Source organism: Canis lupus, chromosome 36, assembly GCF_003254725.2.
Source record: "Canis lupus dingo isolate Sandy chromosome 36, ASM325472v2, whole genome shotgun sequence".
NCBI lineage: Eukaryota > Metazoa > Chordata > Mammalia > Carnivora > Canidae > Canis > Canis lupus.
Window position 1 is genome coordinate 508937 of NC_064278.1, and position 1153433 is coordinate 1662369.

At 37.4% G+C, this 1153433-nt stretch overlaps 5 protein-coding genes, 9 long non-coding RNA genes, 1 other non-coding gene and 1 pseudogene across 29 annotated transcripts; 6 read left to right on the forward strand and 10 right to left on the reverse strand.

Moving 5' to 3' along the window:
* Nucleotides 1-138378: 138378 nt before the first annotated feature.
* LOC112674766 (U1 spliceosomal RNA) lies at nucleotides 138379-138542 on the forward strand. The gene has a single exon (XR_003145574.1). It is a non-coding gene; the product is annotated as a U1 spliceosomal RNA (small nuclear RNA).
* Nucleotides 138543-163499: 24957 nt separating this feature from the next.
* On the forward strand, nucleotides 163500-704862 carry GALNT13 (polypeptide N-acetylgalactosaminyltransferase 13). 5 transcript variants are annotated; one of them, XM_035698790.2, is made up of 14 exons: nucleotides 163500-163598; nucleotides 166753-166940; nucleotides 232910-232980; nucleotides 275226-275471; nucleotides 416030-416198; nucleotides 507195-507361; nucleotides 508007-508214; nucleotides 510840-511010; nucleotides 523956-524073; nucleotides 551832-552012; nucleotides 653308-653447; nucleotides 667857-667955; nucleotides 691737-691871; nucleotides 699781-700070. In XM_035698790.2, the coding sequence occupies exons 4-14, from the start codon at nucleotides 275330-275332 to the stop codon at nucleotides 699964-699966; spliced, it is 1716 nt and encodes a 571-aa protein (XP_035554683.1). In that variant the 5' UTR covers nucleotides 163500-163598; nucleotides 166753-166940; nucleotides 232910-232980; nucleotides 275226-275329; the 3' UTR covers nucleotides 699967-700070. The 5 variants fall into 5 exon arrangements, with proteins under 5 accessions (XP_035554683.1, XP_048962129.1, XP_035554681.1 ...); XM_049106172.1 differs by lacking the exons at nucleotides 163500-163598; nucleotides 166753-166940 and adding an exon at nucleotides 193050-193068; XM_035698788.2 differs by lacking the exons at nucleotides 163500-163598; nucleotides 166753-166940 and adding an exon at nucleotides 193445-193574.
* LOC112674635 (collagen alpha-1(I) chain-like) lies at nucleotides 192281-199256 on the reverse strand. Its single transcript, XM_049106122.1, has 3 exons — nucleotides 199106-199256; nucleotides 193414-194771; nucleotides 192281-192916 (listed from the first exon to the last, which is right to left on the reverse strand). The coding sequence occupies exons 1-3, from the start codon at nucleotides 199254-199256 to the stop codon at nucleotides 192281-192283; spliced, it is 2145 nt and encodes a 714-aa protein (XP_048962079.1).
* Nucleotides 248872-251375, reverse strand: LOC112674634 (60 kDa heat shock protein, mitochondrial-like; annotated as a pseudogene).
* Nucleotides 501030-503816, reverse strand: LOC125754414 (uncharacterized). The gene is made up of 2 exons (XR_007408527.1): nucleotides 503540-503816; nucleotides 501030-503436 (listed from the first exon to the last, which is right to left on the reverse strand). It is a non-coding gene; the product is annotated as an uncharacterized LOC125754414 (long non-coding RNA).
* On the reverse strand, nucleotides 549437-590190 carry LOC112674750 (uncharacterized). Its single transcript, XR_003145564.3, has 6 exons — nucleotides 590026-590190; nucleotides 556129-556281; nucleotides 555414-555485; nucleotides 553131-553479; nucleotides 551768-552038; nucleotides 549437-549574 (listed from the first exon to the last, which is right to left on the reverse strand). It is a non-coding gene; the product is annotated as an uncharacterized LOC112674750 (long non-coding RNA).
* On the reverse strand, nucleotides 625497-630815 carry LOC112674748 (uncharacterized). Of its 2 annotated transcripts, XR_003145561.3 has the most exons (5): nucleotides 630519-630815; nucleotides 629517-630398; nucleotides 627722-627826; nucleotides 626781-626827; nucleotides 625497-626610 (listed from the first exon to the last, which is right to left on the reverse strand). It is a non-coding gene; the product is annotated as an uncharacterized LOC112674748 (long non-coding RNA). The 2 variants fall into 2 exon arrangements; XR_003145562.3 differs by lacking the exon at nucleotides 626781-626827.
* On the reverse strand, nucleotides 698572-699645 carry LOC118350696 (uncharacterized). Its single transcript, XR_004804968.2, has 3 exons — nucleotides 699506-699645; nucleotides 699173-699289; nucleotides 698572-699078 (listed from the first exon to the last, which is right to left on the reverse strand). It is a non-coding gene; the product is annotated as an uncharacterized LOC118350696 (long non-coding RNA).
* A 53243-nt stretch (nucleotides 704863-758105) lies between the features above and the next one.
* On the reverse strand, nucleotides 758106-776354 carry LOC112674648 (uncharacterized). Its single transcript, XR_004804973.2, has 4 exons — nucleotides 776033-776354; nucleotides 762355-762456; nucleotides 760814-760964; nucleotides 758106-758236 (listed from the first exon to the last, which is right to left on the reverse strand). It is a non-coding gene; the product is annotated as an uncharacterized LOC112674648 (long non-coding RNA).
* Nucleotides 776355-905594: 129240 nt separating this feature from the next.
* Nucleotides 905595-1046741, forward strand: KCNJ3 (potassium inwardly rectifying channel subfamily J member 3). Of its 4 annotated transcripts, none has more exons than XM_049106269.1 (3): nucleotides 905596-906406; nucleotides 916333-916549; nucleotides 974621-975087. In XM_049106269.1, the coding sequence occupies exons 1-3, from the start codon at nucleotides 905705-905707 to the stop codon at nucleotides 974695-974697; spliced, it is 996 nt and encodes a 331-aa protein (XP_048962226.1). In that variant the 5' UTR covers nucleotides 905596-905704; the 3' UTR covers nucleotides 974698-975087. The 4 variants fall into 4 exon arrangements, with proteins under 4 accessions (XP_048962227.1, XP_048962226.1, XP_025326948.1 ...); XM_025471162.3 differs by lacking the exon at nucleotides 974621-975087 and adding an exon at nucleotides 1043451-1046741 and having other exon boundaries at nucleotides 905602-906406; XM_049106270.1 differs by lacking the exons at nucleotides 916333-916549; nucleotides 974621-975087 and adding an exon at nucleotides 908214-909002 and having other exon boundaries at nucleotides 905595-906406.
* LOC112674743 (uncharacterized) lies at nucleotides 946107-954375 on the reverse strand. The gene is made up of 4 exons (XR_003145557.3): nucleotides 954216-954375; nucleotides 953430-953588; nucleotides 947972-948116; nucleotides 946107-946420 (listed from the first exon to the last, which is right to left on the reverse strand). It is a non-coding gene; the product is annotated as an uncharacterized LOC112674743 (long non-coding RNA).
* On the reverse strand, nucleotides 991993-995027 carry LOC112674744 (uncharacterized). The gene is made up of 3 exons (XR_003145558.3): nucleotides 994900-995027; nucleotides 994432-994513; nucleotides 991993-993845 (listed from the first exon to the last, which is right to left on the reverse strand). It is a non-coding gene; the product is annotated as an uncharacterized LOC112674744 (long non-coding RNA).
* On the forward strand, nucleotides 995315-999937 carry LOC112674745 (uncharacterized). The gene is made up of 2 exons (XR_003145559.3): nucleotides 995315-995580; nucleotides 998807-999937. It is a non-coding gene; the product is annotated as an uncharacterized LOC112674745 (long non-coding RNA).
* A 49164-nt stretch (nucleotides 1046742-1095905) lies between the features above and the next one.
* LOC112674647 (ral guanine nucleotide dissociation stimulator-like) lies at nucleotides 1095906-1098409 on the reverse strand. Of its 7 annotated transcripts, none has more exons than XM_049106268.1 (5): nucleotides 1097836-1098409; nucleotides 1097341-1097415; nucleotides 1096765-1096797; nucleotides 1096322-1096443; nucleotides 1095906-1096131 (listed from the first exon to the last, which is right to left on the reverse strand). In XM_049106268.1, exons 2-5 carry the CDS (start codon nucleotides 1097356-1097358, stop codon nucleotides 1096053-1096055), a joined length of 252 nt encoding a protein of 83 aa, XP_048962225.1. In that variant the 5' UTR covers nucleotides 1097359-1097415; nucleotides 1097836-1098409; the 3' UTR covers nucleotides 1095906-1096052. The 7 variants fall into 7 exon arrangements, with proteins under 7 accessions (XP_048962225.1, XP_048962222.1, XP_048962224.1 ...); XM_049106265.1 differs by having other exon boundaries at nucleotides 1096322-1096477; XM_049106267.1 differs by having other exon boundaries at nucleotides 1097833-1098409.
* A 25425-nt stretch (nucleotides 1098410-1123834) lies between these two features.
* On the forward strand, nucleotides 1123835-1143560 carry LOC125754424 (uncharacterized). Its single transcript, XR_007408597.1, has 3 exons — nucleotides 1123835-1123960; nucleotides 1130734-1130974; nucleotides 1142793-1143560. It is a non-coding gene; the product is annotated as an uncharacterized LOC125754424 (long non-coding RNA).
* On the forward strand, nucleotides 1142168-1142606 carry LOC112674740 (40S ribosomal protein S17-like). The gene is given in 2 exon segments (XM_035698192.2): nucleotides 1142168-1142203; nucleotides 1142206-1142606. Coding segments are annotated over 2 exon segments (384 nt in total). The 5' UTR covers nucleotides 1142168-1142178; the 3' UTR covers nucleotides 1142565-1142606.
* Nucleotides 1143561-1153433: the final 9873 nt, after the last annotated feature.

A 1153433-nucleotide genomic window follows, 5' to 3' on the forward strand; every position in this document is an offset into this window, starting at 1 on the left:
TTAAATTGTTTCCTCTCATTTTGACCAGGTGATATATACTATTTCTGCTATTTGCATTTCTAACTCCACTGAAGGAAATTCTCAAATAATAAAACTTTAAACTTCAAATGTTGGGAGGCCTGGGTGGCTCAGCGGTTGGGCACCTGCTTTCGGCTCAGGGTGTGATCCCAGAGACCCTGGGTTGGAGTCCCACATCGGGCTCCCCATGGGGGAGCCTGCTTCTCCCTCTGCCTGTGTCTCTGCCTCTGTGTGTCTCTCATGAATAAATAAATAAATCTTAAAAAATAAATAATAAATAAATAAACTTCAGCTGTTAAGCATAGGTTAATTTATATCATGAGGCCAATGTATCATTATTTCTTTGAGTCTGCTATTCTGTATATTAAAATTTAAATATTTTATCAAGGTTTCTATTAACAACAGACTCTAAAACTGTTACTTGGACACATGGCTATTGAGTGTACTAGATTCCTAGACTATAAAAGAATGTTTTTAAAAATTCATATCTCTTTCACAACAGTGCATTTTTTTTTTTTTGCTTTGGTGAATAGAAGTACGATCTTTTAAATGAAAACTCACTTTTGCAAGGACATTATTCTACTAATTGAATTGTTGTATACATGGCTGAAGGTGCACATATCACAGATGTACAGCTCAATAAATTTCCAAGAAGCTGAGCATACCCACGTAACCAGAGCTCACATGGGGGGTGGGGGAACCGTACCAAACAATACTATCCCTAGGCAGTACACTGTTCCTCCAAAGTGACCACTATCTACCTTGTACCATCATGGATTAATTAGATTATGGGTGAGGTTATCTTGTTGTTACTGTTGTGAGACAAATTTCGCAATTTCATAATCTAATATCATATAATCAAGAATAAATATTAAGAATATGTTAATAAAGAATATATTTATTCTTTATAATATATTTATTATACTGTATATCAATAGAATAAATATTCCTTATTAACAAATGTATTCCTTGAGTCTAAATGTTCTTTCAACATGCTTTGGAATTCATCTCTATATTTAAGGAGGCTTATAGTCATTTAATTCTCATTGTTGTATTTCATTTGATGAATATACCACAATTCATTTCTCCTGATGAACATTTGGGTAATTTCTGACTTAGGGCTATTTCGAATATTACTGCTATAAATAAAAAAAAATAATCTTTTGGAAAATATATGTATGTTATTCCTGTTGGGTGGAGCAGAATTCTAGTCTATAGGTCATGCTTATGTTCAATTTTAGTGGAAGCTGCCAAATTAGTAATACTTGAGAATTTGAGTTTTTCTATATCTTTGTCAACACTTATTTTCAGTTTTTCTCATTTTAACCATCCTGGAGTCTGTGTACTAATGTTTCTTTGGGTTTTAACTTTTATTTCTCTGATAACTGGAAAGATGCATAGCTTTTTATATCTTTATTGAATAATTGGATGTACTCTTTTTAAAACTGCCTGCTCAAGCATTTTGTGTGTCTTTTCATTTGGTTGCCTTTTAAAAAGTGATTTTGAGTTTTTTATGTAATTTTTTAAAAGGATTTTATTTATTTATTTGTGAAAAAGAGCAATCACCAGCAGGGGGGAGTGGCAGAGGGAGAGGGAGAAGCCGACTCCCCGCAAAGCAGGGGGCCTGACTTGGGGCTCCATCCCAGCACCCCGAGATCCTGACCTGAGCCGAAGGCTTAACTGAATGAGTCACCCAGGCACCTCAGTGTTTTTATGTAATTTTATACAAGTCCTTTGTTGAATATATGTGGCATAAATGTCTTCTCTAGTACAGTTGGTATCATTAGATCATGGGGAAGTCAAATTACCCTTAGTAAAAGATGATGCATCATTTGTTAAGTCAAACCTCTTCTCTGTGCTGAGAATTCGCAGAAGGAAAATGAAGCCTATGAAGAGGACTGGCAGCAGCCTTGACTGTCAAAGAGTGGAAATGAAGACCTTAAGATTCTGAAGGCACAAATCAATAGCTTTAGCTGTTTAAGTCTAGAAAGCACAGAATGAGAAAGTTGACTGCGGTTTGTCTCAGAGAATGAGAATCATTTTGCCTGTGGGGTAAGAGATCTAGGGACTGCAGGAGAGCTGAGCAGGATGAGTGCTGCGGGGTCTATAGGAATAGTCAGTAAGCAGTATTTGGGGGGGTTAATTTCACAAATACTAGGATTGATCAAGTGTGTGAAGCTCATTGGTGAGCTCCTGGGATTGTTAGCAGTCACCTGCAATTTACAATGGATTTATACAGGGGAGTATAAAAAGGACATAAGTACTATGAGCACTCACATAATACAGCTTTCATTGCTAACATGATAAATCAGACAATGAGCAAAAAGTCTTTTTGGCTTGGGCTAGTTGTCTGGCTAATAAATTCTGGTCAATCTCAAGCACCAACCTTAAACTTACAAAGGATCTATGTTTCCTAAGGTCTCTTAGGCATATTGGTTTTTTTTTGGGGGGGGGAGGGGAGGACAAGGGAAACCTCCAGCTTTCCCAGAATATAACCTCATAGCCTGAGAAAACCTAAAATCTTTCTTGTTAGGTGATGGATTTTTGTGCCACTCTCTCCACTTTAGGAATTAAGATCTATCCTAGGTATTCTCAATTCCAGATTTATCGGAAGATCTTACCAGGACATCAAGGGGTCTTTGCCCAGGAGCCATGTGGCTTAAAGAAAAAAAAAAAAAAAAAAAAAAAGGAAGATTTGTAGCAGAATATCCCAAATTTTCATCTGCTTGCAAATCATACAGCTTTCTGATGATTATAAAGCATGTTGTTAGGCCATCAATAGAAGTAAAGTCAGTCAGATGGAGAAAGTCACGTGTGTTTCAGCGAGGCACTTTTGGGGAAGGAATGTGCTACTGTTCTTTATTTTTGTAATGGTATTTGGAATCATTTTTAAATTTTTTATTTATAAAGTAACCCATATGTCAAAAATGATATGTAAGGCATAATACAAAGATGATGAATATAATTTGAGAGCTGGGTAGAATGGTAGGTATCAATGTTTCCTGTTTATTCCTTATGGATTTTTACACAATTCATTGGCTTGAATATGGTGAATTATAAACTGCTTCCTTCCTTGTGATTTCATGGCATAGAGAAAGCATCCCATCACGAGCACCCAGGAAAGGCTTCCATGAGATTTAGTTTAGCTGGCGCTCAAGTTTAATTTTTGGTATTTTCTTATTTCCTCAGGGAAACAGCATCATAGTTACATAAACACAGAATGGGAGGTAAAATGAATCATTTGTGAGGCCCCTAACAGTTTTCTGCGAAGTAAGGCATCTCTCACACACCTGAGTCCTCTGTAAGTTGTTTCATTCTATAGAAAATTTCATGGTCATAGAGCAATTTCTAGAATAGCCAACTTGAACAAGTGCTTTCTAACAGCACAAAATCCATTTGACCAAAAATATTGCTGCTAGAGATAAACCACACCATCGTGTTTCTGGTTGTCTTTGGAGAATTGAGTGAATAAACAATAGGCCCACCTAGACCTCAGTTTTATCTGAGGGACTCTAGAACATCTGCTTACACCAAGAAATACATTATGGGAAGTGAGGTTTTTGCTCAAAAAATCTATACTCAAGTGGACAATTGGTGTGAGGGGACATAAGAGACTGTGATTTTATTTTATTATTATTTTTTTAAGATTTATTTGAGAATGAGAGAAAGAGCATGAGCAGGGAGGGAGGGGGAAGAGGCCGAGGGAGACGCAGACTCCCAGCTGAGCAGGGAGCCCTACATGGGGCTCAGTCCCAGGACCTGAAATCAGGACCTGAGCCGAAGGAAGACCCTTAACAGACTGAGCCAGCCAGGTACCCCGAGATTGTGTTTTTAAAAAGACAGCTTTAAAAAGAAGGGAATGAAATTTATTTTTTTTTCTGTTTTTATTGAGATACAATCAACATATAATATCATAGTAAAGTTGTACAACATACGAGCCCCTGGGCGGCTCAGTCAGTTAAAGGTCTGCCTTCAGCTCAAGTCATGATCCCGGGGTCCTGGGATCCATCTCCTCTTGGTGGGCAGCCTGCTTCTCCCTCTGCCTCTGCCTCTGCCTGCTGCTCCCCCTGCTTGTGCTCTTTCTCACTCTGTCAAATGAATAAACAAGATATTGAAAAAAAAATAAAGTTGTCCAACATGATATTTTGGTATATATATATATATATATATATATATATATATATCGCTAAATGATTACCACAATAAGTTTTGTTAACTGTCATCACCTCACACAGTTACAATTTTTTTCTAGTACAGAGAACTTTTAAGATCCAATCTTAAGGGACCCCTGGGGGGCTCAGTGGTTGAGCCTCTACCTCGGGCTTGGGGCGTGACCCTGCGGTCCTGGATGGAGTCCTGCATCAGACTCCTCTGAGGGAGCCTGCTCCTCCCTCTGCCCATGTCTCTGACTCTCTCTGTGTCTCTCATGAATAAATAAATAAAATCTTTGAAAAAGGGGAAAAAAGATCCAATCTTAAAAACTTCCCAACAGGGACGCCTGGGTGGCCCAGCGGTTGGGCATCTGCCTTCAGTTCAGGGTGTGATCCTGGGGTTCCGGGATCTAGTCCCACATCAGGCTCCCTGCATGGAGCCTGCTTCTCCCTCTGCCTGTGTCTCTGCCCCCCTCTTTCTCTCTCTGTGTGCCTGTCATGAATAAATAAATAAAATCTTAAAAAAAAAAAAAAACTTCCCAACACACAATATAGTATTGTTAATGATGGTCACCATGGCATACATTGTATCTCCAGAACTTATTTATCTGATAACTGGATTTTGTGCGTTTGGACAACCTTCACCCATTTCCTCCTCCTCCCCCCGCCCCCCACCTTACCTCTGGCAACCGCCAAACTGTTGTTCCTAGGAGTCTAGTTTTTGAGATTGCATGCATAAGTGAGACCATACCATATTTGTTTTTTTCTGGCTGACTTCTTTCACTTACCATAATGCCCCCAAGGGTCTATCTATGCTGTTGCAAATGATGGATTCCTTTTCTTTATGGCTGAATAATATTCTATCATATATTAATATACTGCATTTTTTTCCATTCGTCTGTGTATTTAGGTTAAAAGTAACTTGTCCCCATGCCTTGACTATTGCAAATAATGCTGCAGTGAACATGGGAGAGCAGAAGTTTCTTTGAGACAGTAGTTTTGCTTCCTTTGGATAAATACCCAGTCGTGGAATTGCTGTTCTTATGGAAGTTCTATTTTCAGATTTAAAGAACCTCTGTAGTGATTTTCATACTGGCTGGATCAATTTCTATTCCCGTAAGTGGTACAGAAAGGTTTCCATTTCTCCACATCCCCACACCTACCTCTTGTCTCGGTGATGGCAGCCATTCTTACAGGCATGAGCTACTATGTCATTATGGTTTTGACTTGCATTTCCTTGATGATTAGTGATGCTGAACACCTTTTCATGTACCTATGTTTTATTTTTGTGTCATCTTTGGAAAGCTGTCCATTAGTTCCTCTGTTCAGTTTTTAAATTAGATTGGATTTTTTTTTCTATTAAGTTGTAGGAGTTCCTTGTATATTTTGGATATTAACCCCATATTAGAAATATGACTTGCAAATATTTTTCCCATTCCAAAGATTGCCTTTTTATTTTGTTGGTGGTTTCCTTTGCTATGTAGAAGCTTTTTAGTTTGATGTCTCATATGCTTGTTTTTGCTTTTATTGTCTTTGCTTTTGGTATCCAAAAAAAAGTCATTGCCAAGACCAATATCAAGGAACTTACTCCCTATATTTTCTTCAAGAGTTTTATGGTTTCTGCCCTTATACTTAAGCTTCTAATTTATTTTAATTTGATTTTTTTGTGTATGGCGTAAGAGAGTGGTCCAGATTTGGTTTATTTTTTGTTTGCTTGTTTGTTTGTTTTTGCATGTGGCTATTCAGTTTTCCCGATACCCTTTACTGAAAAGAATATCTTTTCCCTGTTATGTATTCTTGGCTCCTTTGTCCAAAATTAATTGATCATATATGTGTGGATTTATCTCTATTCTGTTCTATTGATCCATGTCTGCTTTTATCCAAGATCATACTATTTTGATTACTATAGCTTTGTAATATGGTTTGAAACCAGAAAGTGTGATGCCTCCAGCTTTGTTCTTCTTTCTCTAGCTAGCCTTGCTATTTGAGGTGTTTTATGGTTCTATGAAAGTTTTAAGATTGTCTCCTCTAGCTGTGAAAAATGCCACTGCAATTCAACTCAGTGAATTCAATGCAATTTAATTGCATTGAATATGTAGATTGCTTTTGTTAGTATGGGCACTTTGACAGTATTATTTTTTACAGTCCATGAATAAGAGCTACCTTTCCATTTATCTATGTTATCTTCAACTTCTTTTACTAATGTCTTATGGTTCTCAGTGAACAGATCTGTCACTTCTTTGGTTAAATTTATTTCCAGATATTTTTGATGCAATTGAAAATGGAATTATTTTCTTTTGTGATAGTTTTTTTTTTGTTTGTGTATAGAAGCATAACTCAGTTTTGTATATCAATTTTGTATCCTGCAACTTTCTGAATTTATTTGTTGCAACAGGTTTTTGGTAGACTCTTTAAGGTTTTCTATCTGTAGAATCATGTTATCTGCAAATAGAGACAGTTTACTTTTTCCATTCCATTCCAATGTGGATGCCTTTTATTTCTTTTTCTTGCCTAATTGCTCTGCCTAGGAATTCCAATACTATGTTGAATAAAGTGGTGACAGTACCATCCTTGTTTTGTTCCTTTTCTTAGAGGAAAAGCCTTTAATTTTTCACCATTGAGAATGATGTTAGCTGTAGATTTGTCATCTATGGCTTGTATTATGTTGAAATATGTTCCCTATATACCCAACTTGAGAGTTTTTACATGAATGGATGTTGAATTTTGTTAAATATTTATTCCTCATCTACTGAGATGATCATATGATAGTTATCTTTTATTTTCCTATTGTGATATCTCACACTGACTGATTTGCAGATGTTAAATTATTACATTCTGGAATAAATCCCACTTGGTCATTGTGTATGATTCTTTTGATGTGCTGTTGAATTCAGTTTGCTAATATTTTGTTGAATATTTTGCATCTATGTTCATCAGGGGTATTGGCCTGTGATTTTCTTCTCTTATAGCATCCTTTTCTGGTTTGGTATCAGAGTAATGCTGGCTTCATAAAATGAATTTGGAAGCATTCCCTCCTCTTCTATTTTTTGGAAGACTTTGACAAGAATTGGAATCCATGCTTTTTTAGATGTTTGGTAGTATTCGCCAATGAAGCCTCCTGGTCCTGGACTTTTCTTTGTGAGTGGTTTTGATTATTCATTCTATCTCCTTGCTAGTAATTGGTATTTTCAGATTTTGTATTATTACTTCATAATTCAATCTTGGTAGGTTATATGTTTTTAGGAATTTATCCATTTCTTCTATGTATCCAGTTTGTTGGTGTATGATTATCATAGTAGTAGTGTTTTATGATTTATTTCTGTGGTATCAGATGTAATGACTTTTTAATTTCTAATTTTGTTTTAGTGCTCTCTCTTTTGCTCTCTTTGGTGGGTCTAGGTAAAGGTTTGTCTATCTTTAAAAACAACAACAGCAACACCTGTTTCATTAATCTTTTCTATTGTCTTTTTAGTCTCTTTTTCATTTCTTTTTACTTTTTATTATTTACTTCCTTATGCCAACATTGGGTTTTTAAAAATTCTTTTTCTAGTCTTTGAGATATAAGTTAGGTTCTTTGAGGTCTTCCTTTTTTCTCGATGTAGGCATTTATTGCTATAAATTTTCCTTTTACAACTTTTCAGTGAATCCTATGTTTTTTGGCATATTGTGTTGTCTAAAGATTTTTTTACTTTCTCTTTTGATTTCCTTTTTGACTTATTGGTTGTTCATAGCATGTTGCTTAGTCCCATGTATTGTGAATTTTCCAGTTTTCTTCTTGTAATTGATTTCTAGTTTCATACCATTGTGGTTGTACAAGATGCTTGATATGAATTCAATCTTCTTAAATTTATCAAAACATCTTTTGTGGCCTAACATATGATATATCATGGAGAATGTTCCAAATGTGCTTGAGAAGATTGTGTATACTGCTGTTGTTGGATGGAATATAGCTATCGATAAGTGCATCTAGTCTAATGTGTAGTTTAAGTCTAATGTTTTCTTATTATTTCCATCTGGATTATCTACCCATTATTGAAAATAGGATATTGAAGTTCCCTAGTATTACTGTATTGCTGTCTATTTCTTCCTTTAGGTCTGTTAGTATTTGCTTTGTATTTTTAGGTTCTCCTATGTTGGGTGAATAAATATTTATAAATGTTATATTGTCTAGTTGGATTGATCCCTTTATCATTATATAATGACTTTCTTTTTGCCTCATATTTGTTTTTGGCTTAATGTCTATTTTGTTTGATATAAATATAGCTACCCTTGCTTCCTTTTGATTTCCATTTGGAGGAATATGGTTTTCTTAATCCCTTCAATTTCAGTCTGGGTATGTCCGTAAAGTGAAGTGAGTCACTTGTAGGCAGTATATAGTTGGGTCTTTTTTTTTTTTTTTTCAATCCATTTGCAGTTCTATGTCTTTTGATTGGAGAATATAGTCCATTTACATTTAAAGTAATTATCAATAAAGTCAGTATTAATAGGTATGCACTTATTGCCATTTTGTTCATTGTTTTCTGGCTGTTTTTATTTCCTTTGTTCCTTTCTTTTTCTTTTGTTCTCTTCCTTTGTGATTTGATGATTTTCTGTAGTGGTATGCTTAGATTTCTTTCTCTTGTGTGTATCTACTATAGATTTTTGCTTTGTGCTTACCATGAAGCCTATAGTAAAGATATTTATAACAGTCTATTTCAAACTGCTAACAACTTTGAGCACATACACAAGGTCTACATTTTTACCTTTCCCCTGCACATTTCATGTGTTTTGCTTGTTTGTTTAATGGAGTATTCATTTTGTTTCATCTTGATTACAAAACAGCAACTCTAATAGCAGAGTGCCAAATATCAACAGGCCAAGACATTGATAATAAATCTCAAAGTTTACACCAACAAATCAATCAGACACCGGACTCTACTAATATCCAAAACATTGAAGTTCAGAATGTAGATCTGATAAAGATCTCTTAAACTAGCATGTGTCTTGTCAACTTTGGCTTAATTCTTAAACATGTTTCATGTTTTAATGTCACAATTTATATCTTTTTATCTTATGAATTAATTGACAAATTATTGTAGGTATAGTTATTTGTAGTACTTTTGTCTTTTAACCTTTTACTAGATTTAGAATTGATTTACCCATCATCATTTCATTAGAGTTTTTTTTTTTTTCTTAAGTCTACTACAAATCTACCTCTACCAGAGATTTATAGTTTCATATGTTTTCCTGTTACTCCTTACCCTCATTTTGTTTCAGCTTAAAGAAGTTCCTTAAGTATTTTTTGTAGGGCTGGTCCAATGGTGATGAACTCCTTCAGCTTTTGCTTGTCCTGACAAATTTTATTTCTTTTCTTTTTCAATTATGTAGGACAGCTTTGCTGGGTAAAGTCATCTTGGGTGCCAGATATTTTTTCCTGCTTTTTGAATATATTGTGACATTCTATTCTGGCTTAAAAATTAGCTGATTATCTTTTTTGTTTGTTTTTGTATATAACAAGTTGTTTTTCTCTCATCTTTAACTTTTGACAATCCTAGTATGTTTTGGGGTGGTTCTTTTTGGATTCTTTTTGTTTGGAATTCTGGGATTCCTGAATCTGGATGTTTGTTTTTTTCCCCCTGGTTAGGGTCTGTTATTTTTTTGGATAAGTTATCTGCCCCTTTCTTTCTCTTTTCTTCTGTGATCACCATGACACAAATATATGGTCCACTTGATGTTGTACCATATATTTTGTAAGTTATCTTCTCACTTTTTTCTTTTTGCTCTTCTGGATAAATTCCACTGCCCTGTTAGCTTTCACTAATCATTTTTTCTACTTCATCTACTTGATCTACTTTTTCTACTAGATCCATTTGATCTATTATTGAACTCCTGTATTGAATTTTTCAATTTAGTTATAATTTTCTTCAGCTTTGTTATTTTGTTTGGTATATTCTTATATTTTCTATATGTTGAAATACTCATTTTTTCATGCATTGTTTTCCTGACTTCCGTGAGCATTTTTTAATGACCATTTTTTATAACTCTTTATCAAGTAAATTACTTATCTCCAGTTAATTAAGGTCTGTTTGCTAGAATTTTATCTTGTCCTTTTGTTTGGAACATATTCCTCTGTTTCTTCACCTTGTTTGTCTGTGATGGTTTCTGCACATTAGATAGAATAGTCACTTCTTTCAGTCTTAACAGAGTGGTTGTGTAGGAGATGAAACTTTTAGCCCAGTTTAAGTTCCTCATTGTCTCTCAAACTTTGTGATTGTACAAGCTGCTTTTGTTCTCAGTGGCTCTCAGTAATTGGGGGTGTGTCAAGACCTATCAATGTGTGGGCATTATCTCAGTGAGCACCTAGATGTAGGATGACTGGAGCTGGATGCTCAGGAGCAGCTCTTAAACTATGCAAACAGGCCTATTTTGGGGAAAAACTGGAAAATGGGCCTTCCTATATACCTCCTATGTACTGAGCCCTGGGGAAATGGTTAAGAACTCTTTCATTTGCTAGAGTTGTGTAGGATTTGTGAACCCTGCTGGTTACCAGAACCAGGCAATCAAGGGTATGCTTCCTGGTGGCAGCTGCAAAAAATGGGGTGCCAGATATGTGCACAAGCTCCCTCTAGGGAGACACTGGTGTCCAACTGTGGACCAGAGAGAGAACATGGAGATGGCACTCCCTGGGCTCCCCAGTTTCTGGGAGGATCACAGCCTCTAGGTGCATTAAATTTGAAGCCTGACCTTTTGAAGCAACTTTTGAAGTTTGCATATAGGCTTCTTCCAGGGAAAGACTGGGAGATTAATGTTTCTATCTGTTCTCCCTGTGCTGTATCCTGGGGGATAGATTGAGTGAAGTCTAGTGAACCCATCAAGAATTATTTCTTTGTTTGCTATGCTCTTGTGGGTCTCATTGATGCAAGCCCTGTTGCCTTTCAGAGCTAGGTATTCTGAAGACCCATCTTTCAGGTAGAAGTTTTAAAAGTTGAGGCACCAGATATGTTGGGTCCAAACCCTTAATTCCTCAGGGAGAAGCTAGAGAGTTGGGAATTTCCTCCTAATTGCATGTTGCACAGCAACATGAATGTTTTTTATGGTGAGTGTGTTTCAGCCTCTTTTGCCCTTTTCCATGTGGATATTGTTCATTTGATATGTTGAAATCTCTTAGCTAGTTTCTGGATTTCTCTTTCAGAGGGAATGTTCCATGTATAGATTTAGTGTGTACGTGGTGGGAGGTAAGTTCAGGAGTCTCCTATGGTACCATATGTGACTAGAACTCTGAAAATTTAGGGAAATCAAAGAAAGCAGTTTTATTGGATCTATGAGAGAAATAAAAATGGAAATATAACCTTTCAGTAAAAATCCTTTTATTTTCTTTTTTTAAGATTTTATTTATTTATTCATGAGAGGCACAAGCAGAGGGAGAAGCAGGGTCCATGCAGGAAGCCCATTGTGGGACCCAGCCCATCCCAGGACCCCAGGATCACACTGTGGGCTGAAGGCAGATGCTAAACCGCTGAGCCACCCAGGCATCCCAAAATCCTATTAAAACTAAATCCAATATATAGGCCATTTGTGACAAATGCTTAAAAAGAAATAACTATGGGCACAGAATTACCATTCACAGAAGGACTAAGAGCCAAGCATAGTAGTACATTATAGTAGTAATCGTAGTTACAGCAGTAGGGTATACTCCAGTTATCCCTGCTTAGGTACACAGATGTGTAGAAAGAATTATTTTAGTTATCTTTTTATTTCTTGTAGTATATTAGATATTGCTGTTCAGTGTAAAATTTCTATTCATTCTCCAAAGCTAATTCCAAAGGAAACCTCTTCTCTTGCCTTCATTTATCTAATTCAGATCCTCCTCTCTTAAAGCTCCTTATGCATTCTTTATTACAGCATTTGACTTTTTGTGTTAATGATAATTTATCATATGTCTTTGTCTTCATATCTTATGTTTATGTCATGTTATCAGATGTCCTCATGCGTTGTTTGTATCTTCAGTATTTGGACATTGCATAGGACATTGCATAGGACATTGAGTTGCCCAATAAATGTTTATTGTATTTCTAAATATTTTGGGAAAGGACTCTTCTCTAGAGTGGCACTTAGTTCTTTTTTTTTTTTTTAAGATTTATTTATTTATGTATTTGAGAGAGAGAGAGAGAGAGACTGACAGACAGAGAGTGATTGAGGAGAGGGCCAGAGGGAGAGAATCTTCAAGCAGACTCCCTGCTGAGTTCAGAGCCTGATGGGGGGAATCAATGAGATCATGATCTGAACTGAAATCGAGTCAGATGCTTAATGAACCGAGTCACCCAGGTGTCTCCAGTGGCATTTAAATTTTAAAATAATTCTTTTTTTTTTTTGAGTCAGCCATTTAATCAATGAATAAATATAAAGTACCTAGAATTTAAAAAATAAGTATTAGTACCTAAAATTTTCTTACTGTTACCTTCTCTCTGTGTGTATGTGTCCATTTGTGTTTATTTGGCTATTTTATCCTATTTTATGGTATTCATAAGGATTGAATCTGCAATAATCAGATGTCAGATTCTGGATCTTCTTTGGATAAGAGAGAAGCTTGGTTTATAAGAAAAAAAGATACATAGCCGTTAATTCATTCATTAATTCACTCACTTGGGATCCCTGGGTGGCGCAGCGGTTTGGCGCCTGCCTTTGGCCCAGGGCGCGATCCTGGAGACCCGGGATCGAATCCCACGTCGGGCCCCCGGTGCATGGAGCCTGCTTCTCCCTCTGCCTATGTCTCTGCCTCTCTCTCTGTGACTATCATAAATAAAAAAAAAAAAAAAAAATTCACTCACTTAACAAAGATATGCCTTGCTATTTGTAAGAGACTGCAAACATGTAAAAGACCTCGGTTTTGCCCTCAGGGATCACTTTGATTCCAAGCCTCTCCCATTTTTTGCAATAGTGGAATATACAATAATTCTGGTTACTTTTACTTCTCATTCTATTGGCCTTCACCAATCTCTTCATAAATAGAAAATATTTAGATTTTATTGTTTCTAAAAATGAGTTCTGGAAAGAACTTTTAGTCTTCTTTTCAGTTGTCATTAAGTACAAGGCAGAGCTTCTAATTCCTATAAGAAGAGGGAAATTCATATTCTATATACTTTTTAGTATCTGTAGTCTGTTTGGGGTACACCCCTAGAATATCTGGGAAAGTAGTCACAGTTTCCTGGATATTTGCCCAAATATTTCCAATTTCACTGCATGCTTATCATGCAATACAAAATCAGCCATTTTTCAGTTTAGTCAAGAGAATATTTATAGTTCCTAAGCCGTTAATTGCATTAAATTTTCACTTGGCTTGATTAATGTTCTACAGTGATGACCATCTCAGGAGTAAATACTGACTTGCCTGGTCTGGCACATAGTGATTTCTAAGGGACTTTATTTATCCATGTAAATAATTATGCTGTTACATATGTTATTGGATTTTGAATCATTTGACTACCTGTGCAGAATGTTTTTAAATTAGTCTATTAGAATTGATTATAACTTAATAATAGTAAAACTCTGGTTATACAGACATTCAGTAACTTCTGGTACTAAAAATTGTTTAAAATTTTTGGCCAAAAGAAATATATTTATCCTATCAAAAAGAAATCAAAATCTTACTTTAAGAACTAAAATTCTATTAAAATATTCTTAGGAGTCACTTTTTACCATTTTAGTTACTTGAAAATTTAAAAATACATTGTTGTAGCTTTAAAAATTATATTCGTAGAATTGCAGTCTTTGGTAACAGGATCCCTAATTCACTTACTGTTCTTTAAATTAGTTAGATTCACTCTACATATTCTTGAAATAGAGTAATGGACCAGAGAAATAAACATCCATTTCTCAAGTACTAAGATATTTGAGTGTATAAGGTATATATGTACTATATAAATAAATATATTATATATATTTTATATAAAGTATATATAAAATCGTAAAATTGTAGCTGTGACACCTGTTATAAAGGAAATGTGTATGAGTGTCCATGGTAGAGAGATTTAACTTAGTATGGAGATTGCTATGGTCTGTACATTTGTGTTCCCTCAGAATTCATATGCTAAAAATGAATCCTCAGTGTGACGATAATTTTGAGGTGGGGCCTTTAGGAGGTGAAAGGTCATGAGGTTAGAGCCCTCATAAATGGGATTAGTACCCTTACAAAAGAGGTCCCAGCAAGCTGCCTCTGTGAGGACACAGAAAGAAGGTGGGTGCTAATGAGGCAGCAGGCTCTCATAGGTGCTGAATGTGCTGGTGCCATGAAGTTGAACTTCCCAGGATCCAGAATGGTGAGAAATAAATGTTGTTGTTTATCAGCCACCCAGTTTATGATATTTTTGTTATAGCAGCCTGGAACAATGAAGAGGTCCAGGGAGGCTTCTAAAAGGAAGAATCACACAGAGATCCCAAGAATAGGCTCTATGTGATGAAGAAGGCAGAAGGAGAGCTGCAGACTGAGGAATCAATGCTGCCAAGTGTGTGATGAGAATCATGGGAATGAAATTATAATTGCTTATTCATGAATCACATGAATTTACTGAGATTTGACCTTTTTTTGACACAGGAAATGGCAATTCCATATTTGAAATGACCAATTTCATATTTGATCTAATGTTAATGTAATAAGTATGGAAGAATTAACAATACAAAACATCGCATATCACATATCCATATTTAGGCTACAGTAAATTATACTACAATAAAAATAGAGGTACATCTATCTTTTCAACTTAGTGTGTAAGTTTTCTTTGAGTAAATATGTGGAAGTGGAATTGCTGAACCAAATGGCATTTCTCTTTTTTAAGATATTTATTTATTTGAGGAGGGGAGAGGGAGAGGGAGAGAATCTCAAGCAGACTCCCTGCTAAGTTCAGAGCCTCACGTGGGACTTGATCCTGTGACCACGAGATCATGACCTGAGTATGAAACCAAGAGTCAGACGCCCAACCCAGGCACCCCTAGATTTTCTTTTTAGATTATAGAACCAACCAACCAAAAATTGTCTGAACTACTCAAGGTGGGTATAGTTCAGATATAAGCAAGAAGTGCCTTTAGGAATCTAACTACAAAATTTACAGAAGTTGGAAACTTAAACTAGAAAGATAAATGTTTCAATTAGATTTTAAAAAGTCACTCAGGAGGCTGGGGGATGGACTGTTGAATCATGTGATGAGATTATCCTTTCTGCTTATTGTCTTAACAGTGTCATTTCTCTTCTCCAAAACGTTTATAGCCCTGTTGTTTTTGTTTAGGTTCTTTGCCAAATGCTTCCTGTCTCAAGCGAAGGTTATTTGCCATCCTTGTAAACAATTTCTACCTGGTGGAGTGAAGTGGGGAGTGAATGTGAGGGTAGGGGAGATGGTGGCAGGGTGGTGGGGAAGACATGGGAAGTTTATATCCTTTTTTATTCACACCACAGAGTCCTAGAATAATTATGCATCGGTGACTTAATGTGCAATGTTCCACACTAAATATTACACTAGAATGTAACATAAAATACTATCACTGGATTTGATAAATCATTGATCCAATCTTTTGTGCAATAAGAACTCTTCCAAGAGCTGCTAGCCTTTCCTTTTCTTCACAATCATGTACAGAATAATGTTCCACAAATTCATGAACACTGAAGCTTCATGAAATGGGCTTAGTTTTTGCCAAATAACTTTCCACAAAATAATCAGACTCATATTAACAATATGCATTATAGGGATCCCTGGGTGGCGTAGCAGTTTGGCGCCTGCCTTTGGCCCAGGGCGTGATCCTGGAGATCCGGGATCGAATCCCACGTCGGGCTCCCGGTGCATGGGGCCTGCTTCTCCCTCTGCCTGTGTCTCTGCCTCTCTCTCTCTCTCTGTGTGACTATCATAAATAAATTAAAAAATTAAAAAAAAAACAATATGCATTATAGATACTCTGTATTTGGCAATTCTCTGCCAACGATAAGCAATTCACATTAATGAGGGTAACTAATATTCAATACAGCCAAACCAAACTTTTAGTTTACCTTTTCTTTGCTAATTACTTGGAATTTAAAAGTCAAGTGAATGTGGAAAAAAAAATTCCCCAAGGTTTATACAGTTCAGTTCTCTTGCACTCTCCCTTGGTCTCTCATACACAATTTACTGGATAATAATTCCAGTTACAGAAGCTGTTACAATCAGATTTTTGCCCACAGCACTCTACTAAATCTGTTGTAATGAGGATTACCAATGACTAAAGGTAAACAATGAAGGTTTAACTTTTTATTAAAAATTCTAGAACTTACTATCAGACTTATCCTAGAAGTATACTATTTGCCCTGGGTGATCATACCTTGCTTTTAGCAACATTTTCTTCTACTAGACTTCCATGACACTGATTTCTTCTGGATTTCTTCTACCTTTGACTGTTTTTTAATCTTCTCACTTAAATTCTTCCTTTTTAAGTGATCACATTACACAGAAATTTATCAATTATTTCCATGGTCATCTTTGGTATCCTATATTTTCTGATAAATTCAGCTTCTCCCTATATGGTAACAACTCTAATACCTTCACCTTCCAAGTCTGATCTTTCTACTGAACTATGTAGATCTATATTTCCTATTGAAAATATCAACTGTGTGCTCTAGATAAAAATATTTGATCAAAATGTATTTTTTCCTCAAACCTTCTTCCTATTATTCTAAATATACATTTTAAACAAATAGGTTTTTCTTGAAGTGTGGTTGACACACAGTGTTACATTAGTTTCAGGTGTACAGCTTAGTGATTTCACAAGTCTTTACATTATGCTATGCTGACCTCAAATGTAGATAACATCTATCAACATACAAGGCTATTAAATACCATTGATTATATTCCCCATGCTGTACCTTTACCCTCATGATTTATTCATTCCTTTACTGGAAGTCTGTATCTCCTGTTTTCTTTCATCCATTTTGCCCATCCTCCTACTCCCTCCCCTCTGGCAGCCATAGATCTATGTATTTATGGATTTGTTTCCTGCTGCTTGCTGATTCATTTGTTTTGTTTTTTAGATTTCACATATAAGTGAAATCATACAGCATTTGTCTTTCTCTGTCTGACTTATTTCATTTAGCATAATATCTTGTCACAAATTGCAAGAGCCCATTCTTTTTTATGGCTGAGTAATATTTCATTGTATATATTTACCACATTTTCTTTATTCATGTATGGATGGACACTTGGGTTGCCACAATGAAAATTGTGGTGGGGGCATGCATTTTTTGAAGTAATGTATTTATTTTCTTTGGGTAAATACCCAGTAGTAGAATTACTGGATCATATGGTTTTAACTTCCAATTTTTTGAAGAACCTCCATACTGTTTTCCACAGTGGCTGCATGAGTTTTCTTTCCTACTGACAGTGAACAAAGGTTTATTTTTCTCTACATCCTCACCAACACTTGTTATTTCTTGTCTTATTGCTTGCAGCCATTCTGACAGGTTTAAGTGATATCTCATTATGGTTTTGATTGGCATTTTCCCGTTGGTTATTGATATTGAGCGTCTTTTCATACAAACACAATAGCTTCATAAGCTAGAAGCATTAGGGAATCCTTGATTACCCTTCTTGCTAATCATCTAGCTCTTGCTCTGATCCAGCTAAGAACAAATATATTCTCAAGCATTCAAAATCTCAGGTTAAAGCACCCATGAGTTCTTGAAAAATAAAACTACCTCATTACAAACTCAACCAATCAAGAGGCAAATTGAAATTAAGGTCTCTGGAAAGATGAGGCTGAAAGAAAGCATACTAAAATTCTATCTAAGACTGAATAATAATATAAATAAGTTTTAGGTCTATAAGAAATATAAATGTCAAAAAAAAATATAAATGTCATAAGCCTAGACAAAATATCAAATGCTAATCTAACATCTGGGGGATGAAGTGAGGATGAGAAATTCAAGAAAATATAAATGCATATTTTCTACTTTTATAGTTTTATGTTTAAAGATTTTTTTAGAATTGCTAAATTAAGAAATGTGTAATTACATAATTTAAAATATTATAGTATTTATTAGAAAATTAAGAGCAGACTGTAAATCTATGTAATTTGATTGGAAAAAAATCACACTCTAAAGAGATAATAAAGGGGAACTTGGATGGCTCTGTCAGTGTCTGTCTTGGGATCAGGTCATGATCTTAGGATCCTGGAATCAAGTCCTGGTCTAGACTTCCTGCTTACTGAGAAGTCTGCTTCTTCCTCTCTCTTTGCCACTCCCCCTGCTTGTGCTCTTTCAGTATCTCTTTCTGTCAAATAAATAAAATCTTTAAAAAAAAAGAAATAATACATACCAAATATTAAGAAATATGTACCAAATATTAGGAAAAACAATATTAAAAATGTAAAACACAAAATGATTAAATTCAACCATTTTTATGACATTAAATGTAAATAAGAGAAGTCATCTATTTAGCAAAAAGGCTTTCAGATTTTATAATAAAGCAAACCCAATTATATGTTATAGAAAATAATTCATCAAGAAATATTATTCCAGAATGACTAAGCAAGATGCTTTGAAAATTTGATAAACCTGAATAGCTATTCCTGATATTTTAAAAAGCCATTTGAAAACTCTAAGTAAAGATAGAGGGAAATTTTCCTACGGTGATTTTGTTTAAATCCAGATAAGACACCTAGAAGCATTTTCATTAAAATCAGCAATAAAACATGAGCCCAATATTACCACTGTAATTTCACTTTTTTCTAAATATACTGACCAATACAATTAGAGATGCAAATAAAATAAGTAGTATAAAAGTAGGTTGCAGATGATATGAATTTACATATAAAAAGACAAAAAAGTAACTTTAAATCCATTAGAAACATGAAAATTCAACACTATGGCTGCTTAAAATTTTAATATATAAAATAAATATGAATACCCACAAAATAATATACAAAAGTAGCCTTCTCATACAAATAAGTGAGCAAATAACATGGAAGGGGAAAAATGGAAAATATTGTTTACGCTAGCAATGAAAAGACAAATACTTAGTGTGCCAGTTATCCATTGCTGCCTAATCAAAACTTAGTGGGCTAAAAAAACATATATTTTTTTTTTATCTTTCACGAGTTTCTGTCTGACTGTGCTTAGCTGGGTAGTTTTAATTTGCTTCTAAATAATGGCTTTTTAAGTAGCACCTTCAGTGGCCCTTAGGAAGTTGTTTTTTTGTGCTCTTAGTACTTGACATTGAGATGTGAGTCAATACAACTATAATAGTAATTTTAACAAATAGCAGTTGATATTGTAAGTGTGCCCGGCATTGTGTTAAGTCTCCAACTATTAAAATCTTATTGAGTCATTTTGTATAGGGAAAGTGCTACCTTCTCCTTTCCCCAATTGGCCCAAGGGTACACGTTTAGTTAATGATAGAGTTGGGATTTGAACCTAAAGCTAGACCTCTTCACTACTGCTCTCTGAGGCCCCATGACTGTTTTATCATATTCTTGACCACATTTTGAGACATAAAGATCAAGATGTGAAGGGGAGGATTTGAGGATGGCTGGATCACCTACTATGATGGACTGGATTTACATGATTGTGACTCTTTTCTTTCTAGTTCCTAAACTGGTACAGCCAAGAAAGGGTAATTTTATCTCCTGATTTTATTCTCATTTCACAAATTACTTGTAAACAGGTTCTTGAATAGATCATTTTTCCCCTCTTCTCAGAGCTGTTGCTAAAACACCAATGCCGCATTAACAACTTTGCATTATAGGAGCGGCTACAGGGCTCATCTGTACAAGTCTTAATGAGGTGGCACAACTGAACTTATCCCCCACCCCCACCTCCACATCACTATGCATCCCAAACCCTTTAGGCACAGAGGACTGGATAAATTCTGCCCCAGTCATCAGAAAGTATGTTTCTCCTTCTCTGGTGAATCAAAAAGAGGAGGCAAATGTTTTATGCACTTGCTTAGGGTATGCCATAAACACAGAGCCTCTGCGTTTCTCTTTCCCAATTTCTTGTCTATTTCTGATAGACTGTGGAGTAGAACATTTTTCTGTTTCACACTATCTAAAAGTAACACATTATAATTGAAATATAAAATACAATTTCATTTTCTTCCAAAGTCCAACTGAAATACATAAATGTATTAACCTGAACTTCTGTTGCAAGTATCAGAAAATCTATCTCAAATGGGTGTAAACTAAAAGGAAGTGTTTGGTTTGTACAACTGAATGTTATCGGTGTGGTGCTAGATGCAAATATGACATGATGTATGTGTTCATGCAACTGGTTTTTGTTTTTTTGTTTTTTCTAACTCCTGGCTCTGTTATTGTATGTATTGCTTCCTTTTCAACTCTATGGACTCCTTAGTTGCTCCAGCTTTATATTCTTCCAGTCTTACATTTCCCAATAAGGGGGACTTTCTTGACTGGGACTTTTTTTTTTTTTAAGATTTTATTTATTTGAGAGAGAAAGAGATTGAGATGGAGTGAGGAAACTGGTGGGGTAGGGTGGGGGGAGGAGGCAGAGGGAGAGGGAGAATCGATCCCAGGACCCTGAGATCATGACATGAGCTGAACACAGGCGCTCAACCGACTGAGCTACCCAGGTACCCCTTGACTGGAATTTAAATAGGAGAGATTTAAATCCTGATGGCTTAATATATTCACTGTTTCAAGACAATGAATGCATCCTACACAAACAACTAACTTTTATCCTTGGTATCTTGGATGGTAGTAGTGGGATATTATCTTTGACATAATTGAGGATATAGTTATTGAAATCATTTTCTGTGTTGTGAGTCAGGTGAGTTACCCCAGATGAGACAGGCTGAGGGAATTCTAAAAATATCTAGATCTGAGTCTTAATAGTTTGAGTTATGCCACATAATCAGCCATAATTCAGTTAGTATGGCTAGAAGGATGAAATACAGAGATTGGCCACGCCTACCTAATAAATATACATGAAGTTCTGTGAAGACTTGGGTGGCCTAAAGTAGAGAAATGTATTTCCTCATAGTTCTGGAGGTTTAAAGTCTGAGATCTGGGTGTCAGTATGGTAGTGTTCTGGTGAGAGCTCTTTTCCTTTAGACAGCCACCTTTTCTCTGTGTTTTCACATGGGAGAGAGAGAGATCTTTTTCTCCTTCCTCTTGTAAGGACAAAATCCCATAAGGAAGAGCCCACCCTCATGACCTTATGTAAACTTAATTTTGTCCCAAAGGATCTACTTCCAAATACCATTATAATAGGGTTTAGGTCTTCAACATGTGAATTTTGGGAGCACAAACATTATCTATAAGAATCAGGGAAGGAGTCAAATCTAGCCATCATACACATCTAGATTGTGGATGGAGAATTGATGGTACAGGGGAAGAAACACAAGGCATTGTTAACCAGAGAAAGGATGTTGAAGGCTAAATAGAATAATAAGTCTTTACTGCACCAGTTTAAACACACAGTCTTTAAATTTACTTCTTTTGTAACTTTTTTTGTTCTGCCAATCTATAGTGCAGTATTGGTTAGAAATCTACTTCTAAATCAAGAGCTATTTTAAGTGCCTTGCCCACTGATGAGTTTTCCTGCCATGATTTTAATATTATATGTTCCTGAAGCAGTTTACAGTAGTAATGATGGAAAAATATTGTCTTTAGTGATTTGAGGCTATTCAACATAATAAACTAATAAGTAAACTATATTAAGAAATAACTTGCAAATGATGCTGACACTTTTAATTGTTAAAAAACATGATATATATTTTTAAACTGAGGAGAGGAGCAAAGAATGGCATTTTTTCCCATGACAAATTTCACTGATTTTTTTTTTTTTCTTTTTTGGTTTCAACTTTCCCACATATTTCCTTTCACTTGGTGTCAGATGCAATTTCTCAAGCTGAACAGGAGTAAACTCTTTTCATTTCCACATTGTCACTCCTGTTCAGTTTGGTTATAGATGAAATGAAAGCATACTGTACAATAGACTTATGTGTGTTATACTGTAGAAAATGATTTCAATGCACAGAAGCAAATGTTATGTGTATTTAGGCCTTATATGATGTTTTAATCTCATATGGGCACACACAAGACATACCTCATTCTAAGGAAAAATGCAAAAGGGACCAAACAGGAGACAGAATATAAATGGAAACAGACTGTACATCAAATAATCTTAAATATCTAGGCAAAGAAGAGTGTCAGAAAGCTGCATTATTTCTGTGTAACCAAAAGGGATTTAATCATGGTGAATCATTTGGTTCATTCAGCCACGTGCAATAGGTCACTTAATCTGTGTACATTGGCAAATTCTCAAAAGAGCAAATGTTTAGTCTGATGAGAATCTGTATCCAACTGATCTGTTGCTATTACATAAATAAAACAAAAATAAGGAAAGGCAAAGATTATACAATGAAGATTCATAGATGAGCAAATTTCCATTAACTATCAATCTGGCTTAGCAAACAGAATAGTAGATATGAGGAGCTTACACAAGTCATGTTTTATGCTTTTTAAGCAAAAATATGTTATTAATTTCTTTGTGAAATGCCTATTATGGATCTTCTGTATTATAAGTACTATTCTAGGCACAAAAGATGTGGTGAGCAGAAGCCCTAAATCATTGCTCTCATAGTGCTTAATTCTGGTTTGGGGAGGCTGAAAATAAACCAAATGGGCCAACAGAAGTTGGTTAAAGAGCTTAGCAGAAAAGTCAGGAAAAGGATATTTAGACTTTTGGGTGGGTAAGGGGTTAATTTTAAAAAAGAGGTCATAAAATACCCTACTTGGAAGGTGACATTGGAGAAAACCATGAAAAAAGAGGGTTAGCCATGTGGCCACATGAGGCAAGAAGTTTGAAGAACAGATAACAAGTAAAAATCCTTGAGGGAAGAACATTCTTGACATGAATAAGGAATAGCAAGTAAACCGTTGTGGCTGGCATGAGTGAAGAAGCAGAGAGTACTAAGAAATGATTACACAAGGCATTGGAGATCATAGTAGAGACTCATTCTGAGGTGACTTTTTTTTTTTTTTTTTTTTTAAGAGGCATCTCCAACATAGGACTGACATGATCTGATTTGTTTTAATAAGACCACTCTAGGGGATGCCAGGGTGGCTCAGTGGTTGAGCATCTGCCTTTGGCTCGGGCACTGACCCCAGGGTCCCTGGATCGAGTCCTGCATTGGGCTCCCTGCAGGGAGCCTGCCTCTCCCTTTGCTTGTGTCTCTGCCTCTTTCTGTGTCTCTCATGAATATATAAATAAGATATTTTTTTAAAAAAGGCACTCTGACTGCCATGTAGAGATAGATTACAGGGGCAATGAGAGAGAAATAGGGAAAGGAAAAAAGCAGCCATGGTACTTAAAGATCATCAGGAATCTCTTAACTTTGCAATAAGCCAGGCTAGAGATGATAGTAACTTGGAAGACGGTGATAGCAGGCAGCCAGTGAGAGGTGTTTTTTGGTTAGGTGGGGAACCCAAGTAATTTGCTAGTGGATTGGATATAGGAGTGGAGAAAAGAGGAGTCAAGGATGACTCCAAGGTTTTTTGGCCTGAGGTACTGAAAGATGGACTTGCCCATTCATACAAATTGAAGATTATAAGAGAAGTAGCCTGGGAGGAGGAGAACTGGGAGTCTGCATTGGACGTGCAGGTACGAGATGCTCATCTGATAGCCAATAGAGCTGTTGAGAAGGCAACTGGATATTTAGGTCTGGAATTTGGGGGAGAGTTAGGTTGCAGATAATTGTTTTGGAGACACATAGTAAAGCCAGCAAAAGAAAGAAAGAGAGAGAGACCAGTAAGCAATGACTGGGAGAATATAGCATCCCAGAAAACGAGTGAAGAGTGTTTCTAGAGAGAAAGAATAATCAGTTCTATAAAATGCTACTGATATACCATGCTGCGATAAAACTTGACATATATTGCCCTTTTGAATACAATGTACTTACTGGTTCTTTGTTAGAAGAATATTAATTTTGAAATACTTGGCTTTGTGGTTGTGCTAAACTTGAAATTCTGACCTGGTTTCCTTTATGATTAATGGAATGCATTTTTAAGGTGGGTTTTGGGGAATTTTTTCTGTTGGAAATAGAACCAAAGACACTCATCCTTAAGAAGCATGATGCCTGGGTATTAGCATAATTAATACCTCCTTCCATTCAAGGAACTTAAGAATGGGTTCAAATGTTGATGAATAAAAGATGGGTCTGTATTCAACACAATTTTGCTGCCATATGAGGTTATTATGTCTTGGGTAGCCTTAATAACAGATTCATTGGCCCCCAAAAGTGTTTTATTATTCTAGTTTTCTCCCTTATTCTACATATTTACAAGGACATATGGCTGCTTACAGTAAGACTGCTTTTTCCACCTATACTTGCTGTCAGATGTGATCTTATAGTTTAATTCTGGCCAACAAAACATAAGAAGTATTTCTAAGTACTGGGAAGTATCTTCTGGGAGGAGACATATCATCTTTCTATCCCACCTAGATGTAATGCCTAGAGCAAAAGAAGTCATTTTGGCACACTGAGTAAACTCAGGAGTGGCAGCCACTCATGACCTGGAAGCAAGAGGAGAAAAGCTAGGATCTTGAGGAATTTATGAGTCAGAGCAGCCGTATACCTCAGGAGTGATTCCAATCGAATCAGATCCATTCTGGAGTGGATACCCAGATGTCCCCATATGTTTTTGTATATAATGTGTTTAGAAAATAAACCGTGATTTGACTCAAGTTGATAATAACCCTATTCTTTTTATGCTGGTATACATAGGCCATAGTGTTATCTACAGACTACAAATGCTCAATATTTCTTTCATTTTTCAGCCTCTTTTGGTAAAAGCAACTGTAGGCTTTACTGTAAAAATAATTACTCCTCAACTTTTCCTATGAGCAAAGAGAATAGTATGTCCCTTGTTATATTTTATTGAATCTCTACAAACCAAATCCCCTCTCAGGCTATTTTAATATTTAAAATATTAAAAATATTTAAAAAACAAAAGCTTGATGGGAGATTATACATGATGTAGAAATGGTAAAATTCCACGTAAAATAGTCTCAGGCTCAGGTCTCAAAGTCATCATGTTGTTTAGAGTTTTGTTTCAACTTGTAGACCCACATTTAAAACTCTGAATAGAGGAAAATTTAAAGGAGATCTTCTGTGTACCCTTCATTGTCTCTTGTATCTTTGTTAGGAGAGCTTCCTCTTCCCCACAGACACCTTTTACGTTTGTCTTGAATAATTCCTTTTATTGGTAAAATGGTTGTATCACCTTAACCATCAAGTGAGCTATTTTTGATGTAAGGATTGTCAGAAGTCAAGATATTATTAACCACAGAAAGCAGTTAGAGAAGCTGCATTTCCAAAGGCTTTCCCTTTCCTTCTGTCATTGTTTCCCCTGCCAAATTGTGTTCTGGGGTCATCACCCTACATCTGTAGTCTTTTGGTTGCATTAAGTGTCATAAATTACTTAGCACCATACCCCATCTCTTTGAAAGGGGCATCAGTGTAACCTGAAAGTTCATGGAACATAAATGGCATGGTTATTATAGGCATGTGGAAATTTTATGCAAATAAAATTTACATTTTACCAATCCTTCTCCCTCTTTCATATTCAGATGGGACTTTCAGAAAAAAAGAATTGTAGTTAGACTTCATTGCAACCAATGACTTGGTTTCATCCTTCAGTTATTTGGCTTGGACCATTTTTATAATTAAAATCTGAGCAGAAACAAGTGTAACCTTCTGAACAAGACAACTATGTTAACTGATATCCAGATAAGTCTGTTAGAAAATATTGCTCACACTTATTAGTTGGATTTTATGTCAAAGTGCTATCTATCTCTATTAAGTTTAATATTTCAAATTATGTGTGTCTCCTTCAGTTATGTAACTTGTCATTCTAATCAATGTATATTTTTATGAATTACTTTAATCTCTCTGCATATACATGTACAAATATGATGTTCTTCTATTAAGAGAAATCTAACAATTAATTTGTCTATTCACACAGGACCATTTATTAGATAACTACTGTGTACCAGGCTCATTACTAATGCAAAGAAGAAATGCATAGTTTTTATTTTCCTGAAGCTCATACACTAGAGCTCAGAGACTATCTAGCTTAATTATTCATTTTTATGGGTGAGGAATACAGGGTTCAGGTAAGTTAAGTGACTTTCTTAGGATCATGTATTTAGAATCCAAGACAAGACCAGAAGTCAGGTCTCCTGACTGTCCAGTGTGACCTCTACTACAACATTCTGATACCCTTTGTCCAACCTGGGTGCTTTAAAAGCACAGGAAAAGAAAAACTCTATGTGCTCAGTCCATTTTTCTCCGTTCTTGAAATTCCAAATAGCTTTCTGGCAGCTCTCTATTCTGCTCATTCTAAATCTCATTCCTTCCACTCTCAGGTAGCAGTAATAGATAGACTTTTTTTACACAAGCTAGTAATCGCTTCTTGATTGACTCCATACCAAAATTAAACTCTTGCTAAGCAAGCTCATCTGGCTTTATGGATAGAGGCTTTTCAATTATCTAAGACCATCATACCTGCTCCTAAAATTGTCTCATTTTCTTTATTATTATATACTGCTTCAGCATACTGCAATGAGCTATTAGGGCTCAGGGGAAAAAAATGACTTTTTTTTTTTTTAACTTCTTATATGTAAGGATGTTCTTTGAGAGATCATGGCATATTTGATAAAAGTTTTTAGTAGAACTTTTCCCTTGACTGATCCAGATTTAAACACTCTAAAATCAATTCCTCTGGAGCCACTTGTCATTTCTTGTCTTCATTTTAGCAATGTGGGTGAACTTGTGTCAGACTTCACTTTTACCCACAGTTAAAAAAAATGGTTATCAGTTCTTGGCCTTGCTTCTACTGCTATATAAAAATAAACTGACTTTTTCCAGACATTTAAGCAAAACTGTCTCCAAGGGAGGTTGGTCAGAGTTTTGAGGATAGGTAAGCAAATATTATTGCTATGTTTGAAAAATTGTTCTGAATCAAACCACTCTGAAAGATTAAGCTCAGGCATGAAGGGGGAGCCAAGTTTGCACTCATGCTGAGATTTCATGCAGTGCCTTTTTTTCATGCACATCATGAATTCTGGCCCTAGAGGGTCTTGGGATGATGTGAGGGTGCTCATAATTAGAGCAATAGTGAGGAGGAAGTCAGAAGGCCAAATTCTAAACAAGGCAATATTCTCAGCCCTCTTCCCGCCCCCGTATTTATACTCTTATATCCATCTGTGGAAGGCAATAATAGTGAGGGAGCTTTATGCAAGAACAGTGAGCACCCATTAGATCCAAAGCAGGGCTGGGTTAACTAGTATATATCATCAAGTATATATATGGCTCCACATACAGTTGAAGCCTTGGGAGTCTGTTGAGGGTATTGTTTCTATAGGTTACTTCTGACTGTTAGAAGCACGGACTTCAAGAGAACTCTGTAGCATCAGTCAATACACCCTAATCGGACACAATGTTATAGAGACAAAGAAGACCTAACCTTGAACTCTCAGGACAAATCAAATGTGCCTAATGAGTTTCTCATTGTGAAATCTGGATTAGTGACCAATGAAGTGTTATTACTGGTCACATGGCCCAGAGTCAAGTCTTTTATTTCTTCCTCAAGTTGGGGATGTGCCCCTGCTTACCTCTGTTGTGTCTCCTCTCACTTCTGTCCTCCTCACATTCTGTTCTTCAGATTTATTGAACTTCTTACAGTTCTCTAAAAATTCTGTGATCTCTTTCTCTGGGTTTTTTTCACACATTGCTTCTTTTGCCTGATGTGTTCTATCTCCATGCCCTCCATCAACAATTTCTATTCTCCATCTCTCTCTGCTTAAGTAATACTTACTTATGCTTCAAATTTCAGTATATACACCCATTTTCTCTCACCAGCCTGTGTGAGATGCCCCTCAAGAGGCCTCTGTAGCACTCAGTACTGTATCTGTATGAGCAATAATCAGAGTTGCTTGTCAAACTTTCACCCACTACAACCCTATCACTGAAAAGGCACCATGACTTCTTTACCAATAGAGTCTCAGAATTAAGAAATGGTAGGTGTCCAGTATTTACTTGATGTGTGACATCAAAGGTTAGACAAGCTATTCAGAGTAATTTAAGGGTGGCTCCATTTCTTCATTCCTTCATCATTGAGTAATATTTATTGCTACTTTCTACACACAAAGAACCATTCTAGGACCTAGGAAACAATGATAAATAAAAGATAATGTCAGATAGACAGTAGGCTTCCTTCATGGTATGTATAGTCTTGTTTTCTAAATATTTTATCAGAGAAAATTCATATTAAATGGATTATTCTGAGGTTGAAGCCAATAATGAGAAAAAATGTACTGCAAATTTTCAAGTATGACTGACGGCAAAAATGTATCCAATTAAGTATCTTTTTTCAATTAAGTATCTTTTGTAATCATAACTCTTAGCACCACTGAAGGAAGACTAGCAAAATTATCATTATCTTTCATTTCAACTGAAATAATATGTGATAAATGTTATATAAATTTTTAAAAGCACATATTTTCCTAGGAAGTACAAAATTGGACACAGAGCCTAAGTTGAATGTAAGTATAAATTTGCTTTGAAATAGGCAAGACTCTGTTTTCTCTTTTTTTCTTGTAATTTAACAAACTCAACTATAAGGTATTTTTAGTAGGAAAAGGTGATGTTTGCTATTAATAAAACTATCGAACAATTATTTGTAACTTTTGTATCTATGGTGTCCATAGTTCTTAGACATACCCCCAAATTTTCTTGGAAATCTTTATAGAAATTTCCATCATAATTTAGAAAATTATATTGCAGAGTGAGAAAACATGCATATGAAACAAATGTACATATGAGGGTCTTCTAGAAGTCATGAACATTACCAGAAAGGAGATAATGCTATTGCCTAATTTTAATCAAGCTAAGACAGAATTTTTCTTTTCTTTTTTTTTTTTAAAGATTTTATTTATTCATGAGAGACACACAGAGAGAGAGCCAGAGACACAGGCAGAGGGAATGAGAAGCAGGCTCCACCCAGGGAGCCCGACGTGGGACTTGATCCCAGGACCCCAGGATCACAACCTGAGCCTAAGGCAGATGCTCAACCACTGAGCCACCCAAGTATCCCTAAGACAGGGTTTTTCAACACATAGACATATGAGTTATTGTTTAAATTTAAAATGCTAAGAACTTCACTAGAGCAAATAGCTAGGGGTACTTTAAAGCATAGCTGTTATTTAAAGGAATAGCCACATGTATTTAGCTAGATTCCCTAAACCTTTTTTTGTATGTTTTCTCTTTTATATTTTTTCTCTTCTAAAAGTATTTCCTTCAGAAACCCACCATCAACTTTCTTTCTTTTCTTGAAGTGGAGAGGCAGCCACTGGGAGAATTAGGGACTTTTTTGAACAACCATCAGGGACTTTAATCTGAAATGTTTACAGCGGAGGTGTCAGATTCTGAAAGCCTTCTAGACTGTTCCCTGTTTGGGGACAACATGCTGGAAAGGAGGTTAAGAAACTAATAGCAGATGAATCACATTTTAAGTATCTGGTAACAAACTGTATTTAAGCTTGTATCTGGTTCTGTAACCTATTTAAAGATATTTCATTTCTCTGAAGGCTTAATAAAAGTCCTAAAGACAAGTGTTAGTTTTTATATCTCAGCTTTTCTGTCCTATATCCCACCAATAGCAGGAGACTGTACTGAGCACAGATTGAGAAAGAAAGAACATTATGTGGCAATATCAAAACAGGTAGAGGACTAACGGAAAATATTTTGTTGATTTTCCTTTTAAAGACATATTCACACACATGCTTGGTTTCATTGCTTCTGAAATTCTAAAATGGCACCTGAGTACCCATCACAATGATAGGGCTTTATGCTTTAACAGCAACAATTGTATGACAAGAATGAAGGGATTTAATGATGATTATTTTAGTGCTCAAAATATAAAGGTTTATATAGAATATATAGGAGTATATATATATGTGTGTGTGTGTATATATATATATATATATAAATATACATATAAAATCTGAGAATCCCAGAGGTAATCATACACACACACACACACGTATATAAAATCTGAGAAACCCATAGGTAATTACACGTGTAATAAAATGTTCTTTAAGCCATACTAATTTCTGGTCTTAGGTCACTCCTCCTCACAAGGGAGAAGTGCTAGGGTGAAGGAGGTGATGATTTAACTAATAACCAGACATAGTGCTGTCCGTCCTACAGCAGTAGGAAAACGGAAAGCTGTTCCGTCCTACAGTTTGGGAACAAAGTCAAATTTCTGGTCTGCTGTCTGTTATTTACTGCTGGAAGTGGGGTAAAAGTCCCAGAGAATATGTTCATAGCTCATTATTTGTAGTAAAAGTTGCTAATATTACCAAAGTTGGTGAATAAATAACATTTTAAGCATATTATATAAATTTAGCAGTGTAGCTAGTAGAACTGAAACCAGTTGGGAAACCATGCAAAGTCTCCTTCTAAACATACACATCCAAATACACGCTGGAAAAAAAAAAAGGCTTTATTTATTAAGAAGGAAAATGAAGGACTAGAAATGCAAATCATGACATAAAAGAAAATGTTTTAATATTTGCAAATAGATAAACCTTTCCAATGAGAAAAAGAGGAAAAGAAATTTATAAGAGATTACAATTCACATTGAGGCGCAAGTATTTTTTTTTTTTTTTGGTACCAAGAAGCACAGTATTAAAATAATGAAAAAATTACAGGAAACACAAGGAAATGTGACAAAATAGCTCAGAAATTGAATAAGTTAGATAAGGAATGTAATTATGATAAAGGTCAAATTTCAAATCAGAAAAAGAATTATTCAAATTAAATGGTTTTTCAGAAAACTGGTTAACCACTAAAAATATAAAGTTAACTCCCTAAGTTGTACTATGTACCAAATTAATTCAAAAACAATTGAAAGTTCATCTATAAAATATATAATAAAAATACTAAAAGAGTAACCAAATATTGGTGGTTCTAAGTGATTTAACTTCTTTTTGACAATACATATGACTGAATTGCACAATGGAATACACCTAATACGTAGCTAATTGGGGTTTGAACCTCAGCAAACGAGTGCCAGGTTCAGAGCATTTAATGTATGACTTGGTAAAAAACAGAAAGAAACTGTATATAAATCTAGGATGGGAAGTGCATTTTAAGAGTATCATAGAAGATAGGTCTACACAAAACAGTTGATAAATTTGACTCCCTGAAAATTACAATCCTTTCTATGTGAAAAACTGCAAACATAACAAAAATCAAAAGTCTACTGAGAAAATAGTTGCAATATATATGATAAAAAGTAATATTATTCATAGTTCATTAGAGGTCTTGCATCGACAAGTAAACAAATAGTACAGCATAGGGAATATAGGCAATTATGTAATATATTTATCATAGCAAGCATTTTGTAATATAGATAGCTGTTGAATTCACTATTGGCCACATGAAACTAATTTACTGTTTCAATTATAGTTCAATTAAAAAGTCTTAAAAATATTAAAAATGAAATGTAATATAAATACCGTGGAAAAATAAATGAAGAAAAACAGGCAAAGAACTCACATAAAAATATACAAATGGTTAATTTTGGTAGTCACAAAATTAATTGTCATTCAGTCATTCAGTGAATAAAAATGATCTTGTAAGAGTCTATTGGAAAGAACAATTTATTGATGAAGAAAAATGGCAGAAACAATATTTTTTTCACCCACAACATAGATTTATTTAGGTATTTATAAGTCATATTATGTACAAATAAAGTCATAAATCATATATATTTAAAACACATGAAAAACAATTGAAAACAGTTTAAAATAACAATTCTTAGAGTGTATTAGCAGTATAAAGCATCTTACTGTATTAATAATCACATGTTATGGTGAAATCAGTATGATTGAATATAGTTGATTATTTTTGAAACTTCTAATTCAACACCATTATTCTGTTTTGGCTTATTTGGGTACTTCATTTATATGGCTATTTTCTTTTAATCTAAATTCAATTAATTAATGTATAGTTTATTATTAGTCTCAGAGGTAGAGATTCGTGATTCATCAGTCTTAGATAACACCCAGTGCTCATTACATCCTTAATGTCCATCACCCAGTTACCCCATCCCTCCATGCCCCTCATCTCCAGCGACCTTCAGTTTGTTTCCTATCATTAAAAGTCTCTTATGGTTTTTCTCCCTCTCTGATTTCATCTTGTTTTATTTTTCCCTCTCCTCCCCTATGATCCTCTGTTTTGTTTCTTAAATTCCACATATGAGTAAAATCATATTATGGTACTTGTCTTTCTCTTATTGACTTATTTCACTTAGCATAATACCCTCTAGTTTCATACACATTGTTGCAAATGGCAAGATTTCACTTTTTGATGGCTCAATAGTATTCCATATTTGTGTGTGTGTGTGTGTGTGTGTGTGTGTGTGTGTGTTTATACTATGTCCACGTAGTTTGGCTATTGTGGACATTACTGCTATGAACATGTGGGATGTAGCTGTCCCTTTAGATCACTACATTTGTGTCTTTGGGGTAAATACCCAGTAGTGCAATTGCTGGGTCATAGGGTAGCTCTATTTTCAACTTATTGAGGAAACCCACACTGTTTTCCAGAGTGGATGTACCAGCTGGCATTCCCACCAAGAGTATATGAGAGTTCCCTTTTCCCTTCATCCTCTTCAACACCTATTGTTTCCTGACTTGTTAATTTTAGCCATTCTGACTGGTGTGAGGTGATATCTCATCTCATTGTGGTTTTGATTCATGTTTCCCTGAAGCCAAGTGATGTTGAGCATTTTTTCATGTGTCTGTTGGCCATTTGTTATGTATTCTTTGGAGAAATGTCTGTTTGTATCTTCTGCCCATTTCTTGATTGGGTTATTTGTCCTTTGGGTGTTGAGTTTGTTTGTTTTTTTTTTTTTTTCTTTTTTATAGATTTTGGATACTAGCCCTTTATCTGATAAGACATTTGCAAATATCTTCTCTCATTCTTTTGGTTGTCTTTTGGTTTTGTCACCTGTTTCCTTTGTTGTACAAAAGCTTTTTATCTTGATGAAGTCCTAATAGTTCATTTTTGCCTTTTTTCCCCTTGCTTTTGGAGACATGTCTAGCAAGAAGTTGCTGCAGATAAGGTCACAGAGGTTGCTGCCTGTATTCTACTCTAGGATTTTAATGGACTCCTTCTCACCTTTAGGTCTTTAATCCATTTTGAGTCTATTTTTGCAAATGGTGTAAGAAAATAGTCCATTTTCATTCTCCTGCAGATGGCTGTCCAATTTTCCCAACACCATTTGTTGAAGAGATTGTCTTTTGTCCATTGGACATTCTTTATTGCTTTGTCAAACATTAGTTGACCATAGAGTTGAGGACCCATTTCTGGGTTCTCTATTCTGTTCCATGATCTATGTGTCTATTTTTGTGCCAGTACCACCCTGTCTTGATGATCACAGCTTTGTAATATAGCTTGAAGTCCGGAATTGTGATGCCACTAGCTTTCATTTTCTTTTTCAACATTCCTTTGGCTATTCAGTGTCTTTTCTGGTTCCATGCACAATATATTTTTGCATTAACATTTTCCACGATGTATATGTATGTGTGGCATAGAAAATTTAATGTATAGTTACTTGTAACTTTATCTCTTCTTGTCCTTTTATAGATGATTTTGTTTGCTTACTGGGTTTTTTGTAGGTCTAAATGGGAATAATGCAGTAGAATAATACTGCAAGAGTGAGAGAGAAGATAAATAGAAAGGGTAGAAAATAGCTACTGTTGGATTCCTTCTCAAAATTATGCCTCTTCTTTGTAAACAAATCAACATTTTGTTAGATACTTTATGGACTCCTCTCCAATGTTGTGATTTGAGTCTTGATTAGATCAGCTAATCCTAGTTCTTGCCTGTGAGTAATCTATACAGAGTCACATGCCAAAATGCTAACCAATGAGACATTAGAATATCAGTTGGTGTTTCTGAGAAAATGTTCTTCATTCTTAAAAAGGAGCATGAGTAAGGATCTTACTTTTCCTGCTTTGGATGTTTTATGGTTAGGATGTGATATTTGGAGTTGTTGCAACTGTCTCATTGCCATAAAAAGAGAAGAAAAATTGCAGAACAATCAAACTAAAGGCCTCACATGGTTGCAAGTAACTGCCAAGGCAACTCATTTGCCTCTATTTTTCTAATGTAGGAGGATACATTTCTTATTATCCATGTGACTTTTGTTTGACTATATATTTGTTTACTGCAGTTAAAAGTATGCTGATACACAGAGGGAGATATGTCTGAAAAGAATTAATTTGGAATCTGACAGGAAGGAGAAATAGAAGAAGAAGGAAATATAATCAGTTCAGATTTGAAATTTTTCTGTAGCACTTTGAAGACAAGAAAGCCATAGATTTTTTAGCAGATAGCGTGAGGATTTGGCAGAGTGTCCTAACAGGGTGTGGAGGTGTTACAGAAGCTATGCTGTATGTAAATTCAATGCACTTATCCCTGTGCTATCTATTTTAGAGAGTTCCATAAAGATGTGCATTTCTTTCTGAATATTAAGTTTGGATTTGTCTTTCTATTGGATGTAACATCATGTAAAGAATCGCACCGGACTTCCAAGGGCTTTAGATTAGATGGGGAAGTCTTTACCTTTGAATAATAAGCCTCAAATATTGTGAGGAAGACTGATTTCATGACCAAATTAGTTCAGGAAAATATATATACTATTAACTTCTTATAACTTTAAAACACCCATATTTTATATAAAAAAAAGTGAAACCTTGATATAAGACAAGTGTTTAAGCATTTCTGAAACTGAAAAATGGTTAAGTCACTGAAGGAATTCCAGGAACTATCTGAATACCTTCTAGGTGGGGCCGAAGGATAGATGAAGGGATATTTATTCCTTGACAGTGAATTATAAAAATATTTCTTGTCTAGGGCCACTCAACAGATGACCAATACCAAATCAATAACAGCATTTGAGTGAAGTCCCATCTCATCCTTGAAGACATTATGTTTAAAATGGAACTCATATAATACCTACTTTATGGGATTGTTCTGAGAATTAGATTATTGTAAAGTTAATTAAAGGAAATATTCCATTTAGAAAGTACTTGGCTCATTAAAAATACACATTATCATCATTATTAATATGATTACCACTATTGTAATTATCATTTTATGAAAAGAATAGTAGAATATGGGAATCTCCAGAGCTTTGGGAAAAGTAGTTTAGAGTCCTCTAGTGGAATGGAGTTTGATGACTCGAGTCAGTGGTCAGCTTCCCACCTAGAGCTAAAGCATAGGCGCAAGTACTTAAATGGTGACTAGTATGTCAAGGACTATCTGGAACTCTCTTTCTACTTACTTTTATACTAATTATATTGCTATTTTCTCAAAATATTTTTTGAATTTCTATTTTGGGATTACTATCTATCCTTGAACATTTTGATTGTGGATGGTATTAGAGTGAAGTATGCAGGGTAGCCTCAATTTTTGGAAACAGCTTAGCATTATTTAGAAGTTAGTCTGGCAAAATGTGAATGATACATTGGATTACAACATTTTTATTAAAAGTCAGTGTAACTATAAAGGAAAGCTAACACTGGTTAATATTTACACTGATATCTGTGGTGTTTTGAAATAGATAACATCATTGGAATTCACTTAAAGTGTTCAAGAGGACAATATTTATTTATTTATTTATTTATTTATTTATTTATTATTTTTTATTTTTTATTTTTCAGTTATGCTATTTTAGGCCAGGAATGGAGAAAGGACTAACCTGAGCAGTTAAATCTCTGATCAACATCAACATGGGGTCTTTGGCAGCTGGAGATGGAAGACTTTCTTCCAAAATGGCTGTTTCATGCAGATATCTGGCTCCTTGAGGCTCCTTGGTCTTTCTATCTATTGGGATTCACATTCTAAGAGGACAGCTTTGAAGAACAGCATTTCATAAATATGTAAGTCCTAGTATATTACTTATAAGTAAATACTATTTTATAGTTCTCTTCTCCACCCCCCATGAACACGCTGTGGATTTTATATTAATAATAGGTATAAAATATATGATTTAAATTTCACAGAAAAGGAATTATTTACAAAGATTTTAAGTGATTTTGACAGGGAAGTGAGTCATATAAATTTATACCCAAGAGGTAAGAATAAGGTCATATTTTAAGACATTCCTGAGATCTGCAAGAGTAGTTGCTTGAATCCTGAAGCATTAAAATAGCCACAAAAGCACATTTTATGACATTTCTTCAGAAATTGAGTGTGCATGCCATCTCAAGGTTGAGGTGAAGCAAACATGATTTGTGTATTTAATTTATGGTCTAGCCAGAGGGTCAAGGCACTAGATTATTGATGCCAAAGGTACACATAATAGATATGGAAATGGATATTCCATAAATTTTCCTAGAAAAGGAGTCCAAATATCTCAGGAAAATGCAAGCATATCACCCTGTATCACCCTGCTGATAATCATATTCACTATCTATTATGTGTGCCCAGAATTTTTCACAAAATAAAAATGTTCTTACAAATGAAAGTTCTATCTTTAATAGGTAGTACCTGGAGGTACTCATCCATCACAATTTTCCACAATGACTTCGTGACAAACTACATTCTGCTTTTATCCCCAATATTAAATTTATATCAAATGACAGACCAGGAGCAATGGAATTTTTAATAATTATATATATATATATATATATATATATATATATTTATATTTATATACATACACTCTGGACTAAGAATGACTTCTTGGTGAATAAATGAATGATGTGGCTACCCCTGTTGTCAATAGAGGAGCTTAGGGGATTCCTGTAAGTTCTGTGATCACATACATTTTCAAGATGCATTGAAGTGATGTGGGTAATATAAGTATTCTTTATTAGTTTTGATTCTCAGTGTCTTAAATTCATCTTCCCCATTGAAACAGGTTCTTATGACAGAGGCTATCTACTACTGCAGTAGAAATGCTGCAATATGAGTGAGTGTTTTGTAATTTCTATAATTCTCCTTTTTTTCATTGTCTCTTAGTAGGGCCCTAGTCCAAGATCTGCATCTGACTCCTTTGACATTGGGCAAATTACATTGAGCAAATTACTTTATACTCTTCCTGAACCTTGCTTTCCCTCATCTGTAGAATAAGAGTACTTAGTTCTACTTATCTCAACAGGAAATGTTTTTTTATTAAAGACCTATTAGCTTCTTGAAGTATAAAATTGTAGTTTGGGTGGAATTTGCTTTACTATGGAACTTGGCATCAAATCTTTTCAAATCTTTATAAACACATCTCCGTATAAATGTGCTTTCCAAGGACAAATGAAAAGTAGTTCATTCTGCTACAAAAGAGGACACTGCCTTTATTCTAACAATAGCTGAGCAGGTTTCTTCCAAATAATGGCAAATATTTTCTAGGTCTTTAAAAGAAGAAGAGGACTAAATATAATGTAATTATTATGGAAATATATGGCTGTAATAAAGAATAATATACTTCAGTTTATTTATTAAAGATTTTATTTGTTTATTCATGAGAGACACAGAGAGAGGCAGAGACACAGGCAAAGGGAGAAGCAGGCTCCATGCAGGGAACCTGATGTGGGACGGGATCCTGGGTCTCCGGGATGACGCCTTGAGCTGAAGGCGTCCCCTCTACCGCTGAGCCACCCAGGTGTCCCTACTTCAGTTTATTTAAATATTGTTTAACTTGGAGAAATCCTATAAATGAGAAACACTTGAATTTCTAGGACAAGGTAAATACAAGGGATGATTTAAACATCAGAGATAAGAGTTTATATATCATTAAAAATTATTTTCCTGCTTGCTTTTTAAAATATTTTTACCAGCATAATTATTACTTAGGAACCAGTAAGCCTAATATTTGTTTTAAAAGTGAGGAATTATAGGAAGTTTTTAGGGATGGTACACTCCAAGGAGCCAATAAACAGATTGGCTTAATCATAACACCTGCCAAATATGATGTGGCAGTCATTTAGAAAAGCTTTTTCCTATCACAGGTCTCAAAATTTCTGTTTTAATAATGAAAATGCTTCTACCTCTTCCAAACAAGATAGTATAGAAAGGCTGGGTGAGGGAGTTGATTTGGAGAGTAGAAGAAGAAATTGATACCTAACTTATTTCAGGCTCTATGTTGATTATTTGAATGCATTATCCCTAAGGGTTCCGAAGTTAAATGAAAACGTAGGGACTTACTACGATTCTTTCTACCTTAAATAAGGGCTTTTTTGTGATCCAAGGAATAACTCATTCATGAAATGTAATCTCAGAAGGAGCCTCCTGCTATACAGCATTTGTCTTAAACTATATTACTGGTGTACTCCCTCTCTCCCTTTCCTCTCTACCCATTTCCTGCGACCTGATGCTCCCTCTGCTCCCTGCCCTTTTATTTTGATCAATGGATATGAGCAAATGTGATACATGCTTTAAAAGAGATTCCATAATTCATCTCGGCCTCTTGCTTTTGCCCTCTGCCATAAAAATAGCATGTCCCAGACAGGGCCTGCCCCTCCACATTGAGTCCAAGAATGAGAAGATTCACAGCAGAGCCAAGCGCTTTTGAACACTCACACAACAGTCATAGCCAAACCACAGTTTGCATGTAATGTGAGGGAAATAAAATGCTTTTTGAGGTAATCTACTGAGCTATGGGGTTATTTGCTACAGCAGCAAAAATGTCCAGTTGAGAAACAGCTGTTAAATCTTGTGGGTTGCTGTAACAAAAATGCCAAATATATGTGACAAAGATTCTGTTGGACACCAGGAAGAAGAGAAATGGTTCTTGGAAATTGGAAAAATGTTATATGGTGGCAAAATGTTTTGTAGCATTTTTGTTTAAGACAGTTTGGAAGGCAGTTGATGTATAATAAAGGGTCATGGCCTTGGGCAAATGGTTTCAAAACAGTACATTACTAGCATAAGTTGGTTGTTATTAGGTGCATTTGAGAAGCTGCCATAAGAAAGCTGAGGTCAAAAAGGAATTGGTGTATCTGAAGGTAGAGATAAAAGGATCAAGAGATCCCAGCAATTCTGGAACTTGCAGAATTGGAAAAAGGAATGGTTTCTCAATTCCAGACATCAGAACATAAAATTAGGAAATCTTTTGTCTAGTCTCAGGATAAATACTAAACATGGCCATACCAAATTCCACATTAAGATTTCTGTGGACTCACATGGTCTTTCCATTGGACAAAAATGCAGTGAAGAGAAAGACATAATTCCACAAAAACCTGATAGGCTCAAATAGCCTGAGATTAAGTCAGGAGAAAGTGCTACTTTCAAAAGGAATTGTGGGGCTAGTGATTGCTTATGGTACTGACTATAATAAAACTGAATTTTAAATAATACTGCTTTTGAGAAATTTATATCAGTAAAAGTAAGAAGAGCCTAGAACAAAGATATTGTGGCTGTTCAAGGTATTAGGAAACAATTGATACTCCAACTTTTACTTCTACCTCAGGAAGCAGGCTGAGAAACTTCTTTACCTTGGAAAATCTGAAGTCACAGTCACAGCAGTTCTGAAATTTGGAAAAACATTGTGAAAAGCTCTTCACCTCTTCGACTAGATTGGGCAATGGTCTTTCATTGGGCCTCTGTTCCGCAACCCTGTTCACTATCCTCCGTGGATTTTGGCTCTATGGTCTGGGAAGTTCATTTTCTCTTATCCTACTTGGCTGAAGAGAGCCATGGAGAATCTTTAAATACAGTTGCTTGATTCATGTTGGTCTTTTCTTATGCCATGAAAACAAAATGTCCTCAGCTATAATTTGTTCAAATAAACTTTCTGCCCCTCCCCCCACACTCTTTTCTGAGACTCCTATGATACAGATATTATTTCACTTTATGGAATTGCTAAGTCTATATTTGTGATCTCATAGTTTTCTCTCCCTCTTTTAAATTTCATTGTTTTCCATAATTTTATCTTCTTTTTTCTCTAGTTTTTAAAAAGATTTTATTTATTTATTTTAGAGAGAGAGAGTATGTGAGTGAGCAGTGGGGAGGAACAGAGGGACAGGGAGAGAGAATTCAAAGTAGACTGCACCCAGTGCAAGCCGGACATGAGACTTGAACTCACAACTGCAAGATCACCACCTGAGCCAAAGCCAAGAGTCTGACACTTAGCTGGCTGTACCACCTGGGTGCCCCCATAATTTTATCTTCTATGTCACCTGTTCTCTACTCTGATTCTTCAGTCTTCATTTTGATTTATATCCAGTCTGTTTTGCATCTCAGTTTATAGCATTTCTTATTTCAACCTAACTAGTTTTTAGAGTTTTATATTTGTAGCAAAAGAAGTCATACACCGTCCAAGGCCTGGCACCTTGGGAAGTGCTTCTGGCGTACACTGTGTGCACTGTGCCGGGGGTCTGGGCCCTTCCCACTAGTCCACCCTCTGCAGAGCTCCTCCTGGCCGGCGGTGGGGAGTGCTTTGATTTGTTTGTTGAAAAAAAGCCTGGAAAGAAAAGAGAAAGAAATGGGGGTGGGGGGGAGCGTCATCTAAAAAGAGAGAGAAAGAGAGAGAGAGAAGGAAAATGAATGTAAAAAAAAAAAAAAACAAAAAACAGCAAGCCTGATTCTAAAGAAGAAGAAAGGAAAAAAATAAAGAAAAAGGGGAATAAAAAGCCTGATCAAAAAAAGAGAGCGAGAGAAAAGGAAATGAAAAAACGAACAAACAAAAAACTGTAGGCGTGATTCCAAGGGAAAAAAAGACAATGATCACGCTGGCCGATTGCGGGCCTGGGGAGCGCGGGCCCCAGGGGTGGCAGGTGCGGGGGGAGGCGGGGGGACCAGGGACGCCAGGTGTGAGCCGGGGGGGGGGGGGGGGGGGGACCAGGGACGCCAGGTGCGGGCCAGGGGGGCGCACCAGGGGTGGTCGCCCCGGGCCTTCCAGGTCCCCGAAGCCCTCCCAGAGGCCCCGGGGCAGCGGCGCGTGAGGATGCGGGCAGGCCAGGCTCCCCTCCTCCTGGCATTTCGCCTCCCTCCCCCCCTCCACCCGCTGCCCCAGGCTGCGGCGGATGCAGAGGGTGCAGTTGCGGAAGAGCGCGCCCCGTGAGCCCGCACCCGCCCGGCCACCCCGCCGCCCACGACCGCCCACCCAGCGTCTGCGGGCACAGGGCACCGAGTGTCTGCGGACACAGGACACCGAGCGTCTGCGGGCACAGGGCACCGAGCGTCTGCGGGCACAGGGCACCGAGCGTCAGCGGGCACAGGACACCGAGCGTCAGCGGGCACAGGACACCGAACGTCAGCGGGTACAGGGCACCGAGCGTCTGCGGGCACAGGGCACCGAGCGCCTGCGGGCACAGGGCACCGAGCGTCAGCGGGCACAGGACACCGAACGTCAGCGGGCACAGGGCACCGAGCGCCTGCGGGCACAGGGCACCGAGCGTCAGCGGGCACAGGACACCGAACGTCAGCGGGCACAGGGCACCGAGCGCCTGCGGGCACAGGGCACCGAGCGTCTGCGGGCACAGGACACCGAGCGTCTGCGGGCACAGGGCACCGAGCGTCTGCGGGCACAGGACACCGAGCGTCTGCAGGCACAGGGCACCGAGCGTCTGCGGGCACAGGACACCGAGCGCCTGCGGGCACAGGGCACCGAGCGCCTGTCCGTGGGCCCGTTTGTCACCTGCTCGCCCTCGTGCCAGGTGCTGGCCCAGGCTGCAGCCGCGCTCCCTGAGGCGCGCTGTGCCGGAGCCAGGCCGCGGCCCCGCGCAGCCCCCATCGCGCGTGCTTTGCCCCCGGGGCCTTTGTTGCTGAGCTTCAGCGGGAGGGGAGACCTACTCTGGGAACAAGGCAGGTGTCCCAAAAGCAACCAAAACTGAGACATTATGAAAGAGCAATTAGAATTAGTAGTGAAGGAGGAAGGGTGTTTTCGAACATTAAGTGGCATTAAGATTTGTTACAGATCCTAATAAGCAAACCTAAAAACATCTCATTTCATTACTTCCACGTTTCCAGTGGGGATCCGCCACCGTCCTTTCCAGGTGTCGGCTTCATGCTAACGACACTCCTCACGAGGCTTTCGGGTCTCTCATTAATAGTGCTCCCCACACCGAATCCTTACAGGATTGCAAGAAAACCAGCAGGGAATAGAAAAGCTGCGCAGACTCGAGAGTGGCCGTGCCTTTTGCTTCTTTCTCATCAAGCTGTCCAGCGAAATTCCAAGGAAATTGCTAAAGACACTTTTAATCTCTAACATAGAGAAAAAAGGAAATATAAGCTGTGTCTTCCCCACAAGGTTGAAATGGTATGTAGTTAGATTCATACTTGTAAGTTGCACAGCTGAGAATATAAAATTTTCTTCTTAGGAGAAATATGCTTAAGCTAGAAGAAAATGAGACATTGTCTCAACAAGTGGTCTTAAGAAACTCAATTTACTTCTTTTCTTCATGGCAGATTATAATAAACTTGAGTAAATATTAGGTCTTCCTCCCTTCAAGATTTTAAGAATGTTCCAATTATAGAGAGACTAGAAATATATTTGGAGACTTTCTGTTAGTTTTAGATGCTCTAAAACCATAGTCTCTTGCAAGAAATCTCTTTTCTTTGTTTGCATACTACAGTGCCCCCCCCCCACCCCCCTTGCCGGGAAACACCCATCATCTGGTGATGAATTATCTGCTGCGTTCTCTTAAGAAGTTGGTTCCCTTTAAGGAGTCTTAAAGAGTGTTTACGGAGTGGCTAACGAATGAGTCCAAAGGGTAATCTATTTCTTTTTTTTTTTTTTAACTTTTTTAAAAGATATTTATTTGTTTGTTTATTTATTTATGATAGAGAGAGAGAGGCAGAGACACAGGAGGAGGGAGAAGCAGGCTCACGCGGGGAGCCCGACGTGGGACTCGATCCCGGGGCTCCAGGATTACGCCCTGGGCCAAAGGCAGGTGCTAAACCCTGAGCCACCCAGGGATCCCCCAGCGGGTACCATCTCTAAGTGTGGTGTTCATACCTTATTTTCAGAACACTCTGATCTTTGGAATTCTGATGCTGATGTTCTAGGAAAGCCTTTAGTATTTCTTTGGCATCCTACATAACCGCCCCTGGATTTTTCATAGCAAAATATTTATAGTACTTTTTTTGCTCTGATGTTGTGGTTTTATAAATATCATATTGTAATCAATAAAGTCTGTGGACAGAACCGTCAATCTTTCTTTTTAATAATTCCTGATGTCTTTTAAATCTTACATACCCTAAAGACTTAAAAATCTGATTAGCTACCTTTTGAATGCTGTTGACTAAAAGATCATGATTTTCCATCATGTCATTGAAAGATGTCAGATGCAATGTAGAAGAATTTCCGTTACTTTGTGTGGTATATCGACAAATTGTCAGGAAAATAAACAGAAGTTATACAGGGACTCAGTAGCCCAGAACCACTGGCAAAGTTCTTCAATAAAAGAGTCCTACATAATTTTGAGTTTTATGATTTTACCTAGAAGAAACAAATGTTGAGCTTAAATAAGTAAATAAGGATAAATAATCAAACTAGAATTGTTACCTTGTCAGCTACCTCGAATTATATATTCAGAAGAGCATTTTTGTTGAAAGTAGCGTAAATGTGTTGAAAGTAGTAGAATGTAGTAACTATCCACTCAGCTCAGACTGTCCTCCGATAATACACTGTTGGGATATTTTATAATTATTCTTTAGGATATTCACTCCGAGAAGGGGATACATGAACCCACTACTCTTAGAGACTCTCTTCTTCATCTATACGTCTTTGGGAGAAGCAACACATTATGTTACTAACTTATGAGTATGAATTAGTGACTGAGGAACAAAAATAAAGGTCTTTGTGGGCATAAATTACAACTTTAGCACCAGTTTACAAATGTGAAAATGAAAGTCAGGAAGTATTGATGCTAAAAAGTAATGATTTAAAAAAGCAGATTTCCTAGGAAGCATGGGACACTTTAGAGGAAAATGGGTGTTGAAAGAGAGGAAAATGAACTTTCCAAGAAAAGGAATGGAGGTAAGATTTTAGAATAAAACTTGTGCTTTATTATTTTTCCTTGCCTAGTTCTTTTAGTGGACCCATTTCTGAGTACCTACCAAGACAAAACTTACTTTTTTTCTGAGAATTTTTACCACTTCTCAAGTGCGGGTCATAAGAGGAAGCACAGTGTCTATCACAATATGCCCTGTGGTCAGGGTCCTTGGGTGGCGCAGGGGTTTAGCCTTTGGCCCAGGGCGCGATCCTGGAGACCCGGGATCGAGTCCCACGTCGGGCTCCCGGTGCGTGGAGCCTGCTTCTCCCTCTGCCTGTGTCTCTGCCTCTCTCTCTGTGTGTGTGTGTGTGTGTGTGACTATCATAAATGAATATAATAATAATAATAATATAAAAAAATATATATATATATACCCCTGTGGCCTCCGGTAGTCGGAAGGGAGTTCCTGGTGTTCCAAAGAAGTGTTTACAGAGGAATTTGTCTGTCTCTGGCCGCCTACCCCCAGGACAGTGGAAGTTTTGTTTGTTTTGTTTTCAATTACCTTCTCGATCTTGGCGATTAAAGGAAACTTACTTGGTTGACTGTAAGAAATGCCATGTCACTAAAAGTAACCTAGGGCAAGAAGTTGAACACGTACATATTTAAAAATATGTACCAAGGTATTTAACCAAAGGATGAGTTTTGCGGAGATGCAGGGGTGCTTCTCCCTACGCGTCATTGTATCTGCAGCATGGAAGGGTGGTTGGTCCCGTGTTCCAGGCCAGTCCTACCCCAGATCCTACTAATTTTACGTACTGACTAGAGATCTGTGGAGACTGCTTTTGTGGTTTCTGTGTGGTGTAAGTCAGTCAACTTCGAAGGCCTCGAAAATCGTTTGGGGGCTTTGCTTCTAGTATCAGATTTTTGTGCAGGTTTTAGAAAATAGGTTTTTAAATTTCAGATGTTTTAAGTCAGGGAGAAAAAAGACATGGGAAAATGCTTCATTTGATAACATTAAGAGAAACAATGTGTAAACACGAGAGGGTGTGTGCGCGGGGTGCGGGTGTGCGCGGGGTGTGGGTGGGTATGAGCAGGGTGTGGGTGCGGGTGTGCGCGGGGTGCGGGTGTGCGCGGGGTGTGGGTGGGTGTGCGCGAGGTGCGCGGGGTGTGGGTGCGGGTGTACGCGGGGTGCGGGTGTGCTCGGGGTGTGGGGGTGTGCGGGGTGTGGGTGGGTGTGCGCGGGGTGTGGGTGCGGGTGTGCGCGGGGTGCGGGGGTGCGCGGGGTGTGGGTGGGTATGAGCAGGGTGTGGGTGCGGGTGTGCGCGGGGTGCGGGTGTGCGCGGGGTGTGGGTGGGTGTGCGCGGGGTGCGCGGGGTGTGGGTGGGTGTGCGCGGGGTGCGCGGGTGCGCGGGGTGTGGGTGCGGGTGTGCGCGGGGTGCGGGTGTGCTCGGGGTGTGGGGGTGTGCGGGGTGTGGGTGGGTGTGCGCGGGGTGTGGGTGCGGGTGTGCGCGGGGTGCGGGGGTGCGCGGGGTGTGGGTGGGTATGAGCAGGGTGTGGGTGGGTGTGCGCGGGGTGCGCGGGGTGTGGGTGGGTGTGCGCGGGGTGCGGGTGTGCGCGGGGTGTGGGTGGGTGTGCGCGGGGTGCGCGGGGTGTGGGTGGGTGTGCGCGGGGTGCCGGGCGCGCGGCGCGGGCTGCGGATGGCTGCGGAGGGCAAGTCCCGGGCTCCAGGCCCCCGCGGCGCGCAGGCGGGGACGCAGTTGGCTCGGAAGGAAATCAGGCACCAAACACCGGTTCCGCGAGGAGACTGTTTCCCGCCCGATACCCCGTGCACCCCGCCGGATATACCCGGTTCGGGTTAATTTCACAGAGTTGAAACTCGGTAACATTTTGAACCCGAAGAGTTTAAACCAAGACAAGCAGTTACCTAGTCATTTTTTTACTGTCTTCCTCTGCTCCCCATTACTTTATCTGATAAAGACGTGAATAGCACAATATACATTTAAAAAGATGCCCTGGTAAACAGGCTCAAAAATCATATTTAATAGTTTTCAACTCTCCTAAAAAAAAAAAAGCAGAAATTCGGCGTCCTGCAATGACATTAGTGTGTAAAAAAATCTTGTAGCTTTTCTTTAGTGGAGAAAATTTCCTTTTAGTCTGGTTGACAGGACATAAATAGTTACAAAACGCTTTATATTTTGTGATGCATTCTCCTACCCCAGTCAAAGACCCCATTAGGTAAAGTGGTATATTTCCCTGGTTTTTAAAATTTGGAGAAATTAAGGCTCAGGGTGGTAAATCCTTTCTCCAAGGCGACTCTGGTGGGTAATTAAGAAGGCACCAGAATCCAGGCTTTTCATTTCTTAGGTCAGAGCTCTTGCTGCTTTTCTGTAATATTGTGCACCATTTAAGCCCTCTGAAATAAATGTGTCCCATTATTGGATGCTAAATTTCTAGGCATTTAAGAAAGAAAGAAATAGTAGGGAGGACTTATAAAAATTACTACAGTAGAGAGCAAAATCTGTGAAGGGAAGATAAAACAGTTGACATAGTTTAGCTTGGAGAAGACAAGGTTGAAAGGTGACTTGATACATGTTTTTGAGTAAAATGTTCCCGTGAAAGAGTATTCTGTGTCTTTGACAAGGAGACAGACGGGGTAAGTTACAGTGCTGAACTGCTGGGTCACATATTAGGTAACATGTATGGGTGAGGGGTACATTAAATTCAAGAAAAGGCAACAAAATGAGGGAAACTTCTTTTTTACATTGAAGTAAATAAAATAAACTCTTAGGATCCTTTCTGCATGTTTATATTACAACATCATTTGTGGTTATTCAAGCTTGTAATATTTTTCTGGTCGTATACCAAATTGCTGAATTTCTAAAATGCTCAAATCTTATGTTTAATCTATATGATGTGTTAATTCCCTTTGAAGTCCACATTGCCTCATCCCAATTGAATTAAATATTCTAACTGGAAGGAAGCTCAAGATATTGCTATTACCTGATGTTTAATTAAACAACAGTACCCCAGGGCAAACCCAAAAGATTTGCTCATGCAGTAGGAATTCCAATTCTGGCTTCCCCTCTTCTGCCTTTTTGCTCCTTTCACTTCACTAAGGCTTCTTTTGCATAGGACACAGGAGAACTGAGAAGTGAAGATTCCCAATGTGATTATTTCTTAGCTGTGTTAAAAAAAAAATTGCAGAAGGAGAAAGGGAAATATCAGCAAATCTATTACATTTTGGGGGGAGCTTTTAGATCCATGTTATCAATGAGTATTTTAATCTATAGACAAGATTTTATGAGCACCTGCCAGTATTTGAGAAGTAATTCAAGTACTGTGGCAAATGTAAGAGAAACTTAAAATATGGTTTCTGCATATGAGTTTAAACTGGTAACCATCGACAAAAAACTTTATAATTAGCTTCTAACTGACATGATACAGACTTTAAGTGCTATAGAAACTTACAAGAGAACAGGATTGATTGCATCATTCAATAATAATTGGACATATACTATGTTCATTCATTTATTCATGAATTCAGTTATCTTTCATAGAGTGCCTACTAATTGTCATACACAGAGGACGGATCCATGAATTCTCACTGTCATGGAGCAATAGTTTTAATGAAGGTTGGAGTGAGAAGACATATAATAAATAAACATGAAATAAGCAGATCAATTGGTGAGTGTCATGAAGGACACTAAAGCAAATTAAGGGAGCATGGAAAAAGGGTGCCACTTTATGTAGGTAGCCAGGGACGCCACTGTAATTCCTTGAAGAAGGTAAAGGAATAACTTTTTCAGGTACCTTGGCAGGGTCATTCCAAGAAGAAGGAGGTCAAAGGCAAAGGCTAGAGATGTTTGGGGTGATTGAAATAGAATGAATTTGGGTCAGAATCATAGGAGAGATTTGAGGGGTAGAATGATAGGCAGATCATCTGGGACCCATAGCTTAGATATATTGGGGAATCTGCCAACAATGGAGCCTGAGAAGAAGAACCGAGTAAGGTAGGGTGAAAACCGGAAGAGTGTGTCACCCAAGTGGAGAAAGTATTTTGGGGAATAAGAGTGATTGATTATTTAAAATGTTGCTGATAAGTAAATAAGATAGACTGATCATTGGATTTAGCACTATTAAGTTCATTGGTTATTTTATTTTTTTGAAAAAGATTTCTTTATCTTAGAGGGAGAGGGAGAGATAAAGTGCACACACATGCTTGAGTTGGGGGAGGGACAGAGAGAGAGCACTTTCAGGTGGACTGCCCACTGAGTGTGGAGCCCTACTGTGGGATCCATCTCATGACCCATGAGATCATGACCTGAGGCAAAACCAAGAGTTGGAGCCTTAACCAACTGAGCCACCCAACCCTCATTGGTTATGTTATTTTATATTATATTATTTTAAATTCAGGATTAATGCTTGCTTTATGTTTACTTGTGATAAGAGCCACAGTATATTAACAGCTCTCAGACCAATCCTGATAGTTTATGTGAGTTTCCTTTATGATTATCTGCTTTTGTTGCTCTGCTTAGAAAATACTCATATTTTCTTCTACTTATATTATTTTCTTAATTGTTATTTTTGGCACTTTGACCTAAAATCTATTTGGGAATATAGCATGGGAAAAAGTACAAATCAAATTGTGTGCTTTTTACCCAATTATTTAACCAATTTTTTCTATTAGTGTATTCCAACTATTGTTTATAATATCCTAATTATATAAGTCATCTAATAAAATTCTATTTAGCAATATTTTCGAAGGGCTTAACCTTTCACTTCAATCACATATCAAACTTTTATACTTGTTCAGATGTTTTGGATATATTTCTTTGGATTCTTCTTTTTTCTTCAGTTAACTATGTTGTTTATTCTGGTGGGGGTACTAAGCTATTTAAATTATCTTCATGCTTTACTTTAAAGCTTGGATTTCTTTTTGAAGATTTTATTTATTTATTCATGAGAATAAATACACAGAGAAAGAGAGAGAGGCAGAGACACAGGAGAGAAGAAGCAGACTCCATGCAGGGAGCCCAACGCGGGACTCGATTCCGGGTCTCCAGGATCAGGCCCTGGGCCAAAGGCGGGACTAAGCCGCCGCGCCACTCAGACTGCCCTAAAGCCCAGATTTTCAAGCTCTCGCTATAATTACAGTAGTCCTCCCTCATCTGAAGTCTTCCTTTCCTTAGTTTCAATTACTGGCAGTCAACCAAGGAAACAGATATCATCCTGACATATCAGAAGATAGTACCCTAACGCTACGACATGGTGCCCACATATTCACATCACTTGGGTTCATCATGTAGGCATTTTATCATCTCATCTCATCACAAAAAGGGTGAATATAGTACAATAAGATATTTTGAGCAAGGCCACATTCACATAGCTCTTATAATGGTAGAGTGTTATAATTGTTCTAGTATTACTTACTGTTAAGGCCTTATCATGCCTAATTTATAAATTAACCTTTATCATAGGTATGTATATATAGGAAAAACATAGTATATATAGGATTTGGTACTAACTGCAGTTTCAGACATCCACGGGGGAGGGGGAAGCCTGGAATTTGTCTTCCTCAGATAAAGGGGACTACTGTATTTTCTAATATTTTCTTGGCTATTCTAGGGGATATATTTCTAGGCTTGTTGCCTTTTATTAATTTTTAATCTTCAATGTTTTTCAAGTTTGTATTAAATTTTTGGGACACCTAGGTGGCTCGGCAGTTGAGTGAGTATCTTCAGCTCTTCGCCTCCGGGTGTGATCCTGGAGCCCCGGGATCAAGTCCCACATCAGGCTTCCTGCATGGAGCCTGCTTCTCCCTCTGTTTATGTCTCTGCCTCTCTCTCTCTCTCTCTCTCTGTGTGTGTGTTTCTCATGAATAAATGAATAAAATCTTAAAAAAAATTATATTGTATAACTGAAACTTTTAACAAATTTCCCATTACCTTGATAATAAAGTGATTTTCAACAAAATTCAAATGCAGATCTGATCACACCAGTTCTCCATTCAAATGCATTTATATTAGAACTTGAAAACATATATAGAAGTAATATATTTGTAAGGAACACACACCTAAATAATTGATAGGCCAAGAAATTTAGCAATTAAAATTAAAAATTATTAGAATTCGCTAGTAATTTAAATACTACCTATTGTAATTTGTGGGGTGAAGGAGTCCTAAATTCTCAAATGTTAAATTGTATGCTTAAAAAGAAAATTTGAATAGAGAAGTTAGGAAAATTGTAAGGAAATGAGCACAAAGCAATTGGAAGTAAGGATATGCAAAAGTTAAGAGAAGGAATTAACAAATTAGAAAATAAAATATGGAAAGGACTCAGGAAGAAAAAAACTTATTTCTCTGTAAAACCTGGTAAAATAGATCAATCTCTAATAAGACTGATCTGGAAAAAGGTAGAAAAGACAAAAATAAGCAAAACAGTAGGGTCTTTAAAGGAGTCAAACTACAGATATAGCAGCAGTAAAGAGTGAGAGGAATATCATAAACAGCTATAAAGCAATGAATATTAAAACTTTTAATAACTGGAAAAATTTTGAAGAAAATATAATTTAACATAAAGCTGATAAAAGGTCAAAGAGAATGTCAAGGCAAGGTAGTTCTATAAACATTAAATAAATTGAATTTATATTCAAAACCTTAGCCCAAAGAAACCACTAGATCCATATTTTATCAAATATTTTTAAAAGATTTTTTATTTATTCATTGAGAGAGAGAGAGAGAGACAGAGACAGAGATAGAGACAGAACACAAACAGGGAGAGGCAAAGGGAGAGGGAGAAGCAGACTCCCCACTGAGTAGGGAGCCAGACACAGGGCTTGATCCCAGGACCTGGAAATCATGACCTGAGCTGAAGGCAGACCTTAACCATCTGAGCCACCCAGGTGCCCCATATTTTTTGAAATTTTTGAAGAAAAAGCAATTTCAGTCTTATGCAAAATTTCTGAATTATAGAAGAAGAGTAAAATTCTAAAAATTTTTCTTAGGTACTTACATAACCTAACAGTGGTTAGAAAAAAAAATAATAAAGTGGAAATTTTAATCTCACCAGTAATGTAGATAAAAACACTCAAAAATATTAGCAAACTGTATGTAGAGCATATCAAAGATAAATACATCTAAACTGATGTTGATTTATCCCAAAAATGGAATGGCAGTTTGATATCATAAAATCATTTAATGTCATTTATATTAGCATATCATCTCAGTAGATGAAAAAAAATGACAAAATTCAATAGCCACTCACTATAAAAGATTTTGGCAAACTGCAATAGAATTTTTTTTTTACCTTCATAAAGAATGTCTAACATAAACCTAGAACAATTATTCTCTTTTTTAGAACAACTATTCTTAAATCATTTTAAAATTCTCTTTCATCAGAAGGTAATATCTATTGTCACAATTTCAACATTGTTCAAGAAATCTTAGCCAGTATTGTAAGACTAATAAAACCTGTGAGGATTGGAAATAAACTAGGACACTGTCATTATTTGTAGATAATATAACTGTTTAAATAGCAAAGAAAATCATCAACAAATAAATTATGAAGATAAATGGAAAACTTTAATAACTTTGGATATAAGAATAGTATATAAAATAAAATTCATTTTATATGTAAGTAATATAAATATTTTGTTAACGCTGATAGCATTCTAATATATGCAAAATACAGGAAATAAATGTATTCTGAATGAGAGTTCCTTAACTTTTTCCTCTCCTGAATAAGAATTCATTCTTCTTTGATCCTTTCACCGTTCAATTAGATCTTGTTTAGATCTCATTAAATCCCATCCTTATCTCTGAAGGGTGGGATAATTGTAAGAGCAGTTCAGTTTTCATTCAGGTGGAGGTAAATGGAAAGGAAATATGGAGCTGTGAGCAGCACTAGTAGGAGGATCTCTAGATTTTTGTTTTTCTTCTCTGATTGATATCCAGGCTCCAGGGAAATTGTATGTAATGTATTATGTGTCATGGCCTCCGCTCCAAGCTGAAAGGTATAAAAATGACAACCCCTTCCTCACAGCCCTATCACCGTCACTACCACCACCACCACCACCACCAAACCTGGGCCTACTTCTTGACTCACTGGCTATACCCTCACCCTTTATTAGTCCTGTAGATCCTTCCTGCATTGAAATCCAACATTGTATATAATTGTGTTTTCAAGATTAGGCAAAGAATATAAAAATTCTGCATTCAGGGCAGCCCCGGTGGCTCAGCAGTTTAGTGCTGCCTGCAGCCCGGGGTGTGATCCTGGAGACCCAGGATCGAGTCCCACATCTGGCTCCTGGCGTGGAGCCTGCTTCTCCCTCTGCCTGTGTCTCTGCCTCTCTCTCTCTCATGAATAAATAAATAAAATCCTTTTAAAAATAAAATAAAATTCATGTAAGAGAAAACTCTATCTGCATATGGCAAGTGCCCAGCTCCTCACTGTAGTGAAACATTTTCCGTAATTAAAAACATTTATAAAAATTAACTGTAAAGAGTTAGAGGCAAGGTTAGCTCAGATTACATCTTATAAGAATATGAAGAAAAATGTGTGCTTCATGGTAGAATACTCTCTGCTGAGCAAGAGTCTGGATGTGTCTTTGCTCAAATCTTGAGTTATATACTTAATTTTACACATTAAAATTTAACAGCCTTTTAAATATAATGTGCTTTTACCAAATATACTTTTTTCTTTTTTAATAGTATAATTTTATAGTATTGTAATAATAATATTCGGAGCATAGTTGACAGGTTTTTTTCCCCTAGTATACAATTAACTGTTTTTCATTGATTTTCAGAAGCTTTTTCTCTAATAGCACTAAAATTTCTTTTAAGTTCTGACAAGATTCTGAGATAAAATGATTTAAAACAGAATAGTATGCTTCTTTTAACTTAGAGAAAAATTAAAATTAGGTAAGTATAAACCTTTCATCGACTTAAGTCTATGATCATATGTACATATTGAACTGTTTTTTATTCATCAGGATTTATAGGTTTTCTAAATTAAGATAATCTTAGTTTGGAGAAGGAATATTTTGAAAAAAAAAAAATGTCTCCAGGTGTTTTCAGAGACAACTAGACTAGGGAAAGCATTTTTATAGGTGAGATAAATGCTTGTTTCACAGTACACTTATTTCCAAATGTTTCTGGCAAGACTTACACAGCATCTTAATTTTACATTTCTTTCTCATGTGTACATTTTTATTTCCAGCCCAAAAATGAAGTAGTGAAAAGACATTATAGAGTGACAGGGAGATCTGTTGTTATACCAGATATCTAGCCAACCAGCACCCATTCTAATGTTTTACACAAAATGCTATTAAAAATCTTAAATTTGTGGAGAGAGTTTTATACTTTGCAAAATGAGTTCACATTTACATGATCACATTTGACTCCAGCCTTATGAAATATGCAGAAAAATATTATCATTATTTGTTTTGTGGATAAAAATACCAAATATGGATGGAGTAGATTGAGGCTCTTTTGGATATCATAATAAATGATGAAGATAACATTTAACTCAGGAATTCTGATGCCATATCTGTTCTTCCTCTGCTATACACAGTGAACTACCAAAAATAGGTGTTGACTGACTGACTGAATAAAAATAAAATAATATTTTCTCACAGCTTAAAAGCATATATATGTACTTTTAAGAAAAATTTAATAGCCTCTGAAAAATATTATTCGCTAGAAGGCTATAATTTTAAGATTTTTTAAGCATCTGTATTTCTAATGAAATTGCTATTTATTCAGCAACTAAGAGAAAAAAATCTACAAAATGAAATAATTTAGAACCCTGAAGAAGTATTAAGGTAACACACTTTCTTGACTAATGAACTGATGTGCTGTGTTTGAACTATTTTAAACAAAGTGCATTTCCCACCCAGGTTGAAGAATTATAAAATGGAAGCTTGGGTATGGTGCACATTCGCATCTCCTGTAGTCAGATTTGTACAGTCGAGACTGCTTGAACTAATGGCTAATGTACAGAGTGAGAGTATTTAACCGATTAGGGGTAACAAAGGATTTCAGGGAATTAAAAAAAAGACAAATGCTGATATAGGAAGATAAAAGAAGCGTTCCCAAGAATTGGTAAGGGATCAGAAGTGAGAATCAGATTTGTGGGATGGAATCTGTTTTCAGAGTGAGAAAAAAGATTTAATGAACATGAGTAAGGACAACCTAGGTGAAAGAAGCCAGGGATCATATCACATTACATGGAACAACTGTTGGCATTTGTAACAGGGCCATGGTGAGTGAATGAAAAGATACTTTAGGGGCCCTGGGTGGCTCAGTCTATTACGAATCCGACTTTTGTTTCAGGTCAGGTCATGACTCCAGGTTGTGAGATTCAGCCTTGAGTTGAATCTCACGTCAGGCTCCTGTACTGGGCTTGGAGGCTGCTTAAGATTCTCTCTCTTCCTCTCTCTCTCTGTCCCTTGTGCATGTGCACATGCTTCTCTCTTTCTCTCTATCTCTCTCAAAAAGAAAAAAAAAAATCCTTTAATGGCTCAGTACAGAAGAGACAATCCCTTGTCTGTCGTTCCCCTAATATGCCATTTTCTTCCCCAGGTGGAGAATATTCTGAGTTCACCTGCACACAGCCCTTAAATACTTTCTTTCATCTTTATGTCTTTATGTTGATTATACTCTTGAAGTGGAAAGCATTTTATCCATGAGAAGAACAATAACTGTGTATAGTAATAAGTACTGGGGCTGACCATGGTGCTGGTGAAACATACCGTTTCTACTAATGTTTGTATTCTATTTCTTTATGATAATGGATTTAGGCAAGTGTTGAGAAATGGAGTGTGAGGAAGGTAAGATCCTCATAAAGTGAGCAGAGTAGATAAATCCCATTAGGTTGATGGCATTCATTACCTAAAATGTATTAGGTGGTAATCACACAGTTATTATCAAGGGAGAAGATATGGTACCTGTATCTGTTATTTGTATATTTGCTTCTGGTTACCAACTTCAAAATAACATTTGCATAATTTTTTTGCACTAGTGGATATCTTTCTGCGTGAATGACCTTTAAGCTTCCCAGATATTATTAGCTGATGGGGTTCCAAATGGTGAAAGAAGACTGTGAGAACCAAAGACAGAAGCAAGTAGAAAAAAAAAAAAAAAAAAGAAGCAAGTAGAATCATCATCCTTTCAAAATCTTTTCCTTCCTTTTGATCTATTTTATTCTAGTTTACATATAAATAAAAATTTTGTTGTATGGGTCTCATAGGTCATGTATAAAGGTAGATTTTCTAAATTTTTAATTTTGGTGATATCTCTGAGGGTTTAAACACATATGTTATATTATAATATGGTAACTTCAAGTACCTGAACCTCTTATCAAAGGTCTAAAAGCATTTTTCAGGGGATCCCTGGGTGACTCAGCGATTTGGCACCTACCTTTGACCCAGGGTGTGATCCTGGGGTCCCTGGATCGGTTCCTGCGTGGGCTCCCGGCATGGAGCCTGCTTCTCCCTCTGCCTGTGTCTCTGCCTCTCTCTCTCTATGTCTATCGTGAATAAATAAATAAAATCCTTTAAAAATAAAATAAATAAAAGCATTTTTCATTTAACTTGAACTTGATAATAATTTTATAAGACAAATAGATTTATCAATTTACAGGCAGAAATGCCAATACCTATGATTGACATGTGTTCCTTTCCATTCTTGCCATTAGTTAAAAAAAATGCAAAATGTCACCAGTTACTCCAAATGTAATTAGTACCATATGCATTTAGAAATCCCTTCTAGTTTCTTTACCACTTAAAGCAGAAATTCTGATGTTATTCTAAAATTTGAAACAGCTCTATTAATAATATGTCAAAGAATTCATGATAACACAGTAGAAAATTCATATGTTCATTTATTTTTTTGTAACTGGGTTAGTCAAGTAATTTGAGGTCCAAATTCATAGAATATTTGTGCCATAGGTTGGATTCCTTGGTAGCAGCTGCTGAAAATAACAATTGAGATGAAACATATTTATTAGTAATCAACTACATTTGAAGAATGAGAGGGAGAAGCAGGACTGGATAGAGGAAAAACTGATTTAGGTTCAACAAAATCTCCCTCAATCTTCTGGGGAGTTTTGAAGACAGAATTTCCCTGTAAAGAGTCCCACACAGAGACAAAATGCCTGGACTTTTGTAAACCTCTTTTGGTCAAGTGTTGGCTTTCCTGGGAAAGGCATGACCTTGGGTAAAAAGTTATTGTGAAATTACTTGGTTTTAATAAGCACATTATTTGTGCTTAGGTCTGAAAAAGTATTTTTTAAACTTTTGTTTATTGAAATATTTGTTAATACAATTCTATGTTGTATGAAATGAAGATAAAATGGAAAGAACAAGAGAAGATCCAATTTCAAGTAGTTTCTAATGATTAAAGAGGGGATAGTTTGAACATGCCTCTCCCATAAAAGACCACAAGATATCAAAACACTTAAAATACATATACATGTGTTCATAATAATATTTTAAAGTAGCATCATATTAAGAAGTTAATTGGACACTTTATTATTTTGAAAAATAAATAAGGGAAAAAACCTAGCACTTTTTCTGACTTTTTTTGTGTAAATATTTCAGAGTAACCAAGTATTTGAGAAAAAGTTCTTTATAAGAGACTCTCAGATAATAAACATTTGAAAGAAAGAATGATAGAATGGAAAATTATAATGTAGCAACACTTAGTGAAATAATGAATTTAGACAATGATCATCAAAGACTGCTCAAATATTAGGCAAAAGATAGATGGAGAAGACAGGTTGAAACAGATGAACCAACTGTTCAGTTTTGTCCGGTTGGACATTTATATATTATATACCTCATGATAAGATGCACTAAGATGTATATGCCATCTCCTATGCTGTATTGCCACTAATAGTTAAACCTACATCTGATTAAGTCTGTAGTTCTGAGATTACAGGAAATATGATAGATGGAGAAACAATATAAAATTTAAAACCTAAAGCACAAATGTGGGAAATATTATAAGTCCCAGTTTTTTCAGCAATAATTGATAAGAAAAAGAATGGAAAGAACTATTAAAATTTTAAGATAGATCTCGTTTGGATCTTGATTTGAAAAAAAAAACAACTATGTAGAGAAATTTTATTATAGATTAAGTATTAGATTAACAAAATATTATTAACTTCATATGTATGTCATCATGGTTATTTTAATAAGGCCTTATTAGAAATGTATACTGAGTTATTTTCCATGTTTATTGAAATATTATACAAATTATACAAATATTACATGAGTTATTTATAGGTGGAATGGTAGATGGTGATGAGTAGGGGAAGAAATTAAATGAAATTAGCAAAAGGTGAAAATTGTTAAAACTGAGTTACAGGTGACAAGTATATGGAACTGTATTATACCATTTTCTTTTATATATGGTTGAGAATTTCTATAGCTAACTGTTAAGATATTAAATTGTTTGCATGGACACATAGAAAACATTTTTATCAAACCAGTGTACCAAATAATGTCATAAATGACAGAAAATATGTTGAACAGCAAATCTAGATTCAAAGGCATCTTGACAGTCATCATTATAGGTGAATCCCTCAAGATAAAATTTAACACAGATGCTATTGCAAATTGTCAGAATGAAGGTAAGCTTACTTAATTGAAATTTGTGAGGAAGAGCCCACAGTATTTATATGAAATGGATGACACTGTGTCTATGAAGATTTTTTTTAAAGATCTTGTTTTGCTTTTAGAGAGAGTGAGTGCACACCTCAGGTGGGGAGGGACAGAGGGAGAGCAAGAAAGAGAGAGAGAGAGAGAGAGTCCCAAGCAGACTCCATGCTCGGCATGGAACCCAACATGGAGCTGGGTCTCCTGACCCTAAGATCATGAGCTGAACCAAAACCAAGAGTCACTGCTTAATTGACTGAGCCACCCAGGCACCACTGAAGATTTTTTTTTTAACAGTGGAAGCACAGAAGTGATTTATGTTCTTCCATTTCAAAATAATAGGGTAATTGAGTTTGCTTAGTTATGCAATTTTAGTTACGCAATTAATGAGGTTGAAAATTCTTTTGCTTTCCTATCATCTTAAATCAACTATATTGAGCATAATTTGTGTCTTGTCTTGATGCCTTATGTCACTATTGTTCATCAGAAGTACTAGCTGTGGTATACATGATGATCTCTTGGATGCTGAGTTGGGGAGAAGAATTTGCTTTACAGTAGTAGTTCTGCAATTCTTACAGGCTCTGTAACTTATTGCTAAAGCTCTCAGTTGTCAGTATTTCAGCTATTTCAGCCTCCTGAGAGCATACTCCCTTCATGAATGCCCAAATAATGCAGCTATGCTGCTCTACTTTTCCAAACCATAGTATAGTTTGAGGCTAGATCTGTTTCATCAGGGTAGTTAGATTAGGTTTTCTTTGGGAGGGCTCTATTTTTTCAGGTTTCCCACTATTAAAATAATTGCCTTCCACACCAAATTCCCTGAATTCTATATTGGCCAGTACAACTCTGATTTCTCTGGAGGACTAGCACAGATTTAGCCTGTATAGAGTTGACTTATTTATTACACGTAATTCACCCATACCCCAAAACTTGAGGTAGTAAACATTGTTTTGTGTTTGTTAGTTGATAGAATTTTTTAAAGATTTATTTATTTATTTATTCATGAGAGACACAAAGAGAGGCAGAGACAGAGGCAGAGGGAGAAGCAGGCTCCATGCAGGGAGCCCGATGTGGGACTTGATCCCGGGACTGTGGGATCATGCCCTGGGCCAAAGGCAGATGCTCAACTCCTGAGCCACCCAGGCATCCCAGTTGATAGAATTTAAGAGGCAGAAAGCAGATAATTTTCTCATTATTGAAAGTGTTCAATTGACATTTAACCAAATATGATTCCACAGGTGCATTTTCCCTGTATAAATTATATTTTTAGATTTTGGTCTCCCCTAACAGTCATTTTTGATCCTTTGATTCAAGAGATTTTCATGTGCGTGTGTATGTGTGTGTATTTTGCTGCCAACATGATGCTGAAATGCTCTAAAAGGAGATGGAGATTTTGATAACTACCATTAAATAGATCCAAATCATGAACATAAGAATTGTGCATAGCTATGGTTTTGAAAACTGCTACCCTAATTGTCAAGAAAAATGGATCAAGTGAAGAAAGAACAGCACACACAAGCCCATTTGGTATTATTGGTGCCTCAAAGATCTGGGAATAGGGTATTTTTATATTTATGTCCAGGAGGAAGTTGAAATCCAACATTTTATAGAAGTTAGGATGTGGTAGAAACCGGTAGCTCCTAAATCTTCATTACTTCATATAAGAAAAAAATCTCACTATTATTAGTAGAATATTTAAGGAATGCTCATTTACCTGTAGTATTATTTGTGTGATTGAGAGAAGGCACTAAAAATCAGGAGGTGAGAGTAAGGTAGATGCCATAAAGTAAGCAAATTTATAGCCAAGGGTATACAATTCAAGAGGTATCTAAAAGTAAGTCCCTTGAGTGGTTTGGCATCTTCACATATAAACATTTCATATCAGTATTTCATTTAATCTTTATCATTAGAAGACATTGCCTACCATGTTAAATAAAATGTAAATGATTAAGTCTCACCAATTAAACCTTTTAAATTGCTTATGAATTAAATTTGAAATGTCTTAGTGATAAAGAGCTAATTTTAAAATCCTGCCAACAAGTTTATTAATTCTGCATGTATTTATTTAGCACCTACTCTACAGAAGATGCTTTGCCAAATCCTAAAGAATAAGATGAAAACCGTAACTAGACAATGTGCACACGTTTCAATTATAGCAACTGTCATAGCACAATGTAAGTGATTTTTGCATGTTTGTCTGACCATCTGTGCTACTATTATATATGTGTGGTCATCATGTAAAGAAAATATTCTAAACAGGGATAATCAAAAATGTTTGAAAAATACTTCACTTGAGTATGATTTGCCTGAGAAAGAGAACTGTGGGCTATGAAAGAACAGAGACTATTTGACCTATTTTTTTCTGCAACCCACACGATAGCTAGAATGTGGTAGACACTCAATGTTTGTTGAATCTTAGGCAAGAGAAAAAAATAGAGATATTGTTAAAATAGTGATAGAATTCTTCTAACCATTAAGCCTCAAGACAAATGATTCCATAAGCAATAAGGCTGAATTATTTTTTGTATTTGTTGTAAATGTCACCTAGGTAATTCTAAGACTACTAGTCGGGGGAAATGTCAAGGAAAAAATTATGTCATGGTGGAGAATGTTTTTTGAATATACTATTGCAACTTTCTAGCTGATCATCTCAGAGTTGCGAAGGAAAAGAGGTATGTCAAAGCTTAGGTCTAAATTTCTTGAAATGGGCAACATCAGACTTTGGGATAAGGTTTAAGACGTGAGGTTAAGGCCTGAGGGTGCCGACAGAATAGGAAGCACAATTCCAGTTTTAATAGGGGCTTGGGACTTGTAGCAATGGGAAAGAAAAATAAGAAGGTGATGGCAATAGCCCAGATCCTCAGCTAAATAATGAGCAGATAATGATGAATAACGTGGAGAGAAAAATGAAAAAGGGATGAATGAAACTTGCAGTAGGGTTGTAGGTAATAGTGACCCTTCAGAAGTTTTCAGCTCTACCATAGCAAACACAGAGCATATTGAGGAAATGGAAAATATGCTCAGTTTGGTAATATGAGGATGCTCTAGGAAAATACACAGCAGACACAGGTTTCAGATAGAAAGTCCAGAGCAAAGAAGGGAGGGTAATATTTTTAGGTACTGAAGGAATTATTACAGTTTTGAAGGGGAGAGTTAGAAGTGTGCATCATGGCAGTGTTCAGAATTAACAGAAGAGGGAAGAGAATTAAGAAGGGCCTGGTAGGGAGCTACTGCAACAGAAGTAGAAAAAAAATCACCTTTGCTAGGTGACAAGCATGGTAAGAAGCATTTTATATGCATTGCTCCTATTTAATTCCACAATAACCTTATGAAGTAGATACTAATTTTATCATCCATTTCACAGTTGAGGGATGTGAAATAGAGAGAGACTGCATGACATGTTAAAGTCAAAGTGCTAGGAGATGGGAGGTTACAGTCAGGAAGCAATGTTTGAGTGTAAAGGCCGAACTCTCAATTACTAAGCCATGTTACTTCCACAGATAGCATTCTACATCTGGAATTACATTCATTACACATTTTAGAATAAAATAGCTCTGTGAACCAAGTTTCTCAAGTTTAAGTTAACTTCTTTTTTAATCTCCAATTAGCCTCTTATAGCATAAACCAATTAAGCATATGGTTGAGACCAACTTGGCAGATTTCACTCTAGTATAACAAGCCTAGGCTCTTATTATCCTTCCATGTGTACCGTTCAGAGCCTCACACACAGCCTCTGGCTAGCTTTGGGTATTGATTCCATTTTGCTGCCAACATCCTTCGATTGATGTAGAAAATCCAGGCTGATCTATTAATATACCTAAGTCTACCTTCTGCAGCATAGGCTTGAGGTGAGTTTTTAAAGAACATGCTTTTAGGCAACTAACTGTATTTCTAGACCTTTCACATGTAATTATATATATATATATATATATATATATATATATATATATATATAGACATAGACACTGTCTCATTCAAGACCCCTTTAAAATACTGTCTTATAACATTTTTCTACCCATATCTTTTCTGTTATTTTATGTAAACCTTTCATTCTGTCATTTGACCTGACTACTCTCTGTTCTTTCAAAGCATCCCTTTTAATATAGTCATGCTTATCTGAATCCCACTCATTCCTTCAAAATCAAGATCATATCCCACCTCTGCTGGTGGCCGATTACCTAGGCCCTGGTGTTGTCTCCTTGCACTTCCATAGCACTGATTGGAAGTAGTACTTATTAGTAAATTCACTCTCTCTCATGTGGTTAATCATGTCTTTATGTGGCCATGAGTCTTAGTGCAGTAGATTATAGGCACTCCTCTGTCCTAACTAGAGCAGGGTCTTGGCCATAACATTTATTTATATCTTCAAAAACCATACACCACAGTGTTTTTTCCCATAAACCTCCAATAAGTATTTTTATTTGATTGGCATCTTTAAAAGTTATCAAATAATCCTTATTTTGTTATTATTAGATATAATAGTGTGCATTATATATGTATTATTGGAATCCCAAGCTCAGGGACAAGATAGATAAAAGTTTAGCAAGTCATTTGGAAATTACATGCCTTATCTAAAATGGAAAAGATGCTTTAGTGGCAAATTATGGCAGTGTAGGAATGCATGTTCGGTGTTAGCAGACCTCGTTTATTTTTCAAGGCAATCCAGAAATCCATGCTTGTGAAATTCCTTCAGTTGTGAATATTTGCTGAAACAGGTTTTAAGCACTATGCAAGGGAAAATAAACCCATATGTTGGTCCATGTTTGTGTCTTAAATTGTACGTTTATCTGTCATTTCAATATATTTAGATTGCTGTACTCACAGCATGATCATCATGATTTTATGAATTAACATTTATAATTTTTTCCTATAGACCACGATATAACAAAAAAATAGAAAAGGACCTAGCCCTATTGCAAAATTTCATTTCATAATACATTTCTAAGACTTGATGAACAATTTCCTATTGCACAGAAATGCAATTGTGATGGGAAATGCAACCATCAATTGTAGCAGGAATTGCTATAGCATTTATATAAGTATCGGTTTATACATTTGCCGGGACCTAACACCAGTCACCAGAGTCTGTATCTGCAAAAATCAGACATTTCTGTGAAAAATCCAAGGAATTATAATTATTGCTCTCTGCTTTTTTTTTTTTAATTTTTATTTATTTATGATAGTCAAAGAGAGAGAAAGAGAGAGAGGCAGAGACACAGGCAGAGGGAGAAGCAGGCTCCATGCACCGGGAGCCCAATGTGGGACTCGATCCCAGGTCTCCAGGATCGCGCCCTGGGCCAAAGGCAGGCGCCAAACCGCTGCGCCACCCAGGGATCCCTGCTCTCTGCTTTTTTAAAAAAATCTGGGTTTAGGTTTCAGTTCAGTTCAACCAACATGTACCTCATAGTAAATGCTGTAGAGAACACAAAAATAAGTAAAATGCTCTACCCTCTCCAACCTCTATTTACATCTTCTTTGCCTATCTAAATTCTGCTTATTCCCACAAAGCCCCAATCTTATCCAGCCTCTCTTGAGTCTAGTTGAGGGGCAAGACACATACTCAAACAAGTATAGTACAAAAGACACTACAGTAAGTTCTTTAAGGACTTAACAAAAAGTGATCTGAGTGCATAAACATTTTAATATATGAAAATAAAATAGTATAAGAGTAAACGACCAATGAGAACTGAAAGCAACATTACTTAGGTTGGTCATACAAACTATTTGATGAAATGATTTGAGCAGAGACCTATTAGTAAGGAGTTAACCAGAAATATGGCCAGCGGGGAGTGAGGCAGAGGGCACAAGCTTGGCATATTCTATGAAGAGAAAGAAGACAAACGGACGAGGACTAGCATGAGTAAGGAGGAAAGTAGTGGGAAGTGAAGGCAAATCACACAGGGTTTTGTGGACCAGGAGAAGGACTTAGGAAGTCATCTGAAGTGTAATATGCAGCCATGGGAGAGTTTTAAGTAAGGAACTAATACTATATAATTTACATACTTGAAAGATCACTTTGGCTTAAGTGTGTTGAGGCATCCATTTGTTGAGATAGAAAAGGTTGCGGAAGCAGCAGGTGTACGATATATTAGCTCTTCTATGGTAACAGACCCTCAAGTGGCTATGGTTTACAAAACCATTTCTCATTTATGTTACCTGCCGGTTACTGTAGTTCAACAATGTGGATCTATTCTGTGTGCCTTTTTATTATGTCGCCAGGTTAAGGGAGCAGACCCTCTTTGGGACATGTTATTCTCAAAGCTGAGAGAAAAGAGCAAGAGTTAGAGCTTAATTTTGAAATTGTTCTTAAAGTTTCTGCCCAGATGGGGGCATAGTCATATTTACTCCCATTGGCTAACGTAAGCCATGTGGCCAAGTGTGACCCTGGCATGGAGAAGCATTCTTCATAGGGAGGCCTGTAGGTCAACCAGCAATACATGAACGTATGCAATCATTTTACAGAGGAGGGAGTGAATACCTGGGAGCAGTAATGTAATCCATCACAAGAAATTAAGGGGCCAGGTTTATATGGAAAAATATAAAAACGTTCAGGGGAATGTCTTTAGAAGAATACAGATCTTTAGCACTGGATTCATGTGACAGGAGAAAGAGCTACCTGGGATCTAACCTGGCTTTGCCAGTAACAAACCTGTGACCCTTAGCAATTCACTTAACCTATCTGAGCTACAGTTTCTTCAATGATAAAACAAAAAAAGCTATACTGGAATTGGGGAAGATTAACTCTGTTTTTGAGAGGTCCAAGTTCCCTAATATTGTAATTATACAGATACTTATGTTTATCTGACATTTGACTATGTATATTTTCTGGAGAAGGGATGCTCAGCTGCTCAAAGCCAGTAGGATGTGAAGAAGGTTACAAACACTAGGAAAAAAATAATTTATTTGATTCAGAGTCCGTTTTAAAATTCTTTGCATGTACCTTCTGAGGCACATAGAATCCCTAAGTTTAATCTCTTTTTCCACTTCCATGTTTTTTTCAGTGAAAGCATACTCATTGTAACAAGAAAAACAATATAAAGGAACAATTAGTCTTCTCCAAACAACGCTGTAAATAATTATTAACTCCCTAGTATGAATTCATCCATGCTATCTTCCATGGACGTAAAACTTATATGGCCACTTGAATAATGCCTAATTTAAATCTTGCTCACTCTACAAAAAGAATAATGCAAATAAATTTGGACCAAACATACTTCTGCAACTTTTTTTCTTTTACATAATATATTGTGAAGATCCTTTCGGAGTAGTGTATATAGATCTAATTTACCTTCAGTGGCTTTATAATTGTTCACAGTGTGGATATACTGTAATGCATTTAACCATTCACATTTTTAAGCATACTAATGTCTCTTTATAAAATTCGCATTATAAAAATATTGATATGGGATACTTGAGTGGCTTAATCTGTTAAGTGTCCAGCTCTTGGTTTCGGCTCATGTCATGATCTCAGGGTCCTGAGATTGGCGCCATGTTGGGCTCTGAGTAGCATGGGATCTGCTTGAGATTCTCTCTTTCCCTCTGCCCTTCTTCTTCCTCTCTCTCTCAAATAATAAAATCTTAAAACATACATTTTTGATATAATTTTTTTACGTAGAATTCCTTACATATTACTCCATTTTTTTTTTTTTTTGTGATAGATTCTTCCAAGTAAGATTGCTGTGCCAAGGATATGCATACTCAGTTTTGTTGAAATAGTGGATGTTGTGATTCGTTGCACAGATCTCCACTCCAGAACTATGGTACTCATTTCCCAGCTCCTGGGAGTGTTGATGGCCAACTTCTCTTAGCTGAGTTTCTGAATAAAAAGAGTTGAATAACTCAAAGTTTCTTGAATTATGATGCTAGGGTTATTGGGTTATGAAAGGCATGGCCCATAAGCATTTCAAGAAGGCATTCCAAAGTGTAATGATTGGTTGATGCAGGGATGCGAGGTCTAGTCTCTCTGCTCCAAACTGGGTCAAGTCTAAAGGGCCATCCTAGTTCCAGACTTCTCATTATGATTGGCTGAGACTTTGTTGCAACTGCATCAAAGTTCAACCACTCCTCTGCCCAGTTCAGCTTTCTTCATTTCCCCACAGATGCTTATATTAGGAGTATTCTCCACTAAACTGCTGCACATTAATCCCACCAATCTGCTTCCCAGGGAACTCAGCCTGGGACGGTGACAGACTGATTTCTGAAATGACTATTTAGACCTCTCTGATAATCGGGAAGCCAAGCCTAACAACATTGCTCTGTAGACTTAACAAAGTATAGCTTCCATAAGATCAAGCAGCCTATCATTCAAATTTCCTCAGTAACAATTTGTTTATCTGATTTTAATGAGTATTCTCTAATGAACATACACTGCAGTGAATGATTTGTTCATTTTATCCAAATAATAATCATCTTCTATAATCAAAGTGCCTTGCTCTATTTACATAAATCATTTATTTGAGATGAATTTTCTTCAGGGAGCTGAGTTCACTACTTAAAATAAATGAAGCAAATGTTTACAAAGGATTCACAAAGCCAGAATTATGCTTATTAGATAGATGAAAGCTGAAGACAAAGTTTTTAGGATTACCCTCATTTTCTGTGCAGAGCTAGTTTTCTACCATTTTGTCTGCAACCTCAATACTATTTCTGAGAGTGAGACTATTCAGTAGGAATTTTCAAGCAATCCATTCCCATAGCAACACTTTTGAGGTGCCCCCAGCTTGCCCATCAGTGTTATCAGATCCACACAGGGAGACTTGGGAAGGAAGGTGCAAGGACAAGAGCAAGGGTGGGGAGAAGGAACTCTTTAAAGGCAACAATAAAAGTAAACCCCAGGATTGCTTTTTCTGTAAGAAATTGAATATCTAATGATAATTTTGTCAGTAGACATACTTGATTTGAGATTCTATAGGCATTCAATTTTACCTTTAAAAGTATAAAGAGGGACGCCTGGGTAGCTCAGTGGTTAAGCATCAACCTTTGGTTCAGGGCGTGATCCCAGAGTTCTGGGATCAAGTCCCACGTCGGGCTCCCTGCATGGAGCCTGCTTCTCCTCCCTCTGCCTGTGTCTCTGCCTCTCTCTCTATGTGTTGCTCATAAATAAATAAATAAATAAATAAATAAATAAATAAATAAAATCTTTATAAATTAAAAAATAAGCGTATGTATGTATGTATGTATGTATAAAGATAATACAAAATAAGTGTATTCCGAAGCAGATAAATTGTGCTCCTTAAAATCAGCAAAGGGTATGATAACCACAATGTTATAAAATTGGACTTTTCAAGGTTTCCTTTGGGTGGATGAGAAGAGGCCAATTGGAAATAATATACTTTAAGTTGGTAAACTTCCCTGTAATGTTCTGACAATAAATCACTATTTAATTTTGGCCATGTCAGAAAAAAAGTGAAAAAAAAAATGTTTACCGAGCTTTAAGCTATTCTGTGTGCTGCACAGAAATACAATAGATCGATTTCATTACCTGAAAGTAACTGATTGACATTTTGAGTGTCAGTTTGAAATATGGCTGCAACAAATCTCATCCAATTAAAGAATTCCCCCAAAGAACAATCTTCTGCAGCTCTATACTGAGGGACAGTGTTATGCTTAGGGTAATAAAGTAAATGGCCGCAGCTGACAATAAGAGTGCTCCCCCTTCACTGTGGACATCCTGCCCTGCTAATGAGCTCACTTCACCCTGGGGAGAGCCGTCTGTTCCGGGTAAGGGAAGTTGTTCTTTCTCATTGCCAGTTTGCTTCTAATTCCTTCCTGAAAAGAAAGTGTCAGTCATGCTTAATTGCATTAAATTAGGTGTGATAGTTTAAAACAGCACAAGGTCTTAATCACTCAAATTCTCACTTCTTTCTTGAGCCCTAGCTTGGGGTTTTAAGTCATGTCTAAGAAGTGTCCCTCTAGGGAATTAAATGACGTGAGTCCAAGGTCACCCAACTTCATTTTCTGACTGCGTGTCATAATCGTCATTAAGAGGAATCAAACGTCTTCATGTGTATGGAGCTCTCCTAGGAACAAGCCAGAACAACAGGGGCCTGGCATGGCTGGCTGTGTAGTAGAATTCTGAATCAGACAATATGGTTCATCACACACACACAACTGTAGTGATGAATATAAAGTCATTATTAATTTGAATTTGACTCACCTGGAATCACTAATTATTCATGCCATAGACTATCTCATCTTTGAAGAAAGAATTTCTAAGGAAAGTAAAACACAAAGATTTCACAAAGTAAGTTTGTCTACCTAAAGAAATGTTTTCCAAACATGCATATACTTATTTGTGCATTCATTCATCCTTGATTCTCTGTGTTTATTGAATACCTTCAATGATCATTTAGAGATGTTCTAGGGTCTGAAATGATAATACACTACAGGTGACACAATTGCAGTCTTCAGGAACACGGTCATTTGGGAGGATCCCGGGTGGCTCAGTGGTTGGGCATCTGCCTTCAGCCCAGGGTGTGATCCTGGAGTCCCAGGATCGAGTCCCCCGTCGGGCTCCCTGCGTGGAGCCTGCTTCTCCCTCTGCCTGTGTCTCTGCCTCTCTCTCTCTCTCTGTGTCTCTTGTGAATAAATAAATAAAATCTTGAAAAAAAATTGGAGTTGATATACCATTTCCTTGAAATAGGTCAGTCTGGTGATTGCTTTGACCAACAGAAGACAGTGGAATCAAGAATACAGGCAACTTCCCAAGCCAGGTCATAAAAGACCAGGCAGCTTCTTTCTGATTCTATTAGGATGTTCACTCTGGTAGATGCCAGCTGCCATGTAAAAAATACTGCCTCCCACTGAGACTGCTGTGGTAAGATGGCCATGGATGGTCATTGTGGTTGATAGGCCCCTTGAATTGCAGCATCACCTGCCATCCCTAATAGCAGACCCTTTTTTACAACTGGCTCCTTGCCAACACCTGGCTGCAACCAGATGAGGATTTTCCTAGTAGGCCCTTCCCAACTTCCTGACCACATATGGCATGCAAAGCAAAATAGTTGTTATTATTTTACACCCCTGAGTTGTGGTGCAATTTTATAGGTAGCAGTAGTAACTACAAGAGAAATATGATACCAAAAATAGGATTCAGACTCACACAAATGTTGAATAGCTGAACAGTTTGGATTTCTCATGCCAACGAATCAATAGTCAAGGAAGAGGTTTACTCTGCTGGCTAGGTTGATGGATCCTGATTCTAAGGAAAAACCTGAATGCTTTACACAAAGGAAGTTAGGAGGACAATGTCTGGAATGGAGACGCTCCCCTGAAGTGTCTTCTTGTACATCCTGTTGTAAAAGTCAAAAAATCTACAACAACACAATATAGGCAACACTTTTAATGTCTCAAATCTTTAAGAAATGAAGATTTGGGTCATCCCATCTGGCAAAGAACTACGCTCACTGCAAGTGCTTACTGAAGGCAAAGAAAACATAGAATGGGTGAAGAAAATTATAAATACTGGCTCAACCACATGATCAGTTGCAAAAAGCCAGAATCTGCAGTATTTGTAAGTATTCCTTATTTTATATGGCCATATAGGTGTAATGTGAATCAGTTGTCTTCCTCTCCCACATCCCACTATTCACATATGTATTAATAGTAACTAATGTTATATCTCATTATTTAAATTATAAAATACCAAAGGGGAGAGTGACTCAACCAGAAGAAGAATTGCATATCCAAAGATGGAGTAACGGAATTGATACAGGTGATAAACTTTTTGTTGTTAGAGAGGGAAGGTGGGGAGCACCAAAGAGAGAGAGGGAACGAGAGAATCTTAAGCAGGCTACATGCCCACGGTGGAGCCCGACATTGGGCTCCATCTCAGGACCCTGAGATCATGACCTGAGCTGAAATCAAGAGTTGGATGCTTAACTGACTGAGCCACCCAGGTGCCCCAAGGAGTTGATACACTTTTTGGGGAGAGGCCAGCATATTTTTGGTTGTAGTTGGCATATTTACATCATATTAAATAGAAGCACTATTTTGCCATTGTATTTATTGAGAAGTGTTAGGTATGATTAGAAGAACATGGTTTAGGATGATTCAAATATGGTGTTAAGTTGCCAAGCGATAGAATATGGGGGCTTTGTATTATGTCAACTTGGCTAAATTGAAACTACATTTCCCAGTCCCCTTTCTCAATCCTTCTCTGTAAGCCACAAAATAAATTAACTCAGTTTTTGGAGAGTAGAAGTTAAGGAGCAGCCATCTCCTTATGCTCTGTAGGTCAGGACAGAGCCAGGCACCGTTGAAGCTCATGCACATGGTTGATCATCTATTGGTTCACCTTGTTTGTGTGGGGCAATTGTTGTTTTTGCAGCTTCCCAGTTCCTGTTGGATCTCTTTCTTTAGCTTCTCTAAATTCTGGGCCAGATGCATGACCAGTTGTGGAGGGAAGAGTGTCAGCTTATCATGTGTACCACCTGCATCGTCACTATGATTAGAAGTTGTGAGAGATAGGCATGGAAACCAGTTATCTCTGGGGTTTCCTGATGTCCTCACAGATTCCAGCTTTTCCTTCCTTCCTCTACATAAATTTACATATCCTTCCCAAATTCCATCCCTACTGACTTTAGGAAAACAAAATATGCAGAGGCAACAGCATTACTCTTGATTGCCTAAGCAGCTCTCACGACTGCATGAAGTCTAATTCCTGTAATTTCTTATTGTTTATAATACTCCTAGTGATTTTGCTTCTCTGATCAAATCCTGACTGTTACAGCTTCAGAGACTTATAAAAGTAGTTTGGTGAAGAAAATTCTGTACTTGTGTTTTTCTCTTGTCTGTACCACTGACCCACTAAATATATCATGGTATATCTCTTTGTCTCAATTTCTTCATTTGGAAAATAACGATAAACACAATTCATCTTAGAAATGTACACTTTTTATGCATAGTGCATAACTTGCATTTTTGTATCTTAAAATTTTGACAAATCTGTCCAGTTCTGGTTCTTTTCTGAGATTGTCTTTACCTGGTTATCCTTCCCACAACTTTTTTTTTTTAAAGATGTATGTATGTATGTATGTATGTATATATGCATGCATGTATTTAAGAGAGAGTACACACAAGCAGAGGGAGGAGCAGAGGAAAAGGGAGAGACTCTCAAGCAGATTCCTCCCCTGAGTGCAGAGTCCTGATGTGGAGCTCAGTCTCACGACCCTGAAATCATGACCTGAGCTGAAACCAAAAGTTGGAAGCATAACTGACTTGAACTACCCAGGTGCCCTCCCTTCCCACAACTTGAACATAGAATATCCAAAATTAAATTTAAAGTCTTCCTTCCATAAATCTTCTCTTTTGCCTTTTATAATACTACTACTAATACTACTGTTTTACCAGTAATCCAGACCTCAGTAGATCAGTTTAATTCTGCAAATTATTATGTGCATCCTTTGAATTTGGGATCTAATGTGGCAAAGCCTGTCATGTGCATTCTCTCCCCATTATCTCCCTCTCCCAGACAACATTACTCAATCGCAGTCCAAATTCAATTTCTCTCATGAATCTTGCTTAAACTTTCCTTGATATATACTCTCATGCTTGTAAAGCAAATCCACTCCAGTATAATCCTTTGTTATTTGATCTCCACACCATAGTTTTTATCTTATGTAGAATTTATTATCTACCCTAGATTTTATTGTTTTGTATATTTATCAACTGATTTTCTACCTCCATCCCACAAGACTATGGGCAGAGACCATGTTTCATCTTCCATAAAGAAAATACTAAATAGACATTTGTTGAATGGTTGGATGAATGAATAAATAAATATAAGAAAGGATAAGGGAAGAGAAGTTTTAAAATAGGATAAGTAGAGTACATTGTGAGGTGAGTAAATGTGTCATGCCATGGGATAAATGAGGACTGGAAAGATAGCAGCTGTTTTATCTCTTGTCCTATAGAGACAGAATATAAATATGCCATTTCTACTACCTCAAAGAAAATTTTAAAAAGTTTTCACCTCCTACCTGGAGAAAAAAAAAGATGAGAATTTTTCAAAGTAGACAATAAACAGCAGATATCAATGTACAAGTATACGTTGTTCATATATGTGTACATATATATGTGATCAGATTAGAATTTGTATAAAAGAGTGAAAATATGTTCAATGTGCAAGTGGTGAGAATACAAAATTATGGATTCCTCTCTGTACATGAACTTCACAAACATATACCCACTTTCAAAGAATTACAGAATGTCCATGAGCTCTCTTAAACTTGATCACCTCTGATTTAAACATGAGTAAACGCATTTCTGGACCACTGAATGCATTTCTACAGTCGGTAAGAATGACCATGAAAAATTTTAGTTGTCTTTATGAGCTGTTTTATTTTTGCTTCTCTGTCCACATGACCCACATGCAGTATGTTCCTAGTCCAACCCCTTTCTCTCACTCAGGAGTATAATATTGCCTATTCTATGAGAGATGGTTATATATGAATAATTTGCCAGATTGCTGTTTTCATCATGAGTCCATACCATTAAAATGATTAGAGAGGTACACTATACATAAAACCCAGATACAGTTAGTGTTAGTTTTCCATGAATAGCCATTAGTGAAGCTAAATAGCTTCTGCTTTTCTATCTTAAAGGACTCAAGACAAGCCCCTCTCTATGATTCTGAGAAGACAAGGTTATAGAGACAAGTCCTCAACAAAAGGGCACAACCCCACCAAATTCCCTAAGGACATACACACTGTAGTGAATCCTTGATTAAGCTAGAAGACATGTTCCAACCTGATGTGGATGGAGAAACTTTGTAAAGGGGAAATAGGATAAAATCTTAGTCCTTCAGGAAATGCACTGGCATAAAATGGTAAAATTTCCTTGATAAATGGTACCTTTCAGAGACAAATCAAGTAGATATTGGATTCTATGCTGAAAAGACCTCATTGTGACCTTAGATTATGTCATTATAACATTAAAGATATCTGGGAGACTAAATTACTTCTCCTCCTCTGCAGTTTTCTTGTTACTATTTCTTTAATCTTTGAATATTCTTTAATCTATTATTTCTCCTTTTTAATATTCTCCTCTTCACTACTGACTGTACCCCTTGAATCTGCAAATATGCCCATCTCTTTACTTCTCGCTATTAAAAAAGACAAAAAACAAACACAAAAGACTAGCTTTCTTCCTTAGGCTATCACACCATTTTCAGCTTCCCTTCTGTGTCCCTCCTCTGAGAATTCCGCATTTACTACCTCTGTTTCTTCATTCTGCTCCTCCATGACCTACTCTGTGACATTCTGCATTGTTTTCTGTTCTCCACATCTGACTAAAAGTGCTTTTTATTAGTCAGCACAATCTTCCCCACTGTGAAATCTAGTGGCCTTGTGCTGCAATCTAAACCTTATCCCAAAGTGCCGTCCTTCAGGAGATACACTCCAAAGGCATGGTGTCATGTCTTCCTTCACGAGAAAAATGGCCTGGACTTAAAATGCTGCAGAACGTGAAGTCCCTACACAGATAAGCACAGGTAAGTTTCTACCCCTCAGTCTTTAGTTTTAGAAGGTAACCTCTGATGCAATTTTCAAGCTGTTTCTCCTATGCACTAGGCTTGGATGGTGTGACCACTTTCTCTTGAGTAAGGTTATTATACGTTCCTGCCCTAGCAACTAAGCATCATCCTGCATATTCACTGTTATGACATGTACAATATTTGCACTGTGTACAATTTCTGTTTGGAGAATTATGTTGAGATGATCAAAGCATATGGTGACTTAGCTGTGGATGCCCCATAAATGCCTCCTTATCTCTATTTATTCTGTTTTCCTGCCATATTCATGGCATTTATTTAACAGTGGAAGGTGTTAATGTCACTGTCTTTGAGTATCCAATTTCTTTTCTTTAAATTTATCTCATTACTTCTGATTACCCAGATTTCTATAATACTCTGTTAACATTTACCTCTCATTTTATACTCCCTTCCTCTACTATTCTGTAATTCAGCTTTTCCCTTTATACACATTCCGCAATCAATATCTAACAAAGGTCTTCCCTCCTGAATTCCAGCTCAGAATTCAAACTGTACTTGACTTGTTCTCATCTACCAGTGGAAACTATGTGTGCTTTTCTATCCTCAAAAGACAGTCAAAACACCTGCTCTCAAATAAATATTGATACAAATTGATAATGTAGTACCTTAGAAATTTTATTCAACATTCATCAATGGTTTGTTGAGACCCCAAGTGACTTTCTCATGCAATTTGCAGATTACTAGTTACTATGACATGTGTTAAGTGCAGTTGGGTTGTGATCTTGAAATATTTGATGTGCATAATAATACGAAGTGTAATTGTGAAAAAGTTCAGTCCTATTCTTGGTTTTATACATACACCTCTACAAAAATGTTTCCATGGCTGAAGGACATGGCTTAAATTGTTCTATAGTAACAAGGCTCAAGGATGTTATGAGAGCTAGGCAAATGCTTAGGAGAAAAAAACAAACTGAGAAAACTTGAGGAAAAATCACGAAAGCTCCATTGATTGATTTCAGATATTTCAAAGGTTTTTATGTAGATTGAAATGTGCAGCATACTAAGTGATGCCCAAGTTCCGATAACAAACAAGCCTGGCTTCAAATTTTGGCTATGAAATTCCATCACTGTGTGAAATTTGAGAAAGTGCTTTAACTCTCCAATCTTCAGTTTCTACAACTTCATTAAGTGATTGAAAGAATTATATAAAATACAGGTGAAGTCCTAGGCACAGTGTCTAACACATACAGAGTAAGTGGTCAGGACAATCAGTGGAAATTGGAAAAGCCAATATTAATTTAAAAAGTTTTCATCGAGACACCTGGGTGACTCAGCGGTTGAGCGTCCACCTTCGGCCCAGGGCCTGATTCCGGGATCTGGGATGGAGTCCCACGTCGGGCTCCCCACATGGAGCCTGCTTCTCCCTCTGCCTGTGTCTCTGCCTCTCCTTTTCCGTGTCTCTCATGAATGAATGAATGAATGAATAAATAAAATCTTTAAAAATAAACAAAAAGTTTTCAGCCAAAGTACAGTTTGTGTGTACATAATTGGATAGGTTAACTTTGAGAAATTTCTCTTGGTAAAGTTCAAAATGATCTTCATTTCAACAACTTTCAGTGTTTGGAGGGGATTAAGTAATTGTACTATACATTGTCTAATGTCTGTTATAATTTTAATCTGTCTTGATTCTCCAAGGCTACTTATCTAAGAGAGCATTTTATTGAAAGGAATAAGTACAACAGTGAGGCCAGAGAGAGAAATGTCCTGTCCTTGGCCTTTAGATGCCTCTCAACTTGTACCACTGTTCCAAGGAGACTCTCTGCCTCCAGGCACAATCTGCTTATGCTGGCTTTGAAATAAATGGTAAAAATATCTCTTGCCACTTTCCATCATTTCTAATCTTTTCCGAGTAACTACTTTTTCTAGGAGCTGTTTATCTTCAATGGTAAATGCTTTGATATCTCTTGGGAGCTTCTGTATTTTCATTTCAAACTAGTGATGGTAGAATGAAGGAAATAAATGGCATAACAAGAAACACTTACCCTTCACATTCAACTACCACCGTCCTTCAGAAACCAGAAGTCAGTATTTTAAAAAAAAATCAAGCGATAGGAGTTTTTGATGAAATCGACAGCTTGCTCTGAAGTCTTATCTCAATATTTTCTCTTAAGGATGAGAATACATGCATATCTCAGGCCAGTAAAATAGTTAAAGCACTTATTTGAAAAGTCAAACATCAATTTGCAGGTTTCCTGGGAGAAGTTAAAATTTGATACAGATAATACACAAGAACAAATGATATTCATGGGAGCAATACGATGAACTTTATTATGGTAAATATTAGTGTGAATTTATACATAAGTTTTCTGCATATTGTTTTCACATAGTTCATTGCCCCTAGCCTATTTCCCTAACAGTTGCGGGTCACTGCCTGTATTGTGCAATTTCTGACTATCATTACACAATGAACTCTTCGTTGCTTTATAGGGTAAAGCAGAGTATTTTATTCCAACTAAGGGCTACAATAGGGTAATTAACCTATTTTTTTCCTGCTTGAGAATCACATCGCATTACATATTATAATATTTAACTTGGGTATCAGGGAGCTCTATTAAGCATTTCAACCATGCAGAATGGTGACAAGTGGTGTGAAACATCGTTAGAACACACATTTAGTTCGGCCCCACTAATTCTCTCAAATTATTTGTTTATTCTCGATTGACTTTATTGTTGGTGGTGTCAGAAGAAGAAATATCCACCTCTTCTTCAGAATTCATTTTATTTATCTTCCACCTTAAAACTTTTTATGTAGCTTGGCATCCACCCATATCAGTACTGTTTTTTGTCTGCATAACAATTAAGAGTAACTTACTGAATCTTTGATCCTGATGGAGCTTCAGTAACTCTCTAGTGCAATAACTTGGATTCATGTGGAAAACACCAAATCCATCAAAACCAAATTATGACTTAGATATATAGAAGAGTCTATCAGCTTCCAAGAGTAAGTACCTTCAGATATTGCCTGAAAGTAAAAATTGCCTTTAAAAGTTATAAGAAATAGGAAGTAGGAAGAAAAGTAAGCTTTCAATATGTTCCTTAGATATATCCTTTTATATTCCATCTCATGAAAATTATTTCTCAAAATTTTATATTTACAAAATGAAAGGTGAATAATATTTTTACCTCCAAATGTTTAATATATACCAAAGTAACTGCCCAGTTGTTTTGTTGCTTTTAATTTCCATGAAATTCTCAAATTCTTTTCAAACTATTATTTTAACTTAGAGTAAAAGTCAGCAAATCATGGCCTACCACCTGTTTTTGTAAATAAAGTTTTATTGGAACATAGCCATATTCATTCATTTCCATGATTTCCATGTTGTCCATGGCTGCTGTCAGGCTTCGGTGGCAGATTTGAGTAGTTACAAGAGACTGTACAGACTACAAAACCTAAAATATTTACTGTCTCGCCCTGTACAAAAGAAGTTTGCTCCTGATGGGAGAAAATTCTCCTAGAATATGATTATCTTGAGGGACTGTCATGCTCTCAGATCTTAACAAGTTGGTAGATTCCCAATATCACTAAACCTTTTAACTCATTTTTTTTAAGTGAAAATTTTTAGTGAACTTTTTATTGAAATATGGTACGTATACAAGAAGAGCTATAAATGAAATTGATTGAAAATAAGTGTTAGTGAAGATACAGAACAGCTAGAAATCCCATACAATGATGATGATAGTAAAAATGAGCACAGCCACTTTGGGAAAAAAATGTTCGGCAATGTCTAATAAATTTGAATATATACATGCCCTATAAGCCAGAAATTCCATTTCTAGGAATATACTCAACAGAATTGTATACTGTTATCCTCCAAAGACATATATCAGAATGTGCACAGTGATGCTATTTGAATTAGCCAAAACCAGGTACTAGTCAAACACCTATTAATATTAGATCAATTAAATAATGTGTAATATAGTTACATGAGAGAATACTGTACAACAGTGGAAATTACGGATGCATAACTCCACACAGCAGTGTGGATCAATCTCACAAATACAGTATGGAGCAAAATACAAAGGCGTACATAGTATAGTATTCCTTTATATATGAATTATATAAACAGGAAATGAATCTGTTTTCTTAGAAGTGAGGATAATGGTTACCTGTGGGATTGGTAGTGACTAGAAGGGAGCACTAGGTGGGTTTTGGAGGTACTAGTACTGTTCTGTTCATCTGGCAGCTGGTTATATGATGACTTCTTAAAAATTTATCAAGACGTATACTTAAGGCATTGTAGTTCCGTATCTTATAATTTTTAAAAAGAAAAAAATAGTACATCTCTGGAAATACTATAGATCCCATCTTCAAAGACTTGAAAGCTATGTATGTGATGACTCTTTTTGTCCAGTACAGCAATAAAATGGTTTCTTGGAGAATGAAAATATATTATCATAAACATGGTTCAGTCTTGATTTAAGCTACTGCTACTATTTCAGATATTGTTTCTATAGTTGGATTAAATCAACCCAGGCTCTAGGTCCTGGTATATAGCTATTGATCTGGCACAAAAAAAAAAAAAAAAAAAAAAAAAAACTGTTTTCTCTCTATTGATTAGCAAAGACCACCAGAAGCAATCTGCTTTCATTTAGCAGGACAGCAGCCTACCTTCATCATCTTAATTTAGTTTCCAGCAATGTTGATCCACTTGCTATTCCACATTTGGGGACACATGTGTGGTCTACTACATTGGTGTTATTTTACTGTTTGAAAGTGATGAATGGGTTTCTTGGGTGCTTTTATACGACATGCGTGCTAGAGGGTGGGGAACAGTAAGTCTCATGAAACTTTTATGCCACTACCTCAGAAATTTCTAGAGGCCCACTGGTGAGGTTAATGTTGTAATATTACCTTCAAGTGAAGGACAATTTGCACATTATATTCCCAAAACTATAATCTTGGTGGGACTTTTTTGTTTTTTTAATTTTAATTTTATTATTTTTTTTTTAAGAGAGAGAGTGCAAATGGAGGGAGAGGGGCCGAAGGAGAAGGAAAGGAAAAACTCCAAGTTCTCAGGGCTCCATTCAAAGACTCTGAGATCATGCATGACCTGAGCTGAAATCATGAGTGGGTCACTCAACTGACTGAGCCACCCTAGTGAGGTTGGATATTTTTTTAATATTGGAAGCAATATATGGCGTATTTGAGTGTGCTCTACAGTCCATTCAATATTTAATCCAGCTTTGAGAAAATTTCAGAGCAAGAAAAAACTCTGAAGCTGGTCCAGGATACATATAAGCTGCCATGCATTGGAATTTTCTGACCCAGCAGATCCAATGATAATTGATATTTTTGTAATATTCGGAAATGCTGTCATCTCTTGTAAAGTCCAATAGTAGAATCACAACCCAGACCCTTTGAATTTGGTAAAAATCCATGCCTTCTTCTTCAAATAATTCTGTTTTTGTGAAACATATTTAGGTTTACTCCTGAGCTCTGAATGGTCTGGGAAGTCCATCATCAATGAGTATTATCTTGCTTATCATGTCATAAAACTAGGCATATATAGCAGCCCAAGATCAAATGCATCTTAAATAGGGCCCAGGATCTCCTAAATTTACAAAAAAGTTGCTTGTGTAGGTGATTCTAGGATCCCATGCATCTATGTCTGCTGTGCTGCCTATTTTCAAACTAGGTATATGACCAAGAAGAATTTCTTAAGATCTTTTGACAGAAATTTAAAAACTAGTGCTACATATGATTCTATCAATGAATCTCACAGATATAATGAGGAACAAAAAGATACATCCTATATGAATTCATTTATATGACGTTTTTTAAAGATGTATTTATTTTAGAGAGAGAGAGAGAGACAGAGTAAGGTAGGGGCGAGGGGAGGGGAGGAGGGAGGGGGAGAGAAAATCTCAAGCAGAATCCCTGCTGAGCATGGAGCCCAACATGGGGCTTGATCCCATGACCCTGAGATCATGACCTGAGCCAAAATCAAGAGTTGTTTGCTTAACTGCCTAAGCCACTCCAGTTCTCACATTTAAATGACTTTTAAGAACAGATACAAATGATCGATCTATGGTATCAGAAGCTTAAATAGTGTTTATTTTTGAAGAATATCGATAGGATGGTATACAGGGGTGTGTGTTAGAAATATTTATTATCTTGATACAGGTGAGTTACACATATATAGATGGACCCTGACTCACAATGGTTTGACTTAGATTTTTTTGACGTTATGATGGTGCAAGAGTGATATGAATTCAGTAGAATCCATATTTTGAATTTCGATCATTTCTGGAGGCAGTGGTATGCAGTATGGCATGCAGTGGTATGCAGGGATTTTCTCTCATGATGCTGGGCAGTGACAGACAGCTTTAGCTCCCAGTCAACCACAGGATCAAAGGGTAACCAACAGATGCACTCACAATCATTCTGTGCCTATACAACCACTCTGCTCTTTTCTTTTTGGTATAGTATTCATTACATGAGATATTAGGCACTATTATAAAATAGGTTTTGTGTTAGAAGATTTCACCCAACCGTAGGCTAACATACATATGTGTTCTTAGCACATTTAAGTTAGGCTGGGCTAGACTATGATGTTCAGTAGGTTAGGTGTATTAAAAGTATTAAATGCATTTTTGACTTACGCTGGATTTATCGAGACATAACTACATTGTAAATCAAGAAAGATCTGTATTGTAAAAGTCATTGAGTTAAACACTTAAAATTTGATTTGCTCAAATAAAAACAAACATAATAATAGATGAGAAAATTTTCACAAATCTGCTAATTTCTATTTAAGAGGACTATGTAAGAAACTATGATTGGACAATAAGCTTTAAGTATATATATTTTTTAAATTGTGAAAGATTATAGCATCGTGGTAGGGGAACCCAAGACAACCTCCATGTTCAATGATTCATGAGGACACACATGACACAGCATATATTTGTACTCACAGATGTGATTTATTACAGCAAAAGGATATGAAGAAAAATCAACAAAGAGCAAAGACATATGGAATGAAGTCCAGAGGAAATCAGGCATAAGTTTATAAGAATCTTGTCCCAGTAGGGTCAGACAGGATACCCTTAATTTCTTCAGCAATGAGTTGTGACAACACAACACAAATGAAATATTGCCTACCAGAGGAAATCAACAGAGACTCAGTGCCCAGAGTATCTATTGGAGGCTTATAGCTTATATACCTTCTAGACGTGTAACAAAATAGCAGATTTCCACAAAGAAATCAGGTACTCAGAATAAAACACATTGTACAAAAAGTTTAAGTGAGCCATTCTTGTCAAAGAATGGTTGGAACCTTCCCCCAGATCCAAGTTTCCAGACACCAGATGACCAACATTGCAAACAGGCCTTTCTAAGGATAATAGTTCCAGGCCTGAAGATTAGCTGTTCCCCTCACAGCAACCAAGTATGGGTAGATCCACTATGATGACCAATACTTTAGGGATGAGTACTTGATTTAGTAAAAGTCAGGACCAGCTGAATTAATGAGATATCAGGCAGAAAAATATCTGACCTATTCAAGAACTAATGAGGGTGCCAATGGACAGAGGGAGAATAGTGGGGATCAAGTAGAGGTATCAGTGGGTCAGCTCACAGTGAATCAGAAGTCCTAATAAGGATTTTAGCTTTTAATCTGAATAACATGTAGATGTACTGGAGAGTTTTAAATGTAGGAATGACATAATTTGACTTGTATTTTAAAATTGACTTGCACTTGTCAGTCTAGCAAGGAGATAAGCAGTTGGAAGTTATTGCCATAATAAGATGAAAGATAATAATGGCTTAGGCCAGGGTGGTAGCAGTGGGAGTAGTGAAAAGTGATGAGTTTCTGTATATATTTTAAGTAAGTAGTCAACGGGAGGAAGTGATGGACTGAATGTCGTGTATAAGAAAAAGAATGAATGAAGGATCCCTTCAAATTTTTGGCCTCAATAACAGCAAGAAGAGAGTTGCTATTAACTGGGATGACATAATCTTCGAAGGAAACAATTTGGGAGGATACTGGGAACTTGGCTTTAGACATATTGAGATGGTAATTATAAATAATAAGAATAATATATGAAACAATGAGTTGAACTAAGATCTATTTTAAAGAGGTATATTTTGGAATCATCAAATATTAGATAATGATCAAAGACATGAAACCAGGTATCACCTGGAAGAGTGAGCACAGATAGGAAAAAGTAAGAGTGAGGACTAAGCTCTAAGACACAGCAACATGAGGAAGTTGAGGAGGAACCAGCAAAGACACGGAGGAGTAGAGGCCGGTGAAATCAGAGACTGGTAAGGCTTCGGGGGGTCCTGGAAGCCAAAAAGGGAGAGGATTCAGTGGAGAGAATGAAGAGATTGAATTCAATGATCCTAATAGAGAACAAGAGGCTTAGAGACGGACTTTTGGCCTCAACAATGTGAAATGTTTTGCTAATAGTTTCTCTGAGATAGTTTGAGTTAAAGCATGATGTCTGTTTTCCATACCTATTTTATGCTTTTGAAATACTTTCCCATCTTTCTCTTTCTCCTCCTCATTAAAAACAAAAACAAGAATAAAAACACTGAATTCTTTTTTTAGTTTACTGACTCCGTTCTTTACTGTATCTCATTTATTTATTATTTATTAATGGGGTAAATGTTTTCATTGTGTTATTCTTTCATTATCACTTTGCATTCTTTAGATTCTTTTTCAGTCCTAAGGGATATAAACTTAATTTGCATACATTTTTCTTCTTCTTAAGGGCACAGTTTTTTAGAACAGAGTTTTTATGTTTCCTTTTTTCTTTTGCTTCCTTCTTTCTTCCTTTCCTTCCTTGCTGTCATTCTATCTTCTTAGTATCTTTGAAGAGTTGCTTTTCATTTTCATTTAGCTTATTCATGAACATCTCTAGTTAGAATTTCTGTTTGCCTAAGTATAGGGTGATTAAATGGTCCTTGAAATCTTATTCCTCTTTGCGCATCTTGTCTGGCCCTTATTTATGTTAATCCTTATCACTCCACATTGAAAGTAGAATTGCATTAATTGCATCTTGCACTTTCTCTTGTACCAACTATCAGGCAAACAGCTCGTAGATAACAGTATATACTCTGTTTAGAGACAGTATCAAAGAGTAGTGAGAACATGGATTATATTACCATCATTAGCAGCAGTCAGGTCACCTGAAACACTTTGGCACAGCTACTTTGGGGTGAAATAAGGTATTTGATCTTCCTTCTCCCTCCCTCCCTCCCTCCCTCCCTCCCTCCCTCCCTCCCTCCCTTCCTTCCTTCCTTCCTTCCTTCCTTCCTTCCTTCCTTCCTTCCTTCCTTCCTTCCTTCCTTCCTTTCTTCCTTCCAGTATCAAATGCCTAAGTGGTTTGTTTTAGTTTAAAACTTAACCCACTGGGGGTTAAAGCCCACAGGATCTTCTGTTAGAAGAGGCCTGGAAGAGATGCACGTGAGCCCCTGTCCTTCCCCCACTCCTAAGCCCCAGCCAACCCTATTTGTCAAATTGAAGCTATGCAAAAAGATAAAATGTATATAGTGTTAGCACTAGGAATTTAAATTATCTCCATCATGGTGTAGTCTCGGCATGAAAACTGTTTTGAATTTGGCTTTTCAACAAAGAGTTTTTACAAGTCATTGATATTTCAGAGGCTAAGTGGGAGTCAAGAACCCGGTTTGGGATGCTGGCAGACTCGGATGCCAGAACTGCCACATACTCCCTGTGTGACCTGAGCCTCTGTTTTCTCATTTACGGAATAGAAGCTACTTCAGGATGGTTGAAAGACGAGTGACAAGCAAGCTTCTTAGCACAGAGCGTGGCATATACTAAGACTTATTAGCTATAAACTATTATTATTTATAGTTACTGTTAGAGTGATTATTATTGCATAAGCAAATGGATTAATGAATGAGTTAAAAGTATATTTAATTTTCCTTTGTTGCCTAGGTTTAGACTAGCTATTAGTGATTTTCAGCTCTGGCTGTATATTAGAATCACCCAGGGCGATTTAAAAATTACTTAGTCCCTACCTAAGAACAGTTGAATCCCAGCTTCTGGAGGGTGACACCTGGGTATCATATTTTTTAAAACCTTTCCAGGTGATTCTAATGTGCAGCCAGAGTTGAGAGTTATTTTGCTGTATCAAAATGAGGACCGTACCCTGGTGTTAGCTAAGCTAATAGACAAAACCTCCAGGATGGGCAGGCCTTTACTGCTTTCTTCCCACCCGTCGGAAAAGGAAGAGAAAGACAATTAGGACCACCAGGCATCCATTTGCCTTTGACCCTGATATGTTCCTACACTTTTGTTTTACCTTTGGTTTTAACTGACTCTTGTCCAAATCTGACCCCTTTTGTTGGCTTTCCCCAGGCTGGCTCAGTTAGTAGATTTGATTATTTCTAAAGATCATTCCAGATGGGAATTTCTATGTTTCTAATTACTAAAGCATATTCCCTGGAATATTAACATAGAACGGAATATGCCATTTTTCCTATTCCACAAATATTTCATTACATTTTTCAACATATTAGGTCTTAAGGATAGATTTCTTAGAATCATAGGAAGTGACTTTTACATCCAAAACTTATTTTTAATTACCAAAACATCAAAACACATATATGACTCAATAGTTTGACTCATAGAGATAATTTTTTGGCCCAATCATAAAAACTCATGATTTAAGGCTAAACTATTTATAGGCATACTAAATGGGATATTTTTTTTACTTCTTAAAAATTATAGTTAAGAAAAAGAAGCCATTCATCGATTGACACTAAACACAACTGTATTATTTGAGCATCATATTGTTTTCCTTAAATGCCTTCAAAAGCTTCCTCTAATTTTATTCTAATTTTCAACTCACAGTGAGTGGCATGAGTATAATTTTCTCATTGAAAATACAATGCACTTCCCTTTCAATGTACAAATGCACCTCAGTTTTCAATATAGGAGCGAAAAATGTCTCTTAAAGCTTTGGAGCTTATTGAAATTATAATAAAATAGGCAAAGTGGCTTTTGTTTGAGTATGCATGTGACTTTGGAGAACTGTTTTAGAATGAATAGTATTTTCATTTTTCTGCTTCTTAACAGCAGCCACCTTCTTCCTGGGATATAAATGCCATCTGAGCCAATGACTTATTTCTAATCAGATAGCAAATATAGGCTGATGTCTTGCAGCTAGGTTAATAGAAACCCAAATATTTTCACACAGATTAACAATACACAGGGTTTATTGCAGCATGAGAATAGAGCTTTATCTTTCTAATATATATTTTTAAATGTAATAAACATATCCCAGAGGACTGCCACCAAATTAGTTCTTGGATGCACTCACAAGTCATATGATAAACTCTAACAGTAAAGTTGGGGTTGTGGTGGAAATTCAATAATCTCATTTATACTGATCGAGTGAATTTTGGAATGGTTATGTCAACCACTGAACATTGCACACCTCAGCATTCTTTAAGGCAGCCAAGTAGACTGTACCAAATATTTTGCTGTATGTGTAGATTTAGCAGCTGATGTTGATTTTGGTGCAGAAATTTGTTCTTGCACCATATTTCTAACACAAATATTGCCAAAATCAGGATTTGGAAGAGTGTACAGAATTGGGAGTAAAAGTTGTTTTTGAATTCTGACTCCTCTACTGATTAGTCTTGGAACAGTCACTTGACTTTCTTCAGTCTCTGTTTTCTCCCTGTAAAATAAAGGTTGTAATCCTATCTGCCTTAATGGGTCAGTAGATTTTTTTATGAAAGCCATGGCAGCATTTCCAGGATTTTATAAGAAATTTCTGTTCTTTGATGGAGGTCCCACTACTAAACAAGGTAATGAAGCTATTGTCACTGATAATAATCTACCACAAAACGCAGTGGTATGCAAAAATATCCATTGTTCCTTACTCTTATGTCTGCAGTCAGTTGCAGCTCAGCTGATCTAGGCTTGGTTTGTTGGACTTGGCTCCAAACTAGGTTAAGGCCAGGCCCATTCCACAGGTTTCTTATTCTTCTTGGACCAACAGCTATCTGAAACCTATTCTTCTTAAGGGGAAAGAATACCAGAAGCATACCAGAAGGCAAACCCAACAGCACAAATACATTTCAATTATTTGATCCTAGCACAACTGCTAACATTACATGGTCAAAACAAATCACATGGCCCAGGCAAAACATCAACAGGGCTAGGAAAATGTCCTCTGATTCTTATGGGAGGAAATGCAGAGCAGCATGGCAAAGTGGGTAGATAAAGAAAGGATGAAAGAATTGAGAACAATACGTAGGGGCAGCAGCAGTAAGATTTTTTTCCTGAGCACTATTTCTTTTCTACTGAAAAATCCACTTAAAATAGCATCTGTCATAGTTATTTTCCTCTTCAATTAGCTTTTGCAAAATATATATGCTTCTTCTTATAGGATATATCTTTTACTGTGATTATTTAAATATATTTCAAAAAGTTACTGTCCCAGTGCTGGGACAACTATGAAGAATAATCTTGAAAAATTAAAACCCTAAAACTCACTACAGAATTGCCTTGAAATTGAAACTGTGAGAATAATATTTCAACTAGAGATCAATGAATTAGATGATTTAAATATTATCAAATAACCTTAACATTTAATGACCTAGTGAGATGGGCAGAGCAGGGTCTCATTCCTGAATCATTTCCATTAAATCATATGTGTGTGCACATAAATACATGTGGGAAGAGATTCAATTGATTGCATCATGAAATAGACCTTCATATTCTTAAACATATACTGATATTTCTCTAGCGTAATGAACCTTTTTCTTTGCTCCTTTTCCCATCATTTTTACTGTCCTTATTTTTTACTTCCCTTCTAGAATATAATTTCTGCTGCAATTTTTGTTCTTTCCCTATATAGCATAGAAGAAAAGAGGATGGATTGTAGAATGAAGTCCTCTGGCATTTACTATTTACTCGATCCTGAATGAACTATCTAGACATTCTGTATGAACATTTCTTGACTCTTTAAATTGAAATATGATTGACATAACATTGTGTAACTTTAAGGCATAGGACCTGTTGATTTGATACATTTATATATGGCAATATGATTCCCACTGTAGCATCAGCTAACACCTCTGTCATGCCATATAATTATCATTTCTTTTTGTAGTGGGAACTTTGAAGATCTAGTCTCTTAGCAACTTTGAAATAGACAATATGGTATTGTTGACTATAATTACTATGCTATGCCTTAGATATCAGAAACGTATTCATCTTCTAACTGCAAATTTGTACCCTTTGACCTACATCGCCTCGGTTCCTCTACCCTCAGCCCCTAGTAATCTCCATTCTGTTCTCTGTTTCTACAAGTTTGGCTTTTTTAGACTCCACATATAAGTGATATCATACAGTATTTGTCTTTCTTTGTCTGACTTATCTCAACATAATGCCTTGAGGTCCACCTACATTGTGGCAAATAGCAGGATCTTCCTTTTTTCTCATGACTGAGTAATGTTCCATTATGTGTAAACACCCAGAAGTGAAGTTGCTGAATCATATGGTAGGTCTATTTTTAATTTTTTGAGGAACATCCATATGGTTTTCCATAGCGGATGAACAAATTTTCATTCCTACTAATAGTGCACAAGGTTCCCTTTTCTCTACACGCTTCCCATTTGTTATCTTTTGTCTTCTTTTTTTTTTTTTTTTTTTTTTTTTTTTTTTTTAATTTTTATTTATTTATGATAGTCACATACAGAGAGAGAGAGAGAGGCAGAGACACAGGCAGAGGGAGAAGCAGGCTCCATGCACCGGGAGCCCGACGTGGGATTCGATCCCGGGTCTCCAGGATCGCGCCCTGGGCCAAAGGCAGGCGCTAAACCGCTGCGCCACCCAGGGATCCCTATCTTTTGTCTTCTTGATTACAGCCATTCTAACAGATGTGAGATGATATCTCGTTGTGGTTTTGGTTTGCATTTTTCTGATGACAGTGATGTTGAGCATCTTTTCATGTACCTGTTGGCCATTTGGATGTCTTCTTTGGAAAAATTTCTATTCAGTTCCTCTGCCCATTTTTTAATTGGATTGTTTATGGGCTTTTCCATTACAGATTTATATGAATTCTTTTTAATTTTTAGATATTAAACACCTATAAAGGGTTTGCAAATATTTTCTTCTATATAGTAGATTGCCTTTTCATTTTGTTGATTGTTTCTTTTGCTTTGCAGAAGCTTTTAAGTTTGATGTAGTCCTACTTGCTAATTTATGCTTTTTGTTGCTTGTACTTTTGGTGTTAGATTTAAAAAATCATTGCCCAGACTTTCTGATTTTTTTTTTATCTTTAAAGTGATGTTGGAAAAATAGAATCTGAATTGTGGAGTTTAAGAATAAATGCCTTGATTTCTATAACATTGCCGTTGATTAGAATCAAAAAGCCATATGTTTTATCTTTATCATCACATACATCCTTCCTCATAATACTGAAGAAATAAAACCAATTTATGAGGATCTTCATAATATTTGCAGTTCTTATCCACCATCCAAATTTGGAGAAACACTCACCATTTTAAAAAAAAATTATTTATTCATGAGCGACACAGAGAGAGATTGAGAAAGAGAGAGAGGCAGAGACATAGGCAGAGGAAGAAGCAGGCTCCATGCAGGGAGTCTCCAGGATCAGCCCTGGGCTGAAGGCGGCGCTAAACCACTGAGCCACCCGGGCTGCCCGAAACACCTTTCAAATTCATATTTCCTGAAATAGAAGCCAGAATTTTATTTCCCAGCTTCCTTTGAACCTGGATGCAGACATGTGACCTAAGTTCTCCCTATCACAAAAATAGTACAGGACCCTCCTGTATGTGCTATTACATCTGAGCCTCCTTTGTTCTCCCTCCTTTGCTGTCTTGCTTGAGGACAAGCTTACTTGAGATAGTTAACTTTCAGTGGGAAGCCAGTTCTCTTCATGCTGCTCCTCTACTACCTCACATTATTGCCACACCTATAACTAGAGTCCTATCCTATCATGTTCTTTGTGACTAATCATAAATTCAAACTTGAGAGGTGGATATATGCATGAACAAAAACATGGGTTATGTGTGTTAGTTATGGAAACCATGGATATGAACAGGAGGAGCATAACTTTGTATGAGGCCAAGATTATTGATTTGAATGTAGTAGCAGAGGAGTACAGGATTGAATTTGAACTCAAGCAAATGGAGGTTTTTACATATTTTCTTCTTGGTTGAATAGTCTAACAACTGATGGTTGGTGATCCATTGCCTACATTAAATGACATCAAGATGCTGGAAGTTTTTTGGTATAAAGAAGGGAAGATGGGACACCTGGGTGGCTCAGTGGTTGGGCGTCTGCCTTTGGGTGTGAACCTGGAGTCCCAGGATCGAGTCCCGCATCGGACTCCCTGCGTGGAGCCTGCTTCTCCCTCTGCCTGTGCCTCTGCCTCTCTCCCTCTGTGTGTGTCTGTCATGAATAAATAAATAAAATCTTTAAAAAAAAAAAAAGGGAAGATAATCCACAGATATACAAAGAAATCAATATTAGATTCAGCATGTTGAAACAGTTCTCTCCATTCTCATTCTCTTCTTTCATGGTGGGAGCTCTAGTTAACTTTAATTTCCATATTTCCCAATTTCTATATTCTGGGTGAAGACCTTCTTGGACAAACTTTATTTTTAAATTAAAGTGATTTCCATTAGAAGAGAGGTGTGGAGTAGAGGACAAAGGGCTTCCTGCGACAAATGGCATATGTCTGTTCAGTGTAGAATAAAGAAAAAGCATGGATAATAACAGAGTATGGGGATCCCTGGGTGGCGCAGTGGTTTGGCACCTGCCTTTGGCCCAGGGCGCGATCCTGGAGACCCGGGATCGAATCCCACGTCGGGCTCCCGGTGCATGGAGCCTGCTTCTCCCTCTGCCTGTGTCTCTGCCTCTCTCTCTCTCTCTCTCTCTCTCTGTGTGTGTGACTGTCATAAAAATTTTAAAAAAAAGAAAAAGAAATCAGAGTATGAATTTCACTGGCCTCCCAGTGACCTCAAAGCAACTTTCTTCTCTCATACAATCCTACCTTTGTAGAGTATGTATGTATATATGCTTTTGTGACTGAATGTAAAATAAAACTACCATCCATTCCTAACTGCTCTACAGCACAGAACAATTGTCCATCTCATTAGATATATGTCCATTAGCTTTATTTTGTGTGTAAACAATTCAAACCTATCATTCATTCACTCTTCCAATTTCATTAGATGGTATGTATAATAATAATCTGTTAATAAATAACATTAAAAATAGGACTATAGCTCTAATGTAAATCAGTAGTTCTCCAAATCACCTTGCACTCCTAAATTTTTTTAGAGGACCCAAAGAACTCTTATAGGTTTATCTATTCATATTTACTGATTAGAAATTAAAACTGAGAACTTTTTAGAATACAAAAATATAATTTACACATTCCATTGGCTGTCACAGAGATGGTATCATCACTCCTTATGAAGCCTCTAGAAATTCCACATACACTCAGGATGAAAGTAAAACAAAATAATATCTGGTTATTATTATGAACATACTTTTGACCTTGTGGATCCCTTGAAAGGTCTCAATGACCATTAGGAGTTCCTGTAACACATTTTAAGAACAATTGGTCTAAATCATTTTCTCTCTTCTGAACCCTAGTACAATTATCATCTGAACTGCACACATTAACCTTTGAAGGAGAAGGAATATATATTTTTATTTTTGAATTATGGCTCCTAGAGGGCCTATTTTTGTTTTATGCTTTTTCTCTACTGGATATTAGTAGATATCCAGTGATCCACCAATTTTGGTTCATTTTTTCCATGTGTAGTTCTTTTAATACAATTATCAATTTTTTTTTTTTTTAGGTTCGAGAGTGCTTTAATGGGGAGTGCTCCTGGGCGAGGTTCCATGACTCGGAGAGGTGGCCTGAGTCAGGGAAGTCGCCTACAATTATCAATTTGTTGATAAAATGATCATCATAGACATTGGGAACTATTTAAGTGAACTTGTTATGGCAAATGAATATACGTCACATTGACAAATTCATATATTTCATTTCTTATTTGCCACTGTGAATTTGATTATTTTTAAGAATCAAGTGTCTTCAAGAGTACAGATTTCCAAGAGTAATGAGATCACATGCTGCCAAAGATCACTATTTTCCAGTCTCTTTATATTTAAGCTATTTCCTTTAAGAATAGGAATCTAGGATATAAGATTTGATGTTATTGAAAAAATAAGCAAGAAATACTTATACCACAAGTGAAAAGACCTGTCTTGAAAACACTGTATCAAGGCCCTGTTTTCCGAGCTTTGCCACAGGAACTTTGTTGTACAATTATTCAGGTCTAAGCTCAGCTCTCTGAACCATTTTCCGTCACTACTAAAGCCAACTTTTTGAAGGAATCATTTATCAAAATTACTAAGCTCAGGATGCTGAAATGGATTCATAAAAATTGCTATTATAATTTGGCCTAAATCTGTAGCTTTATAACACTCAGAGTGTGCATGGTGTTACATTAGTGGAAACATTAAAAAAAATCTGGCCTCAAGTTAGAACTTGATGTCATCATAAGTAACCTGAAATAGCTGAATCTATAGTCTTCTCTAGGAGATAATTATTGTAAAAGCTGCTGTATATTGTGTAGCTCAATATGACATGCTAGAAACTCTGTCCAATCCTCTACATCTCTTCATTGTAATTCATGTAGCCATCCTGTGAGTAGTTATCATAATACCCATTTCACAGATGAGTAAATGGAAGTTCAGAAAAGTTGAGAATCTTAACAATGCCACCTGACTAAATAGTGGTAGAACTACTATTTCAATTCCAGTTTGTCTGACACTAAAGCTATATTTTCTAATAAATAGTACCATTTCTTTAACAAAAAAGTAATTATACCCATCAAAAGAAGTTCAGTCAGTAATAGCAAATAAACCCAAATTCATGATCGGTATAATGCAATCAGTGTTTGTTGCTGACTTGTGCTATGTGTCCATCATTAGGTCGGCTGTGGACTCTGCTCCATGTTTGATTTACTTAGCAATGCAAGTTAAACGGGGTCCATCCTTTGGATTGCCACTGGTTTCTGTGACGGGGAAAGGGACACATAATTGTACACTAGCTCTAATGGGCTTTAATTTTATTCATATTTTATTTGCCAAGGCAAATGTACACAACTTCAAGGGGATGAGGATGTTCAGTCGGCTTGCGTATGGAGAAGAAAGCAAGTATTTTTGAAAGCTTGAGTAAAAAACCTAAAATTCTCTAAACATCAGTTCTTTTGATACCACTAGAAATAAAATAGGTGATTTGTGATTATTTTTGAGGTGATTATTATACTTGAAATTGTCTTTTTTTCCTTCTTTAGAAACCTCAGATGAAAATAAAATATCTAGAAAATATCATAAAATATCCAGAGAATAATAATTCTTATGCCTCCAATTATTATCAACTATTTTAAAAATGTACTTTGATTATATACCATGTTTATATTATTTCAATATGAGAGTTTTGCTATTGGATATGATATTCTTAGAAATTATGGAAGCTGCCAATTTATTTGTCTTTCAAAAAATAAGCTCACTGGGATTTAACTCTTTCTTCAACTTTTAACCAATATCATTCCAGTTTGTCTCTAGTCTACCCCACAATTCTTATCAAAGCTTGAATGTCACTATAACAGGATAAGTCTTTCGTCTACAAAAGTAAATAAATTGAAAATGGGAATCTCATTATATCCTTGGAGTTGTGGCTATGTTTTTAAGTTTATTGTCATTAGAGAATAGTTATTGGGTTGAAGAGAATAGACAGGACATTGTAGTAGCATAGAAAAGTCTTGGGCTTTTTACCTGGTGAGTTGTGTTAAAACCTGTTCTCTTCCACCCACAGGGGTGAGAGGGACAGAGGCCTGCCACCCCATTGCAAGATTATTTCTGAGTGCCTTCACATGTAACATTGAAGTGCACTATGTGGAAATAATCTTTTATAAGTGGCACAAAGACTGCTCTCATGCATGACCATCTCTTCTATCATCACTTCTAAAAACCATTATCAGTGATACGTAGTCAGTATCTACTCACTGGAGATGACACTTGAGAGTCAGACCAGGCAAAGACCATTGTCCCCAGGGGTCAAAACATGTTGGTCTACCATTTTGAAAAGCTGTCACATTCTGCCCCATAGGGGGATGATAAATAAATAGATTCACTTTAGTCTTCTTGTAAAAGAATGGATGGAGGCCAACAAAATAAATAGGCTGTGCTGTGCGAACTTGTTATTCAACTATATAGAAACTACTACCGAGGTCAACATAGAGATGAGTCACTGCAGGCACTCTATTGATGGCACAAGCCAAGATCTATGGTGAATATGGAATTTAAATCAGAGAGATATATAGGTCAAAGATTAGTTGGTTAAATAATATCATTCCTGAAACTGGAACAAGTACCACACTGAGATACTTTTAGATAAAAGATAAAATATATTTTAACATTCTGCTTTATTTGAAATAGATGCTACTCTTATTTATTTCCCTTGGACAGATTGGCTTGAGAACCAACAAAGACTGAGCAACCGTCACTGTGCTACTGATCTCCACCATCCACTCAGGAATATTGTAGAAGCTGCAAACGTCCTGATTCCCAGGCTCCCCCCTCCTTACTGATAGCTCGGTGTCTCTCACACTGACATTTGCCTGAAGTCCGTTCTTTTCTGCTAGTTACTATCTGTCTCTTGTGGCTCTGTGCTCTTCTGTAGAGAGGCTCCACCCTTCAATGACCACAGCCAAGAGGAGCAAAATCAAATATTAACCCCAAACTGCCAGCACCCTGACGACTATCCCACCATCACTTACACCCTCAACTTTCTTCCCAAAATATATTGTTTGCTGCCACTTCTGTTCTCGGGCCAACAACATCTCTGAAGTTCTTAGACTGCCTCCTCTTCTCTAGCTATGAATACTGCTCTAAATAACTTGTTTTCTCTCCTCTATGCCACCTCTCTGAATTTTTAGGACCCTCTCCCAAAGTCTCGGGGGAAGTTCCTAGGCCCGAGGCAGAGGCATTGAATGACGCCAGTGTTGAACTGGAACATTGCTTCTTCCTGCAGTTTCTGTATCCCAGAAAAATTCCTTACATCTGTCCTACATTGTGGTGAATTCTTGATGACCTGGGACTTTCCTCTGAAGATTTAGACACATTTTTTTTTTTTGTCTTCTTCATTTAGAATTGATATTTCCAGTGAGGTAGAACACACTTCTCATTACTAAAATTTCTATCACTTGTTTACCTGGGAGGGCCTTCACAGGCCAATAAAAAATCTGGAGATCTGTTCCATATCACATATCTCAGTTATGTAATTACATGAAATACTTTATAGGCATATATGTGGCTATCATGTTTTTATTTTTTTAAGCTTTTTTTTTTTTCATGAGAGACACAATGAGAGGCAAAGATGCAGGCAGAGGGAGAAGCAGGCTCCATGCAGGGAGCCCGATGCGGGACTCGATCTCAGGACTCCAGGACCCTCACAACCTGAGCAGAAAGCAAACGCTCAACTGCTGAGTCCTCCAGGTGCCCGGCTATCATGTTTTTAAATCACATGGCCATAGACCTTTTTCTATGGATGGTGAAACATTGGAACTGTTACACTTAAACAATTTGCAGGTGTAATTAAGGAAGGGGAAACTAGGCAATGATCAAGTGCTATATAAAAGGCACTACATGTGTCTATTCGATCTTCCCAAGAGCCCCACCAGCTCAAATGAAGCAATGCAGTGAAGATGACAAAATCCTGTGTCCCCAAATTTGAGTTGTAAGGCTTACTTATTCATCTTACCATTTAGTCTGAATCTAGATCATCAAACAAACAGGGTAATGCCACCTTATACATACCCTTACCTCCTCCTTTTCACTCACTTCAAGTCTCCTTTATACCTTTTCTAAAATGCCAGTAGCAGGAAATATTACGATTAGTTGTTAATTGAGAGCTAATTAAAATTTCAAATGCCAATTGGAGACTTCACATTCCTTATTCCTTTAGTTCATCCATGAATATAAAAGATAGGTCTGACAAGGTGACTTTCTCTGTCGGTGTCTAACGTCTGTCCTTCTGCACTACCATGGCTCTGGGGGCCTGGCTCTGAGTGAACCCTCAGCCTGCAGGGACAGGAGAGCTCGGGATTTCATACTGGTTTCACCGTACAGTCCCTTTGCTGGGCTCATGCGGCTCAGTAGTTCATTCATTTCACTGGGGGGTGTGCAGTTTTCATTTAAAATAATCTAGAAGGGCTCATTGTAATCAAGGGTATTTAGTGTGTGCCTACGAAGTGTTAATCGCTACCGATGGGTTTGGAGGTGATTAGATCTGGGGATGAAGTCTAGAACAAACTGGCAGTTTTAGAGCCAGGGCCTGGCTGCTGTGCGGCTCTGCAGTGTCCTTAGCTCCCCCGGGGGGCGGGGGGGGGGGCGGCTTGGGCTCCTCAGGAGTCAGCAGCTCTCTGGGCTGTGGCAGGTGCACCGCCCTTAACAGCTTTAAATGGTGGAGGCCAAGGGCTTTGCCGCCTGCAGTCCTCCCAGCAGGTTTCGGGGCTTTGTATTACTTTAAACACAACGTGCTCTGAAAACGTACATGAATTAAGGCTGCGATTCCATCTCCAGTCTTTGGCATGTGTTACTTGTCAACCTTTTAAGAAGCAAATGGCTGATGTAAGGGCACCCCAGCAGGCTTGGGCCGGAATACTTCCTCCTACTTCCGGCGATGTCCAGACCTTCACCTTTAATCTACCTGTTGCTCTTTCCTTGTCCTACCTTAACGCTCTCAGCCCTGAATTCACCATCTCTTTTGGTTTGCCTCTTAGCTTCCTCTTCTATTTCTCATTGTTTTATCTGATTCATGGATTGGCTTATCAGAGCTGAAAGTGGCCACAGTTTCAAACTGGTGTTTTTTCATTTTATACACATATAGGGGAAGGGGTCAAGGGAGGGTTTTCTGACTAAGGGACTTTGGGATACTAAGTATTCCTTTTGTTCTCATACCGTGGAAAGGGCAGTGCTGAGCCTCTCATTTCTAACTAAGAACTGAGGATTGAGAAGCGCTGGGGGAGAGGCACAGAAAACACGGTGCTCTGTGGAGTGTCCGGTCGCTTTCTCACCCGTGGCAGGACCTAGAGAAGTGAATGGGAGCCAGAGGAACAATGGGACAGAACCTCATTGCGTGGAGGAACTCTGTGCCCATGGACTATCCAAGACCTCTAGAGCACACTCGATGGGGAAGGATAGTTCCCAGGCAGCAAGGCCAGCCAATCATGACACCTCATTCTGAGGTTCAAAAACTTTTGGTTTCCTACTTTTGTGAGTAGGAAATATTCTGAATTGCACACAGCTCAGATTAAAATTTTTAAGTGAGGTGTTGCAGTATTGGGCACTGCTGTCCACTAAAATACCTGGATGGTATAATGACTGAACTTGGGGGTCATTACAATGACCGCCAGAGACCTTCTAATGGCTCACTAATGACTTACTCAGTTTTGAATAGTATCCACTTAACACTGGAAAAGAATTGCTATGTCTAATTAGCAGACCTCTAGGTACAAAATTAATTCTAATGCTATAGAAAGTAAGCTAAAAAACAAATAGCTTCAGGTTTTTTTGTTCCCACACCAGCCAAATGGGAAAGCCTCTTACTCAAACATAATAGACGGTAATATTTTCAGGTTCTTCATAAAGAGATTCTATTCCTGTCAAGATGAATCCTGAATCATAATAAAAACACTGATTCCGTATAACATTGGTTTACCTACATCTAACCTGGCGTACTCTGAACCACGCCCTTGTCACTTCAGGAGTGAAGATGAAGGGGTAAGAACTGCTTGAATAGCTTTGTTCAGCATCGCTGGGGCACTTCGGAAGCAATGAAGCTCCCCTGCCTGGGTAGCAGTGTTCATTCCCCCGACACAAAAGCGTTCCCTGAGGAACCTCTCAAAAAATAAACATTCTGCTTTGCCTTTTTCCCTTCTGCTGGTTGTTTGTTGTTCCTAATTGCTAGCAATGTTGCCACGTAGGGGAAATAAAAGTGCATATTAACAAGTTCTACTTCCATTCTGCGGGGATTCCACTCCACTGCAGTATTCTTTTAGACAGTAAGTGAAGCATACTACTGTGGCATTCTTAGCACAGATTTAAGATTGTACAGAAGAGCAAACTTCCAAACTATTTCAGGGCACCAATTTATGCATTTTTAGGTAGGATATTTTCTCAGGAATTGCTCCTAAATTATTTGGAATTTTCTTTTCTGGAAAAAAACTTGAACATGGTATGATACAGAGAAAGAACCCAACTTGAAGAATTATTTCAGTATTATCACTTACATAAAATAACATAATTTGAGTGCCTATATCTAATATTTACAGCTAATTGTTCTGCTCTAATAGAACGTTTCATAGCAAGAAAAAAAAGGAAGAAGCACAAATGTTTAATATTTTAATAATGTGTCGAATTTTTAAAGACCAAGGATTTTGTAATGACTGTTAATTTAATATAATAGTCTGGTAACTGGCTTACCTTGAGTAAAAATTGAACAGATTGTATAGCAACCAGCAGAAGTCTTATTTAAGTGTTGAGTCAAAACTTTCCATACTGTTTAGTGATTAGTAATCAATTAATTAGGACTAGATTTACTTACAAAGTTATCAAACCTTGTAGAGAGAAGAAATAAAAATACCTAAAAATTAGTAAATTTTTCACTGAAAGCCACATGATGTCTATAAACTCTCCCCTTTGGCATTGCTCTGGACTCATTTGAAATTCTGAGAATACTGTTTACCTCTCCTTTTCCTCTAACCATGTTAGTAAAATTCACTTTAAAAAATGATGAAGTCTATAAATTTTGGGAAATGATTTTGAAAACAAATACAGTTTAATTATTATGACTATCACAATGCAAACCTAAAATAGATGCTTACAAAATAAGGTAGGAGATCATTTGAGAGACGAAGAGGTCAAACTAGTTGTTAAGAGTCAAATACAAAATGAACCAGAACAAAAAGAGACAAAAACAGAACTAAGAATCATCAAAAGCTTGTACCGGGACATAAAAAATAAGATAGGGAAATTTGTCTTGAGTGTCCTTCAATGTCTCCTACTAATGCTCTCTCTGCTGAAAGATATTCTGGTATAGGTTAAAGGTTTTTAGTTTTTAGTTTCTTTAATTGTACAAGCTATTCTTTAAAAGTTAGAAAACTTTTTAACTCCACAAGAATAAATCCTTATTCTGGAGTCTGAGGCCCACAAAACTCATGGAGGTGACGTCTGCCTGTATAGGCTTACCAGGTGTCCTTCAAATCTTGCCCTCTGCACATTCTTATACCTCCATGGCATGAAGAGGTAGCCAAGTGTGGCCAGGACTGGGCATGAGAAGAAATCCTGGGTGGAAGATTTGTTTCCATTCCTCATTAGTTGTGAGAACCTATAGTTCTTTCACCTCTGTGAACCCTAGCTTTCTCATCTGCATATTGTTAATAATAACTCCTATTCTGCTGACTTCACAGTCTTGTGAGGGTCAGGATTAGAATGCACTTTGAAAGCAGAAGGCACTATACAAGCATCATGTGCTGCTACTGAACAGGACATTTGAAATCTGTATCTAAACCATATGCTTTTACACTAGATGTCTCATTAAGCTCAAGGATTCCATGTCTTACGTAGGAAGGGATGACACGAGATTACTCTTGAGTTCCAGAGAAGGATTGTCTGTTGGTTGTAATGAACTAGATGAGGTTAACTCCCACTGGAACCCTGGCTTTGTTTTTATTCTAGTGACTCTGTGACGATGATGATGTCGGGGAGCCTAAGCCTTAGTTTTCTGTTTTTTTACAGTCGGTGCTGATATTATCAGAAAAATTGCAACCACCATCTGATCAGTAGTAGCTTAAAGAAACTTAAAATGTTTGGTTTGAAAAGAGAAAACCAGAATGAGAAGTTGAGATAATAATTATGGCTTAGATGTTGTATTATTCAGGGTTCTCCAGAAGAACAAAACCAACTGGATATTTAAAGATATAAGAGATTTGTTTATTATAGGAATTGAGTCATAAAGTTTTGGAGGCTGAGGAGTCTGCTGTTTGCAAGCTGGAGAACCAGGAAAGCTGGTGATATGATTCAGTTGAGTAAGGCCTGAGAATGAGGGGGTGTGGGGCAAAGCAGGGTGGGGAGGGGAGGTGGGGCAGGTATAAGTCCCACGGTCCAAAGTCCTGAGAACTAGGATCTCTAATATCCAAGGGCAGGAGAAGATGGATATCCCAGCTCAAAGAGAATTAGCTCTTCCTCTGCCTTTTTGTTCTATTTGGGCTCTCAGATTGGATGCGTGCCTGTCCGCGTGGGTTGAAAAGGGACTTCCTTTATTGAGTCTACTGATCCAAAGGCTAATCTCTAATCTTTTCAGGAAACATCCTTGCAGACACACCCAGAAATGATGTTTTACCAGCTATCCGGACATTTCTTTTTGTTTTTGTTTTTGGACATTTCTTAGCCGAGTCAAGTTAGTGCCTAAAAGTAACCACCACAGATGTTATCAAATGTTTGAATTTCTGTCACATGAAAAGACTGGATTTATCTGTAGTCCCCTTCAACTCACTGGACGCTGCTATGTTCATGTGGCTAGCTTGCAAGAAACCTTTTTCTGGGGGCTTAACTAGCGTTGGCAGAAAGTTACTGCCTTACTATACAATCAATGATGAAGAGGTATCTGCTTCTGTATTTGTCCAAAGACCCTTTAAAAAAGCTAATATAACCAAGATGCAGTTGTTCTTCCTTTAAATTCCAAGATAATATAAAACCATGGGAAGTTTAAAAAAAAAATGAATAGGGGTAGGTTGAGAAAAGTTCAAGGAGACTAAAAAAAAAAAAACAAAAAAACCATACAGCTTATGATATTCTAACCCATAGTATCCAAAAATCTACTCCTGTGCTGCCAACGTCACAGATGTTACTTTTGAGGAAGATGGATGCCACTGACCGTTAGTTCCAAAAACATAATTTAAAATTTTAATTGGCATTCCTAATGTGCCACACCGTTTAATCATATGAAAAAAGGGGTGCTCCTTGAATTTCCACTCTATAGAGTATTCACATTATGCTGAATGTTTAAAAGGGTTTTCTTCCTCCTTTGTTTGGAGTAAATCATAAAACATTTTTTGTACTTTCTTTTGTGTGTAAATATGGTAATCTTAATTAGTAAGAATTTTTTAAAGTATTACTAGGAAATGCATAGAGCCTCTATTTTTTCTTTAACAATGACTTTTTGCTTTGATATGGAGTTATTATTCTGTTGAGGAAGATTTTAATTACAACACAATCTTAAAATGAGGACTTCTGAGGAAAATGTTAACAAATTTCATGTATGTTTGGAATAGTTTGTGTGGTCCTTTACTTGAAGCACACGCACAAACATGCACTCACCTACCTAAGTGGGAAAATTACTCAAATGTAGTACAGCTATCCATGTACATGGACTTCATACATTAGTTACTCTAAATTATAACTTGAGCCATTTGGGAAAGTTCAATGAAAGTGATTGATTGGAATCGATGCAAGTCAACGCATTGTAACTCTCTAGTAACTCTCATAGACACGATTTCTGTAGTTTTAAAAAACTGCAAATTTACTCTTTTTTTCCATAGGGAATAAATATTTTAGGTTAATTTTTTTGGTGCAGACATAATTTGAGTGTAAATAAATATAGTTGAGCAAGCCACACTTTAATGAAATTCCTGCAAAATAACTTTGATAAAGGTTACTCCAACCTGGGTGTTTTCAGGCCAAATAAACTCATTCAGAAAATGAAGGCCCAAACTGCTATCTCTTCTATTTTCCATATAAGAAATGTCTTTGTCTTAAAGTCATATATAAAGCACATCATTTAGCTCACATACTTTTTTTTGCCTTTTTTTTAAAGATTTTATTTATTTATTCATGAGAGACAGAGAGAGAGAGAGACAGAGACAGAGAGAGAGACAGAGAGAGAGGCAGAGACACAGGCAGAGGGAGAAGCAAAGTCCCTGCAGGGAGCCTGACTTGGGACTCAATCCCTGGTCTCCAGGATCACACCCTGGGCTACTGAGCCACCCGGACTGCCCCACTTTTTTTTTTTTACCTTTATTTTCATATTAAGGAAACAAATATTAAGTAGCTTGCTTCCTCTTCAAAATGATTATTAGCGGGATCCCTGGGTGGCGCAGCGGTTTAGCGCCTGCCTTTGGCCCGGGGCGCGATCCTGGAGACCCGGGATCGAATCCCACGTCGGGCTCCCGGTGCATGGAGCCTGCTTCTCCCTCTGCCTGTGTCTCTGCCTCTCTCTCTCTCTCTGTGTGACTATCATAAATAAATAAAATTTTTAAAAAATGATTATTAGCAACTCATGGGGTCCCAGGTACTCACCTGAAATCACACAATTAGAGCTTCTACACAGCAATATTGAGACCTATATGACGTTAGTTAATCATCATGAATTCCAGTTATTTGATAGATTCTAAAGCTTACTTTTCTCAGAAACCCATTGGCAAAAAGACCACACTTAGGGTTATACTGAAGTAATCTATTTCTCTTGAATTATCTTAATCTTGCTACTTTGACATTACTAACTTAGCCATGGGTAAATACTACTCTGATCTCTAACAGAATTGATTGTTTTTGTCTGTTTAGAAACTCTTCATAAACAGATTGATAAGGTATCATTTTTGGTTTCTTTTGCTTAATAGATTTGTGGTATTTACCCATAGTTTTCTGCATAGTTATGTACATCATTCATTCTAATTATTGTATTATTATTCCATGGCACGAATAGGCCACAATTTATCCATTCTACTGTTGAAGGGTATTTGGGAGTTCCTTTTCTTTTCGGCTATTACAAATTGTGCTGCTATGAACATTCAACATTAATTTCTGTTAGGATTGGAGTGGAATGGGGTTGCTGGATAATAGTGTAGACACATGTTGAGCTTTATTAGATAGTGTCAGAGTTTTGTAAAGTGGCTTTATCAATTTTCATTTGTACATAGTCTATGAGAAATTTAATTTCTCCAAGCCTAATACTGGGTATTTTCTGTATTTTTTTTATTTCAGCCCATCTGGTAGGTGCGTAATAGTACCATATTGCAGTTTTACCTTACATTTCCTATTGTCTAATGTAATTGAGCACTTTTTTTGTGCAATAAACATATAAAGTTATTTGGACACTTTCCTGTATGGAGTGCCTGTAAAAATCCACCCCCTTTTTTTTCTATTGGATTTTCTGACTTTTTCTTACTGATTTATGAGTTATTTAAGATATTTTAGATATTAATATTTCACCAGATGTACGTATTATGAACATCTTTTCCTTTTGATGGATTGACTTTCCATTCTCTCAATATTAATAAACATAAGTTCTTGATTTTAATATAGTCTAATTTATTATTTTTAATTTTGTAGTTCCTGCTTATTGTGTCCTGTTTCAGAGACATTTGCCTAATGCGGTACAGAATTATTGTGCTGTGTTTGTCACTAACAGCTTTATAATATCACCTTTCATATTTAGATCTCTGTCCCTCTGGAGTTAATTTTCATATAGTGGGGAGTCAAGATTTACTTTTCTCCAGTGGATTGTACTTGACCCAGCACCATTTATTGAGAATACTATCCTTCTTCCATGTACTGTGTTGTATCTTTGTCGTAACTCAGATGAATATATTAACACTGCGAGATATATACGTGTGTATATACATATGTATATACATATACTTACACATATATATGTGTCACATATTCAAATAATAAAATTTTAAAAATAATAAAATTTTAAAAATATTATGGGCTGTGTTTTCTTCTATTGGTCAATTTTCTGTCTATGCCAATAAAATTCTTTGTTTCTTTTTGTTATTTCATTTTTAATTTTAATTCTACTTGGTTAATACATAGTGTAATATTGGTTTCAGGAGTAGAATTTAGTGATTCATCACTAACATATAACACCCAGTGCTCATGAGAACAAGCATCTTCCTTAATACCCATCGCCCATTTAGCCCATCCCCCACCTACCTCCCTTCCAGTAACCCTTAGTTTGTTCTTTATAAGAGTCTCTTATAGTTTACTTCCCTTCCCTCTCTCTCTCTTTCTTTTCCCGTCCCCTGTGTTCATCTGTTTTGTTTCTTAAATTCTATATATGAGTGAAATCATATGGTATTTGTCTTTCTCTGTATTCACTTAACATAATACACTCTAGCTCCATCCATGTCATTGCAAATGGGAAGATTTCATGTTTTATGAAATGAAAACTTGGCTGACTTTTTTATGGCTCAGTAATATTCCACTGTACATATACCACTCCTTCTTTATCCATTTGTAAATCAGTGGACATTTGGGCTCTTTCCATCATTTGGCTATTGTTGATAATGCTGCTATGAACATCAGGCTGCATGTGCCCCTTTGAATCAGTATTTTTGTATTCTTTGTGTGAATACCTACTAGTACCTTTGAATCCTTTGAGTAAATACCTACTAGTACAACTGCTGGATTGTAGGTCAACTAAATTTTCCAGAGTGGCTGTACTGGTTTGCATTCCTACCAACAGTGTAAGAGGGTTCTTCTCTCTCCAAATCCTTGAAAATGTCTGTTTCCTATATATTAACTTCAGTCATTTTAACTCATGTGAGGTGGTATCTCATTGTAATTTTGATTTGCGTTTCTCTGATGCTGAGTGATGTTGAGCATCTTTTCATGATGGTTAAATCTATGATGTTGAACATCATGAAAAAATGCCTATGACATACTTTCTTAGCTACATCTTATAAAAGTTTTTGCTCTCTGTTAGATAAATCATCCAGCTTTGTTCTTTAAATTTGTCTTGGCTATTTTTGACAACTACTTTTCCATACAAATTTTAGAATCAGATTTTTAATTTCTACAAATAAAATCTCACGAGGATATTAGTATGCATTGAATGTAAAGATCACTTAACTATTTTAATATTGAGACAGCCAATTATGAACATGTTATACTTCCATTATTTGTTCTCTTTAGTTTCTCTCCTGTTTTGTAATTTTAAGCATATGAATTTGATTGACTTTCAAGCATATTTTCAATGCATATAAGATCCCCCAAATGATAATTACCCCTTTATGAATTGAATTTTGTGTTGTAAAGAAAAATAAAAAACAAAAACAAGCTATGATCTATAAGAATTGAATTTTAGTTTTAGCTTTGCTCTCAAAATGCAAGTAAGTCATGTTGCCCTCAGTGTCCTCAATTATAAAAGTAGTTCAAATCTCAAATCTTGTCCAGCTGTATTTTAAATCTATATATTTGGAAGGTTTATATGAAGCTGGGAGGATGTGGATATATGTTGTTTAAAGAAGTATGGAAATGCTGCAAATATCTTTTATTAGGTAGAGGAGGAATATATTTGATACACACCATTGCAGGTATCTAAGTTGTTTATTCATGTCTAAACATGGTAGAAGCAGATTAAGATCTAAGTTTAATATTAAAATAACATGTAGTCTCAGTGGTCCCATTAGCTTATTCATTTACCAGGTCTACACCTGACTAACAGTGGAGCTTGGCATTACTGAAACATATTAGTGTGATACAGAGTGATATAAATACAAGATCCAAAGTTCACCATGTAGAAGACTAAATCTAAATCACTTTTGGTGGTAAAATCTATTTTTAAACATAATTATTAATCTTTACAATGAAACTAAGATTTCCAGCTAAGAATTAAATTAATTAAGAAATTGTTTATATTTGTCAGTTTCATGTTTTGACATAACTCTGTCTCCAATATGTAGGTACTGTAATCTACTATGAGAAAGATACCTGGTAAATAAAACCGGAGAACAAATTCCTTAGCCAGTGATGATACTAAATGCACACAACCATTTTATGTTGTTTTGTTTTAAGTAATATGTTTTACTGCTGTATGTATCAGCAGCCATTGACAGTCCCAGTGCTAATAAATAGTGATATAGTCCAGTGCTTCTTTTTGAAATGAATAGAATGTTCTTTTTTTTTTTTTTCATTTTAGAAAAAAAGATATATTATTTAGAGTCCTTGGCTTACCTGATACTCTACGGGGAAAACACAATGAGTAGAAAATTCAATATTCTAGAAGTTTTGCTGGAGTGAAAATATCGCTGGATTTTATGTGAATTTAGATAGATTCATTTATGCTAAACCCAGAGCAGATCACTAAGTGGGGTTCAAGGTTCATCCCTGTGTTTTTGAGACAGATATTACAATACCCTCTTGTAACATCTTTTGATTTCATGTTTACTAGCTTTGAATCATTTGCCTAACTCATGTGAGCATGTGGATGGGTACATTATATTGAATGAAAAGAAACAGAATTTTATACATTACAATCTTGTTTGGCAGCAGTTATCGTAGTTGATTATCATAAAGGGTTAATGTGGCAGAAATCATGGATTTAATTTTTGGATAGAGCAGTTTTTATGTTGTAATGTAATTAAAAACTCTACCCCAGCATCTTCTAGACTTGAAAATATATGCAATGGCTGAATCACATTTTTCTATCAGCAAATGAACAGGAACATATTCATGTAAGAAAAAAACCACACCATCGAAGAGTCTGCAAATGGGTATGAAACATGTGCAGAAACTCGGTTGCTTGTTTACGTATTTCCTCTACCTTCAGTAACAGAGCAATTATTCTTTAGGTAATAGGATGGAGGACTCTGAGCTTCAAGCAAGGTGGTTTTGGATTCCGTTCTGTGATCTGATACTAGCCAACGAAATATAAGGGTATATTTGTCAGTTGGGAACTTCTGGAATGTTTGGTTCCCTAATAAAAGCATACAGACAGAGGATAAGTGCCTTCTCAGCTGTGGTCACCCTCCTACCCTTTCTGCCTTTTAACGTGTTGTGTTATGGAGTTGTAGTAGCCACATTGCCACCCTGAGCAGTGAGCCTAACGATAGGAATTTGACGTGTAGACATGGCAAAGTGAAAAAGCAGAAAGATGTTGGGATCCTGAGTCATTGGGGAGATGGACCAACATTAGCTACTGTTCACCTTTAATATCTTGTAACACGAGGAAAAACAAACCCTTGTTTGATTAGCCTTGTGTTATTATGCATGAAAGCACTCCTAGCAAACAAAATATATATGTTATTGGGTTGTAGATAATCTATCCTATTCACCCATCATATTTTCATTGATAGAGATTAGACTCTGCAGTAAATTGAGCTAGTGAGGTTAGCCTGCCACTTAAGTCATTCTGTAAAATTCAAAAGGACAGGATCTGCATTTCTTTGTTCGTATGCTGTTCCCTAATGGTAAAAACATTTTAATATTTGTAAAATGACTTTCTTTAGGCCGCCGTGATAAGATTAGTTGGGTACTACTCTTCTTTACCTAATTATTTCTCTCGTACCCAATACCCACATGCATACACATTTGCACATTCATGCTACTATGTTTCCTAATGGCCTTAATATCATTTTAAGGAAACTGTTTTCTGTTATCTATAAAAGGGCTAATTCCAGCAACAGTGCCAGTCAGCCTTTTTCAGTGAAGACTTTGAGAATAAGTATTATTAAATCTCAAAAGTGGCTTTATCTCTACGTAAGGTACTTACAGCTGCTATTGAGCAAGTGGTTATTGGCAATAATGCGGTGGTCTAAAGTGAAGCCACTGCAGGCATGTAGTGGCAAAGTATTCATTTCATAGCAGGCAAACGTGTGGAGTGAGACTTACTGTAAGTTAAATCATTCTGAATAACACAGGAGTGTGCACTTTCCAGCAAACTGTCCATTTAAGACATCTAAACCCCTCTACTCTGCATTCAGCAGCATTCTCTTTGAGAATGTACAATTCATCTTAGAGTCTTCCTTTTCCATTCTTCGGTGTTTCTGCTTTCTCCCTTCTCAAGAAAGTCAATGTGCGTGCTTATCTCAGACACGCACATTGCTCAGGACCAAGTTGGGTATCTATTTTATTGTGTAGGTAGCTATTGTTTAAGAGACTAAGTCTTGTCACTGCCTTAAGTCACGTGTGTCAGTGACTATATTGCAAGTACCATAAATTAGTCTGCTAGCCTCTGACGAACTCCATGTACATCCCAAAAATGTGCTTGTTTTTGTTTTGTATTTAGGAGGTCTTCTCCTCTAGCCTGTAAAACAATTACCAGGAAGAGAATTTGCTTTTTGGTTTCATAACAGGTTATAATGAGCATGCCTTCACACAAACATTGGTTTGCCCATTCCTCGTGTGTGTGGACCCCGGGTGTGTCACTAGAAAAATCAGAAGTTCTAGTGGGTAAACAAAAACAATCACCTGAATTGTAACTGTTTTGACTTAACTTGTCAAAACACAGTTCTGACAAGTCTGGGCTCTTGAATTTACAGTAGGTACAAACAAGATTAGAGAGGAATCTGAAGGGGCATGAGCAAGGGCTCAGGCATAAGTCTGCACCGTTAAACTGTGAACAGTTGATGTCATGCACATGCACTAAGACTGGTAAGTTTTGATTGGCTGCAAAAGGGATGGATCCTGCCTGGTAACTTGGCTTGCATTTCTTTTGAGGTGCAACCAGGGGGCTGAAAATGTAGCATTCATCGCTCTCTAGGCTGTGACTCCAGATAAAATTGTATTCTGTGCTACTTTTGAGGTTGAAAATTATACTGTGGTCGAGCAAGTAGTTTTCACCTAAATCATAGTTAAATGTTTTGGGACCATTAGTTTTATTTTTAATTTTTCCATACATGTTGGCATTTTGTTTTTAAGCTTTTGAATTTTGGAGGATAAATTACTAGAGGGCCACAATCAAGACCAGATCAGTCTTGTCTTTTGCCTCTCCTTGCGTATCTAGTGATGCAAACTTGAACCCCGAAGCTCCATCAATATCTGTTGCTCCCTGGCTGCTTTGCACAGTGACAAAAATCACTGCTTGATATTGCCTAAAAGACAAAACATGAGAGTCACAGCTGCAGGGATTCTTTACAGTATGTTCTGTTGTCATATTTGGAACTGTATTTTCAGGGAGTTAATTAATATCCATAGGCATGCCCTACCTGCTTTTATTTATGACAGCAAGTCTTGCTTAATGGAATTTTTTAAGATAAAAGAACTTTGATTTTGGTCTCTGGAGCCCACTGTTTTATTATGTGTTTTTTTTTAATAAATTATTTTATGTTGTTCTATAGAGAGAACAGACTTTTTTCCTCCAAGCTCTCATGCATCTAAAGTATTAAGCTGTCATACACATACAATGTTACTGAGTGACACACAAAGTAAAATGCCTTTTTAAGAAGTTGCAATTTAAAACTAGGTAAAATTATGTTACTGGAAAAAATTCTAAATATAGGTGTTTGTTATTGTTATGTGTATGTGTTTATGTTGTGATGATGCCAGTAGTCTTGATCATGTCCTTGATGAGGAGAGGCATTGACTTTGGTTTATAATAACTATGGTAGGACAGCTGTTGCAACTGTACCCTCTGCGGACCTGATCAAGCCTCACCAATTGTCCTACCACTATTCTTTACACATAAAGGATCCAATCCAGAATTATGTGCCACATTCTGTTGTCATGTGTCCTCAGGTTTCCATATAGAAGAATTTCCCAGTTCCTCGCTGGGAACTTTTTTTCTTTTTTAAGATTACAGGGCAGTAATTTTGTATAATGTGCCTCAATTGAGTCGTCTGATGTTCTCCTAAGATTAGATTCAGGTCATGAATTTTTGGGAGAAATATCACAGAAGTGATACTGTGATCATTTTATTGCTTTCTAGCAGCACTACATGATTTTGATTTGTCCCATTATGCACAATGTTCCCTGTGATCACTTGATTTAAGTTGATGGTTGACAGTTTTCTTCATTGTAAATTACTCTTTTTTGCATTTGGAATTAAAAAGTATTTTGTGGGGAAGTGCTTTGAGATCATGTAAACATTCTATTCCTTGTCAACCTTTTACCCACCAGTTCAAGAATCTAGTGGTGTTCTGGGTTTTCAAATGATGACTTTTCATTTCCCCTATCATTTCTTCTACATTTGTTAGTCGACAATCCATCACAAGTGTTTTCTTCTCCCCATTCATTTATCCATCTATGCATTTAAATCAGTGTGAACTCATGGATTCACACTCTACTCGCTGGGCTTTAAACGATTGCTCTCACTATTTATTTTTATATCTAAATTACCTCAGAATTGCTCAGTGGGGGGAATCCCTTTAAGGTAGTGCTTGTGTCCTTTTGACATACCCTCTCAATCTTTAAGATGTTGCAGGATCACATTATTCTTTCCTTTCTCAAACCCTGGAATCAGATAATTCTTTGGAACTTTGGTTCTGTTCAATGTTGAGTTGTGTTTAGAAACCAAGATCTAGGAACTAGGTGTGTTTATTGCCATGAGGATATTACTGCCTCTGTGCCCTATCAGCAGACAGAATTTAGAATTACATGTACATGTCCACAATGTCTATTCCAAATATAAATTCCAATATATATTCTAAATATAAATCCACAATATATATTCCATACCCAAATTCTCATATTTTCTTCATTTTCTTTTTCTTTTGTTTTTAAAAAAGATTTTATGTATAAGTAATTGCCACACTTAATGCAGGGTTCAAAATCACAGTCCCAAGATCAAGAATTCCATGCTCCACCCACTGAGCCAGCCAGGAGTCCCCAAATACCCACATTTTCAAGTGTATTTCAATCTATCCATCATCTATTTTTAAAATTAGTTTCACATTAATACATCTGATTTTTTTAAAGATTGACATTTATTTTAGAGTGAGAGAAAGCATGAGCAAGCAGTGGGAGGGGCAGAGGGAGAGGGAGAGAGAATCCTCAAGCAGACTCCCTGCTGAGTGCAGAGCCCAATGTGGGGCTCAATCCCAGAACCTGGAGATCATGACCTGAGCTGAGCCCAAGAGTCCCACGCTCAACCACCTGAGCCACCCAGATGCCCCACTACACCCAACTTCAATCCAGCATTGTAGGACTCATTTTATATTTCACTTTTCCAATACTGGTATTTGTCCCTCCCTTTTTTTTGACAATGAGAAATCCATTTCCATTATTTTAAATCTCTTGGAATGCAATTTAGCACTTGTCATTGCTGCCATTGATGCCACTTGCTGCCATGCAGTTGTCCTCCTCAACACATTCAGCCTAGCCCCAGGGCTGCAGTTACTGCTACATCCCTAACTATGCAGATCCTTCTTTACTCCCACCGCCTCTGACAACGTATCCTGGGCTGCTGCTAGGACTCCCACAATTGCCGTCACCCTCCCATTGGGAAAGCTCTCCTTGAACCCATTTGGGATCTGCTATTCCATGCTAGGATTCCTTCAACCACAGATGTTCTCTTCATCCCGCTCAGCTCCATCACCTCACAACAGAGAAGGGCTCCACCCTGAGCCTGCACTCTAAGTAGCTTATAGATTTGCTCAGGGAAGAAGGCAAGCAGGTAAGCAGGAAGAGAATGATTTTCAAGAGTCAGGAAAGTCAGGACATAAAAGTGGTTTAGGAAAATGCTTTTTGCATTTTTAATCATTCATTTTTTGGGGGATTTCCATTTTTACTTTTGCTACTCAATATCTTTGTTTAAATATTTTTTCATTATGATTTCTACATATTTGTTGGAGACTTAGAAAAATATATCAAAATTTTATGTAGTAGTTCTATTGCAATTCCAGTTTCTTTATACTGAGGCAGTTGTGTTTATATATTATAAAACAATATTACTTAACACATAAAGATCTATGAGAATTTACCTACTATATTATTTAAATGATATAGTTTACTCATTTGCAAAATAGAGATAATTATTAGTCCCTCATAGTTTGTTTGCATTCAATTGCTGTAAAGTTTTTAGACTGTTGTTTAGTTTCTAATACAAGCTACATAAATATTTGTTATAGAAATAAATATAAGTAATATGTTTATGGATATTATATTTCATAAGTATAACCAAACTATCTTAATCATTATTGTCCTACGTAATAACTTTCATCTTGAGTTTATCTGATGTTACTGTTTCTATCTCTTTTGCTTTGGCTTAGGGTTTTATTTTTCCAGTGTTTCTTTGTTAATATTTTAATTAATTTTATTTGCATGAATCTTTTTTCTCTTTAAAAATATTTTTATTTTTAAGTAGGCTCTACATCTAATGTGGGGTTTGAATTCAGACCCTGAGATCAAGAGTCACATGTTCTGGGGCACCTGGGTGGCTCAGTGGCTGAGCATCTGCCTTTAACTCAGGTCATGATCCCAGAGTCCCAGGATCGAGTCCCACGAAGGGCTCCCTGCATGGAGCCTGCTTCTCCCTCTGCCTGTGTCTCTGCCTCTGTGTGTGTGTGTGTGTGTCTCTCATGAGTAAATAAATAACTTGTTTGTTTGCTTGTTCATTCATTCATTCATTCATTCATTCATTCATTCATTCATTCGAGACACACAGAGGAGGGAGAGGCAGAGACACAGGCAGAAGGAGGAGCAGGCTCCATGCAGGGAGCCCAACATGGGTCTCCAGGATCACGCCCTGGGCCGAAGGCGGCGTTAAACCGCTGAGCCACCCGGGCTGCCCCAAATCTTAAAAAAAACAAAACAAAACAAAACAAAAAAACCCTACAGTTTTAGATTTTTACATTTAAGAGAATGACCCATCGTGACTATTCTTCTGTATACAGTGTGAATTATTATTGTTTTATTAATGTTATCACTTAAACTTACTTGAGATAAAGTCTATATGATCATAGTAAATTATCATTCATATATGTTGCTGGCTTTGATTTATTAATATTTTGCTAAATATTTTTGCATCCATAGTCATGAGGGATACTGGTGTCAATTTTGTTGTTGTTGAGGAGCAATGTCTTGGTCAGATTGTGATAGTAGGTTTATGCCAGTCTCTATTTTCTGATAGAGTTTGCATAATGTTGGTGTTTTTCACTTATTAAATGTTTAATAGAATTCACTAGTGAAATCATCTATGCCTGGAGTTTTATTTATTGGAAAGATTTTTGATAACAAGTTGAAAATTTAATTTCTTTAATAGATATAGGAATATTCAGAATTTTTGTTTCATCTTCTGTCAGTTCTGATAAATTCTATTTTACAAAGAATTGTCTACTTTATCTAAATTTTATAATTTTTTTGCCTGGGATTCTTTTTTTATGATTTTATTTATTCATTTGAGAGAGAGAGAGAGATAGAGCATGAGCAGGGAGGAGAGGAGAGGAGAGCAGGAGACCTGCTCTATCGCAGCCGGATCCCAACTTGATCCCAGCTTGATCCCAGGCCCCTGGAATCATGACCTGAGCTGAAGGCAGCCACTGAACTTCTGAGCCACCCAGGTGCCCCTGGCTTGAGATTCTTTAAGGCTTTTGTCTCTTTAAATTTGCCTTTTTATTGTACTTGTGAAACTATTTTCAATACATTTTCTGCCTTATTATTTATCTTTTATCTCACTGGGGTCTGAGGTGCACTGACTTGTTTATATCTCCAGTCTGCTGTTAAACCCACCTCATGTATTTTTAATAACAGATACTATATTTTTATCTCCAGAATCTTTATTATGTCTATCTCTATTTCTACACTGTAATTTCTTAACTTTTTGTTTTTGTTGTTAGCATGTTTTTCTTTACTTAATTGCTGCTTTTAACTCTTTCTCTACTAATTCTAAACTCTGAATCATTTTGGCATTGGTCTTTTCCTTCCAGATTTATTAAAAATTTCCAGGATTATTTATGATGAGTAATTTGGTATTACATCCTAGATACTGCAAATGTTTTGCTGTGCGGAATTTCATTTTGGTAATATTCCTTGAGAGGGAGATTTTGGGTTCAAATCTTTGGAGAGATTTTGTGTTCATTCAGGTTATTAATTTCATTGAACTCAAACTGCAACCATTGTTTGTCTCTCAAGTGACAGCTCACATCTCAGATGGGCTGCTTTGTGAAAGCTCTACACATGCATGGTTCAGGTTCAGCCAGAGACTTGAGCAGAGGTTATGCATAGGACTGGGGATAGTCCCTTTCTAGCTCTTTCCTTGCTAAGATTTCACTTTGACTCTCCAGTGGCTCTGTTTCAAAGACCCGAAAGACAGTGGGGTTTTTTTGCCAGAGTTTTAACCTTCCTACACAGTGCCTGCACTTCAGCTAAAAGTGTTAAAAGTGGAAATATTACTCACACTAGAAGCAAAACCCAATTGATTGTATTTTGTCATTTAATACTGAATAACAGAAGTCTGCAAATATCCTATATTTTTCCTATGTGTTGAGCTGGTTATCTAGATTTCTTTTTTTTTGGTGATTACTTCTTTTTTTATAATAATAAATTTATTTTTTATTGGTGTTCAATTTACCAACATATAGAATAACACCCAGTGCTCATCCCGTCAAGTGCCCACCTCAGTGCCCATCACCCAGTCACCCCCACCCCCACCCCTCCTCCCTTTCCACCACCCCTAGTTCATTTCCCAGAGTTAGGAGTCTTTATGTTCTGTCTCCCTTTCTGATATTTCCCACACATTTCTTCTCCCTTCCCTTATATTCCCTTTCACTATTATTTATATTCCCCAAATGAATGAGAACATATAGTGTTTGTCCTTCTCCTATTGACTTACTTCACTCAGCGTAATACCCTCCAGTTCCATCCACGTTGAAGCAAATGGTGGGTATTTGTCATTTCTAATAGCTGAGGAATATTCCATTGTATACATAAACCACATCTTCTTTATCCATTCATCTTTCGATGGACACCGAGGCTCCTTCCACAGTTTGGCTATTGTGGCCATTGCTGCTAGAAACATCGGGGTGCAGGTGTCCTGGTGTTTCATTGCATCTGAATCTTTGGGGTAAATTCCCAACAGTGCAATTGCTGGGTCATAGGGCAGGTCTATTTTTAACTCTTTGAGGAACCTCCACACAGTGTTCCAGGGTGGCTGCACCAGTTCACATTCCCACCAACAGTGCAGGAGGGTTCCCTTTTCTCCGCATCCTCTTCAACATTTGTGGCTTCCTGCCTTGTTAATTTTCCCCATTCTCACTGGTGTGAGGTGGGATCTCATTGTGGTTTTGATTTGTATTTCCCTGATGGCAAGTGATGCAGAGCATTTTCTCATGTCAATCCCATTTACAATTGCACCCAAAAGCATAAGATACCTAGGAATAAACCTAACCAAAGAGGTAAAGGATCTATACCCTAAAAACTATAGAACACTTCTGAAAAAAATTGAGGAAGACACAAAGAGATGGAAAAATATTCCATGCTCATAGATTGGCAGAATTAATATTGTGAAAATGTCAATGTTACCCAGGGCAATCCCTATCAAAATACCATGGACTTTCTTCAGAGAGTTGGAACAAATTATTTTAAGATTTGTGTGGAATCAGAAAAGACCCTGAATAGCCAGGGGAATTTCAAAAAAGAAAACCATAGCTGGGGGCATCACAATGCCAGATTTCAGGTTGTCCTACAAAGCTGTGGTCATCAAGACAGTGTGGTACTGGCACAAAAACAGACACATAGATCAATGGAACAGAATAGAGAACCCAGAAGCGGACCCTGAACTTTATGGTCAACTAATATTCGATAAAGGAGGAAAGACTATCCACTGGAAGAAAGACAGTCTCTTCAATAAATGGTGCTGGGAAAATTGGACATTCACATGCAGAAGAATGAAACTAGACCACTCTCTTGCACCAGACACAAAGATAAACTCAAAATGGACGAAGGATCTAAATGTGAGACAAGAGTCCATCAAAATCCTAGAGGAGAACACAGGCAACACCCTTTTTGAACTCGGCCACAGTAACTTCTTGCAGGATACGTCCACGAAGGCAAAAGAAACAAAAGCAAAAATGAACTATTGGGACTTCATCAAGATAAGAAGCTTCTGCACAGCAAAGGATACAGTCAACAAAACTAAAAGACAACCTGCAGAATGGGAGAAGATATTTGCAAATGACATATCAGATAAAGGGCTAGTTTCCAAGATCTCTGAAGAACTTATTAAACTCAACACCAAAGAAACAAACAATCCAATCATGAAATGGGCAAAAGACATGAACAGAAATCTCACAGAGGAAGACATAGACATGGTTATCTAGATTTCTTAAGATTACTTATTTGAATTTGAAGTTTATGTCTCAGTATCATATTTTGTTATTTTTCTGGATTACAGTGAGTCAATCGTTATTCAGTCAGGAGAGTTATCTTGTATTTTATGTCTGAATATTTTCCTAATTTAGTATTTCAGTTTTATTCTCCAATCATATCAGTTATCCCTATGTTAACTATGTTAATCTACTTTGCCTTTCCATTGTATCTATCAGTTCCTATCCAATATCTATGATATCTTTGTCTTTTGCTCTCCTCTTTGAGAGATTTTCCTTCAACAACTGTTATATATAATTTTACTATGATTCTCCTAGGGGTTTGCAAGCCCATCTTCTACAAAACAGTTTTGTGTAAGATCTCTGTTTATTTCCTTCATTCTTCATTCTTCATACCTTCTAGTCCCCAGATAGCATGTGGGGTGCTTAATACATTTTTGTTTTGAATAAATTATCCAAATTGAAATATAACTGGCTAATATTTCTTATTTTATAACCTGACGCTAGAACCATTGCCTGGTTTCAGTGTTGATGTTGTATTTTTCTTTTTCTTTCTTTCTTTCTTTCTTTCTTTCTTTCTTTCTTTCTTTCTTTCTTTTTCTTTCTTTCTCTTCATTTCAAACTATTTTATAAAGGGGAATTATGAATCTGCACATACCTCACAATTTTCCCCAGAAATGGGCTTGTGAACTTTTCATAGAGCATCCTAATTTGGATAGTTAACAATTTAGGTTTGATGAATATTCAAACTTTATTTCTTTATTTAACTAGGCTACATTTATTGTGGGTGGTTATTTTAAAAATGTATCCTGACAAGTTATTTATCAGTATTCTTTAAATATAATTACAATAAATGCCCAAATCCCCATCTCCCACTTACCCTTTCCACCAGAGCATAAAGCAATGGATACTTTCTGTAGCCTTAAGTGACTATTCCCGATAAATTATTATACCATATTGATTTTGCAAGAAGTTACTTCCACATTTCCAACAGAGAAGGCTTGTTATTCAGGGATTTTGGAAAAAGTGATTTCCTACAAAAATTTTTTATCTAAGAACCAAAAGAATAAGATTATACAGTAAAGTTGGAGGAGTCTGATAAGCATATATTTTATCTTTCTTAAGTACTTAGAGTTGATTGAGAACTAGACAGGATTTAAGGTTGAATTGCAAAACATTGTCTTTAGAGGCTAATTATATAAATAATATATTTATATAAATATTTTATATATATAATATATATAATTTTATATATATAAAATATTCACATACATGAATAATTTACTAGTATCAATTTAACATCTTTTTGGAAAAGCCAATTATTGAAATAAATATTTTGCCTTATTTAGACCAAAAAGAGAAAAATGGTTGGTGACAAAATGTATTTATAAGCCATGCAACTAAAAATGGTGATTTACGTGCTTGAATGCTGTGCTTTGCTTTGTTAAATGAATCATTTAAAGGTGACACATTTGGTTGCAATATTTGTCTCATAAAGTCAAATACAGATTTCAGTTTACTTTTCTTTCCTTGTAGTAGAATTTAGTAAGACCTATAACTCAGATTTTATCAGTTCAACTTATTTAAACTTGGTTTTGCTTTTAAGTAACATATGAAGATTACCCTTAAAACTATACAAACAAACAAAACTTGCTTCCAGCACCTTATTTCTATACGTATTGGACATGTGAGTCTTTATTTCCTAACTAGAAAGAACATTTTCTATATATGTCCATATTCTTTCCTCCTTTCCAGACATGCCATTTTAGAACTCACTATTGACTAGATCTTCCATTTTAGGTCAGTATCTTCAAAATGCTTAGTGAATTTATCATTTTTTTTATGTAATCTCTCTGGGGCCTATAGTTGGACCTGTCTTGGCAAAAATATAAAATATGTGCTCAAGTGCTTTAGACTTCATTTCTATTGTATTTTTATTTTTCTCAGATGCTTTTTTCTTCTTACCTAGCTCCTGTATCTCTCACTCATTAAACACTCATGTCACAATCAAATCTGTTCTTATTACATCATTGGAAATCAAATTAGTCATTTACCACTTTATGTAATATAGCTCAATGAGTTATTTTTACATTAACTGTATTTGTATATAACTTTTATGTGGTACAGAATATCAGGCTCCCTTACTGAAGTAATTTTGGTGTCAAGGAGAAAATATTTCTCTTCTTTGTCTTGCTCTTTCCTTTCAAGAGAAGGCCACTCTGAACCTCTCTGAGGTCATGCCATGTAGGAGGCCACCTCAATATTTAAAAATTTTAGTTATCTAAAAAGCCAAACCAGATAAAAGTAAGATGAGAGATTATTTTAATTTAAGCTATCTGGAGAAAGTATTGCTATTTTCACACTTCAGTGAGAGTGTCTAATCAAGTTTGTAGAGTGAGTGGCACCGTAACAGGCTGCTGAAGAAAAAGTAGAGTGAAGATTTCTGAAAACTTCAAGTCACACCTTCCTGATAGTTTAACAATTTTGTTTATGGTCTACTTCTTTCCACTAATCTTAACCCTTACCCTATCCTGAAACTTAACACTTATACACTTTTTAGAAACCATATTTAGCTAGAAAACCTAAATCTAATAAAAATCTAAAAGCAGATTCTAATAACAAACCATGTATAACACTAATTATAAATTTGACCCTAACTTTAACTTTAACCATGTGTTAATGTTAATGTATATCTAAATCTAAATGTAATGTAGGATACCTAGAGCCAGGAATACCAAATATTCATTCACTCTTTCTTTCATTTATAATTGATATTAGTTGACATAATTAATGAAGTTGTTGAAATACCTACTAATGCCTATTATGTTATATAGACAAACATGTATTTACAGCCTTAATATACATAGAATTTTAATAATGTAGAGAGTAATCATAATAAATCATTACTACATATAAATACAATAAATGTTATCTTGAAAAAATCAAGAAAAAATTCTGAAATATAAAACTTGTTTAATAGGTATCACTGGATGGTGAGCTTATAGGTGGTTTCTTTTTTTTCTTTTTCCTTTCTCCTTTTCCAAATTTTCTCTGATATATAAAATTAATTTCATAATCAGAAAAAATATTATTTAAGAGGAGAATTATTGCAATTACTATTGCAATAATTATTGATATTGCTAATGCAATTATCAAGAAAAATAGAGAATAGGATATAGATTTGATTATGTCTTACATAAAAGGAGTTTAAGTGCTTTTCAGGTGAATGCAGAGTTTACTTGGTTCAGCAAACCATTCATCAATCTATACTTACATGTTTCCATGATCCCTTTGACAGGAAAATCCCTTTCTTCTTCCTTTTACACATATCCATGTAAAAATTGACCAAAAAAACAAAACAAAACAAAACAAAAATAATTTCTCATTCTGTACTTCTGATCAAATTATGCAAATGTTCTAGTATATTATCTGAAAGGAGAAAACATCTGAATCGTGTTCCTTTATTACTGAAATAGTTAATCCAGAGCATTTTTACAAAGGAATATTGGCTTAATGAGTCAAATAAGAAGTAATACAAAATTATTTTCTTTTTTATAAGTAAATAGAGGAGGATGGGGAGGGTAGAGGCAGTGGAGGAAGAAGCTCCTGTACTCTTTAGAGCACCTCATATATTACTAATGTTATATAGACATAAAAATAGATCACAATGCTTTCACTTTTAAAAATTAATTTAGGACATTAATTTGGATACAATATATTGATAGAAATGAAATCAAGTCAAATATTGACACTGAACATAATATCATTAATTATTAATTTTATTTATTAAGGTAACTTTGCAATTTAGTTTTGCAGTATATTGTCAGAATCAATAAGGAGGTTGCATAGTAACCCTACACTGCCTCATTCATATGTTGATATTGTCTACTCTCTTTTCAGATTTCAACTTAAGGGTGAAATTGCAAGTTATTATATGGAAAGCACTCATATAATCACACAAACTATTCACTTAACTAATAATAAGTTCCCTTTTACCTGTAAACTTTCTTCATTCTTTTCCCAAACGTGAACCTAATCTGGACCAAAATATATAATTTCCAAGTAAGGTTAAGGACACTAATTCTAACATTTTTTTTTGTCATCATGTAGTCAGCACATATAATACTACTTATATTTAATTTTATGCTGCCTTAAAAATATTTAAAAGCTGTATACTTGATCTCTCTAAGGCTAGGAATTCTATTGCCTTTCTATGGCCTTTGTCAAACATAAAGCAATGCATTGAATAATATGGAATGAATAAGTTCTGTACAGTTATCAGAAATTGTTCACCTTAAATATACTCCTGAAAGATCTGTTTTTTTCTTTCCTTTTTTAATCCAGCCTGCTTGTAACCTTTAGTAAAACCCTAGGATTATTGATTAGAAAATTTGTTCATAGTAAATTATGAAAACACCCTTCAAATGAGGATGGTGACCCCATAATTGAAAAAAAAAGTAAAAGAGTAGGAAACAAGAGAAGAATAATTTTGGTACAGATGCTAATATTAAAATAAGGAAAAATCTATTGTGTCTATCCACTTTTAACACAGAATTTTGACATAGCTGAAAATACCATTGTGGAATCAAGCAAAAGGCAAGTAACTAACTCTATTTCCATTGATGTGTCCTTGAAGAAAGTGGTGTAGATACTTTTGAAGTTTATATCCAGAAATTTTTAAGAATTAAGGTGCCAAAGGGTAGAGTTTTTCAGAGTTGGTTGTGCGCATTTTCTGAAAACATCTGTATAAGATTGGAGTTTTGAGAATCTCTGAAGTTTTCCCTTAAAATGTATGCAGAGAGCACCAACCCTGGGTTTCCCCTGGTTAGCCCCCCATAGCACCCTGTTACCTTTCTCCGAGGACAAAACATCCTTGGTGCTTACCGCAACTATTAAATGACTTTTTGTAGCTCCAAAATGTCAATTCCAGCAAAGCATTAACATCCAAGAGAAGCTTCTTTCAATTTCTCAATTGCTCATGGCTTTCATTCCTGATGCTATCTATTGCAAAGATTTCTGAACTAACTACCTCTGAAGCACACGCTTACTGAAAACATTTGTAAAGTGAATGTTTAAAAAAAAAAAAAAAAAAGCCTGTCACCCTCCATAAGAACCTCTGTACCTTCTCTTTGCTGCGCAGCCCTGACATTTCAGTAATTGCTTCAACCTTCGTGCAGCCAGGCTTTGTGCCTCCCCTGGATGAAACACTTCCTGGAGTCTCTATTTTAGAAGTTCTCTGCTTTGATTACTAAGGCAGTAAGTTTCTCCTCTGACCAGCCAAGGCTGCTTTTAGCCTGTCAACATGTCTGAATCAAGTTTTTCCTCAGTGAAAATGGAGTACCCACAGTGAAAAGTGGTTTTATCATTTCCTGTCTTCTTTAAACTCTTTCTGAGTGAACTAAATTTACTTGTGGGAGTTTTGCTTTGTTTTGCCTTTTTTTTTTTTGCTTTATTTTATTATTTTTTAAATGAAACTGATCGATATTTTGCAATAACTCCAAACCACTGAGAAGAGATGTTTATAGGAAGTACCTCTGTGAGCTTAGGGCTTTTAAATAGGATTTGTTGGCAATCAAGATTGCTTCAAATTGAAATAAAACTCTGCAAGGAATTATAAATGCATGAAGAAGAAATAATCCAAAATTAATGGAAAGAATAAGAAGTCATTTCTGTCATCTTTGTTCAGTGCACCCAACACTTCCCAGTGTTTCTGTGTTCCCTGTTTGAATGAGAGGCAGTGGCAGGAGTGGGTAGCGTAGAGGACTTAGAAGCTGTGCCTTTCAAAGAGTTCACCGCTGGAATTGTAAACTGGTACATTTTCTAGGGAGAGCTAATGCAGCCCTCTAATAAGTGTGAGGAGGGTGTGTGAGGAGGGTAAGAGAGGATCCAGATACCTAGTTTTGTTTTGTTTTTTTAAGAGTTTATTTGTTTATTTGTGAGAGACACAGAGAGAGAGAGAGAGAGAGGAGAGAGGCAGAGACACAGGCAGAGGGAGAAGCGGGCTCCAGGCAGGAAGCCCAATGTGGGACTCCATCCCGGGTCTCCAGGATCAGGCCCTGGGCCAAAGGTAGGCGCTAAACCGCCGAGCCACCCAGGGATCCCCTCCAGATACCTAGTTAAGCAACTATAAAGGGCGTGGTTGTAGAACTGCTAAGCACAACAGTGATTGGTTTAGAAATTTTCAAACTTTGAAAATCATTTGAACATTTTATTCATACTTCTTGGTTAGGAAATAAATCTAGAATGTTGTCAGTGGTGTTGGACAAGACAGTATTGTGATTAATACTCCCAATGTGTTTCCTCCCCTAGTTTCTTTTTATTTGTCACCATCTTCACATGCAATCAGCTAAGCATTGTGCACCTTGCCTCAGGGAAGGAATAGTATCATAAAAGGAAGAGGAAACAAGCCAAGTCCGTTCTTGGGTTTTGAGTTTCACAACCTAGGCCACAGATAAATGAACATTTAAACTATGAACAATAGTTTTGAGGTATCGTGATGAATCTTGCAATATTTCCCTGCTAGAACCTCTATTCCTATTTCTACCCTGTACTGGATATTTTAACTGACTGTTATGGGGGAAACAGAATGAGCATAGTAAAAGTAGACAAAGGGCTTAGATGTTAAGCTTAGTGACTCTATTTACCAAGCTTACATGCTAAGGCATGTGCCCAGAAATTATTACATAATACTTCTAGGTTAAAGGGTTTTTTTGAGATAGGCCCTCAGAATTTCTCCATAAGATGGCAGTGCCCAGGATCAGTAGGTCTAGTCTCGTGTACTTTGGGCAGCCCTGCCCTGTTTCTTTAGACTTTAAAGGAATGGAAACATAAAACAGAAAAAGGAGTGGATCCCAACATGGCTTAAGATCCAAATTAGAAACAAGTCAGCATGCACTTTGTGGATTGGGTTTCACTGGATGCCCCTGAGAACAGATACCGAGGTAGACCAGTCATATCCCCACATTTTGTACCACCTACTCTACCTCTTCACCTGAAATCCCAGGGATATGGGTAAATGGTCAAGGGTAATCATTCTAAAATGGCTTAAATAAGAATCCTCAATCCTCAATCCAGTTAGAATGAGAGCTCATACTCAAAATTAAGCAGTACAACAGAAAAATAAAGTTATATTTTCCTCTGAGTTAGTGAACTAAGATTATAATAATTTACATCACTTGTTTATATAGTTGCAAGCCGAATTCCTTTGTGTATGTCTACTATAGAACCTTAATTTCAAATTATATCTAAAACCAGAACAGAGAGACTGTAATCTTAATATCAGAAGGAAAAAAAAAAAACAAAAACTTTACAGTAATTGTCAGAAGTATCATGCCAGTAACTTAGAATCACTGTTAGTCATAGTCTAAACAAAGAGAAGATGGCATCTATTTTTTTAAATTTGGCAAATATTTTGAATTCATAATACATGAAAAAGTCAGAAATCATGTTCTTCTTTGTATGAAATCTACTACCTTTATTTCTATCTCTATGTGGCTCTGGGAAAATGCTGCAATAAAGGATTGTTGTCATGGTTTTCTGTTTCTTACTTTATCACTGCTTTCTATTTTTTTTTTAAGATTTTGTTTATTTATTCATGAGAGACACAGAGGCAAGAGACATGGGCAGAGAGAGAAGCAGGCTCCCTGTGGGGAGCCCGATGTGGGACTTGATGCCGGAACCCCAGGCATCCCTATCACTGCTCTCCTTTCTTCCTTAGTTGTTTTTATTTCTCTTATACTTTTATATCATCTTCATCTTACCTTATGTTCACTCAGTTTCTCCATTTCTCTTTTCTCCCTCCTCAGAAATCAATAGTATATACATAAAAATATAGCACAGAACAAAACTGATTTAGATACAAATTCACTGATGTTTTTGATAAATTAAATAAACCTTTCCACTAGCATTAATTACTTTAAATAATGATTAAAATATTATGAACAAATTTTTTCCAAAAACTTAAAAAGCCAAAAAATATTAAAGACACTTGATCTCATTCATAATTTAAAAGCAAAGAAAGATATAACCTTTTCTATATAAGACTTGAAAATTTTTAAAGTTGATGAAGTTGTATACCTTAACATTTTATCTGTCAATTACACTCCATAAGAGTTGAAAACAATTAGATGATGAGACCCAGTTCAAGTTAAGAAATGGATCAGGAGGGGATCCCTGGGTGGCTCAGCAGTTTGGCGCCTGCCTTTGGCCCAGGGCGCGATCCTGGAGTCCCGGGATCGAGTCCCGGGATCGAGTCCCGCATCGGGCTCCCGGCGTGGAGCCTGCTTCTCCCTCCTCCTGTGTCTCTGCCTCTCTCTCTCTCTCGCTCTCTCTCTGTCTATCATAAATAAATAAATAAATAAATAAATAAATAAATAAATCTATCTTAAAAAAAAAAAAAGAAATGGATCAGGAAACAGACACATGCACACACTGTTGGTGAAAGTGCAAACTGATGCAATAGTTTTGACAATGTCTATCCAAATTATTAAAAATGTACAAATTCCTAGATTTAGTAACTCCAGGTCTAAGAATTTACCTCTAAGATGTATTTGCAGATTAATGACAAGATATATGAAAAATATTATATTATTTTTACAGCTAGGGACAACTCCATTGTCCTCCAGTAGGGTCTGGGTTGAATAAAATACTTGGTGACTATTATAAAGATTAGGTATGTGTTGATATTTACACCTTTCCATAGTCATTATTAGGTATTTGCATGATGTGACACTTTTGAATAATACAAAGAATACATCTATATCCTAAAATTGAATAAATTAGAAACCTAAGTCATATGAAGATAGACATGAAGAATGAGATGCTGATGACACTAGATGCTATTATAGGAGAATAATCTTTTGAAAATATATATAAAAATTGGTTAACTTTGATGAAAGAGAAGGCTGGGATGAAGGAGGTCTGACTTTAATTTTGTAATTTTATAAGATAGTTAAACTTTCTTAACATGTGTACATATTTCTTTTTCCTATCAAATTGGTTATCTGGGCTGGGACATTAAAAGACACTCATTTTTGTTTTATATTTCTCTATATCAAAAGAGACCACACAAGGAGCACCTGGGCACCTGGATGGCTTAGTCAGTTACGTGCTTGCCTCTTGGTCTCAGCTCAGGCTTGATCTCAGATCTCAGCCATGGGTTCAAGCCCCATGTTGAAAAAAAAAAAAAAGAGGGAGAGAGAGAGAGAGACCACATGAAATGTTATATAAAAATGAAAAAAATAAAAAACCATCTCACCTAATTTCTCTCATGTACTTTAAAGCATAAGATTTTAAACAGTAAAATCTGTAATACAATCTCCTTTGGGGGCCCTGCCTTTTACTTAGCATGGCACTGAAACTAACTTTTTATGGTTTTCAATGCTCTCCTTTTATCACTCTCCTAGATTCTTTTATTATCAGCTATTTTATGGACTCTCCCTGTCCTTGTTCTGACTTGGAGTTGCCCACTTATATCAAATGCATGCCTAATATTTACACAGAATTATTGTTAGCTAGAACTATCTAATATGCCTTGAAACATTGGTGATTGATAAACTTTTATGTGTCATCCTTCCAAAAGTGTTTGCACTTTACAGACGAAAATTATTAAGAGTGCATGTCCTCCATTATGGTAGAATTACTAGTATGATTTATATATTAAAAGGATACATGTGTAGTAGAGAAAGTTCATATTTTCCCTGAAATGGGTTCATATGAGAGTGGCCTCATCTGGTTAGAAGGAGTAATATCTGTATCAGTCAGGATAGGGTAGGATTTGCTAGGGTAACAGTACGTGAACATGTCAGCAGCTTAATTACAAAAATACATATCATATTAGTTCCCTTGATAGTTGTGGCAGGGACAAGTGGACTGGAAAATTGAGCAAAGACAATTCACTGTGTTCATGCACAGAACTGACACCTTTTTCTCCCACTCACATTTCAGTGGCCAACACAGCCATGTGGCAAACCTGACTTTAAGAGGCCTGGGAGCACAGTTCTCCCTCCAGAACCAAAAAGTGATGAGTGCCTGGCTGGCTCTGTCACTGGAGTATATGACTCTTAATCTCAGGGTTCAAACTCCACACTGAGGATAGAGTATACTAAAAAAAACATGGGGGAGGAGAGAACAGGACATCGGGAACAGTGGAAATGTCTGTTAAAATGGTCTCTTTTCTAACCTATTGAACTCCATTTCCAAGTATTTGATGACTGATGAAAGATGAAACTTAGTACAAAAGTAATCATATTAAATGACTTTTTAGTCCTATTTTCTTTGCTAAATAATCCTAGCTCTTCTCCATCTCTATTATAAATTCTATTTCTAAACTTTTAATTAATTTTTAAATCTGTTTCTTCCCTCTTCTTTGAACACCAGAAGTTAATCCATACAGCAAGTGAGAACATAGAAAGGAATAGAAATAAGAAAGCAAGTATTTGAAGCAGATCTAGCCTCAAATCCCAGCTCTAAAATGGACTAGATGTGTGCTCTTGGACTCATTACTTAACCTCTCTAAACTTGGCTTTCTCAGATGAAATTTGGGATGACCTACTGTTAAGGTTTTACAAAGGCCAAACAATGTGAGTTCTTGATCTGGTGCCTGGTGGATAGTAAATACACAATAAATGAACTGACTTGCAGAATGGGCACATACCTAGGGTGATGAAATTGTTTTCTCCTGTTTTCTTTGTAAAGAATTTTATGCATAGAGATGAAGAATACAAGTTCATTTGTGCTGTTTATTCAAAACTTGACTTCTGTTCTGAGCCTGTGAAAAGATGCTGTTTAGTAGTTAAAATGTAAGAAGTGTGTTGTCTTTCATTGAAAATTGAGCCAGTGGCACTGATGCAATTTTTAACTTATTTAAAAATTAAATATTTAGGTTAAGAGACACTGCAGCTGAATCTCTACATCTGTTTTTAAAATGCAGTGTTGGGGATCCCTGGGTGGCACAGCGGTTTGGTGCCTGCCTTTGGCCCAGGGCGCAATCCTGGAGACCCGGGATCGAATCCCACATCAGGCTCCTGGTGCATGGAGCCTGCTTCTCCCTCTGCCTGTGTCTCTGCCTCTCTCTCTCTCTCTCTCTCTCTCTGTGTGTGACTATCATAAATAAATAAAAATTAAAAAATAAAAAAAATAAAATGCAGTGTTGTGGCTTATTTCTTAAAGTGCACATACCATATTATTAGTACTCAGACTTCAGAACTTTGGTAACATTAAATGTATGATGCAATTCAAAAAAAGTATATTTTAACTTCAACTACTGTGATATATAAGAAAGATTTTTAAAATAGTACATTTAATATTTCAATATATTGTTATGAGCAGGGCTGTCAATGTTAGTCCCAAATGCATTGCTGTGTTCCATTTTTATATTATAAAAATAATCTGGAAGGCAAAGCTGGCCTGTATATTTTCACATTCACAATAAAAAAGAAAAAGTGTAATTTCTCAAGAGTGATAGTTTTACTAGAGACCGCACACAGTTTTCATAAAATATCTGGATTACGATAGCTAAGTTGGTCCTGGTTTTTCTTGGATGTAAAAGTAATTTCATACATAGTACAACAAGAAGATTTTCACTTTTTTCTTTTTGTCAGCCCCTGTAGTCTCTGAATAAATCAAGAACTGTTTATGTTTTGTTCACCGTCAGCTTCATTTCCATCTAGTGTAACATGTGTGGTGAATATAATGTATTCATTTTTCAAAAAAATTCTTTATTCTTCTGACACCATGCATGATTCAGCAAGACACCATCAGAGTCAATGATAGCTTTGACGAACTGCTCGCTATCTGCCTGACCACCAGAAGATAGTTTTTCTCTTCCTTGCCAATGATCCATTCTATGATGGCTCTGTGTAACACATATCTTAAATCATGCCATCCTTCGTAATACAATCTTCTTTTGGACAGACTTTTAAGATTTATATATTTGAAGCTATCTTTCTGCACATTTGACCTTAATCTACTTCTCTTACACCGCACTTTAGCCTACTTCTTGAACCATTAAAGTCATTTAAACTATCAAGGTGAGCTACCGATCTCTCTCAGTGCTGTTCACTGTAATCACACCGGGCAGTCCTCGCCTACGCTTAACCTCTTATTGCTACAAATTTTAGCTACCTTCAAACTCTTGGTTCTTGTCCCCAGTTTCAATCACATTTCTGGTCCTTAGGATTAAGTGTAAGTCTTTGCTTTTACTAACAGACTCTTATATAAAAAAAATCGTTTGCTCTCCCTACAATCTTTTTGATGCTTACAAGTCCTAATGCCAACAATTAGGTAATATCTTATAGATACTGATAAGAAAAAGAATTCAGGGCAGGACTAGGGGACACACAATCAGTGTTCCTTTGGGGGATTTTTAAAGTTATATGTTCAAAAGTATACGTTCCACTCAAATTTGAGAGCAGTAAGATATTGCCTACTCCCTTATGGTAGTAGTTTGAATCCTTGTCATGTGCCAAACACTGGATTAAGTGCCAGGAATACGGTGATGGCTAAGAGGCACATTACTCCTGTCTCCTCAGAGCTTGTGGTTTAATAGTGAAGATGGATAAACCTGAGATTATAATACAGTGGGATAAAACATGTGATAGTTTGTTAGTGAACATTTGGAATGGTCGGATGGATATAACAATAGGACAGTCATGTAAACTGAGACCTGAGAGACAGTGGATGTTAGCTCAGTGAAATGAGAGTGGTGTGGACATTCCTGGCAGAACAAGCATCATGTGCAAAGGGACTGAGGAATTGTGTGCATTTGCTTCAGCAAATTGGAGTTTTGTTGCATAAAATGTTAGAATCATCATACAGCCTTAATATTACATTTTGCCACTTTGGAGTGCAGCACACTGGACCAAAACACTCGTGGTGTCAGAAACTGTAAAGTTGTCACACTAGCTTTGTCACTGAGCTGGTTCTAGAATGTGACATGACTTTCTTTTGCCTCATTTTCTCCCTCCTCACCCTGCCATCTCATATGGTTGCAAAAGAGTGCACTTTCAGACTTTGTGGTGTCACCAAATTAGAATGAACACACCTGTAGAGAATTGATTAGTTTTTTCTCTAGTCGAGATAATACAGCATGTACTGGAGGATGAAGCTTTGGTGTGCATGCCAGGCTACAGCAAGTAGCCAGTTACTCCCCAGAGCATGGATTACCCCTCTGTGACTAGGAAACGTCTGCCATTTGACAGGGAGATTTTAGTTTAGCCAACACATGAAGTCAAATATTCTTGATTTTCACGTATCTCAGAAAGAGTGCCAAAGATGGGGCAACTATTTTTCTAGAAGAATTGCCTTGAAATAAAAAAACAACAGTATGATCTAAATATAATAGGATCCAGATGCAACATTTTTTATTGTCCTAGAATTAGTAATAATCAAGGATGAGACAAAGAGGTAACAATTACAGAGAATTACAAACAAATGGGGACAGAAATCACTTCTAATGAATATGGCAAAAGTAACAGGGTGTCACTTCTAAGATTAAGTTACAGAAAGACTCTGGCTTCTGTTTTGCTTACTTTCCCTAGACCCTTATTTTGCTCACTCTGGGGAAGCCAGCTACCATTTGTGAGGTACCCTGTGGACAGGACGATACTACAAGGAACTGACATGGTCAACAGCTAGTAGGAACCTGAGGCCTCCTACTATGGGCTGAATTATGTTCCTATCTGCTGTATTCATATGCTGAAGTGCTATCCCCCGGGACCTCAATGTGATTGTAGTTAGAGATAGGGACTTTTCAGAGTTAGTTAAGTTAAAATAAGGTCAATAGAGCCCAATATGAATCCAGTATGAACAGAATCCTTATAAGAAAAAAATATGAACCTCAGGTACAGAGGGAAGACAAGGTGAAGACACAGGTAGAAGGCAGCTATCTCCAAGCCAAGAATAGAGGCCTAGAACAGATTCTGCTGCACAGCTCCCAGAAGGAAACAACCCTGCCAACAGCTTGATCTCAGACTTCTAGCCTCCAGAAGTGTGAAAAAATATAGTCTGTTGTATAAGCCACCCAGTCTGTGGTACTTTGTTAGGGCAGCCCTAGCAAACTCCAACAACCACCTGAGCTAGCTGGTTAAGAAATCTTTTGAGGTCTGTCAACAGCCAGGTCAATGAGTTTGAAAGAAGAACCTCCCCTCTATTGAGCTTTGAGAAATGCTTACAGAAGCACTCAAAATAGACAAGTCAGGAAGGGAAATTTGGTGTGTGGTGAGAAATGATTAATTTGTTGGGTTTAATATAAAGATGGAAGTAAATTCATCCAAAGAGATCCTGAAGTTGAAGAGTGAGTCTACTTCATACTGATATAAAACTCTGTATCCCAAGACTACGTTACATTTCTGAGGTAGAAAATGCATGGCAAAAATATCAACATGGCAAGAATAAAACTGCAGAAAATAAGACTGGAGTGAGAAGGAGAATCCAGTAGAAAAGCCAAGGAAAGAAATATCTAGAAGTTGGCCAGCTATAAATGTATCTTGAAGCTGAGAAGAGATGGTCTAATCTTAAAGTTAATAAAATAAAAGAAAGAACTCCTGAGAGTAGATTTTTGTTTCTTTTCATAGATGAGAATATATACTAGAAAAATCTTTTACACTCCTTATTTTCCTCACTTCCCTTTTTTTCATCAGTCACCTTCATAGGCTCCTTATTGCATTGAGGGTCCATTTTAATTTCAGTCTGGTTTCTCCTTCTCCTATCAGCTGGCAAGGCCCAGCCTTGCATCTACTGAATGGATAGCATCTTCTCAGGGGAATCCTTCTTCTCTGGCTCATCATGTTTCCTTATTACCCCTTCTCTATACAGTTTACTATTTCTAATTCTATAACTCAAAAACTTAATATATACTAAATTTGAAAGGTGTGCCATTCGTATTGTTTTCTCTACATTTGTTTTCAAAATATTTCATAATTCGTAAACTATATCAATGAAAGAATATTTGGAAGCTATGGAAAATTTTTTATAAAATAGAAATTTTATTTAAAAATTTATTTATAAAAATTATTTATAAATAAATTTTATAAATTTATTTTATAAATTTATACAATTTATAAAATAAAATTCTACTGTCTGTTGGTAATCACTATAAAATTTTGGTACATACCTTTAGTGGATTTTTTCTATGTATGTCTATATGTAATTACTTATTTGAGTATTTTAATTATATTGAGGTGACATTTGATGCTATACTGTAACCTATCTTTATCACTTAAAATTCATGCATAAAAGTTTTAAACAGCTTTAAATATTTTTCCATGCAGGACTTTTGAAGACTACATACTAAAGCTTTTTATACTCTGTGTGATGATCAGTCTGTTACTCTTGGTCATGAAAGTGACTTTCCTGTCATGTAGAAATGCTTCTTTGTGTTATGCTATGTCTTTGAGATAAATGTCTACAAGAAGATAAGCATGTTCTTAAGGCATTTGATTTATAGTGTCAAATAGTTTTTCAGCAAAGTAGTATAATCAATCTAAGAATTGGCATTTTTACAATAAATACACTATTCCTAGTAGAAACACAGTTGATCTCTCCATTTATTTAATATGGCTTTGGTGTTCTGAGGTAATGTTTTATAGATTTTTAAAATATAGGTTCTACAGAATTTTGAAAAATATATGCATTTTTTTAATTTTTATTTATTTACGATAGTCACACAGAGAGAGAGAGAGAGAGAGGCAGAGACACAGGCAGAGGGAGAAGCAGGCTCCATGCACCGGGAGCCCGACGTGGGATTCGATCCCGGGTCTCCAGGATCGCGCCCTGGGCCAAAGGCAGGCGCCAAACCGCTGTGCCACCCAGGGATCCCAAATATATGCATTTTTAACATTGTTCTTTGAGACAAAATTGTTCTACTAATTTTTCTCTGCAGTCCAGACCCACAACATCTTTCAGAAATTGAGCATAATATTCAGCAATCTAAAACTTAGCTTCTTAACCCTTTACTTGTACAGTAGAATGTTTCTCAACTGATACTTCTTCAAATGACATGGCCAAATTTACTACTTCCTACCGCTCTTTCTGTTTTCTCACTTTTGTAATCAAAATTACAAAACTGAAACATTATTATTATTTTTAGAGAATACTCTTTCAAAACTGGATAATGGTAGTGTTAATTTTCTTGGTTCTTTTCTACACAATAAAATAGCCTTCCTGCCTTACATGTTATGTACCAAAGGGAAATTCACATCTTTGGATTTAAGGACTAATAATCTAATCCAGAAGGTAAAACGAATGGCTGAGAGCATTTCTTTATATTTTATCCCAACAATATTGCATGCATCTGTATAACACCTGAAATGCAAACAAAATAAAAACACATGTTAGGGCAGCCAGGGTGGCTCAGCGGTTTAGCGCTGCCTTTGGCCCAGGGTGTGATCCTGGAGTCCTGGGATCGAGGCCCACGTCAGGCTCCCTGCGTGGAGCCCGCTTCTCCCTCTGCCTGTGTCTCTGCCTCTCTCTCTCTCTCTCTCTCTCATAAATAAATTAAATCTTAAAAAAACCCCACACATATTAAACAGATGAGTGAATACTCTAGAAATGTGGCAGTCGCAGGAATTTAATTTCCCACGGTATATGTGGATTTTCTCTTATAAGAAAGTTGAGTCTATTAATGCTATATATATATATACATATATATATATATATACACACACATTAATGCCATAGATAGATAGATAGGTAGATAGATAGATAGTGATACCAATTAGTTAGATTACTTTGAATTTTCAGAAGGTAGAAAAATTGTCCTTTTTACTACAAAGGATCTTTTTTAGTAGTCAGTATCAAAAAATTGGGTTCCGTTTCAGTCTGGAAGCCAAGAAATAAACATGGACAGCTCTAATACTGAAATTAAAATATATTTGTCAAAAAGGACTTATTTCTCTTTCTTAAGTTCTAGGCTAATCAATTTTTTAAAAAAATTTTTTTTATTCATGAGAGACGCCGAAAGAGAGAGAGAGAGAGAGAGAGAGAGGCAAAGACACAGGCAGAGGGAGAAGCAGGCTCCCTATGGGGAGCCTGATGCAGGACTCAATCCCAGGACCCCAGGATCACACCCTGGGCCAAAGGCAGATGCTCAACTGCTGAGCCACCTAGGCATCTCTAGGCTAATCAACTTTTAAATTAAATCTCACTTTAAATTCAAAAACATGCAAAATTTTTATTTTAAAAAAATCTTAACTTTAAATTATTAGGTAATAATTTAGCTTCTTACCTTTTTTGTTGTTAATTTCACTGGTGATTTCCATAAATGTCTCTCCCTTCTAAATCATTTCTCTTTTATAATTAGCTTATCATCAGTTATTCAAAAAGAACTCTAGCACCATAAACAGTAATTTAATATAGTAACCTGAAGCCAAACAACTGTGTTTAAAATTTTGAAAACCAATGAGTAGTGGCTGAATATCTGAGAATATACTCTGTTATGTATAGGATAACTTATTAAAGTGATATTTCAGAAATCTTTTGAAGCAGAAAGAAGACAAATTTAAGCAATGGTAACATAGTAAAAGATTCATCCTTCCTATTTTTGGTAAGGAAATACTTTACTTATAGATAAAATAATGATTTACCATAGTTTGTTCTATGTGTTCCTTACCACAGTTTCAAAACACAGGCAACAGTTATATTAAAAATAGAAAGAGAAGTCTACACAGACCTAGCAGATTTGACTTTTATGTGAGGGTGCTGGTGAGTAGCCTAAATGTGTTGATTTGCCTTTTCTCACCTCGCTGTATTAGTTTGTATTCATTTCTCTTTAAGAGAGTTGCTCTAGCAGTATCTTGCTATTGATTGGCAATCCATTTATAATATTATAATTTTATAGACAAAATAATGTTCCTGCATTAATCTGTTCAGTTTGGTTGGAAAATTGGCTGAAATTGGAATCGATTTGGGAAAATTCTAGCACATTAGCCAATTTTGTAGATATGTTCCTTGACTAAGGTAGTAGAAAATGATCTCTCTGTTTATTGACATCAAAGCTAAAAGGATTATTCTCAATGGAGGAAACAGTGAGCTGAATAACCTGGCCTCAGACCTGATACATACCTGCCAATGATCATAGTAACTACCTGATGACCTACTGGACCCAAAACAAGTGACATATTCAGAAAAACAAATTCAGCAAGGCACCTATTTCCTCTATTTTTTTGGTGGGCAGAAGCATCTTATAAAAATAACCTGTGAAAGTTTGCTTTATGACTTCTACATAAAATATGCATAATTTCCTCTTAGATTACACCCAGTTTCAGGTTGTAATTGATTCCTCCAAGAGAGCCTTTCATGGATATTCACTATTGGAAAAGATTATTTCACATATTATCATTAGGTCTGTTTGTTTTTTCCAGTTGATAAAAGGTTATTCTCGAAGTCCTAAGCTTCTTAAATTTACCTACTATATCAAGGGCAAGAGACCTATGCCCACAGGCAGTTAATTCACAATTATTTACTTAAAACAAACCACACCTGGGCATTCTATGCTCCTGATAGCTATGTAGGCTGGAGTGCTCTATTATAAACACGGGTTCTTTCCTCTGCTCGTGCCCTTGGCTGGCACGCAATGACAGATCAGTTCTACTGGAGGACTAGGAGAAGAGCTTCCATCCTTGTTCCCCATGGAGTGTTCTTATTCCAGATCAAACAGTACAAATCATCACTTCAATTCCTTTCCTACACATTTGCAACTTACCAATGAAGGCATTTCTGTGCAGATAGAGACTTCCTATACATAAAATATTTAATGCAAGAAGTGGCTCATTACAATGCATAGCATCAATATTGTCCCCGTGACCCATTACGGCCCATGGTCAGGCTTCTGGTGTGCTACAGATTGAGGGGGGGGGAGGGGTTATTGTGTAACAGAGGAGAGACGGTAGAGAACATTTATTCTCTAATACAAGGTGTTACACGGACACGTACACAAAGCAAAAGGTTACCTGTGCTGTGATCCTGCATTATGAATTATTTAATAAATCGCATTATATCTGTCATAACTCAACAAAGTCTCATATTTCTATTCCACGAACAATCAAGTGACACTGAAATTGCTAATGTTTAAATAGCTAATATGAAGCTCTAGCTGTTTAATTGCCATGGCAAATGATTGCTTATAAAAATAATCAGTTAATAAAACTTATATTATTAATTTACATTGAAATTTAAAGAAAATGTTCTGCATAGTATAAAATGTTTAAATTCAATACATATTTCCAAATAAATATAGAAGTCATTGACATAAAATACAGTTTTTTGGTCAAAATTTTCTGTTTCTAATGTAATGAGGTATATAGTATAGATATTTGTGTAGTATCTCATGAGGGTGAAAGTGGCCTTGTCAATATTTTCTTTGGTGCCATAATTTAAAAAATAAATAATGGCAGGCTGTCTTCTCCTGCCTAGTTAGAGTTAGTCAGCCCTTCCATTTTGAACAAAAACTATATATTATAATTTCAGCAAATAAATGTAAATCTTAAAGGGAGAAGAAGTCTCTTCCTTTACATATTTGATGCACTAAGTTGAAGAGTATATTTCTAAAATTTCCTTTTAGTCACAATTTTTGATGAATGGAAAGAAATATTTTAAGCTTTAATTTTGTATGATCCGTGTTATCAAAGGAAGAGTTAATAAATGCATTTAATGAGCATTAACATGAAAGCTAGCACTTGAACCACAATTAATGCTTACCTTGTCAGCAGACCCGCAAGAGAGGTGAATAACAGCCTAGTGGCAAGTCTGTTAGATGTGCCATGGACAGAAGACTTTTTTTCTTTTAAACAATCAAAGCATCTAGCACCCAGCTTCCATCTGAGTGAGAAAAATGCCCAGAAGCATTGCCATTAGGCTATAAATCACTATTGGAAAGAGGTAAGCTATGTTTCCATAAGTGGTTAGAAAAAACGATCAGCGATATTCCTGGTCTTTTGAAATGTGTTGTCATCTGACCAAGGGTCCTTTTTGAATGACTCTCTGGACTGACAAAATAACATTCACTTTATGCAGGTTACGGGAGATCAACCGTCCTAAAAATTAATCACATTGGCTCAACACGTTGAATCTCACGGGATGACTCTAGGACGTTTCCTATGACTCTGCTTCCTATTGCACCTCCAGTCAGCCTGGGTAGAGATCAGAGGCTCCAAGTATTTCTCTGAAGAGCCCATCAGCTACATTATTTTTGGTCACTGCAAGTGCCTTATAAAAGAATTGAAAACCTTCCCTTGTGGACAGAAGCTAGTACTCCTGTGGGATTCAGTTACACCTTCAGACAATCTTTGAAATGAAGTAAAAATAAAATCACAATAAAGACAAGCAGTACATAATTGATTGTATAATTTAGTTTAGTAATAAAAATGTGAACAAAAAGTAACAAATGCTATTTGCAAACAGAAGCTCTCTCTTTTCTCACCATGGGAGTGGCATGTACCGTATAGGGACTGTTCCTTTGACCTATGTTGTACATAATGTGAGGGAAAAATAAGCATGCTTTAAAAATGTAGGTTGTTTGTTACTGCTGTATAATCAATCTCGCCTCGCCTGTTAAGGTGATTTACCATTCTCTATCACTGCCAACTAATTTCTCTTCCATTTAGTGCTCCTTCTCTCTCCCTCCCCTCACCCATATATATGGTTTTTCCTTACTCATTGTGTTTGCATACTATCAATTGCTTCCTCTTCTTCTATAGTGACAAAGTTGTTTTTTTTTTGTTTTTTTTTTTTTTTTTTTGCCTCCTATGTCTTTTCTGTCTTTAACACTAACCGACTAACAACCCTCTAAGATTCTCATTAAAATTCTTAGGAGCATGGATGCCTGGATGGCTCAGTTAAGCAACCCACTGGTGATTTCAGCTCAGGTGGGATGGGCCCCACATTGGGTCTGCTTAAGATTTTCTCCCTCTGCCCCTCCCCCCCGACACTTGCTCTTTCTCTAAAATACATAAATCTTTAAAAAAATTCTCGAGTCTCAAGGAAATAAACAAGGGGTAGTGGAAGGGGAGGTGGGCGGGGGAGATGGGGTGATGGGCACTGAGGGGGCACTTGACGGGATGAACACTGGGTGTTATACTATATCTTGGCAAACTGAACTCCAATAAAAAAATATACAAAAAAATTCTCAAAAGCATAAGTCATTTTGGTGATCCTTATTGAGCAGAATGTTCATGTATAGTTAATTTACCACTAGTCAGCCTTTATATTGATACATATGAGGACTCTGCTAAGGCAGAGTATTACATTACATTTTCTATGTAGATAATATTTTTGTTATAAATTTCCATGATTGAAAAAATGTCACATGCCCTCAAGTTTTATTAGAAGTAATGAATAGTTATTAGGGTTTCTGTCTTCAAGGCTTTTTCTAAACACTAGCATCTATTAATGGAGTAGTGGTACTATTACCATGGAGTTCATTCAAGAAATCAGCTATAATCAGATGCCATATTAAAACTGAAAAAAAAATCCTGAATGTTCCTACTCTGCTTTTTCTATATTAGCCAGAAAATACACATTTTAATGAAAATCACATTAATCTCTTATTTTAGGATATTTGGTTTCCTCTATTATTAGTCACTCTAGTATTAGTTGCAAGAGATGAATGATGTCATTTGATTCAATCACTGTATTCCAAATTTTATAAGAGAGAAAAAGAGTTCTATATCATGTCCAGGCACTGCTCACTCTGCTGTGCTTATGAGTTCATCTAATCCTTACAACCACATTTCTGGTTGACAATTCTTAAGCATCAGTGTATATGAACGTCAATTTCATGAAATATCCCTGGAATAATACATCCTGAGTTATTTTTTATAACTTAGAGTATTCATCCTTCAGAGGAGAAATAGCTTCAACGTTCCTTCAGTTTTCACAAATTCGTATTCCTATGCTGGCCTATTTCATTTAGTCACAGCATTACAGAAACCAAAGTTCGAAATATTTGTAGAACTAGTGAATGGAATTCAGTCAAAATAGAACTTCAGGCTCATGGCTTAGCATCCACCATCAGAAAAAAAATGTGAGGTTTATAATGGCAACAGAGGGAGAGAGAGAATGCATTAGAAATAACACTGGTGTTGACCTACAATATTTCTAGAGGGAGTCCTGATTCTCCTACTTTCTGGGTATATGATCTTCATTCTCCTCAGTTTCAGTGTTTTCAACCATAACACAAATTAGATTCAATGTTCATTATAGCCAATTGGAGATTCTTATTTTGCTGACGTCTTGTTTTCCCCTACTTCAGTGTCTGTAATTTCAGGGTGCCCCTGGAAGCTTAGATTCTTCCTCAGGAACAACATTACCCTATTAGACTAAGCAGTACCTTGTACTTTTCATCATTTTCCAAACTCACCTTTCTCCATCTTCCAAATTCAAATGGATATTTTCATTGTTTTATTTCAGATCATTAATTTATTTCATGTCATTGATGCTGTGGATGGAATTGTGTCCCTATAAAACTCATAGGTTAACCCTCAAAGTGGCAGTCTAGGGGACAGAGCTGAAAGGGGATAATCGTGGTGAAATGAGGTCAAAGGGTGGAGTGGTAATCCGATGGCATTGGTGGCCTCATAGGAGGAGGAAGAGAAAGAGATTTCTCTCTCCCTGTGCTTGCAAAGATGTCTTGTGAGGACACCCTGCAAAGCAAGAGAAGAAGTCTCAGAATGAAGCCTAGCTTACTGGCACCTTCATCTTGGGCTGCACAGCCTCCAGAACAATGAGAAATCAGTTTCTGTTGTTCAAGCTACCTAGTTGTAGTACTTTTAATGGCAGCCTGAGTTGACTAATACAATTAACCACTACCCTACTTTCCATCCCCCAAACCCACAACTTGCTGGAGTAACTCCAGCTGCATTTGTCAAGAGCCTCTTTAGACATTCTTTTTTTTTTTTTTAATTTTTATTTATTTATGATAGTCACACACACACAGAGAGAGAGAGAGAGAGAGGCAGAGACACAGGCAGAGGGAGAAGCAGGCTCCATGCACCGGGAGCCCGATGTGGGATTCGATCCCGGGTCTCCAGGATCGCGCCCTGGGCCAAGGCAGGCGCCAAACCGCTGCGCCACCCAGGGATCCCCTCTTTAGACATTCTTAAACCAATGAAATAGCATCGGTAGTAGGAATGGAATGTCTGGCTTGGAACATGGCAATTGGAGTAGAAATTAGGTTACTCTGAAGAAAATCAAGGGGCAGATATAAATAAGATTCTGCTAACAAAGGGAATGGTGGGAGGTGACAAGGGTTAGAAATGAAAATCCAGTATCTGATGGTTCTGTTTTTCTTCCCACTAGGTTTTCAAAAAAACATAGTGACTAGTTAAAAGGAGAGAGAATGTATTTGTGTTCTACTTATTTATTTAAAAAAATGCTTTAAATTTTTTTTCCTCTGAAGAAGTTCTGAGTAAATGATTTAGTAATTATTAGAAGAAAAAATGTAGCTGATGCCTTGCAAAAGAGCGAAAGAATGACCAGAAAGTATAAGGTCAATCTCATACATGATATTATAATAAAAAAGAAAGTTAAAGAGCAGAATGATATCTGCAGAGAACAAAATCCTACCAGAAAGATATGTTCATATAAAATATGAAAAATTTTACAATTTATTTCTCAATAAGCTGGAAGACGTGAAAAGTGTTACACAATGAAGGGAATAACTTTAATAAGAATTAGAAAATCTTAAAACAAGCACTTTGGAGAAAATAGTAAATATTTAGAACTTAAATTAGAGAAAATTAAACAGGGATCCCTGGGTGGCGCAGTGGTTTAGCGCCTGCCTTTGGCCCAGGGCGTGATCCTGGAGACCCGGGATCGAATCCCACATCGGGCTCCCGGTGCATGGAGCCTGCTTCTCCCTCTGCCTGTGTCTCTGCGCCTCTCTCTGTGTGACTATCATAAATAAATAAAAATTTTAACAAAAAAAAAAAAAAAGAGAGAGAGAAAATTAAACATAAGAGCAAATGAACAATACTTACCTGGCAGGGGAGATACCATGATCACGAAGGTGGTTTTCCCAAGGCGAGGCTTATCCACTGTACTCCGGATGTGCTGACCCCTGTGATTTCCCCAAATGTGGGAAACTCGACTGCATAATTTGTGGTAGTGGGGGACTGCGTTCGCGCTTTCCCCCTAAAAAAGAAAAAAAAAAGAGCAAATGAACATAATAAAAATATATATAAAGTAAAATATGTATCAAAGCATAGGAAATATGGTTTATAATACATATTAACATACAAATTATGAAATAGAAGATTAAAATAAAAATAAAAAATCAGGGTGCCTGGGTGGTTCAGTGGGTTAAACATCTGCTTTCAATTCAGGTCATGATCCTGGGGTCCTGGGACGAAGTCCTGAGTCAGGCTCCCTGCTCAGTGGGGAGTCTGCTTCTCCCTCTCCTTCTGCCCCTCACCCCTGCTCATGCTCTCTCCCTCTCTGTCTCTCTCTATAAATAAGTGAATAAAATCTTTTTAAAAAATCAAAAAAGAACAGGGAAAAGATAAAAAAGATTAAATTAGGAAATGAGTAGTTCTATTAATAGTCAAAGAAATGCCAGCATATGGATAATGGGAATCTTTGGGGAAAAAATCAAAGGAAGAGTGCACTAAATGTCCTTGCATTTAATATTGTAAGTTGTACCTTATATTTAATGTTATAAATAGTAAATTAAGCAACTGACTTATAAGGAAAACTATATTGTTATCAAATTTTTCCACACTGGTGATTTATACCAAAAGAAAATTGAATAAGAACTCAAGAAATGAAAATGTTGGGCAGCCCGAATGGCTCAGCATTGAGTACCTGCCTTCAGTCCAGGGCGTGATCCTGGAGACCCAGGATCGAGTCCCACGTAGGGCTCCCTGCATGGAGCCTGCTTCTCCTTCTGCCTCCCATGAATAAATAAATAAAATCTTAAAAAAAAAAATGAAAATGTTACCCACAAATTTTACATCTAGCAAAACTGACTTTTTCACACAAAGTTTACAAACTGTTGTTGAAATGTATAAACTGAGGAAATATGGTTCCCTTTTCTGAGGAATCTAGTAGAGGGCAACCATTTAGACAATCAAGATAACAAGGGAGACATTGACATAAGAACTAGTGATGAATGTTAAATATAGTTGCTTGCAGAATTAATTCTAAATGAGAATTAAAGAGTATTTAAAAAAAAGAGTATAGTATACCCAGACCATGTGGATATACCACATCTCCATCAAGAATGGTGAGAAAGTGTGGGAAATATGGATAGATAGATAGATAGATAGATTGATAGATATTGATATAGCTCAGAAATATTTTTTGAGAGTTTTCAGTGGATGTGCTGACATTATTATTGTTATTCTAAAACTATGTGTAATGTGTGGGAAATGAGTAATTATGGAGTTTGCTAATTCTATGATTGCTGGTGGAATTAAAACCAGGATTCTGATTTATTGTGAGGAAGAAAGATGTAATACAAATAGTTAATTAATTTTTTTAAATTTTATTTCAATTCAATTTGCCAACATATAGTACAACACCCAGTGCTCATTCCATCAAGTGCCCTCCTCACCCAGTTACCCTACATCGCCCCCCACCTCCCCTTCTGCAACCCTTTGTTTCCCAGAGTTAGGAGTTTTTCATAGTTTGTCTCCCTGTCTAATTTTTCCCACTCAGTTCCCCTCCTTTCCCCTATAATCCCTTTCACATTTCTTATATTCCACACATGAGTGAAACCATATGATAATTGTCTTTCTCTGATTGACTTATTTTACTCAGCATAATACCCTCCAGTTCCATCCGCGTCATTGTAAATGGTAGGTATTCATACCAAATAGTTAATTTTTAAATTGTATAATACTAAACTTGAAATTGAAATTTAATTATGAAAATCAAGAGTATCTATCCTGAGAAAGATATATATATCTGAAATATGTATTTATAGTATATGCATATATATTGTATGTATATGTCTGTATATTGTATTGTGTATGTATACACATTTTTATATCTAGTTTCACCACCAAAGTTCAGATACAGCGATCATCTCAGGAAAAATTAGAATCTCACACTGAGCACCCAAGCTGTAGTCTTGAAATACCACTTACCATCAAAAGATACTAGGGCGGGGGATCCCTGGGTGGCTCAGTGGTTTGGCGCCTGCCTTGGCCCAGGGCGCCATCCTGGAGTCCAGGGATGAGTCCTGCGTCGGGCTCCCTGCATGGAGCCTGCTTTACCTCCTCCTGTGTCTCTGCCTCTCTCTCTGTGTCTCTCATGAATAAGTAAATAAAATCTTAAAAAAAAAAAAAAAAAGATACTAGGGCTGCTTGGAAAAATATCTGATGGAAGATCTGGGGCGGAAATGTTAAAATCAGAAAACTTTGTTATAAAAATTGGTGATGAAGCTATCAAAGATTACTTGGGTCTGGTCAAAAGGAGCCAATTTAAAGAAGTTCCCATGACTGGAGGGACAAGATAATTCATACTTTAATTAGGATAATTAAAATTCATTTCAATCCATCAGTATGTTCTCTTAAAAAACAGATAATTCAAGGGAAACAAGCATTTATCTTGAAACAAAGATAAATAAATAATAAATGAGAAGACTATCTCTTTATAATAATGTTTCAACTTTAAAAAAAAAGCAATAAATGATAGAATTGGAATGTCACTAGTTTTCGATCCCAAGGAATTAATGGATCTAGGCATGGAGTATCAACAGCTACCAACATCTCACACACACACACACACACACACACACACACACGGAAACCATGTGGCATAGGCCTAAGACTATATGCCTATATAGTCTTCTCAAAGGGATTGAACAGGAGGCATGTTAAACCTCGGGATTTCATGATACTCTACATAGAAAACCCAAAAGTCTCCACCCCAAGATTGCTAGAACTCATACAGCAATTCGGTAGCGTGGCAGGATACAAAATCAATGCCCAGAAGTCAGTGGCATTTCTATACACTAACAATGAGACTGAAGAAAGAGAAATTAAGGAGTCAATCCCATTTACAATTGCACCCAAAAGCATAAGATACCTAGGAATAAACCTAACCAAAGAGGTAAAGGATCTATACCCTCAAAACTATAGAACACTTCTGAAAGAAATTGAGGAAGACACAAAGAGATGGAAAAATATTCCATGCTCATAGATTGGCAGAATTAATATTGTGAAAATGTCAATGTTACCCAGGGCAATATACACGTTTAATGCAATCCCTATCAAAATACCATGGACTTTCTTCAGAGAGTTAGAACAAATTATTTTAAGATTTGTGTGGAATCAGAAAAGACCCCGAATAGCCAGGGGAATTTTAAAAAAAGAAAACCATATCTGGGGGCATCACAATGCCAGATTTCAGGTTGTACTACAAAGCTGTGGTCATCAAGACAGTGTGGTACTGGCACAAAAACAGACACATAGATCAATGGAACAGAATAGAGAACCCAGAAGTGGACCCTGAACTTTATGGTCAACTAATATTCGATAAAGGAGGAAAGACTATCCATTGGAAGAAAGACAGTCTCTTCAATAAACGGTGCTGGGAAAATTGGACATCCACATGCAGAAGAATGAAACTAGACCACTCTCTTGCACCAGACACAAAGATAAACTCAAAATGGATGAAAGATCTAAATGTGAGACAAGATTCCATCAAAATCCTAGAGGAGAACACAGGCAACACCCTTTTTGAACTCGGCCATAGTAACTTCTTGCAAGATACATCCATGAAGGCAAAAGAAACAAAAGCAAAAATGAACTATTGGGACTTCATCAAGATAAGAAGCTTTTGCACAGCAAAGGATACAGTCAACAAAACTCAAAGACAACCTACAGAATGGGAGAGATATTTGCAAATGACATATCAGATAAAGGGCTAGTTTCCAAGATCTATAAAGAACTTATTAAACTCAACACCAAAGAAACAAACAATCCAATCATGAAATGGGCAAAAGACATGAAGAGAAATCTCACAGAGGAAGACATAGTCATGGCCAACATGCATATGAGAAAATGCTCTGCATCACTTGCCATCAGGGAAATACAAATCAAAACCACAATGAGATACCACCTCACACCGGTGAGAATGGGGCAAATTAACAAGGCAGGAAACCAAAAATGTTGGAGAAGATGTGGAGAAAAGGGAACCCTCTTACACTGTTGGTGGGAATGTGAACTGGTGCAGCCACTCTGGAAAACTGTGTGGAGGTTCCTCAAAGAGTTAAAAATAGACCTGCCCTACGACCCAGCAATTGCACTATTGGGGATTTACCCCAAAGATACAGATGCAGTGAAATGCCGGGACACCTGCACCCCGATGTTTATAGCAGCAATGGCCACGATAGCCAAACTGTGGAAGGAGCCTCGGTGTCCATCGAAAGATGAATGGATAAAGAAGATGTGGTTTATGTATACAATGGAATATTACTCAGCTATTAGAAATGACAAATACCCACCATTTGCTTCAATGTGGATGGAACTGGAGGGTATTATGCTGAGTGAAGTAAGTCAGTCGGAGAAGGACAAACATTATATGTTCTCATTCATTTGGGGAATATAAATAATAGTGAAAGGGAATATAAGGGAAGGGGGAAGAAATGTGTGGGAAATATCAGAAAGGGAGACAGAACATAAAGACTGCTAACTCTGGGAAACGAACTAGGGGTGGTAGAAGGGGAGGAGGGCGGGGGGTGGGAGTGAATGGGTGACGGGCACTGGGGGTTATTCTGTATGTTAGTAACTTGAACACCAATAAAAAATTTAAAAAAAAAAACAAAAAAAACCTCGGGATTTACCTGTCCATTTGGAGAAAATAGAGGAACATAGAGATCTTTCAAATCCATCTGAAATCAGCGAATTCTAGCCTGTGTGAAATGCCATAGGTCAAATAGATTCTTCAACTATAAATCGTAAAGGCAAAGGAAAGGAGGGGAAACTTATAGACTAAAGGATTGAAAATCATACCAATTTTTTTTTTTTTTTTTTTTTTTAGATTTTATTTATTCATTCAGAGACACAGAGAGAGAGTGAGAGGCAGGGACACAGGCAGAGGGAGAAGCAGGCTCCATGCAGAGAGTCCGACGTGGGACTGGATCCAGGGTCTCCAGGATCATGCCCTGGGCTGCAGGCGGTGCTAAACTGGGGTGCCACTGGGGCTGCCCCCAAATTTTGTTTTGACGTTGGGCAAATCTACGATGCTTAGGGATATACACTCTGGTGATGAAACTAGAAAGAAACAAAAATGGCTATCAGGGAAGTTAAGACCGTGGATATTTTGTGGGGAGAGAGAAGGATGTAATTGGGACTGGAAGTCTTGGTGGCTGGCAAAATTCTTGGCCAGTGGTGGTTACGAAGTCTTCATCTTCATTATTTAAGTGTGCGCAATCTGTGTTCACCACCACAAAGTAAAGTGGATTTCTTCTCTTAGCACCGTCCTGTCTTCTCTCTCAATAAGCTATTCCTTGTAACACACAGGTGTATATCCTACCAGAGATTTTTCTGACCCTTCATATGTGTGCCAGACAGATAGAAGGATGGGCAGAAATACCTAGGCATATAGACACATATGTAGTAGTAACCATAAACATAAACTTATTGAAGTTTTTGTGTATTTATAGAAATGCAATCAGGGTATACCTATAACCCACTGACTACTTTTTCTCACTGAAAAAAATATGTCTGTGATATATTTTCCATTTCTACTTTAACTGCATCCTCTTGAATGGCTATGCAATATTTTTTAGAGTAGCCTAAAATTATTTAACGTGTTTATTAATTATTGTGTATTTACAAATATCTATAAAAATATGAAAGATATGAACAACAGTGGTACAATGAAGACTCATGTCCCCATCACCAAGTTTAAAAAGGAGCCAATAACTTTGAAATTGTCTGTATCTTAGATATTGTCTTATTCCTTTTCATAGGTTATTTTACAAATGAACTTGGTATTGTCAAAGTTTCTTGTTCTGTGTTCCTATCTTCAAGATTTTACTACATTTCTTTAAATATATTATAAATAGTTATTTTAGTCTGTGTCTGATAATTCCAATATCCAGTTTTGAGATCTGGAGATTATAGTGTCTAGTATTTCCATATGTCATGGCATCTTATCTTCTTGTACATTTTGTGATTTTTTTTTACATGAGTTTATAATTTTTGGATCTTTATTTATGGAAATCAGGTTGAAGCTTGGATTAGAGGTGAGTGTTTTTTTCCTAGTGAAAATTTGCATATGCTTTTGATATATGCCTGGCTGCACTAGTAATTGGGAACCATTTTCAAATGAATTCTCAACCTGAGGTTTTGAAGGCTACCACACAAAGGTGAAATTTCTCATCACTGGCTCTTCAGTGTCTACTTATGAGCGCATGGAACAAAGTAAAAAGTCAATACAAATAGCCAAGAGAGCTATATTTAACACTGTGGTAGGCACTTTAAAATGTGAGTTACAGGGATATGACTGTTTTTTGTTCTATTTATAATGCTGACAGCTTTCTTGTGTTTTATGTGTTATCTCATTTTATCCTCAAACTACTCTAGAAAGTCAATATTAGCAACATTCTATAGTTAAGGAAACTGAAGTTCATAAAATTCATCTTTTTCCTACAACACTCTCCATTTGTGCCTATTTTGCTGCCATGTGCCGCTACCATGGGGCCTGGCAGGGGTGCAACTGTCCGTCCTATTTCTCATTACTGCTTGCAGCCCATTTCTCCTTTCCTTTTGGAGTGCCTGATTTCAGGCTGATTTTCTGCTAGTTTTCCTGTCATCTAGAGTTTGCAAGGCTCTTCTTTTAGTTGTTAAATATCTTAGTACCCACCTCATTCCCTTTCTAACTTTATTATTATTCCATGTAACTATAACCTCCACTTTACTGGTGTGTTCAATACTTGGCCTCTCAAAATGCTCTTTCTCTTTTAGCTTCTTCTCTCCAATTCTTGCTCCTGTTGAAACATCCAATCCTTTGACTCAACCTATTCTTCACTGTCCCATCTGCCTTATCTTATTCTCAATTTTCTCTTTCCTCATGCAGGCCTCCATGATTAATCACTTTAATCATTCCCCTGTAGAGGCCCTTGACTCCTTTGCCTTCCTCTAGCGCTTTCACAAGGTGCCTGGCAAAGTGTCAAGCCTGATTAAGCTCGTCCTTCTGCTTACTCTGTGCTGCCCCTGGACATCCGAACACGCCTGAAGAAACAACAGACCATGCTAACCATTCTGCACTTCGAATTTATGGTCCCTGATCCTCAGCGGGCACTCAGGGGTGCGAAGCAGTCTTAGATTTTCGTAGTAGCCATACTTGCCTACTCATCAGAAGGACTGCTTCATATTTCCCTTCTTTCAAATATCATAAACCCTGTCGCTTTCTTCACTGACAGTAAAAGCTATTTTTGCTTCACTGATAACCTAGAAGCCACTAGGAGAGAAGTCTTCTTATGATCACATCTTTCAATCTCCGTTTACATATACTCATTGCTCATGAACCAGTTACACTTTTGCCAGCAAGCAGCAAAATACACTACTAAAATTGGTTTTCTTTTCTTTTAAGATTTTATTTATTTATTCATGAGAGACACACAGAGAGAGGCAGAGACACAGGCAGAGGGAGAAGCAGGCTCCCTGCAGGGAGCCTGACGTGGGACTCGATCCCGGGTCTCCAGGATCACACCCTGGGCTGAAGGTGGACACTCAACCACTGAGCCATCCAGGTGCCCCCTAAACTGGTTTTAAAATAGAATTTTAAACATCACTTTAGTTTTTTAAAAGACATTATTTATTCATGAGAGACAGAGAGAGAGAGGCAGAGACACAGGCAGAGGGAGAAGCAGGCTCCACGCAGGGAGCCCGACGGGGGACTCCATCCCGGGACTCTAGGATCAGACCCTGGGCTGAAGGAGGCGCTAAACTGCTGAGCCACCTGGGCTGCCCCAAAATATCACTCTAGAGAAAACCAGAGATATGTGGTTTCAAGGCTAATTGATTCTGTAGTTCAAAAACATTAGGGCTCTGGGTGGTTTCACTATGATCTTCTTGATTGTAAGATAGCTGTCACAATTCCAACATCATGGCCCAATATACCCGAACATAGATAGCAGGAGTTTTCCTTTGAATATCTCTTCTTTTTAATCAAGGAGGAGAAAAGTTCCCCATATCTTCAATAAACTCTCTCTGATGTCTCTTTGAGTATATTGGATCATGTACCTACCCCTAAACCAATTGTTACCCAAAGGAAATATGGTTGGTTAGTCTATTGAAGTGGGTCCATTGATTGTAGGCCTATCTTACCATAATTTGAATTATGTTAGAAAGGATGAGGAGGATACAGCAGTTTTGGAGACAACCTGCATTATGTATTGCTCCTTTGTATTTTTCTTTCCCCACTGTTACAGTGGATGGCCTGTCTCTATGCCTATTAAAGATCAGTCCCTCCATTTATGTACCGGATCCCATTTCCTCTTGTTGCATAAGGATGTTGTGTCAAATAACTTCTATTTCCTTTGCATCAACAATTTCTCTCTTTCTAATCAATTATTCCCATTAACTTACAAATGTGCTATAATATTTCTTAGCTGAAAAATTCCTCTTTGTGACCTGAAGTCCTCTCTCCAATTACATCGGAGAAACAAAAATTATTTAAAGCATTGTGTATAATTGTCTTGTTTTTATCTATTATCTCTAGTTCGATTAAATTATTGGTAACCTGTGTTGCATTTTAAGACTAATTAAAGTTATTATAATTATTGTTGTTGGGGAACCTGGGTGGCTCAGTGGTTGAGCATCTGCTTTTGGCTCAGGTCATGATCCCGAGGTTCTGGGATCGAGTTCCACATCGGCTCCCCGCAGGGAGTCTGCTTCCCTCTGCCTGTGTTTCTGCCTCTCTCTGTGTCTCTCATTAATAAATAAATAAAACCTTAAAAAATTATTATACTTTACCCTCACCACAAGTGCGCTCTTTCTCTCTCTCTCTCTTTTTTTCTTTTTGCTTATATCTCTGTCATTTTACAGTTGTATTCTTTATTTCAATTAATGCTAAGTAGAATAAGGAGGGCTGGGGAGTGAGAATTGAAGAATAAGAAGGAGATAATGAGGCTGTGGAAAATATCAGCAGAATGATTGGAAAAGCATGGAAATAGATGGAGTCAAGGGATGACATTCTTGTATGAGGGGCTGTCATGGCCAAAGCCTTTAGAGAGTGGTGATCCTTTATTAAAGCAAGGCAGAAGACAATTTACATCTTTGTGGACTCCAATTTGTCTAGTATCTTGTCTAGTAAATTCGTCTAGCAAAATGCTTTGCTTAAAAATAGGTACAAAATAGTTATTTGTGAATTTAAATTTAAATTTTTTTAAATTTTAAAATAATTTTTAAAATTAAATTTTTCACTCTGCAGAATATTTTCAGAAAGACTCACCAAGCATCACATGTAATTTGCAAAACCGCTTAGCAAATTAGGTTAAACAAGAATTGATTATCTTTGTTCTACTACGTGTTGATTTGGAGCCACTTAACCTCTGTGAACCCCAGTAAAATGGGTATAAAGGCCATCGTTAATAAGGCTTTAGCGAGGCTTGAATTAACTCAGCACCCAGCACATAGCAAGCATATCCGTGTGACGTGACCTGTTAATATTATTAACATTACCATTTTAAACATAGAGAAGCTGAGGTTCATAAAGGTTACAAGTACCCAACTGGAGCGTGATGAGTTCTTGACCAAATCCTGGTCCTTTCATTTCAATTCAATGATCTTTCTACTTTACCATCTTGTTGGATTCAGTGGATGATTTAGACATAAATTTGATTCCAGACAAACTTTTATTTCCTTTGGGAGAGTGATATTTGTCTTCTTTCCTGACAATGAGAATTAAAAAACTGATTAGCTATACCTCTGTTCCCTGGCTGCTGAGCAGCTGAATCAAATTTAAAGTGTAATCATAGCAATTATCTGCCTTTATTGCCTTTATCTTCATTGCCTTTATCCCTGTCTTATTTGTATTCTGCTTTTTCCTGGTAATTACTTTTTACATATATTTTCTTAGTAGCTGTTCTCCTGAATTTCGTAGAAGAATTACTCACCATTGCTGAACAAATAAATCTCGGCAACTACCATTGTTGGATGTTGCAACATAGAGTTGCCCACATGAGAAGTAGATGGATTGCAAGCCAAAGCCCACAGTTTGGAGCTTCCACCCTTGTGGCTCTTTATTTAGGGCTCATAATTTAAACCACTATTTGTTTTCCCTGCCTGTGATGTCTTAATATATGCAGGACGGTTCTTCCAATTGTCAGTTGCACAAGCCTCCTTTTGTTTCTCAGGCTCAGCTGCTCTGGGGAACAACAGTCTTTCTTTTGAAGTGCTCACACCAGAGTTCTTCAGAATCAACACATTTGCCACAGAGCCTCTACATATTTTCAACCTCGACCTCTTTTAAGTTGAGATATAATATACGTAATAGTGTGTAAAGTACATTACTCTTAGTTATGCAGCGTAACAATTATTTGTTCATGTTTACATTATTTTAACCACCACCCAGGCCAAGATCTAGAACATGTCTTGTATTCTATAAGATTCCTTTGTGCCCCTTCTTATCTACTCCACCACCTTCAAGAGGCAACCACTATTCTGGCTTCTAGTATCATCAGCTAGTTTTACCTGTTCTTGAACTTTCTCTAAATGAAATTATATAGAATGAACTCTTTTGTGTGTGTTTTTCTTCCACTCGATATATCTTTGAGATTCATCCATGTTTTTTCTTGTGCCTGTATTTGGTTAGTGTTGTTGTTTGCTATACCTGTAAATGGCTATATTTTGCTAATACAATAGGTCATTCTTTTTTATTGTTATGTCATATCCCATTGTATATATGGGATACAATGGGATGTATATATGGCATATATATATATATATGCCTATCAAAGAGGCATTTGAGTTGTATTAAGTGTGGAACTACCACGAGTAAAGCCATTTTGAACATTCTATATTGAGTTTAAATCCATCTAGGTATTTATGTGATTCAAAAGAGGCAAAATCATAGAACATAAGATATTTTAGTTTCCTTCATTACTCTTTTTCTTGCGAATATCCTCAATTTTTTATAAAAAATATGATAATGATAGAAGTTTTACAAAGAAGGAAAAATGAAACTAAAAGTCCCAAAATACCAGTTAGAAGGCTAGGATAGCCTAACTTGTTATTAAAAATGTTTCTCTCGGGGATCCCTGGGTGGCTCAGCGGTTTGGTGCCTGCCTTTGGCCTAGGACATGATCCTGGGGTCCCGGGATCATATAAAATAATATATAAAATATATTTTTAAAAAATACATTTAAAAAAATGTTTCTCTCTACCGTTTCTTTGTGATAACAAAACAAAACTTTTCGGTTTTTTATCCCCCTCCAAAAAAATTTTCGTTTTTACACATCATTCTAACCCTATTTACTTTGTACCCACAACAGGAAAGACTTGTTTTTCTGTGGCTATTGCCTACAGATTATTTTCCTCCTCAGTTCTAATTTATATTCCTTTCCCTTTAATACTGTGCTTTTATTTCTTTGCTTATCTGAGGTAGAAGCAAGGGAAACCCAGTGCTTTTTCTACTCTGATATAATCGGAAGCTCACTGGCAATGTCTCTCTACGTTTATATACTGCTTTCCCTGTGCTCACAAAGTATTCCCTTTTTTATCTTATGTAACCAGTAATATCTTATAGGAATGTTGATTTTAAAAGATCCTCCAGCTTTTCTTCATCCTTACAAAAGTTCTGAACCATTTTACATACAGACATACAATTTTTGTGTCATCTTATTCACCAATATTGTTGATAGATTGAAATATATTAAAAATTTCAGAATGGCTTTCTCCTTTATCTCATCTTTTTCTTATTATCTGTATGCTTCATTTCTTATCAACTTTTTACAGAGATCTGATTTCTTATTGGGTTCATCATTGCATTATCATTTCTTACTTATGTTAGAGCATGTTTTGAACTCTTATCTATATTTTTTCCAGGGATTCAAAATCTAAGTATACATTTCTCTGTTACAAATGAATGGAATAATATTACTGAAATAGAGGTAGGAAAGTATGGGCAAGTGTAACACACAGCTGACTTCTGGCTATGTTTCTACATGGCCTTTCTTCAAGGCACACACACACTAAACCACACCACACCACACCACACCAAAGGGAAAAAACGGAAAGGGAGAGAGGAATATTTTTTACTCTTATAAGGCCACTAATCTCATCATTAAGACCCCACCCTCATGACCCAATCTAATCTTAATTCCCTCTCAAAAGACATCTCCAAATACCATCACATTAAGAGTTAGGGCTTCAACAAATGAATTTGGGGGGGACCCAAACTGTCAGTCTGTAATATCCTCATTACTCTTATAGGAGAAAACACACTTTATCTCATTTTTTTTTCCCCTAAAAGCAGAGGACCTGGAAGGAAGTTCCTATAGTATCTAAGTCTCAAATCTAATCCAACCTTACCTATCCTGTGCATAAGCTATTTTGAATATCACCAGTGGTTGGAAATTTCAGCCTGGGGCAGCCCTGGTGGCCCAGCGGTTTGGCGCCGCCTGCAGCCTGGGGTGTGATCCTGGAGACCCGGGATCGAGTCCCACATCGGGCTCCCTGCATGGAGCCTGCTTCTCCCTCTGCCTGTGTCTCTGCCTCTCTCTCTGTCTATGAATAAATAAATAAAATCTTAAAAAATAAAATAAAACCTTTAAAAAAAAAAAAGAAATCTCAGCCTGATACAAAAACGTTTGCTGATCTTAAACACCTAGTGTTTCAAGTATCCATAGATGTAGAATAAATAATCCCTCAATTTGAGGGCTTTCAACAACAATAATTTCTCATTTCTTATAATTCTGTAGGTTAGGAATTTGGGTGAGAATTAGCAGGGCTGTTGCTCTAATCTACATATTGTCAATGGGGTCACTCACTCAATTACATTCATCTGGCGGCTGGGCTGGGCCTAAAAGTTTCAAGAAGGTTTCCTACCTGGCACTTTGATGCTTCCTCACATCAACTCTCTCTTTCCTGTGGTGTCTCATCCTTTGGGCTCTACATAGCCCTTTCTGCAGCAGGCTAATCTGGAATTACTTATAGCATGGTAGCTGCCTTTCAAGAGAAAAGACAGAGGCTACCAGGCATCTTAAAGTCTAGACTCAGAACAGACACATCATTGCTTCTTCTCATTTTACTTATTAAAACAAGACACGGGCAGCCCGGGTGGCTCAGTGGTTTAGCACCTGCCTTTGGCCCAGGGCGTGATCCTGGAGACCCGGGACCCGGGATCGAGGCCCATGTCGGGCTCCCTGCATGGAGCCTGCTTCTCCCTCTGCCTGTGTCTCTGCCTCTCTCTCTCTCTCTCTGTGTGTGTGTGTCTCTCATGAATAAATACATTTAAAAATAAATAAATAAAAAATAAAACAAGACAGAAGCCTAGTTTCAAAGGATGGGGTGGGGAGAAACAGAAATAGATCCTGTATCTTTGATTGCCAAAGTTGTAGGACTAGAGACACTCCAGCCACATTTCAAATCTCTTCACCATGTTCAAAACAAGCCAGGATAAAATCAGCCAGGATAATGTCTTCTCCTTTACCCTCTGCCAATCAGTATTCTTGGTTGTTTTCACTCCTATGTTCTCTCCACCCAGTCCAGAGACCTTTTGACTCAGGCTTTATGAATGCTAATCTTTATCCCTAATTCTGGCCCAACTGAATTACTATGTATATATATGTGTGTGTGTGTGTATATATATACACACACACACACATATATATACAGTATACCTTTTTTTAAAGCAGTTTTAAGTTCTTAACAACACTGAGCGGAAGGTACAGTGGTTGCCCATATACTTCTGCTCTTCACTCATGCATACCTTTCCCTATTAACAACATTCTCCACCAGAGTGCTACCTTTGTTACAACTGATGAACTTGCCTTTAAACATCATTATGTTTGGACCTAAAGTCCATAGTTTACATGAGGGCTCCCTCCTGATGTTGTACATTCTCAGGAATATATTTATATTATGTGTGTGTGTGTGTATAATTTATATCTTCCATTATAGTGTCAAATGGCCCAATGAATTTCTTAAATATAGTTTTTCATTCTTTTCATTGTCTGAGGTAGAAAATTCAATGTCATAAAAGGGGGTAGGGAGGAGTTGAACAGTGTGCTTCATATCATGTTAAGACACCTCTACTTGTCAGAAAGAGTCTCCACAGAATGAACTAAATAAAATCCAACTCTCTGTAAATATTATTAATTGTTCTTAGTTCTGTATATGCACTCTCTTTAAGTACTAAAGACAGCTACCATGCTTCCTCACAAGCTTTTGCCTACTGTTTGCACTACATGCTCCCTCTTCTGTCATTGTTTCCAAATCTTTCACTAGCCTGACAGCTCTCTTACATAGAAGCTACATTTGGCTGATATATCTTTTAATGGAAATACAGTTCATTTGGAGAGTCTGAGCAATATAAAACATTATCTGTGTCCTAGTTCTGGATACTATAAATCTATTGATAGTGTCGTCTTCTAATGAGCTTGTGAACAAACAAAATTAAGTTTTGTACACACTTTCTGTTCAGTCATCTTTCCCTCCTCCTAGAGTTCGTACACCCATCTTGTTGTGTATAAACCTGTTGTGTATAAATTTAGGTGCAGTATCTGGGGACATTTGGGGAAACTGTTGACAACGTACATTTATTTCATTCTATTCAGATAGAGCCCCACAACTACATTAACCATTATATATATAACCACATATATATCCCTTAATGTGGTTCCAATAAAGCTTCCAAATGAGAAAATCATAATTTTTTAATACCTGTAAGATTTACTCCTTCAGACGCATTATTCTCCCAAAACCCTGAATACTTTTAGGTAATAGCTGTAAGCGAGATGTGCAGATCTGGTTAAGTAAGGTCAAAAACTCTGCATGCCGTAAATTAAGAATGTTCCCATTCTTAATATTTTTTTCTACACATAATGGCATTTAGAAAAATGTCTTCAAATAGTTACTTGTCATAAAATCCTGAGGCAAGATTTTGTTATAGGTCTCAACTCCTATTATCGTGTTCCATCAAAATGTGCTGAAGGTTTATTCTTTTGTATTTTTTGTGAAATACTTCACACCTGAGATTCTTTATTCTAAAACCAACCCAAGTTTTTAATCCTACACACTAGGATACATTTATTTATTCGGTTAAAATGTCAGTTTCTTTTTTCTATAAAATTACTATCCATGACAACTCCTCTATTTTCTTCATTCACTCATTCAGCAAGTATGCTACATGGAAAGTATATACCAGGGAGCCAGGCAGACAAGTTCCGTGCTTCTGTAAAATGTACATTCTTATGGAATGCAATAAATAAATGAATGAATAAATATGTGCTATAATTCCAAATATATTTTCTATAAAGAAATGAAATAGAATTAGAATGAAAAAGAATTCAAAGCAAGGAGTGCATGGAGGGAAGAACTAATTCATAGGCAGTCAGGGAAGGGCTCTCTGAACCTGATATGGAGGTGTTTGAACAGAAACATGACTCCTGGACATGACTGCAATCTGAGGAGATGTATTGGCACAGCATTCTGGTTAGAGGCACAGAATATGCAAAGGCCTGAAGATGGGTCAAATAAGATGGGTCAAATTTGGCATGTTCTAGAAGCAGTGATAAAGTCATGGTAAGCAAAAGGGGTGGGTAGAGCTAAGGTGGAAGTCAGTGATGAAAGGCAGCTCATGAAGTGATTTGCATGCCATGCCACATTGTTTGGCTTTTAGTTTTAAATACAATAAAAACTAGCAGGCACTGCTGGAGTCACACATAAGAGTATGTCTCTGATCCATTTATCAGGCTACTTAGAAGGATGCAAGTTTTGATAGGATCTAGAGCCAAAGACAATTTTGTGACAAGTTTGGATTGTGGTACAAGCAGTCCTGTTGCTTGGTCCATGTGATCTGGCAAATTCCAGAGTTCTAGAAGTGTCTGTGGTAAATAAGGGCAATATGTTTGTTGAGTCTCAGGCAAGCTCCAGTAGAAGATTGTCCAAGCAGATTCTTTGGGTTCTGGAGCAAGGTCATACATTTTGCAGAAGATAAATCTTCACTGTTCAAAGAACATTTCCTGCTATGGTATTAGGCCCTGGGAGAGAGAGTGCTTTAAATGTCTATGCAACTGTCTAGTTTATTATGGTTCCATGATAAACTAGTCGGTTCATCCACTAAGATATAAGATCTGGCAGGAACAGCAACAATCCACTATACAAGAGAACTGCTACATTTGGGATCAATTCTAAGCAGATGGCTCAGAGCTCTGGGGCATCTGTTGTACCAATGACTCTCCCTCGATGTAATCACATATAGGGTTTCATGGGATGTTTATTGGGACCATCTGATGGAGGAGGAAAATCCTGGCTGGATTCCAAGGTGTATTGACCCATATGAAAATTGTACCTGAATGTTCATAGAACCATTATTCATTGTAGCCAAACAGTGGAAACAACCCAAAGGCCAGCAACTGATGAGTAGGGGGGAAAAAAAAGTAGTATACCTATAAATGGAATATTATTAAATCTTAAAAAGAAATTAAGTACTGATACAAGTTACAACATAGATAAACTTTAAAAATCATTATGCTGAGTAAAAGAAACCAGTCACAAAACCCACATATTTTACAATTCCATTTATATAAAGTGCCCAGGGTAGGCAAATCTATAGACACAGAGAGCAGATTAGTGATTGCCTAGGGCTGGAGGAGCTGGAGGTTTTGAGGATGATGGATAAGGGCTTTTCTTTTTGGGGTAATGAAAATGTTGTAAAATGGATTGTAATGATAAATGCACAGCTTCGAGAACATACTAAAAGCCTTGCATTGTATACTTTAAATGGGTGAATCGTATGGTACATACTTTATATCTCAAAAAAAGCTGTTTTGAAAAAAGATGGATTGACTTATAACGATACTGAAAGCTTAAAACAGATCACTTATATACTATGGCTCCAGGTCGTAGCAGTCCTGAAAGACAGTGGTAAGGGGGGCATCCTCTTAATTGGCAGAACTTTGAGCAGGAAACCTAGTTATCAATTCAGAAGGAAAAGAGAAGTGGTTGAAATTAAGGTATACACAGATTCCTAACCAGTTGAAAATAGTTTGGTTGAACGGTCAGGAACCCAGAAGGGAAAAGCCTTAAGAATCCAGTCAAATGAGATCTAGGAAAGAAGTATGTGGATGGATCTATAGGAAATGAGCACAAAATATGTAGATCTCTTTGTCTCACAGTAATGACCACCAGGAGCATCCACCATACTGGATAGTTGGTGGTAGGGTGTTTATGCCCTGAGATTGGCCAGCGTCTACCCTGAATCACCCCACTGCTTGCAATATAGATCTAAAATGGAAAGGCCCTGGGAAGAAAGATGGAACATATGAATGTGTCCAAGGCTGATATAACTACTGCTGCTGCTGAACACACAACCAGCCTCAGAGAAAAACTCCAAGACCCCATTCTTCCAGATTAAGAGTAAATTGGCACAAACTGTTTATATCAGACCATGTCTACCCATGGTGGGCCATCAATTTATGTTGTTTAGACGGATACATGTTATAGGTATGGGCTTCTCTTTCATGCCAACACTGACTCAACTAGCACTATTATTCAAAAGTTCAGAGAGTCTTTGATTTATCAAGATGGGAATCCAGTATAATACATTCTTGGACCAAGGAATCTACCTCTTTTTGAAAAAGGTGTGACAGTAGGCATATGGCAATAGTACCCAGTGCTTCTGCCTTATTCCATATCATGTAGAAGCTGGCAGACTGACAGTGCCCTGAAGTAGAAGTCTAAGATGGCTCTCCAAGACTCCAAGCCCCTGGTATGCACACACCTTCTCCCAGTTAGGCAACCAAGCACTGATCTAGGTCTTGCTGTAAAGAGATTTTGTATATGTAATTCATATTCCAAAAAATCAGTTGATTTTAAGATAGGGTGACTATCTGAGCAGAGTCAATCATGTGAGCCTTAAAGGCAATTTTCTCAGGCTGGTGACAGAAGGGGAAGTCAGACATGTAAAGTACCAGAACAATTTGATGTACTGTTCCTGCCCCTTGGCAAGGAATGTGAGCCCTGTTGACAAGCTGAATGTGGCACCGGATAACATTCAACAAGGAAACAGGGGATTTTAGTCCTAAAACCACAAGGAACTAAACTCTGCCAATGACCTGAATGAGTCTGGCAGTGGACTGTTCCCCCAGAGCCTCCACATAAGAACTCAGCCCAGGTAACACTTGGATTTCAGTCTGGTGAAACCCTGAACCTACAGAACCATGAGCTAATAAATGGGAATTGTCTGCAACTACTAGGTTCATCAAAACTTGTTAATCAGTTATAGAAAACTGATACAGATGGCCTCTGAGAGGATATCTAGAGATGCAAACCTTACGGAGGTAGGGCATTCTCTTTCAAGTTACAGTATATATTTTGAAACAGTGGCTAATATATGGTATTGTTCCCAACAAGTAGAATAATTGGGCCTTGGAACAGAGAAATAAAAGTAGGAATGAACTATCTCACTTCACTTTATACTATTTATACTTTATACTATTGTCATTTCCACAGCTTTAGGTTGTCTTGGACCAGAGTTCTTGGTTCAAGGCATGGGATGATGGGACTTCCATCAGATTCCACTAACCTAAATTCTGGTGGCCACCTGGTAGTTTACAGATGCCTCCTACCAGTAGACCTGCTGATAAAGAAAGAAATTACTAGCAAGAAGAATTGAGTCTGATTTTCTTTTTTTATATAAATGTTTTATTTATTTATTAATGAGAGACCGAGAGAAAGAGGCAGAGACATAGGCAGAGAGAGAAGCAGGCTCCATGCGAGGAGCCCAATGCAGGACTTGATCCCAGGACCCCGGGATCATGCCCTGAGCTGAAGGCAGACGGTCAACTGCTGAGCCACCCAGGCATCCTGAATCTGATTTGCATGAGAAGATACGGCTGCTTTTATATAATGGAGTTAGATATGCTTATGCCTGAAACGTAGGGGATTCACTGGGTCTTTTTTCTCTTATTCCTGGTAATAGCCACGATTTGGCAGTTGCAACAGCCGTAGCCTGACAGTGACCACAGGTTCAGGCCCCTAAGGATTGATGGTAATGATGACCCAGGAGGCTCTTCACCCAGTGGTTCTTAATGAATGTGGGGGTAGGCCCCCCAGCTCCTGCTCCAGGAATCTTTGGGAATATCTGGAAAAGACATTTTTGTGATCACAACTTGGGAAAAGGTGTGTTACTGGCATTAGTCAGTTAAGGCCTGGGCTTAACCTCCTACAATGGACAAAACATCCCCAGAGCAAAGAATTATCTGTCCCAAATATTAATAAGTGCTTGGGGCTGACTTAGAGCAACAGAAATGCAGACCAAAATAAAAAGGAATACGGAAGCAGTGATAGAGGAAGGAAATGATAATATATCGGTTTTAGCTTGGGATCAATTATGTTACTGTTGTATGTCTCTATGTACGGAAAGAATATAACAAGCCGTTTTCTTGGGATTAAGTAAGAGATGAATGGATAAGACTGATATAAAAGTTGCACTTGCCTTTAGCTCCCAGTGTTTCATCTCTAATTCTTTGGTGCTTAACATATCCGGGCACCCACGGGTGACTTCCCATCACCAATGTCTATGCTTCTTTGCCTGAATGCTCGTTCGCTCACTCTCTGTCCATCTAGCCTGCTCCACCAGAAAGAATAGTGCACCATAATGCCAGAGAATCAATGCCTACAGCATCCATCCTTAAAGGAACAGCCTCAGAAAATGAGTTGCTACTTGCTAGACCTGGAATCTTGGGCCTTCAGCAGGATACCTTGAAGGACATCTTATGGTCTACACTGGCTTTTGGAATTCCCTATGGAATTCACCCCCACTTGCTTATAGTGGCAGCTTGCTCGATAATGCACTATGTATGACTTCCTCGCTTTTTCTATCTTATATCCTCAGTCTCCTACTGGTATTTTTTTTTTTTTTTTTTGACATTACGTGTCCCATAAGCTCTTTGTATTTGGATCTTTATCTGCTTCATCTGCTTGATGAAGGAAGGTCTGCTTCCGAGGAAACCCAAAATGAGACAAACTTTTGGATATTTTTTTTTCCAGGAAATGACACTACCTGTTATTTTATTTATGTTTATTTTTTAAATTTTTAAAAAGATTTCTTTATTTGAGAGAGAGAGAGAGGAGAGGGGGAAGGGGCACGGAGAGGGAGAGAAGAATCTCAAGGCGACTTCTTGCTGAGCTTGGAGCATGAGGCAGGGCTGGGTCTCCTGAGCCTGAGATCACTGACCGGAGCCAAATTGAAGAGGCTTAACTGAGCCACTCAGGGGTCCCGTAGAAAGCCGTGATAGCTGCTTGGTGACAAATGGGCAGTTGGGAGGGTGAGCAATAGTGTCAGCAGGGGGACTGGATAGGAGGGGGCGCTTGCACCCAGGTAGCACGGGGTAGGCTGGAAGCGGCGGGTCACACGCGGACCTGGGGGGGGGGGGAGGCTCCGGCAGGAGTAACTGGATGCATCCTGGAAACCGGAGGCGGGCGGTGCTGGGGGGGCGAGCCGACAGCCGGGGCGCGGAGAAGAAAAAGGTCTTTTTTCGCTTGTGAGTGTGGATGCTGGAGAGACGGTGAAGGCAGCTCCGATGGGCCGCGCTCACCCCCGTTCCCGGCCCCGCTGTCCTCCGCGGCCCCCCGAGTCCCGCAGCGCCCCCTGCCCGGCGCCCTGGGGCGCCGCCTCCCTCGCGCCGCCCGCAGGACCCCAGGGCCCCACCCTCAGCCCCGGCCCGCGCAGGCCCCGAGCCTCCGCCGCAGGTCGCCGCGTCCTCTCCCTGACGGCCCCGCGCCCCAGCGCCTGCCCTGCGGCCCCAGCCCCGCCAACTGTCCCCCCGGCCGTCCCCCCCGACCGTCCCCCCACCCCGGCCGTCCCCCCGGCAGTCCCTCCAGACCGTCCCCCCCACCCCGGCCGTTCCCCCCGGCCGTCCCCCCACCCCGGCCGTCCCCCCCTAGCCGTCCCCCCCTAGCCGTCCCCCCCACCCCGGCCGTCCCCCCGGCCGTACCCCCCGACCGTCCCCCCCACCCCGACCGTCCCCCCACCCCGGCCGTCCCCCCCACCGTCCCCCACACCCCGGCCGCCCCCCCGGCCATACCCCCCGACCGTCCCCCCCACCCCGGCCGTCCCCCCCTAGCCGTCCCCCCCACCCCGGCCGTCCCCCCGGCCGTACCCCCCGACCGTCCCCCCCACCCCGACCGTCCCCCCACCCCGGCCGCCCCCCCTAGCCGTCCCCCCCCACCCCGGCCGTCCCCCCGGTCGTCCCCCCCACCCCGGCCGTCCCCCCCACCGTCCCCCACACCCCGGCCGCCCCCCCGGCCATACCCCCCGACCGTCCCCCCCACCCCGGCCGTCCCCCCCACCGTCCCCCACACCCTGGCCGCCCCCCCGGCCGTGCCCCCCGACCGTCCCCCCTACCCCGGCCGTCCCCCCGGCCGTACCCCCCGACCGTCCCCCCCACCCCGGCCGTCCCCCCCACCGTCCCCCACACCCTGGCCGCCCCCCCGGCCGTGCCCCCCGACCGTCCCCCCCACCTCGGCCGTCCCCCCCTAGCCGTCCCCCCACCCCGGCCGTGCCCCCCGACCGTCCCCCCCACCCCGGCCGTCCCCCCGGCCGTCCTCCCCGACCGTCCCCCCCACCCCGACCGTCCCCCCCTAGCCGTCCCCCCCACCCCGGCCGTCCCCCCGGCCGTGCCCCCCGACCGTCCCCCCCACCCCGGCCGTCCCCCCGGCCGTACCCCCCGACCGTCCCCCCCACCCCGACCGTCCCCCCGGCCGTCCCCCCACCTCGGCCGTCCCCCCCTAGCCGTCCCCCACACCCCGGCCGCCCCCCCTAGCCGTCCCCCCCACCCCGGCCGTTCCCCCCGGCCGTCCCCCCCACCCCGGCCTGCCCCCCCCCCCCCCCCGGGCTGAGGGTCTCAGCGAGGGGACCGCGACGCAGCAGCCCTCCCGGGTGTGCCCCTCCGGAGTCAGGGCCGCGGAGTCCACAGCAGGTGCCCTGACCTGTCGCCTACCCGGCTGCGGGCACAGACCCCCCAGACGTGCGGCCGAGTCAGCAGGCGGCCCGGGAGCCCCGCGGGTTCCTTACAAGGTGCAGAGGCCCCGAAGCCCGGCGCCGGGGCCGCCCCCGTGAGGAGCTGAGGGGCTGGGACCCGAGCACCCTGAGCGCAGCTCGAGCCCCTGGGTCAGAGGGGAGCGCCCCGCCTGGGGGTGACCACCCGCCCCCCTGCTCTGCCCAGCCCCTCTACCGGCTGGATGAGGCCCATCCACACCTGGGGGGCAATCCCCGTACTCAGCCCATTTCAAAGTTAATCTCCTCCAAAGCCAATCCTACACAAACACCCAGAACAATGTTGGCCAACTATCGGGGCGCTCCATGGCCCAGTCAAATTGACAGATAAAAATGACCATCATACCTCCATTTATTCACTTCTTTTAAGTTTTTAAGAATTTTATAGTTCTATTTCTGCGCTCAAGTTACACATTTCTACTTAATTATGAAATATTTTATACTTTGCTGTTTGTATGCAGGGGGTGACTTTCCAATATGCTTTCTAGCTAGTTATTGCTGGAATAAAAGGAAATTTTATTTCTATTTTCATTTTAAGCAATTATTTTTTCCTGAGGTTAATGAAAGAAGAGAATTATATATTTGGGGGGATAATCATTGCAGGTGTTTCCAACAGAGTACATATTAAAAGCCTACGCTAGCATAAATTGAACCTACCTATACCATCAAGAACAACCTACAACAACCTAACTATCTGGGCAAATGTCTGTATCATAATGTGTATTTACTGGGAAAAACTGGGAAAGGCAGAGTGGAGACTATTAAGACAAGAAATCTCACAGCAGACGTTGCTAAAAAAGGCAAGAACTGCTTAAAAATACTATTTATAGAGAATTACAAGTGTTATCGATGATGTGATCTGTAAAGGTATAAAAGAAATTTCATTTTTTCAGTATGGGAGTCTGGATAGGTCAATTTCGTCATCGAAAGAAGTTTGGAAACAAATGGAGTTTTTAATGGGACTTAAGTTTTTCAGGGAATGAGGTATGTAGCTGATAAAGGTCTTTATTTTGATTCAAATGGTTTATGCGGGGACTGTGATTAGCAGAAAATCAAAGCCTGGGGTTTCAGTTAAAGGCAGAGTTGATTGTTTGCTAACAGATTTCGATGTGAGTCAATGTTACTGACCATACCCTGTCGCATTTCTTCATTTCCACCAACGTCAGAATGAGGGAGTTAAATTGAGCTCACGCAGAATTTATATTCTACGTTCGGCAGAGGGGAATTTGCAATCTAAGGGCAACTTCGTAATGTGTTTTGGGAACCTATCTATGACTTTCTTTAGAACAGGGATAGGCCAACATTTTTTGTGAAGTGTCAGATAGTAAATATCTTAGGCTCTGTGGGCCCCACAGTCTCTGTCACAGTCCCTCATGGACTCTCTGTAGGACAAAACAGCCTTGGACAAGAGGGAACAAATGGCTGTGACTAGGTTCCAACACAACTCTGTTCACACAGCGGACGGCAGGCCAGATTTGGGCCATGGGTTGTAGTTTACCAAACCCCGCTTTACAAGATCAGAAGCAGAGACTGTAAAATCAATTTTCCAAGGAGAAACATTTTGGGGGGATTTCATTTAGCAGCTCCCACAATACGACGGGAGCCCAAGGGTTCCTGTGCAGGGAACCCTTCTACTCCATCCCCTTCTGGGGATCCTGTCGGGTGGCTACACCCTTTAGGCTTCAGAGTGACCATGCTGAGAAGCGGTGTAGGATTTCTAAGCCATGTTACTGATGGAAGTTGTTGAATCTTCTGATGGAATCCTTTAGTTCGTTTTTAAACACATTCAAGTGTGTTTTCATTATAATAAAAAGGTTCATATACTGGCCCGCACATCCTCATCCCCTTGCGAGGGCGGTTGCATCCCCTGTAGCTCCCGTTAATTAGGTGGCGGTATTTTTGGTTTTAAAGTTGCCCTTTCCGGATCGGCGGGTTGTGCTTTATCCGAGGGAAGCCCAGTCACAGGCTGCCCACTCTTCTAGAATGTAGTTGGTTGTTCTAGAATGTAGTGCTAAAACGGGACCGACCAGGGAGAGCAAACTGGGCCGCTCCCAGAGGTCAGGCGGGAAACGTGGGCCTGGAAAGGTCCCGCGGCGAGCACTGTCCCCGCGACCAGCTGCCTCCAGGCCCGGGGCGGGGGAGGGAGGGGAGGGGGCGCAGGGCCTCCGCCGGGGCGGGGGGCGCAGGGGCTCCGCTGTGCAGGGCTGGTTACATTGGGAGAGCCTCTGGGTTGGATGGTTGGTTGGTTGGTTGGTTGGTTGGTTGGTTGGTTGGTTGCAAGAGATGACAAGACATTGATATATATTTTTTCCTTTCGGTAAAGATTTCTCAATTTTTAAATGTTCAGAATTAATCATTGAAGATCTGCGGGGGGGGGCGGGGGGCGGCCAATGTACGCGCTTGAGACAAAACAGATCCGAATGCTTAAAATGAACTTTGAGCCATAATTTACAACTTCTGCGGCAGAGGGCAGGTTTCTTTTTGAAGAACTTCGATTTGAAAGACAAAGAGGCATACACAGGCTCTGTAAGAGGCAGAATAGGCGAAGATAATCGGACAGAAGACGAGACAGAGTCGGAGCTACGGCAAAATGAAGTCATCCATACCTAGAACATAGTCTGTGCCTAGTAAATATTTGCTTTTCAGATTGGATAAATTGAATAAATAAATCTTCCAGTTAAATATTTGAACTACCATAAAGTATGAGTAAGCAGAGTAGGTTGGCAGTAAATCAGTTGAGAGCAAAGCAGAAAAGACATACAAAGGAAAGTAGAAACTCAGATGAAGATTATTTAGACCATGAACGAGAAGGGGGAAGAATGTGGTCCCTCGAGTTCCTTTTTGCATTCTAGTTCTAGACCTTTGTCACCTATAAGCTCATAATCATGTCTTCTTATCCTTAGCTAGCCTGAGTAGACTTCTTTTCTGCTAATTAAGAGAATCTTAACCAAGCATATAACATCACTGAATAATCTAGTTGTTGCAGAGTCAGTGACTACAGGGACATGACGGTCAGTCTTACCTGTGGGGTCCCAAGGAAACTCACATACAAAATATATACAATTCCAAAATATAAGAATTGTTTTATCATTCAATGATGTTCATTGTTGTCAGTTAATTTGAGATTATAAAGGTCATTACCTATCATTCAAAGGCTCTGATACAATCTTTGCTGCAAGTGATTCTTTGAGCAATTGGAAAGTACTTTGGGATGCCTGGGTGGTTCCATGGTTGAGCACCTTCAGCTCAGGGCGTGATCCCAGGGTCCTGGGATCGAGTCCCACATCAGGCTCCCCAGAGGGAGCCTGCTCTCTCTCATCTATGTCTCTGCCTTTCTCTTTGTGTCTCTCGTGAATAAATAAATAAAATCTTTAAAAAAAAATTGGAAAGTAATTCAAAGAATAAAGTTCTAAAAAAGTTATAATTTAGTGAATGGGGTTTGGGTTGTATGCTATACAAAATAAATATAGTTTCTGGTAAACTGGGATCTTGAAGTTTTTCCCATTTAAAATTATACTTTTTTTTACATTGAAATTTCATAAATCGGAATCTTGCTTTTCAAAATTCATAAATGTTTGTTAAAGCCAATGAGTCTATGCTTCATGATATAAAAGAATAAAGTTTATCCACCTACCACATATATTTACATGATTATTTTAGTGCTCTCTTTGATGGCATATTAAAATATTTTAAATGAAAATCTTATGAACAAGTTTTAGATTTATGAAAACCAACCTATTAACTCTTAGGTTTGGATGGGTAATGAGGCCACTTGCCCACACAGCTTGAGGCAGTTTGGCCACTCCAAAATTTATTATTAGGTTAATCTGCTTTAAGTAACACATGTCCATTTTAGCCATGCCTCTTTTCAGAGTAGTGAACTTAGCAGGAGCATTGAATTTGCCTATTGTACTCAATAAAATTAAGCAATACGGACTGATCATTTCTACTGATCCTGGGGTAAGATAAAGGAATTTTAAAGATTTTAATCCTAGATTTTCTTTTCCATTTGGCAAATATCTAATGATATCTGAAAACAACATGCTACTTTAGGTATGGCTTCAATAGCTGGATTCAAAAAAAGGTAAAATAACACATGGAGAATTTATTGACGTGACAAGGAAAAATATTATAATTAATTATCTAAACCATTTTGCAGTATTTCTGAACTTAAAGTCCATATATTACTCATAATTTGTGGCTTCATTGGATGCTGAACTTTCCTGAACTGTTTTGGAGTATTTATTATTTTTTTTATCATTGATAAATTTATTTTTTATCATTGGTAACATTAGACCCTAGAAAATCTGGGCCTATGCTAGACTGCCTCTCTTTTATAAACCACTAATGAAGTCATTGTGGTTCATGAACTAAAAAATAATTTCAAAATGGGGAGTAAACAAAACACTATCTTAAATGTTCTGGTAAATATACTGTAACAATCATGACAAAAGAACATTATAACCAGTTAAATGACCACCAGAGGATGACAAAATAATGGGGAGAACCTAACTTAAAACATTTCTTTTAGAAAGTGGTGGGAGGGGATCCCTGGGTGGCGCAGCGGTTTGGCGCCTGCCTTTGGCCCAGGGCGCGATCCTGGAGACCCGGGATCGAATCCCACGTTGGGCTCCCGGTGCATGGAGCCTGCTTCTGTCTCTGCCTCTCTCTCTCTGTGTGTCTGTGACTATCATAAATAAAAATTAAAAGAAAAAAAAGAAAGTGGTGGGAATTGGGACGCCTGGGTGGCTCAATGTTTGAGCGTCTGCCTTTGGCTCAGAGTGTGATCCTGATCCAGGGATCGAGTCCCACATCGGGCTACCTGTGAGGAGCCTGCTTTTCCTTCTATGTCTCTGTGTCTCCCATGAATTAAAAAAAAAAAAAAAAAAGGAAGTGGTGGGAATCAAGAACAGGGGAAGGTTCTCCTGGTAGGTGATTATACTTATTTTCTCTACTGCCAGTTAATGTTATTGGCACATAGTAGCTATTATTTGTTTATTTTTAAAGATTTATTTATTTATTAGAAAGAGAGGAAGAGTGTGTCTTTGAGAGCAGGGGAAGGAGCAGAAGGAGACAGAGAAGGGAGAGAATCTCAGACAGACTCCCTGCTGAGCATGGAACTCCATGTGAGGCTCTATCTCAGGAGCCTGAGATGAGGGCCTGAGCTGAGACCAAGAGTTGGATGCTTACCAAACTAAGCCACCATGTGCCCCTCTATTAGTTGCTTATCAACTTGCATTTTTCTATGTAAATTTGCCCCAATACATTGAGGAACTTTGATTATAAATGGAAAAATAAACACACAAATGAACAAATAATTTAATATAAATCCACTGGCAATAGCATTTCATTGAACTGTTCTGGATAGATTATTTTTCTGAATTTTTGAAATGTTTGGTACTGTGTTGTTATTATCCTAAGAGTAAAAAAAATATTATTTTTTATTTTTATTTTTTTAAAGATTTTATGTATTTATTTATGAGAGAGAGGCAGAGACATAGGGAGAGAAAAGCAGGCTCCCTGTGGGGAGCCTGATGCAGGACTCCATCCAAGGACCTCGGAATCATGGTCATGACCTGAGCCAAAGACAGATGCTCTACCACTGAGCCACCCAGGTACCCCTATCCTAGTTTTCTTACACGTAAATTTACTTTTACAATAGAAACTACATTTTAAGGAACAAAAATAGGAATAAACAATATTATGTGAGAATGATTGGCCTTGAGAACATATTTGTGAATTGGGTCATTCTATATAATTTGTGTACTAAAACAACAGCTTTCCTAGCAGCAATAATCTGATCACCATGTTGAAAAGGAGAAAATGTTAACTAATGAAACACAAAATTCTAAGCTCCCAGTTAAAGATATGGTTTCTGTATGCATCAAGATCCAAACAGGAAGAAAATAAAAATTAAAAAAAAATGGTGCATGCAATAGGGTAATTTGAGGAATGCTTACTTAATAAAAGGCAGCGCCACAGGTAAACCATAGGTATAATGAAATATCCTGAGGCTCTGTAACAATTGCTTTAACAGCGATGTCTTGAAGACTGACTGGCAGAAAATACAACCTTAAACAAGAAATAGAGTCAGCCCAGAATTACCCTGGAAGAAGCAGTGGGGGGACTATATACCCTGACCTCACTCTCCTGCTTCCCTCTAAGCTGTTGATAGTGTTGCCCATTGGATGAAGTCAACCGGACGCCCGGTGCAGAGTTCATCTCACCGCCCTGAGATCCCTGAGATCGTGACCTGAGCAAAAATCAAGTCTGCTCCTCAAACACCCGAGCCACCCAGGTGCCCCGCGGGCCATAGCACAGGATGCAGAAGGACGGAGAATGCAATTCAAAAGGTAAATAAAGGTATTCAGTATAGATTCTGATCTTAGATTTTCTCAAGACTTCTTTTGTGTGTAACCTTGGAAACTTAACCTTTCTACATCTGATAATTCTTATTTTTTATTTTTTTTTTAAAGATTTTGTTGTGCCCAAGATCTCGAATCCGAGAAACCACCGAGGGGCCCGGCCCCGATGCAACCACACGAGGGTTGATTTACAAGCTCGAGCGTGGGTCCAAGTGCACCCGACAGAGCGGAGCAGGGACTGGGACCCCGAGGGGGGTTTCAGCTTAGTTTTAAGGGATAGTCTCGGGGACCTCCAGAAGGGCTGGAGCAATTCCTCAAGTTCTGTTTACATTTTGATATGGGGCATTCAAGGGCATTGAGCTCTGTTCTCATTCTAATAGGGGCTTCCAGCCCTTGGCTTGGGCTCAGTTTTGATTCTATTGTGGGGCTTTCTAGGACATTAAGCTGTAAACTTTTGTTTTTTTCCTGTAACTGAAGTAATGTAAATTTCAGCTCTTCTTCACAGGGGTCTGGGATGCCTGGACGTGTGCTAACGCTGAACTTAAAGTGGAATGGCCTTAATTTTCTCGGCCTCCACAGATTTTACTTATTTATTCATGAGAGGCAGAGAGAGGCAGAGACACAGGCAGAGGGAGAAGCAGGCTCCATGCGGGAGCCCGACGTGAGGCTCGATCCTGGGACTTCGGGATCAGGCCCGGAGCCGAAGGCAGAAGCTCAGCCACTGAGCCACTCAGGCCTCCGGATAATTCTTATCTTTAAAATAAGATCCCTTACAATTCTAAACTGGCCATGATTCTCTGAAAACAACTTCAGAATCAGAAAACAACTTCAACTGTCCTTAAATGTGCAGGGCTTTATACTACTAAATGAAATGTATTTTAAAGTCTCATAACAATTTAAAGGTTTACTTTCAATTACTTCTAATTTTTAGGTGGTTTTATGACACTATTACTTACTCTTGGCAATTAACCTTTTAAGTACAAAGGCTCTACAGTAAAAACTTTAGCTATTTAATATTTTCCTTCCTATGAAATAATTCTTTTGAGCCTCTCTGCTATAATTCATTTTGTTTTATACATGAAAATTTTGACCTTTAAAATATATATAGGGCAGCTCTGGTGGCTCAGTGGTTTAGCGCTGCCTTCAGCCCAGGGCCTGATCCTGGAGATCCAGGATCGAGTCCCACGTCGGGCTCCCTGCATGGAGCCTGCTTCTCCCTCTGCCTGTGTCTCTGCCTCTCTCTGTGTGTCTCTCATGAATAAATAAATAAAATCTTAAAAAAATAAAAATAAATAAAATAAAATAAAATATATATAGATATTTAATTTAAAATAATCTGTTCTTTTGTAATATTAAAACATAAAATACCAGCATAATTCTAATTTATTTCTAGATACTTTTACTTAGCATGGGAAATTGTTTTCAAAAAATATGAATAATATTTATTGAGTCAAGATTTATTTTTATTTTTATTTTTGAGTCAAGGAGATTTTGAATTAGATATTTATACATATTTCATTTAAATTTGCACACTCCTCATATTATATAAATATTAGAGACTGATTTTACAGAAGAGGAAACTGAGGAGTAGAAAATATGAAGTCCTAGGTTACATAGGTAATAAATGGTCAGGTCAGGATTTGAGCACATATCTATCTCATCCCAAACTGAGACATTTCCTGAAATATACAACATGGTATTTATACTCTCCCCCACTTTCTCTAATAATTTTTTACTACACAGTAATCGCCTGTGTTTTGAGAAAATCACATGAGCATCTGTGTTATGGTTAGATTTCAAGTTTGAAGCAGAACATCTGTAAATACAGAATTCTAATGAGGTTCTTGTTTAGTAAGTGGTCTGTGTCTATAACAATGTATTTTTGAGATCTAGAAAGTTGAAGTTAACACTCATAACAAAGTACACAAAAGATGGTGTTTACATTTATGATTTTCATTGTTGACATGTTTCAGGTTTAAAATTTAAGCTTGTTGATTCAAGGGAAGACAAATGAGGCAAGAATTGAAATCTTAGGGGATGTGCTTTCCTACACAAAAGAAAATACAGCAGATGTGGAAAAAGAGAGTGGAGATTTCGAGAGATTCTATTTCCAATAATGGTAAAATAGCTAGCTGTGGCACAACTTTGTCACTGGGAACAACCAGAAAAGATGGAAAAAAAAAAGCCCCAAATCTGACCTACAACATCAGAGAACTAGCAAGGTGGCCATGGTGAGAAGGAAGGGAAGTAAATAGAAATAAGCCTGACGTTCCTTATCCCTTTTCCTTTTAAAATTATTTGCCAATTCATATCATGCATAGCTAAAGGGCCAATAAGTTTTTTAAAAAGGAGCACTTAATGGATAAGGAACTGAGCAGATTTTTGACAGTCTTAGGGGCTGGTGAGACAAATATTGGAAATCAGGTAGTATCAAAGCGCAGATGTCCTAGAAAATACTCAAGATATACATTTAGGAACCTAGAACTATCACAACCTAAGAGGACGTGTAAACTGGAAATATACTCACTCTCACAAAGGACTGAAAAACAACTTCAAACCAACTTGATCCTAAACCAAATAGTCATCTTTTCTTACTCAGACTGCTTGCCATGAAGCAGAAATATGTATTTTATTTGTTTTGTTTTTCTGGAGAGATATTATATTAGCCAGAACCTCAGTTAATCTTGCATTTTTTTTAATATTAAAGACTGGCATATAATGAAAAATAAAAATATCAAGAATTCCAAAAGAAGGGCAAATGACAAAAAATATTTAAAAAAAAAGAAAAACATGGGATCCCTGGGTGGCACAGCGGTTTAGCGCCTGCCTTTGGGCCAGGGATAAATAAATAAAAATTAAAAAAAATTAAAAAATAGAAAAACAGTGTACCAGGTAATCCAAATATTGGAATAACCATACATGGACTTTAAATAACTGAGATTAGTGCCTGGATGACACACTCAGTTAAGCATTTGACTCTTTGTTTTGGTTCAGGTATTGAACTCAGGGTGGTAAGATCAAGCTCTGCATTAGAGTCTGCTTAGGACTCTCTCTCTCTCTCCCCCTCTGCCCCTACCCTCTGCTCGCTCGCTCTCTCTCTCTCTCTCTCTCTCTGAAATAAATAAATCTTTTTTTTTTAAATTTTTTTTATTTATTTATGATAGTCACACAGAGAGAGAGAGAGAGAAAGGCAGAGACACAGGCAGAGGGAGAAGCAGGCTCCATGCACCGGGAGCCCGATGTGGGATTCGATCCCAGGTCTCCAGGATCGTGCCCTGGGCCAAAGGCAGGTGCCAAACTGCTGCGCCACCCAGGGATCCCCTGAAATAAATAAATCTTTAAAAAAATAAAATAATTTAGATTAAAATGTCCAAGAAAATATATGACAGAATTGAAAAAGTCACCAAGAACTGAAATATATAAAATAGAATATATTGAACATTCTGGAACTGAAACAAAAATGAATAGCTTTAATTAAGGTTTTCATACATGTATTTAAGCATACATGTATGAAATGCATATTAAGCATAGTGGAAAAGATGATTAGTGAACTGGAAAATATGTCAATAGGAAATAGCTATATTGAAGCTTAGAGTAAAAAGGATGGAAAATATATAAAAAGGGTTTATGAGACATGATAAAAAGACAAAAATTTGGTATTTTAGGGGTCTTCAGAAGGAGAGGAAAGAGAATGGGCAAAATAAATTTTGAATAAATAGTGGTGAATATTTTCCAAAATTCTCAATAGATATTGCTATGGTTAATCTTGTGTGTCAACTTGACTAGGTTCCAGAGTTCCCCAAAATAGCCAATAATTAAAGTCAAATTGTATTCTGGATGTGTATCTGTAAGGGCATTCCTGGAGGTTATTAACATTTGAGTCAGTAGACTGAGTAAAGCAGATTGTCTCTCTAATGTAGGCAATCAATTAACGGCCTGAATAGAGCAAAAATGCTTAGTAAGAGGGATCTTCTGCCTGACTGCTTGAGCTAGAACCTTGGTCTTTTCTGGTTTTTAGACTGGGACTGAAACATTGGTTCTTTTTGGGTCTTGAATTGGCCAGCTTTCAGACTAGAACTTACACTACCAGTTCCCCTAGTTCTTGGGCCTTTGAACTTAGAGTGGAACTATACATTGTCTTTCCTGGGTCTCAGCTTGCCAACTACAAATCCTTGGACTACTCAGCCTTCAAATCACTACATGAGTCAAATCTATCACACACACACACACACACACATGCACACCCCGTGCATGCACAATACATACATCTTATTTGTTCTGTAGAATTCTTATTAATACAGATATTAAGCCACAAATCCAAGAAATTTCATTAAAACCCATTCAGGATAAATATAGAATATCATACTTGTACACCTCACTGTCAAATGATTATAAACCAAACACAAATCTTCAAAGCAGCCAGGGTGAAAGCATACTATTATCAAAGAAGAAACAAGATGGAGAACTGATTTTTCAACGGAAATAAATGAAAAGATAAAAGTGAAATGATATCTTTAAAGTACTGAGAAGAGGGAAGCCCAGGTGGCTCAGTGGTTTAGCGTTGTCGTTAGCCCAGGGTGTGATCCTGGAGACCAAGGATTGAGTCCCACGTTGGGCTCCTTGCATGGAGTCTGCTTTTCCCTCTAACTGTGTCTCTGCCTCTTTCTCTCTGTGTGTCTTTCATGAATAAATAAAATCTTAAAAAAAATAAAGTACTGAGAAGAATCATCAACCTACAGTTCTATATCCAGTAAAAACACCCTTCAAGAATAAAGGCAAAGTAAGTAAAGTCTCTGGACTAACAACACTTTAGAAAGTTTTTTTTTTCAACAAATAGGAACTAAAAAATACTAAAGAAAGTTCTTCAAACAGAAGCAAAATGATCCTTGTGAAAACATAGGACTACAGCAGTAAATTATGATGTATAAAAAAGATAAACACATGGAGAAATGTATAATTAACAAGTGAGTGAGAGTTTTAAAAATGAGGAAAATAACTGATTAATCAAAAAAGGAAAATGAAGGGATTACTAGAAAACATCTGTAGGGTGTTAGATTTAAAATTAAGCAAAAAATACATTAAATGCAAATATTTTAAATAATTTCATTTGAAGATCATGATAATTTTCATAACAAATTAATTCACAATTTTTATACAGAAATAAAACAAACACATATTAAAGAGTTTATTTAACTCATAATCATGAGTAAACCTGGCATATATTATAGCCAATTGAAAAGAGAAACCCTAAGAACAGGTACATTTATAAATCAGGAATAATGAAATGAATATGTATACATGGACAAACTTTTTTTCCATAGGATAGGAGGGAACGCAATTGAATTTCCACCAAACCAGACATAATTTGCATATCTACAAATTTATAGGCTCAAAGATAATGAAGGGTTAGAATGATATAACATGGGTAGGTGTCCACGTTATGGCACTTTTCTCCTCAATAAAGACTTCTAGAATGAAAATAAAAACAAAACACAATTCATGCTCTTTGTAAGAGAAACATCTTAAATACAAGGATTCATGAAAGTTTAAAGTAGAGAATAGGAAAATATAATACATTTAAAAACTAATGAAAAATTCAGTGTAGTCAAATAATCATCAAAGATTTCATGATAAATCACATATTTCACAATGATAAAGGGATCCATTGGGATAGATTATTTATATTGCAATTATACATTTTAATGCATCTATTACTGCTTTCTCCTCAAATTGTATAGAAAAAATGGACAGATTTGAGTAAATAGACAAATATATAAGCATCATGAACTATTTTTTTTCATAAACTATTTTGAACACAAATTTTTAATAACTCATACAAGCAGGCAAAAAAATCAGTAATATAGAAGATTTGAATATCATCTTTAACAAGTATATGTGCTCTTATACATACACAACACACATAATATTGCACTCTAAAGTGAACAAGAAGTACATATGGAGTGTATACTAAAATCTCAACGAATTCCAGAAGAATGAAATCATACAGAATATGTTTTCTGATCATAGTGGAAATAAGCTGAAGATCAATGGCAAAAAGAACATGAGAATTCCTAGGTATTTGGAAATACAAGCAGGATACTTTTAAATAATCCAAGGGTAAAGACGTAATTATAATGAAAATTAGAAAATATTTTTAGCTAAGTGGTAATGAAAATAAGATACATGTCAAATTAGTGTTATCCAGTTAAACCAGCACTTATAGTAAAATGTATAGTATGCCTTAAGTTTGTTTCTCACAGAAGCACTTCTTAAATCAAGAATTTATTGGGAAATGCTCCAGAGATAAACTGATTAGGTAGTGGAGAAATCGGGTTGCTAAAATGTAAAAACCCAAGAAATGTGTGATTTCACCTAAAGACTCAGCCTGTCTGATCCTGTGGAGACCTCCCAAGGTAAAAGTGCACCTCATTGTGAGTCTTTTCTAGGAGCAAGAGAGCTAGCTTTTCAACCTCTGAATCAGTGTGTAACTGACTGTGGTCTGTTCCAGGAAGATGTAAATTCCTAGGTACTTCAAATTCTCCAAATAATCAAGGCTGCTCAAGTAATCCAAAGGCAATTTTCTGAGAAAGGTCTCAATGACAAGTCAGAAACTAGGTGATTTGGAGGCACTGATACAAGATAGCTGAGGAAATCTATTTAAATTCCCAGGCACTTAGAAATCTCCATATAGGTGAGGTAGTTTCAGTACCTGATGGTAATTCTCTGAAGAAGGTTATAGTACACATTAATAGCGACAAAGAACATAGAAACAGGGAGAAAAGGGCACAGCACTGGGGGTTACAAGAGGGTTTCAGCAAGTCTTCATGATGTCCATTATTGTTTTAAGCTGAAATTTAATCTTTAAGATTCCATCTCAAGAAGCCAGAAAAGTAAAAGAATGTTAAATACAAACAATGCAGAAATACAAAAATAATAAATATGAGAGTAGAAATTAATGACTAGAAGGCAAATATAAAACAGAGAAAACCAAAAAAGCCAAATGTTTCTTCTTAGAAAATACTAATGAAATTAATCTGGTAATATCTATCAAAATGTTAAAAGACACACAAAGTACCAAAATTAGGAATTTTAGAAAGGGTGAAAACCGCCACAGATCTTATGGGTAATAAAAACATATATTTCTTATATGAGAAAATAATGAAAAAATAATTATGCCATAAATATGAAAACTTAGGGAAATAAATTCTTAGGTCAAAAATAAACTAACCCCATGTGGAAATAATATGCAATAGAAAATAGGAGGTTTTTATAGTTACTGAAGTAATTGAATCTGTACTTCAAAACCTTTCCAAATAAATTGTAGGCCCAGATGGTTTAATTGGTAAATTCCACAATATATGTAAGGAAGATATTGTACTAAGATTACTAAGATGAAAACTCTTTCAGAGAGAATAGGAAAATTTATTTTCCAAGGCTAGCAAATCTTGACCCCAAAACCTGACCAGAACAGTATAAGAAAAGAAAATTACAGGTTCTCTCATATTAGTTTAGCTGTAATAATATTTAAATATAATATTAACAATCAAAGCCAATTAAACATGAAGGAATGCTATGTCAGAGCAAATTGGATATATTCCAGGAATGTATGATCCTTTTAACATTCAACAGTCAATGTAATTCACCACACTAACATACTAAGAAAGTAAAGACTATATTATCATCTCAATAGAGAAAAAGTATTTGAGAAAAGTTAAAATTCATTCATGATAAAACTAGGAATAGAAGAAACTAACTTAAACTGAAAAAGAGCATCACAGAATTATACAAAAAAAATCATAATAGTGAAATATCTAAAGCTTTCCCTTAGAGAATAGGAATAAGACTACAATGTCTGCTCTTAAACCTCAATAATGACCTGAATCTAATATTGTATTCTCACTGAGCAGTGAAATGACATAGGAAAAGGGAATACAAATAAAAATATTTGAATTCTGCTTCTAGCAAAATATATCAAACAATAGTTTTCAGGCAATCGTAAACCGTGATCTCTGAGAAAGGAGAAACTAACAAGGTGAGTCCCACCATTGCCACAGTTTATGACTTTAAGAATGCTGGGAGGGGTAGCCCTGGCAGATCACAGCAGTCTACCTGAGTTGAAGGAGCAGAACTGGGAGGTCAGGGAGGCAGAGGTTAAGTTTACAAGGTAAAGATCTGGAGAGGACAGAGCTTCACAGAGAACTCTAGAGATCAGCAATGGCCTCTTGAATATTCAGCAGAAAATTGATGAGTATATGTGAATAAGAAACTACCTGAGGCCAGCCCCAGCAGAGAGAGCATATCCTTGGAGTTAACGGAGGTCTGAGAATAGTTTCTGTTCCTACTAGTAGGATACAGATAGAATAATCAGAAAGGTATCATCTCAGTGATGGTGGAAAAAAAGCCCTAAGTAAAAGCTGCCTGGTCCTGCCTAACAAAGCTCAAAACCTAGCCTTAAACAAATCAAACCATTTACCGAAGGAATGAGCTGTTTTTTCAGAACAAAGCCTGTAGATATTTATAGAAATACAAACATTTCCAGCAGTCTGAAAATTCGCTGTGTTTGTCAACCAACCAAAAATTACCAGGAAAGAAGCAGGAAAATATGGTTCAGAAGGTGGCAAAAAAAATCAGCCAGTAGGAACAGATGTGGAAAACACATGTATGGTAATTAGTAGACACGGGCACTGAAAAAATTCCTGAGATGAGAAATGTGTAGGATGAGATTAAATGCAGATAAGACATTGTAGAAGAAAGGTTAGTAAACTTGTAGAATAATAACCAAAACTGAATTAATGATACAGGAGATATTAAAAAAAGAAGAAAAAGAAAAAGAAAGAACATTAGGATCTGTGGGACATTTTCAAGAAGCCTTGGTATAACTAGAGACCCTAATTAAGTTTGGAGAGAAGTAATAGAGAAAATGTTAATGACAGATTAACCAAATTTTATGGAAACTACACACTCATAGTTCTAAGAATCTCAACAATCCCAAGCATAAGAAACAAGAAAACCACCTGTGGATTATCATAATTGAATTACTTAAAATAACTAATAAAGAAAATCTGAGAATTAGCAAGAGAAACAAGACATAATTTTTAGAAGATAAAAATGAGAATATAATTCTTGGAAAAAATTCAAACTGTAAGAGAGTGCCGCAGTACCTTTAAAATACTGAAAGAAAAACACAATCTCGAAATCTATATCCTCATCATATATAAGGAAGCGTATCTTTGAAAGTAGCTAAAATAAGGAATATTAAGGACAGAATAGGTGAAAGAATTGGTTGCCAGCACATCTCCACTATAGCAAAAGGCAATGAAATTCTTTAAGCAGAAGGAAAATGATGCCAGGTAAAAATCTGCATCTACACAAATGAATGAGAAGCATCAAATTTGTGAATACCTAGATAAATATAAAATACCATTTTTCTTAGTTTAAAAATCTATTTTTAAGATAAGGAATTATTTAAAGCAAAAGTAATAACAATACCTTGGGACATTTTAACATATGAAGAAATAAAATGTATGACAAGAATAGTACAAAGGATAGAAGAGGGGAAATGAAGCACATTGTTGTAAAGGTCTCTACTCCATGTGAAGTGATCTAATATTATTTGAAGTTGGACTGTGATAACTTAAAGAGGTACACTGTTAACCTTAAGCCATTTGCCAAAACAATACCACAAAGAGTTATAACTAGTAATAATAAAACAAAGAAAGCTATGATGGAATCATAAATTTACTCAGTCTAAAAAGAGGCAGAAATAGAGGAAAAAGGAAATAATATATGGAATAAGTGGAAAACAAAAAGCAAGATGGTAGATTTAAATCCAGCCATATCAACAGTCATATAAAATGTCAGTGATCTAAGCACAATGAAAAGGCAGAGATTGACAAATTGAGTAAATTAAAACAAATAACAACAAAAGACCCAAGCATTTACTGCCTTCATAAAAGACACTTTAAGGGATCCCTGGGTGGCTCAGCGGTTGAGCCCCTGCCTTCGGCCCAGGGCCTGATCCTGGAGTCCCGGGATCGAGTCCCACATCGGGCTCCCGGTACATGGAGCCTGCTTCTCCCTCATAAATAAATAAAATCTTAAGAAAAAAAGAAGATCTATAATTTAAAAAAATAAATAAAAGACACTTTAAATATACACTACACAAATATTAATCAAAAGAACATTGCAGTGGTTATATTCATATTAGATAAAGTAAATAACTCCATCAAGATTTTCAGAGGTTCAAAATATATAAAGCAAAAATGCATAGAACTGAAAGGAAAAACGGGTAAAATTACAAATAGTTGGAGATTTCAACAAACCTCTCTGAACAATTGATAGAAGTGGGCAGCCCGGTGGCTCAGCGGTTTGGCGCCGCCTTTAGCCCAGGGTCTGATCCTGGAGACCCGGGATCGAGTCCGGCGTCGGGCTCCCTGCATGGAAACTGCTTATGTCTCTGCCTCTCTCTCTCTTCCTGTGTCTCTCATGAATAATAAATAAAATTTAAAAAAATAATTGATAGAAGTATATGGAAAATGAGTAAATATGTAAAAGACTTGACGAACACTATCAACTGACTTGGCTTAATTAAAATTTATGGAACTCTACATGAAACAACAGCAGAATGCACAATGTAAGATGATATAATTACTGAGGAAAAGAGTATGGTGATTTTTTAAAATAGTAAACATATACCAACTATACAATCTAGCCACTTAACTAAAGTAAGAAAGAAAAAAAGAATATATCCACCCAAATACCTGTACACAAATGTTCATAGCACCTTTATTTGTAGAAGCCAAAATCTGAAAACAGCCTAGCTATCCACAACAAACAAATGGATAAACAAATTGTGATAGGTATATGGAATATTTCTTAGCAATATATACAGTGTGATTCATTTATATTAAATTCTAAAAAACACAAACTAATCTGTAGTGACATAAAGCAGAATAACTGGTGCGTAGGAATGGGAAGGGGGTTGGTGTGAGATTCATGAAGGAGTGGTTACAAAAACACACGAAGAAATTTTGTGGACTGATGGATATATTCATTATTTATTGTGATGATAGTTTTAAGAGTATATACATATGTCAGAATTAATCAAATTGTACATTTAAAGCTGTGAATTCATTGTATGTTAACTACACCCCAATAAATCTCTCTATATAAATAAATATCGGAAAGAAAGAAATACAATTGTCATTATTGTAGATAGCATAACTAAGAATCTAGAAAATCAAAAAGTAATGGCAGATATACAAATACAATTGGAAATAATGGGTTCCTAGATATAATATTGCTGGATATAAAATCAATAATATATAAATATGTTTCTATATATAAGAAATGATTTTAAAAATAAATATAAAAATACAATTTATATTATCAAATAAAACCTCTTAGAATGTAATGAAAAATGTATAAGATATTTACAAAGACAACTTCAAATACAATTGAAGGAAAGCAAACTGAACATGATAAATGGGAACATATAACATTAATAAATAGGGACAATCAATATTTTAAAGATTCAATTATCTACAAAGTAATGTTGGTTTTCATATAACTCAAAGAAAACCAAATAAATTTTTTGGGGAAATTGACACAATGATTCTAAAATTTATATAGCAATGCAAAGGACCAAGAATAATTGGATCAATCTTGAAGAAGAATGGGAAGAAAAATGGCCAACTTCCATTACAGAAATCAAAATGTTGTCATAAAAAAAAAAAAACAAAAAAAAAACGTTGTCATAGTACATTAGTTTTGACAATTTGATATTGCTATGAAATCGATTTTCTATTAGTACAGACATTGGGAACATTCCTACGTCTATGTAAACAGTAAATTTGTGACAAATTTGTAAGAACAGTGGAAAATAGATTGTTTCTCCAATAAATGATGTTGAATTGATCACATGCTCACATGGAAAGATTTAATCTTGACCTCCACCATTACATAAAAATTAGTGCCAACATATTACAGATCCAGATGTCAAAGGTAAATCAGTAATGAATCTAGAATTTAAAATCGGAGAATATCTTCATGACCTAGGAGTAGGGAGAGGATTCTTAAACAGAATGCTTTAAACATTAAATTTCCTTCATGAACTCTTAGAACTCAATAATAAAAAGAACAATAATCTGATTCAAATGGACAAAGGAAAAATAAACAATAAATGGACAAGGGCCCTTAACAGACATTCCTTCAATGAAGATTACAAATGCCAATAAATACATGAAAAACTGTTCAACGTCATTAGTCACCAGAGAAATGCAAATCAAAGACACAGAAAGATACCACTTCACACCCACTATGATGGCTATAATCAAAAGAACATAATAACTCGTATTGTCAAGGATATGGAGAAACTGTAACCCTCATACATTGCTGGTGGGACTGTAAAATGATGCAGCTGCTTTGGAAAACAGTCTGGCAATTCCTCAAAATGTTAAACATGAAGTTACTATATGGCTCAGCATTTTCACTTCTAGGTATATACACAAGAGAAAGGAAACCATATGTCCACATGAAAACTTGTATGTGAATATTCCTAGCAGCATTATTCATAATAGTCAAAAAGTGGAAACAAACACAAATGTTGAATGAATGAATGAATAAAAAAGTAGCATATCTACTTTTGAATATCATTCAGCTTTAAAAAAGAATAAAGCACTGATTCAAAATACCACTTGGATGAACCTTGAAAACATTATGGTAAATGAAATAAACCTGCCACAAAAGACCATTCAGTTTATATGTAAAATGAAGAATATGGAGGGAGAGAAAGAAGATAAGTTATCTAAGGCTGGTGAGAATTGGTGGAAAATGGGAGTCACTGAAAAAAAAATATGGGGTTTATTTGGATGGTGATGAAATGTTCTAGAATTTGTCATGATGATAGTTCCACAACTCCATCAATATACTAAAAACCATTGAGTTACACACTTTAAATGAGTTAATTGAAAGGTGTGTGAATTGTATCTCAAAGCTGTGGTGGATGGATAGGTAGTTAGAAAGCTAGGTAGATGACATATATATATACATTAGATATATTAGATTATTTTAAAATAAAGGACTTCTCATTATTAAAGAATGCCATTAAGAGCATTAAAATGTAAGCCCCTGATATTTTTAGTACCTGTACTCAACAAAGGTCTGGCACTTGGAATATATAAAGAACTACAAATCAACCATGTAACCTAAAGAAAAATAAACCTAAGACTTAAACTGACCACTTCACAAAAGGGAATGTCCAAATGGTTCACTAAACATATAAAAATGTGCTCAATCTCAACCCTCTGGGAAATAGATTTAAATCCAAATGACGTATATCCACCAGAATGCATAAATTTAAAAACACTGAAAATCCCTTGCCTAGAAGAAGATGTGGAGAAACTAGAATTTCCACAGTGGTGGAAACTAGAATTTAAACAGTGGTGTAAATTCATTCCATCACTTTGGACCATTTTTGGCAGTTTCTAATAAACCTGATATATCTATCCTCTGATCTAAGAATTCTTCTCCTAGGAAGAAGGTATGATGAGTACTACATGGCAAAAATGCATACACATGTTCACCAAAGGACATGCATGAGAATTTTCATGGCAATACTATAACCAATGATTACAGTAATCAAATAAAAATGATTACAAACAAACCAAATGTTTGCTAACTCTAAAGAAGAGATAAATTATACCATAATATAGAATACTATACTGCACTGAAAATGAATGATTTACCACTACTTGCAACACATGGATATCTTTCATAAACACAAAGTTGAGAAAAAGAAACCATATGCAAAGGAGTGTGCATTTCTCCTTTATATTAAGTTCAAAAATAGATGTTGGGAGTCAGGATACTGGTTACTTGAGGTGAAGAGGGAAATAGCAATTAGGTAGAAAACGTGATACGGTGCCTTGAGTTTTAGTGATATGCTGAAGCTGGCTTTCATCAGGTTGCAAGAATTGATTGTTAAATGTTTAAGTTTGCAAGCTGTTTGATATCAAGTTGGTAGCTTGAAACTGGCCATGCTGGGGGGTATTTATGCCATGGAAATTATGTTTTTTTCAAGGTGCTTTTTGTTTGGTTTTGAGGTGGGGCAGCTGATTGTTATATACTTACCTGTACAACACTGGTACAGGATATATTCACTTTGTTAAATTCACAGAGCTATGTACATGTAATTTTTGAACTTTAAGTTATGCTTCAAAAGGTATTCATATTTCAAAGGAGGAAAAATAGAAGTCGCTGCAATTTCAGACAAATATCCCTGTAGTACTGACTAACTCAAATCCAGGGGAAATAGAGCAGGACGGCTAGGTGGGCAGTTGTGAGAAAAACAATAGGGCCAAAATACAACTAAAAACACTGGTTTGTTCTCTATTTTCACTACTTAAATCAAGGGTCACGATCTCTTATTTTTACAGAGGTCAGACAGATAATACCAAAAAATAAAGATAGAACTAGCATATTTATTCACATAGCAACATTCTGTACCTCCACACACAAAAATTTTTTTTTCTGCTTCTTTGAAAAGCACATACCTCTTTTTGATATTGCAACCTGAAGATTTAGGATATTGAGTCTTGGTATCAAAGTGCCAAGGTTTGAATATTGGCTTTTTATTTTTTTAGGTGTGATCTTAGACAAGTTATATATGTCTAACTTCTAGTTTCCTCATTAGCAAAGTAGGGTAAATCATACACCATCACTTATTCATTAAAAGCAATTTATAGAGTATGGGCTATGTGTAAGGTATGGTTCTTAGGTCAGGGAATATAGCAAGAAGTAAAATATACGTGATCTAATGTTGCTGATGTTATAAGAGGAACACAGCATAATATATGTAAGTAAAATTTATATGTGGTGTTAACCATGGAGGAAAGTCAACTAGGCAGGGAGAAAAGGGTGTCAGTGGTACAGGTGGTTAGTTTTCACGGAAAACATGACATTTAAGTCAAAACTTGAAGGAAGCAAGAGAGCAAGATGGAACTCTCAGCGGGTAAAGTCATTATAGGCAGAGGGGACAGGAAATGTAAAGGCCCTGGAGTATAATCATGCCTGAACTATAAAAATAGGAAAAAAGAACCATTATGACTAGAGCAGAATGGTAAAGGGTCAGAAAGACAGGCCACCATAAGGACTCTGCACTGCATGAGCTGTGAAGGTGGACAGAGTTTTGAGCAGAATAGTGATGTGGGGTCTAATTTGGGTTAAAAGCAGTTTAACTGCATCATTGAGAATAGATTTGAGGAAAACAAGGCTAGAGAAAGGAGGCTATTCTAATATCCATGTGAGAAATAATAGCTGCTTGGTCCAGTGAATTAGCTCCATTTTGCATTTAATAGGTGGGTTCAATTTTTTCTCTCTTCTAATTTTTAAGATAAGCCAGATATCAAGGTTTTGTTAATGATAAATAACCTGATTTTCAGGATCAGTTTGGATATATTGGATCAGTTTCTTTTGTTGGGCTTTGTTGTTTGTCATGTGAAGACACACATATAAAAAATTTATATTCACAGACTTTTTTTACTAGAGTCATTATGTCACTAGAATACTGCTACTAACCCTCATGACTGTTCTTTGTAGCTATGTCTATTTTTCATAATCTGACAAGTCTCCAGCTAGATTCTGGCTTGATGTCTCTCCTTACTTATTCTACATCTTTTGGTATCAGTTTTCATTTTCCTGTACCAAGTCTTAAAATATGACAAATTGAGAAACAGAAGAAACAAACAGGAAACTGACTAGCGCTCTTTTATCCCCCAATGAGCTATTTTTGACAACATTTTTCTTTGATACTTATCTCAAAATATGAGAGGTTAGTACTTGACAGAAGAAATAGGTAAACAAAACACTGTCCAGCTTTTGCTAAACACTAAGATAGAAGAAGAGAAGCAACATAGATTGGTTCTGGACCACGGATAGTGACTATACAATGCAAATTTGGGAACATTTTCTAAATGTTATTGAAATATCTATATAAATTTCTATTTAAAGAGTATATATTTATTTTTAAATCTAGAATTCATCACTTTACTTTCTAATGGAAGACCTTGCAAAAGCCTTGTAGTAAATGTGGCAATACTGTTCAGTATTAATAGAATAATTGGCTTAGAATTCTATTTAGATAGTTCTGTAGATGGTATATTACAGATGAAGTTCATAATTTGTATGTATAAAACTAGTTCCTTTTTCCATTGGCACTGATAATAAAAACTCAATAGTTTGAAGGTAGATAAAAAGGTAGGAAGAAAAGTCCTAGATTATCTACTTCTCAATAATGGGTAGTAAATTACATGCCAGTACATTAATTTATTCAGGGATTTTTTACTTTCTTCTGAAACTCTGGAAATTGGACTGGCAAAAGGCAAAATATTGTGGTAAAATGGAAATTATCTCCTATTATGTTTTATAGGGAAATGTTCTGAATTTGAAAATGTTGGAGTTATTATCAAAGTGTTTTTGAGTCCTGAGAAACAGATCATACTTCTATACCTGTTTCTTTCTTAAGAGCTTCCTACATTTGTCACATCTTAGGCAGTTTAGGACATCTTCGTAGCTGCTAGAGTTGGCTAAGCAAAGTTCAGGCCAAACTAGGAATATAGGATTGAGCTACTTTGTTGAACAACCGGTTGTTCTATCCTCTTCTCCTTTATGCAAAGTTTACGGAGGATTCAGCAGGTGGTTGTTGGCAAGATGATCTTCACAGAAAATAGCATTCATTGCCTATTTAGAGAGAAGGCTATTTAAAAGGCTGGTCACGAAGAGACTGATAAAAAGCCATTTTTCCCCATATGTAGGGATAATTGAGAGAAGAATAAGATGATCCATGCTATTTATTTGGTCCTTATTAAGTGGCAGGCACTTAGTTCTGTCAACTGGGATAATTCTATGGCTAAAGCAGGCAAAGCTCATGGAACTTACATTTCAACGTGGGAATCTGTGTGCTTATGTGAGCATGCATGGCTGTGCCTATGATGGGGAGTAATTAGGTCTAGGAGACTATTCTTAGTACAAATGCTTATTTTGATTATAAGTTAGGACTATCATTGAGTTTAGAGATTTTGGGAGGGGGAAAACAGTGAGACACTTTTTGATATATAGCCAAATGGTGTTGATCACCTTGATTCCTTTTTCTAAGTTGTCCCCATTGCAGAGGAAATGAAATCTTCCTGGGTTCACCTTAAAGCCCAGTTGTCTTTAAAAATTAGCAATAGCATTCACAGTACAGGGAACACAAAAATAGTATCACTTATTGAGTGTCTAGGATGAGTCAAGTATATGTATTGCGTCGTTTATTTCTCAAAAATTCTATTACTGTACTAATATGAATACTTATTTACCACAAATGTGACTACTTCTCAAAGAGGTACATTCCTAAGGTTACATAGCTGCTAAGTGACAGAACTGGCCATTTAATCCATGTTTGTTTTGGTTCAAAGCCTGCAAACTGTTTGGGCCTCCTGAGTCTAACAAGGATGATAATATGTAGATGAAAAACACACACGACTTTGTCTGGATCAATGAGTAAATATGAGTGTGACTTTACACTTACTAATAGTATAATTTGTAATGAAAACGGAAGCAGAAATACCCACCACTTTTGAAAAGCTGATTCTAATATAGTTAACTTTTGCTGTGCTTTCCTTGCTTTAATAAGTGCCTAGAGGCATGGCACTAGGTTTACTATCAAAATTTTAAATCTAATTACTGGAAATTGACATATTTTGCAGATTTGTGTTTGTGAGGGAAATATTATTTTAAAATTTTAATCACTCTGAAAATCACTCACCATGGATTACTGAGGAATCCTTGAAAGTCAATATAACACCTCTATGCCAAATGCATAGAATCCCATTGTATGTTTAATGAGAGGTAGCTATAAAAATTAATTTTTCACATTCAAGAAACTTAAAACAATTACAGATAACTCTGGGAATTCACTTCATGAAAAAGAATTGTATTACAGTTCATATTTTCTTTTTTTTTTTAATTTTTATTTATTTATGATAGTCACAGAGAGAGAGAGAGAGAGAGAGGCAGAGACACAGGCAGAGGGAGAAGCAGGCTCCATGCACCGGGAGCCCGACATGGGATTTGATCCTGGGTCTCCAGGATCGCGCCCTGGGCCAAAGGCAGGTGCCAAACCGCTGCGCCACCCAGGGATCCCTACAGTTCATATTTTCACACAAATACACACATGCATATACTCACATATATAGACATATATACATACACACACATGTATATATATAGTGGCCTCTGTTCAGAGAAGCAATACAAAGATGTCAGCCAAATTGATATAACAGGAAGTCTGGAAAGACATTTGAGAATTGTTTCTTTGTATATTCCTTGGGAAAAGATATGCTTAAGTACTTTTAATTCTGTTTTCTTTACAAAATTGAGTAATTGCTAAAATCTTAGAATATAAATTATGAAAAGCCAATTTCCATGTTTATGGAATTCTTCTCAGAGTATATATCATTAATGTCTTTACGGGTAATAAACTTGATTGCTTTTATATGATACTAATGACTCTTCTAAGGCAATATTACTTCAAAACACTGCTACATAGTCTAACGAGTCTTCCTTAATACTGTCTATTGAGTTTAGAATTATGAGGCCTCTTGTTTCATCATTTTTCTTGTTTTTAATAATCTGCTAAGTTTTACTTCTACACTTGTTATTATTATACTTTACATTTATAAAATGTTTTCTACTTTTCAAAGGAATTATGTAGATATAATATGTATATATGTTATATGTGTTTCTTTTGTATATATCATAATATAATTATTACTTATTTCTGATTTAATGATTTGTTATGCATTTCAGACTAATGAATGAATCTTAATAGCATGTTCATTTCAGGCTAATGAAAAATCTTCATAGCATGTTCTCTTTTTATATTTAATCTTTAGTATAATATCAGCTTCTATTCTTTCAAAATAAAAATATCTTCTTTTTATTTACTTAAATTTTGAAAAATCCTATAAGTTGTAGACATCTTTTCCTATTAAGTGATAGTCATACTTCTATCCTTTGATGTTGAGGCAATTGCCTTTTCACATCAATTTGGCAATGGAGATGGATTTAAAGTGAAACAGATTCTTTCCTTTTCATCCAGATTCTAATGAGATATTTAGTTAAACGCCAAAATTTGTGACACTCCACTTAATTTCTACTTCCTGTTCCTTGTTAAACATTGAATAATTATGAGTTTGCCTTTTTAAAATTGTCTTGTCCAGTACACACAAATTTTGTACATTGTTTGACAACATAAATAATTTTCTTTGAATTGGATAAGACTGAGTAAGAAAATTTAATATGAATCTGGGAGTCTTTTTCAATGTTAGAATTTAAAAAGTGGCTTTGATATATTTCTTTGTTCCTTATATCTTACTTCCTCTGACTCTATGAGACAATGACTTTTACATTTGTGCATTGATGGGGAGAGGGCTCTAGTAGCTATTTGTTGACTAAAGGATTTATGGTTATTATATTTTTTAGTGCGTTGAAGTTATGAGTAAACCTTCAAACAAGTAATTAAAACACACTGGAAAATCCTTCATTACAAGAAGGTGATATTTTAAATATAGTTTTAAAACATGAAAACCAATAAAGTTTACCTACTGTGTAAATATTTTTGATAAACATTTATATTCAAATTTTAAGTGAAAATTATTAGATTCTGAAGTGTGTACATAGTTTTGCCAATATAATAGATTATTCATGAACTTTAATATGCAAGTGAAATGTTATTTACTGGATGATGTAGTTTAATGTATATATTTAATAAATAAATGACTATTATGTGCCAAATGTTATATTGAGCCATGGGAATCAGTGATGCAGCTCCTGCTTTCCAGGAATCTATCTTCTAAAAAGAAATATATATCCATATGGTATACATAAGTAAAAAACTTTTGAGGTAGTGGCTATGTTGTTGCTTTATGGTTTGAACTCCGATGGTGTTCAACATTTGCTTCATATTTGCGTCTTGATTTAATGGAGATATAGAGATGCTAAGTGACAGGAAAACCACCTTCCTTTATGTGAATGACAGCGCTTTTCCACATTGTTCTGTTGTCCATTTATTTACATATCTTTGTTTATGAATGCTGAATAGTAGCATAGTTTTTTACATATTGTCCTACTTTCTACCTATTTATTCATGCTTGTCAATGTATGCTATATAGGCTGGCATGGAGGCAAAGTTGGCTTGGAGGGGGCGCGTGTGTCGCTCTCCGTGGTGCTGAAGATTGTCGTGGGCTGAAATTAGTTGTTTCCTTTCTTTTTTCTTTTCCTTTTTTTTTTGAAAGAGAGAGAGAGAGCGCGGGCAGGGGGAGGAGCAAGCAGACTGTGCTGAGTGTGGGGCCCTATGAGGGGCTGGAGCTCACGACTTCGAGATCAGGACCTGAGCAAAACCAAGAGTCTGGGACTTAACTGACTTAGCCATCCAGTCACCCCATTTCCTCTAATGATTATTGCCCAACAAAGAATTCAGAACAAAGAAAAAAAGCTAGTGGGGAAAGGAAAAATGAAAAAGAGGAAGGTTTACACATGAGATTCAGCCATTGGTTAATAAATGATTGGATTAATTGATTTATTTAACTGAAGTTTACAATAGGTACTATGCTTAGAGTGAAGCTACAATTTTGCACCTCCATTGCTGCCATATAAACCTATACTTTACTCTGGTGCATCCCATTGTATATTGGAGAAAACGGACAAATCACACAAATATGGAAAAATGTAAATTTAAAACTGTTAGATGCTAAGAAAGATCCAGGGCTTTCTGAATCATGAGATAAACTAGAGCAAATGTGAGTATAGAAGTATGGAGCTTGGTTAAAAATTAATTACCTTTCCCACATATTAAATTATTATAAAAGTAATATATTAAAGAAGATAAGGTCTAGAGAATCATGTAAGACTTCCAAATAAAATCTTAAAAAATATTTTAATGAGATCTTACCTCCATGAAATGAACTTTTTAATAACAGGTTTTATATTTGAAATAGCTATTTTTCCTGATTATGACATTTTAAATGATGATATAATAATTATCATCAAGGGTGAGAAAATGTTTGCATAAAGTAGGTATAAAAGATTTTATACCTTTATTTTTATGACAAAATATTTGTCAGTTAGTTACATGGTATTTGAAAAATACTCAGGCTTTATGAGAGCAGTCAATCTGCAGCTGACATGGCTATCACAAAAATAACAAATCAGCATATGGTACAGAATTATTGTATATTTGTGTTGCTAGAACTTTGGTCATTAACTAAAGCTACGCTCACTGGAATCTCCTGCCCAGGCTCCTTGCTCCCCTTTCTGCAATGGGCTATATTTTAAACTACATGCAGTGTCTCTTGGCCACTAAAATAAATATCTTCAAACCATTTCATGAGTCCTTGCAGGCCACTGGGTCTGTAGCTGAATGCTGAGGCAGATGTTCAGACTTAGAAACTTTTTTCTATGTCACCTTCAAGAAGAATGGGACACACTCAGATTCCACTTGTTCAGGCCATCCTACAAAGAGCCCTAAATAAGCTTCTTCTGACCAGAGGCTACCTGTCTATGAACTCTGGCAACTCGAAGCCACCTTACTTGAACACTTCTGATGGTTGAAGTGGTCAGTATATCATGGGCTATCTGTTAACCATTTGTGGTACACTAGCTGGAAAGCTCAGCTCTTAGCCTGTTTCAATTTTCTTCTGAGAATTTATTATCATCTGACATAAGTACATATTTGCTTTTTGTTTAGGACATATTATACTAAAATGTAGCATTCACGAAGGTAGAGTCTTTATCTTTTTGCTCACCATTGTATTCCCAGAGCATGGTGAATATTCAACATATTCACTAGATAAAGGGCTAGACTCTTTAAGTTTCATGAGGGCATTCTTTATGTTCCTCCTTACCTTTCAGTACCTACCCCAGTGCTTAAGTCATTGTATCACACCGAGGAGATAATCAGGATACATACAGATCAGAGAGATTCTTGTAAGACTTGTTAGGGCTTTTAGACTATTTCCTAAAAACAATGAGAGTCCACTGATGTATTATAATTTGTAAGAAGTATTTTTAGATTTTTGTTTTAGAAAACAGAATTGTTGCTTCCTGCATTTCTTATTAATGGCATCTCCATTCTCCTAGTCAACCTATTTTAAACTCTCACAGTAATGTAACACTTCTGTCCTTCACTTTCATTGCTAATAATTTTTCAAGACCTAACAATTTGGGATCCCTGGGTGGCGCAGTGGTTTAGCGCCTGCCTTTGGCCCAGGGCGCGATCCTGGAGACCCGGGATCGAATCCCACGTCGGGCTCCTGGTGCATGGAGTCTGCTTCTCCCTCTGCCTGTGTCTCTGCCTCTCTCTCTCTCTCTCTCTCTCTGTGACTACCATAAATAAATAAAAATTAAAAAAAAAAAAAAAAGACCTAACAATTTAACTTCAGCAATGTCTCTCTCCTCTTCCCTCCCTCCTTCCCTCCCTCCCTCCATCTATCTATATATTTAGATAATATACTTTTTGCTTTCCATTTGGGCCTCAGTTAATCACATGTTGATCAATTGTACCTGCTGAATTTCTGTCTTTAGTATATTCTCCATTTAAATGACTTTATGCTTTATAGATGATTACTTAGGCAATATTGGTCATCCCATTTATCTAAAAAAATATCTTCAATAACTCTTCACTGATTAAAGATAAATTTCTAGCTTTCTAATTGAAAAAAGTACAATATAAATTTTTATTACTTTCAATACTCAGTCACATAAATAATTGCATTTATTTTTCTTGTAAGATAAGCAAATATCGTTTCTCCTCTCATTTTTTATTTTATTTTTAAAAAGATTTTATTTATTCATGAGAGACACACAGAGAGAGGCAAAGACACAGGCAGAGGGAGAAGCAGGCTCCATGCAGGGAGCCCGATATGGGACCTGATCCCAGGACTCCCGGATCACGCCCTGGGCCGAAGGCAGATGCTCAACCACTGAGCCACTCAGGTGTCCCTCTCCTCTCATTTTTTAAATAAAATTAATTCAAAATTTTAAAATGTTGCAAAATTGCCACAAAAAAATTCCCTGGTACTATTTTTCCAAATTTACCAACCGTTAAAATTTGGTTCCATATCCTTAATCATTCTCTCTATAGCTTTACCGAATGATTCTGAATAAAATGTAGCTACCATCTCCTTCTTACCCTTCTTACTTATTACAGTAGCTATAGTAAAATTCTTAAAATTAGAACATTTAATGTTGATTTAAAATAAAATGTAATTTAACATAAATAAGATCTATAGATTGGATATTATGGACTTTATTCATATCTTGCCAATTGTCCCAATAATCTATTTTTTTCCAGTTCAATATCCAATTCTGGATTAGGACTCCAATATCCAATTGCTTCGGACTCACATCTCTTTAATCCCTTGTAGTGTGGGATAGCTCTCCAGCCTTTGACTTTCATCACAATCATATTTTTGAAAGGTACAGACAAGATGTTTTGTTGCATTTTCTTCAATTTGTATTTATTTTTTGCTTTCTTCATGGTTAAAATCGATTCTGCTTTTTTTTTTTTTTGTCTGAAATACTAAGCAAATTACATTGTGTACTTTTCTGTGCATCACATCATAAGGCTCATGATGTCATTGGTGATTTTAACCCTGATCACTTGGTTAAGATGATGTCTACTACTAGATTCATTGCCTACAAGGATTTTTTTAATCCCCTGGTAATTATGAATCTCTGGCAGATTACAAAAATGGCTTCAAGTGCTTCCCGTTTGTGTATGTATTCTTCTTTGCAGTATGATTTTGTAGTTCTTCCCATGAAAACATGGAATGTGTTACTCGATCCTTTGAATCTGGGCTTGTACACATAATATCCTTGAGCTAATGGGACATTGACAGATTTCTGTCAGCATTATCTTGGGAAGTGCTCTACCTTGGAGTTTGCACTCCATTGTTGCTTTTTGGAACTCTGAAAGTACCTTTACTCAAGAAAACAAGGCTAGCCTACTGAAGGATGACAGCAGATTGAACAAAGATGAGCCATCCCAGCCAAGCCCTGCCCCCAATCAACTTGACAACCAGCAGACAAGTGAGTGAGGCCCTCCTAGACTATCCAGCCCAAACTAAGCCAGCCAGAGCAGAAAATTACAAAGATAACCCATAGAATCTTGAGAAATTACAGATGTTTTATTATTTTAAACCATGAAGTTTGGCAATGGTTTGTTATAAAGCAAAAGCTAAGAATTCCCAGGGAGAGGGGTGCCTGGGTGGCTCAATTGGTTAAGTATTGGACTCTTGGTTTCAGCTGAGGTCATGGTCTCAGGGTCATGAGATCAACCCCTGCCTCGGGCTCTGTGCTCAGAGGAGTCTGCAGGAGATTCCCTCTGCCCCTCCCCTGGTGTTCCCCCCTCCCCAGTCAATTAACCAATCAATAAAATCAATCTTTAAAAAAAATAATTCCCAGGGAGATACTTTGGGACTACATAAATATCTTGTTCAACATATAATCTTAACCAACTAGAATTATTATTCTTGCTTGAGTTAAATATTAGCACAAAAGTTGCAAAATGGGGGCAACCTGGGTGGCTCAGCGGTTTAGCGCCGCCTTCAGGCCCAAGTTGTGATCCCGGGGACTCAGGCTCGGGTCCCACGTCGGGCTCCCTGCATGGAGCCTGCTTCTCCCTCCACCTGTGTCTCTGCCTCTCTCTCTCTCTCCCCCTCTCTCTCTGTTTCTCACGAATGAATAAATAAAATCTTAAAAAAAAAATTGCAAAATGGCATTGCTACCTTTTTAAGAGATGAAAAATGTAAGGATGGGAGATTATATGTCTTGAGAGGATATGTGTCTGGTAAGTGGCTATGCCAGCATTAGAACTTCAACCTTTTACTTGCTGGCCCATAGCTTTGTTTTCAGTGTGCCCTGCAGAGGTGAGTAGCCTGATAGTAGAACTGGAACTCACAAGAGGGAGCAATAGAGAGAAATTCCAGAGTGTCCCTGATATTATGAGTGGCATCCTGTGTCCTCACACGTACGCACAGAATCACCTCCGCTAGATGCTTCGTGATCGATAGTTGGAAGGGTGGCGGGATAGACAATATAAGACAAGACAGTAAGTATAGTCATCACATCAACTGAGTAATGATTGATTCACGAAAAGATAACATTTCTAGAAATTTCCTTTTGAGTATAGTTAGTCCAGAATGTCACTGGCATACTAGATAAGAATAGTATGTTTGCACGACACGAATCTTAACAGCTTTATTTTTAAAAATATTTTTATATGTATACTTTTACTGAAGTTTGGTTTGCCAACACATAGTATGACACCCAGTGCTCGTCCCGTCAAGGGCCCCCTCCGTGCCCGACACTGACAGTTCTAAAGTAGCTGTTAGAGCTTCCCCTCGTTTTGCCAAATAAACTGAGAAGAGGCCGCGGAGGCGGCGCAGGGGCACTGGACGGGCGCGGCGGGAAAGGACCCTTGTTCCACCCTCGCGGGCACGAAAACCGAGGCCACAGGAGGCAGCGGCGGCTCGAGGGCAAAGCAGAGGGCTGGGCTCGTGGCGCGCCGACCCGGAGGGAGCCTCCCCCGCCGCGGAGGCAGGAGCGAGCGCTGCGCCCCCGCCGCCCCCGGCCAGCTGCGCCCCCCGCGGGCCGGTCCGTTCCCGTCCTTCTCCCGAAAACATTGCGGGGCGCAGGGGCGCGTGCGCCTCCCGTCCTCGTCCTCGTCCCCGTGCGGGCGGCGCCGGGTCAGGACGCATCCGTGAGGGGCGAGCGCTCGGCCCGGTCCTTGTCCCCGCGGCGCTCCCCGCAGAGACCCCGCACCCCGCACCCCGCGCCCCGCACCCCGCAGGGGCTCGCTGCTGCGCCCCCCACCTCGCCCCTGCCGGCCGGCTTCCGCTCGGCGCCCCGCGGGGGGGGACCCGGGGCTGGGGGGGGCTGGGGGGGGCCGGGGCGCCTGCAAGTACCGCTCGGCGCCCCGCGGGGGGGACCCGGGGCTGGGGGGGCCTGCAAGTATCGCGGGACTTGTGCACAGCGCTGGAGCCGCAGCTCCCGGAGCAGAACAGCCGGAGCGCGCTCGGTGCGCAGCGCCCCAGCCCGGGGAGCAGCGGGAGCGGAGGGGGGAGGAGGGAGGAGGGAGGAGGAGGGAGGAGGGAGGAGGGAGGAGGGAGGAGAAGGAGGGGGAGCAGGGGGGAGGGAGAAGGAGGGGGAGCAGGGGGGAGGGAGAAGGAGGGGGAGCAGGGGGGAGGGAGGAGGAGGGGGAAGAGCGGGGCGGAGGGGAGGGGCGGGGCCGGGGCGCTGCTGACGTCACGCGCCCTAGCCCAGTGAGAGCCCGCGGGCTGGGGCGGCGGGAGGGGCGGCGGCGGGGGCGGGGCCGGGGGCGCGGGGACCGGCGGCGGCGGCGGCGGCGGCGGCGGCGGCGAGCCGGGGTGACGAGGTGCCGGAGCCCCGCCGCCTCCTGCGCCTGGTCGGCCGCTGGCGGAGCGGCGTGCGGGCGCCGCGCTATGAGGGCGGCCCTGCGGCGCGGGCCGAGGCCGGAGGCGGCGCGCTGCGCCCGCGGGCAGGTGTAGGGAGGCGCGGCGGCAGGTGAGCGCGGGCTGCGCGGCGGGGCGGCCCCTGGGCGGGCGGAGGGCTGCAGCCGCGCGGAGCGCCGTTCCGTCCTCGCGGGGCCCGCGGCCACGACAGCAGGTCTCCGTCGCCCTCTTGCTCCCCGTCTCCCGCGGGGCCTCCGTGGTCGGGGCGCGGCTGGGGGCCGCAAAGTCCCGCAGCGAGTGCCGGGCTGGGGGTGGGCCCCCGCGACCCCGGCCCCCCGGCCCCCCGGCCCCCGGGCGCGCGTCGGCCGCCGCAGGTGCAGGTGCGGAGGGGGGAGCGGAGGCGCGGAACTTTGTGCCGCCGCCCGCCCTCCGCCCGCCTTTGCCGCTACTCGGCGGAGCTGCGGGCGCGGGGGCCCGGGGGCACCTCCTCCCCGCGCGGCGGCTGCCCTGGGGCGCGGGCGGTCCCCCGAGGGCCCGCACACCTCCGCGCCGGCGTCTCCCCGACGGCCGCCCCTGTCCTGCCGCGTCTCCGCTGGGCGCCCCGCGGCCTCGCGTTCTGCCCGCGCCGGTGCCTCTGACTCAGTTTCCCCGTCAGACTCGGTCTCCGGCCGCGGCTCCCGCGCCCGCCGGCCCGCCCCTTCGCCCCCCCGGCCCCCCGGGTCTCTCGGGACGCCTCCGCCCCTGCTGCCCCGGCTCGCGGCGTCCGTGGGGCTGCGCTGCCCGCCGCCCGTCTGTCCCTCCCGCACCCGACCGCGAGCACACGGGCCGGCAGGAGGCTCGGTGAGCTGCGCGTGCGGTCGCCCGGGGCGGGGGGCGGGGGGCGGGGGGCGGGGGCCCGGGCAGGGGGGCTTCCCGGCGGCGGAGGAGAGCGCGGGGCCCCGGGCGGCGAGCGCGGACGCGGACTTGCGGGGTGGAGACGCCCGGCTGCCCTGGACGCGGGCGGCTCGGGGCTTCGGGGCCCAGGTCCCGGGGTCGCGCGTGGGCTGCCTCGCCCGGGTCGCCGGCCTCCCCGCCGTGTGGGTGCGCGCGTGTGCCCCGCCCTGCGCGCGCCCTCCGGGGTCCCACCCTGGCTGCTCTGAGAACACTGAGAAGTCAGGTCGCCCTGTTGGTGACCTGTTTCGGCCCTTTCCCTTTCGGGGACTGTGCCCCTTGCCTTCACCCAACCTTCCCTTTTCTTCATCTTGACTTGTACGTGGCCTTGCTAATTGTTTCCTTCCCCGATCTCTATGAATTCCTCCCCCTCTGCAGACTTAGCGCCCTAACATTAAAGCCCTGCCGGAGTGACTTCGCAGATGGATACTTTTGGAGAATCCTCGTAGCCTAAGGAAGGCCTCGAACAGGAGAACAGTGCATTTCTCTGCCCCGTTTGCCAGAGGCCAGGACTGCACATTCCTTCCTATGCCCCTGCCCACCCTCAGCTCCGCTGAGGATTTTCTCTGGCTGCTCCTGCTTGTTTGAGTAAAAGCCCTTAATTCTCTGTTCGTGTGATGCTCATCCCATTCCAGGGCTTAAGCTGCTGCCTTCAGTAGAGGCACTGTGTCTGGGATTAGGTTTGGGGAGGAAGAAAAGGAAGCTTTTGCAAAGCAGGTTCAGTGCTGCTGGTGTAGACGGATTCCGGACCTCGGAGTGGCGCGTGGACGGCCGCGGTCCCGCTGTGCAGACCCCGGCACGGGGGGGGGGGGGGGGGGGGCGGCGCCTGGTGAGCGCGGGAAGGCCGCGGTGCGGCGGGATGAGCGCAGGCTCTGCCCAGGGGCCCGCGCACAGGAGGTTGGATTCTGCGGCCTTTTCTTTCCTTTTCTGTTTCCTTTAGTCTTTTTATGAATGGGATTGAGGACTAGCAGAAGGGACGTTGAAACAAGACTCTTCGGTGCCTTTTTGGTTCCTTCACCGCTTGCATTCGCCCCCTCGCAAGTCTGTAGCTTGGCTGATGCTCTCTAACAAGTCACTGCGGAATTGAAGAGATGACTTTAGGGACTCTTAGGCGTAGCATCCCCTAATCCTCCTACCTGAGAGTAAACCGGAACGTGACATCGTTTGTTAGTGAAACTTTTATGTGGTCTTTCACGTGTGAGAAGTTCCCTTAATGTAAACAGATCTGTCAGCTGAAAATACTTGGGGGCTATAAATTGATCTGCAAACTGAATCATTTGCCTTAAATAATGTATAGGCTTCCGTACTGCTTCAAATATGTATGAGAGGTGTGATACTACGTGCATATGAAAATTTGCCCAAGTACCTGAAAATGTAGAGCCTCCTGATACAAGGTACCGGTAGGAATTCAGAGGCTGTACCTGTTGTTGTTCTTTTGTTTTATTCAGTGCTGCTTTTTTATGATAGGGCAGTCACTTCTTAAAACATTTGGGGATTTGCCATGAGTATCGTACAGGAGCATATTCAAGGCCATTTTGTTTTAAAAATATCATTCACAGATCACCTGACATCGTATCCAATGTTTTATATTTAAAAAATAGCAAAGACAGAGCAAAGGTGGAAATTCTGATACTGGTTGAAATGTATTCTGATTTCTTACTGATAATGTGGAGACGTTTTTAACTTTTTAACTTCATGTGCATTCACTTCAGGCTAAACAATTTTATCAGAGTGAAATACAATGTTTCTGTTTTGCTTACTTGGTTTTTAGAAGTGGTAGTTCGTTTTTTGTTTGTTTGTTTTTTTGTTTTGTTTTGTTTTGTTTTTTCCCCCAGAGAAGTGGTAGTTCTAACAGGAACATTTCTATGCAATAGAGGTTGTGCAGCTTTTAAAACTTGTCATTTTAGGGAGAGGGTGACAGAAAGCAATAAATGAGTATTTTTATTCTTTCTGGTTGGACGAATGAAGAGAACATTGGTGTTTCTGAATAACACCACGTATAAGTAAGGGATATGATTGAAAATAAAGTATGAATAAAGTCCACTGAGTGAAATAAATAACAGTAGTATATGACTTTGATAAGGGTTCATTGTTCTTTATGAAAATGAACAGTCCCTATAGTTTTATCCTTTATCGGCTTTGTTAGATATCGCAATCTCAAGCGGCACCTCTTGCCTCTTGAATAAACAAGAAATTCTTGACTGGGAGTTTTAATTTATCATCTTCTTGGGTTTGCACTGCCATCAGTAGTAGGAAATGTACACATCTTAAATCTAACGAGGCCTTACAGGATCACTACTTTAAAGTCTGAGTGACCATATGCCTAATTATTCAAAGAATTTTAACTGGGTTTTGGTTCTCAGTCCTTCCGTCTGCTCGTGTCATCAGAATAAACACATGTGAAATATCAAATCAAGACTCCTATTGACTTTGACAGTCTATCTGATGGCCTTTCTTACTATCACCTCCCTACCCACTCACCCACACAGACATACTAAGTATATGTTCAAACACATATATCACATTTAAATATCTGCTGTAATAAATCTTTTGTCATTTTAACAGATCAGGCTTTTTTGAAAGATGACTATATCTTTAAGTAATCTCTGTGCCCAACATGGGGTTCAAAATCACAACCCTGAAATGACCAGTCACATGCTCTAGTGACTGAGTCAGCCAGGTTCCCCAGGTTATACTTCAATTTACAATTTCTGTCTTAAAGCACATTGTTTAATTAAGGGTATCTGCTATTCAATTACAGGCATATGTGTTTTTTGAAGAGTCCAGCTTTCTACTGTGAAATTTAATACGGAAAAAATTCAAAGAAATTTGTGAAAATGAATGCATACATTAATTCAGTAGCAGTTGGTCATCCATTTGGGGTGTTATAAAGCGATTATCTTCTAGAGCAAAACGGAAATCAGTTGGACTTTATTCATTTGATATTGTTTCTCCTAGATTCAGATTTCAACCTATGTGTATGCTTTCAATGCAGTATATTATAAAAATATTTTTAATGAGTCTTTGCTTGATTACCAAGAAATAATTACAGGTGGCTAAAGATACCTGTGATGAATGTATGTTCCCATTCCCTTGTAAATGAACTAGCTAAAATTCATTTTTAGCTAAGAGTTTTCTAATTTTCTTTTCCTTATATGAGTCAGGACCTGTTTGTTTAAGCTAAAATTCTTAATTTAGAAAAATTTTAACTGCAGATTATTAAGAGATTTCTGGGGCCCAGCGTTTAAAATGTAAGTGAAAGTAGGGAGATGTGCCTTTCCTCTAGGGGCCCAACTTCACTCAAGTGTGCACATGTAATTATTGTCTTTATGAACTCCTGGATTCTCTCTTATGTTTACTACATAAACAGTAGACCTAAAGCAAGATACAGAATATCACTGGTTAAAAATTGTTCTATTTTAACGGTTAATCCTCCCATTATAGCTTGAGAGGGATGTAGAGAAAATTGTGACTGTTACCATCATAGATAAGAACACTTGTGATCATATTTTCTGTGATGTGAGAAAATTAAAACGCTGCTCATATTAAATATTCAGACTTCCTTTGTATTTTTTTTTTTTTTAAAGAACTGCTTACTGTTAAGATAGATGGGAACTGTCCAAGATCTAGCATAGCAGGGTTTTAACATGATGTGGAATTAATTAGGGCTCTGCTTGATACATTAAACTACATTGATGTCACTTAAATCTTAATTTAAGCTCTCATAGAACATTATAGGAAGTGTGATTAAACTGTTAGTTGGCATTTTGGTGTTCATAATACAAGTGCTGAGTAGCCACTCTAAACAGAAGAATTTAAAGCAAACCCTGCATATTCAAAATATTCTAAATTACACCTCAGAGATAGTAGTAAATGTCAACTTAATCTCTTGCCTAATATTAATTGCCTTGATATTATAAGCACAGCACCTCTTTTTTTGTTAAAAAAAATGGATTTTGACATATGGGGAGGATTATGTTCTCATAGATCAGAAGCATAATAACTGACTTAATTTCCTCTTGAGGTTTTTATTATATAATTAGTTTCAGATGGAGAAAATGAGATTTATATGACTATCAGGACCCCTATGCAATACTGTCATTAATCTAAGGAAAGAAAAATGGGAACAAATACTTGGAAATGAATCTACGTGAAGGTATAGCCATTTAAAAATGGCAAATTGAGTTACACACGGAGAAAGTAACTAAAATCTGTTGGATTCTTATTTTGTCCTTGTACTGTGGATAAATGCCTAATAAGTCGTACCACATCTTATCCTCATAACCATATGAGTGGTAAGTAGTGTGACTGTCCCCACTGTATAAGTGAGGACTCACTCACTCAGAATCACAGAGCTACTATATATTAGTGTGAGGGGTCACACCAGGTCTCTGTCTCTGATGCCAAGGCTCTAATAGTTCTTAGGCTGACATTTTCACTGATTAATAAATTTTTTTAAAACTTGACTGCCAGCCTCCATGTGAACATTTTCTTTTGCATGGTAAGAATGATTTAAAAAGTCTACTTATATCACCGCTGTGTTATAAAGAGTAGACACTTGTACACCAGCTAAGAGGGCAGAACTGAATATCAAAATATAGTTCTTAAAATGGAATAAATTTAGCTTTCTCTGCGTTTTTCTACATTGCATTTATTTTTCTAATTTAGCAAAGACTGATGAAAATTGTATCACAGTCTGGTAATTTATTTCACCGCATTCTGTAGTGTGTGCTGGGAAAGCCCTCTTAGTCTGAGCCACTGCAGCATCCTGTCCTCCGCGCAGCCCGTGCCCATGGAAGCGCAGACGAGCGTGGTGGTCACATCGTGACATAATGAGACGTACACGACCCTTACAGCTATCCATTCTCTGACGAGTCGCCAGCCTGGGCAATGGAGTTTGGATCCAGGAGAGAAACTAGTCATTGGTCTCGCCGCAGTTTCCTCTGGCGATGTTTGTGGAAGGATTGGAGAACTGGAGGGGACTCGATCCTTCCTGGTAGTTAAACTGCAAATCACTGTCGCTGAGACCATGCCAGTCTGTGTCCTGGGACGGGAGGGGAATGCTGGGCCGAAATAAAGGAGCGTGTCTCAAGAGCTTACTCCTCTGTCCTTCCTCCGAACTGGAACTGGTGCATTCGGGCCTTTGGGGGTCATCTTGTTCCTTTGTCACTTCTTTGTTTGCCTTGGTGAGAACAAATCAGTTTTGCTTTAGGTAAGAAAGACCATTGCAAAGGTAAACTTCTAACTGCTTTTCTAAGACTGACCGATGCTGTCAAAAGCTAGCTTACTTTGGATAGTGACCATTGGGGCCATTGAAGAGGGAAAAAATGCCGGTGAGGGTATGTGAAATGTAGCTAAATTGACCTAAGGCATCATTTAATGTCCTTGCTAACAAACCAGTCTGACATTGAAATTACCTAAAGCGGTTTGTGTGCGTGTGCATGTGTGCGTGTGTTTATTTTAATAGAGATTGTCAGATCCCACCGATACAGGTTCTCATTTGCCTGGGATGGGTTTACAGAATCTATTTTTAGTGTCAGATAGTTCATCATTTTTCAAATTTACTGATTTTTATTTATTAAAAAAAAAGATAGAAATTACTATGTTCTGGACACTAAGTGCTTTACAAATACCAATTCATTTCATCATAACCCTCCAAAGTACATTTTATTAGTACCTCCATTTTACACACAAGGAAATTGTGACCCAGAAAGGTTAAGTGAATTGTTCCAGACTAAGCTGATGAGCGACAGGGCAGGGACTATACTATTTTGATGACATGATTAACAAAACAGTTTGCTTTACGCCATAACACTCAAAGTAGCAGCATTGAGAATGGAACCGAGATTCCTAGGTCTTGTTTCCTATAGGAGTAAGTTTTGCCTTTAAAAATGAACGAAGAGAAGCACCTGGGTGGCTCAGTCGGTTAAGCGTCGGCCTTCTGCTCAGGTCACGACCTCAGGGTCCTGGGATCCAGCCCCACTTTGGGCTTCCAGCCCAGCAGGGGGAGTTTACTTCTCCCTCTCCCTCTGCCTCTGCTGCTGTGCTCTCTTTCACTCACTGTGTCTCTCAAATAAATAAATAAATAAATAAATAAATAAATAAATAATCTTCAAAAAATAATGAAGAAAGAAAACCTGACCAACAAATCAGATTTCTAGAGTGGGAAACTAAAAAAATGTTTATGTTATAGAAGTCATAGCACTGGATTAAGAAAGATGGTTAATTATGAAGGAGACAATGTGGAAAAATCGGAGTAGATTTCTTCAGTAACATTGTTGTCTCTATTTAGATGCAGACAACCCCCAAATCCCTCATCCCCAAAATAGGAAGAAATTAAGATATAGCAAGAGACGGGAAGAAAAAATTTAAATCCTTAAGTCATTAAGATTTCTCCATATAGACTTCAATCTGTGAGATTTGTAACTGACCTAATAAGAAATAGCTTATTTTCCTGTGATATTGCTGATAAAATGTTTAAATTACATTAAGTCTTTATGAAAGGATTGAGGAAATCCTGCTGAAATCTCTGGCTTTTCTTTTTTTTTTTCCTCAAGTGTTTTAAGTTTTTTTTTTTTTGTATGGCGGCATATCTTTACTAATTTGTAATCACTAGTAATTTTTAAGAACTGATGTATTAATATTTGATACAATAAATTTTCTCCTTTCTATTGTTTACTATTTTCGTTTAATGCATTAGGACAGTGTTTTAACGATTTTTCTTTAGTCTTTAAAAAAATAAGTACTATTTAAAACTGACAATTGATTAGATTATATAAATTATTTCAATTAGATACTCTCAATCATGAGTCATTCCATGTGCCTGGTTTTTTTAAAACTAAAATTTGCACTTAAAAACAGGACTCTATTCTCAGAGTCTATAAATGAAATGAAGGTTTATGGGGTTACTAACTAGCCTAGTATCAAAAGTTAGTACAGTTTTCCTCCTTTTCTCAGAGCAATTTTCAGCTCTTTTTTTCTGAATCCACAAGGCTTGTCTTTCTTTGATTCTCTTGACAGTTCAGTGTTAGATGGGACTATATGTCATTTGTGCTGAAAAAAAAAAATGTTAGAAGTCAGACTGTCCAGGAATATGGTTCAGATCTTGCACATCTCCTGTAGGTTGTCCATGTGCCTCTGTATTTTCTTCTTAAGTAAATAATGTGCTTATTTCCCAATACTCTTTTTCTTTTCCCATATCTTTCCCTTTGTCCTCCGTCCATTCCTTTCTTCCTTCTTCATGGTGCTCTCTACTCTAAACAATGTTTGTTCTATGGCTTAATAAATCCACATGTAGCAGGGCTAGACTATTAGTGCCCTTGATTTGTTAAAAAAATTAAAAAAGAAAAAGCTACTATCCATTTCATCAGTTAGTTCTGAGCAGGTAAGAGACAGACGTTCTGGCTTTTGCATCTGGGTCATTTAGCAGGAGGCTGGGGATGTTAAATTCACATCTCATTACCTTTGTCTACTTTTAGAATTGTGTGCTTGGGCCCTGTGGTCAGTTGGCAGTTGGCTGGCCCGTGGCTCCAAGGGAATGCTGTGTTATTTGAGGGGATGCCAATTTCAGTCGCCACATGGTTTCTGCATTTCTTGGTCAGACTTTCTGTATAAAACACCCAGTATGTGTTTTATTACTAACCCTCGGCTATGGACTTTGTGTCAAAATTTATTATGTTATTAACTGATAGATTGTGAGAGCAGTTTTAATGATTTATTTTCTGTGGCTCCCACTCCCTGATTTTGGATAGTGTTTCCTCTATTTGATAAATGTAGAGAAGACATTTTGTCACAGATTTTTTAAGAGTTTTATTGTTGTGCACTAAGTTGAGATGAATCGTAGGTAATTGGATGGTGCAGCTGAATTAACACATTGAATTGCTAGTTATGAGACACTTCATTTACTCTTGCAGACAACAATAGGCCCATTTTGCTTCTACAATGCACAAATTCTTATTATCTATATAAAATTCTAATTCAAGTGGGATAACGTGTATGCATCATTTCCATTCCTTTTGTAAGGAAAAATAACCTTCACAAATGTAAGATACTTGCAACTATCTCATTAAATAATTTTGAACGTCAATAAATTTTTCTTTCTGAGAATGTTAATCAGTTGTCTCGTTCTCCACAAAAAGGATAGAGTATAAGGCATTTCATAAACATGAAATCAGTAGTATTGCTTTTACTTTGTGTACCTTAAGACCTGTGCAGTGCGCAGTTTGCATTTTTTCAACAGAGAGCCTTGTTTGAATCGTTAAGGACAACGTTGCCATCATGACTATGCTGATATTCAATAGTGTAATAATTTTGTCGGTTCTTGGGTTCTTTCATTTAAAGCGTTTTAAGCGTAGCTTCTCTAGGTCAGTGGACTTGCTTTTAAACAGGTGAGTATACATTTTAAGAGGAAGGATTGATACGTATTTTTATTTTATTTACTATATATCCTCTTGAAACCTCATTAATTTAAGCATTAAAGAGTCAAAAAGATATAAGACTGTTAAAAATTGGATGGAGTAAAGCAAGGCAGAGGAAACAAAGATATAGGAGAGTGGCCTGAAATTGTGGAGGGAGCCACTGTGCTCTAAACAAGTCCCCAAAGACTTCAAGCTCTACAATGCCAAGAAAATAAAGGACAGAAGTGAGACACTGGGGCTGACACAGAATAATTAATCAACTGTATAGTTGGAATAATCAACCTACTATGTACCAATTCTGTTTCATCCCTATAAGAAGTGTTTTTTACTAACCGTCTCATTTATACCCCTTAGTACATACTAGTGAAATTACTTAAATGGCTGAGGGACAGTAAGGGCAACTAGGGTTACATCCTAGAATAAAGTCCCTTTTATTTTGGCACTTAGGTTCTTCAAGCCTAGTGATCATCAACTTATTTATCCCACAGCAAAGTCTTTTAATCAATAGGACCCACTCAAGTACAGAGGACTCAGTATTTTCTATTCCTTCTTTCTTAATTATAAAATAACAACCATGGATTACCAGACTTTTAATAAATAATTTAAGAAAAAAATGTTAAGAGAAGTCTGCAACATGAAAAAGACCAAAATAACTGAAAAAATGATTAAAAATAAAATGACCTTGCACGGTACAGATAATTAAAAGATCATAAGAGAGCTAAAAAACATTAGAATTCTTGAAGAGGTGCAAGAAATATTGCATTCATAAAACAAGGGTTGATATGCAAGAGACACAATAAACGAACAAGAAAAATTATGGAAATTAAAGCTTTTGAAATCAGTAGTTTAAGGGAAATTTTGTAATTTCTAATAAAATAACAATGCAAATGAAAAGAAAAACAATGCAAAATGTAAGAGTTGTGGTGAATGTCCCGGAAGTGTGACTTCCTAGTAGAGTTCTGTAAGAGAATAAAAAATATAGTAGAACAAATATTAAAGAATTAATATGAGAATTCTACACCATGGTGGTGAAGGAAGACTCTGAATGCACCTTTTTGCCTGGACACACCATATCTTCAGCTACGTAAGAATCATTTCCCTCTAAAAAGGTTCTGAAAACTACATGAACCCCTCTACATTGGAGGATAAAAAGACCACTTTGAGAAGGTAGGAGAGGCAGTGACATACGTAGCCAAAACCACACCCTCGCATGGCCACACCCAATAGGGAGGGATCTTACCAGTGCAGTACTTCTCCTGAAGGATCAGGGGGTTGATGCCTCACATCAGATACCCCAACTCCCCATGATCCATGCCAGAGAGATGAGTCCACAAAATGAGAGTGAGGCCAATGTACAAAGGAGCCAAAGTACTGTAGGAAACTGAGACTCCCCTTTTAAATGGCTCATGTGTAGTCTCACTCACCTCAGACCCAGTGAAAAAACAGCAATTAGAAAAGCACGTAGACTGCATGTGAAGATTTAATTGCTGATCTGAAAGCCTCTGTTGGAGGAACAAAGGACAGTTGAAACTCTCCCCAGAGATGAAGGTGCTGGCAAATGCTGTTTTGCACTTTCCAAACTACCCTGCCAGCAGGTGGGTGAGCTCACACATTGCACCCTCCCACTGCCTTGCTAAGTCAGCCAAGGGCTAGCAGTCATGGCGCTATCTGCCTTGTGAAGCCAGAGAGCAGGAGTGGTTGCAGCACTTCCCCTCCCTGGCTGGGTCAGGTGTGTATGAATTGTTGTGGCATTCTCCTGTTCCGTAGCTAACGTTGGTTAGCTGGATGGTTGCGACACTCCCTTGCTCCTTGGCTAAGTTTCGCAAGTATGAGTGATCATGGCATTCTCCTACTACTAGCTTGAAGGCAGTGGCAGTGCTCAGGCAAAAAGCGCTGTCCCACTATTCCTAAAGCCTATGGGCATGCATACAGACATTTTCATGCTGCCTTTTTGAAGTCAGCAAGTGTGCGCTACCCTATACTCTCCAGCTGCCCATAAGCCAGTGGATGCATGCAGTCTCTAAAAGGGGAGGCCTCTTACTTGCCTGGCCCTAGTGGCCAAGGGGGCTGGCATTCCTGAGCTCCATGGGAATGTAACATTTGGAAAGGCAGTTCTTGGCAGGCTACCACCTTCAGAGCACTGCACAAAGAGCAGACTGAAACATAAATGCAGTCTTTCTGTGAAAAAGGCCGATTAGTCTGGAGCTTCAGCTAGAGGGACATGTTTCTGTTTCTGGTTTTATGCATGTTTATAGATTTAAAGAGTGCTCCCAGGGAATGAGAACAGGGAAAAACCATCCTTCTATTCTTTCTTGGCCTTGTTACATCATCCTAGAAAGGAACTTATAAACTTATCTGGAGTCCTGGTTTTTGGAACTATTATCCAGGGACACCTGCAGATCTGGCCTAGAGACATCAGGGATTACAATTGTGGCACCATAGGACTATATATATTTGCATACTTTGAAAGCTACTGAGTGAGCATCTGACTTGCAGTCAGTCTGAATGAAACTAGGTGTTAAAGGAGATTACTTCCCTTGGAAAACTGACAGCTCCTTCCATACTCTCAAAAATGGGAGCATATCAAGAAAAAATTGAGTAGTTTAGATAGTTTTGAGAGACCAGCAAAAGCTAGGGAAAGGTTGAATGAGAAGTTTCATCACCTACATAAGGACACACATTCAAGACCTAGAGAGGTAGCTGTTTCACCTAATATATATATATAAACAAACAAAGAGAGTCAAGGAAAATGAGGAAACAAAGAAATATGTTCCAAACAAAAGAATAAGTGAAAACCTCAGAAAAAGACCTTCGTGATATGAAGATAAGTATTTTACCTGATAAAGAATTCAAAGTAAGGTTGTAAAGATACTTACCAAACTCTAGAGAAGAATGAGTGAACACAGGACATAACAAAGAACAAAGAGATAGAAAATGTAAGAACTAAATATAAATCACAGAGCTGAAGAATATAGTAACTGAACTGAAAAATTACACCAGAAATGTTCCGTGCTAGATTGGTTAAGCAGAACAGACCAGTCAACTGGAAGACAGGACAGTAGAACTCACCCAGACAAAGCAGCAAAGAGAAAAAAAGGAGTAGGAAATAAAGATGACCCAAGGGACCAGTGGGGCCTCAAGTGGAATAATATTCACTTTGTAGGGGCCCCAGACGTAGAAGAGAGAAAGAGGGAGAAAACTTATTGGAAGAAATAATGTCTGAAAACTTCCCTATTTGGCAAGATTAGTATTCAGAACTGAAGGAGAGAGAAAAGTTTTCCAGATGAGCAAAAGTCAAAGGAGTTCATCACTATTAAATCATTCTTCTAAGAAATATTAAGGAGGCTTCTTTAAGCTGAAAAAAGATGGCATTAATTAACAATAAGAAAACATCAAGTAAAAATCTCACGGGAAAATGTAAAAATATATGAAGGAAAATGGATTAAATACTTATTAAGCTAGTGTGAGGGTTAAAAGATAAAAATAGTAAAATGAAAGCCACAGTAATTAGTTAAAGGCTACATAAAATACAAAGATGTAAAATGTGACATCAAAAACATAAAATGTACTGGGGGGTGGTGGTGGTAGAAATGTGGTTTTGGAATGTGTTCAAATTCATGTTACCATTAATTTAAAATATAGTATTATATACAGAGAATGATATATGTGAACCTCTTGGTAATCACAAAAGAACTTCTAATAAATACACAAAAGAGAATGCAAAAGGAAATGCAAACATAACACCAAGAGTCATCAAACCACAAAAGATGAAAGAAAAAGAGACTAAATTAAAAGACACAGAATGGACTAAAAAAAAACATCTATGTGCTGCTTACAAGAGACTCAATTCAGAAATAAGTACACACAGAGATTGAAAGTGAAAGGAAGGAAAAAAGATTCACTGCAAATGGAAACAAAAAGAAAGCTGGTGTAGCTACATGCTTATCAGACAAAGTATACCCTGAAACATACCAAAAACCAAAGAGGGGTGTTGCATAATGATAGAGGGGTCAGTCTAGCAAAAGATATAATATTTATAAATATGTATGCACCCCAACATAGGAAGACCAAAAATATATAAAGCAAATATCAACAGACCTAATGGGAAAAATTGAGAGCAATACAATAATAGTAGATTACATCCCCACTTATATCAGTGACTACATCATTCACACAGAAAATCAGTAAGGAAACCTTAGCCTTAAAGGGCCCATTAGAACAGATAGACTTAATTTATACAAAACATCTCCTCAAAAAACAGCAGAATATACATTCTTCTCGAGTGCGCATGGAATATTCTCCAGGCTGTATCACTTGTTAGGCCATAAAACAAGTCTCAATAAATTCAAGAAGTTGGAAATCATCAAGCATCTTTTCTGACCACAGTGGTATGAAATGAGAAATTAATTACAAGAAGAGAACTAGAAAAACTATAAATATACATGGAGAGGGCAGCCCCGGTGGCGCAGCAGTTTAGCGCCGCCTGCAGCCCAGGGCGTGATCCTGGAGTCCCGGGATTGAGGCCCACGTCGGGCTCCCTGCATGGAGCCTGCTTCTCCCTCTGCCTGTGTCTCTGCCTCTCTCTCTCTGTCTCTATGAATAAATAAATTTTAAAAAATCTTTAAAAAAAAGTTTTAAAAAAATAAGTAAATATATGTGGAGATTAAACAACTTGTTACTGAACAACTGCTAGGTCATAAAAGAAATAAAAGGAGAAGAAATGCTGAGTGACAAATGAAAACAGAAATCTGACATACCAAAATCTATAGGATGCAGCAAAAGCAGTTCTAAGAGGGAAGTTCATAGCAACAGGCTTATCTCAAGAAACAAGAGAGATATCAAATAAACATTTTGACTTTATACTTTTATGAACTAGAAAATGAGGAACAAAGCCAAAGTTTAGTAGAAGTAAGGAAGTAATAAAGTTAGAACAGAAGTAAATGGAATAGACACTAAAAGACAATAGAAATGATAAAACTAAGAGCTGATTCTCTGAAAGATAAATAAAATTGGTGAGGCTTTAACTAGACTCATCAAGAATAAGAGAGGACTCAAAGTCAGAAATGAAAGAGAAGTTACAACTGGTATCACAGAAATATGCAGGATCATAAGAGACTACTATGACCAATTATATGCTAACAAATTAGACACCTAGAAGAAATGCATACATTTTTAGAAACTTACAACCTTCTAAAAAGGAATCATGAGGAAATAGAAAATCTCAATAGACCAATTACTAAGAAGAAGATTTTGAATAGTAATAAAAGCCTCAATAAACAAAAGTCAAGGACCAGGCTGCCTCAGAGGTGAATTATACCAAACATTTCAAATATTTAATGCCTATCTTCTTAAACTCTTCCAAGAAATTAAAGAGAAGGGAAAACTCCTGAACTCATTTTACCAGTCCAACATAACCCTGATACCCAAACCAGACAAGAATACCATAAAAAAAGAAAATTGTAGACCAACAGTCCTGATGAACGTAAATGCAAAAGTCCTCAGTAAAATATTAGCAAACCAAATTGGGTTTAGTGATGATTAGTATTATCATGCACCATGATCAAGTGAGATTTGTTCCAGGGATTCAAGGATATTTCAACATCCACTAATCAAAGTGATTCACCATTTAACAAATGAAAGATATAAACTATATAATCATCTTGATAGATGTGGATGAAATATTTGGTAAAATGCATCATCCATTTATGATAAAAACTCTCAAAAAAGTAAGTATAAAGGGAACATATCTCAACATAGTAAAGACGATAGCTGACGAACCCATAGCTAATATACTCAATAGTGAATATCTGAAAGCTCTTCCTTTAAGGTCAGGAACAAGACAAGGATGCCCAATCTCCTGACTTTTATTCAACATGGTATTAAAAGCCCTAGCCAGAGCAATTACGCAACAAAAAGAAGTAAGATGCCTCCAAGTTGGAAAGGAATTAGTCAGACTGTCACTATAGATGATGTGATACTATATATGAAAAACCCGGGACGCCTGGATGGCTCAGAGGTTTAGCGCCTGCCTTCGGCCCAGGACGTGATCCTGGAGTCCCAGGATTGAGTCCCACGTCGGGCTCCCTGCATGGAGCCTGCTTCTCCCTCTGTCTCTCTTTCTCTCTGTCTCTCTCTCTTTCTGTCTCTCATGAATGAATAAAATCTTTAAAACAAACAAACAAACCCTAAAACCTCCACCAAAAAAAAACCTGTTAGAACTAATAAGTGAATTCAGTAAAACTGAAGGAATGAAAATCAATATACAAAATCTGTTGTGTTCTTTATACATTAATCATGCACTAACAGAATGAGAAATCAAGAAAATAATTCCTTTTATGGTTACACTAGAAAGAATAAAATGCATAGGAATACATTTAAACAAAGAGGTAAAAACACACTGAAAAGCATATAAGACATTGATGAAAGAAATTGAAGAAGATACAAATAAATGGAAAGATAATCTATGCCCATATATTGGAAGAATCAATACTAATATTAAAATGACCATACTACCCATAGCAGTGTCTAGATTCAGTGCCATTCCTGTGAAAACCTAATGGCATTTTTTGCAACTTGAACAAATAATTCTAAAATCTGTATGAGGGCAGCCCGGGGTGGTTCAGCGGTTTAGTGCCCCCTTCGACCCAGGGCCTGATGCTGGAGACCCAGAATTGAATTCCATGTCCGGCTCCCTGTGTGGGGCCTGCTTCTCCCTCTGCCTGTCTGGCTGTCTCTCTTTCTCTCTCTCTCTCTCTCCCCCCTCTGTTTCTCATGAATAAATAAAATCTTAAAAAAATAAAATAAAATCTGTATGAAAGCACAGAAGACTCTGAATAGCCAAATACAATCTTGAGAAAGAGGAAAGAAGGCCAGAAGCATCATGCTCCCTGATTTCAAAATATACTGCAAAGCTATGTAATCAAACAGTATGGTGTGGGCATATAAACAGACACATAGATCAATAGAACAGAATAGAAAGCCCAGAAATAAACCCACCTATATATGGTGAATTAATTTATGATAAAATGGACAAGAATATATACTGGGGATAGCATAGTCTCCTCAATAAATGATGTTGGGAAAACTGTACAGCTACATGCAAAAGAATGAAATTGGATCACTCTCCTCTCCTATATACCAAAATTAACTCAAAATGGATTAAAGACTTCAGTGTAAGACCTGAAACCATAAAGCTCGTAGAAGAAAACATTGGTTTTAGCAATTTTTAAAAATGATCTGACTCCAAAGGAAAGGGAAACAAAAATAAAAATAAGCAAATAAGACTATATCAAACTAAAAAGCTTCTGCACAGTTAAGGAAACAAGCAACAAAACAAAAAGGGACAAAAAGCCTACAGAATGGGAGAAGGTATTTACAATTCATATATCTGATAAGGAGTTAACATTTTAAAAATGTAAAGAGGGGATCCCTGGGTGGCGCAGCGGTTTAGCGCCTGCCTTTGGCCCAGGGCGCGATCCTGGAGACCCGGGATCGAATCCCACGTCAGGCTCCCGGTGCATGGAGCCTGCTTCTCCCTCTGCCTGTGTCTCTGCCTCTTTCTCTCTGTGACTATTATAAATAAATAAAAATTAAAAAAAAATGTAAAGAATTTATAACCCAATAACAAAAAGAAATCTGATTTAAAAATTGGCAGAGGATCTGAATAGATAGTTTTCCAAATAAGATGAGTACAAGCACATGGAGGAATGCTTAACATCACTATTCATCAGGGAAATGCAAATCAAAACCCTACTGAGATATCACCTTCCATCTATCAGAATGGCTATTATCAGAAAGACAAGAAATAACAAATGTTGGTGAGGATGTGGACAAAAGGGAACCTTGGTGCACTGCTGGTGGGAATGTAAAAGATGCTGCTGCTGTGGAAAGCTATAGTATAGAGGATTCTCAAAATAATAAAAATAGAAATGCAATTCAGTCCAGCAATTCCAAGTCTAGTTATGTACCCAAGAAAACATAAACACTAATTTGAGAAGATATATGCACCTTTGTTTTTATTGCAGTATAATTTACAGTAGACTAAATATGGATATGGAAATAACCTAAGTGTCTATTGATGGATGAAGGAGAAATGGTGTGTGTGTGTATATATATATATATATATATAAAATAGAATACTACTCAGACCAAAAAAAGAGTGAAATTTTGCCATTTGAAACAATATGGATGGACCTTGAAGGTATTCTGTTACGTGAGAGAAGTTAGACAAAGAAAGATAAATGCCACATAATTTCTCTTCTATATGGAATCTAAGAAATAAAACAAAATGCAGACTCATAGATACAGAGAGCAGATTGGTGGTTGCCAGAGGAGAAGGGGATTGGAAAAGCCAACTGGGTGCAGGGGCTCGAGAGCTATGAAGTTCCAGTTATAAATAAATCATGGGGGGATCCCTGGGTGGCGCAGCGGTTTGGCGCCTGCCTTAGGCCCAGGGCGCGATCCTGGAGACCCGGGATCGAATCCCACGTCGGGCTCCTGGTGCATGGAGCCTGCTTCTCCCTCTGCCTGTGTCTCTGCCTCTCTCTTCTCTGTGACTATCATAAATAAATAAAAATTAAAAAAAAATAAATCATGGGGATACAATGTGCAACATGGGGAATATAGTCAATAATATTGTGTTAACCTTGGCAGGTGACAGATGGTAACTAGACTTATTATGGTCGTCATTTCATAGCATATACAAAATATTGTGTCCCTGTGTTGTACACCTGAAACCAGATGTTGGTTGAGATATATCAATTATTTCTCAATAAAAAACAAGGATTAGTAGAATAATTTTCAAATTTCTGGAGAAAGATGATTTGCAACTCAAAATTCCATATCCACTCAACATATCAATCATGTGCAAGGTTAGAATAAAGACATTTCAGACATACAAAGGCTAAATATATTTTCCACAAATATAACCTTTCTTAAAAAATTACTGGAAATCCAATTCCAGCAAAGTCTAGTTAAGAGAAAGAAAAAGACATGTGGCATGATAGTTACGAAGAAGTCCTGCCGGGTGAGCAGTTCAGGTTGTTCCAGTGCCTTGCAGGGCCCAGGTCAATGAGAGTCTCTGACAAGAGGCGACATGCACGACATTTCATGTTCAAGATGTGTTTGAAAAGAAAAAGAAAAATAGTGCCGGGAGAAAAAGAGTAGAAACTCCAGGGAAAAGAAAAGAATCTGCGAGAAAGTAATCATAGAATTTTAGTTGGCTCTTAAACGGACATGATTTTAGGGCCCCTGGGCGGCCTTGTTGGTTAGGTGTCTGCTCAGCCCACGGTTCTGGAGTCCTGGATGGTGTTCTGAATCGGGCTCCCTGGCCCATGGGGCATCTGCCTCTCCCTCTCCCCCTGCTCCTTCCCCCCTGCTCATGTTCACTCTCTCTCTCTCAAATAGTAAATTAAAAAAAAAAATGAACATAGTTTATGTTAATTAAATATAAATCATATTTACTGATTTTCTAGTTTTAGTATCAATCTTTAGGTAAAATGTCAAAGATAATCATGACAGTAGCACAGAATGCAAACATTGTCAGCACTGATAATGTTACAGGAAACACAAAGATGGTAGGGCCCCAAGTTTGGTAGGAGTTTTGGAGTAGCAGGAAATTAGAAGATTAGCATATTACAGAGTGGGGTCAAGAGAGAGTGTCTACAGTTGAGGACAATAAATAGCAGTGATGACGTATTCCTTAAAGTTAGGAAGATAACCAAGAGGAGGAATAATGGATATATTAAGAGGAAGCGTATGGGGAAGTGGGGAATGTGGCAAGTGGGATAATTTGGATAATGTCTAAAATACTTTGGGTCCATACGTGGGGTCAAAGTATGCCTCAGTTTGATTTTTTTTTTTTTTTAATGTGGCTGCATTTAGGTGCTTATATACTCTCTAGATTTTTACAAATTCTAATTACTCTGTTAAATCAACGTGATCCATGAAGACATTTGAATTTAAGGCGTCTGTTGTGGAAGTCATAAACAATTAAATATGTTTTTCCCTCTGGGAAGTGGAACTGCTTGGATTTGGCGCAGGGGGCCGCACTGCATAAAGAAATCTAAATACCGAGCTGAACACTAGCACAGTGGCGGTCGCCCACTGAATTATAAAGATCATGAGGCTAAGAGGAGAATTGTATTCTAGTCCAGAAAAAGCCGCTTACAAGTCTGTAGCATGTCATTTAACTTTTCTGGAGCTGAGTTTCCTCATCTTTAAAAGTAAGCAATTGGTGGGTGGGTGGATGGGTTAAATGAGTGATAGGTACTGAGGAGGGGAGGACACTGGCCATTTTGTGATGAATCACAAAATTCCACTACTGGAACTAATGTTACACTACGTGTTAGCTCACTGGAATATAAATAAAAACGTAAAAAATAAAATAGAGCAACTAGTATGAAAAAATACCTGGTATTACTCTTTTTTTTTTCTTCTCCTGTTTATTTTACAAAGATAGGCCTGTTATTTTCTTCAAGAAAGAAGTGAATTTTTCCAATTCTCAACACTGACTCAGGTTCTTATTTGCTCTACCTTTTTAATAAAGGTGTTAATTGCCTTTTTAACAGTGGTCCTCATTCTCTTTATTTCTTTACCTTGTGTCTAACTGAATTGACCACTCAACTTAGAAGTATGCTTCTTTGTTTTATTAATCTGGAACAATCACTTCCCAAATAAGGTTGTTTTGATAGAATTTTTTTCATTATGCAAGGCTTTATTTCCTTATAATTAAAAAAAAGTATCTTTTTTTTGCTGATGTAAAAATGCAAAGGAGTACCAAAGCTTCTTTAAAAGCTCTTATCTCCATTCCACCTCTGTTTTCTTGAATATTTTAGTAGCACTAAGCAGTAATTTTAACAACATTTTGTAGTGGTTTCCAGATAGAGATGGTAAATTTTATAGTCTTCTGTGTTATTAAATTATACCAGTTACTGTGACTACCTGATGTGCCTGCAGATTCACAGAAGAATTGATAGATGAAAGGTGGGCATTCCACTGTTACACAGATGTGAGGATAGTGCCATCTTCCATTGGCAGCTGATCTTGAATTTTTCACTGCTTTTTATCATTTGGGCTAACACTTTAATTTCATAGCTAATCAGAAATAGTTTTCTTAAAGATGCTAGCTATTCCTAATAAATGTGAGAATACAGATGTGTTTCATGAGAGATTTCTAACCTGCTGGTTATTGGAAGAATTCTGTATGTGTGGTACATGCATGCATATGCGTGCTACGTATGTGTGTGTGCTTTAGCATCTTTTAACGATGAACATCAGGGGACGGATGGGTGGCTCCGTTTAGCACCCGCCCTTGGCCCAGGGCGTGATCCTGGAGACCTGGATCGAGTCCCACGTCAGGCTCCCTGCTTCTCCCTCTGCCTGTGTCTCTGCCTCTCTCTCTCTCTCTCTCTCTCTCTCTCTGTTTCTCATGAATAAATAAATAAAATCTTTAAAAAAAAAAAACAACTATGAACATCAGTTTAGTAAACCAAAAGAAAATTTGTAATACTTGGAGAGAGAGAGAGAGAGAGAGAGAGAAAGGAAGGAAGTTTCCCAGTTTTCCTCCATAGCTTGGGACAAATGCAGCACAAAAAGGTATTGTGGAAAATTGGGAAAAATTCATTTTAATTGATATGTTTAATATATGTGTATATATATTTTTTTTTTTGGGTGGGGGAGACAGAAAATATGTGCAATCCAGAGGAGGGGCAGAGGGAGATGAAGAAAGAGAATCTTACATTTTATTTTATTTTTTTTTATTTTAATTAATTAATTTATTTATTTATGATAGTCAGAGAGAGAGAGAGAGAGGCAGAGACACAGGCAGAGGGAGAAGCAGGCTCCATGCTCCGGGAGCCCGACGTGGGATTCGATCCCGGGTCTCCAGGATCGCGCCCTGGGCCAAAGGCAGGCGCCAAACCGCTGCACCACCCAGGGATCCCGAAGAAAGAGAATCTTAAGCAGACTCCATGCTCAGTACATAGCCTGAGGTGGGGCTCAATTTCAGGAACCCGAGATCATGACCTGAGCTGAAATCAAGAGTTGGCGGCTTAACTGACTGAGCCACCAGTATGCCTCCAAAATCGAGTATTTTTATGGTAGAAAGGATAAAGGATTCTGAAGTAAGAAGAAAACAAATTAAAATTGTGAGGCATTTTTTAAAGCTGTGAATATCTGGTTTCTGTTGACAGCTTGTGATTACAATCTTTCTGGATACCTCCTTTTACCATTTTCTGAGTCGTCTGGTTTTTGGACAGTGACTTGAGTTCAGTGAGAGTTGCTTTGTCTTGTTATATCACTCAGTTTGATGAATCAAGAATCCATTAAATTTCCTTTTAAAGTTGCATTCTTGGCAGTTAATTAGAACCTTTATGTATACAAATTATCCCTTTATTATAAGGTAGAAAAAAAAGGCAGATATTCAAGTTTGGAGGAGACAAACATGGTTGTGTTAAAGATACAAGCTTGACCGTGGGGCTTGCATAAATGCAGTTCAGAATCTATGACTCATCCAATTACGAAGAGACTGGCAAGTGACAGTTGCGTAGCCTCTGTGGAATTTAGTTATCCGATCTTTAAAATGAGAGTAATAGTAATAATAGCTAACACTAAAAAACCTGGGTCTCTAACGGGCATGAGGTTCCCTTTTAAGTGCTTTTCATAAGATTAGCTCATTTTATTCTCACAATAGTAAGAGCTAGATATTTATTTTCACCCACCTAATAATTATAAGTATTTTAATAGGTTGTCATGAGGTTTGAGGTGACAGTGCATGTAATGTATCAATTATTGTGCTTGGCATTTAGCAAGCGCTCAACAAATGCTAGCTATTATTAATGTACCTCCTTTTCCAGAGTCCTCTACTGGCATTTAGCATGACAGGTGCCTAGTAAATCTGGCCTGCTTAACCGATTTCTGAAATAAAATGATCAGACCTGGAAGAGTTATGGTAAAGAGTAACTGCAAAATCAGATCCCAGGAGACAATAAATAAATAGAAATCCAAGATAGGATTGAAGCCAAGCAAAGCATAAGTACATTTAAACTGTATTAGTGAAATATTTAGACATTTTCTTTAAGAGAGAAGGTAACCGTGTGAAAGCAAAGATACATGACGATGAATATTATATCATAATATTATACAAATTGTACACGATGCTTAACACTGAACTGCCACTTTGCAGAAAGTGCATCTAGCTTAGAAAAAGGGTATTCAGCTTCTATTCGCTTTATTTGGAAAATAGGTGTCACTGCTGATTTTTGTTAGGTGTTCTTGGTTAAGTGGAGCAGTCATCCTCCATTTTCCCTTTGGTTTTTGGATCAGCTTTGACTTCGTTATTTTTTCTTGAGGACGACCCTAAGAGAAATGGAAAGATGGGAGCTTTGTGTGTGTGTGAATACAAAAAATAGTAAAAATTTTAAAACATGTTGCCATCCTAGCCTCAGTCCCTGAATGAAAAAGATGTGACATATTATTTTTTGTGCTTTAGAGACAGAGATTTCATATTCAGTATATGACATCTAATTGTTTTTAATGCTTTTTAAATAAATGCTTAATTGGAGATTTCTTTTTTCTTAATTTGGAACACATAGCTTGAAATAGCAAATTATAATTGATTTCTCATTTAGAAATATTTGAATTTCAATTCTCTTTTCTTATCGTATGAAGAAAATGTGTTGTTTTAAACACTGATAGTTTCTCATTTCCTCCACAATAATTTGAACAGATGATAATTATATACAAATTAATGAACTTCTGGTGGGAATCTAATGATGCATCATGCTGTTTTTGATTTATTTCTGAATCATTTGCAGGCTGTTGAAATGTTCCAGAACTAATTGTTTAACGTAACCTACAAGTTCCTCAACTCCAAAAACACGTTCAGTAAAATAGAATAGTTGCTTTAAAAAAGTGACAGAGGGCTAACTAACATGTTTTGTGAGCATTCATTACATAAGAAGTGGTGTTATAGGTTATTAAATAATATATGTGCTTTATCTGTATTTAAAAATTCTTTTCATATTACAAATTATTAAATTATTGAGATAACTTTTTATTTCTTTTTTTTTTTTCCTCACTGTGATTCAGTTTTCTAGTAGTGCCTGGAAATAATGTGGAGTCCTCAGCTTACATTTCCTTAGTACTCCTTTTCCCTCCCGTCATGAAGTTTTGTGCGCCACCTGAATAATATTTTAAAAGTTACTGATAAAAACTTTATTATAAGCTTCTACAATCTCGTAAAGAATTTCTAAATGGGAAATGTTTAAAATCAAGTTATAACTCTTGTGATGTCTGGAAACATCAGCATGCAGTTAACAATTTTCAATCAAGTTTACACTGAGTCACAGACAAATGATTTTCTTGTACTGTTATGTCTCTCTGGCAAAATATTATGCCACCTGTGTTTTATAGGGTGATACTCCACTGACAACCTTGTAGGCTTGCTTTGTGATCCGTTTTCATTTTGCTTAACAAGGGGTTTTGAATTTAGTAACTCACAAAAAATATTCTCCATCATTATAAATATAAAACCAAGATGTAGAATGTTTAGCAAAGATTGATTTTGCAATGCAGTTTTAACTAAATCTAAATCAAAGGTATCTTTGATTTCCTGTCATAGGACTGGGCTGTTGCCCACCACCTGTGTGTATGTGTGTGTATGTGTTTCCCAAAGGGCTTCTACTGAAAGTCGAGTTTCGTTTTTATGGGTTCCCTAGATGTTTTCTGTGTGACCTCCACTATTTTGTGCTTGGGTACCACTCAAACTAAAAAAGAAATACTGATCTTATTTTCTGATAATTCAAATTTATTCTTGACTTCTAGTTGCTTTATTAACTACAGAGTTTATTTTGACCTTTTTGGGACCAAATTAAATTCTGGTCCAACTTTTTAAAATTTTATTATCTCAAACCTTGTTTTTAGTATAACTATCTTGTCAGGTTTCACTCAGTAGTTTTAGTTTTTTACCATCCTTAAAACCTTTCATATGCCCTAGCACCTTGTCACTTCTCTCCATAACAACACACCCTAAAACTCCCACATTTAGTCATTTTTAACTGATGTTATTTTCTGTCTGTCTTCTTATTCATGTATGTATTATATTTATTGTATGTACATATTATATATGTACTTATTTGCCATGAAAAAAAATTACGTGATTTTTTAAAAAGATTTTATTTATTTATTTATGAGAGACACAGAGAGACAGAGACAGAGGCAGAGGGAGAAGCAGGCTCCATGCAGGGAGCCCCGTGTGGGACTCGATCCCAGACCGCAGGACCACGCCCTGAGCTGAAGGCAGACGCTCAGCCGCTGAGCCACCCGGGCATCCTTATTATGTGATTTTAATCAAAATTATACACATCTGTCATTTTATTGTAATTCCCTGAACCTCATGCACTTTTAGTTAGCCAAAGGGCTATATCTCACAATAACTTGACATATGTAATTGTGGGCCAGTAAACTGTTGCCACATTTTAATACCAGAAGTATCCTTGATTGGTGCATGAAAAGATTGCTTCTTAAGCAGTAAGCATTCATAATCAATTAATAAATCTAGACAGTGGTTTTTGGATCCATTTATTTTAAGGCAACATGTAAATGCAAGGTCAGGTGCTTCCAAAATTTCATTAAGTGGCACATGCTTACAAATGAATTTTTAGCAATGGGCTCATGTTCACCTCATGCTATTACTGAATGCTTTTGCAATTCTAAAACCCTGGGGGTCCCCTAGGCAAAATCCTTTTTTCTGGGCATCTGCTCTTCTTGCTTCCTGTCAAGTTTCTGCCTTACTGAAGCGTCATACTATTAAAAAGATGATTTTCTCATTCCCATTTCTTAGGATTATTTTCTTATTCAGAGTTGAACAGCATCTGCAAAATAGAGCTACATATTTTCATAAGGCCATGTGTTACAAGGAAAGGCCTCCTACCATAAATATAATTATCATGTTTCAATATTAACATTAACTTATGATTTGAGTACATTACTACATATAGGTATTTTATGGAGAATGTACTTTTTCTTTGTGTTGTTTCTCTGCAATTATGTTCATACCGTGTTATTCATGGCTATGTTTTCTAGGAAAATGCACACCTCATTTGTTCATTGTGCAGGGGCTTGAAGGACAGTGAGGTCCTTTGTATCTAGAACTGCAATCTGATGATATGCTTGGCTGATTGCCATCAAGCAAGTCATTCAGAGGACTTAAGAATTCTGATGTCACACAGCATGTATTAGTCTCGGGGAAAAAAAATCACACTGTACCCCAATTTCTAACTTTTTCACGTGGTGCTTTCTTAATCTGGGTTCATGCCTTCTATTTATTAGATATTTTATGAATTCTCACTGTTTTGCTCCTTCACATATATAGATCTCACTCTGTAAGGCCACATGTGCTTATTGGAATGACCCAACACCAACACCAGTGATAAAGAAGGGAGGAAAGAAAAGGAGCTAGTACCCCAGAACTGATGTTGTGTCATGGTTGGCGCGTTTCTCCTCTCTTCAGGCACCTGCGGTCTTGTGGCATTTTGTGCCTTGGACTGCTTCACTGACCTTGGCTTTGAGTGCTGTTCAAGCTGAACAGGACTGAACTTTCTCTTTTTCTTACAGCAAGTCTCAGGAGTGAGATCTGGTCACTGGTATTTATTCTCTGACCCTTCGCTGTGCTTTCCTTTGAAATGGAACTAATCAAGGAGTTGTCCTGTATATTGATGCTCATGAAGCAGTCAGTGTAAATACACATATTTTGCATTAGTATAGTTTAATGAAACCATTCTAATTTCTTCATGTAGGTTTATGTCCACATCTGTCAGTCGTTCGTAGATTATGAAGTCCAAGAAGGCAGTCCAACACAGTTCTTTTTGTGCTGTACCTAGCAAAATGTCCTACACAATTAAGTCCTTACTACATGCATTTAATTAGATTGCACATGTACAGATAGGTCCCCTGGGCCTTCCAAGATAGTAGATGCTACTTTGGAAAATGACGCAGGCTAAAAAGGATTCAGGTCACTCAGATTTCTATCTGGCTTTCCCAGTAGGATAGTTGAAAATGCCTTTCCACACTGTGCTATGTTAATGTCTTCCCTGTGATTTTTTTTCCCTCTCAAATTCCATCATCAGGTAGTCAAAGATTGTGCTACTTCTCATCAAACTCAATGGGTGTTTGAAATGGCAGTGTCTGTATGACGTTCACCCGAGTGGCCTGAGGGTTCTGCAACCTCTGTCATTTGTAAGAATTTGTCTGGAGCTCCTTTCTTTTGCAAGGGACCGAAGTCACAGAGTTTAAGACTGAGAGGAGTCTTGAAGGGTGATCCTGTCATCCCACCTGCTTTTAGCCAAGTGTGTACGTAGTCTAAACCTCAAACCAAAATGTTTTTCTAAAGCAAGCTCCCCCGTGTCACATAGTCCATTCATACTCCACCTTGCCAATAGAGGGATCTCTCTGTAATTTTGAACATATCATTCCTGGGTGTCAAAACCCTTGAAATCTCCACGGAGTAAATTTCAAATTCTTTAGTGTATCATTCAAGATCACTTGTAAAAATTTATCCCAAATGGCCTCTGTAGCTTCATAGTTCATCTTTTAATCCTTCCAAACCTATTTTCAAGACTCTCTGGATTACTTCTCTCTTACTTGGACATGGTAGGGATGTCCATGGCACTTTCTGTTATCACACTGCTTTTCAGCCTTGAATTTCTTATCTCCTCCAGCACACCTCAGTTCAAATGATACATTTTAAAGGAATTTTCCCAGGCAGCTCTGGTAGCCCAGCGGATTAGTGCTGCCTTCAGCCCGGGGTGTGATCCTGCAGACCTGGGATCGAGTCCCGTGTCAGGCTCCCTGCACGGAGCCTACCTCTGTCTCTGCCTGTGTCTCTCTGTGTCTGTCTTGAATAAATAAATAAAATCTTAAAAAAGAAAAAGGAATTTTCCCAAGTCTTCAAGCTAGAGTCATTCTATTCTTTTTTTCTGTTCCCATAGCACTGTGTTCCTATTGCTGTTGCTAACTTAAACCATATTATCATAGTTAATTGTGTCCTCATCCATCTCCCAATTTAGATTATATGCTTTCTCACAATGGAGGCATCATATTTCTCATCGTTCCCTTGAGGACTACCAAAGTCCATAACATAGCTAGTCATTCAATAAATGACTTGAGAAATTGTTAAATATTGATTCAGTGGAGAAAGGGTTATGAATTTAATGATGCTTTATTGAATGAATCTTTGTGACATTCCTCGTATCTTTTTCTGGAATATGATAGGGATATAAAAATATTAGTGTAATGTATTCCAAAGTAATCACCCGAAATTTATCAAAATCATGGATTCAAGAGGGTGCTTAAAAACCATTTAATTTCAGCAACTAGCCAGTACTTAAAATCTTTTTCCATATGTCTGGAGTGTGAATATTTAACTTTTTCTTGAACTCTCCTTAGGCCTTTTCTTAGGGCAGCCCATGCTGTTTTGGCATTCCTCACAGTAGGAGAGCTTTTCCTTGAGCTGAGATTAAACATGATTGCTTATAACTTTTCCTATTGGTCTTACTGGTCTCAGTTCTGTTTGGGGGGAGTACAGAAAACAAATTTAAACTGCTTTCCCCATTGTCAATTCTTCACAAAAGAACAGTACTCAGGGTCCCAAATACATTATACACTGTGCATGTGTGTGTGTGTGTGTGTGTGTGTGTGTGTGTAGTCAGAAAACCACTGGAAAAAAAACTTTTTTTGGAAAAATTTTTAACTGGAAATAAGATAACTTGCATAGATCGAGGTAGAGACAGAGAAAAATAGACTACCATACAAACAATTCACGTGCTGGTCTGTATATGTTTATATATAATTTCAGGTACATACATAAAAGACGTTAGATTAATTCATTATTCTTCTAGATTTTAGACTCCAGGATGATCACATTTTTTTTCTGGTCATCTTATTGCTATGCAAAAAATTACCTCAAAATGTATTGGCTTAAGAGAGCAATTTATTTATAAACTCTCATGGCTCTATGGGTTGACTGGGCTCAGCTGGGAGATTCCCACTTAGGATGTTTCATGTAGTTGCGATCAGGCGGTAGCTGGTGGTGGAGTCCTCGAAAAGCCGGATGAACTGGGTGTCCAATTCATTCCTTTAGTCACTGTGTCAGGCCTGAATGCCCCTACCCGGGGCAGCCAGCCAGGACTGTTACTGGAGCCGCTGGGGGCTGGAGGCAGAGGAGAGGCGCTGGCCCGCTGCAGGGCGGCCGGCCCCACAGTAGGACTTGCACCCTGGGCAGAGCCTCGGTCCTGGGGTGTGCTGGGATTCCAGGGAGAAAGGGGGAAGCTTCATCTTGGGATGGGTGGAATGTCCGGGTCGCCTAGCAGGAGAGCATACTGGATGGGGGATGTTGTGACCATCTTTAGAAAACACAAACTGGGGCGGGGTTGGGGGGTGCTCAGCGGTTGGGTGCTCAGCGGTTCAGGACCGGGATCCAGTCCCTATCCCCATCCGGCTCCCTGCAAGGAGCCTGCTGCTCCCTCTGCCTGGGTCTCTGCCTCTGTCTCTGTCTCTCATGAATAAATACATAAAACCTTAAAAAAAAAAAAAAGAAAAGAAAAGAAAAGAAAAGACAAACTGCCACACTATGTATTTGGGTGAGATAGTGGAGTAAAGGATATATTTTTGATGAAATTTAACTTGTTCTCAAAATGTTAATACCAATGTTATGTGTTTAAACAATAAAACATGAAGAAAGCACAACTATTGACCATAAAACATACAATATAAAACTAACAGTCTCTACCTAAAGTTCATCATATATTCACACCCTGTTTCTAATTGGATCTTATGATTTGAAAGGCCTCAGTTCTGAATTTAGTTTAAAGATGGTTAAAGGGGTCTTTGCTTTTTATTTATTTCATTTATATATGTATGTATTTTTTTTAAATTTATTTTATTTATTCATGAGAGACAGAGACAGAGGCAAAGACACAGGCAGAGGGAGAAGCAGGCTCCACGCAGGGAGCCCAATGCTGGACTCCATCCTGGGTCCCCAGGCTCACACTCTGAGCCAGAAGGCAGATGCCCATCCACTGAGCCACCTAGGCATCCCGAATCTTTGCTTTTTTAAAAACTAACTAGTATCTAAACAATTTTTAATTTCTGGAAATTCATTTTCAATGCCTACTATAATCTCTTCTACTTTTAAAGATTTTTTAAAATTTATTTGAGAGAGAGCATGAGAGAGCCTGAGCCAGGGAGGGAAAGTCAGAGGAAGAGGGAGAAGCAGTCTCCCCACTGAGCAGAGAGCATGTTATAGGGCTCTGTCCCAGGACTTGGGCTTGTGACCAGAGCTGAAGGCAGACACGTAACCAACTGGGCCACCTAGACCCTCCCCCTCCTGATACTTTTAATGCTATTTCATTATTTGGATTTTAATTGTAAAAATCTTTTATAATTAAATATAAACTACTAAATATTTCCTTTTAGGAAATATAAATTTCTCTATTTGAGTAATTCTTATTGTATCCTAATTTCCTAAATGTTAATTCTTACCATTTTTCTTCTCTGAACTCCTTCAAATTCTTCATTTTAATTATGACTTGGTATATGAACCATAATATTTGATAATATATGCTGGTCAAATAATCATTAAAGCCATCACAGAGAAACATTTTCTTTATTCTTACCTGCAAATTCTTAAATAATATGTATCACTTAGAAATTGTGTTCAGTGTATACCCAGAATAGCATAAAGAAATTAGTGATATCTTGATATTGGTAGCCCAAGCATAATAAGAGAGCTCTATCATATCCCCAGGTTCTGGCTCCTTGTAGCCATCCTGAGAGTGATGCACTCAAAACAAGGGTCAGACTTCTAATCATTATATTGCATTTCAGACAGGCAAAGGCCAAAGAGCATAAAAGTGCACATAGCTGGAGGACCTGGGTGGCTCAGTCGGTTAAGTGTTCAACTCTTGATTTTGATTCAGGTCATGATCTCAGGGTTGTGAGATTGAACCCCATGTCGGGCTCTACAAACAGCATGGAGTCTGCTTGAGATCTCTCTCCCTCTCCCTCTGTCCCTTCCCTGCTCTCTAAATAAATAAATAAATAAATAAATAAATAAATAAATAAATCTTATATAGATAAAATGGTGCACATAGCAACAATGAAGGGGAGAATAAATATTGGGGAGGCAACTGGCAGATCTAACCACATCACATTAAAAAATCACATTTTATTCATTTTTTTGACAATTTCATCTTATAATGCCCCAACTTTGTCTATGCTAGTCTCCAGCTTTTTTTTTTTTTTTTAAGATTTTACTTACTTATTCATGAGAGACACACACACACAGAGAGAAGCAGAGACACAGGCAGAGGGAGAAGTAGGCTCCCTGCAGGGAGCCGATGTGGGACTCGATCCCTGGTCTCCAGGATCATGCCCTGGGCGGAAGGCAGTGCTAATCCGCTGAGCCACTCGGGCTGCCCATCTCCAACTCTTTTAATGCTAGTTTTGTCTGATATATAGCTGTGCATTTGGTTCCCATATATGTGTTTTGTTGCTTTTGTTTCTACTAATATTTTTTTTCTTTTTAGATTATAACATATTTGCAGAAGAAGATTTACAAAATTAAGAAAAGAATAAAAAAGAAAATTAGTACTACTTTTTCACATCATTCAGAGATAACATTTTGCTATATAGTCCTTCAGTCTTTCTGAATTGTACATAATATATGCAAATATAAATATATATTTATAATTATGCAGTTGCTACTTTATTCATATTATTTTAGAAAGTGTATTATTTTAAGTATACTTAAAATAAAATATATAAATAAGTGCTATTTGAGACATGAATTTTGTGACTGCATAGCATTCTATTATCTGCACAAATCACAACTTAGGTATTTGATCTCTAATTGTTATATACTCTGTTTACTTTTAAGGGTTTACATGGTGAAATTCTCCAAAAACCCATTTTGCCTGTATCTCTAATTAGTTTAGAATAGCTTAATGCAAGTGAAATAGGTCAAAAGAGATATAAATAAAGGAAAAGGTAAAATTTCTGCAGAGACTAGAAAATCCTGAAGTGAAGGGTATAATACATGCTATGCTTCAATGCATGTTTGCCAAGAGTGGGGTGGGGTGAGTTAAGCAAAAGTATTACAGCTTTCATCTCCAGAGGTAAAGAAGTCAACATTTTCTCATTTCCAGGTAGACGGGAGCAGGTGATGAAGGGGAAGGTATTTAAAGTGCTTTGCATGGAGAGGCTGGTAAACATTTGGAAAAGACACTTTGCCAGTTCCTTCAACATTCAGCAACAACAAAATGAAGTAAAATGAAGGGATCAACGAATTGACTGAGGGCCCGCTTGAGTTAGGAAACAGGTCTTGACTTCTCCCAAGCTGGGCAAATAGAGAAGAGGGATAGATAAATAGTTTTCAGTTAGAGAATGCCACAGTGTAGATACTTCTGTAATGTAGAACACACTGCGAGCATTCAAGGGCAAAGCTGTCCAGGGACTTGGTCAAGGCAGTACCTACACATTTAGCCATAGTGTATAGACTCGATATGGAATTATGCCCTCCTATAAGTTGCCTAATGGTCTTCAGAAGCATTACATTTAAAAAATGTACAGAATCCAGGAGCTTCTGATTTGTCATGCTTTTCATGATTGAAATTATCATAGGATTTTAATCAAGTCATATTTACTGTAGAAATTGTGCAACAGACTTAGTTTAGGATTCTTGAAGGCCACATGAAAATGTCAGGAGCAGGGAATGAGCAAGAGAGAGAGAGAAAGAGATAGAGAGGGAAGGAGGGGGAGGGAGAGGGCGAGAACGTACTAGTGATGACTTTAGAAGTTACAGATTAATCTGCTTCCTTTGATACCTAGGAAAATAGAGGAATCAATAAAAAAGACAGTTGATTTTCATACACCTCAAAGGAGCAGAACAAATAGGAGTAACAACCAACATGATTTTGGAGAAGTAAATCCCTTGACTTCATCTAATTTTAATCTCTGATACAATGACAAGATCTAAATATGAGTTAGAAGCAAGAGTTTGTATATCTTCACTTCAGTAAAGTTTTTTTTTTTTTTTTTTTTATTTATTTATGATAGTCACACACACAGAGAGAGAGAGAGAGGCAGAGACATAGGCAGAGGGAGAAGCAGGCTCCATGCACCGGGAGCCCAATGTGGGATTCGATCCCGGGTCTCCAGGATCGCGCCCTGGGCCAAAGGCAGGCGCTAAACCGCTGCGCCACCCAGGGATCCCCAGTAAAGTTTTGTTTTTGTCTTACATGACATGTGAGGGGAGGCATAACTTGTGATTGTCACTGGATCAGTGACCTGCCAGGGCAGATTAACGAAGACTTCAGAAGGTTGAGTGGGTTCTTACATTGAATGAAATTTGTATTAATCTCCAGAATTAGTGAATATAAAATATGGAAACTGCAGACTAGAAAGATGCTAAATATGTAATGGATTTGCAAGCATTCAAAGTGAATATAGGAGGAAAGAGAGATGGCTGAAGAAAGTTGAAGATTGTTGAGAACCATCAATTAAAGTGACACTTAAAAAAAGGATAATATCTAGTGTAATAAGATGTAAATGGTAATAGTGTAAATAAAATAGAAATATGTAGGCATTGTAACACATTGTTGCCATAATTAGAAATGAGACATAGGATGGCTGCTTGGATTATTCTGGGGAATCTGTGGTGTTTCCTGCCTTCACCTGTACCACTTGTCATGTAATAATCCTGTTGTATGTCCCAGTTACAAGACTGTAACACACGTTCACCTATTTGTAGTTATTTTCCTTCCTTAGGTCCTAGAAAGTGCTTGGCTGTTGCTTTGCAAGAGAATAAGGAATTGTGTTAATTCCTCCAAAAATAAACAATTATTTTACTAAAACTGCTCAGTTTCCATTCCTTTCCATATAAACAGTTTTTTATTTCAAATTTGGGGGTAATTCTTTGAAAACTTCTTAAAAGGTAGTTCAGCTTAACATGTGTAATACCAAGAAGGCACAGAAGCCAACTCAAGATACGACAGTATGAAGAACTAGGGTCAGATACTATGCCATGACCCACTGGCTGTAAAATATAACCTGGTTGTGGGGTTCAAATATGATACTTGTGCATATCAATATTAATTGAATATGTTAAATATTATTAATATAATTAAACTAATATGAATAGGAATATGTCATTTAACTTACTATTTAACATATAAATCTAGTAAAAATATTATCAAGTCTGAACAGTCTTATACTATTTGATTTAACAATTCCCCTTCTGGGTGTTTTATCTTAAGGAAACAATCATGCTATGACATAAGACATAGGATGGATACCACAGTGTTTTTATTTTTAATTTTTTTTGGTTATAGATGCTTGATAATTTACATATGGAAAAATACAATATAAATAACGGCACGTATGGGGTTTCCATGAGTGAAATGGTTTTGTATTGTAATGATAAAAAACATGGTATTGCTACAGAAAGAAATTCACAATTAAGTAAAAAGAAATTACTTATAGTCTAAATGCAATAATTCTTTAAAGAATAGTCTGGAAATAACGAGTAGTTTACATGAAATATATTATTTTAGGAATTAAGGATGATTTTATTTTAACTTTTTTTCTAAACTCATAAAAAAGAACCTGGGGATTTTTTTTTTTATTTAGAAAAACAACTTTATAAGGAAAAACCGCTTATACTGATAACCTTTAAAGACTGATAGTCTTCTTTATTTTTTTCTCTTTAATTTCTGATGACTTTTTTTGTGAATAAAATTTCATTATTAACTTTACACTTGCTTGATATAATATTATCTGTACTGTTTATTTAAAAATCTGAGGCTAGGGCAGCCTGGTTGGTTTAGTGGTTCAGCACCGCCTTCGGCCCAGGGCATGACCCTGGAGACCCAGGATCAAGTCCCATGTCAGGCTCCCTGCAGGGAGCCTGCTTCTCCCTCTGCCTGTGTCTCTGCCTCTCTCTCTCTCTCTCTCTCTGTGTCTTTCATGAATGAATGAATAAAATCTTAAAAAAAAAACAAACCTGAGGCTAGAGTGCACATTTATTTTCATTCTCCTATATTTTGTATATTTAATATGCATAGGTAAACACATAAATTATAAACAATGTTTTATTTTAAATGTAGGCATATTTAATGTATAAATTACATATAAATATAAAATATGTAAAAAACTGGAGAATGTGCATAGAGATAGATACATGGATTTTTGTTATTTTAGTTGTCTAAGATCATTGGCCAATGATTATTTTTTACCTTCATAATTTTTTTCTTGATTTAAAAACGCATCACTTGCTTTGTCTATTTTTTTGTGATCCCAAAATATCTTAATGATTGTAAAATGTTTATTTACTTCTACCTTTTTCTCTAATTTCAAATATTTTTTAAAGATTTAATTTAATTTATTTATTTGCAAGAGAGAGCTAGAGAGAGAGCATGGGGACTTGGGGATGGGAGGAGGAGAGAGAGTGACAGAGGGAGAGGGAGAGGCAGCTCCCCACTGAGCAGGGAGCCTGGAGAGGGCTGGAGCCCAAGGAGGTCTTGATCCCAGGAACGAGGGATCATGACCTGAGCCAAAGGCAGACGCCTAACTGACTAAGCCATCCAGGCTGCCCTCTAATTTTAAATTTTGATACAGTTTCAAATGTATAGAAAACTTGCAATTATTGTGCTCAAGAACACGGAATATTCTCTGTACAGATTCATTAGTTGTTTACATCATGATTATATGTATGTGCATATATGTATTTTTCCTGAATCATTTGAGAATAAGTTGTAGACATTATGCTTTTTTATTTGAAGTATTTTGGTATGTCTTTCCTAAGAATAAAGGCATTGTCCTATGTAAACACAGAATTATGAAAATTAAGATAATGTATTATCAACTAAATACTGTTACGTAACTGTATCTAGGATCACATGTGCATTGGCTTGTCATACCTTTTTTTTTTTTTTTTCCTTTTCATGCCTTTTAAACTTCCTTTAATCTGGAACATTTTCTCAGTCTTTAGTGGCTGAATTTGAAGATAATTTCGGACTTTCCTCAGTTTGGGTTTGCCTGATATTTCCAAATGATTGATTCAGGTGATGCATTTTTGGCAGATGTATATACCACAGAAGTGATGTTGGGTCCTTCTCAGGTGCACGAGGCACTTCATGTGCATTTATCTATTAGTGATGACGTTGTCTTTGATTGTTTAGAGAAGGTAGTCTCTGCCAAGTTTCTGCACTGAAAGTTATTATTTTCCCCATTGTAATTAATAAGTGATTTGTGAGAAGGTGCTTTAAGACTATGGAAATATCTTGCTCTTCACACTTTCACGCCTAAGTAAGTGCTGATCCACAAGGGGTTTTTTATTTTATTTTTTAAAGATTTTATTTATTCATGAGACACAGAGAGAGAGGCAGAGACACAGGCAGAGGGAGAAGCAGGCTCCCTGCGAGGAGCCACATGCAGGATTTGATCCCAGGACCCCAAGATCACTACCTGAGCCGAAGGCAGACACTCAATCACCGAGCCACCCAGGTGTCCCATAAGTGTTTTGTTGACTGACTCAATAAACTATTTGTTTAGTGATGATTTTCTGACACCACCAAGACATCTACATTTATTAGGTGGCATTCCATGCAAAGGAAGATGTTTTTCTTCTTCCTTATATATTTTATTCATTTCTCTTATATTTATATTCTCTATAATGAATCTTAATTCTTTATGATAATCATTTATTTTGATTTTCCAATTGTCCTAGATATGACTGGTAAGAACTTCTTGAAGATGAGGCCTCTGTCCTTTTGACATATCCCATCATTTTTAAATGCTTTACTCCTCCCCCTGCAAACACAAACAAACAAACAAAAAGGTCATCACCTTGAATTTTATATACTTTGATCACCTCCCTGTGTACATGTTCTAAAATGCCTGGATAGTTTTTCACATTTTCATAGTTTCAGTAACTTTCTGAAAGTCAGTTTTGTATCACTCTTAGGACGTTTGCTTTCCTCTTTTCCTCACAGTTTTTCTGGACTCCTTAGATTCCCTATAAAACCTATTGTGAGCTTATAAGATAACTCTTTTGGAAATTGGTGTTTAATTCTCTGTTTACAGATAATTTGACATTTTTATTATTCTCTAACTTCCAGTTATACTGAAGACCTAGGGTTTTTGTATTTTTGTTTGTTTGTTTTGGTTGTATATTTTTTGAAGAATGTGGGAAAAGTTTCAGATTTAAGTGGCTGGTATTGGGGATCCCCAGGTGCCTCAGCGGTTTAGCGCCTGCCTTTAGCCCAGGGCCTGGTCCTGGAGTCCCGGGATCGAGTCCTGCATCGGGCTCCCTGCGTGAAGCCTGCTTCTCCCTCCTCCTGTGTCTCTGCCTCTCTCTCTCTCTCTCTGAGTGTGTGTGTCTCTCATGAATGAATGAATAAATGAATGAATGAATGAATAAATAAATAAATAAATAAATAATAAATATTTAAAAAAAAATAAATGGCTGGTATTACCACAACTACCCAGAATTCCAGGTCTGTGTTTTTAAAGCATTACACAGAACATACTAACATTTCAAGTTATTTGCAATATATGCCACGATGCAACAGGATTTATGGATTGCAGATGTTTACCTTCAGTGGTCTGTGTTCTCTTAATCTAGTTTAATTTAGTTAAATTGAAGGTTTCTTTCTCTGTTATTATAATTATTTTATCAAATAGTAAACCTGTCAGTCTAGGAAGTATGTCTCTGGAAGATGTGTTCACAGTAAATGTAAAATCATTATTTTAGATCATAAAGTCCCTTGATTTGTACCAATTGATTTGGTTTATACATTTCTCCCTTAGCTTAAAAATTTTTCAAATATGAGGGCACCTGGGTGGCTTAGTCAGCTAAGCGTCTGCCTTTGGCTCAGGTCATGATCCCAGGGTCCTGGGATGGAGCCCTGCATTCGGCTTCTTACTCAGCAGGCAGTCTGCTCCTCCCTCTGCCTCTCCTTCTGCGTTCCCCCCACTCATGCTCTCTTTCACTTTTTCTTTCAAATAAAGAAAACTTATAAAAAATTAAAATTATCAAATGTATATTTAAACAAATGGAAATTCAAGCCCATGGAATTTTAAAACATATATACAGAGATTAAAACAAGGTAACTAATCAATAATACCTGATTATAAGAATCCAGTGAAATATAGTTAGAAGCCATTGCTTCATTTAATGAAATAAGCTTTTTGACCGTAATTAAGAAGATTTTCTCCTCTCCAGTTTCACAGCAAAGAGGTCTGATTGTAGTTGGATTGGGAACAAAACACTCCAGTGCTTGCAAATGGTAGAAGGTAGCTTGCAAAAGTAGGAAATAGCTGAGTGCAGAAAGCATGCCACATTCAGGAGGGGCAAGCATTTCTCTGTTCTCTGGAGGCTGTGAACCCAGCCTCACAAAAGAAGCTAGAAATGAGAATTATTCTGAGAAATCTCCTACTTTACAATTTTTAAAAAATAGTTTCAAAACCATGGTGTGGGATAAACAAAACATGTCAGTAAGGCCAGATTTGGTTATTATATCCCAGCTTTCACCCTCTTCTCTGGATGCATTGTAAGGATTATCAGGGGCTGTAGTGAGAAGAATCTGTGTCGGAAAAGCTGGTTCATAGGCTAGGATCACCTCTTACTAGCTGCGTCAATCTGGGCAAATCATGTGATTAGTATTAACTTCAGTTCGCTTGCCTATGAGGGTGAATATGCTAAAATATGAAGAAATATATAGGTTTGCTAATTGTTATAACTTCATAATTCTTTTGAAATTATTTGTGGACATAAATTAGTATCTACTATTAAGCTCTAAGGTTTAAACCTAGAAAAATGAAATTTATAGAAATACACCATTTCTTAGAAATTTCTTAATCCCCTTTTGACATGGAACTATAAATTGTTACCTCTATCTAGTTTCCTCTCATTTGAGACCTTTTGTGTTGAGTGAGCATTAGTAAAATCATTCATTCTTGTGCCAGGCGGAGGCCAGTGTCATCTCGTTGTCTTCCATTCACTAGAGGAAGATAAATGAGGTTTTCAACTCCGAATGCCTGTTCTGCTTGTTGAACTTTTGATTTAATTACATTTGGCTTTGGTGAACACAAAGGTACACCTCCGGCATTAGGAAGCTGATGTCCCTGTTTAGCGCCATGAACCAAATCTTTCTGGGCAGATTCTGCTCCTCACTGAGGTCCCATGTTCCCCTAAAGATGCTTGCTACTTAAGAGGGTTTCTCTTTATACTGTCTATAGTGGTTTTGATCTACCTTGTACTTTAAAGGGTCACTTTGATTATCACTAGGTATGTTTGTTTTGTTTTCTTTTGAACAGTTCTTGTATGGCACACCATACCCAGTAGGATAAAATCCATTTAAGTTGAAATATTTTGAGCTTTGAAATTAATGTGCTCTTCCCAACACCTCTCCTTTAAACCAAACAAATCAATTAATAAAATCTGATTAACTTTCTCCTTATTAGTAACTTTCTGACAAAAAAATGGATGTTTGTGTATTTTTGTAAGGTGTGCAAGTGGCATGCCTGCATTTTTCTCAGTGCATGGTTTTCAATTATTACTGAAATGCAATTACAAAGTGAATTGGTGCAAATCTCTGGATAAATCAAGCAAAATTCTCTTCTAACTCAGTGATCTTCATATATCAAACAAAAGTACATTTTAAAAGCTTGAAATATTTTAATAACCACCTCAAATCTCCAACCTAAATTTACTTATAAATATCTCATACTTTCGAATTGCTTTTATGTTATTCTGGCGTGTTCTGGGGAAACTGTTTCTTGCATATATTTCTGAAGCCACTGTGCAGACTTCTTACCTCTTAAGAGCATCCTCTTTGACTAATATATAGAATATTTGTATATAGTTGGGAATATTTCTGTTCATCAGCCCATTATACTTTGCTAGATGTATAATAGACATTTTGCAAAACCTTATTTCAGTATGTTAAAGTATATGTTCTTTAAGTGTGTGTTGGTCTGGATTAGTTTTTCTGTGACCTTGGCAAATTGCTTACTCTTTTGGATTTTTTTTTTCTTTTCACAGATGCATATTGTAGGAGTATTTTGAGGATGAATGTTTGCAAATCATTTTGAAATTGCCAAACGCCACATACAGTAAGTAATATGTATTTTTATTTTTCCACTCAGTTGCAGTCATGCTGAATGAATTTGGCAGTCATAAAAGAACACATTTCTATTTATGGTTCTTGATATTTGTGAATATTGAGGCAAAATGTATATAAAAGATAAAATTTGATGAGCTATTCTGGATTAAGTTGTATAAATTCAAGATTTCTGATGACAGATTTTACTATTGCTCCACTTACATAACTTTCACATAATATTTCTCACTTATATTTGGGTGAGTTTTTTTCTGAATCATAAATTGAGAAGAGTGCAGGAAATATTAGTGTATTAGCCCGTGCTGTTATGGAGATTTAAAAGAAATATTGAATTAAGAATTAAGATTTGCTGACTACTAAGACTTACTGTGAATCAGGCAATTTATATGTGTTGCCTATAATTCTTCCCTAAATATTTTAAGATCATTAGTTTTATCCTTGTTTTATAAATAAAAGAAACTGAGGGTCAAGAAGTTTTCACACCTTGCTCAATATCTACTCAAAGTGATGAGTCTGGGCTTTGAGCACAAGACTTTTCAGAAAATACTGCCTCTACCTATTAATGTACGTAAAGTTAAATAAGTCTTCTAAGAGGCTGAATATTTAGGAGTTGAAACATGTTCTGATACTTTCTTTATATTTCTGTTTTGCTTAAGCATTATCCTGAAATATTGTACTTTTTTCTGTATTATCTATCATTTGATTGCTTTTATTTCAAATGGTGTTTTCCAGTTCCTCAACTTGGACTTCTTTGAACTAGGATAGAAGAAATGCAAATGCAGATTCTGAGAAACATTGTATTTTTAGGTGATCTTAGTATTTGATTAAAACAGTTTAGAATTAGTGTTCTTTTATCTATGTATCAATATTTAATTCATCAAGAAGAGTTCTTTTTTAAAAAAGATTTTATTTATTTATTCATGAAAGACACTCAGAGAGAGAGAAGCAGAGACACAGGCAGAGGGAGAAGCAGGCTCCCTGCAGGGAGCCCGATGAGGGATTCGATCCTGGGACTCCAGGGTCACGCCCTGGACTGAAGGCAGGTGCCAAACCGCTGAGCCACCCAGGTGTCCCTAGAATTAGAGTTCTGAAGTTCTCTAAGGTTTTATTTCCTTCATTAAAAAAAAAATCAAATAAAATTAAATCACGTTATTATTATCATTATTTTTTAAAAGATTTTATTTATTTATTCATGAGAGACACAGAGAGAGGCAGAGACACAGGCAGAGGGAGAAGCAGGCTCCACGCAGGGAGCCCGATGTGGGACTCGATCCCGGGTCTCCAGGATCAGGCCCTGGGCCCTCAACCGCTGGGCCACCCGGGCTGCCCTCATGTTATATTTTAAGAGTTTGGAGGGACCGCAGAATCAGTCCTAGCTTTCACATGCTCAGATTCCTTGTTTGATGAAATGAGGTGATTGGGAGGACAATTTTAAAGTAGGATTTCTAAAAAATGTACAAGTGATAATGGCAGCATTGATGTTTTTATGTTGTCTCCTAATAAAACTACTTAAAAAAAAAAAAAAAGATGGCCTAGTATGTGTCTAGGGGTTCATGCTGCGTATCCAGACCACCTGGTTTTTAATACCAGATTTATCACTTATTAGCTGTGTGGTTGAACAAATTAATGTCTCTTTAAAATGGATGTAAGATTGGGAACTACTTCATTTGTATGAGTTAACACATGTAAGGTGCAGCCGAATTCCAGCTACTTAGTAAGTTGATATTTCAATTCAAGTATGTCTGTTAATAAGCATGACTTCATAATCATGTCATGCAAAGTATACGAAAACAGTTCTCAGTGAATAACGTTTATTGACATGTTCCAAAAGAAACTAAGGTCCAGCCTTTATAAATGTAGAGACATCTCTGCTATTTTGAACTCTTAGTGAAAAAACAAACTACTTAGGTAATCAACATTTATATACAGCAAGTGACATCAGCACACGTATATGTCCTCGTGTGTGTCGACTGCATACCTAGACTGCAAGTGTGTTTGTGTGCTTTTTGGGGAAGAGGGGGTAGCTGTGAAGTGCTTACAGAGTCTAAAATGCATACTTGGAAAGAGGACAAACTTACAGATAGAAAATAAAGTAGTAGTTGAAATGATGGTCAATTCACTTGAGGGAATAATCTCATCCAATGCTTTATGAAACAGTTCATGGAACTTGAAGTGATGTGGACACGGAAACAGTATTTTCTAAGTATTTACTCTATCCCATGCATTTTACATTCAGTATCTCAGTTTTTCTAAGCAATAAGATGAGGTAGGTGTGTTATCCTAATCTTTTTGTAAGAGGAGAGTGTGCAATAGGATGTTTTAAATCTGTCATTCATGGGACCAAAGCTTGAGACTGATCTAATTCTCAAACATTTATTCTTTATACTCTTTTTTTAATTTTTTTTTTTTTTAGATTTTATTCATTTATTAGAGAGAGAGAGAGAGAGAGGAAGAGAGATACAGGCAGAGGGAGAAGCAGGCCCCATGCAGGGAGCCCGATGTGGGACTTGATCCCGGGTCTCCAGGATCACACCCTGGGCTGAAGGTGGTGCTAAACCACTGAGCCACCCGGGCTGCCCAGTTCTTTATACTCTTAACATGAGTGTGAAGGACTGAAATTCTATGGCTGATCTTTCTTTTATTTGCATGAACACAGTGCTCCCAAACTTCAGATCATACATATGAGTTCTTTAGTAAATAAGTAGCTGATTATTGAATTTCAACTATAATAAATGACAATTGCCTCACATTTGTAACCCAGTCCAATCTTATTCTGCTCCTGCACAACAGGCCAGTAAGTTGAAAGAGGTGTTGCAGCCAGGAAAGCAATTTTATTCAGAAAGCCAGAAACCAAGTACGTGGCCGACTGTTATCTGAGAGAACCATCTTCCCTCAACACGGGATTGGAGCTACTTTTATATTAGCAAAGGGGGAGTGGGACAGGGTTGTTGTCTGAAGGTGACTAATGTTTGTTGATCCAAGGAAGGTCATGTAACTTCTTTATCATTGGTCAGTTCATCTTCACGTGCAGGCATCTGGTCTTCCCATTCCTGTACATCTTTTTTTTTTTTTTTTTTTAAGGTTTGTTTATTTATTTGTTTTAGAGAAAGTGAGAGAGATAATAAGTGGGGCAGGGGCAGAAAAGAGACAGGAAGGGAGAGAGTCTCAAGCAGACTCCCTGCTGAGCAAGAAGCCCTTCTGGGGCTCAGTGCCACGACCCTAAGATCATGACCTGAGCTGAAATCAAGAGTTGGGCGCTCAACTGACTGAGCCACTCAGGCACCCTGCTGTTCCTGTAAATCTTAATCAGAGCATAATCATTTCTCTGTTTCTTTATCTCCTGGGTGAAGTAGGTTTTGAGTAAAGACTGATTTTTGCAAATCATAGCTGTACCATGTCTACATGGCAGGGCATAGCAGAAGTTTCTAAGCTATAGGTTGTAGCAGCAAGGGAAATAGAAGCAATATAAGTAGCAATGCTAAGTTTCTCCCTGTTACAGAGTAAGTGTTCAGGGGCCACTCAGCAATCTGAAACAAATTGCCTTTTAAAAATGTTGTTTTTGTAAAGAAAACTTAAAAAATAAAAAAAGCTTCTTTGCTAGCAGCAGATACTATATCTTATGCTACTTCTCAGAATTTGAAGTGACTGACCACACCATTTTCTTGTGATCCTTCCACCATTTCATACAGTGCAGAAAAGTTTGAAATGAAGAGTTCAGCTTGACTTAATTAATGATTCCCCTCACTATTTGTTATCTTCAGGTGTCTCATCATTGAGGGGCGTCTTCTACAACACCACATGGGTGGCATTGACACTTGTCCTTTTCTAAGAAAAGATTTTATTTATTTATTCATGAGAGACACACACAGAGAGAGAGAGAGGCAGAGACACAGGCAGAGGGGGAAGCAGGCTCCATGCAGGGAGCCCGATGTGGGACTCCATCCCGGGTCTCCAGGATCATGCCCTGGGCTGAAGGCGGCGCTAAACTGCTGAGCCTCCCAGGAATCCCTGACATTTGTCCTTGTCATCTCTTTGGGGATCTTCATCTTTTTTCCTTTTCAGTCATCCACTGATCCCAGTCCCAGTCACACATCACTTCTTGAACAAAGTGTCAGCAACATATTACATAAGGGATATTTTTAAACTTACTAGTATTTAAAATATTATTGCCCTTAAAGGGTAATCTCACAGTGCGGTTGGTTTTGAGAGGAAAGGATTTAGAATACTTCTTTCAATTTTAGATTTGGTCTTTGAAAAAACAAAGCTAGTGATTACATTTAGTGATTCTGTTTTCACTTAATTCAATAAATATTTATTGCATACTTCTATAATATGAGAAGCACTGTGTTGGTTTAGTAGTAGAGCAAGTGGAAGGTAAAGATAAAAATGACTCTCAAGAAAATTCTGTGTTCAATTTCAGGAAATAAGAGGCACAGGCATATATAAAGGCTATTGTATTAGGATATGATATCATGAGAACAGCCTAAAGTAATCAAATCAATAAAGCTGTTTTAAATAATTTGAGAAATAATGAAACAATTGCATATATGTGAAAAAAATAAAACATTAGAGGATATTTAAGAAAGATATAATTCTGGACTGCATTGGCTCAAGATTTCATCATGGAGATTGCATTTGCACTAGATCTTGATGCAGGTCAAAAATGTTAACAGATAAGTCAAGGAATTGTCATACCTGAGCTTAGAGTTGAAGAGGAATACTTCACATTCAGTAAGTGGTAAATTAAATAGTTTGACAACGGCATAGGTTTCTTGTGTTAGACTAAAAACAGATAACACTGGAAAATTAAGGCTGGAACTAGGTTGTAGGAAATACTGATAATCACAGTACGAACTTTGAATTTAATTGGTAGGCAATTGAAAAAAAAAAAAAAGAACGTGTGGGAGGGCCAATCCTGTGAATTAAAAATGTCCTTTTTGATATTAATCTGGTAGTGTTTTGGCAATGGATTCCAGTTGGAAGACGTGTAGACAAGAGCACAATTTTTAGGAAAATGTAACAGCATGCAAATAAGGCATGAAGGTAAGACCTAAGGTAGTAGCAGCAGGAATGGAGAGAAGGAATAGATACAGGCGAGGCTTTGAAAGACACGAGGTCAGGGAGTAATCATCATCATCATCACTTGTGTGACATTTACTAGGTACTGGACCCTGTTTCAAATGATTTATATTGGTTATTTAATTTTGCATCAGACAACTCTGAGAGGTAGACACTCATGCCACCTCCCTCAGTTCTCTTTAAGAACTGAGGGAGAATTTAGCCAGGCAAATTGTTTCAGGTCAAATGCTAGAAAATAGCAAAAGTGATACTTGGGCCCACTGAGTCAAACTCTAGAGTCTCTGCAGTAACCACTGTACACCTGTAAACAATAACTGAGTTTTCCAGGTTGACTGAACAGGAAAATGACATTACCAGTAGTCAGAATAACAGATTTTTTGTCAGAGTTTACTCCTTCTTCAGTTAAGTCTTTGGATGGGGAGGAAAATCTTTGGACTTTTAGGAAGAATATCTCTTATGGTTAGTGATGAATCTCTTAGCTACATTCATTTCTATGCTGGGCAACAGGAACAGTATAATTTATAATATTGCTCAATTATAAATTAGAATAGTAAATATGTCATCTTAATATGATTTGTCTTCCTTCCTTAGCACAGCTTAAAATGAAACAAGGATAGAGCGCTAAATTAAAGATTAAATATCTTGGGTGCATGAAAGACCAATATTTTAGAGTTAGTTTACCATCATACTAAACAATAATTTTGACAGAGGAAAATAAAATCTAACACCTAACATAGAGAGTATCTCTCCTTTTTCTGTACTGGCGAAGTAGCATATACATTATATTACTACTGCTCAGGGGCCTGGCTCTGGAACCATATTATTGCATAGGTTCAGATCCCAGAAGGAGACCTCTTTAGCTCTGTGATGTTTGTAAAGTGTGATTTTAGCTGTGTGACATCTTGTGTGTCGATTATGTAAGCTCTCTGGCCTCAGTCTCTTCATCTTTGAAATGCGATAGGAAAACTAGTATGTTTTCTGAATATTGTGAAGGCAAAATGAGATAAAGCACTTACAGTGGTCCCTAACACACAGTCAATTCTCAACAGATGTTACTTATGTTCATTGAACTTTATCTCATCTATCATAGCTTTTATTATTTATTTATTTATTTTTTATTTTTTAAAATTTTTATTTATTTATGATAGTCACACAGAGAGAGAGAGAGAGAGGCAGAGACATAGGCAGAGGGAGGAGCAGGCTCCATGCACTGGGAGCCCGATGTGGGATTCGATCCCGGGTCTCCAGGATCGCGCCCTGGGCCAAAGGCAGGCGCTAAACCGCTGCGCCACCCAGGGATCCCTATCATAGCTTTTAATTCATAAAATTTAATTAAATAATTATTGCCATTTTAAATGTGTTTATTGTGAATTTTTATGTATGATGAGCACAAGACAATGAATTTTACAAGCAGAGACCTATGTCGTTTCATCATACAGATCAAGAAAGAGCATTTTCTGCATCTCAGAAACCTTGCTTTTTTTTTTTTTTTTTTGCCTCCCAGACATTACTCCCTTCCACCAATTCCATAGGGATAACATTTTCATAACTTTTGTATCATTTCGTTGCTTTTCATTATAGTTTTAACATTTTATCATACATCCTTAAATGTATGATAAATGCTAGTTTAGCTTAATTTTTAAATTTATATACATAATAGTCCTGCAATATGCATTCCTTTGTGTCTGGTTTCCTTTCTTGAACTTATATATCAGAGTTTCATTATTGTTTTTGTGTGGCTTATGTGGTTTTTCATGGCTATGTAGTATTCCTTTGTAGAAAAGTACTACAGAAAAAAAAAAAAAAGAAAAGTACTACAGAGTATTTATCCATGTGTTGTTGATAGACATTTGGACTATTTCTGGGTTTGGGCAATTACGAATAGTGCTGCTATGAACATTCTTTTAGATGTTTCTTATTGCACATATACATCCATTTCTACTAGTGATGAAATTGCTCAATTATATTGTTTACAAATTTTCAATTTTAGTAGATACAGCTAAACAGTTTTCCAAAGTAGTTATACTAATTACACTCTAGTCAGTAGCGTATGAGAGTTCCCATTATTTCATCTATATCAATGCTTTTTATAATCAGTCCTATTACTTTTAGCCATTCTGATGAGAATAGTTTACATTTCCCTTTGAATAATATGGTTCTGTTACATGATTCAGTTGTCATATGAAAAGTATTGTCTGTAAATTACCTGTTCAAGTGTCTTGCCTATTTTTCTATTGTATTAATTTTTTTATTGTTAATATGCAGAAATTAACTTATTTGAATGAAGTGCCTCCTTTCAATTATATGTTAAAGATACTTTTTTCCTCTCTGTGACTTGCTTTTTCAATTTTTTTAAAATTTATTTATTCATGAGAGAGAGAGAGAGAGAGAGAGCTATATATATATATATATAGCTGTAATAAATAGCTTTATAAAATTTTGATTATTGTCTTTGAACAGATTTCTAGAAGTGATATTGTAGGACAAACAATTTCAGTATTCTTGATTAATTTTATGAATTCCTTTCAAAAACAGTGTTTATAGTTAGTCTGGCAAAAGTTCAAGTATTAATCACATACAACTTTTGAAAGAAATCTGAGGGATCCCTGGGTGGCGCAGTAGTTTAGCGCCTGCCTTTGGCCCAGGGCATGGTCCTGGAGACCCGGGATCGAATCCCACGTCGGGCTCCCAGTGCATGGAGCCTGCTTCTCCCTCTGCCTGTGTCTCTGCTTCTCTCTCTCTCTCTCTCTGTGTGACTACCATAAGTAAATAAAAATTAAAAAAATTTTTTTTGAAAGAAATCTGAATTTAATATTAAGATTTAATTATATGGTCAAATATAAACTGGAAATTCTTAAAGAGAGACAGGCAGAGGGAAAAGCAGGCTCCATGCAGGGAGCCTGATGTGGGACTCGATCCTGGGACTCCGGGGTCACGCCCTGGGCTGAGGGCAGGCGCTCAATGACTGAGCCACCCAGGGTCCCCGCTTTTTCAATTTATTAATGGCATTTTTGAGGAGGAAAAGTTTTTAATTTTAATTATAATCATATTTTTACTTCTTTACATTTTGATCATTCCTTTTAAATTCATTTTTGTGCCTGGTTTGAGGTAGAGGTCATGTCGTTTTCCTTCCAACTAAATATCCAGTTATTACAGAAGCATACTGAAAATTCTCTTTGCCCACTGCTCTTCAGTGCCATCCTTATCATAAATTAAATATCCATGCATGTCAGTGTTTTGGGGGCCAACTGTATTTTGAGGGGTAGGGCTAGAGAGAGGGTTTTTTTTTTTTTTTTTTTTTTTTGAGAGAGGGTCTTAAGCAGGCTCTCTGCCCAGTGTGGATCCCTAAGCAGGGCTTGATCTTACCACGCTGAGATCATGACCTGAGTGGAAATCCAGAGTTGGATGCTTAACTGACTGAGCCACCCAAGTGCGTTTAACTATTGTTTTTAATTGGTCTCTTAGTTTCTTCTTGCTAATTATTACGCTGTTTCAACTATGGTCACTTTTTAAATTATTCACGGTATCTGTTAAAACAGGTTCTCCTGCTGTGTATTTCTTCAAGGAATAGTTTCATACAAATTTTATGATATTAATATTATTAAAGATAATATTAATACTTTTCAAGCTTTACACTTTTATTTCTTTTTTCATATCTTATTGCATTGGCTAGAATGTCCAGAGCAATGCTTAATGAAAGTGGGAGGAGTGGAAATTCTGCTTTTATTTCCAAATCAAAGGGAACAATGTCACCGTGTTAGTATTAATACTGTTTACTATAATGTTTTTTGATAAATATCATATTAGATTGAGAAATTTATTTTTTCCTGTTTTTTCTGGGTTTTTCATCATAACTGGGTTTTGAGTTTTATCAAATGCTTTCTTTGTATCTATTTAGATTATCAAATGATTTTTCTTTTTTCTTTTGTTACTCTGATGATTTATATTGATTTTTTCTCAAAGACTTCACAAGGAAGCAGCAGATCTGCTGTTTTCTTCTTACTGTGGGACCTAGAGTGCTAGAGGATTTTTTGTTTCTTCTCTCCACTCCTCTTTTGGAATGTCCCCCATGCTTGCATAGCAGAGTACGTTTCTTGTTGCACCCTTGAACCTTCCCAGGTGGCAGAGTGGTATTGCTTGTTACTTGAGGCAGTGCTTCTGATAGAGGCAGGACGGTCCGGGGCTCCTTGGCTGCTCCAGTCTCAACCTTACACTTGTCCTTTGCATCTGGACCTCGGAGAGTGGCTTTTTCAGCATTCCTGCCCATTCCTCCCATGGTACCCAAGCTCCTCCTTGGCTCTGTGGGGTTTTTTGTGGACAAAGGTCCTGTTCTACCAGTGGTAGCAAATCTCTGCTTTGTGTCAGAGATCTGGACCTAAGAGTTACCTGTTCCTCCAACAGGGCCGGATGAATTTTTCTTCTACTTCCTTCCCAGAAATTGTGGATCTTTTCCAGGGCATTGGGCTTGTGAGAGTTGTTTTCCTAAAAGGCTAAATTTTACTTTGCAATAGAGAAGGGTCTGAGGAATCAGAAAAGATTTTATTTTGTGACACCAAAGTACTCTTTCTGGTCTCTTGCCCTGACCTCAATCTTTCTGCTAAGCAACTAGTAGATGTCTGAAAAAAGAGCTTATGAATGAGCGCATATTCCTTTATGTCTGGGGGATCCCAGGGTGTCTATGTTATTCTGGTGACCTATTCCGGCCTTCAAGTATTTGTTACTATTTTAGCTGTTTTCTTCATACCTGCTTTCATAATGAGTGCCTATTCCTCTCATGTTCTGTCAAAGGTGAAAATGCTCATATGTCCTGTCTCTCCTCAATGACTGTTATCCTTTCAAATTCAGTTAATCTCTTTGTCTTGCAACTCCAGGTTTCTGATGGGCTCAAGAAGAGTTATTATTTTGTAGATTATCTGGCCTTTTCCTACTGCTAGGAAAAGAGCAATATTCTCTGCTGGCTTTTAAATTTCTAAGTAGCAATTTTTTTCACATATGTTTTAACTCAGCCTTTCAAATTTTACAAAGCAATTTTTTCCTTCACCTAGTCTGCATTTACCAGAGCCAGAGTCCTAAATTAATGCTATCTTTATAGCCTTTCCACACAAAAGTGAGTTGTTGCTATTACAGTTTTGTGAGCAATTGAAGCTCAATGGAATATATGTAACAAGATACTGTTTTAAAACAAGGTGGAGTTCAAGTTTTCTCCTGCAAAAGGAAGTCTGGCCACTGGCATTGTGGGGCTGGAATCACTGTTCTTCGATGCAAAATAAGCTGTTACATATAGTATTTTTGCTGCACACACAATGGCTCTGTACTTGTCCCGAGTAGAGAAGGGGAAGGCAGGTATTGCATGGGCTCTTAGAAGTCTCAGTCATAATTAGAATATGAGGAATACATTTTGGTAATGTGATTTATGAGCTAGGATGGTGTGGGTTAAAATACACAAAATCTATCGTAAAAACAGCGCTGGCTGCATTTTGATCTCAGCTTTGCAAATTATCAGTTATGTGACCTTGAGCCAAGGTTCTTATCCTAAATTGTTTTTCTTTCTCAGCTGTAAAGGGGCATGATAATTACTAATTCGAAACATTTTGGTCGGGATTGAATATGATAATATATGCAAAACACCTATCGCATAGGAAAAGATCAATAAATGGTATGTTTCATGTCACCCACCATAGATTAACTTATATCAGGTTCAGTTATCTAAGGGACGACAGAGCTTATTCAAGCCTAATACTGATTGATATGATAGAAAGGCCATTACCTTTGTTTCTCTTGGGTAAAGCTTTCTCTTTTAGATGGGATTGAGAGTCTCAATTTCTACCCTTTAAATATATCATTTTTATACTTCAGACTATAGTGGAATATTGCTAAAAATTTAGGTTTATGGGAGCAGCACTTTATGTAATGTCAAACCAAGAAACAGATGGGTTCCAGTTTGAATTTAACCATTAGAAGCTATGGAACTTGTGAGAGTCATTCTAACTCTCTGGACTTTGGTTTTGCCAGCTGACAAGTCAAGTAGGTCGACAAGCTGACCTCTACTTCTGTTTGACAGCTTTAAAGCACCACGATTCAGGCAGCCCGGGTGGCTCCACGGTTTAGCACCACCTTCAGCTGAGGGTGTGATCCTGGAGACCCGGGATCAAGTACTATGTCGGGCTCCCAGCGTGGAGCCTGCTTCTCCCTCTGCCTCTGTCTCTGCCTCTCTCTGTCTCTCATAAATAAATAAATAAAATCTTTAAAAAAAAAAAAGCGCACCATGATTCTATGCAGTTTTACTTGCCTGAGACATATTCTCTTGTCAAAAGAAACATCCTAAAAACCAGCAATAAAGTGATAAAGACTTAATTTCTCAAACCAGAGTTGAATTTTTACAGGAACTGGCCGTATTGTGGGGTTTTGCCAGTTCTGGAAAGAAACAATAGATATTAATTGAACACCATGGTGCTGTATTTAAAAACTGGCTTCAACTTCTGGCTGTGGAGATCATTGGCCTTGATAAAGTGTGTCACTTTGGGCAAGTCTCTTAAATTCTCTGTGCCTTACAGGACTCATTTATAAAATGGGCAATCTATATTAAAGCCGTGATGAGGATCAAATAAATAAGAACACTGTAAAAGTACTTTTAAAACCTGCACAGTTTCAGTGCTGAGGTCTCTAGAAAGTCCAGTGGGTAGAGAATGGAAAATGTCCTGACTGTGGTGTAGAGCTTGTACAATAAAGTGTTACAAATGAAATACAGTAAAATAAAGCTACCAGGGATCTCTGTTTTAAAGCTCCTGTTAGATTTTGCCCATCTAGTTTTCTGTCCACATTATGTTTTAGAAGGTTGTGGGTCTCAGGCATTTCAGAAGTCAGACCAGCAAGGCATGTCTGTGACTTTGTGCATGAGGTATCTCCTTGAGATAAATTTCCAGATGTGATCTTTGTATCTCAGGCATTCTGCTTGTGAGCCAGTGAGGCTGAAACAAAGAGCAAATCTTTTGCAGTGTGTGGCTATTGGTGCTGTCTGCTGTCCTCAATTTGCCCATCCGAATTGGCAGTTAAAGCTCCTTCTCTATAAATAGCAAGTTATTAGTTACAGCATGGTTGCCATATGGCAAAAGAGTCTCTATTGTTAAACTGATTAAATACAACAGCAGTGCCCAGTCTTTAAGAAGATACTATGTTCTGTGAAAAAAGCTTAGAGATTATTTTTGTTCCCAAACTACATGAATCAAGCTTATACAGTCTCTATTTCTATATGTGTATGTATATTATTCATCTTATTGCTACTTTTTGAAACTCTTGAAACATATCACATGTATATTAAAGTGTGTAAAGTGCACTAATATTAAGTTTATAGATTGCTGGCTTTTTACATAGTTATATACTTGTGTTACTACTATGCAGATAAGATTCAGAACCTTTTCAGTTCCCAAGACGTTCCCCTTATAGATATCTCTTCCCTGTCAATAATCTTATGGTTTTTACTGAATGGGAAATCATCAAAGAGGGGAAAAGCCATGAAAGATTTAACTACAGGACACAAACTGAGGGTCGCTGGAGGGGAGGTGGGTGGGGGGTGGGGTATTTGGATGTTGGGCATTAAGGAGGGCACTTGATGGGATGAGCACCGTGTGTTATACACAACTGACAAATTATTGAACACGACATCTGAAACTAATAGTGGACTATATGTTGGCTAATTGAATCCTAATAAAAAATAACCATGGTCTTTAATATCAAGAAATTTGCCTTTATAGTAATGAGCTTCTAAAAAAGGAGTGAAGTATTTTTTCCTTATTTATTTATTTATTTATTTATTTATTTATTTGGAATGAAGTATTTTGAAGGCAATTCCAACTTTTTTAAAAAAGATTTTATTATTTATTTGAGAGAGAGAGAGAGAGAGCGCACGCAAGAGAGAGCAAGCACAAGGCCAGGGAGAGGCAGAGGGAGAGAGAGGAGTCGGCTTCCACTGAGCAGGGAGCCCCATCCCAGGAGCCTGGGTTCATGACCTGAGCTGAAGACAGATGCTTAATCCACTGAGCCACCCAGGCGCCCCAGGGCAATTTCAATCTTTTAAAATTTCCTGGAAGTAGTAATAATCATGACAAAAAATAAAGACCTCTGTACAATACTGTATAATGCAATGAACTATAATAATGATATTCTAAGTAATAAACTTCATTATATGATCACTGAAATGAAACAAGATTGCAACGTGGAGACGTCATGCATTTCTATCCACATCTCCCACCTGCGAACCAAAAAATAGAGCTGCCACACAGGCTGGTGAGTGTTCTGGTGGTCATGTTGCCAGGCAACCCCAGTCGGTATCAGAGACACCCAATTGAGCAGCAGAGACACAGACTAGAAGGTATCTTGGAAACAGAAGGGTCCAGCTGAAGGAGAGGGAGGGTGGAGGGAGAGAGGAAACCAGAGTGCCACTTGAACACTTGTCCGCATTAGTCACGACCACATACAATTCCGCCCCCTAGCAACATGCAGCTAGCTTAGAGCGAAATTCTTTGGGTTTCACCGTGTTTTCCTCCTTCGCTGTGTCTACAGGTACGAGGGCAGAGGTTAACGATGCAGAAGGGAAGGGTGTCATTTTCAGCACATTCAAACCATGTTAGCTAAAAATTCTTTGAGATTTTATATTTGATTCGGTCATGTTTAAAATAATCTGAGTTTTACATTGATATGCTTTCTTTAAAAAAAAATGGAAAGTACAGAATAAAATGCTCACCACCTGCAGTTGTCCCTCTTCGTGGAAGGTAAAGGTAACAAGGAAGAGAGGGAGGCACGTGTAAGCCCCTCCGGGAGGTCGGGCCTTAGAGGAGATGAGCCTCTGGGTTGACGACCTCGACCTCGGCAGAGCCCTCCACCCTGAGATGCAACTTTTATGTGTTTTCCTAGAAAGGCATCTTCCACTCTCCACAGTGTTCTATAAAGCCTTTTCTGCTGTACTGTGCTCTACCCCCCCAGTGCTCTCCTGTCCTCCTTCTTAACTGTGGGCACGTACAGAAAATAGCTGCTTGAGATAGGAAGCGCCTGCTGACTTATCACTACCCCTGAATCCCTTCATTCTCCCCCCTCCGACGCTGCTGTCCCGCCCAAGCCAAGGCCTTCCTGCACGGCCTGGGTCTTGCACCTGTCTCTGGTCTAAAAGCCGTGACTCAAGGAGTATCTTTTTTCTCCTCTGTATCCTCAGCCTTCTCCCACTCTCCTGACTTCTCCCCATTGGCATTATACATGTCAAAGGATCTTTACCCTTGGGACGCCTGGTGGCTCAGCGGTTTAGCGCTGGCCTTCGGCCCAGGGCATGACCCCGGGGTCCCGGGATCGAGTCCCACGTCGGGCTCCCTGCCTGGAGCCTGCGTCTCTGCCTCTCTCTCCATCTCTCTCTGTGTCTCTCATGAATAAATAAATAAATAAAATCTTAAAACAAAAAAAACAGAGGCTCTTTCCCCTTGAAAACAAACCAGTGCAGGAATCCTCCCTTTATTCCAAGTCTACACTCAGTTTCTGTAAAACTTCTCTCTGCTCACAACTAGATGTTCCAAATCTGCATCCTCCATTCACACCTCAACACGCTGGCATGCTTTTTCTATTTGTCTGAAACTATTCTTTCTAAGGTCACAAAAGTGAGTCATGGAGCGATACGTAGAAGATGTACCTTTGATCTCTTTGCATGACTTTGTACCGTTGAGCATGTCCTCTCTTTTACCTTATTCTCTCTGTTGGAATCTATAATACTGCGCTCCTGTTTTTCCTTCCCTTGACAGCCGTGCACACTCTCATTGGTGGGCTTACCTTTCTTTTAAATTGGCACTCTGTGACATTGTTTGTGGCACCCTCTGATTTTTCTCACACACTCTCACTGAACAAATTTTATCAATTGCCGTAATTGTAGCCAACATTGGTTTGCGGACTCCTCTGGCCTCACTGCTCCTGAAATTCAGGTCTGGTACTCCCCTACCGTCTGGCAGCTCCACCTGTATGTCCCACAGGAGCCTCAGAATCATCAGAGGCTACCAACATATTTTTTAAAACTTCTGTTTTTCTTTAATAAACTTTTAAAAAATTTTTTAACATGACAAAGTGCATAAAGAGCAAGATAAAAATAATAGAATCAGTCCTCTTTGAAACTTTAAAGAAATTGTTATTACACACAGGCTGTGACATAATTGGATATTTCTCTACTTTGTGGACAGTTATTCTTACTCTCCACAGCAGGACTGCTTCGTAACTTTTGATCTGACGGAAAGCACTAAAATCCTGAGTTTTAACAGAATAATGGTTAAAATGCCTTAAGTGATTTAAGTTGAAAGCAGTATATTGGTACATGGCTCTTGTGCTCAATTATCAGGAATGTACAAATGTCTTTTTATTCAAAAATACAAAATAAATGATCTGTAGCCATGGACAGTGACAGCAGTAAAGGTCATATGTTGTCAAATGAAATCAGTAACTGATGGTTATAGTGATTTTCTTAAATATCAGCCTTTTAAAAAAGATTTATTTATTCATCTGTGGGCCAAGGGGTAGAAGGAGAGGGGGAGGGAAGGAAAGAAACGTCAAGCAGACTCTCCGCTGGGCATGGAGCCTGTCTCCTCTTGGGGCTCGACCTCACAACCCTGAGATCATGACCTGAGCTGAAATCAAGAGTTGGCCGCTTAACCACCTAAGCCACCCAGATGCTCTAGCCAGCCTTTTCGTCACTTATTTTCTTCAGCTGACTTCTCTGAAGGTATTGTTGAGGAGCTCTTCCTTGAGCTTCCTCTCACAGCTCATTAAAAATGGTAAAGCACTATTTTAGGAAATGGAACATGCTACCTCCCATAGCACCTCCTTGTTCCGCCCGTTGCTCCCATCGCAGGGTTCTCTCCTCTGGGAATTCCAATGATTACGATGTCTGCTGTAGTTAACAAAGGCACCACTTCAGCTGCATTCAGCGAAGCAGGGTTTTTTTTTAAAAATATTTTATTTATTTATTCATGAGAGACACAGACACACAGAGATAGAGAGAGGGGCAGCGACACAGGCAGAGGGAGAAGCAGGCTCCATGCAGGGAGCCCGATGTGGGACTCGACCCCGGGTCTCCAGGATCAGGCCCTGGGCCGAAGGCGGCGCTAAACCCTGAGCCACCCGGGCTGCCCGTGAAGCAGTTTTTATGACCTTAGTTGGATCAGTGATTCCTTTTTCCACCATAGTCACAGAATCTCCAAGCATAGTGTCGTAACCAACTTCTGAGGAACTTTGCCTAATTTTCTTGACTGTCAATGATCCTTCAACCCCTGCATCCTTAGCAATGGCCATTGCAGGAATTTTGAGTGTTCTAGTAATAATTTCTATACCAGTTTTTTGATCTTCGTTACCTGGAGTTACTGAATCCAAGTTGGAATGCAGCTGAAGCAGGGCCCAGCTCCTCCCAGAACACTGGCTTCTTCAACAGCAGCTGCTGTCACATTGAGGGCACCTGCAACTCTGTCTTCCTTTTCATTCATTTTATTATCACTTGTCTCACCAAATTTTAGCACAGCTACTCCATTTGAGAGTTTGCCAGACATTCATTCAGCTTTTCTTTTTCATATTCACTGGTTATAATATTTAACCACTCAATGATTTTTTGAATATATTTTTCAGTTTGAGCTTTGTCATCTTTTCCTTTAAGAGGTGGCACTGGGGCCCCTGGAGGGCTCAGCGGCTGAGCACCTGCCTTCAGCCCAGGGTGTAACCCCGGGTCCCGGGATCGAGTCCCGCGTCGGGCTCCCTGCATGGAGCCTGCTTCTCCCTCTGCCTGTGTCTCCGCCTCTCTCTCAATCTCTCTCTGTGTCTCTCATGAATAAATAAATAAAATCCTTAAAAAAATAAAGAGCGTGGCATCATCCTTAGTCCTAATGACCTCTCCAGCTTTCCTAAGTTGTGAGGCTAAACATCTTTAAGATTTAGAGTCAGTCCTTTTTTTGCAAATGTTGTACCATCAGTAGCAATAGTCATGTCATTAAGCTGGTTCTTTCTATTGTCACAAAAACCTGGAGCTTTGACTGCTACACCCTGAAAACCAACTTTTAGCCTGTTCAGAACCAGTGTACTCAGAGCTTCTCGATCCCCATCTTCAGCAATTAGGACCCAGGGCTTGTGATGAGCATTGGCAATTCCAAGAGCAGGTGCAACCGACTGGGTACTAGGAATTTTCTTTTCACTTGGTAGAGCATAGGTATCTTGAAACTCATATTTCTCACTTTTTAAGTTTTGTTTTTTAAAGATTTTATTCATCTATTTGACACAGAGAGTGAGAGTGAGCGAGAGTGCAAGCAGAAGCAGAGGGAGCAGCAGAGGGAGAGGGAGAAGCTGGCTTCTCCCCAAGCAGGGAGCCTGACGTGGCTCTTGATCCAGGACCCTTAGCCAAAGACAGGTGCTTCACCAGCTGAGCCCTCAAGCACCCCTTACTTTCATTTTAGAGAGAGCACATGCGTGTGCACACAAGGGAGAGGGGCAGAGAGGGATGGAGAGAAGCCAACTTCCCGCTGAGCACGGAGCCTGACTCAAGGCTCCATCCCATGACCTTGAAATCGTGACCTGAGCTGAAATCAAAGTCCAGTGCTTAACCAGCCATGTAAACACCCACATTTCTGAGCTTTTGATGTATTAATAAAGAATGGAGAAATATAACCTCGATCAGACTTCATACTTTGAATAATTTCTAATTCACAATGTAGTGCTTTTTCATCCTTTACTGTGATGATGTCCTTTCTCCCAAGCATTTTCATTGCATTAGAAATAATGTTGCCAGTTCCTTTGTTTCCATTCACAGGAATCATGGCAACCTGAGCAATTTCTTCATGGGTTGTCATGGAATTAGGCTGCTTCTTGAGTTCAGCTATTACAGCATCAACAGCTAACATTACACCTCTCCTGATTTCCACAAGATTAGCACCTTTGCTAATCTTCTCAAAAGCCTTCCTTGGCAATAGAGAGTGCCAGCGCACCATCCCTCGTGGCAACATCTTGAACAAGTTGAGCACCAATAGTTTTATTTTTATCTTGTAAGTCAATGGACTTTGCAATGGTCACACCATCTTTTGTTACTTTAGGACTTCCCCAACTCTGTTAAATATTCACCGTTCTCCCCTTTGGCCCCATAGTAATGGCTACAGCTTGACTAAATGGTCTACGCCTTGAAGCGTTAAGGTTTGGGCATCATTACCAAATTTTACATCTTTGGCTTAGGCCCGAGTGAGGTGGGGAGCCGGTGCCAGAGCCAGTGGAGGCTGGCCTGATTTCGCAAAATACTGTTGGTAATCAAAGCATTTCTGTGGAGCAATTATAGGGTGTGCAGGCAGCAAGGCAGGCCATCAGGAGTGAGTGAAGGTGTAAAATCAGCATTCTTTTTTTTTTTTTAAAGATTTTTTATTTATTTATTCATGAGAGACACAGAGAGAAAGAGGCAGAGACACAGGCAGAGGGAGAAACAGGCTCCCTGCAGGGAGCCCGACGTGGGACTCGATCCAGGGACTCCAGGATCATGCCCTGGGCTGAAGGCAGGTGCTAAACCACTGAGCCACCCAGGGATCCCTAAAATCAGCATTCTTAGCAATGATGTTGGCCTCAGAAATCTTAGTCTTGACTAGGTCTTTGCTTTTATCTGGAATTGCTGTATTATAAACTCAGTGAAGTAAGTTGTCCCAAGCATTTGGTATAGGGCTGAGGGCACTTCGGCACTTCAGTTTACCAACTAAGTGAAATAGATAGCTTATATTTTAAATGTATCTTAAATGCTTTTCTCTTTTCAAATTGTATTAAGTTATTTTGCTCATCATAATATTGATCACAGTAAAATAGCGATGTCTCACATGTACTGATTAGTTACTATGTGCCAGTTCCTATGATTTCATTATATATATATATATATATATATATATATATATATATATATATATATATAAAATCTTTACCATGACCTTACAAGTAGGTATTGCTCTTATTGGCACTTGCAAACAACTGGAGTTAGCCTAGGTAAATTCATCTCTCCAGTATTTCCAAATGAAAGGGTGGTGGTGGTGGGACTTGAATCAAAGTCGATATAATACCCCTAACTGTACTAAAGTGGTGAATTTTTAGAGAAAAGCAACAGCAACAACAAAATGCAACATTTTTATATTTGTGGCTCTTTGATACATAGATAGCTTTGCTCTTATTTAGCCTCTTCGATATCTCAATACTAGCACATGACTATAAGCACCGTCTTTCCTAGATGTCAACAATTATTTTGCTCTGGTTTATCATGAAGAAATAACTTAGAATATGCATTCAGGGGGCAGCTGGGGAGCTCAGTCAGCTAGATGTCTGACTCTTGATTTCAGCTAAGGTCTTGATCTCAGGGTCCTGGGATCAAGCCCCGTGGTGGTTTCTGTGCTCAGCGGGGATCTGCTTAAGGATTTTCTCTCTCCCTTGCTCTCTCTGTGACCCTCCCTCTGTTTGCATGTATACACTCTCTCTTAAAATCAAAAAGTGTTCTCAGGCTTGGGATAAGAGAAAAGGAGCTTCTGTAAAATGGCAAGTGGAGATTCTGTAAAATGGCAAGTGGAGATTCTGTAAAATGGCAAGTGGAAGAATATTGGGATGGCCGGGAGATACGGTGTTGTCTCCACAGAAGAGAAAGAAAATATAGAAAAGTTGGGGAAAGAATGGGAGAAACAACTAACAAATATATCCGGCAGAGCCAATTGCAAATTGAGAAAAAAAAAATCTTGGCTAGGTGACTTTTATAAGTGAAAGAAAAAAGAGGAGACTATAGAGAGCAAATGAATGAATGAAGAAGGAATATAAAAATGTGAAGAAAAACACGACTTAAATATAATCAAAGAGAGATATAATTTAATAAAATGGGAAGAGTGGGGATAACTAGGAATTAAAAATGGCATAAAGAAAAATATCCAATGCATCAGTAATAGGTTTCATTGATTCTGGTTGCTGTCTTTGTAGGTACCTGCCAGAAATGTGAAGCAAAAAGAAAAAATAAAATGTTGATTGCTGTTCTGCTGGGGTGGAGCTGAACGGATGTGGAAATCTGAGAATTTTTATACTGATTATGTTTCTTTGCAGGAGAGGAATCATAGCATTTTCTTTCTCAGTTTGTGTGCTGTTTTGTTCCACTGAAATTAATAGATAAGAGACTTTGGAATGGAGTACACTTACTGATTTGTTTGGATGCCAGTCAGTGGTTAGAATGTATTTACCATGCTTCTCAAAATCAAAAGAAAACATTATAACCATTCAGCCCCACATAGTGGAGCCTTTCCTTGGACAAATCAGATGTTATTGATCTTGAAGCTTTATGCTTTTGCTATTTGAAGTATAAAACTATAAAATCTTTGCAGAAAATTCATGAATTATTTGCTTTTGGAATTTGAACCTTGACTCAAAAACTGTAATAAGAAAAACTGTCTATTAATAACTTGTTTCCTCACTGTTCTAATGTAAACTATAAGATCTCATTTCTAGAAAAGAATCTGACAGTTGAGTTAAGATTGAATAGGGTGATCATCATTTCTCTCCTGCTCCCCACTGTTCCCCAGCCTCCCACCATATTCCCCATAGCTCATTTCTGGTAAATAATATTGAAAGAAAAATTGTTTCCAGAAGTTGATTTAATTGGCAATGACTGGCACAAAGTGATAAATGCACATGTGACCAGAGGTTTTTGGTGACCAGAGGCATAAAATTATTTAATTATTGCATTAAAATGAGAATTAAGGCCATTTAAAATAGCGTTTTTAGATTAGACATTTGGAAACAGACTACAGGATAGATTATATTTGTTGAACACTACATCTTCCTCTTTAATTTTTCTTTTGTCTGAATAAAACAAATAACAGGGAGTCTTCTTTTAACAGGGAGTTTTTTTTTTTTGCTCATGGTTATTTGATTTTCAAATCTAATCATCTTTGTCATTAACTCCATAATGATTTTTTCAGATTACAGTAGACTAGTGATAGAAGACCATGTTTTTCTGTAGCAGCAATCACTGTAGTTCGCAGGTACTTCAAGTTAGCGTGCTGTTTGAATCTAAATCATATGGAAGGAAGGAACCTTTTGGAGTTCAAGTAGGTATGCCTTGAATAGATTAAAATTAAAATTAAAATTAAATTAAAATTAAAATTTCCTTTCCCAAAATTCTTTTGTGTTATTTCTTCTGTAAAAACTTAGTTGGATTTGATGAAATTTAGGCTGCAATGGTGACAGTGAGTAGAAGTGAAGTAGTCTTCCCCAATTTCAATGATTGCTTTTAAATACTGGCCCTGATGGTTTGGGGGAAGGTATTTATTTGGAACCCAAACCACAAGTGCAGCCAGAAAAAGATAGTTCCTGAATCTTGCATGGGACTTCAGGTTAGGAAAGTTTGCCAATTTCCTGAAAAGAATGTAAAGCGTTAATAGAATTTGACATGGATGCAAACTTTTATCTTTCCAAAGTCACATAGATTCTGTAACACAGGAGACTTTTGGAAACAAAAGAGAAAAATCTGAAAACAATACTTAAATCAGACTATTTTATCTTTTAATTGATATTTAAAACTTTCATTATTTTAGGAGAGAGAGAGTGGAGGGGGTAGAGGGAGAAGGAGAGGAGAGAGAGAGAATATCAAACAGCCTCCCTGCTGAGCACCGACCCCTGCACAGCCTGGCCCCACTCCACCTCTCCGACATGGTAGTTTTCTTACTTTCTTTCAAATAAAACTTATATTTCCCCTTAATTCAGATAATATATGCTATTTCTGGGTGATTTGAAAATTAGAAAAAAATACTAGGAGGAATTGCAAAACAAAACAAAAAAAATCCACATATTCCTACCTGTTCCTTCCAGGACTTTCATAAGAATAAATAAAAGTAGTTGTGATTATAGTATATAAACAGGTGTGTATGTTAACTTGTTGAATTTTATGGTATCCTATAAGTTTTTCTCATGTTACTATAAAATTGAATAAGTTTCTAATAGCATAATATGCTGTTAATTGACTATGTATCTATTTTGAACTCTTTTTTTAAAAGATCTTATTTATTTATTCATGAGAGACACAGAGAGAGAGGCAGACACAGAGGCAGAGGGAGAACCCGGCTCCCCATAGGGAGCCTGATGTGGGACTCGATCCCAGGACCCCGGGATCACGCTCTGAGCCAAAGGCAGATGCTCAACCACTGAGCCACCCGGGCGTCCCTGAACTCTTTTTAATTAATAAATAATGCCATTGTACCATCTCCATGTGTAAAAGCTTTTTTTCTGATATGGGGTTTTTATTTTTTACTTATTTATTTACTTTTTTAAAATTTAAATTCAAGTTAGTTAACATATAGTATAGTATTGGATTTAGGAGTAGAATTTAGTGATTTATTACTTACCTAAACACCCAGTGCTCATCCCAACTAGTGCCCTCCTTAATGCCCATCACCTATTTAACTTACCCACCTCTCTTCCAGCAACCCTCAGTTTGTTCTCTATAGCTAAGAGTCTCTTACAGTTTGCTTCCCTCTCTGTTTTTATCTTATTTTATTTTTTCTTCTCCTATGTTCATCTGTTTTGTTTCTTAAATTCTACAGATGAGTCAAATTATTTGCTATTTATCTTTCTCTGACTGACTTATTTTGCTTAACATAATATTCTCTAGCTTCATCCATGGTGTTACAAATGACAAGATTTTATTCTTTTTGAGGGCTGAGTAATATTCCATTACACACACGCACACATTGTGTATATACACACTTCTATATACGTACATGTATATATACCACTTCTTTATCTCCTTGGCTATTGTTGGTAGTGCTGCTATGAACATCGGGGTGCATGTGCCCCTTTGAATCAGCATTTTTTGTATCCTTTGGATAAATACCTAGTCGTGCAATTGCTGGATCATAGGGTGGTTCCATGTTTAACTTGTTGAGGAACCTCCATGCTGTTTTCCAGAGTGGCTGTACCAGTTTACATTTCCACCAATAGTGCAAGAGGGCTCCCCTTCTCCACATCCTCGCCAATATCTGTTCTTTCCTGAGTTAATTTTAGTCATTCTGTGTGGTATAAATGATATCTCATCATGATTTTGATTTGTATTTCCCTGATGATAAGTGATCTCTGGGGAAATGTGTGCTCATGTCTTCTCTCCATTTCGTAACTGGATTATTTATTTTTGGGATGTTGATTTTGATGAGTTCCTTATAGATTCTGGATACTAGCCCTTTACTAGATAGGTCATTTACAAATATCTTCTTCCATTTTGTTTGTTGCCTTTTAGTTCTGTTGATTGTTTTTTGTGCTGTGCAGAAACTTTTTATCTTGATGAAGCCCCAATTGTTCATTTTTGCATTGGTTTCCCTTGCCTCCAGTGATATGTCTAGTGATAAGTTGCTACAGCCAAGGTCACAGAGGTAGCTGTCTGTGTTCTCCTCTAGGATTTTGATGGTTTCCTGTCTCACATTTAGGTCTTTTATGCATTTTGAATTTATTTTTGTGTATGGTGTGAGAAAATGGTCTAGTTTCATTATTCTGCATGTGGCTGTCCAGTTTTCCCAACACCATTTGTTGAAGAGGCTGTCCTTTTTCCATTGGATATTCTTTCCTGCTTTGTTGAAGATTAGGTGACCATATAGTTGTAGGTCCATTTCTGGTTTCTCTATTCTGTTCCATTGATCTATGTGTCTGTTTTTATGCCCATTCCATACTCTCTTGTGATTACAGCTTTGTGATACAGCTTGAAGTCTGAGATTGTGATGCTTCCCACTTTGCTTTTCTTCTTCAACACTCCTTTGGCTATTTGAGTTCTTTTATGGTTCCATACAAATTTCAGTGTTGTTTGTTCTAGTTCTGTGAAAAATGCTGGTGTTATTTTGATAGGGATTTATTGACTGTGTAGATTCCTTTGGGTAGTACCTAGGCATTTTAGCAGTATTTGCTATTCCAATCCATGAGCATGGAATATTTTTACATTTCTTTGTGTCGTCTTCAATTTCTTTCATAAATGTTCTATAGTTTTCAGATCTTTTACCTCTTTGGTTATATTTATTCCTAGCTATCTTATAGTTTTTGGAGCAATTATAAATGAGATCAAATCCTTGATTTCTTTTTCTGTTCCTTCATTATTGGTGTATCGAAGTGTAACAGACTTCTCTATCTTGATTTTTATATCTTGCAACTTTGCTGAATTCCTGTATCAGTTCTAGCAATTTTTTTTGGTGGCGTCTTTAGGATTTTATACATAGAGTATCATGTCATCTGTGAGAAGTGAAGATTTGATTTCTTCCTTGCCAACTAGGATGCCTTTTATTTCTTTTTGTTGGCTGATTGCTGAGGCTAGGACTTCTAGTACTATGTTGAATAACAGTGGTGAGAGTGGACATCACTGTCATGTTCCTGCTCTTAGGGGAATAGCTCTCAGTTTTTCCCCAGTGAGGATGATATTAGCTGTTTGTCTTTCATATATGGCCTATATGATGTTGAGGTATGTTCCTTCTATCCCTACCTTTTTGTTGAGGGTTTTTTTATCAAAATAGGCTGCTATATTTTGTCAAATGCTTTTTCTCCATCTATTGAGATTATCATATGGTTCTTATCCCTTCTTTTATTAATGTGGTGTATCATGTTGATTGATTTGTGGATATTGAACCACCCCTGCAGCCCAGGAACAAATCCCACTTGGTCATGGTGAATAATCCTTTTAATGTACTGTTGGACTCAATTAGCTAGTGTCTTGTTGAGAATTTTTGCATCTCTATTCATCAGGGATACTGGTCTATAATTTTCTTTTTTAGTGGGGTCATTGCCTGGTGTTGGAATCAAGGTAATGCTGGTCTCACAGAGTGAATTGGAAGTTTTCTTACATTTATATTTCTTGGGATAGCTTCAGAAGAATAGGAATTAATTCTTTAAATGTTTGGTAGAAGTTCCCTGGGAAGCCATCTGGCCCTGGACTCTTGTTTGTTGGGAGATTTTTGATTACTGACTCAATTTCCTTGCTGGTTATGGGTTTGTTCAAATTTTCTATTTCTTTCTATTTCAGTTTTGGTAGTTTATATGTTTCTAGGAGTTTATCCATTTCTTCCAATTTGCCCAATTTGTTGGCATATAAATGCTCATAATATATTTTATATTTGTTTGTATTTCTGTGGTGTTGGTTATGTTCTCTCCTCTTTCATTCATGATTTTATTTATTTGGGTCCTTTCTCTTTTCCTTTTGATAAGTCTGGATAGGGGATTATCATTTTTTTAATTCTTTCAAAAAAACTACTTCTTAGTTCTGTTTATCTTACTGATTTTTTTATTTCTATATTATTGATTTCCTCTCCTATCTTTAGTATTTCCCATCTTCTGCTGGTTTTAGGCTGTATTCACTGTTCATTTCCCAGCTCCTTTAGGTGTAAGGTTAGGTTGTGTATTTGAGACTTGCTTCTTGAGAAAGGCCTGCATTGCTATATACTTTCCTCTTAGGATCACCTTTGCTGCTTCCCAAAGGTTTTGGACTGTCTTGTTTTCATTTTCATTTGCTTCCATGTATTTTTAAAAATTTCTTCTTTAATTTCCTCATTACCCATTCATTCTTTAGTAAGATGTTCTTTAACTTCTGTATATTTGTGGTCTTTCCAAATATTTTCTAGTGGTTGACTTCAAGTTTTATAATGTCATGGTCTGAAAATGTGCCTGATATGATCTTAATCTTTTTGTACTTGTTGAGGCCTGATTTGAGATCCAGTATGTGATCCATTCTAGAGAATGTTCCACTTGCACTTGAAAAGAATGTGTATTCTGCTTACTTTAGGATGAAATGCTCTGAATATATCTGTTAAGTCTATCTGGTCCAGTGTGTCATTCAAAGCCATTGTTTCCTTGTTGATCTTCTGCTTAGATGATCTGTTCATTGCTGTGAGTGGCGTGTTTAAATTCTTTACTATTACAGTATTATTATCAATTACTTTCTTTAAGTTCATTATTAATTGATTTTTACATTTGATTGCTCTCAATTTGAGAGCATATATATATTTACAATTGTTAGATCTTCTTGTTAGATAGATTCCTTTCTTGTGATACAGTGCCCTTCTTCATCTCTTATTGCAGTCTTACATACTGGTATAAGAATGGCTACTCCAGCTTTCTTTTGATGTCCATCAGCGTAATAGATGGTTCTCCAGCCCTCTCTTTCAATCTAGAGGTGTCTTTGGGTCAAAAATAAATCTCTTGATAAGTATCATGTTGGTGGACACAGTTTTTTCATCCAGTCTGATGCTCTATGTCTTTGATTCGAGCATCCAGCCCATTTACATTCAGAATAATTATTGATAGATATGAATATAGTGCTGGGATATTACCTATAAAGTGGCTGTTCCCGTAGATTGTCTCTATTCAGCGCTAGTATTTATTGCTTTTGGTCTCTCTTTCCCACTCTAAGGGTCCACTTTAATACTTCCTGCTGAGCTGGTTTAGTGTTCATGAACTCTTTTATTTTTTGCCTGTCTTGGAAACTCTTTATGTCTCGTTTTACTCTGAATGACAGCCTTACTGGATATAGTATTCTTAGCTGCATATTTTTCCCTTTTAGCAAGGTCAATGTATCATGCTTCTGGCCTGCCAAGTTTCTGTGAACAGGTCTGCTGCTAACCTTACATGTCTACCCTTGTAGGTTAAGGAATTTTTGTGCTTAGCTTTCAGAATGATCTCTTCTTTGTATTTTGCAAGTTTCACCATGATATGTCTTGGTGATACCTGTTTTTGTCGATTTTGAGAGGGAGTTCTTTGTGCCTCTTAGACTTGAATGCCCATTTCCTATGCCATTTAGGGAAATTCTCACCTGTAATTTGTTCAAATAAATCTTCTGCCCCCTTTTCCCACTCTTCTTATGGGACTCTTATGATACAGATATTATTGTCCTTTGTGAAATCACTGATTTCCCTAAGTCTATATTCATGATTTAACAGTTTTCTTTCCCTCTTCTTTTCAGTGTCATTATTTTACATAATTTTATCTTCTCTGTCACCTATTTTTTTTCATCCTTGTTATGTTTACATGCAGTTGGCATTACTTCTCAGTTATAACATTTTTTATTTCGGCCTGTTTTTAGGTCATTTATCTCTGCAGCCAGGGTTTCTCTGGTGTCATCTACATTTCTTTCAAGCTCAGCTAGTATCCTTATGACTGTTGTTCTAAATTCTTGCTCAGATATATTGTTTATATCTGTTTTGAGCAAATTTCTGGCTGTGATTTTTTTCTTGTTCTTTCTTTTGGGGAGAATTCCTCCATTTTGTCATTTTATCTAGGTTTCTGTCTTTTGCATGTTATGAAAACTTGTTATGTTTCCTACTCCTGAGAGTAATACTATATCAAGAAGGGTCTACACTGTCCAGAGCCTGAAACTTCAGGAAGTGTTTCTGATGTATGCTTTGTGCATTTCTGCTATGTCTTAGCTTTCCCACAGGTCAGACCTCAGTGGAGTTCCTCCTTGCTTGCAGTGGAGAGTGTTTGGATCTCTAACTAAGTGTGCCCTGATTTGTTTGTTAAGACAAGCCTGATTTAAAAAAAAAAAAAAAAAAAAAAGCCTGATTCAAGAAAAAAGGGAAAGGAAGAAAAAAGAAAATAAGTAGACAAACAAATATAAACAAATGTAAGTCTGATTCCAAAGAAAAAGAAAGGAAAAAGAAAAAAAAGAAGTCTGATCCAAAAAATGAGAAGAGGAAACCAACTAACAAAGGAACAAAAACTCATAAGCCTGAATCAAAAGAAAAAAAAAACTAACAAAAAATAAAATATAAAATAAAATATAAAAAGAAAAGAAAAGCTCATCCTAATGCAGCCAGACCTGAAGCTGACACTCTAGGGCACTCTATCATCAGCAGACCTGGTACATGTCAGGGGGCTTGTGATGGTCTTCTGAGGTAAAAGCCAGCTAGACTGGCTCACAATCAGACCTGCCTTGGTAAAGATTCAGGTGCTGAGTGCAGGGGAGTAGGGTTTGTTGTGGGGGATTCCAGCCTCTACTGGCAATGCTGTTTCTCTCTGAATTCTGACTGCATTGGGGGTCGGGGAGAGTGGAGTGGTAGATGGCATCATCCCTCCCTCTCATCCCAGGGAGGAGAACTCCTAGCTCCTGCTGCTTAGGAGGGCCTCACAGAAAAGTGAATAATCTCCCCTCCTGTGTCCCAGGCTTTGGTCGGATCCCTGATCAACCTGTCTGTGCCCAGGCCAGGGGCATGCCCAGTGCCATAGTTCTCCTGTGTTTTATCTCTAACCAGTGGCTGGGAATCAAAATTCCAAATCTTAAAGGACCTGTTCCCTTCCTGGGAGAGCCTGGCAGCACTGCACTGGGCACCGATCTGTCCCAGAAAAGTAGTTGCACTGCTTTGTAGGTGCCTGGGGTCTACGGTGAAGCACAGCAAAAAGCTGTGACCAGGTTAGTTGCCTTCTGTTTGCATCTGTGTCCCCTACTGTTGAAAGGCTGCTCAGTGGCTCCCAGCAGGCCTTTTGTCCCTGGAGAGGCAATATATGCTTTTCTAAATGTACTCCAGGAAGGGGATCATTTTCTCCCAGTGTGATCCAGGACATCCTCACAACACATCATCTTGTGCAAACCCTAGGCACCCCACTGCCCCACTATCTACTTCTCTCCCTGACTTCTCTCCCCAAAAGGGGCTCTCTCCCCTCCTTAGCACCTTAGCTTTTCTCTCCCCCAACTCACATCCCTGGATGTGCTTCTGTCACATTCACTCCCTCCAGTTGTGCAGATTGTTTTCTTAATTCTCAGATCTATGTCCTAGTTGTTCAAAATGATTTGATGTTGATCGAGCTGTGTTCGAGGGACAGTGCAAGCCCAGGCTACTCTACTACTCTGCCGTCTTCTCTAATATGGGGTTTTTACAGAGGGTTTTCCAGCAGAGAAATTACTGGTTCAAAGTATATGATTATTTTTAAGAAAATAGGTTAAAAATCATATTTATTTTTAGTAAACCACATTTCTTTCCAAAGAAGCTTTTATCATTTTACATTTCCACCCACAAAGTAAAAAAAAGGACCCATTTCATCCTAAAATATAATTTTGTCAAAAACTATTTAATTGTAATACATTGTTTTTAACTAGCAAAATCCTTAAATGAATTAATTACTCATTTTCCCATATGGCAGGGAAAATGTTGCTTTGTGTTTGGGCTGGTTCATTTGCTTGTACATATAATGCTCAACTTTTAAATCTTGTAAAAAGGTAGTATATCGTTCCCTTTCTCATATATTTTTGGAAAATATCCTTAATTTATAATGCTTCTATGTTTTCTATTATTGGATTATATACTCCATTATATTAGATTGCTTTATATTGATTAACAAGTTACAGTTGTTAGCAATTTTATAAGACAAGATTGCTTTGCTAATAATAAGAATATGACTTTTTAGTCTTTGAGTATATAATAATTTTACTTTGCTATTAATTGGGGACTAGTTAATCAATATTCTGACTTTTAATTCTTTATTTACTACTTCCCTCTAATTGCCTATCTTTTAAAGCACTTAATTTATGATTAATAACTTCACCAGGAAAGTTGCAGGAAATAAAAAACATAAACAAGCTGCAAATCAAAGTAATAAACAGTCTATGGTAATTTTATTAAGGTGGGTTTTTTTTTTAAGGGAGGATTTTGAATATTTTACCTGTTAATACTTTTAAAATTTATTTTTGGGAAGTGTGTGCCTTTCTTTCAGGTATCATTAAGGTAACAAAATTCAGCATATTAAAATATTCAAGCAGGCAAACAAAATTTTATTTACATTTATGCATTTATATGATAAAATTTCTGGAAGGAGCTCTAACTAATTTTACTTCTAGGGTTTTCTGTGGCTAAATCCCTTCTACATCCTTTACTTTGTGCTGCTGGCGACCTTTTGTGTCCTACAGTTCTGAGCTTTTCTTGGTCTTTACTTCACTTTTTTTTTTTGTCTCCCACTAATTGCCAGCTGGAGCAGAGTGATTCTGATATAATTTTAAAGATAACTTAATATTATTTTTCATTATCTTCTACAAGTAAATGCCTCTGTTTTAGAAAGAAAGCCTAGACAAGAAATAGCTATGTTCCCTTCCACATTTCAAATAAAGAACACTTGTAATTCATGCCTTACGTCTTTTATTATGAAGAATTCAAAAGCCTTAAGGGTAGGAAGCTAGGAAGCTGAAGCTAAGATTTTCTAATGGTTTGATGTCTCAGTGGAAACAGTTATTTTCTTTTTTAATCATGTGATTTATGACAGAAGATGGCCAGTTTACTGCCAGGTATCTATTGGGAACTGTCTAAATGCTTTACTGTTGTCTTAAATCTCTAGGTTTTATCTCCAGTTGAACATTTCGGATTTCTGTTTTCCCTTCTTGGTAACTATTAATGAAAAATCTTTACCTACTAGTATGCTATTTTATAAGATGAATCCTGAGCTGTCATTAAATAATACCTAAAAAAATAAATGATGAGCAAATTTTAGGTTGATGAATACAGTTTTTAAAACTGCTTAATTTCATTATCTTTTTGTGAGTCATAAGTAGGTTTTTACAAGCTTACTCCATGAAGACTTAATTTTATTATTCTAAAGATAATCTATTGCTTGTTAAGTCTTAGTAACATATACTTTAGGCTTTGTCATTCATGGCATCTTCATAGAATGCATATTCTTATATATAATCATGACTATAAAGATCAATGTATAACAAACTGTGTTGACAAGTGGCATTTGCCTTATAAACATTCTCCATAAAACTTCACTCTTCCAATGTTGCCATGCTCAATAACTTTGTTTGTTGCACATTGTCTCAACATCAATAATTATATATAATAGCTACATTAAAAAAAGTTTCATATTTTGGAATATTCCTAATGTTTCACGTATATCCTTTCTTACCTCTATTCTAGTACCCTTTTGTTTCTCCTCCTGGATCCCAGGCCAGAAGACAGGGCTTATATCTGTCTATATCTTTTATCTTTAGTGCCTAACACATTGTTGACATCTGTGTAGACATTCAGTTGCAACTGTAGGATAAATTAAAGGAATATTTTGCTTTTTATAATTAAGGTCAAAGTTTTATTCTCAAAGGAACACATGCTTATATTAAAATTCAGACCTACAAAAGACTACAAATTAGTTCTACTCTTCAGAAATCAAGTTTAGGTAATAATAGCAGTCAGAGTGCCAACCACAGGAGCTGCTTTACCCAGGCAGGCCAGGTGATTATTTTGCCAGGCTCTGATGTTGGATCTGGGTGACAGAGAGAACATGAACTGACACCACCCCTTTCCTCTATCCTTTGGGATGCAATCTATTTTCTACCCAGGTGTCAAGATTTTAATCTTCTTCCAAAGCCATGAAATTTGTTGTGTCTTAGCTCAATAAATATAACTTCACCTGTTTTTATCAATCATCTTTACTCTGATTGAGACCTTTCATATGGCAGAGTTAAAAGTAAGTAGGAAAAAGACAGTTTTACAAAGATTACAAATACCTTTCTTTTTGGCCCACACCAGCCATTGTATGGGGATTCAGTTAGCAGTATATACAATCAAGAGCTTATTATCCCCATTCTCTAGGACCCTGTTGATCCGAAAAGAGATGGCTGTATCAGAATTAAGTTTGAATATGCTAGTCTCTCTTTTGCCTGGGCTGTTACCTAGTAGTATACTAATCAGGTTGGCTTGGGGTTCCTGTTACAGGAAAGAAAAATGTGCCATGTCCAGCAAAGGATGAGTGGAATCTTGTATTTTCAAAATAGTTTTACATAGTTTCCTACCCCTTTCATCCAGATCATTAGTAGGTGATCAAGAAAAGATGAATTTTTGGGGAGAAAGGCCAAATTTAGTGAGCCAACTGCTTTGCTCAAGTGGGTGGACTGGGAGGTGATTAGAAGGTTGGTCACATATTTTTTTCAGTCTTTTTTGAGGATGTCATTCCAACATTCATCAAAAAACTCTGAATGGTAGGAAGTGTGGAAAATATATCTAATATTGTCATTATTGTTCTATTGTTGGGTGGCCTTTATGATGAAAGACATACTATTGTCAGACTGTGGATGGCCTGGAAATCAAAAAACACGACCCAGTTTAGTTTTGTGGGCCACAGTGGTATGGCCAAAGGTGGCTGATTAGACTATGACAGCAGCACTATAGCCTGAGACCAGGCAGGATTGTGACTTGGGTAGGTTGGTGACTTCGGTGCCTGTACTAAACCTGCCACACTCAGACAGAGTTATAGGTATGAGCCCTTCCCCCCCCAACTCCCCCCCCCCCAACTTCTGAACCATAATTGTACAGGAGGTACATATGGCCTTCTGTCCACTCTGGTGACAGGATAACTCAGCCTTATCCTTTTTCTTTTTTAAAGATTATTTCTTTATTTATTTATTCATGAGGGACATAGAGAGGCAGAGAGGCATGGGCAGTGGGAGAAGCAGGCTCCCTCAAGGGAGCCTGATGCAGGACTCAATTCTAGAACCCCAGGATCACTCCCTGAGCCAAACCAGGCACTCAACCACTGAGCCATCAGACGTCCCCCTCAACCTTATCCTTAATCATCTTTTTGTTCTTAAAACAGCTGAGATCTGATTAGAGCAGACAATAGGTGTCAGAGGGCATGGAAGGAGAGAACAGCTTTATGTCAGTTAACAAGTTTGTATTTATTTTCAATTTAGAGTGACTGATCACCTACAGCGGAGCCAAACAAATATTATGTTTTTGATTTTCATTATTATTATTGCCAGTACTTGTTTAATTTTACCACATTTTTATTGGAGCTTTTACTTCTCAGTCCTTTAATTCACTCATTCAACAAATGTTCATCAAACACCTATTTTATGCTAAAAACTGTTTTTAGTATCTTAAGAATAGCATGGAAAATAATGGACATAATATTATGGGGAAAGTAAGCAATAAATAAACATGTACTTGTGATATGCACTCTGAATAAATTATGTAAGTATATGACATAGATGGTGGCAGGGCATTATGTTGGTCCAGAAAATAAATCTCTAAGGATATGACATAGATGGTGGCAGGGCATTATGTTGGTCCAGAAAATAAATCTCTAAGGATATGAGCAGTGATCTGAATAAAAGGTACAGGGTGTGCCATTGAATTATTTAGGGAAAGAGTGTTCACGGAGAACTTCAAGCATGAAGATTCTAGATTTCATTGAGTGAAGGAGCAAGAGAGATGGAAGGTGAGGTCTTAAAGGCAGTCAGGATCCAGATTTGGTTGAATGCTATAGGTCAAGATAAGGATTTGGAATTTATTTTAAATGTGATAGAAAGTTATTGGTCAATAGTAAACAGAACACAGAAGAGATTAAATTTAAATTTTAACAGGATCATCCTGACTTCTGTGCAGAGAGATTATTATGGGAGTGCATTTAAGAAGATAAGGATAGGGATCCCTGGGTGGCGCAGTGGTTTAGCGCCTGCCTTTGGCCCAGGGCACGATCCTGGAGACCCGGGATCAAATCCCACGTCGGGCTCCCGGGGCATGGAGCCTGCTTTTCCCTCTGCCTATGTCTCTGCCTCTCTCTCTGTGACTATCATAAATAAATAAATTAATTAATTAAAAAAAAAGATTAAAAAAAAAAGAAGATAAGGATAGCATATGATTGAGTGATAGAACTTCTAGGCATATGCTCAAGAGAAATGAATACATGTGTCCATATAAATATTTGTGCATGAAAGTCCAGAGCTACATTATTAATAATAACCAAAATTTTTATATTATGAATAACACTAGTCATAATAACCAATTCAAAATAGACAAACTGATAAATGAATAAATAAATTGTGGTATGCCTATACAATGGAATATTATTTGTGAAGAAAAAGAAATAAAGTGCTGGTATATGCTACAACATGGATATGAAAATATTATGCTAAGTGAAGAAGACAGTCAGAAAGTATCACACATTGTTTGATGCCATTTAGATGAAAGTTCAGAATGGACAACTCTGTAAGAGGCGGAAATTAGGTTAGCAGTTACCTAGAGCTAGGGGCCATGGGAAGATTGGGAGGTTATAGTGAAGGGAAGCTGTTTTCCTTTGAGATAATGAAAGTATTCTAAAAGTGTTTGTGCATATCTTTGTGACTATACTGTAATCCATTGCACTGCAAACTTTAAATGGGCGAATTATATGGTTTGTAAATTGTATCTCAATAAAATTATTTTTTAAATAAAGAAGTTGGGATCCCTGGGTGGTGCAGCGGTTTAGCGCCTGCCTTTGGCCCAGGGCGCGATCCTGGAGACCCGGGATCGAGTCCCACGTCGGGCTCCCGATGCATGGAAGCCTGCTTCTCCCTCTGCCTATGTCTCTGTCTCTGTCTCTGTCTCTCTCTCTCTCTCTGTGACTCTCATAAATAAATAAAAATTAAAAAAATTAAATAAAGAAGTTAAGGCAGTATGTCAAGGTGGTGATGGTGGCTTGGTCTAGAGTGGCAGCAGTGGAATTGGTAAGAAGTGGGTCAAATCTGAAAGTGGAGCCAACAGAATTTGCTACAAGATCAAATAAGAGATGTAAAAAAAAAAGTTGCATAGGAAACAATAGATGTTGGCAAGGATGCAAAGAAAGGGTAACCCTTTTACACTGTTGGTGGGAATACAAACTGGTGCAGCCACTCTGGAAAACAGTATGGAGGTTTCTCAAAAAGTTAAAAATATAACTACCCTATGACCCAGCAATTACACTACTAGGTATTTACCCAAAGGATTTATGTATCCTATGGGGTGTATCCGTGCACCCCAATGTTTACAGCAGCACTATCAACAATAGCCAAATTATGGAAGGAGCCCAAATGTCCATCAACTGAGAAAAACAGTTGGATATGTTTGGATAAAGTGTGTGTCTGTGTGTTTGTGTATATGTGTATAATGGAATATTACTCAGCAATAAAAAGAATGAAGTCTTGCCATTTGCAATGACATGGACAGAGCTAGAGAGTATTATGCTAAGTGAGATAAGTCAGTCAGAGAAAGACAAATACCATATAGCTTCACTCATATGTGGATTTAAGAAATAAATAAATAAAACAAATGAACAAAGGGAAAAAATAAGAGACACAAATCAAGAAGCAGCCTCTTAACTATGGAGAACAAACTGATGGTTACTGGAGGGGAGGTGGGTGGGGATGGATTAAACCAATGATGGGTATTAAGGAGGGTCCTTGTGATGAGCCCTGGGTGTTTTATGTAGGTGATGAATCAGTAAATTCTACAGCTGAAAGAAAAAGGAAAAAGAGTATGAGGTTTTTGGCCAAGGTATGTCAAATGCTACCTGGGAGTTATGTAAAATGGTGCTTGAGGATTGGACGTTGACTTTGACCATTGGCTGTGATTATATCAAATAAGGTTTCCATATAGTGGCAGGGGCTAAAGCCTGTTGAATTTAAGCAAAATTATGAGGTTAAGGATATGGGATATATAGACAGGGTTATACATAATTCTTTCCAGAAGTGTTGTATTAAAGGTGAGCAAGGTCTAGAGGAATAGCTGAAGAGGGATGTGGGGTCAAATTAGTTTATTTTATGATGATTCTTCATACAGCATCTTTGGTTTAATAGCATTGACTTACTAGGGGAGAAAAAAATGATGCAGAACAGACAATTGCAATGCATAAGTGAAATCCTACATGAGAGCAGAGGGTGTTGGGCTCCCAGGACAGTCATCCATCGTAACACTTGGACTTGCAAATTTAGGCTTGGCAGTAATAGAAACAAGTAAGTTCATACATCCAACATGGCAGTAGGCACAGCACTCCTTCAAATATGTATATCTTTTCTGCTAAATGTAGAAGTGTCAGGATGGGCTAAGAGGAAAAAGTGTGGGGATGGCAGTCTGGGGAAAGAAAACAAGCTGCAAAAGTCTCCTGATAGATGGAGATTGATTTGATTAGGAACTGTTGCAGGATTGCAGCAAAGCACTGAAAGCCTACTTGTAGTGTGATGTGAGTTTATAGTGTAAAAATTAGAACAGCCCGTGTATTTGGAGTAGCAGGGAGCCCTTTCCAGTCATAGTCATCTGTTTGCTTGTAGGAATGGAATAGGGGAAAGTTTGGTACAGCTGCCATAACAAAATAATACAGACGGGGTTGCTTACATACAGAAATTTATTTTCTCACAGATTTTTAGAAGTTCAGAATCAATGTGTCAGCAGACTTTGTTTCATTCGTTTCATTAGGTCTTTCTCTGTGGTGTATAGATGGCTGCCTTCTCTGTTTTCACCTGATCATTCCTCTGATTGTGTCATATTGTATTTATAACAATGCCTGTCATTTGGATTAGGGCCAATGTGTATGACCTCATTTTACCTTAATTACCTCTTTAAAAACTCTGTCTCCAAGTACAGCCACATTCTAAAATACTGGGGGTTAGGACTTCACATATGAATTTTGGGGGATGGTTGTGGCAAAATTCATAATAACAATCCATAATAACCAGTGCTGGAGTTTTATTTATTTGTTTGTTTGTTTATTCCTTTAAAAAATTTTTATTTTTGTTTTTTAAATTTAAATTCAATTAATTAACATATAGTGTATTATTAGTTTCAGAGGTGGAGTTCAGTGATTCATCAGTTGTACACTCAATGCTCATTACATCTTGTGTCCTCTTTAATGTCCATCACTCAGTTACCCTACCCCCCAACCCCCAGTGCTAGAGTTTTAAAAACTTAAATATATTGGAGTGAGAAAAGGAATATGTGAAACATGTGAAATCTTGTTCTCATATAACTTACTATTTAAGAAAGAGGAACAGCTAATAAACAAATTGAAAATCCAATTAATCTTTTACTATGTTTGGGGATCATAATGCAAAGAAGAAAGATAAAATGTGTTAAGAAGTACAGAGTGACTACGTTGTGTGTGTTATTTTATATAGGTTGATAGGAAAGCTCTCCAAGATTTGACATTTGAGCAGGAAGGAAGTAAGGTCTGAAGGAAGTAAGAGCAGGGAGCCCTGACCATGCCATGACAGAGAAAACAGCATATGCAAATACCCTGAGGCATTGTATATGTAAGGAACAGTCTGGAGACTCAAGTCCCTGCCAAAGAGAACAATTAGGAAAAGGGTCAGAGAGATATTCATCAGAGGATCAAATGATAGCTATACAAACATTTTGTTTTTGCCTTAAAAAATGAGGTATAACTTATATTTGTGATTATTAAATATAAAATGCTATAATTTGTGATACAATCATTAATAATAAATGTATTTGTGATGCTCATCTTGTCCTCTGATGCCCTGAATACACACATACTTAATATATACTACTTTTGAAAGGATGGGCAAAGAAAATTCTCATTCTTTTCTCTCATTCTTTTGATGATGTTCATGATGATAATAATATTAATTACTATTACTACTGATTATAACTAATGTATATTGAGCCCTCCTAAGTGCTTGCATGCATTAGTTTATTCAATACTCATCATAGCCTGTGAGGTTATTATTGTTCACATTTTCTGATTAGGAAACTGAGGCATAGATATAAGTAACTTGAATTAAGTCATACAATTAGTCAACATTGGAATTCGGATTCAACCCATGGCATTCTAACTCTGCACTACATAATTTTAGATCTTATGCTAAGGTGCCTCCTAACAGTCACATTTTATGATATGAGTTATTCAACTTTCCTTAGTTGAAATGCAAGTGAAGGCCTTTTTAAAAAAATTCTATTCCACTTTTTCCACATAGACATTCATTTGGCATCATTGTTGCTTCTTTCTCTCTTAGTATACATTCCTGTGTGTTTGTGATTTATTTATAGTGGACCCATTGGTTTAGGCTATGGGTAGCTCATCTTGATCTTTTGATCTTCATTCATACATAGATCAGTCTTCCTGTCAAGCATACCTGTGGCTGATGCAGAGTATTTGTTTCAGTGCTTACACATTAGATTTATCAGTCCGTATAGCAAATTCTGCACATTTGTCCAGTCATCAGCTCACAGAAGCTCCTGCATAGCTATGTAAGACACTTGAAGTATGCTGGTGCCTGAGACTTCTAGGAGCACTAGCAGCAATCCTATATTAGCTCCCGGGATCCTTTGGCAGCCTCACATATAGCCTCACAAAGTAGATTGAATAAATTTGCACCTATTATGCAATTTTCTACAAAATAAAATATATGAGTACAGAAAAAAAATATGTCTAGTAGCAACTAAAGTAGACTCTCCATGCAAGTGATAACCTCCTAATTCAAAAACAAACAAAAACCCTTTTTCTCCTTATTTAAAAACGTATTCACTAAATTCCTAAGCTCTATCTAGATGTTTTAAAATTTGAAATCTATTTTTGATCAATAAGAAAATGGTGCATATGTTTAAACAAAAATCCTGTAATAGGTCATAGAATATCTGTCTGATATGATTTGGTGGGCGAGAAGAAAAAGAAAGGCAATTGACTAGCAAGATGGTACTTGATGATTTTCTTTTAAAAGTATTGCTGCCTAAAAAAATAAAAGTATTCCCACCTAGAGAAATACTTTTAGAGAGAAATAACTGCTCAAAAGAGAGTGAAACAATTAGGAAAGGGGCTGTGTTTTCAGATAGAAGAGGCTGTAGTTTATGCAAGTTAGTCATGTTCCACATTGGTTTGGCAAGCCAGTGCTATTGCAGAACTTGGATTTGGTTTGAGAAATCGAGAAGTGTTTGCAAATAAATAGAAGCTTATTGGAATAAAAACAGTATACAGATGCTGATTCTCTTAAATTAACGTGGGCCACCAACTGTGCTTATTTGGTTACTGTTAGTGTGTATATTATACCATCTTTTTGCTCAATCAGTTTTGTTCTTGTGAAGCGTATAAGAATATATGAGATTACTATTACACGAGTGCCAGCAGATAAAACTTATAAATGATAAAATTTAGTGTATTTTTAAGGTAGAGGTGTTCTCAAGGTAGAGATATACCTTGATATATATATATATATATAGAGAGAGAGAGAGAGAGAGAGAGAGAGAGACAGAGAGACAGAGAGAGAAAGATATATAGAACTTGAAATATATGAGGAAAGACTGTTTTACGAATAAACAAAAATTAAAATAGTAGTGTAGTTTTATCACTTAAAATAGTTAGGAGACTTCCCTCAGTGCTAATGACTTGATATATAACTCTATCAGGCTATGAAATTAGAATAATTTGAATAATGCTTGAAATGGCAATAAGATATGGTTTTGACTTTTTATTATAACTAAAGTTAATATTAAATTCCGAATAACCTTAACTGTTAAGCTCTTATTAGGAAATGTCTTATCTTAGACATTTTTAATATTTAATATTAAGTGACTTCACATTTTTTATTATAATATTTTTTATATTTTCATTTAAAAATGTTCTCATACTTTATCTCACTTAAGCCTTACAATATTTTGTGAGGTGAATACGACAGGAAATATGTTACAAGTAAAGGCAGTGAAGCACAGAGCGGCAAAATGCCTACCCAGAGATATCTTTTCATTTGATGACAGAGCCAGGGATGATATTGGTTATGCCTTTTATTATAGATCTCTGTATAACATATAAGATATTTTATTATAGGATCTTTTATTTTAAGATATTCCTGTCCTAAATCTGGGGAATGGCCATTTGGTAACCATCAGTGTCATATATGCTTTTCTGTGGGACTTTTTTTCCACAATAAACTGAAGGGAACTACTTTATCATAGGACCAAAGAAAGAACATTTGACTTGAATTGTTTCATATCTCCTATTCAGTAAAGAATACACAAAGCAACAGGAAATATACATAGGCAATTATTCCCCTGTTATCAAGTTTAATGGTTGAGTTCCAATGTTTAGTTATACTATTTATGGAAAAATGGAGTTGAAGTGAAATAAAGGAGATAATTAACATGCCATTTTTTCAAGAAAAATAATAAGCAAACAGATAAACCCCAAATATCATGTATTCCCTAGATTTGCACATTTTGCACCTTTCTTTTATTAATCTTTGTATGCTAAATACATGTAAATTTAATGTAGATATTGAAAATACACTCTGTTCTGATTTTTTTCAACCGTCACTCTAAATTTTAATTCATTATGAGTCTGGGTAGGTTATAACAGGCAGCAGCATTTGTTTTGCTTTATGATCCAGAGTCAACTGCCATTAATTTAAAGAGCTGCCTCAGCAAATTGCACTTTGATGTTTTTGAGACAGGTATTTATGAAATATTCCAAGTATCTTTGTATTTAATAGCTCTTCTTCCCAATATCTTCCAACACTATGTTACTTATGTTATGTTACTTCCAGCTCACATCAGAAATTTTATATTTCAGTTGATATTATTTTATTTTATTTTTTTAGAGAGAGAGTGAGTGGGGGTGAGGGAGGGGCAGAGGGAGAGGGAAAGAGAATCCCAAGCAACCAACATGGGGCTCAGTCCCACCACCCTTGAGATCATGACGGGAGCTGAAATCAAGAGTTGGACACCCAACTGACTGAGCCACTCAGGAGCCCCACAATTGATATTATTTTATTTTATTTTTTATTTTTACTTTTTTGAAGATTTTATTTATTCACTTAACAGAGAGAGAAAGAGTGCAGGGGGAGCAGCAGAGAGAGGGAGTGGGAGAAGCAGGCTCCCCGCTGAGCAAGGAGCTGGATGGGGGACTCAATCCCAAGACCCCGGGATCATGATCTGAGCCTAAGGCAGACGCTTAACCTACTGAGCCACCCAGGCACCCTGATATTATTTTAAATGTAGCAAATGATATGAGAATATTTTTGGCTTGTTATATTTACAGTACATGGTTTAGCTATAAATTTATTGCAAATAAATTAATGAGGTAGCCATTACTCTTTATAGTATAAATTTTAAAAATATGTTTACATTGTTAATTCTACACTTCCTTTGAATATCTCTCAATAATTTTGCACTTATATTTTATGTTTTTTTTTTAGAATTTGTGCTTTGGTTATTTTAAGTCACTTTAATATTTTGTTTTCCTTCTGCTAATTTTTTTGAATGTGTAATATGTATTCTAAAATATACATTTGTTGTGGATATTTTCTTTGCAGACCAGGTGGGTTTTTACAGCTAAGTAACTGATGACTTATTTCATACATTAGTCCTTTTTGAGAATTTGAGAATTTTTGTTTGTTTCATGTTAATATTAATAATTATCTATTCTGCAGGATGTTTTACAAGCATTATTGTGGTTAGTCCTTATAGCAAATCTTTAGGTTTGGCATTTTAATTTTCATTTTATAGACAAGAAAACAGAGGCTTAAAAGGGCTCCCCAGAGGGGAGCCTGGGTGGCACACTCTGTTAAGTGTCTGACTCTGGTTCAGGTTGTAATCTTGTGGGGTGAGATCCAGCCTCACGTCGGGCTCTAGGCTCAGTATGGAGTCTGCTTGAGTTGAGGTTCTTTCTTTTTTTCTTTCTTTTTTTTTTGATTTGCTTTCCTTTTTTTTTTTTTAAGATTTTATTTATTCATTCATTCATGAAAGACACACATAGAGAGAGACACAGAGACACAGGCAGAGGGAGAAGCAGGCTCCATGCAGGGAGCCCGATGTGGGACTTGATCCCGGGTCTCCAAGATCACGCCCTGGGCCAAAGGCAGGGGTTAAACCGCTGAGCCACCCAGGGATCCCTTGAGGTTCTTTCTCCATCTCCCTCTGTCCCTCCCATTCATGCTAGCTCTCTCAAATAAGTAAATAAATATTAAAAAAAATTTTTTAAAGAGTCCCACAGAAAGGTGAACAATGCAGGCCTATCTGTGTATAAAGGTCAGTTCTTAGCTACTATCATATATTGTATCCCAGGATGATTTCTGATTCTGCAGTATTGGCTCCTCAGAAGTGTTGAACCGGTAAATTCAGGGTTCCTCTATTTGACAATCTGGTGCTCTACAGAGTTTCATGATAGGACTTCTTAAGAAAAGAATACAATCTGAAGAAATCAGAGAGTTGTCAAGTGCCCAGCAGAGTAGTGACAGATCTGGGATTAGCTGTTAGAATTTTAGCCACCTGGCTTGCTTACAGTTTTCACTTATTTAGGTTTTTCATTCTGAATTTGAAGGCTGAGTGCTGATATAGATGGAAATATTAAATCTCATGTTATATCTCTTATGCAAAACAAACTATACAATAATGAAATTTTCTTTTCCTCCTCCTTTTTTTAATACAGTGGGATGCATCCTGCTTTTACATTGGAGCTCACCCCTGTGGCTTGGATTTATCACTGTAGCATCTGTGTCCAATCTATGTGTTAACTAGAAATCAAGGGAAGACATGAGGAGGTTTGTTTACTGCAAGGTGGTTCTAGCCACTTCACTGATGTGGGTTCTTGTTGACGTCTTCTTACTCCTGTACTTCAGTGAATGTAACAAATGTGATGACAAGAAGGAGAGATCCCTGTTACCTGCACTCAGGGGTAAGTGCTTATGAAGCAAATGTTGCTTTTATAGAGATGAGAGTTGTGGTGACTCTTGACAAAACATGAAACTTTGAAATAGGGAATTTTTTTTTAAGCTATTGAGTTAGAAGAGCATTTTGTCAGAACTTTAATGTCCATTTAACTGTGGGAAAGCTACTTTCTCAGCCTCAGGAGTCTTGTTGGAAGAAATGAGAAGAGTTAGCTAACCTCCAAGGTACCTTCCAATTTTAATAATTCCAGTGTTCGATGATGGTTCGGAAGGAACAATTTTGTGAACATTCAAACTGGACTGAATTTAAAGTTTAGGCTTCCAGAAGGAAAAGCCCTTGGAGGCTAAACACATAACATAAAAGGGAAAAGCTACTGAAGTGAGATAGAGGAGATGGTAGCAAAAGGTAAGGACACATGACACACCTACAGATTTCCAAAAACAATAAAACAAACTTTTTTTTTTAAAACAAACAACTTTTTAAACAAAACATATATTGATGGCCAGATTCAATCTATGGGCACCAGATTGATGCCTTTCTAATTTCAAGTACACAATTAACGTCACATTAGCTCACTATTATATCCTTCTTTATGGACCAGTTTCAATGACTACATAAGAAACCTAATGATTTTTAAAGTGGTGATTTTTTTAAGTCAAGTTACAGGGATTCATTTTCTGCAGTTATTCCAAATAACTTTCTCTATGCTTTTTGTTAACAACTTCTAGATTTATTAAAATATTTCCATAATACTCCTAGTATAGGGGTGCTTCTAACATACTTAGGATGCTTGAAATTAGTTTTATTATCATTATATTAAATATTGTTTTTCTTGAAATCTAGTTTATATTAATTCTCTACTTAGCAAAAGTTTTTTTTTTTTTAATAAATATAACAAAAGACAAGCTTTGAGACCCATTTGGAATGTTTGTACCTTTTGAAAAAGAGAATCTAAATTACTGACATGAGGACATGAGTTTTGCCTTTGTTTAATGAATGTAGTCTACTTTTAATGCTACAGATATTTTTGAGGTTATTCATTAATCAAAGTATGTGAATAAACATAATTTCATTGATACTATTTGGTTATATGAGGCTTAGGAAACACAGAAGAGCGTTTCCAAAAATTAGTTTTGTTAAAAGAGTATTTTCAACTTTTCTTTCACTTTAGATTGCAGTAATGCTCTTGCTCAATTGAAGAAATTCTATCTTCCTCTTTTTCAAAATGAGTTTGACTCACTGTAATTTTTGACTGGCAAAAAAAATTGAAAGTACATTGGAAGTGACTGAGCCTAGACCCATTTAGGTAGTTTATATGCATATTTTATGCCTTTATGCTAGAATTATTCAAAGAGGAGAACTTTATGAGTCTATCGGTTTTTGATAGATGAACATGGGGATTGATATGCTCATCTTTGGTTAAAATCCCAGAGAAAAATCCTCCTTCTCTACTTCTTTGTTAAATCAGTTGAGCTGCTGCTTGGCTGAAAGTGGAAATGTGTTTTGGTGGATCTCATCAGTTTGGAATGATCACTTTGTCATTTGTTGAATAGAGCCATCTAGATTGGTCACAAAAATATGTCATCGTCTGATTCAGCAAAACTATGACAGCTTATTCTGCAAGTACAAAAAAGTACAGCTTTGCTGATTTAAGTCCTTAATGCTCAGTCTTAAATCTCAAAATGTGAAATTTAATGATGCAAGGCAAAACTAGTAATTTTTTCTCATACTTAAGTTGTAAAATTAAACTGTATTCTCCTTATTTTTAAGACTTGTTTAATGTTGTACATTAATATTTGTCTTGAGCAAATGGAAATGACTTTAGGGTTTTAATTGTATTTTCTATTGTTATTTATTATTTTAGAATATTAACTTTATTTAGGAATGGTGCCACACATTTAATATTTTATATACAGGCAGGTGATGCTGTGTAAACTGTACTTGACTGAAAATTTCATGTTCTCCTTAAAACTGGCTTTTTGACTTAAAAAAAGTTGATCCTTCTGGTCTTATGTGTCTCCATTATTTAAAAAAAAAAAAGGTTTGGAGTAGGTGGTTTCTCAGATCTCTTTTAGTCCTAAATTTTAAACAGTTTTAAGTACCCAGAATGAGCATACACTATGAATTAATTTTTGAGATACACTTATTTATTTATCAATTCCTCAATTATTTAAGTACCATTAAATCAACATTTTGTACACCTTAAACTTACATAATGTTCTGCATCAATTATATCTAGAAAAAGAAAAGAAAGGAAAGGAAGAGAAAAGAACATAGCTTAGAGATGGACAACGGAAAGGAAAGTACTAGAATTTTTATGAAATAACAGATTACGGGATACTTCTGAATGAGAAAGCTGCAGAGCTCTTATAAAATTAGAGTAATTAAGACTGTAGTATTGGTACAAGGGGTCACAATGGGTAGACAAATTACTTAATAGAATAGCATAGAGACTCTAGAACTCTAGAAGTAGACTTACACATGTTGGACATTCAGAATATGGCAGGAGTGCTGCAGATCAGTGTGGGGAGAGAAGATTTCTTCAATAAATGGATCTGGAAATAAGATGGTAATCCATGTGGAAAATATGAAGTTGGATGCCTAACTCATGTAATAAATCAAGATAAACTTTGGATTTATTAAAGTCAACAATAAAACTAGAATTTTTAGTTGAAAAAAATTAATTTCTTTCAGAAGTGTTCTATAGTTTTTAGGGTATAGTCCTTTACCTCTTTGGTTAGATTTATTCCTAGGTATCTTATGCTTTTGGGTGCAATTGTCAATGGGATTGACTCCTTAATTTCTCTTTCTTCAGTCTCATTGTTAGTGTATAGAAATGCCACTGATTTCTGGGCATTGATTTTGTATCCTGCCACACTGCCGAATTGCTGTATGAGTTCTAGCAATCTTGGGCTGGAGTCTTTTGGGTTTTCTATGTAGAGTATCATGTCATCGGCGAAGAGGGAGAGTTTGACTTCTTCTTTGCCAATTTGAATGCCTTTAATGTCTTTTTGTTGTGTGATTGCTGAGGCTAGGACTTCCAGTACTATGTTGAATAGCAGTGGTGAGAGTGGACATCCCTGTCTTGTTCCTGATCTTAGGGGAAAGGCTCCCAGTGCTTCCCCATTGAGAATGATATTTGCTGTGGGCTTTTCGTAGATGGCTTTTAAGATGTTGATGTCTTCTATCCCTACACTCAGAAGAGTTTTGATCAGGAATGGACGCTGTATTTTGTCAAATGCTTTCTCTGCATCTATTGAGAGGATCATATGGTTCTTGGTTTTTCTCTTGCTGATATGATGAATCACATTGATTGTTTTACGAGTGTTGAACCAGCCTTGTGTCCCGGGAATAAATCCTACTTGGTCATGGTGAATAATTTTCTTAATGTACTGTTGGATCCTATTGGCTAGTATCTTGTTGAGAATTTTTGCATCCATGTTCATCAGGGATATTGGTCTGTAATTCTCCTTTTTGGTGGGGTCTTTGTCTGGTTTTGGAATTAAGGTGATGCTGGCCTCATAGAACGAATTTGGAAGTACTCCATCTCTTTCTACCTTTCCAAACAGCTTTAGTAGAATAGGTATGGTTTCTTCTTTAAACGTTTGATAGAATTCCCCTGGGAGGCCATCTGGCCCTGGACCTTTGTGTATTGGGAGGTTTTTGATGACTGCTTCAATTTCCTCCCTGGTTATTGGCCTGTTCAGATTTTCTATTTCTTCCTGTTCCAGTTTTGGTAGTTTGCGGATTCCTCAAAGAGTTAAAAATAGACCTGCCCTACGACCCAGCAATTGCACTGCTGGGGATTTACCCCAAAGATACAGATGCAATGAAATGCAGGGACACCTGCACCTTGATGTTTCTAACAGCAATGTCCACAATAGCCAAACTGTGGAAGGAGGCTCGGTGTCCATCGAAAGATGAATGGATAAAGAAGATGTGGTTTATGTATACAATGGAATATTACTCAGCCATTAGAGATGCCAAATACCCACCATTTGCTTCAACGAGGATGGAACTGGAGGGTATTATGCTGAGTGAAATAAGTCAATCGGAGAAGGACAAACATTAGATGTTCTCATTCATTTGGGGAATATAAATAATAGTGAAAGGGAATAGAGGGGAAGGGAGACGAAATGGATAAGAAATATTAGAAAGGGAGACAGAACATGGAAGACTCCTAACTCTGGGAAACGAACTAGGGGTGGTGGAAGGGGAGGAGGGCGGGGGGTGGGGGTGACTGGGTGACGGGCACTGAGGGGGTCACTTGACAGGATGAGCACTGGGTGTTATTCTGTATGTTGGCAAATTGAACACCAATAAAAAATAAATTTATTATTAAAAAAGAAAGAAAAAAATAAGCATTTATAAGACCTTGAATTAAGGAAAAATTCTAAAATACTACACAAAAAACATTGAACATAAAAGGAAATATGGATAAATTTGACCATATTAAAGTTGAGAAAGTTGTTTCATTAAAATATACCTTAAAAGAGTAGTTACAAACTGTAGATGTTAAAAGAAATATATATATACACACACTATTATTAATAAAAAAAAAAAAGTGCAAATAACCCAATAGGAAGAAATGTGTGATAGGAATGAATAGATAGTTCTTAGAAAAGGAAACACATATAGCAACAAAAACTTATGAAGGAAAAATTAACATCAATAGTGATCAGAGAAACAGACCAAAGCTATCAGGACATATTTATATCCATTTAATTGGCAAAAATTAAATTTACTGATAATACCAAGTGTCAGAAGGGATGCATCTCACACTTTTAAAAGATTGATTGATTGATTGATTGATTTGAGAGAGAGAATGAGAGAGTGAGGAGTGAGGACAAGGTAGGGAGGAGCAGAGGGAGAGGGAGAGACAAATCCTAAGTAGACTTTGCGCTAAGTGTGGAGCCTGACGCAGGGGATCAGATCATGACCTGAGTCGAAACCAAGAGTCAGTCACTTAACTGACTGACCCACCCAGATCTCCACATTTTTATAATAATTTTAGTTAGCAGTGCCTTATTCCTGAAATCTGAACATTCACATATAACCCATCACTCATAGTCATACACTCAAAATTTCTTCCACATAGACAAATATTTCATAGTACTACTGTTTATAAAAATAAAACTGAAAATAATCTGTAGACCTATCAGTTAGAAAGCTGATGAATGAACTGTGATATTTCAGTATAAGAGGATAGTATATGTTAGTTAAAATGAATATATGAATGAAGTTTGATAATATAATAGTTATATCCCTCAAAGATGATAAATAACATGATATAGTTTGAAAAACTAAAACCAACTAAAATTTAAAAATAGACATTTTAAGAATATAGAGATGCAACAAGACTATATAAAGCAAGCAAGATCAATTATGATAATGGAATTTAGGGTGTTTATTGTCATGTGTTAAGTGAGGTAGGTGCATGAACTGGGGATGAATATTTTGACTAAATATGGGGCATTAGTAGTGTCCTAGTTTGTTTTTTATGTGGGTTTGATTTGTTATTGTATTTCATGGGTAATTAAATGAATAAGATCCACTGAATGGATTTAAAAACTGGGAAGCCACCGAATGGATTTCAAAGACAGCAGACACAATCACATTTGTCTTAGGAAAAGATCACTATGGATTCAGTGTGGAGAATGGATTGAAGAAGAGCCATTCTCTTTAGGGAGGCTGAGTAGGAAGGCATGGTAGTGTCCCATGAATTCAGTGTAGGCGGTGATGCCTACTTAGAGCGGAGGAGTGGTCGTGAGGTGTGATGGAAGTGGGTAAAATGAAAAGATATTTGAAATATGGGAGCTGGATGCATGTCTGGCTCTGGCAGGTGTAGGATACGGGAATGTCAAGGAAGTCTTGGGTTTCTGAGGGCGTTATTTGGTTCAATGTCCTGAGAGGGGAATAATGTAGGAGGAGATGATTTGAGGGTGGACATAGAGTTTATTTTAGACATGTTGAATTTTAGACACCTGCTAGGCAACTGAATGGTATTGTTCAGTAGGAAGTTGGCTGCATTATTAAATTCCAAATGTCAAACTTAACCATCACTTCTATCGAATTTTTTTCTAAAATGGATTACATTTTTCTATTTTATTGAAGAATGAAGCATATGCAATATAATTAAATCTTTGTTACTGAGTCAGAATTATAATTTTCACATATCAATTATTGAATAATGCTGTTTTTAAAAAAGATTATTTCAGAGATTTTATGGGAGCATGTAGGCCTGTTTCAATATTAAATGCAGACATATAAATCCTTTTTATTTTCCTATTTTCTAAATGATTTCTTTTTGGTAACATAAGTACTTGTTAGGGGAGCATGTTAACTTTTTCATTCTACTCTGGGGCCACTTAGAATTAAAATGCACTGAAGGATATTTCTAACTCCTAACTGGTATGGAATGCTAACTAGTGATCCTCCCAAGCTGGAACAATTAGATATTTGAACGAAGAGGTATTTAAAACGACCAGTGTTTCTGCAGTCCATCTAGAAACACTTTGGACAAATTTGAAGTTGTGTGGTAGGTTTGCATCAGCATTCTACCGTAGTGGATCCTACTCCTGGCTGACCCACTAAGGGCCTATGGTTGAGGGCAAGTTAATTAATCTTTCTGGGCTTCAGTTGCCATCTGTCGAATGAAATGAATATGAGTCATGATTTTTAAAAATCCTGGTCTTCAAAAGAATGATTGTATGTTCTATGAAACTATGACAAGTAATCTCTTTCACTATCTAACTTTGGCCAATCCATAAATAATGCATGGTCTGAGATGAGAAGTAGCGACATGGAAGTGATATGATGGAAGGATTTTGCTTAGAAACCCCAAAGAGGGGGGCACATGGGTGGCTCAGTCGGTTAAGTGTTGGACTCCTGATTTCAGCTCAGGTCATAATCTCAGGGGTCATGAGATTGAGCTTGTGTTGGGCTTCACACTCAGGGGGGAGTGCTCAAGATTTTACAAAAAGGGGGGGGTATCTAAGTAGGAATTGTTGCTTATATGTAAACAAAGATAAGTACATAGCCAGTAATGATCATAGTAACAATAATTATAAGATGTTAACTATTCTAAATTATTTCCAAATGTTAACTCATTAATTTTTTACCAAAAAAAAATCTGTGAAGTATTCTTTTTTTAATATGAAGAAACGAAACGAAACGAAACGAAAAGAAAGGATGAAGAAACTGAGTCAGAGTGAGCGTATGGGAAAAACACTCCTGTGTTTTCCTTTACTCATACATACCACTCATAGTGGTACCACTAACACCAGATGTGTGGGCTCTTTTCCACAGGAAGCAATTGTCTATATCAGCTGAGTGTCTCATAATTCTGAGACTATCTACTCAGTGTTAACATCCGATCTCACAAGATAAGGGCTCCGTCCCATAGGACTGCCACGCTTCAGATAACTAAGGCAAGGCCCAGATTGTCACTTGTACTTCTGACTCACCAGCTACAAATTGGAGTTTCCTTCATCCTCTTTAATATTGATTTTCTAGACTGTCTCACAGAAATCAGGGAAATGCGTACTTACATTTATCAGTTTATTACAAAAAATGTAATAAAGGACATGAACAAGGAACCAGATGAAGAGATGCATAGGCTGAAGTTGAGAAGGATCCCAAAGGAAGGAGCTTCTGTCCCCACTGGAGTTGGGTGTGCCACCTCCTGTCAGGTAGATGTGTTCACCAAACCAGAAGCTCTCTGATCCCCATACTTCTGGGATTTTTATGGAGGCCACATCACAAAGAAATGATCAGTCATTAACTTAATCTCCAGCCTCTCTCCCCTTCCCAGAGGATAGGAGTGAGGCTGAAAGTTACAAGCTTGTAATCATGGCGTGGTGTTTCTGATGACCAGCTCCCAGCAAAGAGCCATTTAGGAGCCCACCGAGAGTTGCCTCATTAGAACAAAAGACACTCCTTTTTTTCTATTTTATTTTTTAAATTCAAATTCAAATTAGCATTTAGCAGAGTATTGGTTTCAGGAGTAGAATTTAGTGATGCATCACTTACATAACCCCCAAAGCCCATTCCAACAAGTGCCCTCCTTAATACTCATCACCTATTTACCCCATCTTCCCACCCACCTCCCTTCCATCAACCCTCCCTTACAACAGACACTTCTATCAATTGTAAGTGATTTAGGAGTTCCGTGTCAAAGACCAAATATTAGAGCAAGAGATGCTCCTAGTGGTCTTATCACTTAGGAAATTACAAGGGTTAGAGATGCTCTCTGCTAGGAACTGGAGGCAGAGACTGCATATGTATAGTTATACGTATAAAATTTCTTTTTTTCCATGGTGAGGTTAAGGGGGAGGGCCAGAATTTTCACAACCAGTAGAGTAGGATTTCGTTATTAAGGTGTTAGTTATTAACACTTTAATCTTTAATTAAGTAAAGAATTTCGTTATCAATAAATGTCAGTTTGTACTAGAGTTCAGGTATCATGCTTTCATCTGGCTACCAGTATGGAGTACATATGCTGAAAACTTGCAATGACTGTTTTGTCCTCACTCAGCGCACTGTGGACACCCGCCAGGTCTCCCTGGTTAGTAGGATGTATAAATTCCAGTCAGGAAAATATTTCCTAGAGATCCTCTGATTTCGGATCATTAATAGAGCAGTATCACCTTACCTGGCATTTTAAGGTTTTGAAAAGTTACTGTTAACCACTTGTGTCCCCTTAAGACCTTCTCACTGCTGCTCTGATTTGAGGGAAGTCAAGAAAAGGAATGGAATTGCTGACCAGTAACCCAATTTTATACTTCTGTGTTTCCCTTCATCCCGCCTGGGAGAGTAACTGAGTTCCTCCCCCTTCATAAACCCAAGGACACAGGTCGCCTTATTCTCTTGGAATCTTGACAGTGGACTATTGCATCAGCCTTTCCTTTATTTCTTTCTAGATGATCTCCTCATAACATTAACACCTACCCATGCAGTCATTTATTAAACACTGAATGTTTGTTGATTTTGTTTGATTAACCTTTGGTGCTTCAGAGAAGAGTTCCTGTGTGCAAGTGTGAGGGAAGTCTGAAAACTGGTGAGGTAAAGTATTAAAACTAACATCAAATTTCCCTTAATATTATTATTTTTTAAATATGGTGTCATGTATTGGGGGTAGGGTAGATGAATGTGATTGATTAAAATGTGTTGTTGTCAGTATTGGAATTGCCCTTAATAAATTAGGATGACAGGGACGCCGGGTGGCTCAGCGGTTGAGCGTCTGCCTTCAGCCCAGGTCGTGACCGTGGAGTCCCAGGATTGAGTCCTGCATCGGGCTCCCTGCATGGAGTCTGCTTCTCCCTCTGCCTGTGTCTCTGGCTCTCTGGCTCTGTCTTTCATGAATAAATAAATAAATTCTTAAAAATAATAATAAATAAATTAGGATAACCACTGGAACTTTCAGGCGACAATATTTATAGTCATTCCAAAAGTAAGGCATATAGACACAGTTTGGATGGAGAACATAGATTTCCCAGAAAATTTTCAATCAAATTTATAAATAGTGTTCAAAAATCTACAGGCCTTATAAAATTATGACCTTTGATATTTGCTTTGGACTTCTTACTTTATCCACAAGTCACTCTGATCCCTCTGCCGGTCCACATAGACATATTAATGTTAGGAATGAAAATAAATTGTTATAAGGAGCAATGATTAAGTTCACTGTGTCAGATGTTTTATATATACTGTTTTGATGAATTCTCAACATAGCATTGGGACAGGTATTATTATCCTCATTTTCATATGTGACACTGAGGCCTACAAAGGCAGATTAAATTCCCCGAGATTGAATAACCAGTAAGAGGGAAGAAAGAGCTCACAAACTGGTTTGTCAGACTTCTGAACCCAGACTTTGAGTCAGATTCCCAGCCGTCCAATGAGGTGCGCCCAGACTCGTTTTAGGCAAAAACAGTCTTAAGATTTATATGCTAATTTATGAAATATTTACACAACTAGGGATGTTTCTGGAGTACATAGGAGATGGCCACTGACCCTGCGTAAAAAATACCTTATTTAATATACTTAAGAGAACAGTATCCTGACAGGCTCCCCTTGCCTTATTTCAGGCTTCGGCAGTCTTGTGCCTCTTGAACCCCTCAGCGGGGAGGCCTTCTGTGGCACTTTCCCCGGCAGCTCTCTTGGGGCCAAGCTCTGAAGTCTTAGAACAAATAGTTAAAAGTCCTGAACAGCAGTGAAGCGTTATTTTTTTCCCCCAAACTTAATAGGACCAATTGATACAATTCTTTAATCCATTTATTAAAGTGAGGATATGAGAGAGCAGTGAATCGGTGGATTGAAGCAGAATCAGACATAAAGGGAATGTCTAGATTTTAGGTTGAAAGTTGGAATAGAGACAAATTTAAAGGACCTTCTCTAGAAAATGGGGAACCGCTGAAAGTTTCTGGAAAAGGAAAGGTGTGTTGATCGTCAGCTGAGGTTTAGAAGGAGAATGCAATGCTGTTAGTTATACGTGCAAGACATTTTTATCTTTATATAAATAAAGACTCAGACATTAGCGTTTTATTCATTCATTAGAACTACTTGAGTTTAATGGTAAGTAAATGGAATATTAAGTCATTTAAATTGTTCACTTTGCAAATTAGTTGGTAGGAACAAGAATGTTTTCCGTTTCCGAATTTAGATGTTGTTTTAGGAAGTTCACTGGTCAAAATCTTTACTAATTTAGTATTAAATAAGCTGAAACAATTCTTTCAGGGAACACTGGAATCCTTGATTTGCATCAGAGCAGGGGACAGGAAGATAAAGAAGCCACTCTTGTTTTCATGTTGAGCAAGGGAGAAAGGGATTCAGAATCGTGTGAATGAAATGTCAGCCTATCAAGACTGTACTATCAGGAAGACAGAGAATATGTGATATTAAAAGAAAAAAAATGAATAAGACTAGTTATCTGTCTTTTGAGGGCAATTCCATAAAGACTTGAATTGATTTAGTAGAGGGCAAAATTATATACCAAAAATTATATACCAAATAGCCCACCAACACGGTGGGGATGGGCAAATTTGATCTCTAACCACTGGAAACCATTTTTGCTGAAGGGCTATGTTTCAGCAGAAAGATAACAGCTAAGTAGAATTTTTTTCAGTTTTGTCCTCTTCTATCCTTAGCACCTGAAACATTGCCTGGCTCATAGTGGGTGTTGAGTGAATAATTATTAAGTGAATGAAAGAATGCCTGACATGCTTGATACTTCCCAAGGGTTCTCATGGATATAGAATGTTCAGTTTAACTTGATGCTTAACGATATTTGAAATAATTATCATGGCAAAATTATTTTTACTTTTATTGTTTATATACTTAGTCTAAACTATTTCTTTTATCCTTTATTGGTGCATATAATATGCTTTGCAGCCCAAATGAACACATTGATAGCCAGGGGACTATCTTTTTCCTTCCGAATCTAGCCTGTGTTACCGTGTGTACTGTCTCTGTGAGGCAGACTACACCTGCGCAGTCCACTTCCTCACTCTAGATGCAGACAGCCACTGATCTGGTTTTGTGACTATTGCTTAGTTTTACTTATTCAAGAAAATCTGATGAATGAAGACGAACAGTATGAACTCCTCTGTATCTGGCTACTTTCGCTCAGCATAAGGGTTTTGAGATTAATCCAAGCTATTAATTGTTTCAATGGTTATTGCTGAGAAGTATCCTGTCACTTACTGTACAGACTACAGTTTGTTTACTCTTTCACCTGATGATGGGCATTTGGGTTTGTTCCACGGCTGTTATGAATAAAGCTGCTGCATTTGTACAAGGATCCTTGTGTGGACATATGTTTTCACAACTCTTGGGTAAATATCAAGTAGTGGTAGTGCTGAGTCATATGCTAAGTGTATTCTAATTTGGTAAAATAATGCCAGTTTATTTTTTTAGGTTGTTAAACTATTTGCTATTCCCATCAGTGACATAAGAGATATCTGGCCAAAAAACTTCATAGACAGTGCTTTCAATTTTAGCTATTTCAGTAAACTTGTGATAATATCTCATTTGATATAATTTTTGTGGCCGAGTAACTAGTGTTACTGAGTAACTTTGCATTTTTTCTTGCCAGTCTCTTTTATGAAATATCTATCAAATTATTTTGCCTATTTTGTACTTGAGTTGTTTGTGGCTTACTTTTTAAAATTATTTAAAAGGTAGCTTTCAGAGAACAGAGATTTTTAACTTTGATGAAGTCTGGTGTATCATTTTTATTATTTTTATTGTTCTTTTTGTATCCTACCTAAGAAATTGTTGCCTATGCCAAGGCCATGATGACTTTTTTTAATCTCTCTGTTTTTCTTAGATGATTTATGGTTTTAGCCTTTAAGCTTTGAGTTAATTTTTGTGTACGGTGTGGAGAGTCAAGATTACTTTTTTCCTAAAATAAAAACCCAGCTGTTCTTGAAATATTTGTTTTTTGAAGATAAAAAAGGCATGGATTTTAGAAAGAAGCATGATATTTTCATGTAATATTCCTCAGTATATACCTATATACTTTCCTATTTCTTACATGAATGATTCAATTATGAATATTTGAGTTCACTTTCTAGCATTCACTGGATATTATATGTAAAGCATGTAAATTTTGTTATATAACTTGAAAAGTACCCAAATGTTACTAACCAAATCTTTAAACGTTTTGTTTTGAAGGCAAATGAAAATCTAACATGAAACTATGTTTTAAAATAGTACTATTTTTTTCTATAATAAAATCAATAAGTATTTATTGTAGAAAACATTTAAATACAAATAAAAATAAAGAAGAAAAATAACCAAGAATTCAACCCAGAAATTGGCATCATAAAACAAAATTTAATATTTTTATTTTTTTGATTAACATAGCATAAGCATTTTGTTCTGCATGAAATATTTATTCAAAGCATGATTTTAATGGCTGCATAAATTTTATCATATATATATATACTAAAATTCATAATTAAGTACTTTTTATTACATTTTTGTAAATTACTTCTAATTTTTTTTTACCACAAAGTAATGTCATAAAATATTTTTAGGAAGTTTGAGAATATTGAAAATGTTGCTGATTACATTCTTAGGCTAGATTCATGGTTATGGAATTTACCTTTTTAAAGGCATACATACTTTTAAAAGGCTCTTCATAGATATATCTAATGACTTCCTGGAAAGACACTCTTCACATCTCATTGTCAGCGTATGAAAACACTTATGTCACCACAATATTTATAATTTTAATTAGAGTACTTTCTTTTTTTTAAGATTTATTTATTTATTTGAGAGAGGGAGAGTGTGAGAAAACAGGGAGGATGGGCAGAGGAATAGAGAAACTGAGAGTATCTTGAGCAGCCCCCTGCTGAGCATGGAGCCCAGGGGACGTGGGGCTCCATCTCGGACCCTGAGATCATGAACTCAGCTGAAATCAAGAGTCAGACACTTACCTGACTGATCACCCAGCACCCCTAATTAAAGTACTATCTAATCACAATTTTTTAAAGGATTCCCCTTTTATTGCACTTACATTTAAATTTTACCATTAAGCACTGAGTATAAGTATGATGTACAGATTTTTGAAATGAAGATAAATGAATGTTGGCTTAAAAATGTGATATATAAGCCACTGTAGATATATTCAACAATGACAAAATCTAGGTAGTGGTGAAATTCTGTCTCTGTACTGTGACACAGTTAGTGGTACAAGTAAACTCTATGGAGACAGGAAGAAAAATAAAAAAAACTTTGGGCTGCATTTGGAGGAAAAATTTGTTCAGGAGAGGTCTTTGTAATCACCAGTTCTTTTAAGTTTTTCTGTTTTTAAACTTGTTTTTACATTGAGTGATCTGATTTATATGTATTTTATGTTTTGTATAGGAATGAGGATGTATTATTTTCAGTAATTACTTGTGATTTATCTTTCCCCTCATTACCGATTCGTAATGTTAAAATGAACATGTGAGGGGCACCTGGGTGGCTCAGTCAGTTAAACGTCTGCCTTCCACTCAGGTCATGATCTCAGGGGGAGCCTGCTTCTCTCTCTCCATCCCTCCCCTGCTTGTGCTCTCTCTCTCGCTTTCTCTAATAAAAAATAAAATCTTTAAAAAAAAAAGAACATGTGGAGAATCGTTCTATTTACCAAGGTCTTCATATCTACATGTTTATTTGATTCCATTGATTTGTCTTCTAAATCATATCTCAGAGCTAAGCTATTTTGATTATTTAACTTTCTGTTATCTGATGAAACACTTGACGAGTTTGCAGACAGCTTTACTGAGGAGAATGAGAACACTGCAGTTCCAATCTTGGCTTTGCCAGTCAGTGTGTTCTCCATTCTATCTTGACCTGTAAAATGAGAGGCTTGGTGCAGACCTATTATTTTTCTGTATTTGAGAATCAGTTTTTTTTCATGATAACAAAGGGAAATAGTATGTTACAACTGAATCTTACCATATTTAAATATAAAAAGGTATGATAAGTAAAATGAGGCTGTGGAAATATATAGAATATGCATCTAAAAGCTCTATTTGGCATTACTATTACCAACATCCTGTATCTTTTTTGTTTTACACTTTTTGTAAATATATTCATATGTATTTTCTTATAGGTCTGTCATACTGATTCCATTATGTTAGTACAATAAGTGGGGATATAATATAAAATATTATAATGGCAAGAACATTGATGTTATGGTTTTAAGATCTGGATTACATTATGGTTCTGTACTTAACCAAAAATGTGATCCAGATAGAATTTCACTTCTCTCTTTTAAGGATTAAATAGGTATGTTAAACAAATTTCTTTAAGAATCATAAAAGGCTCTACAGTGAGACATTAGTACACAATATTTACATGGAGTTATTAGCTCTAAAAACAAAACCTTGTTCCTTTAAGTAAAAATGCTTTTCAAATATTGTTATTATTAAAAATCACTTATATATAATATATGATTCCTTCTCTGGAAGGTTATTCTTTCACGTTACAGTAACACATAATATTTATTTTAAAAATGTTTTTTAAATGTAGAAGAATATCAGAAAGGATATGAAAAACACCTACAAGTTAGACACATACAATTTTAATTAAAGTTTTGGTTTATTTCTTTATATTTCTAATGGGGATCTTATTTCATATATCCTGCTTTAGTATATATAAATATATATATTTAAATTCATTTTGCCAACATATAGTATAACGCCCAATGCTCTCTCAATTTATATTTTGCATAGTTATCTGCATCATCAAATATTCCTTAAAACAATTTTATTGGCTGTACATTATTCTAATATATCATAATTTGTTGTTATATATTTCATTATTAATGCATCTATTCTGAGCATGCCTAATTCTACCTATTATTTATTATATGAGCTGTGAACTAGATCTCAAAAGATTAGATTCCAGGAGGTGAGAAATTGTTCTTGAGGAAATTGGCACTCTTGTTGAATTGGAAGGATTGTGTGCATTAACATCTTCACCATCATTAGAGCTACCATTTATTGTCTCCTTTATGCCAAGCCTTACACTCCCAGTACCATGTGCCATGTCATTAAGTCTTCAGATATCTCTATGGAGAAGTTAAGAGAGAATTATCTTTTTTTTTTTTTTTTTTTTGTTCACAGTGTCTTTGAATAAACTCTCTTAAATACAGACCACACCAGTCAGGTTCTTTCTACAGTGACTTCATCAAAAATGCTTTTATGAACACCACTCCATGAAGTCTCCATCTTGCTAAATCCAAATGCCACTTCTCAGCCTTTATATTCTTGACTGTGAGTAATATCTGAAACAGTTCATCATTTCTACCTCCTGTAATACTTTGTTCTTATCTTAAAGGCTATCACACTCTCCTGAGTTTTTCCCTTGCTGAGTGCTCCTTCTCAAACTCCTTTACAAGCTCTTTCTCTCAACTTACCTGTGAGTGTTGACCTAGCCTGGGAGGTGGGATTCAATTAATTTATCTCTTCTTTATTATGCTTACTCCTTTAGCAATCTCATCTAATCTGATTTCTTTGCTTTATGGCCCATCTTATAATTTTACAACTTCCAAATTCATATATCCATCTCACACTTTTCACCTATTTTTTAGACATTTATGACAAAAGCTTACTTGATATAAGTCTGTTGGATTCTGAGAGATATCTCAGACTTACTTACTGAGTTTAAAATGTGTACTTCTGATCTTGACTTACTTACTGATTTTAAAATGTGTACTTCTGATCTTCCCTCACAAGCTTCTCTACCTATAGTCTTCTCTTTCAGTTTTTAGCAGCCTCAACACTCCAGTTGCTTAAACCAAAAATCTTAATCATCCATAATTTTTCTCTTTCTCCCACATTCCGTTTTAGCAGGTCCTATTTATTCTTCCTTCAAATATATTCAGAATTCAAACACTTCTCACCAATTCACTGACTTCCCTGCTTCTATCCTTATTCACCTTTCATCTATTCTCAGCAGACCAGCTAGAATGATATATTTTTTTAGTTTTATCATTTTTTAAAATATTTATTTATTTATTTATTTATTTATTTATTTATTTATTTATGAGAGATACACAGTGAGAGAGGCAGAGACACAGGCAGAGGGAGAAGCAGGCTCAATGCAGAACTCGATCCCAGGACTCTGGGATCATGACTTGAGCCAAAGGCAGATGCTCAACCACTGAGCCACCCAGGTGCCCCTAGAATGATTCTTTTAAAACCTAAATCACATCATGCCATTCCTATGCCAATGGCTCTCTGGCATTCAGAGTAAAAATGGCCTAACCAAGTTCTATAACTCCTGTGCTGAAGTCACCAAAATTTCAAGTCCTATTAATGTACCCTCGTTCATTCTACTCCATTCACCCTGACTTTTTTGCTGTTCTTGGAATATGTCACCTCAGGGCCTTTGAATTTACTGACTCTTCTGTCTGTAATGTTCTTTCTCTAGTTGTCTTCATGTCTTATTTTTTCCTTTCACTTTTTTTTTACATTTCCTCAAATGTAACTGATAGAGCATGGGCTTCATGGCATCTATGATTTGAAAATATAAATTGTTCCTTATCCCTGAACTTTTCTTTCTTTTTATTTTGTTTTCCCCTACTGCATTTTTTTACCACCTGAAATATTATATATTTTTCTTATTTACATGACTTTCTTTTATTGTCTCCCTCCTCCTGACAATAACATCAGTCTATATAGTTTACTGCTATGATTCTGGTGCCTATGAGTACCTGGAACATCAGATGTATGAATGAGGCAAGGAATACTGAATGATTACTTGCTTTATGCTATCATGATGAAAGGATCTGTAGAGCAAAAATTTAACTTTTGTCCCAAAAATAAATTACCACTGGAGAGAATCATTTCAAGACTCTAACTAGAAATCTTTACAGAATATAAATAGTATATAAACATGATCGATATATAAAGGAAGCATGAAGTTTTCAAATACCGGTTTTCCACAGCTAAAAGCATAATGCTTTTTTCACATAACTTTATATTAATAAAAATGTGTGTATTATCATATGTACTATTTTTCATATTTAATATAAATTATATCAAACAAATTGGTGTTATGAGTTGAGTAGTGTCTGGAAAGAAATCATACCTACATAGAATCTCTGAATGTGACCTTATTAGGAAATGGAATCTTTGCACGTGTAGTTATTAAGAGATCATACTGGATTAGGGTGGACCCTCAATGCAAGCCTGGTATCCTTAAAAGAGACAGAATGACCAGAGAGAGACATACAGGAAGGAGACCATGAAAATGAAAAGAAGACCATGTGAAAATAGAGGCAGAGATTAGATTTATGCTGCCACAAGTTAAGCAGTACCTTCCAGAAGCTGGAAGAGGCAAAGAAAAGAGCCTTGGAAAAGAGCATGGCCCTGCTGACAACCTGATTTTGAACTTCTAGCCTTTAGAACTGTGAGAGAATAAGTTTTGGTTTGTTTAAGGTACTACTGAGTTTGTAGTAATTTGTTATGGTGGCCCTAGGAAACAACTACTAGTAACCATTTTAAAAAATGTTTCTTGGTCTTAAAAATACAGGAAGAGTAAAGACATGGCTTGTTTCAAATCACAAAGTAGTTCAGTCAAGATACTGAAGATGATATTAAGAGATCTTCATCAAGATTGAAGATGCAGAGACCTGGGTGGCTCAGTGGTTGAGTTCTGCTTTTGGCTCAGGTCATGATCCCCAGGTCCTAGGATCGAGTCATGCTTGGGAGCCTGCTTCTCCCTTTGCCTGTGTCTCTGCCTCTCTCGGTGTCTCTCATGAATAAATAAATAAAATCTTTAAAAAAATTTGAAGATGCTACTACAAATACACTTCTCCAATCTTTCTAACCTTAATATTAAGATAAAAATAAAATATTTTGGTGTTCTATGAAGATATGGATATATATTTAAGAAAGTCACCCACCTATAGTAGAAAATAAGTTAGGAAATATTGAGAATATACAGGTGTTTACTAACTTTATGAACAGACTTCTGGAGTGATCATTTATATTTTTTAATTTGAAGTTCTCACTTCTCATGACCAAAGGAGCTACAAATGAATTGGAAGCTATGTCATAATATGTGCATGTAATTCTTCATAATAGGTACACAGAATAAACTTAGTATGGATCACTTGGGGTAATCTATGAAATAGCCTTATTGATAGAACTCATATAACACTTTAGAATTGGTACCCTTATGACAAAGAGCAAATGAAAAGAATGATGTAAAAATAGTTATTGAGTGATCTTGTAAAAATCTTAGAAATCATCTAGCTTATCTTCAAATTTCTCAAAATTTTCAATGACACAGAATACATTTTTCAAACCAAATTTTATGTAAATATAATTTATCAATCAATAAAATAAATGATAAAACTCCTATCTGTGAAGGCGAGATAAGTGGTCCATAGTCTTTTTGTTGTGGTGGTGATTGTTGTTAAAGGAAATGGAGATCCAAGAAAGTGGATCAGTTGTCAAAGTTAGACTAGTACTAGAGGCCAAGCTAAATCTACTGAAAGCCTTGCGGATTCCAACCTAGTGCCCTGTTCAGAAATTATAGTCCCCATGAAAGGGCCTGTACAGTTTGCAACTTGCCTTTGCCCTCATGAGTTTTATAATATTTCTCCCTGAAATTTATCACTATCATTATATTTGCTGTACCCAGTATCATTTAAAGTTATTGATGTTTACCAAAAATTACCCAAAATCCACGAATATAATTTTTTGATGTGCTCTGTTGGAATACATATTTTATAGTTCAATTACTAGAAAATCACCTAAGATTTCTGCAATCCTAAACTGAAGGTAACCCATTTTTTTCCCTCTCAATCTACCTAATACCTTATCTAAACTTCGTCCATTATAATCTCTATGTTTTCAGCTATTTGTGTGCACTTTTTGTTGTTCTCACTAAGGGCACTTTGTATTTAGGATAAGATCCATCTGTGACTCAGGAAAACATCTGCCAGAGTGTCTTTCATAGAGCAGGTATAGAACCACCATTTGGTGAATGAATAAACTTTGATCTAGTTTGGATACCCTTTTCTACTTTTGCTTTATAGTCGTTCTTTGAAGGTATGTAACTTGTCTGTGCTATTCTCATGCCCACCGAGTGGAATGAAATGAGCATGGCTATATATAGATGATCTTATCTCTTGACATAAAATGTCTGGAAGAGTCTGTTGATGGCTGTTATGAACATTGTGTGCTCTCAATAAATATTTGTTGGATGAACATTTATAATAGGTCTGCATTTCAAAAGCTGAAGACTAATTTGATGCTGCCAATGATTTATAGACTTTGCTTTGACTAGTTCCTGAAATTATCTTTGGCTTGTGCTTTTTTCTTTGAACTATCTTGGCTGCCTTGATGTTCTTCTCCTTCCAATCTATTCTACACACTGATGGCAGATAAATCTTACTGAAACACTGCTTTGATGCTGTTACTTGCCTTCTTAGTGTCCTTCAATAACTTCCTACTAATGGCAGTTCAAAGTCATAACTCCATAACTCCTCTCTGGCACTAGAGGTTTTCTATAGTCTGCCCACTGCCCAAAATTCTAGTCTTAGCTTTAAATGCTTTACAAAATATTTATTTATTTATTTTAAAGATTTTATTTATTTATTCATTTAGAGAGAGCAAGAGAGAGGCAGAGACACAGGCAGAAGGAGAAGCAGGCCCCATGCAGGAAGCCCGATGTGGGACTCGATCCCAGATCTCCAGGATCACGCCCTCGGCTGCAGGCAGCACTAAACCGCTGCACAACTGGGGCTGCCCGCTTTACAAAATATTTAATGTATGGTGGTTAACACATGGATCTTAGTGTGAGAAGATCTGCATTTTAATCCTAAATCTGTCATTTCCTAAATATGTGACCTTGTACAATTCATGTGCCATTATGAGTTTCAGCTGCTTCATTTTGAAAATGGGAATGACGACTGCATTTCTTTAATTCTTTCCTTCAGTAAATGTCTGTTGGGTGCCTACTATGTGCTAGGTACTTCTCTGGATATTGGGATAAATCAGTTAACACAATAGACATAATTATTGTGGAGCTTACATGCTAGAGCGGAGAGTAAACAATAAATAGAATAAATGAATAAGAAACAGTATTCTAGAAGGTATAAGTACTATGAAAAAACTGTAGGTGAGTATCAAGAATTGGGAGGAGGTGGTGGTGAAGAGGAAGGATGGAAGTCAGCCTTGGAACAACTGAGGGATTTTTCCTCTCTTGCTTTCTGGAAATCAAGGAGCTCCCAGAAGAATTCAGATTTTAGAGATAAAACTGATTCAAGCTTTCTATTACTTGTTTTGTCTGAAGATCCTAGGGAATTGTAGTTATGTGTAAGGAAAAGAAGTTGGTTTTGACAGTTTAATATTCCTAGGCCTTTATAATGGAAAATAGTCTAGATGAAGAAGTGAGCTTTTTTTCCTTACATGATGAGTGAGAGACGTTCAGAATTCTTGATTAGTATATTGTATGGATATCACTCTTAGAAGAGATAACATTTTATATCATTCTCTGCTTTGCCTATGATTGTCTTTGTTGTTTTCTTTTTGTTTGTGTATAAATGCACAAATCAGGTAGGGGAAAAGGCAAATTTGGGCAATGTATTTATTCTGAATTTTAATTCAAGGCAATATATATCTTCATGACATTATTGTTCTTGTGTGTGTGTGATTATACCCCTGTCATGGCCTTCCTTGGCAGTAGACTAAAACCCAAATTCTTATTGTACCTTGAAATCTGTGGATCATTGGTTAACACTGGATGCGTATCAGATTCACTGGAGAGCTGAAAAACAAATGCTTGTGTTTGAACACCACTTCCCCCTCTTTTTGCTGATTTAATTGGTCTCTGATGGAACATAGACATTGGTGCTTTCTAAAATTCTTTTTTTTTTTTTTTTCCTAAAATTCTTCAGATGATTTAATATGCAACCTGGCAGGGAACCATTGATTTAAAGTGATCTAGCCCTGCCTCTCTCTACAACCTCATCTCCTATCATTCCCTCCATAACTTATCTTTCTCTGCTCACAGGCCTTATTTCCATTCCTCCAAATTGCAAATTGCATACTCCTCTCAGGGTCTTTGCATTTTCTACTTTATTCAAAATGCTTTCTGCCAGATGTATTCATTTAACATTTCAACAAATATTTATTGGTCACTTCCTCACCCTACTATGGTTAAAACTGAAATAAAATGAAATAAAATAAAGTACTCCCTCTTAGTCCAGCTATTGGCTTCTTTTCATTAAAGGATTCAATTTAAATACCAAATTCTGGCACACCTTCCCTGACCACTTCCACTGAAATAGCTACTCCTAAGCTATTCTCTGTCTCCTCCTACCCTGTTTTAATTTCATGGCCCATATCATATTACGTATTCTGGATTTGTCCTATCTATTGTGTTTCCCACCTATAGATTATATGTTCTGTGATGATGAAAATTTTGTGTTTCCCTCAAATTTCATTCTCAGTGCCTAGAATAATCCTATTTTATGGTTTGGGAACATGCTAGATACTCCATAATTAATCAATCGATGATCTAATGTAAGGAATGTGGGCTCTATAGTTACTAAACTGAATTTTATTTACTATGAAGGTATTGGAGCATAAGCTTTAGGGTCCCATATGATCAGGAACCATTTCAATTTTGTATTTTTTGTAATAAGATCTCCCCAAAATAATAAGTTTCAGGCCTAATAAAACATGGATGTTTCCTATACGTAAACTAAATTTTCTTCTAAGCTCATCAGGTATTAATTTATCAAAGGAATATTTGTATTGCTTAGGTTAAATAAATAAAATAATTTTGCTATTAAGAACAGGCTGTTTGGAGTCATGTGAGCTGAGTGAGTAAAACATTTGGAATAATAAATGTTTGAGAAAATAACTTGTTTTGGAAACGAGGCATTCATTTTATTTTACTGCAGAAACAGGTTTTTTTTTTTTTTTAAGATTTTATTTATTTATTCATGAGAGGCACAGAGAGAGAGGCAGAGACACAGGCAGAGGGAGAAGCAGGCTCCATGCAGGGAGCCCGATGTGGGACTCGATCCTGGGTCTCCAGGATCACGCCCTGGGCTGAAGGCAGCGCTAAACCGCTGAGTCACGGGGACTGCCCAGAAACAGTTTTTCTATCAGTTTTCTGCACTGGACCATTTACAATAAATTATATATTTATTTGTATACTATTAAGTAATTAATTGCTGCAGAACATTTGATGTTTATACATTTTTAAGAACATTATTGGTAAAAAATGAGTAACATGATAATATATGATTGTCTTCAATGCCTGACTGAAAGTAGTGTGAAATTAGACTTTAAAAAATTATGGGGTTGAAAGTACATTTAAAATAAATTAGAATAAAGTTTTGAAATGATTCCATCTAAAGAATATTTTTAAGGGCATATTCTTCTAAGAATTGAGGGCATAGTAGCCTTAATTAATCATTCATGTTTAAGTTCTTTTAAATATTGCTCTCGTCAATTTCAGGGGATGCTTTTCTTTGAGAAAGCCTTGGAAATAAGTAATGTGTGTGTAATAAAATCTCAGCGTAACAAGGTGTTATTCAAAGCCCTTCAAAATTTGACTTAAATATTCCTTTCCATTTATTGCTTCCTCAGGGAAAGAGTGCTGCTACTGACTCTTCTTCTAAATAGGAAGATTCTTTCCTACCTTGTAGATTTCCTCATACTATTTTATATTTCTAGACTCCCCTTGCTTTCCAAAGCATGATCTTAAACCAGCAGCAGTGGCATCACCTTGGAGCATTTTTGGCAAATGCAGAATTTTAGGTTCCATCCAAATCAACTAAATCAGAATCGCTGTATTAATGAGATTTTCAGCTTATTCATTTGCGCATTAAAAATGTAGCAGGTCCAATTATTGAGATTCTAATTTTTCTTCACATTCATACCTCTATCTCTTGAAGTCTTCCCTGAATCCTCCAGAGAAATATGATGTCTCAAACCTGGGGGTTATGTATTTTTTTAAAATATTGCCTTTAATTATTGTTATTTGTGTATAAGCTTCTTCCCTGAGGATACTATTCATGCCTATACCATGTCCTAAGTAAATGGATTTCATAGATCTTCCAAACATGTTCTATTAAGTAATTATATCCATGCTTCCCAGAACATTACAAATGGAGTACTGAATTCAATGCAAATTAAATTTCTCTGAGGTAAGAAGACAGATTATTGTCTATAAGCTCCCAAAGCTGTTATTTAATTGCTGGCTTGCTGGGTCGCAGAGTCAGAAACTTTCTATCCTCCTTCACTAAAATGGTAGTAGAGGGAAGAAGAGCTGAAGAAGCTCCCTACATTTTTCTTAATGGCTGAGGCCCTAGGCCTGGATTATCATCTCTGCTTGCATCGAGGCAGCCTGAGTGTGAACTCCTGCTTTTCTTCCTTGCTTTGTGTGACCTTTAGCAGGTATCTTAGCTTTCTAAGTCTTCATTTCCTCATCTGTTAAATGAGGACAATGACAATACAATAACAATACCTACTTCATAGGTTTGTCATTAGGATTAAGTTATGTCTGCAGAAAATTTTGTATAGTTCTTAGCATATGATCAACACTCTGAAAAGACTATTAGTATGGTGATGATGATGATGATGATGATGATGATGATGAGGATGATTTTTGTCATTTTAAATCTAGGTTACTTTGGTGTATCTAAAGGAAGCACATACAAAATTTCTTTAAATTATTTAATTTATATTTTCCTTTAATAAATTGCCCCAAATCAATAGTTTTGAACTTTAAATATGGATACTTTCATGAATCTTCTCAGTAATTCACCTAGGCACACTTATTTAAATAATTTGCCAGGTTGCTGAGGGGTATAGGATCAAAAATTAATGTAGCAGTAGAAGCTTCCTTGCTTTTGAACAGATCAATATCTGTAAGTGAATTAGAGGCACTTACAACTAAATATCCAGTAATAAATTAAAAATGGATTCACTGTGGTTACATGGAGGTAGGGATCTAAGATTATGGTCTCTGCCAAAACTTAGTGACCCAAATACATGTTCCTCTTCTACTATCCTGCCTTTTTGTATGCTTGTCAATTTCAATAGTTATTTATAAGCCTGGATGCTCAAAAGAATATTGAAGAGTTGAGCCTTTTAATCAGTAATAGCTTTGAAAATACAAATAAAATCATAATCACTTTCTAATAGAATCTTTGTATAGGATATAATACATGTTGTTATGTATACATGTGTGTTTGTACAGAACAACATACAAATAAAACATTTTGTATGGGTAATTCTAGACATTCATTAACCTCATTAAAGATATAACTAGGCTGAAAAAAAAAAATACAGATGCGCAATTTCAGAATCTAAAATGAGACTGATTTCTTCTTAAAAAGACACTAAAGGGCAGCCCGGGTGGCTCAGCGGTTTAGCGCCACCTTCATTCCAGGGCGTGATCCTGGAGACCCGGGATCCAGTCCACATCAGGCTCCCTGCAGGGAGCCTACTTCTCCCTCTGCCTGTGTCTCTGCCTCTCTCTCTCTCCTCTGTCTCTCATGGATAAATAAATAAAATCTTAAAAAAAAAAAAAAAGACACTAAAAAGGATTCAAAGTTTTTAATCTGGTCAAAAGTCCATGAAAATCAGATGAAAGATAAGTCATATTTTTACCCAGATTCCATATTATCACTTACTAATTCAACTGATAGATAATCATTCAGCTCTGTTCTGTACAAGGCATCATGATATGTGTGGAGATAAAAAGGTGAGCCAGAGTCCAGCCAATATGGAACATAAACTTTAAAAATAGAATCGCATGTTGATTTACAATTATGTTTCCAATTTCAAATGATATGATGACATGTAAATGATACCTGATATTTCTGTGCTGAGGCCCTAGAGCAAGGAAGAGCTGCCAGATTTGAGGGCCTGAGAAAATGCTAGTAATTGCTGGACGATGGAGACTAAGGAGGCTAATGGTGTGGTCAAATCATTCTAGACTATATTAAGAGTGTTGCTTTTAATTCTAAAAGCAGTGGGACACCCTTGAAGGATTTTAAATAGGGAAGCCCAAAGGTCATAACTAACTGTCGTGTGAAAAAATAGATTAGAAAACCTGAAAAGTGAGTGGGAGGGAGGACCTGTTGGATAGTTACTGCAGTAGTTTGGAAGATGACATAATGGTAACTCGAACCAGTTTAATGGCAGCAGAGATGGAGAATAGGAAGAGTAGATGAGTCTGGGAAAGAAAGACTTAAGGAGAGTAGTGGCTTAGCTTAGAGACAGTTGGAGGTTGTTTGGGGATAAGTGAGAAAGGAGTTGACTGAAATGATTCCAGGTTTCCTGATTGTACTACTGCACAGAGGAGAGTGATCTTTGCTAAGAAAACAAGTCTAATCTTGGACATGTTGCACTTGAGTTGCCCTTGAGAGATTCACATAAAAACGTTGAGTAGGCATTTAGATACATGTTTCTGAAGCTTAGAGAACCATGAGGCAACTTTAAAATTTGAAAACTATCATTTTAAGGCAAATAAAAGGAACTATTTCTGCACTAATCATATAAATCTAGGAAACCTATCATCTTATCTTTCTTGAAAATGTAGAAAATAGAAGTAGAATTACAGAGGATTTAAATGCATGCAGTGGTTTGCGAGCTTTGTTTCTCGGAGTCCTGAGGTACCATAAAGGAGCCTGAGAGTGACCTGTGTACTGAGGAAGTGTTTGGGGCATAGGTGCCCAGGCCTTTAACCTCATTTCATGGAAAGGGGCTCTACTTTTTTCTACTACATAAACTGCAATTTCAAATTATATTTTACTTTTAAAAGGATTCATTTTTAAATTTAATTTTTTTTAAAATTTGTATTTATTTATTTGAGAGAGAGAGAGAGAGTGGGAGCACAGCAGGAAGAGGGGCAGAGGGAGAGGGAGAAACAGACTCTCCCAGCTGAGCAGGAGCCAGAGGCAAGGCTCAGTCCCAGGCCCCTGGGATATTGACTGAGCCAAAGGCAGCTGCTTAACTGACCAAGTCACCCAGGCACCCCAAGGATTCTTTTTTTTTTTAATTAAAAATATCTACATCTATGAATGGAAATTCTCTGCTACATTATTAAAGGATAATGAGTGATCTGTGTTCACACAGGGCAAATACTCATACTTATCTTCCAGACTAAATACTGGATTGGAAGGACTATTTGGTATTGTGCAAAATCATTTTCATCTCTCTGATATACTTGAAAGATAATTTTCAGAAACAAGAGGGTAAAGTTGCTTCAATCCACAGTTTTGTATTGTGAGTTTTGCCTTGTTACCTGAGATCAGTGGTTCGCTCGACCGGATTATCTCCCTTCGGCCTGCAGATTTTTACCAGTTGCACAGAATGCAGATATTCCTCTGATTGAGATGGAATAGACTGAGATGCAGTTTGTCTTGCTAGTCACTTTTTCTATAGTCTTATTATTAGCGTACTGGGTATTGTATCATGTCTCTTACTGTAATGTCATTTTCAGGATTAGGGGGTGATGTTGCCCTTTTTCTTGCTTTGAAGGACAAACAATTACCAGGCACAGAATGCCCCTGTCCTACAGGAACTGAAAAGGTATAATTTCAGCTTTCTGATGCTCTTTCAGACTGACACTCAACTGGAACAAATGTTTACTGAGAGAAATTAACATTTTTTCCCTCTCATATTTCGCTACAATCCATGGGAACAAACACAGTTCCAACATTGATCATTTTAGGCCAGTGAAACGTTAAGAATCAAAGTGCCAGGCTCAGAGAGAAGTTTTACTGTGGAATTAAACTTTATGATCCATTTGCAAGGATTAAAACGTACTTGGCTCATTTTAGTAAGTAAATACTGCTAAATTTATTTAAATATTGATCTGTTTTCAGTGGAAGGATTAAATGGATTTCAAAATGTGGAGGTTATAAATGTATGCAAAGCATTTTCTACTGTGATACAAATCCTGTGCCATTTCACTTTACAAATCTGTAAATAGGTTGCTGATAGCTGCAAATTCTGTTGTAAGTTGCAGCCATCATCTGTCACCAAGTTGGTATATTGAAGACAGGGACAGATTAGTTTCTGCACAGCATCTGTCAGCATAGCTAGCTACTCCCTTTGGTGGGTGAGAAGCTCAACTACCTTTAGCAGGTAATACAGGGCCTATTCTAAGATTCACTCTGTGTTTCCCTTAACAAGTGGCACGATGAAGCTATAATTTCTACCTTGACTTTCAGAAATAGGATGAATGATCTTAACCAAACATCATGTTTCATTTCATTTTTCAAAATAATTTTCTCATGATCATATAAATATAAGCTTTATATGAAAAGCACAAAACTAAACAGATGACAGTTTTTAATCTGCCTGGAAAAAAAAAGAAAGTGTGTTTTCAATAAAAGTTTGATATTTTCTGTACCAGAGTGCTGAGAATATTTCAGGTACCTGATGGTGAGAATTTTTGTTAGCATATGAAGAGAGAGAAAAAAAAAAGACCAAATTTACCAAGAGGAGAACAATGTCTATCTGGAAATAATTTCAGTGAAAAGTAGCTGTATTTTATAGAGTTAATTTGTCAGAAACATGAAAGTAAACTTGATATAGGTCTGTTTCATTTTTTTTGTCTGTTTCACTTATAAACTAATTTTCTCTGTTATGTAGGTAGTGAAATTTGGTATCAACAGTATGTAGTGAAATTTGCTACAGTTTCTTTAATTTTTACTATATATTTTTAATAAATACAAGTGTTACTTTAATCTTTGCTAGTTCTGAGCTGGAATAGAACTTCCAAATAAATCTGATGCAGGTTACTATAGTAGTTTAAAAAATATATAATTATTTGTCGCATTAAAATATTTTCTTCAAATTATGTAATTCAATGACAAAATGGTTTTCTTCTTTTCTTTTAAAAAGTATTAAGTAATTTCTTGTTAAGAAATTAAAATTAAGATAAATGTTACAGGTATAAAGGTAAATAAATAATACAGGTATTTATTTATAAACCCGGTAAGTATTAGAAACTACAGCTTAGACTATTCATTTAAATAATGTAAAAAGAATAAATAAATAAATAATGTAAGTTAATTCCCTTCCTCCTCTTCTCTCCCATTTCATTTTTGGGTTGATGAAGGTTATTTGATAAAGTTGGTCTGTGACCAAACACTGAAGTGTTCAATGGATGGTTTATGTTCACAGTAATGAAAGATTTCGGCTTAAAACATTCTCTCAAACTGATTTCTAAATATGACAAACTGAAATGAGATCTTATTTGCATAATAAAGTAATAAGAAGGTTTTGAGTGTAATTTATTTCACTGAAACTCTTTATGTCTTTGGCATTTTATTTTAATTTTTAACACCCATTTAACATGTGGCAGTGTATATGGTCTAAAAGAACGTATCTCATTCTGTGCCCTTTGTAGAGTGACATACTGGCAGTTTCAAGAAAGGTGGTGTCACTTACCTTATTCTCTGTAGAGAAAATATTGTGCTTCTTCCTAAAGCGAAGGAAAGATAATGTGAAAATAAAACAGGTAATATTTAATGGTATCACAGAACTGCAATAAATTTTGCTGGTCAGCTTAAGGAAAGATCTATCATATTTGATTATGTCTGTCATCTTTAATTTTAATGCTTTATTTTTTCAATAAAATGCTTCTTAAAGGAAATCCATCAAATGCTAATTTTTATTTTAGAAGCTACCGCTTTAAAAATGCAATAAAATACTTAATTCTTAAATTGTATTGTGGTCAGAGATGATTACTAGTGATATAATGCTTCCTTTGAGTTCTCATGTCTTAGGATATTTGTGGAATTTGAAAGAAGAAAAAATAGAGGCATTTTATTTCAGGTTTATGAAAACTTTATTGTTTTAATTGACTACTTGAATAATCAGGAATAGTTCTGATGTAGAACACAACCACTTTGTGTGTAGTTTCACCTAGATACTTGGAAGTGTATTTGGAGGTAGTGTAATAAAGGATATTATACTAGCTCCAGAAGACTTTGATATACTAATAGAATGTAGAGAAATTAACATTCATATATGTCTGAAAAGCGAAATTTAGAGAACAATTACCTTTAGTGCTACTCAAATATTATTAGTAATAATATTAAAATTAATATTGCTAATATATTTGTATTACTATTGTAATATATTAGTAATAATAAATAATATTACTTAATATTACTATTACCTTTAATAATATTTGAATCTCATTATTTGAATTACATAAATACAAACCTTTATTTTCACAATTTTTTAAGCCAAATGGTGAGTTTCTCACCAATTTTTTCCTTTAATCAGCTTTATTGAAATATAATTTGTAAACAGTTACATTCACCAGTTTTAATGGTGCATTATGATGAGTTTTGACAAATGTATACAGTTGTAATCACCAACATGATCCTTTCCCCTCAGCTCCTGGAAACACTGATCTGGGTTTTGTAACCATGGTTTACTATTTAACAGGTCACTCATGCTTCTGTTACATTTTTGGGTTTTTTTCCCCTTTGTTTTATTTTTGATGCTGTTCATCACTATCAAGTTTACTGCTCTTATATTCTGCATTATTGAATCTCCTCTTAATACTACCCAGTTCCATTGTCTACCTCTTTAAGGACTTCTGTAATAAAATATGCATAATTTTTCAATTGGCTATTCAAGATCAAATCTTGTCTTTGATGTTTGAACTTAAGAGTCTTTCATCTGCAAAATGGAAAAATAATTATGTATGCCTCATAGGATTAAATTCAATTATCTATGTATAGCCCTTAACAGTAAATAGTAAGCTCTCAATGAGTACTGGCTGTTATTTTGATTACAACTTAGTTTTCATGACTTATTAAATGCCATTTCTTAGGTAATTAAATATGCTCATTATTTCTAGTTTTCAGCTAAGAGCATCACTTTCCTAGGAAGAAAGCCTCTTGCTTTCTTCTTAAATCCTTTTCCTTACAAAATAAGTTCAAAGGCCAGTTTTTTTTTGAAGTCCTCTTGACAGCATCCTGCCTACACTCCTTTTCTCACCTTCATCCATACAGTATACCTTCTCCATTGGTAGTTGGGTTGTGTGAAGAATTCCTTTCCTGTTTGCTTCCTATTCATATTCTTTTGCATCAATTTTTACATTAAACTTAGATTTACTTGTGAATTTTTCTTCGGACTGGGAGCTCCTGTGGGCGGGGGGGGGGGGGGAGTTCATTTTATTTGTTGTATTTTCAGCACCAAACACAGTGTCTTGCATAGTAGTTGCTTAATACTGAAGGGCAATATACAAAATGATAAGTTCTAGAAAAAAATTAATTTTGCATGCATCATTTTCATTTTAGTAGTTTTATGGACTATATGAGCTTCACACATTAATAGACTTCCTTCTCACCTATCTCAGCAAACTGTAGATTATGAATTTACCCCAACAACTACTTGACAATACCTGAAAACATGTCCTGACCGAATGTCACCAGAAAATGTCATCTATTTTGTCTGCTGCATTTCCTTTTTCATTATTTATTAAAATGCTATTCAGAAAGCTGGATTTGGTGATGGTTTGCAATGCTGCATTTTTATTGGAAATCTTTGGCTGTATTTAGTTTCCTTGGTGTAAGTTGTTATGGGATCTCAGCACAGTTGTCCAGGTCAGAGCACTTTTGTACTTTTATTAGTTCTAAAACTGGCCCTTGGCCAGATTATCAAGCATTATCTAAAGTAATGTGAAATTGCTAGATAGCATTTCCACTGATGAGATACTGAAACACTGAGGAGGAGCCCCTGAAAGCTGGCTTTCTCCTATTATTTGATTTTGGCAATAAAAAAGACAACTATGCTTTTATGACTTTGCCTCTTTTCTAAGCCATTACCTTATATTTGCTTTCAATAGTAAATAGTTGGGTTCCAAATAACAAAAGCTATGTGCATTAATACGGAGGTTGATTTATTCTGGAAGATCATCACTTAGAGATTACAATATTTTCTTCTTGACTTTGGACCTCCAAATCAGAGGAAAGACATGCAATACTAAAAATATATATATTATTTATTAAAATAAAAGGTAGATATCATTACTTTTCCAAATGAGATGTTCTAGTTTTAAATATAATTTATAGTAATCAATGAGTACTAGAGGGTTCCTTTTTGGCTTAGTTGGTAGAGCATGAGATTCTAAATCATAGGGTTGTGAAGTCAAGCCCTACGCTTATTTAAAAAAAAAAAAAAAGTCGGGATGCCTGGATGGCTCAGTGGTTAAGCTCTGCTTTCATGATCAGGGCGTGATCCTGGAGTTCAGGGATCAAGTCCCACATGGAGTCCCACATCAGGCTTTCTGCATGGAGCCTGCTTCTCTCTCTGCCTATGTCTCTGCCTCTCTCTCTCTGTGTGCCTCTCATGAATAAATAAATAAAACCTTTAAAAAAATAAAAAATAAAAAAGTAAGTAAGTACTAGGACTACAATATATTTGATGGTATAACAAATGTCAATCAGGATTTGATAATCACACATTTGAAAATCACTAACAGAGATACATACTCTTAGCATCCCAGTTTGAATATATGAACATTTACAATTGTAAAGTAGGTTGGCATTTATTTTTAACCTTTCCACCCCTAAAACCTTCTATGTCAAGTTTATCTCAATCACTGTGACTAGATTTCCATGTCAGAGTGGAAGACTCAGTGTCTTGTATTAGTATTTTGAGAAATTAGTATTTTGAGAAAATTAGTATTCTAATTGTGGAAGCTTCTAAGGAGCTCAGCATGTTCAAGGAATTAAGGCCAAATTGGGTTTAGCTATATGGATGGAGGCTAGAATTATAAGAGATTCATGTGGAAAGTTAGGCAAAAGGCAGCTAATATAGGATCTTCTAGATCCTAGTGAAACTTTGGATTTTTTTCTGAACCTGGACATGCCACATGCTTGCAATGATAGATAGAAGTGCAATTATGGAATGACAATTAGTTATTATTCCTAAAACATCTTGACCAGTGCATCTGGGATACCTGAAGTCTTTTTTTTTTTTCAAGATTTTATTTATTTATTCATGAGAGACACAGAGAGAAAGAGAGGCAGACACATAGGCAAAGGGAGAAGCAGGCTCCCTGCAGGGAGCCCGATCTGGGACTCGATCTCGGGTCTCCAGGATTACGCCCTGGGCCAAAGGCAGGTGCTAAACCGCTGAGCCACCCAAGGGTCCCTAAATTCTTTCTTATTCAAACTTTGCTGGGAATTTTCTAAGGAATTAATGCATAAGAATTTAAAAGAAGGTAAAGTAATACTTTACAATGGTGTATTTTGTTCTTTTGAAAACTCTATTATCTGCTTTATTTGGCCTCAATATTCTAGAATCAAAGGACAGTGATAGGTCTACATCATATATTTCAAGCTCTAAATAGAAACCTGAATCTCAGATCATATCCCTCTATGCCTAAAAAAGACACATCCTTTAGGTCCCAGGAAATGAGTAGAGCAGAAAATGCTTAGTATTTACCTGATTATTTATATGCCTTCCTCTAAGGTATCAATCATTAAATATATGTGGCCTAGTTATAATGATAAAAGTCAACCCATTTAATTTTCCCCTTTAGGGCAGTTGGCATGGTAGCATCGAGATGAAGTGAAGAGCACACCCTTCTCTTTGGAGCTTATAGGTAGAATTTGAATATTTGTAAAGATGTGGAAAGGTATTTTTGGCAAGGTAGATTGTGGGAGGAAATGTAGATGAGTGTGGCAAAGCCCAGGGCAGTTTTAGAGAGAGAGTGAAAATCACAGAGAACTGTTCTAATATCTATTCACATTATACTACTGTAGCAGTAAAAAGATGTGCATCTCTTTTTCTCCCCTCATATGTCTTGGGAATTTAGTGAGAAGTCTTAGGGAGTGAAAGATATTGATTGAAGTGATGTTTTGAGGCATATTGAGGCATATCAAAATGCATTTTGGACAAAGTTTGGACAAAGAAAATTCTATAGGTAAATAAACTTGCCAGATGACAATGGCATTAGTTCTACTCTAAGAAGGATGATATTAACCCACAGAGATGATACAAAACAAAAAGATCAACAATATATCAAAGTATGCTCATTGAAATGGAGCAAAGCATCAAGAGTTTAATGTTTCTTGATCTCAAAGAGGCATACTATTGATAGCATGATAACTATATTAACTGAAGGTTTCCAATGAATGCTATTATTTTATATATATGTCATACATATAAAGGCACACAGAGGTTATATAACTTGCTCAAGATCACAGGATTAGTAACAGTGGAGATGGCATTCTGTGTGAATCAACTATCATTTACAAAACGATGAAGAAGAGAAAAAGATGTAAAAAGGTAGAGTTGTCACAGAAAAGCAACAGTGTGTCCTTGTATCATAATTTGTGTTTAGAGACTTTCCACACTTAATTATATGGATTGCCAATGTTAGAATCCTATATCTCTTACTTGTAATAAATAAATAACTAATATGCACTTTCAATTTCTTAGAATAAAGTCTTTCCACACTTAATGCAGAAATGAAAATGAGTCACTGGAGGATGATATATTTTAGAGATCCTTGTTATAAGGGAATTAGGCTCACTTAATCATATTTAAAAATATGTGGTAGAGTCTGACATGACATTCATTGCACATAGTGGTGCTCTGTTACTGTGGAAAATAAAACAAAGAGTAGGTTTGAGAATATGGAATGATAAATATCCCAGAGCTGTGCTAGAAACAAATCTAAATGAATAATCTAATATGGACTCCTCTAGCCATACAGCTTACAAAGCGGAACTAAAAACTTTCTTCTGCAACTTTGAGCTAGTTCAGACTAATATTTTAGAAAATTGGGGTACAAGTGGTGATAGCTATTGTCTCAACATTTGATAAGCAGACTGCAACACAAAATTGGCTATTAGCCTAAAGCCCAAGTGCTTTGTAGGAAGAGGAAAACAACTGAAGCTAGCAAATCGACTTCCATTTGGGATGGGTGCCCAGAGTTCTGACTGAATTCACTTGTGGTGACTTTCAAAACTCTGGGGACATATGTTCTACTGACCTTTGGGAAATGGAGCAAAGAGAAGCAAGACAACTTTAACAAAACCACCCTCAGAGTTTCACTCAGCAAAATCTTCTCCAAGATACTCAGAACAAATCATCATATAACTTTCATAAAAACTGAAGCCTTGATGGGAGGAGGGAGGGAAAATTATTTTGTAATGTTGGGAATAGTGTACAACTCATTTCAATAAACTGTTGGCTAAGGCTGAATTGCAGTGGGACAGAGAAGGTGAGAAGGAGCTGACCCTTGACTGAGTGGAAAGGTTGGCCTGGAGAGGCCTGAGGAGAAGCCCAAGTAGGGAAACAGAGTAAGGGACCAGGAGTCCAGAGAGTCGACCCAAATCAGATAGCTTGGGAGAAGCTGCATTGGAGGATGTGGGCAAGACTCAGAGGAGAAAGGTTAAACTTGCCCCATGGTCCAAGTCTGAGGGAATCCATGGTGGGAGAGTGTACAGAGCATTTCTCCCTCAGGCAGGGCTTCTCCCTTCAAACAAAGAAGTACTAATGAAGCCTTGTTGGGCTAAGTTACAAGAAGAGAATGAATTTGGTGTAGTTCATATTATTGAGGGGATTATAAACTAGACCTATAAGCAAATAATTACTATAGGATGCATTAAACAAAGATATTATCATGCAGTGGTTAAGGGGAAGGTCTTGACCTACCTTTAATTCTCCTTTCTGCCATTCCTGGCCATGTTAACCTTTAGAGATTATTTAATCTTTAGACTTTGATTTCCACTTTCTTATAAGGAGGGTAATGACATTACTGATGTTTTTGGGCTGGTGTGGTTCAGTGTATTGAAGATCATCAGACATGGGGACAGGATTGGACTTATAGACAAAGAAATAACATAGGAGGCTAATGGCTTCAGTAATGTGTTTGAAATAATAGGAAAGTGAAATTACATAAGTGAAATGTTAATTTGATAATTATAAAGATTTTATTTATTTATTCATGAGAGACACAGAGAGAGAGGCAGAGGCACAGGCAGAGGGAGAAGCAGGCTCCCCTTTGGGAGCCCAATGTGGGACTTGATCCTGGGACTGCAGGATCACACTCTGAGCTGAAGGCAGAGGCTCAACCACTGAGCCCCCAAGGCGTCCCTTAATTTGATAATTGTTGCCCTGTTTGGAGGAGCTAAACTCTTTAGAGACATAGTACTATCTGATTATTTTGTCCTGGAATTTGATAAATGAGTGAATTAGTATTGCTATATCTTTAGGCTATGCTTTCAGTCTTTGAGTACTTCTAAATAACTAAAATATCAATCACTGTGTTTATTTAAATATTTGAATATTACAAAGTAAAAACGTGAAATGAAGTAGTAATATAGTTCAGTGTATCTAAGTATTTCATATGTATGTTTAAAATTAGTGTGCAAGGATAGTATACACTTGTTCATTTCACTAATCTCTAAGAGAAAAATTCTAGGCACAAATTGCTCTTTGATGAAAATAAAATAACAGTGAATGTCAGGAATGTTTAACGCTACTTAGAATGCGTGTGGCAACATACATTAGTCTGTGGACACATAACTGAGAACTAAAGTAGAGTAGGATCAGGTAACTTAGTACTCAGTTATTCATTTTATATTTTATATAATTCATTGAAAAATACATGTATGGATAAAGTTGGATTCACCCTGTACACTGAATGATCTGATTGTATAACTTGTTCCTGAGCCTCTAAGATCACAGAATTATATCCCAGAAATAGTGGTAGGTTGTTCTGGATTATAGATATCCCCTCCTATAACTCTCCTTAAAAAAACAAAGTGCATTTGTAATATATTGTCTTGCATTATCTTTTTACTCTGGGAAAATATAGTAGTACTCATGTCTTTCCCCCCCTTATTTTAGAAGAAAAGATGGAATAAAAAAGCAGGAAAGTCCTGGCTGCAATAAGTGCCGCCTCATCACCGAAGCCTATTAGACTAATTATTTTCCTTGAGGCTAGTAGAAGTAAACTAATATTCTTTAAACAGAAAGAGGAAGAGAGTGTGAGCTAAGAGGAAGGGCAGAGGGAGAGGGAGAAGCAGGCTCCCCATCAGTGGGGAGCCCGCTGCAGGGGCTGGATCCCAGGACACCCAGGACCCCGACTGGGATCATGACCTGAGCTGAAGGCAGAGCTTAACTGAGCCACCCAGGTGCTCCAGAAATAAACTAATTGTTATGATTGTTTTTCTTGCATATATTATGTATTTCCCTAATGCTCAGTTTTCTTCCAACATTAAAACCTTAAAGCCTTACAGATGTCTACTTTGAGAAAAAATATACTGTGAAATCAGATACGATTGAGTCTAGGGAATCATTTACTTGTTTAGGAAAGGTTAGTCCAAGCTTTACTTCGTGAAGTAATTTTGAGAAATTCAAAAGGTGCTTATGTATGACTAATATATTTTAAATTCTTAGCAAGTATGAAAAATCTATTTATAAACACACAACAAAAAAATGTAGGTAATTCAAACACCGAAGTGTACAATTACTAGCTATTTTAAATTGCTGTTTATCAACAATAAATGATTACTATAAATTAAATATCCAGTTGACATTCAATAGATGGCATAAAAATTTTTTAAAAATGGCTATAAATTCACTAGATAAAACAGATTAAAATATTAGTATTATTTAATATACTAATAGTAAAATTAAAAGTATTCTTTTAATAGTAAAATTAACAAATGATTTCTTTCAAATTCAAATTCACTATAGAAGCCAGTATTAATATGATCAAATTTTACTAGCATATTAGAAGATATGCTACAAAACTGCACACATTTTTGTGGCATTGATTTTTATTTTCTTGCTTTTCAAAAAATGTGTGTAAGCCCACTGTGCATCCATGATCCAATTTAAATATTTAGAATAAGGAAGGTGTTTTTATTATTTTAACTTGTTTTTCAATGAAACATTTGTTGTTTTTAGTAGCACTATAAATTATCTAAGATATCATCTAGGAAATTTGAAATGTTTACTAGGATGAGGTCATATATTTCTAAATATGATAAAGAATATTGTCATGAGTACCCTTAATTTAGTATAGACATTTGAAATATTTGCATATACAGAAGTTGTTTATCAACTTTTAAGAATAGATTAGTTGTAAACATTTGCATATCTGTATTGGAAATTTTCCGTTTTTCAAGGTTGTTTATATATTTAATAATTTTAAATACTCACATCTTGATAACTTGTTTAAAATCTGTAAATCAACTCTTGATTAGCTTATGTGGTAAAAAATATTAAACTATTTATTGTAGATCTGACTTCATAAAATGGAGTTAAATACAACACATCGAAAGAGTGTAGTTTCTGACACAACATGGAACTTAAAATAATTTGAGATCAGCTTTTCTTACTAAGTATTGTGGATTGACCACTCAAGGTCAATTTGCAGCTAGTATTTCTGGGTCCATAGGTCAGTACTTAATTCTGATGGTTTCACTGCCATTAGTGACAGTCTCTCAATTAGTTCTTTTTTTTTTAATTTATTTTTTATTGGTGTTCAATTTGCCAACATACAGAATAACCCCCAGTGCCCGTCACCCATTCACTCCCACCCCCCGCCCTCCTCCCCTTCTACCACCCCTAGTTCGTTTCCCAGAGTTAGCAGGCTTTACGTTCTGTCTCCCTTTCTGATATTTCCCACACATTTCTTCTCCCTTCCCTTATATTCCCTTTCACTATTATTTATATTCCCCAAATGAATGAGAACATATAGTGTTTGTCCTTCTCCGACTGACTTACTTCACTCAGCATAATACCCTCCAGTTCCATCCACGTTGAAGCAAATGGTGGGTATTCGTTGTTTCTAATGGCTGAGGAATATTCCATTTATACATAGACCACATCTTCTTTATCCATTCATCTTTCGTAGGACACCGAGGCTCCTTCCACAGTTTGGCTATTGTGGACATTGCTGCTAGAAACATCGGGGTGCAGGTGTCCCGGCGTTTCACTGCATCTGTATCTTTGGGGTAAATCCCCAACAGTGCAATTGCTGGGTCGTAGGGCAGGTATATTTTTAACTCTTTGAGGAACCTCCACACAGTTTTCCAGAGTGGCTGCACCAGTTCCCATTCCCACCCACAGTGGAAGAGGGTTCCCTTTTCTCCGCATCCTCTCCAACATTTGTGGTTTCCTACCTTGTTAATGTTCCCCATTCTCACTGGTGTGAGGTGGTATCTCATTGTGGTTTTGATTTGTATTTCCCTGATGGCAAGTGATGCGGAGCATTTTCTCATGTACGTGTTGGCCATGTCTATGTCTTCCTTGGTGAGATTTCTGTTCATGTCTTTTGCCCATTTCATGATTGGATTGTTTGTTTCTTTGCTGTAGAGTTTAATAAGTTCTTTATAGATCTTGGAAACTAGCCCTTTATCTGATACGTCATTTGCAAATATCTTCTCCCATTCTGCAGGTTGTCTTTTAGTTTTGTTGACTGTTTCCTTTGCTGTGCAAAAGCTTCTTATCTTGATGAAGTCCCAATAGTTCATTTTTGCTTTTGTTTCTTTTGCCTTCGTGGATGAATCTTGCAAGAATTTACTGTGGCTAAGTTCAAAAAGGGTGTTGCCTGTGTTCTCCTCTTGGATTTTGATGGACTCTTGTCTCACATTTAGATCTTTCATCCATTTTGAGTTTATCTTTGTGTCTGGTGCAAGAGAGTGGTCTAGTTTCATTCTTCTGCATGTGGATGTCCAATTTTCCCAGCACCATTTATTGAAGAGACTGTCTTTCTTCCAATGGATAGTCTTTCCTCCTTTATTAGTTCTGATTGTTGAGGGGACTAAGACTGAGGGAACAGGTATTAAAATGTTTTCATTGGGGAGGATAAAACAGCATAGTTATCTTTCAAATATGTATCCTTGATTGCAAAGAGAAGAACCTTTACACAATGCTAATAAGCAAAATACCAGGTGAATGGTTGATCAGTAATATCAACATTTTGCATATTATTTGATTGCTTTTAGTCTTAGGAAAATATTTAATAACTAAAGAGTGTATTAAAGTTAGAAAGAAAGGAATGACAAATTTGGTAATTTTTAATACAGGATTTCCATAATATGTGGTTTTAGAATTATAACAATGTGAGGGAAGTGGATACATTCGGTGCATGTGTCACTCTTTGACCTGAGGTTTTTCTGCTTTTAAGTCTGTGAATACTACAAATTTTTGAATTTTGTCTTTTTCAAACATATCAAATAATTAAACTTTAAATTTATGTCATGGTTTTATTAAAAGTAATTTAAAATTGTTGGTTGGTAAAATGGTAAATCATGTTGATACTGATATACAAGCAGAAATTGTCTTACCTTTTAGAAGAATTATAAACAAGATACTCCAACTTATAGTTTTGGAAGTTTGATTACTTATATCATGTTTTTTATTGGTTGTAAATTTTGTTTTCAGGGTTATGCTTTTATTCTGAGTGATTTTCAGTATGTTGGAAACTTGTGCCCACTGCTCTATTTTTTAAAATCCCCTTTTAAATTCTCACTGCATAGTCTGCAAGGCTGAAGTACTAGTATCTTTGATTTATTGTTCAGTTGTCTGCATTATGGTGGAATTTATGGCTCCAAACCATCATGTGGAAGTGAGAAATATTTGAATGTACATTCAGGCTCTGGCCCTTTGCCTTTAGTCCCAGAGGCCAATCCAAATATGTGGTGGGTTAATTGTTCCCTTCCTAGTCGATGGGACAGTTTATTGACTAATTCAAAAATGGGTATAAATATAAGGGGAAATTTTCACAAATGCATTTTGATCTATTTGTTTTGTTGTTAAAATTCCTATTGCTATCAAGATGAGCTAGATAAATGCTTGTCATACTTGAGTGTACATAAGAATTACCTGGAGAGGGCAGCCCCAGTGGCTCAGCGGTTTAGTGCTGCCTGCAGCCCGGGGTGTGATCCTGGAGACCCAGGATCGAGTCCCACATCAGGCTTCCTGCATGGAGCCTGCTTCTCCCTCTGCCTGTGTCTCTGCCTCTCTCTTCGCTCTCTCTGAATGAATAAATAAATAAGTCTTAAAAAAAAAAAAAAAAGAATTACCTGGAGAGACTTAACAGGCCCATTTCTGGCTATCACCTCAAGATTTTTTTTTTTTAGTAGGCCTAGGAATAGGGTGTTTTAGAATTTTCATTTTGGATAAGCTCTCAGGTGTTGCTAATGCTGCCTGTACAAGGACCATATTATGAGTGGCACTGAGGTGGATAATGTTAACTAGAGATATTAACCAAATGTTTAAAACTTTAAGGAAAATGAGTGCATTTATTAATTAAGCATATGAAAGACTCTTCCACATGTTTGAATGTTACTAATTAACAGAGTGTAAAGGGTGCAAATTTGGTGGTAATTATGCGAACATCTATTTTGTTCTATAAAATTTTTACATTAGAATAATTCTGTGAGATTCTTAATTCTCAAAGCTCATTGAATGAATTATTCTCAAAATGGAAGCTGCTTCCATTAGTGGTAACTTATTAAAAATAATAACATGCAAATTATAGATTATTTAAAGAGGGCATTTTCAAAAATATCATTTCTGATGCATGTACTAAAATTTTTGCTTAATGTCATTGGTAGTGTAGAGTATTATCAATAAAAATTACATTTAAATAGCATGATTAACATTAACAACTGACTTTTAAAATTTATTTTCTAATTCTTCACAGATTCTAATGATTTTTAAAAAAGAAATTAACTTTCTTTCAAACTGAACCATTTGCTAGCTTTTTACTGTTAATGCTATATCTTATAAATTCTGTTTGTGAATAAAATCTCATAAACTACCAGAGAATCAATTTTGGGTTCCAATAATGGTGGACCCACTTGTTGCAGATTAACATTCCTAATAAGAACAACCAGACTTCGTTGTTCTTAAATAAAATAAAAATAAGCTTAAAAATACCCTTATAGCCAACTATTTGAAAGCCAAATAGTTACCAAGGTAGGGAGAGGGGTCAAGGATCCTGGAAAGAAGGGAAGTAGAGATTGGAGCCCAACATTCAGCACAGATTTCTTTTTCTGGTAACTGCCAATTGGCAAGTGAGACTTATTGGTTAAGAAGCCAAGCAGAGTTTTTGATAGTTTTCCAGGGCTATGGAGTGTACCGAGGAGGAGTTGTGGTAAATATCCAAGTTTTCATTTGATAGCACTAAAGGGCTACACATTGGATATATTTGTCTGATAGAATTGTAAGGTGATGCCCCATTACTGGGGCATTAATTCAGCAGAATTCTGAGATGGCTCTCAACAACTCCTCCTCTTGAGTGTTGGAGGACCTCAGAATGTGATGGGATATCATACTGAGATTAGATTCAACTCTATGATGAAAGTGAAAGGATTTTGCAGATTTGAGTTAATTATTAAGGAGGTGATCCTAGGTGAGCCTGATTAGGTAATTTCTTGAAAGAGTGACTGGGCCCTTTCTAGTGAAACAGATTCTCAACTGGCCTTGCAGTGCTAAGCAACCATTGTATGAGAGGGTCTTGTGGCCTTCCAGAAGTTGAGAGTAGCCCCTGGTTGACAGCCAGCAAAGAAACAGAGACTTCATTCCTGTAACTACAGGGAACTGAAGTTTGTCAACAATCATGTGAGCTTACTAAACTCTAGAAAGGAACATGGCCTGGCCAACACCTTGATTTCAGCCTTATGAGACCCTGAGCAGATGGCATAGCCAAGCTGTGCTTGGACTCCTGACCCATGGAAACTCTAAGAATCCTCAATAGTACTAATGAAAGGTTTTGATTACATAATTTGAATAGTTCATTTCTAAACATTTCATTCCCAAATTGTGTTAGTATCATATTCTGAATTGAGTGTTTTGAATTGACTTTGTATAATCTGTTCTTTTTTTTTTCATTAAAGAGGATTTTATATAATTGGGAAAAGCACTGCAAGAGTATTCACCAAATTCTTAATATATAATGTTTAGTTGCTACCTTAGGATTAAGTTGAAGAGGATGGGAGAAGAAGGGAACTTTAATATTTTCTTTATGCATTTATATACTTTTGATTTTTTTTTAGAAGGGATACCCACTTTTCACTCTCTTGCATCCTGATACCAACTTTGCTCTAGTAGTACAATACTCCAGGGCCAAAAATTATTTCCATGTACAATCCTGAGGAAGTCCATTACCAAGTACAGCCTCATCTAAAAATGCTAGTGGAGAATCCTTTCTATATGCAGTGAAAATATAAAGTGCTCATGTATCCACTCCTTCCCTTTATCTACTACTTCCTTGGTGCTTCCCAATTACACCCATGTTCATCAAATTTTGGCCTCTGGATGTCCAACCTCAGTTTATAATTTATTTCATTACATTTTACTAGAATCTCATTATAGTTGGTAGGGTCATCCAAAATCTTTCTCTCTCTTGAGGCAGAGAATCAAATCAGATCACTCAGCTCTCCTTTAAGGACATTTGGGTTATCCATTATCTTGCAACATAATACCACATTCTTTTCCTATCTGACCTTATAATGATTTCTTCCTGTTTGAGGTCAATTCTCTAGTTGCTTTTACTGCAACTTTTTACCTTTCTGACAGTTCTCTATATCTACCTCACTATAAATACACCAATAGAAAAACATATAATTTCCTTTAATTGATGTATGTATGAAATAGAAAATAAAACCAAAGCAGAACATATGCTATATGTATCCAATCTTTTCTAGACAAATGTCTATTTAACTGAAGAAACAAGGCTTTACACATGTTACCATAGGAAATAAAGGAAACAGATAATTACTACTTTTCCAAAATCAAAGTTTGAAGTACTTTAATTCTTTAATATTTGCCACAATAACTTAAAATGTAAATTATTGCCATTAGAATAAATCTCATTTAGAAGATTTAAGTAGTTTTAAGTCATGAGTGGAAAGTATGAGAAAAAATAAAAATATTTACTTCTTGATACTAGATAAGACAAAGGCATGGCTTCATTGATGAATTTTCAAGAAAATCCTTTTTCTGAAGTATTTCCAATCAGTAGGTGGGACTCTGTATCATTTACACCAATAAGAAGTATCTGTACATTGTGTCTGGTGAGTCCCCACGTTTTCTTTCCTTAGCCATGTCTCTTGTGGTTTCCTCGCCGTATATCTTCAGTGAGCAAATTTACTTACGTTTTTCTGGATTTTAAAATTTATTTTTTCTTTCTTAGCCATGGAAATATATATCACTGACTATACTGCCTTCTCTTACACTAGCTACTCTAAGGCTTGGAGGAAATGAACAAAAGCTTAAATTTAAAAAAGATTATATCTACTGGGAGGATTTTATTTTCAAATATTTCTAATGTTACTAATTACAATCAATTGTTTTCCTCCAGTATAGCTTGTTAGTGCCATGATTTTGTACTCTCCTCTCTGAAAAGGAAATCCTATATTATTTCTTTAAATTTTTAAATCTTTGTAGTCCCCTAACATTTTATATAACAAAAAACAATTACCTATAAGCAATTGAATGCTGATGTGAAAATCTGAAGGTTTAGGTGCCATGGCCACAGAGATGCCAGCCAAAATGAAACTAATCAGTATCTACTTGTTCTAGGCAGTTTACCAGCACAGATGGTTCCAAATTAGGTTATTCTTTGGCTTAATATATATATTAATGATGCATAATTATGTGTGTTCCACTCTGGGCAAATACTTGACTGAATAACATGGACCATTTTAGAAACATGTGCCCTTGATGGATAATGGCATGGAAATACTTAATATTATAAACTGTCAATTAGTTTAATACATTCTAAATTACTTTAGATGGCTCCCTCTCTATTTTCTATGAGTTAATCTTACATTTTAGAATGGAAATTTGGACAACGTGAACAAAACAGAAGTGTGTTTGTTGAGTATATGATTAGAGTATGGGATCAGTAATTTATAAGCATGGAGGCAAGTTTTACAGATTCAATTTTTGAAACTTGAGTTTCAATGATTAGCTTCCTCAGAAGAGTTTGGGAAGATTTTCTTTGGGTCAGACCCTTCAACAAATCAAGCCAACCAGGTAATTTGAATGGCTTATATGAAACAACCAGAAAACTGAATAACAATAATAATTTTTACTTTTAAATGATAAGCAGTCATCATTTAAAGGCTAAAAGATGTGATGTACATGTTCATTATTGAAAGGAAAATGCTATTCATCAAGGGGAAGGTTTTCTTTCTTAAGATGTAGGAGCTTAGGGGCAGCCTGGGTGGCTCAGCACTTTAGTGCTGCCTTCAGCCCAGGGCCTGATCTCGGGGTCCCGGGGTCAAGTCCCACGTCGGGCTCCCTGCATGGAGCCTGCTTCTCCCTCTGCCTGTGTCTCTGCCTCTCTCGGTCTCTGTGTCTCTCATGAATAAATAAATAAAATCTTAAAAAAAAAAAAAAAAGGATGTAGGAGCGTAAGAAGAAAGAATAGGGCATTACTAACAATTTTCTGAGAGTATGGGTAGGAAAGTACAAACAGAGACTTGGAGAAGGTGTAACAAATGTGAGCAGAAAGAAGCCTTTCTTTCTGGGAGGATTATCATATAGTTACTAAAAGATTATTGAGGAACTCATGATCTTGGACACAGCAAAGAACAGCGTGTCCATAGGAGCATGGTACCCCAGGGAGAGCAGTGAACTAGGAATCTAGAGACCTTCCTTTTTCATCTACAGAATGGAAATTGTCGATTCTGCTTGTATTGACAAATATGAAATTTGTGAGTATAAAATTGTGAGTCATTAAATGTAATACTTCCTATTACCTCTATATTAACTATAAAGTGAAATTATATTCACATGTACTTTTAACTTACCCGTATGAGTAGGAATGGAGAGTATGCAAGTACTAGCTTTGGAACCATACTATATTCATTGTTTTTTAAAAAACTATCGAATTATTAAATTAATTGCTATGACATTATAATATAAACAGAAGAACTCTGTCTTAGGAAATTACTCAACAGGTACACTACTTTACTCCTTATTTAAAGTTTTGTTTTTTATAAATTACCAAGGTGTTATTTATAATAGTAGCATTCAGAAATCTACATAGTTTCCAAGTAATTTGGGAAGTCTGTAATGAGCAGTTTTTTTATTACATAAACACACAAAAATTTTTTTTTGTTTCTTTTTTAAACACACAAAAATTAATTTGCCCTAGTTGATGGCAAAAGTATTTAGGTTTCTCTGCCAAACATGAGCAAAACCTCAGCCCTTCTCTGAAATATAGAGTTAACTTTTCTTCTCTAAATAAATATTTTTATTATTTTTGAAATGTGTTCTATTTATATCTTCCCACTGCAACTTGACATGCCCATCATGGACTTTATTTTGGTCTTGATATGAAGGATATTTGGCATTACATTATATAGCTACATGTGAAGTGCTGAAATCACCCTTAGTTATAACAGGTATTGTCTTCAAACTCTTATTTATATTTTTAATACACATAGAAATACTTTGTTGACATTTATCACTGTATATTGCTGACTTTTGTGCTCCCAAAAGTTTATTTTTTATTCGTGTACCTTTAATCGACTTTAATCTTCATAGCAGTATAAAGAAGCAAGCATGTCAGATTTCATTCTCTCCATTTTGCAGTTGAGGAAACTGATGATCAGAGATATTAAGTGATTTGAGGAAACTGATAATCAGATAAATTAAATGATTTAAGATTGTCATATATATATATATATATATATATATATATATATATATTAAATGGAAAAACTCAAATCAGACTCAGGTCCTCTGATGTCATGTCTGGTGATCTTTGCTATATATCTTTTTAATTTAATGAAATTTGAATGATTTTTAGAGAATCAGATACTTGTGTGGTCAAACAGAAGAGTGAACAATGTATGCAGACATATAATTATTTTTGTTACCATATTCTTTTGTTCCCATCTATATCTATATTTAGATATTCAAGGGTAAAAGCAATCTAAGAATTGTTCTTTTTGAAATATCAGACGGTACATTCTCAGCTATAAATTCATACACCTAGTAAATATATGAATGAAAAAATATTTTACATTTTTACTTATTTTGCTGTTACTACATTGTTATTTATTGATTGGGATTTATTTTCTTCTGTAAACTGCCACTTATATGTGAGAAGGAACTGGTTCTAAAATGTTAATTCTGTGAGACCCTTTCTCAGCAGCCTGGACACAGCTGATTGGCTACACCTTATGCAAGCTAGGCCAATCACATTCTCTCAGATGTTTAGAATTAGGTTCCGTGCAAATTTGTCTCTGTGCTCACTCAAACTAAGATAATGTAAACTCAGAATGAAAGAGTTCTCTACGTGTTGGCCTATGTGTATACAAAAGCAGAGAAAGCCAAACCAGAGGGGAGAGGGGGAGGAGATTGTAGGAAACAGATTTATGAAAAGCAAGATCAAGAGATTAGATATCTTACAGGAAATAGAGATCCAGGTCACACCCATCTTTTTATTCCCTGATTTTAGTTCCCAGAATCATGTTTATACCTCCTTGTTCTTTATTGGCTTCTTTGAGGTCCACTCATATTATTTTCTCCATTCATTTTGCTTCATTTTTACATCATAAGAACTTTGACTAAAACACAGGTTAAATCAAAGCTTTACCACTCTCGTGCTTTGAAATCAAGTTGATTGTTTAGATATTTAAACATTTTAATATTGTTTAATATATTTTTTGACTATAGGTGTAATAATTTCGTCATATTTTAAAAATGCACATGTTCAAATTAACAAAAATAAAATTAACTCTAATCCCACCATCCAGAAGTTACTTCTGTTAATATTTTGATATATTTTCTGATAATCTTCTGTGTATGCCCCCATGAATGCACACATGCATGCACACACACACACACACAAATCCTTACTGAACCATGATCAGCAGTCTATACAGTTATATATTCTACTATTTTTATTAACAAAATGATTTGTGGAGGTGTTTTTTATTTACTATACCAACATTTAACCATTTCCTATTTATAATCATTCTGTTTTTTAACTTACATAATATTAATTGTACCTTATTGGAGCTGTGATTCTTTTTATTACTTCTTTCATTCAACAAATTTTAGGTAAGGTTTACTCTGCAAACATTTTGATGCAATGAAATGTATTTGCTTACCTTGAGGAGATTAGAGCCTTAATTGAAAGAGATTTGTAAACCATTATGCTCATCAAATTCAGGTCAGTCAATTCTTTGAGGAAAGGGGGGTAAAAATGCTTTTTGGGGTGTCTGGGTGGCTCAGTCATTTGATTGTCTGGCTCTTGATCTCAGCTCAGGTCTTGATCTCACGGTTGTGAGTTCAAGCCCCATGTTAGGATCCATGCTGGGTATAGAGCCTACTTGAAAACAAACAAACAAACAAACAAACAAAAACCAAATACTTCTTAGGGGTAAACTGGATCTTGAACTGAGTAAGTCTTGACATATGAATAAGTGACTGGAGAGGACAGTACATATGAAGCAATAAGAGATAAATCAGAAAGGTAAGCAGGACCTAGATCATGGTAGAGGAGGCTTGTTTGCCATTATGTAAGCAATAGATAAAATTGAAAGTTTTGAGGCTGGATGAAGGTTTGGTGGATTTACATTTTCAGTTTATTGTTTTACAGCAGAAAATGGATTGCTTGAGTGTAAACTAGAAGTGAGGAAGCTACTTGACATGAGAAATCTACTGAAATAGTCCATGTAGGAAATGAGATCTAACATTTGCATGCTAGTAGTGCAGAGATATTAAGGTATGGTGATATTGAAAAGATAACTTATGACGTTGATGACTGGTTGGCATTCAGAAATTGAAGGGTAAGGAGAATCTCAAATTGTTCTCAATCTTCTGGCTTGTCCTATTAGTTATAGAATGCAAGAAGAGGGGCATATTTAGTGGAAATAATGAGTTTTATTTTAGATGTGTTTGGCTTGAGCTACCTGTTGAATATCCCAGTAGAGATGACTAGTAGTCATCTAGGGTATCAGACAGCTTACATAGCCATTTAAAAAATAATATTAACTGGGTGGCTAAAACAACAGAAATTTATTTTCTTACAGCTCTGGGGGCTAGAAGTCCAAGATCAGAGTGCCAACATGACCAGGTTCTGGTGAGAGCTCTCCTCCTGGCTTGCAGATAACCACCTTGTCTGTGTCCTCACATGGTGGAGTGAGTGGAGTGAGAGCAAGTGACTTCTCTCTCACTCTCTCCTTCTCTTCTTATAAGGACACAGTCCCATGGATTAGCGTCCAACTTTTATGACCTCATTTAATCTTAATTAGCACCTAAAGACCCTATCTCCAGATTCAAATTATCTTGGAGGTTAGGGCTTCAGCATATAAATTTTGGTAGGATACAATTCAGTCCATAGAAACAAGATATAAATGTGGACCTTAAGTGATATCTTGGAGCTGGAGATCTAGTTGAGTATGGCTCATCATGAGAATAGATGAATAAGTCCCAGTGGGCATCTAGAGTAGGAAAGGGAAAGAGTCAAGGACTCAGACATTTATGTTGCACTCAGAAGAGATAGCAAAGGAAACTGAAAAGGAAAGGTCAGATAGAGGACAAGAAGGAGGCAGGGTGTCTCTGAATCTAAAAGTAGAGAGTTTAATATAGAGTTGAAAATTCAACAGTTTCAAACAATATGTAGAAGTCAAAGAAAATGAGTCAGAGACTATTTTACCTATATCAACAAATCTTTGTCACAATTTTCTGTTACATTTCTGGTAACGACCAATGTTAATGGAAGAGCATTAGACTTGTTGACTAGATGGAAGTCTTGCTCGGTGTCTATTTTTCTATAGTAAGCTGATTACAATTTTGCGTTTGATCATAAAAAAAAAAAGATCCTGATTAGAGATTGCCTGGGATTAGCAGGGACAGAGTGCTGAATGGACAGAACATATCTAATTGGAGAAAAATCATCACAGGTGAGTCTTCCTTCATGTACCAAAATATGCTAGTTCTCTATTCAGAGTCATTCAAATGATGTGTGAGATAATATAATGCTAAAGATAAGAGCTTAGATCTGTTCAAGCATAACCTTTCCTGGGAGAAATAAAAAATTTTTAAAGAGTTATGTTTTTCAGCAGGAAAGATACTGAGACCTAATGTCTAGAAAACTTAAAATTCTTGTTGTTAAGGAAAGGATGTTAGGAAACCATGAACAAAATAAATTCTGTATAGTAATATCTAGAAATATTATAGAAGAATAAATAGAGATTGGGAATATATCTCCAGATATTTCCACAGAACAGTTTCATGACAAAGGCATTTCCATAAACTTAAATTTAATATTATTTTGAATTTAGAACAAGAAATTAAACAGAATATTTATTATAAAAATATAGTTTTTGACATGTTATTACATATTATATATCAAAATATTTGTGGGGGCACCTGGGTGGCTCAGTTGGTTGAGCATATGACTCTTGATCTTGGTTCAGGTCATGATCTCAAGCCCCGTGTTGTATTCTGTGCTTAGCACAAAGACTACTTCAAATTATCTTTCCTTCTCTCTCACCCCTCACTCACTCTCTCTTTCCAATCAATTAATCAATCGATCTTTTCAAAAATATTTGTGAATGAAAAAGATTTTATGTAATCTCTTTTTTTAGTAAACTTTGTCTAAGAAAAATATAAAATTGGGTATTTGGCCATCAGAAGTGCACCTTGGTCTTTACATGGGAACAGCTGCATCTCTAGAGCATTGTAGCCAAAGAAGGATGGTAAACTTTTAGGTAATGCTGAATCTCTTTTTGCATGCAAGAGCATTTATGATACTGACAGTGACATGAACTGAAGGAAATATTGACACTGTCATAAGTAATATGTTTTGGATTTTTAAAATTATTTCATTGAGGGTAAAATCAGAAGTTATATAAAGTAACACCATATGGTAATTTATTATTTTGCCTGTATTGTTTTGCTAGGGATATAAATTCGATTAGTCTGATAAATTTATTCTTCACAAGGGCATGATGATTTTTTTTTTTTTTTTACTCAATAGTCTGTAATTTTATTAGAGCTCAGAAATTGATTTTTTGTTTAGTGATTTGCACCAGTATATTCCCAAGCATGAAGTTTTATATAAGTATCACTATCATTTGAGGATTGTTTTTTCATTTACCCCTTTCTATAAAATTTAAATATATATATATTTAAAAGTCAACATAATTGCCAATTTCTAATCTCCTAACATCTTAAAATATTCCATTTCCATGTGTTAAAATAAATAATGGATAACTTTTCTGTAATTATTTTAGCCAATTCTTTAGAGTAATTGAGGCTTTGCTAGAGTGCATAAATTTTATTTATTATTTAACCTGACATATTAGATTTGCTTATACTTTATTAGAATTTGCTTTATTAGAATTTGCTTATACTTCAGTTAGAGCTTTCAATTCTGCTACATTTTATGGGATATAATCATGCCTTCATAAAGGAATATGATACAATATATGGATTAATAACTAACAAGAGATTTCTCCTTTCTACATGACCTATAGAAAGCTAGAAGCAGCATCATTCTACCTTTAAAACAATAACAACAACAACAAAAATAAAACAATAAGAAAAATCTGGACAATGTGAAAATCCACAATTTTTCTTGAACATATCAGAGAGCTGAGGTCATAGGGCAGGCAGCCAACCAGAAATTTAAGACAGGTTGTGAGCATTTGTTTGCCTGGGATAAATGCCACCAGTCAGTGGTAATGTATGCTATCACTTATATGTGGAATCTAGAAAAGCCAAACTCATAAAAGCAGCAAAATGGAAATTAACAAGGGATTGGTGTGGAGGGAATAGGAGAGATGTTATTTAACTGTACTGACTTGCAATGAGTAGTAAATAAGTTCTAAGGATCTATTGCCCAGCATAGATGGGCAATGTAATGTAAATGATGTAAATGTAAATGTTAATGTAATGATGATATTCTATAGTAATCATCCAGCTTACTGACAAACTAGATCTTAATTATTCCAACCACTAAAAAAATGGTAATTAGTGATGTGATAAAAGTGCTAATTATTGTTGCAATGGCAATCATTACAGTATATAAATGTAGCAAATCAAAAAGTTTACACCTTAAATTTATACAATGTTGTATGCCAAATATGCTTCAATGAAAATAAATTTAAAAAAGAATTTAGCTAAACTCTTTATCTAATTTTTAAAAGCAATGTGGGCTAGAAAGAGAATATAGTATCCTTACTTAACAACATTGATTCAAAATCTGAGACAAAAATGAGTAGAATTGTAAGGACAGACAAATCCACAATTATAATTGAAGACTACAATGTTCCTTTCTCAGTAATTAGTAAAACAACTGGAAGGAAAATAAATAAGGATTAAAGATCTGAGCATCTTAATCAACCAATCTTGACCAAATTGACCTTTATATAGCAGTCCAAACAACAATAGCAGAATACACATTATCTTGCGGTACACATGGAACATTCACAATGATAGACCATATTCTAGGACATAAAATAAACCTTAATAAATTCAAAAGGATAAAAATCATAGAAAGCATGTTCTCTGAACATAAGTAATTAAACTTAAAACAAAGAAATATATCTGAAACATCCTCAAATATTTGGCAATTAAGAACACTACTAATTACTCCACAGAAGTTGCAAAAGGAATTGAAAATATTTTTAATATCAAATATATGAAATTATGACATTTGTGGAATAGAACCAGCACAACTCTTAGTGGAAAAGTCATAGCATTAGATGCTTATATTAGAAAAGAAGAGAAGACATAAATCAGTAATCAAATATTCTACCTTAAGGAACTATAAACAGAAGAGCAGGGATCCCTGGGTGGCTCAGCGGTTTAGCACCTGCCTTCGGCCCAGGGCGTGATCCTGGGGTCTCAGGATCGAGTCCCGCATCGGGCTCCCCACATGGAGCCTGCTTCTCCTTCTTCCTGTGTCTCTGCTTCTCTCTCTCTCTCTCTCTCTCTCTCTCTCTGTCTATCATAAATAAATAAATAAATCTTAAAAAAAAAAAAAGAAGAGCACATTTAATCTCTAGGAAGCAGAAGGAAGAAAAAAATAAAGATATGAGCAATAATGAAATTTAGAACAATAATAAAGAATAATAATAAAGAATAAAGAAGTTAATTATGCTAAAAGCTAGTGTTTGAGGAAAAAAAAAGCATTGAACTTGATCAAACTCTGACCAAACTTTGACTAACCAAGAGGGAATACAAAGAGAGAGATGGAAGAAACTGTCAAAATTGGAAATGAACAGGAATATAACTACATACCTCACAATGTTAAAGGAGATATTGAAAGATTACTATATATTATTTCATACCATATATTCAGAAATTTAGATGAAATAAACCAATTCCTTAAATGACAGAAAATACCAGATTTACCTCATGAAAACATGTATAGTAGTCATCTGTAGTTAAAAAACACTTAATAAGGAAAAAGTCTAGGCTCAAATGGATTAACTTATAAATTCTACTAAACTTTTAGGGAAGAAATACAAATACTACCCAGTCTTCCAGAAAATGGAAGGAACATTCTTAATTCATTTTTTGAAGCCTGGATTTACCTAATACCAAAACCAAATATAAACTGAACAAACCAAACAAAAAGAAAACAAGACCACCAACCAATAGGTGGTAATGGATGCCGAAGCCTTCAACAAAGTTTCAGGGGAAAAAAGGCCTATGTATTAAATAGAAATTATATCGTCAACAACTGGGCTCATCTAGATTATCCCAAGCTTGTTTAACATTTGAAAATCAAACAGTGTAATACACAATACTTATAGAAAAAAAGAAGATAATCTATGCCATCTCAATAGATGCAGATAAAGCATCTGACAAAATTAAACTTAAATTCATGAGAAACCTTTCAAAGTATTAGAAATAGAAGGATAATTCTTTAACATGAAAAATATGCCTATTAAAATAACCAGTGTTGTATTTATTAATGAAAGACTGAATACTTTCCCCCTAAGAAAAGTAACGAGATATGTGAATATACAATTGATTTCTTTTTTTTTTTTTTTTTTTACATTGACCTTGTAGCCTGCAACCTTAGTAGATTCACTTTGTAATTCTAGGAGTTGTTTTATAGATTGTTCAGAGTTTTCTACATAGAAACCAATGTTATCTGAATAGTAAGTCTTAGGGGGAAAGATAGAGTCCATAACTGTACAACTCTGAGAAATCATACAAGAAAATCTTTGTGTCTTGGATAAGACTAAGAATTCTTAGGTATGATACCAAAGTCATGGTCCATAAGAGAAGACTTTTGATATATTTAACTTTGTCAAAGTAATTTTTTGCTCTGTGTAAGACACTGATAGGACAATGGAAAGATAAGCCACAAATTGGGAGAATATATTTCCAAATCATTTAGGTAACAAAGGACTTGGCTCCAGGATATATAAGGAATTCTTACAAATCAAAATAAGAAAACCTATCCAATGAAAACAAATGAGTAAAAGATGCACAAGCTCTTCACCAAAGAATACTTATGGTTGTTAAATAATCACATGAAAGGATGCTCAACCTCATTAATCATAAAGGAAATGCAAATTAAAATACAATGGATATCACTACACACCTTTTATTGTAGTTCAAAAAAAAACTGGGCAGCCCCGGTGGCTCAGTGGTTTAGCGCCGCCTTCATTCCAGGGTGTGATCCTGGAGGGCCGGGTTCAAGTCCCACGTCGGGCTCCTTGCATGGATCCTGCTTCTGCCTCTGCCTGTGTCTCTGTGCCGCCCCCTCTGTCTCTCATAAATAAATAAATAAATAAATAAATAAATAAATAAATAAATAAAATCTTTTTTAAACAAAGAAGAACTGACAGTAATGTATACTAGACAGGATAAGAAACAATTGGACAGTATAGATATGGAACATGCTCACATTGCTTGTGAACATGTAAAATGGTCACGTTGGTAAGCAGTTTGTCAGTTTCTTATAAAGTTAAAAATACAATTACTGTATAATCTAGCAATTGCACTAATAGGTAAATACCTGAGAAAATAAAACTTTATGTTCATACAAAATCTTGTACATAATTGTTTTTAGGAGCTTTATTCATAACCATAAAAAATGGAAATGATCAAGGTTCCCTTCAACCAATGAATGGATAAACAAACTGTAAAACAACCATTTAATATAAAAGGAATGAACTATTGACATACACAAAAACATAGAAGAATGAATCAGAGATATATTTTACTAAGTAAAAGAAGGCAAATACAAAAGACTGCATGCTATGATTCCACTTATGTAATCTTTTAGAAATGGCCAAAAAATAAATTTTCAGAGTAAAATTAGAGTCAGGCAAAGTTTCTTTTGGTTTTCTTACTATTAATAATATCTCTATTCTCATTATTGAGGGGTGTGTGTGTGTGTGTGTGTGTGTGCACGCACACATGTGTGCGTGCATGCATGGTCATTTTAGTAGTAAGTACTTCACCTTAAAATCATATTTGCCATAGAAATGAATGAGAACAACCTATAGCTTAATTCTTTTCATCTGATATAATGGTCAATTGGAGGTCAAGTGGACACTAGGATTTAGTATAACCTAGATTTTTAGCCTGTAACTAGTTTATATTTTGTCTACATGGTTAATGTCACTGCAAATTGTTTCTTCATCACTGAATCACAAATAGGAATAGTAAGAAAATTTTTTTAAAAGATTTATCTGAAAAAAAAAAAAAAAGATTTATCTGTTTTGGAGAGCAAGAGAGCAGGAGCGGGGAGAGGCAGAGGGAGAGGGAGAGAGAATCTCAAGTGACTCCCCTCTGAGCATGAAGCCTAGAGGCAGGGCCCATCTCACTTCTGACATCAGGACCTGAGCAGACACCAGGAGTCTGACACAGCTGACTGCGCCGCCCAGGTGCCTTAGGAGTAGTTAGAAACTTAACAGATGTCTGACATGCTATTATTAAACAATAATTTCCTTAAAGTAGAAAACTCTCAAATTGGAGTGGTTTAAAGTATTAATCGATTTTTAAGCTTAAACAGCATGTTAGATCCATGAAGACAGACTTACTTTGATCACTACATTATTTATTAATGCCTAGAGCAATGATTGGAACATAGTACATGTTTGATAATATTTGTTGGATAATTTGTTGAATAAATGAATTTGTAACAAGCACACATCATAACTAAATCACTTTTCTAAGAAACTCTTTAGCAAAATCTAGAGTATGTATACCCTGAACGTGTTTGGGGATTTTAGCATTATTATGTTACAAATATGGGTTGAAAACTTAGTCACATTTGGGGAGGGAAAAATAAAGAACAAATAATCCTCTTTGAGGTAAAGTTCTCCTTCCATGACTAATAATGAAGATACCTAGTAAGTCTTCACTGTGGATAGATTTATAAACCTGACTATTATTTACTAATGTTCTGATGATTTCTTTGTTCTAGTGTTTTTGACTTATCCATAATAAGAGTTATTTGGTTATTTCTCCTCCGTATACATATAAATATATCTATTCTGAAGAATTATTTATTAAGACAAATTGAATTTTTGTACCACCTATTGATACAATTTGCCAGCTATTAGTGTGCAATTTGAGAAATATTGCTATCACAACATGACTTCCTTAGGGGTCTTTTTAATCATAAAGTGAGAGTATTTCATATTATAGCCTTTTTGTTTAAATTTATAAAAGCAAAAAATAAAATAGAAAAATTGATCCCTTGATAGACCTGATACATTCTAATTGCCTTGACTATGAGCCACAGATTCTGAATTGTAGAAACCATCATAGTAAATGCTATTTAACTTATGCAAAATTGATACAATGATGACAAACAAAAGCTTCTGAGAGAATATTGCCTTACCACAAAGCAGTTCGTACATCTCAGACTCAATTCCAAAAGTGTGAATCAGCTTTGACTTAGCATTAACTCATTTGATGCACACAAATAATGGCAAGAAAATGTTCTTACTGGGCTCTGTGTCTGTATTGGTATATGTGTGTGTGTGTGTGTGTGTGTGTATACATACACACGACTTTTTTCACACATTTTCTTCTTTTAACTAAAACTTATTTTTTCCCTTTCTTTTACATCATCATGTGTTGTTACTTTGACCTCTTTGACAAAGGAGAGCTGCCCACTATTCCAATGAGGGGCTAAATAAAATACTGCAAGAAACTGGGAAAAGCCTGAAGGATGATTCACAAACTTGGCTAGACATTGGAAACACTTGTGGAGTTTAAAAAAATAAAAAATAAAAAAATGAAACAAAACCAAACAAACAAACTGATGCCTTGGATCTAGCCTCAGGGCTTCTGACTTAAAATGTTTTGTGGGTAGACTGGATATTAAGAATAAAGAAACAAATACAAAAAAACAAACAAAACCCCAACTCCCTGGATAATCTTAATGTGCAGTGAAGTTTGAAAACCACTGTTCTAGAAAACATAGTTTCTGAAAGTACCTAAAAAAACAAAGATACTTCCGTATTTAGAAACAGAAGCAACCATTTTATTAACCTTTTATTATTTAAAAACTATATATATTTTTGAGGAATTTCAGGTGATTTGATACACCACATCAATCTTCAAGAAGCATAAACAGGCGCTCCCGGGTGGCTCAGTCAGTTAAGGGTCTGCCTTCGGCTCAGGCTGTGGTCCCAGGTACTGGGGTCCAGCTCTGCATCGGGCTCCCTGCTCGGTGGGGAGCTGCTTCTCCCTCCCCCTCTGCCCTACCCCACATTTGTGCTTTCTCTCTCTTTGTCGAATAAATAAATAAAATCTTTTCCTTTAAGAAGGGCTATGAATTAAGGTGCACCTTGTTCTTTTTGTGCAGTGTATGGAATGGAAAATGACCCATCTTAAGGAAACATGTCTTTGAGTGTGGTTCTGTCACTTCCTAGAGACGGGTCGTTAGCTGGGCTTCTTATGAAACTTAGTTCCTTATGTAAAAGTGTAGACAACAATGTAGTCCTTATGATATTTTGAAAATTGAATGATATGTGTGAAGGTAATTCCTAAACCTGTAAACACTATACAGATTTCAGGTGTAATTATTCATTGCCATCCATAGCCTACTTCTGGCCTTTCATGTATAAAAAGTATGTTTTTTGAGGTCATTTTACTGAATAACATATTTACTGTTAGCCCATTCATGTATTTGTTCATTAGAAAATAATTCATTCAAATGTGTGTTGTGTGTTTTTCAGACACTTGATAGGTATTGTAGATACCTGGTCTTATCTCGGTTGAATCACCATCTACTGCACAAGAAAGATACATGTGTGAACACACACACACACTTGTAGTTTGGATAATGGGGGAGAATCCAGAATATGCACAATTAAAATATGGATGTGACAGATCAAGGAGGTCATTTTGGAGCCCCTTAAAGCCTAACCAAAAAATTGGAAATTTAAGGCATCTTTCTGATGGCTCTTTGCCATTGGTATTGTGGTGCATGGAATGAGACATATTGTGATTAAGAAAGGTTTTTATTGGGAGGTTCAAAGAGAATGGATAAATGTATAGGCTCTGAAATCATACTGTCTCGGCTCAAACCTTTGTTCCACCACAAGTTAACTGCACAGTCTTGGGCAGATATCCAACTTCTGTGTTTTACTAACAATAATACCTGCTTCTTGGAGCTGTTATGAGAATCAATGCAGTAATACCTTTAAATTTCTTTGATTCCTGACATATAGAGAATGGTAATTGTTAACAATTTATCATAAAATTACTTTGATGATAAAACTTATTCAGGAAAAATGTTTTCTTTCTTTCTTTCTTTCTTTCTTTCTTTCTTTCTTTCTTTCTTTCTTTCTTCTTCTTCTTTCTTTCTTTCTTTTCTTTTTCTTTTTCTTTCTTTCTTTCTTCTTTCTTTCTTTCTCTTTCTCTTTCTTTTATGAAAGACAGAGAGAGAGAGAGAGAGAGGCAGAGACACAGGCAGAGGGAGAAGCAGGCTCCATGCAGGGAGCCAAACGTGGGACTCGATCCCGGGACCTGGGGTCATGCCCTGGGCTGAAGGCAGACGCCAACTGCTGAGCCACCCAGGCATCCCTACTCTTTCTTACTTTTTATGCATCAAAGGGTTAATTGGAAATACTCTATATGGTAGGTGGTAGTCATTACTCAACTGGAGAAAAAAATGATTTCATCAGTAAAATATAGGAGAAAGTTAACAAAAGTAAAATATTTTATTTTAAATAAACATCAATATTTTCTTTTCCACTTTGTGTATCAAATCTAAAAATTGTTATTCATAAGACATGCTCATCCTCTGTATAATACAATATGGTAATTTTAAAGAGAACATCTGTTTTTGTAGAAACTGCTGATATGAAACTTCATCAGTAGAAATAATTGCAAACATATAAGAAACTTGGAGACTGCAGCTAAGGCATGGGATTATATTCATTTGGCTTGATTTTTTATTATGAGTAGGACACAATTACCAATTACCACACATTTCAGATGGATTGGTATTATGAATTCAATGGTTATTTTGTTCTTTGATAAAAATCTTTATTTTATAGATTTCATGACCGGTGAAGGGTTTCACGAAATGTGGCTTCTTTCATGCCTGAATGTGTTTTATGGTAGAAATTACTTATGCTAGTTTAAACAGGGAAACTTCTGGGACATTTTTTTAGACTATGGAACTTTGCTTGATTTTTCCAACAAGTGTATTATTACTTTTTAGCATTCCCCTCTTGCTTCTGAAGCCTGAATAATATATTTACTTTTATTTATTATTATTTAAAAAATATTTTTACCCAAATAATATATTTGTATATTATAAATATACAAAAATATATAAATTATGTATATTATATATAAATTTTAAAAAGGGACTCCTTTGATAGAAAATGTAACATTTTCATTGCCTTCTAATTGTATTTTTTATCTTAGAAAATGTGCTTTTTTTTCTCTCTGAGCAAATACTATGACAGAATCAATCAAAACAAATGTAAACACAGTATTAAATTTACACACAAGAGAAGAGGTACACCATGAATTAATTTACATAAATCATTAAAATGACCATAAAACCTATTGACAAATGAGAAGTTAAAAATTCCTTCAGCCTGACTTAACTTGTTGAGAGCATATTTTTTTTTTGAGAGCATATTTTTTAAACAGACATAAGAATTTATACAGATACCATAGAATTTTTATCTTATGATATAAAACATAATTGTATTTAGCTACAGTTAAATAGGAAACTGCTAATTTCAAGATTATCATGATATTGGAGATGAGGTTTATAATGCATATCTAATTCAAATATTGATTTTACTGCTGTTTTCTTTTTGTTTCTGTATAATCTTTAAAACCAACCGAAAGATTAGCTGAAGTATGATGTTTTCCTCATCACAGGGCTGAGTCTCAGACTTTATAATAAGTTACCATAATTTGAGTCCAGTCTCAAATCAACTGCTAATTTGCCCCGTTTTCTAAGAAACAAAAAGAAAAAGAGAAAAATTCAGAGTAGGCAAAACCACTTTGCCAACTTAACAAGGAACACCTCATTCATTCAGTTAAAAAGCATATCGATTAATTTTTCCTTTGGATTTTTAAAAATGATTTTATTTATTTATTCATCAGAAACACACAGAGAGAGGCAGAGACCCAGGCAGAGGGAGAAGCAGGCTCCATGCGGGGAGCCCGATGTGGGACTCGATCCCGGGACCCCGGGGTCACACCCTGGGGCAAGGCAGGTGCTCAACGACTGAGCCCCCCAGGCGTCCCTTTCCATTGGATTGTTAAGCTTTTATAAGGCTCTAGGGAAAAGGCCAGTGTATTTTCTTTTGTTCTGTACCTTGAACAGTCATTTAGATATGTGGATACTGCCTCCTCTGTGTTTCCTCTGTGTTTCCATCAAATTTCATATGGTTTATAGTGAGTTTTCTCCTGTTTGTCTTTCTGACTAGTTAGTAAATCTCCTGACAATAAACACTAAGATTGACAACATTTGTTTCTTTCCATGGCATTGTATAAACTGGTTTGGTAAACTTATTTTGTATCTTCATACCTAATATTTAAAACTGGAATGTCTTATAACTGATTTATAAAAGTCATTTTACATGATATTCTTTCTATACAATCCATAACTGTGTCTTTACCCACTTTAAATATATCCACTCTGTGACTGGATGCAGCAAACTTATTGGTTGTATATCATAGCTCTTTATTTTTTTTTAATTTTTATTTATTTATGATAGTCACACAGAGAGAGAGAGAGGCAGAGACATAGGCAGAGAGAGAAGCAGGCTCCATGCACCAGGAGCCCGATATGGGATTCGATCCCGGGTCTCCAGGATTGCGCCCTGGGCCAAAGGCAGACGCTAAACCGCTGCGCCACCCAGGGATCCCTCATAGCTCTTTAAAGGAAGAACAAGATCAAGATTTTGATGGGTGGAACTCAAGTAGAACTTGGGTTGTTTGAATGTCCATTATCATTTCACTTCTCTGTATCTGTTACCTTGCACATACATTGGAAATGATGACATTTGTCTCATTAATCACACAGTTTTGTTTTTTCCCAGCTGCCTTAGGAATATGTACTATCTATTATGTGCTGCTCATGATCCTATGTGCTGAGAATGTAATTCCTGCTTTCAAAGAAAGGTCTTAGGATTAATGGGGTAGACAAACTAGCAGACTCTTACTACAGGGTAATATATTACATTATCAATTGAGCCTTATTTCTTGGTCCCAGCTTAAATGTCACCTCCTCAGAGAGGTGATCCCCAACCACCCAGTCTAGAGCAGTCTTCCAGGCAATATCATAATCACTTTTTTTAAGTGCACAACACTCCGCAAATCTTCTTAATTATCTATCTGTATCTATTTGTTTATCTATCAATCTATCATCTCAAGAGAGATCTTTATCATCTATTTATTTTCTGTTCTCCTCAAATGTAATGTTAGACCTATGACAGCAGATATCATTTTATTTACTTCTTTTTGTTCCAATTTTATCGAAAAATCATTGACATATATCATGGTTCGATTTACATATATTGTGAAATTATTAGCACAATAGATTCAGCTAACATCCGTCTGCCGCTGTAGATACAATAGAAGAAAAGAAAAAATTTCTCCTTGGAAAGAAAACCCTTTGGATTTACTTTCTTGATAACGTTCCTATATATTATACAGCAATGTTAGCTATAGTTACAGAGTTGTACATTATGCCCCCTGTACTTATTTATTTATCTTAATGGCAAATCTGTACCTTTTGAACACCTTCTTCCATTTGCCTCTCTGGATACCCTCTTCTGCCTCTGCATCTGCCAACCGTAAGTCTGGTATCTTTTCCTATGAGGTTTTGTTTTGTTTGTTTTGTTTTTCTGATTTCACATATCAGTAAGAGAACATACATTTGCCTTTCTTTGTTTGACTTATTTCACTTAGTATAAGGCCTTCTAGTTTTATCTATGTTGTTGCAAATGGCAGGACATAATTTTTTTTTCTCATAGCTGACTAATATCCATAGATCTCACAACTTCTTCATCCGTCAGTGATCACTTAGGTTATTTCCATGTCTTAGCTATTGTAAATAATGCTGCTATGAACTTGGGGGTGCAGACATCTTTTCAAGTTAGAGCGTTCATTTCCTTCTGGGATATATTCCCAGTAGTGGAATTGCTGGATCTTAAAATATTTTTTATTTTTAATTTTTTAAGAATCCTCCATACTGTTTTTCATGGTAGCTTTACCAAATTTAGAATTCCACCAACAGTGCACAAGAGTTTCCTTTTCTCCACTCCACTCCAGTATTTATCCATTATCCTTTGGTGATGGCCATTCTAACAGGTGTTAGGTTATGTTTTTAATTTGCTTTCCTTAATGACTAGTGATGTTGATCATCTTTTCATATATCCGTTGGCCTTTTCTATAATCTTCTTTGGAGAAATGTCTATTCATGTCCTTTGCCTACTTTTTAATTTGGCTATTTTCTTTCTGTTGTTATGGAGTTGTGTAAGTTCTTTATATATTTTGAATTTTAACCACTTATCAAATACATACATACATATTTTTCCCAATTATGTAGATTGTCTTTTCACCAATTGAATTGAACAATTGAATTAATTTCAACAATTTATTTCTGCTGTGCAGAAGCCCTTTCGTTTAATGTAGTCCCACTTTAAAATTTTTCATTTTGTTTCTTGTGCTTTAGGTATTATATCCAGGAATCATCACCAGCTCCCATGGCAAGAGCTCTATTCCTATGTCTTCTTCTAAGAATTTTATGGTTTCAGGCTTCACTTTTAAATCTTTAATCCATTTGGAGTTAATTTTTGTGAATGGTATACAATACAGGTCCAATTTTATTTTTTTATAAGGGAATATCCAGTTATCCCAGCATCATTTATTGAAGTGACTAAATTTTCTCCATTGAGTATCCTTGGAACCTTTGTTACATATTGGTTGCTTGGGCTCTTGAGTCTGTTCTCTTGGTCTATTTGTCTGTTTCTATGCCAGTACCATACCATTTTGATGATGATAGCTTTATAGTATAGCTTGAAGTCAGGAAGTGTAATACCTCTTACTTTGTTATTCTTTCTCAGAATTTCTTTGGCTATTTGAGGCCTTTTAAAATTCCACATAAATTTCAGGAGGTTTTTGTTTTTGTTTTTGTTTTTACTTTTATAAAAACTGCTATTGGAATCTTGATAGGGATTGCATTGAATTTGTAGATGGCTTGGTTTCATTTACAAGTGAAGCTGTTGGATGGGCTTGATAGTTGGCTAAATTCTGTGGTCAGGCTCACGGGATGCGTGGGACTATTCAGATACTAAATTCAGCTATGGATTAGCTTCCCTGCACTAGCAGGTAGGCAGGCCAGAGCCCTGTGCAGCTTACTGTTTGGAGGCTTGAATCAGGCCGAGTGTATACTGAATCCCTTGCTCAGGTGAGGTCACCAGTGTGCTCTGCAGATGAGGGAAGCCATATGCTGCCCTCTCTATTCAAGTGCCACAGTACATAGGGCTGATGAATGGGTTTCACAGCCTCCTGTGCACTCTGGTTAGGGCCCCTGGTTAGAATGAATGAAGGCTGAATCCAGCACTGAGGGGGTGGGGTGGGGGCTACAGATTCTCTGCCTGGGTGCAGTGGGGAAGCAGCTCTAAAGCCAGCGCAGCTTTTTTTGTCTTAACTCAAACTGACTTGCACCCGAGATTCACTGGCCTAATGGGATCACTGGCCTTGCTCTGCAAACTGTTGGTTCTGTCTGTCCTTCCCTCTGCCAAAGCACCTCTGGGCAACACAGCTTTCAGGTGTTTTCACCAACCCTTCTGGTCAGACGGGGCTAAATCCCAGCCCCCTGGATTATGCGGGAAGGGGAGGGGCCTCTCCATGCTCCTCTCAATTCCCAATCTTGCTGCTCAGGAGGGCCTGGGGGCTACTCTCAGCCTTGGCTTGGATCCATCCCCCTGACTGTCTGTGCCATGACACCTTCATGCTGGTACTGGATTTGCTGTGCAGCTGAGCAGCTCTGGCTTGAGCACCACTGGATTGCATAGTTTCCAGAAGTTGTTGCCAGCCTTTTGGTTCACATGAGACGGGAAGACACTCCAAGGGGCTGGGATTCAGCACCGTGCCAGGACACAGGCAAACCGGGCTTTCAGTCGCCAGAGTGCCTCATTTGAGAATCCTCCAGATGTGTGTCCCCCAACTCCCAGCTCAGAGTGCATCTCCACTTGATAGTGCAGGTGAGCAAATCTGCTGCTTGGCCACTGCGAGGATGAACCTGGTTTGCCAAGATCCATGTGCTATTTGCTGCGAGCCCTTCTCTCATTCTCTATCACAGTCAGATTCCCAGGAGCCGAGCCTCCAGGTTCCTCTGCGAGGTCCTCGGGGTGCACGATCAGCGCGGGGCTCTCCACCCAGGGGCCCGCATTCTGCGGGAGGTTGGCTGCCCCGTCTGGATTATCTGTGTCTCCCTGAGGTGCTGTGCAGGCCTGTGGGTGGGCACTGAGCTGAGTGTGCAGCCCCTTCCCTTGCCCCTCCAGTGTCGTCTGTCACGGTCTCTGAGGTGCAGCGATGCATCAGTTTCACCCCCACATTCTGGGATTCTCTCAGTGGTGTCTTGTTCTGGAATAGCTGTTAGCTGTTCTTCTTGTGGGGGGCACAACATCAGGGTTGGCCTGTGCCACCCTCTTGGTGATGGCACTCCATTTATTCACTTCTTTACCTCGGCCCTTAGAATTATGCCTCATCTGTATAAGGCTTTCATTGAATATTTATTAAATAAATGCATGAAAGGATATTTAAAAATACGTGTGCCATGGCAGCACAGATAAGAAGACTTCAATCATTTCATAGATGTTTATTATGTGTCAGCTGTGTTCCAGAGACGAAGCGCGTGCTCCTGTGAATGCTGTTAATCTTAGTTGGGTGGAGAGACAGACATCAACACAATTCTAAGTACTATGAAGCAGCAGTCTAGGGTGGTATATGACTATATAACAAAATTTTTAACCTAATATGAGAGTTCATAACCCTTTTGAGGAAGCTGCATTTGAGCTAATATCTTAATGATTTGAGTTAATTGTGCAAAATCAGTGACACTAAGATGTGTAAAGTCACCATGATGGTGGCAGCCAGTCTCTTTGAAGAAAATGAAAGGAAGACAGTGTGGATGAACCCTAGAGAGCACCTGGAGTAGTGGGAGAGACATGACTGACACACTGAACCCAGAACTTGTACAGCTTTAGGTTGGGCTCCATGTTAGTTGTCGTTATCAAAAAGCAAAATGCATATAGAAGGAATAATGTGAGCGAAGGAAAAAGACAAAAAAGAGTCCATGATACATCACCCTTGTCCTGGAATATAACTGTGCTACCCTGAAATATCAACATTTCCTAAATCTCTTCTCACACTTTTACTGTGAAGATGTGAAATGTCACACACACACACACACACACACACACACACACACAGAAGTAAGATATCTATGAAATAGTTGTCAACAGTGGCAAAACGTGTGTTGTTAAGGAAATAAAAAATATCCGCCCAACTGAAGCAAACTGAATTAAAAACCAGGTCTAACATATAAGTAATAAACACATTAATAATTAAGTTAATTAAGTCAAAATATTTATTGAGGGACACTGGGTGGCTCAGTGGTTGAGCGTCTACTTTCAGCTCAGGGCCAGATCCCGGAATCAGGGATCGAGTCCCCATCGGGCTCCTTGAGAGGTGCCTGCTTCTCCCTCTGCCTGTGTCTCTGCTTCTCTCTGTGTGTCTCTCATGAATAAATAAATAAAACTTTTAAAAACATATATATATTTAATGAATACTTGTTTTGCATAAAGGAAATGGAAAGTCTACTTATACCTTCAAAATATCAGCTGAGAATTAACATTTATATATGTGAAAAGTGTCAGAGCAAATATGGCTGATACATAGTTTAAAAGGGAAGTGAAGCAAGATTTTGGCTTGGTTAAAGATACAAGGCTTTGTAGGAGATCAGATTTTAATTAAATTTTGAAAACAGAAGTAGATGTATATTAATAAGTAAATGAGGAGAATGGGAAAGATGTTAATAACAAAGGCACAAAGTCCAAGTCAGAGAAGTAAGAATTAATAAAATTTGCAAAGTTAACATATAAACTAACTTTATGAAAAGACTAAGTTCAAGAGTATAAAAACTAAGTCTGTCATTAAAAACTACCTTGACAAAATAATTTCACTGAAGTAGATATTGAACCATGACTTAAAAAAGGAAAAATAATTCAACATCTAACTAATATTTTATTTTTTATTTTTTTTTTAATTTTTTTTTTTATTTATTTATTTATGATAGTCACAGAGAAAGAGAGAGGCAGAGACACAGGCAGAGGGAGAAGCAGGCTCCATGCACTGGGAACCCGATGTGGGATTCGATCCCGGGTCTCCGGGATCGTGCCCTGGGCCAAAGGCAGGCGCCAAACCGCTGTGCCACCCAGGGATCCCTAACTAATATTTTAGAGAAACTGCCTAAGAAACTTTGGGAAGCGTATTGTAATTTATGTATGAGGTTTTGGATAATCTTCAATGCAATTAAATTGATATCTCTCAAAAGTATTGCCTTAAAAAGTATTTTTTTCTATTTTCAAAGTATCTTACTTGCTTTATTGAATTGCTTCCTTTTCAGTTTCAAATAATATTGAGCATAAGCAATAATTTTTAAAAGATTTTTATTTATTTATTTATTCATTCATTCATTCATTTGAGAGAGAGAGAGAGCGTGCACAAGCAGAGGGAACAGAGGGACAAGCAGATTCCACACTGAGCATAGAGCCCAACATGGGTCTTGATCCCATGACTCTGAGATCACAACCTGAGCTGAAATCAAGAGTTGGACTCCTTATTAAACGAGCCACCCAGGTGTCCCAGTGATAATTTTTGATAAAACATATGCAAAGACTACAAGGCCTTTGAAAATAGCAAAATACTGCTTTTCTTTTAGTTGAGTTGGTTATAAACTGGCTATTCACTGATATAATGGATGTTATTTTGCCAAGTATCAATTTCCCATCTCATATAATGATAATATATTTTCTTGCATTCTAGGATTTGTGTGAAATATTTGACATGTAGTAACCCATTGATTTTACCTAAAGTACTATTTCTATGTGCTATTAACATACTTCTATCATTTTTAAAAAGATTTATTCATTTCAGAGAGAGAGAGAGTGTGTGTGTTCGAGTGGGGCAGAGGGAGAAAAGGAGTCCTCAAGCAGACTCTCCACTGAGTCTGGGCATGGGGCTTATTCCCAAGACCTTAGATCATGACCTGAGCTCAAATCAAGATCCATAAGATTAAGTCTTAAAATACTAAGCCTTCCCTTACCAACTTAAGATACTAAGCCTTACCATTAAGTCATAAGTTGGTGTAGCAACTGGGTGCTGCCTTGGGATGAGACAGTTCTATTTATTTTAGAATAGCCATTTTATATATACTTTAAAAAATATATCAAACTATTTAAAGCAATCTTTCATGGAAAAGTTCTTGGCAGGTTAAGCCGTATCTTCTTAGGAACTGTCCTTGATGTATGTTTGGAGAATTATGTACTCTTTAGTCCTAATATTGAAGTCTTAATCCCCAATACCTCAGAATATACTATATTTGGAAATACAGTCTTTGAAGTGATTAAATTAAAATGAAAGCTACAAAGATGGAGCCCTAATCTACGATGACTGATGTCTTTATAAGAAGAGGAAGGGACACCAGGGATGCACTGTAGAGGAAAGGCCATCTGAGGACCCACAGAGAAGGCAGCCATTGGCAAAGTAGGGAGAGGGGCCTCAGGAAAAACTAGACCTGCTCACGCCTTGATTTGGGGCCGCTAGCCTCCAGAACTGTAAGAAACACATTTCTGATATTTAAGCCATCCAATCTATTGTATTTTGTTATGGCAGTTGTAACAAGCTAATACACCAGACTTTCTAGTTAGTAAGTTTGTATTTTCTCTGAGTGAATTTTTGGTGGCATATAGCTTACTTCTGCTGTACTTGAAAGTCTGAGGCATCCTGATGATTCAATGAATCTTTCTCTAACTTGATTTTACACTTGTAATATTATACCAAGGCTAAGTGCTTTCTGTTCTCATTTTCTTGTTAGTGTGATATGTTTCACTTAGTTGCATTTTTCATTTTTCTAGACATTTTGAGTACATTTGCTAAAGCTGAAATGAGAATCTCCATAAATTAATAAATAATGATTTAGTGACATCTGCTGTGTGCCTGAACTTTCATTGATCGTCAAAAATGAAATTTTGCACTAGAGAATAATACATGAGGGAGTTTTATAGATCTTATTAAATACAATTTTTAAAAATCTATATCAGAAAGCAGGTTCTCTGATCAACATGAAGACAATGTAGTGATATAGTCAAGAATGTATGACCTGCAGTTGGCAGACTGGGGTTGAAATCCTGACTCAGCCTCTTAGAAGCTGGGTAACATTGAGCAAGATAATTAATTAAATTGAAGTCTCATTTTTTCATCCATAGGATGCTGATAACAATAGTAATGGCCAAATCATAGGACTCTGATTAATGCTGAGTAAGCTAGTTAATAAAGCAAGCACCTGGTTCGTGGTAAATACTCCCTACATCTGAGTTATTATTATTATTTTCTGAAACTTATTTACTAATCTGAAAAATCATTTTGTATTAATATTGTTTGTACTAGAATCTTATTGTGATATTAATTTCAGTTAGAGTTTCTCACCATTGGCTCTATTGACATTTTGGGCTGAATAATTCTTTTTTCTTTTTTTTTCAGATTTTTTTAAAAGATTTTATTTATTTGAGAGTTAGATTGTGAGAGAGAGAGAGAGCACACAAGCCAGTAGGGAGAAGGAGAAGCAGGGTCCCTGCTGAGCTGGGATCCCAATGTGGGGCTTGATCCAAGACCCTGGGATCATGACCTGAGCCAAAGGCAGGTGTTTAACCAGCTGAGCCACCCAGACACCACAAGAGCTGGATAATTCTTTGTTGGAAGAGCTATCCTGTGCAAGCAGTATGTTTAGTTGCATCCATAGGCTTGGCTTCATTTATTAGATTCTGTTAGCTAATATCATGCGCCACTGGTTATGACACTTAAAAATGCCCTCAGGCTTTGCCAAATGTCCTCTAAGGGACAAAATTGTCTTCAGCTGAGAATCACTGAAAAATACTTGATTGACAAATAAAACATTGTTTGGGAAAATATTATATCTATTGCTTGATTCTTACAGAAGGTAATCTGATGCTTTATTTTGCCTGTTAGCATTGGGATTTTGTAATACAGTTTTTCCTTTATAGTTAAAACAGGTAGCTGAAATGTAACACATAATTTATTATAGCATGAGGCAAAAACATCTTGGTATGTCTTTTTTTCTAAAATAATAATGTGTAGCAATGGAAAAATATAATTGACTTAAAAAATTGATCACATACATTTTCATGAAGATCTCATTTGGATGAAACAAGTTACACCTACATCTTATCAGAGCTAACTCAAATATTATCAGCAATGGAAGTAATTACTGCCTGATATTTTTCATGTACTACAGAGCGCTTTGACTAAAGTAGCATTGGGGGCAGGAGAGAGAAGTTTAAGTATTCATCAAAGTGTACTCCTGTATTTCATTGTTAAATGTGTAGAAAGATGAAGTGTGGGGGAATTTTTAAAAGTACCATAGAGCCACTGTTTCGCTAGAGAAATAAAATACATGGCAGTCAAATGTATACCATCCTTCAAAATTATGTATAAGTGGAAATTATTATGGCTCAAAGACCCAATAGAAAGGGAAAAAAAAGTTCAGTGTATATGTGGGAATCTCAAAGTATAATGATATATCAAGCCTTGTCTCTAGCATCTCTTTATGATCAGTCGAAATGATCAGCATGTGTCAGTTACCATCCATTAGTCCATTGCTACTTGAAAATTGGGGTACATCATTACTGATATACTCGTCTGTGAAATAGACATATTTATTTATTTATTTATTTATTTATTTATTTATTTATTTAAATATATATATATTTAAAGACCATACAAATAATCATACTACAGTGTAAAAATCAAAAAAATCAAAAAATCAACCAAATGAATCCAGAATTCAAAATTTACCAGATATAATGGGAAATGATTCTCTTTCCTATTAAAAAATATATAGTAACTCTAAGAGCCCGATGGAGTTTTTCACATTTAGTAGTTACTATAGCAGGTTTTCATGTGAAGAAGTTACATAATCTTTTATTGGCAAGGTGACAAGCTGGAAAAGAATGGGTTACCTCTTTATTGCTTAGTCTGTAAGAAAAAGTTTTCTTTTGTTTCCATTTGGAAGATGGTATCCTACAGTCTTCCTCATAGGATTTTTTAAACTACTTCGTTTTCATTTTGTTGGATACCATTTCTCCTTGAATACCTACAAATCTTTCCAAAATAAGACTATAACTCTTTGTAAATATATATTTTCCTTTCTCAGTTAAGTGTTTCTTATTGACTTGGGTAATTTTTTGTCAATAAGTGATTTTAAATATACTACCTAAAAACTGGGTGCAAAATTTTTGTCAATTCCACTTTCTTCTTTTAATTCTTTTTGTCTTACAGAATCAACATTGAAATCAAGAATGGAGAGAAAGAGAAACAAGGGTTCTTAAATGTAATGTAATTAGCAGTTGTATAACTTTCCTGTAATTTTTTTAAAAAATCATAGTAGTAGAGTGATACAGATATGGTAGGAAAAAGTGAGCTGTTGGGTGGACAAGGGCTTGGTAGGTGGAGCAGTAAGTGGCAAAAGCGGTACTAATCCTAGTTTCTCTGGCTCTAGTGCCAGGGCTTTTGTGCTCACTCACAGTGTCTGCTGGATAAACTTTTCTCACATTTATTGCTGAGAAAGTGAACTTGGATTACCTCTTGTGATGTGCAGTTCCCCTTGGTGGAGTTTTTCAAAGCCTGATGAAGACAATCAAAAGGATTTGGAGAATGATGAAACTCTCTGCTCTCCATTTTTTGTAAAGCCTTGAGGATCTCTCCTCTGATACTAAAAAACACAGTAGTCAATTTAGGAAGGAAATAATATTGAAATATGAATCCACATTTTAACAGCTAAGTATCAGAAATAGTGAGGTACTCAGAGAGGGAATATGTGAAGAGATTGCTGCTCTCTTTTTGAAGCTTCATAATATCACGGAGTATATATACACACAGAGACACACACACACATAAACATAAGTATACGTGAGCTCTATGCAACACATGGCATAGATATGTGACATATATATGATACATAGAGATATAGAGTGTATGTACTGCATATATGGAAGAGTGGAAAGTGAGTTGTGTTAAAATAGTGAAATATTCCAATACTTAATATTTTTATTAATGCCTTTTCCTACACTCTCATCTTTAAAATAATTAATATTCCCTTCAGAAATACTGTCCTTATATTGTACTATACTAGAAGTAACAATACATTATTGAAAATTTTAAAAGAAGTCATAAGTTGTTACAGTAACTAAAGCTGAGTATTTAAGTCTGTTTTCTAACAGAGACACAATATTTGACTCTGCATCCAAGGACATAGGGTATTATAAACTCCAGAATAGAATATCCTCTTGGAAACTTGGGCAGTGTTGTGTCAGACTGAGGAGTGATCTCAGATAAGAGCCAGTAGTCGTTCTAACTCTTAGTAATGATATCTCTCCTATCATCTCATGAATCTCATCTCATTGTCTGAGTGGAAATCAGAAGATAATGCCAAAGAGACATCAAATGTGAAGAATGCTCTATTCCGTGGAGTAAAACTTGTTAAATTTAACCCCTGTTTAAATCTCAATTACTGAAAGAAGCAAATGGTGAAAAATTATCTCATTCCTTCTTGAAGTTGAAGCTTTTAACAGTTAATAATGAGGGTACAAATCAAGCTAAAGAATCTATTTCATTAAGGCTTTTCCTTTTATTTATTTTATTTTATTTTTTTTTAATTTTTATTTATTTATGATAGTCACACAGAGAGAGAGAGAGAGAGAGAGAGAGAGGCAGAGACACAGGCAGAGGGAGGAGCAGGCTCCATGCACCGGGAGCCCGATGTGGGATTCGATCCCGGGTCTCCAGGATCGCGCCCTGGGCCAAAGGCAGGCGCCAAACCGCTGCGCCACCTAGGGATCCCCAAGGCTTTTCCTTTTAAATAGAATATACATACTCACTGATACAGATATCATTGAATAGATGAATGTCATGAGATGTATAGATATAAGAAATTTTCCTTTCTAGATAAACATATTATAAATTCTATTCCAATGTATCACTATACCCAGTTTATATGTAGCCTGTGTGATTATCCTATTTAACAAAGCATTTTATTCAGAGTAGTGTCCTATCCTAACTCTAAACTTTCAAAGATCTATTGGAAATCATTTTTATTTGTAAAACACTATATATTTTTCAGTGTTCATACTTTTTAGCAAAATCAAAGTTAGGATGTAATAGAAAATTGTTCGAATATTTTTTTTTACTTGTTCTCATGGTTATACTAATACCTGACTTCTTGGAAATCTTTGTTAATAAGTATTGCCTCTTAAATAAAGGCTTCTTTTTTTCTGTTATTCTAAGAAATACCAGTTCAAGTGTACTCTGCTCCCAGGCTGTCTCTAATCTTCTCACTTAGATTTTTTTTCTCCTGGTCTTCCAAACATCCCTTAGCACTTTGTTTACATTTCTTTTACTAAATCTCTTTCTTTTTTTCTTTCAAAGCACAATTACTGAATATGTCTTTTCTCTCTTCTTGAGGTAAGTAAGTGTAAGAGCTGGAGAGGGTCTTAACTCCTCTTTCTTCTAAAGCACCCAGCACAGAACCTTCAATATGCTGGTATTCATTAAATGACTGTTGAAGAATGGACACATGGCTTCTTTGTTCACATTTCACTACAGGGTTGATTATTTTAGTTGTCACTTTTCCCTGTAAGTATCTTCAAAACTTCCACAGCTGATGTGATTGGTTAGGAACCCAAAAGAACTTGGCTCCTAAAGATATATGAGGAATAACTTTTGGTTCCAGATGTATGATAAGATCAAATTTGAATTAGGAGAAAGAATCTTAACTTCTATGGCTGGCTTCTCTAAAAACTGGGTGAATACATTGGTCTCAAAACTGATGATTCAGGGACGCCCGGGTGGCTCAGCGGATGAGCGTCTGCCTTCAGCCCAGGGCGTGGTCCTGGGATCGAGTCCTGCGTGGGCTCCCTGCATGGAGCCTGCTTCTCCCTCTGCCTCTGCCTCTGCCTCTGCCTCCTTCTCTCTGTGTGTCTCTCATGAATAAATAAGTAAAATTAAAAAAAAAAAACCTGTTGATTCAAGAAAAACCAAAAATTATATGCAAAATCACCTAATATGGTCCATGCCAATAGTAGGTGCTCAATAATGGCTCCCGTTTTCCATTTTCTAATATTATACCCCTTCACTTTCCTCTTTTCTTTCCTTTTCCTTCCTGTCTTCCCTTTTAAAAATAGTAATTTTCTTAAATAAATCTTAATTTCTTTTAAACTTTCACGCCGTTTTGAAACTTTTATAACCTGCATTTTATATCAATTCAGCCCTTTCCTTTTAGGGTGTTTGATTTCTCATATACAAAAATTGGGAGAAAAATCTATTTACTTTGTATTAAAAAGCAGAAGACTAATAATAGTGCTTTAAACTCCTAAAATGAAGTATATAAATATAAACATAAGTATAAATAAAAATAATATATAAAATATTATTGATTGGCAATATCTAAATTATGCTACTGACATTTATCTCCTACATACTCTTCAGGATGAAAAGCATAGAGATGCCAGAGAGAGACACCCTTACATTGTTAAATGACTTTCAAAAAAGATGCAAAAGCAATTTGTGAAGAAAGGTTACCCTTTTTTAAAAATGGTTTTAGAACAATTGGACATCCTATGAAGAGTAAGTGATTGAATATTGTGTACTTTGCACTATAGGCAAAAATTAACTCCAAAATGGGTCACAGATCTATATGTAAAATTTAAAACTCTGAGACTTTCAGAAGAAAATATAGTAGAAATTTTTATGTGCTTAAATTAAGCAAAGGTTCCTGAATACAACTCCAAAACACAGACCATACAATAAAAATACTGATAAATCGACTTTTATCAGATTAAAAACATCTGCTCTTCAAAAGACATTGTTGAGAAAATGAAAATACAATCAGCCTACTCGTAGACAGAAATTGAAAGAAAATAATTCAATATCATACGCCTGATGAGGTTCTTTTATTCAGATTATATAAAGAAATCTCAATACTCAATAATTACTAAAAAACAACCCAATTATAAGAAGGACAAACTTTTTGAATAGATATTCAGCAAAGAAGATATAAACATGCTTAACATCTTTAGTCATTAGGGAGATATAGATTAAAACCATAATGTGACATCACTATATACCTGTTAAAATGGTTAAGAACTGGGGCACCTGTCCCCAGTAATGGCCACCTCTTGATCTCAGCTCAAGTCTTAATCTCAGGGTGTGAGTTGAAGCTCCACATTGTGGAGCATGGAGCCTGCTTAAAATAAAAGAAAAATTTTAAAAATGGTTAACAATACCACCAAAATGATGGTACCATAGAGAGCAACTTAATCCATACATTGCTAGTGGGATGCAAAATAGAAAAGTCTCTTAGGAAATTTGTTTGGCTGTTTATTATAAGGTAAACTTACAGTCACTACATGACCCAGCAATTCCATCTGGGTATTTACCCAAGGAAAGTGAAAACTTATGTTTACCTAACTACATGCATGGAAATGCTTATAGCAACTATGTTCACTGCAAAGAACAATCACTGCAAACAAGGGTCTTTCAAGTGGACTGGATAACAAACTGGTACATCCGTACAATGCAATACTTCTCAGCAATTGAAATGAACTAACTGCTGATAAATGCAACAACATGGATAAATCCCAGATTCACTATGCTAAGTGAGAAAAACTAGACACAAAGGGCTATAAGCTGTATGTTTCTTTTTAGATGACATTCTGAGAAAGCATAATTAGAGAAACAGAAAACAGATCAATGGTTGCCAAGGGAAGGGAATAGTGGGTGGGATTTTCCACAAAAGGGCACAAGGAAATCTTCCAAGGTGAAGGAACTACTTTATGTCTTGATTATGGTGGCAGTTATATAGCTGTGTGTTTTACAGAACTAACAGAACTGTTCATTAAAAAGGGTGACTTTATGTGTTGGAAGTATTTTATATATTGATTCTGACGGTGGTTACATAATTTTAACTGATAGAACTGTACGTCAAAAACAATGAAATTTCTGAATGTAAGTTATACTCAGGGCTCCTGGGTGGCTCAGTTGATTAAGTGTCAGACTCTTGATTTTAGCTTAGGTCATGATCTCAAGGATTGTGGGATCAAGCCCCACGTTGGGCTCCACACTCAGCACATTCTTCTTACCTCCTCCAGCCTGCAACATGCACATCCTTGGGCAAATCACTTAACTACATTATACCACAGTTTCTCAATATAGTCGTACTGATAGTTCTTATCCCATAGGATCATTATTAAATAATGCATGTAAATGACAGTGTTTAGCATGTAATTACTCATTAAATTTAGCTTGTTTTTACTTAAAACACATTCTGTTCCTCTATAGGATTGTCTTGCCTCCCAGGCGAGGTAGATACCATATCTAACATTTTTATATTGGGGCATTTAGATCCTATGTCAAACAGTAGAGTGGATATTTGTAGATAATGAAAAACATAACAGGTTTAGGTAATTTGTGGCTTTGTGGCTTACGTTTTCAATAAGTAAAATTTAAAGAAATCTATAGTTTGAATCTGGGCCAACAACAGGTGAAAGACTAACGTTGAGAGTCATTTTTATGTTCATGCCCTTTTTTTGTTTCTTTTTGTGACTTTCCTTTCCGTATAGAAACTGATAGTTTATCTGTCCCATTATGTAATGGATGTTGATAAATATATTTAACAGTCTTGAGAGATTTCCTACTTTTTACCTACAGATAAGTACCAGGCTTTGGACACGTAATTTTCTCCTTCTATCATTTTTGCCTAAGGAACTTTTATTTATTTACTGTCCCTTTATTTTATACTCAATATTTTTCTCCTTTACTTCTACTCTTTATATTAAAATGCAATGCTTTGGGACGCTTGGGTGGCTCAGCGGTTGAGTACTTGCCTTTGGCTCAGTGATCCCCGGGTCCTGGGATCCAGTCCCACATCGGGCTCCTTGTATGGAGCCTGCTTCTCCTCCCTCTGCCTGTGTCTCTGCCCCTTTCTGTGTGTCTCTCACGAATAAATAAATAAAATCTTTAAAAAATATAATATTCATTTTTTGCATGGAACTTTAAAAATTTTAATTCCAGTGTAATTAACATAGAGTTGTATTAGTTTCAGTGTACAATATAATGATTCAAAGATTCTATCCATTACTCAGTGCTCATCATAAGTGTAACCTTAATGCCCTTCACCCATTTCACCCATCCCCCCCACCTGCTTAACTATCAGCTTGTTCTCTATATTTAAAAGTGTGTTTTTGTTAGTGTCTTTTTTAGTTTGTTCATTTTTTTTAAAACCACATATGAGTGAAATAATTTGATACTTTCTCTGACTGATTGATTTTACTTCGCCTAATACCCTCTAGATTCATCCATGTTGTTGCAAATGACATGGAGCTTTTTTTCAAATATATTTGTTTTTAATATTTTATCTTTTACATCTATATGATGCCATATATATGGAAGTGTTCCATATAGAGTTGTTTCCTTTCCATGTTACAGGTTCAGTTCTTTTTCTGGGTTTCCTTTTTTGTTTCCACCCCACCTCCTGCCCCAAATGTTTTGTAGGCTTGTTCCTTAATTTTTTCCAAAATGGTTTCTGAACATTGAAATTGTTAATTTCAAATAACCTGTTTTAATTTTTATGCTCTGAAGTGATGTTCTCTGCCTCTGCTACAATCTACATGTAGAGCAAAGATGGAAGATTTTGTGATAAAATGATTATAAACCCCACCATTAGAGTTACTGGCACCTGATTACGTATTCTAGTGTTTAAGAAATTTATTCATAGGACCACCTGGGTGGTTCAGTCAGGTAAATGTCAGACAGTTGATTTCATCTCAGGTCATGATCTCAGGGTTCTGAGATCCAGCCCTATGTCAGTCTCAGGTGCTGAGCATGGAGCCTGCTTGAGATTCACCCTCTCCCGCTCTCCCCACTTGCTCCTTGCTCACACATGCACAAACTTGCTCGCTCTCTCTCTCAAAAAAAAAAAAAAAAAAAAAAAAAAAAAAAAAGGAAAGGAAATTTATTCATGAAATATTTTGTTTCTCTCTTAAGAAACCTAAGTTAAATAGGAAAAAAATGTTCATTTCCATTTTAAAAAATTAAGTGTACAGGCATATGCATAAATCCCTCAGAAATTATCTTTCTGTGTACAAATATTCAGAAAGTGGTTTCCTCCCTTCTTTATTGACTCCTTTCTTGGCAGACAGGAGCATGGGTACCTTATTCTTTAATTTATAACATCCTTTGAAGAATGTATGCTAGTAGCCAACAGAGCAACCTGTATGTAGGAGGGGAAAAAATCAAGTTGACAGCAAAATTATTGGTAGAAGTATTTTCATAGGAAGCTTTATGATGTGAAAATGATATCCATAATAAAATACCTAAGAAATTAGAAATTATGAGCACACCTTAAAATAATCTTTAAATGTTCTGTATGATTTCAGTGCACTGCATGATATATTCAATGTCTAATTACATTGGTAAAATATATTGTGGGACATAACTTTGTTAAAAGTAAAAGAATTCCTATTGTAACTCTTTGCATATGTGTGACAAATTACTCTCTTTAGGCAAAATTAATTGGAGGTTTGATCAAGGATCTAGACTCTGGTTCAGTAAATCCCACATAATTATTTCTCCACTCATATGAGTTCCCTCATAAGTAGGGATTTTTTTCATATAATGTTTTATTTTGCTACTTAGCTTATGTAGATGCAGCTATCACATGGAAGCAGCAGTTCTCTCTGTGAGAAGGCAGGATATCTTTGATGGATTTATTCACAGCAGAGGTCCTTCCTCTTGAACCATGTTTTCTAACATGTAACTATTTTTCTTTTTTCTTTTTAATGGAACCAATATTGTTTATGGAATTACAGTTGTAGATGAATTGAAGTAAATACAATGCCTTTTTCTTAAGTGGGAATGTGATGAGTCCATTACTCATCTACAATTTATTATCGGACCATAGGATTCACAGCAATTTAAGCATATTCCTGCCTTGGCAACATATACACATTTTTGGAGACAAAACAAATGTATAATCATTAAAACAGTTAGAGATAAGCACATAATTACAAGATTGCTTTGAGTTTCAGCTCTAAGAGTGGGAGTGATTAATTGGAGGAAGTATCCTAGAGGTGCAATTTTAAGGAAGAAAACTCTAGGGATAGGAGGAGGGAAGCTGTTTCATGCAATTAGAGTAATCTTAGAAAAGTAAATGGGGTTCACTTTTAAAAATATGGAGCTAACTACGAAGACAGCACTAAGGTAAGCTAGTATCTGTATTCACAAATGCACTTTTGTTAAATTTGTAGTTTCAGATTTATTCTCAGTAGGAATACTACATTTTCAAGGAGAGCTTTTAGAGACTTGTACCTAACAAGAACAAAGACAAACAGAGTATGATCTAATAGCCATTCTCAACCTAAATACATAATATATCTCTCTACTAGGTCAAGAATTGAGTCTTCTCTCAGGCAAAGGAGATTAACTGAAATCTAAATTTTACTGTTAAATAAGCCAATAAGAAGTTTTATCTTTGTGTTATAATTCCGTGAAAGAATGTTTTTCATGTGAGAATTCCTGATCTCCCATAAAGATAAAAGCTTAAGAAAAATGTATTAAGCTGATTTTGTTCTGTTTCTTAGAGCTGTGCATCTTTTTATATCCAAATTGGAAAGAAAAAATAATTTTTCTATATGAAAGATAATTGGAAGCATGTTGGCCAGAAGTCAATATAATTCTGTTGAGTTGACACTCTCCTATAAATATGCCTTCTAACGTGTTAAAAAAAAATCCCAAGTTTAGACTTGTATTTTTAGAAATACATTTTATTTGCTTATAATAATTTAAGTATTACTGGACAGCTAGGTTTATCTTATTCATTATAGAAATATCCTAGTATCCTTACATTTTTAATCTAAGACAAAATAATCAGCCTATCCCAGGATGTAGTTTTTATATTAGTTGATCAATTTAACTGTCCTGATAACTTCAAATTCATACATCAAATGTTTTTTATAGTACTTAAAAAATTCTTGAGTTCTTTGTACTTGAGTTAATTTTCAGTCTTTCTTCTTACTGTACTTAAAGGTATTGATGGTAGAGTTATCATTAAATAAATGGGAATTTGGAATCAAGCCTATAGCTGATACTGATAATAAGAACAGTTCTGATTTTACTTAAGTATTTAAATATGTCTTTGCTTAAAGCACCATGACCTAGGTTCTGTGACTTTGTTACAAATCTTTCATAGTATTTTAAGGAAGATGAAGAGTGTCAAAATAGTGAAAGTATTAGCATATTTATATGATATGATATTTTGAAAATAGTAAATTACCCACATATAAAACTAAAAAGTTACAAACAATGAGGAATATATAAATTAATTAATTTTAGTCAAGCTGAGTTTTTATCCTTTTAACTGGGCTTCTGTATGGGTTTCTTTTATTTGACTACTTAAAACTAAAGAAAAAAATTAAGAAAAAGGAAAGAAGGAAAACTAATTGTTTTTTAAGTTTTGAAATAATTGTACTTTGACAGTTTGCAAAACAAAGATGTACAGGGACATCCATGTACTTTCTTATTCCCTTTTTGTCTCCTTCTTATTCTTTAAATATTTACACAGTGTTGACTTTAAGTGCTGGAGAAATTAAAGTCAATATATTAGACATTGCCCAGGAAATTTTCATCAACTGTTGTGGAATAGATACATTAACAGATAACCCCAATTAAAGATATTAAGTGACATGGTGGAGCAAAGAGAAGTAGAGCTACTTAATCCTGCTTGGAGCTAAAATAGAAGTGCAGAACAGAGACAAGAGGGACCAATAACAAGGAAATCTTTCATTTTTTTATTTTTGAAATATATGCACATAAATATTTAAAAAGGATTTACTCAGATATTAAAAATTCGGTTTTTTGTGTGTAATAAAATCAATATTATGATTTCAATATCAGTTAGACTTTGTGGTTAATCTACAGAATAAATATTTATTTGAAAAAAATCTGAAGGCACTCAATGCACATTTGTTGACTGTATTAATTCATCAGTTCACTTAACAAATATTTATTGAACATTTGAATAGTGCCAGTCATTGTAGTTGATTCACAGGAGGCCATCAATAATGAATGCAATGCATAACTGATAAAGTTATACGGCAATGACCATTGTTGAACAAAGAACAGTTAAGAAAGAGAGGGGATAGGAAATGGTGGGATGAGGGGCATCTTATAAATATTAAGTTGGAGGTCTATGAAGCCCTCATTGAAAAGTTGACATTTGAGCAAATATATAAAGTTTGTCTTGTTGATATCTGATTAGTTGATCGTATGGAACAGTGAGAATAGCTACTGTCAAGGTGGCATCATGTCTGCTGCATTTGAGGAGCAGCAAGGAAGCCAATTGGACTAGAGGAGAGAGAAACTTAAAAATTAGTAGGCAATAAGTTTTATGAAGTAATGGGAACAAGATCACAAAGGGTTTAAACAATTATAGACTTTGGGTTTTACCTTGAGTGAACAGAAGAATCATTGTTGAGTTTTGAGTGTGACATGGTCTGCTTTATCCTAGGAGGATTATCTGGCCACTATATTAAGAAGAGAGTTTGATAGAGTCCAGATAGAATTAATAATTCCAATTAGACTATTATAGTAATTTAGGTGAGAGTTGAAGGTGGTTCAGACTAGGATGGAGCAGTGAAGGAGGTGACAAGGAGTCAGATTCTATGTTTCAAAGTGAGAACTAATAGTTTTTGTTGATGGATAGGATTTGCAGTATTAGACCAAGGTAAGAATCAAGGATGTCCACAAGGTTTTGAGACTGAGCAACTGGAAGATGGAGTTACCATAAACTGAATGATAATGTTCCCTTTTACCCAGCTGGCCGATATTAATATTCAGTGGTAGAATTCAAGTGGATTTGGTTATAACATATGGATAGAATATTTTGAGAAAAAAAGATGGAGGGAAGATAGAAAAAAGCTGGGGAAAATAATCAGGGTTTTGTATTTAAGTTAGCAATTTTGCAACTTCTTTTCCCTTGAGTGATCTTTGGGGTCTTGACCATGGCTGCAATGAGTGATAAAAGTTAAGTGATAATAATTTATAATATAAAGACTTGATCAGAAATAGGTTGGACTCCATTTTGTTTTCAAGGCATTGCCTCTCATATCCACATATATTTAATTCCTACCAAATTGTATATGCACTGCTATGTTAAGCTACTCTGTAGAATTCTTTTGAGAAACATGTGATGCTTTCTTAACATGATTAAATTTGTTTCATCTATTTTTGTCTGAGAAACAGCCCATGCAGATATTTCAAAATGTGTAATTATTCATACTATTTCACTGCTTCTACTAAGTTGAATTTTGGGTAAGGTTCTGTTTTGAAAATATTTTCAGTATTTAAATACATTACATTTTTCATAGGTTTTTTTTCCCATTAGCATTATCAATCAGATAACATTCCTGCAATAAAAAGATAACACAGAAAAAGTGAGTATAAGGGAAAACTTAATAAAGGAAATATTTGCAAAGGTATGGGCTGGGTTAAAGGAAACCAGTAAGAGATAGTGAAGTTTAGACAGTAGTCTTACAAGGCCAAGATTGGTGTTAAACTTCCTAAACAAAGGGAAGGCACAGTTTTACAGGTACCCAAAGGATAGAGTTGTAGCTTTTAGTATAGTTGTATCTCTCCAAAATGGCCACTTGAAAGAAACAGTAAACTTTGGTAAGGGAATAGAGTCTGAAACAGTGCAAATTTGACCTAACTTGTCTTACACATGGTGATACTGTTTAAAATTTAAATATTTATAAAAAACAAATGGGCATTTTAGAACTGAAAAATGCAATAGTGGAATTAAAACTTCACTGGATGAGGATTAACTGAATCTAGATTCAGCTGAAGACAGAATTTGTGAACTCACAGCAGGCTAATGGAAAACATACACACTGAAGCATAATTTTTTTAAAAAAAGGTACAAGAAAAAGAAAATAATATTGTAAAAGATGTGTCATGCTGCCAAGAGAGACAAAAATACAAATGATTAAGATCTCAGAAAGAGAAGAAACAGATTAGAAAAATAGTGCTTGAGCCTTTTTTCAAATATGATGAAATATATCAATCTACAGATTTAAGAAACTTATCAGTATCTAAGTGGTATAGATATAAAGGAAACATCACCAAGGCAGGGTGGAGGTAAATATTTGAAACTAAAGATAAAAAGGAATCTTAAAGATACTCCAAGTAGACTATATCCATTACCTTTAGAAAACCAACACTAAGACTGACAACAGACTTTTTCCTACAGAAGTAAGAAAAACATGAAGTGATATCAATAAAAGGACAAAAAAAAAAAGTCAACAAAGGATTCTGTACTCTGTTCTTCAAAAATTTGTACAAAATAAATACAAATATTTACTTTAAACAAATATTTTTTTAAGATTTTATTTATTTATTCATGAGACACACAGAGAGAGAGAGGCAGAGACACAGGCAGAGGGAGAAGCAACCTCCATGCAGGGAGCCCAAGGTGGGACTCGATCCCGGGACCACAGGACCAGGCCCTGAGCTGAAGGCAGCACTAAACCGCTGAGCCACCCGGGCTGCCCTTAAACAAGTATTGTTAAACAAAAATAAATATTTTACAAAAACAACTGTAATGCAACTTTCACTATAGAAATACTAAAGAAATTTCTTTACTTGAAGGAAAATAATTCCAAATGAAAGCACATAACTGCAAAAAGAATAAAAAAAGCTCCAGAATGGTCAACGATAGATACAGGTCAATATATAAAAATCACTTAACTTCTATACTCTAGTAACAAAAACGTATAAAATGAACATTTAAAAGTACCATCTAGGGCAGCCGGAGTGGCTCAGTGGTTTAGCCCCGCCATCAGCCCAGAGCGTGATCCTGGAGACCCGGGGTTGAGTCCCATGTCCGGCTCCCTGCTTGGAGCCTGCTCCTCCCTCTGCCTGGGTCTCTGCTTCTCTCTCTGTGTGTCTCATGAATAAATAAATAGAATCTTTAAAAAATAAATAGATGAAAGTACCGTCTACAATAGCATAAAAACATAAAATACCTAGAAGCGAATTCAAAGATGTGTGAGATATTCCGCCTTAAAAAATTACTTAGAGAACTTAGTGAAGAGCTAAATAAATGGAGAATATAATTTATCTATGGATTTATTACTATTCTAATTTATATACAAGCATTGTCTTTTATTTTGATGGACATTAGATAACATTCTAATATTTACATGTAAATTCAAAAGACATAGCATAGCAACAATAGTCTTTAAGAAGAACACATGCTCTCAAATTTGGGGAGTCATCATAAAGTTAGAGGAGTTAATAGAGAATGGAATTGGTTCAAGGATCAAAAAGGCAACCAGTAGGATAGACTACAGTGTACAGAAGTAGATCACCACATATGCTTTGGGGAAAAGATGGTCTTTTAATGAAAATGGTGATTCTTTCCATACATAAAAATTAATTTGAAAATGACCATTTAACAGAAGTATGTAGTATTATTCATTTTCTATTTCATGTGACTTGCACAATTCATGGTACATATTGGATATTCAATAAATAGATGACGACCCTGTGACACTTAAACCTCATTACTGAGAAAATTTCACTAGAATGCACATTTAGGACTAGTAACATGATGACCCAGAATTTAGAATCTTAGAGCTTTCACTATTGAGGGCTGAAGGAACATAAATGAGGGCTGTTTCTAGGGGTGCTTGGCATGTGACATTTAAATATATGGGGGTTCACAGCTGAGCTGCCATCCAAGCACTTAGAAATCTACCTTTATTGAGCCCGTCACAGAACAGAGTTCTTTATTTGGTGTTGAAATAAAGAAGAAGTGAAAAAGTGGTCTATGATTCATGTTCCTCCTGTGTCACTAAATAAGGGAAACTTCACTATATAAAAAGATTTCTGAAATTTCTGAGAGTTAATAGGATGCTATCATATAGTTCTATGTATGAATAACCCCATGCAGAATAGTTGGCTTAAAAGGACAATCTAAATTAGCATCGGAGCCACACAGGAGAGAGTAATATGGGTGAGGTAAAAGACTGGCATCCTTTAATGAAGAATATGAGAGGACTTGGAAGAAGAAACAAAGAAACTGCTGAAAGCCACCAAAAAAATAAATAATTAATAATAATAATAATAATAATCTATTACCCTTTCCTCTTAACTATGGTGATAAAGGTTCAAGTTTGAGATAAGAGAAGTTTTAGCATTTAGCTATTAATAAAGAGATCTGACTGACAGAGAAATTATGGGTGTTCAAAGCCGGGAATCAAGCAGACATTTTCCTTGAAATATGAAGTGAATCATTCATCTCAAAGAAAACAAATAGCAGTGTTTATTGCCAGTGATGATAATAATACTTTCAAGTAAAAAGTAGAATTTTGGGAAACTTGTATTCTTCACTGTGAACTTGATACTTTAATACTTTAGACTTTTCTGAGGATAATAGTGATGATGTATGAAAATATGCTGATTTTTTTAATATATCATATGAAATGTTAACATTTGGCAGATCTGCTAACTCAATGAATCAATATTTTCTATGCCTGATATTATACTGCATGATGCTAAAAAATTAGACGTAGATTAAAAAAAAAACATGCAAAGTGCCAGGTAGACCAATAGATTAAACCTTGTTGAGTATGAAATATTCATTGTTGTGACTTCACGTTCTACATGGCAAATAACTTTTAAGAAACGATTTCTTGTTGAGTTTTGATGTAGTACCAAAAGATAGTATCCATAATAATAGGAAAAATACCATTATTATACTACTGCATTTTCTAATAGAATACATAAATGAAACAAAGCAATGTGACCAAAGCAATCTATTATTGTAAGATTTTGAACTCAGGAGTAGTTGTTTGTTTTTTTTTTTTTTTAAGTTTTTATTTATTTATTTATTCATGAGAGACATGACATCCTGCAGGGATGTGGGACTGCAGGGATGTGGGACTCGATCCCGGGACTCCAGGATCATGCCCTGGGACCAAGGCAGGCGCTAAACCGCTGAGCCACCCAGGGATCCCCTCACGAGTAGTTTATATAAAGATACAGCTAGCTTTTTATTAAATATTATAAAGTTCTTTTAATGTACTAAAACATTACTCTTCTCAGTTTTTAGAAAACTAGTTTTCAAAAAATAATAATTTTGCATTAAAATTTTTTATATGTTAACGTGTATTAGATTTATTACTATTTTACATTTAAAAATAATAACTTTAAAAAATTGTAGTATTAATTAGCAGTACAGTAATTGTTGGTAGATACAGCCAAAAGAAACAAATGATCTTTGGGTCCTTAATCATTTTTTAGAGAGTATAGTTTGAGAGTTGCTATACTGTATATTGCAAATCTCTCTCTTTTTTTTTAAGATTTTATTTATTTATTCATGAGAGACACAGAGAGAGAGAGAGGCAGAGACAGGCAGAGGGAGAAGCAGGCTCCACGCAGGGAGCCCGATGTGGGACTCGATCATGGGTCTCCAGGATCACGCCCTGGGCCAAAGGCAGATGCTCAACCACTGAGTCCCCTGGGGATCCTGCAAGTATCTCAATAATATAAAGCTTCATTATTGTCTTTCAAAAAGTTATTCTAAAAATGGCAGCTATACAGGGCGATTACAAGGAGGGTCTTCGGACTAGTGATTTTACTGCCATTTGAAATAGTGCTATTTGGCGTAGTCCCTGGGGTAAATACACAGGAAAAAGAGGACACCACTGGGTTGCTATACCGTGAAAAGATGCAAATAAACCACAAAAACAGGAGAAATATTTTGTTTGCTTGAGGTCTAAAGTATCAGTCAACCTTTTCTTATTCTATGCATGCTAAGGTGCTAGTCTAAGGAGAACAATCAGGTTTTCACTTGCAGGATTTTGTTTCCTTTTCATACAACCCAGTGAAGTGGGTACTACTATCACCATTTTGTAGATTGTGAAAAACATGGCTCGTGGATGAAGCTGAAATCACATGGAGGGTGGGAAAGTTAAGACTCAGACTGGATATTCTCAGCACCACAGACCTTCCTATTTCTGTTGCATCACATTGCTATGAGAAAGATTTCTTTTTTTTTTTCCTCCTTAAGTTTCCAGCCACATCCAAGCAATGAGTAAAGCCTAGTATGTTTTAATTTTAAGTTATTTGTGAAATTAATGTATGCAAAAATTGAAGATAAATATAAAAGACAAGACAATTACCCATCTGTATTTGTTTTTACTAATAGTTACCATATATACTCCATTTATGTATGTCTATATTTCCACATATATATGCCATTTATATATATATATGTATAAATAATTAACATTTTAGGTATTATTAATATCCCTCTGTAACAGTTTTAGTTTCCTAAGTAGAATTTAATTGTATACTATACCATAATTTATTTACTAAAACCTTATTATTGGGGATCAGATACGTTTCCCACATTTAGCTATTGTAAATAATGTAGTGATAGATGCTCTTCAATCATAATTCAGAATATATCCAAAATTGCTTCCCCCCCAAATTAAAATTGTAATTATCGGTATGTGCCTCTGAATTGTACTGCAGAGATGTTTTAAATATTAATATAAATATATTCTAATATTTACTCTCAGTTTACTAGTGGAATAAATATTTTTGTTTGAATGTGATTTTTATCTGTTTTCATCACTAATATCACTTATGAGTTTTACATTGTTCCATATGATCATAGGCCTTTTGATGTTTTTTTCCATAGTTGAAATTTTTATTTATTTTTGGTTTTAGTTTCAAGTTTTTGCTTAAATTCAAGTGAACTAATATGCCATTAGTTTCAGGAGTAGAATTTAGTGATGCATCACTTACTGTAACACCCAGTGGTCATCCCAGCAACTACCCTGGTTAATGCCCATCATCCATTTAACCCATCTCTTGACCACCTCCCTCCATCAAGCCTCAGTTTGTTCTCTATAGTTATGGTTTACCTCTCTCTCTTTTTTTCTCCCGTATGTTCATCTGTTTCATTTTTTAAATTCCAGTTACGAGTGAAGTCACTTGGTATTTATCTTTCCCTGACTGACTTATTTCACTTAGCATAATACAATCTAGCTCTATCCACATTATTGCAAATGGTAAGATTTCATTCTTTTTTTTTTGTGAGTAATATTTCATTGCATATATATGCCACATCTTCTTTATTCATTCATCAGTTGATAATTTGACTATTGTTGATAATAGTGCTGTAAATATCATGCCCTTTCAAATCCATGTTTTTGTATCCTTTGGGTAAATACCTAGTAGTGCAATTGCTGGGTCATAGGGTACTTATATTTTTAACTTTTTGAGGAACCTCCATACTGTCTTCTAGAGTAGTTGCACCAGTTTGCATTCCCACCACCTTTCTCCGCATTCTCACCAGCATCTGTTGTTTCCTATGTTACAAATTTTAGCCATTCTGACAGGTATGAGGTGATAGCTCATTGTAGTTTTTATTTGTATTTCCCTGATGGTGAGTGATGTTGAGCATTTTTCATGTGTCTGTTAAACATCTGGATGTCTTTTTTGTAAAAATGTCTACTCATGTCTTTTGGATATTTATTAATGGATTATTTGTTTTTGGGGTGAATTTGACAAGTTCTTTATAGATTTTGGATACTAATCCTTCATCAGGTATATTATTTGCAAATACCTTCTCCCATTCCAAAGGTTGCCTTTTAGTGTTGTTGTCTCCTTCGTTGTGCAGAAATGTTTTTATCTTGATGAGGTCCCAGTACCTCATTTTTGCTTTTGTTTCTCTTTGCCTCCTGAGATGTGTCTAGTAGTTGCTATGACCAGCGTCAAAGAGGTTACTGCTTGTGTTGCTTTCTAGAATTTTGACGACTTCTGTCTCACATTTAGATCTTTCATCCATTTTGAATTTATTTGGGTGTAGGTGTAAGAAACAGGTCAGGCTTCATTCTTTGCACATGGCTGTCCAGGTTTCCCAACATCATTTGTTGAAGAGACTGTCTTTTTTCCATTGGATATACTTTCCTGCTTTGTCAAAGATTAGGTGGCCAAATAGTTGTGGGTCCATTTCTGGGTTTTCTCTTCTATCCTATTGATTTCTGTGTCTGTCTTTGTGTCAGTACCATACTGTCTTGATCACTACAGCTTTGCAATATAACTTGAAGTCCACAATTGTCATGCCTCCAGCTTTGTTTTTCTTTTTCAAGTTTGCTTTGGCTATTAAAGGTCTCTTGTGCTTCCATACAAAGTTTAGGATTGTTTGCTCTAGCTCTGTGAAAAATGCCAGGGGTATTTTGATAGGGATTGCATTAAATGTGTAGATTGTTTTGGGTTCTACAGACATTTTAGCAATATTTGTTCCAATCCATGAACATGGATGTTTTTCCATTTCTTTGTGTCCTCTTCAATTTCTTTTGTGAGTGCTCTATGGTTTTCAGAGAACCAGTCTTTTACATTTTTAGTTAGGTTTATTCTTAGGTGTGTTATAGTTTTTGGTGCAATTGTAAATGAGATTGATTCCTTGATTTCTCTGCTGCTGCTTCGTTTTTGGTGTATAGGAATGACAGATTTTTTTTTTTTTTTGGAATGGCAGATTTTTGTACATTGATTTTGTATCCTGTGACTTTATTGAACTTGTGTATATGTTCTGGCAGTTTTTTGGTGGAATACTTTCAGTTTTCTACATAGAGTATTATGTCGTCTGCAAATAGTGAAAGTTTGACTTCTTTCTTGAGATTTGGATGTCTTTTTTGTTGTTGTTGTCTGATTGCCAAGGTTAGGACTTTCTAGTATTATGTTAAATAGTAATAGTGAGACTGGACATCTCTGTCTTTTATCTGAACATAGAGTAAAAGCTCTCAGTTTTTCCCCATTGAGGATGATATAAGCTGTGGAATTTCCATAGATGGCCTTTATGGTGTTGAGGATGTTCCCTCGATCTCTACTTTGTTGAGGGTTTTTATCAAGAATGGATGCTATACTTTTACACATGCTTTTTCTGCATCTATTGAGAGGATAATATAGTTATTTGTCTTTTATTAATGTGTTGTGTATCATCTTGATTGAATTTTGAATATTGAACCACCCTTGCAACCCAGAAGTAAATTCCACTGGATTATGGTGAATAATTATTTGTACATTGTGTTTGATTAGCTAGTTTCTTCTTTAGAATTTTTGTATCCATGTTGATCAGGGATATTGGCCTATAATTCTCTTTTTTAGTGGAGTCCTTGGTTTTGGAATCAAGATAATGCTGGCCTTGTAGAAGGAGTTTGGATATGTGGATATGTGGATATGTTTCTATTTTTTGGAACAGTTTGAAAAGAATAGGTATTAACACTTCTTCAAATGTTTGGTAGATTCCCTGGGAAGCCATTTGGCCCTGGAATTTTACTTTTTGGGAGATTTTTGATTACTGATTCAATTTATTTACTGGTTATCACTCTGTTCAAGTTTTCTTTCCTTCTTTTTGATTCATTTATTTATTTTAGAGAGAGGACAGAGAGAGAGAGAGAGAGAGAGAGAGAGACCACAACTGGGAGAGGCACAGAAAGTGGGAGAGAGAATCTCAAGCAGATTCCCCACTCAACATGGAGCCTGATGTGCAACTTGATTTCACAACCTGAGATCACAACCTAAGCCAAAACTAAGAGTTGGACACTTAACCAACTGTGCTACCCAGGCATCCCATTCAAGTTTTCTATTTCTTCCTGTTTTAGTTTGGGTAGTTTATATGTTTCTAGGAACTAATCCATTTCTTGCAGATTGCTCGGTTAGTTGGCATATAATTTTTCATAAATTTCTTATAATTGTTTGTATTTCTGTGATGTTGCATGTGATCGCTCCTCTTTCATTCATGATTTTATTTTTTTGGGTTGTTTCTCTTCTCTTTTTGATACATTTGCTAGGAGTTTACTGATTTTATTAATTTTTCCAAAGAACCAGCTCTTGGTTTCATTGATACATTCTACTGTTTGTTTCTATATCATTTATTTCTGTTCTAATCTTTATTATTTTCCTTCTACAGGCTTGTTCTTTTTCTAGTTCCTTTAGGTATAAGGTTGGGTTGAGTATTTGAGATTTTTCTTGCTTTTTGAGGTAGGCCTGTATTACTATATACTTCCCTTTTAAGATAGTTTTGCTGCATTCCAAAGTTTTGGACCATTGTGTTTTCATTTTCATTTGTTTCCATGTACTTTTTAAATAATTAGGAGCAAAAAATAAAATCTATTCCATTAGGTATAGTCGTTTCTGATATTTTATAGATAAGAAAAATGAGGTACAGAGAGCTTACATAACTTATACATGCTCAGAGGCTTAAAAAATGGTGGAGCAGAGTGTAAGCCCACGTACTTTGATTTCAGGGACGTGCTTTGGCCTGATGATAGGAAATAAATTATGTTCAGTAAAAATCACATTGCACCTATAGTATTTTATAAATATAACAGCTCTGTTATGTATTGTCTAAACATGGACCCGTTTTCTTTGATAAATGCTAAATCTACTGGAATGCATTGACTAGTTTTAACCTGGGACTATCTCAAAGAAGTAAAGAAGAATGGTTAACCTTGAGGCACATTTTGTAAAGTACTCTATTGGGCAGTAGTTAAGGGCTTTGGCAAGTTTTAAAGAGTACTAGTCATGTAAATACTTACAGAGATTTCACTGCCAAATACATGAAGTAATATCCTCTAATGCATAGTAAATTTCTAAGTTGGGTTTCCTTCATTGCTGCATACTATAAATGAAACTTACCAATACTTGTAGTGTTTCCCAAGATGGTCTCTAAAATCTGTTCATTTTAGTTCATTTTAGCTACCATTTAAAATAACAAATATCTTAAAGGAGCCAAATAACAGTTCTAAAGTTTTAATAGCTAGAATATAATAAATAATAAAATGTACACTAAGAATTGATTAGTGTAACAGTGAAAAGGACCAAAATATTCTGACCTGAGATTCTGTATTGTTTTGAATGCTCGGTGGGGGAATTTATAAATGCAACCTAGTATAAACTATAAAACCTCATTAATTTCAACATTGCTTGTTTGTGTAGTAGAAATCTTTAGGGACTTTTTGGTTTATAAGCTTTTATAAGTTTATCAGCTTCATTATTTGTCCTGGTACAACTTATAGTTACAAGGTTCCTATTGGTTGGTATATAACATTTGAAATTGGAAAACTTAAAAGTGAAACATAAATTCCACACAGAGAACTGACCACAGGATCCAAAATAAGCAGGTGAGTCTCAAAATAAATATAATAATAAACAAGCAAAAATATACCTCATATTATTTGTGACATTATTTGTGAGTAAACACTTCTTTAGATTAAAATGAAAAACCATTTAATCTACCAAATGGGCAAAGATTAAAAATAACATTCATTATTGATGGGGTTGTGGTCAAATGACTATTCTCATATACTGAGAGCTAAACTGACCCAACTTTTGTGGAAAGTAACCTAAAATAATAGAGCAAGATTTTATAAATGTTTTTAATGTTGACATCAAGGAATTTATCCTTTGGAAATACTCATTAATTTCAATGAAATATTTATGTACCAGCATTGTTTCTAATATAGAAAACCTTGAAAAAATAATAAAGTTTCAACCAGTTATGGTCTGTCCATATGAAGGAATGTTATGTGGTAATTTGAAGTGTCTTCAAATAATGCATCAGAGGAAATATTAATTTTCCAGTGTTGAGTAAAAATAGCAATCTACAAATTGTTAAAGAGAAGATGATCTCAGTTTTAAAAGTAGGAGGAAATATACATAGATACCAGATTTTTTTTACAGCAGTTCAATTGTGAACTGTCTTGTGGGAAAATGGGTGACTTTTGTTTCCTTTCCAAAACTGTGGGTATTTTGCAAATATTCTGCAAAAAACTTTCAATATAATCAGTCTTATAATGACGAAACAGTTACCAAATGAATTTAAAGCGTTAGGAATAGAAATTTATCAGTGGAATGTTGCTTCTTGGAGGAGTGTGTTTTAACTTGTTGACTACCATCTGGTTTGCTAAATATCTTTAAATCCATAACTTATTATTTGTGTAGTTCATTTACTCCACATACAATCCTGTCATTTGTGTTACAATAGAATCTATGTTTAATGAATTGGTGCTATAAATCTAGAAAATTAAAATTATTTTCTCATTTCAGATTCATACATTTCCTTCTTGAGATGAAAGTTTTTCTCAAATTGTAATTGTAGGTGGGTGGTGAATGGATGGATAGACAGAATGACAAATTAAGGAAGTAAGCAAGCAAGCAAGCTACAAGATATCCAAGTAGAGTTAATGTACATTGGAAGAAGCTTCCTATTTAAACCTTCTTTGTCCCTAAATAATGTTAGAATTGATAGAGGTATCTCCCTGATCACAATTGTTGACATCTTCATTGAGATAAGCTTTTGCCTCATAGTCATTTAAATGTACTTATATTTTTCCTGTTTGGTTTATTTATTTATGTGGTGAACTTTTTGTGGGGAGGGATCCTAATTTCTTTCCCTTTTCTATCTGTCCAAACTATCAAATACTATGCATATGTTAGATAAATGGTAGACAATAAATTACACCACACGTTTGCCTTTCTGAAGAAAGGCAGTGAATGCAGTAGTTGAGAGAACAGACTGTAGAGTCAAATTGCTAGTGTTTTGGATTCCAGATTGCTGTGTGACCTAAGGAAAGTTACTTCTCTGTGCCTCAGTTTTCTCAAGTATAATAATAGGGGGAAAACACTGCTACCTATCATTAGATTTTTGAGGATTACATGACTTAATGCTTATAAAATGTGTAGAATAGTTCCTGGCACATGATATATGTAGTTATTACTCCTTCAATATAATTTTCTTGTCAAGTGACTATAATGATTAAACCCATGGCCACGGCATTGAGGATACATAAAAATATTCAAATCTAGGAATAATTTTTTGGAAGCTCTATTGTTACATAGAGGGATGTAGAAGCTAATCAACATATACAGTTAATCATCAAGAGATTTTTGGATATAGAGAACTGCATGATGGTCTCATTCATTTGGGGAATATAAAAAATAGTGAAAGGGAATAAAGGGGAAAGCAGAGAAAATGAGTGAAAATATCAGTGAGGGTGACAAAACATGAGAGACACCTAACTCTGGGAAATGAACAAGGGGTGGTGGAAAAAGAGGTGGGCGGGGGGTTGGGGTGACTGGGTGACGGGCACTGAGGGAGGCACTTGGCGGGATGAGCACTGGATGTTATGCTATATGTTGGCAAATTTAACTCCAATTAAAAAAAAAAAGAACTTCATGATAACCAGAATGTTTATTGATGGATTTATAATTAGATAAAAATTATGAATGTTAATGGGGTATCATTAAAGAGCTTTTAGAAAAAGAAGTTCTTATGGGATTCCAAAAACAGTACGGTGATAAATATTTGTGGATCAGAATAAAAGCAGGTTTTTCAATCCTGACAGAGACATTATAGAAGTAGTTTCCTTTAACTGAAATGTTCTTTTTTAAAAAAGGTTTAGACACTTGATAAAAATAACACTTTTAAGTACATAAAATGACTATTTAGGTAGGTGACTACTATTGCTTTCCTTTTTAATAATAATCATCATCAAAGATAAGAAGTTAAAACTTACATAAAAGTAAAATTAAATTAGTTTGAGGACTAACAAGATTGACAGTACTAAGAAAGATAATTGAGCAAAATAAACATTGCATTTTATCCTTTTATTTATCTGTTTTTACAGTTAGTATTTTGGACTTGAGTATATTTGAATATAATATATCCAAATATGTTGGACTCCTTTCATCCCTTTGTTTTCTTAAGGTTCTTTATTTCATAGAATTGATGCTCTGTGCAAGTATCACTCCCACAAAGGGTACTAGGAAAGAGGTATTCTGTGGAAACCTTTAAGGAGACAGCTTGGCTGCTTTGCGTGCAACATCTGTTCATTCTGCAGAAATTCACTGGACATGAACTAGAATACAGCTGCTCTTTTCCAGTCTTATCCTCTGATGATTGCTTGAAGCTGGTAGTCAGGAGTGAGGGGCGGAGAAGAGAGGAGGAGGAAGGATTGAATATTACCTTTATAACCAAGGTGTTGAAGTGGCTCCTTTAGATTTTAATGAAGAAAATAAAGGGAAGGGAGAGATAAGTAGCAATAAGGAAAAGTTAAAATGCACGTAAGCAAGGATATCAATCTGCAAATATGATTAAATGCTAGATCAAGCAGTCAATGGAAGGAAGTTTTAGAATGTTTTTCCTGAAGGTTCATTTAAAAACATGATTTTCCTGCAAGGAAGTGGCAAGGGGGAGGAGTGTTTACTTGATTTCTAACTTGGCACTTTTTTTTTTAACTTGTCACTTTTTAAAGATTTTCCTGACATATTAACATTGGCCAAATTCCAAGACATACAGAATCTAAAGCGGCCTTCCATGCTCTAGAGACACCTGTATTTCTCTCTAATACTTTGGCTGTTCAAAAGATGATACAAAAGCAAGATGATTTCAGCTCCTTTTCTTCATAAATTGAGACCTTATGTTAATGAAAGTATTTCACTCATCTCATCAGTGTTGAGAAATTTTATAGTTCCTTGGGTAAACTCAGAAGTCAGGATATCTCAGATTTAGTCCCTGGGAGAAAGGACAGGAATATTAGATTTTGAAGAACGTTTAGTATTTCATGTTTTCCATGGCCTCTAGGATAAGTCACCATGCTACGTGCTCACATTGAAGCATTTGGTGTTATATTTTATATTACTGTGCATCCAAGATTCACCTATACTTCTCACACAGGACAAGTTTTATGTCCTCATTGTCTGGATGCACCTGGGGAACCTCTGTAATCCAAGCTGATTGTAGGAAAACTCCACAGAGAAGTTATGAAGCCTGCAGACTCATCTTCTATCTAAATCTCTCCATTGTTTCAGGGCACTGTATGTAGTACCCTTCTCTTGATTTTTCACTTTTATTTTCCTTCTACATCGTTTCCATATGTGCCACCACCACAATATCAGCATACAAATCTGCCTACCTGAGACAGAGCAGGCATTCTTTTAGCCTACTACCTTCTGCTCTGTGTTCTCTTCATGATTTATCTTCTAGTGACCTGTATCACTTTTGATCAAGCAGTGTCCTTGTATCCTCTTACCAGAAAATCCACATCACTGGCCATCACTTTTCTCTATGTGGCAGTACCAGCAGTTCTATTTTAGTCCTTACTTCAAGTGAGCTGATAGAAGTAAGATGAACTATGATGGATGTAGCATTATCATTCCAAAGTACTCTTACCCAAAACTCAGGCCATAGACCACAAACACACTCTGGTGCCAGGTCTTTTTACTGTAAACCACATTCAAATTATGCCACCTTACCCTACCCATACTGCAATGACTTTTCACATGCTTTTGAGAAGCTTCTCAAAGTTGTGAATGTTATCATGATCCAAATGTAGTGTGCTTTGAATGTAGACCATTGTCAATGACCACTGATTTATCTTATTCATGCTTTAGTAATATATCTGGTGTTTAACAGTATAAAGTAGCCTCAACCTCTAATGGACACTGTGGTTAAACCACAATAAAGAAGTATGCTTGAGCCTTGGATTATCTTCATCTCTAGGCTCTAATTCAAAAAATTTCCTGTTCATACAACCAAAAAAAAATTAAACATTTTATGAATATGATAGATTTCTTCTAAAATAGCATAGGTTGTTAGCTTCTTGGTTAAAATTTAGAAACCAGTTTACTTTTCCCTATCCTGGTAGATTATCCTGGTAGGCTTGTTCTTAACTTTGAGGAGTTCCTTATATCCATAGGCCAAAAAGTTAAGAAGAAGAAGAAGAAGAAGAAGAAGAAGAAGAAGAAGAAGAAGAAGAAGAAGAAGAAAAGAAAGAAGAAGAAAAGAAAGAAGAAGAAGAAGAAGAAGAAGAAGAAGAAGAAGAAGAAGAAGAAGAAGAAGAGCTCTTTTTTTTTTTTAGGATTTATTTTAGTTCCTTTAGAAAGAGAGAGTGGGAGAGGGACATAGGGAGAGAGGGTGAGAATCTCAAGTAGACTCCCCACTGAGTGTGGAGCCGGATGTGGGTCTTGACACTGAGATTATGACCTGAGCCAAAATCAGGTCAGTTGGATGCTTATCCAATTGAGCCACCCAGTCGCCCCTATAGTTCTATGATATATATTTATTTAATGAATTATGTCCTTTGTTTTATAAACAATATATATACATTTTATTTTCATCTTATACAAAATGAAGTTGAAGTAAAATAATTGATCTAAGGTCACAAAACAAAGACAGATGAGCTGACATTTGGCCTGTTGCTCCAAGGCCAGAACTTTTTTCTTCTTTATATACCAAAGCAGTTAAAATTTATGTATGACGTTAAAAACTTCTTCAATTTCATTTCATAACCCTTGAAAATTAATTTAATTGTTGAATCTATTAATTTCTTTGTACCTGTGTTTCCTCACTTTTAAATTAAGGATGTTAAACATGATGGTTACAGTGCTTTAACACTCTCACCTTCTGAATTAAGGATGCATGTGTTTTAAGCATACCTTACATGCAGGTCGATTATGATACATATGATGAAGTGCAACAAACAGTTCCTTCCCTCAAAGGAACAAATGATAAATATACAATGATTGGTTCAAGGAGTAAGTGTCACTGTTATTCATCTCTCTGAGCTGGAGAAGGAACAGGCTTTCTTGAGTGGCTTTGAAGGAGGACTTGAAAGATAAGAAAGACATCTTGTTTCCCTCCTCTGCTCTCTGATGGGTGGATACATGTGTTTAGGAGTCCCCTTTATATAAGGTCTTGCACCATTGATAATGAAGCAGCACCTGTTTGTCCTCTCATCTGGTAACAACCACATCCCTGCTTGCAATTTCCCTTTATGTGGCAATCAAAGCAATTATAGTTTGGTCCCTGCTAAAGTGAAGAAGGCAACAGAAATGATGTTATGGGAGGAAGGGTGACAGTGACAGGCTTTAGTAACAAAGGGAGATTGCCAGTGCTGAGCGTTAACTGTTATGATGAATAACTCAACCTTGATGTTTCTATGGACAATAGGCAGGGAGAAAGGCAGTATTCTGAACCTAAGGACTAAAGGGGCAGGTGTTTTGAGACTGTCCATCTGGTGGGAATGGAGGGCAGATTGAAGGGGTTTGGGTGAGTTACTCAGTATGCAAATAGGCTGCCTCTGGAAATTAAAAAAATACACTTTTTAATTTTTCCTGTTGGAGATATTTAGCCTAACACCATCTGATGATTGCTGTTTTTAGGATCCCAAGCAATAATGGTCCCAAATTAATATTTTAACTGTAAATGTCACTTTTTTTTATTATAAGTTAAGGAATGTAAGAAATTCATTTTTTATTAAATTTCTTACATATGTTTTCCTGGACATTCTCTCTACAGTAAGCTAATTTTTAATATGGGCATTTGTTGCTGAACTGGTTAACAAAAATCTTGACTTATATAGTTTATACAATACAAATCCTATCTGAGTTTTGTAAAAATTAAATTGATATATCTTGAACATGAAAAGGACTGTTGAAAACTAAGTTGTAGTCCACGAAACAATATTACAACTCTCAGGTAAGCCCATTAAATTTCAGGGAATTGATTTTAAGTTAAGTATAATATAATCCTTAAATTATTTAAATATACTTAGATCATATTATATTCTGAAACTGCTTACAATAATACTAATGCTTTCACTTGCCTCTATCACAAGTATTTAAAACCGATCTTTTGTGCTACCTATAACACAGGTATTTGTTTCAGCTAAACTAATAGGGAAGCTCAATGTCAATGTTCAGGTAAGCTTTAATGCTGTCGGTTTTAAGAAAAGCTTTGTGTATAATAAAGATTTCCTTCTTCATTCTAAGTGCCATTCTTTTGTTTTTACTCCTCAGTATAAACCAATCCAATACACCGTATTTGAAATTGTTTAGAAATCTTTTTTTTATTTTGAATAATTGACCACAGGCATCAATTTTGGATATTCACTCAAATTTCTTGCTTAAGAAATTCCTGTATTCTCTGTCACTGTTTACTTTTTTCTTGCTCACTAAAGCAAACTAATTGCTTTCAAGTAATTTCAAGGTCATGCTTAGTTATTGGCCCTCTGCCTCTTCTTACAGAACATTTTCTGTAATGAAAATGCCAGAGACCCCAATTGCACAGAGTTGATCTATATTTATATTCTTGCTGAGCTGAGTCCCCCTTCACCCTCTTACTTCCCCAGCCCTGCTCAGGAAATAGAAATATTTGGCAGGGCTAATTCTCAAAAGATTAAAAACCCCTCTAGATGAAAGAAATATACCTATTGAGATCATTTCTTTGAATGAAGAAGAATATTCTTTACTTTTTTGCCTCAGTTTAAAATAGTGACAACTGAAAATTGTGAATTGGAACTAATTGCTGAGTAAAACAAAGTTCAATTATAATTTTAATGCAAACTGTAGGAGTAATGTGAGAATGACTCTCCTTTGTTCCTGTGAACCCTTACTGCTTTCAGGTGCAGCCTTGCCTCACAAAGCTAGTTGTAAAGATAAAAGCATCCAAATTCACAAATTAGGGAGACGGAAGGTTCATTCAAAATTCAGTGGCTTTATGAGAGACAGGAGACTGTGAATGAGCCTGTGTTCTCTGATGAGGTGTATTATAAGGGAAGGTCTATAAAGGTTTGGGAGTTCATGTGTCTTGGGTTTGACTCCTGCTTCCATCATTTATTTGAAGTAAATTCAGGCGAGTTACCTAAATCAGCCTCAGTTTCCTTTTGTTCATACCACAGAGCATCTGTGAAGATTACATGTGATGATGTATTTTAAGCGTTATGCATAAATGGAGTTGATTTCCCATCTTCTGAATTTCTTTAATGAAGAATTCATTCATGAAGATTTTATTTTCATAAGTAATTTATAATTTGGCTTGTTTAATTTTTAGCACCACTCGTAGTAGCCATTGGGAATTTATTACACTGCGGCTGCTGCCCGTTGTTCCTAGACACACTACACCAAGCTGTAATACGAAACTGTCCAGACCCTCTTCCCTTTTTTCTTTAGTGAGATATATATATTGTTTTCTTGCATAGAGAAATCTCTCTCTCTCTCTCTCTCTCTCTCTCTTTATGTATATATATATATATATATATATATATATATATATTAGGATGGGTTTGTCTTAGCTACAGCTATCAGGGCTAACAGATTTGTAAATGTAATCGATGTTCTACATATTCATCTAAAAATTTTTTATTGTATGCATCTGTATTCAGAACACTGATTTTTGTCAGCAAATGAATGCAGTTCTCTGCCCACAGAGGATTTACCTTTGAATTTGTTTTGGTGATACTTTAAAACATGTGTTAACTTTCAGAAAACCAATAATCAAAGTACAACTTGGGAACTGAATATACACCAAAGCAGAGTATAGCTATTTATACTTTTAAATTTTATAAATATAACATAGAGGGACCCTACAGATTGATGCCCTCAAGAATGTATCTTATACTGGTTAGAGAAGATTACATGAATCGATAGGTATACCATTATACAAAACCAAAATATCTTCTGGTTGAAAAAAAGCAAATCCAGCTTGTGATGCAACAGATGGAACTGAGTTCACTACATGCACTGTGGCATCAGTATTTGTTTTTCGTGAGAGGATTAGTTATTTATATTGAACGTTTGCAGGTGCGAATTCAGGTCCCTGATAGGGAAAAGAAAAAGATCGTTATCTTTTGAAAGGAATTGGGGATTGTTGACACTGTGCAGATTTTGTACTACTGAGAAACCTTGACTATCAAAAAGAAATATTTTTCTAACGATACCACATATGCCACTGGCTAATTTTTCAGACTGTTGCTCAGGATAGTGGAAACTTAGATAAAGGCTGTGCAACATTATTTTTAAAAAATTCTCTGAATCATTGAGCCTTAAAATATATTGCATATTAACCAAAGGCACAGGTTTGTAGAAGTCATAGCACATATTATATTCTGATTATACAGATACTTTTTTTTTTACAGAGACCTTTTAACATCCACAAGTCTATCTTGGAATTTCTTCAAATTAATTTTATTTTAGTGAGACTGATTTGATATCATAAATCATTATGAGTTTAATAGTCCAGGTCTAGCTATCAATTTGTCTACCTTCATCGCTTGCTGACTCTAAATAGTTAAAAGAGTTTATTGCTCTAAAGTGTGGTTATATTAGCTTGATCAGTAGTCTTCAAATATATTTATTTTGTATCTTGAAAAACAATTGAAAAAATGTTATAAATTCAATAATGTTCAGAATGGATAAGTTTGATCTAAGATGCCACTATATGTGTATTCCATTTTCCTATCATTACTCACTATTCCCAGAATGAGTACATGTGGGAAGTGTTTCTATCAGACTTTAGTGCTGGAATAATAGACTGACTTTCAGAGCAACAGTATACTTTTCTTGGAATAAAAATGTGAAACTCTATTCATGTTTTTCTCATTTCTTTGTTAAGAAAAAAAAAGAGAGAGAGAGAACTAAATTTGCGTCCTGATTGTGTTGAATCTTATAGCATTTTTTGTAAGACTTATCCATGGCTTTGTGCTACCAATTGTGTTTCAGTTTCTGACAATGCTTTTGTATCAGAAAATTTTAAATGTTTCTGTAAATTGTCTTCTATCCTTTTTGAACAAGGTAGATTATAAGTAAATAAATGTAAACAGATAACTATAATACAGTGTGAAAAGTTTAAACACAAGTGGCCCCAGGCTGTGCCCCATACACTTATAATTCTTCTTAATAGCCTTGAATCTCTTATTGATCTTACCAAAGTAACGATGGCCTTTATCTCTTCTGTTTATATTCTCATATTCTTTTCTCTTGTTTTCTCTTTAGGAGACATGAAGGAGAAACTATTGTGTCCTTTAATTTTACCTAGAATCCAACATTGTTTTCTTTTGCTCATTAATCCTACTTTAGCCCTCCATAATCTACATATTTTAAAATTATTAGTAATATTTTCTAGAAAAGCTCTCTATACACAGTTAATCGTTTCTACGTATAGTCAAAAAGTAGTGGTAAGTGCTTTTCTTAAAAATAAAATATCAGAACAATTTGGGGAAGCATTTTACACAAAGGTATCAAACATGGTTTTTGTTCTTCAACACCAGTTACAGACTGACTGCTCTATTGTTTTAAATGTGCCTGGGGATATAAATTTCTCCAGAGTCTGATCCAATTCAATTCAGACATTTTTGCAAGAATAATGTTAGAGACTGGTCTTTGAGATTTGTTCTGAACCCAGGAGGACTCTTACTATCTCTTTACCTGGTTCTCTATGGTGAACTGTAAAGGGTCTACAGTTTAGCTTGTTACTCCATTCGAGCTACCAGTCTCCTCTTCATGCTCACTTCCAAAATCTCCATTGTTATAAAAAAAGAACGTCTTTAGGCTTGATCTTCCTCATCTTCTGTTTCAAGCAAAGTCAGTTCCTTTGGGGAGAATTTGAAGCTCTTTCTGTCCTTACAACCCCTCTTACTCTTCTGCAAAGTCTCTGTGCCTGACTACTCCATAGTAGAGTGTGGGACAGTGGTCTACTTTTGTTAAGAGTGATATGCCTGCCTCACAAGCAGGACATCAGGAAGGCATGGTAGTTTACCTCTGCTAGCATTGAGGTTTTGCCCTACAAGTGTCATTTGGGGCAAATATAATCAGGGCCGCACTATTCTTGGCCCACCAGGTGTTTTCTCAGCCTGTCACGCTGGGGTATACTATACCTGTGAGTGGAGGCTCAATAAAGGAGGAAAGCCCAGGTCTCTCAGTCATTGTCTAGAATAGAGCTGCTGCAACACAGACCTGAATTGGGGGATGAGAAATGCTGGCTGCCTGCAATTTAAAATATATTTTATCAATGCAATCCCAAAATATAAGCCCATAAAAAATAGCAAACTTCATTTATTCATTCTATCCTTCTGAAAACCTACATTTCCTATCCTACAAAATGTGTCTTCAGCACTTTTTCCCAGTCTATTTTAAAATAACCTCTGTGATTGAGCTTCTTCCAGAGTCTCAGGAAGCTGTTCCGTTAATTCATTTATTGTATTTCATAGTTAGGAAGTCACTCCAGATATTCAACTCCAATTTCCTTTAGCTTTATAAAAATAACTTTTCCCAATTAGGATATTTTATATTCTAATTTTGTATTTATCCTATTCACGTGACCCTAATTTTTGTCCCATTTTACATAAATATGTATGTCATACAGTTACCCAACAGAAATATCTATTCATCAGCACTGTTTTAAATTTTAAAATTCTAAAATGCAACACTAACAGATTTAATTCACTGTATTGGATAAAATTTCCTTGTTATAGGAAGAAACAGCAGATGTTTTTATTAGAAGCTTTTGCATAATGGCTTAGAGTTCTTAATTTAATGAACCAGACTAATGATTAAATATAGAATTATCAATATTATCAGTAGGAATGAAAAGGATTAATTCAGTAAGAGCCAACTGTTGTCACCATAAAAATTGCTTTATATGTCAGACTGCATAGGGGCGCCTCGGTGGCTCAGTCAGTTAAGCAACCGACTCTTGATTGATTTTGGCTCAGGTCATGATCTCAGGGTCATGAGACGGAGCCCCGCATCAGATTCTTCTTTCCTTCCCTGTCCGCTGCTCCTCCACAGTAACTAGCCCTGTTTTGCTGCTAAAGTTGTATTGAAGACTAGTGCTCAAAATATTTGATGAAGTCTCTCATTACAGTTTTGCTATGAAGATCTCCATTTTGGTATGGAGATAATACAATCAATGTAGAATGATACGTTTATACAAGTTAATTTATATTTTTACTTTATTGAATGTGATAGGTTTATTTTTAGTACTGACATAATTTTATTTACTTTTATAAATGCATAAATAAGTTGTATATATATATATATATATATATATATATTCAATTTTTTCTGTACCTGTTGATCCCCTCTATATTTCAGTATATATAACCAATATAGGTAATTTTGAATCATCTGTTTTCATTTTAATACTCTACTCATCATTAATTAGAGTGAAGACAAAAAGGCATGCTAATTGCATATGTAAAAGATGGTCGACGTGGACAAGATATTGATTATAATGGTTCAAAAACTCAAGACCTTAAAAAAAATCTTCACAAGCTGAAGCAAATGATCATATAAATATATATAGTCTGTATTAGGCATTTTAAAATATGCTAAATAAAAGAGATGAGTTGCCTTTTGTCATTTTTTATCTTACATCATACTTGCTGATTATATTTTATAATTAAGATGTGTTTTTAACAGTCTTAAATAGAAGAATTTAAGGTCATTTACCCAAATATATATGTTATTTTGCACATCTTTTATAATAGAGGATTATTGAAATCATTTAAAAATCTATAAATATGTTAATAAACCCTTTTCCTCAAAATTATAGTCATTTCTGTCAGAAAATGACATATGGTAGTTAAACTGAAAGTTTTTATTTTTCACTCTATTGAGGTAATTTTAAATTTTCATCTAGATACTAGTTCATGATTTAAGGAGATTTACCAAGTGACCAGGAAGGGCTCTGTAGTCAGTAACTGAATGGATCATTTAGATTACGGGACTGCTTTGAAATAATCGGATATTTAATGATACCCCGGGAGTTTATCAAAATTTAGATAGGCGGAAACCCTGTCTGGCAACCCTATTATCACAAGCTAAGTACAGAGAATCTTGCTGCCAGTGGAGGCATTTCATGCTTCATGTCTGCAAAAAATGCTGTAATGTGGTTGTGTATGGTTGTTCAGATGGTTTCACGTTGGTGCTTTGACAGTCTATGTTGCAGCTGTTCAAGCCTGTGAGTCCTCTTGTGAAAAATTGTAAACTTTCAGCCAAGTTAACTGGAGTTGTTTTTGATAGATCTCATCTATATTGGTAAGAATTACTCTACACTGCTGTCTTTAAAACTAATTTGGTTCTAAAATAAGAGCTAATTAAAATTATTAAGAAGAAAATTGAGGCAAATGTTTGACATTTTGTATGCACTAGAGGCCCTATCCTTTTTTGTGAAGGTGTTTTGCTAGACTAAATGAGATATGCAAAATGTCTGTTATAATATAGATATTTTGGAGTTTAAAAGCAACTACTCAATTTGAAATGCATGCTCCATGTAGGCTACATCTCTTGCAATGCTGAAAATATCTTCTCCAATTAACTTAATTAACTGAAAACTGTCACTATTGGAATTGCACTGGCATAGCCAAATACTTAAAATGTACAATTATTCTTGCTAGAATCAGAAGCTGCTTTAAGCATACCTAGGAATGTACTTAGAGACTAGTTAACATTATCAAGACCAAGAGAAGTTTACAGCTGCACCAGAACATCATTTACTCAATAATCAACACTAATAATGATAACTATGTGAGGGCAGGTGAATGAGCACTGAATTTTCAATAATAAAAGTATACCACATGTACTTGGTAAGTAAGGCATGAAATATAAGTACAGAGAATATTGTGGAGTGTCAGCAGCTGTTGGTACTTCTTTGGTGTAAAGGACTCCACGTAGAGAAAAATGACTCTAGTTTCTGTGCCACACCCATGTGAATATTTGGATTCTATCCTATACTTGTTCAAAAAGTAAGTATAGAGTGCTCAGAACTTTTAAAGCATTAAGTACAACATTTTAAATATAAACTCGGGTATTTAAAAGCTCAGAAGATTTCATGTCCCATTTAAAGGAGCATAATATAGTCCTACTTATGTCTTGAAAGAATCTCAGTTGTGGAAGAAATAAAATAATATGAATAAAGAAAATGAGATGTGACATGTTTTAAACTGTATTTTTATAACTATTTGAGAGTAGAGGATTTCTCTTTGTCTTTCTTTTGTGCTTTTTCTTTTTTAAGTGATATCTGTAACCAGAATATCAGTTATTGCAGAAATTAAGAGAAACCCCAAAATTGCTTATCTGTAGTAAAAATAATGCTCTTAAGCATTTTTAAACGTTTAGGAAATTTTAAATTACAGTACTGTTAATATACAGTGTTATATAAGTTCAGGTATATAGTAACAGTGATTCCAGTCCCTTATAACACTGGTACTCATCACAACAAATGTACTCCTTAAAGCCCTTCACATCTCTCACCCATCCCCCAATCCACCTCCACTCTGGGAACCATCAGTTTGTTCTGTATAGTTAAGAGTCTGTTTCTTGGTTTGTCTTGGTCTCCTTTTTTTTTCCTTGCTCATTTGTTTTGCCTCTTAAATGCCACATAAGAGTGAACTCATATGTTATTTGTCTCTCGCTGACTGTTTTTGCTTAGGATTATACTCTCTAGCTCCATCCATGTCATTGCAAATGGCAAGATTTCATTCCTTTTTATGGCTTAGTAATATTCCATCGTGTGTGTGCGCACGCACACACACACACACACCACATCTTCTTTATCCATTCATCCATCAGTGAACATTTGGACTCTTTCCATAATTTCGCTATTGTAGATAATGCTGCTATAAATATAAGGGTACATATAACCCTTTGAATTAGTGTTTTTGCATTTTTTGGGTAAACATACAGTAGTGCAATTACTGAATTGTGGAGTAGTTCTATTTTTAACTTTTCGAGGGAACTTCATACTGTTTTCCACAATGGCTTCACCAGTTTGCACTCCCACCAATAGTGCATGAGAGTTTTTTTTCTCCACATCTTTGCCAACATTTATTGTTTCTTGTGTTTTTGATTTTTGTTATTCTGACCGGTATGAGGTGATACTTCATTTTAGTTTTGATTTGTATTTCCCTGATAATGAGTGATGTTGATCATCTTTTCATGTGTCTGTTGGCCATCTGTATGTCTTCGAAGGAATGTCTGTTCATGTCTTCTGCTCGTTTTTAGTTGGATTATGTGTTTTGGGAGTGTTGAGATGTGTATGTTCTTTACATATTTTGGATACTAACCCTATAGCAGATATGTTATTTGCAAATACTGTGTCCCCTCAGTGGGTTGCCCTTTAGTTTTGTTGATTGTTTCCTTTGCTGTACAGAAGTGTTTATTTTGATATAGTCCCAATTGTTTATTTTTGCTTTTGCTTCCCTTGCTTCAGGAGACATATACAGAAAAATGTCACTATGGCTGATGTCAGAGAAATTACTACCAGTGCTTTTCTAGGATTTTTTCTAGTTTCAGGTCTCACGTTAAGTTTTTAATCCATTTTGAATTCATTTATAGAAAGTGACCCAGTTTCATTCTGTTGCATGTTGCTGTCCAGGTTTCCCAACATCATTTATTGAAAAGACTTTTTCCCGTTGGATATTCTTTCCTCCTTTATCGGAAGTTAATTGACCATATAATTGTGGGTTTATTTTTGGGTTTTGTATTCTGTTCTATTGATCTATGTGTCTATATTTGTGTCAGTACCACACTGTATTGATCACTACAGCTTTGTAATATATCTTAAAGTATGAAATTGTGATAGCTATAGCTTTGCTTTGCTTTTGCAAAATTGTTTTTTTAGCAATTCGAGGTCTTTTGTGGTTCCATAAAATTTCACAATTGTTCTAGTTCTGTAAAATGCTTTTGGTATTGTAATAGGGAGTGCATTAAATCTGATTGCTTTGTATAGTGTAGACATTTTTAACAATATTTTTCTTCCAATCCATGAGCATGGGATGTCTTTCCATTTTTTGTGTCCTCTTCAGTTTCTTTCATGATTGTTTTCCAGTACTTAGAATACAGGTCTTTTCACCTCTTTGGTTAGGTTTGTTCTTGTATCTTATTATTTATGGTACAATTATAAGTGGAATCATTTCCTTAATTTCTCTTTCTGTTGCTTCTTTATTAGTGTGTAGAAATGCAACAGATACTGAACATTGATGTTGTATCCTGGGACATAAATTTGCTGAATTCATTTTTTAGTTACAGCAGTGTTTTGGTGGAGTCTTCAGGGTTTCCTATAGAGAGTATTATATCATCTGCAAATAGTGAAAGTTTTACTTCCTCCTTACCAATTTAGATGCCTTTTATTTCTTCTGCTGTCTAATTGCTATTGCTAGAACTTCTAGTACATTGTTGAATAACAGTGATGAGAGTGGACATCTTTGCCTTGTTCTTGACCTTAGGGGAAAGTTCTCAGGTTTTCTCCATTAAGGATGGTGTTTGCTGTGGTTTTTTTTATGTATGGCCTTTATTATGTTGAGGTATATTCCTCTAAACCTACTTTGTTGAGGGCTTTTATCATTAATGAATGTTGTACTTTGTCAAATGCTTTTTCTATGTCTGTTGAAATGTTATGTTTTTTTATCCTTTCTCTTATTGATGTGATGTATCACACTGATTGATTTACAAATATTGAACTGCCCTTATATCCCAGGAATAAATCCCACTTGATCATGGGGAATGGTCTTTTAAGGTATTATTGAATTCTATTTGCTAGCATTTTGTTAAGGATTTTTGCATCAGTGTTCATCAAAGATATTGGCCTGTAGTTCTCTTTTTTGTGTTATCTCTATCAGGTTTTGGTATCAGGGTAATGCTGGCCTCATACAATGAATTTGGAAGTTTTCTTTCCTTTTTTATTTTTTGGAGTAGTTTGAGAAGGACAGTATTAACTATTCTTTAAATGTTCGGTAGAATTCACCTGTGAAGCTGTCTGGTCCTGGACTTTTGTTCATTGAGAGTTTTCTGATTACTGATTCAATCTCCTTGCTCATAATCAGTCTATTCAAATTTCTTATTTCTTCTTGCTTCAGTTTTGGTAGTTTGTATGTTTCTAGGAATTTATCTGTTTTTTCTAGGTTTTCCTATTTTGTTGACCTGTAGTTTTTCATATATTCTTTTACAATTGTTTGTATTTCTGTTGCATTGGTTGTTATTTCTTCTATTTGTAATTTTACTTGAGTCTTTTTGTTTTTTTTTTTTAATGAATCTGGCTAAAAGTTAATGAATTTCATTTATCTTTTCAAAGAATCAGCTCCTAGGTTTTTTTTTTCCAAAGATTCATTTATTCATTTATGATAGACATAGAGACAGAGGCAGAGACACAGGAGGAGGGAGAAGCAAGCTCCATGCCGGGAGCCTGATGTGGGACTCGATCCCTGGACTCCAAGATCGGGCCGGGTCAAAGGCAGGCGCTAAACCGCTGAGCCACCCAGGGATCCCGAGCCCCTAGTTTTAATTATCAGTTATACTGCTTTTTTAGTTTCTATGTCATTTATTTCTGCTCTAATCTTATATTATTTCCTTCCTTCTGCTGGTTTTGTTCTTTTTCTAGCCCTTTTAGGTATAAGGTTAGGTGGTTCATTCAAGATTTTTCTTGATTCTTGGGTAGATATTTATTGCTATAAACTTTCCTCTTAGAACTTCCTTTGGAACTTAGAACTTTGTCTAAAGGTTTTGAACTGTTGTTTTTTCATTTTCATTTGTTTCCATGTACATTTGGATTTCTTCTTTGATTTCTTGATTAACCCATTCATTATTCAGTAGCATGTTATTTAACCTCCTTGGATTGTGGTCTTTCCAGATTTTTTTTTGTGGTTGGTTTCTCATTTCATAGTAGTATTGTCAAAAAGATGCGTGGTATGATTTCGATCTTTCTGATTTGTTGAGACTTGTTTTGTGGCCTAATATGTGATCTAGTCTGGAAAATGTTCCATGTGCACTGAAAAGAATGCATATTCTGTTTTAGGATGGAATGTTCTAAATATATCTGTTAAATCCACCTGATCCAATGTGTTGATTTTCTGATTGGATGATCTGTCCATTGACGTAAATGGGGTGTCAAAATCCCCCACACTAATTGTATTACTACTATTCACTAGTTCTTTTATGTTTATCATTAACTGTTTTATGTATTTGGGTGTTCTCATGTTGTGTACATAAATATTTATAATAATTTAATCTTGTTAGATTGTCCCTTGTTTTATTATATATTATCTCCTTTTTCTCTTGTTACAATCTTTGTTTTAAAATCTATTGTCTAAGTATTGCTACTCTGGCTTTCTTTTGACAAGTTTGCATGATTGATGTTTCTCTATCCCCTCACTTTCAATCTGTAGGTGTCTTTAGGTCTAAAATGGGTTCTCTGTAGATAAAGATGGGTCTTGTTGTTTTTTTAATCCATTTTCTTACCCTACCCTATATCTTTTGATTGGAACATTAAGTCCATTTACCTTAAAAGTAATTATTGATAGATATGTATTTATTGCCATCTTATTGTTTTTTTGTTGTTTCTGGAGATTTTTCTCTGACCCTTTCTTCTCTTTCATGGTTTGCCTGTTTTCTTTCATGATATATTTGGATTTCTTTATCTTTTTTCTTTGTGTATATATTCGTGATTTTTAATTTGTGGTTGCTACCAGGTTTGTATATAACATCTTCTGCATATAGCAGTGTATATTAACTTGATGGTCATTTAAGTTTGAACCTATTCTTTATTCCTTTTCTCTCCACATTTTATTTATGTTGTGTCACATTTATGTCCTTGTGTTTTGTGATTCCTTGACTGGTATTTTACAGAAGTCTATTTTTATTGCTTTTGTGCTTTCTATTTTCATACTGTCATTTTTTTGTCTTTCCAATCAGAGTCCCCTTTAATATGTCTCACAAGGCTGGTTTAATGGTCATGAGCTCCTTTAATTTGTATTTTTCTGGGAAACTCTTTATCTGTCCTTTTATTCTGAATGATAGCATTGCTAAATACAATATTCTTGGCTGCAGATTTTTCCCATTCAGCACATTGAATGTATCGTGTCACTCCCTTCTGGCTTGCAAAGTTTCTGCTAAAAAAGTCTACTGATAGCCATGTGGAGTTTCCTTTGTATGTAATTGTCTACCTTGAATTGCTGATTTTATTTATTTATTTAAGATTAATTTATTTATTCTAGAGACAGAAACAGAGACAGAGACAGAGAAGAGGAGTAGAGGGGAGAATCTTCAACCAGACTTCCTACTCATGAGATCACAGCCTGAGATTTTGTCCAACTTCCAAACAAGAAGTTGGATGCTAAGTCGACTGAGCTACCCAGGCACCCCTTGTATTACTACCTTTTTTTTTTTTCACTTCATTTTGCCATTTTAATCACAAAATCTGTTGGTGTAGATACACTTTTGTTGATTTTGTTGGGGGTTCTCTATGCCTCCTAGATCGGGATGTCTGTTTCCTTCTCAGATTAGGGAGGTTTTCAGCTACTATTTCTTCAAATAATTTTTCTACCCTCTTTTCTCTCTCTTCTTCTTCTGGGATCTCTATAATACAGGTGTTTTATGTTTGAAGGAGTCACCGAGTTCCTTAAGTCTATTCTCTTTTTGCATAATTCTTTTTTCTCTCTTATTTTCAGCTTGATTATTTCACAATAGTCTGTCTTCAAGGTCATTATTTCATTCCTCTATTTCTTCCAGCCTGCTCTTTATTCCATGAAATGTGTTTCTCATTTCATTTATTGAACTTTTTGTTTGTTCTGCCAGTCCTCGGGTTGATTCTGGGCGTTTAGGATGGTTTGATAGTGATGTAGTTGTTTTCATGGGATGAGACAAGTGTAGGGTCCTTCTACTCTGCCATCATCTTTGTAACTTCACATTTTTTCAGTTTTTAACTTTAGCTTAATCCAATTTAGCAGTATTTTTTCAGTATCTCTAATATACTCTCCTCTACAACTATAAAAATGAATAGTGCATAGTTTCTGTATGCATTTGATGAGGATAATGAATTAACTATATAAATGTTCTTGTAAACATTTGCACAGGGTACTATATAACTAAAAGAAGGATAATAGGCCAAACTAAGAGTTTACGGGAGACTTCTTGAAAGAGATGCCACATTAAATACCCTGGAATGTTTAAAGCATTTTGCCAGACATTATTTCATTTGAAACTAATGAGGATTCTAGACATTTCACGGGGCAGTTATTATCCTAATTTTGCAAATGAATTTGCAAATTTATCAAAAGATGATGCATATCTTTGCCCAATATACTTTGGTACACAATGAATATATCACAGAGCATAACTCACACCCAGGTAATCTTGTTTTAAATACTAGTCCTTCTCTCCACCCCCGCAACACAACAAAGTGCTTGTTAAATTGAATAAAAGCAGTGTGTAAATATAGCCATAGAAGGCAATAAATGGAACTTGGTTGGATGGTGTTATAAAAGTCAGATCTTTTGATGTAGTGATCTTGTGGTTACTTACTAATGTAAAGCCTGACACTGTTTAGTGTTTGGCATTTAGGTGTTGCATGAAGAGTTAGCTCATAGTGCATAAGTGTAAAATACCTTTATAACTCAGCACATGTTCTGTATAGATAAGTTATTATTATTGTTTCTCTCAAGTTTTTTTCTTTTATGCAAAACTCATTGCTGTTCAATAGTCCATTAATCCATCAGCTGGACGGATTCTTATGAAACTTGGGCCATCAGGCAGTTTCCAGGGTAGCAAAGTGTAGTGCCTTCACACACAAAAAAGAGCAGAGTTCAGTCACGAAAGGAAATATTTGGACAATGTCATGTTCCCTTCTGAGGTTATTGGCTGTACTCTCAAAGCCTTAGTGTAATGCTGCATAACTTCACCATCTATTCTTATTATCCTTTATTACCCTAGGTTCTTGCGATTAATAAGGCATTAGTTTTAAGACACAATATAGCGAATATGTAAAAAAAAATATTTGCCAGCAGTAATTCTTCCTTAAAATTGCTTTAAAGATCTATTTGCTTGAGGAAATAAGTTTCTGTTCAAATAAAAATTAAGATTTTTCATTTTAATTGGTGTATAATTCTGTAATCAAATTTTCTCTTTCCCTCTCCATTTCTCTGTCTCTGACTATCTCTGTTTTTCTCTGCCTTCCTCCCCCTCTCTCTTTCTCTGTCTCCCAAAAATGCATTTCAATATTTAACTTGGCACTGAGGAGTTTTGCATGATGTTTAATTGGCGGACTGCTTCACTTTCAAAGGAAAATATTATTCACTTAACACATTCTCTTGGTTTAAATGTAAACTATTCTTTTCCTAGTTAGTTATCTTGCTTGGCCTTGTCTTCAATTTTTTCCATTTCCAGAGCTCTTAGTCTCATATAACCTACATTTAGAAAATTCTAATTTATTTGTTAGATTAAGGAGAAAAGATAAAGTAATTTTATGTTCAAAATAATATAATGCATATTACTATTTTTGCATCAGTTAATTTCCTAACACCTATGCCTATTTCAGTGACTCTAGGTACAGTTTAAAAAGTTGAAAAAAAAATTTAATAGAAAAATATACTTTTATATGGAGGATGAATGTCTTTACCAGCTCTACATGATGCATAATTGATGGATGTGAGAAATGTTTTCAAAGTGAGAATTCCCATTGGAAATGTCTAGGACTTAATACATCTCACCTATGTTGTTCACATACAGCCAACTTAATGTTGCAGTGGCATTTTTAGTGGCTGTTCTTTTTTGATTCCTTCAACTGTCAGTGCATTGTCTAAATGTTCTAATATCATTACGTATCATTTAGTCTCATCAATGCATTAATACTGGCGATACTAGATTTACTACTAGATCATGTTACATGGTGTGCTAGCAGAGAAGAATTCATGTTACTGTATCATACATTTTTAAAAACATTTTAGTTATTATATTTAATAGAATTGGTTATATTTTAATCCTATATATTTTACTCTGTTTAAAACATTAATCTGAAAAGAGCTACAAGAGCATCACTAAAATATCAAAGGGATCTATGGGGCAAAGAAGAGTCAAGAATCTTTATTTTAAGGTTTAATTTAATTTTTACTTTCAAATCATTGCCAAAAATAAGCTAATTTTTGCATTCCACCCCCAACTTATCCTTGTCCTCAAATCTCTTTCACTATGCATAATGCATATGGGCTCTCTGGAAGAAGAAAAAAGAATTATTTTTCTTAATATCTGAATAGAATGCAATTCTGTTTATTCAGTTCTATTTATTCATGATTTATCCCCCAAAATGTCCTATTTATTAAACTTTAAAAAGATGTGAATAACATGGATTATTTATAGGATAATTTAGAATTTGCATAATTTCATCTAAATAAATCATAAGAAATTAAATAATTTACATAATTTAAAAGACACTGGCTTTAATATTTGTAATATTAAATATAATGGTTTTAATCTTGTACCTTATGAAAGATTTAAGAATTAAGCATAAACTCTTATAACTTGAGTATTGTTATTTTTAAAGTGCATTTATCAGCAACTCTGAACCACAAAATATATAGATTAAAATAACTGGTTTTATTCTCCCTAGGTAACATATCTAAAAAACATGATTGATAATGTTTTCTTATTAGCATGGTGTTAGACAAGATAATGATTTGAGGTTCCTTGCAACTCGAAGAACAGGTAATCTAGTCTGCGTATTCTACTGTATATATAGTAAGGAAGAATTTTATTTATTTTTAAGTTATCACTTTTATTAAAATATGTATTTTCTTTGGACAGACAAATCAAAATAGATTTTAAGTCTTCCAGTGGAATTTATGTAGCATATTCAAATAAAATAAAATCACAGGTTCTGGAGAGTGTTTTTCATCCCTCTAAACCTCACTCCCCTAACTCTGTTCCTTCACTTCTGGCTTCTGGTGCTAGAACATATCAAGTTAGCATAATTGGTAGAGTGGAGAAAAGAGACAAATACTCTTTTTGTGAATCAGAGGTGGTCCATAAAAAGTATGCCATCTTTACAGCTGGTTATGGGCAGTGACTATTGAAATGGTTTATAGTAATCTCAATCTCAGTTAAAAATAACAAGACAAAAAGTCTCAACACTGAAATGGTTCTCAAAGCCTTCTCATCTCTTGTATATACAGAGACTGAGAGACTTGTACACACAGAAATGTCATCTCATAAATTTTCTCAAGAGATATTTTTGCTTCTCATTTTTATCATAAACAACCATTCCCTTTGCTACTACTGATTAGTTATAAAATACTATACTTACACCACGTAGTTCAAATGCTGTTAATAACTTCTTATTGCCTCCAGGATAAATCCAAAATTAATAGTCCTTGCTGACAAGGATTGTGAGGAATACCAATAAATTGCAACCCTGTTTCCTACATAAGTTCTAAAAAACTGGAAAATTGAAAAGATGTTAGTGGTAGCAGGCTAAAGTGGTACTTTTATTAAGGATAAGATTAAATTGTAAGACATAGGTTACTTAGTATGAAAACCAAATGGTTAACTGAATTAGAGAATCAAGCAGACCTATGAAATGTGACATGGGATATTTGGGGAGGACATATCCCGTATCTATTCAAAATAAATACATAAAGAAATAAATAAGTAAATTAATAAAATTAATAAGTAAATCTTTTTTTAAGCCTTAGAACACACACAGATCACATCTTGTGTTTCTTGTCACTCTAAGAAGTCCTTATTTTCACAGGAAATTGGCATATTACACATATTTTCAAATTAATGTTCAGTTATTATTTCAGTAAAGTTTAAGTGCTCACTCCATTCAAAGCATTATATACTAGGCTTCATGGGGAAATTTGGTATAGGTTTTAGTATTCTCCTAAAGCATTTTCCCAAAGTTCAGAAACTAGTGGGCCAGATGAACACATAAACAAAAGCAAACAATAACACAAAACCTTTGGGATGACACTAAATAAGAGAAATACTGTTATAAGTGAATGATGTGCTATGATGGTAGGAGGAAAGAAAAGTTAATTTTCTATCCAGCAACTGATTCTAGTTAAAAGAAAATATTATAAATAAATCAGAATTAAGAAAATGCTTGTTTCTGTATTTATCTTGAAAAACCTAACATGAAAGATAATATACTCTGTTCAGTCACATTATAAAATTACTGAAATATCTCTCCAGAAATATTCTGATATTTGAACCTTTATTAATCATTCCATTAAGACTCTTCCTTCTCGCGGATCCCCGGGTGGCTCAGGGGTTTAGCGCCTGCCTTCAGCCCAGGGTGTGATCTGGGATCAAGTCCCACATCAGGCTCCTTGCATGGAGCCTGCTTCTCCCTCTGCCTGTGTCTCTGCCTCTCTCTCTCTCTCTCTGTCTCTCATGAATAAATAAATAAAATCTTTAAAAAAATAATAAAAATAAGTTAAAAATAAAAAAGACTCTTCCTTCTCACATAATGCAGTACTCCTAGTCTTCATTAAATATGACTAATGCGATAAGTATTAGGCTGTGAAAATTTCTTCAGAATTAGATTTTTGCTAAGAAAAGATTTAAGGATCTTAGCAAAATTGGGATATTTTTGACATTTATAAGAAACTTTGATAGGATAACAAAAGTCTGTTTGGATTAGTATAGAGAATCTAGTCAGTACTGTTTCATAGAACTCTTCGCTATGATGGATCTGTTTTAAAATTCACACTGTCCAATGCAGTAGCCATTAGCCCCATGTGAATCTTGAGTACTTGAAGTGTGGCTATTGCAACTGAGGGACTAAATTTTTATTTTATTTCAATTAATTTAAATTAAAATAACCACATGTGGCTACTGGCTACCATATTGTATAACCAGCTCTAGAATGAATATATGAAAATTGGTTGGGGCATTCTTGGTTAATTGATGGGGTAAGGAAACCAAAACTGACAAACCAAGGTAACTGGTGGAGCCTCTGCTAGTCCCTGAAGCCCATTCAGCCCTCATTTTCCTCTTCAATGCATACAACTAATGTGGCAGGTCTGCCACTTGGTGCTAAAGGAGCAAGTGATCCTGACCATAAAAGTATGACAAATGATGCATCTAAGAGGTGGCAAAGTGGAGCCACCTCCTCCATCAGGAGAGTTACATCTAATGAATTTCATCATTTCCTTTCTGAGGTGTGCATGTCTAATAGGAGACAGTCAATAATTGCCTACTGAGTAGATCATCAAACAAAGTGAATTAGCTATACAATTGGAGAGGGGTAGATAAATAGAAAAGATTGCAAATGTGGAATGTATAGTATTTGAGATTTTGATTTAATTTGTTTTGAATTTATAGATCAAGTTGGGAATAATTGATATTTTACCAGTATTGTCTACTAATCCATGAAAATAGAATATTTCCTATACTTTTACGTCCAATTTGTTTCATCCAAGTTTTATAATTTTCCACATACAGGTTTCATACATATTGGTTTTTAGTTTTGTTACATTGTGGTCTAAAAACATACTTTGTATGTTATTTATTATTTTAAATTTTTATGGTGTGTTCTGTGTTTCCGAATATGGTATTTTGTGGAGTCTGCCAAGTGAGCTTGCAAAGAATGTGTATTTTGCTCTCATTAGGAGTATTCGCCACCTACTGTCAATGTCAGTTAGATCAAGTTGATTCAGAGGGTTCTATATTCTACTGATTTCAGGTTCAGGTCATCTATATCCTTACTGATTTTCTACCTGCTAGGTCAACCAGTAATTGAAAGAGAGGTTTTGATGTTTCCAATCATACATACATTTTAAACTAATCTAAGTATACTTTGAAATGATGCTATACCACTTCACATATAATACAGGTATCTTTTAATAGAGTATTACTAATTCCTCTATCGTAAGCCTTATGAAATTTATTTCATTCATTTCACTTGTCTATATGCTATATCAGCTAGTAACATTATTATTATTATTGCTTTAGATAAACAGCTATTGTTCAAGTGATTTTACTTATTTTTATTTTTTAAAAGACTATTTATTTTAATAGAGAGCAGTAGGAGAAAGAGAGCAAGAGAGAGACAGCAAGAGAGCATGAACGGGGGGGAGGGGCAGAGGGAGAAACAGATTCCCTGCTGAGCTGGGAGCCTAATGCAGGACTTGATCCCAGGACCCTGAGATCATGACCTGAGCTGAAGGCAGATGCTTAACCAACTGAGCCACCCAGGCATCTGGTCAACTGATGTTAAACAACCTTGGTTAGGTAACTGATTAGAGATAGAGGTCGTTCCAACAAATGGTGCTAAAATAATTGACTATCTATATCCATATATATATATATATATATACCATATATATATATATGATTATATAAACTATATATATATGAACCTTAATCTAATTACTTATTCATTTAAAATTAACTTGAAATGGATTGTAGAGCTATATATATTCGATGTAACTATTAAAATTGTAGAAGAAAGTTCAATGACTTAGAGTAGGTGAAGATTGTTTAGGTAGGACACAAATAAGCAAATCATAAAGGAAAAAGACATTGAGAAATTGGACGTCATAAAAATTTTCAATTTTGTTTTTCAAAAGAAAAAATATACCACAAAGTGGCAGAAAACATATAACTTATAATGGATTTTATCCATAATATATAAAGTTATATATTAACTTTATAACATATAGATAATAGACTTATAGATATGGAATTTACAGAGGTAATAGACTACCAAAGTAAAACAAAGAGGCAAAAAATTGAATCAGACACTTCACCAAAGAAGATAATGTAATGATAGATATGCATATAAACAGATGCTTCACATCATAGCATTAGGGAAATGCAAATTAAATCCAAAATAAGAGCACACATCTACGAGGATGCCTAAGTAGATGCTACAGTGAAGAACAACTAGAAATCAAATTAATTGATGGTGGAGATGGAAAAAGATACAGATACTTTGGAAAACAGTTTGGTAATTTATAAATTTTGTCATATACTTACCTTACATATCACCAATCTAATTCTTTAATATGTAACCAAGAGAATACATACACAAAACGGTCCCTGTGCAAATGTTCAAAGCTGCTATATTTGTAACATGCAACAATTGAAAGTAATCAAATTCCCATACAATATTTACTGAGAAATACTACTTAATAAAAGGGAACACACTGACACACAGAACAGGACTGAAATCAAAGTGAAAGAAGCCAGGCACACAAAAAACACACAGAAAACTGAGGGGTGTAAGATTCTATTACTATGAAATTCTAGGAAAGAAGAAAAACATGACAGTTACAATGATTATCAGGAGCTGGAATTATAAGGAGCAGATTGTCTGCAAATGAGCACAATGAAACTTGTTGGTCTGGAAGTAGTCTATATTTTGATTTGGTGGTAATTATATGCTGTCAACATTTGTCAAAAATAATCTTAATAAAAATGAATTTTATTGAATCTAAATTATATTAATATATATAACTTTAATGGAATAGGATAAACATCAAACAACCCAACTCTTAGCCAGATTATCATAAATTTTCATAGTAAAGGCCTATATGCTTCAGTATGTATCACCTTGTACAAATTTCCCTTTCGAGGAAGAATTGCAAGGCATGCCAAAAAAGCAATATAAAGCATAATGTGAAGCAATATAGTCATTATCAGAACCAGATTCAGACATCTTTCAGATGGTGGAAGTGTCTGATGTGGAATTTAAAAAAATTATTATAATATGTTACAGAGTCTCATGGAAAATGTGAGCAACATGCAGTATGAGATTGGTAATGTCAGTAGAGATATGGAAACTATGAGAGAAAATTAAAAGGAAATATTAGATATTAAAAATGTAGTAATAGAAATTAAGAATGTACTCAAAGTGCTCATACCTGATTTAACATAGCCAAAGAAAGAAATAGCAAACTTTAACATCAGGTAGCAGAAATTACCCAAACTGAAATGCAAGGATAAAAAAGATTGGAGAAGGGGGTGCCTGGGTGGCTCAGTCCATTAAACAGCTGCCTTCGGCTCAGGTCATGATCACAGGGTCCTGGGATCAAGCCCCACCCCAGGTTCCCCACTCAGTGGGGAACCTGCTTCTCCCTCTCTCTCTCTGCTCTTCACCCTGCTTCTGCTCTCTCTTTCACTTTATCTCAAATAAGTAAATAAAATCCTAAAAAAAAAAAAAAAAAAGGTTGGAGAAGGAAACAAAACAAAACACAACACCCAAGACTATGGGACAAAGTAAGAAATACAACATTTATGTAATTGGACAGAAGGAGAATGGGAAAATGAGAAGATGAAATATTTGAAGACACAATGATTTATTTCCTCAAATCACAGATCCCAGAAGCTCAGAAAACACAAGTGGGATAAATATAAAAACCATGCACCAAAAAAAAAAAAATAAATAAATAAAAAAAATAAAAAAAAAAACCATGCACCTAGGCAATTCATATTGAGATTGCACAAAACTAAAGACAAATAGAAACCTTGAAGGCAGCCAGAGGAGAGGAACCTTACCTAGAAAGGAATGACGATAATTAGAGCCAGCTGCTCATCAGAATCTTTGCAAATGGGGAGAGTAGTCAAATTATTAAAGTATTAAAAAGAAAAAAACTACCAATGTAGAATTCTATATCAAATGAAACTGTTCTTCAATAATAAACATTTTCTGTAACAAAAATTAAGAAAAATTTATTGTTTGCAGACTGTACTATAAGAAATTTTGAAAGTTCTTTTAAAGGAGCAAGATAACACATCAAAAACGGATTTACATAAAGAAAGTGTATCAGAAAAAAATGAATATCAGTATTTGATATTTTTCTACAAGAAAAGATCTGTTGTTATGAGTAAGGACCAAGATAAATAGATGGGACATCCTTAGACACTTCTGAGATAAAAAATAGATCAGAAATGGGACCATGATTAACTGACACATGGAAATATATAGGTCAGCATCTATAATGCTAACCTAGAGAAAGAATTTCTGCCGTGTTAACATAAAATTTATTTCTTTTTTTATTTTTATTTTTTTTTCACTTTATTTCATGACTTTATTCCCGTCTAAACACATATTTCTTTTTTTTAAAGATTTATTTATTTGTGTGTGTGTGAGAGAGAGCATGAGCAGGCAGTGGGGGAGGGGGAGTGCAGCAGGAGAGACTCCTCAAGCAGACTCCGTGCTGAGTGTGGAGCCCAACCCTGGCTTCACATCACACCCCATGAGATGATGACCTGAGCCACAAACAGAGTCAAGATAAGTTGAGCCACCCAGGCAGCCCATGGCATGTTTCTGTAAAGTCCTCTCTAGAGTGGTGTCGGGGATTGAAAGTAACTGTTCGCCTGTTACTGCCCCACGATGCCTCAGTATAAGCTCGCCTCCAAACACTTGTCAGATGGAGATCAAGATAGGAAGGGTAGGTACTATTTCCTATGTCTAAATATTTACATTATAAATGTATAGAAAACTACTAAATAAAATATTTTTATCCTTAAAAAAAGCTATAATGAGATATTACTACATATCATTTTTAGGACCAAATCAGAATGGATGACAATATCTAGCAGTGCACAGATGTAGAGCAACTGGGTCTGTCGTAGGAATGTGATTTAGAGGAAAGTTTGCAATCTTTTATGAAGTTAAAGTATACTTCCCATACCATTGGCAATTACTCTCTAGGTATTTACTCAGGAGAAATGACTACTGATATATTCACTTAAATGGATGAATCTTGATATACTGCGGGAAATACGTCAGACACAAAAGGCTGCATATCATTTTATTTATACAAATGCTATAAAAACAAATCTATACTACAGTGACAGAAAACACAAGTCTGAGCAGTTGTGTGACTGGAAACAAACACGGGGACTTTGAGGATAATGGATATTGTCTGCTTTTTGTTTGGAATAGTGGTTAAAGGTAGGTACATTTGTCAGGAATTGAACTACACATGTGAGTATATTGTATTTGAATAATACATCATTAAAGTTTGTCTTGAAAAGTATGTCTTAACCATGATGGCCAAGAATTAACCTTGACATTAGTAACATACTGGATTTCCTTCTCTTTCTCTTTCTCTCTCTTACTTGAAGATGGACATAACTAGAATCTGCTTGATTATCTTAAGAGATATTTAATCATCCAGAGGAGGGCAGTCTCATTTATATTCAAGATAATGAAGCTATATATCTAATAATTATAAGGGTGTGATAAAAAAACAAACAAACAAACATATCCACCATTTGCAGGTTTCCAGCCAGAAGAAATGTGCTCACAGGCTGGAACAATGAATCCAGAATAAGAACCAGATACATTTGCAATTATGTATTAAATTGATTTAATGTGATGTAGTAAAGTTTGCTCTTTTATATTTTGTTGTAGATCTGTGTCCAATGAAAAATATGAAAATAAAATTACTATCTAAAGGTACTTTATATTTCCTGCAGAAATAATTATACAATTATTAGAATCATTTTGTCTGGAATAACATATTTGGAAATGTAGACTGCCTATGCTTTGTCACAACCCAGAAAACCATGGTATTCGGGAGTAGTGAAATATATACATTATTTTGTTAATACAATATATCCCTCACTTGTAGGGAAAATTTAATTATTTTTAACAAATATGAATTCTCTGAATTAACATGGAGAATGATCAGCTCAGAATTAAAGAGGAAAATTTTAAATCAGTAACCGTAAGATTAAGTTAATTTGATTAAGAAAAAGAGAGATTACTGTGCTCTAAGACTTATTCAGTGGAATTTGATGCCTTTAAATTGACTTTAAATATACAGCATAATTTCAGCTAGATCAGAGACTGTGAACTGAGTTTTGAATTACTATTGAACACATAATTAAAGTAACCACTTTAAAAGAAATGCTACATACACTTTTCTGGAGAGATTTTGGACAGATATAGGACTCTGTGTGTGTGTGTGTGTGTGTGTGTGTGTGTGTGTATAAATAGTACAAAATCGGAGCTTCTGCTGCCTTGGTTTTATCAAGGCTTCACTCAAACTGGGCAAACGTGGAAGTTATTTAAGCTTTATGTATTTTTGTGTTTCCCCTTCCATAAAATTGGGACGATGGTAAATAGTGTCCACCCCATATACTTGTTATGCTGATTAAGTGACAATATATGTAACACATTTAGAACAGTGCATAGCACATGAACACAATTTAAGTACTAACTGTTTGCTTTTTTTATTGTTTTTATTGGACATTAGCCCAAGTTTTCATTGGAAACTTTCTAGTAGTACTTATAAGAATGAGTAATGTGGAAAGAAATGGAAACTTTTGGTGGGTAGAGCAGAACTAGAGAATGTATATTATACGATGTAAGAAGCACTGGAGTGAGATTTTTTTTCTCTCTTGTTCACTGATATATGCCAAGTATCCCAAATAGAGTCCGGCATAGAGAAGTCAATAGATGCTTGTTGAATTGAATTGACATTGCCATGAAGATACGATTCCCTCATGTCCAACACTTATGAAAATTAAACATCCAATTACATGAGAACAATTATAACTCAACATGTAATACGCATGAGAAAAGAATTTGAAATTGCTTCGTGAACTACTGTCCCAAACTTGAAAAATGAAATCTGCATGAAGTAGATAATTTGGACGTAGGAAAAAAAGGCTACAAAATGCCTTGATAATAAGTCAGTGGCATCTGATAGGACAAAAAAAAGATGGCAATAATTTACATTAGCTGAGGAAAAAATGGGAGGAAATGTAAAAACTCTGAGGAAACAAATTTTTGTTGATCAGGGAATTCCTTAGTTCTATTCTATGAGGAACGTATCACACTGGACCTTGCACAATTAAACTTGGCAAAATTTGGTTTCATCTTCCTCACTTCCTTTTTGCTAGTCTATATGGTTAAAAAATTGACCAATATGAATGGAATTTCATGAAATGATTATCATGAAAACTAAACTTTTAATTCTGTCTTGGACCTCCATATATAGCTTGCTTTAAAGTCTTAGGGTTATCTCTTTATATGAGCAGAATGACTTTACATAATGGTCCCAGATGCTTCATTACAAAAGAGGTAATGAACCTTCTTCAACACCTCAAGCTGAGCATCCGTGACTGCTCGTCAGTGAGTGAGCAAATTATGTCAGTTAATCGGCAAGGAAAGAGCAAGTTGCTGCTATCATGTGATTCTGTTTAGTTTCCTGTGATGCTTAATGTGAAAAGGAACTTTACCCATTGTTCTATCTTTTCTATTCTCCCATCAGTCTGTTTTTCCTGAGACACATATTCTTACTCTTTAAGTTATCATGAACTATTGGTAAGACCATGGATGATTTGTAAGATTGACTTGCACACTGAACTCAACTTTATTTCGTAAATAGCTAATGCAAAGAGATACTCTGGATCTGAGCAATTCTCTATTCAAAACTTTTGTGCATTCAGGCAAAACTGAATTTCCAATCTTGATATATTGTGAGTCTATAATTTTAAAAGATATGCAGGGTGTGGGTTTTGATGAATGCAAGTTAATATGGCCATGCATATTACCTGTCCAGTTTTTTCACCCAACTGATCTCTCACTGGAGAGTTCATGAAATAGGAGAGCACATAGGAAAAATGGGGCCGGAGTGAAGAAACAGAGCTGAAGGAAACAATATCTAAGGGTGAAATGTGAAATATCTAAAAAGTGAAATGCTTTTGCTATGCTATAATGGAAGATGAACTAAAATTTGATCAATAAGCAATCTTAAAGGCCACTTCTAAAAGAACACTCTTCTTATAGTTGCACTTAAAAAAAAAAAAACATTTTGAATTCACTGAAGTAGTTTTACCTTGGTGTGCTATAAAATAAGAAAAAAAAAAGGATTCAAATTGGTTCAGTGATGCAAAAGAGTAAATATAAAATAACTGTGAAAATATAACAATATAATGATAGATGTTAAATTAGTTGTCCCTTCCCAGTAGCATGAATAAAGAGCTATTAACCATAAATTGCAATGGAATTACCTATTGGATGACAAAACCCCCCATATAAAGAGATTTTAAAGCTGTTTGCTAAAGTGACTACTACTACTTATTCCTATAGAAAACCAGATTCATTACTAACCATCAGCAGTGAACTATGTCAGAGTAAACTACTTTTTTCTACAGGTTAAAATAATTAAAAAAAAATACCTCAAAAGGTTCATGGTTATCTGGAAAATCAAGTTTAAGTGCATAATCTCCATAAACAAATTTAACCTATTGTGATAGGCTTATGTAGTACACAACTTAAATTAGCAATGCATACATAATGAAAATTAAACAGTTTCATATGTAGTTATGAAAAGGTGAAGATGAAATCATCAAATATGAAAGAAAAGAGTAGAATCAGGCAGCCCGGGTGGCTCAGCGGTTTAGCGCCGCCTTCAGCCCAGGGCCCGGTCCTGGGGTCCTGGGATTGAGTCCCACATCGGGCTCCCTGCATGGAGCCTGCTTCTCCCTCTGCCTGTGTCTCTGCCTCTCTCTCTCTCTCTGTGTCTTTCATGAATGAATAAATAAATAAAAATCTTTTTTAAAAAAAGTATTATCAATAAGATATTTTAAATATTACACAAAAAGTCTATATATTGGTATGTGTTCATGTGTGTGTTTATATAATTTTGCATAAATATAAGCATATATATGTGTATATATGTGCATATATATACTTATTATATAAACAGGTAGAATGTTAAGGATTTTAAGAGGAAACTATAAAGAAGAAGAAAGAGATTATTGCTTATCCTCAGACTCGAAAGACTGTTATTTTACATTGGTTCACTAATTTAATCTGTAGCTTGTCTAGGTAAGTATCCAAAATATGCCTTTAACCTTATGATATAACCAAAAGTCCCTTTAAAAAACAAAAAAATAAAAACAAGGCTTAGATAATAAAAGCCAGGGTCTACCTGACAATATTTCATGTAGTTCTGATGAGTTTTAAGAATGATTATGTTCATTTAGACATGTACCTTGCTGAAAGTTGAGCATCTTGATTTTTATGACACTTAAATATTAGAATTATCATATATATTTGGCTCAGACAGTAAATGCTTATTAAGTGAGTATTGACTTAGGTCTTGGGTACTTTGAATGGTTGTGTTTCTGAGTTATCTGGATACTTTAAAAAGGACAAATATACATATTTGGATACTTTAAAAAGGATATATATATATATATATATATATGATGGATTTCTGAAATTTTAATGACCTTTTTACACTATTCAGCTAACATCCTATTTAATTTTTTGACTAATATAAAATCTTTTTTTATTATGGCACATTATTAACATCCTGGTTGCTTTTATTATTCACTAACAGAAAATGCCCAAAGGTAATAGAAAATCAAAATTCAGTTAAGTTAATTAAGCGATAAGATTTATAATAACTATGAATAACTACAAAGATCAGCAGCTGGTTTATGCAGGTGGCCAATAAACTGTTGGAATGTCCAAAACATAAACATAAGGGGTGGCAGTAGGGGGCAGGTAGTGATTAGATATGGGAAGGCTGAGGTTAGCTTTTAGTTTGGGTAGAACATTGGACTTTTTTTTCTTCCAGTAGAAATTTCCTCTATGAAAAAAATAATTATCAAAATGATACATTTCACATGATGGGGCCCCTTGTAGCAAATTTACATCATTTAATTTTGATGTATTGAAATTATTGCTAGGGCTTCTGAAAAGGATCTGATTTAAAGATCAAGGAATCAGTTAGGTAATAGGAAATCTGAGTCCATTACTGGACAGATAAATTGAAGAACTGATATAATTTCATTTTTATAAATTTACTGATGAATCATATAAGCTTTCTTTCAGGATTATATCTGATCATTTAGAACTGTAAACCTTACAAACCTTCATTGACCTATTGATGTTTTTAGTGCCATAGAAACTGGCAGTATTTTAACCTGACTTGAAGGAATACATTCGGATTGATATTTAGAATAAATATTGATATTTAGAATAAAACAAATTGTGCTTTCATGATTCCACTCTATGTGTTCACTATTCTAAACTTCCTTTTCCAGGTTTTGTATTCCACACAACCCCACTTAACTACACCTCATCAGAATTCACGTATATATATATATACAGTTCACATATATATACCTCAACATACCTTTTTCTATGAAATGTGACAATGTTATTATCACAATACACATCTACCACTTGAACCTAATCCTTATTTCTGACCTAAGAAATCCTATACATTAACTTTTTCTTTTTCCTGATATTATACCATTAAGAATAATCAGTAAGAGGATCAACCCCATGCTCAGCACTGTGAGGTGAATACTTGAATGAAATAGTATCTGTATAACAGCCAATGAACCAACAATGTCAACAAACAACTATTTTTTGACAGCAAGAAGAAATGCATGCTATGATTTATTTATTGACAATGATTTCCAGAATGTACTATATGCACCTCAAGGATGCGGTAGAAAACGAGAGTATTAGAATTATTTTATTTTTTTTAAATGTTTTACCTTACTTGAAATGTTCTATTTTTGGTTTGCTGTAATACCGTTATTAGTCATTAACAGATAATCATAATATATTACAGATATATAGTCACATATTTTTTAATCGGTTGGAGAATATGACACCAAAAAATGTTGAAGACTTTTAGGAAAGCATGTTAGGGAGTTTAACTGAAAAGTAGAATTGAATATAAAGAAAATGATGGGTTAAGTGCTTATTAGAGTGGTTATTAGAGTGGTTTAACTATAAACTGTATCATGTAAGTGGGGTATCCACTACAGTTCTCACTTACTTTTCTAAAAATTTTTATCAGCAGGAAATAGATGTACACTTCAGCAAGTAGCCAAGGAAAGTGTAATACAATAACTATTTACACAGGAGTCAATAGAGATTAGATAAAACAAGGAATGGTTGGTTGTACCAGGGGTTAAGTCATCACTACTCCTAGACCTTGAATGGAAAGGGAGAAGGCAATTATATGAGCTCATAAAAAACCTCATACCTTTTTGCAGAGGGTCACCTGACAGAGACTGTGGCCTTTGGTGTGGGGACAGATGATGTCTATTTTCCAAGGAAGAACCAAAGGAGTAGATATCTTGACTTTATTTTTTGCCACCCTCTAAACTCTTACTGGTTACTCCCATTGGCCGGATCCAATCTGAAGCCAGAGAAGGAAGTGCACAGATATAGTCCATACAGGACAGCCTCCTTGGGTATAGTTTGAGAAAGAGAGTGGAGTGTGGATATGCAAGAGAAAATTGAAAATTTCTGCATTCCATTCCTCTTTATTCTTGGCATCTTTTCTTTTCCAGATGAAAAAAAAAATGTGTCTCTAATACAAGGGATACATGAATCCCATCACCTACCATAACCTTATGACTTGATGTCAGTTTAGTCGTATCCCCAAATAAAATCTAAAATGTTGGCAAACCTCAGTACTCTTTATGTAAGATAATCTAGGGGGAAAAGTGAGGGAAGAAATTCTTAATTAACATAAAATATAGCTTCCTTAGTCCTATTACTTATGTAACCTCTCATATGACCTTAAATGACAATTGTATATTCTTTTAAGCTACATCCATTCAATGTGTATTCTAAGCTCTGTCAGTGACTGGGCTATAGTATTCTTTATCTGGTGATATGATCTTGGGGTATAAGCCTTTGATTGCTTCTGCCTTGATTGGATTTCTTCATTATTCTGTTACCTGACCTTTTATAGAAGTGAGGCAATCTAGAGAAACCTCTAGGTTCCAGAAATAGTTCTTGCCTCCATTGTGTGGCAGCAATCTGATTTCCTATTCTTAAATAGCATCAATCACCTCAGCCTCAATGATTGTAGTCCCTTTCTCTGCTAAGTTGAAGAGCTTGAGGAGTTTATGATGGCCTGAGGGCATACTCACTTTCCAATTTAACAGAGATTGTGTTGTCTAGGGGAAGCATTTCTTCTGTGGAAACTAGGGCACTTCTCCTATTTGCTGAAAGAAGCTACTCTCACTACCTTCCTTAGTTTCTGGACTTGTGCATTTTGACAGCAGGAGAGATGGCATGTGTTGGATAATGGTGTAAGGTCTATAACATCTGGTGGGACGCTGTCCCAAATCCACAAGATTTTGTCATTCTAAAGATGCTACAGCAGTCTTTAGCAGATTATTCCATTCTATCAGATCTGCTACTTGTAGATGTTGAGACCAGTGGATTTGGGGGTGAGCTCATGGACACATTTCTTTTGTTGCAAACTACTTCCCTTTGTCTGAAGTAAGATTATGTCAGAATCCAAAGAAAATAGGGATTTTGTAAGCCTACAAGTCATGAAGCTGACAGAATTGTGACCAGAGTAGAAAGATTCCAGATATGTCTCTTCCTGCAAGAAAACATATTTTCCCATAGTGATAAAAGGAGTCAAGTAGAACCAAGGTCATACCGGTTAGGCAGAAGGTGTCATATGAATGGCTTTGTGTTGTCTTCTGCTATCAGCACACTGGTTGGCCATAAGCAGATCAACCATGAAGAGAATTTCATGTTGTCAAACCTGGCCCCTTGTGTTATCCTGACCTACTAGTATCTTTCCCATTGAGCAAACACTTGGATTAACAAAAATGAAGACTCATAGCTATAGAACAGATAATTTTGTGCTTCTGATTATTGAGGTCCCTCTGCAGTGTCAGCCTTCTCTGGAAGATTAAATGGGACATGAATATCCATATTTTATACTCTTTCGAAGGGGACCACTCCTATACTTCATCAGAACTTCTTGTCATCAACTGTCCAATTGGGTTCTTTTAAGTCCCTTACCAGTGGCCCAACTTGTCAGCTACTGCTCGAAGATTAGTGTAGATCATGACCTCAAGCTATCTCTCCCTTTAGGGTGGGCAAGGGGGTAAGGGGGTGGGTAAAGTGGGTATATTTTTACAAACTTGATGAATCATATGTGTGATGATATATCAATGCTGGGAGTTTATCATTGTGTATCTTAAGAACAATTTATATTAAATATTGGGCTATGTAAGGGGCTTCTTTAAAATGACCATTGTTATGGTGTCTGGGTGGCTCAGTTGATTACAACATCTGACTTCTGCTCAGGTCATGATCTCAGGGTCCTGGGATAGAGCCCTGTGCCAGGCCACACTCAGTGGGGAGCCTCCTTCTCCCTCTCCCCTTTCTCTCTCTGCCCCTCCCCCTGCTCCTGCTCTGTCTCTCAAATAAGTAAAATCTTAAAATAAAATAAAATGACCATTGTTCCACTTGAAATGTGCCTTTACAGAGGGCTTCCCGAAGCAGCTGACAGCCTAAATTGTTGCTTTTGCTTCCAAAGAATTTTTTTTTTTTTTTTTTGGCAGTGTAGGCAGAGGTAGGAAGATGGGATTTCCTACTTAAATCTCAAACTAAGGCTATTACTAGAGCTATTGCAAGATGAGGGCCTTTTAAATACTTTTAATGAGGAAGCTCATTCTTAATGTAGACGGAAATAATTTCATATTTCAGCATTATTTTATTACCTCAGTGAACACTTTAAACGCTGGGCCAATTGTTTCCAGGAAACACTTCTGACTCTAACATGTGCCAAACAACCTCTTACTGTATGTAAGAATAGCTCTAGCTTAATAGATGTGTACAACGTTTTTTAAGGATTATGAAAAACAAAGTAAAACATTTTATACTAATATAGGAATTTGCTTTTTCCTAAAAACAAACCAAGAACTTTGCTACTTGTCTTTGCTCAGCTACTAAATGTTTTCCTTATCTGTAAGTTATACTGAAGCTCCTGGAAAGAACTTTCCAGCCGGGGAAAAAAAGCATAATTCTTTTTGGGTGATGTATCTGTTTTTCACCTGTTTTTCATCACTCATTTCATACAGTGAGAAGCTTTCCTTCCTTCAGGAACTCCACCCAACACTGATCCCTCCTTTTTCATGTCGCCATTATCTACTGACTTTACTTTGAACCTGTCACTGTCACAGCAAGTTGTGTCTCTCTTCACTGAAGCCAGATTTCTGATTAATATGGACTGAAATCGCCTTACGAGGCAATGGACTGCTTGAGAAAATACAGATAATTCAAAAGAAAGGATGTAAAAGCTCTCCTAATCTAATGAATAGCTACTAATCTTCACTGTTGACAAGGACACATACATCATGGAACTTAATTTTTTATAGAAATGGGCATTTTGTAACATTCGTCCATGATCTCTTTTTCTCATTTGATAATAATATGAACATCTTCCATATCATTAAATATTTTTGTCTAGGAAATTTTTGATTATTGTATGGTTTCATTATATATAATACAGCTTATAGTATTTACTGCGTGTGCATATGCGTATACACAGGGAGAGAATATACATTTATTTTCACCTGCATGTACAGACACATAATACGACTTTAATCACCTATATTGGTAAAACATTGGACATATCGTATCTATACTTCCTGAGAATATAATTTTTTTAAAAGAATTCTTGAGTTAAAGATTATAAGCTATGTTTCATTTTCTTGTATAAAGCATTATAGGAAGGTGTGATATGGGCACCCACTATAGTACTTATGTGCATTGACATATAACATTCATTCATTCATTCATTCATTCATTATGTTTCTAAGTTAACTGAGGTATAATTGACAAAAATCTTTTAGATTTATGATGTACAATGTGGTATTTGGGGTTTTTTTGTTGTTTTTTTTGGTTGTTTTGTTTTTTAAAGATTTATTTATTCATTCATGACAGACACAGAGAGGGGGAGAGAGAGAGAGGCAGAGATACAGGCAGAGGGAGAAGCAGGCTCCTCGCAGAAGCCGGATATGGGACTCGATCCTGGGATCCCGGGGTCATGACCTGAGCCGATGGCAGCTGCCCACCAGCGTCCCTACAATGTGGTATTTTAATATATGTGTCTCCCATCCAAGTACTAACCAGGCCCGACCCTGCTTAGCTTCCGAGATCAGATGAGATTGGGAGCATTCAGGGTGGTATGGTCTTAGAAACTAATTAACATATCTGTCACCTCACATAGTTCTGCTTTTGTTTTGTTTTGTTTTGTTTTGTTTTTTCCCCTATGGTGAGAACATTGGATCTACTCTTTTAACAAATTTCAAGTATACAAAATAGTATTATTTTTAAAGTTTTAATTTAAGTTCTAGTTAGTAAACTAGAGGTTTTTCATTTTTTAAATACCACAATCTCTTCTACATATCTCTCAGATGGGAAAAACTTCTATTTTAACTCCTCTGTTCATCAGTCTTTCCATAGAACTAGGTTGTCTGAAAGCCTTCTTCTACCTTTTTCAACTTGTTCACTGATGAATGAATAGTACCAGGCACTGGGACCCAAAGCTCGCAGTGGTCTCTTCAGCCTGTTGCTCTTCTGGTACTTACATTGGCTTCTCTTGGTCTCCCACATTGAATTCTTTCTGGTTATAAAACCCAGTGTCATGGGACGTCTGGGTGGCTCAGTAATTGAGCGTCGTCTCTCTTTGGCCCATGGCATGATCCTCAGGTCCTAGGATCAAGTCCAGCATCCAGCTCCCAGTGGGGAATCCGCCTCTCTCTCTTCCTTTTTCTGTGTTTCTCTCATGAATAGATAAATAAAAAATAAAACCTAATTTAAAAAACAAACAAACAAAAAACAGTACCAGCACCGATTTGAGGTAAAATGCATTGGTGAGTCTTCATAGACTAAAGGGGAAAGAGCAAAGTGCATTAATAAAAATAACACTACTATGTATAATAGATAGGTCCAAAATCCCACCTGTTTAGCAAAATATAGTTGTTTTTCTTTCATGTAAATTATGCAACATATGTACCTTATCAGTCAGTGGCTCTCCTCGAAGTGGTGATTCACACCCCCATGTTGCTGTCTTCTTATTTTGGCTCTACTGTTTTCTTTACTTTCTTTCTTTCTTTTTTGGCGGGGGAGGAGAGAGGGAGATAGAGAATCTTAAGCCGGCTCCATACCCTGTGTGGACCCTGATGCAGGGCTTGATCTTACAACCCTGATATCTGAGCTGAAATCCACAGTCAGACACTTAACAGACTGAGCCACCCAAGTGCCCCAGCCCTGCTGTTTTCAACGTGGCTTCCGGAATTGTTGTATTGAGGGAAAGAACATCAAGAATCACTAGGCCTGGGTTTGGATCATATCATGTCTGTCCTCAGTTACAAGATGCATTTAGCTGCAGAGGAGGCTGGGGAATGCTGTATGGGCTATGTGCACAGGTAGGAGAGAAAATGGACTCAATAGTTAGACGCTCTGCCATAACATGTGAACGGGTAGGGATAATTAACTATTATAATAGGATAATGGAGTAAGGTAAATGAGCTATAAAATCATAGAGGAGAGAATATTTACCTTTCCTTAAAGTTGATATTGGTGAACAGGGACTATTTTGGTCATCAGGAATAGAAGAAATTTCCCAGCCAAAGGAAATATGGAAAGTTAGAGGTGATAAAAAGAATAATTCCTATATAGCATGGTTAATATGTTTCTTCATTAAATTTCTGCCACTTTTTCAAAACATATTTTCAGAGAAATTTGTAAGGATGGATGCATAAGGAAGTATATAAATTGAATCACGATTTATAATAGAAATTATTGACACAACATAAATGTTCAGTGAGAAAGGATTGGTTAAGTAAATCATGGTATAGCCAAGCTATGGCATATTTTGCAGCCGATAGAAAGTAGGTATGGATTTACATATTTATTTAGAAAGATTCCCACAATTGCTTTTCAAAGGATAAAAATGAGCATTCATAATGATGACCATGCTAAATGAAATGATAAAATTCTGTGTGCTTGAATGATTCTACTTTAAATAGTATGTCTCTGTGGAGATTAATCATTCAAGCAGGAGTTTCAATGATTGTTCATTTTCTTTTTTCTTTTTTTTTTATTTTTATTTATTATTTATGATAGTCACAGAGAGAGAGAGAGAGGCAGAGACACAGGCAGAGGGAGAAGCAGGCTCCATGCACCGGGAGCCCGACGTGGGATTCGATCCTGGGTCTCCAGGATCGCGCCCTGGGCCAAAGGCAGGCGCCAAACCGCTGCGCCACCCAGGGATCCCTGTTCATTTTCTTTTTCATAATGCCTACCTACCTCCCACTCTGTCTCTCTCTCATCTTTATCTCTATCATCTTCTTTTCTTTTAAATGAGCATATATTATCATACAAATTATATATTTTTATTTAAAAATAAAAATTGGTTGGAAAAAATTTTAAAGTTTTAAAAATAAAAAATTGGTTGGAAAAAATTTGGTTGGAAATCAGTGACCCTTCAGTTCTGCAGATGATCTCTCACTTAGCTATCTGATGAAACTACTACCTTATTAATGCTTAATGGGAGGCACCCTCCTGGGAAACAGTAGCTAATGTCTGCTGGACTTGATCTAGTCAAGGGCTTGCTATTTACAACTTTCTTGCCACATAAAAATCTAGTTGCTGAAATGTAATGGACAGAAATCAGAACACCATGTAATGGCTAGGATAAAAAGTAAAAAAAATGTTATTGCCAAATGTGTCAGATTCATAAAAGGTGTATATAGATCTTCTTCAAAGAGATAGTAGGTGAATTGCTATTTATACATTAAACAGAATGAATTTGATTGTTAAATATATATTCAGCGTTTGTTATTATATTTAAAGTCTGTTACTGTTTCGAACAGAAATACGCCTAAGTAAGTAAATATAAAGTTCCTTGTTCCTAAACAAAAATTACCCTTGACAAATTCAGGGTCTTTAGAATTAGCAAACAAGCATGGCCCAGGGAACTGTGGGGAGAAGACAAAATAGTTTGATGGTGGAAGTGTGGTCCCACTGCTGGTTTGATTTCCTCATCTCTAACTCTACCACAAACACATTTAGGATTGATGAGAAAAAAAATGCTGTCTTAGAGAAATTGATTGATTAGCAATGAAGGATCAGTATTCAAAGGTGGGAGAGACTGAAAGTCAGAGTTTTAAATTTATTACAGTTGACAATTAGACGATAAAAGTGAGAGAAGAGCTATATTGCCACCAAAAAGAATGTTTTTAAAGGCAAATATACGGAAATGATCAACTAAGTAAATTTGAAAATGTAAATGCGATTTGAAGTAATTCCCTGGAGAGCATGGCACATGGAATAACATTAGGCTTTGGTTCAATATGATGCTTTTACTAACATACATCATGTATTACTGTGTTCTTTAACCAAATAAAGTTATTACTCTAAAATCAACTTAAGGGGGCGCATGGGCAGCTCAGAGGTTGAGCATCTGCCTTTGGCTCAGGTTGTGATCCCAGGACCCTGGAATCGAGTCCTGCACTGGGCTCCCAGCAGGGAGCCAGTTTCTGTTTCTGTCTGTGTGTCTGCCTCTCTCTCTCTGTGTCTCTCATGAATAAATAAAATCTTATAAATAAATAAATAAATAAATAAATAAATAAATAAATAAATAAGTCAACTTAAGCAGCACCTGGATGGCTCAGTCTGTTAAATGTCCAGCTCTTGATTTCTGCTCAGGTCATGATCTCTGGGTCCTGGGATTGAGCTGCGGAACAAGCTCTGTGCTCAGCAAGATTCCACTTGGGATTCTCTCTCCCTCTCCCTCTGTTCACCAACTTCCATGGATCATGTGCTCTCTCTCTCTCTGAAATAAACAAATAAATAAATAAGATATATATAAAATAAATAAACAAATTTTTTCTCACTTAGTTTTTTTTCTAGATACAGACTGTCTTATCTCTCTTTTTGCAAATAAACAATGCTCTTTGTTAAGGGGACATGTCTGCAATTGAAAAAAGTATGTTCATAATACAATGTACATAACCAATAATGAAATTAATATGTAGTATCCCATTGATAGATTGATCAGTTTGTTTGTTTATATTTAGGTAGTTATCCTCCTTAGCAATAGGAATTCTAAGATAAAAGTAAATCTCCTTAAAATCTTTGCAACGTGAACTATGTTTAAAAAATACAAATGCACATATACGTAAAGATTCTGCTTTTATATTTCTACAAGCTTTACAATGTCATTTTGACTGAGCTTAATAATTATTTTTTAATGATTTCACCATATAATTAGGGAAAAAATGACTTACAGCACAGTATATTACTTTTGCAGTTCAAACCAGCTTTGGAATCGGGACATTTCCATTCATATTCAAATTAATAATCATGAAATCAAAATGTAGATTTTGTTGCCTTTTGTGTTACATTTGCCTGTTAGAGCAGAAAAGTTAAATAAATAATGATGCTTCATTTTTTTTAAAGTTTGGCTTTGGGGGACATGATATTGTGTGGATGTCAGTGGTCTTTTTTTCTTTTTTAAGCTACATAAAGGAGAGAAATGAACAGGTTAGAAAAAAATAGGAGTTGCTTTTTAAACAAATTACAGATCAGAGATAAACTACATACCCAATCCCTTAATCTGTCCCATTTCCTATTTATATTAATTGAAGGAAAAATACTGGCTTGTCTAGTAAGATGCATTCTTCTAAGTAACACTCAGAAAAAGAAAAAGGCTAGTTCTACATTGTAATTACTTAGCATTCTTTTTCTTTTTTGCTTGAACAAGGTGAAAAATGTCAGTAGATCTGCTCATGCAAAAGAAAAGAAATATAAAATGTCAAACATGCATTCATTAGAGGTTATTATAGAAAAAAGTATTTAACATTAGGGAGGAAACACTTAACCTGATACACATTAAGTTGTTACCTATTCTCCTCTAAGAAAATGAGAATAATTAAGGAGAATGATTATAGGTGCTGCTAACTGGTTCTAAGTTTAAGGATACTGTTTATGACAGTTTTGTTTTTATTGATGTTAATTCTATAACATGATCATACTTACTACCACTGACAAAACTATTGTCTTGAGAATGTTAAGCAAAGCAAATGGCTGTACCTTTGAATATATTGCAAAATCCAAGTACTTTTGTGTGCCTTAACTTGATCTTCATGCCATAAGATGCTGAGTGTCACATTTTTCCACTTGAAATAAATGTTAACTCCTGACTGCTTCCTAGACTTGGTAGCATTTTGTGGACTCTGGTGCATTTTTTTCTGCAATGTGATATACACCTGTTGGAGTGTATAGAGGGAATTTATTTATTTTTTATTTTTTTAAAGACTTCATTTATTTATTCATGAGACACACAGAGAGAGGCAGAGACACAGGCAGAGGGAGAAGCAGGCTCCCTGCGGGGAGGCCCACGTCGAACTCTATCCCCGGGGTCACAGGATCACGACCTGAGCCAAAAGCAGATGGTCATCCATGAGCCACTCAGGTGCCCCTATAGAGGGAATCTAAAAGAAATGTGAATGGTGAGTTGATTTCTTAATTTCTAAGAATTCTTGACCTCAAATTCTTTAATCACTTTTTTATTTTCTGAAGGACTTTTAAAATTTAAGAAAATTTTTGAACAGCTCTTTTAATGTTATTTTTCCCTTGAGCTCTTTGCTCTTTTAAAATAACATGTACATATGCATGTATTTACATATGTATTAATTCATATCACGTTAGTTTTCAAAAAGTTTTTCTTCTCTCTTTCCATAACTGCCATCATTTTTATGAGGAAAAAAAAGCAACTTTAAATGGTGTGTTCCTAGTCTTCTCTTGTCGGTTACCTTGCCCAAGTCCTGCTCAGTCCCTTAACTGAGGGATCCCTGGGTGGCTCAGAGGTTGGGCGGCTGCCTTCGGACCAGGGTGTGATCCTGGGGTCCCGGGATCGAGTCCCACGTCAGGCACCCTGCTTCTCCCTCTGCCTGTGTCTCTGCCTCTCTCTCTCTCTGTGTGTGTCTCTCATGAATTAATAAATAAAAATAAATAAAAAAGTAAAAAAAGAAACCTTAACTGATTGTTGAATTGAATAATGGGAACTTGCTGGCAGCATGACAACTGGCTGTGTTTACCCCAGAAAGGAATTCCAAAGGGATTAAGGACAGAAATAAAACAAGGAATTTGGATATATGTGGCGATACAGAAAATGAATAATGTACTGCACACACACACACTTAAACACACACACACACACCCAAACCGACTTTCTTGAGAATTTTATGCCATTTCTCCAAAACAGAGATGATAGGCATATGAGGTATAATGCAACAGCTGATGACAAGAATGATATTTAAATATATACATTTTATTACTAAAAGAGTGAATTATTAAAGAAATGAAAATTGAAACAATACTAAGATATAATTATTTTGCCTATCATTTTGGGGGGGAAGATAATACTATACAATGCTGACAAGAGAATGGAGAAAGTAGTGCTCTGATTTTCTGCAATAAGGAATTGCTAACTGGTAAAACTTTTTGGAGATTAATTTGAAAATACATCTTGAAGTTCAAATATTGCATAACCTTTGACTCAGCGATACTATGTTTATAAATGTACCATATGTACTAACACAAGTCATACAAAAATGTATGCACAGGAGTATTTGCTGAGTGAGTGTTGAGCTTTAGCTCTAGAATCAGACAGACCTGAGTTGTAATTACCACTTCATTACTTTATTTTTTAATATAGATATTTTTATTGGAATTCAATTTGCCAACATATAACACCCAGTGCTCATCCCATCAAGTGCCCCCCTCAGTGCCCGTCACCCAGTCACCCCCACACCCCGCCCACCTCCCCTTCCATCACCCCTAGTTCGTTTCCCAGAGTTAGGAGTCTCTCATGTTCTGTCTCCCTCTCTGATATTTCCCACTCGTTTTCTCTCCTTTCTCCTTTATTCCCTTTCACTATTTTTTATATTCCCTGAACGAATGAGACCATATAATGTTTGTCCTTCTCCGATTGACTCACTTCACTCAGCATAATACCCTCCAGCTCCATCCACGTCGAAGCACATGGTGGGTATTTGTCGTTTCTAACGGCATGACTTTCTAGATATGTGAGCTTAGGCAAGTTACATAGCATGTCTAGATTTCACTATCCTTTGAGAATTGAATGAAATGATGTCTATAAAGTGTGTAAGAAAGTGTTTGGCACCTCATGAGTACTTGAGAGATGTTTATTAGTCTTTGTAATGAAGATAATATTGTTATAAATATTATGCAGCATCATTTATAATAGTAAAGATCTGAAAACAAGCCCCCTATTCAACTGGGATATCAGTTAAATAAACTTAGGTTTATTGAATAGAATACAACAAAGCCACTAAAAAGAATAAGATCAATCTATGTGAAAGTAGAGGCAAGAAATACTTTGAAAAAATAAAGTTTTAGTATTAATAGTATTATTCCATGTGTGTGAAAAGACACAAATATATTTTGACTAGTCTATATCAACAAAAAGAGGGAAAAGCATATGAACCAACATATTAATAGTGGTTATCTCTGGGAAGTTCACTAATGAGCCATTTTTATTTTTTCTCTGTTATATTTTTTGAGATATTTAATGTTTTTTAAGGTCATTCTTTATTGTCTGCAAAAGTAAAAAAAAAAAAAATTGTCAGAAAAAAATTAATCCTGCTTTTCTGGCATTAAGGATACAGACCAGAATATGTCATCTATCTGTATGTATGGAGATATAAAGATATATTCATATACTTTATCTATCTATAGACCAGTGTATGTCATCTCTCTCTCTCTAGATAGATAAAGTATACATATGTGTCTATATCTCCTATACATACAGATAGATGACATATTCTAGTCTGTAACCTTAATTAAAAAAATAGGACACACATATAAAATATTAATGGTAAGTAGGTATCATGTAGCCTGATATGTTCTTTATTTGAAAGTTATAGAGAATTATGGAAATTCATTAACAATTTTTGTGGTATCAGTACTTGAAAAAGAAACCCTAGGAATGGAAGGAACCTCAATACTTCTCTGAATCCAGCATCTCAGCAAGAGCACAAATTCACTGAAAGCCAACTCCACTAACTTCATCTGATTTGGGGGATAATAAGCTACTAACTCCGAAAGTAAAATATTGCTGTTAGAATTTTATTTCTTAAATTGATTAAAATGTGCTTTCTCATAAAATTCCTGCCATCATTTCTACTTTTGCTTCATAAACTGAATGAGGCTCTTTAGAAACTTTCTTTAGATGATAGCTTCTTAAATAGTTTCAAGTTGGAAACACGTAATTTTTTCATTTAAAATTTTCCCCAATTCTTATTATTTTCCTGTGTATCAGAGGATTTCCAGGCTTATTACTTTCTTGGTGCTCATATCTGAAGGTTCTCAGAGACACTTATTCTCCTTTATAGTCTGACTCATGCCATTCCAAAGTCAGGATAACCTTTCACAGGGAATAGTCAGCTGGGTGATCCAACTGTTTATTATTAGTCCTAGCAATATCAGGCTTGGTATTCTCTAACTATAAACATCAAGGAAGACAAAAGTTTGTTTACTATTTTCTAGTTTCAAGCCTATTTTATTATTTTGGAATTTGTATTTTTATGAAGTATAATAATTTACAAATTATTTTGACAAGCTTTATATCCTTTATAAATTTTGCAAATTTTTAAGGTAATCTGGATCCAAATATTTGCCCTATTAAGTAATGTGGGAAGCTCATTTCAGTACAATTAATGTGTTAGGAACTATGAAATAACAACACATTGTAAGAGTCAAGACGAGACCACATTCCTTTCATTTTAACTTAACATCATTATGAAGAGTAAATTAAGGGTTGACTAGATTTTTAAAATTATATATTAACATACATACACACATATGCATGCAAACACTCACACACACATTGAAACATGTACGTTAGAGCAAAAAGGGACATTAGTGTAGTGATAACTTGTAGGGCAATGACCAAAACATTAGCCTTATATGGGATCCTAAGTTCTCTTAATAAATAATCAAGCCTAGAATTTTGTTGTGAAGTTCCACTTACCGGGCACATAGTTTCAAATTCAACTTGACATTTGAAATTACATGTCACCACTATGAAAGTCCTTGTATTTTTTGAAAATGCTTTGACAGGGAGTCAAATTGCAATTGAGATGAAGGATTATCAAAGTTGCTTGCTTTTATAAAGATGTAGTGGGAGGAGAGACATGTAAAATATCAAAACATATAGTTGAATGTGAGAATAAATTTATCTTGGTATATTTTCAAAAGTTCTCTTTTATTTTGTACAACTTTGTCTGCCCAGTATCCAAGGTCATCCCCTCTCTAATAATTTTATTTAAAAAAATATGACAGATGGGACGCCTGGGTGGCTCATCAGTTGAGCCACTGCCTTTGGCTCAGGTCGTGATCCCCGAGTCCCGGGATCGAGTACCACATTGGCTCCCTGTGTGGAGCCTGCTTCTCCCTCTGCTTGTGTCTTCACCTCTCTCAGTGTGTGTCTCTCATGAATAAATAAATAAAATATTTTTTTTAAAATATGACAGAAAAGTTTTAAGATTTGGGGTTTGACTTGCTTAATTATTAAATCTTAATGATTAATCAAGTCATATAATATTTCTTCACTTAAAAGACAATACACAACATTGAGATAATGGATTAAAATAGGCGTTTCATTAGTGTAGTGTATGGTTTGTAAGTAAGCAATAAAGACTGGATGTTTATATTATTAAGCCAGTGTATAAATAATAGATTGTAGAATCTAATCTAACACATGAGTTTATTCAGTTCATTATCTGTATGTTTGTATGTGTGTGTATACCTGTGTGTGTCTTACAGCTGTTATTTCAAGAAATCAAGAAGGGCCAGGAGAAATGGGAAAGGCTGTGCTGATTCCTAAGGATGACCAGGAGAAAATGAAAGAACTGTTTAAAATCAATCAGTTTAACCTTATGGCCAGTGATTTGATTGCCCTTAACAGAAGTCTACCGGATGTAAGATTAGAAGGGTGAGTTTACATGTGTTGTATAATCTTCTATATTAGTAATCTCTATATCTCACAATATCTCAGAACGTCTGGATCTCTGGGGTTCTGAATACCTGGGCCATAGCAGGGATGTACTGTGCATGCATATAATGAGAAATATGAACTATTTTCTTTTCTAGGAGAGAAAAATAGTTTACTTGCAAAGACATTGCAGAATATGCAGCCTAACAGGTTTCTTTCCATGAGATCTTTTTGCTTTGCTTTGTTTTATCTTGCCAAATACAGAGTAAACGTGCTTTTTGATAGGTTATTTGCTTGCCTGTTTGGAAAGTTCTTATACTTCATGTTGAAAAACTATGTGCTTTGCTATTCCAGTGTAAAAATGGCCAATTGCCTGTATGATTCTTTGACCCTTAAACATTATTTCTTATGGATTCCAGCAATTTATGGTACTATTTATAATTAGAATGTTCAGTTATCAGCCATGGAAGAAATATTCACTTGGAAATAATGATACTGCTTGCAAAATGATGTTGACAAATTCAGCTTGTTTGTGATTAACTGTAAGCCATGCTCTAGATAGTTGAACATATTTTAAGTGGGTATAATAAAAATCAGAATATTTAGTGGCAGTATTGTCATCCTAGTAATCTAGTATTATAAAGCAAACTCTTGGTGCTTAGAAAAGATATGTCCTGAGACCTTTGAAGATCTCCAACTTTACAAATATGCTGCAGACCCCATTTCTATGTGAATAGAAGTTGTTTCTTTAGATATGTAATGACTTTCTCCATATAGAATAAAATCACAATTAATGCAAATAATGTTTGCCACCTATAAAGCGTTAGTTATAAGTGGCATAGTGATGTTAACATCATATTAACTAAATCTGATTATTTCCTTTCTAAATTACTTCAGATAAGACCAAAATAGAGTAATCAAATCTTGTTGAGATGGTGGGGCTGGATTGTCAGAGGCTTGATAGCTAAGTAACTGGTTTTGTACACCCTTGTATGCTTTTGAAATGTCTCTCAAAAAAAAAAAACAACGCATAACTATAGACATCTTTGGCTTCCAGCAAATGACTGAAACATTGAATATTACATTTGTGCATTCCAAAGACCTGTATCATTTTACAGGTAGTTATGTCAATATTTGTATGTTTGTACATAGACACGTTTAAGATATGCAGTAAGCATATTCTTCTAAATAATTTTGAACATTTTAGATGTTGTTTATACTATTATAATAATACATTTCTTGCTTTGTTTTATATACCATGTTGTGATAAAATGGATAAATGTGATACCTATTCAGGAAAAACATATAAACACTATTTCGGATTTTTAAGAAATCCTCATTTTTAACTCTAAGAACACAAATTTTATATCAGATATGGGATAATTAAGGTAACAGCTGCTTGTATACAGAACAATCACTTTAAGAAAAGAAGGAAAATCTTCACTAAGCATCATTTAAAATATTTGTGGCCAATGGTATTTCTTCTTTTAAGAGTCACTTAGTAAATCAAGTACTTAAGTAATTAAGCCTTAAAATATGGAACAAATTAGCATTTTAAAATGGAGAACTCAAATGGGTTACCATAAAAGTTACATAAAATGCAATATTTATACTGGTTGTCTTTATTTACTTATTTGGTATGTCTGTGAGTTAGACACATCTTTGTAACAAGAATTTCTGAACACCACATGCCTTTCTTTTAAGATGAGGTGTGATTGATGTATAAGATTATATTCATTTCAACATAGTAATATAATATTTGCATACACTGTGAAATGATCACCACAATAAGTCTAGTTAACATTTATTACCATACAAAGTTACAAAACTTTTTTCTTATGATGAGAACTTTTAAGATTAACTCTTTCAGCACCTATCAAATTTGCAACACAGTATTATTGGCTATAATGATCTTGCTGTAAATTATATTCCTGCGACTTATTTATTTTATAACTGGAAGTCTGTACCTCTTGACCTCATCCACCCATTTCTCCCAGCCCCCTTGCAACCACCAATCTCTGTATTAGTTTTGTTTATTCATTTGTTTTTTAGATTCCTCTGTAGGAGAAATCATACAGTGTTTATCTTTTTCTTTTTTTTTTTCTTTTTCTGACTGATTTTTCTTAGTGTAATTCCATAGAATTCCATCCATGTTGTTGCAAATGGCAAGACTTGATTCTTTTTTATGGCTGAGTATTCCATTGTATATATACCACTTATTTATTCATTAACCATTGATGGAAGCTAAGGATATTTCCATATTTTGGCTATTGTAATAATGTTGCAATGAACATAAGGGTGCATATATAACATCAAAATTTGTATTTCTGTCTTCTTTAGATAAATACCCAGAAGAGGAATTTCTGTATCATATGGTATAGTTCTATATTTAATATTTTAAGGAACCTCCATACTGTTTCCCATAATGGCTGTTCCAATTTACATTCCTACCAGCAGTGCATGACAGTCTTTTTTCTCTACGCTTTTGCCAACACTTATTTCTTGTCTTTTTTATGGTAGCCATTCTGACAGTTTTGAGGTGATATCTTCACTGAGGTTTTTCTTATTTTTAACTTTGGAATCAGATCCAAAAATTCATCACCAAGATGGATGTCAAATAACTGATAGCATTTGTTTTCTTCTAGGACTTTTATGGTTTCAGGTCTTAGCATTCCGGTCTTTAGCCCATTTTTAGTTAATTTTACATTGAGTATATAGTGGTCTAATTTCATTCTGTTGCTTGTATCTCTCCAGTTGTTCTAACACCATATATTAAGAGACTATCTTTTCCTCACTGTATGTTCCTGCCTCCTGTTTCATAAATTAATTGGCCATATATGCATGAATTTATTTAGGGACTCCCTCTTCTGTTCCACTGACTATGGGTCTGTTTTTATTTCAACACCATGCAGTTTGGTTGCTAAAACTTTGTAATATACATGGAAATCAGGGATCATGATGCCTCCAGCTTAGTTCTTTCCAGATATTGCTTTGGTTTTGGGGGATCTTCTGTGGTTCCAGATAAATTTTGAGATTGTTCTATTTCTGTGAAAAAAAAAGGCATGTAATTTTGAATGGAGATTGCATTAAATCTATAGATTACTTTGAGTAATATGGACATTATAATAATACTAATTCTTCCCATCCATGAGCATGGAGTATCTTTCTAGTTATTTGTGTCTTCAATTTTTTAATCATTACCATAGTTTTCATTGTACAGGTCTTTCATCTCCTTAAATTAAATTTATCAAATTTGTTCCTAAGTATTTTATTCTTTTGGGGACAATTGTAAATGGGATTGTTTTCTTAATTCCTCTTCCTCATAGCTTGTTGTTAGCGTATAAAAAAACAACAGATATTGTATATTGATTTACTATCCTGCAACTTTACTGAATTAGCTAATTGAATTAGCTTATCACGTTTAAGAGTTCTTTAGTAGACTCTTTAAGGGTATTGTGTACAAAATTTTGTCATCTATGATTAGTGAGTTTTACTTTTTCCTGTCCAATTTGAATGCCTTTCATCTCTTCTTCCTTTTCTTCTCCTTCTTCCTATCCCTCTCTACCCTCCTCCTTCTGCTTCTCCTTTTTCCCAAATTGCTCTGGAAAGTATATCCAGTGCTATGCTGAATAAAAGTGGAGAGAGTGGGAATCTTTGTCATTTTCCTAGATATAGAGCAACAGCTTTTCACCAATCAGTATGATATTAGCTGTGGGCTTGTCAAATATGACCTTTAGTATGTTAAGATATATTCCCTCCATACCCATTTTGTTGAACATTTTTATTTTAAATGGATGTTGAACTTTATCAAAGGCTTTTTCTGCATCTATTGAGATGATCATGTGAATTTTTTATCCCTTATTTTGTTAATGTGGTACGTCACATTGATTGATTTGCAGATGTTGAACCATCCTTGCATCCCAGAAATAAATTCCACTTGATCATTATGCAAAACCATTTTAATATTGAATTGAGTTTGCAAATAATTGTTGAGGATTTTGCATTTATGCACATCCTGGGTTTTGACCTATAATTTTCTTTTTTTTTTCTTTTAAAGATTTTATTTATTTATTAATGAGAGACACACAAAGAGAGAAAGGCAGAGACACAGGCAGAGGGAGAAGCAGGCTCTTTAACCATTGACTTTTTATTTATTTATTTACTTACTTACTAATTTATTTTTTACATTTTTAAAATTTAAATTCAATTTGCCAACATATAGTATAACACTCAGTGCTTATCCCATCCCATCCCTCCTCAGTGCCTATCACACAGTTACCCCATCCCCCTACCTACCTTCTCTTCCACAACTCTTTGTTTGTTTCCCAGAGTTAGAGTGAGTTTCTCATGGTGTGTCTCCCTCTCTAATTTTTCCCACTCAGTTCCCCTCATTTCCCTCAAAATTCCTTTCACTATTTCTTATATTTCACTGTTGACATTTTATTTTATTATTTATTTATTTTTAAATATTTTATTTATTTATTCATGAGAGACACAGAGAGAGAGGCAGAGACATAGGCATAGAGAGAAGCAGGCTCCCTGCAAGGAGCCTGATGTGGGGTTTGATCCCAGACCCCAGGATCATGCCCTGAGCCAAGGCAGATGCTTAATTGCTGAGCTACCCAGGCATCTCAGGTGTTGACATTTTAATTATAATGTGTCTTGGTGTTGATACCTTCCAGTGGACTTTTTTAGAGTCATTGGATTTCCTGGATCTGGTTATTTGTTTTCTTCCTCAGGTTAGAGAAGTTTTCAGCTATTCTTTCTCCATATAAGTTTTCTGCTCCTTTGTCTCTTTATTCTCCTTCTGGGAACCCTATAATGCAAATGTTTTTTGTTTGTTTGTTTGATGTTGTCCTATTGGCCCCTTAAGCTATCTTCACTTTTTCAAATTATTTTTTTTTTCTTTTTGCTACTTTACTTTGTTGAGTTCTAATGCCCTGTCTTCCAGATCACTAATCCTTTTCCTGCTTCATCTAGTCTGTTGTTGAAAACTCTTGTGTACTTTTTAGTTCAGTTATCTTATTCTTCAGCTCTGTGACGTCTGATTGGTACTTTCTTATATTTTACTGTTATTGTCAAAGTTCCATTATTCTCCTGAGTCCAAGAGCATCCTTAGAGCATTACATTGAACTGTTTATCAGGTAAATTACTTATCTTCCTTTCTTTAAGTTTTTTCCCAGGGACTTGTTCTTTCATTTGGAACATATTTATCTGTTTCCTCATTTTCCTTGATTCTTTGTGTTTGTACCCATCTATTTAGAGAAACACCTACCTCTTTCAATCTTGCCTTGATTCTTTGTGTTTGTACCCATGTATTAAGAGAAACACCTACTTCTCCCAATCATAAAGGAAAGGCTTTATGTGGAAGATGAACTTTGTCTTCCAACCTTGCCCTAGCTCTAGGGTGTCTCTCAAACCTTTGCAGTTATCTAAACCGTCTGATTTATTCTTGAACTGTCCCTATATTTGAGGTTGTATCAAGACCTTCATTGTTTCAGAGGGGGGGATCTTAGCCCCTCGTTTCAGGCTGATTGGAAATAAAACCCTCAGGCAACAGCTTTTAAAGTATGCTAATATATACAGTCTTGTGAGACTACAGTTGTAAACCCTCCTGGCCTCCAGACCAAGTGATTGGGAAGTATCTCCTTGGCAACAATTGTAAAAATCAAAGCTTCAAATGATTATATAAACTGCTTTCTGGGAGGTACTGCTTGGCTATTTAGCACAGTCATGTGAGAACACAAAGATGGCATCCCCTGGCCTGTGTTCCCCAAGAGAACTCTGTATCCTCTGAAGACATGTGCTGAACCTATAGCTTACCCCTTAAGCTGAAATTCCAGAACAGGTAAATAGGTGTTTTCACAGAAGGATTCAAGTGTTTCAGTCTTCTGTCTGTGCTGTGCCCTGGGGTTGTTAGCCTGTCAAAAAAGGTCTCTCCAATTGTTTCAGTACTGTTGGGCCCAGAAATACAAACCCTTCTTGCCACTATAGTTGAGCATTCAAGAGGCATCTCCTATATGGACTGCACCCACCAGCTTTAATGGGGCAATGGGGACCATGGGACTAGGGTGTTCCTGTTAGTTTTGTGGTATTATGGTGTAGTGCAGGGCCTGGGCATGATTGCCAGCTTCAGTGAGGCAATAGGGGAGCACTGGTGTGGGATGCACCTGCCAGCTTTAGCAAAGCCATGGGAGAATGTGGGGTTGGGACATGCTCACTGGCACGAAGAAGAGTGTGAAAGGTGTCATCCTCCATCACTGGCTCTACCAAGTAGAATGAGAGCCCCGAAATGGTGTTCCCCAGTATGTCTGTCTCAGAAAACCCCTGCAACTCCAGCAGACACTTTAAGATTAGCAAATGAATCTCTTTCACACTGATACAGTGATTTTCAAACTGTTGCTTTTGTGCTGGGTCTTGGGGTACCTGAATGTGCATGTGATCCCTTTAGAAGAGATTCTCAGCTTCCTACAAACCTTTGGGTTTCTTGCACACAAGTTCTGTTGGTTTTCAAAGCCAGCCATCCTAGGGCCTTGTCTCTTCATTGCAGGTCTCAAGGGTTGGGGTACCTGATGAAGAGCATGAACCTCTTGTTCCTCAGGGAAAGTCTCTGTATTTCTAAGACCTGATTATGATCAGATTGTGGGTTGCTGATTGTGGGTTGCTGTGCCGGGGTGGGGTTTTTGGTGAGACCAAGACTCTGCCTTTCTCATCCATCTTAATATAACCCCATTATCCTTTGTTATGGAGGAGCTGATCAGCTAGTTTTAAGGTATTTTTTCAGAAGGAATTGCTCTACATGTAGCTGCAGATTTGATGTGGCTGTGGGAGGAAGTAAGATGAGAATTTTTCTACATCTCCATCTTAAACCACCTCCTGTTTATTGTGATTATTACTGCTTGAATTTTGAGATTTTTCAAATAGTCTGAAATAATATTAATGAAATAAATAATTTTCTACTTCATTTTTATGCATCACCATAGCATATACTATCAGTAAGAAGACATAAAAACCATCCAAACTTTCTAGACAAATCGTAAAATGTATGGGAGGTTTACTGGAGATATTTGCAAGTTATGTTGAATGACTCAATTGTGTGACTGGGAGAAACTAATGTTGAAAAACACATGAATCAGATATCCAAACTATTATATAAAAGAAGTAGAAATCTGTCAATATTTATTTGATGTAGAAAACTTTTTTTTTCAATTTTGGTATTAGTTACATTTCAATTTTTAGATAGTTTTATCTTAAAAAATATGAACACATTAAGCTAGTCTTAATGAGTTAGTTAACTCAGTAAGTTAGTGATGACTGAAAAATTATATAAAAGTGTACAAATTTGGCATTAAGGGATAGTTTTAAAAAGAATTTTATTTTAAGGGAAAAGTTGAGTTGGTTGTTACTCACAAAGTATCTGAACCACACAGTTAATTTGTTCAAATATCTCAGCATATTTTACTAGAATATAGCCTTAAACTGGCTTGACTGAATTAAGAAAATCATGCCAATACTTAAATATTGTGTTTGGCCTTAATATCCATGTACAAATATTTGAAGATGTGTTCTGATCAGAAAATTTAAGTAAATATCCCATGTTTTTACATAGAAGAGACTAGATAAAAATATTTTTTCCTTGAGGTAATTGTGGTGAAACATCAGGACAAGTTAGGATTAAGTTCTGGAATGTTCATTCCTAGTGACGTTTGAATATTTACATTAATTAATTAACTTATTTGCTATTCCTATTAATATGGTAATACATTTATATATACTACTTATATGAGCAAATAAAATGATAGAATTATAAAGAATTATGATAATAGGATATTTTAAGTGCAGTTAAGGCTGAAGATCTTACTAAATTTCTTACTTTTTTGAGGTCCCTCCAGTTCTAGCATTCTTGTTGTAGTCTGCATATACATATAAACAAAAATACTAACAGTTGTCACTACCCCTCTCTCTCCTTTGCCCATAAACTCCCTAACTTAAAAAAAAAAAAAAAAACAAAAAAAAACTGAAATGTCATAAAATTCCAACTGATTTGGAACTTAGAGGAAAATGAATATCAGCTTAATGTGTTAATGGTCAGCATTAGGGATTTGTCACCATGCTCCTCAACAATTAAGGTTCTAAGATTTTGTAAATTTATGTAATTAGGTTGTAAGTATAGGGCTTAAATATTACTGTTTCCAGGAAGCAAGTAAATAGATGTCATTTTGTTTGGATTTTAACATAAGATTTTTATGTTAATAGCTATAGAGAGAGACTTAGAGAGTTACCAAATAAAAAATTCCATTAAGAAACATTAAATGCATTATTATTTTTGAGCACTTAATATGCTAATATGTGCCAAATACTGTTCTATGTGCTTGAGATATAGCAGTGAACAAAACTAAGTTCCTGCTTCAGAGAATTTAGAATAAATAAGAGACCTAAGAGTGGCAAGGTATAGAGAATAGAGTACTGAGGGAAAGCCTCTTTGAGAAACTCACATTTGTGTAAGTTGATTGGACTTTAAACACTAAACATTATAATTTCTTTTTACTAATACACAGAGATGTTAAATATTTACTGGGTCCCTAGAACAGTCAACACTAGAAATATAATGAAACTATGGATATGTGAAACTCCATAAAGATACAAAAGTGAAGGAATAATCTTTAAGCAAATGTATAGGGTGTGTGTGTGTGTGTGTGTGTGTGTGTGTGTGTGTGTTGGTATTATTTTTGAAAATAGTGTTTGAAATACATATCCAATGAATGTCAGCAAAAATCATACTTTGTTTTGCTTGGGCATCAGTAGTCAATGATATTTCATGCCTCTAGGCTGTCTTAGAAGCAGAGAAAACATGACTGCGACCATAATCAATGAGGTAGTTACCGGACTCTGTACCATTACATGCAAAGCACATAAAGAAAGAAATGAAAGAAAAGAAAAAAGGCAAAGAAAAAGCCAACTGTGGAGAGAGATTTTTCAAGTAATTTGGAAAAATCTCTAGATAAGAGCCAAAACAGGTAAGTTTAAGATCTGTCTCTGTGGTTCACTGTTAGATCTTGGGCAAGACATTCGTTTTCTAGGCCCCAGTTTTTTTCAGTGATTAAACCAGTGAATTAATTAGTCGACCAATCAAACAGCTCATGTCACATACCTACTACAAATTTAGCTCTTTTTCTTTGAAAGATTTTATTTATTCATGAGACACAGAGAGAGAGAGAGGCAGAAACACAGGCAGAGGGAGAAGCAGGCTCCATGCGGGGAGCCTGATGCAGGACTAGATCCCCAGATCCCTGGATCACATCCTGAGCTGAAGGCAGACGCTCAACCACTGAGCAACCCAGGCATCCCCAAATTTAACTTTTAGAACAAATCAATGCCTATAACAAACCCTGACTCTGAGGAGGTGAAAGGGAAATATTTACATAAACAACTAATTGACAGTATTGTATGAACACAGCTATAATTGCAAAAATCACAATGTAAGAATAGGATTGCCCTGAGTTCCTGGTGAAATTATGTTTATTATTTTTATTATTCTGTGGAATTCTCTTATGTCCTAGGCTCCCTTTTTCAATGAAGTGAGGAAACTTTTTAAGCAGTCGGCTTTTCCCTTTAGTCTGCAATTATTTTTGAATAAGAAATTAACAGTAATTATTGGGTGAATATTTATAAAAAGGCTATGGGCAATTAAAACAAAATGCAAAGGTTCTTTAGCATTTACTTGTATTCAGACATTTAATAGCACTTCAAGTTCTGGTATTGAGTTATTTGAAGGTTATAATGCAGCTGGCATTTAAATATATTTCATCAGGGAAAAAATGGGGAAATAGGAGATTTATTTCAGCTATTTATATCCTAGACCAAATAACTGCTTCTTCTGTATGCACACATGCAAGCTGATAAAGAGAAAAAGACTCGAGCAGTCTTGCATCATTAGTGGAAGAGCTGCAGCATACGAATTCTGAATAAGTTGCTCTCAAAGGACAACAAGTTTATTTACTACGTAAGACAAAAATAAACTAGTATACATTTTTTTCTGTGCTCAATCTCATAAGTGTACTTGTCAATTTATACAGATTACCTTTCCCATGAATTAAAATATGACAACTATTGCTTTGATGGCACAAAGGAAAAGAGAAAATGAGAATATTAATTGGATTTCTCATCTCTGTTCCACATCTTTTCTTTTTAATTTGAGAATTACTACAACTTTCATATGCTGGCAAAAAATTTGATAATAATAATTTTTACAATACTTGATTTATGTAATGTGCTCTTGTGTGGAATTAATTTCACTACCCAAATTAAAAGTGGTGTGTAAGAATGTATGTCCATGCGTGCTTATGTATGCATTTAACACATATATACTTGACAAAAATGGTGATGACTGATATTATTATTATCATTGGGATAATATTATTACACTACAACTTCCCTTTCAAATAAGAAAGTGGAGCAAAGCATTTCTAGGTATGTTCTCAGGGACACATTTGTGTATCACTGTAAGCAGAAAGCATGTTGCATAACCCAATTTAGACTTGAACTACCCCTCAACAATCTCTATTTAATTTTTGACACTATTACTTTGATTTTTTAAAGATTTTATTTATTTATTTATTTATTCATGAGAGACACAGAAACAAAGAGGCAGAGACACAGGCAGAGGGAGAAGCAGGCAACCTGGGGTGGGACTCGATGCCGGACCTGGGATCACACCCTGAGTGGAAGGCAGACACTCAACCTCTGAGCCACCCAGGAGTCCCTATTACTTTGAAATTTTAAGATTATGGTAAAATATACATCGTATAAAATTTATTATATTAACTTTTTAAGTGTACATTTTAGTAGTGTTAAGTATGAAGAGGATCAGCATATGCCACCCAAACCATATACCACTCTGATATAAAGATTATTTTAAGTTGAAAGCAATGAGAAACTGCAGACACAGGTAAATCTCTCTTATGCCTCCCATCTGCCTACAAACAAGGCATGCATGTCTCTTTCAAAGGTGTCCCTCTTTCTTGGACCAAGAAGAGACCGACAAGCTTTTTCATTGGAGATAGAGATGGCACTGAGATGATTGTGCATAAACTAAACTAGACTTACTAACTAACCCTTACCTACCATTAGTTTCTCTCATATGTTTGCTTTTTCACAATTTGCCACCACTGACGGGCCCAAAACATAGTTGTTGTTGAGTTTTGTTTTGTTTTGTTTTTGTCTTGTCAGTCCTCTACAATTTATCACCTTTTGTTAAAGTGATATATAAACTCCCAAGTTTAAGCACTTCTTTGGATATTCACTATTTTCCATGAGGGCCTCCAGACACATAAAAGCCAAAATTATCAACATCAAATAAAATCTCTGTGCCTTCTCTCTTGTTATTCTTTCTTTTGTCAGTTTAATGTACTGGACTCATGTACTAAAAACAAGAAGGTAGAGAAAAAGGTATTTTTCCTCCTCCTCTGTAAATGCATTCATGTTGTGCAATCTCCAGAAGTGTTTTTTGATCTTGCAAAATTGAAACACTGTATTTATTAGACAACTAATCCATATTCCCTCTTATCCCTGGTCCCAGGCAATCAGCATTCAAATTTCTGTCTGTATGAATTTGACTACTCTTGGTACTTCATATGATTAGAATCCTATATAATTTGTTATTTTGTGATTGGCTTATTTCACCTAGCTGAATGTCCTCAAGTTTCATCCATGTTACAGTTTGTGTTAAAATTTCCTAAGTTTTTAAAGTTAAATAATATTTCATTATATGTATATACTATTTTTATCCATCCATCTATAGATGAACACTAGGGTTGCTTTCACCTTTTGGCTCCTGTGAATAATCCTACAGTGAACATGGGTTTACAAATATCTCTTTGAGACTGTGTTTTCAATTCTTTTGGATATATACCCAGAAGTGGAATTGCTTAGTCATATGCTAATTCATTTCTTAATTTTGGGGAGAAGCACTCTACTGTTCACCATAGCAGCTGCACAATGCATGGAGTTCCGGTCCCTCCATATCTTTGCCAACACTACTTTTTTTCTTTTCTTTCTTTTCTTTTTTCTTTTCTTTTTTCTTCTTTTCTTTTTTTCTTTCTTTCTTTCTTTCTTTTTTTTTTTGAGAGTAGCCATTATACTACATATGAGGTGGTATCTTGTAGTTTTGCTTTATTTTGAAAGAGAGAGAGAGAGAGAGAGCACAAGCAGGGGGAGGGGCAGAGAGAGAAGGAGGAGCAGACTCCCCACTGAGCAGGAAGCTCGATATAGGCTCTACCCCAGGGCCCCAGGATCATGACCTGAGCTGAAGGCAGACTCATAACCACTGAGTCACCAGGACACCTTATATCTTGTGGTTTTAGTGTCACTGATTAGTGATGTTGAATATCTTTTCATGTGCTTTTTAGTCATTTGTATATTCTCTTTGCAGAATGTCTGTTCAAGTCATTTGCCCATGTTTTAACTATATTATTTGGGGTTTATTTGCTGTTGAGATGTAGGAGTTCTTTATATATTTTAGACATTAACTCCTTATATATGATTTGTAAAAATTTTTCTCATTTTGTAATGTGCACTTTTACTCTGTTGCTTTTATCCTTTGATCAAAACCGAAGTTTTAAATTTTGACAGTCTAGTTTATCTTTTTTACCTTTTTTGCCTTTGCTTTTATGTCGTCCAAAAAATGATTGCTAAATCCAGTGTTATAAAGCTTTTTCCCTGTGTTTATTTAAGATTTATTTATTTATTTATTTGAGAGAGAGACCGTGAGAGAGAGGGAGCACATGTGAGCAGGGGTAAGGACAGAGAGAGAGGGAGAGAGAATCACAGCAGCTCCCCACTGAGTGCAGAGCCAGACATGAGACTTGATCCCAGGACCCTGAAATCATGACCTGAGCCAAAATCAACAGTTGGATGCTCACCTGACTGAGCCACCCCAGACACCCCCCCCCCATGTTTTTTTTTTCTTCTAAGAGTTTTTAACTCTTGTGTATAGGTTTTTAATTTATTTTGAATTAACTGTGGATATACAGTTCTACCAACATAATTTCTTGAAAAGCCTATTCTGTCCCCATTGTATTATCTTGGCACCCTTGTTAAAAAACATTAGACTGCATGTGTAAGGGGTTATTTCTGAGCCTTCGATCCTATTTGATTGAGTTGTATTTCTGCTCTTTGTAGCTCTGTAATAAGTTTTGAAATAAGGAAGTGTGAGACTTCCAACTTTGTTTTTTGAACATTCTTTTGATGATAGATACTTTCTTCCCAGAGTTTCAAATATAGTTTTCAGTTTTCATTCACAACCTCATCTTTCTATAACACAATTTTTAAATTATTTTTCATATTCATCATTTGTTAAGATCTAATTGTGTACTTATGAAAACCAACAGATACTGTTCTTCATTGCAGAAAAATATGCATGCAAAATAGAAAATACCCCCAAAATTATAGTACACTTGACCCTTGAACAACATGGGGTTAGTGGCACCAAACCCTGCTCATATAGTCAAAAATCTGTATATATTTCCCAAAAATCTTAACTAGTACTAGCCTCCTATTGACCAGAAGCCTTAATGATAGCATTAATTGTCTATTAACACATATTTTGTATGTTATATGTATTACTGTATTCTTACAATAACAAAAGCTAGAGAAAAGACAATGTTATTAAGACAATCATAAGGAAGAGAAAGTACATTTATAGTATCTGTGTAAGTAGACCCACATAGTTCAATCCTGTGTTGTTCTGGGGTCAACTGGACCTGGAAGTGTGAATTTAGAAGTACCACTGTGTGGACTTGAGATGAAGGAAAGTTTTATGAGTGGGTGTATTTGAAGCCTGGCTAAATAGAATGGATGTGTATGGAGTCAGACTTAGACAGAAAGAAGATAACTTTCTGGGTAGGAATAAAAGCGCACTGAGAAGCAAGCCATTTCTTTTAAGAACAGAGCCAATGAAAGTACTTGCTAAGAATTTGGATTATAGGTTAATTTGGGTATGTTCCCTGGCTATTTGTTCATTTATCTTTTTAAGAGTTTATATATTTAAATTGATCAAATCTTTTTTTTTTTATTTTGCAAATTCTTATTTTATTTTAGTTATTTATTTGAGAGAGAGAGTGAGCCTGATGGGGGGAGGGGCAGAGGGACAGGGAGAAGCTGACTCCCCACTGAGAAGAAAGCCCCCATGTGGGGCCTGAGCCAAAGGCAGACACCAAAATGACTGAGCCACCCAGGTCCCCCTTATTTGGCAAATTCTAATAGAATAATCAGATAATTCAATTTTAGTTTTAAAATCTACCATGGTAATTATATTTTTATTTATCTTTTTCCTGCTTGAGTTATTTAGGACTATAAGTGTTTTTATATGTACCTACTTTTATATTTCTAATTTTTTATAATCTGCATTTTTATTCTATGTGACTTGTGGCATAAGTGTTTATTTTTATACTCTTTATTAAATATCAGAGCTCATATGAATAAAATGTGATGGATTGCATGCTAAAAAAAAGAAAAAAGAAAAAAATTTAAAATGCAGATATTGGATAATTGAGGAATGGAAAAAGATGATAGAGTTTAGACAGTAAGTACATGAGGCCTTGTGAGGAAACAACCCAATGAGAATGGAAGGCTATAATATATATATGCATTATATTATATATAATATATATATGGCCATTATATATAATATATAATATATATATATATATATATATATATATATATATATATATATATGGCCATTCCAGATCATTGGCCTAGGGAGGATGGTGAAGAATCCTACAAACAATGCTTCTGCCTTTGTTAAGACATGTCATGGAAGGAAATTAGGAGGTATTGGAGGAGAAACATGACATGAAGGAAATGATATTTAGGAAGAAACATTTCTATCATTTTATTTATATGGAGGATACTATAGAGAGGAAAGCTTGAATTTAATAGGATTCCTTTTGGCTATTATATTCATGTAGATATGATTAGATAAAGAGTTTGTCTAGAATAATTGTCTTAGAAACATGAAGCAATATGTAATGATAAATTAAAATGAAGGGGAAAGATAAACACCAAATTCAGGTGGGCTTCAGGAGGGATAGGCATATAATTGAATTTTCAATGTTATCTGTGTGTGTGTGTGTGTGTGTGTATTTTAAACCTGAAACAAATTAAAAGGAGGGAAAAGAGATGATTCCAAGTATATTTTGAATGATATCCTGTGACTGATTAGATATAAAAGAGAAAACAGAGGAATCAAAAGATGACTGTACTGTTTCACATTTGAGTAACTAGGAGATTGGCGGTATTGCTGATTCTACACACGTGATCACACACACACAGATGCACACACAGAGTCGTACTCAAATACTAATTCTAGCCTGCATAGTGAAATTAATTCCACACATGAGCACATGAGATAAACCAAAGTATCGTGGAAACTATTGTTATCTATATAGGCAGTTTTTGCCAGCACATGAAAGTTCTAGTGTTTCTCAAATTAAAAAGAAAAGATGTGGAACAGAGATCATAAATCCAATTAATATTCTCATTTTCTATTTCTCCTTTGTGAAACCGATGCTACATTTATCTGCATAGTGTTAACATAAATGGGCAGAATATAATTTAAAAATTTTTGAGATTCTACTATTTCTAAAATTGGCCCTTGAAAGGTAGACTTTGGGTTTAAAAATGTGTAGTTTTTAACTTACCGTATGAAAAAAAATCTAATTTAAAAAATAAAGATTTTTTTTTTAACAAACATTTGAAGATTAATTCAAGTTAAAAAAAAAAAAAAACCAGAGTTCTGCTATTATTGAGTAATCCTATGTGGAAGGAATGTTTGACTTCTGTATGAAATTCTTCCTCAGTATTTTTTCCCATCCCTCAGGTGTTGTCTGTGCACATATCAGTGCCTTAAAGGAAGCCTAGATTGTTTCTAATGCCAACTTTCAGTGTTATTTTTCTGAGGAATATGTGATTTCATAGTCAATATAATTCAATATAGTTGTGACAGTAGTCATTTTATTGACATGGGAGATGTTGGCACACACCTAAAAAGTTCTCATTGTATATCATAATTAATATTTTCATGACCTTGCAAAGTGTCCTTACTGAAGCCAATATACTTTCTTAATGATAATTGCTATGCAAATGAGAAAATTTGTATTCAGCCTAATTTAATACCTTAATATTCCTATATAATTTGTTGCATTAAAACAGTTTCAAAAAATAAAACATATTAAGGCAGTGTTAAAAATACATAAATTTCATTTTGTACACTTTATGTCCAACTTGAAATATATGGAATATATTGGAATGGAATAATAGTTATGATTTTAGGATTGAAAATATATGTATAAAAATATATTGCCCATCATTTGCTGTATTTATCAGTCTTGATTTATTTTTTTCCCTGAGTAAAGGCATTCTTTCTATTTTTTTTTTACGTTTTTTAATGACTTTTTCTTAAGTAATGAGGTGGTAGAGATATAGAGACATTTTTACTAAAATACAGGAGGCCAGTTGGTTATATTTAATGAATTAGTTAATTATCTAAGAAATTAAAATAGAAAGATCTATTATAAAGTAACTATTTTTAAAGACTTTATTTATTATTTTGAGAGAGAGAAAGAGAGAAAGAAAGAACTAGGAGACAGGCACATCCCTAGATCACATGACCCTGAGATCAGGACCTGAGCCAAATCAAGATTTGGACACTTAACCAACTGAGTCACTTAGGCACTCCATAAAGTATTGTATCATAGTATGTAAGATAAAGTTAAAATTTACAATGCAAGTTAATAAATAAAATTCAGTTTTGTAAATACTCATCCAATGTTTCCTTTCTGACCACCATTTTGTGTGAAATTTAAAAGCAAATATAACACATGGTTCCGATCCTTAATGGACTTACATAACATAGTGATTAAAGAGAGATTTTTTGGGCAGCCCTGGTGGCCAGTGGTTTAGCGCCGCCTTCAGCCTGGGGCATGACCCTGGAGACCCGGGATCAAGTCCCACATGGCGTCCCTGCATGGAGCCTGCTTCTCCCTGTGTCTCTGTCACTCTCTGTGTCTGTCATGAATAAATGGGTAAAATCTTAAAAAAAAAAAAAAAAGATTTTCCACATAAATCAATTAATTATACATAATAATTTTTTAAATAATAGTAAATGTCAATATTCATTGAACTTTTGTTGCCTAGCGGGCATTATATTAAGTAGTTTACCTAAATTATGCCGTGGAGTTCTCAACAGAAGCCTCTCGAAGTATATCTTGTATTTTGTTGTGTCTGCTTTATGGATTGGAAAACATTCTCAGAGTTTAAGAAAATTCTCCCAAGTCCTATAGCTGACATCTGAATCCAGGCAGTGCAACTCCCAATGTGTGCTCTCAGTTACTAGAGAACACTAGCGAATATAAACAGGGGAAAAGAAGACAAAGAGTCATGTTACTAAAAACTTCCTAGAGACTGTGAACCCTGGGTTAGCCCTTAAATACTGGGCAGAACTCACATGGATAAAGGGGGAGAGACCAGGGCCATAGGCTCCTCTGCTGCCGGGGCCTGCCACGTGGTCGTGCTGGCGGGATCGCGCCCCAGCAGGCCGCCAGCGGTCGTCCGACGTTTCCCTTGTCTAGTCTGTCTTCCACGTCGCTACTTATTATTTCAAACTTTTAGCACTGCCTCACGCCTCCAGGACATCCTTTCTCTTAGTTTATAATCTTACTTTTTATTTTATTGAGCAAACCAGAAGCAAATAGGAGAAGCCCCCACGGGCCTCCCATCACGTGGACCTTGCCCCGCACCCCGCCTTCCCCCTCCTGCCACGCACCCCCCAGCCTCCCATCACAGGGAGGACCTTGCCCCGCACCCCGCCTTCCCCTCCTGCCACGCCCCCCGCCCTCCCATCACAGGGACCTTGCCCCGCACCCCGCCTTCCCCTCCTGCCACGCCCCCCCCAGCCTCCCATCACAGGGACCTTGCCCCGCACCCCGCCTTCCCTCCTCCTGCCGCCCCCCCACCACCACCACCCCACCCCCCGGCCAGGGGCGGAGCTGTCCCCTCTCTCGCAAGCGCAGACTCCAGCAGTTCCCCCCACCTCTTCCATCGCCGATTCCTTTTTCTCTCCTGACTTATCTTCAACAGGAGGCAAACATGCTGTTGATTCTTCCTTGAAAACAAGTGTATAAACAGAGCATCTCTTCAGACAACACTTCTCACGTGTACGTCTGTTCTTCCTTTTCAAAACCTCCTTGAAAGAATTGGCTGCGGCCCCTGTCTTCAACCCCTCCCCACCTCCGTTTTGTCTTAAACTCATCTAGCTAACTTGAATTCTTGCAATACCAGCAAAACTGCGCCTGCCAAAGTCACTGACGATTTCTTCATTGTTCCATTCAATTGTAAGTCCTCAGTCCTCATTATCGTCGGGTTATCAGCATAGAGATACAGTTGATTCTTCTTTTGGAAACAAATTTTCACTTGGCTGTCAAGTCTCTGTGCTGCCCTAATTTTTCTTCTACCTCTCTGACCATTCCTTCCCTTTGTTATTTCTTGGTGCCTCTTCTTCTCCCTAACCTCTAAATACAGATATGTCCCAAGCAGGAGTCCTCGAAGGTGGCCGTTTTCTGCGGGCACTCCCTGTAGCTTCCAATAGTCTCTTCATTTTTTATTTATTTATTTATTTATTTATTTATTTATTTATTTATTTATTTATTTTAGTCTCTTCATTTTAAATATCATCTCGCTCTCTAGTCTAAACCTCATATCCAGAATTGAGCAGCAGCACATTCTTGATTTGTTCTTTTGAATGTCAAACACTAACCTGAAACAACAGACTCAAAACTCAGTACCGGATGAGGCCCTAATAAAACCTCCACTTTTCTTGGAATTCATCATCTTGGGAAATGGAAAATCCATTCTTCTAGTTGCTCATGCCAAATACTACAGTCTCATTTAAGCAATCTCTTTCTCATGTACTCCACATCTGATGCATCAACAAATTCAAAATATTAGCTCTTCCCATTACCTCCACTGTTGTCATCTTAGCCCAAGCTACAAATATGTTTATCTGAATTATAGTAGTAACCACCTAAGTGTTTATATTTTGTTTTGTTTGCTTTTTGTTCTGTCTCAGAACAACATAACAGAGTGATCCTACCACTACTTTACTTTGTACTACTGCTTGGCTTACATCTTCAGTGCTTTGCATCTCTTTCCGTGTAAAAGCCACCCTTTTCAATGCCTGCAAAACTCTGGACGATTTGACTTTCCATGCTTCCTGCACATTCTCTGTTAGTTTTCACCTGATTTCTCTCTCAGTTCCAAATATAAATGAACACTGGAACACACCAAGAACATTACCACTTTAAGACTTTTGCACTTTCTATTCCCTCTGTCTGGGATGTTTATTCTCTGAACATTTACATGGTTTGTTGTCTTCAAAGTTTTTACTCAAACGTCGTCTCCTCTCTGAGGTCTTCACTGACACATTACATAAAATTACACCCATCTATGACACTCTATCTCCTTTCTCTGCTTTATTTTTCCCCTTTATACTACTGGCTACCTGATGTTGAGCATGTTTAACTTATTTATCTTCCTTATTATCTGCTTCTTTCATTAGAACATAAGTTCATTGAATGAAGAGATTTATGTTTTATTCACTGCCATATCCCTTGCTCTTAGAAGAATCTCTGTTTTATGATGAACACTCAATAAATATTTGTTGATTGAGTTTATAAATTGATGAATAATAATATACTGATAGTATTTTGAAGATGAGACAGGCAGAAAAGTTTGACTTTGATTTCATTTTTTTAAAGATTTTATTTATTTATTCGTGGGAGACACAGAGAGAGGCTGAGACACAGGCAGAGGGAGAAGCAGGCTCTATGCAGGGACCCAATGTGGGACTCGATGCCAGGACCCCAGGATCACATCCTGAGCCGAAGGCAGATGCTCAACCGCTGAGCCACCCAGGCATCCTTGACTTTGATTTCATAATAATAAAGCTGTTATCAGTTTTCAGAGGGATACTGACATGATGATAGAAGTGTAGATCTGGGGCAGCTCCGGTGGCTTAGTGGTTCAGCGCCGCCTTCAACCCGGCGTGTCATCCTGGAGACCGGGGATCGAGTCCCGCATCGGGCTCCGTGCATGGAGCCTGCTTCTCCCTCTGTCTGTGTCTCTGTCTCTCTCTCTCTCTCATTCGCTGTGTCTCTAATACATAAAATCTTAAAAAAAAAAAAAAAGAAGTGTAGATCTGTATTGGGCTAAGTTAGTTCTCTTTCCAGCATAACAGTTTAGCCTGAAGCAGAAAAAGGAAAAATGGACATTGCAAATTGTCCATTGTTGGGAATTACTACAATATGGTAAGTAGATCAGAGCAAAACTGAACCAGTTGGAATTTCACGATAGCTAAGAGAGGACTGACAAAATGTTAAATATCAAACTGGGGGTCCTTTCTTAGCATCCATTTATTGAGAAACTAGTAGCTGCAAATCACTATGCTAGGTGCTCAAAAATTCTCAACTTTTAGTCTTCCTCTCCAATGTTCAAATTAGTCTTAAAAAGTAAATGGCATTATTCTCATTTACAATTTAGAAAACTGAGGTAAGAAGAGGCATTTTTGTTTGAGCTGAATTATTGGAAATGCTTTCTCCCACAATTTCTTCTAAATATGATGCCAGATCTCCCTTCCCAGGCTTTGGTTGCCTTATCTGCACTTTTCTGGCCATTTTAAGCTAGTAGAAAAGTCTCATTTTCAAATAGTAAATGATGCAGCCCAGCGTGGGCTACTAGCCGGTCACCCTCAATGTGACAGGTATCTGTGTTTTGATTTTTAGTGAGGGGCATTTTGGAGACTTCTTCACTCTATAATTGCCAAAGGCTCCCAGGAAAACTTCTTTCAGTCCACCCACTCAGTTCCTGCTTTGGGTAATGCGCCACCCCAGCACTTGCTTCTGGGGCTCCCTAGCTTCAGCAGGCAGCTCTATGGAATAGAACCCATTGAGAGGCTGTGAGTCCAGCTACTTCCCACCATGTCTACTTGCCATTTGAGACTTATGGCTCCATGCCACATATAACATGGAAATGCGCTTCTGTGCCCACTTTTTATTTTACCCCACCCTTGCAGACTCCTCTAGGATGCTTCTTCCTGCTTTGCCTGTCTCCAACACCAAGTAAATCAGATCACAGTTCTTCAAGTCCTTTCTCATTGCATTCTGTTTGGCCCCAAAACATCATTTCAGTTTAAAATTAAAAAACCAATAAACATCTGTTCAAAAACGGAGATGCTGGGCAGCCCAGGTGGCTCAGCAGTTTAGCACCCAGGGTGTGATCCTGGAAACCCAGGATCGGGTCCCAGGTCGGGCTCCCTGCATGGAGCTTGCTTCTCCACCTGCCTGGGTCTCTGCCCCCTGCCCCCTCCTTGCTCTGTCTCTCATGAATAAATAAAATCTTAAAAAAAAAAAAAAAGGGAGATGCTGATCTCTTAAAGATAGTCACAACCTCTGAGAATGAATATTTTTAGATCTCTGTCATTTGGCTTAAGTATGAAGTACTTTTTCTCCTTTGCATTAGATGTAGGAAAAAAACATCATACACTCAATAGCTTTGAATCTCCTCCTTTCATTGAATTTTTCTCCAAATTCCTAATCTCCTCTCATTGAAGTTAGAGGTGGATGATAGAGATACAGTCACAGTACCAGTTCTGCTGTCTTCCCAGCTTTAGTTGGCTTCAGTCTTGAGTTGCTGAAATTCCAAGAACAAGTTATTTTTTTAAATCCCATTATGCCTATCCACATTTATCTGTTCTCAGACTGTCTACAAGTTGCATAGCCAGAATTTGCACGAGGCTTTCTGACTCCACAATTGTACTCTTTCTGAGAGTCTTGAGTTCTGCGAGAAGGCAGGGGACACTGAGAGGGAAACAGCAGTGAAGGGGTAACAATAAGAAGATTGAGATCATAAAGGCGAGCATACCTAGCTATGAAATGCTGCAGGGTGCTTTGTTCGATGAGTGTATATCCGAGGTCTGGGGATCATGTACTATACTATCAATGAGCATTCAACTAAAATGAAAATGTCTACATTTAAAGTATCTAGAAGTCGCTGCCAAATGCACTTTCAAACTAGATGATTGGAGTGGACTGGAGTAGCAACATAAATGTGAATCCTACCGTGGTATCATTTTAGGGAGTCCAGAATTGATATGCATTGTGGTGGGAGTGGGGACAAGAGAGAACAACAGGGATGATTAAGTGGGTGGCTGAGACAGATGGTGTGGATTTCAAATAAAGAAACCCAGAGGGTGGTGGATAAATAACTATGTGAGTAGCATTGGGAGTAAGGGAGAAAAGGATAATCCCATCCAAAGAATTCAGAGACTATAGGATGAGATAAGACCTTTAAATGTTTACCTTGGAGAGTGAAAATTACGCAACATTTTTCAGTGTTTTTGTTAAAACGTCTTGTTATAGCCAAGAGGATCAGTTTATAAGAAAAGATAAGGGTGAGCAACATAACAGAATCAAGTTTATTTTTCTTTTGAAAAATTTTGTTGCAGCATTCCATCCTAATATAAATACTCTGTATCAGAAACAAACAAAAAACCAATAAAGGGAAAAATGTGGTCACATACCAGAATTTAAGTAACAAAGACATTTTTACTGGTAGAAGGGTTGCGAGGAAGTGTCCATTAAATGTAAAATTTTTGTGTCCTGTACAACTCCTAAATAGCATAAGAACTTTTAAAAAGATATTTAGTGACTTTATAAACAGTTTTGGTTGTGTGAGAGGCAGTTCAGCTGTGAGTGATTTTAACAGAAGTGAATTGCTTCAACTGTGTGCTTAATAGACTGTGTCACAAAACTGCAGCCCCGAGAACAGGAGGCCTGAAAGGCATGAGGTGTACGTGAGATGAGTATGTTTTGATCACAGCCTTTCTATGGCAGATGCTTTCTGGGAGAACTTGGCCCATCTCCACTATGCTTAAAAATGGCTACCAAAAAGTATTTGTTGGCACATTATTAGTTTCATCTTCACGAAGTTATGATCAGGATACAGTTAGTTTGGTACCACCTTTAAATATGGAATAGGGGCAGCCCGGGTGGTTCAGTGGTTTAGCGCCACCTTTAGCCCAGGGCGGGATCCTGGAGACCCAGGATGGAGTCCCACGTCAGGCTCCCTGCAGGGAACCTGCTTCTCCCTCTGCCTGTGTCTCTGCCTCTCTCTCTCTCTCTCTCTCTCTTTGTCTGTCTCCCATGAATAAATAAATAAAATCTTTAAATAAATAAATAAATAAATAAATAGATTTCACACTGTCTTTATTGTGTTTGTAGGGACCCATATACAATTATTATGGCCATTATTACGAATTATATTTCCCACTCAAATATTGTATTACAATGTATACACCAAACATCAGATGAGTTAGTGTCATTGTCATCACGTCAGTGGTTAGTTGTTCCAAAATCATTTATGAGAAGAGACGAAAACTGTGTTTCAACCCGTGTTCTTTGAACACATGAGTGTTTCACTGTTCATCTCACTGCCATTGTTTGCTTGATGCCAGACCGTGGTGGCTGTGTGATAACTGGGGCAGTTTTCCATTTAACATATAGTGGCTAGGGTGGCTGTGTGTTCTTGGAGGCAGTTGTGTATTTTATACTTAATACGAGGGGTCATTGTTAGTTTCTTTAATTTTTTTTTTTTTCCTGTAAGTTTTTCTTTTTGTTAAATGTATAGAGTGCCAGTGTTGTACAACAAAATCAAGAGTAAGGTACAGAGGTTTCCCATATACTCCTACCTCCATTATCAACATCTGCCATTAACGTTTGTTTCAACTGATGACTGTATTTTGATACATTATAATCCCCGAAGTCCATGGTTTAAATTAGGGTTCGCTCTTGGTGTTGTACATCCTATAGGATTGGACAAGCATGTATTGACCTGTAGCCATGATTAAAATATTGTACAGGGTAGTGTCACCTTCCCCCCTCTGTGTTCTGCTGGTTCAACCCCCCTTCTCCAACTTTCAGCTCTTGGCAACCATTGATCCTGTTGCTGTTTTCACAGTTTTGCTCTTCCAGAATGCCATATACTTGGAATTGTACAGTATATAGCCTTTTCAGATTGCCTTCTGTCACTTAGCAATATACATTTTTCTTCATGTCTTATCATGGCTTGATAGCTCATTTCTTTTTAGCACTGAATAATACTCTGTTGTCTGGATATGCCACAGTCTATTTGTCTGTATACCCACTGAAGGTCATATTGGTAGTCCCCAAGATTGGGAATTATGAATAAAGCTGCCATAAACATCCATGTGCAGGTTTTTGTGTGGATATATTCTTTAGTTTAGAATGGTATCTACACAGAAATAACACTGAAGGTATTATAGGAAAAGGAATTATAAATACAAATGAATATCCTGAAGAACAAGATCATAACAGTGGGAAGTTAGTAAAAGTGTTGGAAGTTAAGTAGTGGCATTAGAAAAACCTATTTTAAACTGGGGGTCTAAAAAATACCATTGTATAAGAGTTCATAAATCATTTTTAAAAATCATCTTCTGTCATAAGCTAACTTGTTATGTCATCACTTACATTCTTAGGTCTGTGTTTCTCATTTATAAAATAAGAGGTTTTATCTTGATGTCATTCAAGCTTTCTTTCAGTTCTAAGATTCTTTCTTAAAATGAAGATTTTCTTAAGATGTATCTTCTGTCTAATAAAGATCACTAGATCACTTAGCATGTGAAATAATGCAAGGCCTTTTCATCACACTGAATTACAGATGCTGGGGTATGTATTTATATAATGTATATAGCAATTACACAACCATGCAGACATAGTGTAGGCAATGTATTAATTATTCTAATGTCCTAATATAGAAGGCAGAAAAAAAAAGTTTAGAACTGATAATGGAAAAGAAATTATGAATCCAGAAATTCAATAATATTTTAGGGCCAATCTGGTATAATCGTAAATCATCTTAAAAATAGTCCAAAAGTCCAAAAATAGTCCAAAAACTAGTTCAACAAATTAATAAATGCACTCTAAAAAAATGAAATCCAAGTGAAAATCCCATACCAAATGAAAGTTGTGCCAATTATTTCAAAAAGAGTTCCAAAAGAGAACTCAAAGAAAGAAAGCAAATACAAATAGTAGAATTCTACTTAAAAAAAAAGGTAATGTGAAAGTAAGATCAATAAAAATAGTACTAAGTAGTAGAAGAAGTTTGATATTTTGTTTGAATATTTTTGCCTCTTTGTCTATGAAAACAAAAAGCATCAATAAATTTGGAAGGAATCATCCTATATCCATTTGACGAAAGGTCCTTTTCAATTTTCAGAAATTGGGAATTAATAGGATTATATATATACTTACACTAAGTGGCATTATATCACTAAACTGCAAATAAAATCAGCTTTAGAAAGGATAAAACCTTGATTTGGGTATTTAATCATTTCAAGATATGACTAAAATGATATGAATGCTTATTTACATTTTATTTGAGGGTTTTTGTTAAATTCAGTTTTCATGAGTATCAGAATTCTTGGAATGTCATTTTCTGGCATAAGATATAACATAAGGTTCTAATTCCTTATGGTGAGAAAATCTAAAGGATATTCTGCTTGTTTCTGTCAGATGAAGGAGCCTGAAAGAACCATTACCAAGGGGCACTGATTGTGGTTTTTGGTAGAGAAGGTGAAATTAAAGCAGGATCTGGATTCCAAGCTGAGAAGAAAATTACACAAAGAGAAAAGCTAATAGAAGAACTCACTCAAAGGGGTATCGTTGGGTCATTCTCCACAGGTGGCAGAGACCTTCAGCTGATGATGAACTCAACAGAGTAGTGCACAGAGGCTTGTTTTGCTTGAGATCTTTGGGCCCAAGATGGTTATTATCTTAGGCTCTGTGTGAGATGTTTGGATGTCATAGCCTGGGTCTGATATGCCAGGCCGTTTCTACGAAAGTCTCATGACCCTAACAAAGTAGCTTTCTATTTGTTCTGGAAGACTAGTTTAAAGGAACTCAACTAACTCGTTCACTAAGCCTATTGCTCGGGTCTACAAGGTTCCAGGAACTGTGCCAGATCCTATGATCGCAAATAGGAGTTAAACATGTTCTCCACATTGTGGGATTTGCATTCCAGCTGAGGAAAAGTGAAAAGTACTACACAGGACGTAACTTGTATGCCAGAAAACTTAGCAACATCAATCGATATGTTTCTCCAACACATACAGCACTTTAAAAAATTATATTCTTCTAGGCCTAACAAAGGAATATTAGTACTAATTGAGCCTTTGATGTTTAAGCAGTTTTCAGGAATTAGTTTAAATGTCTGAAAGGTTAAAAAGAAAAGGAGCCTCTTTTTGAATGAGCTGTTGGGAACGATCACAACAGTAAAGTTCTTCACATTCGAAATAAAACACAAGGCTTCCCCCTCCTCCTTCCCACTTCCCTTCTCTTCCTAAACATTTCAGTCCAAAAGCCATTAGGTGGGGCTAATCATCGTGGGAGAACCATAGTCAGCTGATCAGAAAGCCAGCTCCCATGTCGGATAAAGAAGGCATCAGTGCATTCACGTGGGATGAAGGTGTCAGAGCCTGCAGAGTGCAGTGAGGGCAACCAGATAGCATGAGAGCCCAGGCTGGGTGAGGGCAGAGTCCTCACAAGATGGCAGATTTGAACCAAGTATCAGAACTTTTGCAAATCTAGCAACCTACTGGGAAGTGGTCTGGCATGGGATGTCAGAACCTGAACAGCATGGGGAAGACATCTTCATAGGAGGGCTTCCCAGAACAGGGTGTTAGAGCCTGGATGAGATACAGAGTGCTTTCAGAGTGCTTTCGTGTGGGGGCCAGCCAGTTTGTGGTCCCAAAGCCAAGTCAGGTATACAGGGTGTCATCGTGTGAAAAGAGGCATTTGACATAAGCAACTGGACTCCAAGTGGTATGAATAGATTGTCCATGCAGGAACTGGCACAGGGAAGGATGTTGGAGCCTGGGTTCTGGAAGGAGGGCTGCTGGGTGGCAGAGTGATCCAGAGCTACATGTCAGGGCATGGGGCGGGTGACGTAATGACCACGTAGGACTCAGGTGGCACCCCCTGCTGAGGTTCAGAGCTCATTTGTGTGGGGAAGATGATTGTGGGAGATTTGTTGCATACAGAGGTTGATCAAATAAGTCAGGCTTCTTACTATCAGAAAATGGAGCTAAAACATGGAAATGGAAAAAAATAGAATGAACCCTGTATTTTTGGGATGGAATTGAGGATAGCAATGTCAACATCTGGGTTTTAATATATAGAGAAAGAAAGAGATAAAAATAAACTTGAAAAGGTAAGTGTGCAAGTGCATGTCTGAGTTTGGGTGTGTGTGTAGACACACCTACATCTACTGCTGAAAGGCTTGGGAGCAATGTCATCCCAATAACAGTGAGCACTCATACCTTGGATTTCTTAATACCACTCTCCACTAAAAGAAAGAAACCAAAGTTCCTAATTGCTGCCCTGGGGCAAAGAAAGTATGAGATGATCTTGGAACATCTTGTTGTACAGGAAAGTCAGGTGGAGTTCATAAAGAATGATGGAGGACATAGAAGCCAGTCGAAGGGGCTCCAACCACCCATACTTGGGACAAATTTAGCATTGAAATAAATAATGCTATCAAGGACAATAACCTATTGAATAAAATAAGATTTCATGACCCTATAATGTTACGAATAAATGACTATATAGAGAGGCATTATCAAAATGAGCAATGGGGAGTTTAAATAGTTTCAAAGGTCCTCCATACAAAAATACTTATTAATTATAAGAAGAAAATGCAGTGGACTGCCTTAATCAAATAATGAAAGTGAACACCGTTAGCAATGGAATGAATCAAAATCCTGCTTCACCTGATAGTGTGTGGCAGCTCTTGTGCGATATCCCTGTCAGAGATGCATAATTTGAATGTAATCATGAGGAACATTAAACAAATCCAAACTGAAGGACATTCAACATGAATGACAACAAAGAAATTGACCTATAAACTTCAAAATGTCAAGGTCGTAGACGTCAAGGATAACCTGAGTTTGAAGGAAACTGATGAGATATGACAATCATATGCAACTCACAATTTAGAATTCGAGTCCTTTGCTATAAAGACATTATTATAACAATTGGTGAAATTTGAATAGTATCTGTGGGTTAAATAATAGTAATGGATCAATTCTTATTTCTTTATTTTAATAGTTATATTTTAGTTATATAAAATAATATCCTTACTTGTGAAAAATTCTAACACATTAGATAAAGCTGATGGCCCATCAAATCAAATTCTTGATTTAAAATTGGCTCAAAATTATTTCACAAGCTGATTGAAATAAATATGTAGCATCTTAAGTGTTACAAATTAGTTTGTGGGGGGGGGGTGTGATGCAGGTTGAAAAATTATCTTGCAGTAGGTTTACTGGGGAATGCTCTTGGGTTCAATATTTTTGGGAAAAAAGAATCAAAGATTGGGCAGTGGAAGAATTCCAGTGTTTTCCTGATAAATGTTTAATATCTGGCTTTCTGGAATAACAGCAACTTTGTTAAAGTCCTGATTTACATGGTTTGTCCTTTTCCATGGTATAAGTTCTCTCACTATGTCTGATTTTAAATTACCCACTTAATGTCACTGGATCTGAAGTAGAAAAGAGTTGGTTGCACAGATCAGCTCTGTGAGATGGTCCTGGCTGATTGCAGCACATCACTGAGTCAGGTGATGCAGTCTGCATGGGAGCTGCAGCTATCCTTATGGAGCGAGCGCTTTGAGGATGGGGGGCCCCAGATTGACACGAGTGAGCCAGATCATTACCCCCCTGGGTGATCAATCATTAGATTCTGACACGTTAGGAAGGGGTCATGGCTTTGAGAAGGCAGCCCACTTCAGTCCATGCGTTCTCCAAAACCAGGCCAATAATTGAAGCTATTTACCCACAGCCCTCCTAAAGCTTGGATAAGTAAGTCCTTTTTTCCTGGGTGAAGAACTGGGCAACACATTATAGCACTCATCATGTTCAATGATGAATCCCAGTATTCAGGTCTCACCAAATTCATAAGAAGAACTTGGGGACAAGATATACATATGGAGAGACTCTAACATTGAAAAACTCTTCTCAGTCCCAACTCTGCATCTGTTCATACCATGTCAGGAGCTCCAATCAGTCTTGTTTGAAATTTTTGACTCTGGTGCACTAAATGACATTTAAAACAAAACATATATAAAAACTATTAATTTTTTTTAATTATCAAGAAACTTTATAAATAGAATGATGATTTGGGATATTAAAAAAACAATTTTTCCTTCTTTGAAGACGTCTTTTTCCTGTGATAGACTATCATTTCCATAGCATTTCATTAAGTATTAATTTAAGAAGCCAGCTTTGGTAGGCTGAATGATGGATGCCATTTCCTCTACCCCTAATGGTACATGTCTGCATCCTAATCCCCAGAATGTGTGAATAACATCTTATGTGGCAATAGGGGCTTTGTAGATGTGTGTATATTAAGATGGTGAGATTAACCTAAATTGAGTGGTAATCATGTGAGTGTAATCAGTGTAATCATGAAGGTGCTTTAAAAGGGTGCAGAAGGAGCCAGAGAAAGGGCCATATGACAATAAAAGCAGAGATTAGAGGGATGAACTTTGAAGATGAAGGAAGAAGCCACAAATCAAGAACTACAATAGCCTCTCCAAGCTAGAAATGGGAAGGAAATGAAATCCCTCCCCCTCAGAGCCCGGAGAAGAAACGCCTCTACTGACACTTGGACTTCAGCTTAGTGAAACTATTTTTAGACTTCTGGCCTCCAGACTATAAAATAATAAATTTGTGCTGTTTGAAGCCACCATGTTTGTGGTAATTTGTTATAGCAGCCGTAAGAAACCAATACACTAACCCCATGGAGAACCCTTGAGTTCTTGCTGTTTTATGTCATATAAAAAATTCTACTTCAGATTTACAAGAACTTTGAGATGCTAACTGTAAATGATAAGCAGTTTTTATGTACACCGTCCTCTAGGTTGATCTATGTACCAATTATGTTTCTTTGGTTTCAGTAAGGATAATCCTTCTCTAACTGGCTTAACCAAAAAGTAATAAATTTATAGTACATAAGGTAACACACAAAATCCAAGGGGAAGAGGAAGATATGAATGTCTAAATGCACAAGAACAAAGTATGTCCAGAGACCCAGGAAGCAGGAGCATAGCTTCCATAATGAAAAAAATTCAGCTGGGTTTTAGGCAGACCAAGATTTAAATTGCAAACAAAACAAAACAAAACAAAACAAAAAACTACACACACACACACACACACACACACACACACACACACACAAAACAAAAGCAGCCTTTTTATTGGCTTGCTTGGACCATGGAACTCATCCTTAACCACAGGAAGAGCATACTTTAAGTGATAGGCTCACCATGACTATAGCCGATGGGGGAGAGGTATGAGATATGATCCTGGACTTCTCTTCATTAGGCTTATGGTAACCATATACCGTATGTCATTTACTCAGGTCTATACCTGGTTAACTCTTAATAAATAAGAGCCAAAAAAAAAAAAATAAATAAAATAAATAAAAAAAATAATAAAAAAATAAAAAAATAAAAAAATAAATAAGAGCCTAGTATGGACAATAAATCACATAGTTCCTAATTTTATTGCTTCTACCAGAGAGGCAGCATAGCATCATGGCTAGTGCCACAGACTTCCTCTCTCATCTCTAATGTGGAAATAATGATACTAAGACCTATCTTTTAAGATTGTGGTGAAAATCAGGTGAGCTAAAATATGTAAAACTCTACATTGTATACTACATTATTGGAATAGCACCTGAGTATTGTTACTTTTTCCTTGTGATGTCATTTTATATTTCCCTCAAATGAATAACTAATAAAATGAACCTACAATAAAATTCCAACATGAACATTTCCAGGATGGATGATAAAAAGACTTAACAAGTGAATCTTCTGGAACAACTTGTGTAGTTTGCTAGAGAAGATTTAGATTCAAAAGGCTTCAACCAACTCTACAATCTAGTAAGCTATAGCAGGGCCTTGAGCAATTTGCTTAAACTTTCCCAGCCTGGCCTTTTTCAGTTGTGTTTGTTAATATCAAAAAAAAAAAATTGATATCTTTAAAGCCTGTAGTATCTGTCTGGCTTTATTAAACACTCATCAATGTCAATGTCCTTTTTCCTGGCTGAAAAAAGTGACTGAGTTTAGAAATATTTTTAAGACTGAACCACTACATATTGGGCACGGAAGAAGTTTTCTCAACAAATTTCCCAGACAGAGAGTCTTCCGTCCCCAGCCACTCCCTATCAAGCCATAAATTTCTCATTCACAGGTGAAATGGGAAGGGGGTCAACACTACCTGGTACTCTAGGAACTTGTCTTCAATTCCTACCATTTCACTGTAACTTGAAGCATAGTAGGCATAAGAACTATACTATAAGTGTATATACTTTCAATATATAAAATGACTTCACCTACCTACTATATTTCTGTTGAATTTCAAGACAGAAATTCTTGGCAAATCTGGTAATAATCCCATTTCACAGATGGGAGATACGGAATTTCAAGAGATTTGTAGACTTGCTCTGGACAATACAGTTAATAATCAGGAAAGACAAGCAAAATGCTAGCCTCGTGTCTTAGGACACTCTGAGGTTCTTGACTTTGAAACAGAAGCTCTGGATGCCTGATTAAGGCAAGCATCAGCGAAGTATGAACACGTAAGTGCTAAACTGTTTCTCAGCTTCACAGCTTGTTTTATCAGCTATTTCAAGATGATTCCACTTGAGAGTTCTGTACTTCTGGCCTGCTGTGAGTCACTAATGATATAATCCATTTGTGAAAGTGGTAGTAAATTGTGGGTTATAATAACTGTGTTATGAGTTTCTTATTAAGTCTTTGCTCTCACTTTCCGTCTGATACTTGGTTGTTCAGTAGATATGACATTTGTGTTCAGTATAAGAATGAAATATAGGTACAGATATATACACTCAGTGTTAAGCTAAGCAAGTGAGTTTTACCTTCACTTTGCCTTGAATTTGAATATCAAATATGAACCTGGATCCCTAAAAAACTGATGCTTTTAGCTAAATTTGCCAAATAGGGAAAACCCAAAGAGGGTAGGGTGTTTGAAGGTCAATTTCAAATGACCATTCCCAATAAAAATGTTCTTCGAACTTAAATTAGATAGGCATAATTTCATTGCAATATGTTTCCATCACCTACCTAGCTCGTTAAGTTTTCTTAACCTACCTCATTTAGGATTTTCCTAGTTTATTATCTTTGGAAGAAAATTTAAGATACATTGCAATTGTGCAGTCTCAGTCTGTTCATTGATATATTAGATGGTCTAAGAGAGCCCCAGCTAGATGGTACCTCAGAGTGTTCTGCAAACCGGTCATCAAATACCAATATTCACGTGAAGGAGGTGCAGTGTGGTGCATTTGCAACCACAGTCAGAGCCTGATGTAAGCACTGGTCTGCAGAGTCAAAATAGGCTGAGAAACAGGGAAGGAATGAGGTGTAGGACAGCATTATTAAATAAGAATTTCAGGAAATTTTCAGGAAAATCTGAGGATTTTCTAAGGATACATACGGTCCTGGGGAATGTTGGAAGGCATTTAATGGAGTAAACACAGATAAAATTTGAAAAACGAACATTTACTTGTCTAAAATCTTTTCTAGTGAAGGGAAGTTTTTAAGAAAGACTAGTAGAAGTATTGGACTTTTGTTGGATTTACTTAAAGATACAGCTTCTATTATCTTTTCCCCTATGTAAGGATTTATAGGGCATTCAACTTTTGGGTTACTAACTTTTTTAGATTTGGCATTGAGAAATAAAGCTGAAGCTTTTTGAAATTTGAAGCAATTGTGGAAGTAGGACTTTTTGTTTTTGTCATCATTTGTTACTGTTGACTATAATAGATCATCACCACATTTTTCTTGCTGCATATCTATTATCATAAGGAAATATTTTTAGTCTTGGGGAAATAAGGAAATTCTTCTTGTCAACAAAACTATATTGCTTCCCATATGCTTGATTAAAAAGTCTCTGCATATTAAAAAGAGATTTATCATAAATTCTTTTGAAAACTTGAGCTGGTATTATTTCATTTCAATGCAGTTATAATAACCATTATCTTTTTCCTGAGCAAATCATGTATAATATTCCCTATTATTTTGTTAGTTTGATTAGAGAGGTTGTAAATTCACATCTTCGAATCTTTGAAAAGAACAAGTAATCTGCATATTCTTACCAAATAAATACTATTAGGAATTTAACTAATAATTTGAACAGTTTTACTTTTAGGGTTTTTTTTTTTCTTTTTATCTTCTGGACTAAGTCCAGCAGATATATCAGTATGTGGCATAGCTAATCTGTTCATATCAGCTGTTTTCCTAATCGATACTGTGGTCAGTTCAACCTATGGAGATCCACACTGATCACATAACATGTCACTTTCAACCTCCTGAGGTTCATTCAGAAAGAGCTGAGTCTTTCTCTTGTCTCAATAGCCACATCTCTAATATCGATCCTGCGTATAAGAGACAGTAGTCAGATGGCAGAGCTGAGAACCATTCTGGATGGAATAATTCAAGACAGTGGGATCCTTAGTGCTAATCTGGAAGAGGAAAGATGGGTTTTTTTTTTACCAACTTCAATAGGTTTTCTTAAACTTTCAGTGTCATGGGCTCCTTGAGAAATATGCTTAAATCTATGGACCCCTTTTCAGAATGTACAAAATGTGAAAAAAAAAAAAAAGAAGCCACTTACAGTTGATCCTTGAACAGCACATATTTGAATTGTGTGTGTCCACTTATATGTGGATTTTTTTAATAAATACAGTAAAATATTATAAATGTATTTTTTGTTCCTTACAATTTCCTCATCAATAATTTCTTTGTTCTAACTTGCTATATTGTAAGAATAGTGAATATAATACATATAACATATAAAATATGTATTAATCCACTGTTTCTGTCATTGGTAAGGCTTCCAGTCAACAATAGACTCTTAGAAGTCAAGTTTCAAGGAGTCAAATGATATGTGTGGATTTTTGTCTGTGTTAGGAGGTCAGCACCCATAAACCTTGCCTTGTTCAAGGGTTAACTGTATATTGAAATATAGTCACCAAAATTTTTAAAACAAATTTGTAGCAGAGTAGTATGTCCTACCTCTAGCTTGAGGTACTTCCAATAACTGCCATAATTTCAAAATAGTGTTAAACATAGGGGATAATCCCAGAATCACAGCCTGCAACTGTGATGTGTTTATGAAAATATTTATGATTGCTATTAGTGTCAAAGTAACAGGTACTCCAATATGTCTGTGGTTTGCTGCTTACATATGTAACTAAAGTAAGTGCTGTCTTCCATTTAGAAATTACTGAAATATATATTTTTCCCATTTAATCTCACATACTCCTGATTTCTACCCAGGAACCCCCACTGGGAAAATAGAAACCAGGATAAGAAACCCTATGTCAATGATTCCTCTGAGAAGTAGAAATGATAATCATAGCCTTGGACTGTGCTACTTAGGTTATATATATACACATACACACACACTTGGGAACAAAAGGAACATTTCCTATTCTGTATTAAATCTATGTCTCTTTGGTTATGGGAATATGTGCCTCTTGGAAGTCAGAATAATCCATGTTTTTGTTGTTATTCAAGTTCTAGTAGAGGAACATAAAATTTAATGAAAAACTCATTTTATGAACTCCTGGTATCAAAAGACTGAAAAAGCAGTAACTTTGGTTTGAGATACAAGTGTATTATGAATAATAGTATGAATGCTGCCACATAAAAAAGGAAAAAGGAAAACAATCCTAATGGAGAGGTTCCTTTGATTAGCCAATGTTCAAACACTTAAAGATCTTGTGTTAAAATGATCTAGAATTCTAGTCTCATGAAAAAAAAAGAGAAAAGAGAAAAAGGCAATTATTTTGTGGGACATCCAGACAATAGAGGGTTATTCAACAATAAAAAGATGGTGGCTCAGTTAAGTGTCTGACTCTTGGTTTTGGCTCAGGTTATGATCTCAGGGTCCTGAGATCCAAGCCCACGTTGGGCTCTACACTTAGTGCAGAGTCTGCTTGAGATTCTTTCCTTCTCCCTCCCCCTCTGCCCTCCTCCTGCTCTCTCTCTCTCTCTCTCTCTCTCAATCTTTCTCAAATAAATTAATTAATTAATTATTGAAAAGAAAAACAATAAAAAGAATGAGCTTTCAAGCCTCCAAAAAGACACAGAGGAATCTTAAATGCCTACTGGCAAGTGAAAGAAGGCAGTCCAAGAAGGCTACAGACTATATGATTCCAACCATGTGATTTTCTGAAAAGGCAAAACTATAGAAACAATAAAAAAAATCAGTGGTTGGGATCCCTGGGTGGCGCAGCGGTTTGGCGCCTGCCTTTGGCCCAGGGCGCGATCCTGGAGACCCGGGATCGAATCCCACGTCGGGCTCCCGGTGCATGGAGCCTGCTTCTCCCTCTGCCTGTGTCTCTGCCTCTCTCTCTCTCTCTCTCTCTCTCTCTCTCTCTGTGTGTGTGTGTGTGTGTGACTATCATAAAAAAAAAAAAAAAAAAATCAGTGGTTGTCAGGGATTAAGGGTTAGGGAAGGAGAAGAAGCCCAGGGTATTTTTAGGTCAGTGAAACCATTCTGCATGATACTGTAATGGTAGATACATGTCATAATACATTTGTTAAAACCCATAGAATGCATGCTAGACACAAAGAGTGAACCAATGTAAACTATGCACTTTAGTTAATAATTATGTACCTCTATTGGTTCAGCAATTATTGCAAATATAGCACACTCATGCAAGATATTCGTAATAGGAGAAACTGTGGTGATAGGAGAGGTTGTAGTGGGAAAGGAGGTATAAGGGAACTGTATATTTCCTGCTTATTTTTTCTCTAAAACTAAAACTGCTATAAGAAATAAAATCTGTTTTGTATATATGTAGAGATGCCAGACAAAAAAGCATCTGGCCATACTGGGCTAGGTTTTTAGCATAATAATGCTCCACAGCTGAGTGGTAGTCCCTCTCTTTTGAAAGGCCAAGACCTATCAGTTTGCCCCAATGCCCAACTTGCCATTTTAGGAACCTGATTTATATACACCAAGCTCTCACACCTTAATCACTCAAATCATCCAAAAGTAAGTTTTAAGAGCAGAATTGTCATTTGATTCATCAATATTTAACATCCTTTGCTCTTGAGAACATTTGGTGAAGGGCCACTACTACTGTATCTTCGGCTAGTCCTGTGCCTAGCTGTGGTCATTGTTCTGATGGGCCAGGTACAGTGCCAGGTGCCTTATGTATCACAGCTCATTGACTCCTCAGTTCACATCCATGAGGTAGATGCTTAGAAGGGGAGGTTGCACAAGCACTAAATGGAGAAGTAGCACTTGTCTACTGGCCTACCAGCCTGTAAAGCCAATACTCAGAATCACCAGCTTATATCAAAACATTTCTGAATTTTTACATTTGACAGATTTGACAGGGAGTTTTCGAATGGGAAATAGAATATAGAGTGAAGAAACAATATTTAAAACATGGGAGCAGAACATGAGAGACACCTAACTGGGAAACTAACAAGGGGTAGTAGAAAGGGAGGTGGGCAGGGGGATGGGGTGACTGAGTGACGGGCACTGAGGGGGACACTTGACGGGATGAGCACTGGGTGTGATGCTATATGTTGGCAAATTGAACTCCAATAAAAATATATATACAAAAAAATAGGCACTACTAAATGAGAAAATAACTCAGAATTTTGCATGTCTTCCCTCTTCCTTACCCTGCATATCCCCATAGCCACAATGTCTTTAATCCTGTCAATAGGTTCCCCAAGTCTCATTCCATTCTTCCAGTTGCACTGTCCTCATCTTTGGCTGGCTGAGGGTTTGCAATAGCATCCTGATTTATCTCCTTGTCACTAGCTCTGCGGTCAACTGCCTTGCCTATTCAGCAGCTCCGATTTCTTTCACAAGTCTGCTAGAATTATCTTCTAAATGCAAATATGATCATATGGCTCTCTTCCTAACACCCTTCACTGACATCCTAACTCTAAATGCCTTGGCATCATTTAAAACTCCTTCAGACAGCCTTTCTAAGTTCATCTGCAGCCACTGCCCCAGAGGTGTCTTATGATCTAGACGTGCAGAACTAACTTGGAGTTCTAGAGCATTCTCTTTGCTCTTACTGACATTCCCTCTTACCATGCTGTTCCCTTTTCTAGAATTCCCTTCCTCATCAAATCCACCTGATAACCTCATGACCCACCAAGAGGGTCCACCCAACCCATCTCCCTCCTCTGAAACTTATTCTAACCCCTTACAGCCCTAACTCTATCCCAGGTATGGTAAGCAGTACCCCTTACCAGAGCACTCTGTATAGACCTTTGTGAGCTTAGTATAGAGTTCCTTATTATTTTTTACACATCTATTTTCCTCTTGTAGAGTGCAAATTAGAGACCAGATTTCCTTTCTCTTCTTTTGCTAACATGTAGTAAATATTCAGTAACTGACCAGTGAATAAAAGGCTACATGCATAAATGGATGAAGGAATCCACATGTGAAATATATAGTTATTTTTCAGGATGATTTCATTATATTAAATTACAAAATGGGAAATTTGGTGGTAAATTGCACATATGATTTCACTTCTTCTGTGGATTTTCTCATAGTCATTTAGAAATGATCTGTACATAAAGTTTTCCAAAGTGAGATGGTGGGAGAAATTATGTATAATGTGGAAAGTAATCCCTTAAAACAGTGATTTTTTTCAGGATTGTAGGATTGAGTGTCAAAGGACTTTACTAATATTCACTGTAAAATAAAATGTCTTGAATTTGTTCTTTTTATTCTGAAATAGGCTATGGAGACATATGAAATGCTAACTTTAAGGGCTGTTCCTTCATCTGACATTTATAACTTAAAGAGGCTTCAGCTACCATTTCATACCAGGCAAAGCAGTTTTTCAAGAAAGGACATTTGAGTGTCAGTGTTTTGGGTTTTGGGGCCCTCTTTCATGATGAAAATCTTAGGGAATGTTTGCAGCTAACTTTGACATAATTCTGTTTGTTACTTGACTGCATATCCAATTAGATACTTTGGAAGGCAGATGTTTTTGGACACACATTTCTCTCTAGCTGACTTAGAGTGCGTTTTATTATGTGCTTGATTTGAAAACAAATTTCACAGCAAAATTTACAGAAATATGCTGCTTATTTTGTACTGCAATTCACATACTCAGCATGAATACCAATTTATGAAGGTGTCATCAAGTTGTTTAAACCAACCCAAACACACATAATACAGATGGCATTGAAGGCATTAGTGCCTGAAAAATAATTTGTGACATCTGTAGCCTTCTCATAATCATTTCAGGGTTTTGTGCTTTTTGTTCAGTAACTATTTTAAGCTATTTCAAAATATATGCAGACTCATAGCAACATGGAAATTGTTTTCCTGAGCATTAAAAATAAAAGCTGATTATATATAATTATTATTCTTTTATCTTCCATTACTTTCGCATAACTAGAATGTTAAATATGTTTGGTAGTTCATTTGTGTGTGTGTGTGTGTGAGTGTGTTGTTTTTCCTCGGTTACAAACCACTTATTTTAAAAATTAGTGTAAATGTTGCTTTTACATATCTATATTTATAATTTCTTAATGAAAAGTACACATTTCTATAGTTTACAAGTGTTTGTTGAAGTGAATAGATCTTTTCTTTCTGATTTTAAATGTAATAAATCCATTTGGAAAAATTTCCCCCAAAATTGTATCTGTGTAATAAAGAATCTAAGAATCACCTCCCCAAATAAGCATAGTTAAACATTTGCTATTCATATTCCCAAACTTCTTCTAAACCAATATCCTTACATAGATATCTCGATCTGCATATATAGCTATCCAATTCATCTGTGTGTTACATAGGCAGATTTCACTGATACCTTTTTTTAATCTACTCTGTGTATTTAATTTTATGGCTATCTTTCAATGTCAGTAACTGTGCATGTTAATGATAAAACAAGTGTTCATGGATATACTCATTTGTATTTAATAAATTTTTCATTGTTATATGTTGACTCATTTTAATTTTTTTGTAGACCATATTGATAATATGGGAGAATAAGTTTTAGAACTAAGATCAGAATCCAGATGCAGATAAACAAAATAAGAATGTATTCCTTCAAAGAAAACTATTTTATCCTTGAAGATAGAATATTCTTAGGCTTTCCTATCACTAATGCATTTATTTAGTGCTCATATTTATAACATTTTTCCTATTTACATAAACATTTTTTCTCTCTGCTAAGTACTTGAGTAAAATAGTGATTTTAGGTTTTATTGCTTGATTTAAAATGAATATGTGCTTTCCCCAAAGGGATAATTAAAACTTCAAGATGAAGCAGTACCATATTGCATTTTACAGTATTGGGTTTGTCAACTTCCACAACATGAGATATATAGCCTTTTAAGTTTTTCAATTCACTGTTAAATAGTTACTGGATTTCATAAATAAAAATAGAAATGATTTAGTTTTTATTTGATCCAGCTAACAGCAAGATGCATTTATATCCTTCTTGAAGATTGTAAACAATGATTTTTCTTAAAAAAAAAGAATTACAGATAAAAATATTAACAATATTTCGCCATTTTAGTCATGTCCTTTCTGTCTAAGCTAAGTGTATTCTTTAAGAACATGTCAGACTCTCTCTTTTTTTTCCCATCTATTATTGGTAATTATTTATCTCTCTTCTCTAAGAAAGTCTTTTAATCTGGTAATCTAATAAGAGTAATAGTAATTGTGATAACATAATTTGAAATACTGACTGATATGTAGAAAATTCTTACTAAATTCCAGATACTGTGCTAAATAACTTTTATGCATTGTTTATTTAATCTTCTTGCAACCTATTGAGGTTAGTACTACCATAGCTCTCTTCCCTGATAAAGAAACAGTTGCTTATTATAGGGGTCAAATAAATGGTCAGGCTGACAGAGCCAGGAAATTGAGAAATAGAGTTTCAAACTCAGGCTGCCTGACTTCCAAAATTATGCCAGCCATTAACTACTAAACTCATTCAATGTTTTGTTTCTCCCAGGCAACTCTAGTTGCACAACTGGCAAAAGCACGAATTATTACCTTTTTTTGTGAATGTAGTAGAAGTATTTCTAGATGTTTGAAAGTTGTCAGCCTACTGAACACACCATGATCAGAACTAGTCACAGCCTCAAATAGCTGCTTTTTGTTTACAACGATGTTGATTATATTCTGAGATCATTAAAGATTCTTCTTTCTCACTATCAATATGGAAAGTAAATCAACAGTTCTCAAAATTTAATCTTAGAAATTATTGAAGAACCCAAAATTTGTTTATATATGTTTATAAATGATACTTATCATATTTGAACTCAAAACAGTTTTACATATATATGTATATGTATATATATATTCATTAAAAATAACAATAAACCCTATTATGTGTTAAATAAAATATTTTTATGAAAAGTAACTGTATTTGGGATCCCTGGGTGGCGCAGCGGTTTGGCGCCTGCCTTTGGCCCAGGGCGCGATCCTGGAGACCCGGGATCGAATCCCACGTCGGGCTCCTGGTGCATGGAGCCTGCTTCTCCCTCTGCCTATGTCTCTGCCTCTCTCTCTCTCTCTCTCTCTCTCTCTCTCTCTCTCTGTGACTACCATAAAAAAAAAAAAAAATATTAAAAAAAAAAAAAAGTAACTGTATTTTACAAATTTAGAAACTAACAAGAGTAGTATTAATCTCATGTCAATCTTAGAAAACTGCTGAATTCTCATATGTGCTGTGCATTCAATCTTGGAAATGTTGCTTTGATTGAGGTGTATAAAGAATATTAGACTTCACAGAGATGTATAATTAGAAAAGGAGGTTGTATTTTAATAATCATTTAAGATAACTATGAATATATTTTATACTATACCAGAACCTTGTAATGGTAGCTTCTTAAAGATCACCTACAATGTAGAATCTGAAATCCTATCAGTGTTCTTTCTACTCTAGTATTTTTTTTTTTAGATTTTATTTATTTATTCATGAGAGACACAGAGAGAGAGAGAGAGGCAGAGACACAGGCAGAGGGAGAAGCAGGCTCCATGCAGGGAGCCTGATGTGGACTGGATCCTGGGGCTCCAGGATCACGACCTGAAGGCAGATGCTCAACTGCTGAGCCACCCAGGCGTTCCTCTACTCTAGTATTTTAAAATCTTTCACTCATGAAACTTGATAACATTATTCATTATTTGTTGGAAAATCTTTGTTTACTAAATTTTGCTAATCTTCAAGATTTTATGCATTTCCTATCATACAATTTAACAGATTTATATTTTAAAAAAATCACATTGGTTGAAATCACACTAGTCTCCTCAGGGAACTTTTACATATCTGCAAGGCTGAATACAAAGCTCTCAAGCTCAAAGTGAAGGATTCAAGTTTTCCAAAATTGTAATTTTTGCTTTAAGTCTTGAATTTATACCATTGATATAAAATCTGCTACTGTCTTCCTTCAAAACAACAGAAATACTTATGTTAATTTTCAAGAAAATATCAAGCAAATTTCTAATTGTTAAGTGATAGTTTGTGAGTTAGTTGTGCCACTGGGTGATAATGGCATTCCACGGAACAGGTAGCTGGTTTAGCTCGTGACTCAAACTCTTGGGTGCTTTACCTTAGACAACGATCATCTTTGTCTCTATAGCTCAAGTGCTTTAGGCATTGATTGGTCAGGTTTCTCCAGAGAAATAAAACCAGTAGGATGTATATATATGTGTGTGTGTGTGTGTGTGTGTGTGTGTGTATTCACTCCTGTGTACAAAATAGAGCACCAGGAATGCCAGTCGTGTAATTCAGTCCAAATCTAAAGGCCTGAGAAGGTGGGGTGGAGTGGAAGATGATGATATAAATTTCTATTTGAGTCCAAAAGCCCAAGAACTAGGAGTCCTAATGTTCAAGGCCAGGAGAAGTTGGATGTCTCAGCTCTAGCAGAGACAGAGAGCAAATTTTCCCTTCCTTGGGCTTTTTTGTTCTCTTTAGTCCCCCAACGGATTAGGTAATGCTCACCCACACTGGGGAAGGCCATCTGCTTTACTCACCAATTCAAATGTTAATCTCTCCTGGAAACATTTTCACAGACACACCCAGAAATAATGTTTTGCCAGCTATCTGGGTACCCTCAGCCCAGTCAAATTACTACATAAAATAAATCATCACAAGCATCCTCCCATTTCATGACACAAAATATTTAAAAGGTATTTGTTATTGTGTTGCTTTTTTTGCAGGGAGATGTATTTCTATTACTTCTTACTGGGAGGTGTATAGGTGAAGAATTTAATCATCTCTAGTACAATTTGGTGCTGAAGGGGCCAACACTTTCCCCACCGTTGATTTTACACCATCAGTGCAAATGTGAACTCTGAAATAAAGGCAAATATCATCCTAGTTTTGTTTTGAAACTATTTAGGAAATACTGCAGTAATGTATTAACATTTCTTTACCTGATTCTTCCTCTTTCAAATATCCGACTTTGGGCTAGTAAGTCCAATTGTACATTTATAAACATATGGTTAGGTAATCCATCCTTGATCACGACTACAGTGCATGACTCATTAATCATACTAAAGGGTCTAGGTACTCTAGAAGAGTAGAGAATCATATGGGTTCAAACTTACCAATGACCTGAGGTCACATTTAGAAATTAAAAACTGAGGGTGGAGGAAAGAAGTACAAGTAATTTGCAGTATAATTTGAAGATATTAAAGATGGAATTTTATTTATATTACAATTAAAAACAAAACAAAAATCTTCTTTGTTCCTATGGCATTTTTAATAGGGCTCTGTAGACTATAAGTAATAGAAACACAGCTCATACTAGTTCACCAAAAAGAGATAAATAATCTGCATTTTTGTTTTCTAATGTTGGTGAGAAGAATTTCTTTATTTTACAGAATAATTAAGCCAGGGACAGAGTAGTGATGCAGCCAGGAATCAAACCTCTTTCTCCCTCTCTCTCATTTCTGCTTTTCTCTCTGTCTTAGCTTCATTTCTTCACCCTGTTGTACAACTTCTCCCAAATATTGAAAAACAAGGCCTCCCAAATTTTCATCTTATAGTAACTTGAGTCCCCTAAACAGACATCCAAAAATTACAAGGAAGAGACTCACTGGCCCAACTTTGATCAGATGAACACTCTGATCAACACCACACGAAATCATGACCTGGAACTAAAGAGTCATGGCAGTCCCCACGCGGCCTATATAAAGTTTGAGATGATGAGGGTCCCCATATCTAGAGAGGTACCCTCCCTGAAGGAAGGGAGTGGCTACTGAGCAGACAAGTAACAGTGTTTTTTAATAGGATTCATTTTTATGGGTTTTAAAAGTAGGTCTATTAAAAGTCACTACAATTCACAGTTGCAAAATGTATCCATGTTGAATAAAAATAAAATCCGTTATTAGGCTGACTGCCAGCTGGGGAAACGAAACACAAAAAATGCTATGATTATAAGCCCAGCTGAAGTCTTGCATGCAAGTTAATTAGTATTTATTAATGTTAGAGCAGGAAGGATAAGCATATTAATCTCCTAACAGCAAAGAACATTTGATAAACAGCAGACTATTTCTAAATTAGATCGGTGAATATTTTATTAGTACTTGTTTATAACAAATGGAGTAAGATAAGACTTTTCTTAAATTTGTTTACTTTAATATTATGCTAGAAACAATCGTGACAGAAAAAAAAGTACATTTTATTTCATTCTTAAAACACAAACATTATCTTAAAAATACTGTCTTTCATTTTTTCACACCTTGCCCTAGATTGAAAATATTTTTAAGTCCCTGCTTCTCCCACTCACTGTCATAGTCTTGAATCAGGGTTTAAACTGATGTGCCTCAGTTTCCCAATATGAAAACCAGATTGAACAATCCTGTCTCATAAGATTAAAAGCTGTGAATGAGGTGGCGGAAGAGACACACTTGGAACTGGAATAGCTACGGTCTTTCTCGTATTTGTATCCCTAGACTTTCTGATGTTTTCAACACTAGCGTGTGGAGAGAAGGAAGCTGTTCTCCATCGTAATAGGACTGCGGGGTGACACGGGTGACCTGGAAGCCGGGCTTAGTCCAGCACCAGCCGACTGGGTCCCACGCCGCAGTGGTGGCCGCCGTGTGACCCGCGGCCCTCGAGCCCGACCCGTGTGACCCGGCGCCCTGGTGACAGAACAGGCGGCCTGGGGACAAGCCCCGGGGAAGAGCCGCTTTCCTGTACCTGCAACGGGCTGCTCGGCTGCTCAGGCAGGTGTGCCCCGAGCTTGGCCGCGTGGACTGCGGGGCTCATCAAAGCCGCAGGACCAGGAGCAGAAGCGATGCTCAGGCCGGGGCGTGGGGCGTGGGGCGCGGGACTCGGTGCTTGGCCTCCAGGGTCCCCGCGGGCGGCCTCGCTGGGCGCCCCCTGCCCAGTGTCACCTACAGCCTCGCCCACGGGCGCCGGGCTGCGGGGCCTGGGACAGCTCGCGGGCCGCCGGGGCCGCACCTCGGAGGCAGCCCCGCGTCGGGGGCTCACAGCGGCCGCGCGCCCGTTCCCGCTGCGCAGGTGTCCTGGGCCCGCCGCGGGCCGGCGGGGGGGTGCGGAGCGCGTAGGCGGGGGCTGCGCCGCGGAGGGGCACCGGGGGCTCCTCCTGGGGTCCGGGCACCGGGGGCTCCTCCTGGGGTCCGGGCACCGGGGGCTGCTCCTGGGGTCCGGGCACCGGGGGCTGCTCCTGGGGTCCCGGCACCTGGGGCTCCTCTTGGAAGGAGGTGACATTCGCTTCAATAGCATATATTTTATTTTACGCAACATATCAGATATGTGATTATTTCAATACTTAATGAAAAACACGCTAGATGCTCGACATTGCATATTGTCCTCCCTCCTCCGCCTTCCAAGGCTGGGACCTGGGCCCGCGGCGTCCCTCCGCGGGAGCCGCCGCACCTCCCGCCCCGGCCCCGCCCCGCGGGAACGTGGGGGAACCCACCCCGCGCCTCCAGGCGTGCAGGGCGAGCGCTGGAGATGGGAGACGATTGACGGGAGTGGACAAAAATATTTGCTTATTTTTTATTTTATTTTATTTTATTTTTTTTTTTATGATAGTCACACACACACACACACACACAGAGAGGCAGAGACATAGGCAGAGGGAGAAGCAGGCTCCATGCAGCGGGAGCCCGATGTGGGATTCGATCCCGGGTCTCCAGGATCACGCCCTGGGCCAAAGGCAGGCGCTAAACCGCTGCGCCACCCAGGGATCCCAAAATATTTGCTTATTAAGGCTTGTCCAAGCTGCTGAGACTGAGGGGTACGTCGCGTTGCATCTCCAACGGGAACGATGGCAGATGTTCGCGCTCAACATTCCCACTCTCGGCCTGTTGACTTTCCTCGCCCTGGGCAAGTATACATTAAGTTTAGATTTATTTAGATTTTAAAGGATGGAAAACTACAGTTCGTAAAGCAAACACAGCTGGGAAGGCCCAGGGGGGAGCCAGGGAGTGTGACTGCTGGGGGCATCCCGGGGAGGCCCACGGGGGCGCCGGGACCTGGAGACGCGCGGCCCGAGCTCTCCAGGCCCGGCGCTGCGTAAAGGTCCCCATCACCTTTGCGTTTGGCGAGAGGGTGAGTCGAGGCTTTTCAGGCGCCCTGCTCAGCGGGAGTCTGCTTCCCCCTCGCCCCCTCTCAAATCTCTCAAATAAACAAAATCAAAGAGAAGTGCAACATGATATATCCCTGATGGGCCCTGCCTGAGGCTGGTCAGGTGGAGCTGGGTTACATTTACAATCAGCAGGATTCAGTGACCAACAACACAGCTTCGTCTTCAGTGTTTCTCACGTGTCACCAGTTACATAGTATACACGATCGTTTATACTTGGTGGCAAATATGAAATAAAATCACTTGTTTGGCCATTGTCTGGGTATGAGAGTGAACATGGTATGACATCTTACATTTATCTTTATAAAATTTACTTTCTCATTCTCCTTAGCTAGAAATTAGATCCATGTTTGTAGGTTTCTAATAAATGTTTTCTATTTAAGTCAAATACATAAAACTTTCAGAAATACTTTTTGAAGTTTTTTTAGAGGTTGATTTTAGAAGTTTTCTAAATAAATCCTAAGTTTTAAGTTTTGGGTTTGTGTGTGTGTGTGTGTGTGTGTGTGTGATTTACTTAAGGCTTAGGTGTAGCTTGAATAAAATGTTTACTCTATCTTTGTTGCCAAGAGCTAGTCTGTGCTTTAGAAACACATAAGTTAAAATGTTTCATTAATAAGTCTCATTAATTGCTCAAGCTTACAATGAAAGTTGAAATTTGTTGAGTTCTTTAAATTGGCTGTAAGTTCCATGTGTTGAGAAAAAGAGTTATTGATAAATACTAATTAAAATATTTAAAGAATAAACACCAGTCACACATGCATTGAAACATTTTAATAAAAAAACATTTTAATAAAATACCATGTTATTACTGTGTGTAGTGTGGATATACCTATGTTTCTGAACAAATATATATATATATATTTGTTATATATTTGAACAAATATATATATTTGTTATATATATATATATATATATATATATATATATAAAAGCACACATGTGTTTTGCTTCAGATCAGGATAAGAATACAAATATCTCTGGCTATTTCTGAACAATAACAGCAAATAATTTTGTTTAAAAATACCTGTAAATAATGTACAGTTGCTGTGCACAAGGCAGCTGAGAGTAGACATTATGTGTATACATCCATATGATTCACTGCTTCTTCTCTCCTACAAACTTATATGGCACTGATATCTCTTTCTGTTTTTTTTTTTTTTTTTTTTTTCATTATTATTAAATAGAACCCATAAGCTCAGGTTAGAGGACATGCAAGGTTGTGCCCTTCTAGTGCATTTCCAGAACCGGGACAGCTGTCTCTGGGGGCACATAGGTGGCCTTCCTCGGAGCTGACCAGCTTGCTATAGGCAAGTAGTTCCTGGAGAACCATGACCATGACTTCGTGTCACTTGAAGTTAGGAGTTTTTCTCTTTCTACAGCTCTCCCCTGAGAGGCTGATTCCCTATAGACACCTGGTGTGTGGTTAATCATAGTCCTGACCTTGACAGAAGCTCACTGCCTGCCCCAGGAAGCTCTTGTAGCGGTGCACAGAAGTCCCCTTTGCCATAGAGGTAACAACTAGTAAAAATTCCCCTCACCTAATTTTCCTTCACGGATTCCTTGAGAGCAAATGTCAAAAGTTTGCTTTGCTTTCTAGTATTGACAGGCAATAGGTGGCTTCTGGAACCTGGATTCCTGGATTTCAATCCTCCCTCTACTTCTTACTAGCATTGCTGTAAGTAACTTTAGGCAAGTTACTTAACCTCCCGTGCCTCAGTTTCCTCATCTGTGAAATGGAATGCTAATAGCAGTCTGCCTTGTAGGGTAACTGTGAGGATTAGGGGAGTTGAGAGTCAAGTGTGTTAACTCACGTAAACCACACTGAGTCACACCAGGCACTTGGTAAGAACAGACACATGTGAGCTGTGATTAGCAGTGCAGGGTGGTGTCTTCTCACTGCAGTGCTTCTGGAGCGCTCATCAGAACTACTCTGAGCTCATAAGAACTACAAAACAATTTTTTTTAAAAAATCATGATGCTTAAACATCAACCTAGGCTTACTGAGCTAGCATTTGTATCTCATCATGGGTCCTTCTTTAATATATATATATATATATATATATATATATATATATATATATATTACCGGGGTTTCTGTTATGCAGCCAAATTTGAAAGTAACTGCTATCAGAGGACAGTATCAATCAGTTTGATGACACCGTGTTGAATAGTCATGAACTAATTCTATACTAACCGTGGCCATGGTGGGTGTTGTTGACTCTCGACGACTGTGCGGTGTGAACATTTACCAGAGATCTCAGGTGAGAGGCAGAGACCATTTCCATGCAATAAAAAAGTGAACTGGAAAGAGGAGCAAAGTGTCAAAGTTTATCTATGAAAGTAAAATATAAACAAAGAGAGAAATCACAGTTTCTGTTAAGCACCTTAGAAAGAACGCTCGTTTTTGTACGATTGGTGGGGAACTGGTTGTTTGCATGTGATGCAGACGGTGCGTCTGAACGTCGTTGTACCTCAGCTTTCCCCAAGATTTCCACTGCTCCTTCCAGAGCAAAACTGTAGTTTTCTCAGGCTAAACTTTCCAGGTGACCTTCGCAGTATTACTGTTATCAAACATTTAGTAAAGGCCTTTTGGGAAGTGGGACACTATTCCAGGGGCCTTGCATGGTGTTATCACAAAAGTGGAACGAACTAGGAGTTGTTAATATCATCATTCCACCTAAAAGCACCTGTAGCCAAAGAGATTAAGCAGCTTGCCCAAAGCCACAAATCCATAAGTGACACAGCCAGGATTTTACGAGTGACACAGCCTCTATACGAGTCAGCTCCAGAGCCACATTCTTAGCAACTGCTCTGTTGCCGCCTCCCGCAACTGCAGTCTTTCGGCCGGATCCTTTTGAGAATAAATTCATCCCTTGGTACAGACTACTTTTTCTGGGGACCAGAAATATTCTTCCTGGGAATTTCTTTCTCTCTCCTGACTTTTGTCTTCAGGCACCAGAATTGGCCACTACCACACTTTCTTGGTTGAAATTGCTGTCCTTAGCATTTCAAGTTTGGATGCAATTAAGAACTGTTTTCCATTTTTTTCTAAAACTTACCATGGGAGAAATGCAACCATTTCTCTTTCAGGATTCTTTTCTTTAGACATGATCAAATAATACATATCACTAAGTGTACTCAACCAACCAGCAAAACACAGAATTCCTAAGAAATCATAATTCTTGTAAGTTTTAAAGGCCGCTGCTCACTTCAGATTATTCAGATAAAATAGTTCACCGTTAATTAAACTTTAGTCCTACCGTTCTGATCCTCCTCTGCCTCTAGCATGTCTCAGATTTTCAACCCTTTGGCCTGACAAAGAGGTCTTCTAAGTCTATCCTTTAGCTATAAATAGCGCTTCAGGCTTTGCACACATACAGGGAATTGGGCTCATAGCTTCTTAGTGGTAATTAAATACGAACCTCTTCAAGTTTTGAAAAAGTTGCAGACATGGGGCTTTAATGAATTACTGTGTCTCAGCTTTTAGAGCATTAGAGAATTATATGCAAACCTACCTAAAAAAAAGCTGTACAACTACCTTTTATAGTGAAATACATGATTTTGCCATCGGCAGGCATCCTTCCTGCTGCCCCACATCCCCTTCATGGTAACCCCAGCTTCACCCGGAGGAACTATAGGGCTCCTATCCATAGGTCTATTGTTTGGGTAATAGTGACCAGCCAGGCTAGACTGCTGAGTCTGTGGCATCCTTGCTCCTGCCCACATGAATTTCATGTGGCCTGGGTTTGTAAGTCACTTTGAACAAATGCTACACTGCAAATATTTGCTGGTGTCTCCTTAGTAAGAAGCTTCCTCTTTCTTCCACGATCTGTGGGGAAATACAGTTTCTCTTTTGGAAGTTGGAATATAAATCTGCAGAGCCTGGAACTGTTGCAGCTACTTCTGTTACAGTAAAGCCAGTCTTTGAAAGGATATGATACTCAGAAAAAAAAATGTTTTTAAAAAGACTCTAATGACATTGTGAGAAGTCAGATTGAACCATATGTGAAGTCAGAGAATTCTGAACTTTTCAGATCCCTTTCATGCTTAAGGCTGTGTTGTCTGGGATTTTGAAAGCATACAACATAAAAAATCTTAATGGTACTTCAAGAGAGAAAGAGAAAAGTTTACTCTTAAATTTTATAATCCTTTAATTATTTTATTTCCATTTATTTATTTTTTAATTCACTTGTGTTAGTCACACCAAACACAGGAAATGAATTTCTTAGCTAATCATACACTCAGAGATAACATAATGACAGAATAAAAAAGCAAGGTATAATAAAACTCAATGTAAAGGCTTTGATTCGATCAATATGAGGATTAATGTGTATTTCAAAACAATGATGACAGTAACAGGAAGCTACCTCTGGTCATTGTTGGTAAGTTGTAATATTATATGAACTTTCTGATAATTACGAATAAAACTGTGTTTGAATAGTCACATTTGAATCATAGATGTGGACTTTCAAAATGAAAGTTATTGTTCTTTTGATGCTCTTTGTATTGCAGTTCCAAAGAATTAGGTTCTTTTAAGATGATCATTTCATGAACTTTCGCTTGAATGCCTTTCGGCAATGTATTTGCTAAGTGGTCATTCAGCCTGCATTTGAGTTCTAATTTTGATTGGTTCCATTGTTTCCTGCTTCCTACATCAAAACATGAATCATTCTGTTACTATCTTATTCCCTTGGTGCCATATAGAAATTCTACTTACACATGAAAGCCTTTTAGAAATTTAAACATATCTTTCATGAATCTCCCCCGCCCCCACCTCCAACATCTCTAGGATATATTCCCTCAACATCCTCAAGTTATTGTATTGATTTTTAAATTGTTATAAATATAACACTATTTTTCTCTTAAGCATATGACTGCTGTCTTGGAACAGGAAATTGGGGTAGAGAAGATCCTGAAAAAGATTGTTAACTTCCAACACTTTTTTGGAGTGAGATTATGGGTTCTGAGGGATACTTCTGAGCGTATAGCCTTTTCAGCTGAGATTACAGAATAGAAATAAATGTTATTAACCTTGACAAAATAAAAAGTGAAATGTCAGCCACAAATAAGAAGATCAAGTGGGAAGATTTGAAGAGTTGAGGAGTTAATATGCTTATCTGAAAAACTGAGAAATCAAGACATGCTGTCTATGGTTGATGTAGCAAGAGATATAGGTATGGTATTTGCAATTATACAAATGCAACTAATAAACAATAGTATTGCAACCATACTGGGGAAGAGAAGCATGAAATAAATGAACGTAGCATAGCAGAATTTTGATAATTGATAAATAATCCAATAAAGCAAGTATATGTATTCAGATTTTTTAAAAAATAGTTTTAGTGCTTGTAGCTATGGAGAAATAACAAAAAGCTTCCAAGTGCTTGCATCTAAAAAACTGGATTCAGAGTGCAGAGGTTAATGGGTGATTGTGGCTTTTAATTCTATGTTTCTCTGTATTTTTTTAGCCCTCTGCATGTATTGCTTTTACTAAAAAATAATTGTTCTGTTAGGTTCAGCAAGCTGATCCTGTTCCTCCATTAATGTCTCTTAAATTTGTCTTATATCTAAATTTTAATATTTCACTGTTAATGGAATATACCTGTTATATGGTTACTCTAAAAAATTGAATGCAAGAGGAAAGGAGAAGTGTTTTTACACTAAGAAGTAAACTAAAGTGCATTGCAAATTATTTTTTAAGTCTAGTAGACTTGAAATAAAATTCAACCTTGATTTTATGGAAGATTTTAAACTGCATATGCTTCCTTCATAATCAAACACGACCACAGAGTGGATACGTTAAACTTCAAGAAGCATGAGAGTTAGTCACTTTTCTTCCTTAACACGTTATCCATGATCACAGTGGTTTCATTAACTGGATTTTTTTTTTTTTATCTTTTGTGCAATTTATTTGTAAGACAGGGTAGTAAGTGAGAGGGGGTTTTAGAGTTAACAGGAGAAGCTAAACAAAATATGTCTAAGTGGAATAATTTTTGCCTATGTATATGTTAGAAGCTTTTATTAGTACAAAAATAATCAGTCTCATAATTTTGTCATAAAATTTGATTAGGGACATAAAACTGGAGATTGTAATACTATTAGCGTACAGAGAATCTGTGATTTTTTAAATCTAATTTTGGAACATGTCTCTTTCAGACACCAAAGACAGGGCTTTTTGACCCTAGGGTAAGAAATCTTTTATCTGAACTCTGTCTTGAAATTTCTAAGACTTGTAATAATCAAGGCTTAGATTAAAAGCATAATACATTATTCAGATATGCATTATGTCCTTGATCTATAATTGCAGAGCAGGAATCTCAGGAGGTACGCACAGTTGCCATATTCTGCGAACTCCTCAGAAATCATACCTTCAGCAGTTGTAAAATCATTTCCACTAGCAAGACATTTTTTTGTTTTTTGCTGGGGGGGAGGATTAACTCAAAGAAACCTAACTATTAAGGCATTAATGTTGTCTCTAAGTTGTTATCTCTGAAAGCTTTCACTTGAGGGATCATAATGATACATTGAACCATGAACAGAGAATTAGATGTTGTCCTTGCATGGAAGTCAATCATCTAGATATTATTATTTGACTTATACATGAAGCATACTTTTCCCTATCTCCTGTACATCCAATTAAAAGCCCTCACTGCTTTAACTATGGGGGTGAAGGTGGTGAATAAGGAGGATCCCACCAAAGATGTGAATGTATGATCTCAAGGGCATATGGCAAGAGGGATGGAGAGAAAGCCACTGCACTACTTTTAAATGCATTTTCCTGTGGAAATGCTACTATAAAATTTAGCTAACACAGATCATGATCCTTTTCAACTTTTTAGCTATATTGTGAGCTAAAGAGGCCTTAGGGCTAGCCTAGAAAATTGAACATCTTGTATGATTTTTTTTTCTAAGAAAATGCAATCCAATTTCACAACAACTAAATGAACTTTAAAAGAGCTATTTTGGAATATTATCAGTTTTTACATTTAAAGCCACTTTATACGTGTGTGTGTGTGTGTGTGAGTAGTCACAGTATTATGTTGTATTAGTCTGTGAGAGCTGTGCTGATCAAGTTCAGTTGGCTAACTGAAGGAATCTTGGGCAGCCTCTAAAGAGTTGTATTAATAGGTATTAATAATGTAATCTGAATGACTTCACAGTGATGAAATTATAATGTTGGTGGTTAATAAAGGCAATGGAAAGTCGTGCATGAATGTATGTTGATGACAGTGTGGGAAAATAATTCTCTCTAGGTGCACTTTGAAATCCTGGCCTGTCATAGAAGCTTTGTCTGATTTGTTGCTGTTGCTTTCTTGACAGAAATTCAATTTAGGAAGGAAGCCCTGAGCCCAACGCATCTGTTACCTGCTTTGTGAAGCATGGCATTGAAAAGTGTCTCACACCTATTAGCAGTCCTGATGAGAGATGTTAGTGATGATGGCACATGTGTATATCATCACCCTGTAACTTTATTTAGGGTGACATGGGTTTTTACCCCTCAAATAACGACTCCAAACGGGCTTAGATACACTTAAACGTACGGAGACGATCGAAATCATGGACCATCTAATGTCATTCCTTAGACCACATCTTTTAAAGCATTTTTTGTTATCTGCTTCTTTCATGGGCTTCCTTTATCTTCATTTGTGTTCTGATAATGTAAGAGTCAATTCTAAATGTTTTTTGCCATAAGCATGTGTATTCGAGAATTCTCGACTTCTCACTTACAGAATTGGCATCTAGTTGAACAGATATGTCCAAGAAGATTGATTTGTCTGGCATTGCTTCCCGTTTACCGAAATTTGTGTTCCATGGGAGTGACTTGTACGGATGGATACTGGCGCACCCGGTGACTTGTCCTTGACATCTCAAAGACTGAGAGACTCACCTAACTTTATTATTGCTGTTTGCAGTTTGTCCTTTGACAGTCACATTTTCACAACTAAGCTACATTGGTGAAAGTCACCCTCTGGTACTTATACTTCTTAGCCTGCTTGCATGAAGATTTAATCAGTCCAGAATTGTTTTACGAAAAACTTGCTGAATGCCTGGCTGCAGGAGAAGTTGCTCTATGTCTTGCAGGGAAAACAGATGTAAATAACTATATGAAAGAATAAAGCAGTTACGTGTAAAGTCTTAATGGAGTATCTGTAGTGGAGAAAATAAAAACTTGGCCTTTCATGTGAATGAACTGGATCAGAGTAGTCAGGGAAAATGCCAGTAAGGTAATATTTGAGCTAGAATTTGAAGGGAAAATTATATTTTTGTTGCACAGAGTGAGCACTGTGTGTTCCCTGATTAAAGATTTTTTTTTTTTAAGAGAAAACTACTCTCAACGTCCTTGAGAACAGTTCTGCTTTTGTATTCATATAAACGTGACAGGAAGTAGTGAGGCTTTGTTGTTTTTTTGGTTTTTCTAATACAGATCCTTCGGGAGGATTCTTCACGAATTAGGATTATGACAAACGGTTTTCTCTTTCTTCGCCGTGGTCCAGGAATCCAGACTCACTTAAAGCCACAGAGTAAAGTAATAGGTTGCTGGCCTGAGAAAATTCAGGGATTTTATTGGCTATTTGGTGGCCAATACTAAGGTCTAAACTTCTGTCATGATACAGACTTTATAAATTGAATATTCACTAATTTTCTTATAATTTTACCCGCATTTCACCCAATGATATTCTATCAAAAATAGATTAACAAGATTTGTTTTTATTTAAAGACTACTGTCTTTTGATAGTCCACATTGGCTAAGGCCATATTCCTCTGCACATCAAGATATATATATCTCGATAATCCCAATTGACCCCCGTCAGTGGTGTCAGCCTAACTGGGCATGAGCTCCACCCAGGGAAATTAATAAAAATGAAGAGTTTTAATCTAACATTGGATGTTTTGCTGTACTAATTTTGAGGCACAAAAGTAAAATACTTTTAATATGTAATCTAGGTGATTATGATTCAGTCTGTCCATGAAATGGGGCCTGGAAACCATTGATCTGGATTTTTCTACATCATCTGGTGAAATATACATTTCTTACATTTTCCAGTCTACTCTTTTGTTCTGAGGGACTGTAACTGATCCCCAAGCAAAAGTATCTCAGAACTTAAAACCTATTGCAACCCAACTGGGGGTAGGGAGAAACATCATAATGCAGTTCATTGTGAGTACTCAGAACCACTAAGCCATTTTTGCCTTGAGGAATCCTGGCTGAAGACGATGGGGAATAAAAGTCTGTTTCATATTCCTCCTTGTTAACTTCCAATTCTATTTTCATGTGAAACATCTGGATGATTAACACCTTATTAATATTCTGCAATAGGAGGCTCTCAATTTATCAAGGTTGAAAGGCTTACTGTCAAGGTGTCAGGATTGGCATCCCCAGCTATAACTGAATTGCCTTTTCTATGATATGTCTCATGTCACATTATGTATTTTATTTATAATATATATATATATACGTTTTTCAATATGTATTTTTATTGTTATTTCCCTTTTGCTACAAAACCTCCTCTTAGGGCACATGATGAGCACTGGGTGTTATAAGCAATTGATGAATGACTGAACTCTATCTGAAACTAATGCTGCACTGTGTTGGCTAATTAAATTTAAGTTAAAACAGCAACAAAAGCCTTCTCCTAGTCCTGTAATTCCTTTCAAAGTCATTCACACTAGACACTTGGAGGCTCCCCCTAACTCCTGATTCCGAGCCCCTTCATCTCTTCCTCCTCTAGCTTCCTTGCTTGAATGCGTGACAACACATTCTACCCGGTGACTTGGAGAAAACTCCAAGAGTCTGTATGGATATTTCTTTTTCACTGGTGTCCTGCTTTCAGTTTCAACTATTTGAAACACTTATTCATTTAACTCCATAATGTATCTTGAATCAATTCACTTCTCTCTGACTCCTGGGCTGCCACCATATGCCACTGCCATTGCTTGCAGTTCCATTGTTGCCTACCTCCAGTCCATTATCCACAGAACAGCAACAGGAGACCTCATAAAAACTAAGTATGATACTGTCATTGTCACTGCCTTAGTAACGACTTTGCAATAAATAAAAAACAAAGTCCTTTACCTGCTAGGCCTTCAATAATATGACCTCTGCCCATCTCTGACCACAGTTATACTGTCACATTCCCACAAGTCCATTTTGATCCAGACACACAGGCCATAATTCTATTCTTTGGACATTGAAGCTCATACCCTCTAGACCACTGCTCTTTGCTATCTTCTGAGGCACTTTACTCCTGGTTGATGTTCAATTATCAACCACCTCAGAGACGCTTCTCTAATCAGCCTAACTCTAATTCCATCACTCCATTCTCTCTCTCACTACTTTACCCCATTTAATTGTTTTATGGGACTTAAAATATATTTCTTTAAATTGTATACTGATTTAATCAAAATTTGCTCCCAGTAAAATATAAGAGTTTTTTGTTTTATTATTATCATATTCCTCACCCTGGAACAGCATCCTCAGTTGTAGATATGCAATACATATTTATTGAAAAAATAAATACATTTCAATGCATGATGACTTGAATTCTTGCCTTGACTTTCTTTTTTTCCATCGTAAAACCTCCTGAATTATGAAACAACTTTAGTATAGTTTCTTTTTTTTTTAAGCTTTCAATTATAACATTCTAACAATTCCTTCCCCAGTTTTGATCTCACTACAATTCATCTTCCATAGTCTTTACCAAAGTTAAATTTCTTCCTTTTTTAAAAAAATATTTTTTTTATTTATTTGACAGAGAGAGAGAGAGACAAAGTACAATCAGGCTGAGGGGCAGGCAGAGGGAAAGAGAGAAGCAGACTCCTGTTGAGCAGAGAGCCTGATGTGGGTCTTGTTCCCAGGACCTGAGGATCATGACCTGAGGATCATGACCTGAGCCAAAAGCAGATGCTTAAACGAATGAGCCACCCAGGCACCTACAAAGTTAAATTTCTAAGCCAATAACATCATGGGCTTTTACAGTTTCCCAAACCCATAATATACAGTCAGAAGTCCTGAGTAAGGCCTAGAGGTATTTTATAGTTTTGTCTCCATCTTTATTTCTACCTTTATTTTCTCTCCTCCCCCCATAAGAACCCTCTTAGCCAATCACATAAAACTATGACTAGTCTCAAGCATACCATCTTATTTTGTGATCTGTGTCTTTGCTCATGGTGAGTACATTGTTCCTTTACAGGTTTTCCTCGTGTCAGTTCTTCCCTCTTTGGGGGCAGCTAGGGATTTGTCTCTACTTAGCACGTCTCACCCCATACTGTAATTATTTCTTTATAAGTCATTTTAGTCCTGCATACTAATATAGTGAATGGCTTATGTTCTATTTTTGCAAACTGAATGAGTGATAGATGATGGTTGGAAGGATGAGTAGATGGCTGGCTGGCTGGCTGGCTGGCTGGCTGGATGGATGGAAAGTATTTTCTTTCTAATCTGTAATCACCATGTGGGCAGAATCTTTTCTAAATCATCTGGGTGTCCCCTTAACACAGGTCCTTAAACATGTTAAGGGCTTAGCACTATTTATTACATGAATGGATAAAATAACTAAGTACTTAATAAATAAGTGGCTAAATAATAGTATTTTCATAGTTTTCTCTAAAAGAGATTTAACCTCTTCTTTAAAAAAAAGTGTAGTGGGATCCCTGGGTGGCGCAGCGGTTTGGCGCCTGCCTTTGGCCCGGGGCGTGATCCTGGAGACCCGGGATCGAATCCCACATCGGGCTCCCGGTGCATGGAGCCTGCTTCTCCCTCTGCCTGTGTCTCTGCCTCTCTGTCTCTCTCTGTGTGACTATCATGAATAAATAAATAAAATCTTAAAAAAAAAAAAAAGTGTAGTATCCTGTGCTCTACACGTATGTCCCCTAGTACAGTAGCCACTAGTCACTTGACTCTACAGACGCTTGGAACCTACGTAGTCCAAACTGAGATATGCTGTCAGGATGAAGTACAAATGTGGACTTGGTGGAAAAAAAGTGTAAATTATCTAAGTAATATTTAAGTGGATTACACATTTAAATGTTAATGATTGGTATATGTTAATTTATTTAATCAAAATTAATTCACCTGCTTCTTTTTACCTTTTTTAATGTGGCAACTAAAATTTAGAATTACATATATGACTTGCATTTTATTTGTTTTATTATAGCTATTGTTGTCTTTTTTCCAACATGTCTTGTTTGTTAATAGTAGCTGTTTCTAATTCTCACAGTGTTTATGCCAATGATGATATTTGGTTCCTAGGAGTGCCTCTTTCTATCACATTTTTATTATTTATTATTATTATTATTTTTTGCAGGATGAAAAAGTTAAGTCAGTAAGTGTCATGTAGAGACACACATTGTTGTGTATCTAATTTATCAGTAACCCTCCCAAGGCATAATTATCAAATGGCCTCTTTTCCATTTTACTCCCAGTGACTGAAAAATCTAGGGATTATTTATTTTTATTTTATTTTTTTTTAAGATTTTATTTATTTATTCATGAGAGACACACAGAGAGAGAGCGAGGCAGAGACACAGGCAGAGGGAGAAGCAGGCTCCATGCAGAAGCCTGATGTGGGACTCGATCCCGGGACTCCAGGATCATGCCTTGGACCGAAGGCAGGCGCTAAACCGCTGCACCACCCAGGGATCCCCTCTAGGGATTATTTATTACAAAGTTTTGAAATATGCCCAATGTTAGTATCAGAAAAAAAAAAACAATGCTTTAGTTTTCTTTATTTAAACTTCATTAAGTCTTCTTTTGCATTACATTTTATTTATAAGCTCCATTTTACATGGTTTGGCACATTTCTGAGTTTTATGTTTACTGTTTGTTTATGGTAAGGGAAGTTCAATTCTTGAAAACTTTTATTTTTTTTCTTTAGTTGAGTGAAAGCTGTGGTTCTAAATAAGTCTACTTATTCAAACACAGGTATTTACCTTCTCAATATCTTAAGTTTAGGACGAGGTTTGTCTAGGGGTATAAGAGGAAGAGGATTTGGGAGTTAAGGGGTAAGTCCAAGGTCAAGAATAAAGAGGCTATTACACTATGCAGAATCAGCAGTTGGGGTATATTTATGAAATCTGTTCATCCCCGTCACCACTCACATCAAGTCTTTTGCTAGGGCTTTGTGATCTCTTACCTGGATGACTTCAATAATGTTCTAAGTGCTGTCTTTCCCGCCAGTATTGTCTCCATCAAATCCATTTTCCACGTGGCTACCAGAGAGATAATTAAGTATGTATCATCTAAAAATACCACTTTCCTAAGCAAGAACCTCTGTTGATCATTAACTATGAGCTCATTAAGTACAGAGATGAAGTCTAAACCCCTTGAAAGGGCATCCATGCCCCTGTGTAAATGAGCTTTTGGCTGCCTCTCCAACATTGGGTCTTGCTTACTACTTTCTATTTCGTGTCATATTTTCTAGCAACACCAATTATGTCTTCCTCTTTCCCCTCTCCATACTGTTCTTCTTTCTGCCTTTGCTGAATACTTTTATTGCCCTCCCTTTAATAGCCTGTGGATTTTGCTATCATTGCTATGCTGCATTTTATTATGGATCTGTTCATTATCAACCTCCTCACTAGACTTTTTTCTATAAGGCTGAGACCTTGTCTTATTTTGTGTGGTTTATTTTCTTCATCAGAAAAATGAGAATGACACACTACTGTGTAGGGGGAGTGACTGAGTTAATACACTTCATGAAGTGCTTGGGAAGTATCAGTTATATTGTGATTATTGTTGTCTTATTATAATTATCAGTACTAGCAGGAGTTTGTTGTTATCACATGTAACAGTGATACATAGTAGGCACTTGGTGAATGTGTGTAGACTGAATAAAGACTAGGTGATCAACTACATCGAGGAATCCAGGCATAAGGGGTAGCTGAATTAAAAAAGCAAAACACTGAAAAATAAAGCATGTGACCAGAAACTTCCAACTGAAACTAGCAACACCTCCATGCTGACCTGAACCTTAATTGGTCAATTTGTCCCCTGTGCAGTCATATTTCACATAGTCATTATAAGTCCGCTTAGAAACCATAGTATTAGGTGATGTTAGGACTAAGGGAGCATATGCAGTTCTGACATGGGAGTTCTCAGTGTATTTCTACAGCAATATTCTGATTTACTTTCTATAATTCTGCTACTAATTTAGCTCATTCCTACTTACACAAAAGTTAGGGTATTTTTTTTAGCAATAGTTAAGGATGATAGCAATTTTTACTAAGTTTCCAATTAGATGAAAGAGGAGATATATCATATAGCTTCTAAAAACTGAATTAATAATCAAAATATTATTCCAGAAAAAGCTATAAAAAGAGTGGGAATAACACCATATTGATTAATAGATGATCCTTTCTATGTGTCTGGCACTTATATTATTCAGTAAATGTAATATATGTACCTAAAAGATGAACTGAGTTCCGGGGTTCTTGACTGTTTTTTATGAGAAAAACAGGACTTAGAGTCAGAAAATTAATCTGTATATTGCATTGATATAAAACTAAATATAAAATTATTTAATACAGTGTTATGAATGTAATGTTAACAATGTATAAAATCTAATGACATTAGGTAATGCTTACTGAGCATTTATGTTTTCATATTTAATCCTCACAATATAGGACTAAGGTTAAGTCTGTTTCCCAGAGACATGAAGTCACAGAACTGCAAAATTCAAACTAGATCTGCTTGACCCTGGAATCTTATATCTGAAGCACTACATTATCTGTTTTAGTCACTTATGTGTGTATGTGTATATTGCTTATTGAATATTTATGCCTATAATGCACTAGTCATACTTTAGACGAGTGTCATATTATTATTACTTTAAATGCCCTCTAGTGTCATATTTTCATAATCACTTATCACAGTTTGACTTCCTAATTTCTTTGGATCTGTATGTATTTTAATTGCATATGAATACTTTTTATAATGAGATCCATAAGTGTGTTAGATAATTGAATACTAATAAGTAGAAATTCTTTTTACTTTAACTAACTTTGTCTCTGTTGTGCTAGAAGGGGCACCCATAATAATAGTAAATAAGATTTGACAAATAAGTCCATATAATTCTCTTTACATTTTCTGTATAACTTTATGAACACTGATCAAGTCCCTTCTAGACTGTCCCGATCTAGTTCCCGATCAGAGTCAGAATTTTCAGTGTGTTTTGAGTATAACACAAAAACAGGAAAGCATGATGGTTTTAAAAAGGGAAATAAGGAAAGAAAAAGGGTTTGTTTTTTTTAAAAAAAAGGGTTTGTGAAAATTCAGAATTTAAAAAGAATATCAATAAGTGGCAGTAAATGATATTTTCAACTGATAAAAATGAAAATACTCCAATCCTTCATAAAAGCCAATTTAATTACATTTCAGGATATAGGGGGTTTGTTGTTATGGTTGTTGGCCTATTTTTAGGTCACAAACCTTGAGGGAGAAAGCTAGGATTCTTTTTCTCCCAAGCAAAATGCAAGTATGCAAATAAATACACTCTTTTCATATAATCTCAGAGAATAGGACCCAAAGGATGGACCTTAGGTTAATAACTTCTGACCAAATCTATAAATTAGGATTCTCTTTTACTGAATTGCACTTGCTTTCCACTATCTCCTGCTAAAGATTTTTTCTTCTAAGCTATAACATTTTTTACTGCTTCAGCATTGATATTTTCTCCCATCATTTATATAATGCTGATGCTGAGCTCTCCAATGCTGCTAGAAAGTTTCTTTCCAGTAAAAAAAAATTCAGAAAAGATCTAGCCTTTCAAAAATTGCCCTACATGTCAGTACATCATTTGGGTATTGTCTCAAGAGTGATCATTGCATATTTCTTACAGTTCCGATAGTGAGTCTGTGTATCTATACTGACAAAATCAGCAAATGTAAGCTTCTTGAAGGATGATATTATATCAACATTCTATCCTAGTTTTTAAACTAGAATGACACACAATCTTTCTTTATTTTAACTTTCTGACATATTCATGTAAAAAAAATGTTATTGAAACTCCTTGAAGACTTGGATGATATATCCTAACAGAAGTGTGTATATGTTTTTTCCTGTATGTTTTTGGGTTTTCTCCATTTTTTATGAATTTCTAGTTATTAGAAAATGCCACCAACATTTGGTGATAAGAAGTAAAATATATCTTAAATCATAACATTTTATTCTTTTTTTTATCGAATGTATGTGCTTTGGAATTTGTTAGATGTTTGGAGTACAATGTGATTTATCCAAAAGGAACTCTGAACCAGTGTGGCCTATAGTTGAGAAGATCTCTAATAAACTATTAAACTACAAAATGGACCTGTAATTATGATTTGTGATAAATAGGAGGAAAAGACAGGTGAGACAGAATAATTTATGAGGGGGTCCACTTCTTTGAGAAATTTAGATTTAGAGTAATATTTATTTATGACATTTGAGGGTATATATATATTTAAGCTGAGGACAGTAGAATGAGTAGGATCTGGCCAGATGAAAGTAGAGAATAAAATTCCCATCAAAGAGAAAAACCTGACCTAACACTGGAAGGATATTGGCACGTTTAAGGAACTAAAAGAAAGTCAATGTGCCTACATATATGAGTCACCAGGAGAATGTCAAACAATGAGACTTGAGAGGTAGGCATGGTCCATATCATGCAGGGTCTTGAGGGCCATGTTAAGGAGTTTGTATTTCATTTAAATGTGATGATGGCCATTTAATGATTTCAAATTGGGGAATTATATGATCATAATTCCAGTTTTAAAATATCATTTGAGGAGTGTCTGGGTGGTTCACCCAGTTAACCATCTTACTCTTGATTTTAGCTCACATCATGATCTCAGAGTTGGGAGATTGAGCCCCGCATTGGCTCTGCACTGGGCATGGAGCCTGCTTAAGATTCTCTCTCTCTCCTTCTCTCTCTTCCCTTCCCCACAAGCATGCTTTTGACGAGAAATGATTAGATAGTTAACAGGATAACCCAGGGACAGTAGGGCAAGAAAGTCAGGAGAAAAGCGTAGTACCTGTGAGTGATCTGCCACAATGAGAACTGCAAAACGTCTACTGAATTTGGAAAAGTGCATCATTGGTAATACTCTCCAAAGCAATTCTGCTAAAATGCTAGGTTCAGAAGTCAGACTGAATTGGGATTAAAACTGAATGAGAAGCAGAGTGGAGACAGCAAGTGCAGATAAGCTTTTCTTCTAAGCTATAACATTTTTTTACTGCCTCAGCATTGATATTTTCTCCCATCACTTATATAATGCTGATGCTGAGCTCAAGAACCTTCAAGAACCTTTGGCTTTGAAAAAGTATAGAGTATTTGGGGAAAAGATACCATTTTGGAGATATGTAAACAAGAAAACATTTTAAACATACATTCCCTTCTTCCCCCACTTCTTTTTTTAAGTCAGTGGATACTACTAGAGCAAGTTTAAATGCCTAGAGAAATAATCCAGTGGAGTACATGCAAGGAGGTTGAAGATACAGGTAGTATAATCCCTTCAATAAAATACAATGATTATTAAGAATTGTGCATGTTCTTTTCCAGATTTTTTCTACTTCGGTATCTACTTTTTTATCACAAAAGTAGAAATAAATAGTATAAACTTCAAAATATTCTATAGTCTTATAATATACAGGAAGTATAATGTTCATTTTGGATATTGAAATCAAAGGACTGATCCAGTAATTGAATATTGTTCTTTAGATTGGTAATAGTTGCTATAAAGATGAAATAGTGTGGATTTAGTTGCAGAAATAATCAGTTTTCTTTATCTTGAGGCTGAAGTTGCCAAGTGACTTTTAGTTTAAAAGTAAATGTTGTAGACAGACGAGCAGAAAACAGGTTGCAGATATAAATGCATAAACTTTCTTCATGAAGTCCGATTCAAATTAATAAAATAAAAACATAGCAGATACCAGACTAGAAAATAGAAAAGAACATTTAGGCAAGTATAGGGAATTGAGGAGGAGAGGAAGATAATCTTTCTTAGTAGGGAGAAAAGAAGAGGAGTAGACACAAGGTAGATGGCAAGAATTTGGATGTTGATACACCTGGGAGAAATGGTGACTGGAAATAAACCTGGGAAGCTGAGAGAAAGAAGTAGAAAATCATGCATGTTTGTTTGTTTTAAGATTTACTTATTTATTTGAGAGAGAGATAGAGAGTGTGAGAGGGAGAGATACAGGAAGAGAAGGAGAGAGAATTTCAAGCAGACTTCATGCTGAGCTCAGAGTCCAACTTGGAATCAGATCCCATGATCCTGAGATCATGACCTGAGCCAAAATCAAGAGTTGGGCACCCAACCAACTGAGCTACCCAGGCATTGTGAAAATCACATTTTTAAAACCAGATAGCTCACCTTTAAAAAGATAGATGAGACCAAAAAAAAAAAAAAAATACTCGTTAGCATTTATTTCATGTTTACCTAAAATTATTCACATGTTCCAATTTGTTCATAATTATTTGAGAATTAGTCATAGTCATTCTCATGTGCCTCCCTCTCTCTATCTGTTCTATTCCTGTCTTTTCTCTCTTTTCACTTCCCCAATTTTTCTTTATTTTCTCATTCAATTAAAAAATTTTAACTTTCACTTGTCCAGATCTCTCTTTTGAGGTCCACCTGCGTGCTAGAATATCCTACTGACATCCTTACATAATGTATCAGTCCTAATTATTCCACAATAGTATTCTTTCTCTGACTAACTCTACAATTCCAACTATTTACTAAGATGGGGTACTAGGAAATCTCCCTTCTCTTTCATCTCTCCTATAACCGATAACCAATCCTTCTTCAAATAATGTCAATCTTGCTTTTGTCCTAAGCTTGTCTTGAATCCAACCCTGATTTCTCATCTCCTTAACTTAAACCCTCACCATGTATTACACGGTGCACTGAAACATCCTACTAGTGATCCAACATGTGGACCCTGGTTGTTGTGCTACTGTTTTTGCTTCTCATCCTCAGTCCCATCCAATTAAATAACATTATTCCGTTGTTTCCCTACTATCAGGCTGTGTGGAGTGGAAATGCTGCCAGCCTCCTACCCTGAGGGATGGTCTTGTGATGGGTGTGCCATTAAGAGCAGCCTGCTACCCTAACGACAGTATTAGATTCAAGAATGACACACAACTAAAGATGATCTGTGAGACACTCACTCAACTTTAATTTCAATTGTTTGGGGTAATGTCAAATTTTTCGGAAGTATTGCTGAGCTGCATAGAACATTTAAGCCAAAAATTTCTAGTGGCAAATTCTCCAACCACGTGTAGAAAGAGAAGTTAACATAGAGGAAAATGGCACCTAGACTGAGGAGAGGGTTGCAACTTTCAGGTCAGGCCCATCCCCTGATCTCCATGGAGAAAAGAGGGACTGGAGACTGAGTTCAATCACCAATGGCCGATGATTTAATCAACCATGCCTATGTTGGAGGACCCCATAAAAATCCAAAAGGACAGGTTCAGAGATCTTCCCTGTTGGTGATTACATGGAGATGCAGAAAGAGTGACGTACCTGGAAAGAGTATGGAAGCTCCAAAGCCTTCCCCCCACACCTTGCTCAAAACATTTTTTCCATCAGCCTCTTCCTAAATTATATTCTTTAATAATAAAAGGGCAGTCAGTAAGTAAACTGTTTTATTGAGTTCTGTGAGCTTCTCTAGCAAATTAATAAAACCTGAGGAGGGGGTTGTGGAAACCTCTGATTTATAGTGAATCAGTCAGAAGCACAGGTAATAGGCTCTCCTTGTGATTAGTATTTGAGGTGGAAAGTAGGCAGTCTTGTGGAACTGAGCCCTTAATCTGTGGGATCTGATTCCAACTCCAGGTACATACTGTCAGAAGTGAGTTAAATTTTAGGACACCCAGCTGTGTCCCAGAATTGCTCAATTTGTAAAGCACTATTGAACATTTGTTGATCAGAACTAACAAGTGAAGTGGAGGATCCCTAAATCTATTCTTGGTTCCATAATTGTTCTTTCTCTCTTTTGTTCAGCTTCATTATTTTGCTATTTTGTCTGCTACATCTCTAATTCATTCCTCCACTTCTTCCAGCTGTTCATTGCATCAATCCTATTTCCGGTCTCACTTACTGCATTCTTCATCTCTGATGGATTCTTACTAAATTCTTTTACCTCTGTAGTAGGGTCTCCTTGATGGCTTCCATTCTTTTCCCAAGCCCCACGAGTATCCTTATGATTGGGCTTTAAATTTTCCATCAGGCGTGTTACTTCTGTTTCATTTAGATCTCTCGTCATGACCTCATCTTGTTCTTTCATTTGGGATGAATTCCTCTGTTCTTTTCTTTTGTCTAAGTTCCTACCTTCTTCTATGTGTTAGAAAAGCCAGTTATGTTTCCTGCTCCTGAGAGTAATGGCTTTATGAAGGAGAGGTTACCTAGTGTCCAGGGCCTGGTGCTGCAGGGAGTATCTCTGGTGTGTGCCCTGTGTCCTCTGGTGTTGGGTTTTGACTGCTATGTCCTTCAAGCCAGTGGTCTGCAGAGGCTCTCCTTACCTGCAGTGGGCAGCGTTTGGTCCTTGGCCAGAAATGTGGCAAGTTTTAACTAGCTGTGTTCTGGTCTGGCTGTGAAAGACACACTGGGGGAGTGTTTTCCCTTTCCAATTTGATATTCAAGATAGATTTAGCATATGTCATCATTATGAACTGGCAGCTGATGTGACTGAGGGGTCTTTGTTCTTATAGACTAAAAACCTATTATATTGCATATATATATTGTATATATATTATATAAATATATCATATTGCATGATGGAACATTAGAGAGCCGTTTCTCATATATATTTCAAATATATATCTCTATATCCATCATTTTCTAGGTATAAAAATTTATTGGTTTTTGATTATTTTCATTCAGTAAAATCCAAGAGGCTAGTGAAATAGAGGAGCAAGTTTTCACATGAGGCTATCAAGCGCTTGAAATATAACTGATATAACTGATACTAATTGTGACATTTTATAAATGTAAAAATAGACACTGATTTCGAAAACAATACAAAAAAGGAAAGCAGACAACCTCAATAATTTTTATATTGAATATATGTTGAAACATGATATTTTGGACATACCAGGTTAAGTAAAATATATTAAGAGTAAAAACCAAGAAGTTAGTGAAGATGTAGTTTTTTGTGGAGCCTATGTCCCTTATATGAAGCATTTTTGTTAATTATTTTTCTTATTGATTAAGATAACATATTATGAATTTGAAATGTGACTGGTTTAAAAGCCCCAAATAGTAGCCCCGGTGGCCCAGCGATTTAGTGCCACCTTCGGCCTGGGGTGTGATCCTGGAGACCCAGCATCGAGTCCCACATCAGGTTCCCCACAGAGAGCCTGCTTCTCCCTCTGTCCCTCTATCTCTTTCTCTCTCTGTGTCTCTCATGAATAAATAAATAAAATCTTTAAAAAAATAAAAAATAAATAAAAATCTCCAAATATTACCCTTTAATTTATTAGAATGAGGCTCAACAAGGATATCCAAAATATATTATAATAAGGTTTCCTTTTTCTTTGTTTTTAATGCATTACAGTCTGGTATACGTAGGACTTCCAGGGTAATCACGTTTTATAGATTTTTATCAATGTTTTTGCATATACATGTTAAGAAGAAAATACAGAAATAATTTGTTTCCTTTTCTTTAAAATTCTTTATATATGGCAACTATATTAAACACTTTACATTTATTTTTATTTCTTTTTATTTAAAGTTATTCAAGTTGTTTCTGTCTTCCTAAAAGACTTTTATACTTTGTATTATTAAGGGGTAAAAAGAATTACTTATTTGCTTTACCTCTTATAAAACTGTCTCTGAAGAACATAATAAATAAAATTTAAACTTCAATTTCCAGTATTGAAATTCTTACTATTTAGTGCATAACTCACATGTAACTTCTTATTTGGAAACATAAAACTGAGCAAAGTACTATTTCTGGAGGGGATTACATCTGGCTGTACATTTGGAAACCAGCTCAATGTGTTTGAAGGGAAGATATAATTGTGTAAATTAGTGGGAAGAAAGGTTATCAACATTTTTGCATTTGTATTTTAATTTTATGTATTATATGTTCTATTCTAATTTATATACCTATTGATTTCAGTGACATCAAATGATATTATACACTTATTCTGGCAGTTGTTAACCTCATGAATTTTATAGACCATGCTGACTCTGATGATTCCTTCATGTATACCAAGCTTTAGAAGTATCTATCAAAAACAAAACAAAACAAAATAAAACCCAAAAACCCTGGCTGCAGAATCTGCATTCCAGTAATATAAGAATTCTGCAATGTTAAGATTAAAACAATTTTCATTTTAGTTGATTCTAAAAGAAATATGGCTAACAACAGAAACCAAAACAATATAATAACAATAAATTAAAACTGCATAGAAATATTTAAAATAGAAAGTGAAAAAAAATATTTCTCAGGCAAGCATTTTAAGACTTATTTTCAAGAGTCTATGTGAACAGAATTTGTGTGTACTTAATCACCTCTAGAATTCATTAAGGATATACAAAATCATCCAGAATAAGATTCTTGCTAAGCAATTGTAGTCTGGAAGCTATATATTGCAAGGAAAGACTAGGAATATCTACTGAAACAGGAAGCACCCAACAAGGACATGGTATGCTGCCAGGAGGACATTTCAGTTTCCAGGACACCAGAATATCACATCTGATGTGCATCAGATATTAGATTCCAGGAAATAAAAATAATAAAAAAAATTGGCAAAAGAGCTAGTCAATAAAAGGCCAAATACATAGAGCAGTGAACAAAACAGAGAATGATGCTACTTTCATTAGCATTAGTTTTGGTAGTCACGTGGGGTGTTGGCTTCAGCCAGGACTGTGTTTACTCATGTTAATCAAAACCTCTGAAAGGTAAGATTCTCTAAATATGCCATCATCAGCCATAGACAGAAATGTGGCAGTAACCACATTATTTCCTCAATCTTCAAACCTTCCTTCCCTACTAACTTTTCTCAGCCTATAAGAAATTTCATATCACATCTACCATACAAACAACTAGGTAAACAAACCTACATCCAAGAAATATGCCCTCCTTTGACCCCAAATCCTCCAATTGTTGCACTATTTCTTACTTTTTTGTAACCACCAAAATTCTAGAGAAATTTTCAATTGACTGTCTCTACTTACTTACTTTCAATTTATTACTCCGACTAGTGTAATCTTCTGTCCCCCAAGACTGTCTATTGGAATTCCTTTCAGTTAGGGTTCCAAAGGGTTGAACTCCTTGTTGGGGCATCCAAGAGATTTTTTTCAGTCTTTCTCTTTCTATGCACTATTGGCTATACAATCACTTTATCTTGAATCTTATTCAGTACTCATGAGTTCCTTCCAAGGCTCCTCCATGGTTCTTTTGCCACTCACGTCTTGAACATCAGTATCCATTCTTGACGCATATTTTTCATTCATTTTTATTAATTTTGTGAATAATCATCTGTTGATGATTTCTCATTATGTATCTGAACCTTGACTAACTTCAGAGCTTCAAACATTTTATCTTTTGCTTTCCATATCTTCTTGATCTATCAGTCAACATATAACCTAAAGTAATGCATAATCTCTCCGTTTACATCTCCCATACCAGTTCCTCTTAGAGCGTCACTTATCTCTATTAGTCTCTTCTTGTGAAGAGTCACCTCAGACTTTTCCATATCTTTCCCCACACTCAAAATCAGTCAGCAAAATGCAGATATCTCCTAAGTATATCTTTAATTTTTATCTGTTTCCTAGCCTACTTTAATAAAGGTTATAACTAGTAACTAATAAAGGATAGCTAACATTTATTGAATGCTCACTATGATGTAGGCACTGTGCCAAGTGCTTTTTTTATTGATCCAATACCCTTATAAGATAAAGGCTGTAACTAATTTCATTTTAAAATTGAGGACATTAAGGTGTAAGATGATAAGTCATTTTACCAAGGTCCCATCCAAAGTGAATGATGAAGTCAGGGTTTGAGTCTAGGCATTCTGGTACCAAAGCCTGCCTCCTAAGCATGACTCAAATTGAATTTCATCATTTCAAAAGTCTCTTAGAAATAAGCCATTTCAGCTTATGTTTATGATGAACCCACCATGTCCACCAGCCCAATCCTGCTTTCATTTGAGCTGTTTTCAAATGGACTTGGCGTTGGGTATTTTGGGGGGAACTAGAGCTATCAAAGTGCCAGCATAGTTTTGTGGTCACTGGCCCTGAGTTGTGCCACTCAGGTCCTGTTTCCTGCTGAAGTAGAAGAATGCCACTCTCCACCTGGGAACTGACAGTTTTTAGCAGAGTTTGTGGTTTGATGAAACCTTCAGTTTGTGGGTACATATGACCTCTACATGCATAATGCACAGAGACGAGATGGTCCTCAGCAAGAAGCAAGCTAATTTCCGGTAAATGAGGAACTGTCTCATACACATCATACCCAACTTCCAGGGCAGATATGTGATTGTGGGACTTGGAACCTAAACTCATTTGGGATCTTCTCTGAGAAAAATAACATTTGTGGGGGCACCTGGGTGGCTCAGTCGGTTAAGTGTCCACTCTTGACTTTGGCTCAAGTTGTTATCTCAGGATCCTGAGATCAAGTCCCACACCAAGCTCCAGACTGGGCATGGAGCCTGCCTAAGATTCTCTCTCTGCCCCTCCCCCCTTTTAAATAATAATAATAGCAATAACATTTATGATCATAAAATTATGATCATGAAATTATGATCAGTTTGAATGTGCTGAATGGGCTGTGCAGTGGTCTGATGCTTGGTCTTCTTTAGTTTTATGGTACATCTGCTTCTATATACTTCACTAAATACCAGAATCTTGTTGATTCAACGTTTCCCTCCATGAATGATTTTCCCATATGTTCCAAGTAAATTTTATCCATGAGTCATAAGTGAAAAGTTTGAATGTATAGTACACAGGAAAACTTGAAGTGATAGAGATTACAAAGTGGAATGAAGAAACTGACATAAATCTTATAATTAGTAAAAGTCTTGAAGGCCAAAAAAACTGAAGAGAAACTAACTACTCAATGAAGTACCAAAGAAAGGAATCACCCAATTTCTAGTTTTTACCTCCTCTCAGCAATTTTAAAGTCAGTTTCTTCTGCATTACATGATCTTAAATTAATTTTTTCATTCATTTCTTCACTTCAAATCTTAAAAATATATGTGCAAATATGCATATATGTATGTGTGCATAAATATGCTCATGTATATCTTTGAAGAGTCAAATGTTATTTTAACTTGGATATTTTATATTATGACTTTGTGATAGAAGCTCTTAAAATTTTGATCTCATTCAAAGTTCTACAATTGAATATCTTATTATGAATTCTACTGTTCTGGTGTTACACTAATAAAGCAAGTTGTAACATCAGTAATCAAGAGTGAATCATCCTCATCACTGTGTTTAAAGCCGCGTCTATTGTAATTAGGATTCTTTTGAGAAAAACTTGTTGACTTTGTACTTCACCTAATTGAACTGTTTTGTTGGTCAGGTATGTATTTCCTTTGACTTTTGGCTTGAGGTTGATTTGGTTCCCTAAAATTGGCATCCATAATATACCACTTGACATCCAAGAGAGAAGTGACCTTGAGTATATAATAATTTGACAATCACAACTGTAGTAATTTCTCCTTGGAGAATAAAAAGAAACATTACTTGAGGCTTCTTATAATGAATTCTAGTGATAACTCATTCTTTCCTGCAGTGTACAGAAAAAGAACTAGATTCCAGATAGTAGCTCTGTTCACTCACTACTCTTAAAGCCTTTCTTATGATGTGAAAGCATTTTCTTTGAGAACACAAAGACTCATATTAAAATGAAGTTTGTTTTTGCCCTGGCTGAAAACATCTCTTCTTTCTCATATTGTAGAAAGTCAGTATTTTTACTTTTTATTAGTATTTGAAGTAAAGCAGAAAGTGGCCTTTGCTCTTTTCCAAGGGGCCACACTACTGTAGTCCTCCTAAGAGATGGAATAACTACAACATTTCTTTATAATAGTTAGTGGTTCCTCCATAGCCGTCTCAATTCAAGCTTTGTTTGCTGTATTGGGAAAAAATTTAAATGCTATGCAAGAGTGCCTTTTCCTAGCATTTCAGGAACACCCACAATTCTTATGTTTTCTTTCCAATGTCTATTCTTTACATACCTTTATTCTATACCTACCTGCTCTGTTTGTACAATTTACAGGTTAATCCCACTCCCTCTAAAGAAGAAAGTGTTGGCTATTTTGTCTATAAATCCTATGTAGAACATCTTAATAAAAATAAATATTTAATCTAGATAAAATTTAAATACTAAAAGAATGCTATAATAAATTCTATAATGAATTACATAAATTATTAGTCAATGAGAAAAGACTTTTGAAACATGTCACCATTTTTCCTCATCAGTACTGTGTTGTTTCAATGAAAATGTGTGTGTTGGAACACCTGGGTGGCTTAGTGGTTGAGCGTCTGCCTTTGGCTCAGGGCATGATACTGGGGTCCCGGGATCGAATCCCGCATTGGGCTTCCTGCATGGAGCCTGCTTCTCCCTCTGCCTATGTTTCTGCCTCTCTCTCTCTCTCTCTCTCTGTGTGTGTGTGTCTCTCGTGGATAAATAAATAAAAACTCTTTAAAAAAAAAGAAAAAGAAAATGTGTGTGTTAAACACCCCATGAAAGATAAAGAAGGCTTAAGAATAAGAAAACCAGACAAGATAGACTATACAAAAATGGGAAGGGGGGAGTCCCTTATATTTTATTAATCCTTAAAATGATTTTCAGTAAACCATTGAATGAACTTTGACCTGGCCTATTTCTTTTGTTTTTTAATCTGTTATATGCTTCATAAAAGGTGAAATATGTAAAGCATGTGTATTTTATGGGGAAATTTTCCCCCAATAGCCCCCGAACGCACTGAAGAGGCAAAGTCACACTGTTCAGTGAGTTCAAAAATCTAGATTCTGATGACAGCACAGCTACCATGTATTTGGGAGCCTTGCCAGCTTTTTTCTTCGTCTGTGATGCAGTATCCCCATCCATAAAACTGAAAGTATTAGATGGTTTGTAAGGTGCTTCCTCATCAATGATTCTGTGGATACTAAATAAAATGTAAAACCAGGAAATAAGAAAAATGCACATAACATTGCTCCAGATGGTGAGAATCATGGTCTCTTACGGGTGCCCCAGACATTGTTACCAGTCACTTCCCCCTCCTCTTTTGACAACTTCCACCTCTCTCCTCCCTATGTCTTGGTGCTGGATGTCTCTATAGGTATAATTCTCCAGAAAGGAAATTGGGTTAAGTGTCCCATGGAGTAAATTCTGATTGCTGGTTCCAGGAGTCTAAGCCATCTAGAAACTAATGAAAAAGAAGTTGCAATGAGGAAATAGAAGCTAAATCTACCCAACATAGTTATCTCTCCAGAAGAGAAATGAGGAAAAAGAACTGATGCACATACGTTGGCTCTTCAAGCAGGGACTTGTTTCGCAAATGTGAGTCCTTGAAATGGGTTGGATCAGCAAGGCTGTATCACTGAAGCAGTAGGAGCTATGGAGCTGTGTGAACAAAAGAGGAGCAATTTTGTCTCTATTGCAACAGGATTTACAGACAAAGGAAAAAGCATATTGATTAAATGAATCATAAATAACACTATATTAAGAGGTTGTTTTAGGCCTAGTCCAGACATGACATTTAGCAGAGGAGAAATACTTGGTTTAAGTAGTTGATTTCTACTATTTTAAATCAAAAGTTTTAGCTCTTGGTTAATTTATTTGAAGATAATATTTAGAATTTCTTTGGGATATAAAACAATCACCTTTAAGCATTTAATCAGATAGTTTTAAATATTTAAAAGATGAAACTATTATACTGATATACATTTTTTTTTCTTTTTTTAAGTCCTTTTTTAATCAAACACAGATCTGGGATTTTTTAATACTGAAATTAGGTAAATACATACTATTTTTTTTAATATAGCTCAATGGAATAGATATCAGCAACATGCAAAGGCTGCTGGACCGATACCAAATCTATTTGGCAGTCACTATGTTCACTGTTTCTCTTCACTATCTAATTGTAGACGAATAGCTGGTGTACTTTGCTATAATTCATTACTTCATTTTTAATAAATCATTTGGAAATTATCTTATTACAGGTAAAAGTATTTATCACCCAGGAATCTCATTCTTCAATAGTAATGGCTGCTCTTAACTAACATTACATTGAAATTAAGAATAGATATATTTGACATTTCAATATTGCTTGCAGTCACTGAAGCATGGCATTTTATGTTACATTTAGTAATAACAGTTGAGGCTCAGGACATTTATGAGGTATAAATGATGGGAAGGGAGGAGTTGATATATACGAAGATTACTTTGACTTCAGTTATTCATTATACTTCAGAAAATACTTGGTAATAAGGTTGTTCTTCAGATTTTGGGGGAGTAAAAAGAGGAGTTTACATTGTTTTTTTAATTGTGAGTGTGTGTGTGTGTGTGTGTGTGTGGAGAGAGAGAGAGAGAGAGAGAGAGAGAGAGAGAGAGAATAGAATGTCTTATATAGAAGAGCATTTACTATATAATACCAGGGCAAAGTAATGGTTTTTAAAAGTAGATAAGGGTTGATTTGGGGGTAAAAACTTGCTTATGAAATTTTTCTGCAGTTATAATAATGTTTCATAACTTGAAATGAGTTTAGGTTATACGAGTGCATGTATTTATCAAAGTTTGGGAAATTTACACTTAACATTTCATTGCATTTAAATTTTACATTAAAAGAAAAGATTGATTAAAATTCAAACTCTAGTTAATAAGCATGCTGCAAAGTTTAGGGAGGGAGAGTGTGTTGATACTTTGAAATGCATTAAAATATGATGGATAATGGGCCTCACATGGGGAATAAACATGCCGGAATAACTAGGTAAGCAAAGGAAAAATGCTACAAAAGAGAACTAGTCTTCCAGATATTGAAACATAGTATAAAGCTCTATGAGTAAAATAATGTGGGGGTGTCTGGGTGGCTCAGTTAGTTAAGCATCTGACTCTTGGTTTCAGTTCAGATCATGATCTCATAGGTCTTGAAATCAAATCTCACCTTGGGCTCCATGCTCACTGGGGAGTCTGCTTGAAGCTTCTCTCCATCTGCCCCCCCCCCCACTCAATCTCTCTGTCTCTCTATCTCTCTCTCTCTCTCCTTCTCTCCCTCTCTCGCAAATAAATAAATCTTTAAAAAAAGTAAAATAGTGTGATAGTGGGGCATGGGAACACAGAAAAGTGAAATGAATAGAAAATATAGGAGATAATTATAAGAATAAATTGAAGTTTAATATATGACAAAAGTGATGTCTGAAATCACTGTCCTAGTGCTAATAAGTGAGGCTGAAACAACTGATTAGGGATCCCTGGGTGGCGCAGCGGTTTAGCGCCTGCATTTGGCCCAGGGCGCGATCCTGGAGACCCGGGATCGGATCCCACGTCGGGCTCCCAGTGCATGGAGCCTGCTTCTCTCTCTGCCTGTTTCTCTGTCTCTCTCTATCTCTCTGTGTGACTATCATAAATAAATAAGAAAAAATTAAAAAAAAAAAAAAAGAAACAACTGATTAGTTATTCGGAAAAAGATATAATTAGATCCATGCTGCACACCATACAAAAGAATAAGTATCATATCAACCGGCAACCTAAATTCAAAACAAAACAATTTCTTTGTAACGTGAGTGAAGGGAATACTCTCTATCTGTAACTATAATGCACATACAATAAAAGAAAATTTTGAAACATTTGAATGCATAAAATAAAATTTGCATGGCAAAATATAAGTAAAATGGAAGGACAAATATCAAACAATAGAAAATAGTGATAAAAGGTTAATATCACTGTAGAATGAAGGTCCGAAAAATTGAGGGATGCAAAGCAAAACAGGCAAAGAAACAAACAAAACCTTCAATAGAAAAATGGACAAAGAATTAGAACAGATATTTATACAGACACACACTCACACTCACACAAACACACACATAGAGACAAAGTTGACTATTAAACATACTGAAAAATATTTGACTTCATTCCCAATTGGAAAAATGCAAGTTAAAACTACTTTGAGATATCTTTTCTAATTTAGCAGACTGGTGAAAATTTAAGTTTGATAATACATTCTGTTTGCAAATCTATGGGAAAACAAAAATTATGAAACATTGATGAAGGGAAAGCAAATTGGTACAACCTTTATACTGAGAGATTTGTTAATATCTATAAAAATTATATATTCATTTACCTTTGCATCAACAATTCTTTTATTTTTATTTATTTATTTTTTTTTGCATCAACAATTCTTTTAGAAATTTACCACAGGATACCGTTTAAAATGTATGGAAAAAATGCATGCACAAGATATATATTAAAGGCAATAATCATCAATGGATAGTATAATAGGTGAAATGTTGATAAAAACAAAAAATATACAAAATCTCAAGTTATCTTCTCACAAGTTATTTATTATAATGAGGAAAGTACTGTACATTAAAGAAGCCTGACAGGTACCACCGACTCAAGTGATCCTTGTTAACACTGGTAATGGTACATGTCAGCATCATGGACCTCGTGCTGGGATGCACTAAGAATGATGCAACCTTATCCAAAATGGTTCCCTGAACCTGAATCTAATGATGTGGAAACATCAGACAGATCTGCCTTCCCCCTAAATGATGGTCCTCTTGCTGCCATTAGTAACAATGGCTGTGCTCAATGAAAAATCTTGTGAAGGAAAAATACTCATTTCTTATTTAAAACTAGGTGTGGAGAAATATACAAGAAGAGAAATTCATGATGCATATAGTCTTTTAATTGATACTTAATTTAGTAGAAATTAAGCCCTGCAATTATTATTTGGTATTTTTTAATATTCCATTTTAGTAGGTAATGCAATTTGGTTTCTATCCTTTAATTTCTGCATTTACTTCACACATGGGACTTTGATTTTAATTTTGTTCTTTTCATGGATTTAAAATAGTTTTGTGAATATATATAACAGAGTATTTAAATTCTATGCCAGGGAACAAAATATAGTTCCCTGCATCATTTCTTCAGTATTAGAAATCCATCCATGATATTCAATTTCATTGAATATTATTAAATATAACTTATGTTGATTTGTATGTATATATATTTATAGATACAGGTGTAGATGAATATATACACACACAGTCCTTTATAGTAAGCAAACCTAGAAATAAATGAAATAAAAAATAAATGAAAACATTTTCTGAGCCAAAGCAAAAAATTATCACATATTTGACTTCATACATGTAGACACTTCAATATGACCCTATTCAAATAAAATGCACAATTACCTCTGTAATTTCTCCCCACTATTCATTCTATCCCAAATTCATAATCTAAAGATGCAGTTGTGCCTCTGGAAACAGAACTAATTGTCTTCATAGTCAAGATAATTAAAGGATTTCTAGGCTTAGGGCATCCTTACAGAGTTGTCAACTGTGTGCAATGCAGCTAAAAAGTGACTGTATACACTCTATTTATAATTCTGTGTGCCTTGTCAAGGCTGGAAGAAGGAGGGCCTTTTTCTGGGCACAGAGGCCTATTTGCTTTTATGTATTTGGTAGCAGGACTCCACTGTCCAGAAGGAGCATATTTTCTAATGACACAATGGTTAGGATAGGTTGGTTGTGGCCCTGATTCTAGTTGAACATGTCCATTTTACATCTTTCCTAATCCTGTGTGTCTCTTTCATTACCATTTTGATCTTAAAATCTAATTTCCATGTAATAAATACCTGGTCCATGAACGGAGTGTATTTTTTTTTTTTTTGAACTTGTGTATCAATACGCTTGATCTAATAAAAGCAGAACCCCAGTTTTTTCATAGTGAATTATTTTCTTTCTCTGATATTTCAGGGACTGCAATATTCTATTTCTGAATTCATCCCTAGATTTGGTCCCTGATATTGGATACTAAGTCCTGCAAATATCCCCAATTTCTCTATTGGTATGTCTTCATTTTGCTTGTTGCTAGGCACCCCATGGTGACGCTTTCATCCCTTGCCAGCACCTGGCTGTTCTTGACACAGATTTTTACTCTGAAACATCATCTATCACAGTTTACTCCGGATATAGAGCTTTGCTTGATCAATTGAAAATTTCTTTTTTAAATAAATATTTCTGGAAAAAAAAAGAAAATTTCATTTATTCTCAGTAATTCCATCTTTCACAAATGTATGATTTATAACCAATATATAGTTTAGTATATATATAAATTCTCAAGTATTGGATAAGTAATTTTTTTTAATTTTCAAATAATTCTATGACTAGAAATTCTCATTAGAAAAATACTAAGACAGGGGCAGCAGGGTGGCTCAGCGGTTTACGCTGCCTTCAGCCCAGAGCGTGATCCTGGAGACCCGGGATCGAGTCCCACGTGGGGGTCCCTGCATGGAGCCTGCTTCTCCCTCTGCCTGTGTCTCTGCCTCTCTCTCTCTCTCTCTTTCTCTCTCTCTCCCTCTCTCATGAATAAATAAATAAAATATTAAAAGAAAAAAAAAAACTAAGACAAAAGGGATCCTTTCAGGGAATCTTTTGTCTTTTCTTGAAAACTGTAGCCTACAACATTGTAGGGAATTTCCCACACATTCACAGTGACTCCGTTTCCTCAATGTGTTGAATAACCTAATAACTTATTTATATGAGAAGGAAAAGAGAATAAATATATAAAATGTATCAGTATTTTAGGACAGTGAACAATTGAATATCCCTGGGGAAAATATGAAGCAGGACTTGAGCCATACCTTGAACACTATGTGTAATTTCTTCAGTAAATACAAGGAATTCTAGAGATAAAGGCATGAGAAAGATTTGTCTCCTAAAGGAGCTTTGAGATGTTCAATATTGCTAAGAGTTAAATGCTATAGTGAGAGGAGAAAGTAACATTAAGTGGCCTAAGCCCGATCTAGAAGAGCCTTTAGATTTTAGCATTAGGCAATGAAAGAGGCATCATAAACATTTGAAGAAAAGAGTAGATTTTTGGATCTGTATTTTGGTCTGCATTGAGAAAGATATAGTTTGGGGATCAAGAATGTTCCATAAATGCACTGTATTGACCCCATGTGTTAACTGAAAAAAGAGGTGATTGTCTATGGAAAGGGTGCAATAGCACGAAGCATAAGAAAGATACTGAGGGAGGAATCTTCAGGATTTGGGGACTCCTAATGTCACCATCACTGTCATGTCAACATCAAAGTGTCTGGCTTTGAACCTGGGTGGGTGGTGGTTTCATTTTCTCAGAGAAGTGAAAGCATGAGTTGCGAATATATATAACACAGGGTATTTAAGTTCATAGGTTAAGTTGACTTGACATAAATGATGGCCCAAGCAAAGCTCAATTCAGTCAGAATCCAAGCCAACTGATATAAAAATTAGTGTTATTTTCACTAATAAATATAAGGACTTAAACCTATAAATGGCAATATTAGTAATTTTGTTGGAAAGCCACTTTAATTATATTTATCATTTTCAATAACATTGAATTATTTTCATTGTTAAAATACTTTCAATAGCATGAAAGAGTTATATTGAGAGGTCACAGAAAGGGCTGATCCTGGAGACCCGGGATCATAAATTCATGTTCCAAAACCACAAAGCTACACACAGCATTTACTCAAATATATTATTTTTACTTTTAGCTATGGAGTTGGATTATAGTTCATTTCCAAAATTTAGGAGAATTCATCACAATAGAAAGGATACAAAACTTCCTTGTACAATAATCACATTTATGTCTTAAAAATAAATAACTATTGGCATCATGTGAGTAACTCTAACAGGAGTGTATAAATGCCATTTATTTGGTAAAAATTAGATCTATAAAGTTTTGTGTTTTTGTTTTTAATATAAACCGGATTCAACTGAGTGTACCTAATCTGTTAAAGTCAAGGTCAGGTCAGTTTAAACCCCAAAAGAATAATCTGTGGAAGTCCAGAGCCCTTTCTGATATTTACTCAGTTCCTTGGTGGTAATCACTCTTTTGTGATTATTTTTATGAGGACTTTTCTATTCCTCACAGCACAATCCAGATACTAAACAGGGCTTCTTTCTCAACATAGAGACGTGCTCACATAACCACTAATTCAGTACATCTATGAGTAGGGTGCATATAATGGACAACAGGAGAGGAGGATGGGTTACATTGCAACACTGTAGTCAAATATGGGCTTTAGATATAATTCACCTTTAAAATGTCTTCCAGGGGCACCTGGGTGACTCAGTCAGTTGAGCATCCTGCTCTTGGTTTCACAGTGGTCCTGAGATTGAGCAATGCGTGGGCTGCCGGCTCAGCGGAGTCTACTTGAGATTCTCTCTCTTCCTCTCTCTCCCTCTCTCTCTTTCTCTCTTTCTAAAATAAACAAACAAATCTTTTTAAAAAATAAAAGTAAATAAAATTGTGGAGGCCGAGAAAAATTAAGGCCATCCCACCTAAAGTTTAGCATTAGCACAACTACAGTTATCCTAGGCCCCTGTGAATAAGAGCTGAACTTTATGGGAAAAACTGCAGAATGTCCTCAATGTCCTCGGCAGGGAATCCCATATCAGAAAGACAACAGAGCTCACACCCCTGATAGAAAGCCCCATATTAGAATGAGAACAGAGCTCAATGCCCTTAAGCCCCATATCCGAATGTAAACAGAACTTGAGAAATTCCTCCACCCCTCCTGGAGGTCCCCTAGACCAGCCCATAAAACCCTGCTGTAACCCCCCTGGGGGTCCAAGCCCCTGCTCCGCTGGGTCGGGTGCACCTGGGCCCAAGCTCCAGCTTGCTAATAAACCGTCCTGCGCTTGCATCGATGTAGGCTCCTCGGTGGTTCCTTGGATTCGCGATCTTGGGCACAACAAAAATGTCCTCAGGATATCACGTCATGGGACACCTGAGGGGCTCAGCGGTTGAGCATCTGCCTTCGGCCCAGGGTGTGATCCTGGGGTCGGGGGATGGAGTCCCATGTTGGGCTCCCTGCAGGGGGCCTGCGTCTTCCTGAGTCTCTGCCTCTCTCTGTGTCTCTCATGAATAAATATATAAATAAAATCTTAAAAAAAAAAAAAAAGGTATACATCACTTTAAAGGCTCCTGGACTCTTTAGCTTCCCATTATTTTACTTGCTATCTCCTCTCCCTAGCCTCTTTTCACTCCTTTCCTTACTGTTTTCTGCCTCAATCTCCAGTCTCCTGGAGGGAAGCAAAGGTTTCTCCAATCTAGTTTAGCTCCAGTAGTTTTGATTTCCTTTGTATCCTGGGAATGCATACCTTCAGGCTCATACCTGCTTCCCTTGGTGCCTTATCACAGAATTCTGCTTAACAAAGGCAGTTTTCTCCCTTAGGGGGAAAGACCTTATTTTATTGTGAAAACATAGAATAGTCAGAGTTCCAGAGTTTGAATCCCAGTTCTATCACTTAGAAACAAATGATAGTCTTCTATATCCATAGTTTAGCTTAGTGCACCTGAGGCTGAGTTTAAATTACCAAAGCAAATAATCCTCCCTCTGACCTATCATCAGAAGGTCAAAAGCAGCTTAACACTAGGTCATGGTACTGGTGTTATTCCCATCAGTTCACTTCATCATGTAGGTATTTTATTATCTCACATCATCACAAGAAAGGTGAATATAGCACAATACCATATTTTGAGAGAAAGAGCCCACATTCATATAACTTTTATTACAATATATAGTTACAATTTTTCAATTTTATTATTGGTTATTGCTGTCAATTTCCTACTGTGCCCATTTGATAAACTTTATCATGAGTATACACGTATAGGAAAAACATAGCATATATAGGGTGCGGTTTTATCATGGCTTCGGTCATCCACTGGAAAGGTCATGAAACGTGTCTTCCAATGATAAGAAGAGACTATTGTACTGAACTCATCTGAACACTAGATTCTTGACCTACTATCAAATGGGAGTAACAATATAACTAATCCATAAGGAATGTTATAAGGATTATGAATTGCTGACTCTATAAAAGGCCACCACAATAACTACCACATTGGCATAGAGTCCTAGGAGTCTTGCATGGAGGAGGCTAAGGTAGATATTTATAGAGATTGGGAGGTCTGGACTTACGTGGTTTAAGACTGATCTTTCAATGCAGGAGTCTTTCTGAGACTGGTCAAGTATGTGATATAATACTTTAGGATCGGTGGACATAATGAGGAAAATAAAATCAATTGATAAGCAGTTTGCCTAGTTAAGTTCTATATCATCTTGAGAAGACAGTTGAGCAACTTATTCTCAACCTATCCCTAGAAGGGGATCGTTTGAGCAATTTATTGTTTGAATCCATTTATTTTCTGGAAGTTCTTGTAGCATGCAGTAAGGCTATTTATGAGTTTATAGCTTTGTCATAATTCTGATAGTTAACCTATGTGGTTGCAGGAGGTTTCAGTTCTCAGGGTCAAATGAGAATGAAGCAATATACTCAGATGTCTTCTGTGTGATTAAGAGTTTAAAAAATGTTTATCACTCAGTATTGGTTATCTTATTCTGATGTTTCTTACATCAGGGCTTGACTGCTGGAGGAGATGGCCTACCCCTGGCTGAGGAATGCAATGTTTGATAATTGGACTAACCCACAGGGTAAAGCTAGTCGTGGGCTAGTAGCGGGGAGCCAGGTGCTAGATAGTGAGCTCACGGATATTCGAGAGCAGGCAGGAAGCAGAGGCAGGCAGACAGAACATGGCCCTGGGAGTTTTTTCCAGCAGAAAATAATAAGCAGAGATGAAGGGAAGTAAGCAGGAAGGTTTACTGGCAGGCAGCCACAGGCAGCCAGAGATATGTAAGATTAGGGCAATAAATGATTTAGAAGGACTGGAAGAGAAAGAGGCGGGACCTGCTTTCCACACGACTATGCTAGACAAACTAGTAAAGCAGCTCTCCTGCCATGACGTCCAGACACCAGACCCAGGAGTGAGGTAGAAATGGCACAAGAACTGAGGACAAAAGACAAGTTACTAGAACACGGCAATGTGCAGAAGCCTGTCAGCAGCAAAGCTGACCCAAAATAATCATAGGCTTTATCTGCAATGTTCTGTACAGTGCTTCGTAATGTAAGAAATAGCATAATAATAAATTACATTCACATAATCCCTGTATAGTTTCATTTGTTTTCTGTAAGAGTTCTGCAATATAGAAATAACAGCAGTCTTCCTTCTATTTACTTGATGACAAAACCAAAATTTAATGAGTCTGCTCACGGATCCTATATGGCAGGACAGGGAGGCCAACATAGTTTCCAGGGACAGAGCTTGCTCTAAATGCCAAATAGGAATGATGTTACCTGTGTTAGAGGGGGCTGCGTTATAATACACAGACTCGCAGACCTTATACTCTTTCACCTCCCTATCCTCAGCTCGTTTATTTGCCCGACTCCAGAAGCTGGAAAGACAAAACCAACTGAAGATACAAAAAAAAAAAAAAAAAAAAAGAAGGATAAAAAGGAAAGCTGGTATTTCTACTCCTCTAGTTCAGACAATAACAATACAGAGCTATGATCAAGAAGTTGATCTGATAATTCATACGTAGCCTGCCTCATTGTGAAGATTCCATGCATCAACCCCTTATTAAATGTATTTTGTGATATGCAGAGTACTAAATTCTGAAAAGGCAGAGTAAATAATATTAACCTTCCTTCTTTTGAAGAATCCCCTCGCCTATTGAATTAGGTAGCTATATTGTGAAAAAGCATATGTCATAAAGATTGAGGCATACCCGAGGTACAAGGCTGAAGAAGGGGGCTGTGCAGTCTCTGAGATTAGTGAGGGATGTAGAAAGAAATTCCCTGGCTTTCTGTTCCTGTTTCCTACAGTATGGTACTCTCCTACTTGAGATCCTTATGATGCATTTATTTTTTTCAGATGTTATTTATTTATTCATGAGAGACACACACAGAGAGACACAGAGACATAGGCAGAGAGAAAAGCAGGCTCCATGCAGGGAGCCCGACGTGGGACTCAATCCGGGGTCTCCCGGATCACATCCTGGACTGAAGGCAGACGCTTAACCCCTGAGCCACCCAGGTGTCTCCTTATGATGTATTTCAAGCAGAAGGCAACAAGCAAGGGATTTTTGGAAGTGCTTCTAGCCCAGTCACCCTCCCATTTCACCCTTCCAAATACTTAAAAGAGAACAGAAGGTACAAGAAGTAGATCTGATAGCAAATAGGCCAAGAATCAGTACAGGGTCCAACTGGGTTTTAAAATAAAGGTGCTTGGGACATGTAAGTTTTAAAAACAATTAGTCAATATTGTTGAAGGCAACATAATATATAAATCAACATATAGAAACCCATGCAAAATTAAGTGCTTCATTTTACTTGAGGCCCCAAGCTGTTCAGTTATTATGAAAGAATCACTTTGCTGTTGCCCGAGTTTTCTTTGCATGGATGCATTGGCAAAAGATGAAATTTCCCTCTGTGAATATGAATTTTAATGGTTGGGAAACAAAGAAACCACACATAATTCTGCAAGGTTCAAGGCAATTCCCACAGCTATTAAAAATAAGAAGTATATAGAGGACTTGCATTGTAAGTCTTTATTTTTAATTACTATTATTAATCTTCTTGATTGAGGCAGTAAAAGGTAACCACTGACTCACTGAGCAGCAATTCAACAAGTCATGCAAACTACGATGTTGACAGTCTTTGTAGTCCTAAATGGATTGTGTCTAACTAAACCACTGTATAATTATGGATCCTTTGTGATTTCACATTCTCATCTTATAGTCAATTTTTCTTTCTTTGATGTGGCATATTGTGTTCAGTAACTTATCTGAAAACATCAATATGGTTTTGAAAAGGATAAAATCAAATTGTAACAGTCTATGTTCCTATAATGTGTGCATAGCCGAGGGGAAAGATGGTAAATAGGTATGCTATCTCAGTGTATTTCCATGTTCCAGACATTGGAAATTCTACCCCCATATTCTCTCTAAATAAGAGCAGCTGGGTTTATTTCTCATATATTTATAAATCAACAGCAGATACAGAGAAGACTGGATGACATTAGTGTACTTTCAGATGACAGAAAATATTGTAAAGGAATTGAAGACTTTCTGACTTCAGTGCTTACAATTATAGGAAAATGCACTTTATTCATTTCACCTGATATAACTGCAAAAAGAGATGTATTAACCTTAAGCATCTTATTTTAAAATGTTGATGCAAGAAAAAGGTTTTATACACACACACGTGTGCACTGATAGATGTATATATATGCATACACACACATATATGTATATTTAAAGCCAATGTTTCTGTTAAAGAACTTTAAACAACCTTTTCCAGCTCTGGCCGCACATTCAAATTCCCAACAGAGATCTTTTTATAAATCCCATTGCACCTGGCCACACCCTAGACACCTTAAGTCAGAAATTCTGTGGTTGAAATCCACACATCAGTATTTTTTTCCAGCTCATGGGATTATTTCAATGTGCAGCCAAGATGAAGAGTCATAGATATATTATTACAGAATTAAAAAGAAATAAACTTTCACTTCAAGTATTATAGATTTGGCATGTCATAATATAGTATAAATATGAAATGCTATTATAATAAAGCTTATGATTTTACTAGAATACCAGATTTCAGGACCTTAGTTTGAGTAGTGGGCATCAAATATTCCCTTCAAATTGATGAAAATTGCTATTGCAGTCTGCCACTTTTACTCTCCAAGTTAATTACATATGCATTGTGTTCCCACAATAATGTCAACTTTTGCCAATCCCATTTAGATGTTTACATAAAAGAATAATAATATCTTCATAGGACAGATTGCTAAAAGCTTATTTGGTCTATATGTACATAATTTCAATGAAAGCTGTTTTCTGTGCTTTGTTTTAATCAAATGATTCCAGGGGAATAGCTATTTCTCTATTTGTTTTAAAGAAATATATTTGAATGTAAGATTAAGGCATATTTTTAAATTCAAATTTTTTCTAATATTCCAGACAGCAATAATATCATTTAAAACATTTGATGTAGCATATAGTGTGGGAAATAAATCACCACTGTTGCTAATATGATTAAGGAATAAAATATATTAATATTATTTATTACTTTATTATGCAGAATACTGAACCAGTTCTGTGACTTGAGACTTGCATTTTGTAAAATGAACATTTGTATTAGTTAAGTTTGAAAGCTGTTTCCAAATCTACCATTTGGGGATTTTGAGCTTCAATCTGCAGACCAAGCAATGTCTACTACACATTTCAGATTACCTACTTTATTCTTACTATGTAAAAGATAAAAAAGCTGAGGTGGACAGTGTGAAATAATTCTTGCAATATCACAAAGAAGTTGTTTGCCATGTGTCAGAAGAAAAGGTTTTTAGAAAGGTTCAATCTAAGTACTTATCCCACTTGCATCACATAGCCCTCTTGTTTTTGTTTTGTTTGTTTTTAATTATTTTTTAAAAAACAGTGAGTTGAAAGCTCTGACAACTTAGATACCTAAAGGTCTTTAAAACACACACAAACACACACACACAGAAAACTAAAACCTGGGCAGCCCTGGTGGCGCAGCGGTTTGGTGCCGCTTGCAGCCTGGGGTGTGATCCTGGAGACCCGGGATCAAGTCCCGCATCAGGCTCCCTGCATGGAGCCTGCTTCTCCCTCTGTCTGTGTCTCTGCCTCTCTCTCTCTGTGTCTATGAATAAATAAATAAAATCTTAAAAAAAAAGAAAAGAAAACTAAAACTAAATAACCCATTTAGTACTCTTTCTTGGCTAAACAAGAAATTATTCTATTCACCTGTTATTGTAATCATTGTAATAATTATTACAATTATTCATATTCTATTCACCTGTTCTAAGATGCACCCTTTTAGTTTTACGCGTCTGAAATCAGGATGAGTTTTACAGTCGATGGTTAGTTAGAATCGTTGTCAACCAGCTGGCAGTTGTTATAGAAGCCGTATTTCCTAAGATTGTATGAATGTGGTCATGACTGTTCACATAGTCCTGCTTCACCTAAGTTATTAACTACACTATTTATACTACAGGTGCAGAGTTAATTGTCATTCAACATTCCCTCAGAGAAGTTACAGTCTGATTCAATATTGGAACAAAAAGTTATTGCATGAAAAGAAAGGCAAGGAAACAGTGACAAGTGTTAAATTTCCTAAGAGGAAGCAAATGTTCATTGTTGGAGCAGTGACCACAACTCTATATTTTCTTGCTAATCAACAGCTGACTGATTTATATAGCCTTATTTCTTATCATGTCAACCAGGCAACAATATCACCAGAGATCTCATTAGAAATGCAGAATCTTGGGCAGCCCCGGTGGTGCAGCGGGACCCTGGATCGTGTCCCAGGTCCCAGGTGGATCGTGTCCCAGGTCAGGCTCCCTGCATGGAGCCTGCTTCTCCCTCTGCCTGTGTCTCTCTCTCTTTCTCCGTCTCTATGAATAAATAAATAAATAAATCTTTAAAAAAATAAATAAACTAGGAGTGATGATTTAAAAAAAAGAAAGAAAAAACAAGAAATGCAGAATCTTGAGGCACCTGCGCTAGTTGTTTAATCATACAACTCTTGATTTCCGCTCAGGTCAAGATCTCAGGGTTGTGATGTCGATCCTAAGTCCAGCTCGCTCTGGGCATGGAGCCTGCTTAAGATTCTCTCTCTTCTTCTGTGCCCCCTAAAAAAAAAAAAAAAAGAATGCAGTATCTTGGGCCCATCCCAAATCTACGGAATCAGAATCTGCATTTTATCAAGATGCCCATATCATTTCTTTGCCCCTTAAAATTTGAAAAGCATAACTTTATAGTATGAAGGAAGATACCCACAAGAAGACGAAGCCATTTTATATTTTGTTACTGAGATGTGTGCTTAGTGTATGCCTCTCAGATGTTAAGCAATGCAACCTAAAGCTAGAAAAAGCCTCTTAGAATAGATGAAAGAAACTTCAAAGCAACATAAAGCTGATGTGACTGATTTATAAACAAGCATGACAATATTGATAGAAATCTATGTTCAAGTAAATTTAAAGGCTTGTTCCATAAGCTCTATCTAGGTATTAAATAGACTCTAGTGATAAGAAAGTATATGCTGTGATTTATTTGACACTTTTTCCTTTCCTAGTAATACATAAGATGATGGTGTATCTTACTACGGGTGAAACAGTAGATGTGATGAAATACAGAAAATGGTAAAAGTACAGTGTATCACAACCCCATTAGAAACCATGGAAATAACTCCTGTTCATAAGCCTCTATGAACTGCAGATAGGAGGATAAACTGACATTGAAAATAATTGATATTATTCTAGAAATTATTTTATGATGAAAGTTTTCTGTGCTAAATAATTGTTTACATAGGAAGAAAAGGAAGAATTAATAAACATATTAGCCACATTTTATTTTTATGCTACATTAAATAATGACACAGCAGAAATTTTCTCTAAACATAATAGTTACATTAATAGTAAATTAGTTCATTATCTATTGTCATATATATTGAATATAAAATTAACATTGTGAGTAGATTTTTTTAACAAAAACAAAGCATGATAGATGTATTTTAAGAAGCTGGATTTGAATATTGCTTTTAGTTTGGTATTTTAAAAGGTTTATCTACCCATATGATCCTCTGTTTTGTTTCTTAAATTCCACGTATGAATGAGATCATATAATAATTATCTTTCTTTGATTGACTTATTTTGCTCATAGGGGAAGAGAAGAAAAAAATAAAATGAGACAAAATCAGAGAGGGAGACAAACCATTGAGGCCCTTAAACATAGGGAACGAACTGAGGGTCCTTGGAGAGGAGGGGGGTGTGGAGGTGTCGTAACTGGGTGATGGACATTAAGGAGGGTACGTGATGTGATGAGCACTGGGTGTAGTCACTGACTTCTACCTCTGAAACCAATAATACATTATATGTTGATTAATTACATTCAAATAAAATTTTAAAAAGTATCCTTGAAGGAAAGAAAAAAAAAGACATAAGGGATGGACCCATGGAATTCCAAGGTCCCCCCATATTCAACTCCTGAGACCAAGACCTGGCTGGTTTCCATCAAAGCTATCCACATTGCTTCAAATCACCCTCTGTGTTTACTGCCTTCCAGTTAACTTGTTTTGCCTTAAACATCAGCTTTTAAATAAATGAAAGACTTAAAAAAATCTATCTAAATATCTCATTCATTTTTTTCTTTATTGGCATTTAGAATACAAATCATAAACATACATGCATACATAACATACAAAAAAAACCCATAAATCACTTTTTTTCCAGCGATATTGGTAAGCCCTTATATCCTTGGGTTAAGCCAGTAATTGTTGACTGTTGGATGCTTTCAGCCTGATTTTCCAGTTTTATTTCTTTATTGATAATAATCATGATGGTCTTTATCATACTTTTTGCTCAGTATGCTGTTTTGTTAAGCCAGAAGAATGAAGGTTTGAGGAAAATCATGGTGAGAACATGTCTGATTCACAAAGGTGGCTGAGTCCATTTGGTAATAAACTGTTTGGATGCCTAAGTCACATGCTGATGAGGCATATAAGAACCCATTTGAATCTTGCCACTAGAATGGGAGAAGATGGCTGTGAATCAAAGAACTTTTTCTCAGTAAATTTTGATTTTCCTATATACACAATATGTTTTATAATGTGAGTAATTAATGAATGCTTTTCAAATAAATATATACAGAAAAAATGTCGTAGTTCAGGTACAGTACCTTCTTGCCTGACTATATTGTAGATTTCACTAAGTAGATGATATTTTAGACTGTTTTAAAAGATGATTAATGTTTCAATAGGCATACAATCAGTATTTGTTTAATTTTATACCCTTATGCCCCACATTTTATTGAATTTTTTCACTCATCTATGAAGAAGACTAATTTTAATACTTATTTTGTGTCATGCATTAGATCATTCATGAGTGGTAGCAAGTATCTAGTTCATTTTATTTTATGGAATTAATTCTCTAGCCCTTTAGAACATTTTATATGAAACAATAACCTAAGGTGAATAAACTTCTATTCCTGTTCCAGATACCCAATGACATTTTTTTTCTCTAAAATTTTATAATTACATGATTTAAATATCTGAATGTTGACAAGTTGTTGGGGATGAAGACCATCTGCCTGTCCTGATCACCTAGGACACTACATATATCATTTATCCAAATGTACCTTTTTAATTTGATTTCTTGAAAAGTAAAATCTGGACTTCTTTGGATTTATAAGCAAAACTAAGTTTTTTCTCAAAACATCAATTTTTAAAAGTAATGAGAATTATTGTGGGCTCTGTGCAACTGGTATCATCTGTTTCACCTAAAAGTTTTTTCTTGAAAATGCAGCTCTCAGGGTTCACCTCAGACTGACTAAACCTGAATCTGCATTTTAACAAATCTCTAGGTGATTCCTATGCACATCAGAGTTTGGGAAGTGCTGGTAGCCTTCACCTTTTCTTGACCTCCAATCTGCAAAGTAAATCCTAGCCCCTAAACTCTTCCTTCAAAGTAGACATGGTTATAGCATATTCAAACAGAATGGAAAACACACGACTAGATTTTAGAATAGAAAAATAATCTCAGTTTTACATGCTTCAAAACCCTGTGAACATGTCTTTTCATGTTCTTAAGACTTTTTGAGTTATACTATTTTTTTTTCTAAACAAGGAATTAAATTATATACACTAAATGAATTCTTATGTCCCTGTTGTACCCTGGTCTTCTACTGATAGTCTTGGAATGTTATTTTGGCTTTCTTACACTTGTGGAGATCATGCTGCTTTGTTCCCTACAGGAATTAAAATAAGGGACATCTGGGTGGCTCAGCAGTTGAGTGTCTGCCTCGGGCTCAGGACGTGACCCTGAAGTCCTGGGATTGAATCCCACATCGGGCTCCCTGTAAGGAGCCTGCTCTTCCCTCTGCCTGTGTCTCTGCCTCTCTCTGTGTCTCTCATGAATAAATAAATAAAATCTTTAAAAATGGAATTAAAATAAAATATTAGTAATTATGCATATTTAATTTTCAAAATGCCACATAATTACAACATTTATTAAAAGGAAAATTATTTTACATAATCATAAAATGTTTCCTTAGTAAGGGGCATTCAAGTATAAAGTTGTTACCAGGGATATTTTTTATTACAATGATCAGAATGAAAAATGAATTTATTAGCATGTCTCTCTTCTTTCTTTTCCAGATGCAAGACAAAGGTCTACGCTGATGAACTTCCAAACACAAGCGTAGTCATTGTGTTTCACAATGAAGCTTGGAGCACTCTCCTTAGAACTGTTTATAGTGTTATAAATCGTTCCCCACGTTATCTGCTCTCTGAAGTCATCTTGGTAGATGATGCTAGTGAAAGAGGTATAAATATTTTTCCCACTATATATATTTTTTAATCAGAACACTTTATTATGGTCAAATAGATAGCCAGCCAATGATCTGTATTTTCCTTATAATTATACTAGCCCTGAAATCACCTATCAGATTTTCATCAATATACCTGGTTAATGCCAATTCCAGGAATATGAAACTAATTCTTTCAGTTTCTTTCATGATTTCATTTGATCTGTACTAACCTAAGAAATCAGCCGAAGTGATTTTTTAAAATGTTTATTTTTTTCCAGCTTAAATGATAATATGATTGAGCATTAATACGATTTCGAGGACATTTATCTGTGTGTGTGTGTGTGTGTGTGTGTGTGTCGGTAAAAGCAACATAACTTATAAATAAGTCTTCATTTGTGCTCTTGTGGCCCAATTTCTAAATTAGAGTCTGGTATATTAACTTCCTATTATATCCTTATCTTTGCCAGTCAACTTGATAGAGTTATTGTGAAATATATATTAAATTACTGATAAAATCTCTATATATTTATTTCACCTAATCCCAAATAATGTCAATAGGAGCTGGCTACCATTTCTATGTGTTGAATTCCATCTGGGCAGGAGTATCTCTATGTCTTAAAATAGTTTCAAAACTTTATAAATTCTTATTGCACATTACAGATTTTCTCAAGTTGACATTAGAGAATTATGTGAAAAATTTAGAGGTGCCGGTAAAAATTATTAGAATGGAAGAGCGTTCTGGGTTAATACGTGCCCGCCTTCGAGGAGCAGCTGCTTCAAAAGGGCAGGTCATAACTTTTCTCGATGCACACTGTGAATGCACCTTAGGATGGCTGGAGCCTTTGCTGGCAAGAATAAAAGAAGACAGGTAAGAATACATGCATTATGTCTGCCTGGGTTTGAGCCTGTTAGGACAGTTCTAGGTAGCGGTCAAAACTTCTTCATAAATTGCTATTTTTAGGAAGTTTATTTTCTAGCTTTTAAAAAGCACCCCTCCCCCATTTAATAAAGCCTTATTTGTGCTGGATATTAATATTTGATTAAGAAATAATCAATTTAAACAGGAAAAAATGTTATTCATTTTGTAGGTGATAGAAATGAGTCCAGTTTGACATAGTGTCATGTTTTATAAAATACATTTCAAAGCACCTCATTGTGTTCCCACAACCACCCTGTGAGATACATAATATAGATGTTCTTATCTGTACCTAATTGAGAGGAATAAAGAAGTTAAGTAGCTTGTCCCAGTTACTAGAAGTGTTGGGAGCAACAGTATATTTCTTTCCATTCCCAGACCAGTGTTCACTGCCCTTATTCAAAGTCTGGTTCAAAACCACCTAGAGGATCTTAAAAATGAAGACACACACTCATACATCCCACTGTATGGAATCACAGTAAAACAGACAAAACAAAACAAAAACAGAAAACAGAGCACAACTATTAGAATTTTAATTATTTAAACAATGTTGCCAATTTGTACATACAGATTGTGAAATCTGAAAAATTGAATGGCACTTTATAGAAATTAAGAAACCTGATACTTACCTGCAATTCTTTCTGCTAATGATGCTATCAAGTACAAGCTTTTCTTACAGATATTCCTAAACATTGATGATAAATGATTATAATCCCTAAGTACCTAATGAAGACAACTGTGTAGAATGCTCTGATACAATAACAAAGCATTGCATAACACCTCGTTTGCATAGTCATTTCACTTACCATAGAAAGGTCTTCTTAAAATTGCAGTTTTTAATTAAGCTTCCAAGACAAGGGCTGCTTAGTGTGAGCTCCTCCAGCTACATCATGTAATCGGCAGGATTTGGTACTTGCCAGGAAGATAGATGGAGGTTGTCAGTAAAATGAAGCATAGCAGTTGAAGAAAGCAGTGGGAACCTTTTAGTCAACTGAGTGTAGTACACAGCTAATAACATTTTTCCACGCCATGCATTGTACAGTATGCACAGGAGGGTAAGACTGGCAAAGTAAAATGAACTTAGAACATCTTAAATGCATTTCCTGGCAACTTTTCATACATTATGCTGCTTTTTTAAACATGTGTTTCATATTCAACTTACTGAATTTTTAATATAATATTGTTCAATATCATCATGCATAGATCATTTATTTTTTAATCTAACAATATGTTTAGATTGTATTTGCATCTAATGAATTCTAATGTCTTGTCCTGCTTATACATTCTAAAGTTGCCATAACTAGATAATAAAGTGCTATTCAAGATTATTAGATCTGATTTTGCTTCCCTACAAATTGTCATTAAATTTAATGAAGAAAGAGAGAAAGACATTGATTTTGTAGGGGCCAGAATTACCAAGAAACTTTTCCAAGGCTAGATGAATTCTATTGATTTCTGAGAACTCTAGGCTTTGGCCAATTGTGTGGAATAGAAAACCTAATTGAAAATGAGCATTTGTGATACTGGTGTTACAAAACCAGAATAAAATAATGGACAACATCTATTTGCTTTCCACATTTCTGGGTGATTCAAAAGCATATTTGTATATTTACCTCCCATCAGATATGAAAAATAAGCTCTGCTCTTTGGAATTAGCTACAAGCAATGCAAACTTGAGTAGACCTGAACATTTGCTATAGAGATGACAGATATCTCAAAATAAAACATATAAGCCAGGAGTAGAGGAAGACTGGAGAAAGCATAACACGGATTAAAAGAATATCCAGTCTTCTCCTATTGTGGAAGTTACTTATCCTAAAAAAGCCACCATGAAGAACACCCACTCTCCTGGCTCTCCCTCTTAACTTTAAGAAGAAATAGATCTTTAGATACAACACAGAAACTTAAATTGCTTATTTTTCCCTATTTTAAAATATGCAGATTGTTATAGTTAATTCTGAGGTCTAGGTCAACACACTTAGAAATTGTTATGTCCCTAATATCTTTCAGAGGAAACATTTACTTACACCGATAATGATGATTTTTATTGTTGCTTCTGTTTCTTGATTTTTACTTGTTTACTTTTTCTAGTAGATATTGGCCCCAGGAAAATTTTTTCAGAACTCTTTAAACTAACCTATACCCTTTGAGATTCAAAATACCAGGTCTAATTCGTCATCATCCATTCACTATTTCTGCATGCTATTGCTTTTCAGTGGGCTCTTACTAAAATGATGCATAATATCGAAGTAGCTCTACTAATCATGCTGTGGGTGGAGGTTTTATGAAAAATAGACCATGTTCATTCTGCTGAGTTAGTATTTAGAATACATTTGGATATCAGCTTGAAGACCAATTAGTGTATTTGATTAGATTGTAAATGATAGAATGGAGTAGAGACTGTAAGGAAATGTAAATGGAAATGATTCCATAAAGAAAAAAGATAAAACGAAAATAAAGTTATATTAAAGTAACAAAATGATTAAATTTCAATTTAACATCTATACTGGATCTGAAGAAGCTAATGTAGTATTTAAATTATTATTTATATGTAAACTGGTTTCGATTTTTCTGCAGGAAAACAGTGGTATGCCCTATCATTGATGTAATTAGTGATGATACCTTTGAATATATGGCTGGGTCAGACATGACTTATGGGGGTTTTAACTGGAAACTGAATTTCCGTTGGTATCCTGTTCCCCAAAGAGAAATGGATAGAAGGAAAGGAGATAGAACATTACCTGTAAGGTATGTAGCTCATATCTTCCAAAGGCTAGCATGTTTATTTCTATAATAATTAAGGAGTATTATGAATTTGTGCTCTCATTTTTAAGTCTTATAAAGGCATATACTTTTTATTCATATACACATTTACATTATCATTGCTTACATGATTATCTAAGAATCAATGACAATATTAAATTTAGTTTAAATTAGCACAGGTAAATTTAATTATTGGCAGAAGTGCCAAATTTCTTTTGAAACTTTGTGTATTCTTATATTCAAAATATATTTATTGCGAATTTTCTGTGTGACAGCCTTGATGCTTCCAATAAATATGTATCTTACCAAAATGTATATGCTTTATAATAGAGATATTCTCAAAATTGAAATAAGTAAAAATGTTTTGGTAGATATTCTAAATTTACTCACTTCAAAGAGCTGTCTTCCTTATAGTTATATAAGAAAGATCCATTTGGAAAATTTTAATATATTAACAATTATGACAGATATTATTGTTTGATCTAAATTAGCTAAAATAGCTATTTAATTTGAAGTATTGATTCATAAAATATGTTTGCTCTTAATACAAAATAAGAAATATCATTTGTATCTTTAGTTGTCTAGATCAGCATTACTCACTTTATTTACATAAAATGACCACCTTCTTATTTTAACATATTATTGTGTATCACTTGCTTGCAACCAAAACTTGATTTCCTAACAACATATTGGAGAGGGAGATCACTAGTTTTGCTTTTTAAAGATAAATTTGGCAAATCATGATTTAGTTTGAACAATAGAGAATTGCTCTAACATCCTAAAACAGTATCTGTGACCCGTTATCTAAACAAGGATGTCTCCTAACCTACTGAAGTAATGACTTATCTGTTGGCAAGACTAATTACCTAATGAATGAATTAAAACTAAAAATTGGCTCATGGAAGAGAACAACTTTGTTATAGAACAGTTAATATTGAGACAGTTAATCCTCTTAAGGAGATATTGCTACATCAAAGAGGAAAAATAAAACGTGGCTCCAAATAATTGCATAAAAACATGAAGTTATTATTTCAGCATTTAAAGTATAACTTAATAGTCTTTAAATCTTGCTGTAATCTTCAAATTCACTAAGCTTATTGACCGCTGATCTTGACCAGCTGAGGAAAGACAGTCACTCTTAATACCATTGTTTATTAGAAATCCTGTTTTCACAGATCATGGCTTCATTTAATGTTACCTGATTTTTCAGCTTCGGAACCCACGTGAAAATTATCAGAATACTTGACTACTACACTCAAATATAATGTGTTTATTCATCTGAGAATGAAGTTTGAAAGATGATGTAGTTATTTTTAAACACATTGGCAAAAGATATATTTTTTAAAATGCATTGGTTTTTTAAATACATTCGCAAAAGGATTTTCTTGATTTTCTCAGAGTGAAAAGGTAGATAATTAAGAGTTAGCCAACATTCATGGTTAGGAATTTCTGACCTCAAAAAAAAAAAAAAAAAGGAATTTCTGATCTCATTCACAAAAGTAAATATCTACATAGCAATCAGCCATTATTTCTCATCATTCATTAATTAAAACAAAAAAGGAAACATTCAACTTGCTATGTTTTTTTTTTTTTTTTTTTTTTTTTTTTTTTTTTTTTAATTTTTATTTATTTATGATAGTCACAGAGAGAGAAAGAGAGAGAGGCAGAGACACAGGCAGAGGGAGAAGCAGGCTCCATGCACCGGGAGCCCGACGTGGGATTCGATCCGGGGTCTCCAGGATCGCGCCCTGGGCCAAAGGCAGGCGCCAAACCGCTGCGCCACCCAGGGATCCCAACTTGCTATGTTTTGACCGCAACTTGTGTTTTTACTGTAGTGACATGGAGACCCAATAAAATCTCAGTATCTTTTATCTATTTCCCTCAGTAACAGCACAGTATTTTACTTTCTAAAATGCTGAGGGAGCTGGAACAAGAGAAACAGAGAAACCTCAGTCTTTGCTGAAGTTTCCAGATTTTTATGGCAAAAGGTTAATTAATTCACGGGCTGTGTTGTAGCAGCCTGCATGTAATTTTCATCAGCATAGCTGTAATGTGAACTTTCTTTGTACTTGTAATCTATTACTCGAAGACGTGATCATTTTTCTCACATTCGTACAAACAGATAAATCATTCTAGGTGTTGAAGACAAATTTTTTTTCTCCTACTTGATTAACAGAATTCTGAATAGCTAAGGTGATTAAAATGAGGTTAAATTTTAGTTTTCTTAGTGAAATGCTTCATTTAAAATGTCAGTTATGACAGAACTTTCTAGCGACTATAATTGGCTAGTAGTCATCATTTAGAAATACAATCATGCATAGGGAACCAACTTGAACTTGTGACTTAGCCTTAGTTATACCACATTTAAAGTAAAATTTATAATGGCTATGGATATTATTCTATTGTCAACGTCTGGCTTTGATATTTTCATTTTGATACTAAATGAAGTTTGTAAAATACTTGGTATTTTGAAGTTATGAATATGGAATAATAGCACACATAATCTTGAATGTTTGGTTTTCTTTAATTAGTAAACTCTCCTTGACATTTTAGCAGTCATAGTATACGACTTTTCAATAGTGTCTCAATTATATGTGCAACAGTAGGAATCATCAAGTTGTTAAACCAGAGGTCATAAACCAGGAGCTTGTGTGTCAGACATGCTCTGTAGTTGTGGGGGTTTTGGCATATACAGTGTTTTACATTTTTAAAAATTACCAACATTTTAAAAATGAGATGTTCTAAGTAAAAATATGAATTTTTATTTATTCTTGAAAATTCAGATCTTACTACAATGGTCATGTATTCATACTTGGCACCATCAGGTGGAGTTGAGTAGAAGCTACCATTTAGAAATGGCCTGAAAGTTTAGCTCAGTACTCCAATCCCTTTTTTTTGTGTGTTCCTGATTCTGAGGCTGAAAATCAGTATCCATTTGTCATCATTCTTGCTTTAAGCAATGTTTCTTGGTACCTGTGTCCCAGACGAAGGTGAGAGAAATAGCTTATTGCAACTAATCAACCTCACATGTTGATTTTATTTGCCTCGCTATAATCTTCTAACTTTGTGACTTAGAGGCTACTGCCTGGGAAATGACTGAGTTTGAACTCATCAAACATGTTAGCTCTGCATGAATATGCATCTGTATTACCTCATGGAACAGGCAACAAGTAACATAAGTTATCTGTCAGTGCAGTTAATCTCCCAAATAATATCATTAGTTTAGGGTGTATTATACATTTTTCTGGTATATATAACTTTTGAGGTGATATGGCTCAGGCTATTGAAATGACTTAGATTACAAATCCAAATGTACATGCTTACCCATTGTTGAGCATGTGCTGGGTTCTGCACATACAAAGATGAATCTGGCTCTCTCTGCTCTGAAGCAGCTCACTGGTGCTGGCTATATATATCCTAGACAAGGGAATGAGGGAGCCCATGTGGCCAGAGTGTTGATGCACAGGAGTTAGACTACATCAATTGCTAGAGTGGTATGTGCTTCTGGAACAATCTGACTTTAACCTTATTAATACTCTTAGTTCCCTAATTATGCCCTCTAGTAACCCTCAATAAATAATTATCAAGATATTACTTTCTACTTTAATTTCTCATTAGTTAAAATAGATTACTTTGTTTAAAAACCTACTAGTTATTTCTCGTCTTTATAACTTTCTTTACCCTTATGGACTCTTTTATATTTAGTCATTATTAAAATTCTTGACATGACTTTCTTCATTCTTACTTGGAATACCATGTTCAGTATCTTCCTAAGGTAAAACAAAAGAGTCTTATATTCTCTTCTAATATTTGCTATCATAATAAATCAAACATAGATGTAATGATGGGTTTTATTCTTTACACATTTCACTTACTTAGATATCCCTTTTTATTAACATTTTTCTGATATTATACATTTATTTTACTCTCAACTGGAATTAGAAATTTATAAAGAAGATCAAATAAATTAAACATTATTATAATATCTCAGATTATAATTACTATTCCTTTATTGTGAAAAACTCATAGTATGTTCACATTTATTATTTCCTGTAAACTTATAGTATGATATCATAGAAGAAGCATTGAAGCTCTCTTTGGAGGATCTGGATTTTATTTCAAACTCCTTCAATTGAGAAATAACACATTCTTCTCATCTGTGGGAAGGAAAATTATTCCGTTTTGCTTAACTCATGAAGTGCTAACATATTAAATGAGAAATATATTTGAAAGGAGTGACTTTAAATTTATTTCTGAAAATGTAAGGTAACAAATATATGCATCACTAAATAAATGTGACAAGTATCTAAAAGTATAAAGAAGGAGAACACCAATGAGCCACCTCTTTTAATATCTTACTATATATCCTTCCAGAACATTTCTTTTTGGACAGATTTCTCCACAGTTTAAAAATGGATATATTTTTATCTATGCCATTAATTTTTTTTCAAAAATAAAAATTGTAATGGCTACTAGCATCTTATTTACTTAGCTCTTTTACTTTTTTTTTTAAAGATGTATTTATTTATTTTAGAGAGAGAGAGAGATTGAGAAAGACTGGGGGATAGAGCAAAGGGAAAGAGAGAATCCTCAAGCAGACTCCCACTGAGCATGGCACCCAACATGAGGTTCAATCCTAGGACCTTAGGATCGTGACCTGAGCCAAAATCAAGAGATTGATACTCACTCAACAGACTGAGCCACCTAGGTGCCACAGCTCTTTTATTGTTTATAAAAACAACTGGAAAAAAAAAATAAAAAAATAAAAAATAAATAAAAAATAAAAACAACTGGAAGTTTTTTTACACTTTATTTTTTGCCAATTTTGTCTTCTGATTTTTTTATATAATGTGATCTTTTTAGAATTATGCAATTAAGAAATACAAAATTTGTTTTAATATTTTTGATACTGTTTACCAGTTTGATTCCCCCTCAAAATTATCAGAATCTAATTTATAGTTCCTCTAGTAAGTATAATAAAAAAACACTTATTTATTATTTTATTCTGTAAAATGTTTTACAAATGAAACACAATATTTCCTATTATTTAATAGGAAATTAAAAATATATTTCTTAATTTTTGTCTGTCAGATTTTCTCTATTCTATTTTTCTCAATCCAATGAAAATATATTTTTACCTTGGAGAAAAGAAGCAGAGACAGATGCTCTCAAATCCTGTGATTTTTATAATAGGAGATACTAACACAAAGCACAGGGAAGGCTTATAAGCATAAGCACATGCTTATGTGAAGAACAAAGACTTTGAAGGAAAAAGTTGAACTTAGGAATATACCAACTGTTCAGCATTCTTACCTATTTATGTTAAGAATTAATACATGTTGTTTTTGAAAGAAAAAAAATCCCACCTTAGGTGGAGTATGCTAATCTATATTCTTTAAAGAAAACACCACATTTATATTATATTATTTCCTAATAGTTTAGAAGATAATTTACAAGACTTTCCTAGCAGTCTGTTGAGATGAGATGAAAACAGGGTATTAACCAAAACATTTAAAAACATCTGGCCCCATTGTTTATTTTGACTCTTCCTACGGGCAAAATGAAAGTAAAAGGAAAGATAAAAAATTTGCACCAATTACTGTACATCCTCTTGGAAGCTTAGTTTGTTGTGAGGATTATAAAAAGGATTAAGGGGCAGCCCCAGTGGCTCAGCGGTTTAGTGCTGCCTTCAGCCTAGGGCATGATCCTGGAGACCTGGGATCAAGTCCCATGTCAGGCTCCCTGCATGGAGCCTGTTTCTCCCTCTGCCTGTGTCTCTGCCTCTCTCTCTCTCTGTGTGTGTCTCTCATGAATGAATAAATAAATAAAATTAAAAAAAAAATGAAAAAGGATTAAGGAAAATGGGAGAAAAAAAAAACTATTCCTTTCCTGGCATATAGGTATTTAAGTACAAGTTAAGGTATTTGATTCCAATTCTTGTTGGTAAATGGGATCTTTGGCAGCAAAACAAGCCATTTGCCCATACTAAGCAGAACTTTCTTTTTTTTTTTTTTCTTCTCCTTTAAAAATAGCTTTGAAACTGTGTTCCACAGACTGAAAGATTGAGCTCTCTTCCTTCTTCAGAGCCTAAACCAGCATGGGTTCTTAAAGTGATAGTTTCTTCTCTAGCAAAAGCATCATCTTCTTACACAAGTATATGTTCAAATGATATCTTGGTGTACAATATTTCACTAAACCCCATTTATTTTCTCTGAAAAACCTTTAAATATATTCAACATTTGATTATTCACCACTCTAATAAAATAAGTTCTGCTTTTGCTTCCTTCCTGTCTCTTCCACTTTCTATATTGGGGATAGTAGACAGAGAAAGGAGGAAAGGAGAGAAACTCACAGCATCTAATTTTCCTTTGATTTCTAAACATGCAAAATGGTTAACCAAATTATATTTAATGATTTTGAAAAAATAAGATTATGTGAATATTTCAGCTATTTATGCCTCATATTTGTGTAAAAAAATATGTTTATCATTTCTCTTTATTTTGACTTATAATAGATGAGAAATGTTCTTAACACAAAGCTAAGTACTTACAGTGTAGATATTGTGTTTATTTGATCATTGCAAAATACAGCCTGAAACTGTCCTATAGTCTCAAATATTTAGATTTTTTTCCCAGAGACCTTACTTATTTACTGAGTAAGATTAATAGAATCCTATTATAAAGGGAAAGACTAGTGAGAAGAAATGATGTTTCAAAAACTTTGAAAGAAATTGCTTTGAAGAGTAGTGGTAAAATTCATAGGAAAATACAGTGCATAAATTTGGGGCTAGAAACCAGGGAAAGTGTATTTCTAATTAGCTACCCCAAGTTCTTTGGTGTATATGGATACACTGAGAGAGGATTAATTGGTAGAGAGGAAGAGAGGTACTTAGGAAGAGGGAGAGAAAAAAGAAGGAAGTGAAATAAAGAAAAGGGAAGGGAAATAAAAGAAAGATTGTTTCCTTAATTGGGCCACTAACTACCTGGGGGCTCTTGAACAAGTCATTTAAACACATTGCAACTAAGTTTGGTTGGCCAGATCTATAGGGCTTTTAGAGTTCTAAAATACTACAATTATATTAAAAATTAATTAGACTCTGAAAATAATTTTTAAAAAGCTGATTATAATCTTGCCAAACACAGATGTTTTCCTTATTAAAATTAATTTTTAAAATGTGTAGTTCTTGTTTTGTGCTGATACTATTCTAATAGTATTATATACATTAATACATGTATCCTCCTTTTATAGATGATTAAATTGGAACACAGAGTTTAAGTAGCTCACTGAAGGTCACACTGTGGGGTTGAGTTTTAAACCCAGTCAATCTGGATACAAAGTCCATGCTCCTAAAAACTAAACTTATTCCCCTCTTGAATCTCCTGTAGTCTACCTGCTTTTCACATACATGGTGGTTATCCTGGTGTAAAATACCTGATATATCATCTTATTGTTGAAAATGTAGACATCACAGTTTAGCATTACTGAATCATCAAATGTGTTCTATCATATTTTTTTTTACATTTGCCAACTTCTGGTGAAATACTTCAGTATTTTTGCATGTCAAATGCTTATTTTTTTTTTTTTTTTGGAGTCCTTTCCTATATTCTACATTTTACAAAGCTTTGTATCTTTAATTCTAAAATACTATCAAACTCAATTCCCCAAACCTCTACCAGATGATAAAATCCTGGAATTAGCAAAGGCATTTTCATTACTCATCAGTTTAGCAGTTGTGAAGAAAGTATTATTTTTGTAATTTCAGAAATAAAATTGCAGGTGATTTTTAATTTACAGATAGATTGTTTTGTGGCCATGGGGATACATGCTTATTTGTTTATTTCACTTATTTAACAATTGTCTATTAATAGTCTAATAATATTAAACCAACATATTAGCTATATGTATATATAGGTGGTAAAATATATGCAGAAATAAGCGTTATACTCAACAAGAAGTAACAAAGTGCCTTGAGAGAGAAAGAGACTGAGGGCTGCTGAAGGAAGCAGAAGGGGATGATTATATCCAGATTGCAGGGAGGGGGCAGGGAGGGGGAGGATGTGGACACGTTTACCAGGCTGGTAAAGTTATTATTAACAGTTACACACTGAATACAGGGAAAGAGTTAAAAGGAATGGAAGTGCTCTTTGGGTGGCACCACATTACTGATGCCACAATAAGGAGCTGGAATTTCTTTTCTTCTTTCTTTCCTTCCTACTTTCTTTTTAAGAGAGAGAGAGAGTATGCATGTGGGGGGGGGGGGGTGAGGGGAGGATGGAGGCAGAGAGAGAAAGAGAGAATCTTAAGTAGGCTCCATGCTCAGGATGGAACCAGGCACAGGGCTTAATCTCACAACCTTGAGAGATCATAACCTGAGCCAGTGGTCAGACAGAGCTTTACCAACAAAGCTATCCAAAAGTTGCTAAATGGGGTTTTATCATTTCATATTGAGATTCTGGAAGGAAATAGAGGACATTGAAGGAGAAGCATATGTGGAAGCGGGTAGCACATCCTCAGTGCTAAGTTGTACACCCCTAGCAGGGTCAAAGGGATTGTTTTAAGAAGACATATAGAAAGCAATTAGATAAACACAAACAATGTAGAAAAAAACAATGAAAAAAAAAGCACAGACTAGGACTCTGTCTCACAGAGAGGACAATTACAGGCATATAATGAAGGAGGCTATACAGGTAAGGAGTATAGGGAGAGGAAAGTTCCCCTGACATAATGGGACAAAGAAAAATTATTAAGTGCTCACAGGTGCAAGACACTATTGTAATTGTATATTATACTCATGTTACAAATATGCAGTTAGGAACTTGAGACTGCCAGCAAGGGAAAGAGGAGGAAGGGAGATCAAGAAGAGTCATAAGAGGGATGCCCGGGTGGCTCAGCGGTTAAGTGCCTGCCTTTGGCCCAGGGTGTGATCCTGGAGACCCAGGATGGAGTCCCATGTAGGGCTCCCTGCATGGAGCCTGCCTGTCTCTGCCACTCTCTGTCTCTCTGTCTCTCATGAATAAATAAATTAAAATCTTAGAAAAGAAGAAGAAGAAGAAGAAGAAGAAGAAGAAGAAGAAGAAGAAGAAGAAGAAGAAGAAGAAGAAGAAGAAGAAGAAGAAAGAGGAGAGGAAGAAAGAAGAAGAAGAACCATAAGATGAACAGGAAGCCTCTCGGGAAAAATGCAATTGGAATCAGAGGTGAAAAGTGTTTTAAGCAGAGAGACTGAATTGTTTTCAAATGCTTCCAAAGGAAGACATTTTAAGGAAAACCTATTGGAGTTCAGAATCAACAAGGCCCTTTTAGCAAGAAGTTATTCTAGAGGTGGGAGCAGGATCCAGATTCCAGCTAGAAGGTTAAGAGGAGTTGAGGGAGTTTATAGAAACTTTATCTTTTCAATAAGGTTACCAGTGAAGAGAATAGAAAGTAAATATCCCTCATTTCAGTGAGTAGTAGGATGGAGTGAAGAACTATTTGGGTTTAGGACAGAACTTGATTGAGCAGTACCATAAATTCAAGAGGATGATCTAGAAATCAAAGGTATAATACATAAATGTAATAGTCAATGAGCAAGTGGCTGAAAGAGTAGTCAGGAAAGAGCTGGCTGAGGGCAATAGAGTGCATGTTAGGTCACAATGAAGAAAGGAGCTATTCTTTCCTTTGAGGCTGGAGGAAAAGAGGTCAGAAGGGACATACACATACTGAGGTAGAGACCGGGAGTTTTGATTTCATGGCTGAGGAAACTGTGATTTTATGCATTGCCTTAATCTCCAGTGTTTTGAGAAGAGCCCAATACTTTTAGATAAGGGTCAGTCAAAAAAAATGAGACAGGTGAACAAATTAACACAGATAAAAGGATTGGTAGCTGTTTGTAGGCTAAGCAGAGAGTACTGGGACTTGAAGTATTACTAGTTGACCTCATCTTGTTACTGTTTCAATGACTCTCTGGATCCTGGGAGCACAGTGGATAATGCACCGGTAGGCTTACCCAGACACTGATAGCTACGAAAAGAATCAGATAAGGAAAGGACAGAGAACTTAGAATGCTAAATGGTTTTTTTGTTTTTTGTGTTTTTTTTCACTGACATGGCGGAACCTTGGAGAGAGTAAGAGGAAGGAAAGGAACAATTTCTGAAAGAGGTTGTTATGTGAGAATAAGGAATAGCTAAGGAACCCTAAACACCAATGTAGGATAAAAAAGTGACCATCGTAGGACTGAAACAGGAGGGGGTAAAAAAGAGAAAATTGTGTTCAGAGAGGCACATTTCAGATTCAACTTCTTGGACCTGAAGGAGATTCAAGTGATTTTAAAATCCAAACTGAGGATGTGTATGGGAAGTCAAAAAGAATTTTTTTTAAGATTTTATTTATTTATTCATGAGAATACACAGAGAGGAGAGAGAGAGAGGCAGAGACACAGGCAGAGGGAGAAACAGGCTCCATCCGGGGAGCCCGAGGCGGGACTCGATCCCGGGTCTTCAGGGTCACGCCCTGGGCCGAAGGCGGCGCTGAACCGCTGAGCCCCCGGGGCTGCCCTGGGAAGTCAAAATTAAGAGAAGGACACTCAAGACCTATGAATGATTATTGGCAATGAGGATGACAAAGAAAGATACACCACGTGACCTTATTAACTCTTTGTTATGTGCTGGGAGCCCTGCTAAGGGCTTTACTTCTGCTAACTCAGTTCACCTTCACCTACTGCGTGCGTGGTACGTAATATGCACAGCCACTGGGCTGATTATTCTCCCCTCCCCACAAAAGGTATTGAATTGGTTAATAATTTCAAGACATATATAGGTTTTTAATTTTCTAAGCACCCTGAGCACTCAAGGTCCACACAGGCCTATGCAGATAATTCATTAGGGACAGTACAGAACAGTTAACTTAGAATAGAACATGTTGCATAACCTTGGCTATGGCTGTAGATATTACATAAGGCACAGGCTCGGACTGTTTGAGAGAGCTGACAGTGCAAATACAAAAAAAAACCTCTCTAGGAGCATCTGTCTTCAGAAAATACAAGATTTTTTTTTGAGGAATTGTGATTTTATGTTCTTATTTTTGTTACTTTTTAAGCATAACTGAAACTTTTGAGTCATTCTTATGTTTAAATATTTAAATTATTTTAGTCATTTATTATACATTTCTCACAAATTTATACAAATTATGACCAACTGTAAGATGAACTTCAATGCATGTATTTAAGCTAAGTGCATCAGTGCTTTATTAGTAAATAGGTAAGTGGTAAGCACTCTGAACTGATCATTAAAAATGCATCACTTAACATTCTGAAGCACTTGCTTGCATTATGATAAGATAATCGCAGCAATTTTTGTTCCTAGTTTCATTAAATAGACTACCCAGCACTATTACACCTTGTATAGTTATTGCCACAGAGTTCCAAAACCCCAATCAGGTGAGGGTCGGGGCTACTCCATAATTACCATCTGTTTAGCTCTGTTAGTGTTTCTCATTATAACTCAGAAGGTCAATGATACTGTTCCTGATAGCAATGCAGCAAGGCCAGAAGCAATAAAATAGTTCTGAGACTAAGGAGGCTCTGCTCCTCCAGCTGATGGACAGTTCATTGCTTGCATATAAACCAGTGAGAGCACCGGGAGAAACAGAGAACTTTGCAATGTGGTCGATATCCAAGTACAATAATATTTGGTGGTTTTTCAATAAACTACATTGTTCAATTAGAGGACATGAGCATATCCCGTGGCAGAGGAGCATATAATCTCGAGAAAAGCAACATTTGTTTTTCGTTTTGTTTTCACAACCTCAGACTCTGGATGAGCATTTCAAATTCCCTAGACAGGTTTTTCTTCTTTAGTAGCACATTAGAATCACCAGGGGACTTTACACACTACCAAAGGTCTGGACCCACCCCACGCCAATTAAATATGAATCTGTGGAGAGTGATACCCAAGCATGGAAATGTGTTTTTTAAAAGTGCTTCAAGTGTCTCTAATGTGCTAGGAAGGTTTAAAACCTCTACTCAACAATTAACATTAAACGATAATAATTGTCAGTATACATAGATCCATTTGTGAAAAACCGGAATTTTTCTTTTTAGTTTCAACGCCTACTACTTGTATAAGAAGACATGCATAGTTCATACATTAACCACTGACTTTAATTAATCTTTTAAAATGAGTTAATAAGTAATCTTTCGAAAATTTAACATCTAACTTCGTGTTCTTATAGAGAAATTTCAAATCAATGTGAAATTTGATTGTGAGAATCAAACGGCATTTATTCCTGGGAAGAACTTTTAGAATCTGTGCGAAATAGATACGGGATTTATGTTTATCCATAGGGTCGTATAATTAACTCTATCGTTTTACTTGGGTAAGGAGAATAAACCATTATATGTAAAGCTCTTACCTCAAAAAAATACTTAATGTAACTATCATTAGATACTTATTGCCTATAAACATTTTACAGTGTTTAATAGTTTTCATATTTAAATAGACTATAGATCTTTACATAGAGAAACCGTTTCCACAGGTTTCTAGAATTCACATTAAAATGATTTATAATTAGGTGACAAAAGATCACAACTGCTAGCTTCCTGACCAGTTAGTTAATCTCTTTAAGGGTAGAGCTAAGAGCACTCACTTCTCTTCACTCTGCCTTGCAGAAGAATAGAGATGCCCCCCTCTTAGGGGGCCAGTGTTCCTTATCTCTTTGATCACCTATAAGAAAGATATAGACTAATCTAAATTTAGTTTTACAGCAAATGTGAAATAAAATGCTACTTATAATTTTTAAACCTCTGACACCTTGGCTTTATGTTGCTAGTTTGAGATTTTTGAGTACTATTTTTTTTTTTTAATTTAAAATGTCTCAAAACTATTTGCTACAGTCTCATTAAACTCCACACATTGTTTTCAAAAGATATTCTTTTCTTTTTGTTTTTTTTTCAACTAGGACCCCTACTATGGCTGGTGGCCTATTTTCTATTGACAGAAACTACTTTGAAGAGATAGGAACTTACGATGCAGGAATGGATATCTGGGGTGGAGAGAATCTTGAAATGTCTTTTAGGGTAATTGCATTTTACTTTATTTTTTTTTACTCTGAACACACTATGCTGTAGCATGCACATATAGAGCCAATAATTTACTGTCAAATCTTTTTTATTTTTTTGTGAAGTGATGCAAATTATTGATCAGTTGGTCATTTTAATACTTATTCAGAAGCTTTGCTAGTCTTTTTGCATGCAATATTTACTGTTAAATGGGAAATTATAGCTATCTTTAAAGTTTTCAAAAATAATTCTTTTATTCATCGTACAAAGACTTTAGGGCTTTCAGTTTTTGAAATAAAGAAGGGCTTTATTTTTTAAATAAAGCATTACCCTGTAAAATCACTTTGTGTTTTCAAACTGAAACTTGGAAGTAATTATGTTACCTGAATTTGCAAGTGCTGTCTGGGTTATTCTCAAATACCTTTAAGAATAACCTGTGGTCAAAGGAACTCTGGATAATTCTGCAAGTAGCATGACTGATTTCACAACTATAGACATTATTGTTTGATGAATCAGTTTGAATAATGCAAATTCACTTATTAAATGGCCTTCCAAGCAAGTGAAAATTAAGGATGAATCCTTCATGCATATGATATTGGAGAGCATATGAATAATTTTTATATTTTGTTGTATATGGAAATTTAAAAAACAGACACATAAATGTGCCTTCATGCTAACAAATGATAAGAGCTAGAATAGTGGTTTTTTCTTCAAACCACATGTATTATTATTTTTAAATGAATTAAGTTAATAATACTGTTTTCTTTCTTCCTTCCTAGAATTTAACATAAAATATTCAAAATACTATATTAATTTTGCCAAAATTATGCAATGAAATTATTAAAGTTTAGATATATTTATCCATGAAGTTCAAGAGTTAAGACTTTTAATTTCTCATTTAGAAAGTCATTTGTTTTTCACTAATAAAATATAAATATATGATGTGTAAGAAAAGTCAAAATTTGAGAATAAAAATTACTTTGAATTTATATAATGTGGGATATAGTGGATCTCAGATAATCTGAATTATTTTAGAATAATGGTCTTATTATGCCATTTTTTGCCTATAAAGCTTCCTACAGACAAATGTTTCAAAACATCATTAGCTAATGGAATTTTATTCTTTCCATATTGGCTTATGTACTTATGGTCAGTTTAGAACTTGCCCCATAAGATTAAGTACCATACTCAGAAATGTATTCTTGACACCACGCACATCATATATCTGCACAAATTTAAGTATATTTGGGGACCCAAACTTTTCATTGGGTGTAGTAGTTCTCATAGTGCAGAAAATAAGAGATGACAGTTAAAAAAATAAAAACAAAGAAATGAAAGGAAGGAAAGAAGGAAGGGAGGGAGGAAAGAGGAAAGGAAGGGAGAAGGGCTAAAGGAAGGTAGTCCATTGAAAAGCTAAAAAGAAAATTTGCAGTTACCCTAAGATGTAGCAATGAGAGTATTTACCCATTCACTAACCAATGTTCCTTGGATGTTTTGCTGGGATTACATAAGAAAAAAATATCAATATAACAATATTGCTATTATCTGTGATCCTATTGCTCACCTTTTCTTCCTAAGATTTCTATTCACCTCTTTTTTCTCACCTATTAAGCTTGATTCTCTGCCAATGGATTCCCTTAACTTTCATCACATAGTTCCCATATTGGATGGATGCTCTTTAACTAATTGAAAGGTTGTTAGGGAGCGGCTTAGTGGAATAATATGAAAAACCAGGAGAACATGAGAAATGCAGCAGATACATCAATGCACCAAAAAAGAAGATTTGGGAATATGGTAGGTGAAGCAGATACTAGATGGACAGAGTGAAATGCAACTGGTGGCCATAAGAATGACCAGACCCCTAGAAAATGGCACAGGAGGTTAGTTGTGATTGGTTATTTGACATTACAAAGAAATAAAGCACAGTAACACCCCCTTATCTGTGGCTTCACTTTCCATGGTTTCAGTTACCTATGGCCAACTGTAGTGCAGAAGCAGATGATCTTCCTTCTGATGTATTTTCAGAAGGTCAACAGTAGTAGCCTAATGCTGTGTCACAGTGCCTGCATCATTCACCTCACTTCATCTCATTATGTAGACACTTTACCATCTCATATCATCACAAGAAGGGTGAGTACAGTGCAATAAGGTATTTCCAGAGAAACAGACCACATTCACATAAATTTTATTATAGTAAATTCTTATAATTGTTCTATTTTATTATTAGTGATCACTGGTAATCCCTCACTGTGCTTAATTTACAAATTAAACTTTACCATAGGTATGTATCTATAGAAAAAAAAACATAGTATATGTAGGATTTGATACCATCTTTGGTTTCAGGCATCCACTAGGGGCTTGGAACATATCACCCATGGATAAGGGGAGACTAATGTAAAAAGTGACTGTTTTGAATATTTTAAAATGTATCACTGTCTTTAGTTTCCATATGCTTTCAGAAAAAACAAAACATATATTTTGCTTTCTATTATACTCTTGATTCATGTTTTACTCTTCTTTTTATGATGTGGATGTAAATGTGTTAATAGTACTCTAGCTAAGGAAGATATTGAATAAGAGAAAATGCTAGAACAGTATATTAGGAAAAGAATGAGACTCTCTCTGTAGAATAATTTCATGAAAAGGTATATGACTTAATGAAATGATAATATGTTGAGGGTTTAAAATCAGAAAACCCTAGACTAATATCCAGGTCAATCATTATATAACGGACATATATTGAGCATGTAGTATGTGCTTTATACTTTTCAGATATTGAGACTACAAAAATGAATAAGGCATGATAATTTTGCTACCAAAGAACCACATTTCTATGAGAGAGATACATAGGTAATATTGACAGTAAAAATGTGATAATTTATTTTATAAAAATATGTATGAGATTTTCTTGTCTCTGTCATGTTAATATAGGCAAATCACTTAACCTACACTGTGAAAAGCTGAATATAATAATAACGAAGTTAGTGTTTTGTAGCTCTAGCTTAGGGTAAGTAAAAAACAGAAATATTAAGGGCTTGCAAAACATGAGGATTTTGGCTGGCCTTAAGGAGTTCAAGGCAAATCAAAGGATTGAATTTGTGTGGATTTATTTACATAACAGTATCACTGGATCTTTGATGCCCCGACTACTGTAAGTACTGAGAGATGTTGAAAATGGAATGAAAACTATAGACCTCCCAAGAAAGATACATCCTATCTCTTATACGCAACAAGTCTGAATATAGTTTCAAAGGGTGGAAGAAACCCTTGACTTCTCAGGATAAACATCTTTGGTATAAAACAATAGTGACTTCTAATACTTATAAATCTTATAAGTAGAGCAGTTGAGAATTGAACTGTAGCATTCTGAGGCCAGTGGCTATATTATTATTGTACCACTACTTCCCCCACTAAGATTTATATCTTCATAACAAGATAGTCCTAACAGCTGATAGTATTATCAGGAAAGAAGGGAGGAGCTAACAAGCAAATGTGATTTTCCTCCACGGTTCTGAGATGGTTGCCTCATCTAGTGATCTTATCTTCCTCTTACAGGCTTTAGCCTCTTATGCTAGATGATAACACATTTAACAATGGTGTGAATGTGTACAGGTAGATCCTAATGCTTCTGAAAACTTGGTCTCATATATTGCTCTCCACTCCATGACATCACACTAAAAATAACATAAATCCTAAGAATACTGTTTAAACATAAACGTTAATTTATTTAACCGATATTCGTTGAGCTCTTATTCATTAGTTGTAGGGGATACATTAGTGAACAAAACAGACAAAACTGTGTGTCCTTATGGTACTTATATTTTAGTGGAGGCAAACAATAAACAAAAGAAGTAAAATATATTAAAATATTAGTGATAATTGTTAAAGAGAAAACATAAGGAAGGAAAGAGGAATATGATGATAGATGTTGGAGATGGGTAGGGATTGAAATTTTAGGTAGGACAGACTAGAAATGAATATCCATATAGTTGATGACAAGATGAACCTAGTATGGTATGAATTTACCTCTATCAAAAGAGTCATCTATCTTTAAATGATATTCCTGATGCCAACGTAAGTACCACCCGAACAGCATTATCACCCAAAGTCCTTGCCTTTTATGAGCAATAGCACAGGAGTAGTATTCCCAAGAATGCATAATGTTTTGTTCCTTTTAAAATGAGATAATCTGCCATTGTTGAACCAGTTGAGGTCGTGGAAAAAGAGAACAAGAAGGCAGTCACAAGAGTATCCCACTTCTTTGAAAGGTAGACTAGTGGTTACAAAAATGGGAGCCGGGTGATTGAGTTCAAAACCTGGCTGAGCACTTCCTGGCTGTATAAACTTGGATAAGGTAGCATGTCTTTTAAGCTTTTGTTTGCTTATACCTGGATAAAGGAAGGTTGTAGTACTTTCCTGATATGTTTTTGAGGTAGATTAAATGAGGTTGTATAAATAGTGCTAAGTACCCTACATACCACACATAAAGTGTGTCATAAATGAGAGTTGTTATTGTTGTATTGGTTGTAAGCTGTGCAACTTTGAGCAAGTCACAACATTCTTAATCATCAGATAGTAACAACCTTGACCTTGATAATCTGTCCTTGACGATAAATAATCAAATGAGAGAATACACATGAAAATCCCTTTAAAACAAGAATATGCAATACTTAGATAAGATGTTCCTGCTCTAAGTTTTAGTCAAGGTGTGGTTTTAAAACATCTCTGCTCAGAAAAGAAATTAAATGTAAAAAAAAAAAAAAAGAACCTTTCATTTTTGATAGCTGCAACATCCTTTGAGATAACTACAGACATCCTAGGAACCTAGACTTTAAATATTTACCCATACTCATATTGTTGAAATAAAACACTCAAGTGTCATCTAGACTTGATGCAACAGGTACAAGATTTACACACACACAGACCTGAATCAATTAAAAAATGGACAAAATATATGAAGTAAGAGTTTTAAAGCATTAGATAGCAGGTCATGCAGGACAATGGTCTGAGAGATGGGAAACAAAAACGAGAGCCCTTAAGCTTGCCTCAGTTTACTGCCTTGAGAAATTGTCTAGATGTCAGCAACAGAAGGGGACCTTGGCAGATTTTGGTGGACTCCTGAGTTGAGAAGATGAAGCCAAATGTCTGGGAAGACCCTAGGCAGCTGGATAGAATATGTGAGAAGAGAGGGTTTCACAGAGATAACTCAGGAAATACTGAGTACTAATCAGTGCATATGTGTGAGAAAACAACTAAAAATGAGGGTAAAAAAATCAGCAAGATTGCAAGCTTATTGCCCAATGCTCACTTAGGACCAGCAGTAGTGCCTGTGCTCTCCACCCAGGGTGATTCATGGGGTACGGAGAAAGATCAACATTGGGAACTATATAATACATTTCTAAATAGCCTGTGGATCAAAGAAACAGTCAAAAGTGAAATTAATCATATTTTTTAACTGAATGAAAATGAGAACACAGCATATTAAAGTTTGTGGTACCCCTAAGCAATACTTAGGAGGAATTTAGAACACTAAACATCTATATTAGAAAGAAAAAAATAATATCTAAGATTAATGACTTCAGCTTCCACCTTCACAAAATAGAGAAAAGGAAAGTAACCCAAATATGTATAAGAAAAAGGAAAAAATAAAGATTGGAGTAAATTGTGAAATAGAAAGGAGTAAAAGTTTATTTTTTTATTTTATTTTTTTTTAAGATTTTATTTATTTATTTATTTATTTATTTATTTATTTATTTATTTATTTATGATAGACACAGAGAGGCAGAGACACAGGCAGAGGGAGAAGCAGGCCCCATCTAGGGAGCCCAATGTGGGACTCGATCCCAGGACTCCAGGATCAGGCCCTGGGATGAAGGTGGCGCTAAACCGCTGAGCCACCCAGGCTTCCCTAAAAGTTTAGATGAAAGCAATAAAATTAAAAGCTGTTTACTTGAGAAGATCAATAAAACTGATATATTCTAGCCAAACTAAATAGGAAAAATAGGGTGAGGACACAATTGCCAATATTGAGAATGAGCAAGGTAACCCCCTTATGGACTCTGCAGATATTTAAAGGGTTATAAAGTAATATTATGAACAACATTATGACAATAAACTTGACAATTATGACAACGAACAAAAAATATAAAACTTAAAATTATAAAAGAAAACATAAAAGAAAAACTGTTCTGACTTCTGAACAGGCAATCCAAAAAGTACAAATTGACAAATTAGAATTCATCAAAATGAAAAGTTTTTGCTCTTCAAAGCTTCTGTCAAGAGACTGAAAGGACAAGCTCCTGACAGGAAGAAACTGGCAACAAATAATATACCTGATAATGGACTTGTGTCCAGAAAAACAAAACAAAACAAGCTCTCAAAACTCAATACTAAGAATAAAAATCAACCCATTAAAAATGGCTCAAAGATTTGAACAGATACTTCACAAAGGCAGGCATAAAGATAGCAAGTAAGCACATGAGAAAATCGTTAATATCATTTGTTATTAGAGAAATGAAATGAAACCCATAATGAAATCACACTAACCCATCTATTAGAATGGCTACAATTAAAAAGGACCATATTGGTAAAGAATTTTGAAGAACGTGCAAAGGAGGTGGGAATGTAAATGGTAACAATAACTCTGGAAAAGTTTTACTCTTTTTTTAATTTTCTTTTTTTCTTTTTTTTTCTTTTTTTCGTTTTTAAGATTTTTATTTATTCATGAGAGACACAGAGAGAGAGAGAGTGAGAGAGAGACAGAGACACAGGTAGAGGGAGAAGCAGGCTCCATGCAGGGAGCCCGACGTGGGACTCGATCCTGGGACTCCAGGATCAGGCCCTGGGCTGAAGGCGGTGCTAAACCGCGGTGCCACTCGGGCTGCCCTTTTATTTTATTTTATTTTTTAAAGATTTAATTTATTTATTTGACAGAGAGAGAAAACACAAGCAGGTGGAAGGAAAGAGGGGGAAGCAAGCTCCCCACTAAACAGGGATACTCATGAGGAGCTTTATCCCAGGACCCGGAGATCATGACCCTAGCCAAAGGCACTCAACTCTCTGAGCCACCCAGGAGCCCTCTTTTTTTTTTTAATTTATTTTTTATCGGTGTTCAATTTGCCAATATATAGAATAACACCCAGTGCTCATCCCGTCAAGTGCCCCTCTCAGTGCCCATCACCCAGTCACCCCCACCCCCCATCCACCTCCTTTTCCACCCCCCCCCCAGTTCGTTTCCCACAGGAGTCTCTCTTGTTCTGTCTCCCTTTCTGATATTTCCCACTCATTTTTTCTCCTTTCCCCTTTATTCCCTTTCACTATTTTTTATATTCCCCAAATGAATGAGACCATATAATGTTTGTCCTTTTCCAATTGACTTATTTCACTCAGCATAATACCCTCCAGGTCCATCCACGTCGAAGCAAATGGTGGGTATTTGTCGTGTCTAATGGCTGAGGAATATTCCATTGTATACAGAGACCACAGTCTCTTTATCCATTCATCTTTCAATGGACACCGAGGCCAGGAGCCCAGTTTTGCTCAAGATTTCTTAAGCAACTCCTAGGTATTTACTCAAAGGAAAGAAAAGCAAATGTCCATACGAAGAGAAGAGACATACACTAATGTTCATAGCAGTTTTATTTGCAGCGGTCAAAAGGCAGAAACAATCCAAATGTTCGTTAAAAGGTGAATGGATAAACTATGGTTTGTCCATACATGGAATACTACTCAGAAAAATTAAAGAACTCTTGATACACCTGACAAGATTTTGAATTTTGAGAGAATTTCTTTGAATCAAATAAGCCAGACAAAATAGATTACATATTGTAAGAGTCCATTCATATAGAATTTTTGTAAATGAAAGCTAGTCCATAAGAGACAAGAAGCAAATAAGTCATCTAGGAACAAGGTATTGGGAGGGGAGAGGAAAGGTAGAAGGAGGGGAGACATGAAAACTTTGAGGGGTAAGGGGTATACTCATATGTTGCATATGTTGCAATATGTGCATATGCAATATGATGATGATGTCACATATGCAACTTAAATTATGCAGGCCTATATATGTTAATTATACTTCAGTAAAGCTGTCAAAATATTCACATACACATTCTCTCTCTCTCTCTCTCTCTCTCTCTCTCTCTTTGCAAGTACCCACCAACAAGAGAGATATATAGAGAAAATGTAATGGATGGTATCTAGTCAACTGTAGACCTCTGTACTTTACACTCTCACTGTATGTTAGCCCAGTTATTTTAAATATCCTGTTAATGGGAGTCTAACAATCTACCTCTCAAGACAGTGTGTGGAATAAATGAGACTTAAAGGAGTTTTTAATAAGCTATATCAGACTATGGAAATATTAATTTTATTATTATCATTGCCCTTAAAATATAAACTATTTTATCAATAACCAGTATTTTAATCAGAAGGTTGGAATAAGAAAATTAAGTGCCTCAATTTTCTTTTTCTTCCAAATCACAATGAAAACAGTGGTATATTTATCTGAAGGATATAACCAAGTGAAATGTCTTATGATGTGAAATCCATTTATTTCTAAATTGCACAAGCAATGAAGTGGAAAAGAAATGAGAGCTGACATAATAAATAATGGAAAAATGAAAGGCAAAGGTTCTTACTGAGCAGAAGAGTATGGTAAATGAGGCAAAGAAGTTTGCAGACTTTTGGAGGATTGTAGTATGCAGGTTCTTGAAAGCAAAGAAAGTAAAGAACTTGCTAGAAATGCCCACATAGTTAAAATATTGATGAGTAAAAATGTCAGTTACAGTAATTTGTTAGAAATAATTTTAGACAAAAGTCTATTTCTGTTAGAATTCCATCTCTTTTAAAATTTAATTCATGCAAATTTGAGCAGAGTTGATTGTATGTCAGTGTATAAAACTTGACTGTTTAGCTAGCTAGTCATAGAAACTGGACTGTAATAGAAATATTTCAGTTAAGTGAACTTAATCTCACCATGTTCATGTGTTATTCACAATTTTGGTGGCTATGGTTTTGTGGAACCCTTTTCTTTAAATATGATAAAGCACTCTCTTAACGTTAATATAGAGATGTCTTTGCCTCTTTTTCTGCCCAGCTTTCTTGAGATATAATTGACAAAATTTGTATATATTTGGAGTTTACAACATGATGATTTGATAAATATATATATTGTCAAATGATTATACCACTATCAAGCTAATTAACATATCCATCATCTCACATAGTCGCCTTTTGTGTGTGTGATGAGAACACTTAAGATCAATTCTTATCAAAATTCAAGTATATAATACAATGTTATTAACTATGGTCACCATACTGTACATTAAATCTCAGAACTTACTTCTCTTATAACTGAAAGTTTGTACCCTAATATCCTCTTTTTTGAAAAAGGCTGGGCAGAGGGTTGGAGGATGTGGGGCACCTGCCTGGCTCAGTCAGTGGAGCATGAGACTCTTGATCTGGGAGCTCTGAGTTTGAGCCCCACATTGGGTGTAGAAATCATATAAAAATAAAAGCTTTAAAAAAATAAATGATAATTTTTTAAAAAGGCTAAGAGGTCATAAATTGATATCATGTTCATGTATAGCCTCATTAAAGAATATAAACCAATGTTAATGATTATTCAGTCCAGCAACCTTCCCTCTGGTTACCTATTTGGTGCAAGGTAAACCTTAAACACATTGCAAATAGCTTGAATTTTTAGTTTCTGTGCTTATGATTAAATCTTCTGGCATTTGGGCCACCACCGTATCCTCAACCATTGTTTAAACATATCTCTTTATTTAATCGCTAAACAGAATAAAATATTTCTAGGTAAGAGGTAGCTAAGACATTGTTTCTAAAGACTGTGTTACATCTATTATATATGTTTAAGGATTGGGTCAATAGGAGCCATATAATGATATTCAACTAAGGTTTCTATAAAGGACTCTATTTTTTCCAAAATAAAGGTGTTAGAATTTTATTTTGAATGTTTGATTACAAAACACCTGATTTCACATGGTCACTTAGAAAAATCAAGTGAACAGGAAATTAGATATTAATCAAACTTTAGGACAATGTTCTCAAACTTTGACAGAACTTATTTGGCTTTTAAAGTTCTAATAGTGGGATCCCCGGGTGGCGCAGCGGTTTGGCGCCTGCCTTTGGCCCAGGGCGCGATCCTGGAGACCCGGGATCGAATCCCACATAGGGCTCCCGGTGCATGGAGCCTGCTTCTCCTTCTGCCTGTGTCTCTGCCCCTCTCTCTCTCTCTCACTGTGTGCCTATCATAAATAAATTTAAAAATTTTAAAAAATAAAAAAATAAAGTTCCAATAGTCTAAGGCTTGGTTATCTTGATATAATAACTATACCTCTTCATTTAAACTTTCTGGTTCATAAAACCAGATATGAGAAAAAACTTGTATTGGATAGTCATCAGTATGATTCTTTGCCTTGCAAACTTACTACATGGAGACATAGTTTTAGATATACAAGGCATTGTAGAAGGCTTAGGTATGTCAGAAGTTGTTATTAATCTCTGGCTCTTTTTTATAGTCATGTATTTATCTCTTAAAGTGATTTTTTTGGAAAAATAATTTTTGAGTTGTACTCAGTACTACAATCTAATGTCTTCTTGAAATAATAATATTTACTGCTTTTTATTCCACAATCTTTCACAGTCTTATCACATGTTTCTGAAGAAAATGTAAACATATACTATATTTATCAATACTCATCTAGTCTATCCCCTTCTGTCTCCACTGTTTATTCTATCCATTTATATATCTATCCTTCTAATTTATGTGTATGTGAGTCTATGTGAGTATAAATAATTAAATATTTATAAAGACCTAGAATGTGAGTCTTTAGTAGTTATTATTGTAAAGGATATAATGTAACAATAAATATATGAATTTTTAAAGTTTATAGCATAATAGGTCTGTATTGCAAATGAGTGCTGAGTGTGGTACCAGCAGACATCCTGAAGGAGTTGGGACTCAAATAATTGAGAGAATTAGGGAATTATGAAACCCTGGAAGATGGATAGGAATTAAAAGTATAGAAAGAGGAAGAAATTGAATAAACATGATATAAATAATACATTTCCATAAATGTATAAGGCAGAGATAAATCATATTTTTATAAGATTTATCCAGAAATACACTTTGGAAATATATTTTATTCAAAGATAACTCTAAATTTTGTTCTATCTTCTTGGATTAAACTACTTAATAGAATTAAAGGTACACCAAGGAGAAATTATTGATTTCTCAACTCTGATAAAAAAAACATCTTTAACAATGTTATTCTTTAACAAATAGAGGCTTATTTCAAACATTCTCAGCAGAATTTCCATGTATATATTCAATAGGCCAGGTATACCTGGCTTTTTTCATGAGTTTTAGTACATTAAGAAACTAACAATCTGTACTAGAGACAAATATCTGAAATGTTGGGAAACACACTCCAACTCTGTGTTTTCTCATCTTTCTCTGCTAATACACACAAATATCTCATACACACCCACATTTACTATAAAAATATTTATGATCCTTCTGATCCTAAATATGAAAGAACTTAACTGTTTAAATTTATGGTAATAAAAACAGCTATATGAAGAATGTTAATGTGCTCAGATTATTGCACAGAAAAGTTTGACACCTTCTGTTATGGCCAGATTTTACTAACACCTCCCATTAAGTGTACTTGATCATAGAAAATGGTGCTGAGAAACAAGCACTTATCCTACTGATTTATATTTGAAGGGCATCTAAAATATTCTGATGATGAAATATTTAGCTTTCTTTTTGTGTCTAAATATGTGCTGCTGTGAATTAACTTTGAAATATTTATTTTCCAAATAACTTCTAAAAAACATTTCTAGTATTGAAATTTTAAGGATCATTGATATATATTGGCTTGATTAAATGGAATAAATCTGACATTAAATTCAAATAAACCTTGTAAACTTAGTTCAGAAAATGTACTAATAGTAATTTAATTTTATAACCTTATGCTAGAGGTATATGGTAGACAATAAATGAGTAAAGCAAATTAGCCCACTAATTTCAGATAAAGACAAGCACATTGAATAAAATAAAATGAGGAGCAGAGCCCTGCATTACCTTAGAGTGTTCAGGGAAGACCTCTGAGGAAGTATTTTAGTTAAGACCAATTGACAAGGAGAATCCAGTTGCCCAAGTATTTATTTAAGTAGGGAACATTCAGGGTAGAGCATAATGCAGGATAGGGTAAATACAAAAAACCTGAAGTACCTGGATGGCTCAGGGGATTAAGCATCTTTACTCCTGATTTCAGCTTAGGTCATGATCTCAGGGTCCTGAGATCTGAGTCAGTGCTGGGCATAAGCCTGCTTAAGATTCTCTCTTAATCATAGAAAACAATGAAGGCTGATGAAGGGGAGGGGAGTGGGAGGATGGGGTAACTGGGTGATGGACAGTAAGGAGGGAATGTGACGTGATGAGCACTGGGTGTTATATAAGACTGATGAATCACTGACCTCTACCTCTGAAACTAATAATACACTATACGTTAATGAATTGAATTTAAACATAAGTAAATAGGTTAAAAAAAAAAAGATTCTTTCTCCCTCTCCCTGTGTCCTACCCCTTCATCCCCCTACCCCCACTTATGCACTCTCTATTTCTCGAAAAAGAAAATATGCCTTAGGCAACTATGAAATGGTGAGCTGAATTCTTGCATTCCAAGTCTACAGGATCACAAATATCCCAAGCTCTCAGATCTATAGTCCCGTGGGTCTCCCTTGTGCTTTGAGCCATACATAAGTTTAGGCTAGAATGTCTGGTCTCCCCACCTTGTGTTTTCCCACTTGAAAATTACATGAATAACATATAACTAAATTATGAAATATGTATTTTTCAGAACTAGGGTTCAAGTGACAGAATTAATGAAGTATCCACTAAAAACTCATGAAATTGAAGCAATTATTTTTATATGCCAGTATTTGATACCTTAAAGATTTCTAGGACATAATTCCAAAACTGTTGTTTCTATATTTATATGCATTCAGTTGGGAAACCTCGTGCACCTTACTAGCCAAAATTAATGCATTCGAACTTGAATTCATGCAATTTTTATTAAAGAGCTAAATTTAAATCTCTATGGTAACTATTGCAATAAATGTGCAACATCTTAAGCTATGATTATACTGTCACACTTAGTGATGTCTATCTTAAGTACATGACTACCAATCGTTTTACTGTTGTTCTAGTCAACCAGAAATGTAGTTAAAAAAGGAAAGCAATTATGACACTTATTTAAATAAGGCTGACTGATTTCAGCAATAACATTCTAGATACTAGGAATGATTCTTTTGAAGGTGTGAAATAATGTGGAGGGAATACTTAGATCCAACTGTTCAGAATTTGGGTATTAAGTATCAATAAAATGGGCTTTTAAGTATCGTTTAAAAGGTAATTGTAGATCTTTTTAAATTTTATTAAGTTTTTATTTTATTTTATTTTATTTTATTTTGTACTTGTAGATTTTTTAAATTATCCTTAAAACTAAATCCAAATTAACAGTCTTACTACATCTGCAAAAATTCAAACCTGATGAATTAAAAATCCTTAGCTTTTATAATCTAACTAGCCACTGGTTTACACTGCGAATAGGGTAAAATTGAAATCAAAATTTTGGTGTAGAATTCTTAGCTCTTCTCTACACCATCATGCTGTGTAAATACTAAAATATATTTCTTCATGAACATTCCATTATCAAATGTTTGACTACATTTTTCTATTCATTTAATTACTTCATAGTCCAGCAATATGCAATTCCAATTTTTTATTTTTTCTCTATCTAATTGGCCAGCCAAATTCTTCGTGTTTATATTTAAATTCTGGGATTTAACTGGCCAGCTAATTTTATATTCTATACTTTAATTTTTTTTTTTTTTTTATATTCTATACTTTAAACCAGTCAAACAAAGCTACTGGGGTTTGACCAATTATCATGCCTTCTACAATTCTTTAATTGAGATAAGGAAATATAAATAAATTGTTCAAGGGCAAAGTGTCCCACACAATTTCTATAAAGATGTATCTGGATAGTGATTAGGACTGATGTAAAGCTCATGCTCCTTGATCATTTCCCTGACCCTGCTAGAGAAGACATTAGGAACTATAAGATTTCTTTTCATAGTTGGAGAACAGAGAAGAAATTCCTGGTTCTTTAAGGTCATGGGAAGTTAAAGACATACCTGAAGAAGTTGGAAATGTGTTGCAATGTTGAGGCAAAGTATAGAGAAGGTGACAGATTTGAGAGTTAGCTTTACAGAATTTATAATTAAATGAGCATGTGAGAATCAATGAGTTTGCCAAGAAAGAAAATAGGGAGAGCAGAATAGGAAGGCATGTCCTTAGGTAGCACCTACATTTAGGGGTGGGAGAAAAAAAGGGAAACTGAATGCTAAGTCAAGACTGTCAGAGAAGAGCAAGTATATATCACAAAAACTTAGAAAGTTATGGTGATTGTCAACAGTGTCAAATGCTACAGAGAAGAAAGAATAATGAAAGCTCATAAAAAGCTTCATGAGCAGTTGCAGATGATAGAATCAAGATACTAGAATATAAGATGTGAAGAAAATTGGATTGTGAAGATATGTAGAGGAAAAAAAAAAAAACTCTTTTAAGAAGTTGCCCAGCAAGTAGAAAACACATAGTAACTTAAAGCGTAAATATGATCACATTGATTATCTTATATTTGCTATTACTTTATTTTGTCATGTGGGGGTAAGATAAAATGTAAGCTGATAGGAAGGATTCGAAAAAGTAGGTGATATTTAAAAATAAAGAGGAAGGCACAATTAAGAAAAATACTTGCAGGTATTGAAAGAATCTTAAAGATACTAAGGGATTTCTGTTCAACACTTTCTAGTTTGTACCAGTTTTATGTTCATCATTTTCCTGTGTCCTTACCAGAACACTGTAGTGAGTGGTCATCACTGTCTTATTCTCTAAATAATGGTTTTGAGGTTCAAAGAAACTAAGTCATGTGGCTAGAAATCGGCAGGACTGAACATCAACCCCACATCCTCTGCTCCAAGACTAGTCCTCCTCTATTCTGAGTTCAAGATCCCAAGGGCAGGGGTTAACTTTGGAGAGAAGAGTTGACTTGTATTCCTAAAGCAACTAAGGCAACATGAGATGTTTTCAAGGTAGAAATGCATAGAAAGTCAGTCAGCTGTTCCTAAAGGCAAAGAAGTAGAAAGCCGGGAATTCTCCACAGAGAGGGTGGTCCTGATATCCAGGTTTGATAAGAAGAGCAAATTTTGGATGAAACACACCTTTAGCAGGCATTTGAACCGGGATTGGTGTTCTCTATTAAAGAACCTTTAAATGTCACGAGAATGACATCTTACAGTTCTAACAAAACAGAGACCAGAACTTCTCTTCGCTGTGCTTGCGCATCATGTCTGGACAAATAAACTTTGCACTGCACTCTCCTTGTTTGTGACTAAGTGAGCAAAGTGACATGCTACATGTAGCTATTTTCATGGTTATTTCTTCACTTTTTTTAAAAGTATGTTATAGCGTATATTGACTACTACCAATTTATTTTAAAAGATCAAAAACTCAAAGGAGTATTATTTTCCTTCACAGTGGGTCTTATGGGTATTTGTAATGAGTGCTGGAGGTGACATCAATATGGATGTTTTATGTTTCACATTTATCTCACTAAGCATTTTATAGCAAAAAAAAAAAAAAAAAGATGCCTGTAAGATGGTTTTTTGGAAGGGAATCATAGTTTTCCATTGATAGCATTAGAGCTCTATATGGGCTCCCTAGGGAAGGTATTTATCTGAAGCAAAACTTATAGCTTCCGATAAAAATGTCTCAGGTTCTTGACAAGGAACAAAATGTCTCTAGCTGACTAAAAACTAGGAAAAGAAAATTCTGCCCATGAAGGGATTAGTGTTAGGATAAGTACCTCTTAAACCAGCCCTTGAAGGCTGCTCTTCAACTGTCAAATGCAAAGTGATGAGTGGACGGTACTGCGCCCAGTACCAACGGTGGCCCCTGGCTGGGCTGTGAGCTCCTCGAGGCCGGAGCCCGCACGGTGCTGGACACACACTTGGTGGCCGGGATGTCCTCTGCAAAGAGGCACCAGCCGGGCCTGAAGAAAAATGCTGGAGAGGGGAGGGGCCATTTCTTCCTCTCCACTTTATTCCGGGCCTTACATTCGAAACGCATTTGACCACTTCACAATTTGCAAAGGAAATGTCATTTAAACATAAAATGCCTCGGCCCAGTCCTGAGGTAGACCCTCGACGGCCGGAGAGCGCAGCGAGTAACTGCAGGGCCTCTTCCTGAGGTACCAGGTTTCCTTCCCTGACCCCATCCACCTTCTCTTTAAGTATCTCTGGCATCTGGAAGAGGCAGGCGACGCCGTGACCCAGGGCAGCTGGGCCCCCCGGTGGTCTACTGGCCCGGAGAGAAGCGTCGGGCTGCAATCCAGGGCCGCACCCGCAGCTGTGGGAGCTGCTCTGCGGCTGGAAGCAGCAGCCGTTCCTGGGATGGGACAGGCAGTCGGATCATCAGACCCGGGAGCGCACCAGTGTAGAAGGCAAAATACCTGACCCGAATATCATTTAGTAAGTCACAGACCTTTCCCATCTAGTTCTCAAAGATCTCATCTACATACAGTTTTTTTCACATTCAAGATTTATTGATAGGGTCAACTGTACAATGAGGAAAGCACAGATTCCACTAATTCTACTCTTGTCTTAGTTAATACCCCCCTAAAATTCTCTGAAAATACTTCCAAAACCTCTAGTACTTATCACACTTTAAAATCATTGATCATTGAAAGCTGAAAAAGTATGACCGCTTCTCATATTACTTCCGCTCTTTTTTATGAATTATCTGCTTGCACCAATCTATACTAATATAAAAAGCAATACTTTTTTTTTTGTAAATATGAAAAGCCAGACACTAATTTTCTTAACCAGAACCACCTTATATTACGTAGGATTTGCAATATCCGGTAGGCTGCTTTATGTTTTTCATTTCTTGCCTGCTATACCCATACATGTCATTTAGGCAGAAGATGGAAGGTTTGCCTTAACACAATCAGGATCTAAAGGAGAATTGGGAATTTCTTCAATATCAGCAGTCCTGATAAGATGTGGAATAATGACAAGTAACAAGTCTCCTGACACCAAGAAATACAGTAGCTATGATGTGTGGTAATTCTGAAGGTCAGAAAGCTCCAAGACAAAGAAAGTCATTGAGAGGCAAAAAGTGATAGGTAGTAGAATGTACACCATAAAGTATTGGTGCCTCTGAACTGGCGGTGTCTCCACTACGCGTGTTGACTGCTGGGGACAGGTGCTTGGATCTGAGGACAGTGGGAGAGGAGGTAAAAAGACCGTGTCTGTGACCCTACCGCCTCACATACGCCGGCTCCTATGCACACTCCCTTAGCTCCATTTCAAAACAGACCCCCCACTTCAAACCACACCCAGTATGGCACCCCTATCTATTCTTCTGCTCTATCTTCTTTTCCTCTGCCTTCCTTGTACCCATGTCCCCTTCCCTCCCACCACTAATTCCCAAGTCATTTGGTAGGTCTTTGGCAAAGCAAAAAGATAAAGATGGGTTGGGACACTTTCCTTGAAGACATTTATTTCAGAATTAATGTGTTAGGTCTTGTAGAAAGTGAGTGGGTATGAAAGGGTCCATTTTGAACTTCGGGCTTTCAGGAAATTCATTTCTAAGTTGAAAAGAAATCATGGGGCACCTGGGTGGCTCAGTGGTTGAGCATCTGCCTTTGGCTCAGGTTGTGATCCTGGGGTCCTGGGATCCAGGCCCGTATCAGGCTCGCCACGGGGAGCCTGCTTCTCCCTCCACCCCTCCCGCTGCTTTCTCTCTGTCTCTCAAATACATAAAACCTTGAAAAACAAAAAGATCAGATTCAAGATGCCCAAGGATAATAAGTACTTTTTATCAGGTACTTTACCTGATAACTGGAAAATTTAGTAGCAAATTGGTGGGATATGACATAGTGTAAGTTTGACTCAGATTTGTCTGAGTCATATTTCATATTTGCCAATATGAAAAGAAGATACTTAGATTACTCGAATATATGTTGATTTCCTGAAAAATCCTCATTCTCTGAGAGAACAAGAGTAGTTTTGTTATTTCCCTGATTTTTTTTTTTAAGATTTTATTTATTTATTCATGAGAAACACAGAGAGTCAGAGACACAGTCAGAGGGAGAAGCAGACTCCATACAGGCAGCCCGATATGGGACTCAATCCCGGGACCCCCGAACATGACCTGAGCCAAAGGCAGATGCTCAACCATTGAGCCACCCAGGTGTGCCCCTCCCTGATTTTTATACTATTTGCAACCTTTCTAAACTAGGAAACTCCCAAATCTGAGGGGGAAAAACCCCACATTGATTGCCTCATAAGTTTTACAGTGTTATCTCTTTCATACTTTCTCATGATCAGAGAATAATATCTACACAACATGTCCTTCTAATACAGCTAAAGTCAAGTCAGCTTGCCTAATGTTGATTAAAATTTGGAGAGAGATGTATCATTCGTATCTAAAAAACTGATTCTTAAAAGTGGTTGTATGTCCCATATAAAGAGATCAATCTGTGGGATCCCTGGGTGGCGCAGCGGTTTGGCGCCTGCCTTTGGCCCAGGGCGGGATCCTGGAGACCCGGGATCAGATCCCACGTCGGGCTCCCGGTGCATGGAGCCTGCTTCTCCCTCTGCCTGTGTCTCTGCCTCTCTCTCGCTCTCTGTGACTATCATAAATAAAAATTAAAAAAAAAATTTTAAGAGATCAATCTGAATCCTAGAAATCTGGAAGAAAATTTAGCTATTATCAACCTCAATTTCTCTTCTTTTACGTATGAATTTTATGAGGACTCTCAAGATTAAGTGACTTATTGGACAACCTGGGTGGCTCAATCAGTTAAGCATCTGCCTTCAGCTCAGATCACGATCCTAGAGTCCTGGGATTGAGCCCCACATCCAGCTCCCTGCCCAGCAGGACATCTGTTTCTCCCTCTGCCCTTCACCTTCTTGTGCTCTCTCTCAAATAAATAAAATCTTGTAAAAAAAAAGACTAAGTGACTTACTCCAAATTTTACTTTCAGTTTGTGTTTATTTCAAGAATAGTTTTCCGATATTAAATCTAGTGCTTTTTCTTTTCCATTAAATGATAATTTTTGTTTTAAGAACTAAATTACCAAGTACTGGATGCATTGTTTGGGCAGGCTGACTCTGTGATTTCTTGCAACCCAGGTACACACTTACAGGCCACAGCAGCTTGCTGTATGAGAATCTTTATCTTGAGATGTTACGATATCAGGATGTGACCCCAGCTCTAGATTCCCCTTCCAGATCACATGAATCTCCCCAGTTACACTGTGAAGTGAAAATGAGGTCAAGTCAAGCCAACTAATTAAAGAAGACTTTTCCTCAATCAAAACAACTATGAGGAATAACTGGCAAATTTCATAACAAGAATAAATAGAAAATGCCTACTGAACCCCTTATACCTGTTCCCTTTAATTAGTGACTTCGTCACTTGTGATTGTGCCAGCCTATCAAGAATCACAGTGCCTGCACCATCTCTATGAAGTCTCTTTTAGACTTTGTTTCAGTTGTAAGAATTAAAGGATTTGTCATCAGTCTACTTGAATATGTATAAACAAAGTGGAGAATTAAAGTGCTGAGATGGGTTATTTGAAACAAACAATAAACAGAATGAAATACTGTGAAAACTGAGTAATCATTTTCTTGTTTCAGTTTTCCCTTTGCCAGAACTAAAAAAATAATCACTTTCGTTTCTAATTCCATCTTATGGTAGATACATTTTCTGTATGCTGTGTCATTTTCCAGATTTCCCTGTATCAATAATAATAAATCAGTAAGTCAGCCAATATGTACTGAGCTCCAAGATCAGCTATACATTTTTTAAACCTTGCAAACCCTGATTAAATGGTATATTTAAGTTCTGATTTTTTTTTTTTGCTATATGCGAATTAGGCCAATTTTGTAAAGTAAAACATGATGATGAAATTCAATTTTACAAAGTAAATTTTAATTTCATGTGATGATGATATTCAATTTCACAAAGTGAAACATGTGATGCTCTTCTCAGAGATAATAATGTGGTTGGGGAAATGATTGATATATGTAAATAAGATATATACATATACTTAAATATACATGCACATAGATATATATATACAAACATGGGCACGTGCGCACACAAGAACTTTTTACATGACACTCTATAGAGAATTGAGAGCTGCGTAGAGTGAGGTTGTAAGTGGTAGCTGCTGTGAGTCAGTAGAAACTGAGATCCATGAAAGCTGGCACAGTTAAGAACTGTCCACCCCAGAAGAAAATATATGTTGGGCTTGATAGGGAAACATGAAAAAGGGAAAGCACATACATTAATCTTTAGTCTTCATTCCCCAAATCATATCAAGTTAATACATTTCTCTATTTCCAATCCCATCACTCTGATCCAAGTCCTTTTCTTCACTTTCCTAGATTATTGGGGCAGTCTCTTCAATAAATCTTTCCCATTTACTCCATCTTGATTCATTTTTCACATAAAGGCAAAGTATCTTTATGAGCACTGATCTCACCACAACCTCACAACAACCCTCTGAGGTCTACTCTGTCAGTCTCATGTTATTACCCAAAACATGAAGCCCAGAAAGACAAAGTCACCAAGTTCACCCTGCTGTTAAGTGGCGGAGCTAGGATGTGACCTCAGGAGCTAGCGTCTACACTCTCACAGCCGTGGTGCCGCACGGCCTCTACGGTACGTTGTTGTTGCTGTTACTAAGGCCATATTAAACAGTGACTTTGTGCCAGAGATAGCCTGTGTGTGGGCTGGCGGTGGGGGGATAAAGATTAGTATAAAAACAAGCAGCTGCATGAATTTGGCACAACAGCTGTAAAATTAGAAATAGTAGCACTAGAACTGAGATTGCAGAGTTGGAGCTTATGAAGTTTATGAACCTTAATTAAAATGTCACTGATGTAGGTGCCAAAAAACATGAAAAGGATAATGGATGTTCGTTAATTGTCTTCTAGCTGGGGGAAGAAAATCAAGCAGATAGTCAAATGAGCAATGGGCATTTTACATTTTGATTAATAACCTTTTCTATCACCAAAAGACTCTCATAAAAATATCTGGGAAAGAAAACAAGTGACTGGCTAGCTTCAATCCTCTGTGGATAAAAGGACAGTTTGTATTTCGTCCATGGTCAGATTTACTTGAGAGATACAACGTGCAAATACTAATCCGTAGGAAGCCTGGAAAGTAACCATCAGATATGCTCCGAGATTCAAAGTAATCTGGACATCACATGCTCATGTGGATGAAACCTCATGTTTTATTCAGTTTCTGCTGCTTTTTCAGACACTGTAAAATAATTTCAGAGGAGAACAAAATGTAGTGTTCTAATTGGAAACTAATTGGTTATTCTTTTAAACTCTGCACTGTACCTAAAACCCTGGATGTTAATATTGCAATTCCAATAAGAGGCAAAACTTACCAAGGTTTAAACAAAGTATTTTTAAAGAAGCAACAATAGGTCCATTCACTACAGGTGTTGGTTTCCCTCAAAAACAACGATAAAAGTTAAGTAATATGCAGATAACCTTTTGCTTCGTCCCATATGAGGTGTCAGGCACAAAGCTTGATATACACTATCTTTTTAGGGTCTTAGGAAGTAGGTGTTATATCTCTATTTTTCAGAGGAAAAGTTAAAGTCTTGAAGACCTGAATAAGCTTCACGAGTATGCGCAGACAGTAAGCGACAGAACTGCTGGAGGAACTCTACTCCCTTATTTCCAAGCCCAGCTTTTTAATGACTGTGTCATATTCTTCCTTCTTTTTTTCTTTGCTTCCTTTCTTCCATTTTTCTGAAATATTTATTGAGAATATGCTACAGAAAATTATCGTGGTAATTATTGGGGTCCCTACTCAGTTTGAGTTATTCCCGCTTTAATACTTAACCATATGGTTTTCTGTAAACTCTTTATGTCTGAATTATTTCACATTACTGGGGTGTCTACTGAGTACAGGGTAACCATTTGGTCAACATCTGATCAACTAAATGTTTTGTTTTTGTATTAACTAACTAGGTCTTATTATGACCAGATATCAGCCTAATTAACGAGTGATGTTATGCATCCCTATCTCAATCTTTTCATTTTCGTGCAAATGTTGAGGAGAGGCTTTACCTGGGAAGCGCAATAAGAGTGTTAATCCACACGTTCTCTGAGCACTGAAGGCGATGGGAGAGGTACTTACTTTATTCCATTCTATTCAATAGTCTGTAGCTCACAAGCAAAGCCTCAGCCAAGAGATACTGAGTCACGGAACAGTCACCTCTACCTGTGTCACCTCTCCCAAATACACGTAAGAATGGCCTCCCTCTGTGGGGAGCAAAGTCAGGGCCAAGTCTGCTTTCTGTCTTGTAAGTCAACAGCCATTACTGCATTAGGCCTGTCCATGTGCACACAAAGTCCTATTGCAGTCCTATTAGCATGGTAATCAAAAATCAGCACTTGCATATCCCCTTACCTTTGCCTGTTAGGTGGGAAAGGAGACAGACCACTGGAACTTAATTTTTGAATATTTTCAAAGTAGATTTCCTTCTTCTTTCTGTGAACCTATTTGGGACAAAGAATCCAGAAGCCTACAAACCAGGGTAATGCCAAGAAGTGACAGAGTGGAAGTAAAGTGACTTCACTTACCTAACCACAGTGGTAATCCGTATTTGCAAAAAGGCAGATTGTGAACTCAGAAGCCAGCTGTCAGTCACTGGTTTGTATGTGACAGGGTTTATTGTGCAGGCTAAATTTAAAGAAGCACAATTAAAATGATTTTTTCCCTCTAATCATTGTATAATGCTGTGAGGAATATTCCCTTCCAATCCTGATGTCACTGAGGATATACTCAATAGCTTTCTAGCCACTTTCAGTTATTAAAAATACTAGTAACGTTCAGTTTAAAGCTTTGGCTTCATAAGCGGTATATGCCTCAAATTCTCTTCTCTCCCCCGGCGCATGCTGACAGAAGCACTTGGAAAGGGGAAGGCAGGGTCTTCTGGGGTCCCACTCCCCCAGGGCATGTCAAATAGGAGGGCTACAGAAATGTCAGGCCCTGCCTGATTGAATGTTCTCCGATGGCCGCCTGCTGCTGGCTCACTTGGTCGCACTTGGTTCTACTGGCCTTCATCCACGAGTCTTCTATGCACAGTTTCATTGTTTCCTCATATGTGTTCTCAGCTTCACCTTCTATCGTCTGTGTTATCCAAGAGCTTTTTGGCAGAGAGTTTAAATCTTAGTCTCTCCCTCACTCTGTATGGTCTGCAACTGCCTTCTCAAGGTTAACATCTTGCTTATCCGCCATCTTGCTGTCTCACAGCTCATTTTCCCTCTTCTGTATTCCATGGTCTGTAGAGTTGGGGAACCACAAAAGTCTTGGCCAGTTCTCCAAAGACTGTCCCTTACCAGGATTGCTACGTCACTGGAACCTCTACCAATTGTGCTGCAACGTGCTGGGCAATACCCCCTACCCCCTCCCCCCTGCAGCCACCTTCAGGATTCTCCAGGAGAGGAGTGTTTCCTAGTTTACTAGAATCAGGGTTTTCCTTACACTTGCAGCTTTCCCACGATCTCACTCATTACAGTCGGCTGTGTACTGATGGCAACACCAGCACCGTCTGATGATTTTACCGCTTGGCAATTATCCGACAGGGAGTGAAATGCCAGCATCTCCTTCACTTCTGTGGCTCCCCCACATGAGCTGGGTGAAGCAGGAGAGCAGCTCTTCCTTCGTGCCTCATCCGCAGAGGAGGAGGAACCCTGCCGTGGACGCTGCACAATGAAGAGAATATCTGAAGTTCCCTCCCCAGTGAAACACACCATGTGCTATTTCTTCTGAATTTGGGGCTCCTTGCTGAACGGCTCGGTCACAGCACAAATACCTGAGTCTTCACTAAATCATGTTTTTAAGAGAGTGATAATGTGAATTTGCCTAAATGGTTACTTTAGTAAAATTAAAAATTAAGATTGTATCATTTAGCAACTTGTTTGTCACAAGTCACCAACCATTTCTAATGTTTATTTGTTGTGCTGTGACCTCCAAAGAGCTTCCTCAATTCCCAGAGCATGTGGAATAACAGTGGCATTTCATTTCATTAGACTACTCTGCTTAATCTGATACCAAAAATATAATGCTGTTTAAAACACCTTCAAAATATGTCTGTTTAAATCTCCTCATTCTGCCACGGATGCTTTTTTAAATATTAATCTTGGTAGTTAATTTTGAGTTACTCATGTTTCCATTCAACCAACATGCAGTGACATCTCCTGTGTAACCAGCACCGGGCTTGGCTGCAGGTGGGGGGTAGGGGTAAACAATGACCAGATCGCTCCGTTGCCCTTTTAAAGTCTATGTTCTAGTGCAGGGAGTGCACAGCCAAACAAATAAATAGACTACAGGTTGTGATAAGCAAAGAGGGAAATAAATAAGGTGCTAATTCAGAAAACAATTGGAGAGGGGCCCTTTAAATATGGAAATTAGGGAAGAGCTCTGTGATGCAGGGATGCTTTGGCCAAGATGAGAAGTATGGGACAGAGGCAGTCCGATAGTCCATAGTCGTATTCCAGGTGTAGGGAAAGCACGCATGGAGGCTTTGTTGTGTGAGCGTATGCGATCTGTTATTCCAGGAAATGGCAGAGGGCCAATATCCCCAGTGCTGACTGACAGCGGGAGAGCATCGCGTAGGGCCTGCGAGGCCCTGCTGAAGGATCTGGTTTATATTCACAGTTCAGTAAAAAACTATGGAAGTATTTAAACATGGAAGTAAAATGAAATGATTAGTTTTTTTAAAGACCACTGTGCTTTCTCGGTTCAAAACGAATTATAGGAGAGCAACAGTGAGAGCAGCAAGACAATTAAGAGTCTACTGCAATTGAAACACAAGAGATGTTGGTGGACAGACAAGGATGGTGGTGGACAGATGGAGAGAGATGGATATATAGAGAATTATTAATTTTATAGATAGCAAAGGCAGGATTTGTTAACAGATTGAATATAAGTGATGAAAAAAAAAAAGTCAATAATGACCTCTAGGGTTTACCAAGACCAAGGGGGAGGAGCTTCTGTTTACTTTTTCATTTTTCCTTCTTTTTCTTGTTGTTGTTGTTTTATGGTTTTGAGGTTTTGGGTTTTCTTGTTGTTTTGATTTGTCTGTATGTTTGTTTGACCTCCTGAGTTAGTGGTGGCACCAATTATTGATGATTAAAAGGACTAAAAAGGTAAAACCTGGCTGATAGGGCAGGGATGAACTAACAGTTCCACTTCAGACTTGTTTATTCAGGTGCGTCTGAGACATGTGAGAGCAGATACCAAGTTGGTGTTTGAATACACAGTCTGGATCCCAGAGAAGAGGCTTGGGTTGAGATGTCACTGTTGAGGTTGAGTATTCAGATCCTATGTAAAAAAATGACAGGAGTGAATAAGACCATCAGGAGAATGAATAAAGGAAGGTAGAAGCTAACATTTCAATATAAATTTAGAGCGAAAAACATATAAACAGTGAGTACTGGGAGGGAGGAAAAGCAGGACAATCCAAGAAAGGAAGTCCACTAGATATTCATTAAAGGAAAAATTTGTGTTTTTCACCATGGCAATTTTGGAGGAGCTACCAAAATAAACAGCATTTCACTATGAGTAGGAAGGTGGATGAAAATTCGGAAGGCAAACAACATGTATCCATTAAAATTTTATGTTAATTTACATTGAAGGGAAACAGAGAATGAGATACTTTGAACCAAGAGAATGTGGACCAAGGGAAGGACTTTTGATGTGTTTGTAACCTTTTCAGTGTTTATTTTTTAAATCTGTTTTAAAGATAGGAGATTAATGAGATGTTATGTGAAGGTAACCATAATCTAGTAATGAGCAAAATTATTGATGTTTCTGGAGGAAATCCAGGGGTGAACTAGACCAGTGACGTTCTAAGACAGACTTAGGCATATGGTCTAGACTGACATACAAGTATTGATTTATCTTTGATAGGAGAAGGATCAACTTCCTCCCTCATAATGGGACGGAAGAATGTAAAGATTGCTTAATTCCAAGACAGTTTATAGATTTAATGCTACAAAGATGACAGAGTTACCAGTTAAAAACTTTGATTATTTAAGAATGCTCTATCCTGTCTTTTGAGGGTATAGCGAATTATATTATTTTGTATTTCATTTATATTTTATACTTACATTTTAGTGTTAGGTTGAAATTTCTTTACTCTTAGTATTATGCTGCTTAAACAATTGGAAAATGAGAAAGAAAGGATCGCATAGGTAATGCACAAGCCGGTGTTGATGAATACAATTTGTTATTTGGCACCTCCCACCTTCTGGAAAAAATGAACGTGTCTTACTGCTACCCAAGCCCAAGGACAACCATCTTCTAAGATGAGTATTGCTTAAGAGGCCAGTTGGGGAAAACTTTATCTTTCAAAATAAGCAACTCTCCTTAAAATAAGAGCAATTATTAGTTACAGTATAAAATCCAATCCTTCCAATTATATATACTGATAACTATGGCTCTTGTTTATTGGGATAAATAACATGTGGCACAAAAGCTATGTGTTACATGTATGTAATAAACATATGCAGGTGTGTGTCATATGTCTGGATATCTATATATACCATGCACATATACATAATGTTATTAGTATACCTAAGGCTAAACAATGTGATTTCATAGAAATAAATGTATTAGGGATACTAAATAACTAGCCTCAACTGCACAGTAAGTCCAGGACAGTATGACATATGTTTCCTAGGAGTTTATAGTTTTAAGGGAGAGATAGTGAAGTAAAAATTGCTTATAAGACTGTAATCATTCTTCATGAAAGGATGTTCAAAGAGCACCTGGGTGACTGGGTTGGACGAGTGCTAGACTCTTGGTTTCAGCTCAAGTCATGAGCTTATGGGTTATCGGATCCAGCCCCAAACTGCACTCTGTGCTCAGTGGGGAGTCTGCTTGAGGATTCTCTCCCTCTTCCCCTACCCCCGCTTGTGCATGTGCTCTCTCTTTCTCTCTAAAATAAATCTTTTTTAAAAGGATGTTTAAAGTACAAAAGTCACAAAATACTAAACCTTTCCACATAGCTTCCTAGAATAAATGACCAGGGACAGATTTTGAAGGATGCATACATGTTGTGCAGATGTAAAGGAGTCCTAACACATTTTAATAAGAATGACATATCCAAAGTTGTAAGGGACAGGGGTCATGGGACAGCTGAGAATTAATGGTCATTAAAAAGTGCAGATGAATGGAATATAGTTGGTTTTTCTCCAAATCAAATTTAGTTCTTTACCATGGCATCTAACGTGTGCAAATTCATTAAATCATGGCAGATCTTAGATACTAAATATCTATTAAGTAGCAAATAGGTTAACTACTAGAAACTGAAAATTTGGTAGATAAAGGCACATGAAAAAATAAATGCATCTTAGTTTCACAAATCCAATGCTGTAGTATTTACACCTATCAAAGTATTCTAAATTAGAAACTTTTGCCGAGCTAGTATACCAGCTCTAAATTCTGTATCTATCTAATGTTTGCTTGAACCATGTACAATCTAAAGATTTGGACTTAGTTAGCCTCAGTTACTTGTTAGAAAATATTACTGCATTGTTGATAATGATTGTGATATGATGATTGTTCCTTTTCCCAGATTTGGCAATGTGGAGGTTCTCTGGAGATTGTGACTTGCTCCCACGTTGGTCACGTTTTTCGGAAGGCAACTCCATACACTTTCCCTGGTGGCACTGGTCATGTCATCAACAAAAACAACAGGAGACTAGCAGAAGTTTGGATGGATGAATTTAAAGATTTCTTCTATATCATATCCCCAGGTAAATAAATCTGACGTCTTTTTCCTCTGCAAGGGAAAATAAAATTTTAAACATGCTGAAGGTTTGTTTCTACAAATATTGCTACTTTTCGACTAGTTTAAATAAAATGTTGTTTATCACCATAGTAATGCCCAAAATTGTGTTTGTGAAAGTTGCACTATTAAGCCATTTTTCATCTAAAGTGAGAAAGACTACATTTCTCTCAAATGCCTAAATACTCTTTTTTCTTTGTTTCTTTCATGGCACAAGTTTTATGCTAGAAAAGGGGAGTAAGCAGTACACAGAGAGATCCACATGTATTAGCTCAATTTAAGGAAAAAAAATTTTAAGGAGAAGTAATCTTATATTTCCTTGTTTCACAAATAAACCTGGCTGAGTTGGTAAGAAATTTTGTTAATGTTTAAACAGAGATGCTTTCTACTGACTAAATGATTTCCTGAAGATATAGGGTGGTAAATTATGCAGATATTAAAATTTATGTTTTTAAAAAATATTAAATCACTGTCAATTACTCATTGATATGTGGAAAAGCATAACATAGGATAATAAAATATCCTACTTTAGTCACAGAGAGTAGATATGAAAATAAAAGTAAGGGTCAACTATCTCTGAATGGTGGCACTAGGAGTAATTTCATTATTTTCCTTATACTTTTCTAAATTTTTAAAAATAAAAATCATTTATTTTAAAAAATTCATTTAAAAAGAATTTAAAAGGAAAATACATTTTAATAAAGAATTTTAATTTTTTTAAAAGAACTAAAAAAGAAAAAAAAGGAGTGAGACAATTCCATACCCGGGTGCTATGATTATGATCTCATTTTTATAATTTTCTAGAATTTTTCCAACATACTACTTATAAAAATTACCTCTGATAACATTACATTGTTTTTTAAGGAAATGAGGCATTATGAGAAGACACAAACAAAGAGAAGACACAGGGGCTATCAAGATCTCAAAGTTTAGACAGAGACCAAAACATAAATTCATATGATGGGATCCAACCATACTGATAAAGTAATTTTTAAAGTTCTATTTCAATAGTTTATGTTTAGCCATGTGTTCATCAATGCCATTATTATATAGCCCAGAAGAACGAGAACAAAATATCATGCTCACCTCCTCTTTTTGTATGTTAAAATGTATTACATGGTTTGGAAAAACCAGTTTGGTTTCTAACTGGCATGCTCTAGTTTTTGAAAGTATAGATGAGGCTGTAAAAACTCTTCTTTTGTAGATAAAGAGGCAATAAGCAGTATAAGCCTTCTTATTAAGATCCAGTATTACTATGCAAAAGAAAAATGAGGGCAATGCATGTGTAAATGTGTGATTAAGAAGGATTTTTGTCACACTCTTCAAGCTTCTTCTATGTCAAGAAGCTATTGTCAGGAACTATGTCACGCATAGAAGTATTTCTCTTTATAGTAGAAAGCCAGTCCAGATACTCAGAGTTGAGTTCCGCAAGAACCTGTAAAATTCATAGCAAGGCGTTGACATTTATATAACCTTTTCATTTTCTTTTGATGATCCTTTCTGAATTCAAATCACTACTTGTAGAAATATATAAACTCAAATATGAAGAAAGGAGTAACGGAAGAAAGAAATGTGTTATGTGTGATTATATAAATTCATATTCAGGAATATAAGTAATTGAGAATTATTTCAACCAAGTGTATTATATCCACTCACAATGAATATTATTTGTTAAAAGTGCTGTGTTAGTCTTTTGTATAATTTTTCCATTGAATGAAAAAGGCAGATAAATGGTAGAACCATTTCTCGAACAGTAATGAAGTGACAAGTGTTAGAGTTTAAAGGGTAAAAAGGAAAGCTTGCTAACTGTTTAACTATTGACTTTATGTTGCTCAACAGGGACTGTGTATATTCTGGAAAGTGTAATTTTTACATTACAATAAATATCATTTGGAAGCGTATTGCTCTTAAGAGATGGGCTCATTTAAATCTGGAAAGGTATTTTGGAAACCAGGAAGAGGACATTTGGGGAATATGTTTGAAAACATCTACGAATTTCCTAATGGGCATTTATGTTTCTATATGTCTCCGAGACTGTCAGCATTGCTGAACATGGGACCTGCCTGCTGGTAGTATGGGCAAACAGGAAAAACCAAAAACACAAAACAATAAATTGCTTCTGTGGAAAAGGAAGGGAAATAAGTGGAAACTAGAGTTGGATGCCAAAAACAATTCTAGCCCTAGGCAGCTTTCAGAGCATCCAAAAATAGATAAAATAGGTTGTATTGGAAAATCAGGAATCTGTGAGTCGTATGATATTGAGCATTTTTTGAGTGAATAACGATTTTAGTCATTAGTGATGGTTTCTGATACTCTTAAAATCATGGATTCTTTGCTATCATCTAGAATTGTTGGGATTCTATTTTTCATCTTCTTGAGTAACAGGAAAGTTTGTAAAGAGAATGGTTGGTGCGTGGGGATAATAGGGGAATACATGCATGCACATCTGCACTTAGACTTACATCCTTTGCTCTAATATACATAGACACACACAAACACACCCATGTATTTATGAAAAACTCTAAAGAGCTTATATCGAGTTCTGTGTAATTCTCTAGAACTTCCTTAATCTGGCTAAGGAAATTGTTATAATTCTTTCTAGGGAATAATATTTTTTTTCATGTATCTCTTAATATCTATCTGTATCTATTGATTGAATGATCTATCAATCTGTTTTCTATTAATTTGCCCAAGTGGTTGGGCATCTTTTGTGAGGGGACTCTCACTTTTTACACCAGAGCTTCTATCACGGAATCTTATTCTCCTCTAATGCAATTGCTCAGAATGTGATCTTTAAGTACTGAGCCTTTATAAAATGAATTCTGACAACTTTGCTTCCTTTCAATATACCCCATAAGATACTCCATACCTACTTTATTATTTGGTTTCTGCTGGAGCTCTGTGCTGAAAAAACCCGGTATTCTTTCTCTCTCAAAAGTGTATGCTCTGCAGTTTTGATGTCATGGCCAATCCATTATTACCATGCACCATAGTGTTTTATGTTTATTACTTGTCTCTGTATCCAACGACTTGTAGTTACTGTGTTTAGCAACTTTCCTGTCACTTTGCAGTCCTTGAAACACTATGTGTTAAATAATTAGAAGAATCAGTGAATGACTAAATGAATGCACGTATTTTAAAAGGAAGCCACTTATGTTTCCTCTTTTCTACTGAATTCTCTATGGATGTCTGTTCTATACCAGGGAAACTCACAAGAATTGCAGCAAATTGGGAGCCTTTGCCCCATTTCTCTGATCTAACCCCTGATTAAGGACACAGTGATATGAGAGAGATGAAAGGTGCCCTTCATATATCTGCGATGTCATGCCACTGTGTTTGCCATCCCAAAAGAAGGTCCCCTTGGCTTACCTGTGTTCTCAGGGTGTGATGATTACATCATAATTATGGGGGCACACAGTAATACAATCTTCCCTTCCAGGACTAATATAAAATCAAACAGACACAATTTAGGTAGATAATAACATTCTGTAATAGAGCAACCTAATACAGGAGCCCAAAAACTTGAAAGAAGATTACTTTTACATATGCTGATTTTTATTTTTCTCATGACCCCCATTAGCTTAAAGTTACAATGGGATGTATAAGTGACTATGTATGTGAATTACCCTTCTCTGATTTTTTTTTTCAAAATATTTGCTCTATGTCCTAATGGTCTTTGCCTGTGCTCATTAGCCATTGGCAATATCGATAGAACTGGCAGTGTCTAATTATGTCTCCCAAACAGATGAATGAAGAGTAGAAATACTTTGAAATAGTGTTGAAGAACACGTTTCCAACATTTTAGTTTGCTTTTTGGCTGCCTTTTTTAGGATGCAAATACTATAGCATCATTGATTTTTAAAGCCCTGCAGGCTTTTAAAGTCTGAGGCAGTTTTTACTAGTAATTGGGCTGCTGTTTCAGCTTGAGGCAATCCGATTGTCTGAGCGAATTCTTTGAAATGAAGTGATGTAAGCAGAAACCACTTTTCACAGAGCAACCCACTGTAAATGGCAGCATGTTTTCCTAGTGGTCACAGGTAAAAAGCTTAAGAACTTTAAAATCGAGTGTAGTCATAACACTAACCATATATTTGAAACTCTGGCTCTTCTATAAATATTGATTTTCTTTTGGGGGCAGTAGATGTCTAACTGTTTATCAGTTGACATGGTGAGTAGAAGCAGCTGTCCTTATATAACCTCCAGTTGTTCTTCCTTTTCTTAATGAACAGCTTGTGCTCTTGTTTTGAAAAGAAAAAGCAAATAGAAAACAGAATTTAAAGATCCCCAAAGCAGACTTTAAAGATATTTGTAATGTAACTGGGAAAACAGCTTATTTTCCTTTGGCAATACCACAGCGTTTTGATCTGTATTCCAGATAAACAGAAACCACACATTTAGAAACACATCCTTGAACTTATTTTGAAGGTTAACTCGATTTGCTAACCTTTTAAAAATACTTTAGAAAAATCAGTTCATCAAAGGCAGCCTTTGTTAGCAGCATCTTTGGATCATTTTTAAAGTTTAAGAACTATATTCATTTCTATCTCCTACAATTTTTATCTATGAAATACAAATGTTTTTCAACATGCTGATTTTTTAAAGATACAATATTTAATAACCAACACTTTGAATGTAGGGCCTAATTTCTTTTGTAAGTCATAAAAATGTGGTTCCAGGCTGATTCCATAAGCACAGGTTTTAACGTTTCCCACAAAATGTGCAACATGCTGTTTTTTTTTTTTTTTTAATAATCCAGGGATATCAGTTTTTGGTTGGGTAAACATGAATTAATCTGAAATGAGTATAGCAATTCTGAACATAAAGTACATTGAACCTATGAATTTTGTATTTTTATTATTTAATAAACACTTTTTCAGCAGAATCAACCATGGTATCACTGAGTAAGTATGAAATAATGAGAAAATTTTAAATCACTTTAATATGCTATATTGTAATAACATGTAATTCACTTATCTGCTTGATACCATGAAATGCTAAATGTGGAAGTAAGGAAGGACAGCTATACTCAATGTTGTTGGTAAGTGGACAGGCAACCATTTTTCCTTGCTATGGTTCATTAAACACATTAAGTTCCATGATCTTTACTATGTGCCAGGTAGGGGGGATACAAACACAGAAAAGATGCTGCCTTTGTCTTGAAAAAATAAACTGTCTACGTCACATTTAATTAGTTTAAATGAAAAACGAAATTAAGCGCTTAGTACATGGGGGACACACCGTCAAGATTCAAAAGGATTACTGATGTGAACTACCTACATTTTACTTGATTTCTCTTTCTCACTCACAGGCATCAAAATCAAATTAATCTCTAAGTCCTTTCTAGTGTACCTGCTAAGTTTTCTCAAATCCTTTCAGTTACCCTCATTCTTCCAGTCATCTGCATCCAGAGAAACTCCTGATTATCCCGATGGGCCTCCAGCCTCAAAGCTTGCCCACTTTTTCACTTACTTTTACCATATTGCTGGAGGACACTCCTAAAACTAAATTTCATTTGATCCCTCACTTACCTAACAGCCTTTTAATGATTTGCCAGAAAATCAAAAACCCGAAATGTGGCCAACACAGCCCTGTGTGACCTGACACTCACCCAGCCTTGTGGCCTTTCTTCCAAATGTTTTCAGTCCTAGTTTTCCACGTGCCACTGGGTGAGACTACAATTCAGGATGCTCCCTCCAGCTTTTAGGTTTTTGCATATGTTTAAAATAGTATTTGATGAGTTAATAGTATTTGATGAGTTAATGGATGAGTTTACCTCTGCATAAAGTGCTATCATCATCCACGTGCATTCATCATTCACGGATCAGATTTATGTTCCTTTCCCTGAGAACTCCAATGGTTTTCGCGTGTTGGAGCATTTATGCATTTTTAGAGTATTTATTCCCTCCATTAAGCTATGTGAATAGAGAAACTATATCTGGGGAGGTTTTTTGTGTATTTGGTTGGTTGGTTTTTAGAGTTCATTGAGCTCAACTTTTTCTTACTGTATTTGTCAGAGGCAAATAAAATACATGTTTCAATCACCACTGTTGTCCCCCCTTCCCTAAAATAAATCTCTCTTAAGCATTTGATGTCCATACTTCAATTCCTTTTCCTATGCATTTGCATACATATACAGACATATATACATATATTAAGTAAATAAAATCATATAATATGTACTGTTTTAATTTCCTTTAACTATGTAGTATGTCCTGTAATATTTTACATATAATTCACATAGGATTATATCATTCCACTTTGCAGCTAAATAGTATTATATTGCATTGATATATTAAAACTTATTTAATCATACCAATAATGACAAGCATTTGTCAGGTTTTAGTTGTCTGTTATTATAAAAAGTTACAAAAGTATTCTTGAAACAATATCTTTGTGAACCTGAAGGATATTTCTGAAGAACATAGCAATTTAAGAGAGAGAGAGTTGGTGGAAAAACTGCCTGGATTAACTCAGATCCTCATTCCAAGTTACCCATCTGTATTTACTTAACCTATCTATACTTAGTTTTCTTACCCTAAAATGGGAGTTATAAAAATAGGGCCTTCCCCATAAAGTTTTTGAGACTTAAATGAAAAATGATATATAAAGCACTTAATACAATGCTTAGCAAATATTAAACACTCAATTAGTGTTAGATATTTGTTATTATTAGTTAGATATACTCATAGAAGTTGGCTTATTAGGTCTAAGAATATGTGCATTTATATTTTGGTAAATGTTTTCAAAACTTCCATTCAAAAAGACTATAACCATTATCCCACCAGAACTCTTGAGTCCTTACAATGTACTATCGCCACTATAGATTTTCAAGATTTTTATTTTTGCATATGTATGTGCATGTGCACATATATGTGCATATTTATTTATATTTGCATATAGATTTACATATATATCTAGTTTCTTTTTTCATATTGCTACTAGGAATGAACATCTTTTTTCATTACTTGGATTTCTTCTTTTTATTCATATCCTCTGTTCATTTTACTTTGGGATATCTTTTGCCCTTTTATATATTCATAGATCTTTATGTATTCTGATAACTAATCTTCTGTATGTTATATACACTGCACATGTTTTCTTCCAGACTATTACACATATTTTAACAATTGATATACAAAAAGATATCTTAAAAAAGAATAATTGTTGAAGGGAAATCTGACTGGTTTAGCCTTTATGGCTTTAGGGATTATTTTTCGTTAAAACATGCCCCCACAACCCTATCCCAAGCTTGACAAATTTAGAATGTGCCAGAAGTGTTTGTTAAGTGAATTAAGTTTAGTAAAATGCATGGGATTTTTTTTTTAAGAATGTAGTGATCTTTCTGGGAAATAATATAAGCAGAATGCCATCAGATGACTCTCTTTATGGGAAGTATTATCATCTTTATCCATGGAACATAAATAAAAATATTAGCTTCAACAGTTACATCAGCTTTAGCTAATCAGCTTTAACAGTTATAATTTTAAATAAATCTATTAAATGATTATATCAGTTCCCATTACAGCAATTCTTTCCAAGTATGTTGAATTATACTCATGGTTCAGAAAGTTAATAAACAGATGGTATAAATTATGTTTATTGAATGTTATGAAAATACTGAATTTGAACAGTAAAGGTGTATCATCGTATCCTGAGTCTTTAATTAACAACTCAGAAGCTCAGATAATTAGCCCCTCAAATAATTTTATTGTTACCAAATCTGGCTAGTTTCTAGAGTGAATAAATATTACTTAAATTCTAATACAGATTTATTCACAGAATTATCAGTACTTTCTAGGATTTAGATACCAAAATTATTCATACATTTAGTTTCTGCTTCTTCAAATGAAACAGATATAGCTCTAGTTTAATCACTGTGTGTGTACATGCATGTGTGTGTGTGTGTGTGTGTGTGTGTGTGTGCAACCTCTGCAATGTTCTGAAATTTCCAATAAGTAAATCCTACCCCATGAGTTGGATGGTCATGATTAATTTTCATTTCTTTAAGATGTGTTCAACTAGGCAAAATAGGAAATTACAATGTTTTTCAGATTTGTGTAAATGATCAAGAACACTTGGGTAAGAGTCATGGATTTTTACTGTCAAGAGTTAGCTAAGAGTTTTATATTTAATGTAAGAGCATTAAATATGGATCAAGCATGATCCAGGTGCATACAGAGGCTTCATTGTACCTAGTTTCATCCTGTCGTCTTCAGAGTGCCCCAATTTCATTACTTAATTTTAGCATAACTAAAATTGAACAGCTTAACACTTATATAATCAATTGCACTAAATTTCAATTCTAACTCTTAATTGAATGGCTCATTGACACTCAGTGGTAGTCAGTTACATAGTTATTGATGGTCAGATGGTTACAAATTATATATTTCTTATTTCAAATACTCTCAGGCTCAGTCTCCCACATTAGGTGTTCTGATAGATTATCTTTGCCTGGATTTCTATGTTATCAGCATCTTGTCGCTATTTTAAATAAAATTTGAGTTCAATTCTGTAGTTACTTATTTACATATACTCTCTGAAAAGTGAGCAGAGTCAAAGATAGCATTTAGAGAATAAGGAAACAATCTTTTCTAGATAATAGATAATGATAGTAGGTGGATTAAACTTCTCAACGTGCTAAATTGAAGCTCCTTAAAATAATCTTTGGCAAAAATAAAACAGTAAAAAAAAAAAAACTAGCCACATGCTTGCCTACCAGATATCAAACACTAATGACAGATTACCTCAGCATCCTAATACTTTACAGTCTTTTGGGGAGTAGCTCCTCTGTAGCATGTTAACACAAATTGTCTAAAAAATAAAACCTCAGGATGTCTGGGTGGCTCAGTAGTTGAGCGTCGGCCTTTGGCTCAAGGCATAATCCCGGGTCTGGGAATCAAGTCCCTCATTGGGCTCCCTGTGAGGAGCCTGCTTCTCCCTCTGCTTGTGTCTCTGCCTCTCTCTCTGGGTCTCTCATGAATAAATAACATCTCTTTAAAAAATAAAATAAAAAATAAAAACTCTATGGTTAGTAGTTATCTTTATCCAGTGGGGTAGAAAGCTAAAGAGCTTTGCAGTGAGTCCTCGGTAGAAAAGAATGTGGGGCAATAGTTATAGGCCAGGATGTAAAGGTGAATTAGGAAGACAGGGCTAGGGCTTTGCAAAGGAAAGTGGAAACAATTTCTGAAAAGTTAAGATGCCTATTTGACAAATCGGCTTGTTGCCTGCTTTTACCAGAAGCAGCACTGATATGAAGTAGTCACTGTTACTGTGGGATTGTCACTGCCTTAAGGGCAGGTGACTCGATAGCTGCCTGTAAGCCACCTGATGCAAAAGCTCTACTTTAGACCATGTGCAAACCTACACTTGGATTCATTAGCACATAGTCAATGAAGTAAGTACTAACTCATGTTTTAATTGCAGGAGACATGAGTCAAAATTAAGAGATTGTTATCGTTTACAAATAGATTTAAAGTGACAAAATAATGAAAATGAAGAACTCAGATTAGCATTCATCTTTGGTTAGTTAGGCCTAGCAAGTAAATTTTACTTATTTATTTATTCAGCAAGAAATTTTAAAATAATACATATTAGCAATTTGACTTAAGAATATTCTAAATATATGGAAATATTGATAAACATCAAACATTTAAACCTTTATAATTTATACAGCTGAAAATAAGATAAATGAAGTTATAGTGATGGTGTTCTTATGACTGAAAGTTATTGTCAGGATTGCTATTACTATATGAGCTCCATAATGACATTATTTTAATTTTTAGACTATTCTATATTATAAATTTTGTGCATTTTTGGTGCGTCATCTCAATTAACAAAATTTGAAAACAGATTAATTAGGGATTTTGTACAACTGAATAATTTAGGAAATTCTATTATATCAGCATTAACTATATTTCCAATAAAAAATTAACATTGGAATTAGAGAACATAGATCTCAAATGTCTGAATAAGTTATTTGATTGATCAAAATGAACACCAAATTGGATGTAGCTATATGTAACTAGCTTTCAATCTATATAAACAGCAGTGGAAGGAAGGGGGGCTTTGATTGGGATATAAGGTAAGAGAAGGTGCAATGTTTTTACTAAAAAGGGATATTATGTGGAAGAGCTTAGACATTTGTACAGATTTGGAAGAGAAGAAATTATAAGCAGATAATTTTAAGTTCTTGATCAAGAAGCTTTCCAGAAATACACCAAATTAATTTGCAATGCAATGAGCCTCTTATCTTTGGAAATATTCAAACAGAAGCTAGATGTCTGTCTTTTAGAGATGATTTAATGAGAATCGAATAAGAAGTTGGATTTGATTTCTTACCAGATCTTTCTTACTCTAAAATTCTACTATCAGAGAAACTTATAAATTAATGGATAAAAACACATTATATTTATTAGCACCTGGTTAAATAAAAAAAAAAACAGATTTCAATTCAAAATGAAAAACTTCTAATAAATTTTTCAACCATGACACAGGAAGCCTTGAAGAAAGGTAACTATATATACTCATTTGATTGTTTGGGACAGTCATGGTGCATGTTTGATATCTGGGCATAATTGTTAATTGTGTCCCCTTTCACTCACAACAGTGTCCCGATTTGAGCAATCAATTATTTAGTCATTCTGCTTATAAGGCATTGGGTAAGCTGTATGTGAAGGGACTATCTCTGGGAGGGGATAAGTGGACTGACAGAGATGGCAATCATTATGGCATTGAGTGGGACATAGACTTTTATGCAGACAAATGCTCATCTTAACAAAATCTAGAGAAAATCCGTAAGTGTTTTAGACTTTTGGACTATCAGTTTCAAGTAAGTGCTCTAGCTCAGTGACTTCTCTGACACCCAAAATAAATGTCCTTCCTTGAAATTCTATCTACAAAAAGATAGTTTTTGAAAAGCTATCTCTTTGAAGAAACAATGATGTCACCAAATTCTGATTCATCTTGATAATGTGTTTGCCAACATCTTATTAATTCGTGTGATTATATTAAGATTACTTTTTCATATGTAGTAAGTTTAAACTTTGCAAAATAGAGCATAAACTTATTCAATTTCTTGGTTACACCAGATATAAAAGAAAAATTGTGCTGAAATACATATATGAAATATATGTAGTGATATAGGAAGATATATTTTTCCACATAATAAAATGTATGCATGCATATATATATGCATATGCCTATGTATGCTTATTACATATGCTTATTTTCCACCTGAGAAAGAATACACACACACACACACACACACACACACACATTTATATGCGTATGTATATTTTTTCCAGATTAACAATTGTTTGGGACATACTAATTTCAATCTGATTTTTTGACTGTTTAATATATTATATTTTCTCTAGCAATAATAAAACTTCCTTACTTTTAATATATTGGAAGGTAAAGCCATATAAATTCTCATTTTGATTGAAATATCCTTAGAGGTTACATTATAGGTTACAATCTGATAGCAGATTTCCCTACACATTTGGAAAACTAAGTAGACATGCCATAATAATATTTGCCAGCACCCTTCTTTCCAAAACTAAAAAAAGTTCTCCTATGAAATTATTTTGTAATCTAGACAATTATGAAATCCTTCTCCAGAGAATATGTGTAGCAAGCATCCACGCAATTTCTGACTCCTGCCATTAAAATCCTGTGGCATCTATTGTAATTTATATTCAGTCAACCCCAAAATTGTAAAATGACCTTTCCTTCTTACTGTTGTTTATTTCTGCCTGATGGTTGCACTGCTAGTGGACATCTTGATGCTTGTATGTTCAACAATAAAACAGATGATTTGGATGAAATATTATCAAAATCAAGTATTTCCCATAATCATGAGTCCTGTTTTTGAGGGAGTCTGTATAATATAAGAATTAACTATTATTTCTGTGAATACTGTGAATCAGTATTTGAAAAGTAGACATTTTCAGGAGAAATTATATATCAAGGTTAGATTTTTCCCTGTCAAATCTGTAAAGTATACAATTAGAACATAATTTATTATCTCAAATTAACAGTTAACCAATCTAGTGTCTCCACCTTTGACAATGAAAATATAATTTCCTCATTCTCAAATAAAATAAGAAAAGTTGGAAACCAGTGCTGATAGGCTGAAGAACAATAGAAGGAGATTTTGCCTAGGCTGTGCTCTACGTTATTGCATTGCACTTTCCTGTGTTTAGAGTCACTGTATTTTGTTAACAAAGAAATAAACGAGAAAGCAAAGCAATGAGATGTGGGTTTCTTGCCAGGCTTCTTAGCGTAGACTCAATAGAGATGTTGCCCAGAAATGGTCATTTGTGTCAGACACCACAGTGTACTCACGGCAGCTTTCTTCCCCATGGTTGCAGTAAAGAGTAATAGAGGAGGGTGGTAGCCATGTGAGGAAAATTACTTATATGTGATCTAGTAGGAACCATGGCATGAAAGCTGTGTTTTATTTGTAAATATACTAGCATCTTCACTCTCCACAAATTTGATTTTAGTTTTTTTTTCTTATATTGAAGTTGAACATGATTCATAAAAGTACACAGTTTGTAAGTATATAGCTCAATGGGTTTTCAAACCCCAGACACACCTGTGTAACCAGCAGCCAGATCAAGCACTAGAACATTCCAAAGCATCCTACTTCCCCTGTCCCTAGAAGCGCCTCATGCCACTTCTGGCTACTACCCTTCCATGAATCCTGACTTCTAAGATCATAGATTTGCCTGTTCTTAAACTTTATAGAAATGGAATTATACAGGGTGTGCTCATCTGTGTCTGGCTTCTTTTGCTTGACATAATGTTGTGTAGATCAGCCATTCTCATTGTTATGTAGAATTCCATTATGTGACTACAACACGTTATATTGATTCATCTTTTTGTTGATGGGCATTTGGGTGGTTTCCAAGTTTGGAGCTATTGTGAACACTCTTGCTATGGGATCTTGTGTACTTGTCCTCGGATGAGCTTATGAATGCATTTATGTTCATATGGTCCTGGGAGTACAACTGTTGTATCATAAAACTGGTAGTTTTTCTTTTTTCTAACTATGGGTTTTATTTTTTTTTAACTTGAGTGTAGTTGACACATAATGCTACATTGGTTTCAGGTGTACAACTTAGTGATTTGACAAGTTATACATTATGCTGTGTTCACCACAAGTATAGCTGCCATATGTCCCATTACTTTGTTATTACAATATCGTTGACTGTATTCTTATGCTCTGCTTTTTATCCCCATGACTTTCTCATTCCATAACTGAAGACTTGTATCTCCCTCTCCTATTCACCCATTTTGCTGAACCACACTCCCCTCCCCTCTGGCATTCATCAGTTTTTTCTCTTTATTTATTATTCTGATTCTGCTCTGTATCTTTTTAAAGATTCCATTTGTGAGTAAAATCATGTGGTATTCCATTTTTTTCTGACTTATTTACTTAGCATGATTCTTTCTAGGTCCATCCTTGTGTACGTCAAATGGCACAACCTCATCCTTTCTTATATCTGTGTAATATTCCATTAAGTATATATACCACATTTCTTTCCCCATTCATCTATTGATGGGCACTTAGGTTGCTTCCATATCTTTGCTATTGTAAATAATACTGCAATAAACATAGGGGTGCATACATCTTTTCAAGTTAGTGTATTCTTTCATCCTGAGTAAATAGTCAGTAGTAAAATTACTGGATCATATTGTATTTCTATTTTTAATTTTTTGAAGAACTTCTATACTGGTTTCCATAGTGGCTCTACCAATTCATATTCCTACCAACAGTACATGAGGGTTTTTTCTCCACATCTTCGCAAACACTTGTTGTTTCTTATCTTCTTGATTTTAGGCATTCTAATAGGCATGAGGTGTGATTTTGGTTTGTATTTCCCTAATGATAAGTGCTGTTCAGCATTTTTTTTCATGTGTCCATTGGCTGTCTGTAGGTAATCTTTGAGAAAAATGTGTATTCAGCCCCTCTGCTCATTTTTAATTATATTTTTTGTGTATGTGTGTTGAGTTGTATGAGTTCTTTATATATTTTGAGTATTAACCCCTATTGGATATGTCATTTACAAATATCTTCTCCTATTCAGTCCATTGTCTTTTTGTTTTGTTGATGGTTTCCTTTCCTGTGCAGAAGATTTTTATTTTAATGTAGTCCCAATAGTTTATTTTTGCTTTATTTTCCATTGCCTTAGATGGGTCTATGAAAATGTTGCTATGGCTGAAGTCAGAGAGATTATTACCTTCTAGGATTTTTATGATTTCAGGTCTCACATATAGGTTTTAGTCCACTTTGAGTTTGTTTTTGTGTATTGTGTTAGAAAGTAATCCAAGTTCATTCTTATCAATGTAGTTGTCTAGTTTTCCCAGCTATTGAAAAGTCCGTATTTTCCCCATTGTTTATTCTTGTTTCCTTTGTCATAATTAAATGACCTTATAAATGTAGCCGTATTGCTGGGCTGTCTCTTCTTTTTCAGTGATCTATGTGTCTATTTTTGTGCCAGAACCAATACTGTTTTGATTACTACAGCTTTGTGGTATATCTTGAAATCTGGAATACCTCCAACTTTGTTCTTTCTCAGTATTGCTTTAGCTATCTGCGGTCTTCTGTGGTTGCATAGAAATTTCAGTATTATTTGTTCTAGTTTTACAAAAAAAGAAAAGTGCTGTTGATATTTTGATAGGGATTATATTGAATCTATAGCTTGCTTTGGGTAATATTGACATTTTGACAATGTTAATTGGGATGCCTGGGTGGCTCAGCCATTTAGCACCTTCCTTTGGCCCAAGGCGTGATCCTGGAGTCCTGGAATTGAGTCCCACATCGAGGTCCTTGCATGGAGTCTGCTTCTCTCTCTGAAAAATCTTTCCATTTGGTTGTGTCATCTTCAATTTTTTTCATCAGTGCTTTATAGTTTTGAGAGTATAGGTCTTTCACCTCTTTGGTTAAGTTTATGCCTAGGTATTTTATTCTTTTTGGGCAATTGTTAAGTAGTGTTGTTTTTACTTTTTCTGTGACTTGTTAGTGTATAGAAAATGTTACAGATTTCTGGATATTAATTTTGTATTAATTAATTAACCTGGTATTAACCTTGCCACTTTCCTGAATTAATTTATTAATTCTAGTAGTTTTATGGTGGAATCTTTAGTATTTTCTATGAATAGTATCCCATCATCTGCAAATAGTGACAATTTAACTCTTCTTTACCAGCATGGATGCCTCTCAATTCTTTTTCTTGTCTGATTGCTGTGGCTAAGACTTCTAGAATTATGTTGAAAAATGGCAAGAGTGGGCATCCTTGTCTTGTTCCTGACCTTAGAAGGAAAGCTTTTTTTACCATTGAGTATGATGTTAGCTGTGTGTTTTTCATATATGACCTTTATTATCTTGAGGTATGTTCCCTCTAACTCCACTTTGTTGAGAGTTTTTATCATGAATGGTGTTGAAACTTGTCAGAACAATTAAGTAGAAATATAACTGGATATTGTGCCATCCTTAGTTTGAAGGATTCTGATTCACAGTAGGAAGCTGTTTCAGGATGCAAACCATCTTTTAATCCTTCAGTCCTTTATAATTTTATCCCTGATTCCTGGTACTCAAAGTTGGTAGTAGTCAGGCTTTATTATTTATTTGTCTTCATTCCCATTTTCTATTACAGCATGACAAATTATCCCCAAACTTAGTGGCTTAACACAGAACCTTTTTTATGTCTCATGATTCTTTGGGTCAGGAGTTTAGGCAGGGCTCAACGCAGTACTTCCTCTGCTTCATCCGGTGTTGACTGAAGTCGCTCAGCGATATTCAGCTGGCACTTGGCTGGTCTGAAGAGCCCAAGATGGCTTCTCTTCCATGCCTGGCACCTTGCCCTGATGGCCAAAAGGCTGGGCTATGCTAGGATGGTCAACTGAAGTGCTTATTTGTGGCTTCTCCAGCAGAGTGGTCCTAAGGTACTCAGATTAACTATCAAGGAGGCTCTAGAGAAAGCTTTAGAGCAAATGCTTCCAGAGGGCAAGGCAGAAGCTGCAAGGATTCTTATGAGTGAGACCTGGAAATCCCAACAGGCCTCCTTTAGCCACATTCTACTAGTTAAGCAAATATTCAGAGGAAACAAAACCAAGGAGAGATTTTATACTCTCTCTCTCAAAAGAAGGAATAGCAAAGTATTTGTGATCACTTTTAATGTGTCACAATCAGACCCCCTAAAGAAGATTCAGTTAATCCTACTTTTGGTTCATGGCTAAGGCTTATCTATCTATCTATCTATCTATCTATCATCTATCTATCCACCTATTTATTCTCTTAATCCCCTGTTCTAGGCAACCATTTTAATTTGTTTAATTTGTATATTTATTTGAATGTTTTGCTTGAAAAATGTACCTTGTTTGGGGTCAACTTATTTTTAATTAGCATAAATGCCGCTGAGTTATATATCCCCATTTTTCTCCATTTATCTTCTTTCTCTCTCTCTTTTTATTTTAAGATTTTATTTACTGATTCATGAGAGACAGAGAGGCAGAGACACAACAGAGGGAGGAGCAGGCTCCATGCAGGGAGCCTGATGTAGGACTCGATCCCCAGACTCCAGTATCATGTCCTGGGCCAAAGGCTGACACTCAACCGCTGAGCCACCCAGGCGTCCCTTCTCACTTTTTTTTTTTTTAAGATTTATTTATTTTAGAGAGAGAGCACAAGCATGAGAGGCAGAGGGAGAAAGAGAGAGAATCTCAAGCAGACTCTGCCCTGAGAAGGGAGGCCAAGGTCGGGCTCCATCTCATTACCCTAAGTAGTGCACTACCTGAGCCAAAACCAAGAGTTGGATGACTTCACCACTTAGATGCCCCTTTTTCTTCTCATAAGATAAACGTTATGATTTTAACACTAATTCCTGATTTCTAAGTATACATCTATATGCTGCAAAGCCCTCAATGGTGGGAATCCTCTGCATTTCAACTATTTGTCCTTTCTTAGATGGTTATCCAAAGTAGCTCCAACTCACTGCCACCATTAACTTATTAGTTTCTTCAGCAAATAATATCAAATATTCACTGTGTGCCAAACACTGTTCTAGGCACTAGCAACATACATTTTCTTATGGACTCATATAAGAATGAGGAGGAGGATTTATGTCCAGGAGCAAAGTTTCTGGGTCACAGAATTCCCTCAAGTAGTAGTTTTTCAGAATCTAACAAATATCTTCTCCCAGATGCCTATTTAACTTTGTACGTGGCTTTTTAATTAAGATATTTAAATTTTTAAATGTCTCCTTATTTTGAATATATAATACATTAACATACTTCAAAAATAAAAACAATATAATGAGGTCAATATGGAGAAATCTTTTTTTTATTTTACATATTTTTAATTTAAGTATAATTAACGTACAGTTTAAGGGTATTTTCAAGTGTACAACATAGTGATTCAAGAATTCTGTATATTACTCAGTACTCATCATAAGTGTAGTCATCATCTGTCACCAAAAAACATTTTCACAATCTTATTGACTATATTCCCTATGCTATATTTTTCATCTCTGTGGCTTATCTATTTTGTAACTAGAAGTATATGCCTTCTAATCACCATTTGTCAATGTGAAGAAATCTTGAGCCAAATTAATTTCCTCCAACCCAATTTGTCTCCCTTACTTTGTCTTAATTTTTCCTGCATCCTTCCAGTGAGAAATCCTTAATTTTGATATAATCAGATTCATTGATTTTTTTTTTTTTTTTTTTTTGGTCTGCCTTTTGGTGCTCTTGAAGATCATTTAGTAAACATTTTCTAGGTCTTTTTTAGTTGTTCTTTCTTTAATATTTTGTTACTTTAATATTTTTATTATTGTTATTAGATATTTTATTGTCTTTATTTTATTCTCAACCATTTCTTTTTTGTTTTGTTTTGATTTCCAAGATAGCTAACATACAGTGTTATATTAGTTGCAGGTATACAATATATTGATTCAGCAATTCTGAATTCACTTTACTCAGTGCCCATTATAAGTGTACTTATTATTATTTTTTTATGATTGTACTCCCCATCACCTCTTTCACTTATCTTCCCACCCACCTCCCCTCTGGTAACCAGCACTTTGTTCTCTACAGCTAAGAGTTGGTTATTTGGCTTGTCTGTTTTTTTCTTTGTTTTGCTTCTTAAATTCCACATATGAGTGAAATCACCTGGTATTTGTCTTTCTCTGACTTATTTCACTTAGCATTGTACTGATTCCATCCATGTTGTTGCAAGTGACAAAATTGTATTCTTTTTATGGCTGAGTATTATTCCATTCCATATACCTGTGTATACATATGTGTGTATTTACATGTGTATACATATGTGTGTATGTGCATACATGTGTGTGTATGTGTGTTTACATACTAATATATGTATACACACATATGTACCCCATCTTATCTGCTCTTCTATTGATGGACACTTAGGCTTCTTCCAAAAAGTAGCTATTGTAAATAATGTTGCAGTAAACATAAGGGTGCATATATCTTTTTGAATTAGTGTTTCCATATTCTTTGGGCAAATAACCTAGTGGTGTGATTCCTGGTCATACAATAATTCTGTTTTCAATCTCTATTCATATAGTTTTCCACAGTGACTGTACCAGTTTGCATTCCCACCAATAGTGCATGAGGGTTCCTTTCTCTCCACATCCTCAACAATACTTGTTGTTTCTTGTGTTTTTGACTTTAGCCATTCTGACAGGTATGAGGTGACATCTCATTGTGTTTTGATTTGCATTTTCCCTGATGATGAATGATGTTGAACATCTTTTCCTGTGTCTGTTAGCTATCAGTATGTCTTCTTTGAAGAAATGTCTGTTAATGTCTTCTGCTCATTTTTAATTGAATTATTTTGTATAAGTTCTTTATATATTTTGGATACTAACCCTTTATTGGATATGCCATTTGGAAATATCTTCTCCCATTCTGTCAGTTGTCAGTTTTGTTGGTTGTTTCCTTTGCTGTGCAGAAGCTTTTTATTTTGATATAGTCACAATAGTTTATTTTTGCTTTTGTTTCCCTTGCCTTAGGAGACATATCTATCTAGAAAAATACTGCTATAACTGATGTCAGAGAAATTACTATGTTCTCTTCTAGGATTTTTATGGTTTTAAGTCTCACATTTATGTCTTTTATCTATTTGAATTTATTTTGTTGTATGGTGTAAGAAAATGGTCCAGTTTCATTCTTGTACCTGTAGCTATCCAGTTTTTGCAAAGCCATTTGTTGAAGAGGCTGTATTTTTCCCATTCCATATTCTTGCCTTATTTGTCAAAGATTAATTGACCATATAAATGTGGGTTTATTCTGGGCTTTCTATTCTGTTACATTGATCTCTGTCTATTTTTGTACCAGTACTACACTGTTTTGATTGCTACAGCTTTGTAGCATATCTTTAAATTTGGAATTGTGATGCCTCCAGTTTTGTTCTTCTTTTAAAGATAACTTTGGTTATTTGGGACCTTTTATGGTTCCATACAAATTTTAGAATTATTTACTCTATTTCTCTGAAAAATTATGTTGATATTTTGATATACATTGTATTAAATCTATAGATTGCATTGGATAATATGGACATTTTAACAATATTTGTTCTTTCAATCCATTAGCATGGAATATCTATCAATTTGTTTGTGTCATTTTATATTTCTTTCACCAATGCTTTATTTTCAGAGTTCAGGTCTTTCATCTCCTTGGTTAAGTTTATTCCTAGATATTTTATTATTTTTGGTGCAATTGTAAATGGAATTGCTTTCTTAATTTCTCTTTCTACTGTCTCATTATTAGTGTATAGAAATGTAATGGATTTCTCTGTATTGATCTTGTATACTGCAACCTTACTGAATTTATTTATCAGTTTTTATAGTTTTTTTGTGGAGTCTTTTTGTTTTCTATATATAGTATCATTTTATCTGCTAATGGTCAACATTTTACTTCTTCCTTACCAATTTTGATGTCTTTTATTTCTTTTTATTGTCTAAGGGCTAGGACTTCTAGTACTATGTTGAATAATAGCAATGAGAGTGGACATCGTTGTCTTATTCCTCATCTTAAGGGAAAAGTTGTTTTCCACGTTTGAGGATGGTATTAGCTGTACTTTTTTTCATATATGGCATTTATTATGTTGAGGTATATTCTCTCTAACCTTAGTTTATTGACGATTTTTATCATGAATGAATGCTCTTTGTCAAATGCTTTTTCCATGTCTATTGAAATTATCATATGGTTTTTTCCATTCTCTTGTTGATGTGATGTAGCACATTGATTCATTTGTGAACACTGGACTACCTTTGCATCCCAGGAATAAATGCCACTTGATCATGGTAAATAGTTTTTTTAATGTTGGATTTGGTTTGCTAATAACTTGTTGAGGATTCTTGCATATATGTTAATCAGAGATATTGGCCTGCAGTTCTCTTTTTTGATAGTATTTTTATCTAGTTTTGGTATCAGGGTAATACAGGCCACATAGAACGAATTTGGAAGTCTTTCTTCCTCTTCTATTTTTTGGAATAGTTTGAGAAGAATAGGTATTAGCTCTTTTTTTTTTTAATGTTATTTATTTAGGTAATCTCTACACACAATGTGGGGCTTGAAGTCACAACCCTGAGATCAAGACATGCATGCTCCTCCAACTGAGCCAGCCAGGCACCCCAGTATTAACTCTTCTTTATTTATTTTTTATTTATTTATTTTTTTTAACTCTTCTTTAAATATTTGGTAGAATTTGCCTGTGAAGCCATCTGGTCCTGGACTTTTGTTTGTTGAGAGTTTTGATTATTGATTCAATTTTATTTGCTGATAATTGATCTGCTCAAATTTTCTATTTCTTCCTGATTAAATTTTGGGAGGTTTTATATTTCTAGGAATTTATCCATTTCTTCTAGGTTGTTCAAATTGTTAGCATAAGTATGTCTTGTTCATACTAATTTTAAAACCATAGGCAAAGGATACAAATTTGCTTTACTATTTTTAATAGATTAAATCAGATCCTGGTCCTCTAGATGTTGATGAGCAGTACAATGCCTGAAGATTTATGTTTTTACATTGTGCTTATTTAAATGACAAATTTCAAAATGCTTTTGTCATGGCTTGGCTAATGCTATCTCAGCATCTTTTGCAAAGCTCAGGTGTGGAGATAAAGTATATTCATTTTCATGAGAAGCCCATGGCCTTCCTAAAGGTATCAATCCTCTTTCAAGTTCTATATTTAATGGGTTAAACTAGCATGGCCATGAGAAAGAAAATAAGTTGCAGAGAAAGTAAGGAAGACTAGTAGGCCAGTCCTGACCCTGAAACAGAAAACGTAAGAATGGATACAAATGGTTCTGGTGACAGAGCAAAAGTAAGGCCACGCATTGAAACAGAGTGATCCTGGGGGTGACTGTTCCCTGGACATAATGTGGTCACTTGGGACTATCAGCTGCAAATAGTGGGTGGGAATACTTCAACTCTGCTTTAGTGCTTTGGACGTGACCTCCAGAAGTAGTAATTAATTTCCAACAAAGAGATTCAAACTTATTTGTGACACATTTTAACCTGTTAAAAGTGTTTGCCTCATTGTTAGTCCTGTCTCTTTATAAGAGACCCAACCACCATCCTCCCTTGTGTCCTGAAACTGTGGTTCCACTGTAACCAGACTCTCCACTGTCTCATCTCTATGAGGCCAAATCCTGACACATATTAGCTCCCTGTAAAAGTGGTTGGGTAAGGAAATAACAAGTGTTTCCTTTTGGAAATCTTGGACAAATAGTAAAGGAATATCCTCATCCCTGAGCATAAGCCTGAGAAATGAGCCAGGCCAGCCTCACAGGAGAGCAAGCTACCTCAGGGCTCATGGCCATGCCAGAACAGAAAGCTTTGCTTTTGTTCTTAATATGATACACAATTATTTAAGGCTATCTTGAAATACCAGTCTATAGCACTTTATTATAATAACCTTAAATAAGATGCCACTGTATCAGAATCTGCCTTTTATTTTTATTTTTTATTTTTTTAGATTTTATTTATTCATTCATGAGAGACACAGAGAAGGGCCGAGACACAGGCAGAGGGAGAAGCAGGCTCCAGGCAGGGATCCCGAAGCGGGCCTTGATTCCGGGTCTCCAGGGTCACACCCTGGGCTGAAGTCCGGGCTTAACCCCTGAGCCATCTGGGCTGCCCAATTATTAAACTTTATAATATGCTTATTACATGTAGAAAGAGTCAAGCCAATAATAATAATAATATAATAATAATTAATAATAATAATAAATACAAGACTGCTAAATTTGAATGTAGGATCGGTAACCAGAATTCCTCACTTACTTCTCCATTAAAGTAACTGATTGGGCTTCTCCAGATTCAGGCATTCCAATTCCCTAAACGTAAATGAGGCAGAGTCTTGAAGGCAAAAGATCGTTTGACTGTTGGCACTGGTTTTAGACTTTACGGTCTTGGAACTGGATTTCCCTTTAGCCTTATTTCTGTAACTTACTTTTAAAATAAGGTATTTCCGGGGCAGCCCGGGGGGCTCAGCGGTTTAGCACCGCCTGCAGCCCAGGGCCTGATCCTGGAGTCCCGAGATCGAGTCCCGCATCAGGCTCTCTGCGTGGAGCCTGCTTCTCCCTCTGCCTGGGTCTCTGCCTCTCTGTGTGTGTCTATGAATAAATAAATAAAATCTTTAAAAAATAAAATAAGGCATTTCCTTTTCATTATGTGTAATTAGTTTTACTTGGTCAATGTAGTGCACAACTAGCTTAGAGATATGGAGATCAGCTGTACCGGCAAACTCAGTCCTGTGGTTCTGGCAGTGTGGGCCCAACCAGCCAAATGAGCGTCACCTGGCAATTCAGAAACAAACTCTGAGGCCAGTGCCCAGGAATCTGTGTTTAAAAAGCCTCCAGGGATCCCTGGGTGGCACAGCGGTTTGGCACCTGCCTCCAGGGTGCGATCCTGGAGACCAGGGATCGATTCCCACATCTGGCTCCCAGTGCATGGAGCCTGCTTCTCCCTCTGCCTGTGTCTCTGCCTCTCTCTCTCTCTATCATAAATAAATAAAAATTAAAAAAAATAAAATAAAAAGCCTCCAGCTGCTTCCAATGGGCACTGAAGCTGAGAAGCACTGCAGCAGCCCCTCTCTGCTCCACGGGCGCCAAACACCCCGTGCCTGTCAATAATGCAGTTCCAGTCTTCATTCTAGACCCACTTTTATGGAACTGAATGTTGGTGTATCCTCAAAATCCATATGTAGAAATCCTGGCCTCCCAAAATGATGATATTGGGAGGTGGAGCCTTGGGGAAGATACCTGGGTCGTGAGGACGGAGCTCTCATGGCTGAGATCAGTGCCTTGAATCGGGAACCTGGAGAGCTTTCAGGCTTTCTAAAGTCTGTCATGCGAAGATACCACAAGAAATTAGCAGTCTGAGACCTGAAAGAGGGTTCTTACTCGAGCCAGACCCTGCTGGCACCCTGATCTCAGACTCCAAGCCTCCACAACGGTGAGAAGTAAATGTCTGTTGCTTCTAAGCCCCCCCCTCCCCCGTCCCTGGGGCTCTGCTATGACAGCCCTAATCTAAGATCCCACTCTAACAGAATCTACATTCTGACAAGCTCTCTGGTGATACTGGGGCGTGTTAAGGCTTGAGAAACGCTAAAATCTAGTAGAAATTGTTCAGGCTCATTTTTATGTTCTCTGGTTAACCTTCATGTTGCTCTCTGGACCCGGAAATATCTATTGCACAGGTTCTTCCAACACTGAGCCCCTTCATTCTAAAATCAAATCATTAAGCTTTATGATTACTCCATACAGAAGAAACTCCAGACCCCTCTCCTCCAAAATGTGACTTCCTGTCGAATTTAAATGTCAGATAAACAACAAATAACAGTTTAATGTTAGGGGCGTCCTGTGTAATATTGGATACTTGGTACATATTTACACGGATACATTTGACATCCTATATTTTAGCATTTGGCAATTCTACACATAGCTCAAAAATCCCCCCAGAAACTAGTAATTTCTTGCAGCAATATGGATATTTGCTGAAACAGCTGTATCTTTTTAAATGGCAATTTTTCAGTTCCTTTTGGACAAGACAGAAGCTGAGATCCTGGTCTCTACCCTCTATTAAGCCAGCATCTACATGACTTTGTTTACCTACAAAAGATGTCATTGATCATAGCCTTATAAAGTCAGAATTGGCCTTAAAATGCAAAACCCTTCCTATCCTACAGTTGTCAGGACAGACATCAAATTAACTATGAAAATAGAATAAAAAATCATCCTTTTGGAAAACATTCTCCAACATGCAAAATTTGGTGTCAACAATTCTCTGCAGAGGGTAAACCTTTCGGGTGCCAAGGGCACATATTGCAGTGAGGTCATTCTGGCTTACCCACCAGGAGTCCTGTTGCTTTAAATTTGACACTCTGCTGGGTCACTGCTAAAGGTTCCTTTAGTCTTGGGTATGGTTGGTCATGCCTGCTTGGCACAGTTTTTTTAGGTTAATATTATCTCTGCTATAATCTGTGTTGGGAGATTTACAGTGAAATGTTAGTTCAGTGCTGGGGAGTAACTAGGACACTTTCCTAAAGAAATCTCTTATCGGTTGTCCTTGGGCCCTGCTCTATGAGGAGATGAGGTGTACTTTTATTTGGATGAGAGTATGGGAAGAGCACTCTTTAATTTCAACAATATACACTCTGTTCACCAAGTTTCCAGAACTTACATAAAAGACCTTAATCAGCAAAATCATCATTGCAATTTAAACTCTTATTACAGGAGTACTGTTGACATATATAATTTGTGGGTTCTACTGAAAGTCTTAATAGAAGATATTTAAGGGATATGCTGTGAACAATGCACTCCTCTGTATATTTAAAATCTATTTTTTAGATCCAATTAGAATGTCAGAGACCTGTAAATTTGATCATACCACTTTAGCAGAATTGCCTTTTCTGAATTCTCTTGTTATGTTTTGCCTTCAAATTTTATCAATCATATATAGACCATGCATTTTGTTATGTTTTTAAAATTTTATGAATTTGAGAGAGGGAGCACAAGTGAGGGAGAGGAGCAGAGGAGAGGGACAAGCAGACTGCACTGAGCAGGGTGCCCAATGTGGGAATCGATCTCAGGACCCTGGGGTCATGACCTGAGCAGAAAGCAGGCAACCTACTGAGCTACCCAGGTACCTCAGTCCATGCGTTTTGATACTCACTTTTCTTAAATTTTGCTGACCCTCTTTTCCTCTTTAGTTTGACATTTACATTATATCAATTTACATTTTATTAGGGATATAGTATAGAGGACTTGTTTTTATTGTGAAAACCAGCCTTAGCATGCTAAAGAGCAGTTTGAAGAAAAAAACAAACTAAACATCCTTGTACCCAACATGCTATTTAAAAAACTAGGGCAGCCTGAGTGGCTCAATGGTTTAGCACCGCCTTCAGCCCAGGGCCTGATCCTGGAGACCCGGGATCGAGTCCCACATCGGGCTCCCTGCATGGAGCCTGCTTCTCCCTCTGCCTGCGTCTGTGCCTCAATCTGTGTCTCTCATGAATAAATAAATAAAATCTTTTAAAAAAATAATAAAAATAAAAACTAGGTACTGATTGCACCTTAAAAGCACCTTGTGCCTTTTCTTTTTTCTTTTTTTTTAGATTTCATTTATTTATTTATATATTTGAGAGAGAGAGAGAGAGAGAGAGAGAGAATGAAAGGGGAAGGGAGAGGGAGAAGCAGACTTGGTGCTGATCACAGAGCCCAGTGTGGGGCTCAGTCCCATGACCCTGAGATCATGACCTGAGCCGAAACCAAGAGTTGGATGCTTAACCGATTGAGACACCCAGGTGTCCATTTGTGCCTTTTCTTAACTGCATTGTCTTGAGGGTCTTGCTGTTGGAGTTGAATGCTATCCTCAATTTTGTGATAGTCTTTTCCTTCAACCCGTGCCAGTTTTTACCACATACATGTTTATTTGCTTGTTTTTGATCTTTTTCATAACTGGAAGTATTTTGTAAGTATTCTTCTGGAACATACATTTTAGCTCAATATGATGTTTCTAATATTTATCCCTATAGTTCATTTTCATAGCTGTCTAGTGTTTTTTGGTATAACTGTATCATTAAGTGTTTATTCCTGCTACCAAATATGGATATTTGGATTGTCTTCAATTGTCTCTTATTGCAAATAGTGCTGCTATGAACATTCTTTTACAAAACTCCTGTTGTACAGGTAGCCGAGATTCTCTGGGGCTTGCTACTGAAAGTGTGTGGTCCGTGGACCTGCAATAGCAGCATCACCTAGAGCTTATTACAAATACCTCACCTTAGAGCCACTGGATCAGAATCTACATCTTATTATATTGTTCTGTGGCTATTAAGGTTTTAAAAGCACTAATCTATGGTATGGTCTTAGGGGTGAAACTACTGAGCAAGTTCAATTTTTTTTAATCAGATAAATCTTTGTGTTTTTCCAAAGTTGTCTCACCAGTGGATTACTGCCCACAAAGTTCCCATTGATCCAACACCGTCACCAACACTGGTATTTTCAGGCTTTAAAATAGTGTAACATGGAAATGTTTTTATATTTTGCTGATTATCAGTACTGTGTAAAAATGCAATTGGTATTTATGTATCAATTTTCCATGTAGTCATTTTGTTAATGAGGTTGAGCATCAATTATTTGTTGGCCATCAATATTTCTTCTTAAAAGCTTGCTTATAATCTTGTTAATTTTTAAATTTTTGATCTTTTATTGATTTTAAGGTATTCTTTGTTTATTCCGTCTACATTCTTTGTTATTTATAGATATTGAAAATATTTTCACCCAGTTTATGGCTTGTGATTTTAGTCACCTTAAGTTTGATTAATTGAAGGGTTTTTAAAAATATAGTCAAATTTGGGACACCTGGAGGGCTCAGCAGTTTAGCAACTGCAATTGGCCCAGGCCATGATCTTGGAGACCGGGATCAAGTCCCCCATCGGGCTCCCTGCAGGGAGCCTGCTTCTCCCTCTGACTGTGTCTCTGCTTCTCTCTGTGTCTCTCATGAATAAATAAAATCTTTAAAATAAAATTCATCAATCTTTTTTTAATAGGTAGCAGGTGTTTTCTTGCTATTGGACTAGGTCAATGTGGTTTCTCTGGACATCTAGTCTCCCATGTTTTTGGAAATAGAAGCCATAGTGAAGTTCTCATATCTAAACTTACCACCCCCCTTTATATCTTAGCTAATTATTTCCTGTCAGGAATATACAAACAACAACAACAACAATAATAAAAAAAAGCTAAATGAGAAACAAAGATCACTTAATAGAGCCAGGCAGATCTAGTGTACCCATTCTGATAGCAAGATTCCAGAGAAGATACAATCTTATCTAGGAACCCAGTCAGAGGAAATTAAAACACACACAGACTTGAGAGCAGAAAGAATGACCAGCACATGTTCACTAACCACAAGCAAGCAGGAAATGCTAAGGAGATAAGAGCCTCTGTTCCTGCTTGTTGGGCCTAAGAAATCCACCATTAGCATAACATGCTCTGTGAGTATTTGAGGCTGATCCCAATCAAATTTGCACAGCTGGAGGTGGAAAAATTTGCACAGCTGGAGGTGGAAAAAAACCACAAAGGTAATGGAATTAATATAAAATTCTCATGTTCCCTCACCTGTTGGCCAAAGTGAAAATGGTAAAATTAAGACAGATATTAATAATCTCCTTCCCCCAATATATACATGTTTTTTTTTCTATTAAACCATTATGCTATGGTCAAGTAAGAGTGAAGGTAGTCTGATTCCCAGCTTCCTCTGCTTCTGTGTATCCAGGAACCAGTAGTTTGGGCATTCAACTCTTCCAGAAATCTCTGAAATGTATCTCAGTAGGAATATTAATCTTTTCACTCAGACCATTCCACACCATGGATCAAAAATTCACACCTTACTCTAAACCCCATTTGACATCAAGTTCAGCTGTGTTACACATTATAGCTCACATGACATTTTATGGGTTCATAAAATAAAATGACCTAAAGTATGACTTTAAATAACAAGTATGACCTAAATTCAAACAAAGTAATCTTATCCCTCCCCTTACCATAACTCTCATTGTTTTTAAATCCTCCTCCCTTTCTAATAATGTAAGTTCAAAATAATTGCAATACACAATATTTTTTTCTTCCACAATCCCTTGTCTTGGCTGGAAGAGTGGCAAGGACAAAAAATATGACAAAAGTAGGATTGAAGTCATTAACATGCCTGGGCACCTTGTTATTTTGTCATTATGAGGACTTAAAGAAAAACTTAGAGCTCATCATAAATATTCACTTTATAACACTATTTCGTTATTAAAATGAAATGCAAAATAAAACTTTAATCAAGGCATTGGCTACACATGAGACAAAATAATGTAAGGTTTTGAAAATGGAGAGAAAATATGTGGCAAGATTTTGATAAGGTTATCTCTGAAATAATCTATGGTAGGAAAAAATCTATTAAACAACTACAATTATTTAATTTAGAAATGTCCCTGTAGCTCTATTTTTCAAAAATATCATTTTCATTACAAATAACAACTCCTCTAGAAATTTAATGGAAATAAATTTCTAGAAAGTCAGTTTAAAGAAAGTGAAGATATGATTGAATTGAATGTAATCTTTATGTGTTATTTTTTATACTCTGAATGTTACCTGTCTTTATCAACAACTTGGAGGTCTTACCATGTGAACATCTGTCCCCAAGTAGTGAGAACTAATTTGAAACACCTTTAATTTTGTCTTTAAAACTACAACATCTAGCTCTTGGAATAAATTGATAGCTGCTTTTTGCTACAGAAGCAGAGAAAGGTAAACGTGTTATTTGTGAAAGAGACAGGAGCTCTGGAGGCAAATGCCTAAGGCAATCTTCATTAAGGAAGAAATTCATTTGACTGGTTTGAACAATTTAAACAGCAGCTATGTGCTGTCTCTATGTGATCTATTTTGGGTTTCAATGCAGTAGTAGTGGCTTAAATAATTTATTTTATCTTATGGAAAATATTTAAAATTCTTATTTCTTGGGTTTAGCATTCAAAATACCATGTTTCTCATACTTGGCTAACAGTTTTGTATCTTTATATATGCTCTTATTTCAGCCCAGAATACCCTTATGCTTTATTCATCTGAAAAATGCCTTCAAAATCTTGTTCAACTTTTACCTTTGTGCTGAATCATCTCCTATGATACTTTATCTAGGTACCTAAAATTGCATTTATAACTATGTGCTTTTCTTTATATCTTTTACTTAGTTAGGAGATCCTCAAGGGTGAGGACTTTGATTTGTTCATATATCTTTGCCCAGTACCTGGCACAAATGCTGTCCTGTATGTGCACAGGAGAATAGACAAGAGGTTGAATGAATGAATGAACAGATGAATAAAAATAATGTTTATTGATTCAAGCACATTTAACACATGAATTTACAATTTGTCTAATTACCCAATATTTTCCAGCAAATAAATTGCTTCAGACATTATGACCTATGAGAAAAGCCAGTGTTTGGTTATATTAAAAAGAATTAGGTTCATTGTTAAGTGACTATAAATATGAATTCTATATGTGTGTGTGTGTGTGTGAATGTAGTGTTAGAGACAAAATAGATAGCTTTCTATCTTGCCACGTCTAGAAATGAGGAACATAGACACAGACTTTGTAGCTAGATAACCCAAGCCCTGATTTTACAAGACTTCTCTAGTTTTGGTAAATCCTTGACTTTTATGGAGGCGCAGCAGCTTATCTGTAAAATGGGAAGGATGACTTCCTCCTAAGTACCCCACAGAAAACCTGAGGATCTAATCAAATGAAGCTCTGCCTCATGGTTTACAAATGAGATATCTTTTTTTAAAGTCGTATTCTTTACTGGACCCAATTTTCTAGATGCAGAGAATTCAAACAAACCAGCTGAAGGGCTTCTTTGTGATAACACATTTGCCTTTTCTAGGTGCTCAGCCAGCATCAGAGAGGCCCCGGGGCCGGCTTGGGCTGCCTTACTGGTGCTCACACTCACACTCATCCAGAGTTGCGTCCTGTACTTCCCTCCCCCAGGGCAGCTTAGTGGTGAGGTGTCTGTTGAAACAGGGGAAATTTATGAAATGATATTTCAACCTACAGGCAAATGCAGAAAATTCATTAGTCTTGTTTTTGTTTTTATCTGACAACAGAAGGAGAATGAAAAAAATAAGGAATCTATTTAATCACACATCTTTCCAGAGCACATAGTTGTGTTCTGTCCTTTTAGAAGCCTTCCTACTTCTCACAGTTCCCTTTCCTAATTTTTCCCAACCAAATCAATCACTCCATTGCCAACGCTTCTGTAGAATTGCTCAAACCTTGGATTTAAATGCCACAGTGCTTTGCAATGATCTGTTTGTGAATCTGCCTGGACCCCAGGCCCAGCCTCCAACAAGGGAGAGTTTTAGGAAGCTTATCTTTTCCTTTTCATATTACCAAGACTTGCCCCAGGCCCAGCCTCCAACAAGGGAGAGTTTTAGGAAGCTTATCTTTTCCTTTTCATATTACCAAGACTTGCCAGGCTCCTCGCCTAAGACTTAGTAGGGCCTCAAGAAATTCTGACTCTTGAAAAATTATACTGTTTTAAACTTTCCTTTCAGACCCATTAGTATTAAGTATGCTCTGAGGGGCAAGGAAAGGAGAGGGCTTGAGTACATGGCAGAGAATAGAGACGTTTGGGAAAAGGAAAGCCACATGAGTTTAGTCTTCAGAAACTATGGTAATAATGGAAGGCTGTACAGCTGCTTCAACCTGGTGCTGAGCAAGTGAGGGTTTTTCGCCTGCAACAATGCTTTCTAGTCACATGGGTGCATTTATGGAAGGGATACAGGAAAGAGAGGGCTTCTCCAACAAAGGCCATTATGAAGAAGGGTTCTAGAAGTCTGTTATTAAGTTTAACATCCTTGCTGCTTGGGCATTGGAAGGAGTCAGCTATAAAACAGGAACCTTGCTTGTGAGAGAGAAATGGATTTGTATTTGTATTTGTATTTGTACAGAAGGCAGAAAAATCTCAGCCTCTGAAAGGAGAGGGGAAAAAATTGGAACAACATTAAAGAAGTGTGATGTCTTTGGAATGATGACATTATGTAAGGTACTCAAGATAGGGGTAAGGAGTTTAAGCAAGCCTGGGCTGGAAGAAAATCAGGTAGTTCTAATCATCTGACAATAAATTGAAGTTGTAATGAAATGTATATGAATAATTTTTGCTGTGAAATCTTGAATGAATCCCCCTCCTTTTAACAAATGTTGAACATAAAGTCATACTCCTGTTCTCATTCCTGTTACCCCGTAGAGGTAAGTAAAGGCAAGTAAATAAGCAGGTAGGATACAGTTGAAAAGTAGGGTGCAGGCTGGAAGAATGTACAGCTGGACACAGAGGAAGCCTTCAGAAAATAGTTTTAGGAGGTCAGAGCACTCTTCTGAGTGAAGTGATTTCTACGCAGAGACCTGAATGATGAGCTGAAGGTAGCCAGGGAAAAAAGGAGACTAGTGGGAAAATGGAGTTTTTCTGACAGAAAGATTAAAGTCTGTCACTGTAGAGAACTAAGAGAAAGCATGATGCTTTCCAGGAGCTGAAAGTGAGAAATTCGATATGGTTGGAAGAGTTACACAGCAGTGAAGAATTTATCTCACAGGGCACGGGTGCCATTGAAGAACCTAAGTGGAAAGTGAATTCATTTTATTTTGAGAGATCTGTCTGCTGTTAATTTGGTAGAAGAACTGGAGCGGGCATGAGGTTGGAGGCTGCAAGGTGTCAGTGGTGGAGAACAAGGCTCAATGCTGTCGATGGCCTAAACTGGTATAGTAGTGAGAATAGAGAGATGTACACAAAGTCCAGGAATAATTCGGAGGTGGATCATTTAAAAGCTTTAAGTTCGGGGGTACCCGGGGTGGCTCAGTGGGTGAAGTGTCTGCCTCCAGCTCAGGTCGTGATCTCAGGATCCTGGGATTGAGTCCTGCCTGGGGCTCCTGCTCCAACAGGAAGGGAGCCTGCTTCTCCCTGTACTTCTCCCTCTGCTTATGCTCTGTCGCTCTCTTAAATAAATAAATAAAATCTAAAAAAAAAAAAAAAAGCTTTACATTCAGAGAGGAAAGGAGTCAACGATGACTGTGAGTTTTCTGATGCAAACAAGTGGGTGGATGGTAATTGCTTTTGTTTGAAATGGGGACCCCAAGGAAAAGTTCTGGTGCAGGGATTGTGGGGGCTAGATGTGAAAAACCACATTGTTCACTGTGTCATATTTATTTACAGCTTAAATTTTTCCAGGGCTGAAAATGCTTCTAGTTCCAATTCAGTTTAAAGGGTGTTTATTGATTTCTCGGACATCAGTGAATTATCTCGGTGGATGTTATAAGAATCCATAATGAACTTACAGTGTGTAGAAGGCTACGGTATCCTATGATTTTTCATAAGTGCAGGCAGAAAAAAAACTCTCAAGATAATAGGAGTAATGATTTCAAAAATTTGAGAATAGCTTGAGGAATCATATCTTGAACATTAGTGGAATGAAAAAACATCTTATTTCTCTGTTTTTGGCAAAGAAAATCTTATGGGGATCTTCTAGAATGTCATTTGTAAGGATATAGAATGGAATATTTAAACATTCTATGAAAGAGCAGAAAAAAGAAATGTCCCTGAGGAACCATCACAATGAAAGTTCAAAAACAACGGGAGTGGTGGCCGGTGGCCCGCGCTGGGCAGCGCCCGCCCGCCGCGAGCTCGAGCTCGGGCTGTGGGGCCTTGCCAGGTGCTGCAGTGCAGGTGAAGGCCTTTGGGGGGGGGGGGGCGGTTAGGGTTACCTGCCGAGATTCTTACCCAAGCAAAGACACTAGATGAGCTGCATTCCTTAAAACAAAAGGCTGGTTTCACAGGAAGCATCCGCTGCCATTTGCTGATTTGGTAGGACAACAACTCACTTTTTCCTTTATCAGGGAGAGATCTTCATCATTTCAATTTGTCTAGGAGAAGGGGTAAGCTGCCACTTGCCTTTACACGAGCGGGAGGTACTGATTTACCACCAGAAGGAGTCGGCTCAACACTGATATTTTGAAACTTTTTTTGGCGTTTCTTTCATAGTTAAGCAGAGATAGAAAGAATTCATTGCTATTTCAATTGAATTCACAATTAATATTATAATAGGAAATAACAGGGGAAAGTAGGACAATTTTCTGGAAAATATGACTGTGTAATTAGGGACTTGCAAATTTCTTTACTTCCTTCAATGAGTATGTCAACAAATGACCAATGCTAAACACTATTATTTTGAAACGGAAAAATATAATTGTATTTCTCTCAAAGAATAAAGCTTTCTAGATAAAGAATTTGTGCATTTAATGCACACTCGAGCTACTGGCTAAAAATAATCACTTTAATCACTAAACCATTTTATTTGATCATTTTAATAATTCATATTTTATCATAAAATGAATGGCCATGTGGGAAATTTGAAATAAAAAATATTTTTAAAAAGACAATGAGGGACCCCTGGGTGGCCCAGTGGTTGAACCTCTGCCTTCGGCCCAGGGCGTGATCCTGGGGTCCCCGGATCAAGTCCCACATCGGGCTCCCTGCGTGAGCCTGCTTCTCCCTCTGCCTGTGTCTCTGCCTCTCTCTCTGTGTGTCTCTCATGAATAAATAAATAAAATCTTAAAAAAAAAAAGGCAATGAGAAATAACTGCAGCTTTAATACCAATAATAATTGCCGTGAACATTTTATATATATTATTCTAATCTCTAGATAGAAAAAAAGAAAAACAACTTATATACCTTGAACATTTTCTCATTCAGAAATTATATTTATACTTCATTAATTATGACTGTATTAGATTAGATTATGTAGATTACTCAAAACTATTCAAACTCTAATTACTAGAATTGTAGGCCATTTTAAATATGCCATAAGCAACATAGAAATGAATGTCTTGGAACTAAATCTTTGCCCATCCTTAGTATAAATCATTAGAAGGTAAAATATTGAGATAAATGGTAAAATAAAAGAACTAAGTTTTTTCATAATCTGACAATTTCCTTTATGCCTTATATCACCTTTAAGTCTACATTTATGTCTTATAGCGTCTGTTCATTAATTATCTACTTGGTACTTTAATTCGTTAAAAGCCTTAGGGATTCTGAGATGAATAACATAGATAATGGCTGTAAAAGAGCATATATGCACAGGATGAATGACAAATATATTATAATACCGAAGGGCTGAATAACAAGAATGGTGGATTGAAGGAATGGAATGCCAGCTGCGTTTGGAACTACCGAGCACATCTAGAAGTCTAATTGGTTAAATTAGCTCTCGTTGGGTTTGGGATTAAAAGAACTGATTGTGAGGGGTAACTGGAATGGATGGTGGTAGAAATATTTTAAATTAAATAAGAGGTGCAGTTTGTGAAGTCAAAAGCAATAAACTTTTTGCTTCTCTTTTAAAAGTGGCCCTCTCCTGGCCAACCCTTCAGGAAAACCAGAAAGCTTTGTCAACCCAGGCACAGAGCCCGTGCGCTTGGAGGATAACTGCTGCACTCTAATGAAGGATATTCTTGGCTCTCGTTTTGTTGAGACCACAGGGGTCAATTTACATTTCCAATCATCAATTGGGTTTATTTCACATGTAGAACTTCTGCTATTAAGCACCAAAGGAATGCAACATTACCCTATAGGGGGAGCGTTTTGTTTAAGGTGAGGTTATATTTAAGGGTGCTTTTAAAATTCAAATTAGAATTTGGAGATCCTGGACAATTTATTTTGTCTAAGCAAACTTAATAAAACAACTAGTTTTGTCCATATAATTGTAATGTTAGAGAATGGTCAAATTTATTTTTTGATTAAAATTTCTTGGGAGTGATTACAGCTTGGCATTCAGTTGTTTAAAATGTTAATGTCCCACTATTTATTACTAAAGGAACTACAGTGAAATTATTTCAAGTTAACAAAGTCATTACCCCAGAATGGAACTTCCTGATGCCAGGACTTTTTGGTTCACCTAACCGGTAAATCCCTGGGGCAGGAGTCCTAATTGGCTCAGGATATTGAAGTTATTTTCTGGTTTGATGCTTTAAAAGCCATCTGGGTGGGACGCCTGGGGGGCTTAGTGGTTTAGCGCCTGCCGTCAGCTCAGGGCCTGATCCCGGGATCAGGGATCCAGTCCCACATCGGGCTCCCTGCATGGAGCCTGCTTCTCCCTCTGCCTGTGTCTCTGCTTCTCTATCTCTCTGTGCCTCTCATGAATAAATAAATAAAATCTTTAAAAAATAAAATAGTGATGCATATTAACATTAGTTCAGTATGAAGAGGTATTACAATTCCACACCAGACAAATTTAATTTGGTTTTCCTAATTCCAAAGTAATATTTATTTGCCATTGAAACTGTAAAAAAAAAAAAGTATATGGAAGATAATTGCTCTATGGGTAGATTATAGGGAGGGAGTTAAGGAAGAGGGTATTTTAGCTGTATTTATAATGTTTTATTTTTTAAAAAAGAGATCTGAAGCTAATATGGTAAAATGTTCGCTTTTGTTACACCTAGATTTATAGGTACATAATTTAATTTCTCTATCTTTTTTTTTTTTTTTTTAAATTTTTATTTATTTATGATAGTCACAGAGAGAGAGAGAGAGAGAGAGGCAGAGACACAGGCAGAAGGAGAAGCAGGCTCCATGCACCTGGGAGCCTGACGTGGGATTCGATCCCGGGTCTCCAGGATCGCACCCTGGGCCAAAGGCAGGCGCTAAACCGCTGCGCCACCAGGGATCCCTAATTTCTCTATCTTTTAATACTTAAAATTTTTATATCAAAGTATTTAAAACACCCGTGAACCCATGAACTCACAACATAGGGTACTCATTCAGCATTTCAGTGTTTAGCCTTCCAGTCTTTGTTATATGAATAAGCAAATAAATATTTTGTTGCAAATGTAGAATTATATTTTTTATATTTTTCTTTGAAAATATATTATACATTTCCATAGAAGATACAGTATGTTATCAATTAATATACATTATTGACATCATTCTGTTTCATTAGGCATTTTAGCTAGTTTTTGTTTTTTTCTGTCACAAGTTACTTTTTGCAGTATTGATTTAAGTGGTACCAAAATGTCTTACCAGAGTAGAAAGTTAGCACCAAATTATACTCAGAATGACTAACCTAAAATCTTTGCTAACTTCATTGGTGAGGACTTGCCCATTGTTTTCATGAGATCATTTGTTTTTCCAAATGTGGAGTTCTGTTTCATTTGCCCACAATTTGAATGAAACCTTTTCTCACAGAGATTTGTTTTAATCAGGTATGATGAAAATGACTGTCAGAACTCACAGATCCCTAGAAACAGGCACAACATAGGGGGGCCACTTGGGGAAAGACAGGAGGCAGAGGGAATGAGGCAGTGTGTTAGTACAAGAGCCTCTGTTGTGATTTCCATGGGACAGAACAGGCACTTCAGGGTGAGCAGGACTAGGATTAACTATTTTAATGTTTTCATCAGGCTCTAGTATATAGGGACTGTCCCTTGTCATCTGGTACCTAGCTCTGGGTGGTTAGGGTAAGTGGATATTTGGCCCCTGGAAAGCCCTATAAAAGTGTGAGAGCACTGTAGAAGAGGTCACTGGGCTGTGGGCTCTGTATTGGTTGGTTTACACTTGACAGGAATGCTCCCTGGTAGGTTGCTTACTATTTCCAGAAATAAACGGACTCTAGGAGGGTCAGTCCATTCAAGGTCAACAAAGTCCCAGATGTTAAAGAATCAGAATAAAGAAAATAAAAGGCATGGCTAATATAAATTGCTATTACATACGATGTTTTTAATGAATGAGAAGTACATGATGCACCTGAGGACTAAGGTAATTGGTCAAAGATAAGATGGTTGTAAAAATTATTCATTTATTAGGCAAATATTTTCTGAGCACCTACCACACACCTAAGCACTCAGTCATGGGCAAAATCAGGCACAAACCCTGCTGTCATTTAACTTACTCTCTGAACCTAATTTTCAAATGCATCATACTAATGTTGCTTTGTCATAGCTTATATTAATACAAGATGTTTCAAAACCAAAGAGTAACTAATATGCAATAGGTATATCTATCATTATCTTCTGTATATTCTATATATAATAGCTTGTTTAGGCTTTCGGACTTGCTTTACTCTTTAACAGAGGTAATAGTGTTGTATAATTTGATCAAAATTTGGAGGAGGGCAGCCTGGGTGGCTCAGCGGTTTAGCGCGCCTTCCACCCAGGGCCTGATCCTGGAGACCTGGGATCTAGTCCCACCTCGGGCTCCCTACATGGAGCCTGCTTCTTCCTCTGCCTGTGTCTCTGCCTCTCTCTCTCTCTCTGTGTGTCTCTCATGAATAAATAAATAAAATATTAAAAAATATTTTGGAGGAACTTTGGGTAATTAGCAAGCCCTTTTTTTTTTGCAATGACTCTCTCTCTCTCTCTCTCTCTATATATATATAGAGAGAGAGAGAGAGATTATATATATATATATATATATATATATATATATATATGTATGTATATTTTATGATAGTCACAGGGAGAGAGAGAGAGGGAGAAGCAGGCTCCATGCACCGGGAGCCCGACGTGGGATTCGATCCTGGGTCTCCAGGATCGTGCCCTGGGCCAAAGGCAGGCGCCAAACCGCTGGCCACCCAGGGATCCCAATAAACGTATTTTAAACTAGCATTAAAATGTCCTGATATAGTCCAGTACTTACCATCCTCCTTAATAAGTATTGTGGCACAATGAGATGTTTGAAATATCTCATTATTTGGAGTGAAATTGCAGGATTTCTTCTCCAGCCTAGATACAAACATATTTGACTAGAGATAGTCAAATCTCTACAGGGTTAGAGATAGTTTTAGCTTTGAATTGTGTTCAGTTCACACACACAAATTAATACATACTTTAGTAACGATGGATTTTAAACAATTAGGTTTTACCTGTTGTGCCCAAGATCGCGAATCCGAGAAACCCCGAGGAGCCGACCCCGATGCAAACACACCAGGGTTGATTTACGAGCTGGAGCTTGGGTCCAAGTGTACCCCACACAACGGAGCAGGGACTTGGACCCCGAGGGGGGTTTCAACTGAGTTGTATGGGCTGGTCTCCGGGACCTGGGGGGGGGGGGGGAGGAATCCCTCAAGTTCTGTTTACATTCTGATAGGGGCCTTCAAGGGCATTGAGCTCTGTTCTCATTCTAATAGGGGCTTCCTGCCCTTGGCTTGGGCTCAGTTTTTATTCTAATGTGGGGCTTTCTAGGACATTAAGCTGTAAACTTGTTTTTTTTTCCTGTAACTGAAGTAAGGTGAAGTTCAGCTCTTATTCACCGGGGCCTGGGATGGCTGGACGTGTGCTAAAGCTGAACTTAAAGTGGAATGGCCTTAATTTTCTCGCCCTCCACATTACCAATTATTGATTTTTTTTGCCAGTTATTTATTTAAATTCTGATTTCCAAGGAATGATTTGAACATTGTTTAGTGGTAAAAACTTGTTGGGAATAGTTTTGGGGCCTAAGCCTTCTTTCTGTGTACACCAGAGTTTCTCAGATGGATGGCTTATTTCCCAGTGGTTGGAAGGGATTTTTTTTAAAGATTTTATTCATTTATTCATGAGAGACACAGAAAGAGAGAGAGGCAGAGACACAAGAAGAGGGAGAAGCAGGCTCCATGCAGGAAGCCAGACATGGGACTTGATCCCGGGACCCCAGGATCACACCCTGGGCTGAAGGCAGTGCTAAACCACTGAGCCACCTGGGCTGCCCAGAAGGGATTTTTATATTCAATCTATTAGAGGTTTATTGTTAGATAGAATATACTTTTTCAGTTGCAATATATGCCTTGTAAACATATGTTTTATGTTTATCACAAGAATATTTTGCAGGTACATTGGATGATTATTATACAAACTGATTTTAAAATGAGCTATCTCGCAGAATGATAGATGTGGAAAGCATTGGAATATTGTTTGTGGCTTTTAAGTAATAGAACCTGTTGAGACTTCCTAAGCCAGCCAGCATGTAGTATTATGTTATTCCCATTGTCAATCTCTTGGCAGATTCATTTCCATTGCCCTAACTTTCTAACTTGGTTAGGAGACCAAGTTTCCCTCATCCCCTATCTTCTAGTTGCAACTCCACTAATCATCCTTGAACCCCTTCATTCCTTCTCAACCTTCTTCATGGATATGACACATATATTCTTTAAACACAGCACAGGAAGATTATTTGGCTTTTAATGCTGCTTGACATTGTTTCATTAATGACTTCAACTTAATAAAATATTTTCCAATTCATTTCTTTTTCATTGTTTCTTATGTCACCTGATGTACTGTATTGATATTGATGGTAAAATTGAAATTTTTCAAGACTTCTCCTTCTTCTTCCATAGCTGAAGAAAAAAAATCAATATACCATCAAATTGAGTTGAGATTCAAAATGAGTCCTTCATTAAGCTCAGCTTATATAGTCCATGGAACAGAAATAAACATGTGAATATAATTGGATCTATTGCTTATCCTAAAATGATTAGTAGAAATATATATAGTAACCTCTTTATAATGATCTCATGTTGAATAGCATTTAATAGTTCAAAATATTTTTTCAAAAATGCTTATTATATTTTATCCTCAAAATAATCCATGCGAGGCAGTCATAGATTATCATTTTACTTCATTATATATGTATATATACTTTGTATACACATAAATATACACTTGCATATATATACACATATGTAAGATATAATTTTGTTTTTTAAATATTTATTAATTTTATTTATTTGACAGAGAGAGAGTGAAGGAGAGAGAGAGGGAGCCCACAAGCCAGGGGGAGAGGCAGAGGCAGAGGGTGAGGGAGAGGGAGAAGCAGGCTCTCCGCTGAGCAGGGAGCCTCATGTGGGGCTCCATCCCAGGATCCTGGGGTCACGACCTGAGCTGAAGGCAAATGCTTAACTGACTGAGCCATCCAGGTACTCTAATATATATCACTTTATCTTGTTTTAGTCATACAGACAAAAATTCATATGATAGACTTTTGAACTTACCCAAGTTCACACAAATATAAGGTGACCTATCCAAGACTAACTCTTAACATTTGTGTCTCTTGATCTGACGTTTGTTTCTACTTTTTAAATAGGAAATATAGGCATGCACAAAGAAAAAAATTTACCACAATTGCAGCACTAAAATGTTCAATTATTCAATAAATACATTTTGAAGTCCCACTATACCAGGTACTATTCTACTTTAGTAGGGAGAACCACAGTGAAAAAGAGGCAGATGGAAATCTGTGACCTCATAAAGACTACATTCTAATAGGGTGGTTTAAGTAGATAAGTTGTACAGTATTTGTCAAATAGTGATAATGTGATTGAGAAAAATGAAGTAACAAAGCATGGGAAAAAAAAACAAAGCGTGGGGAATGGAGATGTGGGATGTTGGATGAAATCAATCAGTAATCAGGAATGCCTCATTGAGAAAGTAACATTTGAGTGAAAATCTATGTGAGAAGCATTAAGTACAATATTACAGACACAGGTGTGACAGGTGTGACTGTCATGCCTGAAGAACAACAAGGAGACCCATGGGGCTGGACAAGAGCTGAGGAATATGAGGCCAGCAGGTTGGGGGAGAGGGAGTGGAGGAGATAAGGACTATGAGTGCATTATGTTGGACAAAGCAAGAACTCTAGCATTTTCTCTTGAGTGAAATTGAGCTATTTCAGATGGTCTTGAACACTAGGAGTGACAAGATCTAACTTAGATTGGAACAGATTACTCTGAATCTCATATTAAGAATAGACTGTAGAGGGATCCCTGGGTGGCGCAGCAGTTTAGCGCCTGCCTTTGGCCCAGGGCGCGATCCTGGAGACCCGGGATCGAATCCCATGTCGGGCTCCCGGTGCATGGAGCCTGCTTCTCCCTCTGCCTGTGTCTCTGCCTCTCTCTCTCTGTGTGACTATCATAAATAAATAAAAAATTAAAAAAAAAAGAATAGACTGTAGAGAACTGAAGTTTAGAAGCATGGATATGGGAACAGTTGGGGGCCTATTTCAATAACTCAAGTGATAGATGATAATAATATTAACATGAGATGAAATGAAATGATTGTATTTCAAATATATTTTGAAGATAGAGCCAAGAGTATTTGCAGGTAGACTGAATGTGTGCTGTAGGAGAAAGAAAAGAATCAGGATGAATCAGTTTTTTGCCTGAACAAATAGAAAGAGGAGTTACCATGAATTGGGATAGAAAGACTATGAGAGAAACAATTTTAGAAGGAAGATCATGAGTTTAATTTTGGGCGCATTAAGCTTGAGATCAACTTTAGACATCCAGGTGGAGACGTTGAAGAAGGTTTTTGAAATATGAATCTAGGGTTCAAGAAAAAAGTTCAGGCTGAAGATATAAATTTGAGAGTCATCAATTTGCAGGTGATTTTCAGGTCAGAACACTGGATGAGTTCAGCAAGAGAGTAGGTGTAGAGAAAATGAGATCAAATAAGGGTTGAGTGCTAATGCAGCTCAAACACACTAATAATAACCATTAATCCACCTCTCAAAAGGCGGTTGAATTATTAAGTTAGCACATAAGGAAGAAAACTGTATAGTAATCATAATCTTGAAAATTCCCTAAACCACCCATAAATTCAGTATACATGGCTTGGTTTATACCAGAAGTTGGCAAACTATGGCCATGGGACAAATCCAGCCTGTTGGCTTTGTTTTTGTTGTTTGGTTTCTTGTTGTTTTTATGGCCTGTAAGCTAAGAATGTTTTTTACGTTTCTAAAAGACTGGGGGGGAAATGAGAAGAATAATATTTTATGACATGAAAATTCTATAGAATTCATATTTCAGCATCCATAAATAAAGTTTTATTACAACATAGCCATGCTCATTTGTTGATGTATTATTTAGGGCTGCTTTAGCACTACAGTAGCAGAGCTGAATATTGCAACAGAGACCATATGTCCCACAAAACCTAAAATATTTACTGTCTGGCTCTTTACACAAAAATATGACAACTCCTGGTTTATGCAATTCTATACACGTATATGTATGTAAAGTACATTATACAATCAAAAATATATTTTTTTCATTTTAAAGAATTTTTTTATCATTTAAAGATATTTTAAAGATATTTAAAATGTTTTCTTGTGGAACACACATTTAGTTTGCCTGAGTTAAGCTCACTGAACCTATTACCGTCCCTTGAGCATCTGCTATGTACTTTGTAAATTATCACATTTCTTGTGAATTTGCTACCCCATTTTACAGATGAGAAAGTTGAGGATCAGAGAGATCAACTAAGATATCAGAATACGAACTCATTTTTAGCTCTGGGATTTCTTTTACTCTACCACAGTCTTTACATGTGGAACTAAATATATGGGGTATCAGCACCTGACATACTGTATGCAGCTCCAGCAGGTCCTCTCAAAGTCTTCTTTGGAGATTTGGAGATTTAGAGAAAGGTGAATTAAAATGATTTTTTAGAAATACAATAGTAAAGACTATTTATTACCTGCTTTAGAATTACATAACATTTACTCCTAAGAAATTCATTTTAAGAAAGTGGCTGTGGAGAACCCTGGGTGGCTCAGCGGTTTAGCGTCTGCCTTCAGCCCAGGGCGTGATCCTGGAGTCCGAATTCAAGTCCCACGTCGGGACCTTTTACAAGGCCAGTATTATCCTAATGCCAAAGCCAGACAAGAACACCAGAAAAAAGAAAATTATCGTCTGGCTTCCTGCGAGGAGCCTGCTTCTCCCTCTGCCTGTGTCTCTGCCTCTCTCTCTGTCTCTCTCATGAATAAGTAAATAGAATCTTAAAAAAGAAAGAAAGAAAGAAAGAAAGAAAGAAAGAAAGAAAGAAAGAAAGAAAGAAAGAAAGACTGTAATAGGCACTTTCCTGGGATCTGGAGATAAAATGCTAAATGTCACATTCCTTTACTCAAAAAAAATTTTCAAACCAGTGCTCAAATAAGTAGCAACTTTATAATGAAGGAGGTACAAATAAGTGTGGTTTCGTAGACCTGATACGTTAGAATACTATTTCTTTTTTTTATTATTAAAGATTTTATTTATTTACCTAGCTACCCAGGTGCCCCACAGTAGCATACTAGAGCTTTCATTAAAAAATACTCTGGTCTTTATGTGTAACCTTTGAAATTTACGTCAAAAAAAAAAAAAAAAAAATCAGTCAACACGGTACAGCCATGTCCTTCCCCAAAATGCCTTTGTTGCACCTGTCAGAGGGTATTCTGACTTGAATTAACCCACGTGGATGAGATCCTAGAGGCTATAGGTCATCTTGAATACACTATCCCAAATCATGGCTGCAGCGTTGTGTGCAATGAAACAAGTTCCCCATGATTACTGGTATATTTGGAAAAGAGTCCTAGAGATTTTGGCTGCATGAAATAATTAAGAAAATACATTTTTTAAAAATATGAGCTATTCAGACGTGGGAAGGTAGCTGCTCTTACTGTTTTCCTGGGCCTAACTGAACCCCTGAGAAGAACATTTTGCATTTTGAGAAGACCTATGATTCGGTCACTTGTCTATTTATAGACAGTGTTTTTGAGTGGCACCTCCGTGCCTTGGAAATAGGAAGATGGCTCCAAATATACACTCTTCTCTCTCTTCTTTGTAAGTCTTATGACCCATGACTTGATGGAATATCTAAAGGAAGGTTTTATGCACCCTGTCTCTATGATCTTTACAAGCCCTTTATCAGGCAGTAACATTAACCTCAGATCTAAAATTTTCTGCTTTTAAAGCACAAAAGACCTTGTTTGCAAACTGCATAATTACATGGTGTAAATTTACAAAACTTAAAGCAAATTAACTCCTACAACACAGCTCACAAATAGAAGTTCTTGTTTGTTCTCTGCCCTGACAAAGACTTTTAACATGCCATTATGTTGCTCTTACTGTCATCCTTTTATCTTCAGACTAACAAATAACATTCTGACAGTGTTAAAGGACATCTGAATTTTTCTGCAGAAAACAGCCCTTGAGCTGACATCAATGCTTTCACAAAGGAATAAAATAAAACTGGCAAAGATATTAGCTTGACATTATGGGGGAGACTTGTTAGGATGGATTTATATCCAAATCCATTATCCCATTAAATCTTTGCAAAAACCATGTGTTGTAGGTATTGCTGTCCTCATTCTTCTAATGAAAACTCCAGCTCAAGATGGTTGGATAGTTGAATACTATGCCTGTAACTACACAAATTTAGAAATGGCGGAAGCAGAACTAAATCCAGGATGTCTTATTCCATTTTTCATTCTCTTTCAAGGATACAGTCTTGCAAAACTACCACCCACACAGGAAATCCAAGTACTCTTATTTCTAGGACATTCTCTTTATGCCTATCAGCATTAATCATTAACTACACAGACAAAAATTAGTTAATGCAATCAACTGGAGAGAATTATAGAAAGGTATATTTTGACAACAGATGGATAAAGGAGGCAGGATAAATTTTGAGCTTGAGAAGTTATCTAGGATCAGGTGATGGGTACCAGGATCATGAGAAGATGTCTTAAAGGCTCCAAGCATACTGCGGTTAAAAATATGGGAAGATAGGGGAATCCCTGGGTGGCTCAGCAGTTTAGCATCTGCCTTCGGCCCAGGGCCTGATCTTAGAGCCCCAGGATTGAGTCTCACTTCGGGCTCCCTGCATGGGGCCTGCTTCTCCCTCTGCCTATGTCTCTGCCTCTCTCTCTCGCTCTCTCTCTTTCATGAATAAATAAATAAAATCTTAAAATATATATACAGAAAGACAGAGACTCAGAACAATATGGGATTGTTGCTAAAAACAAACTCTATATACTATACTTTTCTTCAAATTGAAAATGACTGAAGGTTTTCTATTTGGGGAATTAAGACAGGAACGGTAGGATTTCCTATGAGCAATTTTTGTATGTCTCCCGAGACAGGGCTCTTCAAAGAAACCTTAGATAAGTATACACTCGCTTCACTCCGAATGGTGCTCTTGATTGATGTGATTTCTTCTAGCCTTTGCTGTTGTTTCCTGACACCTTAGTAAGTTAATAGTACTTAAAAGTACAAAAAGTCCCCATGAGGTGCCAGGGTGGCTCAGTCGGATAAGTGTCTAACTCTTGGTTTTGGCTCAGGTCATGATTTCAGGGTCATGACATCAAGCCCCATGTCAGGCTTCATGCTCAGCGGGGAGTCTACTTTGAGATTCTCTCCCTCTGCCCCTACCCCCTTCTCTAGCTCTCTCTCAAATACATAAATAAGTCTTTTTTAAAAAATCTGCAAACACCCGGATCATGAGACAAATGGTCTTCTGAGATCAAGAACAACCCCAGGGAAAGAATTCAAACTTGCCAAATTGTTCAACAACTTGTTGATTCCCATGTTCCCAGAATCAAGAGTTTTCCCCCCATTAAGAAATAAACAAGCTCTAGGAAACTTGTTATTCAGTAGAATATTCTGCGATGATTAAAAATGTTTCTAAGGGATCCCCGGGTGGCGCAGTGGTTTAGCGCCTGCCTTGGCCCAGGGCACGATCCTGGAGACCCGGGATCAAATCCCACGTCGGGCTCCCAGTGCATGGAGCCTGCTTCTCCCTCTGCCTCTGTCTCTGCCTCTGTCTCACTCTCTCTCTCTCTCTCTCTCTCTGTGTGACTATCATAAATAAATAAAAATTAAAAAAATTAAAAAAAAATGTTTCCGTAATTTCACACTGTTCAACATGGTAGCTACTAGCTGTATTGCCTATTGAGCATTTGAAAAGTACCTAGAATGACTATGGAACTGCTTTTCTAATTTTATTTTAATTTAAATTGTGTAGATAGCACAGTTCCAGAATAGAGTGAGTAATGCTTGACCCAAAGCAAAGCCCTGAAATCAAATCACTCTTGAGACATATTGAGGAATGCTATAGGGGTACAAACTCCCAATAATTATTGAAGTTTGTGGAAGTGGACTCTGGATGGAGATCCTTAGAGCTGGTCACTACTGACATAGTCTCGGATGCACATGCTTCTCTTTATTGCAAAACCTTTCAATTTCAAATGTCCAACTCTGGCCTTCAAGGCAGTTACTCCAGCAAACAGCAGAACTTTTTATCTATTGTTCTCAAAAGCAGTAAAAACCTAATAAGTATATGCTCATTCCCTCCTTATGTACCTCATTCTCTGTCCAAAATCTCTATTTATTCTTTATCATTGAAGTTCATATATTAATACTTATTCCATCCAGGCTGGCAGAGTGGAAAGTAAAGAACCTTTAATCAAGAGACTGAGGCTCAAGCCCTGGCTGAAGTCTTTATTGACCATCTGTATTTGAGGAAGAAAGTCGTTTAACTTCTTTCAGTCTCTGTTTCCTCTTCTGCAAAAGCAAAATAATACATATCTTACAGCCTCACTGAAGGGATTAGATGAGAGAAACAAGGATGACCGCGCTTTACAAAAAAAAAAAAAAAATGTTAGGGAAATGTCAAAAATTATAATTACTCTGTCAATTGTCCATTCTTTCTTTAAGACTTGCCTCTTCTTCCCATTTCTAAAGCTTTATCCTTAATATCATATAATCACAGCCGACATTATATTTTTAATTTTTATATATAACACTGCCTAGTGCATTGATTTTTCTCATAGACTCTGATCAAATATCCATGTAACTTAGTTTCCAGGAATACTCTAAAAAAAAAAAAAAAGATTTAATATATAATCATTGTAAAGAGCAGTAAACTGTGGGTTCCATGTGGCTCATTCTGGTATGAAAATTTCAATCAACTACTCCAAACTTGTTTGTCTAATATACAAGTACTTTATGTAAAAATTAAGTTCAGGAATAATATAACTTCAAAAAATTTGAAAGAGAGCGGAAATTCAATGTTAGAACATTAGAGTTTTATTAGACCTCATGATTAGTAGTATTAATCAAATGTTAAAATAATAGGAGATCAGTTCTGTCTCAATATTTTAGTTTATATGTTAGGTTAAGAAAAATTCTGGATATTTTGTTTTATTTAATAGTTGTGTCTCTTCTTTTATAAAGTCTATTTTGGTTTAGCCCATTTATTTATCAAGGTCTTAGTACATTATCAATTCATGTGAGCACATACTATATAAAAGAAATAACCCTGATCTCTCATGTTTGTTGTAAATATGATATTTTATTACAAATGCTTTCTTTTTCCTATTTTGGTAACGTAGCTTGAGGGTATGATTTTTTAAGTATTTATATACTCAGACCTGCATTCATTTTTCTTTGTAACTTTTTTCTATCTCTTCTGAAGTTGTAAATCTTTCATTCTCCAATAGTTTGGCCAAAAACTCAAATTTATTCTCTAACAATCAGTTGCTTATATATTTTTGTTTGTCCTTACCTCTGTCTTTGCTCATAATATTGAAGCTAACACAATTAAAAGGTTGTATTGTCAGAAAAGAGGTCATGAAAGAAATGTTTGATCTTTTTGTTTCCGCTCAACTAAAATGATGGACAAAGATTATATCCATGGATTTCCCATGAAGGCTAAAGGGACTAGCCAAGCACTGCAGTAGGTGCTTGCGGCATGTATGAGCTTATTTCATGTTAACTACAACTTTCAGAAATAGGTATTATTCTTATTCATAGAGGAAGCTACTAGGGCTCTGAGAGCCTAAGTGCTAAAATCATACACCCAAAAATTAGTGGACTTGGCTTCCTGATCCAGATCCAGCTGCTTCAGTCCATAGTCTCTTCCCTGGAATATTTCTTTTTTTTTTTTTTTTTATTTTATTTTTTTTTTATGATAGGCACACAGTGAGAGAGAGAGAGAGGCAGAGACACAGGCAGAGGGAGAAGCAGGCTCCATGCACCGGGAGCCCGACGTGGAATTCGATCCCGGGTCTCCAGGATCGCACCCTAGGCCAAAGGCAGGCGCCAAACCGCTGCGCCACCCAGGGATCCCTTCCCTGGAATATTTCTTTTTTTTTTTTTAATTTTTTTTTTTAATTTTTATTTATTTATGATAGTCACAGAGAGAGAGAGAGAGAGGCAGAGACACAGGCAGAGGGAGAAGCAGGCTCCATGCACCGGGAGCCCGACGTGGGATTCGATCCCGGGTCTCCAGGATCCCGCCCTGGGCCAAAGGCAGGTGCCAAACCACTGCGCCACCCAGGGATCCCCCTGGAATATTTCTAAGACCACTTTCCTTACCAGGACTTTTCTTTAAATCAGGTACATTCATGTTAAAATGACTCAGAAATAGCTAATAATTATTGACCCTTACTAGGAAGCAGGTGTCCTGCTCAAGACTTCTCATGCTTCATCTTATTTGGTATTAATCACAATGCCGAGGAGTTATATTATATCCCTTTTTCAAAGATAGGACAACAGAAGTTCAAAGTCACAGACTTACCAAGTAGTAGGTACTTCTAATATTGGTTTTGTTCCTAACTCTTGGCCCTTAATCTCTATAGTCCTGCTTCAGATTTATTCTGTCTCATATGTGAAATGACTTCCTAGTCATTTCAGAGTAGAAAGAACCCACTCTTACGAATTGCTGCCCAAACGGTTTGCTGTTGTTGTTTTAGCACATTTGCTTGATTAGGTACTTAATATATTCACTGCCAATTTCATAGTGTTAGTAGTGCTTAATAGTTTCACAGTGTTAAACATTTGCTTTCTTTGTTTAAGTGTACTTTCTATTAGTCAGAATTTAGAGTTAAGAGAGAAGAGACACCCACACAAGTGGAGTTTCCTAGCAGGTCCTAGAGCTTCTTTGGAAAACAGTGTGCATTCCCTCCTGACCAGAGTGTTGACCCTGAAGTCTGGCATATTCATAACAAAGCCGCAGAATCTATTTCATGTTTGGGCCTGGCCTGTCTCTGATGTGCTATGAGTTGCTTCCCAATTGTGTGTCCCAGCAGGGGAATCTATTTGAGGAAGTCCCAATACCATTTTATACCAGACTGTAGGAAAGCCTTCACAAAGCAGTCCTTGACACTTTTATTCTGCAAGGTCCTGGAAACGCACTTGAATATCTGGCTCTCTGGAGTCTGCACATTATTCAGAGGTGAGCATTAAGGATGAAAGAGCATAGTCACAATCAAACAGAGCCTTTCTAGAACTTTTTAAAGGGTCATGGAAATGAAAAGACTAGTGAATTCCTTCTAATAATTCTGCCTTTCTCTGTTTTTCACAAGATTTTTAGAAATGAATACTATGACTTCAAGATCACCTCTGTTGCTGATTCATTACAATACTTTAAATATCAAAGTATATGAAATTACCATACTACTGAAAATACCATAACTCATACTTGTTCTATTAATCAAATGCAATTCTAGAGAGTACCAAGAATGTTCACATGGGCAGTCATCAGTAAACAGGTTTGTATAATCCAAGGAGAGAGCCATAAAGTAGGGATCAAAGGATCTCCATTTAATTATCATTAATAATCCGGTACATGAATGAGGAAATGAGTCAGTGAATTTATCCTGTTACAATTTTCTATCCATGAAATGTGGATAAAACACAACTCCTCTTATCTTGCTTATGGAGAATTGCAAGGATAATCTAAGTACCATGCAAAATAGTTCAAAGAATTTTTAGCAACAGGGACTGACATGCAGGTTTTTCTCCTCCTTGGCCAAAATATGGATGAACATCATAATTGTTTTTAATTATAAATATTTTCCTCAGAAAGTAGAAGAAATCAAAATGTTCTTTGCATAAAATCATTCACAAATAACACTGCTATTAGATCCAAAATTAAAGCTATCACAAGTCACTCTTTAGGATCTGGCTCACCATGGTTTCATTTACTGTGAAATTATTCAAATTGGGGAAGGTCAGGGAACTGAAGTAAATCCAAACCCTAGGGTGACACAGGTGCAAAGAAAGAAACCAGGAGGGAAGGAGATGGGCATGTCCAGAGGCTAAAGTTAGGAAGATGTCCAACCTAGCAAACTTAATATCATAAGTCTATGGACACTGATAAGTGGCCATCTAAGCCCTCAGGCTGTAAAATGAGTCCAGTGTTAATTAACTTTGAGTCCTGCTCATGATTGCAGCAGAGCCTGACAATGCTGGATGAGAAGCAGAAGGAGGGCTATGTTGGTCAAGTCTGCTGAAGTATGAGAGCTCTGCTTATTAAAGCGTGTGCAGATCAAAACTAGATGTCCGTTCTCTTAGGTGCTGCTAACAGCAAGAGAGATTCAGTAACATAGAGCTTATGGGATTCGAGGACAAAAGGGTAAAGCAGAGGCAACCGAATTATAAAAGCATTAATTCAGAGTCAACAGTAAAGGTGATTTTTATTGCACTTCATTTAAAAAACATTTGCGGGGATCCCTGGGTGGCACAGCGGTTTAGCGCCTGCCTTTGGCCCAGGGCGCGATCCTGGAGACCCGGGATCGAATCCCACGTCGGGCTCCCGGTGCATGGAGCCTGCTTCTCCCTCTGCCTGTGTCTCTGCCTCTCTCTCTCTCTCTCTCTGTGACTATCATAAATAAATAAAAATTTAAAAAAAAAAAAAAAAAAAAAAAAAAACATTTGCGGATTCCCTACTATGTGCAAATGAACATACTGGCTTTAGGAATGTAGAGATAAAAGGTACAATAGCCTTCATATGCTCATATTCAAGTTAGGAGACATAGGGGTAAAAAAAACAGGAAGTAGTGTTGTATAGCAGGAAGCAAAGGAGTGGGGACCAGGTAAAGGATTACCAAAGAACCTCACACTTGAATCATGTCTTACATGACCAGTAGAAGCTAGTAGTTCCACTTCAAGAAGAATATGACAGAGGAAGTGTGTGTGTGTGTGCGTGTGTGTGTGTGTATTAAGGTCTGTATTATTAAAGAATAATAAATATTTATTACTGAAGATTAGGATATGTATATTGGAGTGGGATTGGAGCTGGAGGTGGGGAAGGTAGAGATGCAGAATTTGAAGCTGGAGGGAAAGGAAGTTAATAGTTCCATGTAGGTTCGTGGACGCCACATAAAGAGCTCTGGTCTCCATCATGAAGAACATAGGGAGGAATTGAGGGACAGGAATGACTTAGCACAGTTTAGTTCTGATTCAGTCTATGCATCAAAGGCCATGGAACATCTTTCAGAAATGTCGTAAACATGATTTCATTATTTTGAAAGATCTCAGATTAAATAAAGCTGAAAAAATTTTCTTGAAAATCCAAGTTAGCATTACAAGATTCTTGCATGTTTAGAAGTTTGCAGATGTGAACTTTTAGAGCTGAACTGAAAAAAAAAATTCCAATAAAGACCAGAGCTCTATTTTATGAGATCACGCAGTCACTAGTACACAAATAAATCTCTTATAAGACTGTATTGATCCATGCATCTCTATCACAAGGAAAAATATAGGTCCTAACCATTTTGATCAATAAAGCAAGTAGTTTTATATAAGCATATAAGAAGGAAAAAGTAAAACACACATATTAATCAACCATAGATTATAAAAGCTTAACCATAGGGCTTGTTTTTCTTTGAGACAAACTATTTACTGAATGCACCATCTCTCAGAAAGTCTAATTATTTCATATAAATTTTTTATACATTTCAGTTCCATGAGGAACTTTTTAAAATACTTTTCAATGCCATTTGATAATAATGCAGAGCTGGTTTCCATACTGTTCCCCTTTAGGAAGTATAATTACACACTTGTACCAGGCTATGAAATACATATCACTACCCCTTTTAATAAATTAATAAAGTGAAGCCCAACGGGTGACATTCACCCAGTATCACTGTACCTGCCTTAACCCCATATTTTTAAGTTAACCTGCCTTGCCTATGCCCTAATAATCAATAAACTAAACCACAGACGTGCCATTGCAATTGCCCTGCCACAGCTCTGCACAACCTGGTCCTCTTGTGGGCCAATTTCTAACTTTGTGCCAAGCTGGTTTCCCTAAAACTTGGCTTTAATTCTCAGGTAGATGAAGCAGGCATTTACTTTTTAACACTTTCTAAAAAGTAAAATACATAGATTTCTAATCAACAAGTGCTACTGTTTTACTGAGTGCTTTCTCATATTATGATACATAGTTCTAAGTGTTGTCCATGCCTTCATTATGTTACCTCATTTAAGACTTATAACCCATGAGGGTGGTGCTTTTATTTTTTCCTCATTTACAAATGAGAAATTTGAGGCAAATTTGAGATAAAATAACTTCCTGAAGTCTGCCCTGTAGCAAGTGGTGGTGCAAAGCTTGAACTTAATCCAAGTCAGTCTGACTGGGTGGCTCATATCCTTGTCGACAATGCACCTCCCTTCCCTTTCTATGGCCACCGTTATACGAAATGATTCCCACGACTACCAGAGTGCCTTCGTGTACCTACTAGTGTAGGAGTCGTTAGTGTACCTCCTACTCAGTGTCTCCACTCAGCCTCCTCGAGCTCTGCCAGTGAAAGCCTCCTTACTTAGCCTCCTCTAGCATTCTGAGAACCTTGCAAGTCCAGTGCAGAGTCCAACTGGGAGTATCTTCTCGGAGCAACATTCAGTTAGTCTTAATGGTAGTATCTAATCTCATTCCTCTGGTTCCTGGAGCCTAACTTTGAATGGCAATTCCTCAGGAATGGAGAACTGGCCTTTATCTCTGAGGACTGGATAGTTTTCTTGTAGAAAGTTATGGAACGATCATGAGTTTTGCCCATTTCAAACATCAACTCAGCCATTTACTAGTTGTACGACTCTTGTCAAGTGACTCAAACTCCTTGAGCTTCATTTTACCATCTGAATAATGTGTATACAGTATATTTCTCATTGGATTTCTTGCCAGTTCAAACTAAATAATGGATATAGAGGGCATTGACATAATGCCTCCTATATAGTTAATATTCAAAAACCTATCTTGTTAAAATTCTTAACCCTATATCTCCATGCCAATTCTTTCTCCTGTACTCCAGCCTTCATGTCCTCTACCTGCATGCTAGTGTTTCCATGCTGGGACTTCCCATTTGTTTCTATGATACTGGTTTTGTTCTTGCCTGGATCCTTGCATTAGGTCCTTCCCAGGCAGAAATTAGACTCAGCTGGAATGTAATAATAAACATGTGATTTCTATCTTCCATGGACTGATTTTGAATTTGCAAACAACTTTTAAATTTTAATCCCCACTCACTTACAAGTTGGCTAATGCACCCTAGTCTTGCATGAGGCCCAGTGTTTTCCCTCTTCCCAAACTCAGGTTGTATTGACAAAGTATATTTAAAGTGTAATAAGTACTTTCACATTTGCCATCTCATTTGATTCTTGGAATTAGTCAGTTAAGGAATTGTAACAGGTCAAATGAAGAATTACCTTTTTAAAAATAACATTTAGTTGAACCATGCTGATACTTGACATTGTTTGCCTATGCAAACAATTTATGACTCAAACTAATACTTCCCTAAATATGTAGCATATGAGTTCTTTTTCTTGGATTAAATAGTCTTGGTTTTTGAAATGCATCAACAAAGGTACATGTAAATGTTACTCTTCAGACATTATGGTATTTGTCACAGGAAAATGAGAGAAGCCATCTTTAAGCTTTCTCCTTTGGTACAGAGGATGGGATTCTATGGGACAGATGCAGCCTTGACATCAGCATCTGACACATGAAAGCTCCTCAGCTTCTTCTCTCTCTTTAGAATTCAAAAAGCTAAATTCCTGGTCATATTTGGAAGATTGCCTTGATATTCTTCCCTGGTACTATAATCAATAATGCTTCTTTCGTTATGTGTTCAATATGAGAAGACTGGCAACTTTGTGCAAGTCTATAAATCCAGTATATTCTTCTTAGCACAATGACTGACACATTGTAGTTGTTTGATAAATCATGTTAACTGAATTGATAATTAACTAAAATAATTTATCAGGTACTATTTAATGAGTAGTGTATGTGTATTATGCAAAATAGTTTCATAACTATTTTTCTATTTGAGAATAGTCAACACACAATATTACACTAGTTTCAGGTATACAACAAAATGATTCAACAAAAAAAAAAGATTCTTCTTATAAATAAAATCATATGGTCTTTCAAGGTCTGACTTATTTCACTTAGCATAATTACTCTTTAGATCTATCCATGTTTTCTCAAATGACACAATCTCAACCTTTTTATGTCTGTGTAATATTCCATTGTATGTGGTGGTGGTGTATGTTTGTGTGTGCATGTGTACGTGATAGATACACATGCACACATGACACCTTTATCCATTCATCTATTGGTGGACATTTAGGTTGCTTGTCTCTAGTCTTACTGTTAAAAATGGGAACATTAAAAAAGGAACTTGAAAGTAAATGTCTTTTGCATTTCATTAATTCTGAGATATTGTCTGGTATGAAATTAGCAAGTTCACATTATCCTTAGAAATCAGTTTTCTCGAAATAGATAAAATAATATACATCAATGAAACATAAAGTGCCTTGGGCACTTCACTAAAAAGTGTTTAAATGTTTTAATGATTTATAAGCACTACTCAAATATATTGTTGGGAGTCACAAAATGCAAAGAATAATTATGATTATATTTTAATTAAGCTCAAAGCTTTTTTTTAACATGAAAGAGAAAGGTAGTTTTTATATGAACAACCTTTCACAGAGTAGTGATCAAAGATGCATGAGGAAGTACTACAAAAATACTGTTCTTGCTTTAGTTTGCAGAAACCACTGGGTGCCTCTAAACTTTTAAGGATGTCATTACAGAGTTCAAATGATTTCTAAAATCTTGTTGGTAAGGATGGTGTTTGATGAGGAAAACAGAAGTTTTTAATCTGTCATTATCAAACCAATTTTAATGTGTAAGATATCACTGTCCATTTATAGTCCATATTGAGGTGAAACACCCTAAATAATTTTGCTGTAGGGGATATAGTGTCCTATGTATATATTTTTAATGTTCTAGTAGTAATGTTACCTTTCTACTATTCTACTGTAGATAAAATAGTATACTTTTCCTCAAAATGTTATGAAAAATTTTAAACATACAGCAAAGTTAACAGAACTTTACCAAGAATCAGTATGTACTCAACCACCTACATTCTATTAACTTCTTACTGTCCACTTCCTTTATCACATAACTATCTGTCTACCGAAGCTATTCCATATTAATCCATTTTATTTTTCATGCATTTTTAAAGCAAATTGCAGGCAGCAGTACACTTCCCATGAATACTTAAATGTAATACTTTATGTAAATATAAATATTTAAGTATGTAATACTTAATATTTAACATTAAGTATTTAATACTTAAATACTTAAACAGCACTAGATACTTAAATAGCACCAACTAAATTCAGTATTTGTTTAGAGGGGGGTTTTAGGTGAAATTTACATACAATGAAATATAAATATCGTGTGTATTTCTGAGTTTTGACTAAAGTATACAACCATGTAATCCGACTGTATTCAAAATACAGTACATTATCATCACTCTAGGAAATTGCCCTTTGCTCTTCACCGTCCTCCCAAAGGCAGCTGCAACTCTAATGCAAATCTGATGCGTGGCCTAAACTTCATATCAATGGAATCACACAGTATGCACTCCGTTGTGCAAAGCCTCTTTGACTCTACATTTTTTTTTTTAGATTTATCTGTGATATTGCATATGTTAGTGGTCTTTTCTATCGCTAAGTAGAATGCCATTATATGAATATACTACACTTTGTTTATTCAATTAATTATCCTATTATTGGATGCTTGGGTGGTTTCCTGTTCAATTTGGTTTTGTTTTGCTATTACGAATCAAAGTGCTATGGACATTTATGAACAATTATTCTTGTGAACATCTGCTTTCATATGATTTCCATAAATATTTAGAGTTAGAACTTCTGAGTCTTGGGATACGTACATATTTAAGTTTTATGAGAAATAATCAGGCCACCTTTTAATCCCACCAACAATATATGAAAGTTATGGTTACCACATCCACACAGAGATTAGATGTTATCAGTCTTCTTAATTTTTACCATTCTGGAATATGTATGGTGGTATCTCCTTGTGGTATCTCCTCTTAATTTTCACTTCCCTGGTAACTAATGATGTTGAATACCTTTTGTGTGCTTATTGGCCCTTTGAATATCCTTACTTAAAATATCTCCGTACACATACTTTCCAATTTTGAATAAGCGAGTTGTCATTTTATATTATTGACTTGTGGAAGACTTCATGTATCTTGTATACTAGTTCTTTGTCAGATATGTTTTGCAAGTATTCTCTTTGATTTGCTTATTATTCATTTTTAATAGTGTCTTTTGGTGAGCAGATTTTTAAACTTGAGATGAAACCTAATTTATCAATGGTGATTTTTATGATATCCTAAGACTTCTTTGCCTACCTCCACATCATTTATTTTCCTATACTAACTCTAAAAGCTTTATGGGCTTAGCTTTTATATATAAGTCTGTGATCAATTTTAAATTATTTTTTATGTGTAGTGAGGTAGAGTTTGAGTGTTTTGTTTTGCCTATATTTATTTCAGTACCAATTTTGAAAATATTTTCATTTCTTCATTGTGTTGCTTTGCCATATTTGTTGAAAATCAAGTAACTATGTGTATGTTTATTTCTGGACTCCTCATTTTGTTCTATTTACCTGTATGTCTGTTCTTTTACCTATACCACACTATCTTGATTATTATAGCTTTATAAGTCTTAAAGTCAGATAGTATAAGTCTTTCAAATTGGCTCTTTTTCAAGATTGTGCTGGGTAACAAAGATAACTACCATTCTAATGGACCATCTAAAAACAATAATTGGCTATTTTACCCTGTTGGAAGGTACAGAAGGGGCTGGCAAAGAATATGCACTTTATATGAATACTTTTCTAAAATAACAACTCAGTTTTTGTTTTTCTTAAATTTTTATATATCTAAACATTTTTTTTTTACTTTTTAAAAGATTTATTTATTTATTCATGAGAGACATAGACTTAGAGAGAAAGGCAGAGACATAGGCAGAGGGAGAAGCAGGCTCCCTGCAGGGAGCCCAGTGTAGGACTTGATCCCAGATCCCAGGATCACGACCTGAGCGGAAGGCAGGCACCTAACTGCTGAGTCCCTAAACGTTTAACTAGCACTTTGTCATTAATGGATTGATCATCTTAGGAAAATGCAGTGTTTCAAATATTTCTAGAGAAGGTAGGTATTCTTTGAAAGTTCCTAGTAAGAAAAAAAGTTCCTAATAAGACTCATTTCAATTATTAAAACATAATTTAAAGTGAATTTCAATTATTTACACATAATTTAAAGCAATGAAATATGTAAAACTTCTCAGAGGTTGAAAGTAACATGATTTCTCTATAGAAATGGATACATGTGACTTATGATTTCACAAATGTAGAGCTAATTATTGAAATGTCCATATGTATCTGGACTATTTCTTATTTATCCTGTACTCTTGTAACCACAAAGATACCTGGTAGTTGTCTATGGATTTAATTTATTGGTTGTGTTGGTTATTTTCACTGCTGGGCCTGAAAGAGGATGCCATGTAGTCTTAATGAAACTGGTGGGGAAAACCCATGTTTGTGAATGAGACATATTTGATTCTGGTGCCTAATAGGTATTTGGCATATACTCATAGCATAGGTATTGATGAAGGCCCCAAATCTTTAAACATATTTATTGCTATGTATATTGACAGGTTGAATTTCCACTATTATAGACAAATTGATCATTATTTCTTTTTAGGCAAATGTAGTGTGTCTTAAGCCATGTGAGATGAATTGCAATTCTGGTTGACATTGTTTGAGATTTGTCTTTAGGAAACATGTTTCAGATATTGGTGGGTAATACCTAAGAAGTATATTACATTTTACAGTGCCACTGCCTTTTAAAATCATATATAAGGGACTCCTGGGTGGCTCGGTGTTTGAGCACCTGCCTTCAGCTCAGGTCGTGGTCCTGGAGTCCCAGGATCGAGTCCCACATCGGGCTCCACACCGAGAGCCTGCTTCTCCCTCTGCCTGTGTCTCTGCCTCTCTCTCTGTGTCTCTCATTAATAAATAAATAAATACATTTTAAAAAACAATTAAAATCATACATATGAAACAAAAACATAAAATATAAATCAGAAAAGTTTATTATAGAATTATGAAGAATTGATTTTCATTATTGCTGATATGCTTAGCTGATAACCCTAGAGTTTATTTATAAATGTAATAATAAAATCTCGTAGCATCCACAGGACAACTTGTTGTTTAGGAGACTGCATAAAATAAGTACTTTCCTCAAGCAAAACTGTTTGTTTAATAATGTTCTAGAACTTCAGACACTATGTTCTGAAATCACATTATTTTTGATGATGGACTGTGAAGTTACATTTTTCCTCTTGCTACCAATATAACAAAGGCAAGATGTAAATTCCCTCATTAATGGTAGGAGTTAGAGTCCCAGTACTGCTTCTTTCTGCCAATGTCTTTGCCACTTGTTCTTACTGAGAACAGAATTTCGTTGTCATCAAGTTCCCTTGAAGTTAAAATGGTTTCACACATGTCTGTTTGACTTCATTTGGGTCTGATATTGTTCACTAAATCTCTACTAAACACAATTTCTAATGATTTCTCTTTGATCACTGTTTTATTACTATTTGTGAGCAAAGCCTCTCAGAATTGGCTTAAAACCCTGTTTGCTTTATTTTCAACAAAGGTATCTACAGATCTTCCTGTTAGCTTTCTGCTATTCATCAAGTAAATTTAAATCTAACTGCTTTTAGGTAGACTTTTCTTAGCACTCTTTGGGATAAAAACCTGAAGAAATGTGCCTCCAGTGTATTATTCTGATTTTTCTAAACTCAGACTCTAAAATCCTGTGTTTTCACTTAAGAGCCTGGGAATTGCCAGTTTTCAATTTGCTCAGATTGGATATTAGTTATGAGAAACCGAGACCCATGGAAAAAGTGCTTTTTAATCATTTCTTGAAATCAATATAGCAATAAAGCAATGCATGAGAAATAAATTATTTTGGAAAAAAACTTTATAGGTTGAATATTATGGAGCACTCTAGCATATTTCATATTTAGGTAAAGTATTTTATCACTTTTACTGAATTATTCTACTTAGGAAGCCCTATCACTGGTACAGTTTTTGGTAAATAACCACTTTTCTCAATTTTCCATGTTAATGTATTCTACTTTAGATTGATATTCCCCAAACCTGTCATTAATTTGCATCGTTTATTATTTTTGCCATATCCTAACCTATATTTATTTTTTATTTAAATTGGTTTTAAATCTCATCACAATTTAACTGGGGCTTAAACTATGAAATTATAGATTGAAGCACACTAAATACATATTTAGCTGTTAAGATTCAAATTGATATGTACCATATCACCTAGAAATCATGTTTTCCACTAGTTGACACAGTTATCTGTTTAAGAAAAAGCTTTTGGTTTTCTACATGATCTAGGTAACTATGGATATCTGACAACACCTGTTTCTATTAACCTTGGGGTTGATTGAAAAGAAATAAAGGTGTGGAGACTCAGGCAGTATGTTAAAAAACATCAAATTAGGAATTAGAGAAAGTAGATCTATCTTCCGATTGACTTTGTATCTCTTCCTTGGGAGTTTCTGTAACCTTATTAGAGTTTACTGCGTGGCTTGGGATCCCACCATTCCTGGTTCTTCTTTGACTACCTGCTCGGTGTAGGAGGTGTAGGGGGTTTCTGATATTTAAGGAGTAAAAAATCTTTAGTTAGCTAAGTTTAGTTACTAGCAAGAGGCAATCATGAGACTGTGCTTGGTGGAGAGCAGTTGGAGAAAGATTTGATTTTGAAATTCTCTGTAACATTGAGCAAGCTACTCAAATCCTCTGATCTTCCACGTTCGCCATCTGTAACGGATCTACAGCTGTTTGAGCTGACCGGTAGTAGAGGCAGAGATGATCATTCAGTGGAGGTGATCAGGACATTCTCTAACACATCGCTGTCAGTCATGTCGGACATTTAGCTGGTGCAATGGCAGGAATAGATAGATATCATCGATCTTTTGGTGTATGCCTTCCAGAAGATAAAAAATGGCAGGATGCAGCCCTGTTATGTTTATGGCTTTATAAAATAAACTACTGATTAAATGAATACTAAATGAAACTATTAATATTTTAAATTTCCTCCTTTATTACCTCTAATTCTCTTGTCTTCTGACTCCATAGATTTTGAGCATATCTGAGCTTCACATGGACAATGCCCTTACAAACTAAATATTTCTGTAGAATGTAAACATTTTTGCATATTGCTTAATAGAATTACTTAATAGGATACCTCATAAAATCATTTTATTTGCTTTGCCCTGACAGGGATTACACGGAGCACTACATAGGTACACTAAAACTGGCAAGACTGCTCTTCCAAACAGCAAGTTTTTTACCATGGAAGAGGGATCCAGTTATCTTTGATGTTAACCTTTCTTCCCTCTTATTTCTTTTAGTGAATCACTCATTTAGAAGAATCTGTTGTTTATGTCGTAAGATGATTATTTTAAGTAAATTTTGGTATTTCCAAAAGAAGTTTTTTCTCTACTCTTTCATTATGTGAACTCAGAGTTGATTACATTTTACTGGATGCTTTGGTTGAAGATCGGCAGACTGAGATCACTTATCATTCTAAGCCAATTCTATATGCAAACATAAAACTACATTTACTTTTCTTTAAATTTTATAGTGCCTTACGTATTAAAACAGTACATAAGTTCCAAATCACTTGACTTTTTCATGCAACTTAATAACTTACTCCAAACAATAGGAAAGTTTAAAAAGTACCACACAAAAGAAGCATAATTAGTGCTATTTTGGCCTTGTTTATTTGTTTATTTTTTTTCCTTCAGGACTAACATCTTTTCATTTTTCAAAATATGTTTTTGTTTGCTGATTTGATTCACAGATTTGCAGGATCTTTAAACAGGGTACTTGCCTGTTTTCTTTATGTTATTCCAATTTGTATACATCTTGCTTTACTACTCAGATACTCCCCAGTGCAGTCTCCAGCTCTTTTATAAGAAGCTACACTGAATGAGATGTGTGGCCTGCACTCATGGTACTATGAATTTTTTTTTTTTTTTTTACCTCTCTGAAATTCACTAAAAACAGAACCTATTTTCAGCCATTCCTTATTTCAATCTACATTCCTTGCCTGAATCACTGTAATAAAATAGGACAAAACAAATTTTGATGGGCAATTTCATCACAGCCCATCTGTTCCATTATGCTGTGTGGCACAAACCTAGGCTTATCTATCCTGCTGCTCATAGGACTGCCTTACTAAAGTGTGGAGAATCAAAATAACAAGGTATTTCATTTGTTCCTATTGCTGTTGTTTGACTCCCTTCTGACCTTTCACAGTGAGGCCTACAGTGGCAATCTGGAACTAATGGGACCAGAGTTGGGAGTTCAGATGGAGTTGGAACTAGGCCAGGTATCCTGTTAGAGGTGGTCATAAGGACAGAGCATTAGTGGGATGAGTGGGCTGAGTCCAAGCTATAACCCACTAGGGAGAACAGATTTAGACAGTAGAGAGACCCACTATATAATCCAAGTTCAAACAACAAGAGGGATAGTTAAAGTGAGGGTTCAGAGCCAAGAGTGAGCAGGTGGGCAGAAACCAGATCGGCACTGGAGCTCGTCATAATCCAGAGAAGAGGACTGGTACCTGGAGCCATTGTTCCTGGGACTGCTGTTTATCAAATGGAGGGTTCCTAGGATTGAAAGATCATGAAAATATTGACAACTACGTTGGTCCTTGAAGGCTAAAACTAGGCTATTATGAAACTTATGACTTTCTCTTTACTTCTCTGGTAAAATTCCTCAGCTCTTCTACTAAAAGGAAGGCAATCTGCTTGTGACTCATGGGTCACTTGTTCTTTCTCCAAAATGGCCTTGCACATTTTACTATATTTTATTTGAATGTAAATGCAATTACTGAGCAGTAAATAATGATTTTCCTTACCCATTGATTACTTAGTGCATGTTGATGCAGTGATTTGTACAAGTCCAGCTTAAAATGGAGCAGATGGGTATGTAAAGGTTTATTCAAAATCAATGTGAATTAGATTGCTGCTCCTCAGTAAAATGGATTGTGAGTTAGAATGGCTATTTTCTTAAACCTATTGTGATAGAATGCTGTCTAAGGCAATCTGTTAAGGTGAACTGAATGAAAACGCAGCTCTTGATCTCAAAAATAAGCATTGCAAACGATACTATGATTTAATGAGTAGATATATAAATATCAGATGAAGGGACCATATTGTGTCTCTGAAAATGTAGTTAATGAATTTTAGCAAATCTGAAAAAAAAAAAAAAAGCTTGGCAATAAATCTTGTAAAAAAAGAAAGATAATCGTGTTCTTTTGAGTTATACAGTAGTACATCGACTGCTTTTCTTCCTAGATGGGGTGTTTGCAAATATTCACATATACATATGTTACAGTAGCTTACTCATTGCTCTGAATGCAAGAGTGCTGATGGGATGGCTTCAGTTAAAGGAAAATCATTAACATTTATGTCCTAGTTTACTGCTGTTGCTTACAATGTTAAGAAAATGATAATCCAGATACAGTTCATTGGTTCTTCATTCAAGCTTGTTCTTTAACACAAAAACCGTCTAAACATTCATGTTCCTGATTATTAAGGGAATAGGCAATTCTTTGACAATCTCCTATTCCTAGGTGGATCGTGGAGGTTTAGAAAGGCCAGACAGGAGAGGAAGGTGTCAGAGGCAGTACAGAAGATTGGGTTTTATTCCAGTACAAGGTACTGCTTTGGCAGAAAGCAAAACATTTTTTTTAATTTTTTAAATTTATTTATGATAGTCACACAGAGAGAGAGAGAGAGAGAGAGAGAGGCAGAGACACAGGCAGAGGGAGAAGCAGGCTCCATGCACCGAGAGCCCGATGTGGGATTCGATCCCAGGTCTCCAGGATCGCGCCCTGGGCCAAAGGCAGGCGCCAAACCGCTGCGCCACCCAGGGATCCCCAAAACATATTTTAAAACGACTGTGGGCTTTTGTTTTTCCACTGGAAGTGTTCATCAATGGGCTGTGCTTCTGACTCCATGTCCATTTACAGAGTGAGAGATTTGCAACAGTGTACCTGCGGGTGGATGGATGTCCCAAAGAAAGGCTGTTCTCACAAATGAGACTACTCAGTAAACTTTTACTGAGTATATAATTTGTACCGACTAGTATACTGTGCACCAGGGATTTAAAGAAACATAAAGCAGACATCCTGCTTTCAAGGAACTGTTAGGTGTGTGATCATGATAATTATCAGGCAATGAGTCCTATGCAAGCTATGTGAATACAAGGCTCCAAGAAGTCAGAGGAGAGAGGGTGACATTACTTCATCCGAGGGCTGTTATTGCATCTGAGTTAGCCATAAAGATGAACTGTACTTTGGAGGTTTGGGATAGCAGGGTGAAGACGGGATTGGTGAAAAATCTAGGGAATTCAATAAAGCAAGGGAAATGAAAATACAGTGCATCATGTAGAAGGGTAATTGGAGCTTGGAGCAGTTGGTGAGGAAAGAAGATAGATCTGAACAGACACTTTTTCCTGTGTATTTTTGAGACTAAAACACCTAAAAGAACATCTTATTTATTTTTGTTTGATTATTTAAGTTTAAGGAAGATTTTATTGAGCAGAATGTGATCAACACTGTAGGATATAATGATAAATAGGCATAGATCAACAGATAGAACACTGTATCTATATACTGTGTGCGCACACGTGTGTGTTTTATAAACATTCCTTTCAAGGTAGGTGTGTGTGTGTGTGTGTGTGTGACCTAAATTATATCATGGTTCTAATTCTGACACTGCCCAAATATGTGACTTTGGCTTAAGTTATCAACCTTTCTAAAATGTAACTAGGTTGTCTCTAGTATTTCTTTCGGCTGTAATCTTTTTTGGAATGGACATATAATTCTGTGATTCAAAGCAAAATATAAGGAGTCAGACTGTCTTGGGTTCAAATATTAGCTCTACCACTTAACAGGTGTATAAAGTTTTTCATCTTGCTATAATACAGGGTATTCTCTAATCTTCAGATTCCTCTTGTATGAAACTAAAATGATTTATAAAATGTAATGTAACTTAATAATAATTTAAAAATAGTGTCTACCTCACAAAACTGCCTTCAGACTAAATGTAAAGAGCTTACTTAGCCTACTTTGTGTGATAAGTGAAGTGCTTAACAGATGCTACCTATTATTTTTATGCTATGTTGATTAGCAAAATAATAATGTCCACTCAATTTCTTAGCCTTTGAATGTAGAAAACCAGTCTTTTTATTAATATTATCCACCTTGGCCTTGAACGGTGACTCCTAATCCTTGAATTTTAGTGCTGACTTTCCTGGGACTTCATGGTTTAGCTACTAGTACTCCCCTAAGGCCTGATTTATTTTTGGAAAACTAATTAGACCCATTTCCTAAGGTAACTCTTCCTTGACTGCCAAACTTGATTTAGTTTATTCACAGTTCTGAGTAAGAGGTGCCACCACCACTAAACGCAATCACAGGCAATTGACACTGACTGGACTATCACTGTAGAAACAGAGAACAAGGAGTAAAGTAGGCAGGCAAGATATGTAAAGAGCGAAGTGGCCACAGAGAAAGATAGTACTCTATTATTATTACATGGGCAAGAAGAATCAGAATGGTCCTTAGAAATTTCTACTCTAACCCCCAGGAAATGACCACAAATGCTTCGCTCCTGTCAGGAAGTGAGCCTGTCTTTCCACCTCTTGAATCTGGACTGCTCTTACAATTTGCTTTTGTGGCATAATTGACAGAATGTCCGTTCTGAGCCTAGGACTGAGGAGGACTGTGCGCTTCCTTCCTCTGTCTTGGTAGAGAAAGCTTGGCATGTGAGCACGCCAGTCCTAGCCTGTCCAAAGGTGACAGATGGTGTGCAGAGAGGTCTCACTTCATCCCGGCCTTCCCACCCGAAATTGTCATACACAAACCAGCCCCTATCGGTTTAGCAGCTTTTCCCAAAGACAAGATTAAACTTGAACCAGGAAAGAAAGGGGGGAGGGGAAGCCCAAACTGCTGACCTGCAGAGCTGTGAGCTAAATAACTGCCTATAGTTTTAGACACTGTGTGGTTCTGTAACAGAAGTTAACCCGCTAAACTTGCTAATGCATGAGTCACCCCTAACATATATCTCATAGAAGCTTTTACATTAAAGAAGAGATTCCATATTTCATTTTCTCTATACTTATTTTTGTGACTGAGGAGACTCTATAGGCTCAATAATCAGATCCATCTTTAAAGTCTTTAAAATACTAAACACATTAATTGAGTTTTCACCATAATAGATTTGTCACAAATAAAATTTGTAGTCTGTTTTTGAGGTACCAAACTTCATTACACAGCTTTTAAATTGTCATTGTCCAGAATTTTTTTTAAATATCTGATTTACTTGAACCAAGTGATATTTTCTAAGCTTAAATGCATTCATTACTTCTATTTTGTTGCTTTTTTTCTCACCCGATATCACTGATCTCTGGGACTTGCTGAAGTTTTCTGAATGCAGCTTTGAGTTTTGTAACTCTCTGGCACTGCAGTACCTTAGTTGTGTCAAAAACCCGACAGACTTGGTGAGCCAGATGTGTGCCTGTCCAACCAGCTCACTCCAGTTTGAAACACTTCTCTTTCATCATCCCTGTCTTCCCGTTACAGCTCAGATGTTCTCAAACTTTGGCTTGCCTCCAGCCTTCTCAGAACAGCACTCTGAATTATGTCTATGGCATTTGCTTTATCTTTTTTTGGGTAAATGTCTTGATCATTTATTCTATGGATTTCTGTGATGGACCTAGTGAGGACTCTGCCAACCAGAGTTATCTCAATCAATCCATCAGCTAATTGCACGACCTTTTTTAAAAATGCAATTTTGCTGCAATCACTGTTCTGCACACTCTGACCCATTATAGTAATGAAAGAAAATTAAAGCACACTCCAAAATATGAAAAAAAAAGCAAAGAGCAGCAAGATGAAATGAAATGGTTATGTCTATAGCCTGAAATTTAAATGTGGGCAAATTCTTTGTCTGGAGGGAGCTTTTATGTGAAGCTCTTTTAGAATAAATATAAAAGATAAAGACTGGAGTTAAATAGAAGTGTTGAATTGACTCCTCAGACCTGTGCCTTCCACATCATGTTTATGCAATTGTGTTTTTAAGTCAATGTCTTTATTCATCTGAAAATATCACCCAAGTGCTTTATCCTTGCTACAAAGGAATCACATTTCAGTGCTGCTCAGTGGGTTGGCATAAAAGTTTTAATCCCTTTATAGCCATCAGATGAAACTAACTAAGGGGAGGGGTGTCTAAAAAGCGAAACAATCTCATTTACCTTCCAATAATTATTTTCTGATGTAAAGAGCATTTAAAATCCATCATCCTTCACCTGCAAATTGCATAAGCCAAAAAAATCACACGGTTTATGTATTGAATAGGATACAATGAAAATATATTGAGCAGAGATGAATTACTGTTTTCTCTCCCAAAGAATTCAGTTTATCCCAGAATACCTATTTGTAGGCAAGTGATACTGCACTGAGGCAAAGACATAATTCACAACTCTTATAATTCTGGGAATTTGTAATTTTATCTCATGGAGTTAAAATAGCAACAATTTTTAATTAACATATTCTGGGAGCCTCGTAATGCAACCTCATTTTTGGCAAGAACACGTTTAACCTAAGTTTGTAAAGCATTAACATAGTGTTCAGTATTACTTCTCCTGTGGGAAATCAGCAAAATTTGATGATTACAGAGGAGTGGCCTTGAAGATTGAAGGGTGAACATATCATTTCTAGGGAACTCCATCAAGAAATGATGGAAAATGTTGTAATAGGAATTAGAAAGTACAGCAAATTAATATCATTGGATTATTTTGGACCCAGTGAAATCAGATCTCACCTAAAATGCTGCGTATTAGAAATTAATTTTTAATCCATCTTTTAAGACTAAGTATTGTTATCCTATGCATGTACATTCTTATATTTTACGTAAGAATTTACGTATGCATTTATATTATTCTTATATTTTCCTGCAAAAATATAATTGCCAATTTAATGCCTCCTAGAAATCCTAGTTCAATAACCCTTACTTAGCACGAGAAAAATAGAATCCTAGTTAGTTGGGGTGGTTTTCACATTCTGCTCTACTGCTTGCTTCTTTTTGAATGGTTCTCTTTACTCATGTTCCATTCACTAAGCACCTTCACCATGTCTGCTGCCACATTAGGCTCTGAGGATATAAGAATAGGCATTTTCTTCTCCTAATCCAATCAGTTGTTGAATATAAATATTTTTATGCACATTGTTCCCAACTATAACCTTAAATTTAAACAAACAATAAAAACACAATTTTACCACCAAAAAAGAATAGAAAGAAAAAAGATTTGTTCCGTTTTTTAAATTCCCAATATTAAAAAAAACAATAAAAAAAATCAACTCTATAGAATGTGACATTTGTACTACACAAAGTTCCACAGCCTCATGTGACATTATTGTAATGATTCATACCAAAATTGCTTGAAAGAATAAGTTTCCCCAATACAGTTAAGATTCAGTTTACAAAAGTATATTTATTCCATAAAGTAATGTGGGCTGCTCTGGCACAATTATCCTATGGATGGACCCAGACTTGCCATTTTGACTAAAACAAGGAAATGCTTGTTTCCTTTTTCTAAACTATACATTATATACTGAAATACTTCAGAGCAAGTAGAAACAGCCATAGGCTTAGGATTCCATCGCCTGCATTCTTTCCTGTTAGATATTCAATAAATGTAATTAGATTGATTGACTGACTAAACAGTCTTATTTACTTCATAGAAGGAACTATCTCTATAAAAGGAAATCCCCCCTGATAGCCAAATCTTCTGAAGGATGTTTTCAATGCACAGAGTAATGAGTGTTTCCCTCCAGAGAAAACTGACCTAATACCAGCTTGGTGAAGAGACCTAGCCCTATGTCCATTAGTATAAAGTCAATGCTATTGACAGTCATCTAATGCTTTTATGCTTTGCACTGGAGTACTTAAGAAATAAATATCATTGATGAGAACTAAGGGCTGTTGGTATATTCCTGTGATTCATCTTTTTTTTTTTTTTTTTTAATTTTTTATTTATTTATGGCAATCACACAGAGAGAGAGAGAGAGAGAGAGGAAGAGACACAGGCAGAGGGAGAGGGAGAAGCAGGCTCCATGCACCGGGAGCCCGACGTGGGATTCGATCCTGGGTCTCCAGGATCGCGCCCTGGGCCAAAGGCAGGCGCCAAACTACTGCGCCACCCAGGGATCCCCTCCTGTGATTAATCTTAATTAATAATACATTAAATATTTTCCTGATTGCGTGCACATACATCATTTAACATTGATTTATGCCAAAGCCATTAGGAAAGATTTAGTGGCACATCACAGCCTGGGCTATTCTTTTATTTATTTTTCTTCTTCCTTCTCAAAAATTGCCCTGGTTACCAATAATGATGTTATCATTGATATTAAGGCCCTAGTTACCAATCTGATATTACATCTGAAATAGTAATAGTGTTCCTGTCTCCTTTAAAAAAAAAAGTTTCCAAATTTGTCTTTGTCTAATGTATAGTTTAGAAAAATATTATATATGTATGTGTATACATAAACACAATAATACCTGTATATAATTATGTGTATACCTCTATATAAATACGAATATAAATATAAATGTATGTATGTCTATATGTGTATATATGTATGGATGTTAGAGACATCTCTTCTCTTTTGAACTAATAAGATATCAAATACAATGAGTTAAACTGTTTAATCAAGTTCCTATCTCTCCAAATCAGCATTAATTCCAAAATGTGTTATATAATGTCAAGACTTCTGAATAGTGTTAATCAGGTGAAAATTATCAGGTGAAAATTAAGGTGATCTGTCAAGGGACTGGCCAGGGATTGGCATACAATAGGGGGAATCCTCTCAATGAAATGGATAGAGACCTGGGTGGATTTGAGCAATAATTAGCATACAAAAAGAGGTCACCAGGGAGGACAGAATAGTTACACAGAAAAAGCAAGTCCAAGTTTGGAGGCAGGAGGTCATATATGAGTCAATTCCAAGATGTCACTAAAGGTGCAGGAATCCCAACAACTGGGTCAAACAATGAAGTGCATGAGGACCGACTAGACTGGATTATGAGTGATGTAAATCAAGAAATACCATGGAGTACTCTTCCTGATGCCTGGTTGGACACTGAGAAGGAATTTTATTGCTACTACCTTCTAGCTTCATTTATTTAGATATCATGGGCACTGTGATATGTTTCTTAAATCTAGGGTACCATAAGCAAATTATATATTATAATAGAGCCCTAAATTGATTTGGTCTATGACACAATACAATTTCTTGATCATATACTTGGAGGAATCAAAGTAGATTAGTTAGCAGCACAGATCAGAAATACCTACCTTTACATCCAAATTCTGTCAATTTTTAGTTAATGTTACATTGAGAAGGTAATATTTCCTTCATTATCTTCAGTTTCTTTTTATAGAAAAAATTATCTCAAATTACTGTCTACATAAGATTTTACCACAGAGCTTAGGACATAGTAAAATCTCGATAAGTGGTTGTTGTTATTAGTGGTGTAACCCTTTGAGTTATGCCAAAATTTTGGAGGCCACCATTAAAAATATGTTAAAAGTGTAAAGAAAGAAAGGTTGAATCCTAAAAGAACAGGAGAAAATATGTGTTGCTAATCAAAGAGAAACATATATGTACATGTATATATATATATAATGATGGAGGGAGTTTGAAGGCTATAAAATTGAGAAGTAAACTTTTTATTTTTTAATTAGAATTGCTGTAATGGGTAGAAATAGAATCTGCTTTATGCAGTATGGAAAGTTCCTGATGATAAAACAACTGTGGTATAAACCATGAATGAAGAGATAAAACACGAATGACACAAGCCAGATCATTCTAACTGACAGGGAACATAATAATAAGGCTAAATTTTCATGACCTTGTTAATTTTTCTATTGATAAAGCAAGAGTGGGAAAGGTAGAGATATCTAAAAGCATTTTTGGATGACAAGCAAGGATAAAAAATTGTCCAAGGTAGAATAATAATGGAACAAAAGCAGTTAGAATGAAAACATTTGTCATGGAAAATGGGAATGCTGGGGGAAAAAATAGAAACTTCAAGAGTGAGGTATAATAATTTATGATAATAGAGATTCACACAATATTTTCTGATTTGTGGTTGAAAAATGAGTAGTGCTACATTTTAAAGACTCAATAGGCCAGTAATACAGGTAGGAAAGATTGGGTTTTAGTAAAAAATGAATTTTGAAATATGGGGAGTTTTTTCCTCTGAGGACCAACTATTTGTATATGTCTCCAATGAATTTACTTTGATTAAAAGAAAATTCAATAGATAATACTTTGGATAAAATATGTGAAAAAAAATTTCTGGCTCTGATGAAAAAAGGTCATCTCACAAATTTGCTACTACAACTTTCTAATGAAAAGCCCACATTAGGGATCCCTGGGTGGCTCAGCGGTTTGGCGCCTGCCTTTGGCCCAGGGCGCGATCCTGGAGACCTGGGATTGAATCCCATGTCAGGCTCCCGGTGCATGGAGCCTGCTTCTCCCTCTGCCTGTGTCTCTGCCTCTCTCTCTCTCTCTCTCTCTCTCTCTCTCTCTCTCTCTGTGACTATCATAAATAAATAAAAAAAAAGAAAAGCTCACATTAATATTTTTTGATATTTTTACTATGAGCTTGTTCCCCTGGAATTTTAGACAATGCATAGGTAGGGACTGCTCAGACGAAGCCAGCCTCAACATAGAAATCCCCACCAACATTGTATCTCAATTGCTATTATCTATAGCAAAGCCCTCTCTGGGAGAGTGGGCTGACCAGCTGCAGGTTTCTCTGAAAGAACCATGGGTGCTGCTTCTGTGGGATGAAGGCAATTCTTCTATGGAGGATATTCAATCACATGTCTCCCTAAAATTACCTTGTTTATGTTTTACCTGTGAAGTAAATACCACTGGGTTTTTATTTTGGAGGAATCGACTAATGGGAGTCAGGGAGTTGTGCTGAGTTGGCCTAGAGGGCCAGAACTCTGGAGTCGGGCCTATCTTTGAATCCTGTTTCTGCCATTGCCTTGTTGGATGCCTCACAGTTAGTTCTTCTGAGCCTCAGTTTTCTCATTCCTAAAATGGGGTGTAACACTTGCATCAAATAGTAATGGGAACAGGGCCTAGGAAGGGAAATACTCAATAAATGTTGACTATTATAATTATTACCTCAGTAGGACATCCCAGAAAATTCTCTACAACTTTGTGGTGGCTAGTAAGAGATGGTGGCAATAAGATGCTACTGAGGCACCGTTCTCTTTAACTTCCTTCACAAGTCAGAGCTTGCTGGTTTTTTATACCACAGTTCATTAAATGAAGGTTCCATTATATTCTAGAATCATAAGCATCTGGTAGAGACTTTAAGGGGCCACCAAGTTCACTTTCTTGTGGATTGTACTTGATTTATCCAAGACAAAGTTTCCCTTGGGGAACTTTTAAAGCCAAAGACAAAATTTCTTTCAAATAGCATTGTATCTAAAGGGACTTTGAGCATGACACTGTTGAGAGAACAGAGACTGGGCTAAATCCTGCTTACTTTGTAACTTTGGTTATATGAGCTTCAGTTTTCTTAAATGAAGTAAAATCACAATCCCTATGGGCTTTGTGAATATTATTTAAGAAACAGTGCAATACCTATGCAAAATTTCTACCCAGTCAGAGCCAGTTCTCAGGAGAGGAAGAAATCAAAGACCTCTGTTTAATCAATGCCTGTTTGTCACTATTGTATCAATATCTCATGTAGCTCCTTCAAACCACTTAAGTATCTCTCAGATCATGCACTTAGTCTTCTTTTGCAGAAATCCTTTCGGCTTTATTAAATTTCTTATGAGTTCTAGATATTTGGTAATTCAACAAGCATCTGTCAGCCAACTACTACATGCTAGACAGTATTCTAAATGTTGGAGATATTACAGTGAACAGGACACATGAAGTTCCAGCTCTCATGGAGTTTCAACTTAGTGGAATAGAGGAATAATTTACAAGGAAACAAATAGGACAATTTCAAAGACAAAATACTATAAAAAATAAAATAGTGTAAGAGCAACTGGAGGAGATGGATGCTTTAGATTGGGTGGTTCAGAAATGTCTCTCTGTGAGAGTGGCATCTGAACCAACGACTGGGTCCAACAAGGTAGGGATCTGGTATGATCCAAGCCGAAGATGTGATGCAAAACCATGAGACAGGGATGAGCTTGATGTTTCTGAGGAAAAGAAAGAAAGCCTGTCTCTTCAGTCTGCCGTAACACAATACTGTAGGCCATGTGGCTTAAACACCAGAAATTTGTTTTCTCATAGTTCTGGAGGCTTAGTGGTCCCAGATAAAGGTGTCAGTGAGAGAGGACTTATGCTGAGGCCTCTTTTCCTGGCTTGTAGATTGTCAGCATCTCACTGTGTGCTCACAGGACCTCTTCTTTGTGGGTGTGTGGAGATCTTTCTTCTTCCTCTTCTTACATAGCTTCCAATCCTATCGGATTAGGGACCAACATTTACGATGTCACGTAACCTTGATTATGTCCTAAAGGCCCAATCTTCAGATGTAGTCACATTGGAGGTTAGAGTCTCAACATCTGAATGTGGGGGAGGAGGGACTACATCAGTCCACAGTAGCTAGTAAGGCATAATAAGGGAGTGACTGTTACAAGATATAGATGTACAAGTAGACAGGCTAGTGCAGAGTCTTCTAGACTGCTCTAAGGAGTCTGATTATATTTTAGGTTGTAGGAACTCCTTGGAAGGTTTGTAAAGCATATTAAAATGTGACTTAAATTTTCAAAAAAATTACTCTGGTGGCTCTTTGGGGTATAGAATATAAAGAAGAAAGAGTATAAGCAAAAAAAACTAGTTTGAAGGCTATTTTCACAGCCCAAAGGGGAACTCATGGTAGTTTTAAAGGGGACTGTGATAAGCAGGATGGCATAGCAATCGAAACTGGTATATATCATAGTAGAGTGGTCCCCTCTAATAGATGGATGGAGGAGAATTATAAGAGAAATAGAAGTAAAAAAAAAATCTCAATTTTAACTATTAGCTACTGAGTGGTTAGAGATACCTATTTGCTTAAATGGAGAAAATTGAGGGGTGCCAGGGTGGTTCAGTTGGTTGAGCATCCAACTCTTGGTCTGGGTCAGGTCATGATCTCAGGATCCTGGGATGGAGCCTTCAGGAGGGCTCAACACTCAGCACAGAGTCTGCTTGTCCCTCTCCCTCCCCCTCTGCTCTTCCTCTCACTCATGCTCTCTCTCTCTCAAATAAATAAATCAAATCTTTTTAAAAATCAAATATAATAAAATAAATGGAGAAAATTAGAAAAGAGCAGCTTCAGATTGAGTAGACTTGAATCCAGAGTTTTATTTTGTAGTTGTTGAGGTGCCCTCCTAGATATTCAAGTATAGATGTCAAATAAGCAGTTGGATTTACAAATATTGAGTTGTCAGGATTAATGTTAACAATTTGAGAGTCAGCTATGTAGATAGTATTTAAACCCATTGGACTAAATGAGACTCCCTAAAGAGAAAGTTTAGATTAAAACAAAGATTCTCAGAATTGAACCTCAGGATGTAATAACATTTCAAAACCTAGCAAAAGAGGAGGCACCAAAGATAATCCAGAGTCACTGTTTAGACGGGGAAAAAAAAAAAAAAGAAAAAGAAAAGAAACAAAAACAAAAACAAAAAACAGAAGACTGTGGTGTTGTGGAAGCTGAGAAAAAGTAAACTGTCAGGAAGGGAATTGTCACTTGGGATGCTGAAGAGAAGGTAAGATGAGGACAAAATGTGACTATTGTATCTGATAACATGGAAGTGATTGGTGACCTCAGGTAGTAGAGTTTCAATGGAGTAGCATTGATGGGAATTGAAAAAAAGAATAGAAACTAATGTCTTTCAACCCTGGATTCATCTTAGAATTACCTATGGAACTTTGGAAGTTATCGGTAGTCTAATCCTAAACCAGTCTAATCTCAAATCAGTTAAACCAGAGCTTCTGGGAGGGAGGAAAGGTATAGAGGAAAGAGCTTACTTAGCAGTATTTTTAGAGCTTGGAGTATTTTAAGAGTTCCTCAGGAATTCTAATATGCTGCCAGCATTGAGAAATGCTTTTGTCAAATGTTTCCTTCCAGAAGTTATTTTGTGTGTATGAAAGAAGGTGACAGCATGGCATGAAAAGTGTCTCTTGTTATTGTAGTTTTGACTGTATTTTTTTATCAAAAATACTTAGAGGGTATGTATGAAAATGATCTAGCAGAAAGGGAGAAGTTAATGATTAAGGCTAAGATAGGCAATAGTAAGAAGAGTAAGTCCTTGAGGAGGCCAAATGGACCCAAAACTGTATAATTTCAGGTATCTTATCTTCTGTTAGCAGGAGTAGACATTTTTATTTTCTACCGTGCAGGAATTCATTTTGCCTGACTTGCAGCTGTAGTCTGATCCTGAGTGGAGAGAAGATATGAAACATGTCCTTAGGTTTAATAAACAATTTCATTTTCTTTTCTTTCCTTTTTTTCTTTTTTTTAGAGACAGAGAGAGCATGTGAATACAAGTGGAGGGGGGAGAGGCAAAAGAAGAGGGAGAGAGAATCTCAAGTAGGCTTCATGCTCACCATGGAGCTTGAGGCAGGGCTGGATCTCACAACCCTGAGATCACGACCTGAGTAGAAATCAAGAGTTGGACGCTCAACCAACTGAGCCACCCAGGCATCCCCAAACAAACTCATTTTCAAAAACAATTTTATAAACCTGCCCATAATTTTTCATATCTTCTATTTTCATAATGATTAGAAAAGATAGTCCTCATACATGTTAGTGCTTTCATTAAATGTTTATTTCCCATAGAAACATTAATCTTTGGGGGTCATTGTGATCAAAAGCTTGGCAAAACATGTCTAGAAATACTCACATATCCCATATTTAGGTAGAATGAACAATTTATTCAAAACAGCTTATCAAGGGCAGCCCCGGGTAGCTCAGCTGTTTAGCACCACCTTCAGTCCAGGGCCTGATCCTGGAGAACGGGGATCGAGTCCCAGGCGGGGCTTCCTGCATGGAGCCTACTTCACCCTCTGCCTGTGTCTCTGCCCCCACCCCCTCTGTCTCTCTCTCTCTGTCTCTCATGAATAGATAAATAAAATCTTTAAAAAAAAAAACACAGAGCTCTTCTAGATTTAAAAGAGTAGGTTTAAGTGCTTACACCTGACATAGACAAATACAGTAACAAAATGGAACTCTATTGTTCAAAATCATATTCAATACATTATTATAACATAGTAGAAAGGAAGAGATGCTTTCATCAAGACTGGAGTATATACAAGACTACTTTTTGGTAATTCAGTTCAGACATTTTTGAGAAGATTCTAAAGTTTAATGGCTTTATAAAAAGCAAATAAGCCCCTTTTTTTGGATTACAAGAAAGTTACTTGGGTTTACACAAAATGGTAAACTTGCACATCCATTCCAAATTCAAAACATATAAAAACAGCAAATTGAGTGAGATTTTATAGTCACACTAACTTGAAGTTCATCTAGACAGAAGAATAGAACTTACTCAGACTAATAATCCAGGGGGCCTAAAGATCTTAGGGTTTGGAAAACTTCACTATTTCTTCTGCTTTGCTGATTTATTTGTGTGGTTGTAAATTTTCCTTAGCAACTAGAGGCAATAGAAAAGAGATTTTTAGTCTCTGGAGCCCTATTAACAAAGAGGTTTACACATTATTACAAAATTCATGCAAATATTTATGGACAAGTGTATTTATCACACGGTTACTTGTAATATTTTACAGGAATAAGATCTGTCAACAATAGGAGCCTGAGTAAATGATGGTACATCAAACAGATTATCATGTATGCATTAAAATATTTATAAAGTGTTTTTCATCATGAAATTGCTTAGAAAGTACAATAAAATATTTAAAAACTCCAAAATGTAAAATGCAGTATGTTTTCAGTTAGATGAAAAATAAATATAAATATTGAAACGTGGTAAAAAAAAAAACAAAACTTTTGCTTATTTCTGGATAGTGTGAGTTACGTGTGACTATTTATTTTTCTTCCTTTTCTGTATATTTGAAGTTGTTCATAGTAAGCATATATTTCTCTATATTTTTTTAAAAAAATCATGCCTTTTACAGGTGAATTCAAATAATCAAAATGTTATAAACTCCATTTACTTTTTTCCTTTTTAAAACATTAAAATAAGTTAGAAGATAGAAAAAAAAAGTTAGAAGATAGACTTAGCCTTCCATTTCATCATTTATATATAAATTTATATATAAATATATAAATATATAGAACATATATTAAAGAACATTATTTTTTAAAGGATACTGTTTCTAGGAATTAAGATAAGCTAAATTAAATTTTGTTTTTAAAAATTCAAAATAATTCACTAAGTATTTTAATGCTAAAGTCGATTAAAGTCACAAGAACAGTTTGAAAAATTAATAATGTGTACAAAGAATTCCTTATTTTGTAATAAAGCTTTGGCACTTGTAATTTATTACCAGATGCTGAGACTGAGGCATCTGGCATAATATATGAGGAAACACATTAATTAGAAAGAAAAAAAAAAAGAAACATTGAACTTAGCTGTTTTAGACATTCCAGTAAATACAGGAAGGACAGGACAAAATCAAAGTTCTATTATATGTATGTTCTCAAAATTTAAAGTGTGACTTGAGGGGTGGCTCAGTCGGTTAAGCTACCAACCCTTGACTTTGGCTCAGGTCGTGATCTAAGGGTTGTAGGATCTAGGCCACTGTCAGGCTCTGCACTCCTCACCACTTCTGCTTGGGAGTCTCTCTTTTCCTCTCTCTCTGTCTCTCCCCCTCCTCCGGCTCCAGCACTGGATAGATAGATAGATAGATAGATAGATAGATAGATAGATAGAATCTTAAAAAAAAATTTTTTTTTAATAAAAATAAATTGAGACTTGAATCTGAATGGCAATGGGATTTTTTCTGTCCCTTCTTTCTTTGATTCTGTCCGCCCATGTCTCTAATAATTCCAGACCTTGAAGGTAATTTACAGATCATCTAGTCCAGCTCCCCAGTTGACTAAGAAGAAAAGCGACGTGCAAAAAATATATATTATCTGTTGAAGATCACAAAGACAATATGGACAGACCGAAGAACCCCATCACTGGACTTTCTTTTTCTCCAGAATCTTGGATAGAAGCCATACCTACTTTTAAAATAAATGAACATCTCATGTGTACATTTTAAATAATTAATTTAAAAGATTACTTTGTCGTACAAACCAGCTAAGTCAAAGACACAAACTCCGTTTTGATCTCAGAATGATTAAAACAAACGGTTGTGCATCTTGGGTACAAATCTTACCTTGACTTTGTAACCGTGTACTACATGGGTAGCAGGAGTACTGCTTTAAGGACTTCTAAAGATTTGTAAATAGAATATGAGTAATAACACAGATACTCATAGCTCTGTGGGTTTTATGTGTATCATGCCTTGTTTTGCTTATTTAGGCAGATTTCATACATCTGAGTGCTATTTTTGTTCTCATAAGTTGTGAGGCTAACGTTGTGTTCAAATATGCGATAACCCTCCTGAGCCTTCTGTGGGGTCCCCCTTCACACTTGTCAGCTGGAACAGTTCACCACTTGTAACGGGGTATTTCCTTTACTTCTGGTCTCCTCCCTTTTCCGGCTTCCTTCTGCCTTGTTCTTGTGCAGTACAGAAATAGGGGCTTGACTGGGAGATGAAACCCTCTATTTTGCAAATTAGAAAATTGTTTAATTGCATCTCTGTAAGGCATTTGGATACATGATGAATTTCCAGTATTCAGTAAACATCATTCAAATATTTTATCCAGATCTCCGCCTGTTGAAGAAAGAATAGCTTACATACTATTAACCTAGAGAAGTCGTTGTAGCTGTTGTTTTTCAAATCTTAATTAAGTGTATTGCTTTTTTGTCCTTAAAAGCATATGGGAGATGGTTAAATGAGTTTTCAATGAAATGTGAGCTGATGACTCTTGCTTAGCACAAGGAAAACTGATGAGCAGTTAAAGCAGTTAAGAGCCATTACCAGAGATAAGGCTCTAAATTAAGGCTTAACTATCAACTTCAAAATTGAGTCACAGAGGGAGCGGGCGCCGTTGACTGATGGGAGGCGAGTCCGTGGAAGGTGCGGAGTGTGGTCTCCGGGCCCGGCTCCCGGGGCACAGGTTGCCCTCGTGCATCATCCCTGCGTTAGTTTGACCTGTGGACACACGGGAAATCAGCATTCAGCGGACCCTTTAGCATTAAGGGACGGTGTGGGTTTCCTGCCCAAGTGTGACTTCCACATCGAGATTTGAACTGACAAAAGTACGTCGCTTACCCTGAGCCGGGAAGCGCTCGAACGCTGACATCTTAAGTCTCTTGAGGTTTGAAAGTGTTTCCAAGAGACCGAGAGCGAACCAGCCGGTCCGGCGACCAGGAGCGCCTTAACGCAGCGGAATCATTAAATCTGATCAGTCATTTAGAACGCGAGCGTCCACGCCTCAGGCCGGCTGCTGTGCCCAAGGCCGCGAGTCCGAGGCACCCGGGAGCCACAGCGAGGCCAGCGCGGCGGAGCTTGGGCCCCAGGACCCCACAGGGCAGGGCCTTGGACCCCGGCCAGCTTGGCCCCAGGACCCCCCACGGCAGGGCCTTGGACCCCGGCCAGCTTGGGCCCCAGGACCCCCCACGGCAGGGCCTTGGACCCCGGCCAGCTTGGGCGCCAGGACCCCCCACAGGGCAGGGCCTTGGACCCCGGCCAGCTTGGGCGCCAGGACCCCCCACAGGGCAGGGCCTTGGACCCCGGCCAGCTTGGGCGCCAGGACCCCCCACGGCAGGGCCTTGGACCCCGGCCAGCTTGGGCCCCAGGACCCCCCACGGCAGGGCCTTGGACCCCGGCCAGCTTGGGCCCCAGGACCCCCCACGGCAGGGCCTTGGACCCCGGCCAGCTTGGGCCCCAGGACCCCACAGGGCAGGGCCTTGGACCCCGGCCAGCTTGGGCGCCAGGACCCCCCACAGGGCAGGGCCTTGGACCCCGGCCAGCTTGGGCGCCAGGACCCCCCACAGGGCAGGGCCTTGGACCCCGGCCAGCTTGGGCCCCAGGACCCCCCACGGCAGGGCCTTGGACCCCGGCCAGCTTGGCCCCAGGACCCCCCACGGCAGGGCCTTGGACCCCGGCCAGCTTGGCCCCAGGACCCCCCACGGCAGGGCCTTGGACCCCGGCCAGCTTGGGCCCCAGGACCCCCCACGGCAGGGCCTTGGACCCCGGCCAGCTTGGGCGCCAGGACCCCCCACGGCAGGGCCTTGGACCCCGGCCAGCTTGGGCCCCAGGACCCCCCACGGCAGGGCCTTGGACCCCGGCCAGCTTGGCCCCAGGACCCCCCACGGCAGGGCCTTGGACCCCGGCCAGCTTGGGCCCCAGGACCCCACAGGGCAGGGCCTTGGACCCCGGCCAGCTTGGCCCCAGGACCCCCCACGGCAGGGCCTTGGACCCCGGCCAGCTTGGGCCCCAGGACCCCACAGGGCAGGGCCTTGGACCCCGAGGGCTCCCGGCTGGCCTAGGGGCCCCCCGAAGGGGGGATGTCTTAAGCTCTGCTCTCACTGTGACGTGGGGCTTCCGAGGCCAGGGCTGCCCTTCCCCGTAACTGAAGTGAGCCCTTCTCCCCGGGGCCTGGGACGGCTGGACCTGAGCGGGTCTGGCCCTAATTTTCTCGGCCTCCACAAAGGGTAAGATCAATCTTCAGGCGTCCCCAGACAACATGCTCAGGACTCTGGTAGAGGCAGCGTCACCAGCCCGAGAGAGGGGCCGGACCCCCTGGCGGGGACAGCGGATCCCAGCAGGGCGCTCAGCAGCCGCCCTCGGGACAGACCCTGGGCCATTCAGCTCTGAGCACCGGCGGCGGGTCCTCTGCGCGTCTGAGCAAAGAGCCACGATGTAAGGAAACAGACGTAGTCACCAGCCTAAGGAATTCACCACCGAGAGAGGCCAACAAGCCTGTGGACACTAATGCAGGAAGACAACCAAGCTGCGGCCACCAAGAGCCCGGCTCCAGAAATCAATCGATTTATTTGTTCTTCCGTTTCCCTTTCACCTCATGGGGGTCAAAACAACTTGCCTTTGATCATGCGATTTTCAAACCACGGACGAAGCCGGTCAATTGTGGTCTTTGTGATGTGCCCTTAGGAGGAGGAGGGCAAGTGCTTCCCACCCCCCACACTACCCAGCTATTTCCGGCTCCTCTCACAGGAATAGCAAACACAACCACAGGCCTTTGAAGCAGTTTGAGTTTTAAAAGGGAAAGGCTTCCACCTACTGGATTCTTCGAGTAATAGAGACTACGTGAGTCCACATTAGATTTTCTCTGGCCTTCGGCAGTGCAAAACCCGGTGTGTCCACTTGGAGATTTCATAATTCTTTTAAATTGCATTTCATTTTAAGACTAGTTGTTAACGAACACATTCAGATTTTACAAAACATAACCCCCGCTTTATGTTACACAAGGAAGTCAAAAGAAATGCATACCTTGCCTTTTCCCTTAAAAAAATGATATGAAATGGTAATATACTCAGCCAAAAAGTTCTATTAATAAAGTCTGTAATGACAATAACTTTAACTTGGAATATCAAGCCAATTGAAAGTAATGGGATGTTCTGTTTTACTTATACAATACAGACCTCATTTTTTTTTCTAAATATTGTCTTTTCACGAACCAATCCCATCTGCATTACAGTGGCCCTAGTTTGAGTTCAGCTCATGTTACTTAATGACACATCTTCTTGCTGATATGTCGCATCACACAGATAATTGCAGGGTCCTTTCGTGGGGATACTTTGAACTACACTAGAGGCAATATATACAATGTGAGATGTTGTGGAGGCCGAGCAAATGAAGGCCATTCCACTTTAAGTTCAGCATTAGCACAAGTCCAGCCATCCCAGGCCCCTGTGAATAAGAGCTGAACTTCACCTTACTTCAGCTACAGGAAGAAAACAGTTTACAGCTTAATGCCCTAGAAAGCCCCACATTAGCATAAGAACAGAGCCCAAGCCAAGGGCAGGAAGCCCCTATTAGAATGAGAACAGAGCTCAATGCCCTTGAAGGCCCCTATCAGAATGTAAACAGACTTGAGGGATTCCTCCCCCCCTCCTGGAGGTCCCCGAGACCAGCCCATACAACTCAGCTGAAACCCCCTCGGGGTCCAAGTCCCTGCTCCGTTGTGTGGGGTACACTTGGGCCCAAGCTCCAGCTCCTAAATCAACCCTCGTGTGTTTGCATCGGGGTCGGCTCCTCGGGGTTTCTCGGATTCGCGATCTTGGGCACAACAATGTCATGTAATATTCCTTTTCTGTAATCTTTCACGGAGTCAGTACAAAGAGGTCAAGATCTATTCCCTCTCAGTAGTTTGGATTTTTGAACATTAGAATTTAAGGCCTTCATTTAAAAACAAATTCCGTCAACAGAATGCAGACGTACATGCAGCCTAATTTTCAGGTGTCCATCTCTTACTGAACTATCTTGAATTTGTAATCCTGATTCATGTGAAAATCATACTGTCTGCACACCGGATGAAAATGAATTAGAAGTTACAGGTTAATGTCTGGTTATAACTTTGGGTGAATATCTGGCAGATAAGACAAGATTTAAAAATCAAAACAAACAGCCTTTTTACTTAGAACTCACAGATATTTAGGACACTATTATCTGTGAGTTTTCCAGTCCCGTAAGCCTTGGTTGAAGACATAAAGCATAAAAGTGTTGATTTGTCTCCTAAACTACAACAAATATCTAAAGGCTCCCAGGTGCGTTCCCTAGGACTTTAAATTCCTTCCTTTTCGAGTTAGTGAATACATAATTTCACATCTATAAAAGAATAAGTCTTGCTAAAATAGAATTCATTAGGGTTGCCATTGACCTCATTTTGAATACTCTTAGCATCAGAATCTGGAGTATCCTAGAATGTTAGACTCTACCCAGTTGAGATATGACCTTATGATTGTATCTGAAAAACTTCCTAAAGTAGGATTTTTGAGGATTGTGAAATGATTTGCTGAGAATAATAGATACTCTAGTTTATTTAAAATATACATTAGCCTGGTAAGTATAGTCAACAAATATTAAATTATAAACATGATGTGATAGTAATTCTCTTTAGTAAGGACCTCTTTTAGTCCTGTGGTTTCCTCTTTTTGAATTGTCTATGTTCTGTTCATTGTCTCTTTTATGACCAACCTTTATCATATATCTATAACCCATGCTCATTGACACCGAGAACTTTTTATTTTTGCATCAGAAATTTCTTGGCATTTGAGATAGACAAACAGAAATAGGCTTTTTCTTTGCACTTTCTCCCCTGACAAAATCAAGCCCAAACATTCTAAATTTAGAAAGAAATAACAGAATCACTCTGTGGCTTTAGTCTATTCATTAACCTTAAATTATTTAAGGGAAACTTTACAAAGGAAACAAAAATGAAAAGTTACATAGAATGAGTTGATCTGACTTAAAAGGAATAATTTAATTATTTATTTAACAAACATTTATTGATTATTTAATATGTGCCAGTCATTCTTCTAGGTCCTGGGGATCTAGGAGTATAAAAAATAGACAATAATCCTTATCTTTGTGGAGCACTTATAGTAGGAAGACAGTAAATAAGAAATAATTAAATAGTATGCTTGATTGTGATAGTAGCTAAGCAGATTAGTAGATCATGAAAAGGGACTGGGCCCGAGTAGCTGTGCCATTTTAGATAGGGTAGTTAGGAAAGGCCACATGGAAAGAATTTAGTGATTTGACCTTACTTGGCACTGTGGCCCTATTGGTGGAAAGGCTCAGGGGTCTTTGAGGACATAATCTGTTTTTAGCTCGGCTTTCCTGGCCTACCTCCTTGGGATTGCATTCATATAACCCCAGCATCTGGGAGTACCCTTAAGCTAAGTAGACTACTCAAATTTCAGACCCACTCCCTATTTGACCTCCAGTTTCCGGTCCGAGGAACTGTCACAGGGAATACCAATTCTCTGTTAGGGAATCCCATCCCAATACACTGCATTTAAATTAAAATCCCATTTAAGAAGTTCACAAGGATCATAGCATGAGGTGGTTCTGCTACACTTACTTGATGTTCATATTAAGAATTATTCATTTGTCACAAGTGTTACTAAAACCTCTTGGTTGACTACCTTATGAATGATCTGAGATGTACAATTTGGTGCGTTTTCTCTTGATATAATGAGGAAGTGTGTAATTAATATTTTATATTAGGAAGAATGACTTCTTTCTGAACCTCCTTCTCATAGGAAAAGCCTGAATTCTAGGAAACTTATGTCAAAACCATTATTCCATCTCTGCTGTATGTGCCTTATCTAAAATAGTTTACACATGCATAAAAATTGAATTTTATTTTGTCAAGGTGAAACAATGGAGAGGGCAGGTTGGCTGCAACAGTTTCTTGTATTATAAAAGTATGTATTAAAAGTTCTATCTTATAAAGTCAAAATTTTTTTTTCCTTTGGATTAACCATTGACCCGCATCATTTTGTCATTGATGTTTCTGCCTTTGCTTGCATAATTGAGTAACTACTGTCTGGGGCTGCCCAGGTGGCTCAATGGGTTAATCATCTGCCTTCAGCTCAGGTCATGATCCCAGGGTCTTGGGATGGAGCCAGCACTGGGCTCCCTGCTCAGTGGAGAGTCTGCTTCTCCTTCTCCCTCTGCCCTACCCACCCCCACATGTGCACACTCTCTCAAATAAGTAAAAACTTAAAAGAAACCACTGTCCAATTAAAATTTGATAAATTATAACTTAAAAAATATTTAAGAGCTTGTCTCATGAGAATTTCTTATTATACTATAAAAAATATAAAATCATAAAAATACTATTTCAGAGAACATATAATAGGTGACTGGAAATACTTAAGGTCTGCTTAATAAATGATACCTAGCTCTTTTTAAAGTGGAAAACAAAACCACATCAGCAACTATTTTTTTTTTCAAAAGCCATCTAAATTTTATGTCTTTAGCCCATCTTGATAGGACAGTTGGAAATTTTATATTTATGTATAATAACACATGTCAGACTGGCTAAGGACTAATAATATGTTCTAATGAAATAAACTCACCATGTAAAATGCCATGGAGCTTCCTCTCCTTTTTTAAGAAAGCCTTAAATTGAATTTTTATTAACAAGGTTTGTTAAAATGTCCTTAACGTTTTGTTAGTGTTACGATTGACCATATTTAAGAGTAAAGACCTTGGCTATAAGGCTATGAGACAAAATTTAAATACTACTTTAGTGTAGATAATTTTAAAGTAATTCATATTTGGTCTATTAACATGGTCTAATATTTTCCCACATAGTCAATTTCTTACAAGACTTTTTGATTCCCATGTTGTATACCTAATTTTTTTTTTAAAACTTATAAAAGTTAATTATCTAGAAATTATTTAAAATATAAAATTATGCTAATGTGTTAATAATCACCAAATATGCATTAGGTCCAAGTGTTTATGTTCTATAAAATACTGAAGCAGCATTGGTTTGTTGCCAGGCAGAAATTTTTAATCATACTACATGGTAACCGTACACTATTAATGTTCTTAAAAATTTGTGATAAAATCTGTAACTTTGCAGAGTACTCCTTACTTCAGTAAACAGTGAACACTGGGCAGGAAGCAAAAAAAAGTAAGATTAAAGACTACATTAAAAACTATTAAAGTGATTAAGATCATTGAGCCCTGTGAAAATATTTGTAAATCACTGCCTTAATTACTACTATCTGCAGTTGCAAATGTCTTAATGTATGACTAAAATCACTGAAAATTGCCTTAAAATTGTTCCAATCCAGCAGCAGGAATGTAGTCAAACGTGAAAATTTTCTCATTTGTATCTAAAAATACAAAAACTGGAATAATAAGATGATAATTTGTCATTAGATTATGAAATACTTTACTGCAAAAAGTCTGTATACCTGAACAAAAGGCATTTATAGCTTTTTTGACATTATAGTAGTTAAGATTTTTGAGCGCTCACTCCACGCCATGGTACTTTGAGCGTACTACCTTCCTCATTTCCTCAGCAGCTTATGAAGTCACTACAATGACTATTTCTTTTGCACCATCCACAGCTTAAGGAGTTTATCCGAGTTCGTATGGCTCATTCATCCCATGGAATCTGGAATCCACACTCAGGTGGATCATTCACATGTGAAGTGCTGCACTTAGTCACGCAGGTCTCCATTTCTGTGCAGTTTTCAGTCTAACGCTTATTAGACCATAAAGATTAAAAGGGGGGGGGGTTTAGAATGTCTTGATGTATTCTTTTTTTTTTTTAATTTTATTTTTTAAGATTTTATTTATTTATTCATGAGAGAGAGAGACAGAGAGAGAGAGAGAGAGGCCGAGACACAGGCAGAGGGAGAAGCAGGCCCCACGCAGGGAGCCGGACGCGGGCCTCGACCCCGGGACCCGAGGACCAGGCCCTGGGCTGCAGGCGGCGCTGACCCGCTGCGCCCCCGGGCTGCCCCTGACCTATTCTTGAATGAGAGTCTAAGCGTCCCCCTGTAAAAGCCTTTTACAATGCATATAAGGAACCAGTGATCATCTCCGCGGAAGGGCATGAATCGGTAGGAGGCGAGTGGCCTAGACTCCCCGCGTCCCTGCCGCCCGGTTCCGGGGCCTCCGGGCTGCGGCCCCGCTCGGGCTCGGTCCGTCCCGGCTGCGGCCCACGGCCCGGCCCTGCTGGCTGTGCCGCGGCTTCTCGGGGACCTCGCCCCCGCCCCGGGCCGCCCACCGCAGGGCAGCTCAGGCACCAGAGCCCGCGGCCGGGGGAGCGTCCGCACCGCAGCCTCGGCCCCACCAGCTGTGACATCCCCGCGTTGGCGGGAGGCAGGCGGGAGGCAGGCGGGAAGCAGGCAGGGAGCAGGCGGGAAGCAGGGGGGAAGCAGGCGGGGAGCAGGGGGGAAGCAGGCGGGGAGCCGGCGGGGAGTAGGGGGGAAGCATGCGGGGAGCAGGGGGGAAGCAGGCGGGGAGCCGGCGGGGAGCAGGGGGGAAGCAGGCGGGGAGCCGGCGGGGAGTAGGGGGGAAGCAGGCGGGGAGCAGGGGGGAAGCAGGCGGGGAGCCGGCGGGGAGTAGGGGGGAAGCATGCGGGGAGCAGGGGGGAAGCAGGCGGGGAGCAGGGGGGAAGCCGGCGTCCGCTCTGCCCACACTGAAGGGCAAGGGCCCGCCCCGTCTGAAGATGGAAGTGGGTATAGTCCGGCCACCCTGGAGTCTGTTTGCTGCAGAAAATAATACAGAAAAGAGAAGTGAGTGATGTTTGGTAAGAGCCATTTTATCCATGTCCCTAAAAAACGACGCCAGGTGGCCTTTCGCATGACGCCCCCCAGTTCGCTCTCCGTCCTCTCTTACCCAGTTCGATTGCTCTTTCCGCCCAATGACCGCTGCCTCCGAGAAGCCTTCCCTGACCCACCCGTAGGCAGCGCAGCATCGGGGACCTTCTCTCCTCCTTTAACGTCGCTCAAACACGTTGGTGACTCTACATTTGGTCATTTTCATTTCTGTTGGTTATTTGGTCGCTGATTAAACTGTGAGGGAAGAAACCATACAGAGGGCTGGTTCCGCGTCGTCCCCGACCACCCGGCGCCGTGTGCATCGCAGGAGAATCGAGGAGACCGAGTTGAGGGAAGGAGCAGCCCTTGGGGCCCTTGGCGCCCTGACCCGCCCTCCCGCGGTTCGAGCCTCCGCGCTCCCACCTGTCGGCCGCGCCGGGTCCCGCAGGCCCATCACCTCTCCAGCCGTGAAAGCTCACCGTAACTCAAACAGTTACAATTTTGATACGATTCTGTGATTTTACACAGTTGTTAATCAGTAAATTCCCACCGCATTGAATTTTTCCCCACTCCTCCATGTTTTCGATCGCTAGTTTTGAGGGTTTTGGTTTGTTTTAACCCGTTTGCAACAAGTAAAGTCAGAGGACAGGAGAAAGGATGTGAGAAGCCCCAGCAGTGCACACCTGCAAGAGGATGTCTATGCTCAAGGGCACTCCTGACAGTCCTCAGAGTTTGCATCGAACACCAGGGAAAGGGCTCAGGATGCTCCGCCGTCCTGCAGGCGAGTCGAGGCCTCAGCAGAAGACAAACAAGCAACCTGCCCGCGAGGATGCGGGACGCCGTCCTCCAGCCGCTGGCCTCCTGCCCCTCCGCCCCGCAGCCGCAGCCCGAGCCACCCGAGGCCTCGCTGCACCACACGGCACAGACTTAGGCCAGTGGCACAGACTTAGGCCAGTGACGTCCTAAGCAAAATGCGAGGCTCCCAAAAGGAGAGAGGCGTGTTAGGGTTGTGTGTGATGGAGCACAGCCCATTGTGTCGAAGAATGTTCTAGCTTCACAGTAGCACCGCTGACCCCCGTGGCCTGTCTTCCTCGTTCCTGCTTGGCCCTACTCGGGAGGTGCTGGGAGGTTCTCGCACCCACTCGCTCGGTCTGGGTGGCGGCTGCTCCCCCTGTACGCAGTCAATACCCTTGGCGCTGTTCTAGGTACGAGTCTTTGACACGACTAGTGCAGGCGCTAGAAGAGGATGAACACTGCGTGGAAACCCCGGGAGCAGTGTGTACTCTACCACCCCCAGCCTCCCAAGTCAAGCTCAGGCTTACTGAGAGGTTTGTCTTCGGTTGTTGCAGTAACAACACAGCCCCCGGGGGGGCCAACGGCTCTCCTTCAGCCCTTCCCAGCTCAGCATCTCCAGTATGTTCAGGACAGAAGAGGGAAATCCACTGACAGGCAGTGGAGATGGAGTATATTTTTGCAGGTTTTTTCTCAAAACAGAAATCAATGTGTTCTCTCAGAACGATTTGCTCTTATCTGAGCCCATGCTGTGCTCCCTGGCATATCCACTACACCCAGTGACCCTGACTGTGGACTGTACGTTTTTCCCGTGTGGCACATGTGTGAAAAGCACCACGGTGCACAAACGTGGACCCGGCACGTGGCAAGTGCAGAGGTGTGTGGCACTTCAGCTTCATTTTATTAGTAATTTGGGTTTAGAAAAATGCTTGGGCAGAAACTTTGAATGACACCTACAGTAGTGCAGCCCTGAGGATCCTGAGATGATGTGCGGTATGCCTCTCACTGAAAGGGCATCTGGGCCAGAGTTAAGTTGTTGACGTCCCACTTTATATGCAGATAGGGCTAAAGGAGATTAAGAACACACCAGGGCACCTACAGGCTGGTTCACCCTGCCTGGGCGTGAATTCGGCTTTGCCACATACTAGGTGGGTCATATGGGGCAATATGTGTACCTCACATGGCCTCAGTTCTTTTCTCTATTCAATGGGCGTGATAATAGCACCTTCCTGAGAATGTGCTTATTCACTGAGTTAACAGGTAAAACACTTAAATAAGTACGTGACATGTAGTAAGTGCTCCCTAAATGCTGCCTATTACGTTGGCTGTTTTATTGTGAATATGGACTTTGAGAGGCACATCATCCCTTAATAGAAGAGTAGGCTGCTTATTTCCTGAGCCTGCGTACTTCTGTTGTGTATTAGATGAAGAATAAGAATTCTTTGCCTTTGCTGCGTAAATAGAAATATTTAAATGCTATGGAAGTCATTTTTTCTTTTTAGAAAAACTGCATACCCTACATTACATTCTGATAATCAAGAATTGACTAGGTGTATCTGATATTTTTTTGTGTGTGTTAACATGTGCTATAATAATATTATCTCAGATATTGTGTGAGTTAATAAGATGGGATGATAAGATTTCTGGGTCGTGGTAGGTTTTTTTTCCCTTCATAACTCATAATTTAAAAACATTTAAATCTTATTGGCTTTGCAGACAAGAATGCTGACTAAATATTTAGACTAGGAAAATGTACTTTAATAAGTACTAATAATTGTTAATGAGACCAAGGAGCAATGTAGAAACAAATTTTTGCACAGACTTATTCTTCCCTCACACATATATACACATCTCAAATACTTCAACAAGTATAAAGTACTTTATACTGGGTGACTTTAAGTATAAAGCCACCCAGGCATCCCTATATTTTTTTAAAGTCTTAAAATCAGCACATAATTTATCAGAACACATTGTTTCTAAAACTTATCCTTTATTATTTTATTTATTTATAAGAGACAGAGAGAGAGAGAGAGAGGCAGAGACCCAGGTAGAGGGAGAAGCAGTAAAAAAAAAAAAAAAAAGAAAAGAAAAAAAAAGTATAAAGAAGTGATTCTGAGTCATGCAAGCAAATTATATAGTAATGTCTTATAAACATACATGTGAGAAAAAGAGAAAATGAAACAGAAAGCCTAGGATGAAAAAGAGAGTATGTACCTGAGAGTCAGGCAACTAGTATCTAAGGAATGTCCATTGGTGCCAGATAATGTTCTGGGGGCTAAACATAAACACATCAACAAATATGTGTTTGTATTTCATTTTCTTGGTTTAATTAATATTTTAAGATGGAAATTGACTGATGAAAAAAAATTTGAACAGCATCTAGAATTTCCCCACAAAGATTTTTCCCTAATGGGATCAATTTATGTCTTATGAAAGACTAAGGTATTTGCTTAGATATAGAAAACACGATAAAACTGTGTTTCTCAAAATGTTTTCAGTGGAGCACTGTTGTCTTAAAATTTTGGAAGAAGAAAAATAAATTTGGAGAATATCACCCATTTAGGATATAAAAATACTCTTGGGATGCGGGGGTGACTCAGTCAGTTAAGCGTCTGGCTCTTCATCTTGGCTGAGATCATGATCTCATGGGTCCTTGGATTGAGCCCCCCATGTCAGGCAGGAAGTTGGCTTGAGATTCTCTCTCCTTCTGCCCTTCCCTCCACTCACATGTGCTCAATTTCTGTCTCTAAAATAAATAAACAGAATCTTTTAAAAAATAAGTAAAAATAAAAATACTTAAAATAAAATACCCTTTATCATAGTAAAAGTTATGAGAAGTCCTGTAGTAAAGATATCTGATGTTTAATTCATTGTTTTTATCAAAATATAACCAGATGATAAATGTGGAAGTACTGTATTTTACCTAATTTATGCTACCATCAATTTAAAGATCACCATTTGATTATATACCACTAAGAAAAAGTTTCCAATTAAACTATAATGTAAAACCTCTTTTCCATATAGAATGTCCTAAAGCACCTGGGTGGTTCAGTAGGTTAAGTGTCTGCCTTCAGCTTAAGTCATGATCTCAGGGTCCTAGGATTGAGTCCTACATCAGGCTCCCTGCTCAAGGGGGGAGTCTGCTTCTTTCTCGGCTACTCCCCTTGCTTATGCTCTCTCTCACTCTCAAGTAAATAAGTAAATCTTCAAGAAAAATGTAAAAAAAAAAATTATTATGTCCCTATTAAAGGAAGTCTTTTAGACAAACTAATTCAGACAGCTTTTTGATCACATCTCATTCTTATACATACACAGAATTTTTTTAAATAAGCAAAATGAATTAATCAAGCATCTTCACATTTGGAGGTTGACTTTTTTAAGCCACTTTTTAGTGCAGATTTGCTGGCATGCATGTGCTTTCCATCCACTCTTCTCAACACCATCAAGACGATCAGTGACATAGGCTGTGTGAAAACCTTTTCATCCCTGAGATTTTCTTTCAAGTTCCCTCAACCATTCAGCAAATTTTCATTTTGGTACTTTCTTGATTTTACCTGAAGTATCAAAGGAAAGTTTTTCAGACAATAATCAGAATGTATTTATTTTTTTTTAAGATTTTATTTATTTATTCATGAGAAACACACACAGTGAGAGAGAGAGAGACAGAGAGAGAGAGAGAGAGAGGCAGAGACACAGGCAGAGGGAGAAGCAGGCTCCATGCAGGGAGCCCAATGTGGGACTCGATCCTGGGACTCCAGGATCACACCCCAGGCTGCAGGCGGCGCCAAACCGCTGCGCCACCGGGGCTGCCCCAGAATGTATTTAAATACGCACTGAGCTAAATGCTCATTAATTAATGAATAACTACTGAAATTGCAATTGGCTAGTTATTCCACAAAGAGGAAAAAAAGTGTGCACATGCTCAAGAAGTCTCTCCAGGAGCAAATATAAGATGTCATTGACTATGAAATACATAACTGTTTCAAGGATGGTATAACGATACAATATGTGTCAAGAACTGAAGAAACAGTGGGTCCGCTTAGCTCCTGACTTCCTCTCTGCCCTTCCTAGCCTCTGGGATGTGGCCTCTTCTCACATTTAGCTGTGGAGAGTCTGTTCTTCCAGTCTTCAGATTGTTTTTGGGTTATTCATAGTAACGTGGCTGTTATCTTGGCATATTCATATGCTGCCATCATCCCTGGAAGGCACTAGTAATCAGTTTTAATAATAATGTGATGTCATTTATCTCCACATAATAAAAAGTAGTAAATTAAAGGATAAATTAAAATAATCAGTGTTCTGGAAGGGAAATTAGCTTCTTACACCTGGTATGTGTAATGGTATGTGAATTTGAACAGCTTTCTGGAAAGTGGGTTAGGTAATACATATATATTTTTTTATTTATTTTTTATTTTATTTTTTAAAGATTTATTTCTTTATTCATGAGACACAGACTGAGAGAGAGAGACAGAGACACAGGCAGAGGAAGAAGCAGGCTCCATGCAGGGAGCCCGATGCGGGACTCTATCCCGGGACCCCAGGATCACGCCCTGGGTGGAAGGCAGATGCTCAACCACTGAGTCACCTGAGGTGCCCCTGAAACTTATTCTAATAAGATAATCAAGGGCATAAGGAAAAAAAATGTACAAAGATGTTCATTGATTTTTCAAGTCCAAAATTAGAAACAACTTGAATGTGTAAGGATAGGACACATTATATAAGTCATTACCAATTTGTAAAATAGAACACCACAGAGGCATTAAAAACAAAGTTATGGAAGAGTTTAGATAACCTGAAAAGTGTTCATGACATACTGTTTTAGGGAAAAAATAAATTGCAAGTACATACTACAGTGTAAATCATTTTTTGCATGAAAAATATCTTACAGTTATCCATAAATAGAAGTCTTGAAAAATCATTACCAGGGCAGCCCTGGGTGGCTCAGCAGTTTAGCGAACCTTCGGCCCAGGGCGTGATCCTGGAGACCTGGGGTCGAGTCCCACATTGGGCTCCCCGCAGGGAGCCTGCTTCTCCCTCTGCCTGTGTCTCTGCCTCTCTCTGTGTGTCTCTCATGAATAAATAAATAAAATCTTTAAAAAAAAAATCATTACCATAATGTAAATGTAGTCATATTACAGATGATTTTTATTTTGCTTTTCATACTTGTCACTGTTTTAGGATTATCTGCAATGAATCCATATTTCTCAAATAACTAAGTTTTTAAAAGACCATTATATAAATTGTATGCAAATTTTTCCTTACTACACGGGATAAAAAAATGCCAAAAAGTAGATCAGTAGTGTTTGTATTGGCTCAATATCTCCTTGGGATTTTCCATAGAATACCTGAGTTATGGAGCAGATTACTAGGTCTCTGGCTCTTCTAGCTTCTGAGAGGTGGTCAACACTGCCTTAACATCTTTACTTGGAATTTTTTTCCTAGCAGTTATAGACTTTATGGTCCATTTGTCTTAACTGATACTAAATTGACCTTTATTTTTAAAGGCCATTGCAGATTCATTTTTCTTATTTCCCATATCCTCATTGGTCAGGGAGCAAGCAGTTGAATATGAGACTTTTACTGCCAAATTGATCTGAAGTTTGAGACAATTACCTAGAAACTTCAGCCTCAAGATCTGCCCATCCTGACTGACTATGGGCTCAGACAGACTTAAATAAATTGACAAGTTGTCTTATATTTACAGCTTCTTTGTAATAAACCTCTCCATAGAAGCTATGATCTTTGTACAGTTCATTATCTTATTTTAATTCCATTAAAATAAAATTGCATTAATAATAGGAAATGGTAAATCCAACAGATAATCCCTGTATATTATTAGCTGGCATGTGCCATCAGCCTGTTAATGTAATTCTGTCCAGTAACTTCCCAATGAGTGGTTATGAGCATGGGTAATTGCATGTATATCAAGAATGGAAAAAAATAAAAATGGTGATTTAAAAGAATAGTTTTATTTATTTATTTTTTTTTTTAAATTTTTATTTATTTATGATAGTCACGGAGAGAGAGAGAGAGGCAGAGACACAGGCAGAGGGAGAAGCAGGCTCCATGCACCGGGAGCCCGACGTGGGATTCGATCCCGGGTCTCCAGGATCGCGCCCTGGGCCAAAGGCAGGCGCCAAACCGCTGCGCCACCCAGGGATCCCTAAAAGAATAGTTTTAAATTAGAAAAATATTCTGAGTAACCTGCTAAACCTCTGACACAATATAGTATTTAGATATTCTGGAATATAGGAATCTCTAGGAGGCTTTAAAATGATTTTTTTATTATTACTTCTCTTGAGGAGAAAGAAAATGTAGATCCTTAGCCATAAAGCTTATGATGATAAATTTTCAAAGTAAATAACAAAATAAAGAAGGTGATTTTTTTTCTTAACAGGGAATTTTGAAAGTATATTTAAAAATTCTGAGCTGAAACTATATATAATAGTCTACTATGATATGCAAATATATTATGATATCACCGTATATAAAAAAACGTTGGTTAGCTGCACAGTTTTAATTGTACTTAAGGAGAAAATAGGAGACTTTTTAAAAAGATTTATTCATTCATTTTAGAGAGAGAAAGAGAGCATGCATGCACACACAGGAGGGTCAGAGGGAGAGAATCTTCAAGCCGACTCCCTGCTGAGCAGGGTCCTGAGGTGGGGCCCAGTCCAAGGACCCATGAGATCAGGACACCCAGGTGCCCCCAAATAGTAGACCTTTTAAAAGTTTTAATTTTTTTGTTTTGTTTTGTTTTTGTTTGTTTGTTTTGTTTTGTTTTGTTTTTTTAGTAGCAAAGCAAATGTACTATTATTTTTCTGGGGTTTTTTGGGGGGGCGGATTCATATATTTTATTTTATTATAACATCAATATAATAAAAATTCTTTATATTTTTATTAACATTTTTCCATGTTCTTATACAGACCTAATTATTTCAATATATGTATTTTGACGATTAGAGATAGCACCGATCTATTTAGGCATCCCTGATTAAGGGAAGTCATTTCCCCCTTTTCTCTGCATCAAGCTATGCTGCATTGTGTATCCTTATACAGAAAACTCTTAAGCTTTTTGGTCCATAATCAGGCTCTTCTCTCATCAGGTTCCTTGATTGCAGGAAACCAGAACTATAGACCCATTAGCCATCTGCTAAGAAAGAGCTTAACTTATATTATGATGATCTTCAATCTATTATTTAAAAATCTAAAACATGATTGTTCTACATATATAAGTTAATGCTACCTTGAAATACATTTAAAAATGATGAATAAAGGACAGATTATTAAATAAAGTATAACAAACCTGTGTGTGTTATCATTTACTTATTAATCATACCTACAAACTGGGAGTTAATTAAAATACTCCTTTTAACTTATAATGAAGCTTTATCTAGTTGTCAGAGCTTTCTCGGGGTTTATGCAAGTTCTATTGAAAAACTTATCTTAAAAACTTGCAATTTTTATAAGATGCCTTTGGAAAAAAAAATACACTAAGATTCATTCTATTGCAATATTTCCTCCTTCCCCTGAGTCTATTTTTGTTATAGCATGTGCCACTTCTATAGTATTACTGTATATGTCTCCCTCCTTCAGGATGTAAACTCCTGATATTTTTAATTTGTTTTGTTTACTGATGTATTCCAAGTGCCTAGAAAATGTGCCTTGTGTATAGTTGGAACACACTAAATATGTACTGACTTAATCTTGTCTTGGACTCTGTATTTTGGGTTTTTTTTTTCCACTTTCTCTTTCCATCTGTTTGTTTATTTCACTCCTGATTGGTGTCATTGTCTTAGGCATTCTCTATATGGTCGCCTCAGAAGCTCCAGGCTTAAATCATCTTTACAGCTAGCAATTCCAGAGGAAATACAGCTTCAGCTTCCTAATAGTCCTAACAGGTTCTCAGATTATATATTTTTATTAAGCTGGCTGGTTCATAGGCCCATTCCTGAGCCAATCATTATGATGGGTGTGTGTAAGATGGAAAAATGATACACTTTGATTGTCTTGGATGTTACTTGGAATTTGGCCAGAACAACAGCAACATCCTCTGGGGGCTTGTTAGATATGCAGATTCTCAGGCCTCCCTCCAGACTAAGTGAATCAGAATCTGCATTTAAACAAATTCCCTGGCAATATCCCTTTATCCTATGTTCCCAGTTGGAGCTGGAAAGGTGGGTAGGACAGTGTGGTCACCAAACCACAAAAATCAAAAGTGGGAGAGAGATGATTGCTTAAAGAACTTGAATGCTCTTATCAGAAGGCAGAGGGATGTTGGGCATGCAGCAGGAAGAGGTACCCATTACAATGTAAAATATGTACTCAGCAATTATTATATGTCAGGCACTGCATTATGCCTTTTTGGATATTATATAGTATTCCCAACATCATATAAGACATCAGATAGGATACCCTGGGCTTCAAGTGATTGAGTAATTTATTCAAAGTTTTTGTTGAGTAGGCAATAAGAGAATTAGTCTATAATATAATGTCAAGCAGTTTTAAGTATCCTGGTGAAAGATTAAGTAAAATAGAGGGATAGATCAATGAATGACCCAGAATGATGGGAACAAGGGATCAATTTACATAGGAAGGGCAGGGCAAATCTGAGAAAGTGAAGTCTTAACAGATGCTTGAGTGTAGTAAAAGACAACTCATAGAAGTTCCTGGTTAATACCATTTTAGAAGGTGGGGGGGGGGGAACCAGCACAAAGCCATGAATTGAGAATGAACTTGGATATTTGAAAAAAAGCAAAGCAATAGGGGCTGCTTGGTGGCTCAGTCAGTTAAGTCTTGATTTTGGCTTATGTCATGATCTCATAGGTCTTGGGATCGAGCTCTACTTTAGGCTCTGTACTCAGTGGGGAGTCTGCTGGAGATTCTTTCCCTCTGCCCCTCCCCCCATGCATGCATGCACTCTCTCTCTCACATAAATAAATCTCTCTCAAATAAATAAATCTCTCTTTCTAAAATAAATAAATCATAAAGAAAAAAACAAAAAAGCCAGTGTGACCACAATGTAGTGAATACAAATGATTAGGTCATAGAGGTAATCAAGAATCATTTCATGAAGGGTCTTAGGCAATGGTTAGGATATTTTCAATTATTCCTAGCACAATGAAAAATTCATCAGAAGGGACGCCTGGGTGGCTCAGTGGTTGAGCATCTGCCTTCGGCTCAGAGCATGATCCTGGAGTCCCGGGATCGAGTCCCACATCAGGATCCCTCAAGGGAAACTGCTTCTCCCTCTGCCTATGTCTCTCATGAATAAATGAATAAAATCTTAAAAAAAAAAATTCATCAGAAGCTTTGGAGCAGGGTAGTGACATGACTTCATTTGTATTTCAAATATATTGTCCAGGGAGCAGGCAAGAGTCAATAAAGGATAGATAAAGAATTGTAAGATGTCAGGGGGACTCTTTAGAAGCCTATCACAATGCTATTTTAGGCAAGAGATGAAAGATTATGCAACTAGGATGGCAAAGGGATGTTTGAGGAACTGAGGATATATTGTGAATGTAGAACAAATGGGAATTGTTAATGAGCTGAATATGTGAGTGTGAGTTAAAGATAATTACTCTTATGTTGTTGCCCTGAGAAAATGGGTAGGTATTTGTGGTAGCTGCTGAAATGAAGAACCTTGGAGATGAATGAAGTTGGAAAATCAAGAGGACTATTTTAGACATGTCAAATTTGAGATGCCTATTTAAGATCCCAGTTAAATTGTTGGGTAAACAATTGAATGAGCTACTTTCAGAGGTTTGAGTTGCAGATAAGAGTTTGGGAAACAAGTGAGATTGTACTTCAAGCCACAGAACTGAATACTTCAGACTCTATTTCATGATCTCTCAATGATACAGGCTAACAAAGGCCTCATCACCTTGAAGCCATACCTGCTGGGGCACAAGGCTTCCACAGTCCCTGTAATAAAAGAAAAAAGAGCCAGAAGGTGTCATACCTTGTTATTTACCCAAAAGATACAAACTGTTTCAAAGGGACACATGCACTCTGATGTTTATAGCAGCATTATCAACAATAGCCAAATTATGGAAAGAGGTCACATGTCCATCAACCAATGAATAGATAAAGAAGAAGAGGTATGCATACACAATGGAATATTACTTAGCCATAAAAAAGAATGAAATCTTGCCATTCGCAATGACGTGGATAGAGCTAGAGGGTATTATGCTAAGTGAAATAGCATTCTCAGTCAGAGAAAGACAAATACCATATGATTTTACTCGTATGTAAAATATAAGAAACAAAATAGATGAACACAGGGGAAGGAGGGAAGAAAACGAGAGGAAGGCAAATTGTAAGAAAGTTAACTATAGAAAACAAACTGAAGGTCAAAGGAGGGAAAATGGGTAGGGGATGGGCTACCTGGATGATAGGTAGTAAAGAGGGCACTTGCTGTGATGAGCACTGGGTGTTCTATGTAAGTAATGAATCACTAAATTCTACTTCTGAAATAAATAGAACACTGTATGTTAACTAACTAGAATTTAAATAAAAACTTGGGAAAAAATATATAAAGGGATATAAAGAACTTTGGGTGCACCTGGCTGGTTCAGTCAGTAGAGCATGCAACTTTGATCTCAGGATTGTAGGTTCAAGTCCCACATTAGATGTAGAGATAACTTGAAAATCTTTAAAAAAAAGACAAGTCACATTTGTCCCTTCCTCCTATTGGTTAGGAGCAGTCAATGCCCTTGCCTAACTGCAGAGGCTGAAAAATGTGGAGAAACACATGAATGCTGGATGATTACTGCTGTCTCTCACATAATATCTCGCTTGGTTTTGAGGGCTCAATTAATAGTCGTTTTATTTATTTTTTAGTTTTATTATAATTCCAATATAGTTAACATACAGTATTATATTAGTTTCAGGTGTACAATACAGTGATTCAGCACTTCCATACACCACTCACTGCTCATCCCAACAAGTGCACTCCTTAAATCCCATCACTCGCTCCACCCATCCCCCATTAACCTCCCCTCTGGTAACATCATTGTATCTTCTGTAATTAAGAGTCTATTTCTTGTTTTGCCTCTTTTTTCTTTGCTCATTTGTTTCTTAAGTTCCACAGATGAGTGAAATCATATGGTATTTGTCTTTCCCTCAGTTATTTCACATGGCATTATACTCTTTAGCTCCATCCAAGTCATTACAAAAGTCAAGATTAAAAAAAAAAAAAAAAAGTCAAGATTATACTCTTTTTTTTTTGTGGTTGAATAATATTTCTATATATCAGTAAATATATATTGATATATATCTATATATAGAGAGATAGATCTCTATTTTTCTATCTATCAACACATACACACATACATACAGCGTATCTTCTTTATCCGTTCATCTATTGATGGACAATTGGGCTGCTTCCATGATTGGGCTATTGTAAATAATGCTGCCATAAACATAGGGGTGCTTGTACCCTGTGAATTAGTTGTTTTTTTTTTTTTTTTAGATTTTATTTATTTATTCATGAGAGACATACAGAGAGAGGCAGAGACACAGGCAGAGGGAGAAGCCGGCTCCAGGCAGGGAGCCCGACATGGGACTCGATCCTGAGACCGCCGATCACACCTGAGCCAGGGGCAGGTGCTCAACTGCTGAGCCACCCGGGCGTCCCAGTATTTTTATATTCTTCGGGTGAATACACAGTAGTATGATAACTGAATCATACGGTAGCTCTATTTTTAACTTTTTAAGGAAACTTTATACTGTTTTCCACAGTGGCTGTGCCAGTTTGTATTCCCATCAACCATGCAAGAGGGTTCCTTTTTCTCCAATCCTCACCAACACTTGTTTCTTGTGTTTTGATTTTCATTCTGACAGCTGTGACTTCATACATCATTGTAGTTTTGATTTGCATTTCCCTGATGATAAGTGACTATGGGCACCTTTTCTTGAGTCTGTTGGCCATCTATATACGTCTTCTTTGGAGAAATGTCTGTTCATGTCTTCTGCCTTAATTTTTGGATGTTGAGTTTTATAAGTTCTCTATAAATTTTGGATATTAACTGTCATAGTATATCACTTAAAGTATGAAAATATAGCTACAGAGGGAAAAAAAAAACATCCTCACCAACATATTATGATAAGCCCACAGTATTTTTAATGTTTTTATAACAGTAATTAAAGTAATTATCTAAAACTAAGACAAAACCCATGTTGCAGTGGGTAATACCAAGGGGTGGCTTTGCGATGGTAGGGTAAGAAGATTTTAGCTTCTCTCAATAGTATGTCGTTTTCCACCAACCAAATCTATGCCAAATCTAATGTGGGCAATTAATATTTTTCTTATCTAATGTAAAATATATGCAAATGAATCTTCAAACTCCTTTCCAATCAGAAACTGCCTATAAAAGCTTCCTAGGGAAAAATTCTGGAGCCAGGACTATTACATTTTAATATGATGAAAAAGGAAGAATACTGATACATAAATAAGCCATTTCAATTAAATTTGCCCACTCAAAAATGAAACAGAACAGCAAAACTAGTGAATTAAATCCTCTGAAGCTACAGTGCCCCTTTCCCCTCCCCGGGTCCAATGGAATTTCTTTATATGAATTTCAAGACTATTTATTAGATCATTGCAATTGATACAGCCTGTAACACAAAGAGAAATTCTTGTAATGATCTATCTTGTAAATGTTTTCCAGCCTCTTTTTTGCAAGCTCTGAATAGGTTTCTTTTGAAAGCAAATATTTATGTGTTTAAAAACCCCAAAGACCGTGTTGTTTTTTGTCCAAACACCAGCTAGAAAGATCAATACTGCCTTTAGAAGGAAGTGGTTTGGCTGCTTATGTATCATCAGAATGCTTTCTAACAACACTAAGGCATTTAATTTTGGAAAAACAAAAATTAAGAAGAATTTTTGAGGAATAGTAGGGAAAGGTGGAAACTAACAGATGATAAGCTTCAAGAGTGTTGCCACTTTTGAATATGGCAACTCAAATAATCAAATAATGTCATTATTTATAGACATTTGAATTGTCTAAAATATTATTCATTTTTTATGAAACAAATGTTAGGTTTTGTTGCTTAGCTGGCATAAAATATACTGAACTGGGCCATTTTTCTTTTTCTGTGCTAAGTCTGGTTGCTTGTTCATCTTAAAGAAACATGTTAAACACAGATCTTGTCAACATAATCTAGGAAACGCAATCTTCTCTCAGTTATTTAGTCATTTCAGCCAAATAATTTTTAATATTGATAGTAATGAGCAAATCATGTCACCATAGTATTTTTTATATAAAAATTGTTATTTTTAATTCTCAACTAGAAAGCACCATTTTATGATCATCAAAGGAAATTTACTTTTAATTTCATATATTCTGCTATTATATGAACTGAAATTCTAATGCTCACATGTGAGTATAAGCCATTTCTTTATTTTAGTCTATTTATTTAATGACATACTTATCCAAGTATTTGAGGTGGCTCACATAAACTCATAAAAGAATACGAGGAAAAAATAAAGAAAAATCAGGTCTATGGTAAATCTAGATAGTATAAAAGTTCAAGAAGAAAAAAGTTAGAACACATAAGTATTCATTGTGGGGATCATATTTATATAAATTTATCATGAAATTTATGGCGGTGAATAAAAGACCCTTTGAAAATATGAGGATTAGAATTTTTGTTAAAGAGGAACAACCACATTATCACACAGTTCAGTTAAGCTTTGATTATGAGATGCTAAATTAATACCAATTTACACTTATTTGATTAATTATTCAATCTAAGAAGTATAAGTACTTGGTGATAAATATTTGCATTTGAAAAGTCATAACCAAAGGAAAAGCTGTTTTTTTATATCTATTTCATGTACTAATTGGTTCCTAGTAAGAAAATCAGTGTAGTAGCAGCTGCATATGCAATTGAATTTGATGGAATTATAATTATGGAGGGAAAAAAACTGATAGCAAAGTAAACAGAGTGAAACCGTACTAAGTTGAAAATAGCACAAACTGATTTTGTGTTTCTCTGAAAATTTCCAGGTGTTGTCAAAGTGGATTATGGAGATGTGTCAGTCAGAAAAACACTAAGAGAAAATCTGAAGTGTAAGCCCTTTTCTTGGTACCTTGAAAACATCTATCCAGACTCCCAGATCCCAAGACGTTATTACTCACTTGGTGAGGTATGAATTATTTATTTTGGTTAAGTTATAAATATATTTTGCAAATGGAGCAATTTCAAAGGAGCTCAATATTTTTTATGTTATGAATAAAATGCTTTGAGGGCTTTTAAATAGATCTATTTTAAATAACTTTTCAAGTCACTAATGGTCTCAAGGACCATAAAGGTCTTTATCATTGGAATTGGTGAAAGTAAGAGGATAGTTTAAGACTAAATAGTATCTTCTTGTTTCTTTATCAGCAGTTCAGAAACTTTTTGGTCATATGGGCCTTCCGCTCTTTAAAATTTATTGTGAACCCCAAGAGCTTTGGTTTAGATGGGTTAAAATTATTAATATTCACTGTATTGAAACTCAGCCTGAGAACTGTAAAACCCATTTATTCATTAAAAACAATGTTATACATTACATATTAATATAAGTAATGCATTTTTTTAAAGATTTTATTTATTTATTCATGAGAGACACACAGAGAGAGAGAGAGAGGCAGAGACACAGGTAGAGGGAGAAAGAAGCAGGCTCCATGCAGGGAGCCCGACGCGGGACTTGATCCTGGGTCTCCAGGATCACGCCCTGGGCTGAAGCCCGCACTAACCACTGAGCAACCCGGGCTGCCCAATAATGCATTTTTAAAAACATATTTTCCAAAGTAAAGTCAGATAGTAAGATTAGCATCAATTATAGTTTTGTAAATTGCATTACTGCATGGCCTAATAGACGTTACCTGGAGTCCTGTATCTGTTTTGGTATTCGGCCTACTGTGCAGCACATACCACGTAGCCTCTGCGGGACTCCTTGTACTTCACGAGGAGTGAGAGTAAAAACGGCAAGTAAGGGCATCTGGGTGGCCCAGCGGTTTAGCGCTGCCTTCGGCCCAGGGCATGACCCCGGGGTCCTGGGATCGAGTCCCGCATCGGGCTCCCTGCGTGGGGCCTGCTTCTCCCTCTGCCTGTGTCTCTGCCCACCCCCCTGTGTGTGTGTGTGTCTATGTGTGTGTCTCATGAATTAATAAATAAAACCTTAAAAAAAAAACGGCAAGTAATACCTTAGTGTTATTCGGTTTTTTGGTAAAGATGTTATTTGTTTGAGAGAGACAGAGAGCATGAGAGAGAGCATGAGCGGGCAAGGGGCAGAGGAAGAGGGAGAAGCAGACTCCCTGCTCAGTGGGGAGCCTGATTTGGGGCTCAGTACCGGGCTTGAAATGGGGCTTGATTTGAGGCTCCGTATGGGGTTCCATGTGGGGCTCCACAGGGGCTGCCTCCCAGGATCCTGGGATCATGACCTGAGCTGAAGGCAGATGCTGAACCTACTGAGCCTATCTTAGTGCTATTACTGAAATCGTGTTGACTTTGTAGGCCCACTGAAAACCATAGATCCTCTACCATTGTTTTCCAAAATATCCGTTATCTATAGAAATATGTAGTTGGCTTCATTATGATCATATAAACATATTCGTAATATATATTCAGTCATCTGAAATAAGAACCATTTCTTAATTATATGTCCCAAATTGGTAACTTCCCACTTAGTAGGGATTAGTTTTGGGAATCAAAACTAATTTAATATTGGGTTTAATTAAAGCATTTTGACAGAAATTATACAATGCACTTGGAAAATAATTAAGTTTGTCCTTAGGTTGGAACTACCATTTTCTTTTTTCTTTTTTTTTTTTTTTTTTGGAACTACCATTTTCTTAGGTCATAATAGTAGAATATCTGAAAATGTGTAGAGTACAATCTAACACTTTTTTGGTTCATTTGCCAAAAATAATAATCTGTAACTTTATCCACTCTCTCACTTTAATCCATACACATAATTTGATTGATTAGAAAATAATTAAAGCAAAAAGTACTGAAACTTAATGGAACCGAGCTGGATTGTCTTTTAAAGGCTGTTTTTCTGTGTCCACATCCCTGCTCTAGTCATCAGATCTCCTCTTCATTATTAGCCATGTAAATATCTCTTTATAGAATCCTTCCATTTACATCTCTTTAACCTTAATCTGAATAATGTAGTGCAAAGTTTCACATGGCATAACAGTGAATGTATGGCTTTCGCTTTTGTTGTTGTTAAGATTTTTTTATTTATTTTGGAGAGAGAGTGTGAGCTGGGGGGAGGAGCAGAAGGAAAGGAAAGGGGGAGAGACAGAGATACAGAGAGAGAGAGAGAGAGAGAGAGAAGCCGACTTCCCTGAGCACATGCCCATCATGGCTTGATCTCAGGACCATGAGATCATCACCTGAGTTGAAAGTGAGTTGGCTGCTTAACTGATTGAGCCACTCCTGTATGACTTTTTAAGTGTGACTCCACTTACTTAATATTCCTGTGCCTCAGGGTTCTATTTTTAAAATTTTTGTTTGCTTTTATTAAGGGGGAGGGTTGTTGCCATTGTTTTCAAATATGAAAGTTTTATTTATGCACTGTTACAGGGGTTTATATTCAATACATAAATTATGCAAGTGCTTTTTAAACTAGAACACTGGAACATCTGGGTGGCTCAGTGGTTAAGCATCTGCCTCTGGCCCAGGGCGTGATCCCCGGGGTTCCCAGGATCGAGTCCCACATCAGGCTCCCCCCAGGGAGCCTGCTTCTCCCTCTGCCTGTGTCTCTGCCTCTCTCTGTGTCTCTCATGAATAAATAAAGTCTTAAAAAATAAAATAAAATAAAATAAATAAAATAAAACAAAACACTGTTTGCATGCCAGTTATTATGATCTAGTGCTTCTGAAGATCCCCCATATCTAATACTTACATTTCTTTGTTGAAAAGTTTATTTGAACAATTGTGAACCTGACCATACCCTAAGACGAAGGGCGTGTTTCTTAATTTTTTTTTTTAATTTTTATTTATGTATGATAGTCACAGGGAGAGAGAGAGAGAGAGAGGCAGAGACACAGGCAGAGGGAGAAGCAGGCTCCATGCACCGGGAGCCCGATGTGGGATTCGATCCCGGGTCTCCAGGATCGCGCCCTGGGCCAAAGGCAGGCGCTAAACTGCTGCGCCACCCAGGGATCCCGAAGGGCATGTTTCTATTCTTGTTTAGTGTTTCTCCCACTGCAGTCAGTAGCCCCAGCTGATGAGTGAACATCGATTACTTTTTCTAAAAGGGAGTATGAGCAGGGCCTTATAACAAAACAGATAGGAGTAAGGAGGACTTTCTGGAAATTTTCTGGGGCCACCAGAGTGATTCCTGAGAAAGGCCTGTAAAACAGAAACTATATGTTTACTTCTATGCTAAAAATCCAATTTTATGGTTTCTTGCACCAAATCAGGGAAACCTAATTAACTGACTTCCTGAAAAAGTAAAAATATACTGCAGGCAAATTCCTTTGTACAACCTACTGATTTTAAATTAGCTGTCTTCTGTGATAGGTCAGACGGCCATATTTTAATGTACAGAAATAGTTTGAAAGAAAGAGACTGCGCCTTCCTGGGTTTTTGAGACATATCCAAGAAGAGGCAGTTTGTTCTTTAAAAAAATTGCAGGCCTTGGAGGCAATCAGAGGAAGATTGAAATCCTGACCTCATTGCTTACAACTTGAGTGGCACTAGGTGTTCTCTCTGTAGCTTTTGGCAGTGTGTAGATAATCATAAAGGGATGTGGTGATGACTGAAGATCTAGAGCATTTAGCACAAGAAGTAGTAGAGTGCCAGTAGTAACAGTTATCGTAATTATTATAGCTACCATTTGTTGATTTCTTAATAAGTCAAATATTATGCTAGATGCTTTATAACAATTATATTATTCAAAAATCTCAACTCTATGACTTGGGTTTTGTTACGATCCCAATTTAAAATAGAAATTGATATGTAGAAACTTTATGTGATTCACCCATGGGTCACTGAGCTAGTTAGTAAAGTCAGGATTCAAAGACATGTTAGTCTGATACTAATGCTCACTTTTTCTTATCGCTAGAAAGACAAAATAGTTTCTGTTATTTATTGATTTTTTTTAGATTTTATTTATTTATTCGTGAGAGACACACAGAGAGAGGCAGAGACACAGGAAGAGGGAGAAGCAGGCTCCCCACAGAGAGCCCAATGTGGGACTTGATCCCAGGACCCGGGGGTCACGCCCTGAGCCAAAGGCAGATGCTCAACCAACTGAGCCACCCAAGTGCCCCAAATAGCTTGTATTATTACAGTTTGTTTATTCAAGAATGCTTTCATTAAATAAGAAGTGGATTTGGAATCTATGTATTACATGCTAAGGATGCAAAGTCAAATAAGGGAAGCCCTTTGCTCTTAAGCCATTCTGCTGAAATGGGAGCAGGAGAGATAGCAAAAAAGAAACAAATAGTGAAGAAGTTCAGAGAAATAGGGGCGTCTGAGTGGCTCAGTTGGTTAAGTGTCTGACTCTTGATTTTGGCTCAGGTCTTGATCTCAGAGCCATGAGATCAAGTCCCGGATTGGGCTCTGCACTCAGTGGGAAGTCTGCTAGAGATTCTCTTTCTCTCTCTCTCTCTCTCTTTCTACTCCTCCCGATGTTCTCTCTCCCAAATAAATAATTAAAATAAAAAAGAAATTTAGAGAAATAAAAGATGTCCTACATGAAGTATATAGTCATGCTATATAAACTGCTGCTTCAAAACCCCCAATAATTTTTTTTTAAAATCTGTGAGAATGTGTTGTTTTAAACTTTGTGGGGTATTAATGTGCTGTAGTTTTCCACTTTAAAACCAGCCTTAAAGAGAGATACAATCCAGCATCTGTTTCCATGGAAACAGAAGGACAATTTTACCAAACACTACTTCCCAATTTGATTTTGCATAGTCATGTATACATAATTTAAGACAGACATTTTGATAATGAGTTTGGAATGAACTGTTAATGGATAACAGACATTTATTTAAACATTTTTCTTTCTCATTGCTTACCATTAACCATTTTTAGAAGAAAATACAAAGCTATCTTTCCTTATAAATGAAGGTATTTTTTCTTTGCAAATAGAGCCTCAAGGAGGTATCAAGTGTCCAACCTACTTAACAAGATTTTGTTGTGTGTGTGTGTGTATATATATATATATATATATATATATACTTATTTATTTATATTTGTATGCCCTCATCACTTAAAGTGAAATTGGTAGGATTTAACAATTTATAATTTCCTCAAGTTTCAATGTTATTCAAAACCTATTATGTAATATTGCAGTGTATTGGTGAATATTAGCTCTTATCTGTCAATTTCTCTTTATAACTCCCTTAGCTGTATTGGAAGATGCAAATATGATATCAGTTTCTCATTATCCTAGATCACACCAAAATAATCATTAGGAAAATTATTGATATCAGTATCTTAATTTGCTGTTTGAATTTTATTCAGGTAATTGAAATATTCTTTACCCAGCCCATGAATTACATGCAATTTCCAATGGGAAGTTAAAAGCTGTGCAATTGCTTTGAACTAAAACCTTTAAGTAGCTTAATGAAGCATGTGCCTTTTAGGCTCAGTAAGCATATCCTAATGGAATGAGGAAGTCAAGTTCTTTGCAGCATTAAATTCTTTCCTAGCCTTTTAGCTTATATAGATTTAACATGTCAGGTTTTGATCTTGAAAATATAAAGGCAAATTCAAGCATTGAAAAATGGGATTCTAAAGTTGTAAGACCTCAAATTTGGGGGCCTATGACAAGCCAGCATTTAAGAAAAAAAAAATGTATTGTGAGCTATGTAGGGCAACAGGGAGAAGTGGATTTCTGTAGCCAAGTGACTTAACTCTAGAGGCTTACCATTTATATTTGCATATGGCTTTGAAGATGTTTAGACATTAGTCTCTGCATTTCATATTACCTCCTCAATCTCAGAACTCCTTTGCCTTTTGTCTCCTTTAACAATAATAGTGAGTTAAGGTTCTGGTACATATCGTTACTGTTTTCCATAAATATTGTTAAAAAGCAAATTTATGTAACTAAAAATAGGCAGGTGAAGCTGCTTGGCTGCAGGGATTAAGGGTGCCAATCAATGACTGCCAAAGTCAGATGCAAAGATGCTTAGAGATTTACCCTCTGTTGGTAATCAGGAGATCTATTTATAGATTCACAGCCTTCCTGATCTTTCATCAGGATAACCAGTGCGGAAGCCTTGTTTTAGATGACGTACACTAATGTGCGCATTCTCTTTACACACGATATATTTCACAAACTCTTTGGGACTGAGTAGCTGATTTTCAACGTAGGGTAACTGAACATGCCTGTGTACAGAAAAAAGATGTTACTCTTCATTGGATGTAACTTTAAAGACTGTTGTAGCCCACCTGTGGACAAAATGAGTGAGTTTATCACCTAAAAAAAATATTTTTTATTTCACACTGCTGAGAATTAGACTAGAACTAATTCTACATTCACTACTCAGGTAGATATTGGCACACACAAAAATGGTTACAAACTATATGCCAGTTAGGCATTTATTGAATTCTCCCGGTGTTCTTGTTGTTTGCTTTTGTTATCCACCAAAATAAATGAAAATGTTTAATGTTCTAGGGCAGCCCGGGTGGCTCAGTGGTTTAGCGCTGCCTTCAGCCCAGGACGTGATCCTGGAGACCCAGGATTGAGTCCCATGTCGGGCTCCCTGCATGGAGCCTGCTTCTCCCTCTGCCTGTGTCTCTGCCTCTCTCTCATTGTCTGTGTCTCATGAATAAATAAATAAAATCTTAAAAAAAAAAAAAGAAAGAAAACATTTAATGTTCTATACTTTGTGTATGTGTTGCACAGGGGTAAGTATTCACGTAATCAGAATTTTTAGATCTTGTAGTCATTAATCAGGGCATTTTGTTCTTTAATACTTATTTGAGAGAGAGCAAATGAGCACCTGAATGGGGGAGGGGGCAGAGGGAGAGGGAGAGAGAGAATCCTAAGCAGACTCCATGCCCAGCACAGAGCCCTACTTGGGGCTTGAGCTCACATCCCTGATAACCCGAGCTGAAATCAAGACTCAGATGCTTAATCAACTGAGCTGCCCTGAGGCCCAAACAGGGCATTTTAAACCCTACATACATAGCAGTCAGCTTGGACTTGTTAAATATATAGATTTTGCACTCATCCCTCTGATTTATGCACAATTTGGTAAAGAGAAAATATACTTAAATGCATATTCACTAGAGCAATTATAATATGGAAACATTAACATTAAACTGGAATTCACTGCAAATGTGCCTATTTCTTCTTTTCAAGTAAAGAGAAACCAAACGAGGTTGACATGTGTAAAATAACGATAATGAGTAACATAATGTGCAATTGAAGGATAAGCATGTGTTGGAGTAATTAAAGCAAAAAAAAAAAGCTAGTTTAAGTTTAGATTATTATCTTTAGCATGGATTTTACATATTGGTTTTGGAATGCAAAGGTATGAGGGTGAGGAAGAGTATATGCCCCTTTTTAAAAATTGAGTTCTCATTGTTTCTTGCTATTATAATCCAGCAGAGGGAGCAAAAGCTAATGAACAAACTTGTAAACGGTAAGAACATTACCAAGGATGCTGCTGAGTAGAAACATTTAGAAAAAGACTTGCTGATTTCAAACATAAAAACACAAGTGGTAAAAAATACTCTCAATTTTATGTCATTAAAAATTGTTTTCAAGCAATAAAAGATTATGTGTAAACAAAGGAATCAAAGCAGACAACAATTAAAGTTAAAACTATGTTGGCCCTATGCCACATATTCAAAACTATACCATAACTTAAAGAATGAACCAAAAGACCTGAGATCTACCAGTGTGCTCTACTTATGTGAATGCAGGTCATAAAACAGAATCTGTAAGGAACTTCTAATGAATGAAGATCATGAGTAGTGGTTTGCCTAGATTTTTCTCAGAATTAATGTCATGACCAAGTAATTCGTGTTGTCAGATAATTGGTACCAGTGACAAGATCAAAGTTTTTCTTAAAATTCACTTTTTTGCTTAAACAATGTTCTTTGAGGTTCCAGGGCATTCTTAGAAAGGTTCTGATTTTAAAACCACACAAGATCATCCTAAAGCAGATCATCCTTTGCATCTCAAAAAATAAGATACAGAGACATCTTACAATTTGTAGTAAGATTTGTTTGATGAAGATTGTCAGTACACATTGGTGATCATTTTTATATTTTTAAGAAAATACAGCAGATATCCATGGTGTTGGGTTCATTGACTTAAAAACAACCCCAGTGTACACTAACTTGCCTTCTAAGTGTGCATGGCAACATAAACCTTTTGATGTTGTCTCTATCCAGATGAAGGGTCTTATTTATTTATTTATTTATTTATTTATTTATTTATTTATTTATTTATTTATTTTAGTTGGCTATTGGTTCTTCTGTTCCTGACATTCTATGTCCCATCCTATTCGTGTCTGATATCATCTTGGCCATAGCCAGAAATTATTTACATGACCTCAGCCCAACAGTGTGGCACTCAGCATCTAGTCTTCTTGACTTGGTCCCCTACGTCTGATTCTAGCCTGCTTTTGTTTCTTGTTCCATATATCTTCCCATTATCTGAATGACCTATTGTTATGTTTACTCTGGTTGGCTACAACTCAATCCTTCTTGCTCCTTCCACACATCCTTTTTGACAAATACTGCCTGCTTATCTGGATGTCAGGATTATAATAACGTTCCTTATTTGGACAAATTATTTAACTTCATTGTATCTTAATGTTTTCATTTATGAAATGAGGATAATAGATTGATTGTAAGTAATAAATTACCTGTTACACATAAGTGCTCGGAACAGCACATAGCATATACAATTACAATTGCTAATTATTATTATTGGTGGCGATGGTAGTAGCAGTCACCCCATCTCATTCTGACAGCTGTCCTAAACAACTGACTCCTATTTGTTTTTAGTCTAGATCCTAAGTCTAGGAACCTCACCAGATTTGACTTGAGTTTCTATTTTGTATCTTCTTAGCCCCTGCTATATTCTAAGGAACAGGTAATATTACATGTCCAGAAATTACCAAACCACTTTGTGGAATAGTTAGAATATATCCAAATTAGCACAGGATTCTTTTCATGAATTTCCCCCAAATCAGTCTATTTTGGAAATCAAAAAAAAAAAAAAAAAAAAAAAGTAGTGGCACCAGTGACACAGTTAAAACAGAAAGAGCATTCAGATAGCAAAACCAAAAATTGATAGAAAACACTGACCACAAAATTAAGTGGCAAGTATTCTCACAAATCCCAAAATACGAGCTATCAATTTCATGACCATGGGATACTCCATGGAAGGAAAGCGATGGGATGTCCGATGGAAATGAGACCCAGATAACACCCAAATTGCCAACAGATACTCATAAGAAATTGCTTCAGGCCAATTTGAGAACAGTAGCTGAAACTGAGAGAGGTGTTTTTACACAATCCACTTTGTAAGTCACTGAAAAATCTCCTTTCTAATGTCTGAAAGGCTTAAGCAACCTGAGACCTGTGAATTCTTAAAAACTCACTAGCTGAAGTTCCTTCTTAGGAGAAACTTCAAGGAATAAGCCCAGTTGAAGAGGTAGAGACAATAGGGACAAAGAAAATGGAAAGTCCAGGTGAAGACAAAAGTGATGAAAAAGTAAAACAAGACAGAATAAGAGAGGGAGACAAACCATAAGACACTCAATCACAGGAAACAAACTGAGGTCGCTGGAGGGGTGCGGGAGAGAGGGACAGGGTAACTGGGAGATGGACATTAAGGATGTAATGAGCACTGGGTATTATATATAAGACTGATGGATCATTGACCTCTACCTCTGAAACTAATAATACATTATATGTCAACTAATTGAATTTAAATAAAATCTTTTTTTTAAAGGATAAAAAGGGGGGCACCTGGGTGGCTCAGTAGTTGAGCGTCTGCCTTTGGCTCAGGTCATGACCCTAGAGTCCTGGGATCCAGTCCCATATCGGGCTCCTTGCAGGGAGCCTGCTTCTCCCTCTGCCTGTGTCTCTGCCTCTCCCTGTGTCTCTCATGAATAAATAAATAAAATCTTAAAAAAAAAGAAAAGAAAATATAAGCGATGAATAGAACCAACCAGGGGATCTCAAAAAATAGAAGGCAATTTTGTTGAACTCTTCAGAAAAGTGCAGGAACAGGAGAGCTAGACTTGTGTAGTGAGAAGTGGTCTCCCATGTGAACCTTCCCTGTCAGGGACAGCTGGAAATGTTTGCCCTTCAACTTCCCCACTGCATACTGAAGGAATCACCTTTACTATGAAAACCACCTTTTCTTTCCATCAGCGCCCAGAGTTTTCAGAATGATCCACAAAACAGCTAAGCCCCCAGCTAGCAAGTACTCTATTGTGTTCTCTTGCTCAAGGGGGTTTTAACCCTGAATATACGCTCCAATCATTTGCAGAGCTTTAAACTGTCTCCTGGTCCTTCTCCAGACCATTTGGATCATAGTCTATGATGATGAGGCCAATCGGAAGTATATTCTAAAAGCTTTGCAGGTGGGAACCACTGAAAAAGAACTTACTTTAAAAAGGAAAAGTAATTGTAATTGTCATGTCACCATATAATATCAAGACACTGCACACCTCCCTCCAGAATGGTGGTTGCTAAACTTTGCTGCACATTAGAATTACCTGGGGAGATTTTTAAAACCTCCAATGGCCACGTTACACCCTCTACTAACTAACTGGGAATGTGTGGACTTGGATAGTTTAAAGATGCCAGGTGATTCCCCCCCAAAAAAAGAAAAGCAAGAAATGATCTCCTCATCAAACCTTCTCTCTTAAAAAAAGCAAGAAATGATCTCCTCATCAAACCCTCTCTCTTAAAAGAGGAGGAGAATTGGACTCATAGAATAATAAGAACAGCAATAGTAAGAGAGGATGGCCACAAGAAGCACAAAGATAACGTGAGGAGAATGATCTCTCTGTAAACAATGCAAGGACACCAAAGCTTTATGCTCACGGACAAGAAAAATATAACCTAATATTTCAGAACAAGCTAAAAGAAATTGTATAATAAAATGTAGAAAACAATGCTATAAATAAAATTTATATTACCTCTTAAATAAGAGCCAAAATTGCAGTAAAGATTTAGAAATTAAGGAATGAATTCATTTAGAATCAAAGGCTAAATTTGAAACAACACATGAGTCAATAATCCCAGAAATCCCCATTAATCTCACTTTTAATAGAAGGTGACATATAGAGAGATAAGCAACAAGATCCAACATGATAGGATTTCCTAGTGAGAAAAATCAAAGCCATAAAACAAAATGAACATGAGCACCTATAACTTAAGAACATGCACCTGAAAGTAAAATGGAAACTACACATTGAAAAGGAATGCTATGTATCTGGAAAAGTGATCCAGAATGAGCAATATTATGATGCATTGTGATAAATCTATTAAACTTTAAAGAAAAGAAAAAAATTAATTTAGCATTCAGGCAAATGGACATTTGTGAAAAAGAATAAGGTAAAGAAAACCAGATTATCATTAGACTTTTCAAAAGCAACTATTTGTGCTGGAAGTAAATAGCATAATATTTTAAATATTACTCAAGGAAATAGATTGTGAGCCAAGAATTTCAGATATACCAAATTGATTTTCAATAGAAAGGCCACAGATGTATTTATCAACATGCAAGAACTCAAAATGTTTTTTCCAGTAAATGGAAACAGAAACATCATTTGGCTGTTTGCTCAAGCAAAACCTTAGAATGCTTCTTGATGTCTTTTTCCCCCTGTCATAGCTCACATGCAATTCAACTGCAAGTCTTACTTGGTTCTATCTTAAAAGCTTCCCAAATTTGGGACCTCTGGGTGGCTCAGTGGGTTGCGTGTCAGGCTCTTGGTTTTGGCTCAGGTCATGATCTTGGCATCCTGAGATCAAGCTACCCCTTCCCCACAACTCCATGCAAGTCTATTTGGGGCTCTTTCCATCTGCTCCTCCCCCACATACACTTACACTCTGTATCTCTATGTCTTTAAAGTAAATCAAAGAATCAATCAATCTTAAAGAAAAAAATGCCAAATTTGACCTATCTACCTCTATTGTTATCCTACTATTTCAAGCAGCCATCATCTGTAGCTGGCAGGACTGCAAGATTCCCCTTACGTGGTCCTCTGCTTTCACTAATGCCTCCCTCTGGTCTGTTCTCCACACAGCAGCCAGAATAAGCTATTGATAGGTCATCCTCATGCTTAAAAATGCTTCTGTCAAGGTATGTACTGGCCTGAATATGGCTTTGAATCTGTCATCCAGCAAAGAGACAAAATATTATAAATGATTCAGCCTGGAGTCCCTATTAATTATTAACTAGTGTCTCTTCAAGTACTACGAACCTAGCAGAGGTCTTTTGAATCAGATTGCATTGCATAGCTTACATAAAAGGTGAATTAATCACTTTGTGAGATATTTATTGCCCTAAGTATTATAGAATTACACTATTCTATACTTTTTTAGGATAATAAATCCACAGCATTTTATCATTTCTCAAGTTTGCCTTTTATGAAATGTTGACAAGAAAAGTCAATAGAAAGGACCGAAGAATATACCTGTATGTTATGTCTTGATTAGATTATGCGAAGCATAGGCAGACTGATATGCTACATCATATATAAATTGTTACCTTTTTCAATCCTATCTGAGCTAAAGGTCCCCCCAAAATCTTGAACTTTTGGATATAGTCTCCATATCCTCCAGTGCCTGAACCAACCTACATCAGATAACCTAAACCCACCAGTATGGGACTTGCACATGATTTTGCTTCTTGAAGCTTATATCTTTTCTCTTTATTTTCTTTAAAGATTTATGTATTTATTTGAGAGGCGGGGGGGGGGGGGAGAGCACAAGCAGGAGGAGGGGCAGAAGGAGAGGGAGAAGCAGATTCTCTGCACAGGAAGTGGTGGGGCTCCATCCAGGACCTGAGCCCAAACCAAGAACAATGCTTAACCTACTGAGCCACCCAGGCGCCCCTCCTTTCTCTTTAATATTCATGATGTATTCTGTCCTTTCTAATGGATTGCAGCTCAGATTTCTTGAGGAAAGCATCTATAATCCTGCTCTAAATCTCAAGGCATTTAAACAGGGCTTGACAATTCTGCTCAGCTCTTCCAACCCTTCCAAAGTATGAATTCCAATCCCTATTCTTCCTAATTGCTGACTGGGGCCCTAATGCAAATCACACCATTTTTCCCAACTCCAGGAACCATTACTTGACTTTTGGGTTCTACGTCATACAAAAGAGTGATTCACATAAACCTAATCCATCCTCTTTAGAAGTTTTTGATCTTATTCATTTGCCAATATGAAGAAACATGTGGTTAAAGCATAGATAACAAAACAGATATATATGCAAGTAATGTATGAGTGAACAGTAAAATATACATGTTCTAACGAGTCAGAGATAAGAACTTTTCAGAAGCTGAATGGACAAATATAAATACATACTTGGGATTTAGACTAAAGGAAGACTTAAAAACATTCCATTTATTAGAAATGCCATTTTGATTATTCATTTGTGCTTGATTTAGTAATTTTAGCATCTTTAAACTCAATAAATGGCTTTCGCAATTACATGTGTTTCAAATACATATTAACATTACATTAATTATGGAACTAATGTAGTATTTGAGTATAAACCAAGCATCTTATGTTTGGCAATTTAATCTTGTTTTTAAGGAATTTTTAATGTGAAATCGCCATTTAGTCTTGCAGTAGCTTTTTTTAGGGTCAACTCTTTTCCATTACATTTGGCATTAGGAATGAAAAGATTGTATGAATATGTTTTACATATTTACAGAAATAAACAATAATTAATCTTTATTAACATAGGATGGAACATCTAGTAATAAGGCAGTCTAAAAACACATAAATTTGAATATTTAACCAATTTATTTCAATTCCTTTGCATATGTTGCCACAGGAGTTCAAGAATAGACTGTTTTTTTAGAGAAATTTGGCAAATGTCCTAATTTTAAAAGGATTTAGGAAAGAATAATTTGTAATATGTAGATATTTCCTTTCTTTGATACCATGCTATAAATGAGGAGTGCCTCTTGATTAGCTGCTAATGACAATGCCATTGCTGTTCAAATTTACTTTAGTAGGAGATCAGAATTTGTACAAAATTAAGAATAGACAGAAAAAGAAAAAGAAACACTTAAAACAATGAGCTCTTCTTGGAGAAATTTCCTTGCAAACATGTATCATCTTGTTATCAATATACAATTTGATGATACCAGGAAGATTTTCTTATTTTTTAAAAAATATTTCATTTATTCATTCATGAGAGATGCAGGGAGAGAGGCAGAGACACAGGTAGAGGGAGAAACAGGTCCTTGTGGGGAGCCTGACACGGGACTTGATCCCAGGACCCTGGGATTATACCCGAGCCAAAGGCAGATGCTCAACCGCTGAGCCACCCAGGTGCCCCAGAATTTCTGATTTAAATCACTATCTGACTTCTGTTTTTGTGTGTTTCCTCTAGATAAGAAATGTTGAAACCAACCAATGTTTAGACAACATGGGCCGCAAAGAAAATGAAAAAGTGGGTATATTCAACTGCCATGGTATGGGAGGAAATCAGGTAAACTCTTCTCTCTCTCTCTTTTTTTTTTTATCAGCTTCATCTTTGGGGGAAAATATTGCTATGAAAACTATCACAGTAAAACATGACTCACATGCCAATAACAATAAAGTTTTAGCTTAGGAAATTAATGGGCCCTCAAATCAAGAACTTATTTGGCTCTTTTATTACCCCAAGTATCTTAAGAAAGCTTAAGAAAGCACCACACAATTTAATAAATAGGACAACACTTTCAGTGAGCCCAATTAATGAAGATAGCCAAATATTTTAGACATGTCTCATTTTACCATGTATGAGCAAATGAAGGCTACATTTTGCTCTACTAACTAAATAGTATAAAATAATCCCTCAACAATCACGATGTTTTCCCAATCAACATTGGGAAATTAATTCTAAATTTCTAGTGATTATTCTAAATTTATTTTGTCAATGTTTATGTATATCATGTTTTCTATGAATTTCTGAGATTCAGTAAAATTTTAAAATGCACAAATAAGCACACCTGTTATATATTTGCTTTGGGTATCTGAAGATACCCTTTGAACGAGGTAAAAATGTAGTATTTAAACAAAACTGATGGCTGACTAAAAGTCTAGGATAGCTTTTTTTGTGTGTTGCAGTCCAATTATCAGAGATCTGTCATATTATAACAAAGATTCTTGTGCTCTCTTTAAATGTTGGAAAGTGGCTCTGCACATGGATGTCAGATGAAGACTCATGTGGAGGCTGCTTAGCTCTGGGTCTTCAGGTGGAGGAGCCCTGCTGTCATGGCCATCTTGAGAGGCAAAATTTGGAATGTGTAGGAATTCATAACAGAGTTTTAGGTGCTAATCCACTGTAGACAAGTTATCCTCAAAAGTCGAGGAGAAACGCACCAGTGAGTTCTTAATCTAGTTCATTAGAGTGAAATAAGAAAGTAAAAGTTATTCTATGTAGCACAACATCATGGTTATACTGGCAATGCACTGGTAATGCAGCTGAATGTGTCAAGAATCTACAGAGAAAAAGCAATAACCCTACTGAGTTTTGACACCATACTTCAAATAGAACCTCTGTGATTTAATAGAGAACATTCAAAAATGAGATTTTCCTCTTAAACAACAAACAAAAGAAAGATTAAAATCCTAATTTGTATTCCAAAATCTCAACTTAAGCAGAAAGATATTTAAATCAATGTTTTTAAGTTATAGCAAGAAAAATAACTTTGTGAAAGAAAATAGGAGCAATTTAGAGAGAATAATGGCAGAGCATTCAGAAATGGTCCAGCTTTTGTACTGATTCACAATGAATGTGAGAGGCCTCTACTACCCAAACCAATAGAATCCCAATGAATTTAACTGGAAATGGCAAAAAGCTTAATTGTTAGAGGACTAAATGTGGAGGGTTTAATTTTTTTCACAAATGGAAGTAAGAAATCTGAAGGTAGTCCACTCTTGACATTTTTCAGGTCTTCAGTGACTTGTCAAAAGACAAAAAGTTTCTTTCTATTCCTCAATACTTAAAATTAACTCTTATCATCAGCTGATCACATGAGGGCTGCTGAAACTCCAGACATCACATCCACATTCAAGGCAGGAAGAAATCGGGGTAGAGAAGAGCTCTAGTAGCCACGACTGTCCCTTTATTAGGAAAAACAAGATTTCCTAAAGGCTTTACACCCTTCCTCTAAGTCTCTTTGACTAGAAATACTTTACTTGAATTCCTCTAGCACAAAAACACAGAATATTTTACTAGACTTAATGTGTAAATGTCCTCACGGTCTATATACCATGGATACTGAGTGGACAAATAGAAGTGTGTTTCAATGTTTCAATGTTTCAATGTTTCAATGACAAATAGAATGTGTTTCAACAGCTTATGAAAAATGTTAATCGATCATCTGCTCCATGATGACCTACAGAATTCCAAAAACCCACATTATTTATGACATCATTTTGGTTCTAATGCAGGTGAAAATGAAAATAGGTAATGATAAGGATGACAACCTAGATGAATTATCCTCATAGATTTTTTAAGTTGCCATAGTTCATGTTAAAAAGATTACCAGTCATAGACCTGTATTTGTCTAAATGACACAAAACACCTGGATCATCACTGTTGAAAATTACATTATACTGTTAAAAAATACATTATGTATTGTTATAAATTATTCATTTATAAGTGTTCAAATACCCAGAAATAAACTATTCCACTGTACCATAACCTTGTTGGCAGGGACTATGTTTTATTCTTCTCTTCATCTCCAGTACTTGGCCACGGGCCTGGGATTTGGTAGGTAACTAATAACTAATAATCAAGGAAATAGATGAAAGAATTCATGGTTAGAACAATAAACTTATACCTCAGTACTATGTAGACATTGCCATAGAATGCTGTTATTGTCATCGTAACCAAAATTATGTGAAGACACCGATCTTAGGGATTCATAAATAAAGTGAACACACAATAAGTAAAAAACCCATACCTGCATATATCCTAATGTCCCTACATTATCAACTTAATGGCAAGGTAGAAATTAAACCCAGTATTTTTCCATCTATATAAATAGTTACTCATGTCTGCAGATATGCATAGGAGACAGTTTACAGGAGACCTTTTGGCTGTAACACAAACAATGGACCCAATTCAATATTTACCAAGACAGGAATGTTTAAATAAATTGTGGTGCATCCATAGTATAGAATAGTACATAGCCACCACAGTGAGGGAAAGAGGTCTATACGTATTGTCATGGAAAATTAAAAGGAGGGAAAAAATCTAGAATAGATTTTACTTTGAATGACCTCATTTATAAAAAATATATGTGAACATTTTTCTCTATAAAGCATCTCTAATGTCTATATTTATATAGATGCAACATAATCTGTTAGAAATGAATAGAACTCTACCTGGAATATAGTTACTTCTGGTGAGAAGAATGAGTTCGAATTAGAAACTATACTTTTTACCCCACATTTTTCTGTATAATATGTATTACTTTCATAATTAAACAAAAATAGAGAAAATGACTAAAATAAAAGTATCATTTTAAAGCATTGCTCTAACCTGATTAATTGGGTCAGTTAAGGTAAATTACTTCATATTTTTTAGCTTTAATATTTGATTTGTAAAATGAGTAAAAGACTTTTGCCCAATTTTTTTTCCTCTAAAGATTAGTAAAGTTTAATAACTAACACTAGCCTGTCATATACTCACTATTGCCATTAATTATTCTCTTTACATATTTCCATTTCTATTCTCAATTGTTTCTCTTTTCTCTATAAGAGAAAAAAAAAAAGCGTCCATTCAGTGGCTAATGCCAGAGGCAAGGTAAATGCACAGCACTTCCTATAGTATTGTTAAGCTTAATGAAATGAATTGCCTTTCCTGTTGTTTTAACGTGTATTGTGAAAAAATTAAACCATCACATAAAACCCTATTATAACTTATACTTTGATGGAACTCAATATTTCTTGGATGATTAATCCTAGTCGGTCCCTAATTAGGGACATATTTACATTTTTTACTTACTTTTTAAAAGAACAGATTTTAGGAATTTATTCTCAGAGCTACCTTCCCTGTTTTTATTTTTATTCTTATGTTACCATGGAAGTGGTATCTATTTTTATGGTTATTTAGTTTAAAATTTTTAAAAGTAGCCCCAACCCATAAAAAATATTCAAGTTTCTCACTCCTGCTTTTACACAAAATCCATAACAAATGTTAAGATTGTTTTTTAGCATTTCCACTCAGTTTCATTTCTAAAAGAAGGTGCTTTATGCTTGTGACAATTATCTCTTAACCATTTCTCCTTGCACAAGAGTTTTGGTAATTTTTTTTTTTTTATGTTCTTGGAGATATCAGGAAGAAACTTACTTTTCAGTAGTTGCTGAAAATCTTTTTCTTAAACACTTAAACACTCAAATATCCAACATATTCTCCCTTCACGCCTAGCATCTGCAGGGCTTGGGATATGGTAGGCACCTAGTAAAAACTAGCCACATAAATGAAAGAATGCATGGAAGTTTTTGTAGCAAGAATACTTTAAAAATAAGGCACCAAGTGTAGAATTATTATTACATTCAACATTTGATCATCTTTAGGTATTCTTTTTTTTTTGAGGTATTCTTTTAGAACCTTAGTAATAAGAATCTTCTGTCTCAAGGAATAATGACAAAATTAGAAAAAGTCCATTCCTATCTGTTCTTGAAATGCTTTCATTAACAAATAATATGGTGATCATAAAACACTTTCAAAAGCATGGCAGAAATAGGAATTTGATTAAAACTTGAACATAAATTTTTATAAGTGAAAAAACCTTACGGTTTCCTGGTAGAAAGTATGTCACTAAAAGTTATGGGATTGTCTTCTCTATACTTCTGAAAAGATGAAGTTGATTCCTGAAAGCATTTCCATGTCTCCTACAATGCTTATGACTCAGATTTGTATCTTCAACCCCAGCCTCTCTCCTGAACTCTGGAATCTGTTGCCAATTAATTATTGGGAATCTCTACAGGCATCTCAAACTCAAATATTTCCAGACTGTGCTCAGTTTCTTCTTTCACATAAGCATCCAAAATTGAAACCCAACATAGACACTTCTAAAGTTTGATTGGTCACCCAATCCTAATATTTGCATGAAAGTAATTTATCTTGATTCCTATCACTAAGACTCTTTAACTAGGGCCTCTATCTTTGTTGTAGCCTGTGTCTTCTTTCACCTATGTGGTCAGAAAACCTCATTATTTCCACACGTCAAATGGAATTCCATACGTACATTCTGTATATGCCACATTATAATTAAACGTTTATTAAAATCTCCAGCAATTCTCCACTGCCCAATGTTACTAACATAAAAATTCCTTAATTATGTATTCCTTAGTTATGTAGATAAACAAAACCCCACATAATTTCATCCTCATCTGACTTCCCAGCATTGCCTCCCTTGATGTTGTAACAGTTTTTGTGTGTGTGTGTGCTGCAGACATATATCTTATGTCTATTCCCTGTAAGCTCTGTGCATTTTCCCATCTCTGCAGTTCACTGATCCTTTTCTTTCTACTTGCAGTGTTGACCGCATACTACTCCACTCACAAACTTAAGACATATTCTTTAAAACCCAAATAACGGGGGATCCCTGGGTGGCGCAGCGGTTTGGCGCCTGCCTTTGGCCCAGGGCGCGATCCTGGAGGCCCGGGATCGAATCCCACGTCGGGCTCCCGGTGCATGGAGCCTGCTTCTCCCTCTGCCTATGTCTCTGCCTCTCTCTCTCTCTCTCTGTGACTATCATAAATAAATAAAAATAAAAAAAAAAAACAAATAATGTAGCTTCTTTTTGGCTATCCATTGGCTAACAACTTCTTAAACCTTAACAGGGCATATTTTAATGAATACACACTGTAATTTATTTAGTCAATCCCTTATTATTTATACACAGTACCATTAGTGAATTTTTATTGTTACAGATGAAGCTCATAAATAAACTTGTAGCTAAAATCTAGTGAGCACCGTATTTACTTCTTTAGAAATAGTGTCTAGAAGTAAATTTGATAAGTGAAAACTTATGCAACATTATAAGGCTTTTAATATATAGTGACAAATTGTCCTTTTTAAGGTTTTACTTGTCTAATGGGACTAATCACTAAATTACAAAGAGGCACTATGATAAATATTGTACATACATTACTGCTTTTGATTCCCACAACAATCTATGAAGTACTAGTATTATTATCCTGATTTTACTCATGAGTCTAATGGGAACCCTGAGAGATTGGTAATATGATTAGGAGGTAAAGCCAATTTGAATCTAAATCTCGCTGACTCCCCATCAAGAGTAAGTGCATTGCATTTGTATTGATTTCCAAGCCCTCGCCCCCAGGATTGTGATGGGAGTAGACAACCCTAAACGGGTATTATATTTTTGCTTTGTTCTGTTTTTCATCTTTGTCAATTTAGTATGGGAGAAACATTTTATCTTATTTTAAATCGTATCTCTAATGTTATCAGTACACTTAAGCAGTTCAAAAACTGACATCAATACTTTGTGTAGATCTTCTAGTCGGGTTTATGCTTTTGTTTTTGCTTACATTTTCGTTGGTGGTTGAAGGAGTTCTTGTCTCTCTTGTCCACTTATAAAAATATTTTATGGAGACTATTACCTTTCGTGATACCTGTTCCAGATATTTTTTCTGATGACATTTTGTTTTTAGTGTATTTTGATGTGCAGACTTTTAAATAGTTTATGTATTTCAATCACTGCTTGCCTTTATGCTTTCTCTTTTTTGATGTAAAAATACCATTCTTTTTTAATGAGGTGCTTTTAAGTGATATTTACATCACCTTAAAGGAGCCCATATCAAAATTGGCAAAAAGACCTTCATCTTACTGGCCATATATTATATCTGACACTATTTTTTATTTAGCGTTTATATAAAATATATTTATAATTAAGTACAAATTAGATTAATATAATATTTATAAAATAACCATTTTTCTTTAATAACAAGTGTCAGTATAAAATTTTTAAAAATCCAGTGGTGAATGTTTTCCCTTTGGGTTCCCAAACCTTGGTAATAAAAAGGTGAAAACTCAGCCCCAATACATATTGTACTCATTTTTTCTAAAGACAAAAATATAGAACGGTGGAAAAATACTCATATTTTAGCAAATGCATTTATAATGTTTCTCTTTCTCCCTGGTGCCACTGATTTGGAGAGAGCTAGAAAGCATATGGAAACATTCCATGTAATTTATTGTAGTAAATGATTCACAGGCATTTTTCAAGGTAGCAAGCCTTTAGGGAAGCTTATGCTGGCCATTTATTAAAACCTAGTTTTCTGCCAAGGTAAAGAAGAGATCATTAGGTCTTATCCATACTTTCAGACAAATGTCTCCTCTTCTAAAATGTAACTACTTGTATCTAAGAAGAATCTAAACCTATGCCAATAAACAAATTTTGAGAGTAAACAAATTCTCTCAATACAGACCCTCTCTTAGAAAAAGCTTAATTATTTTAGTAATGCATTCTAATGTACTCACAGATTGTAATGAATACATTCATCCAACGAAAATGAATTGACTTTACAGTTTGCATTTTTATCAGTACTATAATTATTTAGAAGCCCTTTCTACATTAATTTGGTCCCCTTTTAGTAAAGTTTGCACAATAGAATTAAAATCACCAGGGTAAATTTGCAAGTGAAATGAAATGGCCTGGGAGGAAAGAAGGAGCATGTACTATTCATTAAATGTTTAAATGAGCTGGATACAGGCAAGCTAGTGAAGAGCATCATTATTTATATTAAAGGAATATCTAGTAAGTTTGGAAGCGATTGAAATTTGCAGGAACTTAAACGTAGGGTATGATTTTTGTCTACTTTGCCTGGTTAGAGTGTGTCCTGGCATAAAAACAAATAGCAAATCTATCGTGTTCAACCTCCGTCTTTCCTTGGTAGGAGTTACTCAGTGATTGTGAACTTGTTTCTTAAGGTTTCCTATAAAATGAGCACTAATATTGGCCATTTCTTAGATTTATCTTTTCCTCTAGGTGTAATTTTATGTATGTCTACATACCGACAGTTAATATCTGTCACATGATTTTTTTTTCAAAAGCTATGGAAAAATTGGCAGCTCTAGTTAACCTAGAAAGCAATTTTACTATTTTCCTGTAAAGTACTTACAATTAATTCCCTGAAATTCTACATTCTTTTAAATAAGACACACGTTTGGCTTTGAGCTTTCTAGCTATTCAGTAGGAAGTTGGTTATATGATTCATTGTGTCAATAATATAAAAACAAGCCACCTTCAGAAAGGTTCAGTTATTCCTGGTGTTGAAATGATAAAAATTTCTACTGTGATTCCTGATAAAGAAAGCAACAAGGAGGGATACCAGACTAAACTTAGAGGAACAACAGTCCTCAAGAAGTCTTTTTTGGGGGCTCCTGGGTGGCTCAGCCGGTTGAGCGTCTGCCTTCGGCTCAGATCATGATCTCGGGGACCTGGGATGGAGCCCCAAGTTGGGCTCCCTGCTCAATGGGGAGTCTACGTCTCCCTCTCCCTCTCTCTCCCTCTGTCTCTCTCAAATAAATAAGTAAAATCTTTTAAAAAAATAAAAGTCATCTAGGGAATCAACAACGATATCAAAGTTACGTCAGTGTACGTAGCAGGACAAAAGAAATATTTATTCTGTTATTAATCAATTAGTTATGATGTATCATATCATCCTATGCTCTACAGGCCTTAAATTTCTATAGGGTTAAATGTTAAAATATTTTGAGCTTTCTGGGAAATTCAGGTAAGTTTATATTCATTTAATTAAGGGATTCTCAGAATTTTTTTAAGACTTCCCTTAAAAAGTTAAATATCACACACTCTCAGAAAGAAAAAAGTACAATACTACTCGTTTAATAAAATCCCAACACACACACACACACACCCACACACACACTACTTCTCTTATCTCACACCCTCAATAGAACTTTTCTTACTGAGAAAGCTAAGCTGTTAGCACAAAAATCTACTAGATGAAGAATGTTAGCAGCATCAGTCTGTTCCCTTAGCTCACCTGTTTATCTCCTCTGCAGCCCACGTTAAGTACAGACTCCAAGCTTTCCGCTAACATTTCCAACATAAGCCTGACTGCATTCAACCATTTAGTCCCAGCTGAGCTTTTCTCCTCTGCGCTATTTCAATCTTCTGAACCTCATTCCTTTCTCCATTTTATCAAGTGCTTTTCTCCTGACTTAGTATAATTCTTCTTCACTTAACATCTTAGTCTTATTATTACTTTATTACTCTAAGCTATTTCCTTGTTCAAGTAATCTTCCTGCCGACATTTTCGTATATTTAATATTAAAAAATTGATAATGTGAATGCATGAATCTACTATATATAAAGAACGTTAAAGTCCTTTGAAATGACCTCCTGTTTTTCCCCCTTAGACCACACGTATGCCTAAATTTCACTGAAGATATAAATAATTATTTGAATTTACCATTTGAAGCAGTTTATAGTAGATGAGGTAATAATTTCATCTTGGCTTTATCTAGTAGTAAAGGCTACTTTATTAGCTTCTAAGGTGAACAATGTCTGTGATTTCTAAATTAACAGAGTTGGCTAGCCTACTTTTATATTCACCTGGAGCCAAGCAGAATCCATACTTCTAATTACTTGCTTTGCTGTTCCTAAAATACTCTTCATCTTACTGAGTTCTTAATTCTACCATAGTTATTAAATTTTATAGAAGAGAAGTAACAGGTAATGTTACTGGAGAATGTCTCAGAACAATGTGAAAATTTTGAGCAACCTGTCAGTTACCAGAACCTACTGGTTTAAAGAAAAAAAAACTCCGTTAATCAAGAGTTCCTTGAACACTGTATGTATACCCAGCAATGTACGGTCACCAAGACGAATGTGAAAATATACCCAAAACTCAAACTCTTTTTTTGTGAATAAGGAAGTTGATAAAGATGCTATTCGTTTCATGGACGTGGAGGCCTTCCATAAGTGTCCCTAAGAGAATTTCTTACTGCACTGAGCATTAGGAAGAATGGGTTGTCTCCTGTGAAACAGGTTTTTCTTTTCTTTTGTACTGCCAAACACATGGTTCATCCAGGGGAAATTAAGAGTATTCTCTGGAAAAAATATTTATATTGGCCTTATATTGGATTCTTTTATTCTTGTAAACATTACCATTGTTTACGCAGATGGTTTTTTTTTCTCTCATTTCTCACTGTGGGCGTGTTACATATCAATGTAAAATTCTATTCAAGCCTACTTCCACCTTTTTATAAGATGAAATATAAACAAATAAATAGGCACAATCTCTATACTCCATCTTGATGAGAATACAAAACAATCATGTTTGAAACAAAAATATATTTAGATGCCTTTGCCTTAGGAGCCATTCAGAAAAAGGTCTGCTAAGAGCAGGGGTGAGTCTGGAAGGCTTCACCAAGCTGCCGCTGGGCATGGAGAATGGAGCATATGCAAGGACAGTGAGGATACTGGCCCAAATGGAGTAGAAGGTCTGTACTGAGGAGAGAAGAACATTAAGTTTTATAAGGAGAGGAGCTAAGATTATAATAGAATGTAAATGTCAAGCAAGGGAATTTTTATTTGAAGGGACAAAAGGAGCAAAGAGCTTTCAGACTGCAAAGGTTGTCAAAGGAGAGCTTGTAACCTGTTTCTAATACAACCTCATGAAAATACCTGGACATGAACTTGTGTTATTAAAAATGACAAGGTGAATACAGCCCAGATGAAAAGGGCTTTTTATTCTTGTTATTTAGTACCCAAGTATAATTTCACCACAAGTGGGGAGAGACTATAGAACATTCTTTCAGTTCATTTCTTTTATTCTCTTATCAAAGGACTTGATCCAAAAGAGACCAAGAAGCTACATGTAGTATATACAGAAATGATGTTTCCATTAAAGAAAAAAAAGCTTCAGTAGGTTACCATAGGAACAGCCTAGCGTCCATTCCAAGTTCTAATAAAGGATCTTAGTCTAATGAAAACCTACCAGGTAGGTATATTTCCACTCCAACTTTCTAGTTTGCTAACTTTTAAAAGTAGATTTAGGGAATGTTCTTTTTATTTAAAAAAAGTATAAAATGTGTGTGTATCAGTGAGGATATGCAGAATTTTTTTGAGACACTGTTTTTTGCAAAAATAAAAATAAAAAAAAAATAAGCCTGAAAAACTCAGAGGTGCATTTTATGCTCTTTGTAACTTCAAGGAATGGTCAAAGTGGCCTTTATAGCTCACAATGGACAGTGTTCAATCCACGTCTCACACACTGCTAAGAGCAAGTGCCACTTCTATGTGTCAAAAATGGTCACATTATAACTGCATCTACTAAAGAGACCTCTTCTTCATCTTGCCAGGGAAACAAGTGGCCCAAACAAAATTTATGATAGGAGTCTTAGTGTGTTACAGATAAATCTAATATAAAGATATATCCCCCAATTTTTGACTGAAGTTTTTAGACACATGGTAAAATTGACCTCTGAGATCTCCTATAAAGAAGAATTCCAAATAATTTATGTAGATAATCCCCCTTCCAACTCTCTTGCCCACCTTGCTTGTGGACTGTGCCTATTGAGTTGCTTTCAAACAGTAAAACATGGAAGCTGGTAGTGGTGGTGGTGGTGGGTGACTCGACAATGGACAAACATGGCTGATATCACCCTGGGTAAGTGAGCAAGGCTCTACATCGTAAGTCATGTCGGTAGCATGCAGCCTTGAAATGATGTGATGAGAATGGCACTTCACCTCCATGGTCTTCCTCTCAAAAGCATTCTAACCACAAGATAAAGATTGGACAAACCCAAACTTAGGGACATTCTATAAAATACCTAACCAGTGCTCCTCAAAACTGTCAAAGTCATCAAAAAGAGGAGAATTTGAGCATCTGTAAGAGCAGGCTGAGGAGACATGATGACTCAATGTAATGTGGTATCAGATGAGATCCTGGAAAAAAATGAACATGGGATCAAATGGACTCTTTTTGGAAAAACAGTGAAATCTGAATAGGCTAGAAACGTTTTCTTTTTCTTTTCTTTTCACTTTTTTAGAGTTTAATTTTTTTAAAAATATCCAAGAAGCAAATGTTAAGTGTGTGAAAAGATGTGGGATTTGGGAGGCTGATAGGCTACATGTCAGAGACGGGTTTTATAAAGTGAATGAGTGGGGGAATTTATTTCACATTTTCAAGCCCGGGGATGCCTGAGTGGCTCAGCCGTTAAGCACCTGCCCTCGGCGACCCAGGGCGTGATCTTGGAGACCCAGGATCGAGTCCCGCATCAGGCTCCCTCATGGAGCCTGCTTCTCCCTCTGCCTGTGTCTCTGCCTCTCTCTGTGTCTCTGTGTGTCTCTCATGAGTACCTACAAAAACCTTTAAGACACACACACACACACACACACACACACAAGCCCCCTCCTCATTTGTAACGAGAGGAAATACAATGCTTATCCTGAAAGGTCATTGAAGAAACACATAGGATGAGGCCTAACTTATCTCCATAAACAATATGTTTAAAATGACTTCATTCTTGCCTAACACAGGGCAGGCCGCCCTAAAGGGCATGGGCTTTCTCTCCAGTACGGGCGGCCCAGCCTCCGGAGCCAGAAGCTTTACCCTTCGCCTGAGCACCTGCCGCAGAGCCGCTCTGCCCGCCGCCCCCCCCCCCCACCCCGGGCCTGATCCCCCCCCGGAGGGCCCCGAGCAAAGTGAGGGCGCCGGCGGGTATTATCCCCAGCTCCTTCCCCCCTCGGGGGGCCGCTTATTCTAGAGCAGAGAGCCGCAGCGCTGTAAGTTCTAGTTATCCACAGTGGGCCTAGTTGTAATGTGCTTTGTTAGTTCTTTTTCCTTTCCTACTCCCCTGCTAGTCTTCCCTGGGATCATCTGGCTCCTAAACTACTTGCCCTTGAATCTGTGTTTCAGTCGCAAACTAACTAGCAAACTAACTAGAGCCTGATCTTTGTTTGCGGCAATGAGGAACACCAGAAATAAAAAGGACTACTTTAAGCTTGAAACCACCTAGAAAAATTTAGTTTTATTCGCAGCCAGTACAAATGTTGTAATAATCTGGAGGCTAATTTTTTAAATTATGTCTAAAGAGTAATTTACTTTTACAGATAAGGGGCAGTTGTAACTGATAGAAAGTGTATCTTTGTGCCATCTAAGACATTATAATTTGCCTTTTGAGGCTTTTAATATATTTTATATATTCAATCATTTTTGTCATTTTTATCCAATGCCATATACCAGACTTCCAAGAAGTGCCTAATGATACAGTGTAAGTGCAACCTTTTAAGATAAGACACATTACCAAAATACCGGTAAAAATATATTCAGGAAGGATGGCACAAAGTCTTTCACCATGAATTTGTGGCTAAAAATTCTAAAACAAATAGACTAGTTTATAAAGGTGTCACATGAATGGTATATATTATTGCTGCTACATCTATCTTTCATTTGCAGGCATAAATCAATAAGAACCTCAAAGACCAAATATCTTGGTGCTCCATGGTATCACCCAATGAGATAGTGATAGAGGGAAAGTATGTATTAAATTGCCTATGACTGAAGGAAATTATCCTATCCAATAATCCATTTGACTTTCTTTGCAATTTATATGTGTGAGGATAGATTGTTTAGAGAATAAATATTTAAGGAATGATCTCACCAGGGGAAATATAGCAGAGAATACCATCAAGAGAAAAATAATTTGTTATAGAAAATCATTGCAATGAGAACATGGAGAACAGAGTTCAAGGCAGGTTGGAATAGTGGAGGAAACCTTTACAAAAATGTTGGCACCCAATTAAACGTTTGTGTTTTGAATTCAAAGTTTCATGAAGAGCCTATATGGTTCAGAGAATGCCTAAAGCATAACATACCTAAAAGTATTTATTGAATAAGTAGATGGATGAACGATTGAATGAATAAATAAGCAATAGAGACATCGCATGGGAAAAGATATACGACATCATAAGGATCATTCTAATTTTTGTATGTATTTCCTTTTTCCTAATGGGCACTGTAGCAGTTTTCTATCGCTGTAGAGCAAGACACCACAAATTTGGTGTCTTACAAGAACACAAAATTATTATCTCACAGTTCCCTAAGTCTAATTCAGGTCCAATGTAGGTCTCACAGAACTAAAATCAGTGTTGGCCAGAGCTGACACCTCACTGGAGGCTCAGGGTCCCCTTCCAAGCTTCCTGGTTATTGGTGGATTTTAGTCCCTTTTGGTTGGAGAACTGAGCTTCCATCATTTTGCTTTTTGGTGTGTAGCTTTTTTTTCCCGTTGGCTCTCCGCCAGGCGTTGCTCTCAGCAGCAGAAGGGAATACTTCCCCAGTCCCCCTGCTAGGCTGGCCCTCCCAAACAGGCAGTGTGTGTCTTCAAGGCCAGTAGGAAAACCTCTTTACGTTGGCTGATTCTAGGTCTTCTATAACATAAAGTAATTGTGGAGTGACTTTCCTGGCAAGCACAGTCTCACGCACACTCAAGGCGAGAGTGTGTATAAAGCGCAAGTATATAGGGATGGGAATCTTGGGGCCACCTGAGAACTCTACCACAGCCACATAAAAACCGGCATCTGCACAGTCAAGCCTGTCTAGTGGGATATCCAATTGGGCTTAAACTTGCAATTTCTATTCTTTGGTGCTACACTGGTAAAGTATGAGTACCTGGAGCATAATGCTTATATATATCAGAGTTCTTAAAATGTAGACTTCCTTTAAACCCTTCAAGCAGAGTAAAGTATTAAACATACATAGACTGTAACATCAGTGGTGTTTAAAATGGGAAGATTTAACGGTGAACTAGAAGGAATATAGAATAGGAAGGAACAGAAATGTCCCATCTATTATTGTATTAATGAATCCTGCTTACTATAGTACCTTACTCTCTTGCTCAGTAGTTTACAAAGTGAGCTAGAGATCCCAAAGACAAATTGTTTTCATTTTACTTCAAGAAGTGATTCTTGGGCACATATTCTTGTCCTAGAATTGTTTCCATAGTGTTCAGAAACCTATGTTCAGTATTTGTTATTGGGACAGCAAGACTTTAGAAATAAAAGATGAGACCATGTCAGCGAGCGCGGATTACAAGCCTGCATTTTGAGCAGGTAACTAGTCCCGGGGGCAGGGCACGTGGGGGGCGGCTCCGTGACCCGTGCACCCGCTGCTCCTGAGGCCGCAGGGGAGCCGTGTCCTTGCCCCGGGCCCGCCGCCCGGTGACCTGCCGCCCCGCCTGGGCCTGCCGGGGGCGGGGGGCACCCAGACTCCGGGCCGCAGCAGCTGGGTGACCCAGCTGGGTGACCTCGAGGCCCCCGGGGTCACGGGGGGGCCGCTGGGTGACCTCGGAGGCCCCCAAGGTCACGGGGGTCAGCTGGGTGACCTCCGAGGCCCCCGAGGTCACGGGGGTCAGCTGGGTGACCTCCGAGGCCCACGGGGTCATGGGGAGAAGCAGCTGGGTGACCTCCGAGGCCCCCGAGGTCACGGGGGTCACCCGACTCCGGGCCGGAGCAGCGCGGGGGGCCTGGGGGCGCACGTCCGCAGTGTCGGGGCCCAGCAGAGGCTCCGGGCGAGAAGCCAGTGCGGGTGACGGTGAGGCCGCGATGAGGCCGCCCCGCGGAGGTGCCGGCGCCGCCTCAGTGTGGGGGGCAGCGCGTCGCGGCTGCTGGCGCCCCAGGCCCCGGCCGGGAGCTCCGCGCACAGGCCGGACAGACCCACGGCCCCTGCGCACCCCCCCCCACCGTCGGGGGCTCCCCCCCAGGCCTGCTCTCCCCCCCACCGTCGAGAGCTCCCCCCCAGGCCTGCTACCCCCCTCACCGTCGGGGGCTCCCTTCCAGGCCTGCTCCCCCCCCACCGTCGGGACCCCCAGGCCTGCCCCCCCACCGTCGGGGGCTCCCCCCAGACCTGCTCCCCTCCCGTCGGGCCCCCCAGGCCTGCTCCCCCCCACCGTCGGGGGCTCCCCCCCAGGCCTGCCCCCCGCCGTCGGGGGCTCCTCCCCAGGCCTGCTCGCCCCCCTCCACCGTCGAGAGCTCCTCCCCAGGCCTGCTCCCCCCACACCGTCGGGGGTTCCCCCCCAGGCCTGCTCCCCCACACCGTCGGGACCCCCAGGCCTGCCCCCCCACCGTCGGGGGCTCCTCCCCAGGCCTGCTCCCCTCCCGTCGGGTCCCCCAGGCCTGCTCCCCCCACCGTCGGGCCCCCCCAGGCCTGCCCCCCACCGTCGGGGGCTCCTCCCCAGGCCTGCTCCCCCCCCCCCCGTCGGGCCCCCCCAGGCCTGGCGCCTCCGGAGAGGACGGCCGAGAAAGCCGGTCGCAGAGCCGAGGGCCTCGGGTTCGCTGTCAAACAATCTTACTACTTCAATACAAGCTCACCTGGGCTGTTCCTACCCAAGGTGGGAGAAGAAAACTGTGCCCTGCGTGCGCGAGCGTCTGAAGATAACTTACCCTTCTGGGTCCCTGTTAACAGACTCCGCAGACTGGCCGCACCTCAAATACCTAAGGGATCCGGGCCCCGAGGCCCAAGGACCCGGCGCGGCCGCAGGAGGCAGCAGGCGGCGGGAGGAGGTGGGGGGGCGGGGCGGGCGGGGCGGCTCTGGCCCGGGCGAGGGAGGCCGGGGGCGGGGGAGGCCCAGGGCAGGAGGCTGGGGGCGGGGAGGCCCGGGGCGGGGGAGGCCGGGGGCGGGGGAGGCCGGGGGCGGGGGAGGCCCAGGGCAGGAGGCTGGAGGCGGGGAGGCCCGGGGCGAGGGAGGCCGGGGGCGGGGGAGGCCCAGGGCAGGAGGCTGGGGGCGGGGAGGACCGGGGCGGGGGAGGCCGGGGGAGGCCGGGGGCGGGGGAGGCCCAGGGCAGGAGGCTGGGGGCGGGGAGACCCGGAGCGAGGGAGGCCGGGGGCGGGGGAGGCCCAGGGCAGGAGGCTGGGGGCGGGGAGGCCCGGGGCGGGGAGGCCGGGGGCGGGGGAGGCCCAGGGCAGGAGGCTGGGGGCGGGGAGGCCCGGGGCGAGGAGGCCGGGGGCGGGGGAGGCCCAGGGCAGGAGGCTGGGGGCGGGGAGACCCGGAGCGAGGGAGGCCGGGGGCGGGGGAGGCCCAGGGCAGGAGGCTGGGGGCGGGGAGGCCGGGGGCGGGGGAGGCCCAGGGCAGGAGGCTGGGGGCGGGGAGACCCAGAGCGAGGGAGGCCGGGGGCGGGGGAGGCCCAGGGCAGGAGGCTGGGGGCGGGGAGACCCGGAGCGAGGGAGGCCGGGGGCGGGGGAGGCCCAGGGCAGGAGGCTGGGGGCGGGGAGGCCGGGGGCGGGGGAGGCCCAGGGCAGGAGGCTGGGGGCGGGGAGACCCGGAGCGAGGGAGGCCGGGGGCGGGGGAGGCCCAGGGCAGGAGGCTGGGGGCGGGGAGGCCCGGGGCGGGGAGGCCCTGGCGGGGCTGGCGGAGCCGCGGGATCGGCCTCTCCAGCGCACACCGGGAGCCCCCAGGACGGCCGGGCCACGAACGCGGTGCCAGGTCTACACAACTCACAGCCCGCACAGTAAAGCCGAATCAAATATGCCCATGGACCTTTTAAATACACACGGGCTACACGAGAACGTAGTGTAGACCCATAAGAACCAGGGTGTGTGCTGCGGGGGGTCCCGGGCCGCGCCCCCCCCCCCCCCCGCCCCCGCCGCGCCCCCGCCTGCCCTGCGGCCCCGCCCGACTTGCTTCCCCAGTTTGGGGAGCAGCTGCCTAGGCCGCCCTGAGCAAGATTTGCTTAGGATCTTACAAATTTCGAACTTTTCAAAGGGGTAAAGATAAAAGTTTTAAAAAACTGACTATACAAGATGAGGATTTTCAGCACGGTAGGTAGAGACACGTTCTTTCCTTGTGTGAAACGAAGCACTATGCAAAATATTTTAGTTCATTCTCCCAACGGTCCTTGAAAATTGTTGAGATGCTTTATTTGTATTTGAAAAAATATACAATAAATGACTTTGAACATACTCCCCAAAGTGAAAAATCCAGAACAAATCGCACGCATATGTGAAGTAATGAAAATGCTTACCTTCTCTGAAAAAAATGTTAAGATTGAAAGGAACTGACATTGGAATTGGCTGTCACCTTTCATATGTTAGGAATTGTTCCTAAACTCATTTGAGTACCTCAATTCAGACACAGAAATTAATCTGGTCTCTATAAAGTCTGCAATAAAAGCAGGTATTTTCACCCCATCACAGTAAAAAACCACTCTCTGAAGATATATTCAAATAGAAAAATGATTGTAAAAATGATTGATGCTTTCAGAAAGCAAAATTGGATGTTACGATTTTCAGCCCAGACACCGAGGCATGATAAATGTGAAATCTAAAATCAGACCTCCCTATGCAAAATGTGCAATGTCAATTTAGAAACTGCCTCCATGACTTTTAGACCTTTCAACCACCGTATGGAATAAAAGGAGGGCTACAAAGTTTGTAGGGCCGCCGTAACAAACAACCAGAGTGAGGGGCTTAAACAAAGAAGTTTGTTCTCTCTCAATACCTGAGGCTACAAGTCTCAAACCAAGATGTCAGGAGGGCCATATTTCTTCTCAAACCTGTAAGGGACAATCATTTGTTGCTGCTTCTAACTTCTGGTGTTTGCCTGCAAGACCCATGGCGTGTAGATGACGCATGACTCCAATTTCTGCCTCCATCATTGCAGAGGCACTTTTCTCTGTGCACGGCTCCATCTCTGTCTTCTCCTAAGGACACCAGTCATTTCGGATTAAGGGTCCACCCTACCCCAGTATGATCTCATGGTAACTTGCCTAATTACATCTGCAATGACCTTGCTTCCAAGTACATTCAGAGGTGCTTAGAGGGTCAGTATTTATTTATTTATTTATTTATTTATTTATTTACTTATTCATGAGAGAGAGAGAGAGAGAGGAACAAACACAGGCAGCGGGAGAAGCAGGCTCTGTGCAGGGAGCCTGATGTGAGACTCAATCCCGGGTCTCCAGGATCAGGCCCTGGGCCGAAGGCAGGCACTAAACCGCTGGGCCACGGGGGCTGCCCGAGGGTCGGCATTTCTTTTGGGGGATGCAATTTAACCCATAACAGGAGGTATCACAAGGTGGAGAAAATTAAGGTTTTCTATAAAAAGACCCGTTGCCCTCCCTCCAGAGAGGAGGGGGTGGGATTCTAGCTTCAAGAACAAACCTTACTGAGAGGAGGACTCAAGGCAGGGGCGGCTTCCTGGGGGTGCAACCCTTGCCAGCAAGCAGGGCCCTACGATCCTGCGTTTTCATTTTCATCCCGTGGAACACCATTCCAAGAGCTTGCTTGCTACATGCTTCCTGCTCTTGGGGAATAGGGCAGGCTGTCGCTTGACCCTCACGTAGGAAAGCTGCCCTGTGATAACTGAATTGTAGTGACTTCATTGCCTGAGTCAGCTTTGCTCCCCAAGTTGGTCAAGTCATAAAAAGTGGCCCGCTTATAAAATATGCATTGTCCTTTTTATTTGCACTACAGTGACAGGTACTTAGCAGCGGGAATCTCTAAAGAACCATGAACATTCTCTGGAGAAGGGGCTTTAAATCTCTGCCATGCCAGAGAACAGGAAGGAGTTATCAAAAGACAATTTAGGTAAGACTCCGATGCCTTTACCACCCTGGGGGAATCCAATTAGCAGCCTGGGGGAATTTGGTGTGTGGGCAAGAGAGATAAGAAAGAAATGAAGCTCCCAAAATGATGAAATAAGAGAAGTCAACCAAGCCCTTTCCCATGGCAGGCTTCCAACCCAAAGCAGGTCCAATTTAGGAAAGAGGAGAAGATTTGGGATTACATTTCATTTAGAATTTCAATTAATAATATTAAACAGATCATTCTAATTTCTGAACTCAATTCCCAGGGGTCCTGGACAAGTAAGCCCCATAACCTGTAGTTTTCAGGGGATAGGAAAGAGGCATTCTTTCTTTCAGTGTAAGGAATTGGTAGGTGTCAGGGGCTGAATTGTGCTCCTCTGTCCCCACCCCTGGCCCATTCACATGTTGAACTCTTAATCCCAGTATCTCATAATGAGACTACAGTCAGAGATATAAGGTCTTTGAAGATGTGATTGAGATAAAAAGAGATCATTAGGGTGGGCCCTAATTTAATATGGATGTTTTTACATGAAGAAGTGATTAGAACACCGGACAGAGGGAAGACAATAGAAGACACAGGGTAAAAATGGTCCCCTACAAGAAAGAGAGAGAGGTCCACGAAAGAAACCAATAGAATGTATGGCCTCCAGCACTCTGAGGAGATTAATAACCACCCAGTCCATGATGCTTTGTTATGGCAGCCTAGCAAACTAATATGAGATAATAAAAACTGAATTGTTATAGGCATCAAAGTAGTTTTGGAAAAGGCCCTCAAAATGGAACAAAGGACCTAGCACTTCTTCTAAGATAACTAAACTTAAAACAATTGAGCAAATACGGCCTTTTTAGTCATGTTTCTAGTGCTACCTTGACCAACAGACGACAAAGGAAGATGTGTGATGCTGGGTGGCTCATAATTCTATGTGTTACAACATAGGAAGATCAGATGCAAAATAGAATTTCCAAAGCACCATAAATTATTGCATCTGTATGGTTCATGTAAAGAGCTCTACTATGCTCTGCAATACTGTTAAGCTGGTCTGCATAAGAGTAGGGATGTAATTGTACAACATAACAGGGCAAATTCATTTAATATTTATGAGTCATATCACACATGGTTTCTAACGCAGATAGGTACTCAATTAATATTAACTTCCTGTTTATTCGTCTTTAATAATGGTGGAAGGACACTGAGATTGATTATTTTACTCTGCTTCTAGTCACCTTTAAGGTGATGAGACTGACTTAACCAATTGTTATTCGAAACAATCTGGCATTGGAGCAACTGAAAATACATGCTAAATCTAGCATTTGTGTAACTCATTTACAGTTTTAGTAAGAATCAGTTTTTTTTTTTTTTTTAAGATTTTATTTATTTGTTCATGAGAAACAGAGAGAGAGAGGCAGAGACACAAGCAGAGGGAGAAGCAGGCTCCACGCAGGGAGCCCGACATGGGACTTGATCCCGGGTCCCAGGATCACACCCTGGGCCGAAGGCGACGCTAAACCTTTGAGCCACCTGAGCTGCCCCAAGAATCAGTATTGATAACCAACGATAAAGCAATTTGATAACTAGAAAGGGAGGAATAGTGTCCAATTTTTGTTAAAAACATACAATCAGACTTCACAAATGAGGAACTCAATCTTGTAAAGTCATCACCATGTGTGATGCTTAAGCTAATGTGCTTCATATGTGTTCAAGATTGAAAATCTTACCTGTAATCAAGAATAAAGGTTTAAACGACAGCAGGAGAACAGATTGGGCAGATACTCTGCCGGGAACTACACATACCAACTCAGATGGGGGTATTGAGCACCTGCTTCCTCGGGAATCTAAAACAAGATTTGAAGTTGTTCCCAAAGTCGTAAGAAATTCAGCAGGGGTGAATATATATGCTGCAAGAGTCAAGACGGTCTGTCATCGAGTATGAGACCCTCTCCTCAAGACTGTGTGCCTAGAGACCGGCATAGAGAAGCAAGAGCAAAGCCTGCTGGGCTCCTGTCCTAAAATTCTTCAGGAACTGATGTACTATCAAGGCAGGAATCCATATACAAGGCCACATTCTGAGAACACCTCTAAGCCTGGGGTAATGACCCTAAATATCAATTACTGACTGCTGTCTGTGTACCTGGATCTCTACAAAGTACTTTGCCTATAAAATTTTAGTCTATCCCAAAGTGAATTCCATGAACCTGCTGTGGTAGGAGATACAAAAAGACACAAAGATGACAATTATGGGTAAAAAAATGATAGATTCAAAGAGTAAATAATTGAGATCGAGCCTGATAATTTCCAGATAAAATCAAGAAGGACATGTATTTACTGATATACACTGACTTTTTATTGTTGTACAGAATAAAAACCATTTTGGAACACTCCAGCATAAAAACAAGATTCTCAGGTATGAGGAATAAATTAATACTATTAATTATTTGTTAGGATTTGTTAACAAATTAATTAATGCCAGAAAACAACGAAAGAATCATATACAGATTTTATTTAAGGGAAAAATTATTTGTGGACCAAGTATTTTAACATCTGTTAAAATTTTTTTCAAGTGCAAAGGCCAAAGAAAGATAATTTCAGATAATATATATAGGCTCAAAAAATATTCTACAAATATATCTTTCTTTTTTTTTTCAAATATATCTTTCTTAAATATAAATCACTTAAGATAGCTACTGATTGACCATAGAATGAAGTACCATTAGGAATTAAGCAATAAAAATGTGGTTGACTTCTCTCAACAGGTAAAGTTTCCAAACTATCATAAGAGACCAGAGGAGAAATCATTGTTCATGCCATGATTATACTCATCATACAAAATTAATGCCAAATGTGGATGCTTTGGTGTCTCCATTATATTGACATCTGTCTACAACTAAAAGAAAATAATTTCAATGTGGAAAATTATACTTCACATTAAAACAAAAGATAAGAGAAATTTCTTGAAAAATTTCCCTCTTTCAAATTAAGACTTACTACTGGATTCATTTATTTAACTATATATGTTTGTATTAAATTAAATGTTGTATTAATAAATACCATGTTTGGAAAGGATATAGTACTTATATCTGATGGGTGTTTCTTTTATTCTCTTGGTTACTCATAATTTCCATTAAAACTATGAACATTAAAAAGTACTAAAGATAGGAATTTTTTTTTGAATGCCGTACAGGAAATCTATAATATATTGTATATAATGAACTTCATATACTTCTCAAGTTTTTATATTGTTGAGTAGAATGTATAACCTTGGTGAAGAATTTCCTTATCATTGACTGAATTTTCCTCTTACCACTTGTGATTTTCGGGGCAGCCCTGAGTCCGCATACTATAGACGCAAACCTTTCTTTCTTTCTCTTTCTTTCTTCTTTCTTTCTTTCTTTCTTTCTTTCTTTCTTTCTTTCTTTCTTTCTTTCTTTCTTTTCTTTCTTTCTTTCTTTCTTTCTTTCTTTCTTTCTTTCTTTCTTTCTTTCTTTCCTTTCTTTCTTTCTTTCTTTCTTTCTTTTCTTTCTTTCTTTCTTTTCTTTCTTTTTCTTTCTTTCTTCTTTCTTTTTCTCTTTCAAATATATATATTTTTAATTTATTTATTCATGAGAGACACAGAGAGAGAGAGGCAGAGAAACAAGCAGAGGGAGAAGCAGGCTCCCCATGGGGAGCCCAATGTGGGACTGGATCCCAGACCCCGGGATCACGCCCTGAGCCTAAGGCAGACACTCAACCGCGGAGCCCCCCAGGCGTCCCAAAGGGGGAAACCTTTCAAGACTAACTTGTTCAGCTTACAGACTAGGGCTCCAGAGTTTATAGGGGATTTGTAGAGCTGACTTCCTTTAATTTTATCAGACTGCTTTGGGAACCTAAAAGATCCTCATTACACTCCGTCTTGACATTGTAAGGAAAAAAATACCCACAGAATACTGAGCCATGCTTATCAGAGCCAACAGGAGAAAATAATTTGTATAATTATTAACAACTCTCATGACCCTTAAATAATCAATGCTATACATAAATTATTCACACCAGGAGTTTAAAAAGTAGAGATTATTATAGTATCGGTTTAAAATAGCTAGCAATGAATCTACAATCCACCTTATCATTTCTTGGATAGTTTTAGAAGAATTGTAGCCAAGCTCAGCTATAACCATATGAGAAATTTAAGTGTAGGGCCTACCTTTCTTTAATGAGGCCTCTAGAGAAGCTAATTCTACAGCCTTTGGAAACACACTGACAATATTTAATAAAATTTACATGAAATTCTTATGGAAAGAAAGATTTAAATGTCTTAATGAAAAACATTATCCTCTCTATAGAATCGGGGAATTGGTCATTCGGTGGTGAGAACAGGGACTGCCCTCTGCGGGGTCCCATACAGTTAACAAACTTTATTTTACTGACTCTGTTGTGAGATATATAAGGCAAGTACAGTGCAGGAAATATGGTGCCAGCAAATAATATGTGTTTAATAATTTAGTTTGTTAAATTGGGACTTCACAAAAACCCTATAAAACAGATAACACTGTCTCTGTTTTGCAGTTGAGGAAAAGGACTCAGAGAAGTAAACTAGCTTTCTCAAGATCACACAGCAGAGACCATTTGGAAACACAAGTTGATATGAATGCTTCCACAGAGAAATCTATACTGGGACTTCTTTGCTTTTAAGGAGATTATTTGTTGAATTTTCTATTTTCAGGTATTTTCTTACACCGCTGACAAAGAAATCCGAACTGACGACTTGTGCTTGGATGTGTCTAGACTCAGTGGACCTGTAATCATGTTAAAATGCCACCACATGAGAGGAAATCAGTTATGGGAATATGATGCTGAGGTATAGTCTTTTCCTTAATTTACTTATTATTTAAAGCTTAAACTCAGTTATATATTTCAAGTGCACTTAAATCCTAAGCTATTTTTTCTGCACTGGAAGAACTGTATTTTCAAGCATACAGGCTTCTAACTGATAGCGTTAGAATGGTATAGTATAGGTTTTGTCAAATGAGTTCATTAGCATAAAAAATGAATAAGAAAAATAAGGTCATTTTTAAGTGCTTAAAACATGTTAGCATGTTTACATGCTTAACATAAGGAGCCAGCTGTGCCTAACTGACAGGTATGTATGAAGATGCACACTATAGGACGATATCAACAATATTTCCATTTTTCAAATTCCAAATTTTACACTGTTATAATCTAATATTAATGCTTCTCAATTTAAGGGAAAGAAGAAATAAGCTGGTAAGATTAGCATGAATGCTCTTTATAATAGAAAAATACTTTGCAAAATTCATTAATAAGGCACATAATCAGGTAAGGGGCGTTTTCTCAATATAGCACATCTTTCTGATAGAAGAGAGGGAGAGAAAACAATAAAATTACTGTTGGGGATTTATAGTCAGGCAGTGTGTAAAAATCAGATCAGCCATCAGATGGAGCTAATAAAAAAGAAATATTTTCTTTTCCATAAGGAAGTTGCCTTGAAACAGCTTCATTTCTTTCAGTTCCCTTGGCTTAGCAAAATGAATTGGGTCATCTGTATTACATTTTCCACATTATTAAATTGCTGGTGACTTATTTCAGATAAGAAACTACTCTTGCAAGATAAATAATGCGCTAGAGCCAAATGAGTTTCACAAATGCAGTGATCCACCTAAGTGTAACATTTTTAAGACCGATCTACGGAGTTGTTGATATTATTGATACTGCAACAAGGTCTTCTTTTTAAAAACTTTTTGAATGTCGTTTCAATTTGCACGATGTAGCTTTTTAGCAGGACAACTTACTGAATTTTTATGTGATTTGAAACTGATTATGTAGGGGTAAAATTATGTGCCCCTAAAATTTATATAAGATAGCCAAGCTCTTTGAACATAAAACACTCTTCTTCTGGGACATAATGAAGGGCAAACATCCTAAATCTTTCACGCAATACACCAGTGTGCTCTATTCAGACTCTTCCCTCTCCAATACCTCATTCACCTTCGTTTGACCCCCACGTTTTTCTCTTGAGCTCTCATCATCACCACCTTTCCTATTAAGGCTGCAGAAGATATTTCCTTCAATAATACATGGGGGTAAACCTGGAACCTTGGCTTCCTCCCTCTTCCAAGAGGAAAAATACAGATAAATGTACAGATAAAGGAGAAATTCTGCACGTTGTATTTTTTTAAGAAATTTTTTTGTTGTTGCTGTTGCTCCTTAATTTTCATCAGGAGCCCAGGATTTTATTGGGCTTGCACTAAAAATAAAGAAATCTAGCATATGTTTCTACGGAAAGGGGAATGAGTATATATACTTTTATAAGATGAAGAGGGTTGCATTTCAGAATACTACTTTTAACCTTCAAACTTTAATTTTGGAGCAGATAATGGCTGCTATAGTCATAACTCAGATTCTTTAATTTCTGAAATAACTATATTGTTGGCATGTAGCTATATTTCGTTGATGTTTTAATCAGCCAGTAGAGAGATTGTTGAATACTAAGGGATTTTGAAAGAAAAGAGAAAAAAACAGGTTGCTTCATGTAGGAATTAAAAATGGTTTTTGTAAATTTACTATTTTGGATAACTAGTAGTTATCTACTGTAGGATTTTTCCAGCATTCTGATATTTTGTATCATGGAAACTTTGTTTCTAAAACACACACCAAAAAGCTCATAATATACCAAAAAAGTCGAGAAATGGTTCTCAAATAAACAGTCTGATCATTGTAATGATTACATAACACAGCTTACTTTACTCTCCTATATGTTTATGTTTTCAAAATTAAATTGTGATGTTCAACTTGTCTACATTTAACATTTTAAATTATAGTGTAGATTTTTTTTGCCAAATATATGAATGTCTAAATCATGATGTGGAGAAGTCACAAAAGAATAAGTGTAGGAATAATGAATTGCCTTTTTGGAAATTTCAGCTGTGAAATAAGATTTTATTTGTGAAAAAGTCAGAAAGAAAGAGACTTTTTTTTTTTTTTTTTTTTTTATTAAAGAAATTGAAATACAGTACTTGGAGTCACTTTAGTCTACGAATAGTCCCAAACCCAGGCCACCCAAAGTATGATTCTGGGAATAGTAACAACACCTGGGAACTTTTTAGAAATTAGGAATCTGAGATCCCTACCAAACACACTATTTGGGAATCTGCATTTTGACAAATTCCCGGGTCATTTACATACATATTAAAGTTTGAGACAGATAGGTCTAGACAGTGGCCAAACATCTACTTATCTTCCTTAGTCTTTTTATACACTGTTGGAATTGTTGCAAAGTCAGGAAAAAGCATAAATACGCTTTGGAAAATGGCAGGCCTCCAGGAGAGACAGGGGAAGGATAGGGAGCAGAAGGGTGAGGGGTGCTGAGATGGGAGAGAGGAGTCCCTGCCAAGGAGCACTGGTCTTCTGGCGTCTGACCCATGGGAAGTAGAAAGTGCTGCTTGCTACTTCTTTAATTTGATTCTTTAGCTACTGCTGTCAAAGGCAGAATTATTTTTCTTTGAGAAACCTCGGAGGTGGTTGCTATCAAAGCAGAATAAAACTTGGTGGAGTTCACGAATTACAAGAGTTAAAACTTTTCTTAAAGTCCTGTTGTTTCAGCCTTTATCAGGAGGAGAGTAGGCCCAAGATCACACCACCCGGGCGGGGACGAGAGTTCAGTTCTAATAACACACTCAAAGACAGCTAGTCATCAGCTCAATTGGGAACCTCGCAATGTGAACGGATCAAATATTTCACACTTTATCACCCACAGTACTTTTTTTCTCCTTTTAAGATTTTATTTATTTATCCATGAGAGACACACAGAGAGAGGCAGAGACCCAGGCAGAGGGAGAAGCGGACTCCCTGCGGGGAGCCGGACATGGGACTCAATCCCGGGACCCCGGGGTCACACCCTGGGCTGAGGGCCGGTGCTAAACCACTGAGCCACCCAGGCGTCCCAGTACTTTCAGGTTTAGAAAAGCAAGTCGTAATTAGGAGCAGAATTACTAGAATATCCAGAGGAGAAAAACTGAAACTGTATCATAAAGCCTCAAAATATAGAGTCTATCAAGTTTGTTTGCTTCTTAGGTGAGCAGTGGGGAGAAAGAGGAGGGAGTAAAAGTTCTTGAGTGTCTATGCTTTCATCTGTTTTCTCAAGCAATTCTAACAATAGCCCTATAAGATAATATTATTATTTGTGCTCTCCCCATTAGTAATTGTAAGCTTAGAGTGTTAGATAGCTCCTCTCGGTTTAGACCCCAGGTTTCTGGCACTGAGTCCAGCCATCTTTCTACTACACTGCATGGCCTCTTGAGGTCACTGAAACACTAGAAACAATTAGGTACTTTGAGTGATGCTGCTCTGATAAGCAAAATGTATATACTATTTTAAATGAAAGGAATTATTTAATATTATCATTTATTTGTGCTACCAAATTTTATTCACGAAGAATTTCTCCTTTCCTTAATAATGGGGAAGATGTTCTGCAACAAACATTGTCTATTTAGATGAAGTCTTGAAACTACTTTGTCAGTATGGTCTAATTGCTTACAAACTTTACACATATTCCTAAACAATTAATATCTAACTGCTTCTCCTTTTCTTTGAAGGAAACTAAGCAGAGGCTTAGTAAATACATGTCTTGGGCCTACTTTGATTTGAAATGTAGAAGTTCCTACTTTCTTAGCTAAGTGTTTTTCAACACAGCCATGAATTTAATTTGGTGCTATTTTACAGCTGGCTAAACGTGTTTGACTTGGGGGCAACTGAGCATCATAAGCAAAACTACAAGATCCTTACCTTGTCTAGAATCTCTTAAATAAATTACCTCAACACTTTGGTGCTATGAAAACCATTGCCATAGAATTATAACAAAGAAGAAAAAAAAAGGGAACCCTAGATTTTATCTCACTGAAATATTTTAAAGAGTATTTTTACAAAGTTCTGTCGTCCATCCGTTCTATTTTATTCAGATTTTCTTATATTCTATTTGAACATTGCAGTTGTGTCCCAATCCATCTGAAATTTACATTTTTCGACAATAAGTACACATAATCACATTTTTTGAACGTCCAAGCAGCTATATACAGCGTAAGAATCTAATTTTAGAACAGAACACTTACGCTCAACAAACACTATGCAACAAAGAAAAAACATGGGAGCAAAATATGAGGCTAAAAATAAGTCTTGCTTTTCATGTGACTGAGCAAGTTGACTGAGAAAATGAATTCAATATCCATCTGTATCAAATGTTTCCCAGAGTCACAAGATAAGGGATTTTTTTCAGGAGGCAAAATATGTCAGATTGATATTTACTGAAATCACAGAAGCTTGAGTTTAGACTTTACTTAATACCTCCTTTTTTTATTTACCTTCATCAGAAAGCAGGTAAATGGCAATATAATTTCAAGGTAAGTAGTAATCTATAGTGGCAACCCGCCCTTTCCCCGTGTAGCACTCCTAGTAAAGAGTGGCTCAATTTACCTTTAGAAGGCTGTGTGTATCTTACTAGTATTACCTGTCTGTATTCCCACTGACCCATAGCTGTGGTTTCTTATGTAGACTCAACTAGTGAATAGGAATTTCAATAGTAGAGTATTATAATTTTAGTTTTTGTGTCTTAAACATTTACACTTAGTCTTTAGAATACTCATATTCTGTTCTAAAGAAACACAGTTCACCTTATCAGGACATCATAGTTATCATTTTAAATAACAACTTTGTTATATTAATTGTTTTGAATTATGATTTTGTACTTCATCAATAGGGGAAATCTTACTACCTTAGCTATTAAATATCTGTAACGGTCTATTTTTTCTTATTTTGTTTATCATTATATGTAATAATTAGTTGATTTTCCTTTTAAACTTTTTAACTCTTCCAACTAAACTTCATCTTAGTATGACATCTTTTAAACTGAGGCCTGTATAGTTGATTCTTTAATTGACCATGCAGTCACTACTATTTGTTAATTAAATTATCAAGTTTTCCACTTAGTGCTTTTTAATAAAAAGGTAGAAAAGTATGACTTGATTTTACAATTTGAAAGTCTTACTTTGTCATTTACTTTGTTTTTGTAGTCTGATTTCAATAGTAATTGCCTCTTCAAAAGGACAGATTTAGGGATACTCCATGACACATTTTGTCTCAAATAGCAAACCATATAGATATGTTTAAAGATGGGAATTATTAATCATTTTCTTGCACATCTTAAAATAATATGGCTAAAATTCTGTCATGAAATACTAGTGCTTCATACCTCAGAGGAGAAAAATTGAGTACTGCTTGTAAACAAAAACCAGTACTAGCTTAGGGTTCATATTACCCTGTTTTCAGTCAATATTTTAAATGAAGCAAAGGAAAAGATACTTGGCAGTATGCTTCATGTCAGCTGGTATGTCACATTACTTTCAAAACTGAGTTAACATGACAGTCTTCCAAAGTTGTGAGAGCCATTTGCAACAAGTATGGTAAGGGCTGGTATGCTTAAAAAAGAATATTTAAAAGAAAAAAAAATGTACACCCAGTATAAACATATGCAAGGCCTTGAATAATCCGCACAGGAGAAATATTTAAATTAACTTTTTTTTTCATTTTCTTGGCTTTTTATAATTATCAAAAATACATACATAAAAATCATTTCATCTGTATTCTTTTATCTATTTCTTTCCTTATCCTATGTCAAGAAATGTTTTTAATTGGACATATAACACTGGTGTAGGTATAGTAAAACTCATATGCATACAGTATCCTGGCATATAATAAGCACAAGAAATGTTAGGTGGTACTGCTATTATTACAAAATAATTATTATAGAATTTTTAAAACTTTTCTAGTATGTTTTAAAATGTTCATACCTTTTGACCTTGTGATTTCACTTCTAAGAATCATTTCTAAATAAATGATTATAGATGTGGCGAGAGATGTTCGGAGATGTTTGTTAGAGCATTATTTCTAATAGCTCCAAATTGGAAAAATATACTTTCCGCAAATGGAAAAGTGAAATGACTTTTGGCAAATCTACATTGTAGAAACTGTGTATTTCTTATGTTTTTAGATTATTTTGATGATAAGAAAGATGATAAGACTGATAAGAAAACCCACGATAAAGTGGAAGCATGTTTAATTGGATGGCTACCATTAATAAATTTGCATAATATAAGCACAAAAATAACTGGAAAACACATAAAATATTAATATTCTTTTCTAGACAGACTACTCAGACAAATAAGTAAATAAACTTCTTTTTCAAGCAAATGGAAATACTAAATGTTTTTGTGGGTTTTTTAAAATGAAAAATACCTTTTTTCTCAATGGGATTATTTGAGATTTCTAATTTTCCTTCTGGTTTAGTGCCTTTTCAAAAGTACCAGGAGTGAAATTCTTTGAATTTTTTTCATGGTCATTCATGTGATATTATTTTAGGGGGAAATATTACAAATGTATTATTATGGAAAAAAAATATACTGTATTTATGTTCTGTAGTTATATTTTCTGAGCATAAGAAAAATCATGTTTTGTTTCATTTTAAATCAAGGGCAACTTTAGAAGTCATCTTTCTTTTTAATAACAGATTAAATTCACAGTCATTGGCACTGGGGTCTTTGATGTTAACATGACATTTACCAAGAAAAATTTGTTATAAAAAGAAACATCACTGAAGGTAGAGGATTATCAAGCTTAGGAATTTTAAACAGGAAATTTTAGACAGGAAATTCACGTAGGGTTAAAAAAACAAAACTAGCCTCCTTAACAAATCGAACTATGTAGTGAACATAGTCATTTCATAAATAAAATGTATTATATATGCTGTCATCTTTTGTATTTTTATAAACCATTCATCTACCGTTTTACTGTAGAAATTAAGTCTTTGAAATGGGAAATCCAACTATTTGTGGCCAGTAAGCTGCTGAAGGGATGTAGTCTAATTTTATCAGAATTTATTTTCTGCATTGGCTGATCAACTATGTATTTCAGTCAAAACTGAAAAAGTGAACCCTGTGGGCAGGCAGGCACTGGGCTTGACGATGTAGCAGGTCCTGGCCTTCCTGGAGCTCATGTTCCTGACCAGGAAATGTATAAAAAAACAAGAAACAAATTAATTACAAATTGTGCTGAGGAGAAGTAAGTCAAATTAAGAGCATAAGGGGAGCTGACCTTTCTCTTTTTCTGCTCTTCATTGACTTTATCATTGACATTTAGATGAAAGTGGCAGTGCCCACGTGCAACTCTTTTAGCACAGGTTAGCCATGTGGAAACAATCCGAGTACCACCCTGTACAAAGTAAAGCAAAGAGTTAAATTAAAGCTAAATTATTCCCTAGGTTTTCCCCTGGCTCCCACTCAAATTTAGGGCAAAGGAATAAAGATGCCAAAAACCATAATTGAAAACTCTCTGGATATTCAACGGTTTTGAATATCTCCTCCTCACAAAATAACCCACTGAGCACCCAACAACATTTTAGCACTAGAATGAGCCCTGAGAATATACCTCTTCCGTCCAAAATAACCTTTTGCTCAAAGTGTTTCACCGTTTGATCTCAGGCTTTTCCCCAGCTTCCCGTCTCAGCTTCATTTACCCCTACTTCATGCAGTTGATACTAAAGCCACCTAAAAGGATGTGGCTCAGAGTTCCATGGATGCAATTATTGTGACGTGTGCTTTCCATCCTCATCCAGTAGAAATTGTACGTTGCCAAGTATGATTGATTGATTACTGCCTTTGTACTTGATTTTGTCATTATTCATTATTTTCTTTGTCAAACAGACCCACACTCTTCTTCACATAATCACCCAATCCTGTCTCTCAGTAAGCAAAGTGGCTGATGGCTCCCAGCAGCCCACTGTGGAAACATGTAATGATAGCCCTTTGCAAAAATGGCTACTAAGAAACTATACAAGAATGGAAGTGTTTAGAACTATTTTCAAGAATCCTACTGATTATGTTCTCTAATAAGTTTTGGAAGTTTGTGTTGTATTGAATTTATTTTACTATTCTTGTTATGTTCTGTTACTGAAATCTAGAAACTTCTTTAAAATGTACTTAAGAAAAATCTTTATGTGCTATTTCTCCATGGAGTTATTCTTCTTTTACTTCTTAGCTGCTTATTAATTTAGAGGCTGACTATATTAAGTAGTGTTTGGTCTATTATTAATTAGTAAGTATTTTCCAGTTTTGACTTTATTTCAAATATTTATATATGCATAAATATAATTAATGGAATACATTATGACATATTAGCTCTTTTTTTAGGCTAACTATAGCCATGTTTATATAACAGTAGATTTTGCATTAGAACTGAAACAAATTAGTTAAAAGGAAAACTAACATAGCCAAAAAAATGGATTGTTTTCGGAATATTAAAATTAGTTAATTTTCTTCATTTCTATTCAGATACTTCTGTTGTGTGAAGATTTAGGATAGCTTTTCTAGAATTTATTATTTTAAACCCTGAAGCTTTAAGCAAATGTATTTTTGAAGACTAAGATGTAATTTTCAATAACTTTATAAATTATATCTAAGTATTTCTTTGTGGTTGGCTCAGTGATATAATAATAAAAGCTTTTTAAAAATTCTCTCTCTTATCACTTGTGTGATTTGTGAATATCTCCTCAGTGAGCAATAAAATGAATCATTTTTCAGTTCCTGTCAAAAACCTGTTATGGAATTTTTATAAAGAGCGCAATAAGAATATATCCTAACTCTTGATCTTGAGGGGGTTATTAGCCTGTAAATAAAGGCCATTCCATTGTGCAATACCTCCCTATGACAGCACGCGGGAAGTTGGGCATTATTCGGGTTCAAATGAACCAGTTAAAGGTTAGTAGAAGACACCGTTGAGCTGGGAATGGGCATGACCAGGCTGAATGGAGGTACGAGAGGGGTGGAGAGAAGGGGCATTGGTTTCGTTAAACCTACGTTTGAGAGGAGTTAGAAAGCTGGGAGAGTCTGGACATGTTGACCAGGGAACTCGTGCACAAGGCAATTTACACAGATTATCTTAGTCCATTTCAAAGCACAGCTGGTAGTGGGACGCCCAACAAGGGGTCTTCTTAGACTTAACTAGACATTTCGTCTCACAAGTTTGTTTTTTCTTAATAATAATAAATTTATTTGTATTGGTGTTCAATTTGCCAACATACAGAATAACACCCAGTGCTCATCCCGTCAAGTGCCCCCCTCAGTGCCCGTCACCCAGTCACCCTCACCCCCGCCCTCCTCCCCTTCCACCACCCCTAGTCCGTTTCCCAGAGTTAGGAGTCTTCATGTTCTGTCTCCCTTTCTGATATTTCCCACCCATTTCTTCTCCCTTCCCTTCTATTCCCTTTCACTATTGTTTCTATTCCCCAAATGAATGAGACCGTGTAATGTTTGTCCTTCTCCGACTGGCTTCCTTCACTCAGCATCATACCCTCCAGCTCCATCCACGTCCAAGCACATGGTGGGTATTTGTGGTCTCTAATGGCTGAGGAACATCCCACTGTATCCATAGACCACAGCTTCTCTATCCATCATCTGTCGATGGACACCGAGGCTCCTTCCCCAGTGTGGCTACTGCGGACATCGCTGCTAGAAACATCGGGGCGCAGGTGTCCCGGCGTTTCCCTGCGTCTGGATCTGGGTTCGTCTCCCAAGTTTACTTACAGATTCTGGGACAGAAAGCGCAGGTGCTGCTCTGCGCAGACCTCCCAGGAGTGGGCGCAGCCCGGGGGAGCCAGCTCCGTGGAACCGCGGCCTGTGCCAAATGACAGGGTCGCCCCCCGGGAGGGCCGTGCTTCGCTTTCCTGGCAGGTGCTCAGGATGAGGTGATCAGATGCAGGTGCACCTAACCCTCCGGAGGTTACTTTTGCCAGAAGCCGTGTTGCCTAGAAACGTGTCAGGTTGCTAAAGGATCGCAGGTACACAGTTGACTAAAGTTGACTTTTTTAAGCAGAAAAGGGCATTTTTGAATACCCATAAGTATAATTAAGCATTTTCTGACAAAGAATCCGATTCCTCAGAATGGTTGGGTAGCTCGCCCGGATCTTCACCGCTCGGAAGGGGAGAGCAGGAATTCACCTTAGGTCTAGGTGACCCTAAAATGTCTGGCTTTCTAGGCACTACATTAGGAAGGAGAGGTTTTTTGGTGAGTTGTTTGTTACCTTTTGGATGGTGGCTTTGGACTATTGATGAATTCCTTCAAAGAAAAAACTTTTTACAAAAAAAAAAAAATACTAATCTTTTACAAACGATTATTGTTTGTGTACTTGACAACCTATACTCAATCTGATCCTTAAAGTCACATACATTTAAAAAAAAAAAAGGTCTACTAGAAGCAAGCAAGGGTAAATGGCTTTTTTTGAAAGAGGACATATATATACACACAGAACCTCAAGTATGTAACAAAAATAAAGAATGTTTTGTTAATTTTTACTAAAACTTTCTAGAAAAAAATTTTTAGTTTTGTATCTTTTTTTTCAAGTTGGTTACTGGTTCATAAGGCAACAGCACTATTTCTGGCACCATAAGCATAAATCAACCATCTTCTTGCCTATCTTTGGCCTTTGGCCATTTCATCCTCTCTCTCTCTCTCTCACTCCCTCTCTCTTTGGTATAAATAGCTTTATTTTGTGTTTCGAAAGAACAACAAAGGTCTCAATCTTGAAATCCCCTTCACATCCAAAAACCTTGAACTTTTAATTTCCTGCTCGTTGACTATGAAGCATCCCACCACAAGCCTATTTATTCTCCGTTCAGGATTTCCTCAGGGCGGTGCAGCCCAATGTATGCAGTCCTAATGCAAACAAATGACAATTGTCCAGGCAATGTTTCTCCACCATTTTTATGGCATGCCCCCCATCGCATTTTTAAATCCAATGTGATATCAAAAGCCGCCTCCCACAAAAACAGTTTGTCTGCCTTTAATTTAGGTATTGGCAACAAAAGTATATAGTGCGCTTTCTTTTTGAGATATACCTGCAAATCACCTCCCATACATTCAAACACTTTTCTTCTGGTTGGCAGTTGTGCATATAAAATAATTCTAGGACACCTGGATGGCTCAGGGGTTGAGCATCTGCCTTCAGCTTCCGCCTGCTTCTCCCTCTGCCTGTGTCTCTGCCTGTGTCTCTGCCTCTCTCTGTGTCTCTCATGACTAAATAAATACAATCTTTTAAAAAAAATTCTAGGCATTGCCTGTGAAACTGAGCAGAAATATATATAATTTGTGTGCATAAATTAACATGTATAAAACATGTGGACTTAAAATGTTTATCTGAATTTGGTACTGAGAGTGTGCTTATTAATGAATATCATTATTATGCCGAAAGTAAGATACATATATGATATTTTAAAACACATGACCATAACATCTTTTTTATATTTGATATTTTATATTTGATATAAAATATATTTTATATATTTGATATTGATATTTTTAAAGATGCTTAAAAGTGAAAATCAAAATATGATGATCATACTATCAAGTAACAGGTCTTTGTTGCTATGATAATCATTTGTCTACACTGAATATCTCATAGACACAGATACTATGGCGTGTTTAGTATTTTGAAATGGGAACATCTCTAGCGGTTTTGTTCATTTGGGTCACAGCTGTGACATCTCTTTGCATGTTTACCAAATGGTTACTGAATTAACACATGCCTAAGAAAACTAAGCTTTTGTGAAAGCATGTTAATATTTGCAGCCCTCAAGTGAACTCAGAGCTCACAAATGGGCTTTTTACAAAGGAGCCTGAATTCTTGGCAATGCATGAGGAATGTCAGCCAATTTCTTTAACCATCTGCAGATAAAGGTGCATTAGAAATTGATGAAATCCTAACAGTGAAACTTGTATAATAATTAAGAGCCTCTTGCACTATTCGTTTTACAAACATATCCCTGTGTTTATACTAAAAAAATTATAAAGGATTTTTTTAAAAAGAGACTTAATCTGATGAACTAGCGAAGTTAAATATGAAAATAGGTTGCACTGATTATTGGTTATCTTTTACAGAGACTCACCTTGAGACATGTTAACAGTAACCAATGCCTCGATGAACCTTCTGAAGAAGACAAAATGGTGCCTACCATGCAGGACTGTAGTGGAAGCAGATCCCAACAGTGGCTGCTAAGGAACATGACCTTGGGGGCGTGAAGATCGTTTCCCCAAAGCCATGAAAGTGTCTACACTTTTGTTTTTCCATTATCTCAATTAGGGAAAGATATTAACTTTGATGAATTGAAAGTTTTAAAATCCTTTTAGTATTCTAAAATACAGTTGTTTATAATTCATTTTTAGGAATGTTTGCTTATTTCCCTACTAAAATTTGTATCTGATCAAAAGAAGCACATACAATATATAAATAACAGCAAACTGTTATCAAACACCAGAAGAACTTGAAAAATAAATTGTGTTTGCTTTAAAAAAAAATAACCTCTATTGCCCTCATCTCATAAGATCAGTCAGGGGCTTATTTTAATTTTTTTCTTGTCATAGTGATTGATAGAGAGACAATGTAAATGCCTTATGAAATATTTTAATTATGATATATCATCAAATGTTTGAAAAACTCACTCTGTTTCTAATGGACCTTCATGGAAACATGTTGAATTTCTATGTCAATAACAAGGCCACATGTTGAATTATTTCTAAGCAGTGAATTCATTGTACAAGATAGGTTTCAATTTTGTAGAGAAAAATTAAATTGGATATTGACTTCTCAAAGGGTCTATATAAAAGCATCACAGAGTAAATGGAGGAGAGTTTGAAAGTTCAACTTCAAGTACATGAAATCAGAGGAAACTAGGTAGGCATTGAGGAGAGCAAGATAAAACTACACTGAAAAAAATAAATCATTTTAAAAGATACTGTTTTGGTTGCAATCACTCCTAACATAGGTTGAGCATAACAATCATCATGGTCCCAGAGTTGCTAATGGAAACTCAATTCTTAACCATGGACCCATATGGACTTTCTTCTCTTCACTCTAGAGAGTGACTTTGTCTCTTATGCTGTACAGAATTGTAGGTGAAGCGTAGAAGATTGGCCATAATTTTTAATTATTTTGCATTCGAAGATTCTAGTTGGACCACTATTACCATTTTAATTTTATGTTTTAAAAAATAATGCACTACTATCAGAATTTCACTGCCATGCAATAGTATCTAAAGTTTTCACTGGGGGAATGAGCTCTATACACATCCATTAAACTTTTAATTAAACTGCTTAAAATCATTTGCCATAAACTATAGTTTGAGGGAGACAATAATAGACAGCTTCACATGTTCTTTTTCCATCTTAAAACCCTTTGTGTTCAAAATACATGAGCAGAAGATGTGAAAAGGAAGGAAAATTTATCTGAGATTTGTGCTAGTAAGTTTTAGGATCTGACACCATTTAAAATGCCCCTAAAGTTGCTCAACATATGTGACTCATTCATTATAAGTGCACTAGGCTACGGAAAGAAATTTAGGGGGAAATGGAAGAAGCATCCTCTGGAGCAGAAGATACTACATCTTTGGCCCTCATCTTTTCTTAAAAATCTCTGAGAGAAAGTTTTCATCAGTATGGCTACACACAAACTCTTTTTTTTTTTGTCTCTCTGCCTCTGTTTCTGTCTGTTTCTGTCACACACACACACACATACTGTTTTATAATGAAAGGGACGACACTTCCTGAAGGTCACTAAAATGTAACATGATTTCCCCAGCTAGCATTCCTTCCTCTATTGGCTGTATATTGGTACAACTCTAAAGAAGATTGCTACAGCCTGAAGCATTTCAGGTTTACTCTTTCAAGTGTACACACCCCTCACCTCAAGTTGTCTGGGATTCTTGGAATCTCCTAAAATTTTAAACAAAAGTTAGAATGTTGGGGCATATTGTTTTGAGAAACGAATCTGTAGCTTCCAGCAAACTTCACAGGAAGCTATGACGCCCAAGGACCAGTGAACCACTGCCTTAAATTGATAGTGGCCTCACAAGACAACGAGGCTTGACTTAACAATCACATTTTCCATTTTGCTCTCTTGTCTTCCTAGTCATGACTAAACTACAGTAAAATGTCCCTGCACAGCATTCTTTCTTAAACTTGAAAAGCCCCAACACTCAAGAACTCTTTTATACTATCTGTTCCACTTATTGTGATTTTGTCAAAGAAAATGCTTACGTTATCTACAAAATGGTCAATGACAAATTTTTAAAATTATAGCTGCTCTGTGCAAACTGAATTTGACACATTTTCAGCAGCATTTTCTATATTTGAAAGTCCATTACTGTCAAAGCAACAATATAGGAAAAATTAAAACTGTGTAAGTTTCATGCCAGAGAAGATTTCAAAGAACCCTCAGATGGTTTAAACACATTGTATTAGAGTGTTTAATAAACAACCCCCCCCCAAAAAAAGGCATAAAATATAAAACACCAAAACCCAAAAAACAATGAATCACATCCAATTTAAGCAAAAATACCTCTTGTGTTCAGTAGAGAACGTTAAACATATCGATTGGATTCACAAGCCACTCATCTTACGTGTGGAGCTAGACTAACAAATATTTCAAATGATATCAAACGTCCCTCCCTGATGTTTTCCCCACAGCAGTTGAGGCCAGGTCCATCTTTCCAGATGTTGAGATCAAAAACCTCAAGTCACTTTTGATTCCTCTGTTTTTCTTTCAACTTTCATCTAATCCATCAGCAAATTCCCTTGATTCTACATCTGAAACATAACCAGAAACCAGCAACTTCCCACCGCACCCACTGGGTGCCACCGCCTCTAACTCTTGAAACTGCAACACGCTTATGATTGGGGTCCCTGATTTCTCCACCCTTGCCTCCAACAGTCTTTAGGTGACAACAGCCTCCAGAGACCGCCCTGTGTCTCTAGCCTGGTCCCCACAGGGCCTCAAGGCCTGTGAGCGCGGCCTCGCTCCTGGGGCCCGTGGGCACCAGGCCACACTCGCAGAGCCAGCCAGCCTCCCTCCCCAGCGCCACCCCTTGCTTGCCCCCCTCTGGCTTCCAGGCAGTTTCTTCTTGTCTTGCTCCCCCTGCCCAGAGTTCCCTCACCTCACTTGCCTTAGCTTCTGTCCAGTATGTGTCCTGGGGAAGGGAACCCTTCTCCCTCCAGCCTTGCCCGTCACCCGTAGGTGGCCTGTCACCCTCCACCGGTGAGGCCTCTCCAGCGCTCTCATCACACCCCCTAGAACGAAAGCCCCATAAAGGCCAGGCTTTGCCAGTTTTATTCACTGTGGTATCCCCAGCATCTAATTTAGTTCTGGGCACAAAGTAAGTATTCTTTAAATATTTCTTGAATTAATGAACTGAAAAATGTGTGTTAAAGTTGCTAAGTGCTACTGTATATCTTTTTTTTTTTTTGCACAGCATTTTAAATTTTAAAATCTAGTAATATATTTAGACAAGATTTGCATAACTTTGTCTCCAAACGATGATTTTCTTCCTAATATTCTTTACATTAAATTATGGACTATATGGACTATATTTTGTGGTAAAATAGCCTGCCTTATGGAAGTGAAATACGACATTTTATAAACATGCTGCTATATTATGTAAGTTGCTTAATTAGGACAAAATTTTTATTTTTTGGTTGTATTCAATGCCTACCTGAAGGAGCGAGATTTTCACTGTTAGGATGGGGATGTATCGTCTTCTTAAAAATCATATGTATTTTCGTGGTTTCATAGGAGCTACTACTAATTTGTTTTCTAAGTGCAAGCCTATGAACAGAACACAAGCATAGTAACTGAGCGGAATTTGCAGATGACCCTAGCTTCTTCATTTACAGCCAAGAAGACTGACGTCCAGATCTGTAATACGGCTTGCCTGGGGATAAGAGAACTATAAGCAGTGTTGCCAGGACGCCTCATTGTTAATATAACCTAATATTGTCTTCAATTAAAAAGTATTCAAAAATAAAGTAAAAGGGTACAATAATGAGAAAAATGTCTCATCAAACATTTTGTGATAAATACATTGATTCTTTAGAGATATGTCTCTTCCCACTACCTCTCATATTTAAATGATTAGTCCTACCAAATAATACCACAGGAGATAAAGATCTGTAGCAAAAAAAGAAATTAACAGGAAACAGCGAGATTACAGAACATCTTGGAATTATTGGGTAAAACAGGTTTCAGGAAAGCAAAGCCTCTTAAGCAGTAACTAACGGAGCATTCCCTCCCCTTGCTTCTATTTTCCATAGAATTATGTTCCAGTTAAAAATGATTGGTCTACAGCTCACACAGAGCATTAGACCATCTATTGCTGTGAACATTGCAGAGATTCTAGGCTATGCAGGTTTGAAGACTGCAGGGTAATCAGCGCAGATTTCGAGGCCTCCCCATGGAGCTTTCTAGAGTAGTAAACACAACCCATAAATTCGCTTTTGCCATGGTTCTTAGAAAGAGCCTGATAAATAAAAAGGGCGGCGGGGGCGGGGGGGGGGGGAAGCAAAGAGAGAAAGAAAGAAAGAACTACTGCTATAAAACAGCAGGAATGACCTTACTTTTGTTTTTTTTGTTGTTGTTTGTTTGTTTTGTTTTGTTTTGTTTTTGGTGGTGAGTTAAGAATGGTATGAATTGGTTCAGTAAACCTTAGAATGTTGGCTGCCCACCTGCATCATTTTTGCCACTTGAGAAATGATGATCATATGTGGTCACGAACATTTGATTTGCATCTTATTTGTACATGTTCAGTCTAGTATCAGAGGAGGCAAGACTTCCACGCATTCAGATCCTAAAGCATGCTAATTTAACAAATATGAAGAATTCAAGAAATTCAAGATCCCAATGGATGTGTCATCATCCACAAGCTGTCTTTCTGCAGAGAAGATATCTGCAAACCTTGAATAAATTTCCAATTCAGTTGAACAGCAAACATTCAATTAAGTCTGAAGGCAATGTGTGCGTGTTTCAGGATTCGGCCACGACCCACCACTTGTTTCTTCTTCCCCAACATGTCTAAGCATGACTAGGCAAGGTCAGCACTCTCCGGAGGTCCCGTGAGCACTCCGCGGTGACTGCAGCATGCTCAACTGCTATGGAGTGTCGGCTACTGAAGGAATCTGCGGTGTTGAATGAACACTAGCAATGCAGTTTAGATAGTTGGTGTACATTTGTGTCCAACGTTTATTTCATATTGTTCAGTGAATTCTAAAGGCAATTTCCATTGTATGTGTTCAAAAAATCTCTTTGAAACACTAGTGACACAGGGCAGCTCTTTTGTTAACCATATATATATTTTTAAATATTTCATTTATACATGATAGACATAGAGGGAGAGAGAGAGAGGCAGAGACACAGGCAGAGGGAGAAGCAGGCTCCATCCAGGGAGCCCGATGCGGGACTTGATCTCGAGACTCCAGGATCACACCCTGGGCCAAAGGCAGGCACTAAACCGCTGAGCCACCCAGGCGTCCCTGTTAACCATATTTTAAGCTAAAGATCACTCGTATGTAAACCAATACCATCATTATATAAAATTATTTTGTTTTCGTTTTTAGCGAGGGAGAACAAATCACTTAATATTTAGTTTTTAATGAATTTGAGAATGGAACATTAGATGATGAAGGCCAAATCTATAATGGTTTAAAAAATGAAATTTCCATAATGCATTTAATTTGGTGTAAAAATGAACGTAAGCTGCTGCTTGGTTTCAGTTGTACTTTCTGCTAAAAATAGCACAAATGAAAAAAGAGAACTTGATTATACAATTTTTCTTTTTTTTTTTTTTCCGTTGAGTGTAGCCACAGCTAAAGCAAAATAATTTCAAAAATGTTTTAGATATATGCTTGGCACACAGTTAACATTTTTAAAAGTAGCTTGTGCATAAAGAATTACACATTTTAAAAACCGTAAGCATTACTAAATGGTACAATTGTTCTTTTGCTATAAATTTAGATATTTATATGTTCTTGTAGAATTAAAAAAATGCCAGTTTAGTTTTCCTTGCTATATGTTGTCTTTTTTTTTTTTTTAATTTTTATTTATTTATGATAGTCACAGAGAGAGAAAGGCGCAGAGACACAGGCAGAGGGAGAAGCAGGCTCCATGCACCGGGAGCCCGATGTGGGATTCGATCCCGGGTCTCCAGGATCACGCCCTGGGCCAAAGGCAGGCGCCAAACCGCTGCGCCACCCAGGGATCCCTATATGTTGTCTTTTTTTAAAAAAAAATTGTTAGCATCTTAAACAGATAAATGAGTTCAGTATTCTATGCTTGTGCTCCATTTTGTAGGTAATTTAAATAAATGATTAAGTGCCTATGGATATTTCTTAGCAGTAAGAAAACGTGATCCTAGTACAATTTTGATAGCAAAAATATAAAAAAAATAGAAACATTAAACTGTGAATGATTTTAAGAATTTATCATTTTATTTATTTTTGTTCTAAAAGTCTTTGAAACTGATATTTTTTGCTCTTTCTGTTTTATAAAAGTGACTTGAAACAGAAAAGCTAAAATGTTTCATATTATATGATGAAAGCTATTTCTCAGAAGGCTGTGAGTCCTGGCCAGTTCCTTCCTCTGATACTGGAGGCCTGGAATAAAGTCTGTCAGGGTTAGGGCGGAGGGTGGAGGAGACTACCCACTCCAGGGACAGTGATCCCCCAGGATCAGCCCTTCAATTCTAACCATAGACCCAAGGGAGAAAATCATATATCATTTCATCTGCTAAATTAAAAGAAAGAAGGAAGAGGGGGAGAAAAAGGAAAGAGGAGAGAGAGAACAGAGGAGAATGGGAGTATTCTAACATTCTTTTCATATTTTATTTTGTCCTGAAGAAAACATACCTAAAGTATTGTTTGCATAGTTCAGAAGCTCATTATTTGCAAACATCATGAATATCTCATTGGTTTTCTGAAAAATTTTTCTATGACTGTAAGAGTAAAGGATGTTCTCTAGACTTTGTACCTTTTTTTTTTTTTTTTTTTAAGATTTATTTATTTATTCCAGAGAGAGAAAGAGAGACAGCAAAGGGAGGGGCAGAGGGAGCGGAACTCCAGCAGGCTTCTGCTTGGCCTAGCGCAGAGCCCCGCTGGGCTCCATCCCACCACCCATGAGAATCAGCAGTGGGTCGCTGGACTCTCAACCGATCGAGGCGCCCCACTAAACATTGTGTCTTACAGGCACCACGCCCCTTCTTGGCTTTCTGGAACCAGGTGGGACTCCCTATTACACCTACTTACTTTCTGCCGTGTTGTGTTCTCTCACTCTCAGCCCGCAGTACAGCCTTGCACTTCCAGGGCTCCCCAGGTTCGTTGAGTAAAGCAGCTCCACCCGCCTCAGGCTTGGTAGTCCTGTTCCTTACCCTGTTTTGCTTCTCTTCAGCACCAGGTAGAAACAAAATGTGGACTCTTCTGCTCAACAACTACACATTCCCACTTCCTCAGTGGAAGACCTATTTACTGGTCTCTGCTAACTCCCTCTTTTGTGACAATTATTTTTTTCCACATGACAGAGGATATTAATTACCAACCTCAGCCTCTACTATCAGAAAGAGTTGGCAGATAGAGAGTTGACTGAATTTCTGCTGACAAATGTCTTCACCAATTTTGTGGAGTGGAAACCTAGATAAACATGCAAACATCTGTTCACAATTTTCTCTGCTAATGAGACATGTGAGTGTGGTGCAGCAAACACTCATTGTAGACCACGTGATGGCTTATTTAAGGCAGAGACTAAGAGCTCAAGACTGTCTAAACAATTGAAGGTGGCCTTCAAAAAGATGAGTGGTACCAGGGCTTGCAGCTCCTGCCCTGGCAGCTTTCCTCTTTCCTCCTACCTTGTTATTGGAGTGCTCGAGAGTGCAAGCCTTGGTCATTGTCTCTTATTTGCACTCACATCCTTGGGGATCTCTTCTAGAACTATGGATTTCAGGATCTGCTATGTGCTGCTCACTACCAAAAGTCTCTCCCCAGGTCCAAACTCTTTCAAATCGGACTATCTACTCAACACTGGATGACTACTACCCATCCCAAACTTTATGTGTATGAGACTGAACTCCCTACTTTACCCTACAAATACATTCAATCCAAAGAGATTTTTCCATCTCAGTTGGTGGCAACTCCATTCTCCAGTGGTTCAGTCCAAAGATATTGGTGTCCTTGACATCTCCTTCTCAATTAGAAAATCATACTGATTCACTTCACAGTATTTCCCAAGTCTGATCCCTTCTTTACACCTTCACTACCTCACACTGGTCGAGGTCATCATTGAATGTACTGCAGTACTCTTGCAATTGGTTGTACCCTTGTGTCCTCTAGTCTATTCTCAACAGACAACCAGAATGATGCTCTAAAATATTACCCAATATGTCTCTCCTCTGCTCAAAACCCTCCAGTGGCTTCCTGTTTTACACAGAGCAAAAGGCTGTGCCTCCCAAGAGCCTAAAATGCACTTCATGATCTGACCTCCTTATTGAGTCTCTGGCCTCCTTTCCTACAATGCTTCTCCTTAGTTAGCTTCATCCCAGTCACTGTCCTTGCTTGCTATTTCTTTGAACACGCCAGGCATGCTCTTGGTTTAGAACCTCTGCCAGTAATAGTTGTTCTTTTTTGTTTTTTGAAGATTTTATTTATTTATTCATGAGAGACACAGAGAGAGAGAGTCAGAGACACAGGCAGAGGGAGAAGTAGGCTCCATTCAGGAGCCTGATGCGGGACTCAGTCCCGGGACCCCAGGATCATGCCCTGGGCTGAAGGCCGGCACTAAACCACTGAGCCACCCAGGGGGTCCCAGTAATAGTGGTTCTGATATATCCACATGCTAAATTCCTCACCTCAATCACAACTCACATTCTCAGTGGGATCCCCTTCTACCTGTTTTAATACTGTAGCCTACCTCCCCTCTCTGGCCAGATGAACCAATCCATATCCCTACTTCACTGTTTTGTTCCAAAGCATTTATCACCTGCTAACATATTATCTAATTTACTTCATTATTATTATTATTATTTTTACTTCATTATTATTTTAAATGCTTCCTTATTACCTCTTTCTCTCCAACTCCCACCCCTACCAAGCATTCACCAATTGAAGGTACCAAAGAGCAGGGATCTCAATATCATTGTGATATGTTGCATGTGTCTAGGACAATGCCCAACATGTACTAGGCATCCAAAAATTATTTGTTGGCTGCCAAATTAATTTTCATCTTTTCTCCCATTGGTGTGCTGTATTCCTATATGCAGAAGTCAAGGGGGAGGCAGAGAGAGAAGGGCTTTAAGATTTTTCTTGTTATTTTTGTGTTGATATTTTAACCTCCCCTTTACTTTTTAAATGTCCTCCTACTAAAAGGATTACACTGTCTTTCTTCATTGCAAAACTATTAATTTTTAAGATAATGGATGCATTTGGAACTTGAGACAACTCCATAATTATATGAGTATTAGAGTAATTAAATTTGATATGACCCAGATGAGCACTTTTCCTCTAATAGAAGCATGATATTATGTGATAGGATAATGGAATGTTAGGATGACAAGGCAGCTAGACATGTGATCAACCCCTGAAATAAAAAAAAAAAAAAGTTTATTATCACAGACTAACAGTATTTGTACAAATCTATTGTAATTTCTAAGCTTTATTTCTGAAAACCACATGCATACCATTTAGACATTCCTAAAAGTGTTTGTTTATACATTTAAAGAAAACACATAGTACAAATTTCTAAATTTCAAATTCAAAAAATACTTAAAATTAAGTTTTCCCTGCTCCGCCCTTTATTAGGGTCAAATTTATGTTCACAAGTCCCTGAAGATGAGCGAGTAGATGGGCTTCTCTCTCTTATGTTTCTCAGGTCTGAAGTGGTGTCTCCTCTGCACTATGACATTCTGTCCTCTTCCATCTGCAATGGGCAGATCCGGGAGGCTCTAACCACTACGTCACTGTGGCAAGAGGTGGAAGGTACAGTCTCATGTGAGCTACATTACAGCGGGCAGACTCTGAGGACCTAATGACACTTGCTTGTACTTGACAGAAATCTATTTCTTTCTTCTTTTCTTAAAAGATTTTATTTATTGAGGTGCCTGGGTGGCTCAGATGGTTAAGTGTCTGACTCTTGTTTTGGGCTCAGGTCATGACCCCGGGGTGCTGGGATCTAGCCCCATCTTCAACTCCCAACTCCATGCTCTCTGCTTAAGCCTCTCCCTCTGTCGGCCACTCCCCCTGCTTCTGTGCTCTCTTTCTGTGTCAAATAAATACATAAAATCTTTAAAGAGTTTATCTATTTATTTATTTGAGAGAGAGAAAGCCAGAGCAAGAGCATGAACAGAGGGGAAGGGGCAGAGAGAGAGGCAGAAGCAGACCCCCCGCTGAGCAGGGAGCCCAATATGGGGCTGGATCCCAGGACCTGGGGATCATGACCCCAGCAGAGCGGAAGGCAGATGCTTAACTCACTGAGCCACTCAGATGCCCCCTGCCCCCCCTGCCCTCCCCCCGCCCCGCCAAATCTATTTCAATACCAGCCAAGTACCAGAAGAGCTATTCTTGCTTAGATAATAACCATGGAGGCCAGTCCTGACCTTTTAACCCTATAATTAGAGTGTAGTAGGAAGACTACCGATTTTGAAACCAGGTGACTTATGTTACCACCTCACCTTGGCCACATATTTGAGAAGCTGGCGAACATGCTGGTTGCCATCAGCCAACAAGACCACCGAGAGCATACCTCAAAGAGTGCGCAGGAGGGTTAGCGATGATCCAGGTAAATGCTTCTTGAACAAAATATAAGGTACACGGGGCAGGTTTATGCTGTGCCTGGCATGTTTATTGTTGATTCTTCCATCTAGAAGGAGAGCTGACACAAAGGATGATTTTGATAGATAAGAAATGTCCAGGCATTTTGTGTTTATCTTATCCCTCCACCCTGTGGGGGAAACTGGTTTCTGTTTTGCACAATAAGTAGCTAAAAGCCCTGTGTTTATCCCTGTGGCCCCACAATCAGTGGAACAGAATTTAAACTAGAGCACCCTGAGGCAGATACAGGCCGGAATTTAGGAACTTTATGTAAGAAGCTCTTCAGATCAGCTTCTCTGAAAAGAAACAACTTAGATTTGCAGAGACCCAGAATGCAAACATTTTTAGCTGTTCCTCAGTAGCTACCATACTGAAACACAAAACTCTTTATGATAAGCTCTACTGATCCCTGATTCTGGGTTCAACAGATAAATATTTTCAAAAGATTTCCAATGCTACTGGAGTTATTGCTGCTTTGTTTTTCAAAAGATAGAATTATAGCAAAGTTCAAGTTAATGGTACATGTGCCTATGCAGGAGTCATTATGTAAATTAGTTCTGACTTTATGAAATGAAGTTGCCTATAGCCTTGAACTTAAAAATATCATTATTATCAAGAACTGAAAATTAGAACCATTTATTTTTCCCGCAATAACTTTTTGGAATATTTTCTAATTCTTTTTTTAATTTTTAATCTATTTACAGAGAAAGTCACTAAGAAACATTTGGCTATAGGTATAGTTTGTGATTCTGAAACTATTCCTTTTGGTCAAATGTTGGATTCTTCAAAAAGATAAATTAATTGACTTATACTCTGAATTTTGCTAGGAAGCTTAGTTTAAGAACCCTTTGTGCAAGTAAGTGATCACAGTGGTGTGTGTGTGTGTGTGTGTGTGTGTGGACTTATAGTGTGTATTACAATTAACCATCAAAGAACTATTGCATACATAGCTATCTAATGTCATTATCCAAAAATTAAAGACAGGCAAAAAACACCTATTTACACTTTTTTAACAGCTAAATTCAAATGGACTCATCAAGTCATAAGCTTCAAAGAGGGTAAGGGACCCAGCAAAGCAGAAGAGTTCTCTTCATTCTTTATTCTCCACTCAGGCAGAATGTTTCAATCAGATTTTCCCTCCTTTTTCCCAGCCAGCTCCCTCCACTTACATGCCAACCAAATACACAATTAAAAGGATTATATCTTTTGGCACCCTGGAGATCTGCTAAGATCTGAAGCAATGGAAGTTAGGATTAAGAGAAGGAGTTGAAGAGAAAAGTGAGAGATTTTTTTTTAAAGATTTTATTTATTTATTCATGAGAGATGCAGTGAGAGAGAGAGAGACGCAGAGACACAGTCAGAGGTAGAAGCAGGCCTAATGCAGGGAGCCTGATGTGGGACTTGATCCCAGGTCCCCAGGATCAGGCCCTGGGCTAAAGGCAGCACTAAACCGCTGAGCCACCAGGGCTGCCCGAGATTTTTTTTTTTAATTGAAATTCTTATAAATCTCTGTGAGAAGAAATATTTCCCTCATTAAAATAACATGCATAGCTTATAAGAATTATGATCTGCTAACCCAAATGCGCTGAAAACAGGAAGGGTATATTAACATGAATCCTTATGCTTATATGCTAGTATTCCATGGTTGGAGAATATGGCTAAAAAATCAGTCTCAGGGCGCTTTGATGTCTCAGTCAGTTGGTCACCTGACTCTTGATTTTGGCTCAGGTCATGATCTCGGGGGTCCTGAGATCAAGCCCCATGTCGTGATCTGCACTCGGTGGGGAGTCTGCTTGAAATCCTCTCTCTCCCTCTCTCTCCCTCTGTCCCTCCCCCATCCAACTCACATCTCTCTCTCTCTCTAAATAAATAAATCTTTAAAAAAATCATTCTCAAATTAATGTTCTTGAGCTAATGTTCTTGAGCTAATGTAATTAGGTAAACCTAGTTTCTGACTAACGCTCTGTGATGAAATTGTAGCTTGAATATTAAGGTCGTGATGAGATAGGTAGAGAAAAATGCTCACACATTCACTGTGATATTCACTTATTTGTGACTTCCTGCCTATTATAACTACTATTTATTTTATTGCTTCAAAATAAGAAGTGTCCCCTCCAGGTCAAAGCTGTACAGTCAAAAGAGAATGTCTGCGATATTCCTTCAAAATATAGTTCGGAGAAAGACAAACATTATATGTTCTCATTTGGGGAATATAAATAATAGTGAAAGGGAATATAAGGGAAGGGAGAAGAAATGTGTGGGAAATATCAGAAAGGGAGACAGAACGTAAAGACTGCTAACTCTGGGAAACGAACTAGGGGTGGTAGAAGGGGAGGAGGGCGGGGGGTGGGAGTGAATGGGTGACGGGCACTGGGGGTTATTCTGTATGTTAGTAAATTGAACACCAATAAAAAATAAATTAAAAAAAAAAAGAAATGTTTAAAAAAAATATAGTTTGATTCCTTTTAAACCTAAAACCTCCATAATTATAGCAAATGTATTTTACAATAACATTCTGTGTTAGAAAAGATAGCATTGAAGTTGATAGATGACAAGTAAATCGACAATCACAGCATTGGGAAAGTATCTTGGAAACATTGTTTTCATGGGCTGACCACTACCATCACCCCTACCTCATACCTTCTTCTGATAAGAGGTCACAAACCCAGACCACAGGAATGAGCACATGATCTAGAACAAGTCAATGGAACTCTTTGTCCCTAACTCTAGTGATTATTTCAGAAATGGACTTGTGATAGAAGCTAAGCCAATTAGGTTTTTTTTTAAATAAGCATTCTCTTTGGAACTATTAAGAAATATTTTCATTTTCTCTAAGAATCAATTAAAAGAGCCTATGTTCCAGTCTCACAAAGGAATGAGTTGAAAGAAACGACAAAGAAAGAGTAGAGGATAATGAAAAAGAGAGAGTTTAAGGAGTTTAGGGTCATAGACCCAAGCATCACTAACCAATCTCATCCTTTCTTTTGTTTGACTAATGCATCAATAACTCCCTTTCATCCTTAAACTGGTTTAGGTTAGGTTTTAGGCACATGCAAATAGGATTATGCTAGCTAATCAACTACATAAACTAGCTGAGCCTGTTTCCTTATTTATACGATGTAAATGATGAAATGCATATCATATATTTCTTACAAGACTGTAACCTATGCAAAGCATTCAATTGTACATGAGTTAAGAGGGTATACGAAAGAAACTAGTTATTTCTATCTACTCTTATTTCCAACACACCAAAGAAAAAGAGCATGTACAATAGACCATATTATAAATAAAGTAAAATTTGTACACACCTTTAATGTACCTAGGGTTTAAACTAAATGACTGTGACTTTTTTCTTCAATGTTCGGTGTTTTAGTAAAGCAAGCAAACAAACAAAAACAAGAAAAAAATGAGGCTTAATAATACAATTTCTCTCAATTGAGATTATTTTTTAAGCTTTTATAAAAATAAAAATATGTTATAGGCTATATTAGTTACTTTTAAAATGTAATGGCTTGAAGTATAAAAATGTGCTTATTAAAAAGCAGCTGAGTATAGTGATTATGAACTGTAATTCCATCTCTTTGTAACCAAAACCTTTACTTCTGTATGACTTTTTGTAAAGGAGGCCATTATAATTCTGCCTCCCATAAAATAGATTCCCCAAACCTATAGCACCCAATGAGAAAGTCTTTCTAAAATCAAGAAAAAACTAGAAATAAGTCGTAGCAATGACAGACAAGGGTTATAATTAGATCAAAGCAAGGATGAAATTTACATTGGAAAAGAAAAAGTAAATCACTTTATATTTGGTTAAATTGAGTGAATAGCTTCATGACTTAAATTATCAAATAATATCAGGAATAATATGATTAACAAGAGTAATATGAATATTAATTAATACTCATAACTTAAATCATTTTAAATTATGTGTTCTATGAACAACATGAATAATAATATGAAAATTATTATTATTTTTTTAAATTATTATTATTTTATTATTAATACCAATCACTGAAATTATTTTTAAGCACCTATCTTCTGAGGACTAAATCTAAGTACTTTGTGAATGATTTTAATAGACCCAGTTTCTACTTTCTAGGAGCATATCAGTAAGATAGTTAAATAATGATATTATGAAAAGACATCAACATTATTGTCACCTTTTCCTCCCTTCATGTGTCATCTGAGAATATAACTTCATAATTTTGTCTAGTAGAATGGAGTATATGCAATATTACAGTAATATAATGTCATTTAGTATATTGTCTTTGGGAAAGATGTGGTACTGAGTCAGTGCTCGAAACAAAAGTAGCTTTATGATAGCAAGGATAAAATCTCAGAGGTAGTCATTCAGAGGCCAAAGCAAGTGTTTTCATGATGGGTTTTTCTAGTAAAGATTTAAAATAAAAATTTCTAATAGTTATAAAACGTAGGCCTAAAGTCAATGCACAAAATCCTAGATTATAAAACCATTCTTAAATTCTATTGAAGAAAATCCTTTCAAAATCATTCATCAGTTAGTGTGTACCTGTGTGTCTGTGTAAGTGTGTAGAGAGTTCTAGTTAAAAAACAACAGGGATCCCTGGGTGGCTTAGAGGTTTAGCACCTGCCTTCCGCCCACAGTGTGATCCTGGGGTCCCGGGATCAAGTCCTGCATCAGGCTCCCTGCATGGAGCCTGCTTCTCCCTCTGCCTGTGTCTCTGTCTCTCTCTCTTTCTGTGTCTCTCTGTCTCTCTCTCTTTCTGTGTCTCTCTTTCTGTGTCTCTCATGAATAAATAGGTAAAATCTTAAAAAAAATAAAAAAAATAAAAAACAACAGCAACAACAGAGGGGCCCCTGGGTGGCTCAGTTGGTTAAGCATCTGCCTTAGGCTCAGGTCATGATCCTGGGTCCTGGAATGAAGCCTCGCATTGGGCTCCATGCTCAGCAGAGAGCCCGCTTCTCCCTCTGCCTCTACCTGCTGCTCCCCTGACTTGTGTGTGCACTGTCACTCTCTCAAATAAATAAATAAAATCTTAAAAAAACAACAACAGGTATCTTATAAGTTTGGAACCAGGCTAACACCATCCTTCTGTGGTCCCCTCGATTTCATAGAATAAGTTTGGAGCTTAAAGTTGGGTGATCTGAATTCCATCCTCTTCGAAACTTCAGAAAATAAAGCTTCAAGGTACTCCTGCCGTTTTCTATAAGCAGAGCAGGGGTGGGAAGAGCAGCGGAGCTTTCTGTAAGGGTTCCTGCCCTGTTGGAGCTGACCTAACCCTGTTGGCTTCCAAGACTGCCATTCTCTTTCAATCTGTCTTCAGGATGCTTTCTCTGGGCATTCATTTCCTAGAGCTGCTCTAACAAAGTACCAAAAACTGAGTGGCTTAAACAACAGAAATGTATTCTCTCACTATTCTGGACACTAGAGTCTGGAATCAAGGCATCAGCGGGGCCAGGTCCCTCTGAAGGCTCTAGGGGAGAATCTTTCCTTGCATCTTCTGGTTCTGGTGTTTGCTGGCAATCCTTGGTGTTCCTTGACTTACACGGAAACATCACTCAGGTTACCTGAGCATCTTCTCCCATATTGTCTTCTCTGTGCCTGTCTGTCTCTGCTTTTAAATTTCCCCTTTCATAGACCAGTCGGATGGGATTAGGGGGCCTACGATAATGACCTCATTTGTCTCACACCTGAAAGACCTTATTTCAAATGAGACCACACTCTAAAGTACTGGAGGAATTCCAATATATCTTTTGGGAGAGACACCTTCCGGCCTATAACACTTGAAGTTGGTCTCTTCCTTTAAAGCTCACCCACAAAAACAAGAGTGTCGAGGGGGCACTTGGGTGCTCAGTCAGTTAAGCATGTGACTCTCGATTTTGGCTCAGGTCATGATCTCAGGGTCCTGAGATGGAGCCCCTGCATCAGGCTCTGCTCTCAGAGGGGAGTAAGTCTTCTGGAGATTCTCTCTCTCCCTTTGCCCTGCTCTCTCTCTCTCTCAAATAGATAAATAAATAAATTTTTAAAAAACAAACAACCCACCCCTCCCCAAAACCCCCAAGAGTGTTAAGGAAGTCATGGAGAAACTTAAGTCGTCTTTAGTTATTGTCATTCTTACCCACACTCTATACCTGATGCATGCCTTGCGCTTCTCTCCCCACACCCCATTTTCTTCCCCAAAACATACATCTTGCCTTATGCCCACACATTAGCTCTGTGATACTTTCCTCCATTATCCATCTCCTGTTTACAAATACTGATGATCATCAATCAGAACTTCCTCTAAGAAATCTTAAGATTTCTAGGCAATGTTATTTTCAGGCTTTCTACTCCACCTGACTCTCACCTTATGTGATTCCAAATTCCACATGGACAGGAGTCCATTAATAAACAGGCCAGTCAGACTGAAACAGGAAACACTACAGCATCACTGCAGTGGGGAAGTCTCTCTGGGAATGTGGTAAGATGAAGAGAGCTGTCCCTTTCATTTCTTATTCTGTCTGTGGATCAAAGAAATACATTAATTAAGAGATGGGGAATTGGAAGTGCAATGAGATGAAATTCCTTCCTTTAAGGGCCAAACATTTGGTAACAATGTGTAACAGCTTCTCTTTGCTAGGAAAGGGGTTCTGATAAAGTCTTTGATTTGCTTGGTGAGCATTCATATACAGGATTTTTGCCAAAAGTAATCTTTTCTACATTCTCATCATTTTCCCTAAATCTCCTGTTAGAGCTCTTCGCACTAGATTTTAGGTTAAATGTATGCTGAGATGTTGCTATACCTCAGTCTTTAAGACAGGTGATGCTTTTTTTGTTGCCAGACTATGCCATGAAGCATTGCTGTATACTGATGAAGCACAGTGCCTAAAGACAATGAGAAACATACCCACTGTCAAACAAAATTAGGTTTATTAATGTGTTACAGCAAGGCATATATCATGGGGAACCCTGGGATGTCTCAGTGAGAAAAAGTTAGTAGGTAAGGAGGGAGAACTATCTGAGCAGAGGAAGTAATATATGTGATGCATAAAGATGAATTTTGATGATACAATTTAAGGAATTGTATGAGATTTCCAATGACAGGAGCATAGGGCTTATATGGGGCAAACAGAAATAAGAAATAAGAGGTCAGGTCATGGACAGCTCAGCATGCCTGATAAAAATTTGGCAACGGGCAATCACTGAAGGATTATCAGCATGCTAGTGACATGGTTGTATTTGCATTTTAGAAATACCTCTTTAAAATCAGAAGGGATGAGTTGAGAAATTGAGACTTTTGCAATAGTTTAGGCTTGAAAGGATTAGACCTTGAAATAGAACTGTGACTTAGGAGTGATTTGTGGGTTGTGTCGGAAACGGAATTGTATGACTTAATAGGTGATGGGGGTGGGGATGAAGTAGAAGGAAAAATTCAGAGCAGGGCTAGCAAATACCGTACAACACAGTGATAACTCCGATGAATTTAAAGTGTTGCCAGAAATGCTCAGTTCAGAGTGATTGGAGGGCTATTTGAGCATGTTCTAGAAAAGTGATGGATTAAACATAGTTGCTTGGCAGGAGAGGAGAGATAGGATGCATTTGTCATGTGAAAATGCTATTATTGTTTGACTAACTAGAAACCGTTTCCCCATTCTCTCTTCATTCCAGAACTTTAATTTTCCCTCAGACAGCCACTCCTCTGGGATATAATTCATGTTCTTCGAGAAAAGTTGATCACATAAGGGAACTTCAGAGGATATTCATGATAGGTTATCCAATCTATCTTTGCAAAGGGATTGGTTTATGAAGCCAATCAGCACTTGATGCTTCCCCAAACATAGTGGTTAGTTTAAAAATGAGCATGTCAGTTCATGTCAATGAGATACCAGGGGAGTTTTTCTGTGGGCTTTGAGGAAAGAAGTTTCTTGCTCCTAAGTGTAAGCCAGAATTAAGCCAACCTCAATGATCCAATAAATATCCTTATTGTTTAAATCAGTTTGAGCCAAGATTTCTGATCCTTGCTGTCAAAAAACATTGATTAATGATTTCTTTTCTCCATCTAGCACAACTCCCAAATTTCCATTTTCAGTAACGAAGTGGATGTTGCTTCCATTCATTAAGTTGGAAAATAGAACAGAGAAAGTTTTAATTTGATAGTTGAATTCAGGATACATGTAGGACATTTATAGAAAGTTACCTAATAAACACATGTAAATGCAGGTCTAGACTTCAAGAATGAGATCCAGGTTGGAGTTTTAGATTTGGAAATCATTAGTGTACAGCAAGTACTCTAAGGCATTGTGCAATGTTCAATATCCACTAGTGGGTGGAAAACAGAATTCTTTTTTTGGTGACATAGAAATTGAGTAGTTAGGATTGTGTAGAATACAAAATGTGAGGGTGTATTGAACGTAATGGAAGAAAGTATTGTTTCTTAAAACTTACTTGTTTATGTTCTGGGTCATAATATAAAATATATTTATTACTATAAGTAACATTCAAGGAAGTTTCTAAAACATTAATGTAGACTGAAAAACTGAGAAAACTGTCAACAAAACCCGGGGACCATGTAAGGAGAAGACATGGAAAGAGAAATCTGAATAGGAGGTGACTGAGAAAATAAAAGGGGGCCAGGAAGGTGGTAAGTTGTAAACCCACATGGCATGATTTCATCCCTTTTCTACCTAATGAAAAAAAATTTTTTTTCCTTTTAATGAAAATGTCCTAACTGCAGGCTGATAGAGTGTAAAATTGGGTATTTCAACTTTTGGTTTAGTGCCTGTTTTAAGTCTTATCTATCCTGCTTCTACAATAAATATGTCCTTACTTTATTCTCACTGATCCTACATGAGTGGCTTATTCGGTCTCCTATGTCTTGAAGCCTCATCTTTTTCCAATATCCCATTTCTTCTTCCATAATAATTTCTGAATTTTCATCACCGTCAAACATTTCTTTTCGGCATCCTTTTATACCAGCTTAAGAACATTCTACTTCAGGTATTTTGAACTTCTTAGAACACTTCACACCTTAACATGACTAAGAATGCCAAGGGAAAAAAAAAGGGAAAATCATCAGTTTCAATTCTTAGAGCTGAATTATCTCACATAAATACGGTGTTTTTCAATGAAAAGGTTAATGAAATTGGTACATGTGGACTTAGATTTGACAGACTGAATCCATTTTTTTACTTGAATCATAGAAAAAAAAATCTTCATTTTCACAGAGAAAGCTGTAGTGTGATGTTATAGGAAATCCCCACAGACTTAGTTGGATCAAAATTCAATTCTGCTTTTAAATAGATCTGAAACAGCATGGATCACTGTTTTCTGCAGCATCCCATGTAGTCATAAAAATTTCATGCTGGCACCTAACAAATCAATGTTTTTTTTAAAAAAAAGACTCTCTTTTTTTGTGGACTTGTTTGAGCAGCTAGAAGGATTAATTTGCTTTCTCATCAAGGTACAAACCACACAATACTGCATAATGAATATTCTAATATATTGTCTATCCAATGATTGCTTCTTTGTTATGTAATGTGTACTATAATTTCAAAATATGTCTGGGATATTATTTGGTTTTTATTGTATAATGTTAATTTATAGTCCACAAATGCATCCCTCTAAGAATCTATGAATAAAAGGTGCTCAAGAAAAGAATAGAATATTTTGTTTCCCAGTGAATCTGAATCAAAAAGAAAAAAATAGACAATTTACAAATGCATACTTTTCACTCTGAAGACACACAAAAAATAAAAATAAAAAAGAGCAACCTTTGAACAAGGATATTCATTACAGCATTATTTGTATAACAATTATTTTTGTATGCAGAACCTATTTTCTATACAAAACAAAATATTCATCATAAGGAGCCAGTTGAAAAAGCTATAATATAATCACATAATGGAATATTATGTAGCCATAAAATAATACTATCTGTCAATATTACTCTGTAATGATTTCAAATACCCACGTATTTGATAAAAACAAGTTTATAGAGGAATAGCCAATTATATTTTCCAGGAACTGTGCAACATATTTTTCATTCAAAGCAACATATTCATCGTAACCCTGCTATGCCTCCTTCGCGAGGTAGAGTGTGTAAATATGTAGATCTCCCTCCCTTTGAAACTTGGGAGCCTTCTTGACTGTCTCAATTAATAAGGCATGCTCGAAGTGAGTTATGACACTTCCAAGACTAGGTCCTAAGTGGCAGTTAACTTCTGCCAATCACAGGTTGATTACTTTTGACGAAAAAAATCGTCATGGATGGGGCGGTACTCTCTATTTTCACTGGAACAGGCACTAGTTCTAGATGTGGATTTGCCTCCCTTCCCGCAATACTTCCCAAATCACCATCCTTGGATTGAAAATATACTTTATTTGCCTTCATGATACTCCACCATCTCATCACTTCTGACCAAGAAACTAAATTTTCGGCAAGTTCAGCAATGAGTTCATGTTTATTGTGTGGATTAGCCCTTGAACATTCGGTAATGGGAGCAGCTTGTTTGCTATGCCTTGTGTGTATTTTCCAGGATGCTGTGTATATTCTAAATGAATAACTAATATATAGTAAGGTTTTTCCCATAGTTAAGATTTATGAATCTGAGATTGCATCTCCACCTGAGAATGGGACTGGCCTCTCTGTCTAGAACCCCAGAGATATAGTAGTTGCTCCCTCTCTCTGCCACACTGGGCTCTGCTCATATGGAGGTCTTAAATTACAAGGGAGAAATTCTTCCACCAGGGAATAAGAGAATGGATCATTGAATTGGAATCAATAGGCAAAAGGGACTTATTGTACTTGTAGGTTAGATTGATCCTAAATATCACAGAAAATTGGGTTGCCAATATATTATAGGAGTAAGAAGGAGTACGGCTAGACTCAGGAGATCCTTTAGGGTACCTCTGTGAACTCCCATGTCCTGTCATTAAAGCCAGTGGTGATTAGAATGACTCAACAGAGGCCCCAATTCCAATGGCCCAGGCCTTCAGGAATGAAGATAAGGTCACCCACTAGGCAAGGAATCATCATCCATTAAGGTGCTTGCCGAGGCCATAGCGGATATAGAAGGTATTATGAAAGATCACCATAAATATCAGTTATGACCATGTGTCAGGTTGAAGAAATGAATTGGCAGTCATAAATATTTCTTCCTTACTTTGATATAAATACACACACATATAGATGTGTATAGGTGCGTGTGTGCATGTGTGTGTGTGTATATATACATATATGTAAGTCACATTTTTCTTACTCCACCTATTCTCTACTATCTAATGTATTAATAGTAGGAAGCATCATGTCGGTATTTAAGTTCTACAACACCAAAGGGAAACATGCTTCAGCAAGAAAAAGAAAAAGAATGAGCATCTCTCAAGACGAATAAAAGAACTTTGTGTCCTCTTTTGGAAAGAGGGTGGTATGTTTTGGTTTCATGAGTACAGTTGCATTATGTTAGATGGAATCATGATTTTGTTATTGAATTTTTGAGGGCACTTAAGTATGATTAAAAGAGGGATATTTATTGGATAGCAAGTTGACAAAGGCTGTGATGGCTCTGTATTTTGTTAGCTTCGTTGGAGCTATGTTTTCTGCTCTTCCCTTTCATGCACACTTCCATGTTAGGGTTGGCTACATGCAAAGTCTGTATAGGATTTGAAGACTGATTAGAATCAGCTGCTAGACACATACTTAGAGGAGCGTGAGGTCAGGCACCATCACATCTTATACTGTGCCTGTCACTGCGGTGGATCTGCACAGGGCAGCAGCCCAACAAGCAGCTCCTCCAATCCCCCTGGATCTCCTCCCTCAGCTTCTCCAGATACTTACTGGTCATGTTACAGGCTGACATTGTGGCAAAGCATTCCAGCTCTTTTGCAGGTCATCCACATTATCAAAGTCAGGGGCCTGGAGGTGGCGGGACACCATGGCCAGTGCAGAGGAGAGACATGTCGATTCCAGTGCATCTTCACAGGTTCAGGTTTGCCCCTGTTGCCCACCCTTCATGGGCATCATTCCTTCCTGACCACTGGGCCTCCTGACTTCAAGTCCCGCACCAAGTCCAGGGGCACCAGGCTGACATAGACAGCTTAGCCATCCTTCTTGATTGCATGTCTAATCCATACAATAAATCCTTTATATTCCTCACAGTGCTTCCCCTTCACTGAGCAAATCCTAACCGATTAAGAAGAGTATGTAAAGTACGCTAACTTTTCTTTTTTTTTTTTGAAAAGGAAAGATAATCTGGAAAGTAAGAAAAAGAGTTTCTCTGTGGCAAGGAAAGAGTAAGGAGGGAAGAGGGTAAACCTGGACACTGAAAGCATTTTAGTTCATAGTTTTGACTTTGAAATCATGTCGTCAGTGTTTTTCATGAATTAAAAGCCAAAGAAATTAAACAAAAATAAACAGAAAAAAGTGAAAATAACCGGTTAAAATGGAAAGAAACCAAAAACAAACCTATTAGTATGTAAACTTAGTTGAATAACCAGGTATGGAAGCTATTCAAAATGACTTTTAAGAACAAGACCCAAAATATAGAAGTAAGCTCTGAAAAGAACCATATATATTGTAAACTGCTTTCAATGGGCAGGCTCATTTTTAGTGACAATGTGGATAATTGTATTTCAAAACTACATAGTATACATGTGCAAACTATGTTACATGTATATTATTTTAAGATAAAGCAAATATAATCATGCTAATATCATTCAGAATCCTAAATTTTTGAAGAACAAAAAATAGATGTATTTTAAAAATCATTGACAGTGTTACACATTAAACCCTGTGTTGCCAATTCCAAACATCAGTATGAATTCACGGATGTTTCTTGTTTCCACAATTTGTATGTTGTTTATTGTTTTTCTATAGTTTGTAGTTTTTCTAGCTCTAAAGAGTTCTAGAAGCAAGGATCATCCCTAATGTCCACACTGTCATCCCTAAATGCAACCTACCAGTGAAAGAAACCACAGTTCTTGGGAAAATGGTTGATTCAGAGGCTGGGGCAGGAAATGTACAAGATGAACCTGAAATAGACTGTTGCACCGAAAAGCAAGAAATCCAACAAAGGAAGAGGAGCCAGGAGCCACTGGCATTGACAGGATAGCTTGAATATAAATAATTAATAATAAAAATAAAAAATAATAATAATGGCTACAATGGAAAAATCATAAAATATGTTAAAATCCATGGATTCCTAAAATAGAAGAAACTACAAAGCAAAGCAAAAATTATTGGACTTCCTTAAGACAGGGCACCAACTCAAATTATTTTGAGAATTGACAAAGAGGAAGAATCAAGCATTATTCTGTCTTCAGTAGACCTTCAGAGTCATCAAATTGTTGATAAAGATCTGCTTTATGTAAGAGTCAAGGTTAATCAATACAGGAGGAATGCTAAAACTAGAAAGTCATGTAAGTCCAATATCTAAAGGAAAAATATATCTAGGCAATAACATTAATAGATGCAAAAATCCTTCAGTGCAAATTTGACAGGGATGTAAGAAATGGATGACATTATAGGAAACTATTGATGAATCTCCTTATAATACTACAGTCAGACAACTGATACAATTTGTCCCGTGATGGAATGCAGTGGGATCCTCAATATGATACTCAATAAATAGACCTAGCTACCTACATATAGAAAAAAAATTATTGATGAAGTAATAAAGCAGAATGTTTGTTGAAGCTTGTTATAGGAATGTGGGAGTTTATTCTATTCTCTCTTTTTCAATGTATATTTGCAATTTTCCATAATAAGAGTTATACATTTTTTGAACAAATGTATATTTTGGTTTCTAAAATTTTTCAAAGCTCAATTATTGGTGAAGAAACCATTTTTTAGAAGCAGTCTAATTTAGAGCTCTTTGAAAACCTGAAAATTGTGTGATTCTGTATGTTTCTTCCCTTTCTACATATCCTAAAGGATAGAATATGTATGCATGTTACTCTATAGTGAAAACAAAATATTATAATGAGCAGGATGCTGCCCTTGAAGTGAGAATCTAGCTTAGCAATATTTCTAATATTTGTCTGATGTCTAATATTCAATGACTAAAAAGGAAGTAAAATATTCTTCTGGTGTTTTTTTTTTTTAAGATTTTATTTATTTATTTCAGAGAGAGAGTGTGTGAGCGGCGGGGCAGGGAGGGGTGCAGGAGTAGCACAGGGAGAGGGAGAGAGAATCCCAAGCAGACTGCACCCTGCACGGGCAGCCTGACGCAGGGCTCGATCCCGTGACCCTGAGATCGTGACCTGAAGCAGAAACCAAGAGCCAGTCACTTAACTGACTGAGCCACCCAGGCGCCCCCACCCTTCTGGTTTTAAATTAATGTTTTATAACAGAGCTACAGAAAGAAAAAGACTTTTGCTTTGTAAATCTTTAAAATAGTCTTAAAACTATGAATTAGAACTACTTTTTAGGAGTTAGTTTACGACTTCTTTTCAGCCCCCAAATTCAGATTTTTATTATCTCCTTTTGATAACGTCTTCTAGCACTTGATTTGTGAGAGTTGTGTCCTTTTAAACCAATAAGTGAGTTTTATCTCATGAACTCAGAATCATAGGGATATAATGTAACAGCAGCACAATCTCAAGGTTAAATGAGTTTGAGACACTGTTCCTAGAATTCCAAATTCCCAGCTTCCTTGAGATGGGTAAGGGGCCACCAGACTCAAGCTTCCTAACGTAGCAGGGGTCAGCATGTCATTTACAACCCCCCCTTTGGTGAAAGAAACCGTGTCCTGATGATTTTCTTGTGAAGATGGTATGTGTGCCTTGATGCTTGCCCTCCTTGTTCTCCAGCCCACCTGAGCGGCGGTGCTTAGTGGGTAGGGAATTAACGGGTGAATGCAGCAGTCTGGGAGAAATTAGACAAAAGAATGCTTACCCCAGCTCTAGGAGATTCAGCAACTACCAGAAAGAAAAGAAAGAGCTGCTGAAAAAGCTGCTCACTGGAGCCCTATCAAGGGGATGTTTTCCAAAGCAGCTGCACAAATATACCCACTAGAGTAGGGCAGCTTTCACCCTGCTAATATTTGGAAAATACATCCTCCAGGAGTCTGCCTCCTGCTGTAGATCCGTAGGGTATATTAATGGCTGGCAGACAGCAGTCTGCTGTGTCTGACTGCTCAGGGCATTATTTTTTTCCTCCAAAGTTTGCATCAGTAGAATATTTTTCAAAATGTTTCTAAAGGTCATTTGGAATCTTACTGAAACTAAGAAAATAATGAGATGCCTGGAAATGTTGAAACGCTTCCTTTCAAACTGGTAGCTGAAACACAATGAGCCTTGATGTATATGTCCTCAAGACAGCCTTCATTTTCCGCAGAGATGCTCTCTCCCAGACGAAGCAACGTACCCTAACTTGGCAGAGTTCAGTCTCTTCTGTGCTGAAGTTTTTAGGATATATATTGCTAAACTTCTAAAACATTTTGTGTATTTCCAAGAATATAATTTCAATTCTGCCTCAGGTGATTTCCAATAATTAACAAGAGAGCTACTAAAATGCAGAAGAGCAAAATCCTCAGAAAAGTGCAGCTAACAATTCACCCGATGTTGCGATTCCTAAATATGTCTCACTTGTTTTCGGGATAAACAGCAATACCATATAATATAAAATCCTGTGCAAGTGATGCTTTTCAATTCTACTGAAATCAATAATGATGCTGTTGGTGATGAAAGCAATCGTAATGGTTAGAACCCACATGCTTCCATTTGGCAAGTATAGTTGTCTACTACCGAACAAGCCGGTGATATTTACTGCAGGTAAATTACAACCAAACAGCTATAAGGTTGCAATTATTAGCCAAAATAAAAATTTTACTTAATAATTTTGACACTAATAAAAATCATGTCAAAATAATCCCTTCTGAGGAGAGTGTAAGAGGTAAGACCGATAAAATCATGCAACTTTCGAGCTGAGATGAACCACAGAGATCGTTTCATTTAACCTTTTTTCCACAGGAGGAAACAAAGAGGCCCCAGCAGCTGAAATTTTTTTGCCCAAAACAATTAGTGCCAGTGTTGGAACTAGAACCCAAATTGTCTATCTCCAAATTGAGGGGGCAGAGAAACAGTAAGGTTGGCAGGCGTTGCTACCTTCTTTTGGAGCTGTCAACCTTCAAAATAAAGCAGCCAGTTATTTACTAGCAAAATGAGTTTTTTTCTGGAATAGCAGAAGAATAACAATTTGGGACATGCAAGCTGTACTGAATCATAGGCAGAGCTGAAGAGACAAATGGAAGGGCAGCTTTTATTAGGTTTATGAGGAAAGTGAGAAGGGTTGTTTTAAACAAAAGTTCATTGGAGAAGAGCAGAAGTTCGAGGTTGTGGTGGTTCCTCATTGGCTGCAAGCAATGGTTAGTACATTGTTGCTGGGGCACGGAGCGATTTTCATTCTTTTTCTTAAAAAGAGGAGCTAAATTTCCTATGCAAAAAATACTCTTCCTTGTCGAGACAATTCTCATCTTTCTTTGCTGGTTATGCTGCAGCTAGGGGTATAGGTGGCACAGCACCTCCTTCATGGTTTCTCCGGTCCATTCTGAATGAGGTTGCCTAGGGGCACCTGGTGGCTCAGTCGGGTAAGCATCTCACTCTTGATTTGGGCTCACATCATGATCTCAGGGTAGTGAGATCGAGCCCCACTTTGGGCTCTGTGCTGCGCATGGAGCCGGCTTAGGATGCTCTCTCTCCCTCTGCCCCTCCGCCCCTCCTCTGCACACACACTCATTTTCTTATTCTCTTTCTCTCTCTCAAAAGAGAAAAAAAAAAAAAAAAGAAAGAAAGAAAAGAAAAAAATGAGGTTGCCTTTATTTGTTTCCACAGAGCCTGTGAATTCTGGGCCTCCAACTTGGGTAGAGTAGTGTCAATTCTTCTTCCCGATTTGTATACTCCCTTCTCTCTATATTCACTTTCTATGCCATTTCCGAGTACATGGCAAATGCAAGGGTAAAAAAAGGGTTGAGTCAGGAGCATTGAAATGAGGGTGGGTCTGCTCTCTCAATACTCACTCTAACTCCCCTGCATGCAATTGGGAGGTTCCTGGAAACCCAAGATCCTCCACATCAAGATAAGATGGAATAGATGTAATGTAGACAACAACTTATTATTAACCTGATACTATCCTAATGCCCTTCATATAGGTAATCTTATTTAAGCTGTCTCTAACTCTATGAGGTGGTTAACACAGGTGATAGAAGCAAAGCACATGGATTATAAATTATTTACATAAATCACATGGGTAATAAGTGTTGGAGCCAGAATTTCATTCCAAATCCTATGGCTCTAGAGAAGTGTTCTTGATAGTTATTCTATGTCAGATATGATAATTATGCCGATTATATTATTAAAGATCATAGTCTCAGTTAATCTGTTGAAGTTTCATTTTGGTAAAGATTTTGAATCTCGGGGATCCCTGGGTGGCGCAGCGGTTTAGCGCCTGCCTTTGGCCCAGGGTGTGATCCTGGAGACCCGGGATCGAATCCCACATCGGGCTCCCGGTGCATGGAGCCTGCTTCTCCCTCTGCCTGTGTCTCTGCCTCTCTCTCTCTCTCTGTGACTATCATAAATAAAAAAAATAAATAAATAAATAAAAAAAAAATAAAAAAATAAAATAAAATAAAAGGGCAGCCCTGGTGGCGCAGCGGTTTGGCGCCGCCTGCAGCCTGGGGTGTGATCCTGGACACCCGGGATCGAGTCCCACATCGGGCTCCCTGCATGGAGCCTGCTTCTCCCTCTGCCTGTGTCTCTGCCTCTCTCTCTCTGTGTGTCTATGAATAAATAAATAAAATCTTAAAAAAAAAAAATAAGATTTTGAATCTCGTAAAGCATGTATTTTACCGTAACTCATAAGAAGTAAGCATCATTGATAGGAGTTTTTGTTCCTTGGTCTTGTGGAAGGGAGGTAATTCCTATGGAAATGAAATTCATCAGTCTGTTTAATAAATAGTACCGTGGTCTGCATGTCAGGCACTGGGCATGGAAATACAATGGTAAGCAAAAGAGGTGTATAGATGAGTCATGTAATACATAACAAAAAACAAAAATCCAAGGTTTATATCACTTCTATTAGATGTAGAAATTTTTCATGAATTCTCTTAAACAAGTAGAAGAGACGGTAACTTGATAATTAGAAAGGAATCAAGCAAGGTAGTTTCAAAAAGCTGAGCTGTGAAGAATGCTTTCTAAGAAATAGTGACTGCTAGAAAACAGTGAATGTCAGGACCTCCATCCTCCAATATTGACCAGAATGGAGTGAAGACCAAACTGCCTTTGGAGGGTATTAACTTTCCTGAGAGACATTTCACTGAGGCAGGAAGTGAGGAGAGAAAGAACATCTCTTTCTTTAGTTTTCAAAAATATATCTTACCCGTTTTTATTTCTTATTCTTCCCTGAACTAACAATGAACAGGTCAAGGGAATTTTTTTAGACCTCTGCTATACACCTACTAAAAGAAGTTTCTACTGTATTTAAGGATGGCAACAGATTAATAGCAAGATCTTCCAGAACAGACAACATGGAATATGATTTAAAGTTCTTTATCCCACCAAGACAAATCAGAGTATTAGAAGAAAAAAGTGAAACTTCTTTTTAACCCTAAAATGGGAAATAGCAATGAACTTGGCACTGACTTTTATCTATCTCAGTTTCCTAACCCAAGGTACTTTCCCCTTGATCAAAATCGGAAGCAAATGTTTTCATATCCATGTAATCTCTGTATCAATTTGATCGAGGACTTCTGGGCTATTCTCTTACAAAATGTGTGTGCATATCTGTATTAGTCTTAGCTGGAAAATCTGCTGGGTTGATTCTCTTTGTTCTATTCTAGAACAACACATGTAATTAGCCCTTTAATTAAAGCTTGTTGAGGAGGGTGACTCATATTCAAATGTCTTTGCTTCCAGTATGCAGCAGGAAGAAAGTGGTTATCACCTCCAGTCTCTGCCTACTGCTTTCAATTTCATTCCCTTAATACCGAGGAGTTTAAGGTTCTTTCTTACAGACCTTTGGAATTGATCCATTATTAATTTAATCTTTATAAAATAAGCCATCTTAAGGGTATCAACGTGGTCTTACTTGCGATTTGATTGATGTTGGGTAAAGCCTTGATTTAAAAAAAAAAATCAGGGACACCTACATGGTTCAGTCGGTTGTGTCTGCCTTCGGCTCTGCTCATGATCCCGGGACCCTGGGATTGAGCCCCAGGTCGGGCTCCCTGCTCAACAGAGAGCCTCCTCCTCCGTCTCCCTCTGTCTGCTGCTGCCCCTATTTGTGCTCTCTCTCTTTCTGTCAAATAAATAAATAAAATTTTAAAAAGAGGGAAAGTTTTAAAAAAAATAGAAGCCAAAAAAATTTTTAATAGCCTGTGTCACGTATAATGTTTTCACATTTAGCAACAATTCCTATACACGGCAGGCACCTCACAAACATTTGTAGAATGAATCCATGAGTCTTTTTCAGTCCAATGTTTAGAAGCACCCTATCAAAATGAGATTAGAGCTCGTTGAAATCACAAGCCTTAGTGACTGGAGTGGGTCAGGCCTTTGGAGTGGTAGAGAAAAGTGAGCAGAACGCCTGGAATGATTCACAGGCCATTCAGTTCAGAGGAGAGAGTCCCAAAGACAAACTCTCCAATTAACTTCTTTGCACAGCGCCTTGGAAAGAAGGCCATAAAATTATAAAATTATGTGTGTGGACCTTACAAATTGAAACCATTAGGTGATGTTGCTGGTATCATTATGTAAAAGGGAATTGTGCCAATTACTATTGCTCTGGGGATAACACTAATAATAACTTTTCAGAAAATGGCATTTGATAATCTTCAGAAAAAATGATGAGTAAAGCTCTGTATTTTAGGCACTGCAGAAGATACAAAGAAATCTAGGAGACAGTTTCCACTCTGTGATGCACATTACTTTATTTAATGCTTGTAATAATAAGTATTATTTGCTCTTATGTTACAGATGGGTAAATGAATCTCAGACAGCTGAACTGCTTTGTTTAATGTCACATAAATAGTAAGGAGCTAAACTAGAAATTAAACCAGAAGCCCATTTCCTCTTTATTATTCTGCTCTGAAAACCTATAGTAGAGGATAACGTATGGTAGGTACCGATGCCCTTGTAGAAATCCTTAGCGGCCTGCCTGACCCGTAATAGTCTGACCTAAGAAGTTAGTGTATGAGTAACACATTTAGCATGTTGTTCATTAAAATCTTTTTCTTTTTAATTTTTTTTAGCTAAGCTAGTACCCTCCCAACTATCCATCCACCCCCCAGCACCCCTGCTTTGTCTAAATTAGCTGAATGGTAGCTTCTGTCCTCTAGTTTCATAAAAATTAAAGAGATTTCATGTACAGGGTCTTATTTTCTGAATATAGAATTTGCAAATTCTAGCCACTGAGGACTGAATTATTTAAGGTCAAATTAGAAAAGTATTTCCTTATGCTCTGCTCTTTAAAGAATTTTAGATTTGAATCTTCAGACTCAGAAACCAAGCTTTGCAATTTCCAGTTACAGGAGATGATGGAATTCAGTCTTTAAAAGACAAAGATGGGAAGAGAATATATCCTAATCTTACAATATTCTCAAGGTTTTATTAATGTTTCCCCTAGCAAGTTGAAACTATGGTTTCAAATGCTCTCGAGGAAATGTGTTTAAAAGGCAGGAAACTGGGTGTGGAATTCGGTCTATTTTTACTCCTCCTTGAAAATTCTGTATGCTTTTTGCACAAAACCGTTGGAAAGGATGGCACTACTAATTAATTTCCTCCTGGTTTATTTATACATACATATCTTTTTCATACCTGAGTCTATTAGATTGAATTTCTTAGGAGAAAATAAAACATGCCAGGATCTTAAGAGTGGTGGGACTACCCACCTGGAGTTTCCCTCCAAGATGGCAGGCCTGAACAGAAAACCTCTGGAATGAGTATATAGACTTGTTATCTGAATTACTTCCTGTTACCTGGAAAGGTAAGAGCACTGAAGGATGCTGCCTAGGAAGTTTCCTGCTGTCACCTTTTGAGCTTTGAGTTTATAAATAGAAAAAAAGACTTTTCTGAGAATTCACCTTGCTATTTGGCAGGCTAAATCTTTCTTCTTTCTTCTTTCTTCTCCTTCTTCTTCTTCTTCTTCTTCTTCTTCTTCTTCTTCTTCTTCTTCTTCTTCTTCTCTTCTTCCTTCTCCTTCTCCTTCTTCTTTTTCCTTCTTCCTCTTCTTTTGAAAATCCAGCTATAAATGAAGAGTCACATAATTTGTACTAGGTAAGGAGATAATTCAGAACACAGATTTAAGAAAAACTACCAGTTCTAACACTTACTAAATGTATCCCTTTGAGAAGTTGTTCTCTCCAAGCCTCAGTTTGTCCTCTGTAAAACAGGATAGTAATAATGCCTACTTCATATGGTTGTCTTGAAAATTAAATGAGATAATCCATGTTTACTGTTTACTAACAAAAGGTCTGACATACAAGTTCTCAAAAGTGGTGATGATGATAATATTCTTACAGAGCTCAGGCTGTTTTCACACCTATGATCTTATTTTTCTTCAAATTGCTACATGTACGTAATAGCCTTACTTTCTCATAGGGGTGGAGAGCAAGATTTTATGAAATCAGAGAAGGAAACACTTCATTAATTTAAAACCAAAGCAAACAGGGACCCCTGAGTGGCTCAGCTGTTGAGAGTCTGCCTTTGGCCCAGGGCGTGATCCTGGGGACCCAGGATCGAGCCCCGTGTCGGGGTCCCTGCAGGGAGCCTGCTTCTCCCTCTGCCTGTGTCTCTGCCTCTCTCTCTCTCTCTGTTTCTCTCATGAATAAATAAATAAAATTTTTAAAAAATGAAAGCAAGCAAACAAACAAAAACCCCTAAAGTCAAGAAGAACAAAGTAGAGAAGAAAACTGAGTGCACTCAGGTTGTGTTATTCTACTTAAAAGCTGGAGGAAGAGCAAAATAACAGTCCCCTTTGGTTAACATAAGTGGGAACATGTAGTAGAATGAGAATAAGTGACTTTCCGGATCACAGAGTGATTTTGCCATGTTTGGGAGACAAAGGCTTCATGAATGTTAAATCCCCGCTGTCACGTCTGTGTCTTTTCTAGGCTTTTCCATTTTTTAGGAATGCTCTTCCTACTATTTCACAATGACATGTTTAAAACACTGATGAACTTTTAAGGCTAAGAATATTTCAAATTTTACTACATACTTCTGAAGTAATACCTGTCATCACAGGGCAATGACGACACAGATGACAGATGAGCGTCATTGCTGCTCCTTAAGGAACTGCAGGGAACAGGAGGGACCAGTGCCCCGTGCATGCAGCATGCCAGGCTTATCTGCAAGCCTGATAATCTGAACTGGAGGATAGTTTGAACTGATACTTGTTTACTTGTTGGTTTGTTTCTCTTTTAGAAAGGAGGTAGGGGCGGAGGGAGAAAGAGAACCTCAAGGAGGTTCCACACCCAATGCAGAGCCAGACTCGGGGCTCCATCTCAGCACCTGAGATCACGACCTGAGCTCAAATCAAGAGTCAGACACTTAACCAACAGAGACACTCAGGCACCCCGGGAAATCATATTTAATAAAAGTATTGATTGTGAGGGAGTTCCTAAGGTTGTGTCGGCCACATGAACAACATTTTCCTTCTCCCCAGTCTTGTAGCTCTGACCTTGTACACTGCATGTGGTTATAAAGATCAGGCTATGGCTGAAGGCCAAACCACATCTCTTGCAGTTTGTTCTCAGACTGCGGAGGCTCTGGTGTGCTGTTTAGTCACTTTGGTTTGAGTTCAAGTTGAGTTGATCTTATTTGGTTAACTTCTTTAATCTTCCCCCTCTCTCCTCCTGTCACTTCCTTAGGGAGTTCTTATTTATTTATTTATTTATTTATTTATTTATTTATTTATTTATGATAGTCACAGAGAGAGAGAGAGAGAGGCAGAGACACAGGCAGAGAGAGAAGCAGGCTCCATGCACCGGGAGCCCGAGGTGGGACTCGATTCCGGGTCTCCAGGATTGTGCCCTGGGCCAAAGGCAGGTGCCAAACCTCTGCGCCACCCAGGGATCCCCCTTAGGGAGTTCTTATCCAATCCTTAGTCAAGGCCAGGAATCTAGTTGGAAGTGCAGGCTGGGATCTTTTCTCCTTCTGGGGAATTTTGTCACTGGATATATTTCCTTAAGGCTCAACTATCTACACTACACGGTACTATCAGTCGGAGCGGTGGCTGTATTTCCTTCAGTCACCAGCGTTTCCTGAGCCCATCATTGTGCTGGGCCCCAAGTGACACCCAGCAAACATTCATTTGGTGAATAAACCCTTGTTTTGAATTAGGGGAGAAATGGTTCCTGGGCTCATCTAAAAAAATTACCTACATTCATTTTTGGAGAAAAGGTTTTCCTGGAAACAGTACTAATAGTTCTATATTTTAGTCTTCATGAAAGTTCTGATGAATACAAATTTTTAAGGCCTTTCCCAAAAGGTAAATCTTTTATTTTAGGTGGAAAGAGTCAATGAGTTTGTGTTTACAGTGGTAACTCAGAAAATGGATAAAGTGATCTGGCTGGCAGTTGGCTCTTAGCTTTTAGTAAAGGCCTTAAGTGGCCTCCTTCCTGAGTTTCATGTGTAAGACCGGCCCTGAGTAGCTTGGTCCTTCCTCAGGTCCTCTGCCCACAGTCTTAATGGCAAACAGCAGTCCAGGCATGGTTACCTGAGAGAGAGTAGTGGCTACCATAGGATCAATATGTCTAAGCCCTCACCAAGAAAAATGTGCTTTTGAATGTTTGCATTTTTGTTTAATTACAGTTCTGAGAAGTCTGTTGTTTCTACCATTACCAAAGGGGTGCCTCGCCTGTACCTTCAAATCTTTCTGTCAGCTTCAGTCCCAACATAGCTTCTTCCCATTCTGCTTTGATTCCCTCTCAAGTCTTATCTCATCTTGTTGGCGAAGTCTTGCCATTACCACGACCTACCTGGAATGCCAGTATGCTTGCCAGAGGATGGTCTTTCTCCGCGTACTGGTACTTAAAGTGCTGATTTCCATGTAGGGAGAGAAAGAAAGTTCTCTCCGACTTCTAAACATATCTTCTTGTCTGAGACCTGAATTTGCAGTCTCCAGGGAATTGTTGCTACAGATCTGGCCCATACTCCTCATTCACAGGCAACCAGCTCTATAGTCAACATATGCCACACATACTCCCTACCTTGACACTGAAGAAGGGAGCACCATGCAGGTTCCCATGTCATCAGTAATCCTTTTCCCCTATCCTTTCCTGCTCAAAGAGGGAAGGACTTGTATATAGAAAATGGGAACTTAGCTTGGGATGACTTAGGCAATTGATTTATTTTTATTTTATTTTATTTTATTTATTTGAGAGAGAGTGAGTAGGGGGGGAGGGGCAGAGGGTAAGGGAGAAACCAACTCCCTGCTGATCAGGGAACCTGACCCAGGGCTCGATCCCAGGACCCTGGGATCATGGCCTGAACTCAAGGTGCTTAACCGACTGAGCCACCCTGGCAACCACTAAGCTAGACTTAATGTCTTCTTACCTTAGGCAGCAGTGTCTACAGCAAGAATTTTCAAGGGTATCCTGAAAATAGACTAATTTTATCTTTGTCACTGTCTTTTCTCCACTCCTATTCTTCCTTCCTCCCTGTGGGAATTAGGAGCTTCTAGTGTTCCATGTCTAAACATTGTCCTCCTCCATCTTTCTGGCCATCCATTTAGCTTTATATCATTTCTTCCCCTTCAAAGACAACAGATCCCTTTGTTTCGGTCCTTGACAACATAGATGTTATTTTTATGCTAATAATTCACAGTAAGGGATAATGGACAGTGGTAATGGCAGGTGGATATTAACATGAGATATTTCTTTTTAAAACAACTGACAGCCCAAATGAACTTCAGATTGAAGAATATGTGGGAAAAAGTCATTCTACCCATTACTTCCAGGGACTAAAACTGGAGCCACACGGTTCAAACTAGGTTCTTATCATTTCATCTGATTGTGTAACATTCAAATCATCGTGAAAGGAAGAAGACAAGCATTAGTTATTAGATATAAGATTCAATAAACTGTTAGATTTTGAAACATATAAACATAATTTTTAAAAATACAGAAAGCTTTCAGTATAAAGAAAGGTACAATTTTAAGGAAAATTTAAGGAAACAAACATCTGGCTAACTATCTCAATCCCAAATTACTTGGAGTAACTTTTGAGTTTAAGCCTAATTTTCTATTTGGGGGTTAAATTTTTCTCATATATGCCAACAGAAAAAAAAAAAAAGGTTTACTATGAAGTTTTAAAATTCCTTTACAGTGGTAGGATAAATAATTTGTGTTCTTTAACCCAAAGGCCCACCGTTGAGGCCTTGATTTATATCAGAAGGCAAACTTTCTCTCACCTAATGGGACTTGGCTGTGAATGAGTCCATTTAGACAAGATCTGGTGAGTCCATTACCAACTCATCTCCTTGAAAGGTTTTATAGTTAGGAAAGCATTTATCTGACAACAGACTTTATCCAGCTCTGATACATGTCCACAACACGCCCAGCCTTGGGGTAAAGAATGCTAACACAGAGAGACAAGCTGCGGTAAAGAAAGGTCTGGGGCGAGTGGTTGTGCGGGGCCAGGCCACTGCCGTGCGGGGCCCCGAGATCCTGCAGCCGGGCTACTGCACCAGCAGCGAAGAGTTCGCCAATAGCTCCTAATCTGAATCAGCAGCTTTCTTTAAGCATATTCGAAATGTGTAAATATGCTAGTCAGTACACGGGTAACAAGCAGTCCTGGCAATATTTTAAAAATTTAGCTATTAGTGGTTGAGCCTCTGCCTTTGGCTCATGGTGTGACTCCGGGGTCCCGGGATCGAGTCCCACATGGGGCTCCCTGCCTGGAGCCTGCTTCTCCCTCTGCCTGTGTCTCTGCCTGCCTCTCTCTGTGTCTCTCATAAATAAATACAGTTTAAAAATTTTTAGTTAGGCAGGTAGCTTAAGGAAGAGGAGTATAAAAGGCTAGGAGCCTGGAGATCGATATTTAACTTGATATTTTCATGAAAGCTAGAAATATAGAGGTATGTCGATTACTTATTTTGGAATATGTTAGCCTGGCAAAATAGAAACTATACTGAGCTTGGAGTTAGATCATTGGAATTTCATCCAACTGCTTCCAGTGGATACCTGCTTAGATTTTGGAAAGTACTTCTTTCAGTTTCTTAAATTATAATGGAGTCTTCGTGGCCTCCCTTACTGATGGCAAAGGTGTGAGGCTCAAGAGAGGGATGTAAGCAAACACACGTGTGAAGTTAAATGCTAAGTAAAAATAGACAAAAATAGAAACGGAAGAAAATAAGAGAAAGAGAGCCCAGCATTAGCCCAACATTAGCAAGCAGGCAGATGGATTAGAGGGTGATGTCCACAGAGAGCATTAAGGTAGGTTAGAGTAGAGAAGATACGAGAAAGATGGTCAGCCTGCATGAATATTCTTTTGTTGGCATGGGAGCTAACTCCAGAATATAATCACTACTCATTGTCCTGAAAATGCAAGTCAATTAACTCTTTATTTCAACTCTTTAGCTACTCTGTATTCTTAAAATATGAATAATGATAAAATTGGCTAATCATAGCAGTCCCTATGAAGTGAAATTATTTTCTAGCATTGTATTGACAAATAGAGAAATGAAACACTGCAGACTTATAGTAAATAAACCGAAGCCTATGGAAGTCGGCTTGTCCAACCCTTAGCCATGTACCTATTGTCCCCAAGGGGAAGAAATTCTTGAGTGCCCCTCACCCCAGGTCAGGGAGTGAGTGTGCGGATCTCGCTTCATCTGTGCAGCCATTTTATGAGGGTAGATGGGGGAAATGAAGGTCTCTTGAGGTTCAGCAGACTGACAGTAAGAGAAGGTCTTCTAAAGCCATTTAGATATTCCTAACTGTGGTTACGCTAAAGGAAAAAGTCATGCTGGTCAAGGTGGGTGGACAGAAGTGGATTTCATTCCTATCCTCTTGTCAGCGATAGGGGTGAGCACAGGTCAAGTGCAAAGAGCCGCCTGTGCAGGGACAAAGCACAGGCCTCTCGCGGGTGGAGTGAGCGTGGGAGGAGCAGTGGAGGATGTTCATCAGTGGGCTGTGGTGAACACGTCGAGTTATTCCTGAGTTTACAAATGTTATTCTTGGTGTAGGACATCTGTGTTCACTAATGGGAGCCCATCCGTCCACGTTAGCCTCCTACCCTCCCACAGACACTAGGAGACAAGGGGTTATCTCAGCCTGGTTAGCAGGTCCTTGAGAAAGACATTTCCTAGTTTGTAAAACTAGCAAGAGGCTGGGAGAAGATTTGCATAGATTTCAAAGGAGCAGAGAGAAAATTTACAAGTAAATGCTCTAAGAAAAGGAAGGGTAGAGGGCTACAGTGAGGGAAAAAAAGCTGTTTTAAGTTTAATCAAGCTAAGAAAAGCGTCAAGACAGTCTTGGTCGGGCAGCCCGTGGAGGGGGGGGGGTGCTCAGCGGTTTGGCACCACCTTTGGCCTGAGGGCTCCCTCCGCGGAGCCTGCTTCTCCCTCTGCCTCTCTCTTTTTCTGTGTGTGTCTCTCATGAATAAATAAAATCTTAAAAAAAAAAAAAAAAAAAAAAAGAAGACTGTCTTGGTCAGTTACACTTTAAATGTACAACCAACTCAACCAAAACCCAAATCAAGAAAACTCCAGGCACAAATTAAACCTGAAAATCAGTATCTCTAGTGACAGAGGCATCTACATGTGTGTATGTGTGTGCATATAGCTGAATACGTTTTTAAGTGTGCATTCCAGTATTGTTAACTATATGCACATTGTTATACAGCAGATCTCTAGGACTCTAGAACTTTTTCACCCTGCTTGACTAAAATTCTAAGCCATTAGGAAATGTGGTAAATATATAAACTGAAATATTATTTAGCCCAAGACAGAAAGAACATCATATTCTATAATATGGATGAACTTTGAGAACATTATGCTAAATGAAATAAGTCAGCCACAGGAGGACAAATACTGTATAATTTTACTTAAGTGAGATATTGAAAGTAGGGATCAAAATACAGCTTAAGAATCAGGCATGTAGGTGCTTGTGCCTTAATGTCACACCAAGACCCCCTGACGGAGCTGTGAACATATTCCTTATCCTCCATTATTTCACTTTCCCTGTTCCCATGATTTTTTTTTTTTTTTATCAGCAAAAATTATTTTAGATTTGGTCATGGCCTAGTCATTTCAGTCTCAGTGACGGTGTAATCTCTGAGTCTTTGGTTATAGGAATATGTCCCAGAAGACACTGTTGGTTGTCAACTCTCTTTTGGTTCACACATTTTCAGATCTGTTTGGGCAACAAAAGACTCAGGGAAAGCAGGCCCCACCACAGATTCAGGAAATGGACCATGATTGCTCAAAGACAAGTAAGATGACTACTTTCCCTTTTGCTAAGTAATTCCTTTAGGAGTAAGAACGATTTGGTACTGGCAAAGAGGATGTAAGAGAAATGTGCTGGGATGCTAGTGCACAGGATTTTTGTTCTGAATATAAAGGAATAGTGAGATATCTTATTCCTTTCTTCTTACTTTGGATAGATTGGATAGCAGATGATATGTATAGCTGAGGTATCCCCCTTGCAACCAGGAAGTAACAAGCTAAATAATAAACAATCAACTACTGAAGTTGGCAGGGTAGAGAGCCAGGTCCTTTAGTTACTGTACCTCAGTTAGAAATCACCTATGTCAGACTGTTTTTTCTGTGTGTAAGATTTCTTTTTCTCACCAAACCAAGGCTAGTTAATTATTATTTACTTGCCAATGTAAGCTTTCTACTTCAGAATATGTCATAGCATGGTGGGCAAAAACTAGTCTTATATGAGGAGGTTGGAAAAGTCATCAATGGGAGAAAAGAAAGTGCTCTTCTAGCTTCTTTCACACAGCCAGACTTCATCTCTCTTTCCACAGCATAATTGTAGAAACACTCATCAAAGATCCCCTTGTTTTAAAATTATTGATGTGTGTGTCTCTCCTTCCTATTGGACTGTGATCCCCTGGGGGGTGGAGGCTATGGTCTATTTATCTCAGAATCCCCTCAAGCCCTAATTCAATGCTTGGTATGTGCTAGTTGCTCAATAAGTGTTGAATTGAGTGAATCGAAGTTTGAAGTCAGTTGGTGAGTGATTTATGAAGAGTGGGATAATGTGTGATCTGAATGAAGTTCTCTACAGACATAAAAATATTGGTAAGATAAAACGTGTCTTTAAAAACTACTTTATGAAATGAATGTCAAGAGATCTCCTTAAATTGGTCTTTGCACTGTCACCATTATCCCATCAACACTTAAATTGTTAGGTGTGGTTAGAATAATCAAGTTAGTCCCTGTAACTTTTCATTTGCCAGTATTCCTGAATAGTTCATTAAAATAGTTGTTTAATTATTTGTTTTATTTCAATTGCCATTCTTTTTTACAGTGCTATCCACTACCCAAAGGTATCACATAAAACCATTGGCTGCACCCCAATCCCTCACCTCAGCAATAGAAATATCATATCAGTGTGGCTCACTTGGCCTCCAAGGACAGTCATGTGCATCGATAGTGGAGTAAAAATAACTCTGGGATTCAGGATGGGTAGGAGACTCATCAGCCTTCAAGGCCATTGCCTTTCAGAACTGTCAACTGCCACTCAAGGGAGCTAACAAAGCTGCAAGGCATTTCAATACCAAATATTTTCCCACAACCTGGTTGATTCAAGAGTGTGCAGGAAGGAAAGAAATACACTTATGACTTGAACTCGAGTGATTTTCTTTCTTAAAGTCATGTGGATTCTCATTTAACATTACTATTCAACTGCATTGGGCTGTCATAGGAAGCACTATAGTCATATAACTTTGACTCTAGGGAGGTCAGTGCCTACACTATCCATCACAGATGGATCTATTTGATCTATTTGCCAAGGGGACATGAGTACCCACTGTAGACCAAGTTACAAATATTCTTTTAATTTCATCACTATAACATTATCAATTACATGCACAAAAGTCCCAGGCTTTCTTCTCTCATTGACTGTCATCTCATTCTAGGTTTTTCTCAAGAAGGCTCATTCTGACATAAGCCTACCACCCCCTTTCAGTCCCCCACTTAACACCTCTATCAACATGAACTAGTCATTGTTTCAGGGGAAACTATTGTCTTATTTTATATACAATTGTTTGTGTGAGGCCTTAAGTGTAGCTCCTTGCTTTTTCTATAAAGTGAAGTCTACAGTTCTCATGCCCCAGAAAACTTATTTTTACTTTACATAGTCTCTCAGCCAAATAAGGGTAAATCTAATAAAATATGCAAGGTCTATATGTACACTGAAGTCTATGGAATCTTGCTGGGAGAAATTTTAAAAGAGCTAAGTAAATTATCTATTTCCACTAATCAAAAGCTCAGTATTGTCAAGATGTCAAACCTCCCAATTGGATCTATAGATCCAATGCAATCTCAAAAGAAAAAAAAAACAAGCAAAGCTTTTTTGTAGAAATTGACAAGTGGATTTTAATATTCATATGGAAATTCAAAGAACCTGGTATAGCCAAAACATTTTTGAAGAACAACAAAGTTGAAAGACTGACTCCATCAGATTTTAAGACTTATTCTAAAATTACAGTAATTTTCAGAGGATGGTATTTGTGCCAAGATTGACAAATATATCAGTGAAACAGAACAATGACTCTGGAAATAAATCCACATATATTTGGACAAGTGAAATTTGACAAAGGTGCAAAAGTAATTCAATGAAGAAAGGGAAGTTTGTTTTCTTCTTTAATGGCAAGTCAATAGTAATAGTTAAATGCAAAGAAGAAGAGGGAGGAAGAGAAGAAAGAACTCCATAGCCTTCACTTTTTATAAACATTTAATAACTGTGTAACCTAAAACTATGGAAGTTCTAGAAAAGAAGGAGAAAAATCTTTGTGACTGGGATCAAAGATTTCTTAGATGTCCCTAGGATGACACTTAAGTGATACTAAAAGTATAATCCATAAGAGAAAAAAATAATGAATTGAATGTCATATAAATTAAAATCTTCTGCTTTTTAAAAATATTAAGAGAATGAGATAAGCAAAAGATTGGAAGAAAACATTTTCAAATAATAAATCTGATAAAGGAATTATACACAGAATATAAAAAGAACTTTCAGCCTCACTAATTAGAGAACAAAAAGCCCTCGAAAAAATTTGAACAGACCTTTTACCAAATAAGATATATGGATAGCAAAGCTCAATATCAACTGTTACATCATATTAAAAGTACTCAGTCATATACCCTAGAAACCTATTAGGATTATTAAAGTTAAAAAGATTGATCATACCAAGTATAAGATAGTATAGGATATGGAGGAACTGGAACTCTCATGAACTGCTGATAGCAACGACTTTGGAAAATATTTTTGGCAGCTGCTTAAAAATATATAGCTACCATATTATCCAACCATTCTCCTCCTAGGTATTTATCAAAGAGAATTTAAATATTTATACAAATGCTTGTACAAAAGTGTTCAAAAAAGCCTTGTTTTATAGCCCCAGACTAGAAATAACCCACACACTCATCGACAGATGGCTAGATAAGCAACTTATGGTATATTCATCAAAGAAAATATTACTTAGCAATAAAAAGTAAGATATTATTGATACACACAAAATTGCAAATGAATCTCCCCCAAATTATGGCATATGTAAGGAATCAGACAAAAAAGAGCATATACTCTATGATTCCATTTATATAAAATACAAATTAATTTATATGGACTGACAATAGACTAGTGGTATCTGGGGAGAAGGTCAGGAGAGATAAGAGGGAGGTATGGGTCATAAGGAAATTTTTGGAGTTGGTTGATATGTTAATTAGCTTCTCTGTGGTGATGATTCCTTGGGTGTGTACATATGTTAAAACAGCAAGTTGCACACATAAATGTGCACACTTTTTCCTATGTAAATTAAACATCATAAAGCTCTTTAAAAACAAGAGTAAGGGCTTGTCACCAGCTATATATGAGTAGTGAGTTTACTGTCCTAAGTTTCTGCTCAAATACTTGAGTATGCAGTGGTGCATCTATCTTAAAAAGAAAAAGAACAACAATAAAAACAGGAGGAGAAACAGGGTAGTTGGCAGTCATGAATGAATGAATGAATGAATCCCAAGTCTACTCATCCCTGGCAGAGTCCATTTGAGAGCAAAGAGCCGAGGGAAGGGTGCTAAGGTGGCAAGGCAAGGTGGTATCTTGCCTTCACTGGTACTAGTTCTATAGCTTTGGGCAAGGCAATTCACATTTTTTTAGACCTAGTTTTTTCACCTCAAAGAGAAGAACAAGGATATCTACTCTGACATATAAAATTTTTGATGATGATTAAATATGATAATTCCATTAAATCACTCTATAAGCTGTGAAATACCACATGAATGTGAATGGTAAAAAAAAACAGGTAACTGATTTACTGATGGATCAGTGAGAAGGAGGCAGCATTGGCCATATTAGAAAATGAATTTATAAAAAAAAAAAAAAAAAAAAAAAAAAAAGAAAATGAATTTATTATTTTTTGCATTACTCTATTTGAAAACTCTTGTCAAATCCCTCTTCCCTTTTCTGCGTGTAAATTCTAAGGTATCTGCGATACCTTAGAATTTCCACACATTCTCAGGAATAAATACTAATCTCATTTTTCAATATATAAAAATATTAGTTCAATCTAAATAAAATCCTCACTTTCTCATTTGATTGAAAGCTTGCATTCCCGCACACCCAGCCCAGGCCTGGTGGGCTTGGAAGCCTGCAGGGAAGAGGGGCCATGAAAGATTGCTTCACTGTGGATCTGTACCGTCTTTTCTGCTAGCTAATTGCCTCTCTCAGACCTCCAGTTTCAAGCTGAGGGTTGACCAATTCTAACTTGAATGGTGCTCTCTAAATTTGTCTTTGGAGTTCTCTCTGTGAGATGCCCAAACACTACCTTTCTCATGTGGTGATTTTTGTGACTACTTTGAAGTTCCACCCTGTGACCTCCCATAGCACCCTTGCTCTTCACAGGTGACACCTTCTTCCAGATGGCTGCTTATGACTTCTTCAGCTCTTGGCTACTATTGTAAAAAGACACTCTGTTGAGTTGACTTTGGCCATTGAATTAAGCCTTGTGTGTGGGCTTCCTTTCAAGGTAATTCCATTCTAACTCAGTTCTGTAGGTCCGATAGGTGGCTCTTGGAAACAAGCACCTCTGCTATGTCATTGGTAGAAGAATGGCTTGTTCCCATTGCAGATTTCTGTTTCTCTTCTTATAGAGGCAGCGCCAGCCAGGCTTTGACCATATGCTACTGTTTACATATGAGGAAGATACTAGTTGTTGTGGGCACCCAACTTCCAAGTTCTCAAAGTTCTCAAAGTCCACTCAAGAGGACTGAGAAAGACAGAAAGTTCTACCTTTTCTGAGCAAAGGGGCAAGGGAAAAAATGCAGTCCTTTAATTATCTTTGCAAAGAAGTTTTCCCAGGCATTCTCCCTTTTGGTGTTTCGCAGCCTTTCTTTCTGTAGCCTGGAGGTGGAGAGAGGGCTAGCCTTTGATGGATGCTTTAGAAAGTGAGGGTTCTTTGGCACATCCTGTTCTTTATTTACCTCAGTCTGAAATCCCAAACAGAAGAGTCTTGTTTTTACTTCCTATTAAATAGCCTAAGTTTGATCAAAGAATGCAGCAGAAAAAAATACAAGAAATGATATGTTGAAAAGATACGTTGATGTACTTTTTAGGTCCTGGTAATGAAGCAGTGAAACTGTATCTTTTCATTAGCTCAGTTGTTGGAAATAAATAAATCCTCTCTTTGCATACCATAATCATTTGTAAACCAGAATATTATATAAGGACTATTGAGTACATAATTGTTTTCTATTCCAGAATATAAAATGGAAGGAGATTAATGTTTATGGGAAGAGATGTACACTAGTAATTGTTAATAGAGTTGACATGCTCTTATGCTCTTTTTAATAAAAAAGGAGAATGACTCCATTGCTTTAATTTTGAGACTAATCCTGGGCAGTAAAGTCCTTATCTTGAAAGTTAAAAAATGTCATTATAATTTTGCTTGTTCTAGTTATGGCTTTTTAAAGAGCATGGAATAATGGAGGTCAATGTCAACATCAATAATCACCATTAAATAAGAACATTCCTCTTTCCTATTCTCTTCATGTGCCATAAAGTTTTCTTATGAATTTAGTACACTTAGAGAGGCATACCTCTGATTGGAAGGAATGATTTATGTCCAATGTCTCAAAATCATTACTGTATATACATAACCTTTAATAAATTTAGTTAACAAAACAGAATGACCATGTTTATATATTTATTGGTAAATACTTCAAAAACATAGGCATTCTCCTGCCTTAATTATGCATGACAGAAATAATATCTAGGATCACTTTATGTTTAATAGTTAAATTTTAGCTGTTATTCTTCAAATCTGCTAATGTGAAAATTGTGATTTGTTTACTTGCATTGCTAGTCCTCCAGGAAGAAATGTTTATAGTTCAGTTACTAAAAAACTGTCATTCTGTATTCTTAGGAGGCCACCTGTTGTCAGACAAGTAATTCTAGGAGGATAAAACATATGCTGAAAAAAAGTGGCACCCAAACAGCATATTTGTTTTGTATTTTTCACAAATTAAGTTACATGATATTAACATCTAATAGCTCTGATTTCATACAGGGAGTGTTGTAATGTCTTGACATATGTATAAAAAAGTCAAACAGGAAATTAGAGAGGATGTCACACATGGTGGTAAATATTTTGTATCTGGATCCAGAGTTGGATCACATACCCTAAAACTGCTTGTCTCTACATCCTAAAAATATGTCAGTAGGTTACATAGTATTGTGATTCACTTGGCCAGTGAACAGTTAGGTAGGTAAAACTGACTCAATATTTTAAAATGCTTTCTAAAAAAATTAAGAATGACAAGCTTGAGATTTATTTTATTTTTGGAGTGTTAACAATGATTAAACCTGTGCTTTAAAATAATTAGATTATTAGAGGCACCTGGGTGGCTCAGAAAGTTAGGTGTCTGATTCTGAATTTTGGCCTAGGATCCTGAGATCAAGCCCTGTGGTGGGCTAAGCACTCCGTGGTGAGTCTGTTTGAGATCCTCTCTCTCTCTCTCTCCCTCTCTCTGCTCTTCTCATCTGACTCACAAGATGCATAGAATCTTCCTGAATCTCAGAGTTTGTTTGAAAGAATAACGTTCCTTGGTAGTGATCTATCACATTTATTAGAGTTCAAAGCACAGGGCAGTAAAAGTGTGAACTCCAGGTTAGAGATCTGTGGACACGATGTATTTATTTATTTACTTTATAAGCTTTGAACTCTTAAAAAGTTTAGGATGAGACTTTCAGTCCAAAGTGACTGCCAAGAAAAATAGTTTAGGAAGTCATTATTAAAAAAAAAAAAAGAAAAGGAAGTCATTATTAAGACCTAAAAATAAAGAATGCAAACAAATAAATAAAAACTTTTCTAGCTGTGCTGATGATGACCAAAAATTATATGAAGCATCAGGCTTTAATATATTAAATTCTAAGTTTTGCTTGATAAACATATGCATGATATTTTCCAGACACACACGAAAATGGATTGTAGCATATGGTAACTTGGCTTTCATGATAATGTTTTTTAATAAATACTTACAGATTTTATTTCCTAAAATTTAAAGTATTTGTATAAGCTAAGAAAAAGTGCATAACTTAGGGAAAAGTATTAATACCCATAATACATAATAAATCCTATAGATAATAATACAATCTTTCAAGTGCAAAATAGGTAAAATAATTCAAATGTAATAGGCAAAATATAAATAGGAGATTATAAAAATTATATAGGAATGCCTGAGTGGCTCAAGTCATGATCCCAGGATTCAGGACCGAGTCTCACATTGGGCAACCTGTGGGGGGGAGTCTGCTTCTCCCTCTGTCTGTGTCTCTGCCCCCCTCTTTCTCTCTGTGTCTCTCATGAATAAATAAATAAATAAATAAATAAATAAATAAATCTTTAAAAAAATTGAAATATAACTGATCAATAATTTGAAAACGTTCAGTTTTGCTAATGGTCAAATAAATAAAAATAAAAATACTGATAAAACTTATCAGCTGTCATATAGGTAAAATTTGTAAAAGTCTGAGGTAACCAATATGAAGACTCTTACACTACTCAAGGGATTGTCAACTGATGCTACTTTTTAAAAAAGAATAATTTTTGGGCAGCCTGGGTGGCTCAACCTTTTAGCGCTGCCTTCAGCCCAGGATGTGAAATGAACCTGGAGACCCGGGATCGAGTCCCACATCAGGCTCCCTGCATGGAGCCTGCTTCTCTCTCTGCCTGTACCTGTGTCTCTTTCTCTCTGTGTCTCAAATAAATAAATAAATAAATAAATAAATAAATAAATAAATAAAATCTTTAAAAAAAAAAGAATAATTTTGGGAGAAGCTAGAATGGTGACAGATTAGGAGGACTTTAGACTTGTCTCTTTCCTCCAACATAGCTAAGTAACTCTCAAATCATTCTAAATACCCCATAAATCCACCTAAAGACAGACAGAACAAACTCCACAACTGAAAGGAGAGAAGAAGCCATATCAAAGAAGGTGGAGGAATTCAGAGCATGGTTTGGGGAGAAATGGATCACAATGCTATGGTCACAGGGAATGGTGAGAGAGAGGAACATGGAGGAATCGCACAAGAACACTTCACCAAAGTCACTGGCTCGGAAAATAAGAGGGGATGGTTTTTATGAGTTCTTATAACCAGAGGAGCTTGAAGCCTAGAGTTTTAGAGGTTGGTGGACTTGGCTGCAATAGACCCTCAGGGTGCTGCCCTGCTCCTGGATAGAAGACAAGCAAACAACTTGGGTGCAAGGGTTCACAGATGGTATGGAAACAGAGATCTGTGGAACATCTAGGGCACACAGTGGGAGATTCTTCTTCTTTTTGGAACACATTCCTAAGGTGTGGCATTCACAGAGATGCCTCTCTGGGGACAAAGAAGCCAGCTGGCACCATTTCTCACCCCCACAGAGCCACCTGTGGCAAGCAGCTCAGTTCTGACACTGGCTGCCTAACCTGCTAACACCAGGTCCCATACCCCAGGACTTTGGCATGGCTGTCGCTCTTGATCAAAGTTGCCTCAATCCTAGCACAACAAGGTCCTCCCCCTAAGAGACCAGCAGAAACCCCTGCCCATACCACATGTCCCAACCAGAGAGTTCTGCAGGGTTTCAGTTCTAGTGGAAGGAGTATCAGGTCTCATTAACAAGCAGACCAGAGCACACCTAGTCAAAATTCATCTCACTCTGGCCAAGGGTCAAATACTGCCCATTGCAGGTAAGAAGAGCTTCTGCAGACTACTGGCCTGAAGGACAGAGCAGCCAAAACTCAACAGCAGAGCACACAGGACACACACCAGAGACACACCCTGAAGTATCAGGCCCTGGACACTCCATTACTTCTTCATAAAGCCATTACTCTCAGGAGCAGAAAACATAATGGGTTTTTCTAACATAGAGAAGACAGAGACTTAGAGAAGACAGAGACTTAGACAAAATGCCAAGAGAGTAGAATTCATCCCAAATGAAAGAATAAGATAAGATCACAGCCAGACATCTAAGCAAAACAGGTATAAGTAATATGCCTGATGGAGAATTTAAAGCAACAATCATAATGATACACATGGGGCTTGAGAGAAGAATGACTTCAGGAAGGACCTTACTGCAGAGATAAAGGAGCTTAAAAAGAATCAGTCAGAAGTGAAAAGTGCAATAACTGAGATTCAAAAGCGACTTGAGGGGATCCCTGGGTGGCGCAGTGGTTTGGCGCCTGCCTTTGGCCCAGGGTGCGATCCTGGAGATCCGAGATCGAATCCCACGTCGGGCTCCTGGTGCATGGAGCCTGCTTCTGCCTTTGCCTGTGTCTCTGCCTCTCTCTCTCTCTCTCTCTCTCTGTGACTATCATAAATAAATAAAAATTTAAAAAAAAATTAAAAAAAAACAAAAAAACAAAAGCGACTTGATGCAATGAACACAAAAATGGAAGAATCAGGGCAATGAATAAGTGATATATAAGATAAAATAACAGAAAATAATGAAACAGAATAAAAGAAAGAATTATGGGACACAAGAATAGACTTAGGGAAGTCAATGACACCATCAAAAGTAATAACATTTGCACTATAGGAGTCCCAAAAGAAGATGAGAAAGAAAACGGGGCAGAAAATTTATTTGAGAAAATCTGGGGAAGGAAACAGACATCCAGATCCAAGAGGCAGAGAGAACTCCCATCAAAATCAACAAAAGCAGGCCTACACCAAGATATATTTTAATTAAATTTGCAAATTATGGAGATAAAGAAAAATTCTTAAAAAGAGCAAGACAAAAGAAGTCGAAGTCCCTAACCTACAAAGGAAGACCCATGAGGCTAACTGCAGATTTCTCAACAGAAACTTGACAGGCTAAAAGGGAGCAGCATGATATATTCAATGTGCTGAATGACAAAAATCTGCCGCCAAGAATACTCTGTCCAGCAAGGCTATCATTCAGAATAGAAGGTGAGATAAAGAGTTTCCCAAACAAAAACAAAAGGCGTTCATGACCACTAATGGTGGTCAACCTTGCAAGAATATGAAAGGGGACACTGAGTAGAAAGGAATGACCAAAGTGACAAAGATAAGAAAAGAACAGAGAAAATCTCCAGAAACATGACAAAACAAGTAATAAAATGTCACTAAATACATATCAATCAATAATTACTATGAATGTAAACAGACTAAATGTTCCAGTCAAAAGACATAGGATGTCTGATTGGATTAAAAAAACGAGACTCATCTATATTCTGCCTACAAGAGATTCATTTTAGACCTAAAGACACCTGCAGATTGAAAGTGAGGGAATGGAGAAATATTTATCGTGCAAATGGATGTCAAAAGAAAGCTAGGGTAGCAATTCTTATATTGGACAAATTAGACTTTAAACCAAAGACTGTAACAAGAGATGAAGAAGTGTACTATATCAAAATAAAGGGGGCAATCCAACAGGAAATCTAATAATTGTAAATGTTTAGCACCCAACATGGGAGCACCCAAGTATATAAAACAATAACAAACACAAAGGAAGTCATTGATAATAATTCCATAATAGTAGGGGACTTTAACACCCCACTTACATCAATGGACAGTTCTTCTAAGCAGAAAATCAATTCGGAAATAATGGCTTTGAATGGCACACTGGACAAGATGGACAGATATATTCAGAACATTCCATCCTAAAGCAGCAGAATACACATTCTTTTTATATGCACACAGGACATTTTCCAGAATAGATCACATACTGAGTCACAAAACAGACCTTAACAAGTACAAAAAGATTGAGATCACACCCTGCATATTTTCTGACCACAATGCTATGAAACTTGAAATCAACCACAAGAAAAACTTTGGAAAGACCACACATACATGGGGGCTAAGCAATATGCTAATAAACAATGAATGGGTCAACTGGGAAATGAAAAAAGAGATTAAAGGATACATGGAAACAAATGTAAATGAAAACACAACAGTCCAAAACCTTTGGCTTGCAGGTGGTCCTAAGAGGGAAATATATAGCAATATAGGCCTATCTTAAGCAATTAAAGTCTCAAAAACCTTACCTTATAGCTAAAGGAGCTAGAAAAAGAAGAAAAAAATGAAACCTAAAGCCAGCAGAAGAGGAGAAATAATCAAGATTAGAGTAGAAATAAATAATACAGAACTAAATAAATTAAAAAAAAGAACAAATTAATGAAAGCAGAAGCTAGTTCTTTGGAAAAAATTAATAAAGTTGATAACCCCCTAGCCAGACTTATCAAAAAGAAAAGAGAAAGGACTCAAATAAATAAAATCACTAATGAGAGAGGAGAGATCACAACCCACACCATAGAAATACAAACAATTATAAGAGAATATTATGATAAGCTGCATGCCAACAAATTGGACAAAGACAAGGATTTATTCCTGGGCTGCAAGGATGATGCAGTATTCACTAACTGATCAGCATGCTATACCATATCAATAAAAGAAAGATTAAGAACCATATGATCATTTCAATAGATGCAGAACAAGCATCTGACAAAATACAATGTTCACTCATGATAAAAACCCTCAACAAAGTAGGGTTACAGTGAACATACATCAACATAATAAAGGCCATATACAAAACCCCATAGCTAATATCCTCAATGGGGAAAAACTGGGAGCTTTTCCTCTCTGGTCAGGAACAAGACAGGGATGTTTACTCTCACTACTGCTATTTAACATAGTATTGGACATCCTAGCTTCAGCAATCAGATAACAAAAAGAAAAAATGACATCCACATTGGCAAAGAGGAAGTCAAATTTTCACTATTTGCAGATGACTCTATATGGAAAACTTGAAAGGCTTCACCAGAAAATTGCTAGAACAGATACACAGATTCAGTAAAATCATAGGATACAAAATCAATGTATGGAAATCTGTTGCATTTCTATGCACCAATAATGAAGCAGCAGAAAGAAAAATCAAGGAACTGATCTCATTTACGATTGCACCAAAAACCTTAAGATACCTAGGAATAAACCTAACCAAAGAGTTTGTAAAAGGTATAGAATGCATAAAATATTGGTTAAAGAAATTGAAGGTGACGCAAAGATATGGAACAACATTCTATGCTCATGGACTGGAAGAAAAAGTATTGTCAAGATATCTGTATTACCCAAAGCAATATACACATTTAATGCAATCCTTATCAAAATCCCACCAGCATTTTTCGCAGAGCCAGAACAATCCAAACATTTGTATGGAACTACAGAGGAGCCGGAATAGCCAAAGCAACCTTGAAAAAGCAAGCAAAACAAAGCTGGAGGCATCACAATTCCAGACTTCAAGTTATATTACAAAGCTGTAATGACCAAGACAGTATGACACTGGCACAAAAAGAGGCAAAAGAAATGAGCACACAATTATATGATCAATTAATCTTCAACAAAGCAGGAAGATTCCTTCTGCACAGTGAAAGATACAATCAACAAACCTAAAAGGCATTCTGTGGAATGGGAGAAGATATTTGCAAACAACGTGATAATGGCTCAGTATTCACAAAGTATAAAGAGCCTATAAAACTCAACACTCGGAAAACAATCCAATTTAAAAATGGGCAGAAGACATAAGCAGATGTTTTTCTGAAGAAGACGTATAGATGGCCAACAGACACATGAAAAGATGCTCATCATCTCTCATCACCAGGGAAGTACAGATCAAAACTACAACGAAAAAAAAAACTACAATGAGATATCACCTTACACCCATCAGAATGGCTAAAATTTACAACACATGAAACACAGGATATGGTGAGGATGTGGAGAAAGGAAAATTCTCTTACACTGTTGGTGGGAATACAAACAGCTGCAGCCACTCTGGAAAACAGTGTGGAGACTCCTCAAAAAGTTAAAAATAGAACTACCCTATGATCTAGCAATTGCATTACTAGGTAGTTAGCCAAGGAATACAAAAATACTAACTCAAAGGACACATGCACCCTGATTTTTATAGTAGCATTGTCAACAATAGCCAAATTATGGAAAGAGCCCAAATGTCCATTGATTGATAAATATATAAAAAAAATCCGTGGTATGTATGTGTATGTGTGTGTGTGTGTGTGTGTACCTATGTATAGTGAAATCTTACTCAGCCATAAAAGGAATGAAATCTTGCCATTTGCAGTGACATGGATGGAGCTACAGTGTATTGTGCTAAGTGAAATACCATATGATTTCACTCATATGTGGAAATTACGAAAAGAAACAAACATGGGGGGAAAGAGAGAGGAAAACCAAGTACCAGACTCTTATCTATAGAGAATAAACTGATGGTCACCAGAGGGAAGGTGAGTGGGGGGATGGGTTAAACAGGTAATGGAGATTAAGGGCGGCACTTGTGATGAGCACTGGGTGTTGTATATGTATTGAATCACTAAATTCTACACCTGAAACTAACATTATACTCCATGTTATCTAACTGGAATTTAAATAAAAACCAAAAAAAAAAAAAAAAAAAAACATAAAAAAAAGCAATTTGGCAATGTAGGTCAAGTTTACTCTTAAATGTATACCAAGGAAGTTATCCTTCACGGTATTCATATTAGGATGTAAGTCTGCAATGATATGGGTTCAGGACACTTATTGTAGTGCAATAATGGCAAAATAAAAGGACAGAAATATTTATTCATAAAAAAATTATTCCTTTCATAATATGGCTCCATGCAATGGACTACCCATAGCCATTAAAGTAATGGCATAGATCTTCACATCCTGACACTAAGATATGTTCATAATTTATTATTAAGAGAAGAGTGCATGTTACAAAATAACATGCTTAGTATAATCTCAATTTTTGAAAATTAAAATGATATAAGTGCTAGATATGGAGATAGCCCCTCTAAAAACTAATCATGTAGCTTAATGGTGGTTGTTCTGAAAGTAAAATTGTTAAGGACAAGTTTGGGAATGGTTTCAATTTCTGTTTTAGTTTAAGCACTTCTGTATTATACAAATAATCCTATATAGTTGTACATCAAAAGAGGAATTTTCATATTAAACTAATTTTGGGGGCAGCCTGGGTGGCTCAGTGGTTTAGCGCCGCCTTCAGGCCAGGGCGTGATCCTGGAGTCCTGGGATGGAGGCCCACATCTGGCTCCCTGCATGGAGCCTGCTTCTTCCTCTGCCTGTGTCTCTGCCTCTCTCTCTCTCTCTCTCTCTCTCTCTGTGTGTGTGTGTTTCTCATGAGTAAATAAATTTTTTTAGAAAATCTTAGAAAAAGAGTAAACTAATTTTGGAATTCCCTCTTGGCTATTTTCCATTTCATACTGTCCTTTCTGTATGCTTCTGTCTGAAAAGCTACATTCCTAAAGTCATTCAAACATTTTCCTTATACTGCTTCTTTGAAAAGGCAAGCAGAGTTACTTACTGATATATTTGGAAATGTCTAATATCTGAAACTTTGATTTTCAATCCCCCAGGATGGTAACATAGAATGTAGAGACAAGGCAAGGTCAATTCTCCAAAAATCAATTTTTGCATGGCTAACAATGGTGCTAAACTGACCCTGGAGAAAAAGCAAGAAAACAGAGAAGGTCATAGGTGTTATCATTTCTTAGATTTATGAGCTTTTGAGCCTTGTTCAGCCAGTCTGGATGGATAAAGTGCTATTCCTGGCAATTTCCATCTGAGGATGCAACCACCGCTAGGTATAGTAAACCCACCAGGGTCATTTCCTTACACCTTCCTTATTTTACCAAGCAAGCCCATAGCCATATGGGCTTATGCCATAGCAAAAGCCTACCTGCACAAAGAAAATTCGGTTGAGTTCTCATGGTCAGACATCCAGTGGGGCTGAGTTTAACAGCTGATTCTTCCAAGTAACAGCTCTGTGAATTGAACAAGCTATGGAACCTCTCAGGTTCTGCACCCGATCTGAAAAATGACAATAAGACACCTACTTTATAGAGTTATTGTGAAGGTTAAGTAAGATAACACATGCAAAGTCCTTATCACAGTGCCTGCACAGAATAACAGTCAAAATATTGGGTCTTAGTATTAATGCACAGTGCATCAGTCTTAATGCATTAATGGATTGTCTTAGTATTCATATACAGTATTATTATGTAAATATTAGTGTAATGGGACTTAAAGTGTGCTTACCAAATATTTTAGTGTCTACATAAATCCCTAGAAATCTTGTTGAAATTCAGATTATTATTGATTGGGTCTAGTGACGACCCAGAAATCTAAGGTCCTCATGTCAAGTAGCAAATAATTAAGGGATATTAACAATGAGGCGACTAAAGAAAAATTTCCTTCCTTAAGTCCAAAAATAGTGTCTGAAATCTCACAGTATAAATTTTAGGTTAATTGTCCCTAGGAGGTGTAGATTAGTTTTTACCAAAGATTTTACCATGGAGTCTTATGAACTAATTAGCATTGAGTTCATCAGATTAGGCAGTCTTCACTAAAATGTGGTTTTTAATAAAATGAGACAGAGAAAAGTTATGTTTACATTAGAATTTGAAAAAAGTGAAGATCTAGAACACAGATGGCTGTCTAGGTGGAAGGGCCAGCCTGTGTGTCAAAATGACATCAGTGTCCTCATGGTCTGGGACTCTGATGTTGTAAAGAAATAAGGGGCACTGTTAGATAATGGAAATGTGTTGGAGACAAATTACCCTTGCAAATTGAGCACAGAGAGAACCTTGAAAAAATGTAAGCATGATACAGTGGGAGTTAAATTTTTTTAAAATCCTAGTGGCATTTTTCCTTAAAGATGATAATTATTGTACAATTTTTTTAAACCTTTGGAATATGGACTCCTTCTTTGGTTTAAAATACTGAATATAAAACAATTGTTGATTGACCTATTTTCATGCTGGAGAAACTTATCTAATTGCCTGCATAATGAAAACTAAGAAATACAAGTAATTAAAACAGTATTCAAAATGCTTAGTGCTGCTTTATTTCTCAAAAGCCTTGTATCTACAAACAACCTCAATTCAGTTTCTCAAAACCAAGTTTAGATCCACCATGAATGGTTACCCTCAACTGAGTTGAGTAGATACCATGATTTTCTGGGATGTTCAGCATCAGCCCCCTTAAGGGCAGTTCTACTGAGGTACTGGTTGTCACATTACAAAGCTAGTTCGAGGAGTGAGAAATGTATTTTCCTTGGTTTTGCCTATATTACACACCTCAGAACAACCTTGGGTTTCTCTGGCTTTTCTGTCAGGAGAGAATTGTAGTTGCAACAGAAGCGCCAATGTCTGAGCATGAGACTAGCATTAAAACCATGACAGAAAATGATTTAATGTTCCTGTGGCATTAGTGTCATCTATACAATGTATTTTTAAGAGGTAAATTTTAATTTAAAAAAATTTAAAGGATGGGATGCCTGGGTGGCTCAGCGGTTGAGTGTCTGCCTTGGGCTCAGGGTGTGACCCCAGGGTCCTGGGATTGAGTCCTTCATCAAGCGCCCCACAGGAAGCCTGCTTCTCCCTCTGCCTATGTCTCTGCCTCTCATGAATAAATGGGTAAAATCTTAAAAAAGAAAAATTAAGAGCCATAGTAGTTACAAAGATTTAAATAGTCTTTTTCTCTCTCAGAGACAGCTTGTCAATATTCCTTTGAAACAGAGCTTGGATTAGAAGCTAGCTGAGGAATATAGGAAACATTAGAGGGTAAAGATCATTCTTAATTTTGTTTAAATATTTATTTATTATTATTTATTTATTTATTTATTTATTTATTTTAGAGACAGAAGAAGAGTGAGGGAGGAAAGGGGTAGAGGGAGAGGGAAAGAGAGAATCTCAAGCAGATACCCTGCTGAGCACGGAGCGCTTGGCTAGAGGGGCCAAAGTGGGGCTTGGTCCCACCACCCTGAGGTCATGATCCCAAGATCACGACCTGAACAAAGAGTCAGTTACGTAGTGGACTGAGCCATGACTGAGCTCCAAGAGGGTAAAGATAATTCTGAGTAAAGGGGAGCTATCGAGAGGAATGCTGAAGAAATCCTGTGGGATCTCACATTCAGCATCACTTACATCAATCACTTGAAAAAAGACGGGAAACATACACTAATTAAACCTGTAGATGGTGCTACATAGAGCTCGTTATTAACGTCAGTGGAGGACAATATTTTCATAAAAAAGCAGTCTTGGAGTTGGAAAAGAAGGTCATCAAATCCCAAGTGAGATGTGATTCCAGAGTGATCTATATTTATCAGAATATTAGTATCTTCCGTAGAAAAAAACTACATTTTTTTCTTTTCTTTTTATTTTTGTTTTTGATCTTTCAATTACTTATTATACAATGGACAAAACTGAAGATATAAATAGTTCAAGAGAGCAAGAACAGCTGCTATTAGTACTTCGTGTTGTATTTCCAGACCATTTTCCCTCATTATAAAAAATGCATTCATTACCACATTTTCAAAGGGAGTGCTTTCTCTAATTTTTAAATTTTTAATAAATTATTTCTCCATTGTCAAGAATCTGGGGCTACCTGCTGCCATGACTGATCTGTGCAGACAGCTCCACAGAAGTCACTCACGGTGGAAGCGGGGTCCTTATTTTGGCTGTGTCCATGCAGTTGCCAGCAGTTAGCTAAACCCTGAGAAAATTCAGGTCGGTGAAACAGAAGAAGTGCAGCAGAACTGTACAGGCAGGAGAAAGGTGAGCACATTTTCAGTTATGCCACTTTAGTTATATTTACAAAATAATATAGACAAAAAATTCAACCATTGTATTTGGGTCTATAGGAACTTTATAAGAAAGAATAAATACTTATGGGATCCCCGGGTGGCGCAGCGGTTTAGCGCCTGCCTTTGGCCCAGGGCGCGATCCTGGAGACCCAGGATCGAATCCCACGTTGGGCTCCCGGTGCATGGAGCCTGCTTCTCCCTCTGCCTGTGTCTCTGCCTCTCTCTCTCTCTCTCTGTGTGACTATCATAAATTAAAAAAAAAAAAAAAAAACTTATTTCATCTACATTTAAAAATTATTTTGTTTTTTTTTCAGGTGCTTGGCTGGCTCAGTTGGAAGAGCATGTGACTCTTGATCTTAGGGTCATGAATTCAACCCCCATGTTGGGTGTAGAGATTGCTTAAATAAATAAAACTGTAAAAATTAATTTTTTTAATTATGGCAAAATATATGTATCATAAATTTACTATTTTAATCATTTTAAGTGCACATTTCAATGGTTTTAATATGTTCACAGTGTTGTACAACAATCACCATCATATACCCCAGGACTCTTACAGATCTGTCCCTGGCCACCATCATTTATTTATTTTCAGACTTTATGACTACTTTGGATACTTCATATAAGTGGAATCATATATTATTTATGCTTTTGTGACTGGTTTATTTTATTTGGCATAATGACTTCAAAGTTCATCCATACTGTAGCATTGTCAGAATTTCCTTCCTTTTTGAGGCTGAATAATATTCCATTGTATGTACATACCACACTTTGTTCATCTACTCATCTGTTGATGGACCTTGGGTTGCTTTCAAGTTTTGGCTGTTGTAAATAATGCTATTATAAATATGGCTATTGTCCCTGCTTTCAATTATTTTGAATATATGCCCAGAAATGGAATTGCTGGATCATATAGTAATTCTATTTTTAGTTTTTTGAGGAACTGCCATATTGTTTTCCAAAGTAGATGCATCATTTTATATTCACAATATAAAGGTTCCAATATCTCTACGTCTTTGCCAACACTTATTTTCTATGTTTTTATAATAGCCATCCTATGAGGTATAAAGTATTTTTCACCTATATTTGACCATATTTTAGATTTAAACTTGGCAAAACATAGATATTAGAGAAGGTATTAATTTTTGCTTCCATATCTGGGAAGGGCAATTGTTATTTATAAAATAATAATTTGGTGGATTATTCTTGTAAAATTCCTAACTACTTTTCTTTGACAAAAGTAGATTTCCATTTCTTCTACAAATACATTGTGGAAAACATTCTTCCTAATTCTTTATACTACTCAGTAAAATATCATATCTGACTTAGAAGAACACCCTACCTTTCTGCATAGACAAAAAGGAACTTGTGAAAGTAGTACAGATGTGACGTATGTCAACTTGCCATTTCTCCCATGCTGACTTGGTGTTCTCCAGTTTTGAGTCTGCCAAAAATATCCCAGATATTTCTGTTAGCCATCAGAAGCACGAAGAATCAGGATTAAATATCTCATATATTTTAAGAAAAAGAATTCATAGATAATTGTATGTATAGGATTGACCTTTGTTTATCATATGTGATTCACTTTCACTAACTGCCAAACAGAAGCAAAGAGAACAGAAGCAAAAGAAATGAATGACACACCAGAACATAAAACAAAAGTAGTTTGATGAGATCTTTTCTGTTTCTATTATTGCATAACGATATATAAATACGGCCATCTCCCAATTGCTGAAACCTACTTTACGTTACGGGGCTTCACACTGGTCGTGTATGCTAGTGCAGGTATTGATCGCGTCTATTGAACAAAGGGATCAGGAGAGTACTGATCTGGCATTTTTATCTAGTACACATCATTTAAAATTATTCCAATTCTTAGGGAGAGTTAGTAGGGCGTGACACTTATTAGATTGTCAAACACACAAAATCTTTCACTCATTTCAGTGGTTGTGAGCCAGTTCAAATGACATCTGTATTGCTGACAGCAGAGTACAAAGGAAAAGAATAAAAATCAAATGGGAAGCTTTAAGCAGAACTGTGGTCAATGAACACATCGTAAAGTGAAAGTATCTAATTATTCCATTACTGACCACGATTAAGAAGACTTCAAAGGTCTTGACTTTTGCTCCTTTAGGTAAAACCGAAATTTAGCTTGATTTACTAGATTTACTAGTCTCTAAGCTCTCAATCAGAGTAAAACTATAGACTTTCAGTTTTGACTGCAGTGGAACCACCATATGCGGACCATGTGGAATTTATGAATGATGTGCTTTGCTGGGCCAACAGCCCCAATGCCAGCCTGATTGTTCCGAGTAGTGGTTTGTTCCTTAATGAAGATTCCACAATGCAATTGTTGTAGAAAAATAATGATTACTTTAGGACAGATGGCAAAGTGGCAAGATGGGGAAATCATCCATATCATTCTGATTCTCAATCCTGAGCTTGATGAAGGGTAAGAGCCATACTGAATACTCCAGGAGTGGTGTTTATACAGCTCTGAATCACCCACTTATGGCTCAGCTCTTCATTCTCTTTTCCTTAAATAATGTCATCTTTGCCTAGGGGGCCAAACAAGTGAATGGCAATGTTTATTCTTTAACTAATTAAATGCTTTGAGTGATGCTAAAGCATTGTTCTTTTTGCCTCTCTGTGTGTGTGTGTCCTAAATTCTAAGGGAAAAGTAAAACTAAAAGTCCAGATAAATATATTTTAAAAATTAACATACACGTGAGGCAACCATCTGGATTTTTTAGATTAAGTCTGAATAGCCATGTTTTTGATCTTCACAATTGTTTCTGTACCAATAGATGTATGCTCAAATATCATGTATGCATCTACTTCAGCAACATGCCTCTCTGAAACTCTTAGGATATGGATACACATCTTACTTAATAACAGAAATCTTTACTAATAATATTCTTAAACCAATCACTTGCCTTTTGGTTTTATCATCTACTCTAAGAGTATATAATACCATTGCAATTTTTCTTGATATAACTCTTAAGCCTCACCTAACCAAGCAATAGGGGTCATTTAATTAGCATTAAAGATTGATCATAGCAGGAATTTTTAAGCCAAGCTCAGTGAAGGCACTGAATTTTTATGTAAAACTTTGTGAAGGCAGGTTCATACACAGTTTTCTTCTAAAAGTGCCATTAGCATTCATTTAGTTGCCATAGAAGTGGTCTCTAATTCAAAAAAGGTAAGGACTATTTAAAATGGGAATGGTATTATGGAATATTTCATTGTCAAAAGATTTTGCCCAATTGTTCTGAGGTGGTTTCATTTGTGTCTAGTCTTAGAGCAAACAGATACCAATCAGTGCACAAATTCATTGTCTTATTGGTGCAACATATGTGTTCAGATTGCTCTATCAGCTGCTTTATTATCCACCACTACTGCTTAGCTATCGGCAATGTTGGTATTTTACTTCGCTTTTATTGCCCATAGATCTTTTTGTGCAGTCATCCATGATAATCTATTACAATATTTATAGCATTAATTTATTAATTCATTTCTCCATATGTTTTGTGTGCTACTGAATACCATATAGAATGCTCCATGAATCATTTAAACGAATATAAGACCTAGAACTAGAAGGATAATCAGGGTCCGTATCTTCAGAAACTTATGTGTCAACCTAAGGATTTGGGAATATATTTGCAGAAAGTAAGAAAACACTGAGGGATTCTTAGTTGGGAAAAGACACACTGAATTTGGATTTTTCCTTGGATCACTCTGGTAGTAGAATGAAAGATAAATTTCAGGTAGATAAGGTCAGAGGCCAAAAAAGAGGTAAAACAAACAAACAAACAAACCTGCTTTTGCCAAATGGAGGTTGGGTCTGGAATAGTGGACAGGTTTTATAAATATTTAGGAGGGAAGACTCACAGGACATAAATACATGTAGTCATAATTTGAGATAGATAAGATGGAAGAAAAAATAACTTTGAGGAAAAAAACCCTAAGATTTCTGTTTAGGATTTTTTGCTTTGGTTTATTTTGAGTTTTTATACCCAGGTTTCAAACTGTACAGCAAACACCTGAAGGTGGAGATTTTAAGCCAGAGGAATAAGTTGAGGATTAAAAAAGACATTTGGAAAATCTCTTATCATCATTTATGAAGTAGCTTAGGGATCCCTGGGTGGCGCAGCAGTTTAGCGCCTGCCTTTGGCCCAGGGCACGATCCTGGAGACCCGGGATCGAATCCCACGTCGGGCTCCCGGTGCATGGAGCCTGCTTCTCCCTCTGCCTGTGTCTCTGCCCCTCTCTCTCTCTCACTGTGTGCCTATCTAAAATAAAATAAAAATTAAAAAAAAATTATGAAGTAGCTTAATCATAAAAATGAGTGAAATTATGAGAACAGTCAATAGCACAATAAAATAGAGTAATAGTACAAGTGAAAAGAGTGATAGGAATAGATGTGAGCGTTGAGTTGTATGACTGCTTCCACTTTCAGAGTGGGCTCAAGGAGAGGACCCCTTAAAAGAGAAAAGGAATAATCAGAAAAATTTGAGGAGAAACCAGAGGATATAATGTCATGAAAACAAGAGTACAGAGTTTAAGAAAGGTTCAACAATATCAATCAATGCAAAGATATAGATAAGAAAAGAAGAAAATCTGCTTTTTAACTTGGCATTTATGAATTGCTTACTGATTGATAAAGCGATCTCTACAACTCTGCTTGCCTCCTTCAATGTATTTGACCAATTATATTAAAATCCATTTTATTTGATTATCTGATTATTATTTTTTTGATATTATGCTACTTTTATTTTATATGAGGAATCAAAGCAGTTTACATGTGGATATGATGATGCATATTCCATAATTCTCAGATAAAGTTCACTCTGATAAGTCAGTAGCCAAAAAAACTGTTATGAACTCATTCACTGAAAAGTTTTATAGTTTTATATAAAAATGCATACTGGTTTTTTATAAACTGTTTTTACTTCACAATAATGAAGGGGAGAGGCCTGTACAACTACATTAGTCAGTCATTGGGTGAGGGTTGTCCCAGGGAATGGACATAATCTTAGAGAAGGAAGCTGCTCTGGTCAAGGGAAATTCAAGGGATGGGAGTGTCAGTGCAGGAGGACTGGGCGGTGTGTCTGCAGGCTACACTCCAGGCAGCTGGCAGAATGAGTGTGTCAGTGCTGAAAGGTGGATGGTTCTCTGGGTAACATATCCTACAGCCATTTATGTATAATAAACTCACAGAACCTGATATATACTGTATACTTAATAAGTGTTAACTGATTTTATTAAGTGCTTGAATAAAAGACCTAAATTATACAAGGCTGAGGACTTTGCACAGCCTGCCCCTACATAAATCTTCATTCTCAACCTGCACAAACTCTTCCCTCACTCCACCCCTGCCATTTTATGTTCCTTAAACTGGTCATCCTCCCTGCCTGAAAATAAAAAATTCTCTTTACCTAGAATCCACTCCCACTCCCCCAATTCATCATTACTTACTCCAGTTACTTACTTTTTGTTCACAGCTCAACAACAAGTGTCACTGTCTAGGGTTTTTTCCCCCTAACCCTATATGTACTCTGTTTATCCTAATTGATAGTCCATGGAGTTATGTGACTTTCCGTCAAAGCATTTATTATAGTTTAAACTATATTCACAGTCATGAGTCTCCAGGAGAGTCTCTATGCTATAAAAGCAATACATTTCCTTTGAATAAAGAAGTGAATGAGTGACCTAGTACTAATAAACATCATGTAACGAGTATTTTCTATCACATGTACCATAAAATAATAACAATAGTAAAAACTGTTATAGAGTAATCACTTCCCAACTCTCAGGACTTTCTTATGTTTATCTGAAATCTCTGGGTATATTTCATGAAACTTCATTCAAAGAAAAAATAAACAACAACAATAATTGAAGTGTATACTTCATTATATATCCATGTAAACAGGGAACACATCTCAGGTGGTGTGGACTACTGATCTGCCAGGAACAGTTCACCTAATGAAGTAGGGCGCTCCATTAGATAACAGTTGCTTTTTTCTTTGCTTTCCGTGATGAACCAGGCAAAGTCTGCAGCTGAAAGTAAGCAAGGCTTGCAAACCTAGCCATGACCTGGACAATCGTGATGACCGAGAGTTATTCTTTTGCTAAAGCTTTTTATCTTCACAGCTGAAAATATGCTCCTGACCAGGATGAAATAGCTTCTTTTGCTCCAATTTACTAAAAAAATTGCTTGGATTAAACCAAGTGCACTCTTCCAATTTCAATTAAATTCTAGCATTAAAATTTGCTCACTACACTGCAGGTTCTTACTAACTAAACTCAAAGAGCTGAAATGCTGCTGTGGCTTGGCCTGTGAGGAGGACCTGGAGAGGCAGGTGCCAGTTAGGGAACACCGGCCTGGCCACCTCTACTGTGGGAAATATTTGTGAACACATGGGTTAACTGCTCAACGTGAATATTTCCTGAAAAGTCTGATCCTCATGCTATACTAGTTTCCTACCATGGGATCCCAACTTTTAGTCACCTTGTGAAAAATAAAGATTCTCAACAGAATATCCAGACTTCCTGATTTGGTTGTCTTAACAAGCAGCTTGGAAAATGCTGATACAAGTGATCTATGGATAAGAGCTCCCAGGAACACTGGCCTGGGGGATTACGTCCCAGCTCCTCGGCATACATGAAATGGGACCTATGACTGTCTCCTGTTGAACTCTAGCCTATCATTCCCAGGCTTCTTTTCCAACCCACTTTCTAGTTACAGGAAGTGGTGAACATAACACTGCAGCTACTTTGTAACTTTTGTCTTTCTTCATACTTTCCCCTTTGCTTTGACTACTGTATATCACTTGCTTCACAGGTCCAATTTTCAAGGCTCTTCACAGATGTCAACTCTTCTCTGAAACCTCAGGTCACCTCCCTCCTCTGCATACACCTTTTCTGCATTACACAGCAGAGACGATAAATAGACAATATGCAGGCTGACCTCCATCCCATTAGCCATCACTGACTGATCATGTCTCTGGCTCCATTTCAAACCCTTCTCAATCATGCTCTAGAAGCTAACAGCAACCCCTGAGGTTTAGTGGATAAAATGAAACCTGTTGGGTCGTTCCAGCTCTTAGTTTTCAAAGTTATTATCATTATTATTACTATAGCCCTACTGTTCCATACCATTCATTTGGTTATATGTGTGTCTCCTACTAGACAGAAACAGGCTCATGCCTCATACACCATCAGCTCTTATCCTAGCAGCTGGCACAAAGTAGGCTCACAATAAATGTTTGATTAATGAAGTCATAACTGAATGATACTGCTTGCTTGAGGAAGTGTTCACCTACATTTTAGAAACAGCTTCTGGTCTTTTATCCCTTTGATTATAATTTCACTCAATAAATGTCTTCATAATCATTCAATTCAGAACAAAAGTTAGTTGTAAATTAGTGTGTATGAGAAATATTTTCATTATATCATTTGTATGCTGTTAAGCTTTCTACAGCAAGATTTATAACAATGAAACTTTTCTTTGTGACACTAACGTACTGGAGACTGCTCAACCTCTGATCATCAGGAGTTAACAGAAAACGAGCAATCTAGGGCTAAAGAACTCTCCTCTGTCTTAATTCCTACTTATCTTGGGCAAATGTCATTTTATCATCATCACAGCAATAGCGTTTATTGAACATCCTCTAAGCTTCTGACTTTAATATATGAGGGTTTCACTCTACTGACCTGCCCTTAAAGAGCTTTAATAAAGCTTATTCTCCTTAATAGGGTGAGGTAAGATTGCAATGGAATGGGATTGGTGTAATCAGAAAGAGGGAACCAGAAAGAACAAGTGTTCAGAGAAGAACAGATAAAATTAGGTAAATATCTTCAAAATAGAAGCATTAAAACTTCCAAAGTCCTTGTTATTAACAAGAATGGTATCATTCATAACATTACTGTGGGTTTATATAACAAGTATCCTCCAAAGAGCTCAAAATAAAATAGATTTGCTGAAGATAGTTGTTCAGTTTTATGAATTGACTCTCCAAAGAAGTAATTAATATGGGTGAGGAAAAAAAAAATAACCTCTAGGACTAATTATTCTAGCTTCCAGAGCTCTTTAAAGTATGTCTAGGCATCAGGCAAAATGTTTGGTGAGAGAATTAGTTGCCAAAACACATTTGGTATTTTAGCTGTGATATACATTTGTGGAGGTTATTTTAGCTGTGATATACATTTGTGAATAGCCTGCAGCTTTTCTTAAAACATGGGAGTCATTATTTAGGAAAGACCTCTTGTTGGCTAGTCCTGATTGTCACTCCTAACTGTCCTCAAACTCTATTCACCCTTTTTTCTAACCTTGTCTCCCATTTGTTCTATTGGTTTAACAAATGTTTTGAGGTAAACATTCATGTTCAGACCTCCCTGCCTAATGGAAAACACTACAGTGACAGATTGGCATATCCCAAAATGTTCTAACTTAAAAAAGATTATCTCAGAGTTATACTAAGAATGATTTGGGTCCTTGGAGAGGCATCATGGAGAGGAAGACTGAGGAGTTTGGGAGAAATGTAAAATGAAGTAAGTGCAAGGATATTAACGGTTATAATTGCAAATAATTGAGAATAATCTAAATGTCCACCTATAGTGGGCTGGCTAACAAATTATGATTAAAAAAAAAGACTAGGTGGCCATAAAAAAGGAGTTTTTACTAAGCTGATATTGAAAATTAGTAACTTAAAAAAAAGCGAGTTGTAGAGAAGTCTACAGTGTGTGATAGTTTGTGTTTTAAAAGTAGCAGTTTTATATATATATATAATATATATATATATACATTTTTGCTTATTTATGCTTAAAATTTTTCTTTTAGGACATATAAGAATCTAACATTGATTACTAACATTTGGAATTTCAACCATGTGGTTATAAGACTTTTTTTTAAAAATAAGCAAGCACAATTTTTTTTTTAAAAGACTGTATTTATTTATTCATGAGAGACACACAGAGAGAGGCAAAGACCCTCCAGAGGGAGAAGCACACTCCCTGTGGGGAGCCCAGTGTGAGACTCGATCCTGGGACTCTGGGGTCATGCCCTGGTCCGAAGGCAGATGCTTAACCGCTGAGCCACCCACGGATCCCAAGCAAACACAATTTTAAGGTAGCAACTAAATTATAAATAAAAGCATATGGACATAAGACTTTTGCCTAGGTTTGAAACTTGGCTCCACTACTTGCAAGCTGTATGAATTTTAACTTTGTGAGCCCACTCCACATCCTCTGGGAAAGATTAAATGAGATAAAAATTGAATGCATTGTCTGACACAGCACCACTCAATGAAGGACATTATTATTATTGTTAATTTATAACAACTCATTGAGCTAACTTGCCTGGTTTAATAATCTTTTTTTCTTTCAAAGGGGGCCCAGGGTTTTGACTGGGGAATTTGAAGATTTTTTTACTTTCCATCAGCCAGGAATTAGAAGAAAAATGGGGGGGAGGGGGGGAGATGTATGTTGAATTTAATCTTTTTTTTTTTTTAAATAGTTTTGTTGTGGTTTCTTAATTACATACTCCTTGAAATGGGATTATTTCCCACTTTATGAATTTGTAATCTGGAAGGTTTCTAATGACCTCTTACTTATTAATGTAATTTTTTCTCTGTTTTCTTTCTTCCTAGCTTCCGTGGTTTCAAATTTCCTTTCTTATTCTCTGAATTCCAGTAAGTTACCATATTTGAAGACATTAGGCAGAGGGGTATTGAATCCTCACTCTGCCATGTAAAGAATCCTTGATGCTCTGGATTCTCAAGCTCTCTAAGCATCAAGTTCTCTATATTAGGAAAGAGTTCTCCACTTTGCTGATTGTTTTGGCAATAAAATGAGGCTGCCCGTGTGAAAAGGCCTGGCTTACCTTGAAAGTCCCACTTTTTTTTTCCATGAACCATTCTAATTCTCACTGAGTCTATAATTAGGGTGTTTTGGGTTTTTTTTTTTTAAGTTCTTTTTTGTTTTTATTTTTTTTCCCCTTTGCTGGCTCTTTATCTTCCCTTGCACTGCTCTTTTTGCAAACCCTAGCCAAATGTAGACATTCCTGGCGTTAATGACTGGCCTATTCCAGTAATGAACAGATAAAGAGAATAGAGCAACCAGGAGTTAACCTCATGATATTGTTGATTATATTTGTCTATTCATTTTCTCCATTATACAAAACATGCTTCTTGAAGATACACCGTGTCTTATCAGTTTGTTTTCAGGGCTTTTTACCTCTCAGAAAACAGGTATTCAGAAAGGATTTGTTGATCACTCATTATAAGCACGTGACCCTGGAAACTACATTTTTATGAGAATGTGATACTTCTTTTCAAAATACACATCATATTATTAAAAATAAGAGAACGCTTGTCTTGAACAAAGGATATTTTTCCCTAATTTGTGATTTACATAAAGTTCATAATGGAATAACCATTAATAATTGAACATTTTGTAATCATAACTTCCTTGAATAGAATCTCATTATATGACATGAGGTCAGTTTTAGACAAATGTGGAAAAATGGACAGCTGTTTCAGTTATGTGTTGCTGCATCACGACTGGTTATAATAATTCAGGTCTTCCAAGAAGCAGATAAAATGAGGTGGTTGCATTTGCTGGCTTCTCACATTGACTGGTAGGTGCTTCCTATGATCCTCTGACTCCACCTTTAGACATTTCTAACAAGATGGGGTTAGGTATGCAAGATATTTTTTGTTTGAAATGTCTGTGAAGGATAAATAGAAATGAAGCCATGGAAAGTCTACAACCAATGAAGGAGAAGAAAGTAAGGAAGGTCAGTTAAAAGGAAATTCAGATTCTGATTATGTTTCTGCAAGGCCAATAAAGAATACCCAAGCCAAAATCATAAGGTAAAGCATCACAGTAATGGCTTCTCACATTGACTGGTAGGTGCTTCCTCTGATCTTCTGACTCCATCTTCAGATGTTTCCTTACCTAGTGCTTCCTCCAGCATTGGCATTGATTATCCTACTGGATATGAAGATTTCGTATCTGATGCAAAACAATGTTTTCTCTTGAAACAAATTGTTATGTTGTCCATTGGGTTATAGTCTTATGTTCGTGGGGAAAATATATCCTCAAAGAGCTATGTTGATATTAATGGTCTCAGGTCTCATTCCTGATAGTTGAATTATGTTGGTGCAGGTGACTTCAAATCTCAAAAGGAAAGTTTGTAGAAAGAATAATACTTAGCTGCGAATTAACTACAACAATGTTGAAGGAATATAAACTGACTCCAAGATTGAGAAAATCTGGAACTTGGGGATTGTGAAAATACCTTATGGTAAGGATCTATGATCTCTATTGCTAATATAAATCACCTGGAAAAATGATATTACATGATGGTTATAGAATTGGAGATAGAAAATTTGGCATTCAGTCTCAGTTAATTGACAGTTGAGATCCCATGAATAAGTGAATTCAGAAAGAAAATGGATAGGGATAGGTATAGAATAGTAGAAAAAGCTTGAAAATCAGCTCAGGGGAGGACAGTGCCTAATAACGAGCAAAGAAACATAAACTAATGTTAGAGAAGATATGGAAGAGATTACAGTTGTGGAAGCTGTGCAGGATAGGTAGGTTCACAGGCATAGAATGGAAGTTTCATCCTTGGCTATAATCTAGAAAAATTTTATCTCATGAATGAGAGAACTGAGATCAAGAATGATTGTGACTTAGGCAGGGTCTTACAACTGCTATAGTTTTCTGAAAAGTGATAGCATATAAAACAGATCTTCCTAATTCTTGATTTGCCTCTAGAACACACTGGGTGGCCATTGACCTTTAATGCAAATGAGACATCCACTTGCATAAGCACTTAGAAGAGAGGGCGAGCTTTAGCCTGAAGGAATGTAACCAATGACTATCCACTTAATCCTTGAGTGAAGTTATGACAAAATAGATCTGCTAGCACAGCCATGAGGAGAGGAATTGGCGGAGAGAGGGAGACAGCAGAAAAGACCGTCTATTTGTGTCTATTTGTGTGCCTTAGAGAGCGTTGGGATGGTAATTAAGAGGTATTTGTACTTAGGACATCTGAGCTGAATTGTGGTTATGCTTTTTAAAAATTACAATTTGTACTTCATATTTTTAGAACTTTGCAGTTTTATTTCTTCCAGGTTTTCTTGCAGCATAGACTGTCACAAAATTCAACTTTAAAAAGGTCAAACCTATTAAAAAGCAGAAGTGCTTGAGAGATTTCCTTTTTCTCCCTTTCTACATTCTGTTTTAATTTTGAATGGTTAATTGGAAACCGGCTTCAACTCCAAATGCCCAGTTGTAGTTGAAGACAACGACCCTTGTAATTGTGGCTAGCTGACGTCAGACCTCCTCTGGCAGGTCATGTCCTTACTCATTTTGGAGAAACTTAGGACCAAATTTAACCAAGAGTACCCAGCCTCCCAGTGTAAGGGAGAACAGCAGGCTTTTAGCTTAGTTCTGCAAATAGGAAGTAGTCCTTTAACAGTTCCAACTTGTTAATGTTAGAAAGTCCTTTGGGTTCATATGCCTGGTTCTTCACTTCCCCTGGTCGGCCCCCGATAACCCGGAAATCCATTTCGCTAGCAAGTATACACGCAACATGTTTTTCTTGAAACAAATTGTTATGTTGTCCATTGGGTTATAGTCTCATGTTCCTGGGGAAATTTACACCTCTCTCTGAGTAAGACCACAGCTCTGACTCTCAATCAAGGAGATCCTGCCCTCTTTTATTGACTAGCTTTGGCCCTTCAACCAGCTCCCCAGGTTACCCTTTCTTCAGTCATAAATTGAGCTAATAATCGCAGCTTGTCATGCAAGGTTATCTTGCAACTTAAGTGAGGTAATACTTACGAAGGCCTTAATATATTGTCTTAGAATATTAAATAACTTGATCAAAGCTAATATATGGTGGAGTTTGGATTAAACTCATGTACATACCTTCCACCACAGTCAATAAAATAATAGGTCCATACATGTATATCTGGTTATCATCACCATTATTGTGTTCAAGAAAATCTGCTAGCTCCCATGAGATTACAAAAGCTCTAGGACTCATATTTTCTGCTCTACTGCCTTAGGGAAATAGGGTTAAAGACAAGGACTTCATGTAAATTGCAGTTACTATTCAGTAGTAAATGTGTGCCACAAAAACAAAATATATTAGGTATTTTAAGATTTGGAATGAGAGATTACTTAATGCTGACATAAATGGGTAAACCTCATGAAGAAGGGACTTGAACTAGATTTTGAGATATCAGTCAAGTGTGGACAAGTGGAATGAAACTTCAAATATCATTAATTAGAAAAGAATATTTTTGGGGTGCCTGGGTGGCTCAGTCAGTTAAGTGTCTGCCTTCTGGTCAGGTCATGATCCCAGGGTCCTGGGATGGAGCCCCACATTGGGCTCCCTGCTCAGGGCGGGGGGAGTCTGCTTCTTCTCCTTCTGCTCCTCCGCACTGCTTGTGTTCTCTCTCTCTTTCTCTCAAATAAATAAAAAATTCTTTAAAACAAACAAACAAACAAAAAGAATCTCAATTTTTCTTAGTTTAGTAGAATCTTTTTTACAGTGAAGGCAAAGAACAAAATGCATATTTGAAATCCCTTAGAAAACATTAAAAAACAACCAAAAAATTTAACAGAATTCCTGACACACACAAAAAATTCAACAGAAAAAAAAAACATAGAGACTAATTATAAATTTATTATGCCTACTATTATCTTTACTATTATTATAAGATAGGAATACATCAAATCTAAAGTCTAGAAACATGCTCTTATTTTCATAGCCACAGAAAACACTATTTCACTGGTGTAGAAATTCTGCAGGCTATGGGGGGAAGTTGTATCTTTCCTTTCCTAGTTTCCTATAGAGTCTGCCTTTGTTAACATGGTGGGTGATTCCTGAACGTAATCACGGATAGTACTTGATCCAACAAAACCAACACTACTGCTAAAGCTATCCGCTCACACCTTCCCGGCTATGTTCTGTCATGGTTTTCTAGTGTTCACTGTTCTAACATACAGGACAGTTATCTAGAATGTTTTAAGTCTGGTGTTTACGGAAACACACTCCAGCTTAGTAGTAAAAGCTTACCAATATTTATCAATTCACTGTAAAAATACTGTTCTAGTTTAGAATTTGGTATACATGAACTCAGTTGAGACGAGGTGATTGCACATCTTTTTGTTTTTTTCAAAATATTTGACTACTTCTGAGTTTCAGAAAAGCTGGGCTAAAATGAGAGATTGTCGTTTTTATACCTACTCTCTAACAGTTATAAAAATAGCTCCATTAGGGCAGCCCGGGTGGCTCAGCGGTTTAGTGCCGCCTTCAGCCCGGGGCGTGATCCTGGAGACCCGGGATCGAGTCCCGCGTCGGGCTCCCTGCATGGAGCCTGCTTCTCCCTCTGCCTCTCTCTCTTCTCTCTCTCTCTCTCTCTCTCTCTCTGTGTCTCTCATGAATAAAATAAATAAAATGTTTAAAAAAATGGCTCCATTAAATGAGTAAAAATGTTTGGGTCATAATGCTCTTGTGTGGAAGGAAATTTAGCAGCGTAACAAGAATATGATATTTTCAATGTAGTTAAATCCTAAAAGGTAAAGGGCTACTGATTGACTACCAAATATACATATAATGGAGACAGTTTAATCAAAGGTTATATGTATTTTTTGAGATTCAGAGAAAAAATATATTTTATAATCTGACTCAGACTTTGAAAATTCCCTATATTCACCCACTCTTGGTACATTTTTAAATTTATTTTCATCTTTTACTCAGTCTTAAATTTATGGAGAAGTATTGGAAGGGTATTATTTGAGTCTCAGGTATAGAGTAAATGTTTTTGTTGTTAAAGGAAAAATGACAATATTAAAAACATGATGACAAAAAGCAGCTTATCAATAAACTATAGATATTGGTTATTTAAATTTTATGAGTAAGAAATATTACTTGTATTTTATGAAACTTAATTGCTTTTAAATCACTTTTTAAGAAAGCTACGTAACTTTATACTCACGGTGATAAGGAAAGGAGGAGAGATGCTACCTCCAGTATCAAATAAAAATTAAAGCTTCCAACTTCGTACTTCAGAGGCTCTTACCTCTCCCAGTAGTAGTCTTTATTATGAAATCAGGGTGCATTTTTGGAAATAGACATTCATCGCTCTGTCTGGCATCAGTGGTTAGCTTTTCCTATTTCAGCCAGAGACACACATTGGCTGTCAAGTGAGGTTGTGCCTTTGCTTCTCTGAATAACGGTGCCGCCCCCCGACCGTCCTCCGCAGCCAGAGCCCTGAGGCCTGAAGCGCAACGTGGAAGCCACCAAGCTCCTTCGCTGGTTTCCCTCTGGCCTCTGTTTCGTTTAAACTTGCTTTCTGCATTAATATCTAATTTGAAGTCCCTTGCATTTTCTTCCTTTATTACATTGCTGTCCATTTCTAAATTACCTGATAAAACTGTGAACACAGGAACATTCATCAGTTCGAGGTTGTGGGTTTTGCTTGTGTGTGTGTGGTTAGTAACCCTGCTGCAGTGGTTGTTATAGTAACCAGTTCTCTTCAGCAGAGGAAGGAGTCTGGGCATTTGACAATGCCCGAGATGTAATAGAAGAAGATAAAGTTCCTAGATTTCATATTTCATTAGGAGATGATTCCAGGGCTACTGCTATCTTTTAAAATCTATTTTTTAAGTAAAGAATAAAGTAGGTGCAGGTGCTATCTACCCATTTTCCTGAAGTAAGCTGGATAAATGGTCTCCATCAGGTACTTTATTTACGTAGTTACTCATCTAACGCATATCCAGATTTTCAGACAAAAAGTCCCCAAGTTACCCAGAAAAATGAGCAAAGTCAATTTTATATGGCATGTCCATTCACTGGCAATTTGCAAAGAACAACTAGGTTCTCAGAGAGTGCTTTTCTCTTTTGTCTCTTTGTATCATTTAGCTTCTTTGTTTTATTTATTCTTTATTTCAGGAGTATCATTTGTTGGTTTGAAACAGATACTGCTTTACTCTCTTTCCATTCTCTGTTGTTTCCCAGAAATAGTGCCATTAACAAATCAAGTTCTGGGTAATGACAAACACATCAATATAGTTACTCATGTCCTACTTAAATCAATCACCATACACGTATGTGAGGTTTAAAAATACATTTGATCTTGGCCTATGGGAGTTGCTTTTATTCACTTAATATACTATGGAATACTTTTCAAGTTCATACATAGAGATATGCTTTATTGAAATAAAAGAGTGCATAGTCTGTTTTACCATAACTGGTGTAACCAGTGCCTATTAATGAACAGTTAGGTGCTTTGGCCCTGATTGATGGGGTGATGAAAATGCTTTACATCTTGATGGTTTGGCAGATAGGAGTGATTATATCAATGAAAGATCATCAGAATCTTTACTTAAGATCTGTTCTTCATTATACATAAAATTTACCTCAATTTAAAAATTCCTGTAAATATTCATTGCCATGTACTTGCTATGTTACTTAGTATTATATTATTGCTGTGCTGCCTAATATTTTGGACAACATTCTTTGTGAAAAATTTAGCAATTTACCAAGCTTATAAAATATTACCCTGACCAATTTTTTTAAAAGCATACCAAAGGAAAGATGAGTGATGAGTAGGACTGATTATTCTTTTGTCACTATTAAAAGTACTGAAGTGAGAAATCTGCAGCTTGAAATAGAAAACAAACAAATATAATCAGTGTTCTCATGGCAACAAATGCTAAAGCCATTGTCTTCTATAAACTGTCAGCGAACAGGATGGGAGCTCTGGGGTAATGCTAGTAGCAGCGCAGGGTAAGGTCCCTGATTATTAGAAATGCCCTTCTGTAGTTAACCATTCTTTCCCTCTTTCATCCTTCTCTGAATATAATGTGGTCTTTCCATGTCAGTTTATTTCAGAATTGCAGATTGGTTTCTTTCTTCTTTTTTTTTTTTCCTCTTAAGGTTTTATTTATTGGAGAGAAAGTGAGAGTGAGAGAGAGAGCACGAGTAGGTGGGAGGCAGAGGGAGAAGCCGACTCCCCTGCTGAGCAGGGAACTCTCCACTGGCCTTGATCTCAGGCCCTGAGCTGAGAGCAGATGCTTAACCGACCGAGCCACCTAGGAGTCCCTCAGATCAGTCTCTTAACAATGATAATTGTGTATAACAACATTGTCTCATTTGCTATGGATTTTGGGTTTTGTTGGGGATCGAGAAGAACAAGGATTTGGAAACAAGAAACATGGGTTCCAATTTTGGCTAAACTAGCTGTTAACTCGGGGGTCTTAGGTAAGAAAACAAGTATACTAGAGCTAGAATTAGATTGGATTGTTTTAATGTATGATTATATAAAACATATACAAAGTGCATTGGTTTTGGTAAGGGCACAATAAATGTTTTCCTTTTCTTCGGTTCAAATACGTTATGTAGGGGGTACCAAATCATTCTGCATTATTCATTCATTGATTAAATAATTCACTAGAATATACCGATTATTATACACGGTGGGTTCTAGTACCAATTCCAATTTGTGTGCATGGCAGAGAGTTCCCCACACCACCAATTTACTATTTTTGGAGACCAGCAGCCTTCCCACGAGAGTTCAACTGAATTCTGACTTGAGCTACCTCGAGACAGCATCAGGTTCCAGATTAAGGATCCAGTCCCAGGACTGTCTTCCCCCATACTTCAGATGTGAGTCACAAGCCCAGGTTGTTACTGTGCTTCAACCAGATGCATCCACCACCTCTTCCTTAGGCTCAGTTAATTTGCTAGAGCGGCTCACAGGACTCAGAGAAATATTTTACTTAGTGGATCACTGGCTTATTACTAAAGGATATAATTCAGGAACCGCTTGGTGGAAGAAATGCATAGAGCAATGTATGGGAACTGGGCACTGAGCTTCCTTCCCCTCTCTAGGCATGTCACTATCCAGCACCTCCAAGTATTCATCAATTGGAAGTTCTCTGAACCCGGTCTTTTTTGGGTTTTTATGGAAATTTCACTATATATATATATATATATATATATATATATATATATATATATACTAGTGATTAAATCACTGGCCATTGATGATTGAGCAATCTCCAGCCTCTCTCCCCTCCCAAGATGCCAGGGGCTAAGGCTGAAAGTCCCAACCTTCTAATCACATGGTTGATTCTCTCGGCAACCAGCCCCAGCCTTAGGTGCCTTCCAAAAGTCACTTTATTAACATGAGACACCTTTAAACCTTTGTTACTTAGGAAATTCCAAGTGGTTTTGGGGCTGTGAGTCAGAAAACATGGATAAGAACAAACATACATGAGCAGTAAAATTTGATTATCTGAATGACCAATCATAAAAAAATAAACGAGCTGGAGCAGACAACACTCATCTAAAGTAGGTCTCTTTTGCATATTGATTATTTTGAGCAGTTTTTTTATTGTTGTTTGTTTCGTTCTGTTTTTGTTTTTTTTTAAGAAACAAGACACAGGTGAAAATATGAAAATGGAGAAGTTATGCTTTTTTTTAGATTTCATTTATTTATTCGGAGAGGCAGAGCCCCAGGCAGAGGGGGAAGCAGGCCCCTGCGGCCCGACGGCCGGTCTCGGACCCCAGGGCCCGGGGTCACGCCCTGGGCGCCCCGGGCCTCGGCACCAGTGACCCTGGTAGGAGACGCAGGACCTGGAAGAGGAGGATGAGTCGGGGGTCCCGGCCGCGCCTGTCGGGGGCTGGAGAGAGGCGGAGTCGCAGCTCCGAGGCGCGGCTTTAGCGACTTTTGAATTTCTGCGTTTCTCCGGGTCTGTCCTGCGTATTCCGGGAGCATAGACACGCCCACATGTGTTTTCCCGCCGCCGCCCCGCGCCCGGGAAGCTGCCGGCGGGCCCCGATCCCGCTGAAATAACGGGAAGGACCGGAGGGCGGGGGTCGGTCCTGACGGGCCCAAGCCGCTGGGCAGTGCCACCGAGTCGGCAGGGACGGGAATCGGGAAATCACAGAGCCAGGACTATCACCTACCAATGGAAACCGAAACCGACGGCGACAAGCGCGGGGCCGAGGACGAGCCGCGCAGCCGGGCCTGGGACCCGCCACGAGGCCGGGCGGGGGGGAGGGGCGGGGCGGGGCCTCCTGGGCGGGGCGGGGCCGGGCCGGGCCGGGGGCGGGGCCTCCTGGGCGGGGCGGGGCCGGGCCTGGGGGGCGGGGCCTCCTGGGAGGGGCGGGTCGGGCCTGGGGGGCGGGGCCTCCTGGGCGGGGCGGGGCCGGGGCTGGGGGTCGGGGCGGGGCCGGGCCTGGGGGGGGCGGGCCCAGCGCCCCGCAGCCCTCAGTGCCCCCCGCCCCCGCCTGCTGAGAGGCTCACCGCTCCCGCCACCCCCAGAGGCCTGCCTGTGCCCCCGCTCAGCTCTTGTCGGTTTTTATTAGAAATTTTATTATGACTTGAAATTATTTTATTTGCTTGTCTCCTTCATTTCTATTTTATTTTTTCTAGATTTCACTTATGAGAGAGAGAGAGAGAACATGAGCATGAGCAGGGGCAGAGGCAGAGGGAGAAGCAGACTCCCCGTGGGGCGGGGGCCCCGCGTGGGGCTCGATCCCAGGGCCCTGGGTCATGACCCGAGCCGAAGGCGCCTCTTCACCAACTGAGCCACCCAGGCGCCCCGGTCTCCCTCAACTTAAACGTAAGCTCTAGACCTCTGACCTTGTTTCTTGTTTATGGTGCTGTTCCCTCCTTTGCCTGCAGCCTGGCACACAAAAATAGTTGCTCAATAAAAGTTTGTTGAAAGAATGAGTGAGTAAAGCACCCATGGAATATTTAAGAATAAGCCATATTTTTAGCTATAGAGAAAGTATTTCTTTTTATATATTATTATATAAAATATGTTCTGTGAAAGCAGTGCAATACTCTAGAAAGAGATAGCAAAAAAAGAAACAAGCAAAATCCATTTCTATATAAACCCCTTATAAATAACTCTTGAGGTTAAAAAAAATACCACTGGAATTATAAATTTTAGAAATGAATAGAAAGCAAGGACTAGATAGATATACTGATGGAATGAACCTTAAGTATATACTTATAAAACTATGGAACTTTAGAAAAAATAGAAAAAAAAGCTGAAATAGGTTACATGTTAAAATACAGGAGACTTAATAAAAACCAAAACAGAAGTAATTTAAAGATGAAATAAATTTAAAACTATGAACTTAATAAAACTAAAAGTTGGTCTTAGGGAAAGGAAAAATAAAATAACAAACCCTTGATAAATCTGATCACTACCAGGTATATCAGTCTGCTTGGGCTGCCATAGCAGGATACCATGGACTGAAAGGGGTTAAATAACAAAAATTTATTTTCTCAATTTTGGAGGCTAGAACTCCAAATCAAGGTGTTGGTAGGTTTGGTTTTGGTTTTTCCTGAAGACTTTGTCCTTGGCTTAAAGATAGCTATCTCCCTACGTGTCCACATATGTCCCTTCCTCTCTCTGATGGCATTCCTAGTGTCTCTCCTGTTATGTTGTAATCCTCTCTTTTTATAAGGATACCATTCAGATTGGATTAAGGCCCAATATGAAGACCTCATTTTAACATAATTAGCTCTTCAGTGGCTCTGTCTCCAGAAGCAGCCACATTCTAGAATATAAGAGGTTATGAACTCAACATATGAATTTTGAAGGGGAGCATGATTTGATCCCTAATTGTTGGCAACAAATATTAAGAAACTATATTAAACATGAGAATAGGGTTAGAACTATATATGTGGAAAATAAACATCTTAATAAAAATTACATTACAATGTTACAACTTGAAACTTTATGAATGGATTCAGTAAATCTCAAAAAATAAAAGTGCCCAAAATTAACTCATGAAACAGTATAACATTTGAATATTCTATTAATTAAAATAAATGGTATTCAAACCTAACCCTCCATCCTAGTTTCTAACCTTAAAGTCAATAGATCCAGGCAACATCAAATAACATGGTTTTTATATATGTACATTTTTTTCCAGAACACAGAAAAATACAGTTTTCTAACACTCTGCCAGAATAAAACCCTAGATTCTATAACAGAACAAGAATATTAGAAATACAAAAAAAGAGAAAATAACCACATAGCAACTTAATTCACAATAATTACAAATATCCTAAGTATACAATTGTTTACAAAACACTGCAGAGTATAAGCAGACTAATACAATATGCCTCAGTTATCCTAGAAGTATATACAAAAATAGCATTGGGCAACATAGAATCTTATCTATTTTAATAAATTAAAATGCAAAAAAAGACTATCAAGAAAAGACAATGCATTTGATATGATTTACTAGATATTTCTAACTCAAAAAGAGTAAGCCAGAAAAACAAAGAGCAGCTCAAATTTGATAGACCAGAAATATATGAGAAACATTACATTTAGAGTTGTAATATTAGACGTAGTTTCCTCTAAAGTCAATTGACAATTTTTTAGAAATGTTTGTCTCCCACCTCTTACAGCATAGTAAGGAAAAATACATGTAAGTTAGATTTTCATTTAGCCAGCATTCTCTCGGGAGGTATTATTTTCATATTATGGCCTTGACATTAATATCCCTAAGTATTTAGATCTTTGTGTTACATTTTCTCAACATGTCTCACCCTGTGTGGGCTCACACGCATGCACATGTATACACACACACACACACACAGATTGTCCAATTTAAATATTATTTCAAAAAATTTGAAAATCCATGAATCTGGAATACAGTGCATCATAAACAACTATGTGCTTTAGAAATGATCTATTACTGAATAAAGTATGGACTGCAGTCACAAAAGCTATTTTCAATTAAGACTGTTCTAATAGAAGACTTTAATGGAACTATTGATAGTTTATATTACAGGTTCTGCTTGTGCCTGTAGCAGCGCAGCACTTGTTAGCAGACCTGATAGTGGTGAGATATTTAAGGATCAGTTATGTGCTTATTATGGGACAGACACTTGCTCTTGGTATAATTTGCTGTTCTCAATAAGTAAAATTCTTCCAGTGTACAACAAAAGCTGTAAAAGACATGGAGGGTCCACCAGTAGCAACCCAAGCCCACAAAACGGTTATCAGAACACTGCTTCTGGTAACCACACCAGTACAGCACACCTTTCCTATATTATAGATCATACTCATGTATGTCGTTAGTGTATACCTTAAAATATAATTATTCGATATCTCTCTAGGAAGAGTGCATAAATCAATATGCTAAATATGTTTCTGAGTTCAATCCCACGTTCACTCTGTCCTATATTATTGGCTAGAAACCTAAAATTCTATTTCTTGGACTCTCTTGCCGGCTGTTTGCTGGTTAAGTTCTGCCAAAGTGAGGCACTTGTCTTGGAGTAGAATTTAAGGAGGAAGCCATCTTATTGTTGCTCTGTCTTCTGCAAAAGCAAACTACTGGAAGTCACTGTTGGCTCTAGGAATATGGGGGTGGGGGTGGGGGCAGCTCAGCCCTTCAGATGGAGTGCAGACTTCAAGCTCTCATGGTGGCGTCAGTGTGGTCTTAACTGCCTGCTTATCTATCTAGGTGACATTTCCACAGCATTTGGTGACCCAGTAGCAGCCTTGGAGATGGGCAGTGGGTAATACTACTTTCTCTCATTCCCTGACCCTTCTAATACTTTAAGAATCAGTTCTTTCTTCTATTAACTACTCTTTGTTTGAAGTTCTAGAGTGGTTTCTGTTTCTCAGCCTGGATGGATATAATGAGATACAGAGGAATTAGGTGACTCAGGATTATAGAAGACAAATGTGAAATCTGAATAAACTAGGAAGTCTAGTGTTGTAGTTAAGAGTTTGGGCATGTAAGTGCTAAAGAAATACAAGAAGCTATTATTTATTCTCTATTTGTTGGACAATAGTACCATTTTAGAATTGCTCTCAACCTGTATTAACTACAGGGGTTTGTTTTAGGAAGGATAATGATGGGAATAGCTAACTCTGTGCATGGGCTCTTGTGTTTCTTTCATTATCTAATTGGCTTGTGATGCCTCTGGAAATCTACCACATTTTTCTTATCTATAGCCTTTTCGGCTCTATTAGGAAGCTAGGTTTTTTTGGCATGCAAAATTCTTGCAAATTAGGATTTAAAAACAATATCCTAAAATTAGCTCTTAAAATGAAAACACTCTTGGAAACTATTTACCAAGAATACATGACTCAAGATAAATACTCATCTTAGGGATGGTATTTTTGTAATTGATACCAACATGCATCAGAACATACTTCTTGGAGAGCTTCAGACATCACCTTATTCACTTTCAAGTAGTCCATTAATTCTGAGGGGTTTTATCTTTTCCCAGTTTTGTAGACAGCACCAGAGGCTAAAAGATGTCATAATTACTGTGGAAGGAATCTGGGAGTGTGGCGTGAGGTGGGGGAAGATGTTTACAGGAGAGGTTAAATAGAGGAATTACAAGATGGAGCTTCATGTGAGGTGGATGCCATAAAGGGAATGAAATTCATAGGCTTATGCAAGTGGAAAGCTTACTCATTTGAAATTGTGTATCATTTTTCTAAAATATGTGTTCTGTATGTACAGATCTGTTTGAGATCCATAGTACTTGTGCAATAAATACAGAAATATAAGACCATATACATTACCTGAAGAAGCATACACTTCAGCCTAAAGTATTAGAATTATCCTGCTGAGCAAATGAAATAATGTAATTATACGAGCTATTTTAAAAATGCTCAGGTATATCACCATGCTCTTCAAGAAATATATACTTTATAACCTCAATTATATGTATATATATATTTTTAAAAAGTATGTGCTGTTCCTCTAAATAGAATGTCTAATACAGAAAATAGATTTCAGTTCTTAAAATTTCATATAACAAGTCTGCTGGAAAGTTTTGTAGAATTTGGTGATGAGAGCTTGGCACAGGAGTTGGGAATTTATATTCTAAAGATATGTTGCATTGCTTCCTATGGACAAAACCAGTTGTTGTGGCTCCCTGTTCTTATTTAGGTAATGAGAAAAAAATCAGCTGTCCATTTTATGGATGCAAATTTGAAAAATAAACTATTTTATTAATGCTTTATGTCTCACTTTTTATTTATTTTATTTTATTTTATTTTTTAAAGATTTTATTTATTTATTCATGGTAGTCATACAGAGAGAGAGGCAGAGACACAGGCAGAGAGGGAGAAGCAGGCTCCATGCACTGGGAGCCTGACGTGGGATTTGATCCCAGGCCTCCAGGATCGCGCCCCAAGCCAAAGGCAGGCGCCAAACCTCTGCGCCACCCAGGGATCCCTATGTCTCACTTTTTAAACTGAAAAAATACATGCAAATAATGCCATAAAATAAAACTTAAGGTTGAAATAAGAGAAATTTAAGTGTATAGTCCCCAAAAAGCTGATATTTGAGGGTGCTGTCTTAATGAAGCACCTCTTCATAGAGTACCTCTATTTTAGTCATGAGCAAGTAAATCTATAGAACTCTACTTCCTTCTTGCTTGACATGTCTTTGCCCTGTTCACCAGCAGGAACAGCCTCTGGAGAATGGTTTCATTCTCACCAGGAGAATGCCTGCTGCCTTGGCTTTCCAACCATTGATAAAACCTAAACAATATACAGAACTCTAGCAATAATAGAGTCTGGGAAAATAATGTTTAGCTTTCCTGCCTCTGAAGTGCAAGTATATGAAAAAATATGGGAATGAAGATACTGAACAATCATATACAGCACATGTGTAGAACAAAGATAACATAAAAATTATTTTTTAATAATAAGAGTTGAAATATATACTCTAAATCCTTTTCTGTTTTCCACAGTTGATTTGTTTGTTTAGCCAGTAGGAGATTAGTCATGGAGTGCTGTTGGGGGAAATGCTTGTGGAAGGCAAGGAAAAGGAGCCAGATTAGGCTGAGAGATAGTTTTATAAACAATCAGCTGACTTTACTGGGATGAATCTTCAGAGCTGCCCCCAGGTTGGGTCAATAGGGCCAATCCTTTACCCCATGTCAATTAGTCACTGTTTGTGGTCTGTCTTGAGAAGAAAGAATGGCCTTGAGTGAGACAGTCTCATTAAATAAGGCAATTCCCCAAGGGGACTGATAGGTGAAGGATATCTGTTGGCAATATTCCCAGTAGCTGGGATAATAAGGCTTTTAATCCTAAAGGTGGTCTAGGTGATAAAGGCAGCATTGGTCCTTTACAGACCAATCTTTGTATGGCTCAGATCCATTTCATCATATAAAGTCTGAGAAAATTTATGGGATTACAATGAACCTGTCTTCCTGATGGCATGACTGTTGTCTCTGAGGGTTCTGTGTCTTAGGCAATCATGGCTTTCTCAGACTATTTACTGTGACGTTGACCAAGGGAGTGAAGAGTGACACCCAAGTTGTCACTTAGGTGCTAAGCGTATTCATAAATGCTCTCCTTGTGTAATAGCAACCCAACTTTCCCCTAATTATCAAGGCCAATAACTCACTTCAAAATGGTGACTCTTCTGCCTACTAGACCCTTAACATAGACTAAGTACCTAGGGAGCAATTATAGTTTATATAGTTCAATGGAACACTTATCAAATCCCTGACAAAAGCATTCCCTAGAAGAAGCATTCATTATTTTGTTAGAAATTAAGAACATGATTTTGAAAGTATTCTCCAAACAGGAATATTTTAATAGTGAAAGGGATGTGCTATATGGTTATATGACTCAGTGAAAATAATTATCCAACCATTGCTAGAGAAGAAAATCTAGTTTAACATAACGGCACATAGAGTTTTTTTTAGTGGAGTTGAATTTTCTATATTATTTTGTTATGAATGATGATTGTTAACATGATATAAAGGTTTCTTCTTTGTGTATATGTTAGAACATCTGTGCAAAAAAAAACCTTTTGATAGAGTGATAAGTGTTGAGAACTCCTCAATTTTCACAATTAAAAATTAATAAATTTAGAGAAAGATGAATATTGTTATATCTAACTTGTAGAAGAGCAAGATGAAAGAAATCATGAACCCATTATAAATAAACTGAGACACTCCTGCTTTGAGCATGTGCTCCGAATGACAGGTAAAATCAATATCTTCCATTGAGTAGAAGATTTTTTTTTAGTGTTGCTCATCCAATATCAAGAGTATTTGGAATATCTCAGAATGCAAATGAGTCCTCTTTTGGGCAATTGAGGAAAAGGGAAGAAAACTATAATATTACAATATTTAAAATCATGTTTGACTTTTGGACATATGTATTTATGAAAGCTACGTAATTATGCATGTATATATGTAAAAAGAAGTTGGCTTTTCTAAGAATGTGATGCACCTGAAGTTCTACTCAATGTAAACTGGGTATTTGGAGAAACCAATGAGCGATTAACATTTTCTATGTACAATGAAGGATTATTTGCACTGAAATAAAATCCCTTACACTTTTGGGAGTGAAGGTCTAGAATTTTTGACTACTGAGTTATCTTTATAATCCTCATTTTTCATATATATTTGTCATATACTTCCAGTGGATTTATTTTCTTTCTTCCATTTTCATTCAACGGCAACATCAAGTTAACTATCTCCGGCTCTTCCAGTTTCTTGCACAAATAAGGAAGCTTTCCCACAAAGCAGTTTAGAGTCATGTTTGCAGAATATTGGCAAGTTGCTAGCATCTGGTTGCTAAGAGAGTGTTGCACTCTCCCGACATTTTTTTATAGATTCTTTGTCTATAACTATAGAATATTGAGGTATTCGTGCAACTGGATATTCTATATTTTGCATTCTTAACTTTCAGGAATGAACATTCTTCTTAAGCCAGAATAGCACAACTTGGAATTTCTTCAGCAGGTGGAACTTTAAAAGCCTTGTATTATTGCCTTTATTGATGAATGAACTAAGTGATTTTAACTAGAAGGTAGTAACTAATTACCACTTGTTTTTAGTTCCAAATTTTATTGTAGAAAAGTGATATCTTCTCTATTGTTGTACAGGAGTTGAATCATCGTTATTTCTCTTTTTTTTTCCTTTTTCTTACTTTGATATGTTTTTCTAAAACTTTTGTGAATAGATTGGACCTCTAACTCTGGTGTATTCACAAAAAAATTTTCACTGAGCAGTATCACTAGAAAATTCTAACCTCAAATAATTTTTCTTGTTTAGTCTTCAGTTATTGAGTCTTAATTAAAAAGTACTTCTAACAAAGAGTGTATGAAAGACAGTATGAAAAAAACATAACATTCCTGTTATGTGTGAATGCATGAAATACTTTCACATGAAAAAACCACAGCAGAGTAAAGGATAAACAAGCTGGCATTTCTTCAAAAGCATAGGTCACAAGTACTTATAGGTGGAAAGATACATTTATTGGAGAAGCAGTAGATTGGGGATTCTCTTGAAAATTATGATTGATTCCTATCATATAGCGATGTATGATGAAGAGAGAGTCTATCCTGGGTTATTTAGATTCTGCTATTGTTACTAAATCAAAGACAACAGACTGTCTCCGTCATTGGTGATTTAGTCACAGGAAATAACAATGAAATATTTAACATTGGATAATTCTTCCATCATTCGTACATTATGTTTTCTTTTACACCGTAGCACACAGTATTTCAAAGACAGTAGGCAGCCCTGGTGGCTCAGCGGTTTAGCGCCACCTTCAGCCTGGGGCATTGTCCTGGAGTCCCGGGGTCAAGTCCCACGTCGGGCTCCCTGCATGGAGCCTGTTTCTCCCTCTGCCTGTGTCTCTGCCTCTCTCTCTCTCTTTCTCTCTGTGTCTCTCATGAATAAATAAATAAAATCTTTTTTAAAAAGACAGTAATAAGTAAAAGGAAACTCAGCTCTTCCATATGTCACGCATTTTTTTTAGGTCTCAGCTCAACCATCAATAACTCAGAAAAGATTTCCTAATCTCAGTGATCAACTTAACTGTCTAAATTTTATATCAGTATAGCTTCATTGATATCCAGTTCTTAATACTTACCACAGTTGTAATTTTATGTTTTGCAAAATTATCTGATGACTGGCTCTCCTATTAGGTTGTGAGCTAAATGACAGGTATTTTGTTCTTTTATTTTATTTCTCTTTCTTTTGATGGGTAGCAAGATGGTGGTTTCATCATTCCCCACCCAGGGCCTAGTAGAGTGAGTGGCAGATAGAAAGCAGGTGAAATGTATTTATGACCTCATTGACTGAATAAGGTAAGAATTGAAATCCTTACTGATTTTAATGATCTAGGTAATTGTCAGGTTGAAAATGGAGAGGACCTAGTCAACAGGGACTCATTATTTTAGCATCTTCCCTCAAAATATCAGAAAAAGTAACAGTGAAACATAGAGCATATAAGCAATATTTAAAAGGGTTAGCTATGCTGACATAACAAAGCCAATAACCCAACAATATGTTAAATAGTTCTGTATGCCAAAAATGAGAGAAAACCCAGCAGCGAGCTGGGTGGATGCTTCACTGAAAGGTGAAAAAAGGATGGGTGTGGGTGGGATAATGATAACAAACAATGTATAAGTGGCAGGGTCCAAAGCCAAGGTGAAGTTATGAAAATGGGAACAGTAGCAGCTTGTGCAAGCACATAAAAAATTTGAATTGTATGAAATCACTCTAGGCTTCGATATCTTTAAAGCTTCATTGGTGATTCTATTGTGTAATCAAGGTGATTCTATTGCATAATCAAAATAAGAAAAGTTGTCTTCATATACTTAACAGTGTAAACACAATCTATGTAAAGTTCTTGCCACAAATAAAAAAGTGGATTCTGCATTTTTTCTTGTCTTCTCTGCAGAGAAGAAGAAAGATGGATAGCCATAAAATGAAAAGATGTAAAAATATTTTCCAGTTAACAGGTAATCATAGAGGTGGAAATTAAAACATTGTTGAATATTAGTCCATAATCAGTCATACATAGTAAAAAAAAAAAAACCTTAGTTATTAGAGAAGATATAGAGAAATAGAAACATCTACCAATTACTGATTTGTATGTAATAATGAAATTACTTAGGAACGCTTTGAGTTGGACCAAAGGTTTGATTAGGTTTTTAATGCATTTTTTGGCAAGAATATTTCATCAAGGGTACTGTGTGTTTCATATTGCATTGCATCAGGAAGCGTAATTATGCTAGGTAGTGGTGTTAGGTTTGCTCACTTGGTTAAGGTAGTGACAGCCAGATGTTTTCTTTGGAGAGCCTTTTCCTTCACATTCAGAAAGTAATCTATGGGGTAATGTACAAATACCCGCTTCTTACCGACATTTGACCTCATGGTTTTATCATCTATTAATGATACTTATATGAACCAATTATTTCATTGGGGGTTGCAAAATTGTATTTTTCTAATACTATCACTTTTTCGTCTTTTATTAGGTAGCATTTTTACCTAATGATGAGTAGTCGTCTACTTTTGCTTTAGGTTTGTGTTTCTAATGCATTCACTGGTGTGAACTCCAGTGCCTTATTAAAATGCAGGGTAAATGATTGTTTTTTTAATCTCTAATTTTGGAGTAAGGAGTTCCTATAATAGTCAACTTCATTAATGGCATATGAGATTTTTTCCTTTTCCTTTTTTCATTTTCATTATCGATATTTATGTATTCAGTGTGTGACCATTAATTGCAGACATTATTAAGATGTTTATATTTTACCAAATTTGGTTGGTGATAAGTCTGTTTCCAGGGCCCATTTGATAAAACATCAATAGTCTCTGAATTCTTTCTTACTTTCTTGCATGAGACGATGTCCTACAATTCTCCTGTATTTCCCCTGCCTTTTACTTGGACTAGGAATTACTCCACCAAGTTCTGATTTCTTTTAGCTGGGGGTGTTCTTGGAAACCAAGATTTAGGAACTAAGGCCGCTATTGAGTTGTATTGAGGTAATTCTACTTGCTGTCAGGGAACAGAGCTGGGACTTTTTTTTTATATAGGTATCATGTATTTATATTGATATTTTTTAATTTAGTGTGCTTTATAGAATTTTGGTATCTCTTCTGCATTGAGAATCTTAGTACATAATAATGTTAATATATAAACATAATTACTTATTTGCTTTATCTTATAGTATGGTTAGGATGCTGTCAAAATTACAATGGTAATAGCTAACACTAACATTGTACCTGATTGAGTTAGTTTTAAGAGTTTTTTTTGTTTTTTTAAATTTATTTTATGATAGTCACAGAGAGAGAGAGAGAGAGGCAGAGACACAGGCAGAGGGAGAAGCAGGCTCCATGCACCGGGAGCCCGACGTGGGATTCTTTTTTTTTTTTTAATTTATTTTATGATAGTCACAGAGAGAGAGAGAGGCAGAGACACAGGCAGAGGGAGAAGCAGGCTCCATGCACCAGGATCCCAACGTGGGATTTGATCCCGGGTCTCCAGGATCGTGCCCTGGGCCAAAGGCAGGCGCCAAACCGCTGCGCCACCCAGGGATCCCAAGTTTTAAGAGTTCTTTGCTGATCTTTCTTCCCTTCTTTCTTTCCTTCCTCCCTCTCTCTTCCCTCTCCTCTCCTCTCCTCTCCTCTCCTTTCCCTCTCCCTCCCTCCTTTCCTCCATCCATCCTTTCTTGCTTCCTTCCTTCCTTCCTTCCTCCTCAATATATATACCTCCTTGATACAGTGTTTAAAAGTCTCCCAATGTAATATCCCCCCTTCTGTGGGTAATGTCAGCAAATTGATAAATAGCTAGAATCACTTACATCTATCTTTTTAAATTTTAGTATTTGTTTTTTGTGCAGTTCTATATTTTTGAATAGATAAAAACATATATATAGCTCAAAGTAAAAAATTATGTATTATCTTTTTTTCAAAGAATTATCTTCCTTTCTTATTTCTAGCACACTTCTGCCTCCTGTAGTTGTCTACTTTTGCTTTGGGTTTATATTTCCAATGCATCTTAATGCAAAAGCAAGCAAATATGCATGTGTTTTGTGTACTCAATTTATATAATTTCTTCTTTTTTATGGAAGCAAAGCTGAACTGTTCAGGTTTTTGCCTTTTTTGCCTTCTCTAACTTAAAAATTATTAATTATTTTCAATTAGCCCCTTAGTGATAGACATTTAATTTTTTTGTAGTGAATATAATGTTACAGTGAATGATCATATGTACCCATTGTTTTAAAATTGTGCAGAAATAAAAAGGAAAATTCATCTATAATTTTGTCAGAAGGCTCAGAATATATTAATTTTTAAAATATTACTTTAAATAATGTATACATCCAAATAATATAAAATAATGTAATTTTAAATAGATTGAGTTAGAGCTGAATGAATGGAAACAGGGTTAGGCAGGCTACTCTTTGAGAAGTTTTATGGTTTATAGAAAAGTAAAGTGGCAGAAGGATATCACTAATTTTAAAATGGAGGAACTGTATTCAAGGAAGTTGGCTCCTCACCCAGCTCAGAGTCCGATGCAGTGCTGGATCTCAGTACCCGGGGATCATGACCTGAGCTGAAATCAGTCAGATGTTTACTGAATGAACCACCCAGCTGCCCCTAAAATATGAACAAATTTTAAAAGAATAGCTTTACTCTATAAATATGCATTAAATATACCAAGTGTTTAGCTTATGTAGTGAAAAACCTTATGTCTTATATACCAAAGGTATTTTGTTGCACAATGAGCTATCTATATTGTGATACATTAAAATTATGCATCTAATAGTACATTTTAAAGATCTTTTTCTATGTGCATTGGTCAAATAAAGTAGGATATAGACCAGAAATCAATGGTAGTCCACCAAAATCTCTTTAGAAATGTTGCTTATTTCAGGAGCTTCTTTTAAAAAAAAACAATTTTGGGATCAAGGTTATACTCTAGAAGCTCTCCCCTAATTTCCTTTTTAAAGTAGCATTACAGTTTGAGTTAGTTATTGCTGAAACGTTGAAATTTACTAGAAGTTGTTTCCTAGAAAACAACAAAGATAAATGAATTCATTTCTTATTGCTTTTACTTTAATTACATTAACACATAGTTGGTAAATTTACAGAATCTGTGATCTAATTTTTAATCTCAGTCGCTATCCTCAAAGGTTTTTTACACTTTAACCTGTCTTCCTATCCACCCTCAAAAGCTGATTTTCCATTATTTAGTGCACATATATATATGAGAAATGGCCTGTTTAAAATAATTAGTCATTGTATTTACCTTTCAACAATTGATGCCTTATTAAGTTCTTCTGGGGACTAACTGCCTTCATTAAAATTTAAGCAAGAGTCTTAAAAAATTCTGTAAAAGTACTGTTGAGTAGTCAAAACAAGAAAAAGAAAATTAGTTCTACTCTGTTAAATGTTAGCATCTGAGAAAATTGCTTAAGAACTCTACATCAATATTTTAACTTAAATAATAAAAATATGACAGTATTCCATGCACTATTTACTTTTTTTTCAAGAACATTATGGGAATTAAATAAAATTGATATGATTATACTCTTTCTTTATGGAGGTTTTATTGACATATAACATTATATTACTTTCAGGTGTACAACATAATGATCTGTTATTTGTATACACTACAGAAATGATCATCACAATGAATCTAGTTTTCTCCATCACTGTATTAAGTTACATGATATGCAATACAATATTGTTGACTATAGTCACCATGTTGTACGTTACATCTCCATGACTTATTTATTTTATGACTGGAAGGAATTTTGTGTCTCTTGACCCCTTTCTCCTGTTTTGCTCACCCCCCATATACTCCTCCCATCTGGCAGCCTGTATGAATTTTGTTTTGTTTTGTTCTGCTTTTTAGATTCCATATATAAGCAAAGTCACATGGTATTTGTCTAGCTCTGCCTGACTTATTTCATTTAGCATAATAACATCAAGTTTTTCCATGTTATCATGAATGGCAATATTTCATTCTTTTTTATGGCTGAGTAGTATTCCGTTATATATATATAATTATATAAAATTATATATATATAATAAATTATATAATAAATAATTAATTAAAAACACCCCATGTCTTTATACATTCATCTATTGATGGACACTTCAGTTGTTTCTATATCTTGACTATTATGCATACTGCTGCAGTGAACAGAGGGGTGCATATATCTTTTCAAATTAGTATTTTTGTTTTCTTCAGATAAATACCCAGAAGTGGAATTGCTTAATCATATGATAGTTCTGTTTTCAACTTTTTGAGAAAACTCCCTATTGTTTTCCAGATTGGCTGCAACAATTAACATTCCCACCAATGGTGTATAGTACTCTCTTTCTCTCTAATTTTGCCAACACTTTTTATTTATTTTTTATAATAGTCATTCTTACAGGTGTGAGATGATATCTCATTGTGGGTCTGATGATTAGTGATTCTGAGCATCTTTTCATGTGTCTGTTGGCTCTCTGTATGTCTTCTTTGGAAGAATATCTACTCAGAATATCTACTCTGTCCATTTTTTTAATTGAGTTGGGTTTATTTGTTTGCTTTATTTTGTTTTATAGGATATATGAGTTTTTTAATATTTTGACAATTAATCCCTTATTGGACATATAATTTGTAAATCCTCTCATTCAGTAGGTTGCCTTTTAATTTTGTTGGTGATTTCCTTCACTGTAGAGAGGCTTTTTAGTTTGATGCATTCTCATTTGCTTATTTTTGCTTTTGTTGTCATTGCTTTTGGACTTAAATCCACAAAAAGTATTACAAAAGTGATGTGAAGAGCTTACTGTCTATGCTTTTTTCTAGCAGTTTTATGATTTCTAGTTTTACATTCAAGTCTTTCATCCATTTTGAGCTAATTTTTGTGTATAGTGTACGATAGTGATCCAGTTTCATTCTTTTGCTTGTGGCTATCCAGTTTTCCTAACATTATTTGTTCAAGAGTTTTTCCTTATCCCATTGTATGTTCTTGCATCCTTTGTTGTAAATTGACTATATAAACATGGATTTATTTCTGGGCTATTTTGTTCCATTGATCTCTGTGTCTCTTTTTATGCCAGTACCATACTCTTTTGATTGCTATAGCTTCATAATGTAGTTTGAAGTCAGATAGCGTATGCCTCTAGGTTTGTTATTTCTCAAGATTGCTTTGGCTATTCGGGATCTTTTGTGGTTCCATACAAATTTTAGGAATATCTCTTCTATTTCTGTAAAAAAAAAATTCTATTGGTATTTTGGTAGGGATTGAATTGAATGTATAGATTGTTTGGGGTAATATGGACATTTTAATAATATTAATTCTTCCATATGCTTTCCTAACATTGGATATCCAAGGAAAGTGAATTCATTTGGACTTTAGGAAGACATTTTGGTATGTGCTATGAAACCAAGATATAAACAAATTGTGGATAATAAAACTTCACTACATTAAATGTTAAAAATATATAAACACAATTGTGGTAAACAGATAATTTAGGGAAAATTTTGCCATCACCTCTATGCTTTATGGTATAGCTAAGCAGATGTTTATGGGGGAATAAAATTCTCTGCCCAGTGTTAACACCCAAAGCTTAGTCTATTATCATTTTCTGTCTGTAGTTTGTCATTCAAGTTGAATTTACTGCTAAAGAAAAAGATATATCACCAAGCCAAGAATCTAAGTCCCTCTATTGGTCACAGACATAGTAATATGTGCTGGGAGTCCACACTTGATTACATCAGTCACTAGCAGGAGTATACCCTGTCCTGGAGGCAATTTAAACTCCCTAGCTAGTTAACTGTTCTGTGAAACTATGAATTGGTTGTTTATTTTGATAAGTCTTATTTGTTATCCTTCATTTGTTTATTTCTTCACTTTTCTTTTCATTTTTCTTCTTTTTTTAATCTCAGTCTTTCAGGCTCTGTCACTAAGCTACAGGTAAGAGATTCAAGAATAGAATCTATGTCCCCTTTCCATCAATATTCTCTGTGGCTATTCAATGTACTTATTCTTAACGTGTGTATGGTCTGAGGCTGTGGTTTCTTTCAGCCAGAATTAAAAGCTCTCTGTCCCCTTTAAAATGGACACTTAGGAGAGTGTGTATAGGAAATCTTAATAAGGATATGACTTTCCTACAGTTCTTTTTAAAAAGATTTTGTTTATTTTAGAGAGAGAACATACACACATGAGGGGGTGTCAGAGCAGAGGAAGAGGGAGAGAATCTCAAGCAGACTCCCCACTGAGCACAGAATCCCACCCAGGGCTGATCTCAAAACCCTCATGTCATGCATGACCTGAGCTAAAATCTAGAGTCAGAGTTGAACACTTAACTGACTGAGCCACGCACGCACCCCCTCTATGTTTCTGTAGTGCTTTATAATTTAAAGCTTTCATGTGCCTTTTCATGCTCCCAACTACACTTTAAGTTAGAAAAATAAGTAATATTATCCAAATTCACACACTGAGAAATTTGGGAGGGAATTATTTGTAAAAATATGCAGCTTATAAGAAATAATCAAAACTCAAACATGAGTACTAGGCTTTCTAGTCCAATTCTTTTGTCAGCATATGACAACAGAGATTACTATAGTTTTGTGTCATTTATTTCTTAGCTGCTTTAAGTAATGTTTGAATAACTAACTTCCTAAGGAAAATAATTTACTGGAAGTTTCCTGAAAAATGATACCCTGAGATAATATTTTTTGTATGTTTTCATTTTACATTTTAGCAAAATAAAAGCACATAGTACTGCTGTATGAATGAATGCCATCTCACTCCTAGGCTGAGCAAAAATTTCCATATGAAGAGACTTCTCAGGGTAATTGCATTGAATCTGGAAACTGTTGCAAATACTTTCAATTTGGCATGAAGCTACAGTCAGCAAAACAATTAAAAATAAGTTGAAGACTTCTGATTTCTGTTCTGATATGTAATGAGGTTCAAAGTCCTCAATTTCTTTCTTACACCAAACAAAAGCTGAATACAAAAAAAAAAAATCAATGTCTTTTCTTTGACCCATCGGAGAACTGTGGTTGCAGGGAAAAATGCCACCCTGAAATTTGGAGACAGAAGAATTCAGTGAGTTACAAGTGAGATTTGTTTACCTGGACCAGAAGTCTCTAGAGTCATGTATCAATGATGTCTTTATTATCTGTATTCTGATCTTTTAACATCTGGGTCCTTGCTGACTCTGGAGGAACTGCTTTTCTCAAGGTAAGCCAACATCTAGAGATTTAAACATGGTGAATAATTTTCTTAATGTACTGTTGGATCCTATTGGCTAGTATCTTGTTGAGAATTTTTGCATCCATGTCCTTCTCCGATGGACTTACTTCACTCAGCATAATACCCTCCAGTTCCATCCACGTTGAAGCAAATGGTGGGTATTTGTCGTCTCTAATGGCTGAGGAATATCCCATTGTATACATAGACCACAGCTTCTTTATCCATTCATCTTTCGTTGGACACCGAGGCTTCTTCCACAGTTTGGCTATTGTGGCCATTGCTACTAGAAACATCGGGGTGCAGGTGTTCCGGCGTTTCATTGCATCTGAATTTTGGGGTAAATCCCCAACAGTGCAATTGCTGGGTCGTAGGGCAGGTCTATTTTTAACTCTTTGAGGAACCTCCACACAGTGTTCCAGAGTGGCTGCACCATTTCACATTCCCAATGTGAGGGAAAGGGTTCCCCTTTCTCCGCATCCTCTCCAACATTTGTGGTTTCCTGCCTTGTTAATTTTCCCCATTCTCACTGGTGTGAGGTGGGATCTCATTGTGGTTTGGATTTGTATTTCCCTGATGGCAAGTGATGCGGAGCATGTTCTCACGTGCGTGTTGGCCATGTCTATGTCTTCCTCTGTGAGATTTCTCTTCATGTCTTTTGCCCATTTCATGATTGGATTGTTTGTTTCTTTGCTGTAGAGTTTAATAAGTTCTTTATAGATCTTGGAGACTAGACCTTTATCTGATAGGTCATTTGCAAATACCTTCTCCCATTCTTCAGGTTGTCTTTTAGTTTTGTTGACTGTTTCCTTTGCTGTGCAGAACCTTTTTATCTTGATTAAGTCTCACTAGTTCATTTTTACTTTTGTTTCCCTTGCCTTCATTGGATGTATTTTGCAAGATGTTGCTGTGGCCAAGTTCAAAAAGGGTCTTGCCGGTGTTCTCCCCTAGGATTTTGATGGATTCTTGTCTCACACTTAGATCTTTCATCCATTTTGAGTTTATCTTTGTGTCTGGTGCAAGAGAGTGGTCTAGTTTCATTCTTCTGCACGTGGCTGTCCAATTTTCCCAGCACCATTTATTGAAGAGACTGTCCTTTTTCCAGTGGGTAGTCTTTCCTGCTTTGTCGAATATTAGTTGGCCATAGGCTTGAGAGCCCATTTCTGGGCTCTCTATTCTGTTCCACTGATCTATGTGTCTGTTTTTGTGCCAGTACCACACTGTGTTGATGACCACAGCTTTGTAGTACAACCTGAAATCCGGCATTGTGATGCCCTGGCTCTGGTTTTCTTTTTCAATATTCCCCTGGCTATTCGGGGTCTTTTCTGATTCCACACAAAGCTTAAGATATTTGTTCCAACTCTCTGAAGAAAGTCCATGGTATTTTGATAGGGATTGCATTGAACGTGTAAATTGCCCTAAGTAGCATTGACATTTTCACAATATTAATTCTGCCAATCCATGAGCATGGAATATTTTTCCATCTCTTTGTGTCTTCCTCCATTACTTTCAGAAGTGTTCTGTAGTGTTTAGAGTATAGATCCTTTACCTCTTTGGTTAGGTTTGTTCCTAGGTATTTTATGCTTTTGGGTGCAATTATAAATGGGATGGACTCCTTAATTTCTCTTTCTTCAGTCTCATTGTTAGTGTATGGAAATGCCACTGATTTCTGGGCATTGGTTTTGTATCCTGCCACACTGCCGAATTGCTGTATGAGTTCTAGCAATCTTGGGGTGGAGGCTTTTGGGTTTTCTACGTAGAGTAGCATGTCATCTGCAAAGAGGGACAGTTTTACTTTTTCTTTGCCCATTTGAATGCCTTTTATTTCTTTTTGTCACCTGACTATTGAGGCTAGGACTTCTAGGACTATGTTGAATAGCAGTGGTGAGAGTGGACACCCCATCTTGTTCCTGATCTTAGGGGAAAGGCTCCCAGTGTTTGCACATTGAGAATGATACTTGCTGTGGGCTTTTCGTAGATGGCTTTTAAGATGTTGAGGAATGTTCCCTCTATCCCTACACTCTGAGGAGTTTTGATCAGGAATGGATGCTGTATTTTGTCAAATGCTTTCTCTGTATCTATTGAGAGGATCATATGGTTCTTGTTTTTTCTCTCTTGTTGATATGATCTATCATATTGATTGCTTTACGAGTGTTGAACCAGCCTTGCATCTCAGGGATAAATCCCACTTGGTCGTAGTGAATAATCTTCTCAATGTTCTGTTGGACCCTATGGGCTAGTATCTTGTTGAGAATTTTTGCATCTGTGTTCATCAGGGATATTGGTCTATAATTTCCCTTTTTTGTGGGGTCTTTGTCTGGTTTTCGAATCAAGGTGATGCTGGCTTCATAGAATGAGTTTGGAAGTATTCCGTCCCTTTCTATCCTTTGAAATACCTTTAGTAGAACAGGTATTATTTCTTCCTTAAATGTTTGGTAGAATTCCCCTGGGAAGCCATCTGGCCCTGGTCTTTTGTGTCTTGGGAAGTATTTGATGACTGTTTCGATTTCCTCCCTGGTTATAGGCCTGTTCAGGTTTTCTATTTCTTCCTGTTCCAGTTTTGGTAATTTATGGTTTTCCAGGAATGCATCTATTTCTAGATTGCCTAATTTATTGGTATATAGCTGCTCATAATATGTTTTTTTTTTTTTAAGATTTTATTTATTCACAACAGACACACAGAGAGAGAGGCAGAGACACAGGCAGAGGGAGAAGCAGGCTCCATGCAGGGAGCCTGATGTAGGACTTGATCCTGGGACTCCAGGATCAGGCCCTGGGCTGAAGGCAGCGCTAAACCACTGAGCCACCCGGGCTGCTCTTTTTTCCAGTTTTTTGAGGGAGGCTTGTATTGCAATGTATTTCCATCTTAGGACTTTTGTTGTATCCCAAAGATTTTGAATGGTTGTATTTTTATTTTCATTAGTTTCCATGAATATTTTAAAATCTTCTCTAATTTCCTAGTTGACGTATTTATCTTTTAGTAGGATGCTCTTTAACCTCCATGTGTTTGAATTTCTTCCAAATTTCTTATTTGATTGAGTTCTAGTTTCAAAGCATTGTGGTCTGAAAATATGCAGGGGACAATCCCAATCTTTTGGTATTGGTTGAGCCTGATTTGTGACTCAGTGTGTGGTCTATTCTGGAGAAGATTCCATTTGCACTTGAGAAGAATGTGTATTCAGTTGCATTAGGATGGAATGTTCTGTATATATCTGTGAAATCTATGTGGTCCAGTGTATCATTCAAAGCCCTTGTTTCTTTGGAGATGTTGTGCTTAGAATATCTATCTTTTGCTGAGAGCACTGTGTTGAAGTCTCCTACTATTAATGTATTGTCTATGTATCTCTTTACTTTGGTTATCAATTGATTTATATACCTGGCAGCTCCCACATTAGGGGCGTAAATATTCATGATTGTTAGGTCTTCTTGTTGGATAGACCCTTTAAGTATGATATAGTGTCCCTCTTCATCTCTTACTATAGTCTTTGTGATAAACTTTAATTTATCTGATATGAGGATGGCTACCCGAGCTTTCTTTTGAGGACCATTTGAATGGTAAATGGGTCTTCATACCTTCATTTTCAGGCTGTAGTGTCCTTAGGTCTAAATTGAGACAGGCACTGAGGGAGGCACTTGACAGGATGAGCACTGGGTGTTACGCTATATGTTGGCAAATTGAACTCCAATAAAAAAAAATACAAAAAAATACAAAAAATAAATAAAATAAATAAAATAAAATGAATTTCTTGTAGACAGCAAATAGAAGGGTCTTGCTTTTTTTATCCAGTCTGAAACCCTGCATCTTTTGTTGGGATCATTTAGCCCTTCCACATTCAGAGTTAGTATTGAAAGATATGAATTTAGTGTCATAGTATTACCTATACAGTCCCTTTTTTGTGAATTGTTTAAACACAATTATGTTTAATTGTGTTAAGAATGTTAAACATTTCTTGCAGAGATGGTTTGGTGGTCACCTATTCTTTCAGTTTCTGCCTATCTTGGAATCTTTTTATCTCTCCTTCTATTCTGAATGAGCCCTTCCTGGATAGAATATTCTTGGCTGCATGTTCTCATTTAGGACCTTGAATATATCCTGCCAGCCCTTTCTGGCCTGCCAGGTCTCTGTGGAGAGGTCTGCTGTTAATCTCATAGTTCTCCCTATAGAAGTTAAGAATCTCTTGTCTCTCATTACTTTAAGGATTTTTCTCTTTATCTTTGAAATTTGCAAGTTTCACTTTTAAATGTCAGGGTGTTGAAGGGTTTTTATTGATTTTAAGGGGGAACCTCTCTGTCTCCTGGATCTGAATGCCTGTTTCCTCCCAGATTAGAGAAGTTCTCAGCTATGATTTGTTCAAATATACTTTGTGGTCTTCTGTCTCTCTCAGCCTCTTAATCCCAATAAGATGAATTATTCCTTCTGAGGCTATCATTATTTCCCTAAGCCTTTCTTCATGGTCTCTTAATTATTTTTCTCTTTTTTCCTCAGCTTCCTTCCATTCCATCAACTTGTCTTGTATGACACTCACTCTGTCTTCCACCTCATTAACCCTAGCAGTTAGAGCATCCAGTTTAGACTGCATCTTAGTTAAAGTATTTTTAATTTCAGCCTGATTATATCTCCAAACAAGTTTGTTGCTTCATGTTTCATCGTGAGATTTTTGAGGTTTTTGGTTTGTTTTTCCCATCATGAGCTTTCTAAAGAAATGCCTGCTTTCTATGAGTAACATGGCTTTATTTTCCACAAAAAAATTCTCAATTAGTTCCATGGTTCTTTGAGAAAATTAATATGTTTTGCCTGTTCCTGGCCTATGATCTCGTCATAGGAATTTGTAAAGAAGAAAATACTGAGACATCCTTTGACGTTAAAACAAAGGAATGAAGCCTGTCATCTTTTACTATTGCCTCCTCTTTGTCCAGTGCTCTTCAAACTTGGATGTGCATACATAGACCTAGGGGTCCTGTTCATATACAGATTTTTGACTCATGGGGTCTCTAGTGGGGCCTGAGAGTCTACTTTTCTAACTAGCTTCCGAGAGATGCCCGTACTGCTGGCCCAGCCTCCACACTTTATGTAGCAAGGACTTCTAGCACATCTGATTATTATTAAACCCTGGGCTCCAAAACTTTTGGTAGATCCCCTGCCTATTCACTGGCCATCGACTATATGATGGGATCTCTATTATGTCCTGGGAATACAGGGATTAAATAACACAGGTTCTATCTCTGAGAAGCCTGGACACAATTTTAAGACAATACAAAGGATAATGATATAGACATATGCATGAGGTGTTATTAAAGAAAGCATCAAGAAACGGTTTAAGAATTACTTGTAGGGGAAAAAAAAAGAATTACTTGTAGGAGTTACACATTAGCTGAGTTTTAGTGGATGTGTCAGTAGCTTTGAAAATAAGGAAGTTCATGAAGGAAAAGTGATCAGCAGAACGAGGGCAAAAAGGCAGTGGTCAGCTGCTCAGTGTTTGACAGTGGACTCTGGGAAGGATGTGTGCATTCCTGGCTCTTTCCAGCAGCTAGGAGCACACTTTAGCACATCATTTAATAGATGTCTGCAGCAGTGCTGAAAGTGAGCAGGGAGCCATAAGTAGTTTGGTGTTACCATAACATAAAGTATGTATATGGCCACTATTATTCAAGATTTTCCACAATTTAACCCTTTAGATGTAACAACCTATGGATCCTTGGGTTAATCACAAAAACAACTCCCTTAGATTTCAGTTTACTCTTAGGATGGAATCAGCCAAACTCTAAAGGGCACTACATCTCAATTCTTACAGATGCCATTGAATTTTTGTTATTATTTACTATTATTCACCTTCATATGCTCCATATTCTAGTGGTTAGATTTTCTAGACCACTCCCCAGAAAGCCTTGGGATTTTCCTTTCCTACCATCGTGTTATAAGAGTAGGGATCACAGCTCTTCAGCCAATCTTACTGTGTTTATCAATAGTCACAATTGTGATTTAAGTCCATTTTCATTAGAGCAACCACTGCTATCAAAGTTGGAATTGTAGCCCTTTGGCTGGCTCATTAGACCCAAGGCACAGAGACAGTAGGGTCAGTTAGTATGACATGGCAGTTTAGCCAGCCCTGGGGTCAGATAGATCTTGCCTCACCACTTATAGGAAGGATATTTGGAAAAGATACTTAAAACCTTTGTATCTGTGATTCCTCATTTGGAAAAGTAGAGAGATAATAGTTAGTCTTGACCTCTCAGTGTCTGAGAAGATTAAGTTGAGTGTGATAAAAATCCTTAAGTGGCAGAAATATGTTAGGTTCTCAGAAAATATTAGTGAGATGGTTAATTTTATGTTTCAATTTAGCTGGGCCATCAGAAGCCCAGATATGTGATTAAACATCATTGCAGGCATGTCTGTGAGTATGTTCCTGAGTGAGACTAACATTTGAGTCAGTGCGCTGAGTAAAGCAGATTGCCCTCCCCAGTGTGGATAGGTCTCACAACCCTTGGAGGCCTGAATAAAACAAAAGATTTGATTAAGAGAGAACCTACTCTCCACCTGACTGTCTTCAAGCTGGGACACAGTTTTCTTCAGCCCTCAGACTCACCCTCGGACTAGCACTTACGCTATTGGTTCTCCTGGTTCACAGGCCTTTGGACTCCAATTGGAAATATGCCATCAGCTCCCCTGGGTCTCCAGATCACCAACTGCAGATCTTGGGACTTCTCAGCCTCCATAATCACGTGAGCCAATTCCTTATAAAATGTGTGTGTGTGCGCACATCCAATCGGTTCTGTGTCTCTGGAGAACCTTCACTAATTAGTTAGTGTTGTTATCAGAAAGACTGCCCAGGTGGACAAAGATTCAAAATCATCTAATCACAGTCAGTGGTCAGAGTGAAGACTGTAGAAGGTCAGATCAGAATCCCAGGAGTCTTCTGTTGCTGTGATTAAGGCTTCTTATTTTCCACAGCCTTTTATGCCAGATTAGCCCCACATTTGAGATGGAGGACTCTAAAGTTTCAAGGATTCAAAATTTTTTATTTTGGACCATAAACGATCTTTAGAACACTTTGGTGTCTGTGTTGGTTTTCAACCCATGTCTCTGTTATACTGAGAGTGAGGCCTTTGAGGGCTAAGAGGTAGACCCAGAGAATTTTCCTTGAAACTCCTAAAGGTCTTCAGCCTGGCTGGACTGGTAGAGAACTTCTGTGTGCAGAATCATCTACCTTTTTCTCAAGCTTTTCATATTGAAGCTGCTTGTCTCATGCCATATACTGAAGTCTAAACAGAAGATGATAATGATGTGCGCATTCATTCTCCCTTACTGGAAACAGCTTTCTTCCTCTGAGAAAAATTTCTGATATCCTTCAAGGTCCAGCTTCTTCAAAAAGTCTTCCCTATTTATATCAAGTTTTGAAGTGACCCCTGATTCTTCTTAATTCTCAGAGAATTTCATGGCTAGATACTGAATGGGGATTTATCATATGCTTCATTATTTTCTAATTGTTTTTTACAAACTTCTTAGAACTTAAAAGGCAGCGACATTCACATTTCTGTGTAATCTAGAAACCATTCCATATGCTAGCAATGTTAGTACTTTCATAAACACTTGATGGTGATTAATGAATTCAACTCTGGGATAAAGTCCTGTCTTTGGGACCATATCTAAAAGGAAGATGCCTTTCTTGAAGGACAATCATGATGTTGGAGCCAGCTATGTGTATACTTCGTTTGGAGAAAATGCATTTCTGGGTGACCTGATAACTGTTTTCAAATATTGAATAACCCTCCTGGGAAACTAGGATGGATTATGATTTGTGACAGAAGGTTCTGTACCATATTAGTATGATTACGTCCACTCCAGGCTAAGCCAGAAGGCATTATGGCATTTTGGCTACATGGGCCAGTTTGGAAAGAGGAAGAAGCCAGTGCAGGTGGGTATAAATGTCCAGGACCAGACTTGCTGTCTCGCCGTGCACAGGGCAGAAAGCTCACACTTCACCTAGTCGAGGTCAAAAGACTAATAAATATGAGTCGGCTCAGAAAGAAGGCAGGATTTATTTTATTTATTTTTTTTAAGATTTTATTTATTTATTCCTGACACACACACACACAGAGAGAGAGAGAGAGAGAGAGAGAGAGAGAGAGGCAGAGACACAGGCAGAGGGAGAAGCAGGGTCCACGCAGGAAGCCCGATGTGGGAATTGATCCGGGTCTCCAGGATCACACCCAGGACCCCAGGATCACACCCTGAGCTGAAAGCAGGTGCCCAACCGCTGAGCCACCCGGGTGGCCCAGAAGGCAGGATTTAATCTGGCACTTAGCAGCCTCCATGCCTGTAGCTGAAAAGGGCTAAGGAAGGCAAGGCATAATCTGGAAGCAAGTGACAGAAATAACTATTTCATTTTAGTAACTTTTGGAAATGTGCTTTATCACTGTTAAGAAAGTTCTTTTCTTATTAAAAAAATATAAGAAAATATATGATTCAAATGTTTCTTATAGGGGATCTCTGGGTGGCTCAGCGGTTTGGCACCTGCCTTCGGCCTGGGGCCTGATCCTGGGGACCCGGGATCAAGTCCTGCATCGGGCTCCTTGCGTGGGGCCTGCTTCTCCCTCTGCCTCTGCTTTTGGCTCTCTCTCTCTCTGTCTCTTTGTGTGTGTGTGTGTGTGTGTATCATGAATGAACAAATAACATCTTTAAGAAAAAAATATATATTTCTTATAAAATGAGGCCTGCTTATGATAGGAGACAAATACAGCGTTTTCCAAATTGTTCTTCTACTTTACCCACGTGACAAACACACAGCATAAAGAAGGTAGAGAGAATCTCTGAGGATGGAGCAAAGTTTATATGCTCTTTAAGGGCAAGTAAGGCAGTCTGCAGCAAACACTTGTAAATACAAAGCTGTTTAGAAAATGTGGATGATGACATTTCATACTTTTGATATCTTTTTAAAAATGAACTATTTTTCCTTTGATTTACAGATGTGATTTACAGAAAAACTACAAAGCTAATACAGGGAGGTCTCCTATACCTCTGTTTAAGTATCTTTGTAGTTAACCTTAGCTTGGCACATACATTTGTGATGCTTAAAGACCCAATACTGATACATATTATCAACTAACATCCGTACTCTGTTCATACTTCCTTAGTTTTTACCTAATTTTCCTCTTCAGTTAAGATTCTTTTTAGGATATTACCTGACATTTAGTCACCGTGGCTCATTAAATGCCTTTGGCTATGAGGGTTTCTCAGATTTTCTGTGTTTTTGAGGACCTTGACAATTTTGAGGAATACTGACCACATATTTTACGGAATATTCCTCTGCCTGGGATTTGCCTGATGTTTGACTCATGATCAGTTGGAAGTTACATGTTTGGGGAGGAAAAACACCAAAGGGTCATTTATATCATATCATATCATATCATATCGAGAGTACATTCTATCAAGATGACTACAGTAATTTTTCTAGATGTTCTTTGTCAAGTGGAGCAAATTTCCCCTCTATTTCTGGTTTGCTAAGAATTTTTATTAACAACAACTGTTGGGTTCTGTCACTTTTTTTTCTGCCTCAATTGATAGAACCATATGGTTTTCCTCTTTACCTTGTTGATTTGATAGATTACATTGGTTGATTGATGTTCAAATGTTTATCCAGTCTTGCATATTTGAGAAAAATCCCACTTGGTAGTGTTATATAACTTATACACTGTATATATTATTAGATTTGATTTCTTAATATTTTGAAGTTTTTGCAGCTATATTCATGAAAGATAGTGCTCTATAGTTTTCTAATAATGTCTTTACTGGTTTTGGCAATAGGATACTTCTGGTCTCACAAAATGAATTAGGCCACATACCTTCTTCTTCTATTTGATGGAAGAGATTTTAGAGAATTGGTATCATTTAGTCCTTAAATATATGGTAGAAATCACCAGGGAAACAACCTAAGCCTGTGACATTTTTTTGATAATTATTAATTTTTGACGTAATTTCTTTGATAGGCATAAAAGTCTTTCTAAGACTGTATATCCCAAAGAGTGCATTGAAGGAGAATGCTTAGGAGGAGTCAAGATGGTGGAAGAGTAGAGGTCCTCAATTCATCTGGCCCTACAAACTGACCTAGGTAACTTTTAAAACATCCTGAACACCTACGAATTCAACCTGAGATGTAGAGAGAGAACAGCTGGGATGCTACAGAAAGAAAAGTGATTGCTTCTAACAAGGTAGGAAGCTAAAGAAAAAAGGTGGGAGAGGGGAGCCATGGAAAGCCAGTCAAACTGGCCCAAAAGTGGAGCCAGACAAACTGGGTCCAAAAGCCTAGCCGTGGCAAGCCTAGGCATGAAAGCCAGGCCACAGAAAGCTGCAGAAAGCCAGAGCATGAAAGCCCTTGACAAGTGGGGACTTTAAAAACCTCTGCCTGAGTCTTCCCTGACTGAAAAGTGCTCAACAGGGAAATAGGGCAGATTCGCAGGAGGGGCAGTGAAGCCTCAATATTCTCGGAAACACAGTAAGAATAGGGGCACTTGGGAGAAAGCTCATCCCAAATGGATCTTGATAAAGGGCTGGAGTGCTGCAACCCTCTGGGACATTTGGGAGAAGCCTGTGGGCCATAGGGGCCAGTACCAGAGCTCCCTTTACCCTAGAGCCTGGCAACAGACGGAGGTGGCTGACCTCTATTCCCTTTGGTAGAGACAGACCCCAAGAGGGCACAGGACAGCAAGAAATCTCCTGCTGTTGGGCATCCTTCAATTTCTGCAGATCAATGCACCCGTGCCTGCCCCCAGGAGCATCTAGGCCAGTGTGGACTGGGAGCCTGCAGTTCAGTACTTGGTGCAGTACTTGCAGGGAGATCTTGGCTCCGAGCTGGAGATCTGGCTGCCACCATTTTTTATTTTTTTTCTTCTTTTCGCCTTTCACCTGGGAGAGGTGGGGCCTCTAGGGAACAAAGGCCTCACAGGATAAACAGCTCACATTGAGCTGGGCCACCTGGCAAGGGAGGGGGCAATCTCCACCCAGGCACAGACACCTGAGAATCAGCACAGCAGATCCCTGCTCCAGAAGAACTGCTGGAAGAACAAGGGAAGAGCAAGTTAACTGACCAAGCAATGCTGGAAATCTCCAGGACTGAGGGAAAACAGTATATAGAACTAGAGGTTTTTTTTCATTATGATTCGTTTATATTTCAGGCTAAAAATTTCCATTATTTTTTCCCTTTTTCAGCCTTAAATATAATATTTTACCAAGTCTTCACTTTTAAGCATTTTCCTTTTTGACTTTCATATTTCTACAATTACACATCTTAGATATATCCTTCATTATTGGGTTCCCTTCAAGGTATTCAATGTAATTTTGAGAAATAGAAGGTACTAACTTCCACCAGTATAAAACAAAATGAGACAGAAAAAAACAAAACAAAACAAAAAACATAACTCATATATTTCCCAACATATGGACCAAAATACACCCAGAACCAAATGGAATACTGTGCAGGTTCATTCTGTGAGACTATATTCTCTCTTCCTTCCCATTCTGCGCCCCCTCCTTTATCTTGTTTCTGTTTTTGTGGTCAATGTTTTGTGGTCCAGATATATGGAAGGGATATCTCTATATATGAGTTTTGCTGGTTTATAGCAATTGAGCTCAATTGCTATTGGTTATAGCAAAAGATGCTCCATTAGGAATTGAGCATCTTTCTAACCTACAGAACAAAATGCACTCAGAACCAAAAGGATTGCCCTCTAGGTCCCCTTGGGGCGACTATATTCTCCCTTAATCACCACTTCCTCATCACCCCCTTTCTTTTTTAGTTCTTTTTTTTTTTATTATTTGTACTATTTTGTTTTAAAATTTATTTTTCACTTTAGTGGTCCTTTTGTTTTATTTTGTTCTGTTCTTCTTTTTCTTTTATTTTATGCTCTCTGACCTCTTCAGAATTGTCTAGAGTGTATTTTACTTAGGTTGTGGTTGATAGTTTTTACTCTGCTCACTCATACAGCCACTGTGCCCTGGACAAAATAATTAGAAGGAAGAATTCACCACAAAAGAAAGAACCGGAAGTAATACTCTCTGCCACAGAATTGCTGGATGTGGATTTAAACACAATGTCAAAAATATAGTCATAAAATTACAGGTGGCTCTAGAAAACAGTATAAAGGACTCTAGAGATTCTCTTACTGCAGAATTGAGATATAACAACTTGTTTTCTACTGTATTTTTGTGGCAAATGAGTCTTAACTATATGTAGAGACCCGCAAGTCCATAAGCAGCCTTAATTCTAGGTAGCCCAGTGAGGCCTTCAACTCATGTTTGTCTTCCCCGTAGAATTTTTAAAAATCTTTTTGTTTTGACTATTATTCTAATAGTCTTTTTCTTCAAGTCCATTCCTGATACCAAATTCTAGTCAGTTAAAATAGTAGATTAGTTGTAGTGTGATATGTTAATAATAAGAATGTATAATGTACATAATGCTTATCATGTGCTAAGCGTATGCTCTACACGTATCTCCACAACAACCCTGTGAAATACGTAGTATTCACATGCCTTTCTCAGTTTACAGAAGACACTGAAGCACAGAGATAAAGTGACTCGCCTAAGGTCACACACCTAAGTGGCTCACTGGGATTCAAACTTAGTGACTGACTTCAGAGACGGTGCTCTGAACAATTCAGCCAAGGTTCTTCCAACTTTGACATGTATTGAATCGTGTGGGTGCTCCTTAACATGCCTTTCCAAGAGTTTCTGATGCAGTAGGTCTGCAGTGTGTCCTGAGAATTTGCATTTTATGAAAAACCAACATGGGTGGAGCCATTTTTGAATGGTGTTGGAGCAGCCAAGCAGAGAACCTGCTTTCTTTCTTTCCATTTAAACAGGCCAGACCTTTGGGCTGGGCAAAATGGCAACTGTTCTCAGCAATTGTGTGAGAAGTCAGCAGAAGAAAGGACATCCTAAATGAAGGAAAAGAGTTAGCTGGATAGTCTGATATGAGGTTTGGTTTTTGTTTGTTTGTTTGTTTGGGGTTTTTTTTTGAAATTCAACTAACTTTTATTTAAATTGAAAAAAAATTCTTAAAACTGCATTTAGAGTCAAAACACTTTTGTTAAGAAAATCACGAGTATTTTTAGGTAAGGCAGAAATATTTCTAGGTTAACAAGACCAGATTTATTCCTTAAACAAATTGTAAGGATTGATAGTTGTGGATTTTCTGAAGATAAAATCAGTAGTCAATCAATGCAGAACCCAGATCAGCTTCACTGGTTGATGCTTTTAGAAAAAAATTTTTTTTTCCTTCAACTCTTGGAATTGTCTCTTTTCCTTTTCCATATAAAACTTCTTTACTTTCATCTCATAAATAGGAGACTGAGTTTCTACCTGAACCTTTGCTCCCTGAATTACAATTCTTTAATCCCAGATAAACACCCTTTTGCCTCTCCTTTTGGCTCTTTATTTTCAGGTTGACGGTTTCTAACGAGTTCCCAGGTGATTGGGCCAGGCATCACGCTTGGAGGATTGCTTCATTATGTGACATACTACCTCTCAGTGTTTGCTAATTTTTAACTTACATAATTATGTAAGTTAATTTTACATAGTTTTAACTACATAATGATGTTTTAAATTGTCTTTTTCTAAGAAGAGAAAGCTAGACCTCAATGAATGATGTAAATTGAGAATCATCAGATGGTTCCAACATAGCATTTTGGAATTAAGTAAAACATCTCTTGGAATTCCTCATATCAGACTTTACAGCTAACTCTTTTCTAGTAATTCTGTTCAGGCAATTCTGTTCATAAATTTTTGTATTATTCCAGAAAGAATAATTTTCTAAATATTTGATTTGTGGAAAATGTTAAATCCTGACGCTGAATTAATAAGTGAAATAACAAGTTCAATATGATGGGTTAAAAGTAGCAAGAGACCTAGATACTGTATTTGTTTCTGCGTTGTTATTAATAACCTACCTGTCCTCTGACAGGTCACATGAGCTCTATATAGTTTCTCCGTGAAATGAGAATCTTGGACTAAGCCGAGTTATTTCCTTTGTCCTAATTCTGTGGATGGACAATTCGGGACAGAACACCAATAAGCTCCCATCAGAGGCCAGATTAGAGGTCCTACTGCAGCGTCACTTTATGATGTTGCAGTGATGCCTACAGCTTCCTTGTTACTAAAAAGGAGGAAATAAAAGAGAACTCCACCAGCAGTCTACTAATCATGCATCTGTGCAACAGTGACAGTTAATCTTCTCTTCCTATTAATAGATGCAAATGCCTAGGGCCTTAACATTTTCCTCCCAGCTTAATAAGGAGAAAAAGATTGAAGGAGAGGCAGACCGAGATGCCTAATTGCATAGCCAGCAGCTATTGCAGTGTTGCTCAAAGGGACAAACTCCAAAAGAAAAGAGGCAAGATGGTAATTCAGCATTGCCCAGGCCAGCAAGTTGCCCCCAAAGGAAATTAAAAGCCAGTCATTTTGATCTGTTCTGGTGATCTCTAGGAGCACAGTCAATTAAAAGATGAACCTTCAGTCACCACCATACGGGCCCGGCTGTATAAAACAAAGCTGAAGCTGTATTGATCTCCCTAAATATGCCATGGAATACTCAGTACAAGAATGTGTGTGAGAGAGAGACAGACAGAGACAGAGAGAGAGAAAGAGAGGGAGAGAAAAGCAAAGTTTCCCTGTTCCTCAAGACTGCCGTGATTTCCAATTCAGAAAATTATCATATGTCTCATGGACACTTGAACACAGGAAGCTTGTGACAGGGAAAGGCCATATGTGTTCATAAAGTGGAAAAGCATTTCACATATATGTAAGTTGTGGCTTTTTTTTTAATAGTTCCATTTCTAAATTAAATGGATTTTTGTCACATGTGAAGCACACCATTCTGACAGTTGCTTCAGGTTCTTGGAGTTCAAAAATAATTTGTTCCCAGTAGAGAAAAATAGTACCTTGGAAATAACATATAAAATAAGAAGAAACAGAAAGCTCTATAAAATAAACCAGGTCTTGCATGTGGAATGAATTCATCTTTTTTTTTTAATTTTTATTTATTTATGATAGTCACAGGGAGAGAGAGAGAGAGGCAGAGACATAGGCAGAGGGAGAAGCAGGCTCCATGCACCAGGAGCCCGAGGTGGGATTCGATCCCGGGTCTCCAGGATTGCGCCCTGGGCCAAAGGCAGGCGCCAAACTGCTGCACCACCCAGGGATCCCATGAATTCATCTTTGAACAACTTCTTCACTAAGGAATATCCACCATAAATAAATATCCACCATAAATAGTTAAAATAACTGTTAAGTTTTTATGCTGATATTACAAATAATGTCTTAAAAAAAGATTGTATCCATGTATTCATGAGAGACAGACAGAGAGAGGCAGAGACACAGGCAGAGGGAGAAGCAGGCTCCCCACGGGGAGCCTGATCTGGGACTCAAACCCAGGACCCCGGGATCACACCCTGAGCTGAAGGCAGATGCTCCACCACTGAACCATCCAGGTACCCCACAAATAATGTTCTAGTGAACTGTTTTGCATAGAATATAATTTATGCCCAGGAACTACTTGACAATTTTAAATTAAATGGTCATGTCTGCATGTTTACCATGAGCCAGGTCTCTGCTAGATATTGAGCACACAGCTATGAAAAGATAATTGCCTTAGTCTCAGGTAAGTTGGTGAGAAAACAAGATTGTTGTTTACAAATAACAAAACCTTCTCTGGTTAACTTCCTGTATTTCCCCAAGAGGGAAAGTTTGTTTGGATGCTGGAAAGCCTGAGGTAACTAACGTCCACTGTAACTCTAATGAAAATTTCTATAATTTAGCACAAATATGAGAGATTTGCCTCAGACTATTGCGGGAGCAGGGAAGGGCTTACAGAGGGTCCTACAACTGGAGCATATGTTGAAATTATGAGCAGTTTCAAGGTTACAAAATACTGCCGGATTGTTTACTAAAGCCATTATCTTAATCCGTACCCACTAGCCTTGTGTGAGTTCCCTGTCCTCCAATTTCCAGCCAACAGTAGACATTATCAGACATTCAGCGTTTGCCAATATGTAGGTATGAGAGTATAAACCATCATGTCATTGTTTTGCATGTTTCTGTTTTATAGTGAGGTTGAATGTTTTCTTATATGTTTATTTCATATTAAGTCTTTTCAGTTTCACCTTCTGTGATATCTGTTTATTTGGGCAAAAGTAGTCGTATGGCTCTGTCTCCCAACGAAGGCCATGGGATATTTAGGGGAAAATGAAACATTTGACAAGCACGCTATGTCTTGTCACCAACACCTTTTATCATGTATGAAAGAAGTTACTAATGTAATAATGATATTTATTATAAATGGCTGTGTCCTTTATAAAATTATGTCCCCATGATTATTGAACTGGTCATGTTTTTGTCGTTGATGTGATAAATGTGATATTGATGTGATAAATGATATTAATCTGTGTTTAATTGTTTTTTTTTAATTTTAATTTATTTATGATAGTCACGAGAGAGAGAGAGAGAGAGAGAGAAGCAGGCTCCATGCACCGGGAGCCCGACGTGGGATTCGATCTGGGGTCTCCAGGATCACGCCCTGGGCCAAAGGCAGGCGCTAAACCGCTGCGCCACCCAGGGATCCCCTGTGTTTAATTGTTAAGTCATCCTAGCATTAGTGGTAAAAATCCAACTTGCTCATGACCTGCTCTATTTTTATATGAGTTTTTTGTCAGTCAGTTATTTTGAAGTGGTTTGTTTTACGTTTAGGCGTATGATTGTTTTTTTTTTTTTTTCCTGGTTAATTCTTTGAAATTTCTTTCTAACTTAGTGGATTGTAGTTTATATGAAACAATTATTAAAATATATTTGACAGTTTTTACGCCTTAAAATATAACATTTTGTTTATTTGCTAATGAAGCTTGAGATGTATGCATTCTTTAACTTTGGAGGTAGAGAAATCAAGCTGATAAATTGTATTGTTTCTATATGCTTGTGTCAGTTTCATCTATCATTTAGTGAGCGAGTTAAAATTTCTGTTTAATGGAGAATATTTGCTTTGTGAGGCCATGTTAATACGTACTTCTAAGTCATGAAAAGTACAGTACTTCTGATAAACTGAACCTTTGATCCTTAAGTAGTGACCCTTTTGGCTCCTGTTTTGTGTCCTAAAGACTCTTTCAGCCTCATATTTGTATATGAACAGCAGCATTTTGGGGGGTATTATTTTATTAAGTATTCTTTTCTTTTGTGTGTGTGTGTGTATAAAAGGATTGTGTTTTTTGTTTTCATTTTTTTAAAGCAAATTTCATAAAACAATATGCAAGTTGATTTTCTTTTACATTCAGACCATCTTTGGTCTCTAAACGTTCTTATTCTATTCACATTTATTGTGGTTACTGATATTTGGATTTATTTCAACCACTTGTTATTGTGCCTTTGTAAGACCTGTTTTTTCTATTTTTCCCATTCTTTTTTTGTCCTCTTTTATATTACTTAGATTCTCTATAATACAACTGTTTGGAGGTTAAACATTGTGTATATATTCTCATGGTTACTTTAAAAATTTTCCATGTTCATGAAGTCTAAACCTAATCAATCATTACCTTCTTTCTAAATAATATAACATTTTAAAAATGTCTTCTATCTTTTCCTTCATTCTTGTCTTACTGTTATTGCTATATAGGGCCACAGTTCTTTCTAGCTGTTATTACCCAAACAGATGTTGCTGTTACTATTATTGTTGTTTTATTCAATTAGTCTTTGATGGCATTTACTACATATTTTCTCATTTCTTTATATTAGTGTGTTGAATATTAGACATTTCTGCAGCTTCGTTTTCTCATTTTCTTTATTCCTGAAGGACATCCTTCAAAAAGTTCATTTGTGAGACTGTTGGCGATAAAACCAGTTTTGTTTGTCTGAAAGTGTCTTTGCTTTACCTTTGCATCTCAGTGACTATATTTAAATCATATTTCTCAATAATAGTTCAATTCTGACTTTTCCTAAACATCTTAAAAATCTTAAAAATCTTAAAAATATTCTTTCCTATTTTTTTTCTTCTGTTAAGAAGTCTACCCCAATATGCGCCCTGAGTCAGAGTAACAGGAAGCCAAACAGACTTCTGTAAGACCGTCCACTCGCTCACGTTGCATAAACTCTTTATTTTCCATCTGTTACATTTGGGATTATGCCTCTGTATTTCCATGTCATTAATTCCATCTTCAGTGGTATCAAGTGTGCTGTTTAACCTGTCCTTAGACTTATATTGTCTTTTAATGATTGCAGTTCATTTCCTGAAGTACTATTTGATTTCCTTTCAAATCTACCTAGACTTTTAAAATTGCATCCTGTTCCTCAGCCATGTTCTTTTTTCTTTTATCAATAATTAAAGCATTTATTTTATCATTTAATTAATTTGCATTTTAAGAAAGCTGTCTTTCTCTTTGATATGCTGTTTTGTATTCCACATCCTATAATTGAAATGTATGAAGTCCTTGTGGGACTGATGTGTGTTGTTTTTGCCAGCTCTCATTGTGAATGTTCACTCCACATTGTTTTATAAATATGATTTGTAAGCTTACATTCGACTGATTTTAATCCATGGAAATAGTATGAGCCTTGTGTTATGGGTGAATTCCTTGAGAAATGATTTGTGTTTACCTGAGCTAAGGGCTCTTCCGTGCTAAAATCTGGATGGCTTGAGCCATTTCTTTGTTTAGGATTTCCTGGACCACACAGGGTATAAATCTGCACCACAAACCAGGGATTATGAATTCTTAGAGACCTTTCTTCCTCCCCAGAGCCCTGGCCAGGAGAGATATACTTCTAGCCTGTCCCCTTTGCTGGCCAGTAAATAGATCCATATTTTATAGACCCAGTTTTGTGTGGGGCATATCAGCTCTCCACCTCGCTTGCATCCAAAGCCCCCTCTCCTGTTTACAGCTTACTTTTTAAGTCACGACTCTCAGCCATGGAGACGGGTATACTCCTAATAACTGATTTTAAGACTCTTAACTTCTGTGCCTTGTCATTTTTGGCCTCTGGGCATATCGCTTAATTTGGGAGAATGTTGTATTTATTCCAGTATTTCTAGATATTTGGTAGAGGAAGCATTTTTAGACAGTCTTGACTCCTAGGTTACCAAAATAGATAGCAGTTTTTTTGTGTTCTTTTAAAAAAAGTAATCACATTAAGAACTGCTTCGTTATGTAGCACATCTAAATATGGAAATGCTCAGAGGCAGCAGAATGTCCAGTACCTCATACCAAACTGTTCAGATTCTCACTCTCATCCCATCACTTAGTTTTATGACCTTGGATATGTTGCCTAACCTTTCTCGGCCTTGGTTTCCTTGTCTGTGAAATGACCATGATGCCTTGTAGATTGAATTTAAAAAGTAAAGGAGTCAAGAAATGTAGCACTGTGTACATTAAGCTTTCCATAAAAATCGTTATTAATCAGCATATCATATGTAAATAGAGACATAAAAGTACTTGCTCAGGACTTGGAAGTGGGACAGTCCTGCTGGTGTACATCAGGCTCCTGTAGTACACTGATATAGTTTATTTTTTTTTTAATTTTTATTTATTTATGATAGGCACACAGTGAGAGAGAGGCAGAGACACAGGCAGAGGGAGGAGCAGGCTCCATGCACCGGGAGCCTGACGTGGGATTCGATCCCGGATCTCCAGGATCGCGCCCTGGGCCAAAGGCAGGCGCTAAACCGCTGCGCCACACAGGGATCCCTATTGTTTCTTTATTATTGACAAATTTAACCTCATGAGTCGTCTGTTATGTACGTGTGTGTTTTTTATTCCCAATTGAAGAAAATGCTCGTCCCAAAATTCACACAGCCTTTGCATAGTGCAGTAAGAATTAGAATCTAGGTTTTTCTGGCTCCAAATTTGACGTCAGAAGACTTCAGTTCAAGTTCAGACTCTATCAGTTATCAGTTTTATAGCAATAATATCTGACACTTATATTGCACTTTCTGCATGCCAAGAACTGTCCCAGGAATGTTAAAACTCATTTAGTTATCATGATAAGGCTTTGAGAAAGGTACTATCATATCCATCACCCCATTCTATAGATGAGGAAACCGAGAGACAGAGTTCAGTCACTTGAATGAAATCACCCAATAAATAGGAAGTAGAGAGACTTGAATCTACTGTGTAGTTCCAAAGTCCATTAATTTTATTATTATTTATTAATCTGTGCCCTAGAACTTGTGTAAGATCCTTGCTCTATCTGAACTTTAGGTTCCTCATCTCCAAAATGAAAATTACATAATGTACTATTAGGGATTTTTATGAAGATTAAATAACATTATACAGGTGAAAGGTATTTGTTTGTTTGTTTGTTAAACATGTAGTACCTTAAAATGAAGGTTTCTATATGGAAACATTTTTGTACTTTGAGCAGCAATTTAAGCTCATAAAATGAATAAATTGCAATCTTGATAGTTTAATATTTACTTTTAATTATGTTATATCCAACAGAAAAGATTGTCAACATTGAGATTATTTCATCACCCTTTGTGGAAAATGAATTTCATCTGAGTGATCACATCTTGACTATTATTTATAAATATTTACTTACATCTTCCCCTTTCATTATAACAATGACTAATCATGCATCTCACCTTGATTATAATGAGTGATTTAAAGAACGTTGAATTATTTTACATGATTGAGGGTTTGGATACTCAAGAGAGTTGAAAATTGTCAAAAGCGGCACCTGTGAATAGGAGAGATTAGAAATTGTATTGTTCATGTTTGAAATTCGGGAACTTAAGATATGTGTATTATATAAAAATAAAATATATCTAAAAAAAATAAATAAATAAAATAAAATAAAATAAAATAAAATAAAGCTGCCTAAACTTCTCACTCCAGTCTCTTCAACTTTTCATTGTATAAAATATCTATACAGATATTCTTGTGCAATAAGAAAGAAACTTGAGGAAGTGCACATTTTTAAGTGTCACAACCAGCTAATGAGGAGAAATGACTTTAGACATTATTTGAATAAAAATGTCCCTGAGTTCATAAATGGCAATGACTGTCAAATTGAGATTAATATTAGTTTTTTTATTCAGATGCTTTAGATTGAGCATCTAAATCTATACTAGGTGATCTATACTAGGTGCCATATTTTTTTGTTCATTTTTAAAATGAACAAATTTATTTTGCTAAACTTACTTGTACAATGTAGATTTTATTTCAATTCCTCAGTTTGTACTAACAGGTCAGTTAGCATGGTGTAGAGCTGCAGGAGACCAGTCAGAAGATTGACGAGACGCCTTAACTCTGATGAGAGCAATCGTGAATGCAAGTGGCAGAAGCATGCCCCGTGAGATTAATCTGTAATACGCTTCACTGGTAATGGTAAGTCAGGTGGTTCACCAGGAAACACTACTATTCCTCAATGACTCATTAGAGAGAAAAGAGTTAAAAATAAGAGCTATTTTATTAGAATCAATTTCTTCAAAGGTAGAGACAGCGCTTAAACTGAAAACTTGATACCTTTCTTTGCTCTTTTGTTTGTATTTTCTTCTTACAATTTTGTATTCTCTTTATTTTTCCAATGTGTGAATGCTTCTATTTCTCCAACCTATATGATTATAAAATGTAAAGAGAGTTTTTAAGCATCACAATGTTTCCATTTCTGTGCAAAGATATTTACGTTTTTTACTGAATGGCCACATAGTATTTCATGGTACTATGATCAAATGACATTTTCCTGTTAATAACCTTTTAAATTATCCTGATAGTTTGGCTACTACAAGCAATACGACAAGGAAAACACTCATATTATTGCATACAAGAGACTATATGGATTGTTAAATAATGAAGTTTTGGTGACAAAGACAATGCACAAATTTCCAACATTTCGCCAATTTTTCCTCCAAAAGGCTTAGACTAATCTATGGAAACATAAGCAAGTGAAGTGAGTTTCCCCCCACATGGTGCCGATGTTCTCCATCACTCTTGAGAAATCTTTTAAAAATATGATTTGGGACACCTGGGTGGCTCAGTGGTTGAGCGTCTGCCTTTGGCTCGGGTTGTGATCCCAGGGTCCTGAGAATGAGTCTCACGTGGGGCTCCCCACAGGGAGCCTGCCTCTCCCTCTGCCTGTGTCTCTGCCTTTCTGTCTCTCATGAATAAATAAATAAAATCTTCTAAAAAAATGGTTGTTTTTCTTTTTAAACTGTGGAGTCCCTTCCTTTACTTAACATTTTTATGCTTAGCATTGTACAATTTTATATTAGGGAATTGGGAGTTTCTTTCTACACAGGTAGATGCTGAAGGGGGATGAGAATAGCGGTGGAATCTTCCAAAATGTCAAGTTCTTGGTTTTCAGAAAAAAAAAAATTAATGTGATAAACAAACTTTGTATAGTTTTAGTTTTGTGGCACCTAACCATATGATTATGGTTATATGATTGTTATATGATTATATGATATAGATGATTATTGATGATGGAGTTTTGATATGAACAATGTGCAGGATTGTATTTGAAGCATTATACTGTATTGCAATTTAACTTGTTCCTCAAGAAACAGAGAGATAAAAAATAAATTTATATAGAATAAACCATAGATAGTGGTCACATTTATTATTCAGATACAGAAAAGTGAAGTTAGTACTACTTATTAAAAGGGCAATTTTAAAATTGACCTCATTTTTTATACTTATATCTTTATATATACATATATTATTTCCTAAAGAAAGACTTTCTTTCCAATTTCCTGAGTGTAGATGATGAAACAACATTTAAATAAAAAAAGGGAGGAAAAGCAGATTTTTCAGAATACTAAAATTATTTTTAAAGCCCAGAATAGCTGCCAGCCTTAGAAAATTGAGTCATTTGTGTGAGAGATGATTCTCTAGCTATGATACTTGACTAATATTATGACACTGAAGACCAGTTGACACTGCATAGTGAATACATGTGATAGTGGGTTTCTAAATATGTCCCTGATTTTCCTTGAAAATCACTTTACATTTTAGAAGCACCAGCTATGAATAAATGTTTCTATAATATACTCTTAATTTCAGGTTTTTTGGAATTATTCATAACAACTTGCTACATAGAAAGTTGTCACAATTGCAAGCTGCTAAACATTACATAAGTTGCTAAATAATTTTATGCAGTATTCTATTAAATAACTTTCAAATAAAATGCGTTGGAACTAAAAAAATGGAGTGTATTGAATATGTTACATTTCATAAAACATTATTTTGAAATCTTATTTTATAAAGTTAAACACCAAATAAAGCCCCCCCTCCAAATAGAGTAAATAGAACATGCTCTACAAAAACTATTATCAGTATTCAGTGAAATTTAAACCCAGTATTTTATTTGAGAAGATATAGAACTATTTACATAAAGAATTGAATTGCCAAAGCAGACTCATAAAGATTTCATTTAGTCAAAACAAATTTTCACAGGCATGGCATAGTTTTCATGTGTTCAATGACTAGAATAGTGACTAGTCATGTTTTGGTAAGTTCTGGATTCCATCAATGTTTTTATTTCTTCTTGAGTCAGTTTTTAAAAGTTGAATTTTTAAAGGAATTTGTCTTTTTATTTATATACATTTTTAGTTTCTTGGTATAATATTCATAATAATATTTTGACATATTTGTAGTGTGAAGGATTTGTAGTAATGCATACCTTCCCATCCCTGAAATTGTTTTATGGTATCTTCTTTCCTTTCTTAATCAATTTGTGGATCCTTCATTATATGTGCGTTTCCATTTCATTACTTTCTACTTTGCTCTTTATTATTTCCTTCCCTCTATTTTCTTTGGGTTTATTTGCTGATTCCCCCACTCTCCTTAGTTCGTAGAATGACTGTTTCATTAATTTAAAAGTTTTATTCTTTTAATACATACACTTAGCTTGATAAACTTCCTTCAAAGTAATCTTTTAACTATATCCCTTGCATTTTAGATGATTCCATTTAAAATCTTAAAAATTCTCAGTATAATTTATTGATTCTTTAATTACATTTGTTATTTATTAATTAATTAACTTATTTAGAGAATGAAAGAGAGTATGCGAGTGGGGTGGGGAGGAGGAGACAGAGAGAGACCTCAGAGTCCTACTTGGGGCTCCATCTCTTGACCCTAAAATCATGACCTGAGTCAAAATCAAGAGTCAGATGCTTAATCCACTGAGCCACGTAGGCGCCCCTGAGATTCTTCTTTTAGCTGCAAAACATCTGTAAATTTGCTAAAATGTAACACTTTTATATTTTGTTTTCAATAATTGCTAGGATTTAGAAGGTGTATTTAAATTCTCTAAGTAATTGCATCAAGTTAAAAAAAATCTGTAAATGTAGGCCAGCTTTATGTAGGTCAGAATAATTCATTGTATGCCCAATTTGTTTTAGAACATTAAATATACCTGGCTCCAGTTATATATGCACTTACTGAGTTAGGGTGAACTTGAAATGGTTCCTGCTGATAATCAATTTCCTTGCCTTACATCTTTTCTGTTCATCAACTTGCTGAGGTCAACTTTCTTCCTTGGATTTTGATTCTCTAACTTTATTCTTTAAATTTATATTTATTCACAGATTTTTTTTTTATGTGTGTTACTGAGGAGTATAAAGGAAACCAAAGGCTCTCAGCATAGTTGCAAAACAAGAAAAGCCTGATTTGTAAAGAGGTGATGCAGACATATTTTCCAGAATGTCAGGCAGAGTCTTTGCAGCTTCACTACCTGTGCTAAATATGTCTAGAGATGCCAGGGACTTAAAAACCTACTTTTAATGACTTATCTTCTGCATTGTGTCAGTTTTCCTAAAAACAGAGATTGAAGTGAGGATTTGTATGCATGAGAGAGATTTGCTAAGGGAGCGATATTAGACAAAACCTGTACAGGAGTGAGAGGAGCCCGATGGGACAGAGGGAGCAGCAGTGCAAGTCCCCGGCATCAGGTGATTGCAGCCTCCGTGTATCCCTCAAGGAACTAGAGCTTTCTCTGGAATGCAGATTCCCTCCTAACTTTAGGCAAGAAAGCTAGACTTTCGTGACCCCGACCTGTCTTTAATTGAATATATACCTGACTGTGTGACCCCAAGGAAACCCCCAGAGAAGTGGTTCCAGTTACCCAGGGGCAGGGCTCTGGCGACGCTGTAGATGTGAGCCTTAAGCGGCGTTTGGTTTGCGCTGCGGGGCCTGGGCGCACTGTGCTTGGGGCCTGGCGCGCCCCGCGTCCTCCCCTGCGAGCTCTCCCTTCCGAAGGCCGGTGCTTGTGACAAGTCCCTGTCGCCTCCTCTGGATGTACTATTCCCTCATTGTATTAGAGTGATTTAGAAGAAACTCACTCATCTGTAGTCACACATAAATCTAGGATGTTCTTTTGCTTCTTATATAGGCTTAAAAACGTATCTGGGGATCAAATATTTTTAAAGGAAGACACACCGAAATTGTAATGGGATTACAGGGATATTAATGGAATTAGGGAAGCAAGAGACACTAGCCGGTCATTTTTCAAAGCCGTTTTCCTGTTTATTCCCTTGTCTTCGGAGCGTCCCGGCCTGCCTGTGTTGGGGGCTGGGCTGAATGGGCCACAGAACCTGCACAGCAGCGACACGCGTGGCCCCGAGCCTGTCCCTCGGGCTCCGTGCGTCCTGCCTGCTGGGGGCACAGCGGGGGGCGGGGGGACCCGGGGGCGCGGCCAGCGGGGTCCCGGCGGGGGCAGCCCTTCCCGCCTCCCACCGGCCTCAAGCAGCAGGAAGGCCCCCGGGAGGGCGCCCCAGCCCCCGCGCCCACGGACCTGCCGCGGACCCGCCCAGCGCCGCGTGTTGAGCGTCTAACCCGCCCCTGAGGTCCGGCCTGTCCCCTTCCTGATGCTTAGAAAGCGGCTTTCCGCGCCTTTCAGCACGTGGCGGAGCCACAGGCCACTTCCACGCGTTCTGTCCGCACCACCCCCCCCGCCCAGCCTCCCGGGTGCCGGCCCCACCCCCGCTCCCCTCCTGCCCCCCCGGACCCGGGTACCCCCGGGTGCCCCCCCGCTCCTGGCACAACTCTTGTATCCCTGGCCCCTGGCACCGGCGGAAGGGCGAGGACCGGAGATGCGGGGACAGAGGAGGCTCGGACGGGATGCTCGACGCCCCGCGCGCTTTCCTGCTGCCCTCGGCCTGCACCCGCCCCCAGGTCGCCCCCCAGGTCGCCCCCCAGGTCGCCCCCCATCCAGCTGCAGATGCCCACCCGTCCTGGGAGAGGTAGCCCCTCGCCCCTTCCCCCTCGCCCGTACACCCCCATCCTCCCCCCTCACCCCCTCAGTCCCACATCCAGTTGCAGAGACTATAAATTAAGACCCTAAAAGTTAAATAAGTTACATAGTTATTAGCAAAAACGCATGGTACCAAAATATATCAAGAGTATGGTGAAGTACAAATGCTTTACCAGGTCTAGTGTAATCAAGGAAATCTTGTAAAGGGTAAAGCCTAACAGAAATCTATACATTTATTTCATTGTATAGATGTCGATACGATACTTGTTAGCATGTTTGAAATGGTGGTTTGGGATCCTTTCTAAAGCAGCAAATGATCACTATCCATAGATCTCCCTGCTATTTCCTTACTGACTGGCAATGTGATAATTAACTCAACTAGCTTAAACGGAAATGAATTTCGATTGTACAGTATCCTTGTGAGCTCGAGCAGATTGCAGTTTTAAAATTCAGTAGGCTATGGTACATCAGATATTACCATACTAAGGAAGGAGACCGATTTCTTTCTTTCTTTTTTAACGAATTTATTTACTTATTCATGATAGAGAGAGAGAGAGAGAGAGAAGCAAAGACACAGGCAGAGGCAGAGGCAGGCTCCATGCCGGGAGCCAGACGCGGGACTCGGTCCCGGGACTCCAGGATAGCGCCCTGGGCTGAAGGCAGGCGCTAAACCTCTGAGCCACCCAGGGATCCCCCAGGAGGCCGATTTCTTAATCAATTGTCACAAAAGAAAGAAAAGAGTAAAGGAAAAAAAAAAAAAAAAAAACCCTCGGGTTTGCAGACTGCAGACTTGGAATATTTGCTACAACCTAACAGCAGCAGCAACCAGAAGACTGACCTCGGACTTACAAATGTATTGAGAGCTAGCTAAACAAATTATTGAGGCTTTGGTGGACTATCCCTAGAGAATACTTTAGGCTAAAATAGTGTTATTTCTATGGCAAAAAGATGAGGGGTTTACCATTTACTCAGTTACTGACTTACATATGTTTTCTTCTATCTATTCATTAATAGACACATATTAAGCGCCGATCTCTGGAACTAGAAGCAACAGGTGAAAGCAGATTACCGGCAGGGATTAGGTTGCTAGAACCTGGATTGGTGGGAATCCTATAATAATCACATGAGACAGGATAGCTTTGCTTTAATCTGCAAAACAGTAGCTATGAATTGCTTTCCACTAAACATGTTTGTAGATATGTTGATATCAATTTAAATAGAGATATGTCAGGACTTGATTAGTTTCGTCAAGTTTTAAAATTTCATATTTCGTGTAGAAATAGATTGTTTCTATTATCTGCTTGCAATGCTCAAAGCACCAAATGACATCACCCTTGTTTAGGCCCCCAAAAGTGCAGATAAAATACTTTAAGTAGTAAAATACTTGGGTTTTTCGTTTTCTTTCCCTGATGTTATGAGCATCCTAAGTCTCTTGAATGGTGCTATTTTCGGAAGACTGCATATGTGTGCCTCTTCGAAATCTCATCATCTCGCATGTGATCTTTACCATAATAATATTTTTAGAGCATTTTGCTATTTTTCAAGTCAATGTGTTTCTTCCTTACAGTTTCCCCGAAGTCTTGTCAAATTTCCCCAGGATGATCAACTTGCTCAATATTCAGATGAGTGGGTGGAGATCCTTGCCGCCCGAATCCTCCTGTGTGTGTAGATACAGAGAGAGTCGCTCTCATTAACGGCCTCACTGCGCCTCGCTTAATATTACCCATTAGGGAAGCGAGCGGCCCTACTCCCAGGAATGATTCCAGACCGCTCGAGGGGTGTTGGGAGGCAGTCCCCAGTAGGACCTCAGGAAGGGGACAGATTTTATATGATATGTGTTTCCTTCTTTATTTCCCAAGCTGTAAATCTATGACAAGCGTCTACCTGACATTTGATTTTTACTGCATTGGAAAACTTCAATAATCATTTTTATGAACAGCTTTTTATTCCTTTCGGCACATTCTGGTTGAAATCAAATACACTTAATCAAATTCTATCTTCATATTATTTCTCACACTTAATGAAACAAGAGCTTGGCAATTTTGAATCTTTTGTTTCATTCTTCTTTTTGTTCTTCTTCTTTATTCACCTGTGGAATATTAGAATCTTCTACAGGTTTTAATTTGAAAGTTTTAAAAGATGAAGGAAGGCATATTAAAATTTTTAAGATCTTGTTTATTTTTTAAAAAGATTTTATGGGCAGCCGGGTGGCTCAGCGGTTTAGCGCCGCCTTCGGCCCAGGAAGTGATCCTGGAGGCCCGGGATCGAGTCCCACGTCGGGCTCCCTGCATGGAGCCTGCTTCTCCCTCTGCCTGTGTCCCTGCCTCTCTCTCTGTCTCGTGAATAAATAATCTTTTTTTAAAAAGATTTTATTTATGTATTTATGAGAGAGGGAGAGAGAGGAGACGAGCTGGGGAGGAGCAGGGGGCAGTCAGCGACCAGCTGCGGCCGGAGGTCCCTCCTGCAGGGGCGGAGCGGGCCTGTAGAAGGGGCGTTGGGAGCTCGGATCTACCTTCAGTGACTTGAGGCCTTCACAGCGTTAGCTTCGGTTCGGTGCCCGGGCCACGCCCTGACGTCCCTTCTGCCTGGTGCCTCCTCGTTGCAGTAGTTCGTTTGCTTGTTCACCCGTGAGAGACCCAGAGAGAGGGGGAGAGAGACCCAGAGGGAGAGGGAGGGACGGGGAGGGGGGAGGGTCCGCGCAGGCCGACGGCGCCCCCCAGGTCGCAGGGGTGGGGCGGGCCGCGGCCCAACGGGATCGCCGCCAGCCCCTGCCCCGGGGTGCCCCGCCTCGGCCCCGCGCCCGGCCGCCCTCGCCTGCCCCCCGCCGACTGGACGCTGCGCGGTCGCAGGACGGTCCTCCCCGCCCCGCCGGGTCCACGGGTCCACGCGGGTCCACGCGGCTCGCGGGGAAGGAGAGCCCTTGGGGTCTGGCTGTACTGCTGCGCTCTGTGCTTTGTTCTTTCTTTTTTTTAAGATTTTATTTATTTATTAAAGACAGAGAGAGAGAGAGAGAGAGGCCGAGACCCAGGCAGAGGGAGGAGCAGGCCCCACGCAGGGAGCCCGACGCGGGCCTCGACCCCGGGACCCGGGGGCACGCCCTGGGCCGAAGGCGGCGCTGACCCGCTGGGCCCCCCGGGCTGCCCCACTCTGGGTATTTTTTAAGCGTTTTGCTTTGATATGAACTTAGGATTTTCAGTAAAATCCAAGCCCCCTCTTCCCAGCTACAGGTCAGCGGCCTTAACGAGCCACACAAAGCTGTTTTAAGAATTGGAAGGCGACAAAGCCAAACCTCGGACTTGCGGGACTTTCCCCCAGAAATTTTACTTTCCAGTAGAAGCATAATTTGAAAAGCAGCTTACTGCTCCCATCAGGTCTGTCTCAAAACTCATCAGATAAAGGAGATTTGCGAGAACTGAAACAACACTATGGGGGGGGGGGGGGGGAGAAGAAACCAAAAAACAGTGGCTTAGAAAATAAGGAAAACAACGGAATTTTTGGTTTATCTTTCTTTTCCTATTTTCTCCTGTTTTGTATCTTAAATCCCACATATAAGTGAAATCGTATGGCATTTGTCCTTCTCTGACTGGCTTCCTTCACTTAGCACTATACTCTCTAGTTCAATCCATGTTGTTGCAAATGGCAAGAATTCATTCCTTTATATTGCCAAAAAATACTCCACTGTATACATGCACCACATCTTTTTTATTTACTCCTCTATTGATGGATGCTTAGGCTGCTTCCATAATTTGGCTATTGTGAGTAATGCTACAGTAAACATAGGGGTGCACATACACCTTTAAATCAGTGCTTTTATATTCTTTGGGTAAATAGTAGTGCAATTGCTGGATTATATGGTTTTTAATTTTTGAAGGAACCTCCACACTGTTTGCCACAGTGGCTCCACCAGTCTGCCTTCCTACCCACAGTGCACACGGGTCTCTTTTTCTCCATATTCTGGCCAACACTTGTTTCTTCGATTTTTTATTTTAGCCATCCTGACAGGCATGAGGTGATGTCTCATTCTGGTTTTAATTTGCATTTCCCTGATGATAAATGATGTTGAGCCTCTTCTCATGTGTCTGTTGGCCATCTGTGTGTCTTTGGAGAAATGTCTATTCATGTCTTTCGGCTCATTTTTAATTTTTTTTTTTTTTTTTTTATTTATTTATGATAGTCACAGAGAGAGAGAGAGGCAGAGACATAGGCAGAGGGAGAAGCAGGCTCCATGCACCGGGAGCCTGATGTGGGATTCGATCCCGGGTCTCCAGGATCGCGCCCTGGGCCAAAGGCAGGCGCCAAACCGCTGCGCCACCCAGGGATCCCTCGGCTCATTTTTAAATTGGATTATTTTGGGGGTTTTGAGTTGTGTAGGTTCTTTATATATTTTGGATACTAACCCTCTGTCAGATATGCCATTTGGAAGTGTCTTCTCCCATTCAGTAGGTTGTCTTTTAGTTTTCTTGGTTGCTTACTTTGCTGTGCAAAAAATTAAATGTTGGTGTAGTCCCAATAGTTTACTTTTGCACTTCTTTCCCTTGACTCAGGGGACATATCAAGAAGGATGTTGCTATGACCAATGTCAGAGAAATTACTTCCTGGGGTCTCTTCTGGGACGTTTCTGGTTTCAGGTCTCACATTTACGTCCTTAATCCGTCTTGAGTTTATTTCTGTGTATGGTGTAAGAAAGTGGTCCAGTTTCATTCTTTTGCCTGTGGCTGTCTACTTTTCCCAGCACCATTTGTTGAAGAGACTTTTTCCTATTGTATATTCTTGCCTCCTTTGTCAAAAATTAATTGACCATATAATGGTGTGTTTATTTCTGAGCTCTTCTCTATTCTGTTCTATTGATCTATGTGTCTATTTTTGTGCCAGTACCATACTGTTTTGATAACTACAGCTTTGTAATACAAGTTAGAGTCTGGTATTGTGATACCTCCATTTTTATTTTTATTTTTCCAGATTGCTTTGGCTATTTAGGATCTTTTGTGGTTTCATACAAATTTTAGGATTGTCTACTCTATTCTGTGAAAAGCTGTTGGCATTTTGATAGGGATTGCATTAAATGCATTGATTACTTTGGGTAGTATAAACATTTTAGCAGTATTTGTTCTTCCAATAATTGAGCATGGAATGTCTTTCCATTTTTTGTGTGTGGTCTTCAATTTCTTTCAAGAGTGTTTTATAGTTTTCAGAGTACAAGTCTTTCATCTCTTTGGTTCAGTTTATTCCTAGGATTTTTATTCTTTGTGGTGCTATTGTAAATGGGATTATTTTCTTAATTTTTCTTTCTGCTATTTTATTAAAGTATATAGGAATGCAACATATATCTGTATATTGATTTTATAATCTGTGACCTTACTGAATTTATTTATTGGTTTTAGTAATTATTTGGTGTAGCCTTTAGGGTTTTCTGTATAGAGTATCATGCCCTTTGCAAAGTGAAAGTTTTACTTCTTCCTTACTGACTTGGATGCCTTTTGTATCTTTTTGTTTTCTGATTGCTTTGGATAATACTTCCAGCACTGTACTGAATAAAAGTTGTGAGAGTGGACATCCTTGTTTTGTTCCTACCTTAGGGGAAAAGCTCTCAGTATTTCACCATTGAGTATGATGTTAGCTGTGCAAATAAATGATATTTTAAAAGAATCTAAAAAACTACACTCAATTCTATTGGAGACTGTAAGGAAAAATCTATTCAACATAGTTAATCTTCATATCGAAACTGCCCTCAATCAGTGTGTTCCTAATTCAGGAAGTTGTTTGGAAAGGCCAGTGCATCACAATTTCAGTTTAAATAATACTCTTGTACTTCCAGTAGGATGCTGAGGTCCATTCCTCTGAAGCATGTTCCAAAAATATTTTTAAGAATGTTATTCATGGAGATCCTTGGGTTTCTCAGCGGTTTAGCACCTGCCTTTGGCCCAGGGCCTGATCCTGGAGTCCCGGGATCGAGTCCTGCGTTGAGTTCCCTGCATGGAGCCTGCTTCTCCCTCTGCCTGTGTCTCTGCCTCTCTCTTCCTGTCTCTCTGTGTCTCTTATGAATAAATAAATGAACTCTTTTTGAAAAAAAATATTATTCACTCATTCATCTTTTTATTCACTCAACAGATATCTATTCATCTCCAACTGTGTTCTATGTTTACGTTCCTCAACTTTTGTATTGGGGATATAGCAGTAAGGAGGAAAGTCAAAATCTGTCTTGCCCTCATTGACTTTATATTCTAATCAGGGAAACTTTAGACAGTAAAAAAACCCCAAACACTCTGTGTGGCAAGGCCATGTCAGGAAGAACACATCTGAGCTGAGACATGAGTGAGCCAGTTGTACAAATGTCTGGTCTAAGAAGGCTTCAAGCAGAGAAAACTATAAGTCCTAAACCACTGGGCATGGAATGAGCTTGATGAGGGGCTTAAAAAAAAAGGCTGGATTTTTTTTTTTAAGATTTTATTTATTTATTCATGAGAGACCCAGAGAGAGAGAGGCAGAGACAGAGGCAGAGGGAGAAGCAGGCTCCCTGTGGGGAGGGCGCCCCATAGGGAGCTTGCTATGGGACTCAATCCCTGGACCCCAAGACCACCATCTGAACCAAAGGCAGACACTCAACTACTGAGCCACTCAGATGGCCCCAAAAGGCTGGATGAATGAAGTAAGTGATAAGAATCAGAGGTAGGCGTCAGAGGCCAGATTGAAAAGGATGTTATAGACCTTGTAAAAAAGGACTTTTTTTGTTTTATTTTCTAATGATATTCAGCAAGGATTTTTGTTATGGAAGAGATAGGATCTATTTTATGCTTTTAAAAGATATGACGAGTGGACTCTAATTAAACCATATGGAGAGTGACAGGTAAATCTGCCCTAACATTGCTTCTATTTAAAAAGCAATATGCTGCAGTAGCATGGTTCTTTGTAGAATCTTTCATATTAAAAGTAAAATAATGTTTCAGTGAGAAGTCTTTAAATTTTTACCTTATACCTATACTGGAATGGTATTTTTCTCATTTCTCTCTGACCTTTCAGGCCTTAATATCTTCTACTCAATGACACAGAGACCAGTTCAAAAGGTAGCTGGTTCTTGACCCCAGAGAACTCTCAGTCACATTCGTAATCCAAAATGTTGCAGGGAGACTTTGGAAAGGGCTGTGTCATTGTGCAGGCATCTCACCACCAGGACTGAAACAGGAGAGAATATTTCTGACTTGAGGAAGGTATCACAGAGAATGTGGCATTGGAGCAAGGCCTAAAGATGACAAAGAGATTCTAGGCAAAGCAAATCTGAATATGAAATTATTTCTAAAATACAAAAAGCAGCAGAATGAAATAAAGCATGTAAGTAGAAGTGTGTCTGATTTTAAAAATAGAACAAAAAGCACATGACTTTATGAGGAAAAAGTGAACATTTTTAATGTCACTGGCAACAGTAGGAAATGAAATTGAAAGCTACATATTTGAAACTGTGATAAGGAGCTTGAGCATTAATTTCTAGGCCTTCAGTGACGAGTCAGTGAATAATTTTTGAGCAGGAGGTTGACTTTACCAAATTTGTGTTTTAGAAAGATAATGGTAAGAAAGAATGTGGGGATTAGCAGTGGGGAGATCCATTAGACATCTTTAAAATGATCTAGGTCAGTTGTGTTAAAGGTCTGGATTATGGGAGTGGTAATAGACACAGGAAATAGGGATGAATTCAAAAATCACATTGGTGTGGAAATGGCAGGGTTAATGATAGACTCGGGTTTATCTGCCAGAAGGGAGGCTAAGGAAGTTTTTAAAGCTTCAGGTTTAGACTGCTTGCTGGATTGAGATTCTGGTAGTCAAGTAACTTACTACCTGACCCACCCAGGAGAGGTCTTTGAAGGATTACAGTCGCTTAGTAGACTAGAATTTCCTCCAAATCTCCTTATAATCACCCCAACTTTGTCTCTTTCTTCCTCCCACAGTGTTTTCTTCCATTTGCATGATGAATGTAGACTTTCTTCAAACTGGGTATAATACTGTGTTTTGAATTGGAAATGTCTGCTTCCTATTAGTTTTGTCAGCGTATTTAATATTTGTTGTCTCCTTCACAGATGAATTAATTTTGATTGAGCCATTTGCTTTTAACAGGCAATGTTACATATTGTTTGGGGTCCTGTTTCATAAAGCAGCCGTATTTTTCACTTACTGCTGATTTGTATCTTCTTTTCATGAATTTATATTCCATCTATCTCACTCACTCCAATCTAAAGAAGAAATAGAGTTGTAAATCCATACTGGTGATACAAATTGCCTACTATATAAAGTTAAGATTTTCTCAGCTACAAATAATAAAAACCAACACAACTCATTTTTAAATGAGATATTTTTATCTAATAAATCCAAAAAACTAGGGCAACTGCTAGATTGATTGAGAGGATATATATATATATATATATATATATATATATATATATAATCTCAAGGGTACTTTCTTTCAATCTTTTTGTGTTGTGTTATCAGTTTCATCACACTGAGTTTTCTTTTTAGACTGGCTCTCATCATGGCCCTGAGATGATTTTTAGTTCCAGATATCACAGAAGAATCATTGGTTCTTATACTGTATCCCTTTCTAAGAATTGGGTGGTGTCAACTAGACTTGCACTTATTAACCAGAGTTTAAACAGTTGCTTAGTCTAAGCAATCAAGTATAATGGCAAAACTAATGAGACTACTATTATTGTCTTAGGTTCATCTTCCCCGAAACATGTGACCATCTAATACCTGAACAAAATCAGAGTCCCATCTGCAAGGGTGGAAGAGCATAAAGAATGGTCTTACAGGTAGGCAACCAGCAATATCCACCATTGCAATATACCTTAAGAATGTTTCTTCTGGAATATTTTGATATTTGTTAATTCTATAGAACGTTACCTCGGCGATAACCGCCCTTAATATCTGCCTAAACCTCAGAGTTTCCAGTATCTGTTGTTTACTCATTTGGAGAATGTAGAGAAGATCTGATATTAAAAGTGCTCCTATTGGAACATAGTTTCATGAACTTGAACAGGACATTGGCAAATTTCGATATTGATCCTGGTCCTTGTTCAGTCATTTGCTGTTAGAATCTAGCGCTTTAACACTGTTCTGTGACTGTCGGAGAGTCTCACCTACGTATTTTCTCTAATTAGTAGCTTTATTTTTCAAGCTTCTCTCTTTCATCAAAGTGTACTTATTTTCTTTTAAAAAAAATTTAAAATTAAATTAATTTAATATATAATGTATCATTAGTTTCAAGGGTAGAATTTCGTGCTTCATCAGTTGCACATAACACCAAGTGCTCCCCTTAAAGCCCATCACCCAGTTACTCCATCCCCCCACCCACCTCCCCTCCAGCAACCTTCAGTTTGTTTCTTATATTTAAGAGTCTCTTATGGTTTGCCTTCCTCTCTGTTTTTACCTTATTTTATTTTTCCTTCCCTTCCCCTATGTTCCTATGTTTGGTTTATGGTATTTATCTTTCTCTGACTGACTTATTTAATTTAGCATAACACCCTCTAGTTCCATCTATGTCACTGCAAATGGCAAGATTTCATTATTTTTGATGGCTGAGTAGTATTCCTTTGTATATACATACCACATCTTCTTTATCCATTCATCTGTTGATGGACATCTGGGTTCTTTCCATATTTTTGTTATTGTGGACATGCTGCTATAAACACTGAGGTGCATGTACCCTGGATCACTATTTCTGTATCCTTTGGATAAATACCTACCAGTGCAATTGCTGGATTATAAGGAAATTCTATTTTTAACTTTTTGAGGAATCTCCATACTGTTTTCCAGAGTAGTTGCACCAGTGTCCATTCCCACGAAGAGTGAAAGAGGGATCCCCTTTCTCTGCATCCTTGCCAATATTGGTTTCCTGAGTTGTTAAATAAACATTTAGCCATGGTGTGTCATTTTAGCCATTCTAACTGGTGTGAGGCGGTACCTCATTGTGGTTTGGGTTTATATTTCCCTGATGCCAAATGATGTTGAGCATTTTTCCATGTGTCTGGTAGTCATTTGTATGACTTCTTTGAAGAAAGGTTTGTTCATGTCTCCTGCCCGTTTCTTGGCTGGATTTCTTGTTTTGGGGTATTGAGCGTGATAAGTTCTTTACAGATTTTGGATACTATCCCTTTATCTGATATGTCTTTTGTGAATGTCTTCTCCCATTCCGTAGGTTGCTTTCTAGTTTTGTTGATTAATGTGTACTTATCTTCTAGCTTCTGAACCATTTCTGATTAATGTAAGAAACTAAATTCTAGGGACACCTGGGTGGCTTAATGGTTGAACATCTGCCTTTGGCTCAGATTGTGATCCTGGGGTCTCTGGATCGAGTCCCACATCAGGCTCCCTGCATGGAGCCTGCTTCTCCTTCTGCCTGTGTCTCTGCCTCTCCTCTCTCTGTGGGTCTCTCATGAATAAGTAAAAATTTTTTTAAAAAACCTAAATTCTATATTTTTATTCACTCAGATTAGTGTTTTTTTTTTTTTTAAATAGCATCTCTCAAGCAACAGAAGTGTATTTTGACAAAGGTGTAAAAGTGTAAAAGACCCAAAAAGGGCACTTGTTATAGCAAAATTCTCTAGTCAGCTGCCTATTTGACATTGGACCCTGCCCTTATATTTCAAAACGATACCCTATCCACCTTCTTCTAAGTAAAGATCAGGTAAAATGATGGGTTTGTGGAGCACTGCCAAGGTGGGATGCCACCTAACCTGTCACTAAGAAGTTCTTCCTGGAATCTGGGGCAGAAGATGCCATTTAAGAGCTTTAGCCACAGTTTTTGGTGATTCAGGCATTGATGAGCTTTGGCTTTCAATAGAAGCAAAGTATGGAAACTGCTAAGTCAGAGTGTCAAAAATACCTGCAGTGTGAAGTGATCACTCTCATGTCTCTGGGAAGTCATGGAATGACTATTTGACAAGCTGTCAGTGTTTGATGTTCAGCTACCCAGGGAGGATCTAATTAATTTCTGCAATTGATGAGTGGCTACAGTATAAAGACACTAGTCAGAAAATAAGTATTAAAATGATCATGCTAAGTGTCATTGCTTCGTAGAGATGTGTAGTATTAAATCAATTAGAGATCAGCGCTCTGTATACATGTAGCGGCAGAAGGAAATTCTGATGAGACTCCACACTGCTTAATAAATGCATGGCTCTGCCACCTATATGAGTTCAGAAATTTAACAGAAAGTGTAATCCTCAGTGTCCTGAGTAATTATAACAACAAGAATCCTTTATTGAAAGATTTGGCAGTAGATTTAAAGAATTTCCATTTCTTTAATCATTTTTTTCGTCTTTAGTTTTTCCATATTTTACATCTATCTTTCTTCTCTGAATGTTAAAGTAATTTATGTTAACTTGATAGGATATTGAAAAGTTATTTAAATCATTAAAATGTAGCTCCTATAGGTATAAAGAGTCCATCCATGTCATCTTATTCTTCACTATGTCAGAATAACTTCCTGCCCTCCTCCCTGCAGTGTGGCCTTCTCCACTTGTCTGAACACAAGTGACATCTTTTACGTATAAAGACTAAAGTGAAGTGCCATGAATCATTTCCTTTCTAATGTTTCCCATCGAGCATTTCCTCTCCCTGTCAAATAGAAACCCACGTTATTCTCTTTTAGACTTAAGCCTGATGTATTTTCTCTTTGCTTGGAGTATTTTTCTATTTTACTTTGCTTCTGCATTGCTTCTTACATCGGGCTTCTTTGCTCCATGGTTCCATATACCCACACTATTTCTCTGTAACCTGGCCTTGTTCAGTGGAGTAGGACATTCCAAAGCCCGAGGTGTCTGAAAGTATTATAATACTTTATAATAGATGATACAGCAAGCCTAATAAAACATGATTGTAAATTGCAATGTTTTATGAAATTTAGTGAATAAAATTTGAAAAATAAACATTATAATAACCAAAAACAAAACAGAAGTTATTTGTCTACCATGTGTAGAGTGTAATAGGGCAAAGACTAGCCCTAGAGTCAGAAAAGGACACTAATAAGCCCTATGATCTTATGTTAGTCACTTACTTTATCAGCCTGACCATATGTTTCCACATGTATCTATTTTTTTAAGGTTTTATTTATTTATTTGACAGAGAGAGAGAAAGAGAGAAAGAGAGAGCACAAGCTGGGGGAGAATCAGAGAGAGAGGGAGAAGCAGGCTCCCCACCAAGCAGGGAGCCCGATGTGGGGCTCGAGCCCAGGACCCAGGGATCATGACCTGAGCTGAAGGCAGGTGTTTAGCTGACTGAGCCACCCAGGAGCCCTGCTTCCACATTTATAAGTATGTGAATTTTGAGCTAGATGATCACTATGATTCCTTGCAAGTCAAAAATCTCTGATTGTTGACATAACGGATTTCTCTATTTTACGTTATTTACCATAATCCGAAGGAATGAAAACTTCTAATGTTCTTATATGAAAACAACTTTTAAACCACTGATTGTAATTATGGTTCAGGAGAGTCTTATCACAGGGTATGGGCTTTTAGGCAGTTTTCTGTAATGAGTCATAAATTTTCCCAGGAGAACTTTGGATGGGGGCAGTTACATATAATATTTATTACAGAATATTGTATGCATTTTAAAGAAATGAAAGCTATTTGCATGGATATCGTACTGCCCTCTCATTCCATTTTTCAAAAGTCTTTAATTCTACAATTGCTGTCTAAGTCTCAATAAATTTTGCTCCTCATTCAGAAAATTTATTTGGTAACCATACATTTGCTATGCAATATGGGTAATATTATAGAATGAGTTTATTCCCCATCATGTACCCCCTTTCTCTCTTCATTGATTTGTTTCTTTATTTTGAGAAAAAAATCATTTGGATAAATAATTCAGAGAAAAAGGGTTCTGGGATTTGGGAAACCAAGTGTTTACCCAGCAAGAGTTTGTGTGTGAAGGACAGTGAGAGTACTGTATGTATGGGAGAAGCAGAATTTCTTTGTGAAAAGGTGTGAGAATTCAAGTAGGGCTCATTCAAGTCCTTTCTGTCTGCTTTCTGTTTGTGTGACCAGGAGCAAAGAAATTGGCAAGATATTTATGTTAGGATTCACAGTCATAAGTAACAGAAACCAATTCTACCTTTTTAACTAAATCCTGATTTATTATAAGGATTTATGTAAGGCTGAGAGATTGAGGAGAATAGACTAAAGCCAGTGATTCTTCTGAAGAGCTAGAAATAAGAAAAACAACTGTTTCAAAGCTAAGTCAGCTGCAGGTCTGAGGCACCACATATAATCAGCTACTCTCACCACATCCCACTAGGATAATGCATCCATAAATATTCTTTCATACTTAGCTCAGATGCTCAAGGTTAAACACCTTGAAGGGTGAAGATGATGACATACGTAGGCCACAGGTATAGTTGGCCAAGAGAAGGGAAGATGTGGCCCTATCAACATTCACAGTGTCAGTTGTTTACTCCCTGCAAGATGACCAAAATGGGGGACAGGTCATTCCTCAATAGAAAATTGAGGTCCTATGAGGGAAGAGGCAAGGATTCTGGGCAGACAGGAGCTGACTAAATATTGACAGCAAGCAAAGTATTTCAATTCTCTGAGCTTTATCTTCCAACTGAGTTATTTAAAATAGTCATCATGGTATCCCATTTTTAGCTCTAGATTTCTAGAAATTCTACTGTAATTTCTATAAATTATAAGTAGTTATTACTATCTATAGCAACTAATAAAGCTATCTTGTAGAAAAAAATATAAATTATTGGATAAAAAATTTGAGTTTACTTTCTGGACAATTAACAAAGTAGAGCGCTTGTAATGGTTTGTGCAAGTGTCATAAAGCCATTGTAGTAGGTAGGAAGGTTTTCTAAAAGGCCTGTAATTTTTTCCAGATTAAAATACAGATACAGGCCAAAAAGCATAACAATAAAATGGTTTATATGGATGACTATATTTTTACTTCTTAACAGTGGTCCCGTGTCAAAGTCAATAGAGCATAGCCATTAAGCACATGAACTTTAAATGGGGTTTGAATCATTCTACATCAGGGCTTACTAACTGTGTGACCCTGGGCAAGTTCTTTTCTGGGCCATGATTTTGCTTATATGAAAAATGGAGATGACAGTAGTCATGATACCTCATAGGGCTGTTGTGAGGATGATTACATGAATTAGTATTTGTAAGCACTTCACAGAAGTAAAATTAAATAGACTTAAAAATTATTCTTCCACATGTAGACTCTAATGAATTCACATAAATGACATATGCCAAATAATTCTTTCTTTAATTTACTGAGTGTACAAAACTTCACATTTGTTAGATGTTTAATTTTGATGAAAAATCAGTGCATAAGTAAATAAGTGAAAAAATGGATTTAAAATTTTGATTTATTGTGTTAATATGTCCATTGTAATTGCTTGAGCTAGAAGTAATATGTTATAAATATCATATAGTTTCTGAAGTCGATGTTATACTAATGCTATTTGCCTTTTAGTACTAATATTCTATTAAATGGCTGTTTGATAAGAGCATGAAGAACTTAAATTGGTCATTAGTTGTGAAAGACTAGAAATCCTACCAAGATCTGTTAATTTAATTTTGACTTGTTCTTTCGAAAAATGAATTCCTAATTTATACCTCTCAGGTGAGAGAACGATATTGAAATCTTCATGTAGCACTACTGAATCAGGTCCTATTCAAGGCATATAGATGCTAAAGCGATTTCCCAGTGAAATGATCTCACCTTAAGATGGTGGCGCAGCGGTTTGGCGCCTGCCTTTGACCCAGGGCGCGATCCCGGAGATCCGGGATCGAATCCCACGTCAGGCTCCCGGTGCATGGAGCCTGCTTCTCCCTCTGCCTGTGTCTCTGCCTCTCTCTCTCTCACTGTGTGCCTATCATGAATAAAAAAAAAAAAAAAAAAAAAAAAAAAAAAAGATGGTTGCAAGAAACCAAGGCTTCATCAACTTTTTGTCTATTTAGGATTTCTTTTGTTTGTTTTATTTTTTCCTCTTAGGTTTTCACTAATCTCTAATTATCACTATTCTACCTATAGCTATCTTAATCCGTTTGGGCTACACATAATTGCTCAGAATCTCAGAAGAAAATGAGATTGTAGAGTATTCAATCGCTTTCCTTTTATAAAGTGAACTTTACAAATAGCAAGTGGCAGGATTAGCCACCTAGGAACCCCAAATTTAAAAATTATGGTTTGTTCATAACCATAGTAATCAGACTGGCCGAACTTTCTGGGTAGTCCCATGATAAACCAGCCACAGACATTACTGAAATCCTTTTTGGTATAAAGAGAGACAAGGACACTTGTTAAAATGATAGCCCTGGTTTGAAGGATATAGAGGTTGAGTCATTATGTTTTCTAAAGTATTTGTAACAATTTAACTATTAATCAACAATTATCACTTTGATGTGAATTATTTGAATTATTGTATTTCAAATATGATAATAAAAGAAAATTAGCTTAAGGCTTGAGATTCAAGCTTCAGAATTTTTAAAATTTTGACTACTTATGATGAAAAATAAGCATTCATTCATTATAAACAATCTTCATCAACGTGACAATTTTACTTGATGGTAGAGAGTAAGGAAAAGTTACTTCTTTCCCATTCAAGCAAGAGTAGCTTGATGGCATAACAGGGTGAATGGTGGCCAACTTCAATGTAAAATATGCTTGATCTGTTGCTTAAAAATTCAGATTTTGGTTGCCACTTCCAGAGGTTCGTTCTGATTTGACAGATTTTAGAAACTACCCTTACGGGATTCTGGTGCAGAAGCTCAAGGGTCACGTCGGAGAACAGTGCCATGGTGTAAGGAGTGTCCAGATCACACATTTTCTTGACATTTTCCAACACTATTGGTAATTGTAACTAGATGGGTGACCATCACTTGAGGTGAAGCTCTCACTTCAGCCTCACTCTTGGCAAAAATTGATCTTGCTAACAAGGTTTTGACTGTAATAACAGGTAGCATTCTCCCCAGGCATCTTTGCCCAAACAATCACAGCAAGTACTTTAAATGATGTTTTTTGCACTACCCGTGGCCTGTGAAACTGCTCTTACTGTCCGTGAAAGGATCTAGGAGGTCAGGTGAACCTGGAAAAGAGAAACCCCTTACCTGTAGCCACTCACCCTTCCTTATGATGAGGTCATCTGTTGCAGCTGCCCTTGATATTCAGCAGAAATGACGACGTGCTGACTGCCTCACTTGGACGTGCGGATCCGAGAAGACCGAACTAGCCTCCTTTACAGCCGACGGGCTGGAGAGACACGCTGACTCCATTTCTTGGCGGCCACTTTGCTTTCCCACACGTGTGTCTTTCTTCCTTGTCATCCATCTCTCTGCTTTGGGTTCTGCCAGCAAAGAGTTAGCTCAGGTGCCTTCCGCAGGTGCCGCCCGCTCCCCACCGGAGCCGGCCACCTGGAGGACTTAATCTCCGTTTCCATAGAGAATACATATGTACAAATTAAAATAAAAGGCTTGTGGAGGCTTATAAACTATTCTTTAAAGCACAAAAGAATAAAATGGTACATTACATGACAAAAATAGTTAATGATGCGCTACAATTAATTGTCTGTGCTAACATGGCATTGTGAAGCTTTATATAAATCACTATAAGCTTTTATAATCACCAGACATTGATGTGCATTAATACATCACATCTCGTTTCTTCTTTATGTACTATTGTCTGTAGACTTGGAGGAGGAAAGTCATAATAAAGTGTTTTGGCAGAAAGAATATTCTAAATTCAGACAGACTTGCTTGTATCCTGAGCTCTTCTGTTACTAGCAAGTTTACTTAGCTGGTATGAAATGGGGTTCACCTCATGGGATTATTCTGAGGATCTGGTACATTGATAAATTTAAAGTGACAAATTAAGTCTCAGGGAATCTGGGTCTTCTTCCTAGGTGTATAGAGGTAGAAAATCAGCTGCTTCATTATGTTCAAATGCAGGTATATTTATATCATAGACTCCCTGTAGACCGTAAATCACATCAGCATAAAAGACATGTGGTGGTGAAGACAGAGCAGTGATTCTGATGCCCCGGGGTTAGCATAAATAAGTGGCTTCATTCTATGTATAGCCATATGCCCTTTGGATGTTCATATGTTATAATTCCTTAAAACATTACATTGCTCCAAAAATTATTTTCTCATTAGAATTTATTCATGCTTATTTTTCTAAAGTACTTTCAGCCACATACACATTCACAATGATAATAATAGAGTTGGAAAATCACAACTGAATAAAATAGTGAATGACCAATGTGGTAAATGAAAAACAAACAAACAAACAAGCTTCATGATTGTTTCCATGCTCCTTTCAGCCAGGGTAATATTGGCAAAAGAAGTTATAGCATTTTTGTTATCAGAGGGGAGAATGCATATCATTACTTCAATTGAAGCAAGAAAATTTTTCATTTGTGTCTTCAAAATTGGCATTGGATGATATAATGAGAACTGGAAAGCATTTTGCTTAAACAAGTTTCCATGAATATTATTAATTCCATACCTAAAAGTTTAAGTGTGACTGATTTAATGTAGGTTAGTAATGATATTCTCAGTGCTGACCCACAGTAAAATCAGATTCTTTAGGGACCAGCTGAACATGTCACAAAACAGATATAATATTCTGTAGAAAACTATATACAGTATTTACTCTTCATTAAATAGTTCTCTACACATATGATCCGAGAGTCCCAAAACTTATGTTTTGCAACTAAAATTGTAATAAGTTCCTTTCCTATACTCTTCTATCTTACAACATTATGTGTGACCAAAAAAGGAAAAAAAAATACTTCCAATACCCTGAACCTCTCTCACTGAATCTCTCTTTTGACTCTCAGGGATCACCGAAGTTCTATTTCCTCAAAAGATAAGGCCTATATTATTTAATTTATTAATGACTTATACTTCTAGGGACAGACTTATTTCCCAACTATCTTTATCATCTAGCCTCTAACCACAGATAATTCAGGGCATTTCTCTTTTTTCAGGTCAATCTTGGTCAACACATATCACCCCATTTGTTCCTGACCTCCATCTCTCACTAAACTTTGAGTTCTTTCTAGGCCAGTTAATGTGCCCTAGCCACTTTGGGGATCTCTAGCAGAAGTGTGAGGGGTCTGCTGCTGTAATCCCTGAGACTTACTACTTACTGTGCTAACTCTTATGTCTCTTTGCCTGAGCTTTCTCTAGGGGCAGTGCCTTATGTGGGGGCCATAGGAATTAATCACCTCTTCCCCCTGGCTGGGGCTTTGCCCTCAACTGATGACTTTAAAGAGCTGATATATAAATAGTCCAGCCCTCTTGTCCCTCAGATGGGAAAACTATGAGGCACATGCTCTACACTGCCTTCCAGCATGATTAAATTTTAACGACAGTAGTAACTGGCTTAATACACCCTTCATTGGCTGCTCTTACCTGTCTCATTGTCCTTTCTCCTACCCAGGTACTTCCTGAGATCACTTCCCAGAGAAACACAATGTACAACCAAACCCTGTCTGAGGGTTTGCTTCTGGGGGAACATTAAAAAAAAAAAAGTTTCCTTTGGCCAACTCTGAGTCTATTACATAGTCAGAACTGTATGAGTGTCTGTTGAATGAATGGATGAATAAATTAGTAAGATTAACAAATCGTGAATCTTGCCATGTTACTTGAGCTTATATAAAGTCTTAAGGTTTGGAATGACTCAGCCACTACTTTTGCCATATTTTCACACTACACATAATTCAGAATCATGTCTACATTGTAGTAAACTTAGATTATCTCTGCTATGAATTGCTTCATCTTGTCAGTACATATTCCTTAACATTGATATTTTTCTAGATTATAAAAGATTCGCAGAAGAATAAACCTTGTGCAGTCTACACACCAGAAATGGTTCACAAAGAGCAGAAATTTAAGATAATTATGCCAGCTCTATCTTCAAAAGAGATCATGATGACAACAGTCAGCTTCTCCTGTTGGTATGAATAATATATCTTTCCATTCCTCCTAAATAAAAAAATAAAATCTAGTCACAGAAGGCACATTTGTGCTAGGGACAAGACAGGTCTCTTTGGAATCCGTATTTTTCAGCTGTGTTAAACCATCATACCCTTGAATTCCTTGTGATTTTTGTCTCTCCTAATTTCTCGATAATCATAAAGAAAAGTAGGTACTTTGTCTAACTGTAGGATTTGAAGATGCTTTTCTCTGTGTCCTCCGTAGTCCAGCAGAGGGAGCAGTGTGTCACCCAGAAAAGCCTCAGAGGCCTACACCCTTGACATTGGACACTGAGGTAGACAGATGCATAAATATCAATGTGAGATCTTTTCCTGAGAGCAAAGACTCAAACAAAAATGTTAGTGAGAATGTAAAGAATAGTCACTGTGTGGAAGAATTTGAGAGTTTGGGCCAAAGATATTCCATTCTGAAATCTCTTTCATAATCAATTCTTTCTATTGATGCATTAAAGATTTCCCTAGAAAGAAAGAAAGAGAAAGAAAGAAAGAAAGAAAGAAAGAAAAAGAAATTGTTTCCAGAAGAAAAGAAAGACACTCTAGGGCATTACAGCTCATAGATGTCTCCCATGGGTTAGTCAGTAGGAAGTAGTGAATGTGATGGCTGAGAGCATCAACCTTGAGATCATACTCTAGTTGAGCCAGGCTCAATTCCTGGCTCATTCACATATTAGTTGTGTGACATTATTCAAGGGACATAACACCATTAACACTCACATTTCTGACCTTAAAGTATTACATGAGATAATATCTACAAAGGGCTTAGCATTGATAGGCCAACAGTATCTCAATAAAATTTAGCCCTTCTTATAAGATTGATTGAAATTATTTACCATTATCCTGAGGAAAAGGGGCAAATTAATGTGCATTTCCATGTAAATAGGGAAAAAAAAGGGAAAATTGTATGGGAAGGAAATCCTAGGGAGGAGATGAAATGATAGGTCTTAAAATTTGAATGCTGCCCAGCATGTCCACTGGTATTAGACACCTGAGTACTGAGGGTTTTTTGATGCTCAAAAGAAGCAGAGAAGTGATATTTAAGTCAAACACTGCCTTCTTCATAAATGTAACTGGATTTTTTGGCCTGGAACATCTTCTTTCACTGGGACCAAAGTGTTCAAGAGGAGGGTGTAATAGCTAAATTCAAGTCCATTTTTCTTTAGAGTGTAAAAGCATACAAATATTGGCAAAGGCATACAAACACTTGGTATTCAAGGCAGCTGAGCTTCCCCCTTGGGTAGCTACCTCACGTTAACTCTGGCTGTGGGCCAGCCTGGAGACCTAATGTGTTCATGCTCCTACCTTAAGAATCATCCTGCCTGTCTCTCAGAAATAGCATTTCTCTGTTTTAGGTTATCAAGAGGTGTGTTCAGAGTTATATGAGAACAGAGGTGACAAATACTGAAATGGCCTGCATGTTCTGCAGTCTGCTCTTTTTCCCTTTTCTCCATGTGCCTTGGATTTTTTTATTTCTCCCTTGAAAATCAACTAAATTACACTCCATAGTCCACTGCATTTCACCTGTATTTCCACCCCCTCCCCCCAATTCCATGCATACATATCGAAGGGATGTTGCTGTGGCAACCTTCTGTGAGGAAGCTTTCAAGCTGTTCTATTACTATATATTAAAGAAGATTATAGCAGAGGGAATCATTTTTAAAATAGAAGAAATTTAACCAAATTTATATCTAAAAATTAAAAAGCACCAGGATTCAGGGTATAAAAATATTCTGCAATTGAGTGTCTCATTTACAAATATTATTAGTGTTATTACACTTTGTATTCATTTTTACCTTGGGTTTGGAAAATCATTTCCATTGCTCCCCATTTTTACCCTAGAGCACACTGCAAATTGGCATCTACTACAATTGTTCTCAAGTGTATTTCTCAATATGTGCTGTAATATGTGTCTCTCTCCTTATTCTCTTTGGTTTTCAATAAATATTAGCTCATAATTTCCCTTTTCCTTCTCTGAATGACTCTTTGTGAAACAAACCTCCCATCTATAGAAGATGAATTGGCTTCTTTGTAAGATCAATCTGTCATGTGCCAGAGTGTCATGAACTCAGTGCATTAAGGAAAAGCTATGATTTCTAAGTGTGACTCTCCGGTGGATATCAAGAAATAAGCAATATTGGCAGAAAAGCCTAGCATTTTGTCATGTCCTCCTTTCCTTTGCTTCTATGGCTTCTACTCATGGGCAAGTCTTTTCTCATTCTATCAGCTGTGCCTATGGGCATATGTGCCCAGGCATGTGCATGCGCGCGCGCGCACACACACACACACACACACACACACACACACACATGCACTCCTCATCCAGGGACTAGCAGACCACACTAGGCATTTACATATTCCATTGAAACAGAAGGATTTAGAGCACCTCATCCTCAGGTTTTTTTCCCCATAATTCTCTTTTACCCTTCATAGTCCACATTTTTAAAACCTGTGTCTTTTGATTTCATTATTTTGAAGCTCACTAGACTCAGAATTCCTGAGAGGAGGAGGTATAGCTTGTGCATTTTTCTATTCTCTACCATAGTTTCTGGTAGAGAAAGACACCTGACAAATGATTTTTTGAGTACTATAATTAATGACATAGACGTTACATGTGTCCCACAATACATAAACACATTATTCTTAATGTATTTGTAAATGATATATTGGATAAGGGGGTCATGTGAAAAATTTATAAAGAACTCATACAACTTAATAACAAAGAACCAAATAATTTAAAAATGAGCAGAGGACCTGAATAAACATCTTTCTTAAAAAAGACATACGAATGGCCCACAGACACATGAAAGATGTTCAACATCAATAATCATCAAGGAAATGCAAATCAAAACTCCAATGAGATACCATTGCACATTTGTCAGAAAGGCTCTTATCAAAAGGGTAAGAAATAACAAGGGTTGGTGAGAACGTGGGGAAAAGAGAATCATCATACACTGTTGGTGGGAATGTAAATGGGTGCAGCCACTGTGGAAAACAGTATGGAGCTTCCTCAAAAAATTAAAAGTAGAACTACCATATTATCCAGTAATTCCACTTCAGGGTATTTGTCCAAAGAAAATAAAAACACTAATGGAAACACTAATTTGAAAAGATATATGCACCTATGTTTATTACAGCATTTTTTATAATATCCAAGAAGATAGGGAAGTAACCTAAGTGTCCATCAAGTGGATAAGAAGATGTATATACATATATCTATTTCGCTCTATATATTAATATATATATTTCACATACATATGTATATATACATGAACATTACTTGGCCATAGAAAAAGAATGGCATCTTGCCATTTGGGGCAACATGGATGGTCTTAGATGTTTTTATGCTAAGTGAAATAAGAAGATAAATATTGTAGAATTTCACTTATATATAGACAGAGGAAGATAAATACTGTATAATTTTCCTTATATGTAGAATTTAAGAAACAAAACAAACAAAACAGAAACAGACTCATAGATACAGAGAACAAACTGGTGGTTGTCAGAGAGGAGAGGCATGGGGGTGTGGGCAAAATAGGTGAAGGGGATTAAAAGGTACCGAACTTCCAATTAGAAAAATAAATCACAGGGATATAGTATACAGCATAGAGAATATAGTTAGTTACATTATAATAATGTTGTATGATGACGGATGATAGCTAGATCTATCATGGTGATTTTCATAACGATAAAATATCAAATTACTATATTGTATATCTGAAACTAACTTAATATTGTATGGTAAATTATAATTCAATTTAAGAAATCATAATCATTATATGACAGGAACTAACACTATACAATATAGTGTGTGCCCTACATCAGATACATAGCATCAGATACATGGAAATTAAATCAAATCATTTTAATATTTGTTCCACATTTTCGGGTTGATTAACTGAACATCTTAAATCATTTGTTTTTGTACCAATTTGTTATTCACTAACATTTGTATATAGATGCCTGCCACTACTGACATGTGGTAAAGCCGTCTGGATCTTCAAGGAATATTGCACACATTCTAAGGAGTAAGGCCTGTCTGAAATATTTGATATAAAAGAATCTATAATTTTCAAAGAATTAAACTTATTGTCAAGTATACAGTTACTTTAGAAAATTCATAGTCTCAATTCTTTGAGTTTAATGTAAAATATGGCTTCAAAATATCCCAAATATAAAAATCCCCAAATATCCAAAATACAAACAAAAATAAAATTTTTATCTTGATGTTTTAATTTTAATTAACTCTTTTAAATTTTAGACTTAGCTCTTTCCGTATAGAATTTATCAATGCCAGCATCATACAATTGCTATTTTTGAAGATAAGCATATTAGGGTCATTCAAACAAAGAGAACCAATAGATCTATTATGAAATATTGCCTCACATGCTTACGGAGGCTGAGAAGTCCCACGATCTGCCATCTGAAAGTGAGAGACCTAGGTAAGCCAGGGCTTAAAAAGTTTGAGAGGTAAGGAGCTGATGGTGCAGACAGCAATCCAGGGCTGAAGGCCTGTGAACCAGAAGTGCCGAGGGCAGGAGATTGGTGCACCAGCAGGTAATCAGGCTGAGCATATTCAAACTCTCTCTGCCTTTTGGTTCTATTCGAGCCCTCAAGGGACAGGATGACTGCACGATGCCCACACACACTGGAGAGGGCCATCTACTTGACTTGCAAACACACTTAGAAATAATATTTAACCAGCTATTAAATATTCTGGGCATTCTGTGGCCCGGTCGCTTTGACCATCAGCCCTTGTTGACTTGGCACCAATACACACCTTCTTAAACCATGCTTAATCCTCAAATGAATAGATTGGGAAGGTAATAACTCTGCCTCTCATGATGCAAATGTCTTGCATAAAACCGAAATACACTAACTACTTCCCCAGCAGAAAAGGTAAAGTTCTTGAGTGAGATTTACTCTTTTCCTTGATATCTTATAACCTAAGTACTATGATGTAAAATTAACAGACTTAAATTATGTGGTATAGGTCATGTATCTTAGGTTACATGATAATCGAGTAAGAGAGGGAAGAAAGCAAAAATGCCTGCGCGCACACACACACAAACATATTTGTAACAGAATAAGGAGGGTGTACTCAAGACAATTATAGTCCTCAATTTTGTAACTGGTCATGTGATTGTAGCTGATATTTATATCCACCTTCCAGTCTGATTCCCTTTGCCTTTAGCAATCACTTCTGCTGGTAATTGTTCTTTATGGGGAGCAGGGGAGGAGTGACCCAAACCTTCATTCTGAAGGCTCTGTCCTTGAGTAGACTTGCCTGTATTGGGTTATTGTAGTTTTCCACTGGCCTTTATCCCAGGGTGTGAAAATTCTGAGATGCTCTAAGGGATTGCCTGTATTCCACACATCCTCTTCCTTATCTCCACTGTGGAGTAGTCCGATTTCCCTTTTGTAGTCACACCCAGCTACCCCAGCCAGCACCTAACATCTTCCCATGACTCTTAATTCAGAGGCATGAGGAGGCCAAAGTGACCCGGTTAGCAGTCTTAACTTCTAGTTCAGCAGAATAATTGTATCTCTTGATGAAAACTTTTTTTTACCCCTGGAACCTCTGAGACCTCTGGGCCAGCAGAGGATGAAGGCTTGGGAATTAAGCAAAAGTGCTAGTGGGTTACTAAGGGCAAGTAATAGTGAGTGGTGCCATTTCCATTTCTACCTCTTAATTTCTAGACCTGGGAATCTTAGCTATGGGAGAAATAACACCACGTACTGGATACTTATTCAAAGCATATACAACCTTCTAATGAACCTTGCCTCAGCTCTGCCAAGTATCACCACCTAGCTTCTGCTGGCCTTCAAAAGATAATTCTACTGTTCTATCAAAAGACCAGTGGTGGGGATCTCTGGGTGACTCAGCAGTGTAGCACCTGCCTTTGGCCCAGGGCATGATCCTGGAGTCCCACGTTGGGCTCCCTGATGGGGCCTGCTTTTCCCTTTGCCTATGTCTTTGCCCCCCCACCTCTATGTCTATCATGAATAAATAAATAAAATCTTAAAAAAAAAAAAACAGTGGATTCCATGAGCATGGGTCCATTGACACATTTTTTTTTTTTTCCCCTGCAAAGTAAGTTCTTTGCTAAGAGGTAATACTGTTTGGAATACCATGATGGTAAATAAGGCATTCTGTAAGTTCAGGGGCAGTAGTTTGGCAGAAGTATTGTGGGCAGGGAAAGCAAATCTGTATCTAGAATATTTATTCTAATAAAGACAAAAAGCTACCCCTTCTATGACAGGTCATCCTATCCACCTGAGTATCAAAATCCTCTCTGCTGAGATTACCCTATTGTGAGTATCCTTATGGGACACACATAACTTCACATCTTTTGCCCATTCAGAAAGATCTGTCCCCACACCTCATGTTTCCTTGCCACCAATTTTTCATATTCCTTCCAACTCCCTCACCATTCAGCTAACCCATTGGCCACAGCCCATGAATAGGTGTATAACCATATATTTGTCCATTTCTCCTTCCATAGCAAAAAATATAAATACAAGAGATTTTAAAAACTCTATCAGAGCATTCTTTCTCACTAATACAGCATATATTTCTCTAGGAGAATCAATATTTAAAAATAAATACTCGGGGATCCCTGGGTGGCGCAGCGGTTTGGCGCCTGCCTTTGGCCCAGGGCGCGATCCTGGAGACCCGGGATCGAATCCCACGTCGGGGTCCCAGTGCATGGAGCCTGCTTCTCCCTCTGCCTGTGTCTCTGCCTCTCTCTCTCTCTCTCTCTCTCTCTCTCTCTCTCTGTGTGTGACTATCATAAATAAATAAAAAAATAAAATAAAAAAATAAAAATAAAAATAAATACTCAAGCTCGTTATTTTTTTAAATGTAAGTCCATTGAGTATAATCAAAAAAAAAATCAAGAAAACAAAACCTTCAATGCAACATGTATTTGATGAATAATAATGAAATAGATTCTGATGCATAAAGGTTTTGACAAGAACTATCACTCTCACAGGTCTTTTATGTGATGTTCAATATCAGAAGCCTCAGGTCAGTATAATGACAAACACTTGAGACTTAGGATTTTATGTACTGCATTTTTCTATCTTATCTATCAGAGTTTTAAGTTGTGCATTAAATTTGTTTTTATCCATAACTCCACATTCTCAATTAAAATTATACTTTTAAAAAGGACACATAAATTGATATTAAAATTACTAGCCTCTCATTTAAAAAAAAAGATATTTGCAGTTAATAAGGAACTCAAAGTGAAATGTTACTAAGTTTAATTGCAACATTCATATGAAGTTTAACGATTTATTAGAATATATACTTCTTTGAGGATGGATTAAAAGATAGAGAAAAACTATAAATGACTGGGACATGTAGAGATACAAATCTCAGTGAACTCTTAGAGCTCACTAAAACCTCATATAATCCAGCTTTATTGTTCAAAGGAGCCAAGAGTAGCCATTAGCTCAATTCATGTTGACTGTATTTTACAATTTACTAAAAGGAAAGTTTCATGTTTGTCAATTTATGCTCATGGAAATGCTACTTCTCTGATTTTGGGAAAAAATGAATACTCCGGCATCAAATCACAATACTGATTAATTTGCATATATATATAACCAAGTTGTTTAAGAAAAAAATCAGACTTCCTTTTATTACTGCCTCAACACATGAGCCTGAGAAGAAAAGGTACCATATTTATCCTAGAGCCTCCTGTAACTCTTGGGATACCATATCGATATCCTGAAGAGATAGAAAAATCGAGTGGAGACAAAAATCTTAGGGTAAATTTTTAGGAGTGGCTGTCATCATAGGGTCAAAGAATACTTGCAATTAAACATTTGATTTATTTTGTCAAATTGCCTGCTAAAAACAGGACAATTTTGCACTTCTATAAGTAATGGATATGAGGGCCTGTTTTCCTTTCTGTATGAACATCAGTGGGTCCTTCTACTTTTAAAAACTCTTTTTTTTTTTTTTTTTTTGGAGATCCCTGGGTGGCTCAGCAGTTTAGCGTCTGCCTTTGGCACAGAATATGACCCTGGAGTCCCTGGATCGAGTCCCGCATCAGGTTCCCTGCTTGGGACCTGCTTCTCCCTCTCTGTGTGTCTCTCATGAATAAATAAATAAAAATTTAAAAAAAAAAAAAAAACCTTAAAAACAAAAACTGGGTGTGTGGGAGTGGGGGGATGCAGGCGGGGAGGGTAGCGTGAATTTTTATGTGAAAAACAATTCCTTTGTTGGAGGAGGTAGTAGGTAATTGAGAGGAAATGACCATGGTTGGCCAAGGAGCTGAGCCCAGCAGCCAGAGGCTTGGTCACTGCCTCCCCGTCTTGGGATGCAGCTTCTGCCCACTGTTCCCACGGGAGCAATGTGTTGCTGAGAGGCCTCGGGAGGGTCTATGGGACTGCACCCAGTCAGGGATTCTGGACAAGCTTTTAAGGTTCTGGTGAGCAAGGGCTGAGATTTGCTTGTCTGTGGTTGCCCAAGTCAAGGCTCGTGGATTCCTTCACTTACTAAACCTGCCACCTCCCAACCTTGTCTGCTTCTTTCTTCACTCTCACTGCCCTCCACGTAAGGGGTCTTTTCACAAATCAACATTTCTACATCAGAAATTCATTGTTAGAGTGCATGCTGTAGGAAACAACGTAAGAAAAGATGAGAAACTAAAATGATGTTCAAAAATAATACTAAGCACAATAAGTCAATGAAAAACACCGTATGATTTCACTCATATGTGGAACTTAAAAAAGAAAACAAATGAGCAAAGATAAAAAGAGAGACAAACCAAGAGAATTATGGAGAACAAAGTGATGGTTGGGGGGTGGGAGTGGGGAACTAGGTGATGAGGATTAAGGAGGGCACTTGTGATGAGCACCAGGTGGTGTGTGGACGTGCCAAATCACTATATTGTACACCTGAAACCAATATAACACCATATGTCAACAATGCTGGAATTAAAATAATAAAAAACATTTTATTCTTATATTTGTACATTTTTAATATTACATTTTCATTTCAATTTACATAAATGTTTGTGCAGTAAAATCTACTCATTTTTTCCTTGGAGATATTGGTGATATCCTCTATTGCTATTAAGCTCAGAAAATCATTATCTAAATGTCAGTTAAATATTCTCATATACTTTTCTGCATCTTATTGGTTTAAACTTCTTAGAATATCAAGAAAGGTTTTCTTAATATTTGAAATCCTATAAATATTTTTGATGTATTTAGTCTATACAAGTCTAATAAACACAGAAGTGGTTAAGACCAAACAGAATTTTTATTGCCTGCAAGCTTATACTTAGAAACAGGAGAATTTAACTATTTCACTCATTTGGTATGAATAGTAAGACTGTACAGTAGTAGGGCCCTGACCGACAACCTCTGCGCAAGACGCCTGGGAAGCTGAAGCGCTACCTCCGTGGACCTCAGCTTGGCATGGTCAGGAGATGGTCAAGGACTTCCAGCTTTTCCCATATTTGCCTCTACTTCTAACTCAGGACCAATGAGAGGAAGCCAAAGATGCTCCCCTAACCAAGCATATTAGATGCCCTGCTTCTGACTGGCCTACCTCCTCGGGCCGCCAACTTCTAACCAGAACATCCCTGAAGCATTCTATTTTTTTTTTTTTTTCATCACTATAAAGTTTTCCCATTTCCTTGTCTGCCTTTAGGGCTCTGGCAAATCCAAGTGATGATAGCTAAACCCTGGCTATAGCCAGTTTTGGGTAAATAGCTTCTGTCCTCATTTCGGTGATCTTCATTTACTTCCAACATGACATTATTTTGAGCCTGGATGCTTTGTGAATTTTCTTTTTCTACCTTTGGAATTAAAATAACATATAAAATTATTATGGTATGTTGTAGATTGGTCTTTTATCATTAGTTTTTATTATTTTTTTATTTTTTAAAAGATTGTATTTATTTATTCATGAGAGATAGAGAGAGAGAGAGAGAGGCAGAGACACAGACAGAGGGAGAAGCAGGCTCCCCATGGGGGACATCCAGGATCCCAGGATCACGCCCTGAGCCAAAGGCAGACCTCAACCGCTGAGCCACCAGGCATCTCCACAATAGTGTTTGAAGACAAGAAGCAAGAAGCTTTAAAATTTTTTTTTCTGTTTACTTAAGTAGTTTTCAAACTATGGGTCTTAAAGCTACAGAAAACATAAGCATAAATGGTCAAGAAAGAGATAATCTTCAAGGTCAAATAATTAGCACATTAACTCTGACTTCCTGATTCTGCTGGGTTGATCAAATCTCTTAATTCCTGTTTCTTAATTTTTCACCTGAAAATAGGAATAATATTACACATCTGTTTTGGGCCACTGCAAATTCTTTTGGAGTTAAATTGTAGGACGGGCATGAATCAAAATATTTTCCTCAATGTTTTTTGTGTTTGTGCCCATGGTTCCCAAACTTGAGTGGATATGGAAATCACCTGGAGAGCTTGCAGCCTATAATTTGCTGAATTTGCATTTCTAACAAATTCCCAGTTGTTGCTGATGCTGTCAGGCTCATGGTCCCAAGACCACACTCTGAGAACTCCAGAAATATGTTTTAAGGTTTTTTTTTTTGGGGGGGGGTTGTTTGTTTGTTTACCAAAGATAAAGCACATCATGCATTACTCAAGCTTCTGCTTCTCAATAAATTATCACCGACAATAAAATTCATGAACTTTCTATTGCCCGTTGATATATGATTTTAATTTTATCTTTAGTTCCAGTGATACTATTTCTTTTGGCTTTTTGGATATATTCATAGACATTTTTAAGAGGAAGTATAGAGAACAAGCATTAAAGCTGAAAAATCTTGTTTCCATATTGATTAGGGAATCCTGTATTTCTGTACAGAGTTTCACCATATGCAGAGCGTTAATGTGTCTCTTCTAGTTCTAAATTCAGTGTTATAAAATCCATGCCTTAGAACCAGGTAATAATGTACTATTATAACACTAACAAATGGTAGCCAAAAGTAACTTTTACTATTATTATTACTGATATTACTAATATCAGTATTATTATTTGTCTGACATTTTATAGTTTATAGTATAGGAACAGGTGTGCTTATAAGCTGGTCTCACATGCAACCTCAGTTAATCTTCATCACAAATACACTACTTTGGTTTTATTTTCCCCATTTATTTAGTTAAAGATTTTATTTATTTATTCATGAGAGACATACAGAGAGAGGCAGAGACACAGGCAGAGGGAGAAGCAAGCTCTGTGTGGGGACCCAATGTGGGACTCGATCCCGGGTCTCCAGGATCACGACCTGAGCCCAAGACAGACACTCAACTGCTGAGCCACCCAGGCGTCCCAATTTCCCCCATTTTAGAAGTGAAATTACTGTTGCTAAGTGATGGCACCTGACAAGGCCCAGCATAAGCCCATTTTTTCTGGCTGTAATTTCAGTGCCCTCTCAACCACAGAACATGTAGTGTTCTAGAAAGATGAGTGAATAATATCACTGAAGAATTAATAAATATGGCAACCTATAAAATATTGGGGCACAGAACTTCTATTTACCACATCACACTTAACCCCTGTCCCCTGCAAGCTATCATAGCAGAGAGCCTTCTACTGTCTTCTCTTATTGTATAAACCCATTTAACCAGGAATTTTGCATTTATGGTGATGGGCCATATAAAATTTGCTAAAATTTGGCATTCTTTCTATGACATTCAAAATGTCAATTAAGATTCCATGTGTGTATTTTATATATATATTATTCATATATGTATATACACTATGTATGCATATATATGTGTATATATATATATATATACACACACTATATATATATATTCATTTTTCTTTCCCTTTTCCTTCCTTTTTATAAGAACCAGATTGCTGCTTTGGTGGTTTAGTCAAAGCAGAGAGGATTGATAGCAATTTATTAAAAAGGTCTGAAATGTGTCTCTATTTCCCTTAATCTTCCTTGGGATTAGTTCAGTTTGTGCAGCAGAGTGCCTTCTCCCCTTCGTTGTAGGGTTGATATGGAAATGCCAGTACTAGCATCTCCTCCTTTTTCCACATCAAGCTTTCTACACTATAAACATTTCCTTCTCTTCCTCAGTATGACTCATATAAAGATATTTCGTCTACCCCAAATAAATTACCTGAAGATGGAAGCTGGACTTGATAAATTAGGAAATGATAGCATTAAAGTTTGGATTTGTACTTGTTTTTACTCATAAATGGAATATTCAAGCTTTATTAGTATGTTTCCTATCTTAAGCTCCTGGGATTTTTACTATTTAACTTTTGAGATTGGATGAGGATATGTGGTTTTTACTCACTAATGAAAGATTAATTTGTTGGTATGAGTTCAATTTCATTCTGCTTTCTGAATGTATTTCACTTTTCGGTGCCCATAGGAAGTTGAAACCTGGATAGCATCCCTTATGGTGAGGGAGCAAGTGTCTCTTAATTTGATCTGGACATATTCTAGCAGTTTTTGATTCACATCTCCTAAGCTGAAACTTTCTATTTTTCAGAGTTTCTTTTTCATTGCTCATAATGATAGGGTAAGCTGGTCAATGGGATCCATTAATTATAATTTTAATTAAATAATTTAATTCACTAATACGATTGCAGACTCCCTTTTTGGGGTGACTGTACAGCTCACTCCTCTCTTCTGTGGGAACTACCCCTTGCATTTTCATTTGTGCCGTGCAATATACTCCACATGACCATGACTTACTGATTAAGTTGGATTTCTGTTGGACTTCAAAATAACCCTGAATGACTTGCTTATTGTTTTGGAAGTATTCAAATTGGCTGTTTGAAACATCAAGGCCTTTGTTTGCTGTTGTATATTTTCAAGATTACTTTCAAATATACAATTCAATGATTAAATCATGTTAAATTAACAGAAGTTAGATAATTTACATGTAAGTGACTTCTGAATATTCAAAATCTGGTTATGCCACAAGTGTAAATAAATAGCATGATTAAAAGCTAAAATAAAGTACATTTTATAACTGGCTTTATATCTTGACCTCAGCAATATGCAGTAAACGTTTCTACCTGTTTCAGAAAGCCTTCTGTTCTCCTTGGACCTCACTAAATAGAGAGGCGATTTGCATAGTGATCAAATATGTAGGCTGTGAAGCCAGACTGGATTTGATTACTAGCTCTGCCACTTACTAGCTTTGTGCCCTTGAACAAGTTGCTTTAAGACCCTATAATTCAATTTCTCTAAAATGGGTTTAATAGCAGTGTCTCACATGATTTTTGTGACATTTAAATGCATTAATGAACTACTTATTCTAGATTTTCTCAATTGTTTTCTTACTGAAAAAAGCTTAGAATGTGGCTACAATATATAAATATGCCACACATAAACAATGGAGTTTCATACATTTATTCCAGCACAGATTCATCTGGGAACATGTCTGTTATTCAGACTTGTCTCATGATGACAATTTGATTCCAGTTTAGGTAACTTTGTTTTTTTCACGAATATGTCAAGCCTACATGAAACTCAATAATTATATTGTCATAAACCATATAGAGCCTCCTGATCCATGTGCCAAGACCTTCATGCATGAAAGGGCAAAGCAACATTTAGAATCTAACACCATTGCAAAACTACTTAAGAACATAGCACCTAGTATTTGGCAGCAGACCATCGCCTCGGTCAGGGAGCTTGAAAACAGTGTCACTGTGTCCCACAAGGTGTTACAGCACATATGGTGAGCTGCTCTTTATGAAGGCTACTGAGAGGTGATCAGTGTCTGGGTCGAGACAAGTTTGCCTCTGCATCCTCTGCCCTGCTCCGGTAAAACATTTTACCCTGAAAGGATTGTACTCTGCGGAAAAAAAAAAAAAAAAAAAAAAAAATTCCCAATAGAGCTGTAACAGAGGGACAAAAACAAAGCAAAACAAAAAACAAAAAAAAACAAAACAAAACAAAAAAAACAAAATAAAAAAACAAGACATTATATAAATTTGTATCCCTCTAATTATTTCATTCAAACCTCCCTGCATTTTGTACATGTGCACATCATGAATTTTTCACCGATAACAGCCTTAGGTGTAGCGGGTTGTTTATTAGAAATGAATCCATGATTATCTTTATTCTTCCATTTAGGCCTAGGACCTAGCTATGTACTTTTACAGCTTTTCGCTGGAAGAGGAGTTTCCAAGTTATTTGTCCTTGAGGATGGCCTGGAAGGTGAAGTGGACTTGCCAGGTGGCAGAGTGATGAGTACAATTAGCACAGACTCCAACTGATACAAACTAAGCCTTTCCTGAGAGAGTTGTGCGGCCCATTATTTGGAGCCCTGAGAGATCCTGCGGGTTTTCTCCTCCAGATTTTCCTACAAGAATATTATATGGCCGACACTGTGTTAAGTGGTCTGAGAAAATCCCAGGTGAATGGTGCGTTCTGTCTTTTTCAAAGTGCTAATGGTTTCAAGTAGATCCAGATTCATGAGCTATGAATGAGAGTAGGATGTGGGGAATGCTACGTGAGAAGTGAACCTGTGATCTGAAGCAGAGCAAGGGGGAGATCAATTCTGCCCTGAGAGCTGAGGCTCTCCCAGCCAGAGTTTTCAGAGACATTCTGAGCTGGACATTGAAGAATAATTAATAGTTTCCTAGGCAAGTATTGGGGTCAGGACATGTGAAGCAGCAGAAGAAACATGTATGACATGTAGAGCTGCATCAAGAGGAATGAGAGTATGCTTGAGATAAATGAGACGTACAAACCAAACTTGTCCAGACTGGAGGCTAGAAATGTGTGAAGGGTTGGTAGTAGAAGAAAATAAGCCCAGAGGGGTGGATTGGGGTCTAATCATGAAGAGCAATGGATGAAAACAGGCTGAGCAGTTTGATTCTCCCATAAGGAAAAAGGGTGAATTATCATTATTTTGTATTTGGGAGGATAAACTCTGGCATTTATGTCTCAAAGATTGATGGGAAAAGGAGAACTTTCTGGCTGGGAGCTCAAACAAGAAGACATTAGAACTCTCCATGTGACAGATGGTGAAAACCTTGGCCCTTAGAGTTCCATAATACAGAGTAAAACAGAAATGAATTCAGGGATACCTTAGGAAATAGAAAAGGCAAATATGTACTGCTGATTGGATGAGAGCTGGAAACAGGCTGAGAATGAAATCTTGAAGTTTCAAGTGAGGTTGAGAACAATACAACAAATAATGAGAATGTAGGCGGAGGAGGAGGTAGTATTGACACAGATGAGAATTTCAGTATTAGAATGAAGATTTTGAGGAGCTTTTTGGTGACTCGGGAAGAGGTAATTAATGACACTTGGAAAGATGAGTTTGGTGTTCAGTGTGAGTTCTGACATGACTATGTCAATGCACAGAAAGTCATTAAAGCCATGGGAATGGATGAAATCAACCAGGGAGGCATGTAGATCAAGAAAAGAGAAAAGACTGTGATCAGAGGGATCTGATCTGGTCGAGATATTCAGAAAAGAAAAAGAAAAAAAGAAAAAAGTAAAAGGAAAAGAAAACCATTCTCAGTTAAGATGCTTTTGAGTGCAGTGAACAAAAACCTGATTCAGATCGGTTTCATGAGGAGAGTATTTATCTCAAATGTTGCAATGAGTTTCAACTTCAAACTCTTTTTCAGGCTTGCTTTCCTCATCAACGCTGAATGATTTCTTAGAAGCAACTGAGTTATATGCTTGTGGAGAGGGGGAGAGCAAGAAAGAGGAAGAGAGGGAGAATGGGGGGGAGAGAAAAAAGAGAAGGAGAGGGTTATTTTATATAACAGTGAAAATAAAAGCTGTTTTCCCTTCAGACTGATAGGACCAAGTACAATATGTGTTCATCTCTGGTCAAATAATAACCGCCAGGGAAAGACCATTGTGGTACAGGCCTGGCATCACCAGCATGTGGTTTAAAATCACCATAACTGGCTGAGGGAGTCTATTGCTGGGTAAACACAGAGGTTCCCACTGCTTAGCCAGGTATTTGTGGCCAATGGAGACTGAGACTAATGCCAATTTATTCTGTAGAGAGTAGAATGTTCTTATTTGAGCTCAGATTGGCTCAAAGACATAAAGGCGTTTTTTTGTGTGTGAGAACATAAATGCGTATGTTTGAAAAGGTATAAAGTAGGTGGGTTTTGATAATACCACTCCATCACTAGTTGCTAAGCATGTCCAACTCTGGCTAATGGCCAAGACACTGGCATCTCTCCTCTCTTTATAGAGGGAGTTATTAAAACATCACCAACAGGCGTAAACCCATGCTGGTTTCCAAGTCAGCCTTTTAATGCAGTTTATGCTTTGTTAGCCTCACTTGCCTTTGTTAAGATTTTAGTATTTCATCCATCAGCATTACCTAGATCCCATAGTGTAAGGCAAACTTCATTTTTGTATAGTTTTCATTTGGAATTTCATATCCTAATGTTGCCTACTGAGTTCTACATCATGCCTTGAGCTGCAACTCCACTGCCTTCAGAGAGAGCCTCTTCTGCTATCTTGCCCCCTGCCTCATGTTCCTAACCTGACTTGTCTTCTATCCGGTAGTTCATGGTTCAGCTCCTGTTTTTGATCCTATTCCTCTCCAAACACTTGTAGTGTTCTTCAGTCTTCCTTCCAGAGCTGGATTCCTTCAGAACTGGGAACCAGAACCCTAACTCCTACTATTTCCACTTGCCCCAGATCTGAATAGCGAATAGAATTAAACGGTCACCTGCTGTGTTGGATATCCTAGACACCCATTCCACCACAGTGGGCAAATTGAGGCTAAGCCTGGGCTCTTTCCACTATCCGAGATATCTGACAGATATTTCTCACAGATTAACACTGAGAGAAGCCACTTGTCACTGTCAACTTCACTTCCTCAGTAGCTTTGAACAGATTTTCACATATTTCTATAGTCCAGAAAGTTTATATATCATGGATTTTAAAGAAAAATATTTGATATGTGTTAATGACCTTATGCTCTTATTTATATACTTATTTATTTATAAGAATTAAACCAACTTTTAAATCAAAGCCAGAAAATACACTATGATAATTTTGGGAAGGATTTCAGACCTTACTTGCACTCAGCCTATAATTTCTGTGGTTGAAAATAGAGTATTTATGCGATTTTCAGAGCCAACACAAATTCAGCTTAGTTGGTACTACCGACGAATCTTGATTATTGATATCTATCAGCTAAGTAATCTTAAAATCAAGCCAAGTTACAAATTCTATAGACCCACCTATAGGACATAAAGGAAAAGATATCTTTGCCCAAACCATTTTGATATTTCTAATCTGTCAATCTGAACTGATGTCACTAGTTTGGTTATAGATTTATCTGTATTACTTCTCACTCAACAGGCTGCAATAACCAGCTCTTCTGGGATTCTGATGCTATCAGGAGGCCACTTTTTGTAAAACATTTTAGAAAAATAATAAACAAAATAGGAAAATTGTTCATACAATTGATTGTACTCCATATGTTCCTGTCTTTTAAGCCAGGTAAATGTCTGAAACTGAATCCTTTTAATGATTTTCCTCTCCTAGCTCCCCATCACCCACAGGGTGGTTAAAAAGAAACATACACTTTAAAAATATACTACTCAGTAAGCTGGATATATATGAATATGTAGCCAAAACCAATTTGAAAAGAACAAACAAGAATATCATTATACATGTTCAATATGTATCCTTTTTTTCACCAGGCACACATCAATTTTGTGGTTGAATTCTTCCCAGATTTTTTTTTTTTTTTTTTTTTTTTGCACATTACCTTCCTTGATTGAAATTGGTTTTACCATGTGCTCCTTCCTTTCCTTAAAGCTATGAGAAAGAAGTATTACAACATCAAGCTTATTCATTTATCCCTCTTAGAGTCTTGTGGTTTGCTATCTGGACATCCACTCTGCAATTGTTTATTATATATATGGAATATGTAAGTGTATGTGTGTGTTTTTACCTTTTAGATATTTTGTTTATCATAATTAAAGGTGATTATATCGTATTAAAATAAATAAAAGTGAAAATTGTTCCCTTTCTTGACCACTGTTAGAAGACATTGAACAAATGCTTATCTTTCTGATTTAGCAGACAATATAATTCCAGTATTATTTTATTCTAATTTTAAATATGTTGCAACTGGCAAGAAAAAATAGGGAAGCTATAAAAAGTAATAAATACTTTTTGAGATGCTCTGAGAAATTAGCACTTTTTCATCCAATGTTGATGGACCTGGGAGATCTTAAATATGACCTTTCTCAATAAAACGCCTAACCCGAAAAGTGAATTTTAAAAATGGATTTAAATAATAGAAAGTGGTAAATTACATCATTTTATATCACATAGATCACTAGTTTGTTATTTGCATAATGTAACAGACATAATGTAACAGAAAAATAAAATTAGAAGTAAGCAATGCAAAACATGAGTAGGAGAGGGGGATCCCCGGGTGGCTCAGTGGTTGAGCGCCTGCCTTTGGCCCGGGGCGTGATCCTGGAGACCCGGGATCGAGTCCTACATCGGGCTCCCTGTGTGGAGCCTGCTTCTCCCTCTGCCTGTGTCTCTGCTTCTCTCTATCTCTCTGTGTCTCTCATGAATAAATAAATAAGATCTTAAAAAAAAAAAAAATGAGTAAGAGAAACATCATATTTGCTATTGAAATGCAGAAGAGAAGTATATGCAATGTACCATGATTTATAAAGAAGACTCAATGCCTCAAAATTGCTAATTTAATATAACCAAGTGGATTCACTGTTTCAGAAATCTGTGTTGGGGTGAAGTAGATAAAATACATAGATTATTCTGTCAGAGCCAAGAGAAAAGATGTCCTTGGATCAACTTCAACTTCACAATGTAACTCTATAGTTTCCTAACAATATTTTGTTTCATTGCTGGACAGTCTTTTATAGTCTTTCATTAGTGACTGAATGTAGTTTATTTAAACACCATAAATTGTACCTAATAGGGGCACCTGGGTGGCTCAGTGGTTCAGCATCTGCCTTCGGCTCCCTCTAGGGAGCCTGCTTCTCTGTCTGCCTATGTCTCTGCCTCTCTCTGTGCCTCTCGTGAATAAATGCATAAAATCTTTAAAAAGATAAACGAATACATTATAAACAATTCATCAATGTCATTGCACTTATGTCATTTCAAATATGTGAGAATATACATATTTCTATAAACTTTTAGATCTGGAATTATTGCCGGATCAAAGCTTAAATGCATTCATTGTGCTTCTGAACTCTCAGAAGTTTGTTTTGGAACAAGTAAAGCTATATATTGAATAATATCAGAGGTAACCTAAGGGAAGAACATGTCATATACCTATCCATTTCTGAAATTTCCCTCTTATAATCAATATTGAATTTCATGGAGAGAATTTCTGTATGGCATTAATATTTCACTGCTGAATGATGATGTCTCATTACCATTTTCCCCTGAATTTGTCTCCTCTTAAACTTTTTACTTTATGCTTTTATTTTATAGGAGTATCTGATAGAATTTTATGTTTGTAATGAGGAACAAGGTGTAGGAAATAAAGGTAAAAGAACATGAGAAATTGGCTATAGTATATAGATGATTTGATCATAACATTAACTGCCTTTTTAATTTTCAGCTGATCACAGTAATTAATGCCAGTTAATTATTTTAAATGAAGCAAACATATTGAGAAAAAAGTCTATGTATTACTATTATTATTATCCAAGCAAACTTTAAGATGCTGGGGCCATCAGAGAACCTCTATGGGACTTTACAATTCGATTTCTCATGATGCTTTCAAGGCTTGTTTTCAAGCTTTTAAAATGGGGTCTGGAGTAGGCCTTCCTGGAAGGCTGGTTTTCAGTCCCCTATCAGTGTCTGAGCACAGCTGCATCATTACTAAATGTCCCATGTGTTCAACAAAGTCTCTCCCCTCCACCTCACCGGGTCATAACTCACCCACATGTTGCCATTATTAATGACTGTGTGACAACCTCAGAGCAGTATCTCCTCTTTCTGCTTTCTTGCCTCTTTATAAAGCCCTTCCTGACCTTTAACAGTCTGTTTTGCTGGTCCTTCCTCATCTCCCAGACCTCCCAGGCCCTACCTGTCTCAGCTCAACGCCCTCTTCTCCCTCTGCACTAGCTCCTCGCAGGACCTCGGGTCAGGGCTCCTGCTTCCCTCAAGCCCAGCAGGAATCCTCGGGGTGAGTCAGAGCCAGGTGGGGAGTGGCTCCCGACAGGAAGCTGGGAATTAATTTTGGATTCCAGGCGTGTTGTGAGGCCAAAGGACGCTCAGAAAGGAGATGGCAAAAAAAAAAAAAAAAAAAAAAAAAGAGTGAGAGAGAGAGAGACACACACACACACATTGAAACTACAGGAATTCCTGACTCCTATACAAAGCTGCCTAGACTCAGTATTTCAGTGGAAGCGAATTTCTGAAATCTGAGGGCATTATTCCAGGACAGGAATAGTTTAAATGCATGAGGAAGATAATGAATAGACTTAAGTAGAATGTAAGTAGTTCTAATTGTTTGCAAACAAATGTTCTTTTTCTTGGCTACTCTTTCAACAAACCAAATGATTAGGAAAAGTCTTCCTTTATAGTTTGTTCCTGGAATTCCCAACGTGTCCTGTTGAAGACAAAGAAGAATGTCGCAGATGTTACCTCCTTGACGCGGAGCTACCCTGGAGCAGCGGGGGCGCTGAGTTTTCTCTAAGTTTCTGTTAGGTTCTAAAATAATTCTTTCACTGCAACGCTGTAAACTTTTGTCCTAGGTTCCATTCATTCATTCATTCATTCATTCGTTCATTCATTCATTTATGAAACAGAGAGAGAGGCAGAGACAGAGGCAGAGGGAGAAGCAGGCCCCACTCAAGGAGCCCGACCCGGACTGGATCCCGGACCCCGGGTCACGCCCTAGGCCTCAGGCAGTGCTAAACCACTGGGCCACCCGGGCTGCCCGCACCCCCCCCCCCCCCCCCCCCGGGGTTCCTTTCTTTCCACTACCATAACAATAAAACAAAATCAGCCCATACAAATTGCTACCATTTGGACACAAATAAGAACTAAGCTCTCCTCCCATTGAAGCTCACTTTACCCTTTCAGGGATGTTTACTTGAGTCCTTTCTAGTGAAGAATCTGGTCTTATTCTTAAAATATTTTGAGATTTTATGACACATTGTAGCATTCCTTCCACCCTGGAAAAAGTTCTAGTTCATCTGGGCATGCTAATAGCTATGCTCCAGAGGTATTCCTAGAATCCTTCCTAGAAATGTCAAAATAATATTAATTCTTACAAGTCAAGTTGAAGTCTCAAAAAGGAATGCAAATTATCATCTTTAATGCCATTTAATAGACTGAAGGGTTATACAGGAATGCATACATCCTTATTTTTAAGAAGGTAGAGGAAAATGCAAATTAAATCACATTTGGCATCGGAAATTCTCCTCCCCTCAGATTTTGATGGGTAATTGCCTCTATTAGGTCTCTACAGTAAGTTTTCATTATTTAGAAAATTATCATATAACAGCCTGGAGAATCTACCTGGTGTAAAGACTGGTTTTACCACATGATTTCTATGCTTGGACAAATATTTAAACTGGCTACATAACCCATTTGTAAATGGATTGTGAGTATTAAATAAGATAATTATCCCCAAATATTTTCAAGACTGTTCAGCATATAAAAAGTACTCAACTGGGGATCCCTGGGTGGCGCAGCGGTTTGGCGCCTGCCTTTGGCCCAGGGCGCGATCCTGGAGACCCGGGATCGAATCCCACGTCAGGCTCCCGGTGCATGGAGCCTGCTTCTCCCTCTGCCTGTGTCTCTGCCTCTCTCTCTCTCTCTCTCTCTCTGTGACTATTATAAATAAATAAAAATTAAAAAAAATATAAAAAAAAAAAAAAAAAAAAAAAAAAAGTACTCAACTGGTATAATTGTCATCCTCATCTTCATGATCATTATTTTTTATTATCATTGTGTTTTCATCAATTTTTGTAAAGAATAGGTAAAATCCTACAAAAATGTTCATCATGTATTAACTGGGAAACACAAAACTATAGTACACTTAATGCTGCTCTATTATGCATCTTAGCGGGTGGGAAAGGTTTACATAGCTATTTACAATAGTGGAAACAAATATATTATTATGATTTTTTTCCTAATAATAAAGATAATGATGGTAGTGATATTTTTGAGACATTATTGTTTTAATTAAAAAAAAAATAAGATCTCTCCTTGATTTAAAACCAATCTTCCTCTCCTGACAATTAATCTAGGCCCACTTCATTTTCAATTTGGTCCATGAAAATGTGCACTGAGATTCCTGTCAGAGGGCCTCTGGATCACTGTTCCTGCATTGATCCTCTAGTGATCATCCTCGAAAGATAGCTCAGTCTTCTGGTGGATGTTTCCCAGTCAGGGCATCCCAGGCAGAGAGCTCCAATCCATAGAAACTGTCCCCTTCCCCTGAGCTTACATCCGTCTCCCGGACAAGTACTGATGGACTCCAGCTCTGCCTCTGAAGCTCTATCAGTAACTGTACCATGTTTTCAGGAAAACATCCCTTTACTCTTGTAATAGAGGATTTAAAATAAGCCTAATCAAATAATATGTCTATGGATGTATATGTCTGTTTTACTCTTAATTTCAATCTTGCTTAAATAATAGATCAATTACATAAAATATTATGGCTACCTTTAGTTCATCTTAGGATTCTAATTTTTATGTGATTTATAATATTAATTATATAAATGACTTATTTAAGTGAATGCTGTTGGTACAATACATTGCTCAGTTTTCAAATTGAATTTAAATTCAAACCTAAACTTAGATATTCAGTTGAAATACTTTAAAAGCATTTCCTATTATTATGTATGATGTTCATATTAGAATATGTATTATAAGCTTCCAATTTATAGAAAGTGAAGTTTTTGGTTTTCTTCATTTTTGGATCTGTAAAAATATATTTAAATTCTTTTTTTGAAAAAAAGAAATGCTTTTTGGTACAGTAACCTTGCAAATGTCATCCCAGCAGGAGAATTTTTGGAGAGCTCTGGATAATAGAAAACACAGCTTACTAATCATAGTTATCTTGCTGGCAGGGTTTTCTTTTGCAAAAACTGTAATACACAGTTCCAAAGATGGAGAAATTGCAAGAAGTGGTCATGAACGTGGATCTGAAGTATTCTCCTCAATTTTTAGTACACTTTAACCTGATTTTTACTTTGGAATATCCTAAAACTGTAACACTATTTGAAGCTAAAAGACTTATTCTTTAAATACAGGGTTTAGCAGGAGCTTAGTATATTTATTGTTTTTAAAAAGGGCATTTTATTTGGTTACTCATTTTGTATACTTTTTTAAATTTAAAGTTAATTAATAGGAACATTTGAAAATCTCACATGGCGATTTTACTTCTTGCAAGATTCTGTGATCCTTAAGTCATACTTAGATATTTAGGGTCATTTTGTCCTTCCTCAAACATATAAAATTGAAACTGAGTAGAAAAAAAGATAGAGAATACACAGGGAACAATCCCAATCTTATGGTATCGGTTAAGACCTGATTTGTGACCCAGTATGTGGTCTATTCTGGAGAAAGTTCCAGGTGCACTTGAGAAGAATGTGTATTCGGTTGCGTTTGGATGTAAAGTTCTGTAAATATCTGTGAAATCCATCTGGTCCAGTGTATCATGTAAAGCTCTCATTTCTTTGGAGATGTTGTGCTGAGAAGATCTGTCGATCATAGAAAGCGCTACGTTCAAGTCACCAAGTATAAGTGTATTATTAGCTCAGTATGTCTTAATTTCGGTTATTAATTGATTGATATACTTGGCAGCTCCCACATTCGGGGCATAAATATTGATGATTGTTAGGTCCTCTTGTGGGATAGATCCTTTAGTTTATCTGATATGAGGATGGCTACCCCTGCTTTCTTTTGAGGACCATTTGAATGGTACATGGTTCTCCACCCTTTCATTTTCAGGCTGGAGGTGTCCTTCTGTCTAAAACGAGTCTCTTGTAGACAGCAAATAGATGGGTCCTGCTTTTTTATCCAGTCTGAAACCCTGCGCCTTTTGATGGGGTCATTAAGCCCGTTCACGTTCAGAGTTACGATTGAAAGATAGAAGTTAGTGTCAACATGATACCTATTCAGTCCCTGTTTTTCGGATTGTTCCCTTGGGCCTCCTCTTTCTATTACAGGGTCCCCCTTAGTATTTCTTGCAGAGCCGGCTTGGTGGTCACCTGCCTATCCTGGAAGCTCTTGATCTCTCCTATTCTGAACGAGAGCCTTGCTGGATAGAGTATTGTGGCTGCATGTTCTTTTCATTTAGGACCCTGACTGTATCCCGCCAGCCCTTTCTGGCCTGCCAGGTCTCTGTGGAGACGCCTGCTGTTCATCTAATAGTTCTCCCCATATAACTTAGGGATCTCTTGTCTCCATGCCCTAAGGGTTTTCTCTTTATCTTTGGAATTTGCCATTTTCGCTATTAAATGTTGAGGGCTTGAATGGTTTTTATTGATTGGTTGGGGGGGTTGGGTAACTCTCTGTCTCCTGGATCTGAATGCCTGTTTCCCTCCCCAAATTATGGAAGTTCTCAGATATGATTTGTTCAAATATGCTTTCTGGCCTCTGTCCATCTCGGTGCCCTCTGGATCCCGAATTATTCGTAGATTTTTCCTTCGGACGCTGTTATTTATTTCCCTAAAGCTTTCCTCATGGTCTTTTAATTGTTTTTACCTTTTTTCCTCTGCTTCCTTCCTTGCCATCAACTTGTCTCCTATGTCACTCACCCATTCTTGTACCTCATAACCCTCGGCCTTAGGACCTCCAGTTTGGATTGCATCTCATTTAATTGATTTTTTTATTTTGGCCTGATTAGATCTAAATTCTGCAGTCATGAAGTCTCTTGATTCCATTATGTTTTTTTCCAAAGCCACCAGTAGGTTTATAATTGTGCTTCTGAATTGGCTTTCTGACACGGAATTGTAATCCAAATTCTGTAACTGTGGCAGAGAGTACTGTTTCTGGTTCTTTCTGTTGCATGAGTTTTTCTTTCTAGTCATTTTGCTCAGTGCCAGTGGCCTTCTGGGCGGCCTGCAGCAACAGTGTCAACCACGACCAAGTACATTTCACCCGGGATGATTCTGGGGAGATCAGAGACCAGAAACTGAAAACAAAGATCAGAAAGATACAAAACAAAAGGACCACTAAAGAGAAAAACAAATTTTAAAACAAAGTAGTAAAAAATAAAAGGCCAAGAATCCCAAAGAAGAAGAGAAAAAAAAAAAAAAAGAAAAGAAAAAAAGGGGCGTATACTGTAAATCCGTCGACTTCCCCTGGAGCTTCCCAGCGCTGCTGGCCCCGGACCCGCTCTTCCGCGTCCTTCCCCTGGTCTCGGGGGAGGGGCTGCTGTGCTGACTCCCAGGTGTGTGCACCTGGGGAGATGCCCCCCGGGGTGCCGGGCTCAGTGGGAGCCGCTGACCGGGAGGCCCCTGTTCCCCGGCAGCTGCTCCGTCCCAGGCACAGGTGACACCGGGAGGAGCAGCCCCAGGGGTGGCGGCCCCTCTCCAGCCCAGGGGTCAGCTCCCCAGTGGCCACCGCAGCTCCCAGTCCGCACTGGTCCGGGTGACCCGGGGGCGGGGGCGCTCACCTGCACAGCTCGGGGCGCCCGGCGGGAGCGTCCTCCCCGTCCTGTGCCCTCCCCTTGCCCCCAGGCAGGAGGGTCCCCCGTCCTGTGTCCCCCCACGTACCCCCGGGAGCCGCAGGAGGGGGGCTGTGCCCGCGCGCCCTGGGGTCCGGGGCCTGCGCTGCTGGAATCGCTCCCGCCGCGGCCCGAAGGCAGAGGACGCAGCCCCCCGCCCGGAGCCCCCCACCGGCTTCTCCCCGAGGCCCCGGGCGCCCCCCTTTACCGAGCTCCCCGGTGCGGGTGCGCTCCCCCCGGGTGACCCCCGACAGTGACCCGGGGACTGGAGCCCCCCGACCCCCGAGCCCCCGCGGAGCCCTTTCCGCCGGGAGAATCGGGGGGAGGTAAAGTCCCCGAGGCCCCCCAGCCCGGGTCCCCGCCCCCCCCATCTTCCGTTCCCCGCCTTCCTACCTGGTCAGGGGTGCAAGCCCGTGTCCCCAGCGCCCGGCGCTCCGTGCACCTGTCAGGTGGGATTCGGGGGTCCAGGCTGGTGCGGGGGTGACGGGGGGTGGGGGTGAGGACCTGCCCCCGCCAGCTCACCCGCTGCCCTCGCTCTCGCCCTCCCGACGGCGGGGCCCCACCAGGGTGCGGCGGCCCGAGCCTAACGGGTCCTCAGCCCGAGGTGAACTGGGGGACACTTTCCGTTCTTCCACCGCCCCACGAAACCCGCGGGGTGCCACTGACTGCTGGGCCTCAGGCGTTGCTTTGAAAACTTCTGAAATTCATCTTTTTTTGTCTCAGAACGGTTTTTGTCCTGGTTTGGCTTGTGGGGTGATCAGCCGAGCTGGCCCTGCAGATGTCTGGGGGGGAGGACTCGGCCGGGGCGCTTCCCCCGGGGGCCTGTGCCCCTCCTCGAGGCCCCAGCGCTTCCCGGAGACCTGTCCCCCCCCAGGCCCCAGTGCTCGCCCTGGGGACCTATCCTCCCCTCCCCGAGGCCCCAGCGCTCCCCCCGGGGACCTGTCCACCCCCCCCCCCCGAGGCCCCAGCGCTACCCCCAGGGACCTGTGCCCCCCCAGGCCCCAGCGCTCCCCCCGGGGACCTCTCCCCTCCCCCAGGCCCCAGCGCTCCCCCCGGGACCTGTTCCCCCCCCAGGCCCCAGCGCTCCCCCGAGGGCCTGTCCTCCCCCCCCAGCCCCAGCGCTCCCCCCGGGGGCCTGTTCCCCCCCCACAGGCCCCAGCGCTCCCCCCGGGGACCTGTCCCCCCCAGGCTCCAGCTCTCCCCCCGGGGACCTGTCCTCCCCCCACAGCCCCAGCGCTCCCCCCGGGGGCCTGTTTCCCCCCCTCAGGCCCCAGCGCTCCCCCGGGGCCTGTCCTCCTCCCCGAGGCCCCAACGCTCCCCCCGGGACCTGTCCCCCTCCAGGCCCCAGCTCTCCCCCGGGGACCTGTCCCCCCCCAGGCCCCAGCGCTCCCCCGGGGCCTGTCCCCCCCCAGGCCCCAGCGCTCCCCCGGGGCCTGTCCCCCCCTGGCCCCAGCCCCCCCAGCCTCCTGCTCCACCCAGGGGTCGGCGCCACCCGGTGCTGGTGCCGGGGTCCCAGCGACCCTAACACACGGAGGATTCCGGGCGCCCAGAGGCCACAAGCCCCGCAAAGGACACGGTTCGGAGCCCGCAGCGCACACGGTTTTTCTCGGTACTTTTTTGTCTGTTGGAGCAAAATGAAAGCACGACCTTGTACACGGGGATTTTAGAGATGGATCTGCAGTAGGGGAGTCGTATTCACCCCTCTGGGCCTCTGTCGTCTGTGTGTCTTGACAAATGTCCCGGCTAAGAACGCGGAGACATTCTCCTATTTTACAAATACGCAAGACAGCGATCCCTGGGTGGCGCAGCGGTGTGGCGCCTGCCTTCGGCCCAGGGCGCGATCCTGGAGACCCGGGGTCGAATCCCACGTCGGGCTCCCGGTGCATGGAGCCTGCTTCTCCCCCTGCCTGTGTCTCTGCCTCTCTCTCTCTCTCTCTCTCTCTCTCTCTCATAAATAAATACAAATACGCAAGATAAAAGCGGCTGGTCCAGCCGAGCCCCGTGGCGCCTGTTTCACCCGTGGCAGCTACCACGAAAGCCTTCAGACGGGCACGACTGCAGTCCCCACTGAGCCCGCTCAGCCCCACGGCGTGTCTGCACCCACTGGGGCGGGGCGTCGAGGCCCCCGCCCGGGATGACAGCTTCGGGGAAGCGAGCGCAGCGCGCTGAGGCGCGGGCGGGCGGGCGAGGCGCCGGGACCAGGGCGAGGGCGGCGGGCGGGAGGCAGCAGGGAGGCGCCGCGGCCGTGGGCTCCCGCGCCCCGAGGCGACCTTTGGGCCTGCAGCAGTGCCGGGAAGTCCTGGGGTCCCGCCGAGCAGGGCGAGCCTCCGCCTCCCTCCGCGCCCCTGCACCGCACCTCGGCCGAGCGCCGCTTCAGCCTCCCAGCACTGTGGCCCGCAGGGGTCGGTCCCGGCTCCCAAGATAAATAAGCGCTCGGGAACCAATGAGGGATTCGTTCAACAGCCGTCCTCGATCCCGGGCCGCTCCTGGAAGCCCCCACGTACGCTGCGTTAGGATTCAGGGATTTGGAGGGTCTCGTGGCTTTCCTCCCTGGCTGCTACAGAATTAAGGTCTTATCGCACCACCAGTTTTCCAGACACAAACTCTTTATTTCTAGGGATGTGTAGTATTCCCCCATTATAAGGGTTACATATAAAATTGAAAATGAGCATAACAAGGCAGTTGCTTTATTTATTTTTCTGTTTATAGATTTTGTTTATTCATGAGAGACCCAGAGAGAGAGGCAGAGACCCAGGCAGAGGGAGGAGCAGGCTCCCTGCAAGGGGCCCGACGCGGGCCTCGATCCCGGGGCGCTGGGATCATGGCCTGGGCTGAAGGCCGGCGCTCAACCGCTGAGCCCCCCCCACCCCCCCCCAGGCGCATCAAGACGGTTGCTTTAGAATGAAGGTTTGTGTTCCCCTCAAAATTCATATGTCGAAACCCTAAGCCGCAATGTTAAGGGTATTAGGAGGTGGAGCTTTGGGGGATGATTGGGTCTTGAGGGTGGAGCGTGCACGATTCGTGTTCACAGGAGGCCCAAGAGAGCTCCCTCACCCCTTCAGCCACGTGGGGACACACTGAGAAAATTTCTAGGAAGCAGGCTCTCGCAAGCACGTGCTGACTCAGCAGGTGCTTAATATTGAGCTTTACAAGCTCCAGAATTGTAAGAAATAAACTTCTGTCATTTCTCAGCTGCCCCTTTATGGCACTCTGTCACTGCAGCCCAATGGATTAAGACTGTGCCCTTGGATAAAAATCTAGTTATGCTGTTTGTCAGAGGGATGAAACACAGATATTAAATCAGATGCAATTATTTTCATTGCAGTCAGAGTCATCTTCAGTAAATTAACCGATTAATATTTTAGAATACTGGTAGATTTATATCCTTGTTTTGTGCAGATTCAGTTTGAATATACATTTATTTGTCACTCATTAGCTTCACAAATATTTAATGAGCTCCTATGATATTCAGTACATTGCATTCATTAAATAAGAAAACAAATGTGAATCCTGTATTTAAGAGAAAAACTTAGCAAATACTAATGTCATGAATTTTGCAAATAAGTGATCTTTTGAATATTTTGGCAAAATGAGACAGAGATTATAATAAATGAGAAAATAGATTCTGGAAAATTCAATGTCTTTATTTTGGTCATGTAGAAACAGTCCTATTCACATAAATTTTTATTAGCTCTGCTATAATGCAAAATGTGTATTTGATCTGAATTTCAAGTTTAATCCACCTTCTCATGAATATTAATGTGAATATTGCTGAAAAATTGCCAAGATGGGCAATAGTAGGAAAGAAGAAAAGAAGTTTCTAACTTGAATAAATCTTAGACTTACTAATAGAATGAATCAAATCAAGGAGAAGTCAGACTCTTCAATTTGTAGTATAAGATTTCAAGGTTTCAACTCACCAACTAATGGAAGAAGAGACAAAGGAGATGTTCAAAAAACTTTTTACAAAGCAATGAAAACCAGAGGTTTTATTGGAGACTTCAGTTTCAAAGGTCTAACAGATTAATCAGGAGTAAATAATGCAAATGCCTTGTAAGCAGACACTAGAGATATGAATGGAGAATGGGGTAGTAATTTGGGGCTTGTTAATTAGATGACCCTCTGTATTTGGCTCCACATTCTCTAAAGATTTCTATAGTGAGAAAGAACTAGTGGAGGGCAAACCCAAGGTCCAGGTACTGGCAATCCATTTTAATCCTATAAAAATTTCACAACGTGGAACTAAAAACAAGTTCTGGGGATCACAGATCTGTTTATGGCTATAGTCCCTTTGCTTTACTTCTGCTTCTGATCATCCTTTGCTTTATTCCATATATGACCTGACGCTGAACCACCTCTAATACCCTCTCTCCCTTTCTCTGGTTAAGCTACTTTAGCAGAACAGCTTCTTTGCAGTTACATACACATGTATGTACCCCTAAAGAGATATATATTATTTCTAAGTGTGGATTTCTTTATTCTTCATAACAAACTTTGTCATTTTGATACCTTAGAGATCTATTTTAATATCTAGAGATCCGCTTCATTCTTGAATGATTTAGCCATTCACATCCTGCTGGAGATTTAGTGAATAAATTTGATTTTAAAGTTTACTCTTTCAAAATGGCTTCTCTGAACATTCCTCTTTGTGGTTTTATATGTCTGTTTTTCTAAGATAAATATACAGAAACTGAATTTCTGTGTAAGATTATTTTTAATTACGGTAAACGTTGCCAAACTGAGTACCTTCAATTTACACCCACATCAGCAGTGTTTGAGAGTACCAGTTTCTCCATCTTTCACCAAATTTTGTCAACTTTTTTCTCTTTTCTTTTCTTGGTGGGGGCCCGGGGTATATTGTTTTTGCTTTAATTTGCACTGCCATTGGCATGCTAAGTAGCTTTCCATTTGTTCCGTTGATTTTCTGATTTCACAACTGAGTTTAAAAGGGAGTCTTGACTCCTTACACCTAATTTATAAAAATGAAATAAAAATAAAATAAATACTCAAAGGGCTGAGCTAGAAACCAGAAGGGGAACTGCTTGGCAGACAAGAGTCTGAGAAATCCCAACCGGAATTAATCCTTTCTATTCGGCTTCCTTTGCCCAGGATATTGCTTGAGTCCGTATTTTGGCATCAGCTTAATTCTTCTTACCATGATAGAATAGTTTTATGTCCATCTGTCGCAGCTAGTTCGTAAGCAGGACATCAAAAACCATGTTTGGTTTTTTTTGATCCTCCAAATACTCGACAGAGTTTCCCCATTTTATTTTATTTTATTTTTTTTTTTTTCAAGAGTTTCCCCATTTTAGACATTCAATAGATGTGTGTTGAATACTATAACCTCGAGATTGGGATGGAATCTTTAAAACTGGGTATACTAGTTTTATAGATCTCTGAATTATCTTCCCAAAGCCTATTTGTTGTAATTCAAAAACAAACCTGGTGTTCTCCAAGAGACCATACAAAGTCATAGGGGCATACCTCAGATTTTGTGGGTTTGGTTCCAGACCACTGCAATAAAATTAATATTGCAATAAAACAAGTTAAATAATTTTTTGGTTTCCCAACACATATAAAAGTTAAATTTATATTACACTAGAGTATATTCATTGTACAATAGCAAAATGTCTAAAAAACAATGTGGACACCTTAATGAAAAAATACTTTATTGCTGAAAAATGGTAACCATGAACTGTACTTTCAATAAGTTAGAACAACTGATCACAGATCACCATAATAATTATAATAATGAAAAAGTTTGAAATATTGTGAGAATTAGCACATGTGGCACAAATTGAGCAAATACTGTTGGAAAAGTGGTGCTGATAAAGTTGTTTGATGCAAGGTTGCTACAAACTTTCGATGTACACAAAATGCAGTAAAGCAAAGCTCTATAAAATGAGGTATGCCTATCCTATTTTGCTCCATAATATTAAAATAATATATTTCTGAGTGTGTAATCTTCCAAAGGAAAAAAACAATAAAATATTTCTGTTTCAAATAATCTGTGTAAATTCATATTTTCATGAGCAAAAAATCGCTGTTAGAATTGCAATGTACCATGTGACGTTATGTCAGGAATACCTGGAAAACTTCCAGAGGACCTTTCTACTGTAGACCTTTCCAATGAATAGTTCTCAAAATACCGTAAAACAGACACGCACCACAACTGAGATAGGATGTTTGAGGTGACTAACTGTTTGAAGATATGTCTTTGAGAATTATTATCAAATATTTCAGTTGCTGTTTATGATCTTTAAATTGTGACCTAAAAATAAATTGCTCATTTATCAATAATAGTCCATTTAAAACATAACTAATAATAATAATGTTGACCTAAAGGGCTTATTAACATATCACACAAGACATTGTTCATTTTAAAAGTTATTTTAAAAGCATGAAAGGACAGAAAAGGAAGTTTCCAGTCCAAAGAAACATATTTTCGGCACCATAATTATTGTCATTTACAGTGCTCTAAAGCTTTAATCCAGGGGAAACTCATCAGTGGAATATGACTCAGTTTGATCTGAAAGTCCTTGAAAGGAGGAGAAATATCTGCAGATGGTTGCTCATCTGCATCTCGTAATTACAGTATATGTTCACAGTCTAATAAACCTAAAAATATATGAAGACCAATATAGCCAATCCTCTGAATAAGCAATAACTAATGAACATCTGGATATGGCTACATGCCTTATAATTGAGCAGATAATTTTCAAATCAGTCAATGAAGTGGTGGCTGTTAATTTCTTAGCGTAAGTACTCCAGTACCACCTAGGCATTGAAAAATCTGTAGCCCTATTTGAGACATTTATTTGCACAAGTTATAATATCATATGCGTTTAAATAAGCCTCTAAATGAAAATGTACTTCTTGAAGATAGACAGCTGCATGGTTTGGTGAGCAACTGGGACCATTGATAAAATAATTCTAGGAAAAGCAGCCTAGTTGGAAAATAAGTATGTTCTGTCCATATACTTCTTGTAGCCATAGCTGAGAATAAAGATTCAGAGAGGGCCAACTAGTATTAGCCTCAATTCCAAAGACACCTTATTTTCTGTTGTCTTTCTGTGGTCAGATACACCTGTCATTTTTGCGGCCTTTGTGGAAAATCAATTGGTAAACTCACTCACAGGGAAACATGCCTGCCATAAGATGCTGGAATTCGAAATTTGCTATTTTAGCTTGGTGTTCTGGACTCCTGACTTCCTGAGTCTCCTTCTATCAGAGTAGTCCTGTTTTTACTTGTTTTGTTTTTCCAAATGCCACTAGGGCTTGTTTTAATAAGGCATTCTGCTACGAAAGAGAAAGGCTTGAAACCTACTCTTGTAAAGATATTTCTGTTGTAAAGAGTACAGATCAATGCTTGACTTCAGCAGATAAATTATTCAATGCAAAGTCCTAGAAAATAACACAACAGGCCTTAAGAGAGTAGGTATTTTTTGAAAGAAGTCTTTCCTGGTAGTTATCTACAAATGTTGCAGTGGAGACAACCTTTTTAACCTACAGGAAATATTAGGGCTGCTCTTACTTAAAGAAAAAATGCATGAACTAAAATAATAATAATAATAATAATAATAATAATAATTAATAATAATAATAATTTTGGATTTTGATATGACTTCTACATTCCTGGTTTCCAAAAAATCCAAAACCTCCCCTCCACTAGTCTTTGGGGGAAAAAAGAGAGAGAGACAGAGAGAGAGAGAGACAGAGAGAGAAGGTGATAGAATAGGAGACAAAGCTCTTCCATATTCAGATGTAAGTACTGAGTTAAGCATTTAACAGGCATTATCTTATTTAATCTTTACAACAATTTGTTTAGTAGTTAAAAATACTAGGTACTGATGTGGAAAACAAAGACAAAAGAAAACATTAAATGTCCTTATTACTCCCTACACCCCATTGACAAGTCCTTGAAACAGGTAGAGTCACCTTCCTATAGCAGCTCAGCTGAAAAAATAAAATAAAATATAAAAATAAAAAAATATTTAAACAAAGAAGCTCAGCTGCTTGGATGTTGACATTTTGCTAAGGACAAAGGCAATCATCCCCTCCCCCTCCCCCCAGGATTCTGTGAGTCAATTTTAATATATAGAATTCCTTTGGAAACTTCCACTCTCTCTACCCCCCAGCATATATGTTAGCAATCATCCTCCAAGCAAATGACCCACTGATACATATCTGAAGGGTCTCATGATGGACTTTTTGTTAAATGATATAAGTGACCTTTTCCTAGCGATAGCTAGTCACCTTAAGGTCCTAGAAACCTTGCTTTTAAAATTCCTTGGAAGCTTGTGCTGTCCCTCAACACCCCAATTTGAAAGTTATATGGGGCCACTCCTCAGCCCTCCCAGTGCAGCCCTTTCTGCTCATGGGTTCTGTCCTGTGCTTTAAAAAAAACACTTTTTTTCATTGAAGACATTTCAAGAATTCTTTCATGGCCATCAGTTCCAAACCCCAATGATTTCCTACATCAAGTACTGTTTTAATTTCAATTTCATAAGAGAAATTTGGTCTGGAAAACTAGATCCTTCAAAACCTGTGACCAACACCATTCTTAATTCCAAAGTCACTTCTTTTTCTCTTGTTATATCTACAAGAAAATGCTACTGTAAGAGAACTAAGAGTGTGGTGTTAGTAAAGTAGCCCTGACCTCTTCTGTTCATTTTTTTTTCTGGGGGGGGGGGGGGTGTTGGATGTGAATAGCAGCAAAAATCAATGCTGTATATTTCAGGAAACTTAAAACTGAAGTAACTGTTCCTTTACATATAACAATTTGATTAGGAAAAATATTTTCAGGGATGCCTGGGTGGCTCAGTGGTTGAGCACCTGCCTTTGGCTCAGGTGGTGATCTCTGGGTCCTGGAATCGAGTCCCACATCGGGCTCCCTGCATGGAGCCTGCTTCTCCCTCTGCCTGTCTCTGCCTCTCGCTCTGTGTCTCTCATGAATAAGTAAATAAAATCTTTAAAAAAAGAAAAAAATTTTGAACTAACTAGGTGGTCAATGCCTATACTTTTTCCCAAGTAGACAATGCTCACTGATCATTTACTATAGTGTAATAGATGATGCCAAAGGCCTTTTCCTTCAAGAATTATAAAAGCTTCTCTATCTGGTACTTTAGAATTTGGGTTATTACCAGTTTGAACTTATGTATTAAGCTAACATGTTTTCTAATATTCCAACTAGGTGATAAGAAATAAAAATATTTGGCTCTATTTCTTTAGAAATAAGTAATTTGTTTATTTTTGCCTTCATGAGATGCCATCATTTGGTTCTTTATAACAGATTTTTTCCCCCCTGTTCCCAAATCTCATGAATTTATTTTGGATGTTATTTTATTCTAATTTTAAGTTTTTAAGCGAGAGAGCCAGAATGTGAGCCAGGGATCAGGGCAGAATTGGAAGCAGCCCCCGAGCCCAGCATGGAGCGTGTTGTGGGGCTCTCCATCCCAGCGCCCTGAGACCAAGACCTCAGCAGAAATCAGGAGTTGGCTGCTTAGCTGACGGATCCACTCAGGTACCCCTGGATATCATTTTAAAGTAATTTTTCTACCTGACAAAAAAAAATTTTAACAGCCTTCATCTGACATTTTATATCTAGTTTTCCAAATAGCATATACGTTGCTAATACAGTGGATCTTAAATATTCTCACTATAGACAAAGAAGTGGTAATTACATGAGGTGACAGATGTGTTAACTAATCTAGTTCACAATACATATGTGTAGCAAATGATCATGATGGAAATTACACAAAGTTATTTGCCAACTATATCTCAATGTAGCTGGGAAAATTTTTTAAAAATTAAAATATTATGCTAGGTTTTGTAATTATATATATAATCTCCTGGTCAAGTTGTACTGATTTGTAAGTCATTTGCCTTGATTTTAGGAAACTAATATAAATAACTTCTCTTACATGTTTGTAATTTTATACAGTATATTAGAACAGCTATTGGTATAGGCTGAATTCTATCCTCAAAATGAATGTTGAAATATCCTCAAAATGTTGAAACCCAGGCCATTGGTATCTCAGGATGTGACTCTAAAGGGGTCATTAAAGTTAAATGAAGTCATAAGGCTGGGACCCTATTTTGATATGACAGTTGTCCCTATAAGAAAAACAAAACAATCTAAGGATGTTTGCTGCCACAGAAAAAGTTCATATGAGAGCACAACAAAAAGATAGTCAACAGCAAGCCAAGGAGAAAAACCTTAAGAGAAACCTGACCTGCTGACATCATGAACTTGGACTTCCAGCTTCCAGAATTGTGAGGAAAAAAAATTCTGTTGTTTAAGTCACCCAGTCTGTGATAATTTGTTATGGCAGTCCTAACAAACTCATAACATACAGCTAGATAGGGTTTGTTAATATTCTCGTTTGTATAAATAAGTCTGATATATCAGAAATACTAACTGCATTTGGACAGAGCAAATTGGACAGCTTACCTCTCTGCCCTTCCTCACTCAATAGCTTACTAGATAAATTTTAAAAAATATATTTTATTTATTTATTTGAAAGAGGTGGGGGAGAGCATGGGGGTAAGGGCAGAGGGAGAGAGAGAGAGAGAGAGAGAGAGAATCCAAGCAGACTTCCTACTGAGTGGGAAGCCCAAGGTACGACTCCATCTCATGAACCTGAGATCATGACCTGAGCTGAAATTGAGTTGAATCTCAACTGACCGAACCACCCAGGCACCACTTACTAGAAAAATGTTTAGGCTAAGTGAATACATTAGGAAAAGACCAGTGTTTGATTTAAAGACTGAAAAAAGCTTAAAAGAAATACTTGAGAGAGATATAATATATAAATCAATTTATCTAGAGTGATAGTTATCATTTCTTCTATTAACCAGTATTTTTAAACACCAAATCAAGAGGAATTAATTTCCCATTATAAAACAAATGGAGACTTGTATTAAAAATTTTGAGGGATGCCTAGATGGCTTAGTGGTTGGGCATCTGCCTTCAGATCAGGGCATGATCCTAGGGTCCTGGGATTGAGTCCCACATCAGGTTTCCTATGGGGAGCCTGCTTCTCCCTCTACCTATGTCTCTGCCTCTCTCTCTCTCTCTCTTTCTCTCTCTCTGTCTCTCATGAATAAATGAGTAAAATCTTTAAAAAAATAAAAATTAAAATTTTGAAAATATGAAAAGGAAAAACATGATAAAAAAAACCCCATAATCCTTCCATCCAAAGATGAATATTATTATTTTCATATACTATTTCTCTTAAATATTAATTTATATGATATATATTACTTAAGTTGTACCTATAAATTTTTGTTTGTTTATTTATTTATTTTTACATGTTTTTAAAGATTTTATTTATTTATTCATGAGATACAAAGAGAGAGAGAGGCAGAGAGATAGGCAAAGGGAGAAGCAGGCTGCTCACAGGGAGACTGATGTGGAACTCGATCCCCAGACCAGGATCACACCCTGAGCCAAAGGCAGGTGCTCAACCACTGAGCCACCCAGACATCCCTGTCCTTTTACTTATTTAAAAAAAACTAGTGTAGTAGATGACAAGATACTATGTACAGAAAACCCTAAAGACTACCAAAAACTACTAGAACTGATAAATGAATTCAGTAAGGTCACAGGATACAAAATCAATATACAGAAATCTGTTGCATTTCTATACACTAATGAAGCAGCAGACAGAAAAATAAGAAAATAATCCCATTTATAATTGCACCAAAAATAATGAGATACCTAGTAATAAAGTTTGCCAAAAAAGTAAACACCTGTGCTCTGCAAACTATAAAACACTCATGAACAAAACTGAAGACCACACAAAAAAATGGAATGACATTCCATGGATTACAAATATTGTTAAAACGTCTGTACTACCCAAGGAATCTATACACTCAATGCAATCCCTATCAAAATACCAACAGCATTTTTTACAGAACTAGAACAGATGATCCTAAAATTTGTGTGGAACCATAGAAGATCCTAAATAGCCATCTGGAAGAAGAAAAATAAAACTGGAGGTATCACAATACCAGAATCTAACTTGTATTACAAAGCTGTAGTTATCAAAACAGTATGGTACTGGCACAAAAATAGACACATAGATCAATAGAACATAATAGAGGAGAGCTCAGAAATAAACACACCATTATATGGTCAATTAATTTTTGACAAAGGAGGCAAGAATATACAATAGGAAAAAGTCTCTTCAACAAATGGTGCTGGGAAAATTAGACAGCCACAGGCAAAAGAATGAAGCTGGACCACTTTCTTACACCATACACAGAAATAAACTCAAGACAGATTAAAGACCTAAATGTGAGACCTGAAACCAGAAACGTCCCAGAAGAGGCCCCAGGAAGTAATTTCTCTGACATTGGTCATAGCAACATCCTTCTTGATATGTCCCCTGAGTCAAGGGAAAGAAGTGCAAAAGTAAACTATTGGGACTACACCAACATTTAATCTTTTGCACAGCAAAGGAAACAACCAACAAAACTAAAAGACAACCTACTGAATGGGAGAAGACACTTCCAAATGGCATATCTGATAGTATCCAAAATATATAAAGAACCTACACAAAACCCCCAAAATAATCCAATTTAAAAATGGATGGAAAACATGAAAAGACATTTCTCCAAAGAAGATGTGCAGATGGCCAACAGACACATGAGAAGATGCTCAATATCACTTATCATCAGGGAAATGCAAAAAAACCAGAATGAGATATCACCTCATCCCTGTTAGAATGGCTAAATTCAAAAACACAAGAAACAACAAGTGTTGGTGAGAATGTGGAGGAAAACAAACCGTCATGCATTGTTGCTGGTAAGGCAAACTGGTATAGCCATTGTGGAAGACAGTATGGAGAGTCCTCAAAAAGTTAGAAATAGGGATCCCTGAGTGGCTCAGCAGTTTAGCATCTGCCTTCGGCCTAGGGCATGATCCTGGGGTCCTGGGATCGAGTCCCATGTTGGGTTCCCTGTATGGAGCCTGCTTCCCCCTCTGTCTCTGTCTCTGCCTCTCTCTGTGTCTCTTATGAATAAATAAATAAAATCTTTAAAAAAAAGTAGGAAATATAACTGTCATATGATTGCATTGCTGGTATTTACCCAAAGAACACAAAAAACAGTAATTCAAAGGTATATATGAGCCCTTATGTTATTGCAATATATATGTGTGTGTGTGTGTGTGTGTGTATCTATCTCAGTATATGTATATATGATATACATAAATATATAATTATATATATAATGGAATATTATTCAGCCATAAAAATAATGAAATCTTGCTATTTACAACAACAGGGATGGATCTAGAGAGTATAATGCTAAGTAAAACAAGTCAGAGAAAGACAAATACCATATGATTTCACTCATATGTGGAATCTAAGGAATGAAATAAAAAAGAAAAAAAAAAAAGAGAGACAAACCAAAAAACAGACTCTTATTCTAGAGAACAAACAGATTGTTATCAGAGGGGTGGTGGGTGGGGAATGAATGAAACAGATGAAGGAGATTAACAGTACACTTATCTTGATGAGCACTGAATAATGTACGCAACTTTTGAATCCCTATATCATATACCTGAAACTAATATAGCACTGCATGTTAACCACACTGGAATTAAAATTTTTAAAAAGCCCTAGTATAAGTATTTTCTTTTATTCCAACATCTTAGTAAACATTGCTTTTATAATAGAGTCAATAGATATATCAGCTTCTTTAAATATTTTTGTTGGTGTCGTAGGTCATAGAGTTTGACCAATTTTATTAGGTTGCAAGCAATGCCTCAGTGAATATTTTGTGGATGAACTTTGTTTCTGCCTAAAGAATTATTCTTTAGAATCCTATCTGAGTAACTGAGTATTCAGTTAAAGTCTGTAGGCATTTTTAAGATTTTTGAAATCTACTCGCAAGATTGATACTAACATACATCCTCATTAGAAATGTGTCTATAAATTTGACAAATGTGAAAAATTCCATCCATTGCCCCATTTTTTGTAGTTTAGCCTCTCATTATTTTGTGAATTTTTCTAGTATTTCAATTTACTATTATGACTAAGAAAATTTTTACTTATCAAATATATGCTTTCCTTTGAATCAATATATACATTTTCCTTTCCCAGCCTCCTTTGCAACCATTTTCACATAAACCAATTTTTTTAGGATGATATTGTGAATTAGCAAAAATGACAATTAGAATCATTATTAATAAGGTTTTTTCCTTTGGCAAATGGGAGGGAAGAGTAACGATCATCAGAAAACCTAAGGTACAAAGAAAAAGAATGGGATGCTACTTGGAAAGGATGTCTTGCTGTATGGATCGGTGTCCTTGTTTCAAAGTCTATTCCTCCTTTACTCAGGATTATAAATTAAAGTAAACTTGGAGATCCATATGATTGTGGGGGATGGTCTACTATTTAATATACTAACAAGGATCTGATACAAAAAAATATGAACGTCAAATGACTAATAATCAATGAGAGGAATAATTATATTCACTGCTATAGGGAATGCCATGTGAAAAGCCAAATTATTGTAAAAATATGCTGAGTGGCCATGAAGTTAGAAAGTAGAGAGTTAGTTGCAATATTTCTATGGCCAAGGTTATTGAGTCATGAACAGAATGCAACTTTCCCTGCATTTGGACATGTTTTGTTATATAGAATCTATGATCCTTTTTATGGGGCTCTGTTGGCACTTCAACAGTTGCTCACTGGGCTTTTTTTTTTTCCTCTTTGCTCACAGCAGAGAAGCCACTTCTTGATAATACAGTCTCACAGTATGTATGTTAACTTCTACAAGTTATAGAGTACAGCCATAGAGTACTGCTCTCTGACAGTCATTTTGTTTTATGAAGATGCTGGTGACCATACTGATGATGATGTTGTGGCTAAAATGATAAGGGTGCTTTGTGGTTTTCTGCTTTAATTCTCTACAATTTATATTTATAGTTTACTTCAATAATCATAATCTTGTTTTTTTTCTTGTTTATTTTTTTAAAGATTTTTATTTATTTATTTATGAGAGACACACAGAGAGAGAGGCAGAGACACAGGCAGAGGGAGAAGCAGGCTCCCTGCAGGGAGCCCGATGTGGGGCTCGATCCAGGGACCCTGGGGTCATGCCCTGGGCCGAAGGCAGATGCTTAGCTGCTGAGCCACCCAGGTGTCCCTGTTTATTTTTCTCTTTATTTACAAGTTCATGGCTAGGATAGAGGGACAGATAACCTCACATTGGATCCATGTACTAAAAAAGAAAAAAATGTTCATGAATATTATATAATTTATTTGATTATCAATATACAATATGATATGATATAACATGATATAATAAATTCCTTTTTTATAGAATTATAGGAAATAAGGACTCAACAGATAAGACCACTTATCCCTTTGCCTAGTTATAGAGTAAGGACAGCTTCTTCCTTTAGAACACTTCCACACCAAAACCAACTATTGATTTGCGATGACTTTTTTGAAATCCCTGATTCTGCTAAATTTCAGAATTCAGTTGCTAACTCTAACGTATAGTCTGCAACTGAAGCCATTCAAACTGCCTCCTCCATCACTGAACTTTCTCTTTCCACCTTTTTCTCTGTCTGCTGCGGCTGGAATGGGTTTTTCTTTCCATTGTGTCCTTAGTCCTATTTGCCAGTTGTTGCTGATGATGAGCCTGTCAATTGGTCCCACACATCTCTGCAGGCGAAAGCGGAGTGCTTGTGAGAGCCATTATCCTGGCAGCATGTGTCAGTGAGCACTCGTAGGAGAAGGCTCACTGCAGTTGTTCTGACTACAGGGCAAGGCTAATGAAAAATTTCTAAGAATTTTCTTGGAGAATGCAATTTCCTAGTTACAGGCTTGAATAAGAGTAATACAACCTTAGATCACGATGCTCTTTTTCTTAATTTTTTAAATACTTCTGAGCAGATACAGAGTCATAGTGACAACATTTTATCTGGTGAATTGGTTTTTGTGCAACCTTGATCACACATCAAAGAAATAGTTGTAGAAAAATTCAGCAGGAAAGATTCATTATATATTTATACGTATTATCATATTTCAAAAAATGACAAAACATTATTTTTGCTTCATTAACTTTGTAGACTATTGACTTATTTTTGTCTTTGGTTCTAACACATTTAAGAAAATTATTATTACTTATGAAAATAACAAAGGAAATACCTGTAAATGATATAAGACTCTTTCTTCTGAATATTGTAAAATGTTGACAATGATGGCATGCCAGTATAATTATAACTGCATAAAGGCAGGTCTAATTCACAGCATTTGATTTGATTAGGGGGGGCCTTACATTGCAAATAACAGAAAGCCCACTGTAATTGGCTAGAAAAATATAGGAAATTTTTGGTTAAGTGCATATATTGGTGGCAGGAGAAGAGCAGGCTTCAGGCATGACTTCATCTATTGTGAGGGATCCAGCTCTGTCTCTCAGCTTTGTCCATCTTCAAATACTGGTTTCTCTTGTATGACTTCATTAAAATGACTGCAGTAGGTATAAGCCTCACATCTGTGTAAGGGAAGGGAATCCAGTTACAACACTTCAAAATCATGAGGTTTACTGTCATTGGCCAGTTTAGAATGAATGTTTAGCCCTGAACCCATGACTGTGGTGAAGGGCTTTGGACGTACTGAGTCATGGTCACGTTCCCACATCCAAAGCGGGGAGGGTGCCTAGGTCACCTTCCCATGCCTGAAGCTGGGAGGAGAGCTAGTTTTCTTGGAAGCCCTGAGATCTCCAAGATGAAAACCAGGAACATGCATACTGAAGATATAATCAACAAATGTAGTTATTTCTGTTTTAAATCTGTGTTGCCTGCTGAAAAAAAAAAAGTCTGATACTGAAACTCTCATCTCTCCTTCTATAAGGACTGACATTATTCTAAAAGACATTGCAGCTATTCGTTGTGGTTTCAGAGAGTGGGTGTCAGAGAGGAGTGCAGCAGGGAAGCAGAATGAAGAGAAAGCTGGACGACTTCCCAGCTCTCCTGAGTCAGGTATTCACAGTATGGCTTCATTAATCTCTTTGAAGTAATTTCTCAGAACATCAGACACACATTCAAATGTTAGCACAAAAATACATTTCAAAGCTAAATATGAACGCTCTTTATGCCATGTATCGTTCTGGATTAACCAAATCTCTTTGATAAGGTATAACTATTCCTCCAAGTTTTAGCCAGTAATAGACTTAGGTAGGGCCAGAAGAGATATTCCAAATACTTAACAATTGGTCCTACGAGTCTACTGCCAGTCACAGTGCCCACAGCCAAGGAGATGAGTGGGCAGTTAATGTCCCTAGTGAGTCCTATTAAGTGACAGCCTGGTTAGGTCCTTCCAAAGGGAGACCTTGAGTAGTTATAGTGAACTCTTAAGATCTAAAAAAGATTTATTACTGTATTTTTTTCAAAGATTTTATTTATTTATTTATGACAGACACACACACACAGAGAGAGAGAGAGAGAGAGAGAGAGAGAGAGGCAGAGACACAGGCAGAGGGAGAAGCAGGCTCCATGCAGGGAGCCCGACGTGGGACTCGATCCTGGGACTCTGGAGTCTCACCCCAGGCTGAAGGCAGTGCTAAACTGCTGGGCCACTGGGACTGTCCAGATTTATTACTTAAAAAAAAAAAATGCAACCCCAGTGGTAAAAATGGATGTCAAATGGCTTGATATTTGTGAGTATGGGGTCACTTGAGTTTCTTTCACCACTGGTTTTTCACTATTGATTTGAACTTTTCTATTACAATGAGTAAGTCTAAGTTTTTTATCAAACAAGATTAAGTTTTTAACATAGAAGAACAGATAAATAAATTTCCAAATCATAAATTATTTCTCCTATGTTCATAAGAAATTTTTTGTTTCATCTTGTTTTTCATCAGTTGCTTCTATGTCAATAATCTGTCAATATCTTTTATTTTATCTTTTTGGAAGAATGTATTTGCAGAAAGAAAGGCACCATATCTTGCACTGCTATCGACCATTGTTTGCATCCACAGCTCTGTCAGCTTTAGAGATGAGTGATTATAGAGTCTATATCTGAAGTCTTCAAAGCCACAAGAGAATGATCATTTTCTTGGGAAACTCAGTTTTCCTCAGAGAAGCACTTCTGATATCTTCTAAACTTTTGGTGACTATTGTTCTCTAGTAACCCACAACTTTCTGATATCATGGTCACTGTTTTCAGATTTGCCAGAAAAATAAAACCTGCAGTCAGGAAAAACAGTTCTCTTGATACATTGGGTAACATTTATTTGGGTTTTTTTTAATTTAATTTTGATTCTATTATTTTTTTAAAATGGGCTCCACATCCAGTGTGAATGCAGGGCTTGAACCCGTGACCCTGAGATCAAGACCTGAGTTGGATACCTGGGTGGCTTGGCGGTTGAGTGTCTGCCTTCAGCTCAAGGCGTGATCCTGGGATTCCAGGATCAGGCCCTGGGCTGAAGGCGGGCACTAAACCGCTGAGCCACCCGGGCATCCCTAATATATATTTTTAAAGTAGGTTCTATGCTCAGCATGGAGCCCAATGTGGGGCTTGAACTCATGACCCTGAGATCAAGATCAAGAGCTGAGATGAAGAGTTGGATGCTTAAAACCAACTGAGCCGCTCAGGTGCCTCTAGATCTTTTAATATCTTAAATAAAAACCAGAGAAACATTTATTGAAATGATTAGAGTTAGATTATTATTGGTTTCAACTGCCACTGGAAACTGCTTATTCATTCTGACCTCCCTTCCGTTCTGAAAAATAGAGAAGAAAAGAAATGCTTTGAAGGATTATTTAGAAAGTATATTGATCTCTTTTTTTCCCTGTTTCTCAGATCAAGCAATGCAGTATCTTAAGCACAGTTAAAAGAAGTGTATCTTGACCATACTTTAAATAAGTTTAAAAAAAAAAACTGTCCTTACTGCAACATTTCATACTTTCTTCCTAATTTGGCCCTTTTCATCTCTATAATAATTCATACTCCCTGGAACCAGTGTGTTACTAGAGAAGAGAGAGTACTGAGTTTGTGAGTGTGATATTTATTCCCAAATTTATATCTGTACTCTACACATACATAGTCAACTTCTTGCATTTCAGACTCAAATGCCCAAGATAGAATTTAAAACTTGATCCTCTTGCATCATTTCCTATTTAGTAAATGTCAGAATGTTGCTATCATCTATTGCTTGTAAAAATCTAGAAGTCAGCTCTGACACCCTCCCTCTTTCTAAAGCCCACACCCAATAAGTTGATACTTTGCTGTCATTTTCATCTCTTGATAAACCTTGTATCCATCAACTTTTCATTCTTCACTGTTACTTCTCTCACTCAAGTCACTTAAGCTTCTGTATCTGCATGTGTCCCTCTTCACCCAATTCACACTCTCCTGGCTGCCAACATGAGCATAAAAAAAGCCCTCAACCCTGATAAGGACACTCTTTTATTTAAGAGCTTCCCATGGTTCCTAGAATTAAAATCAAAACAAAGAAGCAAACAAGCCACTGGTCTTGATATGGTGCATAAGGTCCTGGATGAATGGTTCTCAACCCTGACTTCAAAGTATAAATACCTAAGATCCTTTTCTTCGGAACCTCAAGAGAAGTTGATTTTACTTTATCAGTTTTATTTCTGATGCTCCAGGGATATAGTCTGGTTGATTTAACCAGACATACATGATGGAGAGGACAGGTAGAGGAATAAATAGAATGGGAATTCTCAGAAGATTTTAGAGTGCAAGCAAACCAATCTGTAGGAATTACATATTCGAGCTTGACAAGGTTGGGACTAGAGTCATTGTATAATTACTGTCATGGGTCCCCCTTTATATCACTCAGAGTTCTCTTGAAAAATAGAACCAAGAGGATAGTCATTCATTCATTCATTTATTCATTCATTCAAAGAAATTGGCTCCTGTGATTGTGGGGTCTATGGCAAGTCTAAATTCCGATGGAGGGAACTAGCATATTAGAAACTCCGGAGAGGTTGTAGTTCCAGTCCAAAGACAGTCTAGGAAGCCAGAAAAAGCTGATGTTGCAGATGATGTCTGAAGGCAGTCTTCTGAAGAATTTCCTCTTGCTTGGGTGGAAGGGTGGGCAGGGAGGTGTTCGGCTTTTTGTTGTAACTTGAGCCTTCAACTAATTAGATAAGGCCCACCCATCATGTAGTGGGCGACCTACTTTATTTGAAATTCACTGATTAATTTCAAATCTCATCCAAAAACTCCCCCATGAAACTATTCAGAATAATGTTGGACCAAATATCTGGGCACCGTGGCCCAGCCAAATTGTCACATAAAATCATTCATCACACTGTTTATTTACTTTCCTTTGTGTAACATTTTAATAGACTGTTATAATTAAAGTCAGGGTATATAAGGTGTTATCTGTTAATTTATGAATTATCTGAACAAGAATTACAAGGAAATCTTAAAGGGCAGATTCATGGACCCCATACAGATTGAGGGAATCAGAACTTGCCTTTTAATAAACATGGCAAATCATTTTTTTGCTTAGTGAAATTTGAGAGTAATTTGGGTTTTTTTTCCTGAAATCATTGAATCACATGGTAGTTATTATTTTCTTGAATTGTTTGGTTTACTATATACACAGTGTGATCAGTGTGCACTCTTTCATTATCAGGATTGCCCAAAGGAGTTCTCAAGGGCTTGAACCATCAGTTTCATGAAGGATATGAATACAACCCAGGAAAAAAAAATTACACGATGCTTTGTATTATTGCTGTGGTTGCATGGAATGCATAACCTATGGTATTTGCTTGGGGTGGCATTGAAGAATTAACCTTGCCCTAAGTTGCTTTCACTTGCCTTACAGAATTTCTAAATATAATTATAAGAAAACTGTACTTTGAGTCATGTTACATATTCTTCTGAAGAATAAAGACATGTGAAAAGAAGCTGTCTTTACTGTCTTTTATATAGTGAATTAGTAAATTTGTATATAAAAGCATTTCCAAAATCATTTCATTGGGACAGTACTTATCTCAAAAATTGGTTCACAAGTCAAAAAGTTCAGTGAATGTTTTATATTGCATTGATTTTTTTAAGAGTTGTGATATACATTAAGGGCTATTAATGCTCCTTAATGAAGGAGCATTAATGAAGTTCTCCAGTTAAAAAAAAAATTGTTCCGGGATCCCTGGGTGGCGCAGCGGTTTGGCGCCTGCCTTTGGCCCAGGGCGCGATCCTGGAGACCCGGGATCGAATCCCACGTCGGGCTCCCTGCATGGAGCCTGCTTCTCCCTCTGCCTATGTCTCTTCCTCTCTCTCTCTCTGTGTGACTGTCATGAATAAATAAATAAAATCTTTAAAAAAAAATTGTTCCATTTGTTTTGCTAAAATTGTTTTATCTACAAAACCATATTTTTATATGACATTATTTAATATATTCCTGGGCATATTTTGGAAGTTACTAATTTAGCAATTCCTGTCATTAATTACTCATTCAATAATAACCATTTTTGCAATTCTTCTTTGTTCTAGGCAGTATATTATCCTCTGGGACATACAAATATGAATTATATAGAGCTTCTGCTATAAGGGAAAGCCTGGTTTGGGATTTTCAGACACATAAAGGGGTAAATTGCAAAACTATGACCTAGATGTTTAATAGAGGCCCAAACAGACTGTGGCAAGGGATGGAGAATTATATTTTGTCTTCCAGGTAAACGCAGGTTAACAAAATAATGGTTTCGAATAAGCATAACCCTGCTGTGAGAAGTGGGAACAGGAAGAGTTTGTAACAGCAGAAAAGAGACATCAATTAAAAATGCTTTCAAGGAGATCACTTGGCAGAACTGTGGTGGAGGGGCTTTAGTGTAGAGAGGCTGGTGAGGGAAAGAACAAATGGGAAACTATGACAATATTTCAGATGAGTGATCCTGAGATTCTGGACAAAAGCGATTACAGTGGAATTGAAGAAGACAGGCCAGATATGAGAGACATTCTGAGAAGAACTGATAGGAGAAACCAACATATTGAATATGAGGAAGGAAGGAGGATGGAAGGAGTGTCAAAGTTCACCCTAAGATTTGTACCTTAGGATATGGTATGGATGGTAAATCTAATAACATCTCAGAATGGAGAGGAGGGAAAAGAGGTATTAATTTCAAACTTGAACCCACAAAGTTGCCTGGAAGACAACAACATGGACATATCCAACTGGAGGCAGAAATACTGATCTCAAAAGAGATCAAGGTTGACAAATTTGCTTGCAAGTAATCAACCTATAGATAACTGAAGTTGGGACTATGGATGAGAACATTCAAAGGCACATGTAATAAGGAGGAAACAGAAACAGGATGGGAATCTGGCTAAGAGTAATGTGTATAGAGGAGTGCCTGTGTGGTGCAGTCTGTTAGGTGTCTAACTCTTGGTTTTGGCTCAGGTCATGATCTTAGGGTCATGAGACTGAGCCTCAAGTCAGGCTCTACGATAGGTGATAGGTGGGAGCCTGCTTGACATTCTCTCTCTGTCCCCTCTGTCATTCCCCCCACCCCAAAATAAATAAATTAAATAAATCTTTTTTTTTTTTTTTTTTTTTTTTAAGTAATGTGTACAAAACTAAGGAACGAGAGCCTTTGGAGAAGACCAAAAAAATATAATTCAAAAACATTCAGGAAAATGAGGAGAAAGAAGTAAAAAGTTTCAGGAAATGCACAGAGTTTTGGCTTTCCTTATCATTGCTTCTCCTTTGCAGTCTCCTCAGCTGCCGATGTGCTTAGAAATCCTTCTCTAGGGATCCCTGGGTGGCGCAGCGGTTTGGCGCCTGCCTTTGGCCCAGGGCGCGATCCTGGAGACCCGGGATCGAATCCCACATCGGGCTCCCGGTGCATGGAGCCTGCTTCTCCCTCTGCCTATGTCTCTGCCTCTCTCTCTGTGTGTGACTATCATAAATAAATAAAAGTAAAAAAAAAAAAAAAGAAATCCTTCTCTAGACATGTTAAATATGCACCAACATTGTCTTCTATTTGATAGTTTCATATTCTATATTTAATTCTTCAATCTAATGGCATTCATTTTAGGGCAAAATGTGGCATACGGGTTAAGCTGATGCCCCTGTTCCACCTAGAAGTTAATTTATCCATCTCAGATATGCATCATTTCAAAATGGTCCCATCAAAACTCTTGCATGTCCTCTGATTCACTTGCTCCAGCTCCGTGACTATTGCTAAGACTAACTGGGGGCCACTTCACCACACAGGCCTCCTGCCTCCTGCCTCTTGCCCTACGGCTTCCTTACTGACACAGAGGAGTAAAAGGTGAGTTTCTGTCCAATGAAGAAATAGGTGTGAATAGCGTGTGTGTGTGTGTGCGTGTGTGTATAAGTGGAATACATTTCCTTGGGGCATATACTTGACCAAGCAATGACAGACGGTAGAGGGGAAAGCTAAAGATCAATTTTCTGCCTTTGACTTCAGATGATGTGTCATGAGAAGCAATAGTCTACACTGTCTCTCAGAAAATGGTCTCTGAGTTGGAGCAGTCAGCCAGTCAATACAATTCTTGCAGCTTCCACGGACTTTCTCCTTTTCTTACCTTAGCCCCCTTTCCTTTACTCTTGCTGTCTGGGAGTAGCCTCCCTAACAAAGGGGTATTATCCTATCAGTCTTTGCTTCACGATCTACTTTCTATGGATCCAAAGCTAAGATATTACTCAACGATAACAACAACATTTATTAAGAACCCATCATTGGCTCTCTGGTTTGGAGTTCTTTCATAATCAGATATTAAGTGGGACTCTGGGTATATAATCTGTCCAGTTGAGGTCTCACCAGCTTACTTATTATAGTCACACAACACATTTTAAATATGAGATTTATCAATTCTCTCCACCTTCTTCTTTATTTTCAAAATGCTCTTCCTTTGTTCTGTTAATGCATAATGTGATCCGTATACAGTACGAGCATTGTGCAATGTGATCCTTCTTGCAGTTGTGTTCCATCCATCACAAGCCTAGAAGTTATGAACAATACAATAGTTGGCAAGTCCCTCTATTTCTGAAATGAAGTGCCAGTCTTCTTTGAGACTTGCTCAAATATTACAAAAGTGGTTCAGCCAATACTCTTCCACTGGCCATTTCCAGTTGGTGGTGAGAAAACAAAGAATTATTTGAGGTTTCAAAGGCTGTAATGAGACCTGCTTTGTAAAGAGTTGATGGATTACTATGTGTCCTCTTCACAACTGGCCATGAGGGAACGAGGAAGATAGAGCCAGATGGAAAGAATTTCAAGAGACTATTTTGGGAAGCTTGTCATGGAGTCCCTGGGGCTTGAGGAACACCGGAACAAGAACCTGGATCACACCTAGAAAGTGTAATGAGGAGCTATGCCTGATGGACCAGCCCCGGCAGCCAGATAAGAGGCTTTCACTGTGAGCAAGCTGTGCTCGGTGGGACAAAGTGTCTGGAGAGGGGAGCTGGCGGTGAGCCACTTTGGAGAGGCTCCCAAGGGTGTTCCTGCTAAGAAAGCAAAGAAGGTGGGCGATGTACTCCCAGGGGTGGGAAGCTGAGGGAGGACTTATGGGCAGCCAGCACAGTCCATCTGCAATTGGACGACACCAGCCAGGAAATTCTTCGGGCTCGCTAAGAAACACTCACAATCTCTTTAAAAGAGAAAATCCTCAGTCAAAGAAGCTAATGCCCTTGAGGTTCAAGTCCTTTGAATTCTCTGTCATGTCATGAATATGAGACCGTGAGAGTCGGGGTGGGGGGTGGCAGCAGTGGGCACAGTGAGAGCTGCTGAGGGGAAGATGTGGCTCCAGGTGAGGCAGCGCCTTGCCTGCACCTCACAGCTGTGTCCGCCGCACACCGAGGAGACTGTTTTCTCCCTCCAGACTCCTGGGCCTGGTAACTGGGGTTTTCTACCGTAGCCACGGCTGTGTCTCCAGGAAGACACATCTGGTCTCGAGAGCGCCGGGGCAGGGCGGAGGCCAACACAGCACCCGGGGCTTCGGGAGTCTAGGCCTCGCGCTCCGCTTAGGGACAGTAACTCCCGGGGCCTCCGAGATGGAGGAGTCTTCTAAGCAGAGCTGCCTGCAGGGATTCCCCAGTAACTCCTGGTCTCAATTTGTCTTGTAATGTAAAGAGCACAGGGGGAGGGGACCCACACATCCAATCTTTTGTAAGGCAACTAGGCTGGAAGGGCACCTACTGCACGTGAGCCCCAGAGAGCTATTGATGTCTAGTTAACACAATGTGAAATGACTGGAATATTCTAAGTGGGGCGAGGAATCTGCCCAATTTTCTTAAAGCTTGAAAGAGTGGGATCCCTGGGTGGCGCAGCGGTTTGGCGCCTGCCTTTGGCCCAGGGCGCGATTCTGGAGACCCGGGATCGAATCCCACGTCGGGCTTCCGATGCATGGAGCCCGCTTCTCTCTCTGCCTGTGTCTCTGCCCCTCTCTCTCTCTCTGTGACTATCATGAATAAATAAATAAAATCTTTAAAAAAAAAAAAATTTAAAAAAAAAAAAAAAAAAAAAAGCTTGAAAGAGTAAAGTGTAGGGGCACCTGGGTGGCTCAGTTGGTTAAACATCTCCCTTTGGCTCAGGTCGTGATCCCAGAGTCCTGGGATCAGCCCCACGCCAGGCAGCCTGCTTCTCCCTGTCCCTCTGCCCCCACTCATGCTCGTTCTGTCTCTCTAGTGCTCTCTCTGTCTCACTCTCTCAAATAAATAAATAAAATCTTAAAAAAAAAAAAAAAAAAAAGAAGAGAAAGACTAAGGTGTATGCAATCCCATTCTTGTGCTAACCTCTTGATCCCTGGTGCTTGATGCTCACATTTTCTTTTGCAATCAATGCGCCTTCTGCCGTCGTCACCCCGCTTTTAGGGAATCCCCTGCTGGTGGCTTGTTGCTGTCGAGGCGCGCGTCTAGGTCTGGCCAAGGGACAGGGTCTCTCCTTTGTCCCCTTCTGCCTCCCCTTAGGGAGTGGAAGGGGCCCCAGCAGAGAAAAACAAAGCAAAACAGAACAAAAGCCCTCAGGCGGGCGCGCTGCCAGCTGGGCCCTGCGCGAGGACCGTGGCCCTGTCCCGGGCCTTGGCCCCCGAGCGGGGCTCACAGCCGCCGCGGCCGCCGGGGCCCGAGCACCTGCAGGTGCGATGCGATGCGATGCGCAGACACCAGGCTTCTTCAGAAACAAGTCCTCCTGCCCTGTCCTGCCCTGTCCATACTTCACAGGGATCCTGCCCCGCGTGGGGACACCCAACACTTTCCTCCACACAGCCCTGACTGAAGCGGGTCGTCGTGCCCTCGATTAAGGACACCCTCGGCGCTCGGCCCCGCTCGGGGGGTCAGGCCCTGGGGCGCGGGGAGGCGCCCCGAGACCGCACCTGCGGCACAGGCGCCCCCGCGTGACCGGGGCCTGCTCGCCAGCTTCCCGCCGTGTCTCTTCTCTTCGAAGGAGTGGGTAGTTCACGAAGCCTTCAGCTCCCTCGAGGAATTGATTTTCATCGGGTTGGCCTCATCATTCACCCCCATGCCAGAGAACCCCAGAAGTGGCCGTGGTTTGTGATGAGGTGGGCTCTTCTCCCCGACTCCATCTCCCTTCCAGCTCATCTGTTGAATCCCAGAGGATCAGGGAAGATCGACCACACCCCTCAGGGCCCTCGGAGTTCCCGAGCTTTCCTGGGGATCATTAGAAAGGAGGGAAGATCCAAGCTGGTGGGATTCTGTGCCCCGACCCGGCTTCGGTGGGGGTAGATCGGCTTCCATCTGTTTTATTGATCCTCCTTCTTTCTAAGAATTGTACTTGCCTCTGCCTCCAGTCACAGTCCTAGAAGATGCTTAGGATCATGAGTTACTTAGCCCTGGTATGAGAGCAGCCAATCATAACTTCCTGCGAATAGATGGTGAATAGTATGTAATTCTGAGAAACATGCTCTCCATACAAAATGTTTCTTCCCCCATATTCTCTTCATAACAGTTATATGAAGCTAATATATTACATATAAGTGTTCTTGCTTTTGAAAATGAAATTCTCTTGCTCTAGAATGTGTGCATAAAAATGTTTCTCGGGAAATTTTATAGATATGTATATCACTGCTGCATTTTTTGCTTTTATTTGAGCATCCCCTGAAGTTACAGCTTTTCATACTGTTTGAAAGTCATGTAGAATTGAAGTATCAGTGACACTTTGTATAGTACAGCTATTTTGGCTTTAAATAGCACCAATTTAAATGTGTATTACTATGTCATGTGGATTTACTTTCTCAAGTCATTATTTGAGACACTCTGCTAGTGTTTCTATATACTTATTTGCACAGTTGTTTTGCTGGCCGGGTCTACCCCTATCTCTGAATTTTAAACAGCTTTTTTTCAGTTGTGTCATTGAACACAACCAGAACACAATGAAAGGTTAATGGGGAAAAAGCAGATTTGCATAATCTGTTTGACTTAGGAAAATGTTCTTAAATGAACCCTCAAAACAAAATTAAGAATAAAGCAAGGGTCACTTTGGAGTCCCATTGCCCTCACTGAATGATTCCTGCTTGATTTGAACTTTGATGGCCTAATCCAATGCAAAATCTCTAAGAGATTTCTCTGTTTTTAGGAGCTATTTCTTCTTGCATATCTTTACCTTTCAGCTCTTACACCTACAAGACCACCTTGACTTTGCCTTGTATCAAGGTGAGTGGGGATTCCAGGCACTTCTTTGGCATGAAAAGCAATCGTCAGACTGCTGAACTCTGGAAAAGACTATCTTGTGGGGAGGGGGTCAGCTCCTAGAGTGGCAGGCTGCCCATCTCAGTGCTAATGCCACTTTGACTCGTTTCTTTCTTCTTCCCTCCAGAACTAACAAGCAATTCTTGAGTTCTTTCCTGGAAATAGTTCCATCCACTCCCAGAATGTCCTAGAGTCTGCCCAAACACTTTCACTTCATAAGAAGTGTTTGGAGAATGGCTCTTTCATCATTTTCTTACAGAGAAAAATTAAGAAAGGCTTTCTTTTACTCTGCTTCTAGTAGTAGTTTTGTTGTTGCTGAGAATGCATGGGGGCTGTCTTTTTGTTGAACTGCCAAGAAGCCAATTTTGTTCTTAATAAAGGGAAAGACTTGGGGTGAGGTTGGGTGGCGGGGTTAAGATGGTAAGTGGATTTCTTCTCCATTGATAGGCAAAGGCATCCTGAGTAAATAAGGTACTAGTTAAACCATGAATAGCAGAGCCAGTGTTGGTTCACTTCAGATGCAGCCAACATCAACAGGAGCAAGACAATGGGAAAGTGTAGGGAATAAAAGCAAACATATTCTTAGTTCTGTTGAGTTGAGTAAACCGAGTACGTATGTAACTTATGACCCTACAACGTTGTAAAGAAAGGTGAAAACATAAGAAATGTTTGAATTAAGTTTTTTTTTTTCATTTCAGTACATGTCTGTAGTTCTAAAATTATTTGTGGGCTATGGTAAATTAGAGGTTCTCCATGAGGATTTGTTCTTCCGTTAAAGATAATTTTTGAATTGATTTGCTTTTCACTGAACTTGAAAGTATCTTGCGCTGGATATTAGGCTCTATGATTTATTTAGGTTTTCCCATCTAATTCTCACATCAGACTACACCAAAGAGGTGGTAGCCATTTCTATTTTATTTTAATAATGAGAAAAGCCAAGCCCAGAGACATTAATCAATTGCCCAAGATCACACAGCTAGAAACTTCAAAGCAAGGGTTCATACTCCAACAATTCTATGGCAGTATCAAAGGTCATACTAGTCAAGATCCTAAAAATCATAGTGATTTACATGACTTTGAATTGTGTTTTGAGCATGGTATGTGTCAGTATGATTAATAGAGTGGTATGTTAATAGAATGTTAACCCTAATAAGATAGTACCTATTAATTATTCTCCAATATTTACAAGGTATAACAGATTTATAATAACCTTACAGTTTTACTGATTAATTTGATTAGAATATTTTCATGGTATGTGTTGTTGTCCAATGACTGATGCTATGCCTCTTACTCCTCAATGAGTACCCAGAATTGGAACTGGAGACACTATGGGATTTGGGAACAATCAAGGGCCTGAATATCTTAGCTACTTTGTGTGTATATTGCCAAGGCTTTATCATTGTGTCATTTGGTTTGTTCTGTGTTATCCAAACTTCATTAGTGATTGCAGCCTCCTCTAAAACTGTGGACTCCAAATTCAATTCCAGAAGAAGGAACATTTTGAAACAGTGAGCAAATAAAGAAGAAAAATAAATGACCCTTCTCTTTCAGTATGACTATCTACTTGATAGCAGAGACTCACAAATGCATGTTAATTCCTGACTGGTTTGCATTAAGTTGTTCAGTTGATATTTTTCTTTCAGGAGAACTAGAGTAGTATTTACTGTGTTGGCTATTGGTAACATATCTAATTTAATGGCCTAATTGAAATGAATTCTGATGTCTACATTGTCCTTCATCTATGTTACCTCTCACAATTGGTATGCAACCTTTTTCTGCCATAGAGGCAGCCTTGTCATTCATTGGTGTTGTCAAGAAGCATAAATAATCACTACGTGACATTTTGACACAGCGTTTATTTAGTGATGTTTGCATTCTGACATTGACAGAATACGTGAGGACATTTCATCAAGGCAGCTCCAGCCTGACGGAATGCAAAAAAGAACATGCGTGTTACTGAAAGCCGGGACTGGGCTCCGGACACTCCCCTCCCCCGCCCTTTTACATCGTTCTTCTCTCTTTCTGCTTGCTAATTGTTACACCTTTATCCTCTGATTTTACTAAAAAGAACTCCCTGAAAGAAATTTCATTCCACGGGTAGAGAAAATCAACTCATTATTTGGTCATCTCACAGCATATTTCTCTTTCTTTTTTCATCTTAACGCAAAAGGAAACTTGGTGTGAAACAAAAACAATATTGCTATGTCAGTGTTGAACAGCAGGCATCTTCTTTATGTTCTGTGCATAATAGAGTACTAACACCCATCCACTCTCTCTAACAGAAAAATTCACTAATCTAAGAAAATTTGTCAATCATCTCAGCTCTGTTTGGCTTTCCGGTTAGTAGATAAAGATGAGAGAGGGAAAAGAATGGCTTTGGAGAATCATTACTTTTAATTATCACTCCGACACCAAGATATTTCTAGAGCCCCGGTATTATCATCAGTAGATAGAAGGTCATACTCAATAGGGAGAAGCGCCCCATGAACAAGTTGCATGAAATTCTTACTTTTCCCCCTAATTTTTACTTTCAGATCAATTTTGAACCATTGCTACTTACTCAACTGGAAATCTAAATGGCTTTAAGCATCTACTTTGTCGGCTGGAGGGGGACCCGCATGAGAAGGAAGCGGAGGCTTCATGCACTGCCGCTCCACCTGCAAACTGATCCCCAGGCCCTCCTCGGCCGTGCGCGGGCCGCCTGGCTGCGGGTGGTGGATGCGGAACCGCCGACCGGGCGAGTCCGCACTGTCCTCTCGCCGGGTCACTCTAAGCAGTTATCTGTGCCTGAGGGAAAAGGTAAATCACAGTTTTTGAGAGTTTTTCCTGAATAAAAACTAGGAGGAAACCTAGAAATAAGCCCGCACAAAAGTGACGTCTGGTTTCCAGCGGTTATTGTCTTTATTTCTGTACTTCTTGTCCCTCCGTCTCCAGGTCCAGACGACGCGGAGCAGGTGGCGGGGCGGGGCAGGTGGCGGGGCAGGTGGCGGGGCAGGTGGAGGGGCAGGTGGCGGGGCGGAGCGGGTGGCGGGGCAGGTGGCGGGGCAGGTGGCGGGGCGGGGCGGGCATCGCGGCCGTGTCCCTCCGCTGTGCCGCGGGTTTTGGGGCTCTGCCTTCCTTTCTTCCTTCCTCCCGTCCTTCCTTCCCCCTCTGTCCTTTCTTTTTACCTCTTTAAATTCAGGTAAATTTAAATTGATTCATTATATTATTGATTCCTATAATGGTGAGGAGACACCGTAAAGGCAGACTTCCTAGGGCTCAGGTCCACTTCCCCGGGGGGCACCTCCCACGCGGCGCCCAACAGGTCACTCGGCAGCGCGTCCCTAAGCGGCCAAGGAGCGCGGGCCCCAGGTCGTCGGTCGTCCGAGGGCCGCGGCCTGGGGCACCTCCTGGCCTGCTTTGTCCTCCAGCGCAGGGCCTCCCGCACATCCCCGCGCGTGGGACGCGGGACCCGGTCGTCGGCCCCCGGTCCCCGTCCCCCCCCCCCCGTCCCCGTCCCCCCGCGCTGCGGGGCGGGGCGGTGGGGGGCGGTGGTCCCCCGGGGCGCGGCCCCCCTGCTCACCGCCGCCGCCCCCAGGAGCCGCTCCGCGGGATCCAGGCCCCGCGGCTCCGGCCGGCGCGCGACTCTGGCCCACGGCTGGGCGGTGAACGGGGCAGGCGGGCCCCAGAAGCCCGGCGTGGTCGTGCCCCTTGCGAGCCGCGCTGCAGGCCGCGACCCGGGGGCCTCCTCCCCTGCCCCCCGCCCGCCCGCGGCCCCCCAGGGGCGGGGAGACGCTGGGAGGTGGGCGCTCGGCTTCCAGGAGAGCCCGCGGCGCGCACCGGGCGGGCGGCAGGGTCAGCGCCCGGGGCAGGGCCGGGGACTCCGGGCGCCGCGTGTCCCCGCCGCGCACCTGCTCCGCTGTGGCCGAGGAGGGCGCGGGCCTCGCACCTGCGCCTGGGCCAGCCGCGGGCCATCAGCGCGGCCCCCTAAGCACGGAAAGGAAGGTTCGGACTCCAGCAGGTGCGCGTGATTCAGGAAAACCTCAAGACTCAGACAGACGCTGTCCGATTGGTGCGTCTGCAATTGGTGACAAAGCTTCAGGCAACACTGACAGGCTCCACCTCTCTCCCCGCGGCCCCGGGTCACCGCCCACATCCCCTCTCCGAAGGCCTGCCTCCTGCTGGGGTGGGCCCCCCCACGAGCAGCCCCGAGGGCCTGCCTTCTGAGAGAAGCCCCAGCCCGTGACAGCTCTGTGGCCCGTCAGGCCAGGCCACCCCTGCCCAATATGACACCACTCTACTGGGTGACCTTTGCCCGCGAGCCCTCCCCCAGGTCGGCCAAGATTTGATCAAACTGGCATCATAGTCTGCGTCTCTCTACTCAGATTTGCCTCCTCTGGCCTTTCCTTGGTGTCCCATTAGCACCGCAGCCTATGGGCACCTGCTGCTTCATCCTGCTCCTTCCCTTTTATCTGTGCTGGATGTTGCCCTCTAAGGAACCTTTTACCTCCCAGCTTTGCCTTAGTATCTGCTTCCAAGATAAACTGTATTGACACAATCTGTCCATCTGTTTTACAATTTAAAAATAGAATTACAAAATTTGCCCTTTTGTTTTCCAATCTTGGAAAATGATCCCAATCTTTTCTGTATTTACCCACACAGAAAAGTAGAATGAAAAATCTACTCCACCAACTCCAAAATGCTACTGGTTATATTTTTTTTCCTCCAGAATTTTAGTCCGCGTTTCCAAGGCTCCATAAAATGAATACAAATTATTTCTTCTGCTAGAAACCTTGTCATTAAAAATAAATCTGCAGATTTCTAAAGTCATTTGGACTGAGGTGACTTAATGCTCAGCAACATGTAAGCAATGCCAGTTTAGTAGGTTTGGAAAATTCACATTAAAAAAAAAAAAAAAGGAAAATTCACATTAGCTAGAGCAGTATTTCCTAAAAAGAGTTGTTTCTCTGAATGCTGACAGCAATCCTCTTCCTTCATGCGCTTGCCACCTTGTATTAATTATTACTGTTCTTGTTGTCGGTAATGGTTTTGTTGGTATGATGTTGTCTTAATTTATGACCTGTACAGTCCTTGGCATGGGACTAGGCACATGGTTTGTGCATGTTGAGTGTTGAACTAAGCAACTTTCTTGCACACTATTTTGATATCTGGGACCTCGCTGATGTTCTCAGGGGAGAGATCCTTAGAAATAGAATTTCAACTCATATGGATAAAGACGGGAATTTGTCATTTTTCCTTGATGCTCTGCCAACAAACCCTTGGGGCCAATAGAATAATAATAATTATTTTTTTTTAACAGATGTTGAGTTCTGGAAGGCTCTTTTAAAAGGCCTTATTCTTTCATAAACCAGAGTACTCCCATGTACAAGAGTAAAGAGGGGAGTAAAGAGAAGTTTAAATCAGGAAAACCTTGTTAAATAAATGGCTTCCAAGTGACAATGGCGTTTTGCCTTTCTCCGAATCCTCAGGCAGAGGCCAGGGTTTGGAGCCAAGATCAAGGGCTAGATGAGTCATTGCCATGGCATGGCAGTGCTTCTCTAGTCCCTAGTCTGCACAATCAAATCTCCAACTGATTTCTCCTTTTCATTTTTTCCCCTCTTTTTGGCAAGAGAGAAAATAACTTCAGTATTCTTTTTTTAGGAGGGTTAAAAAAAAAAAAAAAAGTAACACCATTCTATTGCCAAAAATTGCATATAGAATTTCAAAGGGTGACCTCTTCCCAGATATAGCAGAACTTATGGTGGCAACGGAATGTGTCACCTTTTGAAGCATAAGCACTTCAGATCCCCAGGCCTGCCCATGTCTTCATTGTACTTTGGAAAACGGTAGGATTAGGAGTAAAAGGATATTAAATACAATGTCATTTTCACCTGAGAGTAATTAATGTTTCTGGCCATGCAGACTGTCACATGGTGGGAGTCACAGTGGCAATAAGTAAGTGACGAGAAGAAGGACCCAGGTATACGGAGATGTTCAAAGCCTTGCTTTTTTCACAGTTGGCCGATTAAGTCATTTTTAGAATTTGGACTTCTCAGGGGCAGAGGGTTTTTTTTTTTTTTTTTTTCCTTTTACATTAAATATACTCTTCCCTACACTGTTCAGTTACATAATAGGGTGAGCGCATGTGCAAAGTCATGTCTTTTTAGTATTAAGACACAGAATCACATCCTTCATTTTTGGAGTTATAGTTATTCATGATATTACTAATTCCGGACACAGCAAATAAGATATCGCCAGAAGTACTTTCTGGGCAGAATAAGTAGGAAGCTTGTTCTTAACGGAGTTTGTTGTTAAATATAGCCTTGATTCCCCTTGCCTGCCTCCCCTCCCCAGCCCCCAAACGGTATGGTAGTCTGTTTATAATCCACCACCTTATCTTTAAATGTTAGACTCCGAACCACTGTGTATTCTGTAGTTACAGTTTCCCGATTTTTCTGGCCTAGTGGCCTTGACGGAAGCTGTGTGCCTCTCCTTCCTTTGACCCACTGTTGGCGGTGTTTCTACTTGGGCTCATCAGACAGCACCTGATTAGGTGGCCTTCTGTCATCTATCCCCCCACACACCCGGCCTGGCCTCAGCACGGCGGGGCTGGCTGCCCTCCAGAGCAGCATCATGGAAGCAGCTGTCCTGACAGGGGAAGATGAGTTTGGTTCATCTTTAAACATTTCCAAGGAGTTGGACTCAATGTCACAGACAGGTCAAAGGCTCAGTCACATTTAGAGTGTGACATGACGGCATCCTGAAAAATATGTAACTTATCAGGCAGTACCGTCGCTCTAAGAGAATAAGGACCTTGAGAATGGCCAGACGTGTTTTGAAATCCCTGCTGCACCATCTTTCGAGCTATGTAAATACTAATCATAAAATTCCAAACACATTGCCTGACACAGAATAGTAGGCTAAGCAAATTTTGGTTCTCTCTAAGATTTTATTAATTATTTACCAGGAGCAAGGAAAGATTGGAGATCCACGGTACCAGGTAGTATCAAAATATTAAGAGGTGGATACTCAGGGTGCTGGCCATTGTATAGGGGAAATCTTGGTGAATTTTGAGCTCAGGTACAGATTAGAGGGTAAAAAAAATAAATGCCACATTACAAATCTAGGGGAATGAGAATGCAGAGAAGAGACAGAGACAGAATAAAGTCTCACGGAGGTGGGGGCACTTGAAGTAAAAGCTGAAGAAATTGTTCCCTTCCCTACACTCTAGTGATGATGATTTGGACCTTTCAGGGATAGAAAAGGGGATATTTACGTGACAAGAAAGAAGTTGAGCAAGTGAAGTTAATGCAGAGTAGGTCTGGGAAGCAGCTAGGAGCCAAAGTGGGCTGGAGCCGAGCCCACACTAAGGGAAGGTAGGAGATAACTGTGGAAAGACAGGTGAGGCCATATGTGGAGGGCCTTTGCTCTCACCCTGGAGGAGGCGCACAGCAGAGCGCAAGGAGAGTCCAGGCCGGGCACCTTAATAAGAGGATTAGACTAGACCATGTCTCTTGAAGTATAAAGTTATCTGTCTATAAATTTGGTTTTGGAAAAATGGCAAAGGTTTTTCATAGAGAAGTGTTTTTTGAAGAGTAGGAATGCATGAAAGTTTGGAAATGAAATCATCAAATGACATAATCTGAGAACTCCTCGGTCTCCATTCCACTGCTAAGCTTATATGATTCTAAGGAGGTAGATCTAGTGACACTGAGACACGTTGAAGGAGTCAAAGACTGGAGACAAGAAAATCATTTGACTTGGGGCTTAAAATGAAATGGGGATTTGAAGAAAGTAACATTTTTTGGGGGGGGGGGCAATCCTGAGAGACAGCGCAGCAGTACAATCAAAAGGACTTGGCAGCTCGGTGAATAGCAGCTCCAAAGCTAACAAGCACAGAAAATAACGCTTTTTAAAAATTGATGCATTCTTTTATATTAAATCGTATAGTTAATTTAGTGAGGACTTAATTCAGTACTACTCAGAGAGTTTCAAGGTATGTGGAGTTTCTAGCCCTGCAGATTGCTACATTTGTTACAGAATGGCACGTTTGTTGCTGAGCCCACAGATATCTGCGGTGGGCCGCGGGTGGGGGTGGGGGGTGGGTGACTGGTAGGGTCCCGGCCCTCGGCGTAGCAGTGACCAAGACAAAGTTCTTGCTCCCGTGGAGCTGACGCGCCGGGGCTGCTGCGATGCAGGGGCGGAGAGACAACACGCAGACGATGAAAACCCGCTCAGGAAAATGACCCGAGGGGCCTTGACCCGGGCGCCTGGGGGCGGCGCAGGCCTCCCTGCCCCGGGTGCATTGGGGCTGACAGCGCCCGCAACCTGCAACAGCAGGGCAAGAACACTCAGAAAGGGGGGCACGTGGGGCCGAGGCACAAGGCTGGGGATCCTTTCTGCCCTGTGGGTTTCAGCCATTGGAAGAAGGCAGCCGGCAAGGGCAGCGGGTCGGGGAGGGGTCGGCAGGAGAGGGGGAGCCCGCCAGGAGCCGCAGGCCCGACCTTGCCCGCGCCCCTGCAGCGCCCGCGTGACGCCCTGCACAGCCCGCAGGCCACTCGCAGCAGCGCGGGGGCAGGGGCAGGGGCAGGGCCAGGCCGGCCTCGGAGAGGGAGAGGCGTGCGGCTCGCGCAAGGCCGCACGTGGGTAGCGCAGGCCGGGCGCCCTCCGCTGTCCCTTGCGGTCCCCGCCAGCCTGGGAGGGCCGGTCCCAGGCCTGCCGCCCGCGCCTGCAGGGGCCGCTGCGGCGCTCGGGGCGGGGGGCGCGGCCGCCGCGGGCCGGGGCCGGGGCCGGGGCCGGGGTCGCCTGCAGCGGGCGGGGCCCAGCGAGCTCGGGGGCGCCGCCCGGCCCGGGGCCCCGCGCCAGCTCCCGTTCGCGCCCGCGCCCGCGCCCTCCGCTCCCTTGACACCGGGGCCCGGGGCGCCCGGGGAGCGGGTCCCGGTCGGGGGCGGAGGCTGCGGGAGGCTGCGCGGCCTCCGGCGGAGCCCGGCGGCGGGGAGGGAGCCGCACCGGCGGGGGGCGCCAGGCCGGCCTCGCCGCCCCCTCCCAGCCCCGCGAGCCCCGCGAGCCCCGCGGCGCCGGGGTCAGAGGCCGGTGGAGCTGCCCGCCTCGGGGCCCCGGCTCCGGCCGCGCCGCTCCGACCACAGCCCGGGGGCCCGGGGCGCGGGCGGCGGGGCGCGGGCGGCGGGGCGCGGGCTGCGGGGCTCGGCTGCGGGGCGGCCCCACGCGCCCCCACGCGCCCGCCGCGGTCCGGGCCGAGCCGAGCCGCCGCGCGCCGAGGGGCCGGGCCGGGGCGGGGCGGGGGCGGCGCCGGAGGCGGGCGCCGGAGCACGCGGAGAGCCCGAGCGCCGCCGCCGCGGACCGCAGCTCTGACGGGCAGCTCGGCTGGGGCCCTGCAGCGCCCGCCCCGGGAGCCTCAGCCCCGCGCCGGCCGGCCGAGCGGGCGCCCCCGTCCGAGCCCGGGGGCGGAGCCGGGCGCCGGGAGAGCGGGGTGAGCACCGCGGCGGAGCGCCGCCTCCTGCCCCTCGGCCGCGGGCGCCGGGCCCTGCGAGGGCGGGGGGCCCAGGGGCGCCGGCAACTCTCCGACGCGGGGCGCGGGGCGCGGGGCGCGGGGCGCGGGGCGGGGGGGCGGTGTCGCACCGGCCCGGCGCCGCGCCTCTGGGCGGGATTTTGGCCACAGGGTAGGAGGCGGGCGCGGGGCGCGGGGCGCGGGGGGCGCGGGGGCGCGGGGGGCGCGGGGTCTGGGCGCGCGGCGAGGTGGCCGTGCGCGGGGCCTCGGCTGGCGAGCCGTTAGCTTCCCGAGCGGGCGCGGGAGCCGCGGGAGCCGCGGGAGCCGCGGGAGCCGGGCGCGGGGGGCAGGGCCGGGGCGGGGGGGGGCGCCCGGGATGCCGGGGGGGCGGGGGGGCCGAGCCCGGGGACGCCGCGAGCCGCAACCGCGCCGGGCTGCCTGGGCTCCGCGTCCGTCGTGCGGCGAGCGCGGGAGGACACTTGCGCTCCGGGGCTGAGCGCGGAGGCAGCGCCGGGACGCCCGCCCGCCCCCCGCCCGCCCGCCGGCCGGCGCCGCTGCGCCCCTCGGCGCCCCCCCCGCCGCCGCCCCCACCTCCTTACGGGGCCGGTGCGCAGCGCCCGCCGGCGCCTCCGCTTCGCGCTCGGACTCTGGCTCGCCCCTCCGTATTATGTCTGCACTCCGAAGGAAATTTGGGGACGACTACCAGGTAGTGACCACCTCGTCCAGCGGCGCGGGCTTGCAGCCCCAGGGGCCGGGCCCGGGCCCGCAGCAGCAGCTTGTGCCCAAGAAGAAGCGGCAGCGGTTCGTGGACAAGAACGGCCGGTGCAATGTGCAGCACGGCAACCTGGGCAGCGAGACGAGCCGCTACCTGTCGGACCTCTTCACCACGCTGGTGGACCTCAAGTGGCGCTGGAACCTCTTCATCTTCATCCTCACCTACACCGTGGCCTGGCTCTTCATGGCGTCCATGTGGTGGGTGATCGCCTACACCCGGGGCGACCTGAACAAAGCCCACGTCGGCAACTACACGCCCTGCGTGGCCAATGTCTACAACTTCCCGTCCGCCTTCCTCTTCTTCATCGAGACCGAGGCCACCATCGGCTACGGCTACCGCTACATCACCGACAAGTGCCCCGAGGGCATCATCCTCTTCCTCTTCCAGTCCATCCTGGGCTCCATCGTGGACGCCTTCCTCATCGGCTGCATGTTCATCAAGATGTCCCAGCCCAAGAAGCGCGCCGAGACCCTGATGTTCAGCGAGCACGCGGTCATCTCCATGAGGGACGGGAAGCTCACGCTCATGTTCCGGGTGGGCAACCTGCGCAACAGCCACATGGTGTCGGCGCAGATCCGCTGCAAGCTGCTCAAGGTAGGCGCCCCGGGCAGCGCGCCGCGCACCCGCCCCCGGCGCGGGCCCCTCGAGGCCGCCGGGAGCCCCAAGGCCGCGAGGGTGGCGGGAGCCCAGCCCGGGGGCGCCCTCCCCGGCCCTCCCCGGCCCTCCCCGGCCCTCGCTCGGGCTGCTGGCCCCTGCGGCCGCCCCCCGCCCTGCCGACACCCGGCGGCTCTCGTCCGGGAGAAATAGGTGCCGAAGTCCCTTAACTTTCATTCGGGCTTTGCCTTACCCCGCCCCCGCCCCCCGGATCGGCAGGTGGATCATTTCTGTGGGCTCCGCGGCACCTGCTGCGGGGCCGCCGTTTGGACCAGCGCAGTGACCTGAGAAGTAGTCAGTGAGGTGGGAGAAACGACACCTGGTTCGTTCCGATTTTCATTCTTTTACTAAATATTTTCCTGGAGAAGTATTCCGGGAAAGCTTGAGTGCTTTTTCTCTAGAGCCTCTTGTTGGTTTTATTCTTAATTGCCAGTTTCTATGAAGCCGTTGTCGATTGCAGATTTCACTTGAAGCTTCTCCGCATCCATTTAAGGAGATTGCTTCTTGGCACCGCGTGTGGGTGCACAGCGCGCTGCCCTCCCTCGGCCGGTGCCGCAGCCGGGCCCCCCCAAAGGGCACCCTGCAGACCAGAGAAGCCCGCGCTGCTCATTCACCCGCCCAGAGCCGGGCAATGAGAAATAAAAAGTTCAGTCCTCTCTCGGTGTGTCTCTTACAATTCAAACTTTTTTTTTTTTTTTTTTTTCCAATTCGACTTTTTGAGGCATTTGCCTCAGGTAGTTTTCAAATGTTCATAAATGGAAAGGGATGACCTCAAGTGAAATCTTAAGAATTTATCTGAGATTGCATAGAGAACGACAGCCAGATTCAGAACTTAGCATCAAAAAAATGAAAAGCTGATGAATATTGGAGATTTTTGCCTTCGAAATTTCAGTGCCACTCTGCAAGTGTATTGTTTTACACTGCCCTGACTTACAGGACTACAACTTACGTTGTAGTTAAAAGTGCTTTTAGAAAGTTTGGCTCCTGTGTCATTTTCATTATTTATTTATAAGATCTTGCCCTAATCATTCCTCAATCATGTTGCTCAACAAAGTGTTAGAATTAATGTAGTTCAGTTGTCCCGTCACTCCACATCGTACGCTATAGACGGTAAAAACCACTAACTTCTGTAAAGCTTAGTGGCAAATTTTCAACTGAGTTTTGATGTGCATGTTCATTAAAATAACTGTGAAAAAATAATCTCAAATCATGTTCTTCATAATTAATTTCAATGTGCTGCATACTAGTTCTTATTTAACTTAGCATATTGTGTTTTTGACCATTAATTGAACTGAGTCGTTTGGATTAGGCTAGGCAGCTGTGTTGTAGACATGTTTGTTGCATGGGTGTCAGTTGTATGTGCCTGTTCCTATGCATAGATCAAGATAGATAACCTCTCTGTAAGGTAGGCCTGTGTGGAAGACAGGAACACCTCATTACCGTAGTGCAGACATCCCTGTCAGGGAACTCACGCTTACGTGTCACTTTGAGATTCTTATTGAAGAATAGTTTACCACATTGATTGAATATTGGAAGAATAAAATTAGCCCTTAACGGTCGTCTATTGCTGTTCTCTAGTTTTTCAAATATATAAAGTCAGTAATTAAAAGAAGTATCTTTTGAGACAACATCTTTTAGATGTTCCTAGACTTGATCGAATTGTGGTTTAACAAAGCCGGAAAAATTAGAATTAATGTACATATCAGTTTTGTGTTTGTGTGTTTTGTTTTGTTTTGTCTTTACAAAGGTACAATGAATCTGGAGTATCCAGTCCAACAGTGGTGCAGGACACTGATAATGAGTTTTAGGCAAAGGCCACGTACCACATATGCATATACCGTAAGGAGTGTCCTGATTAAGAACAATAAGAGATTTATGGTGCTGACAGATTCGGAGCAGGGTGCTATATATAACACAAGGTGATAAAACAATCTCTAATTAAAAGAATGTATATATGGAAAAAAAGAATGTATATAATACTCTTTTAAAATTCTTTGCTTTTGATTTGTTAGAAGATGTCAGTGGTAGGAGTAAAAAAAAAAATTGACATGTGGTGTCAATTTATATTTAAACAAAATTATGGTGAAATGATGTCCTGCTCTCTGTGAAATGAGAGCTTGGCCAGTGGCAGCTCTTTGGCCAGCCAGTTCATCATGCAGCTTGTTTTCCTGTAGCCACAGTAGTTAAAATGAATTCTCATAGTTCTTGTCATTTCCTTAGACTTCATTAAAAAGGAGTCCTGTTTTATTAGGGAACTAATAACATTCACAGAATTAGAGGGGAGATTTACCTTTAATAAGTTACTCTTAGGTTCTCTTAGGGACTGAGATTGAAGTGACCTAAAACAGCCAACTGTATTTTGAAAGAAGGAGCTAGCTGTTCCATGGAATAAGTAATATGTAGAATGTTTTGATACCGGTCTTCTTGTTAAATATTGTTACCCATATTTAGTTTCCTCTTTTAAGCCTTGTTTGGCATTTTAAATATAAGGTTGAAGTATTTTTAATACAGATAAATATTTGGAATTTAATGGCAATAAAAACAACATCCAATGATAACAGTTATAGTCTATGTTCCTCCTATTATCTAATTTAATTTCATTTATATTTTCCTATGGTTTACTTATTTTTTGAATAAAAGCTTATCTACCAGTATTGATGGAAGAGTCTTATTTAATGATTATAAAGTATTTTCTGTTCTCGGGAAGACAGTAAGAATGTGGATATGGTTTTCATATCCTTGCTACTATAAATTTTCATGCATATTTCTTGAATTCTCTAAGTTTTGATAAAAGTTTTTTTTTTATAACTTCCTTATTTTTAATTCTGTTATTGACTTATATGAAAAGAATTATTCTTTAAGGAATCTCTACAGCCAGCATGGGGCTTGATCTCAGGAGCCTGAGATCAAGAGTCCTATGTTCTACCTCCTGAGCCAATCACGCACCCCTATGTGAATGCAGATTTTATTTCAACTCTCTTCCTGTCTTTTAAGCCTGCAAATACTGAAATGAATTTTGATATTCAAATATAGTTCTTCCAACTTTATGTCTGAAGTGGTCAGATTTTTTTCTGCTCAGAGATTAAAAAAAATCAGATTCAGTAAAAATTAAAGGATACAGTTGGAAGTTATTCTTTGAAATTTGTAATTTGATTATAATTATAGCTTAGAAAATGCTTTTAAAATGAGTATTCTTTCTCTTTTCCTCTTCTCATTCCCATATTGAGGTTTTATTTGGGCTTTTAATTTGTTTTAGTTATCTTCTTTTTAAAAATTCTAGATATAGGAACCAATGAATAGCATGTTCATGTTAAGTTATTGTATCATCTAGCTGCAAGTTTTAATAAAAATGCCTGAGACTTGAGGCTAATGGCTCAAACTCTGGACCTTGTAATTTAGCGGTAGGCTTAAAGGATTTGGAAATCTCAGTCCGACTTTCTATAAATCTAACACAAATGGTTGACTGCCCTAGATGTACATCTTGTTAGGGAAGATTTAAATAATCTTTCTTGATACACTGCTCGGGAATTTACAGGCTTATTATCCAGAGGCCATCATGGACTTATATGGGCACACAAAGTATATTTACATAAAGAAAATTTAAAATCAATTATTGCTGGATCCAGATTTTGAAATATGGAAGTAAGGATAACTTTTTTCATGGAAGTATAATTGTACTTCTTCATATTGTTACCCATAGCAAATAATTTTCTTTCCTAGGAGTGCAGCTCTGCAGCCTTAATTTTCACTTATTGAAAGGCAGTTGGTGTGCAGTCACCTTCTGATGTATCATAAAGATTCTTTTTGTATTCTTCTTTTATTTTCTATTTATATGGATACTCAATTTGGATGTTATCTGGTTTCCCCATATGAATGTCAGCAAGTGCAGATGCAATAAAAGGCAAACTTATTATTTTTAAAACCAATAAGGTCTCCATCTCCTTCATGTGTCCTAACCTTATATTAGTCTTTTAACCACAGTTATTTCTGGACCACATGATTCCTGATTTTTTTCATATACTTATTTGTTATTGCCTCATACCATGCACTGAAATGCAGTTAGGTGTTTGATTCTGTGTTACTTTATTTTGTAGGACTGATTCTTTTCACCAATTGGTCTTGGCCAATTTAGTTTTGATACTAGTTTTGATAATTAGTTACTTCCGTTCAAAAGTAAGTCCACAAGTGGATGCCTAATAAACACACCTGTTCTTAGTATCATACAGGCTGTCAGTAAAAATATTTAAGGAGGGGTGCACAGGTGGCTCAGTGAGTTAAGCATCTGACTCTCGATTTCAGCACAGGTAATGATCTCAGGATCGTGAGATCGAGCCTCAGGTCGGGCTTTGTGTTTAACATGGAGTCTGCTTGAGATTCTCACCCTCCCTCTGCCTCTCCTCCCGTTTTTACTCTCTCTCTCTCTCTTTCAAAATAAAAATAAATTTAAAAAAATATTTCAGGAGCCTAAGACCGAGTTCCTCAGAACTCTTAGGGCTAGATCCTGTTATGGTTGGTGATTTTTTTTTTTTTTCAGGTGGATTCATTATGTCTTTAAAGAGAAAGCACAGTTCCTACTTAGTCTAGCTTTGCCTTGTTTGACACAAGGACAGTTCTCCAATAGGTACAGAACTTTTTTTAAAAATAGAATTTTCATTCTTTTAAAAAACAGTAGTAATATTTTTAAAAAATGTTTGTTATGGTTCCTGAAAAATATGGGGTGGCTTGTGTCCAGGGGAATACAGTGTGAACAGAAATAAGGGACATAAAGACCCACAAATAAACAGCAGTAGGTAAGAACAAATGATAAAGAGAAATAAGGAAAAGCATTTGATGGATTTGAGGGTGTTTGGTGAGTAGGAGGGAAATGTGCACGTAGGGTTACAAATCCTGTCCACGGTTATTATAAATTCCATAAAAGGCCCTCAGGGAATTATAAAGCTGTTCTTTCATTTCAATAGTGTAAAAGCCTCACACAACTTAGTACAAGATAAACTACATTCCATTCTATAAGGCACTTTCTTTACATAAAAAACAAACATTTTAATGGGATGATTATCTTAGCATTACATGTTTTTATTTTAGACTTGATGTTGGTCATATTTTATCTACCTGAGTATTGACGGGATTTCAAGCTCATGGAGTCAAAAGAAATGTACAATTTAATTATAGACAGCCCACATAAAATTTTGGGTCCATTCTTTGCAATACCTGACTTGAATTTTGGTCTGAGTCCCAAAACCATTGCCAGAACAGCTTCAAGCCACAGGGCATTTTTGCTCATTCTAGTACCTGCTTTCGACTTATTTCCTAATTTTAGCTTGCAGATAGCATTCCAGCCTCATTTCATTTGTGATTTTCTCTGTGACTTCAGCATATATTCAACACACACACGCACACACACACACGCAGTCTCTCACATACTGCACATTTAAAGAGGAGAAATGAAATCACAGATAAATGTAAAGTGATGGGAGTTGGTAGGCAAGAAGGGCTTGCCCTCTCTTCGTAGTTTCCTTTCCTGTCTTTTCCTGTCCTTTCCTCTGGCCCTCAGCACCCTTTTCCTTTGGACACTTCTGGGAGGTGGTGGGGGTATAGGACAAGGCTTAGAATATGATGGAGGAACATCTCATGAATCAGATGGTAGTAATTAAATGTTCTTTTCAGAATTCCCCTAGCCTCCCTCCGAGCTAGGAAAGAGCACAATGGTTATAATTAGAATGCTGTTATGGGTTAGAGAGATGGGAGAAAGGCTGCGCAGAGATTGATTGTATTGGTGGAGTGTGTTCCTGTTGAATGAATGTGGACAACTGGTTGCAAATCCCACAGGAGGAGGGTGGCCAAGTGAGGATCTGCTGATGCCAGAGCCATTCTGAATGTGCAACCCAGAGTGGTGTGTGTGTGTGTGTGTGTGTGTGTGTGTGTGTGTGTCTTTGGACATGTACTCCGTAGTCTTTCATCTGTAATATAAAAGCTATTTGTCTATAAAGTCCATGACATTGATAATCCCTTCCAGGCATCTGTGACTTTTGAATCTTTTTCCACCTTTAGTCAGAATTTGTAATTATCTGGTAGGCCTCTTTTAGACTTTAAGAAAGTTCAGAGTTATTTGATATTAGCTGCTTGTTTGAAATCAGTACATGTGACTCTGAGATGAGGCATAAGTCCTAAGTTTTACACATATACACATTTACATATAATTAAAATGTATATAAACAAAATACTACTTTTAAATAGCAGTATTTTTATAATGAAGAATAACTTAGAAATTATTGCCACATCCTAAATTCTACAAAACCATTTCAAATATCGATGATGTTCTACTCCTAATTTTTTACACAGTAACTTTAAATAAACTACGAGCCTTAGATTTCTTTAATTTTTTTCTTATCTCCCAGAAGTTGCTATAATGCTATCAACCAGAAAAGCTTTAAAATGGCAGAAAGGTCCTTATTTCTTTCCCCAAATTCCATACAATTGAAAATAAAGATCGTATGGGGATCATTCTCAGGTCCTAGTGTTTTAGGATTGTTTTCTAAATTGTTAAGAATTACCAATTTTCCACGGACTCTTTTGTTTTTGTACCTCCTTCTTACTTTCTTATTCATTCAGTCATTCTATAATCCTAAATGGTTATTTCATCAAATTAAGCCAGCCTTAGTTATCAGATTTTCAGAAATGTTAATAATTTACTAGCATCAATCTAATCTATGGCAATTATTTTGAATTATTATGGATCTTGACCATATCTGTTTATACATTTTTATCTAGGAAATAGTCATGATTTTTGCATTCCCTAATTCCCTTTGGGATTAGGAGGCTTATGGAGCTAAAGGAGATAGTGTAGACTATCAGCACACTGCTCTGTCAGTGAAGGATTTCTTCTTATGTCATAATTCTTAAGGTGACATAATAAGAAAAGGTTAGCTTGATTTTTGTCTACAGTTTTTCTGCTTGTTATCAAAATTCCTGGATGAAATATGGCAATTGATAGCTGAATAAGAAAACTAGAAACTGACAGTATCAGTGCTATTGCTTTATCACACGCTTGAGATAGAGATCGTACTTTAACTTTGTGACGGCACATATATAGCTCCTTCCTTTCTGTCCTTCCTTTTCATTTACGTGTGTGTGTCACAGTTCCTGGAACAAAAGTTCTCTCGCTCCACTTACACAAGTTGAGAGACTTCAAACTAACATAGGGTTTCTTTCCGCCCTATGCTCCAGAAGAATCTCTGGAATTGGAACAGAATTAGAAAAGCCTAGATTAGAATTCCTTGTAAGCCTGTAGTAAAATGTGTATGCTTCTGAAAATGTATTTGGTAAGCATATGTAGGTTTGGGGACCATTTTTTTTTTTTGGGGGACCATTTTAAGTATTGGGCTGAGCACTCATAGATGACCTTGCTCTAGCCAGGAGCTCCGACCTCAAACAATCCCAGTACTCCAGGCACCTGCCACACGAAAACCATACTCTTCACTCCTTGAAATAGAAAAGCTTTGTGTTCATCACAGTGATGAATAGGCTTCCCAGTCTATTACAGGGTCAGAGAAACAAACACAAATCAGGGAGGTGAGCATATTGCTAATTGAAATATTTGTTGGCCTCGCATGAAGGAACAAGACCCAGAAGACAAAATTGTGGAGCTCCATAGTGAATGGAACAGATTCATATATGTTTGAGTCTAAATTACCTTTATGTGAATTAACTGCTTTGCTAAAAATGAGACATTTCTTATTCTAGGTTGGCATTCTCTTGATAGCTTGTTTCTAGGCCACTTCTCTTCATGGCGTGTTGGATGATCAGGAAATATAAAAGTTAACAGATTACAGCTTTTAGAATGAGGCAGAGGTATAAATAGCAAATGTTAAAAAAAGGAAGATTAACTTTAGTTTTGATGTGTATATATAAAAATCAGAAAAAAATAGATCTTTTGGGGGGAGAATTATTTTAAAATAAATAGGAAATTGACTTTTTAAGGAATTATTTTAATGAACATTTAGAAAAAGCAGAGCTTAATTAGTGAAATGACCCAAATTCTGTTCACTAATTATAAATACCAGAATACCACCTTGTGTTTATATAGCACCTGTTTCTTACTAGATGAGAGAACAATGACACCAGGTTTTTGTTTTTATTTTGTTTTGGCTTTTATTTTGTAGCATTAATCAATATTTCTTATACAGCTCTCTAGTTGGAGGGATGCCGATCTCATCCATATTTTATCAATTTGAGGATAAGTTAGAGAGATAGGTAACTTCTACTGGCTTTGAAGTGTCTAGCTTCTCCAGCATTGGTTGTTAGAGCTGCTGTTTTTATTTTTGGACCATCAGGCTTTTCCATGGATTTTTTTTTCTTGTCACTGATCATTGTTTCTTCCTCCTCTTCCTCCTCTCCTTCCTCTCCCTTCTCCTTCTCTTCCTCTTTTTCTTTTTACTCTTCTTTAGTCAACTACTCACAAGGCGTAGAAGAAAAATAGTCTCAACATTTTCATTGTTTTTTTTCTGCACAAATAAAGTTCTGGAGGATCACTAATTACAAAGTAGCTTCCCTGCCTGATTCTGCTGTGGAGACCACGGTCTCCCACTAACTTGGTTCAGTGTTGTCAGAAGACAGTTTACTAAACCATATTTCTCAGTGTTTGCAGACTCATTTACTCCACTTAAAATGCCAAGGTATTTCTTGGAACCCTCACCCTACCAGAGAGTAAGGATTTTATCTTTAAAATACCACTTCACTGGACAGAGCAGGGTTACAGATTCTGTTTCGTTTGTTACATGAGCTTCGCAGAGTCTGTTAAATATATTGGATTCCTCCAAGCCCCACTGGACCATCAGCAAGCTCCCACTCCGACAGAATTTTCTGTATGCAACTATTTAACCCTTATTTTATCAGTATCATAATTTAAATCAAACAAATATTTGCTTATATATGATCCTTGTAAGGAACAGATGTGGAAAATAAAGTAAGAATGAATAGAAAAGAAAGAAGGTAACTTTCATGGTTTGCTGATTGTTCATAGTCATTTTAAGGTGGTCTTTCAGAGTTTTAGCACGTAAGCAATTTAAGTTTCATAATGATTTATATAGAGACCGAATACCACTACCTTGTGAAAGTTTTAGTAAGCTGCAAGTTTACCCAGTGTAGATTTTTAATTGCATTTCTATTAAAAAACTTGAGTTTAGCACAATTTTTACATTATATTTTAAAATTCATAAAATAAATAGCTAAACGACTTTAATGTGGTTTATTATTAGAGTTTGAAAGCCATCAGCTAACAGCATATGCCTTTCTTTGTATCAGATGAGCTGTTGGGTACATAACATAACATGATAGCATCTTCACGTTTCTACTAAAGTCTATATCTGTTACCTTTCAAAAGTCCTAGAAAAATCACTGGTTTGCTTTGTAACGACGCAATAAATCTTTTCTGAAATTATGATCGACCTTTTTCAGCTCTAACAAACTCCCTAAGAATTGCCTACTTATTATTGGCTTTGTGAGGAAAACAAATCTGGCACGCAGTGAGCTATCCTGAAGTGATTTATGTCAAGCGGTAGCACATGCACACTCAGTTCCACAGTTTGTGCTAACAGCCATTGTTGGACCAGGCATTTCTCCAAAGCTCATGAGTTAGGGAAGGATAATTATAGTAAGTCGTATATTATAAATAATGCATGTATGTTCCCCATGAGCTATGTGGGATTTCGGCCCGTTTGCTAGAACATAGCTGCATAATGATTTGTTTGGATTTTGTTGCAGATGATTGATAGTGCAGAATGTTGGCAATGATGTAAATTACTGTTGGGCTGCCTTGAAAATTTCAGTACAAGTGGTGATTTCTTCTCTTTTTCTGTGTGCTTGTCTAGTCTCGGCAGACACCTGAGGGTGAGTTCCTTCCCCTTGACCAGCTTGAACTGGATGTAGGTTTTAGTACAGGGGCAGATCAACTTTTTCTTGTTTCCCCCCTCACAATTTGCCACGTGATCGATGCCAAAAGCCCCTTTTATGACCTATCCCAGCGAAGCATGCAAACTGAACAGTTCGAGATTGTCGTCATCCTAGAAGGCATTGTGGAAACAACTGGTGAGTAAAACCATAGCTATGTCATCAAGTTTCTTTATTCTATAATAGCATTATGTTACATGCACAGTATCTGTCATGAATTGGTCGAAATGTCTCAGTTCATAATAATGAAAGTAATGACTTCTCTCTTATTGCTTTGTAACATTAAGTTGACACCACTTTGAAAATGAAGATTACTGTTGTGATGATTGCATATATAATGTTAACTCAGGAATACGGCAAAAAAAAAAAAAAAAAAGGAAACTGAGATGACTCCTAGAAGTGATTATGATATTCTAGTTTAATTGCAAACTTGGATTTCCTATAATCATAATTTTTCTTTAAAGATTTAAGGTTAAAATAAGTTCAGGGTAATTAGTGAGCTGCCTAAACTCAGCATGCATATTCTTGCCTTGGGGATGGTGATTCGGGGTGTCATTGGTAAAGCTTTGATATGCTGCTATGTGCAACCTCAGTGGAAAATCCCCTGTGTGTGTCTGTGCTAAAGCAGCATTTTAATTTCAAAGTGGGTCAGTAGATTTCCTCAGCTGAACCTTGACCAAAAAATTTTTCAAAAGAGATTTTTCTTCTTTTCCTGCTTTGGTATAGCTATGTGCTGTATGTTATTCCTTAAGATGCACTATAACATTGGTGTGTTCCAAACATTCACAATTTGCTAAGGCTGTGGGGAGAGCAAGGTTGCAAAGGAAAGAAACAATAAATCAGAGTATATTATTTGGGGTCTGAGTATTGCCCATTTGGTTAGGAACCTGCTAGATCATTGATACTGATGTAGTATCAGTACATCTATACTCTCGTGCACGTGCGTGCACGCACACACACTCACACATATATAACAAATGCATGTATACATATATATGTGTGTCTTGAATTTTGTGCTTTGTGCAAGTAAAGGAAAGATATTTTAGTTCTCATTTTTTTTCTATCAATATCGTTTCAATCCTAAAATGCTAATTATTATGTATAAACTATAGCAATTTTGAAAGTAACATTGGCGGTAACATGGACGTGTTCAAACTTTATACGAAGGTGGGAGATATTACATAATGAAAAATCTAAAAATAAATAAATAGATAGAAAAATCTCCCACCATGGTATAGAGTTTTGTCCCAGGAGTAGGAGACGGTAAGCCCTTGTAATCTTTGTACATCTATCACATACCACTGTTTCAGTTTTGGGCAAGATGCTTAATCTCTCTATAAGCTTCTTTTCCTTCTCTGTAAAGTAAGAATGATATAATAACTACCTCAAAGCTGCTTGTTGTATCATTTTTTCATTAGTGCTTCAGTTTAAAAATTAAGATTTTTAAGGATAGTGACTAAAGATTTAAAGCATCAACCTATATCTGGAATTTGATTTCTGTGGACTACTTTATGGTTAAAATATTATTTCCAATTATTTTTTTGACTTAAAATTGACATGATGTCATAGCATATTTCTAATATAACATCTATTAATAATGAAACCAATTACAAGAGCTTTTAGTTCAATAAGTATATTTCAACTTAAATTTTTATCCATGTTGTTTATTGACTTAATATATTGTTAGGGCTTACATAGGAGATGTTGCAATTTTTATTGATTTATTTCTTATTGCATATGGTTTTGTCTTTGACACAGCTGTTTACTAATTATTGTTATTCTGAACACTAACATCAGTGAGGTTTCTGTTTCACTTGACAGTTTTCAAAATTTTTCACTAGGCCAGTCAGTCAATTGATTGATCTCATGCATCATCCATCCATTCATCCATTCATTTTTCCTATTTATCTCTAGTTTGTGTTACTTAAGAATGAGAAAGTTTTTCTATAAAATCATAGTGCAATTAAGAAAAAAATTAGGAAATTTAACTATGATGGAATACTACCGTTTAGCTCACAATGTTCAAATTTCATCTGTTGTCCTAGTAGTTTCCATCATAGCCACCCTCCACCGCCACTCCCACCAGCCCTATTCAACATCAGTTGAAGGATTATGCCCTTCACTTGTTTACTTGTTTTTTATTTATTTTTTTATTCCGTCTCTAGACAGAATAGTCTTCAACCTTACTTTGTGTTCTTGACCTTGATGCTCCTATAGGACAGGTATTGTGTAGAAAGTCTCTCAATTTGGATTTGTCTGAAGTTTCCTTATTCATTAACCATTTGATTTTTGGCTTCTACATGGGCATCTTAAGAGAATACTGAAGGGAGTTGTTTTGAAAATATACCTGTGTAATGGACTTAACTGATACATCTTTATCGGATGCCAGAGGATTTGGGTTCATAAATACTGTCTTACATAGGGTCATTCAGAGTTTTGTATATAGAATTGTTCATTAAGACTCCAGATTTTAACATTTCCTACTCCCTACTTTTTTTTTTTTTTTTGGTAACCATGAACCAGCAGAAAATACTTTCCATAGAAAGTATGAAAACTTGACTAGAGCCTGAATTTCTTATTTTGAGATTGCTGTTTATGGAGAAGAGATTAAAATCGCCTTCTTCTTACCCTCTTAATTAAGCCTGTTGCTAGATCTAATATAGAAAGACAAACAGCAGAGACATTACTCATAATTTACAGAATTATTTTGAGGGAAACTTATATGACATTTTATCTGCGTATGTGCCCTAACTAATTAAATCCCACACTGTTCAAATTCTGTAAAATCTGTATATATTTCCAGACCTCTCTGAGCCTGGCAAAAATAACATAGACATTGTTATGTCCATTTGATCATTTATATCTTTTCTGAGATATATTTAGGCTCATCTTCAGGGATGTTTCCTCCTTTCTCCTTGCATTCACAATCCAGTTTTTTTTTCTCATAATATTCATTGCTTATGATAAGACAGGTATGATATTTTGGGATGTTTTGAAAAAGCAGTATTGCCATTTTTACTTCTTAGTTTTTTGGTATGCAGTTTTGTGAGTAAACATGTACACAGTGTAACTTTCCATTGTGTTTAACATTAAAATACTAAGTTGTTTTCATTCATTCAATCATTAAACAAATAATTGAATGTATGCTGTGTGCTTGGTAGTTCTTTGGAATGTCGATGGTGTGGTGGTGACCAAGGCAGCCAGAGTCCCTTCCTCATGGAGGCCATATTCTAAGTGGAGAAGGCACATGGCAAAACAAGAAAAATAAATAAGCAAGATGTTATCAGATAAAATGTGTCAGTAATAAAACCCACTACAAGACCAGTTGATGAAATAAAGAGAGTATCTCGGAGCTCTGTGGGCTGACAGAGGAGTTCTCTCTGAGGTGCCACACTCAGCAGGGACCTGACTGTCAAGAAGGCCCTCCTGGGCCTGTCTGGGCGAACAGCATGGTGGGCAAGGGTCCTAAATTGGGAGTCCGCTTGATTTGTTCCAGAAACTAAAAGAAGGCAGAGGTGGTTGGAGCAGAGCAAACAATGTGGAGAGTTGAGTGAGAGGTCATTGAGGTGGACGGGCCGTCTCTGCCTGTCATGTACCAATGGGAAATGTTGGAATTTGATGAGAAAGCAAAGCCTGTATTTTTATGGTAAAAATCTCAAATTGTCTATAACAAAGGAAATATACTTTTTCCCCCTAGTGGGTTGCCTTGTGGTTTATTTTAAAACAAATGACCCTAATGTCTTAGAAATGCATAAAACCTTAGATAGTTACCACTTCTTTTTGTATTAGTGGTCATATCCATCCCCCCTTCCCCAACACACACACACACACACACACACACACACACACACACACACACACAGGAGTCGCTTACGAATCTTCTGGTCTCTTTTAGTTTTTGCTTCTTCCTACTCTTGTAGTCTCAGCAGGAGTGATGGTGGTGATGGTGGTGAGAAATGAGAATTTCCTTGAAAGTTTTAGCTTTCAGCTCAGAGCTAAGCAATCATTACTTTCCCTACTTCCTTGGAAATACTCCTCAGTGATTAGACTCAGGTATTGTTGCCTTCCTTGCTTCAGATGATTTTGGGTTTTCACTCCCAACAAGGAGCCCAAGATTTGCCTCTTCGTTAATAACCTTTGCTTCTTTACTGGTCCGGCAAACTCCTAAACCCGTGTTACCTCTGACTCTTGCTCCCTTTGCTTCTTTTCCCAGGAGAGAGCGCGCTGCTAGAGGCAAACAGCATTGCAGATTTGGCTCATTAGAACTGGATGCTTTCAAACTTCAATCTGCTCTCTGCTGCTATTTGGCAGTCTTTTTAATTGTCTTTTCTGTACTCCCAGGCTCTCTCCCCGTGGGATCTATTTTAGACCTTTTCTCTCTTTCCATGTCCCCAGTCCCAGCTGTCCTATCCTTTCCTTGGCATATCATCTCCACCTATTCTATCAAAAAGAATGTGACACTTCAATTTTTATACATTTTTTTTACTCTCCTTATCCTTTTCTCATAATTATCTTCTCTTTCTGGGTGTCTATGGGGGAAAGTGTCCTTATTCTTCTCCAAAACCATCTCCTTTACAGCTAGTTCTGTTTCCTACCACCCGTGACTCAAGCTCCTATACTTAACACACCTGATGCCTAAAATCCCGTTGACTGTATTTGCTCTCAGACATTTCGAGGTCTTTGAAAAAAATACAAAACCCATTATCTGCCCCTTCATACTCAGGGTTCTCCCCTGAATTCGGAGACTTCTACTTTCTGTTTGTTCCTTATGTCCTGCATCACTGCCTCCTCCTCTTTCCTATAAATGTAAACCTCTGTCTTGCCTTCTTTCTTTTCAAATCTAGACACTCACCTTTTATTGCTCTTTTTCTAAAAAACAAATTCATAGAATACAGGTTCACCGTTCCAATTCTCTTCAGCTAGGAAGCCTCTCACCAGCTTCGCTCTTGTGCGTGGGGTTAATTTCTGGAACACTGCCCTTACGTGGGTGCCACCATTTGAACTCAGTCACCTGGTCCAGATACCAAGCCATCATCTTACATTCAAATTATATCCTCATTTGGAAGGTGTGTAGCTAGTAGTGTTTGCAGTTTTACCTCATACTCTTCACCTTTTCCCCTTTTTACATCCAGTGTTCATTCCACAAATTCCTGTTGAAGAACTATTATAGGCTGAGCACTATTTTGATCCTAGGGGACATGTTAAACAAAATTCTGGCCCTTATAGGGACGTTTATTCTTATGTAGGAAACAGAAAACAAAATGAAGGGTTTCATCTGAAATGATGAAAGTGATCAGTGCTGTGGGAAAAATAAAGCAAGGCAAGAGGGATTGGGAGCATAGGGAAATCAGGGTGGGCTGCAATGAAATGGTGACAGCTGAGACCAAACACCGTAATATAAGTGGAGCTTAATGGAGGGGCCTTCCAGGTATGGGGATTAGTAAAGCCTCCAACGGGAAGGTACTTGGTTGCCCTCTCTCTCTTACTGATGTCTTTCAATTCTTCTTTAAGCCTATCTAATAATACTTCTACCTCACAGTAGCTGTCTCAGGAGTGGATTCAGGATCTCTTCTTACATGCAGGTTACACGCTATTATTGCCCAGTAAATTTGCTTGCAACATGACTTCCATGATATATCTGTGCTCAAAAATCCCTGACGACTGCTGTATCAAAATGCACATATTTATTCCTGAGAAAATTAGGCTGCTCTTCTTTGCTGTAATGTCCATACACTGATGCTCACCCTGACTCCCATGTCTGCAATAATACCATTTTCACTGCCATATTTATTGTCTTGCTTGTATGTGTTTTTTCTTTAGTCTATATTTTCTTTAATAATTCTCTTTAAAAAGCTGTATTTACTATGAAAGGGCCATTAAATACATGCTCATTATAGAACAAATAAAAACACAAATATGCAAAATATAAACTAATCTTGATTTCAACCACTATGCTCTTACCATATTGGTCATTAACCTTTTGGGTGTCTGCATTCAGATAAACTGTTAGTTTGCTACATGCACTGTTTTATAACTTTATTGTATAACATCAGCACCTTTCACATCAAATTATAATTCTATACCATTAGTTTTAATGCCTTTATCGTATGCTAATTTATGGTGTCTCATAGTCTGGGATTTTTAGGCATTTCCTTTTAATAATGTAAATATTTTGTAGTCCATAGTTTTAATTTATTTACCATCAACTTTCTATAAATTCCTAGAGATGGAATTCTTGGAGAAAGAGGCATATAAATCTGTTAGTTTTTAATGCGTATGTTAAGATTGCTCTACAGAAAGTTGGTAACAAGTTACAACTGTATATGAAGGCACCCATTTCCTCATAACCTTGCCAACAATGGATATTATAATTTTTTTTGCCAATCTAACATTATTCTTTTTGATTACTAGTGAGATTGAAATTATTGTACCTATGGGCTATCAGTTTTATTTAATGAATTCTCAGTTAATATTGCTCGTTTGTCTGCATTTCTTTTTATGTAGAAGTTGCTTGCATAACTAACACATTATTATGAACAACCATGTCCCCAGTATACAGTAGCCTGTCTACTACTTAAAAAATTCTGGGCAGATCCCTGGGTGGCTCCGCACTTTAGCGCCCGCCTTTGGCCCAGGGCGTGATCCTGGAGTCCCGGGATCGAGTCTCGCATGGGGCTCCCTGCATGGAGCCCGCTTGTGTCTCTGCCGCGACCCCCCCCCATGCCCTGCCCTCGTCTCTCCTGAATAAATAAATAAAATCTTTAAATAAATAAACAAAATCTTTAAAAAAATTCTCTTTATGTGCGTGTGTGTGTATATATATATATATATATATATATATATATATAGTTTTTCACAATTATCACTTATGTGCTTTAATATATCTCCAGATAAACTGTAAGCTTCTAAGACTGATAGAAGACTTTTTAAATAGATATTTTTAAGTGGTATTTCATAGGTTCCAGGAAACACTTCTGATCTGTTTGTTGTTATTTTTAACTGATTTTAATAGAGTTCCTCTCTTTTTAAAAGCTGGCTTTCGAAGTCCCAAAAGGAAATCAGTTAATACATATTTGTTGATTATCTATATTAGTGTACTACATAAATGATTAATGAAGAAGCTCATATCCACAGGGAGAAAGAAGTTGAGTGACATTGAGTATTAACAAATGTGCTCAAACAGAGTGTGTGAAGCATGTGTGTAGGGGACTAGAACAGTGACCACTGATGGATTTGTTCCTAAAAAGGTCTGAGAAGGCCCTCCCTAGAGGATGTGGCATGAGTTGAGACAGGAAGGGGAAGCAGAAGGTCATCAGGAGGGTAAAGAGAGCCGGGCATTCTGGCCACAGGGACAGGAAGTGACACTTCATTTTGTTGAGTCAAGTAATTTGGTATGGTAAGGGTATAGAACAGGTGGAGGGGAACTGGCTGGAGATGAGCCTATCGGTGAGTCATAGTTTGGACCTAATTCTGCAGGCACTGAATCCCTTGAAAGATTTTAAGCAGTAAAATACCATGATTATATTTGCATGATTGAAAGGTCCCTCTGGTTGCAGGTGGAGGATGGATTGAATGGAACTGAGACCGGAGACAGACGAGTTATTAGGCTGCTACAGTAGGCCAGACCAGAGGTAATTGGGTCCTGTGTGAGATTGTCTGGCTCAGGCAACTATGTGACTGTTGAAACTAATGAAAAAGGCCTCTGGTTTCAAAGCTGTTAGTTGTGATTAAACAGGAATGGGAACAAGGGCCCCAGGATCCTTCCCACTGAAGTTGTGCAGGCTACTTAGAAGCTGAGGCACCCAAAGAAACAAAATGATAGACGGAGAAAAAGAAAAACAGCACAAATAAGACATTGACTCTTCTCTTCACTAGTGAAAAACAGTTTGAAATTTTCTAATGAGTAAGTCACAGAGCAGAAGTTCAACACTGAGTAATTGAGATGTGCCTCAGTTTCCCTTACACTAACTTTATTAATTGTAATTAATCTTATACTATTTAACTTTATTAATTGTAATTAATCATTACTCCTAAATGATTCATCAGAAAATAGTAGTCAAGAACCTCTCTAGTCATAACTGTAAATGAGGCAGCTCTCTTATGACCATTGGAAATTTTATTAATCCTTCTTCATTGCAGATTCTAAATTGTTAGCATTGAGCTCATAACTCTTGTAGCCAGGACCTAAATCACAGGCGGCCTGTCTAACTCTTTGATTTTCTTGTTCCTGCCCAGATTGCTTTTACCTTTGAAAGTAATTTTTTGTGTTTCAGAAGACTTTCTACCTTATCAGCTAAAAGTCCATGACATTTGGATCTGTATATATTGGAAATATCAATGGACATTTTTCTTAGTAACTTCTATGATTACATATTTGTTAAGTACTTATTGTTTCTTTTTTCTTTAAAAGGTTTTATTTATTTATTCATGAGAGACAGAGATAGAGATAGATAGAGAGAGAGAGAGAGAGAGAGAGAGAGGCAGAGACACAGGCAGAGGGAGAAGCAGGCTCCATGCAGGGATCCCAATAGGACTCGATCCCGGATCCCGGGATCACGCCCTGATCCGAAGGCAGACGCTCAACTGCTGAGCCACCCAGGCGTCCCAGTACTTATTGTTTCTTAATTGTGACTTTTTTTTCCCTTTTTTAGAGACTCCTTTTCAATATTTTGTTCTATCAAAATAAAACTCAGATCTTAGGGTGCCATGATTTCTTTTTTAATTTAAGGCCTCAATTTTTATGAGCAATTCCTAAGTAAAATCCTACTTAATCAGAATTTTCTTTGATAGACCACTATAGGGATTTTTTAATGTACTTTACGAATTTCATGCCTAAATATTGAAGTATGAGTAGAGTGGCCAATTAGGATGGCTAAAAGCTTTCTGAGGCTTGGGGCTTTCAGTGCTAAAATCAGGAGTCCTGGACAAAACGGGATGTTTGGTCATCCTGCTTAGTAGTCAGGAATGTTTAGCTAAGCCTTCCTAAATGCCTGCTTTAATTCAATTGAGAAGTTTACTTTATTAGTAGTGCACTGGGTCTCTTCAGACTCATGATTGAATCATTCCACCATTTTCCTTACTTCACCTTTGTCAGCACTGGAGTCCCCAAAAAGTTATAAAGACTATTTTCACATATGTTATTTTCTTGATTATTTTCACTGCATATTTTATAGGATATTTAATTAGTAGAATTCTAGCATCTTAGGATAGAAGTTTCTCATTTGCCATGCAGGAGGTTGGTCTGGGTCAGTTAGTTACAGTGGGTGAGGTGGATTGGGGAAGGTAAGACCAAATTTGTCACAATCTGACCTATGGTTTATATGAATAAAATAAGCCAGGAAATTTTATCTATAACTAATTGTTAAATATATGCATAGGGTAATTGTAATTGGGTAAAGCAGTTTTGGGATAAGATGTGGCATAGTCCAAAGACCAGTAACTTCACAGTTTAGACGTTAACTAACACATTCTCAGATATTTTTCAGTGTGAAGTTTGGGGACTACGTGTGTTGAAATTCCATGGTATAGTTCTTAAAATATGGACATCTGGGTTTTTACCTAGATTTACAGTGTTAAAATGTTTGGTGTTTGTGGCTCAGGAAATTTGCATTTTTAACAAGCACTGGGTGATTCTTATTAAGAATATTACAGTTTGAGAATGCCTCAATCCTGTAACTAGGAAAGCCACGTATATCTATTGAATTAACTACTCAACTGCAACATCTTGGCCTAATCTATCACATTGATATGTTGTAAAAATGAAAGAGAACATAGCTCTTGAGATTTCTGAAATCTTCAGAGATGAAGCTCTGTGTCAGTTCATACTGGGCTGATCAATGTAGCTAAATGCAAATTAATATGGATAGAAAAACAGTGAAAATCATGAGTATGAATTAAAATGCATTGCTGTTCATCATCATAAGCAAGAACAAAATGTGATAGTTATTGTAGAACATTGTGTGAAAATGTAATATAAATGCCAAGTAAGGATGTTAGTGCCACTCACTGATGGAGAGAATTCTGATCACTGAAACTGCAACGCATACATTAGACCAGAACACTGTCTATGGTTATTTATTGTTTCATAGGAGACTATCATTATGCTTACTGTAAAGTTAAAAAGAATAATTTCACAATTTTTTACTATGACTAACACTGGCTCTTAGTCATTAAAGCTAAGCTATTTAAGAGTTTTCTGGGATAAATTTTGTAGAGACTACAGAGATTAGATAAAAATGTAAATATGTTTTTTAATAAAAAGTGATATAGTAAGTGAGTAAGATTTGAGATTCAGATAGACTGAGTTTATTTTGACAGATCAGGATCGTAGACCCAATTTGACATTGCTGCGTTTTGATTAGTTACTCCTTTGTGATTCCTATGCTTGGGCCATGTCTGAAAAAGAGCTAAGGTCATTGGCCCATTCAGCTCAGGAGAGCTTAGAATTGATGTTCAAGTAGAAAGTCGTTGCTGCTCTTCAACATATGTTGAATGGGATTATAAATAATATAAAGTTATTGTATAAACTATGGTATTTTAATATTTATTAATGATGATAACAGAGTACCATCACAAAATTGAGAAGGGCCTGTCAAGGGGCAGAGGAGAAAGGAGGAAGATAATGTTTTTGTTTTTCAAGGAAGACTTACCCTTGGAGAATGACCTTAATTGTGTTGATTATGTATGGGGTGTACTTGCTGAACCTCCTCTGCCAAAAATATACTCATAAGCCTGCGAATAGCTCAGATCCATTGCTGCTGCCTAGTTCAGAGAAGAGTGACGTCTAGGCCATTTTAGAGAGATAATTAGATCTTAAAGGCTTTTGGAGAAAGAGCGTCTTAGTCTCCCTTAAATTACTGTCAAACAATTTTTTGTATGTCTCTAAATTAATTTTTAATATAATTTAAGCCCTTATTTTATTTTAAATTTATTTTTATTTTAGATTTCTTGTCATTTAAGATGGAAAATGTCCTGCCATTAGTTTTTAGAGCCATCATAGTCACATGCAGTACCAACTCTGTGCTACACCTCAACATTTATTTATTTATTTTTAATTAATTAATTAATTAATTAATTAATTTATTATTTTTAAAAAGATTTTATTTATTTATTCATGAGAGACACAGAGAGAAAGGGAGAGGCAGAGACACAGGCAGAGGGAGAAGCAGGCTCCATGCAGGCAGCCCGACGCAGGACTCGATCCCGGGTCTCTAGGATCAGGCCCTGGGCTGAGCCACCCGGGCTGCCCCACCTCAACATTTAGATATAGGTGTAATTTGGTTTCTTGGAAGGACAACTTTCTTCTAAATGCATATAATATGAGGGGCTAAGTTTGGGAAAGGAGGAGTGCATGGCCCTTTGATGACTAGAGAAGGTTTGGACCTTATGAACTGAATGTCTGTGTATGAGCTCTCAACAATTTTTTTTTTTTTTTTTTTTTTTAGTACTTTCTCTGTGCTGAGGGTTTACTTTCTGACTCATGCTCCTGAGTCAGCAGTTCCCCAGAAATGGCTCCAATCCTTCCATATTTGGCAGCACTACTTAGAGAATGTAGAAAGAAAATGATGTAGCCTCTTTGTATATGTGTATTTATTCAGATTAGCGTTATCGGTTCCAAAAATGTCTTAACATGTGTTATCTGTTTCTTCCTGGTTTTGCTTTGCTCTACATTTCTCCCAGTGGCCTTTTTTCAAATATGCTTCATTACTCTCCGTTTTCATTTTTATACACGAAATGCCAGGCTTTCTTATACGTATAAGGCTTATTCTCTTCACATAGCTAAGATTTTAGTATGTTATAGCCTGTAAATTGTGGACTGGTAATGCTTCACAATAGTCCTTTATTATAAGGTTTAGATGTCTTAAGTTTTTTAGGCTAACTCGCTAAAACTAGGGAAAGAGTTTGATTCAGAACTTTTTATGTCCATTCTGTGCAGCATACTGATGGTCTTTTGTTTTTAATTCAGTTATTGAATATTGCTTAAATTCAGTCTAGCCGAGCTGAATTTTGCTCTTTAAATTTTGTCTAAAATGTGCCAAGGGAAGGTTCCTAACCTTTATAGAGTTCCCTCCTATGTTCCTAGTTCTACTAGACCAGTAGTACAGATGCCAGTTAAAATATCATTTCTTATTTGAATTGGTCATTTAATTATATATGCCTGGTATGATGTCTTCCCTGGTTTGGATATGCTTGGTAAAATCTAATATGCTACTTTTAGCTTTGAAGAAGCAATATTTCTTCCTTTACACAGGAAATCATAGTATCATCAGAACCAGAAAAAGTTGAGAGGAAGAAGAAAAGAGACACATTCATGGTTTTTGAAACAACTGTCTTATAATTGTAGAATTGGAATTATAGAATTATAAAGATAAAATGCTTCTTAGTGATAATCTAGTTAAAACTTTCCATTTTAAGGAAATGGAAAGCATGATTCAGTGAGGTAAAACAACTTGCTTATCTTGTCAGAAGCAGTTGGTGGAACAGTCTGGAATATGCTTTTGCGCTTTGCCTCTTATTCTGGCATTCTCATTACTAACAATGATTCAGTTATTTAAATGCATTTCTGGCTTCTCTAATTTAACATACTTTATGATTATGGAGACTATAATTTGTTAAGACATGTCAAGGATTTTCTATTACTAGGGTTGAGGTTTTAGATCAGATCAGCTACTTGCCTAGCTGAGCAGAGGGGAAGGGTAGTTAGGAGACTTATGCCTTATAAATCGGTCTGGTTTTGAATGGCATTGCCAAGTCCTTTTTTACAAATACAATAAGGAAAAGTGAAAACTTCCTATGTTTCAGGTTCTGAATGAGATTCATATGGCTAAAGACAGGATGTATATGGGGTAATGGGAAAAAGTTTCAGATGACGGTACTAGAAAAGTAAAGGCTGGAAAATGTAGTACTTTTAAGTTATATATGTGTTAGTACTTTTTTGCTATGAGTCACTGGGAGCCACAGATAGCTTTTAAGCAGGAAAGTGACATGATCACGATTGTGTTTTAGGAAAAATAATCACTCTGGCTGACCATGGAGAAAGTAGTAAAGGGGGCAGAACCAGCGGTCGGTGGCTCAGTTGGGTGCAGCAGCAGTAATTCAAATGAGAGGTGGCAGTCTGTTGCTAATGGGAGCTTGAAGAAGCACCCATTTTGGTTAGATTATTGAGGAAGGTTTGCTGAAAACTTGAAGTATGTAAACTTCCCTGTTGCCCTTGATGAAGTTTCGTGCCTGAGGATGAAGGTGAAGATACTTATGAATAAAGAGTACAGGTTTGGAGTGTGAAGATGCAGGGACTACATAGCAGAAGAGCTTCTACATTCATATTTGGACTGAAGAGTGTGATGTAGGAAGTCTGGGTAAAAGGTAAGGCCAGAAAAGGTACTGAAAGAAGGTTGTGGGTGGCCTAGAATGCCAGAACTTCAATTTATCAGATGGAAAAGAAAGTAGTACAGGTTTTTGAGTAGATAATCAAAAACTACAATGAGATTTGTACTTAAAATCTCCAGATTATAACGTATAAAGTAAATAGTACTGTATATAATGTTCTCTTTCTCATTTCATTTAGCTTTTGAAAAAAAAAAAAACCTTTACATCAATATGATAGGTACATTTTGCCTGTCAGATGAGATAGGCGAAGTTACTATTTTTTAACCAAAATTCATTGCACAAATTTATTCTTTTAAAAAATATTTAGATACTTAAAATGAATTTGTCTTTAACGTGATCTTTTAAAGATCCTCCACACACTCTTATGAAAAATAGTTTTAAATTAGAAGTGGGATTAAAAACACTTTTTAGAAGAAATCTGTGAAGATATTTGAATTCATCCAATTATGCATTTGTACTCTATAGTTTAACATGAAGTTCTAGATGGTTTTGAATCATGCCTCATTTGTCTTTCAGAGAGTTAAGAAATATTACAACTCTGCTAAGAAAATTTCTCAGAAATTTGATATATGTTAAAATTAGATGGACACTTTGAAGATAAAATGACAAATTTTATCCTAATGGAGATTAGTCCATTAGTGATAATATCCAATTAAGAGATACCACGAAAATGTCAATGTGTGTGTACATATATGTCTTCTGATGAGCTCACTTAAGGTTAACTAAGAGTTGCTATTATTGCTATTATGTTATTATTATTTTGATCTATGTTGTTTTAAGATAAACAATTCAGTAAGTCCTAAATATCGACAAATTCTGCACTATTTTTAAACCAAATGCATTCAACTTGATCTAGGAGGCAGGAAAGGTAGAGATAAGTCCATTTTCCTAAGGGCTGAAAGACTTTCTTTTGACATGTTGCCAAGGTCGATCTAAGTTGTTATACATTTCCTTCTCATGCAGTGGCTTTTACTCTGCAAGCAAAAGTGAGAAGAGAGCATAACCTGTTGAAAAATGCCTCCTTCTCCGACTCATTTTCATTTTCTGGAATAATGCCAACAATTATGGGTCATGGGAATGGGTTGCTTGTTTTTGTGTCTTAAATTTGCTATGCCCCTATAATAATATGGTTTCAAAATGGAAAATAAGGATCTTAACTGGTTGAGAGAATAAAATCCGAGGTAATGGGTGAAAGTAAATTCTGTATTACTATTACATTACCCATGTAATGTTTTACCTTACGTTCTCTATAAATATAAGTAAAAAAAAATTGAACCTACATATATATTGTAATGCAGAGCTGAGAAATGAATACAGAGCTGAGAAATGCAGAAGTATTATCTGACTCTGAAGAGTTTTTAATGACTCATCTGGGCTTTTAATGTTTCCCATAGGAGATTCTTTTGCTGCTTAATGGTCCATGTTTCAAAAATAATTTTCTTACATTTAAAAATCTCCTTTGAGAAATGTAATTTCATTGGTAATAATATCCTCTATAGCCTTTTTTTTTTCAAAAAAAAAAATTCTTCAAATTGTTACTAGTTTGATCACATTCCTGCCCTGTCATTCACTAGTCACACAATGAATATTTTTTGTTTGTTTGTTTTGTCTCCAAAATTATCTCTTGGAGACTTTTCTTCTTCTTATTTCTACCTTTTATATCTTGTATCCTTCATCAACCAAACAAACATCTGGGTGTTTTGGCCAGATATTTTTTTCTTTGAAGGTTTTCATTTATTTTGGAAGTCGTAATAATATGTATCCTCTCCACTTACCTCTCGAAGTTATTTAAAGACTCGAAGAATTTAGAGACCTGATGTACAGACCATGTATTGCATTTAAGCCCTGTGTAGGAATGCATCTTCAAACTCATTGTGTCTGTCTGCTATTTTTTACTCACCCCCACCCCTATGCCACCTATTTAAAGACATGAACTTTCATGGTTCTGTTTACAATATTTTTCTTTAGAAGTATTTAATTTTCTGTGTTAAACTGTTTAACTAGCTCCACAATAGTCTTGACTTTCCATTTTTATTAACTATTTGTTATCTACAAACATCTGCCAATAATCTGAAACTTAATTTATGGAAAGGGTATAAACTATATTCAAAGCTGTATCTTTTGGTGTGTAGAGAATATTATAGGTCCTTTTATGTAGTTTCTCACATTGAGAATTTGATTACATTGAAAACTCCTAGAATTGCGGAGGTTATGGAATTTGATTATATTGATTATCATTGAAAACTTTTGGACTGCAGAGGTTATACATGGTATTAGCTTTTAAAAATAGCATTTAGAATAGTCTTACACCTACATGGCCTGCTACTATGGTAAAAAGAACTCTGAGTTAGAAGCCAGTTCTGCTTCTAACTGGCCATGTTATGTTTACTAAATCCAATAATATTTAGTAAATTCTTCTATTTACTATATATAAATAATATTCCTTGTCTGGTTTTTGCTAAGGCAAAAGGAACTTAATATTTTACAAGATCATAAAATTCCATAATATGTAAAATATAATGATTTTGATCAATGAAAATAAATATTTTTTCATGTAATTTTCAACTTATTAGTATTTCACTTATGCCATTATTGTTCAGGTATGTTTCTTTAACTCTTCTGTCTGTATCGAAATTTCAATAATATTTTGTGTCCTTGCATATATGTTTAGTAAAAATACAATTTTGGTTATTCATTGTGGCCTCATTTTTTTCATGACAGTGTAGTTATAGCCAGTAGAACCACTGACACCCTTGACATTGTTTATTCTCTATAGAAATAGTCTCATGGTTTACTTTTGTCTACATGCTATGTGCTCATCTTTATGTATTTTAAAACACTCTGCTCTGATGTTGGAGTAGCCATATAATTCTCTGGACCACTTTTTATTGATGTCAGGTTGGAAGGGGGATTTCAAAAAGATCATATATTTTCAAAACTTTGGTGATGTCACAGTAACCTCTTCTCTATTAATAGCCTCACTTTCTGAGAATTTGTATGGTGGGTTCCTGAAACCACTGGAACAAATGTGTCATGCTTAGTAAAAAGATACAGTGTTTGCAGAGTTGATGCGCTATAGGAGAAGGTGTTGCATGATATTTCAACCTGCTGATTTTAAAATATTTCAGGTGTTGGGCTACTGAATTTGAGAGAATAAGTGTACACACTGATTACAGGTATAGACTTCAGAATCAGATTGTCTGGTTTTAGAGTCTCTATACCATGTATTTACATGATTTGGGGCATGATTAATTTCTCTTTCCTTTGTATCTTCAGATGTAAAATGGAGGTGGATATTATTTCTGTATCTTTTTTGAGGTTGGGATTAAACTATATTAAAATAAGGTACTATAGTGGATGTCCTTAGTATATGATCTAATACTTAAGGATCACCCAATAAAATTAATAAGTATTATCATTGTCATCAAAATCATTAATGATGGGGAGTTGTGATGGGACGCCTGGGTGGCTCAGCGGTTTGGCACCTGCATTCGGCCCAGGGCGTGATCCTGGAGACCCGGGATTGAGTCCCGCATCAGGTTACCTGCATGGAGCCTGCTTCTCCCTCTGCCTGTGTCTCTGCCTCTCTAGCTCTCTGTATCTCTCATGAATAAATAAATAAAATATTAAAAAATAATAGGGAGTTGTTAAACAGATTTTTGGAGAATAATAATGAATTAGCATGTAATATATACCTATCTTATTAGAATAGTTCTCTAAAACTTTGACCAAAGATGGGCTCTTATCTGAAATTACAAAGCAGTTTTATTGATAAGTACCAGAAGTGAAGGCTTCCTCAGTTCCAGCAGGTTTTAATGGACAAGTGCAGGTTTAGCATGACTAGAATGAATTGAAAATTGTATTTATTTATGCTAGGAAAGGTTGCATGCAAAACTTAGTTTTTAAAATTATCTTTGCCAGCAGACATAGAGGAATTTCACCTGTCCTTTAATTAAATGCTACAAAATGTCATGGAATAACAAGAGTAAGGGCCTTTCCTTTAGCTAAGCCATGGTCATGTAAGTTCCTTTAGAACTGGTCCATGAACCTGAATATAGTATCCAACATTCAGACTATCTCTCAGATCTTATTTTATCAGCAGCTGTGTATTTTTTAAAGATTTTATTTATTTATTCATGAGAGACACACAGAGAGAGAGAGAGAGAGAGAGAGAGAAAGAGAGAGAGAGAGAGAGGCAGAGACCCAGGCAGAGGGAGAAGCAGGCTCCATGCAGGGAGCCTGACGCGGGACTCGATCCTGGGTCTCCAGGGTCACGCCCTGGGCCGAAGACAGGCGCTAAACCACTGAGCCACCCAGGAATCCCCAGAAGCTGTGTATTTAACTCATAATTGACTTAGGCTTTTTTAATTTCATTCTGTTATACTATATTTTTTAAAGTATCTTTCAATAGCTTACTCCATTTATAAGCAATCACCTGTAAAACAGTATATTGGCCTATAATGACTGACAAAAAAGGTTAATTATTGTGACTTCTCATCATTAGTGACAAGCAAGGACTGGGGACTAGCTGCATATCTAGAGAAATATGCACTATATAAATCAGTTTTTAAAAACAGAATGAATAAGAACAATTAATGTTTTATTATAAAGCATATCCTAATGAAATAATTTTAAAGCAGAATAACTTCAAATCAGAAAGCTTGATTTATATCTGCAGTGTTTCCTCCTAAATAAGATTATATGAGTTAGCCATGCATTTGATGGCAAATAGTAAAAGATCCAACCAACAGTGACTTCAACAGCTAGAAGTTTAGTTTTATCCTGTAACCCTGTGTTCAGAGCAGCCAGTCAGATTGGTCATGCTGCTCCAGGATGCCATCAAAGGCCCACCTGGAGTCCCGAGACTCCTCCAGTGGTGTGCTGCCATCTTCAACACTTGCCTTTGCTACTAGTGGTTGTGAAGGCTACTACACCTTTACAGGTAGAAAGAATGGGGAAGAGGAAAGACCAACAGAGCTTTCTCCTAGAGAGGCTTTGATGTATTCAGGAAAGATATGTCCTAGGAAAATTTCTCTCCATTGCCTTGGTCTGAATGTCCTCCAACTCCCTTGCTCCAACCAGAAGAGAGTCTTAGAAATTGATTGCTTTTACCTGTATGTAATTTCTTGAATTAAGTAAGGTGAGGTGTTTGGTGGTTTGTTTTGTTTTGTTTTGTTTTTGTAAGAATGATGGGAGAATGGATAATCTCAGAAAAAAGGAAATCTTTCTTAACCAAATTTTAAAGGTTATGTTAATAGGTATATAATGAAAACTGTTGATTTTAAATGGTATATCTTCTATTTAAAGATGCAAATAATAAAATGCAAGCGTTTTATGTTTTTCCTATAAAAGCTAATATAAAGTAAGAAAAATTAGTGGTAGAGGAATATTAAAATTATTCAGTCTAGTCATTTGGTGTTAACCTACAATTTTTTTTTTTTTTTAGTATGAAATAAGGGTAAGGTCTAAGGAAAGAAAAGTGCATACACTTTTTTCACTAACTCATTAACTGTACAACAATAAATGCTAGAGCCCATATAAAATATTATGGAAATATCCAATTTTATGTTATCCTTAATTGTGCATTCATACAAGGAGCTTTTTTCCTAAACATATTCTAGTTTGAATCTCATCACAGATTAAAAATGTACTTCCAGTTGATGGTCCTTTATCTACAAGGTATTGTTAAATCATATCCTCCAATAAGCTGTAATTACTCCTACTTGAGGTGTGGTGTGGTGGTTCTACTGAAACTTTAAATCATATTTAAAAAGTAATTTAGTGTATTTTTTAAAAGAGAAAATACGTAATTCATTTAAACTCTGTGGTGTGATTCATATAATAATAGAAGGGCATGGAATAAAGAAGTGCCCTGTAGAGGAAAGTATGATTAAATGTTCCTGCGAGTTTGAGATCAAGGCAGCCGATTGTGATGAAGTGTCACTTCATGAGGATTTTAAAAGATGAATAGAGGGGATCCCTGGGTGGCTCAGCGGTTTAGCCCCTGCCTTTGGCCCAGGGCATGTTCCTGGGGACCCGGGATCGAGTCCCATGTCGGGCTTCCTTCATGGAGCCTGCTTCTCCCTCTGCCTGTGTCTCTGTCTCTCTCTCTCTCTCTCTCTCTCTGTGTGTCTCTCATAAATAAATAAATAAGTAAAATCTTTAAAAAAATAAAAGATGAATAGAAATTTACTCAGCACCAAGAGCAAAGGCTTGAAGGACTGAGGCAGTGTGGTATCATTTGGTAGCTGTGTGTCCTTTTTTTTTTTTTTTTTTAAAAGATTTTATTTATTCATGAGAGACAGAGAGAGAGAGAGAGGCAGAGACACAAGCAGAGGGAGAAGCAGGCTTCCTGCAGGGAGCCCAGTGTGGGACTCGATCCCGGGACCCCAGGATCACGCCCTGGGCCAAAGGCAGGCGCTCAAACGCTTAGCCACTCAGGGATCCCCTAGCTATGTGTCCTTCTGTAAGGAACACAAAATAAGAGATGGAGTTGTTGGATAATGAAGATATTCTTTGGGATGAGTAGAATTCTGGACCATTTTAAAAATTCAAATATATATGGTAAAAATTTTTATCTTAAAATTACCAGCTTCTGTTGTTATTGCCTTTGTGCTTTTTGTCAAAGTATCTACACTAGTTTAGCTATTTTGCAAATAAGAGAATTTCCCTAGTTAATTCAAGGACATTTTAAAAAATACTCAGGTTATAAACATACTTAACTTGTTCTGAATCAGTCAGATAACCTCTTTGGATAGCTTCTAATACATATAACTAGTACCTTTTATTTATAGAATTAATGATCATATTTATACATTACTGTCTTATATAGTTATTGTCAAATGAAATTATCTTTTCATATAGGAGACAGGTATCTTGCTCTGAAAAAAAAAGTCTCTCAGTATTTTTTCAAACAAAACAATTCAGTTTTATTTTTTATTTATTTTTTTTTTAAGTGGAGAGGATTCCTGGATCAGCCTATGGATTTTCAGATAAACATTTTTTTTTTTTCCTACTAAATGAGTTGTTAAGATGAAAATGCTAATTCATTTTAGGGAGTCTTTCTGTGCCAAAAAGTCAGCATTGTGCTCTACTGACATGTAGTGATAGTACAGTTGTAGTATATTGATTATGATGTGCCAGGAAAGCGCTTAAACTCATTAAAATATGCCTTTTGTTTACTCAACAACGTCCACATGAATTAGGCATTATTTTTCTCATATTTGTGGATGAGGACACAATTTGAGAGTACTTGCCTTTTATATGTCAAAGTCTTCATTTAATCCTTGTGAGAAAAGCCAAGATACCTACATTATAGGTTAAAAACTGCTAGTAGTACAATATATTCATTTTTTCCTGCCATTATGAAACTATCTGTAGAGGCACAGCTGGTTAAGAAATAAGTTTTGCACCTTGTCTGATTCTACATGTCTTTCTATTTTAAATTTCTAAATGTCCTAGATATCTCAGGACAATTTTGTTGCTATGAAATTTGTCATTGTTTCCTAATTAGCATAGGATTTATATATATTTTTCTCTCTATTTCAACCCTCACTTCCTTTTCTTCCTGGCAGTCCATACTTTCACCCACTGGTGTTTAGGTAAATGAATTCTAGACTTCAATGGACTCTTTAGAAACATAAAAACGTCTTACAGGGTCATATTTTGGAATAGGATTCAAAAGATTTGTGGCTTTAATCATTTTTTTCCCCTTTGTATCATCACTTGGTTTGAAGTTTTTCCTGGACAAAATACCAGACTGGCATCCCAAGTAACTCATTAGCTGTTCGTCGTTGCATTATTTCATGAACTGCACATCAAAATTCAGTATGTGGCTCTGGGCCTGTGGAAAACAATCGGGCAAGATATCACTCAGAAGCATTATGTGATCTGTATTATTTACAGATCACTTGAAAGCACTAGGGATTAATCAAGGATGGAAAGTACAAAAACACATTTAGCTTTTATCAGTAATTTACTTTAAAAGTGGAAAATAAATCAGATGTTTAGTGCATTTCCAAGAAATAGAGGCCAAGTCAGCCCAGCACAACATTGGAAAAAGGAAACAAATGAAAATTTCAGTACTGATTTTTGGTTTAGCCTATTGCTGGTATGTATGCCTTTTGGTTTTCAAAATCTGTTTCCTTATACCAACTTAAACTAGCCAGTCTACCTATGATAAAAACCCATTTTGAGTATCAAAACATTTTATTTTTAGCAGATTCCATTTTACCTTTTCTTTTAATTGTAGAATTAAATTTATTTTTTTTTTTTAGTTATTGTATTATAACTTTTACTGAATTGGCTATTTTAAACCCAATTGTTAAGTAATTTTTTCTTACTCTATATTAATTGTAAGTTTAAATTTAAAAACCATAGATTCTTACTTTCTGCAAAATAATCTACAGTGTTTTGCTTTTCATTGAGATATAATAAACATTTTGGCAAACTGTCAGCTTTGTTTTCATTGTCCCTTTAAGGGAAAAAGTGTTTTTTTTTTCCAGGAAAATAAAATATAAATATATCCTTCCGAATATTTTTATCATTTTTATTTTAAGTGGAAGCTGTTTTAGATGCCTGGGGAAGCTTGAGTCAGTGATACCCACCTGTGCTGTCTCAGGTGAATGCTTGTGTGGTAGGGAATTGCACAAAAATGTCTTACTGTCTTGCATTTTAAAGCTGAAGCTCAAAGCTGAAATTACTAAATGATATTTGCTGTATATAAAGGAGGTGCTGAATACCTTTATGTAGGATTTTCCAAAAAATAGCAGAACTGATTCAGTTACTATTAACGCCCATTGCCAACTTCCATTTTGAAAGGTATTATTGAGACTGATTAATGTGAATGTCAGCCTCCTGGGGAGTTCGCTCTCCTGGGGCATTTGTCCACCGCATCCCATAGAAGATGGCTGAGGGGAAATCCTAATGAGAGTTCCTAGAGAATTTGGTACGTGTCTATCCCTCTTGCAGTTCAGTGAGCACAAATGAATATAGGGAAGATCCTAGTTTCAGGGGACCGGAAGCTTATGCAAGATGTGGTTTAATTATATTCCTCTTTACATTAGTTTTGTGAATTTTACAAAGTTTTTGATTTGATCTGAACACATTGTTAAGGCTCTTTCCAGAGACTTGGAAACGGCCGTGCAAGAGGGGAGGGAATGATACAAAGCTTAAACTTCCTTACTTTTATGATACAACCACCTCTAATTTAAACTCATATTTGGTTCTCACTGACTGAATTCATGGGATTTCTTGGAAATTTGCTGGCAACAGCCAACGTATCTCGCATTTTGCATGGTAAGGGTGCCTTCGTTTGCTGGAGGCTGGGCTGCATCCATCCTGAGGCCCTCAGGGGAATCCTGCCCAAGAAGGCTGCCTGCTGGAGGGGAGGGGAATCTAACAGAAGAAAATCTGGAATGATTTCCCGTGGTCTGAGATTTCTTTCTTTCTTTTCTAAAGCTTGTTTATTTTAGGGAGAGTGTGTGTGTGTGAACAGGGGGAGTGGCAGAGAAAGAGGGGGACAAGCAGATCCCAACTGAGTAGGGAGCCTGACACAGGGCTCAGTCCCCCGACCCCTGAGATCATGACCTGAGCTGGATGCTCAACTGACTGAGCCACCCAGTCTTCCTTCTTGCTAGCAAGTCATTATATCCCAGCTGCCTGCCTCAACAAAGAAAGTGAATTTGTGAAATACCAGTCATAAGAAATGGTAAGGTGCCTCAGTCTCCCCCCTACACACACACACAACATACACATACACGTGTCCTATAAAAGAACCAGCAACTAGTGACTGCTAGGATGGAGAGCAAGACAGCCAGTGTTGGACAAGCTGCAACCGGAGGTGCCAGTGTTTCTCAGCTCTCTCTCTACACCCAACTCCCACTGCCCTTTCCACTTCCACAGAAGCAGCAGACACAGAGGGTGAGGGAGGAGACCAAGAGTGAAGGATCCCACCACATGCCCCTGCTGATGTGGATTGAAAAAATTACATATGAAATACAAGTTATTTTATTTTATTATTATTTTTTTATTAGAGTTCAGTTTGCCAACATAGAGCATAACACCCAGTGCTCATCCCGCCAAGTTTGATTTTAGATGAGAACGAACCATTTAGGAGTAAGAGTGAATTGTTACCATCAGTAAAGGACTGCTCTTGACCCCAAGGCTACCCAAAAGCTGAGAGGTTGTCATTTACTGAAGAAATGAGATCCCATGGACTGAATTGGAAAGCAGGAAAATGGGGAAAAAGATGGACATTTTTCTCATCCACAACAAGTCAGGCGGCTCAGTACACAGGTTCCATTTATGTTCAGTCAAGGGGTAGTGACGGGGTTTAGCTCGCTAGACTTTGCCCCCTTGTTGTGGGCCTGGCTCCAGGCCCCTGGAATGAGCACCACTGAGTGTTCCTGTTGACACAAACCACCTGAGATTGCAGGACAGTCAGCCTTACAGGGTAAGAATAGGTTAATTATATGGCAACTTTTCTCCCAACATGAAGGGAAAACCCTGGAAATACACTTAGTAAAATCTTACATTATTCTGTTTTCAGCTGGGATGTAGTTAATTAAATTTGCTTGAATTATTGATGCTAGTACAAACTGTTTTTGAATATTAAGAAGGTTAAAAGTGGAACTAGGCATATCTAGAGACATTGCCAATTGTTCTGAAAATTTAATTTTTTCTTTATATGTTATCATAGATGACTTCATTTAATTACCATTTTAATATTTATTTCTTCAGGATTGTCAGAATTTCTGAAGAAAGTCCTCAGTGGTGTATATTTCACTTTTTTTTATCCCCATTAATATCTAATATCTTTGAGAAGAAGCAAAAGAGAACAGAACTGAGAAAATTTGATTTTGAGTGATTGGCTTTGGCCTGTTTCATAGAAAGATATTATGGTGTGGCTTAAGCAGTTTTAGCTAATTTGATACAATAAAATATGTAGTAAGTTCAATTTTGGATTTTATATTATAATTCTTGGCTGTAAGAAAAGGCTTCTATGTTTCTTTTAATGCTCCAGGGTACAGTATACAATGTATTATTATGACATTAGTTTCTGGAAACTCAGTGACTTTTGAGTGTTTCTTGGAGTTTGTTCGTTTTGTTCCATCCTTTTTTTCTCTCATTGCTGTAAGTTATATATGGTTTTCCTGAACTTAGCATAACATTGGTTGGTATAACAAATCACAAACCTAAGTATTTCAGCACTTGTTGCAGTCATTTTAATGTCTAGAATCTGAGTCTATTTCAAAACAAAGAGAATCAAACCTATAAGGGATCTCTTACCTTCTTGCCATTGTTTCTTGCCTTTTCAGAGTGGGTGAAAGTGACAGGGAGTCACTAGTCCTAAGTAAGAAAAGCAAGAAAACAGAAACAAGAAGACCTAACATTGGATTCGGCTTGTGGCTACCCTGGTTTAACTTTTCTAGTACTACTTTCCTACGCTGAGGGTTGACAATGGGTATATTTAATGAAGCAATAGGAATTGTAAAGGGTGATGAATGTGGGGAGAAAAGAACAGATTCTTACTTTCTATTTTTATTTTTCTAAGATTTTATTTATTTATTTGAGAGAGAGACACAGAGAGAGAGAACATGAGCAGAGGGAGGGAGAAGGACAGGAAAAAACAGACTCTCCACTGGGCAAGGAGCTCCACGCCAGGCTCCACATGGGGTCGATCCCAGGACCCTGAGATTGTGACCTGAGCTGAAGGCAGATGCTTAACCAACTGAGCCCCCCAGGTGCCCCTAGATTCTTACTCTAAATTATAGATCCATGAAAGAAAAAAAATTCAGTGAAGCAAAGATGGCCTAACAGAGACAAGGTATACTTTCTCACCTGACACATCTAAAAAAGAACAAACTGTATTAAACAAGTTTCAGGATGTTGACTATCAGACGTGGGAGGGCAATGATCCCTGAGAGGCAGGAGACAAATGAAGTGAGGCCTACGACTGCTCCTGCTCACTGACTGCAGTTTCCAGACTGTGGACCAGAGAGGGGGCACCCGGGTGAGCCTGGAGGTTTCCCTCAGGTGAAGGAAAGGATTGGGAGCCCAGAAGGACCAAAGGGGCTATTGCTCATGAGGAAGAATGCCTGAGAGAAGAGAGCTACAAAGAGTTAGAATTTTGGAAATCTGTGATCTTCAACTGATGAGCTTGAGGAAGCTACCCAAGGCTAGGGAGTAAATCACTCAAAGGGATTAAGAGAGAACAATAGCTGAAGTCACACAAAGCCAGGGAGAGTTCTGGTTCACACCAGCCCAAGTAGAAAACCCGTAATCCGTGGGGCCTTGGGTAGGATATTCAGTATTGGCAAGAATGCACACAAATATACAGGATAGTACTCAAGCTATAGGACTCAGGCTAATACTTCAAGATATAATCTGCCATATATGCTTTGACAAATGTGTTCTTTCTGCCCTTATTTTGATATTTGAAAAATCAGCATTTTCATTTGTGCTCGGCAACTGATTAATATGGCATGATGATGTCATATAAGCATATATAGGAGTTTTCTTTTCTGTAAATAGACATTTAGGTATAGAAATGGAAAAGTCTGGCAGATGGTAAGAAAATTTCCTTATAGGTTTTCCTGAGAATGAAATCAAGTAAAGTTGGGTAATAAGGGTTTCCTGGAGTGAAGGAGCAGTTGAAGTTGAAGTTGACTCACCTTTGGTACTCCTTATTGCCTTTGGTGTATTTTTATTACTGCATTTGTTTTTACTCATATATTAAAAAGGAGAAAGGACGATATATTTATCTCAGTGTCTTTCATTAGAATTGTATTTAGTAGCTCATATCTCATTAAAACAGTCAGTATTCATGATTTTGTTTTCCTCTGAAACACTGAGTAAGCCAACGAGCAACCACACTGGGTTACATTAGTGCTTCTCACCTGAAACACAAATAGAAATTTATATTACTCTTTTACCTTTTAGAAATAAAGCAAATAACTGCTAGATTTCTCTCATTTTCTTTTGATTTCTTGAGAAATCTAGCATTACTTCTGATATTGGAGTGCTGAATAAAGCTTTATAATCTCATTTTTCTTAGCCAGTTTAGATCTATGTATACACACATGCTAAAAACCTGAACAGAATTTGCAAATCACAGGCTTTATCTTTATTTAAAAAGTCATGTGATTTTTAGGGGTATGTATTGTTAAATCCTCATACTCCCCAAACAAAGCAAAACAAGCAAAACAGCTATATTTACCCTTATGAGCTTTAATTATAATGGAAACCCTTCTGAGATCACCATCTGGCAACCTGTGTGGTGGGTTTAGTTTATTGTATTTGGTACCCATAGTTTTAAAGTAATGCTTGGTATTTCTTTCTCCTCCCCTTGTTTCTTCTTCTAACACTTCATAACTTGGTGAATCAAATACAAATGTGGATTTTAAAACTAACTCTTAAAAAGTGAGATTTCACAATATCAGACTTGCTTTTTATCAGGAAGCTAAATAGCATCTGTCTCCTGTACCCGGGGCATCCTCTCTCTGGGTTCCCACAGTTCTCACATAGCTGGCTTCACTCATTCGTGTTACCCACCTGTTTGGCACATGCTTGAAGTTTGCAACCTCTACTTTAGATACTAAAGCCGCAAGTGCACTTTCAGATTCAGCCTGGCTGTAAAACAGCTGAAGACTCTAAAATCCTAAAAGCCAAATTTCTTGTCTGATAGAAGTGAAAATCTAATGGGAGTGAAGATCCAAATTCAGCAATTCTTGAATGAGCATGAAGTATGTTTTAGTGAAGGATATCTGTTTCTGGCCCATCAACTCCCCATGTAATTTTGTTAATTATAGATTGTTGTCCATTTTCAATGCCGGATGCAACCTTTGTGTTATCAATTTTCATTATCAAGTCTTCGTTAGAGTATTGTTAAAACAGTAGGAGAGATTTCCTTATTGTTTTTCTTTGACTCTGCACTGTCATGGAAATTATTTTTGGTTATGGCCTCTGTTATTATTTTCCTTATTGATCATATGTTCCCTGTTGTTGCCAATAATTAAAAAAAATACCTCCTGGTCTCTTGGAAACGAGCTCAATACAGATTTTACCTCCTATCCCACAAACCAGTATGTTCATTTTTGTAATAGAGTTTTAGTAGTAAAACTACTTAATGGAAGCCATTCTTCATTAAGGAGGTTGGTTTTATTTTCTGCTTAATAGTTTGTTGCTGTGTTGGTGACTGATGCTTTTTTAGAGAGAAATTATAGAATTCTGATGTCACGCCCTAGATGAGACTTTCCAATTTTAGCATCTGTCCCCTTGGCACATTTCCTGGTGTTGACAGTTGGGTAAGAAGACACCCCTGGGTTTTATGAAGTCCTCCTGCTACAGATGGTGGGTTTTTGCTTTTAAAGAGTCGGCTTTAGTATTGACTCTTTTTAATTTTCCTATATTTTTCGGTGAAAATTTTATATAACAAAAAATGGCAACTTTCTCATCTAAAATCATTTTACTGTGGCACACGATATAAAATCAAAACACAAATTCTGTGTTGTCAGAGTCTACAAGTTCTGGCTCTGCATTCAGCTAGACATAAAATAATACAAATTACAAATAAGATCAATACAAAACACTTCAGTCATCTTTCTTGAGCTTTGTACTAGGTACCACATAGCTGAATATTTTACTCAGTACGACACTGCTTCTTAGAAAATCCTGTAACTGGAATTAATGTTGTACTACTGTTTCTAGAGAGGACTACATCTGTACTTTCTGAGAAAAAAACAGCTTCAATAATCTAGAAAGTCTTAGGAAATATTTATTGAGCAATTATGTGCGAGTCCTTATTTTAAGTGTTTTCATGTATTATTTAAACCTCTCATCACCTTGTGAGGCAGACACTGGTACCATATTTTATATATATGGCAGATGACCTGATTGTCAGAAGTTAAGTACTTGCTTAAAACCACACAGCTGGCTAATGGTGCATCTGAGCTAAGAACCCTTGCAGCCTGACTCTAGGCCACGTGCTGATAGGAAGCATACTGCACTGCTCGGTTACCTCCAGGATTCTATGAACCTGTCTTGGGCCACATTTGCCTTATTTCTCCTACAGAGGAATAATAATATACTTTGTTTAACTTTGTTATATCATTCTCCAGTCTTGTATTTTAATAGAAGTTTTGCTTCCTCTCCGTTCCCAATTCAGGCTTTTTATTTCTTCATTTGATCTTTAAATGGATGACAAGGAATTGATTATGTTAAAAATTATGAGAATTCAATCATTTTATTGATATCAGGACATGTATTTTCTTTGTTAAAATCTTCTGGTTATGGAAGTAGCTAGACTTGGATAAATTTGAGCAAAAAATTTTATTTCCCAATGTCTATATGGAAAATCATAGCTGAAAATGTAATTTATAGTATTGGCTTGAGATTCAAAATGGCATGTGACACGTAGGAGTTTAAGCTCCCCATCCTTCCCCGAACTTCACTGAAAAGGCAGAAAAATGTAGGTGCGGAGAAAGGAGGCTGCAAGAATCCTGGTAAGCAGGAAGCATATACACCCAGAAAATAAGACAGTTTGATAAATTTCTAAAATGTGTTCAACAAGTGGGGTGAAGGAGAAATCAGAGCAGAAAAATTTAAAACAAAAATTGAAGCTGAAATTGGCTTCAGAGCAAAGAGACATCGTTCACTATGGAACCACAACAGATTTCTTCCCCCCAGAGAAGAGTCTGCTAAAGCATTGGTCCCCTTGGGGCCCTCTGCTCCTCTGCTGACTTCAGTGTTTGTGACCTTGGTAAACCTAGGAGAACAGTTGTTGAGTCTAAACGAGAATTTCCTTGTTCTGGTTTGAGGGAAAGAGACTAAAAGAAGAGCAAAATAAAGCTGGCTGAAACCTCAGTACTTCACCTCTGATGACCAGAGGTACTTTCCTGTTTGAAGGGGGTTCTTAGACTCGTTCATGATGTTTAGCATGACAAAGAAATGAGTCCGTTAGGAAGAGGAAAATATTACAGCAAATGGATAGACAAAGGTATACCAGGCAAAAGGAACTCAATGATTAGAAAATATCAGGTAATAGATAGAGACTGGTGCCTTCAATAGAAAAACACAATTGTCAAAAAAGGTACAGTATGTTAGATGATAGTGCTGTTGCCTTTTAGATGACAAAATAAAAAAAGACTCAAAAACAAATATAAAAGAATAAAAACTATGAAAATACAAGGGCAATTTGACAAATCTACAATGATACAATATTTCTGTCCAAAGTAATAAACAACAGCAACAACAAAATCTAATTGGCATATAAAGGATGTTATCACAAAGGTTAGAAAATTCAGTTTATTAGATGCATTGTACAGTGACTTGTACCTTACTAAGAATAACTTTTTATGGATATTTGCAGACATCACACATACATTAGGTCATGGAGAGAATCCCAGTGTATTTCCAAAATTGATGCTCATTGGCCACATTTCTTGCTACCGTGAAATACAAGTAAAAATTCAGAGCAAATGGGGCACCTGGGTGGCCCAGAGGTTTAGCACCTGCCTTCGGCCCAGGGCGTGATCCTGGAGACCCGGGATCGAGTCCCACGTCGGGCTCCCTGCATGGAGCCTGCTTCTCCCTCTGCCTGGGTCTCTGCCTCTCTCTCTGTGTCTGTCATGAATAAATAAATAAAATCTTAAAAAAAAACCAGAGCAAAAAGATATGTTCTTTGCCTCCCTAACCCGAATCTATATCTCAGGAAGGAGCACTGAACTCCAAGCTTGATTTGTTCAAATGGGCAAGAAAATTGATGGATTATTGGCAAGTCTAAGGGAAGGAGGGAGAGAATACACTGTGCGAAGTGCTCTTGGGAAGAAAGGTGAATAGCAATCCTGACATCAGCAACAAATCCAATAAGATGAAGAACGCGTAGTACAATTGTGGAATCAAGTTTGCTATTCACAAGGCACACTTTCATGTCACTTGTTGGTTCTATTTAACTTACTTTGAAGTCTTTTAAAAGTGAAATCACAAAGGATTTACTGAATTACTCATTTCAGATTATAAAGCTTCCTAAGGGAAGCTTAGGAAAGACATTTCTTAGGAAGAAAAGCTTAGGAAAGCTTTATTTAAAGACATTTATGTATTGCAGCATATCTACAGATGACTTTGTCCTGAAATAACATTGCTTTAATGAAAAATACTTGAATATATTCAGATTACAGATTGGAATCTTTTATTTGTGGTCTTTTTTGTCATGAGACAAAGTTTCTGTGTCTATTAAATTACTGATAACTATATCCCATAGTTATTTATAATTATAGATTTCTAGAATAGCTTTATCTTTGCTAAAATGATCTATAAAAAGTACATATCTGCAAAGATAGGCTTATGTATATGACAGTTAAAGTCATAATTTTTATAGCAATGAATCTAAGTACCATAAATAGATATGTGATAATAGTGTGAGTATGCTGATGAAAGGGCTTAGAAATTAACATGAATACCTCTTAGGTTCTTTATAGTATTGAGCTAGAGCTAAAAAATCAAAGACTCAGTCAACTGCTTTACAATCATGATGATTCCTCATAAGGACAGTTTTCTCATTAAATTTCTTACTCAGATTTGTAGTGGAACTATATTTGATATTTCCACTAGGAAGTCTAGTATTTGGTTTAGGTTCAATTCAGCTGAGTCCACAAGATCTGGATCTGGGCAAACTCATGAATTTCATAGGCATTAATTAGAATACTCATTTAAAAAAGCATATTTACTGTTTAAAAACACAAAATTATATTTTAAGGTGGGAATATGATGAATGTAAACTGTTTTTTTTTTTTTTAAGTTTGTAAGGCAATTTAATTTGTAGGATACAAAAGAAGCTTTAGTCAAATATCTTATAACCTGAATATCTTTTTTAGCCTTGGGAACAAGACTTAAATTTAGACTTGATTTTTCTGCTTCTTTTTTTTTTTTTCCTTTTTACAAGCAATCAATGTCTGTTATCTCATTTGCTCTTTATAAAAACGCTATGTTTAAAATCTTCTAACTTTATCAATGGAGAAGCTGAGAACTTCAACGACATTCAGAAACTTGTGCAAAGAAAGGTACATAGTGAGTCAATGTTGGAACAAGTCATAGTGCTATACCGCTGACCTGTTTATTCTTGAACTTGATGTTCATAATGGCACTATTTATAATATACTTTTTTTGTAATTTTACCTTTATTACATTTTTAAATCCTTTTGACAGATTTGATGCAATGCTTTTCCCAAGTACTATTTCTTGGCGGGTCCTCCATAAATATTCGTCAGTTGACTTCTGGTTCAGATTGGTCCCTGGGTAGCTTTGTCACATGGCAGCTAACCTGTAACCAGTGAAAATGGAGAAGTGCCATCAGGAGTAAGGTAGCCAAGTGCTTGAAACTCCTAGGCATTTTCATTTTCCTCTTCCCTACGTCTGCTTTTTTCATAGCAGAAGTGTTGAGCCATGCTGAGAGTAGCTTGGTGTTAGTCTCCCTGTCCTAATTAAAATACCATGCAGTATCTTTTAACTCAGTAGCATTTTTCTGAAACATTAGTCATCAGATGTACTCTCCAAATCTCTAGGGGAGTGTGTTTGCCTACAAAGGTGCCTTTCTCCAGCATCCCAGACACCCACTGGCATTTGAGGTCTTAAAGGAGTTACCCACTTCTCGTGTTTGAATAAAATCTGTGAAGTTTTTCTTGTTATTTCAATAATGGATGGTGATGCTAATTCCCAACATTTAAAAAATTATTTTATATATCATACAGTTTTCATTGATTATATGGATATATGTTTGCTCATCTAATAAATCAGTGAACTGTTAAAAAAAATTTCAAGCAGAAATCTTAAAATTTTGGTTTAACCTTTTGACGGAGACCTCCTATTCTTGACCTTGTTTCCGACTTGGCTTTTTCTCCTGATCTGCCTCCTTTAGAACAGTCAGCTCTTCCTTTCTGATTACTTCTTTCATTTCAAGCATTTATTGTGACTCTATCCTGTCTTTTTACTCTGATTAACTCAGGCAGAGTGACTCAGTAGAAAGGGTGTGGGCATATTTCTTGCCAATTTCAGGGCCAATTAACATTTTTGAGCTTTAATTTTTTTAAGTAAACTTTTTGTTTTGCAATAATTGTTGATTCATATGCTCTTATAAAGCCATACAGGAGATCCCCTGTACCCTTGACCATGTTTCCCCTAAGGGATATGCAAATACAAAACCACAGTTCAGTATCACAACAAACTGACACTGGAACAGTCAAAATACAGAACATTTCCATCACTACGTGGCTTGCCCATTTTGCCCATTTAGAGCCATCCCTGCTTCCCTCCCACATTCTCCTTTTCCATAACAGCTGATCCACTAACTTGTTCTCTAATTCTCTAATTTTGTCCCTTCAAGACTATCATGTAAATAGAAGCATACAACATGTAACACCTTATGATTTTTTTTCCACTCAGCACAATTCTCTGGAAATTCATCCTGATTGTTTTACGTTTCACTAGTGTGGTTTTCTGTTTGTTTGTTTTTGTATTGTGAGTACAACCTTGTGGTATCAATCTAGCACACTATGTTTAACCGTTCACCCTTTGGATGATAGCTGAGTTGTTTCTATTTTTTAGCTATTATGAATAAAGCTTCTAATAAATATTCATGTATTTATATATGAGTAGAAATTTTTAAAAAGATTTTATTTATTCATGAGAGACAGAGAGAGAGAGTGAGAGAGAGAGGCAGAGACACAGGCAGAGGGAGAAGCAGGCTCCGTGCAGGGAGCCCGACATGGGACTCGATCCTGGGACTCCAGGATCACGTCCTGGGCTGAAGGCAGACGCTAAACCGCTGAGCCACCTGGGCTGCCCCATGAATAGAAATTTTTAATCTCTCTGGATGACCAAGAATGCAAACATAAAGATATATGTTTATTTTTTTTTAACAAAGTGCCAACCTCTTTTCCATAATGTACCATTTACATCTCTGCATCTTTGCTAGTATTGGTATTGATGAATTTTTTTATTTTAGCCATTCCCATAGGTGTCTCATTGTGGTTTTAATTTGCATTTACCTACTGGTTAACTGTATTGGACTTATTTACCATCTGTAAACCTGTACATCCTGGGGCACCTGGGTGGCTCAGTGGTTGAGTCTTAGTCTTTGGCTTAGGTCTTGATCCCAGGATCATGGGATGGAGTTCCCGTGTTGGATTCCCCAAAGGGAACCTGCTTCTTCCTCTGCCTCTCTCTCTGTGTCTCTCATGAATAAATAATAATAAAAAAATAGATCTGTATATTCTTTTCAGTAAAATGGATAATTTCCTTTCCCCATGTTCTAATTGTAGTTTTTAAAATTTTTGAATTTTGAAATTTATCTATTCCAGACACTAGTTTGCAGATATTCTTTACAGGGTCTAAAGTTTTTAATTTTGATGAGATCCAATTTATCAACTTTGCCCTTTGCAAATGGTGTTTTTGGTGTTGGGTATAAGTCCTTTCCCTAGCCCTAGATCCCAAAACATGTCTTCCATTTTTTTTCTAACAATTTTTTAGTTTCATATTTTACCTTTACATCTTTTATCAATTTGAATTAATTTTCGTATAAAGTATGAGATTTAGCTCAAGATTCATTTTTTCGTGTGTGACACTGGATGTTGAATTGCTCTAGCAGCATTTATTGAAGGGGCCGTCTTTCCTCTGTTGAATTACTTTGATACCTCAACTGAAATTGGGCATATTTGTGTGCATCTGCTTCTGAATACTCTATTTTATTTCACTGATCAATGTAAAACATCTTGCTAGGATTTTAAAATAAATTGCTTTAAACCTATAGTTAAAAAAAAGTTAAAAAAAAATAAACCTATAGTTCAATTTGGAAGATAATTGAGATCTTTATTATTTCACATCTTCCAATTCAGGAACAAAGTATGTCTCTCCATTTATGTGTATCTTTGATTTATTCCATCACATTTTGTAGTTTTTTAGCATACAGATCCTGTATATGTTTTGTTAGATTTACTTCTAAGTATTTTTTAATTAATCACAAATGCTTTTTTTATTTGGGTATTTATGTGTTCATTGCTTATATATAGAAATAAAATAGATATTTTTATATTTATATTCTACTGTGATATAGACTGAATGTTTGCATCACCCCCCATATTGAGATCCAACCCCCAAAAATGTGGTCTTTGGAAGGGGCCCTTTGGAGGTTGATTAGCAGTAGTGTCCTTAGAAAAGAGACCCCAAAAAAGCTCTGCTACCCCTTCTGCCATGTAAGGACACAATGAAGAGATGATTATCTGTGAACCGGGAAGTGGATCTACACCAGACAATAAATTTGCTAGTGCTTTAATCTTGGACTTCTTAGTTTCTAGAACCATGCGAAAGACATTTCTGTTTGTTTATAAGTTGCTCGGTCTATAACAATTCTGTTAGCAGCCTGAATAGACTATGACATATTGTTGTAACCTTGCTGTACGCACTCACTGGTTCCAGGAGGTTTTTTAATTTTTTTTTATTTGTTGGATTTTTCTATATAGAAAATCATGTCGTCTATGAAAAAGCACAGTTTTATTAATAAGGTTTTTTTCTGATGTGAATGAATTTTATTTTCTTGCATAATTGTACAATTATGTTTCTTGAGCCTCTAGCACTCCATTGAATACAATTTATTGGTGTGGACATTTTTTTTTTTTTTTGAGAGAGAGAGAGAGAGAGAGAGAGTGCATATGAGTGGTGAGGAGAGGGGCAGAGAGAGAGAGAGAGAGAATCTCAAGCGGACTCCCCACTGAGAGGTGCCAGATTTGGGGCTAGAGCTCACAACCCTGAGATCATGACCTGAGCTGAAATCAAGAGTTAGATGCTCAACCTACTGAGCCACCCAGGAGCCCCTGGTGTGGACATTTCTGCTTTATTCTCCTTTTTAGAAGCATTTAGTTGTTTGAACATTAAATATAGCATTACATATAGTTTTTGTAGACTTCTTTATAAAGGTGAAAAACTCTCCCCTCTATTCTTATTTTTCTGAGTGTTTTTATTATGAATGGGTATTTTATCAAATACTTTTTCTGTATCAATTGATTAATTTTTCTTTTTTAGTAGGCTAATATAGGATTATATTGATTGATTTTTAAATATTGAACTACCCTTGCATTCCTGGAATAAACCTCACTGGTCATGGTTTATAATTCTTTTTATATGTAGTTGCATTTTATTTGCATATATTTGTTAGAGATTTTGGCATTTGTATTCATGAGGGATTTTGATCTGTAGGTTTCTTTGGATTTTACTGTTTTTGTTTTGGTAATAGGGTGATAACTAACTTCATAAAATGATCTTTTCTGGAATCCCTGGGTGGCGCAGCAGCTTAGCGCCTGCCTTTGGCCCAGGGCGCTATCCTAGAGACCCAGGATCAAATCCCATGTCGAGCTCCGGGTGCATGGAGCCTGCTTCTCCCTCTGCCTATGTCTCTGCCTCTCTCTCTCTGTGACTATCATAAATAAGTAAAAATTTTTAAAAAATGATTTTTTTTCTTTCTCTTCTATATTTTGGGAAGGGATTATTTGGAAATTGGTATTAATTCTTTTAAAAATATTTTGTAGAATTCTGTGGTGAAACCAGCCTGACGATATCTATTTTAGGAGTTTTTAACTAGGAATTCAATTTCTTTACAGCTAGAGTATTCAAATTTTCTATTTTCTTTTGTATTAGTTTATTTTATTATTGTTTTTTAAGATTTTATTTATTTATTCATGAGAGACACAGAGAGAGAGGCAGAGACATAGGAAGAGGGAGAACCAGGCTCTCTGTGTGGAGCCTGGCGTAAGACTTGATTTCAGGACCGCAGGACCACACTGAGCCGAAGGCAGATGCTCAACCACTGAGCCATCCAGGCATCCCGTTAGTTTATTTTTTTAAGGAATTAGTTCATTTTATCAAAGTTGTCAAACTTTTGTCTGTAAAATGTTTGTAGTATTACCTTAATAACATTCTAATGTCTACAGGGTCTATAATGGTGTCCCTTGTTTCGTTACTGATATTGGCCATTTGTATCTTCATTTTTTGTTAGATCTTGATAAAGATTTGTCACTTTTATTGATCATTTTAAACAAAAAGCTATTTGTAACATTTTTTTTTAGTTGTTTTTATTTTTTCAATTCATTGGCATGTGCTCATTTCTTTTTTTCTGGTTACTTTTTTTTTTTTTCTTTTCTTTTTCTAGGTCCTTGAGATAAGGTACTTTGCTCTTTTCTGATATACGTATTTCCTGCTGTAAATTTACCTCTAGCATTGCTTTAGCTGTCTTGGACTACGTAAGATACATTGTATTTTTTATTCATGAGTTCAATGTACTCTTTTGATTTTTCTAAAACTTCCACTTGACCCATGAATTATTTAGAAGTTTGTTGTTTAATTTCTAAGTATTTGGAAATTTTCTTGTTATCTTTTTTTAAGATTTTATTTATTCATATGAGAGAGAGAGAGAGAGAGAGAGAGAGTGTGTGTGTGTGTGTGTGTGTGTGTGAATGAGAGAGCACAAGCAGGGGGAGCAGCAGAGAAAGAGGGAGAAGCAGACTCCTCCCCACTGAGTAGGAAGCCCAGTGCAGGGCTTGATCCCAGGATCCTGAGATCATGACAGGAGCTTAAGGCTGATGCTTACCCGACTAAGCCACCCTGGAACCCCTCCTTTTATTTTCCCGTCACTGATTTCTGGTTGTGGTTGGTGCACACATGATGCATGATTTCAAATTTCTCCGAGTTGATGAGGTTTGTTTTATAGCCCAGTGTATACTCTATCTTGGTATAGGTTCTGTGGGTCCTGGAAAGGAATGCAAATTTTGATGTTGATTAGTAGAATATTTTGTAAATGTTGATTAGATCCTATTGATTAATGATGTTTCTAGTTGTTCTGTATCCTTCTTACACTTCTCTGTAGTTATTTTATGAATTGTGGAAAGAGGGGTTTTGGAGTCTCCAACTATAGTTGTTAATTTGTGTATTTCTCTTTTTATTCCTATCAAATTTTGTTTCATGTAGTTTTCTTTTTTCTCTTTTTTTAAAATGTATTTTTCATCTATGCTGTTTGTTACATACACATTATGAGTTGTTATGTCTTCTTGGTGGATTGGCTCTTTTACCATTTTTTAATATTCTTTGTCCCTGGTAATTTTTATTTCAATTATTGTGTTTTCACTTACAAAATTTCATTTTGTTTTTCTTTATATTTGCTGTATGTCTGCTGGGACTTTTCCCATTTTTTAAGCATTTTTTTCAACTGGTCATTCAAACATTTTTAGGATATATGCTTTAAATTATTTCTCAGATAACTAATATATCTGCTTCTTTGTTTTGGTATCTGCTGGTTGTCTTTTATCACTCAGTTTGGGACCTTCCTGGTTCTTGGGATGACTAATGGACATTTTATGAGACTTGGGTTCTCACTCACCCTATCCTGACATCGGAGTGCCCTCCTTACTGTTAGGCAGGGGTGGCAATCCTGTCCCCCTACTAGGCCTCCACTAATACGTCCATGGCTGGGAAGTTTAGGAATGCCACTTTCTTGCTCCCCAGGTGGCTTCTACTGACTCTATGAGCTGAAGGGGTTGTCATGGTTACTGATGAAAATTCTTTATTTCGAGTAGGCCTCCCTGACATTATGACACTACACTGTGACACTCTCACCACCATCACAAAAGAAGGAAGGAGGAGGGCACCTTGTTACTACCAACTGGGGGTAGAAGTCCAGGTTCCACATGTGGTCTCCCCTGCCAGCAAGGGTGATGGTGGGAGGCATCTACTCAGTTTCTGTGAGACCTCTCTAGCAGTAAGTTGGGGATAATTTGTTAGCGTCCAGTAAGGATGGAAATCTAGGCTCCTCACTTAATATTTGCAGATGCGAATGGGACAGAACAAAAGTTTTTCGGTGGTGTTTGACTCTCAGTCTTGGTGGACTGCCATTGTCCTTGTCCTTTGGCTAGAAAAAGCAGACTTTTTTGGGGGCTTTTATATCTGTGCCCATTGGAGTTTCTCAGTTGCCAGTTCTTTACTTCAAGTCTGGAATATATGAAGCAAAGAGAAAACTCACTGAATTGGGGCACCTGGGTGGCCCAGTTGGTTAAGTGTCTGCCCCTGGCTTGGGTCATGATCTCAGGGTCCTGGGATGGAGCCCTGAGTCTGGGCTCCTTGCTCAACAGGGAATCTGTTTCTCCCTTTCCCTCTGTCCCCACTTGTGCTCTCTCTTGCCCCCTCCCTATCAAATAAATAAATAAAATCTTAAAACAGAAAATAAAGGAACCAACACTGATTTAGTTGCCATGTCTTACTTTGGTCATTGGGATTCCCTGCCATTTTGACTTTTTCGGTTTCTCCAGCTTTCAGGTTTTTTTTTTCCTTTATATATAGTGTTTAGGATTTTGAGTTATGTTCAACCAGAGGAACAAGGATAAGTATATCTAGTCTGAACTTTTTTTATTTGTAAAATGTATTTAGTCTAATCTACTTGCTGGTTGCCTCTCAGGGAAATTCATGAAATTTTTGATTCTTAGACAAACATACTAAAATGATAAAGGCGTGTACTAACATTGCTTCTGTTATCGTTACTGGTGGTAAGGATATACATACATACAATATATATATGTGCGTATATACACACATATGTATATGTTATATATAAGTATATATATTTCAGAAATTTATTTATTTTGAAGAAGATCATAGTGGACACAATGTTCATAAAGGCTTCTGAAGCAATATAGGAAATTAATAAGCTGCAAACTCTTTCCTTGGATGTTTTGTTGCTATAACTTCCTGGAAAATCATTGTGAAATACATTTCCTAAGTAATTACACCATAATTTTTATGGGCAAGTTTTTATCTAAATGAGCAATAATAGCACATTGTTCAGATCATAGCAATAAAATCTAGCCTGCCTATTGTAAAATGACAGTAAGAGGCTTCTAACAGGCAAAATACTTCCTGCTGTTGCTAGTGAAAGAACAGGGAAGCCCCAGAACATTATTTTTTGTATGATAAGTGCTATGTACCAAACTTGTAGTACTTTTTCATTGCTACTTTCACTGGTACTGCTTTAAAGTTGTACTATAGTCTATTAAGTAATAAGTGAACTGAAAATAATGTCTCTCTTGAGAAGTCACTATTATACTTATGAAATATATGCCTTTTGCACTATTAACAGTTACTTCTTTTACTCATTTATCAGTGTGATTAGGGCAATATTCTCTAGTTCTTATAGAATTATTTGCAAAATAGAAAAGTTGTGAGAGATAAGACTAAAGAATTCTTGGGAGGAAATTAAGAAAATTTAATTAGTATTCTACTTCACTTTTTCTTTTGCTTATTTTTTCAAAATAAAACATAACAAGGTGTGTTTTTAAGAAGAGGACTAGTATACAATATTTTTTTTTTCCTGTGGACCATTAAACAAGGATGAATCTTAGCTGTTTCTGCTCCTATTCTGGAAAGCGATGGAGTGAGGTGGTAGGGCACAACATTAGTGTTTCTAAAATAGCTTGAGTCTGTTTTTTTTTCTCTTTCTCTTTTATGTGCTAGAGATATAGCAACCTTTCAGATAAAACTTTTGTAAAACATAAAAATATCTTTGCATCTTAGAAGTATTATATCTTACCTTGATTGTTCCCTTTAAGAACTGAAAAATAGAGATGCCTGGGAGGCTCAGTGGTTGAGCATCTGCCTTCTGCCCAGGGCGTGATCCTGAGGTCCTAGGATCGAATCCCACGTCGGGCTCTCTGCGTGGAGCCTGCTTCTCCCTCTGCCTGTGTCTCTGCCTCTCTCTCTGTGTCTCTCATGAATAAATAAATAAAATCTTAAAAAAAAACCCTGAGAAGTAGAAAGTTCTATGTGGGTTTTCTGTTAGAGGCCATTTTTTTCTTTCAGATTGTTATGGAGTATGATATGATTTAGTAAGAGGAAGTGAAGAAACAATTCTCTGTGACATTCCTGGATACCTGGTACCCTTTGTCCAGTGACTTGGAACCAAACACATTCAATTGTAAGATGTAGGTTAGAATAAATATGAATGCGGGGCACCTCGGTGGCTCAGTCAGTTAAGCACCTGGCTCTTGTTTTCAGCTTAGGTCATGATTTCAGGGTTCTGTGATTGAGCCCTGCTTCTGGCTCCATAGTCCATGAGGAGTCGGCTTCCCATTCTCTCCCTTTGCCCTTCCCCCCAATTCACACACACACACTTTCTCTCAAGTAAATAAATAAATAAAAATTTAAAATAAAAAAATAACAATGAGTGAATCGAAAACTATGAGTTATACTCTGATTGACAGATTGCTTAGAAACCTATACTTTTCTTCAGTCAGATATATTAGGAAAATAGAATAGGTAATGACATGCTCAAAAAGCAGTGATAAAATCTGAATTTTTTTAAACCAAACTGTTAGTGAAACACTGATAGATATACTAAGAAAACAGAAATTGCATCATATGATGTTACGAGATTAGATATTTGGTAAATATACTACAGATATGGATATATTAACAATTATTTGTCAGCTACTTGACTTTTCCCTTGCAATAGTGAAAAATGAAATGGTTTGCAAAGCACTTTATAAGTTTCAACTGGCCAGATTCATTGTAGTGGAGGACTATTAATATTTCCATGATTCAACATTAGCAGAGATCATTTTCACTTCATTTTTAAAGATACCAGATGTATCGCATGATAAGAAATCACTGCCTTCATTTTTATTTGGAATGGGCAGTTGGTGCAGTGAATTGTGTCCACAGAGAAGTCAGACTGTTCTTATAGAAGCTATTGATTTGTGTAAATTATCATCTAGGAGTTTAGTCACTGAGCATTACTTCCTAGATTCACTGATAAGTCAGAAACCTTTCAAATGCATTTAGTTGAGACCAAGTAGCCCTAAAACATTAAGGTTTTCTCAGATATCTACTTTAGTAGAGGGTCTTTTCCATCTCCATGGAAAAGTTAGATTTGCTCAAAAGTTTCAGGAAATCTGCCTCATTGTGGTTCATGAAGATGGTGAATTTGCCAACGCCTGGGAGGTAAACCAGTTCTCTGTTGACCTCAGCATTCTACAGGTGTGCTGTGGACAAAGAGTCAATGCAAGTTTTGGTTGTATCTGATCATCATAATATTGCATAAATGTAACTCAAAATTGTTGAACTCTGTGAGGATGTAACTCATTTCAGAAGGTTATGACTCAAGATAATTTTGTCTTTTGCTTTTCTGTATATTAAACTGTGCTTGACTACTGGTTTTGTCACTTAGTTTTATGACCTTGGCAAAGAAATGTAATTCTCTGATACTTATTTCTCTCATCTGTAAAATGGGAAGAGATTATTTCTGAGGGGGTGGTGATAGTGTGTATTAACCACTAAATAAATATTCATTCACTTACCTTTGTAGGGACTTGAAACTGAAAATTATGCTCTCCAATTAAAATGGTACATTTCCATTGCCAAGAGACGGAGGCTGAGGCTATCCTCTCTGAGAGCTTCTACCTCTAAGTCTGAGTCCAGTCAAAAATGAGATTTTCTAAGAGTGACAAAATAAATAAGATCAGACAAAAAAAATGGTACATTTCCAGAATTATCTTTTTCTTGTAATTCCCCCATCAAACAATATCTTTTTAAGATTTAATTAGTTATTCCAGATAGGGGCAGGGGCAAAGGGAGACGGAGAGAATCTCAAGCGGACTCCCCACTGAGTGTGGATCCCAAAGCAGGGCTCAGTCCCACAACCCTAAGATCCTGACCTGAGATGGAACCAAGAGTAGGATGCCCAACTGACTGAGCCACCCAGGTGTTCCTCTTCCATCAAACAATATTAAACTATTGACCTATATAAACATTATGTACAACATAGAAATGAAATAGGTCCATGTAAAAGGCTTTTTTACATTTTATATGAACATACTCATGTTATGGTGCTATAATTAATCAGGCCATTAATAGAAGCTTTAGCTTTAGTAACTATAGGTTTTGGTTATAAGCTTTGCTAATTCATAATAATATTGTACTGCTACTATTGCTAATATGTTTAAAATATTTATGTTGCAGGGCACATGGATGACTCAGTCAGTTAAGCGTCTGCCTTCAGCTCAGGTCATGATTCCATGGTCTTGAGATCAAGCCCTGCATTGGGCTCCCTGCTCAGTGGGCATTCTGCTTCTCCCTCTGCTTCTCCATATCGGCTTGAGCTCTTTTTTCCTCACTCTCTCTCTGTCAAATAAATGGATCTTTAAAAAATATATCTATACTGAAGTCTTAGATAAAACAGATATATGTAAGCCATGGAACTTTAAAAAAATTGATGTTTTGTTATTTAATATAATGGATGACTTATTTCAAAACTGATTAGAATTCTTTATCTATGGCTGTCTTTGAATTCTTATCTTGAAATTATGCCCTCTATTAGAATAGCTTCTGAACTGTGGCATGATTCCATTATTTCATGTCAGTCATAAATAGGTAAACACATAAGCAACAACAAAAACACTATTTATCATCAATCTTATAGTTGCTATATCTGCCATATATAACCTTATTACAAGATAGAAATAACGGGACATCTGGGTGGCTCAGTGGTTGAGCATCTGCCTTCCGCTCAGGTTGTGGTCCTGGGGTCCTGGAATTGAGTCCTACATTGGGCTCCCCTCAGGGAGCTTGCTTCTCCCGTATTTACCTTTATTATTAATGTTTCCCTTAATTGATTTCCAGACAAAGAATATGTCCTATATTATTGGTATCCAGTAAGCTATAGTATACATCTTTATTAAGTGATCCTTTCTGTATATTAATTACATTTCACTGTAAAAGGTTAAAAGACTAAGATGATCTCTCATAAGACATCACAAAATCATAGAATTATATCTCCCAGTATACAATAAGGGACTTCATTATTTGCTTCTATTATATTAGTTTGCTTGGGTTGCCTAAACAAAGGCCAACACACTGGGTGGTGGAAACAACAGAAATGTATTTTTCTCATGGATCTACAGGTTGGAAGACCAAAATTAAGGTGTCAGCTGGGTTGGTATCTTCTGAGTTCTCTCTCCTTGGCTTATCGATTGACGTTGTCCTTCGGTGTGTTCACATGGTCTTTCTTCTGTGTCTGTAGGTCTTATCTCTCTCTCTTTCTTTTTTTTAATGATAGCAGTCATATTGGCCCAGGACTCACCCTGGTGACATCATTTTTACTTAATTACCTCTTTTAAGGCCCTAACTTGAAATACAATTACCTTCTGAGATGTTGAGGCTTAGTTAGGATTTCAGCATATGAATTTTGGAAAAGCACCATTCAGCTTATAACATCTATTAAAATTACATTTGACTCATTTAAAGAAATGTTGCTTCTTTTATTTTCATTTCAATTAATTCCTTCTTATAACTATCCATGTAAGTGAAGTGGCTTGATGTTATCTTGAGTACAAACAAAAAATATTACTGAATACAGAAAGAACATTTTGTTGTATTCAAAGTGATAATGGTTTTTTTCTTTTAAAGTGTGCAATTGCCATCATAAAAGTAATACAACAAAAGTCATTACTTTTCATTTTCAACATCAATAACCAGTTAGGAAATGGGATGGGAAAAATCAAATCCATTCATAGTAACAAACTACAATATATATATATAAATCTAAGAAGAAATGTGGAAGGTACACAAAAGTATGAAATTTTATAGAAGGATATAAGAAAAAGTTGAAGAAATGGAAGGAGACATATTTCTGGTTAAAACAAAATTCTAATGTAAAATAGTTTACTAAAAATAATCTATTTAGTGCATCCTTAATCATAATATTAGTGATAGCTTAATACTGGCCTTTCCTTAAATATTTGCTATTTGTAGGCTTCTAGAGTTTCTTAAGTATGTATTATTTGTTGGGTCCAAACATTTCTCAACTATTCTTCTTTAGATCTTTTGTAATCCTTTGTACTTCTCTATACCTTGGTCTTCTCAACTGTAAAATTGGGATAATAATTGTTCCAGTAAGACATGAGGGGTTAGGAATTCTGTTAAACTGTCAAACATAAAGATATAAAACTCTAAGTAAGGAAAGAAAGCTATTCCTAACATGACTAAATGCAGGTTAAATCTTTTGTAACCTAAAACTATCATGAATAGAGATAAAAGAAGAATGGCAGAAACAAAGCATACATGACATGTAACAAGTTATCATGTCTAAAACATTTAATAGATATAATCAGTGTATGAGACAGTCTAATAGAAGTAATATTAAGCAATTTTTATGTACCAGTTATTGTCCTAAGACAGCAATTGTATTTGGTTGATATTAGATGAAGACCCTTATCCTCTCTACTGGACACAGATTTTGTCAAGTGAATTAAAATGTGATAACTATTATTGTAGCAAACCTTTCTGAGCTATTGAAATATTTCTTTGTAATGGATTGCTAAAACTATAATTATGAAATCAAAGGCCAATAATATGACACCTCCCTATTACTTTCAGTACAGGTTATGCCAAGTATGCCCTTCCCATGAAGTTAGTAATGTTTTAATAGCAGCATTTCTGATTGATTTGAAACTCAAAATGATTTGCCATTTAAAAGAAGCATGGCATGTTGGTTTATTCAAATTGTGTTGATGTAACATTAGGAACATTTTCTCCTTTATTTCATTTATTGTTCATTTTTGCCTTCACCCAGATTTAAGGCTATAAGAGTTTATCTTAATTATAGAACTTGTTCGGGATCCCTGGGTGGCGCAGCGGTTTGGCGCCTGCCTTTGGCCCAGGGCGCGATCCTGGAGACCCAGGATCGAATCCCACGTCGGGCTCCCGGTGCATGGAGCCTGCTTCTCCCTCTGCCTGTGTCTCTGCCTCTCTCTCTCTCTCTCTCTCTGTGACTATCATAAATAAATAAAAAAATTAAAAAAAAAAAAAAAAAGAACTTGTTCTAGGTCTTAGTACTGAAGCATAAATACCTTGTCCTTCACCCAAGCTTTAATTTCCAGGGGGAATTTATTCTCATACTTACTCTGTTTCTGCAAACTGCATACCACAACGTGAATAGGTTTTTGGTTTTTTTTAACTGTGTGGTGACTTTTACTCCAAGTTTTAAAATTATATTTTGAAAATAGAGTGTATCTGAAACTCTGAAAGAATGCAAGCGAGAAACACTTCCAGAGGCTATGGTGGGAGTGTAGGAGAAGGACTTTTTGGCATTAATATATGACCGATTTTAAATATCATTCAGATAATATTTCCAAAAAAAAGTATGTGTTTACTTCATAAATACATAGATGCTCATTTACCTATAAAGTTTGCCTTATCTTTCATTTAAAAACTTTATTAATTTGAAATAATTTTATATTTACAGAAAAGTTACATAAATAATGCAGAGAATTTCAACTTAAAACCTCACATAACTTCTCTTGATGTTATCTTTCATAGCTATGGTGTAATTGTCTGAACCAGGAAATTCACATTAATTTGAATGATTCCTTACTACATACCTTACTTGGACTTTCCTAGTTTTGCACTAATTATCTTTCTTAAAAATAAACTATTAATTTTAGATTAGTGTTGGATTTATAGAAAAATTCAGAGATTAATAGTTCCCTTCTATTTTTAGTTTGTTTCATGAATAATTGTTGATTTCTACCAAGTACTATTATTCCATGGTTGTACTAAATTACATTGATTTGGGGGTATTTAATCAACCTGACATTCTTCAACTAACTTCAAACAAGTATTCCTTCAGTAAATCCTTCAATATGTGGTATATTATCCTTTTTTAAAAAATATAATGGTGAATTAACATACAAGTTTTCATCTATTTATATAAGATCTATTATTCTACAATTTGTTATGTCTATATAACAAATATATACATTATACATATTTTACGTTTGCCAAGTTTAAGACAGTTTCTCTTCTTGAATGAATTTCAGACTGATACTATTTCTGCTTTCAATATTTGATACTGTTTATTAGTAAAGTTATCTGGCTCTGGAATTTTTATTGTAGCAGGGTTTAAAAAAATTTTTTTTTGAGGAATACAATTGACCCTTAAACAATGTGGAGTTAAGGGTATCGACCCCTCCCACAGCTGAAAATCCATATATAACTTTTAACTCCCCCAGAACTGCTTACAACCTACTTATTGACTAGAGCCTTACCAATAATATAAACAGTTGGTTAACACATATTTTGTATGTTCTACATATTATATACTGTATTCTTACAATAAAGTAAGCTAGAGAAGAGGCTGTGAAGAAAATCATAAGGAAGAGAAAGTACATTTACAGTACTGTGCCATATTTATTGAAGAAAATCCGTGTATAATTGGACCCTCGCAGTTCCAACTCAAGTTTTTTAAGGGTCATCTGTAATCAACAGAAGTAATTGTGCATGGTACATATTTGAACTGTATAATGTGATGATTTGATATACCTATACATTGTGGAATAATTACCAAGATCAAGCAAATAGCATATCTGTCACCTCACACAACATAGTTAACTTTTTCTTTTTTTTGTGATGAGAAGATTTAAAACCTACTCTCAGCAACTTTCAAATACACAGTACCATATAATTAACAGCAGTCACCATGCTGTATATTGTATCCTCAGAACTTCTTCCTGTAACTGAACCGTGTACCCTTTCACCTGCATCATCCCATTTCCCCTCCCACCTGCCCTTGACAAACACCATTCTGTTTTCTGTCTTTATGGAATATACTTATTTCACTTAGCATTAATGCCCTCTGGTTTCATTCATGTTGTTGCAAGTGGCAGGATTTCCTTTGTTTATATGGTTGAATAATATTGTTTATATGGTTGAATAATATTCCTCTGTGTGTGTGTGTCTGTGTGTTTCTCTATCCATTCATCCATTATAGGACATTTAGATTGTAGTAGGTGTTAACTGCAAATATAACTTCTTGGACAGATAGAGAACTATTCAGATTTTCTATTTTTTCTTGTATCAGTTTTGGTGAGCTGCATTTCCAAAGAATTTGTGCATTTATTCTAAATTGTCAAATTTATTGATGCAAATCTGTTTGTGATATTTTTGTATTATGTATTTTTTTTTGTAATATCTGTAAGATCTATAATGATGCCTCTCTTTTCTTTCCTGTAATTGGTGTTGTGTTTTTACTCTTCTTTTTGTTCATCAGTCCTGCTTCAGGTCTTTCAACATTTTTAAAGCTTTCGAAGAATAAACTTTTGGATTTATTGAGGTTCTTTATTATACAAATGCCATTTTTGTCATTGGTTTCTTCTATTAACATTCGTTTTTCTTCTAATTTTTCTTCGGGTTGACTTGTCATATTTTTGTACTTTCTTATGACTGATTCTTGACTTGTCATTAAATTCAAAATATTACCTAGTTTTTATTCTGACAAATTTTGTCACATAGGCTGTTTTTAGAATTTAATTGCTCAATTCCTGATTAGTTGAATATTTTACTTTTAATCTGATATTTTAGGTTTCTACAAACATTATTCCGCCTACAAAATTAATAACCAAAAGAAGGAGAATCCTTATGAATATATGTGGCCACAGAAAGTAGTCAAATTCAAATAATTTTTATTTTTATTATAGTATACTAGATTATGTTTAGCATTTTAAGTTCATAAAGCCTGTGAGGGCAAACAGACATTTTATTTTATCCTAAAGTTCTCATTCACATTTTCTTTTTTGTTGTTGTTTGATATTGAATCTAGACTGATATATTCTTTATTGCTTCTTAAGTTTACATAGAAATGAACTTACACAAAAAGACTATAAAAAATATAACAGTTCCATCTAAAAGTTAGTGTGTTAGATTGGACAGTTGGATTTTGATTCTGGCTTTTATTAGCTTTATGATATTAGATAGGTTAATTAAACTTTCCTGCACTTTGTGACTTGGTGATAATTAATATAGATCTAGATATCTGGAAGATTCTACCACTAGTTCTGTTGCATTTTAAGTATGCTGGCATTCTTCAGCACCATCTGCCCTTGAAGATGCTACTTTGAGGACATTCTCTTTTTCCTTTCATTTTTGATGGTTTTTATCATTTTACGTCATGGTTCCTGGATTTCCTGACAGTTTATATCTTTCTGTAAACAGCATATGTGGTACGTTCTTTCTTATTCTCAACATTTGACCAATCCTAGATTCTAATCTCTGTCTTCCTCATCTCAAATCAATGGGAATTTCATGTTTAGATATGGATGCCACCTCCATTAAGTTTTTTATTTTCTTCATTTTGTGTAAATGCAATATGACTTGATACTAGTACCAAAGGGAGTTAGTGATTGTCTATGAATATAAGTAATAGTAGTGATTGTAATAGTCATCATTATAAATATATTAATTACCTCCTGTTTGAAAGTTTTATTTTAAGAACTTTTTGCCTGTTGTTTTATTTTTCAAAAAAACACTGTATTTTGTACTCAAGTGCTGATATCCTCTAGCCTAATTGTGACTCATGTTTGACAATTCAATGAATATCAAATAAATTAATATTTTTATATATTGGGAATATCTTTATTAGATTTCTATAAAACTTGTGTTTATGTGAGAGGATTTTTTACTCCAATCTCCTTTGGGGAACTGTACGATCTTGGAAAAGTTAAAGAACTTAAGATCTTTAGGCTTCTGTATCCTTCCAAGTGAAATAGGTAAAAAGAAAAATGATAATGATAACTTCATAGGCCATTATGAAGACATTAATAATGAATTTAAAAGATACTTTCAAGTGTCAAAGTACCATATAAATATTTTCACAGTAAGTATGGATTTTTCAGAATGAAATACAACATATTAATAGATAAAATAGTATAAATCAAGAGTATAAATCAAGATGTATTTAAATGCAACAGAATGTTCTTTCCATTTCTGTTTTTTTTTTTTCTTGGCTCTTTCTAGATGAGCAACTAAGGAAAGCTGCTGATTTTGTATTTGTGAGCAGTAGAGCAGTATTATAAGTGAAACGAATATTTTTGGGAAGAAGGTTTAGTATTGCGACAGCTGGTTCAGGCTGTTCCCTTATCAGAAATAGTGCTTCTAGACTATCAAAAGTAGGAATAGGAGCTTAAAATATAATTTTCACTCAACCAAGTAAACTCTTTGCCCCTTTTCCCTCTTTAAATTCCTCCTGTATCTCCCAACTTTATGTATAGGCACATTTTGGCTTTTTTCTCTCCCTATGAGATAGCATTATGTGGTATGAAGGAGAAAAAAAAAAAAACTGGATACCTTGCTCTATTTTGTAAGCTTAGTTTTTAATCTCTGATTTTTATGACATCTTAAAAAAATTTCTGTGCTTGGGGCATGTAGGTGGCTCAGCAGTTGAGCATCTGCCTTCAGCCCAGGGCGTGATCTTGGAGTCCCAGAATCAAGTCCCACATCGGGCTCCCTGCATGGGGCCTGCTTCTCCCTCTGCCTGTGTCTCTACCTCTCTCTGTCACTCATGAATAAGCAAATCTTAAAAAAAAAATTCTGTGCTTAAGATTGGAGACATAGCATTGCAAGCCTATTGAACATAATCTCAACCAAGTGAAGTTCCTATAAATCTCTTGACAATAGAAAATCTCGTGATTATTTTTTTACATTAAACTCAGTGTATTTACAAGGGTTTTGGTGGAGAATCAGAATCCCAGAATAAGGATTGTTTTTAGTGTGGTGAGGATGGCACCTCGTCAGCACATTGTTCAGAATTTATACCCAGTGTTGCCTTTGAAAGAAGTAGTAGATTAAATGCAATAGAATAAAGACATGAAGCACACAGGGTAGTGATGTAAGAGCATATCTGGTTTTGAATGTTCCGGGAGGAATTACCATCTTGGACAATAGGTAAAATGTGTTGAGGGATAAAGCTTCTTTTTTGATGTGAAACAAATGCTGATCCCTTTATTAGATTAAATAATAAACTGGGTATATTGGGAGCCCAGTTTAAAGCAAAAGGGTGCTTTGAAAGTATTTGTCATGACAGTTCTTTTTAAGTTTTTTCTTTAGGGCATTATGCCTAGTGATTTCAAGTTTGCAGTTCACACTGTTGATTGGACTTTTGGGTTTGCCCTAGAGGCCTCTGACAGCAGTAAAACAAGTTTCATAAATAAAGAATTAAAATGCTGATGGAAATTCTCTGTTTTTGCTGACTCATGAACAGATGGTACTCCTAATCCTTCCATTAAATTCCCTTTTATGATGTTTGTATCTGTGCCCAACCCAGAATGAGTGTCAGAGCTGTTAAGTACAGGTTTGTGTGGAATCGGATTGAACCTTGGAACAAACAGTACTGGAACAGTCTTGTCAATTCTTAGTCCTTTGTGGAATTAAACAGACACCTCAGTCCAGTGTTTGGACCAAGGATAGCTTTCACATGTACCAGAAGGATTTTGCAATTTTGATATCAATGTGGTTCTGGAAGTCTGCTTATTACCATTAGATCTGGTTCTTTTTAAATTTAATTTTAAAATATTTTAAAGATACAAGTGAAAAGAAACATTTGCGTATCTCCTATGCAAAATCTAACAGTTGTTTACTTTAGGAAATACTTGTTTCAGATTTTGTGTTTTAAGAACACAAATAACTAGAACCTAAATATACTTTTCTTTCCATTTCTTCATGAAAAGTTTTTTTAAATGTCATTATATTTATATGCTTCCTTATAAATAGTGATTTTCTGTTTTTATTTTTATTTTATTTTTTAAGATGTTTTTATTCATGAGAGACACTGAGAGAGAGGCAGAGGCACAGGCAGAGGGAGAAGCAGGCTCCATGCAGGGAGTCCAATGCAGGACTCGATCCCAGGACCCTGGCTCAACCCTGAGCCACCCAGGTGTCCTGCTTTTTCTGTTTTTAAAATGCAGGCAAATTATATCATTCACAATTTGCTTTTTTTTTTTTTTTAACTTCATTATATGTTGTGGAAACTTAGATTTTGTTCCTGCATTTAACAGCTCTGTAGTCTTCCATGGCATGAATATAATGTTCATTCATCAATGTTTTATTGATGGATTGTTTGTTTCCAGTTTTATGTACTACAGGCCTTGCTGACTGAATATCATTTTAGAAAGATGAGACAGTTGTTTAAAGCTACAAACTGTTGAAGGAAATGCAGGGTGGTAGGAGTGTACCTCAACAGATTTTCTAAGTACTATAACACATTGCCAGAATTGCTTATTATTTTATGACTTGTAGACATACTTTGATTATTTTGGATATAATCTTTTATGCAGTATGTGTTTTATAACTATTTCTTCCAGTTTTTGGCTTTAAACATTTATGGAGGAGTTTTTGTAATACAGTAGATTTCAATTTGTTGTTAGATTTGCTGTCTTTCTTTAAAATTAGTTTGCTCTTATCTTTGGAATCTGTTCTTAATCTAATAGTCTTAGGGCATTCTGTTTTATTTTTCTAAATATTATAAAGCTTTATTCTTCATTTTCGATCTGTAATCCCTTTTGAATTCATTTATCTGTATTATATGAAGTAATTTAACTTCATCTTTTTTTGCATGTGGATGGATGACTTAGGTAAAAGAAATATCAGATATTTTCTCCACCAAATTGAAATGCTGCTTCCAGCTTCACAAGTTTCTGTTTATACTTGCATCAGTTTTTAGTCTTTTATCTTATTTCAGAGATCTGTCTATATCCCTATACCATCTCCCCATTATTTTAATTACTAGAGTTTTAAAATAAGTCATGAGATCTTATAAAGCATGTGCCCCTATATTATTTTTGACTGTTTTATCTTTTACATAATTTCAGGATTTCAATTTTAGAGAAAAAAATGTTATTGAACTGGTGATTGGAATTTCATTGAAACTTTTAGATGTATTTGGGGAGACTTGCAACTGCATGATCTTTCCATCTTCATATGGTTTACATTTTTCTTCTTGTTTTATGCTTTCTAGGACACTCAAGCATATTGAATAAAGTATATGACATTCATTGACATTGATATTATTCCTATTCTGTACTTTAAAGGGAATACTTTTAGTTTTAATCATTAAATATGAATTAGATTAGTTTTTTTTAATTCTTTTTTTTTTTTTTTTTAATTTATGATAGTCACACACACACACACACACACACAGAGGCAGAGACATAGGCAGAGGGAGAAGCAGGCTCCACGCACCGGGAGCCCGACGTGGGATTCGATCCCGGGTCTCCAGGATCGCGCCCTGGGGCCAAAGGCAGGCGCTAAACCACTGCGCCACCCAGGGATCCCTTTTTTTTAATTCTTGAAGTGAGGGCAGCCCGGGTGGCCCAGCGGTTTAGCGCCGCCTTCAGCCCAGGATGTGATCCTGGAGACCCGGGATCAAGTCCCACATCAGGCTCCCTGCATGGAGCCTGCTTCTCCCTCTGCTCGTGTCTCTGCCTCTCTCTCTCTCTCTCTCTCTCTGTCTCTCACGAATAAATAAATAAAATCTTAAAAAAAAATTCTTGAAGTGACTATGTCAGAGCCTGTGAGAATTATGTAAAATGTGATTATTTTGATACTTTTTAAAATTTACCTTTGGTGGTGGGCAGAAAAATGACCTCTCAAAGGTGTCTGTGTCATAATCCCCACACCCTGTGAATATATTCTTTACATGGCAAAAGGGACTTTGCAGACATATAAGTTAAAGGTCATGAGAGGGGGAGAGTATCCCAGCTTATCCAGGTGGACCCAATGTCATCACAGGGGTTCTTATAAGTGATTGAGGGATGTAGGAAGCAGAGAAAGAGTTGGAACTGATGCAAGTAGAGGCTAGGTTGATGTGGCCACAAGCCAGCGAATGTGTGTAGCTTCTAGAGGCTGGAAAAGGCAAGTTATGGCATCTCCCCAAGTGGATCTAGAGGAAACTCAGTTCTACCAACACATTAGTTTTATACCTCTGACCTCAAGAAATGTAAGACAATAAATTTGTGTTGATTTTTAGCTACTAAGTTTGTGGTTATTTGTTACAGCAGCAAAAGGAAACAAGTGTGCCTTCTGGTGAAATTGCTTTGCAAAGCTCTGATCCGATTCAGTGTGAAGAAGAAAGTGTCTTTACGATTATGTATCAAATAACAAATGTTGTATCTATTTTAAGAAGTTTGTTGCTTTAGTGAAGTTGACCAAGGAGTTGAGGCATACACAGATGTGTCAGCATTTATCAAATGTTCATGTGTGATGGATCCATAGGCCCCTGGGGAATGGGCCAGGGCTTAAGCCAGTTTGAAAATATGAAAGACAATCATTTGTGATAAGTGATATCTGAAGTAGACATTTGAAGACTTGATAGTCACTTATCTACGAAGTTCACCAGCCAGTTCACCTCGTGGGAACTTTTGTGCACGTACATGCGTATGAGTGCATGGGTGCACACAAACACACACGCACAAAAATAGGGTTTATAACATCTCCGACTTCCAGGAGTTGTTAGGAAAAATAAGTTGAGATCGTATATACAAGCTGTCAAGTGATTTACGGAGGGATACGGTAAGAAAGACTCTATTTCCCAAGGCCTACACAGGGGAGCTAGAAGGAGGAAACAAACTGGTAACCAAAATGGAATTGTTCCTTTCTAACTGTGGCCATTACGTTGCATTAAATATTGACTGGAAAATATTATAAGTAACCTCTCCTGCTTATTGGGAAAACTGGGAAGCTTTAAGCTATTTGGCCTAGAGAAAGAAAGGGGTGGGAGATTGGGTAGGATGCAACCGGGAGCAAGGGCTTGGAATGGCCCACAAGTGGTTTGCTGGAAAGTGCAGAGAATTATTCATTCTATCGTGAATTATCTCTTCAGGCCAATTAATTTTTCCAGGACTTAGTCTCTTCCTCTGTAACATTGGGACAGTCCTAAAGCCTGCGGAGCTCTTGTGGTGATGAAATAAGTTAATATAGTGAAAATACTCATCAATCCAGTGTTTGTATTTGTGACTTTGGGATTTAAATTTCTAACAACAATTTTTGTGAGAATTTTACCTAGTTATTGAAAGTTTAAATACATTAGAGTGTACACCTTTTAAATTTGTTTTATGTGCTGCTACCAGAATTTATATAGTCCCTTGCCTGTGGCTACCTACTAAGGCTTAGAAACCAGTGCAGTATGGAGAAAAAAATAAATGCAATCTTTGACTCTCCCATTGGATTTTTTCCTATATAGCATTCTATTTTTGTCCTTTTCAGATGGTTCTGCATAGGTCTAGACTGTTAGGAGTCCCAGTATTTCTTACCAACATGATTATATATTCCTTCTCCTCCAATCACTTCTTCTGCTTCTGAATTATCCAAAGTTATCATTCAAATAATGAGCTGTTCTCCCTCCGTTCTGCTATCAATGTCATCGTCAGCTTACTACATCATTGACTTTTTAAGTATTAAAAATGCTCTAAATATCTCAATTAGTTTTGGACCAGAAGAAATGTCAATGTCTGAAGTAATGGAAGTAATTTATAATGGAAGCTAAAGAGTGAAAACATCTCTGATTATAAAATGCCCTTCTCTTCCATCCTTTCAGGTTTTTTGGCTTGATCAAATTATGCTTGATCAACCTGCAGAATCTTACAGCCGTTCAGTAGCCAACACAAGCTATGATGCAGCCATTTAAGGACTATGTAGACCTTTGTGTAGATCATTTACTTTGCATGCTGTGTCACAGTTTACAGCAGAAGGAAAAGTTGAATCCTGTATATAGGCACTTGCTTCAATAATTAAAATGCTCTTTGTTCTTCTACCCATCTACCACTCTTTGTCCTGGTACCCTAAGAATTATTTGGGTAAAATCTCCTTTTTGATTATATTTCCTACTAATTTCCTTGAGTTACTTTTGAGAATTATTGCAGTTGTCTACACTAGCCTCCATCCATACTAGCTTTCTGTTGATTCATTATATGTACTATGTTCTTAACTATTTAAGAGTATTTGCATGTGCAGTTCTTTTTCTTGGAATGCCCACTGATGCCCTCTACCTGCAAAAGTAACCCATGTATGTACTTCTGCCTATTTAAATCTTTCTGAGTATTATTAATATTTTGTGTCAGAAACTGTTTGTTGGGTATGGTAGTGCATGGGGACTGTCCTATGCATTGTAGGACGTTTACAGCATCCTTGGCCTCTACCCACTAGAGTGACTGTAGCATACCTCCCATTCATGACAACCAAAATGTCTCCAGACTCTGTCAGATGTCCCATGGGGGGCAAACTCACCCTCCATTGAAAACCATTAAATTTAGAGTTTATTGCAAATAGTATTTCCTTATTGAGGGAAAGCTTATGTCCTGAAATTACTTGATTCCTTCTACCCGTTATTCTCAAATTTGTCTGTTGGTTTCCTTTGTAAAACTTATCACAAAAAAATCATGGAATGAATACTTATTGGCATATTTTGCATTAATTGTTTCTGCTATAATGTAAATTCCAGAAAGGAAGTAACCTTTGCTGCCTGGTTCCTCCCCATATTCCTAATGTCTAGCATGCTGCCTTGTGTAGATCTGGCACTCATATGCATTTGTAAACTCAATGAACTTTGATTTTAGTTGTCTTTGTTTCCTACTATGTAACATTAGTTCAGTTTCAACTTAGGTTGTATTGTATTGACGATGTCGTATCTTGGGAAGCTAGGTTTTTGATGGTTGCTGTGATACAAAGCAACTACCATAAGAAAAATCAACATAGAACAGATTATGAGGGTCATGATGTTCAAACTGATTCTAGGATTCGAGAAATGGTTTGGTGACAAATAGGTGTACACATGCCATTAACAAGTAACTGTGGCTATTTAAGAATGGAATAAAAACTGTTTCTCTTTTGATTTCTATTACTGGCTTTTAAAATAACTACCAAATTGTTAAGGACATAAATAATGAGTAGGTTGTTTGAACCTAACTACTTAATGAATAGACAAATAGATATCTCTTTTGGACAAAGGACTAATGAAGAAAATGACTGAGGCAATCAGGGAGTGACAAGGAGAGACAGTTTGGAAGTCTGAGCATTACCCAGTTTAACCATTTCCACTCGAAATGCTTTCTTTTTATAGACACTAGTTTCTAGTTCCTTATATAAGCAGTAACATATTTTAAGCGGTCTGACTGTAATGTATTTATGATGTGATGCATCATGATGATTTGGAAAAGAAAATATGATAAGAAACTTAAAATGGATATGGGCTGCAGGTTTTCTTTTGCCATTATGTTGAAGCTCAATCCTCAAAGAAGATAGGGTTGATTTTAGAAAACTTGGGGGTTACTCAAAACAAGAGGAAGAAATTTTAGTTAAAAAACTATTGTTACTTATGTTTTAATTTCCATAGTGTCTGCCTATTAAGGCTGAAACTAAGAATAAGTTCTACCTCTTAACTGTGTCATTTCAGGAAATTCAACAATCTGCAGTTCCCAGTATTAAACATACTTACAACAGATGCATATAATAATGAGCTTTCTTTTACTTTCTCACACCCTCTCCTTAGTTCATACCTTTGCATAGAACTCCTCTTCTCAACAGTTCTCTTTGAAATTCCAGATACTGTGCACCAAACTAGCTAGTTAGCAATCTGTATCATGGAGACTTCTTGGAAAGATGACTAGAAGTCATGTGGGTAGAAGTTGTCCTAGCCCTGAATTCTGTTCCAGCACAGCTCTTGGAAATGGGATACATCATATTTGGCAGATTGAAGAAACTGAGAAATAGGATTTTTTGCCTCAGTTTTTTTTTTCTTTTTCTCTTTCTTGCCTGCAGTGTTTTGAAAATGTATTATTGTGGAGTATCTTGATCATTTCATGCCATTACTAATGAGATGATTTTCTGATGTAAGGGAGTTGCTTTCTGTTTCTGTCATCCAATCCTGGTTATTTTTAAAGATTTTTTTTTTTTGTTTATTGGATGTAGGTTAGGAATCATAAAAATCAATAAAGATCCTGTAGTTTTCATTAACTAGTTTATCAGAAGCAGTGTTGCTATTCTTTACTCTAGTTCCTGGTTGGACTCTTTTAGAGTAAAATACTGAAACCATCATGTTGAAAGTGCCAAAATAATTTGATTTATGTGATATATTTGTGATAGTTAAAATATTAATTTCCTTTCATAAACTGTAGATTTCAAAAAGCTGATTTTTAATAGTCATTTGTTTAAAATAATTTGTTTGGAAGAGGAAAAAAAAACAGGGGAAATTAGTAGTTCTATCCCCACAAAGAAACCAAATAACAAGACTTTTTGATAAATTATGTTGAGACAAGTAAGCAGCCGTGAAGAAAAGAAACTAAATTTGGATCCGTACCTCACATAAACATGAGATGAATTACAAACGTATCAAATATTCAAATATAAACCATGAAAACATGAAAGTACTAGATAAAAACATTGGGGAATTGCTTTGTAAAAATGGAATGGAATGAAAAACTAATTTCATGGTAGTGAGAAGGAATCTACAGGAAAGTTTGGAATTACTGGGCTGGGATAGCTGAAAAGGTAAGAGTGAAGGGCCAAAATAGGGCAGACCCAACCACACGGTTGAAAGATTCTGTATTTTAAAAGGGTGAACCCATTGTACCTTGGGCCAGCTATCAAGAGGTTGTGCTCTGTTACAGGTGATATCAGCTATTTCCCACATGGTTAGAAGGCTCTACAAGTCCAGTGGAAAAAGAATGGACAGTGGTCAAGAGGGAAGTAGATTCTAGGTAGCAGACAATGTTGTTAATAGGTGGCAAAACCATAGCCTTAGGTTGAGATCAGGGGCCAGACTCCGGATCCTTAAAAGAGGGATTAATAGCGAGGTGAGCTATGCCTGTTACTGGATCAGGAACTTGGAACACAATATTAGTGGTAGCTTCGCACAAAAGGTGACTCATCATTAAGTATTTGAATAATATAGTAGCTTAAATTCCTCTTGTTTATGTTTAGGATCAATCACAGAAACCATGTGGTGTTTAGAAAGTTTAGCTCCACGTGTGCTGGAACAGATACAGAGATGGAAATGAAAGAAGAGCTCGTGTCAAGCTGCTAAAAATACATAAATCAATACTGGGAAAGGTGACAGATTTTGAGTGAAGCCTTAAGCCAACACTGACAACCAATCATCTGTAATGAAAGTTTGAATTTAGGAAGAAATCTAAACAGTGATAAATGTTTTACTTATTTTTTTGCAGAGATGCAGGATATGTTTGTATTTACATAATATACTCAGGAGATCAGCCTCATCCTAAATTTTCATTTTCATGTATTTTCTCAATGGGATACTATATGAAATAAAGAGACAGAGCAAGAGATAAAAGATGAGAATGACTATGGGTAACAGCTTCTCAGTTCATTTTTAAAAAATTTATCACTGCTGGAATAAAGACAATTCCAATGTGCAATTCATGGATATTAAAATGCATCATGGAATATGCAATGGTTGAAACACAAGTAATATAAAATCTACATTAACAGTTGGTTTTGTTTTCAGAGTGTGATTTTTGACAGTATGTGATTTTTGACTATACATGGTCACCTTAGTCTAAAACATTTGATTGATTTTAAACATTAACTCAGAAAATCAGAGCAATTTGAAAGCTGAGGTTCATTTTGAATTATTATCCTTAAGCTTCTGCTCTTAGAGGCTATTTCTTATAAGCCAGATCAGAAATGGCAGTGGCAATCTTTTCAAGCCTTCTTGCCTTACCAATCTCAGCGTGACATGGATGGAGCTAGGAAGTATTATGCTAAGTGAAATAAGTCAGTCAGAGAAAGACAAATACCATATGATTTCACTCATGTGGAATTTAAGATACAAAACAAATGAGCAAAGGGGGGAGAAAAGAGAAAGAGAGAGGCAAACCAGAAACAGACACTTACTATACCTTACCTATACTCTTACCTATACCTGATGGTCACCAGAGGGGAGGTGGGTGGGGGATGGGTGAAAAAAGTGATGAGGATCAAGGAGTGAACTTGTGATGAGCACTGGGTCATGTATGTAACCACATGAAACAATATTACCTGTATGTCAATTAACTGTAATTTAAATAAAAACTTAAAAAAATAAAAAGCTCAGAAAGTTTTAATCCCTCAAGCTGTGCAGTTAACCACGTATGAGGATTTTTTTTCACAGAAGTATTTTTACTGACTCAGTTTTGCACTAAAATAATAATTGCAAATTTAAATTTACCTTATTATTATTCCACTAAAATCATTGGCATGTTTAGTGCTCTGAGATATATAATCCATCAGGCCTTAGGAAATGGGTGGCAAATTCCAGTGAACAGATTGGGACAGGACAGTTAAATGTATTAAGTATGGGACCTAACAAGAGACCCTGGATTAAAAGTTATCAGATTTTATATGGGGGAAATGGCATGTTCTACCTATTAAAATTAACCTTTAATTTACATTGTTTTAATTATTTTAATACATTTAGTCTTTGTTTTTAATCTGTAAACACCTCCTTGACTGACTTACTGTATTTCCTCCAAGCATGACACCACGGGTTGCTTTCTTCTTTGTAACTGCTGAGATTAGCACCAAAATATGATTTTTAAGACTGTGTGTGTGAAGGGTGGTGTTAAATCTGGGATATCTTTGGACCATGGCTGTTTTACTAAGTGGTTGGCTTAAGTGTGATTCTGAAAATAGGAATTTGAGGGTAGTTTGAGGACAGCCTTAGGATATGAGGTACCTAGAATTTGGGGACAGATTTTTATGATCTAGAAATGATTTTTGGCTTTGCAATATTTTTCGGTTTTGAGCAGATCCGTGGTGCTGCCAAACTGATTTTTTCTCCCACATGTCAAGAACCGTTGAGCCAGAGTCATGTGAAATTGTGTTTTAATTAATGCCTTTTTATGCTGACTTGGATAGCACTAGTATTCTGTATTTTAATGTTATTTTAATAATTCAGACCTATCCCTTTTTTGGTTGCACATTTTTCCTTTATGCACTTTTAGAAGTTTTAAAGAGTTATTAAAGTGATTGTATGTCTAATATTCATACTTGAAAGCATCTCTTAATATGTAAATTACACCTGCTATAAACATTTGTGTAAATCATTATATTATTTCTTAATACTTTGACAGAGTGAGTTTTTAGATACAAATTCATTAGTCTTCTGCCATTTTTAAACTTACTGTGCAGCTATTAATACCACCAATGCATAATTGTTAGAATGTTTTTCTTTAATTCTGTTCTTCCTTAGTATTTCTATTTATGGCGTCCCAGTGAGCTGCATAAAAAGGTCATCAGATGTGGTTTGACAAATTAAATTGACCAAGAGTAGATATTGGTCTCCTATTTTATTAAATAAAAAATAGTACATAATGCTTTAATATTTTAATTACCTACAAGTAAACCCACTTTCATTTGCCAGTCATCATTTACTTCCAGCAAATAAGGCTTAAAATGATACATCTTCCCAATGAAAAAAAAACTCACTGGTCCAGGACAAATGCTTTAAAGGAAAGTAGAACTAGTTCCCTTAAATAGAAACTAATTTCCATGCCTGTAACTCTGCCTCATTCCATCTCCAAGAATGGCTTAACAACTCTCACATAAAAGAAGGCTGCATGCATGTACTACCTCTTGGTCACTTCATTGATTCAGTATTTCAATTTAAGGTAGTGATTTGTGGTCAGAGAGTCAATGTAATATTTTACATCAGATATTTTTACACATAACAATATTTATTGTACCCCATAATAGAAGTATCCGAAGTAAGATAGTTGATTGGCTTAATGTTTTTTATTCAGAACTAACTAATGTTAAAATTTCTTGCAACATCATTAACTTACTCTAGGATTTAATTATTTAAATTCATCATTATAATGAAAATACTTATTTTTTTAGAGCAATAATGTGCTTTCATTGGTTAAGGAACTAACTACAGTAATAAAGGGGCAAGTATTTTGATGAAATGGTTAAAACTATAATGAGCATTGATGAAAACCAAGCACTCCACTTAAAATTACCAGTGTTATAAGTAATGTGTGGAAGCAATTCTATAATACATGGAAAAAAACTTAGAATTATTAACTTGCTAGAAAAGGGGAAAAGACAGTTTTTTTAAAAAACCATAATTAGCCTTTTTGTCTGTCACTTATTGTAGCTTTTATAATGACAATATAATAATGGGACACTTCTTTATTTAATAAATTCAGATAAACAACCACATGTTTATTCCTCTATTATTTTTAGCCTCTTCCATTGAGTTTATTTTTGCTAACTTTTATTTTTTTCAAGATATGGCCTTCTTCATTATATTTATGGAGTATCACAAAAAATGTATATCTTTCTAGTTGAGAAAAATTTTTAAATATCATGAAGGAACTTAGCCAATTTATTTTTGCTATTCAGGAACCACCATTTTGCAGGACATTTTTGCCAGACCACTTATCTCTGTTTTTTGTATTATATTTCTGTAGTACAGTGCTGCTTGCTTCCCAGAATTCAGTATCTTTTTTTTTCTATGTTGAATATTTCCCTAATACATAATTTCTTTTGTTTAACCTTTTTCTAAATATCACAGACTACTAAAGTATAAAAAATTGCATTTACAAAAAAAAATTGAGTTCAAGTACATTTTATGAGATAAGCCAAAATAAAAAATGATCAAATAACACTGTTTAATTAAATATATTATTGAATTTAGAACACATTTTTATAAGTGACATTATGTAACAATATTTATTTTAAAATCAAGAGAATTCAATGTACAGGTATCCTTCTTTTTAAAAGTCTGCTTTTCAAAAGATCCCTTATACCACTTCACTTTTATGAAAAACCTACATTATGACCTCTTTTCACTAACTAAAATCCAAAGGGTATTTTCTCTTTTACTAAAAAAGGCAAAAAGATAAATAAATAAATAAATAAATAAATAAATAAATAAATAAATACAAAATGTTAAACATGTTTTGCAGCAAGCTTATACAGGGGCAGTACTCACGTGGAACAAGAAGAATGATGCCACCCAGCTCCTTCTATGGGAACTACACTCAGCATCTGAGCATCCAGCCACTGTAGTTTAGAAGTGCATCTCTGACCATCTGGGGTTTTTTTTAAATCTAAGTTTATTTTGTGAATCATTAGCAAGATGTGTCCTAAAGTATCAGAAAAGCCCAGGAGAGGTTATTTTTTGGGGTCTGAGAATGCTTAAAAATTTTCAATATAAATAATGGTAATTGCTTCTTTGCTTTACACCATTTTGGCTTGTGAAAAGTTTCACAAAAAGGCTCTATTTTCAAATAGCAAATGACACCTGCTGTCCCTTTGGGATTTTAAAGAAAAAATCAGCTAAATTATATAAGCATGAGTAATTTCAATGAACATTGAAAAAGCAAGACCTAGGCTAGGACAAACTTGGGAGATAAAAGAAATTCTGGGAAGGGGGGAGAAAACAGTTTAGCTAAACCCAGTTTTTGTCTATGAGGCAAATAAAATTTCCTTCTAAAATACTGAAATTGCATTTTCTTATTTTATTTTGTGTTCATAGTAGCATCTTCATTTGTCAAACCATGAACATTTTAAAAAGGAATTCAGCAGAAGGGATACTTGGTGCTCTGCTCTTTCACTCACATGGTTCCCTTTCTCACCCTCCCTATCGGCCTGAAAGTTTGGAGAATAAATGGGAAGGAACTTCAACAAAAGCAGTAGTTCACTGTTGGTTATGATAAAGTTCTGTGGGTACTGTGGGGGAGGAAATATTTTCTCTACCATTCAAGATTCTTCTAGCTTAGTTAAGAATCAAATTGACATGAGGGATGAATAGAAGAAAATCAGATTTCATTCTGTAGGTATCGAAAATCCACACAGACATTAGATTCCAAAACAGTCAAGCAAAATGAGGTACATAGTCATCCTAAACTAAGGAAAAGAGGGGTATTGGTCTGGGACTTCAAAAGGAATGACTGCAATTCACAAGATGAAGAAAAGGAATAAATGTTTGGTAAATAAATGTTTGTTGGGCCATATGGAAACAAGGGAACTCAAAGAAGACTTTGATTAAACAGGCCTTAGGAGGTTTCTCCCTGGTTCCCAGACCTAGTTCATATTAAATGTAGTTATCACTGTTGACAGCTCTCTTTCTAGAGCAGGTTCTCTATCTAAATTCTTTTAAGCATTGTTGTGGGAAAGAGAACAGTATCAGAGTTTCTTCCTAAGACTTTTGAGCCTTGACTGTTTTCAGCTTAATATAATGAGCCTGCCAAAGTGGCACATTTGGGAGTGGCCTGCCTTGGCCACTACAGTACACATAATATAGTGATATACATATTAATGAATTAATTCATAAACTATTTAAACTTAATGCACTTGAGGCTGAAGATACCAGACATTTCATGGTAATTTTCGAACCATGGTAAGAATGGTATATTTTATAAAACCGGTCCTTTCCATTGTTGAAATCGTCACATATACTTAGTATAGGAAGCATTCTTTCAGTGGCATGGTCATATTTGTATGATATGATTCATAAAGACAGATAAGTACTTTAAAAAACTAATTCTTGACTATATTGAGTTAATATCTAGTTCCATTGAAGAAAAAACATATACTGGAGCACCTAGGTGGCTCAGTGTTTGAGCATCTGCCTTTGGCTTGAGTTGTGATCCTGGAGCCCCGGAATCGAGTCCCATGTCAGGCTCCTTGCAAGCAGCCTACTTCTCCCTCTGCCTATGTCTCTGCCTCTCTCTCTGTGTCTCTCATAAATAAATAAATAAAATCTTTAAAAATAAAAACAAAAAACCAATTTATTGTGGTTAAGTGATGTAAATGATAATCCCTTAAAAATGACAATACTAGGGGATCCCTGGGTGCCGCAGCGGTTTGGCGCCTGCCTTTGGCCCAGGGCGCGATCCTGGAGACCCGGGATCGAATCCCACATCGGGCTCCCGGGGCATGGAGCCTGCTTCTCCCTCTGCCTGTGTCTCTGCCTCTCTCTCTCTCTCTCTCTCTGTAACTATCATAAATAAATAAAAATTAAAAAAAAGATTTATAAAAAAAAGACAATACTAGACATTTAGCAATGTTCCACAAGGTTATTGATATCTTATTATCTTTTGTTTTATATTTTCACATTTGTTAACAATCTTGGCAATAAATAGGAAAAAACAAAAACAAAACACCTCTACATTTTAAAAATAATTCAGAACAGTGGAATTATATTCTAGTATTCTTTTTTAAAATGGCATCATCACACATATCAATCATTCAGTTTCTAAATGTTCTAAAGAAATTTTTTCAAGAAATCTCTCACCTGATTTTCTGCCTCCCCTCCCATCTGCCCCCCCCCCCCCCCACACACAGGGGTCATCAAATTGGAAAGATGCATTTGGAGCATGAGTTAAATTTGTCTGATGGGACAAAATAGTAAACCCACCCTGAAAACATCTCTTCATACACAATACACATAAATAAAAATGTTATTCATAAGTAGGGTCTTTACAAATGGTTTTCATTGAGAATGTGTGGATTGAATAGCAAGAGGCCTCATTAACTCTCTGTGACTAGATCATATTCCTGTTTTTTTTTTCTTCTAATGTATGGATGTGTGTGTAGTGGTGTGTGTGTGTGCCTGTATGTCAAACTTAAGCAAAATTATTTTTTTCATTTTAGTTAACATCACATACATTTCTTGGTTTAGCCAGGTTGACTTTGCTGTCAGAAATTACTGACCCAGGGCAAGCTATACAGCCATCAACAATCCTATGAAATTCGTAACTTATCTTCCTTCTTTTCTGTCAAATCTGTTATTTTTTAAATTTCACCTTTTTCTCCTCTCCCATTTCTTGCTAATGAACTGATACTTTTAATATTTCTGCATCGTGTAGGATATCAGAAAGTGGTGATATTGTTAGTTGAATCAGCAACTACCCTTCTTCTGAACCCAACTGTTCTCTTAACATATGTGGGACTTTGGGAGTGTTTTAACTTTTTTTTTTTTTTTGAAGTGCAGTGTTCATTGATGCTCATTTCAAAGGCTTAAAAGATTTTTTGTATAAACCTACTGATTTTGTCAACTTTAGCTACTCTGAGTCAATTGAACCAATTTAGTATATAGACTAAGTTGACAAAAGAAAACTGAAGGGATATAGGTGATAACTTTATGGTTTCATTAGGAAATAAAATATCAACATGACTATGGAGCTTTAATGGCAAAGAACCTAAAACTAAGTTAATGAACCACTTCATCCACAAACTCTGTGTGCCATATAGTGGATATTCCCTAGTGTGTTCATTGACTTATTCTTTCTTACTTATTCTTCACAACAAGGGGAATAACTAGAAATCACAAAGGAAGAATACTAGCTAGGCATGACACCTGTAAAGTTGTGTTGTCTTCTGACTCTATTGAAAAATCTTTATATCGATCACAATATGATTACTTAAACACTAAAGGCTTCTTCAAAATTTTTCCAATGAAAGGCTTATTTTGTATTTTCACTGAAAGAACTTGTATTTTGAAAAAAAGTAAATTTCAAAGGATTGATATAAAGAAATATTCATTTTTTAAGAAATTAAAACAGTTAATGATCAATTACAGCTTCTGGTTAGTATGCTGTTACCAAGATTACTGTATATGGTCTCATTCATTTGGGGAATATAAAAATTAGTGAAAGGGAATAAAGGGAAAGGAGAGCAAATGAGTGAAAATATCAGTGAGGGTGACAAAACATGAGAGACTCCTAACTTTGGGAAATGAACAAGGAGTAGTGGAAGGGGGGGTAAGCGGGGGGTTGGGGTGACTGGGTGATGCACTGAGGGGGGCACTTGGCAGGATGAGTACTGGGTGTTATGCTATATGTTGACAAATTGAACTCCAATTAAAAAAAAAAAACAAGATTACTATATTGAACTGAAGTACTTAAAGGCCAAAGCAAAATGACAAATCAAGTTGTTCTTTTGAGACTCTTTCAACAATAAATGACAGATCCCTGTTTGGTAAATTTTGCCTGTAGACTGAGATTTCTAGATTAGGAAGTGTTTTCTGTAGTATCACTCAGAGAGTGTTGTTTTTGACCATTTAAGATTTTAACCTTTTTTCAAACTTTTAGCCTATAATGGGGAATTATTATAGAGTTAGACATGCATAGTTTTACCTTAAGACAGTTATGTATGTAAACATGTAAATGATAGCTTCAGGAACTGAAATTATTTCATTTGATTGTTATTGATTTATTTAATCATCATGGTAGGTATTCATAGGCCTCTTTTGAAGAACAATAACTTGACTATATATTTGAGATTGGGCATGTTCTCCGTTCTCTTCCTTTTCTGATGGCAGAAAGAGGTTTATCACTTAATTTGTTCAGGTTCATGGGAAGTAGAAAAGCTTGCAGTTTAGAGACATGGGCTTAGTTATTGGAGGGGGCTAAAGCTTTGTGACCTTAGCAACAAGGGACTGCTATAAAACCCTAAACTTTAGTTTCTTCCTATGAAGTAGAGATACTAGTATTCCTCTCAGTAAGCTCCCATAAGGATTAAATGTGTGTAAATTCCATAGGGACAAAATAGACATCAAATAAAACAGCATTACTTTTTCAAAAATGAAGGAAGACTTATTGCTAATCTATTAGTGGTTTATTCAACTTTTATGTAGTACAGAGTATGTACTACAGTATTTTGACATTCATCACATTGTATAATTTGAACACTGAATGCACAATGATTTGAGAAGTTTAAGTGTGTCAGTTTGAAGTTACTTATCTCTGTCTTGGAACTGGTGTCTATGGAACTTGTACAAAGTAATTGATAAGTATAGAGCAGACTGAGTGATACCTAGCAACTTGAAGTTGTTTAAAATACTTGCTTCTCTAACATGGGAGCTCCCACTACCAACCATTTAATGGGCTTTAATGGGATTTACCAGGCTAGTTTTTAGTGTGATGGTTGAATGATGCACTAGGTAGGAAATCTCCCAAATTAGCTCCCAAGTTCAGATTCTCAAAGAATTTGACTCTTCGTGTGCTCTTCTAGTTATGATTATGATGATGAGGTATTGGAATTTTATTTTCTATGGCCTTCAAAATGTGCCTCAGTGCTATTGTCTTGTGAGAAAGTCAGTTTTCTTATTGTAGGGTAACTAGATATTAATAGTAACAGTATGATAATAATTATATATAATATATAACACTATATAATAGTATATGACATAATAAAAGAATAAGTTGTATTTCACAAGTATTGAAGTGCCACCAATAAGCTTGTTACATATTGAATGGGTTGAAAAAATGGCAACTGTATAGCCCTTGCTCTCAAAGGGATCAAATCCCAGGCAGAGAGGAAGAAAAAGGAGAGAGTAGCAGAAAGGACAGGAGATAAGGGTGTGTGTGTGTGTGTGTGTGTGTGTGAGAGAGAGAGAGAGAGACAGAGAGACAGAGAGACAGAGACAGAATGAGATGTGAGAGTACAGATTCGAGAGTGATGTAATAAATTCACTAATGGACTAATAAACATATCATTTCATTTAAAGGAATACAGAGAAAAAAATAGCCTCCTTTGGAAAGGCCAGGGAAGAATTTACTTATGAAGAAATATTTGAGCTGGATTATAAGGACAAACTTTTCTCAGGAAGTTGGTGGCTATGGTGTCCTTGTTTTATACATATACAGCATGCAGATGCCATACACAGCAATTTAGAAACTATTAATCTTTCCTCTTGTTTTGAAAGAAAGATTGATGGGAGTGATTTCTTTTTTTTTTTAAGATTTTCTTTATTTATTCATGATAGAGAGAGAGCGGCAGAGACCCAGGCAGAGGGAGAAGCAGGCCCCATGCAGGGAGCCCGACACGGGACTCGATCCCAGGACGCCAGGACCACATCCCGGGCCGAATGTGGCGCTAAACTGCTGAGCCACCGGGGCTGCCCTTGATTTCTAAATATCAAGGAAGAATGCCTTTGGTGATAGAATAATGTCCCCCCAAAGATGTTCACCTAGGACTCCCAGAACCTCCGCTTATGTTTTACTACATGGCTTTACTAAAGGGGAATTAAAGTGGTGGGTGAGATAATGGTGTTAACGAGCTGACTTTTAAATTAGGGAGAGTATTCGGAGTTACCTGGGTGGATCCGTTGTGATCACAGAGGTCCTTAAATATGGAAGGGAAGGGACAGAAGAGTCAGTGTTAGAGTGCTGAGATGTGAGAAGGACTCAACTGGCCATTCGTGGCTTGAGGATGGAAGGGGGCCATGGGCCCAGTAAGTAAGGCAGTCATTAGAAGAAGAAAAAGCCGACAGGCTCCAGGAGGGACTGCAGCCCGGCCAACATGCTGATTTTAGCCCAGAGGGACCCATTTCAGATTTCTGATTTCCAGAACCGTGAGATAATGCGTTTGTCTGAAACACTAATGTGTGATCATTTGTTGAAGTAGCACTAAGAAATTAACTCACCTCTGGAACATAGATGAGCCTTAAGACTACATTTTTTTCTACCATCCCACGTTCAATGATATACATTAAGATTACAATGTATATATATGTATACAATGTACGTTAATAGTAATGTACATTATTACTATTAATACATTAATAGTAAAACATGGCATCCAACTTTTCCAAAGAAGGTTTAGCTTTGCATTTTAGCTGGTAGAAAGAACGGGCTAGAAAGGGAAGAAAGAAAGCGCACCCGATGAAACAAAAGTACAGATGCAAGAATTAGCCATGAGAGTCTGTTTAGAAATTTGTGCTTAAGTTATGTGCATGTTAATGACTAAAATGCTCGTGGAATTGAGCAGCGCGGGGAGAGTCGGGGGCAGGCACGAGGCTGCCGGAGCCAGAAATAGGCCCCGACGTGAGCGGATCAATTCTTGTTAATCTTCCTTGTCGGAACCGCTTAATAACCTCGATCGCATTCACGCAGCGGCTCCCGATGGCGATGGGCTGTGGGCACGGCTGTGACTTGCTCTCCCTCCCACGCTGCCCCCGTGTCTCGAGTGGGAGCTCCGTGGGTTCCTCACGAACCCATTCGCATACCCATTGCGCAGTAGGGCGCAGCTGCTCCCCGCGTTGGAAGGGCTGCAGGCGTCTGTAGCAGCGAGGTCTGCAGAGCAGCGAGTGGCGCATCGTGGGCGCTGAGCAGACGTCGGCTGCAGTCGGTGACCTGCACGGGACTGCAGGAGTGTGGTGAGGCCCGGGCAGGCGGTCAGAACCGTGCCCATGCGCTCCGGGTCGTAAGATGCGCGCACACCGGGACCTCCGCGTGCCGCGTGCAGGTCAGCCCTGGCGGCCGCGGGCGGGATCTCGGGCCCCTAGTGAGCGCACAGCCTGCTGCGCGCCCCGGCCCCGAAGGAGCGGCCCGGGCTCCCCTCGGAGGAGAGGCCTTTGTAGTGTCCTGCTCCGATCAGGCACAGGGAATTCCATCCCTGTTTTGTCCCCTTTCCCCATTGATCAGGGTGTGTAAAGATACAAAAGCAGGGGATCCCCGGGGGGCTCAGTGGTTTGGCGCCTGCCTTAGGCCGGGGGTGTGATCCTGGGGTCCCGGGACCGAGGCCCACGTCGGGTCCCTGCACAGAGCCTGCAGAGAGCCTCTGCCTCTCTCTTTCTCTGTGTCTCTCATGAATAAATAAATAAAATCTTAAAAAAAAAAAAGATACAAAAGCAGAATAAGGGCTAAAATTACATTACTTAAGACAAAATTTCATATTTCCTTTGAATGAAGAGCTCCGCATTTAAATCATGAAACAGTCCTTTTAGTACGTTTTTGATGAGGAAACATCCGGAGGCAACATTGGAGCAACAAAAAGTAACTTGGATTTTAAGTGTTGGCATAGTCAGGGATGTTTAAAGTTTTTTATTTGCATTCCCTGGTGCATTTTTTATGATTCAGATTTTTTAAATGAGTTTTAGTAATGTTCACAGATCTATTCCTTGTTTGCTGGATTCTTTGTTCCGCTTGGAATGATACAGAGACAGGGAAACTTTGGAGCTGTGGGTTCTCACCAGGCGGTAAGGAAAGGGTTCCTACTACACCGTCTCCGCCCCACTAACATCCTGGGTTACTACAGAATCATAGTATTTCCGTGTCTTTCAAAAACATACGTAGAAGATACTACGGCCAAATTATAGTTTTAAGTGCTTTATAAATATTAGCTAAATCCTCATAAAAACCCTGAGGTACTACTCATTGTGATTATACGCACCGAAGAGAAGACTGAGGCAGGAAGAGGTGAAACAACTTGGCCAAGGTCTCACAGCTAGAAAGTGGTACAGTTAGATTTCTTCAATTCAGGTACCTTTACTCAGTATTTCTGAACAAAAAGAGACAGAATTTCTTTTCCATACAAGAAACTCAATGATAACTATTTCCATTACTCTTTTTTTAAATGCCCACTTTAAATTCTATGTGTGCTACAACCTTAGAATGTATTTGGATTATTGCTATTTGATTGGATTAGATGGCAGAAAAACAATTTCTCAAACACATATCATAATGAAATTTAACATTGATTTATGAGTGAATGATGGAGGAGTTGGCTACTCTGCTCATATAATAAGCTTTTAAAAAATCCCAATTTATTTTTTTTTCCTGTGGGGAGGTAAAATTTGAGGTTTATAATATACCTGATTTATGTTTTACAGTAGTTCTTTAATGATATATCAATAAGCGTGCCAAGGGTAAATTTGGTTTTCCAATTGGTAGATTTGCCAAGGATTTTCTTTCTTTTTTTTTTTTTTTTTACCAAGGATTTTCAAACAATGTTTAATACTTAAAACTTATCCTATATCAGAGAGATATTATTTGTGACCATTTCTAAATTGAACAGAATTTAATGTTAGCTTGTTTATCTATTTTAGCCAAAAAGCTAATGGCATTATATAAATGACAAAAATCTTTGGGAAAAAGTGGACTGGACTTTTGAAATAAAGATTCAAGTTCTTAAAAAAAAAAAAAAAAAGATTCAAGTTCTTCAAGGAGAGTAATTGAGCCAAATGGAAGACAGTTTCACTTTCTAAACGGCAGAGAGGTGTTTAAACCCTATAAAGTCGTGGTTATGGAGTTGTCTGTAGTTGGGTTGTTTAGATTTCTATCCTAGCTCTGTGTCTTTGGCCAAGTTGCCCACCTCTCTGGGTCTGTTCCCAGCTGATAAAATGAACACAGTAAATCTAGAATCATGAGAATTAAATGATTTCATATAGAAAGCATTTTGAATAGTACCTACAACATTCTAGTTCGACTTTGTTGTTGGGGTGATGGAGCTGATAGTGAGGAGGAGAAGGAAGAAGAAGAGGAGAGCTTCACTGGCCTGTGATCCAGGCACTCTGAATAGCGGGTAGGACAGGGCCGCATTATGTAAGTGAAGTATTACTGCAAATGTTGCAGCTATCAGCCTTCCTCTCAGAGAGAACTTATGATAACTAATGAAAATGTGCAATTCTCTTTCACGTGAGTGGTGATGATGGATGGTAAAATCATTGTATTACTTTGCTAGGGCTGCCATAACAAAATATCACACACTAGGGAGCTTAAACAACAGGATTTTTTTTTTTTTTCTAATTCTCTAACAGTTCTGGAGACTAGAACTCGAAGATCAAGGTGTCTGCATGTTTAGTTTATTCTGAGATCTTTCTCTTCGGCCTGCAGATAGCTGTTTTCGCACCCTGTCCTCACAAAGGATTTCCTTGGTCTAGGCTCATCTGTGGTGTCTCTCTGTGTGTTAAGATTTCCTCTTCATATAAATACGTCACTCACATTGGCTTCGGGCCCACCCTAATAGTCTCATTTTAACTTACATCTTTGAGTCCCTATATCTATATCTCCTCCTGAGGTGGTGGGGCTTAGGGCTTCAACATAACAGTTGTGGGAGAACGCAGTTTAGCCCTTCACCGCTTTATTTGGAGCAAATGAATTTAAAACCAGTGACTAAATGTCTGGTCCAACTGTGAAATGTCATCATCTCTTTTTAACGCCTCAATCCTGAAATCGATGGGTATGTGTCCTCTAGGATTACCTGTTGTGATATGAAGGTTATCTCCTAAGGAATGGATTGATTATACTCTAATCAGACCAAAGCTATTTTAAAGAGTTCCACATCTGATAGAAAATTCGAAATAGACTTTTGATTCCATATATTTACAACTGAAATAATCACCAGTTAGAGAATTCAGTATTCCATTCAGTGTTCAATTAATTTCTGATGAAATTTTTATCCTGTCACTCTGAGAACCAGAGAGGGTAAGTTATAAAAGTTTCCCTCCAGAGACCCCCAGGAACATTGCTGACACTGGAAACCAAACCTTTCCTGACAAAAGTTACTCAAAAATATATTTCACTAATTCTTAGACATTAGAAAATGGATCTTAGAGGTGTTTATCAATGGGACACCTGGGTGGCTCAGTGACTGAGCTTCTGCCTTTGGCTCACGGCGTGACCCCCGGGGTCCCGTGATTAAGTCCCATGTCGGGCTCCCTGCAGGGAGCCTGCTTCTCCCTCTGCCTGTGTCTCTGCCTCTCTCTCTCTCTGTGTCTCGTGAATAAATAAATAAAATCTTAAAAAAAAAAGAATGTTTTTGAGATCAATGGTACTATCAATCAAAGCTATATAATTAACAATCAGTTATCAGACACACTTTGCATGAGGAATGAAATGTCATCTCCAGGTTCCTTGCAGTTAAAAGTTTCTTAGTACTTGATGCTACTGTATTTTGTACCATGAAGTTGTGTATATCTATACATATGCAGATATATATGAAGAGAGAGGATTCTTAAATAATAAATGGAGAGAAATATATATTCATACACATACATACACAAGACTTCCTTATTATTTATTATCTTACTTGGGCCAAAACAAAATAAATCAAAATATTTTTGATACCGTCAGTATTGCTGTAATAAAGATATAACCATAAAAATAACTCCATTTTAGTCAACTGGAAAAAAACAAGAACGTGTATATATACTTGTTTAACACAGTATTTGCCAAAAGCAGAATTATGAAATTTATTGTTAATTGAAAAGCAAACCCAAAATGAAGTAGCCGTAGTATATCAGAGGGTAATTTCCATGTGAGAGGGGAAGCAGAACATTATGTTTGCAAATATACACCAGAGAATACTATTTTGTGTCTTCAAATGTAGTTTACTATACAATTTAGAGGAATCTTGAGTTATCAAGTGGGGACCTGCTGTTAATGAATGATATTGGTTGGCTTTTTTTAGTTGGAATCCTTCTAATAAGTGATTTTTTTGTTTTGTTTTGTTTTGTTTTTGCCACTAGAAAGAATGTGTGCAAGTTTCTTTTTTGCACTTTCACCTTTTTTTTGAATAAAAACCTCAATAGAATTTCAACATATCTTTATGGAGCTTCTCTGTACAAATGACTGAGTCAACCCTTTGGGCTTTTCCCTCCTTTTCAACCTCCTTCCCACCGCAGCGACCACTGGGGGCCCTTGGAAACCCCAGTGACCCAGGACCCAGGTAGAAATGTGACTGCCCCAAGCATTAAAGAGTTGTTTATTAACCCCCTGTTGTTCTTCCTGTTTTCTCAAACTTCCCCAATCCAGTTCTCATAATAAGCATCAATAAATATTGATGGAAATATTGGAAAAGCCAATGCCTGGGTGGATTTAGATGTAGATAGTGTGGTGTACCATACCTACTATTCGAGCCCTACCTCTCAGATTCCTTAAACCTACTCTGTGTCCTTCTGCATTCATGATTTTTTTTTCCTATGACTTTCTGTGTAACTGGAACACAACATCTTTCATCTTTGCCTTTTGAAAAGTTGTCCATCCTTTGCTAATCATTTCAAATATTCTAACTCTCATTCTCTGGTGCTCTCCAACTAAATGAGATTCAATAGTTTTTGACAATAATCTTATCCTTTGTAATATAATCCAACACACTGTGTTAATTGGCCAAAAACTCCTTGAGTGGAGTGAAGAGTGTTCGGAAAGATACCTAGGCATTTGTTTACACCCATTTCTTCAGTTTGGAAATTTAAGAAATGGAGTAGCTGAAATTGCTACAAAATGCATGAAAAGCTAGGTAAGAGGTGCTTGGACAGAGCCTTGAAGATAACCAATATTTAAGGTACAGAAAAGAGGCCAATCAGAGTAAGAAGAAACACATGCATATCATGTATCTATAGGCCTTTACCATATATAAGGTAAATGTAAGCTACATAAATATAGTTTAGTCTAAAATGTGCACCTGGCAAAGGAGAAATATCGAGCCATAATAAAGAAAATAGCAAATTATTTCAAATAATTGTATCCAGTTGCTAGTAAGGGGCTACTTAAATGTAAGCTTGTGAACTGGGCAAGTGGTCCTGGTGTATTCCATAGGTTGCTGGTATTCTCAAATTTGAGTTCAGGTGCTGTGCTGGTACAACTGAGAAATATGGCAGTCTTTTCTCAATTTGGACAAGAAGCAAAATTACTGGATAGAGTTTTCTTATGCCTAAGTGGGTGTTTTGTCGTTTTCTCTGTTCCTTTGATACCCACAGCTGCTTGTCTGCTTGCAAAACTAGTCTTTTCAGTAAATGTTGATGGAAAAATTTAAAATAGCTAGTAATATTTATTGTAGACATGTGGTTTGCATAGTCACCCGTTCTCCCTATTTTTAAAATCTTGATTTCAAATATATTTGTTTCCTGCAATTAATATTACTATAGTTTTTAAGATAGATGAAAAAATATCTCTATGTGATTTTGAAATGTTTTTCAACTCAAGTGTGAGAACTACTAGTCAAATATGTTTGACAGCTGATTTTCAAGAAATGAAGTACATGCTGCATGAAAAATAAGGATATACTGAAGAGAAAAAAATTACCCCAAATTTGCCTTGGTGTGGATATAGAGTTCTAAAGTCTATTATCTGCTCTTGATTCAGACTTATTTGTGATTTTTACTCTGAAGTTCAGTTTTATAGTTTGAGGAACCTTTAACAGGTGGTCAATAACTTTTATATGAGTATTAACTTTTGCTAGTATTGGTTATCCTGTGTTATATTAATTCCATAATCCTTAATTTGCTGACGACGCAGAGATTTGGTGCCTGATATTTTTCTTAGCTATATAATATTGCAATAAGAAGCACAAGGATCTTTGAGTATTAGATTTCTTTCTAACCAACAAGCCTAGAAGTTACCATGTATCTAGGGCCTCATAGCCATCAGGCAAGGCATAAAATAAAGATAGTGCCCCCAGGGGAAATTAAACCCACTATCTCTTTGAATTTACTCTGGTTTCTTTTTCTTTCTTTCTTTCTTTCTTTCTTTCTTTCTTTCTTTCTTTCTTTCTTTTTTTTTTTTTTTGGAACATCATGGGGCTTTTATGTGAAGAAAACACAGAAGAATCTGAATTGTGTGAGTTTGCTTTATGGGAGGCTTTATTAGGAAGTAGAAGGCAAAGGGAGCTTGAAAACCAACTTTCCTTGGAAAATACTAACTGTACTTGTGCTTCTGATATACTTTACAGAATGATGTTGACGTCCACTCTGAAGTCAAAAGTGCCTTAAAATATACAAAGCAGCATTCAAATGTTAGATATTATTAGTTTATTTAAGCATTAACTCCTCCTGGCAAGATGAAGAGATATCCACAGAAGATATGTAGAGATATTATTTTCCTTTATCCTCTGTCTTCAACTTTATAGATGTGTATTTTCACCCAGATGTTTTATTTTATTTTTATTTTTTTTAAATTAATTTATTTATTTATGATAGTCACACACAGAGAGAGAGAGAGAGGCAGAGACATAGACAGAGGGAGAAGCAGGCTCCATGCACTGGGAGCCCGACGTGGGGTTCAATCCCGGGTCTCCAGGATCGCGCCCTGGGCCAAAGGCAGGCGCCAAACCGCTGCGCCACCCAGGGATCCCCCACCCAGATGTTTTAGATTGTCATCTAGGATCTGAAGTCTTTGTTGACATTCTATGGGGAAATGTGTAATATTGGTGCTAAAACGCCAAAACAAGAAAAGCTTTGGATATTGAAGATAAGGAGGTAGATAGAAGAAAGTTTAAAGAAGTTGTGGGGAACTTGCAACAGAGAGCATTTGAAGCAAAATAAAGGAATATAAAATGAACACTAATGTGATCAGGCTTCTCTAATAATGATATTATTAATACTTCAGGATGTCTGAGAATTTATAGAAATCAAGTTCCATTATGTCTGATTGGTAACAAGCAGCTGCTTTATTACATGTAGGAGAAGTGGAGGACAACTGATCTGATGTGTATTGCAAACACTGTTCTCATGGGGAGCATGGCCCTGGCTCCCTTTCATGACAGACTGGTAACAGACAGTGCTTTAACAGAAGTCCAAAAGTAGCACAACTTTTAAGACATGTTAACCAAATTGTTCAAAGTAACACAGAGCACTAAAAGGGTATCCTAGAACGTGTATCTTGCCATCACAGGTGAGACAGTCCTGCGTAGAACAAATCTTAAAGTAAGCCTTACTCTGACAAGCAGAGTGCTAGGGAAATAGAGCAGCAGACACCAAACATAACTTGCACCCTCCTCTGACATTTTTAATGATTCCCTATTGTTGCATGAACCTCAATTATATCCTCCACTTGTGTTCATTACTCCTCTTACGTCCTTGTCCTGAATCTGAGCCTCTCCGATTACTCTGAGGCTTCCTAAGTGAATGACTGGTGGGGATGATGAAGGATACATCAATGTTTAACTATTTTTGCTTGTCTTTCATTTCTCACTGCAGTTTTGTTGTGAGACTGAAGTGCTTTGAAGAAAGCTGCCCCTCCCCTCAAAGAAATCAAACAGGTTTATAAAGGTCATCGTAAGATGTAAGAGTGTTTCTTTTTTGTTGATGATTAAGATCTTGGGGGGGTTTTGGCTGAGCTCTCAACGGGAAGGCATATGTTCCCAAGTCCAGGCACCTCCAGTGGCCCTGGTGACTGTAGCTGAGAGAAGTTGTGTGGCAGAGGGAATGGAGTTGAGCAGAGTCCTGGGGAGTCTGGCCACAGGCTTCGCCCCTTCTGCTGAGGAGTGGGCAGTGAGGGGAGCACGGAGAAGACAGGGAGGACTTTGAATGACTCCGAGTGTCCCCGTCGAGCTTCCTAGCGCTCCGATGTCAGCAGCCTTAGATGAGACTCTGATTTTATCCTCACGGTTCTTCGTTCTCCCACAGTGTACAGGCCCAAAGGATGCTTAGAGGCGGAGGCTCAGACAAGGAGCTGGGGCTTGAAGGACAAGCAGACTGAAAATAAATGAAAAAGAACCCGGGCAGCCCGGGTGGCTCAGCGGTTCAGCGCCGCCTTCGGCCCAGGGCGTGACCCCGGGACCCGAGATCGAGGCCCACGTCGGGCTCCCTGCACGGAGCCTGCCTCTCTCTCTCTCTCTGTCTCTCATGAATAAATAAAATCTTAAAAAAAAAACAAAACGTAAGGCCTGCCCCAACTTTTGACCTTTGAAGTTGGTTGGTTTTCCTGAGCTAGGGCAGTTTGTCAGTTTTAATGGTTAGAAGACCAGTTGTAGTAGTAATGTCTGCAAGTAGTTAGAACTCTCAAGGGCGAGCCCTAAAGTTTGCTCAGGGCGGGGATGAATGTTCTCCAAGGGACTTTTAAAAGGCTATAATGCGGGGATCCCTGGGAGGCGCAGCGGTTTGGCGCCTGCCTTAGGCCCAGGGCGCGATCCTGGAGACCCGGGCTCGAATCCCACGTCGGGCTCCCGGTGCATGGAGCCTGCTTCTCCCTCTGCCTGTGTCTCTGCCTCTCTCTCTCTCTCTGTGACTATCATAAGTAAAAAAAAAATAAATAAAAGGCTATAATGTTTAAAAGTCTTACTTTTGGTTGGATGCTTGAGTCCAGCGTATTCTGCGAACTGCTGACACATGCTTTACCTCATTTGATTCTCCTGAAGTGATTTCTATTATTAGTACCATTAAAAAAAACAGAAATAAAAGCAGAATTCGCTTATTTACGTGCGAGGCGGGGAGGAGGAGGCAGGCTGCCCGCGGACCGGTCCTGGAGCCTGGGCCCAGCCCCGCGGCCGGCAGGTGCCAAGCAGGTGCCAAGCAGGCCCCGCGGCGCGCCCAGAGCTGAGCCCAGAGCGGGGCGCTGGCCGGGGCACCCCCGCGCGCAGCAGCCCCCGAGGCACGGCTGGGGTGCGGGGAGCGGCCGCTGCGAGGGCCCCCGGGGCAGTGCACGGCCTCCCGCCGCCCCGGTCCGCTCGGGGCTCGCAGGCGGCTCCCGGGTGCCCCGTGCAGGGCCAGCCCCCGCCCCCCGCCCCCCGCCCCCCGCCCGCGGCCCGACCTTGTACAGCACGAGGCCCCGGAGCGCGAGGCGCTGGTCCGAGGACCGCAGGGCTCTCCGCGGGGACGAGCGGGCGCCTGGCCCCGGCCGTGCAAGCAGCGGGGAGCGCGGCTCCGGCTCGGCCCACGGCGCCACCTCCGCGCCTGCGCGCTCCACGCGGCCCCCTCGGCCCGCACACGGGGCGCCTCCGCGCCTGCGCCAGGCTGCGGGTCTGTTTCCGGTCTTGCTCGCGGGAGGAGCTTCAGCGCGGCCGCCCGGGCCTGTGTCTTCCGTGGGCGTCGGCGGAGCGGCCGCTCCCTCAGGAGGGCACGTGTGTGCTGCGGCGCGGCGTCCGGGGGCGGGCCTTCCGGTGGACGCGCTGACGCCACGGTGCGGCGGCCCGCGAGGTCCTGCGGGGTGACAGCGGTCGCAGGTGGCCGCGGCGGCAGCGAATGTGGCCGCCCGCAGTGCTGGTCGCCGCGTGGTCGCTTGTCTCCGGGGGCCCGGCCGCTAGACACGCGGCCGCCCTGCCCCTGGGCCCTAACCTGTGCCGCCCCGCGTGCTCGCAGACACGCTTCCACCCGCCGAAATGGAAGAAAGTGACCCTTTGGGATGCTAAGCCGGGGTCGTGGAGGCAGGAACGGAGTCGGGGAGGCCGTGGCCACAGACGCCTCGCCCCGGCTGCGGGCGGCACGTAAAGCGGTTGGTTGGGAATGAGAACCCGGGGTCGGCCTCCACGGAGCGCTGGCGAGGGCGCCCTCCCGTGGGCAGCTTCCAGGGAACGGGGCCGCCTAGGCCCGGGCTGGCCCACCGTGGGGTTCCCCGGACCCCGGCGGGGCCTCCGGGGCCGGGGGCGCCTCCAGGCCTCGGGCCAAGCGCGAGCCCGGACGCTGCGGTTAGAGCGAGTGGGCGGCGGCCTGCGCCTCCGCGTGGGGACGTGCCCGCGTGTGCAGCTCCCGGGGGACGAGGGCGCCTGGGCCGCCGCCTGCCCACGGCCACGCACCGCCGGCCCCGCTCGGCCTCGGAGGCCCGCCCGCCCCCCGCTGGCCCGGCTCGCGTCCTCCGCAGGCTCCGCGCTGGGGCACCAAGCCAGGGCGGAGTCACCGCCTGTGGCCGCCTGCTCCTCCGTCGTGTCCTGTGTCCCCGGCCCGCGTGCCCCCCGTCCCGTCCCGTGTCCCCGGCCCGCGTGCCCCTCCGTCCCGTCCCGTGTCCCCGGCCCGCGTGCTCCTCCGTCCCGTCCCGTGTCCCCTGCCCGCGTGCTCCTCCGTCCCGTCCCGTGTCCCCGGCCCGCGTGCCCCTCCGTCCCGTCCCGTGTCCCCGGCCCGCGTGCTCCTCCGTCGTGTCCTGTGTCCCCTGCCCCCGTGCTCCTCCATCCCGTCCCGTCCCGTGTCCCCGGCCCGCGTGCTCCTCCGTCGTGTCCTGTGTCCCTTGCCCCCGTGCTCCTCCATCCCGTCCCGTCCCGTGTCCCCGGCCCGCGTGCCCCTCCGTCCCGTCCCGTGTCCCCGGCCCGCGTGCCCCTCCCTCCCGTCCCGTGTCACCGACCCGCGTGCCCCTCCGTCGTGTCCTGTGTCCCCGGCCCGTGTGCCCCTCCGTCCCGTCCCGTGTCCCCGGCCCGTGTGCCCCTCCATCCCGTCCCGTCCCGTGTCCCCGGCCCGCGTGCCCCTCCGTCCCGTCCCGTGTCCCCGACCCGCGTGCCCCTCCCTCCCGTCCCGTGTCCCCGGCCCCGCGTGCTCCTCCGTCGTGTCCCGTGTCCCCGGCCCGTGTGCCCCTCCGTCCCGTGTCACCGGCCCCGCGTGCTCCTCCGTCGTGTCCTGTGTCCCCGGCCCGCGTGCCCCCCGTCCCGTCCCGTGTCCCCGGCCCGCGTGCCCCCCGTCCCGTCCCGTGTCCCCGGCCCGCGTGCTCCTCCGTCGTGTCCTGTGTCCCCTGCCCGCGTGCTCCTCCGTCGTGTCCTGTGTCCCTTGCCCGCGTGCTCCTCCGTCCCGTCCCGTGTCCCCGGCCCGCGTGCTCCTCCGTCCCGTGTCCCCGGCCCGCGTGCTCTGTCGTGTCCCGTGTCCCCGGCCCCGCGTGCTCCTCTGTCGTGTCCCGTGTTCCCGGCCCGCGTGCTCCTCCGTCGTGTCCCGTGTTCCCGGCCCCGTGTGCTCCTCCGTCGTGTCCCGTGTCCCCGGCCCCTCCGTCCCGTCCCGTGTCCCCGGCCCGCGTGCCCCTCCGTCGTGTCCCGTGTCCCCGGCCCGCGTGCCCCTCTGTCCCGTCCCGTGTCCCCAGCCCGCGTGCCCCTCCGTCCCGTCCCGTGTCCCCAGCCCGCGTGCCCCTCCCTCCCGTCCCGTGTCCCCGACCCGCGTGCCCCTCCCTCCCGTCCCGTGTCCCCGGCCCGCGTGCTTCTCCATCGTGTCCCGTGTTCCCGGCCCCGTGTGCTCCTCCATCGTGTCCCGTGTCCCCGGCCCCTCCGTCCCGTCCCGTGTCCCCGGCCCGCGTGCCCCTCCGTCGTGTCCCGTGTCCCCGGCCCGCGTGCCCCTCTGTCCCGTCCCGTGTCCCCAGCCCGCGTGCCCCTCCCTCCCGTCCCGTGTCCCCGACCCGCGTGCCCCTCCCTCCCGTCCCGTGTCCCCGGCCCGCGTGCTTCTCCATCGTGTCCCGTGTTCCCGGCCCCGTGTGCTCCTCCATCGTGTCCCGTGTCCCCGGCCCCTCCGTCCCGTCCCGTGTCCCCGGCCCGCGTGCCCCTCCGTCGTGTCCTGTGTCCCCGGCCCGCGTGCCCCTCCATCCCGTCCCGTGTCCCCAGCCCGCGTGCCCCTCCGTCCCGTCCCGTGTCCCCAGCCCGCGTGCCCCTCCCTCCCGTCCCGTGTCCCCGACCCGCGTGCCCCTCCCTCCCGTCCCGTGTCCCCGGCCCCGCGTGCTCCTCCGTCGTGTCCCGTGTCCCCGGCCTGCGTGCCCCTCCGTCCCGTGTCACCGGCCCTGCGTGCTCCTCCGTCGTGTCCTGTGTCCCCGGCCCGCATGCCCCTCCTTCCCGTCCCATGTCCCCGGCCCGCGTGCCCCTCCCTCCCGTGTCCCCGGCCCGCGTGCTTCTCCGTCGTGTCCCGTGTTCCCGGCCCCGTGTGCTCCTCCATCGTGTCCCGTGTCCCCGGCCCCTCCGTCCCGTCCCGTGTCCCCGGCCCGCGTGCCCCTCCGTCGTGTCCCGTGTCCCCGGCCCCGCGTGCTCCTCCGTCGTGTCCCGTGTTCCCGGCCCGCGTGCTCCTCCGTCGTGTCCCGTGTTCCCGGCCCCGTGTGCTCCTCCATCGTGTCCCGTGTCCCCGGCCCCTCTGTCTCGTTCCGTGTCCCCGGCCCCTCTGTCTCGTTCCGTGTCCCCGGCCCCGCGTGCTCCTCTGGCCCGTCCTGTGTCCCTGGCCCGCGTGCCCCTCCCTCCCGTCCCGTGTCCCCGGCCCGCGTGCCCCTCCCTCCCGTCCCGTGTCCCCGACCCGCGTGCCCCTCCCTCCCGTGTCCCCGGCCCGCGTGCTCCTCCGTCGTGCCCCGTGTCCCCGGCCCCGCGTGCTCCTCCGTCGTGTCCCGTGTTCCCGGCCTGCGTGCTCCTCCGTCATGTCCCGTGTTCCCGGCCCCGTGTGCTCCTCCATCGTGTCCCGTGTCCCCGGCCCCTCTGTCTCGTTCCGTGTCCCCGGCCCCGCGTGCTCCTCTGGCCCATCCCGTGTCCCCGGCCCGCGTGCCCCTCCGTCCTGTCCCATCCCGTGTTCCCGGCCCGCGTGCCCCTCCGTCCTGTCCCATCCCGTGTCCCGGCCCGCGTGCCCCTCCGTCCTGTCCCATCCCGTGTCCCCGGCCCGTGTGCCCCTCCATCCCGTCCCATCCCGTGTCCCCGGCCCGTGTGACCCTCCGTCCCGTCCCGTGTTCCTGGCCCCCGTGCCCCTCCGTCCCGTCCCGTGCCCCCAACACACGCGAATTTTGCCAGGTGATTGCACACGGCGACATGTGGGTCAGAACCCGCGGACACACACGTTCTGCATGAGAGCATCACGTCACGTGGTTCGCATCTTGAGTTTCTGGAATTTTGTCCCGTATCAGCAGCTACACACACGGGGCGGAGCCTGCGCTTCTCCGAGGCCGGTGTCTGACCTTCAGTCCCTCCGTCTGTCGGCCCAGCCACTGTCCGGGGGGCCTGGCGCCCCCAACACTCACCGCTTGAGGAGCGAGTGGGAAGCCCCACCAGCGGTGGCCGCGGAGGGCGCGGGGGCAGCACCTGGAGGCACAGCGGCGGCCCTGGGCCCCCAGGTCACCCCCCAACCCCGCACCTGCTGCGAGGTGTTCCGGGCGGATCGCGCTCGCTGGGCGTGGGGCGCGGGTGTCTGCAAACTCCTTGGTGCCGATCATGGGGAAGGTGGGCTTCGCGGAATTAAAAGCTGACATTTCAGATCGAACTGGAAGACTGGGATGAACATATTTTGTAATGTTGTATCCGGGGCTATTGAGTACGAATTTCTGTTGCTTTCTGGTGGGAAGCTTTTGTTCAGATAGTGTGGCTTTTGTCAGATAGGAAATAATATATATTTTGTTGTCATTTCTCCTTGATGTTTTTATTTCTTTGAAGAGAACTGATTTTACTTTAGAAACTTTTGTTCTTATTCAGTATTTTCTTTCAATGTTCTTTAAAGCATATCTGCCAAGAAAAATAATTCACCTTCTTGCAAAATGTTAACATTTTCAATTTTAAGTAAAAGCCACCTTGCCAACAGTGTTATTTCAAAACTGTTTGATTTGTCATGATATGTTCAGTCTATTTTTAAGGTTTTCCAAATTGAATTTTGAAGTTGGTGCTTGTTCCAAGTTGAAGCAGTGTGCAATATGTTGCGGTATGACTGAGTGGAGGAGAGAAAGAGATCCAGGAATAAATATATCTAGAAGAGCACTAACAGCTAAATTCTCTTTTCGTTTCCCCAGCAAAGGGGATTAACCTGCCAAATGGCATCTTGCCCTCAAAGTCATAATGAATCTAATTTATAAACAAGTGTGATCATTACTTTTGATGGATATTTCCAGTTATGCGAAGCACTAAAGGTTGTTGAATAATAAACAAGTGATCTGACTCCTCATCCTTTTCAATCCAAGGTAATTTAGCTCCCGGGTCAGTCCATGTAAGTATGTGCGCAACGCTCAGCACATAGGAGGTATTCAGTGAGTCTGGTAACTGAGGACATACTGAACATCCGTCAACATCGTTTCATACTTTCCTTATCAAAGAGCAGTTACAGTGTATTGCTTTCTTTTCTAATGCCCAAACTATATCCCACCACTGTGTGATGAGATCTAAAAAGAAGTATAAAATACTGGGAGTGCCCGGCAGGCTCAGTTGGTTAAGTGTCCGACTCTTGATTTTACTCAGCTCGTGATCTCAGCGTGGTGAGAACCAGCCCTGTGCTGGGCTCTGCGCTGAACGTGGTGTCTGCTTGTGCCTCTCCCTCTGCTCCTCTCTCTCCTTCCCCACCTAGTCTCACTCAATCTCTCTCTCTCTCTGTCTCTCATAAATAATAAATAAATAAATTAATTAATTAATTAATTAAATAAATAAAATCTTAAAAAAAAAACAATCTTGTGGCCATCAGGAAACTCATAGTAAGGAACACAGATCTGTAATATAGGACATTAAGGAAGCTTGATCAAGAAAGGCTATTTGCTTAGTAATATTTGCAAGTATCTTGGAATAATCTGATTAACAAGCTGCCAATTTGGAAAATCTACTATTTGAACACTCATGATTTCCTTTTATGTTCTCTGTGAAAAATGCAACATCTGTATCTCTTGTCACAAATCAGTGCTCTTCAGTAAATAGCTGGCGGACATCATGAATCTTTAGTAGATTATATTCAGACTTATAGTATTAAAAAATATATATATACTGGTTTCATCTGTGCAGAGCTTCTTTCATTTTTGCTAACTTTTTCCATATGTTCTATGCCTAAGGAAGCTTATTATGTCCATTTTCTCATTTCTCCTTTAGATGGGCTTAGTGTACATTTATGATGTATTTTCCACAATTTTAGAGGAAAATGAGTTTTATAAAATTGAAGATCACAAATCTGTCACCTAGAAAAACAAAAATCAAGTAGAATTGCTTCTGTAAAAGAACTGATGTTATATTTTACTGCCTGTTATATTATGTATTTATACATATATGTTCATGTACATATGCATATATGTATATTTACATGTATATGTGAGTTTGTGTATATACATATATATACATACATATATCTAATCCTCTCGTTTAGTGGGCAGTCAGTTGTTAAAATTAATTCCCTTTGGCTATTTCACTATTATAATGTAATAGTATTATCTATTAGATTTTTATAAATGTTTCAGAAACTTTAAATGCTAAAACACATTTTTTTACCATCTTCGAACATAACTTTTTCCATATTTAAAAATTTTCAACTTTTTTAGCTTATTAAGAGCACCTAACAGGCTGAAAGTCTTTTCTTTTTAATCCTTCATTTTGATGAAATAAATTATGAATGGTTCTTTTGTCTAATACACAGATGAAAAGCAAGCCTTTGTAGAGTCATAAAAAGAATACCTAGTGTTTTATTTTTGCATTTCTTTGTGAGGTGCTTTCCTTTTTATTCTCCCTATTAAATTGATCTGGAGCCCAATGCATCATTACAGAGTAGGAGAAGACTTAGAGAATTAGATTTCTACCTGAGAAATTGGATTTTGAGGAATTGGATTTCCCCATTGTAGTATGAATGACAGTAGCTCAAACTCTAAGAGAAGGGTGTCCTTTGGAATATCCTTGCAGACCAATTCACAAAACCCCGGACCATTGTTATTCTTTACTAAATCGCAGATTTCTTTCATTGGCCTTTCTCCTGCTATCCCTTGCATAACATGGGTGATGGATTAAGCAGCAGTTGAGCGTCCAAAGAGAGGTTGTGATAGAATGCTAAGTTGCATAATCATGTAAGGTTATTTGAAGCAATCAAAATCTATCTTTAGGATATACGATCTACAACAGAGAGTCAGTTCTAGGAATGACACTCAAGAGATACATCCAGAAGAGATGCCAAGTCAAGTAGGCACTCAACAGAACTATATGGATTTCTGTGCACATAAAAAGTCTTGCCTAGGGGCGCCTGGATTGCTCAGGAGGTTGAGTGTCTGGCTCTTGGTTTTGACTGGGGCCATGATCTTGGGGTCATGGGATGGGAGCCCTGTGTGGGGCTCCCTGCTCAGCATGGAGTCTGCTGGATTTCTCTCTCATTGCCCCTCCCCTCATTCATGCTCTCTCTCACAAAAGTTCTCTAAAATAAATAAATAAATCTTTTAAATAAAATCCTGGAGAATATTTTCTTTTTTTTTTTTTTAAGATTTTATTTATTTATTCATGACAGATACAGAGAGAGAGAGAGAGTGAGAGAGAGGCAGGCACAGGCACAGGCAGAGTTAGAAGCAGGCTCCACTCAGGGAACCTGACATGGGCCTGGATCCCAGGTCTCCAGGGTCACGCCCCGGGCTGAAGGCGGTGCCAAACCACTGGGCCACCCAAGCTGCTCAGAATATCTTCTTACAAAAGTGAAAAATGCAGTTTTTCCAATTATGTTGTCTGGACAATGCTTAAGTATTCCAATTACCTGCCTTTTTCATTTTCTTTTAGAGATTTCACTGATATATATTAACATAATTATTTGTTTTGTGTTTTTTGAATACTAACCACCTCGTTCAATGAAGTTACAACTTTTGGCTGTTAATCCAGTTGAGGATCCTGGGTCATGTTTTTCTATCAAGCTCAGGCACAGCATTTAACATTTGAAAAGCTAATATAGATGTCTGTGTTGCTTATTAAATTTTGAGTCGCTGTATTCCAATCGTGTTGTACCGTTTTCTGTGGGATAATACTTATGAAAAAAGATATTGTATGACAGAAATGAATGGTTTTATGCAGGCACCATTTAAAGTTTTACCTAGGAAGCCAAATGATTGTTAGTTTTATTGCTGTTTGTTACTTTAAATTTGGAAGGGTTTTTAACAGTTGCAGAATATATTTATTAGGAGGAGCCATAAATTCAATTGTGTACACTATTCTTTAAAAGTAGAATCTTTTTAAAAATCCTTGCTTCAGAATCTGTGGCTCTAACTGGCCGAGTTCATTCTATTTTTTAGGCCCATTTTTAGGCCCATTCTGTTGTAGCGTTACTGACCAAAGGCCTGTGGACGTTGCTGTTACGTGGTGTCGAGCAAAGGGCTTACCTGTTCAGAGAATGGGAGAAGGAAGGGTCTCAAACGTGGTGTTTACAGTCCTGGCTTTTAGAAGCAATATGTCTCTTATCCATGTCACTGAGCATTCACTAAGACATATCATGCATCGCTTAATGTTCTAGTTGCTTGGCATCTAAAGAGGGCTGTCACTTTCCAGTGTATAACCATTCTGATTATATTTAATGGAGCATTTTTTTACTTCTTTTCTCATTTGTAAAATTGAATATTAATATATGGTTGTGTTTCACAAAGTTGATATAAAACTTAAATTAGATAATAAATGTGTTAAAACCTGAAAATTGATACCTTGATACATGCACAAGTATACATTTAATTACAAAAATAAAACATAAAATATGTCCCTTGTTTAAAATTTCCAATAATATAGAACTCTTCAAAGTAGAAAGTGAAAAATCCCTCCTTCTCAAGGCTCACCATTCAGTTTTCATGTGTTTTCTGATTCTAGCCATGTTCATGCATACATGCAAACATATTTTTTGTTATTGTTGCTGTTTTTAGTGTTATTTTACAAAAATAGAAGCATATTTTATGTGTGTGTATATATATGTACACGTATGTACATATATATATATAGAATGTGCATACATATGTATTTACACTGCACACACATATACACACACACACACACTCTTTTTCTTTTTTTTTCCTGGAAGTTATATTGTTGGCATTATTCCCTAGATACTGTACTTTATGGAATATCTGATGATTTATTTAACCATTATTAAGTTGAACATTTAGGTTGCCTCTGTTGTTTTTAACACTAAATGAAGTTGCACCAAATGTCATATAGTTTATTTATCCTAAAATTTATCCTAAATCTCAGGTTCCAATATTTACAGACTTTATTCCTTTTCGTTGAGGTATTCCTGCATTGAAACAATGCTATCTTAATTACTGCAAACTTTTGTATGTTTTGATATTAAGAAAGGCTGATCCTCCCTTATTGTTCTACTTTTTTTCAGAAATATCTTGGCTGTTCTTGCACAATTTTTCTTCCAGATGGACTTTAGATCAACTTGACAAGTTTTACTAAGAAAAAAACAACAAAAACTTGAGATTTTTATTAAGATTGCACTGAATTTCAGATATATTTTGGGAGAGTTGACATACGTAAAGTACTAAACCTTCACCTGGAAACCTTTGAAATTTAAGCATGTTTCTTATATTTGGTATGTGGTGAACAAGACTGCTGTGGCTGAGGAACAGGCTGTGTGTGTGTGTGTGTGTGTGTGTGTGTGCATGCAGGCATGTGTGTATGTGTTAGAGTGGGACAGAAACAAGACTGAATATGTAAGATGGTGAGTATTTGCTGATTCTACCTAAGGGTCTATGAATTTGTGCTAGATCAGCAGGGAATGAGAGGAGGGATGAAGAAGCCCGTGGTCTACTCAACTCCCGGGTGTTTCTAGGTCTCTGCCTATTGGATTCAAATGCCAGCTCTTCTTTTACCTAGGACAGATCAAAATCTAAATTCCATTGCCTCTAGGACCACCTTCCAATTTCTTAGAATAAAACACCCTTCTTCATGATTTGACCCCAGTCTTCTATGCCAACTACATTTCTGGTTTTTCTCCCAAGTGTGGGTACTTGAGGCCTGATATGTAGCCTCCTCCCCTCTGTCCCCTTGGTGGGCACTTCGCTCCTTAATAAAACTAACAATATCTAATATGTGTCAGGCACTCTTCTCTATTCTTGGGATTTATCAATGAATAGTAGAAAAATATTCAATTCCTCCTTGGGCTTATGTTCTAGACATAATGTATAAGAAATTATATGGCACAATGTGCTAAGTGCTAAGGATAAATAAAAGCAGAGGAGTGGGATTACGTTGGGAGTGGGTTGTAATTTTAAATAGGATGGTCAGGACCAAGTCAATGAAAAGGTAACATTTATGCCTGGTCTTGAAAGAGGCAATGGGATTAACAATGCATATAACTGGACTCTACAGTAAAAAGTTTATTTTCATTACTTTTGACACTCCAAAAAAAAAAAAAAGTCAAGAAAATATATACATGCTGGCTCTTTTGTGTTACATTTGTCTGTTCTTTGGTGACTTGTTTTGATCTATAGCTTTAGCTCCTCTCTGTCCCTAGTTCTGGAGAGTTTACTGTTCATATTTTTTGAATATAGCTTAGTTTTTTTTCTAATTTATTCTATGAGAATTCTTGGAATTCAATCACAGCTCAGACAAATGAGGGTGAGAGGTCAACTTCTCTCCATTTATGAATTCTATTAAAAAATGGATATAATTTTATTTATTTATGAGTGAAAGAGAGTGCATGAGCTGGAGCGGGGTGGGGAGCAGGATGTGGAGAGGGAGAGAGAGAATCTTAAGCAGGCCGCACCCACCCAGCCGGGGCCCAGTTACAGGGCTTAAGATCTTGACCTGAGCTGAAATCAAAAGTTGGGCACTTCAATGACAGAGTCACCCAAGCACTCCTTTATTTTTTTTATTTTATTCATTTATTGTTTTTGGACATGATTTTGGAAGCAAGAAGTTTTGAGTTGTGAACAGTACTAGGAAAAAATAAATATTGTTGAATGAAGGAATGGGAATGCATATATAGATTTGCTCTTCATTCTATTTCCCTCACATCTGTTGTATTTTTGTAGCTTTTCGTTCGGTGACCTTAAAAAAAATTTCAGAGTACTTAATGTTTTTCCTCTATATTACTAATTTTCAGTTTTGAGTTTTTACTGCTTTCAGAATGGTTTTTAATTAAGCATCAGTGTTTAGACTATTTTGTATTTTATCCTTCTTTTCTGCCAGCTTCTTTATAATATGTTGTTTATTCTAGCTTGTCTTCTCCTTCTGGCCTATTGTCTTGTTTCATAGAGCTTGACACTCTTTGATGATACCGAATAATCATTTTCAAAAGTGTGTTTTGAATCCTGTTTTTAAAATAATTTTTTACTGTTGTGTTTTTCCATAGTTCTTTAGAGGAAGCTTTTGCTTGTTGTATAGATTACGCCTTAAGTAAAAACTATAAAAGCCTAATTGGCAGGTGGCTGTGTGAAAGCAGGACCCTTGGTGATATCCTTCCTATCAGAGGAGCAAGCTCCCATGACGTTTCAGTCTCTAAAAACCTGCCTATCTGGTTCCCCCCTGACTTGGAGGCGGTGCCCACTAAGTGTTTTAGAACTTTCTTAGACATTCTTACTTTCTTTTTTTCAAAAGCACAGATCTAGAAGAAAAAGTGAGTATTAGGCCTGTGTTCTCTGGAGCCAGATGCCGGAGTTAAATTTCACTTTTACTCACTCAGGTCTGCTGCATGACCTCAGGCAAATCAGTTACCTTAATTTGCTAAGTTACTTGGCTTCATTTTTCTGATCTAAAAAATGGAAATAAAGTGCCACTGACTATAGAAGTTTATTGTTAGGATCAAATGGGAGAAACGTTAAATATTCAGAAGACTGCTTGGCAAATAGAGCTATACGTGTTAGCAAATTTATTCTTAATTGTATTTATAATTTATTGATCCTGGAGTTTGTATTTATTTGCTTCTGTTTACTCAACTCTAAGAGAGAACACATATATCAGTTGTTAGATTTGGTTGCCAAGAAGGAATTGTGTTTACCTCCCTCTGTTTTCCCAGGCTCCCCTTTTGTGTACACAGAGAATTCTAACAGAACCACAAAAAAGAACAAAAAGATAGTTTAGCCCCTCAGCCCCATTTTCTTTTTCTTTTTCTTTTTTTTAATCCTCATCTTCTTAGTATGTTGTAACGTAGTTTGGCTCTGCTGCTGCCGCTTTGGGGTTTTCTCCTGTTCTGGCTATTTGATTCTGATCCTACTTTAATCAAGAATAATGTAGAGCTGCTTATGTGGGTCTTTGATGAAAGAACCTGCTACCCATTTACCCATTAGGTGGTGGTTCCAGGGTTTTGAAGGTCGGTTGCTTGGTTTGCTGGCAGCAGCTCCCTTGTTGTACTGTCTCTAGCCTTTCGGTCTCTCAGTTGTCTCCTGGGATGTAGGGAGTGCGGGTGGGGACAAGGGGGGGGGGTCCTCGGTGAGGCAGCATGATTCAGTGTGGCTTGGGTGAGGGACCTGCGGCAGCGCTGCAGTTGTCTGCTCCGGCCCCTGCTGCGACTTGGTTGTGTCATCTCACATGTGCTTGCAGCTAATATTGCCAGTTGTGCATATTTCCATGGTGGTTTTGAGCAAATTGCTTCAGAGAAGGACCAGGACAATCTAGATTGCCTGTCCTTAATTATGCTTGTATCCTTTAGTCTTGAACTCAATTATGTATCTCTAATCATAACTCCAGAAACCTAGGATTTAAATCCTGGCGATTAAAATCCATATGTAGACATGGGGGTACGCGGACATTGTTTTCTCTGTCATGGATTTGAAATCAGAATGAGAAGTTAATTAGAGCGTCTCATTAACAAGCTATCTATTACAATAAAGATATGTTGTGGCATGGAAATGAAATGTAGTCAAGATTAATACTGAATTTGAGCTGGGGTGTAATAAAAAATGAGTAAATAATGCTGATTACATTGTACATGAATAATAATGGTGTTCTTGCTACAGAAAATTGTGCTACTTAAGTGCTGTTTTTGAACAGAAAAAAACAATTAAAAAGCACACGAAAAGTTACAAAATCTAAGAGATGTGTTAGTATATAATTAGTATTAAAATTGAGTCTATATTAAGGTATTTAACCTTATTTTTTTAAAAAAAGCTTTTCTATTTCTAAGAAAGATTTCAGGGTTCTGAGGGGCTGTTGCAAAATTTGGAATCCTAGAATTTTATTAGCTATGATTTTTCTGCAGACATTTTACTTTTTGAGCATTGGTATTGGTTATAAAATAGTAAAAATAAGGACGGTTGGATGGTTCATTTTCATCGGTCCAGCTTAGGTCAGGATCTCACGGTCCTGAGAGCAAGCCCTGCCTCTGGGTCGCCACTCAGCAGGGACTTTGCTTGAGATTCTAATTCTCCTTTTCCCTCAGGCCCTCCCCTCCCCTGCACTCATTCACACACTCTTTCTCTAAAATAATAAAGGAATCCTAAAAAAAAAAAAAAAAAATAGGAAAAATGGTATCTATTCCAAAGAGTAGTTTTCCAGACATATGAAAGATAATACATGAAAAATAGCCCAGCACAGTATGTGGCACAAAATATTGGTAGACATTGAATCCAGGATACAGGCTTGTGGGATATCTCTAAGGAAATAGTTATAAAGATATAGTTATATTGTCAACTTAACTGACAAATGCCAGTTTTAACTAAAAACCTAAACAAGGGAATTTACTGTAGAGCTAGTTCTGATATTGTCACTTGCTTTGCTTTTTAGTCACACATCCTTCTTAATTTTTCTTTATTGTTCATATTTGCAAAAACTCTGTTTCCCAATTGTCTACCAAATCTTTCACATTATTAATGTGAAGAAGTAGTCAATGAGTAGGAATGGAGGACCATATTCTCATATACTACCATAATCTCGTGATAGATTTTCTGCTGAATTTCTTATCAGATAATAATAGCTTAGATTTACATCACCCACTGTGACAGGTGGCAGGTATCGTGCAGGATGCATTGACATAGCATCCAGCCCTGTAAACTAGGTACTATGCACATTTTTGATGAATAACCCAAAACAGAGAGAGTTAAAGCACTTATTCATGTTCACATACCAGAAGTAATGGCACTGATGTTAAAATCTGGGTCAATTTAACTCAGAGGCACATTCTCAGCTGTAGAAATGTTTGCCAATGTTTGCCATGGTCCTAACCTTATTAAACATTTGACATAATAGTGTATAATACTGAATATTTACATGTTATCAATTTTCCATGATTACATCATTTGAAATTTTCTATATTTTAGTATAAAATTCTAGAGAGCCCCCAAGTTACACATGGGTTATGTCCCAACAGTTCATTTCCAAATCAGTTTTAAAGATAAGGATAAAAAATAACATTTAAAATTGCTTTAAAGTTGGTGAAAAGCTAGTATAATCGGAAGGGACAGAGAAGTATATAGGTACAGTCCCAAAAGGGGCCTTCTGAGTACTTTGAAAAACAAATGCAATTCTGAGAAGAACACACAATTTTCTTAAGAAGTCCATTCAGCAATTGGAATAGACGTGTAGGGGAAAAATCATAATCTGTAGGTGTGTGTACATAAGAGGTAGACTTAACTGGCGGAGAATGGTTTTAAAAATAGGTGTAAAAAAAAAAAAAAGTAAAAAAAAAAAAATAGGTGTAGACGCACAGTATTTGGTAAAAACCCTGACCTAACAGACTAAACAGAGGCTAAAAGGAAGTGACGGGAATTTGGGGCAGGATATCCTTCTTGTGTTTCCTGCTGTGGATCCGGGGTAGCTCAGTTGCTGAAATGGTGTAAGTGGCTGGCGAGGAGCAAAAACTTGAGGAGTAGAGAAGCCTTAAGCTAAGATGAAGTAGAAGTCTTGGGAAGTCGGCTTATTTTGTACTCATAAATGAAATATCCATGTCTTTTTTTTTTTCTGTTTCAGAAAACATTTTCATAACACTTTGGATTGTAAATTTGTTTTTTTCTTTTCCTAGTTAATTAGTAGATGATAGTACAGGGATAATTTCAAAGTGGGCACATCCTATGAATTACAAATTGAAACAAGGTGTAACTAAAAGATTATATTTTTACTTTGTAAAACTTTGGCATCCAGGTTTCTGGAATTTTTCGATTAAAGGGCTATACCTAGATTTAAATTAGTTTTTAATTGATATCGAATCAACCTCCTTTTAAATGCTCGTTATATTCAGATGATAGTTATGGCATGAAACTTGGGCATGTTAGAATTAGTTTGTTTTGAAATTGTTTATCATTCACAAATTAAGGAAAATGATAAAATTTAAAGTGATTACCAATTTAGAAAATAGGACTTTGAAAAATTTGATGGTTCAAATGAGTTCAGACAGAATCACATAAAAGAGACATGGGAGGGATGCCTGGGGGGGGGGCGGTGCTCAGCAGTTGGGTGTCTGTCTGCCTTCAGCCCAGGGCATGATCCTGGAGACCCGGGATCGAGTCCCTCATCGGGCTCCTGCATGGAGCCTGCTTCTCCCTCTGCCTTTGTTTCTTTCTTTCTTTCTTTCTTTTTTTTTTTTTTTTTAAGATTTATTTATTTATTCATGATAGACATAGAGAAAGAGGCAGAGACACAGGAGGAGGGAGAAGCAGACTCCAGGGAGCGCGACCGGGACTCGATCCCGGGTCTCCAGGATCGCGCCCTGGGCCAAAGGCAGGCGCCAAACCGCTGCGCCACCCAGGGATCCCCTCTGCCTGTGTTTCTGCCTATCTCTCTCTCTCTCTGTGTCTCTCATGAATAAATAAATAAAATCTTTAAAAAAAAAAACACTATTTCACATAAAGCATATGACCTTATACATCATTTAGGTTACAGATATATACACGTCCATGCATACACATGTTTATTTTACTTACATTTATCCAAGATTTAGTTTAGTACTCCATATACGGAGTATTTTATATGCACAGGGCATTAAATAGGGTTTTTTAAATGGTTAAGATATATTCTCTACATTAAGGTCAAGGAGTAAGAAAAACAGGCAAGACAAGGATATGTTAAAAAAAAAAAAAAAAAAAACAATCTATCTTGAGGTGCCTGGGTAGCTCTGTAGGTTAGGCGTCTGCCTTTAGCTCAGGTCATGATCTCAGGGGCCTGGGATGGAGCCCCACATCGAATCAGGCTCCCTCTCCCTCTGCTTCTCCCCCACTCATATTCTCTTTCTTGCTCAGTTTCTCAAATAAATAAATAAAATCTTTAAAAATTAAATAAAAAACAGATAGAATATCATAAAAGTAATTCTTAAAGCAATTAATGAGATTAAGAGATTATGTACTTACAAAAAACAATCATAAGACTAGACCAGAGAGTTAACCAAAACAGAAGACCCAGAAACAGTTTCAGCATATCTTAAACCTGGCTTCCCAAATAAATTTATATTAATGAAATCATTAAATGCTACTATAGCAGTTGTTTTACCCTTTGAAAAATATCCAAAAGTGTACCAAAGTACAGATGAATAGGGCAGTCTTGGGTGGCTCAGTGGTTTAGCGCCACCTTCAGCCCAGGGCCTGATCCTGGAATCCCAGGATCCAGTCCCACGTCGGGCTCCCTGCATGGAGCCTGTTTCTCCCTCTGACTGTGTCTCTGCCTCTCTCTGTGTCTCTCATAAATAAATAAAATCTTTAAAAGAAAATAAAGTACAGATGAATAAAAATAAATAAATATTTAACCAAAATTAACTAGATGGGTGTCTAATTTAAATGTTTGTTTGAACTCATTGTGGCTAGGCCATTTATTAGATCAATTAAAAAGAAACTATGATAGGTACAGACTGAGATCTAGATATATAAAACTTTCTGGACAAGTACTTCAGTTTCAAACTCTTAAAAAACTGTCAGAATGAAGACATTTTATTTGCTATTGCTCATGGGTAGCCCTTTTACTGTTCTAATTAAATGTTATTTTAGAACATTTTGTTGTGATGTCTTTTGCATTCTCTTGTCCAGAGTGGAAATAGGATGACTAGATTTGTTTCTGTGTGAGATAAAGCTTGGGTAACTTTCTTCACTTTTATAAATTCATTACATTTATTGTATATTTAATAAGTGCCACACACTACTTTAAGCACAAATAATAACTTATTTAAAACCCAGCCACAGTCCAATTCAGGTAAGGGACCTGAGTGGGGAAAGACCGTGGTATACCCATTTAGAGTCTTATGGGGAAAAAGTGTGTTCAGGGGACATCTGTCCTCTGCCCCTTCTAAATTGTCTGGAATGCATGGTCAAAGGAGAGACAGGAGATATGATAGGTGTTAACTAACAGGGACAGGGATGAGATGTGATATCTCATGAGATGTCATATCTCATCCCTATGTGATAGGGAAGAGAGGATGGTGAGTCTGAATTGGTTCTGTATGTGTTTGGAGTCTTTGCCAAGAAAGTAACTTCCTCAGTAAAGATAAGAGTATTTGGGAGACAGTTTTCAACTTTGTTTCAAGTCCACCCCTCACTTCTTGGAGAGTAGCAGTTTTGTCTCCCTTTGGCCCCTGTCAGCTAACCACACCGTTGTCCCTTTCCATCCTACAGTATGAGTTCCTCCAGTAAGACAGCCTTCTTCAGAAATGCCCAGGTAGGAAGTAATTCTTAGTGTGCTTTTCAGCCATCTTAGAGAAATGGGATAGTAGACAGAGAACTGGATAGGTGGTATTGTTGTACAATTTTGCCACACTTGACTAGTCTGGTGGAAGGATCTAGCCCTGCTGCATGTAATTCTCTTAAAAAAAAAAATACAGCTTCCTTTGGGTTTTCATAAAAAGTTGTTCCTATGCTGCCAATTGTTGGGCAAAGGAAAAAGTTCTGCTCAGCATCCTTTAAACTTTAATAGTGACACCTTTAAATAGTGACAATAATCTTTTTCTTCTGCAAGAAGAAAAAGATTTAATTTACCAAAAACACAAAATGCTTTGAAATAATCTTGAAGAGAAATGTTAGGACCTTTCTTAAGAGCATTTCAAAAAGTAATTGGGTAGCATTTATTCATTCATTTCATAAATGCTTATTGACTGTTTATTACACAAAATTTGAATGCTGTTGTCCTGGACAAGAAGAGTGAATATTAAGAAGGGAAAACTTTTGTTCAAAGTGATCTCAAAACTTAATGCAATTCTAATCAAAAGCACAGTAGACCATACAGGCGGTTATATAATCAATGAAATTTTGACAGACTGCTGTGTCATGGTGTGTAGGGCACAGAGTGCATCCAGTGTGTTAGTTGACAAAGAAGAGTAAGGACAAAAATGACAACAAATAGGTTACACATCTATATAGAGCATATATATTTATACTTTTAAAGAACCTTAAAAAAAATCTCTAAGCTTTCCTAGTGTATCACGAGTGCTGTACTGTGAAAGCTGCAGAATCTTTTGAATTCTGTTGAGAAAATAAATTAGAAATTTTCTGACATTGTTTCGTATTTCTTGTAGGACGTTGATTTTGCAGTAAGACAGTGGTTCTCCAGGGTAACAGTGTCTCCAGGGTAAACCCCCTGTTTCAGACTAAAGAATTTTTTTTTTTTAAGGATCTTTTTTTTTTTTTTTTTAACAAAACTTCGGGGATCTTTCTGTATTCTCATTCCTGTAGGCACAGTTATTGGAAGGTGATATAAACTCTACAGAATTTTGTTTTGATTTAGTATAGTTCTCCATAATCTGGTGAAGAGATATTGAAATAGTTTGTCATCTACTTTGCCAGATCCTATGTCCACTTGCCTGTCTTATGACATAGTGAAGCCACACAAAAGGACAATAAAAGCTTCATTATAGATGTTATGGACATTAATAATGATCTTGACCAATATTTATTGAGCTCTTCCTGCGTGTCTCATATATTTACATTCAGTGTCTCCACCAATCCAGGCAGTATCCACAAGTTAATATTATTATTATCATTCCTGTTTTTCAGATGCAGGAATTGATGTTGGTAAGGACGTCATGTTAACTTATTAACCCAGGTTCCACAGCTAGTAAGTAGCTGGAACTCATACTCCCAAGTGGTGTGTTGGGATAGCTTATGAGTTTCACATGCTTAGTAGTGGGGAGGGGCAGCCCACCCTCGTTTTGTAAGCCTGTTTGCCCACATTAGCCTCTCTTTCTGCTGGCACAGTGGTCTTTCTGAGCACAAACCAGGGGGAAGCCCTCTGAAGCCTCTACCCAAAGAACAGCTGCAAAGAACCCAGCGCCCATGACCTCTCAAGATAGAGCGTGTGGTTCATCGACCTCTGAGGTCTGCTCCACTCGTTTCCCAAGCAGACTTTTTCATCATACTTGGAATCATGGACCAGAGTCATCTTTCTATTGTCTGATACTTTCTATACTCTATTTGGCAGAATTTATTTAAGATCCAAAGTTTAATTCATTTTTCCCTTTTTTTCTGACAAGTTTTTGCCTACTTCAGGGAATTCTGGTAGAGTGCAGGTTTAGATAGATGTACTAATTAACCGCTATTCAAGACATATTTGTTATTATTTGGGACCCGTTTTATAAATTGCTCAACAAAATATGAAATAACCTGTATTTGGTGTTGATACTATCCAGTGAGCTGAAACAGATTTCACATTAGAGATTGAAATATGTAACTCTTCATACTGATCTTGTAAACTCAGCCTTTTTGCCCTGAGTACAAGGTGTTAAGACTCAGGGACGGCTTGCGTTATAAACTCTGATGGTGTCAACTGGCATCTTCCTCATATGTAAATACCATAAATGCATTGTCCCTATAATATATTCCAAAATTGAGCTTACTTGCCCTGGATGAATAGTCACAACTTGTAGCTTTTAAAGATGTGTGTATTAATTAACTGGTAGTGCTGTCTACATAGCTGCCACTCACTGGTCAATGACCGCATGCCTCTTTAATTAAATTATGTCATGAATTCTGGTCTTATCACATTCTCTCCCACCCTGTCATTAATGCCTCAACACTTCTGTCAAAATTATGACCTGATACACATTTTTTTTAAAAGAAGTAGCTTAACTTTTTAAATTAAATTATTTCACTTTTTAAATTTAATGATTTCTCTTGTTTTTTACTCAAGTGTCTGACTTTTGATCAAAGATGACATAGCTCCATTCCAGGGGGACAGATGTAATTCCGTGCATTACGAGCAAAGCTTTCAAATAAACATATAGTGCCTGGTATGCTAATCGTATAGGTCACATGAATGCATAGAATATAAAGAATAATGTCTGATAAGAGAGGAAATCCTTCAGTATATTACTGAAGTATATTAATAAAAAGTATTCTTGCTTACTTTTCAATCTTTTTCTCTTATAATGAATGGTCTGAGTAGAAATGCCTTTCAAGGCCTTCAGGTGAAAATTTATAACCAGTGATGGCGTGTGCATTATTGTGAAAGGTAGCCACCCAGAAACGTTTTAGAATCTTTGTAAAATCCTAAGAATAAAGTGTGATAACAAAAGGATTTATTGTAAGAGAGACAAGTTAACAAATACTTTTGGAGCCAGAAAGCCATTCTGGAAAAGATCACAGCCATAAATAGGTAAGACAGTTAAAGCAGGCACCGTGACTTACCCAGAAGCAAGGCGTGTGTATTTATGGCATGTTGAATGTGCAGGAATAGCTGCTGCCCCCCAGAGTCAGGCAGATCTGAGAAGAGTGGCCTGATTTGACTTCTATTTGATATAAACACTTCCTTTAAAGCCATATTTCTCTATAAATTATTTTTCTGTATCATTTTTTTTCTCCCTAAGAAGAGGTTCTTCTTAGCTTCTTCAACATATGTTTTGAATTTAGCTCAGTCCTAAAAAGGTGAATACACATGGTTCTTAATTCTGTGGTAGAGAATACTCAGGAAATTAAAAAAAAAAATCTCAACAGCTACCTCTGTTCAAAAGTCAGTATTCGTAACTGGTAATAGTGGAAAGTTCCTGCGTATTTTATTCAGGTCTTTATTTTTCCTCCTCTTTTTTTCTTTTAAAAATTGTGTTAGATATTAATATTGGTTACATAGTCACCTTTCTACAATGTTCTTCTTTGTAATTTATTTATAGGTTATTACAAATGCCTATGTTCACCAGAAATAGTCAGTGCTGGATAGATGGAAAATGTATGCGTCAACCCAGTATTGACCTTACATGCCTATCTGAGCTAACTCTGCGATTCAATTGTTAGTACTTATTGCCTCACTCCCTGCCTGTTAGTCTCACCAAACTCCCCACCATTACTCAGACCTGCCAAGTTTGCATCTACCTCAGGGCCTTTGCATTTGCTGTCCTTTTGCCAAAACCCTGTTTTGCCAAATATTTTCACAGCTTCCTTTGCTCATTTTATTTATGCATCTACAGGGAGATGTTTCTTAATGCGCAATATGTGAATGCGTTCCCCACCACACTGCTTCATTATTCTTCAGAGAGCACATCACTGCCTGGTATGGTGTTATTCAATTATTTATCAGTTTTCTGTCTCTTTTCCCATTAGAATATCAATTTCGTGAGCTTTTCGTTTTCCTGGCATATAGTAGATTCTCAAAATTACTTATAATTGAAATGATGAAGCAATAATTTATGAGAAATTCAGAATACTTTTAAATAAAAAGGAGTAAATTAGTTAACCTAATCAAACAAAAGAATCCCTACAATGAGTAAAAATTGCTGCCTGTAACTATATGAAAGGTAATATTGATTGTTGAGACTTGATCAATATTTTTGAAAAGCTGTGCGTTTCTAGAGATAGTTTGCACACTACAGTATGGTTATCACTGTTGAAAAAAAATCATAGTTTGGCATGAACTCATGAAAAACTCCAAAATCATAGTTTTTCATTTTGAATTGTTTTAAATTTTTTCCCCTTCATACAACACGTATTTTGGAGTGCCTGCTGTATGTATACCACACAATGTAGTATTTGGATGAATGAGATCCCTAAGCCAGGGGAGATCATTTTCGAGTTGGAACTGTAAGCCCATCCACAAATATTAAGGAGATGTAAACTGTTGAAAACATAAAAGCACAAACAATGAACTATAATACATTATACACATGCTTTTTAATAAGTGTAAATAATTATGTTTTGGTAGACTCCACAGATTTCTTTATAACTTTGAGTTATAAAGTCTTAGAAAATTCTGTATACATCAGCAGATGTCATAGCAAATAACATTTACCGTTAAATGTTCAGTTTATGTAAGTCTTGGAAAAAATAATTTCCCAGGGATGCCATTTTCATATAACTGTGAATAATTATTCTGTTGGAATACTTGGGAATGTGGATTTAAATTGTAGTTCAGAGTCAGTAAGGATAAACTTACTGCAGTTTCTCATTGGCCCTTACTTTAGTCACTAATAATAGTTTCACATCTAAAAGATGCAGCCTATGAGAGAAAGAGAGAGAGATTTTAGACAGCTCAGGACTTTGTTTTTGTTCTGCTGGCAAGTCACTCAGCCCTGAGGCATTGTTTCATAGCCATGCCAGTCCTTGGTTATAAAAGTGATTAACGTGAGGAAACAAGAAAATACCGCCACCGCTTTAGTGCATTAATTGCGTTCAAGACACAATCTTTTTCTTTCCCCTGGTAATAAGAACCTATGTTTGGTTTTCCTCCCATTAATTTCATATTCCTTTTGCATCCTAATAATAACCTGCAATCTGCAGGCTTAATCATGATAAGCAGTCTCAAATCACTTTATCTCATCATAGTGTTGGATAAACACTTCTGATTTAAATTTCAATAATTCTACATTAGCAGTGCTGGTATGAGCCTTAGATGTCTGATGGAAATTCTGCACAGGGATTACTTAGTAATTATTGGTTTCATTGAGGTTTATGTTAGAGCTGTAGTTAGTGCTTTGCCAGAAACCCAAGCCCCAGAGAGCAAGCCAGGCCAAGATTAAATGATCACTGCTGTTCACCTATTAGATATGTCATAAAAAATGAAATTAAAATCTCTCTACTGGGTGATCAAACTGTCTAAAAATCTCATAGAATTTTAGACTCAAGGAAATTTAAAGATGAGACAGCTCTGTTAGATGATCTAATCAACCTCCTACCCTGCCTTTCTCTTGAGGGACTGTTCTCCTAATGCCATTTTTGATTATTTTTGTCTAGTCTACTTGAAATGACTTGGTCCATAAGACCTCTATCCTTCCCCCAGGAGAACTTTCCCTGCTCTAATAGATTTCATTGTTGGGAAGTGCTTCCTAATTGCTACATCTTTTCCCTTTAATTGCATGCTGTTCTCTTATTTTAACCTTTGTTTTACTGTCCATTTGTTTCTGTGCCTTATATTCAGCCCACATCTCAAATAAGTTTTACATTTAACCAATTCAGATTCAAAATGTGGGCAATAAGAAAATTCATGAAGGGTAAAAAAAACTTGTCCAACCAAAGTCATTTATTCAACTGAGAAATGTCCTGATTTCGTGTCTGTTAGAAACTGTGGTAGTCATCTTTATATAATTGTCTCTGCCTCCATGTCCTTGCATTAAAAATCAGAGATGTTCCCTGCACCGCCACCGTCCCACCACCACCCAGCTCCTCGTTAGGATGGAGGGAGAGTTACAACAAATACTCTATGACGTGTACTATGCACTGGATTGTTTGCTCCTCCCCCAACCTCGTATGTTGGAGGCCTAATCCCCAGTGTGACTGACTGTCTTTGGATGTAGGGCCTTTAGAAGGTAATTAAAGTTAATGAGGTCATAAAGGTAGGACCTGAATCCAGTAGGATTGATGGCTTCATAAGAAGAGGAAGAAGGGCAGATCTTTTTTCTCACCTCATGTGTGCTTAGAGGAAAGGCTTTGTGAGGCCTTATCAAGAAGGTGGCTGTCTACAAGCCAGGCAGAGAGCTCTCCCCAGGAAATGAATCAGCTGATGCCTTGATTAAGGACTTCTAGGTTCCAGAACAGAAGAAAATAACTTTCTATTGTTTAATCCAGCCAGTGGGTGGTATTTTGTTGTGGTAATAAGCCAAGCAGACTAAAACAACAGGTATCAGGACACGGAGTATGCTTTTATCATACCACATATGACTTTGGGCTCCTCTAGGTTATGGGGAACAACACATCTTTCCCTGATCTCAGAAATCTCCTTGAATCATGGGTCTTGGATTAGAGTTCACTTTGAAAATGTTTTCTCACAGAGATGGCTAGTGAGGGAAACTACATACTTTTTTTTTGAAATTGGACATATATGAGCTATCTATATCCTGTCATATGACCAGCATTGTTCCAACAGAGACATCTACTTTTCTATCTTGAGAACAGAATCCGCATAGCGCCATCATTACGTAATGTAACAAAGTGTGTAGATGTTTAAGAAACTGCACTTCTTTAATTACTCTGTGATTCCATGCATGGAATGTTCAGACTTCTGAAAATCATCATTGTGGACAAAACACGATGACATTCTGTTTGTTCTGTTAGAATTCAGTAGCTCACTAAATGTAATGGAAATCCCGTAGCATTTGAGCTTTAGTTGCAAACTCTTTCTTTGCCTTGTGAAATCCTCCTGCAGGCCTAAGAGTAGGCACAGAAGGTGCGAGGCAGCCCTCACAATCGCAAGGTCCTGAAGCAGTTGTCCCACTCAGCAACACAGAGCAGTGAACGCTGGGGGTAGACACTGAGAATATTCCTGGAACTCTGTTGTAGTTGCATGGCCAAGCCAAAGTTGTGGAATACACGCACTTTAGTAGCTTTAACATTTGCCAAGAAACACAGATATGCAAGCATGTTATAAGAACTCCCATTTGCCATCCCCGGATTAACCCTATCAGTGAAAAATAGCCAATGCTTTGTTTTCTTTTTTTTCTCCCTACAGAATTTTAAAGTCAAATTCTTGGCATCATAATATTTATCACTAAGTGCTTTTGTATTTTTTCAAAGTAAGGAGTAGTTCTATAACCACAGTACCATTTTCATACCTACAAAATTCAGTATCTAATACTGAATTCATATTAGAATTTTCTAGATTCTCTTTTTAAAAAATACCCTCATAAGTTGATATGTTCAAATCAGGAACCAAATATGCTGTGCACTTTTGCATTCTCTCTTTTTAAAAATATTTTTAAATTTAAAATAATTTCAATTATGAAAACACTGCAAAAATCATATAGAGTTGCAGAAAAGCCTTTACTTACCTTCCCCTGAGGTTAACATCTTATTTAACCATGATAAAAATGAGGAATTGGCATTGGTACAATATTATTAACTAAACTGTGTACTTTATTTATTCTGATTTCACCTGTCCTTTTTTACTGGTGTCCGTTTTATTCCAGGGTTCAAAGGACTCCTTGTTTAATTTACAGTCCTGCCCTTATAAACATTTTTTAAAAATTGATGAATGTCCTACGTTCTACTTGTCTGACTGCTTCCTCATGGTGTTTATCGAAGAGCTAGGTTTATGTATGTTATTACATGTTATTGAATATGTAACTGGATCCAGTATTTTTCTTAAGAACTGGAAGTTATGTCAAAAGGCTTGATTCAATTTAGGTTTATCTTTTTGACAAAAATACTTCAAAGCCTATGCTGTGTACTTAATATTGTATCACATCAGGGCACACTTGTCCCATTTTAATGATGGAGATGGGCTGGAGCTGCAGGTGATCACAGTGAGGTTATTATGTTGAAAATTCCCCCGTAAACTTTTCATATTATGACTTCAGTATCCGTTAACTATCATTGTCATAATCATTTATTTCATTTGGGATTTCAAAATGGTGATATTTTTCTAATTTTTTGTGTTTGTTTTATAATTTATTATCTGGAATCACACTGCAAAGAAAAATTTGCTCTTAACAGCTAGAATTATTTAGTTACCCTGTGCGTTATCTTCGTTTATCACATGAAGATAATACACAGAGAGCCCTCAGCTCAGTTGGCAAGGGCTGCCCTAATAAATTACTACAGACTGGGTGGCTTAAACACAGCAATTTGTCTCAGTTCTGGAGGCTCGTGGTCAGAGATCAAGATGTCAACACATTTGGTTTTTCCTGAGGTCTCTCTTCTTGACTTGCAAATAGCAATTTTCTTACTGTGTCCTCACGTAGTCTTATCTCTGGGCTTGTGAATCTCTGAATTTTCTTCCTCTTCTAATAAGAACACCAGTCATATTATCTTAGAGCTTCACCCTTATGATCTCATTTAACCTTGATTCCCTCCTTAAGAGACCTGTCACTAAATACAGTCACATACTAAGATACTGGGGGTTAAGGCTGCAACATATGAATTTTAAGGAAACCCAAATCAATCTATAACACCCTGAAATTTAATTTTCTCCCTTAAATTACTAATTTTTAAAATAAAGGGTTGGTGTTCTAGCTATGTCCAATGAAAACCAGAGATTTTCCTTTTTTTTTTTCTTTTTCTTTTCTTTTGGTTCTTTGAGTACTTTGTCTCTCCTTGTATCTGTATCTACACATCTATATCCACAGCTATGGTTTTAAGTACCGCTGTGAGTTCATAGATTTGTATACATTCACTGTTTCCATTCATGGTCCCCATTATTCGTTTTCATGCTGAAATTCCCCATCTCTTATCAGTCCTAGCTCACAACCTGGTTCTTTCGTTCTTTCCTCACAACCCCATTGGACTTTGACCGTTTTCTTGTTTTTCAGAATAACAAAATGTCTGAATCTCATCTTGTGCATTTCCTGTCTGAGACCCCAAATGAACCAATTCTTCAAAAAGTCTAGGATCCTTTGTATGTGTGTGTGAAATTGGTATTGAGAATGCATTGCTTGGACACCCAGAGTCAACAACATGGACACGATTTCCTTTGAAGTGCATGATTTTCATGGGCAGAACCCTAGGTGATTGACTATTAGAAAATGATCTACTTCAAAAGTTTAGAGGCTGGAAGTTATGTTTAAAAAATATTACCTGAGGGTACCTGAGTGACTCAGTCAGTTGGGTGTCTGGCTCTTGATTTTGGCTCACGTCATGATCTTGGGGTTGTGAGATCAAGCCTCATGTTGGGCTCCACACTCAGTAGGGGAATGTGCTGGAGATCTCTGTCCCTCTCCTTTTGCCCCTCCCCCCTACTCTTCTCTTTCTCTCTCAAATAAATAAAAGTATTTTACTTTTAAAAAATAAATTTTTAAAAAATAAAACATTTTATTTTAAAAGTATTTCCTGCCACAAGGATTTATCATCTTACATGTGTCAGAGTGGCTCTTATCAAAAAGACAACATCTAGGTGTTGGTGGGGATGGGAGAAATGAGAACCCTGTGCACTGGTGAGTATAAATTTTTGTCGCCGTTATGAAAAACAGCATGGAGTACCCTCAAAAAATTAAAAATAGAGCTACTGTATGATCCAGCAATTCCACTAGTAGGTATCTATCAGAAGAAAAGGAACACACTGATTTGAAAAGATATATGCACCCTTATGTTCACTGCAGCAGTATTCGCAATAACCAATATATAGAAACAACATAAATGTCCACGTATACAAACACACTCACGATGGAACACCACTCAGCTCAGCCATAAAAACGAAATCTTGTCATTTGTGACAACATGAAGTTGACGTTACTATGCTAAAAGAAAGAGGTCAGGCAGAGAAAGACAAATACCACATGATTTCACTTACGTGTGGAATTTAAAAACAAAACAAAACAAATAGAACGAAACTCAGACTCATATACAGAGAACAGATTGGTGGTTGCCAGAGGGGAGGGGGCTTGAGGGAGAATGGGTAAAGGGGTTTAAGAGGCACAGACTTCAGTTATAAAGTAAATAAGTCTTGGGGATGTACTGTACAGCACGGGGAGCGTATTCAGTAATAGTAATAGCTTCCTAGCATGACAGCCGGTAATTGTGCTATTGTGGTGGCCATTTCACAAGGTATACAAATACGAAATCCCTGCATTGTACACATGAAACTAATATAATACTGTATATAAAATATACCTCAATCAAAACACTGGGGAAATGTGTGTGTGTGTGTCCGTGTATGTGTAATCCAATATGTAGATATTTATAATATAACCCCTTGCTTAAATGAAATGAATTCGTATACAAAAAAATATTTTTTTTCTCCAGCCCTTGAAAAACCATGTTATCTCCAAATAATTTTCTGCACAATAACTTTAACAAAACTTCATGAGTTGTATCTTGCCCCCTTCTTGGGATGGCTTTCCAGTTGCAAGAAAGCAAAGCCTACCTCAGAAGCTTAGTGACTAAATGGGAATCTAGTACCAAAATCTTTCCAAAAAAGCCAAAAGAATATGCTAATTTTTTTCAAACAAATGTGCATCCGTCTGACAGCAGAACTACACCAAAGCCTGCAGTCATGCGACTTTCTTATTTTTGGACTTAGGAGTACCGCAGCCTGCCGCTGTTACTGTTCACTACCTGGAGTACGCTTGTCAAGCTTAGTGATGATATTCTGCACAAAAACATTACAGACATGTAGTAGCGTACTCTTTCCCTGAATCCAGTATTTAGTTTTGAAGTATGGTATCTGCAGATGCTTGCAAAGGAGACTGAGCAGGTTTTCAAATATCTGAAGTGGAATAAGTTGTATATAAATGATCACTGAAGGGACGCCTGGGTGGCTCAGTGGTTGGGTATCTGCCTTTGGTTCAGGTTGTGACCCTGGGTCCCGGGATCGAGTCCTGCGGCGGGCTCCCCGCAGGGAGCCTGCTTCTCCTTCTGCCTGTGTCTCTGCCTCTCTTTGTGTGTCTCTCATGCTTAAATAAATAAAATCTTTTTAAAAAAGATCACTTAAGCTTTTTTTATATGCAAATTTCAAACTATAATGCTAACAGAGGTATTCATAATGTTTTCATTTCCAATCTGTGTGCCTCATAATTATCTTGAACCATTGGTGCATTTGAGTTGCTCTAACTGACCTAGCATAACATTTAATATATTATGTTTAGTTTCTGTCATTGCAAAATGAAATAGTGAGTGTGGCATATACTAGAAGAATTGGAGCCATGGCAACCTGTACACTCATTATTATATGGAAAATAGATACCTTTCTTTATTTGCCTTTGCTTCATTGACAAGATAACTATAATCAGTTTCGCCCGTGTAGTTGATAGTCATGTAGTGCCATTTAAGAACTTTATTGTGTAAGAATGGACATTGTGTTTGAATGGGAATACAAGATCCCTGGGAGATTATGAGTAAGGTTCTAATCGTTTCAAGTAAATGAATTTTTATTTTAATTAATGTACTAATATGATATTGCTAAAGACATTTTTTAAATTGTTAAATTTATTAAAATATATTTTCTAAAAATATCAGCATCTGAGTGTACAAGCATACCAATAAAGAGTAGGATAAAGTAATCTGATGTAGTAGTAGATAGAAAAACAATTTTCGGTGCTCTAATTATTATTATTTTTTAAGATTTTACTTATTTATTCATGAGAGACACACAGAGAAGGGCAGAGACACAGGCAGAGGGAGAAGCAGGCTCCCTGAGGAGAGGCCGATGTGAGACTTGAACCCGGGACCCTGGGATCATGCCCTAGGCCAAAGGCAGACGCTCAGCCACGGAGCCACCTGGGCTTCCCTACAGGGATGTGAATTTAGGAAAAGTCTATTTGCCTTAAATTATCCTACACTTGAGTTTATATCACTGTAATATTGACATTATTATCACACTATATGAAATTTGATTCCTTTCCAAGTAATTTAAAATCATTGAGGGTCTATCACTCATTCATTGAGGGTCTATCACTGAAATGAAACCAGTGAACAATCTACCAGAAGCTTAAGATATACCTCTTGCTTGCAATGATATTCTTTTTGTTGAGAAAAATGCAAATGCATTTGCTAAATTGGAAAGCTGTGTATATTTTTAAATCGTATGACATAGGCCACATACACACTTCACGCATGGACACCAAGAAGCCCAGTGCAGCCGCAAGGAAAGCATCCTGCGAGAGCCAGCTGAAGGACCGCGTGGCTACAAGATGGCTTATAACAAAAACACATTAATGGCTAACCTTTCAGGGGATGCAGGCCAAAGCAATTACTACAAACTAATGACTGTCATGGGGTCTTTTCAAAAGGGTTCCTGTGAAGCACATGCAAAACTGCTGTATGGGGTTGTATTATGTATTAAGTATGTATTACTGCTGTAATGTAATTGGCAGCAGTAGTGTTACGCAGTCTGTGTTCGGGAGGCAGCTCTGAATGGGCAGTGATCACTTGCGAGGTATGTGATACACTTAAAATCCTTTGATGCTTACGCATTTCTCTTATGGTTCAGTCGGTTACTATGGCCTCATGGTTCCCGTGACCTGGTCACTATCCAGCTGGTGTCTCTTCGTCTTTTCCCTTCCTTCTGTTTAGGACTCTGCACTTTCTTTGTCCATAACAGGTCTCCTTCGGTATACTCGAGGTGCCCTCTGGCTTCCCCTCTGGGCGTTCTGGTATGCAGGTGTCTTGGGCTGGGACAGTCTTCCTCCAATCTATCTGTTCTCTGTCATCTTTCCATGTACTATCCACCTCGGGAAGCTCACTTTCTAACCAAGGGAACGCCTCAGCCTTGTGTTCCAAAAGGGCCTGGAATGGAATTCATCACACTGTCACACTTCAGTGAAATGTTGTGTTGAAAAATCTATCCTTTGCTAGACTCACACATCCACCAGTGTGGAGAGCAAACCTGTTTTGCTAACCAATTTATATCGAGTGCCTCGTATGGTGCTCAATACCTACATGTGTGAAGGAATATATTGACATGACTAAAATATTTGGAGAAATGTTAAATAGCAACTTTGAGAAGTTAATCTCAGGAATGATGGCTCAGGGCCCCAGGGGCCCATGCAGAAGGTTTTGTTAGCAGTCATCTCTCACAAGCAAGCTTAAATACACGTTTAAACTCCACCAACAACACAGGCTGGCTTCGAAATCGTAGCAGTCGAAGATCAGTGGTAAAATTAACTAACACGAACTCACCTTTTGTTGAAAAAAGTTCTCAGTAATACTTTTCTCCTATTTGTCAACCTTACAGGGTAGATGTGGTGCGTATTTGACTGAGAGGGGAGAATGAGGGAGAGACACCGTCTGAGGCCCTGTCTTCCCCCTTGTCATCCTTGGTAGCTTGCTACTCACGATTCATGAATTGTTTATTGAGAGCCAAGTATGTACCAGCCTCAACTAATCATTAGAAAGGGAACAGATTAATAAGAAATGGTCTTTGTCCTGTAGGATATGTCCACATGTCCTTAAAGAGACAGTTTAGAGAACATAGAATTTTGGCCAGAAACGGTTGTTTTTTATTTTTCTCTCTAATGTTAACCCTTGTATTTGAAAACTTTCAGATACTCATCAATATTTATTAAACAATCTTTAACCCTTATTTTCTTTCTACTTATGCAAAAGGAAATCTAGTGAAGACATCAGTCATTTGTAGTGTCGGTTCATGGAGTTTTGCTAATTTGATTTAAAGTGGGAAAAACCTCTACTGTTTCCACACGGATAATTTGTTAAGAGTTGTCACTAAAATTTGTTTTTCAGATGTAATGTTAAAGCTAATTTTATATTGAACTAGAAATAAACATATGTGGGTATGTTTTGGATAGTTGTTTCTCTTTGACAAGAGCACCCTGATAATCATGGTATTTAGATTGGATATTATGAGTTCAGGCTACACGCTTTGCTCCAACGTGCTGCAAAATGCTGCATGATGAATCCAGAGAGCACGGTTCTGTGATGCATATTTTGACCAAATGTTTTATTTTTTTGAATAAAAGCTACCTGTATATTTATAGATGTGTGTGTGTGTGTGTGTGTGTGTGTGTGTTTGTAGCGGGTTATTTTCTGCAACTTCCTTTTCATTTAAAGCACCTGCACTTCATCTAACAGAATGTTGAATTTAATAAATTTGCATATATTTCTAGTGACTGTTCAAAAATAGCATACATGGTTCGGGGGCCTCCAGGCATCTTGTACACTTGCATGTTCAAGAGCAGGTTAGAGTGTGGATATCTCCATTTTTCTTTCTGTGGCTGTTTATCTGAGCTCCCAAGGTCCCCATTTTCCTTTCTTATTGGTACTGTCTGTTCACTAAGATGACAAATCAAATCCTTCATTTCTCCAGATAAATAAGTCTGCCTTTATTTTCTTTCACTTCTCCATTCTGCTAGTATGACATAAGCATATCTGTTAACTAATTTATATTTTCTTTGATTTGCTGAGAAAAGTCTAACTTTTGGAAGCAAAATGTTCTAAGCATAAGTTTGCAATAATTTTGGGGAGTGCTTGAAATACTTAAAAAATATATTTCAATTAAGAAGTTCTCTAAAGGGGCCCTCATTCTTTTTGTTAATAAAAGTCATTACCATTTGTGTGGCTTAGTGCTGTAACCTAGAAATTTCCCCCCAGTTCTTCCAAAGTGTATTTTTGCTAAATCAGCTTAACAGATGTTTTACTAAATGGACTGCCCCATGTTAATGAGACTGTCTCTGCATGGCAAGTATGAAGAGAATGTTACCCCTTTCTTGTGATGGCCCCTGCTTGTAATACAACCTACAGCAGGTTCTAAATCTCTAGGAGTCTCACAAGTTAGTGAGATTTGAAGAACACAGCGTGCATGGGGAGGGGTAAGCAAATTAAAGACAGGTTTGTAAAGGTGCTTTCTATAAATATTCAGAAAACTATCAATTTTAATTAAACATGTGCCTTTAAATATTTCATTCTCAACTAGGCTTTTATTTTATTAGCTGTATCTGATGGAATATATTCACCAGTGTGTATATACACTGGTGTCTATGTATTCCATCTGTAACAGTGTATGTTTATAAATACACACACACACTAACATGTATATGTTAGTATAGTCTAATAATACATTAGATCCAAAAACATGGTTTTTAATGCATTTCTGTTCTTCATTACATTCATATTCAATAGGTGATACAAGTTTGACATTTGCATTGTAGTTATGCTCAAATTAAATCCTAGAAGATTTAATAAACAACCAGAATACAATGAATGAGTCCTTCTTGAAATCACTACTAAGTAGTTATCTGTTATCATCTGCATTTAAAAATCATAAAGCATCACTTTCACAAGATCACTGGATGTATAGATTTCATTGACAGCAGCCATCTTTTGAAAAACTTATGTACTTGAACCTTGGACAACCTACCCAAATGTTTAGAATAGGTCATTGACAGCTTTAGATAGCTCACTGGACCCTCAGTGATCTCAGCCTTGCCTACTTCCTACATGCAAGAACAACCAAGGGAGGGAAAGGTAGATTCCAAAATGCTGGCAGGGAGGAAGGTTGAGTTGGAAGTTTCCAGTATGTTCAAGATCATCCAGTTTGCTGGGTGATGCAGGAATGGTGGCATTTCTGTGTGGTGACTTCTCAGCACTGGCCAGGGGATTTGAAGTAATCGATTGAATTCCATTAGGGTTGAGAGAGGTCAACAGGGGATGGCAATGAGAACAGCAGTTAAACATGGACTCCTAGCTCAGGTAAAACCAGCTTATTCACTTTCAGTATGGAAAACAGAAGCTTTCCACCTAAGCTGTTCTTTTGAGTGTGATCCTTCTGGCGAAGGTGAAGATTTTTTGTTACTCTCTCTGCTTGTCTATACCTTTGGACGTGAACAATTTTATATCCTTCAAAATCAAGAAAATTTGCTCTGTATTGTTAGATAGATTTAGGGATAGAATATTTAGTTTGAGTTTTTCAAACAGAAGACAGTGGAAAATATATTTTTTAACCAAGTAACCATATCAAAGAATTATTATGCTCTTTCATATAGTAGGTTTTTATATAATACTTCGGTCTAGAGTAATAAGCTTAAAAAAACCCCTCTATTTAGTAGTGTATTTTCTTTTTTTTTTTTTTAGTAGTGTATTTTCATCCACCACACTATCTTGGTTCTGTTATTTGATTCCTTGCCCTGGTTAAGTAGGGGTTGAAAGGAACTGGTAGGCCTTCAGAATAGGTAATACCAAGGACTGAGACACAAAGATTATTTTTAAATGACAGTAGAGAAAGAGACAGATGGCCGTTCCCTTCACATGTTCTAATAGCAACTAGAGCTGTTAAGTAAAATAAGGGGCAGCTCAGAATGTGACTAAACCCATACAGAGAACTAAGTTAGTGTCAAGAATTTAGACAAAATAACCTTTCTTATTTTAAAGGAAGGATTTAGATTGTGTTCAAATCATCTGGTCATTGAGCCTATGTTCTCATTTCACCTTTCTAGTGTTGACATCATCTTTAAACCAAAGTGTGTTATAATAAGTGAAAGTAAGTTAGAAAAATGAAAATAAGTAAAGTTGGTTACTTTGTACCTCAGTTTCCCTCTTTGATACAAGTTAGTGTTTTAGATTACATTTCCTGAGGCCTCTCTAACTCAAATTTCACATGTTTCTTTAAATTGCAGTATTCAGGAAATAAGGCTATTTGGCTTACAACAGGCAGAAATCTTTGTCTCATCAGAGCTCTTAAACTACATTATTTTTGCCTATTTTGCTCTTATATTCCTGACAAAGAAGTAGTGAATTATGGCCAAATTCCAACAGATTCCTGTTGATTATAAGAAAGTTAAGGGTTTCCCTTAAATACATATTTTAACATCACCAAATTGCCATAAGATTATTGATACCTGGTTGTTCAGAAAGGAGCCTAGGAAAAACAATTTCATTAAGATGCACATCGTGTATTTCAAAGCACAATGTATTTAATCTGATTAGTTGGCTGAGACCCAGGCAGTGCTCTGTCAGCAGATCAGGAGTAAAACAATGAAGCTATAATTAATGAAATTAATGCCAGATATAGAAACTTGAGATTTGAGGTGACATTTCGGTCATAACATTTCCTTTGAGCTTAGTAGAATGGAGAGACAGTTTAGTTGGAAGTAATTGTTCTTAGTTTAATGGCACATGATTAGATGAGAATGGTTATTTTTCTCATGCTACTGGCTGCTTGGACTCTAAGTTGGCAGGCATGATGGTACAAAACTGTCAGACAAATTTAATCAGAAAGTTCAGAAAATAAAAGGGTATGATTTAATTTACTATTTATAGCTTCTCTTTCTTATGAGTACAAGTAAAGTTTCATGGCATGTCCATTTTCATCATTCTAACTACATGAAATTGTTGGTCGCCAGTCTTTCTAACCCTCTACATCCAATCAGTTGTCCAGTCGTGTTAGATTTGCTTCCTAAATATCTTTTAGATCTATCTCCACAGCCATTTGTTGGGCCAGCATCCCTCACCAAAGCTTCCCAACTGGTCTGCCTGCTTCAGTCTTGCCCTGATCAGATACTTTCTCCATAGAGCAGTTGAGGTGATTTCTCTCAGTGTCAGACTATGCCACAGCCTTTGATAAAACACACCAATTACCCCCTAGTGAGTGGACTGATGCAGTTTTTCAGGTGATAAGTACAATTTCCCCTCAAGATACAACACCAAATACTCTTTATCTGATAGAGCTTTTTCAGCATCCCAAGGAAATAGTTTAACCTCTCACTGTAAAAATTAGTTTTGCACAATAAGATATTGGTCTCTGAGGGTAGATATTAAAATAGTAATAATAGTAATAGTAATCATAGCCAAAATTTATCAAGTGGCCCATGAAAGACAGGAATGGAAATCATGAGGAAGAGTCCCGAGTCAGGACGATCGCCAGGTGCCGTGGAAGGCTGATCCTGGCTCAGCTGGGGTGGGGGAGCCTGATGTCAGGTCAGGAGCGAGGCTCTGTGAGCCATTTGTATGAAGGAGATGTGAGGACACACTTGAGGTGAAATAAAAAATGCCTATAAAAGGCATGTGGACCATGTAATCTCCTTCCAAGGTTAGTAAATATTCAGGGCAGATGAATTCTAAAACAGTATCACCAAGACAGTGGTGACTCTTTCTAACTGGAGGCCTGCTAAGTCCTTGAGCCTTGTTTGGATTACATGGGGGTGACATTTGGCAGGTGCAAGTCTGTCTGGCAATGGACACTTCCATCATTTGGGGGCTTCTCTTTAACATAAAAATAATATAAAATTATGACATCAAATGTATGAAAATGTGCTTTACTGTGCTAGTGAAGGCCCCAGAAACCTGAGCTTTGCATCACTGTTCATCCACCTCTGGCAGTTTGGACTTTGGAATGTTTACTCTGCTTGTCTTGAAATATAGTCCGTGTAGTTTTTGTTTCTTGTATGGTGGTAGGAACATTTCCGCATCAAGATCCTACCATATTCTGAGGGTGTGAGCCTTGGCTCTTGTATGGTAGTGGTGTATAGAGAGCTCTACTTCTCCCACGGTTTGTTAGATGTTATATACACTTGAAACAATTGATGTCTCAAGAAAGATGAAGAAAACAATATATATTGCTGGAGGCAAGAAGTGGATTTAAAAGATCATGAGAGCAGCCTACACAATGACTCGGAGCTGTCAGCATCAGAGGGAATGAAGCCCTCACTGACGGGATAAGCATTAATGATGGTTTCCAATCACAGAGGGGAATTTTCTCTATATTTTGAAAGAATAATTGTGTAATTTTATCTTTGTGGAAACTTTGACAGTAGACATGGGTTTTGGAAATGAGTTCAGCCTGCATAGAAAACATATCTATTTCTTGCCTCCCTTCATTTTGCGGAGAAAAAAAATCTAGGTAAAGCAAGACAGATGTGTGTACTCACAGTAGGCTAGATATTGTCTAATGCAGTAAACAGGGTGTTTGGAATATACAAAATTTGAGAACAACAAAATAGGGTGTTTGATTATGTGACTTCTCTTTTTGACCTCAAAAGCAATTTTTAAAAGTAAATTTTTTAAAAGTCTTGAAAACTTCTTTATTTACGGTGTCATAAATTATAATAATAAGCAAAATTTAGAACTTGTTAGAGAAAAAGACAAGTGTGGTGACAAATTTATATGTTCATTGCCTTTTTGTTTTCACCGTATGCACCCTGGTATATGGGCCCACCATGTTGATGGCCTCGTGAAGTGGTTGGCATGTTGCATATAAACCTAGACCAGGGCTCTTGAGATGCACAAGTTAACTCCAAGAACAGAAGTAACCGGGGGGCTTGAGGGGGGCGGGGAGGCTTAGCCGTTGGGCCTCTGCCTTCGGCCCAGGGCATGATCCTGGGGTCCTGGGATCGAGTCCCGCGACGGGCTCCCTGCGTGGAGCCTGCTTCTCCCTCTGCCTGAGTCTCTGCCTCTCTCTCTCTCTCTCTCTCTCATGAGTAAATAAGTAAGATCTTTAAAAAAAAAAAAAGAATGACCTGGCTCCATCACTTGGAAGCCATGAGGCCTTGTACAAGTTACTTAATAATCTCTCTTAGGTACTGACTTTCTTTTTGTTTTAATTTTTAAAACTTTTTAATTTACTTATTATCAGTAGACTTTAATGACCTCGAGAAATTTTAGGCTCAGAAACAGCGCGGGAAACAGCGCAAGGGCGGGACGCAGGCCCTCGGCGACCCGCTGCCCCCGCGCGCCCTCACAGCCCGGCAGCCACAGGCGCCCCCGCCGCCCAAGCCCCTGGGTACGCCAGAGGGCGTTTGCTGTGTTGTACATTCTTTTTTTTTTTTTTTTTTTTTTAAGATTTTATTTATTTATTTCTTCATGAGAGACAGAGAGAGAGAGAGAGAGAGGCAGAGATGCAGGCAGAGGGAGGAGCAGGCTCCCTGCAGGGGCCCCACGCGGGCCTCGATCCGGGACCCGGGGTCAGCCCTGGGCCCACGAAGGCCCTCAGCCGCGGAGCCCCCCGCGGCCGCGTGTTGCACATTCTAAGTTTAGACAAACGCACAGTGCGTGTATCTGCCCTTGTAGTATCGTACGGAGCGGCCTGGCTCCTGTTCATCCCCAAATCCTGGTAATCACGGATCATATTTTTATTGTCTGCATAGTTGCATTTTCCAGAATGTCCTGTAATTGGAATCATAGAGTATGTGACATTTCAGATTGTCTCCTTTCACTTAGTAATATGTATTTATGGTTACTTGTGTTTTGTTGTGGCTTATTAGCTCGTTCTTTTGATCACTGAATAGTATCCCATTGTCTACATATACAGCAGTTTGTTTACTCATTCACCAATGAAAGGACATTTTGGTTGCTTCTAACTTTTGGCAATTATGAATAAAGTTAGTATAAACATTTGTGTGCAGATTTTTGTGTGGACGTAAATTTCCAGCTCATTTGGGTATTAACCAAAGAGCCCAATTGCTGAATCGTAGGGTAAGAGTGAGTATATTTGGTTTTGTAAGAAATGGTCAAACTGTCTTCCAGTGTGGCTGTATTATTTTTCATTTACAGCAGCAATAAACAGTCCTATTTTCCTGTACCTTCCCCAGCAGTTGCTATTTTCAGTGTTCCACATTTTGGCCATTCTGGTAGGTATCTAGGGGTATCTCATTGTTGTTTTACTTTTTAGCTCCATAATGACATATAATGTGGAGCATCTTTCCATATGATCAGTTTCTATCTGTATATATTCTTTGATAAAGGTCTCTTCATATCTTTTTACCATTTATTTTAGGGACACGTTTATCATCTGAAAGAAAAGATAGTAACTACTCCAGGGGGATCCTAAAAACAAACTGATTCAATTAGATATCTTAGCATAGGCCCTAGGATATAGATGCAGTAAATATTAGATGATATTTTTTGTTATGAACTATCTACATAACTTCATAATAACATGCCTGAAACAACCTTCTCCACACCCTACCCTACCAACCAGCTTCCTTTCCCATTTAAAAAAAAAAAATCAGTTTCTCAATTTTCTTCTTTTTGATTTGGCTTAAAATATTTCTGTCATTTCTGACTCATCCTCTAGATGCAGACAAATTTTGTGAATTATTTTTCCTATGGAATTTTTGAATTAATGAACAAACTGTTTCAGAATGATGTTGGGTATCTCTCTCATTTATATATATATGTATGTATTATTAATATATTATATATTGCATATATAATATATATATTTAATCATACACTGTGTATTTTTCAGGTTGATTAAATGAAGTATTACCTTGTTAATTTCTGAAATGTTTATTAGGCAAGAGAAAATATTTACTGCATAATTAAATTATTTTCTAATTCTTGTTTTGGTTTGTTGTTCAAAAGTGATATATCTAAGAATAAACATCACTAATTAAAAGTTTATTAAAATTGGTAGAATATATAGAAATGCAGTTTCTGATTATGAATGACATGGAAATTGGTACCTATGGGTACGTATGGCCACAAAATGCAAGCTTCTTCACCAAAGAAGGGATAGAAATTTCACCAGAACTTTAGATTTAACTAGAGGTATTCAAGTATGTCAAACTATCCAATTATTAATTCTATCTCACGATTCCTATGTGGGTATCTGGCCAAAGAACTTGATTTCCAAAATCTCAAGTGGATTAACTGACTTTTCTTTTCTTCTCTCTCTCCTTCTTCCTTGTTTAGACCTTGGTTATATATATATAAAAAGTAATTCTCTTCATTATATAGTGCTCTCCACAATAAATGTACTTTTGATCCCCTCACCCCTTTAACTCATCACCCCATTCATCTTCCCTCTGGTAACCACCAGTTTGTTCTCTGTATTTAAGTCTTTTTTTCTTCATTCATTTGTTTTGTTTCTTAAATTCCACATAAGTGAAATCATAGGGTATTTAACTTTCTTCAACTGACTTATTTAATTTAGCATTAATAACCTGTAGATCCATCCATGCTTTTGCAAATGGCAAGATTTCATTCTTTACTGTGATTAATATTCCATTATTTATTCCATTCTTTATTATGGCTGAGTAATATTCCATTATATAGATATACATATATCTATATATATATATATATCCATATATCCATCCCACTTCTTTATCCATTCATCTATCAATGGCCACTTGGGTTTCTTCCATAGTTTGGCTTTTGTAAATAATGCTGCCATAAATATAGCAGTGCATATATCTTTTCAAATTATGTTTGGTGAGTTGTTTTTGTTTTGTTTTGTTTTGTTTGGTATTCTTTGGATAAATACCCAGTAGTGCAATTACTGGATCATATGGTAATTCTGTTTTCAGTTTTTTGAGGAAGCTCCTTACTGTTTTCTACAGTGGCTGCACTACTTTGCATTACCACCAATAGTGCACCAAGGTTCCTTTTTTCCACATACTTGCCAAAACTTGCTGTTTCTTGAGTTTTTTATTTTAGCCATTGTGACTAATGACAGACATTCTGACAACTGATATCTCATTGTAGTTTTGATTTGTATGTCCCTGATGATGAATGATATTGATAGGGACATTTTTAATACTTTAATTTTTAAACACCTGTTTATATTGCGGCTGAAAATTCAGTTATTTCAGAAGACTTGTATGTACATGTCCATGCCAATCATTCATTTTTCTTTTAAAATACATGTGCTAAATATCATAGATTTACAATTATTACTGCAAACTGGCATTTTCACATCTAGAATAAAAGATACTCAGTAAGTGTCCATAAAATTATAGAGACTTTATTTTACAGTTAAATTGGATTCTCTAAATAACTTAAGAGCAAAAATTAGAAGCAAACTCCTCTGACTTTTTACTGCAAAGTATGGAACCAGAATAACTGCTGAATTGCAAATATTTATCCAGGCTCTGTTCTAAGCCTGCAAGCAAACAAAAAAATATTTGAATTTCTGCCAAAGAAGATGTTAAAAAATAGCTATAGTTTGAGATTGAAAAAGATGTAGCAGCCTATACAAAAAGTAAGCCTTATGACTTAGGAAGAAAACAAGTTTTAAACTGTCAGGTAAAAATAGATATACTGCACTTTCTAAGGTGATCAGTTACAGTTGCATGAGGGATAGAAATTTCACCAAAATTTTAGATTTAACTAAAGGTCACATATTCAAGTATATAAAAATATCCAATTAATTTAATTATCATGTGGCTTAACGGCTAACTGCAAATAAATCTAACCTTGTAGAAGATGTATCTAGACATATATCTGTCAGTGTATCTTTTCACAAAAGTGTAAGGAAAAAACTAACTGGTTATCATTGAATATGATTTATGAGCAAGTCTCTCTTCTTTGTGCAGTTCATTCATATTTTATATAGTGATTATATATAATTTATTTTTATATTCTCCCTTGCCTTACCGCACTAATCAAAATAAGAGGCTCTTGTATAATTATATCCCTTGCATTTTTGTCAGTGACATCTTCTAGTGGATCTGGCAATCTGGGAGGTTACTGACCAGTGTGGGAGTTTTCTGTATCATTCAAAAAGTTGACTTCCCCGGCACTGACATTTTTTAACCTTCACATTCTTTCTGTTCCTCCATTCCTCCTAGTATCTCTCCTGAAAATGCATTGAGTACCTAATACCTGACACAGTGTTGGATACTAGAGATGCCAAGATGGATAAGAGCTCCCTTGAGAAGTTTCTTCTAATCTGATACGTGTCTGTAACCACAGTGAATGGACAAATAGAACTGTGTGTTAAATTCGGGTGCGGCTGGTTGTGCTTTTGCATATGCTGTTTACCCATCCTAGAGTGTATCCTTCTCACATGTAGACAGGCACCGTGTAATAAACTGTACCCATTTTTCAAGATTAGGTTTAAACATAGAGGTTGAGTAGGTTGATCCTTGATTCCATTGCCATAGCATCTTGTAATGCAGCATGTGCCTGGCAGAAAGGAGATGTTTAATAAATCAATAAATGTTAAGTATTATCACTGAATGAAGTTTATTATGTATGTCACTGAGATATTTATAGTACCTAGTGGGTGAGAAGTGTGAGTGTATGTGCCTGTGTGTGTGTGTGTGTGTGCATGATGATATAGTGCATTTCAAAGACAAATTAGAATAGAAAAATCAAGATGGCATTTAATGGCATCTGATTTAAGCTTTAAATATGAGAAATGATGTTAAGAGGTGGAGGGATGAAAGACGACATTTCAAGCAGTTGATACAACATGGACCAAGTAATATGCTTGGAAAATACTAATTATTAAGGGGAAACCCATCTATTCAAGAACATTGGAGAGGATATCCCAGAAGTTAAAAAGACTGCTTCTGGAATTGGAGGGCTTGACTTTATACCTTGACTATCACCATGTCTTGTCATGTGACATTGAACAAGCTATTTCCCTTCCCAGTACCTCAGTATTGTTATCTATCATATGAGAAAAAGAATAATACATACTTCATAGAATGGTAGAGATAATCACTATTTATAGAAGATACTTTGGATCTAGCATATTTTTTGTACTAGGTGCTGTAGTTATTGTTATGAGTTTTTAAAGAGATAAAACTATAATGGACACTTAGAACTAGATTTTGAAGGAACTAGGAAGATAGGCTCATAAGCTTGTGGTTTGTTTTTTATTTCTTGTTAAATTTTATTTTGTTTAAATATCATGTATGTTAAAAGTTACTAGGCCCTGCCTCCCAGTACCATCACATTAGAGGTTCGTATTTCAACTTATGTATTAAGGGGACACAAACATTCAGTTCATAACACCACACAAAGTGGTTATGAATGACATTTTAAAGCAAAGTTCTAGGAATAGCTTTAAAAAACAGGGAATAATGCAAGCATTTAATTATTGTGATTTGTATGTAACATTTTTAAAAAGCTGACATGTCTGTTACTGCTTTAGACAGTATTTCAAAAAGTTTTCTTCCCTACGACTAGAGATAATGTTCTTCAAAATAATTAAATTCCAGCATTATTTGAAAAAAAAATTTTTTAAGCAAGAAGTGTATTATATTTACCCTTTGAAAGGTATCTTTTCTGCTGTCAGTCTAATGATGCAGGGTATTCCCCAACAGTAATTTGGTTCCATTATATTTACATCATCAGTTTTAGAAAAATCATTCTATGATTTTTAGTGAAAAACTATAGAATGGATAGATTTAGGTAGCTATTGTTCTGGCTCTTTAATTGTCAGTGCAGAGAAACATGTTTTTAATAGGTACCATAAAGGAAGAGAGAAAGAGATACTCTAAGAATGGAACATTTTCACTATTAGGTTAAGGCAGTGATAACCAGTTGAAAGTGTATTGGTTAAATTCTGAAATACTTCTGTAGGAATTGAGAGTGGAAAACTGAAAGTAGTGCCTTGTCAACCCAGTAGAGAAGTTAATTGTATTTTGAGGGAGATATTGACTATGGTAACGTCAGTCACATTTGTGCAGGGTAAACCATGTTGACCGTTCCAGACATTATTCTGTTTATATTGCATGTACGAATAGGCCTTTCTTCTTATTTCAAATAAGTATAGACAACATGGTTTATGTCAAATTAATAGAAACAGTGAAAAATTTATTTCATTAGCTTGGAGTTGATTCTGAGAACTAGAGTTATCATTAAAGAATCAAAATATATCTAAAATGACCTTTTAACTAATTGGAGCCCCAATAACAATAATGATTGATAATAGCTAGCAATTATTTACCTTTATTATTTACCAGGTAACATGGTAGACCCATTACATAGATTATATAACTCGTAATAATAATAACTTTATAAATTATATATTTTTATCCCTTATAACTATCCATATTTTATAGCAATTAAGATTCAGATAATTTCAATAATATGCCTAAAATCTTACTAATAGTGTATGGTTAAAACCACAGCAACCCCAAGTTCATATTCAAAGCCCATGTTCTTTGGCTTAATACTACCCTGAGTCTCTTAAATAGGTTTCTAGCAGTATGATCATGAATTATCTGTCATATTTTCTACCTGCCATTGACTCTTCACACCTGTACTTATATTCCTTTTGGGGAATCTAACATTTTCTTTGTTGTCATTAAAAATCTATTTTCCTTTCTTTTGTTCATCTTGGAAACTGAGAAACTTAACATTTGAAATCTTTGTTGCTAAATTTCTCATTGACACTTCATTTTCTAACAAATATAATTGGAGTTTTTTTTTCTTCTTTTTATCTTTTGACCTTTTAACAATTTTTTGACCTAGCTTGAGCAATAATGGCAAGTTTATGTCTGTGAACACATTGTAAGACCAAGTGCTTGTAAATAATAGAGGATAATATTGGGTTGAATGCATGCCAGAAACTTCTACTCTTCTCTAAAGTGTCTGAGCAGAATATATTGAGCTTTAAAGAGATTCCATCTATTTGAAAACTGCAGTTTCTGAAAGCAATTTATATATTCTTAATAGCTTTGCAACCTATATCCCAGAGGAGTCTGATGCCATAACCTTAGTATTATTGAACAATGGTGTACACAGTGTCTTTGTTTTATAAGCAAGATCAAAAACAAAACAAAACAAAACATCATATACTTCCTCAGAAAGTTTATAATTTAAACTTGGGTTCAGCTCAGTGCAACACAACAGAGAGCAAGCAAAGAGTGCCAAGTGAACGTCACAGTTATGATATCTTGGGGGATGCGCAAAATTTTAGGAGCACTTTAGAGGAAAAACAGCTACAGACTTTATTCAGTAGCCTCAGACCAATAACATAGGGCCGAATAGGAAATTGCTGGTGACATAGCACATGCTGCACATGCTAAGCTATGAATTGATTCAGTTATAAAAACCCTGCCAACTTGAAAAAAAAAAAAGACAAAAGGACAGATTTGATGAAGAAAAATAATATATTTTTTGACTAAAATTTCCAGTTGTGTGTATGCATATAAACGAAACTCGTAGCATGGTCAGATAGCCTGAATTTAGGGACTGTTCTGGAAGAAAATGAGCAATATTTATTGTATGTGCAATTTATATAATTTAACCCTCACAATTTCTATGTAAAATCAGTGAAGTGGGTCTTAATTTACAGCTGATGAAACTGAGGATTAAAAAGATTTAATAGCTGTTTTCAAGGGCCCACATTAATTAGTAGTGGAGCTGGGTTCAAGTACTTAGAGTTGTGAGAAGTCAAAATAACCTGTACAATGTGCTTAGAATAGAAAGATCCTTAGCACACAGTAAGCCCTATAGGAACACTACTTGTTACTACTGCATATCATTATTGTTACATGGCTTAATTAAAGGAGGTTGTCTTTTTTTCCCCTTTTGTTTAGTGCACACATAAAACCACCTTATAGGAGTTTTCTCTCTCTCTGTCTCAGCAACTTCTATATTGAGGTTTAGATAAAGCCTCTGCTGTGCAGAAGTTATTGATTATTTGATGTTTTCTGTGTCACAGCATCTGGACATTCCCCTTGGCCTGTAGCTCTATTCTATTTAAGCATCTCATACCCACCTCTGACCAGCAGAGTAGAAAATAACTGAGTTGTAGGTATTCTGAAAGTTTCATTAAGAACTTGTCAAATAAAAAAAAATAGAAATAACTTGTCAAATAGCAACTCGCTTTGCCATTTTCACTTAAAAAGCTCTCAGACTCGTTATTTGAATGAGTGTTCAGTTAAAGAGGAGCTTAATGGTAGAATCAGGATGGGGGGAAAGTCAAAAGGGGACAAAGGTTAGACTCCATTGCCTCTATCATTTTCAATCAACACAGTAGTGCTGGAATACATTAAACAGCAATCTATAGCTTTTTAATCTAAGAATTAATACAGAGAATAAATCTTTTCTTCACAAAATGTTTTTCATCTAAGGATCAAAAGTCCCAGCTATTTCCAGTAGCAGCATCTGTTGCTTTACCAGTTTCCACAGAGATGAGCTCGTGTTAGTTTTCATCACATTTGTTCAAGTCTGGAATCTGGTTAAAGTACGCAAACAGTCCCATTGCCAGTTAAGATTGCATTCATATAGTGCCCTGTGAATAATGCTGCATTTAATGCTACCTGCATTTATTTTGATTCAAATGACATTTGTAACTATGAATCTAAGCATGGATTATTTAAAAATGATTTAGAGTAAGAAGCATAAGATAAAGAATTCCACAAGGAAGAGTACTATGATATGCACAAGTCCTTAGGAAACAGTATTTATTTCCTTTAAATCTTTTCAATTGTATTTTATTTTTTTCAACATCATTTTGGGAAAACGTTTGTGAAAAGAAGTCTGTCATATATATGTCTGACCTGCAGATTGACCATCATAGGCATTTTTCTTTTATCCAGCTTACAGTGGCTTAATATTAGTATCTGTAGGTTGACTGTACATTAATATCTTGAGTTGAAACCAGATTTAAAAACTATAATCTTGAACATAAAAATACTGATTCAAAGAGACACCTGCAATGTTTATAGCATCATTATCAACAAAAGCCAAATTATGGAAAGAGGTCAAATGTCCATAGACTGATGAGTGGATAAAGAAGCAGTGGTATGTGTGTGTGTGTGTGTGTGTGTATACATATATATATGTAAATATATATTATACACACACACACAATGGAATATTATCCAGCCATTAAAAAGAACAAAATCTTGCCATTTGCAATGATGTGGATAGAGTTAGGATTACGCTAAGTGAAATAAGTAGTCAGAGAAAGACAAATACCATAAGATTTCCCTTATGTGTCAAATTTAAGAAATGAAACAGATGAACGAACATGAAAGAAAAAAGAGAGGCAAAGTATAAAACAGACTTTTAAATATAGAGGAACAAACTGGGAATTACTGGAGGGGAGGCAGGCAGAAGATGACTTAAATGGGTGATGGGTTCATTAAGGAGGGCTCTTGTGGGGCACCTGGTGGCTCAGGGGTTGAGTGTCCACCTTCAGCCCAGGGCCTGACCCTGGAGACCTGGGATCGAGTCCCACGTCGGGCTCCCCGCATGGAGCCTGCTTCTCCCTCTGCCTGTGTCTCTGCCTCTCTCTCTCTCTGTCTCTCATGAATAAGTAAATAAATAAATAAATCTTTAAGGAAGGCGCTTGTGATGAGCATGGAGTACATAAGTGATAAATCACAAAATTCTACTACTGAAACTAACATTACATTATATGTTAGCTAACTGGGATTTAAATAAATATTTTAAAAAGAAAAATAATCTTAGGGGCTCCTGGGTGGCTCAGGCAGTTAAGGATCTGCCTTCAGCTCGGGTCATGATCCTAGAGTCCTAGGATAGAGCCCCCTAGCTGGCTCCTTTGCTCATTGGGGACCCTGCTTCTCCCTCTCCCTCTGTTCTCTCTCTCTCTCCCAAATAAACAAACAAATAAATAAATAATTTTTTTAAAAACTGAGTTGCTGAGTTGGAAATGTTTGTATTTGTGTACCTACATCCTTTTTTTTAACGATTTTATTTATTTATTCATGAAAGACACCGAGTTCATTTGATAGGTTGTTTAGAATTGGGTTCCTAACTAAAATAATAGAGACATGGCAAAGTAGAAAGAGCAACAACCAAACCCCCAGAAGTTGGAGTAATACTGTATTTTCTCTACAGCTTCCTAGATCTGTGCCCAGGGAAGGTCAAGAGTTAGTCATTTCTCTGAACACTATATTCCTTACCTTTAAATTGGACATAAGAATATTTTCTTGTTAGAATAATGCTTAGAATTAGAAATAATATGCAGAAAGCACCTAACCCAGTGCCTGAGATATGATAGGCATTTATCTTCTGCATAGTTATTTTAAAAACTCTGGGAAAAGATGGTATATGAGTGTAACATATGACTAATACTTAAAAGGCAAGATTTTGGAAAGATTTAGGGAAGAAATTATCTTCAACATGGCTTTTCAAGTATGCACTTATCCTAATTTCTGGTATCGTATGTGTGATCACTAGTCAGAGAGAAATCCCTTTATCCAGACTATTCCAGGCATAAACACAGTAGAAATTATTTATAAACTGACAGAGGGAGAATAAAAATGTAAGCAGAAAGACTATCATTATTTGGCTAAATTATGCTTATTTTTACAGAGGTGCATTTTTAAAATGTGTCTATCATTTTACACTTCAATAGGCTCTACTAGAAGTCTGATAGTACAAGTAGAAGAAAGTAGATTTTACAACTTACAGAAAATTACATCTTTGAACTAAAATAAGACTGAAATTTGATAATATGTTTTAAAAGTATTCATGTACTTCATGGTTCACATCTTAATATCAGAGGTTGATTTAATAGTAACGTACTCTAAATATATGATTTCTGAAGACAATATGGTTGAGTAAATAAGAGTAGCATGAGGTAAATGATATCCAAGTAACATAATGTGTAGTAGCAAAATTTTAGCTCTCATATCCAGCATCCAGTTTCAGAGGTTCCTATAGCAGGAATAAAATTGGTAACATCGCAGATTACTGATTGTAGCATAGATTTCTAAGACTTGAGCAAAAGTTCATCAAGCCTTAAGGGTCCAGAAGAATGGAACCACCACAGTGACCTTCCATTATCTGGTATAAAAATATTTTCAACTTTTTTTCATTAAGCAAATACTGGGGATAGTTATATTTACTCAACTTTGTTAGGACTTTAATACGACACATTTTACACTTTTGTACATGTTACTTGATTTCATGCTCAGAGCAGTCCCTGTGATGCAGGTATTTCCATGCTTTACAGAAGAGGAGTTATACTCAGTTAAGTATCTTTCTTACGTTTGGATGCGAAATCAGGTTTGCTTCATATATCACATGGCTTCATGAGCAAAATCACAATGATTTTGTGATTTCTCCACTTCTTCTAGAGACATACATGTTCTGAAATTGGTCTATTCCATTTTTACTTTAGTTTTTGGATAAAAAGCAATTAATTATGCCTTGATGTACTGCCCTCCAAACATGTGCAGTGAAAGTCACCCGTGTTTTTCATTAGGAGAAAGTATATGCATAACAACTATTAACCTTTAACATATTCTTTTATTCCATGTACTTAGATAAACAGTTCAAAGCTTAAATAAGAAAGCAAAATGAATTTCTTAGGTCAAACTGACTGTACATATATCCTTCTCCTATGCATGATTTATCAAAGATTTTCTTTTTGCTTGTAGGGATGACTTGTCAAGCTCGAACATCTTACACTGAAGATGAAGTTCTTTGGGGTCATCGTTTTTTTCCTGTTATCTCCTTAGAAGAAGGGTTCTTTAAAGTTGATTACTCCCAATTCCACGCGACGTTTGAAGTCCCCACCCCACCCTATAGTGTGAAAGAACAGGAGGAGATGCTTCTTATGTCGTCCCCTTTAATAGCACCAGCCATAACTAACAGCAAAGAAAGACATAATTCTGTGGAGTGCTTAGATGGACTGGATGACATTACAACAAAACTTCCATCTAAGCTGCAGAAAATTACTGGAAGAGAAGACTTTCCCAAAAAACTCTTGAGGATGAGTTCTACGACTTCAGAAAAAGCCTACAGCTTGGGAGATTTGCCCATGAAACTTCAACGAATAAGTTCGGTTCCAGGCAACTCAGAGGAAAAACTGGTGTCTAAAACCACCAAGATGTTGTCTGACCCCATGAGCCAGTCAGTGGCTGATTTGCCACCAAAGCTTCAAAAGATGGCTGGAGGAGCAGCCAGGATGGAAGGGAATCTCCCAGCCAAACTACGAAAAATGAACTCTGATCGATTCACATAACAAAACACCCCCGTAGGCATTATTTACTGTTTGAATTAGTAATAGTCCAATATTTGGCTGATGAGGTAATCCTCGAAGGAATCTGAAAGGCACATTTTTCTCCCCAGTCACATATGCATATTTGAGAACCCTTTCTTCCCAAGTATTGCCACTGTGCAGAAAGCAAAGTTGTGTAAAGGGAGGACATCGTAAGAAAGTTCTTATTAACGGGCATGTATTATCACATCAAGCATGCAATAATGTGCAAATTTTGCATTTAGTTTTATGGCATGATTTATATATGGTATATTTATATTGTATATTCTGGAAAAAATATATATATATATTTAAAGAGGTGGTACTCTTCACGACATTTCTAACATATGTATTAAGCCAAACATGAGTGGATAGCTTTCAGGGCGATAAAAACTATATATATGTGTGTGTGTGTGTGTATATGTATATGTATACACACACACACACACACATACATATATATCTAATAAAATTGTGATGTTTTGTTCAAAGTTGTAGTTCTTGTGCATGTTTACTTTATTAGGCTAGGAAGGCTTCTGGCATTAATTATTAATACCAAATATTTTAGCCTTAAATTATTTGTCATTTTAAAATTTGATTTAATGTTTTCTGCTGTTTAAGGTCCTGGGAGGTTATCAATTGTACTTTATATGAGGGAGTCACTTGAGTCTATGCTACTTATGGCCCTACATAAATATAACCATCATGTATTTAACTTGTAAATTGTAGAGCATACCAGTATGCTAAAAATTTCTTACAATTTTTAAAAGTTGCTAGTACTAGGTGAAAATTAGTTAATTTGAGAATTGGTCCTTTTCTGGACAACTTGAAGCCTGGAAATCTGTTTTGTATATGATCTAATACAAACATGAGCTCTGAACAAATGCTGAATCATTGTAGCCATCAGTAGCCAACTTACTTTGAATATATCAGAATCTGCTTGAAATTACATGATTAATGGTCCCTGTTTCAAACAGTCAGTTGGTAGCATTTCCACCCTTTTTCTGGAATTTCTGTCATTTTAAAAACCAATAATTTATTCTTGAGGAGATACAACAATACAATGAAACAGATGATAAATATTTATGCTTAAAATACGTATGTCTAAATGAGTCTCTTTTTTAATGCTGTTCTCTTGTTTGTAGCACTTATTGTATCAGGACAGACTTTTTTCTGCACCTGGGGAAACTATCCCACCCATGCCTGTCACTCTGTTCAGGAAGAATGTTATGTATATACCCGAGAGAATTTTAAATTAGATGAATTGAAGATATTTTACCCATGTGGGCTTGTTTGTTTGTTTGTTTGGTAACCATGATTTTATTGGTGTCCTGGATCCCTGGCCTACCAAAGTAATTTTAGCAGTACTATTTTTCTAACCCCGAGGTCTGATATTTATTACTCATTAGTGGAAATAAAAACTATTGCTCAGAAGAACACCTATGAAATAGAGATCTGGAATGCAGAGACTTTTATGAAATTTTTTAAGTGTTCCTTATCAAAATACCATGGATTTTCCTATAAAATTTCTTTGGGCATTGCACTGTAAGTCTGTTCAGAATTAAGCTATTTCCCCTTGTTAATATCAAAATCCTTACTTATCCTTAATGACTGGTTTGGGCTCTCATCATTTCCCATTTTTTAGCAATCCTGTGATGATTTTCTTATTGGAAAATAATTACATCAACAATTCTGTCATTAACTACAATAATACCGTCTGGCTACCTCTGTATCAACCAAATTCTGTAGGTGCAAACATATCCCAGGGAATTGTTACTGGCAAAATGATCAACCTTGAGCATTCATCCACTGTGAATAGAGTTAGCTGCTCTACCCCTTGATCCCATGGCTGGTTATAGGAAATGAAATAGTAACAGAGAGAGAAAGGGGTCCAAGGGGCATGAGATATTTCTTATCAGTGGAAGAAACTCCATAGATCATTTAGTCCAAACACTTAAAACTAAATAGAGCCATAATTTAATTTGGAGAGTCGTTCTAATTTGTCTTTGGTACCAAGGAGACTATGGGACCAAAGACAAACTCTCCGAATGTATTCACTCATTCATTCAACAAAAATTTTTGCATGCCTTTCATGTCCTAGGTAGTTTTAGCTCCTGGAAATTTGGCTACAACTAAGTTAGAGGAGGTCGCTGCCCATTTGAACATTGCATATTGGTAGGAGAGTGGAGAGGTGCCCTGTGGGGACAGAACACAAATGAGATGATTTCAGATACTCAAAATATCAGTTTAAGGTGAAGAAAACAGGACAGCAAAATGGAAAAATGACTGGGTGGAATAAGAATTGACTATTTTAGAAGAGGTGACTGGCTTAGGGAGGAAGAGATACATGAACAGAGGTCTGAATAATGAGAAAGAAACACTATTGCCAAAATTAATTTTTCTTAATGATGCTATTCCTTTATCTTTTCCACATATGTATGGGAAAGGTATGATTTCTGCATGTAATTGCAGGTTAGCCCGTATTGCTAAGTTGATCAGAGGTCCCAGTTTACCCAGGGGAGTTCCAGTTTATACCTGTCGTACCTGTGTAATTAATAATAGCACTCCCTTCACTCTTAGAATGTCCTGGTTTGGATGATACATTATATGGTGACTCTATGTTTTTGTTGAAACTAAATTATGAAGTCTGATATATTTGGATAAAAATAAAGAATTGCTTTTTCTTCTCTTTTTGCTGATTTTTTTTTGACACTGATCATTACAAGAAAGATCATCTCCGTTTCATATATTTCAGCCTGCAGGACTTCTTATCAAAGTGATTTCATGTAACATTTGTTCAATCTGTATATGACATGTTTTCTCAGCAGTGAAAAGTTATGCATTTTATTGACTGAATAAAACATAAACCTCTGGTATTTCCATTTCAGGAAGTTATAAGAGCTCAAATCAAAGAGAATAAAAGTCAACTGAAGCCAGGATAATTGTCAGCCCACCAATGTGGTGACTGTTGGAAAGCAAAATGTAATGTTGTTCACTGAACTGAATAATTCTACTTAACAACTAGAAACTAGTCCCTTTCATGGTATAGCTCCTGTCATGGTAAAATATTTCATTCTATTTATCAAAATGATGTGAATAAAAGAGATATGATTATTTTGATAATGCCTATCTTCAATTGAAATATTCATTCTCAGCAATATGTGAATACAGTTTTGTAAATATATGCAAATTAAAAATAAGGATATTTTATCATTAGTTACTTCTGAAAAATTCTTATGTGGATTTAAATTCATCTATATGTAGCTTTAAATACTAAGAAATGTATTTAGTTGTCTCAGTACTGAAGAGCCTATTTGTCTAGAGAGGATGGGGCAATAATGAATTACTTCTGTTGGGGAGAGAATGTGATTATGGAGAGGGTGGCTTATAGTCTACCTGTATTATGAAAATTTTTTACAATTCCATACTATAAAGAGAATTCAGCTTGACACAGCACCTCTGTGGGCTCTACTTCAGAATTTGTGCTTAAATTACATTGTACGTAGTCTATTCAAGTTAGATTCAAGCTAATTGCATTTTCTGGCATGCAATTAATAATTATTTAAATGTGCAAGGTCATTTAGATTACAGAACTATAAATTCATGTATTCAGTACTGCAAGTTCAGTTTTATAAAAAGTATATTAAACTTTCAAAACATGATTGGGTTTAATTTTTACAGTGTGTTCATCATTTCTCCTCTTTCCAACAGTGAATGCCTCTTAGTCCTTGATTCAGTTTATCAGGAGACAATGATTTAATGCATCATAACTCATTCCTTGAGGGTTACTTTTATTTTTGTTCTTTATTGGTGAGATGCCTCAGTAATATGGAACCTGCTTGTAATAATACAGACTATTTCGGACCTGCATTTCTGAAAGGAATCTTCATGATCATCCTGTCCTTCACGGAATCGGTATTTCAAAAGCCAAAATAAGTCAAGTAGAAAAATGCATAGTCTTCCCAAATTTGTTTAAATATCAAATCACCTTTAAAAAAAGTGGTGAGTCAGCTTTCCTGAAAATGTTTCTTAAGGAAAACGTGTTTCTAATTTGAGATCAGATGAGTTCTGTGATAGGTAATGTGTCCCAACTCCCCTGGCACCTTCTAGAATTGATTTGAAAAGCCAAGTTCCTGAAGTTTATGGCTCTAGTGGAGTTCAAATAATGTGTTCCTCGTCAATCAGTAAGTAGAATTTTTTTTCTCTCCCAAGTCTGATTTTTTTACCTGAAAAAAATTTGCTTTGCAATCATGGCTATTTCAGAGTATTTGGGCTGCACATGATCAGTGGATGCTATAAACAGCAAATACGGCTCCTTGCTGCCTATTAGGAATCACATCCTTAGCTCCTGCTTATTGTTTCCCAGCTCCCATGTCAATCACTGGCATGGTGATTTACACACATCATTTGAGTCTTTACAATAATTCTGCATGACAGAAATTATCCTTATTTTACACTTGAAGAAACTGATTCTCAGAGAGGCTGTTGAGCCAGTTTTAGATAAATTAAATCCACAAACAGTAGTCCCTGCTCTCTGGGTGGTTCTCTTGTTATTTATATGCAAATCTAAGCATTCTTCTAATCTTGCTTCTTGATTTTCCATTGGGGGTTGGGGAGCATTATCTATTTGCTTTTTACTGTGGTAGATAAAGATCTAGTTCAATTTCAACTCCTGCTATCCAGGATACCTCCACCACATCTGCCCTACATTAAGTTTCCTATATTGTTATATTTTTAATTAGATTAATTATCAGTGTTTTCATTAGTGCTATCACAATTGACCCTACGTGTTTTGATCATTTTTCTCACGTTTCACAGCATTTTTCCCATAGAGTTAATAACTGTCTTGTTTTTTCTTTGCCTATTTATATGTATACTTACCATTAATTCAGCCCAGTGTCTTTGCCAGTTATAAACACTTTTCTATTAATTCATCAAACACATTAATATTTGAACAGTTTTATCTTCCTGAGGAAATCTCTCCCCAAAGCATTCTGACCTGCTCAATTGTGTAAATTTAATTCTACTCCATAGCTGTTCTCTTGGGATCTTCTTTTGTCATCATCCTGGAGGATTCCATTCATCACATTCCCTGTTTCATGGAACATATGCTTACATCTTTCTTGGTTTATTCTTTTTAGAGCAGCACATTTTCTAGGAGTTTCTGAGAAAGAAAATATAGCAGTAAATGTTTTGAGTCTTTAATATCTTGAAATTAATATTTTCCTCATTATTAATATTAATAGTTTGGCCTAGTGTAGAAATTACTTTCCTTCTGAATTTCAGTGACATTGTTTTTTTGTTTTCTATTTGCCAATGTGGCTATTAAGATGTCTGATGCCATTCTGAGTTTTAATCCCTCGTGTGAAACATTTTTCTCTTTCACGGTTTTAGAGTATTCTAGTCTTCCACTGTGTTCTAAAATTTCAAGATGATCCGCCTAATTATGAGCCCATTTTAGTCCATTTTGCAGTACCCTTTCAATCTGGAAATTCATAGCCTTAAGTTGTTTCTTTATTTACACCCCTCTATTTTCCTCTCTTCTGTCTTTCTAGGATTTTTCTTATATGGATGCTAGACCTCTTGGAATTACATTCTAATAGTCTGATCGTTTCTTATTTGTTAACTCTGTACTCTTTTGAAGGTTTCTTAATTTTTATCAAATAAACAATTTTACCAAATCTGTCAGCATTTAAGTCCATTTATTTGATTTCATTTATCTTCCAAGATTTTCATTTATTGGATAATATTTTAATTTTTGAGATTTTTTTAAAAAGTTGGTTCTCTACATGTTCCTTTGCTATTTTTTAGAAGTTTTTGTCCTTGTATCATGGATAGAGGATCTTAGGACTTTCAAATATTGATGATAGTGTATTTTAAATATTTCTTCTGTTTACATTTTGTTTCTAGTATTTTTTAATATATGTGTTTTTAGCCTATTTTCCAGTGGGCCAATTACAAAGATGATTGAGGCTCCGAGCAAATATATAGGGTAAGTCCAACCACATCTTCGCTGTTGAGGGACAAGGTTGTACTATGTACCTGAAGTCAATATCTTTGGGCTGCTTCTTTAAGGTCAATAACATTGCCCTGATAAGACTCTCTTAATCACCTTTTTCAGAGGTGGTACCTGGTGACCAATGTTCCGAGAACCAAGTGAGCTCAGGGATAAAGACTATCTTTATCCCTGGATTTCAGAACAGCATCCTCATCCTCAGTTGTGTGTAGGGGCCTGAATTCTAAATAATGTCTTGCCCTTAACCTAAAATAAGTCTTTAGGATGCCAAAGGGGCAATCAACAAGTTGACTTGATTAGAACAAAGGAAAGTGTGCCTTTTTCTGACATCTTTGCTCTGTTATGCCTTTAAAATCCCCTAAAAGCCTTCTTTTGAGTGTTTCAGGAAGCATCAGAGATTGATTCTTGTATTTGATCTGCCACTTTGAGAAGAAACCCTAGTTAACTGTATTAGTTTTCTGCCACTGTTATGATAAATTACCACAAATTTAGCAATGTAAATCATAGAAATTTATTATCCTACAGACTGTAGACAGAGACCTGGCATGGGTCTCGCCAGACTAAAATCAGTATACCCCTAAGGATGCAGTGCTTTGCATTTCTTTCTAATGGCTCTGGAAGAGAATTCATTTCTTTGATCTGTCCTGTTTCCAGAGGCCACCCACAGTCTTGGCTGGTTTCCCTCTCCTTCCATCACTAAAATCAGAAAAACTGAATCTCTCTGTGCCTTTCCTGCTGGACACACCTTGTTCCCACTCTTCCACCTTGCTCTTCTACTTTTAAAGACCATTGTAATTACATTGGGCCCACCTAGAAAATTCAAAATAAGCTTCCCATCTCAAGGTCCTTAATTTAATCGCAAATGTCAGTCCCTTTTGCCAAGTAAATTAACGTAATTCATAGGTTCCAGAGATTAGGGTGTGGAGTTGAGGGGCCATTATTCTGACCACCTTACTACCCTTTCTTATTTATACCTTTTCTTATTTATCCTCTTTTATGTAAAGAGAATATAATTTGAACAAAAATATTTTCCTCTTCAAATCTAAATATATTTTTATGTAGAGTTAAAAACAAGGGCAGACATTTATTTTCATTAATGACATCCTTCCATGTGAGGAAACATATTTAACAAGACATTATTTAATTATTCCCTTAGGAATCTATTTTTGTCATAGTTTGTGAGCAAATGTCTGACCAGGTTTTATTTTACAGTTCTTCATAGAGGAAGAAAAAAACCAAACAAAACAAAATAAAACAAAAGTAAAACTGTGTCATGAAATAGATTGAAATTAACATCCATAACTTAAATATCCTGAATCTAAGCTTGTATGTCAAATTCACCGTTTTCTTGGCTGGCCACCCCACCCTTTGATCCACAAACAATATTAAGATGTATTTAAATTTCACTAGATCAACCTAAAAGCTGGTGTCAGTATTTGTTGATAGATAAATATTATTGTGCCACATAGACCCTTAAAATGTCAGAAGGCTTATAACCTAGAAATTAATTTTAGAAATAAATGCCCTGTATTTTAACCAAATGATCAATGAACTGCATGCAGAGACCGTGGGTGGGCCCTTGGGAGATGACACTTTGATCAAGTTTTAAATTTTAGTGGCTAACCAAATGAGAAGGGCAAAATGGAAAATGTCACTTAGATGCAGATTTATTTTTGTAAATGAAAGAAGATAGCATGTCCTCTACCCTATATCCATTGTGAAGTCTAATGAGATTTATGGCTTCCTCTCTTACCAAATATTCCTAAATAAATAAATGTTATTTTATTATCCACTTTTATCTCCTCTCCCTCTTCACTACGAAAGTGACTTCTCAGCTTTATAAAGCAAGCTATATTAAAGGGAAATTGTGTATAGAATGAGACAATTAATTATATTATAGAGTCGTATTTTTGTAACCCTATATAAGTGTGACTCTACTGGCTCTCTATTTCCCTACATATAAAATTTGTGGTATGATAATATGTTACATTACATGCTAGATTCATATTTCACATTATCCACACCTTTAACTAAAATATCTAGATTTGGATATGTGACTGGACTCTGTCATCCGTCCAGTTTTTTGACTAATATAAGACTCACGTTTAACACCAGGCATTTTTCATTCTCGATGACTTACAGAATCAATATTCAGCCATTGTCTTCAGCCAAAACATTAAGTGCCAAATACTAGGTACATGAGATTTGTACCATGGTAGAAATATGCAGTTTCTTTTAAAAAGTGAAGACTAATTATAAGCCCTAGTCTTGTTACTATCTGGATAAAGTAATTACTGATGACCAAATTGGAGGGAAAAAATTGCTTCAGGAATTATGTATTATATATAGTCTTGAAGAAGGCAGTTTTCCCCATAGATGAGAATCTAAATGTTGGTTGCAGTTGAAATGGAGCACAAACTGTGAATGGCCAATATTCATATCAATAATTTATTCTGAATCACTAAGTTACTTTTTAGTCACTGGTTACATAATTTATTTGGTTTCTTTCCCTTCTAAAACTTGTCCTACTTAACTCTCCTGTGTCCTACTAAAACTTTCCAAATTGTCAGTCTTTTTATATAGGGGGAGCTCCTGCTTGAGAATTGCGAACTGCTAATTAAAATATGTTTTATTTTAGGGGATCCCTGGGTGGCTCAGCGGTTTAGTGCCTGCCTTTGGCCCAGGGTGCGATCCTGGGGTCCCGGGATCGAGTCCCACGTCAGGCTCCCGGCATGGAGCCTGCTTCTCCCTCCTCCTGTGTCTCTGCCTCTCTCTCTCTCTCTATGTCTATCATAAATAAATAAATAAATAAATAAATAAATAAATAAATAACTCTTAAAAAATAAAATTAAAAAAATAAAATATGTTTTATTTTAAATGTTTTGAAACATACTGCACAGGAGTCTGTGGGGAAAAAAGGTGGACAAATTCATATCTGCGTGGGTGGGATTGGGTGAGGTTGAAGAAGGTGGGAAGATCTTCAAAAGTATTTTGTTTTAAGACTGTGTTTTCAGAGAAATCACATAGATAATGAAAAGGAAAAGTCAAGGAAATGGTGTGAATAGATTCACGGGGTTTGGAAACCGAATTATGTTTTGCAAATATAAGTAGTTCAGAAAGACTAGAACATGGGATGTGAGGAGTAGACTAATATGAAAGATCATTAGAAAGGTAAGTAGAGGCCTATTTATAAAGGATATTATAACCCACAGAAAATAGTTGGGTTTTTATGTTGAAGACAACTTCAAAAGTTCTTTTTAAAGAATGATGAAATCAGATATGTATTTTAGAAAGTTTGCTCTTCCAACATACACTAGGGAAAAATGAACTCCACAATTTCATTCCATTAAAACCAATATATTTTTCATTAAACTTTTATAGTTTATACCCCCCAGAAAAAGAATTTATGAGGCTAACAAAATGTTACAGAAAAATATACATAAAACCAAATACACAAGAGAGATGAGAAAAAAAAGCAAAAAACGTATTCTAACTGCAAAGGTTAATATACATGCTGTAACTGAATGTAATATTTCACTCCTGGCAGGTAAGAAAAACAAAAGGAAATCATTTTATGTGGTTTTCCTTATCTGAAAAAGATAAAACCAACAATTCCCCCCCAAGAACCAATAATTTCATTTTTTTTTTTTAGAACCAATAATTTCAGATCTTTTTAGATCTCATTAGACTTTCACACAATGTCTCTTTATTCAACCATTGCAATCAAGCATTCCAAATTACCTGACCCATTCCCCAAAGGAAAGTGTTACTTGAAAGTTTATTTCCTCTCTTTCCTTTTTTTGTTACATTAAGAATATTAAGTCGATTTAAATAAAGATGGTAAAATGCAAATTGTAAAGAAGTGAAGATTGAAAACAGAACAATTTTGATATTGACCCACTTAATCAGATGATTTTGTATCAGATACATATGTGAGAGGATTAACTCCTATTCATCTCTGGTACAAGATGGAATTTAAAAAATGCAATACCCAATGTTGGCAAATAAATTGGAGTCATCTGACACAATACCATAGTTTTTCCACTATATAAAGTTTAATAATTAATGATTCACTGATTAAATTGCGAGAGCTTCAAATATATAGAACGCAATATCTTTTTCCGATAACTACTTGCATAGAAATAAAAACTTGGTATCAGGCATCTCAATAAGAAATAAATGTTTACACATTTGACCCTTTCTTTCAACCCAGGGGTTCAGCAGAGTGACCCATCAATGTAGACCACATGTGAACCGATATTCATATATAAGCCACATATATTTTCATCCCTGTAACTGTGTGAGCTTTGACGAGATGCAAATCAGAATTGCTCCTTTACAATTTTAGCTTATAGCTAATTTCTCACACCTATGAAAAGAAAAATGAAGTCATAGCCAATCAGTGATATATCTCTTGGTCTCCCCAAAATCGTGCAGATCATTTGGAATGTCAATAGAAATTGAAGTGAATTGACCCCCTCCCCCCCTAATCAATATCTGGAATAATGAACTCAGACACAGTATATTGTCTGAGTTAGTTAGTTAGGTCAGACATGTGCCAACCTCTACTCCGTGTGTCCATACAACTCAAGTTTAATTTATATCTCTTAAAAAATTAAAGAAACATGGCAGACACATTGTGATCTGATTAACAGGTTTGTTTTCAATTTTCTCTCAGAAAAAATCCTCAGTGTAAAGGCTTTCTCAGAGAAAATTCATTTCTGGACTTACCTGACTCCTCAAAATGCTTCCGGGCAGCTGACTTGGCAAAAAACAAAAAGGAAACAATACTGAAGAAACAAGTCAGCCAAACTCCATCTCAAAACAGTTTAAAAAAAAATCTAAGCCACCAAATCACTAAGCCAAGTATTTATTTTAATTAGTGTTAGAATTCATATCTATTCAATGCATAAAAAATAACTAGATTATAGTTTGAAAATAATAAATGACCTAATATGTTTTAGTGTACATACATTTATATACATTTCCAGAAAGTTTGAAATGTGAAAATTGTGCTCTTGAGAGGGAAGAAAGTGGCAACAATTATTATTTTAGAGACCTGCACTCACATATATGTGATTTCAAAATAAATATGCAAGTGGAAAAAGGACATGAAAAATAGATAAAATACTCTGATGCTTTTTTTTTTTTTTTTTAAACACATCAGGACTACTTTTGTATTTATCTACAAAGGAGATGCTCAGGTTATAAAGTAATTTCAGTTCAGTCCAGAGGAGGAAACTAGTATTGTAATATAAAAAATTCAGTGAATCTAGTCTGCACCAGGCCTCTGTGTAAACAATCTGGATGGTTCAAACCCGTTGCTTCATGCCATGGCTTGAATTGTTTGCCAATAATTCTTTTTAGTAAAGGGATGACACCTTATTTGCCAAAGTGTAGAACCATTCATTTTCTTTTCCACGATATCTTCCAAATAGAAGTTAGTGACATGCCAGTGAGGATACATCAGATTCTCTTCCAGAACAAGAGTACGAGGAAACATTATTCAAATAATAATGGGGGTGTGATTCTGATTCCTCCCAACCTGCAGAAAGTTTTAGACACTGAACTTAATCTGCATTATTTTCATTATCAACACAATGGTAGCTTCCAACAGAAAACATGCAGTCTAGCTGCTGAGTGCTATTTTTCTGATACAGTGTAATTAAAATGACTCATGATTTCCCATTCTTGGGTGAAAAATAGATGGACCTGCTTATCTTTGAATAATAATTAAGTTATGCATTATAAGAATTCTCCTACTTAGAAGTAATATGAGTAAGACAGGTAAGAAATATTACTTTCCTTGGGGCTGTAGGATTCATGGCAGCTTGCTTCTTCAAAGCTAGGAACGGAGAGAGAGACAGGTGCTACACTTCTTATGTGTCACGTGCATGTAACCGTCTAAATCCCAGCAGCTTTGCCACTCTCTGTTTCAAGCCAGCCACAGGTCCTGCCCACACTCGAGTCTGGGGATTACGTGAAGACATTGATAATAGGAGACGGGGATTGTACGAGGAATTTTTTTTCTCTCGGCCTTGGAGACTATGAAAATTCTGAAAAGAATTTAACAATTTAAGCAGATAAATTCCCCAAATTCTAGGTCAACAGGAACTTGCCAGAATATGTCCTCTGCTGCTCTTGCCATCTTTAAAAAAATATCAAATATCAAATGTGTAACACTCCACACAAACCTCCAGGTAGCTCAACAATTACATTTTTATTCAGTCCTACAGAAGTTTTGAGATTTATAAAATGACTTGAAGATGTATGCCTCTGAGTCAGATCTTACTTACCCACGATGTTAAATGAGACTGTTACTGGAATATGCTCTCCACTGACTGCTAAACAGATACATATATAATTTCCTGTTTATTCTTAAATTGATATGTTCCCTCCCTTTTATCCCTTATAAATATGTGCCTCTTCTATTTACTTGTGTATTTATTAATTTATTTTACTCTTTTTCCTGCTTTTAGATTCTTAACCACAAATACACTGAGGTAGCCTTTTAAATACAAAGAATTGCCAAATTTAAATAAAATTATTTAAAACATCAAACACAAGAGCATGACCAAACTAAAAAGACAGAGAAATGAAACAGAAATATGTGGCTTAAAAGGTCTTTCACCGTGTTTTAACTGGACTGAGAATTTGGGCTGACTTTGCCGGCAAAATGATATGAGGGACAATTAGTTATTTTTGTACAGAAAATCTCATAGGAAAATATGGCCTAATGTAGTAAAATTAAAGGCATCTCCAGCCGCAGTCAGCGTTTTCACTCCTCCATACACACACTAGAGAAACTCAGGCACATTCATGCCGGATACATGAAAGAATGTTCACAAAAGCACTGTCCATAATGTTGATAAAACAAAAAACCCCACAAGTCCCACAACAGTAGAAAGGAAAAATAAATTGTAAGTCTGTGTAATTGAATTCTCTAAAACAATAAAAATAAAGGAACTAGACCACAGACAGCAATGTTAATCTTACAAGCATAATATTGTACAAAAAAGAGAAAAATGAAAACTAACTTCCCACATGCATTTTTGCGAAGGACAGCTTGACAGTTACTGTAGATGAAGTCGCCAATCTACTCCGTCTGCAGCCGGTTACTGAAAGTTGGGCCTCATGTAGTTTACCCCGCAGCCTGCGTCTGTAAGTCAGGAGACCCAACAGCCCACTGGCTCAACCACCGCAGAAGCTCACAAGCTACACTTAGGACGTTCTAATAACACGAATGTGGATAACAATTTATCAAAGCTCAGAAATAAAGGTGATACTGCTTTTCCCATAAAAATAGACAATAAAATGACAATTTTTGCACATATTCATTATCCTCTTTTCAAAACATTATCCTCTTTCCAAAACCAAAATGGCATTTATCTTTGTTGCTTTGAATTTGTTTTTTGTATCTTCTATGTAAGTACTTAGATTATACTAATGCCTTCATTTAAAGGGAATGATTTTTCAAATTATCTCTTTGATAACTTAGGCTTTTCATTTCCCCTTAAAAAAATCATACCCTACAGAAGAAACTCCAGTATCAAGACAAGTCTGTGCATACAAGCTCACTCTATCATTGAATTCAATAATTACTTTCAAACAGCAAGCACTTCTAAAACTGAATTAATCTACACACGTATCTCTTTGAGGTGAGGTCAAAGCACAAATAAAACTTTAAAAGTGCAAATAAGAGCAGTGTTTCACTAGTTTTTTTAATGTTATGTATTTTATCTTTAATCTTTTGGAAGTCAAATTGACACACAATATTATATTAGTTTCAGGTTACTGCATAGTGATTTCGCAATTACATACATTACAAAATGCTCACCATGAGAAGTGTAGCTACCATCCGTCACCATACACAGTTATTATAATATTATTGACTATATTTCCTATGCTATGCTTTTTATCCCTGTGACTGACTTACTTTATAACTCAAAGTTTGTGTCTCTTAATCCTCTTCTCTATTTCACTCATCCCCTAAACCCCAACCCTTTCTGGCAACCACTAGTTTATTGCTTATATTATGAGTCTATTTCTGTTTTTGTTCATTATTTGTTTGAAGTTTGTTTTTCCTTTTTTGGGGGGAGGGGACAATCTATAATTGTGGCTTTAAAATAATCATTTTTCTGGGTAAAAACAAAATAACTTTTTGGTGCTAATATTTGAACTGTGTTGAGTAAAACTACAGCCATATACATATTTCAGCTTCGGAGTTCAGTTTTCAAATCTGATATTAAAATTTTAATTTGTAAAATTCAATACAAAAATTTGTTTGGAACATATTTAAGACGAGGCCTTTTATAGTACACTTCATAATCAGTGTGATCTTTAAGATAAAGCCAATTGCAGAAGAACAATACCTAATAATTTTGACATTTGCATTTGTAATTTTTTTAATGAAGTAATAATAGTATCACTAAATTGCTTGTAAAACAGTATTTAGTTCTCTAGGGAATGGCATTTAGGCCTTGTGTCAAAAGAGTAAAAGCATATGGTTAGGGATGACAGCAGGAAAGGAGGTAGGGGTACCTATAAGTAAAATTCCAATAATGTGGAAGGGAAAGTTGTTTGCTGTTTAGTGGGAATGGAATACATCTCAACAGAAGGTACATTAAAAAGTGAAATGAGGGGTATCTGGGTGGCTCAGTGGTTGAGCATCTGCCTTCTGCTCAGGTCATGATCCTGGGGTCCCGGGATGGAGTCCCGCATTGGGCTCCCCGCAGGGATCCTGCTTCACCCTCTACCTGTGTCTCTGCCTCTCTCTCTGTGTGTGTCTCTCATGGATAAATAAATAAAAACCTTAAAGAAAAGTGGAATTATTTGGGATGAATGCATTGGAGGCTGCAATTCCCTCTGAGAATCAAAGCCCTGGGAATATGAAATGTTTGCCTGTGTGTTTTGGATTGCACAGTTTGAATAATAGAACCGGTGAAAGAGAATCCTTTGTTTCATAAGATGATTTTTGGTTGGACAGTATATAGAGGAAGGAAAATTATAATAAAGCAAATTGGCAAGATAAAAAAAGGAGATGGAATTATAAATTTGAAGTGTACTGGCAAACGTAGAATGGCAAGCAAATACTAATAAACTTCTGAGAACACAAGTCTTCTCTGGCCAATTAGCCTCTCGTTGGCTAAGCTCTTTAAGGAAAAGGCAGTTGGCTTTGGTTTTGGTTATTGTGTTTGAAGAAACCAAATCCAACAAGTATTCCCTGAATTATGTAGTAAATCCTTGTCATTCACCATAATTATTAATGTAGTTATTATTAATGGAGCCCTACTATGTGTCTGGTATAATAACACCTCCTTTACGTCCATTTTCTTCTTTTAAATCTTTTTCATCTTTCTTCATAATATTCTCATGAAGATAAGAATTCAGGGGGATAAATGTAATGATTATGCTCCCATTAAAATTGAAGATATTGTGGTGCCTGGCTGGCTCAGTTGGTAGAGCATGCGACTCTTGCTCTTGTGAGTTCTAGTTCCATGTTGGATGTAGATAGAGCTCTCTTAAAAAAAAAAAAAAGGTAAAAATGAAGATACTGACATACAGAGGCATTAAGCAGCTTGGCCAGTGCTCTTCTACTGCAGGCAAACAAATGGTCTATGAATGAAAAAGATGTATTTTATAAATAAATACATCTTACGGAAGACAAAACGCTCAAAAAAAAAAAACATTTTCTCAGAGCCTATATTGCAGTGCTGCAAGTATAACTTTACATAGGTAAGTAAAATGATATGCAAAGAGTGATATATTCTATCTAGAAGAATGTCAGAAGGACAAGAAGTGCCAGAGAGGGAGCGAGGAAGGCCTGAGAATCCTGGTAGTTGGATTTGAATAAAGATGGGAAGGAAGTCCCAGACACTCTCTTAGAGAAGGACATTCTTGAAAATGGGTGAAGGCATTTCAAGGCATGAACATGTTTGATGATGTCATGTCAAGAAACAGCAAGGACAATGTAGCTAGGGATAACTGAGGAGGGCGAGATGAAGAAATGGGAGGTGGTGGTGAGTGGAAATGCATAGAGATGTGTGGAATCTTTTAATGAATTCACTGACGTGGAATGAGAAGCTATTGGGAGAATTTTGAGCAGAAGAGTGACATTGACCTCATTTATATTTTACCATGGTCATACCACTTGCTGTGTTGAAAATAGATCGGAAAAAAAAAAAAAAAAGAAAATAGATCGGTGAGGGGCAGGAATGACCCAGTGAGATAATTTAGGAGGCATTTGCAATAATCCACACAGCTTCATGCTGGCAGAAGAACCATGGAGACAGCCGTGTATTTAGTGAGAAGTGGTGCAATCTGAGTATTTTTCGAGAATACTGACTGGACTTGCTGGAGTAGTAGAATAAATACACGAACCTTTATCATTTTCGCTCAACACGTGACAAATCAAACTATGTACATATTGTATGACCCGAACTCTCCCACCAAAGCATCATCTAAATGATAATTATCAAGTAAGACAAAGATCTGAAGAGAAAGATTAAAAAGTCTAGAGAAAGTTTAGAGAAAAGAAAGATTAAGAAGTGTGCAGAACGGGGGATCCCTGGGTGGCTCAGCGGTTGAGCATCTGCCTTGGGCCCAGGGCGTGATCCTGGAGTCCGGGGGTGGAGCCCCACGTCGGGCTCACTGCAGGGGGCCTGCTTCTCCCTCTGCCTCTCTCTCTCTCTCTCTCTCTCATGAATAAATAAGTAAAATCTTAAAATCAAAAAGTATGTAAAAGAGGTATTGACTCACAAATAAAAATATTTTAGATATTTATAAAGGGAAAAAACCCTCAAGTATAACAAGATTATTGACAGGAACTAGTTGTTGATAAAAAGCTATGTTTTCCATGTAATTATCATGTTTGCAAGGCTTGTCATAGATTTTCAGACATTAGCCCTCCAAAATCAGGAAAATTGTTTTTTCCCCCCTGAGGGAAGGTTCTGAAAAAGCTCAAGGTGTCATTTATTTAGGGGCTAGAGCTAAGCAGAGACTGGGTGGCTGTTTGGAGGAGAGCTTATTTATTTATTTATATTGGTTTATCTGAGAGAATAAAGTTATTTTTCTTTTTCTCTGATGTGAGTTCTAATGCACGGCTCACCCTAAGTGGAGGCAGGACAAGGTGTCAGTTTTCTTTGATGTAACTTATATTAGTTGATATGAAATAAACCAATATTCCCGAACCTTCCCTAGAATTTGTCTCCATCCTTAGGCGGGTCAAGGCAGCTGCCCCCGCGGTACTGGGTGCTCTGTGCTTTGGCTGGGGGCCAACATCCAGCTTCTGCATGGTCATGCTTCTGTACACTTGCACTGTGCCCCAGATGGGCATCTTTTTTGTGTACTTGCTCAGTCCAGAGGAAATTTTTCTCTAATGTGTCTTTATAGAAAATTTCCCTTATCTAACTTTTACAAAAATGCTATAATGCTGAGCTTTTGAAAGCAGCATCTTATACTGCACTATGACTGATCTAAATAACATATTCTTGTCTTCAAGTTCATGCCAACATGTGATGACAGGAAAAAAAAGTCCTATACCTGTGATACTCTAAAAATAATTAAGAGAAACAAAAATATTAATAACAGAATTTTTAAAAAATGATAAAGGATGTTACAGCTGTTAGCGGAGACTATTGTTTGTAACCTATAATTATTCAAGAGTATGTAGAATTGTTCAAGGAAATTCCAAAAAATCTGAGCACTCAAAAATTTTATATTTGATTTAAAGAGAAATTAACTCTTCATCTCCAGCTAATGACCTGAAGGTAATTGTTATAACATACTGGACACAACTTTGAGTCTCAATATTTTTGGTTAATATTATTTTTCCAATAGTTAATGCAATTTCAAGTATAATATTCAGAATTTATAATTGATGATATAGTGAAAAGTGTGTCTTCTATATTTTTTCACTGAACTGCTTTGTTCTCATCCCTAGATGCAAAGACTATAGCCAGTTCATTTTTTATGTATCCGGAAATGTTCCATATACAACACACATATTAATCACAATATTCTAGAGACATTTTATGCAGTTCTAAACATAGAAATGATAGAAAATTATATGCACACACACACTCTCACACATATTTGTCTTTACATAATTATTTAGGACTTTATCTATTATATATATATTTAAAGTTCATTTCCTCCCACACACTATAACATACTACAAACACACATTTAGTCATCCAAACCTTTCTTATTTTCATTTAGTATGTCTTGGGATACTCCTGTAAGATGGAGGCCTGGCACTGGATTTGCTGGGTCAAGAATACTGTATAAATTTTATATTTTCATAAATGTTGTCCTTTTGAGCTACTTACAGTCGGCACCCACTTACACTTTCACCTTCCGTGTGATCAACTGGCCAATTTTCCATCCATCCTCACCTATACGATTGATTAGCAGTTTTATTTTACATTTTTCAGAATGGCAGATGAAACCTAAGTGCAGTGCAAGTTTAGGTGGCATTTCTTTCATTATGAGAGGGATTAGGCATATGTTCATATCAAAATTCTGTGAATGTCCATTTTATAACCCTTGCCCATTCTCCTGTTGAGTTGTCTTTTTTCTTATCCATCAACCTCTATCTACATCCTCTTGTGGCAACAAGTCAGATGATGCAGATGGTAAATTCCTCTACTTAGAGTTCTTCTGTGAAGCTTCAATCTGAGCTTTTTCTATTTTGTACGGACACACTTAAACTTATTCTCTGATGTCACAGATTAGATTCTTTCAGAAGCATTTAGTGTGAGGTGCTGATTATGGAGAGTCTTGGGCATCGAAACCTGGGGAAGCAGCAGAAGGAAAAGTCAAGCTTGATACAGGTCCCATGACAGTTCTGCTGACAGCCCCGGAGCGCTGGGACTGCATGTCCCCGGAGACACCACCCAGACGTACCTTCATTGATCAAACACCGAATGTAGTCGCCTGCCAAAGAAAACATGCTTGATGCTTTGGGACCTTTGTGCTCATAGCGGCCCCACAGCAAAGGTTAGCAAGTTCTTCCCTATAGGGGCATTGGATGGGTATACATCACAGCATCCACAACTGATGGGGACAGAGTCCTGATGAAAGCCTGAATACGACTGTTCTGTCATTAATTCACTTCAGGTGTGTATGGTACTTGGCACTGAATAACATTTGAATCACATGTATGCATTCTTTTTTGACATTTTTGACATGGGCTTAATTCTGTTCTTTAAAGGAGTTCTTAATTCTTTTTTCTAAATATATTAGCAATATTGTTAAGAGGCTGCAAGTCTTCATAGTTTTTATGAGATTAAATTGTTCCTTTTTTTTTTTTTGTTCACAATGCAGCTACAAACCACGTCAAGGATAGGCTTCATTCAGCGGATTTTGATCAGCAGTTATTAGTTATCTCAAACCTGTAGAAAGGTGACATTTGAATGTGTCCAAATATTAAAGTTATTTCCCTATTTTGAATAAGAATGCATGAAATTTAAAACAAATGAAAAATAGGCCATATTAGAAACATTTGAGAGGGAAACCAATGATACAATATTAGAGACAGATATGACTGAGAAATGGATTAAATATGTGATTATATCCCCAAAATAATGAGGCTTCTTACATTACTTTAAATTTATGAGCTAATCAAAATAAAGAGAAGTTTTACTTTATGTATATGGAAATACAGATATATTTTAATTTGTCAGTAGCTTACCATTTTTTAAGTTTAACAAAATAATAAATCTTATTTAGTGTAGACTAGATGAATGTTTCAAATGAGAGGTGCCTGGATGGCTCAGTTGATTAATTGTCTGCCTGCTTCTCTTTCTCCCTCTGCCTCTCCCCCAGCTTGTGCTCCCTCTCTCTCTGACTCTCTCTTTCTCAAATAAAAAAAAAAACTTTTAAAAAAATGATATAATTTTAATGATTTCAGTGATGACTTTCACCAGGAAAATGGCCCAGACTGGCTAATAATGTTAGAGTCTACAAGGACCAGAATTCAGATGCCACTTGTACCTGTGTTATAGCCAAGCTAATTATAAGAACTTCCTAATCTTGTAAGGACTATTCAGGTTCTCAGTTTTTAAACAATATTGCTACTATATTTTTAAAAAACTGGATAATCCACTTTTGCATTAATGATTTGAGATCTCACTATACTTTGGAAGCATTTTTTAGTATACTTATTGCAATAAAGTATATTGCAATGAGGTTTAGCAAAAAATTGCCTGTAAATTGGATGGGAGCATAAACCAAGTAAGTGAAAGGAAAGACCAGTAATTTCTAGAAGTGTGATTAGGATACAGAACTAGAACAAGAATAGTATGGAAAAAGTGAAAAAATGAGACTATTTCAAAAGTACTTCTACACACTGTCATTTTTTCCTTTTAGTTGATCAATCAACTAAATAATCAAACTCATTATTCTTGCCAATCAATATTTTATATAGTGCAAATAAATATGCAAGGGACTATCACAGCTAAAATGGAACAAGTTTGCAATATTGGTCAATTAAATTCTGAAATAGCCCTTAAAATGTATTAAATTTTGTGACACTAGGTATTTTAAGCACATTCTGATTTAATTAATACTTCCATAGTTCAGAAATTGCCTGGCAGGTCTCCTAATTCCATTATGGTTAAAACGGCAAACTCTCATAGAAATGGAATTTACCAACCAATTCTACTGTATGATTGAGTAGTTAAGAAAATTTAACTCTATGTTGTTGTTGTTGTTGTTGTTGTTGTTTTTCTGAGACATAAATCAAGGATGCAAATAGGTAGATAATGAAAATGCTGTCCAAAATAAACCAGGGGAAGGTATGTTAATAACTGGTAAAACAGACTTTAAGTCAAAAGGAAACAGGTCAGAGTGAGTCATGAAGCAAGTGTCAAAAAATTTCAAACTACTAAAATCAAAAATAAAACTTCTGGGTCACCTGGGTGGCTCAGTGGTTGAACATCAGTCTAGGGCTCAGGTCATGATCCCAGGGTCCTGAGATTGAGTCCTGTGTCAGGCTTTCTGTGGGGAGCCTGCTTCTCCCTCTGCCTATGTCTCTGCCTCTCTCTGTGTGTCTCTCATGAATAAATAAAATCTTTAATTTTTTTAATTAAAAAAAGTTATGGTCTAATTATAGCACAATTTAAGTATTAATCAATAAAACAAAGATAACTAGAAAAATCCATACTAAAAAAGTAAGAAAACACTTCAAAATTTTACATGGTTCAAAGAAGTCATAATGATTAGATAAGCTTTGAATGACCTGGTAACAGAAATACTACTTATAAAGATGTGTAGATGCAGTTAAAGCAAAGGAATTTTGTACCTTAAATGCAATCAAATATTAGAAAAGAAAAATAATTAAAAGTAATCTACTAAAAACATCTCTCAAGAAGTTAAAGAAGAGCAAAATATATCCAAAACAATGAGATAATAACCAGAATTAATGAACCATGAAGGAAATAAAAGATAGGGGCGATTAACAGATGTGAAGGTTTAAAAATCCTCTGACAAGATTGATTAAGAAGAAAAATGGGACATCTGGGTAGCTCAGTGGGTTTAGTGTCCCACTCTTTATTTTGGCTCAGGCCATGATCTCAGGGTCATGGGATGGAGCCCCATGCTGGGTGTGCAGGCCGCTTGAGATGGAATGGCTCTCTCCTTCTCCCCCTCTGCCTCTCCCCCACATCGCATGCACGTGTGCCTGTACTCTCCCTCTTGAAAAAAAGAAGAAGAAGAAGAAGAAGAAGAAGAAGAAAGAAGAAGAAGAAGAAGAAGAAGAAGAAGAAGAAGAAGAAGAAAGGAGAAGAAGAAGAAGAAGAAGAAGAAGAAGAAGAAGAAGAAGAAGAAGAAGAAGAAAAGAAGAAGAAGAAGAAAGAAGAAGAAGGCACCAAAACATCAAGGAAAAAAAAAAAAAAGAGTATCACTATAGATGTGTAGTCAATAAAATGATTTTTAAAAAGGATATTATTAACCATTCTATGTCAATGCCTTTGAAAATTCAGGGTAAATGGAAATTTTTCCTAGAAAATATTTCAATTATCAAACAGACAAAAGAATGCATAGAAATGGTAAATAATTCTACAGTAATTATAGAAAATGAATCAGCAAATAAAATTCTTATGACAGAAAACTCCATGGATAGATGGTTTCTCTAGTAAATTCTATCAGTCATGGATTAAGTTATTGAAACATTAAACGATTTCAGACAATGGAGAATGAGGTACACTCCCCAAATTGTTTTATGATACTAGTATACTCTAGTACCATATTTAAAACAACATTTCAACTTTGCCACTATTTTATTTTTTAAAGATTTTATTTATCTATTTATGAGAGACACACAGAGAGAGAGAGAGAGAGAGAGAGAGGCAGAGACCCAGGGAGAGGGAGGCTCCACGCAGGGAGCCCTTCGCGGGCCTCGATCCCGGATCCCGGGGTCAGGAGTTGAGCCGAAGGCAGACGCTCAACCGCTGAGCCCCCCAGGCGTCCCGTCATTTACATATTTTTTTTTACTGGAGTTGGATTTGCCAACATTTAGCGTGACACCCAGTGCTCGTCCCGTCCAGCGCCCCCTCAGTGCCCGTCACCCAGTGACGCCCCTTCCCCCACCCCGTGCTCGTTTCCCAGTAGGAGGCTCTCGTGTCTGTCACCCTCTCTGGTTTTTAACTGACCTTTCATTGACCCAAGCGACAACGTTTAGGGACAGTCTATGCCGCAACTTACACTGAGGTCATAGACGCACCGCAGCTCCAGATGCCTCGAGAAGAAAGTGGGGCCTGTCAAATTATGGTCACTCTGAGCTGCTGCTGTCCTTTAGACCTCCTGCCTCTGTACCTTTGTCCATCATGACCCCTGATGAATACTTTGTCAATATCAAGTTCTTCATCCAAAGCAAAGACAATAATAAAGAAAAGACAAGTATATATGGATCTACCTCTTGGTATGTCTAAAAGCACAGCGTAGGCAGCATGCGTGTGTATATATGTGTGTGTGTATACACGTGAGTACATACATATGCCTAAATACACATATACATGTATATATACACATATGCCACACATATACATACACACTTTTACAGTACATACGACACATATGACAGTGTGTGTGTGTATTTCATTAGATTTTAATGTGATTTTCTAGGCCAAAGTCTAAATCACCAAATATGTAATAATCTATTGAGAAGATGCATTACTCTAAATGCACTAAAGGGTATTATGAGAAGCGCTATCAAATGTGTTACAGAAATGCAGCTGGATTTTATGTGTTATTTCCAAACCTACAACAAGTCATTCTTGGTAACTTCCAGGATTATAATTTCCTTTTCTACAGCTTTTTAAAGTATTACTTTAGTGATACAGAGAAAAGGATACATGAAACTGGAGTCCAATGAAAGAGTGGCTCTGGAAATTAGAATTCCTTATAGACAAATTAATATATTCACTTAAATTCTTTCCTAACACACTCTTCAGTGAACTGACTCTGTCCTATCTCGCAGTTTTCAACTTCTCCTTCTGTCCCTGCATCCCACTTCGCAGGCAATCCAAATGTATTTCTTGAGAGGAAAAGTCTCAAGGTAGTCTTAGTAAACATAGGTTTAATAAGTATGGATTTTTTTAGAGAGTTCGGGTACAAACCTCTAAAAAGTACAGGCAAATCACACATAATTCATTCAAATCACATGCAATCAATCATGATTATGCAACAATCACACGCTCATGACATCACACAAAGCACCGTTTCAGTGCTGAATTCACTGCTGAGGGTACACAAGGTTTTTGTTTTGTAACCCTTTGCTGAGGTAGAATTTTTTTACACACATAAAATTTACTCATTTTAAACGTTCAATTCAATGATTTTTAGTTAATCCACAAAGTTGTCCAACAGTCACCTAATTCAATTTTAGAATATCTTATTTATTTTTTAAAGATTTTATTTATTCATGAGAGACACACAGAGAGAGGGAGCCAGAGACACAGGCAGAGGGAGAAGCAGGCTCCATGCAGGGAGCCCGACGGGGGACTCGATCCCAGTTTTAGAACATTTTAGGACATTGCCAGTACCCCCAAAATTTCCCTCCTTTGCAATCACTACTTTTCCCTACCCCTCGCATAGGCAATCACTAATCTCCTTTCTGCGTCCCTGTTTGCCTTTTTCCCTGAACATTTCCTATATATAGAATCATCAAATCATAAAATTAATTCACTTACCATAATACTTTCGTGGGTCTTCCATGTTGTAGCACAATGCTTGGGACTTTCTTCCTTCCTATTTGCTGATGGGTGTTCCATTGTATGGATATATCACATGGTGTGGAGTGTTTCCCGTTTTTGACTATTATAAATGATGCTGCTATAAACATTCTCACACAAGTCTTTTTGCGGTCCTGTGTTTCTCTTTTGGCCAGAATCTCAAAAGTGAATTTTGTATGCCAAATGTTTGTATGTAAAGTTATGGCTAATATCTTGACAATTACCAGGTTTTCAAACTGGTTTGAAAACCATTATTCCCCACCAGCAAGGTGTAAGAGTTCCCATTCCTCCTTATTCTTACCATAGTTACTACCGTCTACTTCATTGTGAAGTGATATTCTATTGTGGTTTAATGTACATTTCCTCATAATAAATGGCATTGAACATTTTTCCATGTATTTAGTCTCCAAACATTTATTTCCTTTGATGAGTTATCAATTCCAAGATTTTTATCATTTTATTGGGCTAAGATTATTTTTGGATATTTAAAATTTAAATATTTTTCTCATATCTGAACTGTAAATATTTTCCCTCAGTATATGGATTGCTTTTCGTTTTCTTTTTTTAATATTTTATTTATTTATTCATGAGGGACAGAGAGAGAGAGAGAGGCAGAGGCACAGGCAGAGGGAGAAGCAGGCTCCATGCAGGGAGCCCGACGTGGGGCTCGATCCCGGGTCTCCAGGATCACACCCCAGGCCGAAGGTGGTGCTAAAGCACTGGGCCACCGGCGCTGCCCTCTTTTCTTCTTTATAATGATTTTATTTATTCATGAGAGATACAGAGAGAGGCAGAGACACAGGCAGAGGGAGAAGCAGGCTCCCCGTGGGGAGCCCGATGCAGGACTTGATTCCAGGACCCCAGGATCATGCCCTGAGCCTAAAACAGAGGCTCAACCGCTGAGCCACTCAGGTGTCCCTGCTTTTCATTTTCTTAGGTGTCTTTAAAAACAAATGTTTTAAATTTTTATGAAATTCAGTTAATCATTTGTACCTTCTATGGATCATGCTTTTAGTGTCATATATTTGAAATCTTTGATTAATTCTAAGTCATAAAAATGTTCTCATATGTTTTCTTATAAGTTTTTTTTTAGTTTTAGCTCTTGCATTTAAATCTGTCATTTATTTAAAGCTAAGATTTGTGTTTGGTGTGAGATAAGGATAAAGATCTGCATGTGTATATCTGACTGGATATACACTTCCAATCAAGACATTATGTTGAAAAGTCCATGTTTTCCCTACCAAATTGCTTTAGCACCTTTGTGAAAAAAATCAATATATCACAAATGCAAGGTTTAATTTTGGATTATGAAGCTATTCTATCCATCAAATTGTCTGTCTTTATGATATGACCATACTATCTAGATTATTGTAGATTGGAAGGTAGTAAGTCCTCAAAGTGGATAATTTAACACAGAGCAAAACAGATAGTAAGTCATCATAAGAACACAGATAATCTTTTTACCATTAAAAGGAAGAATTAAAATAATGTTAAAATTCAAATAAACTCTTATTAAGTAGAACAATGAAGCAATGAGTTTTAAATTCAGACATAAACTTAGACTTTGCAATTTCATGTTTGAGTTGACACCCTCGAAATATATTTGAATAAATATGGCATTTTTTTTAAAGCAAAGAACACAATACAGCATACTACATAAGAGTTAAAAACAAAAACAAAAATACTCCTCCCAAGAAACCACCAAAGTGAGCATAAATTATAAATGGAAATACAATATAAGAACTATATTAAATTGTATAAATCAGTAATAGTGATTGAGCTTTTTACCATATTGTTTGGTCAGATAACAAAGATGAAATGTAAATTTGGTATGATTTGATAGTTTTATTAGCTGCCTGTTGATCTTTGTAAATTTGCCCAAGTTTCATTGGCACTATTTTCTCAGCAAAATTGCCTAAGGTTATAATTATTACACACAATACATATTTTGAAATAGTAATATAACATGAAAAATTCTCCTTGTATGTATGTGTGTCTATATGTGTGTGCGTGTGTGTGTGTGTGCGTGATTGTATGGCAACCAACAACAATGTGTGGGTGATGGAAACCGCAAACAATGTTTACTAATCTTATTGGGTAACTGACTTACAGACCTCAGCATTTATGATACAAGAATTTGGGGTTGGAGTACAGATTTCAGGTGTTAACTCAGATTTATTGAGTCAAGAAGACAATTCAACAGCCACAGGATCCTAAAGAATCTTTCCTAAGCAGAAGTCCTTACATTTTTAATGGTTTCATTATTTTTTAAAGATTTTATTTATTTATTTGAGAGAGAGAGAGAGAGCGCACACTAGCTGGGGGTGGGGCAGACAGAGAAGCAGGCTCCTCTGCCTGCTGAGCAGGGGGCCCGATGTGGGGGCTCAATCCCAGGACCCCGGGATCATGACCTGAGCTGAAGGCAGATGCTGACCCAACTGAACCACCCAGGCACCCCAGTTGCATTATTTTTCATCTCCCATTTCTTGTACTTTGTGTCTCTCCACCTCTTACCTTTCGCTTTACTCTCGCCTACACCTCCCTTCCACCACACCTATTCTCCTACATTTCTCCTTCCCTTATCTTTCTTATTGTCACCAGACGATTATTGCTGGAGTCTGGTTGTGTTTGAAGTAAAAGATGTTACCATAGATCGAGGTCTCAGCGCCACAGAGCATCTATTGGGAAGAAATACAAGAAATAAATAACACATAAATGGTGTGTGCTATCTGTTCTGTGAAGCAAAGATAGCATTGTTAGCAGTTTTTCCTACTGTGAAAAGAAAGACTAAGGGCCAAGCCGGGACCCAGGACAAGAGATCTAGATAAAGAGACCTCTGTAGCAATGCAGTTTACTTTCCAGCGTGGCAACACACAGCACATTTTGACATGCTCTGGTGCAAAAATCCAGCAATCTGATATAAAGGGTTTCCAGAAATAGGTATTGAGATATGAAAATGGTCTTTTACTGATCAGGGTGATATCTGTATTGTTCTCCTAATAATGAACTGCTACTGCAGAAGGGAAAGCAGAAACATTATTTACTACTCATGAGATGGCCATTATTTAAACAGTCTTGTACAAACAGATGTGTTGTTATTTGACTCTGGCGGTTATGATGCCTTTTCTTTTTTATATCTTCCTTTTTTCCCTCCTGGAATCACCCTGTGGCCTGACATTTTAGCACAATCCTCTGCATTGTTCTAGCATTTAAATGCAACCTGTATTCCTTTTCCATTTAGGTCATGCAGGTTAATTGGCATTGTGCCCGCTGAGCTATTAATACTAGCTAGCATGCAGAGGAGTCTTTGTATGAAACTATCCTGCATTCAACTCATGATGCCTGTGGCTTTTTATGAGTTTCTAATGAAGTTACAAATGTAGGAAAAAGTACTTATGATCTTTGCTGGGTAAAAGAAAGGAATATTGTCTAACCTCCTTATGTCAATAAAAAAGCATAATAAGTGTTCCAAATGTAGGCTTCATAAGGTATTGTAAACAACCGGACCTTTAAATCAATGCCTCTCTCCAAAAGAAACCATAATTACCTCCTACTAATAAATTTAACAATAACCAACAACTTTAATTTTTGGTTGTTACACCACAAAGTACGGTGAGATTCCCGAGGGCACAATTCTGTAGTTGGCTTAGTGATTTGAATGTTTGCTTTTATAAAATAATTTAAAGTTTATAAAAGATATGGTTTTATTGATTGCTTTTTGCTGATTACTTGGGGATAAATTTGCTGCTTTCGAGAAAAGGTCATTTGTAGACATATTTTTCTATCATTTATATATTTTAATAAGTCAAATATAGTCATTAAAAAGATTTTATTATAACTATATGAGTTTCTATAGAGGTACTCCTTAGGTGTATTTTTGAGAAAATGGGCAGTCTCCCTTCTTCTGCACAGGTATACATGCCATATATGTGTGTACATATGTGTGTGATAGACATGGCTCTATTTATGTTTCTATTAGTACAATGAATAATACAAGAAGAAACTCGTCTTTTAACAAGTATGGTGTGAGTAGGGCTCAAATATAGAGTGAAGAAGAAGACGAATAAGGAGGAACAAAACAAAAAAGAAAAGAAAGAAAAATATTATCCTAGACTAAAAACATTTTAGTATATGGTTACTTTTATTCATTTATGTAAACTTAAATATGTATGTAAAAATAACATACTTTTATTTTTATTTAAATTGCTAAGATAATTCAAAAACGCAAACTAGTTAACCGTGTTTTAAAAACCTTGATGAGAGGAAATTTCTATGTAAATAATTAGTGAAAGCCAGTGGAATTCTCTGCAAACCTTAATGACACACATAGGATTGTACTGCCCATACATTTGACAATCAATAAAGAATACGCATTCATAGATGATAAAGGTGGAAAAGTTATTTTAATTTCTACCACTAGGGACTCTCTAAAGGAGGAATTTTTTTAAAAAATTATTTATTTATTTATTTATTTATTTATTTATTTATTTATTTATCTATCTATCATCTATCCTCTATCTATCTATCTATCTATCTATTGATTTATTCATGAGAGACGCAGAGAGAGAGAGAGGCAGAGACACAGGCAGAGGGAGAAGCAGGCTCGCCTCAAGAAGCCTGATGCAGGACTCGATCCCGGACCTTGGGATCACGTCCTGAGCTGAAGGCAGACACTCAATGGCCGAGTCACCCAGGCATCCCAGGAATTTTTTTAAATTCTTTTTATTTTTAGTTTGGGGAGCGTTCTTTGAAAGGCAGCCCTGGGAGGGTAAGGCTGGGTTTTGGATGGCTTGGTCTATGTAAAACAAAGAAGAGTTGACCCTTGAACAATACAGGGGCTATGGGTGCTGACTCCATGCAATCAATACAAATGTATAACTTCTGACTCTCCCAAAACTTAACTTCTATTAGCCTAGTGTTGATTGGGAGCCTTATCAATAATGCAAATATTCTATTAGCACATATTTTGTGTGTTATATGTATTATATACCGTATTCTTACAATTAGATACCATTTTCCTACAACAGAGTAAGCCAGAGGAAAGAAAATGTTACTAAGAGATTCATAAGGAAGAGAAAATACATTTACAGTGCTGTGCTGTATCTGTCAACAAATATCCACATATAAGTGGCCCCGCGCAGTTCAAACTCAAGTTATTCAAGGGTCAGCTGCAACAGCCACACTGTTATTCATAAAACACTAATAGGGAATTTTGAATTTGCTACTAGCCAGGAGAAATGGAGTGTGTGGAGGGAAGTAGTCATGTAACAGGACACATGAGGCTGAAAGGTGGCAGGAGAAAAATGCACAGAGGTGAAGAGGCCAAAGAACTTTTATAAAAAATAGCAGATGCACGCTTTTCAGATATATAAAAGTCCTTCACAGCCCAAAAATGTCACTGAAAGTTGCTGTGCATTAAAGTTTTTGAATGCAATGTCTTCAGAGAAAAATGAGAAAAAGTGCTTCAACTGTCCATCTGGGTCAGAGCTGTAAAGCAGAAAACAAATGCCCACAGAAGGAGGAGTTGAAGTAAGAATTAGTTCAGCAGAGGCCAGAATTGCTAATTCAAAGTTGCAAAGTGAAAATACAAACTATCAGAATCTTGCTTGTGTGTGTGTGTGTGTGTGTGTGTGTTTTGAAGATTTTATCTATTTATTGAGAGAGGGAGAGAGCACGTGCGGGGGGAGAGGGAGAAGCAGATTCTCTACTGTGCTGGGAGCCCAAGGCAGGGCTGGATCCCAGGACCCTACGATCATGACCACAGCCGGAGGCAGACCCTTCACTGACTGATCCATCCAGACGCCCCAGAAGTCTGCTCGTATTTTAAGTAGGACTTCCCACTGCTGCTCAATAACGTGGGAAATCTCAATAACCTCCAAGCTTCAGGCAAATAACTTTGTGTTTGCAGGTTGCTTCATACTTCTTTTGCAGAGTCTTCCCGCATTTTGTTTGTTGTGGTTGTTAGAGCTCCCTTGTTGGCGGCCACAGCCTACAAGACTACAGAGAACATCATCACTATTGCAGCTAGGAGGTCCATGCATTGGCCAAGGTTTTCAAAGGACAGACCTTAGAACAACATCCCTCAATTTTTCCTTGGAGCCTTCTCATTCTCGAAGTGCAATCCCTCATCCGGCTGCGTTAACATTGCCCAGACCTTGTTAGAAATGAAGAATCTCAGACCCACCCTAGACCTACTGAATCAGAATGCGTATTAACAACCCCACAAGGGTTTCCTATGTACATTAAAGTTTTAGAAGCACTACCGTAAAGTGCTGAGAGGCCAAATCCTCCATGTGCTCTATGCTGAAGTAAGATAAATGCTAATCTCCCCAGAGTTGTCATCTGGAATTGTGAGACCTTCTTTGTGCCTTGTGCCTCTTGTAAAAACAACTTACTTTCAGTTACAATTCCTCTCCCCTTAAGCCTCAGGCACAGGTTCATTGCCCCTGCTGGGGAACTATCACCCAAGACAGGTACCATGCTATCTTCTGCAGTCCTTTCCAATTCTCCCAGGCACCTGCACAGAAACCTTTTCAATTTTTTTTTCAGGTTAAAAACAATCTCTTTTGCAAATAACTCATGGTGGACTTACCAACTGCTCATCAGACAAGGCTAGAAACAGACTGAGTCAAAATCTGTCAGCACCACAGTCAATTATAAGGCGTAAGTCATTATAGTGTAATGGTTAGGAACATAGACTTCTAAAGCTGCGCTGCCTGTGTTTGGATCCCTGCTCCTTCACCTACTTTCCCTAAGATGTTGGGGAAGCTACAAAACATGTGTATTTTAATTCCCTCATCTATAAAATCAAAATAATTATATAGCACCTATACATTGATTGAGTTAATCCACGAACAATTTTTAGAATATTTCCAAGGATACCGAGCAGTAGATAATATTAAGTATTAGAAATATGTATTAGAGAATGTTAAATGATAAGCAAGTAGATAATATTAATGTTTCTCTTGCATAGGAATATGATTTAGGCACTGGCAGTGACCATGTTTCCCCTTTCCACTATAACTCTCTGTGGGTACTTTATACTAACAGAGTAGGAGCTGGAAAACCAGGTGATCTATATTGAGCTTTTCCCCACAGATCCATGAATATTAAAAACAAGCACATGGGTTGATTAAGCAATGAACTAGCCATTCATGTATCCAATCATGTGAGTGGTAGGCCAGGGCCTTCTTGCACTCATATTCAACGAATAATTATTGAGTTCCTAATATGTGTCATGACTATGTCGCTGCCTGGGAATGCAGCAGTGACAATAATTAGTCTCTATCTTCAAAAAGTATATAGGTTAGTAGGAAGATAATCATGCAAATTAAAAATTGTAAAAACACTAATAGTAATGAGTATCATGTATAAGATACATGGGAAAAGAGCTGAAGATTTTAGATTAATTTGTAAGAGCCACATAGAGTGTCACAAAACAGACATTAATCTAAGACTTGAAAGAAGACTAAGGTTTTTCTGGTACTAAATCAGGTTGAGTACTTCAGAGAAAAGGGTTACAAATGCAGAGACAGCGTTACCTCACTGTGTACGGTGCACTGTGATTTGGAGACTACAAATATTTCAACATTTCTGGAGCATTAGAGTAGGGATGGTGGTGGGAAAGTGGGCCAAACAACAAAGGATCTGCATGTCGTGTAGTAAGCATGAACATTTACCTTTCAGTATGAGAACCAGTGAAGAATTTTGAACAAGGTCCTGGCATGATGTGATTTGCATGAGAGTCTCCCTGACAGGTGATAGCTGGAAGGACTCAGGTACTGGGATCCAGCGAGACAGCTGTGGGTGTTCAGGCAAGAGATGATGAGTTCTTCAGATAGAAGGAAGCTAGTGGGGTAGAGGGAGCAGTTAGGGAATGTGTAAAGGGGAAAACTGCCTCAACCTTGTGATTGCCCGCGTGCTGTAAATGTGGATGCATGAGGAAAGAAGCAGTTCTGTGTTTCTAGATAGCTGATGTAGACTGGATGGTGGAATGACATAAAGGTAACTTCACTTCCCTTCTGGCCTGAAACGTTCAACATAGTGGATGGACTTTCCTCTAAAAGATCACTTCAAAAATGTGCAGAAATGACCTACATGAGAGGTGGTTACCTGCCCTTTCTCTATCGGAACACATTAGTATGACTCACACTAGTCATCACACTGAAACATACCGTAACAGCAGGATGTTAGAAGTAGAGATCATATGCATACATTGGGGTTTGGAAGACAGAGTGTGAGAGCTCTCCTCCAGGAAAAGCAGCTGGCTCTACTGGATGTTGGGGTGGGGGGCAGATAGACAAGTAACCACGCAAACAGACACACACTCTGTGTAAAGGAATAAAATGATAGCAGAAGTGATGAGTAAATTAAAATTCCTAAGAAAGAAAACAAAAGTCAAAAAGATCTAAAACTGTCCACACTCTGATTGTGGGTCCCCATGAGTGAATCGCAGGCAATGGATAAAAGTAATAGGAAATAACATATACTTGATAAACAAAAAACATTTTAATATTTACATAACATTAATACAATAAATATGTTTGTTATAATATATACTGTATATGCTATGGTATGATATGATATAAATAATAGTAAACAATGAGACTTCTAGAACATAGATATGTTAATAAGAGATAGAGACAGTTGGCATCAGAAGTTCGTTAATCAACAGTATTTGCATTTATACTAGGTCATCACCAAAGAGAAACACAAAGAGATCAAGGTTAACTTCTCTCCTGTGAGTGTCGGTATTTAAACATTTTTCTTCATTCTCTTGGAATATGTGAAATTTTAAATATTCTTCTTTTAGGATTTTTAATATGCAGCTTATCTTCTTCCTGATACTTGACAAAGTATTTCAGGAAATTATTGAAAATTTTATTTTATTTTATTTTTTTATTTTATTTTTTATTTTATTTTTATTTTTTTAAATTTTTTTTAAATTTTTATTTATTTATGATAGTCACAGAGAGAGAGAGAGAGGCAGAGACACAGGCAGAGGGAGAAGCAGGCTCCATGCACCGCGAGCCTGATGTGGGATTCGATCCCGGGTCTCCAGGATCACGCCCTGGGCCAAAGGCAGGCGCCAAACCGCTGCGCCACCCAGGGATCTCCTGAAAATTTTAAATAAATTTTAAATAAACTATAGAATTATTCTCAGAAACATTTATCAAACCCTGGCTTATAAACCTTCAGAATACTACTAACTACATATTAATAATGGTGATAAAGAATGAACTATTGATTTTTAGATACATAGATTAGCTTTAAAAATATTGTACTCACTAGGGATCTAAATTGCATAAAATCCACGTGGACTACTTTAATTATTCACATAAAAATTCTATTCATTTCTTTAAAATTGATTATGGTGATCCCTGTATCTGGCATGAGATGGTTTTAGGAACTTGAAGAATTTTTCAGTTGATCCCAGCAAACATTTATGTAACACCAACCACGTGTTGGATAATAAGGCACAGAGATGAGACATGATTGCTGAGCACTGAGAACTCCCAGTTTGGGTGGCCAGTGTAGACATGCAGGTCACAAGTATAATTCACTGTGTTCGGTGGAATCTCCTGTAAGGCACCAGCTTTATGAGGGTAACAATAAATAATAGTTACGGGCTAGTTTTTTTCTTTATCAGGCACTAGATATGACATTACCTATAGTTATCACAAAAACACTATTAGGCAGGTTTTCTTTTGCCTTTTACAGATAAAGAAAAAGGAAGATTAAAGAGGTAATAAATAGCTTGTTGATGTCATACGCCGGGAAAGGATGGGTGGAGTCAGGATTACGCTGCAGGGCTAGCTGACTGTGCTTATGACTTCATAAATTACCTGAAATCTCTACTCCATGAATCTATTTTTTTAATCAAAATGATATAAAGACAATTTATATGTTTTATAGTTATTTTCTAGGATTATGTAAATAATTTCTATGTAATTAATTCATTAAAACAGCTATATCTGTACAAAATCAAAATCAACTCTAGATTGTTTATCCATAAATTGTCTACTATATTTGAGAAATCAAAGACTTTGTTTTGGTGACACTTTTTTGAAACCGTGGAGCTTATTTTGTGTCTTTCTGTCTTCACTGGGATTTGATGAGCTACAATTAAGTCTGTCCCTTTTAAAATCTCTTGACCCTAAGAAATTGCCTCCTCTGTAAAGTGGAGCAAAGCAGGACATAAGCCCTACAGCTAGGTGTAGACAGCTCTAAGAGGAATGGAGAGAGACATTGGCCACTGTTAATGGGGATCTGAATCATTTGGCACTAAAATGAAATTCATCAGAATATGTTCCCCAAACTATGGGCTGAAAATGTATAACACATTGTCAATTTGAGATAGTAATACACATTTTTTTTGTTATAATAATTTATCTGAAGCAATGCAATCATTTGTTGCCTTCATAAAGGCAGCCCTATCAAAAACAGAATTGATTTTACCCCATTTTGACTTGAATTCCTTCTTAGGTGTTTAAACAGTGTAAATTCTCTCTTTCCATCTTTTTGGATTTACTCTGTGTTATTCAACCTTGAATAAAAGTTTTCACTACCTGAATACCTCTTCGCCTCTGTTACAACAATAGCTAGCAATTCCCCTCTGGGACTGTCAAAGTGAGAGTTTCCTGGCTAGTATCCATTCCTTGAGGTCAAGTAATATTGGATAAATGGGAACATTCACACACGTTTGATGGAAAGGTTTTATGACACAGCCTTTCTGGAGGGTAGTTTTACATTATATTTCCAAAATTAAAGCATACTTATCCCCTAAGCAATTTTCTTTGTGGGAATACATCTAATGAAAAATATGGAAGAAAGCATGAATAAATATGGAGAGATATATTCATCAAATAAATATTGATATTTGCAATAATACATGGGGAAAATAATGTTTATTAAAAATTGAATGGTTATCATTAATATAAGTGATATGATTAATAATATTAACACTGTCATATACAAACCAGCACTATAAACATGATGCACCTTCTAGTCCTTACGATAATATCATAAGGATCTATGAGGCAAATATCTATGCAGTCTAATAAAACTTATAGTTGTTTAATTTAGACTTGAAATATATATGTATTTTCAATAAACAAATGTTACCAGTATATTTCCAAGTGCATAAGTTAGATTTCATTTGTATATCTCCATCGAGATGCAGACCATTTCCATTACCACGGGGATCCCTGATGTTGGACCTCATCCACATCCCTTCTGCCCACGCTGTCCATGATCCCTGGTAACTTCTAACCTGTTCTGTAATTTTGTCATCACAAAATGGTAAGTAAATGAAAATGTAGAGGTGCCCGGGTGGCTCAGTCAGTTAAATGTCTGCCTTCAGCTCAGGTCATGATTCCAGGGTCCCGGGACCAAGTCCAGCATTGGGATCCCTGGTTTCTGGGGAACCTGCTTCTCCCTTTCCCTCTGCCTGCTGCTCCCCCAGCTTATGCTCTTGCTCTCTCTGTCAAGTAAATAAATAAAATCTTTTTAAAAATAAATAAAAATATACAGAATGTAATCTTTGGGGATTAGCTTTTTCATCAAGAATTCTCTGGAAATTCACTTATTTATTGCTTGTATCAAAAGTGTGTTCCTTTTATTGCTAAGTGGTAGTCCATGTATGAATGTTAACACGATTTAATTATTCTCTCCTTGAAACACTTCTGAGTTGTTTCTGGTTTTGAGCTATTATGGATAAAATTGCTATGAACATTTGTGTGCAGATTTTTGTGTGAACATAAGCTCTTATTTCTCTGGGGTAATTGTCCAGGAATATAATTTTTAGGTCATATGGTAGTTCCATGTTTAGTTTTTATTTTTTTATTTTTATTTATTTATTTATTTTTTTTATGATAGGCACACAGTGAGAGAGAGAGAGGCAGAGACACAGACAGAGGGAGAAGCAGGCTCCATGCACCGGGAGCCCGATGTGGGACTCGATCCCGGGTCTCCAGGATCGCGCCCTGGGCCAAAGGCAGGCGCCAAACCGCTGCGCCACCCAGGGATCCCCCATGTTTAGTTTTTAAAGAAATTGTTAACCTGTGTTCCAGAGTCATATTATTGTATGTTCCCACCAGCAATATATAAGTTAACCAGGATTCCTTCCCAGCATTTGTTTTTGTCCCTAGTTCTCTTTGCCGACATTTTTTTTGGGGGGGGAGAGGGTTGCGATATTTTTTATTTTAGTCATCCTGATAGGTATTGTACCTCACTGAAGGTTTAACTTGCATTTTCCTAATAGCTGAATGATGTCAAACATCTTCAAATGTGCTTATTTGCCTTCTGTACCTTCTCCTCAGTGAAATGTCTGTTCAAGTCTCTGTCCACTTTCATATTTGTTTTTTTAATGTTTCAAATTTTTATTAAATTCTAGTTAGTTAATATATAGGGTAATACGGGTTTCAGGAATAGAAACAGTGATTTTCTATTCCTGAATAGTGATTCATCACAGATATAACACTGTGCTTATCACAAGTGCCCTCCTTGACGTCCATCATCCCTTTAGCCCATGCCCTGCCCACCTCCCCATCAGCAGCCCTCAGTTTGTCATCATTGAGTCTTTTTTATGTTTTTTTTTGACAGTTGAGTTTTAAGAATTCTTTATTATGTACTAGATAATAATCCTCTGTCAAATATAACATTTGCAAATATTTTCTTTCAGTTTGTATGTTTTCTTCTCATCTCCTTTACATGGATCTCTTGAGAACAAAAGTTCTTAATTTTGATAATGTTTAATTTATTGATATTTCTTTTATGGATCCTATTTGTGGTGTCCAGTCTAAAACATTTTGCCTTGCATTAAGATCCCAAATATTTTGTGTTGTTTTAATCTAGAACTTTTATAGTTTTCTGTTTTATATGTATGTCTGTGATCCATTTTGAGTCAGTTTGGTATAAGGAATGTATAAGGAAGGAGGCATAGATTGAGATTTATTATTATTATTATTATTATTATTATTATTAATTATTATTATTATATTTTGCATGGGGATCTTCACTTGCCCTAACACTGCTTATTAAAAATGCTACAATTTTGTTTACTGTAACTGAATACGTCTTGAAATCAGGTGGATTAAATTTTACCTTTTGGGGATTCACTAAGCTTCCTGAATCTGTAGAATTGTCTTTTGTCAAGTTTGGAACATTTTAGCCATTACTGCTTCGAGTACTTTTTTGCATTTTTATTGTATTATATTTTTTCAGTTATTGAATTTCTTCTGTTCTAAAATATCCATTTGTCTTTTTATTATATCTTCTACTTCTTTACTGAGCCTTTTCATTTATTTGCTAAGGTTCTACTTTTTTTTTTAAGGTTCTACTTTTTATTTCATTCAAAAAAGTTCATAATTTCTCTCTGAGCATTTTTGATGGCTGTCTTAAAATCCTTGTTGGATAATTCAAACATCTCTGTCATTTGGATATTAGCACTGAGTGCCTTTTATCATTTAGTTTGGAATCTTCCTAGTTCTTGGAAGCCTGATTGGCTTTTAATTGAAACTTGGATACTTTTGGTATTGTATTTTGAGACTCTGGATCTTATTTAAAACTTGCATTTTAGCTGGGTTTCTCTGGCATTGCCCTGGCAGGGAAATGGGGAAATTGCCTTGTTACTACTGCCTTCTAGGAATGCAAGTCCAGGTCCCAAATTGACATCAATTGATTCCAGGTAAGAGTAATAGTTCTGGCTCACCAGTAGAACACACTGGCTGAGAAGTAGAGAAGTGCCTCATTACGCCTCCTCATGTACCCTCACTACCAACCAGTGGGAAGAGGACTCATTGTCGTTATGTTGAAGTGAAACTCCTGACTTTCTCTAGGATTCCTCTAACGCCACTGTCAGTAGTGTGGCACCTCATTACTGCCGGCTGGTGCTTGAAGCTCAGGTTCCCCATGTGGTTTCCGTTGTCACTGAAGGTCATCATTCCCACCCAGTGTGGATGAAAGTCCCACCTCTCTACACACCCTCTTCTGATATCATCCTCCCCGACCCGTCTCTCTACCAGCTGGAGGATTGGGTTGTTTCCCAACTGCCTTCTCAGGGTGGAAGTCTAGGTTCCCCACTCAGATTCTATTGTCATGCAGGCAGATGGGCCACAGCTTTTTCTTTGTTGTTTGGTTGAAGTAGAGCAGTTATTCAGTATCATCTAAAACTTTCTGTCTTACAAAGAAGATGCTCTTTTTCTGGTCTGTTGGCTGGGGAAAGCAGGCTTTTTGCATGTTTTTGATTTCTCCTTATTTGGCATTTCTTGTCACCAGCTTTTTCATTTCCATGTCTGATACACATGAAGTGAACGTAACCAGTAAACTTACCACTGTGTCATTCTTTAGATCCCAAGGCCCCTCACCCATCTACATTCTTCCATCTGCCTTTGAGAGTCTCCTTATGTCTATTTCATATATAACATCCATATTTTTTAGTTATACTGGTGGTAGGAATAGGCAAAATCCAGTCCATCTTACTCGAAGCTAAAATCCTATAAAGTTATTTTATTATATATCTCAAACAGAATTGGTGAGTTAAAATATCATCACCTTTCAACTGTTCTTTAGCTTTTATTATAGAGATTTCCCATTTCCTGACATCCATAGAAGTAGAAAAAAATCTATAAGATTCCCCACAACCAAATATCTGTTTACCATAATGTTTAGCTAATACAGGAAAGGTTAGAATAAATAATACTTGAGTTCTTCCTCATATTTACAAGTTTTCAATGTGATGCCCTGATCATCCAGTATCCTCCAAAAGGAAAAATAAGAGTTTAAGGGTTTTTTTTCCTATTATTATCATATGGATTTAAATATATTTGAAGAGGTTTAACCTATTGCAGGTTTTTTGTTGTTGTTGTTGGGTTTTTTTGCAGTTCAAAGTATCCTATTTTTATAGTGGAAGTCAAGTTCAATTGATTCCTTACTTCTTTTTACCTTTTGCTTTGTCTATTACTATATTACTAAGTACTTTAAAACTTAGTAGCAATAAATAAAAAGTCTTCACCATCTTGCATAGTTTCTGTTCAATAATTCAGAAACAACTCAGCTGAGTAATTCTGGATTGAGATCTCTTATGAATGTACAGTCAAGACAATTGTCTGAACTGCAATCATCTGAAGACTTGAATGAAAACGAGGACTCACTTTTGTGTTGGCCTACTCATAGTTTGCAAGTTTGTGTTTACTGTTGACAGGAGGCCTCAATTCCTCGTCACATGGATCTCTCTAGAGGGTTCTTAAGATATAGTAGGTGGCTTCCCCCAGAACAACTCATTTCAGAAAGAGCAAGGCCCAAGTACCAATGTCTTTTATGACATAGACTCAGAATACACACACAATTATTTCTACATACCCTGTTGATTACATGAGCCTGCTCTCCTCACTGTTGGGGGAGCTACATAAGCACATGACAAGATATGCAAGTCATTGGCAGTCCTTTTGGAGGCAGGTTAGCATCTACATCTCTAGTAGTCTTGAAAGCACCCTTACTTTCTATTATACTGAGAACTTTCAGGCTCATTTTCTTTGTTTCTTTCCTCAGACATGGAGCCACTGATTTTTCCATGGGATCTTGACTTATTTTAATGGAAAAAAACATGCATATAGTATAAGTTGAGACCTAGGGATATTCACTATATGGGATAGTCTGCTTTATTTATTTATTTATTTTTAAAATATTTAATTTATTTATTCATGAGAAACAGAGAGAGAAAGAGAGAGAGAGACAGAGAGAGAGAGAGAGAGAGAGGCAGAGACACAAGCAGAGGGAGAAGCAGGGTCCATGCAGGGAGCCCGACGTGGGACTCTATCCCGGGACTCCAGGATCATGCCCTGGGCCAAAGGCGGCACTAAACCGCTGAGCCACCCAGGCTGCCTGGATAGTCTGTTTTATAATAAAAAAAAGATTTTTACTTCTTTTAGCAAATATTAACATGAAGAGGTAATGCAAAACAGATTTTTTTCATGAATTAAATTTTTGGAGAATTTTGGTTAGATTTTATTTCAGAATTTTGTTCCTTTATTTCTTTTATGACATTTAGACTTACAGTTTATTTATTCATTTTTTAAAGATTGTATTTATTTATTCATGAGAGACACAGTGAGAAAGAGAGAGGCAGAGACACAGGCAGAGGGAGAAGGAGGCTCCGCGCAGGGAGCCCGACCCGGGACTCGATCCCTAGTCTTCAGGATCACACCCTGGGCCGAAGGTGGCGCTAAACCGCTGAGCCCCTCAGGCTGTCCTAGACTTACAGTTTAGATTCTCATTCCCTCAATCAAAACAAAATATGGATATAAACATTATCATATTTTAGTTTTGACAAAAATTTAGATCATTTTAACTATTAGATCATATTTAGTTATTTAGGTCATTATTTAGTTAAAATAATCTGGAATCATAAAAATGGCAGAAAGGTAACATGGGCCAGAAATGAATATTGTGATAGCCCCTAGACCTAGAAAACAGAAGTCAGTTAAATATTTATATTTACATAGCCCAAAAATTTATGTGGTAGAGGACCAAATCTCTAATTATTGTTGCTAATATATGGCAGGATAATTCTACATAACTCAATTCCTATTTTATGATGCATTATTTTTGTTGAATGATGGTTTGTTCAACTTAAGTTCATTTCACACCTAGATTGATGAGAATTTCATTTCAAAGTACTGATAGGTTCTTGCATAATTTCTACACTATTTTTATTTTCCAGGGTGTTTCATTATCAACTTCTAAATATGGAAGCTATTTCTTCAAAAACATGTTGTGTATTAAAATGCCAGAATACAAATGTGATATTATTCACACATTAAAACTATGAGTTACTCAGTGGTAACCTAATATTTGAATGAGAGATAATGTAGACTTCTTTTTTCTTTTTCTTTCTTTGTTTTATTTATTTATTTTTTTGTATAATAACCTACCACTGCTGATCATTTCTTACCTCTTGTTGCAGAAGAATAACTAAGACCAGCATGTAATCCAATATCTCCCATACTGAGTTGACTGTTAGATTTATGAGAGATCATAGCTGTTACTATGGGCTATTCCTTTTACTCAACTTTTGTAAATAATTGCTTTATTACCTTAACTAAAGACCCTCTGACTGTACATTAACCTCCATCTCCAACATACTCAGAAACATCAGACTTGGACAGCAAGAAGACTTTTTTATTTGAAGATTACAATGAGACATTGGAAATTGAAATTTAACAATCTCTTTTTGTAATAATGTCAAAAATATGAAAAATTTAAGGATTTTTATGTCAAAAACTATAAAATATTGTGGAGACAAGGTAGACCTAAGTGAAGGGAAACATGTATGATGTTTGGGAATTGGGAGAAAAAAATACGTTCAACTATCAAATTGGTTCCAAAACGACTTGAAAATCAATGCAATCTCAATCAAAATTCCATATTTTTAAAAATTGGCCACTCAGTTATAAAATTTATATGGAAAAGCATCAGAGTGGAAAACAATTTTTAAAGGTATAAATTGGAGGATACAAATTAATGGACTTTAAGACTTAGCTATAAATGAAGACATCTGCAGAAAAAACAGTAGCTGAGAAAATTCAAGGCAGTGTCATTTTGGACATCAAAGAAACAAAATACAGAATAGAGAAATACCCTCATAAACATTTATTGATTTTTAACAATGAAATAAAAATAATTCAAAGGGAAAAAGTGTAGTTCTTTGAATAAAGGGCAGTACAGTAATTAGACTTTCATATGTAAAAATGAAATTAGCCTTTACCTTTATTTCACTCTATATACAAAATTAGCTTGAAGAACTTCTAATATAAAATGTGAACTATAATAATTTCAGTTGAAACATAAGAAAATTTTTGTACTTTGAATTAGGCAAAGATTTCTTGGGACAAAAAGAAAATGAACCATAAAGAAAAAAATAATAATTGAAACACCAAAATTAAAAAGTCTATTCTTCTTTTACCAAAGACATTGTAAAAAGAATAAGCATAGAAGCCATGGATAGGCAGAAACAGAAGAGAAAACCCTTGGACCTGATAGACTTGTATCTAAACTATGAAGAACACTACAATTCAACAATAAGAATAAGACTACCCAGTGAATTATGTGGCTGAAAAGGTGAACAAAAGAGCACATATGCATAGCAAATGAACTCATGAAAAGAGGCTCAGCATCAGTAATCATGAAGGAGATGCAAATTACACTCATACTGAGCTACTTCTACCTAGCCGCTATAATGCTAAAATGTAGAAATACGCAATTCCAGATCCTGGTGAGGATGCAGAGCACCTGGAACTCTCCTAAATTGTTTTGTGAAGGCAGTATAGTACAACACTTCCGAAAATGGTCTGTTTAAAAAACAAAATCTATCTTATTTAAAATCTATCTTATTATTTAAAAAAATACTTCATGTATTTGAGAGAGAGCATAAGCAGGAGGAGTGGCAGAGGGAGAAACAGACTCTCCGTTGAGCAGGAAGCCTGACTTGGGGCTCCATCCCAGGACCCTGAGTTCATGACCTGAGCCAAAGGCAGATGCTTAACCAACTGAGCCCCCCAGGGGTCCCTGGCAGTTATCTTATAAAGTTAACTATATTTCACTCAGCATAATACCCTCCAGTTCCTTCCATGTTGATGTAAATGGATCAAAGAAAGGTAATTATCATATGGTGTCACTCATATGTGGAATATAAGAAACAGCGCAGAGGACTGCAGAGCAAGGGAGGGAAAACTGAATAGGAAGTCATCAGAGAGGGAGGAAACCATGAGAGTGTATCAACCATAGGAAACAAACAGCGTGGAAGGGGAGGAGGTGGGTGCCGGAATGGGGTAATTTGGTGATGGGCTTTAAGGAGGGCTCATCACATGAGCACTGGGCACATGAGCACATGAGCACTGGGTGTTATACCCAACTGATAAATCACTGAATACTACATCTGAAACTAAATATGTACTTTAGGTTGCTTAATTGAATTTAAATTAAAAAAAAAAAAAACTATACACAGAACATAGGACCCCCGAAGATTCCACTTCTATGTATTTTCCCAGGAAAAATGAGAGCATATGTCTACATAAAGACCTGTACAGGGATCCCTGGGTGGCGCAGCGGTTTGGCGCCTGCCTTTGGCCCAGGGCGCGATCCTGGAGACCCGGGATCGAATCCCACATCGGGCTCCCGGTGCATGGAGCCTGCTTCTCCCTCTGTCTGTGTCTCTGCCTCTCTCTCTCTCTCTCTGTGACTATCATAAATAAATACAATTTAAAAAATAAGTAAATAAAAATTTAAAAAAAAATTAAAAAAAAAAAAGACCTGTACACAAATAGTTATAGCAGTTTGATTTATAACTGCCCCAAAGTGGCAACAGTCCAAATGACTATCAACACGAGAATGGATAAACAAATGTGGTATATCTACACCGCGGACTAGTTCTCGGTAATCAAATGGAATGAACTACTGGTGTACGTAACATTATAGATGGATCACTAAAGCATTCAGCAAGGTGAAAGAAATCAGATTGAGGGATCCCTGGGTGGCGCAGTGGTTTAGCGCCTGCCTTTGGCCCAGGGCGCGATCCTGGAGATCCGGGATCGAATCCCACGTCAGGCTCCCGGTGCATGGAGCCTGCTTCTCCCTCTGCCTGTGTCTCTGCGCCTCTCTCTCTCACTGTGTGCCTATCATAAAAAAAAAAAAAAAAAAAAAAAAATCAGATTGATAAAGTCATGTATTTTATGATTGTATTTATAAGGCATTATGGAAAAGACAAAACTATAGAGACAGAAATTAGATCAGTGATTTCCAGGGGCTTGGGATGGGTGGAGGGGATGGATTAGACCCTGCTGGGATATTTTGAGGTGAAATATACTCTGATTATTCCATAGTTTCAACACTGTATTCATTTGTTAAAATGCATGGAATTATATGTTTTTAGAAAGATGATTTTTATCAAATATGAATTATATTCCAAGAAATGTTACTTACACACATTAAATTAAAATAATCATAGTTCTTTGAAAATTGGGAAAGGTTTTTCCAAACACTGAATTTGATATAGGCTTTCTTGTTATTTATTTATGATTATCAGCCAATCACCAGTGGTATTTCACACAGCAGAGGAATTTGAAAGTAAATAATGTATTTTCTATCCCTTAGAAAAACACAATATAACAGATGTCGTTGTAACTAAAGACACTTGATTATTATCAAAGCTTAAAATAATGCCGTGAACAATCAGTGGTGTAATAAATGCTTTGAGGGTGGTAGTGCTATATATATATATATATATATATATATATATATATATATATATATATATTTAGATTTCTAAATCAGTATTTGCATTTTATTAGGATTCTTAAAATTAATTGAATAATGCTTCTAATTTTAGACTCCCTTTTCATCTCTGCAATACAAGAGGTAGAGAGCTTTCTAACATATCTTATTCTAAAATTTAGAAAAAGAACAAAATGCTTATTTAAGAAATGGATAAGCATTTGTTCTGAAACCAAATTTAATTTAAGGTTATTTTTCTGTTTGCATTAATTCGTAAGATGCAGGCTTACTATACATTAAAATTCAGGTTATATTGAGTAAATAAATCAGAATGACCGGCTTTTATTGTAAGGGGAAAGTGAAATGGGACTCTTCTTTGAAAGATCAGTATTAACTCCAGTTTATATTAAAATTTAAATCAAAATCAAAATATTTCTTTCTGTAAATACATCTAGAAAGCGTTGAGGTGATGTTAAAGCAAAGAAAATATCCCAATGTGTAACCAAAAGGCTTTTCAAGTCTTTTTTTTTTTTTAATCTGAAATACATTTTATCAAATTAAACACTTAAGGGAGGTGCTTTGGTGGCTCAGCAGATTAAGTGTCTGCCCTGGCTCAGGTCATGATCCAGAGTCCTGGGATTGAGTCCCATGTGGGACTCCATGCTCAGCCGGGAGTCGGCTTCTCCCTCTCCCTCTGCTCTCCTTCCTTTCTCTCACTCTCCCTCACTCTCTCTCAAATAAATAAATAAATAAATAAATAAATAAATAAATAAATCTTTCAAAAAAATTGAACACTTAAGGGACATTAGGAGTTAAAAATGTTTCTAACCTGTCAAACATTAAAGGAGGATATCTTTTAATTTAGGAATAGCCAGATACATATTTAAGATCACATTTTCATGTCATTACTAGTTTATTGAAATGCAGCTAATTTCTGTGCATTGACTGTATACCCTGCCACTTTGCTGAATTCCTCTATGAGTTCTAGCAATTTCAGAGTGGAGGTTTTTTTGTTTTTTCTGTTTGTTTTTTGTTTTTTGTTTTTTGTTTTTTTTTTGGTTTCCAAATAGAGTATTATGTCATCTGTGAAGAGACAGAGTTTAACTTCTTCTTTGCCAATTTGAATAAATTTTATTTCTTTTTGTTGCCTGACTGCTGAGGCTAGGACTTCTAGTACTATGTTGAATAGCAGTGGTGAGAGTGGACACCCCTGTCGTGTTCCTGATTTTAGGGGAAGTGCTTCCCCTAAGCTCCCAGTGCTTCCCCATTGAGAATGATCTTTGCTGTGGGCTTTTTGTAGATGGCTTTTAAGATGCTGAGGAATGTTCCCTCTAGCCCTACAGTCTGAAGAGTTTTGATCAGGAATGGAGGCTGTATTTTGTCAAATGCTTTCTCTGCATCTGTTGAGAGGATCCTATGGCTCTTGTTTTTTCTCTTGCTGATCTGATCAATCACATTGATTGCTTTACCAGTGTTGAGCCAGCCTTGCATCCCGGGGATAAATCCTACTTGGTCATGGTGAACAATCTTCTTAATGTATTGTTGGATCCTATTGGCTAGTATCTTGTTGAGAATTTTTGCATCCACGTTCATCAGGGATATTGGTCTATAATTCTCCTTTCTGGTGGGGTCCTTGTCTGATTTTGGAATTAAGGTGATGCTGGCCTCATAGAATAAGTTTGGAAATACTCCATCTCTTTCTATCTTCCCGAACAGCTCTAGTAGAATAGATATTGTTTCTTCTCTAAACGTTTGATAGAATTCCCCAGGGAAGCCATCTGGCCCTGGACTCTTGTGTCTTGGGAGGTTTTTGATGACTGCTTCAATTGCCTCCCAGGTTATTGGCCTGTTCAGGTTTTCTGTTTCTTCCTGTTCCAATTTTGGTCGTTTGTGGTTCTCCAGACATGCGACCATTTCTTCTAGATTGCCTAATTTATTGGCATATAGGTGCTCATAATATGTTTTTAAAATCGTTTGTATTTCCTTGGTGTGGGTGGTGATCTCTCCTTTCTCATTCATGATTCTATTAATTTGTGTCTTTTCTCTCTTCTTTTGAATAAGGCTGGCTAATGGTTTATCTATCTTATTAATGCTTTCAAAGAACCAACTCCTGGTTTTGTTGATCTGTTCCACAGTCCTTCTGGTCTCTATTTCATGGAGTTCTGCTCGAATCTTTATTAACTCTCTTCTTCTGCTGGGTGTAGGATCTATTTGCTGTTTTTTCTCCAGCTCCTTGAGGTGCAAGATTAGCTTTTGTATTTGAGTTCTTTCCAGTTTTTGGATGGATGCATGAATAGCGATGTATTTACCCCTCAGGACTGCTTTTGCTGCATCCCCAAGATTTTGAATGGTTGTATCTTCATTCTCATTAGTTTCCATGAACCTTTTAATTCTTCTCTAATTTCCTGGTTGACCCTTTCATCTTAAAGCAGGATGGTCCTTAACCTCCACGTGTTTGAAGTCCTTCCAAAATTCTTTTTGTAAAAAAAAAATAAAATAAAATAAAAATTCTTTTTGTGATTTAGTTCTAAGTTCAAAGCATTATGGTGCGAAAATATGCAGGGGACAATTCCAATCTTTCGGTACTGGTTAAGACCTGATTTGTGACCCGGTATGTGGTCTATTCTGGAGAAAGTTCCAGGTGCACTTGAGAAGAATGTCTATTCAGTTGCATTTGGATGCAAAGTTCTGTAAATATCTGTGAAATCCATCTGGTACAGTGTATCATGTAAAGCTCTTGTTTCTTTGGAGATGTTGTGCTGAGAAGATCTGTCGGTCATAGAAAGCGCTACGTTCAAGTCACCAAGTATAAGTGTATTATTAGCTCAGTATGTCTTAATTTCGGTTATTAATTGATTGATATACTTGGCAGCTCCCACATTTGGGGCATAAATATTGATGATTGTTAGGTCCTCTTGTGGGATAGATCCTTTAGTTTATCTGATATGAGGATGGCTACCCCTGCTTTCTTTTGAGGACCATTTGAATGGTACATGGTTCTCCACCCTTTCATTTTCAGGCTGGAGGTGTCCTTCTGTCTAAAACGAGTCTCTTGTAGACAGCAAATAGATGGGTCCTGCTTTTTTATCCAGTCTGAAACCCTGCGCCTTTTGATGGGGTCATTAAGCCCGTTCACGTTCAGAGTTACGATTGAAAGATAGAAGTTAGTGTCAACATGATACCTATTCAGTCCGTTTTTCGGATTGTTCCCTTGGGCCTCCTCTTTCTATTACAGGGTCCCCCTTAGTATTTCTTGCAGAGCCGGCTTGGTGGTCACCTGCCTATCTTGGAAGCTCTTGATCTCTCCTATTCTGAACGAGAGCCTTGCTGGATAGAGTATTGTGGCTGCATGTTCTTTTCATTTAGGACCCTGACTGTATCCCGCCAGCCCTTTCTGGCCTGCCAGGTCTCTGTGGAGACGTCTGCTGTTCATCTAATAGTTCTCCCCATATAACTTAGGGATCTCTTGTCTCCATGCCCTAAGGGTTTTCTCTTTATCTTTGGAATTTGCCATTTTTGCTATTAAATGTTGAGGGCTTGAATGGTTTTTATTGATTGGGGGGGGGGGGGAGTAACTCTCTGTCTCCTGGATCTGAATGCCTGTTTCCCTCCCCAAATTATGGAAGTTCTCAGATATGATTTGTTCAAATATGCTTTCTGGCCTCTGTCCATCTCGGTGCCTTCTGGATCCCGAATTATTTGTAGATTTTTCCTTCGGACGCTGTTATTTATTTCCCTAAAGCTTTCCTCATGGTCTTTTAATTGTTTTTACCTTTTTTCCTCTGCTTCCTTCCTTGCCATCAACTTGTCTCCTATGTCACTCACCCATTCTTGTACCTCATAACCCTCGGCCTTAGGACCTCCAGTTTGGATTGCATCTCATTTAATTGATTTTTTTATTTTGGCCTGATTAGATCTAAATTCTGCAGTCATGAAGTCTCTTGATTCCATTATGCTTTTTTCCAAAGCCACCAGTAGGTTTATAATTGTGCTTCTGAATTGGCTTTCTGACATGGAATTGTAATCCAAATTCTGTAACTGTGGCAGAGAGTACTGTTTCTGGTTCTTTCTGTTGCGTGAGTTTTTCTTTCTAGTCATTTTGCTCAGTGCCAGTGGCCTTCTGGGCGGCCTGCAGCAACAGTGTCAACCACGACCAAGTACATTTCACCCGGGATGATTCTGGGGAGATCAGAGACCAGAAACTGAAAACAAAGATCAGAAAGATACAAAACAAAAGGACCACTAAAGAGAAAAACAAATTTTAAAACAAAGTAGTAAAAAATAAAAGGCCAAGAATCCCAAAGAAGAAGAGAAAAAAAAAAAAAGAAAAAGAAAAAAAGGGGCGTATACTGTAAATCCGTCGACTTCCCCTGGAGCTTCCCAGCGCTGCTGGCCCCGGACCCGCTCTTCCGCGTCCTTCCCCTGGTCTCGGGGGAGGGGCTGCTGTGCTGACTCCCAGGTGTGTGCACCTGGGGAGATGCCCCCCGGGGTGCCGGGCTCAGTGGGAGCCGCTGACCCAGGACGCCCCTGTTCCTGGCGGCTGCTCCGTCCCAGGCACAGGTGACACCGGGAGGAGCAGCCCCAGGGGTGGCGGCCCCTCTCCAGCCCAGGGGTCAGCTCCCCAGTGGCCACCGCAGCTCCCAGTCCGCACTGGTCCGGGTGACCCGGGGGCGGGGGCGCTCACCTGCACAGCTCGGGGCGCCCGGCGGGAGCGTCCTCCCCATCCTGTGCCCTCCCCCTGCCCCCAGGCAGGAGGGTCCCCCATCCTGTGGCCCCCCACACCCCCTCCCAGAACCGCAGGAGGGGGGCTGTGCCCGCCGCGCCCTGGGGTCCCGGGCCTGCGCTGCTGGAAAGTCTGTGGGACAGAGGACTGTTTCTGCTTCTCTCTTTTGAGGTGAGGTTTTCCTTCTGGTCATTTTGCTCAGTGCAGAGTGGCCAGAAACCAGTTGTATTGGGAAAAGGAGAAAAAGAGAGAAGAGAAAAAGGAAAAAGAACAAAGAAGAAGAAAAAAAAAGAGAAAAAAGCAAGGGGGGGGGGGGCAGCAAAGAGCAAACAAACAGCAAGGGCGAGGCTGCCCTGTTCTGTGGACTGCCCATCCCTCCACCTCCCCTGGGGCGTCCCTGTGCTGCCTGGTCAGTCTCTGTCTCCTGGGGGCGGGGCCTGCTGTGCTGGTTCTCAGGTGTGTGCACCTGGGGGAGCTGCTCCGCCCCGCCGGGTGCCGGCTCAGTGGGAGCCGTTGATCCGTGAGGCCCTGCTCGCCCCAGGTACCAGGTGGCCCCAGGAGGCACAGCCACAGTGGCGCGGCCGCTCCCCAGCCCTGGAGTCGCTCGCGCAGTGGCCAGCGCAGCGCCCGGGCCGCAGGGGCCTGGATGCTCCGGGGTGGGGGGCGCTCACCTGCTCAGCCCGGCCGGGCCGCAGCGTCCTCGCTGTCCTGGGCCCTCCGGCAGCCGCCTGTCCCGGGGGAGGGGGTCCCGGGCTGTGTCCCCTGCGCCGCTGGAATCCGCTCCCGCCCCGCCAGGCGCTGCAGCCCTCCGGGGAGCTCGGCCGCGGGGTGGGGGCCCCGGCGCAGGTGCTCTAGGGGCCCCGGGGAGCCCGAGGGCCTCCCCGCCCTCCTGGGGTCCCGCCCCAACTCCCTGAGAGCTCCTGCTCCTCCGGGGGCCTCTCCTGTCCTGGGGCCCTCGCCCCCCACTTAGCCCGGCTGCTCGGGGCCTCCCCCTCGGAGGCCTTTTTATGTCCTGACCGTCCCCGTCGTCCTACCTTGCGAGAAGCGCGAACCCTCCTCTCGCGGCCTTCCAGCTGCTCTCTTCAAGTCTCAGGCCGAATTCGGAGGTTTTCGGGATGATGTGAAAGTTATCCAGGTAAGGTGGGGGCACAGGTGACCTGGGGACCCTCCTCTTCCGCCACATCGCCCCCTCCCCCATTCGGAGTGATCATCCACAGGGATATATTTATTGCCATCTGATCCCTCAGGTCATCAGCTTGGTGGCGTTCCCCCATGGCCCCCCGAAGGCTCTTCTCATTCGGCATCCCTCGCAGCTCCTGGCGGGAAGGTTCAGGCGCCCCCATGACACCCCCGAAGTACAAGACCTGAGGGGTCAGGCTCGGTTAGCGATTCCAGACAAGACAGTGTAAGTGTGTACACTGAGCCTGAGTGTGCAAGCTGGTGAATGTCTGGGACCACGGACATCAGAACAACAGAGACCTAAAAGTCCCCTCGTGCAGCAAGGAGCGTGTGCGGGTGTCTCCGGCCAAACCATTATTCTGGCCAGGGGGACCGATCCGTGACCGTCAGGTCCCAGCCAGGGCAGAGCGGCCACTAGGCCCCCGACCAGGAAGCCGGGGCCTTCAGGGACTGTCTGCCTTCCTGAGAGCTGCCCAGGGAGGTCCGGGCAGGCAGCAGACCCTAGCTCAGAAGCCAGCACAGGGGTTCACGGAACCTGGCCCAGGTGTGGCCTTCATGTAACACAAGTATCTCTCCCCCTCATGCACACCAAGAGGGAAAAGGACGTCAGAGGTCGCTGACAAGGACCCAGGAGGATTCCAGGCTTGGTCCGGGCCGAAGTTGGAACCCCGAGAGCGAGCCTGAGGCTGGAAAGCCCTGCCTGCCCCGATGCCATCCACTAATGACCTTCCCCTGGCCCCATGCCGCCCATGTGCAGCATCGGGTCTCTTTACGTGCGTCCCCACTTTGGTGTTGATGCAATTGCAGAGGTTGACCTAGACGACTCCACGCTCCGAATACTGGGAATGTCAAACCCCAAACCCAAGCCCAAATAATCCACATCAGAAAAAGTGGCAAGAAAATGTCCTCCTTCCTTTAAAATGTGCAAAGGGAGCCCCTGGCCTGGGCAGGAGGTGGTCCTGGCGGGCGGTCTCCTTCAGGCCCCCCAGGTCGTGGTGTTGCTGTTCCTGTGGAAGTCCCTGCACCCTCTAAATCTCAGCAGCCCTGAGGGGTGTCTCTGCTGTCTGCCCAAGTTCCTGACACTGTCCTCTGAGGAAGGGGGGCCTGGGGATGCCCTTCAGTAGCTGGGGAGGAGGCTGGATCCTCTACTTTTTCCCACGTACAGGAGTTGGTGACTCTAAGATTTCTCGTTTAAAAAGAGCATAAGAGGGTCGCCTGGGTGGCTCAGTGTCCGGGCGTCTGCCTTTGTCTCAGGTCCTGACCCTGGAGCCCTGGGTTTGAGGCCCATGACAGGCCCCCCACAGGGAGCCCGCCTCTCTCTGTGTGTCTCTCGTGAATAAAGAAAGAATATCTGGGGGAAAAAGATGGAAAAGGACTATGAGACTCTAATTCTTTTAGGTTACTATAGGACGTAAAAGACGCAAACTACTCCTGGACTGTAAAGCGGCTTTAATGTCACAACATTGAAGTCTTCCATTTACTGGTTAAGACAATGACATATCGTCCTCCCGATGGGTGAAGAGGCGGGAGGAAGTGGTGTCGCACAGACGGCCCGTCCCCTCGAGGCCCCTGCACCTCGGCTCAGGCCTGGGGGTGACTGCGGCCGGCCCCTCCTGTCTGGGGGCAGGCTCGGGGCTCCAGCTGGCAGGACAGGGTGTAGCTGAGGACAGAGGGACACGTGTGAGTGGAGCAGGAGCTTCGGTTCCGGAGTCTTCCCTGGGATTTCCAAGGACCTGGGGCCTGGAGCCCCAGCAGCAGGGCCGGAGGCCGCCCCGGGAGCCAAAGGAGAAGGATCCCCGAGGGGCCCCCCGAGCAGGCTCCCCTCCCGCCCTCAGCCCTGGGGGCCTCACCTCTCCTCCTCGCTGAGCCACGTCCCAGACTGGAACCAGGCCCGGAACGGCTGCTCGGGCTCTATGTGGTACCGACCCGCGGGCACCTGGAGCAGCAGGATCTCGGTCAGGACTCGGTACTCCTGGGCCCAGAGAGAGGCCGGGGGCATGAGGGGCCTGGGCGGGCGGCGAGGCCTTCGGGGCTGGTCTTGGACCCGTGGCGGCCCCATCCCGCACCCTCCCCCCGGCCCAGCTGGCTCTCAGAGGGGAGCACACCCCGCCCCGCCCTGGCCAGGTGTCCCTGATGGCCGTGCCGCTGGCCTGGCCACCTGCGGGGACTTCCCCTTCGTCAGGGAGCCATTCCGACCGCGTGACCATGCGGGGACGGAGGCCAGGCGAGGGCCTCCCGGGCCCCCTCTACAGCCCCAGCCGCCCCCTCCTCGGGAGCCCCGAGACAGCCTCACCTTGCTCTTCTTCCGGTGGTTGACCTCATTGCCCTGGAAAGCAGCAAGCACAGGCCATCAGGGAGAGGCCTCGGGTGCTCCTGGCTGCCGCCACCCCCTCACCGCCCTAGGGCCAGGCACGCAGGGCCCAGGACCCCGGGGACAGGCCTGCGATCCGGGCCAGGCCGCGGGAGCCAGGGAAAGGAGACCTGGGGGGCGGGTCTGGCGTCCCGGAGCGCAGGAGGGGAGGCCAGAGCCCCAGGTGGGCAGGGGACGCGAGGCTCGCTCGGTGCCCGCTCGGGCGGGGACCCTGACGTCACTCTGCCCCCACAGCAACCTCAAGGGACAGGCGGAGGCCACCCCAGCCTGACCTCGGCGGCTCGGCATTCGGGCCGCAGACTCGGTCTCGGGCCCCGTGACCCAGGCGCAGCCTCCCTCCACTCCTCCCACGCGTGGGCCCGGGACCCTCGCTCCCAGGGCAGCGGGGAGCCTGTCACGAGGGCAGACTTGCCAAGGACTGAGAGCTCGGGCTCGGCTCAGGGGCCCCGTGCTCCCCCACATCAGGACTGCGGCCGTCCCAGCCCCGGGCCCACGCACCTCCAGGTCCTCCTCCATGGCAGTATCCGGCGTGAACAGGTCGGTGAGGAAGGTGCCCAGGAAGGGGACGACACCCTGTGTCGGGGTGGGGTGTGGAGTGAGGCCCTGCTCTCGTGTCCACGGGGACCCTCCCCGGGACAGGTCAGCCCCCCGGCCCCCGCCCCAGCTCCCACGTGGTGCAGACCAGGACCCTTGGGGCCTCCCCTGGGCTCCCCCCCTCACCCTCCGAGAACACCAGCGTCCTCCTAAGCAGGTCAAGGGCGAGCTGCAGAGCATCGGGGTGTTGGTGGCCCGGGCCCTGCCCCAGAGACACGTTGTCTCCAGCTTTACAGACCCTCCTCCGGGTCCCTCCCATAGAGGGTTGTAGAAGCTGTGGCTACGGGAGGCAGAGCCGGGGTCGGAAGGCCCCACCAGTCCTCATTTGGGGGCTTCCAGCGTTCAGGGCAGAGCCCTCTCCTCTGGGCTCGGGGCCACGTATCCGGGCTCGCTCAGCTGCTGCTGCTGCCGCCTCTTCCATACTCTCTGCACGTTTGTCCCCAGGGCTCCGGGCTTAGCTGGCCGGTCCTGCAGGGCCAAGCACAGGTTCCTCAAGACCGGGACCACCTCGGGCCGCTTCTCCCACCATCTTGGACGTCAGACCCGGACATCCGACCCAAGGCAGAGGGTTGCGTGCTACGTCATCCTTAAGCCTGCCCTGAGCGGTTCTAGAACAACCTCAGCTCCAGCATTCACTCCCTGTGTGACCTGGAGCTTGCGGCCTGGCCACCCTGAGCCTGGCTCCTCACTGGGAGAGGGGAGAATTCCAGCTCCCTCCCTTGGTCTCCCGAGGACCCGGGGCCCTATTCCTACCATCCTTGTGGCCCTCATCCCATGCAAACCCCTCGCTGGGCGGAGGCCTGTCCTCTGGGCTCTCAAGTTCGGGAGAGGCCCCCATCTGGACCGGCTGGCGACAGGGAGCGTGTGTCCACCCCGGGGATCCTGGTCGAGCAGCAGCGGCTTCTCCACCCCTGGTGGATTTTCACCCCAGGCTGCTTCCACGATCACGCCGAGGCTCCACTCGCTGAAGGTCTGAAGATTGACCCGAAGGGGTGGGATGAGCCATGGAGCACCACGTGAAAGTGGCCTGGGCTCCAGCGATGGAATATCGCAATAGCACGTCCCCTCGGGCCTCATTTCAATGGGGGCACCACGATGGGGTGGAAATGCTTCAAGAGGCAGACGTGGTGTGAGGCTAGGACTTCCAGTACTATGTTGAATAGCAGTGGTGAGACTGGACATCCCTGTCTTGTTCCTGATCTTAGGGGAAGTGCTTCCCCTAAGCTCCCAGTGCCTCCCTGTTGAGAATGATCTTTGCTGTGGGCTTTTTGTAGCTGGCTTTTAAGATGCTGAGGAATGTTCCCTCTATCCCTACACTCTGAAGAGTTTTGATCAGGAATGGAGGCTGTATTTTGTCACATGTTTTTTCTTTATCAATTGATTGGATCATAGGTTTCTTGTCATTTCTTTTATTAATGTGGTGGATCACATTGATTGATTTGCAGATGTTGAACCACTCTTGCAGCCCAGGAATAAATCCCACTTGGTCGTGGTAAATAATCCTTTTAATGTCCTATTGGGTCCTATTGCAATATTTTGGTGAGAATATTTGCATCCATGTTCATCAGGGAGATTGATCTGTAATTCTCCTTTTTGGTGGGGTGTTTGTTTGGCTTTGGTATGAAGGTAATGCTGGCCTCATAGAAAGAGTCTGGAAGTTTTCCTTCCATTTCTATTTTTTGAAACAGCGTCAGAAGAATAGCTATTAATTCTTTAAATGTTTGGTGGAAGTCCCCTGGGAAGCCATCCCGGCCCAGTCTTATTTATTGTGAAATGTTTGAGAACTGATTCAATTTCCTTGCTGGTTATGGATCTGTTCAGGTTTTCTATTTCTTCCTGATTCGGTTTTGGTTTTTATACATCTCTAGGAAAGCACCCATTTCTTCCATACTGCCTAATTTGTTGGCATATAGTTGCTCATCATATGTTCTTATAATTGTTTGTATTTCTTCACTGTTAGTTGTGATCTCTCCTATTTCATTCCAGAAGAAAAAAGAAATTAAGGAGTCAGTCCCATTTACAGCTGCACCGAAAACCATAAGATACCTGGGAATAAACCTCACCAAAGAGGTAAAGGATCCGTACTCTAAAAACTACAGAGCACTTCTGAAGGAAATTGAGGAAGACACAAAGAAGTGGAAAAACATTCCATGTTCATGGATTAGAAGAATAAATATTGTGAAAATTCACCCAATTTCCTCTTAAACACCACCTCCTAATTTTAAGAAGGATTTTGTGATTAAACTAAGTATAGAAAGGCAACTATCCTCTCTTAGCTTCTTAGACCAAGTACATAATTTAGAATACTTGCTTCAGGTGACAAGAAACACAACTCAAAGTAGAAAAATACAAAATGTATAATATAATCAGACATGGTCTTAGTTCTGACTGTGTCCTATTAAATAACTACTGATAACTTTCACTTGGCATTTTTCACAATTTATATAAGTAAAAAGAGAGGTATACCTGCCTCATTTCTAGCACCTCTCCCTACTCTTCCCTTCCCACTCCCCCTCATTGCCTTCAGTTGGACTGTATGCCCCTCCCCTCATCAATCCTACGGCTAGGGGTATGTGTTGCTCTAATCTGTCATGCTGTGGTCCGATGTCCACTTCTAGCAAAAGGAGTAGAATCTTCTCTAGAAGCACAGAGACTACTGGTGCTTCCTCAAGGATATCAGTGGGAGGTTACTAGGGGAAATGCCAAATAAATACCAGATAGTGAAACAGCAGACGACTAATGTTTCTGATACTTACCAAGTGACAGGAATTATTATAAGTGCTTAATAGGTATTAATTTACTTGATATTTGGAAAAACTCCTATGGGATGCATCTTTAAAATGCTGAGGAAATGGAGAATTTAAGAAAGTGATAACTTGCCTGAAGTTACATGGATAGTAACAAAACTCATATTCCAACCTAGGCAATCTGGTTTCAGAGAAAACAAAACTTTTTTTGGACATTACGGAGAAAAGTTAAATGAAAAGAAGAAAATGTTTATTTCTAATATAAATCAAAATGGGAATAAGTAGTGAGGGAATTAGGGAAGATTGTGGAGGTCTAGGGAGTGTCCAAATCAGATATAAATTCAGAAAAACCCAGGAAAAAGGACAAATCCAGAAATCAAGCACACTGTGGCTTGACTTTTCCAAGTCAATCACAGGCTACTCTTCTGGAATAATCTCCAGTTCCTTACATTTTTTTTTTGAGAGTTTATTTATTTATTCATGAGAGACACACAGAGAGAGACAGAGACATGGGCAGATGGAGAAGCAGGATCCCCACAGGGACTCCTATGTAGGACTCAATCCCAGGACCTTGGGATCATGAGCGGAAGGCAGATGGTTGAGACCACTAACCCACCCAGGTGCTCCATCTCTGGCTCCTTTCATCAAGAAATTATGAAAACTTCCCTGAGATACAGACTGTATTTCTTGTGAGAAAAACTTTGGAGAATAGAAAGGCAAGATTTATATCATTAAAGGGTAGAAACATCATTGTCATTCTGGACCATTCTATAACTTGTGATAAAGCAGCTGGAAGCCAACAAATTAATACCAGAATTAATCCTCCCTAGGAGATAACTTGACGTACCCATTGTGGAACCAACCAAAAAAAGTCTAATTAAAAATATTTAATTTGTTCATGTAAGAAATATATACATCAACTAATAATGTGTCTGATTCATTTCAAAGCTCATCATAATCTCATACTATTTTCTAAATCCCTAATTATCTACCACTTCACCCCAGAATGTGAAATCTGCTCCATTCAGATCAGGCTCCTCATTCATCCTTCAACAGACCCTAGTAATTTTCACGTTGCTGACTTGTTTCTTTTTCTTGTACTATACTCTCTTGCTCTTCCCAAATTGTAGGATTTTTGAGGCCCACTTGAGATTATGAATTCTTTTACATTTACGTTGTCTTCCCTTGCTCTTGTCCTATTATATTTACATTTCATGCCATGACATCTACAACTATAACATTTATAGGTAAAGGGACATTAATCATGAAATGCAGCATGTCTTACAAAGTAGGAAATTAATAATAACAATAAAATACAGAATGAAATATAAGTGAATCCATGTATGCTTAAGATTTTTCAGTTAATATATAATTTTGTGTCAAAGTTTTCATGTAGAATATTATACATGCTTTTAAAATCTTTCTTTCCTCATTTCTGTTGCCCTTTTATTATGTATTCAGTAAGTATCTTTGTAGATCCAAATATTATAAAAACCAGATTAGTTAACTCATATAGTATTCCACTTTATGGATTTTCAACAAATATACATAAGTGAATATATATGTGCATATATGTGTATGCGTATATATGTATAGGTGTGTGTTTGTGTGTATTTTAACAAAGAGAATACATAAACATATATACATATATGTATACATATGAGAGCAAGGAAGAGTTGAGCATATGGTCTAGGAAGCTGAGAAGTACAAAGCTGAAGATGAAAAGTAGTGAGACAAGGTGTTTTCCAAGAATTTGCTTGAATACTATGCATTGAACATGAAAGCAACTGTTGAGGGCAAGATCAAGGATGAGGACAAAAAGATTCTTGACAAATGTAATGAAAGCATCAAGTGGCTTGATAAGAATCAGACTTCAGAGAAAGAAGAGTCTGAACATCAACAGCAAGAGCTGGGAAGTCTGCAATTACAGCCTTACCAAGTCCCAGGGTGTGAGAGGCTTGCCAGCAGGAATGCTGGGGAGTTCCCTGGTGGTGGAGGTCCTGCCCTGCTGGTGCCTCCTCTGGGTCCACCATTAAAAATGTTGATTAAGTCCATCTTAGCATAGACTAGCATTGTTTTACACCCAAAAACAAACAAACAAACAAACAAACAAATAAAATAAAAATTGAAGCACTCAAATTTGTAGCAAAGTCCATGGCAGTTTCAAAGTTGATGCTATAGCAAATATCTGGCCATTCTTGATACTTGAATATGGAATGTGTGCACAGGGAAAAGAAGTAACACTGCACTTTATGAGCACTGTATTGTAAGGGAAAGTGCAATGTCTTAAAACTGTATTTAAAAATGGCATAAACAAATAGGCAACATATAAAATCTATGCCCACACATATATATCTCTATATACGTATGTATACATGCGCATACTTCCAAATTTCACTTTTATTCACTCTTCCAAACAATACTTCACCAAACTGCAAAGAACTACAAAGAACTTCTTTGCAAGTTCCTCTCGTGCACATGTTGTGTTTCTAGAAGAAAAATGACCACCAAAATTGAATTGGTTATAGGTATTGCAAACACTTTCCCCAGACATGGATTTCCTTTTAATTTACAGGGATAAGGTTGCTGTGTTGTTTTCTCTTTCTGCATCGATGTCATAAAGATGCTTTCACATATTTTCTTATAAATGTTGCAGTATTTTGCTTTTACATATAGGTATTTAATTAATCTGGAATTTATTTTTGAGTGTGTATGAGGTAGGCATCTAGTTTATCATTCTGCATATGGAGAGTCAGTTGTCCTAGCATAATTTGTAGGAAGAGTGCATCTTTTCTTTGCTGATGTATAACACTGCTGCCAAAAACACCTTCCAGTATATTCAGAGGTCTGTTTATGCTACATTTTCATGATTTTTTGAGTCTTTTACCGGTCTATTTACATACCATAATATGTTTGGCTAATATTACTTTGAAACCCCCTAGTTTGGACATCTAATGGACAAGTTCCTGTAACTTGTTACTTTTCAAAATATCATGGCTACTCCTGTTTTCCCTTATATGCCTTTTAGATATCTTAGTAAGTTTCATGAAAAATCACGTTGATATTATTTTGGAGGTATGCTAAAATTTAGTCAATTTGGGGAGAATTATTATCTTTAAAATGTTTTTTTTTTTACATTCAACGTGGTATTATTTATTTTTTAAGATTTTATTTATTTATTCATGAGAGACACACAGAGAAAGAGACAGAGAGTGAGAGAGAGAGAGAGAGAGAGAGAGAGAGAGGCAGAGACACAGGCAGAGGGAGAAGCAGGCTCCATGCAGGGAGCCCAACGTGAGACTCAATCCTGGGACCCTAGGATCACGCCCTGGGCTGAAGGCGGCACTAAACCACTGGGCCACTGGGGCTGCTCCCAATGTGGTATTTCTCATTCTTTATTGCATCTTCTTTCATGCTCTTTAATAATGTTTTCTTAATTTATCTTTTATGATTTTGGACAACATTTCCTATCCTTACTTCTAGATTTGTTATAACAATTTGGATATTTAGAAAAAATTTTATTTTTAAAACTTATTTTGTTTTATTTTAGAAGATAATTTTAAAAGTTATATTATCTAACTAGTTCCTGGTGTGTGAAATAATATCAATTTTTACATTTGATTTTAGAGCTGACAATATTGTTGAAACATCTCATAAATTTTCAAGGTTTTTCGTTAGTTGTTTTCGGAGCTTGTGTGCTTAAAAATGTATTATTTATGAATAATCAGGGTTTTTTCAGTCATTAAGTCTCATTTCTTTCACTAATTAATTGAATTGACAAAAATATCATTTGATTCAATATTAAAGATGTATAGTTCTTTGGATTAATTAAAGAACTGATTTTTTTCAAATTCATTTTCATAATGTAGTTTATAGTACTTTCCTATAATTACTGTCTTCTCTTATGTCTTTATTTTTTTCTCTCTGTCTTTCTTATTTCTACATTGCTTTTTAACTTTTTATTGAAGAATGACATATACACTAATCATAAATGTATGACTTGATAAATTTTTACATATCGATATACCCAATTTTCCAACCAGTTGAATCAATTTGAACTCCTGTCAGCACTGTATGAGAATTCTAGATGTCTCCGTCCATGGTATATACTTGATATCACTAATCATTTTAATTATAGCCACTGTGATGGGGTATAATTGTTTCCTGGTTTTACTTGTCATTTCCCTGATGACTAATAATGTCACACATATTTTCATATGCATGCTGGATATTTATGGATATATTTTATATAAGTATGTTTACTGCATGGCTGTGACTTTCCTTTTCACTTTCTTATTATTGTCATTTGATGAACAGAGGTTATTTTTTACTTTTATGATAAATATTTTCTGCATCTTATTTTAAAAATCTATTACTATCCCAAGGTTATGAATTTATTGCTCTAGATTTTTCTCTAGCAGCCACTTGTTTTATGTTTAACGTTTAGGCCTCAAATCCATTTCAAAATAATTTTTATACATGGTTTGGGGCAATAGACAAAGTTTTGAGGTTTTTATATGAATATTTATTTTAGTACTATTTTTTGAGTACTATTTATTTGAAATCTTTTTCTCTTCACTGAATTGTAGTGGGTTTTTGGTTGTAAATCAAGTCACTGTAGGGGTCCCTGGGTGGCTTAGTTGGTTAAGTGTCTGCCTTCAGCTCACATCGTCATGATCCCAGGGTCCTGGGATGGAGCCTGGCATCAGCATTGGGATCCCTACTCAGTGGGGAGTCTGCTTCTCCCTCTGCCCCTTCCCTCTGCTCCTGCTCTCTGGCTCTCTCTCTCTGAAATAAATAAATAAATAAAATCTTTAAAAAAAAATAAATAACATTACTGTATATATGTAAGTCTATTTACAGACCCTTTTCTGTTCCGATGATTTACTTTCCTAAATACACCCCAATTACCATATTTTAAATATAATAATAATATGGAATAAATCCAGATGGCAATGGCATAAGTCTTTAGTCTTGTTATTCTTATATTTCTAAAATAATTTAGGTTTCTTGTTTTCCTTTCTGTGATGTTTTCTCTTTCCTGAGTGTTTTCAAGAGCCCCATTTTCCTATATTTATCATTTCTTTTTTTTTTTTTTTGGTCCTTTTCTATTGTAATTATTCTTGCAATTATCATTATTCCTCTTCTTCCTGCTTTATATATTATATTTGTTTTCTGTTGCTACCGTAAAAAAATCATCACAAACCAAGTGGCTTAAACCCACTCAATGCTTTTATAGTTGTATAGTCAGAAGCCCAGATGAGCTTTACTGATTCTGTTCTTGGTCTCACAAGGCCAAAATCCAGGTGCTGCCTTCTTATCTGAGGGAGAATCTGTTTCTAAACTAATTTACGGCATTGATAAAATTCAGTCTCTTGTGGTCATAGGGTCAGCCCTTCATTTCTATACTTCCATTTCTCTGCAGTGTGACAGCTAGGAGCCTCTCTCAGTTCTTTAATGTCACCAGTATTGCTGGCGTGGCCCCTCCATCCCCAAACCAGCAGCAGTGAGCCATGTTTTCCTTGTGCTTCAGATCTCTCTGACCTATCATATCTCTTCTTCCTCCAGAAACTTCTCCACTTTTAGGGACTCAGATGCAAAAGAGCACTTGTTGCACAATTTCACAAATGGAACATTAGAAAATCCAAATCTACAGCTCTATTGATCAGATAAGTGGTTTCTTGATCACAGGTAGAAGTTAGGATTGATTGAACAGGGTCTTGGGGGAACATTTTGGGATGATAGAAATATTCTATATATTGATTATGTTAGTGGTTAAAAGGTGTATATATTTGATAAAACTTCTGAGTTATTCACTCAAAATAGTTCAATTTATATAATGCAACATATACCTCAGTAAGTTGATTTCACAAAAAATATGGTTCACTGTTGTTCAGATGAGCAATATTAAGTTCAGTCATTTGTTTTGGAATATGTTGTCATAATGTACTAGGAAGAAAAGACAGCTATTATGTTCTAACTTTGTTTCACCCAGGGATGTTAGAAACCTTTTGGAAGAAATGGTATCAACAGAACAGATTTTTTTTTTTCAGATTATAAAACTGGGAAATGTTCAGAAAAGATTTAGTGTCCTTGAAAGCCTCAGACTGAGTCCCAGCAGAGAGAAAAGACACAAGAGAATCATTCCAGAGATTTGAAGTTCTGAGAGTTACAAATGTCTATATTAGATTATGCATTTGCTATGACTTTCTATCTGAAATTAATTATTTGGACTGTGCATTTGAAATATCTCTTCCTCAATTTTAATGACTTCTATGCCAAGAAATGCATAACATGTTTAAACAGGAATAATCTCTGAGAGGGTCAATTTCAAATCTGTTTTGTAAGTCCTACAACACATTTTCTATTTTGTGCTAAGGACAATATTATTGATTATCATGACCAATAGAACCCTGCCCAAATTAAAATGTCATGTTTTAAGAAATAATTGCCTTAAAGGAGTTCCCTTGACTTGATGTTTATAATGTTAGACAGCCTCAAAACAGCTTTTTAAAAATTTATAATTTTAAAAATTATGATATGTATAATATACAGTTTAATGTTTTAACAATTTTTAAGTGTATAATTTAGTGATATTAAGTACATTCACATTGTTTGTAACCATGACCACTATCCAGTTTTGGAAATTATTTTTATCTTCCCAAAGGATGCTTCATACCCATTAAACAGTAACTCACCATTCTCCTCAGCCCCTGCTTCCACCATTCTCCTTGACTCATCGGTGTGGATTTAGCTTATAAAGGAGAATCATACAATATTTTTCCTTTTTTTTTTTCTTTTTTTTTTTATATTTTTCCTTTTTGACTGCCTTATTTCACTTAGTATAAGTCTTAAAGTCACATTCATGTTGTAGCATGTGTCAGAATTTCTTTCCCTTTCTAAGCTGAATAATATTTCATTGTATGTATGTGTGTATATATGTATGTATCACATTTTGTTTGTCCATTCGTCTATCAATAGACTCTTGGGCCGCTTCAACATTTTGGCTACTGTGAAAAAGGGCTCTGTGAAGATTAGTATACAGATATCAGCTCAATACCTGCTTTCATTTATTTTAGGTATATACGCAGAAGTAGAATTACTGTGTTACTTGGAAATTATATATTTAATTTTTGAAGGATGAGCGTACCATTTTTCACAGGAGCTGCATCATTTGTCATTCCCACCAGTAAAGTAAAAGGGCACAAGGGTTCTAATTTTTGTACATTCTCATCAATACTTAATATTTTCTGTGTTTTAAAAAATATTTTATTTATTTATTCATGAGAGACACAGAGACAGAGAGAGAGAGAGGCAGAGGGAAATGCAGGCTCCCTGCAGGTATGCGGGAGTCGATCCCAGGTCTCCAGGATCATGCCCTGGGCCAAAAGCAGGTGCTAAACCACTGAGCCACCTGCGGATCCCCAATATTTTCTGTTTTTATGGGGGGTGTTATTTGCTTTTTTATACCAGTCATCAACATGGGCTTATATCATTGTGGCTTTGGTTTGCATCTCTCTAATGAGTAGTGATATTGAACATTTTTTCATTACTTGTTAACAATTTGTATATTTTCTTTGAAGAAATATTCATTCAAGCCCTTTGCCTGTTTTTAAATCAGGTTGTTGTTAAGTGGAAGAAGTTAACATATTCTGGATATTAATCATTCATCACAAATATGATATGCAAATATTTTCTTGCAGTCTAGTCTCTTCCTTCAGTTGCCTTTCCACTCTGTTGCTAGTGTCCTTTAACACACAAACATTTTTTATTCTGATGAAGTCTTATTTATCTATTTTTTTTCTGTTGCCTGTGCTTTGGTGTCCTATCTGATAAATTCTAAATAGTTTTTTTTTAATTGAACTGAAAAACCTATATATATATTTTATAAAGCATTGTGGAAAACATTTGAATTTCACTTGCACAAATGTAAAACTTAGCAATTAGGTCTGAGTCCTTTTTTTCAACAGTCAGGAATAAGTAAAAATATGTTGTCTGCTCTTAAATCTATCCTAAACTGAGATGTAGGCATTAAAATCAATTGTTAATGCCTGGTTTAAAGGTGATTATCAAGATAGTATAGACTGTGGGGTGGGTGTGTGTATGATGTTTAAGTTATTATCAAAATGTAGAGACAAAATTTTTAAAAAAATCTTAATAAAGAGGGATACATGGGTGGCTCAGTGGTTGAGCGTCTACCTTTGGGCTTGGATTGTAATCTGGGGGTCCTGAGATCGAGTCCCACGTCAGATTCCCCATACTGAGCCTGTTTTTCCCTCTGCCTATCTCTTTGCCTTTCTTATGAATGAATAAATGAATAAATAAAATCTTTTAAAAAATCTTAATAAAGAATTGACAACCTCAGGAATATATTTGTTCATGTTCATGTTTAAATATCTTGTTCTAGTTGGTTAATTATATGCAAAAGAATTCCTTAAGGCAAAATTTGTTGACATACCTGAACACCAGTGGAGTTGTCAAAAGCATGTTTAACAAAGGCTTTGAATATACGCACTGTAGTCTCTTCTAGATGAGACTCTCCTGTGTTCAGAGAGTGAAAGTAGTGTTGTAAACACATTCCTTACTCTTTAAATATGCTCTGGAGCAGTACACTTGATCTTAGCCAAAAGGCCGAGAAGCGATTGCTCTGGAGCAGTAATGGAGGCTTATCACATTCACCATTGTGCTAATCAGTCAACAAATGGATAGCGGCATAATACATTTCTCCTAAATGACTTTTTGTTTTTTCTCATGATAATACCTGTAACTTCCTTAAAAATTGTTAAATGTGGGATCCCTGGGTGGCCCACTAGTTAAGCGTCTGCCTTCGGCCCAGGGCATGACCCTGGGGTCCTGGATAGAGTCCCGCATCAAACTCCCCTGAGGGAGCCTGCTTCTCCCTCTGCCTGTGTCTCTGCCTCTCTCTCTCTGTGTCTCTCATGAATAAATAAATAAATAAAATCTTTTTAAAAATTGTTAAATGTTACTAAATCAACATATGGAAACAACATAAATTTCCATTAGTAGATGAATTGATAAAGAAGAGGTAGTATAAGACTGAAGAAAGAGAAATTAAGGAGTCAATCCCATTTACAATTGCACTCAAAAGCATAAGATACCTAGGAATAAACCTAACCAAAGATGTAAAGGATCTATACCCTCAAAACTATAGAACACTTCTGAAAGAAATTGAGGAAGACACAAAGAGATGGAAAAATATCCCATGCTCATGGATTGGCAGAATTAATATTGTGAAAATGTCAATGTTACCCAGGGCAATATACACGTTTAATGCAATCCCTATCAAAATACCATGGACTTTCTTCAGAGAGTTAGAACAAATTATTTTAAGATTTGTGTGGAATCAGAAAAGACCCCGAATAGCCAGGGGAATTTTAAAAAAAGAAAACCATATCTGGGGGCATCACAATGCCAGATTTCAGGTTGTACTACAAAGCTGTGGTCATCAAGACAGTGTGGTACTGGCACAAAAACAGACACATAGATCAATGGAACAGAATAGAGAACCCAGAAGTGGACCCTGAACTTTATGGTCAACTAATATTCGATAAAGGAGGAAAGACTATCCATTGGAAGAAAGACAGTCTCTTCAATAAACGGTGCTGGGAAAATTGGACATCCACATGCAGAAGAATGAAACTAGACCACTCTCTTTCACCATACACAAAGATAAACTCAAAATGGATGAAAGATCTAAATGTGAGACAAGATTCCATCAAAATCCTAGAGAAGAACACAGGCAACACTCTTTTTGAACTCGGCAGTAGTAACTTCTTGCAAGATACATCCGCGAAGGCAAAAGAAACAAAAGCAAAAATGAACGATTGGGACTTCATCAAGATAAGAAGCTTTTGCACAGCAAAGGATACAGTCAACAAAACTCAAAGACAACCTACAGAATGGGAGAAGAGATTTGCAAATGACGTATCAGATAAAGGGCTAGTTTCCAAGATCTATAAAGAACTTATCAAACTCAACACCAAAGAAACAAACAATCCAATCATGAAATGGGCAAAAGACATGAACAGAAATCTCACAGAGGAAGACATAGACATGGCCATCATGCATATGAGAAAATGCTCTGCATCACTTGCCATCAGGGAAATACAAATCAAAACCACAATGAGATACCACCTCACACTAGTGAGAATGGGGAAAATTAACAAGGCAGGAAACAACAAATGTTGGAGAGGATGCGGAGAAAGGGGAACCCTCTTACACTCTTGGTGGGAATGTGAACTGGTGCAGCCACTCTGGAAAACTGTGTGGAGGTTCCTCAAAGAGTTAAAAATAGACCTGCCCTACGACCCAGCAATTGCACTGTTGGGGATTTACCCCAAAGATACAAATGCAATGAAACGCCGGGACACCTGCACCCCGATGTTTATAGCAGCAATGGCCACGATAGCCAAACTGTGGAAGGAGCCTCGGTGTCCTACGAAAGATGAATGGATAAAGAAGATGTGGTTTATGTATACAATGGAATATTCCTCAGCCATTAGAAACGACAAATACCCACCATTTGCTTCAACGTGGATGGAACTGGAGGGTATTATGTTGAGTGAAGTAAGTCAGTCGGAGAAGGACAAACATTATATGTTCTCATTCATTTGGGGAATATAAATAATAGTGAAAGGGAATATAAGGGAAGGGAGAAGAAATGTGTGGGAAATATCAGAAAGGGAGACAGAACGTAAAGACTGCTAACTCTGGGAAATGAACTAGGGGTGGTAGAAGGGGAGGAGGGTGGGTGGTGGGAGTGAATGGGTGACGGGCACTGGGGGTTATTCTGTATGTTAGTAAATTGAACACCAATAAAAAATAAATTTAAAAAAAAGAAGAGGTAGTATACATATATACATGTATATAATGGAATATTGCTTAGCCATAAAAAATGAAATGAAACCTTGCCATTTCCAACAACATAGATGTGCCTAGAGGTATAATGCCAAGTGAAATAAATCAGTAGGAGAAAGACAAATGTCATGTGATTTCACTTATCTGTGGAATTTAAGAAATAAAACAAATGAATAAGCAAAGAAAGAGATATACAAACAACAACATAAAACCATACTCTTAAATACAGGGGACAAACTGATGGTAGGAGATGGGTGAAATAGATAAAGGGGATTAAGAGTACACTTATCCTATGAGAACTGAGAATCCTAAGAAACTGTTGAATCATTATTTTTTAAAATGTTATTAAATCAGCATTGAAAATAATTAAGCATCTTAGGATTTTATTATATGATATGCTATGTATATATATAATATTTAAAGAAATTCATGCAACCACTTCATTATGTTTAAAAAAATACTAACTTACTGTGTTAAATTTAAAAGTTAATATAGAACTTAATGATGGATTCTGTGGAAATGGAATTATAGTCTCAACTTTTAGCCCCTTCAAAAGCAATGTCCTAATATAGGTATATTATTTCAGCGTGATTGAAATGATTTATTTTGGTGTAAGCATAACTCACATTTATGGTATGTATGTACTAATAAAGTTATTAATATACTAAATCTGATTATTTAAAATACTGTATATATAGTCTATAAATGAGCAGTGAATAGTCACTGTCATTTTCTAAGTGTATATTTTTCTCTCAATTGGTCATTCAATTTATCTCATTATCATCTATTTGTCAAATTAGACTTACTTATAATTAATGTCATCTTCAATCAAACCTACACTTAAGTAGAACGATGTATAAAAAACAGAAGTTCTTTTTTAATACATGGAAAATACTTCAAGTTAAAATTCGAAGCCTTATGCCAAACATCATTCCTGCCTGTTAGTAGGTCGCATATGATATGAACTGAAGCAGAGTGGCTTACGTGCTCTCCGTGCTTACTGGCCAGACACTAGTAGTGGAGTGATCGCTCTACAATCACTATGTCAATGCTGACTTGCAGGTTAACGACAAAGGTTTCACTTAGCTCTTATTATGTAAGAGGCATCATGCTAAATAGTTTACCTTCATCATCACATTTGAGAAAACGTGGCTTAGAATGAATGCACATTAGAGCCATGTTTAAATTCAGGAGCTAAATAACCTGATTCTGTTAGTCTGTCATAAAAAAATGTAATAAATATCAACCAATTAGTATAGAAAAGTTTATGGTTAAAATCATGTCTTTAAAACCACCCTCCCCAACTCCAGTGTTCCTATCCTGGACAATATTCCAACAGTCTTTCTGTTATATTTTTTTCTCGTGATATTTTTTCCATAATTATAAAACAGTGCTTTGCTTTAATTTCTTATTTCATTAACTGGGGAAATACCTACTGATAACATCTTTAAAAAAAAATTTCGTTCATTTTACCCCTCCCTTTCTGTGCTCTTCTTTTTCTTTTTTTTTTTTTAAGATTTTATTTATTTATTCATGAGAGACACAGAGAGAGACAGAAAGAGAGGCAGAGTTGGAGAAGCAGGCTCCCTTCAGGGAACTCGATGTGGGACTGGATCCCGGAACCCCGGGATCATGCCCTGGGCAGAAGGCAGACGCTCAACCACCGAGCCACCCAGGTGTCCCTGTGTTCTTATTTTCTCAATGTTTGATAGTTATATTATTAATTTATTGGTACTGATTGCTTACATAACTTTAAATGCTATTTTGCATTATTATTTTGCATCATCTACATTTTATAGTATTTATTTACTCCCTGTTTTTGAATATGAGATAAATAGTGCTTCTGAAATCCTTTCTTTTTACTTCCCCCTTTCCATATACTATTTATATTTGCTTTAATTTTACATTGTCAAGGTAATTGATATTATATTGTATTCCTAATCCATCTAACTCTTTGCCCCTTGACTCTGAAAATTGAGAATAATTTGAGAAAATTTTTATTATTATTTTGATGAGGAATGGTTGTCCATCTCTAGTATGCTAAAGTTCAATTTCATTCTAACATAACTCTCCCTGAGTAGTGCAGTTAATCCACAGTCAGGCCTTCAGTTTACTGCATCCCTCATCCGTCACTTCAAACTGCATATACCTGCTAATTTAGAACCTTCATTCTCTCCTGGGTTCTCACCAACAGTTACATGCTTGCACCTTTTAACACCTATGCAGCAGACTCCTGCTTATAGCTTCTAGAAGTTTTAAAAATCTTGTCCTATAATAAGGACATTCCTTTCCATTGTCATTGCTGTTACAGATTTATTTATTTATTTATTTATTTATTTATTTATTTATTATTTATTTATTTATTTATTTATTTGTAAAACTATATTCTCCTTTCAGGAAGGTTTTGTGGCTGAAAGGAGGGCAATGCATTTTCACAATCCATCATTTTCAAAAGGAATCCATGAAAATTGTAACTCTGCTCAGCTGTGTCCATGGTCAAGGTTTCTTTTCTCTAAATGAATGGTGGTGATGGATTCAGCATCTTAGCTCTTTTTCAATTATGTCTAGATTGCAGTAGATATTTTCCAATGTCACTCTTCTAGGGAAAGTCAAGGAGATTGGGTCAATCCTTAGAGTAGCATGTAAACAGTAAGGTAGCACTACAGTAGGTCTTCCTGTCACGGCGAGTCAATAATCATTCAATATTCTTTTTACCTATACTCCTTACCTGCTCAATCAAGGTAAGTGCCTTAATTCTCATTATTAACACCTAAGAGTGATGTTGGATTTCCAATTATTGTTAACTTTCTATCTTATCTTGCTTAGGGAGACTAAAAAAAATTAAAGACCCATACTATTTTATTCTTCAGATATAACTGACCAGTAGAGGTTTATTACGTTTTTTAATGATAACAAGCACAAACATAAGATCACTATCCCTTACCAACCTCCCTGGAAAGAAAAAACACAATAAGATTCCATATCTACTGTTTCTCACATTAGACAAGCACTGAGATCCATAGAGCAATGTTGGCTTGAGGGAAAAGTAAGTAAAAGAGGAGAAACTTCAAAGCAGGACAGATGCCTCTTCTGTTCTGGAAGGAAACTAAGGTAATTAAAAAAAAAAAAAAAGAAAGAAAGATAAACTAAAATCAAAACAAAACAAAAATCCTGAACAGACAGGATTTAGACATCTATAGGACCTACTTTAATAAGTACAGAGTTCAGGGCTGGGCAAAGGGGAAATGTGTCTTTGCGCATTTTGGACTTCTTTCTTAGAGCCAGGATTACAGGGATGAAAACAAATCAACGAAAATAAAAAATATATCAGAATATGGTCCAGCACTAGGAAATGTTAAAGACAAAAGAAAAAAAAAAATAGAAGCACTCTTGTTCTTTGCCCAGTACACAGATTGAGATGTTTGAACCAAGGAAGTGGGAAAACTCTGGGCAAATCTAGTAACATGAGGCCTCTGTTTCCCGGGGTATCTAGATTCTGTTAAGCTGTGGTTGCTTTGTTTCCTGGCATAGGACAAGACTGCTTCCAAATGGCACTTGTTCCTGCAGTAGACTTTCTGATACTCTGCATTCCTATCTTCTTTTGGTTGGGGGGGGGTTATGCTGGGAGAAATGTGGATTGCTAATTTGCTATTCAGTTCTTTCAAAGTTAAAACCTAGCTAAGTGTGATTGTAAAATTCTTCTTTATATTTTACCTAAATGCCTCCTGCTGCTACTTTATTCCAATTCTTCCTTTTAACCTCTCTTTCTTGCAAATTCAAAAACTAATCCTTGACCATGCAATGCTTTTCAGCAGGGATCCATAAGGAAAAATCAGATGCCTTCATGCTACATGAACATTGTATGTAGGTAGATGTAAAGGTGAATTTGGCACAAACTGAATTATTTTCATTCTTTTTTTTTTCACATAACATATGAAGGAACATCCAAAAGCATCACTATAAAATTTACAACACTAAGAAACAACTTGCTTCTTTAATCCTGTAAGAATCTATAAGAAGTAGAAAGCTAAGCTAGAAATCCAGGATATTTTCAGTCTGATGAACACACAACAGAAGACTCAACCAGTCTTCAAGAACCAGATCAATCTAAAAATTTATCAAGAATCATTTGGGTCCAAGCCATGATGTGACTGGATATATGATCTGATTATATACTTCAACTTTTTAGAATCTCCTAAAAATGGACTTAATTATGTCAAAATAGGGTTGACAAATGAAATGTACCAGATGTCAACCAAAATTGAAAAGTTCTAAGGAGCTTGGCTAGAACACATACTATAGGACAAAAGTGCATAATGTAACAACACATTTTATAATTTATATAATTTGATTGTTTCCATTTAAATCTAGCAGCATATGTTTAAGAGCCAAAGTTGAAAATATAGACAGAAAGAATGTCAGAATATTTAGAACCAATAAAAGAGGTTTTTTGTTCCTATTTCTTTTGTTGTTTTTTTAAATCCAATTGACATGCCCTGGGCAAGAACTTGCATTGTGAAATTTTGCAAAGAATTCCACTTCTAGGAGGGAACCTACATCAGGACTAATATTTAAGAACAGCTTGAGTTTTATAGGCAAAGGGTGGCAAAACTACTTTAATAAAGCTCACTCCTGCTGTTCTTGCTGCTGGTACCTCCTGCAATGCATTAAACCTTTTCTATGTGCCAAATGACTGTGGTTTTAATCTACAATCATTAAAATACTGAGTCTTTTAAATCCTGGAGGCACAGAGTTTATAACTAAGGAGTATTACAGAAGAATAGAGGTGTTCCAACTGGGAATCCAGATATTTCAAAGATCACCATATAATTATTATGTCTATTGATCAGCTTGTGGACAAAATGTTTATGCTTTTTTTTTCTATCAATGATTATGTAAAAAACAGATTTTTCTGAATTGAGTTTTAAATTAAGATTTTATTTATTTATTTGAGAAAGAGAAAGCATAACTGGGGGTGGGGAGAGAGGGCAGAGAGAGCAGGAGAAGCAGACTCCCCACTGAGCAGGGACCCTGATGTGGGTGAGGCTCCATTCCAGAACCCTGGGATCATGACCTGAGCTGAAGACAGATGCCTAACCCACTGAGCCATCCAGGTGCCCAGAGCTTTAAATTTTTTAAATAAACATTTCTGGTAGGTACTTAAAAAAGCATGAAATTCCCAGATTTTCCTATAGCAAACTGCCAGAAATTTATAAAAGAACCAATCAATGGAAACTCTAATGTTCCCAGTTAAAGAAAAAGTCAAACTAAGGATAATGTGAGCTGACCAAATGGATAGAGTTCACATTTCATCATCATCCCACCATTTCAAATTTTTCTTAAATATATTTTTATTTATTTATTCACGAGAGACAGAGAGAGAGAGAGAGAGAGAGGCAGAGACACAGGCAGAGGGAGAAGCAGGCTCCATGCACCGGGAGCCCGACGTGGGATTCGATCCCGGGTCTCCAGGATCGCGCCCTGGGCCAAAGGCAGGCGCCAAACCGCTGCGCCACCCAGGGATCCCCAAAGGATATTTCTTATGAATTTATTATCTGTCACAAGTGACACTTACCTTATTTGCACAGCCTCACAGTTGGGGACCAAGAAACACCATCAGTTTAAGCACATACATGCATTTGAATGCTCCCTTCTAGAATTAGACAGTTGTTGCATTTCAGTATGAGAAAAATACTATCAATCATCTAACACTTAGAATGGTTTTTATGTGATAATGAATGACACGTAATTCTCTGCCCTTTGATGGCTCCAAATATAAATAGGCAATGTATCTTTACTTGATTCAGCATTTACAATTTTTTAGGACATAAGGCTCTTGAGAGCAAAATACAATTCTTTAGTAATTTTAACCAACAAATGACAAATTCACAATTTATTGGCTAAATTGAATTGTTTCTAATTCTCCTATTTCCCAAAGTATAGACAGGTTGCAATACGGTGGTAAAGTGTGCTTTGATTTACCTAGAATATGATTTCTTTTAGTCCAAAGCTAATTTACATGACTTCCTCATCCTGGGATCCTATGTTAATCAGAAATTAAAAAAAAATAGCTTGAGTGATTTTTTCAGCAGCTGCTTAAGGTGTCTTAGCTTTCACTAAAAATCAATTGGGTGGTGGGGACCAAATCTAGATAAAACAGTGTTGGTTGGGGAGGGGAGCAAATCTAGATAAATCAGGCTAAAAATGCCATAAAGCATAAACTTTCTGTCTTTTTATGCCTTATACTTAAAAAAAAGGTGTTATTAAAAATAAAGGTAGAAACTCAGATATTGCCTATAAATCTTGAGTGATTACATTTTGACAAATATGAGAAGGCACTGCATTTCCCTAGCCAGTTTTCATTGCTCAAACATTTAATTACACGTATTATGAGAAGGAAACACAGTGGAGAAGTATACATAGAAGACATAGTATTACACAAATGGTTTGTTGTGCTGAAATATGTGTATCGCCATCTTGTGCTTTCTTTTTCCTTTTCTTAGCAATAAAATTTGAAATTAGACTATTATTTGCCTACTATTGGTTTTATAAAATTAAAAACAATTTGATATTTAATGAGAAGATTTATGGTAATACAGAAACCGATTTCATTAAGTTTAAGTGGGTCTCCCTCTGCAACAGGGTGGCAGTCTACATCCTGGTAGATTTTATTCATACATCAACTTGTACTTATGGAACGTGGGTCTTAGCAGTCATATGTTGGTTCTCTTACTGAGTTTTTAAGAAAATTTGACAAGTCTCAAGCATAAAAATTTATTTTTTAATTAATAATTTTCAGAAAGGTAACTCTCATTTTTTGAAAGTCAAAGTAGTATAAAGTCAAAATCAGTGTTGGGTCAAAGTAAACACCACAATTCTTGAGCCAGTTGTATGAGTTTTAATCCTTGCTACACTATATAATAGCCATGTGGCCTTGGACCAACTACCTACTTGCTCCATGCCTCGCCTCTAAAACGGGGATAAAATAGTATCTACCTTGTGGGTTATTATATGACTTAAATTAATCAATATATAAAAAACATCTTAGAGTAGTGCTTGGTGTAAGTTAGTATTATGAGTGTTCCTTCTTGCTATTATCATTTACTTAAATAAAAATAATAATATTTTCCCATATTACTATATAAAATGATCTCCCAGTTTGTGTTTAGCAGACTGATTATGAATCTAGCTGCAGATAAGAAATGTAAAAGTCTCTATTCAAATAATTAGCCCCCCCCCTTATTTAATACCTAGCCTGATCCAAGTATTTTGACACTCGTGTGACCCTTGCAGTCCTTTAATTTTATTATGTGATGCTGTGGAGAGAAGCTTCCTCCCAGATCAATATTCTAACATGTTAAGAGACAGAATTCTAATGTTTTTTCAAAAGATGAGAAGTTTCAGGGCACCTGGGTGGCTGAGTGGTTGAGTGTCTGCCTTTGGTTCAGGGCGTGATCCTGGAGTCCAGGGATCCAGACCCACACCCAGGTCCCCCAGAGGAGCCTGCTTCTCCCTCTGCCTATGTCTCTGCCTCTCTCTTTGTTTCTCTCATGAGTAAATAAATACAATCTTTGGGTAAAAAAAAGGGATGAAACATTTCAAATTTCAGTCCTCCTTTCTGGCATACGTGTTGATTTACGGCTACCTCTCCTACCAGTGACTACTGGAACTTTGTCACATCTGTAGTTGGGCTTTTGCACTATCGTTGGAGTTGTTGGCTCACTTTTCTGTCCCATACTCAGTTCACAGAAAAATCTTCCTGTTGTACACCTCACACTATAGTTTATTTGCTTTTAATAACTTTTATTTGTATATTTTATACTTTATAACATAGTATACATTTTATTTCAAAAAGGAAAATTTCAATGTATGAGAAATAGCAATATTTCTAAATATTGGTCTTTAGAAGTGACGAAAGCTGTTAAAAAGATAAACTTATGGGGATCCCTGGGTAGCTCAGCAGTTTAGCACCTGCCTTTGGCCCAGGGTGTGATCCTGGAGTCCCCGGATCGAGTCCCACATCGGGCTTCCTGCACGGAGCCTGCTTCTCCCTCTGCCTGTGTCTCAGCCTCTGTCTCTCTGTCTCTCGTGAATAAATAAAGAAAATCTTTAAAAACAAAAAAAATATGAACTTATATTAAACAGTCTATTGTCTAAGTGCATTACTCCAAAGAGTAGTCTTAAGGAATAATATTAATTTTTCTTATTACTTTAAGGCTGATAATAATCACACCAATAACAATTTTAGATTTTATTTTATTTTATTTTTTAAATTTATGATAGTCACACAGAGAGAGAGAGAGAGGCAGAGACATAGGCAGAGGGAGAAGCAGGCTCCATGCAGGGAGCCCAATGTGGGATTCGATCCCGGGTCTCCAGGATCGTGCCCTGGGCCAAAGGCAGGCACTAAACTGCTGCACCACCCAGGGATCCCCAATAACAATTTTAATAACAAACTGACTTCATTATAGGTATATATATTTTTAAAGATTTTATTTATTTATTCATGAGAGGCAGAGACACAGGCAGAGGGAGAAGCAGCCTCCCTACAGGGAGCCTGATGCAGGAACCTATTCCTGGGACCCTGGGATTATGACCTGAGCCAAAGGCAGATGGTCAACCACTGAGCCACCCAGGTGCCCCTATAGGTCTAGTCTTGATAGAGAAGAGTTTATACTCAAACATTATACTATAATCAAATTGAAATAATCTTCATCTGGTTCAAAACAATGTTAGATGAAATCACATGAAAATTATAAGCCTTAGAAAATTACATGCCCCCTCATCCTGGCCAGTAATTCTTGGTTTGTTTTATTTTGCTCTTCTTTCTTGGTTCAACGAAGAAGCAAGGGGTCACAATGTACATTTGAGACTCTGTTCTCTATCTGTCTGAGACCCAAGGTTCGAGCCCTATTCATGTAGGGATGAAAATTTCATCAGGAGCCAGTTGCATACGGAATACAGCGCTCTAGACTCCACTGAAGTTTAACCTTGAAACCACAAATCCCGGTGGTGTCAAAGTCTCTCTACTCTTCCCATTCATGTTTTCCTTTCAGTATTGCCTCCATGTAAGGTCAAAGTAAACTTTACTCTTCTCAGATTCAAGGTTTGTTTAGGCATCAGGGTAACAAACACCTTTGTGACAACTAACTTACTGCTTGGGAAACTTGTCTAACGATTTTCTTATGGAAGAAGAATAATAAGGTAGGGTAAAAAAGAATAAAGAGTTTGTAATTATGGGGGCATAAAATCATGCTGAGACTTTAGTAAGAACCCAAATTTCATTAGCAACAATATCAATAGTCAGACTTCATGCATAGTCTGCATCTACATGTTTGGTCTTTAATTCTTAGTATTCATTTATCACTTTTCTGCATAATGGAGAAACCGAAGCCCATTATAACCATGCAAGTAAGCAAGTCTATAGCAATATGAGAACTCACTACTGTAAGCAACAGTAGGAAGGGTAAGAAAGCTAATGATGTGAAGGGGATACATTTTAGGGAGGGCTCATTATAACTAGGATGGAGCAGCTGAAATGTTTTATAACCCATGGTGCATAAGCTTGAGAATAAAAATAGATGGAAATAGATGATATTGAGTTAGCTGGTTATTTTATGAAAACCCAAAACAAGATGAGTACTTAGAGAAAAAATAGTCAATCACAAAATTGTGTTGCAGGGGGAAAAAAATCACAATTCATAATGAGTGGCTCAGCAGGTGAGATCCACCTCAGAATAGGAGAGCTCGAATCCTTGTTTTGCTACCTAGTTGCTGGGTCTTTATGGGAAAACTATTTCACACTTCTGTGTTGCATTTTTCTCATCTATACAACGAGGATGATAATAGTACTTTCTTCTTAGGGTCCTCTGAAGATCAAATGAACTAAGATCTGTAAAGTGTGAAAATATCTGATCCTTGTGGGCACTCAGTTGTTTATTGTTACTACTGCATGAAGAAAAAAACTGAAGAACTTGCTAATGAGAAAAAGAATAAAATATGTAAAGTATAGGCAAAACTTAAGTGACAACATGATCAGAGCATATAGCCTTGTTTTTACTTCATTTAAAAATCACCTTTAAAATAACAATCTACTATTAAAAAACCAACCATTAAAAAATCTATTATTAAAAAACCACAACCATTAAAAAAATCACATAATGATAGGTTCAAAATTAGAGTTTTGTCAATTAAAAAGATTATTTAGTTCAATTCTTACAAGTATGTACAAATCAGACATACAGAGAAATGTATTACATATTTCAAAATTTTGGGAAGTTTACATACTTTTCCTTTCCTGTATCTCTTAATATTCTTACTTCTTTTGCCTTGTTTCTCAGTTTATTTTTTTAATTTTTGAAAATTTTAGTGCATTTTAATCTTCTCTAAATCATCTTGACATCTCATACTAAACAAATTCTTCTTGCAAATTGTCCTCAAGATATTTTTTATTTTATCTTATTTATTATTATGATTTAATATATTATTTATGGCCTAATTACTTGGTTTTATTTTGGTCAGTCATAGATTATTTCAAAAGTTAACTCTAGGTTATCATGTAGCTTATTCAAAAAGTATCAGGTAAATGGAGCCTGCTGGGATATATATATATATATATATATATATATATATATATATATATATATTTGTGGGAGCTCTATTTGCATCAACATTCATTAGTTTTCATACAGAATTACAAATTTTCTGGAACAATTTTAATATAAATTTTCTTCCTATTTTCTTTATGATTCCACATTATGATCTGCATCATTTAAACCAAGTATAAATAAAGCAACTGTTCTGAACAAAGCAGACAAAGGAAGCGGTTGCCTAGCAACAGAAATCACAGAACAGATCCTGAACTCCTACTCAGATGGAAGCTTCCTACCTCAGCTTGGTGGTGAAAACGTTTCTGAGTATCCATTCTCTAATCGTGTGTGCCCCTCACATTCAGAGCACACGCAGTTTTTGATCCTGCTATTAAATGGAATTGAAAATTAAGAGGCTTCAATAGAGTTTATACCATTTATTTAAGGTTCATGAATTACTATATCAAAGATGATGAATAAGTTACACGCCTGACATGTTCATACTTTTGTTTTAGGGCTGAGTGACTATGTACCTGAGAATTATTCCAAATGCTCATGGGGTGACCATATGGGCTGAGCTGGAGATTAAAATGCATCTGAATCTGCGTGTGAACAAATCCAAAACAAGCACTGGGACACCCTAGAAACCAAGTCAGCTTGATGAGCCCATATTGGGAATGCTGTTGTATGCAGCTCTGGGAATTGCATATGAGGATTTGTGAACCCATGCAAATTACAACTAATTTAGATTTTAATTCACATCATAATTCCCCGTGCTTGAGCATAGGAATCTTCAAAAATGATGACAGATTTTTTTGTCGTTTTGCCTCGTGTGTATGTTTTTGAAGTTTCTCTCTGAAATTATTATATTAAAGAAGACCAGTATGTTTTTAAATTATTTTAAAATTATTTTGGGATCATAAATTAAGCTTTTTATCTATTTTATTTTTTATTTTATTTATTTTTTTTCTATTTTAATGTTAGATGCATAGAATTGCATCAGTCTTTAATTTTGTTTCATTGTGTGACATCATCATCCAGCCTTGCAAGGCATCCTGCATTTTAAATATTAACTTACCAGTGATATTTTTTGAGTGCCAACTAGATGTCTGGTTATCGCTTATGGGTAAGTCAAGCCTGGTCACTGACGCCAAATTCATGGGCCAACCCGTAGAGATTCTGAGTGGATGACACTGGAATGCCATCCCACGTGTGCAAACTCAACCTAATTCAGGCCATAAGTACCAACTCGAGTGGAATATGATTGAAGGAGATCATTATGGCGCCGTGTAAAGGGCTACTTGTAACAGCAGAATGTGTGAGACCACAGACCAAAGAGAAAGACAACAACACGACAGCCACCAAGGTGTTCATGGAGACATGAAGAGAGTAAAAGTGGAAGGAAGTACGTGGTTGAGGATCTAGACCATGGACCAAGTCAGGAAACTAGTAGCTAATTCTTAATGGGGACTGTATGTGTGGGTGAGAGTAGAGGGAAAGTTGGTGGCTGGAAGAACCATGTCGCCAGGCACTGTGTTTTGAGAATCAAGTGAGTCAAAAAATAAAACACGGTCACTGCTCTCAAGAGTTCATAATTAAATGGGGGAAGGTGAGTGTGTAGATCAATGATTCCTATCAAGTGTGGCAAACACAAGAACAGAGGTGCTCCTAGGGCATGTTGCCAATAAGAGGGCCCAGTGGGAGTAAGTGCGCAGCAGGGACATAGTCTGAGCTTTGCTGACCTAGAGAGCATCCCCTCTCAGTAGTTCCAGAGGAGCTGAATTCTGATGCAGGCAAGGGATTTCCAGGCATCTCTCCACAAAGATTCGCTACCCACTGCACACACTGTCTACTTTCCTACTCATGGCCTCCCACAATCCCTAGACTTCTCTCAGCTACACCCACTGTATACCTTTCGTCACCTGTACAAATCAAGACTAGTTTTGGGCTTGCTCTTTCAGAGCAGTTGCCTTTCTCCCTCTTTAACATAAATGCCTACATCCCTTGCAACTCTCCCCGCTCCCTGCAAGTTCTCTTTCATTTCAATGAAGTAGGTCCCTTCTTTATAGACATCCAGTAACTGCATAAAAATAATGCAGAACGTGAGCAGTTTAGAGACACCTATCTACATGTTCGTTTTGGTTCTGTGATTGATTTCACAGTTTCCAACTTGCTGCGAAATGAAAACACACAAATAACTACATGGAAAAATCTACTGGAACTGGCCAAACTGCTAATTATTTATTTCCCTCTCGCCTCTCTAATTTGCTCTGGGGAAATGAATAGGATCAGCATGGGGATGCATGCAAGGTAAGTGGCTCTTTGATAGATTGTTCCAAACTCTGCCTACGTAAGTAAAATTTTCTACTTACTTTATAGACCCATCCTGCTTGCACTTCCACCTTCCATGTGGTTTTGGAACACAGAGTTTGTTTGGATTGAACATTAGGACATTTTCCTATATGCAATTATTTCTTCTTTTCTGTATAGCAAATAATATTCGGAGGCACCAGGTTCTGTGAGTAGAATGAAAGTTAAAACAAAGACCAGCAATGTCAGAAATTATGTAGATGGTCGTGAAGCCATACTTGTTCTTGAGGGGCAGCAGAATGGAAAGAAAAAGCATAGGAAATTGAAGAATTAAAATTGATATTTTGACCCTATCATTTACTTACCATACAGCTTTACTAGGTAGTTGACAATATAGGAGTTCAATTTTCATTGCCAAAAATTAAAATAGGGTTGCCTGGGTGGCTCAATGGTTGAGCAACTGCCCTCGGCTCAGGGAGTGATCCTGGGGTCCTGGGATCGTGTCCCACATTGGGCTCCCTGCAGGGAGCCTGCTTCTCCCTCTGCCTGTGTCTCTTGTAAATAAATAAATAAATATTAAATAAATAAATAAATAAATAAATAAATAACATCTTTTAAAAAATTAGAGTAATGCCTAGCTCTCAATGTTGGTATTAGGATTAATTGAGATAAGCAAAATTAAAGGGTCTGGCATATAGCAAGCCCTCAACACACAATGGACCCCTTTTTTTAGTTTCCCCATTCTTATTGTCCTGATGCTGTTAGTCTTATTTCTGGCTGGTTAGGGCACATTAATAATTAGAGTAAATTTGCAAATTTAAGCATTGAGTATTGTTAGACTTTTGCGGTAATGAAAAATCAAACTTTGCATCCTGTCATTCTAAAAGTGGACTTGACACTGAGTGAATTATTTAATTTCTCAGGCTCCACTCTCATAGATGGCCAAGTGGAGGGTTTTTGTTTTTTTGTTTTTACTTTTTTATTTATAACAAACTTCAGCCTGTGGTATAGTATTTACACATAGTTGTGTCTATGACAATTACATTTAGCATTCAAAAATTTTCCCCCACAACTATAGGGAGTGGCTGTTGATACCTGAGAGGTAATGTTTCATATCCTCAGAGCGCTGTTAGTTAAGGATGTGTCCTCCCCTGACATTTTTTTTAAAAGATTTCATTTGTTTATTTTAGAGAGAGATAAGAGAGTGTGTGGGGCATGGAATGAGGGCAGAGGCTAAAAGGGGAGAGGGAAGCCCCAGCAGACTCCACGCTGAGCATGGAACCTGACTTTACACTCCACGTCTGGAGCCTGAGATCATGACCTGAGCAAATCAAGAGCCTGGCGCTTGACCCACTGAGCTCCCCAGGCGCCCCTTCTCCCCTGAATTTTGACATAGCTGTTTATTTACATTTGCATTTGTTTGTTTGTTTACTCATTAATTCATTTATTCATCAAATGTGCTAATGAATGCTGAGTGTATTCTAAATGACTTTTTATATGTCAGGCTTTATTCTGCAAGGCACAGACCATGACTTCTTCTTTCCTATAATTATGTACTTAGATGCCTTACGTATTATGATCACTCAGTTCTACTGAAGATGATTCTTGGGAAAGAATTGCTGTGATACATTTACTTTAACATTTTCTGTCTCCCTATGATAGGATGACAGGGAAATGAGATGGGTTGCTGGAATTTAATTAATATAAAGGCAATTACTTTGTTTTTTCTGTATCATAGTACTTATCTTTTATTGTTAGAAACCAATCATGTCTACTGCTGCATACCCTTGCCACATCTTTGCCAATTCAATATTCCATTGACATTATTAAATAGATTGCAAAGTTCAAGAATTCACTCTGGAATGCAAGGACAGATTGCTTTGGGCTCTGGACATACCCACGGATAAATTTCAGTAAATGCCAAAGGACAAGATCAGTGATTGATCATCTGAAAACTAATATAATTAATATAATATAAATCCTTTTATCAATTAAGTGATGTATTTTCAAAGTATCAATCCGATTTCTATGTTTTTGAAAGGTTTCTTGTGTACGATCTGAGTCAGAGAATAAATATCAGATTGCTGATGAATTTCTACTTAAGTTGTATTTTTTCCCCAAACTACAAGGAAGGCTTTTTACTGGATCTTACAAAATAACCATCTATTTAAAGTATTATTCATGTATAAAGTTTAAAGAATAAATAACAATATTTACAGCATTTTTTTAGTGATGCAAATAATTCTATTTCAGATAGATGGTAAAACTGAAATTTCAGAAATTAAAAAAGACTTGTCATTTTCAAATGTCATTTTGACAAACCGAGGGCTTTGAAACCTCTGTTATCTATCCATAATCATTCCATCTCTGATTGGTTTTTACTTCCCAACATGACATTATTCATGTCAGGGCTGCATAAAAAGTTGATAGTTTTGTAAACAAATACATACAGATAAGACCTGGGTTCTGATGACTGATATCTATACCATTTGTTAAGATATTTATGTTCTTGCTTTCAGATGCATACATAGCCCTTTGTCTAGAGAAGCGTCTTCCAAGGGGAGGTCTGTCTACATCAGAATTACTAGGGAAATCTGAAAAAATGAACATTTCAATACTATGCAAACTTCTTGAGTCAAACTCCATGAAAGTAAAACCCTTGAATTGATCATTTTAATTGGCTGCCCTCATCATTGTTATGGACATCAAAGTGTGAGAACTGCTGCTGCTCGTTCACCATTTGATTATGACCTTCCTCCAATATGAGATTTTCATTCCAGACACTCTTGATTACCTGGAGAAACTGTCCAGTAATGCAGAGCATCCAGGTGTTGAGAGCTCTGAAGCAAAAATTATCCTTACAAGAATAGATGATACTCAATAGTACAGCCCAGTACAGTCGTTGTAGAGAAAAAAAAAAAAATCCCATACAGAGCAGAGAATATGATGTCTCTCCAGGTTGAGACCAGGAAGCACATTCTTGGGAAAAGTGATTTTCTTTCTAGAGTAATCAGCACTTTGGGTACATATAAATCAGAAGCATATATGTAAGTTTGAGGCTGAAATTACAACCAAATTTTGTTAGTGTTTTATTTCTCTTAAAATGCCAGTAGGTACAAAAAAAATGCCAGTAGGTAATCAAATGAGAATTTTCTTGCGGAGGTGTAGACAGTATGGTCTCATACAATGCTGTCCAATACAAATATAATATGAGTCAAAATGTGAGTCACATGTGGAATTCCAAATTTTTTAATATAGCTGTGATATAAAAGATGGAAAAAAAGTGAGTGATATAAACTTTAAGAATATATTTCATTTAACCTAATATATAAAAAGATTTTTATTTTAACATGCAATCAATATACAAATTATTAAGCTATTTAACAAGTTTTGTTTCATCTCAAGTTTTCAATATCTAATGGGAATTTTTCACTTGTAACAAATCTCAATTCAAACTCACCATGTATCACGTATTCAATAGATACATGTGGCTAGTGGCTCTCCCACCGGACTGTATAGATCCAAGAGAAGAGTTTAATTTAAGCCTTGTGCTCACCACTTCTATACTCCATAATGTCCATCACGTTACATAAATTTGGAGCTTGCGGTTTTCTCATCTGAACAAATATAAGACCGGAATGATATGTATAATACATACCTTATAACATCTATACTGAGGTGTAATATCTGCCTGTTACTATGCTATCTGCAAGGTATGAGTTATATGTACGGACGGTATGCTGGTATGTTAATTATTACAATGACTAAACACCAGAAATTTCTCCATCTTTGAGTTTAGTAAAAAGATAAGATAATCTTATGTTAAGATTATCTAGGTAGTTACGACACAGAAATGCTCTTTGCTGAGTATAGAGATAAGGGTTATGAATCTAATAACAATGACAATTCTGGCTTTTTGTGCATGAAAATCCTTTATCCTCACATGAAGCAGAACGACAGTATCTGGTGCACACCATCAACCTGTACTTTTTCTTATAAAGAAAGATAAAGATAACCAGGAACAACTTGATTTTTAGTGACTCTTAGGGCAACATAGTTATCCATCAACTTCCCAGATCTATACATTAAAATGCTTCTATCTTAAATGATCACTTCACCTGGAGAAAAACCTGAACTAAGACGTCTTACATTTTGGCTACATAACACTGAAGAAGCTCACCAAATTAGAGTAGGTTCTGTAACAAGTATGGAACAGGTTGGCATTCTAGAAGACATATCTGAGAAAATTCCATTTCTTTGCTTTAAAAGGTGAGACTATATCTAAATACAAAGTGATTAGCTATGCTTCAGTGTGTTCTGGGGTTGTGTCATTTAGAGCACAGTTTGTGGCACAATATGAATGACAAAGAGATAAAAAGGAAAAGTCTTTTATTTAGATATTTTGTGTAAGGAGAAAATGGATTCAGTGTGATTTATTTGTTTATTTATTTATTTAGAATATGTATAGTGAAGCAAAATTGTACAAAATGAAATATTAAAGCAGGTTGAGTAGCTACTTATTTATTTCTTTGTGAATGCTAAGGGAATGGAAAAATAAGAAGATAGTAAGAGACTTGGGTTTTCTTACTTTGACTTGAGGAAAATGATTTAAGGCAAAAGTTATAAATGGCAAGTTTTCTTACACTCAGTCTCCTCAAATTCATGACATTGTGTTTGCAAAAGATTTCCCCTATTATTTGTTTAATTAACTCAGGATGATGTAAATGATGAACCACTGAACTCTACTCCTGAACCCATGTTGAACTGTATGTTGACCAACTAGAGTTTAAATTAAAAAATTAAAAATAAAAATAGAGAACATGAAAAAAATAATGCAGGATGCAATTTTCTGAGTTTTCCAGAGGCAGTGTAGGAGTTTGTATCCTCTAATCCCTTCATTTTAGCATCTGAACACAGAATGGCTAATAGTTGAAATTATGTGTTCATGGTTTGCCATATTTTTGCTTGTTTATTCAGTTTGCAGTGTCCCTTTTGGAGCTTTGCATGTCCAAATTAATAAAACAAATTAATGTGTCTTTTGTGTTCAGCAGAACTATCTCTGGAGGTATGGCCTTTACATTAATGATTTAGGTTATTCTTCCTACACGTATCATGCGGCTGGGGCTTGGTATGATTTCATTCGCACTTCTCAGAGTATGCAACCCAGACAGCGTGTACAATATTCATGGCAAGGATTAGAAGACACCTTGCTGAAAGCAAAACAAAGAGCTGAAAATAGCAATGTTCACAGCCCACTTTTTCTTCACTTCTTTTTCTCATTAGCACAGATTATTTTCCAGAAATGGCTTCTTACCAGATGATTCTCGGGCAAACATCTTTTTAAAGTTCACTCTCTCTTTCTCTCTTCAGCTAGTTCTAATTTCAGAGGTTGGAAATGTTGATCATTGACAATGCCCCCATTCAGATGCCCCAGGCAAGGTATCTGATCTGAGAGTCGACAGGCAATCTGGTGCTATGCGAGGGTCTGTGTAAATAAAACAGTTTATCATAATGGACTCATATTCCTAAGAAGCTTAGGACAATAAGAAATTAAAATGTAGGAATTCATAAAGGAGATTCAAAAGTAACGAAACAGTACACACAATAAAAGAATATCAACCCAACTTAGAAAGTCACAGTATCTGCAAAACTACCTTAGGTTTGCGTAGAGTTCAGATATCACTCTCAAGAAATAGTCATGACATCCTTACTGTCCACATGAAGCAATGTGTTAAAACACAAGAATAAGATGTGGCCCATAAATCCCTATAGCTCGAGCCTGGGGAAATGAACTTTTACATGTGACAAATTTAACTAATACCATAGGAACTATTTAATAGATTCATGCCTGTGATTCTTGGGAAGCCAAGAGATGGGGTCATTTTTCTCTGACTGGAAAAAAGTGGCTCAGGATAAGGCTTAACTGGAAAAGTGATACCTGAGATGAATCTCGAAGAATGAGTAAATGTATGCTAAGTGGACAAGAGGGGAAAAAAGGATTCCAGGCAGAAGAGTGAGCAAGAGAAAATGACTCATTCAACAACATGTGGGATGTTAAGGCATCTATGGGGGTATGTAAGGATGTTTATAGGAAATAGAAACAGGCCAGAGCCTGAAAGGACTAGATTTGCTTGCTATATTTTAGAATTTTATCTCTTTGGCTTATTTAAAATAAGAGATTTTTACAAATTAACTTCTTTCTTTGAAAAAAAAAAATCCATTCTGGTAAGCAGTGTGAAGGTGATACAGGCATAGAATGAGACTACTTGGAGAGCTATTAGAATAATCTAGGTAAGAGATGAGATGGGCACAAATTAAAGACATGGAAGTGAAAATAGAAAAGAGGACGGATTCTGGAGGTATGTAGGAGTCAGAACTGACAACATTTGATGCGTGAATGGATGTGAGAATTCAAAGAAAATCAGAAATTAAAGATAATTCCAGTACTTGAAAGTTGGGCAAATAGATGGATGTTCAGTCTCCAAACCAAAAACCTAGTGTGTAGGAAGAGAGGCAAGTTGAGGACTTGGGTTGGTTGCGGTAGTTTATATTCAACTCTGCGTGCAGGTCTAACTGCAGGAGGAAACTGAGGCATGCACTTCTAAGAATTCACAAGGGTTCTTAGAACTAAAGACTTCGTGTTCCAGTCTGTTCCTTTTATGTTGGGTTCTCCTGTGTTACTCTCTGCTGTGGCCTAGCATATTCCTAAGGGCGCCTCGATTCGAGGCCACAGGTTCTTTCTTCCCCTGATAACCTTCAATGGTTTATTGCAGGTTCAAGCTCCTCTTGTTGGAGCCGCAAAACAACTGACCGAAGTCAGGTATCTCGCTGAAGAAATCGAAAATTGGAACCCAGCAGGTGATTTGACCAAATCCGCGGAACTGGTAGAAGGCTGAGTGTGACAGTAGCTCATTCTAGAGACTCCCTGAGGACCGCCGGAACCCATTGCAGTATGAGGGACACGGGACCAGCTAGCAAGCTGCAGAGGGTTGGTCAAAACCAGTGAAACAACAGGTACCCCAGTCATTGAATCCAGTTGATTTGGCCTATGGTCCCCTTCCGGATGGGGAATGAATTAATGCCATCGCTTTGTGTCCTTCTGACTAGTTCAGTAAATTTTGTGAATTTGCAATGATACTAAGATCCGTAAAGTCAAATTTCTGCAGAAAATGTCAGAGAATTGGGAGGATGAAAGTTTGACCCTGGAAGCATGCCATGTAATAGGTATTTTTGAAACAGAGCCCAGAGACAGTTACAGGAAATGTCCCGCGGTTCCCGGGGGTAGACCCGAGAAACAACTGTGGAATGACAGGAATGCTTTTCTAGCACTCTGCTTAGCACATACAGGCCTCTGTCTTTTTCAGGCAATTCTCATCCCAAGGTGGTCAGATGTTGCATGTGCTTGGGATAAGGTTTTATTATGTCATTTTAGGCAAAGTTAGAAAGAAGCCAATTTTATCTTTGGCATCCAAATTTGCACTTTTCTCTGCCTTTCTCCCCAGCCACATTGGCTGCCCTCCCACTTCAAACTCTTCCAGACACTCAGTATTATATTTCTTTCTTATTTTCTCCATCCTTGGTCTGTCAAAAACTTTTTCATCCAGAAGGCACTGGATGAAATTCTTACACTAGGGTTTGTATTTCTGATGAGGCTTCAAGTGTTCATTCTTTTCCTTCCTTCCTTCCTTCCTTCCTTCCTTCCTTCCTTCCTTCCTTCCTTCCTTCCTTCCTTCCTTCCTTCCTCCTCCCTCTCTCCCTTCTTTCCTTCCTCTCTCCCTTTTTTCCATCCTTTCTTTTTTATCAGATTTTCTCAGCTATAGGAATGAACTGCAAGGTGCCAGTGAACTAAGGGGGTGATGGAAGCGCCCTCTAACCGGCTCTCTTGGGCCCCTCCACTGTCACCACGCCCCTAGCAACTGCTGCACTGTAAGGCAGGCCCTCTCTTGGACTCTCTGCTTCTGCACCTGGAAAAAAAAAAGAATGTTATAAGTGATTCAGGTATCCAGACTCTCTTCCTCACTCCCTGCTCCTTACCACTGAGAGTGGCCTATGGGGATAGTGACCGAGGTGATTTTCTACTGTTAAGCCAGCTCTCCTCTTTGCTTGTTTGATTGTTTGTTCTGTTTTACTTTGCTTTCTTCTGCATTTCCTTTTGCAGCAGGCCTAACGACTGAACATGTTCCCTTTTCTTCTTTATACGTGCTACCACATTCTATCATGTGGGATTCTTTTTCCTTCTAAATCTGTTTCTTCTTTCCCTCATGCACTCCAGGCTTTGTTCATTAAAATACAAATATATGCATGTATTTTAATGCTGATTCCTATGGGGCATTATGCAACTGATTAAGAAAATAACTAGCAAAGGTAAGTACCAAAAAATAACCTTTCTGAAGTCAGCTGAATGGCTTCCTGCTATTCCTAATCTCTGGGTGTCTCATCATTCATAGTAAATATTAGCCTACAAATAGTCCTTTCATTAAATTATTTCAGTCAAAGCCTTTTAAATATACAGTATATTCTTTTAAAGTATTTTTTCAAGTGTAGTTGACACATAGTGTTACGGTAGTTTTAGGTGTACAACAGAGCGATTCAATTTCTCTCTGCATTATGCTGTGCTCACCACAGTGGGGCTGCTGTCTGTCACCATACAAGGCTCTTCCACTGACTGGACTCCGTCCCCAGGCTGTGCCTTGTATTCCTGTGGCCTAGTCTTTCCATAGCTGGAAGCCTGTACCTTCCACTCCCCTTATATTTCTTGACCGACAGTCAGAAAATCATGTTTCATGAGGTGTCCCCAGCATGTGACAAATCCATTCACATTCACCCCCAGCCCTCAATGCACGGAGGTAGCAGCCGTCCAGTGAAGAAGACTATTCAGCTTCTGTTGGACAATCCACAGCCATCCTTATTCTTTGTTCTGCGTTTCTCGCTCCTCATTTCCTGAGGCTTCTCCTAATCGGTCATTATAAGCGGAGTGAGGGTGGGTGGAAGATGGCCATTTCCACCGAACCATATTATAAATGAGAGCTTTGCTTGTGATTAAGTCCACAAACCGTTCTGCTAAAAATCTCTGGAAAGAAATTAGGTTTAGCTAAATTCTCAGGAGTCAATTCTTTGGCGTTTTGGATGACAATTTGCAATTGACAATCATAGGGGAAAAATAACCTGGCATAAAAATGTTCGAACATTCCTCTATCTAGCAAAATGTTAAGTGTCCTGGGTATGCATTTTTAAGATGAAAATAACTACTCAAACTCTCTTAATGCCAGCTTCAGCGAGGGCCAAACAGGGAACTTTGTATTTTGATTACACCGATCCTTTCCCTCCTACTCACCGTGTGCACTGTCTTCCCTGCCTACCTGATTTTTTGAGGGGGGAAAAAAAGGCTCTAAGGAATGAATAACTAGAAAGGAATAAAACATTTGACACTGATAGTTATTGTACTCTAAATAAACATCCAAGTCTGTATTTTAAAGACATCAATGTGAAATGAATTTGTAGTGAAAAATCTTTGGAAACTAAAAAGTGAATAAAAGTATTCATCCGTTTAATGATTACTTGTATTATTTTTGGTTGAGTATGTATATTTAGCCATATTCCTGTTCCTCTGAGGGTACCTTTATAAAAATTTTAGACTCTTTTGAGTATAGATACTTAATCAGCCTGTAAAACTAGATTGATATGTTTCTTAAATAACGGAGCAAAATATGTATTAATTTTATTTATGGAGGTTTTAATTACTTACTCTTTTAAAAATTTACCACTTAGTATATTTAGTTTAGTTTTTTCAGTTATCTAGTTCTTTGTTAAAAATAGAACAATAATTTTGCATTTCCACTTTCAGCTTTTATTATAAGATCTTCTTTATTGAACCAGGAAAAAATAATTCTATGGTTTTGTAAGTGGTTGTATGAAACCTTGGGAAAGTTCTTTACATGGCAAGGACAAGGGACAGAGAGTGAGTGGAACGTGGGTCTTTAGAAGAGGGGCGATGGCCACTGGCACTGCTGCTTCCCCGAGCGGAGATGAGGGGACACAGCTCACCCTCCTTATGCTCTCTCTTCCTTTTCTCTGATATCCTATCAGTGTCTCTTATTTGTGGAGTCCAACTGGAGCCTGATAGTAAAAAAAGTGGAAGTGACACAGTCCACAGAATTCAGCCTCTCAAATTAGAAAGCAGGGCGCAGAAGGGCAAACTTTGGATTATGAGTTTGGGGAGAAAACAGTAAAAGTGAATGACTGGCATATTTGCACAGCTGTTTTTCTCATTTTGAGTAACCTGAAATGAACTTCAAGGTTGAGGGCAGTATGTTTTTGGCAGAGAACACAGAGAAGTGGGAAAGACATCTTAAACCATATGCTTTCTCTTCTATAGGGGAAAAAAACCCCAATACACAAATACTCCGTATTTTCCTTAATGTTAAAATTAATTTTCTAAGCATTACAAAAGTAGCAAAGAACAACATGATTGTCATAAAAGAATTAAGCAGGGCAGTGCACAAATGAAAGTCCCCTTTCCTCTATACTCTTCATTTCTTTATTCATTCATAAAATCATTTATGCTTCTATTCTTTTAGCATAGGTTAGAAATAATAATAGCTGACATCTATCAGTGATAGGTGCCAAACAGACTTCCAAGAGTTTTATACGTATTGAGACATCACAACATTAAAAATTGGTGCTGCTATTTTTATCCTAATTTTGCTAAATGAGTGGCATGTAAGTTAAGTGAATTACTAAAGACCACAGAGCTGCTAAATGGCAGAGGCGGAATTTGAACACAGGTAAGTTCATTCTAAAGCTTTAATTCTTAACCACTCTGCTATGCAATGATAAGCAGTGACTTATTGAGCACCTACTATGTGCCAGGAACTTTTCTAGGCATTGAAGACACAGGGATAAACGCAAAAGATAAAGTTTCTGCCTCGTGGAAAATATATTCCAGTTATGGAGAACAAAAATCACCAAATAAATAGGTATGTTTATAATACACTTTCAAGTTGAAAGTGTAAAATTTATATTTTATCTATACATATATATATGTAATACAACTAAAAATAAAGTTAGATAAAGAGAGAGAATCTGGAGCTATATTTTAGACAGGATGATTAGGGAAGCCTCACTAAAGAGATAATATTTGAACAGAACTGAAATGATGTCAGAAGCATGCCTCCACAAACCTTACTCTGTTCAAGAAAAACTAAGGTCACCAAAGGGATAAAGTGATACCCATCGGTAATAAACGTGATATGCTATTTTTAACTTATCAGGTCTAATCTTGGAACTTTGCTAATATTAACATTTAATTTCTTACAATCATATGAAGAAGATCCAACTATGATCTCTAATTTATAAGTAAAATAACTGACCTCCAATGTCATGTAACTAGTAAGGTAAGTCTGCTGATAAATTGAGAATCTAGGCTTCAACCCCAGGGAGTGGACGCCTGGGTGGCTCAGTGGCCCCAGAAGCCCAGGGCGTGATCCTGGGGTCCTGGGATCGAGTCCCACATGGGGCTCCCTGCGTGGAGCCTGCTTCTCCCTCTGCCTGTGTCTGCCTCTCTCTCTCTCTCTCTCTGTGTCTCTCATGAATCAATAAATAAAATCTTTATAAAATAAAGACAAACACGTAGTATGGTTGGTTTGATGGTGCCTCAGCTATCCTAACATTGCATGGGTCGGTCCTCTAATTTGTTTTTTTTCAACCATCTATCACATTGTAGAGCTTGAAAATTTTCATAAAGATTTTCTGAGTGCTGTTTTATTAGCTTTCAATTTTAAAATTTTTATTATCCATATTTTACTTTTTTTTTTGTTCTCTTTTTTTTCCCCATAGCATCCTTGCTTTATTTTATGGAGGGACTTGGACACAGTATAGATTTTTGAGGTTTTCTTTTGCTCTCTACATTGTCCATGCATCTTTTTTCCTTTTTTCTTTTCTTTCCTCCTTTCATTATTTTTCTTCCTTCTTTCTTTCCTTCCTTTCTTTTTTCTTTTCTTTTCTTTTCCTTTCTTTCTTTCTTTCTTTCTTTCTTTCTTTCTTTCTTTCTTTCTTCCTTTCTTTCTTTTTTTCTTTCTTTCTTCTTTCTTTCTTTCTTCATAATTTTTGGAATCTCTGACATGGACTTCTCCAAAAGTCAGGTGAAATTTGACTGTGTTCGTTTCAGTAGGTGGACACCAACAATCTGATTGGTGGCTCTGGGTGTGAGTAGTGAGCTTCACTACTCACCAAGTTGTGGAGGAGGCAAAGCAATTTCTTCCTCGCAAGAAATCCACATGTCAATGCAGAGGGCTTTTTAGTTTAGGGACATTCATTTTAGCTTGGGGACATTCATTCATTCATTCATTTGCAGAAATGAATATTTCAATTTCCTAATCAATGGTAGTTCATGAGGGAAGGATGGGTACTTGACTGCTGGTGTTCCTGAGAAAAACTGAGGGAAAGTTGCTGTGGTCTTACTGCTCAGTGTGTAGATTTCCACAGCTCTTTATTTTCATTCCATTGGTGACTACTCACTGTGAATGCCCCCAAGTACAGAGATTCTCTGGTTCAACTTTTCTGGTTTCATTGTAAGTGAAAAGAATTGGGTCATAAACCAACTGAAATTAAGGTTTGTAACAAACTCATTAACTTGCTTATTATCCATTGAACATCTACTGTTTCTTAGACACTTTTCTAGATGCTGGGAATTCAGCAATGAAAGAATGGATACAGTGCAATTGAATGCTCTCTGTTGTTACATGGCTTACTTTTTTTTTAAGGTATTTCGGTCAGCATCTAACTGTTGTGTTGGTTGTCATGTTAGGTGTGACATGGGGATCTAATATCTTTTTTAAAAGTTTGCGTGTTGAAGATTTTCTTTTGATTTTTAGATTTTGAAATTTTCAGAATGTGATTCCTTCTTGAATCATTTCCAAGAACATCCATTTTATTAATTTTAAGTCTTTTCTATATTAATTCTGTTACTGTGGAGTTAGTCTTTCAGTTTATTAATATTGATTAGTCTCTTTAATTCTTTTTTTAAGAGAGAGAAAGGGAGAAGAAGAAAGGTGGCGGGGAGAGGCAGAAGGAGAAGAAAGAAAGAATCTTCAGCAGACTCCACACTGGGAGGATCTCTTAAGGGGGCTCCCCCTAATGTGGGACCCTGAGATCATGACCTGAGCTGAAATGAAGAGTTGGAGGCTTTGTTGACTGAGACACCCAGGCGTCCCTAGTCTCTTCTATTCTGTTGAAACTTTTTCTCAAAAATGGTCATTGTTTTTGCCTGTGCATGTGTAGAGAAAGAGGTATATTGAGCCTTCTGGGCAATGGGGTCTATTTCTTAGTCTGTAAAGAGTCATGTTCTTTCTCTGACACAGTTTTTGATTATCATAAAGTAATTTACTATATCTGAGAGAGAGGGTCTGGGAGGGAGCCAGTGTGTGGGTACATTATTGTGAGAACTGCCCTGGTTCTCAGGGCCTAGCCCTGAAGCTCACTCTGCAGTGTCCTAGCAGACTCACTTTGGAGAGCTGGGCTAACTCCTTTAGCTGCTTCCTTACTCTCAAGTCTGTTGCTCTGAGAGTAGGAAGAGTCACATTTAATTAATTTTATTTTGATGACATCTCATGTCTGCCAGGCTCCATTTCCTCTGTTCCTGGTTCTCATTAGGTACATGCTTCAACTTTTTAAAACCAGTTTCAAAGTACACAGATATTCTTTTTATACTATAGAAATTTGAATAGAAGATATTTTTCTTTCCATTTTTTAATGAATAAGAACAATTTTCTCTAAGTAGCATAGGGGCAAACACAGCAAGATAAAACAACTCAGTTATTGTCACATTGTTAATACAGAAACAGTAGGGAATCCTGAGTGGTATAAATAAATAAATACAAGGACATTCTGGTACTATGAAAAGACTGGAATGCAGATGTGTGCAACCTTTCTAATAAAAGTATGGAGTTTCTTAGTGTTGTAGAATCAAGTACAGAAAAACTTGAGGAGAATTTGCAAGTTACAATACTGATCTAAAATGTGATACTAAGATGTGGCATGAAAATCTTAAGTACAAAGTAAAGACAGACAAACGAAAATGTTTGTTTGCATTTCTTTAAGATAGTTTCTAAAACATGTATATACGTGCTGAAGGAGTCCGTTAAGTAGCTGGAATGTAATATTCTTTCAAAGCCCACAGTAGATGCAACGATCTTCATCTTACAAAAGCAAATTCCACTCAAAATCTAATATAAAGAGAAGTGGTTTTCAAATTGAATCATGTTTAAGATACAGTGGAAGGTTTAACAACTCAAGGCAGCATTTGACTCTATCTTAATAAACTCAAATTTATATTCTGCACTAATTCTATTTGCAAACCTATAAGCCCTGTGGGATGTCTTGTTATTGTTCCCTCTAATCCTTTTGGGTGGTTTTCTCACATACATTTACTGATTAGTACTCATCTGAATACTTGGAACTTTCTCCATTTCTCTGGAATTCTTTCTCTCTCTTTTTTAAAAAAGATATTTACTTATTTATTTGAGAAAGAGGGAAGAGAAAAGGGAGGAAGGGCAGAGGGAGAGGAAGAGAGAGTCTTAAGCAGACTCCACGCTGAGTCCAGAGCCGGACACGGGGCACCATCTCAGAACCCTGAGATCATGAGCTGAGCTGAAATGAAGAGACAAACAAAATATTTGAGGAAGTAGTGGCCAAAATCTCTCCAACTTTGACCACAACTATAAATCTATAGATTCAAAACTCTCAATGAACCCCAAGTACAAGAAATAGGATGGAAACTTCATCAAGATAAATCATAATAAAATTGCACATACCAATAGTAGAGGGAAAATCTTAAAAGCAGTCATAGATAAATTATGTACAGAGGAACAAAGACAAGGATGATTGATTTCTTGTGGAAAATAATGCAACCAGAAGTATACGTCTATATAAATATTTGTATACACGTATTCACAGAAACTTTATTTACAATATCACCAAACTGGAAATAACCCCAACGTCCAAAAGAAGTGGAGGGTGGGACAGGAGAAAGCCATGCAGAGTCTCAAGGAAATTTCCTAAGGTGATGGATATCTCATTATCTTGACTGTAGTAATGGTCTCATGGGTGAATAAATTTGTGAAAACCTATCAAACTATAGAGTTTAAGGATGTGCAGTTCATCGCATGTCAACTATAACGTGATGAAGCTGGTAAGAGGGACATGACTGAATTTAATGGTGGAAAACAATCACCTCAGCATTTTCCCAAAATGTGTGTACAACCAACGAAATGTCAATTAGGGTTAATCCAATTATTGGTAAATATAATCATAGTTAAGAAAACAGGAGATTTAAACATTTTCAGAACATGTAAACATATAGATTTATGGAATAATATCATTTTATAGCTGGGAACAGTATTATATGGTATCTAGTTTGAAATCCCCAATTCTTGAGTCATAGATGATAGGGTTTAAGAAAACTGGAAGGGGCCATGTAGGACGCATATCCACACTTATTATGATGTAATCACAGAACTAAAGTCCACGGAAACTGAATGATTTTTGAGTCTAGATTGACTCACAGTCTAGAACTGTTTCCATTTCTATCATATTTCTCATTTGATTTGTATATCATTCTCTTGTGTCTCTTTAATTATGTTTTTCTCAGAACATAATGGTATATACTGGCATCGACTTTGCCTCAATTCATGACAATTGTTGGATTGCTCATATTCGTGGGCTGGCAGAAACTTAAATGCTTCATTTGGAGGTCCATCATAATTTCAGCAAATTTATGAAATTTTAGCTTTATTTTCATATAACCTTGAGACACATTTCTAATGAAAAGTCTTTTGGTAGTTCTTCTGTCTTAGACTATTTGAACAGCTACAATTCTTGGTTTAGCCATTCTTATCTGGCCCTATAACTTAACCTCTTAGCTTTTTAAAAACCTCAATTCTGTTTCTGGTTGCTCTTCACTTTAACTTATAGTTGTGACACAAATCTCACTAAAGCTTTAACTGTGTTACTCTGTTGCTTAAAACCTGGCAGGGATCGATTGTTTCTTATTTTAAGTGTTACATTTTCACTTGATATTAAAGAACATCCACATTTGGACTGAAATTACCTTTATGACCTTCTTTATTTCTACTCTTCTTCATATATTAAATTAGATGCTTGTATATCCCTGAAGGAAATCACCAGAAATTTATCTCAAGTATTAAAATATCCCCCATCTTGACATACACTTGATGAGATCTCATGAGACTTGACATTCCAGACTAAATTATCACTATCCATCATCTTTAACATGTGTCGCCTGTTCATACAAACCACAAGTGATCTCTCCTTTTCTTGGCTTTAATTATACTTCCTTGCCTTAGAATATGCATTTAATTTTGACTAAAATATCTACATCTGCCAACATATAAATAGAAATAAAAATTTAAACTTGAGTTCCTGAATGTTCAGGACAGGATAGTGAATGTTGTCTGTGATTGTAACACCGGAAGTTACCCCAGAAGGATGCAGAGTCATTAATGCTGAATCCCAAATCTGTAAGTCGCTCCCTGGTCTCCAAAAACCCAAATAGTTTATGTAATTCCTCTTATTTTCCCTCTTTCTGCTATGGAATGTAAAATAGAGAAAAGTGCATTTCTGGTGCTAGCAGTTAGTAGCAACAGTTGATTGCAGAATTAAAGAGGAATGGAGATTCTTGATTGTCCAGCATTTGTATGATAATCAACAGGCAAAACAAATACTCTGTGCATATTTCTTTGATGGAGACTCACAAATAAAGCAAAAAACTTGAGAAAATCTAGACAGATATTGAAAATGTTCAATTTTCTCATATCTTTGTATAAGTATGAAACACACAAAGATATTTAAATATTTGTAGGCAATGTACGTGTGTGTGTGTGTGTGTGTGTGTGTGTATACACCACTGTGTATTTATACATTAGTTTACCAAAGAGGATGATCCAGACAAGTTCAAAATGGAAGGAAGTATGTTATTCTAGTGAGGCTTTTCCTCACTAGAAGTTATAGGGGACCAGAATGTGTTTCATTTGTGTGTGAAACAGCTCATGTTAACTGATGTTTTGCTCTGGACAATGACTTTTTTCTGAGTCAGGAGAGTTCAAGGTTGGGTGGGCCTTGGGTGGTGGGGACAAGCAGTAGTAGCTACTAGTCTTGCTTTGATTCCAGATCTCATCTCTTTCACCATCTCTCACCTTAGGAAAGGTATTCTTCATGTGACCCCGATGTTTGTCCATGATTGCACACTCTCATTTTAAGCCAAAGACCAAAATAGTAAAGCATATGCATTTATGGGTCTACGTCCTCTGTGTGCTTTGCCCTTTACCTTGGGGGGTTGGTCGAGAATAGGTTGGTGATAACTAGTATCTTAAACTTATTCCTCAAAACAATTATAACACCTTAAATTTCCTCTATTTTCTGTAAATTTGTGAAACTTTTATACATAAATGATTTTGTTTGATCATCATAACAATGTTCACTGTAAAGAGATGAATTATTTTTATCCCCATCTGGCCATTGTTCTGAGTCAGGCCTTATGATTAGTGTTGGGGATACAGTGGTGAATGGAATGGATATGGTCCCTGGCCTCATGGGCATTATAGTCCCATACAGAAACTAAAATATACCTGCAAACTGTGGCAAATTGGATGGAAAAAGGGATAAGGTCCCGGGAAAGAGAACAATAAGAGTGAATAATGTATTTTGGTGAGTCATGGAGACCCTCCCTGAGAAGGTGATAATGAAGATGAAGAACAAGAAGGCCCCAGTCATGTGAAATCTTGGGAAAACTCTCCAGATCTAGCCAATCACTTCAAGGATGTTCCAGAGTCATGCATCTAGTTAGGTAGCAGAGCTTGAAATTTAGGGAAAAAAAAATTCTGGAAATGATAATTAACATTTATGCAGCTCTTTTTAAAGTGCTTTCATGTGTATAATCTCATTTAGCAATCACACCATGAGGTGGAAAACTTGGAAGATGATTGATAGGTAGAAAATTCGCCACCATCCTTTTGACTTAGATTCCATCATTAATTGTGAGAGAGAAAAAAAAAATCTGAGGTTAGATTAAAGGCATCCTGAATTGCACATGAATTGTTTGTAGGTAAAATGTTCAATAAGATATTTCCCATTTGAACAATGTGGAGAACCAAAGGATCATCCAAACAGAAGCATGTGATTATCTCCTTACTATACCCGCCAACATGGGCCGCGCGCGCACCTAAACCCTGACGACGGCGCCCGAGTCATCCTCGAGAAGCACTACCCGCGCCTGGGGAGCCACTTCCACACCAATAAGCGCGTGTGCGAGGACATTGCCATCAGCCCCAGCAAGAAGCTCCGCAACGGGATCGCAGGCTATGTCGCACATCTGACGAAGCGCATTCAGCAGGGCCCGGTTGCAAGAGGGGGAGAGAGGAAGAAGGAGACCTACGTGCCCGAGGTCTCAGCCCTGGATCAGGAGATCATCGAGGTAGATCCTGACACTCAGGAGATGTTGAAACTTTTGGACTTTGGAAGCCTGTCCAACCTGCAGGTCACTCAGCCTACAGTTGGGATGAATTTCAAAACACCACGGGGAGCTGTTTGAATCTTTCTGCTGTGCTGGAGTATCTTCAATAAACCTTGGACACACACACACACACACACACACACACACACACACGAAGAAACATGTGATTAGAGACTAATCATTTATCTTTATTGTGTCTTCACTGTGTTTGGAATTTTGTGTGAGTTTTTTTTTAAGGAAAAAAATGACTGCATGGAGAAATAGGTTTTAAAACATTCTAATTCTCTTTTTCTCTTCCAACACAAGGTGCTTCGGTGCAGACATGGCCAAGTCCAAGAACCACATCACGCACAACTAGTCATGAAAATGACCCAGAAACAGCAACAAGAAGGATATGAAGATATGATTCTCTTAAGGGGATAGACCCCAATTTCCTGAGAAATATGTATTCAGCCAAGAAGCACAAGAAAAAGGGCGTGAAAAAGAAGCAGGCCGATAATTCTAAGGCTGTGAGTGCACATGCCCAGGCAATCAAAGCTCTTGTCAAGCCCAAGGAGGTCAAGCCCAAATCTCAAGGGGTGGCAGCTGCAAGCTCAATCGACTTGCTTACATCACTCACCCTGAACTCAGGAAAAATGCTCTTGTCTACATTTTTAAGAGTCTCAAGGATTGCCTGCCATAGTCCAAGGCCCAGACTCTTGCTATATATGTGCAAATGTATAGAAATACATAGTATTGCTTCCACTTACTATTGCTTCCAACTGACTATAAGTATGTTTTAGTTCATATATTCTGTACCAAATATCTCTCCATCTATTAAAAATGACAACACATATTAGGCTATCTAAAATGTTGCTGATTAAATTAGCACGTCATTAAAAACTCCGACTAAAGAAAACATTATTAAAATACATTATTACCCTGGAACAACTGGACATCCTTGTGCACGAAATGAATCTAGATGTAGACCTTATAACCTCCACAAAAAAATTAAGTCAAAATGGATCACAAATTTTAATATAAAATTTTAATATAAAATTTTCAAATATAAAATTTGAAACTTTAAAACACTTGGAGGATACCATAGGAGAAAACCTAGATGACTTTGAGTATAGTGACCTTTTTAGATATAACACCAAAGACACAGTCTAAGAAATAAATGATAGCTGGACTTCATTAAAATTAATGAAATTAATAAAAAAAATCTGCTCTGTGAAAGACAGTGTTGAGAATATGAGAAGACAGGGGCCCCTGGGTGGCTCAGTCAGTTAAGCATCTGACTTCAGCTTAAGTCATGATCTCAGGGTCCTGGGATTGAGCCCTGCTCCCTGCTCAGCAGGGAGTCTCCTTGTCTCTCTGCCCTAGTGTTCTCTCTTTTTCAAATAAATAAATTAAATCTTAAAAAACAAAAAAGAAAATAAGAAGACAAACTACAAACTGGGAGGAAATATTTACAAAAGACATATCTGGTAAGGACTGTTATCCAAAATTTACAAAGAACATTTAATTTCAATAATAAGAAAATAAGCAGCTAGATTGAAAATATTGTCAAGGACTTCAAGATATATCTCATCAAAGGAGATACACAAGTGGCAAATAAGCATATGAAAAGATGCTCCAAATCATATATCATGGGGAAATACAAATTAAAACAACAATGAGATACCACTACACCTTTATTATTAGATTGGCCAAAATCTGGAACACTGACAATAGCAAATGCTGACAAGGATGTGGAGCAATAGGAATTCTCTCATTCATTGCTGATAGAAATGAAAAATGGTATAACTACTTGGGAATACGGTTGGAAATTTCTTACAAAAGTAAACATACTCAGGGTGTCTGGATGGCTCAGTTGGTTAAGAGTCCGACTCTCCCACTCTTCAGGGCGTGATCCTAGTCCCGGGATTGAGTCCCATGTCGGGCTCCCTGCATGGAGCCTGCTTCTCCCTCTGCCTGTGTCTCTGCCTCTCTCTCTGTGTCTCTCATGAATAAATAAATAAAATCTTAAAAAAAAAAAAAAAGAAAAAGAGTCTGACTCTTGGTTTTGTCTCAGGTCATGGTTTCCAGGTCGTGGGCTCAAGCCTGCATTAGACTACCTTCAGTGCAGGGTCTGCTTCAGATTCTCACTCCCTCTCCCTACCACTCACTGTCTCTCAATCAAGCAAATAGTATCTTTAAAAAAAAGAAAGAAAAGAATGTAAACATACTCTGTGACCCAGAAATTAGGATATTTGCTCAAAGGAGTTGAAAACTAATGTCCAAATAAAGATTTGCACACAGATATTTATAGTAGCTTTATTCCTAATGCCAAAACTTGGAAGCAACCAATATGTCCTTCAGTAGATAAAAGGATACAAAGACTGTATACATCCAGACAGTGGAATTTTATTTATCACTGAAAAGAAATGAGCTATCAAGCAATGCAAAGATATGGAGGAAACTTAAATGTCTATTACTTAGTGAAAGAAACCAAGTCTGAAAAGGCTACACACCGTATATGGCATTCCAGAAAAGGCAAAACTATGGGGACAATAGAAAATCCAATGGTTGCCAGGGAATAGTAGTGGCAAAATGAATAAGCAGACACCGAGGATTTCTAGGTCAGTGAAAAAACTCCATATAATATTAAAATGATTGGTATATGTTATTATCCATTTGTCTAAATTCATAGAATGTATAACACCAGAAATGAACCAGAAGGTAGGCCATGGATGCTGGGTGACTGTGATGTGTCAATATAGGTTTATCCTTGGAAAAAGAAAAGAAAGAAGAAAAGAAAGAAGAAAAGAAAAGAAAGAAAAGAAAAGAAAAGATCCTTGTGAAGAATATTAATAAGGAGAAGGGTATGCATGTGTGGATACAGGGAAATATATGGGAAATTTCTATGCCTTTCAATTTTCTTATAAACCTAAAACTACTCCAAAAAAAAAAAAAAAGAAAGAAATCTCTAAAAAAATACATTACTGAATTTCAAAATCATCAAGCTGCGTATTTTTCCAAAGTTATTCATGTACTTGGACTTTCAAAATGTTATTTTTGTGTGAACATTCTGTGTATTTAGCTCAAACGTAGAAGAATGCACACCTATCCATTGGATTGCATGTGTTTCTCATGTACCATCCAAATAATTTCTTTTTCCACACCCATGAGCTTTCATGGTCCTTTGTTACCTCAGGAACTAGAGTGGCCTTTTTAAACCTACTCATCACATAGATAAAATGAGTCGGAAGGACACCTGCATGCAGGTGTGTTGAAATGCTAAGCCCGAGTGGTTACTTTTATTGTGCCTACAATATGTAACTGCCAAGGTCAAAATACTGCCTGTGCAGCCCGTCTCCCTCAGGGCAAAAGCTAAAGTGTTTGGGGCTCCCAACATCATGCTCTTCATATTCTTGCTTCTTCTCCGAGGCCCAGGTGGCAGCTTGCCATTTGTAGGACACACCACAGCGCTCTTCCCTCAGGCTCGGTGCTGTTCTCTCTGCCTGGCTTGCACACTCACTCTCATCAGAACTCTGGTCAAATGCCACCTTAGCAGAGATTTTCTTCACACTCTTTAAAAGTTAAATTCACACTCTCTGTCTCTTCTATTCTTTTATTCTGCTTTATTGTGCTTCATGATGTTTATCACCATCTGACAAATACTTTTATTATTATTATTGGTATTATTAGTTTTACTTCTACTGTTATATAAACACATGAAGGAGGGTCTTGTCTGTGTGTGTGTGTGTGTGTCTGTGTGTGGGCACGGACGCTATAACCCTGCTCTGGGGGAAAGTGGGTACTCAATAAATATTATTTGAATGGAAGTATTACAGCAATGCATTATAATGAGAAATACTGATAAGTTTAGTCTCCTAGTTGATACTTCTTTATGTAGATAGGTTTTTTTTTTTATGTAGGGCTGAGACTATGCTAGTAGTATTTTTAGCCCTTCCCCCTTGGGTAACAGTGGTGTGATGAGTACGTGTAGTGCAGAAGCCGTGAAGTACAGAGGCTCTTACCTAAGGGCTTCTTCTTGGGTAAATTCAACTTAATGGTGTTGAGTTTTAGAAATGCACTCCATGTTTTCTAGAGACACACTCATACTATGCGTTTTTATGCATGAAAATAAGATATAGTGTGTTCAAGCTCAACAGAAGCAAAAGACATGACAGATAATATTTCAAACAGCATAGAAGAACCCTAAGATACCAGCCTAGAGCAAGAATGAAATCCTCATTTGGTCAAGATGGAGATCTTTATTTAAACATCATTCATCTCCTGTAACAAGGAGTCACAAACACTAATAAATACAATGGGAAGAACCTATTTTCAGAAAAGTACATCCATTCATTTACTTTTTAATTCCCCAATAAAGGGGGGGGGATCAGACTATTAGGTTGATAAAGGATGTCACCTCCAACTCCTCATGAGCCGAAGAGGAAGCCGGCGCCTAGGGAGTGGCCGGCCAGTGGAGGAGCCCAGCTAGCCTGCTGTTTGCTCCCGTTATCAATCCCAGCCATACCACTGAGCCCACATTCTCAGCATAATGCAGAATAAAATCACAGATCCATCAAAACAAATTTGACGAGTGATAAATAAGTCTGGGCAGGGGCACAGCAGTTTGTATCAGGCAGCAAGCACATAAACATAATAAATCACAATAAACAGAATATTTAGAGCTGCTTAGAAGGATGGTGATAAATTGGCACCTCGAGAAGGGCCGCAAATGCTCTCGTTTGGGCAAGTATTTGTTGATCCCCATCATTTCACATCAAAAGTGTAGTCAATTTTTTACAGTCTTAGATGGCCCAAAAGCTGTCTTCGTGTTTGGGTAGGCCTGTTTACTGAAAAGCTTATGGTGACTTCTTGGGGGCTTTTGTTTGGTTTTCGGTGATTCCTTTTACGCTTCTCCACGCCTGGCGGCCCCTAAGCACGGCCCCCCTCTGACTCCACTGGGGTCGCCGCTGGGGTGCCTGCTCCGGAGACTCGCAGTACTGGGGGAAATGGGGCTTTTATTCAAAAGTTTCATCAGCCTTCTTTGCTCTACTTCTAAAGCTAGACTGTCTCTTCCATCAGAGGAAGGGCCCGGGAAAGAAGCAAGCCGGAGGGTGCAGGGAGAAGGGAGAAGAGGTGGCCAAGAGCACGGAGGCCAGAGCAACTGCAAGAAGAATCACATCACCCAGGCAACAGCTGGGAGGGCAGAAGGCGCAGGGACAGAGGGCGGAACCCCGACGCCTCCGCAGCGGGAAGCCCGTGGAAGCCTGGGGCGGGGGGTCACTCGGTGGCGGCCCCGCGGGCGGGCGCTCGACGGGGGTCTCTGCCTCAGCACCGGGCTGAAGCGCGGGCTCTCCCGGGGATCCACAAAGGATGGCCTGCAGAGCCCGGGCCTCGGGCCCGGAGGAGGCGACTAACCTGTCCCTTCCCGGGACTGCAACCGAGGCAGTCCTAGTACTTCCCTTCCGATGTCTCATGTGAATGTCAGCCCGAGCCTTGACGTATTCAAAAGCGCTGTCACTGGAGTCACCTGCACGGTTAAATATTTTCCAAATTGCCATGCCAGGTGAATTTTGCTTATTTGGAAGTTTTATCAAGATTTGCAAAATCACGTGATACGGGGGGGGTGTCATAGACTGTATTATGGTTTAATAGCCACAGCAATGATTTCAAGAGTTGCTTGCAGAATGAATCCAGATGCTAGCAGGAGGAACATCTGAAACATCCTGTAATTTTTAAACAATTGCGTTTAATCTGAGATAAAAATATGTAACATTATAACACATCGAGAAACATTCACATACCTTGGAAAGAGACAATGAAAGCAGGAAATCGAGGAGTTTATTTGTAGGCATGTTGAGTCATACAGATGAGCTACTGAAAACAATTACACAGAAATTTAGGGAAAAAAACATAGACATTGTGAGAAGCTGACATTCTGAGATAGACATACATTTTAAAAGACTGACATCTATTGCAAATTAGAAATATCTATAAATGAATTAAATTTGATTTCAACAAAATTTTGGAGGAGATGAAGAACTACAGAAATAAATACCATGTTAAATTCAGAACAAGTTTTATTTTTTAACTCTTATTTTTATTTTATTTTTATTTCTTACAGCTGAGAGTAGGAAGCAAAATTGTAGTTCACTCTTAATTATAGAGTTGCAAAAGCAATGCTGTAATTAGAGCTGTGAAAATTGTCTGGCGACAGATTTTCTTTGTAGTTTGAAGGAGTGAAAAACCCTATTGATAGTATTTGATACGAGTTTCATCAAAGTGCACTAAAGGAATACACTAACTTCTTAATACTTCTCCAACACTTTGTGGCAACTGCTAATTGTTATCATTTTTGTATGTGGGTGCCACTTTTAAATATTTGGACTTGCATTTATAAAAGCTTTGCCACTTTTTTTATATCTAGAATTTCATATTTAGATTAGAGAAGTGAACAGGATATAAATAGCTACTGGTCCTTAGAGTCAAAGCTTTTAGTCCTTAATTTTTGATAGCATCAAAATTATTCAATGCTTGTAGTAGACATTAAATGATTTGTAATAGTTATCATTTGATCAATTTCCTGATTTCAATAGTTTACCCAAACAATGTAAGACAGCTACCCTGTGCTCTAAAAATTGTTAAGAATGTTTACATTAGCCTGAATCCAATGTTAATTTTTTTTCAATGTTAATTTTTTTTAAAGATTTTATTTATTTATTCATGAGAGAGAGAGAGAGAGAGACAGAGGCAGAGACACAGGCAGAGGGAGAAGCAGGCTCCATGCAGGGAGCCCGAAGTGGGACTCAATCCCGAGTCTCCAGGATCACACCCTGGGCCCAAGGCGGTGCTAAACCGCTGAGCCACCTGGGCTGCCCACTTCTATTAATTATTGAGAGATATTTGTTGAAATCTCCAACTATTTGTAATTTTTCCCATTTTTCCTTTCAGTTCTATGCATATTTGCTTTATATATTTTGAACCTTTGAAAATCTTGATGGAGTTATTTACTTTATCTAATATTAATATAACCACTGCAATGTTCTTTTGATTAATATTTGTGTAGTGTATATTTAAAGTGTTATTTATTTATTTATTTATTTTTAAATTATAGAGCTTCTTTTTTTTTTCCTAAGATTTTATTTATTTATTCATTAGAGACACAGAGAGAAAGAGAGAGGCAGAGACACAGGCAAAGGGAGAAGCAGGCTCCATGCAGGGAGCCCGATGTGGGACTCGATCCCAGGACTCTGGGATCATGCCCTGGGCGGAAGGCGGGGCTAAACCATCGAGCCCACTCAGGCTGCTCCCAATGTTGATTATTTTTGAAAGTATGTCTGATTCTCTAATCTATTATAATATTCAGTGAGTTGACAAAGTGAAACTCTAGAAATAAGAAGATGAATTTAATTTTGACTTAAAAATTTTTTATTATAAAATTAAATTTGTTGATTTGGTCCTCCTAACTGTATTAGTTTAAGCTTAAAATATGAACTTACATTTTTTTTTCAGTATCTTCTTAGCTCATGATGTGATCAGAAGGGTATTAATTTGGTTCTGATCACTCACTACTGTTCCTGAAAATGAATGGCCTGCTTTTTTCACTTTTTGCTCAATGCAGTTTAAGAAATAAGGAAGAATCAGTGAAGGTGTATTTGTTTCATATTAAATAAAATTAACTTGTTCCCTATTGGAAAAGATACACGTCTATAAGTTTTGTCTATTGGTCTTATCATCCTAGTCAAATATATAAACATATTTTATATATTTGATTTTTAAATCAAAACATCTTTGTCTTATATAGAAAAAGGCAAACTAGAGAAAACTTACAAAATTTCCTTTCAAAGTTTTTTTTTTTTTTTTTTTTTTTTTTTAAAGATTTCATTTATTGGGCAGCCCAGGTGGCTCAGCAGTTTAGCGCCACCTTCAGCCCAGGGCCTGATCCTGGGGTTCCCGGATCCAGTCCCACGGTCAGGCTCCCTGCATGGAGCCTGCTTCTCCCTCTGCCTGTGTCTCTGCCTCTCTCTGTGTCTCTCATGAATAAATAAATAAAATCTTAAAAAAAAAATTTCATTTATTTATTAGAAAGAGAGAAAGAGCCTGAGCAGAGGGAGAAGCAGACTCCCCCCGATCAGGGAGCCTGACCCGGGGGCTCAGGACCCTGGGATCATGACCTACGTGGAAGGCAGACATTAACTGACTGAGCCACCCAGGCACACCTCAAGTTTTCCTTTCAATAGAAAATTATTATGAGGGGACAGTTAAAGTAACACTACATTAAACTATTCCAATAAAAACATATTCCAAGATATATTTGATGATATTTATTTATTTTATTTAGATTAATATGGGCATGGAGACGTCTGTGGCACAGGTAACATTATTTTTCTTCCCCTCTGTGATGGTTATATAGGGATTTTTTTAAACTGTGTTAAACTTCATCAAGCTTATAATATGCTTGCATACTTTAATAATTTAGTTTTAAAATCTTAAAAGTGTTCGATGTCCCTGCTACACCATTCTATGTGATTATAACCACACCCCCAGCTATTTTCTAGAAATAGTTCTTAAGCCTGTTTTCTTTGCTTATTTTGTGCCATTGCCTCTCTTTCTCTGCCTGCTAAATGGCAGCTACCTTGAAACCATCTGAAACCTTAGATGGACCAGAGAGAGCATGGTTTTCTTATTTATTTATCTATCTATGTATTTGTCACAAAACTAGGGCCTTTCATTTGCTGTTTCTTCAAGGGCTTTTATTGCTCAAGGCCCCCCACCCTCCTTTTGTTTCTGGTTCTTCTCTGGGGCCTTTGTTGTTCAAACTCTTTTTCAGTCTCATTTTTTGGCTGTTTGGGTTGCAGGACAATTGGCATTTCCACTTTGGGAAGAACTTAAATTATGGGTTCTCCACATTGTCCTCAATGTGTTTGCAGAAGACCTAGTTTGTTCCCCACCTCATTGCTTTCCAAAATATCTTGTTAGAAGAATCAAGAAGAAGCCAACATACACCAAATGTTGACTTTTTTTCCAAAATCTTCTAGGATTATACGCTCAGTAGGGAGATTGTAAGCTGTCCATTTATCTAAACCTTATCTGTTATCTTTCTGCTGTTTTTCCAAATGTTTTGCTATGGTGTAAAAAGGATTTTCAGCTTTCCTGTTGACTAAATCTGTTTTCCTGTTGCCCAGTAACTGACAGCTGAGCCAAAGTCATGACTTCTATTTATTCATTTTTAGTTCTACAGCTTTAGCAAATGGCTTTTAGACTTAAATTTCTCATGTAAAAGGGAAATCTTTTTCCTTTTTTCCTTTTCTTTCTTTCCTAGTGCTTACCAATAAAAGTTAAACAGAACATAAATTCTTATAATATTTCTATGTAGTTATTTGAAAAATGACATATAGGATCTATTCAGGGATTTTCTTTTCTTTTAGGAATGTGGTAGATGTATAAAGGAAACTTAATTAATTAATTAGTTAATTATTAATTTTAAAGATTTTAGTTATTTATTCATGAGAGACACACAGAGAGAGGCAGAGACACAGGAAGAGGGAGAAGCAGGCTCCCTGTTGGGAGCCCGGTGTGGGACTCAATCCTGGGACTTCGGGATCACGCCCTGGGCTGCAGGCAGGTGCTAAACTGAGGTGCTAAACTGCTGAGCCACCCAGGGATCCCAACTTAATTTATTTTTAGACAGTGGTGATTAAGATCTTGGCATGCTCTTAAAAACTTTCAATTGTAAAAATACTTTTTAATTTTGTCTTTTGTGTTTAACAAAATTAAATCAGTCTCACATATTAGCTTATGTAAAAGAAATCAAGAATGTATTTAGATGTACTCCACTTAGGAGGCAAGGTGTATTTATGCTGCGTGAGAAGAAAAATCTATATGACATTTTAAGAGAAAATCGAATTTAGTCAGTGAAGATGATTTTGCAAAACTTATCCCACGGAGAAGCATATCAAGCCTTTAAAGCAAATGTCAAGATTAGTTGACAGAATGAAAGATGTCACAAAGGTGATTCATTATTATTTTTTTTTCTCTTCTGTTATTACAAACAAACCGCCTACAATTACTGGGTGAATTAAGCAGGTAAGGGAAATCAAATATATTTTATAATTGAGAAACCAAGATGGTTACTCTGTATTATTATTTAGAAATGTTTCAAAATCAATTTCAAGTGCCTATTTTTTTTATCAAAAGAGAAAGAAACTAAATCAAAACTTGTAAAGCAACTTCACAAGTTTAATGAACTTGAGGCAGAGTTCCTGGAATTCAGTGACTGTGGTAGGCTCATTAATGTTAATGCATAGGTAAGAAACAGAAATAATATATTAGCCCAAGAAAAGGAGAAAAAAAGAAATAAAGCTAAAAGAAGGAAGAAATAAGATAAAATATTTTTTTAATGGGAATCACCTTCAGCGTCCAAACGTGAATGCTCTGGGAGTATATGCATTGCTGTCTTTTGTCACTAATTTTTAAATAAAATTCTTCTACTCAAATAACCTTTCCAACCTGGAAAAGAGATATAAAGAACCTTAAGAGCATTGCCTGGTGACCAGAAACTGTGTCATTAAATTGCACCACGTTGGCTACAAAGCATATGAGGTTTTATTAGGCTAAATATCAGATGGGAATCACATATCTCTTAGATATACACAAAAACAAAACATTTCATGGCAAGTTATAAATGAGAAGCCTCTTTAAAATATAAAGTTATTATGTATACTAAATATAAGAAAAGATATTTCTAAAAATTGAATAAGGGTAGTTCAAACAGGCACCACTAACCAGGTCTAAAATAGGCAAGAAAAAAGTGAAATATCCCAGACCCCAAACCAATGGTTAAAGAAAGAAATACACAATATATTTTTAAAATATTTTATTTACTTTTCTTTTTAAAATTTGTTGTTTTAAAAAATGTTCAATGCTAGATTTTAAGGATGAGTTACCATTCTTATAGACGCAAAGCTG

Coding starts and splice junctions, on each gene's coding strand:
- LOC112674647 (XM_025470992.3), bottom strand. CDS start 1,097,616: ATGCTCTGCAGCTCGCCCTTGACCTGCTTAGGAGGACGCTGGTGTTCT. Junction 1,097,416..1,097,562: donor GACGCTGGTGTTCTCGGAGG/GTGAGGGGGGGA, acceptor ACCCCGACACAG/GGTGTCGTCCCCTTCCTGGG. Junction 1,096,132..1,096,321: donor TGGCTCAGCGAGGAGGAGAG/GTGAGGCCCCCA, acceptor CTCTGTCCTCAG/CTACACCCTGTCCTGCCAGC.
- LOC112674635 (XM_049106122.1), bottom strand. CDS start 199,256: ATGGATAGCTGTAAGGGTCGTGTACGTCTCATTATGTCACGATGTGAC. Junction 194,772..199,105: donor AGCACACACTACAGAATGCG/GTGAAATAAATT, acceptor TAGGGCGCTAAG/TCTGCAGAGGGGGAGGAATT. Junction 192,917..193,413: donor TCCGGCACCTCGTCACCCCG/GCTCGCCGCCGC, acceptor AGCCCCCCCCAG/CCCCGGGTCCCCCCCCGCGG.
- GALNT13 (XM_035698790.2), top strand. CDS start 275,330: ATGAGGAGGTTTGTTTACTGCAAGGTGGTTCTAGCCACTTCACTGATG. Junction 275,472..416,029: donor CCTGTTACCTGCACTCAGGG/GTAAGTGCTTAT, acceptor TGTGTCTTACAG/CTGTTATTTCAAGAAATCAA. Junction 524,074..551,831: donor ATCTTGAAATGTCTTTTAGG/GTAATTGCATTT, acceptor TCCTTTTCCCAG/ATTTGGCAATGTGGAGGTTC.
- KCNJ3 (XM_025471162.3), top strand. CDS start 905,705: ATGTCTGCACTCCGAAGGAAATTTGGGGACGACTACCAGGTAGTGACC. Junction 906,407..916,332: donor TCCGCTGCAAGCTGCTCAAG/GTAGGCGCCCCG, acceptor GTGCTTGTCTAG/TCTCGGCAGACACCTGAGGG. Junction 916,550..1,043,450: donor AGGCATTGTGGAAACAACTG/GTGAGTAAAACC, acceptor TTTTGCTTGTAG/GGATGACTTGTCAAGCTCGA.